At 45.9% G+C, this 1104105-nt stretch overlaps 6 protein-coding genes, 12 long non-coding RNA genes and 1 pseudogene across 34 annotated transcripts; 8 read left to right on the forward strand and 11 right to left on the reverse strand.

Annotated features, from left to right (window-relative positions):
* Nucleotides 1-53134: 53134 nt before the first annotated feature.
* On the reverse strand, nt 53135-271342 carry LOC139054902 (FUN14 domain-containing protein 1-like). 6 transcript variants are annotated; one of them, XM_070532635.1, is made up of 7 exons: nt 270332-270529; nt 258553-258625; nt 237270-237289; nt 232630-232723; nt 135749-135824; nt 98052-98171; nt 53135-53326 (listed from the first exon to the last, which is right to left on the reverse strand). In XM_070532635.1, exons 3-7 carry the CDS (start codon nt 237277-237279, stop codon nt 53246-53248), a joined length of 381 nt encoding a protein of 126 aa, XP_070388736.1. In that variant the 5' UTR covers nt 237280-237289; nt 258553-258625; nt 270332-270529; the 3' UTR covers nt 53135-53245. The 6 variants fall into 6 exon arrangements, with proteins under 6 accessions (XP_070388736.1, XP_070388737.1, XP_070388735.1 ...); XM_070532636.1 differs by lacking the exons at nt 258553-258625; nt 270332-270529 and adding an exon at nt 271214-271236; XM_070532634.1 differs by lacking the exons at nt 258553-258625; nt 270332-270529 and adding an exon at nt 270536-270705.
* Nucleotides 201205-201897, forward strand: LOC139059981 (uncharacterized). Its single transcript, XM_070538644.1, has one exon. The coding sequence runs from the start codon at nt 201205-201207 to the stop codon at nt 201895-201897; it is 693 nt and encodes a 230-aa protein (XP_070394745.1).
* Nucleotides 271343-273281: 1939 nt separating the features above from the next.
* LOC139059982 (uncharacterized) lies at nt 273282-275993 on the reverse strand. 2 transcript variants are annotated; one of them, XR_011514539.1, is made up of 3 exons: nt 274726-275993; nt 273728-273802; nt 273282-273663 (listed from the first exon to the last, which is right to left on the reverse strand). It is a non-coding gene; the product is annotated as an uncharacterized lncRNA (long non-coding RNA). The 2 variants fall into 2 exon arrangements; XR_011514540.1 differs by lacking the exon at nt 274726-275993 and having other exon boundaries at nt 273728-274240.
* Nucleotides 275994-278284: 2291 nt separating this feature from the next.
* On the forward strand, nt 278285-303588 carry LOC139054911 (uncharacterized). Its single transcript, XR_011511616.1, has 3 exons — nt 278285-278440; nt 287215-287247; nt 303342-303588. It is a non-coding gene; the product is annotated as an uncharacterized lncRNA (long non-coding RNA).
* On the reverse strand, nt 279912-282112 carry LOC139059983 (uncharacterized). Its single transcript, XR_011514541.1, has 3 exons — nt 281748-282112; nt 281545-281654; nt 279912-280049 (listed from the first exon to the last, which is right to left on the reverse strand). It is a non-coding gene; the product is annotated as an uncharacterized lncRNA (long non-coding RNA).
* Nucleotides 303589-303615: 27 nt separating the features above from the next.
* LOC139054910 (uncharacterized) lies at nt 303616-305236 on the reverse strand. Of its 2 annotated transcripts, none has more exons than XR_011511615.1 (3): nt 304844-305236; nt 304028-304471; nt 303616-303896 (listed from the first exon to the last, which is right to left on the reverse strand). It is a non-coding gene; the product is annotated as an uncharacterized lncRNA (long non-coding RNA). The 2 variants fall into 2 exon arrangements; XR_011511614.1 differs by having other exon boundaries at nt 304028-304372; nt 304844-305232.
* A 122668-nt stretch (nt 305237-427904) lies between these two features.
* On the reverse strand, nt 427905-730930 carry LOC139054908 (U2 small nuclear ribonucleoprotein auxiliary factor 35 kDa subunit-related protein 2-like). Of its 4 annotated transcripts, XM_070532645.1 has the most exons (11): nt 730756-730928; nt 730600-730688; nt 729724-729784; nt 686512-686638; nt 639929-639964; nt 573148-573275; nt 560225-560479; nt 522928-523037; nt 515697-515790; nt 513944-514030; nt 427905-428377 (listed from the first exon to the last, which is right to left on the reverse strand). In XM_070532645.1, the coding sequence occupies exons 1-10, from the start codon at nt 730824-730826 to the stop codon at nt 513967-513969; spliced, it is 1035 nt and encodes a 344-aa protein (XP_070388746.1). In that variant the 5' UTR covers nt 730827-730928; the 3' UTR covers nt 427905-428377; nt 513944-513966. The 4 variants fall into 4 exon arrangements, with proteins under 4 accessions (XP_070388746.1, XP_070388744.1, XP_070388745.1 ...); XM_070532643.1 differs by lacking the exons at nt 427905-428377; nt 513944-514030 and adding an exon at nt 492588-493130 and having other exon boundaries at nt 730756-730925; XM_070532644.1 differs by lacking the exons at nt 427905-428377; nt 513944-514030; nt 515697-515790 and adding an exon at nt 492588-493130 and having other exon boundaries at nt 730756-730930.
* On the forward strand, nt 446472-448000 carry LOC139059984 (uncharacterized). Its single transcript, XR_011514542.1, has 2 exons — nt 446472-446622; nt 446687-448000. It is a non-coding gene; the product is annotated as an uncharacterized lncRNA (long non-coding RNA).
* LOC139054904 (uncharacterized) lies at nt 451988-460673 on the forward strand. 2 transcript variants are annotated; one of them, XR_011511608.1, is made up of 4 exons: nt 451988-452062; nt 452201-453198; nt 453330-453625; nt 460564-460673. It is a non-coding gene; the product is annotated as an uncharacterized lncRNA (long non-coding RNA). The 2 variants fall into 2 exon arrangements; XR_011511607.1 differs by lacking the exons at nt 451988-452062; nt 460564-460673 and adding an exon at nt 459209-460227 and having other exon boundaries at nt 452286-453198.
* Nucleotides 592242-593152, reverse strand: LOC139058830 (uncharacterized). The gene has a single exon (XM_070536841.1). The coding sequence runs from the start codon at nt 593150-593152 to the stop codon at nt 592247-592249; it is 906 nt and encodes a 301-aa protein (XP_070392942.1). The 3' UTR covers nt 592242-592246.
* Nucleotides 623576-627505, reverse strand: LOC139059154 (uncharacterized; annotated as a pseudogene).
* Nucleotides 730931-731284: 354 nt separating the features above from the next.
* On the forward strand, nt 731285-761535 carry LOC139054906 (uncharacterized). The gene is made up of 2 exons (XR_011511611.1): nt 731285-731680; nt 760725-761535. It is a non-coding gene; the product is annotated as an uncharacterized lncRNA (long non-coding RNA).
* On the forward strand, nt 733394-735173 carry LOC139059985 (uncharacterized). The gene is made up of 2 exons (XR_011514543.1): nt 733394-733799; nt 733864-735173. It is a non-coding gene; the product is annotated as an uncharacterized lncRNA (long non-coding RNA).
* On the forward strand, nt 741545-863442 carry LOC135905537 (uncharacterized). Of its 3 annotated transcripts, none has more exons than XM_070532642.1 (2): nt 741545-742966; nt 863314-863442. In XM_070532642.1, the coding sequence occupies exon 1, from the start codon at nt 741596-741598 to the stop codon at nt 742781-742783; it is 1188 nt and encodes a 395-aa protein (XP_070388743.1). In that variant the 5' UTR covers nt 741545-741595; the 3' UTR covers nt 742784-742966; nt 863314-863442. The 3 variants fall into 3 exon arrangements, with proteins under 3 accessions (XP_070388743.1, XP_070388742.1, XP_070388741.1); XM_070532641.1 differs by lacking the exon at nt 863314-863442 and adding an exon at nt 766094-766720; XM_070532640.1 differs by lacking the exon at nt 863314-863442 and adding an exon at nt 760775-761535.
* LOC139054905 (heparan-sulfate 6-O-sulfotransferase 1-like) lies at nt 751275-931938 on the reverse strand. 4 transcript variants are annotated; one of them, XR_011511610.1, is made up of 7 exons: nt 931244-931933; nt 907676-907828; nt 869351-869528; nt 784664-784977; nt 760541-760638; nt 757100-757177; nt 751275-754336 (listed from the first exon to the last, which is right to left on the reverse strand). XR_011511610.1 is itself a non-coding variant. In XM_070532637.1 (6 exons), the coding sequence occupies exons 1-5, from the start codon at nt 931738-931740 to the stop codon at nt 760548-760550; spliced, it is 1233 nt and encodes a 410-aa protein (XP_070388738.1). In that variant the 5' UTR covers nt 931741-931930; the 3' UTR covers nt 751275-754336; nt 760541-760547. The 4 variants fall into 4 exon arrangements, 3 of the variants coding, with proteins under 3 accessions (XP_070388738.1, XP_070388739.1, XP_070388740.1); XM_070532637.1 differs by lacking the exon at nt 757100-757177 and having other exon boundaries at nt 931244-931930; XM_070532638.1 differs by lacking the exons at nt 757100-757177; nt 760541-760638 and having other exon boundaries at nt 931244-931938.
* On the forward strand, nt 887080-917818 carry LOC139054907 (uncharacterized). The gene is made up of 3 exons (XR_011511612.1): nt 887080-887156; nt 894495-894538; nt 917751-917818. It is a non-coding gene; the product is annotated as an uncharacterized lncRNA (long non-coding RNA).
* A 16691-nt stretch (nt 931939-948629) lies between the features above and the next one.
* On the reverse strand, nt 948630-957410 carry LOC139054909 (uncharacterized). The gene is made up of 4 exons (XR_011511613.1): nt 957316-957410; nt 956186-957177; nt 955759-956054; nt 948630-948739 (listed from the first exon to the last, which is right to left on the reverse strand). It is a non-coding gene; the product is annotated as an uncharacterized lncRNA (long non-coding RNA).
* Nucleotides 957411-1029479: 72069 nt separating this feature from the next.
* Nucleotides 1029480-1030089, reverse strand: LOC135908153 (uncharacterized). Its single transcript, XR_010566230.2, has 3 exons — nt 1029994-1030089; nt 1029862-1029927; nt 1029480-1029529 (listed from the first exon to the last, which is right to left on the reverse strand). It is a non-coding gene; the product is annotated as an uncharacterized lncRNA (long non-coding RNA).
* Nucleotides 1030090-1040370: 10281 nt separating this feature from the next.
* LOC135908152 (uncharacterized) lies at nt 1040371-1041007 on the reverse strand. The gene is made up of 4 exons (XR_010566229.1): nt 1040967-1041007; nt 1040699-1040740; nt 1040486-1040527; nt 1040371-1040384 (listed from the first exon to the last, which is right to left on the reverse strand). It is a non-coding gene; the product is annotated as an uncharacterized lncRNA (long non-coding RNA).
* Nucleotides 1041008-1104105: the final 63098 nt, after the last annotated feature.

The raw sequence follows: 1104105 nt of genomic DNA on the forward strand, positions 1-1104105 counted from the left end.
ACGAAACGGTTATAGAAGGTAGATAAGACAACACACAGCGCTGAACCATAGAATAAAGAATTGCCGAACCACCTGCGAACAGCTGTTTACATGCGCAATGTCGCACTGAACTACAGAAACTGCCGTCACGCACCCCAAGACAAATTTTAACTAACGTTTTTAAATTAGTAAACCTACATATTATTTGCTTCTGATCAAGAGAAGTCAATAATATTATACTGTAAACGTTTTATTCACTACAATAAAAGAATTATGCAGCGTGTGCCACGAAACCTGGCACTAAGCAACCCTGGGCGTCGCACCAGTCGCATTGTTGAAATCGCAATCATGTGAAATGAGCCCTCTAAAAATTGCATTGTGACGCGTGCGACAGCACCGATTTTCGTCGTTGCAGTCGCAGCATGTGAAACAGCCTTTATCTGTGCGCGCGAGAAGCGCAGGAAAGTGAAGGTTAGCGGATGCGCTGCAAGAGTCGGCAAGGCTCCACAGAACGTACGCCTGCAAAAACATCAAACGGTTTTTCCGTGGTCGCATGTAGGCCGGTTCTACGCGCGTACTGTTCTGCACCGTGCACCGGCTTTCGCAAAACTTTGGTTCCGTGATGCTTCACTTACCGTGGTAATTGACCGTGGTAATTGGTAACTGACCTCAGGCCCCAGTCAATGAATCAAGACGCGGTGTCAGAAATGACATTCTGGCTCCTTGCCGGCGCGCTGTCGTACTGATGCGCTGCCACCCGAAGTTTGTTCAATAAAGCACGACGATTCCTCAAGCGAGAATGTGCTTGTGCTCAGACTTCATCTGGATCGCAAATGGGTCGGTGTGTCGTACGTGTTTCCAGTACAGCGAGAATGCGTACATCTTTTTCGTATTGCCAAACGTCTAGCTCGCGATTCCATCTGAGGGCCCCAGGAAGCCCAACAGAGAAAAGCAAGTAGAAGGCAGCGATAGGTGACCTTTTATGCGAAGCATATTACTAGAGCTCAACCCAGCTCCTCAGGCGCGGCGGTGTCGCCTTCAATACCACGTGACACCATGACGTCACGACAGAGGAGAAACGGGGCTCCAACTCGCGCCGTCGCTCGCGGCGTCGCGGCGGTATATAAGCAGCTGCGCTTGCCTCTGCTACACACTCACGAGGTGAGATGCCTCCTGGAGACAGAGCTGCTCGTTGGAATGAGAAGCGAAGGTTGCGGCGTGCTACAGAGGCTGTTTCTAGGTGGCTTTGCTACGACGCAACGACTACGCGCCCCGCATCGGACGGGGTGAGCGTCGAGCAACGCAGCGTTCGGCGCGACAACGAAATGTGCGCCTGAGCAAGCGCCGCACGCCTGAACCGACGCCGACGACACCGGCTTTTCTGCGACACGAGCTCCTTAACGCTGTCGCGTTAAAATAAAGGCTAGTATGCTTCGCATCCTGGCCTTAACCTTAGCTAAGCCACAGCCATTTTTTAAAAAAAAACACGCAAGAACTGGGCAGCGGCCGGTACATGCGGCTGATAAGAGCAGTTCAGTTCGCTGGCCTTATAAGGCATGTTTATTTTCATAAAACCGGTAAAAGCATCCGATTCAAGCTCACGGCCCAATTTGCGAAGTTCATTATGAACTTCTTTTAGCATGACTTCGGCAACGCTAATGCAATGAGACATCGCGATTGTATAGTACAATACATATAACCTGGGAGTGCACTAAGCACCCTAATAGGCCAAATACCAGTAACACAGTGGAGCAGTGGGAGGCACAGCTCGCCTGCTCCGACCTGGCAGGACAAAAGTCCTTAATTAGCCCGGTCAGGCAGGCGGCAGAGACCGGTGGGGCGCTGGACTGAGAGGCTCCAACCACCCCTCTGTGGTATTGACCGAAGGTGGAAGTCAGACTCCAGCCGTCCCGAAGTAAAAAGCCGTTTATTCAGCATATACAACCAATATATATAATGAACAGAAGCGCCCCTGGGGAATAAAGAACTGAAATGAATAACGAAACTGAATATAACATACTCCCTTCCTTAATTTTAGTGGTTAGTTGTTAGTAAGTATTAGTAACGAAAACCCCAAAGCATGCACACTGTACTTATATACACATACTTACAACCTATGTACACAATGTCAGACCACCAACTAATTGGTCTGACAGTCTTGGAGCCAGGCCGGTGGCCGGCGCTCTCGGGTCGTCCGCGTTGGACGTCGCACTGGCGACGGGCTCGTTGACTGCTGATGCGGTATGCCAGGACACAGTGCCTGCGTCCAGGGAGAAGGAGGCTGTAGCACGGCAGGCTGTAGCGCCTCCGGAGACCGCGGCTGCGGCGTGGCAGGCTGCAGCGCATCAGGAAGCTGCGACGTGGTGGGCTGCAACGCATCAGGAGACCGCGGCTGCGGCGTGGCAGGTGGGCCTGGTTCCCATGTGCCCCTCTCTGGAACCCTGGAAAGCTTGGAGGCATTCCACGTACGGCCGTCTCCAAGTCGGAAAGAGGCTGGTCCCCTCCTCTTGATCACCTCAGTTGCTGAAGAAAAGGCGCAGTCTCCCTTGAACCGAACAGACGGTTTTTTGATGCGGACAAAATCGCCTACGGCTATCTTAGTCTTCTTGGCGGCTCTCCTTTTGTCCGTGTAGTGCATGCTGCTTCGCTGCTGACCCTTTGACGAAGTCGCGCCAACTCCTTGGCTGGGTCTTCAGAAAATGCTCGTGCTGAGCAACCCACGACATCCAGCCTGGTTCGGGGCATTCTACCATGCAGCAGGACTGCTGGGGCGACCCCGGTGGTGGCGTGCGGAGTACAGCGGTAAATGGCAAAGTATTCTGTGACAGCTTGCCGGAGTGGTCGTCTTTCGAGGAGTGAGACTTGAATGAAGTTTTGCAATGTGCGATTGAAACGTTCTATTTGCCCATTGGCTTGGGGATAGTATACTGAAGAATGTGAAAGACTGATGCCTCTGTGTTGCAGGAAAGTTATGAACTCACGCGAAGTGAACTGAGGTCCATTGTCACAAACGATCTCTTCCGGGTAGCCTTCACGGGCAAAAGCACTTCTTAAAAAGTGATGATGATGTGTGGTTTTTTGTGGCGCAAAGGCCAGGTTTGGCCAAAGAGCGCCATGACAAGTGGTAATGTTGAATATGCTTTATGGAAGATGAGACTTGGCTCTAAGGTGGCCTAAAAATAGTCGCTGTAAAGTGCGTAAAATATACGTGCTATAAAATTATGGCGATGATTAATGACGAATACCATGAACATTAAAATCCATCGAAGGAGAATGATGCAAAATAGAAAATATATAAGATAGTAAAATTACTTGGAGCACTGCTGCCTCGCCAGAGCCCTTGAAACACAAGGGCCTAGAGGCATGTGCTATACTAAAGAGCTATCGCAGCGGCATCCTCTGAAGAGAGGACCCGCTACGAACATGTGGGGCTAAAAACATGCAAGACATCTCTCAGAAAACTTAGGACTGCGTTGGCGTCAAATAAAGGTTCTGGGCCGAGTAGCATTGCGGGATGTAGGGGGATGTGCTGCCGGTATGCTAGGGAAAAATTTTTCCTTCTTTCAGATTCGGCTGCCCGACACTCCAGGAGAACGTGGAGGACGGTCAGCCTCTCCCCGCATCTACCACAGGTTGGAGGATCATTTCCAGTGAGTAGAAAGTTATGCGTGACAAACGTGTGTCCTATTCTTAGACGACAGAATAGGACATCTGCCCGGCGTGATTTTGTTACAGGAGGCCAGAAACCTAATTGTGGCTTTATTACATGCAGCTCATTATTTGTTTCCAGGTCCCACAAGCGTTGCCAGTAGTTTCGCAGTTTCCTTCTTAAGAAAGGCTTCAGGTCTGCGACAGGGACTGTAGCGGTAGAATTAACCGTGTGTGATGCAATTGATGTGGCCATTTGGTCCGCTAACACGTTACCCTGGATGCCCCTATGTCCAGGCACCCAGCATATTATCACATGCTGGTTAGATACATATGCTTTACTTAGGACGGAATAGAGTTCAATGATTATAGGACTTTTGTGCTTACAGAACGATATCAAAGACTTCACAACACTTAGGGAGTCCGTATATATAATTTATTTTTTGAGTTTTGATTTCCTTATATGCTTCACGGTCGACAGTATTGCGTAGGCCTCAGCCGTGAAGATACTAGTTTCTGGATGCAGTAAATCGGATTCCGAGGATGGACCGACGGCTGCATAGGACACCCCGTCGCGTGACTTCGATGCATCTGTGTAGAACTCAGTGCAGGAGTATTTGTACTGGAGTTCCCGGAAATGCATTTGGATTCCAGTCTCTGGAGCATGCTTTGTGACTTCCACGAAAGATATATCACATTGTATGAGCTGCCACTCCCAAGGAGGTAGCAGCTTGGCTGGATGCATTAGGGGAAGCTCGAGGAGTGGAACGTGCATTTCTTCACTAAGCTCCCTCACACGCAGCGAGAAAGGCTGTCTTACGGAGGGACGATTGCGAAAGAGTGTAGCATATGTCATGTCATTAATGGTATTAAAACAGGGATGTTGTGGATTTGAGTGGACATTCAGAAAATATGTTTGGCTGATGTATGTTCTCTGCAGATGAAGTGACCACTCATTCGATTCTGCATATAAACTTTGTATGGGACTCGTTCCGAAAGCGCCAGTGGCCAGTCGGATTCCTAGATGGTGGACCGGATCTAGCATCTTTAGCGCGCTCGGGGCTGCAGAATGATAGATCACGGCACCATAGTCTTGTCGTGATCGAATGAGGCTCTTATAGATATTCATTAAACACTTTCTGTCACTACCCCATGTAGTCTGGGATAGAAGTTTGATTATGTTCATTGTTTTCAGACATTTTTCTTTAAGATATTTAATGTGGAGGACGAAAGTGAGTCTGTAGTCAAGTATGACACCTAGAAGTTTGTGTTCTTTGTTTACAGGTATCTGTTGTCTACGCAGTTCTATGCAAGGATCTGGGATAAGTCCTCTCTTTCTTGTAAAAAGAACACAAGAGCTTTTGTTAGGATTGATCCTAAATCCATTCCTGTCTGGCCACGTTGACACTTTGTTCAGGCCATGCTGTACCTGTCTCTCGCAGACTGCGAGGTTACTATATTTGAAAGCTATTTGAATGTCGTCTACGTAGACAGAGTAAAAGATGACGGGTGGTAGTGAAGCACGAAGCGTGTTCATCTTCACGATAAAGAGCGCGCCGCTGAGCACGCCTCCTTGGGGTACACCCATTTCTTGCGGAAATAGACGTGAGAGTGCATTGCCGACTTTTACCCGGAAGGTACGATTTGACAGATAGCTTTCTATTATATTAAACATATTACCGTGGATGCCCATTTCCGATAAGTCTCGCAAGATCCCGTATCGCCACGTTGTGTCATGCGCCTTTTCCATATCGAGAAATATCGAGAGGAAGAACTGTTTATGTATAAATGCGTCCCGGATATTCCCTTCAACACGTACGAGATGATCGGTTGTGGAGCGCCCTTCTCGGAAGCCGCACTGATAAGGATCAAGCATTTTGCTCTGTTGAAGGAAATGAATGAGTCGCCGATTTATCATTTTTTCAAACACCTTACAAATGCAACTTGTGAGGGCGGTAACTTGCCACTGAGGAAGGGTGTTTGCCTTGTTTCAAAACAGGGACCACAATGGCTTCCTTCCACGCGGTTGGAAGGTACCCTGCATCCCAGATGGTGCTGAAAAGTGTGAGTAGTGTAAGTTCCGTGTCATTGTGTAAGTTTTTGAGCATTTCATACATGATTCTGTCAGATCCTGGTGCGGAACTCTTGCATGCCCTCAAGGCCGCTTTCAATTCGGCAGCACTAAAAGGGCAATTGTACGGTTAATTCTGTCGGCATTTACTGATGAGTGGCTTGCATTCTTCTATTTGTTTATATTTCAGGAATGATTGCGAATAATGATTTGAGCTTGATACACTCTCAAAGTGGTCCCCAAGTAAGTCGGCCTGATATTTCAGTGTATCGCCCTGTGTATTTACTAGAGGGAGTGAATATGTTTGCTGCCCTCTAATCCTATTAACCCTGTTCCAGGCTTTGGTCTCATCTCTAAACGAGTTAATACTCGATAAAAACTTGTGCCAACTTTCTCTTCTGGCCTGCCGGCGGGTTCTCTTACCTTGGGATTTTATTTTTTTAAAGTTGGCAAGATTCTCAGCGGTGGGAGAAGCTCGCAGCAACCCCCACGCCTTGTTCTGATTCTTACGGGCGGTCCGACATTCGCTATTCGACCACGGTACACGTGGCTTGCATGCCAAACCACTTACTTCGGATATCCATTTTGATGCGGCATCTATTATGAATGCTGTAAGATAATCCACAGCAGCATCAATTTCTAAAGAAGACAGGTCAGCCCATGAGATGCTAGAGAGAGTTTGAAATTTCTGCCAGTCGGCTGTGTCTATCTTCCACCTAGGAGCTTGTGGAGGATATTCGTTTTCTTTAGATGTTCTTATCAGTATGGGGAAGTGGTCGCACCCGTAAGGATTGTTCATAACTTCCCATTCGAGTTCAGGCAGTATACACGGGGAAACTAGGCTGAAGTCAATTGATGAAAATGTTCTGTTGGCGAGAGAATAATATGTGGGTGCCTTCTTATTCAGCAGGCATGCACCAGAGGAGAGGAGGAACTGTTCAACAAGACGACCTCGCGCATCTATACGAGAGTCGCCCCACAGGCTGTTGTGCGCATTGAAATCCCTAAGTACAATGTAAGGTACTGGCAATTCATCTATGAAGGACTGAAATTCATGTTTGCTTAGTTTGTAGTGTGGGGGTATATAAATCGAACAAATGGTGACGAGTTTATTAAAAGAACAGCTCGAACCGCCACTGCTTCAAGGGGCGTTTGTAGCTATAAACGCTGACAGGAAATATTTTTATGAATAAAAATGGCAACACCGCCTGATGATACGACAGCATCATCGCGATCTTTGCGGAACTTGACATACTGTGGCAGAAAGTTTGTGTGTTGTCGTTTTAAATGTGTTTCCTGTAGACACAGCACTATTGGATTGTGTTTTGGATAAGCTCTTGCACGTCATCAAGGTTCCTAAAAAGACCTCTGACGTTCCATTGAATAATTTGTGTCGCCATTTTGAAAGTAAATAAGTGCTGTGTGTACGGAAACGGAGGTGATGCCTTAAGTTACAGAGCTCTTTCAAGGCCCTGTAACGGGGGTTCTGCTCTTTCTGGAGCGTTCGAGCGAGCCTCGCCGCTCCTTAGGCGCTTGGTGGGCCTTGAGGATAGGTGTAGTGTCCATTGCCTCTTGTGAGGCACCGGACACGTGCTCTTGCGAGCGAGAATTTACCAGCGAGGGCCCTGCCTTGGAGGGCAAGACCCCTGCACCCACCAGCCCGGAGGTCGATGGGGCTCCCTGGGGGATTTGGCTGCACCGGCTGTTGCCAGCGCTGGAAAGGGCCGCGGAGGTTGGGGCAGCCTCGGCTGCGCTCACCTTCGGGGTCGGTGGCCCCGTCTGGTGGGTTGACGGAGCAGCGCTAGCTTCAACCACCGCGGGGGCAGATGGCGTGACTGCCGACTCGCTGGTTGTGTGTCGGACAGCCGCCGGAGGCCGTTGTGACGCTGCCCCCTTACGCGCCACATCGGCAAAGCTGCTCTTAGAAAGGTATGACACCCGCCTGCGTGCCTCTTTGAAAGATACGTTTTCTTTTACTTTGATTGTCACAATCTCCTTTTCTTTTTTCCATGACGGGCAGGACCGCGAGTATGCGGCATGCTCGCCATCACAGTTGACACAATGTGGAGTGTTCTGGCATGTTTCGGAGGAATGTTCAGTGTCACTACACTTGGCACATGTCAACCGGCCTCGACAGTTCTGTGAACTGTGGCCGAACCTTTGGCACTTAAAGCATCTGAGAGGATTGGGCACGTATGGCCTAACACGAAGTTTGATATAACCGGCCTCGATGGACTCGGGGAGGACACTTGAGCCGAAAGTGAGTATCAGGTGTTTTGTTTGGATTTCTTTTCCATCTCGCCTCATCTTAATTCTTTTGACATTTATAACATTCTGTTCGCTGAAGCCCTCCAAGAGCTCAGCCTCAGTGAGCTCCAGCAAATCATCGTCCGAGACAACGCCGCGTGAGGTATTCATCGTGCGGTGCGGGGTTACTACTACTTGGGTCGTCCTAAATTATACTAGTTGAGGCAGTTTCTCAAATTGCTTTTGATCGCGGAGCTCCAAGAGGAGGTCGCCGCTAGCCATCCTCGACACCTTATATCCTGGACCAAAAACTTCGGTAAGAGACTTAGATACAAGGAATGGGGAGATTGTTCGCACTTGTTTAGCTGGTTTTTCTGCGTGGATCACATGAAAACGGGGAAAATTGTGGACTTGGCGCCCGAAAAACTGAAAAACTTCTTCGGTGCGCCCTCGTTTCTGAGGGCGATCAGGTAGTTTAGGAAAAGCATGTTCCATAAGTAATGTTGGGTTTTCGGCCGCGATGCCGACCACCCACCATGGAGCCCAACAGGGGGACGTGACAGAAGTTCCTGCTAGAGAAACCCTGCCAACGCCAGCCGTACATCGCTGCTATAACCAAATACAGGATAACCAAGGCTGGCTAGCTACACAAGGTTAACCCTTGCCGCCTTTTTTTTTCTTTTTTCTTTCTTTTTTTCTTTCTTTTTTCCGGATTTCTTTTCCATCTCGCCTCATCTTAATTCTTTTGACATTTATAACATTCTGTTCGCTGAAGCCCTCCAAGAGCTCAGCCTCAGTGAGCTCCAGCAAATCATCGTCCGAGACAACGCCGCGTGAGGTATTCATCGTGCGGTGCGGGGTTACTACTACTTGGGTCGTCCTAAATTATACTAGCTGAGGCAGTTTCTCAAATTGCTTTTGATCGCGGAGCTCCAAGAGGAGGTCGCCGCTAGCCATCCTCGACACCTTATATCCTGGACCAAAAACTTCGGTAAGAGACTTAGATACAAGGAACGGGGAGATTGTTCGCACTTGTTTAGCTGGTTTTTCTGCGTGGATCACATGAAAACGGGGAAAATTGTGGACTTGGCGCCCGAAAAACTGAAAAACTTCTTCGGTGCGCCCTCGTTTCTGAGGGCGATCAGGTAGTTTAGGAAAAGCATGTTCCATAAGTAATGTTGGGTTTTCGGCCGCGATGCCGACCACCCACCATGGAGCCCAACAGGGGGACGTGACAGAAGTTCCTGCTAGAGAAACCCTGCCAACGCCAGCCGTACATCGCTGCTATAACCAAATACAGGATAACCAAGGCTGGCTAGCTACACAAGGTTAACCCTTGCCGCCGGGAAACTAGGAAGTGAGAAGTGATGAGAAGACAGGAAAGATGAAAAAGGCGAGAGAGAAAGACGAAGATTGAAGAGAAGGACAGGAAAAAGCGACTGCCGATTTCCTCCAGGTGGGTCAGCCTGGAGGTGCCGTCTATGTGAAGCCGAGGCCGAAGAGGTGTGTTGCCTCCGCCGGGGGGCCTTAAAGGTTCAAACACCCAGCTTCGGCTCAAACCCCAGGATCCCCTTTTCCCCAGACACGGCTAAGCCGCGCACGGCTACACGCGGGAGGGTCCAACCCTCGTGTGCTCGGGTCCGTGGTGTCGCAACACACCAAACGCCTGCTTGCGCAGACGCCCCTGCGGGGGTTTTGTAACTTGCATGAAGGATATATCGCATTGTATCAGCTGCCACTCCCAAGGAGGCAGCAGCTTGGCTGGATGCATTGGGCGAAGCTCGAGGATTATGACACGCATTTCGTCACTAAGCTCCCTCACACGCAGCGAGAAAGGCTGTCTTACGGAGGGACGATTATGAAAGAGTGTAGCATATGTCGTATCGTTAATGGTATTAAAACACGGATGCTGAGGATTAGCGTGGACTTTCAAAAAATGTTTTTGGCTGATGTATGTTCTCTGCAGATGAAGTGACCACTCATTTGATTCTGCATATAAGCTTTCAATAGGACTTGTTCTGAAAGCTCCAGTGGCCAGTCGGATTCCTAGACGGTGGACCGGATCTAGCATCTTTAGCGCGCTCGGGGCTGCAGAATGATAGATCACGGCACCGTAGTCCAACCGTGATCGGATGAGGCTCTTGTAAAGATTCATTAAACATTTCCTGTCGCTGCCCCATGTTGTGTGGGATAACACTTTAAGTAAGTTCATTGTTTTTAAGCATTTGACCTTCGGGTACTTTATGTGTTGAATAAAAGTTAATTTCGAATCAAGTATGATGCCTGAGAACTTGTGTTCTTTGTTCACAGGAATTCGCTGACCATACATTTCGATACTGGGTTCTGCAATGAGCCCTCTCTTTCTTGTGAAAAGCACACAAGAACTTTTGTTGGGGTTAACTTTAAATCCGTTTTCTTCTGCCCATTCGGACACTTTGTTCAAGACCTGTTGAACTTGCCTCTCGCATACAGTAAGGTTGCAGGATTTGAAACCCATCTGTATGTCGTCTACGTAAACAGAATAAAAAATGGCTGGCGGTAATGAAGCACGAAGGGTGTTCATTTTCACGATGAAGAGCGTGCAGCTAAGTACCTTCTTGAGGTACACCAGTTTCCTGTATAAAAGGTCGCGACAATACATTGCCGACTTTCACGCGGAATGTACGGTTGGACAAATAGCTTTCTATTAGGACGAGCATATTGCCACGGATGCCAATTCCCGACAAGTCTCTCAAGATTTCATAGCGCCACGTAGTGTCGTACGCCTTCTCCATATCGAGGAATACGGATAGGAAATATTGTTTATGTAGAAAGGCGTCGCGAATGTTTCCCTCAATGCGCACAAGGTGATCGGTTGTGGACCGCCCTTCTCTGAACCCACACTGAAAGGGATCGAGGATATTGTTGAGTTCAATAAAATGTACAAGTCTGCGGTTAACCATTTTTTTGCAAAGCTTACAAAGACAATTTGTAAGAGCTATCGGACGGTAACTTGCTGCCAAGGAAGGGTCTTTACCCTGCTTAAGACAAGGGACCACAATCGCTTCTTTCCATGTGGATGGGAGGTATCCCGTAGCCCAAATAGCGTTGAAAAGCGTGAGTAGTGTAAGTTTGGTGTCAGTGTGTAAGTTTCTGATCATTTCGTACATGACTCTATCAGGTCCCAGTGCAGAGCTTTTGCATGTGGTCAAAGCAGCTCTCAACTCTGCAATACTCAACGGCCGGTTATAGGGTACATTCTGTCTGGATTTTCGTATTACTGGCTTACATTCTTCTATTTGTTTGTATTTCAAAAAGGATTGCGAATAATGGCTTGAACTCGACACGCTCTCAAAGTGTTCTCCAAGTGTGTCTGCCTGATCTTTCAGTGTTTCACCTTGTGTGTCGACCAAAGGAAGTGAATATGTTTGTCGCCCTTTTATCCTATTACTCCTGTTTCAGACTTTGGCCTCATCTGTATAGGAGTTGATACCAGATAAAAACTTCTGCCAACTCTCTCTTCTGGCTTGTCGGCGGGTTCGCCTGCCTTGGGATTTTACTTTTTTAAAATTGATAAGATTCTCCGCAGTGGGGGAGGCGCGTAGCAACCCCCACGCTTTGTTTTGTTTCTTACGAGCGATCCTACAATCGTCGTTCCACCACGGGACACGCCGTTTGCATGCTAATCCATTCCTTAACATTTTTTGATCGTCTTTTGTCACATGCAAATGCTATGAATTATATGCTTACGCTCCGTGGGGATTTTAATATAGATGTCTTGAAGAACTCAGTTACAAGTAATGAATTTTTATCAGTGCTTGAGTGCAACTCTTTTGAAAATGTCATTACTATGCCAACACGAGTTACTGAATCAACAATGTCATTGCTGGACATGTTTGTTACCAATTCTATGACAGAAGAAAGGATTTCAGGGGTACTAAGTTGTGACATAAGCTATCACTTGCCTATATTTATTTTCCTGAAAATGCACACCAACCCGGCCTACGTGAAACCAGAAGAATTCATGTACCGCTCAGTGACACCTGCAACATTGGAGCGCTTTAGACACCGTATCAAGCAATTACATTGGAATGATATTTTGGCCGATGGAGATGCGAACAAATCGTATAATAACTTTATAACAACATTTAAAGAACTTTACTTTGAATCGTTTCCTCTCAAGACATATCACAGACCAAACAAATCTCGGAAACCATGGATAACAAACTATCTAAAGCGACAGATAAACCATAAAAATAAACTTTACCAGCAGTTCGTTAAAACACGTAATGCGGACTTATAGACTGAATACAAGACTGTTAGAAATAAGTTGAATAAAGAAAAGGAAAGGGCAAAAAGGGACTACTACTACCACATATTCGATCCACAACGTCCAGAGCGACGTAACGCTATGTGGAACAAACTAAATGAAGTACTGAATAAAGGAGCCACTCCCACAAAAATCGAAAATCTGGAAATAGACGGAAAAACGTTAAACGGAACTGAGCTTGCAGAACAATTCAATGATTTCTTCGTGAAAATAGGAAATGCCAGCCACAGCGCACAAACAACAACCGGCATAAATACGATACCAAACACGCTTTTTCTTAAACCAACTTCCAGTTCAGAAGTAATTACACTATTCAGTAGAATAAAAAATAGTCGCAGCTGTGATTCTGATGGCATAGAAATGCGACCAATAAAGTATGTATTAAATATCATAGCGGAAGTACTAACACATATCTACAACTTGGTGTTATCAACAGGTATTTTTCCAACGCTCATGCAACTAGCAAAAGTTACCGCAATATACAAAGCAGGAGACAAAAACAATTTAAGCAATTATCGCCCAATATCCATACTCCCCATCTTCTCGAAATGCCTTGAAAAAATAATAAACGATAGAATTGATATCTTTTCTAGAAAGTACGACCTTATTACCGAATGTCAGTATGGTTTCAGAAAGAAACGTTCAACTGAGAGCGCTCTACTAGCACAAAAAGAAATCATATTACATAATATCGAAAACAGGCTTTTGACACTTGCATTATATTTGGACTTCAGTAAGGCATTTGATCGCGTAAGTCATGAATTATTATTAAATAAGTTAAAATGCTATGGATTTAGAGGAATCTCGCTCGAACTTATTCAGTCGTATTTGAGTGCGCGGTCTGAGTACGTTGAAATAAATGGTTTTAAATCACGCACACAACCAATTAAAACCGAGGTGCCACAAGGCAGCATTCTAGGGCCTGTGTTGTTCTTATATTACATCAATGACATAATCAACATCGACGAAGTTTGCAAATTTATAATTTATGCTGACGATTGCCCACTGATTTTTACTGGAAGAAAGTTAGGTACTCTCGAGGCACTAGCAGCAAACACCTGTTATAAGCTTCGCGATTGGTGCACTAAAAACAATTTAACGCTAAATGAAACAAGAACAAAATGTGTCCTTTTTCGAGCACTTGGCACATCCCTACAGTTACCTCACCACGTTACCCTAGGCTCATACGAAATTTCAGTAACCAAATCAATAAAGACGCTTGCAGTAATTTTTAATGAACATGTATCCTGGAATGACCAAATAGATCAGATTAGCTTAAAGCTGAGACGCGTGGTTGGTGCTTTAAATCGTTGTCGATATCTTTTGCCTCTTACCATAAAGGGACTTATTTATCAAGCTCTCTTCCATGCTCACTTGAACTACTGTGCTTTAATATGGGGAAACACTACATTAACCAATTTGAATAAGCTAAAAATACTTCAGAAAAGAGCTATTAGGGCAATAGAGAACATACCATACCTTGAACACACCAGCCATCTTTTTGTGAAACAAAATTGTTACGCCGAACAATATATACAAATGCAGGCTGCTGCAATCCTACATTAGTGCAACTCGCGGGAAGCTGGACACATTTCTCACACTTGCAAATCTTGAACCTACTCAAAGTATTTACTTCCATCGGTATAAACCCCCCTGGAAAACTCCATTCTCACGCACTATTTACGGAACGCAAAGGCTTAGCTACACATTACCAAGCACTCTTAATGCATGTGAGCAGCAAGACATCGAAATCAAAACACTAAATCCCACCAATGTAGTTAGCTTGTTTTTGTAACTGCGCATTACTTAAATTGTATTGCATTATATCAATGTTGCATGTATCATTGATGCCAATTTGTCTTCTCTTGCTTTATTATATGCAAAAATGATCCCATATGTACAATTTTTCGTACTGGTGTATAATTATTTGCTTTCGCTTGAGTATTTAACCTGTCACTTTAAATTATTCACTTTTTGCTTGTATAATTGTCTTTTTGCATGTATATTTACCCTGTCATTGCTACCACAGGGTGGACGGTGCTTAGTCAAGCTGCAGTATCCGCAGATTTTTCGCCGTCTCCCCTTTTTCACAAATGTTTTTGTTTGGTGAAAATAAAACACTGACTGGCTGACTGACTTGTGATATACATTTAGTTGCGGCATCTGTTATGAAGGCTGTAAAATATTGCACGGCAGCATCAATTCCAAACGAGGACATGTCATCCCATGATATACTAGTTAAAGGGGTGGAGACATCAAAATTTTCGTTCATGCGTTTGTTGATTCAAACGTTGCGTCATGCTCCAGGGAGCACGATACACACAGCGGGATTCATATATATCCGATAAATAATTTAATAATAGCATTATTATACCAAGCGATTTAGGTTTCGGTTTCTGGGCTCCGGGGGATGCTATGACGTCACAGAGGAGGAAACGCAACATGGCTTGGTCACGTGGGCCACAAAAAATAGTGACGTAAAACTATGCTGCGTCGTCTGCTCGCGCATACGCGTGCTCTGCCAGCAGAGGTCAACTGGCGATTCGAAGTGCATGTCGCGATTATTATAATTATTGCGAAGAGCGACAACAACGGTAAGAAAATATTGCGGCTTGTGAGAGTCGGTGATTCATTCCGAAGCGCCGTAAGCTTTAGCTTCGAAGTGAACCGGAAAAGGCCTAGCCACGATATCGGCGGCGCCGAACGATCAGAGGCGGTGAAGCTGCCGTCGGTGCACAGAGTGACCACTCCTCGGACGCTGATTGGCCGCTTCGCCATACGGCTGCCGCAAAAATGGGTCCCGGGCCCGTGCTCTCTACAGCTAGGAAATCTGGCCGTTCGCGAGCAAAACCGATGTCGCACGGGGGCCCGCGAACGGCAAACGGCGTGCGGCGAGTTTCCGTGCCGGTAACGTGGACGGGCCTTCACATTGAGAAAGGCCAAACGAAGGAGAGACCGCTCCGAGCTGCCGAACTATGCGACTATGCCAGGAGAGAAGCGGACAACACGAACGCCGCATATCCTGGTCCCTTTTGGAGTCGGCCGGCTAGTGTTTTACACGCCGCACTGCAACTGCGTGCGGCAACTCGCCGCACGCAGTTTGCCGTTCGCGGGCTGCCGTGCGGCGTTCGTGTTGTCCCCTTCTCTCCTCTTGTGTCCGTGTCTGCACGCCTTACCCCTTCTTTGCATTAAGAAAGGATTTCTATATGCCTGTAGCTCGGTCATAGTGGAGGCTATGCTCGGTCGCTCGGCTCAGCAGGCTCCGTAATCGGCATTTCATCGCTGCTCATCATACGTCACGTTTTTGTGCTGGTGTGCTATGACGTCAATATTTTCGTTCCTCCTCTGTGACGTAGTAGCTGCCGCGCTAGCGATGGGTCTCGACTACGAGAAGGAGTTTTTAGTGACTTTTTGGAGCTGAATTAAAATTATTTTGAAATGTTTGCAGCGCCCGATACCTCGTTCTGGGTGTCCTTGCATACGGAAGCAGCCTACAACATGCTTTTTATAGCCTCAAAATTTGGTGTCCCAACCCCTTTAAGTTTCGGAATTTCTCCCAGTCTGTTGTCTCAGTCTTCCACCTAGGAGCCTGTGGCGGATATTCGCCTTCTTTAAGTGTTCTAATAGTACAGGGAAGTGGTCGCTTCCGTAAGGATCGTTTGTAACTTCCCATTCTAGTTCAGGCAGTATGGACGGAGAGACTATGCTCAGATCTATTGAAGCAAAGGTTCTGTTTGCTAGGGAGTAATACGTGGGTTCCTTCTTATTCAGCAAGCACGCATCTGAAGAAAAAATGAACTGTTCAACAAGACGACCTCGCGCGTCTGTACGAGTGTCGCCCCACAGGGAGCTGTGCGCATTGAAATCGCCCAGAACAACATAAGGTTCTGGCAGTTGATCTATATAGGATTGAAATTCATGTTTCGTTAATTTGTAATGTGGCGGTATGTAAAGAGAGCTAATGGTGATGAGTTTGTTTAGGAGAACAGCTCGAACCGCCACCGCTTCGAGAGGCGTTTGTAGCTGTAAAAGTTGACACGCAATGCTCTTATGGATAACAATGGCGACACCGCCCGATGATGCTGTCGCATCATCGCGATCTTTGCGATAAGTTATGTACTGTCGGAGAAAGTTTGTGTGTTTGGATTTTAGGTGTGTTTCCTGTAAACACAGCACTTTTGGATTGTGTTTTTGGATGAGTTCCTGCACATCATCAAGGTTTCTAAGAAGACCTCTGATGTTCCATTGAATTATTTTTGTATCCATATTGGAAGTGAATAGGTACTGTGTCTACGGAAACGGATGTTATGATTTAGGTTACAGAGCTCATTCGAGGCCCTGTAATCGGGGTTTTGCCCTTTCTGGAGCGTTCGGGGGAGCCTCGCCGCTCCTTAGGCGCTTGGCGCGCCGTTAAAAAGGTGTAGTGTCCATTGCCTCTTGTGAGGCGCCGGACACATGCTCTTGCGAGCGAGAAGTTTTCTGTGAGGGTCCTGCCTCGGAAGGCAAGATCCCTGCGCCCACCAGCCCGGAGGTCGATAGGGCTCCCTGAGGGATCTGGCTGCGCCGGCTGTTGCCAGCGCTGGATGGGGCCGGGGAGGTTGGGGCAGCCTCGGCTGCGCCCACCTTCGGGGTCGATGGTCCCGTCTGCTGTGTTGGCGTAGCAGCGTTAGCTGCAGCCGCCGAGGGGGCGGATGGCGTCACTGCCGCCTCACTGGGTGTGGGTCGGACAGCCGCCGGAGGCCGTTGTGGCGCTGCCCCCTGACGCGCCACTTCGGCACATGTGTTCTTAGGCAGGTATGCCACCTGCCTACGTGCCTCCTTGAATGATATATTTTCTTTCACTTTATTATGACAATTTCTTTTTTCTTTTTTCCAAGATGGGCACGACCGCGAGTACGCGGCGTGCTCTCCATCACAGTTTACACAATGCAAAGAGTTCGCGCAAGCTTCAGACGTGTGTTCATGGGCGCTGCATTTTGCACATGTTTGGCGGCCTCGGCAGCTCTGCGAGCTGTGGCCAAAACGTTGGCATTTGAAACATCTCAAGGGATTTGGCACATACGGTCTTACACGGAGCTTGATGTACCCGGCCTCGATTGAGTCGGGCAGGACACTTGAATTGAAGGTGAGTATTAGATGTCTGGTCACAATTTCTTTACCATCTCGCCTCATCTTGATTCTTTTGCCATTTATAACATTCTGTTCACTGAAGCCCTCCAAGAGTTCAGCCTCAGAGAGCTGCAGCAAATCATCGTCCGAGACAACGCCGTGGGTGGTATTCATCGTGCGGTGCGGGGTTACTACTATTTGGGTCTCCCCAAATGATACTAGTTTAGGCAGTTTCTCAAATTGTTTCTGATCGCGGAGCTCCAAGAGGAGGTCACCGCTAGCCATCCTCGACGCTTTATAGCCTGGGCCAAAAACTTCGGTAAGGAACTTCGATACAAGGAATGTAGAAATTGTTCGCACTGGTTTAGCTGGTGTTTCAGAATGGATGACGTGGAAACGAGGGAGATTCTTTTTGCCGACCAAAAAATTTGAATACTTCATCGGTGCGCCCTCTTTTCTGAGGGTGATCAGGGAGTGGGGGGAAGGAGTTAGCCATAAACATACGAGAGATTTCGGTAGTAACGCCAGCCACCTACCGTGGAGTCCTACAAGGGGACGCTGCAGGACCTGTGAAACACGGCCTGCAAACGCCAGCTGTACATTACCACTATAACCAAATATGAAATAACCAAGGTTGGCTATCCACACAAGGTTAACCCTTGCTGCCTGGAAAAATTGGAAGTAAAAGGAAACCAGAAGAAGACCGGAAAGGTGGAAAGGGAAAGGCGAAGGTAATAGGGAGAGAGACAGGAAAAGGCAACTACCGATTTCCCCCGGGTGGGTCAGTCCGGGAGTGCCGTCTACGTGAAGCAGAGGCCAGAGGTGTGTTGCCTCTGCCGGGGGGCCTTAAAGGTCCGAACACCCGGCATCGGCTCAACCTCCAGGATCCCCCTTTCCCCGGACACGGCTAAGCCGCGCACAGCTACACGCGGGAGGGTCCAACCCTCGTGTGCTCGGGTACGTGGTGTCGCAACACACCAAACGCCTGCTGACGCAGACGCCACTGCGGGGTTCTTAAAAAAAAAGTCTTTCACGGTGCTCGTGGACACTTCGCTGCAAAAATACACCTCGGGCCATTTAGAATGGTAGTCGACAAGCGTTATAGTAAATCTGCTGTTATAAGCTGCATGCTCCAAAGGACCAACAATGTCTAGGCCAAGCTTTTGCCATGGTCGCTCAGGCCATTCAACAGGTTGCAACGGTGCTGGTGATGTTTTGGCACACTTATCTGCCTCCAGACAGATATGGCAGTTTTTTACTGCCGTTTCCACTTGCTGATCCATTCGTGGCCACCAGAACCGCTCACGCAGTCGCGCCTTCGTGCGCGTGATACCCGGATGTGTCTCGTGCGCGGTGCCGATGATATGAGCCGTGAGGGAGGACGGAACGAGGCGCTCTCCACGCAGTAACAGGTTATCGACAACAGAAAGTTCTTCCCGAATGGCGTAGAATGGTTTCGCCTCTTCTGGTATGAACTTCTTTGGCGGCCAGGAACTCAGCACGAATGACTTGACGGTTTCCAGGCAACTGTCGTCGAGGGCGGCCTGCCTGAACTTGTCCTTAGTCACGCAGGCTGGCTCAATGAACGAGGCAACTTCTTTCTCCTTAGCAATCTCTGCCTCCGAGGTAGGTGCTGGTAGCCGAGAAAGTGCATCTGCTACAGTATTTGTGGACCCCTTGCGGTATTCAACAGTGAAATTGTAGCAAAGCAGTCGTGGACTCTAACGTGCGATTCGGAGTGGGCGTCTTCCATGTCCTTGTGACGACAGCAAGGACACCAGTGCCTGGTGGTCTGTTCGAATTGTGAAATGGCGACCCCACAGGTACGTGTGCCATCGCTCACACGCCCGAATGCACGCAAGAGCTTCTCGTTCACCGACTGAATACTTTCTCTCTGCAGGCGACAGTGCACGAGATGCGAAAGCGACTGTGCGGAGCTCGTGGCCACTTTGTTGCTGCAGGACTGCTCCCAGCCCACAGTCGGACGCGTCGGTCGACACAATAACTGGAAGTGATGGATCGAACATCTGGAGGACTGTACTCGACGAAAGCATTTCCTTGACCATCCGGAAACTGCTGTCTGCTTCGGCAGACCAGATGAATGGCTCATTTTCGCGAAGTAAGACTCTCATAGGCTCAACCACTTGTGCCAAGTGTGGAACAAATTTGGAGTAGTATTCTACGAGGCCCAGGAACGAACGAAGGGTGGCCACATCAGTTGGCACTGGTGTGTTAACTATGGAGTCTACATGGAAGTGGCGAGATACCACGTGCAGTGACCTTGTGCCCTAAAAAGGCAAGTTCTGTAACGCCGAAAAGGCATTTGTTGTTCAGTTTCAGACCTGCGTTCTTGATCTTTTGCAGCACGGTCTTCAAGTTTGAAAGGTGTTCTTCTGCGGTCTTGCCAAAAAGGATGACATCATCAATGTAGAAGAACACGCCAGGGCAGCGGTCAAGGATTTTCGCCATCATCTTCTGAAATGCCACTGTGGCAGAAACGAACCTAAAGCAAACTCTTTTAAAACGGAAAAGGCCATCATGAGTGATGAAAGCTGTCAGATCCCTGCTGTCAGGGTGCAAGAGAACCTGATGGTAAGCAGAAGCCAAGTCAAGTTTGGAGAAGCGTGAAGCAGCTCCTCTGTATGGTGCAATGGGAAACTGTCTGGAACAATAGCTTTGTTCGGCTCGCTAAGGTCTACGCATATCCTGATGCTGCCATCTTTCTTGTTAACAACAACAATGGGGGACACCCATTCAGAAGCATCGATCCGCTCGATGATGTCAAGGCTCAGCAACCTATGAAGCTCATTTGATACTGGTGACCGGAGAGAATACGGCAGATGGCGAAGCTTCGAAGTTACAGGCTGCACGCCTTGCCGTGTCTTGATGCGATGCGTGAACCCCTTAGCAAGACCTAACTCTGGACTGAAAAGTGAACTGAACTCATGCGCTAAGGCTGGCGGAAGAGCTTTGTTATGGGGCTGCGTGCTTGACGGTGTGGAAACAGAACAGGATAGCGGGTCAACAACAGTCGGCTGCGGAGCAATGGACGTGTATAAGCACTTGAGAGCAGAACCCTCAATGCACATATCCAAGGCTTTAATGCCGTCAAGACCGATCAGGCAAGTTCCTTGGTGAACAACATAAAAACGCAGCGACGCTGTGCGGCCTTTAAATAGAACGTCTGCCTGGAAACAACCAGCACTGGAATCGGCCGTTGAGAGTAGTCAGACTAACATGCGGAGCAGGCAGAAGCGGAACACTCTGAAAATATCGACTGAATTCTTGCTCCGACAGGATTGAAACAGACGACCCTGAATCAACAAGGAATGTCAGTGACACTCGCGACCTGCACTTGAATATGAATTCCGCTACGCGCGGAACGTTGCACAGTCAAAACTTCCTCAGCACTGCTGCATGACGAAACATCTTCATGAAATTCAACTTCACGGACTCGGCCTTGTACTTGGATTAGCTTGCGGTTGCATACCCTTTGAAAGTGGCCCTTGCGACCGCAAAACGAACAAGTCTTGCCATGCGCTGGGCACTGCGGCGCTGACGCGACGTGGTCCCGCGAGCCGCATCGGAAAGAATGTAGCGAACAGGAGCGGCTACTCTGTTCTCGGTTCCGCTGCGGCGCCCGTGAGCCACCCGCACTCCTCGTTGAATTCTGCTCTAAGGTAGCTGCCGGTTGTGAATTCCTTTTTTTTTCGAAGAATGCGACGATGGTTTTCGACGCTGCCGCAATGAAATTGCTTCGACCGAAGCAGAAAGCTCCTTTAGCTCTTCAGCCACCTGCTCAAACTGAAGTGCAATTCGAACAGAATTCTCGAATGAAAGTGTGGAACCCTCGAGCAGTAACCGCTCACGTACGCGAGTGGAAGCTATGCCGGCAACGAATTGGTCCCGCAAACTATCATCTTGCGAGGCAAACGAACAATGTGACGCTAGCTCCCGTACAGCGGCAACAAAGTCATGAACGGACTCGCCTGTGTGTTGGCTGCGGCGGTGAAAGCGATGACGCTCGATCATAACGTTGCGCGACGTCGAAAACTGGCGCCGTAATGCGGCGAGTGCAGAGTCGTATTCGTCAGGAGGGGCAACGACAGACTTGTCATCGGCGAGTGCTGCGGCACTTGGCGCGGACGGTGCTGCGGCGCTGGTCCCTGCATGTAGCGCCTGATAAATACGCTGGCCCTCCGCCCCCAAACAATGCAAAAGAATAGCCTTGCGTTGCTCCGGCTTGAATGCGGCGGCTCCGGATGCCAGCAAGTAGACGTTGAACATCTGCTCCCACTGCTCCCATGGCAATAAGGGACGGCCGGGCGTCGGAAGGAAAAACGGTGGCGGAGCAAGCCCGGTGAAGCTCATGGTGGGCGGCTACGGACGGCGCAGCGGGGCTTGGGGGTACGTTCACGACATCCTCGTCGCCAATGTGGTATGGACGACCGCACGCCAAGTTTCATCCTAGTGTTCCTGTATATGCTCCCGCAGGAACACTATTTCATCCTAGACGCCAGCGCTCGTTTCTCAGCGCTCGTATATGCTCCCACAGGAACACTATTTCATCCTAAAGTCCCTCAATCATTTAAAGGTACCGCCAGGCTTTGATCCAGCCGACAACGCCTGCGATAGGCTGATCGGTGACATGTGACCTTGCTACGCCCCTTTGCCGCCACGAAAGTTCCTGCGCGCCGGGCGAAGAGCGCGCGTTTAGCCTGTTGTGCTTTGCACATCGCTGCGATAATTTCGTTCCGGGAGGTCTGAAATGCCTTGTTGCTGTGCGGTTGGGTGCCAAAACCGGACGAAGGATGGCAAGAAGTTATTTTGCATCGCGCGCGGCAACCAGAACCTAACCAGACGAAAAGTATGGTTACACAGAATTACACGGACGGACTTTGAACCATCGGTAACAGCACGACTATGCGAGGCAAGTAACATACAACGGTACAAAGGTGCGATAGAAAGTATACACGTGCGTGTGTCGAGCGGTGATAGTATTTCACTCGCGTGCATGAATGTTGAGGGCCGAAGTTTGTGGAGATTATTATTTTAGTTCGCTGTGAGCCCGCTGAATAGGTCGGTATGACCTAGGATGCGAAGGACCGAAATGCCTTGTGTCTGTGCGGATGGGTGCCGAGATCAGACGGAGGACGACATGAAGTTATTTTGCATCCCGAGCAGCAAACAAAACCTAACCAGAAGGTAATTCTGGTTGCATAGAAATGGACGGAAAGACTGAACCGTTGGTAACTGCACGACTATGCGAGGAAAGTAACGTAGAGCGATGCGAAGGTGCGAGAGAAAGTATACACCTGTGTGTGCAGAGCTGCAGTATTATTTCATTCGCGCGCATGAATGTTGACGGTCGAAGTTTGTGGAGATTACTGATTTTAGTACATTACGAGCCCGTTGACTTAGCAAGTGCAGTATGACCTAGCATGCAAGTAAATAGTGGGGCAGAAACGCATTAACTCGCTGACAAATATCCGCATTGCGTTACGTGCGATAAAAAATAAAATTCAGCAGCGAATTCGTACATATGCCCCCATTGCGACGTTCCAGACACCCTGCAACACATGGTCCAGGATTGCCCACTGCGTGGCACACCCACAGACCCTACCTCACAAGCTCCACAAGACGACTCCAAAGAAAGCCGCCCCATAGAAGCACAAGAAGAGCGCCCCAAATCACCGCAGATCCATACCATAACCGAAACGTGGGAGGCCAAGCTTTCCTCCGATGACCTGGACGACCAACGCAGTCTCGTCGCCCGGGCCAAAGAGGCAGCCCAAGCCAGAGGGTTCTTGGAATAAGGAATCCTCCCACCTAGGGTGAACCGGGTTCTGACTCGGTTTACCGTTTCGGAAAATAAAAGTTTAGTTCTCTCTCTCTCTCAGCAGCGAATTCTACTTTTACACTTTCCTCTGTTTGTGCGCGCGTTGTTGACTGCGCTTTACAACATGTCCAAAATGTAATTTCCAATATCCTAATCGTATTTTGTGCATTGCATATGTGAATAAATATATTGCTAAGTGCCTGCATTACTCTGTTCTTAAAAACGAATACTGCATAGCCACAGCTACTGGCCGTCAAATAATAAAGCGTAATACAGTATATCAAAGTACATTACATACAGCTGCGAGCTCGTTCCTTTCAAGTTTCCCTTACACTCGAAGATGTTCCAGTAATCGCCAATGCCATTTTACTGATGAAAAACACACAACTGCAAATGAACATAAGAAATACGCCACAAGCGATACACGGATTGCCAGCAAAACACAGTGCAGTAATAGCTGGGTCAATCCGCGTGCGTTTCGTATAAGGGCCCTCTCATTCTTACGGGGCTTTAGCGGTGCACGGAGGCGAAAAGGGATAAACACAACAATGCGCGTCATGATTCTAGTTTACGCGGCGACGTCGCACGGTTCACGAGAACAGCCAACCGCATTCATACACGCGCACACACTACGCTCGATGTTGGTGTGCCGCGAGATCAGATCGCGCTGGCAGCCCGAACACGATCGAGGAGACACGCTGACACGATCCATACCGCCTCTTCATCATGTCACGACAGTTGCACTGGCTCGTAGCATTGAACCACAAGATACAGCAGTCGTCGTGTAATCGCTACACGACAGACACACTCAGCGACAAGAAGACTGTTGGCGCACTCGTTTCCACAAACACACAGGATGTTATTTAGTTGCCGTGAGGGTCGCGCGCTTTGAGAATCGCACGTTTGAGCGACGTTATGTCGAAAGTTTTCCGGTCCAAGCGACTGTCAGCCTTCATTTTTACACGACTTCTTCGTTCAATGCAACCGCTACGTGTACGCAGCACACTTACATGCAAAAGATTTCACAGAGCATACGGGATTAGGCGTAAGCAATCACCAAGGCTCGCGCGGTGATTGAGCGCAAACGAACGAAATGTAAACACGCGGAATCGAGGCGATCAAGCCATCATTACGCTCTCTTGAGCTATTTTCTTGGAGCACTCATTTGAAATTAAAGGACTAAATTTAGCAGTTCGGGTCCTTCTTTCGTTTTTCGCCACAGTCAGGCACCAGTAGGTTTTATTTCTGCGCGTATGCAGATATTTTTTCACCTCACGAATGCCGCGGCGCCGCGGTTTAGCGTGGGCGCCGTCTGCTACAGGAACTTCCTAGGTGGCGCGCGCGGCAGAAGTCGCTACCTTGGAAATTATAGAGGGACCTTATTTCATCCTAGATATACTGTATATGCTACCGCAGGTAGCAGAGTTGCGCGTCTGTTTTATCACACCGCTAGCGCCTCTATTGGCAGAGCGTCATCACGTGGTAGTCAAGCAACCATGCATTGCGGAGAAGCAGATGCTCGGGCCAATTTTTGTATTTCCCGACGCCGCCGCTGCAGCGAACTGGATTGACACAAGTTATCGCCAGTCAAATTCAAAGCGAATCCGGCCGACCTTGGCGTTCACTGTTCGCACGCGGGCTAGCTGCGGAGAGCTGGCTATATAGCTATGTCAATGTAAGTATGTCAATCCTGTGAGAGAAAAACCTTCACTACACTCCCACAGAAGGTTACTTTTGGAATCCGTGCAGTGAAAAGGCACATAATGAAGTGGTACTTGCAGGTGTGGCTGATATCCAGTGCCTGCTAGTATGTGGGTACGTTTCTACAGCAAGTCTAATGGGGTACCAGTGTCGAAATACTGATGGTTGGTCATTGATTCACCAGTAATGTTTTAGACTGCCTACACGTTGAGAGCTTTGGCACATAAGCAGGTATCTCTAATGCAAAACCGAGTACACATTATCCAGTGTTCAGTGCAGCGCCGGTTTATGGGCCCAGTGCCGCGCGCTGGATGCTGGGCAGGCGCAGCGTACTCAGAGGCACTGGGTACTGGTACGAAAAATAACTCCAGCGCGTTAAATACGCGGTGCATATTTTATTGGAATACAAAAAGCAACAGAGAGCGATTTGGTGCAATAAAAAAATAAAAAAGAAGCTCCGACCAGGATTCGATCGTCCGACCGACAGATCCCAAGCCCGGTACTTTACCACTGCGCCACGCCAGAGAGAGCACGTAAATGGATAATATGCCATGTCAAGGATCGAGAAGCAGTTTTAGTTTCAGAGATGTCTCGCTCAATCATGGTAGATGCGCTATCGCCCTGCATATAAAACTCACGCCTGTACCAAAAAGAAAATTTTGCTGTCCGTATTCAGTAGCATGCTCGAAAGTGCCACAACATCGATTTTCACTTGCGACTGGCATTTTAACTTTGAAAAAAGTCCTAAATGAACCGCCGACCCGGGACGCTGTATGGGCTGTTACCACTGATCTGGATAGCTGTTTCTTGTTCTTCACGTGAAGGATATGCAACGTTTTCTTAGTTCAGTGATGCCTTTCAGTCGACACGTCTGTCTAGTCACATATCTTCGTCAGAGAAGCGCAGGCTAGTGCCGGGAGCCTTCCGCGACAGCACATATATACCTGTGCTTATGGCGCGTCACATCGCCGCTCATCGCTACTTGTGCTGGCACTGTAAACATGAAAAAATGGTTTATTTAAGAACACCGATGCGAAAGCTGAAATATAGAGTGATTTATCCGTGTTAGACTTCTTGATTCCTGAGCCTAGGCGCAGCGGAGCGTGCAGACGGACTCGGCGGATGCTAGGCCGAAGCTTCGGTGGGCACCGATCTCGGCGCCTTTTTCGATCTTATGCAGTCAGCTGTTTCGATTAGCTTTGTTTGCGATTAGGCGGACAAGCAGTCCAAAAGCGATGCAAAACCATCAACGGTCGATCGACGATACGGTAGGCATGCCGCCTGCAAAAACGGAGTGCGGCTTCGCCGCATAGATTGGTTGCTTCCCAGGCAAGATGGCGGACCTACGGGCAACTCTGCTACCTGTGGTAGCATATACAGCAACTCTATCAACGCCGGCGCAGCCACCGCTACTAGATACTTTTCAGTTGTAAAACTCCGCCTGGGAGCGGCGCGAGAACGTGACCCTCTGCGTCTCCTCTCGCGAGGTGGCGCTGCCGCCACGGTTGGCCCGGAATGCTCGTCCATCAGGGAGCCAAATGGAAAAGAGTAAATTCACAATGTCAAGAGCATCTTTGGTTATCAGGTACAATGAGTGGGAAAGAAACTTGGCTGGGAGTTGCGTATTTGTGGACCGGAAAAAATTGCACAGAGAAGAATAAAGAGTTAGTGGAATGCATAAGCGCTGATATTAAGGGTTTCGGGAATGATGCTGAGATTGTCCTATTAGGTGACATGAATGCCCACATACAGGATTTAGATGGCTATACCGACAATAACGGGAAGTCAATGCTAGACCTTTGCGAGCAACATAACCTCGTGATCGTGAATACAGGGCCTAAGTGTGAAGGACAGATCACGTGGGAAGTGGGAAACCGGCAATCGACCATTGATTACTGTCTGATGACAGAAGGAATTCATGATAAGTTGAGAGAAATGGTCATCGATGAGGAAGGGTTTAGCACCTTAGGGAGTGACCATAAACGCATCATTTTGAAAATGGGATATGTAGCTGGGAAAGAGAGCAAGGATAGCACAATGGCCAGTCCAAATTTGAACGCGGAACAAATAGCAAATATAGTCACTAGAGTTGAAGAAGAACTTGGCAAGTGGCCAAGTAAGGAGTGGGAATATGGTGAGCTTCTAAGAGTAATAACGACAGAAATACGGAAAGAGAAACATGTTCGATGGAAAGGAAAAAAGAAACCGAAAAGCTGGTGGAACAAGGAGATACGAGAAGCGATCGTCGAACGACAGAAAGCATCTCGAGAGCACAGGCAGGCAAAGAAGGCGCAGTTGCCACAGGATGAAATAACCAGTAAATGGGAAATATACCGGGAGAAAAAGTCTATGGTTCAAATACTGGTGCAAGCAAAATTAAAAGGGGAAAGTGAACGTTGGTTGTCAGAAATACGTGAGAAAAAGAAGGCCGCACCCAGAATATTTTGGAATCACATAAAATTATTAGGCAGGAAGTCAGCAACAATAAAACAACATATCCTAGACGAAGATGAAAACAGACTGGAAGGAGAAGCGGCAATAAATTACATCCGAAACGCAACAGCCGAATCCTTCCAAGGCAATGACGAGGTTGTTGAGTTGAGTTGAGTTGAGGATGAAAAAAAGAGCACGAAACAGACCCAAGTGGAAAAGGAGCTGGTGCTGCCAAATTTAAACTGGAAGAAAGCGGAAGAGAAAATTCCTAAGCGCACAGCCACAGGGCTAGACGAGGTTCCCGTTAGACTGATAAATGAACTGGGACCAAAAAGTAAGGCAGCTCTGGTGAAAGCAGTGGAAAAAACTTTAAGAGATAGACGAATACCAGACAGTTGGCGACAAAGTAGAATGAATTTAATTTATAAAGGTAAGGGGGAGAAGGACAGAATTCACTCGTATAGACCGTTGACCATTACATCGGTAATATACAGGCTAGCAATGCAGGCTATCAAATTAAAGCTTCAAGCATGGGCAGAGAATAATGACATTTTGGGAGAGCTTCAGAATGGCTTTAGAATAGGTAGGCGTTTGGATGATAACTTGTTTGTTCTTACTCAGTGTATCGAAATATCAAAAGCAGAAAGCAGACCGTTGTATGTGGCCTTTTTGGACATTACAGGAGCATACGACTACGTAGACCGCAACATTTTGTGGGATATTCTGGAAGGGGAAGGCTTAGGTAACAATTTTCTACAGCTTTTGAGAGAGATTTACCTAGAAAATACCGTTTGCGTTGAATGGCAAGGGATGAGAAGCGCGGAGAAAGTTCAAATCAACAAGGGACTGAGGCAGGGGTGCCCTTTATCCCCGCTGCTGTTTATGATGTACATGGTGAGGATGAAGAGGGCGCTACAAGGAAGTAATATCGGGTTTAATCTCTCATACAAACAGGCAGGTACAGTAATAGAGCAGCAACTCCCAGGTTTATTTTATGCGGACGACATTGTATTGCTCGCTAACAAGCAAAGTGATTTGCAACGTCTGGCTAATATCTGTGGACAGGAAGGCAACAATTTAGGTTTGAAATTTAGTGTTAGAAAATCAGGTGTTATGGTATTCAATGAAAACAGTGAACAGACAGTGGAGATACAGGGCCAAGAAATACCTCGGGTAATAGAATATAAATACCTTGGTATATGGATAAACGAAGGCAATGGATATATGGAAACACAGGAAAAAACCATAACAGTCAAGGGGAAGAGAAATGCAGCCATAATGAAGCACAGAGCGCTATGGGGATACAATAGGTACGAGGTCCTCCGAGGTATGTGGAAAGGGGTAATGGTTCCAGGACTTACTTTTGGAAATGCGGTTGTTTGCTTTAAATCAGGGGTACAATCAGGGCTCGACGGAAACCAAAGGTCAGTGGGTCGCCTCGCATTGGGCGCTCACGGGAAGACCACAAATGAAGCTGTGTAGGGGGATATGGGCTGGACTAGTTTTGAAGTGAGGGAAGCTCGCAGCAAAATTGAGTATGAAGAACGGCTGAGAAATATGGAAGAAAGTAAATGGGCTGGGAGAGTGTTCAGGTACCTGTACAGGCAAAACATTGATTCACAGTGGAGGAAAAGAACTAGGAAGCTTACCAGCAAGTATGCGGCCTGTGGGGTGGGCAACACAGCAACAAAGAAGGTCAAGCGGAAAGTCAGAGAGGCTGAATTAATCTCATGGGTGGCGGCAATGGAAAAGAAACCTGCCATGAGTAACTACTTAAGAGGAAAAAACGAAATCAGGAAAGAAACCATTTATGATAACTCAAAGGGAAGCTCATTACTTTTCGAAGCGAGATCGGGATGCCTTAGAACACGCACCTATAAAGCGAGATATAAGAAGGAAGAAGAAGCATGTGCTTGCTGCGGTAAAGCTAGGGAAACGACGGAGCATATTTTATTAGAATGTGAAGACGTCTACCCAGCGGTCGATTTAGGCACCACTGGCCTCCTTGAAGCCCTTGGGTTCAGCGGGAGCAGTGGTAAAGCAAACAGGTCCGCAATAGACATTAGTAAGAGGCGATTGGAGGATTGGTGGAAGAAAAGTAGGGAAACGACAAAAGACGGAGACGTACAAAAACACAGTTCGCAATAGGGGATCAGCAAATTTGGACGTGGTAGTTCATAGTGTTTTTTTTTTTCTTTTCCTTTTTCATTGGTTAACCTAGGTAGGATATTAGCCAGCATAGTAGCAAGAGCTTGGTGGCGCAAGCCACCGCCCCGTTCCAAAGGGGACGCTCACAACATCCATCCATCCATCCATCCATCCATCCATCCATCCATCCATCCATCCATCCATCCATCCATCCAGCCCGGTTGGCTGCGGAAGCTTCCCAAGGCAGCAGCGCGCCGCCGACTCAATGCCAGTTTTTTTTTTCTTTTGCTGCTTTTCGTGGCGCTAAATATTCAAAGAAATGCCTTTTTACATTGTGCACTCTGTAAAAAGCAGCTAATAGGTGAATGAAAAGGAGAGTGAAGCCTTTCGTTTGTGGCACGTTGTTTTATGCACGCATGAAAAAAAGAATAGGACCGGTACAACTCCGGATTGATGAATCTAAGCATGCTTCATCGATATTCACAAAAGATGCGCTTTCTTGGTTGCTACAGCTACTGCTTTCTAGTTGACAGTTTGTATCCCTGGAGTAAAAATCGATCCGCATAACAATGAAGAAATTCAGTACTTCGCACGTGAACGCGGACATGTATGCATATGCTCTGCACAACCAAGAGGGAGGCAGCACCCCTCTAGATCATCTAAAACCTTCCAAAATATCTCTCCGTAAAGGCCTGCCTTATCCAGGGAAGCTGACACACTTCTGTTAGCTGTCTTCATAAAGCCCAGCATCTTCGGAATCGAGTGCTTTAAGGAACCTTGCTTGAGACTTATGTACTCAATTAAGTAACTGTAGCAGCCAACTGCTGGGATTTCAGAGCTTATGTCCGCTATGCATAGATCACATGGTGTGCCCTTTCTGGCTTTATGAATGACATTCCACACAGATAATAACCAGCATTGTCCTCTATGTTTCCTCGAGCATAAGTGTGCTCATTGCGAGTACGTTCTGGTGAGCTGCTTGGCTCCACGCAACTTATCAACGTCGTCTCAATGGCATTGCGAAGACTATGTTGTGAGTTGCAGGCTTCTCTGGTCTGTTTGAATGCGCCGTTGACGCCGACGAGCACAGAGCCTGGCACACCTTCCACACTCCCACGTAGCGCCAAGTGTATACAAGCTTTTAATAGGTGTATACAGGCTTAGAAGGCGGAATATTTGCATGAAGTTGTTTATAGTTGGATGGGACTCACCTCCACCGAAGGAATGCACTAGTCCAAAGTGTCGCTGAAAAAACATGAGTGGGTGAATTTCCTAGCGAACAGTGTAATGTGAATGCAGTCACAACAAATGTGAACAGCTAGTGTACCTCCAATGGATCTTGATTTAACTTGGCTGTCAAAACAGAGAGCGCACCTTGACGCAGCAGATTATCGACAATGTTTAAACTCGACATCAGAGTTACTCGCAGCGGCTCTGTCGTTTCTTATGATGCAAAAAGTTTCAGGTTCTTTTGAACTGCGTTCTGTTTTGTCAAGTTTAGCAGTTCCAAAAAATCTTTGATGACCTGAAATGATTAGTTTAACAAGCTTATAGCCCTCAGGATATGCACACGAAGTTGAAAGGTGGTGGTCTGGTACACTATTTCGTCGCAGAATGCTTGCAAGGTTTTATTAACACAAACAAAAAAGCAGGAGTAAAAACAAAGTGATAGTTAAGAAGGGCGCTGCACCCTCCCTAGCTATCACTTTATTTCTCGTGGTTTTCCTGGTTTCACTGCCGTTTCATTGTTTCATTGCAGGCATGTTTGCTCACAAGACAAGCAGCATTTTCCTGGCACATAAGTAAGAAACACGAGCTAAACGTGCCACGCTGCTGCACGCATCGGCGTCTCTGTCCGCCCGCACAAACGTTGCTCGCACCGCCCGCCTTCGGGCCGACAGTGTCGCGCGCGCCGCCCCGCGGGCGCGACAGAAAGGGGCCAGGTGCCGCGGCGGAGTTTGACAACTGAAAACAATCCAGTAACGTTGGGCGCAACAGCGCCGCTCTCGGTGCCATTCTTGTCCATTGACCGAAGGTGGAAGCCAGACTCCAGCCGTCCCGAAGTAAAAAAGCATATACAACCAATATATATATATATAATGAAGAACAGAAGCGCCCCCTGGAGAATAAAGAACTGAAATGAATAACGAAACTGAATATAACACCCTCCATCAAATCTTTTCCATTTCAATAAAGTTTCTATCTATCTAGTATTGCTGCGGAGCGCGCGCGTCTGAGCTGTCATCTCGCGCTGCTCCCTACGATTAAATAGCGCTAAGCCGATGCCAAAGGTTTGGAGAGGCTGCGAGCTAAAAGGGACGCGCATGCGAGGGCAGACGTCTCGACACCAGGCGCCTTTTTCACTAGTCGGCACTGGTCCGCGTTTTTTAACCGAAGCCATGCTTCATTTTATTGTGTCCGCTACTGCAAATCTCGAAAAAAAAAAAAAGTCGCGTTCTGGTTCCTTCACAGCACGGTGGTTTGATGGCCTGCAACCTTCCGCTACTGCGCGACAGCTCAAACTGCTGAGTTACTGGCGATTCATGCGCCCCTTCGTCCCGACCGTCAGCAGCAGAGCAGCCAAATGATGCACTAGAAATTTATCAAGCATGGCAAGCACCAGCGCGAAGGTGCGGAGGAGAAGTTTGACGTCACTCGGGGCGTAGGGTTTCCTACAAAATTACTAGAGGGAACTCTGGCGCTGCAGTCGTTGTCCTACCATGGGAATGATGGGAAGTACATGGATTTGTCTGATCTTCGTGCTTGTGGATTCAGACGTTCCTGTGGCTTTGTATATTACGCTATATAAATCGTATTGTCGTATATTTCAGTGCAATCTATATTCTTCGAAGTGCAGAAGACGCGAGGAACGCGTACAATTGCTATTAATTGCAACGATTGAGCTTGTCTATGTGCCCAAATCGAAACGCGCCAAGCGTCTCTAGCGTCTCAAAGCACTGGCACGTCCGCGATAAGTTCATAAGTGCGTTTCATTCGCTTGTCGATACATGCATCCGTGGCTTAATGGTTTCAATATCAGGCTTCTGTACTAGAGTCCCTGTGTTCGAATCCTGCCGTCGGACAATTTTAATGATGTTTATTTAATTATTTATTACGCAATAAATTGTTGAAAATGACGAGTTTACAAAGTCACAAAGCTGTTTGAAGCCAAAAGGACGAAGTTTAGGCAAATACATGTACTTCCCATAATTCCCATGCTGGGACAACCGCTCCCATTGTAGCTCACGTAGACGCTAGCGCCAGAGTTCCCTCTAGTAATTTTGTAGGAAACTCTATGACTCGGGGTACTCTCGTCGTGAGCACGCGACAGCAGCGCCAGCCCCGCAGCTGCTCCGGCCGTCTTCACTGTTGTAAATTGTTTTCTGTCCCCGACTGTATGTACAGTCTTGGTCAAAAAAATTTGAACCCGCTGTGAACGGCCGGGGAGCAGCTGCGCTCCGCTATCGCGGCGCTGCCACCGCCGGCGCGCGCTGCTGCTCGCTTGCACCGAGGATAACAGGGCAAGGGACTCTTGCTCTCAAGCCTCGTTTGATAACAATTAACGCTCGTGAAAAACTACAGGTTCTCCCGCTCAGTTTAATCCGAACGCCATTGAAAATAATCCAGGTGCCAGCAAATTTAATCTGAGTGCCAGCATTTTTAATCCCAGTGCCAATAATTTAATCCAGGCGCCATCACCTTTAATCCCGGCGCCATCCGAATTAATCCGCGTGCCAACTCATTTAATCCCTGCGCCATCCATTTTAATCCAAGTGCCACACATTTTAATCCCAGTGCCAGTCAATTTAATCCTGTTGGAAATTGATTGAGAAACGAATAATACTTGCAGAAGAGCTCGTAACAGGCGTCATGAATGCCGTGTATTCGTTGATGTGATCACTATATTGGCATCTGCACTACAGGAGCACAGTTTCCACGCTACCGGTCTTGTCATGGTTGCTTCAGAAACACTTCCGTGTGTTATACCGCTCGCTCATTTCCTCCTTCTTGAGTCGCATACCCGAGTGACAAGACTCGCATAAGCGAATGGAATGGAATGGAATGGAAAACTTTATTGACTCTTTTAAGGTTTTAGCGGGTCGAGGCCGAAGTCTTAATTCTTGAAGCTTGGGTCCTCTTCAGCCATGGATGGGCCCCGAATCCAGGGCTTCACTGAGCCGGGCCGCCTCGCACGCGTGCGCTATTAGAGCTCTTTGAGCCTCTAAGCTCGCGGCTGGTGAGCCAGCTCTCCCATTGCTCCGCACTTGGTGTTTTGTGTTTGTGGAATGCCTGGTTTCTTGTACACTCCCATCAGGGGCGTAGCCAGGGGGGGGGGGGGCTTATGGGGCTTCAGCCCCCCCCCCCCCGAAATTTTTTCGTGTTGTCATGCACCGCCGACCAAAACAACTCCCGGCGCCGGAAATCATGCTCAATTTTGTCTAGAATGTCCTTAATTCACGCTCGAAAAGACATTTAAGCGCGAACATTGCGAAATCGGGCTGGATTTCGCAGCAACGCCCATGCATCGGGAGTCACATATCGTAACGCAAGGAGCCCCACCGAGCACAAAATTTCAAGGGGGTTTTGATGGCGAGCGGGCTCGTCTCGGCATCTCGCGGAGGCCGCGGAATCTACGGAGCGCTTGGATTTCAGTTCAGGACTTTGTCGGTATAAAGTTCTCATAACATTTTGATGCGAAAGGGGCATTAACATATCCGAAGTCGTGCTTTAGATTTTCAATTACGGAACGTTGTGGGTTTACTGCTGTTGTAAACATTTGACGCCAAAGGTGCATCGATTTTTCAAAAGTCGTACATCGGGCCATACAACGAGACAAGCGAAATCAACATACTATCAGACAAGTTGACAAAGCGCGCAGTGAGGTCCGATGAGACAAAGCGTTGTGGTGGTTCATTTGTGCCGTCAGGTCAGAGAAAAGAATATGAACATTTTTTTTTTCACCTGCGCCAAAGCATCCATGTCAAGACACTAAATCCACCATTGTAACTAAGTTCTTATTTATTTTTCTACCTAGACTTTTATTCGCGAGGATACATTGAGCCCCTTTCTCTTCTTTTTTTTTCTTTTGCTCTCGTAACCCACGGGCTGCCAATCCAGTCAGAGCGCATGCGCTTTTCTCGTGCTGCATCGACAACCGCGCTACGCACTTGGATGCGCGTTCCCTTTCTCTGGCCGACTGCATTTTCGCCTGGCAGAGTTTTGGACGCTTCCTGGCTAGCAGACGAGAAAAAGAAACTGCGGGGACTCGACGGATTGCAACGAGTTCGCTTGAGTGCAACCTCTTCGGAAAATTTTGTCTCGCATGTGTAGGATACCGAGCATTATGCGTATGGTTTTCTGTGGACCAGGCATCACACGTTTTCTTCGATATCCCTTCGGTAGCCACACTAGGTGCCGAAAGTAGGCATTCAATTGTAGCCAACATGCGTTCCTTTGCGTTATTCTATTTCGCCGCCCCCCGCCCCACAAAAGAAAAAAAGGAAGACATTGTTGCGGCGCAGCGAATTGTCGCATGGGGAAAGTTCGATTTTGTTACTTCTTTTGCGGAAAGTAATGGGCCACTGGACGCTTCAGTTAATGGACACTCCAAAAGTTGAACAGCTTAATGTCATTAGGTTTTTGACAAATGAAGATGTTTCCCAAAAAGAAATTATTCGCCGTATGGCTGCCGTATACGTTGAACACTTCGTTTCATTGGCCACTGCGAAGCGTTGTAGCTAACTGTGCACAGAAGGACATGAAGGTTACAAGGAAGATCCATGGCCGGGCCAAAGCCACCGTGCAATCACCCCCAACACAAATGAAAATGCCGTGGTTGCTCAGTGGCCATGGTGCTGGGCTGCTGAGCACGAGTTCGCGGGATCGAATCCCGGTCACGGCGGCTGCATGTCGATGGAGGCGAAATGCGAAAACACCGGTGTGCTTAGATTTAGGTGCACGTCAAAGAACCCCAGATGAGGGTGACGACTTTTTGTCTGCAATTGTGACCGGGGATGACTCGTGGTGCCGCTACTACTAGCCTGAAACACTACGGCAAAGCTTACAGTGGAAACATTTGAATTCACCATTCCCAAGGAAAACAAAGGCCGTCATGTTGACTTCTTTTTAGATCGTTAGGGGTGATATTGATCGAATTTTCTAAACCTGGAGAAACTCTAAGTCATTTCAGATATTGTGAAACGTCGTATCGGCTGCGTTTCGCAATCAAGAACAAAGGACGGGGAAAATTGAGCATTGGGAACATCTTGCTTGACGACATTGCCCGTTCCCACGTCGCTGATGTGGTTAATACAAAACTGGCAAAGTTCAAGTGGGAAACGCTGCCACATCCCTCATGCAGCCCAGTCCTGTTGCCTTACGTCTTCCACATTTGGTAAAATTTGAAAAAAACTGCTCAAGGGAACCACATTCGTGTCGGAAGATGACGTGTAGTCATTTACAAATTTTTGAGGCAGCAACTCAAGGAGTTTTATGAGACGGGAATCATGCGACTCGTTAGTAGGACAAGTGTCTAAATACTCATGGTGACTACTTTTAAATAAAGTACCCCGTTTGTCATATATTTGCATTGGCTCACTTTCATTTGACTCGCCCTCGTATATTTTGCAGAACTCCTGCTTTTTATATGTGCGCTCTGTTGCGACTATAATTTCCGAGCAATTACTCGCAATACACAACCGGTGACAGCGGCTCCTGCTCAATACATTCTAACAAAGGACAGCGTCATTGAGATTTTCCCCTGGTCGTTGCATATGTACGGAAATGTAAACAAGGTTGTTGAATGACAGATGTGTGTATATATATATATATATATATATATATATATATATATATATATATATATATATATATATATATATATATATATATATATATATATATATATATATATATTACCCCTTGCTTAAATTTTAAGGGGAGGCCGAGCTGCAAAGTGAGCCCCCCCGAACGAAATTTCTGGCTACGCCACTGACTCCCGTGTAATGTGGTATAATGTTGGTTTAGCTCCACACCACGGACAGGTTGCGCTATACTGCATGGGGAACATCCTACTTAGTATGTGTAAGTTTGGAAAGAAGCCCGTTTGCAGTCTCCGCCAACCTGCGGCCTCCTCCTTTGTTAATGCTTTATGTGGTGGGGGATATTGATATCTTAGCCCCTTATAGAGGTAAGTGCGGCAGAATTGTGACGGATATTAGGCGACTTGGGTCGTGATCATGACATGCGATTTCCTTCCTTATCGCCTTGCATATCGATCGACATTGTTCGCAAGGCTCAAAACTTGCTCACCATTACTCAGGCACTTGGCATAATCACTAAGCGATTCAATATAGCTCACTAATCTTGTATTTTCTATGCACTCTTATGCTTCCGTCATTCATACCAAATGAAATGGTTCTGAGAATGTAACAGCTTATCCTTGAGCGACATGATTAGCTCACTTGTGACTCGCTCGACGCCACCGCCGTCGCACCTCTCCTAACCTGCCTACTAACATATCAAAGGAAATCGCTTTCAAAGCTCAAAAACATGCCCCCTATCACTGACTCAAGTGACGTGATCACTAGTGACTGGCGTGACGTCACCACGCTTCTCACGCATGCACTATCCTAAACTGCCAGCATGCATATCAAACGAAGGGGCTTATAAAGGATAATAACCGGCTCACTATCACCCAGCCAATGACGTGATCACTAGTGACTCCCATGACGTCATCATGGTTCTCACCCGACCATGCACTCTCCTAACCTGCCCACATGCATATCAGACGAAATGGATTTTGAAGAGCAACAACCTGATCATTATCACAAAGTCAAATGAGCTGATCACTAGTGACTAACGTGACGTCATTACGGCTGTCACCCAACCGTGCACTCTCCTAACCTGGCGACATGCATACCAAACGAAATGACTTTTAAAGAGCAACAACCTGCTCATTATCACAAAGTAGAATGAGGTGATCACTAGTGACTCACCTGACGTCACTACGGCTCTCACCCAACCATGCACTCTCCTAACCTGGCGACATGCATACCAAACGAAATGGCTTTTAACGAGCAACAACCTGCTCATTATCACAAAGTAGAATGAGGTGATCACTGGTGACTCACCTGACGTCACTAGGCTCTCACCCAACCATGCACTCTCCTAACCTGCCGACATGCATATCAAACGAAATGACTTTTAACGAGCAACAACCTGATCATTATCACAAAGTAGAATGAGGTGATCACTAGTGACTCACCTGACGTCACTACATTCGCACGCGAGCGTCAACTCCCCTTACCTGCCAGCACGTATATCAAAAGAAATGGTTTTCAAAGGGCAGGTAACTGCTTACTATCGCTCATTAACATGACATGATCACTAGTGACTTACAATGCGCTGTTCCGAGTAACTCGCTCAAGATATCGTGTTAGAGAAGAGACGCATTGACACGCGCAAACCGTGTTATGAAGGTGACTCACATGACGTCCCCATGAAGGCTATTTCGCACGCACTCTTCATTAAGGGATGCAATAATATAAGAAATATTTTTAAAAGGCCAAAATATGCGAATTGAGTCATACCTTTTTCTTACAAATGCATTGGTCATTATGGAACGGTGGTTCTCATTTTGCCAGAAACGTTGTCATGCTACCGACCTCGAAAGGAAATATCCTTGTATAGGCTTACACTTTGATGGTTGCCTCGCGTTAATCAAATATAAGTGGACAATTGACGAATATCTGAATCTCGGATGCGTGGGATTGAGTGCGCCTTCTTTTCTCCTAAAGCTCGAGTATGGACTGCAAGAAGTACAACCGAAAAAATAGCGTCGTGATGTATTTTATGAGACATCTCACTCGACACGATACGTACAAAGATACGGTGAGATCTTTTGAACGAAAATATGTAATTTATTCGATGCGGTATGTAATTTCACAAGATACCAGGGCACTTCCTGAATGGGAGTATAGAAACAAACCGAGAACAACATGTCTTCCTCTCTAAGCGCAGCCTGAACAAAAGAAATGTTGTGCCTATCAAATGCAGCGCAATCCACGTGTTGCACAAGTGCCATTGCGTGTTGTGCAGCTATGGTGCAGCATTTACAAGCAACGAGCGCCTGTGCTCCTTTTGTGTGACTCCTTGTGGAGTCACCCGCACTGCGTCGCGCCGCTCACTGAGGTACTGTTTAACTTGACATTTAAACTTCGAGAAAACTTCCTCTATGGGATTAAAAAAAGGGCTGTATGGCGGCAGGCGCTTGATGGAATGGTTCGAGCTGACCATGCAGATTTGCCTGTTCAGCGTGATTGTGAGCGGGAGCGTTGTCGAAAATGAAAACAGCCTCTGCACCCGGCTCCTCAGAGTCAACATGGGCGGAAACATCGGCGAGAAAGTCATTGAATACGATCCAATGGACTCTTTCGACAATTCGCCAGTGCAGCACACCGTTTGCCGACATGCAGGCGATGATGTTGATGTTCGCGCCTTTCGTCGAAGTCGTCGTCTGGAGCGCTGCCGTGCCCTTTTTTGCGCGGCCGAATTTTCTTGAGCACCATATATATATAGTAATTCGTTTCGTCGACGTAAAAGCGGCAAACCCGGGGCCCATTGGTTTGTAACCATTGCGCATACTCTTTTCGCTTCTTCTTCACGTCGCAGCGGTTGCGGTCCACCGGCCTCGGGGTCGCTAATTTGATGGAGTAGGTGTGAGCGTCGAGGAGGCGGTCAACAGAACTGGTGCTGATTGTGAGGCCAGGTATTTCTTGTTCAACGGTTCGCTTTATGTTTCAGCGTGAACGCTGGGTTCTCGTCGACAGTTCTTGTTACGACGGCGACAACATCGGCACCAAACTTTCTGATGGAGCCCCCCGTTTTCAGAGACACTTCACGGTCTGTCGCTGCAATCGACCTTACAGTTTTTAGATTTATGCCGAGCGTCTCGGCGAGTTGTCTCAAATCTCCGCCGCGCCTTGAGGCATCGACGATTCTTGATCGGTCGACGTCAGACTCCTTGTTGTTTTTTCTTCGTGGCTTGTTTTGATCCCTGAACGGAGGACCCCGCTTTCGCACGACGCTCGCCTGTTCGTCTTCAGGAGTCCCACCTTCCATGGCGGTCAGCTCAGGTAAAAATCAAGCACAGCTGTAGCACCGGGAGCACATAACAAAAGGTCAGACCGGAACTAAGCGCCGTGAACGCCGTCTGCTGAGTCCGCTAGGTTACGACACGATATCGTCCGCTTTTCAAGCGGAAAGTCGAACGCGCATGCAGACGACAGGGAAATCGTGGAAGTACTAAGAAGAGCTTGTGCTCTTTAGAATTACACAACCGGAAGTATTTCTGAATGACATAGAGCAGTAGAACAAAAAAGCTAAAGCAGACAAGTTATCGTCTGCGTCACCGCAGGCGAAACTGCATACGCCGTTCTCCTGCGATGGTGGTGAAACAAAAACAGAGCACTCAGCAGACGGCCTTCACGGCCTTCACGGCGCTTCTGTAATAGTGGCGGTCTGACCTTTTGTTATGTGCTCCCGGTGCTACAGCTGTGCTTGATTTTTACCTGAGCTGACCGCCATGGAAGGTGGCACTCCTGAAGACGAACAGGCGAGCGTCGTGCGAAAGCGGGGTCCTCCATTCAGGGATCAAAATAAGCCACGAAGGAAAAACAAGGTGTCTGACGTCGACCGATCTAGCATCCTCGATGCCTCAAGGCGCGGCGGAGATTTGAGACAACTCGCCGAGACGCTCGGCATAAATCTAAAAACTGTAAGGTCGATTGCAGCGACAGACCGTGAAGTGTCTCTGAAAACGGGGGGCTCCATCAGAAAGTTTGGTGCCGATGTTGTCGCCGTCGTAACAAGAACTGTCGACGAGAACCCAGCGTTCACGCTGAAACATAAAGCGAACCGTTGAACAAGAAATACCTGGCCTCACAATCAGCACCAGTTCTGTTGACCGCCTCCTCGACGCTCACACCTACTCCATCAAATTAGCGACCCCGAGGCCGGTGGACCGCAACCGCTGCGACGTGAAGAAGAAGCGAAAAGAGTATGCGCAATGGTTACAAACCAATGGGCCCCGGGTTTGCCGCTTTTACGTCGACGAAACGAATTACTATATATATATGGTGCTCAAGAAAATTCGGCCGCGCAAAAAAGGGCACGGCAGCGCTCCAGACGACGACTTCGACGAAAGGCGCGAACATCAACATCATCGCCTGCATGTCGGCAAACGGTGTGCTGCACTGGCGAATTGTCGAAAGAGTCCATTGGATCGTATTCAATGACTTTCTCGCCGATGTTTCCGCCCATGTTGACTCTGAGGAGCCGGGTGCAGAGGCTGTTTTCATTTTCGACAACGCTCCCGCTCACAATCACGCTGAACAGGCAAATCTGCATGGTCAGCTCGAACCATTCCATCAAGCGCCTGCCGCCATACAGCCCTTTTTTTAATCCCATAGAGGAAGTTTTCTCGAAGTTTAAATGTCAAGTTAAACAGTACCTCAGTGAGCGGCGCGACGCAGTGCGGGTGACTCCACAAGGAGTCACACAAAAGGAGCACAGGCGCTCGTTGCTTGTAAATGCTGCACAACACGCAATGGCACTTGTGCAACACGTGGATTGCGCTGCATTTGATAGGCACAACTTTTCTTTCGTTCAGGCTGCGCTTAGAGAGGAAGACATGTAGTTGTTCTCGGTTTCTTTCTATACTCCCATTCAGGAAGTGCCCTGGTATCTTGTGAAATTAAATACCGCATCGAATAAATTACATATTTTCGTTCAAAAGATCTCACCGTATCTTTGTACGTATCGTGTCGAGTGAGATGTCTCATAAAATACATCACGACGCTATTTTTTCGGTTGTACTTCTTGCAGTCCATACTCGAGCTTTAGGAGAAAAGAAGGCGCACTCAATCCCACGCATCCGAGATTCAGATATTCGTCAATTGTCCACTTATATTTGATTAACGCGAGGCAACCATCAAAGTGTAAGCCTATACAAGGATATTTCCTTTCGAGGTCGGTAGCATGACAACGTTTCTGGCAAAATGAGAACCACCGTTCCATAATGACCAATTTGTAAGAAAAAGGTGTGACTCAATTCGCATATTTTGGCCTTTTAAAAATATTTCTTATATTATTGCGTCCCTTAATGAAGAGTGCGTGCTAAATAGCCTTCATGGGGACGTCATGTGAGTCACCATCATAACACGGTTTGCGCGTGTGAATGCGTCTCTTCTCTAACACGATATCTTGAGCGAGTTACTCGGAACAGCGCATTGTAAGTCACTAGTGATCACGTCATGTTAATGAGCGATAGTAAGCAGTTACCTGCCTTTTGAAAACCATTTCTTTTGATATACGTGCTGGCAGGTAAGGGGAGTTGACGCTCGCGTGCGAATGTAGTGACGTCAGGTGAGTCACTAGTGATCACCTCATTCTACTTTGTGATAATGATCAGGTTGTTGCTCGTTAAAAGTCATTTCGTTTGATATGCATGTCGCCAGGTTAGGAGAGTGCATGGTTGGGTGAGAGCCGTAGTGACGTCAGGTGAGTCACTAGTGATCACCTCATTCTACTTTGTGATAATGAGCAGGTTGTTGCTCTTTAAAAGTCATTTCGTTTGATATGCATGTCGGCAGGTTAGGAGAGTGCAGGTTGGGTGAGAGCCGTAGTGACGTCAGGTGAGTCACCAGTGATCACCTCATTCTACTTTGTGATAATGAGCAGGTTGTTGCTCGTTAAAAGTCATTTCGTTTGGTATGCATGTCGCCAGGTTAGGAGAGTGCATGGTTGGGTGAGAGCCGTAGTGACGTCAGGTGAGTCACTAGTGATCACCTCATTCTACTTTGTGATAATGAGCAGGTTGTTGCTCTTTAAAAGTCATTTCGTTTGGTATGCATGTCGCCAGGTTAGGAGAGTGCATGGTTGGGTGACAGCCGTAATGACGTCACGTTAGTCACTAGTGATCAGCTCATTTGACTTTGTGATAATGATCAGGTTGTTGCTCTTCAAAATCCATTTCGTCTGATATGCATGTGGGCAGGTTAGGAGAGTGCATGGTCGGGTGAGAACCATGATGACGTCATGGGAGTCACTAGTGATCACGTCATTGGCTGGGTGATAGTGAGCCGGTTATTATCCTTTATAAGCCCCTTCGTTTGATATGCATGCTGGCAGTTTAGGATAGTGCATGCGTGAGAAGCGTGGTGACGTCACGCCAGTCACTAGTGATCACGTCACTTGAGTCAGTGATAGGGGGCATGTTTTTGAGCTTTGAAAGCGATTTCCTTTGATATGTTAGTAGGCAGGTTAGGAGAGGTGCGACGGCGGTGGCGTCGAGCGAGTCACAAGTGAGCTAATCATGTCGCTCAAGGATAAGCTGTTACATTCTCAGAACCATTTCATTTGGTATGCATGACGGAAGCATAAGAGTGCATAGAAAATACAAGATTAGTGAGCTATATTGAATCGCTTAGTGATTATGCCAAGTGCCTGAGTAATGGTGAGCAAGTTTTGATCCTTGCGAACAATGTCGATCGATATGCAAGGCGATAAGGAAGGAAATCGCATGTCATGATCACGACCCAAGTCGCCTAATATCCGTCACAATTCTGCCGCACTTACCTCTATAAGGGGCTAAGATATCAATATCGCCCACCACATAAAGCATTAACAAAGGAGGAGGCCGCAGGTTGGCGGAGACTGCAAATGGGCTTCTTTCCAAACTTACACATACTAAGTAGGATGTTCCCCATGCAGTATAGCGCAACCTGTCCGTGGTGTGGAGCTAAACCAACATTATACCACATTACATGGGAGTGTACAAGAAACCAGGCATTCCACAAACACAAAACACCAAGTGCGGAGCAATGGGAGAGCTGGCTCACCAGCCGCGAGCTTAGAGGCTCAAAGAGCTCTAATAGCGCACGCGTGCGAGGCGGCCCGGCTCAGTGAAGCCCTGGATTCGGGGCCCATCCATGGCTGAAGAGGACCCAAGCTTCAAGAATTAAGACTTCGGCCTCGACCCGCTAAAACCTTAAAAGAGTCAATAAAGTTTTCCATTCCATTCCATTCCATTCGCTTATGCGAGTCTCTTGTCACTCGGGAATGCGACTCAAGAAGGAGGAAATGAGCGAGCGGTATAACACACGGAAGTGTTTCTGAAGCAACCATGACAAGACCGGTAGCGTGGAAACTGTGCTCCTGTAGTGCAGATGCCAATATAGTGATCACATCAATGAATACACGGCATTCATGACGCCTGTTACGAGCTCTTCTGCAAGTATTATTCGTTTCTCAATCAATTTCCAACAGGATTAAATTGACTGGCACTGGGATTAAAATGTGTGGCACTTGGATTAAAATGGATGGCGCAGGGATTAAATGAGTTGGCACGCGGATTAATTCGGATGGTGCTGGGATTAAAGGTGATGGCGCCTGGATTAAATTATTGGCACTGGGATTAAAAATGCTGGCACTCAGATTAAATTTGCTGGCACCTGGATTATTTTCAATGGCGTTCGGATTAAACTGAGCGGGAAAACCTGTAGTGCGGCCAGCGCGGCTTCCACGCGGCGGTGGCGAAGTGGAAGCCACCGACTGGCTAGCATGTCGTTTGCAGCGTATGCTGGATGAGCGGGCGGGGGTCTCTGGCGACCGCTGTCAAACGCGATACGCACAAATTTTGCAATTCCGAGTATCGGAATCATCAGTTAACGTTTCCTGAGGCCAAACTAAAGGAACAACGCTATGAATAGTACTGCGCATGTTCGAACACGGGTACTTTGCGAGGATCGTAGCTAAGATCTAACATATGTGTCACAATGACATGTCGTATTTGTAATCATGAATTTCACAAGTAGCAAATTAATCAGGAAAGCATAAGCTTTAGGGTGGCGGTGGCACCTGCATCTCCCGACGAAATCACAGGGGGGAACACGCCCTGAAGGCATTGAGTGCGGCTTGGTCTGTGGTTGCCCTGAATAATTGCAGCTTGTCCATGTGTTAGACTGTAAAGTAGCCGAGAGTTCTAGTTGAAAGGATGCAACGCGAAACCCATTTTCTTAAAACTGCATGTGAAGCCCTTTCTCTTAGAGACGAACGATACCTCAGTAAACTATATCCAAAATACTCTTTCCAGTGAGCCCGTGACAGCGACAGCACCGCCGGTGTGACGCCTTCACTATACGAGAATCCTATAATCACGTGGCCCGGGTCTACTTTATGCGATTCAAGCGCGTGATGCCCAGTGCAAACAGGATGAACTTACATTGGCCTCACGTGTGCATGAGAGTGAGGCCTAACGACAATGAGGCAGTATGCACGAAGATATAAAAAAAGGAGAGGTAGTGGGCCCTTTCCGAAATGCCGAGGGAAAGGGTCTAATTCAATCGGCTACTCAGGCAGGGCAAACGTCTTGTAGTCCCGCAAATTTTTCATATCTCACTGTGGGTTTAATTAAAGAACTTCAATGCCAAACGCCCTCGTGTGGTCGTTCCTTAGAGGAGAAGTGCGGTCAACGTAGTTGAAGTATTGTAACGGTGATTACAGGCCCTTTACGAAGAGTGTCTTTGTAGTTCAAATTACTGCTTCTGGTCTTTTCTGAACGAACGGTGTTTGAATCGCCCGCATATTACAATAAAACCTGGAACAACGCTAGACAGCACTGAGATGTCAATTTATGTTTTATCTTTTGTTTTCATCGCACTCAGAAACAAATTCAAAATGTTTATCTAATAGCACATGGCTAAGGCCTTTGAATGTGCAGTATAAAATTGTAATAGGTAATTTCGATGATTAGGACAGTTTTTATAGTATAACGCGCTGCATGGAAGCCGGGCAGTTTTTCCTAGGCAAGCGCATTTACTCGCACGAAACGCCGTACCACGGCGGCCGCAAGACGACCTCGCAGATGGCAGAACTACCACTGCACTAGTTTTTCGCGAGCCCTGTTATAGCGCCGCAATAGCGGAGCGCAGCCGCTCCCGGCCGTTCACAGCGGGTTCTAGTTTTTTTACCAAGACTGTACATGTGAAATGCAACGTGGTTGTTTGCGACCGCCGAGCCAGCATGCAGTGAGCCTTAGTAAAATGATTAGTCGCCAAGATACCTGTGATATTTTAAGAAGTATTTGTATCTGCTGCCGTGGAAGAACAGCCATGCTCTGCCTCTGTTAACTTCCATCGAAGCTGCCAGATACCCGTGAATCTTTAGGATGAACTTGTTTACGTATGGCTGCCGAAACAAACGCACACAAATCCCGTTAGCTTTTGGATCGGGCAAACTCTTGTAATGCATTTTTCTGTCTATGGCTGCTGGAGCAAGCATGCTGCAAGCCTTCAGTTAATTGTGTAGTCTCCAAGGTACCTGCGACGGCTTCAGCAATATTTGGCTACAGCCATGGAAAGCTCGCATTCAGCTTCTGTTTACTTGCTTAGAGGCTTTTGAGCATGCAAACACTTACGGTGAATTTGTGTTTGTGACCACTCAAGTACAGCAAGTATCTTGTCACTTCTAGTACCTGTGAAATCAGTTTGGTTTTGTGCAGAAGCAAGTGTCTTGTAACTGCTTTTGTATCTGTGAACTCTCCAGTAATGTTCGTGTTTGCAACTGCTTAAGTGATCCTTTAGTAATTTTATTAATGACCAGTGTATCTATAAAATCTTTAGTACTTTTACTGTGTGCGACCACTGAAGCAGACCCGCAGAAAGCCTGGGGTAGCTTCCTTCACGACTAAAACACCTGTGAACTTTCCCGCAAATATTGCATTTATGTGCTTGGGACTGTTGAAGTGAGCCAGCCCGCAGTAGCCCTCCTACTAACTTCCTTTGTACCCCCCACCCTTGCAGAGGGCTTTTAAAGTTCTTTTACTGCCCGAGGTGCATCTGCAAATTATTAGCTCAACCGAAATGGTCTCGTCACTACACAAAAGTGTCAGTGTTTGTTCTGGTGACCTTTATCAGAACTTGTTATAAATATGTATATAGCACATTTGCTTTATAAATGGAGGATCATACAGCAGTTTTTTGTTTTTATATGACCACTGAACTAGTCTCAAGCAAGTTTGTTAATGCCTAATGTAGTTGTGCCATCTTCAGCATAACTCATGTTAGTGTGTGTAACTACTGAATATGGTCTAGGAAAAGGCTCTGGTAAAAAGTGGCCATGTTCAGTCAACTTTGCATTGATGTGCTTGTGACCATGGAAGTGAGCCTGCATCAAACCTCATGACAACTTCCGTAGTGGCCCCTGCGAATTATAAAATTTTCTTGCTACCCAAAGCGCATTTGTAAACAGTTTAATTAATGCCCACTTTTAATAACCATGGTGCGACATAACTTCTAATGGCTGAGCTTGTATGATGAAATTATTGAGTTTAAATGGTTTGCATTGATGCACTTTACTGAAAATTGCCAAGTGCATTTGAGAGTTGAACTGCTGGTCTTCCTGGAACTGTTTTATTGAAATAAATGCTGTATTTTTGAAGAGATTGTCAAATGATTCAGCAGCCTGCAGAACTTAGTTCTGTGGCTTCGTTCCTGTTAGCACACAAAAGTATAGCTTGCATGTCTGTTTTCAATTAATGCATTCTTATCAAGTTGTATGTAATGTATTAGCTTACCATAGCAAGGAATTGTGTGCACAATGCTTAGTTGCACTGCAGTGGGCTGTATTCCTGGCCTGTCTCCTGGAGCTCCAGCTTTTGCATGACGAAAATCTTTGGTCGCCTTATTGGACCGCTGGGATGGATCTTCAAGAGCCATGCAATTCTTTTTTATCATTGCCCCACAAGCCAACACTATACCAGGCCAAACTTATTTTATTAATGGTATGTAAAATGCAGCAGGCCTGCTGCACTGCTAGGGCACAATATGAGGAACATCCCTATTATGCCAACTTATAATCAATAAGGACATCCTGTGGATATCCTAAATCCACAAACAAATAACATCCTTTGGACGATTGGTAACACAATGTCTCAGAAGCGTCTTAGATCCTGACAAAAATGTCCTTGTAACGTACCTGGGGTTATGCAATAAAAATTATTTTTATTTAAACATCTCTTGGGCGTCCGAATATCCTATTATGACGTTCGTGGGACATTCCTATGCACGCCAATTTGCGTGCAAGAGACAATCCCATGGACATCCAACAATGATCCACAAGCTTCTTAGATATGTCCTAGAGATATTCGAATGCCCTGTTTCGGGTATCTGCTGGACATTTATTTCGGGTATCTGCTGAACGTTTATGGTCCAATGGGAAGTGGCAACATTTTGTGGCATGAGCGGGGACTCGATGCGGCCTCTTTATGCTTGCACTGTGCAAGTGTCACTGGGTGGTCAAGTTTTCATGGCTGAATTTACAATTCTCCACTGATCCTCACATGACGCTATATTAGGTACTGATTTTCTACAGGTGTGCGGTGCCACAGTTGATGGCCGAACAGGGGAGATATTTGTAAGTAGCAACATTTCTTACGAGCTCAGGCAGGATGCTCCAAGCAAGGACGGTGCACTCCATGGCTGTGAGGTTATTTTATTTTACTCTTTATTTTACTTTTTTTTAGGTTACTCTATGCCTGTGAGGACACTTTTGTGCCTGCTTTGTCAGCTGTGTGTGCTTTGGTGAGCTGTGCTAGTACCAATCATCAGGCCTTTGACGCCAAAGTAAAGCCTGCACAGTTAACAGGCATGAAAAGAGCATTTTTCGACCACATTGTCTTGTGTCTGTGGCTCAGCAGTGCTTTGAATTATGGATTATCAACCCTTCAGGCAAAAATGCAGTGGCACAAACCTTGGTTTCTTCAAGGAGCCCGACTTGCCGTGCTGGCACGTCGGGAACGAGTTGGCACATGTTCAAAAGACTCACACTCTTCCCACGATCAGCAAGTCAATCAACATGGAACGAGCGCAGTACAGTATGTAGGGGTTGGAGGACGGACTTCGGGATGAAAACCAAACTTGGGAGTATTTATTTTACATTATATACAGGGAGGTGAGAGACAAGTAACAGTCGTACAGTCATTACGGGCCGGCAGCAACTCAGACGCTGCGGCCCGCGGCAAGAAGTTCGACAGAGGTGAATCAGGGAATCAGGGAATGCTCTGGTCTCTCTGGAACGCTTCTTTTAAACGCTTCGAGGACTGGAAGTCGCGTCATGTTCGACCAATGGGAGAGTCCGCTCAGATGACGCCATTTTCAGCCAATGGTTGGCGCCCGTATCACGTTGTCACACCCGGCGGCCCTCTGCGGTCTTGCCTCGCAGACTTGTAATGTGCTTCTTCAAAGGAGGAGAAGTGGGGGCGCTCATGCTCCATTGTCCGAAGGCCCACCTGCCCCCGGTGCTATGGCCCCGCAGCGGTAGCAAATGTCTTCTTCAAAGGCGAAGGGGGACGATTGGGCTCCATTGTCTCAGGATCCCTTCTAATCCCGGCGGCGTACGAATTTGTTTGCAAGTGTCCTGCCTGAGGAATGTGGCACCCCTGCTTCTCCATTCCTCAATTAGCTGTGCTGCGATTCGAAGTGGTTTGGGGAACTCGAAGTAGCCTCAGGAAACGGCGCCATATCTAACAAGTAGTGAACATTCTACCTAAGCACTTAAGTATATTCAACTTTGCCCAGGAGGATAACATGCCGTCCATTCCTGTATCTCGAACCAAGCAGAGAATTAACATGGGGTTGGCGCAGCCTGTTCGACAAACACGCTATTGAGTATCATCATCAGAGCTCAAGATTATCAATGAACACGTTAACGAAATGCTACAGAAAGGACTAATCCAGGAATTATCCAGTCCGCTGGCCAAAGTTATTTTATTAATGGTATGTAAAATGCTCCAGTTATACTAGTGAAAAAAAAAAGATGGTACTTTGAGATTTTGTGTGGACTACTGCCATCTCAATTCCATTACCTAGAAAGACTACCCTTTTCCAAGGATAGATGATGCATTGTACTGCCTTCTTTCAGTGTCCTACTTCGTTCAGTTTGCGATCAGGGTACTAGGAAATCTGAATGCACCTGGCGGACAAATAAAAAACGGCACCTATTACCCCGGACAGCCTTTTTGAGTTCAATGTCATGCCGTTTGGTCGCTGCAATGCACCTGTGACTTTCGAAAGATTTATGGACACCATTCTTGAAAGCCTAAAATGGAATTTTCGCATGCGCTACCTGGACGACGTTATCATCTTTGAAATCACTTTTAAAGAGCACAACTGGCGCCTGGAAGTTGTCTTAGACTGCATCGAACACGCCGGCCTAGTGTTCAGTTCTAAGAAATGTCACTTTGGCGAGCGGCAGACATTGGTGCTTGACCATCTTGTAGACAAGTACATTATCCGGCCTCACCCACAAAAGACGTCAGCTGTTGGAGCGTGACTCCTTGGTCTGTTAGAGCTTCGTTGCTTCCTAGGGCTCTACTCTTTCTTCCGCCGATTTATACCCACTTTTGCTGATGTCATCTATCCCCTGACTTGTCTTCTGCGTAAGGACACGCTTTTGATTGGACTCATGAGTGGGATGGTTCTTTTCATCAACTGAAGTTTCTACTCATGACGGGTCACATACTTCGGTATTTCGAAACAGCCGCACCGACAGAGATCCACACCGATGAGTGATGTGGGTATCGAGGGAGTCCTCGGTCAACGATGCAACTGGAAAGAGCACATTATTGATTATGCAAGTCGCATGTTAAGTAAGCCAGAATGCAATTACGGCATTGCAGAGCAAAAATGCCTAGTGGTCACTTTTGCTGTGCAACGTTTCTGCTTGTATGTGTATGGGCGTCCATTCACAATCATCACGGATCATCATTCATTGCGCTGGCTTGTCAGCTTTTGGGATCCCTCTGGTCATCTCGTGCGCTGGGCTCCACGTCTCCAGGAGTCCAACTTTACAGTTTCATACAAGAGTGGTTGCTGACACGTTGATGCCGACTGCCTTTCCAAATAAACACGACACTTTGTGATGCGGATAACTTTGACCACCTGATTGCTTCTTTGGCACCAGCATTTCCTGATAAAGAGACCTTTGAGAAGGAGCAGACAGAAGACCTCAGCTTACAACCACAACGATCCTATCTCCAGACATCTAGGGGCAACGCATACATTTCATCTGGCCCAAGGAACGGTGCTACTGGCCCCGAATGCGTTGGTCGACTGAAATGTATGTGGCTGGTTGCGTTTAGTGTCAGGCCCATAAGCATCTACCATGCCAGCCAGACTTCTACAACTACTGATGCCTCCTAGCTCTTCTTTAAAGCAAGTTGGAATTGATCTCATGGATCCCTTTCCCCACTCATCGAAAGGAAACCGTTGCATCATTGTAGCTGCCGACCATCTGACCCGGTACTGCGAGACGGCTGTCTTCCCATCCATGCGCCACTGCCAGCCAAGTTTCCCTTCTTCTACTGCACTCGATCATTCACCATCACAGCCCTCCTGGAATCATCATCAGCAGCCACGGCTGCCAGTTTACTGCAGATGTCGTAGAAGAGCTTCTTTGACTGTGCGCTTCCAGCTTTTGCCACTTGACACCGTATCCCCTGCAAACAAATAGGCTGACCGAGCGTACCAACCGCACACTGGTGAACATGTTGTCTATGTACGTTGCATCGGACCATAAAGACTCGGATGACATTTTGCCCTTTATTACACATGCCTTTAACCCTGCAAAGCACGAAACTACTGGCTACAGTCCAGTTTTCTTCCTCTACGCTCATCCGCCGTGTCACGCACTGGACATTCTTTCTCCACCTACGATGATTTTTCCATCACCGAGACTGTGTCTTGCTGAAGGAGCTCGACGCTTGGCCTGCATGCGTACTCTGGCTTCGCAAGACTGGTCAAAAGCACGGTACAACAGGCACCGTCGGGATGTCACCTATTCTCCAGGGGATCTAGTCTTGCTATGCTGTCCTGTGCGTAGACATGGCGTGTGTCAGAAACTTCTCGCCAACTATACCGGCCTGTACATTGTTGAAAAGCTCAGTGGAGTAAACTATCAACTGGCACGTCTCACCACAACTCGACAATGCTCTGCCAAGACTGAGACTGTACACATTGCTCGTCTGAAGCCCTTCACTCTGAGAACTTAACTGACTCGCCCGGCGGGCTTCGTCTAGGAGGGGAGAAATATTACAGCAAATGTAGCCGCATAAGTGGAAGAAGTATGAGCGGAAGGCACGACTGAGAGAAGGACGATTTGCCCAGTCTAAGGTTTGCCTGGAATCTTTTTAAATAAACTCCGTTTCTTTCATAACATATCAATATGCCGAAGCACTCTAGAAACATGAAACCAGATTTTTGTTGTGTGCAATCGTATGGAGTAAGCCACTATTTTTTGTATTCTGCATAACTGCACAATTAGGCAAGATTAATTATTGAACTACACAAATATTAAGTTTAGGACAAAACTTCCAATGAGAAAGTTGTAGAGTGCAGTAGGGAACATCTGATTCAGCAGGTTTCAACTTTCTATTTGGTATGTAGTAATAATTTATTTGTAATAATAGAAAGCCTGCAGAACATATTGAAGCACGTAACGTATTCGCTTGTGCACCGAGATTTCAGTGCATTTAGCCTTCTGTGCTTAAATGCCACTTCCACATATTTGGTCACAGGATGGATTTGGTCACATCCTACTAGAATGCCTTGGAATATTTTTAAACTTTGGCTAAAGTTTGCAGAAACATCCTGTAGAAGACTGACCAGGCCACATTGTCTTCTTTATGTTACACAGCTCATTTTGTAGCAACGGCATCTAAACTGTACAGTGCATGCCTCATTATGCAACTTGACGTGCTTCATGCCCACTTTATTCACCTTGATGTGGCAAAAAAAGATGCTTCAGTCTGCTTAATATCAAGTGAGGGTGAATGCTACATGTACAGAATTGTCCACTTAAGAGTCTATGCTTTGACTTTATTTAAACATCACTTGATCTTTGTCTCTGAAACACAGGATACCTCACAAATTTTAACAAAGAGGCAGACTCAAGAGCAATATAACAGATTAAGCACCTACACAGCACTCCGCACTTCGCACATACACATAGTAGTTATAGTAGCCAATATGCTCAAAGCAGGCTTTTTTATTTGTCGGTGGCAGTTCTCAGTTTCATACCATAAAAGGCATGCAGACACATGGTTGGGTGACTTGGGCACATTTTCACCTTAAACCTCTTGTCTAAGTAGAGAATGCACATATAGGGCAAGTGTGCGCTGGCTCTACAGCATGTCAACATTACAGCCTATGGCATCATCTATATTGACAGAGCACATACTTTAACTAATGATGATCACAGCCTCTGCACAACATCGAGGCCTTGTTTAACCACTTCCAGGATATGCTTGTCGAAATTTTTACGCCATGTAAGCCTACACAACAGGCCACCAACAAAGGCAACAGTAGGTGACTTTGCGCTGAAATCCTCCAATTATCCAACAAGATATTATTTTGAGCAGCAAGTGGCAGAGAGCACTTTTTTCACATGCTGTGCCAATACTAGAACCCTGCTTATCTGTGATCCCTGTGTACAAGAACAGCCCCTGAGCAGGATTTCATAGAGAGCCTTGCTCGTGATGGCCACAAAAGACCACATTTTTTTAAGCAGACAGACAAAATGCAAAGCCAAGCAATAGAGTAGCTGTTTGTGTGTACCCTTCTAATGCACGGCAAAGGAAGAAACAGAACTACATGTGTGGCAGCTGTTCCACAGCCGTGTAGCTGCCTGCACAGCAAGCTTGCTTTCAGGAGGATGCCACACCCAGAAGGAAGCCACCAGCAAAGCCCGTAGCCAGGAAGACATTGTCCTTGACAAACTTCTGGGCCTGCAAGAATAGTCGTGAAAGTTAGTGTACAACAGCAACGGCTGGGTTTGCGAACTCTCCAACATGGCACAGAGAAGGTTCCAGAATCAATAAATGTGGGTATGTTGTTATACACCTTTTATTAGAAAAGATTCCGAGACTCAATTTCTCTTATTTTTCTAGAATATGGATGCTGTTGAGTTGCTTTGTATGTGCTCAGAGTAGACAGAGCCTTGGAAAGATTTCCATGTAAACTCACTGGGCGACAAAGCCAAGTTTAGCAACCCACTAGTATTCAGCTTGCTGATGCATTTACAGTAAGCCCCCTTTAACTCAAACTCTGATATCTCGAAATATCTAAGTCAAATTTTTTACCAGCACAGTGTCAGCTTTGTGTGTTTTTCACCCCTTGTCTCAAAATGTTCTTGCGCTAGACTTGAGACATCTAGAAATATGAGCTGCAAGAATACCGGGAAAATATTTCTACCAAAGGCTTCCATGCTTTATGCACAGCTGCGATATCGCCAAAAAGTGAAAACAGTATTCTCTGATCACAACGTCCAATGATAACGAATACTGGCATGTGCACAGTGTCTTGCAAGAGCATTCGTGACGCCACAAAAACGTTTCCTAGGCTGCACCCTTATTGGGATTCCTCCTCTCCACCTGCCCTTTGTCACTCGCAGCCAAGTGCACCTTGGCACTTTGCATCACGCCAACTAATGTCATGTCAGAGAGATGTGGGATTCTGGCAGCGACCAGCATAGGTTTGGGCTTAGCGAGCCTTAGGGCCATGTCAGTCGTCGCCTTGTGTAACCTAGGACACCACTGTGCACATGCTCGTCCTGCAAAAGGGGCGCTAAGCGCTGTGCAAGCAATAAAACACTCTATTGCCCTAAGTTAACGAAAATAGGTGTATTTGTCTCTAGCGACACTCAACGCAGCAGAACATCTGGTCTCGGAGTGGTGTGCAGGAAGAGGATCCCATGCCAAGAACGAAAATACAGAAAAGAACGCTACTAGCATGTTGCCGTGTGAAAATGGCTGCGCAAGCACCATGGCTGCAAACTGGTCCACGGAAAAAGCCATCCCCGACAACCATCGCAGGTGAAAGGGGAGAGGCGTATGTATGACAGAATAGGTGAACGCCTGCATTAAGGTGCCGAGGCGCAGCTCGATCCCCACAAACAGCAATCAGTGCCATTAGCAACCATTGCTATTTTGCCCAATTAGCAAAGGGACGAGATGACAAGTGACTTCTGCCAACCTTCAGAGTGCATCTGGTATCATTAGGGCCTCTTTTCATGTCAATATCCTGCTTCTCAACTGGCTGCAATGAGAGATCATGCGAGCACCAAGCCAAATGGCACACTTTTGCCCTTTTTTCTGCCTATGAATGCTTGTGCACACTTGCTAAACTGCTTGTTGTCACTTAGTTGTGGCCTTGTTAGAGTAGTGAGCCAAACCTTTTATTTTCTCCCTCTCATTAAGGGTGCTGTTGGTGACGCATCAATGTGGCTACAGCATATTAATCGTGACCTTGAACATGACAATTGGCACTTTTGAGCAGCCACTTTCAGTCTATGCACTGCACCCGAATGAGGTCCACAGCGTTTATTTTCAGCCAGAATAAGGCTTGATAAGAACACTCACTTCATGCTTGCACGACAGTGAGGCGTAACTATTCAGGTCACTTGTGGCCGTCTGGTATAGGTGTGACAGTTGTGATCTTCCATAGTTCAGTTTCAGTTTCCAAAGTGATTTTGTCCATAATTCATTGCACTGTGAAATTTGTAACATCCACTTTTTTGCATATCTTACACTAATTATGAACTGCTCCGATGACAGGTTTCAGGCCTTGCTTTAGGATCAATCATCTCAACCACTTCCAGAAATGCTGTTACCTGTAGACATTGATGTATCTGGTGGTGATTCACCAGCAAATGTCAATCGAGAATGTTACTAGCACTATTTTGGGAAGGCTTTATGTGGTTTATACATGGCCAGTGGTCTTCTAGTTTCGCGATTTCACTTATCTTAAAAGTTATTTAGATTATTACAAGTTTGAAATAAAAGGGTTTTACTGTAGTTGGACGTTGCATGAGTGGCATGATGGACATAAATTCTGACAAAAGAGTGTACATTGTGGGGTTGCAGGCTCTCGTGGTGGTTGGGGAGCTGCTGCACTGCATTTCCGGGGGCTCCATGTCCCTCTCTTCCCTGCCTGGACAGGGTGGCAATGGGTCGTAAAACATTGTCACTCGGCTGTCGTCCCACCCATGGGGAAAGTCAATGGGCTTCCCCTTTTGCCGACATTTTGGCGGGATCCTCCAGGTACGCGCGCCCAAGACAGGGCCCGAGAAGACACACCAGGGCGTTGGAAGGGGCGTACATGTTCCTCTCTGCCGGCGGCGGCCCCCTTTGTCCGCCACCGACCGATGGTCACTTCGGCGAGGCGAGGCCCTGGCCTCAGCGGGTGTATGCACTCTTCCGTCGTCTCGATGTCGTGAGGCTGCGTCTTCCGATCGTGCCCCTGTCTGTTCCTCTGTTGTTTCTTTCGGTTTCCATTTTCTCTGGTGTGGGGGGCGCGATTGCAGGCGCTAACCGAAGGATAGGCAGCCTCTTACTGCTGGGTTCTTTCTTCTTTCTCCGTTTTCTCTGGCGTGGTGTGGCCATCAGCAACCATTTGGCCATGTATTGTGTTGCAATGAGATTTAGGTTCGGACGTGTTCTTCAAACTTGCATTTGTATCAAATCCCAGCCTAATAAGTGTTATTTCTTCTTTCTGAAGTGCTTCACTTAGGGTCTCCATTGCTACGCGGTTGGTCTTGCCTTCCCTTAGCTGGGGCCAGCAGCGTGCGTACGCACGCAGTGGCACGTCGGCGCACGGAGTGGGCTCGACCAGGTGTAAACGCAGGACCCCGTTTGCATGGCGGCTCAGAGTGCTCGAACCCACGGTGGTCGTCCAGCGGGCGTCATATCAGAGCGTGAGCATGGTGGAAGACCACAACATTAAGTTCTGCATTAGGCTAGGGGAACCCCTAGTGAGACATAACAGTCGGCATTATCATCAGCCTATTTTATGTCCACTGCTGGATGAAGGCCTCTCGCTGCAATCTCCAATTACCCCTGTCCTGCGCCAACCAATTCCAACTAGCGCCCCCAAATTTCCTAATTTTATCACCCCACCTAGTCTTCTGCCATCCTCGGCTGCACTTCCCTTCTCTTGGTACCCATTCTGTAACTCTAATAGCCCACTGGTACACATTACATGGCCTGCCCAGCTCCATTTTTTCTCTTATGTCATTTAGAATATTGGCTATACCCATTCGCTCTTTGATCCAAACCGCTCTCTTTCTGTCTCTTAATGTTAATCCTAGCATTCTTCATTCCATTGCTCTTTGCAGGGTCCTTAACTTGTTCTCAAGCTTCATTGTCAGTCTCCAAGTCTCTGCCCCATATGTCAGCACCGGTAAAATGCACTGATTGTACACCTTCCTTTTCAATGATAATGGTAAGCTTCCAGTCAGGAGCTGACAATGCTGTATGCGACCCAACCCATTTTTATTCTATGAATTTTCTTCATATGATCAGGGTTCCCTGTGATTAATTTACCTAGGTAAAGATACTCGTCACAGACTCTAGAAGCTGACTGGCAATCTTGAACTCTTGTTCCCTTGCCCTGCTATTCATCATTATCTTTGTCTTCTGCATATTAATCTTCAACGCCACTCTTACACTCTCTCTGTTAAGGTCCTCGAATCATTTGTTGTAACTGGTCTGCATTGTTGCTGAATAGAACAATGTCATCAGCAAACCGAAGGTTGCTGAGATATTCGTTGTTGATCCTTACTCCTAAGCCTTCCCAGTTTAACAGCTTGAATACTTCTTCCAAGCATGCACTGAATAGCATTGGAGAGATTGTGTCTCCCTGTCTGACCCCTTTCTTTATAGGTATCTTCCTGCTTTTCTTGAGTAGAATTAAGGTAGCTGTGGAACCTCTGTAGATATATTCCAAGGTACTTACTCCAATTACATTCCGATAAATTATCTGTCCCAGATGTGAATGTCCTTTATTCTAAACTAAACAAAACCTTAAGTGAAGCAATAATGCTGTCTACAGCAGTTCATGATAAGAGATATTACCGAACCCCAATTCGCCCATGGATGAACAAGCACATATTAGAACAAATTATAAGACTTTTGGCATTCAAAAGTAAAGAAGCAGAAAAACAATGACAATTACCAACAGCAATTCAGATCGGCTTGTAATAAAGTAACAGGGCTCATTCGAGTAAGAAAAAGAATACTACACAAACTTAATTAATAAAAATTCAGGTAACTCACGTATAACAGGGCGTATTATAAACTCTGTTCTTAAACCTCCTACAAACTCTTACACCATACCAGACATCGAGGCTCTCAGAGTATCATTAAACACCCTCGTTTTGATGTGTAATACCTACCTATTTTTGCAGAGTAGGTTCTCGGATAATGGCTACGGCTGTCAACAAACAATACACTAGATACCCTCCTCACAATCCTCACATATAAAATTTATCGATATAACAGCTAGTGAAATTGCAACTCTACTTAGCGCTATGCCAGCCAACTTTTCAATTAGTTGTGATAACATACCTTTTTTGGCACTCAAGGAATGCATTGATATCCTTTATGTACCTTTAGAAGAAATATTTACCTTTTCATTTTACACATCTACCTATCCGCCCCTTCTTAAATTGTCAAAGATAATCCTGATTCACAAGGCTGGTGATAAAAATATCCCAGAAAACTACCGTCCTATCTCTATCCTAAGTACTATATATATTGTATTAGAAAAACTAATAGTCAAACGAATTATGTCTTTCCTAGAACACCACAATATTCATACACCTTGTCAGCATGGATTTAGAAAGGGTAGGTCAGCTGACACAGCCGTCTTGTCCTTATCTGAACTTAACTACCACTTAAATGACAATAGAACCGTTGTGGGTATATTCCTTGACATAAACAAAGCCCTTGATACTGTCAACCACAGGATATTATTAAACAAACTAGAACGTTATGGTTTTCGTGAAATGTGCCTAGAATTCTTTAAAAATTATCTACGAAACCGTAAGCAGACAGTGCAGATAGCTGATACCCAGTCCGAGTTTCCTGAAACAACTACAAGTGTACCCCAAGGCTGAGTTCTTGGACCAATATTTTTCTCAATATACATTAACGACCTTCCTTGTGTTATAAACTTTTTTTCAATATTTATGTACGCAGACGATACTGCTTTCATATGTGCCCAAGACTCTCTGGACCATACCTTTATTTGTGCAAATTCAGAGCTTGATGTTATCCACAAGTGGTTTTCTTCAAACAAACTAATCTTAAATACATAGAAAACAAAGTGCATTGTTTTTAATTCCCCGCGCAAAATTCTGGATGAAAACTCGTACGCTCACAATGAATAATTCAGCATTAGATTAAGTGAATTTTATAAAACACCTAGGCATTATACTTGATAACTTTTAACTGGAAACCTCACATCAACGAAGTCTGCAAGAAACTTAGTAAAGCTTGCTTCCTATTGTACAAATGACGAGACATATTTGACATAGCGACATTCTAAAGTAATCACGTGGACCGTCACGTATGTTGACGTGCGGTGAGAAACGACCAATAAAGTGCAAAGTCTGGGTGTGGCAGAATACGCCCCCCCCCCCCCCCCCCAGTGGTTGCTCACGTGTGGTAGAACTTTTGTTGACACACAGAATGTGTCAGAGGCAGCTTGAGTAGGCGGTGACGGGGGTGCGGCGACATCCACTTGGTTGGTGGCTCAAGATTCTGACGCCGGAACTACGGGAGCACCAGACTCCCGAGCGCACAGGAACTGCAAGATCTCAGGACAGGGGCAGGACCTCGGTTCGGCGATTCGCGACCCGTCCGAGACAGCCAAGCGCTACGCCTGGGCAGCCCTCTCGGGACTGCTTCCACGAAGCTTGCTTGGTCCTCGTTCGATCGGCCTGCCGCAGCTGCCCGTTCGCTTGTGTTTTCCTCTTTTTTTTTTTTCTTCTGCCACCAAACCTCGTGCTCTCTTATTTCCCACGTTGTGCCGCATGTGTAGTTGCCATCGTCTTTCAGCACACTACCCCTCACACAAGAAAGTTGTTACGCGTTAAACAACTTTGCCATGCAGAAGGGGGTTTGAAGCAGGAGGTCTTGTTGCACAGACACATAGCACATAGATAGTTCGAAGGTCGTACACAGTTGCCACAGTACTAAAAAAGAAAAACACGCACTTGTAAATGAACAGTAACAGAAGCTATGTACACACATATAAACTTGGATAACTAAGACACTCTGCTTAGGTAGTTGGCTCCAATATTGTCACTGCCTTTGATGCATTCGACAGTGAAGTCATATCCCATAATCAGTAAACTCCAGCGCAATACTCTGTTTTTCACATGCTTGGCGGAGTTAATGTAAGAAAGTGGTTCATGGTCATTTTGTAGCAGTAAGTGCTTTCCATAAAAATAAACCTGAAACTTTTGGATGGCCCAGACAAGAGTGAGGCCTTCCCATTCTATGGTGGAGCAGTGTGTTTCTCTGGGGAGCATTTCCTACTTGCGTATGCAACCGGGTGCAGAACACCACCGTGACGCTGCAGGAGGACAGCTCCAAGGCTTGTCGATGATTCGTCTGTACATAAGACAAACGGCTGTTCTAAATCTGGAGATCGCAGAATGGGCTGCTCAGAAAGTAATCGTCATAGTTCATCGAAGGCTTCCTGGTGACACCACTCCTAGACCAGTTTATTGGGCACACACTTGCGAATCAGTACTGTGAGGGGCGCCGATACTTGGGAATAATTTGGCACAAAGTCTCAATATTATCCGGTAAGGCCAGAAAATGACTAGACTTCCTTTTTAGTAGTTGGCTTCTTAGCGGTTTCAATTTTCTCAAGGGTCTCAATCAGTGAGCGTAGGTCACCGTGGCCTACAATATGCCCTAAAAATTTCATGGAGGTGAAACCAACTTCACTTTTGGAGGGCTTGATAGTTAGACCATCGTTTTTTAATTGCTGGAAGAAACGCCGAAGGGTGTGCACATGCTGTTCCCATGTTTTGATGGCAATTAAGACGTCGTTGAAGTAGTGATAGACATTGGGGATACCGTTTACTACTTTTCTCATAAGCCTTGTGAAAACAGCTGAAGCTGTCTTAATACCAAAAGCCATAAAGCAGAACTGATAGAGACCTGACGAAGATTGGAAGGCTGTCATGTGCTTGCACTCGGGATGCATGGGCACTTGCTAATACACTTTCGTAAAGTCGGAACATGGAAAAGTACTGACTCTCCTGCCCAGCTTGGCAAACATCATGTTTAGTCGTGGCATAGGTTTGTTATCCACGAAGACCACACAATTTAGTTGTCTAAAATCAATGCACAAGTGCACACTGCTGTCTTTTTTCTTCGCTACCACAACTGCGGACTGGTATGCCGAGTTCGGCGGTTTCATAATTCATTGCTTTAGCATTTCCTGGACTTCATCATCTACAGCTTTTTCAATTGCAAAAGGTACTGGATATTGCCGGATGTGCACCAACATGTCCGTAGTCGCTTTTAGCTGGCATTCTATGAGGTGGGTTTTTCCAGGTACATCCGAGAATATGTCTTGGAACGTAGACAATGTTTCCTTTGCTTCTCCGGCTTTCTCATCAAGTAATTCAGTGGAAATTTTTGTACCTTGGTACGTTTCTTTCTTGTTCAGTGCAATAAATGGCGGGTCATTCCCTGCATCTTCTAAGGTGTTGACCGCTACAGCAGCTTGGTGTTCAGCCGATGGTTAGGAACATCTTTCCTCATACTTTTTGAGTAAGTTTATATGAATAGTACTTCTTCGCATGCCCAAGTCAATGTCGTAATCAAGATCGCTTCTCTTCTCAATGACGGTGAATGGACCCTTCCATGTTACGATCAATTTATTGTTCTCGGATGGTAGCAACAATAATACTTTGTTTCCCATAGCAATGTGTCATGCTTTTGCCTTGCGATAATAATATTGTTTTTGTGTAATTTTTGCTTTTTGAAGCTCCTCGTGGGCTAGTTGACATGTCTGCTGCAGCCGTGCTTGCAGCTGTACTATGTAGCCGTACGTCCTTTTGGCCCCTTCATCCAATTGTTTCCTTGGCCAAAGCTCCTTCAGGATGGTCATTGGTCCTCGTCCGTAACGGCCATAGAGGAGATCAAAAGGTGAGAAGCCCAAGCTGGTCTGTGGGACTGCTCTGTACATGAAAAGCAGTGTGCTAAGTATCGACCCCAGTTTTTGGGGCTTTCTTGACCCATTCGTCAAATCATTTGTTTTAACGTTACGTTAAAACGTTCCACTAAGCCATGTGCCAAAGAATGGTATGGCATAGTGGGTAATTGTTTAAAGGAAAGCAGCCGGCTTAGCTGTTTTTCATGAGTTGTGAGGTGAATTGTGTACCTCGGTCGGTAACATTTCCCATGGGATTCCAACGTGGGTAAATATCACCAGAAATGCGTCGGCAATCCTTTTTGTGTCAATGCTTGGTAAAGCAACTGCGTCTGGGTAACATGTCGCGAAGTCCACCATGGTAAGAACAAATCTGTTACTATTAGCGGTAGTAGGGGAAAGTGGTCCGATAATATCAATAGCGACTTGCTGGAATGGAGTATTGATTATCGACATGTTTCCAAGAGGTATGCGTCCTACCAGGTGTTTTGGGACGGTCCCCTTACAAATGTTGCATGATTTCATGAACTGGGTGACATCAGCTTGAACGCCAGGCCAGTAAACTTCTTCCGAGACCCTGTAGGCAATTCGCTTTGTCCCAGGATACTTTCATGCGCTATCTTCAGGACGGAACACCAAAGATCTCTCGGAACAACAAGCTGCTCGATTTCCCTTTTTGTCGCATACTTATAACGGCAGAAGAGACTATCATTAGTATCATTCAGTAGTACAAATGTGACATTGCCAGATCGCATGGTTTTGGTATTGCCCAAGTCCGCGAAGCAACCACTGAGACTTTGATCATCCTTCTGCAACTTTGCCAATGCATTGGGAGTAACATCTAGAGGGTTTACAAAGGCTACTGTCAGCCTTGTTGCAAGGGAATGTGATGCAGCAACTATAGTAATATACAGAACTGGGTAGGTTTTCTCCTTGTCATAGGCCCAGCCTCAGTACTTTCTTGGCGATATAGTGCGGTAGGCTCCATCTTCACATCTGTGCCTCCAGGTAACTCGAGATAGGGGCAAGCACAGTTAACATTGCCCAGAACAACATCATACAATGGACACTCCATGCATATGGCACGGACAATGCCTTAAAAGAACAGACAGTCAACTTGAACTTCAGCTTTGGGACGGTATTGTGCGAACTATCTAGTAAATAGACAGTGCACGTTTTCCCAGGAAACTTGTTGGCTGGCACAAAAGAGTGCTTTACTACGACAGTGTTGCAAATAGTATAGCTAAAAATAGTTATGGGTTGTCCTTCTAGACGCCCTTTTGCTGTCAGCATTCCTTCTGTTCGTAGTTTTGGCCCAACGGTGCTTTGCACACCTCAACCAATCTTTTCAGGATTGTGGTGTTCAGTGTTTACAGCATGTGTGCACTGTTCTTGCCGCCTATCTTCTTCAATTGGTTACCCGCCGTGGTTGCTCAGTGGCTATGGTGTTGGGCTGCTGAGCACGAGGTCGCGGGATCGAATCCTGGCCACGGCGGCCGCATTTCGAAGGGGGCGAAATGCGAAAAACACCCGTGTGCTTAGATTTAGGTGCACGTTAAAGAACCCCAGGTGGTCAAAATTTCCGGAGTCCTTCACTACGGCGTGCCTCATAATCAGAAAGTGGTTTTGGCACGTAAAACCCCAAATATTATTATTATTATTCAATTGGTTGGCCAGACTCAAAAAGAAAACATGAAGCCTCATTGCGGTTTTTCGGGTTTTTGGTAAGGCCTTCCGATCCATGCCCATGCTTCTTCCCTTTTCAACATCATAACACGGAACCACTTAAGGCAGAGCTTAGCCCTGTTCATGCGGTGAACAAGTTGAGGAGAAAAAGCATGGCAAAGGAAGAGGGTAACTTGTGATCGTCTACAGGTCCTTTAATATATGACGCTTCACTTCAATTGCGGCACTAATATTTTACTGTAGCTGTGACCTATGCGTCTACAAAATTTGACCAACTGTTTCAAGGGCCTTTCAAGATTGGTCTAAACAAAATTAAAATAGTGTGAAAAACCAAAGTCCTTGGTGTAATATTCAATGAGCACTTACTGTAGAATTCTTAAAATAAGCATATTCTTCGTAATTTTACTAGAACAGCTGGAATTTACTTATTCATTTATTTTCATACTCTTAGGATCCGAGGGTTATTACAGAGAGGAGTGTTCTAACAATAAATTTTTAATTGCAACTTTAAAGGTGGCAGGGTCTTCGATTGCAGTGACGGAGGCGGGGAGGTGGTTACAGTCACAGTTTGTTTGCGGCAAGAAAGAGACATGACAAGTGTTAGTGCAGCATAAAAGAACTTTAAGCTTAAGTTTATGATTGATTTGTGAGCACATGTAATCTGGAGGCAGGGAAAGATCGTGTTTAAGTGTGGGGTTAGTGTAAAACATTTTGTAATATAGGCTTAAGCGAAAGCACTTGCGCCGTGACCGAAGTGTCAGTAGACCTAAATTAGCTTTCAATGAAGCCTTTAATCCTACAGCTAGGATAGAACCGGCAGAACTTTCCAAGTTAATCAACTTTCGTAGGACAGCTGACATAAGGAAGTATAACATGGATAGACCCCAGTCCCCAGCAGCTGCGAAGCAACCGACCACGGCGGCGGTCAGACCTGCGATGCAGCAGAGGGTGCTAAGAATCCCTGGCTCCGGACAGGCCGCCATTGGAATATGAACCTGGCAACGTTTTAACGCTAGAACGTTATCTAGTGAGACGAGTCTAGCAGTGCTATTGGAGGAATTAAAGGGCAGTAAATGGGATATAATAGGGCTCAGTGAAGTTAGGAGGCCAAAAGAAGCATCTAAAGTGCTAAAGAACGGGCACGTCCTGAGCTACCGGGGCTTAGCGGAGAGATTAGAACTAGGAGTCGGATTCCTGATTAATAAGAATATAGCTGGTAACATACAGGAATTCTATAGCATTAACGAGAGGGTGGCAGGTCTTGTTGTGAAACTTAATAAGAGGTACAAAATGAAGGTTGTACAGGTCTACGCCCCTACATCCAGTCATGATGCGCAGGAGGTCGAAAGCTTCTATGAAGATGTGGAGTCAACGATGGGTAGACTGAAAACAAAATACACTATACTGATGGGCGACTTCAATGCCAAGGTAGGCAAGAAGCAGGCTGGAGACAAGGCAGTAGGGGAATATGGCATAGACATTAGGAATAGCAGGGGCGAGGTATTAGTAGAGTTTGCGGAACAGAATAATATGCGGATAATGAATACCTTCTTCTGCAAGCGGGATAGCCGAAAGTGGACGTGGAGGAGCCCGAATGGCGAAACTAGAAATAAAATAGACTTCATACTCTGCGCTAACCCTGGCATCATACAAGATGTGCACATGCTCAGAAAGGTGCGCTGCAGTGACCATAGCATGGTAAGAACTCGAATTAGCCTAGACCTGAGGAGGGAAAGGAAGAAACTGGTACATAAGAAGCCGATAAATGAGTTAGGGGTAAGAGGGAAAATAGAGGAATTCCAGATCGAGCTACAGAACAGGTATTCGGCTTTAACTCAGAAAGAGGACCTTAGTGTTAAAGCAATGAACAACAATCTTGTGGGCATCATTAAGGAGTGTGCAATAGAAGTCGGTGGTAACTCCGTTAGACAGGATACCAGTAAGCTATCTCTAGAGACGAAAGATCTGATCAAGAAACGCCAATGTATAAAAGCCTCTAACCCTACAGCTACAATAGAACTGGCAGAACTTTCAAAGTTAATCAACAAGCGTAAGACAGCTGACATAAGGAAGTATAGTATGGATAGAATTGAACATGCTCTCAGGAATGGAGGAAGCCTAAAAGCAGCGAAGAAGAAACTAGGAATAGGCAAGAATCAGATGTATGTGTTAAGAAACAAAGCCGGCAATATCATTACTAATATGGATGGGATCGTTCAAGTGGCTGAGGAGTTCTATAGAGATTTCTACAGCACCAGTGGCACCCACGACGGTAATGGAAGAGAGAATAATCTAGAGGAATTTTAAATCCCAAAAGTAACGCCGGAAGAAGTAAAGAAAGCCTTGGGATCTATGCAAAGCGGGAAGGCAGCTGAGGAGGATCAGGTAACAGCAGATTTGTTGAAGGATGGTGGGCAGATGGTTCTAGAGAAACTGGCCACCCTGTATATGCAATGCCTCATGACTTCGAGCATACCGGAATCTTGGAAATACGCTAACATAATCCTAATGCATAAGAAAGGGGACGCCAAAGACTTGTAAAATTATAGACCGATCAGCTTACTGTCCGTTGCCTACAAAGTATTTACTAAGGTAATTGCAAATAGAATCAGTAACACCTTAGACTTCAGTCAACCAAAGGACCAGGCAGGATTCCGTAAAGGCAACTCAACAATAGACCATAGTCACACTATCAATCAGGTGATAGCGAAATGTGCAGAATATAACCAACCCTTATATATAGCTTTCATTGATTACGAGAAAGCATTTGATCCAGTCGAAACCTCAGCAGTCATGGAGGCATTGCGGAATCAGGGTATAGATGAGCCGTATGTAAAAATACTGAACGATATCTATAGCGACTCCACAGCAACCGTAGTCCTCCGTAAAGTAAGCAACAAAATCCCAATAAAGAAAGGTGTCAGGCAGGGAGATACGATCTCTCCAATGCTATTCACAGTGTGTTTACAGGAGGTATTCAGAGACCTGGATTGGGAAGAATTCGGGATAAGAGTTAATGGAGAATACCTTAGTAATTTGCGATTCGCTGATGACATTGCCTTGCTTAGTAACTCAGGGGACCAATTGCAATGCATGCTCATTGACCTGGAAAGGCAAAGCCAAAGGGTGGGTCTAAAAATTAATCTGCAGAAAACTAAAGTAATGTTTAACAGTCTCGGAAGAGAACAGCAGTTTACGATAGGTAGTGAGGCACTGGAAGTGGTAAGGGTATACATCTACTTAGGACAGGTAGTGACTGCGGATGCGGATCATGAGACTGAAATAATCAGAAGAAGAATAATGGGCTGGGGTGTGTTTGGCAGGCATTCTCAGATCACGAACAGCAGGTTGCCATTATCCATCAAGAGAAAAGTGTATAACAGCTGTGTCTTACCAGTACTCACGTACGGAGCAGAAACCTGGAGGCTTATGAAAAGGGTTCTACTTAAATTAAGGATGATGCAATGAGCTATGGAAAGAAGAATGATAGGTGTAACGTTAAGGGATAAGAAAAGAGCAGATTGAGTGAGGGAACAAACGCGAGTTAATGACATCTTAGTTGAAATCAAGAAAAAAAGAATGGGCATGGGCAGGACATGTAATGAGGAGGGAAGATAACCGATGGTCATTAAGGGTTACAAACTGGATTCCAAGGGAAGGGAAGCATAGGAGGGGACGGCAGAAAGTTAGGTGGGCGGATGAGATTAAGAAGTTTGCAGGGACAACATGGCCAGAATTAGTACATGACCGGGGTAGTTGGAGAAGTATGGGAGAGGCTTTTGCCCTGCAGTGGGCGTAACCAGGCTGATGATGATGATGATAAAGAAACGCTGGCGTAGCGAGAGTAATTAGAGAGCACGTATCAGGCAGTGCGGTTCTGAACAGATTCAAGGGCGGTGATTAATGCAGAGCTAGGTGGGTCCCAAATGGAGCAAGCATATTCTAATTTTGACTTAACAAGAGTTGCGTACAATTTAATCTTTAAATCGGAGGGAACAGATGAAAAATTTCTGCATAGAAATCCAACCATGCGATTAGCATTATTAATTACATGTTCAACGTGTATATTCCATGAGATTGTGAGTTATATGCACGCCAAGGTAGCGGTAACTAGTGACGAGGGTTAACGCGAAGTTATTAAAGGTATAAGTAAAATTGTCATTAACTTTATTGTGATGCATTACTCTCATGACCTTAGATTTAAAAGTATTTAGCTTCATAAGCCATTTGTCACACAAGTTAGAAATAGTGTCAATGTGGAATTGCAATGTAGAAACGTCCTGTTGGTTATTAATTACACTATAAAGCACACAATCATCAGCAGGGAGTTTAATGCTAGAGTTAATACCGACAGGTAAGTCATTAATATAAATAAGAAATAGTAATGGGCCGAAACCGATCCTTGTGGTACACCTGAAGAAACAAGAACAGTAGGGGAGTCATTAACATGAACATACTGTAAGCGGTTAGAAAGCATTGAATCCAGTCTAGGATATCAGGATCTTTATTGAGCTTGCTCATTGTTAAGAAGAGGAGTTTGTGTGATACAGTGTTGAAGGCGTCAGTGTAATCTAAAAAGATACAATCGGTTATCAAATTTTTGTCAAACGCTGCAAAAAAATCATTAGTAAAAGAGAGTAACTGCATTTCACAAGAGAAGTGCTTCCTGAAGCCGTGTTGACAAGGAGAAAAAAAAAATATTTGATTTAAGGAAAGATACCAAGTTTAAATAAGTGATAAGGGCAACTGCCAGTATGTATTACCTGAGAGACTGAAGCTTTCGGTGTACAACTCATTTTTTTTTTTTCAACTCAAGTAAATTACTGCTCGTTAGTGTGGGGTACAATGTTGCACATAGATAGGATTTGCAGATGAGGAAAGAATGCTTTCTGGGCTTGAGGGCTTGAGTCGCACAACGTGGACTATTTCAGGTCGTGAGCGGCGCCGCTGTGATAGCGAAATGCTGTCTGGCACGACCTCATAGTCGAGTGCGCCAATACGTCGGATGGTCTTGTACGGTCCGAAATAGCGACGCAAAAGCTTCTCGCTCAGTCCTCGTCAGCGTATAGGGGTCCATACCCAAACACGGTCACCAGGCTAGTACTCGACGAAGCGTCGTCAGAGGTTGTAGTGTCGGCTGTCGGTCCTCTGCTGGTTTTTGATCCGCAGGCGGGCGAGCTGTCGAACTTCTTCGGAGCGCTGGAGATAGGCAGCGACGTCAAGATTCTCCTCGTCAGAGACATGCGGCAGCATGGCGTCAAGCGTCGTCGTCGGGTTCCTGCCGTACACTAGCTTGAATGGCGTGATCTGTGTTGTTTCTTGCACTGCCGTGTTGTAAGCGAATGTTACGTACGGCAGGACCGCATCTCAGGTCTTGTGCTCGACGTCGACGTACATAGCTAGCATGTCAGCGAGGGTTTTATTCAGGCGCTCCGTGAGACCATTCGTCTGCGGATGGTAGGCAGTTGTCCTCCTGTGACTTGTCTGGCTGTATTGCAGAATGGCTTGCATGAGCTCTGCTGTAAAAGCCGTTCCTCTGTCGGTGATGAGGACTTCTGGAGCACCATGTCGCAGCAGGATGTTCTCGACGAAAAATTTCGCCACTTCGGCTGCGCAACCTTTCGGCAGTGCTTTAGTTTCAGCGAAGCGGGTGAGGTAGTCCGTCGCTACGACGATCCACTTATTTCCGGTTGTTGATGTCGGAAAGGGTCCCAGCAAGTCCATCCCGATCTGCTGGAATGGTCGGCAAGGAGGCTCGATTGGATGTAGTAATCTGACTGGCCTTGTCGGCGGTGTCTTGCGTCGCTGACAGTCTCGGCATGTTCTGACATAATGGGCGACGTCGGCGGTCAGGCGTGGTCAATAATACTTTTCTTGTATCCTCGATAGTGTCCGGGAAAATCCAAGGTGTCCAGCAGTCGGATCGTCATGTAGGGCACGCAGTACTTCTGGACGCAGCGCCGACGGAACGACAAGAAGGTAGTTGGCGCGGCCTGGTGAGAAGTACTTCTTCACGAGTAGATTGTTTTCAAGCGTGAAGGAAGATAATCCGCGCTTAAATGCCCTGGGGACAACGTCGGTGTGCCCTCCCAAATATTCGACGAGGCCTTTTAGCTCCAAGTCTGCCCGTTGCTGTTCAGCGAAGTCTTCCGCGCTTATCATTCCAAGGAATGCATCGTCATTCTCGTCATCGTGCGGCTGCGGGTCAATGGGGGCGCGTGATAGGCAATCGGCATCGGAGCGTTTTCGTCCGGACTTGTAGATTACAGTGATTTGTATTCTTGTAGTCTGAGGCTCCACCGCGCCAGTCGTCCTGAAGGATCCTTTATAATCGCTAGCCAACACAACGCGTGATGGTCGCTGACGACTTTGAATGGCCTGCCATATAGATAAGGGCGAAATTTAGCTGTAGCCCAAACGATGGCGAGGCATTCCTTTTCGGTCGTAGAATAGTTGCCTTCCGCTTTTGACAGCGAGCGGCTAGCACAAGCTATCACCTGTTCGACTCCGTTTTTCCTCTGGACGAGAACGGCACCGAGGCCTAGGCTACTGGCGTCAGTATGGATTTCTGTATCGGCGTACTCGTCGAAGTGCGCAAGTACCGGCGGCGACGGCATGCGTCGTTTGAGTTCTTCAAATGCGTCGGACTGCGGCGTTTCCCACTTGAACTCAACATCACATTTAGTTAGTCGTGTCAAGGGCTCAGCGATGCGTGAGAAGTCCTTGACAAAGCGCCTGTAGTAGGCACACATGCCAAGGAATCTACGCACTGCCTTCTTGTCGATGGGTTGCAGGAACTGTGCGATGGCAGCTGTCTTTTGCGGGTCTGGGCGGACACCAGATTTGCTGATAACGTGCTCTAGGAACAGAAGCTCATCATAAGCAAAGCGGCACTTTTCCGGCTTCAGAGTGAGCCCCGATGACTTGATGGCCTCTAGTACTGTCGCAAGCCACCTCGGGTGATCGTCGAAATTTCCGGCAAAGACGACGACGTCATCCAAGTAAATGAGACAGGTCTGCCACTTCAATCCTGCTAAAACCGTGTCCATCACGCGCTGGAACGTTGCAGGCGCTGAGCACAGTCCGAATGGCATAACCTTGAACTCGTAGAGCCTGTCTGGGGTGATGAAGGCCATCTTTTCGCGATCTCTTTCGTTGAATTCTATTTGCCAATAGCCAGACTTGAGGTCCATTGACGAGAAGTATTTAGCGTTGCAGAGCCGATCCAATGCGTCGTCTATCCGTGGGAGGGGGTATACATCCTTCTTCGTGATCTTGTTCAGACGACGATAATCGACGCAGAAACGTAGGGTTCCGTCCTTTTTCTTCACCAGGACAACAGGGGATGCCCACGGGCTTTTCAACGGCTGGATGATGTCGTCGCGCAGCATTTCGTCAACCTGTTTTCTTATAGCTTCGCGTTCTCGCGACGAAACTCGGTAAGGGCTCTGGCGGAGTGGTCGAGCGTACTCCTCGGTGATTATGCGATGCTTGGCGACTGGTGTTTGTGGAATCCTCGATGACGTCGAAAAGCAGCCTTTGTATCTTTGAAGCAGACTTCTGAGCTGCCGTTGCTTAATCACGGGGAGACTTGGATTAATGTCGTTGTCTGGTTCGGGAACCATGGTCGTCCGGGTAGATGCGGCGGAATCCGAGAGGACAAACGCATTGCTGTTTTCCAGAATTTCCTCGATGTATGCGATCGTTGTGCCCTTGTTGATGTGCTTGAACTCCTGGCTGAAGTTTGTTAGCAACACTTTCGTGTTTCCTCCGTGCAGTCGAGCGATCCCTCTTGCAATGCAAATTTCACGGTCTAGCAGTAGACGTTGGTCGCCTTCGATGACGCCTTCTACGTCAGCGGGTGTTTCGGTGCCGACCGAAATAACAATGCTGGAGCGAGACGGGATGCTCACTTGATCTTCGAGCACAGTCAAGGCGTGGTGACTACGAGGGCTCTCCGACGGTATCGCATGGTCTTCCGACAGCGTTATTGACTTCGACTTCAGGTCGATGACTGCGCCGTGTTGGTTCAGGAAGTCCATGCCGAGAATGACGTCTCGTGAACACTGTTGGAGGATAACAAAGGTGACCGGGTAAGTCCGGTCATGAATGGTAATTCTTGCCGTGCACATTCCAGTCGGCGTTATGAGGTGCCCTCCAGCGGTCCGAATTTGAGGGCCTTCCCACGTAGTCTTAACTTTCTTCAACTGAGCGGCGATGGGTCCACTCATGACGGAGTAATCGGCTCCTGTGTCCACTAAAGCGGTGACTGCGTGGCCATCGAGAAGAAATCGAGGTCGGTGGTTCTTTGTCTGGCATTGCAATTAGGTCTTGGCGTCGGATCACGGCTGCGTTGTGTTGAACTGAAGCTAGAACGTTGCGTCGTCAAGTTTCCTTTCGTCGTCATACTCTTTGCTTCCACATTTCGTTGGAACGGCAGCATGTCATTGTCGAAGTAGTCTATTCGGCGTCTTCGGCGGCGGCGGAGGATCTTCGTCAGTTCGACGAACAGCAACCGCACCTCCATCGGTTGCTGCTTTTAGTTTTCCGGATATGGGCTGACGGACCGGCACCGGGCTGGGCCAGTGCATGGTCGGCACTGCGGCGACAGGTAGCGGCCTGGCGACGGCGAACGGGAAGGTCGTCGAGGGCTCCATTGAGTGGCGGCGAAGTAGTCGGCGATATCGCGAGGTCGTTCGCCAATCTGTGTCCACGGCGCGTTAACGGCGAAACCTCGCAGTCCCATCTCTCGGTATGGGCATCGGCGGTACACATGGCCGGCTTCTCCGCAGTGGTAGCAGAGCGGTCAGTGGTCGGGGGCGCGCCAAACGTCAGTCTTCCTTGGAATGCCGCGTGGCTTGACGGGTTGGCATGCTGGCGGCGGGGGTGGTGGTGGACGACGGAACTGTGTCGTCACTGGGCTCAGCCATGGGCGCGGAGGGGGAACGTGACGGCGGGTTACAGCGGTGTATGTCATCGCTTGCGGCTGAGGTTGCGGGATTCAGGGGCTACTCCAAGTTGTTGTTGGAGCTCCTCACGCACGGCATCGGCAATCAAAGTCACTTGAGGCTGTGATGACGGGAACAGCTTCTGTAGCTCCTCCCGCACGACCGCTCGGATAGTCTCGCGCAGGTCGTCGGTGGCCAGTGACTGAATTCCTGCGTAGTTTGTAGAGCTCGTGCGGCGGTTGAATTGCCGGTTCCGCATTTCGAGTGTCTTCTCGATGCTGGTGGCCTCGCGAAGGAATTCTTCTACGGTCGTCGGTGGGTTTCGTATCATTGCGCCGAAAAGTTCTTCCTTCACACCACACATAAGTAGCCGGACTTTCTTCTCCTCGGGCATATTCGGTTCGGCATGGCGGAAGAGACGGCTCATTTCTTCCGTAAAGATGGCAACGTTCTCGTTAGGTAGCTGTACTCGGGCGTCCAGCATAGCTTCGGTCCTTTCCTTGCGCACGACGCTTGTAAAGGTGCGCATGAAGCCGCTACGGAACAGGTCCCACGTTGTCAATGTCGACTCCCTGTTCTCGAACCACGTTCTGGCGCCGTCTTCTAGGGCGAAGTATACATGCCGCAACTTGTCGTCGGAGTCCCAGTTGTTGAAAGTTGCGATTCGCTCGTACGTCTCCAGCCAGGATTCCGGGTCTTCAGTTGCTGCTCTATGGAAGGTTGGTGGGTCCCGAGGTTGCTGTAGAATAATGGGGGACACTGGGGCAGCCATTTGGGTTGTCTTGACCACTATCTTCTTTGTCGTTTCAGGCAGAAGTCCGTGCTCTGGGGGCAGTCTTTGCAGTCTGCGGTTAGCACGCTGGCCTTGGGCGATGTTGGTTTTGTCCTCGGACTTCGGGCTTGGATCGCGGCTTCGTGGGGGCGTTCGGTACATGAACGCACAAGCACCTCCACCAGATGTCACGTGGTCGTGACGTCAAAGAACACAGTAGCAGTACTGTGAAAAGCAAAACTAGCTTTTATTGGGCGAACCTAAGCCCACAAAACAGCCTACACTTATAGCACAATGATAGCGGCGAACACGCTCAGCGATTGTCGAAAATCTGATCAGCGGGTCAAGCGCGTCGGCTTTTATAGAGCAGTCATCGAATGTTCCAGACTAATCGTTCGGACCCGCGTGCCTTCCACAAAGTTCTACACCATTCGCGTCAGGTGATGAAATCAGATAACATAACATTCGGCGACAACAGACAGCGGATAGAAGCATCGATAACGTTCCAGAAACTTCGGATACATACAGGCACGTCCCACGCCGTTTGATTACATTTGTTAGGCTGCGAAACGTGGTTGCCCAATAAAGAGAAGTATACGTGTCAATATATAGATTCGACATGACTACTCGAAAGAAACCCTCAGGAAATGAAAAATTTCATGGGACAGTGCTAAAACGAGAAGAGACAGCAAAATGAAGGTGAAGATAGTGAATGATAAGTTAGTGCTCATTGCTGGCCAAATGTTTTCATGGGATGATACCACTTGCACAAGGGTGAAACTGCAATCACAGCGCACACAAAAGGATGACTCAAGTAATGAGCAGGTTATGAAGGAATTCAGACTAATAAACATAAATGCGAGGAGCATGATCAATAAAAACGAGCAGCTAGAGGCTATTCTTCTTGGCTAGAATCCACATGTCGTCGTCATAATCAAGACATGGCTTTGGGGTGAAATAGATAATAAAGACGTCTTTCCTCAGTATTATCAAGTCTATCAACGCGACAGATTATCAAGAGGTGGTGGAGTGACGGTTCTGGTTAAAAACAATATCTAAGCTACTTTAATTCCTCAGATCGATAACCATGAAGGCATCTCTTAAGCTATTTTTTAGGGGCTGTTCCATCCTTCTATTCGCAGTTTATCGAGCTCCAGATTCTCCTCTCCAGTTTTTGCGCAATTTGTCTGAACACATGTCATCCTTCAAACATGATAACACATTTCTTGTCGGCTTCTTGTCGCCCTACCAACATGGCTTTCACCGTGGTTTATCAACAGTAACCTAACTAACAGAACTAGTCTACAATCTTGCATTTACAGTCGCCGACTAATTCTTCGGACTCTAAAAATTCGGACATGCTCGATTATTCGGTCTGCTTTGCGGGACCGCCATTCACCCCATAGACCATGATGTATAACAACTGCTGAAAGTTCGGACACCTTGCAACCTCTCGTCGGATTTTTTGGACGCTCCTTGAGCCAACTCAATCGAGAACACCATGCACCAACTCTGACCCAACGTTCTTAGACATACTTCAGTTTCGCAGCGCCGCTTGGGAGATGGCCGAAGTGGTGGTCACGCGAACTAGCGGCGCTGCGATCACGTCTTTCGTCACTTTTTGTTTTGTTTGTGATAGAAGTTGCTCCATTTCTGGCAGATTTCCGGTTTCAATTTTGAGAAGTAGTTATTTCACAGTCCTTAATTTTGAACCTCTTTGTGAAAATTTGTAATATCTGAGCTAGGTATTGTAAATGCGTTTCTGGTAATGAACTTGAAACATGACTTCTGCTTTCACTTCTGGTTTCATGTTGGTTGCGCTGCATCGTCTGCCGTTATCATTCTCCGTTTTGTAGGTGTTGTGTGATGCGTCGTGATTTGCTCTCTTGAAGAAGCGTTTCCGCATCTCATGACAGCAAGAAGTTCCCTATGCCGTGCTGTTTTGCCCCCGGCTGCACCAGCCGCCTAAGACACGATGCCGCTGGTCACCATGTTTTCGCACCGCTGCAAGACGCTGAAGAGTTTAAAAGTTGAGAACACATGCTACACCGAAAAGACAAACGCCTCACAAACAAGTCAAAAGTGTGTGAACTCCACCTTGAGGACGACGGCATTTTGAAACACTACGAGCATGTTATGGGTAACAAAGAAATATTAATTCCTCGCGGGAAATGGATGCTTGTTCCCGGCCCACTTCTTCGGCTCTTTCCTGGGCTGCCTGAGCACATCTCAAGGCCAAAAAATGTGAAGCGAAAGCGACGTCCACCAAAAGAACGAGCGCAAGTGCCGGCAAGTACATCGGGCGAAGCTTGTAGTGATAGCGCTTCAACTTAATCCAAACCTGCTGTTGGGCTTGGAAGACGGAACTTGAGAAATATGCGCTACACACTTGGTGCTCAACGACCTCACGAACATGACACTGCCTTCTGTGCTCTGGAAGTTCGAAATTGTTGAGGACGACGCAACACAGAAGCAATGCGGAATATTATTATGAGGCAACCGGTAGCCAGGCATCTGCGAGTAATGAAAACTGTTGTACTTGAAGAAGATGGTACTTGCTGCATAAACGGCTACAGCAAAATTCACAAGAGGCTATTTCGAGCTGCGACTAGCATTGCAAGTGTGGAAAGAATCCTGAGAGAAGCAGAGAGCTTGAACATGTGTGCGTGAAAGCAGGCCAGCGTGACACGGTGACATCAGATAATATGCACCACAAGCAGTGCAATGTACTTACAAAGCAACTAGTCTGCGCGCGTTGTCTCCGTCTACAGAGGGAACTTCGACTGAGCATTAAGGCTCCGAGCGCAACGCTCAAGCGATATCAGAAACTACGCAATGTGAAGAAGAGGCTGCTTAGGGCGGCTGCTGCGCATCAAAAGCAAAACAATGAAATTTTGCCTCTGAAGAAGGCTTTCTGAAATGCCCAATAACAGAATCGAGGAAGCATTGGCCGAACTTCCTTGCATTTATGACATCGTTTAAACAGTTGAAAGCAAAGTCTCCGTGTGGCGCGCGGACTGGCTTCTGAGCCCTCGAGCATTTAAGCTTCTGACATGAATATGCTGCCCTTGCTCTCCCTGAGCCGTCTCACACAAATTCTGAAAGGAATACGATGCAATTATGGTTTCAATCCTCTCTGCATGGAAGCTATTGGAAAACAGCTGGGCAACAGAGCAGATGGGAAGAAATTCGGTACACTGATTTTGGATGAAATTAAGTTACGCCAGGCATACAATTTCAACAAGTCAACCTTCAAACTTGATGGCTTTGTGGACTACGGTGGTATTTCAAATGAAGGAACTGACCAACTTGCAGATCATGCACTCGTGCTGATGTTCGTACCCCTTCTGGAGAGCTGGGTGCAACCGATTGCTACCTAGCTTTGCAACGAAAGGTGCTGCGCCTGGCAGAATTTTAGCAGAGCTGGTGTTGCAAGATGTAATGCAATTGCATAAACATGGTGCTATCGTGATCGCCGCCAGTGACGGAGCTGGGAACAATCGCTCGATGTGGCAGCAGATGGGAATCAGCGGCAGCGTAACCTCACCTTCTCACAAGATTCCACATACATGCCTGCCTGAGCGCACGTACCTTTATTTCCTGTGTGATGTGCCACATGCCCTGAAGTGTGTACGCAACCATTTGCTCAAGCACAAATGTGGACAGGTGAGCTAGCGTAGTTTATTTCATATATAACCTGTGCTGATTGGCATCGATAACTCGCTGACAGAGCAGGTGCAAGCAGCCAGAAAGAGGGCTAAATTGCTTCGAGCAAAAGTAGCTCAATATTACTTTTTTGTGCACAAAGTAAATAAAAAGTGCCACTGTGTTTATTGTTTGTTTTGTTCGTCGAAAAGAAAATAAATTAAGCTTTGACATAAATATGTTCATAGTATTTACCTTCGTCCTTGTCACTGCTCACAGATCACTTCCAACTCATTTGTACGTCCCATAATATCCGCGGACAACTATAAAAAAATGCATATGTCAATTAAATTTATTAGGCGAAGAAGCGTTGACGGGGGTGGATCAATTCACCACGGCGTCGTCTCAAGCGACTGCTGGGCGTGATGCGTTAATGTCCCTACGTCTGCACAGGCGCTCGCCGTCTTTAATGAATACACATCTTAAGAATAAGCAGCAAAAAACAAAGCCCCCGCTGAAAGGAGCACCGTGGCGCTTTTGTAGGGAAAACGTTGCTTGAAAAGCGGTATCGCAGTGCACGACCTCTCATTTGCGGTGTAGTTGCAGCTTCTAAAGACTAGCTGGACATTTCATTCAAAGGTCCTTGGCATAAAATATTGTTCGGGCAGCCAAAACACAGTCAAAGAGCGAACGGCACAGGTCAGTTGGGGAAAACGACCCACCGCAGAGATGACATCGCAGCAGTAGACGATGCGCGCTGCGTGAGCGATATGTCACTGCAGCGCCGATAGTGCACAGACACCGTGAAGTCCCCGTTACTTACGCCCGGCAGGTTTGTCACAAAACTCAGACTGCGTATCTAAACTACATTTACCGACGGATAGGCACCTACAGGCCTGTTGGTGCAAACGACGCGTCGCAGCAGGAGCAGACGACGCGCGGCGCATGACGAAAGACGCGACTGCAGCGCCGGTAGTTTCAGTGACACCTGTTTCGGCCACGTCGGCCAATGGGCTCCCATAGGGAGCTGCAAAACTTAAGTATGTCTAAGAACGTTGCTCTGACCAATGCATGGCTCGACCAATACCTCCTTTACTAGATGCCAGCCGCGTTGTCCGTAAATGCAGTTCCTGGCCCTCTCCCTTTTCTCTTCTCCGCGAAAAGGCAACGAGCGCCACTTGTGGCGGACGTCTGCAACCTAGATCACGTGCTGCGGCCTCTGAGATTATCACGGCGTCTGTTGCCATCTCCGAGGCCCGCGATAACGCTCGCTAACAGACGCCCGCGCATATAAAGCGCCAGTGGAGCATTCAGCCGCCCCGCCCACATCCGCCGGAAGTTGAAAAGGCAACGAGCGCCGCCTCATGGAATTTATGCTGAACTAACTTCAACTAAGGGAACCGCCGCCGCAATGGGAAAGCAAGCAACGCGGCTGGCATCTAGTAAAGGAGGCATTGGTTCGACTTGCTGAATGCCTTTTTTGTTTTGAACGGAGCCTCCATACTGCCCCACGAAGTGGCGCTACTGCAAATCCCCGCTCATCATCATCGTTTCTGCCTGGTTCGATACAGTGGCTACAGCAGTTCCGGTCTCAGCTTAGTAAGCCATGTCAAGACAATCCAGCAACTGATTTGTTTCTTTTTCGCACACGATGCCGCGAGCAGGCCACATTTTTATGCGAAGCATATTACGAGAGCTCAACCCAGCTCCTCAGGCGCGGCGGTGTCGCCTTCAATGACCTTTGACCCCATGCCATACCACGTGACGTCACGACAGAGGAGAAATGGGGTTCCAACTCACGCCGTCGCTCGCAGCGTCGCGGCGGCATATAAGCAGCTGCGCTTGTTTCTAGGTGGCTTTGGCTCAACTCTTGCAAGATGGGCTGGGTGGGAATCGAACCGGGGTCTCCGGAGTGTGAGACGGAGGCGCTACCACTGAGCCACGAGTACGATGCTTCAAAGCGGTTCAAAAGCGCCTCTAGTGAATGAGGTGTTGCCCTAGAAACGAGCTGCGTCGCTTGCTCAGGCGCACATTTCGTTGCCGCGCCGAACGCTGCGTTGCTCGACGCTCACCGCGTCAAATGCGGGGCGCGTAGTCGCTGCGCCGTAGCCCATTGTCTTACACCCTTTGGTGGGTCGACGGGAACGCTGTCGCATTCCACTCTTGAAGGCGAAGCAGAGTAACGCATGAGTTGTTTCTTCGTCTAGCCGAACCAAATATTACCAAGCAACAGCAGTTCACCAGGCTAAACAGTGGTTCAACAACTAAAAATAAAGGCTAGTATGCTTCGCATCCTGGGCTTAACCTTAGCTAAGCCACAGCCATTTTTTTGGTTTCTGCGACTGCTGTCAGCGCGACTGCCTGGCGGTGTTTGGTTTGTATGCTGTGTCAAGGTTGCGGTGATCCAATGCGGCATACGGAAACATCACGTCAAGTGTCTAATGACGCTGACAGTGCCCGCGCAGACTGCGCTAGGGAATGCCGGCAAGCGGATGCCGGGAGGCCTAAGATTTGTTGCCTTCCGATCTGCTCCCTACTGATGCCGAAAATGTTCTGCCGAGACCTGCGCAGTGGTTGCATGGCAATTCCGGGCACCGTCTCATTTGACACTTTCACAGGTGCTGACACTGCTGTACTGACATGCGCAGAACTCGACGACGGCAAGATCATTCGTCAGGTTTCTGTTGCACCGCCGGACGATGACTCCGAGTCGGAAGATGATGCACCATGTGCTACGCTGCTGCCGCACGCGGAGCATGTACAAGCAGTGACTGTGCTTTCAGCTGCCGAAAGTGACCGTACGACCCTCTCCGAGATTCAGGCTTACCCGATTGCGCATTAACGGAACAGCATGCAAGGGCGCATTCACAATTTCTTCAAGCTTACTGCTGAGCCCGAATAAGTGCGTGGAAATAATGGATTTCTTTCTTTTTCTTAATCTGCTTTTTGGGACACCTGTTTATTCGAACATTACTGCAGTGCCCGTGAGGTCCGAATAAACGGTCGGTGACTGTACTGTCAATCGCCGAGGCCAGACTGACATGAATTTACTTGATCTATCTAAAGCATTTGATTGTGCATGCCATAACAAATTAATCGCTAAAGTTGAAAGTGTTGTTGGGAAAGGGCACCTTTTAGCCTGAATAAAAGAATTTCTAGCCAATCGTGCACAATTTGTAATCAATGAAAAAATGCTAGCTAACACTATCGCCATTACTTCTGGAGTTGCCCCAAGGCTCAGCTCTTGGGCTATTACTCTTCATAATCTATATTAATGACATCACAGCTAACATTGGTTGTAATATAAAACTGTTCGCCGACAACTGCATTATTTATAGCGAAATCACTAATTATAGCGACCACATAGCACTTAATACATCCCTCAACATTCTAGCTATTTGGTGCTTTAATTGGCAGATGTTAATTAACGTAAAAAAAGTCTATGGCCATGATCGTAACAAGAAAAACAAGACCATCTAACTTTACATATGAGATTAATGGCATACCACTAACTAAAGTTGAACAACATAAATACCTGGGAGTTACATTAACCTCACACTTCAGGTGGGATAAACATATTTCGAATATCACCGCAGGAGCATTACACAAACTATTCTTCCTCAAAAGAAGCCTTGCACACTCTATGACATCAACGAAGCTACTGGCCTACACAACGTTCATTGGGCCGGTTCTCGAATATGCAGACACAGTCTGGTTTCTTCATACAAGAACTAACATAAAATTAGAGCCAGTACAAAGAAAGGCTATAAGGTTCATTCACAACAAATATAAATGCGCTGACTCACCGACTAATCTTCTAACGCAGTCTGGATTGCAAATGCTATCTAGCAGAGCAAAACACGCTCGCCTGAAGTTCTTGTTTCAACTTCTAAAAAATAACTATAAGATAGATGTGTCCAGGTACATTTCATTTTCTGAGGCACGAAAAACACTTAACAAACATGCGTGCACGTTAACAGAATACACATGCAACAACGACATGTTTAAGTATTCATTCTTCCCCCTTACAGTAGCTGAACAGAATAGACTTGATCCTGCTATAACCGCCATCGAATCATTGTCTGAATTCACCTCACAAGTAGAAGCTGCAGTGCGTAAATAAAATTATTTATCATCGCACGTATCATTGTCACAAATTTTGCATTGTGTTGCTTTTAACGTCCCATTTTTTCTTTTCCTTTTCTTTTTTGTTGGTTGTCGTTATGTAGACCATATGGTACGCTCCGTTCCCAAAATAAATTTTCATTACTGTATTACTTCTAGCCCTAAGATGGTTGTTGTAACTGCCATTTTCCTGCTAACTGCTAGCCTAGATTTTTTTTTTTTTCCAATTCGTTATGTGTTAAGTGTTATCTTTAGGTTCGCTCCTATTTCATGTATAACTGGTTACTTACATGTTCTTCCCTGCTAGCATCATCTTAATTAACTGTCATGTGAAAACATGCACTTTTGTTCCTAAACTCAGCTTCTCTCTTATATTGCCATCCTTGGGCAACTGTTTCATTTCCTCCCCCTTTTTTTTCAACTAACTGTTCTGCCTAGATGCATAATGACATACATGTATACTGTATTGCCCAACTGCCACGCTCTCAAATGAGAGTAGCAGTATTGTAAATAAATAAATAAAATAAAAAATGTATCCCCAATGAACAATTTAGTTCTGTGAAAGATGGTTGTTGTACCACGAGCAAAACGTGAACAAGGTGAATGCTGGAGCCAACGTTTCGACAAGTGGACTTGTCTTCTTCAAGGCGACGTTTGCTTTCCTCGCCACAGTATATATAGGTGGGGTTCTTCTAAAGGGGAAGGGTGTGAGGCGGGAGGATGCGGAAACGAGAAAAAATGTGTTAGCGTGTCGAGTTGAGATTAAAGGTACGCTGTGTACAAGGTCAAAGCCAAGGCCGCCCCACCCACCTCGGTCTGTCAAGTGTGTCAACGCACGCACTAGCCAGTGTGTCAAGGGCGTCTGACACGCCGGCTGACAAAAAAAGAAAAAAAGAAAGGGAAAGGAAAGAAAAAAAAAAGCGGGTGGGGCGATACGCCAAGAAATCAAACTAAGTGTTGTTGCCTATAGCTTGAAGTTTAGCATAGCAAATAGATTCTAAAGCTCCCTTTGAAACGTTTATGCCTATTGGTTGCAATGTCTTGAACTTATGGATAAGGTATGATTCTCTGTATTTTCTCCTCTGCTTTCCTTTTCACATGTAGCACTAATTGGAGACAGTCACTACAAGTACGACGATAATGGAAGAGAAAATAGTCTAGAGGAACTCGAAATCCCACAGGTAACGCCGGAAGAAGTAAAGAAAGCCTTGGGAGATATGCAAAGGGGGAAGGCAGCTGGGGAGGATCAGGTAACAGCAGATTTGTTGAAGGATGGTGGACAGATTGTTCTAGAGAAACTGGCCACCCTGTATACGCAATGCCTCATGACCTCGAGTGTACCGGAATCTTGGAAGAACGCTAACATAATCCTAATCCATAAGAAGGGGGACACCAAAAACTTGAAAAATTATAGACTGATCAGCTTACTGTCAGTTGCCTACAAACTATTTACTAAGGTAATCGCAAATAGAATCGGGAACACCTTAGACTTCTGTAAGGAAAGGATCATGCAGGATTCCGTAAAGGCTGCTCAACAATAGACCATATTCACACTATCAATCAGGTGATAGAGAAATGTGCGGAATATAACCAACCATTATATATAGCTTTCATTGATTACGAGAAAGCATTTGACTCTGTCGAAACCTCAGCAGTCATGGAGGCATTACGGAATCAGGGTGTAGACGAGCCATATGTAAAAATACTGAAAAATATCTATAGCGGCTCCACAGCCACCATAGTCCTCCATAAAGAAAGCAACAAAATCCCAATAAAGAAAGGCGTCAGGCAGGGAGATACGATCTCTCCAATGCTATTCACAGCGTGTTTACAGGAGGTATTCAGAGACCTGTATTGGGAAGAAATGGGGATAAAAGTTGATGGAGAATACCTTAGCAACTTGCGATTCACTGATAATATTGCCCTGCTCAGTAACTCAGGAGACCAATTGCAATGCATGCTCACTGACCTGGATAGGCAAAGCAGAAGAGTGGGTCTAAAAATTAATCTGCAGAAAACTAAAGTAATGTTTAACAGTCTCGGAAGAGAACAGCAGTTTACAATAGGCAGCGAGGCACTGGAAGTCGTAAGGGAATACATCTACTTAGGGCAGGTAGTGACGGCGGATCCGGATCATGAGACAGAAATAATCAGAAGAATAAGAATGGGCTGGGGTGCGTTTGGCAGGCATTCTCAGATCATGAACAGCAGGTTGCCATTATCCCTCAAGAGAAAAGTGTATAATAGCTGTGTCTTACCAGTACTCACCTACGGGGCAGAAACCTGGAGGCTTACGAAAAGGGTTCTACTCAAATTGAGGACGACGCAACGAGCTATGGAAAGAAGAATGATAGGTGTAACGTTAAGGGATAAGAAAAGAGCAGATTGGGTCAGGGAACAAACGCGAGTTAATGACATCTTAGTTGAAATCAAGGAAAAGAAATGGGCATGGGCAGGACATGTAATGAGGAGGGAAGATAACCGATGGTCATTAAGGGTTACGGACTGGATTCCAAGGGAAGGGAAGCGTAGCAGGGGACGACAGAAAGTTAGGTGGGCGGATGACATTAAGAAGTTTGCAGGGACGGCATGGCCACAATTAGTACATGACCGGGGTTGTTGGAGAAATATGGGAGAGGCCTTTGCCCTGCAGTGGGCGTAACCAGGCTGATGATGATGACTACAAGTACATGCACGAACACTTCCCACCAGGCCAACACTCACCACACATTAGCTTTAAGAGCGGCGCCACAATACACACCATCCGAGACCTCATTGCTGCAGCACCACAGCACATCACACATTTCTTCATTCACTGCGGGACTAATGACCTTAACCACAACACCAATGACAACACAGTTGAGGCCATGAAAATGCTCATAAACGATTTGCACACCAACAGACCAAACGCAGAAATCACCTTGACAACAGTACTTCCCAGGATCGCAAACAAACACAGGCCACTTATTCAACAATCAGCGACACTCCTAGCTCATGCACTAGGGACACGTAAGCTCAATGATTTTCTTCTTTACATTGGAAACCAACACGAAAACGTCGATGTCATCCACCACGCTGAAATACACCAACACCCCAACATTCTGCTCGCCCAGGACGGACATCACCCCAATTTTTTTTTGGCGTCAAGGTAATGGCTAACAACATAAAGTGCAGGCTCAGGAACTCTTTTAAATCGACGCAACCTACAACACCAATAAATCCTGCATCCCAGTTAGCTTCAACACAGGAACACACGCCTGAAATTTTCAACACCAGCTCGCACGCATGCTCCACCGAAGCTGGAACCCAAGAAGCATCTACAACAGACGGTGGACGCGGAACCAACACCACTTTTACAACATCCGCACATACGGAAACCCACAACCACCTGCAAAGCCTTCACGCAAACAGCTACATACACTAACAAGCAAACCGATACGCAGACAGACATCGGTGCAGGCCTCAACAAGAAAATTAAGCGTACGAGGACACCACCTGAAGATTTTGCGCCCCGGAGGTCTGCCCGAACCAAACAGAAATGACTACCGCGCACTAGGAATAGCACACACAACAACTAATCTCGCCCTTTCCTCCAATCCCGCAAACTCGTCGCCAAACAAACAAATTACAGATTTCACCTAAAAACTCACACTAGCTGCATTAAAGAGAGAAAAATCCCAAAAGGTATCAGAATTAAGGTTAGATGCACCCTCGGTTCTTTACCCTCCAGGGTAAAGTGAAATGCTGTCCTAGAAAATGCATCGCTCTCCCTTATTGACATTCTCGAAGAACACTGCAAATAACAACGTATGATAATCTCTGCTAAGTATGGACAGCTGGGCTAGTTGGTTATGATTAGCATTATGAAACATAGTTCTAGTGCACATTTGGACAGGGACGAGGAGAGAAAGACAACACACAATTTTTTAGAGCTGATTTCCTTTTATCTCTCATCCACCATTATCACTTTTAATGACAGCTGTTTTATCCAAAAAGAAGGAGTGTGCATCGGCTCTTGCCTAGCACCACTTTTAAGCGATATTTTCTTAGCAAGTATTGACAAGCGCATTCAAGCGTCCCTTTACAACGCGGGCGAGCAGAAAGTTTTTAGATATGTCGACGATTACCTCGTGGTAATGAATACGGCTGATGCTCAGGATAAAGGCAATAGTATAAGCAACATTCTCGATATTTTTGCTAGGAACGCCTTTGGAATGAAGTTCACGCAAGAACTGCCGCAAGATGGTCGCATCCAGTACCTCGACTTGTGTCTTATTTTTCATGGAGTGCGCGTGTGCTGACAGTACAAGCCACGGTCGAAAAAACAAATTCTGAATTATTAATCAGCCCACTCCAAGCTCGTAAAAAGAGCTATAGCAAAAAACTGCATCCGCTCTGCTCTAGACAAGTCATGTGAACATCAAGTTCGTGACAGCGTCGACGCCGAGCTAAGGCGTCTGGAGAAGGCTGGGTTCCACGGAGAAATCGTGGCCTCGGTGGTAGAGAGCCAGATTCGCGAGGCAAAGGCTGGTGGGAGGCGCAAGCTGAAAAAAGACGCACGCCCGCAAAAGCGCCCTGTTGTAGTGCCCTATTGGCACCAGGTTTCTCACTGCCTGAAGAAGGTTGGCGACAGGGGCGGGGTGCTTGTTGTGTTCTCAGCACCGGAAAAGCTGGGACGAACGTGTCGCCTAGTAAACGAATCCCAGAATAAGCCAGCTTGCAAAATAAAGCATACCAAAGCCCTCGTTGAATGTGACGTTGGCGTTGCGTACAGTATTCCCCTCGCCTGTGGGAAATGCTATATTGGCCAAACTGGGCGCTGTCTGAATGAACGCTTGCTAGAGCATCGCAGGAATGCTACATCACTAAGTGGCACTGGTCATTTAGCCGACCACATTCCCCGTTGCTCGCACAAGCCAGCATGCAAGGCGTTTTTCGAATGAAAACGCGTGTTGCGCAAATATAGCAATCAGAAACACCGGGAAATATTTGAAGCGTTTTGTATCTACAATAAAAACGATTACTGTGTCAGTGCTCCTTCTGTTGCACTCGGGACAAAAGAAATTGATTATCTCAGGGCAAACGGGTGTGTCGAATCAGCAAGGTAGGGCGGGAGATGAACAACATTGTACTGAGTGATGTAACAAAGAGAGGGAAAAGTTTTTCTTTTTTATTTTTGTTTTGACACCTCTGATGACCTTTGCCTAGACTAAGGAAATATTTTTGAGTTGTCCTGCGCACTTGCAGTCCCCCACTCCCTCCCCCTGTGTACATAAAGCCCTATTTTCCATGAATAAAAGTCAGTTGAAGTCCGGCGTTCGTGTTGTCTTTCTCTCCTCGTCCGTGTCCAAATGTGCGCTGGAACTATGCTTCATAATGATAATCTCTGATCAACTCGCCAGCATAACGTTAACTGAACCGGAAAGAGGAGAACTTAAACAATTCGTCCAAACTAAGGAGGAAAAATTGCTAGATAAATACCAGCGCAAACATATTAGAGCTGCAGATCCATCCAAAGAAACTAATGTAACCCCTGCAGCAGGTAGCTCCACCGACGGTCCTACAGGCGAGCACCCAGAGCACTGCAGCAATGTAGTAGACATATCCCAGAGTCTAAGCCCCAAAGAAGTTGAACTCCTGAAACGTGGCCTAATGTTTTGTCCGACGAACAGCGCAGTAAACGAATATGAACTCCACAAAGATATAACAGAGTTTTCACGACGCATGCGCATCAAGAAGTTCTTTTTTGGTAGACCAGATGTAGGAAAAAAAGATAGAGACTCTCTTAGACCACCTAGCACGCGGACAACGGAAACTGAACAGTGCCCAGACCTCAATTTATACTTAAAACTAATATCAAAGGAAATTCTAGAGTCAACGCGGCATTGCCAGAAACGTAAAATTTGACCCCTGCTCAACACCAAATCTTTAAAGAACTTGCAAAAAGGAATGATATTGTAATAAAACCAGCAGACAAAGGCGGCAGCATCGTAATCTGGCCTATAGAAAAGTACAAGAATGAGGCCTCTAAACAACTGAGCAACCACACCCATTAGAAAACTTGATTCTAACCCAACTTCAGATTACAGTGAAAGCTCGTTAATTCGAACTTCAATAATTCGAATTTATGGATAATTCGAACTGTACGATTTGGTCCGGCCAAGCTCCACAGAAGTCTATGTATAAAGAAGTACGTTAATTCGAATGCGAGCAGGTTCCCTCACGGATAATTCGAACTACGCTCGCCTGGCACACGGCCAGAGAAACGCGCTTACTGCCTACACACAAGGCTGTATTGCCTCCGAAACGGAGAGAATGGCGAGAGAAGGCAAAATTGGAAAAAATCTAACCGATGCGGGGTCAGCCAGAAGGCAGCGGCGGCTGCCGCCTCTCCGTTCTACGTAACCTCCGAGACTTCTTGCCCGTTTCGAATCTCGGAGGCTTTGCAAATCTCGTACAGGTGCTAATGTTGTGCGGAGATGGCACGGCAAGCACCAAAACACAGCTGATCAAGTACGTCGCAGCTGCGCTTGCAATCAAGAACCAACGAATCAGGGCCTTTGCCACCTTCACATGTTCAGCGTCTTTGCCTCGGCAGTCTTCATCGGTTGTGCACCTCTGTTTTCAGCTTAGGAGGTATCGGCCGTCGTGATTCATTGTGATGGTGTTAGGCCGCGGCTAACGTTCGTTTCGGTGGACATCGGTGGTGTGGCACAGACGAACAGTTTCGACTTCAAGGTGGCGTGTGCCCGCGGCACACGCCATCACTTTCTGACACGCCAAGTTTCTGACATGCCCTACTGCTTCCAAATCGCAGTGTACTGTTGCTCTGCTTCACTTTCGTTAGTTCGAACTTTCGTTAATTCGAACTGAAGTGGCTTCCCCTTGCGGTTCGAATTAACGAGCTTTTACTGTACAGCAATATTGTGTTAAGCACAATAGCGGAGCTCCTCTCCAGGGAACTAATCACGCAATCTGAATATCACTTCATGATGCCCAAGAACAAAACAGCAGGCCGCTTTTATCTTCTTCTTAAAATACATAAAGTTCCGGTCAAGAAATATTTTCAGCAGAAATTCCAGGTCAGCCTATTGTGTCTAATAACAGCACACCTACTGAGTCACTACCTAAATTCTTAAATCACCACCTGTTAAACATATCCACCACCCTCCCATCTTTCGTTCAAGACACGCCGCGCTTCCTTCGAATTATCGACGCATCAACGCCAACCAAATCCTTTCCGACCGCGCTATTCTAGTCACTTTGGATGTTTCTGCCCTTTACACCAACATTCCCATGAGTGAAGGAATTGAAGCCGTTTCTAGATCCCTCGCAATCATTCCCCAGGCGCACGCTCCTGAAGTTTACTTATCGCTCCTTAGGTTAGTTCTCACGCTCAACTATGTCGAATTTGATTCTATACACTACCTGCAAATTTTTGGCACTAGCATGGGTACACCATTCCCTCCCACGTACATTTTCATGGGACCGAATATGGGACCGAACCGCGAACATTTTCATGGGACAGCTTGAAGCAGACCTGCTGAAATCCTACCCTTTCAAACCCCACACCTATCTTTGTTACATTGACGACGTATTTATAACACGGGAAGATGGCACAAGCGCCTTAACCGACTTAATTAGCGATTTCAATCGCTTTCACCCAAGTGTTAAATTTACTACTCACCACTCTCCTAGTCAGATCAACTTCCTGGACACGACGGTCTACATAGAAAACAGAAAACTGAGAACGACACTTTACCGAAAGCCTACAGATAGCCAGCAATATTTAGACTACAACAGTCATCACCCGCGACATTGCAAGCAAGGAACTTTTGTCGGACAAGCGAAGCGTATAAGAAGAATCTGCAGCGAAGACCACGATTATATCCACCACCTAAATGACCTTAAATCAACGCTAGCAGAAAGGAACTATCCCCAAGTTGCTCTCGATAGAGCTTATGATGCCGAGTCAAGATTGGAGAGACAGTCGGAATTGGCGAAGAGACAGCCCACAGTAGAATCTGACAGACCGCCGGCCTTTATAACAAAATATTCTAATGCACTCCCAAACATAAACAACATCCTAAGAAAATACCACCGAATATTATCAAGTAACGAGCGTCTGCGAAAAGCGTTCCTGGATGTACCCAGGGTTACCTATCACCGAAACAAGAACTTTAAAGACATGTTAGTGCACGCAAAAGTCAGCCAACAACATTCCCCCGTAATAAAAGCATGTTGTCGCTCTAGGTGCAAAACCTGCAGTCACCTTCAAAGTGACGTTAGAATTAAAAGCACCGCAAATAGTTATACACATTGTGGAGTCTGATGTGGGATTCTCACACTGTACTCTTGGGACAAAGGAACGACAACACAGTAGTGCAAACAATCACAAGGGCATTTATTGCACCTTTCATACATCAACGCCTGCTAGCCGAGTTGCTATCCACAAAACATGCCGATGGGCGCGCGACAAATCTAGAAGTCCGACTCACCGCGTCCTCGCGAGCAAATATGTTCGCTCCATGCTGGATCCCAACGCCTGGTCGTTCGCGTGTATAGTCACGCGAATCGTGGCGCGTTCGAAGGCAGCCACGCGAGGCGGTCTCGCAGAAGCCTGGGTCGCCGCGCGCTCGCGGGAGACGTCCCCGCGGCGCGCCGACCCGCCGGGAAAGAGGGGCGCTGCACGTCCGTGATGCTCGCTGTCTCCAACCCAAGAGCGCGCGCCTTGTCTCTCCCGCCGAGGGTAACCCCGCAGCCGCGCAACACCAGCCCCATCTCTCGGACTGCGCCTGTACCACTCGGACCGCCGCGTGTGCGACGAAGCCGCACTACAGGAGCCGCGCTATGCGGGAAAAACATCAGGGGAGGCGCGAGGGTCGCGCATCCCCACAACATGAAGTCCAATCTAGCTTCACTTGTACAAGTTCTGATGTGATTTATATGCTTGAATGTTCCTTCTGTAAGAAACAATATATCAGTGAAACAGGAAAATCAATGAATGTCAGATTAAACGGACATCGCGGGGACACTACTAAAAAGCTTCCCAAAGCCGTTGCCGAGCATTTCAATCAACCAGGTCATAACTTTAATGAACTTAAACTCTACATCTTACAGTCAAATTTCCACTGAACGAGAAAGAAAGTACAGAGAATCATACCTTATCCATAAGTTCAAGACATTGCAACCAATAGGCATAAACGTTTCAAAGGGAGCTTTAGAATCTATTCGCTATGCTAAACTTCAAGCTATAGGCAACAACATTTAGTTTGATTTCTTGGCGTGTCCCCCCCTCCCCCACTTTTTTTTTCCTTTTTTTTTTTTGTCAGACGCCCTTGACACGCCGGCTAACGCGCATGCGTTGACAGACAGGGGTGGGTGGGGGGGCCTTGGCTTTGACCTTGTACACAGTGTTCCTTTACTCTCAATTCGACACGCTAACACATTTTTTCTCGTTTCTGCATCCTCCCGCCTCACACCCTCTCCCCTTCAGAAGAACCCCACCTATATCTACTGTGGCGAGGAAAGCATAGGTCGCCTTGAAGAAGACAAGTCCACTTGTCGAAACGTTGGCTCCAGCATTCACCTTGTTCACGTTTTGCTCATCGTCTTGAATTTCCATCTCCTGCATTCCCCGTCTTTTCTCTAGTTCTTTATATGTGACTCGTTCTTGAATAGGTGCTAAAATTAACACCGAAGCTGTTGGCAGCAGTTTGGTTCAGGACTACTGTGGACCACTGTGGTCTTGGTCATGTCTTGTTGTCCAGCGCTGTTACTCGTTTTCTCCAGACATGTACCAAACAGCCCAAATTAGCATGTTATTGGAAAAATCAGATTTTCGATATCTTCAGTTTTCTTTCCTGCATCTCTTCACACCTAGTTACAAATATTTGTTAAAAAAATAAAAGCAACAATTATCGGTTGGAAGTGAAAACTACTGTGGCATGCAGCCATTTTGCAAAGGTTTTGCTGCTGGCACAAGGCTGAGTGCACCGAGAACCGTAAAGTTGTAGTTCTTGCCACTTCAGCCACAAAAGTGTGCGGTTTGAAAGGTTTGGCACAAGGTGTTATGAACAACGTCATAAAGTGTCGATGAACCGTGACCTCCTAACAACAGCATAATAACCACTCTTCAAATAAAAAAAGAAAGTATGGGGTTTTACGTGCCAAAACTATTATCTGATTATGAGGCACGCTGATTTTTACATTTGATATCACGATTTCATGCTTAGCAGCCCAACACCATAGCTGCTATGCCATTATGGCAGGCCACGCTCTTCGCACTGTACTGCCGCTGGAGAAGTGAGTGACCTTCCTCGGGTCTTCCGAAATCAGTGGGTGACGCTTGCTCACTAATCTCAGGGATTGTACAGTTAAACCTCGATATTACGAACCTCAATACTGTCATGTGGTAGTGACGGTGAAGAAGGCAGCAAAACTTTGATTATCAAAACTAGCGTTTTATTGGGCGAACTTGTGCCCTCAAAAGCAGGCTACACTCAAAGAATGATAGCGTCAAATACACTCGGCGATCGTCGAAAATCTGATCAGCGGGTCAAGCGCGTCGGCTTTTATAGATCAGTCGTCAAATGTTCTAGAATAATCACTGGGACCCGCATGCCTTCCACAAAGTTCTACGCCATTTGCGTTGCGCATACATGCAATCAGATATACAAGGTTCGGCGACAACAGACACCGGATAGAAGCATCGATAACAATCTAGAAACTTCCGATACATGTAGACGCATCCTGTGCTGAGCGATAATATTTCGTGGACAGCAAAAGCGCTCACCCGTAAAAGATAAACGAGTTCACGTGTCAATGTAACCAGAATTCTCGACATAACGAAGTATCTAACTTTCTGTAACTCCTTGTCCGCAAAACACCAGGTACTTTAGACCTCAATATAACAGAGTGTGTTTATGCACAATGTAATGAAGTAGATGCGCCTCGTGTTTCGGGTAGCAGCTCAGAGACGACGACAACGACCCGTGCTGTGATTTGCGATAGAGCTTGGGCTGTTCGCTGCTGCTAGGCTGCTGTCTATCTGCTGTTTCTCACCTTCAATTAAACATCATTACATTTGGTGGAGATTGTTGGAATCCCTCAAGTCACCCTGGAGCTCCGCACTCTTACGTTGCCCACCGACACCATGACTGATGTGACCTACGCACCGACTGTACCCATGGCTGCCCCTATCACTTGCGCCAACATTCTCTGTCAGCGTGGCCCGGCCATCTTTTGCAGGATCGGAGGGCATGATGTCGAAGACTGGCTGTCCTATAAACATGTAAGCACTCGCAATAAGTGGGACGACCAGTCTAAACTGATCGTCATATTTTACCTTGCTGATGTCACAAATCTCCAGTTTAAGAACCACGAATCTGACATTTTGAGTTGGTCTGCACTCAAGACACATTTCGCCAAAGTGTTCGGCCGCCCCGCTGTCCGCAAGCTACACGCTGAACAGCAGCTATGCCACCGAGCACAGCAGCCGGGCGAGAGCTTTCCCAGCTAAATTGAGGATGTCTTGGGTCTCTGCAGCCGTGTTAATTCAACGATGACAGAGGATGAGAAGATCAACCATATTCTGAAGGGTACTGAGGACGACGCATTTCAAATGCTGCTGACCAAGAGTCCAACCAGCGTCGCCGTACTCTTCAACCTGTGTCAGAGTTTCAACTAATTGTGCCGCCAACGTAACATCGCTCGCCAAAATGTCTCACAGGCTGACTCGGTCTCGGCCATTGCAGCTGCCACGAGCCACACCAATCCTTCTGCTCTCGTCCTTCAGCTCAAGGATTCATACACGCGGAAGTGGCCCACCAGCTGTCGCTACTCCCTCACAGTCAGGAGCCTGCCCTAACACTGACTCCAGCCGTGCAACAAGCCATATGTGCCCAAATATTTGATGCACTTACCCCTGTTCACCCGTCAGCTCCTGTGACGGCGCCGCTCTCCTATGTTGGCTACCCACCGTTATTTGCGTCTCCGGTAGCACCGCACTTTTATGCCAACTACCCGTCACAGGTCACTCCTCCGCCGCTCAACTATGCTGCCGCTGTTGCACGGCCACCCACACCATGATATTCCTTCCCACCTCCAACGCACCGGGTTCCCCCTGCTCCCATTCCATGACAGCCACCCTAGCCTCTTCGTCGAGCCAACATGTGGCGCACACCAGACAACAGGCCTATTTGCTTCGCCTGTGGCATCACTGGTCACGTTGCATGCTTTTGTCGTAACATGTCCTCGCACTGTGACGCCTTTGACCAGTTTCCCTCCACGCCACAACATCCCGCCGACATACGCTGCCAAGACGCCGCTGAGACCCTTTGATCGCAACCGTCGTTCAGACAGTCGCCGTTCTCCTTCTCCACATCGATGGTCGCTGTCACCTATGCGTCGTCGGCCACCTACTGCCGAGGGAAACTGACTAGTGCACTTCCGAAGGCAAGAACTGCAAGCTCATAGAACTTTCTAAGGCCTCAATTTTCACCACAGAATGTCATTTACGTCCATGTCAAGGGAGCATCCGCCCAAGCACTTATCGATACCGGGGCCACCGTTTCCATCATCCACGAAAATCTTCATCGCAAGCTGAAAAATTCACAACCTCTCCATCTGGCATGGCACTCTGCACTGCTAGCGTGCAACGCATTCATCCTACAGCTGTATGCACAGCCTGTGTGTAGCACTTACTTTGACTTGACTGATTTCCAGGTGCTTTGCTGCATGCACAGACAGTGTTCCCTCTATCCCACTTTCCTCTTTTTGTTCCCCCTTTCCCTTCCCCCAGTGTAGGGTGGCAAACCGGACGCTCATCTGGTTGACCTCCCTGCCTTTCATCTCTTTGCTATCTCTGTCTCTCTCTGTGTAGTCATCCAAGACATTTTGTACATCATCAAGTTTTTTGTGTTGCCCTACTGTTCTCATGATCTCATCCTTGGGTGGGACTTCCTGTCACGTCATAGTGCCATAATCCATTGTTCTCACGCGGAAGTGGCCCTCTCTCCGCTATGTGACTCCCCATTGGTCTACGCTGACCTCAGTGTTCACAAGGTCTTCGTTCATGATGATACTGATATACTTCTGGAGACGTCAGTGCTTGTGACCTTGTCGCGTACTGCCGTGCCAGACGCAACTGTGGCGTTTACGCCATTTGACATGCTTGCTTACCGCAAGGACTTATTTCTCCCATTCGCCGTCCTCACGGTTAGGTTTGAATCAGCTTTGATACCCATCTGTAATCCACACCGTTATCCAGTGACCATACTGCGTGACGAGCCCTTAGGATTTGCGCAAGCTCTCATGCATGTTGCAGACCTTGACGTTCACGATGGTGCCACCCGTTTACAACTGGATGCCATAACTTGCGCCTCCTCAACACCGCCCTTAGCAGTTTTCGACAACGCCATCACCGCAAACCTTTCGCCGCCTCATCGCACTAAACTTCTTGCTCTACTGAACGACTTCGTTCGACTGCAACAAACCATGCTTGGGTCGCACGACAAGTGTCTCTCATACTATCAACACCGGTTCCCATGCCCCCTTGCGACAGCATGCATATTGCGTTTCCGCAGAAGAGCACCTAGTTATCACGGAACAAGTGGACGACATGATGCAGTGCGACGTCATTTAGCCTTCTCAAAGCCCTTGGTCGTCACCTGTCGTTCTAGCGCAGAAAAAAGATGGCACCATTCGGTTTTGTATCAATTATCGCCGCCTAAACAGGATCACAAGAAAAGGTATCTACCCACTGCCTCGGATCGACAATGCTCTTGACTGTCTGCAAGGTGCCAAATACTTCTCATCTTTAGATCTCTGCTCTGGCTATTGGCAGGTTCCCATGGCTGAGGCTGACTGCCCAAAGACAGCTTTCATCACTCCTGATGGCCTGTACGAGTTTAACATTATGCCTTTCAGGCTCTGCAATGCTCCCGCTACCTTCGAGCACATGATTGATACCATCCTTCACGGACACAAGTGGAAGACTTGTTTGTGTTATCTGAATGACATAGTTGTTTTCTCACAGGATTTTCCGACACATCTCGCCCGTCTGCATGACATCCTGACCTGTCTCCCTTCAGCTGGCCTACAGCTCGACCTCAAGAAGTGCCGTTTCGCAGCCTGAAAATTAACTGTTTGGGTCACATTGTTTCGAAAGACGGTATCCTTCCCGATTCCGACAAGCTTCGTGCAGTCGCAGAGTTTCCGAAGCCCACATCTATCAAGGCCCTGCAAAGTTTCATAGGCCTGTGCCCTTATTTTCGACGCTTCATGCGAAACTTTGCCTTTATAATTACAGCCTTGACGAAGGTGCTTACCGCAAGCAAACGCATTTCTGCGTGGTTATCAGCATGCAATGAAGCCTTTGACAAGTTACGTGAATTGCTGACTTCCCAGCCAATTTTTCGCCATTACGACCTAACCGTGCTGGCAGAGGTTCACACCAACGCCAGTGGTGTCGGCCTTGGTGCAGTCTTGGCCTAACGGAAGGCCATGAATGAAGAATATGTCATGGCTTATGCCAGCTGTACCCTTAAAAAGCCGCGATGAATTACTCCGTTACAGAGAAGGAATGCTTAGCCATCATTTGGGCATTGGCCATATTTTGTCCTTATGTTTACGGACGTTGGGCACTTCGCCTACAGGAATAATACATTTGTGTAGTATACCACTCTGGTCGAAAGCATTCCGACGCTGACGCGCTCTCCTACTCGCCAATGACACCTGATGTGGCTTCTCTTTCCATTCCTTCTCTGACCTCAGACCTGTCACTACTGACCGCTATTGACATGCCCTCCGAGCAACGCAAGGACCCATCGCTCGCCCTGCTTCTCGACTACCCTGCCGCTCCATAGGTCGTTCTTTCAATGCGGCGGATGTTATGCCGTCAAGCAGCCCACTTTGCCGTGTGAGACAACACCCTCTACCACCGCAACTATATGCCTGACGGTTGGAAATGGCTTCTGGCTGTCCCTCGTCACATGCCCTCTGATTTGTGCGTGTACTTCCATACTGACCCTCAAAGCGCCCACGCCGGCGTCCTAAAAACCTTCACAAGGCTGCTTCAACGACATTACTGGCGCGGAATGTGTCGGTTTGTGCAGCAGTACATTCGATCATGCACCGCCTGCCAAAACAAAGCAAAACTCCCCCACTGCGCTCTACTGGCCCACTACAGCTGCAACCATGCCCTGCTCGACCGTTCGAGCACATAGGCATCGACCTCTATGGCCTACTCTCATCCAGCAGATGTGGCAACCGCTGAATTATTGTTGGCGTCGATCACCTGATGCGCTACACCAAGACCGCAGCTCTTCCCACCGCGACTGCAGACGAAGTTGCAATGTTCATTCCTCGTAACTTCATCCTTCGCCATGATGCTCCTCGAGAACTACTCAGTGATAGGGGTTGTGTCTTCTTGTCAGAAGCGATACAAACCCTCCTTCGTGAATGCCGGATCATTCACTGGAAGTCGACCGTGTATCACCCCCAAACAAACGATCTCATGAAGCACTTCAACCGAACACTGGGTGACATGTTGAGGATGTACGTTTCGTCCAACCACACTAATGGGGGCACCGTACTCCTGTTCGTTACTTTCGCTTATAATACCACGACACAAGCAACCACTGGTTTTTCACCTTATTTTTTTTTCTCTTGTATGGGCGTGAGCCTTCGTGTCCTCTGGATACTATCCTGCCCTACCGACCTGATGCTTCGAGTGCACAACTATTTCAGAAGTCGCCCGATACACTGAAGATTGCCGCCGGATGGCTAGTTGCTTGACCAGCGAGGATCAGGGGGGTCAGAAGACATGACGCGACAGTCATCGGGCCACACCCACGTTCCCTGCTGGTTCCCTTGTTTGGCTATGGATACCGCCTCACACGCCTGGCCTTTCTTCTAAGCTACTTGCACGGTACCACGATCCGTACCGGATCGTCTATGCCTCCTCTCCTGTGAACTATAGCGTTGAGCCCATCACACCATCGCCGAACCTTCGTTGTCGAGGTCGCAAGACAGTGCATGTTAGCCGGCAGAAGCCTTATTTCGATCCCCTCATCTTCTCTGCTCCCCGAGTCGCCAGGATTGCTCCGTTTCACACCCGGGGCCAATGTAATCAAGCAGACGCAACTCGTGTTTCAGGTAGCAGCCCAGAGACGACGAAGACGACGACGACCCGTGCTGTGATTTGCACGAGAGCTCGGGCTGGTCGCTGCTGCTAGGCTGCTGTCTACCTGCTGTTCCTTGCCTTCAATTAAACATCATTACAACGATTTTAATATAATGAAATTTCACTGCAGCTACACAGGAGTACTGAGACAATAAATGGAAACTTCCGCATGAATTACAATTAGGTTGGTAAGTTCATCCCATTTTTTAGTACGGTCGTGGCTGCGCATAGCTATCAGCACGGCTGAGCACATGCGCCACCTGTGTGCCCTGTTTTAGAGGCACTCTGCCGTGCGTGCAAAGACGACCAGTTGAGATGGCATGGCATCGTGAGCCATCGTGCATTGATTATTGAAGAATGCATATTCTCAAGTTTCGGAGACTCGTTGAAGAGAGAGGCAGATGAAGCATTCACTCCCTGCTGCCAGGGCTTTTCATGATAGGGTCATCCCATTGCAAGTGACACTATCAGCCATTGGGGTGGAGTAAATGCGAAAGCGTGGCTGGCTCCGCTTTGTATTGCCAATTTGAAGATATCATCGACATGGTATGAAACCGTATCTTTCAACACAGACTCTCAAGTTCAACAAAATGTTTTTTTTTCTCATTGAAATTTGCTTTCACAGATTGCCCAGTAACTCGGAAAATTTTGCACCCTCTTCTGTGTAAGGACAATCCATTAGCAACTGTACTCATTTGCATAAAAAATCAAATTTCTGTATAACAAAATTTCGATACAACGAAGCAAATTGCCAATTTTACTGACTCCATTACATTGAGATACAACTATCTTTTTTGTAGCTGAACTGTAGCAGGGAGCTTGCTGTAATGCGCACAGTTTGGCCGTGCTTTCATGTGTTGGAACTTGGCATTTGTTCTTTTACATGAACACTTTAAAACCATGACCTAAATGCAGCTTCAATAGGCCGAGTTGGAAAATTGTAAATGCCACTGTCAAAACTGACAGATTGTTATAGCTGGTTTGACTATACAAATCTCTGCCACTGGAAAGTCCACCCAGTTAGTTCATGGCAGCAGTTTCCTCCATTTACTACACTTTTCTTCTTGCTCGTGTGTATGCACTGTCTTCAGCATCCAACCCATGTCCCCTGCACTTTGAAAACCGAAGTCGCTCACCTCCTCGAGCAGTCTGGGCAGCTTCCCGTCTGTGCGCCGTGCCAGCTCATTTTGTGCCTGCTGCAGGTCCTTGTTCAGCCTGGACCAGTTCACCTTCACATAGCCCTGGTGTTGTGCAATCTGGAAATCACCAATGGGCGCCTTAACCTGCCTGCCTACAAAGCGGAGAGTATCATTACTGGTCTGAGCTTGTTCTGAGGGATGCATACAATAATCTGTTGTTCAGCCTGGTGCCCACTTATATAGTTTTTTTACCACTGCCTCGGCTTGACTGGCATGGCAAAACTTCCCGACATTGTTCACTGCTATGCGCCTTATTTTTAACACTGCAATAAAACAAAATAGTATTGTAATTTTCTAAAAACAAATGGAAATAAAAAATCACTCATTTCCATCACATTTTATGCTTACGGCAGACAACTAGTCAGCCAGTCAAAGGGGAACAAGCAACATAACATGACACGGGCAAGAACACAGTACACAGCGTACACGGACTACCAATTGGAGTTTATTGACAGCAAACATTAACTTTAAAGCACAGCCTACCACCACACTATGAAAAGATTAAATAAGAAAAAAAATAAAATGTATAAAATAAAAAGAACAGTTTAGCTGATCATTGTCACGTGGCACTATGAATGATGCAAGGAAAGTGAATCAAGGCAAGTCATCTAAAAGCAATTCCTTTTCAAGAAAAGACAACGAAGGCATACTGATGAACTTTTTGCTTGGACTAGTGTGATACGCTTCAATGTCCTCATGCTCTATCTTGTCATTAGATTTTCTACTGAACTGGGTTTGGCGAAACAAAGGAGAGCACCCACAACCTTTGTAATGTGAGGCCAGGTGGCTACCTAAACCATTGTTAATGTTTAGCCTATGTTGGCAGTGCCTTGTCTGGCTAGTACAGTCTTTGTTGCAACTGAATAGAATTAAACAAACTATTCCTGACACACTTTCAGAGAACCTTGTCACTGGTTTGTTGCACATACTTCTTTAGGTTGATAGCTCAACTTGGAGCATATCTTTGATAGCTTGCAAAGTGCCGACATGGCTATGTTGATACCATGATGGCTGCATCTTCTTGACATTGTAGGACAGGGTATGGATAAAGCAACCAGCAATACCATGCGCTTGTCACTGCTTACCTTTTTGCTCAATGTAGCAGCACATTTTGAAAGCTGCAGAATAGTTTGGCAAATGCTTTCTGTGAATAAACTTCATTTGGCAGTTGGCATACGTCCTGTTACTCTGTGTACCTCGTCATTTTGCACTGCTTGTTCTCCTTTGACATGAATGACCAACTAGCTCAGAATGAGATTCTGCTTGGTCATACAGACTCATGCATTTTGACCACTCACACGGATTGCTTTCCAACATCTGCCTTTCCCTTAAACTGAAGGCCCTCACCAAAAATCACACATGCTTATAGGGCCCTGGAACACTTCTTGAACATAAAAAAAAAATGTCAATCTGTACACAAGGCTCTTGTGAACGTGTGAGCCACATGCTATTCCAATGCGTGCAGCAGGTAATTTACAATCTCGTATCAAAAATTGCTTGCTCTATCTTTCACAATGCCGTCAGCAGCTAAGCCGCAAGCTACCAACCAACAGGTATTGGCAGATTGCATGTTGCAAAAACATTCTAAGCAATACTATTATTGCTCATCTTGAGTGAGATAAAGTGAAAAAGTGTATGTCTGCGATCTCAAAAGGACCAAAAAGGTATTTCATTTTTGCACTTAGATTCTCACTTAGATTGCACAACAGTTGCGAGAGTGCTACAATCACGCTACACTGACGTTCCATACTTTGCAGAATTCCCCTACCTAAGCATGAAAATTTTCTATTTCTGGCTCTTTTTCCTGCATGATTCTATAAAAATCCCCATAAACTTCCCCGCACATACTATATAGACATGCAGAAGCAGAAGCTTATTGAATGTGCAATACAGAACATGGGAAGCGAGAGAAAAAGCTGCTTTTCGGCAGCTTGACGAAGGCAGTATTACACATACATACACACACACACGCACACACACAGTAACATCTCATTAATTCAGATTTCACAGGACCAAAAAAGAAATGTCCGAATTATCGAGGGTATCAAAAAACAATAAACAAAAGCTTACTCAATCAGCACAAACTTACTTACTGAATGAATCAACAAATCTTGCTTCCAATTAGCACACAGCAATGTAGAAGCTACAATTTTTGTCATCTTGTGACATATTAGCGCTCGCAGCAGCGAAGGCCTCATGCTTCCTTCACAGTGGGCCTGCAATGCAAGACCCACGTCTTCATCCAAGAGATGCTTTTCAATACCGCACGTAAATCCCAATATATTCGCCAGTGATCTGGTTGATAACAGAGCATCCACCCATGGTGATGTAGCCAGCAGTTTCGATAACAGCATAAGGGCCATATATTAGTGCTCATCTTCAACAGCTTTGGCTATGTCTGCGACATCGTGCACACTGAGTCAAAATGATACTGTTTGCTGCAACCACTGAAGACAAAACCGTGGTCGCCATCGATGAGATTATGAATGGCAACCACGAATTTTTTAAAGGCATGTGTTTATGAAGTCAAAATGAAATTATTGTTTGCCATAACCACTGCAGACAAAACCGTGGCTGATATAGATGCGATCAGGATAGATCTAAAGGAACACGAACAACATAGTATTATGCGCAGTGGTAAATGCAACAATAAAGGCTATAAAGGCACAAATAGGCAGAAAGCCATTCCGGTGTTCCTGTCGTTCTCATATGGCTTCCACTAATGAAGATGGCCCTGTGGACTCTGCCACTTTGTTTCTATTGAACACTAGTGCTGCTTTTGTTCATTTGTGTCATCCATTTACTGCGTCCCGCATTCCATGAGTTGTCTGAATTTACTGGTGTGAGGCCAAAACGTACAAATTAGCAAGAGTTTGATGCAATTAAATAACGCATATGCTTGCCGAGACCAGAGGACGAGCCTGAATTATTCGACTTATTGAATTAATAAGGGTCAAATTAACGAGGTTGTGAGAAATTAACGACACCTTATGAAAATACTGTTGATTGTGTTGACAGTTGAGCCAAAGCCCTGCCAGAGCCTGGGCTTCGGCCGGGCTCCAGTCAGAATATCAGCATAAGAAACGGTTGTTTTTAAAAGGTACATAATCTTTTCAATCATAACATTGGGGCGAGCGAAGATATTTCTTCTACAACACGCACACGCTTCTGTGTGTATGTGTATGCACGCACACTAGATTCACATAGACCAGCGGGCACTCGAGGATCACGCTGATTACTGCTGATGGTCACTACGGAAGGCAAAGGCCATGCATGGATGTGCCAAAAATTGTCTTGAGGGAACATGGCAAGTGGTGTTATGCCGTGACCCAAGTGGAGCTCCAGAAAGAAACTGCAGCAAGAGGACTTGGTGGAACAAGAAGCAACCTCCACCACTTTTGAGGAACTGCTTTATTCTAGCCAAGCTTAAGCTATGCTAACAGCGAATATGCAATGGGTGCTGATCATGATCTGTACAGATGAGAAAGATGTATATGTGGTGATGATATGCACAGATGAGCAAGAAAGAAATCAGTCACATATTGCACTAACACTATATACTACCTAGGAAACTATAATTATTAGGTGACAAATGTTTTGTCAAAAAACATCCCATGGTTTATTCGACATTTCGGTCGAACAGTAGCATAACAAGAACTCTATTTCTAGTGTGGCTTCCTGTTCAGTTCTTCAGCGTAGTTGGAGCTTTAGCATCTTACCACTGGCACCGAGCAGCTTTTGGGCAATTCTGAGTAGATGATAAAATTCTATGAAATATTGACAAAAGAATGAAAAATTGGGCGAGTTGGTGTTGAGTCATGGTAACGGGCAGTGCAGATGATGAGGACAAAGACCTACACAGGACGAGTGCTGAGACAAATACAGTAGAACCTCGTTGATACATTCCTGTTACATACATTCTTCCAGCGCGAACGTTCACAATCGAGAACAAAAAAATGGCCCAATAGAGTTACAATAATTTTTTACCTGTTCATACGTTCCCAGAAAACACAATTTTACGGCACCAAAGTTCAGTGCTTCGCCATACTGCGATCGTATGATAAATTTTCCGGCGCTAGCTAGATGCCATCTAAACAAGAAATGCGCAAAGCATGCGCGATTGAGAACAGTATATAGCTGCCCGCCGTGGCAGCCTCACTGCAATACTTGCCCGCCCTCTCATGAAAACGCCGGTGCGCATTCAGTTTCTCATTTCGGTACCAGCAAATCTTCACCTGGGTCGTCGCACGCGGCATTCACAGCTATCACCGCCATCCTGCTAGTAACAGCGCAAAAGACAAGACAAGAGACAGGACATGTAGACAAGAGACGAGAAAAGAAGACACCACAAGCGCTGAGTGAAACATTGAAAAAGGCCCGAGGTACTAGAAATGTATTTCGCTAGAAAACCAACAAGCCAAGCTGCTATTCTAGCGAAATACATTTCTAGTACCTCAGGCCCTTTTCAATGTTTCACTCTCGCAGCGCTTGTGGTGTCTTCTTGTCTCGTCTCTTGTCTACATTTTACGCTGTTACTAGCAGGATGGAAAACCAACAAGCCCAAGCTGCTATTCTAGCGAAATCACCGCCAATCACCTTACGATAAGCATCTTGGCCTACCTGCTTCATAGTGTGTGGTGCCATCACAAGCAGAGTGCACACCTTTGTTTATTTTTATTTTATTTAGAAAATACTGCAGGCCTTGTAGTGGCCCTTCCAGGAGGGGCAGAAGTACAGAAAAAAGCAACAACAAGGAAATGCAAGAGTATGTGAGTAGCAAAACAAAAATAACAAAAACTAATTACACTGGAATTATTGCAAGAAAATAAAACATAATTTCAAAAACACTGCACGAAAACAAGATAAAAAAGAAGCAAACATTTTTCAACTGTCCCATGTTCAGCTCTCGATGCAGTAAATGCTTCCAGTGTTAATAAGAAGCGCTATGGGCAAGTTATTCCATTCCGTTATTGTGCGAGGAAACAAGGAATATTTAAAGGTGTTGGTCCTGGCAAAATATGGAGTTGATGATTTGGCATGCCGGTGCCTTGTTAATCGCCCTGTCAGCAGTTGCATGTATTGCTGCGGATTAGGAGATAGCTGATTATTCTGAAGCAGATAGAGGAACTTGATCCTTTAAATTTTCCTTCACAATTTTAGTGTTTGTTTGTATATTATTCATTTTCATTAAGTTTGAGGGAGAGTCAGCTGGATGGTATTTAGAAAATGTAAAGCGTACAGCTTTTCACTGAATTTTTTCTAATGCATCGATGTTGCGTATCGTGTATGGGTCCTAAACAATTGCCGCATATTCTAGTGTAGGCCATATAATACAGTTGTAAGCCAACAGCTTGGTTTCCGGAGGTGCTATATTTAATTTATGCCTGAGCAGACCAAGTTTTCTTAAAGCTGAAGCACATGTTAGCTTGTTCCAGGAAATATGATGCATTATGATGACTCCCAGGTACCTATATTCCTCGACTTTGGATGCAAGATCATAAGTAAACGGTAAAGGGTGCTTTTTTTTTTAGTAATTCTCATAGAAACTGTTTTATTAGTGTTGAGCTCTATCTTCTACTGCTGGCACCAGGAATGAATGCTCTGAAGGGTAGAATTTAAGAGGACTTAATCTCCATGACATTTAATTTCGTTAAATAAAACACAATCATCAGCAAACAATCTTATTTGAACGGGGTGAGCGATTACTTCTACAATATCATTAATACATATTAAAAATAACATGGGGCCAAGCATGCTGCCTTGAGGAACACCAGAAGTAACTGGCACTTCATCTGAAAGGCAATCGCTTATGCTGACGAATTGTGTGCGCTCAGTTAAGTATGCAGGGATCCAGCTAATTAAGTATGACGGCACTTTTATGTTTTCGAGCTTCTCAATCAGTTTATGGTAACAAACAAGATCAAATGCTTTTCTGTAATCCGGGAATATAGCATCGCTTTCACCAGGTTTATCAAGAATGCTAGCAAAGCTGTGGATGACTGAAGCCAACTGAGTGACGGTGGAAAACCCCTTCCTAAAGCCATGATGTACCAGTGTGAGGATGCTGTTGTCAGTTAAGAATTATTTTATCTGGTTAGCTATAATATGTTCCAATAGTTTGCAGCAAGATGAAGTAAGGGAAATTGGTTGATAGTTCGTTATTAATGTCGCTTTGCCTTTCTTAAGCACCGGTACAACACGAGCCGATCGCCAATCTTTGTGAAGGGCGGCAAAAGATAAGGATACACTAAAATGCGCACTAGAAAACGTGCACTCATTTTTGCATAGCGGCACAAAAAGCATTTGGGATGTCGTCCAGTTCTGGTGATGATTTCGTTTTTAAATTTAGCAGCATAGAAACCACACCAGTCGTCAATATAACAGCAGGGTCAATATAACAAGAGGTACGGCTGAAGAGTACTACATGGTTCGAGACACTTGAAAATATGCTGTGAAAAAATTGATTGAAATGTTCCGCTATACATCGCTTCTCAGTAACAGTTATGCCGTTGTGCACAATGCAATCAATTGGTCTCTTTGTGCTAGCTAGATGGGTTCAGAATTTTTCTTGTGCACCGCGCATAAAGCTAGGCAGGGTACATTGAAAATACCATTGCTTAGTCTTGAATACAGCCTGATTCAAGGCCTCTTGAATGTTCTGGATTTCAGTGCAAAGGGCATACCGTCGTTTTAGCGTTTTTAGTTTTCACTTAAGCTGCAGTACTTTTTGTGTAATCCACGGATTACGTTTGTACTTCTTTTTAACTTTGTTTAGAATGAAATTATCGAGACAGAAATTGCACATTTCCTTGACCTTATTCCAGAGCACCACAACGTCACTCCCATAAAATTTGCCCAGCCTGTGATCTAAGTAGTCCAAAACACTTTTATCTCTGGCACGGGAAAAGTCCTTCACAATCACTGTTTTATCCAAGGCAGTATCACAACGTTTCATGGGACATGAAAAGTAGACAATTTCATGATCCAAAATACCTTTTTCTACAGAGGTGACAAAATTTTCAATAGAGTGACTAATAAAAATAAGATCAAGCATAGTTTCACTATCTCCTTGTAAGCATGTCGGCTGTGTCACAATTTGTTGTAAGTTATTAGTTAGCATAATAACAATCAAGTAATCGACATTCTGATCGTAACTGTAAGCAGCATAATCTCAGTTAACACCAGGCAGATTCAAGTCACCAAAGAGAAGTATTTTATCCTGAGAAAAAGCCAGCATATACTCATAAAGGTAATTTAGGAACTGTGTAGGTGATCCAGGTTCACGATAAACAGCGAATAATAAAAAGGATTGCCCCCAACAGTGAAGGTTTATAGGCCGATACTTTCGTGAGTTTCAATCTACCGAAGTAGAAAAACAGATATGTTAAGTTTGACTAGTACAGCTACACCACCTCCTCTGGAAGGCCTGTCACATCGAAATAATTGATAAGAAGGTGGAAAAACGCTTGTGCTATCAATGTCATCGCGCAGCCAAGTCTCAGTAATCACAACAACATGTGGATCATAACTTAAAAGGGTAGCCTCAAGCTGAGCACTTTTGTTGACTACACTGTGCACGTTTATGTTTAACCCTTGGACGGTCAATGACGTAAATATACGGCACCGCGAACAAGTTTGAAAATGGTCGATGCCGTATATTTACGGCACCGTCTGTGCATTTAAAAAGCGCGCCAATTTTCTAACTTTTTCTTTTCTGTCATGTGCTGCCACTATGTGGGGACACAGTGAATTTTTTTCGCGCTCCTCCCTCTCGGTTTTCGCTGCATGGTTTCTTTTAGCGCTAGTTTGCTCCTGCGTGTCTATATACTACCGTTCGCACACTGGAATGCGCGCGGGCGTGCGGCCATTTGGATTTTGTTTCGCGGGCGGTTTTGGTTTTTTGCGCTTGTGAAACTGATGGCTATCTCGTTCCTAATCGCTCAAAGGGCGACCGCTTGTTTCTCGCTCGTTTAGTGCTCACAGGGGTGCGCATAGGAAGGACACGAAAGCTAAATGCCCTAGCTGGTTGGCAATAAGATGAAGATTAGCGGAAGTATGTCACACGTGTTGCTTTTTTTCATAGAGACACAACAAAACAGTTTTCTTGAGTGCGCGCACCTACGCAGTTCGATTATGCTATGGACATACGTATTAGTGTAAGAGCAGGAACATTTGAGGATTGCAAGATATTCTTGTGTGCGGATTTTCAAAGCCTTGAACTATGTGCATAAAAATGCATCAAATTTTCAATTGTGATAATTTTATTTCTTTTTAATTTTTTTTTATTCATGAATGAAGAAAGAGTGCAAATATACCAACGCAAAATATTTTTTTCTCACTTTATGGTCCCCCTAGAAAAATAACGGTAATGTCTTTTCGAAATAAGTCCCTAAGAAGAATCGTAATCTGCAATAAAAAAATCGACCCTGGGCGGTCGTATAAGGCGAAAAAAATTGACCCTCAAAGGTTTAAAAGCCATCGATTCTTAGTAGTCGAACTAATTCATTGAGGTGTGGATAAGTTTTGACGATTATTTAACTCTATTCTGGAGTTAGTGTTTTCATCCCATATAAACAACTGTCCATCCGCTCGTAGCTTATCATTGATAAGGTTTACTTTCTTGCCCAGTTCTTTTTCGCTTTTCACACTCACCCACAAAAGTTTCCTCTTTCTGCGTGTGTCCGCAGAAAAATCGCTTTGAACTGACATTTTCGATCTTGTGGGCATTTTTCAATAGTTGCTGTTTCTCGTTATAATCTTGAAAGTATATTATAACTGGCTTATATTTGCCAGGTTTGTCCAACTGATGAATTCTCCCTACCGAGTTGCAGGTAACATTAAGTATCTGTAAAGAGATGTCCCTGAAGACTTTTTGCTTCAAATCATTAACAGTTTTGGCACTGCCTTCTTGTACCCCGAAAGCAATCAAATTCGACCGCCTGCTCCGGTCCTCTAGGTCAATTATATTTTTTATGCAGAAGATTCACCACTTGTTCAAGGAACGCAACGCAAGTACCTTATTAATTGATTTCGTCGAAATGTAACGCTATTGGCGGCGAGGAGTTACGGAGTCGCCATCTATCGGACGCGCTTCGCTGGCGTAGTATGAGGGATCACGCGGCGTGGTCCTCGTAGGTTTTGCTGTCAGTGCTCACTGAAAACACCACGTGCGAGCTCTCCCGGCTATTTCTGTAAGTACTTTCGAAACGAGAGAAGTTTTTTACTGTCTAAATAATAATCTTGGGCAAACTCAAAGCACAGAATCGTTTACAAATGCTCTCTTTACCGAATACATACAGTAAACGCCACTACGCGCGGTCGCCGCGATGGAGTCTCCCGAACCGGCTTCTTGCATGAAAAATAGGTCAACGCTGGTAGCAAACTATGTGAAATATATTCTTATAGTGTTTGTATAACTAAATGGAGTGTAATAGAATGAAGCCTCAATGCAGCGATCGCACAGATTCGCAGCGATCGACTGCGCGTCTGCATGCTTGTCTACGTACTGTTTTGCTTTCGCCACGTGCACGTTCTCGCACCGTGCCATGAGCCGCAGAATGAGCATTTGACAGTATACAAGCAACCATTGTTGCGTGGACGCCATCAGAGCTGTTCAAAAATAATTTCACTGTAGAGACTTCAATGCCTACGGGGACTGTGGTGTGCCATCGCAACGATTCAATCTTTTTTTTTCCCTTCTAAATTCTTGGACGTTTCAATATTATTTCTCGAGTTGCGTCGAAGGGTATCTTTATCGGTGTTCTCAGCGTGCGATTTCCTGCGGCTTCTTTTTTGTTATCCAGTGCAATTAATTCATAACACAAACATGACCATATGCCCTACTTTCTCTTTAATGTGCTTCTTACCGCCCCCTTTCCACTCCACTGAACTTGCCAGTATCTATAGCATCGACAAGTTCATAGACCAAACCGTCATGACATTAGTTGCGCAGCGGACTCGGGCGAGCGTCTCAGTGCGCGTTTTCCGAACATCGCAGACCCGGCGCCGCAGCCGAAATCTTCCTCGCGTCTGTGCTTGCTGCATACCCGAGTAGTAGCCGATGACTGTTTGCCTGTTTTATGTTTCGCGAGCCAAGCTTCACGCAGCTTCTTATCCTGGGGCTGTGTGTGAATAAGGCTGACACCGGGCTCCGTTGCGTACGTCCGGCACTGCGGCACCAAGCAGTAGCCTGCCATGTTGAGCGCCTTCAAAAACAGCCACTACCTATTGTAGTGCTTTCAAGCGTTGTAAAGGAGACAGTCGAAGCGGGAAAATCTCGCCACTAAATGAGGTCCACAGCGTGTGAGGCAATTTAAACTCTCGTTTTCAGCCCGCTTCCGCGCTCCCGAAGCAGCCGACGCGGCCGCTATGTCCACGTGATCCCTAAAAGCCCGTCACGCCGATGGTGACGCCAGCTTTTCCAGTGGTGGAGCTCGAGGCCAATATCTGACATTAACTTTTCCATTGCGCTTTGCTGAGTCCTAAGTGCCGCCACTTCAGCAGTAAGCTTGTGTTGCCCTTTTGTTTCAGAAGTTCTGCTGTCTGTGGCCAGGGTTCAATTCTAAGTCCCTGCAAAGAAGAAACTGGCACACACAATACACTGCGGCAATCACTTCTAAGCGTAGTAAAGTATGAACTAACCTGCGCGATACAAAAGGAAGGCTTAGACATCATGCCGAAGCTCGGTCTGCCATGCCCACTGAACTCGCAGAGCGGCAGCTGTTCTTTTGTAGTCAGGCACGATGACGTCTCTTGGTCCCAAGGTGGCACTGAGGGTGCATCACAGATGATGTCCTCAAAAACGAGGCACTGCATCACTGTTCCCGCTGTCCACGAACAAGATTAATCCGGTGGTATCTTGAAATGGCGAGAAAATTTATGAAGCGGTGTTGACGCTCCGACTAAGCTCAGCAAAAAAGCCTGGGAGATACAGAAGAAAGGCTTAGACATCATGCCGAAGCTCGGTCTGCCATGCTCACTGAACTCGCAGAGCGCCAGCTCTTCTTTTACAGTCAGGCACGATGACATCTCTTGGTCCCAAGGTGGCACTGAGGGTGCGTCGCAGATGTCCTCAAAAACGAGGCACTGCATCACTGTTCCCGCTGTCCACGAGCAAGATTCATCCGGTGGTATCTTGAAATGGCCAGAAAATTTATGAAGCAGCGTTGACGCTGCGGCTAAGCTCAGCGAAAAAGCCTGCAAGATACAGAAGAAAGGCTTAGACATCATGCCGAAGCTCGGTCAGCCATGCCCACTGAACTCGCAGAGCGCCAGCTGTTCTTTTACAGTCAGGCACGATGACGTCTCTTGGTCCCAAGGTGGCACTGAGGGTGCGTCGCAGATGTCCTCGAAAACGAGGCACTGCATCACTGTTCCCGCTGTTCAGGAGCAAGATTCATCCGGTGGTATCTTGAAATGGCCAGAAAATTTATGAAGCAGCGTTGAAGCTGCAGCTAAGCTCAGCAAAAAAGCCTGGGAGATACAGAAGAAAGGCTTAGACATCATGCCGAAACTCGGTCTGCCATGCCCACTGAACTCGCAGAACGCCAGCTGTTCTTTTGCAGTCAGGCATGATACGTCACTTGATCCCAAGGTGACCCTGAGGGTGCGTCACAGATGATGTCCTCGAAAACGAGGCATCCTCGAAAAGAGCACGCACTACGTGCTGTAAAACCATTGGTGGCATACTGCACACTTTTAACAGGCGATAACCTGAATGCGCCGTTGTTCCCTTCTGCAGGCAGCGCAATGTGGGCATCACATTTTGCTTCCGCAAGATCCAGCGCCGCCCGCCACTTCAATTTCGTTTCGGTTTCCCATCGGCCTCTTAAAACACCACGCAATAGGAAAACAACAAAATATGTCTCGGGCCACTGGAGCACCACCAGCTCGACAAGCGTCAACATGTCGTGTCGCAATGACCCGCGCGACGCTTCGTATTGTCTGTCAAATTTTTTTAGTTACTTCGGATTTTACGTTTTCTTGGTTAGTGCGTTATTTCTCACAATTTTGGGTTTCACTGTATTGACACACATACTCATTTATCTTTATTTGATGAGCACATTTCACTGGCCAACAAATGCTGAAAATTATCGCTCAGCACAAAACGCACCTTTCTGTGTCGGAATGTTATTGCTGGCTTTATCTGTTCGTCTATGTTTTCTCTGAGCCTTGTGTTGCCAGACTGCAGGTGTGTATACATTCTAGAACTTATGCTAGCACCAGCGCCTATACTGGAAGTTTCGATGACTTGTCTATAAATAGCCCATGTGTCCGATCCACAGATCAGTCAGATTTTACTGATCGCTGACTGTGCTCACCACTATTGTTGTGTCTGGGTATCACTTGTATTTGAGGACACAGGTTCACCCAACAAAAAGTTAGTTTCGTGATTCACAGTTTTTACTACTGTATTCTTTACCATCCCCATGTGACAATATTTACGCGACAATCTGAAATTTACATTTTGTGTACAACACCGTACTGGCTATTCAGCAACAAACACTATTATACAGAATAATTCGAAACTGACCGACTCCAAGTTAGGCCCGTGCACAGAAATTTATTCGCTGTGGGTCATTGATGTTGTTAGGGAAGGATAAAAAAAGAGAGAGGAAGAAGATTGGAGATGCTGGCTGCTGTGTGTGGTTGGTGGTCAGCCATTTTATCTAACATATTATAAATCCAATCTTCTATACTCCCAACATCCCCGTAACATATTGGCAAGAGGTCCAGGGCACCACGGCTGGCAACGGAGCTCCGCAGTGGATGTCACATCACCGTCCACACCATAAATGACAGTGAGCACTCGGGATCAACATCGTTGCCGCCTCCTAAGTCACTGTCGCATGGTACGTTGCTGTCACCTTCGGTTGTCGTTGTGCAACCTAAGGATCCTGGAACTTTCTGCGGGACCGATGGTGCTGACATTCAAGAGTGGGTGGCCATGCACGAACCCATGAGTGGAATCAACAGATGGGACCCTACACATATGCTAGCTAATTTGTTCTACCTCAGAGGCACTGCAATGATGCAGTACGAAAACCACGAAGAGGAGCTAACCAGCTGGGACAAATGCAAAGAGAAATTGACAGAGTTGTTTGGCAAACCAGCCGGCCGTAACATTCCCACAAAGCAGGAACTCAGGAACTGGCCTCCCATGCCCAATCCCCTATGGAGTTCTATGTCTCGTACATCCAGGACGTGCTGGCACTTTGTCGTAAAGCCGATCACAACATGACAGAAGCTGAGAAGGTCGGGCATGTACTTAAGGGCATTGCTGACGATGCGTTTAATCTGCACATGCGTACAAGCTGCTCTACAGTTGATGAAATCATTAAAGAGTGCTGACAATTCAAACAGGTCAAAAGCCAACATGTCTTGCAACCAGTTGCCTGACTTCCCAATATCGCCGCTACATCGACATGTGAAGATCAACTGGCACATCAGCATGCGTTGCCATCAGAGGACGTGGTGCGAATCGTTGGACATGAACTGGATGCTATGGCGCCCGCAGCTTTCTGTTTGCGTGGCCCTGATGCTACCACATTTTCAGTTCCTCTCGTACAAGCCATCATTCGCCAGGAACTTGAAAACATTGGTTTATGTTCGGTCTGTAATGTTGCCAATCCCAGAGCTAACGAACACCCTTCTACTATTTTTGCTCCACCCTGACGCTTCTCTCCACGTTATCGCAACCTGACTGAGTGGATAACTGCGGATTACCAGCCGATATGTTTCACCTGTAGCTGCATTGGTCATGTCGCCCGATACTGCCGCAACTCGTGGCCATCAACACATCACACTGACAGCTTGAGCCGTAATGGGGGAAATGCCCGCAATGTTTCACCCACCCCCGGGTCTAACAGCGCCAACAACTCTGCTAGGAACACGTGGTACAGCCGCTCACCATCACCGCGGGGACATCAGTTTCGTTCACCGCAAACACGTCGCCCATCTTCCCGTTCGCCGCAGCCACGTCCCTTTTCGTCCCCTGTAGCTTTTGAACACACCCTTTTGGAAAACTAGGAAATGCAGCCCTCGGAGGTGGTGCTGTATATTGCTGACTACTGCAGCAAATCCTTTGTCTGTACCTACAAGGAGAAGTGTAATTGACGTTAAAATAGACGGCACACCTGTCCAAGCACTCGACACTGGAGCCCATATATATGTGACGAGTGCTAGCCTACTTACACATTTAAAAAACGTCCTCACCACAGCAGCTGCCCGAGTGCTTTGTGTGGCCAACGGCAGCGTACTGGTTGTTCTTGGAATGTGTATTGCATGGTTAAGTATAGCCAGCCGCCCTACTTCCGTTCTCTTTGCTGTGATCGATAATTGCCCTCACAATGTTATCCTTGGATTGGACTTTTTATCTATTTATTCTGCTCTCATCGAATGTGCGACCAGCGTTCTTCAGTTAGAACTGCCTCAATTCGCCGATGCTCTGAGCACCGCCCCACCGCACTTGTGTTCGCTTCACGATGTAGGTCTGTCACCCGAGGCAGTTACTCACGTCACTTTGATCGCCCAGCCACAGGTTCCTGATGGTGAATACATGCTTTGCCCCATCGACGACGTGCTTTTCGAACCTGAACGTTGCTGTTCTGCATACATTGGTCACGGTTACTAATAATGACTTCTTTCTACAACTTCTGAATTTAAGCCTGTGCAATCAAGTGATTCCGGCCGGCGTGTTCTTGGCCAGCGTTTCTAGTGGGTCCGAATTTCACATTGAGAGTCTGAATGCCGAGAATGGCTTATCAGCGCCAATTGCAGCTCACAGTTCTGGTTCCTTAATGGATGACTTCGTGCAAATGATTGCACGTGACCTCACCTCTGCACAGGCCACGGACATACGTCTCCTGCTTGTATCGTACAGTGACATCTTTGATTTCGGTGACAGGCCTTTAGGCCAAACATCTGTTGTTCACCACCCTATAAACACTGGAGACACGAATCCTATTCGTGGCCATCCCTATAGGGTATCACATGCTGAACATCGAGCCATCCAATCAGAAGTGGACAAAATGCTCCACAAACGAGTCATCGAGCCATCAGCCAGCCCTTGGGCTTCGCCTGTCGTCCTCGTGAAAAAGAACGATGGTACTTGGCATTTTTGTGTTGATTATCGCCACTTAAACAAGATCACGCAAAAAGACGTCTACCCACTACCACACATAGATGACGCCTTGGATGCTTGCACAGAGCTAAATACTTCTCGTCCATCGATCTCCGATCCAGCTACTGGCAGATTTCAGTTGATGAAATGGACCGTGAGAAAATAGCCTTCATTACACCGGATCGCTATATCAGTTCAAAGTCATGCCCTTTGGCCTATACAATGCTCCTGCAACATTTGAAAGTATGATGGACACTCTTCTGCAAGGCTACAAATGGACCACCTGTCTTTGTTACCTTGACGACGTTATTGTTTTCTCTCCCACGTTCGGCAGTCACCTTACCCGACCCGCTGCAATTCTTGCGGTCTTCTGAAAAGCTGGCCTTCAACTGAACTTCACGAAGTGTCAATTCAGGCGTTGTCAGATTACTGTGTTGGGACACCTCGTTGACACTACGTTCTGCTTCTGAAGTGCGCTGCTTTGTCGGCCTGTGTTCTTGCCGACGTTGCTCGGCCTTTGAGAGATCTTCTAAAGAAGAACACGCCATTCTCATGGGGCCCGGAGCAGGCTCACGCATTCGCCGCTCTCATCGGATTTCTGACCACCCCTCACATACTTGCCCACTTTGATCCATCTGCACCGACCGAAGTCCACATTGACGCAAGCGGCCATGGCATCGACACTGTTCTTGCCCAACAACAGAATGGTACTGAGTGCATGATAGCTTACGCCAGCCGCCTGCTGTCACCTGCCGAGAGAAATTACTCTATCACCGAATGGGAGTGCTTGGCTTTAGTTTGGGCTGTGGCCAAGTTCCGGCCATATTTGTACAGTCGCATGTTTTCGGTCGTCACAGACCATCACGCACTCTGCTGGCTGTCTTCCCTGCGGGACCCGACTGGAGGGCTTGGCCGCTGGGCTTTGCAGCTCCAGGAATTTTCATTTAGTGTCAATTACAAGACTGGACACCTCTACAAGGACGCTGACTGCCTCTCACGTCACCCCGTGGATCCTCCTGATACTGTTGCACATGATCTGGTGACGTGTGTGATGGCTTTGATTTAAATGACCAACATGTGTGCTGAACAACAATGCGACGCATCCTTACAGTCCATCATCACTGGAGTGCAATCTGGCTACACCGACGCCATGTGCCGCATGTTCATGCTGCATGATGGCATTCTCTACCGCCGCAATATCAACCCTGGCAGCCCTGAGTTGCTTCTTGTCCTTCGTCGTCATCTGCGATCCGTCGTTCTCGAACAACTTCACGATGCACAGATGACGGGACATCTTGGAGTTTTGCGTACATATGACTGCCAGTTCTTCTGGCCAGGTCTCTACCGCTCTGTGCATTGTTATGTCGCAACTTGCGAATTGTATCAGTGCCGGAAGAAACCTACCCTGGCACCTGTCGGACAACTCCATCTTATTGAAGTTCCCTCTGAACCATTCTTTCGTGTAGGCCTTTACCTGCTTGGCCCTTTTCTGATGACAACTAGAGGAAATACATGGATCACCGTCACTACGGATTATGCGACACGCTACGCGATAACAAAGGTGTTGCCAACTAGCTGCGCAACAGATGTCACTGATTTTCTCCACCACGACATCATTTTTCAGCACAGTGTACCTCGACAGTTACTTACAAACCACCGGCTGCTCGTTCTTATCTCGAGTTGTTGACGCCCTCCTCCACTCTTGTGCCACTGAGCACAAGCTGTCTACCGCCTACCACCCACAAACGAGTGGTCTTACGGAACATCTCAACCAAACAATCACAGAGATGCTGTCGATGTATGTCTCCAATGATCACCGCAACTGGGATGCCACACTAGCTTATGTGACGTTCGCGTATTACTCGTCATGACATGACACCGCAGGATTTCACTCTTTTGCCTCTTCTATGGTCGCGACTCCACATTGCCGTTTGACACCATCCTCCCTTCTGTGCCGCCCGTCGCAACTGAGTACGCTCGTGAAGTCATCGATCACGCTCACGTGGCACGTCAAGTCGCCCGATCTCGTTTATTACCCTCGCAGCATATACAAAACGAGCATTACGACCGTTGCCATCGCAATGTTAAATTCGCACCAGGTGCTTGGGTGCTCCTTTGGCCACCATGTCATTAGGTTGGCCTCTCCCAGAAGCTTCTCTCTCGCTACACAGGGCCTTATTTTTATTCTTTTTTTTATTCTAGGTTTTTCGGCTCCGCACAGCAGTAACTATCCTTCGAGAAGCCGGGCTTAAGCTGCTCCTACCTGACAAAGAAGGTCGATTTGTCATGATGTCTAGTGGTCTGTACATGAGTAAAGCAGATTCGGCCATTCTAGGCAACTTCAAGTGCAAGGAGTAGTTCCAGCAAAGGTGAAAACAAGGGCTGCTCAGGTTTGCGAAAAGGCCGGACTCTCAAAACTGGCCTCCTCCATAAAGGCCTGTAAGGGAACCAGTCTTTCAGTGTTTCTCAATGCCAAGACTCACAAGAAACTGTGCCCTTTTTGGGCCCCTGTTTTTGAGCATGGAACCTGGCAACGACAAGTGCAAAAGTTTTTGTGCCTCCTCACATAGATGACCCCATCCTTATAAAGAAGCCAGGTACTGTCTCCACCTTCCTCTGTGAAGATTGTTGAAAAGCTGTCTGAGATTTTTCCACGAACATCAAAGACATATTACTCGTTGCCTCAACATATATGGATCGAAGTTGGCCATTGCAGTGACAAATATGGTGTTCTTATAAGTTTCACAATACATGTAGCATCAATGTCAATAGGTTTTCAGAGCTCTTAAAGCTTTATATGCTTTCTACTTACATCAGCACGGAGGATAATCTTTTTATACAAAAGAAAGGTGCGTGCATCGGCTCGTGTATTGCTCCTGTTTTAAGTGACATTTATTAGCCAGCTATGACTGCAATCTTAAAGCTAAGCTCAGCCAGACGAGCACTGTAAAAGTGACGCAACTCGTTGATATCACAAGAAGCCAACAAACACTGACACCATAGGGGAAATTACTTGTGCTTAATAAATGAAATAGAGAAACGCAGATACAAATCCCACAACCTTCGCGAAATGCAAAGGTTGTGGGATCGTTCCCCTCCTGCGGCAAGTCGTTTCTTCATCCACTTTCATTTCCACTAATTCATCGTTTCTGTATTTCATTTATTAAAGGGCCCCTGAAACGGTTCGGACAAATTTTGTAGGCGCATAGGGTACAGCTTAAGTAGAACATTCGCACCACAATTTAAGTGAAGCGTTACGTATTAATGGAGTTACAAGCGATTAGAAGTTACCCTCCTCCCTAGCCGTGCCTTTCCTCCTCAACTCGCTCGCTGAGCAAGCGGCGCTAAGCTCCGCCTTCACTGGTCCTGCGTCACGATGCGACGTCACATCGTCCACTTCCGGTTGTTTTGGAGCACGCCTCCTCCCGCGCGAGACCTCTCCGCTAGCCGCTTGGCCGTCGACCGAGAGCTATCGAAGCAGCGTGCGTTGCGAGCATTCTGTCGTAGCGCGGAAGGTGTTTGGTATTCCGGTAACCACAGGCAAGCTGGCCATTTCGGCAAATGACTAGAGGCATAAACTCAAGCTGATGAAGGAACTTCAGCGTAGACGTACGTGAGCCGCCTGATCGGTCTGCACGGTCCAGACACTTGTTGGCGCAGCGCTTAACCAGTCAAACAAAGCGCTAATATTGCTCTAACCAAGTGTAAGACATTTTAAACATTTATAAGAACAACGTGTTGATGATTACACTCCTGCGAAAAATACACACCAGCAGCAAAGAAGAATGCACTTCGTTGCTGCTACTGTGTATGGTTGAGCTCTGTGCTACCAGGTGGCTGCACCGTGCAGACCATTCACATTTGCCTTTCTGCTCATCTCATGGCTCAACCCACACAGTCAAGTGGCCAGACCCTGTCCCCTTGCGCTTGTGTTTGCCCTAATACCGGACTCGCGAAACGCAATTGCGTTAGTAATCTTCTGCTGTAAAGTGACGGCCACAAATGCGCAAATCCTGGTGCCGATCGGATAGCGGCAGTCCGATGCACAGCAGCCACTCATATGCTGCCTTTCAAAGGGACATGACGTCACAGCCTGACATATTGCCAGTCGCTACGTTTGCACTCCACAAGGCAACAAAGTCGAATCATAATGCTCGCAAAAAGACTGAGAGCGACTCTGACTGCGGAGCTCTCGTCAAAATGGAGTACGTTGTAACACAAGCAGATGACACTTGCAGTGTGCCAGAAGTGCTTAAGTGTACTGAAAAATTGTTCTTGTGCATTCTCTTAATGTTACTTTCTTTTTATAAAAACAAATGAACTAACATTCCAACTATTACGAAGATCATTTGTTTACCATAAAGTTGGAAAAATTATCGATCACGCGCCCTGGTCAGCCAATCGGATAGCTCACCCCACTGACGTGATATGGGTGATTTCCGTCATATGGGTAGGGGCAGCTTAAAATTCTGCCGAGCAATGTGCTGCGATCGGCAGCGATGTGCATTTTTAAAACCTTATAATAAATTACATGCTTTACGCGGATCACTTAGATGTGTCAATTAATGATCAGAAGGACCTACTCTAACGACTCCGTACGTTTGTAGAAAATCGTCAAAATCGTTTCAGGGTCCCTTTAAGCACAAGTAATTTCCCCTATTGACACAATGTTAAAAGTTGCTTAAATGCAGCGCCCCCTGGCAGCCCTGCTTTTTGTGTTGCTGCTGTGCCAAGCCTAGCAGACAATATATAAGGGGCCACAGTAGTCGCGTTTTGGCAATAAAGATGTGAGTTCGTCACTACTAGGCGTGCTGGCCTGTTTTTTCGGTGGCTGCGCTTCGCGGGCCATACTCAATTGTATCAACTGGCGACGAGGTGAAAAGGACTTCTACTGCTGCGCGCACTACGTCCGAGCCTTACTGCTGCTACGATACTGCTACCTCGGATTCTACTTCTGTGATGGATGCCAGAGACTTCGCCGCTGCTGAGACGCATCCTTGTTTGACTGCTACTGCTGCTACTGCGTCGAGTCCAAGTTGCTGCCCATGCTACTTTTGAAGAACCCCTTCTTGTATACTACAGCAACGACTTACACTACGGACTTCAGGCACTACTACGGAAAGCGTTGCTACATCCTGCGACCTATTCCTCGGAATTAGAACGGCTGAGATGCTACCCGGACGCTAACCCTACTTCGAACACTTCTGCTGCGACGCGTCCACGAAACACCAGATATGCCGCGCCTGCTGCGTTTCAAGTGAGTCTACGTTCCCGCACGGTTCTACCACCCGTTCAACATGCCAAATTTTGGCAGTCTCGAATCATTCAAGGGCGGATGAAATGACTGGCCCTACTATGTGGACCGACTTGAAGCATTTTTTGCGGTGAATGATATTGTCGAAGACAAACAAACATCCGTATTTATCAGTTGTTGCGGACAGAAGACGTATGCATTGCTTCGCAATTTGGTGAAACCCGACAAGCTGAGTGACAAAACGCTCCAACAGATTCTTTTGGTTCTTGAAAACTACTATTGCCCGAAGCCGTCCGCAGTCGTGCAGCGTTTCCGTTTCAACTCCCGAGTTGGCGCGGAAGGCAAATCTATCAGCGAGTTCATTGCAGCACTGAAAAGCCTCTCTGAGCATTGCAACTTCGGTGCCGAACTAGAAGACATGATACGCGACCGCCGTATTGTATGTGGTGTGAACAACGCAGACATTCAAACAAGATTGCTGGAAAAGGGGGACCTCACTTTCCAGGATGCCGTGCAGACAGCCCTAGCAATGGAAGCAGCGAGAAGGGACGCCAGGGAGATTACGCAAGCTAACCCTAACGGCACCTTTTTGACCCACTGCGTCTCGTCAGGCTACGAGGCCGTCACCTGCTATCGCTGCGGGGGTGGACATCTTGCATCCGAAATCAAGCATGTGAAGACCATCTGCAATTACTGCCACAAACGGGGTCATCTGGCGAAAGCCTGCAATACGAAACGAAAGGACGGTCAAGCCCGAAGCAGCAGTCCTCACGAGCAACGTTCGCCCACTGCACGAAGTTCGCAGGCGTCAAGCAAGCGCATTAGCATGCACACTGTAAAACATGAAGATGCCACTGCAGTTTCGCCTTCAGAAGTCCGCGACATGTGGCATATTAACTACGCCGAACCACCTCCGCCTTTCATCGTCACCGTTGACGTTTGCGGCAAGCCGCTCTGCATGGAAGTGGACACGGGGGCAAGCGTCTCCGTCACTGCCAAGTCGCGGCTCCTACAGCTTCTGCCTCCGGTTAATGTGCAGCCGTCGCAAAAGTGTTTCTGCGAAGCTATTTCGGGGAAATGAAAAACGTCGAAGGCAAGGCAGACATCCTTGTGAAGTTTCATGGCAAGGAGGTGGATCTACCTATTTTTCCGACCGGGGACAATTCACCTACTCTGCAAGGACGCAACTGGATGCACGAGCTGGGCATCGGCCTCTCCAATGTTGAAGTAAACATACATGCACTTTCTGACACCAAACACCTAGTCCAAGACTTCGCCGAGGTGTTCAAAGAAGGTCTTGGTACGTACAAAGGTGCTGAAGCATCATTACATGTTCCTTCAGATGCCCCACCTTGGTTCTTCAAGCCACGCATTCTGCCATATGCCTTAACAGATGGAGTCACACAAGAAATACAACGATTAAGAAGAGATGGCATCCTTGTTCCAGTGAAAACATCCAGGTGGGCTGCACCTATTGTTCCTGTGGTAAAAAAGGATGGCCGCATTAGAATCTGTGGAGACTGTAGTGTCGCCATCAACCCAGTAGCGACAAATACCGTGGACAAATATCCATTTCCAAGGATTGAGGACATGTGGACTGTCCTTGCAGGGGTTGAGAAATTCACCAAGTTCTTTACATCAAGGTCAACCACCGCAACGTCTTCGTTACATAAAGGTCGCAAACACTTGAGCTCCAATGGAAGTGGCAATGGGGAATTGAAAAAGTTCATTAAATCCAGGAATTCGTTACATAGAGGTTCGTTACATCCAGGTTCAACTGTATGACGTGTTCCACACAGTATTAGGCACCTTTGAATTGACCATGGAACATCTGTCAGACAATAAGCTGTGCTTCTAAGATTTAGAGCTCTCAATTGAAGTCATAGTGCTGGATTGACATGGACAAGAAAGGCGACAGGATATGCAACAGGACGTAGCACACATCCTGTCATCTTTTTTGTCCATGTCAATCCAATGCTATGACTGAGTGCAATTGATGCCACAAACCAACTCGCCCAACAATCTGCACTCTTGGAGCTCTCGTTTTTAAACAATCATGCATGTTGGAAAAATGCTCCTCGGTCTCATAAGAGCCCTCTCCCCTTTTCGTCCATGCGCTCAAAGATAGTTAAGCGCAGTATTGCAAGATCTTGCATGACAGCGGCCCACATCAGGTCTTGTGACCACCAAGTAGATTAAAACTTCAAATTGGAAGTAGCTAGGCTGAAGCTTGCAGGTTTCCCATTACCGTTTTTGACTAGCATTGCATAAAGCCTCGCAGCAGGCCTTAAAAGCAAACAATCTACAGCCGCTCAATCTGAGCATCACTCACAACAAATGGTTGTGGTTATCCCATACTTGCACCAGGTTGCGCATAATCTCAAAAAGGTTGTCAGCAGGGCAGGCGTTAGGGTGTTGTTCACTGCCCAAAATAAGCTAGGTAGCCTGTGCCAACAAGTCAATTGAGTAACTGAGAACAAAAAAAAGTTGTGAGAAGCAGCACAGGCAGAGGTTTGTTGTTGACTGTTGTGACTGTGTAGTTTATAAGATTCCTCTTTCATGCAAGTGTTTCTATATCGGTCAAAAGGGGTGGTGTATCAATGACCACATGCGCGAACACTAAAACGAGGTTCAAAAACAAGCTAGAGATAGTCAATTGCCACGGCATTGCATTGAATGCTGCTGCAAGCCATATTTAAAGATGTAACCTGCTTGTCAAACTACCACAATGACTGCGCCCATCTTATTTCTGAAGCCTTTCACATCCATAATAGCAGTGATGCATGTGTAAGCCTTCCCTCCATTTCACTCCTTCCGAAAGAGATAACCTTCCTGTCTCATTGATTACAATTTCTTGCCCCTGCGCATGCTGAATTTTTGTTGCGTCTTTTGTCCATTGCGATAATGGTAGAGTATAATATATGCTGACTGAAGTCGAGAGTATGACGGAAACCCGTCTGGTCAGGATGCTGCATACTTCAAAGGAAGAGGTCTGGACACCGACGAAAATGGTTTAAAATACCGTTTCAGCTCCCCCACGGGAGCCTTGCTCAAAATGAAACCAACGGCAGAGCCTTTTTATGTGCAACTCAAAGTACGACTAAGGCACTTGGGATACATGGACAGCAGATTGCCTGCAATGCGATTAAGTGTGTGCACTGTGGTTTGGATGATTAGGGACTCAAGATAAAGACGCAAAGAATGATTTCGTTCCTTGGCAATCGCACAATATTTTCCCCAGTTAATCGTTGTTGGAACGCGCTGCTAGGCTGAGCTAAGCGAGTATAAGTAACCACACGTTCCAAACAACAACTGAACTTTTATTCACTCCGAAGCTCATGAAGTCACGTGGTTCCTCGCACATGCACTCTTAGCATTGCGCACGGAAGCGCCATTTTGCAGTGCTACAATACTACCCCCTTAGTGAATGGGTCAACAATGAGTTGCAGTTCATAAGTTCATTCACAACGGAGGTCTTGTGCACCGTCCACTCCGTGTGAACCTTTCGACGACTGGTTGGGCCAGTTCAGTCTGGTCTGCTGGTAGTCCCCGTGGCTGTGGAACTCAAGATGATGCATGCACTTCACTGTTGCTGTCCACGTGCACTGGTTTTACGTGGTCAAGCAAAACCACGTCGTGACGGCCATCTCAGTCGATTGTGATGTGCTTTTCTCCTCATTTCACCACCTTGAACGGCCCATCATACGGGGGCTGGAGTGGACGCTGTATGGCGTCGTGCCTTACAAACACGTGAGAGCAGGAGGAGAGATCACTGTGGGTGTAGACAAGCCATGGTGCCGGCAGACGTGGAGGGACAGCGTGCAGCTTGCTCATAAATGTCCCGCAGTCACAGGGTGTAATCGCTGTTGGCCTGGGCATTTGCACTTTTACTGTCAGCGACAAACTCCCCTGGAAGGCGAAGTGTTGTGCCGTATACAAGTTCAGCTGAGCAGCAGCCAATGTCCAATTTCAGAACCGTCCTAATTCCCAATAAAACCAGGGGTAGCGCCTCTACCCAACTGTGACTTGATGTTGTCATCAGGCTAGTCTTCAGCTGGCGATGGAACCTTTCCACCATACCATTTCTGATGGGATCGTAGGCCGTTGTTCTGATGCACATGATTCCTAGGAGTTGTGTGATGTTCCCGAATAGGGCAGACTCGAATTGTGTTCCACGATCCGTTATCACTGCTGATGGAACTCCGAATTGCACTACCCAATAGTAGATGAAAGCGCGGGCCACAGTATCGGCAGTCATATCTGGGATGGGGACAGCCTTCGGCCACCGCATGAAGCAGTCGACGCAAGTTAGTAAGTAGTCTTGCCCTTGGCAATAAGGCAATGGTTCCACAAGGTCTAAATGCACATGGGAAAATCGAGTGTCTGGCTCAGGGAAGGATCCTAGGGGTCACAGTATGGCACTGCTCTTTGGAGTGCTGACATGATAGGCACTCCCGTGTCCAACGTCGGATGTCCCGATTTATTCCGGGCCACACGAACCTAGCTGTGCAAAGCCATTGAGTGGCTCGAATCCCCGGGTGTGAGAGGCTGTGCATCAATTCATAAATGTTGCAGCAAAGATCGGGGGGCACGAACGGCCTGGCCCTACCTGTGGACATGTCACACCATACAGATCCTGTCGGTCCATCCACCCATTGCAGATGCAAGGCGCTGGTTGTGGACTTCAGTAGGTGTTTCAACTCCCTGTTGCTGCGTTGAGCCGTCGTTAGTGCGGTGAAGTCGATGCCGCTTGGTAGGCTAATGGCGTTCACTGGGCTGCGCAAAAGAGCATCTGCCGCTGCATTGTCCTTTCCGCTGACATGGCGTATATCCGTTGTGAATTCTGCTATGTACGACATTTGGCAGAGCTCTCATGCCACGTGTGCAGCCGTATTTGAGTTGATAGCGCGCAATGCGTAGGTTAGCAGCCTGTGATCTACGAGTACAAAATTCTCACAATTCTACATAGTGGCGGAAATGTCGTATAGCAGCGTATATGGCCAGGAGCTCCCTATCAAAGGTGCTGTACTGTCATTCGGACGGACTCAATTTTCTGGAGAAGAAGGAAATCGGTCGCCACCTTCCGCGTGACTACTGCTGCAATACGGCTCCAATAGCTGCGTCGGAGGCGTCTACCTTTACCCATTGCGGAACACCGGGCTGCGGGTATGCGAGCAGAGCAGCATTTGCGAGAGCCTCTTTAATATGCAGGAATGCTTCTACGGCTTGGTCGTTCCACTGAATGGCGCTTGCTTTAGTTCCTTATGCTGCTAGTAGGCTGTGTAGCGGGTGAAGGATGTAGGCGCACTTTGGAACGAACCTACAGTAAAAGTTTACGAGACCCAGGAACTCTCTGAGCTGGCGGATTGTTTTTGGCTGTGGAAACCATCGTACTGCTTCTACTTTGTCCTCATGTGGTTGCACTCCCGTGCTTGAAACGCGTTGCTACCATTCTGGCCCAAGAATGGTAGCGACGGTACCCCGAACACGCACTTGGCCGTACTGATAATGGTGCCATGCTCTGCCAGTTGCTGTAGCATGCAGCGTAGATGACTCTCGTGCTCTTCGGGCGTGCAACTAGCAATCAGCAGGTCATCCAGGTAAACCTTGCAGAAGTCGAGGCCCCGAACAACGCCATCCAAGAACTGTTGAAAAGTTTGGCCCGCACTCCTTAAGCCGAAAGGCATCCGTAGAAATTCAAACATTCCAAATGGTGTTGTTATTGTAGTCTTGGGAACATCCTCTGGTGCTACAGGTATCTGATGATATGCTCTCACCAGAACTATTTTTGATATGCTAGCACCATGCAGGCAAGAGGTGAGGTTGTGGACGTGCGGCACTGAGTAATGGTCCGGTACAGTCACATGATTTAGTGCCCTATAATCCCCACAAGGACGCCAATCGCTGCCTGTTGATTTGGGGACATTTCCGAACCGCTGATAATACCAGCATATATTCTCCCGTTGTGGTTGTGATAGCGACGGGTTTGGCTCACTTAAATTTTGTGCTTTCCTGCTTGTGCGCAAAGCTGATAACGTCTCGGTGAGTCGAGAAATATCTTCATGCATTTGCTGAAGTTCATACTGAGCCTGTGGTGCTCGCAAGGCAGCCAGTGATGTGGGCGTGGTGATCACAATGAGCCGATCGGCAAGCTCGGCGACCGCAGGTAGGTCTTTCTGCTCTGACGCAGCGACAACCAAGCGGACACTTGACAGCAGCTTTTGCAAAAGGTGTTGTCAGAATAATGCTCCATCCACAGTGTTTGTTGTTTCACCATGCAATAGTTGCATGTGCCGCAACAGCTGACTTCGTTGTTGGGCAAGTTGGTTCATTGTATTTGGAAATATTAGATGCGCATTGTAGACGATCACAAGGAAGAAGACAGAAGAGGCGCAAACTAACAACTGAAGTTTATTTGAGGGAAACACTTAAATATCAAATCATGCCAGCGCAGCGGCATCAGGGTATCAACAGCAAAAAAAGAAGAGAAAAAAAATCAGAAAAAAACCAATGGCGTGGCTCAGCTAATCATATTGTTACGGTCATTAGCGATCGCGGTAGTACGAGAAATTCTGTTTTAAGATCTTCTCCTCCAAACAAAACACTTGCAACACAAATACCAAGGGGAACTAGGCACTCTCCGCTGACACCACGAAACGTCACACCATCATTCCACGGGAACATAACTTTCCTACCCAGCCTCTCTTTGAAAGTCACACTCATGACGGAAAGGGTAGCACCAGTGTCCACTAATGCTGTTGCAGGTATACTATCAATTAACACACGCACTTTGTTCTTCACCATCATAATAGGCAGAGGAGTATTTCGCAGATACACAGACTGTCCGGCGACCTTGCCTCCATCGGCCGCGCCGGCTAGTTTCCCGACGGCGGTGGAGACGTAGCACGTCGCCGTGGTGACGGTGAACGGCATTGGCGACTGGTTGGGGCATCAGGCTGCGGTCAGAAGCTGGCAAGCCACTCCTTCTACTATACTGACGGAAGGTATTCCGAGGTGGCGCGCCTGTGGTGTTTGCAGGGTCTATCGGCCAATGGTCGTCATAACTATCACATCCAAAATTAGGTCAAGTTGGTGGTGGGCCATATGTTGTTGTCTGTCGGCGCCGGCGACAAAAATGAGCAATGTGTCCTGAGGCACCACAGCTGTAACATACAAGAGATGCGCGACTGACGTTGTATGCCTCAGAGTCAACCCTGGGACGCTGCGAATAATAAACGCGATCTTCCGAATTGCGATTCGTGGTGGTAGCTCGACGAGTTCGTTGATCGTGCGTCATGTCCTCGGGAAAGGTACGTCGGTGCTGTCGCAGCTGATCAACTCGACAGTCTGCAACGCCTGGCATGGCAGACAATGCTGACACAGCAGATGCATGTTCTTGAGGTTGGTTGGAAGCGCAACCAAGCTGTTCGACATCCGCCCCTTTGGTGTGTCGTTCAAGTTCTTCACAGACAATTTCCCTTATAGTTGCCGCAAGGTCAAATTGAAAGCTGTAGTTGTCGTTTTCGTCAACGCTTGCCACCGTTGTGACATTCGCTAGCCTGCCAAACTTTGGCGTGATACGGCGCAGCTTCAAGGCCTCAAATGTCTCAAATGTGCGGCAATGCTTGATGAGGTCGGCGACCGAGGCGAGACTCTCCTTTCCGATTAAATAATTGTAAACATCCTTGGCTATGCCTTTGAGAAGGTGTCCAACCTTGTCCTCTTTGGACATTTGAGGATTGACAGTCTTGCAAAGCTTCAGGATCGCCTCTATGTACGTAGTACAGGTCTCACCTGGGACTTGAGCGCGCTGAAGCAATGTCTGCTCCGCCCGCTTCCGTTTCGTGGTGGAATCGCCAAAGCACTCTGTGAGGTGAGTAACGAAGCTGTCCCACGTTGTGAACGTATCTTCATGGTTCTCGAACCACACTAGCGCCGTGTCTGTGAGGAACAGAACCACATTGTCGAGGTGATTCGTGGAGTTCCAGCCGTTGTACTTGCTCGCATGCTTGTAGTGGGTGAGCCATTCCTCCACGTCCTCGCCGAATTTTCCAGAGAAAGGGCGGGGCTCCATCTGATGCATCCAGGCGCCGGTTGTGCGCACTGGAGCAGCCAGAGAAGGCTGTTCGTCGCTGCTGTGGGACATCGGGATCTCAAGTGGTGTTGAGGGCAGTCGAGCGAGGCGTCGGCTCCGGCGTGGCACTTGCTGCAGCAGCTCCGTCGTCTTGGTCGAAGTACCCCGCACCTCCACCACAAAACTGTTACGGTTAATGTTAAACCGGCTTTATTCAAGGGACAAGATGGATGGTAAAGTCAAGATGGCGTCCTGAGGCTGCACCAGCTCACTTCTTCTTCCTCTTCTCCTCGCCCGGCTCATGCCGTAGCAATATTATCTAGGAAACGTGCCTCCTTATTGTAAAGCATGACCTATGTGTCACTGATGCATGCTTGTCCCTTCTTTATTATCTAATATGCCTCTAGAAGTTCTCGTGCTTTTTCATTACTGCATTTGCGCAGGATCTTAACCTGGTTGAGCAGAGGCCTGCAGCCCTGTCTGCATCTCCTCCTCTTTCTGGTCCTGTCGTCTAGCACTGTTTGAATTTTATTGTTCCCATGGAACACCAACTCGCCCAATCCGCTGCCCTTCTGCATTTATGATCTAGGCAATGCATGGGTAAATGATGTTGCTCCCGGTTTTTAATTGACCTTTCGTGTTCTCAAATTTGCACGTTCAAACAACGGCTTGTCTGGTCTATGTAGGTTTTGCCGCAGGTCAGGGGAATCTGATAAATAATGCCAACTTGGCAATCTACTTGGGGGTTCTTGTGTTTCACACCGCAGCCACCCTGCTTTTTTCTGGCAGTGGTTGAAATGCTCGAAAAGAGGCTAAAAGCGCCTCAAAAAGTAAACTCTGATGTTGCCAACAAGGCTTCAAAGCCAGTCGTAATTCCATGTGTTCATAGAACTGCACACACTCTGAAGAAGATAGCAACCAAGCACGGTGTGCCACTCATTTTCTTGGCTCCCTGCAAGCTGAGTCACCTTTGCGCTCGCATTGGGAGACTTCACGCCAGAAAGAAGCAAGGTGGCTGCGGCCTGAAACACAAGAACCCCCATGTAGATTGCCAAGTTGGTGTTATTATCAGATTCCCCTGACATGCGGCAAAACCTACATAAGCCAGACGGGCCGTTCTTTGAACGTGCGAATCCGAGAACACGAAAGCTCAATTAAAAACCGGGAGCAGCGTTATTTACCCATGCATTGCCTAGATCATAAATGCAGGCCTCTGCTCAACCAGGTTAAGATCCTGCGCAAGTGCAGTACCGAAAAAGCACGAGAACTTCTAGAGGCATATTATATAAGAAAGAAGGGACAAGCATGCATCAGTGACACATCGGTCATGCTTTACAATAGCGAGGCACATTTCCTAGATAATATGATTAGCTGAGCCATGCCATTAGCTTTTCTGATTTTGTGTTTTTTCTTTTCTTTTTTGCTACTGATACCCTGATGCGCCTGTGCTGGCATGATTTGACATTTAAGTGTTTCCCTCGACTAAACCTCATGTTAGTTTGCACTTGTCCTGTCTTCTTCCTTGTGATCGTCTACAAAGCGCATCCAATCTTTCCAAAAACAGCTGACTGGGAGTACAGTTGCCGAAGTCCGTATCGCGAAGCAATTGCTGTAGTCGCTGTGACTCGGGGGTGTGACACAGCAGATGAGGGTTTCTTTTAGCATTGCACATGCTTTTTCAGCAGGCGGGTCGAGTAACAAATTCTGTATTTCACTGGCTATGGGCGGCGGGAGACTGCTTACGACGTAGTGGTATTTGGTAAGGTCTGCTGTGATGTGTCGTGCTGCGAACTGCGCTTCTACTTAAATAAACCAGAGTGTGGGGTCTGCGGTCCAAAAGGGGGGCAGCTTACTGTCGACTGAACAGACTGTCGATGTAGCCTCTGTCGTGGATGTCGAAGTCATAGTCGTGGAGTCCGTCATTGCCGTTGAAGTCATAGCAACGTTGAAGCTTAACCCCGGTGGCTGCTGATCACGTCCAAGTTACCAATGTTGGAATGCGCTGCTAGGATGAGCTAAGCGAGTATAAGCAACCACGTCCCAAACAACAATTGAACTTTTATTCACTCTGAAGCTCACAAAGAAAAGTCACATGGTTCCTCACGCATGCGCTTTTGGCATTGCGCATGGAAGGGCCGTTTTGCGGCGCTACATCGTATGTGACGTAGACATACCGAGATTCCACAGATGGAATGACATATACCACACCTATGAACTTGTCCTTTACCAAAGGGTCTTTCACATGCATGAGTTCGTGTCTAAGTTTCTGGGAGGGCATGTGCGCAGCCTGCACTTCACATGACCATAGAATGCATGCAAGGCTCTCACTTATGGCGGGGACGTATGGTATCAAAGCCCGTTTTTTGGGCGGTCCAGGGTTGGTGGGTACTGCACGAGGCAGTTGGAGCCCTACTGAGTCAATGAAGTATTCAGGGTACCCATATGCCGTCAATACCCACTGCACAAGTGCATTGTCTGCCATGCAGTCTTCCACTGTTCTGCACACGTTCTTTGCCCAACGAAGAAGAAAGCCGACAACAGACCTCTTTTGTGAAGCAGGGTGCACTGATGTGTATTTCAGGTACCGACCAGTGTGAGTTTGCTTCCTAAACACCTTGAATAACAGTTTTGGCCCTTCGCATTGCACAAGGGTGTCCAAGAATGGCAATTGGCCTTCAGATTCCACTTCTGCGGTGATCTTTATTGTTGCTTGCATGCTATTTAGCTGAGCTGTGAAGAGGTCAAGATTATGTAATTGCAAAACACTGAAGCAGTCGTTGACATATCTGAAGAAGACTATGTATCGGTGTAAAGGAGGATGATGCTTGAGCTTCGATAGCCTCCATTGTTAATTTAGCTGCTGTGACTGAAATTGACACACCCATTGCCGCTCCCTGGACTTGCTGATAAAATTTTTTCAGGAACGTGAAATACGTATTTGATAGGAAAAAATTTATTACCCTACCTGGATCATGCACCTTGACGGGTGATCTGTCAGGCAATGTCGGGCCCTTGTCAAGGGCAGCAACGCAAATGTCCACCACAATGTCTATTAGTATGCACGTAAAAGGTGATATCACGTCAAATAAACTAAGAATTCGTCGGGTCCGACGCTTGTCCCTTTAACCTTTTCAATGAAGTCGTACGTGTTGCGTATATGCATGGCACTTTTGCCAACCAGTGGCAATATGATTCTATGAAGAAAATTTGACAGCCTGCGGAGCAGCAAACATGTGAAGGCCACTATTGGGCGTAGGGGAACATCGGGCTTCTGTACTTTTGGTAGGCCATATATAGTCAAATCTGGCTGCTAGGAACCCCACATTAACGAATTTCTCAAATTTAGGAATATTTTTAAAATCCCCACCAGATTGCCTATATTTTCAACTTAAAAATATTTCAGAACTACGAACTTCAATACAGCGCATATTTCAGAATAAGACAAGTAGTGTATTTTCCCCTTTATAATCGAGGAACATCAGTACTACGAATTCGGCTAAAAATAACAGCACCGGAACTCTTGCGTGAAACAGGAACTGCGAGTGCAGTAGCTATCGTCATCCCCATGTCGCAGTAGCTACCATCGTCACCATGTTGAGTGCCAACTGAATCACCACAATCTTCACCAAGAACTTCACAACAAAGGTTTGGCGATGATCACGTGAGATCCAATGATGAATGCAGCTAGCAACAACACCAAGAATAAGCGAAAGCAGTTTTCACTGCAGGACAAACTGAACATATTGCAGGAAATCGACGCAGAAAAAAAAAAATTGACATGTGCAGACAGTGTGGCATTGCCTGATCGACTGTCGCGACCATTTCGAAAGACCGAGACAAAATTGTCAAGCCTCACCAGGAATCGCAACTCACTCCTATGAGGAAACGGCTGGGACTGGATAAAATGTTTTCACATGGTTCAAAGATGCCAGACTGCAAAACGTTCCTGTGTCTGGCCCAATGCTCCAAGACAAAGCCCACAAATATGCTGATGCACTTGAAATAACTGGGTTCGACGCCAGTGCGGGTTGGCTTTTTCGTTTCCGCTAAAGGAACGGAATAACTTGGCAGGTAGTCTCAGGCGAAGAAAAGGCTGCGGACAGAAAAGGTTTGGATTCCTGGTGCAATGATCATTTTCTAAAGGTGACTGAATCGTACTCTGAAGACAATATTTTCAATGCGGATGAGACTGCATGTTTTTATCAGCTCCTGTCAGACCGGACGATGCACCTCAAAGAGCAGCAGTGCAAAGGAGGGAAGAAGTCGCATCGTCGTATGACAGTCCTGCTCTGCTGAAATGCAGCAGGCACAAAGAAAATTAAACCGCTCTTCATCGGCAAGTACGTGAGGCCTCGCTGCATGAAAAACGTCAGGTCATTACCGTACAACTACCATGCCAACAAACGAGCCTGGATGACCAGAGAACTCTTTTCTGAGTTGCTCATCAAACTCGATGACCAAATGCGGAGGAATGACCAAAGAATTGTACTGGTTGTCGACAACTGCTACGCTCACATTGTGAATGTTTGCTTGACACCCGTTCGCCTGGAGTTTCTGCCGCCAAACAACACGTCCTTGCTGCAACCCCTAGACCAGGGCATTATAAAGAGTGTGAAAGCAGAATTTCACAAGTGCCTTGTGCAGCGGTTGATTATCAACCTCCAGCTAAAGCAGCCGACTGCAATCAATATACGTCAGGCAGAGGAAAAGCTCACAGAAGCTTGGTGGAACTTGAAGGCGTCCACAATTAGCAACTGCTGGTGAAAAGCAGGGTTTGCCAAAGCGCCTGTGCAGCTTGAAGATGACCTGGAAGTGACTACGTGGAGAACGACAGCACAGCACTAACAGCGGCAGACCTGACAACCGAAGAGATTGTTAACTGCGTTCGCGATGTCTCCAGTGACAATGACGACCCGAAAGAAGACAACTGGGTCACCGAACACAGATTAGATCGTGTCAAACATTGATCTTTTATTGCACATGAACAAAGTCCGCACTTTCATCGCTTGGTGCAATGATGTACCGGACTAGGTACCGTAAAATCTTGTTAAACCGCACCTGCCTAAACAGCAGTTTCATTTCAAACATAGTAAAGTCAGATCCCCTACTCAGCGGCAATTGAACATAAGGCGTTTTGTATCCGCATAACCTGTACCAGCTTATGGCACACGTATTGGTTAACACATGGTGTTTCCACTTTTTGTCGCGCAAACACGGCGGTGCGTCGTCTCCATCGAGCGGGCCAACAGAACAACAAGCCTCAGAGATCAGAACAATGGCCTCCAAGTGCCCTATGCATTGGCACGTGAAGCCACATCAACATCATTTTGGCATCATGCAAACATGGACTCGCATCATGCCAAAGCTTGGATAAAAAAGACATTGGGTGCTCAGCATAGAATAAAAATTAGATATTGTTCGTGCTATCAAACGTGACACGAAGAAGTCAGTGCTGGCATGCGACAGGAATCTACTGTTGACTACAGTGCGTGGCATTTGGAATGCCAAGAAGGTGCTCGGCAGTGCTGCATGGGCGTTTCAGGCCCGACAGTGGCAGAAGCTGCATGTTACGCCAGCCTCTTGAATGCAATCGTCGCGACGAGAGCAGCACCCTGCAATGAAAAAGGCACGTCGCGACATCTGCAGCGCTACCGCCTGCGTGCATGGAGAACATGCAACACCAACGAGGAATCTGCCATGCGAGTGTTTGCCAAGAAGAGTGGGCTGGCTGAAAAGCTGGCTCGCAGCTTCAGCAAGGTTGAGGCCACTGTCGTCGCTGCTATGCCACCGCGACATCAAACGAAAATAACGCTTTTGTCATGCGAAGTGAATAAATACTGCATGTTTTTCTCCCTTTCATCACACTCTCTCTGAGTTCCATTTTTGAGAGGTAAGTGGGCAATCTCATGCCATTTCGGTTAAGCAGTACTACCGTTTAATACATGCTTTTTCCAAGCTCCGACCAACTACGGTTAACGATGTTTCGCTGCACAAAGTGAAAGATGCAGACACATTTCTAATCGGTCATGCGTGCTCACGCACCAGAAGGAAATCACTGATTTCTTTAAATAAAGCAGCTTTGAAGTGAGTGAAACATCTTTATTTCAGTAGGCTTGTCTGCACATGCGTCTACTGCCAAGATACATAATTTTCATTCCTAGGTTTGTCCACTGGTTTATAACCGCAAGTTTTTATTTACAATATTTCAAAATAACAAACGATCTTCGGCGGTCCTGCATGATTCGTTATGTCAAGATTTGACTGTATAGCTGGAGCATATTCATTGTGGCAAAGCAATCTGTAGTACAATTGCATGTGTTGAGGTGGCACCATGCCGAAGACATCGGCCAGCAGTTTCTCCAGGCTCCTCTGAAGCTTGGGTGTCAGGTCTCTTGCGATGTGGCCGTGCATGTGAACATCACTCAATAGCAAGCGCATTTTTTAACATACTTGCTCCTGTCTAGAAGGACGGTTGCGTTCCCCTTGTCGGCAGGAGGTACGACAATAGCCTGGTTTCCCTGCAGCCTCTTGGTGGCATTATGTTCCTGCTTGGACAAGGTGTTCAAGATGGGTTGGGTGCGCAACTTTGACAACACGTTTACAACACATGTGCGAACCTCGTCACAGAGGGATTGCTCGACCAAGTTCACAGCACGCTCAGCGGCACATATTGTTCTCTTCGTGTCTGTTGCAGGTCCCAGTCTCAACTTCAACAAGGGACCTGCAACAGACACGAAGAGAATAATATGCACTGCTGTGCATGCTGTGAACTTGGTCAACCAATCCTTCCATGACGAGGCTCGCACACATGCTTTAAACGTGTTGTCCAAGTTGCGCGCCCAACCCACAGGAACATGCAGGTCAACATCCAAGCAGGAACATGATGCCATCAAGAGGCTGCAGGAGAACCAGGATATTGTCGTACCTCCTGCCGAGAAGGGGAATGCAACTGTCCTTCTAGACAGGAGCAAGCATATCGAAAAAATCTGCTTGGTATTGAGTGATGTTTACACGTACACCGACGTCGAAGAGACCTGACAACCAAACTTCAGAGGGATCTGCAGAAACTGCTGGCCAACGTCTTCCGCATGGTGCTGCCTCAACACAAGCAGTTGTACTACAGATTGCTTTGCCACAGTGGATGTGTTCCCGCTATATATGGCCTACCGAAAGTACACAAGCCCGATGTTCCCCTGTGCCAAATAGTGGACTTCACACGTTCACTGCTCCACAAGCTATCAAATTTTCTTCCTGATATCACCACTGGTTGGTCATATGAGGAAGAAAATTTGACAGCACCACTGGTTGGCAAATCATATCACCATTAGTTGGCAAAAGTGCTATGCATATACGCAACACCTACGACTTCATTAAAAAGGTTAAAAAGACAAGTGTCAACCCCAACGAAGTCTTCGTTTCTTTCGACGTGGTATCATGTTTACGAGCGTGCCAACAGAACTGGCCGTAGATGTTTGCATCGCCGCCCTCGACAAGGACCTGACATTGCCTGACAGATACCCCATTGAGGTGCATGATCTAGGTAGGCTACTAAAGTTTTGCCTATGAAATATGTATTTCACGTTCCAGAAGAAATTTTGTCAGCAAGTCCACGGAGCGGCAATGAGTGCATCGATTTTGGTCACAGTAGCTAATTTAATGGAGGCTATCGAAGCTCAAGCATTGTCCTCATTTACACTAACACCTAAAGTCTTCTTCAGATATGGTGACGACTGTTTCAGTGTTTTGCAACGACAAAACTTTGGCCTCATCATGGCCCACCTAAATAGTATGCAAGCAGCAATCAAGTTCACCGTAGAAGTGGAATCTGAAAGCCAACTGCTGTTCTTGGACACCCTTGTGCAACGTGAAGGGCCAAAACTGTTATCCAAGGCATTTAGGAAGCAAAATCACACTGGTCACTACCTTAACTACACATCAGTGCACCCTGCTTCACAAAAGAGGTCTGTTGTCTCCTCTCTTCTTCTTTAGGCGAAAAACATGTGCACAACAGCGGAAGACCGCATGACGGACAATCCACTTGTGCGGCGGGAATTGATGGATTGTGGGTACCCTGAATACTTCATTGACTCAGTAGGGCACCAATTGGCTTGCGCAGTTCCCACCCATCCTGGACGCCCCAAAACACGGGCTTCGATACCGTACGTCCCCGGCATAAGCAAGACCTTGCATGCATTTTGCGGTCATGACGTGCTTGCTGTGCACGTGCCCTCCCGGAAACTTCATTCATTCATTCATTTATTTATAGTGTCAACCCTCATTGAGGGTCACAAGCTCAAGACACAAGACACAAGCTCTTTCATGTGAAAGACCCTTGGGAAAAGGAGAAGTTCCCAGGCGTGGCATACGTCATTCCGTGTGCGGACTGTGGGTATATCTACATTGATAAAAACGGCAAATTCAAAACAAGACAAACAGCAAAAAAATGACGTCCAGAACGACACGTTGCATCGAATGCCCTGGCCAAAAACTGTGCAACAACATCACATACAATAAACTGGGGAAAATCTCACGTGATTGCCAAGGAACGAAATCATTTTTCGCGTCTTTATCTCAAATCCCTAATCATTCGAACCACGGCGCACACGCTTAATTGCAACGAAGGCACTCTGCCATCCATGTATGCCTAGTGCCTCAGTCATGTTTTGAGTCGCACATAAAAATGCACCAGCTTTACAGCTTGTTTCATTCTGAACAGGGATCCCGGGGGGAGCGGAAAGGTAAATATATTTCAAACCATTTTGGTCTGTGTCCCTCTCTTCGTCCTGTCATTTAGTGCTGTTTTCTGCTCGTAATCATGAACCAACCAGCCCAAATGTATAGGTATGACAACTACCTCTAACTACGCTTATACTTGAAAAAAAATGCTTGTTGCATGAGATTCATGGGGCAGCATCCCTTAAAAGTGAGGCCATTTTATGGTTACGTTTTTCAGGGCACCTTTAAGGTTTGAAACCTAGGCCATTGGCATTCAACACCATGTTTAGTTAAAATTATTTCTATTGCCAGCTTTGATGCTGCCTCATGAAAGCTGTCTTCTGTGACATGTATGTCATAATTGGAATGCTACTTAAGATGCCAGCTGTCCAGTAAAAATGGCAAAGTAGCTGTCTTCAAACACACCCTGTGATGAGAACTGCCAATGTGACTGCATGCAGAAGGCACACCTGAAAAAGCAGCAGGCTGCCTCCAATGGCAGTAGCAGCAATCTTGCCAGCCTTAGTGAAGACGAACCCGACGCACCTGGGAAGACACACAGTTTGAACAGAAAATTTTATTGCAGAAAGGCGTGCATTCAAATGAACAATGAAACAGCAGGCATCTGCAGTGCAACTGAAAATAGAATGGACTCTGAGAATGTTACTATGTGCAGTGCCCAAGCACCCAATTTCAAGAGGCTATGAGGTTTACATAATGGTAGACCACAGAAGCACATGATGACATTGCCAAGTCATATTTAAGACAGGACTGGCTGGTGTGCACACTGTCACAGTTTCATGCTCCTTTTGAGTGGTGAGTAGCACAATATTCTTGTTTGTGTCAATGACGTGGGTTATAACTGATAGTCATATTTTCACATTGTAGTGACCGTGAAGAAAGATGCAATGCTTAAACAGAGTTATCAATTTAATTCTTTATTGAGTGAGCCTGTGCCCAAACAAGTAACACTCAGCACAATGATAGCAGCAAGTACACTCATCGACCATTGAAAGTGTGATCAGCAGGTCAAGCTTGTCGGCTTTTATACGTGACTCATCGAAGGTTCCAGTGTAATTGCTCGTGCCCATGTGCTCACCCAAGAGTAGTATGAAATTTGCATCGTGCATACAATCAAATTACACGAGGTTCAATGACAACAGACAGAACCATTGATAACATTCGAGAAACTTCCAATACATGCAGGCACGTCCTGTACCGAGTGATAACGTTTAACATTTGTTACCCAGCGAAAAGCGGTCAGCGGAGAAAGATAAACAAGTACACATGTCAATATATTGTGACAGTCCTACGTGCATTCTAGGTTTACACCTCAATAAGATGTGGGGCATCCAAGATAGGTGAAGAGAAGAAAGACGATGTGTGGGAAGCTAGCTGAATCTCGACAGGCACTCAGATGATCAAGGACGTTGCAACTAACTTTGCCTTTGTTCTCAATTAACACCTTTAGTGGGTGTAACAAAGTGGTGAAGGTATCTCGGTCGACATTGGAGATTGTGCAGCAACCTCATCTTCAACGGCCGTGCTGACTAGTTTTCCGAATGTGGCGACGGCTAGCAACACCGTAGAGGTAACTGGCTTACGCAAGGAGTGGGTGCTGGTGCCCAGCTGAAATTGGATGCTGGAGAACAGTTCTGCAGCGTCTCTGTGTGAGGAACGCTTCCTGGATATGTGTGTGAGGGCAAGTACAACAAGTGTGGTTCGGTACTACCTAGACATTGTCAATCGCTCGAAGCTTGGTGGTTGGCGGCGATTGCAGTACCTGGCAATGTGACCCAAATCGCTGCAGCTATAGCAAACAAGTGAACGATGATCGATGAACTGCTTCCCCAATGTGCTCATCTGTGGGGGCTCATGTAGCAGTGTAAAGTAGCTCAGTCTGCTGCATAGGAGGAATGGTCAGCCTGCACATGAACTTGCTAAAGCGACGGTGCTCTCCATGTCGTTGACCAGGCGTAAATGCACCCTGACATGGCCATGGAGTACCTCTGTGGTTGGTGTCCATGACACAAACCGATTTCAAAATTCAAATATTTAATGCTGAGTTCACTATTCTACCTCACTCTATGTATGACGTAATCCTGGGCTTTGATTTTCTTAAACTGTGTGGTGCCACTGTTGACTGCAGAACGGCATAAATTAGTGTAGGTACGAGCTTTTCAGCTGTGTTTATGGAAAGCCTGTCATATCACGAAAGTGTGCTTTGTGTATTCAAGAATACAGTTGCACCTCCATTATCTACAACTTATATTTTGGTTGCCTGTTTCCCTAGCACCGACAGAATGTTTGATGCTACCATCGTGGCCATCCATCTCAGCTGCATCAAGAGGAATGTACCGATACCATATTACACACTCTCAGTTGTTCATGGACATAGTAGCTTATGGACCATAAACTGTTCCAGTGAACCTGCAATACTGCCACAGGGTCTGAAACTTGCCACCTACCATGAAGATCAAGTGCTATCACTCGCCATTCTTACATAGGCCCCCAATTCTCTGGATAAACGCCATTGCATTAATGCATGCCCTGCTGTGGACTCCTCCATTCTAACTATGGTGAACAAGTCGCTCAGCCCTAAGCACTGTCATGAAGTGGCAAATATTCTGCTAAAACATGCCGGACTGTTTGACTTTTCACAGCAAGAGGGGCAGCCATCATTTTCTCCTTCTTGCATCTGCCATCACATAGATAAGGGATCTGCACAACCTTTGCGACAGAAGCCGTACAGAGTCTCACCATTAGAACATAAGGTGATCAAGGATCAAGTTCGTGAAATACTAAATAAGAATGCAATCCAAGGATCATGTAGTATGTGGGCAGCGCCAGTGATTCTGGTTAAAAGGAAAGATGGTACATGGCAATTCTGTGTTGACTACTGGCGTCTGAAACACCATCACTAAAAAGGATGTGTATCCTCTTCCACATATTGATGATGCTGTTGACCGTCTTCCATCAGCATCTTACTTTTCGTCTGTCGTCTTGAGGTCGGGGTACTGGCAGATTCCTATGCACAAGGCAGACAAGGAGAGGACGACATTTGTAACACCAGACGGACTTTTTGAATTTACTGTGGCACCATTCAGGCTGTGGAACCCACCTGAAACTTTCAAGAGCTTCATGGACAGTATCCTGCATGGTTTCAGGTGGGAAGTGTGCATGTGCTATCTAGACAATGGAGTGATTTTCAGGCACATGTTTAGTGAGCACAATGCCCATCTCAATCTTGTGCTAAAGTGCTCGAGAAAAGCAGGCTTGGTACGTACTCAACTCGAAGAAATGTCATTTTGGAGAGCGCCAAACACTAGCTCTTGGCCATCTAGTGGATAAGGATGGCATACAACCTGATCTGGCAAAGAATGCTGCAGTCAAAGCCTTCAAGCAGCCTAACTCAGTAAATGAGCTACGTAGTTTCCTGGGCCTTTGCTCATACATCTGCCGGTTTATTCGTGGATTTGCCAACATTGCGTATCTGCTGACATGCTTTCTCCATAAGGGCGTTCCCTTTGAATGAACCCCTGAATGCGAGAGGTCAGTTTTTGTGAGCTTTTCTTTTAACATCCCATACCATTCTCCAACACTTAGACCCTGTGGCTCCCACAGAAATTCGTACGGATGCTAGCAGTATTAGAGTTGGCGCTGTCCTTCTTCGACGCATCGACATCAAAGAACACGTTGCCTATGCCAGTAGCTTCCTGAGCAAGTCCGAACACAAGTACACCGTCACAGAACAAGAATGTCTTGCAGTGATTTTCACAGTACAGCGCTTCTGGTCAAACTTGTATGGGTGCCTCTTCAATGTGGTGACAGGCCATCATTCTCTCTGCTGGCTGGTTAATCTCTGTGATCCAATCTCTGTGTCCAGTTAGGGCATTGGACACTTGGTTCACAGGAGTATGATTTTACTATTTCTTATAAGGAGTGGCCGAAAACATGCCTACACTGACCGCCTCTCGTGCATGCCACTTCCGATGACGGACTGTGACGCGGACAACTTCGATCACTATATCGCATCATTGACGCCAGGATTTCCTGATATTAATACCTTCAAGATTGAACAACAAAAAGACAGAACTTTAGAGACACTGCTTACTACTACAAGGAAATCATCATCATCCACTCGTTTCAGCATTTGTGATGGGGCACTGTAAAAAATGAACTATTCTACTACAGGCCCACAATATTTCCTGGTGGCACCAGGGAGTCTCCATGTTCCCATCTTGCGCACTATGCATGACGATCCAATATCTGGTCATCTCGAATCTGCCCAAGCACTCAACTGCATTCAAAAAAGATCCTACTGGCCTAAAATGCGTCATACGATTGACCAGCATATGTGTCCAGCTGCAACGAGTGTCAATGTCGCAAGTATCCAACAAGCCTCAAGCCACAAGCATCCTGGTCGACTACATCCAGTGCCCTTCCCAGGCACTCCTTTCAAGCAAGTCGGCATCAACCTTCTCGGTCCTTTGCCGCGGTCATTGGATTGTCGTGAGTGCCAATCACTTGACACGCTACTGTGAGACAGCTGCTATACCATTTGCTACTGCAATCAAAGTGTGTATTTATGTGCTGTGTTTCATCATTCGCCGACATGGACATGTCATAGTCATCATCAGTGACCATGGGCAGCAGTTCACTGCAGATGTGGTCAAAGCGATGCTTCATCTATGTGCTTCAAGTTTTCGACATTCCATCCCACATCATCCACAAACAAATGGGATTACAGAATGCACCAACAGAACTCTTAATAACAAGTTGTCCATTTATGTTGCGTCAGATCATAAGAACTGAGACAGCATGCTGCCTTTCATTACGCATGCATTTAATACCTCACAGCACGAAACTACAGGCTACAGTCCTCTTTTTTTTTTCTTGATGCTCTTCCGCTTCGTTATGCACTGGACACTATCTTCCTGTTTTCAAGCCACAATAACCTTTATATACCCGAGACTGTCTCTCTTGCTGAAGAGGCCTGACAAGGAGCTTCTTTGCGCACAAGACCACTCAAAGGCGCGCTCCCACCACCGACATCAACATGTGATATACGACCCTGGTAAAAGACATGTTTTTTTAGCAAGCACCAACTAGGCCAACAAGCAGTTCTGTTGCAATGACCCTGGTGGAGCAGAACTGATAGTTGGGCGAGCTGGTACGAATTCACAGTGATATATTTAGCGCGTACAATTCACAAAGACACACTGAAGGAGTAAATCATCATCATCCACTCGTTTCAGCATTTGTGATGGGGCACTGTAAAAAATGAACTATTCTACTACAGCCCCACAATATTTCCTGGTGGCACCAGGGAGCAGGACACAGTAAAAGGGGACACTGTGTGTCCCCTTTTACTGTGTCCTTGTTAATTGTGCGCACTAAATATTTCACTATAGACGCTAGTGACTTAGTGCGGCTGTGGAAACCAGCAACAAAACGTGGGTTCTGAAGAAATCTGCTAGCCCACTATGTTAGAGCCTATGTTATTACGGATCACATAAGCGAATTGACCTACCGCATGGAACTCCTCACATCAAAGGGCCCACGGTCAGCAAAGACTTAACTTACATGTCACCAGTTGCAACCTCTTCATCTCTCAACAGCCTGCTTGACTTGCTCGACGGGCTTTGTCTGTGCGGAGAGTCATGTGACAGCCTGACGTGCATTCTAGTTTTATGCCTCAACAAGATGTGGGGCATCCAGGATGGGTGAAAGAAGAAAGACAACGTGCGGAAGGCTAGCTGAATCTTGACATGCACTCAGCTGATCAAGGCCGTCACAACTTTGCCTTCGTTATCAATAAGTGCCTTTCATGGATGTAACAAAGTTGTGAAGGTCAGATCATATTTCATTTCATTTATTATCACCTTGAAGGCCCGAAGGCATTACACAAGGGGGGCAATACAAACACGTGTAAGAGTGGTTACGTACAAAAAAAAGAAACATTGCTGATTTTGTATGACTATTAACAATCAAAGAAAAATTACGACTTCATGTAGCAACACGGCAATACATTTGCAGAAAAAGAAATTGGTGGAAGGGTTGACAAGGGTAGACTATTCCGAGTCGTTTATGATGGGTTTGTGGCTACGAGCAACCACGTAGACCGGTAAAGTCTCGGGCTCTCGCAGGAGAGGAAGAACCGACACTCCATCTCTTAGCGTAGCATTCTTTTTAATAATCTCCTTCAGAACGCTAGCCCGTGCCGGAGCGTGCCAGCCGCTCATGCCTCGTGTGGACTCGAGTGTTTACGTCAGCCCTCGTGCGACGCCGATGCTGCTGCCGCTATAGAGGGCTCCCCCCTAGAGAGGAGGAACGTTCGACGAATGATTGAAAGTTCACGTGACACGGCGTGTCTTGGCGTTGGTCTTGGGTGTCACGTGCGCAGGCGGCGGCGAAGGATGCAGCAGGGTCGCGTCGCATATTGGTGGAGCTGATCGCGCGGGTGCTTCGACGTAGGCGGGTTTGAGACGTTCCAGGGCAATTGAGTCTGATCGGCCGATGACCTAAACAACAAACGTTGTCGGACGACGCTCTAGAACACAATATGGCCCGGAGTAGTGTGGTTGCAAAGGCTTCCGCACGGCACAGTTACGCACGAAAACGTGGGTAGCAGAGGTGAGTGCGGGAGAAATGTACGGGGACCTTGCTTCTTGTGAATGTGTAGGCGCGGGGCGTATCTGGCTGAAGAAGGCTTGCAGTTTGGCAACGTATTTGGGAGGTGATGGCATAGGCGTTTTGGGGATGGCAACAAATAAATCGCACGGAAGGCGTAGGTGAGTGCCGTAAACTAGCTCAGCACAGGAGCAACCTAGGTCGCTCTTGAGTGCGGCTCTGATGCAAAGTAAAACGAGGGGCAAATGTAGGACCCACTTCTCCAGCGATTCATGTGCCATAAGGAGGCCTTGAGATGCCGGTGAAAACGTTCAACTAGTCCATTGGACTGCGGGTGGTAAGCAGTTGTGTGAAAACGTGTCGTTCCAAGTAGTTTCAGTGGCTCGTTGAAGAGTGCTGAGTCAAACTGTCGACCGTGATCTGTGATTATTGTGGATGGGCAGCCGAACATTGCAATCCACGTAGACGCGAAAGCTGCTGCAGCAGTGGGCACTGAGATGTCAGATATAGGTGTAGCTTCTGGCCACCGTGTATAATGGTCGATGCATGTCAGTATGTAGTAATAACCTTTTGAAGGTGGGAGAGGGCCGACGAGGTCCAGGTTTACGGTGTTAAAACGAGCATCCGGTGGAAGAAAAGACTTGGCAGGCAGAATGGGGTGACGCTGGATCTTTGAATGTTGACACGACAAACAGCAGCGAACCCAATCACGAACTTGCGCGTTTAGCTGAGGCAAAACGAAACGACTGGAAAGGAGCTTCCGTGTCACACGTATGCCAGGGTGCGACAGGTTGTGCACGGTTTCGAATAGACGTCTGCAAAGGGATGCCGGAATGTATGGTCTAGGTGTGTCGGTAGAAGTGTCGCAGACGACGGACGTACCATCTGGGGTCACAACGACGTCTTCCAATTTCAGGGACGTTGACGAATTCCGGAGTGTACGAAGTTCAGTGTCGTCACGCTGTTGACTGGCGAGTAAGCCGACCTCGATGATGAAAGGTTCCAATGTCAACGTGGAAACGACATCGACACAACTCAGAACGTTAGCTGGAACGTTGTCGGTGCCCTTGATGTGGCGGAACGTTGTTGTAAACTCGGAGACATAGGAAAGGTGTCGAATCTCGTGTGGCGAGTAACAGGACGCCGTATGAATCGTTGCATGCACAAGGGGCTTCTGGTCAGTCAAGACAGTGAATGCACAACCTTCTAGGAAATGGCGAAAATGCTTGATAGCCAGGTAAACAGCGAGTAATTCATGGCCGAACACGCTGTAGCGGGACTGCGCAGGCTTCAGCTTTTGGAGAAAACGAACGATGTGCACTGGGAACCGAAAGTTGTTATAAGCGATTTGTTAGGTATTCACGAAATTTTTTGCGGTCAGTTCAGGTAATGAAGTTGTCAGGGAGCGCATTACAATAAACGATTGCATCAGGAAAAAGGAAGTAGTCATGGCACATGAGCAGCCGGTTAAACGTGCTATGGCAGAGCTGTGAATTATGCAAGAGGAAGTTCGCAATGATGGTTTAAGAAGGTGGTGCCTTGAGCGTGTTTTGTAAAAAAAGGAGTGCAGCAAACAAACACGTGATATGATGCAGCGAGACTTCAGTGTTGCCAGACCTATTGTTTGCTTTAAGGAAGTGACACTAGTGTACCGTTAATAATGTTAAGTGATGAAGCAGGTGGCTCGGTTTCGAACGGATTCCAATGATGCAGCTAGATGGAAGATGAGATGAGATGGATGCCAGACAGCAGAAGCAAATTGGAGTTGTGGACTGACAAATGACCCGTACGCCAACTTCTTTACATAGGGGTGCCTTTTTAAAATTTCTTTGTAGTTACCCGAGTGACTGCACAGCTTTGTGACGTATTGTTCCGATATGTTTTATCCAAGAGAGTCATGATGTCAAAATAAGACCCAGGTACTTGTAAGATGATGTCGTGCTGATGTTGACAGAGCTAATGCAATAAGTGGACTGAAAGGGATAGTGCTTTCGGGTAATAGACATCGATTTACATTTCGATAAGTTGAGAGGCATCCGCCACTTTTTACACCACGATGAGATAATATCGATGTCACATCGCAGGCAAAGAACATCATCAGAGGAGTTAACAGTGTTGTAAACTACGCAATCGTCTGCGAAAAGTCATAGTTTACAATGTATGCTAGTAGGCAAGTCGTTCACATAGATTAGAAAAAATAAGAAGGCCAGACAGGCGCCCTGAGGGACGCCTGAAGTCACATCGGTAAGAGGTGAGCGGTGATTGTTTGTTTGTGGAAGTGCATTGTGTGTGTCCGAATAGTGTGCAGCGGTGGCATAGAGTTAGAACACCTACCTCACGTGCAAGACGTCCGTGGTTTGAATCCCGGTGCCTCGTAGTTTTCCACCGGATAAAAAAAAGAATCCGTGTGTTGATAAAATTGCATAAACAGGCCTGGAGTGTGGCCTGATTCCGGTGACCAGAACTGGTAATGCACTCCCTCACCAGAGCAGGATTGGCCACCCTGGTGCAGTACTTGGCCATAACCTCCTATATGAACACAATAATCAAGCCCTGGCCCTCAGTCCCCAGCAGCTGCGAAGCAACTGACCACGGCGGCAGTCAGACCTGTGACGCAGCAGAGGGTGCTAAGAATCCCTGGCTCCAGACAGGCCGCCATTGGAATATGAACCTGGCAACGTTTAACGCTAGAACGTTATCTAGTGAGGCGAGTCTAGCAGTGCTATTGGAGGAATTAAGAGGGCAGTAAATAGGATATAATAGGGCTCAGTGAAGTTAGGAGGCCAAAAGAAGCATATACAGTGCTAAAAAGTGGGCACAAAATCAACAACAAAGCAACAAAAGCAACAAAATCCCAATAAAGAAAGGCGTCGGGCTGGGAGATACGATGTCTCCAATGCTATTCACAGCGTGTTTACAGGAAGTATTCAGAGACTTGGATTGGGAAGAATTGGGAATAAGAGTTAATGGAGAATGCCTTAGTAACTTGTGATTCGCTGATGATATTGCCTTGCTTAGTAACTCAGGGGACCAATTGCAATGCATGCTCACTGACCTGGAGAGGCAAAGCAGAAGAGTGGGTCTAAAAATTAATCTGCAGAAAACTAAAGTAATGTTTAACAGTCTCGGAAGAGAACAGCAGTTTACGATAAGTAGTGAGGCACTAGAAGTGGTAAGGGAATACATCTACTTAGGACGGGTAGTGACCGCGGATCCGGATCATGAGACGGAAATGATCAGATGAATAAGAATGGGCTGGGGTGCGTTTGGCAGGCATTCTCAGATCATGAACAGTAGGTTGCCATTATTCTTCGAGAAAAGTACATAACAGCTGTGTCTTACCAGTACTCCATACGGGGCAGAAACCTGAAAGCTTACGAAAAGGCTTCTAGTACTGAAATTGATGACGACGCAATGATCTATGGAAAGAAGAATGATGGGTGGTACGATAAGGGATAAGAGCAGATTGGGTGAGGGAACAAATGCGAGTTAATGACATCTTAGTTGAAATCAAGAAAAAGAAATTGGCATGGGCAGGACATGTAATGAGGAGAGACGATAACCGATGGTCACTAAAGGTTACGGGCTGGATCGCAAGGGAAGGGCAGAAAGTTAGGTGTGCGGATGAGATTAAGAAGTTTGCAGAGACAACATGGCCACTATTAGTACATGACCGGGGTAGTTGGAGAAGTATGGGAGAGGTCTTTGCCCTGCAGTGGGCGTAACCAGGCTGATGATGATGATGATGAAGCGTACTCCTTCACAGACCTCTAGAAACTGAGTGGCAATCTAACTTTTGCTCTCTTGCCAGGCTATTGCCAGCACTTATGTGTTCACCTTCCCTACATCTTTGTCTGTTGTGCGTGCTGAAAATGTCACCACGAGTACTTAACAGCTCGTCAAACTATCAATTCTGCTGCAGAGGCTATTGAGCATTATCTTTGTCTTCTGCATATTAATCTTCAACCCCACTCTTACACTTTCTCTGTTAAGGTTCTCAATAATTTGTTACAATTTGTCCCCAGTGTTATTGAACAAGACAATGTCATCTGCAAAGCAAAGGTTGCTAAAAGATTCGCTGTCGATCGTCACTCCTAAGCCTTCCCAGTTTAATAGCTTGATACTTCTTCCAAGAATGCAGTGAATAGCATTGGATTGTGTCTCCCTACCTGACCCTTTTCTTTATAGGCATCTTCTTGCTTTTTTTGTGGAGAATAAAGGTAGCTGTCACCAGTGAGAGCCAAAGCCACAACCTAGGTTAAGTCTTTCCCTATTATGGCGGAAATGGCAGTCTTTTGTATGTTACACCAGATTTTTCTTTTCTGAAGAAACTATTGCACTCAAAATTTAGTGCAATACAGGAAAGCAAAGCAGAATGAACATGCTTACAACTCTGATTAATGAGATTAGTGTCTAAATATAAATTGCCAAATATATATATATACAAATATTATTACCACAATATTGCCGCCAGCAATGCGAGAAGACAAAGACGACCGACATATCCCAACTGTGTAGCCGCCACACCGCGAGCGTCAAGCAAAGCACCGCAAGGCAACGCTCGACCGGTGCTGACAGGCCGGCTGCTCGTGCGCGAGAATCGGACGATTGGCACGCGACAGGAGGCGACAAAGAAGAGAACGATGTTCGAAGGAGCGAAGCTCGAGGGACGTTTTTGTTGTTGTTGTTGAGTGCTCAGTCGGTTTTTGTTGACGGGCACAGGTTCGCCCAGCATAAATCAGCTTTCGTAAAAACGGCTGTTGTAACTGTTGGTTACAATATTACAGCTGTAATGAAGCATACACGCCCCAGTGTATGTTCCGACTGAAGAGGAAGACGAAGGACGTACCGTATCCAACGCTGCAGTAAGCGATCCGGACTCGAGATATCTGAAGCGCTTCCTGCAGCTCCTACAAACCCCCACCCAGTCCTATGAGTGTGCCACTGTCCCATACCGACTTTGCCACTCACCCTAAGTCACTGCTGCTCAGTTATGCAGCCATGGTTGCACGGCCACCAGCACCGACAGCTTCCTTTTCATCGCCCATGCATCCGGCTTCATTTCCAGATGCCCAAATCTCACCACAGTTTTTTCGTCCCACCGGCCAAGACAACCGGCCTATCTGCTTGCCTGCAGCATAGCTGGCCATGTGGCATGCCCCAACTATGCGTACCACCTTTGACGCACCCAGATACGCACCACAATACGCCTCCATGCCTCCATTTTGACCGCGACGTCTTGAGACTGATCGCTGGTCGGAAACTCAGCGTTCCCCTTCCCCTCATCGGCGTACGATTTTGCCTCTCGTCAAGCTCCCACTGAAAAGGGAAACTGACTGGTGCAGTTCCTGAGGCAAGAACTACAAATACATAGATGTTCTCAACACCTCAATCTTCGCCGCAAAATGTTATTACCATTTTTGCAGAGGGAGTACCTGCAGTGGCACTAGTCAATACCGGAGCAGCCGTTTTCATCATTCAGGAGAACCTTTGTCACAAACTACAAAAAGTGACTACAGCTCTCTCTGACCTGGTGCTCGCCACTGCCAAGGCGCAGCAAATTCACCCTTCAGCTGTATGCACAGCCCGTGTCACCATCAACGATGTTCTGTACATAATCGAGTGTTTCGTGCTACCATCGTGCTCTCATGACCCCATCTTTGGTTGGGATTTCCTGTCACGTCATCATGCTGTCACTGACTGTTCGCGTGCAGAAGTGTTGCTTTTACCACTATGTGAACCACTGTCGACCAGCTCTCCTCACTTTGCCGACAAACTCACTGTCAATGCCGACACAACCATACCCCCCCCCCCGAGTCGTCGATGGCTGTTGTCCTGTCGTATGATGCTGCATATGACGCCACTGCGGTGTTTACGTCATCTGATGTGTTTGCTCAGCGCAAGGGCATTGTTCATCGGTTTGCCGTGCTCACTATAACATCTGGGTCAACTGTGATGCTGGTTCACCAAATACTACCAGTACCCGATCAGCCTACTGCGTGGAAAGACCATAGGATACTTCCAGGTGGTCGACTAGGTTGACAACCTCGATGTTCCTACCGACTCCCTCCGTTACGTTGACGCCATGGCTTTGGTCTTAGGCTCACCACCTTCAGTGGATTTTGACGCCATCGACCACGCTTTTTCCCCATCTCATTGCCACCAACTTCTCGCTCTCCTTCACAAGTTTCTCTCTTCTTTCGGCTGTCATCAGACGTCACTGGGCCGTGTCACTGGTGTTTCTCACACCATCGACACTGGTTTCCACTGTCCCTAGTGACAGCGCCCATATCGTGTCTGCGCCGAAGAGCGCCGAATCATCACGGAGCAAGTGGACAACATGCTCAAACATAGAGTCATCCGTCCCTCTCAAAGTCCTTGGTCTTCACCTGTCATATTGGTAAGCAAGAAAGGTGGCTCTATTCGGTTTTGTGTTGACTACAGACGCCTAAACAAGATAACAAGAAAAGACGTTCATCCACTGCCTCAGATCGATGACGCTCTCGACTGTTTACAAGGTGCAAAATATTTCAGTTCCTTGGATCTGCGCTTCGGGTACTGGCAAGTTCCAATGGCCGAACTTGACCATCCAAAAACCGCGTTCGTTACACCGATGGCCTCTACAAGTTTAACATAATGCCCTTCGGTTTGTGCAACTCGCCTACTACTTTTGAGTGTACGATCTACACCATCTTTCAGGGGACACTAATGGAAAACCTGTTTATGTTACCTTGATGACATCGTCGTCTTCTCAACCGATTTTCCAACACACCTTGCTCACCTGCATGACATTCTGACCTTTCTCGCATCTGCTGTCCTACAGCTTAACCTCAAAAAGTGCCGTTTCGCAGCAAGCAAGCTAACCATTTTGGGTCACGTTATCTCAAAAGACGGTGTCCTTCTGGACCCAGACAAGCTCCATGGCGGTGCAGACTTCTCAACGCCCATGTCTATCGAAACCCTCAGAAGTTTTATTGGCCGATGTTCCTATTTTCGTCACTTAGTACACATTTTCACATCCATCATAGCGGCCTTGACAAGTTTACTTTCCGCCAGTAATGGCATAGCAGTATGGTCACCTGAATGTTATGCAGCATTTCAGCAGTTGCACCACTTGTTGACCTCACCACCGATTCTTTGCCACTGCGACCCTGATGCTCTCACGGAAGTTCATACTGAGGCCACCGGAGTTAGCCTTGGTGCAGTCTTAGCGCAACGTAAAGCTGGCTATGATGAATAGGTCGTTGCTGATGTGAACCATACTCAAAAGAACGCAGAATTAAATTACTCCGTCACAGAAAAGGAGGGCCTAGCGATCATCTGGGCACTAAGCAAGTTTCGCCCATAACTTTACGGCTGTTCTTTCGCCGCAGTTACTGACCACCATGCCCTTTGTTGGCTTTCTTCCTTGAAAGACCCGTCGGGATGCTTGGGACATTGGGCGCTTCGCCTGCAAGAGCACGACATACGCGTCGTGTACCACTCCGTTTGTAAGCACTCCGACGCTGATGCGCTTTCCCGCTCCCCACTGACGCCTGATTTGGCGTCTGTCAGCTTCCTCATCCACCCTCTCACCGTTGACCATCACTGACATGCTCACAGAGCAGCGCAAGAACCCAACACTTGTAATGTTACTTGACTACCATGCCGCTCCATCTGATGTCCCTTCAACACGAGCACTGCGTCACCAAGCAACCCACTTTTCCGTGTGGGACAACATTCTATATCGCCGCACCTACATGCCTGATGGTCAGAAATGACTTCTTGCTATACGTCGTCATATGCACTCTGACATCTGCACAGCTGTTCACGCCGATCCCCTAAGCGCTCATGTCGGTGTCCTGAAAACTTACGCAAGGTTGCGTCAGCGCAATTATAGGCAAGGCATGTATAATTTTGTGCAAAAATACATTCAGTCTTGTGCTACATGCCGACAAGACAAGACACCTACCCAGCGTTCCACAGGACCATTGCATCCCACTTCCATGCAGCGGGCGTGGAAATCAGTGGATTATTGTCGGCGTAGATCATCTTACTCGCTATGCTGAGACTGTAACTCTGCCAGCAGCGACCACCCGTGACATTGGTTTTATCATCCTTCACAATTTTGTTCTTCGCCACGGTGCTTCCTGAGAACTACTGAGTGATAGGGGCCGTGTCTTCCGGTCGGAGGGCATCCGAGCCCTCCTTGCTGAGTGCAGGATAATTCACCAGAAATCGACTGCGTACCCTCCTCAAACCAACGGTCTGACCAAGCGGTTCAATCGCACACATGGTGACCTGTTGCGGATGTACATTTCATCTGACCACTCCAACTGGGACACCATATTCCCCTTTGTTACGTTCGCAAGTAAGCGATGCAAGCGACCACCGGCTTTTCCCCTTTTTCCTTGTGTATGGCGTGAGCCTTCATGCTCTTTGGACACCATACTGCTGTACCAACCTGATGCTACATAGTATACTCCGCTTTTCGAAGTCGCCAAATATGCTGAAGATTGCCATCAGCTGGCAAGCTGACGTTCAAGAATTCAAGAACGTCAAAAGACAAGACATGACCGTACTCATCAACCATTGCAAAACTTTGCTCCTGGTTCGCTTGTGTGGCTTTGCATACCAGCCCATGTTCCTGGCCTTTCTTCTAAACTCCTGGCGCGTTATCACGGTCCGTACTGTATCATCGAGACCACTTCACCGGTCAACTACATCGTCGAGCCGCTCATAGTGTCACCAGACCTGCATCGTCGTGGGTGAGGGACAGTACATGTCAACTGCCTGAAACTATATTACGACTCTCGCTCATCTTTTCAGCGTCCTGAGTCGCCAGGATAGCTACGCTTCGCTCCTGGGGCATCGTAATGAAGCAGACGCACCCTTATGCATGTGCCAACTGAAGAAGAAGACGAAGGACCATACCGTGATCGCGAGCAAGCCCCGTGTTACAGACAGCCCTTGCAGTGCCTTTATATACCTAGCGTTCCACAACGTTGTGAATGACAAGAAACCTTGTTGTATAGTACAGTATTTATAATGTACATATAATACATATATAGTATTGTAGCAACAACATGAGTTTATAAAAATAAATTATGTATAAGGAAAAAATAATACAAATACATTAAAAAATTTGAATAGCCAAAACAAGATTGTAGAAAAAAATTTAACAAAATTTGAAATGATTCGCTTGTACCTAAACAGAAAATATAGCTAAATATGTTTGAAGTATAAAAAAAGGTACCACTATCTAAAAGCCGCAATCTGCAAAGAAATCAAAATTTTTACTCATTATCCATGTGAGCTACAAAAATTTAACTGAAAGCCCTACAGTTCGGGCGGGCCATGCAGCAAAGCAGTTCCTGTAGGTGAAACATAAGGGAACCCCCCCCCCCCCCCCCCTCATTGCAAGTATTACAGTAAACACTTTTTTTCTACTGTGTTTTGCTGTCGTAACATTTCTTGCTGTTTCTGTACATCTACATATTAGCTGGCTAGTGTTGACTGGCTTCAGTTGGTAGAGGAGCACGAACTAGTGGTGCATACTCACGTTACAGTTTGATTTCCATCATTGTCATTCTCACAATCAAAGTCGCATGAAAAGGCAGCATGCTATGACTGGCTACTGCTCGAGCCGTCAATAAAATCAGTGAGTGACACAGTGCAGTCGTGAGAGCTGCTATGTTATGGCGCATGCTCATTTTGCTTTCAACTCCGACAAGTGCACACATGTTCAGAGCCAGTTGAAAAGTCGCTACCAGGCAGGGAAAAATGAACTCCATAAGAAAAAAAAGTTAAATTTTCCTACAATATATCATATGGAGCAATGTGTTTGTAAGTGAGCAGCGTGGAAGGTATCGAAAGCATCATTAGCATGCCAACACTGCCCAGAGGGTGCTTGCGGTAGTGAAAGGTTTAACTCCTACTGGCACCAACTGTCATGCTTGCTATGTTCTACCCTTGCTTCCTATTAGTAAGCTCTTGATGAGGGCTAGTTGGTTCATACTTAGAACTGAGGTTAAACAGCGCAAAAAAGACGAGGACACAAGGAAACAAACAGCGCTTGTCTGTGGTATTTGTTTCCTTGTGTCCTCGTCTTTTTTGCGCTGTTTAACCTCAGTTCTAAGTTTGCTTCCTATTGTTCTTCCCGAATGTGCTAATGGCATTTCTTTCCTAAGAAATTCAAAATTTTTATGCGACACTACTTGTCAACTAGGTGGATGACACCCTTTGCCAGCATATTCCTCCATCCAGTAGTTTCTGTTGGCTGGCCACAGTAAACTACTAGATTATGAGTCATTTGTGGAATTGCCAAGACACGACAACATTGTGCTTCAGCAGTTGCTCACCCACTGCAGCACAGTGTGCATTGTAGTAGAGATAGACTGCTGCTGGATTGGTACCAAGTGATTTAACATCCCTGTATCCATTTGAATTTGAATTCCTACGTTTGCGAATGTCATAATTTGGCAGATCTCAGTAATGCAATCTGTGCGCCTGGGTGCAGTTGAGTGGCCTAGGGTTTATATATGCATAGACGACGAAGAAATAAAGAAGTTGTTAGTCAGCGTCAGTATGTGTCGTATCTTCCTTTTGTGGTCTGTCTTAGGTGTTTGAGCTGTAAGTTTAAGTTCAGGATTTAACATAGCCTGAGTCTACACCATTCTATAGAATGGACAGGGCAACTCTAGTGAGTGCCATTGCATGCCACTGTCAGCATGCCCTCTGGTGTGATGCGAAGTGACATTATGGACTCATTCGTAGCACTGATGCTAAAAGTGACTTTCACGTGCAAAGTGGTCTTACAAGGTATGATCCTGTGTTTGCATTGCATTCAGCTAAACATTGCCTAACAGTCAATGACCAATTTTCCAGACGCCCGATTTTTTGGGCGTGCCCGGTAATTCATACACCTTCACAGCACTGCCACGTACCCCACTGTGTCAATGTATAAGAACATCTCAAATTTCGGATGCAAAAACCCTTCATCATCTGATTCTCCGAACATTTTGTCATGACCGCATGTGCGAAACGGCGTTATCGAAGCCACCGATCTTTATTTCACCGCGTCAAACAGGCACTCTCGCATGCAAATCTGCTGGCAGCCGTAGCCACCACTGCAGAAACGCTAAGCCGCTTCGACGTTCGCTACCAAGCTTCTTGCTGTTCGGTGCTGTGCTTTTTATGGAAACGGTTTGCCGCTGTCAGCAATAGCGCTGACTCCGCCTTTGTAATACTCGGAGACGGCTTCAAAGCTCGGAAAGCACGACGCGTTGCATAACGCCAGTTCACGAAAGTCAGCTTTTCCTCATCAAAACAGAAGTTTTACACGGTGAAGCATATCAAGAGTAAGAAGGGGCAATTTTCCTAGGACGAAATATGTACTCCTAAATTATACACGCATGCAGCCGCCATCTCCTGTCACAGTACGAGCCCCAATACACCTAATACATGTGCTGGCAGGCCTTCTCAGCTATTTTCGACGTGCCCGTGGCATTTGCGCCCTTGGGGACCATAAAGTCATGCATTAATTTTTTCAGACATTTTCGCGGCCCCTAGTGAGTGCGAAAAATCGGACGTTAATTGTACTATTTGTTCAAGCTTCAATTGACAAATTATTTGCCCCAGTGCAATGTGTTAAACTTTGCAGCCTCAAGAGCTACTCCAATATCTGCTTTAAGTTAAGTGATATTGAGATTGGAGCTTGCTTCATTCGAGCTTGAAGCAGCACTGGTCTCGTACAAGACACTTTTGTTAGTTGTTACTGAGCATGTTCGTGCATGCTGTGTGTGTGCGCGCTATGTACGAATGGATGACTTCATATATCACCCTTGTAACTTGTAGTGGTAAATTATGCATGCAGCCAGGTAAACACCTCCAGTATCTATTAACCCTTTGAAGGTTTTTGACGTATATGTACGGCAGCGGTTTTCTGTCCCGCAAGGTCTTTGCCGTATGGGTACAGTTTCGATCCTCCGTTTGAAATTTCGTGCCATAATGATGACGTGTGCTCACTGGAAGGTGCTGCCACCTCTTAGGGCTTACAAGAAGCGTTTGAAATTTGCACTACCTACTTGCGGAGATAAACAGAACTGATTTCTAAATTCAGCACGTCGCGCAGACTGCGACAACACCCCTTTTGCGGTTTCGGTTTCGCCGCGTGATCGCAACGGAGGCCCACAAAAAGTGATTTTTCTCTTTGTCGGCACTCTCTTGCAGGGGTTGTGGAAGTTGATTTCTATCTTGATTGGCGCTGCTCTTAGCTTGTTTATCATCGCCGCACGCGAGGTATTCTCGCTCTCTGCGACGTGATTACGCGAGAGGGTGCCTCAGACCTCTGCCCAAGGCAGAGAAGATGTCATGTGTGTGCCAACACAACTCGTCGCTCCAAGAGGAGAACAGACACGCATTTTAGGTGTGCAGACTGCGATAAGGCGCTGTGCGTAGACCCGTGTTTCAAGGAGTGCCACAGTCCGAAACAGCATTGAACATTTTGCAGTTCTGAGTGATGCCGACACCAAAATACTGTTCCTAATTTTTTTTCACTATTTATTCCCGACTTTGTACATTTTATACATTCAAGATCCGCAATAAAGTAATTTGACCACCTGGGAAAGATTTTTTTCAAAATAATTCGACCCTCAAAGGGTTAAGGTGGGATAAAACCTTGCTTGGTCTATTGTTCGTCCGTTCCCGCACTGAAAGAAAGGTTAGATGATGTTAAAGCTGTCACAAACGAAAACGCAGATAAGTTTTCTAAACTTTCATAAAGATAGGATGTGTACAAAGATAATGCTCGCAGATCAAACATTCGATTTTATGGCATAACCAACAACTCGGAAAAAACTTGGAACGAAGCCAAGAGATTGGTGATTGAACTGTGCAAAACCAAGCTTAGTGTTAATTTGCAGCCAGTTGACATAGAACGCACACACAGTGTTGGCTCTTCTGATGTAAACAGAACAAGACCTATAACTGTCAAGTTCACGCACTTCAAAGTTAAAAAGAGTGCATTCTGGAAAACTCGGGTAAACTTAAAGTTACAGATCTCAGTGCATCACGAGTCTATTCACCAAATACTCCGCTCACCCGCAATAAACTTGTTGCATTTGCAAAACCGCAAGGCAAACGTAAGCTTCCTCATAACAGTTTAGCATGGATAGCACCACCTATGTATATGATCACTCTACGGACAAAGTAATCCAACGACCATCATAGCTAAAAGCTGCTCCTGGAGAGCAACAAACAAAATGTCCTCTTTATATTTTATATACCAACATTAGAAGCACTTTGCCAAAGCTCGATTCAGTTTCTAACTTTATTTCCACCGCAGATAGCAACATTCTCATTTTAATGGAAGCTTGGTGAAACACAACCCTTGACAACACCGAAATTCAGATTGCCTTAACCGACTTTGATATCTTCTGTTGCGATCGTGATGTGAGGCGAGGAAGAGGGGTGTTAATAGCCACTAACCACAACCTTCAGTGTTTCAAAATTGATATCTTCCCTCCACTGGAAATACTGTTTGTGTGCACTAGAAATTCTCACCCACCCTCAATATTAGGATCTTCTTACGTTCCTCCTGATGCCAATTCAAGCTTTGTTGCATGCTTACATGAGGCACTTTACACTCTGGCACATTCCTTTCCTAACACGCCAATCATTATGTTCAGTGATTTCTACTTTCCAACAATAGTATCGTCTGACATAGCACTAAAATCGAAGCTTAATGAAGCAAGTGAATTTCTTTACATGTATCTTGCGCTTGGCTTATCTCAGCTCATCTCCAACCCAACAAGACATGTCAATCAATTGTCCAGCTCAATCGACCTCTTGTTTACCACGCATTTTGACAACTTTTGTGAGCTAACATTTTTGGCTGGGCTTAGTGATCATGCTGTAATTCATGCTATTTATCAATTTCAGATAGCATATCTCCCCAAAATAAGAAAGACTATAATGCTTTATGACAGAGGTAATTATGTCATATTCAATGAAAAGTTAACTCAGTTCAGTTACTCCTTTCTTGAAACGTTTTCTTGTTGGTCTGTTGAAGAAAACTGGCTAATTTTTAAATCCAAAATGCAGGAACTAACAAAAGCCCATATTCCTACCATCACTGTAACTGAGCAGCCCTCATCCCCTTGGTTTAGTAAGACATTGAAACGCCTCAGCAATAAAAAATTTGCAGTTCCGCCTGAAAGGTGAAACACCGATAGCAATAGCAAATTAGTACATAGCTGTACGAAGTAAGGATAGTAGTTTTATCAGCCGTATAAACTTGTAAACATTCGCTTACTAACTAAATTAACAATGATAGAACGTATAAGCGTGACTCAAGTAATCAAGTAATCAAGGAATCTCAAGTGATCTCTCCTATTTTCCTAACCCTCAATACCTTCCCATTCCAGACATCATGTTTGAACCTGACAGCATTTGTAGTCGAATCTTTGAAGCTTACTTGATCAGCTGGCATTGACGAAATCAAAGCGAAACTGCTTTAAAATACAAAAGATGTTGCTAGTGTCATTTTATCATACATTTTTCAACAGTCACTCTCATCTGGAGTGATTATGCAGGACTGGAAGACAGATAAGATCATTCCAGTCCCCAAAATAGCTTTTTTCAACGTCATGTCTTGACTACTAGCCATTTTCCATTACCAGTGTTTGTTCTAAACTGATGGAGCATGTCATCTTTTCGCACATCATGAGATTTCTAACTTCCAATAACTTTTTTTGTCGTAGTCAGCATGGATTTCTGAAGAGTTTATCTTGCGATACTGAACTTGCACTCTGTATAAATGGCATCAGTTCCCAATTTGATCTTAATATACCTGTAGACTCACTGTTCTTTAGACTTTGAGAATGCTTTTGATAAAGTTCTCCACAATAGACTTTTATTGAAACTTTACATCCTGAATTTCAATCCCCTAATCTATAATTGGTTGTGCAATTTTCTGACCGGTCGGCAACAGTTCGTTTTTTGCAAATAACTTTTCATCTCCTCTGTCTCCTGTGCTTTCTCAAGGTTCTGTTCTTGGCCCCCTCCTCTTCTTGATCTACATTAATGATCTTCCTAATGATACATCCTCTAACATATGCCTATTTGCGGACAACTGTGTTATTTACCAACCTATTAACAATAGCTCAGATATCCTTGTTCTACAGCGTGTGTAAAACATGGTTAATGTATTTAAATGTATATAAAACCTAATTAATCTCTTTCCATCGTCAGCATTCTTATGTAGCACCTCTCTTAGGCAACTCAGTAATATCATCTGTGACATCTTAAAGATACCTAGGGCTAATTTTAACGCACAATCTCTCAGAGTCCTCTCACATCGCTAACTAATTAGACTAACTGTACCTTAGGCTTTCTCCGACAAAATCTGAAATTTTCCCCTCCTTTCATAAAAAAACCCTTGTCTACAAATCTTGGCAAGGCCCAGACTTGAATATGCATGCTCATTTTGGGACCTTTACCATAATTTTTCTAACATGCTTGAATCTGTCCAAAACCGTGCAGCCCGATTTATCTTCCATGACTATTCTTCATATACTAGTGTCACAGTGCTAAAATCTAATGAGAATCTTTCCAATCTAGAAACAAAACGTCAAGTTTTCAGGCTCATTCCTTATCACTAGTTTTATCATGCCCCGATTGGTAACAGCATCATATCACCCGTTGACCACCATTCATCCTGGACTAATCATTCAAAGTCAGTATTATTGCAGCATGCGTGCACATCATCCCATCTGCCTTCGTTTTTCCCGTGTACAGCGAGAGACTGGAATGATCTGCCTGAAGAAGCAGTGCACCACTCCAGTGTGACCGAGTTCAAGACTGTCATAGAACACCTTCTTCTTTGATAATTGCGCTTCTGAAGTTCACGCTTGTCCTTGTTGCCCTTTTGTGCACCGTGTCTACTCTTGCGCTAGTCACTTCAGCATGGTATACCAACTAGCCCAGTCTCACACCCTGCTTCTTCTTTGAAGCTGCCTACCCCTCATGTAGAACCCCTCTCCAGGGGCATCTGAGGAATAAATAAATAAATACAGCCAGGTGAACACCTCCAGTGTCAATCAAGGTGGGGTAAAACTTTGCTAGGTCCGTGCCTATTTTCTGATATCGCATTCTCTTGGTAGCGCATGTCCACACCTCTCAAAAAATAAATAGCACTCGGGTATGCATGACTTCAAAATGCTTAGTTAAATCATGTTACTTGCCATTTTGACTCGAAAGTGGGCATGCCCCATCAAGTCCCAACTTCGTATGAAGCTTTCATTACACAAACCAACTTTTGTTCAACACAAGTCTTGGTTTTGATTTTGCGACTTTCATTTTCTATGTAGAGCATCCTATATTCATTAGCAAGCTTTGTGAGGCTCTCGTGCGCACCTCTTTTCTTTGTTTATGGCGGCATGCGCTCTTTGGAGAACACTTCGCAACTGTCATGGACATATTTCGTGCCTTTTTAAGTATTGCTGATAGAGAGAATGCACAGACTGACCGAAAAACGCAAGCTGTATGGCAGCCGCTATGGCGCAAGCACTCCATGTGCACGCTATCATTGAAACTGCGGCCGGTAAAAAAAAAAAGTGATTTCAAATTGAAAGCTGAAGCAAAACAGCAATGAAAAGACTGCAGAAACAGAGAAAAGTTACAGAATGTTGACCATGAAAAAGACTGATTCTGGCATGTTTTGGTAAATCTAGCAGCTTGACACTACTTTTTCTCAGCACACGATTTTAATGCACTGTTGTACCTTAAAAAAAACTGCAAGGTGTATGTTAACATGTGTTATAGTGCCTCATACAACGTTAAAACTAGAATATCTGCAACTGATGGGAGTTCAGCAAGCAGATAAAAAGGTTGTCATAGTGGCAACCGGGGAGGCCGAGGGCTTGTTTATAGACACCGCGTAGGAAGATGTTGAACTTGGTTTGTTCAGCCTTGTACCAGTTTAGATACGCAGCAACGTAGGTGATGCGGTAAATTGCGAATGACTGGATTAATCGGAGCAGATTCTCCTCTTTCATACCTCCACGGCGGTTGGCGACCCGCTTCAAAAGTCTCATGGTGTTGACTGTATTCATCTTGATTTTGGCGAGGGCCATGCCATTCGCTCAGTTCGCCTCTATGAGCAAGCCGAGCACATGGATATTGGTGACGAGGGGGTATGAGGCTGCCATCCGTGAGATGAAGCGCAATGTCTTCGTAATGGCGTTTAGCGGTGGAGTATTTTTGACAGCAGCCACGGAGAGTAGGCCTGTAGAGAAGGAGTTCAGACTTCGCAGGGGAGCAGCGAAGCCCTGTGCCTTGGATATAGGTCTCGACTGTTTCAATGGCAGATTGTAGTGCCGTTTCTATTTCGCTGTCACTGCCTTTGTAGGTCCAGATGGTTATATCGTCAGCGTATATGGTGTGGGTGACACCGTCCACTTGCTGCAACTCCTTGGCATGATCGATCATGACAAGATTAAAAAGCATTGGGGAGATAACGGAGCCCTGGGGGGTTCCCGCGCTGCCCAAAGTCTGGGCGTCAGAGCGGAGATCCCCCACCGAAAGGAAGGCCGTGCGATTAGAGAGAAAGTCTCTGACGTAATTATAAGCGCGCGCACCAATATTAAGGCGTGAGATGTGGTCAAGAATGGTGGAATGGGCTATGCTGTCAAATGCTTTTTCGAGGTCGAGGCCGAGTATAGCTTTATTAGTATGTGTTCTATCTTCTAGTATACGGTGCTTAAGTTGTAGCATGACGTCTTGGGTCAACAGGTGGGCCCGGAAGCCAATGACAGAGTGAGGATACGCTGCAGTGTCTTCCAGATGGGTGTTAATTCACGTGAGGAAGGCATGCTCCATAACCTTTCCCACACATGAGGTTAGTGAGATGGGGCGAAGATGATCGAGGCTAGAAGGTTTGCCAGGTTTGGGAATAAGGATGACCTTTACTGTTTTCCAGGCCGGCGGAATGGCACCATTACGCCAGCAATCATTGATATAATCTGTCAGGTGGTTGACGGAGGCATCATCCAGATTACGGAGGGCTTTGTTAGTGACCCCATAGGCCCCAGGGGCAGAACGGCTGTTTAATTTATGCAGGGCGGCTTGGATCTCAGCGACACTAAAGTCTTCGTCCAGTGGGGGGTTGGGAGCCCCGGTGTAGGAGCCGTGAGATTGCAATGGGCCCACGGGGAGATACTTGTTGGTGAAGTAGTCTAAGACTTGGGCGCGGCCCTGTTTCTTCCTTTCTGTATAGAGAAGTTTAGTGAGGCGATCTTGTTGGGAAGAGCGGGTGGCTTGACTATCGAGGAGGTGTTTGAGAAGCTTCCAAGAAGAGGGGCAATGGATCTGTCTGTCAGCAGTATTGCACAGTTCAGTCCACTGCTGACGGCTCAGGATGAGGCAATGGGTTTCGATTTCCTTATTGAGGGGGGCTATTTTAGTGTGGAGGCGCCTGTTGAGACGTTGCCCCTTCCAGCGGGATAGGATGGATGTTTTAGCTGCGAGGAGATGGGCCAGTCTACTGTCCATGGGCTCAACGGGGCCATCGGTGGTAACGGTGTGCGTGGCTGCATTGGTATTGGAGTGGAGATTTCGGGTCCATGCATCAATGTCAGCTATGCGTTCCGTGTGCTGATCAGCGGATCGATGCCTGCGAAATGCATCCCAGTCAACCCAAGTGAACTCATGGGGTTTGGCAGTAACTGCAGCTATCCGAGGGATAAGTATGGCAATGATGGAATGGTCACTACCGAGAGCATGTTGTGTGTTGCTCCATTGGGCGTTGGTGACGTTCTTGGTAAATGTCAGGTCGGGGGTCGTGTCCTGGGAAGTGGGGCTACCGAGGCGTGTGGGGAACGTGGGGTCTGTAATGAAAGTGACGCCGAGGTCTTGGGAGTCTTTCCAGAGGTTTTGAGCCGCCGTTGCCGAGTAGCCATATCCCCATACCGTGTGGGGGAGGATTGAAGTCTCCACGGATAACGAGGGGGTTGGTGCCAACTACGTTAAGGGCCTTCTTGAAGAGGGTGAGAAAACGGCTTCGAACTTTGGCAGAGGGATGGCTGTACATGTTAAGGAGAAAAATACTTTCCTTATGTCTCCTGGTGGGGATAAGTTCAACGAGAAGGTGTTCGATGTTTTGGTCGTGGAGATTGTGTTCGATGGCGGTGACTCTCTTGTGGACGAAAGTGCAGAGGCGGTAAGAAGCATGTGGCGGGATGAAAGGTTGGTAACCTGGGAGGGTGACCGAATTGATTTGGGTTTCCTGAATCATGATGACATCCGGTTGCCATGTGAGGGTACGAAGATGTTGACGGATGACTGGCTGTTTGCGGAGATAGCCTTGGCAGTTCCACTGCCAGATAAGTGTACCTCTGTTAGTGTGGGTCATGATGGGGATTGGGGGTGCCATCAGGGGCAGTGCTGGGGTTTGGAGGGTAGGAGGAGCGGGCATGGGGAGAGTTTGTAGGTGGGTTTCAATGTTTGTGACGCGCTGTGCCAGTGCAAGAACGGCGTGTTGCATGGATTCGACTGCGTTCTGGAGCGTGGTCATCGTGCTTTGAAGTGAGACTAGCATGTCCTTAACCTCTGAGCGCACTTGGCCCGTGGCTCCCTCTTGGAGGGTCCGCTTTTTGGGGGCTGGTGTCAGTGGAGTGTCGTGGCTAGAGGAGTGGGACGCTTCGGCGGGTGGTGTAGGAGCGGGTGTCTTGGATTGTTTAAGATCGCGAACCTCTTGCGAGAGCTTGTGAATTAGGTCGCGCATAATGGCATTTTCTTTTTTGAGGTGAGCTATTTCTGCGTTATCATTGGTGTTCGTGGACTGTGGAGAAGGTGTGTTGCGACCCTCTCACGAGGCGCCCTTAAGGGTTTCTGAGAAGCTCACCTTGTTGGTAAGAGACTTGGCGGGTGGGGTAGAGGTAGATCTGGATCGGGAACGGCGCTGTCTCGAACGTGAAGGGGTCCGGGAACAATGTTGCCTCGAGCGTGATGGAGTCTGGGATCTGGAGCGGGGCTTGGAGTTCAAGGGCGGGAAGTCGCTTTCTTGAAGGGTGGCTTGCATTGCAGCTCGGCGTTCCCCAATGCGCTTGCAAATAATGTATGGTGTCTTGTAGCGAGCCGTACACAATTTGCCCACTATAAGATGAGGGCCGCCGCACAGTGAGCATTTGGGGTTACACGTGTGATCGGGAGGTGGGTTGCGGAATCCGCAACCTCTGCAGATCTTGTTATTGGGAAAAGGGCAGACATCCATGCGGTGTCCGAGGCGGCCGCATTGGTAGCAAATTTCTATTTGCTTGCGGAATAATGAGCATGGGATTAAGGTAGCTCTGTAACGGACCAGATATGGCACGTCGGGGCCACTGAAGGCGATAACAATGGTGGTTGTCGTTCCAATGCGTTTTGCGGCTAGTGCGAGGGGGTTGTGGGTATTGACGATATTGGCGTTGACTTGCTGTGGGGTATCGGAGAGGGGGATTCCGCGGATGACTCCCTTCGTGGTGTTTTCGGCGGCCGTCTCATACGCGTTAACATCGTGCGTGACCCCATTGACTTGAATGGATTTTATGCAGACATACCGGTCGGCGTTCTGCAGACTTGGCGTACTGACAAATGACAATGTTTTGTTGGGTGTTGGGGCACACCGTGTCTTGTTGAATATCTGCTGGGCTGAGCTGTGCGGCTTGGAGAATGGCTGTAGTCACGGTAGGACTACCAATTTTGGCGATGCGAATGATAATCTTGATTTGGTTGGAAAGTAGCGGAGGCATGTGTCCAGCCTTGAGAACTTGTGCTTTGACTGGTGGCCTGGCCTTGGAACGAGAACGAGTGCTTGAGATTTGGGTGGAGTCAGTTTGGGGTGAAGAGTTGTCCCTCAGCTTCCCCGGTTGGTGAAGGCGAGCTGTTCGCCAGCCCGTCTCGGCGGCCACTTCGAGGTCCATGCTCGTTGCTGGGGCAGAGAAACTTGATCGGCGATATGGAGCTCGCTCGAGTGCGCACCGCGCATCCAGTGCACCCGGCGAGCACGCGCGGTGGCGGCATGGGCGATTCACAAAAGCGTTCGCAGCACAGGAAAATGTCCGTAGCACAGGGAAATGGAGTGTCCCACCTGAAAATGAGGTGTCTACAGAGTCCTGGTATCTTCACGGATCGACTGGTGTAAAAATTAGGCCACAATTTGCAAGAAAATGCTGCAAAATCATTTTACGAACACGGAGCCGACGCGAGCATGTCTCCTCGGCATGTCTCCTCGGCGATCGCAGCACCTCCCCCCGGCAACTACACTATGTAAAAAAAAAGAAAAAAAGACAATTGTCTTCATTTTTTGGGAGGGGGGGGGGGGGTATGCAGTCGAAACTCGATAGTATAGCGAAGTTGTACTTCGAGCAAAAAACTTTGTTAAATCGTGTTTTGTTAATTCGATGTTTTAAGGTTTCAACAGTAAAATAAATTGTAAAAATTCCCAGAACAATCCTGGTGGATAGTATCTTGTCAGTAACCAATTATAAACAAATCGCAAGAAGGTCGGGCCATAACAGTGTGGTTATGAGCACCTGTGCACAGGGTGCAGATCGCGTCGAGAACAATGCATCAGCCAGGTGTTAACAGCACAAAACATAGACGAGACACGAGATGAGAAGACGACACCACAAGCGCTGTGGTGTCGTCTTCTCATCTCGTGTCTCGTCTACGTCTTGCACTGTTAACATCAGGTAGGAAAGCCAATAAGCCCAAGCTGCTATTCTAGCATAATGTATCAGCGTGGTTCATGGCACCCGAGATTAGCATTTTGTGTCGCGCAGCACTGTAAATCACTGTAAGCCATGGCTGACCGCGCCTAGTGCCTGCAGCCTTTATCAAAGGGCGCCCTCAAAATAAAAAATGTTTTAAGTTACTTGAACATGAAGAATGTTGACAAAAAATGGTGGGAAGGAACCAGAAAATTGCCACGCAAATATTTGCACAACAGCATGGAAGCAAGCAGAGAAACATCGGTTAAGGAAAAAGGTTAAAGAAACAGAGAGGGGTCTGTGAAAAACTGGGATGCAGATGAAATCAGCAATGGGAAGATACAGAACTCCGATGATTGTAGGGGAAGCTCTTCGTTGTATGAAGCCAGGACAGGAGTATTGCGGACTAAGGCGTACCGAGTCAAGTACCAAGGGATAGACACGGTATGCGGTGCATGTGGAGAGGAAGAGGTAATGGCTGAACACCCGATACTTTTCTGTACACGGCTTCAACCTGCAGTTCAAAGCAACGGGACAAACTTTTTCAAAGCATTGGCGTTTAGGGTCAGTGAAGGAAAAATAGATTTTAAGTGGGTATAAATAATCAAATAGAGGTTATCTGACTGGTGGCTAAAATCAAGGCAAGAGGATGAATGGATGGATAAGGCTGAACCCTTTGAATCAGGTGGCGGCACACGCCACCTAGCCATGAGTAGTAATATATTTTATATTTAGTGGAGGGTGCAATTTCACTTATCTTTATTTTGTATATTATTTTTTCATGCTTTTGAGTTTCTTGGTCTTTTGGTTAGATATAGTTAGATAAGGAATAATTCATTTTCTTTTTTTTTGTAGTTGTGCATGGTGTAAGCAGTACAGCGTGGCAGTTTTAAAATGGTGGTAGGTGGAGCAAGGCTAGCGGAGGTGGCCGGATAGCAAGACTGCCATAGGACTTACTGCGGGGCTTACTGTGGGACTTTGATTGGGTATTTTGGTGGGCTTTTTCGTTAGGTGATCAGGTGGGCGATGGAGCGGCAGGTTAGAAAAAATTATGCAGATCCCACGCGCTGTGGGAACAGATGTAAGCAAAGCTTTCTGTGCTGGATACTTTGATTAACGATAATTAGCAGTGATGTTGATGGCGAAAGCTTAATTTCTTCAACGTTTAGTCTAACATGAGAGTGGTGAGTTGATGTTAAATGTTACCTTGAATGCACTACTGCTGTTTATCTGCGTTGTACTTGTACGCAGAACACACAGAGAGAGGTGTTTGCTTGAGGCGTTGTTGTGCACCACATTTTATAACCTCCGAGAGGGTTGAACGTTGTCATTTCCTCATATGCCACATTGCATTATGGCAGAAGTATTAAACTTGAATTGTATTATGGGGCTGTACGTGGCAAAATCACACTCGGATTATGAGGCAAGCCGTAGTGACAGGCTTCGGATCAATTTTGACACTGTGATGTTCTTTAATGTGTCCCAAAATGTAAGTGCACATGCGTTTTCTATTTTGCCCCCGTCGCAATGCGGCTGCCACAATTGGGATCAAATCCACGGCCTCTAGCAATGCCATAGCCGCAAAGCTAATGCGGCGGGCACAGAAGTGTTCATTTGACGGTCAACCGCCTCCATAGTGTCTCTTGGATCCTGCGATACATCTTAATTAATGCGGGTGGGGCGGTGTGAGAGGTGGTGGCAGTGGCGTATGGCAGGTGGAGGGCCAGCTAGCACGAACCAGAGGACAGCAACCACAGGCTGGAGGCCGGGGCTAGGCGGCTTATGGGGCTTCAGCACCGACCCCCCCCCCTCCCACCCCACCCCCGAAATTTCTGGCTACGCCACTGGCTGGAGGTGAATGGTTCGAACAAAGACAGGTCCAGGTGGTGGGTACTCAGACATAGCTAGGGTTAAGGAGCGCGTCTTTACAAGAGGAAGGCAGAGGAGGAAGACAGGCAAGTGAAGGTCGAGGTGCAGTAAGGGAAGTGCATGGTTGACGCAATGGCCAAAGCTCAGGAGGTGGTATGGAACAACATGGAGGAGGAAAACGCCATTATTCATGCTGGGTGCAATGATGAGCTTAAGGGAAGGAGCCAGAACCTCAAGACACAGTTAGATGTTGGGTTGTGTAAACTCAGATAGGCCTCTGCGAAGGTGCATGTGACCATATGCACAATCCCAGAGGTCCAGAGACACTCTAGCGGGATGGAAGGGAGTGTGGTTGAGGTTAACTATGTCATTAGGGGTCTGAGCTGACAACTTAGGGAAGGCGTAATGGAGGTAAACTGGGTCATGTACTAGCCTGGCTCCCACCCTTTTGCACAGGATGGCATTCACTACAGTGGTGCCATGGACAGGAGGGCAGGTAGTAGGATATGCTGCCAAGCAGCGCATTTTTTGGGGGAGACCCAGGGCCCTGAAGCCACCAGTGTACACAAAGATGGACCTGGAGAGGCCCCAAGATTTAAAAAACGCAGAGTCTGTAGGCGAATAAATAGACGTAAGGTAATAGATGTGCCATGGTAATTCAGACATAGGGTAACTAACATGCAAGGTAGCAGGAATAGGCTTACGCATATATAGCATAGAACAGGATACAGAGGAATCATCATCATCATTTATTGTCCCTTAAAGGACCCTTTCAGGGTATTACATAGGGGGGGCAGAAGCATCAATAAACACTGTGGTGTTTATTGTATATGTTGTAAATATAGTATAGACTATAGAATAGCAGCTAAAGCAGGAAGAGCTGATAGTACATGGGTTTGTGGAGACACATCTTAGGGACATGGAGCTGCCACCCTGTAATCCTGATTATGCATGCGAATATTGCAGTAGAAAGGGAGGTGGAATTGGGGGCATTGGTTTATAAAAAAATGAATTGGCAAAGGGTCAAACAGGAATGCAAGGAACATTTATGGCTAAAAGAGAAAGTGGCAGGGGAGCAGACACTCCTTGTATTTGTATACCTGTTGAGAGGAGAAAATGCCAAAGAAGAAATTAAAAAATATGGTAGAATGCATAGCAAGCAACATTAATAAGCTAGGAGGAGGTTTTGGGACACTATTGCTGTCCCAGAACACAGTAACAACACCCATTCTGCAGGAAAATGTTCGCTTGGACTTCTTTGCCATCAGCAAATCAGAACGCATCCACTGTTTGGATTGCTCATTTGTTTCTTCAGTTTTGAAACAGACCCATGTCATGTCCCTTATGACCATGTTATCTAGAAAATCTCCTTTATCGTGGTAGCGCTGGAGAAAAGTTAAGGCTGCACTCATTTGCTGTGTTTTGCGATGGTCAGACAGCATCTTGGGAACTCACCTTGCACAGAGTTTGTGGTACAGTTGAACTTGGATTTAATGAAGTTGACTAAAGTTCACAATTTTTCGTTAGATACAGGTTTCACGTTAAGGCTCACATGAATGAAACAGAAACAACCAAAATGCCACAAGTCAGCGAAGATGAACTCACCTTTCAAGTATTTATTTCACAGTGAAAAACAGCATGATTTGCGCCGGCTGCTTCCACACGAGCTTAAGGCGCTACACGGTGCTCCAAAGAGGCAAGTTCATTTAGGGCTCCATTGTGCGAGCCGATGAAACGGCACATTGCGTTCATCACCTCCTTCGCGCTGGGCGCCTGCCCCGCAGGGACCGTCATCGCCATCATCGTGATCGTGCACACTCTCAGCATCTGACATTTCTTCCGTTGCTACGGTGGCGTTGTCAGCAAACAAGAAGTCACTCAAGTCGACATCGTCAGGTGCACCGCCGCTGGTGCGTAGCGCATTCCACACTACGGCCACACCGGATGGACTCATCTTCCTCGTCGTTGGCACCAGCCTCTGTGTTCTTGGTTACTCCAACCTTTATAAAAAAATTCGCAATAACCTGTGCCCTGACCTCTCGCCAGGAGGCAGCAAGCACCTCAACTGCTTGATAGATGTCTATCTTCGTCTACCGTTCAAGACGGATGCTGAGAAGAATGTTCTTAATTAGTCGCCGCCGGCAACAGCACTTGAAACTGTTAGTGACTCCTTTGTCAGGGGGCTGTATCAGGGCCGCGCAATTCACCAGAAAGTGGTGTAGCTCAATGTTCACCAGCACTGTTTGGCACATATTTCACAGGCATTCGCTTTGTCCCCTTAAAACACCTGGGATGGGCACTTTTCCCGACGACTAACGGGACTCGCTTATCGGTGTCGTCAACATTGGTGCACAGCAGAATTGTTACGCAGAGCTTGCTTTGTTTTCCACCGCAGCAGTTGTCTCCTTTCAAAGCTAATGTGCGGCCTGGCAGCATTTGGTAAAACAGAGCAGTCTCGCGGCATTGTAGCTGTCAGCTGCCTTGAAGCGACTGAAAGTTCCAGGCAGCTTGTCAGTCACCCTCGAAGCAGTAGCGTCGCTGTCTGCCAAGGCAGATTCGCCGCTGATCACTTTTCCGATGACACTGTACCGGTTTTTAAAACCTTGCAGCCATCCGTTACTAGCCTTGAAATCGTCCATGCCCAAGATGCATGAAAAATCCTTCCCTTTTTGCTGCAGAATAGCACCACTTATCAGCAGATTTCTGGCTCAGGTGTCCAAAAACCACATGAACACTTTGTCTACATCAGCGTTTGCGGACAGCTTCATCCTTTTCTTTTTTCAAGCTTCCCGATTCCACTGCATCTCTGATGCTTTTCTCCGCACTCAAAATTATTGAGAGCATGCTAGCTGGAATGCTGTACTGGGCGGCGACGTTCTTGTTTTTCTCGCCAGCAGAGATGGCATTTAAAATTGCGAGCTTGTCTTGAAAAGACATAACTATTCATGTTCTGGCAGCAGAATTCATCACGGACGAGCCGACACTGCAGACAGAAGCGGAGACACGTGACTACAGGCTGACAGGCAAGTCGAGCACGCCAAACCAAGTCTCGAATCAACACCGCACTGACACGTGGAAACGCACGGCTCTTTGCGAACAGACAGGTTGCTAAATGGAGAATGCACCACGGCACACGCAGCACAAATGAATTCCCGCACCCCAAACCCCCTCCCACCACATCAGGACAAAAAACATTTTAAGTGAATTATGGAATAATGTGTCTACGCAGTTGAGAGAAATGAAAATAAGAAAAATTAGAGTGCATATGCACAAATGGACGCTCAAAATCACAATACAAAAAAAAATATGTTGTGTAGTCTCAGTAGTGCTACCTGGTATCACAGTACACAATCAATTCGAAGTGGCTGCTACATTATGGTGAGACCACACATACACTAGTGGACATGCGCAAGCTCACGTCTGTGCACCTAGCACCTGCCACGCCTCCACAGGAATGGCGGTTTGCATCCACAAAGACGCGCGACAGCACATTCTCACTGGGCTAACTCGGACGCCCTGGCAGACGCTGCTTCGTACTTTGTTATTGACAATCTTTCAAAATGCTTCGATAACTGTAATTGTTATATTTTTATAGCTGTTAGATAAGCACAAAAAGGAAAGAAGAAGCACTTTCTTGCATCATATAAATCTGCTTCACTGAGAGTTGAATTACAGCGCCGCAGCTGCGTAGCCAGGTGTGCCAACGCGAGGCAGCCCAAGCAGGCGATAACAGAGAGGAGCTGTCCCCAGAGATCATACCGCGTTTCAACGTGTATGACCGCGGTACCATGCAAGTTCGAAGAACACCGAAATAATGTGCCAGTAAGACAGTACAGCAGTACTACACTGTAAGCCTGTCAGAGAAATATGCAGGATTGGCCAACCGGATAACTCGGTGGGCCCCTGCTTTTTTCTACGATGATGATGATGATAGTGGGCTGTTGGCTTTGATTTCAATTTCGCTAGATATGAAGCATGGATGGAAGGAGGGTTTCACTTGTACGCTTGCTTTTCCACAGGCTGGGCGCAATTTTCTGGTAAAATGCCGATTTCACGCAGGATGGCACAATTGGTGCAGCTGTTACACTACCGAAGTAATTTCTGAGGATACTAAAACAGAATGGACACAGGAAAATTTAACAGGGCTACTTGCGCTAGAGCTTCCTAAGGTACAAGACAGGCCCAAATCGAAAAGATGCAAACCGAAGAGCTGGTTGGATGAGGAGGTTAAGAAGGCCATACAAAAACATATGGACACCTCCAGGGAACACAGATATTCTAAGCAGAGGGGTGAACCAGAAGCTGACGTAGACAGAAAATGGGATGACTTCTTGTACTGCAGAATAGAAGCATCCCATCTGATTAATAAGAAGTCTGGAAGAGGACCTAATGGTTGTCAGAAGTAAACAAAAACGATAGAAAAGCAGCTAAGAAATTTTGTAGACATCTCAACTCCTTGAGTAATAAGACTAGCCTAGAGCAGATGTTTACAGTTACATCTCTAGATGTTTGGCTAGGAGATGAGGCAACAGAACATATAAGAACAATGATAACAGAAAAATTTAAAGAACAATGAAACATTGCACGTGTTTTCACAGACGAAGATAGACCGGTGTTACAATGCGGTTTGAGGAGCAGGCTTAATTATGTAAGTCACAGATGCCTCCGAGGGCAGCAAGGAAGGAATGACAACAATCACGACACACAAACATATACTCAAATATACAAAGTACAAGTACAAGACACAAGCCATGGGGGCAAACAAGACCAAGCGTCCCTACACAGCGTTCAGAGTGACTACCACAGCGCACTCACAGTTTGGCATCACTCGACAAACTGTATGAGCGGAGATGGCAGGCGAGCCCTCGTAGACTTTGGTTGGCCGGCCATTTGACAGGAGTGGAAGCTGCATTCTTAAGACACCACCCTCATGTGGTGGTGCTCGACTGATTCTCTCCCCGCAGCTGGACTTGTGTGTTGCTCGATGAACCGTACGAGTGGAGATGGCAGGCGAGCTCTTGCAAACTCTGATTGATTGGCTGGTTGATAGGAGTGGAAGACATGTCGGTTAGAGGTCCCCTGATGCCTTGGCGCTCGACCGGGTTCCTCCGACAGGTGTTGGCCTCCCAAATGTTGACTTATGACCCAAGCCAACGCATCTTCATTGCTCCCGTTCTCAGCTCAGTCTGTCTGCCGACATAGTCTCTTTGTCTTTCTTAAGCTACTTGAGCCATACGTTATCTGCCGATTTGCTGCATGGCCTTTTGTGATGCTTGCCCATTCGTAGTTCTTTTCTTGATTTATTACTTTTTCTACATCACGAGCACACATGCAGCAAGGTGTTCTCCTTGTTATGGACGACGCAGACGTCACTTTCTCGTCCAGGCATCTGTTAGCACTTCACCACTACAGGTTTTCCCGCTCAATTTAATCCAAGCGCCAGTCAACTTAATCCGAGCACCAGTCAATATAATCTAAGTGCCAGTCAATTTAATCCAAGTGCCAGTGATTTTAATCCGAGCGCCACTCAATTTAATCCAAATGCCACTCAATTTAATTCGAACGCCAGCCGAAATAATCCAAACGCCAGTGAATTTAATCCAGACACAACGGAATTCAGGAACCTTTGGATTTCAAGACTTCTGAAAATTTGTGGACATATTATGAGTTAACGCCTTGAAAATGAAAGAGCGAGGTGGTAGACCAGTAGCTATCCTGCCGCGGGACTAACGACAACTTATGGAGGTTTTGAAGCGAAAAGCTTCACTACGCTAGTCAACACCATGCTTCACGCGAGCCGGCGTATGTCTGAATTGGCTCCGTACGCGTGTTCGGAGTCGAATTGGCTCCGTAAGCGTGTTCGGAGGCGGCGCAGGTGGCCCCTGCCGCGCGCTTTGCGTCATCGTTTGACGTTCGCCGCAAGCACGTGTTTATCGCAGAAGCCGACTTATAACCACTAGCCGGAGAATAGATGTGCGCATTCAATATGTAAGGAAAAGAGAGTGATACTACCGATACAGAAAGCTGTGTTTATGGCTGCACAGAAATCGCAAGACAATGTTGCCAACAATGATGAATAAAGAAGTTTAATAATCCTGCATAACTTATGGTATATATCATTGATAAGCAATTTGCATAACTACACAAGGCACATGTATAGCATAAACATAACCTAACCAAAGCATATCCATAAGTGAAACCGTGAGCATAACCATAGGCTAAATCATAAAGCATAACCATAAGCTAAACCATAAGCATATCCATAACTTAAGCCATAAGCATATTCATAAGTTAAACCGTAAGCATATCCATAGGCTAAATCATAAAGCACAGCCATAAGCTAAACCATAAGCATCAGCGAACCTTTTCCCTTCGAGATATCTAGGCTTAACCTTAGCTAAGCCCCAGCCAATTTTTTTATTTTCTACTTCGTTATGAGAGCGACACAGCAGATGACAATTTTCGAAATTAATTGAGAGGAAACGTCAGCATGAGTACGTCGAGTTAATGGTACACATGCGATTTGGTCATGACTATCAAACGAAATAATAAAGGTTGATTCGATGGTAATCACTAGGCCCTCGCCAGGAGGCTTCGGTCGCTAGCGAATACGATTCACTATTCTACTGCGGTGTCCGCAGCCTCCAATCAAAGACCTCGTAATTAGTACTGCTGAAACAGTCATGAATACCATTTAATTGCATAACTGATATGGTCGAGTCACTAGTGATCCCAAGTGAAATACAATGCGCAGTTTGAGGTTCTTGGTGTTTTGCGCAACATAGCATCACTAGTCACTAGTGATCACTAGTGGCACAACATTGTGTCACTAGTGATCACAAGTCACTCTTCACTATCAGGTAGCAATGGTAGCAGACCAAATGCTCACTGATCGTAAATGATCATAATTGGATTATTGTTTAAAAGTTTCATTTGACATGCATGACGCTATGCATCATAAAAGTGCAAGAACACCGAACAGAGCTTATCGCTAGTGATCATTAATGGCTCTGCAATGTCAGTTAGCAATGTTGACTGATTAAAACTATAATTTATTGACACTTTAATTTATACTATTGACGGTGTGCATGAATGATGGCTGTGACCAACAAACTACACAAAGTGATTATTTATCACTAGAGTGAATCAATCTTAGTATCTCCTACAGTTATTGAAATATAGTTAGTGAATAGCCATCTGAATGACATTTCATTTGATATCTATGACGCTATTCGGCATTAAAATTCGAGAACATCGCAATGAGCGCATCACTAGTGATGATAAAAACTCGGCGGTATCAGTTGGCAGTGGTAACGGAAAAATGCTCATCCTTCTGCAGCTTCATTGATACTACTGATGGCACTCACGAGGGAAAGCTGTCTCAGGGATAGTAAAATAGGCGAATAATATTCACCAGCGACTTAAGAATACGAGTTTATAGTAGGCATAGTGAGTAACTCGTTTCATGGTATTTCATTGCATGTATATGACGCGCATATATGACGCGTCATATACATTATGTATATGACGCGTATGTTGTGCGAAACACCAAGAACCCTGAACTGCACATTGTATTTCACTTGGGATCACTAGTGAGTCGACCATATCAGTTATGCAATTAAATGGTATTCGTGACTGTTTTAACAGTACTGATGACTAGGTCTTTGATTGGAGGCTGCGGATATGGCAGTAGAATAGTGAATCGTGTTCGCTAGCGACCGAAGCCTCCTGGCGAGGGCCTAGTGATTACCATCGAATCAACCTTTATTGTTTCGTTTGATAGCCTTGACCAAATCGCACGTGTACCATTAACTCGACGTACTCATGCTGATGTTTCCTCTCAATTAATTTCGACAATTGTCATCTGCTGTGTCGCTCTCATAACCAAGTAGAAAATACACAAAAAATATGGCTGGGGCTTAGCTAAGGTTAAGCCTGGATATCTCAAAGGGAAAAGGTTCGGTGATGCTAATGATTTAGCTTACGGTTATGCTTTATGCTTTAGTCTTTATGCTAAAGGTTTAGCTTATTGTTGTGCTTTATGATTTAGCCTATGGATATGCTTACGGTTTAACTTATGAATATGCTTATGGTTTAAGTTATGGATATGCTTACAGTTTAGCTTATGGTTATGCTCACGGTTTCACTTATGGATATGCTTTGGTTAGCTTATGTTTATGCTATACATGTGCCTTGTGCAGTTATGCAAATTGCTTATCAATGATATAAACCATAAGTTATACAGGATTATTAAACTTTTTTATTCATCATTGTTGGGTACATTGTCTTGCGATTTCTGTACGGCCATAAACACAGCTTTCTGTATCAGTAGTATCACTCTCTTTTCCTTCCATGTTGAATGTGCACGTCTATTCTCCGGCAAGCGTTTGTATAATCGGCCTCTGCGATAAACACGCGCTTGTGGCGAATGTCAAACGATGACGCCAAGCGCGCGGCAGTGGCCACCTGCGCCGCCTCCGAACACGATTACGGAGGCAATTCGACTCCGAACATGCTTACGGAGCCAATTCAGACATACACTGGCTGAAGCTTTTTGCTTCAAAACCTCCAAAAGTTGCCGTTAGTCCCATGGCAGGATAGCTACTGGTCTACCACCTCGCTCTTTCATTTTCAAGGTGTTAACTCATAATATGTTCACAAATTTTCAGAAGTCTTCAAATCCAAATGTTCTTGAATTCCGTTGTGTCTGGATTAAATTCACTGGCGTTTGGATTATTTCAGCTGGCATTTGGATTAAATTGAGTGGCGTTTCGATTAAATTGAGTGGCGCTCGGATTAAAATCACTGGCACTTGGATTAAATTGACTGGTGCTTAGATTAAATTGACTGGTGCTCAGATTAAAGGGACACTAAAGGTTACTATTAGGTCAACGTGGACTGTTGAAATACCATCACAAAAACCTCGAAACGCTTGTTTCGTGCCAAGGAGAGACTTATTTTAAGAGAAAATGCGTTCTGAAGCGTCCGCGTACCGCTAGCGCAGTTCAAATCGCCCGCCCTCCGATCGAGGAGTACTGACATCATGGTCTCATAGTGACGTTGCGCCATCGGTGAGTAGAACGGCGTCCGCAGACGGCGCTACGGCTTTTCTGCGCAAAACGCAAACGCGCGGCCAGAAACAGAGCCAAGACAGAGCCGACAGCAGAGCGAAAGCGGGAGTATGGTGGCTAGCGGAAGGAGAAACAAATTACGTCCCACATTACGTCCCATGGCACACGGAGAGTCCGTTTTCGTTAAACTATAGGCTGCGGTGAGCTCGCAGTGTGGTCGACGTGGTCTGTGAGCCTTTTCGCACTCGCAACAGGGCATAAAAAAGTGCGAATCGACGCAAAACTCGGCCTAGAAACGTGCTTCGCCACAGCCAGGGCTCAATACCACCCAAGCTGGCATGACCCAGATGTCGTTTGCCGCACCGCCACCAGGCGCCGCTACTGTACCTCAAACTCCAGCGCAAGACGCCCATAAGCTGGTACTTCATTCTATGACGCAAACTTCGACGGTCGTCGCAATGGACCCTGACACCGACAGATTGGCTCGCGATGGTGGGCTCAGCTTCAGAGATTTGAGCACCGACGAGCGCGACCTGCTGCTGAGGGCTCGCACTGCCGGCGTCGTTGCGTACTACGACGGCGGCCTCGACACCGGCTCTCCGTAGCGGGAAAGCAATGAGGGCTTCCCACGACATCACATGGACGTGGCATTCTTGCTGCTTGTTCCAAATGAAAGTTTCGCGAGCCAGCAGAACCCTCACAGCACGATGCGATAACGAAAGTACTGAAACTCCAAAGCATGCGCGGCGCAGAGTCGAGCACGCAGAGTCGAGCGAAAACGAAACCTTTCGAACACCCATATTACTGAAGGGTAACGTCAAAATGTTATTTTTTCTTAGAATCGAATAGACGTAGACAAGTAGCATTTTTTTCCGTCTTATAATCGAATGAAATGATATTTTTAATACGAGTAGTTGAGTATTAGTAACACAAATTATGAGGAGTCCTTTCGTCATCGTGTTAGTACCGGAATGTCGCTGGGGGGTCTCAAATCGTGTCATGCATTTACCTCAATTTCTCGGTTACTAAAGCTCTGTTCGCGATTAAATTGACACCTTAGATGTTCTAGAACATTGCTCTACCGCTTTAACTTGAGTTTCTGGTAAACTTTAGTGTCCCTTTAAATTGACTGGCGCTCAGATTAAATTGACTGGCGCTTGAATTAAATTGAGCGGGAAAACCTGTAGTTAGTGCAGTGGCTCCACTTGAACAAGGTGAGTGGGAAAGGGCAGAGAAGAGGGTTCCTAGTAGCACATTAACAGGTCCTGATGGCATCCCAATTCTGTTAGTAAAGACATTGGGCCCAAAACCTAAGCCAGCATTAAGAGAGGTAGTGAGAAAACAATAATTAATGGTAAAGAGCCGATGGGCGGAGACTAAGCAGGATGAGCCTGATATTGTTACGTGCAGAGACACATAAAAAAGAAACTAATTACAATGTATTTACAAGAGCAGCACAGCCAGAGACCAATATGAAAACTAGCTTGTGCCAAGCCCAGGTACCAGTCTTTGTCTTCCTTTGTGGCAGGTCTCTTAAGTGCACATTGTACCGCAACATAACCCCACCAGTGGCAAAAGGGCCGTCCTGGTGCTGTCAGATATCGGTGGCAAGCAGAGAGTTGTAGGGCTTGAGCTTGGCGACATGGACAATATCACTGGTGTTCGGAATGGCGGACATTGCGAGACTGGCTGGAACAATTTTGTACGTGATATCAGTGACTTCACAAACCACACGATATGGGTCTTTGTAAGAAGAGAGGAGGTTCTTGCAAATGCCTACTCGATGGGAAGGTGACAAAAGCAGCACTAAGGCGGTCGGCAAACAGTGCACTTCATGGTGACACAGGTCGTGCAAGCTGAGTGTGGTTGGCACGAGTGATGGCATCACAGGCATATTCATTTGTCCAGAGGGCGGAGGGTATTCTGTAAGAGTCCCACCTAGTGGACTGTCCATTTCGGCCACTGCTGATTGGCTAGAGCCGTTCAACTCCTGCTCGCTTGTACAGCTGCATCCAATCGGCAGCAGTGGAAATGGACAGTCCACTAGGTGGACTCTTACAGAATACCCCCCCGGTCATAATCGATAACAAGGTGTCTACCGGTAGCATGGGTTCATGGCCATATAAGAGGCAGATTGGGGAACAGCCGGCAATGCCAAGGTGAGAATTATAGACAAAGGTAGAGCGAAGTCCCAATTGCGCTAATCAGGTGAAACATATTTTGCCAGCATACGTGTAAGGGTTCGGTTCAATTGCTTGGTCAGACCGTTGGTATATGGATGGTAGGAGGTGGTAAGCTGATGCTGGATAGAGCAGATGCAGATGATGCCATCAACGACTTTGGACAAGAAGGTAGAGCCTTGGTCAGCACTTGATGTGGAGCTCCATGCACCAAGATGACGTTGTGTAGCAGGAAATCTGCCACATCAGCTGCGCAGCTGGTTGAAAGAGACTATGTGATGGTATATCTCTTTATTTATTTATTCAATACTGCCAGCCACCTTTTGGTAGGCAAGGCAGGAGTGGGTACATGACATTTTACATATTAATGGTCCATCAAGAAAACAAAAACAGTAACAACTACAACAGAGAACCACATAGGCACACAGTAAGGCTACTGTGAAGCACATCAGGAACAAACAAAACAAGACGCAAACTTGTTACAATCAAATCCAGAAAAAAAAGCATAAAAAAAAACCGAGCACACAAAGCTTATTGGCTAGAACTGAATGCTGAAACAAATGCATCGGGTGATAACGTGGCCACATCGTAGGGTAACTTGTTCCAGTCTGCTATCGTTCTTGGAAAGAAGGACAGCTTTTACGTGTTGGTTCTGCACTGAGGCATTATAATTATTTTGTCAAGTTTGTGCCGAGTCTGTCTGGTTCTGTTGTACTGCATGTAAGTGTGGAATTATATTTTGGTATGATTATTAATGATTGCAAATAACATATCCAGACGGTGCATTTTTCGACGAGATTCCAAGGTGGGAAGACTCGAGCAGCTAAGATCAGATATTGATACCTGTCTTCCGTAGGCGTGGTGCATAAATCGCAGTGCCTTTCTCTGAACCCGCGCAATACATTTTACATTCGTTTTAGTGTGCGGATCCCAGATCACGTCAGCATATTCCAGTAGGGGACGCACAAGCGAAGTATAAGCTACAAGTTTTGTTTTAGTGGTTGCATGTTTTAGCCGGTGTCTTATTAGCCATAGTCTTTTGGATGCTACTGAAACTATGTTTTCAATGTGGGGTCTCCAACTGAGGTTCGAGTTGATCGTTACGCCAAGATACTTAAATTGCTCTACTGGTTCGAGAGAAGCGCTATTAATTTTGTAAGAATAATTCAGCGGATCTTTCTTTCGGGTTAAGGTCATTTGTTTGCATTTCGTGACATTTAATGTCATTGACCAGTTTTGGCACCAATTACTAACAGCACACAAGTAGTTATTTAGAATAAACTGGTCATCTTTGGTAAGAATTGTATGATAAATTACGCAGTCATCTGCAAAAACACGGGCCCACACAGGAGAGTCAAGATTTAGGTCATTTAAATACATAAGCAAAAAGAAGTGGCCCAAGGACTGAGCTCTGTGGCACTCCTGAATATACTGGAGCGATGGGTGGACTTGAACTGGATATGTGGATGCAGTGTTGCCAGTGAGATAAGTATGAATCAAGCCACTGTAAAATTTGTTGATTCTGTAAGATGTGTCTAAGTTTTAGCAAAAGTTTACTATGCAATACGCGGTCGAAGGCTTTTTCAATGTCCAGAAAAATGGCATGTATTTGTCCTGCTTTGTCAAGGGTTTTGCAGAAATCATTGGTAGTGTGAATTAACTGTGTCACAGTAGGTAACCCGCGACAAAATCCATGCTGAGCTTCAGAAAAAAAATGATTGTCTTCCAAGAATGAGGGGATGTTTAAAAACAAAGTGTTCCATCACTTTACCTGCAGTGCACAACAAGCTAATTAGCCTGTAATTAGCAACATGGAACTTGGTACCAGATTTTCGCACAGGAATAACCTTAGCCAGTTTCCAATCACTGGGGACGTCACCCTCTTGTAGACTAGTATGGAAAATAATAAAGAGGAATTTTGCACACCATTCCATGTATCTGGAAAGAAGCGTGTTCGGAATATCATCTGGTCCAGATGATTTCTTTGTATTCAGGTGTAAAAGGGCAGAAAAAATGCCTTCTTTACTTATGCTAAGATCAGGTACCTGGAAGCTGGTTGATCTGAAGTCAGTGGACGGACCACCACCACGCAGGAACACGGAAGAAAAATAGTCGTTGAACGTTGCCGCTATTTGTTGTCTGTCACTAACGTCCACAACGTTTATTGTCAATTGATGTACAGGGTCCTTTTTATTGATTAGATGAGTCCAGAATTTTCGCAGGTCATTAATGAGGAAGTTGTGCAGTTTTACATTAATGAACTGGAATTTTGATTGCTTTACTTTATTTCTTAGCTCTCTACGAAGTGACGCCACAGTACGGCATGCAACCCTAGAAATGTTACGGGAAAGTCTGCTTATGCGGGGTTTTAGGTGAATTATTTCTCGTGTAATCCATGGACTGTGGCTATGAATTTTCTTTTTTTTTTAGTGGGACATACCGATAAATGCATTTATGTACCGTACTTTTAAAATCCAACCACAATTAATTCTGACTTGTGTGGGCTTCACTGTACCTTGCAAAAAAATTGTCGTATTCTTGTTCAAGAAGATCTAAAATACTCTCATCTTCAGCGTTATTGAAGCCGTAAAATTGTTTTGTTGCTTGGCGTGGGATTGGTTGTGCCATATTGGTTTTGAAAAGCACTAAATCGTGGTCAGATATACCAAGCATAATATCCACTGTGAAACCCAGCCTTTCAATAGCATCAGACGCAAATACAAGGTTTAGAAGTGAGCTGGCGGTAGCAGTAACCCACTGTGGTCCAACCACAACCTGCTTCAAACTAAAAGAAAAAGCAATATCGAGTAGCAAATCAGAATGTCGGCATGAAGATGAGATGCTCAAGGATTCCCAGTTGATTTTTGGTAAGTTAAAATCGTTTTTTGTGCTCATTCAAAAAATCATATGAATGGATGGAAACAACTTTATTTTGAATCTGGCAAATTTGACGACCCGGGCTCAGGTCTCCCATGAGGGGACTTCGAGGCCTTGCCTCGTCGCCACCTCTTGGGCTTGCTGGACAGCCCACTCTTGTGTCTTGAGGTTGGAGCAGCGCAGAGCGGCGGCCCACTTCGACGCAAGAGCCTCCGGAGCTACTGCCATTGCAGCTGATGTAACACGACACTCCCACAATGTGTGACAGCGACGCTCTAGTTTCCTGACATACTTTGCAAAGAGCAGTCGGGTATTGCGCGGGGAAAGTGTGCTGCAGTCGCACTGGACTGGGGAATGTTTGTGTTTGCAACTGTCGCCAGATGACTGCCTGGCAACGTTTCAGCATGGGGTGAGGTGGGGGCAGCAACCGCCTGCCTAGCTGGTAGTGCTTGGTGATGCCATTGTACCTGACAAGGCATTCTCGCGTGTTTTGAACCAGGAGTTCCGAACTCGAAGAGGCGGTCTTTGATTCTGCGCGGCGGGTCAGTTCTCGCGCAGAGCGGTGTGCTACCTCGTTCAAGTTAGGGGGGCCGTCGTCGGTGGGGGTGGCGACATGCGCTGGAAGCCACATGATCGCGGTGTTATCGAAGTGCTGGGGACGTATTCTGAAACGTTCGCCGCGGCAAAGTTTCGCACTGGCCACGCCTCCGCCGTTGCGGCGCGCTCTGAGTGGCTGCTTTGACAAAACCGGAAATTCAGGTGGCGCAAGTGAATTTCCGGTTTTGTCAAAGCAGCCATTCAGCGCGCGCCGCAACGGCGGAGGCATGGCCAGTGCGAAACTTCGCCGCGGCGAACGTTTCAGAATACGTCCCCTGTCGACCAGCTTTCCTTAGAATCTGGAGAGTTTTGGAGGAAATGCGACCCCGCGCGTAGTTGCGAACTGCGGATTGTGAGTCACTAAAAACTACCTCAGCGAGAGGGTCGGTAAGCGCAAGCGCAATCGCTACCTCTTCCGCTGTTTCGGGGTATTCCGTTGCGACATTACACGCGTGCGTAAGCCGGGAGCTAACGTCTACGACTACCGCTGTGAACCGGTGTTCTCGTGTGTATTCTGCAGCGTCTATAAAGCGCGTAGTCCTTTTCCCACCCAAGGAGTGCAGCAGTGCCTTGGCACGGACCTGGCGTTGGCCCCGATTAAATTCGGGGTGCATGTTTCGAGGGATAGGGGCGACAATCAGCGTGTCGCTGAGGTCAGGTGGAATGACCCGTTTCTGACCGTGTTGGACGTGGTAGTTGAAGCCGAGTTTCTGCAGGATGTACCGGCCCGTGGCAGTCAGAGACATGCGTTTGAGTTGAGAGGCTCTTTGCGCCTCAACGATTTCCTCAGGCGTGTTGTATAGCCCCAGCTGTAGCAGACGAGCAGTGCTTGTGGACTCCGGTAGGCCAAGGGCGATCTTGCATGTCTTGCGTATAAGGGTGTTGATTTTCTCCCTTTCAGTGACATTCCAGTTGTGGAAGGCAGCCACATAAGTGATGTGAATGATTGCGAAAGAGTGCATGAGGCGCATGGACACTGTCCTCCTTCATGCTCGTGTGCTTGTTTGTAATGCGTTTGATCAGGTGGGTAGCCGCTGTAACCTTGCCTTCAATTTTGCAAATAGCTTCTATGTTTGACCCGTTGGCTGTTATATGCATGCCTAGGATGCGTATCTTCGGGACTCGGGGGAATGGAGGAGCCATCTTGCGTATAGAGGATTATGTCGTCACATTGGTGCGATTCGGCTGTAGGCTTGGGCCGGCGGCGCGGGCGGTAGACGAGCAGCTCCGATTTGAGTGGAGATAATCGGAGACCTGTGTCTTGGAGGTAGGTTTCGACTGCAGAGACCGCTGCTTGTAAGGTGCATTCTATCTGACCGTCACTGCCCTTGTTGACCCACAGGGTGATGTCATCTGCATACAGTCGAACCTCGATATAGCGAACAGCGCGATGATCGCAAAATAGTTCGATATAGCCAGAATTCGATATATAAGATCATGTAGAAAACGCATCAAAAACTAGCACAAATCAATCAGTGAACCAATTGTGGCGCAATAGATACTCACATGAAGCTTCAAACAAAGTATTTATTTTGTTCGCTGAAAGTACTGAAGCAGCGTAGCCTGCTTCATATTGGCAACCGCGTGCTTGACCACGGCGTCCTCAACATAATCCAAACGGTCCAGAAAAGATGGTCCACTGCCTTCTATTGCGCTGCAGTAGCGGCGTACAACGGCCAAAGCAGCTACAGCCTCAGTTGCAGTCGGGAGCGGGGCAACATCTGAGCTTGCTGGATCAGCCTCGGCAGCATCTTCGTTTGGCCGCTCAGCAGTCACTTCTGCCGCGATCTCACGTCTGTTAGGGCCGATTTACACTTGAGCCGCCCATCACCGCAAGCCGCACCGCACGCTTGTGGTCGCGCGAAAAATTGCACGTATCCAGCACTTGTGCACAAATTACGATTTACACTGTGTGCACAGTGTATACCTTACACATTGTAAACCGAAATTTGTGCACAAGTGTTTGATATGTGCAATATTTCGTGCGACCGCAAGCATGCGGTGCAGCTTGCGGCGATGGGCGGCTCGAGCAAACTCCGCCACTGTTCCGGTGCTGTCGTCACCGGCAACGAAGTCCTCAATGTACATGCTGTGTGGCTCAGCACCGACAAAGCGCTCCAACTGGCTCCAAGCCGCCGCGTGTGTACGCCGCTACGTTCACATGGCACCCTCGGCGCAACCGATGTGGGCAGCTGTCGTACGCAGCAGTCCGGAACGCCCATCGCGCCGCCGCTATCTTCGAGAGTGTTGCGGGAAAGCTCGCCTCCTGTCAACAGAGCGCACTTGGTCTGGGGCGGCAGAGTTCGATATATCCATTTTAAATCCGGCCCCGTTCGAAATAAAAAATTAAAAATGCATGCGATTTTCCACATTGATATAGAAAGTGTTCGATATACGCAATCCTTCGATATATCCGTGTTCGATATATCGAGGTTTGACTGTACAAGGCGTGATGGAGGCCATCGATTTCGTCGAGGTTGGCCGGGAGACCCAGCATCACGAGGTTGCAAAGGAGCGGGGATATGACCGACCCTTGAGGAGTGCCGGTGCTTCCTAGTGCATGTTCGTCGGATGCCATGCTGCCGACCGCGAGGGTGACTGTGCGGCGCGACAGGAAGTCTCTGACGTAGTTGTAGCTTCGCTCACCCAAGTTGAGCTTGTTTATGCGGCTCAGGATTGCTGCATGTGCTACATTGTCAAATGCCTTTTCCAGATCTAGGCCGAGGATGGCCCGGTTGCCACTAGTTGGGTCATTGACAATCTGGTGGTAGAGCTGGAGCATGACGTCTGGAGTGGAGAGGTGTGACCGGAAGCCCACTGTAGTATTGGCGGCGAGGAGTTACGGAGTCGCCCTCTATCGGAAGCGCCTCACTGGCGTAGTATGAGGGATCACGTGGCGCGCTCCTCATAGGTTTTGCTGTCCGCGCTGACTGAAAACACCACGCGCGAGCTCTCCCGGACATTTCTGCAAGTACTTCCGAAACGAGAGAAGTTTCTTACTGTCTAAATAATAATCTTTGGCAAACTCAAAGCACACAATCGTTTACAGCCGTGATCTCTTTACCGAATACGTACAGTGAACGCTACTGCGCGCGGTCGCCGCGATGGAGTCTCCCGAACCGGCTTCTTGCGTGAAAGTTAGGTAAACGCTGAGAGAAAACTATGTGAAATATGTTCTTATAGTGTTTGTATAACTAAATGGAGCGTAATAGAATGAAGCCTCAATGCAGCGATCGCGCAGATTCGCCGCGACCGACTGCGCGTCTGCATGCTTGTCCGCGCACTGTTTCGCTTTCTCCGCGCGCGCGTTTTCGCACCGTGCCATGAGCTTAAGGCCGCAGAATATGAACATTTGACAGTAGACAAGCAACCATTGTTGCATGGGCGCTATCAAAGCCGTTCAAAAATAATTTCATTGTAGAGACTTGACGCCTACGGGACTGTGATGTGCCGTCGCGACGATTCAATCTTTTTTTTTCTTCTAAATTCTTTGATCTTTCAATGCTATTTCTCGAGTTGCGACGCACTGTATGTTTATCGGCGTTCTCAGCGCGCAATTTCCCGCTGCTCCTTTTTTGTAATCCAGTGCATTAATTCATAACACAAACATGACCATATGCCATGCTTTCTTTAAATGTGCTTCTTACCGCTGCCTTTCCACTCCACTGAACTTGCCAGTATCTATAATATCACAAGTTCATAGACTAAACCGTCATGACATTGGTCGGGCAGCGGACTCGCGCGAGCGTCTCAGTGCACGTTTTCAGAATATCGCAGACCGGGCGCCGTAGCAGAAATCTTCCTCGCGTCTGTGCTTGCTGCATACCCGAGTTGTAGCCGATGACTGTTTGCCGGTTTTATGTTTCACGAGCCAAGCTTCACGCAGCTCCTTGTCCTGCGGCTACGTGTGAATAAGGCTGACACCGGTCTCCGTTGCGTAAGTCCGGCACTGCGGCACCGAGCATACCATGTTGCGCGCCTTCAAAGGCAGCCACTACCTATTGTAGTGCTTTCAAGCGTTGTAAAGGAGACACTCGAAGCGGGAAAATTTCGCCACTAAATGAAAACCGCAGCGTACGAGGGAATTTAAGCTCGTTTTCAGCTCGCTTCGGCGCGCCCGAAGCAGCCGACGCGGCCGCTATGTCCACGTGATCCCTCCTAGCACGTCATGCCGACGGTGGCGCCAGCTTTTCCAGTGGTGGAGCTCGAGGCCAATAGTGTCGCCCCATGTCAGATCTATGTGTCATCGCACATGTATGTTTTGTAGTTGTTTAGCTAGATGGCGCACCCCACTTCTGTCATGCGACGAGCATTGTACCTATCGGGAGGTGTCATCTGGCGTGTGAAGCCTTTATCAGCAATAAACGGCCGAGGGTGGCCGAGTCTTCGTTCCGGTTTTCATCGGGAGCAGTTCGCTCAGAGTCTCCTTCACTACACCGGCGCTAGCCGCGCGTTCGCTGGTCGGGGCCCCCCGCTTGCCTGCCGCTGCCGACACAACATCTTTTGGCGACGAGGATGGGATCCCTGCTGCGGTTCCGACCGAAGCCCCGGGAAGCGAACGAGCTTCGTAAGTGAAGCGTCCCTTCTGTGTCTGCACGGCCAGCAAACGCCGCCGACGCACTTGGCGTCCCGAGGCTTCCGAGCCTAGGCCTACTCGCCCCCTTGTTCTTCCATGCCCCATTCCTGCGGCGAGCTCCGGCTTGCCTCCTGCACTGCCTCCTGCACGATACCCGGCATGGCTTTTACGGCGAACCTTCCCGTTTTTCTTGAAGTGCCCGGCTCACCGTTAATTCCCTGGTATCGCTGGAAAAAAATTTTTCAGGCCCACCTTGAAGCGGCCGGCGGCGGCGACTGGACGGACGCACGACAAGCGTCCGCGCTCGTCAGCGCTCTCGGGCGTGAGGGACAACGGAAGCACTTTGCAGCCGAGGAGCAGGAAGCAGCAAGGCAGTTAACCAGCGCAGCGTCAGCTTCAAGCGAAGCAGAAAGGCAGTCGACCCGCGTAGCGTCAACGTCAAGTGATGCGGTCCCGCCAGCGTCAGAGTTTCCGAGACTCTTGCAGCGGCTTGAGCGGCTGTTCGCCGCGTCAACAAATGTCCTGGCGGAACGGCACGAATTCACCAGCCGAAAGCAGTTCGAGGGAGAAGGATTCCTGGAATTCGTGACCGCATTGAAGGAGAAGGCGGTACAGTGCAACTTCGGCACAAGCTATGACGAGCCAAATCATACATGGGGTAGCGAACGTCAGCGTTCGCGAAAAGTTGCTGGCTCATGGCGAAACCCTGTCCCTGGACAAGGCAGAAGAAATTGGACGCTCGTTAGAAGCCCTGCATCGAGCGAACCGCGCGTTCGACTCGGAGAAAATACAGAGAATCAAGGCAGCTCAACTTGGCGCTCCGTCGACGAGTCAAGACGTCCGACTTCTTCCGAGAGGCCGCCAAGACGTCCGACGTCTTCCGAGAGGCCGCCAAGACGTCCGACTTCTTCCGAGAGGCCGCCAAAACGACAGACTTCTTCCGAGAGGCCGCCAAGAGGGCCGACATTTCGCACGTGGCTCCTCCGGGAACCGTGGTGCATGCGACCGGTGTGGCAGCACGAAACATATTGCAATGGACAGGAATTGTCAAGCAAGGAACCGGCGGTGCAACGCCTGCCACACGTTGGGCCATTTTGCATCCGTATGCCAAAAAACCCGTATTGTTCAACACGTCTTTTCCGCAGAGACGCTGTCTTCAACATCCGCAGGGCAGCCGTCCGCGTCTGTCTTGACGGTAAGCGCTTTTGAAACTAAAAAAGATTTGGAAGTTCCGGTCGTAGTTAACGGCGTCTCCATGCGACTGCCGGTGGATATGGGAGCGTCTATCTCATTGATGACGGCCGAAGATATTGGAAAGCACTTTGGTCGACAGCCCAGACTGTCACAAACAACAGTGGACTTGAAGAATTTGTCCAAGCAACGCATCGACATTCAAGGCCTGTTTCAAGCCGCTGTCCAGTTTTTTCAAAGGTCATGCTCCGTCACGTTCCACGTCGACTACAGGAACATCACTGCTGGGTTTAGACGCCATCCAACGCTTGGGCATACAGATCGACGGTACGTCGCTGACATATCGTCTACCATCACTTCTTTCAGTACAGAGCCCCACAGGTGTGCCTCCGGGTTTTGATCACCTTTCCAGTGACGAGTTGGGTCTCGTCAACAACTTTGTGCACCGAATTCATCAGCAGCAAGATGCGAAACCAGTATCTTCGACTACTGACTACCCGTCCGACTACCGAAACCGACTACCCCTGGCTCTCCGTGACCAGGTCACAAATTAATTGCGACGTCTCGAGGACTGCGACGTGATCGAGCGCGTCAACGCTTCCGAGTGTCTCCACTCGTGGTGGTGCACAAGAAGGATGGAACCATGCGGCTCTGTGTAGATTCACGGGAACAGGACAGTCTCGTGTCACACGTTAAAGAAAGGGTCTTTCAGAAACAGTGGCAAACTAAGCAGTGTATAGAAGAACGTAGAGGTGCTCAGGCAACTCGTATCAAGGTGGGCGACACCGTCAGAATAAGATTTAAGAGGAAAGGATTTTTTAAGTACAGTAAACCTCGTAAAGTCAAGGCCCAGATAGGACCATCTACTTTTCTACTCAGTGATGGGAAGACGTGGCATGTGTCCAAGTTAACCCTAGTGATGAAGGATTCAGCAGATAGTACATTGTGTACAAGTGATAAAGACTTTTTGTACTCATATTCCAACTTAGATAGTCATTCCGATGACTCGTCTGTCGTGACAGCGTCTTCTCATAGTTATAAGCATCAGCTAAGTAGTTCGTCTGACTCTATCACTTCCGGGTCTGCACAGTCAGCAGTCGTCTCTGATTCCGCAGGAAAATCGGTAGCCTCCCAGGACTTGTTGGGACGTAGAGAGGTATTCCAACCAGGGGGAGGGAAATAGTGGGACGACTGGGTCTTTAAAGTCGACCGATACGCGTCGCAACCCCGAAAGGTCTTCTGAGGTACGCACGCGTCCTCATCGTGACAGAAAACGGCCTCCGTGGCTCGATGATTTTGTTTCTATAGTGTAGAGCGTATTGCCGTCTCAGGCAATTTACATGTTTCATTAACACAGGCATAAAATGTGTTCCTTGTTGCGGTGCAGTGAGTTTTGTGCCGTGTTCCTTGTTGAACTTTGTTTGAGTGACTGCCTGTGTTTTGGTGCCCAAGACTGGTGCGCGTGTATGTGAACTTGGGCGGGGACGAATTGAATTAGTTGTGGACTTAAGTGCGTGCTTTGTGTGCAACTGGTGCGCATGTGTGAACGTGGGGGGGAATGAACTGAAATCGCCTTTGGACTTAAGTGCGCGTTTCACTATGTTTACTTTGTTTCCAGGGGGGGATGATGTAGTATAGTGTCGCCCCCTGTCAGATCTATGTGTCATCGCACATGTATGTTTTGTAGTTGTTTAGCTAGATGGCGCACCCCCCTTCTGTCATGCGACGAGCATTGTACCTACCGGGAGGTGGCATCTGGCGTGTGAAGCCTTTATCAGCAATAAACGACCGAGGGTGGCCGAGTCTTCGTTCCGGTTTTCATCGGGAGCAGTTCGCTCCGAGTCTCCTTCACTGCGCCGGCGCTAGCCGCGCGTTCGCTGGTCGGGGCCCCCCGCTTGCCTGCCGCTGCCGACACAACACCCACCATAGTGGGTGGGTAGGCTCCAATGTCCTCCAGGTGGTGGTTGATGCGGGAGAGGAACGTGTACTCCATCACCTGGCCAACACAGGATGTGAGGGAAATGGGCCGCAAGTGATCGAGGCATACAGCATCTCAAGCATACCTAGATCTGAATTTGGTGGCCTGTAAACGGCGCCAATAAAGATGCTGTGTTTGCAAGTATGAAGTCGGATCCAGACCATTTCTATGCTAGTATGGTGTGGTACAAGCGTATAATCTGTTCCTTTCTTTATCACAATGGCTACCCCACCCTCTAGAACAGCGGTCATGGCGGATAATTTCGTGCGAATTAGGTATCACATCCTTAGCGGATATGTTATCATGGAGCCACATTTCGGTGAGCACTGCAACATTGGGCTCATACGTTAAAAGAAAGCCTTTGAAGTCTTCAGTTTTATTCAGGATGCTGCGGGCATTAATGTTCAGAACAGAGAACTCGCTTTGAACTGTGCCTCTATGGCATAAATTGCGGCTCTTAAGTGGACTCTTTTTTCTTAAGTTACAGTTAGGCCGTCACTGTGAAGCTAGCGGGACTATGAGTGTCGTCCCATTGGAACAGTTTACCATTAATTTTGATTTTGTCGAATGACAGCATGACCTTAGCACCTTTCTTCCTGTGTTCAGCAACAGCAGCCCAGAGCTTCTTTCAGATTGATTGTACCCGCGGGGAGAAATATTCCGATATGCTATAGGCTGTGCCTCTCAGTTTGTTACAATTCTTCAAAATACTGGCCTTACCTCTGCCAACCATAACTTTGAATATGACGGGTCGGCTTCTGCCCTCGGCTGCGCGGCCAATTCTATGAATACGCTAGATAACCATGTTTGGAACCTTTAGAGTGTCAGCCAGAATACTTTCAGACACGATCTACTTGAGGGATTGCCGATTTTCTTCTGACGATTCTTTTATGTCATATACAATCAAGTTCTCTCTTCTACTCCTATTCTCCAAGTCGTCTACTTTCAAAGCCAGTTTTTCAACTTCTGACTGAAGCTCATCAACTTTGCTCGCGTAATTAGTCACCGTAGCATAAATATTGTCAAGCTTCTTGTCAACTGAAAACAGCTTAATACTTGTTTCGTTAATCTTGCTGTTAGTAGCTTGCACAGTGTCTTTAAGTTCACGAACTTCATCAACTAGGGTCTGAAGCATCTCTGCAGTAGACGGTCCTGGGTTAGTCTCTACGTCACCACAGGTAGACAGTAGCTTCACAAAGCAATGGTAAGTCGTAGTAAGCATATCACTCAATGACCGTAGGCACGGCAGAAGCAAGAGGCAAACATTGTCGCTGCGGTAGGTACACGCCAGGCGATAGTCTCTCACCTGAACGAAAAACAGGAAAGGATTTGTGGGCCCCATTGTCGCAGTGCCCCTGCCGTGCCCACTGGCCGGAATCCACAAGTGGCCGGACTTTTATGCTGCCAATACTGTGACGTAACCGATGACGGCGAGGAAAATCCGGCAAGTAACGGTGCCCATTAACGCATGTCCGGGAGCATGTCACTGATGTCGCATCTTTGTGGACTGGTAGGCCTGAAGATACAGTATTCCGTCGTCCCAGCTGCAGAAAGGCCGCAGCATGTCTCGGCGGCTGGGGGTGTCAGGCAGACGAAGAGCACGGCCTGAACGAAAAACAGGAAAGGATTTGTGAGCCGCATTGTCGCAGTGCCCCTGCCGTGCCCAATGGCTGGAATCTGCAAAGTGGCCGGGCTTTTATGCTGTCAAAACTGTGACGTAACCGATGACGGCAAGGAAAATCCGGCAAGTAACGGTGCCCATGTACGCATGTCCGGGAGCATGTCAAGGATGTCGCATGTCTGTGGACTGGTAGGCCTGACGATACAGTATTCCGTCGTCCAAGCCGCAGAAAGGCTGCAGCATGTCTCGGCAGCTGGCGGTGTCGGGCAGACGAAAAGCACGGCCTGAACGAAAAACAGGAAAGAATTCATGAGCGGCATTGTCGCTGTTCCCCTGCAGTGCCTACTGGGCGAAATCCACAAAGTTGCCGGACTTTTATGCTGCCAAAACTGTGACGTAACCGATGATGGCAAGGAAAATCCAGCAAGTAACGGTGCCCATGTACGCATGTCCGGGAGCATGTCAAGGATGTCGCATGTCTGTGGACTGGTAGGCCTGACGATACAGTATTCCGTCGTCCAAGCCGCAGAAAGGCTGCAGCATGTCTCGGTGGCTGGCGGTGTCGGGCAGACGAAAAGCACGGCCTGAACGAAAAACAGGAAAGGATTCGTGAGCGGCATTGTCGCTGTGCCCCTGCCGCGCCCACTGGTTGCATAGGCAAAAAATCTCTTTTTTGCCTACGCAACCAATCGCCCTAGGCCACACCGACAGCATGGCTGATGACGCATGGCCAGTCGCATGAGGCAAAACTGAACGCATATTTCCAACAACGACCTCTGATCGTGCCCAGGTAACCAGTGCGGAGCAGGGATCGCTTCTTGTGACCTTGACATGGCTCAAAAGCTGCAACATAATATAGATGAGCACTTTGAGAGGCATTACAATGTTGCTCGTCGTTAATACGGAGGAGCTGTGACATGCAGAAAACAGAAGGAGCATTCTCGATGTCAGGGGTATCAGGGCTGTTGACGGGGCAACATGATGAACTATCTGTGTCATGGTGCAGGCATCCGGAGTTGTGAATCACAGAGTATGAAAACTCTTGGAGCCTCAAAGCCCAACGACCAAGCTGGCCTGTGGGATCCTGTAGAGAAGAAAGCCAGCAGGGAGCATGATGGTCAGTTACTACAGAAAAGGGGTGGCAGTAAAAGTAATGACAGAACTTGCCAACCGCCTATACAACAGCAAGGCCTTTCCATTCTGTAATAGAATATTTGCGCTCCAATGGCAAGAGGATGTGGCTGGTATAAATGATAACGTGATCGTTGCCACGCAGACACTGGGCTAGTGCAGTGCCTACACCATGACCTCTTTCATTCATATGCAATTCTGTTGGGGCATTAAGGTCAAAGTGGGCGAGGATCGGTGTTGAGATCAAATGCGTGATGAGACGAGAGAATGCCGCAGATGTGGAGGACCCCAGGAGAAGGGTACACTTTTCTTCAAAAGGTCAGCGAGAAGACGATCAATAGCGGCAAGATCTTGGACAAAGTGGCTGAAGTAAGAACACGTATCAACAAAACTGTGAATGTCTGTGGTTGACTTCAGAACTGGAAAGTCTCGGGCAGCACAAATTTTTTTATGGGTCAGGTTGTACTAAAAAAGTGTTCACAAGATGGGCCCAAAACAGTAATTTGGCAGTGGCCGAAACAACTTTTCGATAAGTTGAGTTGCAGCCCATGGTGCAAAATACTGACACATAGATTTCTTAATTTTTTTCGGGTGAGCGCTTTTGACCATCTAGCAAATGTTATCGCTCAGTGCGGGATGCGCCTGCATGTATTGGAAGTTTCTGGAATGTTATCAATGGTTCTATCCGCTGTCTGTTGTCACCGAACCTTGTGTAATCTGACTGCATGTGCGCGATGCAAATGGTGTTGAACTTTCTGGAAGACACACAGGCACCTGCGATTACTCTGGAATGTTCAATGGCTCGTGTATAAAAGCCGACAAGCTTGATCGGCAGATCAGATTTTTGATGATCGCCGACTGTGTTGGCCACTATCATTGTGCTTTGAGTGCAACGTGCTTTTGAGGGCACAGGTTCGCCCAATAAAACGCTAGTTTCGGCATTCACAGTTTTGCTGCTTTCTTCACCTCCACTACCACATGACATCTGGTGGAGGTGTCATTTTGTTCACGCACCGGACGCCCCCGACATAGCTATGATCCAAGCCCAACAGCAAAGACAACACCAACGTAGTTTCTGATCATAGAGCAAGCCACCGACTGCAACAGCTGCCCCAGAGCACGGACTTTTGCCTGAGACAACCAAGAAGATCGTGGCCAAGACAACCCCAATGGCTGCTCCAGCATCCCCCATTCTACTACAACAACCTCGGGACCCCCCAATCTCCCATGGATTATCGACTGAAGACACAGAATCTTGGCTAGACTTACAAAAAAATTGCGACGTTCAACACCTGGAACTGCGACGACAAGCTCCAGCATATATACTTCGCCTTAAAAGGTGCCACGAAAACATGGTTTGAGAACCGAGAGTTGACCATCACAACCTGGGACCTGTCCCGCAATGGCTTCTTGCAGACCATTACGAGTGTCGTGTGCAAGAAAAAGGCAAAAGCTCTAATAGAAGCCAACGCACAACTTCCTAATGAGGGCATCGGGATTTTCAAGGAGGAGATGACTCGCCTGTTCAGACATGCCAACCCCATCATGCCAGAAGATAAAAAAGTTCGCTTCTTATTGAGGGGTGTCAAGCAAGAGCTCTTCGCAGTATTGATACACAACCCGCCTAAAACCGTTTCAGAATTTGCTTCCGAGGCCACAACCATCAAGAAAAGACTTGAAATTAGGAATAGGCAGTTAAACCAACACATGCTCCCAACGAACTACGCCAAGTTCAACCACTGGGCACCGACGACCTATACGAGACCATCAGAGCAGTCGTGCGAGAGGAGCTTCACAGGATGTTCGCAAGATCGCAGCTTCTATGCCTCGATCGCTGATGTCGTGCGAGAAGAAATCCAGTACTCATTGGGACTTCTCGAAGGGCAGCAGGAATCACCAAAAGCCCAGCCTGAAGTGATGACCTATGCCATCATCCCCCACTATCAAGGTAACCCTCCATGCCCGCGCCATGGCGCCGTGACGCAGTTCCGTCATTAGCCACTGCCGCCACCTGCAGCTCGCCCACCCATCGTACAGCGCAACTACCCAAAGAAGACAGACGTCTGCCACGCTCCTGGCCATCGCCCGCTCTGGTATCACTGTGGAGAAGCGGGCCAGTCTACTTCCAGTGCCCATACCATGAAATAGGACTATGAGGATTCGCCGTCAACATGCCGCACCCACAACTTTGTGAGTGGCCATGTGACATTGCCTACTACATCGCCGCCACTCAGTGGAGCCCTTGACAACCGTCCCGTTCGCCATCACCAGGCAAACCATCACCTGTCGCCCCAGTGCCGACCACACACTGGCCCAGCCTGGAGCCGATCCGTCAGCCCATATTCAGAAAACTAAAAGCAGCAACCGATAGAGGTGGGGTTGCTGTTCGTCGAACTGACGAAGATCCTCCGCCGTCACCGAAGACACCGAAAAGACTATCTCAATGGCATATCAACAAGACGCCGCTATCCCGACGAAGCCTAGAAGCAAAGAATACGCCAACAAAGAAGACGCAATGACATGACATGACATTGCAGCCACAGGTCAACACGATGCAGCCGTAATCTGACACCATGACCAAACTGGAATGCACGAGTAAGAACCGCTGACCTCAACGTGCTTCTTGACGGCCAAGCAGTCACCACTTTAGTGGACACAGGAGCCGACTACTTCGTCATGAGTGGACTCATCGCTGCCCAGTTGAAGAAAGTTAGGACTGCATGGAAAGGCCCTCAAATTCAGACAGCTGGAATCCTGGACAGCTGGATGCCAACTGGAAACTGCACCGCAATAATTACCATTCATGACCTGACTTCACCTGCCACCTTCGTTAGCCTCTAACAATGTTCACAAGATGTCATTCTCGGCATGGACTTCCTGAACCAACACGGTGCAATCATCGACCTGAAGTGTCGAAATCAATAGTGCTGTCGCAAGATCAAACGATAACGCCGGAGAGCTCTCGTAGTCGTGACCATGCTTTGAGTGTGCTCGAAGATAAAGTGAGCATCCCACCACGCTCCAGCATTATTATTTCCGTCACCACCAAAACACCCGCTGACGTAGAAGGCATCATCGAGGGTGACTAACATCAATACTTGACCGTGAAATTTGTGTCGCAAGAGGGATTGCTCGACTGCACGGAGGAAAAACGAAAGTGTTTCTGACAAACTTGAGCCAGGAGTTGAAGCACATCAACAAGGCCACGAAGATTTCCTACATCGAGGAAATTCTGGAAACCAGCGATGCTTTTGTCCTCTCGATTCTGCCGCATCTACCCCGATGACCGTAGTTCCCGAACCAGACTTCCACATAAATTCAAGTCTCCCCATTATTAAGCAGCAACAGCTCAGAAGTCTGTTTTGACGATACAAAAACTATTTTTCGACGTCATCGAGGATTAAAAAAATAGCAGTCACAAAGCATCGCATAATAACTGAAGAATGCGCTCGACCACTCCGTCAGAGCCTTTACCGAGTTTCGATGCAAGAACATGAAGCTATTAGGCAATAAGTGGACGAAATACTGTGCGACAACATCATCCAGCCATTGAAAAGCACTTGGGCATCTCCTGTGGTCTTGATGAAGAAAAAGGACAGAACCCTACATTTCTGTGTCGATTATCGTCAAGTTAACATGATCACAAAGAAGGACGTATACCCCCCTCCCATGGATAGACGACGCATTGGATCAGCTCTGCAACGGTAAATATTTCTCGTCGATGGATCTCAAGTCTGGCTACTGGAAAATAGAAGTTGACGAGAGAGATCGCGAAAGGGCCGCCTTCATCACGGCAGATGGCCTCTAGAGTTCAAGATCATGCCATTCAGACTGTGCTCGGCGCCTGCAACATTCCAGTGCATCATGGACATGGTGTTAGCAGAATTGAAGTGGCAGACTTGGCCTGTTTACTTGGATGACATCGTCGTCATTGCCAAAAATTTCAACGATCACCTTAGCCGGCTTGCGACAGTACTAGAGTTCATCAAGTCCTCATGGCTCACTCTGAAGCCAGACACCTTCCGCTTTGCTTATGATGAGCTTCTCTTCCTAGGCCACGTCATCAGCAAGTCTAAGGTCCAGTCTGACTTGCAGAAGACAGCTGCCATCACAAAGGTCCCACAGCCCATCGATAAGAAGGTAGTGCGTGGATTCCTTGGCATGTGTGCCAACTAGAGGTGCTTTGTCAAGGATATTTCACACATCGCTGAGTCATTGACACATCTAACAAAATCCGATGTCGAGTTCAAGTGGGAAACGCTGCAGGCCAACGCATTTCAAGAACTCAAATACACATGCAGTCGCCACCAATACTTGCGGACTTCAACGAGGACGCCGATACAAAAATCCACACTGACGCCAGTAGCCTAGACATCGGTGTCGATGTAGTCCAGCGGAAAGACAGACTTGAATGGCTGATAGCTTATGCTAGCCGGTTGCTGTCAAAAGCGGAAGGCAATCATTGTATGACCGAAAAGGAATGCCTCACCATCATTTGGGCTACAGAGAAATTCGGCCCTTACCTATATGACAGGCTATTCAAAGTCATCTGTGACCATCACGCATTGTGTTGGCTAGCGAATTTAAAGGACCCTTCAGGACACGTGGCGTGGTGGAACCTCAGAGTGCAAGAATATGCATCACTGTAACCTACAAGTCCGGACGAAAACACACTGATGCCGACTGCCTATCGTGCGCTCCAATTGACTCTCCGCCGCAAGATGACGAGGATGACGACGCCTTCCTTTGAATATTAAGTGCGGAAGAGTTCTGTGAACAGCAACGAGCAGACCCAGAGCTGAAAAGCCTCGTCGAGTATTTGGAAGGGCATACCGACATTGTCACTAGGGCATTTAGGCAAGGATTGCCTTCATTCTCGCTTCAAAATAAACTACTCGTAAAGAACTTCTCACCACAATGCGTTGGCGGGCTAGTTGGTGCGAATCCATGAATACTTTGTTTAGCGCAAAAAGACAGACACAAGAAAGACGACAGGGCAAGGCGCTACTCTCAATTGACATCATTTTATTGCGTCACTCCTTTATAGACCGCTCAAACCAGAGGAAAATGCGCAGTGAACACCATGCGGTGGAGCCACCAACATCCGATCCCAAGAGCGCACTCATGCGACAGAATCCAAAAAACCAAATTCAGCGCTGTACAAGGTTAAGGAAGGCACACTAATGCACTGTGACCCCAATGACTGAATGAAAAATGCTTCCGATAACTCTCGGGCAGTGGTGTCACGGCTCTTCTTCAAAATTGTGGTATCACGAAACTTCTCACCAGTCCGTGCCAACTACCTTGTTCCCTCACGGCTGTGTCTAAAAGTGCTGCACGTCCTACATGACACTTTGACAACCGCTGGGCACCTGAGATACTTCCGGACGCTATTGAAGATACAGGAAAGGTATTATTGGCCATGCCTGACCGCCAACGTTGCCCGTTACGTCAAGACATGCTGAGACTGTCAGCAACGCAACACACCACCGACAAGACCAGTGGGAATACTAAAGCCGGTCGAGCCTCTTTGCTGACTATTTCAGCAGGTCGGGATGGATTTGTTGGGACCCTTTACGACATCAACATCCAGAAATAAGTGGATCGTCGTGGCGATGAACTACCTCACCCGCTTCGCTGCAACGAAAGCTCTGCCGAAAGCTAGTGCAGTCGAAGTGGAGAAATTCTTTGTCATGAACATCCTGCTGTGACATGGCGCCCCAGAAGTCCTCATCACCGACAGAGGAACGGCCTTTACAGTGGAACTCACCCAAGCCATTCTGCAATACAGTCAGACAAGCCACAGGAGCACAACTGCCTACCACCTGCAGACGAATGGTCTTACAGAGCGCCTGAATAAGACCCTCGCCGATATGTTAGCAATGTATGTCGATATCGAACACAAGACCTGGGATGCCATTCTGCCGTACGTAATGTTCCCTTACGCCACAGCGATGCAAGAAACATTGCAGATCACGCCGTTAAAGCTGGTCTACAACAGGAACCCAAGAACGACTCTCAACGCTATGCTGCCGCATGTCTCCGACGTAGAAAATTTTGATGTCGCCACCTATCTCCAGTGTGCCAAAGAAGCCCGACAGCCCGCCCACCTGCGGATCAAGATCCAGCAGAGGACCAACAGCAGACACTACAACCTTCGACGACGCTATGTCGAGCACCAGCCCGGCGACCGTGTTTGGGATTTGCCAATAAGCTGACAAGGACTTAGCAAGAAGCTTTTACACCGCTATTTCGGACCCTACAAAATCATCTGACGCACTGGCATACTCAACTATGAGGTCGTACCAGATGGCATTTTAATATCACAGCGGCACCACTCAGGACCTGAAATAGTCCACGTCGTGCGACTTAAGTTGTTCTACCAGCACTAATGAACTTTGGGACGTTGCGTAGCTGACCTCGGGACTTTATTTTTTTGGACTCTTACTTTGGACTCTGTTTCTTTGAAAAGTGTCCTTTTGTGTTTCACTCTCCTGTTATACTTGTAGCACTGGGATGATGCTTTCTGAAAGGGGGGCATTGACACGTGGACTTGTTTATCTTTTTTCGGGTGAGCGCTTTTCACTGTCTATCAAATGTCATCGCTCAGCACGGGATGCGCCTGCATGTGTCAGAAGTTTCTGCAATGTTATCAATGGATCTATCCGCTGTCTGTTGTCACCGAACATTGTATTCTCTGATTGCATGTATGCGCAATGCGAATGGTGTATAACTTTCTAGAAGACACGCGGGCACCAGCGATTACTCTGGAACTTTCGATGGCTTGGGTATAAAAGCCTATGCGCTTGACTGGCAGATCAGATTTCGATGATCGCCGACTGTGTTCGCTGCTATCATACTTTAAGTGCAGCCTATTTTTGTGGGCACAGGTTCGCCCAATAAAAGTTAGTTTAATCATTCACAGTATTGCTACTGTGTTCTTTACCATCACTACTGCATGACATTATGTCCTTTGTAAGTATAGAGACCACTTATTAGATTCCATGCACGGGCTTTGCACAGGACTAGTCCTGCAGGTGCCTGCAGCAATGTGGATGCCTAAGTGGTGGATAGGATTTAGCATTTTAAGAGCACTAGGCCTAGCAGAGGTATAGACTATTGCTCCGCAGTCAAAATGTGATGATGTGAAGTGTGATGATAATAATAATAATAATAATAATAATAATAATAATAATAATAATAATAATAATAATAATATACCTTTATTCATGAAAACAAGTGTTACGAAGTGCCAAGGCAGGAAAAAAGTTGCTAAAAAAACAACTTGACTAGTCCTAATAACCAGAAGGTCCAAAAGGCAGCAGACTGAGAATTTTGGGCAAGTTATAAGCACAAGAATTTTGTGCAAGTTATAAGGCACTTCCTGTCGCTTCCCCAGGCAGTGCGTGACAAGAGCTTCAGTATGTTCATAGCATTATCTTAAAGCATTATGCTTTAAGATACATTAGGTGTGGAATAAATCACATTCTGAATTAATTAGGTAAGTAAGTTGCCTCAGACTCCCATTCCAAACAGATCACGGAGGATTCCAAAGCACCAAGTTGTGTCATATGCCTTTTCCATATCTAAATATACAGACAAAAAAACATGTTTGTGGACAAAACCTTCACGAATTTCTGTCTCAATACGTATCAAATGGTCAGTGGTAGATCGACCTTTGTGAAATCCGCACTGGTATGGGTCAAGCAGTTTGCTCGATTTTAGGAAATGCAGTAGGCGGTGGTTTATCATTTTTTCCAAGACTTTGCAGAGGCAGCTTGTTAGCGCTGTAGGCTGGTAACTAGAAGTAGATGACAGATCTTTGCCCTCTTTCAGAATAGGAATTATGATGGCCTCTTTCCAGGCAGAAGGGATCTCTCTGGAATATTATACAGCATTCTAGAGGGAAAGGAAGGTTTTTTGTGTTTCAGAGGGTAGGTGTTTCAACATTTCTTATATTACATGGTCAGCTCCTGGGGCAGATCTATTGCAGCTGTTTAGTGATGCCTGTAACTCAGTTAAACAGAATGGCTCATTATATGCCTTATATTTTTTGCATTTTCTTTCTAGCTTCTCTCCTTCTATTATAGTGTTGTATCGTTTAGATGTTTCAGGATAGTGCGATGAGCTGGACACATGTTCAAAATGTGCGCCCAGGCAGTTCACTTGGTCTTTCAAGCTATTGCTCTGTGTGTTTACCAAAGGGAGTCAATATGTTTGTTGCCCTCTTACCTTATTACCCTGTTCCAGACTTTGGCCTCATCTGTATGCAAGTTCATACCTGATAAAAACTTCTGCCAACTCTCTCTTCTGGCTTGTCAGTGTGTTCTCCTGCCTCACGACTTTACCTTCTAAAAATTAATAAGATTCGCCGCAGTGGGAGAAGCACATAGCAACCTCCACGCTTTGTTCTATTTCCTACAAGTGTTCCCACATTCATCGTTCCACCACGGGACACGCCATTTGCATGCCACACCACTTACTTCAGATATGCATTTGAAAGCAGAATTTACTATGAAGGTTGTAAAATACTCCACAGCAGCATCAATTCCTAACGGAGACATGTCAGCCCATGATATACTATTAAGAGTTCAGAATTTCTCCCAATCGGCTTCCACCGTGGAGCCTGTGGTGGAGATTCGTTTTCTTTGGATGTTCTCAGCAGTATGGGGAAGTGATCACTCCTGAAAGAATTTTTGGTAACTTCCCATTACTATCAATGATAGCTGCTAGTTACAATATACTAGTTGCAAGATAGTTGATAGCACTATCAAAAGAGAGTTCAGGCTATATAGACAGGGAAACTATGCTAAGATCAATTGAAGAAAAGGTTCTGTTTGAAAGGCGGTAATATGTAGGTTACTTATTATTCAGCAGACACACCAGAGGAGAAGAGAAACTGTTCAACAAAACGACCTCGTGCATCTATACGAGAGTCACCCTACAATTCATCTATAAAGGACTGAAATGCATGTTTGTTTAATTGGTAATGTGGAATACGTAAAGCGAGCAAATGGTGATGAACTGGTTTAAGAGAACTCGAACTGCCACTACTTCAAGGGGTGTTATAGCTGTGAATGTTGACACACTCTGATTTTATGAATTACAATGGCAACACCACCTGATGAGGAGAGAGCATCATCGCAATCTTTACGAAATGTAACATACTGTCGGAGAAAGTTTGTATGTTTCAATTCTAAGTGCAGTTCCTGTACATACAGCACTTTTGGGTTGTGTTCATGGATAACTTCTTGCACATCGTCGAGGTATCTAAGAAAAGTATTGCAGTAAAACAGGTTGTGGGGCTAGTTGGTGCATAGCTTTCAAAAAATTAAGCACCTTGTCCTGTCTTTTGTTTCTTCTTTGGGTGCCGTTACCGTTGGCGTTTCCTTTTTTGAAAGAATTCTAAGAAAACCTCTGATGTTCCATTATACTGAGAGTAAATCACTGCTGTGTGTACAAAAACGGAAGTGTTGCCTTAGATTACAGAGCTCTTTCGAGGCCCCACAACGTGGGGTTTGTCCTTTCTGGAGCGGTCAAAAGAGCCTTGCCGTTCCTTAGGTGCTTGGTGCACCGTCAGGATAGGTGTAGAGCCCATTGCCTCTTGTGAAGCGCTGGATACGTGCTGCGAGCGAAAAGTTCCGCGAGAGAGTCTCGCCTCAGAGGACGAGATCCCCGAGCCCACCGGCCCAAAGGTCTATGGGGCTGCCTTTGAGTCTGAGCTGCGCCGGCTGTTGCCAGAGCCAGCAGGAGCCAGGGAGGGTGAGGCGGCCTTGACTGCACTCACCTTGGGGGGCTGTTGCCGGTCCTGTGGGATCGCTATGCATAGCGCAGGTTGATGCCGAGAACTTTTGTGGTGCTGGCAACCCTAGCCTGGCCTGTTTGCCGGTTCGGTGGAGTAGGCTCAACTACTTCCACCCCAAAGGCAGGAGCCACAAGTGACAGCTCGCCGCACGTGTGCTGGGCACTCGTCAGTGGCCGCTGCGACGCTGCCCCCCAACGCACCGCATCAGCACAAAGTGTGCTGTGGAAAGGTGAGTACCTCTTACGGGCTTCCTTAAAAGAAATATTTTCTTTTACTTTTAGGGTGATTGTGTCTTTTTCTTTCTTCCAGTTCGGACAGCAACATGAGTAGGCTGGGTGGTCACCACTGCAGTTCACACAGTGCGGTGTGCCACTGCAGTTGCCAACAACAGTTGTCCCGTTGTCGGAGGGGTGGCCTTCGACTCTACACTTTGCACAGGTTATTTCACCACGACAGTGTTATATTCAGTTTCGTTATTCATTTCAGTTCTTTATTCCCCAGGGGGCGCTTCTGTTCTTCATTATATATATTGGTTGTATATGCTGAATAAACGGCTTTTTACTTCGGGACGGCTGGAGTCTAGCTTCCACCTTCGCTCAACACCACATTGGCGACAAGGATTTCGTGAACGTACCTCCAGCCCCGCTGCGCCGTCCGTATCCGCCCGCCATGAGCTTCACCGGGCTTGCTCTGCCACCGTATTTCCTTCCGACGCCCGGCCGTCCCTCATTGCCATGGGAGCAGTGGGAGCAGATGTTCAACGTGTACTTGCTGGCATCCGGAGCCGCCGCATTCAAGCCGGAGCAACGCAAGGCTATTCTTTTGCATTGTTTGGGGGCGGAAGGCCAGCGTATTTATCAGACGCTACATGCAGGGACTAGAGCCGCAGCATCGGCCGCGCCAAGTGCCGCAGCACTCGCCGATGACAAGTCTGTCGTGGCCCCTCCTGACGAATACAACTCTGCACTCGCCGCATTACGGCACCAGTTTTCGAGGTCGCGCAACGTTATCATCGAGCGTCATCGCTTTCACCGTCGCAGCCAACACACAGGCGAGTCCGTTCATGACTTTGTTGCCGCTCTACGGGAGCTAGCGTCACATTGTTCGTTTGCCTCGCAAAATGATGCTCGGCGAGACCAATTCGTTGCCGGCGTAGCTTCCACTCGCGTACGTGAGCAGTTACTGCTTGAGGGTTCCACACTTTCGTTCGAGAATTCTGTTCGAATTGCACTTCAGTTTGAGCAGGCAGCTGAAGAGCTAAAGGAGCTCTCTACTTCGGTCGAAGCAATTTCACTGCGGCAACGTCGAAAACCATCGTCGCATTCTTCGAAACAAAGGAATTCACAACCAGCAGCCACCTAAGAGAAGAATTTAACGAGGAGCGCGGGCGGCTCACGTGCGCCGCAGCGGAACCGCCCCCCTCAGCGGAACCGAGAACAGAGTAGCCGCTCCGGCTCGCCACTTTGTTTCCGATGCGGCTCGCGGGACCACATCGCGTCAGCGCCGCAGTGCCCAGCGCAAGGCAAGACTTGTTCGTTTTGCGGTCGCAAGGGCCACTTTCAAAGGGTATGCAACCGCAAGCTAACCGAAATGCAAGGCCGAGTCCGTGAAGTTTAATTTCATGAAGATATTTCGTCCTCCAGCAGTGCTGAGGAAGTTTTGACTGTGCAACGTTCCGCGCGTAGTGGTATTCATATTCCAGTGCAAGTCGCGAATGTCACTTTGACATTCCTTGTTGATTCAGGGTCGTCTGTTTCAATCCTGTCGGAGCAAGAATTCCGTCAATATTTTCAGAGTGTTCCGCTTCTGCCTGCTCCACATGTTAGTTTGTTTGACTACTCTCAGCGGCCTATTCCAGTGCTAGGTTGTTTCCAAGCAGACGTTCGATTTAAAGGCCACACAGCGTCGCTACGTTTTTATGTTGTTCACCGAGGAACTTGCCTGATCGGTCGTGATGGCATTAAAGCCTTGGATCTTCGCATTGAGGGTTCTGCTCTCAAGTGCTTATACAAGTCCATTGCTCCGAAGCTGACTGTTGTTGACCCGCTATCCTGTTCTACTTCCACACCGTCAGGCACGCAGCCCCGTAACAAAGGTCTTCCACCAGCCTTAGCACATGAGTTCAGCTCACTTTTCAGTCCAGAGTTGGGTCTTGCTAAGGGGTTCACGCATCGCATCAAGACACGGCAAGGCGTGCAGCCTGTAACTTCGAAGCTTCGCCGTCTGCCGTATTCTCTCCGTTCACCAGTATCAAATGAGCTTCAGAGGTTGCTGAGCCTTGATATCATTGAGCAGATCAATGCTTCTGAATGGGTGTCCCCCATTGTTGTTGTTAACAAGAAAGATGGTAGCATCAGGATCTGTGTAGACCTTCGAGAGCCGAACAAAGCTATTGTTCCAGACAGTTTCCCATTGCCCCATACAGAGGAGCTGCTTCACGCTTTGGTAGGCGCTACACACTTCTCCAAACTTGACTTGGCTTCTGCTTACCACCAGGTTTTCTTGCACCCTGACAGCAGGGATCTGACAGCTTTCATCACCCATGATGGCCTTTTCCGTTTTAAAAGAGTTTGCTTTGGGTTGGTTTCTGCCCCAGCGGCATTTCAGAAGATGATGGCGAAAATCCTTGACCGCTGCCCTGGCGTGTTGTTCTACATTGATGATGTAATCATTTTTGGCAAGACCGCAGAAGAACACCTTTCAAACTTGAAGACCGTGCTGCAAAAGATCAAGAACGCAGGTCTGAAACTGAACAAAAAATGCCTTTTCGACGTTCCAGAACTTGCCTTTCTAGGGCACAAGGTCACTGCACGTGGTATCTCGCCACTTCCAGAGAATGTAGACTCCATAGTCAACACACCAGTGCCAACTGATGTGGCCACTCTTCGTTCGTTCCTTGGTCTCGTAGAATACTACTCCAAGTTTGTTCCACACTTGGCACAGGTGGTTGAGCCTATGAGAGTCTTACTTCGCAAAAATGAGCCCTTCATCTGGTCTGCCGAAGCAGACAGCAGTTTCTGGAGGGTCAAGGAAATGCTTTCGTCAAGTACAGTCCTCCAGATGTTCGATCCGTCATTGCCAGTAATCGTGACGACCGACGCGTCCGACTGTGGCCTGGGAGCAGTCCTACAGCAACAAAGTGGCCACGAGCTCCGCACAGTCGCTTTCGCATCTCGTACACTCTCGCCTGCAGAGAGAAAATATTCAGTCAGTGAACAAGAAGCTCTTGCGTGCATTTGGGCGTGTGAGCGATGGCACACGTACCTGTGGGGTTGCCATTTCACAATTCGAACAGACCACCAGGCACTGGTGTCCTTGCTGTCGTCACAAGGACATGGAAGACGCCCACTCCGAATAGCACGATGGAATGCACGACTGCTTTGCTACAATTTCACTGTTGAATACCGCAAGGGGTCCACAAACACTGTAGCAGATGCACTTTCTCGGCTACCAGCACCTACCTCGGAGGCAGAGATTGCTAAGGAGGAAGAAATTGTCTCGTTCATTGAGCCAGCCTGCATGACAAAAGAGGAGTTCAGGCAGGCCGCCTTCGACGACAGTTGCTTGGAAACCATAAGTCATTCGTGCTGAAGTCCTGGCCGCCAAAGAAGTCCATACCAGAACAGGCGAAACCATTCTACGCCATTCGGGAAGAACTTTCTGTTGTCGATGACCTGCTTCTGCGTGGAGAGCGCCTCGTTGTTCCGTCCTCCCTCACGGCTCAGATCATCGGCACCGCGCACGAGACACATCCGGGTATCATGCGCACGAAGGCGCGACTGCGTGAGCGGTTCTGGTGGCCACGAATGGATCAGCAAGTGGAAACGGCAGTAAAAAACTGCCATATCTGTCTGGAGGCAGATAAGTGTGCCAAAACATCACCAGCACCGTTGCAACCTGTTGAATGGCCTGAGCGACCATGGCAAAAGCTTGGCCTAGACATTGTTGGTCCTTTGGAGCATGCAGCTTACAACAGCAGATTTGCTGTAACGCTTGTTGACTACCATTCTAAATGGCCAGAGGTGTATTTTTGGAGCGAAGTGTCCTCGAGCACCGTGAAAGACTTTTTAAGAAGTGTTTTTGCCCGTGAAGGCTACCCGGAAGAGATCGTTTGTGACAATGGACCTCAGTTCACTTCGCGTGAGTTCATAACTTTCCTGCAACACAGAGGCATCAGTCTTTCACATTCTTCAGTATACTATCCCCAAGCCAATGGGCAAATAGAACGTTTCAATCGCACATTGAAAAACTTCATTCAAGTCTCGCTTCTCGAAAGACGACCACTCCGGCAAGCTGTCACTGAATACCTTGCCATTTACCGCTGTACTCCGCACGCCACCACCGGGGTCGCCCCAGCAGTTATGCTGCATGGTAGAATGCCCCGAACCAGGCTGGATATCGTGGGTTTCTTGGCACCAGCATTTGCGGAAGATCCAGCCAAGGAGTTGGCGCGACTTCGTCAAAGGGTTCAGCGTCAGCAGCAAGGCAGCAAGCACTACACGGACAAAAGGAGAGCCGCCAAAAAGCTGAAGATAGCCGTAGGCGATTTTGTCCGCGTCAGAAAACCGTCCGTTCGGTTCAAGGAAGACTGCGCCTTTTCTTCACCAACTGAGGTGATCAAGAGGAGGGGACCAGCCTCTTTCCGACTTGGAGACGGCCATACATGGAATGCCTCCAAGCTTTCTAGGGTTCCAGAGAGGGGCACCTGGGGACCAGGCCCACCTGTCACGCCGCAGCCGCAGTCTCCCGATGCGCTGTAGCCCACCACGTCGCAGCTTCCTGATGCACTGCAGCCGCGGTCTCCTGAGGTGCTACAGCCTGCCACGCCGCAGCCGCTGTCTCCCGATGTGCTGCAGCCTGCCGTACTACAGCCTCCTTCTCCTAGTACGCAGGCGCTGTCTCCTGGCATACCACAGCAGCAGTCAACGAGCCCGTCACCAGTGCGACGTCCAACGCGGCCGACCCGAGAGCGCCGGCCACCGGCCTGGCTCCAAGACTATCAGACCAATTAGTTCGTGGTCTGACATTGTGTTGTAAATATGTGTTCTGTCATTGTGTACATAAGTTGTAAATATGTGTAAATAAGTACAGTGTGCATGCTTTGGGGTTTTTCGTTACTAATACTTACTAACAACTAACCACTAAAAATAAGGGAGGGAGTATGTTATATTCAGTTTCGTTATTCATTTCAGTTCTTTATTCCCCAGGGGGCGCTTCTGTTCTTCATTATATATATTGGTTGTATATGCTGAATAAACGGCTTTTTACTTCGGGACGGCTGGAGTCTAGCTTCCACCTTCGCTCAACACCACAGGCAGCTCTGCAAGCCATGGCTGAATCTTTGTCATCGGAAGCACCATCTAGGCTTTGGGATATATGCTCAGACAGTTAACCTATTGGCATGCGCGAGGAAAGCAGAGACGAGGTGTGGGGCTTGGAGTCTCGGTGCCAATTGATCTTTATTCTTTGTGCGCCGGCCCTCTCTCGGCGGCCGGCTGGCTACGGTCAACTGCGGTCAGCTCTGTTCCGTGCTGGCAGCACCGCGGCTTATCCGCGGCATTTTTGTGTTCACTACAGCGCTCCCCCCCTAGTGAGAACACGAATGGAACCAACACGACAAAACACTCGTGTGATTAGAGGTTGAGGCGATTTGGCGCATTTAGACGTCTGCCACTGCGCGTGTGGTAGATGCGAGTATCAGGCCTGGCTGCATTTTCCGCCCTGGTGGAAAGCGCTGCCCTGGGACGAGGCACTTTTGTATGGGTTCCAGGCGATGGGGTGGAGGTGGGTGTCATGGACTGCGTTTCCATGTACGCAGGTTTAAGTCTGTCCAATGAGACAACTTCCCGCCGCCCCCGCATTTCGATAGTGAACGTCTTCCGCCCACGATGGAGAACCTTGAATGGCCCATCGTACGGTGCTTGTAGTGGTCGTCGTACAGCGTCGTTCCGCAGAAAGACGTGACTACATGACTCAAGCTCGTTGCTCACGTGTGTCCTCCTCTCTGTGGGCTGTCGCGGAGGTGTAGCTCGGAGCTTGTTCATGATGTCACGGAGGCGAGATGCATAGTCGCTGGCGGAAATGCGGGCTTGCTGTTGGCCAGATGCGAAGAAACCACCGGGCAGACGTAGCGTCGTGCCGTAGACAAGTTCAGCAGCGCTGCAGCCGATATCTGCCTTGCACGCTGTGCGTATGCTCAAGAGCACGATAGGAAATGCTTCCACCCAAGAGTCATGTTCACTTGCCATAAGTGCTGCTTTCAGCTGCCGGTGAAACCTCGACCATTCCATTGCTCATCGGGTGGTAGGCCGTAGTCCTGATGAGGGAGGCGCCGATAAGTTTCATCAGACTGACGAACAACGCAGACTCAAATTGGCTTCCTCTGTCCGTTGTAATGGAGGAAGGTGCACCAAAACGACATAGCCAGTGGTTGACAAAAGTGCGAGCAACAGTTTCGGCTGTCATGTCGGGAATCGGGATAGCTTCTGCCCACCGTCCGAAACGGTCGACCAAAGTGAGCAAGTACGTTTGGCCCTGGCAAGGTGTCAATGGTCCGACTATGTCCATATGGATGTGGTTGAATCGAGCATCTGGCCCTGGAAAAGTGTCCAACGGTGTCACCGTATGACGCTGAACCTTGGACCGTTGACACCTAAGACACTCGCGAGTCCACTGTCGGGAATCGCGGTTGATGCCAGGCCATACGAAACGTGCCGTGAGCAGCTTCTGGGTCGCCCGGATTCCTGGGTGTGAAAGCTCGTGTAACGAAGCGTATACCTCCCGACGGAGGCAAGCAGGCACGAATGGTCGAGGGCTACTTGTAGATGTATCGCAACAAATGTCTCCTGCTCCAGGCAAAGGAAACCACTGCAGGATGAGTGAAGTCGATGTTTTCAGCAAACGGCGCAGTTCGTCATCGTCGCGTTGAGCGGCCGCCACATTTGCGAGGTCTATTCCCGTGTGAGTGATGGCATTTACTGGGCTGCGCGACAGAGCATCGGCGACAGCATTGTCTACTCCTTTTATGTGGCGAATGTCCGTGGTGAATTCCGATATGTAGGACATCTGCTGCAGCTTGCGGGCTGTGTGCGTGCCGCCCTCAGATTTGAGGGAGCGTAAGGCATAGGTGAGAGGCTTGTGATCAGTCATTACAAAGAATTCCGCCCTTTCTAAGTAATGACGAAAGTGCCGGATTGCTACGTAGATGGCCAACAACTCGCGTCCAAAAGTGCTGTAACGCTGCTCGGTGGGTGTCAATTTCCGAGAAAAGAAAGCGATCGGTTGCCATACTCCTTTGTTGAGTTGTTGAAGGACAGCACCCACAGCTGCGTCCGAGGCGTCGACCATGACGCACTGTGGGACTCCCGGTTGCGGGTAGGGGAGAAGTGTGGCGTCGACGAGGTGTCTCTTGATCTCTTGAAAAGCCGCTTCGGCGTCGTCCGTCCAGAGCAGCTCCCTAGCAGCACCTTCATGTGTCGATAGCAGGAGGTGGAGAGGGTGTAGAATGGCCGCGCACCGAGGTACGAAACGTCGGTAGTAGTTTACAAGGCCAAGGAACTCGCGGAGCTGGCGCTTAGTGGTGGGTCGTGTAAACTTCTCGACAGCTTTAACCTTGTCTGGATGAGGTTGAATGCCAGAGCTTGAAACAACATGGCCAAGAAAAGTCAGCTTCTCGGCACCCAGCTCGCACTTGTCCGTGTTCACCAGGATGCCATGCTCTGCCAGGCGCTGAAACACGGATCGCAGATGCGCCTCATGCTCGTCCGGTGAAGTGCTTGCAATGAGTAGGTCGTCGAGGTATGCATGGCAGAAGTCGAGGCCATGCAAAACGCCGTTGATAAAACACTGGAATGTCTGTCCGGAGTTTCGCAGGCCAAACGGCATGCAAAGGAACTCGAACAGGCCGAAGGGCGTGGTTATCGCCGTCTTCGATACATCCTCTGGAGCCACGGGGATCTGATGGTACGCCCGCACGAGGTCGACCTTGGAGAAAATCGCCGCACTACGTAGGCTGGACGTGACATCATGAATGTGAGGTACCGGAGAGCGGTCGGGCACGGTTGCTTGATTGAGGACTCGATAGTCGCCGCAGGGTCGCCAGTCTCCTGGTGCAGACTTAGGCACCATGTGCAGTGGAGACGCCCACGGACTAGCGGACGGGCGGATAATGCCGAGCTCGAGCATGTGGTCGAATTCCTGTCGAGCTGCTTGCAGCTTTTGCGGGGACAGGTGACGTGGGCGTGCGTAAACTAGTGGGCGTGCGTAAACTGGTGGGCCTGTGGTGACAATGTGGTGGCATACATTGTGTTTGACGGCCGCACTAGCCTGTGGTGGATGCCTGGACAGCTTCCTGTGCACTTCTGCTTGTGACATGGGGTCCTGTAAACGCCGGTTGCAGACATCGACAAGCAGTCCGAAGTTGCGCAAAAAGTCCGCCCCCAGGATGGCAAATTTTACGTCAGCCACGACGAAAATCCACCGAAACGTCCTCTTGAGGCCCAGGTCCAGCGAGAGGGAGCGTTGCCCGTACGTCGGTATCGTCGCATTGTTGACAGCTTGCAACGGTGCTGCGCACGGTCGTTTGCAGTCGGCTGGCGACACTGGCACGACACTAACTTCCGTCCCTGCGTCGACTAGGAAATGAGCACCTCTTTCCCGATCTGTCAGGAAGAAAACCGATGGGCGACTGTCCAGCGGGGCGGGGGCACTGGTCACCCTTAGTGCTGGCCCGGGGCGTTTCCCGAATTTTCACAGGGCGACACACAGTTCCGTGCAGCATTGCCGAACTTGCGGTGGTACCAACACACCCTAAGTTGTTGTGGTTGTGATGCGGTACGCTGTCGTGGTCGCTGGTTTCCGCTTGAGTGCAGCACTGCGACGGTATCTGCGAAGCGAGAAATTTCCTCTCGCATCTCTTGCAAGGAATTGGCGGATGGTGCGTCAGCGTGCACCGACGCAACTGTGGGCACGGCGACAGCCATGAGTTTGTCGGCGAGCTCGGCCATCTTGGCAAGGTCTGTCTCGCCCGACGCCGTGAGGCCTATCTGAACACTTGTGGGAAGCCTTTGCAGGAACAGTTCCCGCACTAAACGACCGTCGCTTGCTGTCACGTCGCGGCCAGTTTTTGCAAGTGGCGTAGCAACTGGCTGGGTCGGCAGTTGCCAAGTTCGACCTCCCGCAGTAGCTGTTGGAGACGCTTGGACTCTGTCGGTGTGACACGGCGAATCAATGTCTCTTTTAGCGTCTGGTAGGCGTTCTCTGCGGGTGGTGTTAGCAGTAGGTCCCACACCTCGCTGGCCGTCGCAGGCGGGAGGTTGCCCACCACGTGGTGGTATTTGGTGTGGTCAGCAGTGATGTGGCGTGCAGCGGACTGCGACTCAACTTGCACGTACCAAAGTTCCGGGTCGCCAGTCCAAAACGGGGTAGCTTGACATCAAGTATGGCTACCGTGGGGCTGTCAGCGTCGCTTGGCTGGTTCATGGCGATCATGTCCGGGTCACCAATTATTGGCACGCGCGAGGAAAGCAGAGACGAGGCGTGGGGCTTGGAGTCTCGGTGCCAACTGATCTTTATTCTTTGTGCGCTGGCCCTCTTTCGGCGGCCGGCTGGCTACGGTCGACTGCGGTCGGCTCTGTTCCGCGCTGGCAACACCGCGGCTTATTCGCGCCATTTTTGTGTTCACTACAAACCTAAGGTATCCTGTTTCCATGGTTTTCGGCAGAATGCTAGATGCAAATGTTAGGATAAGATGTTCAGTGCGGATTTCTTTGTTGTCCCACCTAATGATGATATGTTTTACATTGGTAACATTTTGATCTTTCCACCCTTCCAGGAGTTCTCCTGGCAATTCTAGGAGGCCTGCTTCTGATACCACTCCGCATGGGCTATTCATTGATCAGTGTGGTGTGACAGAAATTGGCATGTTGCCGAACGTCACAAGACTACCGAGCTTCTCGTACTGATATTTCTCAGGGATCTCAAAAAGAAGGTCTCCGCTAGCCATTTTCATCACTTTATAACCTGACCCTAAGGCTTCAGTCAAAGATTTTGCAACTGTGAATGGAGAAATGAATCTGGCTTGTTTTTCAGAGTTCTCACCGTGTACAACATGGAATTTCGGATAGGTATTTTTTGGTCAGTTGAAACATGTGTTTAGCTCATCACCCCTCTTTTGAGGGCAACGATCAAGTATGCAGGGAAATGTTGGTGTTCCCAAAGTAGTTCGTTTCTTTTTCGGCAGGAATGGCGGCCACGTCATGGAGCCCAACTAGGGGACGCTTAAGGCTGCAGGTGCCAACCATACATTGTCACTATAACCTAATATATTATACCCAATGGAGGGCACATACACAAGGTTAACCCGAGCCGCCTAGGAAAAATAGGAAGTGATGGAAGAGAGGAGACGATAGGAGAGTAAAAGAAAGAAGATATTTCAGCACAATCCGTTCGCAGGCTACTTGGTGCAAATCCATAATTACTTTGTTTAGCGCAAAACAACGGAGACAAGAAAGACGACAGGACAAGGCGCTACTCTCAACTGACATCATCTCAACTGACAGTGTTGTATATAAGATTCCGTTGTCATGTGGCAAAGTGTATGTAGGGCACTCAGGCCGCTGTGTTAATGAACGCCTTAGAGAACATGAGCGATCCATACCGACAGGCACAGGTTCCCATTTGGCTCAACATAGTAAAATATGCAAGTGGAAAGCTATGTTTCGTGATACTACGATTTTGAAAAAGAGCCGTGATACCACCGCCCGAGAGTTATCGGAAGCTTTCTTCATACAGTCATTGGGGACACAGTGCATTAGTTTGCCTTCTGTAACCTTGTACAGTGCTAAACATGGTTCTTTGGATTCTGTCGCGTGAGCGCGCTCCGGTGATCAGATGTTGGTGGTTCCTGCACATGGTGCTCAAAGCACATGTTGTTCTAGATTCTGCTCTCTGTAAAGGAGTGACGCAATAAAATGTCAGGTGAGTGTAGCACCTTGTCCTGACGTCTTTCTTGCGTCTGTCGTTTTGAGCTAAACAAAGTAATTATGAAAGAAGTTACAAGAGAAAAAGGTTTAAGAGGGGGACAGAAAAAGGCAACTGCCAATTTCCTCCCGGTGGGTCAGTCTGGAGGTGCCATCTACGTGAAGCAGAGGCCAAAAAGGTGTGTTACCTCGGCTGGGGGGGGGGATGCCTTAATGGTCCGAGCACCCGGCATCGGCTCAACCCCCAGGATTCCCTTTTCCCTGGACATGGCTAAGCCACGCACAGCTACACGTAGGAGGGTACAGTCCTCATGTGCTCAGGTATGTGGTGTAACAAAACACTAAACACCTGCTGACGCAGACACCCCTGCGGGGTAGAAAGAGCAAATGAACAAGCATCTAGGCAGAGTAGAAGTACAACCTCCAGCCAAAATTCTTTGCCTCAAAAGCTCGAAATCTGGCCACAAGATACTATGCCAGCTAGCATATGAGCTGCAAAGACGACCCATCCTTTCAGAAACACAGCCTCAGGAGCACCTGAACTCGAAACACAACAGGCCCATATCGTGCAATATGGGGTTGAACAATTAGGCCAGGAAACTATATGCAATGGCCAAATACACAGAGGATGTTGCTAATCATGAAGACACAAACATCAAGCTCATATAGTATATTGATGTGGCAATAACAATGCAATGGTAGTATGACACTACATAAAATTAAATACCATACAAGTGGGGATCATTCCAGGGCATTCTACACCCAAAGAAGCTGAACTGAAAGCGCATTTGCAGTGCAAATTTGCAGACTACAACATCCTGCATGCCTGCATGGATTCAGGAGAAACTGCCAGGACCTGCACATCACATAAGATTGGCAGAGAAATCAGGAGACTGACATGAATTGGAAGCACATGACCAAGAAATTAAATTACAACATGCACAGCCATGCAGATATTCTAAAACATGTGGGGAGGCGCGACCCTCGCACCTCCCCTGATGTTTTTCCCGCATAGCGCGTCTCCTGTAGTGCGGCTTCGCCGCACACGCGGCGGTCCGAGTGGTACAGGCGCAATGCGAGAGATGGCGCTAGTGTTGCGCGCCGCGAGGTTACTTGGGCGCCGAAAGGAAGGCGCTTGCTCTCTTGGGTTCGAGACAGGAAGCGGGACGGTCGGGCTGCACGTGCGGCAGCAACGCTTCCCCGGCGGGTCGCCGAACAGCGCGGACATTCCGTGCGCGCGGCGACCGATGCCTCTGCGAGACCGCCTCGCGTGGCCGCCTTCGAACGCGCCACGATTCGCATGACTATACACGCGAACGACCAGGCGTTGGGATCCAGCATGGAGCGAACATATTCGCTCGCTTCCGGACGCGGTGAGTCGGACTTCTAGATTTCTCGCGCGCCCATCGGCATGTTTTGTGGATAGCAACTCGGCTAGCAGGCATTGATGTATGAAAGGTGCAATAAATGCCCTTGTGACTGTTTGCACTACTGTGTTGTCGTTCCTTTGTCCCAAGAGTACGATGTGAGATATCCCACATCAGACCCCACAAACACAAGCAGGCTCATGAGCCTGAGAGAGATAGAGTCATAAGGGAAAGACAGGGCCTGAAATAACTAACTGGACGAGTTGGTGTGTATTCATTATTAACTACAGCGCAACAGATAGACAACAGATAAGAATGAAGTGCTCTGTGTGCTCTTTTCATTGTTGTCTATTGTCTTTCTGTTGCACTGTCGTAAATGAATTAAATTAAATTAAATAAATGAAAGACAAAACCACATCACAAGCGCTGATTAGGAACTGGTTTTATTTGCACCAAAACCACCCTATTTATGTGCAAAGGCTTGCCATGTGACACTACAGCTAACTCAGACATGGCCACACACAATCCACCAAAACAAGATACTGCGTACGAATAAGAACATATTGTGCAAAATCCACAGAAACCGTATGAGCAGGATATGTTCAGCCAATTTGGTTTACTATTGCCACGTGTCTCAATGCGTAAAGGGACACTAAAGGTTAATGTTAAGTCAACGTGGACTGTTGAAATACCATCCCAGAAACCTCAAAATGCTTGTTTCATGAGAAGAAGAGACTTATTTTAAGAGAAAATGCGTTCTGAAGCGTCTGCGTACCTCTAGCGCAGTTCAAATCCCCCGCCCTCCGATCGAGGAGTGGTGGCGTCATGGTATCATAGTGACGTTGCGTCATCGGCGAGTAAAACGGTGCCCGCAGACGGCACTACGGCTTTTCTGCGCAAAACGCAAACGGGCAGCCAGAAACAGAGCCGACAGCAGTGCGAAAGCGGAACTATAGTGGCTAGCGGAAGGGAAAGCATGCAACGATAAGCTGGTTCTTTATTTTATGACGCCAACTTTGACGCTCATTGCAATGGCCGACCCTGACAATGACACATTGGCTCGCAATGCTGAACCCGACTTCAGCGATTTAGGCACTGATGAACGTGACCTGTTGCTGAGGGCTCGCACTGCCGGCGTTGTTGTGTACTACTACAACAGCAACTGTATGTCATGGCTGTACATATTCGCACATTTGTAGCTTTTCCTTCTGCAGTTGTTCTTGCACTTCGAAGAATGCAAGCAAGACCGACGGAACAGCGCTATGGGAATGCATTGCTTTGAGAGGCACTCCACATGACTTCAGAAAGTCGGTGTTGAACTCGTAATCCTCTGGACGAAAGTGCAGCAAGAACACTACAGTCGAACCCGACTATATCGAACCCGTTTACATCGAATTATTCCATATATCGAACAATTTCTGGACACGGTATAGTTACAATGAGTATATATAGCAAAAATTACGCATACATCGAACAAAACTAGTAGCGACTCCCTATATATCGAACGTCAAACGGCGAAAAGTGCCCCCGGAAGTTGGCTTTCCCTCGCGGTGAAGGGAAAACCCGGCGGCGCGGCTCCATCCAACCGCTCTCCCTACGTGACTGCGCTACCTCGGAGCCGCCGACACCACCCTACAAAAAAATGATCCTGGCCCGTCCGCCCGCAGCGCTTGCTCCGACAGCCAATCAGAGGCTCTTGTGCCCTCGTCGTGCAAGGTGGCGAAAGTGCTAGTTGTCTCGCTGCTTATCTGATTCATTGTGTGCGCGTTCTCCCGCAGTGTTGGCGTGATGAGGCGGCAGAATTCGCCTTTCATCGTGAAGCTCGAAATAATAAACCGGGTCGAACGCGGTGACAAGTCGGATGTCCCCGCAGCGTGCAAGATTTCGAGGAGCACTCTCAGCACGATCTTGAAGAATAAGGGGGAGATTAGGGCTAAAGCGGCTGAACTCACGACCCGGTGCCTGTGGCGCCCAACGCGTACGCGCGGCCGTGTACGAGTGGTTCATCCGAAATTGCTTAAGCCGTACCGACTTCCGCGTGCTCGGTGATGACTGTAAATTCTGATTAATGCGATGAAGCCGTTGTCGTTGCCCAAGTTTGGAGCGAGGTGTCAGAATTTCCGGAAGCTGTTGACAAATCAACGGTGGACGAGTTTGTGAGCGCAAATGATGGTGTTGCGACCACAGGAGAGCCCGGAAACAAAGACTACATTGCCGGCATCGTGCCGAGCACAAGTGAAAATGGGCACAACGAGGAAAGCAACGACCGTCTTTGGCCCACATCCTCCGAAGCGATTGGTGCGCTCGCACTAGTCCGGTGCTTCTGCGCGAAGGCGGAATGTTGCGGCCTCAGCTGCTCCGACTCCTTAGACAACGTGGGGAAGTGCGTGCCTCGCACGCAGCGAAATTGCCCAAGCAGAAGAAAATGCAGGTCTATTTCGTGCGAAACGAAGCTAGTTTCATCAATAAAGTGATTTCATAAATGGTATGTGCTTTTATGGCATCCAATTATTTAGCAGGCTTATATCGAATTATGCTCTATATCGAACTGATAGGCGTTTTTTTGCGAGTTCGATATAGCCGGGTTCGACTGTATACGATTTTTCGGCTCTTTGCTAACGCGCTGTGGCAGAGGTACGGCACTTAACCACTTCGAACAGAGAGGTTCACTCGATGGCACACTGATAACTAACGTTGGATTCGCCGCTTCAACTGCCCTTGGCCAAGTTCCGCAGACCGTTCGCACATCCCACGACATCACATAGACGTGGCATTCTCGCTGCTTGTTCCAAATGCAAGTTTCGCGAGCCACCAGAACCAGCACAGCATGATGCGATAACGAAACAATTAAACTCCAAAGCGCGAGCGGCCCAGAGTCGAGCAAAAACGAAATCTTTTGGCCACCCACTACTGAAGGGTAACGTCAAAATGTTATTCTTAGAATCGAACAGAAGAAGACAAGTAGCATTTTCTTCTATCTTATAACCTAATGAAATTATCTTTTTAATACAAGTAGTTGAGTACTAGTGAAATAAATTATGATGAGGAGTACCTCCGTCATCGGGGTAGTACCGGTATGTCGGTGGGGTTCTCAAATCGTGTCATGCATTTACCTCCATTTCTCGGTTACTAAAGCTCTGTTCGTGATTATATTGACACCTTAGACGTTCTAGAGCATTGCTTTATCACTTTAACTTGACTTCATAGTAACCTTTAGTGTCCGTTTAAGGCTAGGGCGAAGTCATTATACTGAAAAAATTATAATGAAAACAAGGGACATGTCCACAAACATGGAATCCACACACTTGGCTTCAGCAGGCGCGTCCATGACAAAAATGTCAAAAACCACTTTAAAAGGGGGAAACATTTAGACCTAATCAAAACCTTCAAGAAATTTGATCTCAGCGTTGTTCAATAAAATGGATAGCTTGCTCAGGCAGCTGTCTGACGATCTTTTAATAAAAAAATAAACCTTCTACGATTTCTCGCTCGGTCCTATTTCTTGCTTTCCTCAAAGACGTAGTGTCGTAAAATCTTGGTTTGCAGTCGCACAGCTTGCAATGTTAAGCCAGAAAGCCACCTGTCTTATTATGCACATTAAGATTATGCTCCCTGGCCCACTCATTGAAACATCTCCCAATTTGGCCTATGTACTGGCGACTGCAACCCAATGAAATTTCGTAAACAACATTCGCCATATACCGTACTTACTCAAATTTAACGTGCACCTTTTTTCCAATAAGACGGGTCCAAAAATTGCATGCGCATTAGAATCGAGTACGACCCTAAATCCGCATTGCCATATCGCCATCAGCATTCGAAAAATGCCTGCCTCTCATGCGCTTCTAGCCTAGCTGCCGTAGCTTCTTCCAAGTGCATACCTCCATGTCGTATGTGTAACCAGGTGCTGGTACCATGGCTAGTCTACCACCTGTCAAACCTGTGGCATGTTTCGCGTCCAAGCCTTGGGGTGGCGCCACCATCGAAACGACGACAGCGTACCGCCGGCAGCAGTAATCAACCACTAGCTAAGCCTTTATTATGTAAGCTTTATTTGCAATGCATCAAACCAGCACGCACAGAAAAACATTTGTCTGGAATTATAAACTTTTTGAAGCAAATTCAGCTTAAACGCTGAAAATTTTTATAACGTGACTTCTCGAATGGTTAACTGCAAGAGAGAGAGAGAGCAGGAATTCTGAACCAGAAGACGAACAGTCGCGACAGAATTCGCCATTGTGAAAGCTACGTTTCTGCTCAAACAGGAGGCACTCGCCCAAATCCAGTTGCAGTTTATGAATATCGTGAATGAAGTAGGGTTACATCTTCACCTACAAAATTGGAGGAACTTTAACAACCTACCAGCGTGCGACGATTTTGTGTGGTCAGGTGTACTTCTTCATTTACCGGCGGACAGCTTGTGTTCACCAGAAGTGTGTGGCGAGACTGCACGTAGTATCTTTTTGCACATAAACAACTAGGCATGTTACGCACCAGTATATCTTCTGAACACTATTCACATGCTTTTTATTTCATGTAAACATCGATGATGTTATATTAAAGCTGTTTATTGGCAGCAAGTTAGTGTGATTAGCGTCGTCATTTTACTTTGCCTATGCAGCAGTGCCGACCTTCAAAGGTAAATATACAAGGTCATTCTGAGTCCTAAATAAGAATATATTTATATATTGGGATATACCTGGCCAAAGCAAGCGGGCAGCGCAACAGCAATAGCAGAAGCAGACGGCACCGGCGTCGGTCGTCTGCTGTGCGGTACTCCTCACAAGCGTCATTGCGCTTTCAATTCAATTCAATTCAGTTTATTTTTCATTGATAATAATTTGTACAAAGGAACTGTTGGGCCTGTAGCCAAAGGCTAGTGTAGGCCCATAGTCATATATGTAGTAGCAGCTACAATGTCATGCGCATATCTAGTTTTTAATGATACAACCTAAGACAGTTAGCTGGATACATACAATTAAAACTATTAAAAAGAAAAACAGTGCATATCAATCAATGGTAATAAAACAGAACTGTCAGGAGAATACATGCACATACACACACAAAAAAAACACAAAAGAACCGAAATAGCATATTATACGTAGAAGTAACATATTTGCAAGGGTCTGTGCTGAAGTGTTTAGGCTTTCTGAATAGATCCATGAGGAATAATCTTGCACAATATGAAACAAGTGGAGAAGCAGACTGAGGGAAAATCACGTACTTTTTGATAGGTATAGCTTTTTACCAGCAGACACGAAATTGTTGGCCATTTTCACCTCAAGAGGTACTGTGTTCCAAATTTTAGCACCATGAAACTCAAGTAATCGTTGGCCATACGTGTTACACGTGATTGGTAGGTTGAAATTTATATTTGTTGCACCCCTTGAATTGCGATTAGGTGTAATAAACAGGCTTGGTGATAATGAGTGATTCCCACGTAAAATATTGTTAATCAAAATGGCAACTTTCATTTCGCATGCCAGAGATAATGGTAATATACCGAGAGGACAGAACAGCATGTCAGTATTATCATGTGGGCTTGTGTATGTCATAATGCGCAAGGCCCTTTTCTGTAACCAAAAGACGGGATCTATGTATGTTTTATATGTGCTAGACTATGATTTAGAACAGTATGTGATGTGACAGTGAAATATGGAAAAGTAAACAACTTTAAGTACGCTAAGGTCAAGATATTCCCTGCATTTTATTAATAAATAGCAAGCCGAAGCTAATTTCGCGCATATACTAAATATATGTTGTCTCCAGTTCAAGTTGCAGTCCAATAATACGCCTAAATATTTTATGTGGTTGAGCTGCTATTGTTCCTCCTAGAAGGTGAATTTGCATGCCAATTGTGTCACCCCTGGAATAACGGGAGTTGAACACTATGTATTTTGTCTTATCTCTGTTTAGTGTTAACTTATTACATGCAAACCAAGTTGATATGTTGGATAACTCGCTGTTTATAGTGTTTAACAGCGCTTGATTGTGTTCAATAGTGTTTAAACATTTAATTTTATAAGCTACTAGAAATTATTCAGACGTCGCTTGTCATTTTTAAATTTAGATTGTAAGTGAATAATATTCAAAACATTATCTATTATTAGTAAGTGAACATTTTTCTGGTATCAGTGCAACTACCGTTAGAACCCAGGCGGCGCTAGCGTCGGCTGTGAAAATCGGCCTCATTGGTCCTATGGGAATGTCACGGGCTTGTGCCTGTCTTCCCATTTTCTGCGTTTATTCAATCAGCATGGAAGCGCCGACTGGGAGTCCACCATGATGCCACATTTAAAAGGAATGTTATCATGTGCACGGAGACGGACGGAAATTGGGCGGCATCACGTGCGTTCGGAGTTGCCGAAACTTGCGTGCGGCACTGGCGCAAACAGAAGGAGAATATTTTCGCCAGCAAAGCAACAAGGAAGGGTTTCAGTGGACCGAAGCAGGGCCACTTCGCCGAAATAGAAGAGCTGCACAAAGAATACATGCAAGAGCAGCGAGCAGCACAGCGGCCTGTGACGACCTATCTGCTCAATGTACGGGCGATGCAGTTAGCAAAATATTTAGCGCGCACAATTGTCAAGGACACAGTGAAGAGGGACGCACTTGGTACGAATTCATAGTAAAATATTTAGCACGCACAATTGACAAGGACACAGTGAAGAGGGATGCACGTGTGTCCCTCTTCACTGTGTCCTTGTCAATTGTGCGTGCTAAATATTTTACTATGAATTCGTACCAACTCGCCCAACTAGCAGTTCTGATGCAGTTAGCCCTACCAGTGCCTCTTCAATGGAGGCACTGGCCCTACAGAAAGGACTGATGCGGAGTTGCTTCAAAGCGAGCAGGTGCTGGGGATAAACTCTTATGAAAAGAAAAGGCTTTTCTCGTCGAGGGCAGACAGGGATATGCCAAAAATTGCCCGAAGAATATGAAAAGAAATTGCACAGTTTTCACCAGTACGTTTTTAAGTTGCACCATAGAAATGGCTACCACTTCGGACAGATCGGAAATGCCAAGCAGACGCCACTCTTTGACATGCCGGTTACCACAACTGTTGAAAAGAAGGGGGAGAAGCAAGTGCACGTTTTGTCTTCCGGCCACGAAAAAGCTAGAGTCACCGCAATGTTTTGTTGCACTGTGGATGGGCACAAGCTGCCCTCGTATCTTCAAATGGAAGATGTTCCCGAAAGGAATTGTTTCTGAGTGGCGTGATTGTGCGTGCAAATGAAAAAGGTTGGATGACCATGAACTTGGTCGCTGACTGGATTGATAACGTTTGATGGAAGAGACTTGGCAAAAGTTTGGGCCTGCGTGGGATGCTTGTGCTAGACATGTTCAGGTGCAACCTTGACCAGCGCATCAAGGACAAGCTTGCTGCATGCAACACCGACCTCGTCATGATACCTGGCGGCATGACGTAGCAGCTCCAGCCGTGAAAGATAAAATTTGGGTGCTCTGCAAGGAATGGCTTGTCAGTGGCTGCCACGAATTCATACCCGCCAATAAAATGAAGTGTGCCTCGCTGCACGACTTAGCTGGATGGGTGAAAGATGCATGGTGCACGATCCAGTCTGCCATGGACAACAAGGCCTTTAAAAAGTGCGGGATTTCGAACGCTATGGACGGCACCGAGCATGAAATGCTTTGGTCTTTTGATAGCGATGAGTTGTCTGACAGCGACAACAAGTGATACCTATTGCCCCATGCGACTCGTACCGGCGCAGTGAAAACCTTGGTGGCAAGGTACACCGCTTCCATTTGTGTTTTTATTCATCACAACATTAGTGTATTGGGAATAAATCTGTTTTTTCCACATGAGAGAAAATAGTATTTCCATATAGTCATGTGGGAGTGACAGTGGAGAAAGCAGCAATACGGTGGAATACAAAACTAGCTCTTATTGGGCGAACCTGTGCCCACGAAACAGGTTACACTTATAGCACAACGATAGCGGCGAATACGATCGGCGATCGTCGGAAATCTGATCAGCGGGTCAAGCGCGTCGGCTTCTATAGAGCAGTCGTCGAATGTTCCAGACTAATCGTTCGGACCCGCGTGCCTTCCACAAAGTTCTACACCATTCGCGTCAGGTGATGAAATCAGATAACATAACGTTCGGCGACAACAGACAGCGGATAGAAGCATTGATAACGTTCCAGAAACTTTGGATACATACAGGCGCATCCTACGCTGTGCGAATACATTTGTTAGGCTGCGAAACGTGGTTGCCCGATAAAGATAAGTATACGTGTCAATACTCCCCTCTTAAAAAGCATCGTCCCGATGCTACAAATATAAGAGAGCGAAACACAAAAGGACACTTATTAAACATAAGTAAGAAAACAACGAAAAGAAACAAAGTCCAAAGGTCAGTTACGCGAAGCCCCAAAGTTCATTAATGCTGGTAGTAGGGCTTGAGTCGCACAACGTGGACTATTTCAGGTCGTGAGCGGCGCCGCTGTGATAGCGAAATGCTGTCTAGCACGACCTCATAGTCGAGTGCGCCAATACGTCGGATGATCTTGTATGGTGCGAAATAGCAACGCAAAAGCTTCTTGCTCAGTCCTCGGTGGCGTATAGGGGTCCATACCCAAACATGGTCGCCGGGCTGGTACTCGACGAAGCATCGTCGGAGGTTGTAGTGTCGGCTGTCGGTCGTCTGCTGGTTTTTGATCCGCAGGCGGGCGAGCTGTCGGACTTCTTCGGCGCGCTGGAGATAGGCAGCGACGTCAAGATTCTTCTCGTCAGAGACATGCGGCAGCATGGCGTCGAGCGTCGTCGTCGGGTTCCTGCCGTACACTAGCTTGAATGGCGTGATCTGTGTTGTTTCTTGCACCGCTGTGTTGTAAGCGAATGTTACGTACGGCAGGACCGCATCCCAGGTCTTGTGCTCGACGTCGACGTACATAGCTAGCATGTCGGCGAGGGTTTTATTCAGGCGCTCCGTGAGACCATTCGTCTGCGGATGGTAGGCAGTTGTCCTCCTGTGACTTGTCTGGCTGTATTGCAGAATGGCTTGCATGAGCTCTGCTGTAAAAGCCGTTCCTCTGTCGGTGATGAGGACTTCTGGAGCACCATGTCGCAGCAGGATGTTCTCGACGAAAAATTTCGCCACTTCAGCTGCGCTACCTTTCGGCAGTGCTTTAGTTTCAGCGAAGCGGGTGAGGTAGTCCGTCGCTACGACGATCCACTAATTTCCGGTTGTTGATGTCGGAAAGGGTCCCAGCAAGTCCATCCCGATCTGCTGGAATGGTCGGCAAGGAGGCTCGATTGGATGTAGTAATCTGACTGGCCTTGTCGGCGGTGTCTTGCGTCGCTGACAGTCTCGGCATGTTCTGACATAACGGGCGACGTCGGCGGTGAGACGTGGCCAGTAATACCTTTCTTGTATCCTCGATAGCGTCCGGGAGAAACTGAGGTGCCCAGCGGTCGGATCGTCATGTAGGCCGTGCAGTACTTCTGGACGCACCGCCGACGGAACAACAAGAAGGTAGTTGGCGCGGACTGGTGAGAAGTTCTTCACAACTAGGTTGTTTTGAAGCGTGAACAAAGATAATCCACGCTTAAATGCCCTAGGGACAACGTCGGTGTGCCCTTCCAAATACTCGATTAGGGCTTATAGCTCCGGGTCCCTACGTTGTTATTCGGCAAAGTCTTCCGCGTTTATTATGCCAAGGAAGGCATCGTCATCCTCATCATCTTGCGGCAGCAGGTCAATGCCCCGGGGCGCATGATAGGCAATCGGCATCTGAGTGGTTTCGTCCGGACTTGTATGTTACAGCGATGTCGTATTCTTGTAGTCTGAGGCTCCACCGTGCCAGCCGTCCTGAAGGGTCCTTTAAGTTAGCTAGCCAACACAACGCGTGATGGTCGCTGACCACTTTGAATGGCCTGCCATAGAGGTAAGGGCGAATTTCGCTGTAGCCCAAACGATGGCGAGGCATTCCTTTTCGGCTGCAGAATAGTTGCCTTCCGCTTTTGGCAGCGACCGGCTAGCATAAGCTATCACCTGTTCGACTCCGTTTTTCCTCTGGACGAGAACGGCACCGAGGCCTAGGCTACTGGCGTCAGTATGGATTTCTGTATCGGCGTACTCGTCGAAGTGCGCAAGTACCGGCGGCGACTGCATGCGTCGTTTGAGTTCTGCAAATGCGTCCGACTGCGGCGTTTCCCACTTGAATTCAACATCACATTTAGTTAGTCGTGTCAACGGCTCAGCGATGCGTGAAAAGTCCTTGACAAAGCGCCTGTAGTAGGCACACATGCCAAGAAATCTACGCACTGCCTTCTTGTCGATGGGCTGCAGGAACTTTGCAATGGCTGCTACCTTCTGCGAGTCGGGGCGGCCTCCAGACTTGCTGATGATGTGGCCTAGGAACAAAAGCTCATCGTAAGCGAAGCGGCACTTTTATGGCTTCAGAGTAAGCCCTGATGACTTGATGGCCTCTAGTACTGTTGCAAGCCGCCTAAGGTGATCGTCGAAATTTCCGGCGAAGACAACGACGTCATCCAAGTAAATGAGACAGATCTGCCACTTCAATCCTGCTAAAACTGTGTCCATCACGCGCTGGAACGTTGCAGTCCAATGGCATAACCTTGAACTCGTAGAGCCCGTCTGGGGTGATGAAGGCCATCTTTTCGCGATCTCTTTCGTTGAATTCTATTTGCCAATAGCCAGACTTGAGGTCCATTGACGAGAAGTATTTAGCGTTGCAGAGCTGATCCAATGCGTCGTCTATCCGTGGGAGGGGGTATACGTCCTTCTTCGTGATCTTGTTCAGACGACGATAATCGACGCAGAAACGTAGGGTTCCGTCCTTTTTCTTCACCAGGACAACAGGGGATGCCCACGGGCTTTTCGACGGCTGGATGATGTCGTCGTGCAGCATTTCGTCAACCTGTTTTCTTATAGCTTCGCGTTCTCGCGGCGAAACTCGGTAAGGGCTCTGGCGGAGTGGTCGAGCGTACTTCTCGGTGATTATGCGATGCTTGGTGACTGGTGTTTGTCGAATCCTTGATGACGTCGAAAAGCAGCCTTTGTATCTTCGGAGCAGACTTCTGAGCTGCTGTTGCTTAATCACGGGGAGACTTGGATTAATGTCGTAGTCTGGTTCGGGAACCATGGTCGTCGGGGTAGATGCGGCGGAATCCGAGAGGACAAACGCATTGCTGGTTTCCAGAATTTCCTCAATTTACGCGATCATCGTGCCCTTGTTGATGTGCTTGAACTCCCGGCTGAAGTTTGTCAGCAACACTTCGGTTTTCCCTTCGTGCAGTCGAGCGATCCCTCTTGCGACGCAAATTTCACGGTCTAGCAGTAGACGTTGGTCACCTTCGATGAGGCTTTCTACGTCAGCGGGTGTTTCGGTGCCGAAGGAAATAACAATGCTGGAGCGAGGCGGGATGCTCACTTGATCTTCGAGCACACTCAAAGCGTGGTGACTACAAGGGCTCTCCGGCGGCATCACTTTATCTTCCGACAGCGTTACTGACTTCCACTTTAGGTCGATGATTGCGCCGTGTTGGTCCAGGAAGTCCATGCCGGTAATGACGTCTCGTGAACACTGTTGGAGGATAACGAAGGTGGCAGGGTAAGTTCGGTCATTAATGATTATTCTTGCCGTGCAGATTCCAGTCGGCGTGATGATGTGTCCTCCAGCGGTTCGAATTTGAGGGCCTTCTCATGCAGTTTTAACTTTCTTCAACAGCGCGGCGATGGGTCCACTCATGACGGAATAATTGGCTTCTGTGTCCACTAAAGCGGTGACTGCGTGGCCGTTGAGAAGCACGTCGAGATCGGTGATTCTTTGTCTGGCATTGCAATTAGGTCTTGGCGTCGGATCACGGCAGCGTCGTGTTGAACTGAAGCTGGAACGTCGCATCGTCAAGTCAGTGTATGTGAAGTCAAGTCAGGGCCAGTGTATGGTCGGCGCTGCGGCGACAGGTAGCGGCCTAGTGACGGCGAACGGGACGGTCGTCGAGGGCTCCACTAAGTAGCGGCAAGGTAGTCGGCGATGTCACGAGGGCGTTCAGCTTCCCGAGGGCGCGGTGCATCGACGGCGAACCCTCGCAATCCCAGGTCGCGGTATGGGCATCGGCGGTACACACGGGCGGCTTCGCCGCAGTGGTAGCAGAGCGAGGAGTGGTCGGGGGCGCGCCAAATGTCCGTCTTCCTCGCGTAGCTGCGCTGGGCGATGGGTGGGCGTGCTGGCGGCGGCGGTGGTGGACGATGGAATTGCGGCGTTACAGGGCCCTGGCGTTGTCCGGAGGGGGACCTTGACGGCGGCGTAGGTCATCGCTTCCGGCTGAGGTCGTGGTGATCGCGGTTCCACCTCAGGGATTCCAAGCGATCGCTGAACCTCTTCTTTGACGATTTCAGCGATTGGATGCACTTGGGACTGCGTCCTTGGGTAGAACTTCTGCAGCTCCTCCTGTACGACTGCTCTGATAGTCTCGCGTAGATCGTCGGTAGCCAGTGATTGAACCCCAGCATAGTTTGTAGAGTTCGTGCGGCAATTGAATTGCCGGTTTCGGATCTCAAGTGTCTTCTCAATGTTCGCCGCCTCACGAAGAAACTCTTCGATGGTCTTTGGTTTTCAATGGAATGGTAAGACGACGGTCTTACCATTCCGGCGAAAAGTTCCTCATTTACACCAAGCATCAGTAGGCGGACTTTCTTCTCCTTGGCCATATCCAGGTGGCGTGGTGGAGCAAACGGCTCATTTTTTCCGTAAAGATGGCAACGTTCTCGTTTGGTAGCTGCACTCGGGCATCCAGCATAGCTTCAGCCCTTTCCTTGCGCATGACGCTTGTAAAGGTGCGCAGAAAGCCACTACGGAACAGGTCCCACGTTGTCAAGGTCAACTCCCTTTTCTCAAACCAAGTTCTGGCGGCGTCTTCTAAGGTGAAGTAGACATGCCACAGCTTGTCGTCACAGTCCCAGTTGTTGAATGTCGCGATTCGCTCGTAGGTCTCCAGCCATGATTCCGGGTCTTCAGTCACTGCTCTATGGAAGGTTGGTGGGTCTCGAGGTTGTTGTAGGATAACGGGGGACGCTGGAGCAGCCATTGGGGTTGTCTTGACCACGATCTTCTTTGTCGTCTCAGGTAGAAGTCCGTGCTCTGGGGGCAGTCCTTGTAGTCTGTGGCTAGCACGCTGGTCTTGGGCGATGTTGGTTCTGTCCTCGGGCTTCAAGGCTTGGATCGTGGCTTTGCGGGGGCATTCGGTACATGAACGCACAAGCACCTCCACCAGATGTCACATGGTAATGACGGTGAAGAAAGCAGCAATACGGTGGAATACAAAACTAGCTTTTATTGGGCGAACCTGTGCCCACAAAACAGCCTACACTCAAAGCACAATGACAGCGGCGAACACGGTCGGCAATCGTCGGAAATCTGATCAGCGGGTCAAGCGCGTCGACTTTTATAGAGCAGTCGTCGAATGTTCCAGACTAATCGTTCGGACCCGCCTGCGTTCCACAAAGTTCCACGCCATTCGCGTCAGGTGATGAAATCAGATAACATAAGGTTCGGCAACAACAGACAGAGGATAGAAGCATCGATAACTTTCCAGAAACTTCAGATACATGCAGGCGCGTCCCACGCTGTGCGATTACATTTGTTGGGCGGCGAAACGTGGTTGCCCGATAAAGATAAGTACACGTGTCAATATGAAAGCACGAGGTAGGTGGTATTGTACTTTATATAATCTTTTTGTAATGGAAAACACGTGCGCGTTACAATTGAGGTTCTCTTTTTTTTTTCTTATGCAAAACAGGTGTGCATTACAATGCAGGGCGCGTTAGAATCAAGTAAACACGGTAATCTGTGAATTTATTGCTGGGCTAGTAGTGCACTGCGACAACTTCTCTTTGCTTGTCATTGCACAAATTTTTTGACAACTTGCCGGGGCTGAAAGCGTGATCGGAACCTCGTGCTTTGAAGCTATCTGGATGCTGTGCGGCAGTTTATGAATATACGGAACCACCTACAGTGGCCTTATTTGCTTACCAAGCTTACTTTTTGGATCAGGGTTGTTAATCTTTCGAAGAAATGCTTCATTCGAAGCAATTCCTTTTTTAACAAGTTTGAAATGGGCACTGTTAAAAGGCAGCAGCCCCTTCTTAGACCTTGGGCTATATTTCCAGTATATGTCATCATCATCATCATCAGCCTGGTTACGCCCACAGCAGGACAAAGGCCTCTCCCATAGTTCTCCAACTATCCCGGTCATGTACTAATTGTGGCCATGACGTCCCTGCAAACTTCTTAATTTCATCCGCCCACCTAACTTTCTGCCGCCCTCTGCTATGCTTCCCTTCCCTTGAGATCCATTCCGTAACTCTTAATGACCATCGGTTATCTTCTCTTTTCATTACGTGTCCTGCGCATGCCCATATCTTTTTCCTGATTTCAACTAAGATATCATTAATTCGCGTTTGTTCCCTCACCCAATCTGCTCTTTTCTTTTCCCTTAACGTTACACCTATCATTCTTCTTTCCATAGCTCGTTGCATCGTCTTCAATTTAAGTAGAACCCTTTTCGTAAGCCTCCAGGTTTCTGCCCCGTACGTGAGTACTGGTAAGACACAGCTGTTATAAACTTTTCTCTTTAGGGATAATGGCAACCTGCTGTTCATGATCTGCAAATGCCTGCCAAATGCACCCCAGCCGATTCTTATTCTTCTGATTAATTCAGTATCATGATCCGGATCCGCAGTCACTACCTGTCCTAAGTAGGTGTATTCCCTTACCACTTCCAGTGCCTCGCTACTTATCGTAAACTGCTGTTCTCTTCCGAGACTGTTAAGCATTACTTTAGTTTTCTGCAGATTAATTTTTAGACCCACTCTTCTGCTTTGCCTCTCCAGGTCATTGAGCATGCATTGCAATTGGTCCGCTGAGTTACCAAGCAAGGCAATATCATCAGCGAATCGCAAGTTACTAAGGTATTCTCCATTAACTCTTATCCCCAATTCTTCCCAATCCAGGTCTCTGAATACCTCCTGTAAACACACTGTGAATAGCATTGGAGAGATCGTATTTCCCTGCCTGACGCCTTTCTTTATTGGGATTTTGTTGCTTTCTTTATGGAGAACTACAGTGGCTGTGGAGCCGCTATAGATATCTCTCAGTATTTTTACATACGGCTCATCTACACCCTGATTCCGTAATGCCTCCATGACTGCTGAGGTTTCGACTAAATCAAACGCTTTCTCGTAATCAATGAAAGCTACATATGAGGGTTGGTTATATGCCGCAAATTTTTTTATCACCTGATTGATCGTGTGAATATGGTCTATTGTTGAGTAGCCTTTACGGAATCCTGCCTGGTCCTTGGTTCGCAGAAGTCTAAGGTTGGCAGAAGTCCAAGGTGTTCCTGATTCTATTTGCCAGTATACATGGTCGTCCTTAAATAGCAGCATTAGGTCCAGGAACTGTAGTTGGCAATTCTTTGAAGTTACCCAAGTGAAGCTAAGCTAAGTTAAGGTTTCAGTGCAAATAAAACCAGTTGTCAGTCAGCGCTTGTGATGTGGTTTTGCGTTTCTTTGTCTCCATCTCAGTGGTTCTGTGCCTTTTGAATAGCATTGTTGAAATCGCAATCATGTGAAATGGCCCCAATAAAAATTGCATTGCGACACATGCGACTGGAACGATTTTCGTCGCTCCAGTCACAACATGTGAAACAGGCTTTATTTATTCAAACTTGACATAGCTGTGATTACATGCGCTATGGGTTGAGGAGTACCACGGAACACCCATGTGTGGTTACATCCGGTGCTCGCCTTCAGCCCTAGCCACACGCAGAGTGTACCCTCAATGTATGGGGTCTCACACGTGCAGACAACAAAGTGCAAACAATCACAAAGACATTTATTGCATCTTTTATACACTAATGCCTGCTAGCCGAGTTGCTATCAACAACACATGCCGATGGGCACGCGACAAATCAAGGAAGACCAACTTCTGCGATCGGATGGCAAACGAATACGTTCGCACCATGTTGGACACAAATGCCTGGTCGCTTGTGTGTATGGTCATGCGAACGGTGGCACGTTCTAACGATCATGTTCGTCTATTGCAGTGTCCTGCTCCTAGGCCTCGCGAGACAGTCTCGCAGTAGCATGGATCGGCACAAGTGCAGAACGTCCGTGCCACTTGCCGACCCCAAGCCAAAGTTGCCCCACCGTTAGGCGGCGTTAGCAGCACAACCCTCAGTTCAACTCTTGTACTACTCTGCAACCACACGGACCACCGCCGTAAAGCCACGCGCCAAAGCCGGATTGCAAAAGACAGAAACCATGCAGGAAAAACAACATCAGGGGACGCGTGAGAGTCGCGCCTCCCCGCATCCCCCCAACCTTAAATCACTGCATATTACGACGAAACGTGTCACAGTGTCACAGGGTCTACCATCAATGCTTGCTTCATGAAGAGGAAGTACATCCAGAAGTGGCCACGCCGGCCAAATGTCCATGTGCTGTCTATAACATGCAAGCCGACATTGTCTCTGAGGTACACCACTGGCGTTTGCTGGTTACAGCAGCAGCTCTGCAGACTCGACAGCCCAACTTCAGATCAGCAGTCTGGAAAAAGCGACGCACTAGTCGGCACGACCGCGCACTGCTCGTGCCGATATGCCTTGCTGGCGAGAGTCACAGTAGCCATTCATGACTGCCGGCTGTTTTTACAGCCACTGAGGGTTGCGAGCCGGACACAGGCGGCCGCCAAAGTCGCTGCGCTGAGCTGGCTACATGCATCTCCATTGCTCAGAGTGGCTCGTTCGTAGTCCGGGCCAGCAGCGCAGACAATGTGCAGGTGACAGTAAACCAGGGGTGACTTCGCTCACACTGTGTACACTCAGCGCACTCAGCAAACACTAAAGTAGTACAAGGAAGAGGAAGTGCATTGCCCACGTGGTAGGATGTTCAATTTGGCTAGCTAAATTTAGGGCGGCTATTCAGATGTGAAGTTCACGTGAACAAAGCGTGTTTTCTTGAGTCAAATGAATAATTTCAATTCATGCGAGGGTAACTAGAATGAGGGGAAGCAAAGTGTGACACCTCAAACCACAGTCCACCAGGTTGTGTCTCTCCATATGTGACAGGCAGCTTTGTAAAGCCTTAGGCGTAATGAGTCGCTACCCTGACAGCAACCAGCATCCAAAAACACCCAAAAATGGGCACAACACAGGCAGCCGCGTGGAGACGTAAGCTCTGTGAGATGGTCCTACCCTGCTCGTAGCACACAGCATCCGAGTTGATAGTGCCCACCGTCCCAGACAGTGTCAGAGCATCCGGTGCCGGACCACAATACCAGAAAGCCTGTAGTGGCACCCACGGCCACCAATGCTCCCAGAGTCATGCCTTCTAGAGTCAAAGAGAGAGAAGAAGCTATTTACAAAGGAAACTCAAACCAACCAAGAGGTTTCCGTACTCACTTGCTTCAGGCTTGCCAATGATTCACGGGCGCTAAGCCTCGCTCTCCCAGGATGCAGACCAAGTGGCTCTCGTACCACTGAATGTTATTGAAAACACTTGCAAAAAGGCTTAGCATGTTGAAAAATTCAAACACACTACAGCAACCATTGTCTTGCTTAAGAAAGCACGGCGCCGACGCTTGCGATTAAAATACAAGCTATGCCTATGATGCAGTTCAAACAAAGGTCATCTCGAACCAAGCAAACTGTCAAAGCTTTTGTCAATGTCCCAAGAGGTCCACATTGGACAGCCAGATGTGGGGTCTGCTAGCAGAGTTGCTATCCACAAAACATGCCGATGGGTGCGCAATAAATCTAGGAAATCCGACTCACCACGACTGGATATAGAGCGAATATGTTCGCCCCATGCTGGACACTAACGCCTGGTCGTTCGCATGTATGGTCACGCGAATGGTGACGCGTTCGAACAATCATGTTCATCTATTCAGGTGTTCTGCTCCTATGCCTTGCGAGACGGTTTTGCAGAAGCATGGATTGGCACACACACGGGACGTCCACGCCACTTGCCGACTCCGAGCCAAAGAGCAACAGCCATCTCCCTTTTGCACCCAAGTGACCCTGCCATTAGGTGGCATTAGCAGCGCAACACTAGCGCCATCTCTCGTACTATTCTGCAACCACACCAACCTACCCTCTAAAGCCACGCCGCAAAGCCGGACTACAGAAGATGGGAGCCATGCGAAGAAAATAACATCAGGGGACGCATGATGAGAGTCGCGCATCCCCACAATATCTGTGCCAGTGACATGTTGTCAACATATTCAAACTATTGGCCTCGAGCTCCACCACTGGAAAAGCTGGCGCCACCGTCGGCGTGACGTGCAAGGAGGGATCACGTGGACATAGCGGCCGCGTCGGCTGCTTCGGGCGCGCCAAAGCGAGCTGAAAACGAGTTTAAATTCCCTCGTGCGCTGCGGTCCTCAATTAGTGGCGAAATTTTCCCGCTTCGAGTGTCTCCTTTACAACGCTTGAAAGCACTAAAATAGGTATTGGCGGCCTTTGAAGGCGCGCAACATGGTAGGCTACTGCTCGGTGCCACAGGGCCGGACGCACGTAACGGAGGCCGGTGTCAGCCTTATTCACACATAGCCGCAGGACAAGAAGCTGCGTGAAGCTTGGCTCGCGAAACTTAAAACCGGCAAACAGTCATCGGCTACAACAGACGCGAGGACGATTTCTGCTACGGCGCCCGGTCTGCGATGTTCCGAAAACTCGCACATGGACGCTCGCCCGAGTCCGCTGCCCGACTAATGTCATGACGATTTGGTCTATGAACTTGTCGATGCTATAGATACTGGCAAGTTCAGTGGACTGGAAAGGCAGCGGTAAGAAGCACATTTAAAAAAAAAAGCATGGCATATGGTCATGTTTGTGTTATGAATTAATGCACTGGATTACAAAAAAGGAGCAGCGGCAAATGGCACGCTGAGAACAACGATAAACATACAGTGCGACGCAACTCGAGAAATAGTATTGAAAGGTCAAAGAATTTAGAAGAAAAAAAAGATTGAATCGTCGCGACGGTAGGCGTCGAAGTCTCTACAATGAAATTATTTTTGAACAGCTCTGATAGCGCCCACGCAACAATGGTTGCTTGTATACTGTCAAATGCTCATATTCTGTAACCTAAAGCTCATGGCACGGTGCGAAAACGCGCGCGCGGAGAAAGCGACACAGTGCGCGGACAAGCATGCAGACGCGCAGTCGGTCGCTGCGAATCTGCGCGATCGCTGCATTGAGGCTTCGTTCTATTACACTCCATTTAGTTATACAAACACTATAAGAACATATTTCACATAGTTTGCTCCCAGCGTTTACCTACCTTTCACGCAAGAAGCCGGTTCGGGAGACTCCATCGCGGCGACCGCGCGCAGTGGCGTTCACTGTACGTGTTCGGTAAAGAGATAGCGTCTGTAAACGATTGTGTGCTTTCAGTTTGCCCAAGATTATTATTTAGGCAGTAAGAAACTTCTCTCGTTTCGAAAGTACTTACAGAAATGTCTGGGAGAGCTCGCGCATGGTGTTTTCAGTGAGCGCTGACAGCAAAACCTATGAGGAGCGCGCCATGTGATCCCTCATACTACGCCAGCGAGGCGCTTCCGATAGATGGCGACTCCGTAACTCCTCGCCGCCAATATACTCTAGCATGCATCTTTTGCCTTTCTGTCATTCCTCGGCATGTTATGCTTCTGCTTTGGGTATGCCAAAGTGCATGCAAATAATGACCTCACACTCACCATCCTGATATGCCACCTATTGTGAGCTGCTTGGCAGGTGAGGCCTTGGTGGCATCCTTGAGGAAGCTCACAGGCCAAGACTCGCCTTTGGAACCTGCAAGTTCCATTCCCTCACTTGGCAAACGTCCATCAAACCCTTCACCCGCCCATGGAGTATAAGTGAAAGCAATTTAAATGCCAACTGGTAGATCACAAACTGCAACACAGCACCAACCTTAAGATTCTAATGAAACCATTTCACTATGCATGCTCTGATTATCAATCAATGTGTGTGCTCACGGCCAAAATTTTGAACTGTGTAAAAGGCTTAGTTTTAGAATATGTATTAGATATACCGTGTGTTATTTTATGCAAACATTTTTTTCTAAAAGAAGCTGTCATATGTAGGCCCCTGCCATTTTTGCAGATAGGCTAGATAGCTAGATGGACAATAGCAGCAAGAAGAATTTCATCTTCACTAATTAACTAAAACATTGTTATGGCGCAACCAAGAGTGGAGCCAGTCAGAAGAAGACGATTTGATGTGTGGAGGTGAAATCGGTCTCAAAAGCCATCTTGTCTATGCATTGTTGCATCTCTTAAATATTGTAAATACAGTCAAGCCCACATATAATGGCCCCACTTCAGACAAACTTTCACTTAAAACAAACAAGAACCGTGCGACCGCCAAAATATACATTACTTCAACGAACGTCTTTGAGCCCTGCCAATCGGTTACAGCGAACAGACAGCGTAAACCCGATGCCGCAATGTGAGATGACGACAACCTCCGACCCCTTTGCATGCACTGTCTGTGTTCCCTAGTCTTCTTACAGGCAAACTATCCGTTTTGTGCCCCACTACCCTCTTCCCGCTGTCATGCTCTGCCTACGAGCGTTGGCGTGTGGCTTCCAAGGTTGCCCTCCCGCCCATCCTTGCAACTCTGCTCCCCTCTCCTCACTCTCTCTTGTGACTCCCTCGCTGTCTCATTAGGCACATTGCGGCACCGGCTTAAGTTTATAAGTTTCGTTTTCTGGCCGTTACCACAAAGCAGGCCTTTCCACATTAGTCTCCATACTTCACTTTCGTGCATTGTTCTAGTCGGGCCCGATTTGTATTCAGGATGGCGGATGGGAATGTCACGCCTGCAGTGGTCACGAAACGAAAAGCACTGGACATGGCCAAGAAGCGAGCAATTATGATGGAACTGTCTCAAAGTGCTAAAAACTGCGAGCTGGTGAAGAAGTACAATGTGTCGAAATCAACCATCTTAACAATCCTAAAGAGCAAGGAAAAGTTCAGCAGCTCTTATGTTGACTCGACAAACAAAAAGCGCCTGCGGAAGGCCACCTGTGCAGACGTAGAGGACGCGCTGCTCAAGTGGTTCGTCGATGTATGGGCTCGCAACACGCCAATAAATGAAGCAATGATGCTGAGCAAAGCCAAATACTTTGCGTTTCTGCTAGATTTTCTAGACTTCTGCCCAGGCAATGGATTCGATTCATCGATTCAAAGTGCGGCATGGGATTGTTTTTAAACCGATTGTCAGCAAGGCAGCTTCAGTATGTGATTAACACGTTGCCATTTGGCTTGTAAGAAACCAAGTCATTTTCGCAAGCTATGTGGAGCAGGACGTGTATACACAGACAAAATTGCGTTATTTTCTCAAATGCTGCTGGACAAGATGCACAGCATGAAAGGCGACTCATGTGCTGGCAGCAAGCACAGTAAAGTACATGTTACAGTACTTCTGAGCGCTAATATAGATGGCCGCGACCAGCGCGTGCCCTTTGTAATCTGAAAATCTAAGAAGCCATATTGCTTTTGCAGCTACGTACTCGTAAGCTACAGACATGGTATGGTATGGATGACGAGCAATTTATTCACACAGTGGCTAGACTAGTTTGACCACAACATGCAGAGGCCAGGCAGGCGTGAGCTGCTCGTATTTGACAACTGCTCAGTGCACCACATGTGAACCTATCCGACGGCAGACGGCAGTCACTCTACTCTTCCTGCCACCCAACACGACTTCGAAAGTGCAGCCACCTTGATTTGGGCATAATACGCACATTTAGGGCATCGTATATGCGCCGCATTGTGAAGCGCTTGCTGATTGCTGTTGACGACCTGGTCGCCAACTTGCTACTTCGAGTTTCACTGTATTCAGCCGTTGAAATAGTGAAAGCAGCCTGTGCGGAGATGACGTCTATTTGTGTGTGGAACTGTTTCCGTAAGGCCAACTTCGTCGACGCAGTGCCTGATGCCGAGCCTGATGCTTCCGAAATTGATAAGTCTGGCAGCGATTTGCTGCAGCGCGTCGTCTACTCCGACATGGGGGGCCATGACATTGGTTGGAATGATTTACTTCTGCTGATGAAGACCCCAATATTACAGAACCGTGCACGGACGAGGCCATCGTTTGTGAAGTGTGGGTGGAGAGCAACACGGAGGAATTGGATGACGATGAAACTTAGGAGCCAGCACCCATAAGTACACCTGTAGCAATGGGCTACATAGAGGGCCTGAGGCAACTTGTCTATGCTAAGGGCCTCGGCGAAGCGTACACCTTCGCTTTAAATAAACTGGAGACTGCCCTCATTGGATCTGCATTGCAGAAACAGACGAGCATCACAAACTTCTTTGCAAAGAAATAAATCTTGTGTTTTGACTATGGTCCACTTACTAGGAACTTCGGGATATGGCGAACAGACGTCGCATGATGCTAAGGTTCGTTATAAGCGGGCTTGACTGTTACATCTTCATATGCGACTTCCACAATGTAATAAACGGAGCTCCACAGTGGTTGTCACCTGTGACTGGACAAGATGGTGGACGAAACAGGACCTGAAATGGCGCGGCCTACATCAACACCTAAAACCCCGACGGTTGTGCTGGCTCAGCTGTGGGATCCAGGAAGGTTCTACAGCACTGACCACCTTGGCATGGAAGACTGGATTGCCACATATGAGCATGTAAGAGCCCACAACAAATGGGATCCAATGATTATGTTGGCTAACTTAGTTTTCTACTTACAAGGCATGATAAAGGTATGGTATGGCAACCACAACGAAGAGCTTAACGACTGTGATATGTGCAAACACAAGCTGAGGGACTTGTTCAGCCGTTCTGCCGGGTGGAAGAGTGCCACTAAGAAAGAACTAGTGACCTGCATCTAAACCTCCACAGAATCGTACATCTCTCACATCCAGGACTTGCTAGCTTTGTGGCGTAAGGCCGACAGTGATATGGCTGAGTCAGACAAGGTTGGGCATGTACTGAAAGAGATCGCTGGTGATGCCTTCAACCTGCTCATGTGCAAAAATTGTGAAACTGCACAGGACATCATAAAAGAGTGTCCATGCTTCGAACAGGCCAAGAGCCGCCGTATTGCAATGCCATTCAGACGTCTGCCGAACACGACTACATCATCCTCTTGTGACGAATGCCTTGGCATTTAAGTTAAGATCATCCTGAACTGTTAAAGGCTTGCTGTTAGGAAGCTGAACTGGAATGAGTATGTATTTCGTATCACATTTTAAGGTCGCACATCTCGAAAAAAGTGGTGCTAGTTATAGGATCGCTGCTAAGCCGACACGAATTCACTGCTCCTCAGCTTCAATTTTCAATTACGACATGTGCTTTGAAATTAATTTTTAAATAGTTAATCAGAATAGTTTAGCTAATTAGTGTTGAAAATTTTCTCACCACTAATGTCCGCCTATATAAGCACTAGCCTATGAGCAATAATAGCAGGGGCCTCGATACAAGCTTACTTAAAAAACTCAGTGACCTTTCACTCCCTGAAGAAGGATGACCAGCGAAGCTGTGTATGTGGGCCCCTTAATGCCAAACTGCACATCCACTGCGAGTCGGCCCGGTATTGCGCTATCTTCGGGATCGGGCCACATATGGGGCGTACTTAACGCCTGTGCCACCTCCGCCGCGGATAGGTCCAGCATTGCACTATTGGCCCACCTATGGGGAGTTTTGTGTCTACACACGGACACGATCCTGGGGGAACTGGCCCTTAAGAGCTTCGCTGTAAAAAAAATGCCGACCCTCAAAAAAAGAAAACATTTGGTGCAGTTGCTTCCCTGCAAAAACTTACATTTGAAATATAAGTGGATGCATCACAAAAAATTTCGAAGAATCGATGCAAACAAATGCCATTATTGTCATTTTCCAGAAATTGCACATAACCCGAAGTACTGAGGAATGCTGCAGCGCTTGGGCATGGGCTCCGAGAGTGCCCATGGCACACTGAACATTCAAAAGGTCATGTTCTGGGAATTGCATCATATCTGCTAACCAGCAGGTGTCTGCATCATCTGCTTAGGTGCCATATAAATGCTGTCAATAAGAAAACTTACAGCTTTAAAAAGATTACTTTGATAGTTCATACTACTCACTGATAACTGATTTAGTGTAAGTGAGATTTTGTTTCTGTTGGCCTTGCTGATACACTGCGCTGCTAAGACTAGGGATGCTGTGGTATTCAGCAAGGAGCAGGAACTGTTGCTGGTCTAGTTATGGTCCACATAATATGTATTGCTGTGTTTTCATGAATGCAATGCATCTACTAGTTAAGCCATGTTCGCAAAATTACTAGAAATGTCTATACTGTGGGAATTTCTTGTGTACACAGGTTTTCTGCTTACCTGGCTTCATTCTTCGGTATCTGCAAAGAAAGGAAGAGCACTATAAATGAAGTGCATGGTTACCACAATCACTTTCACATGCTGAAAGCAAGCAACGACACACAAATATGCTGACTGCAGTCAAGCAAGCATACTATGCTTTAGAGTGACAGTCAAATCATTTGTGTTATATACAAGTAATAAATTTCTCCTTGCCCGAGCACCACGCAATCTTTAATGCACCAGTAGCAGAGAAAAGCACCAAGTTCTACCATGTGGCTGTAGGGCATTGGCGGCCCCACAGAAAGATGTCCTCGCAGAACATGTGGCCCTGAGCATTGCCAGTTACTTCCTGGCAGGGCAGTATTGCTGTGTTGCCAGGAAAGCTTTCTCTTGCCGCAACATGCAGGTAGTTGCTTCCGACACCAGCACTGCACTCCAGTTCTAGAACATTGCCACCCATTTGCCAAATGTACAAAACTCCTCCCACAGAAAGCTGTTTACGCACCATGCCTTTCTTTCCAGTTCATGAAAATGGTGTAAGCATGGAATTTGGTGGATGTTAGAAAAGCTAGCTAGTACAGGTTTGCAAGCAAGTGGGGTGAACACTAGATTGTTAAAAAAATATATGGGCAATGCAGCACTGACCTCCGTCTAAGGCATGTTGTGGTATGTGCACTAATCCTAATTTGACCCACTTTATTTTAGCCGTATTTAAATGTTTCATGAGGCACCTATGGATATTAAACAATTGTTTTAATTGGAACATCACATATTCCAAACAAACACTACCCATCCCATCTAGGTAACATTCACGGAAGTTGACTGAAATAAAGCCCAAGAAAACGGAATGCTTAAAAACTAGGTACAAATGCAAATATGGTACAAGAGCATACTACATGAGCATGGCCCAAGTGCCCTCTCGAGCTTGTCTGTTTTTTGTGCAGCATCTTTTTCCCAAGCATTATGAACCAACTCATCCAACCAGTTTTACTGGACATGGTACAAATAGTCATGCCACAAGACTGAAAAACAAGAAGCAGTGCACATCAGCATCTCACACATATAAACTGATAATTCGATCTTTTTACTGTACAGGCTCAAAGCAAAGGCACACAAGGTGCCTCTTGTCTTTTTTGTGTACATGGCATGCTTCAAAAATTGTGTGCCTGCTGGTCTCTTTTACCTTTTAAAATCTTCACACCATAACTAGAATCGGGAACCAGCCACTTTTCTTACACTGCAGTACTGGACTGCTGCCCACTCCCTATTTTCAGGTTGAATGCCCCCCTTACAGTTTCTCTCAATGAGTCATCAAAAGTTTGTTTTCTTATAAATGGGCATTATTTTGCTAAGGATCTACAGCATCACATTGACATCACATGGTCAACCTTGGTGCAGTTCTTGGATTAAAAGATAACAGGACAAAAACAAACTTGGCTGCTGTGGATATTAGTAAAAAACCTCCAGATATTCGATGGCACAGAAGCATGGAGACAACATAAAAGTAGCAGACAAGCTAATGATAATGTGGGGTCTAAACTTAATTTAGGGAAGGGGCAGTAGTTGTGCCTAATAATCAAAGAAGCTACTCTCCTATTTTAGAGGGACTGCTCTTAGCGTGAAATGGGGAAGAGAAGAAGACCAGTGGCATTCAGACCTACACTGGTGCTGCAATAAAGTTCAGCAGTGGCCCTACAGAAGTGCCAGACCCCTTTTGACAGCATTTATGCCCACCTGACACACCTACATACCGGAATCTACACAAGAACCGGTAGTTTTTATGAATCTACAACACCTTTGTAAATAATAGAGGTGAAACACATTTACCCTAGTTAAGAGTCAAACAAATAAGGTTAATAACTTTATTGTGAATCCACAACACTGTAACCACAATAACCACACTGTGAAAGAAGGCAGTAAGTTTACATAACCTGTTAAATGTGAATGTAATTGAAAAGCAGTTCTTGCACGGAAAATTCCAAATGAAATTACAAGGCATCAAATGAATAAAAAGCCAAATGTCCACAACATAATTTCAAATGGCCGAACTATCTCCGAAGTAGACTTGGATAACACTTTCAATTATACACCATGCTACCTGCAGCTCTTGGGTGTTCTGACAAAAGATTGATATTTCCAACTCCAACTGACATTTCTAACTCCAACTAGTTTAGCTGAAATGACTGATGCCTCAGAATCGCTAGAAAATAGAAACTGCTGTGATGCTGATTGTTCGCAAAGTCTTGGACATTATATTAGAGCATGTTTTTAATCTTGTTTTCTGGGGGGAAAGTTCCCCAAGAAAAAGTAACTTTTCACATAAGGGTAACGGTGCAGATGAACATTCAAACTACATACCGATATCCATACTGCTAGTGTTTTCAAAAACTTTGCAAAAACTAGTACAAAAAACACTGCACACTTGTGTGACCCTACAGAATCACAACCCGATTTCCAGCAAAGCTGTTTCTTTCGAGCAGTTGCAGTAAAAATATCAGTTGCTTGTAATTAAATCACACATTTTAAAACATTGCCCTTCTTATGACTGGTCCATTTGAATCAGCATATAATTCATTCGGGCTCATGGTAAAAAAATTTTACGAGTGCAGTAATTCATCCACATGCATTTTACTTTGCGATAATATTGGTCATAATAGTCCCCTGATTTTCACTATATGTGACTTCGTTGCAGTTTACAGGTCCTCCAAAGCAGCATGTTAAATTCTGCATTCCTAATCAAAGTTATAACCCTCCAGATACCCTGCATACGTAATTTACTGCTGAAGCCTGTCATTTGTCCATACACTTTAAAATTTGTTTATGCATTATCTATAACTTGCCTCTACTTATGAACAAATATAAACAGTGTAGCTGAGGACACTGTAGAAGCTTACTTCGAACCTCTTTTAATGGAAAAATAAGTGAAAATGAAAAAGGAGAGTTAAATAATTATTTGCAAAACTTCTAATCTGGCCAGGAAAGTTTGTTTCACCACACATTGCACTAAACATGACCACCTTGGCAGTAAACATAATACTGTATGAAATACTAGAGTTATCTCAGGTTATGGGAAGCATGGCTGATAACAGCAATATGACACTTTCGAATGCTTGCTAAAATTTTCAGTAAAGGCAGTATTTATCTCACATGTATTTAACTTCACAAAGGTTTGCCATAGCCTTTCTCCATTTTAACTAAATTTCATTTTGGTAGCGTTTGAGGGTTTAAGGGAAATGGGCTAAATTCTGTGCGCTCTTAAAGCACTTATAACACCTTGGAGCACTGGCATACTTAATTTATTGCAAAAGACATAATAAATCTAACCAATTTGAACTCTTCCTACAGATTACCCATTACCTGGCCCTTACTTTCACAAATCTGAAACAAAGTATCGCCTATAGTTCCCCAAGAACAGTGGGCAAACACCAATTAACACATGAAAATACAGCAAACATTAGAGTTCATTATTTTTGTAATGTTCCTAATTAAGCCAGTGATGTTAGAATTTCAGAACACATCCAGAATCAGAATCAATTTTATTCAAGACAAAAATGGGGATATTTACATGATAAGTATATACAGAAGGAGGTCCTGTAGTTAGAAACCGAAATGGGACCTCCCGTCCATGATGACTAGAATTAATAAAACAACAATGGCAACATGTGAAATTTCTGATAATAAAGGTTTTAGGAGCGAAGACATAAATGAGCAGAAAAGCAACAGATGAATGTATTAAGCAATAACAAGGCTTTGGATTAGACAACAAAAGGTGAAACTACAAAAAATAGCTTAAGAAGAAAAAATAAGACGTAAAAAAAAATGCGAGAGACATATACAGAAACAAAGTGGAAGGTAAAAATACAACACATAGTACACTCAAATTGGAAAGTCGGAGGAAGCTAAAAGAAAATACTTAAGTTCTTACGAAACCTGTGAGCTTTGAACAATTTTAAAAGGAATGGTAATGTGTTCCACAAAGATAAAGCTGAAAAGTGTAGTGACTGCTTACTATAGTTGGTGCGAACGATGGGTAAAATGAAGTTCATATTATTACGATATGCTCAAGCGATGCTCATAAAACGAGCCGCCGCGAGAATGACGACGAAGTTGGTCGGTGCGCTTGGCGCGAGCGAGTGTCAGCCTGGCTGCCTGGCTCCAGTGTAAATAGCCTGTAAATAGCCTCTTCTGTCTGTGTCTTTCCACACGCAACATTCTGGTGGAGGTCAGTGATCCCCGTCCTGACCATGGAACTCCAAAGTAGTCGGCACACCGAGCTTGTCGCCATGCCTCCCGGTGACGAGCCCGCCTCTGCAACTGCTTCGGCTTGTCCGACTGCTCCAATCGTCACGGTTGCCCCACATCGTGACCCAGGTGTGTTCTCTGCCCTGGAGGGACAGGATGTCGACGACTGCATCAAACTCTATGAACACGCCAGTGCTAATAACAGGTGGGACCCAACGATCATGCTCGCCAATGTCATCTTTGATCTCGGCGGCACCCCACGCGTGTGGCACCAAACGCATGACGACGAGATAACCAGTTGGGACAATTTCAAAGAGAAGCTACGGGAACTATTCGGTGACCCCATTGGGCGCAAGGCTGCCGCAAGAAAGGCTCTTGCGTCTCGTGTACAGTCATCTACGGAGCCGTACGTTTCCTACATCCTCGACGTCTTAGCTCTATGCCGCAAAGCTGACGACGGTATGTCCGCAGCCGATAAAGTGTCACATATTCTAAAAGGCATCACCAACGACGCTTTCAATTTGCTTGTTTTCGGCAACGTCTCGACTATCGACGCCATCATCAAAGAATGCCGTCGCCTTGAGCAAGCTAAGAGCCGCCGTATTACACACCACATCACATGGCTACCCATCACTGCTGCTACGTCGACATGTGAGGGTCGATCACGTCAGACCACCACCTGTGACGACGTCACCAGTATTGTTCGCCGCGAACTCGACGCCACCTGTTCGCCAGCTTTCTCCACAACGCCTCCCGATCCGCCAGCAACCACCATTGCGATGATCCAGGCCGTCGTACGACAGGAATTTCAGAACATGGGTCTGAACTCTGTGTGTTCCACGTCTCAACCCAGCGTTTCCCAGTTCTCTAGCGGCCCTCCTCGTCCTCGGCAGTCCTTTTCCGCCACATCTCGCCGCAACCCGTCCGACTGGCGTACCCCTGATGACCAGACGATCTGCTTCCACTGGTGTCGCATTGGCCACGTCGCTCGTCACTGCCGCAACCGATGGCCACCAACTCCTCGAACATACACCACCGCTTATTCCCACACCTTTGGACCTTCCGTTCCCTATACCAGCCGCCATGAATCCACTGCCACTGATGCTCCTGCTCTGAACCTTCGGTACAGCCGCTCGCCCTCACCTCGATGCCATCAGTCTCGTTCGCGCCAACCCCATCGCTTCTCTTCGCCGCCTATTGCCTCCCGGATCCAGCCGGAAAACTAGGCTTTGCAGCTTCTGGAGGTGAAGCTGCATTATCGACCCTGTCCTCAAATCCTCTGCTCACGTTACCCACGAACCGAAACCTTCTTGACGTTCACGTTGACTACTATCCTGTCACGGCACTCATCTATACAGGAGCACATCTTTCAATTATGAGTGCTGCCTTCCGACGACGGCTCAAAAAGCTCCTCACCCCAGTGTCGGCCCACGTCGTACGCGTTGCGGATGGCGGTACTGCGCCTATCATCGGCATGTGTACGGCACGCGTCAGCATCGCCGGCCGCCACACTCCTGTCCTCTTCACCGTCATTGCTCATTGCCCCCACGACCTCATTCTCGGCCTCGATTTTCTCTCCGCACATTCTGCTCTTATTGACTGCTCTTCCGGTACCCTTCGCCTTGAGTTGCCGATGCTCGCAGAACCTTCTGACGCATCCCACTGCCGCTTACGTCCCACCGGTTTTCTTCGCCTGCAGCCAAAACCAATAGCCTACACTGAACTGTTGTCTTTCCCACCAGTTCCTGATGGCGAGTACCTCGTCACTCCTCTGCCTGACATTCCAATAAGGTATGACGTTACAGTGCCTCACAGTATACTTATTATTACTGGGAGCCGCACTCGAATGCCTGTCTGTAACTTTGGATTGACAAAGCAAATTCTACCGCAAGGTATTTGCCTTGCCACCGTTGATTGTCTCGGCGACCAATACGTGGCAGCGTTATCGACTGATGATTCTCGCGAGCTTAGCAGGCGCCTCGCGCGAGCCTCGGGTGCCGATCCCAGTACAAAGAAAATGGTTGCGACGGACCTGTCCTCGGCGCAGGCTGAAGAGCTTTGCCAAGTATTATCGTCGTACCGAGATATTTTCGACATCGACGATCGCCCTTTAGGCCAGACGCTCGCGGTCAAGCATCGTATTCTTACTGGCGATGCTACACCTATTCACCGACGACCCTATCGAGTTTCAGCGTCAGAACGCCGAGTAATTCAAAATGAAGTCAACAAAATGCTCGATAAAAATATCATTGAGCCTTCATCGAGTCCCTCGGCGTCACCTGTGGTGTTGATTAAGAAGAAGGACGGCACGTGGCGCTTCTGTGTAGACTACCATCATCTGAACAACATTACTAAGACGGACGTCTACCCGCTCCCACGTATAAACGACGCCCTTGACTGCCCGCACGGTTCCAGCTATTTCTCGTCTATTGATCTTCGTTCAGGATAATGGCAGATTGCTGTTGACAATATGGACCGAGAAAAAAACCACGTTCATCACACCTGACGGCCTATACCAATTTAAGGTAATGCCGTTTGGATTATGCAACGCCCCTGCCACCTTCGAGCGTATGATGGACTCCTTGCTCCAAGGTTTCAAATGGTCCATATGCCTCTGCTACCTCGACGACGTCATCGTCTTCTCGCCAACGTTCGACACTCACCTTGAACGTCTCATAACTATACTTGATGTATTTCGAAAGGCGAAGCTGCAACTTAACTCGTCGAAATGTCGTTCCGGCCGCCGCCAAATTGCTGTTCTGGGCCACCACGTTGACGCTTTCGGAGTACAGCCTGATCCTGACAAAACTCGCGCTGTCCGAGAGTTTCCGGTTCCGAAGACAGCCGCAGACGTTCGAAGTTTTGTAGGGCTATGCTCGTACTTTCGTCGTTTTATTCAAGATTTTGCGGCAATTGCTAGACCCCTCACTAATCTTTTGAAGAAAGGCAAGGCGTACAATTCTCGTGGGGTACTGCAGAAGCCGCCGCCTTCTCTCGTCTCGTTACTCTTCTCTCCTCACCACCCATTCTCTCCCACTTCGACCCTGATGCCCCTACAGAATTGTGTACAGATGCCAGTGGCTATGGCGTAGGTGCCGTCTTAGCCCAGCATCAGCGTGGCCAGGATCGCGTAATTGCTTATGCGAGCCGCCTCCTCACACCATCGAAGTGCAACTATTCCATTACGGAATGAGAATGCCTTTCTGTCGTCCGGGTGGTTGCGAAGTTCCATCCTTACCTTTACGGTCGCCCTTTTTTCGTAGTCACTGACCATCATGCTCTCTGCTGGCTCTCTTCGCCAAAAGATCCTACAGGTCGGCTGGGTCGATGGGCTTTGAGGCTACAAGAATTTTCATATTCCGTGGTGTACAAGAGTGGCCGCCTGCACCAAGACGCTGACAGCTTGTCGCGTTACGCTGTTGACGACTCTGACTCCTCTACTATTGCCAGTGCTTCTTGCGTATTCTCTGCATCACAGCTGCTTCATTTCGCCGACGAGCAATGCCGTGATGCCTACATCAGAGCACTCATCGACCATTTTGAGCACTCTCCGGCCAATGCTACTCTACGCTTCTTCGTCCTCCGCGACGGTACTCTGTACCGTCGTAACCTTCATCCGGACGGCTCTGAGATCCTACTTGTAATACCTAAACACCTCCACTCTACCGTTATAGAAGAGCTCCACGACGCACCAACGGCAGGACATCTCGACGTATCTCGAACCTATGACCGTGTATGTCACCGTTTTTTCTGGCCTGGTCTTGCCCGTTCCGTACGATGTTACGTCGCCGCTTGTGAAGTTTGCCAACGACGCAAGAAGCCTTCCCAGCTCCCCGCTGGTTACCTGCAGCCGCTCGACATTCCTGCAGAGCCCTTTCATCGTGTCGGCTTAGACCTTCTCGGCCCATTTCCGGAATCTACACCAGGAAACAAGTGGGTTGCAGTCGCGGTGGACTACGCGACCCGCTATGTCATAACCCGTGCTCTTCCGACCAGTTGCGCAACTGATGTTGCGGACTTCCTCCTACATATTATTTTGATGCATGGTGCTCCGCGTCAATTGCTAACAGACCGTGGCCGTACATTTTTGGCCAAAGTCATCGACGACATCATGCGTGCCTGCTCAATACGGCACAAATTTAACACCTCCTACCACCCCCAAACGAACGGCCTCACTGAGCGCTTGAACCGCACCCTTACAGACATGCTATCCAAATACGTTTTTGACGACCACCGTGACTGGGACCTGGCTCTACCTTACATTACCTTTGCACGCGCCTTAGATATTTAACAGCACCGTGACGGTGCTTTTGCCGCCGGGGGGTAGTATTACGATATGCTCAAGCGATGCTCAAGAAACGAGCCGCCACGAGAACGACGACGAAGTTGGTCGGTGCGCTTGGCGCGAGCGAGTGTCAGCCTGGCTGCCTGGCTCCAGTGTAAATAGCCTGTAAATAGACTCTTCTGTCGGTGTCTTTCCACACGCAACAATATTATTACAATATCATCGAGCGATGCTCAAGGGATGAGCCTCCGCGAGAACGACGACGAAGTGGGTCTGTGCCCTTGGCACGAGTGAATGTTGGTCTGGCGCTCTGGCTCCAGTCTAGTGTAAATAGCCTGTAAATAGCCCCTTTCATCTGTGTCTTTCTACACGTAACATTCTGGTGGAGGTGTGGGGTATAAGTGGCAGCGTATGTGCGAGGAGGCGGTGGCCATCGGTTGCGGCAGTGACGAGCGACGTGGCCGATGCAACAGCAGTGGAAGCAGATTGGTCTGTCATCAGGGGTACGCCAGTCGGACGGGTTGCGGCGAGATGTGGCGGAAAAGGACTGCCGAGGACGAGGAGGGCCGCTAGAGAACTGGGAAACGCTGGGTTGAGACGTGGAACACACAGAGTTCAGACCCATGTTCTGAAATTCCTCTCTGACAACGGCCTGAATCATGGCAATCGTGGTTGCTGGCGGATCGGGAGGCATCGCGGAGAAAGGTGGCGAACAGGCGGCCTCAAGTTCGTGGCGAACAATATGGGTGATGTCGTCACAAATGATGGCCTGACGTGGTCGACCCTCACATGTCGACGTAGCAGCGGTGTTGGTAGCCGCATGATGTGGTATGTGACACGGCGGCTCTTAGCTTGTTCAAGGCGACGGCATTTTTTAATGATGTTGTCGACTGTCGAGACGTTGCCGAAAACAAGCAAACTGAAAGCGTCGTCGGCGATGCCTTTTAGAACATGTGACACTTTATCTGATTCAGACATAGCATTGTCAGCTTTGCGGCTTAGAGCCAAGAATTCAAAGATGTATGAAACGTATGGCTCTGTAGACGTCTGAACATGAGATGCGGGAGCCTTTCTCGCGGCAACCTTGCACCAATGGGGTCGCCGAACTGTTCCTGTAGCTTTTCTTTGAAAGTGTCCCAACTGCTTATCTTGTCATCATGCGTCTTGTACCATACGCGTGGGGTGCCGCCAAAATAAAAGATGACATTGGCGAGCATAGTGGTTGGGTCCCACCAGTTATTAGCGCTGGCATGTTCATACAGCTTGGTCCATTCGTCAATGTCCTGTCCCTCCACGCCAGAGAACACACCAGGGTCGCGATGTTGGGCAACCGTGACAATTGGAGCAGTCGGACCAGCCGAAGCCGTTGCACAGGCGGGCTCGTCACCGGGAGGCATGCTGACAAGCTCGATGTACCGACCACTAAGGAGTTCCGTGGCGAGGACGGGGATTGCTGACCTCCACCAGAATGTTACGTGTAGAAAGAAACAGACGAAAGAGGTTATTTACAGGCTATTTGGTCACCATCGCATAAAATTGGCCTTTGTGAAAAACTGCTTTCCTGCTACATGGGCCCATATCGCGTGCTTCGCCAAGTGACTGATGTCCCCTATGAAATCGTTCCAGCCACGCCTACTACGTCCTCTGCTGTGACAACCAGTGACAATGTCCACGTCGCTGGACTCAAACCCTACAACTGTCCACGCCCCTTGGATATTTAACAGCACCGTGACGGCGCTTGCCGCCGGGGTATAGTATTACGATATCATTGAGCGATGCTCAAGGGACGAGCCTCCGCAAGAACGACGACGAAGTGGGTCTGTGCCCTTGGCACAAGTGAATGTCGGCCTGACGCTCCAGGTCCAGTCCAGTGTAAATAGCCTCTTTCGTCTGTGTCTTTCTACACGTAACAATATTTCCTGCAAATCTAGTATTATTTACATTAGTAAGGGATGTCTTTGGTATGATGGTTACTGGAATATTATTGTTTAATGCCTTAAAAATAAATATGGCCAGGTTATATTTAACAAGATCAGTCACATTCAAAATATTATGTGCATGTAACAGCTGATTTGCGCTAATGCTATGAGGTGAAAATGTTATTAGTCGAATAGCTCGATTCTGAATGACTTGCAACGAAGTTAGGTGACAGTTATAAGTGTTTCCTCATGATTCAATGTTATAGTTGCAGATGGCAGATGCAGTGCTGGCAGATCTTATGCAGCAGGAGATAAATACGGCAAAAAATTATTGGATTGGAAAGATGAAACCATGTAAACGGTGGAACAAGAAAATAAAGCAAGCTATACAGAAGAGCATAAGCAAGCATCAAGGTATCATCAAGAAGCCAAAAAGTTGTTATTACACAAAGAAGAGTTGCTCCTTAGATGGAAGAAATACACAGAACGAAAATGGCGACGAATGAGCTCGTGCAAGAGAAAATTAAATGCACAAGTGAACATTGGGAGCACAACATTCACAAAAGAAATAACATTTATAAAAGAAAAAGGCACACCAAAAAGATTTTGGAACCATCTAAGAGCAGTTGGAGCACCAACTCAAAATTCACAAATGGCTACGAGGGATTAAGATGGTAACATCTTCGAAGGAGATGATGCGCTATGGTACATCACAGACACTGTTAGGGCTGCAGTGCAGCACCTTCCACCAAATGTACGGGGATTTATTATAAGACACTAGACACACTCGAGGTAGCACCATAAGTATGCGAACGCCGATTGTTCGAAACAATCAGCGTGCTGAGGAAGATACATAGAATCAACCGAGTACAAATTGCATGGGGAGGCTGAAAATGTAAAGAAGTGGTGGAAATTCACCAAGGACTGAAACAAGGATGTCCTCTGTTTCCATTGTTGCTCACGCCTTATGTTAAGGGCATACATAGAAAGATGACTGGAGAACAGTGAATTAGGGTTTGATTTATGCTACACGTGTAATGGAGAAACTGGTGCAGCAGAAGGTACCCAAACTGATGTATGTGGACGACATAGTGCTACTAGTGGATAATTCAAGATATTTACAGACACTTTCTAATATCTGTGATAACCCAGCAACAAATCTAGGTCCTAAATTTAGCACAGACAAATCGGTAATTAGGATCTCTAATGAATAGATGAGTAATTATGTGTTGTCAATTCAAGAGCAAGTCATACCCATAATGAAGTAATATAAATACCTTGGCATATACATAAATGAAGAAAAGACTTACTCAAGCGCCTCCCAAGATAATCTAAAAGTAAAGGGGAAGTGAAATGCAGCAATAATGAAACATAGAGCACTTTGGGGCCACAATAACTATTGTTACAGGGAAGTTGGGAGTATAGAAAGACTCTATTTACAATATATATACAAGATGAGTTAGAGTAGTTAAGATGGCTGACCAACAACAACACGGAGCAGCCAGCGTCTCGCGATCTTCTTCCTTTCTCTTCTTTCATCTTCCGTAACGGGACCCCCAGGTGGTGAAGCGCCATCTCGGTGCATGGTAGGCGAAGAATTGCGAGCAAAGTAAGGCTTCAGCTGCGAAACGTGCACGACATTCACAGCCGTCGGACTTAGGATTCATCAAACTGTAGCCACCGTCGTCGGTCACATGCCACCGTCAACCACACAGAGCACTCGGGCAGCTGCTGTGGTGAGGACCTTCTTTTAAACGTCTATGTAGGCTGGCACTCATCACAGATACGTGGGCTCCAGTGTCGACAAGTGCTTGGACAGGTACGCCATCTATTTTAATGTCAATTACACTTCTCTTTGTGGGCAGAGAGAGAGGATTTGCCACAGTAGTAGGCAATGCAGCACCACCTCCGAGGGCTGCATTTCTTAGATTTCCGAAAGGGTGCGGCGAAAAGCCACAGGGGATGAAAGGTGATGTGGCTGCAGCAAACGGAAAGATGGGCGACATGTTTGCGGTGAATGAGACTGGTGTTTGCACAGAGATGGTGAGCGACTGCACATGTTCCTAGCAGAGTTGTCAGTGCTGTTAGACTTGGCAGTGGGCGAAACATTGCGGGCATTTCCATCAAAATGGCTCAGGTTGGTCGGCGTGTGAGGTGCTGAGGGCCACGAGTTGCGACAGTATTGGGCGACATGACCAATGCGGCGAAAGGTGAAACATATTGACGCGTGTACTTATCTTTATCGGGCAACCACGTTTCGCCGCCTAACAATTGTAATCACACGGCGCGGGACACGCCTGCATGTATCCGAAGTTTCTGGAAAGTTATCGGTACTTCTATCCAGCTGTCTGTTGTCGTCGAACGTTGTGTTATCTGATTTCATCGCGTGACACAAATGATGTGGAACTTTGTGGGGGGCGCGCGGGTCCGGGCGATTAGTCTGGAACATTCGACGACTGCTGTATGGAGGCCAACCCGCTTGGCCCGCTGATGAGATTTTCGACGATCGCCGACCGTGTTCGCTGCTATCGTTGTGCTATAAGTGCAGCCTGTTTTTGTGGGCACAGGTTCGCCCAATGAAAGTTAGTTTTGTCCTTCACAGTATTTGCTACTGTGTTATTCAACGTCACCACCACGTGACAATATCAGCTGGTAATCCGCAGTTCTCCACTCAGTCGGGTTGCGATAACGTGGAGAGAAGCGTCGGGGTGGAGCAAAAATAGTAGTAGGGCGTTTGTTAATGCTGGGATTGGCAACAGCACACACAGAATGTAAACCAATGTTTTCAAGTTCCTGGCAAATGATGGCTTGTACGAGGGGAACTGAAAATGTGGTAGCATCAGGGCTACGCAAACAGAAAGCTGCAGGCACCATAGCATCCAGTTCATGTCTAACGATTCACACCACATGCTCTGATGGCAACGCATGCTGCTGTGCGGGTTGATCTTCACACGTCGACATTGTGGCAGTATTGGGAAGTCGGGCGAATGGTTGCAAGAAGCGTTGGCTTTTGGCCTACTCGAATTGTTGGCACTCTTTAATGGTAGCATCAACTGTAGAGCAGCTTTTTCACATGAGCAGATTAAAGGCGTCGTCAGCAATGCCTGACCTCAGCTTCTGTCATCGACAAAGTGCCAGCACATCCTGGATGTACGAGACAGAACTCTGCAAGAGATTGGGCACGGGAGGCCAATTCCTGTTTTGCGGCAATTTTACGGCCAGTTGGTTTGCCAAACAACTCTGTCAATTTCTCTTTGCATTGGTCCCAGCTGGTTAGCTACTCTTTATGGTTTTCGTACCACACTTTTGCCGTGCCTCTCAGGTAGAACAACAGGTTACCTAGCATAAGCGTAGGGTCCCATCTGTTGACTCCACTCACGCGCTCATACATCGACGCCATCAGTCCCACAGAAAGTTCCAGGATCCTTGGGTTGCACAACCACAACCGAAAGTGACAGCGACATAGCTGGCGACGGTGACGTCAGAGGCGGCAATGACGTTGATCCCGCATATTCACCATCCTTCATGGTGTGGATGGTGATGCAACGTCCACTGCAGAGCTCCATTTCCAGCCGTGGTACCCCGCACCTCCCATCAATGTGTAACAGGGATGTTGAGTATAAAACGATTGTATTTACAATATATATATACAAGATAAGTAAGAGTAGTTAAGATGGCTGACCACCAACAACATGCAGCAGCAAGCATCTCGCGTTGTTCTTTTTCTTCTCTCTTCTTTCATCCTTCTGTAACAATATGAAGCGGCGCGTGGAATCTGGACATGAGTGATGGTGCCAGCATTTACATTTGCAAATGCTGTTCTGTGCTGAAAATTAGATATCTTGTCGGGGTTGGAAATTAACCAAAGATCGGTAGGCCAATTGGCTTTGGGAACTCTCAGTAAACCAACAAATGAGGCAGTGCAGGGTGACATGGGTTGGGAGTCTTTTGAAGTCAGAGAAGCACTGAGCAAAATTTGTTTTAACGACAGTCTAAGGGAATTGGAGTAAAATTAATGGGCAACTAAAGTGCACAAGTATCTGTACCTGAAAAACATGGACACAGAACGGGGGAAGAGGTCAAGAAAGTTGGCAACCAAGTACAGGGTAATTGAAAAGTGCAAATAGACAACCAGAAGTCATAGGACCCCTCAGTGGACTTGGCAGCACTGACAAGAGGCCCATGCTCATCCCTACATTTTTCATAGTGCAGGCTTCGCTGTGGTTTCACAGCCATGGCGTCGCTGCCAGCACGGCTGCGAATGCTCCTCTAGACGAGACCACGCCGATGACAGCAGCGACACGGATGCCAAGTGAACAACCAGGCTGGTCAATGATTACCAACAGCGCATGCCAACAGTGCAGCGACTACGTCACTGGCGTGATCACGCCACATGAAGATACTGGACTCCGCTATATAAACCCAGCTCAAGCGATAGAACGCTTTAGTGGACTTGGCAGCACCGACAAGAGGCCCATGCTCATCCCTACATTTTTTCTGATGCAGGTTGGTGCTAGTCTATTTACTCCGTACGAGACGATGACGTAGCTCTATTAATGCAGCCAAGTCCACATTTCTTGATTATTATGTTTTGCGAATGCTACAATGTAGCGAAGCTTCTCTTACTAACATCCGGCGTTGAACTAAATCCAGGACCCCACTCAGACTCCAACACTAGCTCTAGCAGTGAAATTTTGAAAAAGATTCTTAAAGAGCAGGCCAAAATAAACAAAACGTTAAAAGAACTGGTTTGCAACATGAAGGTAGAAGCGACTGTTGATAGTTTGGAAACTAGACTAACATCAATTGAAGATGAAATGGCACGGTTTAAATATGAGGAAACAATAGCCCAATGGTAAAAAACTAGCAGCAATGCACAAAAACAAATTGAGGAACTAACCACTAAGCTTGATGACTTAGAGAACAGGAGTCAATGCAAAAACTTAGTTCGTTACGGCGTGGTTGAGGAATCAGACGAGGATGTGAAATCACTTGAACGTATAGAGAAGCATAATATTTTTAATGACATACTGGGCCATGCATTAAAATCCCTAGAAAGGATTTGTAATGTAGGCACCTGAAGCAGTGACCGAACGCTCTCAGTCATTGCCTGACTGATTTTACTGAAAAAACTAAATTTTTTCCAACTGTTCTAAACTGTTCTAAAGGCACATCATTTTCTATTTCCGAGGACTTCTAGAAAATAGTAAGAGAACTAAGAGCTTGATTATGGCAGCCTTCCGCAAATGACAGAGCCAAAGGTGCAAAATCAATTTAGGCGGGAAGAAGTTTGGGTGTGCTGGTGGTTCAATCGTAAACTGGGATACATAGTGCAAGAACATAGTGCAATTGTTGAAAGTTAACCCTCATTCCGTGTTCCTGCTACGTCCTTATGTCGTTCTTGCGCTATGCATCCCAATTTATGAGTGCAAAAGCAAAGCTAGCATTTGACAAACTAAAAGTTGACAGGAAAACATTTACTTGGGACATGACAAAAATTCAATAAATAAAGCAAGCCGTCAGTTCTTCCTGGACTGACCATAACACTCCATCCACGGGTAGAAGGCGTAATAAAAATAATGCAAACGGACATCATACGAAAAAAAAAATCAGAATTCTTTCCTTGAATCCACGAAGTGTAGCAAATAAAGTCAACTAGAACCTCTGATCCTGTCGGAGCAGCCTCATGTATTAGTAATAACTGAAATATGGCTGCACCCGGGAGTCTTCGATTCCGAAATAGTCCCCTCGTCATATAGGCTATCTTGCAGAGCTAGGGGACCAAGAGGAGGAGGGGTAGGAGCAGCAATTAAAACCAACTTGAAATGTTCAATGTTAGATGGTATTCCGGACCATGAAGGCATGTGGTGCAGGATCACATATTGCGATAAGCGCATAACCTTGGGGGGTGTGTACAGACCGCCGAATGCTGCACCTGAGTACCTTGAAATGATGCACGACTATCTTTCAAAGCACACCAATGCAAAGGAAAAAATTATCGTAGCTGGGGACTTCCACTTCATCATCATCATCAGCCTGGTTACACCCACTGCAGGGCAAAGGCCTCTCCCATAGTTCTCCAACTATCCTGGTCATCTACGAATTGTGGCCATGTTGTCCCTGCAAACTCCTTAATCTCATCCGCCCACCTAACTTTCTGCTGCCCTCTGCTACGCTTCCCTTCCCTTGGAATCCAGTCCGTAACCCTTAATGACCATCGGTTATCTTCCCTCCTCATTACATGTCCTGCCTATGCCCCTTTCTTTTTCTTGATTTCAACTAAGATGTCATTAACTAGCGTTTGTTCCCTTACCCAGTCTGCTCTTTTCTTATCCCTTAACGTTACACCCATTATTCGTCTTTCCATAGCTCGTTGCGTCGTCCTCAATTTAAGCCCTTTTCGTAAGCCTCCAGCTTTCTTACTTCCACTTACCTGGAATAAATTGGAACACTCTTACACACGATGGTAGGGAAGTACGAAGTTCGGAATCACTACTGGACACCTCTTTCAGTTTTTCTTTCGATCAACTGGTTACTGAAGATATACCCAGATAAATTCTTCCTCATTGTCGCTCCTAGACTTAATATTTGTGAGCAGTATGCTGCAGGTATCTACTGTGTCCATTGAAAACGGTATTTCTGATAACAAGGCTCTGATCTTATCCTGCCCCGCATCAACGACTTGGCAACACAAAAAACCACTGCCCACATATGCAAAATCTTTTACATATGCATACATATGTAAAAGATTATGCAAGCGCTGATGATCCTGCCGTGTCCAGCTTCCTGGAGCCAAACTTGCCGGATTTCAATAGAATGACAGACATGAACGAACTGCAGTCATGTTTTAAAGACATTGTTTCTTCTTGCGAAGCTAATTTTATTCCACAAAGGGAAAAGTGCATCAATAGACCAACCCAAGAAATAATACAGATGAAAAGAAAGATAAAACACCGATGAAAAAAAAAAAGAAAGAATGGTGACACCCATAACCTTATGATGACTTCACAACATAAAATCGCAGAAGCCGAATCACGCTTCCACAATATTACCTTTGTTCATGGTGCAGAACCCTCAGAAATTCTGCCGATACTTGGCTGATAAACACGAAGCCATTTCACAAATAAAATTTTCAGTTACCATTATCTCTGAACAGGAAGGTATTACAGAAGAATATAATACTTTTCTTCCAATCTGTTTTCCCGAAACATGCCTCTAACACCCAACTAGAACCGTATCCGCTGATAGTGCCCATGCCAAAGTTAACGATAAGTGAAGCAGGCATCATTTCTCTTTTAGGAAAATTAAATTTGAAGAAATCTCCTGGCCCTGACAACATCGCGAATTCATTTCTAAACCATTATGCCAAATGGGTATCCAAATACCTGCACAAATATTTATCACCTCCCTTGAAACAGAGACGTTGCCAGAAGACTGGCACAATGCTAAGATCATTCCAATTCCCAAATGGGGTTCAAAATTAGATTTAAATAACTACTACCCTATGTCGTTAACAAGTGCTTGTTGCAAACTATCGGAGCACATAATCTTCAAGGACATAATATCCCATTTAGAAAGCAACAAACTGCTTTACAGCCGACAACACGGATTTAGATCAGGTCTGTCAACCGTAACCCAACTCACTGAGTTAACGGAGAAAATATCTAACGCAATAAACAATGGAGACCAAATAGACGCAGTAATCTTAGATTTTTCCAAGGCATTTGACATTGTGCCGCATCAAGATTTAATTACAAAACTCTCAGCCTTTGGTATTGACAGCAAAATAATTTCATGGATTTTCAGCTTTCTATTAAATAGAAAACAAAGCATGGCTATAGATAAGCATGTCTCGCAGCAAACTAAAATTTACTCAGGCATTCCGTAAGGGTCCATTCCTGCTTCGATGTGTATCTTATTTCTTATGTATGTGAATGATATCCAGTTCAATGTTCATGGAATGGTCTAGATGCGGCTTTTCACCGATGACTGTGTAGTATTCACAGTTGCACGTAATATGGGACACCAAATCGAACTAAACAATTCACTTCAATCCATCTGTTCATGGTTGGACACATGGGGCATGAGACAATGCGTTGAAGACAATATGCATCAGATTCACTAACAAGAAAAATCCACTTCATTTCATGTATGATCTTGGAAACACCGCACTCATCAAATGCAATCAAATAAAATACTTGGGCCTTAGTATCACGTCGAACCCTAACTGGCAACCTCACATCTCCTCTATATATCAGACCGCCGAAGGTAAACTGTTCTTCTTAAGAAGGAAGCTGCGTAATACTTCACCACACATCAAATTAAATGCCTAAAAACACTTCTCAGACCATCATTAGAATATGCTGGTTTAATCTGGAGCCCTTATCAAAGACACCTAATTGACAAAATAGAGTGCATTCAACAACTGGCAATCAGATTCATATATTCTGATTATTCAAGGCAATTCAGTGTCTCTTAACTATTATAGAAAGCACATTTAGAACTACTGGCACAACAAAGAATAGTTTCAGAACTTAAATTCATTTACCTTTTATACCATTACTTACTTGACATTACTTACTTGATCCGTTTTTACACTCATCAAGAACTAACCACGGTAAGGTAGTTCGCCAAACCCCAAGCCGCATTAATATACATAAATATTTGTTTCCCTCTGCTATTTCTTACTAGAACAACTTACCTAACAGTGCTGTGTGTTGTAATACTGTGGAATCTTTTGTAACCAAAGTAAAAACCATTCATTTCTGTTCATGATTGTTGTTTTACCTTTGTAACCACTCTTGTAAGGGCCGTCAAAGCCTGTAGTATGTTCAAATAAAATAAATAAATAAATCAGAAAGAAAGTGAAAGAAGTGGAGACAGGCAACTCAATATAAAGAATGAAAACAAAAAGGACCATGGAGATTTACAAGAATGAGAAGAAAGAAATTTGAAGGGAAAATCTGTATGACAACACAAAGGGCAGTGCCTTGCTATTTGAAGCTCAGCTAGTTGCCTAAGGACAAAAACATGCCGGAGCAAATATTCACAAGAAGATGAGGCATGTATATGCTGCAGGAAAAATGCAGAGACCACTCAGCACATCATGGTGGAATGCCAAGGATCTTATTGAACCCATTGAGACCTGAACTTAACGTATACCTTTTAGAAGCGTTGGGATTTAAAGTGGACAGGAGCATCAACCAGTCAGCAGTCGAGATAACCAGGGGATGTTTAGAGTATTGGTAGAAAAAAATCAGGGGAGAGCTTGATACAACTGGATCTTTTACAGGCATAGGTACAATATAAGGTAGATAGAGAAGGTTTGAAGAAAAAAAGATTATGGAGATGTGTACAAAAATGGGACAATGAAAAAATTATGCAGATCCCACACACACACCTTGGGAATCGATGTAAGTGAAGCTTTCTGTGCTGGTTGCTTTGATTGACAATAATTAGTGGTGATGTTGACGGTGAATGTTTAATTTCCTTAACGTTTAGTCTAACACAAGTGATGAGTTGACGTTAAATGTTGCCTTGCATGTACCACTGCTGTTTGCCTGCGTGGCACACAGAACACATAGGGAGAAGTGTTTGCTTGAGGCATTGTGCACCATATTTCATAACCTCTCAGGGGGTTTAGCATTTCTCATTGCCTCACATGGCATATCACATTGTGGCAGAAGTATTAAACTTGCATTGGATTATGGGGCTGTACATGTCAAAACAACAATCGCATTATGAGGCACGCTGTAGTGGCGAACTCCGGTTTAATTTTGACACCGCAATGTTCTTTAACGTGTTCCAAAATCAAAGTGCACATGCGTTTTCTATTTCGCCCCCATCGAAATGCGGCTGCCGCGATCGGGATCAAATCCGTGACCTCTAGAAATGCCATAACTGCAAAGCTACCGCGGTGGACACAGAAGTGTTGATTTGACAGTCGACCTCTTCCGCAGTGTTTCCTGTACCCTGCGGTGCACATTAATTAATGCAGCTCTGATTCTGCATGCCCCGCATAATTTGTCCGCTGGAAATATTTGCATGGTATTTCTTTTTCAGAAATAGCAGGAACGTACTATCATCATCATCATCAGCCTGGTTACGCCCACTGCAGGGCAAAGGCCTCTCCCATATTTCTCCAACAACCCCGGTCATGTACTAATCGTGGCCATGCCGTCCCTGCAAACTTCTTAATCTCATCCGCCCACCTAACTTTCTGCTGCCCCCTGCTACGCTTCCCTTCCCTTGAAATCCAGTCCGTGACCCTTAATGACCATCGGTTATCTTCCCTCCTCATTACATGTCCTGCCCATGCCCTACATGGGCATACCACTATACTACTATACTATACTATACTATACTATACTGTACTACTATACCATACCTTTAACTTAAGCTTATCCAGTTTCTCCGCAACCGCTGTCGTATCGTAGTAGGGTTCCCTTGCCTTCTTACGTCACTTTTCCCTCACCCACCTTTGTATGGGAACTGCCTCTTCTCCCTCCTTTCTACAGTTCTATTACATCCCCTCTGGGCTCGAAAATTTGTAGAAAGGGAGTCGCTGCAGTTTCTGCAAAGCTTTTGAGGGGTGTCACGGATAATTACAGCTGTCAAGAGGCTAATGTGGCGACAACCAGGGAGCTCTAAAGGGCATTGTGCACATTCAACGTGGTGGGTCCAAACGAGTTTCTCACATCCCAGTTCCTCTCTTGACTCGCTCCTGCCATGTATGCACACATTTTGAACCACCTCCCCGACACAGTGTGCCAGACAGCAGCAGCAACAGCAGCAGCAGTGGAAAAGTCGAAGGAAGAGGCAAAGAAAGCTTTACTTTAAAACATGTACCACATACCTGATTAGATAAGCAGGCTAGATGATTGTCACCATCCCATGTCAAAGGACATACCAAAAATCATCATCTTGCCCTATGTGTCCAAAGAACATGGAGATAAAAAAACATTGTCACGTCCGCAAAGAAAAATGCTGCTTTAAATAAAAAGTCAAGAAGCGAAGCGGCGCCTACCCTTTCAACACTCTCTCTCAGTGAGCGCGGAAGAAGCCCTGAAGGAGTGGACAGCCGAGTTAGGAGAAGATGGTGCCGACAAAGCTCACAGTTGTGTCGCTCGAGACGAAGCTACAAATCTTGCAAGACTCAAAGACACACAAGCTCACGCAGTCGACAATATCGACAATTCTGGAAACTGGGAGCACCTAGATCATGAATGCTGGCACCAGTGGCGCTGCCGATCAACGGAAAAGGTGGGTTTGTGTGCAAGGGTGAAACCAACAGTGGTAGCCGCTGAGATTACCTGAGCTCTGGGAGTACATTGCTACTGACAATCAAACAGCTGGTGCTTTGATGGAGCAGTTTCTGAGTGCAGATAGTGCTGCCTTGTTCTGCAGAGATATCCGACGGGGCGATGGTTGTCACAACAGACGGTGGCATAGTGCGATGGAGGTGACGACAGCAACGGCACCGTCTTAGACACCGACCCTGATAGAGCCGCTCATTGATTTCATGCATGCTAAATTATTTCTGCCAGTGTTCACGCAGCAGCTGGACACGATGCACACCACAGTTGTGAACCTGAAACTCCCATGAAATCAAGTGCAGATTTCTGACTATTAAGTGCACCTAACGCTTGATATGCTATTTTGAGGTACAAATAAACATTTTAGTTTTTATTGACTACTTTTTACAATGTCTGTTTTTAGCACAAGTGGCAAGTTTGGTTTTAGAGCTGCAAAGGTATGCCCGGCAGTTGTTTTTCTTTTATGGCAGTGCAGATATAGCAATGATTGTTTATAACGATTGGATTTTTCGTTCTTGATATTGTTATAAGCAGACTGCATGGCAGTCATTTAACAAAATGCCTCGGTTTTATGCAGCTCACATATAAATTTGCTGTTTCAATTGAAGACAAGCAATGTATTATTTTGTCACCGTCAAGTTTATAACTTTTCAAGAGTGCTGTAGCAGGACCCTAGTGTTCCTGACTGTGCAGCTTCTCGGTTCCTGTGGGGCTGCCAGCTGGAGTGACGGCATCTGTTCGGCGCACTGCAGTGGCAGTGTTCACAGCCTAGGCATTACCCGCAACCGCCGTCGTTGGGTTTCCCATGGCGCACACCCAGTTTTGCTCCAGATGGATGATGACGACAATGCTGCACCCACCTTCCAGCAGTTTGCCCTTCAGCACATTATCGCAGTGACATCGTCCACTCACCTGGCGGACCGTTTAAAACCGCGCCCAGTGGGCCTTATTGTCAATGGACATGGAAGCAAAACTAGAATGTGGCACTACTACTTCTTGTCCTTGACTGCACAGGTTAGTCACTGTTTATTATCGCCCCTTAAGTGTTTCTGGTTGGACGACTGATGCATTATTGTGCTTTTATGCCCAGTGCCTTGTTTGATCCTTTTTGTGACTTGTTTTTGGCTTTGTGCGGCGATGTCAAGCAAAATCCGGGACCCACTGAGGAAATACTTAAAATGGTAAAGGAAACAAATGCATGTTGCATTTGTATTGAGGCAAACCAATGCAACATACCGAAAGCGATAGATGAACTTAAACTTGCACACGCTTCAGTAGACACCGCCGTATCGAAGATTAATGACCGCCTACAGGAAGTGGAAAAACTGCGACTTTTGAAGGATTTCAGCAAGATGTTGACTGCATGTGTGAAAGTGCAACCATTATGCAGAAAGAAATAAGCTCATTGCGCACAAGGCTTGATGACGCTGAGGATCATTGATGACGCAACAACCTGCTGTTCTTTGGTATTGCAGACATTGCATCAGAAAACTGGGAACACAGTAATTATTGTCAAATTTAGCACTCGCAAAACTAAAGAGCTGGTCTTCTCGAAGCGTTCCCTAATCGCAGAAAGTGAGCTCAACATAACGCAAGATTTTTCATTCGGCACGCACATGGCATGCAAAAAGTCCAGCGAGTTCAGTAAATACTGAACATGGCCGCTAGATTAAACCACAACAAACTTTTCACAGGTGGGATATGCTATGTTTACTATGCAGGCAATGATAGTGTACACAAACTTCACAGTGGCAATCCCTCTAAACTTACAGACAGTGCACGTGAGGTTGCATCATCTTCTCACACTTCAGATAATGTCCCTCTGATAATGCCCACCTCGGTCGACGCGTTCTCGTCACTTGTACACCTCGAAAAAAAAAAGTAGGATAACGCGAGGGGTGGCGGCCGCTTCCTCTCTACAACTGTACTCTACACTAACATCCGTAGTCTTTACATGAAAAGACAGCCTCAACGCTCTAACAAATGATTCAAAAGCGGATATTGTAATACTAACAGAAACGTGGCTGTCGAGTAAAATAAAAAATACTGAATTGTTTTAGTGTAACAAACGGTTTGTTGTGTACCGATGTGACCGCGGCAATAGAATGGGCGGTGGCATTGTGATCGCAGTGAATAAGAATTTCACATGCTTTTTGAATCCAACAGTTAGTAGTTTGGAAATAATTTGGCGTTGTCTAACCATTAATTTCAAAAAAATTATTCTTGGCACTTGCTATCGTTCATGAAGGTTTTTCTGAGCTGCTACATTATTCTTTGAGTGCAGTTACTGTGCGGTTTCCCGATGTGCCTATTTTTCTTGTTGGCGATTTAAATTTTGCACATATACAATGGTCAGAACCTTACCCCTTTCCCTACCCATCGTCTGCAGAAGCTATCAGTTTCCTAAACGTTTGTTTAGATTTCCATCTGTCTGAACTCGTCTCTCAGTCGACATGTATGACACCCACCACAGTATCACTACTCGATTTGGTACTAACACCAGCTCCAGATATCACCTCATCTGTAACACACACAACCGGATTGAGCAATCATGATGTACTTCATTTCACAATTTCCTTTCCCACACCTAGTACACATAAGATTGTGAAAAGGATAAGGGACTACTACAAAGCCTATTTTGAAGCTATCAACATCACTCTTTGCTCCTTCCTCGATGAATTCCTTTTAAATTATTCGGATAAACCCATTAAAGCACTCTGAAAATTGTTCAAAGCAAAAGTTACTGAACTAATTAAGAACCGTATACAGTGATTCTAATGCACCATGGTATTCTAGACACCTAAAGAGATTATCTAACAAAAAAGCAAGGCTATTTCGCGCTGTGAAAAAAACGCAAAGCGCTGGTCTGCCTATAAAACAGCTGCTACAGCGTATGCTAAAGCTCTCAACACTGCTAAATTCAATTTCTTTCACATTACACTTCTAGCTTTGTTAACAAATAATCCAAAGCAGTTTTAAGCACAGTAAGCCAAAAAGCGAAACAGTCATAAGACTCGTTGATGAATTTGGTAATCCGGTTCCAAAACATATCTGTGCATCATTACTTAATGAAACTTTCACTCACTCTTTCTCCGACTCTAACATTATTCATTATCCGTGCACACAAGATTTTAACTATTTTCCTATGGATCCTATGATGTTTGCAATTGCCGGTATAGGGGCTATCAATAATAAATTGAAATGGTCGTCCTCGTGGAGTATTGACACATTTAACTCGAAATTCTTCCAACATGCCAAAGAATACAGTTCTATCATATTAGGCTGCACTTTTACTGAATCGATTCAGGATAGCTATTTGCCGAAAGACTGGAAAACAGCAAAGGTAATTCCTCTTTATAAGTCTGGCCTAACCCCCCTAACTATCACCCTATTTCTCTTACATACATTCCTTGTAAACTAATGGAGCATATTATTTACACCCATCTTGTTACTTTCTTGGATTCAAATAACTTCTTCCACAGCTCCCGACATGGCTTTCGTAGGTTCTTTTCATGCGAAATGCAACTGCTCATATTTACTAATGATTTGCATGTTGCCCCTAACACAAGTGTGGAAAATGACCACATCTTCCTAGACTTTGTGAGAGCATTCGATAAGGTTAATCATTAGCTGGTTCTAATAACATTACACTTCTTACATATTGACCCGCTATTGTTCCAGTGGATAGAATAATTTTTTTCTAACCGCACAGTTTGTTTCCACCAATAATACTGATTCTCCTGAGGTATCAGTGCATTCAGGCATTTACCAGGAATCCGTTCAAGGTCCACTACGATTCACCTAACAATATAAATTCATCCATTCGTCTTTTTGCTGACGATCGTGTTATATGCCGAAAAGTCACCAATGATGCTGACATCGAATCCCTTCAAATAGACATTAATATTACTATGCATTGGTGTGAGCTCTGAAAAATGGAACACTTTTAAATGTAAAACAATGAGAGTTTCCCGTAACCACACACCTTTCCTAACTACTTGTATTCTTCGAATGCAATCCCGCTTGAATTTGTTCGAACTCACAAGTATTTTGGTGTACACATCACTAACTATTCATCATGGGCTGATCACGTTGATTATGTAACATCCAAATCCAATCATATGTTCAGTTACATAGAACATAATTTTTCCTTTGCACCATGATCATTAAACAGCCACATATCACTTACGTTTGTCCTGTGCTGGAATACGCTTCATCCGTATGGCACCCCAGCCAGGTAACACTTATCAACAAGCTCAAAGCAGTTGAAAATCGCTCAGCATGTTTCAACTATCACCGAGCGTCCAGAGTAACTACCATGAAAAATAGCCTTAATCTCCCTAACCTTGTAATGCAGAGAAAATTATCTGACCTCTGCCTTTTTCAAAAGATCTGTTATCACAATCACGTACTTAAATTGCGCTGGTTCCAGCCTGCTCTTTTCATACCTTCACGCCTTAATCACCACTGCAAAGTTCATATTCGTCGAGGAAAGACGGAAACATATTCCCATTCATTTCTACCCAAAAGTAGGCACGACTGAAACCACCTGCCAGCCTCAACCGTCAGTATTAGTAACCCAGAAAGATTCCACGAGGAACTTAAGAGGTGTTTTAAACGCTGTTTTCTTTTGTTTTTACATCTTCCTTTTTTCTTTGCCATATGTATGCGTTGCATAGCACTGTAACCTGTGTCACCATGTCATTTCATGTACCTTATGTCAACGTGCCATTATCTTTTATTCCTTTCCTTTTTGCTGCTTTTCTGATTTTGTTTTATGTAGGGTGCTCCTTATCACATTTGTAAGTGTTCTTTCTGTGCCCCTCCTCTCTACAATGCTGTAAAGCCTTGAGGGTACAATAAATAAATAAATAAATAAGTCCATCCAGAGTGGCATGGTGTCCCCTTGTTTCATTAAGCCTCGACTACGCTAGAGGAAGAATGCACGCAGCGCTTTGTGGAGCTGCCCCGCGGCAGTTTTCTTGTGACGGGATAATTGGTCCTGGAGTGATTTTTCGAGGTTTGCCATGGACGGAGGCAAACAATGAGAGTGGCCCCTTCAGTGACATGCATGTGGAAAACTGGTGTCACGTGGGCCCGCCTGACTGATTGATTCGCACTCGCGTCTGGTGTCAGCCAAACAACTCGTTTCGCACTATTGTCTACTTGTGTCAGCTCTCGTTCACGCTTGTTTTGGTTGTCATGGCTTTCAACTGGTTCTACAATGATGAGCCTTCGCCAAGATGTCCCAACAGAAAGGCTTTTAGGACCGTGCGCCACATCCGATTCTGTATTACAAGGTGGACCCTGAATACAGGGACATGGAGGCAACACCCAGCACCTCATTCTCCAAGTCTTTGGAATGCAGCATCATCTTGCGTGACTCACAACAAAAACAAACGCTAAAGAATGCAACAAGAACACAGCAGCAATTTGTCAGCAGACAAAGGAAAAAGCACACAACATCTCGCACCTACATGCAGAGTAAAGAGAGGAAGCCAGACTTTTATGCTCTCACGCGACTGCTTCAGCAGTGTGGCCACACTGTTGCAGCAGCATTTTACTGGCAGCGGCGCGCAGCATGCATTTTTCCTCCAGTGTGGCTTTAGTGTTATTGCCCTGGTGCACCAGATCAGAGACAGCAGTTGTTTCTCATCTACAAGCTCTTCCTTCAGTTAAGTGACTGTCTATTTGTGAATGGCATTACAAGCATTTATTAATTAATGTAAACAGGCCTCCCTTTATCAAATTAAAAGAAAACACTCAATATTCGATTCAATATGTAAAGGTGTTTTTCCTCAATTATTCGTATTTCATTTGGAGAGGGAGATAAGGGTAAACGAAAGGCAACCAGGGCTGAGCTCGGTTGGCTAGCCTGCACAGGGGGAACGAGAAAGGGGACAATGTTGCCGACGTAGTGTGAATTCTCAGCGCTGTATCACAGGTGGTCGCTCAGTCCGGTTGTCATTTGATTTGGAAATTTCACTGTTCGAGTACCCGTAACAGTAATTCTTGCGGGTGCACATTTCTTCTCATACTTGCGAACAACTTTCTGTGGCAGTGAAGGTAAATCTACAGAGCCAGAGTGCACACAATAAGAGCACTTCAATAAAGTCTCACATGCTGATCGACATTAGTTTAATCTGGGGAGAACTCTAGCATCTTCCGTCAGAACCCTCGTGAGCACAAAGAAATGGAGGTTCCGACTGCTTCCATGGTGACCATTTCCCATCTGGTGGCCCAAATGCACCTACTGAGGTGCCTTCGGGTTGGGGACAAATACTCCTTTCCATGCGTTGAGGTGCCATAATGGCCGAGCACCAAGCCAGGAGCGTGCTTGTACCTATTTTGCCCTGTAGGTACCCGGCGCCAGCACTTGCCTCCCACAGCCGCAGCGGATGCTCTTTCGCAAGACCATCTGTGGTTGGACAAGAGGCGCACAGAGAAAACTCGTGAAATCTCTACTGGATTCCCTTTCCAGATGTGAACCCTTCCCTGAGAGCTGGGCACCAGGCCAGGAACACCTCTACCCATTAGAAAAAACCGGTGGGTTTCCAGTGGCACTGGGATTTGAGCTCGGTTCCTCCCGCAAACAAGGAGAATGTTCTACCACTAGGCCACTGCTACAGTAAAAGTGCATGAAAGTGGTGCTTGAACTATGCATGCTGCCTTGTACTATGCATGTCTGGACCATGCCGGAGGCTTGTGGCGAGCCTCTGTAACCTATTGCCTGGGGCTGGGCCAGGGTGTTGATTAGCACGTACACAAATGATGCCGGATGAATTCGGATACCTTCGGCTCACAGCCAAGGAACGTTACCACCAGACCATACTGAACTGGCTGGGTGACTTTCGTAAGCACCTGTAATCCAGCTACTTGGAAGCCTCAATATGGAATCACACTCTTTGTGAGAGAGTTCAGTAGCCACACTCTTAGGGCTGGGTGCTGGCTGCACACCCCTGTAATCCAGTTCGGAGGCCACAGCGCAGAAATCTGGTCTTGTGAATCAGTCCTGGGAAGAGTCAGGTGACAATTCATGGCCCAGAGGTGCCTGTACGATGTGAGTGAAATATAGGAACCAAACCGGCGGGTAGTGGCACACGAAAGAATGAACACTTATTGCTTGGTGTTACTGGCTTTATAATGAAACAGCAAACGTCACATGACTGGTCATGATAAGCAAGAGTGTGGCACATGTAAACTGTCCTGCTTATGCTATACATCAGCACACATGCTTGATAACACTACAGTGGATGTTTGCATACCCACGTAATCAGGCTAGGGTGGAGCCGCAGCCTCTGTATAGGAGCTCTCCCCACCTCCACGGGGTGCATCACGGGCAACATGTAGGTGGCTTCAGATGTCTTCAGGGCTAAGGGGAGCTCGTGCTACGTGTCAGGAGTCAGAGGACTGCAGCTACAGTAAGGGGGGAACATACGGCACCCGGCAAAATAAGCGCGCGCTGTCCACCCCCTCCTGCTTGGCCTATGTGTGGAATGTGCCATGGTGAGCAGAACTGGCTCTAAGCCTGCAAGAGCAGCAGAGCGGCAACTGCCTTCTTCGCAGGCGGATTGTGGTTACTGTGAAGCAGCATGTGGTAATTCCATGGTGGTTTTTGCTGGGCTGCTAGTTCGGTCATGGGGCACTTTCAGAGTTTGGTAAATGGTGAACTACACATTGGTGATGACGATGGCTTCATGGAATAGTGATCAGTGAACACTACGACTCACCTGAGGTGTTGCATAAACTTGACTGGGCTTTCTTGTTGCTGCCAGGACACTGTTCTGGCACAACTATTCTGCGTGCAATCCCAAAGAAAATGGTCCCCAGAAGCCAGGCTAGGCCACCATGGTGGTCACCTAGCAGAAGAACATCTGCCTCATATGTGGGAGGTACCTAGCTCAAATCCCAGAAACCCACCGTTTTTTTTCTAATGGGTACAGATGTTTCCTGGCCTGGTGTTCGTATCTCGTGAGGGTTTTTATCTCGAAAGGAAGCCCAATAGAGATTTCACAAGTTGTTTCTAGGTGCCTCTTCTCCAACCATAGACGGCCTCGATGAAGAGCATCTGCTGCAGCTGTAGGAGGCAAGTGCTGCCACTGGGTACTTACTGGTAAAATAGGTACAAGCACTCTTCCAGTCTGGTGCTCAACTGTTATGGGACCTCAATGCATGGAAAGTAGTGTTGGTCCCCAACCCGAAGGCATTCCAACCTTAATAGGTGCATTTGGGGCGCGACATGAGAAATGGTTCACCTCAGCGCAGACCTGGTCCAGTGGCAATGAATGTTGTCTTTTACATCGACTGAAAAGCAGCTCACTTGTAGTGGACACTTCCTGTGGCTTCCTGTTAAGGTTCACATCCAAGACGATATGTCATGGATGTGAACAATCCGTCTTGGGAGCGCTGTAGCTATATTTCCACAAGTTGCCAAGAGCCTTGTTCCGAAACTATGATGCAGAAGGGAACCTCTGCTTTGCAAGTCTTCGCAGAGAAAAAGACTCAGAAACGAGCAAATGCTCCGTAAAGCCCGTAAATTTGCTCAGTGATGGCCCAACATGACCTCTTGTGTGGAGATCATGGAGCAAGAATAAAGATTTGCTGACACGTTTGATTCCCAGTAGCTATGCCAGTACTTTTTATTCAGTGTGCACTTGTTCAGCAGCCCTGCCTGCAGAGGAGGAACACTAAAACCCATTGCACACTTTGACCTGCGATCACGTGTTGGGCCACCAGGTTTGGCTTCAATCGTGTTGCACAATGCTCCCTCCTAACACTTGCCTTCCTCCATGGTAATTATGCATTGAGATGCACTTAAACATCATTAAAGCAATAATTATGAAATAAAATTGACAGAACAATAGTGGTTTTTGTTAAACGTTAAAGAAAGCATGCACTGTTTGCGAAGCTGTTCGGTAGGCTCCTGGTGTCGAGGGTACACATTAAGTTCAAAAACGAATTCGAATGACTTTGGCGCACTCCTTTGCTTGAAAATGTCATTTTCAACAAATGAGCAAAATGAGAACCAGGTAAACGCGTGAGCCAACGTTTCGACAAGTGGACTGATCTTTTTCCAGGCAACATATGCTCTCCTCGGGAGAGTATACTGGGGGCGAGGAGTTACGGAGTCGCCATCTGTCGGAAGCACCTTCCTTGCGTAGTATGAGGGATCATGTGGTGCACACCTCATAGGTTTCGCTTACAGCGCTCAACAAAAACACCACATGGCAGCACTCCTGGACATTTAAATAGGTACTCTCAAAACGAGGGAAGTTTTTGACTGTCACTTCTTGCTTGAAAGGTAGGCAAACGCTGAGAGTAAACTATGTGAAATTTGTTCTTATAGTGGGCTGTCTGTATAACCAAATGGGGCATAAAAAAATGAAGCCTCAATGCAACGATCGCACAGGTTCGCAGCAACCGACTTCGCGTCTGCATGCATGTCCGCGCACAATGTTTTGCTTTCGCTGTGAGCGCGTTTTTGCACCGTACCGCAAGCTTTAGGCCGCAGCATATGAGCATTTGACAGTACACTAGCAACCATTGTTGCGCAGACGCTATCTGATTAACTGTTCAAAAATAATTTCATTATAGACTTCGATGCCTACGGCGACTGATGTCCCATCGCGATGATTCAATCTTTTTTTGTCTTCTAAATTCTTGGACATTTCAATATTATTTCTCAAGTTGCATCGCATTGTATGTTTATCGATCTTCTCAGTGTGCAATTTCCCTTTGCTTCTTTTTCGTAACCCAGTGGATTAATTCATAACACCAACATGACCATATGCCATGCCCTTTTTTTTTATGTGCGTCTTATGTCCTGTCCCTGTCCGTTCCAGTGAACTTGCCAGTATCTAGCATCAACAAGTTCATAGACCAAACCATCATGACATTAGACGGGCAGTGGGTGTGGGCGAGCATCTGTCTAGGTGCGTGTTTTCTGCTACTCATTGAACACTGCGCAGTCCCGGCGCCATAGCAGAAATGTTCTTCACGTCTGTGCTTGCTGCATACCGGAGTTGAAGCCGATGGCTGTCTGCCGGTTCTAAGTTTCGCCAGCCAAGCTTCACGCAGCTCCTTGCCCTGCGGCTACGTGTGAATAAGGCTGACACCGGGCTCCGTTGCATACGTCTCGCACTGCTGCACCGAGCCTCAGCACCTACCAATGCCTACCATGCTGTACGCCTCCAAAGGCAGCCACTACCTATTATAGTACTTTCAAATATTGTCACGCAGACAGCCAAGGCGGTAAAGCCTCACCACTTAATCAGAACCACGGCGCAGGTGAGACTTTATTTAAACTTCCTTTTCAGCTTGCTTCGGCGCTTCCGAAGCAGCTGACACGCCCGCTGTGTTCAGATGATCCCTCATGGCACGTCACGCTGACGGTGGCGCCAACTTTTCTAGCGGTGGAGCTCGCCCCCAATATAAGTAGGCTTCTACTAAAGGTGAGAGGGAGTAAGGCGGGCGAGCGCGGCAAGCGAGGTTGTTGGCGGCGAGGTGCAGAATCCCCTCACCGACGTTCAAGAGAACTCCTTTCTTCTCAATTCTACACCTTCGCCGCTAACACGCCCTCGGTTGTTGCCTCGCCCACCGGCCTTACCCCTCTCCCCTTTAGAAGCCTACCTATATATATTGTCCTGAGGAAAGTACACGTCGCCTTGAAAAAGGTCCACCTGTCGAAACGTTGGCTCTTGCTTTAACTTGTTCTCATTTTGCTCATTGTCTTGAATTTCCATCTCCCAGCTTCCCCGATTTTCCCGTGTGAAAGCAAACAAATGACATTATTCGCGAATGTCATTCGTTGGAAATTAATCGCGCCCCGCGACTTGTGCAACACGAGTCAGAACCCTGAGGCCACCGATCGAGCGCGAGTTATCAAATGTATTTTTTAGAAACTTGTGAATATGTATGATCGTTCACGCACATTCGCGCACAGTGTCCTGGGATCGTGTACTAGCTCCAGCCTTGTCCAATTCCGTCGTTTTTACGCTCAAATTTTAGTACTCCAACAACCTACTGTCTAACTTTTCCAAGTACCATACGTCTTTTTACGCAAAGCAGCAGCTAAGCGCTGCTATCGATGGCGCATAATATTGCGATCACAACTATATTCCGAAGCATCTCTATATAGTAGCCTGGTGGTCATCTGATGCTTGAGCACAGCCAAATGAACAACCAGGAGTTCCAATGTGAACCTGTGGGCGATTGCACACCAAGCGGCGAAACCTGGTGCGCTTGTCGGAACCGCGCACGGCCTGCGCTCGCTCCCACGACACAGGCGACGAAACAAACACGAGCGCGTCGCACGCTTACCTTCGCAACACGCACGGGCTTGGACCTACGCTTTGTAGCTGTTACGCTTCGCAAGTGCTTGGCAGGTGAGTAACCACAAGACGCGAGTAGCTTGTGCTATGACCACGGCACTACGACACTACCACCACAGCACAGACACTCGCCGTGCCTCCACCACAGAACACCTATTGCATTGCTGCACCGATGGCTGCACCTTTCACATACCTTTCGCAACGCCACAAAAATTAGGCGGTGTCCAATAAGGCAACCATGGCGTACTTCTGTCTGCAGTCGCTTCCGGCACTTGCAGCGCACGCGATTACAGCATTTCAGATCCAAAATTCTGGAACTCCGAGATGACCGTCGATGACATATACGCAAGTTCCGACGCTTATAGGTGGCGCGCAAGGGACTCATTACGTAGAGTTACTGTACTGTGGTAGCATATACAGTAACTCTATCAATACGCAGGCAACGGATATATGGAAACACAGGAAAAAACCATAACAGTCAAGGGGAAGAGAAATGTAGCCATAATGAAGCACAGAGCGCTATGGGGATACAATAGGTACGAGGTCCTCCGAGGTATGTGGAAAGGGGTAATGGTTCCAGGACTTTTGGAAATGCGGTTGTTTGCTTTAAATCAGGGGTACAATCAGGACTCGACGGGAACCAAAGGTCAGTGGGTCGCCTCGCATTGGGCGCTCACGGGAAGACTACAAATGAAGCTGTGCAAGGGGATATGGGCTGGACTAGTTTTGAAGTGAGGGAAGCTCGCAGTAAAATTGAGTATGAAGAACGGCTGAGGAATATGGAGGAAAGTAAATGGGCTGGGAGAGTGTTCAGGTATCTGTACAGGCAAAACATTGATTCACAGTGGAGGAAAAGAACTAGGAAGCTTACCAGCAAGTATGCGGCCTGTGGGGTGGGCAACACAGCAACAAAGAAGGTCAAGCGGAAAGTCAGAGAGGCTGAATTAATCTCATGGGTGGCGGCAATGGAAAAGAAACCTGCCATGAGTAACTACTTAAGGGGAAAAAACGAAATTAGGAAAGAAACCATTTATGATAACTCAAAGGGAAGCTCATTACTTTTTGAAGCGAGATCGGGATGCCTTAGAACACGCACCTATAAAGCGAGATATAAGAAGGAAGAAGAGGCATGTGCTTGCTGCGGTAAAGCTAGGGAAACGACGGAGCATATTTTATTAGAATGTGAAGACGTCTATCCAGCGGTCGATTTAGGCACCACTGGCCTCCTTGAAGCCCTTGGGTTCAGCGGGAGCAGTGGTAAAGCAAACAGGTCCGCAATAGACATCAGTAAGAGGCGATTGGAGGATTGGTGGAAGAAAAGTAGGGAAACGACAAAGGACGGAGACGTACAAAAGCACAGTTCGCAAGAGCGTATCAGAAAATTTGGACGTGGTAGTTAATAGTTTTTTTTTTTCATTGGTTAACCTAGGTAGGATATTAGGCAGCATAGTAGCAAGAGCATAGAGTTACTATACTGACTCTAGAGGACAAGCTACCCATAGGGCCCATGCATTAAAATCGGGAACCTCAAGAGCGCCGCCATGTTGCTACGCGCCGAGGTTGCCAGCTCCTGAGACGCTTGCTAGACTTGGTGACAGTAGTCAGTTTTAATCCGGCAACAGTAGCAGCGTAGCAGCATGGTGTCTCGCTTGTGATGTTGTGATGTGTGCGTGCAGCCGTGTGTTTGGGCTTTATAAGTCGGTTCTTTATTCTATGTTGCGGGATGGTGTGGGTGTGGTCCATGTTGGCCGTACAGCTGGCAGTTATGCAACCGAGAGATGATCCTGTTCAAGTTTCTGGCGGTATGCGGTTTTCAGCGGTCACGCCTGTTGCAGGAGTGTCACTCGACGACGTTACGAGCTCGAAGCTGTGGTCAGATTCCTCGTTGGCGTTCCGTAATTATCTTCGCACGGGCGCGGTATGTTGCAAAAGCCGCTTTCGCGATCTATCGTCGTGACGATAGATCGGGTTTTTTATTATTATAAGTAATGATCCGGCTGTAGGGCACATGTAACCGACAAACGGAAGTCTCAGGAGAGCACCTGAGATGGTAGTAGAGCAGGCGGCGCAGGAACTCCAGGGCACCCGAGGGACAGTGGGGGGATCAAAGCTCGAAGCAGAACGGTACGTAGGTTGGGGCCGCCGAGGCAGGTGTGTGCCAGGGAGTGTTCGCACGGACAGCTCCCCTGGCACGCGCAGCCGTGCCTCGCAAGGTCGAGATACTTTAAAGGCACCTGCGCCCATGGTCTTTCTTTTGCCTCGGCGCAGTGAGCACGATTAACGAGAATAATTTGGAGGGCATCCGGTGCAGTCGCGAATGCATCATGACAAATGTAGCTCGCGTCGCCTGGCGTCTGTAGTAATATCAGAGTTGGTTGTATGAACTTTATGCATAATACGTTTTGTTACGGTACCTCAACGGAATGGGTCTAGAGGACGGTGTTGGTACATTTTTTCGTACCGCCCTAATCCTATACCCCCACTACAAACACACGCATACCCCCTTTTTTTATGTATACATACAATTCCTTGCCATGACGGATCATAGCCTCCTTTATTTTTGAAAAATAGAGGAAGCTATGGACCGATTGACCAGTTCAAGTTGTCAACTTGTCAGTAACTGTCGTAGGAATCACTGTAATAAACATAATTCCACGATCGGATTGTTTACTTTCATTTTTTGTTGTAACACTGAGGACTACATAGAACTTTATTTTGTATATGTGAGAGAAGTATGTGGATATCACGAGCTTAAGCCAATGTGCGATACACAGACAAAGCAGCTGCTACAACATGAACTGCATTGAGGGCCACACAACACATACGTAATTAAAGGTGCAAAATATAGGGGGAAGCTTCAAAATACGCTCTGTAGCACTGCAAAGTATAACATATATTGTATGTGTACAATAAATGTTCAAAAATACAATGCATCAATGTACCATTTGCCTTCAAGTTTATTATGAAGTTCAAGTTTACTGAAGTTTATTATGAGCATATGTACAACAGGGATCAACTAACACACCCGCAGTCGAGGTGGCTGTTCGAGGTGTGCTGGCTGCCTCAGTGTAAGAAAAAGAAATTGGGTAAATGTCGACACCAGTGCCACTGCTTCTTGCCTCTGACCTGCACGTGCCTCTGCGGCATCTTTGTGCACAAAAGTGCTGGCGTGGTGAGGCGTAGGAGTCATCCGAGAGAAAGAGTATTGTTTACATGGGGGAGTGGCTGTTCACATTGCCTGTCACTTTCCCTCAAATGTTTCCTTGGCGACTAGGGTGACACACCCGCAGTCAAGGTGGCTGTTCGAGGTGTGCTGGCTGCCTAAACGAAATAAAAAGAAATTAGATGAATGTCGATACCAGTGCTATTGCTTATTGCCTCTTACCTGCATTTGCCTCCACGGCCTCTTGGTTTGCGGAGTCTGTATGAGGGAGCTGCTGTGGCTAGGCGTAGGCATTGTCTAAGGAAAAAGAAAAGGCCATTTAAATGGAAAATTATGGAAATAAATGCAGTTATGTCTGCTTCTTGCACTCTTCTTGCCTAAAAGAGCACTTTGACTGCTTCTGCTTTTTACCTGCAGGTGTTGTTGCGAGATCCTTAGTATGGCTGCGTGCAGCATTGTAACACTTGGTGGAGGCATTTGAAGTGGTAGCCAAAAATATAAAGAATCATCCTTGTCTGCACGAATGCTTTCAATTTCTAAATGCAGTGGTAACTATCACTATTGGTGCAAGCCCCCCCCCCACATCTATGCGGCAAGTGCCATAGCTCGAAACTGAATTGTTCCTTTATGTTTCACAAGGCATCTGATATGTCCACATTAGATGTGATGTGTTTGTTTTTATTTATCCCAGTGTGGAGAGAGCATCATTAAATGGCTGAAGTACTATAGCGCCAAACAGACGACACAAGAAGAGACACGGACGAGCGCTTATGTCCGTGTCTCTTCTTCTTGTGTCGTCTGTTTGGCGCTATAGTACTTCAGTAATATGCACCAACTAGCCCAACAAAAAGTTCTGCTGAAATATCATTAAATGTTTTGTTTATTTTTGTGTGTCTTGTTTTTTGGTTTATTTCTGAATTTATCATGATGCTAAAGTGACTTATGTAATGGCAATCAGCTTTTGTTTTGCAGAAAAACAATGCATTTCCTGACCCATTGTTTGACATCCCCTCACTCGCATAATTTTGCAGAGTATTCTACCTATATTGACTTGCTTGACCTCCACTAAAGGGTCTTGCATTTTTAAATACGACTCTTTCCTTAAAATCATTCGACACTGCTCATAATTTCTGTACCTTGGGCTTCTGATACTCTGCATTCACTATTTTTGCTTGTTTCTGACTGGAAATGTCTTCTTTAATTTAGAGCTTAAATTTTACCTTTGGAACACACGGAAGGGCTTGCCATTGCATATCTGCATAAAAGGGAAACATGTTTCATTAAACATTTGCAAAATCCCATTGAAGATTGATGAATGCAGCTTGCAGTGTGATATGACTGAATGAGCCATAAAAGTAACTCATCTCACTTGGTAAATGAAGGCACATATTAGTGTGATGCACAAGATACGTTACACTAACGTGGTGGGTTCTCTTGCTTATAAAGTAAAATAATCGGTGCGCGAGAAAAAAATTATTTTTGCATAACCCTTGTACACACTGACTTAAGGAAAATGAGCTGGAGCTGTCCACATGATGTACTTATTTTACCTGCGAGTATGGTCAACAAAAATGTGTCCCAGCTGCTTAGTGGTATTCCGGATTATGTCAGTATTGCATATGTGCCTGTTGTCGAAAATAATTGAATTTTGAAAGTGCCCGCAGGGATCTGATGTGCATATCTGCAGTTTATGGGTACATGTAAAAGACTCAGCATCAAGTGCAAGTGAACGGTCCCACAGGCCCGGAGTCGATCATGCAAATAGATTCGCTGCACAAATTTGTGACCAGAAAAGATATGCCACATGAAATGGCATGCAAGGAAGTGTTGAAAATATTGCACAGTTAATAAAACGCCTAAGCTATTAATATGTGGCTTGATGCACTCGTTATGCAAAACGGAGGTGAGGCGTGCAGACAGGAAACAAGAGTAGAGTATTTACAAACAAACAACACGCGCGCCGCCCACTTCTCTACTCTTGTGTCCTGTCTGCACGCCTCACCTCTGTTTTGCATAATGAATCCTTACGAACTAGCTCAGCTTTCTGTCGTTTTAAGTCTCGATGCACTCTATTTCGTCCGCATTAGGCACTCGCCTCTTGATTACTTCGTGGCACAGAAATACTCGGTCATCAGGCTGTTTTTCTGCTGTGGCCTTTGTAGAAGCATGATTGTTCAAAGTGCAACAATTAAACAGATTCTTTGAGTTGCTTGTGGCTTCGCCAGTACAATTCCGGTGCGCTGGTCCGCCTGTCCAGCAATTTCCTACTGAAGGGAAACCTGCAAATAAAAACACCGCTCCGCATGCAGAAAAATGCTCTACTGTGACGCTTCTCGAACGATTGTGATGTACCACAAGAGCTGCCTACTCGCGTGATATTCTCAACAAGGAGATAAATTCGTTTACTTACATGTGAAGGTATATGCCAGACCACTTCGGGGCTTCGGTGGCACATAAGGCACGAGTGTGTCATAGCGTCCGATGTCGACGCGCGATCGCATGTCACGAATCGCATGTCAAACGAAACTACTACGCATCCAAAAAACAGATTCGAAACCGAAATTCGCGTCATCCTTTATTGCATGAATGCGTACATCGTGATTTACATAAGTCACGGACTTAGCGATCGCTTTCTGTAAACTTAATATTAACGTACCACCTTCAAAAAGCCATCAGGTATGCGTTTTTAGGTGACAAAGCATAAGGTGACCTGTACTTGTTCTCAGCTCTTTCAATAGTAATTGCGCTGGCCACATTGACCAGTAGCAACAGGGCGGCGCCCTAGAGGTTCCCACTTTTCCGGCCCAGCTTTTTCTCTAGAGTTGTTCTACTAACTCTATGAGCAAGAGCTTGCTGGCGCAAGCCACGGCCCCGTTCCAAAGGGGACGCTCATAACATCCATCCAGCTATCCATCCATTTGGAGCATAGAGTTTCTCACTGCATTACCTAGAGGGAAATCTGGCGCTGCTGCGCTGTGGTATGCATGGGAATGCTGGTACAATGCCTCCTTTACTAGATGCCTGCCGCGTGACCCGAGAAGCTGGTTCCTGCCCCTCTCCTCTTTACTCTTCCCCACCCGGGTTAACCCGGGTCGGCTGCGAGCGCTAGCTGCGGTGGCCGCTGGAAACCTAAATCATTTAGCCCAGCCTCCGAGATTTTAGCGGCGTCTGTTGCGATCCCGGAGGCAGGACCCACAATCTCTCGTCAAGCGATTGGTCGAGCGGCGCTCCACCTACCGCAGTCAACATCGACCGACAAACTCCTGGCCCTGGGGCTACACAACAGTCTCGAGGAGCTCCAAGAAGCGCAGATAATCGCGCAAATGCAAAGACTAAGGCTATCGGCAACGGGCAGAAGACTCCTGAGTAGATACGGCGGTGAAGCTACCATAAAGGAGACACAAAGCACGGAGACGATACCGGACGAATACAGAAACACCATCAAAGTGGCACCGATACCCAGCAATATGGACCCGAACCTACACATGGCACGAAGACAAGCAAGGGCAGAGTATGTACAAAGAACACTGGCAACTAGACATGACACAGTGTACGTAGACGCCGCTACCTACACTCAGGACAAAAACCACAAGAAAAGCAAAGTCGCAACGGTGATCAACTCGGACTTAAAAGAAATCACCAGCGCATCAATTCGGAACTGTACGGTAGTTGAGGCCGAAGAGGCAGCCGTGGCTCTAGCGGCAGCGGAGGGCTACCGATCCAACAGGTCCTTAACCATACTCACAGATTCACAAGCAGCATGCCGCAACTACCTAAACGGCAGAATCAGCCACAGCGCGCTCCGCATCCTCCGCTCAAGTGGCAAAACCGTCAACAACCAGGCCAAACACACGATAGTTTGGGTGCCGGGACATACCGACATTACGGGAAATCAGGAGGCCGATAGGATAGCTCGAGGGCACGCAACAAACCGAGCATCCAACATTCCCGACCCCACTGAGGAACCCGAGCCGGTAGCCCAAAGCTATTCAGAGATACTCAATTACTACAGAGGCATCAGACGAAAATACCCATCCCCTCACAAACAACTAAACCGAGAAGACGCCGTAGCATGGCGACAGCTACAAACGGGAACATTCCCGTGCCTAAACATGCTAAGCAAGATCTACCCCACGCAGTACGAGAGCAAGTGCCCATGGTGTGGAGACAAACCAACCCTATATCATACCACATGGGCTTGCCAGAAAACAGAAGGGCTAGCCATAATAAAAAACCCGAGTGCGGAACAGTGGGAGAGGATGCTATCCAGCGAGAAAGTCCAACAAGGACTAGTAAGGCGTGCACGCAGGGCAGCTACCCTCAGCGGAGCCCTGGACTAGGGGAACCGACCCTGGAGAGAAGATGGAAGACTCCATCTGATGCCGCAAAAATCACTGCAAAATAGAGCATATAAACGTTTTTCATCATCATCATAGAGCGCGCGCCAGCCTAGTAATCGTCATTTCCTCCGCAACAGGAAGTGGGTCGGCTGCGAGCGCCGTCTCTCTGCGACTACCCTGAACTACGGGAACCTCCGCTCCAATGGGAAGACTAGCGACGCGGCAGGCATCTAGTAAAGGAGGCGTTGGCTGGTATATTGTGGATTCGGATTGGCATCGTTCTCGTAAAGACAGGGCTCCTTGAAGGGCCGGCGTTGAGCGTACCCGGTGGTTCGAACGGGTGAGTTGAGCGTACCCGGTGGTTCTAACGGGTACGTTGCGTTCACCTAAATAGCCAACTTATTACTGATTTGGCTTGGCTCCCGTTGGAATTTTAAAAGGCGGCGGTAGTGCGCTTTGGACATTTCTTGAATTTCTTGTGAGCGTCTGTGCAACAAGGTGTAACCTTTCTCTATGGTGAAACCTTTACGAGGTGTTTCTGCGTTGTATGTTCGATTTAAGTGGTCTTCGCTGCCGTGGTTAGTTTGTTTGGCTGGTTAGTACATGTGCAAACGGTCTTTTGTGATTTTCTGGAGTTGTGGAAGGTCGTCGCCCCTATTGCAAGTACTTGCGTTGTCGCGACATCATTCGAACACTATACGATCAGAGCAGAAACAAGTGCTGTAACCTACCCCGGTTATTGTGTAGGCGTCAGCTCTCGAAGTATTGGTCAATGCACGGTGGGAGCCCGTTTTATCTGCGGATGCGTGCTTGCACCAACTCTGAGGAAACTCTGATCATTCGGGACCTATGAAAGCAGTGCTGTGTTGTTCTTGTTCCCTGCTTAGTTCGCCTGTTTACATACTCGCCTGAATGTGTGCTATTGTGATTTGTAAGTTTTCCCCCGTGGGTCTGTACCAGATACCTCGCATTCAGCTGCTTGTCACCTGTGGTCGTTTATATACTTTGCTGCAGAATTTTGTCCTTAAGTCGAATAAACTTTGGAAGGAAATCGTGAAGCTTTACTCCCGGAAAGCGCTTGTGCGTCCATAGAATTTACAGTTCAAATGCAACACATATCCTCATTTAAATTTTAGAAGAATATATAGTTTCCGTAAATTGAAATTGCAGATAAACAGAATTCAATAAATTGAAGATTTCTATATGCACACCAAATAAGTTCTGCAAAGTAAAACGGTTTGTTACATTAAAGTTCAATATATGGAGGTCTAATTGTACAAAATTGATTGATATAGGGGTTGATTGGATACAGGGTGTGCATATTCACACGCCTGGTTCCGTAGTCAGTCGTTACGTGCCGCTCTACTTGGGCAATAAACCAAGCAACAATGTTAATGTTTTCGAACTGTTCATATATCGGGAGCACACCAAGAAGGTGATCTAGAACCTCCAGGCATATGGTGACTTTCTGTTCCAAAAGAAAAAAAAGTAATAGTAATAATGTGTACAGTGGCATAGCAGAGTAAACAAACAAAAAAGCTGTCTTTTTAAGACAATGCTACATTTTTTTTTCAGCAGCTGTGCAAGGTGTTCTAGACCAGTTAGGATATTTGAAAATTCAGTGTGATGGGCCAGTCTGTTTCCCTTAGTGTTATAATGGCCTCATATTCTTGCGAAGTTAATCATATGACTCCTCCCTAGCAAAAATGACCAATAGAAAAACCAATAGGCTATGGGATTATTGAACATATTGGTCTATAGGTATTGTATAAGCCTATTGGTGGCTTACTGGTATATATTGGTGCTCTACTGGCCTATTAGTAATATACTTGCCTATTGGCACTCTATTGGCCTATTGGTAGTGTATTTGTCTATTGGCACTCTATTGGCCTATTAGTAGTGTATTTGTCTATTGGCACTCTATTGGCCTATTAGTAGTGTATTTGTCTATTGGTAGTGTTGCCTACTGGTCTAAGCACATTGTTCATGTATCAAAACAATGGTGCTATACAGCAGTGAGGACTGCAATGTGGCAACCAGTCTATAAAAAGAACAAATTTGATTTGAAAGTAGGCATGTATTTATTTACAAATAATATTTACAAAATTACTTCATCAGATCCGCAATCTTTCCGAGCATGTTGTGCCTCCTTGTTATGTCATCTTCACTGCTGCACCGCTTCTCAAGGTAGTGCCTGAAAAAAACTAAAATGGGAAAGGTCAGCAAGTGAAAACAAAGATTTCGAAGTACTACTGAAAGGACAAGTATGTATGGCATATTAACATGAAAAAAATGTGCTGATCCCACTCACTGTGGAAACAATAAGCAAAATTTGATGAGCCAGCAATAACAAAGAGCTAAACATGGTAAGAAATCCAGAGTGGTCTTATATAACACCTATGCAGAGATGTGACATATGTCACATCTCTGCATGCAGTGAATTCACTGACGAATGTATCTTGCAGTCACCCTTAGTCACAACAGCATACCTTGCAGACATTTGTGGAGAAACACAACAGTGTTATCCCCAAATGGATAACAGCATCTATACCTTCATACATCAGAAAGAAAGCTTCACCAAACAGCCTTCCTACTGCAGCCAGTCTTGTCACACACACACACTTTAATGGGATTCAGCAAAAATGGTTGCGAATTATGGCATGGCTTCATGGGTTTTTTTGGGGGCACTTGCTCCACTACCACCTACCACAATGCAATGTTTAAATTTCAAAAGCAAATTGTATGCAATATGGCATATATGCCATGTGTTTCAAAGTGCTAAATTGCAAGAGGGAAATGAGGGGTAAGGTTGCTATACTGCAGTTCTTTGTGCGTCTATGGCCTAATGAACAGTGCATCTGATGCTGCACTGGAGTACCGAGGTTCAAATCCCACCACAAGACCTATAATTTTTTAACTGACTGACAGCTTGTGCCGAGTCATTGAGGCAATAAATTGGCCAATTTATACAACCATGCCAAGCTTTGGGAGGTAGGCAAAGAAAGCTTTGAATTGAAAACAGTATTGTTAAAAAGTGGCGTACGTCAATCTCGAACACACAAGCCCTGAGCAGCTACAATTGGAATAATACATTGAGAAAATTGCAAAGGAACATGTCGCTGACTTTTGAAAGAACAGACTTATGGCTGAGGGGTGTACAAAAAAAAAATGCTTTCTTCGGGGCCAATCAAGGAACATGACTGGATTAAAGCATACATTTTAGCGCATCATACTTGAATGCGTCCAGAGCAGGCATACTTGTAAAGCCAACAAAAGTTTCCAATGAAATTTGTTGAATATGCAAAACAGTAGCACTGAGGTTTACAGGCTAGGAATATATGAATCAGCTCCACGTGCGTTATGAGCGATTCCTTTCAACAATGAAATTCATCTACGCCACCATTATACATACGTGAACAATTAACCCATGCAAATTGCTAAGCTTGCTTCCTTTTCCCTACAGTTTCTTACAAGTTAGGGCGATGTCATTGAGGGAGAGAGAGCGTTAACATAAATGAAGACATTTTGTTTTCCACACAACAATGTAATAACAGTATTTTCCTTCTCTGCTGTCAAACAGGCTGCATGTTGCATGTTGAGCTCTATAATGTTTGATATCTGTAGAAGCTGGGCACGTGCAGCGCCACAAAAGGCAAAGCAAGACTTATGCGGCCAGACGTAAGAGTGAAATTTTATTACCTCGTCCAATGAATCCGCGCTGGACATTGACATTTCGCTGTCCTCACTGTCCGACGGGCGTGGAGGAAGTGGGACCCGCCTTGTCGGTTGATGTGCAGCCGCTTTTGTCTCTGCGCAAAATCAGAGCACAGCAAAATCAAACGCAGCCTAAATATAAGCAAATATTATAGAAGAACAAATGTATATATTAGAATTTAACTTACCAAACAACCGCAGAATCTGCGCTCGAAGAAAAGCCACTTTGATGGTCGTCCTTCCAGTGCACTTTGTACCACCTGTTGCTTTGGTAGTCTGAAATGCTTTGAGAGCTGAAATTTTTTATATCTCCGATGCTAACGACATCTCGCGCGTCGTCGTCGCGAAATCTGACCGACGCGTACATTGCAGTACAAGCACAAGCGACGAACACTCGCAATTACTAGAGCTACGGATGCAAGCCAACGCCGCCATAGCATACGCCGCCGACGCTACCGTCCAAGACCACGTGACCACGTTGTGTCATGGCAGCACGAACGTGGGCTAGCAATGGCTCTCGTCGGCTCGCATTTTCTTTCCCCCGTGGCTTTAAAAATGAGAAAACGAGCAGTATACTTTTTTTTACTTTGCTATTTTTATTTCTTGCTTTGTTTGCTATGCTTAGAAACGTTTTTGCATTAGGTGCATGAAGACAGTAATGTGAGAAAGCAAAATAATGTAAAACATACAGCGTCACCACGCGACGACTCATCGTCAAATTTTTTGTGCCCCTACACGTTTTTAAATTCTGTCTTTGTATGGTGCTCTGTGATTGCCTACCGTAATTGCCATAATTCTGTGCCTGTTATATTGGGTTCCCGTAGTAGTGGTCACGTTTTACGAGAGTCCTTGCTTGGTGACGATCTCCGCGGCATTCCTCGCCTTCCGAACGTCCGTTTTTCTGCGAGCGATGGAAAATCGGGGCGTCGCCGGTAGCAGTGCACGTGAACCCGAAGAGGAAGCGCAAGTGCTATTTGAAGCCTGAAGCGAATTTCACGGTTCCAGGAAGCACTCTTTTTTATCAGCGTGTGCAGGGAAGCTCTAATCCCGGTACCAATTTGAGCTGCGAGCGGTCTCCGACTGTGGAGCCAGCGAACTCGCCACCTCACTTGGACGACAGCGTGCAACCAGACTACAATTGTTTGCCGGCTGAAGTGGACGACGTCGCCGACAACACAAGAAATGACGATCGCAGCCGGAGATCACCGCAACATATCGTCAATGACCGTGCAAGCGAAGAACCGACAGGGTCTGCACATGCGGATGCGGGCAGTGAAAGCAACTGCGTGGACACAGCGGACGGCGAGGACGACTTCATGAAATTGTTCTCAGGGGAACGTCTGCCAAACCTGAGTGTTGCTGATGCAATGGTTACATTGATGGCGTGCTCAACGTGAGCAGGGCTCAACTGGAGCGACATGGAAAAGCTAGTACATGTGGGAGCCGAGTACCTGAGTACACGAGTACCTGAGTACATGAGTACCTTTTGCTGGGAGCCGAGGTGCTGCCTTCATCTCAATATTTGTTGAGGAAGGCGTGGAAGAATTGGCAGAGGCAATTAGTGAAGCGCTACTACTTTTGTACGACCTGCAGTACGCCTGCTGCCAATGCTGAAGCACACAGTTTTGTTTGTTCAAACTGCAATTCCCGGAATTCGGCGCACAATTTTTATGCAGTTATGAATTTGCAGGAACAAATTGACGTTTTACTTTCGAGTAAGGTGGTGGCTGCGGCACTTCTCGACTCACTTGAGAAGAAGAATCTGCGTGAGGTTTCAAACAAAAATACAGTGCTCACTGACATCACAGATGGAGCACTGTATCGCAAGCGTATGAAGGGAAGTGAGTGGAGCGACATCACTCTCACATTCAATACTGGTGGTGCCAGAGTGTTTAACTGTAACGAAACTTCCTTGTGGCCCATTCAGTGTGTGATCAATGAGTTGCCGGTAGCAATTGCGCTGCTGGCACTAGGAACTAGATTTTGGTCGTTCTCATGTCTGCTCATGTAAACTTAAAATATTTTTCTCTTTTATAAAGGTTCAAGAACTGTTAATTACAAGTTCCCACAACACTCTTGCTCATGTATCTTCTTTTTTCAATGTGTATGAATGCTTCACATTTAAAATAAATGTTTGTTCGAAACCAGCACTTTGTTCTTGTCTGCACTTTCACTATACCTGTATTGTGCTGGTCTGCACGAATGCCTAAACGTTGAAGTGACACGGAAAGACGGAGCTAATTATAAAATCTGTGCACGGAAACTATTAACTGCACACATTGAATTTGGGGTTTAAAAAGAAATATTTCCACACTGAGAAAGGAGACAAGAGCTACATCTAAAAGAATGCAATGAAGGTTGATTCTAGTGGTAACAGGAAACAGTCTGCTTAAGGCACAGTGCCAAAGCACTGTCCAAGTTCTTGGGAAGATTTATAAGGATGAAAAAGGAAACTACAAAAGCCACAGCCATTAAAAAAGCCTGGTAATGTGTAAATGCACGTATTTGTAGCATGTTTATAGCATGTCCTTAATGCCACAAGCCTTAGCAGTGATTTAACAAGGAATGTAATTTTGAGTGATTTTGACAAGATGACGTACTGTCGGGCAGCAACTGCTTTCTGAGCAGCATTTAGGCACGAGTAAATTGCCCCGTACCCTCAATGGGTGAGAAAGATTAAGCTGGTGCATAAAGTAAGCTTGGGTAATCAAAGTCTAAAAAAGAAAGTGGCAGGTGTTAAGCGTTATAGGGGGAACAGTTGGTAGTGCTGCTGTTGGCTCTTTTTGAGGTGGCAATAACTCAAAACGAGTAGGCTATGTGCACATGAAAGCTGCCAAGAAAAGCACTTCCTGCCCTGATGAACACAATTCCATTGTTTATATGCTCCAGCGCCATTCTTTGATCAACCACTAGATCACATGAAGCCTTTCACTTCCTGTGAATCTTAATCTTATTCAACTTTATACAAGTTTATAGCATAAGCATAATTTTGGGCAGAATATCTGCACAAGTTAAATTAATAGAGAATTGTTACTGAGCGACTAAGGCATCAGGTATTAGTAAAATTGCTGCCACATTTTGAAAAATCCTCATTCATATTCGATGCAGTTTCTATTGAATGATTCAAAACTGCCATTTTATTAAGGTTGATCCAAATAAAGCTCTCGGTTCTACAGGAAATAATGTTCTACTGACTAAATTTGAACTAAGTAACTCAAAACTCCTAGCAGTATCCTGCTGGTACCAATGGCAACCACATTAGTCTTTAGGTCGCTGATAACACCTGCCACTTATTGATGCCCATTGGTACCAATACAAGCTCTACTGGCTCTATAGGAGAAGTAGGAGTTGTCATCTATTTCATCCTATTGGTGCCAATACAAGCTCTACTGGCCCCTATTGGTACCAATACAACTTCTGCTGGTCCTATAAGTGACAAATAGCTGGCATCTATTTGACCCTATTGGTGCCAATACAAATCTATTGGTTCTATAAGTGACAAATAGCTGGCATCTATTTGACCCTATTGGTACCAATACAAATCTATTGGTTCTATAAGTGACAAATAGCTGTCCCCTATTGGTACCAATGCAAAGTCTATCGGACCTATAGGCAAGAAATAGATGTCGCCTATTGGAACCTATGGGTACCAATAGAATTCCAATAAAACCGATAGAGTTCCAATCAGTTACCTATAGAACCCACAGCACAGCTCTATTGGACCAATAGAAAATTCTATTGGCATTTTTGCTAGGGCTGTATCCTTACTACATTGAACTCCTGAAATGTTTTATTCCGGCCACTGCTCCTCATCCACCATGCTGCTTCTGCTTAATAGTTCTCAAGGCAATTATATTGCCCTCCTCTCCCTATTATTCAGGCAGAGAAACAGATCCACATGGCCATCACAAACTAATTAACACTTGCACATGCCCTGACGTTCAAAACATTGCAGGTGAGCTGGAAGCTAGAATCAAGCTAGAAGCTAAAGGGAAGCTAGAATTAGCACTAGTGAAATGTGAAGGTTGTTAGCAAAAGTGCCCACAGTGTGTGAGGCCACAGTTTATGCGAAGATAAAAGTTTTGAGAAAAATTGTATAAATTTTGCAGTTGATATTGTTGTTTTATTAATGCTGCTCTTGCTTTAGTTATCCTTTTTTTTAGTCACCATATGTGTTAAATGTCACAGCATTTGATATTATAGCATTGACATATATCAGTGGTGTGGGGGGTCCTCATCTGGATAGTTCATTTCTAATGAACTATCCAGATGAGGTTCACTTTGCATGGCTTGTTCGCGTTGCCAACACCTACTGTATTACTTTGCTATTAAAACCTTCACAATTGTTTTTCACACATAAATAAAACAAGCAGTCTAAAAATGCTCCTTTGTCTCATGCAATATAGCGCTCCTCTCAACTAAAGCTGTATGTTCTTGAGACACAAGTTGACAGCTACATGTTAGCTGCAAAACCTCTTAAATTTGCAACAATATTGAATATATTGAGACAAAAAAGCTATCTTGGTGAACATAATGCTGCAGATGCTGACCAGCACATGAGTAGTGCTTCTTTTATTACAAACATTTAATCACATTGCAGAGAGTGTGTACCACTTAAATCACAATCATTTTATTGAGATATTTTTGTGTCATTTGCATGTGGCAGAAGCAGGAAATAGTAAGCTGACTCTGCCTTAAAGCAAACATATGCATGAGAGAGCGCTTAAAGCATTACTTGTTCAAACCGAGGCTTTGGTGTCTAGATTTCACGACGAAGAGAGTAAAATGTGAGGTCACTTACCCTGTATTCTGAAACCATCTATGACTGGAAGCTTCATTCCACTGAGATGAGCGCAGTGCCACCCCTTGACTGAAGACGACGCTGTGTTTCACAGTAATTGACATGAAGTTTAATTAAAGCTAAGCAACCGCCTGTGTCAAGGAGTGGGGTTGCTGTGCATTTGAATCCAGGTGGAGGGTTGAGTGGAGAATACAGAAGTTAGTCATCTTTACCGATCCTTGAGCCTCTTAAGAGATTTCCTACAACATTTAAGCTCAGCCTTTCTGTTTTCTTACAGCATGGTTTTTACAGGTGGTACAAAACATTCCATTGTACAGTTTCTATAATTCTTTGGGAAAACATACATCACCTCACTAAACAGGAATAGGCTCAATAGGTTCACTGGTATCATCTATAGTGTTTCCATCCAAGACCTATTGCTATTACAAGGCATTGCAGACATTCAGTGACGTAGCCAGAAATTCATTTCAGGGAAGGATTCTCCACTGGCCACTACCACTCCCCCATCACCTCTCTCTCTAGCACTATATAAATGTGTGGAGGGTTTTACATCACACCAAGACAAACTCCTAGCACTCCCCGGACAGGAACGCTTTAGCAATGAGGATGCACATTTTTACGTTGCCAAAACTTTGCTTAACTTCTGACAAAAGTTTTTCATTGCTAAGACTACGCCTAAAATTATGCTATCATCCTTGTGCTGTTTTTAAAAATGACTATATTAAAAATAACATTTTGTTTACAAATTGATGTATTTAAATAATGTATATTATGACCTTGTTGGTACATTACTTAGGAAAGTGAACTGTGCTAAAAACATGACAGCGCTCTGTCTTGTGTCTTCTTGTTTGCAGCCCAGACTTGTTGCAGCCCAAGTAACAGTGAAGGTCAGCGTTATTTTCTTACCAGATTTGCTAGTGAGTGGTTCAGCCATGGCTGTGTATGGAAGAGAGCGGGCACTATTTTGCAAGTCGCCTATTACTTAATTGCAGGCATTATGGACATGCTTCCCTGACACCTGCATATTCTAAAGACTGCAAAGCAGCAAGCACAGCACATGCTATGACAGGGTAGGTGAATCTCAGCTAAGGCAACTGGCCACAGCTATCTGGTGTTGAGCGATCGAGCAGTGATGAGACAATCCCCCTATGTTCCATAATTTTTCACTTCATTCTTGATGCCCTTAATGCGTGTCACCACCCTAGCCCCCTTGCTGTATCATCCTCCCCACTCCCTGGAGCTCTCTGAAACTCTTTTCAGCTAATCGCTGTCCCACTTTTCAACATTCACGGGGTTGTTGAATGACACAGCATTCTATAACATTCCTATATTTATGTTTCTGTGTGGACATCGAAGCCATTCACCTAGCTCCCATGGTTTGTTGTGGCGGCTTCTTAGCTTCCTTGGTCCAGCACCCCGTCCTTGATATAGATTGCCGCGCGCAAATCAGCATTCTGTAGGCCTTTCTTTCTTGTCCCGTTTTCTCTCCATTTTTTGCATTCTTAGCAGTGCGTACAAACTAGCCTGAGAGCAAGCTCTTCTGAAGTTTATTAGCATAATGAAAGTCAGAGTCAATGGAAAGTAAAAGAAGAAAGAAGAAGGTGGGGGGAGTATTTTTTATGAGTTTTCTAAACAAGCAAGTTGATATAAGTAAGTTGTATAATAGCAAGCACCAAGTATGAAAGAATAAAAAACACTTTTGCACTTCTCGTCTGACGAAATTTACTGTGCTTTTACAGAAATGAAAATCATTGAAAAGGAAGTAAGTGTTTACGTTGAGATACGAGCACGTAATCTGTAAGCCTCGTAAGCTTATGTCAAGTAAAACAACATGAAATCCTGAGAGATTGAGCTTCTTAAGTACACGTGTTATAATAGGAACACCAACCTTCTTCAGTATGATAAAAGCACTGTAGATCAAGGTTCTCCACGTAGTGGAAACATTGTTAAATCTGTTAAGATGTGAATGTGGGCAAGTTGGTAACAAAGTTCTATCTTGCTAAAGCACATTACTGTCCTCATCGAACTAATGACTATAGTTTCTTGTACATGTGTCTTGATCACATTCAGCACAACATTATGCATTTTTAGCTTTCTTTAATACATTCTGTAGCCCCTCAATGGATTCAAGATGCTAGAAACCTATGTTGAACTACAAAGTGCTTGCCATTAAAAAAGACAAGAAGTCAGTTCCTGTGTTAGAAATATTTATTAGTTAGAGAAAGGCTAAAATTTAGTATGAACATTAGCCATGTCTTGAAGTTTTCATCCTACTCATTTTACAGTTGAAGCTAGCTTGCTTCTCAGGTTACTTGTGCTTAGAATTAAAGCACAACAAACAGACGAATGGCTTGCCGGGGCGTTATTCACAGAGAGTGGTCACTTTTCTGACTCTCACCATAGTGTTTGGGCTACTGCTGGTACTGTTGGCCGCATAGCAGCCAGTGCAGAGCAACTGAGTGTCGTGTGCCGATGTGCCAGTTTTTCTTAGCATGTGTACACTTCTCCCACGAGTTTCTTCGATGTTGTCTTGACGAGGGCCGAACAGTGAATGAGCCAGTTCATCTTGAAATTTTATAATTGGCGTAGAGTTTCCTTCAAGCATGCCACGAATGTTCCACGCATTTATGATGACACATCCAACAAGCAACTCAACAGCTACCTTTCTGTACCACTTGAGTCCTTTTCTAAGGCAGTTGTGGTATAACGTCATTTGGTCACTATAGTCGACGCCCTTTTTTGCTGCATTGTAATCGAGATCGGCCTGATGTTTCATGATTGGTGTGCCGTCGCTTGTTTTTTTCCCACTGTCCACCAAAGTTGCTTCATATTTGGCGACAGATGTGAGTATCCATCCACTTCAGTGCCTTCACTCCATTTTTGGACTGAAATTCGGTAACACTGCCATTTACAACATTTACTTCAGTGAGATCTTTTGGCAGCCCTTTCCTCACTGAGCGAACTGTGCCACGAATGAAAGTGTCTTCCTTTAGAAGGCGAAAAGTGAGCGGCAAGCTCATGTAGAAGTTGTCTACGGACAGCGGGCACACAACGTCCTTGTAATTTTGCAGGAGTTTCAAGCATACATCTTCGGCAGGTCCGATGCCAATTGTTCAGTCACACTTTCCGGCATATACATCAACCTTTAGCCTGTAACCGTCTTTGGTACATGCCTTGAACAGCCTGACTCTGTAAGAACGAAAGTCTGCCACACCATGGCACTATTGTTTCATCTATCACAACCTCCTTTCCTGGCTCAAGCACAGTGGCAAAAATTTTGGTTCAATTTCTCTACCAGAGGATGGATCTTAAAGACATGATCCTGCAACTCTGCAACCAGTAATTGTCCGCAAAATGCCGGAACCTCAAAAGTAGGGAGAAGGCGGTCACGGCTTTTGATGAATGAGTTCAACACCATACAGGTTACTTTTTGCCCAGTAGTGACTCGGATAGGAAGATGGACGAGATTAATACAAATTGCTATTCCAACAAATGCTTTCGTTTGTTGGAGATTGGTTTCCATCCAATTTTTCAACTTTGATTTAGATTTGGGAGTAGGAAGACGGAGGAGACCAATACAAATCAGTATTCGAATAAATGCTTTAATTTCTTTGGCATTGGTTTCCGTCCAATTTTTCAAGCGTGATTTAGATTTAGGAGTAGTTGACTTCAACACTTGTGTGAACCTGTTTGTTTCATTGACCATCATTTGCCAAATGTCATCCGTAATAAACAGTGAACATAAAGATGGGGCATAACGGCTAGATGGCAACTGAATGATAGTGGGCGGCCTAGAGTACGTGTGGTGTCACACTAGGCGAAGTGGTTGTGCCGGTGTCCATTTCTCTAGAGATGGGCTGAGAGAAATGAGAGCATTGTATCTTGAATCATTCACCTCAGAATCATCAGTCAGGTCTGACTCTCCATTCGACATGCTGGCTGAGGTCTGTGATGGTTCGTAAACACTATCTTTGTCACTGATTTCACTGTCCACTGCTGAACATCTGACACTGAAGCACTTGACTCATCTGCTGGTGATCGCGAAGTTGCTGGCGCATTCTTCTGGCCCAAAACTAAGTTTATTTGTTTCCTCTGCATTGTGCTTTTTTTTTCATCCGTAAGGGGCATGAGGATCTATCTATTAGACACGCTGAAAAGTTTGGGAGTAGCAAGAAAAATGCAGGTACTTATTCCAATGGCACGTATTTCAAAAACTGCTGCGAAAGTTTGCAAGAAACCCAACTGAGAAATGCGCCGCCACTCCACTCTCCGAAACAAACATGCCACCCCATGTCCAATGCAATAAAAATATATATTAGTTGCAATTTCAAACCTCAGATGGCAACACAAGAGCGAGAATTCTTGCGTGTGGGTCACTGGTGAGTCACGCCACACACAGCATAAAGACGTTTTCGTTGAGTGCATCGTGGATTGCCAGTGGGTCATAGCATTTAACATCAGACAAGTAGTCTACTGGCTATCTATAATCTCACACAACAAAAATCGTACCTCTGAGTTAAAGTGTCATAATGTTATTGCAGCAGCAAGCAGATGAATGCCCGTAACTTTGCTGCTGCATAGGAGCACAGGCTGTGCTGTGATGGCCCTCAGAGTGACACGTGACTTAGATTCAAGGCAGCATCAGTTTTTTGTTGAATCTGTTGCTGCAGTGAACTAATTAAAGTTTAGAGAAATAATGAAAAATACAACCCGAATGTCTGGGTGCTTTTGTTTTACTTCGCACTGTAGCAAGAGAGATGAATTTCCGTTTCGTCTCCTTTTCCCGACGTTTGCACGCGCGCAGAGAACGAAACTATACGTCATTGTCTACATGTGTTCCAGCATTGCGATCATGAATGCTCTTTTATCCTCTCGCGTTTGCCTCAGTGCTGGGGCACTGACTTATACCGCTAATCACGTGTTCTCGTGTAGAGCGCGCATTATCGTCCGCTACAGGAAACGAGACAAGCGCAACAGCTCGCGCGACACCGTCACCGGAAGTGTGCCGGTGACGGTGAAAAAAAGAAGACGGCAGGGTATACCCGCCGCGACCCCTCGGCTCCGGTATGGGAGAACGCAGTGAAGGAAATTTGCTTACACAGGCGAAACGGGGAATGTCGAGAGAGTGTTTATATAGGCGGCGACGCTCGCCTCCTGAAATCATGCGTTCGCGGCACTTCAATCATTCTCTATCTGCTGTTAATGAACCAATTTGAAAAATGCTTGCGGTAGAACACTTCTTAGAGGGCACGTAACAACTTTCAGTGTATAACCAAAATTTGTTATGTAGCCTGTGAGGGGCCCTTTAAAACAAACTCGGTAAAAATCGGGTGTACTGTGGGATGTTGTTACAGCTGCGTCGAGCTTCACAGCCCTCTACACAAGCATTGCTGTGAAGCCTGTGGCAGAAATAGAGTTTTATTCAATCAAAGGACTGCATAGAGCGCGCTCTCGTGTTGTGCTACGTGAATTAAATCATTCGTTTCCTGCCTGCACAAACGTTTGCATCTCGAGTGGATTTCAAGCACACCGTATAATAACGTGCAGTTCCGTCGTGCTTCGCAGCACTATACACAAGCACTGCCGTAAAGCTAGTGGCAAAAGTACGATGTCATGAAACCAGATCAATGCATATACCTCGCTATTTTGGTGCGCTGCGTGAATGGAAACATTGCTTGCCTGCCTGCACAAACGTTTGCATCTCGAGTTAATATCAAACAAATCATATAATATGTGCAGTTTCGTCGAGCGCTTCACCGCACTGCATGCAAGCATTGCCGTAAAGCCTGTAGTATAAATAGGGTTTCATGAAGTCAAATTAATGCGCAAACCTCGCACTTGTGGTGTACAAGGTAAACAAAGAATTCGTTGCCATGTCTCCGCAGTAGTTGGTCACGTTGATTTGTGTGAGCATATTGGTTCATGTGCCCCATCTACCTCTGTGATGAGAAAATAAGCAAGAATATCAGCTGCTATGTGTCGATGCAGATGCTTTTTATTACAAGGTGTAGGAGCAGTACATCTTACTGCATGAGTAAACCACTCATGGAAACAGTACGTTCCTTGAACACTGTAGCTATTTAATAGCCTAGGAAGCGCGCTATATTGGAAGTTGCAATTTTTTTCTGTTCGCAAAATTCAATAACTCGATGCTTTTTCTAAAAGCAAAAAATTATAAATTTCGCAATGATACGTATGCTGCGTCAGTAAGTTAAGTAGGCAGCACATAATTAGGCTAAACCAGAGGAATATCCGCAGGTAGGGATTTATACAAATGTACAAAGTATTTTTAAAAAATGTTTTCTCAAATGGTTTCTGTGTGGAGTAAGGAGTTGCATGTGCGTCCAGCGCTGATTTCCAGCGCTTAATTTTTGTTGAACCTTGATGTAACAAAGACGTAACACTCAGCACTCTATTTTGTTACATCAATTTTTTTTACAATGGAACACTGCATTCTACTATAGGTGCCGCTCATGCGCCCCAAAATTTTGGCCCCTCAAGGAAGTCACTGTTCTCTAAGTTTGGCCCGAAACTTAGATATCGCTACTTCCAATTGACACTCGTGAAACCAGCAGCCACGTCGGCTTGCCGCCTTTACACCGGCCGCAAATTACTTTTAAAAAATGTGGCACGCGCGGGCCGTGCATATGCACTCTGCTGCGCGCAGACAGCCATATGCACGGGCACGGCCAGGCAAGAGACGTCGCGCGCTCTCTGACCCTAGCGCGCACTTGATCACGGGACGTGGACAGCGCGCATAAAGCTGCCATCCTTCTCGGCTAACCCTCGCACCCTTTCATTCGCAATTAACCCCAGCATGTGGGATGCAACGGAGCACATATGGTCCGTGTACTTTCGAAATTCAGCTACGACACTTGCGCATAGGTTGGAAATTAAGCTTCTCGCCAAGTGACAACTGCATAAATGATCATAGAGCTAGCGAAGAACGATACGCCTTAATGATGCAGCGTGCCGCGCGGGATCCATGTGTGCAGCGTGCCAGTAGATGGGTGCGTGTTTGGGAAATTAGGGGGTTTCGACCCATCCACAGATAATTTACATACTACCTTTCTCCATATAGTGTATTATTGCGATAGCAATTTTTGGACACCCTAAGCGAATTTTCGCCATCGCCCTGATGTTTGGTTTAATAATACACTATGGAGAAAGGTATTATGTAAATTATCTGTGGATGGGTCGCAACCCCCTAATTTCCCAAACACGCACCCATCCACTGGCACGCTGCTCACATGGATCCCGCGCGGCACGCTGCATCATTAAGGCGTATTGTTCTTCGCTAGCTCTATGATCATTTATGCAGTAGTCACTTGGCGAGAAGCTTAATTTCCAACCTATGCGCAAGTGTCGTAGCTGAATTTCGAAAGTACACGGACCATATATATGTTGGCAAAATAATCGGAACTCACTATTTAGACTCGCCAAAGTTATAATTAGCTGCTCACTTGAACTCATAAGAATATACTACTCAGCAGAGCTCACTCGGGCTCAAACTCGCCAAAATACTGCTCAGCTGGGCTAACTCAGACTCATGGGATTATCTCAGGGAGTTGACTCATCAGTGAGTTTGCCAGCGTATGATGTGTGCTGAACCACAAACCTGGCTTTCTTGAATAAAAACAGTTGGTTGCTGCAGCATATGGATGCACATAAGTGTAATTCAGAGAGCGCGGCATTGTAAAGGCTGCCACAGTTACCATGCCATGCTGCAGCTCACTTCAATCATGTCAAATGCAATACCCCTGCCAGCTTTTAGTCAGTCGATCAAATGTGATTGCTATTTATCTCATCACGACACCTCATTTTCCTGCCTAAGGCTTTGGGTGAATTTTCCTTGGCATCCATTTTGTTACTCTAACAGGTTACCAGTTATCTGTTGCCTATACGAAATTTGAAGTTGTGCACATGTCATGTGGACTCCATGCCAAACTCGTAGTACTGCATGCGTTTTTGCAGTTAGGTCTAGAGTTACAGAATCACATGTGGGAGTTACTTTAGTTAGCAGCTGTAGCTTTGGAACAAACACGTGCATGAGAGTGTGCTTAAGTGTTACCCAGCTGTCAAGACTGGGAGCACCAAGGCAACTTGTGCAGTAAAGGCATGGGCAGTACGAGCCCACAGATTTTACTAAGTGTGGCTGAGGTGATGCGTCTAGATTTCACTATGAAGAGAGCCAAATAAAAGGTTGCCTATCCATCATACCTATTCTGGAGCCTTTTCTTGAGCTTTTCTAAAACATTAAGCTCAGCGTGTACACTTTATCACAGCATAATTATTACATGTGATATACAACATTGTATTGTGCAGTTTCTCCAACTCTTCGTGAAGGCATCTATCCATACATTAAACAGCAATAGGCTCAATGTTGACATATCCCCACAGTAGGATCTCCAGGTCCTCGTACTGTCACAATGCATCACAGACATTATTTAAGTGAACTCCAGAAGTGAAGCTCTTCGTTAACATTGGCTAAAATTGTATTTTTATATAGCAAAGTGATCATGCATAAATCTGTATGTCATGACAGAACACTTTGTTTCTCACGGACTTTAGTTTACAATTGTTTTCAAGATCAGGAAAATTGTGCAGTGTGCTAGTTGGTTCAACATACTTAACACTGTTGTGCGGAGTGACGAAGGGACAGGACTTGAACGAGAAAACAATAGACACCTGAGCACAAACTATCAACTGGTGATTATCACAAGGCAATGATTCTGCTGAAAAGTAGGAACCAAAGGAAAAGACAAGTCGTGGAAGCATACAACTTCAAGGTGGACCCACAGGGCTCATGTGTCAGCCCGCCGTCTATTTCACTCAGCAATAAAGAGATTAGCATAATCACTGACAATAGAGGGTGTAGGTAGGCCGGGAAGAGGACTCCTGTGCATGCGTGTAGGTTTTATGTACGCTTCACTTGCAGAAAAATAAACCAGTTCATAGTTTGCGCTCAGGTGTCATGTGTTGTTTTCTCGCTCAAATCCTGACCCTTCATCGCTCTCCGCAACAGTGTTAAGTTTTCAGATTGTTCACTATGTGATGTAGGAAGGGTAAAATTGATGGGAAATCCCAATATTCTCGGGCATATCGCCAAAAATATGGCCCAAGTCAAGTGTCATTTTAGGCTTCACTGTCCCCTTATATAGGGCAAATATAGTAATAGTTTGAATTCTATGGACGCTGGTTGCTTTTTCTGACTTAACCTAGGCAGTGCTCAGCTCTCAGTTGAAAGGAACAGATAAACAGGAGGACTTGCCACATAAGCAGAAGGTAGCACTCCAGACTTTAGCTTAATATACTGCGTGCTTCCACAGCCCTAGGGGGCTAGTCTGTAAGTGTTGACTAAGTGGACTGTCCATTAGTACACGCTGAATGAATAGAACACGAGAGCCCATGGTGATGATTGCCACTTGCTCTACCAGCTTATAGCTCTACCTAATCAGTGTGGATAATCAGTGTGGATACTTAGTGGATCCTTACAGAATCCTTCCCTAGACTGATGTTTATGTTGGTAGGTTGCAAGTATTGCACTTTCTTTCCTTTGATGTGGGCAGTTCCCACATATGGATGCAATTTAACATATTGTATTCATATTGCCTTTGGTCTATACATATCTAATTCATGCTTATAACCAGGCCTACAAGCTCTTGTCCTGCATATTTATATAGCCTTCTCATTGGAGAATGGAGTCATTTTCCATTATACCCTCAAGCACTTGAAGTAGACACTGCAATAACCCCAAGGGAGGGGGGACAGTAACGCAAAAACCTTACTGGGCTTGTGGTGCTGCTGAAGGATGCACACATACCATTTATGCTAAAATCCTCAGCAGACATTCCAAAGTTTGTACGAGTTCGACTTTAGCTGGCTAAACTGAATGATTCATATTGAAGGCAATTCTTGCAACATTTGGTCAAACTGAATGAAACTGGACAGCACAATTAGCTGTGTTCATCTACCATTTATACGACTGCTGCCCCGCGCATTTTGCCTGTTACTTTGCCTTTCGTTTCTGTACTATCAAGTTCAAGTACACATGTACTTTATCACTGTACAAGTAGAATGGCTTCAAGGCTTTTCCTGGGAATTCAACAGTCACTATTTATTCCTATAAACCTTCCTGCATGTGAAGGCAAAAGAAACTTATTAATTCATGCTGGAAGTATAAAAAGACAGGTATTTGCACAGAAAATGTTTATTTTGAGCACCGAGGTTCTTGCTGATGTAGATATGGTGCTGGCTCCCTCCTTGCCCGAAGCATGTGCTTGCTGTACACAGCACCAGATGATGGCTTCCTAGGTCAAAAGTACAAGTGAAATAAGAGGCATTTTGTTTTAGCCCCGGAAAGAAAAAGCAGGATTGAGACATTAACATGTATAAAAAATACTTGCCTAAAGAAAAATTAATACACAAGCAAATTCACTAAAGAGGTTCACTTTCAAGAGCGAAAGTATGGTTACGATGAAAATTACAAGGAAGCTTCACTGCTCATTGAGGTTTCGGTTCAGTAGTTGTTGAGCCACGAGGGTTAGCATGCTACATCTTGCATATTATGTTTTGTAGAACAATATTGCACTTTGAACAATGTAGTGCCTATTTAAATGAACTGACAAGGAACGCTAAAACTCCAGGCTAGTTTGGTCTGCACAAGATATGATACAGACACTGTACTGCATTCATTTAGTGTTTTTGTCACTGATCTCGTGCACAAAGGTCATTCACACCTATCCTACATGAAATGCAGTTACTTCTTTGAAGCTTCATCTAGTCCTTGAATTTGCTGCATGCTTATGTCTAAGGGAGTTCGTTTGGTTCCTGTTAATGTAGTACATCTAAGCAACTGTTATCAAATGCCCATAGTGTTCCCTTGCATGTACAAAACATTTTTGGCCCTTTCAATGCACAATACTCATTACATTTGACACTTGGGACTCGTGCAAGGCGCCATTTAGTATTATATGCTTGTCCACATCTGATAATACTTTCATAGCTGGGTCATTCCCATGCCAAATGCCTTGGTTATTACTGTGACCATCTCACACTTTTCCTTTAGAATCTTCTTGTCCACTTTTAAGGAAGCACCCCACGACACAATGTCTCCATCCTAGTGGTGCTATGGAGTTAACTTATGTGCTAGTTGTAGCAGATGACGTCAACTGAAGGCCACTGAAGATAAGACTCTCTGCGACAATTCCTTTTACACAAAAAATGCAAACAATACAGAATAGTCAAAATGTAGTTATCTGGCAAGACTGGCTGCATCCATCATCTTTGTTTGGCGCAATTCTGAGGTGGCTCCATGTTACAAGACGCTTGGCGATTATTGCCATGTGACTGTTTGAGACTCGTATAAAACACAAGAATTGCCTTACTCCGGCCTTTCTCTTTGTGCAGCAGCCAAGGTTATTATTCGTCCAATCGCACCGTGTCCTGTTCGTGTGTCCATAGACTAAATTCTTCACCACATTGTTTTTGCGGTATTTCGTGAGTGACCCATGAACTCATCTTGGGGTGGGACTTCTTATCTTTGGCGTTTGCTTCTATCTCTTGTCGTCAGCGCCTCACACAACTGGATGATGCCACTGGCAATTCTCTTCCTAACCACGAAGAATGCATTCGTCTCGTCACCTCTTCCGATTACGTTCTTTGGCCACCTAGAGAAAAGATAATAGGTGTCAACTCCTGTAACATTGTGGATGGCGGCGTATTCATTCTACCCTATGACCATACCCTATCTCGAGCAATTCTGATTACCCCTGGCCTTATTCGCTTCTCTGAGGGGTCTGCATTGCTTACTGCAATAAACCAAATCGAACCCCAACTGTTGCCTCGTGGATCAACTGTCACTTGAGCTGTTGACACTCATGTCGTTGCAATTGTCATGAAGACAGCTCAGTGTGTTCTTGCGTCTGTTACCGCGCGCTGAACAAAATCGTGCGCAAAGATGTTCACCCCGTGTCACGGATGGATGATGCACTAGATTCACTCCACGGTGCTGAGTATTTTTCTAGCCTTGACTTTAGACCAGGCTACTGGCAAATACCGATGTCCAAATCCGACAAAGCAAAAACGACATTTGCTACCCCTGATGGCCTCTACGAGTTCAGTGCGATGCCTTTTGGACTCTGCAATGTGCCTGCCACATTCGAACGCATGATCGATAAGTCTTGTGTGGCTTGAAATGGAAAACCTGTCTGTGCTATCTCGACGACATTGTGTTTTCAACCATGTTCTCACAACATTTGCAACATCTTGATGAAGTCCTTGCCTGTCTTGCAAATGCTGGTTTGCAGCTCAACACACGCACACGCACGTGCGCGCGCGCGCACACACACACACACACACACAAACACACACACACACACACACACACACAAATGCAGTTTGGCCAGCAAGGCCATCAAAGTTCTGGGGCACATAGTCTGCAAAGAAGGTATTCGTCCGGACCCCGAGAAGCTTACTGCCATCCTCCAATTTCGTGTCCACTGCGTCAAAAAGACATGCACAGTTTTCTTGGACTTGCTTCTTCCGGCACTTCATATGCAACTTCGCTACACTTACGTCCCCGCTCCATCAACTCCTCCCCAGTAATGCACCCTTTGTTTCGTCCGACGAATGTGAACATGCTTTCCTGCTTTTGCAACATGCCCTGACGTCAGACCCAGTACTGCGCCACTTTGATCCAACCGCGCCCACCATCTTTCACACCGACGCTAGCAGTCAGTCTCGGTGCCATTCTACTACAATGCGACAACACATTCCGCGAACGAGTAATTGCTTAGGCTAGTCGTGCACTAACCAGTGCAGAAAATTACTACACCATAACCAAGCAGGAGTGCTTTGCTGTTGGGCCGTGCAAAAATTTCACCCATGTCTTCATGGCCGCCATTTCACAGTCGTTACCGTCCATAACACACTGTGCTGGCTTCAATCGCTAAAAAATTTATCAGGTCACCTGGGTTGCTGTGTGCTTCACCTACAGGAGTACGATTTCAATGTCACCTACAGGGCTGCAAAGAAGCATCAAGACACCAATGCTCTCTCTTGCTACCCTCTGCCGAATCATGACGATTCACCATAACCTCTCCGTGATTGTGTACGTCCTGAGTCCTCTTCATCGGCTTTACCCATTGTAGCCCTCGAATGGCTAAGACACAACAGCCCATCTGTCCTTGTGTCCCACTAACGCAACTTCGTCACCTCTAAACGCCTGACTTCGTCGACAACTTAATCAATTCAAGCTGCACAATGGGGTTTTACATCGCAACATTTATCACATCGATGGCAACAAATGGGTCCCGGTCATACCATGTTCTCTGCAATGTGAGGTGCTTGAAGCCTTTCACGATCATGCGACGACTGGTCCTCTAGGCTACCACAAGACTTACAACAGAATATGAAGTTGCTGCTCCTGGCCTGGCCCATCTTCAGCCGTTGCGAAGTATGTTGCACCCTGCGTTCATTGTCAAAGCAAACCCAACAGCTCCTTCTGGCTCTTTACAACCTCTGCCTTGTCCCGCTTCGCCTTTTGAAGTAGTTGGAATAGACTTGTACGGTCCTCTTCTTATGACCTCACATGGAAATCGTTGGATTGCAAAGGCCATAGACCATCCAACAAGCTATGCGGAGACAGCATCTCTACCATCCTGGACTGCTGCTGAAGTCGCCGATTTCTTTCTACACAACATTATCTTACACCGCAGCGCTCCGCGCATTCTCCTCAGTGACCGCAGCAGTCTTCCTCTCTTCTATCCTTACCGAAGTTCTGTGCGCCTCTAACACAATTCGCAAGACGACGTCCAGTTACCATCCGCAGACCAACAGCTTGATTGCGATGTACAGTCACGTGCAAAATGAACTGCAACACCAGTGCCCGTGGTCGAAGGGGTTCCAAGGCTGTACGGCTGTGCAGACACATAATAAGTTCCAGACCGAAACACAGCTTCAATTAGTGGTGTCTATTAAACTGCTATTTCGAATGTCAGAGCTGCTGCGCAGCCGTGGAGCCCCTTCAACAACGAACAAGAGTGTTGCAAGTCATATTGCATGCGACTGTACATCTACCCTGGCCACACGAACGGGGATGCAATCCTGTCGTTCATGACATTCGCCTATAACATGGCTACGCAACGTACTACTGGATTTTAACATTTTTTCTTCATCTATGGCTGTTCACCAAGTTTCATTCTTGATGTATCGTTCCTTTCGACTCCTGTACCCCCATCAGTTCCTTTCTTGGAACAGTTTGTGTCTCGCCTCGCCCCGCTTAACACCGACGTCTCCCAGGACGCTCGCAAGTTTCGTTACGACTCGACCCACTGTGCTGTAACTTTTTCTCCTGGTGACAAAGTTCTTTGGACTCCTGTGTGCGTTCCTGGCTTATGCAAAAAATTTTGCAACACTTCTTGCTTATGCAACACTTCTTGAATGCCCACACCATCATATCGTCGGGCAGCGAGCACAACCTGCGACACCCATGTGACCACAGTGACGAGAGGCGGCCTGCGCAGCTGGCCGGTTGGGGTCATCAGGTTGTCGCCGGCCATCCACTGATTATATTGTTCACGGACACGGTCTTTAACATGCTTGTTGAGCACGACGTCCAGTGGCTGAAGTGTTGACGTCATGCCTCCCGGAATGACGGCGAGTTCCGTCCTCCCGTCGCGGAGTGCCAGCTTCAATCCTGCGGTCAAGTGCCCGCGAAAGGCATCCAAGACGAGCATGCTCGGACACCGCAAGAGTGCCCCTGGTTGCCGATTCCAGACAGTCTTAATCCAGTTGAGCATGAGGGCCTCGTCCATATAGCCCTTTTCATTCACGCGAACGACATCCCGTGGGAAAGCCTCTTTCGGCAGCGTCTTCCTCTTGAATATTATGTATAGGGGCAGCTTTCTGCCATCTGCAGTACACGCGAGCATCACCGTGAATACTCGTTCCTCGTAGAAAGAAGCTCGACTTCTTTTGTGCCGCGTTCGCACACTGTGGTGAGCGACGGCATGTCGAACCACACCGGCATTTCATCAGCGTTGCCGGTCTGTACCAACATGTAGCCATGCTGCTGCCGGAGACGGATAACATAGCGTTGGAATTCGACCAACTTGTCCTCGTATGCCTCTGGCTGCTTCTGCCAGATTGATTTGCGCTGTCGAAGTGCGAATCCCTTGCGTTGCATGAAGCGACGAACCCAATAAATGGAGCCCTTGAATTGTTCCTTGGGCAGTCCGGATTCTCGGGCGATCTCAATAGCTTTGATGCAGATGAGTTCTGCTGTGACTGGCAAAGATCTGGCACGATGCTCGCGGACAAAATCCGCCACCCTGTCTTTGAGCTCCGGGTGCACTGTGCCATAGAACAAAGAACTTCGTCAGAATAAAGAACCGCGCAGTGCCCGCGAGTTGGGCCGCGTCGGTCACCAAGGGGGCGATAACAATGTGGATGCCGAAAGGTCTGCGCTCCTACATGCTGCCAGACGACTATTCATGTTGTGCCAAGGGCCGGTATGTAAGTCAAGGGGTGAACTTTTAGTAATATTTTTGGGAAAAAACCTCAACCTATATTCCGCACTATACGGTACTCGGACTGCTGGAGACATATGCCGTGGCCGAGAACCTACGGCTTCCCGACTACTCGGGTGCCACCACCTGTGCCACACGCAGTTGCACTGCGGCACCCTGCCTAGATGGAGTCCATAAGCCAGGAAAGCCACGCACGGAAATCTATGTCCGCAGCACCCTGGCGCGTGCTGTTCTACCTGTTGCTGACATCGCCGGTGGCCCCTTGGAGTCATGCGCCGTTGTGGTACGCCTTGGCAGCCAGGACACGGCTGTGGCGAGCATCTGCATCCGTCCAGGAAAGCCGTGGGATCCCTCCAGCCTCATCCAGCTGGCTGTTCGCCTTGGTGGGCATGCAGTCCTGTGCAGTGACTTCAACGCACACCACACGGATTGGGGAAGCCGCAGCTGCACCCGCTGAGGCAAAGGCCTCACAGATGCCATCAGATGAGCTGGCCTGCTGACCTTGGAACACCAGGGAGCCCACCTACGTCTACCGCAGAGCTCGCACGGCCATTGACCTCTCCCTCAACACTGAGCAGTGCTCCTACTCCTGGGCCACAACTTCGGACAAATGGGGGTCTGACCACTTCCCTATTGGGATCAGCCCCAGGTCTGGGAGAAGGCCTAGGTCAAGAACTTACGTCACAGACTGGTCCCTGTTCCGGAAGCAGCAAGTTGGACGATGGCCGTGACTTCCTGAGCGCCATCGTGGATTGTGCTCAGGCTGCCACCGTTCAGTGCTCTACCCAACCAGATACCCCCGCTCCGGACCTCCACCTGCTCAACATTCGTGCCTCCAGGCGCCGTATGGAGCGTGGAGCAATCCGGACGGGCAAGGCTGAGCATTGGACCGAGTACAGACGTGCAGATGCCCGCTGCAGACGCCAAGCCCGGCGCAGGAGGAGCCTCTGCTCTGCCATCGAGGGCAGGTCCAGGGGACCTCTGGCTTGGAGACTGCTCAAATCCCTCACCAGCAGGAGAGGAAGCCTACAACCTGTCCTCGCCGTGGCCATCACGCTGAGCATCAGCGAAGAGGCCCTTGCGGAGCTCCTCGCCAACCAGTTTGCGCTGGCTGTACCACGCACTGCAGCCATCCTGAAGGTAGGGCAGCCTTCCGTCAGCCTGCCTAGCTGCCTGCACAACCACCACACAGGGCCTTCGCTTCTGTAAATGGCCTGTCATCCAGTCTTGGGAGCCTGGCCTCACAGTTCATTGGCCCAGAAAGCAGTCCGAGCGCTTTTTCGCTACCTGAGGGCAACAGACTTGAGTGCCCGACTATAGACATCCTACACTTAAGTTCTCTCTCTTCCTCTTTCACTCCCCATTCCCCTCCCCACGTGTAGGGTAGCAAACTGGACTCAGCCTGGTTAACCTCCCTGCCTTTCCGTCTTCCCTTCTCTCTCACCACCCAGGGTGGCCATCGAGCCAGGTTATGGCTATCTACCAGGACCCGCTGACGCTGCACGAGCTCCAAGCATCGCAGTGCACCAGGAGCCCAGTGCACCAGGAACCCAAATGCTTCGCAACCTGGCCGCCGGCGAGCAGCTGCACCTGCTTGACTGCTTAAACATTTGGCAGTCAGGGCAGGTGCCGGAGTCATGGCGCACAGCCTACGTGGCCCCCATCCTGAAGGCCGGCTGAAAAACGTGAGCTCCTATCGGCCAGTCTCACTCTGCTCTGTTGCAAGCTGATGGAGGCCATTGCTTTCTGGCCGATGAGCAGATAGGCTTCCGGCGGAGCTGATGCAGTGCGGACTCCATCGTGGACGTGGTCTCCACGCTGGAAGAGGCCAAGGCCTGCGGTGACGCCGTGCTCCTGGTGCTTATCGGCATGAAGGGGGCCTTTGACGGCCTGCCCTATCCAGTCGTTCAGCAGGCCCTGGACCTATTTGGTAGAGGGCGTCCCACAAGGATCAGTGGTGAGCCCTTTCCTGTTCAACCTGGCCCGACTGCCTGCTGTCCTGCAGACTGACCCCCACAACCACGTGAATACCTCCATCAACGCAGACCACATCGCCCTATGTGTGCGAAATCCACCACACAGCCACAGCAGTGCGCGCTCGGCTCTGCAAAGAGCCCTCGACACCGCCGCTGCTTACCTGAGCTGCATTGGCCTTGCCATCTCGGCAAGGAAGACGGAGGCCATGCTGCTCCACCCAAAAGCAACCGCCCGCTGCACAGCTGCAACTGGAAGGCGACCTTGAAGCCCGGCAGTGACGTACCCGGGGCTACACGTTCATCACCGGCTGACCTGGCTGCCTGCTGTCAAGACCCTGCATGTCCAGGTCCTCCGGGTCCACAAGGCAGTCTCCCAGCTTGTTGCCCGAGAACAGAGCTGCACCACTAGGTGGGCTCTGCGGCTGTACCATGCAGTAGCCACCTCACGCCTGCGGTACGTCCTCCCACTCGTGGCACTACCACATGCCCGTCTCAAGAAGCTGGAGCTGCAGCATAGGGCCGAGATTAGGTTCTGCCTGGGCGATCCCTGCAGCTCTGAAATCGCTGCAACCTTGGCCGAGGCAGGAGCATGGTCCCCATCACTCCTGTCACAGCCCACATTCTACAATCAGCCACAGCTATGCACATCGCTGAATGACACTGCGTTCAGGAATATCGGTCACATACCGACCGCACACACAACCCCCATCACACCTGCACTGAGCATTACGCTGCGGAGAAAGCTTATCAGTGAATGGCTACTGACAGCGCAGCGAAATTTTGGTTCTAAAGCAATTTTTCCCGACCGTGCAATGAGGCCGCAATGCGAGACCGCAACGAGGCCGCAATTCGGTGACTTTATTCACTACCGCCCTTAGCCGGCAGATCTGAACCGTGCATCAGGAATGTGCATTTCCATTGGGGAACAATAGAAACTCTTATTTAGGCTAAACAAGCGCGCGTACGTACGTACTTACATGCCGCACTCGGGACATCTGCCATTCAAATATTCTGCCATGTAGCAGCACCGTAACCAAGTAATGTTACTGTTACGTGCTTCTGACAAAGACTCTAAATAACTGTGATGGAGCGCAGTTCCGTGTAATATACGTTCTCTGCATTAGGACACTGTAGCACTGGCTGGCCGGTGTGGCGGTCCCTGCAATGCATCACAAAAGCTCGTGAGGAACCTGGCTTTAATGTATCATCACAGAACACCTATATATGGCATCATGCAGTCGAAAGATTAGCTACGCGTAGTAGATGCACATCAAACGCAAAGACGAAGTATACTTACGAGAACCAAACGCCCGAAAAATAAGCGATCCACCGCTTCGTGCACTCCGAGCCTGCCATATGCCATATTATGCCGCCAAAAAGGCCGGATGTGACATCACGGACGTGAAAAAACAAAGGCCGGATGTGGCGTCCCGGACGTGACGTTTGGGTGAACCTAACGCTTGCGCTGCGTTCACCGGGTGAACGCAGACACTTTCCACCTTGAAGGAAAGTGTCTGCGTTCACCCGGTCGACGGAACGCAGGCGTTCGGTTCACCCAAACGTCACGTCCGGGATGTCGCATTCATTCTTTGTTTTTCGCGTCCGTGATGACACATCCGTCTTTGGTTTTGGCGGCAGAATGGCAAGCTCAAAGGTGAGCTACGCTCAAACAACTGGACAAAGATGTGGATCGTTTATTTTTTGGGGCTTGTGCTAGCGTAAGCTATCGTAAGTACTTCACTTTTCCATTCGATGTGCCTCTACTATGCAAACCTACGCTTTCGGCTGCCTGATACTTCATTTCCAGGTTCCATTACCAGCTTATTTTCGTTGTGACGCATCCCGCGGACCGCCGCACCGATCAGCCAGTGCTACAGTGTACTGGTAAGAGCCTTTTTCACAATCACTTGAACGTAACATTACCTGGTTACTGTGCTACTACACGGCAGAATGTGTAAATGGCAGATGACCCAAGTGCGGCATGTGCGCGCACTTGTTTGGGGAAAATAAAGAGTATTCATCATTTATCTCGCAATGTAAACGCACATTCCTGACACATGGTTCAGGTCTGCCGTCCGCCGACTAAGGGCGGTAGTGAATGAAGTCGCTAAATGAGTGCTTTGCGGCGTCATTGCACGCGCGGGAAACAGCGTTCGTTTACATAGTAATATGAGCCTTTACATAGCAATATCGCTGCGCTATCAACAGCCATTCTCTGGTAACTTTTCTCCGCAGTGTAACGCTCGAGTGCTCTGTGCATATGTGACAAAGGTTGTGTGTGCGGTCGGTATTTGTGATTTTCTAGAAAGAAGCTTCATTACAAAGTGCATGATCAGGCTGCGTGGTCGTCCATTCTACTAGAGCGGGATAATCAATAAACGATACAAGCATGGACATACACATGCTGTTGCCAAATAACCCTTACGGTGGGTCCATTTAATACTGGTGATTTATTCGTGGATGAAGACTGGGATGTTCTCTTTATGTGCTCGCTTCAAAGTAGGATAAATCGAAACTTGGCCAACAAATTTTACTAGTGTCACAAGGTTTTGTGAGAAAGGGTGTTGTGTATTGCTTTGTAACGAGTGACGTGTATATCCGGCTGGAAGTTATGTTCATGTGCTCAACAGTGCTTCAGGAACCCTCTGAGCGCTTACACGTTGATATTACAGCCACTTGCGAATTCTGGTCCTAATGTAAGCATTAAGGGGTTTTAGCACTCATCTTAGTGATAACCTTAGAGGTTAATTCTATAGTGTATATTGTTAACTGACAAGCTGGGTCTGGTGAGTTTTACATCTTGACACTTAAGAACCTGTGGCATGATGAGTTTGTGCAAAAGAACAGTGCAGGTGCCATCATATATACATTCATTGTCATTCACGCACACTATTGGAGGGACTCCAATCTACGTTAAGTACAGCGCAATCGGCGCCAGTACCAGTGGTTGCTTAATGTGTGGCTTGGAATTTACGCCAGTGCAATAATCGGTACCATCTTCAATCACGCACTGACTGGACAGCGTTATGTGAACGATATCCTTGAAGGAGTGGTTGATGAGTTTCTCAGCAAAGTCCCGCTGTCACATCTTCCACTTCTGCTGTATCAGCAAGATGGGCCACCTGCATGCAGCAGCAGCCGAGCACGAAACTGGTTGGGTGCTACTTTTCAAATAGATTGGAAGGCACGAGCCTGTAAATAGGCCGGCTAGGTCACCTGACCTCTCTCCGTTAAGTTTCTTTCTTTTGGGTTACGTGAAAGATTGTGCCGGACATCAGATTAGACGGACGTCAGATTAGTTCAAGGTAAGGATAATGGATGTCTGCCATAGAATTCCGGCATCGGTCATTAAGAAAGCCACTAAAGGTGTGATAAAATGGACAGTACTGCGTAGCTGCAAAAGGAGACCTATTTGAACACATCCTCTAGGCTGATGTTCAACGGGGCTTACGAATTAATAGATAGTTAGAGCACACAGTTTTTTTTGTCTGTGTGTGCGTGTGTGCCGACATTCTGACTGCCAGTTCGGCTCATAGAAGTGTTATATTTAATTTCGTGAATGCATTGGTTTTGCCTTTTCTCTACAAGTTGGTCGCTTTCCAGTGTGTTTATTTCGCTTTTATTTGTTAACACGAACCTGTTTTTGCAGCACGTATACACTTTCATCAAAAATAAAACGCGCACTTTATATTGACTTTGGTCCAAAGCAAGTTTCTGGTGTGAAATATAACTTCGCCCGCACTCATTCGATGCGGTGCGAGCAAAGTCTGGATTTTGAAACATTCTGTGCCTATTACATTGCTCTTCACATTTCGTGTGTGGTAAGAGCTGCACTTATCAAGGGGCTTTTGTTATCATTTATCAGTCGACCTTGAGAGAGGGATATTAAGTGTGACGCAGAGAGAAAGGAGTAGCTGCGAAGCTGCAAAACCCGCTGTAGGGGCTCCTTCTGTACCATTATCAAGGTGGTGCGCTGTCTATTCGGGTTTGCGATAGGCAATGCAGTTACTTTCAATCAGCTTATTTGGGGGCACTGCTTTATGAGGCGGATGAGAGTTCACTCACATGGTATTTTTCATAGTTCGTGAGGTTATTTTCCAGTCGGTAAAATTGTACGCAATTAGTATGTTGCTGAAAACACTGCAGTTAGATGTCATTTTGGGATGCCAACAAATGCCTCATTGACACTTTGAAAATTATAAGAGTGCTTCTCGAGTTAGATCATTGTAATTACCAAATTAAATCTCAGTAATGAAAGAATTCCTGGCTACTACTCCACTTTACTGGAAACAATATGCACTAGGTTTTCTTCGAGTAACGGAACGGTATTTTTTTTTTAAATCTTAGTGCATGATAGCTGTGGAACACTCTCTCTCTTCATCCCTATACCCCTTTCCCCAGTGCAGGGTAGCAAAACGCACATGCGTCTGGTTAACCTCTCTGCCTTTCCTCTCTTCTATTTCTCTCTCCCTATAATTCACTCAGTAACCATAATGAGGCCAAGCCAGATTCACTCGAAATCAGAATCAACAGCAGTCATGTGCGGCAGCAATTATGCTCGGACTAGCAGAAAAAAAAAGAGAGAGGCTGCAGTTTTGCAGAAAGGCGAAGCAGTGTTAGTGATAGCCAAGTATGCGACAATTACATGAAGGAAGATTACACCAGCAAGGGGACTCAGGCTGTGAAATTGAACTGTCTCCTACTATGAGGTCTTGTATATACTTAGCGCCGTCACTTCAGTGCTCAAGTCTTCGAGGTCAAGCGAAGTTTCTTGAAGTGCAATATATATATATATATATATATATATATATATATATATATATATATATATATATATATATATATATATATATATATATATATATGTATGTATAGTATCGTAAGGAGCCGCTTTATTCCAGCCAAGCTCGGACTACTACCTCGAGGATTAAACTGTGCTGCTGGTGATGATATATGCAGATGGAAAAGATGTGCAGATGATGAAGTTGAAAGTCAGGCATGTGTTGTGCCCATGCTAATTCTCTCTCGCTGTCGAAGCGGCCGCCTGGCAGCGCGTAAGTACTATAAAATGCATCAAGTATTTGGTTTTAAGCGGGAGACATGCACTATCGCTGTGCCACAGTAACGGGAATCGGGTGGCGTTCTAACAAGCGAGACATGGTAATTGACAGGTGTCTGCTCAATGACCGTGGAAAGTCGAATAAAACACAAGAAATTTTTTTTATAAGCCAGGAATGCACACAGGAGTCCAAAGAACTTCGTCACCAGGAGAAAAAGTCACAGCACGGTGGGTCTAGTCGTAACGAAACTTGCGAGCGTCCTGGGAGACGCCGGTGTTAAGCGGGCCGAGGCGTCTGCACTCTGCGAGGCGAGACAAACTGTTCCAAGAAAGGAACTGATGGGGGTACAGGAGTCGAAGGAATGATACATCCAGAATGAAACTTGGTGAACAGCCATAGATGAAGAAAAAATGTTAAAATCCAGTAGTACGTTGCGTAGCCATGTTATAGGCGAATGTCATGAACGACAGGATTGCATCCCCGTTCGTGTGGCCAGGGTAGATGTACATCGCAATCATCCAGCTGTTGGTCTGCGGATGGTAACTGGATGTCGTCTTGCGAATTGTGTTAGAGGTACACAGAACTTCGGTAAGGATAGAAGAGAGGAAGACTGCTGCGGATCATTGAGGAGAACGCGCAGAGCGCTGCGGTGTAAGATAATGTTGAGTAGAAAGAAATCGGCGACTTCAGCAGCAGTCCCGGATGGTAGAGATGCTGCCACCGCATAGCGTGTTGGATGGTCTATAGCCGTTGCAATCCAACGATTTCCATATAAGGTCATGGGAAGAGGACCGTACAAGTCTATTCCAACTACTTCGAAAGGCGAAGCGGGACAAGGCAGAGGTTGTAAAGAGCCAGAAGGAGCTGTTGGGTTTGCTTTGACAATGAACGCAGGGTCCAACATACTTCGCAACGGCTGAAGATGGGCCAGGCCAGGAGCAGCAACTTCATATTCTGTTGTAAGTCTTGTGGTAGCCTAGATGACCAGTCGTCGCATGATCGTGAAAGGCTTCAAGCACCTCACATTGCAGAGAACATGGTATGACCGGGACCCATTTGTTGCCATCGATGTGATAAATGTTGCGATGTAAAGCCCCATTGTGCAGCTTGAATTGATTAGGTGGTCGACGAAGTCAGGCGTTTGGAGGTGACGAAGAATCTTCCATGCATTGGAGAATAGTTCAGCAGTATGGGTCGATGCGTTAGTGAGACACAAGGGCAGATGGGCTGTCGTGTCTTAGCCATTCGAGGGTTACAATGGGTAAAGCCGATGAAGAGGACTCAGGACGCACACAATCACGGAGAGGTTATGGTGAATCGTCATGATTCGGCAGAGGGTAGCAAGAGAGAGCATTGGTGTCTTGATGCTTCTTTGCAGCCCTCTAGGTGACATTGAAATCGTACTCCTGTAGGTGAAGCACACAGCAACCCAGGTGACCTGATAAATTCTTTAGCGCAGAAAGCCAGCACAGTGTGTTATGGTCGGTAACGACTGTGAAATGGCGGCCAGGAAGACATGGGTGAAATTTTTGCACTGCCCAACAGCAAAGCACTCCTGCTTGGTTATGGTGTAGTAATTTTCTGCACTGGTTTGTGCACGACTAGCATAAGCAATTACTCGTTCGCGGAATGTGTTGTCCCATTGTAGTAGAATGGCACCGAGACTGACTGCTAGCGTCGGTGTGAAAGATGGTGGGCGCGGTTGGATCAAAGTGGCACAGTACTGGGTCTGACGTCAGGGCATGTTGCAAAAGCAGGAAAGCATGTTCACATTCGTTGGACGAAACAAAGGGTGCATTACTGGGGAGGAGTTGATGGAGCGGGGACGTAAGTGTAGCGAAGTTGCATATGAAGTGCCGGAAGAAGCAAGTCCAAGAAAACTGTGCATGTCTTTTTGACACAGTGGACACGAAATTGGAGGATGGCAGTAAGCTTCTCGGGGTCCGGTCGAATACCTTCTTTGCAGAATATGTGCCCCAGAACTTTGATGGCCTTGCTGGCCAAACTGCATTTGTGTGTGTGTGTGTGGGCGCGCGCGTGTGCGTGTGTTGAGCTGCAAACCAGCATTTGCAAGACAGGCAAGGACTTCATCTAGATGTTGCAAATGTTGTGAGAACATGGTTGAAAACACAATGTCGTCGAGATAGCACAGACAGGTTTTCCATTTCAAGCCACACAAGACTTATCGATCATGCGTTCGAATGTGGCAGGCACATTGCAGAGTCCAAAAGGCATCGCACTGAACTCGTAGAGCCCATCAGGGGTAGCAAATGTCGTTTTTGCTTTGTCAGATTTGGACATCGGTATTTGCCAGTAGCCTCGTCTAAAGTCAAGGCTAGAAAAATACTCAGCACCGTGGAGTGAATCTAGTGCATCATCCATCCGTGACACGGGCCGTGAACATCTTTGCGCATGATTTTGTTCAGCGCACGGTAATGGACGCAAGAACACACTGAGCTGTCTTCGTGACAATTGCAACGACATGAGTGTCAACAGCTCAAGTGACAGTTGATCCACGAGGCAACAGTTGGGGTTCGATTTGGTTTATTCCAGTAAGCAATGCAGACCCCTCAGAGAAGCGAATAAGGCCAGGGGTAATCAGAATTGCTCGAGATAGGGTATGGTCATAGGGTAGAATGAATACGCCGCCATCCACAATGTTACAGGAGTTGACACCTATAATCTCTTCTCTAGGTGGCCAAAGAATGTAATCGGAAGAGGTGACGAGACGAATGCATTCTTCGTGGTTAGGAAGAGAATTGCCAGTGGCATCCAGTTGTGTGAGGTGCTGACGACGAGATAGAAGCGAACGCCAAAGATAAGTCCCACCCCAAGATGAGTTCATGGGTCACTCACGAAATACCGCAAAAACAATGTGGTGAAGAATTCAGTCTATGAACACACGAACAGTACACGGTGCGATTGGACGAATAATAACGTTGGCCGCTGCACAAAGAGAAAGGCCGGAGTAAGGCAATTCTTGTGTTTTATAGAGTCCCGAACAGTCACATGGAAATAATCACCAAGCGTCTTGTAACATGGAGCCACCTCAGAATTGCACCAAACAAAACTTGATGGATGCAGCCAGTCTTGCCAGATAACTACATTTTGACTATTCTGTATTGTTTGCATTTTTTGTGCAAAAGGAATTGTCGCAGAGAGTTTCATCTTCTGTGGCCTTCAGTTGACGTCATCTGCTACAACTAGCACATAAGTTAACTCCATAGCACCACTAGGATGGAGACATTGTGTCGTGGGATGCTTCCTTAAAAGTGGACAAGAAGATTCTAAGATAAAAGTGTGAGATGGTCACAGTAATAACCAAGGCATTTGGCATGGGAATGACCCAGCTATGAAAGTATTATCAGATGTGGACAAGCATATAATACTAAATGGCGCCTTGCACGAGTCCCAAGTGTCAAATGTAATGAGTTTTGTGCCCTGAAAGGGCCAAAAATGTTTTGTACATGCAAGGGAACACTATGGGCATTTGATAACAGTTGCTTAGATGTACTACATTAACAGGAACCAAACGAACTCCCTTAGACATAAGCATGCAGCAAATTCAAGGACTAGATGAAGCTTCAAAGAAGTAACTGCATTTCACGTAGGATAGGTGTGAATGACCTTTGTGCATGAGATCAGTGACAAAAACACTAAATGAATGCAGTACAGTGTCTGTATCATATCTTGTGCAGACCAAACTAGCCTGGAGTTTCAGCGTTCCTTGTCAGTTCATTTAAATAGGCACTACATTGTTCAAAGTGCAATATTGTTCTACAAAACATAATATGCAAGATGTAGCATGCTAACCCTCGTGGCTCAACAACTACTGATCTGAAACCTCAATGAGCAGTGAAGCTTCCTTGTAATTTTCATCATAACCATACTTTTGCTCTTGAAAGTGAACCTCTTTAGTGAATTTGCTTGTGTATCAATTTTTCTTTAGGCAAGTATTTCTTATACATGTTAATGTCTCAATCCTGCTTTTTCTTTCCGGGGCTAAAACAAAATGCCTCTTATTTCACTTTGATCTTTTGACCTAGGAAGCCATCATCTGGTGCTGTGTACAGCGAGCACATGCTTCGCGCAAGGAGGGAGCTAGCACCATATCTACATCAGCAAGAACCTCGGTGCTCAAAATAAACATTTTCTGTGCAAATACCTGTCTTTTTATACTTCCAGCATGAATTAAGTTTCTTTTGCCTTCACATGCAGGAAGGTTTATAGGAATAAATAGTGACTGTTGAAAGCCCAGGAAAAGCCTTGAAGCCATTCTACTTGTACAGTGATAAAGTACATGTGTACTTGAACTTGATAGTACAGAAAAGAAAGGCAAAGCAACAGGCAAAATGCTCGGGGCAGCAGTCGTATCAATGGTAGATGAACACACCTAATTGTGCTGACTAGTTTCAGTCACTTTGGCCAAATGTTGCAAGAATTGCCTTCAATATGAATAATTCAGTTTAGCCAGCTAAAGTCGAACTCGTACAAACTTTGGAATGTCTACTGAGAATTTTAGCATAAATGGTATGTGTGCATCTTTCAGCAGCAATACAAGCCCAATAAGGTTTTTGCGTTCCTGTCCCCCCTCCCTTGGGGTTATTGCAGTGTCTACTTCAAGTGCTTGAGGGTATAATGGAGAATGACTCCATTCTCCAATGAGAAGGCTATATAAATATGCAGGACAAGAGCTGGTAGGCCTGGTTATAAGAATGAATTAGATATGTATACACCAAAGGCAATATGAATACAATATGTTAAATTGCATCCATATGTGGGAACTGCCCACATGAAAGGAAAGAAAGTGCAATACTTGCAACCTACCAACACAAACATCAGTCTAGGGAAGGATTCTGTAAGGATCCAATAAGTGGACTGTTTCAGCACACACTGATTAGGTAGAGCTCTAAGCTGGTAGAGCAAGCGGCAATCGTCACCGTGGGCTCTCGTGCTCTATTCATTCAGCGCGTACTGGAATGGACAGTCCACTTAGTTAACACTTGCAGACTAGCCCCCTAGGGCTGTGGAAGCACGCAGTATATTAAGCTTAAGTCTGGAGTGCTACCTCCTGCTTATGTGGCAAGTCCTCCTGTTTACCTCTTCCTTTCAACTGAGAGCTGAGCACTGCCTAGGTTATTTCAGAAAAAGCAACCAGGGTCCATAGTATTCAAACTATTACTATTTGCCCTATATAAGAAGACAGTGAAGCCTAAAATGACACTTGACTTGGGCCATATTTTTCGCGATATGCTCGAGAATATTGGGATTTCCCATCAATTTTACCCTTCCTACATCACATAGTGAACAACCTGAAAACTTAACACTGTTGCGCAGAGCGATGAAGGGTCAGGATTTGAGCGAGAAAACAACACATGGCACCAGAGCGCAAACTATGAACTGGTTTATTTTTCTGCAAGTGAAGCGTACATAAAGCCTACACGCATGCACAGGAGTCCTCTTCCCGGTCAACCTACACCCTCTATTGTAAGCGATTATGCTAATCTCTTGATTGCTGAGTGAAATAGACGGCGGGCTGACACATGAGCCCTGTGGGTCCACCCTGAGGTTGTATGCTTCCACAACTTGTCTTTTCCTTTGGTTCCTACTTTTCAGCAGAATTAGTCTTGTGATAATCACCAGTTGATAGTTTGTGCTCAGGTGCCTGTTGTTTTCTCGCTCAAGTTCTGTCCCTTCGTCACTCCGCACAACAGTGTTAAGTACGTTGAACCAACTAGCACACTGCACAATTTTCCTGATCTTGAAAACAATTGTAAACTAAAGTCCGTGAGAAACGAAGTGTTCTGTCATGACATATAGATTTATGCATGATCACTTTGCTATATAAAAATACAATTTTAGCCAATGTTAACGAAGAGCTTCACTTTTGGAGTTCTGGAATGTCTGTGATGCATTGTGACAGTATGAGGTCCTGGAGATGCTACTGTGGAGATATGTCAGCATTGAGCCTATTCCTGTTTAATCTATGGATAGATGCCTTCACGAAGAGTTGGAGAAACTGCACAATACAATGTTTTATATCACATGTAATAATTATGCTGTGATAAAGTGTACACGCTGAGCTTAATGTTTTAGAAAAGCTCAAGAAAAAACTCCAGAATAGGTATGATGAATAGGCAACCTTTTATTTGGCTCTCTTCACAGTGAAGTCTAGACGCATCACCTCAGCCGGCCACACTTAGCAAAATCTGTGGGCTCATACTGCCCATGCCTTTACTGCACAAGTTGCCTTAGTGCTCCCAGTCTTGACAGGTAAGACTTAAGCACCCTCTCATGCACGTGTTTGTTCCAAAGCTACAGTTGCTAACTAAAGTAACTCCCACATGCGATTCTGTAACTCTAGACCCAACTGCAAAAACGCATGCAGCACTACGAGTTTGGCATGGAGTCCACATGACATGTGCACAACTTCAAATTTCGTATAGGCAACAGATAACTGGTAACCTGTTAGAGTAACAAAATGGATGCCAAGGAAAATTCACCCAAAGCCTTAGGCAGGAAAATGAGGTGTTGTGATGAGATAAATAGCAATCACATTTGATCGACTGACTAAAAGCTGGCAGGGGTATTGCATTTGACATGATTGAAATGAGCTGCAGCATGGCATGGTAACTGTGGCAGCCTTTACAATGCCGCGCTCTCTGAATTACACTTATGTGCATCCATATGCTGCAGCGACCAACTGTTTTTATTCAAGAAAGCCAGGTTTGTGGTTCAGCACACATCATACGCTGGCAAACTCAGATGAGTCAACTCCCTCAGATCATCCCATGAGTCTGAGTGAGCCCAGCTGAGCAGTATTTTGGCGAGTTTGAGCTCGAGTGAGCTCGGCTGAGTAGTATATTCTTACGAGTTCAAGTGAGCAGCTAAGTATAATTTTGGCGAGTCTAAATAGTGAGTTCCGATTATTTTGCCAACATATATATGGTCTGTGTACTTTCGGAATTCAGGTACGACACTTGCGCATAGGTTGGAAATTAAGCTTCTCGCCAAGTGACTACTGCAGAAATGATCATAGAGCTAAAGAACGATACGCCTTAATGATGCAGCGTGCCGCGCGGGATCCATGTGTGCAGCGTGCCAGTGGATGGGTGCATGTTTGGGAAATTAGGGGGTTTCGACCCATCCACAGATAATTTACATAATACCTTTCTCCATAGTGTATTATTGCGATAGCAATTTTTGGACACCCTAAGCGAATTTTCGCCATCGCCCTGATGTTTGGTTTAAAGTCCAAGTGTGACAAAAATTATAGTGCCCCGTTGCATCCCACATGCTGGGGTTAATTGCGAATGAAAGGGTGCGAGGGCGAGCCGAGAAGGATGGCAGCTTTATGCGCGCTGTCCACGTCCCGTGATCATGTGCGCGCTAGGGTCAGAGAGCGCGCGACGTCTCTTGCCCGGCCGTGCCCGTGCATATGGCTGTCCGCGCGAAGCAGAGTGCATATACACGGCCCGCGCGTGCCACATTTTTAAAAATTAATTTGCGGCCGGTGTAAAGGCGGCATGCCGACGTGGCTGCTGGTTTCACGAGTGTTGGAAGTAGCGATATCTAAGTTTCGGACGAAACTTAGAGAATAGTGACTTAAAACGGTGACTAGAGGGACCAAAATTTTGGGGCGCACGAGCGGCACGTATAGTAGAATGCAGTGTTCCATTGTTAAAAAAAATTGATGTAACAAAATAGAGTGCTGAGTGTTACGTCTTTGTTACATCAAGGTTCAACAAAAATTAAGCGCTGGACACATATGCAACTCCTTGCTCCACACTGAAAACATTTGAGAAAACATTTTTTTTAAATACTCTGTACATTTGTATAAATCCCTACCTGCAGATATTCCTCTGGTTTAGCCTAATTATGTGCTGCCTACTTAACTTACTGACGCAGCACACATATCATTGGGAAATTTATATTTTTTTTTGCTTTTAGCAAAAACATTGAGTTATTGAATTTTGCGAACAGAAAAAAATTGCAACTTCCAATATAGCGCGCTTCCGAGGCTACTAAATAGCTACAATGTTCAAGGAACGTACTGTTTCCATGAGTGGTTTACTTATGCAGTAAGATGTACTGCTCCTACACCTTGTAATAAAAAGCATATGCATCGACACATAGCAGCTGATATTCTTGCTTATTTTCTCATCACAGAGGTAGATGGGGCACATGAACCAATATGCTCACACAAATCAACGTGACCAACTACTGCGGAGACATGGTAACGAATTCTTTGTATACCTTGTACACCACAAGTGCGAGGTTTGCGCATTAATTTGACTTCATGAAACCCTATTTATACCACAGGCTTTACGGCAATGCTTGGATGCAGTGCGGTGAAGCGCTCGGCAAAACTGCACATATTATATGGTTTGTTTGATATTAACTCGAGATGCAAACGTTTATGCAGGCAGGCAAGCAATGTTTCCATTCACGCAGCGCACCAAAAGAGCGTGGTATATGCATTGATCTGGTTTCATGACATCGTACTTTTGCTACTAGCTTTACGGCAGTGCTTGTGTATAGTGCTACGAAGCACGACGGAACTGCACGTTATTATACGGTGTGCTTGACATCCACTCGAGATGCAAACGTTTGTGCAGGCAGGAAACGAATGATTTAATTCACGTAGCACAACACGAGAGCGCGCTCTATGCAGTCCTTTGATTTATTAAAACTCGATTTCTGCCACAGGCTTCACAGCAATGCTTGTGTAGAGGGTTGTGAAGCTCGACGCAGCTGTAACAACATCCCACGCTACAACCGATTTTTACCGAGTTTGTTTTAAAGGGCCCCTCACAGGCTACATAACAAATTTTGGTTATACGCTGAAAGTTGTTACGTGCCCTCTAAGAAGTGTTCTACCGCAAGCATTTTTTTCATATTGGGTCATTAACAGCAGATAGAGAATAATTGAAGTGCCGCGAACACATGATTTCAGGAGGCGAGCGTCGCCGCCTATATAAACACTCTCTCCACATTCCCCGTTTCGGCTGTGTAAGCAAATTTCCTTCACTGCGTTCTCCCATAGCGGAGCCGAGGGGTCGCGCGGCGGGTATAGGCTACCCAAGCACCGCGAGCGGCGCCACTGCTCCTGACGGGTAGCGCCATCTGTGGCAGAAAAAGTCTAAACTGGGAATATCCACTGCGCATTTCTGCTGCGCTGCGCTGCAGCCGCTCGCTTTTTGTGCACGTGCAGGGCCCTCTCCTCGCTTTGCACGTGCGGCGCGTCACAATGTATCGCCTTCAGTGCGGCTTCAAAAAGATCGGCCAGCTATTTTAGGAAAGCCAACTTGTTAAAAGGAGAAAAGCTCGTCAGTCACGTAAACTCTGTGGAGCAGACATTCAACGGCAACGAGGCACAGCTCAATGCAAAATGTATTTCCCAATTGAGTGACAACATCGTGTACGACGTGTACCTCGAGGTGAAGGTCATTCTGTCATATGTTAAAAATACTGATTGTCTATACACACTGCGAAATGAAGCCGCGCACTCTCGATGTTTTTCGTTGTCGAATATAAAGCGTATGCTTTAGTTGTTATGACATGGCAGCCTTACAGTTGTTGTCGTCTACTGTCGGGGTCGAACGTTTGCGGCGTGCGAAAAAAAAATAATTGTACGGCCATGGCATCCCACTGAAAAGCCTGGGAAGATACAACACTTGTGCTTCGCCCGTTGGAGGATCACCCACTGACTTGGTGGCGAGGCAGCTGAAATTTATGCACTGCGAAGCTAGTTGATCTGCTCACCTCGTTGATTTCGGCGGTCGCGTCATGACTGCACTCGAGTTTTGTGAAAGTATCGGCTTTAGAGGCGCATAAAACCTGCTGCGCGAACGCGGTTCCGTGTGAGTGACGCAGAATTAAAGGCGCGATATGGTATCGTGCGCGTGATGCGCTCGTGTAATTAGCGCGCTAGTGAACGCACACTCGAAACACTGTACTGAATGTTTATATTAGTGAACGTAAGCATATTATGTTGCCCTTATTTTCGCTTTATAGGGCAGCCTGGAGTATTGTGGCAGAGGTGCAAACTTGGAGTTAGCTTTGGAAATGCGCACCATGCCATGTTTCTGATTATTTGTAGAGGCAAGTTTGGAAGGCAGCTGCATTTGAAAAGTAGTGACAAATGTCTCACCCCCATTTTCATTCTTTCATAGCTGCAGTGGTCGTGCCATGAAAAGAGGAATTCTTGCTTTCGAGAAGGATATGCACCTGCAAAGCTGCCATTACGGCTCAGTGCAAGCACGCAGCAGCGGTGTGCATTTACGTCAACAATAAAGAAGTAAATTCATGCATCAGCCAGCCGCAGAAATGGGGCAAGCCAAGCGGAAAGCCAAAGAGACGCCTAGAACAAGATGTCTCGGACCTTTTCCCAAATGAATTAGAAAAACATTCATGCTGTAGAATGCACTGCTTCAGTGAAGTAACTGTGCCAGTACTCAAGGTACGAGAATTAGGGGCTCGTCACGACACACCAGCCCACGACACAGCAGTACTTCGGACGCGCTTTCGCTTTGGCGGGGCCGCTTTTGCCATTGTGGAAACTCAACTTCGCGCAAGAAGCCTTTTGACAACGTTCCCAGCTGGCGGCGCGACGCGACAGTGCCCTGGCTCGACTGAATAGCGCAGGCGCGCACGTGCAGTGGCCGCCTGCAAACTGGTTGCGCCTGGCGGCGCGGGCGCCATCTATCCTCAGTTTTGCACTGCTCGCTCGCTGGGGCAGCAGTGCGCGCTGTCGTCGCGCGCCCAAACTTGAGCTTGGGTTCCCTATACCCGGCCGTCTTCTTTTCCGGCACACTTCCGGTGACGGTGTCGCGCGAGCTGTCGCGCTTGTCCCGTTTCCTGTAGCGGACGATAATGCGCGCTCTACACGAGAACACGTGATTAGCGGTATAAGTCAGTGCCCCAGCACTGATGCAAACGCGAGAGGATAAAAGAGCATGCATGATCGCAATGCTGGAACACAGTAGACAATGACGTATAGTTTCGTTCTCTGCGCACGTGCAAACGTCGGAAAAAGGAGACGAAACGGAAATTCATCTCTCTTGCTACAGTGCGAAGTAAAACAAACACACCCAGACATTCGGGTTGTATTTTTCATTATTTCTCTAAACTTTAATTAGTTCACTGCAGCAACAGATTCAACAAATAACTGATGCTGCCTTGAATCTAAGTCACGTGTCACTCTGAGTGCCATCACAGCACAGCCTGTGCTCCTATGCAGCAGCAAAGTTACGGGCATTCATCTGCTTGCTGCTGCGATAACATTATGACACTTTAACTCAGAGGTACGATTTTTGTTGTGTGAGATTATAGATAGCCAGTAGACTACTTGTCTGATGTTAAATGCTATGACCCACTGGCAATCCACGATGCACTCAACGAAAACGTTTTTATGCTGTGTGTGGCGTGACTCACCAGTGACCCACACGCAAGAATTCTTGCTCTTGTGTTGCCATCTGAGGTTTGAAATTGCAACTAATATATATTTTTATTGCATTGGACATGGGGTGGCATGTTTGTTTCGGAGAGTGGAGTGGCGGCGCATTTCTCAGTTGGGTTTCTTGCAAACTTTCGCAGCAGTTTTTGAAATACGTGCCATTAAAATAAGTACCTGCATTTTTCTTGCTACTCCCAAACTTTTCAGCGTGTCTAATAGATAGATCCTCATGCCCCTTACGGATGCAAAAAAAAACGCACAATGCAGAGGAAACAAATAAACTTAGTTTTGGGCCAGAAGAATGCACCAGCAACTTCGCGATCACCAGCGGATGAGTCAAGTGCTTCAGTGTCAGATGTTCAGCAGTGGACAGTGAAATCAGTGACAAAGATAGTGTTTACGAACCATCACAGACCTCAGCCAGCATGTCGAATGGAGAGTCAGACCTGACTGATGATTCTGAGGTGAATGATTCAGGATACAATGCTCTCATTTCTCTCAGCCCATCTCTAGAGAAATGGACACCGGCAACAACCACTTCGCCTAGTGTGACACCACACTCTAGGCCGCCCACTATCAATCAGTTGCCATCTAGCCGTTATGCCCCATCTTTATGTTCACTGTTTATTACGGATGACATTTGGCAAATGATGGCCAATGAAACAAACAGGTTGACACAACAAGTGTTGAAGTCAACTACTCCTAAATCTAAATCACGCTTGAAAAATTGGACGGAAACCAATGCCAAAGAAATTAAAGCATTTATTCGAATACTGATTTGTACTGGTCTCCTCTGTCTTCCTACTCCCAAATCTAAATCAAAGTTGAAAAATTGGATGGAAACCAATCTCCAACAAACGAAAGCGTTTGTTGGAATACCAATTTGTATTAATCTCGTCCATCTTCCTATCTGAGTCACTACTGGGCAAAAAGTAACCTGTATGGTGTTGAACTCATTCGTCAAAATATGAGCCGTGACCGCCTTTTCCCTACTTTTGAGGTTCCGGCATTTTGCGGACAATTAACTGGTTGCAGTGTTGCAGGATCATGTCTTTAAGATCCATCCTCTGGTAGAGAAATTGAACCAAAATGTTTGCCCCTGTGCTTGAACCAGGAAACGAGGTTGTGATAGATGAAACAATAGTGCCATGGCGTGGCAGACTTTCGTTTTTACAGAGTCAGGCTGTTCAAGGCATGTACCAAAGACGGTTACAGGCTAAAGGTTGATGTATATGCCGGAAAGTGTGACTGAACAGTTCGCATCGGACATGCCGAAGATGTATGCTTGAAACTCCTGCAAAATTACAAGGAAGTTGTGTGCCCGCTGTCCGTAGACAACTTCAACATGAGCTTGCCGCTAACTTTTGGCCTTCTAAAGGAAGACACTTTCATTCGTGGCACAGTTCGCTCAGTGAGGAAAGGGCTGCCAAAAGATCTCACTGAAGTAAATGTTGTAAATGGCAGTGTTACCGAATTTCAGTCCAAAAATGGAGTGAAGGCACTGAAGTGGATGGATACTCACATCTGTCGCCAAATATGAAGCAACTTTGGTGGACAGTGGGAAGAAAACAAGCGACGGCACACCAATCATGAAACATCAGGCCGATCTCGATTACAATGCAGCAAAAAAGGGCGTCGACTATAGTGACCAAATGACGTTATACCACAACTGCCTTAGGAAAGGACTCAAGTGGTACAGAAAGGTAGCTGTTGAGTTGCTTGTTGGATGTGCCATCATAAATGCGCGGAACATTCATGGCATGCTTGAAGGAAACTCTACGCCAATTATAAAATTTCAAGATGAACTGGCTCATTCACTGTTCGGCCCTCGTCAAGACAGCATCGAAGAAACTCGTGGGAGAAGTGTCCACATGCTAAGAAAAACTGGCACATCGGCACACGACACTCAGTGGCACTGCACTGGCTGCTATGCGGCCAACAGTACCAGCAGTAGCCCAAACACTACGGTGAGAGTGAGAAACGTGACCACTTTCTGTGAATGACGCCCCGGCAAGCCATTCATCTGTTTGTTGTGCTTTAATTCTAAGCACAGGTAACCTGAGAAGCAAGCTAGCTTCAACTGTAAAATGAGTAGGATGAAAACTTCAAGACATGGCTAATGTTCATACTAAATTTTAGCCTTTCTCTAACTAATAAATATTTCTAACACAGGAACTGACTTCTTGTCTTTTTTAATGGCAAGCACTTTGTAGTTCAACATAGGTTTCTAGCATCTTGAATCCATTGAGGGGCTACAGAATGTATTAAAGAAAGCTAAAAATGCATAATGTTGTGCTGAATGTGATCAAGACACATGTACAAGAAACTATAGTCATTAGTTCGATGAGGACAGTAATGTGCTTTAGCAAGTTAAAACTTTGTTACCAACTTGCCCACATTCACATCTTAACAGATTTAACAATGTTTCCACTACGTGGAGAACCTTGATCTACAGTGCTTTTATCATACTGAAGAAGGTTGGTGTTCCTATTATAACACGTGTACTTAAGAAGCTCAATCTCTCAGGATTTCATGTTGTTTTACTTGACATAAGCTTACGAGGCTTACAGATTACGTGCTCGTATCTCAACGTAAACACTTACTTCCTTTTCAATGATTTTCATTTCTGTAAAAGCACAGTAAATTTCGTCAGACGAGAAGTGCAAAAGTGTTTTTTATTCTTTCATACTTGGTGCTTGCTATTATACAACTTACTTATATCAACTTGCTTGTTTAGAAAACTCATAAAAAACACTCCCCCCACCTTCTTCTTTCTTCTTTTACTTTCCATTGACTCTGACTTTCATTATGCTAGTAAACTTCAGAAGAGCTTGCTCTCAGGCTAGTTTGTACGCACTGCTAAGAATGAAAAAAATGGAGAGAAAACGGGACAAGAAAGAAAGGCCTACAGAATGCTGATGTGCGCGCGGCAATCTATATCAAGGACGGGGTGCTGGACCAGGGAAGCTAAGAAGCCGCCACAACAAACCATGGGAGCTAGGTGAATGGCTTCGATGTCCACACAGAAACATAAATATAGGAATGTTATAGAATGCTGTGTCATTCAACAACCCCGTGAATGTTGAAAAGTGGGACAGTGATTAGCTGAAAAGAGTTTCAGAGAGCTCCAGGGAGTGGGGAGGTGGATATGGTAAGGGGGCTAGGGTGGTGACGCGCATTAAGGGCATCAAGAATGAAGTGAAAAATTATGGAACATAGGGGGATTGTCTCATCACTGCTCGATCGCTCAACACCGGATAGCCATGACCAGTTGCCTTAGCCGAGATTCACCTACCCTGTCATAGCATTTGCTGTGCTTGCTGCTCTGCAGTCTTTACAATAGGCAGGTGTCAGGGAAGCATGCCCATAATGCCTGCAATTAGGTAATAGGCGACTTGCAAAATAGTGCCCGCTCTCTTCCATTCACAACCATGGCTGAACCACTCACTAGCAAATCTAGTAAGAAAATAACGCTGACCTCCACTGTTACTTGGGCTGCAACAAGTCTGGGCTGCAAACAAGAAGACACAAGACAGAGCGCTGTCATGTTTTTAGCACAGTTTGCTTTCCTAATAATGTACCAACAAGGTCATAATATACATTATATAAATACATCAATTTGTAAACAAAATGTTATTTTTAATATAGTCATTCTTAAAAACAGCACAAGGATGATAGCATAATTTTAGGCGTAATGGCTGCATGCCTTAGCAGTGAAAAACTTTGTCTGAAGTTAAGCAAAGTTGTTTTGGCACCGTAAAAATGTGCATCCTCATTGCTAAAGCATTCCTGTCCGGGGAGTGCTAGGAGTTTGTCTTGGTGTGATGTAAAACCCTCCACACGTTTATATAGTGCGAGATAGAGAGAGGTGATGGGGGAATGGTAGTGGCCAGTGGAGAATCCTTCCCTGAAATAAATTTCAGGCTACGTCACTGAATGTCTGCAATGCCTTGTAATAGCAATAGGTCTTGGATGGAAACACCATAGATGATACCAGTGAAGCTATTGAGCCTATTCCTGTTTAGTGAGGTCATGGATGTTTTCCCAATAGAAACTGTACAATGGAATGTTTTGTACCACCTGTAATAACCATGCTGTAAGAAAACAGAAAGGCTGAGCTTAAATGTTGTAGAAAATCTCTTACGAGGCTCGAGGATAGGTAAAGATGACTAACTCCCGTATTCTCCACTCAACACTTCACCTGGATTCAAATGCACAGCAGCCCCGCTCCTTGACAGAGGCGGTTGCTTAGCTTTAATTAAACTTCATGTCAATTACTGTGAAACACAGCGTCGTCTTCAGTCGAGGGGTGGCACTGCGCTCAGCTCAGTGCACTGAAACTTCCAGTCACTGATGGTTTCAGAATACAGGGTAAGTGACCTCACATTTTACTCTCTTCGTCGTGAAGTCTAGACACCAAAGGCTCGGTTTGAACAAGTAATGCTTTAAGCGCTCTCTCATGCATATGTTTGCTTTAGGGCTGAGTCAGCTTACTATTTCCTGCTTCTGCCACATGCAAATGACACAAAAATATCTCAATAAAATGATTATAAACTTTTTTAAACAGGGTTGAAGTACCTCAGACAGGCTGGCCAACGTTTCGATAGGTGGACCTATCTTCGTCAAAGGCGGCCTCGTCATCCTCGGCGTGTTAGTTTTAAAGGGTTAGTGCAGTGACGTCACGTGCGGGTGTTGTCGCTGGCGGCTGGTTTTAAAAAGAGAGATTACAAGAGGGAACAGGCGCTGTCGTCCTACGTCTGTGAGCCTCATTCTCAAGACGAAGGGACAAGAGCGTGAGAGTGGGCACGCGGGGAGGAAAGAAAAGAAATAGAAGCAGAAAAAAGGGGAAAAGAAGGAAAAAAAAACAAAAAAAGCAGGGGGGTGCCAGGGCCGTACCAAGACACAACAAAGGGGGGGGGGTGAAAGATAAAGAAAGAGAAAAATGAAATCTTTAAGAAATACGGGGGCTTGGGAGCGTGTTGGGGATGCGAAGGGTTAGGGGGTAATCCGGGGGAGTCGTTGGCGGCATGTTTTTGAGGCATTAGAACGGCCGGTCAAGCAATAGGTCGAGTAATTTTGAAATAGTTAAGGTGGCGACGGGGAGTCTGCGGTGCAATGTGTGGGCTGACTGAAAGGCAGCGGCATGGTCTTTGAAGGGGCACTGCCCCACGCGCTTAACGTAGGTGTCGTTACGGCGGCATCCAGAAGGCGATGGTTGAGGCGCCGAAAAACCATCGCCTTCTGGATGCCGCCGTAACGACACCTACGTTAAGCGCGTGGGGCAGTGCCCCTTGAAAGACCATGCCGCTGCCTTTCAGTCAGCCCACACATTGCACCGCTGACTCCCCGTCGCCACCTTAACTATTTCAAAATTACTCGACCTATTGCTTGACCGGCCGTTCTAATGCCTCAAAAACATGCCGCCAACGACTCCCCCGGATTACCCCCTAACCCTTCGCATCCCCAACACGCTCCCAAGCCCCCGTATTTCTTAAAGATTTCATTTTTCTCTTTCTTTATCTTTCACCCCCCCCTTTTGTTGTGTCTTGGTACGGCCCTGGCACCCCCCTGCTTTTTTTGTTTTTTTTCCTTCTTTTCCCCTTTTTTCTGCTTCTATTTCTTTTCTTTCCTCCCCGCGTGCCCACTCTCACGCTCTTGTCCCTTCGTCTTGAGAATGAGGCTGACAGACGTAGGACGACAGCGCCTGTTCGCTCTTGTAATCTCTCTTTTTAAAACCAGCCGCCAGCGACAACACCCGCACGTGACGTCACTGCACTAACCCTTTAAAACTAACACGCCGAGGATGACGAGGCCGCCTTTGACGAAGATAGGTCCACCTATCGAAACGTTGGCCAGCCTGTCTGAGGTACTTCAACCCTGTTTAAAAAAGTTTATACCACAGAATAAAATGATTGTGATTTAAGTGGTACACACTCTCTGCAATGTGATTAAATGTTTGTAATAAAAGATGCACTACCCATGTGCTGGTCAGCATCTGCAGCAATATGTTCACCAAGATATTTTTTTTGTCTCAATATATTCGATATTGTTGCAAATTTAAGAGGTTTTGCAGCTAACATGTAGCTGTTTATTTGTGTCTCGAGAACATACAGCTTTACGTGAGAGGAGCGCTATATTGCATGATACAAAGGAACATTTTTAGACTGCATGTTTTATTTTCGTGCGAAAAACAATTGTGAAGGTTTTAATTGCACAGTAATACAATAGGTGTTGGCAACGGGAACAAGCCATGCATAGTGTATGCATTAGAAATGAACTATCCAGATGAGGACCCCCCACCCCACTGATATATGTCATTGCTATAATATCAAATGCTGTGACATTTACCACATATGGTGACTAAAAAAAAAGGATAACTAAAGCAAGAGCAGCATTAATAAAACAACAATATCAACTGCAAAATTTATATAATTTTTCTCAAAACTTTTATCTTCGCATAAACTGTGGCCTCACACACTGTGGGCACCTTTGACCAACAACCTTCACATTTCGCTAGTGCCAATTCTAGCTTCCCTCTAGCTTCTAGCTTGATTCTAGCTTCTAGCTCAACTGCAATGTTTTGAACGTCAGGGCATGTGCAAGTGAAAATTAGTTTGTGATGGCCATGTGGATCTGTTTCTCTGCCTGAATAATAGGGAGAGGAGGGCAATATAATTGCCTTGAGAACTATTAAGCAGAAGCTGCATGGTGGATGAGGAGCAGTGGCTGGGATAAAACATTTCAGGAGTTCAATGTAGTAAGGATACAGGAGTAATATGATTAACTTCGCAAGAATATGAGGCCATTATAACACTAAGGCAAGCAGACTGGCCCATCACAATGACTTTTCTAATATTGTAACTGATCTAGAACACCTTGCACGGCTGCTGTAATAAGGAAAAAAAAAGTTGCAATGTCTTAAAAATACAGCTTTTTTGTTTGTTTACTCTGCTATGTCACTGTACACATTATTACTATTACTGTTTTTTTCTTTTGGAACAGAAAGTCACCATATGCCTGGAGGTTTTAGATCACCTTGGTGTGCTCCCGATATATGAACAGTTCGAAAACATTAACATTGTTGCTTGGTTTATTGCCCAAGTAGACCGGCACATAACGACTGACTAAGGAAGCAGGCGTGTGAATATGCACACCCTGTATCCAATGAACCCTTATATCAATCAATTTTGCAGAATTAGACCTCCATATATTGAACTTTAATGTAACAAACCATTTTACTGTGCAGAACTTATTTGGTGTGCATATAGAAATCTTCAATTTATTGAATTCTGTTTATCTGCAATTTCAATTTACTGAAATTATAAATTCTTCTAAAATTGAAATGAGGATATGTGTTGCATTTGAACTGTAAATTCTATGGACTTACAAGCGCTTTTCGTGAGTAAAGCTTCACGATTTCCTTCCCAAGTTTATTCGACTTAAGGACAAAATTCTGCAGCAAAGTTATGAAACGACCACAGGTGACGAGCAGCTGAATGCGAGGTATCTGGTACAGACCGACGGGGGAATACTTACAAATCACAATAGCACACATTCAGGCGAGTATGTAAACAGCGAACTAAGCAGGGAACAAAAACAACACAGCACTGCTTTCATAGGTCCCGAATGATCAGAGTTTCGTCAGAGTTGGTGCAAGCACGCATCCGCAGATAAAACGGGCTCCCACCGTGCATTGCCCAATACTTTGAGAGCTGACGCCTACACGACCACTGGGGTTGGTTGTATCACTTGTTTCTGCTCTGATCGTATAGTGTTCGAATGATGTCGCGACAACGCAAGTACTTGCAATAGGGGCGACGACCTTCCACAACTCCAGAACATCACAAAAGACCGTTTGCACATGTACTAACCACCCAAACAAACTAACCACGGCAGCGAAGACCACTTAAATCGAAAATACAACGCAGAAACACCTCGAAAAGGTTTCACCATAGGGAAAGGTTACACCCTGTTTCAGAGACGCAGTGATTTGATTGGCTGAAGCCGTTTTGGAGCAGCTTTTTGGAGCAGCCAAAAGTGCATTTTGGAGCAGAGAAACAGGCTTTTCGAGCAGCTCAAGGCTCATTGCCAAGTGGAAAACTTGACTTTGCAAGAAGTAAAATAGTAAAATGAGGAAGCCTTTGGGAACAAAACCTTCTGTTCCATAAAAGGGACGTTGGGTGCATTTCAATGCGAACAAAATGCGAAAACACCCCTGTATACCTAGATTTAGGTGCACATTAAGGAACCCCAGGTGGTCCCAATTATTCCGGAGTCCCCCACTACGGCGTGCCTCATAATCAGATCGTGGTTTTGGCACGTAAGACCCCATAATTTAATTAAATTAAGAGGCAACTGTGCAACGTCATATGTCGGCCCAAATAACTAGTTTTAGAACTTCAGCTTCATTTAATTTGTTATGTGACCAAATATAGATCAGCGCTGTGTTATAGCCGCCAAGCCCCTATAGGACAGCAGTTATGAATGGACAACAAGCAAGTCACTGGAACTTTTATTTAAAGATAGCTAGAATGCACATGACAAGCTTACAGAAAAACGATGAAAAAACAAAAATGACTAAAATGCAGATCACAAGCTCACAGAAAAACAATGAAGAAACACCATCAACGGTTCTAAACACATGTGAACTGAATAATAATTATGTACATGTAACGACAGCACATTTTCTCGGCTTCTTGGCCTATCAAAGAGCAGTGGACGTGTTCTGTGCCTTTTTCTGTAAGCAACATCATTCACTCTTTAACTGCAAAATACTGCCTAGTTGGCTGCCTTAGGCGACATTTTGTCAAGAGCAGCTGAAAGCCTTGTTTTCCCTTCAGCAAGCAAGGCCTGTCCACTTTCAATATCGCCAAAATTTTTCGTCTTTATGCCGTTGTTGATGAGGAGCTCTGCATTCACCAACATTTTCTTTGCTGTTTCTACTTCCAGCTGGAGGTTTTTGTCAGCATCACTCGGCGTCATCTTGGTTCACAAGATGACGCCGAGACGCTCACAAGAAATTCAAGAAATGTCCAAAGCGCACTACCGCCGCCTTTTAAAAATCCAACGGGAGCCACGCCAAATCAGTAACAAGTTGGCTATTTGGGTGAACGCAACGCACCCGTTCGAACCACCGGGTACGCGCAACGCCGGCCCTTCAAGATGTCCTGTCTGTACGAGAACGATGCCAATCCGAATCCACAACATACCGGCATTCCCATGCATACCACACCGCAGCAGCGCCAGATTTCCCTCTAGGTAATGTAGTGAGAAACTCTATGGCGTACGCTATGGTGGCTTGGGGAACCAGCGCTGGAGTTTTCACGACACCTGCAGCGCCGCGCTGGTGGTCAGAACCTGCACAATGCAGCCGCTCCCGCGGACGAAAATTGCTACTGGTAGTGGCATTGCGTGCGCTGAAAGTCGAAGGAAAACAAAAGGATGCTGATGATACTGTTGCGTATACAAGAGCCACAACTACGTCGGGATGAGGTAGCATGTATCCTTCTGCGTCTTTCCATCTAAACCCTACGAAGAAGAACGGAGGAGGCGTTGGGTCCAAGCTCTCGGGTGAGCGGAGTAGGTTCCCGTCTTGTCGCCCTGTCAAGCGGTGTGGGCTGGTTTCTAAACCGAATTTCGCTTGCGTGCTTGGTTTATTCGATAGTGAAGACGGTCAGTCGTGGCAGCTACACTCTAAGAACAGTTTACACCCTTTGGCGTGCCCCTTCTGCCACACAACAATAATCGTCATCTGCCTTGATGCGTTTCCTTTCTTTAACGCTGCGAGCCCAGAACTTTCCAGTAACGAACGGCACGCGCGTTATCAGCACAAAACAGTTTACACCCTTTGTAGTGCACCTTCTGATAACGCGCGTGCCGTTCGTTACTGGAAAGTTCGGGGCTCGTAGCGTTAAAGAAAGGAAACGCATCAAGACAGGTGACGATTATCGTTCACTCTTAGGCAAAGTTACACCCTTTGGCTTGCCCCTTCTGCCACACAACAATAATCATCTTCTGCCTTGCTGCGTTTCCTTTCTTTAACGCTGCGAGCCCGGTACTTTCCAGTAACGAACGGCACGCGCGTCATCAGCATAGAACAGTTTACACCCTTTGAAGTGCCCCTTCTGATAACGCGCGTGCCGTTCGTTACTGGAAAGTTCCGGGGTCGCAGCATTAAAGAAAGGAAACGCATCAAGGCAGATAACGATTATTGTGTGGCAGAACACTCTTAAAACTGTTGCACCCTTTGGGGTGTAAATTTGTCCCACAACAATAATCGTCATCTGCCTTACTCGCATTTCCTGTCCTGAAAACTCGGCGCTCGCTACTTTCCTGTCGAGAATGCTGCGTCACACTGATAACGCGCATGCCGTTCGTGGCTGGAAAGTACCGGGTTCGCAGCGTTAAAGAAAGGAAACGCGGGCAGCACGGATAACGTGCTGTTGTGGGACAAGATACGTCCCAAAGGGTTTAAATTTTTCTAAGAGTGAGGGGGCGCGCCAAAGGATGTAACTTTGCCTAAGAGTGTTGTGTGGCAGAAGGGGCACGCCAAAGGGTGTAAACTGTTCTTAGAGTGTACACTCTTAAAATGGTTGCACCCTTTGGGGTGTATATTTGTCCCACAACAATGATCGTCATCTGGCTTGCTTGCGTTTCCTTTCCTGAAAACTCGGCGCTCGCTACTTTCCTGTCGAGAATGATGCGTCACGCTGATAACGCGCATGCCGTTCGTGACTGGCATAGAGTTTCATATTAGTATACCTAGAGGCAAATCTGGCGCTGCGATCGTTCAACCATCATGGGAATGACGGGAAGTACAGGCTTCGGATTGGCATTATATTGACTGGCGAACTAGTCTACAAGTATTTTTTTACAGTTTTGGTTTCGCTCCAAGCGCGATTGCTATAACCTGCAGTGGGACAGTGCAACGCAAAGCTCTCTGCCTTTGTTATGTTGCTCGGAGTGGCGATAGCGCGCTGGGCCAGCGACTGGGACGATGCTTGTGTCGCTGTGTGGCGTCGAAGCCGTGACGAGAAAGCCGTGGTTTGTTAAGTGTGTTAGGTTGGCACTGTAGCGTTACGTGCTTTATGAAACTTCAGAATAAGACAAAGAAGGCACTACTGATACAAGACATATACAGTTGTACTTATAGTGGCTTGAGAATCAAATTTTATTGAGGGCTTCATTATGTGCTCGTTTATGTGCTCATTGAAATGCGTGTTTTAGGACTTTGAGAACACAAACTTACTTGTGGTAGGAAAGATAGCTGCTTCTGTAGTCTAGTGTCGCACAATGGGTACCAGCAAAGCCACGCTGTAACGCTTCGGAAGTGGTACGCCAATATAAAATATGATGAAGCATACTCGTAGGAGGCCACTAGCGTCCTAGCTAGCACTGCAGCAGATGTGCTTAAAAGTACTTGAAGGCGTTCAGCAATCGTGACAGCCGACGCAACCTTTCGAAAGAGCGAGGGAGTTCGCAAGTGCCTGTCGTCTGCGAGAAACGTCTCGCGTTTGCAGCGAGCAGGCGTCGTAGCAGACGACACTTGTAGCATTCCGCTCAAGGGCGCAACGCTTTGTCACAATACAACATTTTTATTTCCAGAAATACTTGATCAGTATATTTATATAAGCACATGCACGGTTGTTTTGCTGTTGTAAAAATGAATAAATAATTATTCTTTGGCGTTAAATTTGGAACAAAATCGCACAAGTATGCATACCCTGGTGTGGCCTGGTGACAAACCATAGTAAACCATGCTTCCATCTCAAAGTCATACAAAGTTTATGTAGCGTGTTGTACATTATATAACATACTACAGAAATAGAATTAGATTTTACGCGATAATATTTGAGTATATGTTTTTTTACTGCGCCAGAAGCAAACGCCACTAGTCTAAAGATCGAAGTCAATCCGAAGCCTGTACTTCCCATCATTCCCATGTAGGTTGAGGCAACGCTCATGAGAACCCCCGTAGACACTAGCGCCACATTTCCCTCTAGGGTACTTATTTAGAAACTCTATGGTGACTGGGAAGTACCGGGCTCGCAGCGTTAAAGGAAGGAAACGCGGGCAAGACAGATGACGATTATTGTTGTGGGACAAGATAAATCCCAACGGGTGTAAATTTTTCTAAGAGTGTATAGTACCAAACAGCAGAATCTGCAGTCGGCACTTCGTCGGAAACAAAATGAGCAATAGCATGCACCATCCGGCATATGTACCAACCATTTTTCCTTCGCAATACCACCGCGAAGCCCCTTCCAATGCCACCGCACTAAGCGAGCGATACGAAAGGTAAATATTCTTCATTAATTGTCCAGAATTATGTGGGAGAGAAGCTGCCTTGTAATACGAGTTGTGTGCGTATACTGCCGGCGCACGCGCGACTAAGCCGCCTAAGTGTTTTTAAAAATGCGCATGCGGATGAGGACTCGGCGCTGAGATGCATCCGGTAAATTTATGTAATAAGTGCTAAATGTAGCCAGGGTTGTTACGGATCAAGCAGCGGAGCACTCAAACCTTTGCATGCGTGAGTCAGCTGATGCGATAAAGCTTTCTTCTCCATTGACTGCTGTAGTGAAGTAACATCAGAATATTTTTATGTGTAGCCAGCGAAGTGTAGAATGTCTTCAGGCCAACTAAAATGTATACAGTGGACTCTCGTTAAACGGAACCTCAAGGGACCGGGAAATTATGTTCCGTTTATCAGGAGTTTCGTTTAGAGAGAGAAGGTTCAGGATTTCGCAATCCGTTCCAGACTGCTTGGTCCCGACGAGGCAGGCGTGCGCGCAATTGGCAGTCTCCGCTGAAGCGGATCTCAGATGCAAAATCTAGGTATTAAAGAGGACGGTACGGTCAGAACGGTCAACCTGTCCTTACTCAGCTTCCCCCCGGTGCATTTCTCTCATTTGAATGACAAGGATTTTGAGGGGAGTAAATTGAAGAACAGTGCTGTCTCATCTACACTGTAGATGTTCTTTGCGTCGTACGCCTCCAGAATTTTGGGGAGCCGTGTTGCTCGCCAGTCGGCGCGTGCCGTCGTGTCTGAAACGGCACGACACACTATGCCATTCCGATCTTTAATCTCGTCAGCCATCCTTCGCTGCACGAAAAACCTTCGATGCCGAGCTGCAAAACAAATTCTTCTGGAATGTTTCACGGCGGGCTCTGCGCAGCCAAACCACCAGGCACTTCTCCAGATCTTCGTGGTTGGCCACCCGCAGCCGTTTTCTTTGAGGGCCAAAGCGTGACGTCTCGAAAGCCTGCCGCAGCTTATCCTTGTCCTGAAATATCCTCGTGAGGCTGCTCTTGGGGACGGCGTGCTTCATCGCAAGCGCTGTTTTTGTGAAGCGACCACTCTCGAAGTCGTTGATTATCTCCATCTTCCTTTCCAACGTAAGGGCATTGTGAGGTCGCTTCTGCGCTGCCATCAGGTGCTGACTTCGCGACGAAATGTCGCAGACGACACTAAACAGGGGATGTAAGGCTTAAGCCTAACGACCGCAAGCGCGCCGTGACAGAAAGCAAGCGATGCGGTTACAGTGTGCGAGAAAGAAGTGGGGGAGACAGTGATGCGTACCGCGATGGGGCTCTGCGTGAACGTCTAGTTGCGGTTTCGAGTCTATTTTCGGTTCCGTTTATACGGTGGTCTGAAAATTCGAGTTCCGATTAACGGGATTTTTTTTACATTGACTAAATACAATACCAACCAACTGCGAGGCGTTTGTTCCGTTTAAGCGTTGATTCCGTTTAACCGATTTCCGTTTATTGAGATTCTACTGTACTTCCGAAACCATAGCGCAGCACGACCGGCGCCATAGCTGCTGGATTTGCGAGGCAGGCTGCCACACAAGCATGGCAACGGCACACGGCGCAACTGTTAAAGAAGCACACGTGCTCGCCGCGACACACTGTGAAAAATATATAAAGCTTAAAAAGCTTCTTTCGTCATTTCTTCACTTGATGGCGCTAGCTTGTTTGCGAAAACTGTCCACTTGAAGCGGCGCGAAAACGTAAACCTACGAACTATACAACGGCCGTGGACGTGTCGTCTGGTCGAGCGGCTGGAATATGCCACGTTTCGTCGCCAGGGCGGCGTGCAACGCACTCTTTTCGACGCGCCGCCTATCCAGCGCTGGTTCCCCATAGCGTACGCTGGGTACGCGCCGTGCTCGCCTTGCTGGCTTTGTGGCCAGGGTTGCCAGATTTGGCTACTTTGCGCCAAATTGGCTACTTTTTGAGGCTGTTCGCGGAGAAAAAAATGCCTTGGCTACTTGGCTACCTTTGAAATAGCTTGACTATTGTAATAGTTGGATAGAAACTTGTGTAGCTCATATTATGCAGCAACATTAGCAAATATTTAGGCCAACCCGCAACAACGACACTTCAAATCTTTTCAAGCTGGTCCATCATCATTGTCAATCAGACTCTGGCGCTTTCATTTCATGCAAAGGATTTCGCACTGGTGACGTCACAGCGTGTTCCATCTTCGCATTGACGTTCCGCGTCAGGCCTTCTACCTTCCACACATAGGGCTTCTTCGATTTTCGGAGTTCTGGCAGCCCGCTGGCAGCCAGACGGCAGCCAGCTAGTGCCGGTCCTGATGGGAAGGCAACGTGAGGTGGGATCCTAAGACAACCCGAAGCTGCCCGAAGTTTGCAAAATCAAACACTTGGACAGCTGGTCACGGGGTAAACGTAAACATGCTACCAGCATGTCAGCGGCCGGTCTGGCCGGCGCGCTCTCGGCGTAGTCGGTCCATTTATGTGTTCCCAGCTTGAAAACATACAGCTGTTTTCTGGAATACGATCACTTTTGCGAGATTGCGCGCGACTGGGCATCTCACTTTGCAGAGCGTAGCAAACGGCCTGCGACGCGTCCGATGCCAAGACGCAATATCGCACGTAAATAATCGCGAAAGTGATCGCTCGAGGATGCCTCGAGCTTTGACCTTCTTCGAGAAATGTGCGCCAAGATTAAACTCAAACATTTACACTGTGATTCTGATTTGTGATAATATTCTAGTCATATTACATGCTGATCAAAGCACTCTTAGCTGTAGTCATTTATACACGTTTTATAATATTTTTGTATGTTCCTGCATTTACTAAAAGCAACTTTAAGTGTTGGCTGTGATAATGTCTTCAGAGTTGCATAATAAATGAAAATGCAACGTTTTTCCATAGCGTGGCTACTTTTTTGGCTACATTTCTGTATGTGGTCAAAGTTGGCTACTTTTCTGGCTACTTTCCGAGATTTTTTGGCCACTTTTCACATTTTCTACCTGGCAACCCTGTTTGCGGCATGCCTCAGCTGCCGCGTTTTAATGGCCAGGAGACTAAGCCTCTACTGACGCCCATACAAACAAGCCACAAGTGAGTGCACAGGACGTGCGACTTTATTGGCAGAAGAAAAGCAGTGCACCTTCTCATACAAGATCAGAAATAAAATTTGCACGTCGAGATGCGCTGAAACCATTAACGCGAGCTCGTAAATAGATCACTTTCGTCACCGCACATGGCGATCTGGTAACGAGCGACAATCAGTAGCGCAAGCATATTGGGCAGTGCACCACCTGTTTGCATCGACAGTCGCCGTAACTTGCACTGCGAAGCAATCGGGTGACGCAAGGCATCTGCTGCCGCAACCAACACAGCGACATGGACTAAACGGCATTTTAGCGTTCCCGCCTTTCCAACCTGCACGTTTCTTTTTGTTCTTTCGTGGGCCGCTAATGTGTAACCCATAGTTTATTTATTTATTTATTAATACCTCAAGGGTCCAAAATAGGACATTACATGAGGGGTGGGCATGTAAAAGGCGGGATTGATGATGTGGAAATTAGAAGGATGATTCGGAACACTCAATGGCAGATCGAAAGCGTGCTGTATCGCGGATGAGTGCAGTTTGTCTGGGAAGGCCATTCCAGTCTCGGGCAGTTCGGACGAAGAATGACTGCAGGAACGTAGTGGTGCGGGCTTGTGGTGGGATTACGGAGTTCGGATGGCCTGTTCGACGAACACGATGAGCCAGCTGAACCAGCTGGCTATCAGGAGGTATGGAATAAAAAAACTTGTGATAGAGGCATAGGCGAGAGATGAGACGACGAGAGGCAAGAGGCGATAGGTCTAGTTTAGATTTTAGGGATGAAACGCTAGTGTGATATGAGTAATCTGAAAGAATAAATCTAGCAGCACGGTTTTGAACGCTTTCAAGGGCTTTAGTGAGATTAGTTTGGTAAGGGTCAAAGATAGCACATGCATATTCAAGTTTAGGTCGCACAAGCGTTTTATAGGCAACTGATTTCACGGGTGGTTGTGCCATGAAGAGATTACGGCGAAGATAACCAAGAATTTTGTTAGCTGAATTAATTATGTGGCTTACGTGATTTGTCCAAGACAAATCTTTGGATAGGTGAATTCCTAAGTACTTGAAGGAGTCGGTAGTAGATATAGTGCAGTTGTTAATCTTGTAGGCAGGGGGAATGTAGTTAGGTCGTCGATGGAATGAAACATGTACAGTCTTACTAATGTTTAGGGACATGAGCCATGTAGCACACCAGTCTTGAATACGAAAGAGGTCCTCCTGAAGAGTAGAGACGTCTGCGATGGTTTTGATAGGGCGGTACAGGACACAATCATCAGCGAAAAGACGTATTGCAGAGGTTACAGCGAATGGCAGGTCATTAATGTAGATTAAAAATAGGAGTGGCCCAAGAACAGTGCCCTGAGGTACACCAGATAGAACGGAGGAAACGGAAGATGTAAGGTTGTTAGCACATACAAACTGTGTTCGGTTAGTTAAAAAACACTGGATCCAGTTAAGAACAAGTGGGTGGATGTTTAGGCGTGATAATTTTAGTAGAAGGCGAGAATGTGGAACCTTATCGAAAGCCTTTTCAAAATCTAAAAACAGGGCGTCAGTCGGAATGTTAGAGTCGAGGTTTAAATGAATATCATGAATAAATAAAGCTAACTGCGTTTCACATGAGTGATCTTTCCTGAAGCCATGTTGATTAGGGTGAAAGAACTTCACTGAAGTTAGGAAGTTAGCAACATGAGAGTAAATGACATGTTCCATGATCATGATCATGGTCATGGAACATGTTCCATGACATGTTCCATGGTGCCCCACATTCTCAATGTGGGCATCACCATTTTGCAGCCACTTTTGCAGGCCTTTCCACCCATCTGGCTATCGACTTCGGACCATGTAATAACGTGTGCTGTCTCCGCTCACGCCACATCACGGCCGATGAAGGCCCACAAGCATAATTTTACGGCAGCTGCAGCAAGAAATGTCGAATGGGGAGAGCACCAATTACGATGCATGTAAATTGGGAATCTGTTGCTGTGTGGACTGCAGGAGCAGATGGTTACCTCAGGAGACTGTTGACCATGCAGCTAACCAGGTCGCCACATCGAAAAAACATAACACGGCAACCATTATCAAATTAGACTCTGCATTCAATCACCGCATAAGGTTCAGACAATACACTGTACATTGGCTAAGATCCGCATGACAACAGTGGGCATTCACGCACTACAAGTTGCATACAGCACATTCAGCTATCCGACTTCAGGCACAGTGCTTGCCTACGTCGCACATGGTGGTCTAGTAACGAGTGACAACCAGCAGCACAAGCAGATTGGACAGTGCCCCACCTGTTTGCACTGACAGTCGCCGTAACTTGCACTGCAAATCAATCGGGTGACGCAGGCACCTGCTGTCATAGCCAACAGCGACATGAACTACCCGGCATCCTAGCATTACCTCCTTTCCTACATGCACGTTTCTTTTTGTTCTTTCGGTGGCCACTAATGTGTCGCTCACACTTGGTGCCCCACCTGCTCTCAATATGGATGTGGTCTGTTTTGTGGGAGTCGCCATTTCGCAGCCACTTTTACAGGCCTTTCCACCCATGTGGATATCAACTTCATACACTTCAAACCATGTAATCATGTATGACAGTCTCTGTTCACGCCAAATCATGGCCAATAGAGGCCACAAGCACACTTTACCCACGGCTGCAGCAGGAAAGCACAAACAGGGAGCACCAATCACAGTACATGTAAACAGGGAGTTTGTGTCACTGTGTGGACTGCAGGTGCTGACCTCGAGAGGCCGTTGGCCAATACAACTGAACAGGCTGCCACATCCCAGAAATGTAACACGGCAACCATGACCAAGTGGGACAACATTGAAACAAGATTATGCAATCAAATCACTTCAGCATACTCTAACATAACGCTCAACTATACATTGGCACTATGCATTGGCTACGGTCTACATGACAACAGTGAGCATACACGCACACACGGGTTGCTTGCGGCACATTCAACCGTCCGACTGTAGGCATAGTGCTTGCCTTCGTCGCACATGGTAGTCTGGTAACAAGCAATAACCAGCAGCGCAAGCAGATTGGACAGTGTGTCCCACGTGTTTGTACCGACAGTCGGCGTTGAATATGAGCAACTTGCATAGCGAAGAAATCGGGTGACGCAAGCATCTGCTGCCACAGCCAAGAGCGACATGGAGTGCCCGGAATTTTAGCGTTACCACCTTTCCAACCTGCATGTTTCTTTTTGTTATTTTGCATGCCAATAATGTGGAACTCACACTTGGTCCCCCACATTCTCCATATATGGGCATGGTCGGTTTTGCGGACATCACTATTTTGCAGTCACTTTTGCAGGCCTTTCCACACATGTGGATATCAACTTCATACACTTAGAACCATGTAATTATGTATGAGAGTCTCCGTTGACGCCAAATATGGCCGAGGAAGGCCACAAGCAAAATTTGCACACGGCAGCAGCAGGAAAGGACGGAACGGGGAGCACCAACCACGGTACATGTAAATTCGCAGTCTATGTCACTGTGCGGACTGTAAGAGCAGGTGCTTGCCTCAAGAGACTGCTTCCCAATGCAACTGACCAGGCTACCACATATGAGAAACGTAACACGGTGACAAGTACCAAGTCGGACAGCGCCGAAACCAGATTCTGCAATCAATCACTTCAATGTAGCTTGCACAAAAACACAGGCTGTCGAGCAAGAATAGCAATCTTGAATGAGACTAGGAACTCAATATGGGAATGAGAAAGCTTGCATTCAAGAAAGAAGCCACTCTACCTTGCAAGCATTGAAAGCCAAAACATTAACAAAAGTTAAATGCTACATAGCACTCAGTGTAAAGGTTAATGCAAGACACACGCCAATACCGCATCAGCTATTTCAGGAGAGGAATTGCACATGGCAACATACACTAGAAAGAACTGCTACACATGTGTTATGCTACTAGACAGTGACTGGCATTAAGTATGAGCAAAGAATCGGTTGACCGTTAATGTTTGTATGAGGAATAGGAATGATCTCTAAGAAAAGTGTGGAATGAGAAACCTTGCATTCATTGAAACAAAATTATACTTGGCAAGGAAGCTCACTAAGGAAGGGCAAGATGACAGAACAGTCTCAGCCAGCATCGTCTGTGCTTGTTCAGAGGTTGCAGGTCCATCTGAAGACAAATAATTTTTGTTGTTGAGGTACCTGGATGACTCGGCCAATATCCGTGCTGGTGGAATGATGGCGTAGGCTCTTTTCACTCTTGAAACAGTCGTCCGTAGACTTGATATCTCATCGAAATAATTCTGGAATGGCTTCTTTGTTCGTGGTCTTGCGAATTCAGCTCTAGCCCCTTCCTGTTGGTGTAGATGGGGGCTCCCGTGATGACCAAGATGCACTTGGCACAGACTCTGTTGGGGCAGAGCAATGGCACATGAGATACAGCAGAGATTATCCAAACTCACGTAGTGTTTTTTTTATGTTCGAACTAATTATGCTAAACTGTAAACATGCACAAATGTTCATATCATCTACTACAAACAAATGACATGTATCTCAAGACTAGCAAGCCAATGCAGCATCTATCAAGCATATTTATTTCTGAACCAGGTGTTGTTTACCTTGTAGTAGCAGCCAAGTCCACACCATGACCTTGTTGTAGCAGGCAGCAGCTTCAGTTTAGGGCATGGAGTGTTGCTTTATACTGGTGCCATCCTCATTACTGCATGTCTGGAACACAAATTTTGACTGCATCAGAAATTGAATAAGCACAATTTTGCAATATAATAAGCGAAAAGGTGCGACATATACATTGCAATGGTTTGTGACTACAGAACACATGCAAATGTACACTGTTTGTTCTAGGGTGCTTAAACAGCACGGTAAATAAATATGGTTACTCTCCGTGAAATTTATGTGTGCGTAACTACAATGCATGTCAACAGCTTAAGTATTATTAAGATCACAAATAAGAACATTTGTGCGCTCGTTTATTCACTAGAAGAGATCGCACTGCTGATTTCACAAGCAAATAGATGAAAGACATGAAGCTATTAGAAATGATGCATTCTTTTTGTGCATGAACGTGATGCACCGCTTCACTACTGCAAAAATAGATGTCCTGAGGTAAGCCAAACGGAACAGCAAGAACATTTGGAACCAACAGGTACGAAATATGGGTGAATTATCATGTGTGCAACTGTTTAATACTATAAGTTCAGTACTTTAGCTTCAGTTTATCAAAAGGTTATTCGGTTATGTGAACGAAAGAAGTTGCCGGCGGACTCGAAAAAAAATATATTGATAAGGCAACTCAGTCACTTATGGCTACCGCTACAACGAGATGAAAAATGTGACGCGCGTTCCGATATCGTTCCTCTTTCGTGAATGTGTGTATAATGATGGCCTCGCAACTGAAAGTTTATTTCGGAAACAGCAGCGAAGGGTCCTGACTGCCCTCATGTAATGCAGCATCTAGTTCGTTAACTTACCTCCGCCTGTAAGTTAACGAGACGAATAAATTACATAGCGACTGAAGCAGTGATGTTAAACGACTCACCGGTATTGCTGTCCCCAGTCGCAGCAGGACCCGGCTCCCATTTCGATGCAGAAGTGTTCCACATGGCTCATGACTCAAACCTAGCTTTCAGGCTTACACCCCAAGTTAAGTAACGCGAGATATCGAAGCGCAATAAACTGGTGTTAGCAGAAAACAACCAACCAATGTACGAACCAAGGAATCCGTACCTGCCGTGCACGCGAACATACCGGTAAAAATTTTAAATCCAGGCCAGAGGTCACGTGGGAGGTCGATGATGCTGAACGCTATTTTGCGTGTAAAATGACAAAAAACAACAAAGCTGGTAATGAAAAGTACCATGTAAAAGTAGGAACTATAATTTTGTAGTTTTTATCATGCAATAAAAACGCTTCGTTTACTGTTTAAGAAAGTTTGTAGGTTAAAATTGCGCTTACAACGGTGCCTCTAGCGGGAGATAATGTGCTCAAGGGGGAACCTTTTTAATTGGTGTACTATGCCTGTTCCTTTAGCAGCGCCGCGCGGTCGATTTTTTTGCGCTCTGTGGCCATTTGTTGAACTTGAGAGTGTGCTACCCCGACCTGAACACTGTACCCGACTTGCTCACTACGCCGGCTCCTATGGCAGCGCGTGTCCGCGTAGATATCACAGTTCGCAATAGGGGATCAGAAAATTTGGACGTGGTAGTTTATAGTGTTTTGTTTTCTTTTCTTTTTTCATTGGTTAACCTAAGTAGGATATTAGGCAGCACAGTAGCAAGAGCTTGGTGGCGCAACCCACCACCCCGTTCCAAAGGGGACGCTCATAACATCCATCCATCCATCCATTTCGGCAGCACCCGCCGTACGCTTCTGTTAGCTTCAGTACGCTTGCGTTACCATGTTGCCGGTAGGCCGACTTAAACCGCATTGTTTTTTAAGCACGCACCGCAAAGACGCGTTAATATTCATCAGATGCAATAATCGTGGACAGCTTTCTGTACACAGTGGTAGTTAAGAGCGCGAGCTGTCAGCTAACACGCCTAAGTCTCTGGCTCATGAGCGCGCGAGAACAGCGCAGAAGCAGGCGTCTCGTGCTCGTAGCAATTCCCCTGCATAGCCACAAAAAGCTGTACCCGACTAAATGCTGATAGCGGTAATATTTTTCTTTCTCAGCGCAGCAGTTTTGCGGTTAAAACAAGCTCAAAGAGCAGTTGTAGTGGTGGGCGCGGCTTTGATGCTACTCGAGCGGAGTTTTTTTTTTTTTTTTGCGCGCACAGCTGCACAATCTCAACACGATTGCTTCTGCTCTGTACCTAGCAGCATCCCAGGGCGAAGCCGCGCTACTTTCCGCCAATTTACAACAAAAAGCGCGCTATGCAAACTTACTCGTTTTCAGGAGCATTCACCCGATTGTTAATCGTTTCAAGACGCACTCTACATGAAAAATGAATAAAACCAGACTAGAAAAGCTTGTTTGCCAGACACAATAGCTGGTTGTGTCAAGAACTTTATTTCAGGTCAGCCAGATTCTTACACTTTTAGGACCTTTCGTGATTTCGGTTTGACATTAATTAATTTTCGTTTGGCGTGCTCTTCTCTGGGATCAGAGGCAAAATTGGACAAAAATGGCCTCATAAACTTGTGGACAATCAGCTTTAGCTGGGCCCTTCTGTGAGGCTCTGTGGTGTCCTTCAAGCACACAAACAACGGATTCTTTATAAGTGACGGCTGCACTAGGTCTGCAAACTTCTTAAGCGTCGTTGGCCCCCTAACAAGCACAGGAGCCACACTTGATGCAGCACCTACCAGGCGGCTGACGAACCCTACGAAAGCCAAGGTAGGGTACGATATCCCTCCCCGGTCCATGCCTGCTATGATGGTAGTAGCAGTAGACTGAGAGGCTGGTGCCCTCAAATTAATGAGACAGCCCTGACATGTAATGCAGTCTTGCACGGCTCTGACCAAGAAGCCAGCAACCATTGCCAGTGTGCTGGCTCGAAGGCTTCGTTGAGGGGCACCTGAAAGAATGAAGGCAAATCGGAACTGAATGACACCTATTCTGAAAAATGCTATTGGTAGCATTTCAGTCCTAAATCAATCTTTCGCAAGCACAGCGCCCACTTATTGGTAATATCTCCGTAATTCATGCAAACAGATAATTTGTCAATGGCTATAAGACAGCTCTTTAGGCGACAACACTTTTGGGAGGTAACCGTTCAGGCACAGCTAAGTGCAGAATGAACGCTGTCCCTTCCTTTTGGTCGAAGCCTCAGTCGTTGATCCCTTCGTTCAGACCATAAAGGTTATTTTGGGACAGCGCCTGAACTCACTGTTTTATATCAATATCTCTAGTTTTCTGAGAAGCAGAATCCTCCCACCACACTCCCAGCATTGGCACTGGATGACGCGTGGATGATTCCAGTCTGCGTCTGCAGTCTACAGTCTGCAAAACTGCATACTGTAGAGTATGCAGTTTTGCAGTTGAGAATATCAACGCAAAAATGACAGGAGAGTAAACAAAGCTAGTCGTGCAGTGAACATTTATGGCACAAAAGAGGCCCGCTCACTAGGACGCATTCCATGTGAAGCGTCAACGTTTCAGGTGTATTTTTTTGCCATCACAGCCACGTAAAGATATATATGGTTCCCACTGCTTACCTTCTGCTTGGCGAGAAATTCTCTTGAGCCACTGGGTCCGCAGTTGTGTTACAGGAAACTCGTGGAATGTGGTACCCTTCGCTGTGCGCCCGCTCGATTTGCAGAGCGGAACGCAGCAATACACCATCGCGGGCGATGATTTTTACGGCCTACGAAATGTAAAGGCTCTCAGCAGTAATTGCGTTCTTGGCACGTATGCGGGCAGCAATCACAGCAGCCGGAAACACGGTGTTCAGACCACGCTCGCCAGCGCCGATGATTTGCTTGTGCTTGTGTGGCTTTTTTTTAGTTTTCCAAACCGCCGCCGCGAACAGTGGCGCTAGTGCTCACCCCCACCTAAAGTCCCTTGATAATTTGAAAGTAGCGACACTCTTTGAACTCTGCCGCCGCTTCCCGACCTCCTCGCCTCCTCCTCGCCATTTGCGCGTTCCCCCCCGGCAACCAGTTTTGCCCCTGTTTTTCTACACAACGATTGGTCGCCCCGCTGTTGCCCTTGGAAACGCGGGCATCTTGAGTTTTGCTTGTGTTTTAATTTTTCGTTCGCGCCATTTTCCTCCTGAGCACGGATGCCTCAGCGCTTTACCTCGGCGTAGCGAACGTTGTACGCTGTGTTTTCTGCTCTATGCGCTAGCGCTATGCCGGGCTGTTGCGCATATAACTGCAGCAAGAAGCCTGAAGATTGTTATGCCGTTTTCATGATACCACAAGGGAAGCGTGATGGCTTGCGCAGGAAGCAGCGGCTGCATAACATTGGCCGAAATAACTTTGTTCCGACAAAGAACAGCGCTGTTTGCGAGCTGAGGCGTCTTTCTAGCAAAGCATTTCTTAATGCGGCATTTTTTTCATTCTTCCTGCCTGCTCACCAGCGTTTTTGTTGCGGTTGTCCTCAGTATGCTTAATATTCTGGGGCGGATCCATCACCTCGCACGTCACTAACTGTTGTTAGTCAGTCGGAAGTGCAGCATTATAGATTCTATTTTGCGCCCTCAAAAAATTAGTGGCAAGTATACCCGTGGTATTGCAGCTGATGAGCTTTAGCTAGTCAACATTGAGTTTTTAAGTTTTAAGGCGAAAGTCTTTAGATCTCTATGTTTCAAGGTTGTGAACTGGACGTATCACGCGACGCAAGGAAGGCCAGAGGTGACCCAAAGTATGTCCACCCCTCTATAAGGGAGTGATTACCCAAGTTAATTAATGAATCATTAGTGATTGAGATACGGCGGATAAGGGAGGATTAGGGTTTATTAGAGTGTACTAAGGAAGATTAAGGTGGATAAGGGAAGATTAAGGTCGATTTATGTGTATTAAGGCGAATTAGGGTTGATAAAGGAGGATTAGGGCCGATTAGGATGTATTATGGTAGATTTAGATGGATAAGGGATCATGGAGCTGGATTAGGTTTGATAGAGGTGGATTAGTGTGTATTAAGGTAGATTGGGACTATTAAGCTGGATTGGATTAAGTTGGATTAAGGTGCATGAATAAGGATTAAAGTGGATAAAGGGGGATTAAGGCGGCTTATGACAGATTAGGATTGATAAAGGAGGATTAAGGCGGCTTATGACAGATTAGGATTGATAAAGGAGGATTAAGACCGTAAAGGTAAGCTAAGGTGCACTGGGGGCGATGTAGGTTGATTATGTTTTATTAAGGTAGATTGTGAGTATTAAGGTGAATGAAGGAGCTATAAGGTGGATTGGGGTGGACTAAGGTGAATTAGGGCTCATTGAGTATTAAGACCGATTAGTCTACCATAATCCTGCTACTGCACATTATATTCACCGAATTCACATTCATCGACCTTAATCCTCCGTCACTCAGTTTAATCCAACATAATCCCCGAAAGTCCTCCTTAATGCACCCTAATCCACATTCATCGATCCTAATCTACTCTAACCCTACCTAATGCACTTTATTCCACTTTAATCAACCGTAATGCTCCCTCATTCACTTCCACCCTAATCCAGTATAACATTTCTTAATTCACCTTAATCCACCCGTATCCGCATTCATCTACCTTAGTCCACCCTAATCCTCCTTAATCTACCATAATCCTACTTCATTCACTTTGATTCACGCTGGCCACCATAATCCTCGTTAATGCACCTGAATCCTTCCTAACACACCCTAATCCACTAGAATCGTCCTTAATGGACCTTCATCCACCCTAATCCACCTTCATCGACCTTAATCCAACCTAGTCCTCCTCTATGCACCTTAATTCACCTTCATTCACCCTAATGTACCTTCATCGACTTTAATCCACCGTAATCCTCCTTAATACACCCTAATTAATTTTAATCCAATCACTAATCAATCATTACATTACTAATCATAATCATCTTTCATACGCGACTGCACATGCTTTGGTTCGTTTCCCCCTTACTTTGGTAACGTAATAATTTCTGTAGCTCACAACGGGACCTTGAAACAGAGGTCTAAGGCTTTCGCTTAACAAGCCACACACAAAGGGATGTGTCACAAGCAATACTAGATCAAACGCACGAAGTAAAGCATCTGATCATGCGGCAGGAAAATTGTCTGGAGTATAGAACTCGCCTCAAAGCTCTCTTTACATCGGTATACCCCGTTCATACGGCTTTAACAAAAAAGCAACCTCCTCATAAACGTTGCCTCCAGCATTATCGATGTTGTTATTAGCATTTCTCAAAATTTTCAACCCAAAATAACACGCCTCCATAGAATCCTGCGGCCCGGCCGCGGGAGCCCAGGAGGAAAAACGCGCCGTGCGCAGCCGGCGGGCGAGGAAATCGAGGAGGAAAGCGCCGTGAGGAGGAGAGTGTCGCTACTTTCAAATTATCAAGGGGCTTTACCCCCACCTAACCCAACCCCGTGGCCGGCCGCACGCACGAGCAGCAAGCATTTTCAGCGAGAGCACGAAGGACGCGAACACACGCACGCGAAACAATCGGTTAGCTGAGTGCTTGGTGATCTGTTGGTGTCGCTAGATCTTGATTACCAGATTCTATTTCAGTGACACTATGATTCTCAGCCCCGTGCGGCTTCTTCATGCACGATGGTTTACTTCTGCATACCATTGTGAAAGTCAAGCGGCCGAGCATCAAAAGGAATTTCATTTACTGAGTTCCCCGTGGCCGATATTAGAAACGAATGGTTGAAACCTGAACAAAAAAAAGAATGGCCGCCGTTTCTGCGACCCGGTCGTAGGAGTGGAAAGGGGGGGTAAGCGTTATCGTGCGCTGGTCGTACGAACGGTTAGGGCCCGAAAGCGTTAGGTTGACCCAAATAGACGCTAAATAATGATTTGGCTTGGCTCCGTATATTATTTTTAAATAGGTGCCGCTCGGTGCTTCTGTTCTGCCCGTGCGGTCTTCACCTGTGTCAGTGGCTGTGGAGAAGTGATTGTAGCTGTTTGATGTCGTTAAATGTGAGAGCTTGTGGCGAAGTGATTGAGTATGGCCGTAGTAGTTCTGCCCATGTAGGGTTTTGCGGGCTTCACCTGTGCCTGTGACTGATCGTGTTGCCCAATAGCTTTGTGGAAAGCGACGTGGTTTGTGTGGATGTCATCGCAGCATTTGCCAGCTCCTGAGTGGCCCGTGTGCCAGTTATTGATGGCGTTGCCCAGTAGCTTTGCGGAAGTTGATGTACCTTGTGTGGATTTCGTTGCTGCTTATGACTGCCTTAATTATAGGTGGTCACGCTGCCTTTTGAAGCGCGTCCGAGCGCGAGAAACTTCACCAATGTTTTTGTAAACAACGTGGACGTCTCGAAATGTTAGCTAGAAATCAACCAGCAGCAAGCCAAGTCTTTATTTTGTGGTTTTTCGAGCTTATGCACATGCGAGCAGCAGAACAAAAGGTCCGTTACATAATGTCAGTTGCATAAAATTAGCTTTGCCGCAATACAGACGTGTTATGCGGTGAAGCATACGTAATGTATTGCGGTAAAGTGTATGAAAAAGTAGGCAGGGACCACTGCGTTACTGCGGCGATTTTCTTGTATTATGGTCATGGCCGTGCGCGAACAAGGAAAAATCACGGTCGAAGCGCATGGCACAAACCTTGCCAATGCTTCAATTGGAAAAAGAAAGAAAACGAATTGGAGTGGGTGATGCCAAAAACAAAGCCTTGACTTTTGTATTATCAAAGCAGTTCCGAGAATAGCCAATCATATTCAAGCTCCTGCATTATTTATGATTGTTTAAAGTATATGCATATATTGTGCACCAGCCTTAGCACCAATTCTAATGTAATTTAATGATGTAAGTTTAATAACACGTGGCAAATATATAATTTGTGCTGTATGGTGTTGTGCTGTTTATAAGCTGCTGCTTTCATGTGGTAATGTGTACATTGGGTGGAAGAGTTGATGCATCCTCCTTATAGAACTCATTGAAAAGTGAACCACCTGTCAAGCCATCATTGTTCTTGCAGTTGTACACCAGATTTCACAAACATGGGGATAGTTATGACATAGAAAGAGTAGCTGAGGCTTAACATATCCACATGCATGCACAGGAGTGCAGGAGTCGACCATCTATCTCTCTAACTCAGGTTGAATGTGCATACTTGAGTAACATGTAACACTTGTTGGGTGTCAGGTTTCTTTTATTGTTAGCCTAGTTTGTGTTTTTTCTCCCATTCGGAGGTTTTAGTGTGTGTTGCTGTGTATGTATATAATTGCTTCTAGAGTGGCTTTCTTGTTGCTAATAAATATAGAGAAGGCAGCGTTCTTCATTTTGTGCATCAGACAGCAAGTGAGCATGTTTCAAAGGATGTTGGATTTTGTTGCCATAAGCAACAAAAAGGCTTAAGCATATAGACTGATTGCTGGAGGTACTCTTTATAGCATTAAGGATATTATCATGCTGATAACTCTGTGCACAATAATTAGAAAGATCACATCAGGTCCAACATGTCCTCTTGCCACCATGAAATCTTGTCAGATGCATAACACGGGACATACACCACAGATCTTGGCCAGCCATTCTCATTTGTGGTCTCGACCTCCTACCACTGAGCAGACTGGTCCAAGAGACAAAACATGCAACTTTTATCTGATTAAATGTAGTGCATGTTGCACAAAATTAGATGTCAGGTGTTATTGTTGACACAGATACATATCTGTGAGCCTCATAAACTAATGTCACAAGAAAGAGAGTAATACCCATGAAATGCACTCTTGGTAGGATGGCAGGACCATTCTCTTGCAGAGTTAAAAACAACCATGCAGCAGTATCATGATATCAAGCTGAACAATATTTCACTCCAAGAATAGGTTTCTTCATGCAACATTGCACTGATAGTCTTGAAATACAATACCCATTGCTAACAGAAGGCCTTCCAAATTATGCATGACAGGAGGGCATATTTTAGGAAGCAACAATGAAAACGGAGCCGGCTAACTATGAAAGTTGTGAATGCAACTCTGCAGAAGTTAGAAAAATGAACCAAACGGTATAGTTTAAAAATAAGTGGTTTAGGGACAAAAGGTCGTTTTATTCCATGCCAGAAAAGCAAGCAGAGGTTGAAATGCTTTCCACATACATACCTTCAATGTGCATGTACAGGGTCTGTCCTGAGAGTAATGTCAGTACGGCGATTAAAAATCATTTATTGAATTTGTTGTTACAAAAAATTTAAAAATCTTCAAAATACTCTCCTTTTGCGTCAATACATCGGCTCCAGCGAGACTTCCAGCTCTCGAATGCGTTGCGGTAGTCCTCCTCCGGAATGGCCTTTAATGCTGTGGTGCTAGCTGCTTTTAACACGTCTGCTGTCCCAAAATGATTGCCTTTCAGGGGTGTTTTGAGGCATGGAAACAGAAAAAAGTCGGGGGAGCCAAGCCCGGGCTGTAAGTGGGCTGGGGGATCGTTGGCCCCCATTGCATTAACCAGGTAGTCGGTGACGATGAAGGCACTGTGGGCCAGCACATTATCGTGGTGCAACTTCCAGTTGTGTGCAATGTCCGGCCGGATATGTTGAACCCTGCGTTTCAGTCTTTCAAGGACATCCACATAAAATTTGGAGTTCACAGTGGTTCCAGGTTCTTCCAACTCATGATGAACCAGTCCGTCGATGTAAAAAAAAAACAATGAGCATGATCTTGATCTTTGATTTGCTCACCCTGGCTTTCTTCTGGGGAGGGGACAAGTGTGTGTGCCACTCAGATGATTGCCTTTTGGTCTCCAGGTCATATTCAAATACCCAAGTCTCGTCTTCTGTAATGACGTTGTTCAAAAATTTTCGCTCACGTTTGCACATGTTGAGATTTTCTTGGCATGTTTCAACGCGGCGTGACTTTTCGTTGTCAGTGAGCACTTTTTGAACCATTTTTTGTGCACGCCTTCCGCATGCCGATATTGTTTGTAACAATTTCATGAACTTGAGTTTTCGAAACGTTTAACATGTCGGCCATTAAACGAACACTTAATCGTTGGTCTGAGTTCAATAGTTCTCTCGCTCGTGTCACATTGTCAGTCGTAGCGGTCGTGGATGGCCATCCAGCGCAGCCCTTGTCGTCGCCCTCTTTCCGGCCTTCCAAAAGGCCTTGTGCCACCGAAACACTTGCTGATCTGACCAGGCATGTTCTTTATAAGCAGTCTTGAGCATAGTAACAGTTTCCGCAGCAGTATTGCCAAGTTTCACACAAAACTTGATCGCAAATCTTTGTTCTAATGAGCGCTGCATTTTCACTTGCACAAGAATAAAAAACATCTCACGGACGGGCCCATCCGACACTCTCCGATGTTCGGAGCACACTGACTGACGGACCGCTGCTTAGCTGGATTCCGTCACTACTAGTTTCAACCAGTTAGACCGCTCTGACATACAGTCACATAACAATAAATTTACTGACATTACTTTCAGGACAGACCCTGTATGTGGTGATAGACAAGCTTTTTAGATATAAATGTTGGGAACCTGGATGGAGGTGAGGGACATGTACAGTAAAAACAAGATGTATAAGGTCAAAAATTAATTCTTTTAGTCAGAAATTGGTCAGTGGTGTCTGGCTTCTCTTGTTCCCTGGCCCTGGATGGTGCATACAAAGTTATATATATATATATATATATATATATATATATATATATATATATATATATATATATATATATATATATATATATATTGTACAATCAAGCATAGAATCATTGCCTTCTACCTGAGCTAACGTATGGGGCAGAAACTTGGAGGTTTCTTGGAGACAAAAAAGGGCATTGTGTTGTCATGTTGGAAAGCACTTTTCCGGAGGAGGGTGTGTCAGCCACTGACATCAATTTTAATGAATTTATACCAATATAGCTGACATAAAATGTTGAGCTGTCACGAAGTTGAGCCAGTTTGGTTTGACAGCAGTCTCCAATGATGTTAAGGTGGAAAAAGGTTTTCTTTTATGCGCCTTCTTCAGTGCAAAACACACAAGTTTAGGGAATCCATTTCAGAACCATTGTGTCGGAATATAAATCATAGCTTCATGTTTCAGAATTTCTGCAGACACACCTTGACAGGCTGGGAATCAACGACCAATTCCTTGCTGCCAGCTCTCAGACTGTTGTACACTTCCTGCAGGAGCATAATCTGGGAAAATGGGCAGGCTTTAGTATAGATGCAGAAGATTTATACAATTCTTTGCCGCTGGTGCGTCTCTTGCAGTTTGTTAAGGACTGCATACACAAGCAAACAGGTTAGCTGGAATTTGCTGAAAGGTGTAAAATTCTTGTTGCAAACTTTCTGGAGCTTCTTGATTTCTATTTAAGGTCAATTTTGGTCTGGTGGGAAAGTAAAATATGTGTCCGGAATGCTGGCATCTGCATAGGTTCCGGTGTTGCACCAGTGCTCAGTAATATCTTAAGTTATGTTGACCAGAAGATAATCAAAACCTGAGTGGGCTTGCTCTTAAAATTTTCAGATACGTGGATGATTATTTGTTTTTCATGAGCAAATGATAACTTTCACAGAGCTGTCATCGAAGTACTGAAGATATATAGAGAACAATAGCAAGGTTTCAACTTCACTTTGGAAGTTCCAGAAAAAGAAGTGCTGCAACTTCTTATGTCAGGCTTACTTTTATGTGGGATCACGTATGCTGGGGATATCAGTTGAGAACTTCTAAACTCCTTCTTGATTATAGGTCTAGCCATTCAAAACTTATTAAGTACAGTATTGCCACTCACGCAATTAGAGATGCCCCAACCAAGAGCTATCCTCACCTTATCCTTGAAAGTGTAAGGAATCTGGTGACAAGGCTTAATGAGGCAGGTTATTCAGTTTCAGTGGTTTTTTTATCTTGAAGCACGTTAATTAAGGAACTTAAGGTGCCACCAGGGTGGAAGAAGCTTAAGGAGCAAGAGCGGAACAAAGTTGCCATTATCCCCTCTATTAATTGTCGCACACATAGAGAAAGGTGGCTTCTAAGTTACAGGAGAGGATTGGCTTTTCATTTAAAGATAAGCTGAAGGGAATATGTGAAGCAATAAACAAGCACATTCTTCACAACGGGTGTCTGAGCAGGGAGGACTGCAAAGTGAAATATAGCATACAGTTTGTCTCTTGCACACGAAATAATGTTTATTCGATTCCTTTTTCTTGAAGCCTACAAAATATATATCAGCCAGACTGGAAGGTGCTTAAACATTCGACTAAGGAAGTACCATAGTTTTTTGAAGGGTTTTTGCGCATCCACACCTTTCTGTGCATTGTTGCAGCATTGGGCGTCATCCAGTTTTTGAAAGTACTATTCTGCTGTTCACACACTGTGAAAAGCTCTCACGTGAATTAATGGAGGCTTATCACATTAGAAAGAAAGGCTCACTATGTGTTAGCCAGCCATCCATCTCGCTGTAAGATAGCGAGGTTGCCGTGTTAGATCTTAAAGCCACTGAGTTGCATTGTGCCTTAGTAATTGTTTTTTTACATTGATTAATCAGCCGTGACATGTGTGTTGCCGTCAAAACATGTGCATTCGGTGATGTGAAGGTTGTTTTGGTATGTATCTGCATATGCTAGGGGGCCAGGTGTTGGTCACGTGATGTGTGTCATATATTGGTTGTTTTCTTTCAATAAACTTCATTTGATAGTGCTGTATCCTGTCCCATTTTATTACTTTTGTCGGCATCTGTCATGCAGTAGCTGCCATGAAGCTTCAACAACTTGCCCAATTTTCTATCGTATTTTCTATCGTATGGAGCATTAGAGTTACGGAATGGGTGCCATGGTATATATATATATATATATATATATATATATATATATATATATATATATATATATATATATATATATGTGTGTGTGTGTGTGTGTGTGTGTGTGTGTGTGTGAAGGTGAAATGGTGGTAAGGTGGGGTGGTAAAAGTAAAATGAAGAGATTTTCACATCATGACTGGTCCTTTTACCACATTTACCTACAAAATTAAACACTCTGTTCTTATTAAGCATCTTGTACATAGGTAATCATATTATTAATAATCTTTCAATGCAAATGCATATCAACTTTCTAAGTAATGCTAATAACTGAACACATGGCTTTTTGTGCTGCAAGTTTTCTTGGGACTCCTGCTTCCCTTAAACTTATACTGTATAATATGCTTGTAAGATCAAAACTGGAGCATGCTTCATCAATCCGGGATATACCTACAAAAAACACAACTCTCATATTTAGTTAAAGCCATACAAAACCAACCTGTACATTTTATTGTAGCTGCTTATTCCCATGCCGCAAGCATATCAACAATTAAAAGTTGCCTTGATTGGCTAGGCAACAAGAAAACTTGCCTGTTTATTTCACAAATTCTCAATTGAAACATGTTTTTATTACCTCCTTGTAGCTCAATGATATATATGTGTGTGCGTGTGTGTGCGTGTGTGTGTTCTGAGGCTGCCTTTTACAGGAATAGTAAAGATTGGTTTGGCAAGTTGGCCTCTGTACCTTGAGGTTGTAGTTCATTCTCAATGAGATACAAGGAGGTAATAACATATGTTTCAATTGAGAATTTGTGAAATAAATGGGTAGGTTTTTTTGTTGACAAGCCTGGCCAATCAAGGCAAGTTGTAATTGTTCATATGCTTGCGGTATGGGAATAAGCAGCTACAATAAAATGTTCAGGTTGGTTTTGTATGGCTTTAACTAAATATGAGAGTTGTGTTTTTTGTAGGTATATCCCGGATTGATGAAGCATACTCCAGTTTTGATCTTGCAAGCATATTATACAGTATAAGTTTAAAGGAAGCAGGAGTCCAAGAAAACTTGCAGCAAAAAAAAACATGTTTTCAGTTATTAGCATTAGTCAAAAAGTTGATATGCATTTACACTGAAAGATCAGTAGCGAAAAATCTGATAGGGCAACCTAATAAAAATTACATCAGTTTGTTTCTATTGCATCATGAAACGATACAACTGATACACTGATAAAATTACTTTTAGTTCTATTCTGGACGTATCTGTGCTATTCTGCTTGTACAAGTCTACTAGTGTATTTTTTTTATTAGTGTAATAGTGTATTCATATTAGTTTGCCAGATCTATAGTCTATCAGTATCTATGTGTGTTGTATAGGTGTAATGTTCCTCAAGGAGAAGCAAGCTTCCTCATTTGCCCAAAAAATGAGTCAGAAATAATGCATTTATATTATCAGAAAAGACAATTCATATAAATCAAATATGAAGCCCAGTATTCAGAAAGGAAAGATTGTTGGAACAAATATACACCATACAACAGCTTAAAAAGAATAAAAATGTGATCACATTTAAAAGAGAAAAGATGTTTAGATTGGTTCACAACAAAGTTTAGCCTCTTTAAACAGGAGGTTATTGGCAATCAAGCCACCGAATTGTTCACACGTACATCACAAAGATTATTAGACTTCACAATCTGGAAAGCTAGTGAATAAAAGTGGTGGGTTCTTCATTATTCATTACCATGCCTTCATGGCTTTTTGCCAGATAAGTAAGTCGGACATTCCAGTTTGCTTGTGGAGGGTGTCTATATACTTCTACTAGACACCGTCACTTCACATGACCATAATGAGATCATCTGATCTTCTCTCGGAGTTTGTTGTGAGAGCACAGTCTTTGTTTGATTTGGGTGCAATGACATACAATGTACACCAAATCCTGCATCTTCCTAAAAGTGCGGCTAAACTAGGACCTCATTGGTCGCATTCTTCATTTGTATTTGAAGGCGGAAATGAACTTCTTGTGAAATTGGTCAGCAGAGCTAATGATGTTCCTTTACAAATATTGGAATGTTATGTACTTGCTCGAAAGTTACAGGCAGCTAAAGCTAGTTTAAATCTTTCACCAGAAGCAGTGAGTTTTTTGGTGTACAGGAGAGGAGAGCTGGTCAGCATACAGCTTTGTTAGGCACTGGAAAGCTGTGCATGAACTTGGATGAAAGTGAAAAACAGGCTGTAATCCACAACCGTGGCTGTGACTCAACATTTAAGTGTCACTGAATATTAGTGAATGATCATCAACCAACAAACATTCCACTCTCTCCAGTACACTTGAACTATAAAGACTAAATACAGTGCATTAGTCAGCTTCTCAGGTACGTTTTCTCTCATTTGTAGAATTCTTACTGGAGCGAATTCTTGTATAATTCTGAAATGCAAGAAACTATTTCCTGTTGAAATTCTCCATGCAAAGCACCTTTCAGTCTGCGTCAGAAGAGAGGAGCCACTTGTTTACGTAACACCCAGCGAAGTTATGAGCCTTTATGTGTTTATAGAAATAGACAACAATATTTTTTAATGGACAATACGAAACCTTTATGAAAGAGACTAATTCCCATGCTCAAGACATGGCAATGATGAACAGTATGTCTTCAGCCATGGTACATGAATGTCTGGTAATAACAGGTTATAGCTTTAAAAAAACAGTTGGTAACAGTGCACCACACTTTATGGAATTCTGTTATAATCAGCTTTTTGATGTTTGAATATATTAACCTAGCCAGAGCCATCAAAATTCTAGAGTGTTTATTTTTTCTTGCGTTAGCTTCTTGTTTTCCTAATGAACCAGCTAGCCCAATTTGCCACTCTTCATTATTGTACTCTTGTTGATTAAGTGCTTGGGGAATTGCATGGCCTGCATGTTGGCAGTGGTGATGCAGCTGCTAATGAACAGCTGCAGTAGCCAAAAAATGACAATATTTTACAGGACTTATGCACAGTTTCGGGTCGGTGTCCTTACATGTAGCGAAGGGCCCTACTTAACCACGTGACTGCCTTGAGTGGATGATCACAGTGAACAAACAGTGCTTCACTAGCAGACGGTGAAGAGGTAAAGCTTCTCAGTCTGTATGCAGAGGCATGGAAAGCAGCTGAATGTTAAGTGAGCAGTTATGCTACTTGATACAACAGCATCATTTTCACACCATGCATCTGTCTGCCTCACTTTATTTACTCCTTTGACTCAATGTAGCTGGCGCAAGTTTACCTGTTAACTGTGGCAGCATAAATAAGACACTATCTTTTTTCTGAATGAAACAAGCAAACTCTGAAATTTCATTTGAACAGTGTATTACGGTTTGAATCAAAGACTCCAAACACTATATATGAAGCCTGTTCTGACAGTCTTCTTTGCTTTCGCATGCTGAAGGCTACACAGGTTAAACCACTTTTACACATTTCGACGTGCGGTGGTTGAACTAGCACCCAGTGAAGAATTGTGTCTTCTGATTTTGCAAATGTGCACTGATGTTTAGCTGTATTCGTTCATGATTATGTGGTTTTAAAAATGGTAAATCCAAGTTCTTGCTTGACGAAGTTCTCAGATCTGTACTCACTTTTGCTTAAATAATATTGCTGTATTGTCATGTTCTGATATATTGCTGTAGATCTTGTACCAATAGCGATGCTCGTCCTGTTTCCTTGCTTCCTGTCAGTGTGCCATGCCAGTTTGTTCTCTTTGCACAAGCTCACTTGTGTTCTTTCTCATATCACGACACTTTTGGGATGAATGCAAAAATGCATAGTCTAGAGAAAATAGTTTCATATGAAGTTGTAATATTATAAAAGCATATGCCAATTAGACCTGGTGTTCTATACAGCATCTGTGAGCACAAATGAGCATAGTGAAGTTGGTACTTCAGTCTGTGTTTTTGCTCTTATGTGTTTGTTTAAATGTGGCTGAAGTTGCTTGCTTATTCTTTAGATAGTGGAGTGTAAAATAAACCCTAGTCATGTTTGTAGTCATGTTGCTTGTGTCTTGTCCTTGTTCCTTTGTGGATGGATGCATTATTGCTGTTACAATTTTCAAATCAAGTATGCACAAACTAACCCAGAAAGTAGCTTTAATGAAATCACGTTGGTAGTGTCTAATTTATGGCATTCACAAACTCAGCCGGACATGTTAGAGCTACAGTTAGTATCCACAGTCTTGAAAGTGCTTTGTTTTGCTTTTGTAATTAAACTTTATTACAACAGTAGGAAGATACCTATGAAGAAAGGAGTCAGACAACTAGACACAATCTCTACAGTGCTATTCACTGCGTGCTTGGAAGAAGTATTCAAGCTATTAAACTGGGAAGGTTTGGGAGTAGGGATTGACGGCGAACACTTCAGCAACATTCGGTTTTGCCGATGACATTGTTCTATTCAGGAACACTGCGGACGAGTTACAACAAATGACTGAGGACCTTAACAGGGAGAGTGTAAGAGTGGGGCTGAAGAATAATATGCTGAAGACAAAGATAATGATAAATAACCGGGCAAAGGAACAAGAGTTCAGGATCGCTAGTCAGCCTCTAGAGTCTGTGAAGGTGTATGTCTACCCAGGTCAACTAATCACAGGAAACCCTGACCATGAGAAGGAAATTCACAGAAGAATAAAAATGGGCTGGATCGCATACGGCAGACATTGTGAGCTCCTGACTGGGAGCTTACCATTATCATTGAAAAGGAAAGTATACAATCAGTGCATTTTATGGGTGCTGACATATGGCGCAGAGATTTGGAGACTGACAAAGAAGCTTGAGAACAAGTTAAGGGCTGTGCAAAGAGGGATGGAACGAAGAATGCTAAGTATAACTTTAAGAGACAGAAAGAGAGCAGTTTGGACAAGAGAGCAAACGGGTATAGATGACATTCTAATAGACATTAAGAGAAAAAAATGGCGCTGGGCAGGTCATGTAATGCGCAGATTAGATAACCGTTGGACCATTAGGGTGACAGAATGGGTACCAAGAGAAGGGAAGTGCAGTAGAGGATGGCAGAAGACTAGGTGGTGCGCCAAAATTAGGAAATTTGTGGGTGCTAGTTGGAATCGGTTGGCGCAGGACAGGGGTAATTAGAGCTTGCAGGGAGAGGCTTTCGTCCTGCAGTGGACATAAATATAATAATGATGCTGCTGCTGATGATGATGACAGTAATCCTGTTTTGGATATGCATTAAATGTTGCACATCCGTCTCGCAAAATTTGTAAATGTAATTTTGTATTAAAAGAACTGGAGCACGCCTGCTACAAAGATGGACTGATACTTTTCTCATGCAACTTCCCCAATGTAGTTTCATAGGCTAAGTAACGCTGCTGTGCTTTGAAAATGTGTGCGTTAATTTATGTTGAAACATGTTTAGGATAATATATCTGCATACAAGCTGTAAAAAGTTTTGATAATTGCACAGTTTACACACTTCATTGTTATTTGATACTCCAATATCCCAACTGTGTTTGTTAATCTGTTCACGTGCCAGGCAATGCATTCAGGGTTGTATATTCAGTTCATTTTAAAAACGTCTCTTCAGGCGTGTGGGCACCGGGATGTGTGCTATTTCTAACGTGCTTTATCAGTGCCTCAATCAGATTTCTGTATGTCATATGATGATCTCTATCTGGGTTTAAAGACTGATATGTACATCATGCTATTTGGGCTTGTAGGCAGCACAGTGAGATCTATCTGCAGCCTGCCAGTCTGGTAAAGAGTTCTATGGGTCAGGTAGGAATATATATCACTCTTAGAAGGACCCGTACAACCTATATACATATTCCTAAGAGACTATAGAAATTTCTATCAGTTTTTTTTTGCTAGGGTACTGATGTTAGGTTTTTAACTAGTGATGGCACTCCGGAGAGACATTACTGGAGACATTGCCCCACTGGACACGTGCAGCAGCTAAGCCCAGTGGGAGTGAGATATGGACTTTGCGCCCGCTTGCGAGAGCAAGGATGACGTGGCATTGCGGCGGCGCCTTCTCCCCTCACGCAACACCTGGCGCGCTAGAGCGACGGCAGATGTACCCTTTCACCCACTCTGGTCCATAGAGGCACGCTCGCAATGTGGTCACAACCAATGGGATTTGAGGTTCCATTTCGCTGAGACGACAGACGCTGCCTTTTTTACTCAGTGGGCCATTTGTTTAGTCTGTTTGAACAGAAACGGACCTGCCAGAGTTTGGTTGTTTCACGACAAGACACACAGTCGACATAAAGTTCAGTTTTCTACGTTAAGTTCTTTGCGAGATCTAAAATGAGAAAAATCAAGGGCCTAAACACTCAGCATTGTGGCATGCCAGAAGTGACAAAAGACAGATTTGTGAATTGGAGTTGTTAACATAAAAATTGTGTTTAGTCATGAAGAAAGCATTCAGTGAATTTTAGTAATTGCATGTGGATCAATATTAAGTTAGCTTATTCAGGAGAAGGAGGCAGTGGCACAAAGTAGCAGAATTTAAAACGCTAAAAGCATCCATTCAACGCAAGAACTAAGTTCAATGGAGGAGATTAAGTTAGTAAACATGACAATACAGTTGTGTTTTTCATGAGAGACAAGGTCTTATGGAAACCATGTTGACATTTGTTGTAGAAGTTTTGGGACACAACTTAGGATTATTATGCAGATTGAAATAAATGATGTTACAGGGAGGCTTGGCAATTGAGGCCAGCAATTGTTCCGCCCAAGTGTCTCTCATAATATTACTGCGGTAGATCACCACGTGCATTGTGTTCTAGAAGCTGAAAAGGTAATGCTAATCTGTGTAATGTATCTGTCGAATGCCGACAACAGTATGATGCTGATGCGGTGACAACGATGGCATGATCGACGATGGGATGACAATTCTAGAGTCATCACGATTGAGGCATAACGACTCTGGGATAATGAGTGCATGCATGACAATGACTGCATATCTACTACACAGCGTGAAGGCGGCAGCATCTGACGGCGTGATATTACAAGTTTGAAATGACAATGCAATGATGACGACAGATTGAAGACTATGAATGGTGAACAATGATGCGTCCACTTGACAACTAAAGAAAAACATACGAGAACAGCTAAGCATGTTTTGTCTGAGTTGTGATTGCGAAAGCATTAATGCCCAATTGAACGCTGCTGAGCAGTCGGAGTTTTACGCTGCAAGTGATGCACCCTAGAGCTACATTGGGCCCGAGCTAGCAAGCAGCAGCAGCCTGCGGTGCCAACACCACATGCCACCGACGTGCTGCATGACCAGAGACCAGGAAACAGCAGTGGCCACCAAAGCCGGCAGACACGCGCAGCAGTTAAGCCCAGTGGAGGGGGGAGATATGGACCGGGCGGCGGCTTGCGAGAGCAATGATGACGTGGCGTCGCGGCGACGCCCTCTCCCCTCACGCAACACCTGGTGCACTATAGCGAGAGCAGGTGTACCCTTTCACCCGCTCTGTTTCGTCGAGGTGGGCTCGTGACGTGGTCGCAGCCAATGGGATTTGAGGTGCTGTTTCGCTGAGACGACAGGCGCCGGCTTTTTTGCTCAATGGGCCATTTGACGCTTTCGCATAAATAATCGCTACAGAATAATGACGATGTGGTTATGTTGAGCTCGCGTTCACGCTTCATCTACACGGACCACCCTACCTGTGTACTTTTGGTACTGGGGCCAATTCTGTACCATGCAATACACTCAGCCATGGAGCACCCGCAACGATCACGCGATAGGCAAAAAACGCTGTGCTTTAAACATGCACCCATAGAGTGCCCCAATATTGCAACCAGCCGATCCGTGCATAATGAAGCGTTCGCAAGGCCGCGTTTGCCACGTGGCCGTGCTATGCGAGTGTGTGGCTGATATATCAATTGAGTAATCGAAAGACTGGATCCGAATGCATTTACTAACCAATTTGAGTCCGCGGCACTTTTATGTGCTGCTTTGAATAACTGCGTGTGGTACCGCGGTTCCCGCAGTCGCCCAATGCATGTGGCGCATACTTTAGCAGCAGCGCTCGGCATGTTTCGACTAAAGCAATTTCATTTCAATTCTGTTCGCCACTCATGGCAGCTGTAGCTGCTTATAGTCATACAGTACTTTGGTTATAAAGTAAAGTAAGTCTAGTTAATAAATTTTATTGGGATGTGAGGTTTTATTTTGTTATATCGAGAACTTTGTCAAATTGAAACTACTTGATTAGATCACGCAACATGCCATAAAATTGATGCAAGAGACAAAATTGTCGTTTTTGCCTACGTTCACACTTGCTGTAGCAGTTGAGCTTGTACTCTGCCTTAACAGAAGAAACGATTAAACATTCTTAAAAGCTATATGTCAGTGATACTAAAGTCACTAGAACTCAATTAGGCCTACTATACCCACATTTTTCTTTTTTAATTATGGCAAATCAGGCAAGATATTATAGTTGATTCTAGGTTTTCAGTGCACATGAGTGTGACAGTGAAAGTATTGAACGTCATGTATTGTGACGCAATGAAAACAAAGACACAAGAAAAAGCAAAACACAGACATAATTAGGCGCTTGTGTCTGTTTTTCATTTCTTCTTGTGTTCTTGTTTTTGCTGCGCTACACTACATGCTGTTCCATGATGATCAACGAACAAGCCCACATTGCCGCCCCCGTGTAGAGAACAGGAAATTTCGTTATACACTTAAACTTTGATATAACAAAGTAGGTAAAATCGGCAATTCGCTTCGTTATATAGAAATTTCCTTGTATTGAAATTCAATCTGTTATGCAAATGAGTACAGTCGCGGATCGATTTTTGTTGCACGGAAAGGGGCCATGCAATTTTCCGAATTATTGGGCAATAAAAAAAAGCAAGTTTGAATGAGAAAACATTTTATTTTGACGAATATAGGTGTCAGCGATGAATGATACGGCGGTTTCATGCCACGTTGATATCTTCACATCAGTGGCACGATCGAATTAAGTGACGCCATATGCTTTCGCGTGCACTCCGCCCCCAAAGCGTCGCCCGGTCGCACTGCGACGACGCTATCATGAAAAGCGCCGGCAGCTAGGAGCGAATGCTTCGTCTGCTTCTCGTTCCAACGGGTCATCAAAACTCTGGATTGCGCAACCTTCAATACTAAACGTGCGGGAAAACAGCTTACATGATGCCACGCCGTCTTGGCATGCCCGCTCTTTCCACACGCAGCAGATTACGTCTAGAGCAGGGTGCGCGGCTGCACATGCGCTCAGCCGCGTTTACAGCTACGCGCAGTCATGGCCGAGACGTGCGCCAACTTACCCCCCTACTCCGCCCCGTCGCACGCGCTTGATCGCGTTACCGCGAGCTCGCTTTCCTTCCCCACTGTGCCATTGCTCGCGTGGGAAGGCCGCACTTATGAAGCCATCATCTTTCTTATCTCACCCTCGCACCTAAAGCACAAGTGCGCGGGGCGCGATAGGATCTGATCGCACTTAGACTAAATTTATACGGAACATGATGCGGCTCCAAGCTGTTGTTCTTGTCGCGCTGCACGCAGTTTGAAAGGTGCGTTTGCAAGCAGCAGCTTGTAATTCAATCGTTTGACTATCTGCGTCCACGGAAGTTACCATTGATTGTCTTGGCACTCCTCTGCGGCAGAAGCGAAATTTCGTTATATTGAAATTGCACACAAACACACTTCTTTACATTGAGGCTCTAAACGCACGGTGTTCAATGGAGAAGAGGCTATGAAAAGTTAAATACTTCGCTATATCAAGAATTTCGTTATACTGAGGCTTAACTGTATGAAGATTTGAATTTATATACCTTGTTGTGCAGCTCCTTGGGTCATGGTTTCTATGACTATGACTCATATGACTCTGTATCTGTTGCGTAGAAAATCTCTCTCGCCCCGTTTCCCCACCGTTCTCGTTTTGGAGGAGCCCCCTCTTGATGCTATCCTTGTTCCCCTCTTGGCCCACATCATTTCATAATCGAGGCATGTAAGGCCACAGTTCCTTATGCGATGCAGCTCTAGCATCATGCGTACCATACAGAATTGTACAGGAGCCTGAGCCCATGCATAACCATTCTTCTGATCAAATGTTAATTTTTAGACTGACATCCTTTCCTCTTGCATGACAGTTATCTCTGCTGTATTGTTGCTGCTCTCTCATGTATGTATACCAGTCAATTATCTTAGTCAATTTCTTGAACATTGAGTCCAGTCTTTGCCAACTTAAGTGTGTGTTGAATGTTAATTTTTTAAAACCTGCCTTCAAAATCTGCCTTCACTTCAACCATTTTAGCATCCTCAATTCAGTCACTTCTCCATCCTGACTTCTAGGTGACTTTATTAAAATTGTTTAGGTTCCATACAGTATTGCTGGTCATGTATTCTCTTATAAGTTTATTAGACAGTGAAAATCTTCAACTTGACTGGAACCTGTATAACATAGATATCATAATGCATCTTTTCAGTTTTTCCAAACTATGTCAATTCTGCTGATTCTGTGGGCTGTCCAAATTTTCCATGTTGGTGTTTTCAGTTATCATTGAACCAAGGTATCCGTCTTCTCTATGGTTTACCCTCAAGGCTTCCCTTTCATCTACTCTGAGAAATTGGCATGCGGCTACCAGATGTGGGCAGCTTGCCTCACAACACATGCACATGCTCAGCTACTTTTGCCAACCTTTGTGTTAGATGTCAATCAGCATGAGCGAAGCAGCGAAAATGGGGAATTATGAAATTAAGGCAGAGGTTCGAGCATTAAGGGAAGTCATACTTATGAGGTGAGTACATGTGAAGAAAAGTATTCAGAAATGTTAGGAATTTGCAGTTTCCTGTTTATTGGTCTATTAAGCACATAATAGACCAATAAACAGCGCTCGTCCTGTCTGCTCCTTTCTGTGTCCGTGTTTCACTTCGCGCTAGAAGCCAATATCATGTTACCGTACCAACTCGCCCAGCTGTCTATCCTTTTCTATTAAACACTCCCTAGCTATTTCAGTTATTTCATCATGTGTTGCAATTTTTAGTTGCAATATGTTCCTCTTAAGTGCTGCCACACTTAGTGCTAGAAGTTTGAGAACATATATTTCTTATTCACTTGGTTCATTCATACCTACAAGCAGCAGTCTTTTCACTTTACATCAGCTATTGAATGTAATGCCCAGATATGTTCTCAGTCTACTTCAGTGGGAGTCACTAACTCAGTGAATGATCATGAAGCATGTGTGTTCTTAAAAAGGGCCTTCATGTGATGCAGCTGTAAGTTAAGGTAGGGGATGCTTTGGAAAGAATTTTATGTGGCTAACATGAGAATTATTTTATGCCAGAAAGCACACAAATATTTGTGTTTATTTCTGGTGTTCTTCTTCCTTAATTGCTTTCTTGGCTCAGCACATATATATGAAGCAAGAGATCTTGGCTTGCTCTTTCTTTACATTAGCAAATTACATTAATCATATAATAGCACACTTTACATAATTGAGCACATTAAAAGTCACCTGGCGAGCAAAACATGTACTTGTATTTTTGAATATCCCAGCTTAATGTTTTAGTGTGTGCAGTTTGGACGTGATTCTTGAGAAGCACTACATCTGCTTCAAGTATATGAGGTATAATTGCTTTTGCTTAAAAATAATCCTAATCTTCCTTGATAGCTGTCCTTTTTTTACTAGACAATATAAGCATCGTGCTTAATTCCATGATAAATATGCCTGCTGTTACTGTATGCATCAGTGTTTGACTATTCGTTACCTATTATTCCTGTTAGAAAAATGTATTTGCCAACTCCAATTATTTGCATTGAAGTAGTGAAGAGTTTGACGGCAGCCTGTCTGGTTTGGTCAAAAGAGGCACAGTAAGTTGTTTAAAATTAGATGCTAACCATAAAAATGAAAAATAAGAACTGGTTCAACTGGAGCTTTGTTCCCAATCTTTGCGAACAAGGCTTTCAAGTGGGAGCCGAAGCATCTATCTTGTATGCCCGATCTTCATTTGCTTATTATTATTATTATTTGAATTCATCTAGCCCTAAATAGGTGGCAATTTATTTCGAATACTACTCTTTGCATTTTGTTTCCATTGCTGAGTTCTTTTTTTTAAATAACTTCATGCACCACACAAGTACAACTCAAACATTTTCATTCTTTCAAGGACGTCACACCTAGTGGAAGGTATTCTGCACTAACATAATTATTTTGAGATTTCCAGTAAATACGTAGTCCTCATAAAAAGTATCTAAATAATTTTGGCCTAAGCGGTTATACATTAACCATGTAGGCTTCATCAGCTTCTGACATCACTTGGTCTTGGCAAACTTGTGAGCTGACAAGTTTGAGCATGCAGTCACTTCCCTCCATATTTGTTTCGATGAAGGCTTGCCCTTTGGTGCTACTCTGGATCCACACTCGTTTCCTGTGATTACCACTAGCGGCTTCAAGGCACACACCCTCAGGAAGACTGTTCATGCACAAACCTGGTTCTTTCACTTTTACTAAGACAGACATTGAAAGCAAGGATGGCATAGCAGGCATGTTGGTTACAGAAGTACTTTATTAAATAGCTTTGTAAGTATTCATCTTGTTGACATTTCAATATCCTCTTCTGCTGAATTAGCTGGGGGAGCATGTCTCCTTCTCATGCATACCCCAGCCCAGCAAATCAGAACTTCAGCAGCGGATGAAATGGACATTTCCACTAGGTGGACACGGAATACATCCCCTGTGCTCTGTCCTATCTTTCCACCCTTCTCCATGTATTTTACTCAGTAAACTACTGGCTCAGCATGTTGGCCACCTTAATCAACCTTCCATTATCAGCACTTCAAAGGTATACAATACAAATAAGGCACTGTAAATCCAAGCAGTTAGGCTGGCGATTGCTGCTGTTATGCACCATACAGGTAGACGCAATGGCTTCACTGTAGCTTTCTAAGTTAACTTTACTGAACTTTGAATTTAGAGAAGGCAGAATATAAACACAGACTAGCATCTTTCTTATGTGCTTCACGCCTCTGCTTTTTTGTGTTACTAAAATAAGTATGTTGAACCTAAATGAAGTAAAAGGAAAAGGAAATTGTCACACTAATTTCATTTCACTGTCTTTTTAAAGGTATAGCAAGATTTTTTAATTGCATTACGAGTTGTTACTTCTTTCGATCTTAATGTTCATTTCTGATACTCCAATTGGACTACAACTGTTCCCTCACCCACAGCTATCAAGGCCTTATGGCAACTTTGGAAGCTCTCTGAACTGAGTAAATGCTGTGCATTGCATTATTTCTTAATACATTTTCATGGCTGCCTTTAACCTCTATAGTTCCTCATTAAAGCCAGCATCTCTCTTGTGACCACATTTAAAGAGCTTGTGGTAATGTATGCCTAACAAGAAAGATTGGTACTTTGTAGTGCTAGTATGCTCTATGTACATTGTTTTCTGCAAAAATTGCTGACATAATTATCTGACAAATACTGCATCATGTTTGCTATTTTGCCTTCTGTTTCAATTTCACTGCATATATACATTTTACCAGTGCATGAGTAGAGTTCAAGGCTGTTCTTTAAAATGCTCATGAACACTTATCATGATCAGTTCCCCATATAAGTGGTTTTGCTGATGAGAATACAGGAATACGAGCAAAATTGACATGGAACCAACATATAGATAACGTCTGCATGACTGCCTATCAAAAGTTATATTTTCTGAGAAAAAAAAAACTGGAACATGCATCACGTAATGTAAAACTTATTGCATACACCGCCTTTCATTAGGATGATACTAGAATATTCAGCCGTTGTTTGGAGTCCCCATCAAGTGACGCTTAAGAGGAAGTTGGAAAGGATACAGAGTCTGGCGGCACATTTTATTTGTTCGACATACCGAAGGAAGGAATCGGTCACGCTTATGTTACAGCGTTGCAACTTCTATCTTCTTGAGGTACGTAGGAAAAAATATAGGCTGAAGGTGCTTTATCAAATAATGCAGGATCAACTTTAGATTGATAAGCTCAAATATCTACATGCTCCAGGCAAAAGATACCCGCGAACTAACCACGACTACGTCATAAAGCCAGACTATACCAACAATGATACATATCGATACTCATTTTTCCTGGATGCGATAGAACTGTGGAACCAATTGCCAAACGCTACTGTTAGCCTAAAAGGTGTCACCGACTTTGAACATGCTGCTGAGGCATATTTATGGGAGTTTTCGATTTAGTTTTGAAGTGCCAAGTGATATGTGCTACTTGATATTCATTGTACGTATTTTGATAAATGTCAGAAGTGTGCTGAACAGCATTCAAGTGAACATCTTATTCACTGTGAATTGACAAGTGTTAAGCAACTTTACGTACATTGACATTGTCCATATTTGATTTATGTAATTGTATTGTCCTCTCTGTTATGACCCTCTATGAGGGTTGACAGTGTTAATAAATAAATAGATAGACAACGAGGAATGTGGGTAAGTACACTTTATTTTCAGCACACATGTTTTTTTTAATGAACGGCTGTTATACTGCTAAAATCTGCACATTTAATAAAGTACACTGCTCTGCTTCATCACTCCATGCTAAGTGCAAGTATCATGTACCAGGAAGTCAAACCAAGACGTGGGATGTTCAGTCTGTGAAAATAAAAACGAGTTTGAAACATTAATGTGCAAAAACTAAAGCACACTCAAGAAAATAAACACAGCACAGGAACATATCCAATGAATCAGAATTACCTTTGAGAGCAAACATATAGTTTCTATGGCACAGTGAAGAAACCTTATTCCTTCGGCTTTTTTTGAGCGCGAGAAAATATGAAAGTGCATGCGTTCTCCCCATATTGTGTATCTGTCACCTTTTCACACACAACAAAGATGGAAGAAATCAACAGTTCAGAAAAAAATGGCCGTGTAAACATTAACTGGCTTACGAGGTCAATCAATCAATCAATCAATTAATCAATCAATCAATCAATCTTTATTTCCCACGACAGTTGGGGGTCCCTTAGGCGAAAAGCGGTAGTAACACCACTTGAAAATACCTTACAAACCAACGGTTCAAAGCATCACAGCCACGTCCGAAATAGCGCCGAAGGCCGGCCAGTACACTTAGGCGCCTCGGCGCGCGTAATGTAATAGGAGACGGTAGGTTCACGCGTACACCATTAAGCAACACATATTATATATGTCGGTGAAAGCGGTCACTCTTCAGTTCTGACATGCTTCACCTCGTAACAATAGTCTACTGCGGCGAAGCTGACTTCAGGACGCCGATTTCTTCAACTCATCTAGCGAGGCAGGTCCGTTTACCACGCTTGGCAGCGTTTGACATTTTCTGCATTAATTTCGTTTGTTCTTTTTAATTTTATTATCACAGTGACCCTGTATCACGCAGTAGCAGAGCTAGTGCAGCGTCGTAGCTGCGTTAGGAAAGGTAAGCGTGTATGCAGCAGGCACGGGGGCATTGGCTCTTGTTTGGAAACTGCATAACAACTGCAAGAGACGCTCTTCCGCGCAGCGATACCATTTGTATTATTGAAGGAATGCAGGTGATGATTAAATGAGCCGCAGCAAAGCTGTAAAAAAGCAGTAGTAATGCTGTTCTAAGATCCTCTCGCTCGAGCGAGATGGTCTTAGAAAAAAAGCGCGATGTAACGCGATCTGACGGAACAGCTCGTCATGCCAGTGTTTTCTTACGTCCTCGTTCTTACGCGCACCCTCCCCTGCATCAGACTACTGAATGGTTCTGTGCACGCACTGACGATCCTGATGGAGGCAATACCACTCACATGAGCAGCTCCATATAAGATGCCATGGCCCATTCCACATGCCGGTGGCAATTTGACGCGGCTATGAGGCAAAACATGCGCACAAGGTACCTAATGGTAACGCATCAAACAGCTCACAGCCCCCATCCTTTATTACACGCATATAGCGTGGAAAGATGAATTACTCACGCTCTAAGTGGGCACGGAATACGAACCGCTTCGCAGCGCAGCCGGCTCCGTAAGACAGACGCCATGGAAATAAGCGGATGTGACATCATGGGTTATAGCGGACGTGACGTCATGGGTGAACGTAGACATTTCGGGCACCTTTCGTCTGCTGTGTCCCGGGCACAGCAGACACGGCCTTGAGGCGTTGGTTTGACATGCGATCGCGCGTCGACATTGGACGCTATGGCACACTCGTGCCTTATGTGCCACCGAAGCCCCGAAGTGCTCTGGCATATACCTTCACATGTAAGTACACGAATGTACCTCCTTGTTGAGAATATCACGCGAGTAGGCAGCTCTTGTGGTGCATAACAATCGTTTGAGAAGCGTCACAGTAGAGCATTTTTCTGCATGCGGAGCGGTGTTTTTATTTGCCAATTTCCCTTCAGTAGGAAATTGCTGGACAGGCGGACCAGCGCACCGGAATAGTACTGGTGAAGCCACAAGCAACTTAAAGAATCTGTTTAATTGTTGCACTTTGAACGATCATGCTTCTACAAAGGCCACAGCAGAAAAACGGGCTGATGCCGAGTATTTCTGTGCCACGAAGTAATCAAGAGGCGAGTGCCTAAGGCGTACGAAATTGAGTGCATCGAGACTTAGAACGACAGAAAGCTGAGCTATTTGGTAAGGATTCATTATGCAAAACAGAGGTGAGGCGTGCAGACAGGACACAAGAGTAGAGAAGTAGGCGGCGCTCGTGTTGTTTGCTTGTAAATACTCTACTCTTGTGTTCTGTCTGCACGCCTCACCTCCGTTTTGCATAACGAGTGCATCAACCCAGATATTAATAGCGTAGGCGTTTATTAACTGTGCAATATTTTCAACGCTTCCTTGCATGCCATCTCATGTGGAATATCTTTCTTGGTCACAAATTTGTGCAGCGAATCTATTTGCATGATCGACTCCGGGCCTGTGGGACCGTTCACTTGCCCTTGATTCTGAGTCTTTTACATGTATCCATAAACTGCAGATATGCGCATCAGATCCCTGCGAGCATTTTCAAAATTCAATTATTTTAGACAACAGGCACATATGCAATACCGACATAATCTTAAATACCACTAAGCAGCTGGGACACATTTTTGTTGACCATACTCGCAGGTAAAATAAGTAGATCATGTGGACAGCTCCAACTCATTTTCCTTAAATCAGTGTGTACAAGGAGTATGCAAAAATAATTTTTTTCTCGCGCACCGATTATTTTGCTGTATAAGCAAGAAAACCCACCACGTTAGTGTAACATATCTTGTACATCACACTAATATGTGCTTTAATTTACCAAGTGAGATGAGTTACTTTTATGGCTCATTCAGTCATATCACACTGCAAGCTGCTTTCATCAATCTTCAATTTGATTTTGCAAATGTTTAATGAAACATGTTTCCCTCTTATGCAGATATGCAATGGCAAGCCATTCCATGTGTTCCAAAGGTAAAATTTAAGCTCCAAATTAATGAAGACATTTCTAGTCAGAAACAAGTAAAAATGGTGAATGCAGAGTATCAGAAGCCCAAGGTACAGAAATTATGAAAAGTGCTGAATGATTTTAAGGAAAGAGTCGTATTAGAAAATGCAAGACTCTTTAGTGGAGGTCAAGCAAGTCAATATAGGTAGAATACTCTGCAAAATTATGCGAGTGAGGGGATGTCAAACAATGGGTCAGGAAATGCGTTGTTTTTCTGCAAAACAAAAGCTGATTGTCATTACATAAGTCACTTTAGCATCATGAGACTGCTATTTGATAAATCGAGAAATAAACCAAAGAACAAGACACGCAAAAATAAAAAAGACAATTTAATGATCCTCTCTCCACACGGGGATAAATCAAAACAAACACATCACATCTAATCTGGACATATCAGACGCCTTGTGAAACACTAAAGGAAAAATTCAGTTTCGAGCTATGGCACTTGCCGCATAGATGTGGGAGCCTTGCACTAATAGTGATAGTTACCACTGCATTTAGAAATTGAAAGCATTCATGCAGACAAGGATGATTCTTTAAATTTTTGGCTACCACTTCAAATGCCTCCACCAAGTGTTAAAATGCTGCACGCAGCCATACTAAGGATCTCGCAGCAACACCTGCAGGTAAAAAGCAGAAGCAGTCAAAAGTGCTGGTGTGTACTGGACACTATGTTTGAAAACTTTTAGGCAAGAAGAGTGCAAGAAGCAGACATAACAACTGCATTTATTTCCATAATTCCCCATTTGAATGGCCTTTTCTTTTTGCTTAGACAATGCCTACGCCTAGCCACAGCTGCTCCCTCATACAGACCCCGCAAGCCAAGAGGCCGTGAAGGCAAATGCTGATAAGAGGCAAGAAGCAATAGCGCTGGTATCGACATTAATCTAATTTCTTTTTTTCTTTCGTTTAGGCAGCCAGCACACCTCGAACAGCCATCTTGACTTCGGGTGTGTCACCCTAGTCACCAAGGAAACATTTGAGGGAAAGCGACAGGCAATGTGAACAGCCACTTCTCAATGTAAACGATACTCTTTCTCTCTGATGGCTCCTACGCCTTGCCACCCCAGCATCATCATCATCATCATCAGCCTGGTTACGCCCACTGCAGGGCAAAGGCCTCTCCCATATTTCTCCAACAACCCCGGTCATGTACTAATTGTGGCCATGCCGTCCCTGCAAACTTCTTAATCTCATCCGCCCACCTAACTTTCTGCCGTCCCCTGCTACGCTTCCCTTCCCTTGGAATCCAGTCCGTAACCCTTAATGACCATCGGTTATCTTCCCTCCTCATTACATGTCCTGCCCATGCCCATTTCTTTTTCTTGATTTCAACTAAGATGTCATTAACTAGCGTTTGTTCCCTCACCCAATCTGCTCTTTTCTTATCCCTTAACGTTACACCTATCATTCTTCTTTCCATAGCTCGTTGCGTCGTCCTCAATTTGAGTAGAACCCTTTTCGTAAGCCTCCAGGTTTCTGCCCCGTAGGTGAGTACTGGTAAGACACAGCTATTATACACTTTTCTCTTGAGGGATAATGGCAACCTGCTGTTCATGATCTGAGAATGCCTGCCAAATGCACCCCAGCCCATTCTTATTCTTCTGATTATTTCTGTCTCATGATCCGGATCCGCAGTCACTACCTGCCCTAAGTAGATGTATTCCCTTACGACTTCCAGTGCTTCGCTGCCTATTGTAAACTGCTGTTCTCTTCCGAGACTGTTAAACATTACTTTAGTTTTCTGCAGATTAATTTTTAGACCCACTCTTCTACTTTGCCTCTCCAGGTCAGTGAGCATGCATTGCAGTTGGTCCCCTGAGTTACTAAGCAAGGCAATATCATCAGCGAATCGCAAGTTACTAAGGTATTCTCCATTAACTTTTATACCCATTTCTTCCCAATCCAGGTCTCTGAATACCTCCTGTAAGCACGCTGTGAATAGCATTGGAGAGATCGTATCTCCCTGCCTGACGCCTTTCTTTATTGGGATTTTGTTGCTTTCTTTATGGAGGACTATGGTGGCTGTGGAGCCGCTATAGATATTTTTCAGTATTTTTACATATGGCTCGTCTACACCCTGATTCCGTAATGCCTCCATGACTGCTGAGGTTTTGACAGAATCAAATGCTTTCTCGTAATCAATGAAAGCTATATATAAGGGTTGGTTATATTCCGCACATTTCTCTATCACCTGATTGATAGTGTGAATATGATCTATTCTTGAGTAGCCTTTACGGAATCCTGCCTGGTCCTTTGCTTGACAGAAGTCTAAGGTGTTCGTGATTCTATTTGCGATTACCTTAGTAAATAGTTTGTAGGCAACGGACAGTAAGCTGATTGCTCTATAATTTTTTCAAGTCTTTGGCGTCCCCTTTCTTATGGATTAGGATTATGTTAGCGTTTTTCCAAGATTCCGGTACGCTCGACGTTATGAGGCATTGCGTATACAGGGTGGCCAGTTTCTCTAGAACAATCTGCCCACCATCCTTCAACAAATCTGGTTACCTGATCCTCCCCAGCTGCCTTCCCCCTTTGCATATCTCCCAAGGCTTTCTTTACTTCTTCCGGCGTTACCTGTGGGATTTCGAATTCCTCTAGACTACTTTCTCTTCCATTATCGTCGTGGGTGGCACTGGTACTGTACAAATCTCTATAGAACTCCTCAGCCACTTGTACTATCTCATCCATATTAGTAATGATATTGCCGGCTTTGTCTCTTAACGCATACATCTGATTCTTGCCAATTCCTAGTTTCTTCTTCACTGTTTTTAGGCTTCCTCCGTTCCTGAGAGCATGTTCAATTCTATCCATATTATACTTCCTTATGTCAGCTGTCTTACGCTTGTTGATTAACTTCGAAAGTTCTGCCAGTTCTATTCTAGCTGTAGGGTTAGACGCTTTCATACATTGGCGTTTCTTGATCAGATCTTTCGTCTCCTGCGATAGTTTACTGGTATCCTGCCTAACGGAGTTACCACCGACTTCCATTGCACACTCCTTAATGATGTCCACAAGATTGTCGTTCATTGCTTCAACACTAAGGTCCTCTTCCTGAGTTAAAGCCGAATACCTGTTCTGCAGCTTGATCTGGAATTGCTCTATTTTCCCTCTTACCGCTAACTCATTGATCGGCTTCTTATGTACCAGTTTCTTCCGTTCCCTTCTCAGGTCTAGGCTAATTCGAGTTCTTACCATCCTGTGGTCACTGCAGCGCACCTTTCCGAGCACGTCCACATCTTTTATGATGCCAGGGTTAGCGCACAGTATGAAGCCTATTTCATTTCTAGTCTCACCGTTCGGGCCCCTCCACGTCCACTTTCGGCTATCCCGTTTGCGGAAGGTATTCATTATCCTCATATTATTCTGTTCCGCAAACTCTACCAATAACTCCCCCCCGATATTCCTAGTGCCTATGCCATATTCCCCCACTGCCTTGTCTCCAGCCCGATTTTTGCCTACCTTGGCATTAAAGTCACCCATTAGTATAGTGTATTTAGTTTTCACTCTACCCATCGCCGATTCCACGTCTTCATAGAAGCTTTCGACTTCCTGGTCATCATGACTGGATGTAGGGGCGTAGACCTGTACAATCTTCATTTTGTACCTCTTATTAAGTTTCACAACAAGACCTGCCACCCTCTCGTTAGTGCTATAGAATTCCTGTATGTTACCAGCTATATTCTTATTAATCGGGAATCCGACGCCTAGTTCCCTTCTCTCTGCTAAGCCCCGGTAGCACAGGACGTGCCCGCTTTTTAGCACTGTATATGCTTCTTTTGGCCTCCTAACTTCGCTGAGTCCTATTATATCCCATTTACTGCCCTCTAATTCCTCCAATAGCACTGCCAGACTCGCCTCACTAGATAACGTTCTAGCGTTAAACGTTGCCAGGTTCATATTCCAATGGCGGCCTGTCCGGAGCCAGTGATTCTTAGCACCCTCTGCAGCGTCGCAGGTCTGACCGCCGCCGTGGTCAGTTGCTTCGCAGCTGCTGGGGACTGAGGGCCGGGGTTTGATTGTGTTGTTCATATAGGAGGTTGTGGCCAAGTACTGCACCAGGGTGGCCAATCCTGCTCTGGTGAGGGAGTGCGTTACCGGTTCTGGTCACCGGGATCAGGCCACACTCCAGGCCTGTTTATGCAATTTTATCAACACGCGGATTTTTTTTTTAATCCGGTGGAAAATTGCCGGCACCGGGATTCGAACCACGGACCTCTTGCACGCGAGGCGGGTGTTCTACCTCTACGCCACCGCTGCAACCCCAGCACACTTGTGCAACCCCAGCACAGTATTTGTGCACGCCAGCACACTTGTGCACAAATATGCCGCGGAGGCACGTGCAGGTCAGAGGCAAGAAGCAGTGGCACTGGTGTCCACATTCACCCAATTTCTTTTTCTTACACTGAGGCAGCCAGCACACCTCGAACAGCCACCTTGACTGCGGGTGTGTCAGTAGATTCCTGTTGTACATATGCTCATAATAAACTTCAGTAAACTTGAACTTGGTAATAAACTTGAAGGCAAATGGGACATTGATGCATTCTTTTTTTGAACATTTATTGCACGCATACAATATATGTTATACTTTGCAGTGCTACAGAGCGTATTTTGAAGCTTCCCCCTATACTTTGCACCTTTAATTACGTATGTGTTGTATGGCCCTCAATGCAGTTCATGTTGTAGCAGCTGCTTTGTCTGTGTATCGCACAGTGGCTTAAGCTCGTGATATCGACATACTTCTCTCACATATACAAAATAAAGTTCTATGTAGTCCTTGGTGTTTGTGATGTGTGGTGCGCGACATGGTGCGGGGAGCGCGACGGTCAGGAGCAGACGACGCTGAGTGCACGCGCGCCGAGGTGGAAGAAGGAAGACAACGACGCCGAAAAGCGTCCGGCACGAGAACGCGCGGCGCATGACAGCCAACAAAAAGAAGAAAAGCCTCACCAATCAAGAAAGACCACGGAGCGTCGGGCAGCCAATCCGAAAATGCCAAATCGGCCAGACCAAAAGAAAAAGCGTGGTGCGCTGGCAGAACGGGGGCGACACGCAAGAGCACACGCAAGAGGACACGCAGGGAGACGCCGGGGAGACGCCAGGAGAGTCCCAGGAAGCGACGGCAGGAGGAGGTCAACCACCGGAGCGGGCGTTGAAGACGGGCCGTCGGGTTCCGGACCCGAGCCCACCAGGACTTCACCCGCCCGGGGCCTCCTGCCAACCTGTTCCTGTGCGTCGCCCGTCTACCTGAGCGTGCCGTCAGCTCCTCGAGGCCGGCGGTGAGCTTCTGCGCCAGTGGGCAGGACGAGAACAGTCGGGCTACGGGCCCGAGTTCTACGCCAGCTGCCCGGCCAGGACGCCACCCCCGTCTGCCGTGCCGCCTGCTGCCCGAGGCCGGCGTTCGAGCTTCCGCGCCGTGGGCAAGAGGGGAGCAGTCGGGCTACGGGCCCGAGCTCTCTGCCCGGCCAGAACGCCGCCCCCGTCCACTCCTGCCACCCAGCCGCCAGCGTTACCTCGCCTAGCCAGAGCGGGCGCGCTCCCGGCGCCCGGTCGGTCAGCTAACAACGCAACCTTTGGTGAGACCGGCGCCACTCCTTTCGCCAGCTTGTCGCCGCGTCGCCGCGTCGAGACTCTGACGCGTCCCCGCCCTCGTGGCAAGCCCGGACTCGCGCCCTCGTTAACCACGTGCAAGCCCTATAAGTGTGTTCCTTACCGCAATGTCCGCTTGAGTGTTTATTTTATGCATGCTTTCCATTTTCTTCTGTTTATCTTAAGCCTTTTTTAGTGTGATTAAAAGTCTTTGTGTGTGCGTCCAAACCAACGGCTTTGTCCTCAATTGGGTTCTCGGAGGCTCCGCCTAAGAGAACCAACCGAACCATTGAGAACACGAACCCTTGCCCCCTAAGTGGGGTCATCACAGTGTTACAACAAAAAATGAAAGTAAACAATCCGATCGTGGAATTGTGTTTATTACAGTGATTCCTATGACAATTACCGACACGTTGACAACTTAAACTGGTCAATTCGTCCACAGCCTCCTCTATTTTTCAAAAATGAAGGAGGCTATGATCCGTCATGGCAAGGAATTGTATGTATAAATAAAGAAAAGGGGGGGGGAGGTATAGGATTAGGGCGGCACGAAAAAAGTGTACCAACATCGTCCTCTAGACCCATTCCGTTAAGGTACCGTAACAAAGCGTATTATGCATAAAGTTCATACAACCAACTCTGATATCACTACACACGCCAGGCGACGCGAGCTACATTTGCCATGACGCATTCGCGACTGCACCGGATGCCCTCCATATTATTCTCGTTAATCGTGCTCACTGCACCGAGGCAAAAGAAAGATCATGGGCGCAGGTGCCTTTAAAGTATCTCGACCTTGCGAGGCACTGCTGCGCGTGTCAGGGGAGCTGTCCGTGCGAACACTCCCTGGCACACACATGCCTTGGCGGCCCCAGCCTGCATACCGTTCTGCTTCTAGCTTTGATCCCCCCATTGTCCCTTGGGTGCCCTGGAGTTCCTGTGCCGCCTGCTTTATTATAATCTCAGGTGCTCTCCTGAGACTTCCGTTTGTCGGTTACATGTGCCCTGCAGCTGGATCAGTACTTATAATAACAAAAAAAAAACCCGATCTATCATCGCGACGACAGATCGCGAAAGCGGGTTTTGCAACATACCACGCCCGTGCGAAGAGAATTACGGAACGCCAACGAGGAATCTGACCAAAGCTTCGCGCTCGTAACCTCGTCGAGTGACACTCCTGCAACAGGCGTGACCGCTGAAAACCGCATACCGCCGGGAACTTCAACAGGATCATCCCTCGGTTGCATAACCGGTTGCCACCTGTACGGCCAACATGGACCACACCCACACCGTCCAGCAACATAGAATACTAGTTCTTCTGAAGTTCTTCTGATAGAATAAAGAACCAACTTATAAAGCTCAAACACACGGCGGCAAGCTCACATCACAGCACTACAGTGACAGCACCACAAGCGAGACGCCATGCTGCTACGCTGCTACGGTTGCCGCATTAAAACTTACTACTGTCACCAAGTCTAGCAACCGTCTCAGAAGCTGGCAACCTCGGCGCGTAGCAACATGGCAGCGCTCTTGCGGTTCCCGATTTCAATGCATGGGCCCTATGGGTGTTATGGGTAGCTTGTCCTCTAGAGTCAGTATGGTAACTCTATGCTCATGGGAATGATGGGAAGTACAGGCTTCGGATTGGCATTCTGTTGGCCAGCGAAGAAAGTGTCTGCGTTCACTTGGTCGACGGAACGCAGGCGTTAGGCATCGCCAAAGTATCTAGTAGCAATGAGGCATCGCTACTAGATACTTTTCAGTTGTAAAACTCCGCCTGGGAGCGGCGCGAGAAGGTGACCCTCTGCCGTCTCCTCTCGCAAGGTGGCGCTGCCACCATGGTTGGCTAGGTGGCGCTGCCACCAAGGCTAGGTGGCGCGCGCAGCCGCCACCCGATTCAAAGGGTTGAGCCACAATCATCCATCCATCCATCCATCCATCGTAAAGCCCCCTAAAACCATAGAGTTTCCTACAAAGGAAACTCTATGCCTTAAACTTCGTAAAGTAGTGCCACTCTCCTCCTCCGCCTTCACTCCTCCTCGTTTTTCCTCTCTTTCGCGCTTCCTCCTCGACCGTGGCGCCACCTACATTGCTCGAGCGTAGCAACAGCTCCAACATGTGCTCCTCGCCACTCCGTAGACGCGTCTCGAGCAAAAATGGCGCTGAAGCAAGGCGCGTGGCCCACGTGATGCTATTAGGCCAATAGCGACGCGACGGCGGCCTCGGCCGGAGCGCTCGAGGAGGAGGCGGCATTCTTCAAAGCGTGGCACTACTTTAAGAAGTTTAAGGGGCTTTAGGTTGGCGCTCGGACGTGATTTTGTGGCGGATGGACGTGCTTTTCGGGGCTCCGTGGCGACGACGAAATCATAAGTTTTTGTGCATGCTTTGAGCTTGCTTCTGTTTTTATTTGCTGTTTTTTTTTGCATTTAAATAGTAATTGGGCGTGTGGACGCTCCTGTGTCGAGGCTTCAGCGACTTCGTTCGAAGCTAAGTACTCTTTTTTCTTCTTATTAGCTGACGTTTTTGAAGTGTTTTATTTTGCATGGAGCATGAGCGCAAATTTTCAATTCGTGGTAAGCGTGGTAAAGTACCGGCTTTGTCTAGGTCTGGCGGTTTCCCTCGTTAGGCCTAGGTGCTAGGCGGGACCTATTTGATAGGCCTATTTAACTATCTCAGCTAGCTCTTCGAAGCGATTTGGCGGACGTGCTCGTTGAGCCTAAGGACGTAGGCCTAGCGATGAAACCAAAAAAAGGGAAGGCCGCGGGGGATGCGGAGCAAGTGCAGTGCGACGAGTGCCTACGCTGGTGCTCCCTCGACGAGACCAGTTTCCAGAGCTTAGCAGACGCAGAGGAGTCTAGCTTTACGTGCAGGCTGTGCGAAGGGGTCAGGGAAGCAGTCCAAAAACTGGAAGGAAATTCGACAGCCAAGTTCGAGGAGCTGAAAGCAGACCTGAGGGAGGAGCGGGAGAGGCGGTTAGCTTTGCAGGCGAAAGTCGCCGAGTTGGTCAAGGTGGAAGCGGTGCAGGCAGCGCAATTAGTAGGAACCGTGGCCGAGCTTGGAGAAGAGAAGGAAAGGAGAGCAGAACTGCATAGGCGTCTCGATGCGCTTGAGGCGCGCGCAGCGGGGAATGATGGGCCGGGACACCACGCCGGAGGCAAAAGCTCAGAAAGTAGGGTAGACCCTACATGCGAAGTCGGGGGCAGGGTGGCAGAGCAAGCGGTAGTCAGCTCGCCGCCGGTGAATCGGCGTAGTTATTGCGAAGCAGCGCAACACGCCCCGCGGGAGGCGACGCTGCAGCCATAGGGGCGCCAGCGAGCGCGAGGAGAGGAGGGGAACAAGCTGACCCCAAGGAATGAGCTCATAGTCAATGATAAGCACAACCTGGAAGTTAGGAGGGAGGGAAAGAGGGAGGGAAAGGAATTCAAATATGAGGAGGTGCAAAAGAGCTATAATGGAGCGTACAAAGGGTGATAAGCGGGTAGCAGTCGGGACGTTCCCAGGCAGGACAATGGACGCAGTACTGAGAGAAACAAAAAGCGAGCTTTCTGAGAATGTTGCAGAGCGCAATTTGGTAGTGGTAGCGGTGGGGCTAAATGATGTGTTGAATGGTGAAGCTGCAAAAGTAGTGGAAAGATTAGCGGAGGGAGTTGACGATTTAAGGGCGATAGCACAGCAGGTCCAGATCGTGGTATGCACAGTGCCGGAGGTGCAAGGAAGGAACGGAGCAATTGCCAAGGACGTTGTGGCTGTAAATTGTGAAATAAGAAAGCTAAGCCAGGAGAAAGGATTTCAAGCGGCAGACATAAACAGAGAAGTGCATAGAGCAGGCTTTGGCGGAGGCTTTACACGAGATGGCATCCACTTTAATGGAAGGCTAGGAGCCGAGATCAGCTGGCGCCTGGCAGGTCGTGCAGTAGCTTTTTTAGGGGGTCCACTGCGCCTCAGGGCGTAGGGGTAGGTAGAAACAGTGTAGAAAGTGCAACAATAGAGGCTGACGCCAATAAAATGGCCACTAGGAGGTCCAGGAAGAAAACTACAAATAAATTTAACACCAGGATCAGGTACATAAACAAGCAACGCGGTAGAAAGAGAGCGAGGTGGTTAGAAATAGAACAGCAGTTAAAGGACGAAAATGTAGGTGTATACGCGCTATGCGAAACACACCTCAGGGATCTAGAAGACCCACCGCTTATTGAAGGCTACGTCTGGGAAGGGAGCAATAGAACAACAACGGAGAGGAAGGGAGGAGGAGTAGGTATGCTCATACACCAAGGAACAAATTGGCAAAGAATAAAGTTCACTTGCAAAGAACATGTCTGGGTATCAGGTACAATTGCCGGTAAAAAGGCATGGCTAGGAGTAGTTTATTTAGGGACAGGGGACAAATACAGGCAAGAGAACAAAGGTCTAGTGAAGTGTCTCGATGACGATATACAGCATGATTTCTGAAGTGAAGGCGCTAAAATGACGGTGGACAAAGAAGAAACACACACACACAGGGCGCCACTTCCAACAATGTTTAATCAGGAAAAAACGCCACCGATTTATACTACGAGCGCAATCACAGTTTCTCAGGGCGCATTCGCGTTCAAGTAGAGCAGTTCTTTGCGTGACAAGGATATGGATGCAACACTTACGCAGTTATCAGCTGCTTCAATGATTCTTTTGGCCTCAATTATTAATCTAACCCATTTGTCACGGCTTCTGGCAACCACAGCGCAGGCCAAAATTGAGGCCAAAAGAATCATTGAAGCAGCTGATAACTGCGTAAGTGTTGCATCCATATCCTTGTCACGCAAAGAACTGCTCTACTTGAACGCGAATGCGCCCTGAGAAACTGTGATTGCGCTCGTAGTATAAATCGGTGGCGTTTTTTCCTGATTAAACATTGTTGGAAGTGGCGCCCTGTGTGTGTGTGTGTTTCTTCTTTGTCCACCGTCATTTTAGCGCCTTCACTTCAGAAATCATGCTTAACCAACACGCCCAACTATCCATCCTAACGATATACAGCAGTTTGGAGAAGGTGCCGATATTTGTCTGCTAGGTGACACGAATGGCCACATCGAGGATCTGGATGGATACACAGATTGTAATGGGAAGTTGATGCTAGACTTCTGTGAAAGACACAACCTAGTTATAGTAAATAGAGAAACTAAGTGTGAGGGACAAATCACGTGGGAGTCCCGTAACAGACAAACGACCATTGACTACTGCTTAATGTCGCAGGGATTGTATAGCAAGCTAGCAATAATAGAAATAGACGAAGAGGGGAAGTACAGCCTCGGAAGTGATCATAAGCGTATTAGTCTACAGTTGGAAGCCCCACACAAAAGAGAAATGCAGGGAAGCCAAAAAGAGTACGCAAAATTAAATGACGCGCAAATAGCGCAAATAGCGGCTGGCCTAGAGGAAGCAATAAAGAAACATCCCATGGAAAGGTGGGATTATAATCAGTTAGAACTACTCATTAGTACAAAAATAAAAGAGGTAAAAGGAGTAATACCGCTGGAGAGGAAAGGGGAAGCCACGAAGTTGGTGGAATAAGGAAATTAGCGAGGCCATCGAACAACGACGGTGGGCATCTCGGGAACACAGAGAAGCAAAGAGGGCGCAGTTATCTGAAGAGGAAATAGGCCAAAAATGGGAATATTATTGACAAAAGAAACAACAAGTGCAGGTCCTCTTCCAGGCTAAAATAAAGCAGTCCTCTGATCGCTGGCTGTCTGAAGTTCGCGATGCAACCAAAGGGGGGTCAAGAAAATTCTGGAACCATATAAGCTGGCTGGGTAAAGCTAATCACAGAAAAAAGGAACAGATTCACGATGCCGAAGGAAATTGTTTAGAGGGAGATGACGCTGTGAACTACATTGGTTCAGTTATAGCAGAGTCATTTAGGAAAGACGATAGGGTAATCGCCCCAAGTGAGGGAGCAACACAGAATAGCATAATAGAAAACAGCTTAGAATTGACCAATTTTAACTGGAAAAAGGCGGAAGCAAATTTTCCAACATGCACGTCCGCGGGGATAGACGAAATTCCAATCAAGTTAATTAATGAACTTGGCCCAAGAAGCAAGGAAACGCTGATAAAAGCATTGGAGGCAGTCATAACAAATAAGCAAATTCCGCACAGCTGGAAACAGAGTAAAATGAAATTGATTTATAAAGGGAAAGGTGATAAGAACATAAAATCTTTCCGACCAATTATGATAACATCAATTATATATAGGCTGGCGATGCAGGCGGTGAAATTAAAAATGCAGAGTCATGGGTAAAAAGTAATAGAATACTTGGAGAACTTCAGAACGCGTGTTCAGAAGTGGTAGGCGCTTAGATGATAGCCTGTTCGTGCTTACCCAGTGCATAGAAATAGCTAAGGCGGAAAATAGACCTCTGTATTTAGCCTTCCTGGACATAAGTGGTGCATACGACAATGTGAACAGGGAACTCCTGTGGAACATATAAAAAGCTGAAGGTATCGGTAATGAGGTAATTGATTTTCTACAGGAACTATATCGAGAAAATAATGTTGAAATAACATGGGAAGGAATCAAGAGTACGACAACTGTCAAGGCTCACAAAGGATTAAGGCAAGGTTGTCCTCTATCACCGCTGCTGTTCATGCTTTATATGATAAGCATGGAAAGAAGGTTACAACGAAGCAATCTAGGGTATAACCTGTCGTACAGATTAGGCGAAAAGGTTGTTGAGCAACGACTACCGGGTTTAATGTATGCGGACGATATTGTACTGTTAGCAGATAGCCAGGAAGATTTGCAAACTCTAATTACTGTGGGGACGAAGGAGACAGTTTAGGTTTCAGTTTTAGTGCAGCTAAGTCCGGTGGGATGTTTTTCAACGATACAACTGATCAGGAGCTTACAATACAAGGCCACGAAATACCCCGAGTGGCCGAATACAAGTATCTCGGGGTATGGATAAACAAAGGGCAGATGTACACGGAAAAGCACGAACAGTCTCTAATAGCAAACGGGCGAAGAGATGCGGGGATGATGAAACATAAGGCATTGTGGGGTTACAACAGGTATCAGGTACTGAGAGGCATTTGGAAGGGAGTAATGGTGCCGAGGCTTACTTTCGGGAATGCGGTCCTGTGTTTAAGGGCAGAGGTTCAGTCGAGACTAGAAGTAAATCAGAGAGCTGTGGGAAGGTTAGCACTAGGTGCCCACGGGAAAACCACAAACGAAGCAGTGCAGGGAGATATGGGCTGGGCATCATTCGAAGCACGGGAAGCTCAGAGTAAAATCCTATACGAAAAACGTCTGAGGAAATTGGATAACAGGTGGGCAGCTAAGGTGTTTAAATACCTATACAGAAAGAGCGTTGACTCACAATGGCGGAAAAGAACTAGGACGCTAACCAGTAAGTATGCCAGACACGAGGACGAAAAAGGACAGAGCATTAAACGACAGGTTAAAAATGCGGAAGGTAAAAATTGCATAAATTCAATGGAAAAGGAGCATAGTGTAGAACTATATCGATACTGGAAACAGCAGATCAGGAAGGAAGCGTTTTATGATAACTCAAGAGGCAGTGCCCTACTCTTTGAAGCTAGATCAGGATGTCTTAGAACGCGGAGCTATAAAAAGAAATTTAACGAAGAAGAAGACACATGTACTGTGTGTGGTAAATATGTAGAAACAATGGAACGCCTCATACTAAAATGTGATGGTGTCAATCCCGATGTCGATGCGGCCACAGTGACCCTTCCTGAGGCCCTGGGGTTCAGAGATAATGATAGTCATGTAAATAAATGTGCGGTGGAAATTAGCAAAAGGCGATTGGAGGATTGGTGGCTCAAAAGCAGAGAGGTGACATAAGGTTAAAAGGGTAGGAAGACGTATTTAAAGAAAATCGAGAAATTCAATAACACAAAACACAGATAAAAAAAGGCAAAATAAAAATCTGAGCATGGTGGCAACTGCCATCGCCCCGTTTCAAAGGGGACGCTCCTACCTTCCATCCATCCATCCCGGTTGGCTGCGGAAGCTTCCCAAAGCAGCAGCGCGCCGCCGACTCAATGCCACAATTTTTTTGTTTCCTGCACTTCGTGGCGCTAAATATTCAAAGATTAGCCTTTTTACATTGTGCACTCTGTAAAAAGCAGCTAATAGGCGAATGAAGAAGACAGTGAGGCTTTTCGTTAGTGGCATGTTTTATGCACACATGAAAAAAAGAATAGGACCAGTACCAACGTTACTAGACTAGCTTCAGTTTTAAAACTCGGCGCCGTTGCGCGGAACCGCCACCCGCCCGCGCCTTCGTGGCGCTGCAGTCGCGCCCGGCTTCACTTCCTCACTGGCCGGCTACGCGGGCGGGCCGCACTAAGCACGCGGTGCAGCGTTGGTATAGTGTGTGGTTCGTTGTTGACGGCGAATTTCAGCAAGCATGTCATCCTTGAAACTGTTGCCTTCGCCGAGTTTCTTAAGAATATCAGCTGACGATGCCGACGTGCTGCGTACCTGGCTCACCACTCTTTCTGTGCTCCCAGCAATGCGATGCTTCGCTCGGCGTGAAAAAGAGAGATTCCTCGTGCCGACCGGTAACAGTTGTTGTAGCCTGTGATGCGTGTGGTTCCTACCCACGATGGGGCATTGGCCAAGAAATGGGTGGATTATTCGAAATTACCATGGAGCAGAAATTTCCTAATAGCTATTAAAATAGCATTGAATAGCGCAGAATTATCTGTTAAATAAGATCAGGAAGGTCATATTAAATGAGTAATAATTAATTTATTGGTAAAAACAAAAAGAAAAGAATTCAGCAGGGCATTCGTTTAGATTCCGTAAGGAATGTTCCGACCGCGAAGCATGCATCCCTGCGGCTGAATCCCAAAGTGGACGCTCCGAACGAAAGAACGAAAGAAGACCGGGATAGATAGATAGAATAAACTTTTATGTCCAACGGAGAAGGTGATCTACCCACACCCCGACACGCAGGTCAGGGGGCGAGTGCCGCCGCCTCAGATGCAGGCTGGGAGGAAGACCGGGAAGACTGCGAAATCAACGGCATGCGCTCGTGCCACTGCTCCCGCGTTCGTCGTCGTCTTCCACAGCTGGCTGCATGGCCGTTCATCTTTCCAGCGTAGAATTTCGCTTCACTTCTGTCGTCGTAATGAGGAGGCCGCGTTTACGGGGGTATGAGCCATTGCTTAAGGGAGTATGAGCCACTCATGGTCTTACATAACGGAAAGATTTATATTTTGAAGAAATTTAATTTCAAAGAATCACAAGCGGCAAATCGCAGGCGATGACTGCTAACCACGCCGCCGAGCAAACTCGAGACATCGAATGCAAGCGACAACTGCGGACTGCGGGCATACCATCAGTGACGTGGTTCTCTCTCGCAGCCGATTGTGTGTGTAACCTCATAACTGAGAAATACTTTAATGAACCCTCGGGATTAACCCAGTGCTAAACACAAGGGCCGCACGTTTCAGCTTCGCTGATTAAGCATCTTGACGGAACGAAAAATCCGGCTTCTTTTTAGTGTGTGTGTGTGTGTGGCTTGTGTGTACAAAGACCGACCTCATCTTTCTTTTTGTAGCGCTTCTTTGGCGTGGTGACAAGCTTCGGTGGGGATGAAGATCATCCTAAAATCACGCACTTTGGTCAGATATTCAGGCTCCTGAGCCTAAACTGCGCGAAACGTTAGGACGACAGGAAGAAACACACGACATTTAGAGACGCAGCTTCTGCGCATCGCTGTATGCGTTTCTTCCTTTCGTGCAGTTTACCCTTCTTTCAGTATTAACGAACTGGTGCGATAAATCTTATTGCTGTAGGTGGATATCGCTTTCTCGTGGTCTCACTAATTCGGACAAGGGGAACGCCAGCGAGCGTGAAACACGCACCAACGGCGGCCCGTCCGCACGAGCTCAAGGCTGTGACGAGGCGTCTGCAGTGGAGCCCGATGGAACAGCGTTGCCCTCTGGCGGCTGACACAAAAGTGGCGACAGCGGCTGTAAGCGCGGGGGCGGGGAGTTTTACAACTGAAGCTAGTCTAGTAACGTTGACCAGTACAACGCCGGATTGATGAATCTAAGCATTATGCATCGATATTCACAAAAGAAGCGCTTTCCTGGTAGCTACAGCTACATTGTGACTGCTTTCTAGTTGACAGTTTGTATCCCTGGAGTAAAACTGCATCCGCAAAACAATGAAGAAATTCAGTACTTCGCACGTGAACGCGAACATATGCGCTGCACAACCAAGAAGAGGGAGGCAGCACCCCTCTAGATAATCTAAAACCTTCCAAAATATCTCTCCGCAAAGGCCTGCCTCAACCAGGGAAGCCGACACACTTTTGTTAGCAGTCTTCATAAAGCCCAGCATCTTTGGCGTCGGGTGCTTTAAGGAACCTTGCTTGAGACTTCTGCACTCAAGTAACTGTCGCAGCCAACTGCTGGGGTTTCAAAGCTTATGTCCGTTATGCATAGATCACATGGGGCGCCCTTTGTGACTTTACGAATAACATATCCAGACAGATAATAAACAACATTGTCCCCTATGTTCATTGCGAAATTAAGCACATTCTTGTGAGCTGCTTCGCTCCAGGCAACTTATCAACGTCGCCTCAATGGCATTGCGAAGACTACTTTTTTTACTTGCAGGCTTCTCTCCTCTGCTTGAATGTGTCGTTCATGCCGACGAGCACTGGTCCTGGCACACCGTCCACACTACCACGTAGCGCTGTATTAACAGGTGTATACAGGCTTAGAAGGCGGAATATCTGCGTGAAGTTGGTTAAGTAGGATTGGACTCATCTCAACCGAAGGAACGCACTAGTCTAATGTATTGCTGAAAAAAACATGAGGGAATTTCCTAGCAAACAGTGCAATGTGAATGTAGTCACAACAAATGTGAACAGTGTGCCTTACCTCCAGTGGATCTTGATGTAACTTGGCTGTCGAAACATAGAGCGCACCTGGACGCGGCAGATCATCGACAATGTTTAAAGTCGACATCAGAGTTACTCGCAACGGCTTTGTCGTTTGTTGTGATGCAAAAAGCTTCAGGTTCTTTTGAATTGCATTCTGTTCTGTCAAGTTCAGCAGTTCCAAAAAATCTGTGGGGATGTCGCGGCTAGCGAAGGACGAATCCCAACATAAAAACGTAACGCTTCTTTATTCGGTGAACGATGCCAGTGGACGGGCATACCAACGCTACGTTCGTCACCGTAGCTGGTGGTAGAAGGCGGCCACAAATCTTTGATGACCTGACATGATCAGTGTAACAATTTTATATCCCTTAGGAAATGCGCACGAAGTTCAAAGGCGCTGGTCTGGTACACTATTTTGACGTAGAATGCTCGCAAATATTTAATAACACACAAAAAAACAGGAGTGAGAACAGACAAAGTGATAGGAAGAGCGCTGCACCCTCCCTAGCTATTACTTTGTCTCTTTCTCGTGTTTTTTCTTGTTTCATTGCCGTTTCATTGTTCCATTGCAGGTATGTTTGCTCACAAGGCGAGCAGCATTTTCCTGGCACACAAATAAGAAACACGAGCAAAACGTGGCACGCTTCTGCACGCATCGGCGTCTTTGTCCAGCCGCGCAAACGTTGTTCGCACCAGCCGCCTTCGGGGCGACAGTGTCGCGCGCGCCACCCCGCGGGCGCGACAGAAAGGGGCCAGGTGCCGCGGCGGAGTTTGACAACTGAAAGTAATCTAGTAACGTTGGGCGTTAGGTTCACTCAAACGTCACGTCCGGGATGTTGCATTCATTCTTTGTTTTTCGCGTCCGTGATGTCACATCCGTCTTCGGTGTTGGCGGCAGAATGGCAAGCTCAAAGAGGAGCTACGCTCAAACAACTGGACAAAGATGTGGATCGTTTATTTTTGGGGGCTTGTGCTAGCGTAAGCTATCGTAAGTGCTTCACTTTTCCATTCGATGTGCCTCTACTATGCAAACCTACGCTTTCGTCTGCCTGATACTTCATTTCCAGGTTCCTTACCAGCTTATTTTCCTTGTGACGCATCCCGCGGACCGCCGCACTGATCAGCCAGTGCTACAGTGTACTGGTAAGAGCCTTTTTCACAATCACTTAAGCGTAACATTACCTGGTTACGGTGCTGCTACACGGCAGAATGTGTAAATGGCAGATGACCCAAGTGCGGCATGTGCGCGCACTTGTTTAGAGAAAATAAAGAGTATTCATCATTTATCTCGCAATGTAAACGCACATTCCTGACACACGGTTCAGGTCTGCCGGCCGCCGACTAAGGGCAGTATGAATGATGTCGCTAAATGAGTGCTTTGCGGCGTCATTGCACGCGCGGGAAACAGCGTTCGTTTACATAGTAATATGAGCCTTTACATAGCAATATCGCTGCGCTGTCAACAGCCATTCTCTGGTAACCTTTCTCCGCAGCGTAACGCTCGAGTGCTTTGTGCAGATGTGACAGAGGTTGTGTGTGCGGTCGGTATTTGTGATTTTCTAGAAAGAAGCTTCATTACAAAGTGCATGATAAGGCTGCGTGGTCGTTCATTCTACTAGATGGGGCAATCAATAAACGATACAAGCATGGACATACACATGCTGTTGCCAAATAACCCTTAAGGTGGGTCCATTTAATACTGGTGATTTAATCGTGGATGAAGACTGGGATGTTCTCTTTATGTGCTTGCTTCAAAGTAGGATAAATCGAAACTTGGCCAACAAATTTTACTAGGTTTCGTGAGAATTGTGTTTTGTATTGCTTCGTAACGAGTGACTTTTAAGAGTGTGACATTGTTTCCCATCGCACGTGTATATCCCGGCTGGAAGTTACGTTCATGTGCTCAACAGTGCTTCAGGAACCCTCTGAGCACTTACAGGTTGATACTACAGCCACTTGTGAATTCTGGTTCTAATGTAAGCATTAAGGGGTTTTAGCACTCATCTTAGTGATAACCTTAGACGTTAATTCTATCGTGTATATTCTTAACTGAAGAGCTGGGTCTGGTAAGTTTTACATCTTGGCACTAAGAACCTGTGGCATGATGAGTTTGCGCAAATAAACAGTGCAGGTGCCATCATATATACGTTCATTGTCATTCACGCACACTATTGGAGGGACTCCAATCTGCATAAAGTACAGCGCAATCGGCGCCAGTACCAGTGGTCGTTCAATGTGTGGTTTGGAATTTACACCAATGCAATAATCAGTACCATCTTCAAACACGCACTGACTGGACAGCGTTATGTGAACGAAATCCTTGAAAAAGTGGTGGATGAGTTTCTCAGCAAAGTCCCGCTGTCACATCTTCCACTTCTGCTGTATCAGCAAGATGGGCCACCTGCATGCAGCAGCAGCCGAGCACGAAACTAGTTGGGTGCTACTTTTCATGCACAATAGATTGGAAGGCACGAGCCTGTAAATAGGCTGGCTAGGTCACCAGACCTCTCTCCATTCAGTTTCTTTCTTTGGGGTTATGTGAAAGATTGTGCCGGACGTCAGATTAGTTCAAGGTAAGGATAATGGATGTCTGCCATAGAATTCCGGCATCGGTCATCAAGAAAGCCACTAAAGGTGTGATAAAAAAGACAGTACTGCGTAGCTGCATAACGAGATCTATTTGAACACGTCCTCTAGGCTGATGTTCAACGGAGCTTACGAATTAATAGATAGTAAGAGCACACAGCTTTTTTTTGTCTATGTGTGTGTGTGTGCCGACATTCTGATTGCCAGTTCGGCTCATAGAAGTGGTATATGTAATTTCGTTAATGCATTGGTTTTGTCTTTTTTCTACAAGTTGGTCGTTTCCAGTGTGTTTATTTCGCTTTTATTTGTTGACACGAACCTGTTTTTGCAGCACGTATACACTTTCATGAGAAATAAAACGCTCACTTTATATTGGCTTTGGTCCGAAGCAAGTTTCTGGTGCGAAATATAACTTCGCCCGCACTCTTTCGATGCGGTGCGAGCAAAGTCTGGATTTTGAAACATTCTGTGCCTATTACATTGCTCTTCACATTTCGTGTGTGGTCAGAGCTGCAATTTGGCTGCGTTATCAAGGGGCTTTTGTTATTTATCAGTCGGCCTTGAGAGAGGGATAAGTGTGCGAGGGACAAACAGAGAAGATGTGGAACAAGTTAAATGAACTAATGGGACGTAAACAGAACACTGAACCTATAAAGAAAGTTTCTGTAAACGGATGCATTTTAACCGGAGATAATTTAGTTAACGCATTTAATGATTACTTTACAGACACTGATTCCCATTTATCACTAAGCCCACCATGTACATTTCAATTCCCTGCAACCATGGACACTATTTTTTTCCAACCGACAACCCCTACCGAGGTTTGTTCAGTTTTTCTCAAACTGAAAAATTCATGCAGCTACGATGCTGATGGCCTCCAAATAAGACCTATTAAACACGTCATTTGTGACATTGCACCTGTGTTAGCTTATATTTATAACTTATGCATAACATCAGGTACTTTTCCCGAAAAAATGAAAATTGCAAAAGTAATTGTGTTATATAAGAAAGGTGACAAGGTTGATTTAAAAAACTACCGTCCGATATCTATTCTCCCGCAGTTTTCTAAAGGTCTTGAAAAAATCATTCTAAACCAATTAACATCTTTCAGCAACAAACATAAACTAATCACAGACGCTCAATACGGTTTTCAACAAGGCAAATCAACAGAATTAGCACTAGTAGCACAAAAAGAATATATACTGCAGAACCTCGAAAATAAGTCACTTGTAATTGGTCTATTCATAGATTTCACAAAAGCATTCGACTGCATAAACCATGACCTCCTAATACTTAAGCTTGAAAGATATGGCATCAGAGGCCTTCCTCTTCAGTTACTGTCATCCTACCTTAGAAATCGACAGCAATATGTGGCTATAAACACTAACATATCATCTACACGAAAAATACAGACAGGTGTCCCTCAGGGAAGTATCCTTAGCCCATTTTTGTTTAACATCTACATAAACGACATAGTTCTTATCCACCGAGAAGCAAAATTCATAAACTACGCAGACGATACGAGTGTTTTTTTATCAAACAACTCTTTTACAGGCCTCATTAGTGCAGCGAACAACCTACTAACCCATCTCTCAAAATGGAGCCAGGACAACTTTTTAAAAGTAAACTCGAATAAAACACAAGCAGTCATCTTTAAAACCAGAGGTACATGTACTCCATTGACCCACAACATATTTTATAACTCTGAGAAAATAGAGGTTGTTGACACGGTAAAAGTACTTGGCGTATATTTCACCGACACATTGCAATGGGACGCTCACGTGGATTTTGTACTGCAGAAACTCAGCCGCGTAACAGGTTTACTACATCGAAATCGCTACCTTTTACCAATGTCAGTTAAATTGATCATTTTTAATGCACTATTTGCCTCGCATGTAAATTATGGGGCAGTATGGGGCACGACATCAGCTTCCAATCACTCTAAAATACTATTGATGCAAAAAAAGATAATACGCGCTATCGCAAATGTGCCATACAACTCACACACTGAGAATCTTTTTAGCAAGTACAACATAACAAAAAGTCATCATCTCTACAAACAAACCCTCCTACGCACCTATTACTTTCAGGTAAAAAATAGAAGCAACCTAATTACAAATATAGCAAACTTAAAAGAGAATGCACCTACATATGAGACGCGCAGCCATGAAAAATGGCTCATACCCTTCTCGAGGACAAATTACGGCCATCAAATGGTCGCAAATACCTTGCCACGGCTATTAAATTATTACCTAGAAGCCGGCATTGACATCCATGCCTTGACACCATCGGAGCTCATCTGTCTGGTGAAAACTACCATTTAAATCGCCATGACTCCGTAAAACCATATGCATTCAATGAAAGAAATGTTTTTGTTTTGATGTAACCCACTGTTCTTTATTTTTCTCATTTCTGAAAGTGTTCTTTGCCACCGTTCTGCCAATATGTAAAGGGGGCCAGGGACCACTCAAGCTGCCAATAAGCAGCTTTTACCTTGGCCCCCTCCATTTGCTTGTAAATGGGCACAAATAAAATGAAATGAAATGAAATGAAATGACGTAGAGAGAAAGGAGTAGCTGCGAAACCTGCTGTTGGGGCTCCTTCCGTACCATTATCAAGGTGGTCCGCTGTCTCTTCGGGTTTGCGATAGGCAATGCAGTTACTTGCAATCAGCTTATTTCAGGGCACTGCTTTATGATGCGGGTGAGAGTTCACTCACATGGTATTTTTCATAGTTCGTGAGGTTATTTTCCAATCGGTAAAATTGTACGCAATTAGTATGTCGCTGAAAACACTGAAGTTAGATGTCATTTTGGGATGCCAACAAATGCCTCATTGACACTTTCAAAATTACAAGAGTACTTCTCGAGTTAGATAATTGTAATTACCAAATTAAATCTCAGTAACGAAAGAATTCCTGGCTACTACTCCACCTTACTGGAAACAATATGCACTAGGTTTTCTTCGAGTACCGGAACTGTTCTTTTTTTAAACCTTACTGCATGATAGCTGTGGAACACTCTCTCCTTTCATCCCTATACCCCTTTCCCCAGTGCAGGGTAGCAAATCGGACATGCGTCTGGTTAACCTATCTGCCTTTCCTCTCTTCTATTTCTCTCTCTCTAAAATTCACTCAGTAACCATAATGAGGCGAAGCCAGATTCACTCGAAATCAGAATCAACAGCAGTCATGTGCGGCAGCAATTATGCTCGGACTAGCAGAAAAAAAAAGAGAGAGGCTGCAGTTTTGCAGAAAGGCGAAGCAGAGTTAGTCATAGCCAAGTATGCGACAATTACACCAGGGAAGATTACACCAGCAAGGGGACTCGGGCTGTGAAATCGAACTGTCTCCTACTATGAGGTCTTGTATATACTTAGCATCGGCACTGCAGTGCTCAAGTCTTCGAGGTCAAATGAAGTTTCTTGTAGTGCAAGAAATATATATATATATATATATATATATATATATATATATATATATATATATATATATATATATATATATATCACAAGGAACCGCTTTATTCTAGCCAAGCTCGGGCTACTACCTCGAGGATTAAACTGTGCTGCTGGTGATGATATATGAAGATGGAAAAGATGTGCAGATGATGAAGTTGAAAGTCAGGCATGTGTTGTGCCCATGCTAATTCTCTCTCACTGTGGAAGGGGCCACCTGGCTGCGCGTAAGTACTATAAAATGCGTCAAGTATTTGGTTTTAAGCGGGAGACATGCACTTTCTCTGTGCCACAGCAACGGGAATCGGGTGGCGTTCTAACAAGCGAGACATGGTAATTGACATGATGTCTGCTCAATGACCGTGGAAAGTCGAAAAAAACACGAGAAATTTTTTGCATAAGCCAGGAACGCACACAGGAGTCCAAAGAAGAACTTCGTCACCAGGAGAAAAAGTCACAGCACAGTGGGTCGAGTCGTAAGAAAATTTGCGAGCGTCCTGGGAGAAGCCGGTGTTAAGCGGGGCGAGGCGACTGTATTCCACGAGGCGAGAAACAAACTGTTCCAAGAAAGGAACTGATGGGGGTACAGGAGTCGAAAGGAATGATACATCAAGAATGAAACTTGTTGAACAGCCAGAGATTAAGAAAAAATGTTAAAAGCCAGTAGTACGTTGCGTAGCCATGTTATAGGCGAATATCATGAACGGCAAGATTGCATCCTAGTTCGTGTGGCCAGGACGGATGTACATCGCAATCATGTCAGAGAGAGTACGGTGAAAACACTCCGTCAAGGTGTTGGTTTGCGGATGGTAACTGGAAGTCGTCTTGCGAATTGTGTTACAGGCGCACAGAACTTCGGTAAGGATAAAAGAGAGGAAGACTGCTGCGGTCACTGAGGAGAACGCACGGAGCGCTGCGGTGTAATATAATGTTGTGTCGCAAGAAATCGGCAAATTCAGCAGCAGTCCCGGATCGTAGAGATGCTGTCGCCGCATAGCGTGTTGGATGGTCAAGCCGTTACAATCCAACGATTGCCATATAAGGTCGTGGGAAGAGGACCGTACAAGTCTATTCCAACTACTTCAAAAGGCGAAGCGGGACAAGGCAGAGGTTGTAAAGAGCCAGAAGGAGCTGTTGGTCGTTTGCGGCTTTGACAATGAACGCAGGGTGCAACATACTTCGCAACGGCTGAAGATGGGCCAGGCCAGGAGCAGCGACTTCATATTCTGTTGTAAGTCTTGTGGTAGCCTAGATGACCAGTCGTCGCATGATCGTGAAAGGCTTCAAGCACCTCACATTGCAGAGAACATGGTATCACCGGGACCCATTTGTTGCCATCGATGTGATAAATGTTGCGATGTAAAACCCCATTGCGCGGCTTGAATTGATTAAGTTGTCGACGAAGTCAGGCGTTTGGAGGTGACGAAGAATATTCCATGCGTTGGAGAACAGTTCAGCAGTATGGGTCGATGCCTTGGTGGGACACAAGGACAGATGGGCTGTCGTGTCTTAGCCAGTCGAGGGTTACAATGGGTAAAGCCGATGAAGAGGACTCGGGACGTACACTTTCACGGAGAGGTTATGGTGAATTGTCGTGATTCGGCAGAGGGTAGCAAGAGAGAGCATCGGTGTCTTGATGCTTCTTTGCAGCCCAGTAGGTGACATTGAAATGGTACTCCTGTAGGTGAAGCACACAGCAACCCAGGTGACCTGATAAATTCTTTAGCGATGAAAGCCAGCACACTGTGTTATGGTCGGTAACGACTGTGAAATGGCGGCCATGAAGATATGGGCGAAATTTTTTGCACTGCCCAACAGCAAGGCACTCCTGCTTGGTTATGGTGTAGTAATTCTTCTCTGCACTGGTTAGTGCACAACTAGCATAAGCAATTACTCGTTCGCGGAATGTGTTGTCACATTGCAGTAGAATGGCACCGAGACTGACTGCTAGCGTCGGTGTGAAAGATGGTGGGCGCGGTCGGATCAAAGTGATACAGTACTAGGTCTGACGTCAGGGCGTGTTGCAAAAGCAGGAAAGCGTGTTCACATTCGTTGGACGAAACAAAGGGCGCATTACTGGCGAGGAGTTGATGGAGCAGGGATGTAAGCGTAGCGAAGTTGCATATGAAGTGCCGGAAGAAGCAAGTCCAAGAAAACTGTGCATATCTTTTTGACGCAGTGGACACAAAATTCGAAGATGGCAGCAAGCTTCTCGGGGTCCGGTCGGATACCTTCTTTGCTGACTATGTGTCCCAGAACTTTGATGGCCTTGCTGGCGAAACTGCATTTGTGAGTGAGTGAGTGAGTGAGTGAGTGAGTGAGTGAGTGAGTGAGTGTGTGTGTGTGTGTGTGTGTGTGTGTGTGTGTGTGCGCGTGTGTGTGTGTGTGCGTGTGTGTGTGTGCGTGTGTGTGTGTGCGTGCGTGCGTGTGTGTGCGTGTGTGTGTGTGTGTGTGCGTGTGTGTGTGTGTGTGCGCGCGCGCGCGCGTGCGTGCGCGTGTATTGAGCTGCAAATCAGCATTTGCAAGACAGGCAAGGACTTCATCAAGACGTTGCAAATGTTGTCAGAACATAGCAGAAAACACAACGTCGTCGAGATAGCACAGACAGGTTTTCCATTTCAAGCCACACAAGACTTATCGATCATGCGTTCGAATGTGGCAGGCACATTGCAGAGTCCAACAAGCATCGCACTGAACTCGTAGAGCCACTCAGGGGTAGCAAATGTCGTTTTTTCTTTGTCAGATTTGGACATCGGTATTTGCCAGTAGCCTGGTCTAAAGTCAAGGCTAGAAAACTATTCAGCACCGTGGAGTGAATCTAGTGCATCATCCATCCGTGACACGGGGTAAACATCTTCGCGCGCGATTTTGTTCAGCGCACGGTAATAAACGCAAGAACACACTGAGCTGTCTTCGTGACAATTGCAACGACATGAGTGTCAACAGCTCAAGTGACAGTTGATCCACGAGGCAACAGTTGGGGTTCGAGAGTTTGGTTTATTGCAGTAAGCAATGCAGACCCCTCAGAGAAGCGAATAAGGCCAGGGGTAATCAGAATTGCTTGAGATAGGGTATGGTCATAGAGTAGAATGAGTACTACCGCCATCCACAATGTTACAGGAGTTGACACCAATAATCTCTTCTCTAGGTGGCCAAAAACCGTAATCGGAAAAAGTGACGAGACGAATGCGTTCTTCGTGGTTAGGAAGAGAGTTGCCAGTGGCATCCAGTTGTGTGAGGCGCTGACGACAAGAGATAGAAGCGGACGCCAAAGATAAGAAGTCCCACCCCAAGATGAGTTCATGGGTCACTCACGAAATACCGCAAAAACAATGTGGTGACGAATTTAGTCTATGGACACACGAACAGTACACGGTGCGATTGGACGAACAATAACGTTGGCCGCTGCACAAAGAGAAAGGCCGGAGTAAGGCAATTCTTGCGTTTTATAGAGTCGCGAACAGTCAGATGGCAAGAATCGCCAAGCGTCTTGTAACATGGAGCCACCTCAATATTGCACCAAACAAAGATGATGGATGTAGCCAGTCTTGCCAGATAACTACATATTGACTATTCTGTATTGTTTGCATTTTTTGTGCAAAAGGAATTCTCGCAGAGACTTTTATCTTCAGTTGCCTTCAGTTGACGTCATCGGCTACACCTAACACACAAGTTAACTCCATAGCACCACTAGGATGGAGACATTGTGTCGTGGGATGCTTCCTTAAAAGTGGACAAGAAGATTCTGAAGGAAAAGTGTGAGATGGTCACAGTAATAACCAAGGCATTTGGCATGGGAATGACCCAGCTATGAAGGTATTATCAGATGTGGACAAGCATATAATACTAAATGGCGCCTTGCACGAGTCTCAAGTGTCAAATGTAATGAGTATTGTGCATTGAAAGGGCCAAGGATGTTTTGTACATGCAAGGGAACACTATGGGCATTTGATAGCAGTTGCTTAGATGTACTACATTAACAGGAACCAAACGAACTCCCTTAGACATAAGCATGCAGCAAATTCAAGGACTAGATGAAGCTTAAAAGAAGTAACTGCATTTCATGTATGATAGGTGTGAATGACCTTTGTGCATGAGATCAGTGACAAAAATACTAAATGAATGCAGTACAGTGTCTGTATCATATCTTGTGGAGACCAAACTAGCCTGGAGTTTCAGCGTTCCTTGTCAGTTCATTTAAATAGGCACTACATTGTTCAAAGTGCAATATTGTTCTACAAAACATAATATGCAAGATGTAGCATGCTAACCCTCGTGGCTCAACAACTACTGAACCGAAACCTCAATGAGCAGTGAAGCTTCCTTGTAATTTTCATCGTAACCATACTTTTGCTCTTGGAAGTGAGCCTTTAGTGAATTTGCTTGTATCTTAATTTTTCTTTAGGCAAGTATTTTTTATACATGTTAATGTCTCAATCCTGCTTTCTCTTTCCGGAGCTAAAACAAAATGCCTCTTATTTTAATTTGATCTTTTGACCTAGGAAGCCAGCATCTGGTGCTGCAAGCACATGCTTCGGGCAAGGAGGGAGCCAGCACCATATCTACATCCGCAAAAACCTCGCTGCTCAAAATAAACATTTTCTGTGTAAATACCTGTCTTTTTATACTTCCAGCATGAATTAATAAATTTCTTTTGCCTTCACATGCAGGAAGGTTTATAGGAATAAATAGTGACTGTTGAATGCCCAGGAAAAGCGTTGAAGCCATTCTACTTGTACAGTGATAAACTACATGTGTACTTGAACTTGATAGTACAGAAACGAAAGGCAAATTAACAAACAATGCTCGGGGCAGCAGCCATATAAATGGTAGAAGAACACAACTAATTGTGCTGTCCAGTTTCATTCAGTTTGATCAAGTGTTGCAAGAATTGCCTTCAAAATGAATCATTCAGTTTAGCCAGCTAAAGTCGAACTCGTACAAACTTTGGAATGTCTGCTGAGAATTTTAGCATAAATGGTATGTGTGCATCCTTCAGCAGCACTACAAGCCCAATAAGGTTCTTGCGTGACGTTCCCCCTCTCTTGGGGTTATTGCAGTGTCTACTTCAAGTGCTTGAGGGTATAATGGAGAATGACTCCAGTTTACTATAAATATGGGCAGTGTTGATGCAGAAATGAGAAGGCTATATAAATATGCAGGACAAGAGCTGGTAGGCCTGGTTATAAGCATGAATTAGAAATTTATAGACCAAAGGCAATATGAATACAATTTGTTAAATGACATCCATGTGTGGGAACTGCCCACATGAAAGGAAAGAAAGTGCAATACTTGCAACCTATCAACACAAACATCAGCCTATGGAAGGATTCTGTAAGGATTCACCAAGTGGACCATTTCAGCACACACTGATTAGGTACAGCTCTAAGCTGGTAGAGCAAGCGGCAATTGTCACCGTGGGCTCTTGTGCTCTATTCATTCAGCGTGTACTAGAATGGACAGTCCACTTAGCCAACACTTAGACTAGCCCCCTAGGGCTGTGGAAGCATGCAGTATAATAAGCTTAAGTCTGTGTGGAGTGCTACCTCCTGCTTATGTGGCAAGTCCTCCTGTTTACCTGTTCCTTTCAACTGAGAGCTGAGCACCGCCTAGGTTAAGTCAGAAAAAGCAACCAGCGTCCATAGAATTCAAACTATTACTATTCGCCCTATAAAAGGGGACAGTGAAGCCTAAAATGACACTTGACTTGGGCCATATTTTTCGCAATATGCCCGAGAATATTGGGATTTCCCATCAAATTTGCCCTTCCTACATCACATAGTGAAGAACCTGAAAACTTAACACTGTTGCGCAAAGCGATGAAGGGACATCATTTGAGCGAGAAAACAACACACGACACCTGAGCGCAAACTATGAACTGGTTTATTTTTCTGCAAGTGAAGCGTACATAAAACCTACACGCATGCACAGGAGCCCTCTTCCCGGTCTACCTACACCCTCTATTGTCAGCGATTATGCTAATCTCTTTATTGCTGAGTGAAATAGACGGCGGGCTGAAACATGAGCCCTGTGGGTCCATCTTGAGGTTGTATGCTTCCACGACTTCTTTTTTTCCTTCGGTTCCTACTTTTCAGCAGAATCATTGTCTTGTGATAATCACCAGTCGATAGTTTGTGCTCTGGTGTCGTGTGTTCTTTTCTCGCTCAAGTCCTGTCCCTTCATCACTCCGCACAACAGTATTAAGTATGTCGAACCAACTAGCCCACTGCACAATTTTCCTGAACTTGAAAACAATTGCAGACTAAAGTCCGTTAGAAACGAAGTGGTCTGTCGTGACATACAGATTTATGCATGATCACTTTGCTATATAAAGATTCAATTTTAGCCAATGTTAACGAAGAGCTTCACTTTTGGAGTTCACTTAAATAATGTCTGCGATGCATTGTGACAGTAGGAGGTCCTGGAGATGCTAGCTACTGTGGAGATATGTCAACATTGAGCCTATTCCTGTTTAATCTATGGATAGATGCCTTCACGAAGAGTTGGAGAAACTGCACAATAGAATGTTTTATATCACATGTAATAATTATGCTGCGATGAAGTGTACACACTGAGCTTAATGTTCTAGAAAAGCTCAAGAAAAGGCTCCAGAATAGGTATGATGGATAGGCAACATTTTATTTGGCTCTCTTCATAGTGAAGTCTAGACGCATCACCTCAGCCACACTTAGTAAAATCTGTGGGCTCGTACTGCCCATGCCTTTACTGCACAAGTTGCCTTGGTGCTCCCAGTCTTGACAGGTAACACTTAAGCACCCTCTCATGCACATGTTTGTTCCAAAGCTACAGTTGCTAACTAAAGTAACTCCCACATGCGATTCTGTTACTCTAGACCTAACTGCAAAAACGCATGCAGTACTACGAGTTTGCCATGGAGTCCACATGACATGTGCATAACTTCAAATTTCGTATAGGCAACAGATAACTGGTAACCTGTTAGAGTAACAAAATGGATGCCAAGGGAAATTCACCCAAAGCCTTAGGCAGGAAAATGAGGTGTTGTGATGAGATAAATAGCAATCACATTTGATCCACTGACTAAAAGCTGGCAGCGGTATTGCATTTGACATGATTGAAATGAGCTGCAGCATGGCATGGTAACTGTGGCAGCCTTTAGAATGCCGCGCTCTCTGAATTACACTTATGTGCATCCATATGCTGCAGCGACCAACTGTTTTTATTCAAGAAAGCCAGGTTTGTGGTTCAGCACACATCATACGCTGGCAAACTCACTGATGAGTCAACTCCCTCAGATCATCCCATGAGTCTGAGTGAGCCCAGCTGAGCAGTATTTTGGCGAGTTTGAGCCCGAGTGAGCTCGGCTGAGTAGTATATTCTTATGAGTTCAAGTGAGCAGCTAAGTATAATGTTGGCGAGTCTAAATAGTGAGTTCCGATTATTTTGCCAACATATATATGGTCCGTGTACTTTCGAAATTCAGGTACGACACTTGCGCATAGGTTGGAAATTAAGCTTCTCGCCAAGTGACTACTGCAGAAATGATCATGGAACTAGAGAAGAACGATACGCCTTAATGATGCAGCGTGCCGCGCGGGATCCATGTACGTGGGCAGCGTGCCAGTGGATGGGTGCGTGTTTGGGAAATTAGGGGGTTTCGACCCATCCACAGATAATTTCCATAATACCTTTCTCCATAGTGTATTATAGCAATAGCAATTTTTGGACACCGTAAGCGAATTTTGGCCATCGCCCTGGTGTTTGGTTTAAAGTCCAAGTGTGACAAAAATTATAGTGCCCCGTTGCATCGCACATGCTGGGGTTAATTGCGAATGAAAGGGTGCGAGGGTTAGCCGAGAAGGATAGCGGCTTTATGCGCGCTGTCCACGTCCCGTGATCATGTGCGCGCTAGGGTCAGAGAGCGCGCGACGTCTCTTGCCCGGCCGTGCCCGTGCATATGGCTGTCCGCGCGAAGCAGAGTGCATATACACGGCCCGCGCGTGCCACATTTTTAAAAAGTAATTTGCGGCCGGTGTAAAGGCAGCAAGCCGACGTGGCTGCTGGTTTCACGAGTGTTGGAGCTATAGCGACTTCCTTAGGGGGGCCAAAATTTTGGGGCGCATGAGCGGCACGTATATTAGAATGCAGTGTTCCATTGTAAAAAAAATTTTTGTTGTAACAAAGTAGAGTGCTGAGTGTTACGTCTTTGTTACATCAAGGTTCAACAAAAATTAAGCGCTGAAATCGGCGCTGGACGCATATGCAACTCCTTACTCCACACTGAAAACATTTGAGAAAACATTTTTTTTAAATACTCTGTACATTTGTATAAATCCCTACCTGCAGATATTCCTCTGGTTTAGCCTAATTATGTGCTGCCTACTTAACTTACTGACGCAGCACACGTATCATTGCGAAATTTGCTTGTAGAAAAAGCATTGAGTTATTGAATTTTGCGAACAGCAAAAAAAAATTGCAACTTCCAATATAGCGCGCTTCCTAGGCTATTAAATAGCTACAATGTTCAAGGAACGTACTGTTTCTATGAGTGGTTTACTCATGCAGTAAGATGTACTGCTCCTACAACTTGTAATAAAAAGCATATGTTTCGACACATAGCAGCTGATATTCTTGCTTATTTTCTCATCACAGAGGTAGATGGGGCACATGAACCTATACGCTCACACAAATCAACGTGACCAACTACTGCGGGGACATGGTAACGAATTCCTTGTTTACCTTGTACACCACAAGTGCGAGGTTTACGCATTTATTTTATTTATACTGCAGGCTTTACGGCAATGCTTGCCTGCAGTGCGGTGAAGCGCTCGACAAACTGCACATATTATATGGTTTGTTTGATATTAACTCGAGATGCAGATGTTTGTGCAGGCAGGCAACCAATGTCTCCATTCACGCAGCGCACCAATAGAGCGTGGTACATGCATTGATCTGGTTTCATGACATCGTACTTTTGCCACTAGCTTTACGGCAGTGCTTGTGTATAGTGCTGCGAAGCACGATGGAACTGCACATTATTATACGGTGTGCTCGAAATCCACTCCAGATGCAAACGTTTGTGCAGGCAGGAAACGAATGATTTAATTCACGTAGCACAACACGAGAGCGCGCTCTATTGGCACGTTGCAAGTGCTAGGCGGCGCCCTGTCTTTCCGACCCCTAGCGCCATCTGACGAATAGTTGCGCGAATGTGGTAGGATTACTCGCGGCGTGAGCAGCCCGCGCTGCGTCTTTGGTGCACGCGAAACAGCGTGCCGATATTAATTTTAACCGGGTTTTGGGAATTAAAAGATCTCCACAGCTTTTTTCGTGAAAAGAATTTAGAGAAAGGAAGTCGTCTATTTGAAGTGGGAAACTTCTACGACGTGAGAGAAGTGTTAAACTCGCACCGATCGGAAGTGACTGCTAGGTGTATTCCGCAAACGAAAAATTGGAGGACGCTTAAGCTTCGCCTTCAAGAGTGCAACGCGATAGCGTTCCCGTCGACCCGCCAATGGGTGAAAGACAATGGGCTACAGGGCAGCCATCACTTACGAGGCGCCCCGCATCAGACGCGGTGAGCGTCGAGCCATATGGTCGAGCAACGCGGCGTTCGGCGCAGCAACGAAACGTGCGCCTGAGCAAGCGGAGCGAACCAAAGAACTCGGTTTCCCGGAGGGGGAAATGATGCACGCCAGCCAAACGCCGTGATCGGCACGGGCAGAGAGATAGATAGTAATCTAAACCGGGAGCACGGCGAAGCGTCGTCAGGGGAGAGGGAGTCCCGCGACGCGCCTGGCAGCGGTCCCAATGCGCGCGCGGCGCGCCTCCTGTCGGGGCAGCGCCGTACATTGAGAGGAGGGGGTCTTCTGTGTTTGCCGCAAGATGGCTCTGCGTGTGCGGAAAGCGCAGAAGAAATTCAGCGGAAACGCACTTCGCAACTCGTGTAATTGTGACTTCTGTACGTTACATGTTCATAATTACCGATATACACCGCAGTATAACTTTCCGCGGCTCGTTTCGAAGGCAACACCGCATTCACTAGAGGCGCGTTTGCACCGCTAGGAAGCATCGAACTCGTGGCTGAGTGGTAGCGTCTCCGTCTCACACTCCGGAGACCCTGGTTCGATTCCCACCGGGCCAATCTTGGAAGTTGCTTTTTATTTATGAAGCGCCTGCCGTGATTTATCGCTCACGGTCAACGCCGCAAACGCCGACACCGACGCCGACGACACCGGCTTTTCTGCGACACGAGCTCCTTAACGCTATCGCGTTAAAAATAACGCACCAGCTAGATGCGCGGAGCTCAGCGTAAGTTACTTCGTTGTCTACGGTGTGGACGCATGAAATTATAGGCGACATTGATTCTTGAAGATCGGCGACAGCAGACAAATCCTAGCGGGGAGCTGCGATTGCCGTGCTGGCATCGCAGGGAAGTGCAAGGACGCCGCGGTAGTTTCCCTGTACATAGAGGACGGCAAATACGAATCCAAAACATCTCTTCCAAGAACGTGGGGCGTACGAACGACTCGTAAGACCTACCAGAGGTATTCTAACGTTGCTCTCCCCAAACACAAAAAAAGGGGAGGACCTTACCAGTTGTGCTAGAGTTGGGAAAATATTTTCGCCCAAGTTAGTAGAAGTGCGATATTTTATGTTGCGATTTTCCAGTGCGTGCAAAGGAGGTTCCAATAAACCACGCCCTAAAAAATTTTGGTGATCTGAACTGCCCCTTAGTTGATATGCTGGGCGCAGAAGGGTGTATGCCAGCTCAAATAGCTGCAACCCCTCCACAAACCTCTCAGCAAGCCCTAGCGCTCTTTGAATGGGAGATGATTGGAAAAGAGTTCCACTGCTTTACTGCGGTTCAGTGTGGGAACAAACTACTTTGTTTGGTGTATATCCTGGTACGCACTGCAGGTGTCCCGTTGCTGCCATCATTGCTGTAAAAGCAAAAAATTCAGCGTTAACGCGCTTGGCATAACGCCGGAACATAGAAGGCTTATGCCGTCGGACGAGCGCTATCCAGTGTTGACGCCATTCTGCTTCATGCGGTCTGCTTGGAAACCTGTAAAACATTGTTCCTCGTGATTTGGTGTACGTGCTGTTGCAGCCCACTACGCAACAGCTCGTGTTGCACTTCGCCATTGCTCAGAAAAGGTAACAGCTACGCGCGAAACAGTGCGCAGACAGGCTTTCCGAACGCAAGCGGGCCGGTCTTATCCTGCCGGTTCCGCGCTCGCCGCCGCGAGGGGCGCCTTTGTAGGCGCGGGAACTACGTTCGCAACCTGCCTGTGCAGTCCTTTGATTTAATAAAACTCTATTTCTGCCGCAGGCTTCACAGCAATGCCTGTGTAGAGGGCTGTGAAGCTCGACGCAGCTGTAACAACATCCCACGGTACACCCGATTTTTACCGAGTTTGTTTTAAAGGACCCCTCACAGGCTACATAACAAATTTTGGTTATACGCTGAAAGTTGTTACGTGCCCTCTAAAAAGTGTTCTACCGCAAGAATTTTTCAAATTTGTTCATTAACAGCCGAGAGAGAATGATTGAAGTGCCGCGAACACATGATTTCAGGAGGCGAGCGTCGCCGCCTATATAAACACTCTCTCGCCTTTCCCCGTTTCGCCTGTGTTAAAGCGAATTTCCTTCAGTGCGTTCTCCCATACCGGAGCCGAGGGGTCGCGCGTCGGGTATACACCAGAACACCGTGAATTCAAAGGGCGCCGCCATATTGATGAGCGCCGGTCGCACCATCTATCCCAAGCGCCGCGAAGTAGCAGCCCTGGGCTGCCACGCCGGGAGATGCGACTCGGCGCGAAAGCGAAACTTGGGCTTTTAAGCTGGGCGGAAGGCGTGTTTCGCGTTTTTTCTAACCTGTAATTTTCGCTCCCTGGATTCAATCAAACTTCAGGACCTCATGCAAGTCCGCAATGGCCACACTGCGTGCTGTGCAGACTGCAGAAGCGAATACATCGGGTAGGTACGCTATTACGTTTGTACAAACCGCGCGCTATATGCTAGAATACGTGTGAGCTTTTGTGTGTGTGTGTGTGAACCTGTGAAGGAATTTACAGCACTGTGTTGGTGCCATATATTATGAAAGCACGCAGAACACTGTCATCTGCACTTTCAGTTTGGTCTTGTTTGTCATGGTCTCTACTGGGTTGGCCGCGTTTGACAACCAACTGGCGAGGTCGTTTGACTGCCTGGTTAGCAGACGCCTGCCCTTCACCACCTGCACATTGAAAACAAAATAGCTGTTATAGTAAGAAGGGCTGTAGTTCTTTCCCATGCCATGACTGTTGCGAAGATATAAAGTCCTCTCAAAATGAAATAGAAAATACACCAGGCCAATTGTATCCTGCAACCACTTAAGAGTACAACATTCAGAACAAAAGCCTACAGCACTCGAACAAGCAGCATATGATGCTAAACCTGCACTCATTGGAAAATGAGGTAGTACAGTAGTTATAATGTTCTACTACATGTGCATTCAGAGCCCGTATAACAGGGCGAGCATGACAGATGCAGGTGTTGTACAGTTGCACAAACCATGACAGGGCACGTAAAATTACCATCCCTACTTAAAGCTGCATCATCAGGACCCCTTTGGTACAAGACAACAACCGCACCTGCATTCCAAGAAATTAGCCCCACCAACTGCAGCTACCTGGTACCAGACCTGTTTCGCTTGTGCGAGGCCATCGGATTGTTGGCGCTCCCTTAGAAAAGAAAACAGTAAAAAAAAACTAGTGAGAACGATCAAAATTTTGTTACAAAATACAAGAATAATTAAGCACCTTATTTTCCTCGCCATATGAACGGAAATATTTTGCGCTTTGCCCCGCATAACAGCCCGCACGCAGTTTAGAGCTCAGGAGGCTCAAATGAATTCGTTACGAATGACACCTGCAACACCAGCTCGTAAAGGTAGGTGCGCTGCAAGAACACCTTCGGCGACGAGTAGTCGTCGTTTACATTTTTGTGGACGCATGCTACGTGACGAGCAGACTTCGGTTTATTTTCATTAGCAATAACGCTCACCAGCAAGGCCTACAACTTGTCGTTCACGCTTAATGGTCATTCCGTGCACCAGCTGCAAGTATCGCTAACCGCAAACTCAACTGTTCCGCTTAACCGTCGGGAGCTCTGCCTGAATGAAAACACGAAAAGGCTTGCCTTTTTGTTATAGCGAAGGCGGAGCACCGGCGCGGGATTCTGCTCTGTAGGCTTGTTGCCCAGAAAGTGCTCGGAGCAAACCTGCGTATTACGTTTGATAGGGCGCAAAGTTGAACGTGGCACCAAAATATACACAGATCGAATACTCACTCGTGCATTTTCACTGGGTTGGTAGTTCTTCCTATTCACTGCAGCTATCCACCGGTGGCGCAGCTTGGCATTCTTCGTTGCGGATGGAAATCGGCGCAGGCTGAAAACACCGCACCGGCACGATTCCCTACGTGTGTTGTGCTCTTCGCAAACAGCGCTAAGCAACCTGCTCCTTTTCCGCTGGTTGTTTTGGCATCCAAACACGACGCAATGATGCCCAGATGATTTCTTCTACTTTGGATTCGTGTGAACGGGCACATTTCCGCACTTTGGAGCCCTAGAGCTGGCGCTTGCCATGTCTACTGGTCGCCGGCGAACACACTTTGGCAGCCCGGTACAAAATTGCGCCGGTCGACCGGGCAACCCGGGTGCGAGAGTATGCGTTCGGTTAGTCTGGGTGCGAGACTAGCGTGTTCTGGTCTATTGGCGGCGAGGAGTTACGGAGTCGCCATCTATCGGAAGCGCCTCGCTGGCGTAGTATGAGGGATCACGTGGCGCGCTCCTCATAGGTTTTGCTGTCAGCGCTCACTGAAAACACCACGCGCGAACTCTCCCGGACATTTCTGTAAGTACTTTCGAAACGAGAGAAGTTTCTTACTGTCTAAATAATAATCTTGGGCAAACTGAGAGCACACAATCGTTTACAGACGCTATCTCTTTACCGAATACGTACAGTGAACGCCACTGCGCGCGGTCGCCGCGATGGAGTCTCCCGAACCGGCTTCTTGAGTCAAAGGTAGGTAAACGCTGAGAGCCAACTATGTGAAATATGTTCTGATAGCGTTTGTATAACTAAATGGAGCGTAATAGAACGAAGCCTCAATGCAGCGATCGCGCAGATTCGCAGCGACCGACTGTGCGTCTACATGCTTGTCCGCGCACTGTTTTGCTTTCTCCGCGCGCGCGTTTTCGCACCGTGCCATGAGCTTTAGGCCGCAGAATATGAGCATTTGACAGTATACAAGCAACCATTGTTGCGTAGGCGCTATCAGAGCTGTTTAAAAATAATTTCATTGTAGAGACTTCGACGCCTACGGGGACTGTGATGTGCCGTCGCGACGATTCAATCTTTTTTTTCTTCTAAATTCTTTGACCTTTCAGTACTATTTCTCGAGTTGCGTCGCACTGTATGTTTATTGGTGTTCTCATCGTGCAATTTCCCGCGGCTCCTTTTTTTGTAATCCAGTGCATTAATTCATAACACAAACATGACCATATGCCATGCTTTTTTTAAATGTGCTTCTTACCGCTGCCTTTCCACTCCACTGAACTTGCCAGTATCTATAGCATCGACAAGTTCATAGACCGAACCGTCATGACATTAGTCGGGCAGCGGACTCAGGCGAGCGTCTCAGTGCGCGTTTTCAGAACATCGCAGACCGGGCGCCGTAGCAGAAATCTTCCTCGCGTCTGTGCTCGCTGCACACCCGAGTTGTAGCCGATGACTGCTTGCCGGTTTTATGTTTCGCGAGCCAAGTTTTACGCAGCTTCTTGTCCTGCGGCTACGTGTGGATAAGGCTGACACCGGCCTCCGTTACGTGCGTCCGGCACTGCCGCACCGAGCAGTAGCCTACCATGTTGCGCGCCTTTAAAGGCAGCCACTGCCTATTGTAGTGCTTTCAAGCGTTGTAAAGGAGATACTCGAAGCGGGAAAATTTCGCCACTAAATGAGGAGCGCAGCGTACGAGAGAATTTAAACTCGTTTTCAGCTCGCTTCGGCGCGCCCGAAGCAGCCGACGCGGCCGCTATGTCCACGTGATCCCTCCTAGCACGTCACGCCGATGGCGGCGCCAGCTTTTCCAGTGGTGGAGCTCGAGGCCAATACCCTGCCGTCTTCTTTTTTTCACCGTCACCGGCACACTTCCGGTGACGGTGTCGCGCGAGTTGTTGCGTTTGTCTCGTTTCCTGTAGCGGACGATAATGCGCGCTCTACACGAGAACACGTGATTAGCGGTATAAGTCAGTGCCCCAGCACTGAAACAAACGCAAGAGGATGAAAGAGCATGGTCGCAATTTAATGCTGGAACACAGTAGACAATGACATATAGTTTCGTTCTCTGCGCGCGTGCAAACGTCGGAAAAAGGAGACGAAACGGAAATTCATCTCTCTTGCTACAGTGCGAAGTAAAACAAAAGCACCCAGACATTCGGGTTGTATTTTTCATTATTTCTCTAAACATTAATTAGTCCACTGAAGCAACAGATTCAACAAATAACTGATGTTGCCTTGAATTTAAGTCACGTGTCACTCTGAATGACATCACAGCACAGCCTGTGCTCCTCCATAACATTATGACACTTGAACTCAGAGGTACGATTTTTGTTGTGTGAGGTTATAGATAGCCAGTAGACTACTTGTCTGATGTTAAATGCTATGACCCACTGGCAATCCACGATGCACTCAATGAAAACGTCTTTATGCTGTGTGCGGCGTGACTCACCAGTGACCCACACGCAAGAATTCTCCCTCTTATGTTGCCATCTGAGGTTTGAAATTGCAACTAATATATCTTTTTATTGCATAGGACATGGGGTGGCATGTTTGTTTCGGAGAGTGGAGTGGCGACGCATTTCTCAGTTGGGTTTCTTGCAAACTTTTCGCCGCAGTTTTTGAAATACGTGCCGTTGGAATAAGTACCTGCATTTTTCTTGCTACTCCCGAACTTTTCAGCGTGTCTAACAGATAGATCCTCATGCCCCTTACGGATGCAAAAAAAGCACAATGCAGAGGAAACAAATAAACATCGTTTTGGGCCAGAAGAATGCACCAGCAACTTTGCGATCACCAGCAGATGAGTCAAGTGCTTCAGTGTCAGATGTTCAGCAGTGGACAGACAGTGAAATCAGTGAAAAAGATAGTGTTTACGAACCATCACAGACCTCAGCCAGCATGTCGAATGGAGAGTCAGACCTGTCTGATGATTCTGAGGTGAATGATTCACGATACGATGCTCTCATTTCTCTCAGCCCATCTCTAGAGAAATGGACACCGGCAACAACCACTTCGCCTAGTGTGACACCGCACTCTAGGTCGCCCACTATCATTCAGTTGCCATCTAGCCGTTATGCCCCATCTTTATGTTCACTGTTTCTTACGGATGACATTTGGCAAATGATGGTCAATGAAACAAATAGGTTCACACAACAAGTGTTGAGGTCAACTACTCCTAAATCTAAATCACGGTTGAAAAATTGGACGGAAACCAATGCCAAAGAAATTAAAGCATTTATTCGAATACTGATTTTTATTGGTCTCCTCTGTCTTCCTACTCCCAAATCTAAATCAAAGTTGAAAAATTGGATGGAAACCAATCTCCAACAAACGAAAGCATTTGTTGGAATACCAATTTGTATTAATCTCGTCCATCTTGCTATCTGAGTCACTACTGGGCCAAAACTAACCTGTGTGGTGTTGAACTCATTCGTCAAAATATGAGCCGTGACCGCCTTTTCCCTACTTTTGAGGTTCCGGCATTTTGCGGACAATTAACTGGTTGCAGAGTTGTAGGATCATGTCTTTAAGATCCATCCTCTGGTAGAGAGATTGAACCAAAATTTTTGCCACTGTGCTTGAGCCGGGAAAGGAGGTTGTGATAGATGAAACAGTAGTGCCATGGCGTGGCAGACTTTCATTCTTACAGAGTCAGGCTGTTCAAGGCATGTACCAAAGACGGTTACAGGCTAAAGGTTGATGTATATGCTGGAAAGTGTGACTGAACAGTTGGGATCGGACACGCCGAAGATGTATGCTTGAAACTCCTGCAAAATTGCAAGGAAGTTGTGTGCCCGCTGTACGTAGACAACTTCTACATGAACTTGCCGCTCACTCTTCGCGTTCTAAAGAACTGCACTTTGATTTGTGGCACAGTTCGCTCAGTGAGGAAAGGGCTGCCAAAAGATCTCACAAGAAGTAAAGGTTGCAAACGGCAGTGTTACCGGACTTCAGTCCAAAAATGGAGTGAAGGCACTGAAGTGGATAGACAAGACGCCTGTTCTGATACTCACATCTGTCGCCAAATATGAAGCAACTTTAGTGGACAGTGGGAAGAAAACAAGGGACGGCGCACCAATCATGAAACATCAGGCCGGTCTCGATTACAATGCAGCAAAAAAGGGCGTCGACTATAGTGACCAAATCACGTTATACCACGACTGCCTTAGAAAAGGACTGAAGTGGTAAAGAAAGGTAGCTGTTGAGTTGCTTGTTACAAGTGCCATCATAAATGCGTGAAACATTCGTGGCATGCTTGAAGGAAACTCTATACCAATTATAAAATTTCAAGATGAACTGGCTCATTCACTGTTCGGCCCTCGTCAAGACAACATCGAAGAAACTCGTGGGAGGAGTGTCCACATGCTAAGAAAAACTGGCACATCGGCAGACGACACTCAGTGGCACTGCATTGGCTGCTATGCAGCCAATAGTGCCAGCAGTAGCCGAAACACTACGGTGAGAGGGAGAAAAGTGACCACTTTCTGTGGATAACGCCCCGGCAAGCCATTCATCTGTTTGTTGTGCTTTAATTCTAAGCACAAGTAACCTGAGAAGCAAGCTAGCTTCAACTGTAAAATGAGTAGGATGAAAACTTCAAAACATGGCTAATGTTCATACTAAATTTTAGCCTTTCTCTAACTAATAAATATTTCTAACACAGGAACTGACTTCTTGTCTTTTCTAATGGCAAGCACTTTGTAGTTCAACATAGCTTTCTAGCATCTTGAATCCATTGAGGAGCTACAGAATGTATTAAAGAAAGATAAAAATGCATAATGTTGTGCTGAATGTGATCAAGACACATGTACAAGAAACTATAGTTATTACTTCGATGAGGACAGTAATGTGCTTTAGCAAGTTAGAAATTTGTTAACAACTTGCCCACAGTCACATCTTAACAGATTTAACAATGTTTCCACTACGTGGAGAACCTTGATCTACAGTGCTTTTACCATCCTGAAAAAGGTTGTTGCTCTTATTATAACACGTATACTTAAGAAGCTCAATCTCTCAGGATTTCATGTTGTTTTACTTGACATAAGCGTACGAGGCTTACAGATTACGTGCTCCTATCTCAACGTAAACACTTACTTCCTTTTCAATGATTTTCATTTCTGTAAAAGCACACTAAATTGCGTCAGACGAGAAGTGCAAATGCGTTTTTTATTCTTTCATACTTGGTTCCTGCTATTATACAACTTACTTATATTACAACTTGCTTGTTTAGAAAACTCATAAAAAACGCTCCCCCACCTTTCATTTTTTCTTCTTTTACTTTCCATTGACTCTGACTTTCATTGTGTTAATAAACTTCACAAGAGCTTGCTCTCAGGCTAGTTTGTACACACTGCTAAGAATGAAAAAATGGAGAGAAAACGGGACAAGAAAGAAAGGCCTACAGAATGATGATTTGCGCGCGGCAATTTATATCAAGGACGGGGTGCTGGACCAGGGAAGCTAAGAAGCCGCTACAACAAACTAGGGGAGCTAGGTGAATGGCTTCGATGTCCACACAGAAACATAAATATAGGAATGTTAGAGAATGCTGTGTCATTCAACAACACCGTGAATGTTGAAAAGTGACAGTGATTAGCTGAAAAGAGTTTGAGAGAGCTCCAGGGAGTGGGGAGGTGGATACGGTAAGGAGGCTAGGGTGGTGACGCGCATTAAGGGCATCAAGAATGAAGTGAAAAACTATGGAACATAGGGGGATTGTCTCATCACTGCTCGATCGCTCAACACCAGATGGCCGTGGCCAGTTGCCTTAGCTGAGATTCACCTACCCTGTCACAGCATGTGCTGTGCTTGCTGCTCTGCAGTCTTTAGAATAGCCAGGTGTCAGGGAAGCATGCCCATAATGCCTGCGATTAATAGGCGACTTGCAAAATAGTGCCCGCTCTCTTCCATACACAGCCACGGCTGAACCACTCACTAGCAAATCTGGTAAGAAAATAACGCTGACCTCCATTGTTACTTGGGCTGCAAACAAGAAGACACAAGACAGAGCGCTGTCATGTTTTTAGCACAGTTTGCTTTCCTAAGTAATGTGCCAACTAGGACATAATATACATTATATAAATACATCCATTTGTAAACAAAATGTTATTTTTAATATAATCATTTTTAAAAACAGCACAAGGATGATAGCATAACTTTAAGCGTAGTGGCTGTATACCTTAGCAATGAAAAACGTTTGCCAGAAGTTAAGCAAAGTTGTTTTGGCACCGTAAAAATGTGCATCCTCATTGCTAAAGCATTCCTGTCTGGGGAGTGCTAGGAGTTTGTCTTGGTGTGATGTAAACCCTCCACACATTTATATAGTGCGAGAGAGAGAGGTGATGGGGGAGTGGTAGGAGCCAGTGGAGAATCCTTACCTGAAATAAATTTCTGGCTACGTCACTGAATGTCTCCAATGCCTTGTAATAGCAATAGGTCTTGGATGGAAACACTACAGATGATACCGGTGAACCTACTGAGCCTATTCCTGTTTAGTGAGGTGATGGGTGTTTTCCCAAAGAATTATGGAAAGTGTACACTGGAATGTTTTGTACCACCTGTAATAACCATGCTGTAAGAAAACAGAAAGGCTGAGCTTAAAACGACAGAAAGCTGAGCTAGTTGGTAAGGATTCATTATGCAAACTAGAAGTGAGGCGTGCAGACAGGACACAAGAGTAGAGAAGTGGACAACACGAACGCCGACTATCAACTGAAGGGAGCACTGAGGCGAAAAATGAAAGAAGACACAAAACTCATCTGCGCATGCTCAGGAATGGTAACACCACGTGTCAATCGGGTACACGTGCTGGTCTACGTGAGAGATAACTGTTAAGACACTTAATCTCTTCCTTATGTAAAGTAATCGAAGGCTGACTCACGCACGCACTTCCACCATTATAGATATGCCATGCCTCTACCATAAGACGCGTATCTTCATTCTTATGCCTGTACAGTATCGCGCATTCATCTAACTTTGGCTTGCAGTTACAATCTCGGCAATGTAGCGAAAGATTAGAAGGCGATCCACCGGTTAACGACCTTTTATGCTCCATTAGCCTCTGATTGATACACCGTCCCGTTTGCCCTACGTAGAACTGGCCACAGCTAAGGGGAATTTGATATACCACACCCATACGACATTCTGTAAAACTGTTGTTCTTATTGTGCTTCACTGGACAAATATCTGTTCGTTTTTTACCTTTAACCCGCTCCTTTTTATTCTGTACGGCAGCGCATATCTTACCTAGCTTATTGGGAGCAGTGAAAGCAACATTAACATCATATCTACTAGCAACTTTTTTAAGCCTGTGCGACACTGAATGAATATACGGAATAGCCACTACTCTTTTTTTGCGATTACTGCTTTCTGTGATTACGTCCGTCCCCCTGGAAACCGACTTCTTTAGGCGCTCAGCTACAGTGGCCACCGCTACATTAGGATAACCTGCTTCTAATAGGCGCCGGACCTGCGCATTAAAACTGGCGCTCATTTTGTGCATGCAGGAGACGGTCACCTTTGGAACCGCCCTTACAACCATTGGAATAAGTTAGCCATGCAACATGCGGACTTCCTATGGAGGATGAAACTTCCGGAGCTTCAACAAAGTAAGAGGAGACACCTTTCTAATATTTCACCGTCAAATAATGTACTGGTTCTTGGAGACGCCATAGTAAGTGATAACCATAGAAGAACCCTTGCTTTAGGCCCTAAGCACTGTTTTAAGCCAAACATAAAACCCGTTGAAGTTTTAAGCTTACCGCGCTGCATAACTAGGTTCGTTCCGGAAGAAGAACGCTCACGCTGTATTTCGGATTGCATTGCTAGCCTTAAACAATCTAATTCCCATTTTAAGACGCCTGACCCTGTCCGACCGTTAGTTGATTACCTTGTGGAGCATAAACTTAGACCTGCAATATCTGACAAGGAAGGTTATTTCGTAATTATGCCAGATGACGTGTTTTCAGAAAAAGCGATTTCAGCCATAGAAAAGAATTTGCAACCAGTCAAACTCAAGCCTTCGGTAGTTAAGCAACGTGCGGTTGACCTCTTGTCAAGACATAATCTTGATAGGCTTGTTTGTAATGTCAAGAAAGCTAAATCCCTCACATTAGAACTGTTTTTCTCGGCCAAGACCCATAAACAAGAAATTCCTTTTCGTGCTATAGTGTCAGAGAAAGGGACGTGGCAGGTCTGTGTCGCTAGTTACCTACAGAACTGCCTAGCTTCACTAATTTTTTCAGATCCCTTTTGCCTACGTAATTCTCAGGCGCTAGTTCACTATTTAAGAGAGGAGAATCCGGGTGATTGTACAGCTTTTAGTATGGATATCGAAGACCTGTATTATTCCTTGCCGCATGACGGGTTGCTAAATTCCGTAAATGAGTGCATTAAAGAACAAGTGCAAGAGTCGGCTTTTATTGACAGATGCGGTGTTTCCACGGGAGCTTTCCTAGAAATTCTTTCAATGTACTTGAAGTCGACGCTGATTGGGTGGAGAGATGGCGTTTTTCTGCAGAAATCAGGCATTTGCATCGGCTCAAAGGTTGCCCCTATTCTTAGCAACATTTACCTGAGTAAGGTTGACAACTGCTTAGAGAAAGCCTTACGTGATAGCGTTATCAAGATATTTCGTTACGTTGATGATTACCTGATTTTCTGCAATAGGAAAGAATTAGACTCGGCTGCTACCTCAGTAAGTGAGCAATTTAAACTTTATGGGGGAGGATTAAAGTTTACCAAGGAATTACCTCAGCGACGCGTAATTCAGTTTCTTGACATTTCCTTGATCTTCGAACAAAATCATGTTTGTTGGCAGTATTCCCCAAGATCTTCGAAGCCGTTGCTAAACTTTCAATCCAAGCATTCTAAATTAGTAAAAAACGGAATCGCCATGTCGTGCCTTAAGTCTTCCCTCACAAGATCCTGCATGCACAAAATGAGCGCCAGTTTTAATGCGCAGGTCCGGCGCCTATTAGAAGCAGGTTATCCTAATGTAGCGGTGGCCACTGTAGCTGAGCGCCTAAAGAAGTCGGTTTCCAGGGGGACGGACGTAATCACAGAAAGCAGTAATCGCAAAAAAAGAGTAGTGGCTATTCCGTATATTCATTCAGTGTCGCACAGGCTTAAAAAAGTTGCTAGTAGATATGATGTTAATGTTGCTTTCACTGCTCCCAATAAGCTAGGTAAGATATGCGCTGCCGTACAGAATAAAAAGGAGCGGGTTAAAGGTAAAAAACGAACAGATATTTGTCCAGTGAAGCACAATAAGAACAACAGTTTTACAGAATGTCGTATGGGTGTGGTATATCAAATTCCCCTTAGCTGTGGCCAGTTCTACGTAGGGCAAACGGGACGGTGTATCAATCAGAGGCTAATGGAGCATAAAAGGTCGTTAACCGGTGGATCGCCTTCTAATCTTTCGCTACATTGCCGAGATTGTAACTGCAAGCCAAAGTTAGATGAATGCGCGATACTGTACAGGCATAAGAATGAAGATACGCGTCTTATGGTAGAGGCATGGCATATCTATAATGGTGGAAGTGCGTGCGTGAGTCAGCCTTCGATTACTTTACATAAGGAAGAGATTAAGTGTCTTAACAGTTATCTCTCACGTAGACCAGCACGTGTACCCGATTGACACGTGGTGTTACCATTCCTGAGCATGCGCAGATGAGTTTTGTGTCTTCTTTCATTTTTCGCCTCAGTGCTCCCTTCAGTTGATAGTCGGCGTTCGTGTTGTCCACTTCTCTACTCTTGTGTCCTGTCTGCACGCCTCACTTCTAGTTTGCATAATGAGCTTAAATGTTGTAGGAAATCTCTTAAGAGGCTCGAGGATAGGTAAAGATGACTAACTCCCGTATGCGATATGACGAACAGCCTTTTTTTGGAGTAGTAACAATTTATTGATATGTTAATAATTCTTGATATTTCAAATAAGACCTATTAAGTTTGTGCTTGATCTCTTGCTCCCAGTACTTACTCATATTTTTTAACCTATCGCTGTCAACTGGAATTTTTCCTAGAAAAATGCAACACGCGAAAGTTACAGTCCTATTTAAATCCGGTGACAAAAATAAGCTGTCAAATTACAGGCCAGTATCAGTACTGCCTGTCCTATCCAAGGGACTAGAAATAGTTATTTGTAAAAGACTAAAGTTATTTTGTGATAAACATTCTATCATATCAAATAAACAATTTGGGTTCCGTGTGGGAATGTCAACTGAATTGGCTCTGCTAACCCAAAAAGAGTTCATTTTAAATGGTTTTGAACATAAAGAAGTAACGCTAGGAATTTTCGTAGACTACTCTAAAGCATTTGATAGGCTAAATCATCAGACTTTGGTTACTAAACTAGAAAATTATGGGTTTCGGGGCATTTCTCTCAAACTCTTACAATCGTATCTTAATCACAGAAAACAACTAGTTTCGATTTCATCAAAAGATTCACGTCTCCGGGAAATTACACAGGGCGTTCCCCAAGGGAGTATACTAGGGCCAGTATTGTTTAATATATATGTTCACGACATTGTCAACATTTCTAATGACGCTAACTTCATCATTTATGCAGACGACACCAGCCTATTCTTTCAGTCTCGCAATATCAGCGATCTCTCGTTGTTGGCAAATACCACACTAGAACAATTGGCCAAATGGAGCAAGGTTAACGTTTTCAAATTAGATACAACAAAAACAAAAGCTGTTATTTTTGCACCTCCACAAAAACATCTGAGTGAAGACATACTGTTGCAGGTTGGCTCTGAAATAATCGAAGTTCCTAACATTAAAACTTTGGGTGTTATATTTAATCAAAAACTAACGTGGAATGAACATGTGGAACTTATTGCATCCCGTTTAGCCAAAGCTTGCGGCGTGCTTTGTAGACTCCGTGAGACGATACCATCTAAAGTTAAGCTGATCCTTTATAACGCACTATTCTCATCTCATTTAATGTATTGCCACTTTGTGTGGGATACCACGTCAAAAGAAAATATCAATAAATTATTACTACTCCAAAAAAGGCTGTTCGTCATATCGCAAACGCGCCATTCGACGCACATACATCTGAATTATTTTCAAAGTATAATATCATTTGTCTAGTAAGTTTATATAACGTTAACCTTGCCCTAAAATACCAGAGCTACTTTTAGTATAATAACGAAGCGTTCTTGCGGTTGTGCAACCTAATAGAACCAATAGATATATCGTATAACATTAGGGAAAGAAAGAGATGGCAGCTACCACTCTCCCGTACTAATTATGGATCAAATGGGCTATCCAGTCGCGTCCCATCCTTATTAAATAAACTTCAAGAAAACGGTATAGAGATAACTGACACTACTAGGAAAACATTACGAGACTTCCTAATTCAAACTGAGTAATTATTTTTAACGTTACTTTGGCTAGGGGAGGTCACTACTTGCCTCCTTTAAATTAAGTAGTTTTTCATTTTGATGGCATTTCCGCATATAGGATGTAACCTGCAAGAAATTTACGCACATCTTCATTTGCTATCTATGTATCTGCATGTCAAGAAAACGTTCTATGATGAATTTTACAGCAGTTGAAAATAATTATGTATTTCTGTTATATATACTGTATATTCATATATGTCATTTGTACTGTATCATCTTGTATCACTGATTGTACATTTCGCCTCACACGTTTTTCACTTATACATTTGTGCATTGCACACTAAAGTGTACAAACATTATTCTGTCCCCGTTGTCATGGATAGGGGCAAGAACCTTGTCAAGGTGCAAAAAAGCAGCTTTTAGTTCTTGTCCTAGTGTTCATTTTTTGTAAATGAATGAATGCTAAATAAAGATTGATTGATTCTCCACTCAACACTCCACCTGGATTCAAATGCACAGCAGCCCCGCTCCTTGACAGAGGCGGTTGCTTAGCTTTAATTAAACTTCATGTCAATTACTGTGAAACACAGCGTCGTCTTCAGTCGAGGGGTGGCACTGTGCTAAGCTCAGTGGAATGAAGCTTCCAGTCATAGATGGTTTCAGAATACAGGGTAAGTGACCTCACATTTCTCGCTCACAGTCTCGCTCCATCCCTCACTTCGCAATGTTGGAAACACACCTCGCTGTCGTTTTTTATTGCCTAAGGTAAATACTAATTACGGTCGCTCTACACTACAGTTTACAGGTACCTCAGTTTGGAATAAGCTTGATAGTGAGCTAACCACTCTAAGAACATTGCACACATTTCTTAAACGATTAAAACTCTAACTTATTAACAATGCGTAACACTGCGGATGCTTGCACATGCCCTCACTTTTATTTTTTTTATTTTCCTGTGCCGATGTTTTCGATGACGTAACAAAGAAAATTGTTAGAAAAATGTATCTCATTTGTGAAATGTTCCCTACTACTGTATTTTCTTGTTTTACTTATTCGGCTATTTACGTTTTGTGTGATTTTGCAGTATAAAAAATGACAGCTGCCATAGAAGTGTTTTTTCCCTGATAACAATCGGTAGGGACCCTTTAACAAATTTGTTGGGCCCCAAAAGTGTGTACTTTGCAATTGTATACATTCATTATGTTAAATAAACTTTCAAACTTTCAAACTTTAAAAAAACCAGAATGCGAAAAAAACACTAAACAAAAAAAACGCTAAATTCTCTTCGTAGTGAAGTCTAGACACCAAAGCCTCGGTTTGAACAAGTAATGCTTTAAGCGCTCTTTCATGCATATGTTTGCTTTAAGGCTGAGTCAGCTTACTATTTCCTGCTTCTGCCACATGCAAATGACACAAAAATATCTCAATAAAATGATTGTGATTTAAGTGGTACACACTCTCTGCAAGGTGATTAAATGTTTGTAATTAAAGAAGCACTACTCATGTGCTGGTCAGCATCTGCAGCAATATGTTCACCAAGATATTTTTTTTGTCTCAATATATTCGATATTGTTGCAAATTTAAGAGGTTTTGCAGCTAACATGTAGCTGTTTACTTGTGTCTCGAGAACATACAGCTTTAGGTGAGAGGAGCGCTATATTGCAGGATACAAAGGAACATTTTTAGACTGCTTGTTTTATTTTTGTGTGAAAAACAATTGTGAAGGTTTTAATTGCACAGTAATACGGTAGGTGTTGGCAACGCGAAAAGCCATGCAAAGTGTATGCATTAGAAATGAACTATCCAGATGAGGACCCCCCACCCCACTGATATATGTCAATGCTACAATATCAAATGCTGTATCATTTAACACATATGGTGACTAAAAAAAGGATAACTAAAGCAAGAGCAGCATTAATAAAACAACAATATCAACTGCAAAATTTATATAATTTTTCTCAAAACTTTTATCTTCGCATAAACTGTGGCCTCACACACTGTGGGCACCTTTGACCAACAACCTTCACATTTCACTAGTGCTAATTCTAGCTTCCCTCTAGCTTCTAGCTTGATTCTAGCTTCTAGCTCAACTGAAATGTTTTGAACGTCAGGGCGTGTGCAAGTGAAAATTAGTTTGTGATGGCCATGTGGATCTGTTTCTCTGCCTGAATAATAGGGAGAGGAGGGCCATATAATCGCCTTGAGAACTATTAAGCAGAAGAAGCATGGTGGATGAGGAGCAGTGGCCGGGATAAAACATTTCAGGAGTTCAATGTAGTAAGGTTCAGGAGTCATATGATTAACTTCGCAAGAATATGAGGCCATTATAACACTAAAGGAAACAGACTGGCCCATCACAATGAATTTTCTAGTATTGTAACTGATCTGGAACACCTTGCACGGCTGCTGTAATTAGGAAAAAAATGTAGCATTGTCTTAAAAAGACAGCTTTTTTGTTTGTTTACTCTGCTATATGCCATTGTACACATTATTACTATTACTTTTTTTTCTTTTGAAACAGAAAGTCACCATATGCCTGGAGGTTTTAGATCACCTTCTTGGTGTGCTCCCGATATATGAACAGTTCGAAAACATTAACATTGTTGCTTGGTTTATTGCCCAAGTAGACCGGCACGTCATCATCATCATCATCAGCCTGGTTACGCCCACTGCAGGGCAAAGGCCTCTCCCATATTTCTCCAACAACCCTGGTCATGTACTAATTGTGGCCATGCCGTCCCTGCAAACTTCTTAATCTCATCGGCCCACCTAACTTTCTGCCGCCCCCTGCTGCGCTTCCCTTCCCTTGGAATCCAGTCCGTAACCCTTAATGACCATCGGTTATCTTCCCTCCTCATTACATGTCCTGCCCATGCCCATTTCTTCTTCTTGATTTCAACTAAGATGTCATTAACTCGCGTTTGTTCCCTCACCCAATCTGCTCTTTTCTTATCCCTTAACGTTACACCTATCATTCTTCTTTCCATAGCTCGTTGCATCGTCCTCAATTTGAGTAGAACCCTTTTCGTAAGCCTCCAGGTTTCTGCCCCGTAGGTGAGCACTGGTAAGACTCAGCTATTATACACTTTTCTTTTGAGGGATAATGGGGGCACGTAACAACTGACTAAGGAAGCAGGCGCGTCAATATGCACATCCTGTATCCAATCAACCCCTACATCAATCAATTTTGTACAATTACACCTCCATATATTGAACTTTAATGTAACAACCCGTTTTACTTTGCAGAACTTATTTGATGTGCATATAGAAATCTTCAATTTATTGAATTCTGTTTATCTGCAATTTCAATTTACTGAAATCATAAATTCTTCTAAAATTTAAATGAGGATATGTGTTGCATTTGAACTGTAAATTTTATGGACGTACAAGCGCTTTTCGGGAGTAAAGCTTCACGATTTTTTTCCCAAGTTTATTCGACTTAAGGACAAAATTCTGCAGCAAAGTTATAAAACGACCCCAGGTGACAAGCAGCTGAATGCGAGGTATCTGGTACAGACCGACGGGGGAAAACTTACAAATCACAATAGCACACATTCAGGCGAGTATGTAAACAGGCGAATTAAGCAGGGAACAAAAACAATACAGCACTGCTTTCGTAGGTCCCGAATGATCAAAGTTTCGTCAGAGTTGGTGCAAGCATGCATCCGCAGATAAAACGGGCTCCCACCGTGCATTGCCCAATACTTCGAGAGCTGACGCCTACACGACCACTAGCACTTGTTTCTGCTCTGATCGTATAGTGTTCGAATGATGTCGCAATACTCGCAATAGGAGCGACGACCTTCCACAGCTCCAGAACATCACAAGAGACCGTTTGCACATGTACTAACCAGCCAAACAAACTAACTACGGCAGCGAAGACCATTTAAATCGAAAATACAACGCAGAAACACCTCGAAAAGGTTTCAGCTTAGAGAAAGGTTACACCCTGTTTCACAGTCGCTCACAAGAAATCCAAGAAATGTCCAAAACGCACTACCATCGCCTTTTAACAATCCAACGGGAGCCAAGCCAAATCAGTATTAGTTGGCTATTTGGGTGAACGCAACGCACCCGTTCGAACCACCGGGTACGCGCAACGCCGGCCTTTTAAAAATCTAACCGGAGCCAAGCCAAATCAGCATTAGTTGGCTGTTTAGGTGAACGCAACGCACCCGTTCGAACCACCGGGTACGCGCAACGCCGGCCCCAAGCGGCCGTCTACAAGAATTTTTTTGGCAGTTTTGGTTTCGCTGCAAGCGCAATTGCTATAACCTGCAGTGGGACAGTGCAACGCAAAGTTCTCTGCCTTTGTTATGTTGCTCGAAGTGGCGATAGCGCGCTGGGCCAGCGACTGGGACGATGTTTGATGAAAACATGATGTTGAAAGAACATGTTTTGATCGTTTGGACCTTTGTTAAGTGTGTTAGGTTGGCACTGTACCGTTACGTGCTTTATGAAGCTTCAGAATAGGAAAAAGAAGGCACTACTGACACAAGACATATACAGTTGTACTTCTAGTGGCTTGACAATGAAATTTTATTGAGGACTTCATTATGCATTGCTCGTTTATGGGCTCATTGAAATGCGTGTTTTAGGTCTTTAAGAACACAAACTTACTTGTGGTAAGAAAGGTTGCTGCTTCCTGGCTGTTGTCTAGTGTCGCAAAATGGGCAAGTGCAAAGCCACGCCATAACGCTTCGCAAGCGGTTCGTCAATATAAGATATGATGAAGCATACTCATAGGAGGCCACTAGCGTCCTAGCTAGCACTGCAGCAGATGTGCTTAAAAGTATGTGAAGGCATTCAGCAATCGTGACAGCCGACGCAGCCTTTCAAAAGAGCGAGATAGAGTTAGCAAGTGCCTGTCGTCTGCGAGAAAAGACTCGCGTTTGCAGCGAGCAGGCGTCGTAGCAGACGACACTTGTAGCATTTCATTCAAGGGCGCAACACTTTCTCACAATACATTTTTATTTCCATAAATACTTGATGAGCATTTTTATATAAGTACATGCACGGTTGTTATTGCTGTTGCAAAAATAAATAAATTGTTATTTTGGGGGGTTAAATCTGGAACAGAATCGCACAAGTATGCATACCCTGGTGTGTCCTGGTGACAAACCATCTCAAAGTCATACAAAGTTTATGTAGCGTCTTGTACATTATATAATATTGCTACGGGGTCGTATTCCCACTGACGAAGAGCCGCGCAGGAAGAAGACGAAGACGACGATTGGAAGCTAGCGCGGGCTGTTGCCTCTTGGTCAACTGCGGCGTATTGCCTTGTAAATATACTTGTAAATAGCTTTTCGTCGGTGTCTTCCTACGTAACATATTTGGTGGAGGTGGACGTTGCCTGTACCTCGTCACGGAGCTTCGCAGTGGACGGTCCGTCGAGCCTACCTTCACGGTGTCTTCCTACGTAACAATATATATACTACAGATATAAAATTAGATGCCTTAGTAAAAAGAATATTTATTGTTAATAAAGTAATGCACACGATTGTATATGCATATTTAGCGCTCAAACAAACAATATGACACGAGATGGAGCGCCATTCCAATATATAATGGAGGTATATACCCAGAAACGGTGAACAAGATGCAGTGCAAACAATAATAATTTGTCGAGTGGGAAGTTCTGTTTAGATGTACAAATCTTTCTGGGTATACAATGTGATGTGAACAATTCCTGTTCTCTATACATATACATACGCTTTGTGTTGGTCTTGCTCATATAGTTTCTCACTACATTACCTAGAGGGAAATCTGGCGCTGCTGCGCTGTGGTATGCATGGGAATGCCGGTATATTGTGGATTCGGATTGGCATCGTTTTCGGAGAGACAGGGGCCGGCGTTGGGCGTACCCGGTGGTTCGAACGAGTGCGTTGGGCGTACCCGGTGGTTCTAACGGGTACGTTGCGTTCACCCAAATAGCCAACTTATTACTGATTTGGCTTGGCTCCCGTTGGATTTTTAAAAGGCGGCGGTAGTGCGCTTTGGACATTTCTTGAATTTCTTGTGAGCGTCTGTGCAACAAGGTGTAACCTTTCTCTATGGTGAAAACTTTACGAGGTGCTTCTGCGTTGTATGTTCGATTTAAGTGGTCTTCGCTGCCGTGGTTAGTTTGTTTGGCTGGTTAGTACATGTGCAAACGGTCTTTTGTGATGTTCTGGAGTTGTGGAAGGTCGTCGCCCCTATTGCAAGTACTTGCGTTGTCGCAAACAAGTGCTGTAACCTACCCCGGTTATTGTGTAGGCGTCAGCTCTCGAAGTATTGGTCAATGCACGGTGGGAGCCCGTTTTATCTGCGGATGCGTGCTTGCACCAACTCTGACGAAACTCTGATCATTCGGGACCTATGAAAGCAGTGCTGTGTTGTTTTTGTTCCCTGCTTAGTTCGCCTGTTTACATACTCGCCTGAATGTGTGCTATTGTGGTTTTTAAGTTTTCCCCCGTGGGTCTGTACCAGATACCTCGCATTCAGCTGCTTGTCACCTGTGGTCGTTTATAACTTTGCTGCAGAATTTTGTCCTTAAGTCGAATAAACTTTGGAAGGAAATCGTGAAGCTTTACTCCCGGAAAGCGCTTGTACGTCCATAGAATTTACAGTTCAAATGCAACACATATCCTCATTTAAATTTTAGAAGAATTTATAGTTTCCGTAAATTGAAATTTTATTTATTTATTTATTTACAGCATACTGCAGGCCGTGTGGCCCAAGCAGGAGGGGCATGGTAACAAATAAAAGTACATGTATAAAAGGCAGAATTGCAAAAATATGAAACTCAAGAAATGAAACAATATAACACGAAACAGCAATGTTAGTTAGGAAATATTAATAATATGAGTTTGGATTGATTCAGGTGAGTTGAGATGATGGAAAGGGATGAGGTTCCATTCTTCTATGGTTCGAGGAAAGAATGAAAATTTAAAGAGGTTTGTCCTGGCAACGTAAGGGGAGAGAGCGAGGGGGTGAGAATGACGGGTTTGCCTGGATGCGGAAAGTGTTATGTATAGACTAGGATCTAAAGAAAATTTACGGTTTATCAAGGAGTGGAGGAACTGCAGGCGTATTATTTTTCTCCTCGATTGAAGGGTGTGAAAGCCATTTGTCCGCAGTAATTCAGAAACAGACTCTTCTCGGCCGTATTTGGAAAAAATAAAACGTATGGCTCTTCTCTGTATCCTTTCAAGGGCGTAAATGTTGGTTTTGGTAAACGGGTCCCAAATAACGCACGAGTATTCCAATTTGGGTCGAATAAATGTGGTATAGGCTAAGGATTTTACTTCATGGGATGCATGTTTAAGCTTATGGCGAAGTAGACATAGCTTTCTGAAAGCAGCGGAGGCGGTAGCAGCAATATGGCTATTCCAATTTAGGTTGTTAGTAATTGTAATTCCAAGGTACTTGTACTCGCTCACTTCGGCCAAGGGATCTTGGCCAATAGAATAAGAAAATTTTAGGGGAAGTTTTTTGTTATACGTAGAAGCACAGATTTATCTGAGTTAAGTTTCATTCCCCACTTGTTGCTCCACTCAAGAATGTTGTTTAAGGCTAAATGAAGAGATAGTTGATCATGAACTGTATTAATATCGTTAAAAATGATACAGTCGTCTGCGAACAGACGAATATTGACAGGTGCCTCTATCACATCAACTATGTCGTTACAATAAATAAGAAATAGTAGCGGGCCAAGGACGCTGCCTTGAGGTACGCCAGAGGTTACCGAAAGAGAATCGGACTGCTGCCCATCAATCACTACGTACTGTTTGCGACGCGTCAAGTAAGCCGAGACCCAGGACAGGATAAAGGCAGGAAGACCAAGGAATTCCAATTTAAAAATTAATTTGTCGTGAGGAACTACATCAAATGCTTTTTGAAAATCCAAAAATATCACATCCACTTGGCCAGCCTTGTCAAGGACAGAAGCAAACGAGTGAATGACTGTGCTTAATTGGGTGACTGTCGAGAGCCCCTTCCTGAAGCCATGTTGGAAAGAAGATAAAATGTTACGCTTGTTTAAGAAATCATTAATGTAGTCAGCAACAATGTGTTCAATTAATTTACAAGAGGATAATATGGAAATCGGACGGTAATTTAGGACTGAGCTTGGGTCACCTTTTTTTAATATAGGGACAACACGTGCTACTTTCCAATCGAGTGCAAGTACCGCGGAATGTAGAGAGGCCTGAAAGATTACTACAAGGAATTTACTTAAATGTTCCGCATAACGCTGAAGGAAGGTGTTGGGAATGCCGTCTGGACCAACAGATGATTTTACTTTTAACCGGAGGAGCATGTTAAGTACACCTTCATGAGAAATGTTAACGTTAGAAGAGCAGGATGGTGAAGTTTGGAAAGAGGGTTCAGTTGGTGGTGAGAAGACACTGTGGAAGTGGTCATTTAAAAGGTTAGCAACAGCCTTGGGATCAGTTATTGGCATGTTATCATGGATAATGTTCGTTTTGGATTTATTCCGTTCCTTAATAAAGTTCCAGAACTTCTGGGGATCGTCCTTAATAAAATTAGGTAAAGTGTTGCTGAAATAAAAATTTTTTGCTTCTGCAATGGCCTTTGAAAGAGCGACACGAACACTGGTTAAATTGTCAGTAGCTGGGCCTTTCTTTCTTAGGCGTTTGGCTTTACGTTTTAATTGAATGGTGCATCTATTTATCCATGGTGTATGTTTAGCAGGCTTTTTAGGTTTGTTAGGTATAAATTGATCAATGCAGAATAAACACATTGCTTTAAACTTTTCCCAAAGCTGCAGAACATCATCCTGGCAAAATTCAGAAAGACAAGAGTCCAGATAATCTGTTATCCGCACATCATCAGCCTGCGCAAAATTTTTCACAATTGTAAGCGCATGCGTGCCATGCGTGCGGGTAACGTTCAAGCGAAATGATACAACAGTAAGAGCATGGTCAGATAGCCCAGGTTCGATAGATACAGAATAATCGGAAAAGGAGCGTTCAAGAAAGACAAGGTCAAGGAGCGAACCAGGGCCATTACCAAATCTGGTAGGTTCACGAACTACTTGTACAAGGTTGTGGTCGAGCATCATATCAAAAAGCACATTTGCGTCGGTAACAGAACCGGCACTAGACATGATACGATCCCAGTCAATGCCCGGCAAGTTAAAATCCCCAACCACTAAAAGCTTATTTCTATTAAACTGTGCCATCTGTTCACTTATCGTAAATAAATAATCGGGGGAAGAGTCAGGTGGTCTGTACACCGCACATAAAATAAAAACATGACCATAAATATTCAGTTTTACGAACAGACTTTCGGTGTTGCTTGACTCTGATAACAGAATGGCCTCCACGGACGACTTTACAATAACAGCTACCCCACCACCCCTAGTAGTCCTGTCTCTACGAATTATTTTGTAGGCAGGCGGGATTACGTCCTTGTCACTGATTTCGCTATGAAGCCAGGTTTCCGTTATAACTGCAACGTGTGGCGAGTGCGACAAAAGAATTGATTCTAGTTGAATTGTCTTATTCACGATGCTTCGTGCGTTAATGTTCAGTAATCTGATAAGTTTCTCTTTGACTGGTCAATCAGAATGTTGACCAGTACGTGAATTAGAGGCTATCTCGCGTTGGTTTGTTTTGTCATTCCAGATGAACATATCATTGTTAATGCGTAGCTTATCATGCTGAAGTGAAACCTTCTTTCCGAGCGATTTGTCATGTTTGGCACTTTCCCATAATAGCTTGCGCTTCTTCAAAGTGACCTGCGAATAGTCGTTTTGAACGAAAATGTTGGTTCCCTTCAGTTTAGACACATTTTTAAATATTGTTACTTTCTCATTATAATCCTGAAGAAACATTATGACCGGTCTTTTAGGGCCAGCCTTACCAAGTCTGTGAATACGGCCAACGGAAAGACACTTAACACCTAGCTTATGCTCGAGCGTTTCTGTAATTACTTTGCGCTTTAGATCAGATTCAGTCTCATTTGGCTCTTCAGGGATACCATGAATAACTATGTTCGAACGCCTACTTCTATCTTCAATATCAATGAGCTTGCTAGCGTGAGTATTCACAGACTCTTGAAACGTTTTTACCGTGTTTTCAAGGCAGTCCAAGCTTGCCGTATCAGATTTAAGTTCCGATATTTGAACTTGAAGCCGCTGAAACAGTTCTCTTGTTTCAACTATCATGTTTTCTGTCTTTGTTTTCAAGTCGGCTAATTCCTCTCGCAGCAAATTTTGACCGTCAAGAACTTTATGCAATAAATCGGCGTTAGTGGGTCCAGGATTAGTTTCAACATCCCCACACAACAAAAGCTTTAGAACATGAAAACACTCGCGACAGATTTTAGAACACTGTCGTGGGCACGGCAGTATAAGCAAGAAAGGACAGTCACTACCAAACGTACAATAGCAAGGACTAACCTGCACAAAGCAGAAGAACGGCTTGGTGAGTGACATGCCTCGGCCAGGCCCACCGTGCCCACTGAAGATAAATTGGTGCGCGGATTGTTTTATACGGGCAACGCTGGATGACGTCATGAAACCAGGGGGCGTTGGAGCATGCTGGAGAGGGGCAGTATTTTCCAATATCTTGACTTCGTGCCATGTTGGTGCCTCGATATGTTCGTCAGGTTGATGAAGCGGTGCCGGTATTTCACCATAGGGTAGGCGATGAACCGACGTTCCGGCGACCCAGAGAAGCAAGCCCTGCACAAAGCAGAAGAACGGCTTGGTGAGTGACATGCCTCGGCCAGGCCCACCGTGCCCACTCCATGGGAGAATTGCAGATAAACAGAATTCAATAAATTGAAGATTCTGCAAAGTAAAACGGTTTGTTACATTAAAGTTCAATATATGGAGGTCTAATTGTACAAAATTGATTGATATAGGGGTTGATTGGATACAGGGTATGCATATTCACACGCCTGGTTCCGTAGTCAGTCGTTACGTGCCGCTCTACTTGGGCAATAAACCAAGCAACAATGTTAATGTTTTCGAACTGTTCATATATCGGGAGCACACCAAAAAGGTGATCTAAAACCTCCAGGCATATGGTGACTTTCTGTTCCAAAAGAAAAAAAAGTAATAGTAATAATGTGTACAGTAACATAGCAGAGTAAACAAACAAAAAAGCTGTCTTTTTACGACAATGCTACATTTTTTTTCCTAATTACAGCAGCTGTGCAAGGTGTTCTAGACCAGTTAGGATATTTGAAAATTCAGTGTGATGGGCCAGTCTGTTTCCCTCAGTGTTATAATGGCCTCATATTCTTGCGAAGTTAATCATATGACTCCTTTATCCTTACTACATTGAACTCCTGAAATGTTTTATTCTGGCCACTGCTCCTCATCCACCATGCCGCTTCTGCTTAATAGTTCTCAAGGCAATTATATTGCCCTCCTCTCCCTATTATTCAGGCAGAGAAACAGATCCACATGGCCATCACAAACTAATTTTCACTTGCACATGCCCTGACGTTCAAAACATTGCAGTTGAGCTGGAAGCTAGAATCAAGCTAGAAGCTAAAGGGAAGCTAGAATTAGCACTAGTGAAATGTGAAGGTTGTTAGCAAAAGTGCCCACAGTGTGTGAGGCCACAGTTTATGCGAAGATAAAAGTTTTGAGAAAAATTGTATAAATTTTGCAGTTGATATTGTTGTTTTATTAATGCTGCTCTTGCTTTAGTTATCCTTTTTTTTAGTCACCATATGTGTTAAATGTCACAGCATTTGATATTATAGCATTGACATATATCAGTGGGGTGGGGGGTCCTCATCTGGATAGTTCATTTCTAATGCATACACTTTGCATGGCTTGTTCGCGTTGCCAACACCTACTGTATTACTTTGCTATTAAAACCTTCACAATTGTTTTTCACACATAAATAAAACAAGCAGTCTAAAAATGCTCCTTTGTCTCATGCAATATAGCGCTCCTCTCAACTAAAGCTGTATGTTCTCGAGACACAAGTTGACAGCTACATGTTAGCTGCAAAAACTCTTAAATTTGCAACAATATTGAATATATTGAGACAAAAAAGCTATCTTGGTGAACATAATGCTGCAGATGCTGACCAGCACATGAGTAGTGCTTCTTTTATTACAAACATTTAATCACATTGCAGAGAGTGTGTACCACTTAAATCACAATCATTTTATTGAGATATTTTTGTGTCATTTGCATGTGGCAGAAGCAGGAAATAGTAAGCTGACTCTGCCTTAAAGCAAACATATGCATGAGAGAGCGCTTAAAGCATTACTTGTTCAAACCGAGGCTTTGGTGTCTAGATTTCACAACGAAGAGAGTAAAATGTGAGGTCACTTACCCTGTATTCTGAAACCATCTATGACTGGAAGCTTCATTCCACTGAGATGAGCGCAGTGCCACCCCTTGACTGAAGACGACGCTGTGTTTCACAGTAATTGACATGAAGTTTAATTAAAGCTAAGCAACCGCCTGTGTCAAGGAGTGGGGCTGCTGTGCATTTGAATCCAGGTGGAGGGTTGAGTGGAGAATACAGAAGTTAGTCATCTTTACCGATCCTTGAGCCTCTTAAGAGATTTCCTACAACATCTAAGCTCAGCCTTTCTGTTTTCTTACAGCATGGTTATTACAGGTGGTACAAAACATTCCATTGTACAGTTTCTATAATTCTTTGGGAAAACATACATCACCTCACTAAACAGGAATAGGCTCAATAGGTTCACTGGTATCATCTATAGTGTTTCCATCCAAGACCTATTGCTATTACAAGGCATTGCAGACATTCAGTGACGTAGCCTGAAATTCATTTCAGGGAAGGATTCTCCACTGGTCACTACCACTCCCCCATCACCTCTCTCTCTAGCACTATATAAATGTGTGGAGGGTTTTACATCACACCAAGACAAACTCCTAGCACTCCCCGGACAGGAATGCTTTAGCAATGAGGATGCACATTTTTACGTTGCCAAAACTTTGCTTAACTTCTGACAAAAGTTTTTCATTGCTAAGACTACGCCTAAAATTATGCTATCATCCTTGTGCTGTTTTTAAAAATGACTATATTAAAAATAACATTTTGTTTACAAATTGATGTATTTATATAATGTATATTATGACCTTGTTGGTACATTACTTAGGAAAGTGAACTGTGCTAAAAACATGACAGCGCTCTGTCTTGTGTCTTCTTGTTTGCAGCCCAGACTTGTTGCAGCCCAAGTAACAGTGATGGTCAGCGTTATTTTCTTACCAGATTTGCTAGTGAGTGGTTCAGCCATGGCTGTGTATGGAAGAGAGCGGGCACTATTTTGCAAGTCGCCTATTACTTAATTGCAGGCATTATGGGCATGCTTCCCTGACAACTGCCTATTCTAAAGACTGCAAAGCAGCAAGCACAGCACATGCTATGACAGGGTAGGTGAATCTCAGCTAAGGCAACTGGCCACAGCTATCTGGTGTTGAGCGATCGAGCAGTGATGAGACAATCCCCCTATGTTCCATAATTTTTCACTTAATTCTTGATGCCCTTAATGCGTGTCACCACCCTAGCCCCCTTACTGTATCATCCTCCCCACTCCCTGGAGCTCTCTGAAACTCTTTTCAGCTAATCACTGTCCCACTTTTCAACATTCACGGGGTTGTTGAATGACACAGCATTCTATAACATTCCTATATTTGTGTTTCTGTGTGGACATCGAAGCCATTCACCTAGCTCCCATAGTTTGTTGTGGTGGCTTCTTAGCTTCCCTGGTCCAGCACCCCGTCCTTGATATAGATTGCCGCGCGCAAATCAGCATTCCGTAGGCCTTTCTTTCTTGTCCCGTTTTCTCTCCATTTTTTCATTCTTAGCAGTGTGTACAAACTAGCCTGAGAGCAAGCTCTTCTGAAGTTTATTAGCATAATGAAAGTCAGTCAATGGAAAGTAAAAGAAGAAAGAAGAAGGTGGGAGGAGTGTTTTTTATGAGTTTTCTAAACAAGCAAGTTGATATAAGTAAGTTGTATAATAGCAAGCACCAAGTATGAAAGAATAAAAAACACATTTGCACTTCTCGTCTGACGAAATTTACTGTGCTTTTCCAGAAATGAAAATCATTGAAAAGGAAGTAAGTGTTTACGTTGAGATACGAGCACGTAATCTGTAAGCCTCGTAAGCTTATGTCAAGTAAAACAACATGAAATCCTGAGAGATTGAGCTTCTTAAGTACACGTGTTATAATAGGAACACCAACCTTCTTCAGTATGATAAAAGCACTGTAGATCAAGGTTCTCCACGTAGTGGAAACATTGTTAAATCTGTTAAGATGTGAATGTGGGCAAGTTGGTAACAAAGTTCTAACTTGCTAAAGCACATTACTGTCCTCATCGAACTAATGACTATAGTTTCTTGTACATGTGTCTTGATCACATTCAGCACAACATTATGCATTTTAGCTTTCTTTAATACATTCTGTAGCCCCTCAATGGATTCAAGATGCTAGAAACCTATGTTGAACTACAAAGTGCTTGCCATTAAAAAAGACAAGAAGTCAGTTCCTGTGTTAGAAATATTTATTAGTTAGAGAAAGGCTAAAATTTAGTATGAACATTAGCCATGTCTTGAAGTTTTCATCCTACTCATTTTACAGTTGAAGCTAGCTTGCTTCTCGGGTTACTTGTGCTTAGAATTAAAGCACAACAAACAGATGAATGGCTTGCCGGGGCGTTATTCACAGAAAGTGGTCACTTTTCTCACTCTCTCCATAGAGTTTGGGCTACTGCTGGTACTGTTGGCCGCATAGCAGCCAGTGCAGTGCCACTGAGTGTCGTGTGCCGATGTGCCAGTTTTTCTTAGCATGTGGACACTTCTCCCACGAGTTTCTTCGATGTTGTCTTGACGAGGGCCAAACAGTGAATGAGCCAGGTCATCTTGAAATTTTATAATTGGCGTAGAGTTTCCTTCAAGCATGCCACCAATGTTCCACGCATTTATGATGACACATCCAACAAGCAACTCAACAGCTACCTTTCTGTACCACTTGAGTCCTTTTCTAAGGCAGTTGTGGTATAACGTCATTTGGTCACTATAGTCGACGCCCTTTTTTGCTGCATTGTAATCGAGACCGGCCTGATGTTTCATGATTGGTGCACCGTCCCTTGTTTTCTTCCCACTGTCCACCAAAGTTGCTTCATATTTGGCGACAGATGTGAGTATCAGAACAGGCCTCTTGTCCATCCACTTCAGTGCCTTCACTCCATTTTTGGACTGAAGTTCGGTAACACTGCCATTTGCAACCTTTACTTCAGTGAGATCTTTTGGCAGCCCTTTCCTCACTGAGCGAACTGTGCCACGAATGAAAGTGTCTTCCTTTAGAAGGCGAAAAGTGAGCGGCAAGCTCATGTACAAGTTGTCTACGGACAGCGGGCACACAACTTCCTTGTAATTTTGCAGGAATTTCAAGCATACATCTCCGGCATGTCCGATGCCAATTCTTCAGTCACACTTTCCGGCATATACATCAACCTTTAGCCTGTAACCGTCTTTGGTACATGCCTTGAACAGCCTGACTCTGTAAGAACGAAAGTCTGCCACACCATGGCACTATTCTTTCATCTATCACAACCTCCTTTCCTGGCTGAAGCACAGTGGCAAAAATTTTGGTTCAATTTCTCTACCAGAGGATGGATCTTAAAGACATGATCCTGCAACTCTGCAACCAGTTAATTGTCCGCAAAATGCCGGAACCTCAAAAGTAGGGAGAAGGCGGTCACGGCTCATATTTTGATTAATGAGTTCAACACCATACAGGTTACTTTTTGCCCAGTAGTGACTCGGATAGGAAGATGGACGAGATTAATACAAATTGGTATTCCAACAAATGCTTTCGTTTGTTGGAGATTGGTTTCCATCTAATTTTTCAACTTTGATTTAGATTTGGGAGTAGGAAGACGGAGGAGACCAATACAAATCAGTATTCGAATAAATGCTTTAATTTCTTTGGCATTGGTTTCCGTCCAATTTTTCAAGAGTGATTTAGATTTAGGAGTAGTTGACTTCAACACTTGTGTGAACCTGTTTGTTTCATTGACCATCATTTGCCAAATGTCATCCGTAATAAACAGTGAACAAAAAGATGGGGCATAACGGCTAGATGGCAACTGAATGATAGTGGGCGGCCTAGAGTACGTGTGGTGTCACACTAGGCGAAGTGGTTGTTGCCGGTGTCCATTTCTCTAGAGATGGGCTGAGAGAAATGAGAGCATTGTATCCTGAATCATTCACCTCAGAATCATCAGTCAGGTCTGACTCTCCATTCGACATGCTGGCTGAGGTCTGTGATGGTTCGTAAACACTATCTTTGTCACTGATTTCACTGTCCACCTCAGATGGCAACACAAGAGCAAGAATTCTTGTGTGTGGGTCACTGGTGAGTCACGCCACACACAGCATAAAAACGTTTTCGTTGAGTGCATTGTGGATTGCCAGTGGGTCATAGCATTTAACATCAGACAAGTAGTCTACTGGCTATCTATAATCTCACACAACAAAAATCGTACCTCTGAGTTAAAGTGTCATAATGTTATCGCAGCAGCAAGCAGATGAATGCCCGTAACTTTGCTGCTGCATAGGAGCACAGGCTGTGCAGTGATGGCACTCAGAGTGACACGTGACTTGATTAAAGGCAGCATCAGTTATTTGTTGAATCTGTTGCTGCAGTGAATTAAAGTTTAGAGAAATAATGAAAAATACAACCCAAATGTCTGGGTGCTTTTGTTTTACTTCGCACTGTAGCAAGAGAGATGAATTTCGGTTTCGTCTCCTTTTCCCGACGTTTGCACGCGCGCAGAGAACGAAACTATACGTCATTGTCTACATGTGTTCCAGCATTGCGATCATGAATGCTCTTTTATCCTCTCGCGTTTGCCTCAGTGCTGGGGCACTGACTTATACCGCTAATCACGTGTTCTCGTGTAGAGCGCGCACTATCGTCCGCTACAGGAAACGAGACAAGCGCAACAGCTCGCGCGACACCGTCACCGGAAGTGTGCCGGTGACGGTGAAAAAAAGAAGACGGCAGGGTATACCCGCCGCGACCCCTCGGCTCCGGTATGGGAGAACGCAGTGAAGGAAATTTGCTTACACAGGCGAAACGGGGAATGTCGAGAGAGTGTTTATATAGGCGGCGACGCTCGCCTCCTGAAATCATGCGTTCGCGGCACTTCAATCATTCTGTATCTGCTGTTAATGAACCAATTTGAAAAATGCTTGCGGTAGAACACTTCTTAGAGGGCACGTAACAACTTTCAGTGTATAACCAAAATTTGTTATGTAGCCTGTGAGGGGCCCTTTAAAACAAACTCGGTAAAAATCGGGTGTACTGTGGGATGTTGTTACAGCTGCGTCGAGCTTCACAGCCCTCTACACAAGCATTGCTGTGAAGCCTGTGGCAGAAATAGAGTCAAAGGACTGCATAGAGCGCGCTCTCGTGTTGTGCTACGTGAATTAAATCATTCGTTTCCTGCCTGCACAAACGTTTGCATCTCGAGTGGATTTCAAGCACACCGTATAATAACGTTGAGTTCCGTCGTGCTTCGCAGCACTATACACAAGCACTGCCGTAAAGCTAGTGGAAAAACTACGATGTCATGAAACCAGATCAATGCTCGCTATTTTGGTGCGATGCGTGAATGGAAACATTGCTTGCCTGCCTGCACAAACGTTTGCATCTCGAGTTAATATCAAACAAATCATATAATATGTGCAGTTTCGTCGAGCGCTTCACCGCACTGCATGCAAGCATTGCCGTAAAGCCTGTAGTATAAATAGGGTTTCATGAAGTCAAATTAATGCGCAAACCTCGCACTTGTGGTGTACAAGGTAAACAAAGAATTCGTTGCCATGTCTCCGCAGTAGTTGGTCACGTTGATTTGTGTGAGCATATTGGTTCATGTGCCCCATCTACCACTGTGATGAGAAAATAAGCAAGAATATCAGCTGCTATGTGTCGATGCATATGCTTTTTATTACAAGGTGTAGGAGCAGTACATCTTACTGCATGAGTAAACCACTCATGGAAACAGTACGTTCCTTGAACATTGTAGCTATTTAATAGCCTAGGAAGCGCGCTATATTGGAAGTTGCAATTTTTTTTCTGTTCGCAAAATTCAATAACTTGATGCTTTTTCTAAAAGCGAAAAATTATAAATTTCGCAATGATACGTATGCTGCGTCAGTAAGTTAAGTAGGCAGCACATAATTAGGCTAAACCAGAGGAATATCCGCAGGTATTTATACAAATGTACAAAGTATTTAAAAAAAATGTTTTCTCAAATGTTTTCAGTGTGGAGTAAAAAGGAGTTGCATGTGCGTCCAGCGCTGATTTCCAGCGCTTAATTTTTGTTGAACCTTGATGTATCAAAGACGTAACACTCAGCACTCTACTTTGTTACATCAATTTTTTTTTTTACAATGGAACACTGCATTCTACTATACGTGCCGCTCATGCGCCCCAAAATTTTGGCCCCTCTAAGGAAGTCACTTAGATATCGCTACTTCCAATTGACACTCGTGAAACCAGCAGCCACGTCGGCTTGCCGCCTTTACACCGGCCGCAAATTACTTTTAAAAAATGTGGCACGCGCGGGCCGTGTATATATGCACTCTGCTGCGCGCGGACAGCCATATGCACGGGCACGGCCAGGCAAGAGAGGTCGCGCGCTCTCTGACCCTAGCGCGCACTTGATCACGGGACGTGGTCAGCGCGCATAAAGCTGCCATCCTTCTCGGCTCACAATCGCACCCTTTCATTCGCAATTAACCCCAGCATGTGGGATGCAACGGAGCACTATAATTTTTGTCACACTTGGACTTTAAACCAAACATCAGAGCGATGGCGAAAATTCGCTTAGGGTGTCCAAAAATTGCTATCGCAATAATACACTATGGAGAAAGGTATTGTGTAAATTATCTGTGGATGGGTCGAAACCCCCTAATTTCCCAAACACGCACCCATCCACTGGCACGCTGCACACATGGATCCCGCGCGGCACGCTGCATCATTAAGGCGTATCGTTCTTCGCTAGCTCTATGATCATTTATGCAGTAGTCACTTGGCGAGAAGCTTATTTTCCAACCTATGCGCAAGTGTCGTAGCTGAATTTCGAAAGTACACGGACCATATATATGTTGGCAAAATAATCGGAACTCACTATTTAGACTCGCCAAAATTATAATTAGCTGCTCACTTGAACTCATAAGAATATACTACTCAGCCGAGCTCACTCGGGCTCAAACTCGCCAAAATACTGCTCAGCTGGGCTCACTCAGACTCATGGGATGATCTCAGGGAGTTGACTCATCAGTGAGTTTGCCAGCGTATGATGTGTGCTGAACCACAAACCTGGCTTTCTTGAATAAAAACAGTTGGTCGCTGCAGCATATGGATGCACATAAGTGTAATTCAGAGAGCGCGGCATTGTAAAGGCTGCCACAGTTACCATGCCATGCTGCAGCTCATTTCAATCATGTCAAATGCAATACCCCTGCCAGCTTTTAGTCAGTCGATCAAATGTGATTGCTATTTATCTCATCACAACACCTCATTTTCCTGCCTAAGGCTTTGGGTGAATTTTCCTTGGCATCCATTTTGTTACTCTAACAGGTTACCAGTTATCTGTTGCCTATACGAAATTTGAAGTTGTGCACATGTCATGTGGACTCCATGCCAAACTCGTAGTACTGCATGCGTTTTTGCAGTTCGGTCTAGAGTTACAGAATCGCATGTGGGAGTTACTTTAGTTAGCAGCTGTAGCTTTGGAACAAACACGTGCATGAGAGTGTGCTTAAGTGTTACCTGTCAAGACTGGGAGCACCAAAGCAACTTGTGCAGTAAAGGCATGGGCAGTACGAGCCCACAGATTTTACTAAGTGTGGCTGAGGTGATGCGTCTAGATTTCACTATGAAGAGAGCCAAATAAAAGGTTGCCTATCCATCATACCTATTCTGGAGCCTTTTCTTGAGCTTTTCTAAAACATTAAGCTCAGCATGTACACTTTATCACAGCATAATTATTACATGTGATATAAAACATTGTATTGTGCAGTTTCTCCAACTCTTCGTGAAGGCATCTATCCATACATTAAACAGGAATAGGCTCAATGTTGACATATCTCCACAGTAGGATCTCCAGGACCTCGTACTGTCACAATGCATCGCAGACATTATTTAAGTGAACTCCAGAAGTGAAGCTCTTCGTTAACATTGGCTAAAATTGTATTTTTATATAGCAAAGTGATCATGCATAAATCTGTATGTCATGACAGAACACTTTGTTTCTCACGGACTTTAGTTTACAATTGTTTTCACGATCAGGAAAATTGTGCAGTGTGCTAGTTGGTTCAACATACTTAACACTGTTGTGCGGAGTGACGAAGGGACAGGACTTGAGCGAGAAAACAATAGACACCTGAGCACAAACTATCAACTGGTGATTATCACAAGGCAATGATTCTGCTGAAAAGCAGGAACCAAAGGAAAAGACAAGTCGTGGAAGCATACAACCTCAAGGTGGACCCACAGGGCTCATGTGTCAGCCCGCCGTCTAATTCACTCAGCAATAAAGAGATTAGCATAATCACTGACAATAGAGGGTGTAGGTAGACCGGGAAGAGGACTCCTGTGCATGCGTGTAGGCTTTATGTACGCTTCACTTGCAGAAAAATAAACCAGTTCATAGTTTGCGCTCAGGTGTCATGTGTTGTTTTCTCGCTCAAATCCTGACCCTTTATCGCTCTGCGCAACAGTGTTAAGTTTTCAGGTTGTTCACTATGTGATGTAGGAAGGGTAAAATTGATGGGAAATCCCAATATTCTCTGGCATATCGCGAAAAATATGGCCCAAGTCATGTGTCATTTTAGGCTTCACTGTCCCCTTATATAGGGCAAATAGTAATAGTTTGAATTCTATGGACGCTGGTTGCTTTTTCTGACTTAACCTAGGCAGTGCTCAGCTCTCAGTTGAAAGGAACAGGTAAACAGGAGGACTTGCCACATAAGCAGAAGGTAGCACTCCAGACTTAAGCTTAATATACTGCGTGCTTCCACAGCCCTAGGGGGCTAGTCTGTAAGTGTTGACTAAGTGGACTGTCCATTCCAGTACACGCTGAATGAATAGAGCACGAGAGCCCATGGTGATCATTGCCACTTGCTCTACCAGCTTATAGCTCTACCTAATCAGTGTGTGCTGAAACAGTCCACTTAGTGGATTCTTACAGAATCCTTCCCTAGACTGATGTTTATGTTGGTAGGTTGCAAGTATTGCACTTTCTTTCCTTTGATGTGGGCAGTTCCCACATATGGATGCAATTTAACATATTGTATTCATATTGCCTTTGGTGTATACATATCTAATTCATGCTTATAACCAGGCCTACAAGCTCTTGTCCTGCATATTTATATAGCCTTCTCATTGGAGAATGGAGTCATTTTCCATTATACCCTCAAGCACTTGAAGTAGACACTGCAATAACCCCAAGGGAGGGGGGACAGTAACGCAAAAACCTTACTCGGCTTGTGGTGCTTCTGAAGGATGCACACATACCATTTATGCTAAAATTCCCAGCAGACATTCCAAAGTTTGTACGAGTTCGACTTTAGCTGGCTAAACTGAATGATTCATATTGAAGGCAATTCTTGCAACATTTGGTCAAACTGAATGAAACTGGACAGCACAATTAGCTGTGTTCATCTACCATTTATACGACTGCTGCCCCGAGTATTTTGCCTGTTACTTTGCCTTTCGTTTCTGTACTATCAAGTTCAAGTACACATGTACTTTATCACTGTACAAGTAGAATGGCTTCAAGGCTTTTCCTGGGCATTCAATAGTCACTATTTATTCCTATAAACCTTCCTGCATGTGAAGGCAAAAGAAACTTATTAATTCATGCAGGAAGTATAAAAAGACAGGTATTTGCACAGAAAATATTTATTTTGAGCACCGAGGTTCTTGCTGATGTAGATATGGTGCTGGCTCCCTCCTTGCCCGAAGCATGTGCTTGCTGTACACAGCACCAGATGATGGCTTCCTAGGTCAAAAGATCAAAGTGAAATAAGAGGCATTTTGTTTTAGCCCCGGAAAGAAAAAGCAGGATTGAGACATTAACATGTATAAAAAATACTTGCCTAAAGAAAAATTAATACACAAGCAAATTCACTAAAGAGGTTCACTTTCAAGAGCGAAAGTATGGTTACGATGAAAATTACAAGGAAGCTTCACTGCTCATTGAGGTTTCGGTTCAGTAGTTGTTGAGCCACGAGGGTTAGCATGCTACATCTTGCGTATTATGTTTTGTAGAACAATATTGCACTTTGAACAATGTAGTGCCTATTTAAATGAACTGACAAGGAACGCTGAAACTCCAGGCTAGTTTGGTCTGCACAAGATATGATACAGACACTGTACTGCATTCATTTAGTGTTTTTGTCACTGATCTCGTGCACAAAGGTCATTCACACCTATCCTACATGAAATGCAGTTACTTCTTTGAAGCTTCATCTAGTCCTCGAATTTGCTGCATGCTTATGTCTAAGGGAGTTCGTTTGGTTCCTGTTAATGTAGTACATCTAAGCAACTGTTATCAAATGCCCATTACAAAACATTTTTGGCCCTTTCAATGCACAATACTCATTACATTTGACACTTGGGACTCGTGCAAGGCGCCATTTAGTATTATATGCTTGTCCACATCTGATAATACTTTCATAGCTGGGTCATTCCCATGCCAAATGCCTTGGTTATTACTGTGACCATCTCACACTTTTCCTTTAGAATCTTCTTGTCCACTTTTAAGGAAGCACCCCACGACACAATGTCTCCATCCTAGTGGTGCTATGGAGTTAACTTATGTGCTAGTTGTAGCAGATGACGTCAAATGAAGGCCACTGAAGATAAAACTCTCTGCGACAATTCCTTTTACACAAAAAATGCAAACAATACAGAATAGTCAAAATGTAGTTATCTGGCAAGACTGGCTGCATCCATCATCTTTGTTTGGCGCAATTCTGAGGTGGCTCCATGTTACAAGACGCTTGGCCATTATTGCCATGTGACTGTTTGGGACTCTATAAAACACAAGAATTGCCTTACTCCGGCCTTTCTCTTTGTGCAGCGGCCAAGGTTATTATTCGTCCAATCGCACCGTGTCCTGTTCGTGTGTCCATAGACTAAATTCTTCACCACATTGTTTTTGCGGTATTTCGTGAGTGACCCATATGAACTCATCTTGGGGTGGGACTTCTTATCTTTGGCGTTTGCTTCTATCTCTTGTCGTCAGCACCTCACACAACTGGATGATGCCACTGGCAATTCTCTTCCTAACCACGAAGAATGCATTCGTCTCGTCAACTCTTCCGATTACGTTCTTTGGCCACCTAGAGAAAAGATTATAGGTGTCAACTCCTGTAACATTGTGGATGGCGGCGTATTCATTCTACCCTATGACCATACCCTATCTCGAGCAATTCTGATTACCCCTGGCCTTATTCGCTTTTCTGAGGGGTCTGCATTGCTTACTGCAATAAACCAAATCGAACCCCAACTGTTGCCTCGTGGATCAACTGTCACTTGAGCTGTTGACACTCATGTCGTTGCAATTGTCACGAAGACAGCTCAGTGTGTTCTTGCGTCTGTTACCGTGCGCTGAACAAAATCGTGCGCAAAGATGTTCACCCCGTGTCACGGATGGATGATGCACTAGATTCACTCCATGGTGCTGAGTATTTTTCTAGCCTTGACTTTAGACCAGGCTACTGGCAAATACCGATGTCCAAATCCGACAAAGCAAAAACGACATTTGCTACCCCTGATGGGCTCTACGAGTTCAGTGCGATGCCTTTTGGACTCTGCAATGTGCCTGCCACATTCGAACGCATGATCGATAAGTCTTGTGCGGCTTGAAATGGAAAACCTGTCTGTGCTATCTCGACGACATTGTGTTTTCAACCATGTTCTCACAACATTTGCAACATCTTGATGAAGTCCTTGCCTGTCTTGCAAATGCTGGTTTGCAGCTCAACACACGCGCGTGTGCGCGCACGCGCGCACCACGCACGCACGCGCGCGCGCGCGCGCGCACACACACACACACACACACACACACACACACACACACACACACACACACACACACACACACACACACACACACACACACACACACACAAATGCAGTTTGGCCAGCAAGGCCATCAAAGTTCTGGGGCACATAGTCTGCAAAGAAGGTATTCGTCCAGACCCCGAGAAGCTTACTGCCATCCTCGAATTTTGTGTCCACTGCGTCAAAAAGACATGCACAGTTTTCTTGGACTTGCTTCTTCCGGCACTTCATATGCAACTTCGCTACACTTACGTCCCCGCTCCATCAACTCCTCCCCAGTAATGCACCCTTTGTTTCGTCCGACGAATGTGAACATGCTTTCCTGCTTTTGCAACATGCCCTGACGTCAGACCCAGTACTGCGCCACTTTGATCCAACCGCGCCCATCATCTTTCACACCGACGCTAGCAGTCAGTCTCGGTGCCATTCTACTACAATGCGACAACACATTCCACAAACGAGTAATTGCTTAGGCTAGTCGTGCACTAACCAGTGCAGAAAATTACTACACCATAACCAAGCAGGAGTGCTTTGCTGTTGGGCCGTGCAAAAATTTCACCCATGTCTTCATGGCCGCCATTTCACAGTTGTTACCGACCATAACACACTGTGCTGGCTTTCATCGCTAAAGAATTTATCAGGTCACCTGGGTTGCTGTGTGCTTCACCTACAGGAGTACGATTTCAATGTCACCTACAGGGCTGCAAAGAAGCATCAAGACACCAATGCTCTCTCTTGCTACCCTCTGCCGAATCATGACGATTCACCATAACCTCTCCGCGATTGTGTACGTCCTGAGTCCTCTTCATCGGCTTTACCCATTGTAGCCCTCGAATGGCTAAGACACAACAGCCCATCTGTCCTTGTGTCCCACTAACGCATCGACCCATACTGCTGAACTATTCTCCAACGCATGGAAGATTCTTCGTCACCTCCAAACGCCTGACTTCGTCGACAACTTAATCAATTCAAGCTGCACAATGGAGTTTTACATCGCAACATTTATCACATCGATGGCAACAAATGGGTCCCGGTCATACCATGTTCTCTGCAATGTGAGGTGCTTGAAGCCTTTCACGATCATGCGACGACTGGTCCTCTAGGCTACCACAAGACTTACAACAGAATATGAAGTTGCTGCTCCTGGCCTGGCCCATCTTCAGCCGTTGCGAAGTATGTTGCACCCTGCGTTCATTGTCAAAGCAAACCCAACAGCTCCTTCTGGCTCTTTACAACCTCTGCCTTGTCCCGCTTCGCCTTTTGAAGTAGTTGGAATAGACTTGTACGGTCCTCTTCCCATGACCTCACATGGAAATCGTTGGATTGCAACGGCCATAGACCATCCAACACGCTATGCGGAGACAGCATCTCTACCATCCTGCACTGCTGCTGAAGTCGCCGATTTCTTTCTACACAACATTATCTTACACCGCAGCGCTCCGCGCGTTCTCCTCAGTGACCGCAGCAATCTTCCTCTCTTCTATCCTTACCGAAGTTCTGTGCGCCTCTAACACAATTCGCAAGACGACTTCCAGTTACCATCCGCAGACCAACAGCTTGATGATTGCGATGTACAGTCACGTGCAATATGAATTGCAACACCGGTGCCCGTGGTCGAAGGGGTTCCAAGGCTGTACGGCTGTGCAGACACATGGTAAGTTCCAGACCGAAACACAGCTTCAATTAGTGGTGTCTATTAAACCACTATTTCGAATGTCAGAGCTGCTGCGCAGCCGTGGAGCCCCTTCAACAACGAACAAGAGTGTTGCAAGTCATATTGCATGCGACTGTACATCTACTCTGGCCACACGAACGGGGATGCAATCCTGTCGTGCATGACATTCGCCTATAACATGGCTACGCAACGTACCACTGGATTTTAACATTTTTCTTCATCTATGGCTGTTCACCAAGTTTCATTCTTGATGTATCATTCCTTTCGACTCCTGTACCCCCATCAGTTCCTTTCTTGGAACAGTTTGTGTCTCGCCTCGCAGAGTGCAGACGCCTCGCCCCGCTTAACACCGACGTCTCCCAGGACGCTCGCAAGTTTCGTTACGACTCGACCCACTGTGCTGTAACTTTTTCTCCTGGTGACAAAGTTCTTTGGACTCCTGTGTGCGTTCCTGGCTTACGCAAAAAATTTTGCAACACTTCTTGCTTATGCAACACTTCTTGAATGCCCACACCACCGTATCGTCGGGCAGCGAGCACAACCTGCGACACCCATGTGGCCACAGTGACGAGAGGCGGCCTGCGCAGCTGGCCGGTTGGGGTCATCAGGTTGTCGCCGGGCATCCACTGATTATATTGTTCACGGACACGTTCTTTAACAGGCTTGTTGAGCACGACGTCCAGTGGCTGAAGTGTTGACGTCATGCCTCCCGGAATGACGGCGAGTTCCGTCCTCCCGTCGCGGAGTGCCAGCTTCAATCCTGCGGTCAAGTGCCCGCGAAAGGCATCCAGGACGAGCATGCTCGGACACCGCAAGAGTGCCCCTGGTTGCCGATTCCAGACGGTCTTAATCCAATTGAGCATGAGGGCCTCGTCCATATAGCCCTTTTCATTCACGCGAACGACATCCCGTGGGAAAGCCTCTTTCGGCAGCGTCTTCCTCTTGAATATTATGTATGGGGGCAGCTTTCTGCCATCTGCAGTACACGCGAGCATCACCGTGAATGCTCGTTCCCCGTAGAAAGAAGCTCGACTTCTTTTGTGCCGCGTTCGCACACTGTGGTGAGCGACGGCATGTCGAACCACACCGGCATTTCATCAGCGTTGCCGATCTGTACCAACATGTAGCCATGCTGCTGCCGGAGACGGATAACATAGCGCTGGAATTCGACCAACTTGTCCTCGTATGCCTCTGGCTGCTTCTGCCAGATTGATTTGCGCTGTCGAAGTGCGAATCCCTTGCGTTGCATGAAGCGACGAACGCAATAAATGGAGCCCTTGAATTGTTCCTTGGGCAGTCCGGATTCTCGGGCGATCTCAATAGCTTTGATGCAGATGAGTTCTGCTGTGACTGGCAAAGATCTGGCACGATGCTCGCGGACAAAATCCGCCACCCTGTCTTTGAGCTCCGGGTGCACTGCGCCATAGAATAAAGAACTTCGTCAGAATAAAGAACCGCGCAGCGCCCGCGAGTTGGGCCGCGTCCGTCACCAAGGGGGCGATAACAATGTGGATGCCGAAAGGTCTGCGCTCCAGACATGCTGCCAGACGACTATTCATGCTGTGCCAAGGGCCGGTATGTAAGTCAAGGGGTGAACTTTTAGTAATATTTTTGGGAAAAAACCTCAACCTATATTCTGCACTATACGGTACTCGCACTGCTGGAGACATATGCCGTGGCCGAGAACCTACGGCTTCCCGACTACTCGGGTGCCACCACCTGTGCCACACGCAGTTGCACTGCGGCACCCTGCCTAGATGGAGTCCATAAGCCAGGAAAACCACGCACGGCAATCTATGTCCGCAGCACCCTGGTGCGTGCTGTTCTACCTGTTGCTGACATCGCCGGTGGCCCCTTGGAGTCATGCGCCGTTGTGGTACGCCTTGGCAGCCAGGACACGGCTGTGGCGAGCATCTGCATCCGTCCAGGAAAGCCGTGGGATCCCTCCAGCCTCATCCAGCTGGCTGTTCGCCTTCCCAAGTAACCACGGATATCCGTGGGACGTCCACCATAAGTCCCAACGTCCATCTATCCGGATATCCAACACGGACGTCCGTGGGACGTACAGGAGAAGTCCATATCCTGTTTGGATGTCCGAAGAACATCCCACCGGGATGTCCATGGGACATCCCATTTTGAACGTCCGCTGGCTGTCCATAAATAGGCATGCCCAGGATATACACTAGTGAGTTATATATAAACTAGCATAAATATATTGCCGGAAATTTTAGTTTGTTCATATTATATTTGTTTATTTTTGTTCTCTATCGGACACAGTTCATTCTTTTTTCAAAGCAAAATAAATATATTTCCAACTTGATATCAATTCTGCCCACTTTAACATCGCAGTATTAAAATACAATTTTTTTTCTATCGGTGGGTCGTACAAACAATTTGTAGTTTGCTTTAAAAAATGCTTGTGGATGACTAGCAGAATATATAAGCGCCCATTTGAAGCCACTTATTCGACCTAGAGCCAAGCACTCAAGTTATCCCTCATTATGAAAAGTTCCTGATCATAGAGTTTTGGTCCTGACCTCCGAACATGTAGGTTCAGGTTTATCATTGAAACAGGAAGTAAAACACGTTGTTGGGCTAGTTGTAGCATTGTATTAAGAAAAAAAACAGCAAAAAAAAAAGACGGACACAGGAAACATACACAAGACAGGCCTCTTCCAGCCTCTTTCCTGTCTTCTCGTATGTTTCCTGTGTGCGCCTGTTTTTGGCTGGTTTCTTAAAACAGGAAGTTGTCTGCGGTGTTCAATTGTGCATACAATAATATCATTATAGGTAACAAAAACAAATCTCAAAGGCTACGCTTTTGGTGGCTGCGTGCGTTGAACAGTAATCTCAAAGGCTATGTTTTTCTGGCGCCGACAGCTTTAGCAGAAACTAAAAACTCAAAAATCAGATACCGAATATTCCCAGAATAAGTAAATATTTCACTGTGTAATAATAGAATATTTTAAAAACCTATTTATGTTTGCGTAGACGCACGTGGAAGTGTTACAACCTTGGCAAAGCAGAACGCTGCAGTCATCCAATCCAATCCAAGCTCTAGCCATCGTCGCCACGCCATTTTTCATTCTGCGATCGTTTTAAGGGCAGCGGAGCAGCGTTTGTCACCTTCCGTGCCTGCCGAAGTCTCCTACTCAGCTACCAAGGTATGACAGCTACATCGATTTCTTTTTTAATTCGTTTGGGTATTGAAATGTGTTTTCTTCACAGGTGCCAGGATGCCTAGACTGCGGGAGAAGCCGCACGCGCGAAAAAGAGCGTCGCTGGAAACAAAGACGATATTCGAGGACTTCGGATCTCGCACCGGCAGCCAGCAGTCAACAGCTCGAGAATTCGCAAGTCTAGAACTGTGCAGTGGCGCGCATACCCCGCACGCATGCATTAACATGTGCGTTCGGGCTGTCCCTGCAAACATTTGTACGCCTTGTGATGCTGGTTGCTGCACCGAGGCGACATCGGAAGTTCAGGACGGTGGTTGTGACACTACGCGCACTAAGGACAATGTGCCTTGCTTCCCTGATGGATATACTCTACGTGACGCTTCGGATGGTTCACTTCGCTGTGAGAACGGAACAGGATCCCTTAGGAGAGGTGTACGCACAAGTCAATGCGGGTTTTCTGGTAAGCAGGACCCCGGAGTCTACATTTGCTTTAGCTACCGCGGACTCTTCATCGGCGCCCTTTGATTCTCCTCAGAATCTCCTGGCAAACAGCTTCTCCTGGCTAATGCGCTCATGATCAGAGCTGTAGCCGTCAGTAGCGGCAAGATCGCCTGCTGATCTCTACGAAAATAAAAAGCTCCTTTTAAAAAAGTGAATAATATATTAGTTGTTTTTATCTACAAGTTTGTTTAATATCGTAAGAATATGGTCACTACGGCCACGGCGGGGACATTGTAAACGAGAGTACGCATTCGATGGCCAAGTGAGTTTTAATAATTGTAAGAACGCACTACGCCACGAGAAAGAGCTATTGTTTAAAGAAAGTGAAGAATATATTGATTGTTCTTCACTAATAATTCGTTTAGCCACGTCAGAATGTGGAGACATTGGGAACGAGAGTACGCATTTGACGGCAAGTTGACTTACGAGAACGCACTACGTCGCGAATAAGCTGCAATACCATTAAGCATGTCCGTGTGGCACCCCGCGAATGACATTAAAGTTTAAGGCATTAGCCAGTTAATGTCAGTTTTTGTGCCCGTGTCGCAGAGTGCTAGTGAAGTGATGTAGTCAAGATTAATTCCTTCATGTCGTTTCTGTTTCTTTCGCTGCTTAATAATGCTAATTGATGTGTTTTTGCTCTTTCTTTTTATTCCATGCTGCAAACTCAAATGTCAAAGCAGGGTGGGCAATAAGTATTTTTGTTCTGCTGTTCTCTACCTTGTTGTTGTGCTATTGAAATTGCAAGTTTTCTTCTTTATCCGTGTATTTATTTGTTCTTTGAACAGTACGCATATATCTGCTTATTGGTCTTTTTATGTATATGTATAAGGTGACAATAAACGTTTAATTGTATTTGGAAGTTGGTGTAAATTCATTTCTCGTTTATTTAAAACAAGAATGCATTCAAGCATTAGACCAATGTAATATATATAATGGTCCGGTGCTTGAATGTGTCCCGGCCACTATTGTCGCTTCAAGGCATGTGTATATCTGGAATATCCCCGGGAACGCGCACACACACACACACACACACACACACACACACACACACACACACACACACACATATATATATATATATATATATATATATCCTGAACGTCCCCTGAATGTCCATGCTGGATGTCCGCGTCGGACGTAATACGGATGCCAAAGCGATTACTTTTGGATTTCCCAGGGACGTCCCTCGGACGTACGTCGGACATTCATGGATATCCCACGGACATCCCGAATATCCAGACAGGACGTCCGTCGGACGTCGCCCGGATATCCGTGGTTACTTGGGTTGGTGGGCATGCAGTCCTGTGCAGTGACTTCAACGCACACCACACGGATTGGGGAAGCGGCAGCTGCACCCGCTGAGGCAAAGCCCTCACAGATGCCATCAGTTGAGCTGGCCTGCTGACCTTGGAACACCAGGGAGCCCACCTACGTCTACCGCAGAGCTCGCACGGCCATTGACCTCTCCCTCAACACTGAGCAGTGCTCCTACTCCTGGGCCACAACTTCGGACAAATGGGGGTCTGACCACTTCCCTATTGTGATCAGCCCCAGGTCTGGGAGAAGGCCTAGGTCAAGAACTTACGTCACAGACTGGTCCCTGTTCCGGAAGCACTGCAGCAAGTTGGACGATGGCCGTGACTTCCTGAGCGCCATCGTGGATTGTGCTCAGGCTGCCACCGTTCAGTGCTCTACCCAACCAGATACCCCCGCTCCGGACCTCCACCTGCTCAACATTCCTGCCTCCAGGCGCCGTATGGAGCGTGGAGCAATCCGGACGGGCAAGGCAGAGCATTGGACCGAGTACAGACGTGCAGATGCCCGCTGCAGACGCCAAGCCCAGCGCAGGAGGAGCCTCTGCTCTGCCATCGAGGGCAGGTCCAGGGGACCCCTGGCTTGGAGACTGCTCAAATCCCTCACCAGCAGGAGAGGAAGCCTACAACCTGTCCTCGCCGTGGCCATCACGCTGAGCATCAGCGAAGAGGCCCTTGCGGAGCTCCTCGCCAACCAGTTTGCGCTGGCTGTACCACGCATTGCAGCCATCCTGAAGGTAGGGCAGCCTTCCGTCAGCCTGCCTAGCTGCCTGCACAACCACCACACAGGGTCTTCGCTTCTGTAAATGGCCTGTCATCCAGTCTTGGGAGCCTGGCCTCACAGTTCATTGGCCCAGAAAGCAGTCCGAGCGCTTTTTCGCTGCCTGAGGGCAACAGACTTGAGTGCCCGACTATAGACATCCTACACTTAAGTTCTCTCTCTTCCTCTTTCACTCCCCATTCCCCTCCCCACGTGTAGGGTAGCAAACTGGACTCAGCCTGGTTAACCTCCCTGCCTTTCCGTCTTCCCTTCTCTCTCACCACCCAGGGTGGCCATCGAGCCAGGTTATGGCTATCTACCAGGACCCGCTGACGCTGCACGAGCTCCAAGCATCGCAGTGCACCAGGAGCCCAGTGCACCAGGAACCCAAATGCTTCGCAACCTGGCCGCCAGCGAGCAGCTGCACCTGCTTGACTGCTTAAACATCTGGCAGTCAGGGCAGGTGCCAGAGTCATGGCGCACAGCCTACGTGGCCCCCATCCTGAAGGCCGGCTGAAAATGAGCTCCTATTGGCCAGTCTCACTCACCTCTGCTGCTTGCAAGCTGATGGAGGCCATTGCTTTCTGGCCGATGAGCAGATAGGCTTCCGGCGGAGCTGATGCAGTGCGGACTCCATCGTGGATGTGGTCTCCACGCTGGAAGAGGCCAAGGCCTGCGGTGACGCCGTGCTCCTGGTGCTTATCGGCATGAAGGGGGCCTTTGACGCCCTGCCCTATCCAGTCGTTCAGCAGGCCCTGGACCTATTTGGTAGAGGGCGTCCCACAAGGATCAGTGGTGAGCCCTTTCCTGTTCAACCTGGCCCGACTGCCTGCTGTCCTGCAGAGTGACCCCCACAACCACGTGAATACCTCCATCAACGCGGACCACATCGCCCTATGTGTGCGAAATCCACCACACAGCCACAGCAGTGCGCGCTCGGCTCTGCAAAGAGCACTCGACACCGCCGCTGCTTATTTGAGCTGCATTGGCCTTGCCATCTCGGCAAGGAAGACGGAGGCCATGCTGCTCCACCCAAGAGCAACCGCCCGCTGCACAGCTGCAACTGGAAGGCGACCTTGAAGCCCGGCAGTGACGTACCCGGGGCTACACGTTCATCACCGGCTGACCTGGCTGCCTGCTGTCAAGACCCTGCATGTCCAGGTCCTCCGGGTCCACAAGGCAGTCTCCCAGCTTGTTGCCCGAGGACAGAGCTGCACCACTAGGTGGGCTCTGCGGCTGTACCATGCAGTAGCCACCTCACGCCTGCGGTACGTCCTCCCACTCGTGGCACTACCACGTGCCCGTCTCAAGAAGCTGGAGCTGCAGCATAGGGCCGAGATTAGGTTCTGCCTGGGCGCTCCCTGCAGCTCTGAAATCGCTGCAACCTTGGCCGAGGCAGGAGCATGGTCCCCATCACTCCTGTCACAGCCCACATTCTACAATCAGCCACAGCTGTGCACATCGCTGAATGACACTGCGTTCAGGTATATCGGTCACATTCCGACCGCACACACAACCCCCATCACATCTGCACTGAGCATTACGCTGCGGAGAAAGCTTATCAGTGAATGGCTACTGACAGCGCAGCGAAATTTTGGTTCTAAAGCAATTTTTCCCGACCGTGCAATGAGGCCGCAATGCGAGACCGCAACGAGGCCGCAATTTGGTGACTTTATTCACTACCGCCCTTAGCCGGCAGATCTGAACCATGCATCAGGAATGTGCATTTCCATTGGGGAACAATAGAAACTCTTATTTAGGCTAAACAAGCGCGCGTACGTACGTACTTACATGCCGCACTCGGGACATCTGCCATTCAAATATTCTGCCATGTAGCAGCACCGTAACCAAGTAATGTTACTGTTACGTGCTTGTGACAAAGACTCTAAATAACTCTGAAGGAGCGCAGTTCCGTGTAATATACGTTCTCTGCATTAGGGCACTGTAGCACTGGCTGGCCGGTGTGGCGGTCCCTGCAATGCATCACAAAAGCTCGTGAGGAACCTGGCTATAAAGTATCATCACAGAACACCTATATATGGCATCATGCAGTCGAAAGATTAGCTACGCGTAGTAGATGCACATCAAACGCAAAGACTAAGTATACTTACGAGAAGCAAACGCCCGAAAAATAAGCGATCCACCGCTTCGTGCACTCCGAGCCTGCCATATGCCATATTATGCCGCCAAAAAGGCCGAATGTGACATCACGGACGTAAAAAAACAAAGACCGGATGTGGCGTCCCGGACGTGACGTTTGGGTGAACCTAACGCTTGCGCTGCGTTCACCGGGTGAACGCAGACACTTTCAGAGACAGGACACCTTGAAGGCGCGCTTGGCAAGCACCGTTCCGTCTGTCACAATGATTCATTTTCTACTAAAATAGCACGTGAAACGGTGTTTTAGCTTTATTATTACGCGAAAACATGTTTTGTTTAACTATGAGAACTTGTTATTGTGTGTACGACTACATGTTACGTAAAAATCAGCGGGCCGCTAAAGTTGGAGGACAGACGACAAGTTTCGCGCTCGCTTTGAAACAGTTGGTCGTCTGTTCTTGCTTTTCTTCGCTTTGTCATGCATTGTGGGTGAGTAAAGATGTAATATGCATGAATGGAAACATTTCATGAAGATTTTACTTTGAGAACGAAAGTGTCTGCGTTCACCCGGTGAACGCAGCGCAAGCGTTAGGTTCACCCAAACGTCACGTCCGGGACGCCACATCCGGTCTTTGTTTTTTTACGTCCGTGATGTCACATCCGGCCTTTTTGGCGGCATAATATGGCATATGGCAGGCTCGGAGTGCACGAAGCGGTGGATCGCTTATTTTTCGGGCTTTTGCTTCTCGTAAGTATACTTCGTCTTTGCGTTTGATGTGCATCTACTACGCGTAGCTAATCTTTCGACTGCATGATGCCATATATAGGTGTTCTGTGATGATACTTTATAGCCAGGTTCCTCACGAGCTTTTGTGATGCATTGCAGGGACCGCCACACCGGCCAGCCAGTGCTACAGTGCCCTAATGCAGAGAACGTATATTACACGGAACTGCGCTCCTTCAGAGTTATTTAGAGTCTTTGTCACAAGCACGTAACAGTAACATTACTTGGTTACGGTGCTGCTACATGGCAGAATATTTGAATGGCAGATGTCCCGAGTGCGGCATGTAAGTACGTACGTACGCGCGCTTGTTTAGCCTAAATAAGAGTTTCTATTGTTCCCCAATGGAAATGCACATTCCTGATGCATGGTTCAGATCTGCCGGCTAAGGGCGGTAGTGAATAAAGTCACCAAATTGCGGCCTCGTTGCGGTCTCGCATTGCGGCCTCATTGCACGGTCGGGAAAAATTGCTTTAGAACCAAAATTTCGCTGCGCTGTCAGTAGCCATTCACTGATAAGCTTTCTCCGCAGCGTAATGCTCAGTGCAGATGTGATGGGGGTTGTGTGTGTGGTCGGAATGTGACCGATATACCTGAACGCAGTGTCATTCAGCGATGTGCACAGCTGTGGCTGATTGTAGAATGTGGGCTGTGACAGGAGTGATGGGGACCATGCTCCTGCCTCGGCCAAGGTTGCAGCGATTTCAGAGCTGCAGGGAGCGCCCAGGCAGAACCTAATCTCGGCCCTATGCTGCAGCTCCAGCTTCTTGAGACGGGCACGTGGTAGTGCCACGAGTGGGAGGACGTACCGCAGGCGTGAGGTGGCTACTGCATGGTACAGCCGCAGAGCCCACCTAGTGGTGCAGCTCTGTCCTCGGGCAACAAGCTGGGAGACTGCCTTGTGGACCCGGAGGACCTGGACATGCAGGGTCTTGACAGCAGGCAGCCAGGTCAGCCGGTGATGAACGTGTAGCCCCGGGTACGTCACTGCCGGGCTTCAAGGTCGCCTTCCAGTTGCAGCTGTGCAGCGGGCGGTTGCTCTTGGGTGGAGCAGCATGGCCTCCGTCTTCCTTGCCGAGATGGCAAGGCCAATGCAGCTCAGGTAAGCAGCGGCGGTGTCGAGTGCTCTTTGCAGAGCCGAGCGCGCACTGCTGTGGCTGTGTGGTGGATTTCGCACACATAGGGCGATGTGGTCCGCGTTGATGGAGGTATTCACGTGGTTGTGGGGGTCAGTCTGCAGGACAGCAGGCAGTCGGGCCAGGTTGAACAGGAAAGGGCTCACCACTGATCCTTGTGGGACGCCCTCTACCAAATAGGTCCAGGGCCTGCTGAACGACTGGATAGGGCAGGCCGTCAAAGGCCCCCTTCATGCCGATAAGCACCAGGAGCACGGCGTCACCGCAGGCCTTGGCCTCTTCCAGCGTGGAGACCACGTCCACGATGGAGTCCGCACTGCATCAGCTCCGCCGGAAGCCTATCTGCTCATCGGCCAGAAAGCAATGGCCTCCATCAGCTTGCAAGCAGCAGAGGTGAGTGAGACTGGCCGATAGGAGCTCGCGTTTTTCAGCCGGCCTTCAGGATGGGGGCCACGTAGGCTGTGCGCCATGACTCCGGCACCTGCCCTGACTGCCAGATGTTTAAGCAGTCAAGCAGGTGCAGCTGCTCGCTGGCGGCCAGGTTGCGAAGCATTTGGGTTCCTGGTGCACTGGGCTCCTGGTGCACTGCGATGCTTGGAGCTCGTGCAGCGTCAGCGGGTCCTGGTAGATAGCCATAACCTGGCTCGATGGCCACCCTGGGTGGTGAGAGAGAAGGGAAGACGGAAAGGCAGGGAGGTTAACCAGGCTGAGTCCAGTTTGCTACCCTACACGTGGGGAGGGGAATGGGGAGTGAAAGAGGAAGAGAGAGAACTTAAGTGTAGGATGTCTATAGTCGGGCACTCAAGTCTGTTGCCCTCAGGCAGCGAAAAAGCGCTCGGACTGCTTTCTGGGCCAATGAACTGTGAGGCCAGGCTCCCAAGACTGGATGACAGGCCATTTACAGAAGCGAAGACCCTGTGTGGTGGTTGTGCAGGCAGCTAGGCAGGCTGACGGAAGGCTGCCCTACCTTCAGGATGGCTGCAATGCGTGGTACAGCCAGCGCAAACTGGTTGGCGAGGAGCTCCGCAAGGGCCTCTTCGCTGATGCTCAGCGTGATGGCCACGGCGAGGACAGGTTGTAGGCTTCCTCTCCTGCTGGTGAGGGGTTTGAGCAGTCTCCAAGCCAGGGGTCCCCTGGACCTGCCCTCGATGGCAGAGCAGAGGCTCCTCCTGCGCCGGGCTTGGCGTCTGCAGCGGGCATCTGCACGTCTGTACTCGGTCCAATGCTCTGCCTTGCCCGTCCGGATTGCTCCACGCTCCATACGGCGCCTGGAGGCACGAATGTTGAGCAGGTGGAGGTCCGGAGCGGGGGTATCTGGTTGGGTAGAGCACTGAACGGTGGCAGCCTGAGCACAATCCACGATGGCGCTCAGGAAGTCACGGCCATCGTCCAACTTGCTGCAGTGCTTCCGGAACAGGGACTAGTCTGTGACGTAAGTTCTTGACCTAGGCCTTCTCCCAGACTTGGGGCTGATCACAATAGCGAAGTGGTCAGACCCCCATTTGTCCGAAGTTGTGGCCCAGGAGTAGGAGCACTGCTCAGTGTTGAGGGAGAGGTCAATGGCCGTGCGAGCTCTGCGGTAGACGTAGGTGGGCTCCCTGGTGTTCCAAGGTCAGCAGGCCAGCTCAGCTGATGGCATCTGTGAGGCCTTTGCCTCAGCGGGTGCAGCTGCGGCTTCCCCAATCTGTGTGGTGTGCGTTGAAGTCACTGCACAGGACTGCATGCCCACCAAGGCGAACAGCCAGCTGGATGAGGCTGGAGGGATCCCACAGCTTTCCTGGACGGATGCAGATGCTCGCCACAGCCGTGTCCTGGCTGCCAAGGCGTACCACAACGGCGCATGACTCCAAGGGGCCACCGGCGATGTCAGCAACAGGTAGAACAGCACGCGCCAGGGTGCTGCGGACATAGATTGCCGTGCGTGGCTTTCCTGGCTTATGGACTCCATCTAGGCAGGGTGCCGCAGTGCAACTGCGTGTGGCACAGGTGGTGGCACCCGAGTAGTCGGGAAGCCGTAGGTTCTCGGCCACGGCATATGTCTCCAGCAGTGCGAGTACCGTATAGTGCGGAATATAGGTTGAGGTTTTTTCCCAAAAATATTACTAAAAGTTCACCCTTTGACTTACATACCGGCCCTTGGCACAGCATGAATAGTCGTCTGGCAGCATGTAGGAGCGCAGACCTTTCGGCATCCACATTGTTATCGCCCCCTTGGTGACCGACGCGGCCCAACTCGCGGGCGCTGCGCGGTTCTTTATTCTGACGAAGTTCTTTATTCTATGGCGCAGTGCACCCGGAGCTCAAAGACTGGGTGGCGGATTTTGTCCGCGAGCATCGTGCCTGATCTTTGCCAGTCACAGCAGAACTCATCTGCATCAAAGCTATTGAGATCGCCCGAGAATCCGGACTGCCCAAGGAACAATTCAAGGGCTCCATTTATTGGGTTCGTCGCTTCATGTAACGCAAGGGATTCGCACTTCGACAGCGCAAATCAATCTGGCAGAAGCAGCCAGAGGCATACGAGGACAAGTTGGTCAAATTCCAGCGCTATGTTATCCGTCTCCGGCAGCAGCATGGCTACATGTTGGTACAGATCGGCAACGCTGATGAGATGCCGGTGTGGTTCGACATGCCGTCGCTCACCACAGTGTGCGAACGTGGCACAAAAGAAGTTGAGCTTCTTTCTACGGGGAACGAGCATTCACGGTGATGCTCGCGTGTACTGCAGATGGCAGAAAGCTGCCCCCATACATAATATTCAAGAGGAAGACGCTGCCGAAAGAGGCTTTCCCACGGGATGTCGTTCGCGTGAATGAAAAGGGCTATATGGACGAGGCCCTCATGCTCAATTGGATTAAGACCGTCTGGAATCGGCAACCAGGGGCACTCTTGCGGTGTCCGAGCATGCTCGTCTTGGATGCCTTTCGCGGGCACTTGACCGCAGGATTGAAGCTGGCACTTCGCGACGGGAGGACGGAACTCGCCGTCATTCCGGGAGGCATGACGTCAACACTTCAGCCACTGGACGTCGTGCTCAACAAGCCTGTTAAAGACCGTGTCCGTGAACAATATAATCAGTGGATGGCCGGCGACAACCTGATGACCCCAACCGGCCAGCTGCGCAGGCCGCCTCTCGTCACTGTGGCCACATGGGTGTCGCAGGTTGTGCTCGCTGCCCGACGATATGGTGGTGTGGGCATTCAAGAAGTGTTGCATAAGCAAGAAGTGTTGCAAAATTTTTTGCATAAGCCAGGAACGCACACACGAGTCCAAAGAACTTTGTCACCAGGAGAAAAAGTTACAGCACAGTGGGTCGAGTCGTAACGAAACTTGCGAGCGTCCTGGGAGACGTCGGTGTTAAGCGGGGCGAGGCGTCTGCACTCTGCGAGGCGAGACACAAACTGTTCCAAGAAAGGAACTGATGGGGGTACAGGAGTCGAAAGGAATGATACATCAAGAATGAAACTTGGTGAACAGCCATAGATGAAGAAAAAATGTTAAAATCCAGTGGTACGTTGCGTAGCCATGTTATAGGCGAATGTCATGAACGACAGGATTGCATCCCCGTTCGTGTGGCCAGGGTAGATGTACAGTCGCATGCAATATGACTTGCAACACTCTTGTTCGTTGTTGAAGGGGCTCCACGGCTGCGCAGCAGCTCTGACATTCGAAATAGCAGTTTAATAGACACCACTAATTGAAGCTGTGTTTCGGTCTGGAACTTACCATGTGTCTGCACAGCCGTACAGCCTTGGAACCCCTTCGACCACGGGCACCGGTGTTGCAATTCATATTGCATGTGACTGTACATCGCAATCATCAAGCTGTTGGTCTGCGGATGGTAACTGGAAGTCGTCTTGCGAATTGTGTTAGAGGCGCACAGAACTTCGGTAAGGATAGAAGAGAGGAAGACTGCTGCGGTCACTGAGGAGAACGCGTGAAGCACTGCGGTGTAAGATAATGTTGTGTAGAAAGAAATCGGCGACTTCAGCAGCAGTCCAGGATGGTAGAGATGCTGTCTCCGCATAGCGTGTTGGATGGTCTATGGCCGTTGCAATCCAACGATTTCCATGTGAGGTCATGGGAAGAGGACCGTACAAGTCTATTCCAACTACTTCAAAAGGCGAAGCGGGACAAGGCAGAGGTTGTAAAGAGCCAGAAGGAGCTGTTGGGTTTGCTTTGACAATGAACGCAGGGTGCAACATACTTCGCAACGGCTGAAGATGGGCCAGGCCAGGAGCAGCAACTTCATATTCTGTTGTAAGTCTTGTGGTAGCCTAGAGGACCAGTCGTCGCATGATCGTGAAAGGCTTCAAGCACCTCACATTGCAGAGAACATGGTATGACCGGGACCCATTTGTTGCCATCGATGTGATAAATGTTGCGATGTAAAACCCCATTGTGCAGCTTGAATTGATTAAGTTGTCGACAAAGTCAGGTGTTTGGAGGTGACGAAGAATCTTCCATGCGTTGGAGAATAGTTCAGCAGTATGGGTCGATGCGTTAGTGGGACACAAGGACAGATGGGCTATTGTGTCTTAGCCATTCGAGGGCTACAATGGGTAAAGCCGATGAAGAGGACTCGGGACGTACACAATCGCGGAGAGGTTATGGTGAATCGTCATGATTCGGCAGAGGGTAGCAAGAGAGAGCATTGGTGTCTTGATGCTTCTTTGCAGCCCTGTAGGTGACATTGAAATCGTACTCCTGTAGGTGAAGCACACAGCAACCCAGGTGACCTGATGCACAGTGTGTTATGGTCGGTAACGACTGTGAAATGGCGGCCATGAAGACATGGGTGAAATTTTTGCACGGCCCAACTGCAAAGCACTCCTGCTTGGTTATGGTGTAGTAATTTTCTGCACTGGTTAGTGCACGACTAGCCTAAGCTATTACTCGTTCGCGGAATGTGTTGTCGCATTGTAGTAGAATGGCACCGAGACTGACTGCTAGCGTCGGTGTGAAAGATGGTGGGCGCGGTTGGATCAAAGTGGCGCAGTACTGGGTCTGACGTCAGGGCATGTTGCAAAAGCAGGAAAGCATGTTCACATTCGTCGGACGAAACAAAGGGTGCGTTACTGGGGAGGAGTTGATGGAGCGGGGACGTAAGTGTAGCGAAGTTGCATATGAAGTGCCGGAAGAAGCAAGTCCAAGAAAACTGTGCATGTCTTTTTGACGCAGTGGACACAAAATTCGAGGATGGCAGTAAGCTTCTCGGGGTCTGGACGAATACCTTCTTTGCAGACTATGTGCCCCAGAACATTGATGGCCTTGCTGGCCAAACTGCATTTGTGTGTGTGTGTGTGTGCGCGCGTGCGTGGTGCGCGCGCGCGCGCACACGCGCGTGTGTTGAGCTGCAAACCAGCATTTGCAAGACAGGCAAGGACTTCATCAAGATGTTGCAAATGTTGTGAGAACATGGTTGAAAACACAATGTCGTCGAGATAGCACAGACAGGTTTTCCATTTCAAGCCACACAAGACTTATCGATCATGCGTTCGAATGTGGCAGGCACATTGCAGAGTCCAAAAGGCATCGCACTGAACTCGTAGAGCCCATCAGGGGTAGCAAATGTCGTTTTTGCTTTGTCGGATTTGGACATCGGTATTTGCCAGTAGCCTGGTCTAAAGTCAAGGCTAGAAAAATACTCAGCACCGTGGAGTGAATCTAGTGCATCATCCATCCGTGACACGTGGTGAACATCTTTGCGCACGGTAACAGACGCAAGAACACACTGAGCTGTCTTCGTGCCAATTGCAACGACATGAGTGTCAACAGCTCAAGTGACAGTTGATCCACGAGGTAACAGTTGGGGTTCGATTTGGTTTATTGCAGTAAGCAATGCAGACCCCTCAGAGAAGCGAATAAGGCCAGGGGTAATCAGAATTGCTCGGGATAGGGTATGGTCATAGGGTAGAATGAATACGCCGCCATCCACAATGTTACAGGAGTTGACACCTATAATCTTTTCTTTAGGTGGCCAAAGAACGTAATCGGAAGAGGTGACGAGACGAATGCATTCTTCGTGGTTAGGAAGAGAATTGCCAGTGGCATCATCCAGTTGTGTGAGGCGCTGACGACAAGAGATAGAAGCAAACGCCAAAGATAAGAAGTCCCACCCCAAGATGAGTTCATGGGTCACTCACGAAATACCGCAAAAACAATGTGGTGAAGAATTTAGTCTATGGACACACGAACAGGACACGGTGCGATTGGACGAATAATAACCTTGGCCGCTGCACAAAGAGAAAGGCCGGAGTAAGGCAATTCTTGTGTTTTATAGAGTCCCAAACAGTCACATGGCAATGATCGACAAGCGTCTTGTAACATGGAGCCACCTCAGAATTGCGCCAAACAAAGATGATGGATGCAGCCAGTCTTGCCAGATAACTACATTTTGACTATTCTGTATTGTTTGCATTTTTTGTGTAAAAGGAATTGTCGCAGAGAGTTTTATCTTCAGTGGCCTTCAGTTGACGTCATCTGCTACAACTAGCACATAAGTTAACTCCATAGCACCACTAGGATGGAGACATTGTGTCGTGGGGTGCTTCCTTAAAAGTGGACAAGAAGATTCTAAAGGAAAAGTGTGAGATGGTCACAGTAATAACCAAGGCATTTGGCATGGAAATGACCCAGCTATGAAAGTATTATCAGATGTGGACAAGCATATAATACTAAATGGCGCCTTGCACGAGTCCCAAGTGTCAAATGTAATGAGTATTGTGCATTGAAAGGGCCAAAAATGTTTTGTACATGCAAGGGAACACTATGGGCATTTGATAACAGTTGCTTAGATGTACTACATTAACAGGAACCAAACGAACTCCCTTAGACATAAGCATGCAGCAAATTCAAGGACTAGATGAAGCTTCAAAGAAGTAACTGCATTTCATGTAGGATAGGTGTGAATGACCTTTGTGCACGAGATCAGTGACAAAAACGCTAAATGAATGCAGTACAGTGTCTGTATCATATCTTGTGCAGACCAAACTAGCCTGGAGTTTCAGCGTTCCTTGTCAGTTCATTTAAATAGGCACTACATTGTTCAAAGTGCAATATTCTACAAAACATAATATGCAAGATGTAGCATGCTAACCCTCGTGGCTCAACAACTACTGAACCGAAACCTCAATGAGCAGTGAAGCTTCCTTGTAATTTTCATCGTAACCATACTTTCGCTCTTGAAAGTGAACCTCTTTAGTGAATTTGCTTGTGTATTAATTTTTCTTTAGGCAAGTATTTTTTATACATGTTAATGTCTCAATCCTGCTTTTTCTTTCCGGGGCTAAAACAAAAGCCTCTTATTTCACTTTGATCTTTTGACCTAGGAAGCCATCATCTGGTGCTGTGTACAGCAAGCACATGCTTCGGGCAAGGAGGGAGCCAGCACCATATCTACATCAGCAATAACCTCGGTGCTCAAAATAAACATTTTCTGTGCAAATACCTGTCTTTTTATACTTCCAGCATGAATTAATAAGTTTCTTTTGCCTTCACATGCAGGAAGGTTTATAGGAATAAATAGTGACTGTTGAATGCCCAGGAAAAGCCTTGAAGCCATTCTACTTGTACAGTGATAAAGTACATGTGTACTTGAACTTGATAGTACAGAAACGAAAGGCAAAGTAACAGGCAAAATGCTCGGGGCAGCAGTCGTATAAATGGTAGATGAACACAGCTAATTGTGCTGTCCAGTTTCATTCAGTTTGACCAAATGTTGCAAGAATTGCCTTCAATATGAATCATTCAGTTTAGCCAGCTAAAGTCGAACTCGTACAAACTTTGGAATGTCTGCTGGGAATTTTAGCATAAATGGTATGTGTGCATCCTTCAGCAGCACCACAAGCCCAGAAAGGTTTTTGCGTTACTGTCCCCCCTCCCTTGGGGTTATTGCAGTGTCTACTTCAAGTGCTTGAGGGTATAATGGAAAATTGACTGCATTCTCCAATGAGAAGGCTACATAAATATGCAGGACAAGAGCTTGTAGGCCTGGTTATAAGCATGAATTAGATATGTATAGACCAAAGGCAATATGAATACAATATGTTAAATTGCATCCATATGTGGGAACTGCCCACATCAAAGGAAAGAAAGTGCAATACTTGCAACCTACCAACATAAACATCAGTCTAGGGAAGGATTCTGTAAGGATCCACTAAGTGGACTGTTTCAGCACACACTGATTAGGTAGAGCTATAAGCTGGTAGAGCAAGTGGCAATCATCACCATGGGCTCTCGTGCTCTATTCATTCAGCGTGTACTGGAATGGACAGTCCACTTAGTCAACACTTGCAGACTAGCCCCCTAGGGCTCTGGAAGCACGCAGTATATTAAGCTTAAGTCTGGAGTGCTACCTTCTGCTTATGTGGCAAGTCCTCCTGTTTACCTGTTCCTTTCAACTGAGAGCTGAGCACTGCCTAGGTTAAGTCATAAAAAGCAACCAGCGTCCATAGAATTCAAACTATTACTATTTGCCCTATATAAGGGGACAGTGAAGCCTAAAATGACACTTGACTTGGGCCATATTTTTCGCGATATGCCCGAGAATATTGGGATTTCCCATCAATTTTACCCTTCCTACATCACATAGTGAACAACCTGAAAACTTAACACTGTTGCGCAGAGCGATGAAGGGTCAGGATTTGAGCGAGAAAACAACACATGACACCTGAGCGCAAACTATGAACTGGTTTATTTTTCTGCAAGTGAAGCGTACATAAAGCCTACACGCATGCACAGGAGTCCTCTTCCCGGTCTACCTACACCCTCTATTGTCAGTGATTATGCTAATCTCTTTATTGCTGAGTGAAATAGACGGCGGGCTGACACATGAGCCCTGTGCGTCCACCTTGAGGTTGTATGCTTCCACGACTTGTCTTTTCCTTTGGTTCCTACTTTTCAGCAGAATCATTGCCTTGTGCTCAGGTGTCTATTGTTTTCTCGCTCAAGTCCTGTCCCTTCGTCACTCCGCACAACAGTGTTAAGTATGTTGAACCAACTAGCACACTGCACAATTTTCCTGATCTTGAAAACAATTGTAAACTAAAGTCCGTGAGAAACAAAGTGTTCTGTCATGACATACAGATTTATGCATGATCACTTTGCTATATAAAAATACAATTTTAGCCAATGTTAACGAAGAGCTTCACTTCTGGAGTTCACTGAAATAATGTCTGTGATGCATTGTGACAGTACGAGGTCCTGGAGATCCTACTGTGGAGATATGTCAACATTGAGCCTATTCCTGTTTAATGTATGGATAGATGCCTTCACGAAGAGTTGGGGAAACTGCACAATACAATGTTTTATATCACATGTAATAATTATGCTGTGATAAAGTGTACACGCTGCGCTTAATGTTTTAGAAAAGCTCAAGAAAAGGCTCCAGAATAGGTATGATGGATAGGCAACCTTTTATTTGGCTCTCTTCATAGTGAAATCTAGACGCATCACCTCAGCCACACTTAGTAAAATCTGTGGGCTCGTACTGCCCATGCCTTTACTGCACAAGTTGCTTTGGTGCTCCCAGTCTTGACAGGTAACACTTAAGCACACTCTCATGCACGTGTTTGTTCCAAAGCTACAGCTGCTAACTAAAGTAACTCCCACATGCGATTCTGTAACTCTAGACCTAACTGCAAAAACGCATGCAGTACTACGAGTTTGGCATGGAGTCCACATGACATGTGCACAACTTCAAATTTCGTATAGGCAACAGATAACTGGTAACCTGTAACAAAAGAGTAACAAAATGGATGCCAAGGAAAATTCACCCAAAGCCTTAGGCAGGAAAATGAGGTGTTGTGATGAGATAAATAGCAATCACATTTGATCGACTGACTAAAAGCTGGCAGGGGTATTGCATTTGACATGATTGAAATGAGCTGCAGCATGGCATGGTAACTGTGGCAGCCTTTACAATGCCGCGCTCTCTGAATTACACTTATGTGCATCCATATGCTGCAGCGACCAACTGTTTTTATTCAAGAAAGCCAGGTTTGTGGTTCAGCACACATCATACGCTGGCAAACTGACTGATGAGTCAACTCCCTGAGATCATCCCATGAGTCTGAGTGAGCCCAGCTGAGCAGTATTTTGGCGAGTTTGAGCCCGAGTGAGCTCGGCTGAGTAGTAAATTCTTATGTGTTCAAGTGAGCAGCTAATTATAATTTTGGCGAGTCTAAATAGTGAGTTCCGATTATTTTACCAACATATATATGGTCCGTGTACTTTCGAAATTCAGCTACGACACTTGCGCATAGGTTGGAAATTAAGCTTCTCGCCAAGTGACTACTGCATAAATGATCATAGAGCTAGCGAAGAACGATACGCCTTAATGATGCAGCGTGCCGCGCGGGATCCATGTGTGCAGCGTGCCAGTGGATGGGTGCGTGTTTGGGAAATTAGGGGGTTTCGACCCATCCACAGATAATTTACATAATACCTTTCTCCATAGTGTATTATTGCGATCGCAATTTTTGGACACCCTAAGCGAATTTTCGCCATCGCCCTGATGTTTGGTTTAAAGTCCAAGTGTGACAAAAATTATAGTGCTCCGTTGCATCCCACATGCTGGGGTTAATTGCGAATGAAAGGGTGCGAGGGTTAGCCGAGAAGGATGGCAGCTTTATGCGCGCTGTCCACGTCCCGTGATCAAGTGCGCGCTAGGGTCAGAGAGCGCGCGACGTCTCTTGCCTGGCCGTGCCCGTGCATATGGCTGTCCGCGCGCAGCAGAGTGCATATACACGGCCCGCGCGTGCCACATTTTTTAAAAGTAATTTGCGGCCGGTGTAAAGGCGGCAAGCCGACGTGGCTGCTGGTTTCATGAGTGTCAATTGGAAGTAGCGATATCTAAGTTTCGGGCGAAACTTAGAGAACAGTGACTTCCTTAGAGGGGCCAAAATTTTGGGGCGCATGAGCGGCACGTATAGTAGAATGCAGTGTTCTATTGTAAAAAAAAAAAAAATTGATGTAACAAAATAGAGTGCTGAGTCTTACGTCTTTGTTACATCAAGGTTCAACAAAAATTAAGCGCTGGAAATCAGCGCTGGACGCACATGCAACTCCTTACTCCACACTGAAAACATTTGAGAAAACATTTTTTTAAAATACTTTGTACATTTGTATAAATACCTGCGGATATTCCTCTGGTTTAGCCTAATTATGTGCTGCCTACTTAACTTACTGACGCAGCATACGTATCATTACGAAATTTATAATTTTTTGCTTTTAGAAAAAGCATCGAGTTATTGAATTTTGCGAACAGAAAAAAAATTGCAACTTCCAATATAGCGCGCTTCCTAGGCTATTAAATAGCTACAATGTTCAAGGAACGTACTGTTTCCATGAGTGGTTTACTCATGCAGTAAGATGTACTGCTCCTACACCTTGTAATAAAAAGCATATGCATCGACACATAGCAGCTGATATTCTTGCTTATTTTCTCATCACAGAGGTAGATGGGGCACATGAACCAATATGCTCACACAAATCAACGTGACCAACTACTGCGGAGACATGGCAACGAATTCTTTGTTTACCTTCTACGCCACAAGTGCGAGGTTTGCGCATTAATTTGACTTCATGAAACCCTATTTATACTACAGGCTTTACGGCAATGCTTCCATGCAGTGCGGTGAAGCGCTCGACGAAACTGCACATATTATATGATTTGTTTGATATTAACTCGAGATGCAAACGTTTGTGCAGGCAGGCAAGCAATGTTTCCATTCACGCATCGCACCAAAATAGCGAGCATTGATCTGGTTTCATGACATCGTAGTTTTTCCACTAGCTTTACGGCAGTGCTTGTGTATAGTGCTGCGAAGCACGACGGAACTCAACGTTATTATACGGTGTGCTTGAAATCCACTCGAGATGCAAACGTTTGTGCAGGCAGGAAACGAATGATTTCATTCACGTAGCACAACACGAGAGCGCGCTCTATGCAGTCCTTTGATTGAATAAAACTCTATTTCTGCCACAGGCTTCACAGCAATGCTTGTGTAGAGGGCTGTGAAGCTCGACGCAGCTGTAACAACATCCCACAGTACACCCGATTTTTACCGAGTTTGTTTTAAAGGGCCCCTCACAGGCTACATAACAAATTTTGGTTATACACTGAAAGTTGTTACGTGCCTCTAAGAAGTGTTCTACCACAAGCATTTTTCAAATTGGTTCATTAACAGCATATAGAGAATGATTGAAGTGCCGCGAACGCATGATTTCAGGAGGCGAGCGTCGCCGCCTATATAATTACTCTCTCGACATTCCCCATTTCGCCTGTGTAAGCAAATTTCCTTCACTGCGTTCTCCCATACCGGAGCCGAGGGGTCGCGGCGGGTATACCCTGCCGTCTTCTTTTTTTCACCGTCACTGGCACACTTCCGGTGACGGTGTCGCGCGAGCTGTTGCGCTTGTCTCGTTTCCTGTAGCGGACGATAGTGCGCGCTCTACACGAGAACACGTGATTAGCGGTATAAGTCAGTGCCCCAGCACTGAGGCAAACGCGAGAGGATAAAAGAGCATTCATGATCGCAATGCTGGAACACATGTAGACAATGACGTATAGTTTCGTTCTCTGCGCGTGTGCAAACGTCGGGAAAAGGAGACGAAACGGAAATTCATCTCTCTTGCTACAGTGCGAAGTAAAACAAAAGCACCCAGACATTCGGGTTGTATTTTTCATTATTTCTCTAAACTTTAATTAGTTCACTGCAGCAACAGATTCAACAAATAACTGATGCTGCCTTGAATCTAAGTCACGTGTCACTCTGAGTGCCACACAGCACAGCCTGTGCTCCTATGCAGCAGCAAAGTTACGGGCATTCATCTGCTTGCTGCTGCGATAACATTATGACACTTTAACTCAGAGGTACGATTTTTGTTGTGTGAGATTATAGATAGCCAGTAGACTACTTGTCTGATGTTAAATGCTATGACCCACTGGCAATCCACGATGCACTCAACGAAAACGTTTTTATGCTGTGTGTGGCGTGACTCACCAGTGACCCACACGCAAGAATTCTTGCTCTTGTGTTGCCATCTGAGGTTTGAAATTGCAACTAATATATATTTTTATTGCATTGGACATGGGGTGGCATGTTTGTTTCGGAGAGTGGAGTGGCGGCGCATTTCTCAGTTGGGTTTCTTGCAAACGTTCGCAGCAGTCTTTGAAATACGTGCCATTGGAATAAGTACCTGCATTTTTCTTGCTACTCCCGAACTTTTCAGCGTGTCTAACAGATAGATCCTCATGCCCCTTACGGATGAAAAAAAAAAGCACAATGCAGAGGAAACAAATAAACTTAGTTTTGGGCCAGAAGAATGCACCAGCAACTTCGCGATCACCAGCGGATGAGTCAAGTGCTTCAGTGTCAGATGTTCAGCAGTGGACAGTGAAATCAGTGACAAAGATAGTGTTTACGAACCATCACAGACCTCAGCCAGCATTTCGAATGGAGAGTCAGACCTGACTGATGATTCTGAGGTGAATGATTCAGGATACAATGCTCTCATTTCTCTCAGCCCATCTCTAGAGAAATGGACACCGGCAACAACCACTTCGCCTAGTGTGACACCACACGTATTCTAGGCCGCCCACTATCATTCAGTTGCCATCTAGCCGTTATGCCCCATCTTTATGTTCACTGTTTATTACGGATGACATTTGGCAAATGATGGTCAATGAAACAAACAGGTTCACACAAGTGTTGAAGTCAACTACTCCTAAATCTAAATCACGCTTGAAAAATTGGACGGAAACCAATGCCAAAGAAATTAAAGCATTTATTCGAATACTGATTTGTATTGGTCTCCTCCGTCTTCCTACTCCCAAATCTAAATCAAAGTTGAAAAATTAGATGGAAACCAATCTCCAACAAACGAAAGCATTTGTTGGAATACCAATTTGTATTAATCTCGTCCATCTTCCTATCCGAGTCACTACTGGGCAAAAAGTAACCTGTATGGTGTTGAACTCATTCATCAAAATATGAGCCGTGACTGCCTTCTCCCTACTTTTGAGGTTCCGGCATTTTGCGGACAATTAACTGGCTGCAGAGTTGCAGGATCATGTCTTTAAGATCCATCCTCTGGTAGAGAAATTGAACCAAAATTTTTGCCACTGTGCTTGAGCCAGGAAAGGAGGTTGTGATAGATGAAACAATAGTGCCATGGTGTGGCAGACTTTCGTTCTTACAGAGTCCGGCTGTTCAAAGCATGTACCAAAGACGGTTACAGGCTAAAGGTTGATGTATATGCCGGAAAGTGTGACTGAACAATTGGCATCGGACATGCCGAAGATGTATGCTTGAAACTCCTGCAAAATTACAAGGAAGTTGTGTGCCCGCTGTCCGTAGACAACTTCTACATGAGCTTGCCGCTCACTTTTCGCCTTCTAAAGGAAGACACTTTCATTCGTGGCACAGTTCGCTCAGTGAGGAAAGGGCTGCCAAAAGATCTCACTGAAGTAAAGGTTGCAAATGGCAGTGTTACCGAACTTCAGTCCAAAAATGGAGTGAAGGCACTGAAGTGGATGGACAAGAGGCCTGTTCTGATACTCACATCTGTCGCCAAATATGAAGCAACTTTGGTGGACGGTGGGAAGAAAACAAGGGACGGTGCACCAATCATGAAACATCAGGCCGGTCTCGATTACAATGCAGCAAAAAAGGGCGTCGACTATAGTGACCAAATGACGTTATAACACAACTGCCTTAGAAAAGGACTCAAGTGGTACAGAAAGGTAGCTGTTGAGTTGCTTGTTGGATGTGTCATCATAAATGCGTGGAACATTCGTGGCATGCTTGAAGGAAACTCTACGCCAATTATAAAATTTCAAGATGAACTGGCTCATTCACTGTTCGGCCCTCGTCAAGACAACATCGAAGAAACTCGTGGGAGAAGTGTACACATGCTAAGAAAAACTGGCACGTCGGCACACGACACTCAGTGGCTCCGCACTGGCTGCTATGCGGCCAACAGTACCAGCAGTAGCCCAAACTCTATGGAGAGAGTGAGAAAAGTGACCACTTTCTGTGAATAACGCCCCGGCAAGCCATTCATCTGTTTGTTGTGCTTTAATTCTAAGCACAAGTAACCTGAGAAGCAAGCTAGCTTCAACTGTAAAATGAGTAGGATGAAAACTTCAAGACATGGCTAATGTTCATACTAAATTTTAGCCTTTCTCTAACTAATAAATATTTCTAACACAGGAACTGACTTCTTGTCTTTTTTAATGGGAAGCACTTCGTAGTTCAACATAGGTTTCTAGCATCTTGAATCCATTGAGGGGCTACAGAATGTATTAAAGAAAGCTAAAAATGCATAATGTTGTGCTGAATGTGATCAAGACACATGTACAAGAAACTATAGTCATTAGTTCGATGAGGACAGTAATGTGCTTTAGCAAGTTAGAACTTTGTTACCAACTTGCCCACATTCACATCTTAACAGATTTAACAATGTTTCCACTACGTGGAGAACCTTGATCTACAGTGCTTTTATCATACTGAAGAAGGTTGGTGTTCCTATTATAACACGTGTACTTAAGAAGCTCAATCTCTCAGGATTTCATGTTGTTTTACTTGACATAAGCTTACGAGGCTTACAGATTACGTGCTCGTATCTCAACGTAAACACTTACTTCCTTTTCAATGATTTTCATTTCTGTAAAAGCACAGTAAATTTCGTCAGACGAGAAGTGCAAATGTGTTTTTTATTCTTTCATACTTGGTGCTTGCTATTATACAACTTACTTATATCAACTTGCTTGTTTAGAAAACTCATAAAAAACACTCCCCCCACCTTCTTCTTTCTTCTTTTACTTTCCATTGACTCTGACTTTCATTATGCTAATAAACTTCAGAAGAGCTTGCTCTCAGGCTAGTTTGTACACACTGCTAAGAATGAAAAAATGTAGAGAAAACGGGACAAGAAAGAAAGGCCTACAGAATGCTGATTTGCGCGCGGCAATCTATATCAAGGACGGGGTGCTGGACCAGGGAAGCTAAGAAGCCGCCACAACAAACTATGGGAGCTAGGTGAATGGCTTCGATGTCCACACAGAAACATAAATATAGGAATGTTATAGAATGCTGTGTCATTCAACAACCTCGTGAATGTTGAAAAGTGGGACAGTGATTAGCTGAAAAGAGTTTCAGAGAGCTCCAGGGAGTCGGGAGGATGATACAGTAAGGGGGCTAGGGTGGTGACACGCATTAAGGGCATCAAGAATGAAGTGAAAAATTATGGAACATAGGGGGATTGTCTCATCACTGCTCGATCGCTCAACACCAGATAGCTGTGGCCAGTTGCCTTAGCTGAGATTCACCTACCCTGTCATAGCATGTGCTGTGCTTGCTGCTTTGCAGTCTTTAGAACAGGCAGGTGTCAGGGAAGCATGCCCATAATGCCTGCAATTAAGTAATAGGCGACTTGCAAAATAGTGCCCGCTCTCTTCCATACACAGCCATGGCTGAACCACTCACTAGCAAATCTGGTAAGAAAATAACGCTGACCTTCACTGTTACTTGGGCTGCAACAAGTCTAGGCTGCAAACAAGAAGACACAAGACAGAGTGCTGTCATGTTTTTAGCACAGTTCACTTTCCTAAGTAATGTACCAACAAGGTCATAATATACATTATATAAATACATCAATTTGTAAACAAAATGTTATTTTTAATATAGTCATTTTTAAAAACAGCACAAGGATGATAGCATAATTTTAGGCGTAGTCAGAGTCCTTCCATGTTTTTCTGGTCACGAAACTCCGCCGTCACGCTATGGGAGAGGTTCATATGCTGCCCAAAGGTGCCGCGACGCGGCGCCACTGTGCCACAGAGGGCATCGTTCGCGTACCGAAATGCGTGCGCAGTGCGAGGCGAGCTGACTGATCGGGTGCGTTCAGTGCATGTGCTGTGCTATTTTTCGAGTGTTGGGCTGTTTGGTTGAAGCGGTGGGGTGGGACAACGATGCCGAACACGAGTTGCGTGCCTGGGTGCCGTTCCGGCTACAAGGGCACGACCGAAATGGTGTCGTTGTTTTGTTTACCTAATAACAAGGAGCAGTGCGAGAAATGAAAGCGGGCCATACCGCGGCAGGAAAGTGGCGGTTTTAATTTCGAATCGAAGTATACACGTGTGTGCGCAAAAACGTATACACGTGTGTGGCTATGTCGCAAAAAAGTTTTCTTCATTGAGCTGCTCGAGCTGTGTAAGAACAATGAGAAGTTTTGAACGAGCGGCAACTGGCCTGATTCTTGCCAAATCCAAAGGTGGTCTACAAGTGCCTTCCAGCCAGCTAGTCGCTCTCCTCCAAATTGTGGAAGATCATCTGGAAGTGTGCACAGTTTACAAAATTGCCTGTTCTGATGTGTACGTTAATATTGTGGAGAATGTTTTGATGGACAGTCGTACTGCTACAGCCGCTGTCGGCTGCAAATCACACTTTGTAAGCACCACTGCAGAAGTAGTTCAGTTTTTTCTTAAGACCCGCTTGCATTTTTTCACGAGAGAAAAAAACAAGCAAATGCAAGCAAAGGTGCGAGCTTCATGTCCAGCAGGGGGTGGTAGGAAACCAACAAGGGGTACCAGTTAAAGGGACGCAGCAGGTATCACGATTATCGTGTAAAGGTGACCACTTACAAAAAATTGCAATGCTGATGATGAAGGAGAATAAGGGTGTTGTGAGATCTGATCAGGGCATTGATGACAAAACACATTTGCTTTATGCTTTGTTGCAACCTCAATTTGTGTTATACCAGAATAGAGTAGTTCACAACAATAGCGCCCTTACCCCGACCATCTATGAAAGGTATAGCATTAGAATTCCTTTAATTGCAAGTGTTAAAACAGAATAATATGCATTGTTTTATTTTCTATTGTCCTTTAGTCTTGGCTATTGATGGGCTACAATTCTTCAATTGCACGTACTTTTAAGTCTATAAGCTGCTATGAGTAAGAAGGTTATTAGCATACTGTTAGTTACATTTGTATTGTGATTTGCTAAGCAAGTTTTGTGTGCATGTTGAAGTAACAGCTGAAGAAGTAGAAAGGTGATATCTCTAACAAGCCATTTAAAAAAAAATTGCTGTATTTGTGATGTGGCTACTTGTATTCATTTGAGAGTTCTTTAGCCGTGTGTTATGAAATGCTTATGCTTTACACTTTCTTGTTTATAGAAACAATCGACTATGCATTCTGTACTTCTTGCCATTGGTTTGCTGGCGTTTGTTTCCTGCCTCCCAATGCATACCTCTCACGTTTGATCTTATTTCTTTATGCGTATTATATCAGTGTCATGCTTTTAACAAACTTCTTGCATTGTGAATGGTGGACCATTTATGACCGGACGCCTCTGTGCTATCTGTATTTCGCTCCGCTTATTTTACATGATAAATAAATAATCGTGCTTGTATTTTCTTGTTGCACCAACACGTTTTATTTCTTTTCTTAATCGAATTATAAAGTGTTTTTTTTTTCATTTTTCGACCATGATAAGAATATCAGGACCGGTGATTGCAATATTTTAACATATTGTAAATAGTTGCGAATTAAGAACTAAAATACCTAGCCTCGTCGTTTCTGCGTCGAAACCACGAGCAGCGTGAATAAATGCTGGGCTTACTGACTCTTCTAAACGACTGCTTGCTAAGGCAATTGCCTAATTACAGCTAGTTTCAACTGCGCAGGTCCTAACACTTCAGGTTCGCCTTAATCCGTTGTTAAAAGCCGCACCGAAGACATTCAGTAGCGAAGTTCGTCTTGCATTAATTCTACCTAAATCTTATTCAGAAATGGCATCGCTTTGCAAGAAATCTTAAGCTCATGGAGCAGCTCAGTTCCCATTTCTTTGTCATTAAGTATTCTACAGTAGCAGCCCTTTGCAAGAGCAATTTCATTTTTTTGATCTCGTTATAAGATACTGCCCACAGAGTCCTTCTCTGCCACAGTTTAACAGAAACTGAACAGCTGTGCTCGGCGAACAATCTGGCGCTATGCACAACGGAGAATTGGCGCTTACTCATCTGGTGATAAGTGGGACCACTAGCGTTTTGTTGCGAATGCGCGGTGTTTAATTTAAGGCAAATATTGAAAAGCGTTGAGGCGAACGGCGATGACGAAGAAATACGGACCGAGACCGCCCGGCCGTGTACAGCGGACGCACTTCGACGGGGGCGAAATGCAAAACATCCGTTTATTTAAATTTAGGCGCATTTTAAAGGATCCCAGGTGGTCAAAACTAATCCCGAGTCTCCCACTACGGCGTGCCTCATAATCGTATCACGGTTCTGGCTCTTAAAATTCCAGATCTTTCTTTTGTTTCGGTCTGAGACCGCCGCAAGCTCCATGTTATGAGCGGCTTTTTTTTTTCGTCCCGTGCGCTCATATCATCGCAGAAGACACGCTCAGGCAGTGATTTAATTATATTCAATGTTAAAAATAGTGACGTGAAACTAAAGCGATCGTTGAGGAAGTTGAGAAAGCTAGAATACCGAGGCTGCCCCACACACAACCACAGCGGTAGCGGCGTTCGCATGCCCTCTCATGCACGGTTGCGCCTCTAGCGGCGGGCGCTGGCGCTATATGAAACTGAGGCGGCAGTTTCGTGACCAGAAAAAACATGGAAGGACTCTGGCGTAGTCTTAGCAATGAAAAACTTTTGTCAGAAGTTAAGCAAAGTTTTGGCAACGTAAAAATGTGCATCCTCATTGCTAAAGCATTCCTGTACGGGGAGTGTTAGGAGTTTGTCTTGGTGTGATGTAAAACCCTCCACACATTTATATAGTGCTAGAGAGAGAGGTGATGGGGGAGTGGTAGTGACCAGTGGAGAATCCTTCCCTGAAATGAATTTCTGGCTACGTCACTGAATGTCTGCAATGCCTTGTAATAGCAATAGGTCTTGGATGGAAACACTATAGATGATACCAGTGAACCTATTGAGCCTATTCCTGTTTAGTGAGGTGATGTATGTTTTCCCAAAGAATTATAGAAACTGTACAATGGAATGTTTTGTACCACCTGTAATAACCATGCTGTAAGAAAACAGAAAGGCTGAGCTTAGATGTTGTAGGAAATCTCTTAAGAGGCTCAAGGATCGGTAAAGATGACTAACTTCTGTATTCTCCACTCAACCCTCCACCTGGATTCAAATGCACAGCAGCCCCACTCCTTGACACAGGCGGTTGCTTAGCTTTAATTAAACTTCATGTCAATTACTGTGAAACACAGCGTCGTCTTCAGTCAAGGGGTGGCACTGCGCTCATCTCAGTGGAATGAAGCTTCCAGTCATAGATGGTTTCAGAATACAGGGTAAGTGACCTCACATTTTACTCTCTTCGTCGTGAAATCTAGACACCAAAGCCTCGGTTTGAACAAGTAATGCTTTAAGCGCTCTCTCATGCATATGTTTGCTTTAAGGCAGAGTCAGCTTACTATTTCCTGCTTCTGCCACATGCAAATGACACAAAAATATCTCAATAAAATGACTGTGATTTAAGTGGTACACACTCTCTGCAATGTGATTAAATGTTTGTAATAAAAGAAGCACTACTCATGTGCTGGTCAGCATCTGCAGCATTATGTTCACCAAGATAGCTTTTTTGTCTCAATATATTCAATACTGTTGCAAATTTAAGAGGTTTTGCAGCTAACATGTAGCTGTCAACTTGTGTCTCGAGAACATACAGCTTTAGTTGAGAGGAGCGCTATATTGCATGAGACAAAGGAGCATTTTTAGACTGCTTGTTTTATTTATGTGTGAAAAACAATTGTGAAGGTTTTAATAGCAAAGTAATACAGTAGGTGTTGGCAACGCGAACAAGCCATGCAAAGTGTATGCATTAGAAATGAACTATCCAGATGAGGACCCCCCACCCCACTGATATATGTCAATGCTATAATATCAAATGCTGTGACATTTAACACATATGGTGACTAAAAAAAAGGATAACTAAAGCAAGAGCAGCATTAATAAAACAACAATATCAACTGCAAAATTTATACAATTTTTCTCAAAACTTTTATCTTCGCATAAACTGTGGCCTCACACACTGTGGGCACTTTTGCTAACAACCTTCACATTTCACTAGTGCTAATTCTAGCTTCCCTTTAGCTTCTAGCTTGATTCTAGCTTCCAGCTCAACTGCAATGTTTTGAACGTCAGGGCATGTGCAAGTGAAAATTAGTTTGTGATGGCCATGTGGATCTGTTTCTCTGCCTGAATAATAGGGAGAGGAGGGCAGTATAATTGCCTTGAGAACTATTAAGCAGAAGCAGCATGGTGGATGAGGAGCAGTGGCCGGTATAAAACATTTCAGGAGTTCAATGTAGTAAGGATACAGGAGTCATATGATTAACTTCGCAAGAATATGAGGCCATTATAACAGTAAGGGAAACAGACTGGCCCATCACACTGAATTTTCAAATATCCTAACTGGTCTAGAACACCTTGCACAGCTGCTGTAAATAGGAAAAAAAAAATGTCGCATGGTCTTAAAAAGACAGCTTTTTTTGTTTGTTTACTCTGCTATGCCACTGTACACATTATTACTATTACTTTTTTTTCTTTTGGAACAGAAAGTCACCATATGCTTGGAGGTTTTAGATCACCTTCTTGGTGTGCTCCCGATATATGAACAGTTCGAAAACATTAACATTGTTGCTTGGTTTATTGCCCAAGTAGAGCGGCACGTAACGACTGACTACGGAACCAGGCGTGTGAATATGCACACCCTGTATCCAATCAACCCCTATATCAATCAATTTTGTACAATTAGACCTCCATATATTGAACTTTAATGTAACAAACCGTTTTACTTTGCAGAACTTATTTGGTGTGCATATAGAAATCTTCAATTTATTGAATTCTGTTTATCTGCAATTTCAATTTACGGAAACTATAAATTCTTCTAAAATTTAAATGAGGATATGTGTTGCATTTGAACTGTAAATTCTATGGACGCACAAGCGCTTTCCGGGAGTAAAGCTTCACGATTTCCTTCCAAAGTTTATTCGACTTAAGGACAAAATTCTGCAGCAAAGTTATAAACGATCACAGGTGACAAGCAGCTGAATGCGAGGTATCTGGTACAGACCCACGGGGGAAAACTTAAAAACCACAATAGCACACATTCAGGCGAGTATGTAAACAGGCGAACTAAGCAGGGAACAAAAACAACACAGCACTGCTTTCATAGGTCCCGAATGATCAGAGTTTCGTCAGAGTTGGTGCAAGCACGCATCCGCAGATAAAACGGGCTCCCACCGTGCATTGACCATTACTTCGAGAGCTGACGCCTACACAATAACCGGGGTAGGTTACAGCACTTGTTTCTGCTCTGATCGTATAGTGTTCGAATGATGTCGCGACAACGCAAGTACTTGCAATAGGGGCGACGACCTTCCACAACTCCAGAACATCACAAAAGACCGTTTGCACATGTACTAACCAGCCAAACAAACTAACCACGGCAGCGAAGACCACTTAAATCGAACATACAACGCAGAAACACCTCGTAAAGTTTTCACCATAGAGAAAGGTTACACCTTGTTGCACAGACGCTCACAAGAAATTCAAGAAATGTCCAAAGCGCACTACCGCCGCCTTTTAAAAATCCAACGGGAGCCAAGCCAAATCAATAATAAGTTGGCTATTTGGGTGAACGCAACGTACCCGTTAGAACCACCGGGTACGCCCAACGCCGGCCTTTGAGAACGCGCTATTTGCGTAGCCATATCTACGTTTTAGACGAAGCCTCTTACAACACCAGCCAACACGAGCCTCGCAGACACATATACCGTCATTCCCATGACGGCACGGTGCCCCTTAAGAAACTCCCATAGACGGTGGCGCCAGATTACCCTCTAGGTGTTATAGTGAGAAACTCTATGGTCTTGCTGATATAAACGTTGCAGTTATGGAGTTATGTTGTGCGCCTCAGCTTGAGGTACTTCATTTATCTCGCTTCCCTTGCTTCGATGCGTTCTCTCTTACGACAAGGAAGTGCAACTTCGTGATGACAAAGAACCGTACCACATGTTTGGTGATTTCTAGGCTATGTTGCGCACAGCTAACAATATCCAGCGTATTTATTTGCAGGCAAGTAATAAGGTCTATGACGCTGTCAGCCTTCAACTTGTTAAAGCTGAAACAATGCGTGAAGGCATCTTCCATCGCAGCAACCAAGTCCTTTAGTGCCTGAGATGGGTAATGTAGGCCACCTCTATCCATGTGGTTGGTGAGGCACGACTCTTCCGTAAGCAAGCGCAAGTCTATTTCTTGGAGCGACAGCTGAGAACACTCTTCGGACTTTGTTCTGATTAGCATTTTCCTGGCCACATACCCACTAACGTAGTAGGTTACACGAGAGTCACTATTTGATCCCACCATTTCACTATGATCTGGCATCGCATCGCATGCCATTACCATGTTGTGAACTTCATTTGAAATGAAATGAAAGTTTATTTTCCATCTTGTAAGGTACAGATCTTGTAAGATACAGATGGAGGGGTGGAGGAAAAAAAGCTGTCCATTGAACAGCTTGACAAGTCCCCCATCCCTCATTTGGGCAGAGGCAGCGTCACATTCTTTCATTCAAATATACGCATTTATACCGTACATACATAATTTTGCACATCATATACATTACTCAAGAAGTCACGAAGATCATCAAAGAAAAATATACATATAATGGTCATAGAAGTATTACAAATCAATCGCGTACATCAGCCGGAGCTCATAGAGAGAGGAAGAGAACAGATTGAAACCAACCGAATTGTAATAGTTTAGGAGTGTGGGTAATGTATACCTCAGACACTGTTTCCCATAGTTTGACCGTGGTGTCGGTACTGCCCAGTCTTCGAAGTGTCTTGTGCTATATGGTGGTGGTCTAGTTTGCAATTGGGCGAGTTTATGTAGATTAAAAATATTCTTATAGACTTCTGCCTTATAGACACGACTTAATCGATATTTGTACAAATTATACGCTGGAATTACTCCGGTGTTCATGAAGAAAGTTATTGTCGATGCAGTGTAGGAGCATTATATGTATGTCGGAGATATTTTTTCTGTACTAAGTAAATATGCTCTAGATTGCTGGTTGTCGTGTTTCCCCACACTAACTGACAATAGTTCAAGTGTGAATAAAAAAGGGAATTATATAGCAAGATATTGATATATCATCAAGATATATCAAGATATATCATCCAGCTTACTCTGCATATCGACTAAACTTTTGCAGTAGCGTGGGTCCAGAAGGCTACTCAGAACTTCTTGTGACAAGCAAACAAAAGAGGGGCAGGCGAAGCTACTACACGCATCCTGTCGATTCTGTGCTGTAAGCTCGGCTAGAGACAAACGGAGCAAACGGTTTTCTTCCCCGTAGTACCTAAACGACGAGAAACATGGAGAAACCTTGAGCACCTAAAGTCCCCACATTTCTCTCTCGCAACCAGTGCTCCTCGCGCGTGCGCAAAAGAGCGGTGGAATCCAATTTCGATGTGCTCGTGTCGTGGCCAACGTCGTGGCCAACGTTTTGTCGTGGCTGGCACGCAGACACGGCTACATGGCAGCTACGTGAAACTGGCAACTGTGTGCTGGCGCGGTCGCGAGCCGAGGGTGACGCGATTTTCCGTCCCATCCATAGAAGCGCCCTCTCCGCCCTGCCGATTGATAGGAAGCGGGATCCACGCCGGTGCGACAGTTTACGCTGCGAGGATCGCTGGGCGAAACCCATGCCGACAAGATCGGAACCTGTGAGATGGTGTCGTATTCCACCATATACTAATGATACGCAGCGCGATGCCCTCAAGAGGAAACAAAACGCCCTTGCGATTACTGTGCTGCAGCTCACGTCCTGTTAATACAATTCGGCATACATCGACACGGCGTGAAAGCACTGAATAGTGTTTAAACGTATGTGCGCTGGCACAAAACGTTATAAACAGTCCCGAAAGAGCCTATATTGTGTTGGATGTTAAAGTTCACTCTAGATATTAATAAATGTTGCAGGTATGCCAATTTTTTCACCTAATTGCAGAGAACTCTCGGGCCGTTATTGTACTTTTATGGCTTCCTCCATGTCCCAATATGCTGAATTTCAAGTACATTGAAGTTGTTGCAGATGCGAAATGCCACTTTTATGATGTATTTGGTTCGCCTGTTATAGTTTAAAAAGTTATGTTCGAAAAGAAATTCCCATCTTTTTAAAACCGGGAAAAAAATTTTAGAGGTGGAAACCTGTTATAACGGCATTGTGCAAGCTAATACTTTAATTTAAGAGCACTGCTTTAAAGGGACACTAAAGGTTACCAGAAACTCAAGTTAAAGTGGTAGAGCAATGTTCTAGAACGTCTAAGGTGTCAATTTAATTGCGAACAGAGCTTTAGTAACCGAGAAATTGAGGTAAATGCATGACACGATTTGAGACCCCCCAGCGACATTCCGGTACTAGCACGATGACGAAAGGACTCCTCATAATTTCTTACTAATACTCAGCTACTCGTATTAAAAATATCATTTCATTCGATTATAAGACGGAAAAAAATGCTACTTGTCTACGTCTATTCGATTCTAAGAAAAAAAATAACATTTTGACGTTACCCTTCAGTAATATGGGTGTTCGAAAGGTTTCGTTTTCGCTCGACTCTGCGCGATCGACTCTGCGCCGCGCACGCTTTGGAGTTTCAGTACTTTCGTTATCGCGTCGTGCTGCGAGGGTTCTGCTGGCTCGCGAAACTTTCATTTAGAACAAGCAGCGAGAATGCCACGTCCATGTGATGTAGTGGGAAGCCCTCGTTGCTTTCCCGCTCCGGAGAGCCGGTGTCGAGGCCGCCGTCGTAGTACGCAACGACGCCGGCAGTGCCAGCCCTCAGCAGCAAGTCGCGCTCGTCGGTGCTCAAATCGCTGAAGTTGAGCCCACCATCGCGAGCCAATCTGTCGGTGTCAGGGTCCATTGCGACGAGCGTCGAAGTTTGCGTCATAGAATGAAGTACCAGCTTATGGGCGTCTTGCGCTGGAGTTTGAGGTATAGTAGCGGCGCCTGGTGGCGGTGCGGGAAACGACATCTAGGTCATGCCAGCTTGGGTCTGGCCAACGTTACTAGACTAGCTAGTCTAGTAACGTTGGGTCTGGCAGTGGCGAAGCACGTTTCTAGGCCGAGTTTTGCGTCGATTCGCACTTTTTTATGCCCTTTTGCGAGTGCGAAAAGGCTCACAGACCACGCCGACCACGCTGCGAGCTCGCCGCAGCCTATAGTTTAACGAAAACGGACTCTCCGTGTGCCGTAATGTGGGACGTAATTCGTTTCTCCTTCCGCTAGCCACCATACTCCCGCTTTCGCTCTGCTGTCGGCTCCGTCTTGGCTGTTTCTGGCCGCACGTTTGCGTTTTGCGCAGAAAAGCCGTAGCGCCGTCTGCGGACGCCGTTCTACTCACCGATGGCGCAACGTCACTATGAGACCATGATGTCAGTACTCCTCGATCGGAGGGCGGGCGATTTGAACTGCGCTAGAGGTACGCGGACGCTTCAGAACGCATTTTCTCTTAAAATAAGTCTCTCCTTGGCACGAAACAAGCGTTTCGAGGCTTCTGTGATGGTATTTCAACAGTCCACGTTGACTTAATAGTAACCTTTAGTGTCCCTTTAAGTGAATTTCTAAAGCACAGCAATTTTGCTTGCCTTTTTCTGTTTTATAAACTAAAATGTACATCTTTGAAAGGCAGCCTAACCCTCTTTAAATTCGAAATATTGTACACAGACTGGGAACACTGCTTTCCAATACACTAGCTGAAACTACCTTATCAGAACACCCTAGTACACAATACAGATCCATTAAGAAGTGACAAGACAGTTTCACAATTTTATTCATTGAGACTTAGCGAAACCTTTTTTGGGTTGTGACACATGTGACTTTTGTTCAATAAAAGGAAGTCTGTCACTTATCCTGTGCACGGGTTGTCTTTTTGAATTACAATTTGTTGCCTGTATTATTCTTTTGTTGCAACTCAGATTAGGAATGGCTATCATAGTTCCCAACCGTTATTGGATGTATTAAGGATTTCCTCTCATCCAGAGTACAATATACGTCTGTTAACAACAGTAATTCCTCTTATACCAAAGTAACCTCCGGTGTTCCGCAGGGCAGTGTTCTTGGCCCTTTACTTTTCTTAATCTATATTAATGACCTGCCTAACTGTGTGTCTTCCCACATCAGACTTTTTGCCGATGACTGCGTAATATATCGATTAATTTCATGCGACAATGACACAGATATTCTTCAAACCGATCTTAACGCTATTAACACATGGTGTTCAACATGGTTGATGACTTAATACAGTGGGCTCGGTAGCATCGCCCGGAGCACTATGACTTACTTCGTACTGTTCTTTATACAGATCCAGCTGGGATTACGTGGATGCAGCGCTGGTTCCTCCCCTGCCTCGGCAAAGGCGATGGCGTCAACGGCGCCGATCACACGACAACCCATTTCCACGGCACTGGGCGTATCGCCAGCATTGATACCGACATGCTCACGTCACATGGACTTAGGACCGGCTGAGTCACACCTGGATCGCTTATTTGGCTCACCAGCGACCCCTGGAACATCGGTGGACCAGCTTAAAAGGAAGCCCAGCAGCCGCGCGCAACTCAGTGGGCTCGGTAGCATCGCCCGGAGCACTATGACTTACTTCGTACTGTTCTTCGTACAGGTTGGTAACAAATGGCGCTTTTGTGCTTGCGTTAAGAACAATGATGTCTGTCTGGTAGTGCTGCCGAGCCCACAGTGCGCACTGCTTTGTTGTTTGGAATCATTTCGCGTCATTCTCATGGTATTGCAACGGAGTGGTGACGTAGAGCAAAATCCGGGCCCCGATAAACTAGATGAAATATTGCGGGCTGTAACTGAAATCCGAACTTCGCGCTCGACCTTAGAAACTGGTCTAGCAAATGTGCAGCAGAGGCTTTCACAAATTGAAGCGACCCTCTCGTCACTCAGGCAATATCACGAGAAAGTTGATAAGTGTGAGGCAACTGTGCACGCTATGCGCAGTGAAGTAGCCCAAATGACTAGAAAAATGGATGAGCTGGAAAATAGGAGCCTCCGCAATAACCTAGTCATATATGGCGTGAAAGAGCACGATAAGGAAAATCCTGCAGCCTTGGAATCGTTTGTAACAAAAGATATACTGCATAATATTCTAGACGTTCAGGTCAGAACTGTGGAACGCGTACACCGAATTGGCTTAAAAAAGCCTGGTCGAGATCGACCAATCATACTACGCTTTTATGACTTTACCGTAAAATGACAGTACTTTGCAACTGTTTCAAATTGAAAGGAAAGAAAATTCAATTTCTGAAGACTTTTCCGCTGACATTCGTGCAGTACGCAAAAAGCTATGGCAAGCCGCGGCAGGTTGTCGGGATAACGGCGATAAAGTCAGCCTACATTTTGACAAATTAAGGATTAATGAAGACCTGTGCGTCTGGAATAATGATCAGAAAAAAATGGAGCCATTGCACCGCTCGAAGCCCCACGTGACAGCGAACGCTAGCACTTCCAATGAATGACAAACAGAAAGTGCTGCACGGCTGACGTTACTGTGCTTTAATGCGAGAAGCATGGTCAATAAACTTGAAAAGCTTGAGGAACTGCTGCTGTTGTATGGCCCAGATGTAATCGTAATTACAGAGACGTGGTTGAACTCGGATATACATGATTCTGAGGTGGTTCCTCCCTCCTATGCATTTCTGCGCACAGATCGGGACGGTCGTGGTGGAGGCGTTGCTATTGCTGTTAAGCGGCATTTGTTTGTCCACCGAGAAACTGGCATTACTGATCATGAGAGCGTCTGGTGTACAATAAAGGTCAATGATGTCAATTCACTAATAGGTGGTGTTTACAGGCGACCAGGCGCGCTGGACAGTTACCTTGTAGAACTGTATGACTTCTTATATAACCACACCAACCAAAGAACGAAATTAATTCTAGCTGGAGACTTTAACTTAGGGGGCATTGATTGGGATACCTTGTTAATCGGCAACAAAGAAGTCAAAAGTTGTGATCTTCTTTTTGATATCATGCAGATTTTCTCGCTAGCTAAACTTGTGCATGAACCAACTCGCGTCCAAGGGCAAGTGTGCTCAGTGCTAGACTTTGTCTTTGTTTCCACATCTTTAACCCCTGAAGTTAGCATAGAACCGGGTATATCCGACCATAAAATGATTTTACTGACGGTTGACGATCTTGGCACGGGTGCAAGGCCCTCTAGTACTGACACCAGAATTTTGGTTAAGAATTACGCAAGGGCTAATGATGAAAGCATCATTGATTTTTTAGGAATTATGGAAGATGATTTTGACGATGGTACGTTGGACGCCAACGACCTATGGTTGATATTAAAAAATGGGATTTCGCACTGTGAAAGTAATTTCATTCCTACCAAGCTAAAAAAGATAAAGCGGAGGTCGCCGTGGATTACAAGAACTATCATACACCTCAAAAGAAGGGTTCAAAGGATGCGCAAGAAAAAACATAATCCTGCTATGGTTAGTCAGCTTTCACGAGAACTGAAAGAAAGGTTAAGAAGCGCGAGAGACAACTTTTTTTCCAATACTTTACTTGAATTCATGACAAATCAGCCTCGGAAATTCTGGCGGTATCTGTCAAAACCGGAAAGTCCTCCAATCAAATTGGAAATTGCCGGTATAGTGGTTGAGGATGCGCGCACCATCGTTAACTCGTTCAATACATATTTTCAGTAGGTATTCTCCCATGCCCACGCCCCTAATATGCCCTTATCAGAGTATGACTCTGCAATGCCTGAAATCCTGATAACAGAGTCCGGCATTTTGAATTTGCTGCTACAGATAGACGTTAAAAAATCGCCTAGCCCTGATAATTTATCAAGCACTTTTCTCAAGCGATACGCGGGTCAGTTGTCCCCCTCCCTGCATAAAATTTTCAGTGCATCACTTGAAACGGCAGTGCTTCCCAAGGACTGGCTGTGCGCAAAGGTCGTGCCAATTCATTAAGGTGGGAACAAGCAGCTTCTTGACACATACAGGCCAATATCCCTAACCAGCACATGTTGCAAACTAATGGAACATATAATAAATAAAGCTATCGTAACTTATCTGGAAGAAAATAACCTATTATACTTCAGACAACACGGCTTCAGGCAAGGGCTTTCAACTGTAACTCAACTTTTAGAAATTATACACGACTTTGCTGTAACAATCGATTCAAGACTGCAAGCTGATGCAATTTTTGTAGATTTTTCGAAGGCATTCGACCGCGTTCCACACAGTTTACTAATCTTCAAACTTAAATCAATTGGTATTAATCCCAAGACTGTTTCATGGATCGAAGCCTACCTCTCGAATCGGTCCCAGTTTGTTTGCGTAAACAATACTGAATCGGACTATCTTGATGTTCTTTCTGGTGTGCCACAGGGATCGGTTCTGGGGCCAACTCTTTTTCTTTTATATATTAACGACTTGTATACATGTATGGAACCAGGGGTCACAATAAGGCTTTTTGCGGACGACTGCATCATATGCACAACTGTTAGAACAGCCGATGAACAGACAAAACTTAATAAGTCTCTACAAAACATTGTTGTCTGGTGCGAAAAAATGGGGCATGTAAATTAACACACAGAAAACCAGGTGTATGACTGTAACACGTAAGAGCCCTTAAATTTCACATATAAACTAAGTAATACTTCCTTGGAACGAGTAGACTCATTCAAATATCTAGGTGTCACAATAACAAGATCGCTGAAATGGGACGTACATATCAATAATGTTTGCGCACGCGCGTTCAAACAACTTGGATTTTTACGAAGAAAGCTAGCAACAGCCCCCACCTCGGTGAAATTAACTGCTTATAAAACTCTGGTTAGGCCGATATTAGAATACGGCAGCATAGTATGGAACCCGCATCAAAAGTATTTAAACTTGGCATTACAAAAGATCCAAAGCAAGGCGCTCCGATTCATTTACACAAAGTATTCAAGGTACGACAGCGTAACCGCGCTTCGCACACAAGCAGGCACGACACTTGCTGGTCGGAGGAGGTTGGCCTGTTTGAAGTTCCTTTACCTTCTTTACCATGATCTGATAAACATAACAAAATCCGACTACAGTAAAATCTCGTTAATTCGAACCGCAAGGGGAAGCCGCTTCAGTTCGAATTAACGAAAGTTCGAACTAACGAAAGTGAAGGAGAGCAACAGTACACTGCGATTTGGAAGCAGTAGGGCATGTCAGAAATTTAGCGTGTCAAAAAGTGATGGCGTGTGCCGCGGGCACACGCCATCTTGAAGTCGAAGCTCTGGGTCCGACTGTGCCACACTACCGATGTCCACCGAAACGAACGTTAGCCGAGGCTTAACACCATCACAATGAATCGCGATGGCCGATACCTCCTAAGCTGAAAACAGACGTGCACAACCGATGAAGACTGCCGAGACAAAGACGCTGAACATATGAAGGTGGCGAAGGCCCTGATTCGTTGGTTCTTGATTGCAAGCGCAGCTGCGACGTGCTTGATTCGCTGTGTTACGATGGCGCTTGCCGTGCCATCTCCGCACAACATTAGCAGCTGTACAAGATTTGCAAAGCCTCCGAGATTCGCAACGGGCATGAAGTCTTGGAGGTTACATAGAACGGAGAGGCGGCAGCCGCCGCTGCCTTCTGGCTGACCCCGCGTCGGTTCGATTTTTTTCCGATTTTGCCTTCTCTCGCCGTTCTCTCCGTTTCGGAGGCAATACAGCCTTGTGTGTAGGCAGTAGGCGCGTTTCTCTGGCCGTGTGCCAGGCGAGCGTAGTTCGAATTATCCGTGAGGGAACCTTCTCGCGTTCGAATTAACAGACTTTTTTATACATACACTTCTGTGGAGCTTGGCCGGACCAAATCGTACAGTTCGAATTATCCATAAATTCGAATTATTGAAGTTCGAATTAACGAGCTTTCACTGTACTTGGTGCCCCCCGGACGTCACTCCAGTCGAACTAACCATGAAAAATGTATCGGAGCATTCTTTTCGCGTTGCGACACACTAAAATACTCATTTTTCCCTTCAACAATATATCTGTGGAATTCCCTTCCAAGTGACATCGTTTGCTCACAATCTGTGCATTCATTCGTGTCGACACTCGAATCGCACTTCGAGTCATTATCGGAATGATGACCGCATTGTGGTCGTCTTGGCTGAGAGTCCTCAAAAGTTATCAATGACGTATTGCCATGCCCCAACTTTTTTCACACGCCGGTGTCCATATGCTCTTTTGTACTCCACTGCGCTTGGTTCTTGGGCACGTCTGATAATATGCCTTACACTTGACACTGTTTGTACATTGCACGGCCCACCCAAATGCATTTTTTCCTGTATTAACTGCTTCTTACACTTTACACGGCGTACGCACTGTATAGGTTGTTTTTGTTTCCTTGTATTTACTTATTGCTGACGTGGCGCGTCGATTGTAACCATTGCTTTTTTGTTTGAGTTTGCTGCAAACCCCCTGTATAACAAAGCGCCTGTACTGTTTGTATGTCCACTCCTGTATGAACCTCTCAAGGCTGTATTGATAAATAAATAAATAAATAAAACGAAGTTATTATCATTTACTAGGCGCAACCACCGTATTCCAATATCGTATGTAATATCTAACAACATAATTGAACTGACAACTTCATATAAGTACCTTGGTGTTCACTTACAGTCTGATCTAACGTGGCATCATCACATCCGCCTGGCGTTGGCATCAGCTAACCGCTCTTTAGGCCTCCTCAAACGCAACCTTAAGCATGCTCCAGCTAAACTACGCAGACTAGCATACATCACATTAATACGCCCCAAAATCGAGTATGCATCAGCCATCTGAGATCCTTTTCAAACATATATCACCCAAGAAATCGAATCACTGCAAAACCGCGCGGTCTGTTTCATTTTTTCTGATTATTCACCCTATACTAGCATTTCAGCACTAAGAGCTCGCGCTCAACTTGACGACTTATCGCATCGCTGCATAATTGCCCGCCTCTCACTGCTGCACAAACTTTATCATCATCCGCACCTTCACCGTATCTTCGAACCAGCGACAGCCTTCATTCCACGCACAGACCGTATCTTCAAGATAAAACGCATCAGTTGTCACTCAGCTAACTATGCTAACTCCTTTGTTCCCCGAACAATTGTTGCATGGAATAACCTACCATCACACATTGCTACTCAAACCGATTTCGCAACCTTTCAGGAACTTTTACGCAATAGTTACGTGTAAATATCCATCATGTACCGTTTCTTCATACGTTGTTCAGTGTATATATTGTTTTGATCATTTGTCTTGCCATTCTGCGTGCACATTGTACGAGTCAATTCATGTCTCATTAATTTGTTAACGTGACAACTGACGCAGTTTCCAGCAACACCTTGTTTTACTTCTTTTACATTGTACCTATTTAATTCCCTTAATTTATTTTCTCAGACAGTTCTGTATTTTCTGAGTTTCACTTGCCTAATGTATTTCGTATTTTGTTTTACTGGTGTATTTTGCTAAATATCGTACTTTTGTATAACTTTTGTGTTTTCTTTTGTAAAAATTTTGTATAACTTTTGTGTACTTCAGTTGTTTTTTCCGTAACGCGCAAAGCTCACATTTTTTTCATGTATCTGTACCCCCTATGTAATACCCCTTTGGGGGCCTTTAGGGGTATTATGAAATAAATAAATAAATAGTTGACATCATTTAACCATATTAAACACAATGTGGATATGTACTTGCAATATACGGCCACTATAAATATAAATAGAAGTTAATTCAAGAATAGTGCCTTACATGGTGGGACAGCCATGAATTGTAGCTACAAGGTACCAGCGCTGCAATAGCACTGTTTGTGCAGAATATAGTTCAACTCTACTACTTTCAAACATCATTGTTTTTGTCTGCATTTGTATAGCTCCACTTCCTGTGAACAACATACATCTGGTGGAAGAGTGGCTTGCACCTGCAGTTGGGCCCAATGAATCGCCAAATTTCTGCCCGTTTTCAAGTTATTAGCATATTAGTAGAGGCAGTTGTTCTTATAGTAGCCTGTTTGCCCAGTGCAGAAGCCACTGCGGGTGTCAGGATGTTGTACACATCTTCGGCTTTGCAGGGGACACAGCATCTGGCACATGGTTTGTCACAGGCCATGTCGTTGGGGCAAGTTGGGTTTACTCACTTGCAAAGGGAGAACCAAGCTTGTTGGATAAGAATTAAACCGCCTGTACACTCAGTGGCCTTCTTCATTTTGTGTGACATATATGGTTATAGCTACCCTTGCTTTATGCACTTCTTGTCCGGCAGCAGTCCTGCTTTTGAAACACTCGGGATAGTGTTCAGCAAGCTGGACAGGAATATCCCTGAAAAACCAGATGTTCATTGTCGCACTTGTCATGCGAAGCTTCATACAGTATGATGAGGGCGGAAATTAATGAGGGTGTTCCTCAAGGCCTTGCAGCACATGTCATGAGTTTGGAGCAACTTGATGTATAGCACTTTTCTGATCGCATACTATAGGTTCAGCAGGTGTGGCCATGGTTTAAGTGCAGTGCAAGGTCAAGAAAACAGATATCTATGAGCAGCACCCTGGTAAAGGAGACGCTGGGAAACTAATGGGAAGCCTGTTGAACACCTAATTGACCAAGCTGCTGGCTTCATCAGGCAAAGTGTGATAAAAAGAAGGAAGTCATCAACACATCAGATTGTTTTTGCATATAGACACTGCTAAGGTTCTCAGGCACGCCAACAAGTCTTGGTGCACAGGCTATGCATGACCAACTACATATGCTTTCTGTTTGGACAAAGAACTGCTAATTGTAACTGGATGAAGATGGAGTGGACAGAAATAAATGGCAGCTCTATTAATCTGGTTTCACTGGCATCAACACTGATTTGTAAGTCCGCATTGCCATACTCCGCAATGCCTTCTTGGGTGACATCAACAAGGACCAGCTTGAGGCAAAGGGTAATACTAGTAGACATCTTTACAAGCTAAAAATGCATGCATGCATGGAGAGCACTTTGTGTCCAAAAAGTAGGCACTTCCACAGGGGCACTGGAAAAGGAACATATTATTTACAGTGGGCAAAGACAAGCTTCGCTGCTACTATGCACCCAGCATTGTTGCCATGTAACGACATCTTAAACAATCCCTCTCAAAAAGGAAATCATCTTTGTGTATCCATAAAGAGGGCAGCAGGCAAAGCCCCTTCAGCAATGATGCCAGCTTCAAAAGGCCCACTTGCACATCCTGAATGCTTTCTTCTTAGACTTTGCTGGGTGCAAGCATTCTACTGTCCAAACGTTGTCATTGAGAGCGCTGTTCGTTTGGTTCAAGCTCACGTTCGGCACTCTAATGGTTACTGTGGAGGATCCATAATAAAAAGCACAAAACAGAAAACTCAACGGAAAGGATAAGGCGCCATTTAGCACTTTGTATTGCTGCAGCCCACCCCCTTTTATTTTTTCTGGCCATGCTACATTTTTTTCTATAGATAGGCATGAACTTATCCTGTGCGCAGCTTACTGTAGAGACAATAGGCGATGTTCCCAATCGGTGTCCGATTTTTATTTACACTATGTACTGGCTCAAAGAGGCTCGAAACACTGCAATGGAAGCTTCTAGTAGAAAAGGTACCTGGAAGAAAAAAAAACTGTGCTACAACCACCTTGGCAATATCTTGTCCCCTTAATGAAAATTGTGCTTCCGTATCAACTTCAGCCCTTCAGTTTAGAGTAAGTACCAGTGCATTTATTTAGCCTCGCACGAACTGAAATTACTCGTTCGACTCAAGGAAGTGAGCTTCGTTCAGATGAACTTATCATCTGAGTAGCTGCGTGATATTTTGCTAGCCGAGTTGAACATCGTACCACATGGGCGATGTGCATGCAAAATTCTTCTCCCTTGCATTACGTTAGTGTTTGCCGAGTGTGTTGAGTGTACGCAGCGTGATTGGAGTTGCCCCTGGCTTGCTGTCACCTGCACATCGTCTGCGCTGCTGCCCTGGACTACGATCGAGCCACCCCGGGCGATGGTGATGCTGTGGCCAGTTCGGCGCAGCAACTTCAGCGGCCTCCTGTATCCAGCTCACAACCCTCGGCGGCAGACAAAAGAGCCGGCGGTCACCGACAGCTACGGCGGCTCTTGCCAGCAGGGCGCGTCGGCGCGAGTGACGCTTGCTCGTACCGACTACTGCGTCGTCGTCTCCGGAGTCCTGGCCTGGAATCGTGCCGTCGAGTCTAAAAAGCTGCTGCTGGGACCCGCGGACGCCAGCGGTGCACCTGGGGACAATGTCGGCTCGCATGCTATGGACAGTGTGGACATTTCCTCGGCGCGGCCACTGTTGCATGCACTGCCTTGTTCGCGAAGCATGTGTTGATGTTAGACCGTGTGACATGTTTCGCCGGAATATGTAGTGATTTAAGGTAGGGGGGATGTGGGGATGCGTGACTCTCACGCCGCCCATGAGATCTAGTTTTCCCGCATAGCCCCCGTCTCCGTGCGGCGGCACCGCGGCGATCGGAGTGGTACAAGTGCAGTGCGAGAGATGGCGTGAGTGTCGCGCCGCTGCTAAAGCCCCTCAATTTTAGCCGCTGCGGGGTTACTTGGGTGAGGGAAGACAAGGCGCTCTCTCTTGGGGTTCGGGAAGCAAGCGGGAGGGACGTGCCGTGCCGCGCGTGTGCCGACTCATGCTTCTGCGAGACTGTCTCGCGTGGCCGCCTTGGAATGCGCCACCGTTCGCGTGACAGTACGCGCGAATGACCACGCGTTGGGATCCAGCATGGGGCGAACATATTCGCTCGCTTCCGGTCGCGGTGAGTTGGACTTCTAGATTTGTCGCACGCCCATCGGCATGTTTTGTGGATAGCAACTCGGCTAGCAGGCATTGATCTATGAAAGGTGCAATAAATGCCCTTGTGATTGTTTGCACTACTGTGTTGTCCTTCCTTTGTCCCAAGAGTACGGAGGAGAACCGCACAACATGCTACCTATGTATGTTTCATCTGACCACAAGAAGTGGGATGACGTACTGCCTTTTATCACATGCGCGTTCAACACTGCCAAGCACGGGACTACCGGCTATAGCCCTTTCTTCCTGCTGTACGCACAGCCACCCCGGTACAATATCGACACCGTTTTCTCTTTCTGTAGTCATGAAAATCCACTGTCATCGAGACTCTCTGCCTTGCCGAAGAAGCTCGTCGTATTGCTCATTTGTGTACTTTGGCATCGCAGGACAGATCAAAAGCACGCTACGACATTCGCCACTATCCGGTAACCTATCGCCCTGGTGATTTAGTCTGCCTGCAGACTCCAGTACAAAAACGTGGGTCATGCCAAAAGCTTTTGGCCACCTATGATGGACCGTTTGTTATTATAAACAGACTTACAGAAGTCACCTATAATATAGCTCACCTCACGGCGAGTGGTAGCAGAGCTGCCAAGACCTAAGTAGTCTATGTCGCCTGCATGAATGCTCAGTTCATCAACGCTGAGTTCATCAACCAGCTGGTTGATGAACTCAGCATCATTCTCTTCTTCCTTCCCCCACTCGGGACCATAAGCATGTTCACCAGTCTTCGTTTTGCTCATGCGTAACAATATATTATATATTTTTGTCTATGCGGTAGGCATTAACAGAGGAGACATAACATTAAATGAAATAGCTAGATGGTCACTTACACTAGGTATACATGAAACATCCATAATGAGGTCAGGATAAAAGCATAATATTAAGTCTAAGATTTGTCAAATTCTTGTTGGTTCAGATACTAGTTCAGTTGGACATTGTTCTTAGGAATGCACTGTGGGCTAACACATGGCACTGCCAAGGTTGGGCCATTCTTGTTGGTTGTTGTGTCGGAGATATATGAGCAGTCTACAACATCAAGCAAGCATATGCAATGGGAGACCTGTCAACAATGTTGCATAACAAGTAAGCAGGGCATCCCATAGCACCAGGTCAGCTGCACCGAGGCAGATTTCCTTCAAACAGGAGTACCATCTCGCTTTTATTAGGGCATTGAGCTTTGTGCAACATAAATTAGACTGGTAAAAGAATAGTCTCCACTTGCATTAGTATTCCTGCCCTGAAGTTCAAATGCCTGTTATTTGACGATTTCGAATAGTTCATTACTGAACAATATAGCCAAGACTAGTCAATTCATATTACAAATTTCCCATATTCACGAACCATTTCTTTAAATATTGTAGTTTAAGGTTGCAGAAGTGCACAGTGGGTTATGACTCACGAGTAGAAGTCAGTGTTTAAAATTGAAGTGAAAAACATAATGAAAAAATTCTGCCGGATTTTTTTCCGGAATTCAATTCTAAATGAACAGCTTCACTGAAAGCAAATTTGACAGACAGCTAAGATAGTGATCAGCATGCGGCTATGAGCCTACATGTACTTCAGTGTAAGGAGCCTGGCATCGTCTATCAGCCGTAGCCAGCCCTTACCACTCAAGCAATCTTTATTTACCTCTTGAGACGACAGCTTGGGCAAAAAGCCATTTTTAAAATAAAATTTGATCTCCCTCTCTCTATTTGTGCCAATTTTGCCTCTCACTGCAACGAAAACAAGCACTCTGAGCTGAAGCACAGTGCCCTGAATGAGCCAGGCGATTGTGTTCCAAGCTCTTGATTTTGACCAGCTGAATGCAAACTGCACCACAAGAGTGCTCTGGAGCACTCAGCAGTGACCAGTCGAATGTGCCATAAGAAGGGAGGGGATGGCATGCAGAGAGATCGCAGGAGATGCAACCAGCCACTGCCAGCCACGCCCACTCCACCCGTCATCTGCTTTGGGGCGCCTTACTAGAGGCATCCGATGGTCTTCAGCGGCGCCGACGACAATAATGCAGAGGACTGGCTATCGTCTTACAGTATGGTAAGCATCCACAACTGATGGGATGACACCACTAAATCCAACAATGTCATCCTCTATCTTTCTAATGAGGCTAACCTCTGGTTTAAAAACCGCGTGGCAGATTTTCCAACCTGGTTTGCATTCAAGGCTGCCCTCATAAAAGTGTTTGGGCACCCCACCATACGACAGTTGCGCGCCGAGCAGTGTTTGCACGAATGGGCACAGCAGCCAGGCAAGTCGTTCACAAGCTATATTGAGGATGTTCTCAACCTTTTGAAGTGCATCAATGCCTCCATGCCCAAATCTGACAAAATCAAGCACATTATGAATGGCATTGACTTGACGTCTTTCAAATGCTGCTGCTGTTGGTAATGTTTGTCATCATCACATCAGTAAATATAGAAAAAAACTAAGCATAAATCAGCACACCATATGGTATGGGGTATTTTTTTTTTCTTGTATCAATGTGATCACTCTGACAAGAAGAGGTACTCGGTTTCAGTAATATCTTAATGGTATGCACAATCACCGTCAAACTTTACTCTAGCAATGATGACACATCTATAGCAACTTAATTTTAACAAACACAGGTTTGTAACACAAACACTGAATGCTCTCAAAGGCAAACACATTAAGCGAATACACTGAAGCCACTGAAACCTTATACATCCAGCACTCTTCATAGGAGAAACGAAAAGGCGCTTGAGGTGTGCTCAGTCTATGTGTGACGGTGACTGTACCTTATGCACTTCTGGCTGACTAACGATGCTTTGACCTGGAAGATCGTGTGACTGATTTCCTTGACCTGCTTCTTGACCTGGAACGCAATTCGTGACGCCGCCGTTTCTTTTGGTCCTTGGATTTTGACCTAGATCTCGAGGCACGTGACCTCTTATGTGATCTGTGTGGCGACCTGGATTGTCTTCTCCTCTTGGCCACAGGGCTGTGGGAATGCTGGCGCTGTGGTGGTGGAGACCTGTAACATGTAAATATCTAGAGCTTCCTGTTGAGTTGGTATTCTAGGCAGACAACCGTGCTTTTAGCACTAAAAAAGACATTAACTGACCGAATCAGACTAAGAAATTGCACTAGTTAGTGGTTATTCAACTTGTAATGCATGTAATTGTAGCTCTGAGTAAAACTACTAACTGCAATAGGACACAACAAACAAGGACGACAGACAAAGTTCTGCGGAAATGTTTTGCCCAGAAAGGTGTTGGTCCTGGATTGGAATTCCACACCAGGATGAATTTTTCTTCAAATGCAAGGCTTTCTATTCAGAAACCCGTATGGGTTACCTTTGTAGCTTCATACTAAAATTCAGGTGGATGACAATTTTTCTCTTCCAATGATGATAGAGGGCCATAACTGCAATGACCTTTCTGTCACCCTTGCCTGGTGTGTCCTATCAAGGTTAGCAGTTTTACTCAGTGCTTACAAGGTGGAGCACTTCTACGTATATACAGTAGAATCTCACTGATACATTTTGAGAAAACTACGTACTAACCGGGAAAACGTACAATTGGAAGTCACTAAAAACATTGGCAGACTTAATCCAGTTGACATCTATATAATGCAAAGCATTGAGAGAATCACTGCAGCAGAAGATGCCGATGTGCATGGAGCTGGTGGAATCCAAGCGACCATTCTCATTCAGTGGGCAAGGTGACAGCGGCGGCGACACGATGTGAAAATGCTGTTTCTTCCTTGTGCAGATCCTCGGATGCATCACCGAGCCTGCTTTACCAGAGTGTACGCCATGTGACATCATCTTCACATGTTTGCCGGTTGATTCATCGTTCTACAGGCTACACAAGAAGAACTTCATCACTGCATCGCCCGACTGCCCTATCACCTCTGTGTGTGATAGTTCTGGCATGCTCGGGAAATCAACGACCTGCCTGCATGTTTCATGGAACTCTGGTACTTGTGCGCACACCATCAATATTTAGAGCGATAATCCCGACATCACCATTCAAGGGTTTAAAAGCGGCGCTAAAGGCTTCGCTCGTCAGTGGGCAAGGTGATGGCGGTGGCAACACCATGCTAAAACGCTGTTTCTTCATTGCAAAGGTATGTTATTTAGAAAATTGTCGATGCTTGAAATCCGACAATCAATCATTGCTGCTGTTTCTTTGCCCACAAGACGCGGCTGATTTATGCTTGAATGCCTTGTACTGTATCAGTTGCCTTTTGTTGAGCGGAGGCATGGAGCTGGATCCTGGTCCCCCCAAAGTCGATCTCCCAAAAAAGCTAGGCAATTCATCGAAAAGTAATGATTCTAGCAACAGTTCTGAATGCTCTGCATGCTCCGCAATGGCCACTCAACATTTCTGAGGCATGTTCGATTGAAAATGCTGACATTGTCGCTATGCTTACTGAGCTTCTTGAACATCAAAAACTGATGGCTGAGGACCTCGCCAAAATTAAGTCATTCCAAGCTTCTGTAAACTTGCATTTTGATGCGCTAGAAAACTGTGTAGCAGTACTTAAATTGCCTACAACAGGCCAGAAGGTTGATGTCAATGTTTCCGATCTTCTCCGCTCCGAGGTTAAAACACTAACTGGAACTGTGGCTCAGTTGGTTGCCAAGAATGACGACCTTGATAACCGATCCCGTCGCAACAATATTATACACTTCTTGGACGAAAAACCGGATGAAAATGAGAATACTTTGCTAGATGGGGTTGCACAGATATTTTCTGGTATACTACAAATTACGCCCCCACACATTGAGAATTGCCACAGGATTGGCGGAAAGCGCAGAGAGCGTCCACGCCCAGCTATTTTTAAGCTGCTGGATTTTCTGGAAAAGTCTGCGGTGATGAGAAACGTCTCGAAGCTTAAAGGATTGCAATATTACATCACTGAAGATTTTTCAGCCAGTGTTCGTGCAGTCCGGAAAAAATATTTGGGACACGTCAGCATTTTTTCGAAGAGAGAGCTCTGCTGTCAAGCTATGCTATGATTACATTTTTATCAACAAAGTGCGCTACAGCTGGGATGACAGTCCAATGCTCTTATCAGAGACCCTAAATCCTTCATTATTAGAAAATCTCGGTCAACACCGCCCAATTCGTCGGCTGCAGCTAAACCTTCTGAGTCGCTACGTTCCACTTCTTTTGACTGACTGCCTTGTAATTCCAATTGTAACCATTAAATTTTAAACATAAATGCCAGGAGCATAACTAACAAGTTCGAAGACTTTTTGTTTTTAACTCACCTCACCGCACACTCACCTCATGTGGTTGGTATCACAGAGACTTGGCTGCATGATGATATATTAGACTCAGAGTTCACTCCTCCTGGCTACGTTGCGGTTCGCACAGATCAGCATCACTTTAAAGGTGGCGGCATTGCGTTGCTTTTTCGGTTGGATCTCAAGTTTTCATGATTGTCACCACCAGGTGACATTGAATCAGTCTGGTGTAAACTTTATCTAGACCAAGCACATGTCACGATAGGCGTCGTTTACCGTCCACCAAGTTCCTCTGTAGACCACGTTCTAACTCTTAGTCGCTATTGTCACGTGGTGGTGACGTTGAAGAACACAGTAGTAATACTGTGAAAGACAAAACTAACTTTTATTGGGCGAACCTGTGCCCACAAAAACAGGCTCCACTTATAGCACAACGATAGCGGCGAACACGGTCGGCGATCGTCGAAAATCTGATCAGCGGGTCAAGCGCGTCCGCTTTTATACAGCAGTCGTTGAATGTTCCAGACTAATCGTTCGGACCCGCGTGCCTTCCACAAAGTTCTACACCATTCGCGTCAGGTGATGAAATCAGATAACATAAGGTTCGGCGACAACAGACAGCGGATAGAAGCACCAATAACTTTCCAGAAACTTTGGATACATGCAGGCGCGTCCCACGCTGTGCGATTACATTTGTTAGGCGGCGAAACGTGGTTGCCCAATAAAGATAAGTACACGTATCAATACCCCCCTCTTAAAAAGCATCGTCCCGATGCTACAAATATAGGAGAGCGAAACACAAAAGGACACTTAATAAACATAAGTAACAAAACAACGAAAATAAACGAAGTCCAAAGGTCAGTTACGCGAAGCCCCAAAGTTTATTAACGCTGGTAGTACGGCTTGAGTCGCACAACGTGGACTATTTCAGGTCGTGAGCGGTGCCGCTGTGATAGCGAAATGTCGTCTAGCACGACCTCATAGTCCAACGCGCCAATACGTCGGATGATCTTGTACGGTCCGAAATAGTGACGAAAGCTTCTCTCTCGGTCCTCATCGGCATATAGGGGTCCATACCCAAACACGGTCGCCGGGCTGGTACTAGACGAAGCGTCGTCGGAGGTTGTAGTGTCGGCTGTCGGTCCCTGCTGGTTCTTGATCCGCAGGCAGGCGAGCTGTCGGGCTTCTTCAGCGCGCTGGAGATAGGTAGCGACGTCAAGATTCTCCTCGTCAGAGACGTGCGGCAGCATGGCGTTGAGCGTCGTCGTTGGGTTCCTGCCGTACACTAGCTTGAATGGCGTGATCTGTGTTGTTTCTTGCATCGCCGTGTTGTAAGCGAATGTTACGTACGGCAGGACCACATCCCAGGTCTTGTGTTCGATGTCGACGTACATTGCTAGCATGTCGGCGAGGGTTTTATTCAGCCGCTCGCTCCGTAAGACCATTCGTCTGCGGATGGTAGGCAGTTGTACTCCTGTGACTTGTCTGGCTGTATTGCAGAATGGCTTGCATGAGCTTTGCTGTAAAAGACGTTCCTCTGTCGGTGATGAGGACTTCTGGAGCGCCATGTCGCAGCAGGATGTTCTCGACGAAAAATTTCGCCACTTCGGCTGCGTTACCTTTCGGGCAGTGCTTTAGTTTCAGCGAAGCAGGTGAGGTAGTCCGTCGCTATGACGATCCACTTATTTCCGGTTGTTGACGTCGGAAAGTGTCCCAGCAAGTCCATCCCGATCTGCTGGAATGGTCGGCAAGGAGGCTCGATTGGCTGTAGTAATCCGACTGGCCTTGTCGGCGGTGTCTTGCGTCGCTGACAGTCTCGGCATGTTCTGACATAACGGGCGACGTCGACGGTCAGGCGAGGCCAATAATACTTTTCTTGTAGCCTCGATAGTGTCCGGGAAAATCCGAGGTGTCCAGCGGTCGGATCGTCAGGTAGGGCGTGCAGTACATCTGGACGCAGCGCCGATAGAACAAGAAGGTAGTTGGCGCGGACTGGTGAGAAGTTCTTCTTCACGAGTCGGTTGTTTTGAAGCGTGAACGAAGACAATACACGCTTAAATGCCCTTGGGACAACGTCGGTGTGCCCTTCCAAACACTCGATTACGGCTTTTAGCTCCGAGTCTCCTCGTTGCTGTTCGGCAAAGTCTTCCCCGCTTGTTATTCCAAGGAAGGTGTCGTCATCCTCGTCATCTTGCGGCGGCAGGTCAATGGGGGCGCGTGATAGGCTATCGGCATCTGAGTGTTTTCGTGCGGACTTGTATATTACAGTGATGTCGTATTCTTGTAGTCTGAGGCTCCACCGTACCAGCTGTGGTGAAGGGTCCATTAAGTTAGCTAGCCAACACAACGCGTGATGGTCGCTGACCACTTTGAATGGCCTGCCATATAGGTAAGAGCGAAATTTTGCTGTAGCCCAAACGATGGCAAGGCATTCCTTTTCGGTCGGTGAATAGCTGCCTTCCGCTTTTGAAAATGACCGACTAGCGTAAGCTATCACGTGTTCATGTCCATCTTTTCTCTGGACTAGGACGGCACCGAGGCCAAGGCTACTGGCATCAGTGTGTATTTCGGTATCGACGTGCTCGTCGAAGTGCGCAAGTACGGGCGGCGACTGCATAGGTCGTTTGAGTTCTTGAAATGCGTCGGCCTGCGGCGTTTCCCACTTGAACTCGACGTCACATTTAGTTAGCTGGGTCAGTGGCTCAGCGATGCATGAAAAGTCCTTGACAAATCCCCTGTAGTAGGCACATGTGCCAAGAAATCTACGCACTGCCTTCTTGTCGATGGGCTGCGAGAAATTTGCGATGGCAGCTGTTTTCTGCGGGTCAGGGTGGACTCTGTTGATGAAGTGGCCAAGGAACAGAAGCTCATTGTAAGCAAAGCGGCACTTTTCTGGCTTCAGAATGAGCCCTGGTGACTTGATGGCTTCTAGTACTGTTGCATGCCGTTTAGGGTGATCGTTGAAATTTCCGGCGAAGACAACGACGTCATCCAAGTAAACGAGACAGGTCTACCACTTCAATCCTGCTAAAACCGTGTCCATCACGCGCTGGAATGTTGCAGGCGCCGAGCACAGTCCAAATGGCATAACCTTGAACTCGTAGAGGCCGTCTGGGGTGATGAAGGCGTTTTTTTTGTGATCTCTTTCATCGACTTTTATTTGCCAATAGCCAGACTTGAGGTCCATCGACGAAAAATACTTGGCGCTGCAGAGCCGATCCAATGCCTCGTCTATCCGTGGAAGGGGGTATACGTCCTTCTTCGTGATCTTGTTCAGACGACAATAATCGACGCAGAAACGTAGGGTTCCGTCGTTTTTCTTCACCAGGACAACAGGGGATGCCCATGGGCTTTTCGACGGCTGGATGATGTCGTCGCGCAGCATTTTGTCGACTTGTTCTCTTATAGCTTCACATTCTCGCGGCAAAACTCGGTAAGGGCTCTGGCGGAGTGGTCGAGCGCTCTCTTCAGTTATTATGCGATGCTTGGCGACTGGTGTTTGTCGAATCCTCGATGACGTCGAAAAGCAGCCTTTGTATCATCGAAGCAGACTTCTGAGCTGCTGTTGCTTAATCATGGGGAGACTTGGATTAATGTCGTAGTCTGGTTCGGGAACCATGGTCGTCAGGGTAGATGTGGCGGAGTCTGAGAGGATAATAAACGCATTACTGGTTTCCAGAATTTCCTCGATGTACACGATCGTCGTGCGTTTGTTGATGTGCTTGAACTCCTGGCTGAATTTTGTCAGCAACACTTCAGTTTTCCCTCCATGCTGTATATGCTGTATATGCTGTACTGGCTTGCTAGTCTTTAGATACATGTAATTTGTTTGTAGCAGATGATATGAATGTTTGTTCGTATTTACTGTTCAGTATAATTGGTTCGAACATAAGAGAAAACACTACATGACTTTGGATAATCTCTGCTGTATCTCATGTGTCACAGTTCTGCCCCAACAGAGTCTGTGCCAAGTACATCTTGGTCATCACGGGAGCCCCCATCTACACCAACAGGAAGGGGCTGAAACCGAATTCACAAGGCTTTACACCACGAACAAAGAAGTCCTTCTAGAAGTATTTGGATGAGATATCAAGTCTACAAATGACTGTGTCAAGAGTGAAAAGAGCTTCCGCCATCATTCCATTAGCCCAGATATTGGCCGAGTCATCCAGGTACCTCAACAACAAAAATTATGTGTCTTCAGATGTACCTGCAACCTCTGAACAAGCACCGACGACGCTGGCCAAAAGATTTCCATCAGCTTGCCCTTCCTTAATAAGCTTCCTGGCCTTGTCAAATACCATTTGTGCCAAGTATAATTTTTTTTCCAATGAATTCAAGCTTTTTCATTGCACAGTCTTGTTAAAGATCATTCCTCTTCCTCATCCAAACATTAAAGGTCAACAGATTCTTTGCTCATACTTAATACCAGTCACTGTCTAATAGCATATGTGTAGCAGTATTTCCTAGCGTATGTTACCATGTGCAATTCCTCTCCTGAAATAGCTGATGCGGCATTGGCATGTGTCTTGCATTAACATTTGCACTGTGTGCTATGTAGCATTAAACTTTTCTTAATGTTCTTGGCTTTCAGAGCTTGCAAGGTAGAGTGGCCTTTTTCTTGAATGCAAGCTTTCTCAGTCCCATATTGAATTCCTAGTCTCATTCAGGATTGCTATTCTTGCTCGACAGCCTGTGTTTTTGTGCAAGCTACATTGAAGAGATGGATTGCAGAATCTGGTTTCGGTGCTGTGCGACTTGGTACTTGTCACCGTGTTACGTTTCTCATATGTAGGAGCCTGGTCAGATGCATTGGGAAACAGTCTCTCGAGGCATGCACATGCTCCTACAGTCTGCACAGTGACATAGACTAGACTGCGAATTTACACGCACCGTGGTTAGTGCTCCTCGTTCCGTCCTTTCCTGCTGCTGCCGTGTGCAAATTTTGCTTGTGGCCTTCCTCGGCCATGATTTGGCGTCAACGGGGGCTAACATACATGATTACATGATCCGGAGTGTATGAGGTTGATATCCACATGGGTGAAAAGGCCTGCAAAATGGCGATTCCCACAAAACAAACCATGTCCATATTGAGAGCAGGTGGTGCACCAAGTGTGAGCAACCCATTAAAGGCCCCCGAAAGAACAAAAAGAAATGTGCAGGTTTGAAAGGAGGTAACGTTAAAATGCCAGGTAGCTCATGTCGCTGTGTTGGCTATGGCAGCAGATGCTTGCATCGCCCAATTGATTTGCAATGCAACTTACAGCGACTGTCGATGCAAACAGGTGGGACACTGTCCAATCTGCTTGCGCTGCTGGTAGTCACTTGTTACTAGACTGCCATGTGCGACGAAGGCAAGCACTGTGCCTGAAGTCGGATAGCTGAATGTTCTGTAAGCGACCTATAATGCGTGAATGCTCACTGTTGTCATGTGGATCTTAGCCAATGTACGGTGTATTGTCTGAACCTTATGCGATGATTGAATGCGAGTCTCATTTGATCATGGCTGCCGTGTTATGTTTCTTGGATGTGCCAATCTGGTTAGCTGCATTGGGCAACAGTCTCATGAGGTAACCATCTGCTCCTGCAGTCCACACAGCGACAATGACTCCCAATTTACACACACCATAATAGGTGCTCCCCGTTCGACCTTTCGTGCTGCATCAGTGGGCAAATTATGCTTGTGGGCCTTCATCAGACGTGATGTGGCATGAACGGACACCAGCATACGTGATTAAATGATCCCAGGTGTACGTAGTTGATAGCCACATGGGTGGAAAGGCCCCTGCAAAAGTGGCAGCAAAATGGTGATGCCCACAAAACCGAACGTGCCCATTGAGAATGTGAGGCACCAAGTGCGAGTTACACATCAGCGGCACGCGAAAGAACAAAAAGAAACATGCAGGTTGGAAAGGCGATAACGCTAAAATGCCGGGTAGTCCATGTTGCTTTGCTGGCTGCTTCACAATGCGAGTTACGGCGACTGTCGATGCAAACAGGTGGGGCACTGTCCAGTTTGCTTGCGTTGCTGATTGTCGCTCGTTACCAGACCACCATGTGTGACGACTTTTTTATTTATTTTTTATTTACAGATACTGCAGGCCCTTCTCGGGCTTATGCAGGAGTGGATACTAAGAATACAAACAAGAGAAATAAATTTAAACTAATTACATCATCATCATCATTTATTATTCCCTTAAGGGTCCCTTCGGGGACATTACATAAGGGGGGGAAAACATCGATGTGAAAGTGCCATACATCAGCTCAAAAGAAAAAAAAAAATGCAAACAAAGGCAACAGAAAAATAAATAATAAACTGTAGAAAACATCACGTGTAAACAGAACAATGAAAATATCTCAAACTGAGTAGCAATAAATTTTAAAAAAAGTGTACACGTAAATGTGAAACATGCTAAACATAAGTGGCAAGAAATAAGAAAAGGAAAAATAGGCGATGACACAAGCAAGACGGATTGCTGGGAGAGGAAACGTGAGGAAAAGTGGCTATTTTGGGTTGAAATGGTCTGATAGTAACTGTCTAAATTTGGAGGGATTTGACTCTAAAACCACGGCTTCGGGAAGATTGTTCCATTCTTTTATGGCGATGGGGAGGAAGGATTTGTTGAAGGCGTTGGAAGAACCATGCAAACGCTGTATACTAAGGGAGTTAAAAAAACGGTGAGATGAGCGTATCGAAGCATGTAATAAGTTCTCGCGCAGTGCAGGAAAGTTAAAGTATAATTTATGAAAAAGACAGAGCATTGCCAGTTTTCGGTGGAGTGCTAGGGGTTCGAGTCCGAGAGTCAATTTTATGTCGGTAGCCCTGTGCCAAGGTGAGTACTGGGAAGTTATGAAGCGGGCTGCCCGGTTCTGAATGGCTTCGCGCGACTGAATCAAGTAAACCTGGTGAGGGTTCCATATGGCTGAGGCATACTCCATTTTAGAGCGGACGTATGTTTCGTATGCTAATTGCCTGATGGATGGAGGGGACATAGCCAGAAATCTTCAGATGAAACCAAGTGTTCTGGAAGTGTTAGCGCAGAGTTTCGTGATATGGTCCACCCAAGTTAGCTTGTTAGTTATTTCGACTCCTAGGTACCTGTATGAGTTTGTTACTGATAGCGCCGTGGAGTTCAGCGAGTACGGGAAAAGGGTAGTGGAAAGTTTACATGAAATGTGCATGCATTTACATTTTGAAATATTAAGCTGCATTAGCCAATCAGAACACAATTTCTGGATTTTGTTTAGGTCATCTTGTAATGATTCCTGGTCGGTATTATCGGAGATGCGGCGATAAATGACGCAATCGTCTGCAAAAAGACGGACAGATGACGAAATCCCAGATGGCAGGTCGTTGATGAAAATTAGGAAGAGAAGCGGAGCAAGGACGGAACCCTGGGGAACTCCAGAGATAACGTCAGTAGTTTTAGACGCATGTGAAACATGCGTCTAAAACTACTGACGTTATCTACTGACACTCACTCCTGCCTGGACTGCCAAGAGGCAGTTGGCAGTATGTAATAAATAAATAAATAAATAAATAAATAAATAAATAAACGTAATGGAAGCTGCTTTGGAAGTGTTTATTCTTAATCCCCACCTTGCGCACCCATGCATCAATGGAGCGTAAAGAATTGTTCAATTTAATTTGGTCATTTGGTCTGCAAATAGTTTAATCTGGATTGGTGGTTCGACGCAAAGATGAATATCGTTAGTGTATACCAATAAAAGAAGAGGCCCGAGAGGACCGAGCCCTGCGGAACACCAGAGTACACATCCAAATCTTCAAAGACACTCCCATTTATGGCAACACACTGCTTTTTATCTCTTAAGTAAGATTCAATCCATGCCACTACTTTCTGTTCAATGCCAATTGCCTTAAGTTTCGTTAATAAATCTTTATGCGGAACAATATCAAACGCCTTTGAAAAATCCAAGAAAATAGCATCCGTTTGGCCTTTTATATTGAGTGTACCAATTAATTTATCAGTTATTTCAGCAAGTTGGGTTACAGTAGATAAACCAGATCTAAAGCCATGCTGTTGCAGATAAAGCAAATTATTATTTTCTAAGTAATTAAAAATGGCCTTAAAGATAATGTGTTCGAACATTTTACAACAGGTGCTAGTTAAAGAGACGGGCCTGTAGTTGTTAATTTCAAGAGTAGAGCCAGATTTATGCACCGGAATTATTTTTGCCAAGCGCCAATCATCAGGATTTACTGCAGTGCTTAAAGATATAACGAAAATAGGATGTAAATATTTGGCCACCCATACAGCATATATACTCAAAAACGTATGGGAGAGTTGGTAAAGACCAGGTGATTTCTTCCTATCTAGCCTATGCAAGAGGCCCAGAACACCGTCCTCTGTTATCTCTACCTCGGGCATAGGACAATCATAGCCATATGATGGTAACAGTGCATGCGAAACTGTATGCGTGAACACGGATTGGAAAAATGCATTAAATTTGTTAGAAATGACAGTCCAGTCAACAATACTTTCACCTGAAACTTTTATCTCTGATATACCCCGTTTATTCTTTGATAGATAGCGCCAGAACTTCTGGGGTTCTTTGTTCATAAATGATTGCAAAGTGACTGAAAAAAAAAAAAACGTTTTTTTGCCAACCTTGTTTGCTCCCGCAGATTAAAAATAAGGCTTGAAAGGTCATTTGTATTACCCCGTTTACGTCGTTGCTTAATTTTACGTTTTAAATGAATAATTTCTCGCGTGAACCATGGGTATTCCCTATTCGTGCGTTTCTTTTTTAACGGGACATATTCTTGCTCGCAAAAAAGAAGAGTTTCTCTAAAGTATGACCACATTTTATTAACATCACTGATTTTCTTGAAGTTAGCAAAGCGTGATTCCAAATAGTTTAAAACAGCGATATCGTCGGCGTGTGTGTAATCTCTGACGAAAGTATCCGAAGGCTTAGTAAAAGAACGCCCTCCCACAACCGGACATGACAGAGCAAGCAACTTATGGTCAGATATGCCGTCTTCAACACTAACCGTACAGCCTTGAAGTGAGCTGCTAACAAGTGCTAAATCAAGGAGTGAAGATGATGAATTATTGACCCTCGTATTGCCGGAAACTAGTTGGTGTAAACAAAAGTTGAATGTAGTCGTGAGCAATGCATGACCACTTTTAGAATCTTTGCCGTCGTGAGAAAAATTAGACCAGCCTATTCCCGGCAGATTAAAGTCTCCCGTTATTATAATGTTCGACCGGGAATTCGTATTATCTGCAAGGTTTCCACATATTCCGGTGAAGCATTTGGGGGTCGATACACACCCCCTAGAAGTATACTTTTGCCCCCGAATTTAAGTTTGCACCATATGCTTTCATGGTTATCGATCCCATCCATTAGTGTGAATGCAATATTATTTTTAATCGCGATAGCTACTCCACCACCTCGTGACCCTGTCTTTACGGATAAGCCTATAAGTAGAAGGTACGACTTCCAAATCCTGTACATGAGCATGTAACCATGTTTCAGTAATTACTAAGACATGCGGATGATAACAGGAGATTACATCTTCGAGGGAACCGGATTTATTTACGACGCTGCACGCATTGAGCGGTACAACTTGGAGAACTTTGCTTGAAGATTGTCATTTTTTATCGCGACTTTGTGTGGTCACACGGGCAGAAGCAGGGTGATCGGAATCACGCTGCGTCTGCGCATCAGATCGTGTGATTTCCACTCAGCGGTTTTGAAGCTGATCCCAGATATAAACTTTATCATCTATTTCCAATTTATCAAAAATAAGTGAAACCTTTGCTCCATTGGCCTTTTCCACAGTTGCAGAACGCCACAGCCTACCGCGCAAGTCACGAATTCTTTTTAAGTGAGCTTCTCAGCGTATCTCGAGATGCACATTTTATTTCTGCTCTTGTACGAGAAGGTGCACTGCTTTTCTTATGCCAATAAAGTTGAAGTCCTGTTCACTCACTTGTGGGTTGTTTGTATGGGCGTCAGTAGAGGCTCTTTGGTCTCCTGGCAATTAGAACGCACCAGCTACGTGGCAGCCTAGGCAATGAGGCCTGCCGCATAAGCAGTAGGGCAAGTACGGCGCGTACCAGCGCACGCGACCGGCGGAAAGTGGCCATATTGAATTTTGCTCCAAAAACACACACACACACAAAAAAACATTTCCGCTGGTTGAGCATCGCCATCTGGCATCTGCCTCACTAAGTTCCATGCGCTGCCGCTGCTTATTTTCGAACCACTGCCGAAGGTACAGTCGCCCAAATCATTACCTGGTGTGTGGGAGCGACGACTTTTCCGTGCGTCAGTGCCGTTTGACGGGGCGAGGCTGGAAACAGTCTGAGGCTAAGCGCATGCGGACAAAGCGCGCTCAGCTGGGCCCATCGTCTACTAGGCTGTTTCCAGCCTCGCCGCGTCATACGGCGCTGACGCCCGGAAAAGTCGCCGCTCCCGCACACCAGTTAAAGATTTGGGCGACTGTACAGTTTCCCTTCTCTAAAGTTGGTCTTTATTCTATGGCCATGCTGCGCTTCTGCTGATGGCGATGGCAAAGGCGGCTATTTACTTTATTTGCCCATTGTTGCCAGACTTCTGTAGTTTTTCCGCCAATTTCTGGTATATATGACGAGGGTCAACTTTTCGCAATGGTTTTTTGAAAAAAATTTCGGCTTATATTCCGGTTTTTACGGTATTTAGGCAGGCAAGCCATGGTGCCGAAGGATCTCAGAAGTGGCCGACACTAGGACTGCTCGGGTCAAGCATGCTAGTGTGTTCCACTCTCATGCTGGCTGCACCTGAGCCATCTTCTTCACTGGCTTTGGAGGCGACAGTCACATCATCCACAATCTGAGCAGGCTTAACAACCACAGTGTGCCAATTTCCAATACATAGTTCTACGTCATGCAAGATTGCAATGTGGTAGCCCCAGATGCAAAAAAACATGAGTGGAGGGAAACTTGTCATTTTGCTCATATTCTTATGTTTCTGTACGCTATAAGATGGATTTGTGTTAATTATCATAATTTTAGGCACGAGCAAAGAGTATATGTCAGGTTAGAATGGAGTTTGAAGCAAACAGTAATTAAAGCATAACAGCGAGTTGGCCTAGATGGAACAGATTCATATTTACAAAAACTTTTTGTGCGCAAAACAAACAGGAACGAAGAAAAGGAGCAACACAAGGACGAGCAGTTTCTAACAACTGGCTTTATTTTCGAAAAACCACCTGCTTAAGTACCCACAGATCTGCGTGATCCAGTCAACAGAACACGCCAATAACTCGTTTAAGAACACTTGTGATAAAATGCCTCGGATCAGCGCTACCCGGTCAACATAAAAACAGCAAAGCGCATAAAACAAGCACTTCAGATGAAAATGCGTTAAAGTTATGATGGCAGGAGTGAATTACCTTTATCTAACAATGAAACAGAAAGATGACTGATGCATTTTTCCTTTAGTTTTGGAATTCAGTGAGCTTCCACAATTTTTCTTGTGGTTTGATTCCTATGCCTAAACAATATGTCAGTGCTTCTAAGACAAGGTGAGCAAGCATGTTCTTGACAATGCATTGCCAAATAGGTATTTTATCACAAGTGCGGTTATATGCACTATTGGCGTGCTCTGTTGACTGGATCGCGCAGATCTGTGGGTATTTAAGCAGGTGGGTCTTCGAAAATAAAACCAGTTGTAAGAAAACGCTCGTCCTTGTGTTGCTTCTTTTCTTTGTCCCTGTTTGTTTTGCGCACCAGAAGTTTTTCTAAAAATGAATCTGTTCCAACTAGGCCGACTCGCAGTTATGCTTCAGTTCATTTCTAGTTCGACTGGCCCTCTTTCTACTTGTCCCAACTGTGGCTTAAACAACCCAGCAGTTTTGGTGCCTATTATAGCGGTCTGCGAGTGCAGAGCACAGGTGTTAAGCTGGTTCCTGGAACTTGGAAAATGCCCTAATGAGGTGTTGTTGGTGACTGAATGGTTGCCCCCATCTGCAGGACATGGGAGAAGAATAATCAAGATCTTGAGATCAGAGAGCCATAGACAGGTTAGACCTTTCAAAGAATGTCTAAAGGTGGCCCGTTCGTCTGCTTCCGATGGTGTTTTCAATGTGAAGGCTTTTCATGACTGGTGCAGACAGGCAAATATTGTGACTGAGGCTATGTGGAACGATGTGCGTCAGAGATTGCCGAAGAAGAAGGAAAGGGGAGTGCCAGAGGGACGCCTTCTAATACTAGGGGGCGCAATGGTGGAAGAACGGCATTAAGAGGTACTCAAGTTGGGGCCAAAGTTCTGCAAGAAGCCAAGGATCATCGACAGGTTAGCACTTACAAGGGACATTGCTAGGAGTGTACCAGAGAAAGAAAAAGAACAATGTGTGGTGGAATGAGTGGACGTGGTGGCTAAGGCTTCGGCAAGCGATAGATCCAGACCTAATGTTGATAGGACTGCTAAGTATTTGGTAGAGAACAATCTGCGTGTGGTTCAAGCAGACAAGGAAGGGTTTCTGGTTGTTGTACCAAATGATTGTTATTTGGAAAAGGCTGTCCTAGCGGTGAACAAGTGCTTTAGGAAATGTGATGTGAATGTAGAAAACGTAAAAAAGAAGGTGGTGGGGATATTGAAAAAACGTAACCAAGACAAGCTCGCATTACACGTAAAGAACTCAAAAGCAATGATATTGGATAGATGTTTTACTGCAAGAACACACAAGCAAGGAATTCCGTTTAGGCCAATTGTGTCCGAACGAGGGTGTTGGCAGGGTCTGGTAGCAGGGTTCCTGCCTGAAATGTTGAATTCCTTAGATGTACAGGATCCATACTTATTGAAAAACTTTGAAGGCCTTGTGAATTGTTTGGCACTAGATAGTACAAGTAGCAGCCAGGGATTCAGCATAGATGTTCAAGATCTCTACTATTCCTTACCGCATGGGCCCCCAATGCGCAGTGTTAAAGATTGCATAACAAACGAGAATGACGAGGTGTCATTATTTAACACGTGCGGGATGGCTATTGAATCCTTTCTTGAACTTCTACATTTTTATTTAACGAATACGCATGTAGGATTCTGTGGTGGAATGTATGTACAGGCAAGGGGTGTGTGCATCGGGTCAAAGGTAGCTCCCATCCTTAGCAGCATTTTTTAGGAAGCATAGACAGAGAACTGGCAAAAGATTTAGAAGGTGTAGTATGTAAGGTATACAGATATGTCGATGACAACTTGATATTAGGCTGTCATGTAGACAAGGGTGCTTTCAGGAATAGAGTAGTAGAAGCCTTTGATTCTCTGGGCAAGGGCTTGACATTTACTTCGGAAGTACCGGTAGATAATAAGCTGCAGTTTCTTAATGTCAAGTTAGAATTTCTACCGGAACATGTGTGTTGGTCATTCTCACCCCGAGCTGGAAAACCGCTAATGAACTATGCCTCAAACCATTCCAGGCTTGTGAAGAATGGTATAGTCATTTCATGTTTCCGGTCAGCGTTGTTGAAGTCATGTTACCATACTGTAAACTTTGCATTTCTTGAGCAAGTTGATCGGTTGAGAAAGGGTGGGTACCCACTCGCTGTGATCATGCGATAGACTAATGAAATAACTTAAACAGGATGAAGAGCTATGCACAAAGAATCAAAGGCAGAAGGATATAGCTTCCAAGGTTTCAGTGATTCCATATGTGCATAGCTTTTCACACAGGCTTAAAAAAGGTGGCTGGTAGTTACGAAGCAAAAGTGATATTTTCGGCTAGAAACAAAATAGGTAGTGTGTGTTCTAGGGTAAAAAGTAAGTTCGAGAGTAAGGATGATGCAAAGAAAGAATATAGTAATAAACATCCGCATAAGCAAAAGGATAGACACTTGGGCGAGTTGGTACGGTAACATTATCTTGGCTTTTAAGCGCGAAGTGAACACGGACACAGAAAGGAGCAGACAGGACGTGTCCGTGTTCACTTCGCACTACAAGCCAAGATCATATCATCCGCATAAGAACCAATTTGTCGATTGCACGAAGAACGTTGTGTATCAGATTCCTATGACTTGTGGTCAAGTGTACATAGGGCAGACTGCGAGATGCATTAACACCAGACTAAGGGAACACTTGCCTAGTCTGAAAGGTCACCCTAGTATGCATTTGGCAATGCATTGTAAGAACATGCTTGCTCACCCTGTCTTATGTTGAATTCCAATGGCGGAGTCGGAGCAGCCGACGGACTCCGCCAGCGAGCACTTGACTCTGACGTAGAGCAACGCCTCCAAATCTGCCGAGTGGAACACAACCTGCGCCGCCGGAGCAAGGCGGAAGCCGAACTTCTATCACCGAGTTACCCAGGATGCCTTGCGTGTTGTTATTTCCTTCCGCTGTTTGCTCCCAGCACCGCCGCATTGGTCACTTGTCCCTTCAGCGCCGTTCACCTGTTGTTTTTTTTAAAGTGCAGAATAGATATCTCGCCAAGCGTGCAGCAGCTTTTGCTTCCTCGCGAGTCGTGACCGGTGGCACCTCCCAGCAGACAAACGTGGTAGGTAAAGGAAATACGTCACGCAGAGTTTCGGTCCACTCCGCCAATTTTGGCAGAGCATCTTTTTCTGCTCCATGGAGTGACTCCCGCTCTGAATCAGGGTGTCTACCAAGTTGATATTTCCAAATTCCATGAGTTTTCCAGGTTTTCCCTGAGTGCCTTTGCAAATTTCCCTGAGTGATGCAGAACTATGTTTTATGTCAAGACGGACTGAAACCATATCGCCTGATGCTGTCACTCATTAGTAAGCGCATGAAAAAAAATAAAAAAGCGACTTAATCCAATTTGAATACTAAGGAGTACTGTTTATGTTATTCAAAAAGAGAATAGAAGGCAGCGGTTAGTTAAGTGCACACCAAATAAAGTGTCTTCGAAAAAAATTGCAAATGGAGTCGGACATTCTCAAATACGAATAAAAATGAGATGAACAGACAATGAACTTTATTTGTTCCTGAGGAGCTTCAGCGGAGACCCTATCGGGGACCCGCAGAAGCCGCTGGCCGCGTCCAAGTCGGGGCAGGAGATGCACATAGAAGCAAATATTTTCGAATATGGGCTATTTCTACCAACTGATAGCAAGCTCAGTGGTATGAGGCCCGAACTCTGTCACAATTGAGATTCTCTCTCAACAGCTCGTAAGTCAACCTCAACTGTCCTAACATACTCTCAGCCCGCACATGACGCCAGAGTGTTGTGTTTCACTGCTTTAAAGAGTTTATTTTGGTTTGGATGAGGGACATCTGCATTTCAACATCAGCCAAAACTTTGTTTTTGGAGCTCAAGCTCCTTCAAAACGGCGGCAGCAAGCTTACTTTCCCCTTTATTCCTCAATGTGTAGACCATTTCTGTTCTTGTCCTCCTTCCGCCACTCGTTCGCCCCAAGGACCATTTGAAGCCTCTTGGTCAGTTGCACAGTCCACGACCGATTTTTCGAACTCCCTAGGGGCCGCGAAAACGTCCGAAACGTCGGCCAGTTGGAAAAAGATAAATGCATGTCATTTACTGCCCTTAAGGCCTCAAATCGCCACAGGCACGTTCGAAAACGCTCTGAAGGCTTGTCGGTACACATATTAGGCATTTCAGTGCTCGTACTGCGACAGGAAATACCGGGTGCACGTGTGTATAATTAAGGAATACATACTGTGTTCCGTGGCAATAGCCCCTTCCCACGCTTGTTATGCTTTACTGCAATACCTTTGCGTATGCTTCACCAAGTAACATTTCTGTACAGAGGCGAAGCTGACTTTTGGGAACCAGCATTATGTAACGCCCCGTGTTTTCCAAGTTTCTAAGCAAATCGCGAGGACCACAAAGGCGGAGTTTGTGCCATTGCTGAAAGCAGCTAATTCTTTCAATAAAAAACTTGGCACCCAGCGACAAGAAGCTTCATAGCGAACGTCGAAGCAGCTAGGCCTAGCGTTGCCGCAGTGGTGGCAACGGCTGCCAGCGGATCTGCGTGCGAGAGTGCCGGTTCCAGGTGGCGAAGTAATCAAAACGCCAGCGGTGGTGCCTTTGATTATTGCCATTTCGGACCTGTGGTTACGAAAAACGTCCGGAAAATCGGACGGCGAAGAGTTCTTGCGTCCGAAATTTTACACGTTCTGATACGTTGACTCTATGGGGTACGTAGCGGTACCACGAAGCCGTCCAAATTATCGGGAATGCGGAAAGTCGGTCGTTGACTGTACACTGGCAACTCCTCCAGCCGACGACAGGGCGTCAAAGACGATTCATTAGGATTCCTGTCTGTTGCTCGAGCCAGCATTACCGCGACTTTCGACCCTTTCAATAAAATTGCCGCTAATTTTCCCTGATAGAGGCCCAAATTCCCTGAGTTTTCCCTGACTTTTTCCAGACTACTCAAAATCCCTGAGAATTCCCGGTTTTCCCGGTTTTCCCGGTTGGTAGACACCCTGTGAATCCCCTCCGACTCTCTCATTGGAACATCTTACTCCCGCCCTCACTCTGTCATTGGAACAAACTTGCTCCGAAAAGAGCAGAAAAACTTGCTCCAACTCCGCCATTGGAATTCAACATTAGAAGCACCGACATATTGTTTAGGCGTAGAAATCAAACCGCGAGAGAAATTGTGGAAGCTCACTGGATTGCAAAACTAAAGGAAAAATGCATCAGTCATCCTTCCATTTCATTATTAGATAAAGAGAATTGGCTCCTGTCATCATATCTACAACACATTTTCACCTTAAGTACTTGTTTTATGTGCTTTACTGTTTTTATGTTGACCGGGTAGTGCTGATCCGAGGCATTTTATTCCAAGTGTTGTTATATGTGCTATCGTGTTATATGTGTGTTGACTGGAGTGCACAGATCTCTGGGTATTTAAGCAGGTGGTTTTTCGAAAATAAGACCAGTTGCTAGAAAGCACTCGTGCTTGTGTTGCTCCTTTTCTTCGTCCCTGTTTGTTCTGTGCACAGAAAAGTTTTCTAAAAATGAAACCGTAATTTGTCTAAATAATTTCAAATCAAATAGTGCAATAGTAGCACTCTTGTATACTACATACTGTGATGAAGAAAAATGCCACAGCATTCATCCCACTTAAGTTGGTGTAAAAAACAATTATCTGGTTTGAAGCGAATAGTTGTGGTCTCTGCATTATAACCTTGAGAAATAGAAAGTAAAAAGTTGACAAAATGGAAAAAAAGAAGGTGAGAAGCATTATTACTTGCATAGATGGGAACAGTTTCACCTCGGGAAATACCTTACTTCCAGTGCTGTTATTCGTATATCTTCATGGAAAAACGCAACTCCCAATTTTTTACAATGCCAGCAGTGTGCCCAGCAGTAGGAATTACTTATTGACATATGCTATGTGTTGTGGTTCAGTATACTTGAATTTTAATATGGTCCAGGCCACGGGGGTATTTTTCATGTCTGTCACGTGGGCCAATATGTGTCACATGTCATCTACACTGAGCGATGTGCCAATTTCGCATGCGACCTTGACTACGTAATGCTGGCAGTTTAGGCAGTGTTGCAAAAATTCTGGTTTGTGCATTCTACCTACAAGCAGGCTTAACCCATTCCGTCCAGAAATCGTACGGACAAACTTAATGGGCATGTTCACTGTAGTTTTTCGGTGGTTGCCCATGGACATGAACGCTGCTTCTATGATGCTGAGTCTACCCCAGGCGCATGTAATCTCAGGCCCGTTCACTGATAAGCCAGTCAATGAGAGGCAAACTTCTCGTGACAGTTTCCACTCGCCACTACACAGCCAAGCAGTGAATTTTCATCATGGTGACGCTGCTTCGTCGAGTGCTGGCAAGTGAAGTGGCAAAAAGCCACCTTGCCAATGAAAGTGAGAATGGGGAGCATGAGGAAGACAACCTGAATAGCGCCATTTTACATCGTGCACGTAAATGACATCAAAAAAAATTGAACGAGAAAAAAGGGGGTTAACCGAGGGGCTCCATTTTTATTAGTCATATCATAAGAAGCCAACAAACACAGACACCAAGGACAACATAGGGGAAATTACTTGTGCTTAATAAATGAAATAAAGAAACGATAAATTAATGAAAATGAAAGTGGGTGAAAAAACAACTTGCCGCAGGTGAGGAACGATCCCGCAAACTTCACATTGGTTGTGGGATCGTTCCCACAACCAGTTGTTATTACAACCAGTCGGCAAGTTGTTTTTTCATCCACTTTCATTTCCATCAATTTATCGTTTCTTTATTTCATTTATTAAGCACAAGTAATTTCCCCTACGTTGTCCTTGGTGTCAGTGTTTCTTGGCTTCTTTGTGTATTCAGAAAATCGGGTGAGACACCGTAATGCACCTGTATAATCTGAAAAATTGGTCAACTTCGTCTTTGGTTTGTCTTGACTATGTCAATGGCAGTTTGACTTGCTCATGGAAACTGAAACGCTCAATTGTGCTTGTTTTCGGGTTTACATTTGTCCATTCTGTATAATTAGAAAATTCCAAATGAAATTCAATCCAAAGCAAATACAGTCGAACCCACGTATAACAATACCGATTTTAACAATATGTTGGTTATAACAATGAAAAGCTGCTGCACCATCATGTTTTGTAAGTTTTTTTATAGGGAAATAATCCACTTACTACAATGTCCCCATGCCGCGTTATCAGTTATAACGATGAAGTCTGGCTGCTGGGTGTCCGTGCCAAAAGGTAATGGAATGCGAAATCCTTGAAAAGAAAAAAAGAAAAAGTGAAATGTGAGCCGCTGCACGATCGCCTGCTACCCCAACTGCAGCTGCGCGCTTCTCTCCATGAGAGATGCATGCCAGCCTCACGCGCCTCTTGCCCCTCCAAACACAAATGGGCTGTGCCCATAGCTCCACACTGCGCAACCTCCCGAAACGCGAATGGACTGTGCCAACTGCGAACACTGCTGATGCGGACTGCCTGCGGGGCCAAGGCTGGGCCCTCACGTTGGGCTCCTCCTTCCACGGTCCTCATTCTGCGCAATTCTGCTGAAGGACTGAGTCACTTGTGCTTGTCTTTGTTCGTTGCCTCGAAGTCGTTCCTGGGCACGTTCCACAGCCTCGTTTGACTTGCTTCCAAAACGGAAGATGGCTGACCCACCCACTGATCATCGGCAATGCACGACGTTGCCGGTGAAAAGAAAGCGTACTGATATATATTTGGAAACAAAGTGCTCCTAATCGATGAGGTAAACATCACCAATGTGCTTGCATCAGATAGTGACAGTGCCATCCACGAAGGCGGCGCTGATGCGGTAGGGCAGGCTGCCTCAAAACTGTCCCCGCGGGAGGTCCTGTAGATGATTCAGTCCCTCATGGGCTTGTTTTCGTGAGGGACCTTCCGCTTCACTACGTGGTACACCTGGATGCCTTGGAGAAGGATGTCGGCAAGCTTCGTGTAAAACAAGCAAGGCTGACGGACATGCAGTTTTGTCGTGCAAGCCAGTGGGAGGTACGCAGCGAGATGCTTGTGGCAATCTTGCTCAGCATTTCTTCTGAATTTCTTAAGCTGAGATGCTGCCACGGCAACCTTCCCACATTTTTTAGAAGACACCTTTTGTGGCCACCAAAGCAATGCATTGGCGGAGCTTGTATGTCATTTGCCACCCCTGACCCCTCTCTGAAGTTATTATAGCAGTGCCATTGTTGAACACTGACAGCCACGGCTTGTTACACACAATCAGAGTGCACAGGAAGCAGAGTTAAACAGTTAAACGAGTCAACACAATCAGAAGCCGGATGGAACAAGCTGGTGGGGAGGAGAATTGGCCTTACCGCCATTATAGTTTTTTCGGAACTACACTATCTCCTATTTTGATTTTTTTTTCGTGCAACCACGTTATAACAATTAGAGGTTATAACAATGAAATTTTCATGGCACTTGAATATTGCTGAGTGGGTTTGACTGTACTGCATAACATAATATTCAATGGAATCATGCAAAACATAGAGTATATGCAGAAAGGATAAAACTGCAGAAAAAAATAACTAGCACAAGCGGAAGGAACACACAACACACTGCAAGCACGTGGTGTGTTCCTTCTGCTTGTTCTTTTTTTTTTCATGCAGTTTTAGCCTTCCTTTAATTATGGACCAACTAGCCCTCAAGAACGTCTTACTGAAGAAAATTTGTCTAAGCCTAATTTTGTCTTCCCTTAAACACACTATTATGTTGATGCGTGTATGGTCAGGTCGTTCCAACTTGTTTCAACTTGTTTGTTCAGCCTTTTGCTTGGTCTCCAGCAATATTGTTGCAAAAATAATTTAATTTACCAAAAGGACTGCGGGCACACAGGTGGCGCTCGTACGAGCGCTCGTCAACTTGGCCAACCTCTCTGACATGGATTTTTGCATGTACTACAGCTCACCTGCTCTCGTGCCAGCATTCGTCTGTTGGGTTGCGGAAAACGTGTAGGAAGTTGCAGCCACGACCCTTGGGACAAGCACGCCGAAAGAACAAGCCTGTAAGCATTCAAGAGGGTCAAAACACTGGCAGCGATTGTGGTACTGGTTGCACATGACGCGTGCACCTTTTGGCATGTGGTGCATCAGCATTTCAGGCAGTACAAAAAGGGCCACTGCGTTTGCATAAAGCGGAGGACTTTGGTGGAACAAATAAACTCCAATGCTGACGAGCTCCAATAATGTTTCCCATCAGTAGTTTAGTTCTCTTCGATCAGACTACTTTTCCATGGCTACGTGATCAAAGCTGTAACAGAACCAACCTGAGAGCACTACAGCACGATTGCCATTCTAGCAAATTATCAGTGCACTACACTTAACCAAAATACAAAAAGCAATAAGAGGTGTTGTATGTGTTCAGAGTTTCACTTAAGTGCAAGATAAAAAAATCTTCATACATTTTAAATGTATAAAGTTATTACTATTAGCGTCGAACATTAGAACCTTATAGCGAAGGTGCCCATCACTGTAGCAAAGACAATGCTCAATTCCTGTGCAAGCTACACTGTCTTGTTCCGTGCTGCACCTATTTGCGCAATAAATAGTTTCTCACCCACATTTTCCTTAGACAACACCATGGACACGCTGCCGGTCTCCATGGTGGAGCTCCACCAATGAATGGCCACTCTGTCCCATATTCAAACATGGCTTCCCGGCAAAGCAACTTCACCTATAGTGGACCCCCCCTCCCCTGCTACAAGTGCTTCTCTGTCCCATCCCCATGACCCTAGAGTCGTTATACAGCTTGAATGGTGTGATGTCGACAACTGCCTCAGCATGTATGAGAGCGCGAATGCTAACAAGCGGTAGACTTTCGTGCTCATCATCATCATCCTTTATCTGTTGCAGAATGCCTCAAATCTGACATGAAACAGATTTGCAGGGCTAGATCTAGTAAACATAAATACCTAAGATAGTGGCTGGATTGATAACTATTACCGTAGCACAAGTGGTAGTGCAGCACACGTGTAATGCAGAGGTTGTGGGTTTGGCTCCCACCAGTGGCAAGTTATCTTTCTGCCCCCCCCCCCCCCATTGCCCCTTCCCTACATTTCAATTTCAACTACAGCTAATTTGCCCTATGCTTCCCTTGGCCTCATGCTCTGTTGGCTTTGTATGGTCACAATTAACAAAATCAAGCCCTTCAGTGTCCCTTCTTCTCTTGTTCATTCATATACATGCAAGTTATGATTTACCTAGTTGAGTGAAAAGCAGAGCAGAACTGAGCAAGTTAGGCTTTAACCTGTCAAGTGACTAGGTAAACTTTACGTGTATAAATGTATGTATGTATATGCTCATGATATCAACCTTGTCGAAGACAGTTGAAACAATAAAGTGTTGGCAGGTATTCAGGAAGGGGAAACAAACGTTTTCAAGAGAGTGTAACTTTCTTTAGCCACTAGTGGGCAAAGGAAGCACTGCATGCAAGAACCACAGCAATTTTAATGCCACCTAATCTGTGAGCCATCAGTCCTCGGTCATTTTTACCCACTGAGATGATGCTAGAAAAAGTACCCTCACACAGGTTTGCACTACATGACAGTAATACGAAAGCACTTATGACCTTCATTTTGTTTAGAAGTGTTAGTTCATGCTCACAACAGCCCAGACCACTCCCAGCATGCAACAGCAACCCCCTCAGCCTGTGGTTGTGCCCTGAACAATCTGTACCGTCGACCCTGCCTGTTCCCTACTGCAAAAGCAAAACAAAAAAAAAACAAAAAAAACAGTACCAGATGACATCTACAGCAGCATCATGGCCACAGCACCACATATCATCAGAGCATCTGAAGAGACATCTGAAGATGCCATAGGCACCTTTCAGATGCACGGCATGCTGCCTTTAGGCCTCAGCTCTTGGTCTGTGCATCAACTGCTGCTGATCAGCCAGCCCCATCTCCCCAATTTCTAGGCTCCAGACTACTACAATTTCAATCACCCTGCACATTACAGACATGTGCACATAGTTTTAGTGCCCTCCTGCACTATGTATAGTCATAGACCAATAACTCGGACTCAGCGAGGACCACCTAAAAGTCCAAATAACAGAGTTCAAAATATCAGATACACCAGAAAATAAGTGACATTATTCTGCAAGCAGCCAAAAAAGCTTGTATGCTTGCCTTCAACCACTGCCCTGCTATCGTTACAAATAGACGAATGCACTGCCAATGCATGCACTAAATCCCCTGGTAACTTAAACAGAGATCACCTAAGTTCCAATTGCCGGCCAAATTTTCACTGCTCTTGTAGACGGCCACATTGAGAGTGGAGTTGGTACCATTTGGAGATTCTTAGTGACAGAAATCAAAGACTGCGCACAGGACTGTGTCACTATTTAACTCTGAGTGCGATGTACGTTGTTACGATCGGCCAGCGGGGGAAGCGACATTCAGGCCTCTCCTGCGCTTCATGAAGCTCACAATACGCCACCTCAGACAGACCAGCGGCGACACCAAGGTGAAGCACGTCTGACAGCTACGAGACTGATGGACGGCACTTGGTCGCCGACTACGACGCCGAGACCCAAGGAACTCCTGTGAAAGTGCGTTATACGCTGCTTTGTTACGGTCTCTACTGGGCCATACCAGGAGCAAATGGAGTTGAGCACGACAGCCCTGCCTTTGAGCATTCCCTTCTTTCTCTGGGACAGTGAGCCGTGAGCACCTGGGGGTATTTCTCTGGTGGCGTTCAGTGAACAAAGCAGTGCCAGTGGGCTCCGATGTGTGTTCCCCAGAAAGATGCAGCCTTCTGACCTGTAGTTCTTGCTGCGAGAATGATGTACTGTGCTCCGTGCTCCTGCCAGTACGAATACCCCTTGTTCTATGAGAATAAGTTTGCCTTTCTAATGTAAATAAACCTGTTCCGTTTCTCCAACCTCTAGGCCTCTTCACAAAAGAAGCAGCCCTCCTCAAGAAAGCTCGGACGACGGTGTGGGCCTGCATAGCCTCTGTGTGATGCCCCAGTAGCATAGGCCAGCTACCCATTACGAGGCGCACCGCCAGCAGAGGCTAGGCAGTGACCCTCCGTGTGACACCAGACTCCGAGGCCACGACTCCCGGCTCCTACAATGTGCATGGCGAAGGAAACAAGTCTGAAGTGGTCATGGGCTAACAGTCGTAACAGTGATCGAATTCGCGAAGGCAAAAAAAAAATATTTCAAGCTCAGCGTCGACAGAATGTGCATAGATGACACAACCTACGTGTACGACGGCGTCACTAGCACAGTAGTACAGCTGAGCAGATAGCTAAAGCATAGCACTCGAACCCATCACTGCCATCAGGCATCAGAACCTCGGATCATACCGTCACTATCAATATCATTTACTAATATTCGAAGCCTGGTGCGCAAGCTCGGTCAAGTCTCTTCTTTCATAGACGATACAGGTTCTGACATTATCATCTTCACGGAAACATGGCTGCATCCTGACATTTCAGACAATGAAATAAGTCCCATACATACCACGTATAATATTTACCGATGCGATCGCACTAATAAACGAGGTGGAGGCGTACTTATAGGCGTTAGAAAGACGGTAACATCTTAATTAATTGATTCCGACACTAACCTAGAAATTGTCTGGGTTGCGTGCATGACTCGTTTTGAAAAGTTATTGTTAGGTTGCTGTTATCGTCCTCCTGACTCAAGTGTGTTGTTTGTTAGCGACCTGCGAAACAGCATAACTCACGCCATTAGGGCTTGTCCGGCTGAAAGTATTTTTCTTTTTGGCGACTTTAATCTTCCCTACATAAACTGGAAGCAGTTGTCATCGACCTGCCGCCTTTCCTCAGACTTCATTGCCTTAACATTAGATTTCAACCTGTCACAGATCGTAAGTCAACCCACTCGTGATTCCAATATACTAGATCTAGTATTGACAACGGTCCCTAATACTGTTGAAAAAATAACATATTTAGATGGTTTCAGTGACCATAAATTAATGCAATTAAACCTTAAAGTACCGTACCGTTTTTCTGGTACCACAACTAAGATAATTCGTGACTATAACAGAGGAAACTACAGTGTTATTAACGCTGAACTTGAAACATTTCTTGTTAGTGTATTACTTCCTCGTTTCAGTAACCGAACAGTTCAAGATAACTGGGATTTGTTCAAAAACAAGCTAATAACACTGGTTAGTCAACATGTTCAGTTAATTAAAATAACAAATTATAAACGCAATCCGTGGTTCACTAAGTAACTTAACCAACTGAGAAATAAAAAGAAAGGATTGTACGTGTCCGCAAAACGCGCGTCCACTCCAATATCTTGGAAAAAATACACCGACTTCTTGAAAAGCTACTGCTCCAGAGTACGCGCTGCCTGAGATAAGTACTTTACGCACGTTTTGCCATCCCTGCTCACAACTAACAAAAAAAAATTTTGGGAATCAGTGTGTCCAGAGCGACAAGACGGCAACATCATTTTGCATGATAACGACCACATTCCCATTCCAGATTATGACTGTCCAAACGCGTTCAATTCATTTTTTTCCTCAGTATACACCATAGAAGACAACTCAAACGTGCCTGAGGTAGCTGATCTTGACTACCCTTTCTTACAGCCCATCGACATTACTGTCGACGGCATCGCATCCATTATAAATAATCTGAAAGTATCCACATCAGCAGGCATTGACGACATAAACTCAAAAATACTAAAAAACACGATATCAGTCCCGAGTAAAATATTATCTCATATATTCCGACAATCGCTATCGACAGGAACGCTTCCCCAAGACTGGAAAATCGCGAAGGTCATTCCCATCTTTAAATCTGGCAATAGAAATTCACCACTAAACTACAGACCCATTTCACTTACTTCCATCTGCTGTAAGATGCTAGAGCATATAATCACCTCCCATATTTACAATCATTTAGAGAATAATAACTTTTTCTTCACAAACCAGCATGGATTTAGAAAGGGTTTATCGTGCGACACGCAACTATTTGAGTTCAAGACTGAATTACACTTTATTCTGGACAAAAACCTGCAAACTGACTGCATGTTTTTAGATTTTTCAAAAGCCTTTGATCGCGTAGCTCACTGCCGACTAATTACTAAACTGTCTTCGTTGTCCTTAGATTCACTAACGCTATCTTGGATTCGGAACTTTCTTGCCAATCGGCAGCAGTTCACCGTGGTTAATAATTTTTTCTCCCCGCCCTCTTACGTGTCTTCTGGTGTGCCACAGGGTAGTGTCCTCGGTCCACTTCTTTTCCTTATATATATTAACGACTTACCGAATAACATTTCTTCTCATGTGCGGATCTTTGCTGACGATTGTATACTTGATGAAATGAGCGCTACGAAGACGCGGACGAAAGAACACATGTACGACAGACAAGCGCCTTGTCTGTTGTACATGTGTTCTTTCGTCCGCGTCTTCGTAGCGCTCATTTCATCAAGTATGCATAACCAACTCACCCACATCAAGCTTCTGCTACTGACGATTGTATAGTTTACCAAGAAATTGCTAGTACTGATGACCACGTAAAAATTCAAAATGATCTTGACCTTATTAGCAGTTGGTGTAGGACCTGGCTAATGTCGCTTAATCCAGATAAATGTAAAGTAATGTCTTTCACTCGCAAACATTTCCTTTCCAGCTTTCCATACTATATTAATAACAATCCTGTGTCTGTAGTTACTTCTTACAAATACCTAGGCGTAACCCTGACAACAAACCTTTCCTGGACTACACATATAAACAATATCTGCGGAAATGCCTCCCGATCCTTGGGATATTTACGCCGGAACCTCCGTAAGACGCCGACAAATATCCGCAAATTAGCCTACCTTACATTTGTTCGCCCTAAACATGAATTTGCTTCTTCAGTACGGTCCCCTCATTACATTTATTTAACCACTATGCTAGAATCAGTTCAGAATAGAGCCGCTAGATTTATTTCACAAAATTACAACTGGAACGAAAGTATAACGCAAATTAAAAACAATCTATCAATTCCTTCTTTGACCACTCGTCGTGATGTAGCACTTATATTGCTGTTTCACAAGTACGTTCACGGACCGAGGCCATCACCAATAGCTCTGCAAATTTCTCCATTCACCTCACGAAGTTTGCATAATCATCTTTCTTTCACGCGCATCTACGGCAAAACAGACGCTTTTAACTCATCTGCGCTTCCACGGGTCATCCACTTGTGGAACGACCTTCCCGATATCCTGGTAGCTGAAGCTAACAAAGAAAAATTCCGTCACGACATAAACATTCATTTCTTACTTAAAAAAAAAAAAACTTGTCTGTGTTGTTTCTTGTATGCTTTTTTTCCTTTTTATCTTAGAATTATTTACTTGGTGTAAACTTGACTCTTCGTTGTGTTTTTATTAACAAAGCATTGTATAATTGTTTGCTCCTTATACTGTGTCAATTTTCCCCCCCTTGCCCAATGCCCTTTCTTCGGGCCTGTAAGGTATTTTGAATAAATAAATAAATAAATATGAAAGAGAACGGTGAATTTCTTTTTCATACGATAACTTGTGATGCGTGTGTTCAAATCTAGAAACTTCATAGATAACGATAAGTTTTCCCGTTGAACGTTTACTCTCATTCGACACTCTTATGGAGGGCAGGTGTGTCTAGCCCCTACGGGCGTTAAAAAAAATGTAGGTGTTTCATACAGGTGCCCCCGCTTGGAGTCACGTGAATCCACAGTATTAATAAATAAATAAATAAATACCACAACTGTACATGTATGGCAGCTGCCGAACATATGAGTAAAGATGTGCGTTTTGAAACAAAGCACTGCCGAACGTAGCTCTGGAGATATAGCAACCACCTGCGACTTCTAGAAAAGACTTCCTAATGTGGTGCGGTCCCTCGGCTTCTAGCAGAACTGACTGGTGCAGTGTAGGGTGTCCGAAATTTTGAACTGTCCGAGTATTGGTTGGCAACTACAGAAAATGCCACATATACTGAAACTATTGCTCAGCCACTTTTCCCTGGGGTGCAGGGCATGCACAAAGCTGGAAATGCAAGCCAGCCAGTGGCCGGGATGGGAAGTATGCCGCTTCTGTAACGAATGTGGCCACGGTGACCTGCAATGTCAACCCTGCTCCGAACCTAAATTTTCTAGCAGTTCTCGAAAAGGCAACCTACCGATATAGATACTCACCACAGACAGCCGTTTTCCAACGATCGACGGGGCTGAACTCACAGCTGACCGGGCGTCCCGCGTACCATCGACCGTTGAGCATGGTCAGTGCCCGCCGAGCCTCCTCCTCACTGCAGGACAGCACACACCATTCACATTCATCACGACAACATGTTTTTACATCCACTCAAGAGAAATAACTCGATGCTTTTAACGCTATTGTTAGCATTCTCTGGGAGAACTTTTTGGCAAGTGCGTCTGTATCTCTTTCACACCAGCTTGGGCCATTGCGAATGTCCAGCTGGGCATGCACAAAAATAGACAACATCGGCCACCGAACATGTGCGAATGGGCCTTTGACATTCTTGGTCAATCCTCCAGAACAGGTACCGGGGCAGGACAGCTTTCGAAGCATTTTCTTTTCCTTATTTTTTTTATTCATTTTTTTTGCTAGAAAAGATTGAATTTGCAACCGGTTAAGATTATTTGGGATTTTACGTGCCAAAACCACTTTCTGATTATGAGGCACGCCGTAGTGGAGGACTCCGGAAATTTTGACCACCTGGGGTTCTTTAACGTGCACCTAAACCAAAGCACACGGGTGTTTTTGCATTTTGCCCCCATCGAAATGCGGCCGCCGTGGCCGGGATTCGATCCCGCGACCTCGTGCTCAGCAGCCCAACACCATAGCCACTGAGCAACCACGGCGGGTAATTTGCAACCGGTGAACAGGAAAAGAAAGGAAGTTTATGGACCACCAATTTTAAATTTAGTTTGAACAGAACACTCTAAATATGTAGACACTTAATGAAATAAGTGATCGCTACTTTTCTCTAGCGCTCCCTGTTTGCACTAACTCCTGGAGTAAAAGATCCCACTTCAGAGTGCACAAAAAGTTGGCATGTTCTACTGGCACGTCCTACATTACAGGCGTAATGAAGTGCCTATATTGCTATGTCCCATAGTTCGAATCATGGTATTAAACTGTAACCAAACCGAAAACCACTATTTTTCGCATTTCGCCCCCATCGAAATGCGGCCGCCGTGGCCGGGATTCGATCCCGCGACCTCGTGCTCAGCAGCCCAACACCATAGCCACTGAGCAACCACGGCGGGTAATTTGCAACCGGTGAACAGGAAAAGAAAGGAAGTTTATGGACCACCAATTTTAAATTTAGTTTGAACAGAACACTCTAAATATGTAGACACTCAATGAAATAAGTGATCGCTACTTTTCTCTAGCGCTCCCTGTTTGCACTAACTCCTGGAGTAAAAGATCCCACTTCAGAGTGCACAAAAAGTTGGCATGTTCTACTTTCTAGTGTTTACCAGGCGTAATGAAGTGCCTATATTGCTATGTCCCATAGTTCGAATCATGGTATTAAACTGTAACCAAACCGAAAACCACTATTTTTGCTTGATCTGGAGTCGGAACGTTGAGATTTCTTTTTTTCACTCCGGAGCAATACTGAAAGAAAAAAAATGACAGTTTTCGGTTCAGGTTGGCCAGCTTCTTTGGCGTTTTTCACCGATGCATTGCCTGCAGTTGTGGCTCAAGTATGGTACCTCATTTACAGACCTCATTTAAACACACACCACCTGCTTGTGATTTTAAAGGTAACAGCACCATTAGTACGGCTTTCAGCACATTGTGTCAAGCGGCTGACTGGGTGTTGTGTTAATGTTAATAGAGTGGACGACTGATTTTTTGGACGCCTAACTTATCAGACATGCTCGATTTTTCTGACTTTTTCCCGGCCGCAGGACATACCTCATAAAGTCGATGTATTACGTGGCTCAAAATTTCGGACACTCTAGGGAGGGCTGTTCAATTTTTCGGACTTTCCAAGCGTCAGCCGGGCCAACTGCTGCGCATCTCCAGCTGTGTCACCGACGTCTTGTTTGTTTACATTTTCGTCCTGTAGCCTCGAAACCAGTGCCGGTCTTTCATGGCGGTTCCTCGGCTACTTGGACGCTGGATTGAGGCTATATGCTAGCAGCTTCCGCTTTCGCAACAGCGTCACTGCCGTAACGCAATGCTTTTTTTTTTTCTTTTCTTCCTTCAACTGCCTGTTTGTGTTTGCCGTGCGTTGACTTGCTTAGCGAGTAGGCCTAGTCGTGGTCATGCTGTGGAGACGCGAAAACCACGTTCTCTCACTACTGTGGCTTGCATTTGATTGAATCGGCTTCAGTGCTTCAAGACGCTGTTTCTGGAGCATTTATTTTTGCGTGCAACGTGGCAGTGAGGAGGCACTCAACGAAGTCGGTGTGACAACTTCCCGACGACTGCGCTGTGTGTGCTGCTTAGCCAAGCGTACCGATTCACAATGGAGAAGAAATCTATGTTGTCGTCGGCCTCGAGAGTTCCGATGAACCGAGGCAAGTATGCCACAATGTCGATGGCGAAGAAAGCGGCAATCATCAAGCTCGTCGAAGGTGGCCAATCACAGGCAGACGTCGCAAAAGAGTTTAAAATTTCCAAACAGACTCTTTCGGACTACATGAAAAACAAGCAAAAGGTTAATCACGTTTTCCAGCCTCTAACTCAATAGTAAGAGATATATTGAGTTTTTTGGGGGCTCATTTGTTTTTTCGGACTGCCTGATCTTTCTGACATTTTCGCGGGTCCGAAAAATTGGTCGTCGACTGTATTTTAACCACATCTAATGCGTGGACTCGCCAGACTGTGATGTGTGCAAGATACCCGAGACAGTGGAGCATGTATACTTTTTATTGTGCCCAAAATGACTGTGAATGGCAGACATTAACCTCTTCGTTAAAGCCAATTAACAATAGGATGCGTTCAGGTAAGCCTTTTGGTGTTCCCTCAATGAAGCTTGGCTTCACATAGCATTCCAGCATTGGTGTTGGATCTGCACAATTTGTTTTTGTAACTATACGTGCAGCCTGAAGAAAAATCGACAGGCGCAATCTTTCAGTGCAGCTTAGCAGTAGCGTTGAGTTTTTGTACAAAATAAGTTTGTGCTGTTTTCCTGTAATTTTCTTTGGTTGTGCAAATTAACTTGAACGGATCTGAACCATTATTTTTTGCCCTGGAGTTGAATTGGAGATAGATCGTTTTCAGTGAACCGAGACAAAAACCGGAACAAAAAAATGTTTCAGTTTGACATACTGGAACAAAGTACCAGATAACTCAAACAGCCTTTTGGTTTTCGTCCCAATGGCAGACATTTAAAGTTAGAAACTCTCATTATTAGAACTTGTAGAGGACAAGAAGGCTATTTTCAGCAAGATTTACATTTCCAGCTGCTGCTTATTACGGAAGTATGATGCACAAACACAAGCAAACATTCCGGTCCTTTTTCATTTTCTTCTGCACAATAATCAGGCTTTCTGGCACAGCTCCAGCATGTGTTGAGAAATTTCTGCATATCAGTGGGCATACGACAGCATACCTGCAGCCATCTTTCGGGTAATTCAAATCATGATTTCTCCAAAGATGCACAGCAAACTAGCACTTGTTCAACCATTAGTAATGATTTTATGAATTTACAAGCATGCTGTTCCTCCATAGATGTGGCCGACGTGGAGAGCTGGGCGTGTTTACCACTCTATACTGAATCCGCTTATTGGCATTGCCAACACATACATTAATTACCATGGCCAACACTAACAGTGCATTATTAACACAGTCAGGTTTCCAGCGTGAGTACTTTCGCATATTACCAGTTTTAACCAGCACACACTTATTCATGCACTTTGCTCTTTTCTCCTTGCATATTGTCACGTGGTAGCGACGTTAAACAACACAGTAGCAATACTGTGAAAGACAAAACTAGCTTTTATTGGGCGAACCTGTGCCCACAAAGACAGGCTACACTTAAAGCACAACGATAGCGATGAACAGAGTCGGCGATCAGCGAAAATCTGATCAGCGGGTCAAGCGCATCGGCTTTTATAGATCAGTCGTCGAATGTTCCAGAGTAACCGCTGGGACCCGCGTGTCTTCCACAAAGTTCGACACTATTCGCGTCGCGCATACATGCAATCAGATTACACAAGTTGCGGGGAAAGACAGCGGATGGAACAATCGATAACATTCCAGGAACTTCTTTTACATGCAGGCGCATCCTATGCTGTGCGATAACATTTGTTAGACGGTGAGAAGTGGTAACCCGATAAAGATAAAGAAGTACACGTGTCAATATCCATGTTAAACATGTTATCTTTATGGCTTAGCGACGTAAACGTCACTGCCATTATGTGACCAAAACATGTGATGTGAGATGTCTCCTAGCATGCTTTAAGCCCATTTAACACAATTACAATGCAGTAACTTCCAGATTGATGTGTATTATATATATGCAGTGCATGCAGATTGAGCATATTAGTATATGAGAAAAGCAGTAAAATTCTTACAACTGTGCATGGGCACTTCATATTACTTCTAGCAAATGCCCTTAGGCTCAAGTATGACTCGTGCTCTGCCACGGTGTTGCTCACAGGCAACATATCTTGCAGGACAAGTCTGAAGATACACAACTCATAAGTGCCCCACCAAACACGTACATGGATTCACAGATGTGCCAATATGGTTGCACATCCTCACACCCAAATGCAGCAGAACGCAGGCTGGAACGGCATGATAGGTGACATTTGTGCTATTTACTTAGTTACTACCTATACCCTCTGAAAGTTGTCCAAATCCGAACCCTTCTTCATCATCATCATCATCACCATCAGCTTGGTTACGCCCACTGCAGGGCAAAGGCCTCTCCCATACTTCTCCAACAACCCCGGTCATGTACTAATTGTGGCCATGCCGTGCCTGCAAACTTCTTAATCTCATCTGCCCACCTAACTTTCTGCCGCCCCCTGCTACGCTTTCCTTCCCTTGGGATCCAGTCCGTAACCTTTAATGACCATCGGTTATCTTCCCTCCTCATTACATGTCCTGCCCATGCCCATTTCTTTTTCTTGATTTCAACTAAGATGTCATTAACTCACGTTTGTTCCCTCACCCAATCTGCTCTTTTCTTATCCTTTAACGTTACGCCTATCATTCTTCTTTCCATAGCTCGTTGCGTCGTCCTCAATTTGAGTACAACCCTTTTCGTAAGCCTCCAGGTTTCTGCCCCGTAGGTGAGTACTGGTAAGACACAGCTATTATATACTTTTCTCTTGAGGGATAATGGCAACCTGCTGTTCATGATCTGAGAATGCCTGCCAAATGCACCCCAGCCCATTCTTATTCTTCTGATTATTTCCGTCTCATGATCTGGATCCGCCGTCACTACCTGCCCTAAGTAGATATACTATTCCCTTACGACTTCCAGTGCCTCGCTACCTATTTTAAATTGCTGTTCTCTTCCGAGACTGTTAAGCATTACTTTAGTTTTCTGCAGATTAATTTTTAGACCCACTCTTCTGCTTTGCCTCTCCAGGTCATTGAGCATGCATTGCAATTGGTCCCCTTAGTTACTAAGCAAGGCAATATCATCAGCGAATCGCAAGTTACTAAGGTATTCTCCATTAACTTTTATCCCCAATTCTTCCCAATCCAGGTCTCTGAATACCTCCTGTAAACACGCTGTGAATAGCATTGGAGATATCGTATCTCCCTGCCTGACGCCTTTCTTTATTGGGATTTTGTTGCTTGCTTTATGGAGGACTACGGTGGCTGTGGAGCCGCTATAGATATCTTTCAGTATTTTTACATAACCCTTTTTGGTCAGATTTAATGTTTCGCAACCGCTAGGGTGCAATAAAGGTATGTTTATTGTTATTTTTTAGTGCAGCTTGGTGCAGCAAGTAAAAAATGTAGCACAGTGGTGCAGCTGTACCACCCCTGCAGGGAAGTGCCGCTGGGTAGGTGGACAGACAGACAGAACGAGTGGCAAGAAGTTGGCAATGGAAAATTGAAGAAGTCTGCTACAGAGAAGTGAAAAATCGGCATCAAAAGCAGCCAAGCATGAAGCATAAAGTGAAGTGAACAGAATGGGACCAGAGCATTGCACTGAGCGCCGAGATAGACAGAAGTGAGAAATTAGGCAACATTGCTACATTGCGTCTATGCTAATCGCATTACATTTGACATTCACAGTAAGACTGGTTCTACCAGACCTCTTCACACATCCTCCACAGTGGGGCCACATTTTTGGTCAATTGCTTTCGAGAATAGCACTTTCAGAGTCCACAGGCCAACTCCAATGAGGCACCACACTGCATCATGCAAAAAGGAAAGTGTATTTTCTTAAAGGGGCAAAAGTGAATGAGCTCGGTATTCTTGAAGCTTCATCTATTTGCCAGGAGTTGGCTCATTACTAGCAGAGTATCGCCTTTATAGTTTGAAGTTTAAACCACAGCATTGGCACAACAGTGTGACATCATGGATGTCAAAGTGCATGCTGGTGCCATTTTTGTGTAGTGAAAGTTCTTGGAAATCAGTAGGATATATCTTTACATTACAATGCAATCCTTCCTTATCAATAAACCATTATCTAATCCCAACCAGATGCTCCTCATAGGAGGCTAGTGAAGGAACTTACAAGGTGGCATTGACCTCTGTTTTGCATCTATTTCGCCTTACGGAGTATCAGCACACAGGAATACTTGCACATTTTTGTCGTCCTAGAAGTTTAATCTACAAATGAGCATTTAGGGACATTTAAAGAGTGATGGTATAGCAGGTGAGAACAATGCGGCCACAAGCAACAGTCGCAAGCAAACAAAGTGAAATTTATTTTGAGCTGAAAAATATTTATACATGGAATGGGCACACGCGCATCAAACACACACAAAGGAGGGGTTCAAGCAACTCAAGATTTTGAGACGATGATGGAAAACCGGAACGAAATGGAGCTGGTGGGCGACGCCAGTATACGATGCTCATGATGCTGCCAGAGCAAAACATGACAGCCACTTGACACTGCCTACTAACATCGCTGCACCCCATTAAAAGCCTCATTTGGAGACTCATTGGAACTAATGTTATAGTGCTTCCATTAACAGCCACGTGTGAAGCAGTCACACAGCATCAATACTGTGAATGCGTAGGGGGAATGAATGCGCAACTCGCGCATTTGTGTGCAATATATGGAGCCTGATGACTACTCAAACTTGCCCCCACTAGAACAAAACTTTGGCCTCAGGCCAGCCAAAGTGTTTACCTTAAGACGTCGATCTTAAAACTAATTTTGTTAGTTTTAGAATGAATTGAATATTAAATGGTATTGTTCAGTTTTTTCTGCTGATTGTAAATATCTTATTTGACTTTGTATATCTGCATTAGAACAAAAGATAGAAAGCTTTTAATAAAAACATTCTGTCGATTTCTTACGAGACTTTTCAGACTTCCCTTTGTCAAAACAAAAACAAAGTACAGTGCAGTCCACTTATAATGATATCGAGAAAGACAAAAAATATGATCGTTGATCATATATGAAAATATGAACCGATGATCGCTATATCTGGACTGCAGCTATTAAATTTTTTTTTTTTTAAATGCGGAAGATACCTTGGCAGCTCCGAACTCGAATTCGCTACTTGCTCTAAAGAATAGATGATGTAGACAGTAGGCCGTGAAAAACAAACTTTATTTCTAGCGCCAATGACCGTGTCAAGGGTTAGGCGCGCCAACAGAGTTCGAAATCTGCACTTGCTGTTGCGGCACCTTCAGCTTCACAACCGCGGTGTGCATGGATTCCAGCTGCTGCGCGAACACTGGTGGCAATTCTTTAGCATGCATAAAATCAATTAAGGAGTCGATCGACGACAGTGCACTTTGCGTGGACATCGTGGTCGGGGTCAAGGAGCCACTGTCAATCTCGTTGTCACTGTCGCTGCTGCCGTCGCCACCGTCGCACAACTTTGCCGTCTGTCGAGACAGCACATTTTCGGCGATCCCCTCGTCGTAGACCTCATCGCAGAATGAGGCAGCGCTGTCTGCAGTCAAAAACTCCTCCTTCGACGCACCACCTGTGTCACCAGTAGGAACGAGCTCCCAGAGCTCGGTTATGTCAGCGACTTCCACCATGTTGGTCTCAGTGGGTTGGGGAAGTTCGTTCTTACGCACAAAGCCCGCCTTTTCGAAGCAATTGGTGATGAACCACTGGTAAAGCACCTCTTCAACATCGGCGTAAAAAGGGTCTCTAACCCTTTTCCGCTAATCGGCATGGTCGCTGATAGCTCCTGCCTTCACAATCGCGGTGCTCCCGGTTTTCAAGATGGTTGATATCGTTAACTGGACGAGCTCATACTTCTTCACGAGGGCGCTCACCTTGAAGCCGCATCGAGAGTCCTGCAAAATATCCATCTTCGTGTCAAGCGACACAGCTTTGCGCTTTGTCGGCGCCATCTTCGAACTGGGTTGAACCGTTGGTTGCACGCTGCTTCGGTGGCGTCAGCCTGCTATCGCGAGAGAGACGCGGGACGGGCATAGAGAAAGGGATTCCCGAATGGATGGATGGAAGGTAGGAACGTCCCCTTTGAAACGGGGCGATGGCAGTTGCCACCATGCTCAGATTTTTATTTTCCCTTTTATTTTTATCTGTGTTGTGTGTTATTGAATTTCTCGATTTTCTTTAAATACGTCTTCCTACCCTTTTAACCTTGTGTCACCTCTCTGCTTTTGAGCCACCAATCCTCCAATCGCCTTTTGCTAATTTCCACCGCATATTTATTTACATGACTATCATTATCTCTGAACCCTAGGGCCTCAGGAAGGGTGACTGTGGCCGCACCGACATCGGGATTGATACCATCACATTTTAGTATGAGGTGTTCCATTGTTTCTACATATTTACCACACACAGTACATGTGTCTTCTTCTTCGTTAAATTTCTTTTTATAGCTCCGCGTTCTAAGACATCCTGATCTAGCTTCAAAGAGTAGGGCACTGCCTCTTGAGTTATCATAAAACGCTTCCTTCCTGATCAGCTGTTTCCAGTATCGATACAGTTCCACACTATGCTTCTTTTCCATTGAATTTATCCAATTTTTACCTTCCGCATGTTTAACCTGTCGTTTAATGCTCTGTCTTTCTTTGTCTACGTGTCTGGCATACTTACTGGTTAGCTTCCTAGTTCTTTTCCACCATTGTGAGTCAACGCTCTTTCTGTATAGGTATTTAAACACCTTAGCTGCCCACCTGTTATCATCCAATTTCCTCAGACGTTTTTCGTATAGGATTTTACTCTGAGCTTCCTGTGCTTCGAACGATGCCCAGCCCATATCTCCCTGTACTGCTTCGTTTGTGGTTTTCCCGTGGGCACCTAGTGCTAACCTTCCCACAGCTCTCTGATTTACTTCTAGTCTCGACTGAACCTCTGCCCTTAAACACAAAACCGCATTCCCGAAAGTAAGCCTCGGCACCATTACTCCCTTCCAAATGCCTCTCAGTACCTCATACCTGTTGTACCCCCACAATGCCTTATGTTTCATTATCTCGGCATCTCTTCGCCCTTTCGCTATTAGAGACTGTTCGTGCTTTTCCGTGTACATCTGCCGCTTGTTTATCCATACCCCGAGGTATTTGTATTCGGCCACTCGGGGTATTTCATGGCCTTGTATTGTAAGCTCCTGACCAGTTGTATCGTTGAAAAACATCCCACCGGACTTAGCTGCACTAAAACTGAAACCTAAACTGTCTCCTTCGTCCCCACAGTAATTAATAAGAGTTTGCAAATCTTCCTGGCTATCTGCTAACAGTACAATATCGTCCGCATACATTAAACCCGGTAGTCGTTGCTCAACAACCTTTTCGCCTAATCTGCACGACAGATTATATCCTAGATTGCTTCGCTGTAACCTTCTTTCCATGCTTATCATATAAAGCATGAACAGCAGCGGTGATAGAAGACAACCCTGCCTTAATCCTTTGTGAACCTCGACAGTTGTCATACTCTTAATTCCTTCCCATGTTATTACAACATTATTTTCTCGATATAGTTCCTGTTGAAAATCAATTACCTCATTACCGATACCTTCAGCTTTTAATATGTTCCACAGGAGTTCCCTGTTCACATTGTTGTATGCACCACTTATGTCCAGGAAGGCTAAATACAGAGGTCTATTTTCTGCCTTACCTATTTCTATGCACTGGGTAAGCACGAACAGGCTATCATCTAAGTGCCTACCACTTCTGAACCCGTTCTGAAGTTTTCCGAGTATTCTATTACTTTCTACCCATGATTGCATTTTTAATTTCACCGCCTGCATCACCAGCCTATAACTGATGTTATCGTAATTGGTCGGAAGGATTTTATGTTCTTCTTATCACCTTTCCCTTTATAAATCAAATTCATTTTACTCTGTTTCCAGCTGTGCGGAATTTGCTTATTTGTTATGACTGCCTCCAATGCTTTTATCAGCGTTTCCTTGCTTCTTGGGCCAAGTTCATTAATTAACTTGATTGGAATTTCGTCTATCCCCGCGGACGTGCATGTTGGAAAATTTGCTTCTGCCTTTTTCCAGTTAAGATTGGTCAGTTCTAAGCTGTTTTCTATTATGCTATTCTGTGTTGCTCCCTCACTTGGGGCGATTACCCTATCGTCTTTCCTAAATGACTCTGCTATAACTGGACCAATGTAGTTCACAGCGTCATCTCCCTCTAAACAATTTCCTTCGGCATCGTGAATCTGTTCCTCTTTTCCGTGATTAGCTTTACCCAGCCAGCTTATATGGTTCCAGAATTTTCTTGACCCCCCTTTAGTTGCATCGCGAACTCCAGCCAGCCAGCGATCAAAGGACTGCTTTATTTTAGCCTGGACGAGGACCTGCACTTGTTGTTTCTTTTGTCGATAATATTCCCATTTTTGGCCTATTACCTCTTCAGATAACTGCGCCCTCTTCGCTTCTCTGTGTTCCCGAGATGCCCATCGTCGTTGTTCGATGGCCTCTCTAATTTCCTTATTCCACCAACTTCGTGGCTTCCCCTTTTCTCTCCAACGGTTTACTCCTTTTACTTCTTTTATTTTTGTACTAATGAGTAGTTCTAACTGATTATAATCCCACCTTTCCATGGGATGTTTCTTTATTGCTTCCTCTATGCCAGCCGCTTATTTGCGCTATTTGCGCGTCATTTAATTTTGCGTACTCTTTTTGGCTTCCCTGCATTCCTCTTTTGAGTAGGGCTCCCAACTGTAGACTAATACGCTTGTGATCACTTCCGAGGCTGTACTTCCCATTTTCGTCTATTTCCATTATTGCGAGGTTGCTATACAACCCCTGCGACATTAAGCAGTAGTCAATGGTTGTTTGTCTGTTACGGGACTCCCTTGTGATTTGTCCATCACACTTAGTTTCTCTATTTACTATAACTAGGTTGTGTCGCTCACAGAAGTCTAGCATCAACTTCCCATTACAATCTGTGTATCCATCCAGATCCTCGATGTGGCCATTCATGTCACCTATTATTATTTATTTATTTTATTTATACAATACTGCAGGCCCAAATGAGGGCCCAAGCAGGAGGGGCAGAACACATAAATATTTGCGTATGCACATACTTATATATACATACAGACATGAAAAGAAAATACAAAAGCAATGCAACATATCTAAATATTATAGAAAACAAAAAATGAAAGCGACGACTAATAAGATTAAGAGAAGGTACACTGAAGGAAGGCAACTTGACAAACATTAGAACAGTATCACACGCATATATGAGCACTGCAACCACTATCGAGAGAGGGAAAAAAAGTACCAGAAGTTGAACGAGCGCTCATTGCAAAATACTGTACAGAATAAGGATGATGTGGAAAGTATTATACAATATTCACGTGTGAAAAAAGAAGAAAACAGTAACAAGGTTTGCCCATATGGCAATACCCCCAGTATCAAAGGCACAAGCGGTCAATAGAATCGGTGTTTATCAATTGTGATAATGGCAGGCTGTTCCAATCTGTTACAGTGCGAGGGAAGAACGAAAACTTGAAAAGGTTAGTTCTGGTGTTATAAGGCGTCAAAGAATCAGCGTGACGATGCCGTGTTCGGCGCGCTGTAAGTGGTTTAACATAAGCCTCCGGCTGGAGGGACAAACGGTTGTTTTTAAGCAAGAAAAGAAATTTCAGTCGTTGTATTTTCCTGCGTAGTTGTAGCGTTTGGATATTATGTTGAATCATTAGGCTAGTAGGAGAGTCACTCAGTCTATATTTAGAAAAGATGAACCTGACAGCTTTACGTTGGACCATCTCTAAAGTGTTAATGTTAATTTTCTTATAGGGATCCCACACAATGCATGCATATTCCAGTTTCGGTCGGATGAGTGAAGTGTAAGCCAATAATCTAGTACTAGAGGGAGCGTGCTTTAGTTTGTGCCTGAGAAGACAAAGTTTCCTGAAAGACGAGTTACATACGTTAGAAATGTGCCTATTCCAGCTGAGGTCACTGGTTATTGTGATTCCAAGATAGTTATATTGGCTGACCTTGGTCAGTGGTTCCGTGCCGAGGTTATAGACAAACAACATTTTATTTATTTTTTTTTGTTATGGACATATAAACAGTTTTTTCTCTGTTCAATTCCATACCCCACCGACTGCACCAGGAAAGAATGTTTTGAAGGTCAGAGTTAAGCATTAATTGATCATCGTGGCAAGTAACCTCGTTAAACCACACACAATCGTCAGCAAATAGTCTAACTTGAACGGGATGAGAAATTTCGTTAGTGATGTCGTTTATGTAAATTAGAAATAGTAAAAGTCCTAGCACGCTACCTTGAGGTACTCCAGAGGTTACTGAAAGTTCGTTAGAAGAGTAATTATCAATTGAAACGAACTGCTTGCGATTAGACAGATAAGCCACCACCCAGTTAATAATATAGGCTGGAAGATCTATTGACTGTAATTTTTCTATAAGTTTATTGTGAGGTACAAGGTCAAACGCTTTCTTAAAGTCTAAAAATATTACGTCAATTTGGCTTGACTTGTCAAGAGCACTTGCAAAGTTGTGAATAATTGTGGTTAATTGTGTCACAGTAGAAAAACCCTTCCGGAAACCATGCTGATGAGGAGACAGTACGTTGTTGTCACTTAGGAATTTGGTTATTTCATTAGCTATAATATGCTCGATTAACTTGCAACATGATGAAGTTAATGAGATAGGACGATAACTAGTTACTAGGGTTCTGTCACCTTTTTTTGGTACGGGAACGACACGTGCAGTAAGCCAGTCTGTAGGAAGATTAGCCGTAGATAACGAGGAACGGAAGATAACAACAAGAAAAGGGGCTAACGCTTCAGCATATCTGCGCAGAAAAGCGTTCGGTATGTTGTCTGGTCCTGGAGATGATTTAGCTTTGAGGTTCAGCAGCATCGACACTACACCCGGTTGCGATACAATATCAGAGGTCGAGTTGCATGACATGCGGTTAACGTTTATACCACCATCAAAATGGGAAAAAACACTCTGAAAATAATTATTGAAGTGCTCCGCGATGCGTTGTTTTTCGACAATGACATGGCCCTCGTGAACAATTTGATTAATTGGCTTGGTTTTTGAGCTTAGAAAAGCCCAAAATTTTTGGGGTGCCGTTTGAATGAAATTTGGCAATGTATGGTGAAAATACCAGCGCTTAGCTAGGCGCACTTCTTGGTTTGGCTTATTTTGGATTTCATGAATTGAAGCATGCGAGGCACATCGTCGTCATAAGCGCTTAACTTTTCTTTTAAGGTGCAAGATCTTTCTTGTTATCCAGGGAGTAGTCTTGGAAGTTTTTTTAATTCTATTAGGAATAAAGTTGTTAAGGCAGTGAGCGATAATTTCTTTAAATTTATCCCAAAGCACAGTAGTATTGTTACTGTGAAAGTTATCAAAGCATTGCTCAAGATAATCCAAGACACTTTCGTCTCTGGCACGAGAAAAATCTTTAACAGAGGTTGTTTTACATTTTTTAGTGTTAAGCACTCCCAAAGAACAAGAAAAATATACGATTATGGTCAGAAATTCCAGGCTCAACCGAAACAAAAAAGTTTTCTAATGAACGACTTACAAAAACGAGGTCAAGTATGGTTGCTGACGTACCATAGGTGCGCGTTGGCTGTCTCACAACCTGGTGAAGATTGTGAGACAGAATGATGTCATGTAAGTAATCTAAGTGTGAATTAATCCCGGTGCAGAGAAACCCATTCTCCCAATCAATATCTGGTAGGTTAAAGTCGCCTATAAGTAGCACTTTATCGCTTGTGAATGAAACCATGTGTTCAAAAAGATTACGAAAAAATTCTGGGCGCGAGTCAGGTGCTCGATAAACTGCAAATAGCAAAAATGATTTATCCCAGCAAGTAAGCTTCATTGTAACAGATTCCAGGTTATCGGCCTGACATAACAGAGTACCGGATATAGTTTCTTTTATCAAAACTGCTACCCCGCCCCCTGTAGTACACCTGTCACGGCGATATGCTTGATAAGATGAAGGAAACACAACAGCATCCTCAATATTGTCATGCAACCATGTTTCTGTTATCACAACTACATGTGGATTGTAACCCATGATAGTTGCCTCAAGGCTTTCCGATTTATTAACGACACTGCGGGCGACACCTATGAGGCAAATTTCAGCACCTTCTCCAAACTCCTCTATATCGTCATCGAGACACTTCACTAGATCTTTGTTCTCTTGCCTGCATTTGTCCCCTGTACCTAAATAAACTACTCCTAGCCATGCCTTTTTACCAGCAATTGTACCTGATACCCAGACATGTTCTTTGCAAGTTAACTTTATTCTTTGCCAATTTGTTCCTTGGTGTATGAGGATACCTACTCCTCCTCCCTTCCTCTCCGTTGTTCTATTGCTCCCTTCCCAGACGTAGCCTTCAATAAACGGTGGGTCTTCTAGATCCCCGAGATGTGTTTCGCATAGCGCGTATACACCGACTTCTTCGTCCTTTAACTGCTGTTCTATTTCTAACCACCTCGCTCTCTTTCTACCGCCTTGCATGTTTATGTACCCGATTCTGGTGTTAAATTTCTTTGTAGTTTTCTTCCTGGACCTCCTAGTGGCCATTTTATTGGCGTCAGCCTCTATTGTTGCACTTTCTACACTGTTTCTACCTACCCCTACACCCTAAGGCGCAGTAGACCCCCTAAAAGAAGCTACTGCCCGACCTGCCAGGCGCCAGCCGATCTCGGCTCCTAGCCTTCCATTAAAGTGGATGCCATCTCGTGTAAAGCCTCCGCCAAAGCCTGCTCTATGCACTTCTCTGTTTATGTCTGCCGCTTCAAATCCTTTCTCCTGGCTTAGCTTTCTTATTTCACAATTAATAGCCACATCGTCCTTGGCAATTTCTCTGTTCCTTCCTTGCACCTCCGGCACTGTGCATACCACGATCTGGACTTGCTGTGCTATCGCCCTTAAATCGTCAACTTCCTCCGCTAATCTTTCCACTACTTTTGCAGCTTCACCATTCAACACATCATTTAGCCCTGCCGCTACCACTATCAAATTGCGCTCTGCAACATTCTCAGAAAGCTCGCTTTTTGTTTCTCTCAGTACTGCGTCCATTGTCCTGCCTGGGAACGTCCCAACTGCTACCCGCTTATCACCCTTTGCACGCTCCATTATAGCTCTTTTGCACCTCCTCATATTTGAATCACCACCGATAAGTGCTAGGGCATTCTTTCCCTCCCTCCTAACTTCCAGGTTATGCTTATTATTGGCTACGAGCTCATTCCTTGGGGTTAGCTTGTTCCCCTCCTCTCCTCGCGCTCGCTGGCGCCCCTGTGGCTGCAGTGTCGCCTCCCTCGGGGCGTGTTGTGCTGCTTCGCTATAACTACGCCGATTCACCGGCGGCGAGCCGACTACCGCTTGCTCTGCCACCCTGCCCCCCACTTCGCATGTAGGGTCTACCCTACTTTCTGAGCTTTTGCCTCCGGCTTGGTGTCCCGACCCATCATTCTCCGCTGCGCGTGTCTCAAGCGCATTGAGCCGCCTATGCAGTTCTGCTCTCCTTTCCCTCTCTTCTCCAAGCTCGGCCACGGTTTTACTAATTGCGCGGCCTGCACCGCTTCCACCTTAACCAACTCGGCGACTTTCGCCTGCAAAGCTAACCGCTTCTCGCACTTCTCTCTCAGGTCTGCTTTCAGCTCTTCGAACTTGGCTGTCCAATTTCCTTCCTGTTTTTGGACTGCTTCCCTGACCCCTTCGCACAGCCTGCACGTAAAGCTAGACTCCTCTGTGTCTGCTAAGCTCTGGAATCTGGTCTCGTCGAGGGAGCACCAGCGCAGGCACTCGTCGCACTGCACTTGCTCCGCGTCCCCCACGGCCTTCCCTTTCTTTGGTTTCATCGCTAGGCCTATGTCCTTAGGCTCAACAAGCAAGTCCGCCAAATCACTTCGAAGAGCTGGCTGAGATAGTTAAATAGGCCTATCAAATAGGCCCCGCCTAGCACCTAGGCCTAACGAGGGAAACCGCCAGACCTGGACAAAGCCGGTACGTTTACCACGCCTACCACGAATTCAAAATTTGCGCTCCTGCTCCATGCAAAATAAAACACTTCAAAAACATCAGCTAATAAGAAGGAAAAAGAATACTTAGCTACGAACGAAGTCGCTGAAGCTTCGACACCTTTCTCTATGGGACGGGCGCCACCGCAGCGCTTTGCTTGTCGCTTTTTTTTTCTCTCTCTCTCTCTTTCGGAGTGGCTGTGGCCGATGCGCATGAAGCAGCTAGCGCCATCTTGTGGCACGCTGTGCCTACTCAGCTATTCTCCGGTGCGCGGGCGGGGCGAGATGCGCTGCGCAGTAATGGCGGCAGATACGAACTTACGGAGGTAAACATCGCCTTGTCTCCACATCGTTTGTTTCAGGGAACTAAGCAACGCAAATGTTACGATTATTTGGCACAGAAAACGCTGTCCAGACGGCAAAATTTTGATCATTATATCCGATATGCAGTGAATAACCTATCGTTATAAATGTTTTTTTCCCCATAGACCTAATGCATAAAATGACACTCTCATGTCGAACCATCGTTATAACCGATATATCGTTATGTGTGGTATCGTTATAAGTGGACTGCACTGTACAGTCGACGACCGATTTTTCGGACCCTCAAGGGACCGCGAAAATGTCCGAAAAATCAGGCAGTGCGTAAAAACAAATGTGCCCCCAAAAAACTCAATTTATCGCTTACTATTGAGTTAGAGGCTGGAAAACGTGATTAACATGAAAACGTGCCGGCCACGCCACCGCAGTTGCGATGTTGTTCTCACCGTTTGCATTTGTACAAGTGCTGTTGACTGGGCTTGGTCTGCTGACGCCTATTGCTTCGACTCGGCTCTTCAAGATAAAGGACGGATGGTGTGCTGACGCATCAACTAGGACCGCCGCCCTTGGAATGGAACAGTGCGTCCTATCCTCTTGTCGGCCGCTTCCTACACCGCCACTTCTGGACACGGGAGCACCCTTCGTTTGGCAACATGGAACATTGTCTGCTGATCCGCAGTGTGAAAAGGGCGCCAACATCTTCGACACGTCGGGCCACGCCACCGCAGTTGCGATGTTGTTCTCACCGTTTGCATTTGTACAGGTTAGCTACCACGATTCCTACGCCTTTCGTGATAACAATGTGTGTCTTGTTGCGGTGTCGTGGCCACCCGATTGCTGCAAGCGTTTTCATTCTGCGGCTTTGTACCTGTGGCATCGTTTGCTCTTAGGTGGTGATATTGAGTCGAACCCTGGTCCGATGACAAAGGCGCAGGAGAAGAAGCTTGACTTAGTGTGCGATGCAATTAGGCGTCTCGACTCAAATAACGCGAGCCTTCTAGAATCTGTAAATAAAGGTCTAGAAATGCATAGCATCCTTAAGAATGACTTAGACGCGCTAACTAAACGCGTCAATGACCTTGAATCTAAATGTGTACCTATGCCTCCAACGCAACTTCCAGAAACCTGTGACAGCAACGTTCGAAAACTCCAAGAGAAAATTCATGACCTCGAAAACCGTTCACGATGATCGAATGCACTGTTTTTTGGCATTGCAGACACCGACCATTCAGAAACGTGGGACAGTACCGAGGCTATAGTTCGAGAATTTTGTAAAAATAAACTGGGGGTTTCAGTACAGTCTATTGCCAGGGCCCACCGCCTGGGTCGGTTCTCAGCCGAGAAAAATTGGCCAATAATAGCTAAATTCTACAATGAAAAAGAAATCGAGACTCTGCTCAGCAATGGCAGCAAGCTGAAAGAAACAGATTTCAGGATAGCACGGGACTACTCTGTTGCCGTGCGCGATAAGCGCCAAAGGTTTGGCAGTTCTCGAAGTCAATAAAAAAGGAGGGTGATCGTCCCCGCCTTGCTTTCACCAAGCTCATTCCAAACGATGACGCTTATGTCTGGGACACGGATGCCAACTGCGCAGTCCGTTTACAAACATCTGGAAATGACGCGCCAGAGGTAGAGCACGGCGCCCACTGAAGTGCTGATGAATGACCTAATCATTCTCCTGCCTCAGCTCAAGTAATCAACCCTTCTTTGCAGTCAGTTCATAAGCCTTGCCATAATACCGCATTAACTTTCCTCTATACAAATACCAGATGTATCCTCTCTAAAGCTGTTCCCATTTCCTCGCTTATCGATTCATGCTCTGCATCCTTAATCGCGATCAGGGAAACGTGGCTTACGGACAATGTTCCCAACGACAGCATTTTTGTTACCGAGGCGACGTTTACCATATTTCACTGCGACAGGTCAAATCGGAGAGGCGGTGGTGTTCTGTTGGCAATATAAAAAGAATTATCATGTGTACCCATCATAATTTCTACGTTTCTTGAATGTGTATGGGTGTTGTTAAACGGTAGCAGTATTGACATACTTATTGATGTTTTTTATCGCCCCCCTGATATGGGCAGTGCTTTTGTTGAAGAGTTCTATCGCATTTTGAGTGAAGTGTGTAACCGATTTCCAAATTTTGTGTTATTAATATTTGGGGATTTTAATTATCCACGCATCGATTGGGCAACTCTATCTGTCACGGAGAGTGAAAGAGAATCGAATGCATTTCTTCAGTCATGTCTAGATTTTTCATTATCCCAACTTATCATGCAACCCACACAACGCACTGCCACATGCTCCAGTATTCTTGACCTAATCCTTACTAATACCCCTGACATTTGCGCCAACATTAGTCACCTAGATGGGCTCTCCGATCATGACGTTGTTACTGGGAACATTGTTTGTCGGCATAACAGTAGGAAGATCATTGAAAAAAAAAATTAAATGCTATAGCAGAGCTAACTTTGATGGAATGAATGCACAATTATCTCTTTTTGCAGACCAGTTTCTTAATGACTTCTTGTCCCGTACAGTTGAAGAAAATTGGGTCGCATTCAAAAATATGTTTACTGACGTCGTTAACAAATATATACCGTCCATAACAATTAGGAGTAGAAGCTCTACGCCATGGTTCAACAAGCAACTTCGGCGTCTAAACAAAACAAAAAAAAGCGATTGTACAGGCAAGCCCAGAAATCCAGTCTTGCACCATCGTGGCTTAAATACAAACAGTGCGACAAAGAATACCAAAAGTTACTTAAATCCAGTCGTCGTCACTTTTTCAACAACGACCTGTCATCTATGCTGACTAACAATCCTCGTAAATTTTGGCAAGTAATAAAGCCAAGCAATCACCCCGATGTTGTGCTTACCGATCCCACAGGCGCCACTGTTCCCGAGTCAAAGTCTGCACAAATATTAAACAATGCATTCTCGTCTGTGTTCACCCGCGAGGACATCGCTTCATGCCCAAACATAGGTACACCTTCCGATATCATGCCGCAGATAAATATTACCGAGTCTGGTATCATATCACTAATTAATAATCGTAAGGTATCATCTGCATCTGACCACGTTGGGTTCAACAACAAGTTGCTTAAAAGTACATCGCAAAGCATTTTGGGAATCTTGTGCGCTCTTTTTTCACAGTCATTGTCATCGGGCCAAATTCCTAATGACTGGCGTACAGCCAACGTCATACCAATTTTTAAATCTGGCAGTCGCTCATTACCACTTAACTACCAGCCTATTTCGTTAACTAGCACCGTTTGCAAACTACTCGAAAATATCATACATTCTCAAATCATAAAATACCTAGAAGAACATAACGTAATCTTCAAATACCAGCATGGCTTTCACAAGGGATATTCATGCGATGGGAAACTTGCAGGGTTTACTAATGACTTGCTTTCATGTATTGACGCTGGCAACCAAGTCGACGCGATATTCATAGATTTTTCCAAAGCTTTTGACCGCGTTCCTCACCACAGGCTACTACTGAAACTTAAACATTTGAACATTGACGCACAAGTCATTGCATGGATAAAAGACTTCTTGTCATTTCGAACTCAATTCACAAATATTAATCATTGAAACTCCCCTTTTATTCCTGTCACGTCCAGCGTTCCACAGGGGAGCGTGCTTGGCCCTTTGCTTTTTCTAATTTATATTAATGACTTGCCTAACTGCATGTCATCCAGAGTAAGACTGTTCGCCGATGATTGCGTAATTTACCGTACCATTTCTACTGACACTGACCATCAAGCATTGCAGTCAGACCTCAACGCATTAAACAGATGGTGTTCAGACTGGCAAATGACCCTAAATCATACTAAAACTAAGTGCATGTCATTTACGCACTCCTGTTCCCGTATTCCAACTTCATACTTTATAGGTAACAATGTTGTCGAACTTACTACCACATACAAATACTTAGGAATCAACTTGCAATCGGATCTAACACGGCATCATCACATCAACGTTACTGTTACATCTGCTAACCGTACTTTCGGAATCATGAAACACAGACTAAAGCAAACGCCTTCACACCTAAAGAAACTCATGTACACCACGTTAATCAGGCCTAAGATTGAATATGCATGTGCCATCTGGGACCCGAGCCAAGACTACATTATACGTAACATTGGATCCCTGCAAAGCCGTGCTGCTCGCTTCATTTTTTCAGATTTTTCTCCGTACTCCAGTGTTACATCTTTAAAAATTCGTGCCGAACTGCCTCCGCTATCACTACGACGGAAACACGCCCGCCTATCTCTCTTTCACAAACTTTATCATCATGATCGTTTGCGTGACGACTTCTTTCAGTCAGTCCTGTCATTTTTCCTCGCCGTGATCACCCCTGCAAAGTCAAACGCCTAGCTTGCCACTTGGCACATTACGCACAATCATTCATCCCCAAAACCATAGCTGACTGGAATAACCTACCATCTGATATTGCCACTGAAGTTAACACCGATCAATTTCATCAAATGCTATGGACTCATATCAGAATTTGACGTCTCTGTGTGTCTTTGGTGTTAGCTATTGTTTTTTTTTCAGGGCTAATTTAATATTTTTGCATCTTGTTTGACATCGTATTCCAGTTTTTTCTCTTTTTGTGTTATCCTTGAACCCCCGGTGTTTCAATTTTCACACTTCATTCTTATCTTTATTCGAACTTTAATCCACTTCCAATATTGGTGTATGCGTATTTTGTGGTGTTTTACTATGTTTGCTGAATTGTTTATTCTTACTATTTTTTTTTTTTCACATATTCTTATTAGTGTGTTTCGTGTGCCCCCCTATGTAATACCCTCTCCAAGAGGGCCTTTAGGGTATTTGAATTAATAAATAAATAAATCTTTTGCTTGTTTTTCATGTAGTCCGAAAGAGCCTGTTTGGAAATTTTAAACTCTTTTGCGACGTCTGCCTGTGATTGGCTACATTCGACGAGCTTGATGATTGCCGCTTTCTTCGCCATCGACATTGTGGCATACTTGCCTCGGTTCATCGGAACTCTCGAGGCCGACAACATAGATTTCTTCTTCATTGCGAATCGGTACGCTTGGCTAAGCAGCACACACAGGGCAGTCAGGAAGTTGTCACACCGACTTCGTTGAGTGCCTCCTCGCTGCCACATTGCACACAAAAATAAAAGTTCCGGAAACAGCGTCTTGAAGCACTGAAGCCGATTCAATCAAATGCAAGCCACAGTAGTGAGAGAACGTGGTTTTCGCGTCTCCACAGCACGACCACGACTAGGCCTACTCGCTAAGCAAGTCAACGCACGGCAAACACAAACAGGCAGTTGAAGGAAGAAAAGAAAAAAAAAAGCATTGCGTTACGGCAGTGACGCTGTTGCGAAAGCGGAAGCTGCTAGCATATAGCCTCAATCCAGCGTCCAAGTAGCCGAGGAACCGCCATGAAAGACCGGCACTGGTTTCGAGGCTACAGGACGAAAATGTAAACAAACAAGACGTCGGCGACACAGCTGGAGATGCGCAGCAGTTGGCCCGGCTGACGCTTGGAAAGTCCGAAAAATTGAACAGCCCTCCCTAGAGTGTCCGAAATTTTGAGCCACGTAATACATCGACTTTATGAGGTATGTCCTGCGGCCGGGAAAAAGTCAGAAAAATTAAGCATGTCCGAAAAGTTAGGCGTCCAAAAAATCAGTCGACTGTATATGGCCAGAATGCCAGAGAGTTGCTCTGCTGGTGATGCTAATTTTATTCTTCTCAGTGCACTTATAATTTATTTATTTATTTATTTACAAATACTGCTATCTCATTTTAGAGACATAGCAGAGGTGGGTTACATAACTTATGAACATAACATGTCAACCAATGTGGTTAGGCAGTTCTTTCTGAAATTGATTAGTCGGCAATGAACGCAGAGAACCATCTAAGTTATTCCATAATTCAACAGTGTGTGGAAAAAAAGAAAACTTGTAGCAATCTATTTTTGGAACGAAGGGATCTATGTGCAATGGGTGAGTACATCGGGTTACTCGCACAGTAGGTGTGGTTAGCGAGATAGGCGCTTCAATGTTAGATGATCTGTGAACGATATTGTGCAGTAGGAGTAGGCGGTCACACGTGTGACGAAACGACAATGGGTCCAGTGATAAAGCGTGTGCATGGGATGACGGCGAAAACATACGGTCGTAACAGCCATAAATAAATCTAACAGCTTTTTTCTGAATGGTTTCTAATTTGGAAATATCCTGTATGCGATAAGGCGACCACACTACAGAAGCATACTCTAAAACAGGTCTAATGAGTGATTTATAGGCCGTAAGCTTGCACTCCTTTAGTGCCGTGTTTTAAAGTTCGTTTTAGGCACCCTAGTTTTCGCATCGCCTTAGAGCAGACTATATTGATGTGATTATGCCAACTAAGGTTAGTTGTGATAGTTAGTCCAAGGTATTTGAACTCGTTAACTTCGTTAACACTGTATCCTTGTGTGCTATATGTAAATTTTAGGGGCTGTTTCTTATTAGTAAAAGACATTGCCACAGTCTTGCTGAAGTTAATACTCATCTGCCATGTCTTACTCCAGTCTGAAAAGGATGAAAAAATGCTATTAAGCACTTCTTGATCACGAAGAGTACGAATGTTAGAATAGATTACACAATCATCTGCATAAAGACGTATTTTCACTTGTGTGTTTCTGGCTACTTCAATAATGTCGTTAACATATATGATGAATAGGAGTGGCCCGAGAACTGAGCCATGCGGCACCCCTGACGTAACCTGGGCTATAGAAGAGGTTTTGTAATTAAAAGTGACAGATTGGAATCGAAGGTGCAGGTAATCGGATATTCAGGCAATTAGTTTTCACACCGACTGTCGAATGTCGAAAAACAGATGTAGACTTGATAACAATAATCTTGCTAATATTCATTTATAATTAGTAGGAATTAGAATTTGCAGGAAGTTTTAGAAATAAATAAATAGGATCACTGGCTAGATTCACTCAATACGAATATATATCGATATCAAACATTTTCCTAGTACTTAGAAAGAACATCCGAAAATGCTGCGTATGGCAGTGTGTGATGTCCAAAAAAGGAAACAGAAAAAAGAATCTGAACTTTGAGTTCACTGTAACATTTATTGCCTAGCAATACGGTAATATTAATCGCGTCACTGTGTAGCCCTGTCCTTGAGCAACAAGTTCATGACATATATGTGGCCACTGTGCAAAAATAACACTTGAGATACTTGTTGCAACATCATGCATAATCGTTGAACGAAGTGCGATAAGCAAGCACCACCCGCGTCACATCTCTCTATTTAGCTTCTTATTAAACAGGAAGCCCACAAATGGCATCCCTGAGATAATAAAGTTGTGCAAGTGTTCATGGACACAACAAAAAATATGGATCAAATCCCAACAGTGGCGGCCACACTTTGGTAGAGGCAAAATGCAAAAAAGTTAATGTGCTAGCATTGTAGTGCACCCTAAGTGGTCAAAATTATTCCAGAATCATTCGTGATTTTGGCACTGTGATAGCGCAGCACGTCATACCGCATGTGTACTGGGTGGGCTAACTGCCATGATCCATGTAACATCACATAGTGATATATGTATGTACACCGGCACTAAATAAACTGATTCCATTCCCAGTTTGGCTGCGTGATGATGTTATAATAACTGGCGACGAGGGTCTTACATACCCATGTAAGCGACGGCCTTGGGCCTGCATGGGTGGACAGGCACGAACGGAAGAAAGCAAGTGGAGCTTTCGTCCAGCTTCAAGGCGCTGTACGTGCTCCCGGAGTATGGCACCGCCCACCTAACACCCCTGTTTAGGAAGTACTCGGCCACAAGGAACAACAACGGGGCTTGGAGCTGGCAGCATGTCCAAGCAAGAAAACGCCAAACCGATGAGCAACGGATATATGTACTTCTGTCGAAATGCCGCCACTGGGAAAGATGTCCGAGTTCGACCCGAAAACGCAAAACTTCGAGCTGTACTTAGAGTGTTTTGACCACTTCTTAACGGCTCATGATACCGTCGATGCAAAGCGCCTTCCCGTCTTTTTGACAGTCATAGGACCAGAGGTTTACGAAGTATTAAGAAGTATTGTTGTGCTAGCAGCCTCGGGAGAAAAGTCGTACGCAGAAGTTTAATGCCTCCTGAAGGAGCACTACAGCCACAGGAGTTCCGTAATAGCAGAACGATGCAAATTCAATTGGCGCGTACAACAAGAGGGTGAAAGCGTGGAAGGATTCATTGTGGAACTTAAACATTTAGTCAGAAAGTGTGACTACGGTGACTTTTTGCAAGACGCTCTCCGAGAGAGGCTGGTTGCTGGCATATGGAACGAAGAGACCCAGCGTGCTCACTTTGCTGAACGAGAGCTGACATTTGATGGCGCTAGCAAAATCAGCCTGGACAGAGAACTAGCGGCGCGAGACACTGAACTGCAGTCAAGAGAACGAGAGGCATCCATGCTGGTCGTGAAAAGCCGACCACACCAGTATCAGAGACCAGCTAATCCTAAGCATGTTGAAGCCCGCAAGTGCGAAAAATGCGCAAGATGCGGCAAGGGAACACTCGTCGGAAGAATGTTGGTACAAAAACTTTATTTGTCGCAAGTGTTCGGCTGTAGGAAATTTGAAAGGCATGTGCCCAGTTGCTAGAGCGAAGCCAAAAAACATGCATGCGCTCGTGTATTCTGATGAGGAATAGAAGCAGGAACTGTACCATGTCGTTAACACCAACCGATCATCTTATGAAGTGAGTGTGGAAATTGAAGGGCATACAGTGAATATGCCAATTGACACGAGAGCGGCTGTCACAATTGTACCGGAGCAAGTGTAGCTGTATGAATTTCCACACGTAAAATGTGGACCATGCAAAATGTCGCTTCGCACGTATACTGGGGAGCAAATACAGCTAAAAGGGCAGTGTGACATAGTGGTTAAGTCCAACAATCAGTCCATGACTCTACCAGTGCTTGTTGTAAAAGACAACGGGAGGACGTCGCCTGTACTAATGGGGCGAAACTGGTTAGAATGTTTGAAGCTTGACTGGCTAGAAATTCGCCAGACTGCAGATGAAGACAGAGTTGTGGTGCTAAAACAGAAGTACCCTTTCGTGTTTTCTAAAAAGCTGGGGACAATACAAAACTTTGAAGCAACGATTGTAATGAAACCGGGTACAGTTCCTGTATTTTGCCGCGCTAGACCAGAGGACTTCTCTGGTCTAGCCTCAAAACAGATCATTACCCCTATCCAGACCAGAGGACTTGTACACTGTCTTAGCAGGAGGAAAGGTGTTCAGTGTATTAGACTTTTCTTCGGCATACCAGCAGCTGCCACTCACTCCGGAGTCATGACCATTTTTGACAGTAAACACTAGTCATGGGTTGTTCGAATTTCAGCGCCTTCCTTACGGGGTGGCAAGTGTACCCGCTATCTTTCAGGCAATGATGGACATGTACTTCATGGCATCCCACATGTAGGCTGTTATACTGACGATGTTATCGTCACAGGGACAGATATCAGCGACTGCCAGGAGACACTAGAACGTGTCTTGCAATGCCTCAGTGAATACAACATCACGCTTAACCTGGATAAATGCCGTTTTTTCAAAAAATCGGTTACATACTTGGGTCACACAGTGACTGAGGAAGGCATTTACCCTACCGACACAAAGAAGAGCGCAATCTTACAAGCCCCCAAGCCCACTACAGTTACAGAGCTTAAGGAGTACTTGGAAATGTGGAATTTTCACTCAAAGTTTCTCAAGAACACTTCAACAGTAGCAGAGTCGCTTTATCGGCTACTTATAAAAGAAGGAAAATGGTCGTGGACAAAGAAGTGCAGCCCCGCGTTTAAATATACGAAGCACTTGCTAACAAGCAGCAAGGTGCTCACATTTTATGACATCAAAAAACAACTTGCAATGCTTTGCAATGCATCGTCATATGGCTTAGGAGCCGTTATCTTTCACGAGACAGCTGAGGGTGAAGAAAAGCCAATTGCTTTTGCTTCGGGTACAGTGTCGGAAGCAGAAAAAAAATATGCGCAGTGCGAACGTGAGGCCCTGGTGTTAATCTTTGGCCTAAAAAATTTACCCGGTACCTGTACGGCCAAGAATTCACTATATATACAGACCACCAGCCACTACTCGGGATACTAGGGCACGATAAGCATATCCCGACTATCGCTGCCGCGCTTATGCAACGCTGGGCTTTAACCCTCGCAGCTTACAGGTACTGGCCAAAATTTAGGAAAGGAAAAAATTCGGAAGTGGCAGACGGCTTGTCCAGGCTGCCCCAACAGGGACCGGTGAACGACGAGCCATCAAATTGCATGTCAATCTTTCAGTGTCTCCTGCTGACAGCAGAGGAGATTGCAAGGGTCCCGAAGCGAAGCTTAAGTCTATGCCACGTGGTACAATATGTGTACGCTAAACGGGTGGCCTAGACAGCACACAGATGAATTGAAATCTTACTATGTTCGCTGCGATGAGCTGTCACTAGAGCAGGGCTGTGTGACATGGGGCGTAAGAGTCGTAATTCCGGAGCTGCTGAGGGACCGCGTGCTAAACATGCTGCACAAGGAGCACCCTGGCACCAGCCGCATGAAAATGCTAGCGAGGAGTTTTGTATGGTGGCCATGAATTGATTTGGCCATTGAACAGTATGTTCAGAGGTGGAAAATTTGCCAAGCAGTTCAGCCAGCTTCTCGGCCGGTTCCTCTTCACCCTTGGCAATACCCCGTGCAGTGTTGGTCACGCGTCCATGTAGATTTTGCACAGAAGAGTACGAATGTGTTTCTAATATTGGTCGACTCATTCTCGAAATGGATCGAAGTATGGCCGATGTGGTCAACCTCTGCACAAAAAACATTGGAAATACATCGGGGGTGCTTTTGCCGCTTATGGCTTGCCCGAAGTTTTGGCGAGTGACAACGGGCCACAGTTCACCTCAGAGGAGTTTGCAGAATTTATGAGTACCAACGGTGTAAAACATGTTCGTATTCCTCCTTATCACGCAGCGTCCAATGGTGCTGCAGAACGAACAGTACAAACCGTGAAAAAGGCCTTACTGAAACAGGTGCTCAAGCGTGAGGCCTCGGGTAAGCAGCCGACAGTACAGGAAGGTATTGATAGTTTTCTGATGGCCTACCGGAACACACCGAGCAGTGTGACAAGCAAATCACCAGCTGAACTATTTTTGAGGCGCCAGCCACGCAAAAGCTTTCACTGCTCAAACCTGATTTTGCAAAATCCATGCAAGACAAACAGAAAAAACTGAAAGAGCAGCGTGATTTGTTTCGAGGGCAGGAGCGCAGCTACGTGGTGGGGGACCGGGCGTTGGTGAAAACTGTGCGTCGTGAAAGCGTTTCATGGGAAGAAGGTGTTGTGATCCAAGTTGTCAGTGCTGTGACATATATGGTCAAATCAAATCAACTCCGGTTCACACACGCCGATCGCCTGCGTCCTGGACATGCTAACCCCGGCGAGACGCCCTCGCATGCGGAGGTGGGTGTGAAACAAATGCCACCAGAAGAGCTACTGGCAGACGACCGCACTCCGACACTAAGACAACTGCAGGCAGACGAGGATGGTCCCAGTTCCCCTGGGACGCCGGCAGACCCCAATCGCAGAACACTAGGGCATGACGAATCAGTACCGCCACCCACACAGCAGCCGGTACCACAAGACTTGGCGGAGTCGCCTGTGCCAGCGGCGCCAGCTGCACCCAACTCGGAGGAACAGCAACCATTACGTCGGGGTGCCCGTGTGCGTCGGCAACCAGACTGGTTTAGATCTGAGGACTTTAAGTAATTTCATCTTAACTAGTCACGTGGTAGTGTTAAATTGTTAATTACACAGCACAGTCGAACCCGGCTATATCGAACTCGCCAAAAAACGCTTATCAGTTCGATATAGAGCATAATTCGATATGAGCCCACTAAATAATTGGATGTCGTAAAAGCACATACCATTTATAAAATCACTTTATTGATGAAACTAGCTTAGTTTCGCACAAAACAGTCCTGCATTTTCTTCTGCTTGGGCAATTTCGCTGCGTGCAACGCACGCACTTTTCCACTTTGTTTAAGGAGTCTGAGCAGCTGAGGCCGCAACATTCCACATTCGCGCAGAAGCACCCGACTAGTGCGAGCGCACCAATCACTTCGGAGGATGGGGGCCAAAGACGGTCATTGCTTTCTTAATTGTGGCCACTTTCACTTGTGCTCAACATGATGTCGGCAATGTAGTCTTCATTTCCGGGCTCTCCCGTGGTCGCGACACCATCATTTGCGCTCACAACCTCGTCCACCGTTGATTCGTCAACAGCTTCAGGAAATTCTGGCAGCTCGCTCCAAACTTGAGAAACACTGGCAAAGGCATCGTCGCATTAATCAGAATTTACAGTCATCACCGAGCACGTGGAAGTCGGTACGGCTGAAGCTATTTCGGATGAACCACTCGTACACGGCCGTGCGTACGCGTCGGACGCCTCGGGCACTACGGGCACGGGGTAGCGAGTTAGGCCACTTTAGCCCTAATTTCCCTCTTCAAGATCGTGCCGAGAGTGCACCTCGGAATCTTGTACGTTGCGGGGACATCCGACTTCTCACCGCGTTCTACCCGATTTATGATTTCGAGCTTCACGACGAAAGGCGAATTCTGCCGCTTCATCACGGCAACACTGTGGGAGAAGGCGCACAAGGCGCACACAATGAACCAGAAAAGCAGCGAGACAACTTGCACTTTCGCCATCTTGCACGACGAGGGCACAAGAGCCTCTGATTGGCTGTCTGAGCAAGCACTGTGGGCAGGTCAGGATCATTTTTTGCAGGGCGGTGTCGGCGGCGCCGAGGTAGCGTGGTCACGTAGAGAGAGCGGTTGGATGGAATCGCGCCACCGGCTTTTCTAGTCACCATGAGGGAAAGCCAACTTCCGGGGGCACTTTCCACCGCTTGACGTTTAATATAAAGGGAGTCGCTACTAGTTTTGTTCGATATAAGCGTAATTTTTGCTATATATACTCATTGTAACTATATGGTGTCCAGAAATTGTTCGATATATGGAATAATTCGATGAAAAAGGATTCGATATAGTCGGGTTCGACTGTACCTAATCTTACTAGGTGTTACTCTAGTTAGCTAATCCATGTATTTAAATGAGCGGAAGGAGTTGTGATAGCATAGCACATCATGCCGCATGTGTACTGGGCGGGCTAACTGCCATGATCTATGTGACATCACATAGCAATATATATATGTACGCCGGCACCGAATAAACTGATCCCATTCCCGGTTTGGCTGCGTGATGATGTTATAACAGGCACGTAAAATTTCAAAATTAAAATTAAAAAAATATATATATATATATCTGTTACACACTCACACAATTGTGCATTCAGCACACCACCTAGACCTATAGTAGTCTGTTGCTGGCTTGTGCTTGTTTGCAAGCTTGCATGTCACAGCATTTAAGAAAAAAACAGTAAAAAAGTAAAAAGGCACACACAGGAAACATACAAGAAGACAGGAAAGAGGCTTCTTGTAATGTTTCCTGTGTGTCCCTTTTTTGGGCTGTTTTTTTCTTAAATACAATGCACCAACTAGTCCAACAACGTGCTTTATTAGAGTGCCACAGCATTTCTGTTCGTGTGATCCTTGTTGGACATGTGAAGCTTCCGACAATCCTTTTCAAGGCTTCAACGCCGGCACTGTAGCCCAGCTACCGCAGTGTCACTTCTCGTCACACCCTGTTTGAATCAGCTGACAGCCACTGCCCTCTGGACACCGTGCAGTGACGCATGCTTAGTCTTTGGGGCTTGATCCCCGATCATGGAATGCAGGTTCTCACTGGAATCGTGAGTCATGCTATCGCTGCACTGCTCCAAGGGGGCTTCCTCACTCAGCTGCTTGAAGACTGGCTCCAAAGCTTCGCACATCACGAAGTTGGGCAGGCTGTGCTGGGTGTTCCTTGCCCTTTCCCACAGAGCCCATACTCCTTGCTGGGGCCCTCCGAAAGCATCACCACTTTCTTGCCCTACCCAGGATACAGCACGATTCCCAGAAGAAAGGGGGTTAACCCAGGGCCCCGATATTCATCCCACAACCTGCCAATGCCACAATGTTGCCAAATCCGCCAACATTGATGCCTTCAAGTAGCATGTGTGGGTTTATTGGCCGGTTGCCGTCACCCAAAAAGATCACGTTCTCGTGATGCCTGCGGCAGAAAGGATGTTCCATGTTCACCGCCAAGGTCTGTGAGTGGTGGCGCTGGCTAACACTCCCAGGGTTCTACAAGGAAGCATAAATACCCAAGAGTTTGACGTAGTAATTCTGTGGAAGCCCGCAAGGTGGAGATAAGCAATTCAGGGTGTCTACCAAGTTGACATTTCCAAATTCCCTGAGTTTTCCAGGTTTTCCCTGAGCACCTTTGCGAAATTCCCTGAATGAGTCAGATCTTTGTTTTATGTCAAGACAGACTGACACCACGTTGTCCGATGCTGTCACTTTCTAGTAAGCATGCTGAAACAAAAAAATGACTTAATCCAGTTTGAATAGTAAGGAGTAATATATATTTTATTTAAAAAGAAAACAGAAGGAAGGTGTTAGTAAAATGCACAGCGAAAGAAATGGTAAAGCCCATTCCAAATTGAGTCGAACATTTTCAAATACGAATGAAAACGAGATGCATACATAAGTAAATATTTTTTTAATATCAGCTATTTCTATCAACTGATAGCAAGCTCATCTGTATGAGGTCCTGAACTTTGTCACAACTAAGGTTCTCTCTCAGCAGCTGGGAAGTCAACCTCAACTGTCCTGACATACTCTCAACCCGTACACAACATCTCAGTGTTGGGTTTCACTGCGTAAACAATTTATTTTGGTTTGGATGAGGGACACCTGTGTCTCAGCATCAGCCATCACTTAGTTTTTTTAGCTCAAGCTCCTTCAAAAAGGTGGCGGCACCCTTCCTTTCCCGTTAATTCCTCAGTGCGTCGGTCCTTTCTGTTCTCATCCTCCTTCTACCACGCTTTCACCACATGGATCATCTAAAGCATCCTCTTGGTCAGTTGTACAGTCAACATTTGATTTCTTGGACTTCCGAGGGGCCGCAAAAAAAAAAGTTGAAAAAAAACGGGCAGTCTGAAAAAAATTAATGCATGTCTTTAACTGCTTTTAAGGGCTAAAATTACCACAGGCACGTCTCAAAAAGCTCTGAAGGCCTGCCAGTACGCTTTTTAGGCATATCAGGGCTTGTACTGTGACAGAAGACGACGTGCACGCATGTGTAATTAAGTAATGTATACTGTGTCCCGCGACAATTGCCCCCTTCCCACGCTTGTTATGCTTCACCGCCTAACATTAATGTACCAAGGCGAAGCTAACTTTCGCAGACTGGCATTACGCAACGCGCTGTGCTCTGCGAGCTTCAAAGCCAATCGCTAGGATTACAAAGGCGGAGTCGGTGCCATTGGTGATAGCGGCGAATTCTTTCAATGAAAAACACGGCACCGCACGGCGAGAAGCTTAATAGCGAACATAGAAGCAGCTAGGCCTGACGTTGCCGCGGTAGTGGTTACGGATTTGCGGATTTGCCTGCGAGAGTGCCGGTTCGAGACGGCGAGATAATCAAAATAGCGGCGGTGGCAGCTTTGATTAATGCCATTTCAGACCTGCAGTCGGGGCAATATACATTGACTATATGGAGTACGTGGTGGTGCCGCAAAACCGTGCAAATTATCGGGCACGTCCGAAAAATCGGGCGTCTAGAAAATCGGTCGTTAACTACTCTGGCAATACATCGTGCCGATGACACGGCGTCAATAATGATTCGTTGCGATTCCTCTGTTACTGGAGCCAGCATTAACACGACTTTCGTTCTCTTTCAATAAAGTTACAGCTAATTTTCCCTGATGGAAGCACAAATTCCCTGAGTTTTCCCTGAGTTTTTCCAGACTGTTCAAATTCCCTGAGAATTCCCGGTTTTCCCGGTTGGTAGACACCCTGCAATTAATAAAGAGAAAATCGCATATCCACCCGTTCGTAGCAATTGCTACAAAGGAAACCCCATACGAGTTCCTCAAAAGAAAAGCCTCAGAGTTGAAGAAAAATTTGTCCTGGTCCGGGACTCAAACCCGGGACTACCGCCTTTCCGCGGCAGCTGCTCTACCATCTGAGCTAACCGGAGGCTAGCAGATGGCAGGGCGAAGTCGAATTTGTCGACAACACGGAGAAAAGGCAAGTGTTTGATGTAGTAGTTCTTTGGAAGCCCGCAAGGTGGAGAGAAGTAATTAACACAGGGAAAATCAGACATCCACCCGTTCGTAGCAACTGCTACAAAGGAAACCCATACGGGTTCCTCGAAAGAAAAGGATTGGGTTTCCTTTGTAGCAATTGCTATGAACGGGTGGATGTCCAATTTTCCCTTTATTAATTACTTCTCTCCACTTAGCGGGCTTCAGCAAAACTACTACATCAAGCACTTCGCCCTGCCATCTGCTAGCCTCTGGTTAGCTCAGATGGTAGAGCGGCTGCCCCGGAAAGGCGGTGGTCCCGGGTTCGAGTCCCGGACCAGGATGAATTTTTCTTCAACTCTGAGGCTTTTCTTTGGAGGAACCCATATGGGTTTCCTTTGTAGCAATTGCTACGAATGGGTGGATGTCCGATTTTCTCTTTATTAATTATTAAATGCCCAAGAAAGTGGATGGGGAAACGGTGCCGTGGTGGGTCAATTGGTAGAGCATCGCAGGCGAAATGCGAAGGTTGTGGGATCGTTCCCCACCTGCGGCAAGTTGTTTTTTCATCCACTTTCCTTTTCATTAATTTATCATTTCTTTATTTCATTTATTAAGCACAAGTAATTTCCCCTATGTTGTCCTTGGTGTCAGTGTTTGTTGGCTTCTTATGATAGCACAATTCCAAGAAACTCTTGTACAACAGATAAATCCATGATTGCAAATTCAGTTCCGTTGTCCTTGATGTTCTCTTTCGTGTTGACACCCAGCAGCTCGAACTTTTGCTCCGTTGCAGACTGCGACACCAGGCCTGTTTTCTTGTTACCAGCAATCACTGCGTGCATGCTACTTTCTTCAGTCATGGAGGAAACAGTGTTTACAGAGTCCGTGTCAACACACAAGGTGTGGGCAGATGAAGTGCTGACACTAGATGTGCCGGATTGCAGCTTGGAGCTCGAATCGGCAGAACCTCCAGGCAGACCAGCCGGGAGCATAACAGGCCTGACCGCCTCGTGTGGCACATTCCATGGCCACTTTCGTGTCTTGCCGAATACTTGACACATAGTAACCTTGAGACAACAATCTCCTCCAGCCATTCAGGCAGCGAAAAATACACTTTATCAAATGCTGTGGAGAAGCAAGTGGCCGAACAAACGTAAATAGCGGTGCGATGAATCCACAGAGAGAAACAAACGCAGTGAAACGCAAGGGCGACCAGGTCGAGTGCACGAGAATCAACTCACCAAACGCACCAGACTGATACGAGTGAGGTGTGGGGGTTGTGCATGCTTTGGTCAATCAGCGGCATGAGCACGTCCCTAAGAAATGAAGCGATGGTGTCGGTTCCCTCTCACCAGCGCATTCTCTAACTAGATGCCAGCGAAATCGCTTCCTTTCCCACTGAAGGTGCTCTGCCACGTTTGCGAGTCAGAACTGCGGGGTGGCACTGGCAACCGTACTGCTGGGGTCACATGACTTCTGTTGTTGCAGCTTGCTGCCAGCAGCCTGGGTCGGTAGCTTCCGTGCTCACGGTCGGTGCAGGAGGCTGTGGTCTAGGAATGTCTGTGTTGATCAAAAGATGTCAAAACACTGGGCATGACAACTGGCTTCAGCAGCCACTACGTAAGTCTTTCCTGAAGTCCAGAGTGTGGAAGTCCTGACTGCACACTACAGAGCCCAACAGGGTAACTTGATGGCACTTAATCTTTACTCGAAACTGCCATAGCCGCTGATCATGCAAACTGCTGTCAGAAGGTATCTTGTGGAAAGACACACCCAGGTCTCTTTCTCTCTGACTAGACGAGCATTATGGCATAGCAATGGCACATTACTGGGCAAAACGTATGGTACTAAGCTGTGGGAACGAAGAAATAGCATGAATTTTGTGTACTTACACACAGAACACAATGTGCGGTCATTGTCTGCTGGAGTTTTACCGGTGGTGCCAGTGGCTCAGCCTCTGGTGTGTTGCAAGAGTCCTCCGCAAGCCGGTGCGAAGTGGACAGGTGTAAAAGGGAGAGGAAATGGCAGGTGGTTCTTGGCTCACATCGCAGACATCTAGTTAGAGGAGGTGCTGTCCTCACTGGCACCTTTTTGGAATGGTGCAAAATACAAAAAAAGTACTGTTTCCAAGGAAGCCTAAAATGGTGGCCCCCGGCCACCGAGCTTACAAATGGCAACGGCTTGACGTTTTGGCCCTATGTTCACTAATTTAGCGTCCACCCTGGCCTGTATAAGCACAGATTTTCATTATTTTCCAATTAAATTTACCTTCTACATTTTGCAGAGGGATTCTAGAATGTATAAACGTAGCGAAAAACGCACTTTTCTGAAAATAGACTATTTTGTGATTTTTTTGTTATTCCCACGTCTCCCCTTAAGTTAGCCTTATGCACGATCATGCATATGCCTGCACAGCTTTACAGGTCTGTCAGGGTGGTGTGATCCACTATCAAGGAACCATCTGACACTTGCCAAACTCTGGCAAAATGTTGGTGGCCAATGCAGCAGGAATTTGGTAACCAGTGGGAACCTTCTCCAAATGCTGGTGCAAGTTGTTGCTACTGAAAGTAGATGTCATCAGCTACACCAGTAGAAAGAACACTGAAGCTGGTGACATAGCGGAACAGACAAAACAGCGATGCACAAACGCTGATGGAAACAGATGAGCACACAATCAGCCACATAAACACCAGAATAGGGACTGCGCGCAGGAGGAGTTTGGACCAGTGACACCTTGCAGCGGCACCACAAATGTAACGACATGTGATGGCTGGGCCAGGTGCAGCAGGCGCAGCTGCCAACTAGGCTTGTTGATTATGTTTTGTATTTTCTTATGTTTTGCATTGTTGAAGTACCATGTGGCACTGAATCCAGAGAAAAATGTTGCTTTCTTTGGTGCACAAACAGTTCCTCAAAGCTGGTGAGACCATCCAGCTCCTTTCATCGCACACATGGAAAGCATGGGAATGAGTGGTTCGTAGGCAACAATATGCACATTTACAACATTGCTTTGCCTTTGTCTAGTCATTCTAACACAAATAAAATAGCCGCTCATTTGCAAGAGCTCTGTATTTCATATAAGTTTGCCTGCACCTTCACAAGTGCGATGGCTCCAGAGCTTGGGAACCGAAGGCAAACATAGGGATTTGCCGTCTTCTCAGTAGCTGTCTTTTATTTAAGGGTCTATTTTTTCTTCCTTGCGATTCTCAGCCCTGGCAGCATCTGGTACACAAGTCTGTGCGCTCTGCATCAACAGTGAACACCAACGCAGTGGTTTCTTCGCTTCAATGCCGGCCTTACACATGCACTAGCCACCGCCAGACTTCGTCATGCCAAACTGTAAAACAGACTAAGATTTTTTTTTTTAATTATGGGGTTTTACATGTCAAAACCACTTTCCGGAGTCCTCCACTTTCGTGGAGTGGAGTCCTCCACTTCCTCCACGAAAGTGGAGGACTCCAGAAATTTCGACCATCTGGGGTTCTTTAATCTGCACCTAAATCTAAGTACATGGGTGTTTTCGCATTTCGCCCCCATCTAAATGCGGCTGCCGTGGCCGGGATTCGATCCCGCGACCTCCATGCTCAGCAACCCAACACCATAGCCACTGAGCAACCACGGCGGGTAGAATAAGATTGAAGATTGCCTGGATTGTAAGACATTAGAATTTCCAAAGCATTGCAATAAAAAATAAAAAATGGACAGAGTATGGGAACATACTGAACACATGCGCAGTCGGCAAAACAGCACGAAAAAGAAAGAAAACAGAGACACATTCAGGATTAAATGCACAGCAATCTTAGCATGCAGGGCAGAATGTCTGCAATGTAACTATTAGATTTCCATGTCTTAACTTGTCACAGAGAGCTTCGTTTGCGGGGTGCACGTGCTTTGCGATTTGCACTAATTTCCTGTTTTATATACTACCTGATGTCATGAATGTGACTTACCTCATACAAGCGGCAACACCTGTCAAGGGCAGACACACAAAAAATGTGTTTTCCGGTTCGTCAGGCTTTAAAATCTGCAGTGTGAAACCACTGGAAGTGCCACTTGCGCCTTCGCCTCATCGTCTGCATCACATGCCAGTGATATCACTGCTGCCATTTGTGGTGCCGTTCACCCGTGCCCTGATAGTGTTTGACAACAGCCACCCAGTAGCTGTGCCAGCATTCATGCTAGATGATTCAATCAAATTTTTATCCCTTGGGAGGCACCACACCACAAAGCATTCCTCAGGGAAGATTGCTTCAGGGCTCAACTGAACCCCATGAGAGGTCTTTTTTTACACTTTACTTATGAGATAAGAAAAACATTTTCATTTAAACCAAAGTTTAACCCGAACACCGACAAACCTGGAATACTGGACGTAGACATTTCCGCGTAGATGTGGCTCAAGGTTTCGGCACACGCGCAGTTGGCAGACTGTGCCAGCACGACGTAGTTCCTCAAGCACATCCCAGAAGAAGGCCTCGAAGTGTGCCTGCAGCTCACGCTCGTCTGTCTCGAGGCTGTCATCGCCATGGTGCTGCTCTAGGGACAGGTGGCTGTACAGGCCACGCAGCAGCAACGTGCGGCTCACGACGGGACGTGGGTGTGCGCGGGAGCACCTGCGGTTGGCAGCCTGCCTGCTCAACTCAGTGAAGCCGTGCACATGGGGCGAGTGTCGATCACACTGTAGGATACACTTCCTTCACACAGAAAGCATATCTTCAAGCACCCCACAGAGATCAAGTTACACAACAAAGAAGGCATTGGTTCCCCAAATGGGCACCAGTGAAGCCCTCTCCAGGCACCCTTTCAGAGTGTGATAAATGGCTAAAATGGTACACAGTGGAACCCCGACTATATGACTTTCACGGGAGCATGCGAAAACATTCTGTAAACCGAGCGTTGTCTAATCCGACCAACAAAAATTGTGCCCACAATATGCGGTCTCACACGAACAAGTTGCAAGGAGCTTCAGTTTAAGCTGTGCAGGACTCGAAAACTAAAACCACCAATAAAGTATACTGAATTGCAGAAACCAATCATGCTTTCTTGAAGAGATTTAGAGTACCGTGTACAACGATTGGTGCATGCCAGCAAGCTAAAATGTTCTTTCCTCATTTACAGTATTTAAAAAAAAAAATCTGTCAATGTATAGATTTTCCTTGAGCCAAGCAGCAAGACCTGTCTTTCAAGTGAAGCAATGTTTGCAAGGAGGTCATCTTTGACAACATTGCCTGTATAGACAAATCTCCAAATGTGGTGCCATGCAACACATCCACAAACGTAGGCACAAGTACAGCAGCATCTGTAGCATCGTCCTCAACCGAGTGTCAGCATGATATGACAACCTGCGCAAAACTGGAAACCCAACAACAGGCACATGAGAAAACTTGCGTACTCGCACGTAAGCAAAGCTCCAAACTATGTGCGTGTCTGATGACTAATCGGTTCAATCTTCCACATGCTTTCACGCTTTCCATACGTGCTAGGGCAGCAATCTCGGTTGATAACTTTTTGACATATTTTTAATTTTGCAATATTCGGCAACGGACGTCAGTATGTAAAACCAGCACAGCACTACGCAATCAAGAAAGTACTGAAATGCGAAAGCTTGGCCGGCGCAGAGTCGAGCACAAATGAAACCGTTCGACCGCCCGCGTCGTTGTCAACGAGTTCTTTTTTTCTAAAAATGAAATAGAACCGGAGAAGTAGCATTTCATTTCATCTTATAATACAACACAAGGACGTTTTTTGCAGCGAGTAGTTGAGGGCTAGTGGCAAAATTTAACTGAGCAGTACTCTCGTCATTGGGCCAGTGCTTGAATGTCCTGGGGGAGTCTCTAATCACGTCCTGCATTTACCTTAATTTCTCGATTATTATGACTCTGTTCGCAATAATATTGATGCCTTAGATGTACCCGAGCACAAATATATCACTTTAGCTTGACATAGTATTTGCCTTTAGTGTCCCTTTAATAGCTTATTGCCTTTCCAGTGGCTTTCAATTCTGCCCCCAAGGCTCCAAGAACCAGCACTCTTCCCTTGCTGCTACCAGCCATTGCTCATCCATTCCCTTGTACGGAATAAATTTGATCTAGAAGCTCGTGCACCTTGAACCTTTTTCCAAGTGCAGATTTGCTGCTACGAAGTAGCTGTTTAGTATGTGGTATGAGTGAATCGTAAAAATGAGCTTTGTATAAAATGTGCGCATATGAACATTTGAAATGCATTCAGATCTAAGTGTCTGCACCGGACATATCGAAAACATGCAGCTGCTGTGAACGACAGTAAGTGACAAATGACGTCCTGTTAACGACCAGTGACGTAACTGCAGGCATGATAGTTCTCTTGGTGACGAGCATTAAATGGCTGGTTTCGAAAGCCAAAATGCACTCACATAAGTCTCCACCATACGTGTGTGAAGTTTTCTTTAAACACCCTTTAAAACATCTCTTGCCTTCCAGCGTCTGCAAGAAAACTTAATATGCATGCTGAAAAACATTGCACCACTTTTTGTTGCAAGGTAATGCGCATTTGGACGTAAACTTTCGAGCTGTTGAAGCCACGGGCGTAGTCAAGATTTTATTTTAGGGGATCAAGGGCGGTCATACTCGCTTGTATGTACATACGTGCGTGCATATATGCACATACAAACTAAAAATTTGGGGCGGTTGGCACCCTACCTCCCCTTCCGGCTACACCGATGGTTCGAACATAGTCTGCATTAAATAGTGTCATCTTGCTCAGCACTTGTGAACAACTGCCGCATGCAGCTCGCGACGAGCAAACAAAAAGCAAATTGAACACCGCACGGCTTTGCCTCCTGCGCATGCTAGGAGTGTCTTCACTGCAGAGTTAGAACATAAAGTGAACCTATGCGCAACTCTGCTCGCTGCGGGAGCACATACAGGGGCACTAGAAGGCAGCGGGGATGCGTACCCTCTCCTGTCGCACGCGAGGCATGGGGGTGAGGCGGAGGGGAGGGTTATTCTCCATATCTTGAAAGCGATCTGTAAGGTAGATGACCAAAGTGCACGTCAGCGTGGGCCTCATCTTCAAAGCAATCTGCGATGTTTGCAGAGTGCATGTAGTGCTGGTAGCTTCATATACGTGCTTTCTACGTTTCGTATGCGTTGAAGCGACAGATGCACGGAGGTCAATTGGCTCGCGGCTGCTGCCGCGATTCCTACCTCCAGCATTTTCACAGACAGTTTCCGCTGTCATCAAGCGATGTGTGTTCATGTTTACCTGTACACGCATGACACAGTACTAGTTAATTTAGTTAGTAAGTGAATGTTTACAAGTTTATACAGTTGATAAAACTACTATCCTTACTTCGTACAGCTATCTACGAATTTGCTATCGCAATCGATGCTTCGCTTTTCGGGCAAAACTGCGACATTCTTTCTTTCTCCGTGCCAGTCGGCACGACAAACGCGTGGATGGAGCAAGAGCCACCTCAACGTCAGGCACGTTAGACTGTATTAGACGTGTTTGGTTACGTTGGCTGCACCAGTGATTTGAAGTATAGACATTGTAGTTCACGCCAACGTAACGTAACGTGTGTGCGCATGCTCACGCCATGCTGGGCTATATACAGGTGGCCTTAACTGAGCTCTTTTTTTCTCCGACTTTCATTAGTTTGAATTTTGTATAATTCGAATTTTCATGGCATCCCCGCGGAATTCGAATTGACAAGCTTTTACTGTAGAGCAAATTATTTGTTATGCCCTTTATATAGACCGTTTCATCGGGCGAGGAGGATAGGGCACGCTGAGAGCCTTTCCTCCTCTCTGGCTTGGGCGATCTGGCGCGGCGCTGCTTGAAAGTATTGCTTTCGCGTGCTGCGGAACGATTTCGAGATGTTTTAGATCTTACTTTGTGAAATTTACTCAATGTCCGTTCATATAAGGTCGTCAGGGAAGCCTTTCGGTGCATCGGTAACTACTGTAGGCGGAAATATGTCTTGAGGGTGCAAAAATGTGACGCACATAATCAGCCGCGGTGTAGGCGCATTATCAGTCGCGGTGCGTGTATGTGTTGTTTACTATTTTGCTTATATCGATTTTAATTCAAGAGTCAAAACCGGCATCTCTGTGTTACCAGCCTTAAATAGTAAATCAGCTCAGTGTCTGGTCTACTGGCGTAGGGAGTAAAACATAAAACATAAGAGCGCATGCTCGTGCACGGCCAACCTAAGGGAACCACGAAACATCTAAGCGGCAGGCACTATCAAATATTTGTGATGTACCGGCATCGTTCTCGCGCATTTAAAGTCTAGTAGGCTTGAAATTACTATATGTCTACGCTAGCCTTCCTAGATGGGGCCCATGGCGCTGCTCAACACAGCGATCACTGCGGTTGGTGAGCCAGCGCGATACATATATAAGCTGTGTGCCAGGGCATTGCTTTTTTGGCCTGTATACAGCCATATATGAGAGGGTTCTCATAAAAAGAATGCGATGGCTATTTTTGAGCGCAAAATTTCCGTAATACGTGTGAGTGCGTTGTAGAGAACCGAACGAACACAACCACAAAAAAATTCGATTATCATCCTCTTTCTCTAAAAAGCAAAAGAAAATGGGTTAACGCCGCACAACGTTAAGAAGTATATAACCGTTGATGCTGTATGCTTGAACCATGCGCTATATAGAACAAAGATATCTGTAATCCAGCACTTACCACTGCTTAGGACACTCGCGCAGTTCGTAAACGGTTGCTTTGCTGGACAAGCTTAATTAAAACTGTAAGGTATGCTGCTATTACTAGCCAAAACTATTTTATTCATGGGTGGAAACCTCATCCATCCAACCAAGTAGTCACGCAATCTAACCTGCAGCGAACAGTTTGAACGCTTGTCAAACAGCACAGCCCCTATCGTAGCAGAACGCTACCCACGCTGTTACGATCGTCGCGTATGTTTCACGGCTCCTAAACAGCAGCTTAGAAATAGAGAATAATACTGCAATAATGTCACATTAGTGATTGGAACATTCAGAAATACACAATTGGATCTCCGAGCCTGATTGTATATAGGCTCAAATGTGCGCTCACACATCGCACTGCGTGTTCCATCCACCTCAACGCCAGCAGAAATTCTGGCCATGATGCCTTAAACCACTTCAGCACGTCTCACAGAACCGTTTACCACGTAGAAGACGCACTTCATACTAAACAGACCGCATGACCGCGAAAACAAACGCCAGAACCTACCGCCGAGCGTATACCTGCCGTGCAAAAGACCGCTTTCACCCAAGCCAGTATGGCTGCTCATAGGCGGCGCCACTGCGTTCACAATATGGCGGCGCCTACGAAAAAACGGTCTATAAATGAGGAATAACAGAGGAGCTGGGGGACAGCAGATGAAACTGGTATCTTGGTAGAGTCTGCGGAACTAAAGCTGTTGAACTGTGAGCAGTTAGAAAGGAAGCTGCCTATCCATTCAATTATGTTTTCGTTATACAAAATTGCCTTGAGTTAGAACAAAAGGTGCTTTCAAAAAATCTTATAAATGTTGAATCACTCTGATTGCCTAAATCCAGTTGTAAAGAAATACCATGGTTGAGTTCTGACAGCTGAGTTACAGTACTGTATCCAAGCCGGAAACCATGCTGAACACTATATAATAAATTATTAATCTCTAGAAATCGAATTACATATGTTTGTAGACAATACAGTGGAATCTTGATGATATGATCATGGCTAATACGAATGTCCGGAAGAAGAAGAAGAACAAAACTTTATTCGTAGAAAGAACTTCGTTGCCCCTAAAACGGGGTAACGCCGTGTGGTCGGGCCCCTATTCCAAGGCACTGCTGGCCCTCGCCATCCTTTCTGCCCTGCGGACAAGCCTGAGCTGATCCCCGAGGGCGGAGCTGGATAGCAATGCCTCCCACCTCGCTCTCGTGTTGTTATCTTCTTGTTCTTCTGTGTGAGCTGTGCACTCCCATGTGATGTGGTAGAGCGTTGGTGTGCTCCCACACCACGGGCATATGTCCTTGTATGCCGTTGGGTAGTATATGTGCAATTTATGTAGGTTTATGTATGTGTCTGTTTGGAGCCTGCGTAGAGCCTTCTGATTTCCCTGTAGTGTTGCAAGATCGCTTTATACCTTGGATCGATGGGTGTCGGGTCCTCCACCATGTTGCCATGGGCAGCTCGGCAATTAGTAAAACCTCGAGCCGCCTCATCTGCATGGAGGTTCCCAGTAACACCCTCGTGTCCCGGGGCCCATGTTATCGTTTGGGTATAATTGACGTCAAGGTCTCTTTTGATTTCGGTAAGTATCCAGCGTGCCCTCGCACCGATCTGTCCCCTCTGATTGGTCCTACATGCAGCCTGAGAATCTGTGACTATTGTTAGTGGAGCATTGCGCTCTATACCTTCTCGTATAGCTAAGGCGATGGCTATCTCTTCGGCTTCTAAAATGGTTGCTCGGGAAACCGAAGCACAGCTCGTGATTTCCCCTTTACGGTTTACGACAACTGCCACCATGTTCTTTGTGTTGGCCCGATATGGTGAAGCATCCGTGAATCGGTTACAAACTATTTTGTGGCCCCGCCCGAGCCCCATTACTTTGCAACATTCTAGAGAACGGTTGTTACGAATCAATTTGCGACCCGTGTTGGTTGATACGAAAATTACTATAGACACCTTGGAAATTCTAAAGTGTGCTTGGCGAAAGCCAGACGCTGTTGCCGTCTGCACTCCAATTCATTCACTTTGGTTTTCGGCGATATCGGGTGTCACTACTGCTGCTTTCGTTTTGCTTTCCTGCCTTTGGTACCCGGCGATCTAATCAGTCGCTGTTGGTGTTTCCGTTCTGCCTCCCTTGCCTTCGCATATGGTGGCATGTTCAGTCATCGCATGCGCTCCTTGTACTTCTGGCGTTTGGTGTTGGGGGAATCCGGCGTCCGCTGCCGCTTCCCCAAACCGCTTCGCGCGGAATCACTGGGCCACTTCAGAGCCACGCGTCTCACTCACTCGACTGCAACGAGACGTCTGGTGAAGGAGCGGCGGTGCAGCTGCCACCGCCGACGCGCGCTTGTTCTACCGCTACTGCGTGATGTCACAGTTGCTATGCACAGCTGCGCCCCCCACCGGCAAGCCGGTTGCTAAGGAGGTGAGGAGGTTGCGCCGCTGCGTGGAGGAGAAGCCACAGTTGGCACAATTCCAGCTCACGGACGGACGTGACCGCGAGCACAAGCCATCTTTCGCCTTAATAAACACCACCCCACCGACGGCCGCGAAAGAGAACAGCGCACAGTCATGCGATTTCTCCTTTTCTCTTTTGGTGCGGAGGCGCAGACGCGGCGCTGGACAGCGCGGAGGCCATGACACGACTGGGCGTGAAGAGTTTGAAGCGGTGGCGCTTTTGTTGCTTTTCCTCCTTTTCTGCGTGCCATCGGACGGAGTAGCTGCTGTGCTTCAGGCCGCATTCATTGTGTTAGAAAGTTGGTTCTTAGTGTTAAACGCGGGCGACATCGAAGGACCACCATCGACAGCTGAAATGCTGCACGCACTCGAAGTTCTGAGGCGTGCTATGGCCGTGGAAGAAATCAGCGACGACACGTGCACGCGTTTTTATGGATTTGAACAAAATCTGCTAAGTGACGTAACAAAAAAAAAAAAAGAAGCAGAAGGACATTAGACTTTTTCTTCAAGAAATAAATGCTTTTTACGTACGTGTGCATGCTTTTTACGTACGTGTGCCTGAGTGAGTTCACCTCTAACTCTTTAATTTAGCAAGTTTTAATTGTTTAGATGATACGAATTTCAGCTAATATGAATATTTTTCGTGACCCCGTGAGATTCGTATCATCGAAATTCCACTTTTTGCAGAAGCTTAATCGTCTAGAGAAGGTCAGTTTTCCAAAATCTATTGTCGTATCATTATGTGAAGGGCTAGTGAAAAAAATAAAAATGGGGGAAGTACCCGAGAAACAGATCGAAACGGTTAAGAAATTTGCAGTCATCCCTTATGTACATCAGATGGGGCATGGGTTAAAAAAGACAGCCAAGAAATATGGTGTTCAAGTCCTTTTTTTTAGCAAAAAACTTGTTAAACAAGATTTGCAATCCTCGTCAATAGACGTAAACAGGCATCCAAGGCCATGTGCCCCATCAGACACACAGGGCAGCTCGTGGCATGCTCGGTGGGAGTGATCTACGTTATCCCACTTTCGTGCGGCAAAAGGTACTTTCGGCAGACATCCGCCTTAAGGAGCACCAAGGTGCGATCAGGAATGCAACAGGTTCGAATCTGGCCACACATTGTCGAAATTGCCCATGCAAACCCTCTCTAGAAAAAAACAAACTAGTGTATAAAAACGGAAATCAAATCAATCACGAGATTGTGAAGGCCTATTTCATGGATGTCAACTTAAGCACATGCGTCAACCAGACTGCTATCTCTCTGCATGACAAAGAAACAGAGTTTTTGAATGGCAAGATTGGCTGACACCCTTTCATAGTCATTTCATCACATGATCACATTTTCTGTATTTTTATTCACCTGTTTGAAAAAAATAAACCAGTTGTTAGACTGGGCTCGTATTGTGTATACTGCCTTTTTGTAGGACATTCTTGAGGGCTAGTTGGTTCATACTTGAAGGTAGGTTAAAACTGCATAAAAACCGAGGACAGCGAAAGAAACACACAACACACCACGACTCTCATGGTGTGTTTTGTGTTTCTTTTGCTGTCCTCGTTTTTCGCACAGTTTCAACCTACCTTTCTTCATCCGGGTTGCGCTGCCCACTGCTAGGAAAATGTCTTCAAGCATTTTACAAGAGTGGGACGTTGCCAAAATTGGTCTGTAGCTGCTAAGTGCAGTAGAACCTCATTGATACGTTTCCATTGTGCACATTTTCCTGACGCCAATGTTTGGAATTCGATGACACAAAAAATTACGCAATACAGTTACGCTCATTTTTTACCGGTTCCTATGCTCCCGGAACACATGATTTTTCAGCACCAACATGCAATAGGTCACCAAACTGCGACCGTATGATACGTTTTCCAGCCACTAGATCCCATGTAAACAAGAAAATGCGCAAGGGGCAGCAATCAAGAACAGTATATAAATGCCCACCACTGCAGCTTCACATCAATACTCGCCCGCCCGTCTCATGTAAAAACGCCAACGTGCACTTAGTTTATCATTTCGGTATCAGCAAATCTTCGCCGGGGTTGTCGCATGTGGCATTCACAGCTACCACTGCCTATCCTATTGAGATAAGCATATTTGTCTCTGTTTCACAATGTACGAGGCCGTGAGAACTGTAGCGCATGCTTTTAATAGGTGATAACCAAACACACCGCCGTACCCTGCGGCATACTGCGATCATATATGTTTTCTGCCCACTAGATCCCATGTGAAGAAGAAAAGGCGTGACGCGTGCGTGATTGAGAGCAGTATACAGCTGCTTGTTTCCCACTAAAATGACGGTGCGCACAGTTTCTTGTTCCGGTAAAAGCAAAACTCTGGCCTGGACTTTACGCGCTGCATTCACAGCTATCGCCGTCAAACCTATTGCGATAAGCATCATCACCTAAGTGTTTTACAGCGCCTGGTGTGTAGTGCCATTGGTAGTGTGCTGCATGCTTTTAGTATGCGATAATCCAAACGCGTTGACGTTCCTTTCTGCAGGCGGCATGATGTGGGCATCACGTTTCGCTTCGGCGGCATCTGGCATCACCCACCAGCTCAATTTCGTTTCGGTTTCCTGTTGCCCTCTTAAAGCACCATGCAACAGGAAAACAACAAGACGCATCTTGGGGGCCGCCGAACCACCACTAGCTCGACGCCCGTCGGCGTCTTGTGCCGCAAGAATCTGCGTGACTATTTGCATTACGTAGATGCGAACAATAGTTGGGCCTGTCTAATTTTTCAGTTACTTCAGATCGTACATTTTCCCAGATAGTACATCTTTTCTTGTGTTTTTCTTAGTTCTTTATTTCAAAATGTATGAATGGGGTTCTACTGTATCTCTTTGTCCCCAGATTTATAGAGGCAGAACTTTCACTTGTTACAAAGAAGAGGGTACAACACCCCTCAACACAGATTTGCTGTCTTACAGATACAAAGAAATACACAGTGCAACGTACTCTTTACAAACATTGTTACGTTCATACAATGCACGCAACATATTCAATGGATAATATGGAGAATATGCACAAAATCTTAGTGCGGGAAAATTGCAAGCACGTACAAATGAACACGTAGCCAAATAACACATTGACTGGACCATAAAGCATGCATTGTAACAAGGTAAATGGTGGCATATAAAAATCACTGATTACATGATGTACCTGCATTGCTCTAATTTAAGTTTTTGAAAGGAACGGGGTCTGCGAAGACATCATCATCATCATCAGCCTGGTTATGCTCACTGCAGGACAAAGGCCTCTACCATACTTCAACTAGCCCGGTCATGTACTAATTGTGGCCATGTTGTCCCTGCATACTTCTTAATCTCATTCGCCCACCTAACTTTCTGCCGCCCCCTGCTATGCTTCCCTTCCCTTGGAATCCAGTCCGTAACCCTTAATGACCATCGGTTATCTTCCCTCCTCATTACATGTCCTGCCCATGCCCATTTCTATTTCTTGATTTCAACTAAATGTCATTAAATTGCGTTTGTTCCCTCACCCAATTTGCTCTTTTTTTATCCCTTAAGTTACACCTATCATTCTTCTTTCCATAGCTCGTTGCGTCGTCCTCAATTTAAGTACCGCCCCCTGCTATGCTTGCCTTCTCTTGGAATCCAGTCCGTAACCCTTAATGACCATCGGTTATCTTCCCTTCTCATTACATGTCCTGCCCATGCCCATTTCTTTTTTTTTTGATTTCAACTAAATGTCATTAACTCGCGTTTGTTCCCTCACCCAATCTGCTCTTTTCTTATCCCTAAAGTTACACTTATCATTCTTCTTTCTATAGCTCGTTGCGTCGTCTTCAATTTAAGTAGAACCCTTTTCGTAAGCCTCCAGGTTTGTGCCCCGTACATGGGCACTGGTAAGACGCAGTTGTTATACACTTTTCTCTTGAGGGATAGTGGCAACATGCTGTTCATGATCTGAGAATGCCTGCAACGCACCCCAGCCCATTCTTATCCTTCTGATTATTTCAGTCTCATGATCCTGATCCGCAGTCACTACCTGTCCTAAGTAGACGTATTCCCTCACCACTTCCAGTGCCTCACAACCTATTGTAAACTGCTGTTTATTTATTTATTTATTTATTTCAAGTACCTGCAGTGCCCGAAGGCATTATTGCAGGGGGGGGGGGAATATACAGTGTACATAAGCTCGACAAAATACAGAACTGGTCAAACAAAAATAACACAACAATAGAAAAAATTCACGCCACTATATGCTCAGCAGAAATGCTCTGAATGATGCTTCAGTGTGACAATCAGCAATTTCCTGCGGTAGCTGATTCCACTGTGATATTGTGTGTGGAAAAAATGAATGCTTGAAGACGTTTGTTCTACAAATAAGTTCTTTTATTTTTAAATAGTGGTCACTTCTGTGAGACAAGAAATGAGGAGGTAAAAGGTAAGTTTCTCTATCTATTTTAACCAGGCCGAAATAAATTTTAAAAAGCATTTCCAACCTCATGTTTTGTCTGCGTGTGCTTAATAATTCCCACCCCAAGTTATCCTTAAGTGCTGAAATACTAGAAGTAAAGTCATAGTTATTACAGACAAAACGGGCTGCGCGGTTTTGTACATGCTCGAGCATATTAGACAGAGTTTTGGTTTGCGGGTCCCAGGCCATACAGGCATACTCTAATATGGGTCTTACGTTCGAAAAATAAAGTAGTTCTTTAATTTTGGGAGGAGCTACCCGGAAGTTGCGTTAAACAAAATTTAGCATTTTACAGGCTTTCGCTGTAACATATTCAGCGTGCTTAGTCCAAGTTAAATTCGATGAAAAATAAACACCAAGATACTTATACTGAGTTACTCGCAATAGCTGTACATTGTCTAATGTATAATGAAGTAGATGTGGATTTTGTTTACGTGTAAAGGACACGTACTGACACTTACAGGGGTTCAAAGACATTTGCCACCTAACGCACCAGCGTGTTATACAGTCCAAATTGCGTTGCAGATACTCGTGGTCAGTGGCAGACCTAATGCAGTGATAAATCACACAATCATCCGCATACAGACGCACTTTGCCTGACACAACCTGAGCAATGTCATTGATGTAGACCAAAAACAGCAATGGCCCTAAAACAGATCCCTGGGGAACTCCCGATGTAACATCAACATAATCAGATTGTGAGCCATTAACTACAACACGTTGCATGCGTTCTTGTAGATAACATTTAATCCAATCAAGCAATGAATGAGAGATACCGAGGGATGATAGCTTATACAACAGTAAAACATAGGGAACAGAACAGAGACTGTTAAACACAGTGTTAAACAGTTCAACAGAGACTGTTAAACGTTACTTTATTTTTCTGCACATTAATTAATTTTTAAACCCACCCTTCTGCTTTGCCTCTCCAGGTCAGTGAGCATGCATTGCAATTGGCCTCCTGAGTTACTAAGCAAGGCAATATTATCAGTAAATTGCAAGTTACTAAGGTATTCTCCATTAACTTTTATTTTCAATTCTTCCCAATCCAGGTCTCTGAATACCTCCTGTAAACACGCTAAGAATAGCATTGGGGAGATCGTATCTCCCTCCCTGACACTTTTCTTTATTGGGATTTTGTTGCTTTCTTTATAAAGGACTACGGTGGCTGTGGAGCCGCTATAGATATCTTTCAGTATTTTTATATACGGCACGTCTACACCCTGATTTCATAATGCCTCCATGACTGCTGAGGTTTCAACTGAATCAAACACTTTCTCGTAATTACTGAAAGCTATGAAAGCTATATATAAAGGTTTAATCAATGAAAGCTAAGTAAGTAAGTAAGTAACTAAGTAAGTAAGTAAGTAAAAAAAAGTAAGTAAAGTAAGTAAAATTCGTAAGTAAACAGCTGCAACCTTGCAGCAGCCCTACAGTGGAGCCATAATGAGGAATCAATTCACGTATCAAAGTAACAAGATACAAATGACAAGTATCACATCAGATACAATTAGTTTGCTACTATCGTGCATCTGTATCTCAAATACTTAACGGCTTGCTGTCTTGTATGATGATACATTTGCAAAGTATCTTGGCCCAGACCTGCTGCCATCCAAACTGTCCTCGACTGCATTCCCCTTCCCCAGCTGCCTGCAGTGCACGCAGGCCCCAGGGAATCAAAACGGACACTTGCCAGTCACCGAAGCGGCAGGCACCCGTCTTGAGGTAGAAGGGGCATGGCTCAGCCGGTGCATACGTGCTGGGAGCCGGTGGGTTGTGCCAGCTTTCCTCCCTAGATGTCGGTGGCAGAGAAGGGGATGCCTGTCGGGCATAGAGTAAGCAGTCCACCGTAAGCATTTGTGGCAATAAGTGCCTTCAAACAACTTCAGGAGTTTTGTGCCACGTTACCTCTTGAGCACTACTAAGGCACAGGGAAGATGAGGACACAAGAAGCCTGAAACAGATGCCACTAACAATTGAGTTTTTATTGCTGACATACCGACATATTCGAGGAAAAACCCAAAAATAGCTGAAATCATACTCCTGCACATCATGTACTTGTAGTATGAGGTGTAGGGTTCTCCTCCCTCGTAAAAAGGAACGACAACACATTAGTGCAAACAATCACAAGGGCATTTATTGCACCTTGCATAGATCAATGCCTGCTAGCCGAGCTGCTATGCAGAAAACATGCCGATGGGCGCGCAACAAATCTAGGAAGTCCGACTCACCGTGACCGGATAGCGAGTGAATATGTTCGCCCCATGCTGGATCCCAACGCCTGGTCATTCGCGCATACGGTCACGCGAACGGTGGCACGTTCGAAGAAGGCTTCGTGAGACGGTCTCACAGAAGCATGGATCAGCGCACGCGCGGATGTCCACGCCACACGCCGACCCGCAGCCAAAGAGGAAGCGCCTTGTCTTTCTGCGCCAAGAGAGAGAGAGAGAGAAAAACTTTATTTGGTTCCTTCAAGGATTTAGCGTCTTGAGGTCTCGGTCATCGTCTTGGACGCCGGCGACTTGGAGCCTCTTCCGGCAAGGGTGGGCCCCTATTCCAGGGCTCCACTGAGCCTAGCTACCTCACTAGCGTGCTGCACTAAGGCCCTTTGGGCCGTGAGCTCGCAGCTGGTAAGCCAACTCTCCCATTGCTCCGCACTCGGGTTATTGTGTTGGTGGAATGATTGATTTTGTTTACATTTTCATGTGACATGATATAGTGTGGGTGTGGCCCCGCACCATGGGCAGGTGTCTCTGTATGGTGTTGGGTACATTTTGTTCAGGATGTATAAATTTGGGAAGGAGTTTGTCTTCAATCTGCGCCAACTCGTTGCTTCCTCCTGCGTTAGAGCTCTGTGCGGTGGGGGATATTTGGCTCTCGTCCCTCTGTATAAGTTTAAGATTTCTGTGTATCCTCCTTCACAAGCGTGTGGGTGATACTCCGGGGCGTGCGACTGCTCTGCTCGGAACGGGGTCTCTCAAGCTAGGCTGTCTGCCCTTTCGTTACCCTCTATGCCTGCGTGGGCCGGAATCCAGATTAACTTGTGCGTAACGTTCCTCTCGGCGAAGTTGGGTCCGCCAAGAATTCTGAGGGCAGCTTTGCTGAAGTAACCCCGCCGGTAGGCGGCATTAGCAGCGCAACACTCGCGCCATCTCTCGTGCTGCGCCTCAACCAGACCGACTGCCGTGAGCCACGCAGGCGACACGCAGGCCACGCGGCGAAGCCGGATTGTAGGAGACGAGAGCTATGCGGGAAAACAACATATCAGGGGACGCATGAGGGTCGCGCATCCCCACAGAGGTTGCACCGCTAGGCCGCTGTGGGAAGACCTCTCCCGAGTCAGTATGCCAAATGGCATCAACTGACAACCACTCATGTGGTTTCTCTAGCATTTCTGTGCGCCTGTCTGTAGTGTACTCATTACACGAAGAAATGCCAGATTCTCACGATAACATGCAGCTTTGAAGCTGAATTTTTTACTCGGCAAAAATGCAACAGGAGCTGCTGTGATGATGCAAACAGCTTACAAAGAACAACCTTTCAGTAAAACGCAAATGTACAAATGGCTTGCTTGGTTTAAAATGGGGGAAATGACCATTGAAGTGCCATCTTCCTTGAAGTGCGCTAACTGAGGACAACATCCCCAAAATTCGTGATCTCATCAGGAAAGATCAATGCAGAACAACCGACCAATTCTAACACTTACATTGGTTATCATGGAGCTCCATTCAGTGCATTTGCACGATGATTTGGGAATGCGACAAGTGACTGCCAAGTTGGTACCCAGACTTCTCACCGAAGAACCAAGGGATCGTTGCGTAGAAGCCTGTCATGCAATGAAGGACGCAGTCACAGATGATCCAGAGTTTTCGACAAAATCATCACAGATGACAAGTCATGGTGCTATGGCTACGATGCCAAAAGTAAACAACAGAGATGTCAATGGAAGTCACCTGGATCCTCTCGTCCAAAAAAAAGCTAATCAGGTTAAATTGAATTTGAAGACGATGCTGATCTGCTTTTTTTGGCATCAACTGGATCATACACTCACAATTCGGCCCTGAAAACTAGACCATGAACCAACAATTCAATTTTGAGTTGTTGAAACGGCTGCGCAGAAGTGTGGTGCAAAAACTTCTGGCCTTGTGGAGTTCCGGCAAGTGATTCATGCATCATGGCAATGCTCCCGCAGACACAGCTCTCAGTGTTCACTGATCTTTGGCCTCAATTCAGACGATTACCTTGACCCAGGCAGACCTATTCACCAGATTTCACTCCTGTGGACTTCTTCCTGTTCCGTCAGATGAAAAGGGACTTGAAAGGCAAGCATTTTGCCAATGTCAACGAAGTCAAACGCAATGTCACGACGGTGCTAGCAGGTATAAAAGAAGCCAAATTTGCAATGTGCTTCCAACACTGAAATTAACGTTTAGACAAGTGCATCAGTTTTAATGGAGAGTACTTTGAGTGTGATTAAAGTTGTATTTGAAAAAAATAATCTCCATGCTTTTTATAAAAAAATTCCAATTATTTCTGGGTCCACTCTTGTATAGATACAGAACACAGTAGACTTCCTTTAATTCGACTACGGCTAATTCAATTTTTCAGTTAATTCAATCCTGACCGAAGGTCCTGCTTTCCTGTGTCATTTTTGCGCTATGTATCCCAGTCCTGGCCAATGCTGATGCATTTAAGAGCGCAGCTCTTAGGCACCAATCCCTGTGGCGAGCGGCGTCGGTGGCGTAACCGGCCGAACGAGCACAGGGAAAGATGAAAGCAAATGTGCAGCACTGCGAGGGATAAAAGACACGAGGAGGAAAGCGGAGAGGAGGGTGCAGTGAAACCATGAAAGCAGAGGAGGGTATGGCGAAAGCATGAACAGAAAAGCATAGTGCAGCGTCAATGGCTACAAGATGGCACCAGAGTAGCGGGAGGTCTGTCTGAGGCGGCTGCTGTGAATCGCACCTACGCCTCACCCACGCGTTGGCTCTCACAATCCCCACATTAGCGGGGCAGTCACACCGCACTTCACTCCATTTGCCACGTGCCGCATGAGAGAAATTGTCTGCACTAGCCAATATATCGCAAAATTAAAACATGTATAGAGCTGCGCTCAAATTTCACATTAGGCAGTATCGTAATTAACGGTTAACTTTTATGGGCCCAAATTTTCGTTATTTTGATTCTAAGATTGGCCTTTGCCGGATAATTCAAACTTGACCAGTCAGCATGCACGCGCCTGCCCCCTATGCAGACCCCAATACGGGTCTCTTTAGTGGCAGCGTCCATTTCGGCAGAACTTAGAGAACAGTAAATACATTCAGCACACGTCAAGTCATCCATCGGAAATGCCTGTCTTTGGCTTGACCTAGGAACATTCCCAAGCAATAATGGTAGCGCACAATGTCTCATTACTGTATTTACCCCATTCTAAAGCACACCTTTATTTTTTCTATTTCAGGAAAATTTAACTGAACCGAAAACCGCATTCGCGGTGTTCGCATGCTTTGCTGCAAAACACGACGATATTGAGGCAAAGCTAAGAAAAATGTGTAGCAAGGTAGATTCCAGGAAAACGGCTGCCACTGTAAAACATATATTAGACCCTTGCCCATTTTTCTTGTTAGAAAATAGGGTGCCCGTTAGATTTCTACTTCGGTTACAAGCTTTATTGTCATTTCTATGTTCGTTTTGTACTTTGAATGCATAGAAAGTAGGCGCACATTTTATTCGGGGAATTGTTTGAGTCAGGAAATGCTACCAGAATCAGCGGTGTGTTTTAACGTCTTTTTTCCTTTACCACTTGTTTCACTTAACCTGCCGCATAATTCCATCATTTTTATTGCTCCCGTAAGGGTCAAATTAACAGAAGTCAACTGTATCAGTATGGTGAAGAAAGAACGGACAGCATCAAAAACACCAATAATTATTTATTTGTAGTTGACTTAAACAGGGTGTATACCAAGTTGACATTTCCAAATTCCCTGAGTTTTCCAGGTTTTCCCTGAGTGTTTTTGCAAAATTTCCTGAGTGATGCAGAACTATGTTTTATGTCAAGTCGCACTGAAACCATATCGCCCTATGCTGTCACTCTCTAGTAAGCATATGAAAAATTTTTTAAAGGAAACCGACTTAATCCAATTTGAATACTAAGGAGTAGAGTTTATGTTGTTCAAAAAAAGAATATAAGGGAGGGGTTATTAAAATGCACAGCAAATAAAATGTCTTCGAAAAAATTTTCAAATCGAGTTGTACATTCTCTAGAACAAATAAAAAGGAGATGCATACAGAAGCAAATATTATCGAATATGAGCTATTTCTATCAACTGATAGCATGCTCAGTGTCATGCAACTGTCCTGACATACTCTCAGCTCGCGCAAGACGCCTCAGTGTTGTGTTTCACTGCTTTAAAGAGTTTATTTTGGTTTGTATGAGAGACACCTGCATCTCAGCATCAGCCAACAATTTGTTTTTTGAGCGCAGGCTCCTTCAAAGAAGCGGTCGCATACTTAATTCCCCGTTCATTCCTCAGTACGTCGATCCTTTCTGTTCTCGTCCTCCTTTCGCCGCGCGTTCGCCCCACGGACCATTTGAAGAATTCTCTTGGTCAATTTACAGTCAACGTCCAATTTTTCGGACTCCCTAGGGGCCGCGAAAACTTCCGAAAAATCAGACAGTCCGAAAAAATAAATTCATGTCTTTTACTGCCCTTAAGGGCTAAAATCGATACATGTACGTCTGAAAAAGCTCTGAATGCCTGTCAGTGCACTTATTAGGCATATCGGTGCTCCTACTGTGACAGGTGAGGGCGGGTGCACACGTGTAAAATTAGGGAATACATACAGTGTCCCGCGACAATTGCCCCTTCCTACGCTTGTTACGCTTCACCGCGTTACATGACCGTAATGAGGCGAAGCAGACTTTCAGAAAAGAGCATCATGCAATGCGTCGTGCTTTTCGACCTTCGAAGACAAAATTATTGCTGTCAGCGGAGAAATGAAGAAACACGGCACCGAACGACAAGAAGCTTAACAGCGAACGTCGAAGCAGCTAGGCCTAGCGTTGCCGCAGTGGTGGCTACGGCTGCCAGCGGATCTGCGTGCGAGAGCACTGGTTCAAGGCAGCGAGGTAATCAAAATAGCAGCGGTGGTGGTTTTCATTAATGCCGTCTCGGACCTGCGATCACGCAAAACGTTTAGAAAATCGGACGGCGAAGAGTTCTTGCGTCTGAAATTTCAGACGTTATGATACATTGACTCTTTGGCGTACGTGGTGGTGCCGCGAAGCCGTCCGAGTTATCGGGAATCCGGAAAGTCAGTCGTTGACTGTACACTGGCAACTCCTCCAGCCGACGACGATTCGTTACGAGTCCTGTCTGTTTCTCGAGCCAGCATTACCGCGACTTTTGACCCTCTAAAAAAATTACAGCTAATTTTCCCTGATAAAAGCACAAATTCCCTGAGTTTTCCCTGAGTTTTTCCAGACTACTCAAAATCCCTGAGAATTCCCGGTTTTCCCGGTTTTCCCGGTTGGTAGACACCCTGTTAAAATAATAATAATAATAATAATAATAATAATAATAATAATAATAATAATAATAATAATAATAATAATAACCTTTATTTATTTCCATCAACGTGATGGGGGAGGTAAGGGAAAAAAAGCTGTAACAAACAGCTTGACTAGTTCCCGCCCCCCCAAAGAAAGAAAAAAAAAACATTCCATAAAGGCAGACAGTTCAGCTATCGACAGCAAAAAACATTTTTTGATTGTACAAAAATAATACGTAGAACTACAAGCATCTTTGTGGCGTATAAATATGTACATTCCCAAACATGTGAACATGTAACTGTAGTAATGACATTATGTTTACAGGACACTGTTGGAAGACATATGTAAACAGCGTACACACAACAACGGCTTATTAACATCTGCAAAATGGTATATCATGAACATTCGTCACTACATTTCACAATGAAAAAAGAAAGTTCAGGAAGCACGTCAGAAGACAAAAAGAAATTTGATATGCATACCAATTATACATACGAGAACAATGTTCAGGGAAATACAACTGAGGCAGAAAAGAACAATTTTAATTGCTGTTTTGATGTATGTTCTATTTGTATAGCGTGTCTGTGACAAAAATTTAATAATTCTGGCAGCTTTCTTTTCATCATTTGCTGTCCATAGGTAGTTCGACACGTTTCTACGTTCCAAAGTTCCCTACTACGTGTATCGTATAAAGGAGCTTTCTTAGACAGAGAAGCTAAAGCTGAGAGAAAGTTTATGTTTTCTTTCACATCCTTTTTATATGTTAAACACAGACGGTATGGATACATTTGAGTAATTCTCATAATTTCCAGCTTTTCAAACAAAGGCTGAGACGGATGATCTCGAGGAACACCGAGAACATGTCGCAACATTCTTTTTTGCATTGTAAGAATTTTACGTAAATTTGTAACAGCCGTAGTTCCCCAAACTAAATGTGCATAATTAATATGAGAGTGAAATAATGTATTGTAAAGAATAACCTTGACCTGCACAGGCAGTATCTCTTTATTAATGTACGTAGCTCCTACGACACTTGAAATCTTAGAAACAACATGTTCCACGTGGTCTTCCCACGCTAAGTTCTCGTTGAACACAACGCCAAGAGTTTTGAATGCGCGGAGTATTTCTATTTTTGAATCGCCCAACAAAAGATCTGTATTTATAAAAACGCTCTTATTCCTTGAACGGAAAAGTATGGCTTTCGTCTTGGCCGTGTTTATTTTTAATGCATTAGCACTTGACCACTCAGTCAAACGCGATAGAGAGCTATTTGCTTCAAAAATTAAGTCATTGGGACATGCAGCTGAGAAAAGCATAGTCGTGTCATCGGCATAAATGATATGTTTAACGTTCGGATTAATACATATAATGTCATTCAAATAGATATTAAATAAAAGTGGTCCAAGGATACTTCCCTGAGGTACTCCTGATGTTATTGTTTTTTTATCGGAAGAGAAACCATTGAGGTAGACATACTGTTGTCGAAAATCAATGAAGTGGCAGTGGCACCCAAGACGATAATGGAAGAGAGAATAGTCTAGAGGAATTTGAAATCCCACAAGTAACGCCGGAAGAAGTAAAGAAAGCCTTGGGAGCTATGCAAAGGGGGAAGGCAGCTGGGGAGGATCAGGTAACAGCAGATTTGTTAAAGGATGGTGGGCAGATTATTCTAGAGAAACTGGCCACCCTGTATACGCAATGCCTCATGACATCGAGCGTACCGGAATCTTGGAAGAACACTAATATAATCCTGATCCATAAGAAAGGGGACGTCAAAGACTTGAAAAAATATAGGCCGATCAGCTTACTCTCCGTTACCTACAAAGTATTTACTAAGGCAATTGCAAATAGAATCAGGAACACCCACGACTTCCGTCAACAAAAGGACCAGGCAGAATTCCGTAAAAGCTACTCAACAATAGACCATATTCACACTATCAATCAGGTGATAGAGAAATGTACGGAATATAGCCAACCTTTATATATAGCTTTCATTGATTACGAGAAAGCGTTTGATTCTGTCGAAACCTTAGCAGTCATGGAGGCATTACGGAATCAGGGTGTAGACGAGCCGTATCTAAAAATACAGAAAGATATCTATAGCGGCTCCACAGCCACCGTAGTCCTATATAAAGAAAGCAACCAGATACCAATAAAGAAAGGCATCAGGCAGCGAGATACAATCTCTCCAATGCTATTCACAGTGTGTTTACAAGAGGTATTCAGAGACCTGGATTGGGAAGAATTGGGGATAAGAGTTAATGGAGAATACCTTAGTAACTTGCGATTTGCTGATGATATTGCCTTGCTTAGTAACTCAGGAGACCAATTGCAATGCATGCTCATTGACCTGGAGAGGCAAAGCAGAAGGGTGGGTCTAAAAATTAATCTGCAGAAAACTATAGTAAAGTTTAACAGTCTCGGAAGAGAACAGCAGTTTTCGATAGGTAGTGAGGCACTGGAAATGGCAAGGGAATACATCTACTTAGGACAGGTGGCGACCACAGATCCGGATCATTAGACTGAAATAATCAGAAGAATAAGAATGGCCTGGGATGCGCTTGGCAGGCATTCTCAGATCATGAACAGCACGTTGCTATTATCCCTCAAGAGAAAAATGTATAACAGCTGTGCCTTACCGGTACTCACGTACGAGGCAGAAACCTGGAGGCTTACGAAAAGGGTTCTACTTAAATTGAGAATGACGCAACACGCTATGGAAAGAAGAATGATATGTGTAACGTTAAGGGATAAGAAAAGAGCAGATTGGGTGAGGGAACAAACGCGAGTTAATGACATCTTAGTTGAAATCAAGAAAAAGAAATGGACATGGGCAGGACATGTAATGAGGAGGGAACCGATGGTCACTGAGGGTTACAGACTGGATTCTAAGGGAAGGGAAGCATAGCAGGGGGGTGGGGGGGGGCAGAAAGTTAGGTGGGCGGATGAGATTAAAAAGTCTGCAGGGACAACATGGCCACAATTAGTACACGACCGGGGTAGTTGGAGAGGTATGGGAGAGGCCTTTGCCCTGCAGTGGCCATAACTAGGCTGATGATGCTGACGATGAACTTAAAATACAGTATAATATATATATATATATATATATATATATATATATATATATATTTGGCCTAACAAGACGAGAAGATGCCTGAACAGTTAAAGAGATTGCATGTTTGACCTGTTTTTGATTATGTGGACGATTATTTAGTGCTTCTTAAACTGCGACAACTGGGACTGACCTCATGTATGTAATGCACCGAGCATGTTTTCTCGAAGCCTCAAGCTTCTAGTTGTCACACACGAACTGTCCCAGAATGGCTTCATAAGGTTCTTAGATTTGACGTTGTACTTCTCAATGTGTGTGCTGGGCCAATCAACCCTGAGGCATAAAACCATTACTCCCCTATAGTTAAGCACACTGTAAGCTTGTAAAAAGAACGGTTACACGATCAAGTTTTGTTAACTGCCCAAGTCATGCTACCACATGGGTGAAACTAGCTTTCATACACAGACTTCTCGCTTATTGATGAGGGAAACCATAAGTGCCTCCTTTCATCTGTTGCAGACAACCTCGTGAAACATGAAAAATACTGGCAGCGATGAAACTAAAGTTTTGAGAAGAGAAAAAAGAAAAGTATCAATTATTTCGTATATAGTACATTGTTTCTTTCATAATTTGGAGACTGGCAAAAGGGCAGGCATAGACGTCATCTTTTCTGCACCAAGTTGCCTTGCTAGTCTAACCAAGCAGGTTAACAATGCAGCTACCAATATTCTGTATCTATATATGGTGCTTGGTCAGCAATAAAAACTAAGTTGTTAGTTCAGAACTCATGGCGTCCATTTTAGTTCAGTTCAGTTCAGTTTATTACCTTAAAGGTCCCCCGTAGGGGCATTACATAAGGGGTGGGTTTTTATAAGATAGCAAAACATCGTCATAAATAATTATTTAACAAAATGGTCGGTTACAAGTTGTGTGAACGAAGATGGACAAGTCGTATTAGCGATGTTGGCGGGAAGGCCATTCCAGTCTGTGGCGGTACAGAAGAAAAAGGAGGCTGCGAAGGTGGTTGTCCGTGCACGTGGGCGTGCCACTTGAAGTGGATGGCTGGTGCGATGAGATATGCGTGCTGCTGCTGTTATGTAAGGCTCTTGATTAAGGTTTTTCTAGTGAACTTGCCTTCCCTCTGCCTTAGTATTTCGAATCAACTAGCCCATCAACTTGAGCGCTTGAACACTACCAGCTAAAGACACGGCAGAACAGCAGGGCAGGCCTGCATCTTTGTCCTATGAAACTATGGACCACAAAAACACCTAGATTCAGATCACATAGACACAGAACAGCCTCCATAGGCGCCGACTACGGGGGAGGGCTGGAAGGTTTGAGCCTCCCACCCCCCTCCCCGAAGATTAGCAATGGGGTAAGGGGCATGTCTTCTGTTGTACAGTTTCGGCAAATCAACTGAAGAACTACAGTTTCCTAAAAGTTAAAAAGAACAGCACAGCCTTAAATTGCCATGGCTAAATAGATTTGTCCCGCACCAACAAAGGACATGGATGATGCAACAGAACTGCTGGTTGGCCTAGCTGGTGTTGGCCAGAAGAGATGTTTTTTGCTGCGAGTTAAAACACACACAAAAGGAAGACACATAAAGACAACACGGGCGGCAAGGATGATAACACCAAGAGTTTTAGATCCAGTTCGAGATCAAGGATCCCGACTGGCAACAGCAGCTTTCTGAACTCCTACTGTTCCAAGTCTCTGTGCAGAATTAAATAAACGGCCACTTGACAAGTGCAGGTGTTTCTTTCATACACATTCTCTTTTAAGACTTCCAACCCTGCCTAAACACCCAAATCAATTCTTTACTAGAAACATCAACTATGACATTACCTTTAAAGGTAAGCTCAGCAGAGACTATACATCATCCTTACGAATATACATAAAATGCTTATAGCAAAATGAAAGGGACTCTGAACTCTATAATAAACTCCACAGCATTAAACCCATCTTGAGAGAATGGTGTAGTGCCAGACACTGGGAACGGTCATACGAGGTGGTCTTATGCGATCCGGGAATTGGTCATACACACTTAACCCACAGCCACCGCTTAAGAAAGGGTGGCACTCTTCACACTCTTCACAGACCAGTGGGTCCCACCGGTCTGTGAAGAGTGTTGGACAGCTTATCATTGATACCGTATTTACTCGCATAATGATCGCACTTCTTTGTGAAAAAATTGATGCAAATACAGGGGCGCGATCATTAGGCACGGTAAATTTTCAACGAAAAGAAAAAATTTTTCCTCCCGCATTTGCTGTGGGATATCAACAGGTCGACAAACAGCCGGCTGCCACTGCAACAGTGTGGGACACCAAAACAAAAATGGCGGCCCACGGAGCAAGCCAAATGCGCCGAATGCTATATTCTTCTTCTCGTGAGTACATTACGTACACGGAAACAGTTTCTTCCGTATCAGTTATGAATAATATCGTTAATATCGGCACGTTTACGGCAATAACATAGCCATGTCTACTTTGAGGGGACAGAAACAGAGATGGGTGCACTTAGCTGCCTGTGACATAGAAACATGGCGGGCATGCTGCGAAAACTGCAGCATTTGTCGTCACTACAATTTTAATACGGCACATTTCCGCTGAGGGTGGGCAAATATCTTAGCTGTGTGACGAACGTCAGCGTATGAATAGGGTACAGTTCTAACATAGCAATGTGAACTTGCGATTTGTTGTGCGCCGACGAGGTGCAGGAAAGAGGAATCGAAAGGCGCCTCTTTTTGTGGTTGTTGACCACAACCATTATAAAGCCTACAAATAATCAAGCCAAAGCAAGTTTTTTTTTTTCATTGAAGTGCGGAAATAAACCCGTCAGGGGGCCATGGAGAACAGGCATGTCTCGTGTGTGCTCCCGCTTCTCGTGCCTCTCACTGTGAAACAAGGCCAGTGACAAACCCAAGTTTTGCACTGGTGCAACCGGCAAGATGAGAGAAATCAGCGGACGCTAGCCACTTTTGTATGAGTGCACGTTATCCCAAGATAACAAACATCATTCCTGACAACCACATGCCTGTCCAGTTAAGCCTAACGCCAAAACCAGCTCTCGCAATCTCATCGGAAGAAACACCTGTGCGCTGCATGAGCACGAGCACACAAGCATTTGTCCACGCTATGGCAAAAGCCCCTATGATGAGCTGAGAGGCAGCAGCGGCAAGCAAAATGTCAAAGAAACAGAAAGAAGATGAAGTAAATGCAATGCAGATGGAACGGACCGAAGGAAAGACCGGGGAAGGTACCTGGAATTCTGATGCAGAAAGCAGCCAAACAATCGAAGCAGAAAGTGCTGTATCACAAGAAACAAAAAGGGGCAAGAAGGACAGCTTGAATTCAGACGCCGGCACACACAAAAAAAAAAACCAATGAGCGAACGTCCAATCCAGCACCATCGCAGCAACAACGCAGACCCAGGTTAGTGAACCAACACCTACGTGACCTACCACAGCAGGCCACCAAGGCTCTCCTCCGTTACTACAACGAGTGCTGGAAGAAAGGAGAACTGCCTGCTGTATGGAAGCACTCGGAAATCACCATGATCCCGAAGCCCAACAAACCTCTCAGCTTGGAGAACCTACACTTGATCTACTTCACCTCGTGCGCACGAAAGCTTTTCGAACATATGGTGCATGACCGCATACCATGTTCGGCTTCAGGCAGTACCTCTCAACGCAGGACGTACTCTTACAAATAGAAGAAGGCCCCCTAGATCAACTAAACAATCAAAGTCAAAACTCAATAGTGGCAGTAGACGTTAAGGGAGTGAGCCTTTGATGTTAACCACAACGCAATCCTCAACAACCTCGAAAGCACCACTGCGGAAACTTTCTGATGGACTGCATGGCAACCATCAGGATCTGCAACATCCGCAGTGAAAGCTACCTACTTCTGAACAGAGGCACCAGCCCGCAAGGGTTGGTCATTTCACCTCAACTCTTCAATGTATAACTATGATCAAGCTACCCAAACTCCTCAAGACTATAACAGGTCTGTGTCAAGGGATGCATGCTGATGACATCACACTCTGGACCAGAGCAATGAACACTGGCAGGCAAGAAAGCAGCTTACAAGCCACAGACACCACCGAAAGCTATCTCCAAAACTGCGGCCTCCGCTGTGCCCCCTACCTCGTCCTGAAAGCAAGAACGAGATGCCAGCCACCCAGCTACGAAGAGCCTGACCACAGCGTCACCCTCAACGAGACAATCCCAAAAGTCGACGCTGTTGGAGATTATCAGATGACCTGGTGCCAAGAAGTGCACACACCTTTATCATCATCATGATACTTTTTGTCTTCGTCTCTCTTCGTCTCGCTTTTTTGGGTGTCTCGCGGCTCTGTTTTTCCTGGTGACGTGATCTTAAGTGGCCGGGGTTCTGCAACATATGGTGCCAAAACCCAGCAGCTAAAGCAGATGTTTGGGAACAACGAGTGGATCCCAACAATGTGGACAACTAGCGACAGTGCTGACGAGTTTCTTCTAAAAATTGCAGCCAGAGCAACTTGATCCTCAATGGAACTGCACTGAGAGAAGCAACGCGCAGAACCAGCTACCTTATGAGCGAGTAAGCTGCAATCTTCACGAAACATGGACCGCCTGAAAGCGAAACGATCTGCTAGACGAATCCAATCAACGAAAATCATGAATGAGGCGACAACACTGTTGGAGAGTAGATGCAACGACCGCATGGCGTTCAGCAAGGTTATAGACAAGCTCGTCGCCATCCGTGACGAGCTTCGGAAGATCAATGCCGAGCTTGAGGACGTGATTCCTGTCGAGGATCTTACGACGACCAGACCAGCATTATGACGACCAGACGCATGAGACCCTGACCTGCCTCCGGGGCCAGTTCACAGATCTCAGCGTCGGAAGCACGGTGCAGACTATTCCCTTGACGACGCTCAATACGCCACCTGCCCCAATGACAGTTGCATCATAGAGCTTCAGACCTCATTTACCAACGCTGACCATCAAGCCTTTCCATGGAGACGTGTGTCAATGAATGTCGTTTTGGGAGCAATTCAATGGCGTGGTCCACGCGAATACACCTCTGCACACGACTGACAAATTCCATTACCTCCACAACTACCTGGTAGGGGAGGCAGCTGCTGCCATTGCCGGACTACCAACGACTGAAGCGTGTTATGAGAGTGCCATCCATCTGCTAAAGCAGAGGTTCGAGGACAGGAACCAGATTGTACAGCATCATTTCAGAGCGCTCTGCGAACTGCAGCCTGTGACGTCTCCATCGAATACGAGGGAGTTGCGCAGGCTGTACGACGGAGTCCAGCTGAATGTGTGTGGCCTCAACGTCCTAGAAGTTCCAACTAGCAGTTTTGCGGCAATGCTCTACAACGTTCTGCTTCAATCCCTGGCACAAGAAATCGTCATGGCGTTCCACAACCATAACCGTCTCCAGGATGACGCACAAGGCATGGCATCCTCTGCTTCAGGGGAGGCAACCACAATGTCTTGCAAGAAACCCGAGCAGCTCTTGCGATATACACAGATAGAGCTCAAAACAAGAGAGCAGTGTGCTCCATCGGCATCCTTCTTCAAAGGCGGCGGGTCCCACAGAAAGAATGTGTCATCGTCATCAGTCCTGTATGCATCGGAAGAATCGAAACAAATGCACAAGGAATGTTTCTTTTGCAAATCTACAAGACATGCAACCGAGGCATGCAGCGCTACCTTGACCATATCAGAGAATAAGAACCGGCTGGCTCAAGCTATGCAGTGTTACCGATGTACTATAAAGGGCCACCACGCAAACGAATGCTGGCGGAAGTTGGTGTGCGCGGCACGCAAAGGCAGGCATGCTTCAACGATGTGCGACCCAGTTTATCGAGCGACAAGGGGCGAGAAGTCACATAACGTCGTATCTGATGCTACCAAGTCAATGAAGGCAGAGAGTCCACGGTCGACTGCCATTACAAGCTATCAACTTGACGAGGGCATTAATTTACAGACTTTTCGTTCCTGGATCGTCGGTTTCAACGAGACGTCTTACATCAGAGGCATCTTCGATGGAGGCAGTCAACGCACGTTCATTAAGGAGGACCTGGTGGCGCGGTTGGGACTAAAATCATTAGAGACACATGCCTAGCAGTGAACACGTTTGCATCAGACACTCCTTCTCATGTGAGAAATTGCAATGTCATCAAAGTTCATCTACGTAGTCAATTTGATTACAGCGAGCACATCATTGAAGCGATAGCCATGCCAGTAATTTGCCACGACATTCCTGCCACGGCTATGGAATGTTTCTTCGCAGCCAAACTATGTGAGCAAAGTTACCGGCTGTCAGACGATAAAACTGTGGCTCGAGGATGTGGCGAGAAAGGCATTAGCCTGCTCATAGGACCTGATCAACTGTGGAACATCTTGAGTGGCGACATCATATGCAGCACGGAAGTACAAGGATTGGTCGCGGCCAAGACCACTCTCAGCTGGACGCTACAAGGTCCTGTCATGAAAACGAGCTTCATAGATGGAACATCTGAAATGATGATCTGCATCCTGCGAGTGCAAGCTGGAGAAACTAAAGGATTAAACCAAAGCACACTGGAGTCCTTTTGGACCTGTGATGCTATGGGAATTGCGCCAAAGGAAGCAACGCATTGGCACGCAGACACGTTGGCTGTTTTCCAACGCTAAATTGCAAATATTGGAAAGCGGTTCCAAGTAGCTGTGCCATGTAACGAACCCGATATTGAGCTGCTACAAGGCAACTACAGCGTCGCACTCAATCATTTACGAAATCTGGTTAAGTGCATCTCAAAGCTCGAAGGATTGCTTGTGAGATACGATACGGCGATTCGTCAGTATATTGTAAAAACAGTTAAGGGAGTGTGGTATCCTGTGTTAACTTCTGGTTTCGGTTTTGGGTCTTTAGATCAGGGCGCCACTCAGCACCAAACGCTGCAAGTTGCCTTCCTGCTTCCCCTCGGAGAAATAAAAGTTCATTCTTCGTCTGGTACCCGACTGGAGAAGTCTGGCTCTTCCTTGCGGCGCTGCGCGCCCCAGCCGTTAGGCCTCATGCCGTAAACCTTTCGTCCGGCCACCCCGTCAAAGCTACAACAAACTGGCGACGAGGTAAACCGCTCACTTTACTTTTTACGTCCCCTTGCTTTTCTACTTCTGCTGCTCCCCTGCTCCCAGCATGCAAGACGCTACGTCCACTTCGACGTCGTCCACCGCAACTCCCCCGCCTTTGTTCAGTTCAGTTCAGTTCAGTTTATTACCTTAAAGGTCCCCCGTAGGGGCATTACATAAGGGGTGGGTTTTTATAAGATAGCAAAACATCGTCATAAATAATTATTTAACGAAATGGTCGGTTACAAGTTGTGTGAACGAAGATGGACAAGTCGTATTAGCGATGTTGGCGGGAAGGCCATTCCAGTCTGTGGCGGTACGGAAGAAAAAGGAGGCTGCGAAGGTGGTTGTCCGTGCACGTGGCCGTGCCACTTGAAGTGGATGGCTGGTGCGGTGAGATATGCGTGCTGCTGCTGTTATGTAAGGCTCTTGATTAAGGGAAGAAAAGAAGAACTTGTGGTACAGGGAAAGACTGGAAATGCGACGTCAACGTGAAAGCATTGACAAGCCCGATTCTGATTTCAGTGATGAAACGCTGACGTCGTATGAATATGAGGTATGAATGAATCTAACAGCACGATTTTGAACTGATTCTAATGCGTCAGTGAGATATGCTTGATGCGGATTCCAGATAGCTGACGCGTATTCCAGTTTCGGCCTGACAAGTGACTTATATGCTAGTAATTTTAAATCTGATGGGACCTGCCGTAGGTTCCGTTTTAGAAAACCTAAGGTTTTGTTAGCTGCAGAGATAATGCTAGTGACATGTGCGCGCCAAGACAAATCGTGAGACAGGGTTACACCTAGATATTTATAGGATTGTACTGATTCTAATGGTGTGGTATTTATTTCATATGGGAAGAAGGAAGGGTTGCGACGGCGGGAGAAGGACACGAATTTACATTTCTTGGCGTTAAGGGCCATCAGTGAATTGCTGCACCATTCTAAAACACTGTTAAGATCATTTTGGAGTGTAGTATGGTCAGATGAGTTATTGATAGAGCGGTAGATGATGCAGTCGTCTGCAAACATGCGTATATTACAGGAGACACACTGAGGTAAATCATTAATATATATTAAAATAACAGGGGACCAAGAACAGATCCTTGGGGCACGCCAGAGGTTACTGGAAGGGGACTTGATATGTTACCGTTTATAAAAACCATTTGTGTGCGATTAGACAAAAATTCAGTTATCCAAATTAGAACGTTAGGGTCCAAGTTCAACAGCTGAAGTTTTAGTAGCAAAAGTTGGTGGGATACTTTATCAAATGCCTTTGCAAAATCTAAAAAGATTGCGTCAGTTTGTACATTGATGTCAAGGTTAGTATGCAAGTCATGAACGAAAATAGCTAATTGAGTTTCACAAGAGAAACCTTTGCGAAAACCATGTTGTGAAGGGTGAAAAAAGTTATTACTGTCCAAGAAGGCAATGATTTTAGAGTAGATGACATGTTCCATGATTTTGCACGGCACGCTTGTTAGTGAGATGGGTCGATAATTTAATGGGGAATTCCTGTTACCGGTTTTGTAGACTGGAATGACCCTTCCCACTTTCCAATCACCCGGCATGTTTCCTGAAGAAAGTGACTGTGAGAACAGTAAGGATAAGTATGATGCAGCCATGTGTCTTGTGTTTCTTAGAAGTTTAGAGTTAATTTCATCAATGCCAAATGACGATGATAGCTTAGTCTTCTGGATTATGGACGAAATTCCGTCAGCAGAAAATGTGATGCATGGCATGTGACCTTCAATGTTGTACAAAGGTAAAGAAATGTTTGTTTCGATTTCTTTCGTAAATACTGTTGCAAATGCGGAATTAAAAGTGTCAGCGCATTCAGTATCGGTAATTGTCTCGTGTGTGTCATTTGTGAGCGTAATAGTGTGAACAGGATGAGGATTTATTACTTGCCAAAATTGTCTTGGGTTAGTGCGCAGTAAATTTGGGAGTGTAGTGCCATAAAATGAACGCTTTGCGCTGCGGATCGCAATCAGATATTCGCTTTCAGCTTTGTAGTACATTTCCCATCGATGCGAGTTCCCGTTATTTGTAGCCACTCGGTAAAGACGTTTCTTTTTATTTTCTAGTTTTTTTAAGGCGTTAGTAAACCAAGGTTTTTGATTATTGGGGCGAATGTGAACTTTAGGAATATATTTGTTAGCCAAATCTGTTAGCTTATCCTTAAACATCGACCAGTTATGGAATATTGACCGATTGCGATACGCGGCTTCAAACGTGGGGAAGAAAGTCTCAAGTTCGCGGTTAATTGCGTCATAGTCACCCTTTTCGTAAAGCCTTATAGTTTTCTTATGTGTCTTATTTGGTGTTACTGGAAAAGAGAAAGTAGCATGAATGACTTTATGGTCACTAATTCCTCGAAGGTGTGTAATTGATGAGAGGGTATTGGGATCATTAGTCAGGATGAGGTCCAGAATGGTTGCGGATTCTGGTGTGACACGCGTTGGCTCCGAAACTAATTGTGTGAGATTAAAGTTCAAACAAATGTCAATGAAATTCCTTGTCTCTGGGGGACCTACTATTGAAGAATATGTTAAGTTGCTCCAGTCAATGTTTGGGAAATTAAAGTCCCCGAAAAGTAAGATGGAGGCATTAGGGTAGATGGTCGTTAGTTGTATTAAATTGTTATTGAGCTCCCCACAGAATTCAGGAGTGGCATGTGGAGGCCTGTAGCAAACCCCCAGCAGCACTGTAAGTGGTGATGTGCGATATAGTAGCCATAGTATTTCGAGTTTTGACGCCATGTTAATAAATGAACACAAAAGTTGCCGGTGAACTGCTACAAGAACGCCACCGCCCCTTGTGCCTACGCGGTCAGTTCGATAAACCTGGAAGTCGGGTAGCTCGGCCAGAACTTCGGTATCAGTGACGTCATTGTGTAGCCAGGTTTCTGTTAGAATGAGCAAGTTGCTGCCTGTTAATGATACGATGTTAGATATAAGCTCGCGCTTCGGGAGATAACTACGTGTGTTAGTAAAGACTGCGGAAAACGAAAGATGTTTTCTAGGTGCAAGTTCCGGTTGATTCTTTTTTTGTAGAGGACGGGATGATTGCTACAGAATTTCTTTTACAGAGTTAGATGATTCATCAAAAACATATCGTTTAGGACCAATGTATAAAGTTTTATAGCGTAGAGAGTATGCAAGTGATTTAGATTTGGCGAAATGCAAAAGGGCCTTCCGTGCTTTCTGAGTCAGGCGAGAGAAATCTTCACCTACACTATAATTAGTTCCTTTCAGCATTCGGCCTTTTGACAGAAGGGCGTCTTTCGTTTTCCAATGTGCGAATTTTACTATTATAGGACGATTTCGATCTTTGGTGTGTTTTCCTAAGCGATGTGCCCGTTCTATATCTGTGGGGTTGATGTCGGTTTGTAAATGGTCACGGCAGATCTGGATTATTAATTCTTCAGATTTAGTAAATGTTTCATTTGTAGTGGGGTCAGTAATTCCGTGGAAGATCAGGTTATTGCGGCGAGATCGGTTTTCGGCGTCGTCGAAACGGGCCTCTAACGCTGTGACTAGGCGAGTTGTTTCAGTTGATGTTGTCTGCAGTATTTTTATGTCTTGGCGTAGAGGCATGAGAGCCTGATAATGGGCCTCTAAGTCGGTCATGCGCTTATTCAGGTCACTGATTGTTTTGTCTGTGGTGGTCAGCTGCAGTTTCAGGCTCTTTAGCTCCTGCACAAGTGTTGTTTGGCCTGCGGTTAGTTTCTGCAATTCGGCCAGTACAGTATCAAGGCTGGCAGGACCAGGGTTAGTCTCGATGTCACCAGATATGATTAGTAGCAGACGGATTACATGAATGCACTCAGTGGCAATCGCGATGCAGCACTGTGGGCTCGGGAGCTGTACCAGAAGATAATTGCTTGATTTTTTAGAAAAAGTGCATATGTTTTTGCTATATGTTCTCCGTGCCCAGCATGGCATTCGCACCCCCCATGCGGCCTTTCCTTGCATTACCCGGTACTCCTTCGGTACCGTGGCTCACATGGAAACGTTCTTTTTGCATGTTTCTTCAGGCGACCGGATGCGAAGCATTACAAGACGAGAGGAAGAAAGCCATTTTACTGAGTAATTTAGGCTTTGAGGGGCAGCGTCTCTACTATGACCTCGCGTCGCAAACGGACCAGACGGCCGCTACGTTCGAAGACATTCTTCGCATCTTTGACCAGCACTACGAAGAAAGCTCCAATCCGCTGGTGCATCGCATTATCTTCCGGGACAGGAAGCAAATACCTGGGGAAACCTTCCAGGACTTCGTCACCGCGCTACAAAGGCTAGCACCTGCTTGTGCGTTCGGCACTTGGCACGACAAGTCTCTTCGCGACCAAATCCTCTAAGGTGTCGCATCAAAAAGAGTACGGGAACGGCTGCTATATGAAGGGTCGTCCCTCACGCTCAAGAAAGCCGAGGAAATTGGACGAAGCATGGAGCAAGTTGACAAGGAACTTCAAGTCTTCAGGAGCTCGTCTGTTCAGCACGTCTCGACGCAACGCCAAGATGGCGTCACCAGCCATCTCCTTCCTTGCCCGGGCGCACAAGATGGCGGTCCCCGCCCCACTTCTCCTTCGACCCGGCGCCTTCAAGATGGCGATCAACGGCATGGCGGACAGTCGCATCCTCGAGTGGCCAGCCAACGTGACGCCTGGCCCGAACTCTGCGAAGCCAGTCGAGAATTCGCACCCCATTGCTACCGATGTGGTTTACCTCACCGCATCACATCCGATCCAGCCTGTCCGGAAAAGCACTTTACCTGCCATGCGTGCGGATAAGTGGGACATTGTGCTTCGGTTTGCCGTTCGAGGAACCGAACGCAGCGACAGCCTCCTGCTTGAACGCAGCTTGTTTCCGTTACCGCTGATACAGAATCAGCCTCTACAGTCCCGTTTGTGCTTACAATTCAAGCACCGAATTTCCGTCCAGCAACAATTCGCGCCGAAGTCCTCATTGCGAATACTACACTTAAGTTGCTCGTGGACACAAGAGCTACAGTGTCGCTGATGAACAGCTCCCTATGGGAAACCAGCGCTGGATAGGCGGCGCGTCGAAAAGAGTGCGTTGCACGCCGCCCTGGCGACGAGACGCGGCATATTCCAGCCTCCCGACCAGACGACACACACGTGCGCGGCCGTATTATAGTTCGTATATTTCCATTTTCGCGCCGCTTCAAGTGGACAGTTTTTGTAAAGAAGCTAGCACCATCAAATTAAGAAATGACGAAAGAAGCTTTTTAAGCTTTATATATTTTTCACAGTGTGTCGCGGCGAGCACATGCGTTTCTTTAACGGTTGCGCCTAGCTGCCTCGCAAATCTAGCAGTTGCGGCTCCGGTCGTGCTGCGCTATGGTTTTGGAAGTATTAGTTGGCCTGAAGACATTCTATATTTCTCTGGCTAGCCATAAAAAATTCTTATGTTACTCCACCACAGCAGTCAATGGAGAAGAGGGAGAGAGTAAAACATCTTTATTAATAATATTTGAATGGCGAGAGCAGTGTGGGAGGAACCCTCAGTCCAGGGTCCCTAAGATGATTCCAGCGATGTTTCGAGCCTGTTGTATCATGCTCGAAGGACCTCGGGAGGTCCGTCACGGAGGGCATCGTCCCACAGCTCTTTGTTGCGTAGGGGGTAAAGGAGAGTTGGCAAGGGAGGAAAGAGGTTTGCAGTGCACTCAATCATGACGTGGAAGATTGTGGGCGAGCTGCCACAGCCAGGGCAACGATCTGCATAACAGTGTGGGTAGAATTTATTGAGAGAGACAAGATTAGGAAAAGTTGCGGTTTGTAGCTGGCGTAATGCCACTGCTTCCTCCCGTGAGAAGGATGGCAGTGGTACGGCGTGGGTGCGACGAATGCGTGTATAATGATGGAGTATGTCTTTATAACGGAGCAAGGGATCCCCCCACTCTGAACTAGTTGCCTCACCACGCCGCGTCGCTCGGAGGGAAATTTCTCGGGCAACCGCATGTGCGCATTCGTTACCTGGCAGCGAGGTATGACCAGGGGTCCAGAGTAAGTGGATGCGGGGAGCTGTGGTTGGTGTATTTTGCGGGATCTGTTTGGGAATTTGGTGCGCCGCTCTTGGGATGCCATGTCCTGATAGGAACGCCCGGCATGCCTGTTGCGAGTCCGTCAATACGTACACTTCCTCAGGAACATGGATGGCGTATCGAATTGCAAGAGTGAACTAGGGTGGTTGCTTGGGCTAGTTGGTAATTCATGATCAAAAATAACGTACAGCGCAAACGACAAGGACAGCGAAAGACGACATACACAGCGCTGAAAGACGACATACACAGCGACACAGCGAAAGACGACATACACAGCGCTGTGTATGTCGTCTTTCGCTGTCCTTGTCGTTTGCGCTGTACGTTATTTTTGATCATGAATTGCAAGAGCAACACCGAGAATTTCTCCGTAAGCGGCATTTGTTCCGCGCATTGCAGCAGAGTCTCTCAGGGATTCGGTGCCATAAAAAACTACCGAGGTATAGCCCTCTTGAGTGCGTGATGTGTCCGTGTATAAAGTGTGTGTTTCCGGGATGTTTGCAAGCATGTGGCCAATGTATCGTACACGGGCTTTGCGCCGCACTTTGTCATGCTCTGGGTGCATATTACGTGGCAATGGAGAAGAAAGCTTTATCGCATCAGCTGACTCGCGCAAGCAAAGGTTTGAATGCTCCGCTACTGGATCCATAACAACGCTGGCTACATTTAGCATTAATTACATAAATTTACCGGATGCATCTCAGCTCTGAGTCCTCATCCGCATGCGCATTTTTAAAAACACATAGGCAGCTTAGTCGCGCGTGCGCCGGCAGTACGCGCACACAACTCGTATTACAAGGCAGCTTCCCTCCCACATAATTCTTGGCAATGAATGGATAATATTTACCTTTCGTATCTTTCGCTTGGTCCGGTGGCGTTGGAAGGGGCTTGGCGGTGGTATTACGAAGGAAAAATGGTTGGTACATATGCCGGATGGTGCATGCTATTGCTCATTTTGTTTCCAACGAAATGCCAACTGCAGATTCTGCTGTTTGGTACTGTCTGCCACGGCTTACCGTCTTAACTATCGAATAAACCAAGCAAACACACGAAATTCGATTTAGAAACCAGCCCGACACCGCTTGACCGGGCGACAAGACGGGAACTTACTCCGCTCGCCTGACTGCTTGGATCCAACGCCCCCTCTATTCTTGTTCGTAGGGTTTAGATGGAGAGACGCAGTAGGATACATCCTCCGTCATCCCGACGTAGTTGTGGCACTTGTATACGCAACAGTATCGTAGGCGTCCTTTTGTTTTCCTTCGACTTTTAGGGCATGCAACGCCACTACCAGTAGCAATTTTCGTCCGCAGGGAAGGCTGCATTGTGCACGTTCTGACCGCCAGGGCGGCGCTGCAGGCGTCGTGAAAACTCCAGCGCTGGTTCCCCATATGAACAACATTTCAAGGTTTTTCCATTATCTCCTTCGAGTCTTCGACTCAAGAATTATTCGCAGCAAGAAATTCTGCATTCAGGCATTTCTCCGTGCTCGTCAAGTATCGCAACAACGCTGCAGTAGTGACATTTCACATCACGAACCAAGGTACTTCTCTTCTGGGCTTAGATGCCATTCAAGCTTTGGGAATTGACATTCAAGGGTCTTCGCTCACATGTCAAGTATCAGGACTTCCAGCTGACCCAAGCATTCAGCCTCCGTCTCTTCCGCACAACGCTCCAACAGAGTTCGCCCATCTGTTCTCAGGGAGATTGGGACTTGTAAAGGGCTTCGTCCACAACGTTCGTCTCAGACCTTCAGTGCAACCAGTCTCAGCGAAACTGCGTCCTCTAGCTCTGGTTCTCCGGGAGCAAGTCTCTGCCGAGCTGCAACGCCTGGAATCAGCTGATGTCATCGAACGAGTCACTGCGTCCGAGTGGATTTCTCCGCTAGTCGTCGTAAGAAAGGAGGACAATTCCATTCGACTTTGTGTCGATCTTCGAGGCCCCAACAAGGCTATCACTGACGCCTTTCCACTACCGAGAGCTGACGAACTGTTGCATCGACTCGCTGGTGCTACTGTCTTTAGTAAGTTGGACTTGCAGTCCGCTTATCATCAGGTTTTATTATCCGAGAAAAGCCGTGAGCTTACTGCTTTTATAACTCATGACGGTCTTTTCCACTTCAAGCGTGTGTGTTTCGGTTTGGCATCTGCACCATCCGCTTTCCAGCAGATCATGTCATCTGTTCTGAAAGACTGTCCAGGCACCTTGTGCTACCTTGACAATGTGCTTGTATGGGGTCACACTCAGCGTGACCATGACAGAAATTTGCAAACAGTCCTGCCTAGGATAAGTAATGCAGGCATGCAGCTCAATTACAAGTGCATATTCAGTGTCCCAGAAATAACTTTCCTAGGACATAAAATTTCCGCAAATGGCATTTCGCCGATGGATAGTAAAATTCAGGCAATCGTGGAGGCACCACAGCCTAAGGACAAAAAGGCTCTACATTCATTTCTGGACCTCACGGAATATTATGCTAAATTTATCCTGCAGTATGCCGACGTAGTGGAACTGCTAAGGAAACTCCTAAGGCAAGGACAAGCCTTTGTCTGGGATCGGGATACTGAATGCAGCTTTCAAGCTATTAAAGACGTACTTGCATCACGTCCGGTGGTACGCATGTTTCAACCGCATCTGCCTATTGTTGTAACGGTTGATGCTTCTGACGTTGGCATAGGAGCTGTCCTACAGCAAAAATGCGGGAATGAGCTCTTTACAGTAGCTTTTGCTTCTCATATGTTATCTTCCGCAGAACGACAGTACTCCGTAGGCGAACGGGAAGCATTCGCATGTTTGTTTGCGTGTGAACATTGGCACGTTTACTTGTGGGGTCAACAGTTCCCTCTACGAACTGATCACCAAGCTCTAGTCGCATTGCTATCTTCAAAGGGTCCTGGACAGCGACCGTTAAGAATTTCAAGGTGGAATGCAAGATTGCTGTATTACAATTTCTCCATTCAGTACTGTAAAGGTGACCAAAATGTCATTGCGGACACATTGTCACGCACGCCTACCTGTCGCTCCCAAATGTGAACCAGCACTAGATGAAGAAATAGTGTCTTTAGTTTCATCTTGTATTACAAAGGAGGAATTCCAAGCAGCCACACAGGCAGATCCAGTGTGCCAAGCATTAAAAGACAAAACAGTAAAAGGATGGAGAACTGCGGCGGACCTTCCGCCAGAGTTACAGGCGTATGCTGCTGTACAGTCCGAATTGTCCTACATGGATAATCTACTTCTCCGAGGTGAACGTATCGTTCCTCCTGCTTCCTTGCATCAGACACTCTTGACTATGGCTCATGACGGTCACTTAGGCATCACGAAAACCAAGCTCAGATTGAGAGGCATCTACTGGTGGCCTCACATGGATAGGCAAGTTGAGGAACTTGTGGGAAACTGCTTTATGTGTCAACAAGCAGATAAATCTGCCAAACCATCTTTTGCACCATTACAACCTGTCGAATGGCCATTAAGACCATGGGAAAAGTTAGCCATAGACATAATAGGCCCTCTTGATCGTGCTCCACAGTATGCTCGTTTTGCTTTGGTCATGGTTGACTATCATTCCAAGTGGCCCGAAGTTGCTTTTATGCCTTCCGTCACATCGGAAGCCATCATGCTTAGTCTCATGTCCATATTCAGTAGAGAAGGATTTCCCGATGCTATAGTGTCCGAAAATGGACCACAGTTTGTTTCTGCACAGTTCGAAAACTCCCTGAAGGAAAGAGGCATTAAGCATTTCTTGTCCTCTCCTTATTACCCACAGGCCAATGGCCAGGTAGAAAGATTTAACCATGTCCTTAAAGAATTCATAGATTGCTATTTTGGAACAGCGAGACCTCAGACTAGCGGTCTTAGAATACTTGGCAATTTACAGGTTTACTCCACATATGACTACCAGTGTGTCTCCAGCTATGCTGCTCCATAGTCGACAACCACGAACTCGGCTGGACGTTGCAAACATGCCTCCAATTCATCTTGAATTTGCTTCTCCAAAGTTGCACCAGGAAGTGCAGAGTAGAGTACGTGAAAAACAGGAAAATACTAAAAAGTATGCGGATTGTCGTCACGCAACTAAATGTCCTCAGTTTCAGCCAGGCGATCTGGTTAAGGTACGTACTTCACGGAAATCTGGACCTAAATACTCCAGCCCGTTCAAGATTTACCGCAAAGTAGGTCAAAGTACTTTCCAGCTTGAAAATGGCAAGCGCTGGAACGCGTCTAAACTGGTGAAGTACTCGGTACGTCAGGGGGAAGCAAATGAAAGGAGTCATTTCAATGACGGAGCATCCTTTAACGATGGTTTTCCACCTTTTCTTCCAGTTCCTACTGGTACTCATTTTCCTGCTGCAACCCCTTCTTTGCAACCATCTGTCTCACAACCACCACCTCCGGGTTCACCCCGTGCAGAACAGTCTCCTCAACGTCCGTGTGACACTCCTCCCCAAGACACTGCCCCTGAAGGCACTCAGGTCTCTGACACGCCTTCCAGTCCCAGTACGAGTAATACTTCTGCTGTTCCTCCTCTACAACCTGAACCAGTCCTCCATAGGTCTACACGCCATAGACAACCTCCGGAACGGTTTAAGGATTATGTTTCCAAGTAGCTTGTTGCCTTGGGTTACTGTCCACAGAGGTTTCAACCCTCCCATGAGAATTCGGCTATTAACGCCAAAAGTATTTCCTTTCATGTTCGTTAGGTGAATAGGATATATGTAGTATCCTTCAAATGGGGGGATTTCTGGCAGCATAAACGGTACTATACGCACGCTGTACTTACTGCTATACTGCAGATTTATCAGTGGATCCTAGCTGTAGGACCACTTTTCTTCATTTCTTAGCGTACCCACAGAAAGGATACCATACATTTCTTGCAGCATAAACATGTATGCACATTTTACTATGGTGCTGACCACCATACTAATTTGTCTTTCATGCCAAAAAGTTTTTAACATTGAAAGTAGTTAACATTCTTAAGGGCGGACTATGGAGTGTAAAGTGCTTTTATGCACAATGCCAAATCCACGACAGCCACAGAGACTGTCTCAAGTCAGGCTCAGGGCGAATGAGCCACCCATCAGTGCTGTCCCAGGGGGCACACAGATGTTTGTTACTGTCTACTTTTGTACTTTGTGAATTCCTTTTGTGTTATCGGTGTGTGCAAGGCTGCATCTCGTTGTCCGCCCAAGACGGGTACTGAAACTGCAGAACTGGAGTGCAATAATTCATTCAGTTTTCATGTTGTGTGTATTTTCAAAGGGGGAAGCCAAAGATATCATTTTCTATTGTGTAAAGATGACATCACTATCATGTATGTTACAGTGCTAACATGTGTTCTTTGACTCGTGACTTACTTTTGTTGCAAGGAGAGCGAGTATAGCATTTTTCCTTTCAAGGGAGAGGTGATGTGGTATCTTGTGTTAACTTCTGGTTTCGGTTTTGGGTCTTTACATCAGGGTGCCACTCAGCACCAAACGCTGTAAGTTGCCTTCCTGCTTCCCCTCGGAGAAATAAAAGTACATTCTACGTCTGGTCCCTGACTGGAGAAGTCTGGCTCTTTCTTGCGGCGCTGCGCGCCCCAGCCGTTAGGCCTCATGCCGTAAACCTTTCGTCCGGCCGCCCCGTCGAAGCTACAACAGGGAGTCCAGACAAAACTACTTATTGTGGGCTAACTTGTGCCCTAGGGGTAAATAAAAAGTACTGCCACGTTCTAAACAGGAGATCAGGAATGCCTTCGTCTTCTCTCTTGAGCGTCGCTTCACCTCTTCTTCTTCTCGTAGACGCCGACAACGGCCACCTACGATGCAAGTGCGTGCGGCGAAAACACGCGCCATTATTTCGTCTTTTCCTCCAATACGCTTGTTCTCTTGAGGGGGCGAACCTGCACGCATTGTTTAAATATGTTCCTGCCTTGTATCAATATTGTTTCCAGCGATGCTGAAGTTGTACTTGACCAGGAATCGATAGATGGCTTAGTATGCTACATGCCACACAGGGAGGTTATTCGAGAAGACTCACTCACAACCAAGCTCCGCGTGGTTTTTGATGCGTCATCTCACGCCAAAGGAGAGATCTCTGAACAGTTGCCTCGAAACTGGCCCGAAGTTAAACCTGGGCTTACTGCAGGTTCTCTTTCGCTTCAGATGGTATCTAGTGCCCATGACAGCAGACATCGAGAAGGCGTTCCTGCAAGTGGAAATACGAAAAGAGGACCGCGACCTGTTCAGATTCCTGTGGTTTGACAAAAGTCCTGCTGTTTCTTTCAAGGAAGAGTGGTAGAGGTTTGGCGTGTGACCAGATTACCGTTTGGATCTACAGCAAGTTCCTTCATGCTTACGGCTACTATACAGCATCACTTGAAGACGCAAGTTCATCCCGAGAAAAGGGTCATAGCACAGCTACTTCAGAAATCCTTCTGACGTGCTATTCGGAGCGAATGACTTAGAAGCAGCAGCGACTCTTTACTTTACACGAAAGAGCTTACGGATGATGCTGGCATGCCTTTAAGGAAATGGAGCTCAAGCTGTAGGCAACTAGAATGACCGTTCGACTCCAATGATGCTCATAGCCCTCTAGCCTATGAGAACGCTACATATCAAGAGAGAGTGCTAGGGACGGGTTGGTCGAAAGCAACAGATGCCTTCATCTACAACTCTGAAAACATCTTTACTTTCTTGGAGGAGGCAAAGGACACTAAGTATTTTGTCCTCCAGACAGTGTCGAGGATCTATGACCCATTAGGATTTCTCGCACCATACATAGTACAAGGAAAAATGCTGTTTCAGTAGTTATGGGTTTCAAAGGTCGACTGGGACAAAGATGGCACGACTAAACAAACGAGTTGATCCATTTGTCGAAAGTAAACGTTCCCCGTCACCTCATGAGCAGAGTTGCAGAACCGCATGACCTTCAGCTACACGTTTTCGTCAACGCAAGCACAAAAGCGTACGGAGCTTGTGCATACCTTTGTGTAGAAGATGTGATTGGGAGCGTGGCTAGCACTCTGCTTGTAGCCAAGTCAAGGATAGCCCCACTGAAAGCTCTATCCTTGCCAAGACTAGAGCTAATGGGTGCATTAACAGGAAGCAGGCTGTTAAAATATATAGTGGAAACCTGCGGAGATCTAATGCCAAGAGCGCAATGTTTTCTTTGGACTGATGCAAGCATATTGCTTGGCTAGTTACAGCGAGCACCTTTGGCTTTAGACGTCTTTGTGAAGAACCAAGTCCCAGAAATTCTGTCTATTGCTTCGCAGTGTAGCTGGCGGTGTTGTCCAGGAGAATACAATCCTGCTGATATGCTGACCCGAGGTGTTCCTTTAGACGCACTGGCTACCGAAGTAGACTAATGGCAAGGACCAGCTTGGCTGAGTAAGGACTCAGAAAAATGGCCAGCTGTGAAGCATTCACTACCCCTAATCAATGACATCCTAGGAATAACAGCAACAAAACCAACGACGCTTCACTCTACAGGAAATGCAGTGCAGTTAAACCCACTGCTAGACGCCACGAAGTTCAGTTCACTGCACAAGCTTCTCCGTGTCACCGCATGGGTGCAACGCTTTGTCTCCAACAATAAAACTTGGTGCTGGGCTAGTTGGTGATGCATTCTTTAAAACTGATACTAGTAGCGCTAAATAGGACGGACACACGGTGAAAAGACGACACGACGACTGTGTCATCTTTTCACAGTGTGTCCGTCCTATTTAGCGCTAACGTCAGTTTGTCTCCAACGTTAAGTGCAAGATTAAAAAAGCGGGAGTTATCTCTGCTGAAGAAATATTAGCAGCTGAGAGATATTGGATTCGGCAAGTTCAAACTGAATCGTTTCCTGAGGAGAGAAGTTGGCTGCTGGAAAGGCAAGGTCCACCCAGTATGGGTGGATCTTGCCACCCATACTGGGTAGCACAACTACACCCATTTCTTGACGAGAGCAGGCTTTTATGTGTCGGAGGAAGACTACAGAACCTCACAGACAGCTGGGACATGAAGCATCCATTGCTACTTCCAAGTCGACATCGTTTCACCGAGCTGGTATTTGCGGATGCCCATCCTCGAGTCATGCATGGAGGAGTAACGGCAATGATACACAACGTACTCGAACGATTCTGGGTCCCAAGAGCACAACAAGCGGCAAAGAAAGCAATCAATCAATGCCTGCTATGCATCCGTTTTCATATAAAATCCACTGTGACACCGTACCCGCCACTTCCAGTCTGCCGGGTCGAAAGGACAAAACCTTTCAACACTACAGGACTTGATTTTGCCAGACCATTGTATGCGAAGTCATCCGAGAGCTCCGACAGGAAAATGTACGTCATACTTTTCACATGTGCAGTACAAGAACATTGCATTTGGAACTGGTCCTGGATATGTCTTCACCTGCGTTTCTGTTGGCATTCCGGTGTTTCATTGCAAGAAGGAGACTCCCAAGTACCATTTACTCCGACAATGTCTTAACCTTTAAGAAAACGTCGCGGGAACTACAAAAAATATGGAAAATACTACGACAAGACGACTTCCAGGCTTACATTAGGAACCAAAGAATTCAGTGGAAGTTCATCATCGAAGCGGCCCCATGATGGGGAGGCTGGTGGGAACGGTTGGTCGGAACCATACAAATGGCACTCCACAATGTTTTAGGTCGAGGTTGTCTGTGCGCAGAACTTTCAACTATTATTAGTGAGGTTGAAGCGGTGCACAATTCACAGCCTCTAACATATTCTGATAATCAGGCAGGCGAGCCTATAGCCCTCATGCCAGTGCATTTCCTAGTGGGCTAGCAACTTACGATGCTACCAGAAGGAAAGACATTGTCAGACCTAGTAACAAGCCATGATCGCAATGACTATCAGCGACGCTTTCAACATCTACAAAAAAACGAATTCTGGAAGCAATGGAAACATGAATATTCGCTGCAACTACCATCGGCTCATCGCTCACCCACGCATCACCCAAGAAATTTAAGGGTCGGCGACATCGCAATAGTTGACATTCCTAACACGTCCAAGTTATTCTGGCCACTAGCCCGGATTCAAGAGGTGCACACGGGCGCCGACGGATTTGTGCGCACCTGTTTAATCCGATTACAGGGAGGCAAAGTCTTCAAGAGGCCAGTGCAGAAGCAACATCGTCTAGAACTAGATGTCACCACATTTGAGGCCCCGGAGAATGTCGGAGATTAACAAATGACGAAGAAAAAGAATGGATCATGTATCGTGATCTGATACTAAGCTTACCAGCGCAACCCACGTCATTATTTCTACTCGGCATGAGACGTGGCCTTTCTTTTTACTTTTTCGTCTTTGCTCTTGGCATGTTTTCATAAGCAAGTGCAATAAAGGACGCAAGCAGTGCTTCCCCCTTCACCATGTCGGCCGGGTCAATGCTTCGCACACACCCCTAACGCACGAAACTTTACATGGTGTCAGAAGTTGTAGCCCAGTGCAACACTTTCCAGTGGGAGCAGGACTTCGGGAACACACAGGAACAGACATAGACGTGCTGAAGCCACTGGAACCACTACTCATGACAGGTGATATGGACAAGAATTGGCAACGATTTAAGCAGATGCTGGAGCTCTACTTTACGGTAACAAAGTCGCATGACAAACCCCTGAGCAAGGCAGCGAAGACAGCAGTACTACTGAGCTTAGCAGGGGAGGACACATTAGAAGTTTTCAACAACTTCTCCTTCAGCGAAGGTGAAAGCAAAGAAGACTACGAGACCGTCATTGTTTAGTTTGACGCATACTGGGCGGCTCAAACAACCAAAGTGTACGAGCAGTATCTGTTCCGGAAGCGGATGCAGACAGCGGGGGAGAGTTTTGAACAGTTCACACGAGACGTGAGGGTGCAAGCCCGATCGTGAAATTTCGGAGAGCTAACAGACTCTATGATTCGTGACCTAATTGTGATTGGTATTAGCAATGAGAGCCTCCGGGCCAAACTCCTGCAAGACAACGAGCTCACGCTGGCTAAAGCCGAAAAAATATGCAAGGCATTAGAGGCAGCTGCTTTGCAATGCAGCTGCTTTGCAATGCAATGCTTTGCATGGGCAGATAAAGTAAACCAAGTAGATCCAGTCGCTGTCGCTCAACCAAGCATCCAAAAACATTCAGATGCTCACGTTGTGGCAGAGAACACAGGCCACGCGACTGCCCAGCTTATGGCAAAACTTGCAGAATCTGTAATGCAAGAAATCACTTTGCTGTTTGCTGCAGAAGAGCGGGGCGCGTAGGTGAGCTCCAGGATGACGGTGATGGCAACGACTTTGAAATTTTAGATGTGTGTACCGGTAACATGCGGAATGAACGTGATTGGATGGTGATAGCGAGTCTTCGCAGCGATGAACTCAAATTCAAAGTCGACACGGGATCTCAAGCTAACTTCATAACGTATTCAGCCTACAGGAAGCTGCGACCAATGCCACCTGTCAAACGTAGCAACACCACTTTGCGATCATACGATGAGGCCATCATCAAACACCTAGGTGTCATCAGCCAAGAAGTAGTCATCGGTGACAGACGCCAGCATTTGGACTTCTTCGTCTCCAAGAAAGGAAGGCAGGCACTGCTCGGGCTCAAGGCAAGTGAATTGCTCGGGCTAGTTACCAGGACAGTTGATGCAGTGGCAGCAAGCAACTCCGAACAAGCAATGCAGGAATTCGGCAAGCTATTCGAAGGTACCGGCTACGTACAATGACACTACAAAATGGTCCTGTCTGCGGATGCTGTCCCAGTGGTTCAAGCTGCCCGACGAGTTCCTTTGGCCCTAAAGGAACCACTTCGCAACGAGCTGAAGCGGATGGAGCAAGCGGGCATCGTGACAAAGGTCAACGAACCGATTGAATGGGTAAGCCCATTGGTAATTGTCAAGAAAAAAGATGGAAAGTTGAGGGTTTGCATGGGTCCCAGGATAATCAATGCTAGCATGAAACGGGAGCACTACGAAATTCCAAGGCGGGAGAACATAGAGGCGAAACTGGCCGGTGCAAAAGTGTTCAGTCGACTTGACGCGAAAGCTGGTTTTTATCAAATTCCTCTCGATGAAGAAACGTCAAGAATCTGCACCTTCGCAACTCCTTTCAGAAGGTATAGGTTCTTGCGGATGCCCTTTGGAATTGCGTCAGCGTCAGAAGTATTACAAAAGACTCTGAGCGAAATATTCGATTCCTTACCGGGCGTTCATGTGTATGTAGATGACATTTTGATCTGGGGAATCTCGCAGGAACAACATGACCATCGGTTGAGATCAGTACTCGAAGCTGCTAGGCAAGCTGGTCTTAAGCTAAACGCAGAGAAGTGCAAGGTTGGTGTTCACGAAATCGAATTTCCGGGTGATATTATCTCGAAAGATGGCATAAAACCCAACCTACGGCTGATCGAGTGCATGAAACAGATAACCATTCCGGCTGATAACCACGAAGTGCAGCGTCTTCTGGGTGTAGCCAATTATTTTTCCAAGTACATGCCCTCCTTGTCGCAGAGGATGTCTTCTTTGCGCAGCCTAATCAAGCATGATGCAGTATTTGCATGGACACCAACCCACACGCATGAATGGCACAGTATCTGTGAGAGCCTTGGCCAGCAGCCACTGCTAGCTATCTTTGACCCTCAGAAAGAAATGAAAGTGACGTCAGATGCATCAATGAATGGTTTGGGTTCAGCTCTCATGCAGCGTCACGGAAGTGAATGGCGTCCTGTGGCGTATGCATCAAGGGCGCTGACTGACGCGGAACAGCGTTATTCAGAGATAGAAAAGGAAGGTTTAGCAGTGACTTTCGGCTGACAGAAGTTTCATTACTTCATCTATGGTCGACAGATTGTCTTGGAAACTGATCATTGGCTGTTGATAGCTATAGCTCAAAAAGCAATCACTGATATGCCGCCTAGACTACAAAGGTTTTTTATGCCTCTGCTCAAATATTACTATGTCCTTCGATACGTTCCAGGAAAAGAACTCATCCTGGCAGACATGCTCTCGCGAGCCACAGCTGTGATGCCAGACCAGGGCGATGCGGACACTGATGTCGATGTGGAAATGTATGCTGTGAGTGCGGTTACAGCCCTTATCAGCGACGTCACAATGAAGCGGCTAAACGAAGAGACCGATAAGGATCCCTATTTACGAACTGTAATTCAGGCCGTTCGCAATGGTGAAAAAGTTGAAGGAGAGCTGAAACCTTTCACAGGCGAGCTGTCAATTGTGAAAGGTATTCTACTGAAAGGTACAAAAGTGATTGCGCCTGTGTCAAAGATGCGAGATGGTGGCACGAGTGCATGAAGGCCACATGGGCCTTAATAAATGTAAAGCGAGGGCAAGAAGATTCATTTTCTGGCCAAACATTAACGCAGATATCACAGAAATAGTCCAGAGGTGTGCTGTGTGCAAACGCTATGCAAATGATTAACCCATCAAACCACTCGTCATTAGACCTACACTATATAACCCATAGTATGGGGTCGGTGTCGACCTATTCGAATATGGTAAAAGGTCGTATCTTTCAGTGTATGACACTGGGCTTCTTCGATTTTCCACTTCTGGCTACCCGCGGGTTGCCAGAGCCAGCCAGAGCGTCTTCGTTTTTCTCGGGTTGCTCCGCCCACCGCACTACGCACTTCCGCCGGGCGTTCGTTTTGCTCGCGCTGGACGGTTCTGGCTACCCGCGGGCTGCCAGAACCTGCCAGGACGATTTTGGTCTGGCTGCTCTCTGGAAGTTCTCTGGCTAGCAGACGATTAAAAGAGGCGATGGGCGCTCGCCGCCATCTTTACGGGGACTTCACGGATTGCTACACGGGCGCTTGAGGACTTAAACTTACCTCGCTCAGCCAACTGTCTACGGTCATCTTCGGATTTCCTTACTTCTAGCGTTATCGTTTTAGGTGCTAACGCTCCGTTCCGCATCGCGAAGCGGTGTGATACGAGCCGTGGTGAACCGTTTGAAGCTTGTGTGTGTGTGTGTGTCCCCTGATTGCTTCTTCGCGGCGGTGATCAGCACGCCGCGCTCTCATGCGTGCATGTTATCTGCATCGTGTTCCACGCAAGCTGTAGGCGCTCATTCACACATTGCGGTACATTTTGGGTTCGCCTTTCACTGATGGCGTTCCTTTTCACATATCTCGCGTATGCATGCGGATGTATCTCCTTTTTCTGCAGTTAGCTAAGGCTTTGCAGCTAGCCCGTGTGCGCTCCGTCTCTCCGTCGTATGTTTGGGTGGCAGCTCGAAACCGACATGTGTTCGAACTGCAGGCCGTTGATCTAAGAATACACGGATTGCACTCGGTACATTTAGACGCACGTACATTGGCTTATTGCTCTCATGATTGCGACCAATGTTGTTTTTCGTGTGAAACGTTTTGCTGGTCACAGGCGACGTGCATTTTCACGCGCCAGCCGCGTCCCCAGCTCCTTAAATGAGAAGCACCATCAGCCACAACAAACTTTCTGAAATCGAAGCCCAAACAGGTCGGCGCGAAATTTTATGCGTATGAGACGTACCCGTTAACCTGCTTTTTCATCTCTTGTGATGACACAACGCCAACTCATCATTGTCGCCTGTGGTCGACGTGATCGCTGCGAGCAGGGATCCTCCAGCTATCGCTTTCGAGTATACAATCACGATTTCGCGTCTTGTCATGCGCCTCGTCGGAGGCCATCGGTTGCGCTGCGCAAGGCGAGGTTGGCCGAGTCGCGCGAAATCGCGCGAAAGTGATCGTGTTCCTGAATACAACTATATATTTTCAAGCTGGCAACGCACAAATGGGCCGACTACGCCGAGCGCGCGTCGGCCTCGACGGGCGCTGCCATGCTGGTAGCATGTTTACATTTGGCCAGCTGTACCGGCGTTCGATTTTGCAAACTTCGGGCAGGTTCGGGTTGTCTTGGGGATCCCAGCCCACGTGACTTCCTGTCAGAACCGGAACTAGCTGGCTGCCGTCTGGCTCGCAGCGGGCTGCCAGAACTCCGAAAATCGAAGAAGCCCACTCTTTCTAACTTTCCAGAAATGGAGAAGTTGCGTGACACATCGGCGACAACCGTCATCGACAAGCTGGGGGCCATATTTACGAGATATGGTGACCCGTATGAGGTGTGTACAGACAATGGACCTCAGTTCAGAAGTCGAGACTTCTGCCGGTTTGTAAGCAAGTATGACTTCAGACATGTCACCTCAAGCCCGGAGTTCCCGAGGTCTAACGCACTTGCAGAGAAAGGCGTGCAGGTAGCTAAGAGAATTTTGAAGAAGACGAAAGAAGCAAGAGAAGACTTCTGGCTGGGGCTACTCAGCTACAGGTCAACCCCCTTAGAAGATGGACGATCACCCGAAGAACTACTCCAAGGAAGGCGATTAAGATCGACTCTTTCTGATTGCAGCAACCAGCAGAGAACGCAAATGTGGAAACATGCTCAAAAGGAATATTCAAGACGAGTTCTACCACCACTGGAAAAGGGACAGACTGTTAGGCTGAAGAAAAAGTTTTGGTCATAGAAAGCAAAAGTTGTTAAGCAGGTGTATCCAAGATCGTACGAAGTGTTGACAGAGGACAACAAAATACTCCATCGCGAAAGACAACATCTGCTCCCCACAGGTGAAGTTTTCATCCAGGATGCACTGGAAGATGACCACGGTACTGACGAATGCAGCAAAGTACACACGCCGCTCCCGACCTGCCCGACCAGATTAATGCACCGCTTGTAATGGCGACAGACCCCACTACATCATTACGAAGATTTCGCCACCTGTTCAGATCACCTCAACGTCTGCAGTACAACTCGAATTTCCAACAGTTGTCTTGAACTCTTGAATTTTTAATACTGTGAGGACGTGCATTACATAGCTGCTGTTATAATATGTGTACTTTCGAAAGGAGAGGGATGTATCATGATCTGATAGTACGCTTACCAACGCAACCCACGTCATTATTTCTACTTGGCATGAGCCGTGCCCTATCTCTTTACTTTTTCCTCTTTGCTCTTGGCGTGTCTTTATAAGCAAGTGCAATAAAGGACAGTTTCTCGCCTTTCACCATGTTGGCCTGGTCAATGCTTCGTACACGCCCATAACGGATGGAACGTAACAGATCGTGGGCTGCTGCCTCCACGCCAGGTGTGCATTTTTATCGTCATCATGATACTTTTTGTGTTCGTCTCTCGCCATTAAAAGGCTTTGTTGGGTGTCTCGCGGCTCCATTTTTTTTTCTGGCGACGCAACTTGTGCGCGGCCGGCGTTCCGCAACAGACACTATACGAATACTTGGACTTCACACCCACAAGGATGGATCGGGAGCTGCCAGCCTATCGAGACTACAACGCACCCTTTCACCATACACACTTCGTCAAGAGGATCTCAAGCCAAAGAAGCGGGCTCAAGGAGCAAGCCACGCTAAGAATAATACAAGCGCTGCTCACCAGCCGCATCACATACGGCACACCGTACCTGGTTTGAAGACCACTGATATAGAAAAGCTCACCATCATGATAAGGAAGACAGTCAAAATTACCCTGGTCAAGACCACCTATTCCACAGACCACAGTCAAGACCACCTATTCGAAACGTGGGAGGCCAAGCTCAGCCTTGGGGACCTGAAAGACCAACGACAACTCGTCGCCTGGGCCAAGAGGGCAGTCAAAGCCAGAGGGTTCCTGGACTAAGGAGCCTTCCCACCTTAGGGTGATACCGGGCCTTTCGAATAATAAATGTTTTTCTCTCTCTCTCTGGATTGCAGAAAAAGATGAAAGGAATGAGGCGGGGAATCTGTTTGGTGCGTGCAGACCACTTGGTATGTCTTGAAGAGTCATTCGCGTAGCATTCAACAGATGGTAGGCGCGATCATCATTAGCTAGACTTGGCACACGGCATATTGCTACGGCAAGTTCCGGGTGAGATTTTATCATGCGGGAAACGAAAAAAAAAAAAAAAAAAGAATTTTGATGACAAGATTCAGGGGTGTGATCATTATGTGAGTGCAATAATTATGCAAGTAAATACAGTACATTCCGGTGAGTTTTTCCCACAGTCTCTATGAGAAGTCGTCATTTCTCGTGAGAACTTCCAGCAGACGAACAAGCGGCGTTGAAGGGGAAGATGTATCGTATCAGTTCAATGAGCACAAGCTATCTTTGCATGTTGGAACTAGATGTGCCTTTCCTTGCCCTTTCAGGGTGTCTACCAAGTTGACATTTCCAAATTCCCTGAGTTTTCCAGGTTTTCCCTGAGTGCCATTGCTAATTTCCCCGAGTGATGCAGAACTATGTTTTATATCAACACGGGCTGAAACCATATCGCCTGATGCTGTCGCTCTCTAGTAAGCACATGAAAAAAAAGCAACTTAATCCCATTTGAATATTAAGGAGCAGGGTTGATGTTATTCAAAAAGAGAATAGAAGGCAGGGGTTAGTAAAATGCACAGCAAATAAAGTGTCTTCGAAAACAATTGCAAATAGGGTCGGACATTATCAAATACGAATAAAAAGGAGATGCATACAAAGGCAAATATTTTCTAATATGAGCTATTTCTATCAACTGATAGCAACCTCAGTGGGTTGAGGCCTGAACTCTGTCACAATTGAGATTCTCTCTCAAGAGCTCGTAAGTCAACCTCAACAGTCCTGACATACTCTCAGCCCGCGCTCGATGCCCGAGTGTTGTGTTGCACTGCTTCAAAGAGTGTATTTTGGTTTGGATGAGGGACACCTGCATCTCGGCATCAGCCAAAACTTTATTTTTTGAGCTCAAGCTCTTTCAAAACGGCGGCAACAAGCTTCCTTTCTCGTTTATTCCTCAATGCGTAGGTCACTTCTGTTCTTGTCCGCCTTCCGCCACTCGTTCGCCCCAAGGACCATTTGAAGCATCTTGATCAGTTGCACAGTCCACGACCGATTTTTCGAGCTCCCTAGGGGCCGCAAAAACGTCCGAAAAATCGGCCAGTTGGAAAAAATAAATGCGTGTCATTTACTGCCCTTAGGGGCTCAAACCGCCACAGGCACGTTCGAAAACGCTCTGAAGGCCTGTCGGTACACGTATTAGGCATACCAGTGCTCGTACTGTGACAGGAAATGCCGGGTGCCCGCGTGCATAATTAAGATATACATACTGTATTCCGTGGCAATAGCCCCTTCCCACGCTTGTTATGCTTCACTGCAATACTTTTCCGTAAGCTTTACCGAGTAACATTTCTGTACAGAGGCGAAGCTGACTTTCACGAACCGGCATTATGCAACGCACCGTGTTTTCCAGGTTTCTAAGCCAATCGCGAGGACCACAAAGGTGGAGTCCGTGCCATTGCTGACAGCAGCGAATTCTTTCAATAAAAAGTTCGGCACCCACTGGCAAGAAGCTTCATAGCGAACGTCGAAGCAGCTAGGCCTAGCGTTGCCGCAGTGGTGGCAACGGGTGCCAGCGGATCTGCGTGCGAGAGTGCCGGTTCGAGGCGGCGAAGTAATCAAGACGGCAGCGGTGGTGCCTTTGATTAATGCCGTTTCGGACCTGCGGTCGCGGCAAAAGGTCCGGAAAATCGGACGGCAAAGAGTTCTTGCGTCGGAAATTTCACACGTTCTGATACGTTGACACTATGGGGTACGAGGTGGCGACGCGAAGCCGTCCAAATTATTGGGAACCCGGAAAGTCGCTCGTTGACTGTACACTGGCAACTCCTCCTGCCAACGACAGGGCGTCAAAGACGATTCATTACGATTCCTGTCTGCTACTCGAGCCAGCATTACCGCGACTTTCGACCCTTTCAATAAAATTGCCGCTAATTTTCCCTGATAGAGGCCCAAATTTCCTGAGTTTTCCCTGACTTTTTCCAGACTACGCGAAATCCCTGAGAATCCCCAGTTTTCCCGGTTTTCCCGGTTGGTAGACACCCTGCCTTTATTTCCATTACCCCCTTTTCATTGCTCTGGTATAAAATGCCCAGTGCAATAAACATAATAGTTCACTGTTGTCTTGACATGCGTGCTGTTGGTTTTTTCGACTGGGACCAGGTCAATACACCCTTAAGCTACAGGAGTATGCGTGTTCCCTACTGTTCTGGCCACAAACACATGGGCGCTGACACCCTTTCTCGCTCACCGGTCTCCGCTGACAGCGCTTGCCTATCTGCCCTTGAGCCCATCATTTACATCTCAAGCACTGCACAACATGCCGTCGGAGCAGGGCAAGGATCCCTGAATCAGTGCTCTCATCAGCCTCCTTTCTGACCTATCCATCTCTTCACTATCTCGCGCTCTTCGCTGATAGGCTACCAACTCCTGCATTCACGACGACCTTCTTCATTGTCGCAACTACCTTTCTGACAGTTGCAAGTGGCTTCTTGTGATACCCCGCCATCTCCATGACTTTATCTGTAATGCTTTCCATGCAGACCCACAGTGTGCACATGCCGGCTTCTTCAAGACCTATGCTCGACTACGCCTCCAATTTTATTGGCGCGGTATGTTTAACTACATCCGAAAGTTCATCTGCTCTTGTGCTCAGTGCCAACGCCGAAAATTACCTCCCAGACAAGTCTACCCCTCACAACTCCTTCCCTGCCCTAGTCAACCCTTTGATTGTGTTGGTATTGACATATACGGACCGCTACCATCCACTCCAGCAGGGAACCGCTGGATTATTGTTGCAGTGGATCACTTGACCCGCTATGCTGAAACAGCCACTCTGCCAACTGCCACCACTCGTTTGCATCGTTTGCACATTGCATCGTTTCTGTTAGACATTTCATTCTGCGCCATGGCGCCCCTCGCGAACTTCTGAGTGATAGAGGCCGTGCCTTTCTTTGCGATGCTTTGAAGGCACTACTAGATGAATGCCGAATCATCCACCGCACCAGTACAGTGTACCATCTGCAAACGAACAGCATAACCGAGCACTTCAACCGTACTCTTGGCAACATGCTCTCGATGTATGTCACCTCTGATTATTCAAATTGGGACCAATTTCGCCCTTTCGTGACACAGGCGTACAATACTGCGGTCCAAGCAACTACTAGATTTTCCCCTTACATTCTCCTATACAGACACAAACCATCTAATATGTTCAATATCATTCTTTCATATAAACCTGACGTGTCCGAAAGTATTTCGCTATCTGAAGCTGCTCGACATGCCAAGAAATGCCGCCAGCTTGCCCACTCTTTTTCCACCGAGGGCCAGTGGCAGCAGCAATCCCGTCAAACTGCCGACCTTTCTGCACCAATTTTTCTCCTGGCTCTCTCGTATGGCTTCGGGTACCTGCTACCACACCCGGCCTGTCTGCAAAACTTGTCGCGAAATACCCTGGAACCTACCGCGCTCTGGAGCAAACATCCTCTGTCAGTTACATCGTCAAGCCCCTCATGCAATTGACAGACCCACGCAATTGCAGCCATGAACTTGTCCACGTCTCTCGCATTAAGCTGTACTACGACCCAATAATAGTCTCTGCGCTTTAAGCCACCAGAATGATGCCTATTTATGCAAGGGGGAGGGGGGGGGGATGATTGTAACGGAGAGTATCCTGCGCCTCAGCAGCATTGCCACCAGCATGAGCTCGTGGTTGCTGTCCTTGGCAGAACGCTTGTGACTGCTGCCCGTTCGCCTGCGTCCGTTGCTAATAAATATCTTGGCACAAGTTTCATTAAGCTAATTAACTAAGATGTATGCTCAATCACAAATTGCAAACAAACGTGTTTTGTTTTGCATACTCCTTTGGACTGCGCCCCAGTCAATAGTGCTTTATTTTGTGCACTCGTTTGGCTTAGCTGTCCAACCACGTTCACACCATGGATTCGAGGCCAATTTTGGAGCACAACGACAGCTCCGCTGGCATTCCACTTTCACAGAGTGGATTGGCCCCCAATTTTTGCGTTTAAACCCGGAACATGCTTTTGGAACTCTATTCCTTGGTGGTCTTACCTTCCTGGTATTGTATTTCAGGTAATCATGAGAAACAACGGACAGATATCTCATCAAGAACAGACCTCCCAAAGAGGATGACAAAAGGACATGCAATCCACCTGGCATGGGACCTTTGATGTCTGCTTCTGAACAAACCGAGGTTTGCCTTAGCTGCACAGGCTCGACATCTACCACTAACCACTGCCTCCACACGCATACACACTGTTGGTGCGGATCCAGTCTCTTAATGTTAAAGCACAACAGAGACGACATTACCAATCAGCTTGGAAACATGCGTACAAATGGCTTCTGTAGGACGTGACAGTGGTCAATGTATTTTGCGATACCTGTCACACTGCTTGTGAGGTGAACATTTTTCTTCCAAACACTTCCAGGGATAAGGGCTCTAGCTTGATGTTTGTGCCAAATGGGTTTTCTAACTGGAACAAAGCACTCATAAGATTTAAAAGTGATGAGGCCCAGGCACGTAGCCAGGATTTCTTTTCTGGAGGGGGGGGGGGAGGGGCAACCCAAGGTAACTTTTCTATGCAAGTAAGGGGGGAGGGGTACCTTTACTAGTACAAATATAAATAACGCCCACCATTCACCATAAATATGCTTAAACCCACCACAGAGAAATGAAGTACAGTGAAGCTCAGAGGTAGGCCTTTGAGATACACCTCTCCTTGACTTGGCAAACAAGGAACCACATAAAATGGACTCGCCTAGGAAGAACACTGCCAAAAACAAGTGAATATGCGAAAGTGTAAAATAAGGATTTTTATAGTAGAATACAAGTAAAAAAAAACAGCACTTGGCAACTAAGGGACACAAACAGCGCGGGGTTGTGTTACTCCACAACAATCACAGAAGCAAACAAAATCATCGTCACGCAGCCTTTTCAAAATGGTGCCGTACTTGATAGCTCCAGAGGATCCACTGTTCTTGAATAGTCTTTTCATCAGCGGAAGCAATGAGGTGTGCAACAGACACGGACAAAGTGTATGGAGTCTGAGCATTTCCCTCTTCAAAAGTCTGCGGTACTGGCTGAGCCCATCTTACTCATGAAACTTCACTGCAAACTGAAGTGAAACTTGACAATAAATAGTTGCAGCGAAGCAAGCATTTAATTTCAATTCAATAAAGAATTAGGCTTTTGCTATTCAACTATAATAGGTGAGGGAAAACTTATAAAATTACATGCTAATAATTTTATTTTGTGGTTAACACCTTTTTGGGTAACAGGCAAACTTTGAAGTACGAATGATTAGCAGCCTCTCGGAGGAAAAGTGACGGGCGGTTATGAGGATGTGGGCGGGGTTTCACTACAGACTTAAGTTGTAGCCAACATTAGTAGCGTTTTCTTTTTTAATTCGTTATGGAAGAATTATAGAGAAATATATATTTGCGGAACAATCACAGTTCTTTTGGATCCCTCGTTTACTGCTCTACCAAGTACCAAAACCGACTCATATCGGTATTTGGGAAGTTGCACTCTCCTTTCCGTCTTTACCTCCCCTTTCCCTTCCCCTAGTGCAGAGAAGCAAACCGGAGGCTTTACCTTTGGTTAACCTCCCTGCCTTTCTCTCATTCGCATCTCTCCCTCCCTCTCTCTCTCTGCGTAACGATGCATGGCCGCCAGTCCTGTACAACTGTGTAGAGCACAGGACGCTGCGGTTCAAGATGTACTGTGCCCACTGCGAAGGGTTAGAAAAACCCCCACATAAGCACAGCAGAGAAGTGGCTATGTCAGGCAGTTTGACTGATAACTGTAGAAGCATCATTCAAAACACACAAAATTGTTCTCCACTTTCGGCGGTGTTTTCTCAACATCCTTTCTAAATAAAAAGATGTTGATCCATAAATATTTTCATAAACAACGGTTAAATTTGTTAATTCGCTCTTCCTTCCCGTTTGGCTGTTGCCTTGGCTCTCTTCCTTAGTAGATTGCTTAATTTCTCAACTCCTTGCGACTCTTGTTTCTAGTTGCCAATTGGCACGAAAAGTGCTGTACAATTTGGGAAAAACAAGACGAGGTAACGGGTAACAGTCATACTGTTTATGGGTGAGGGTTACTGCTGGGTTTTATGATGGATGTTGCTACGCATTATTTTTTTGCTGGTGCTAGTTGGAATAGGCTGGCACAGGACTGGCGTAATTGGAGATCGCGGGGAGAGGCCTTCGTCCTGCAGTGGACATAAAAGAGGCTGATGATGATGATTTTATTTTCCCCCTTATCAAAACCATATCGCGGGTATATGGTTGCAAGCATCCACCAGCATCGCAACGAGCCGTCACTCGAGGAAATAATGAAGCAAATGGAAAACGTAAACGCTATTGGCGTTTTCTCTGGCCGCAAGTCGTTCCACGAGCATACAGACCAATTCCCTTTCCTGGTCCCTGGATCAGTCTAAACAAAAAAAGTTGAACTGACGAAGCAACAGTGATACGTGACCTTTGAATGGATGGTGACAACTGAACGCATCTCGAGTTAATTGCGTGGGCGTCAAATTTATGAGAAAACTGGTCTTTACACTCCAGGAGATGCCGATAGCTACCGGGAAAAGGCAACAAAATGTCGACTGCTGAGTAGCTGTGAAGTCAACTCTGATCTAATGGCACTTTAGGAATGTGTGAGGAGTGGTGGCATGGGCGGTAAGGAGGGGGTATGCCGCTTAATATAGAGGGGGGGCCTGGGCCTCCTTTTGGGTACGTGCCTGATGAGGCCTCAAGTTTGCAAAGTGCGGCCATCAATGGAACCACAGCTGTGAAAAGGGAGGTGAATGTAGCAACTGCTTGTGTAAGCAAAAAGAAATGGAAGATGCAAGGAAAGCGCTGATAACAATAGTATCTTTATTGCAGTACTTAGCATGCCGGAGATTACATGGTCATTCTTATGCACAAAGCAATCTAAGTAAGCTTCTGGAACTTCGCACCAATGACATCCCAGAACTTCAACCATGGCTTTCTTGAAACAAGTGCAGGTGGCCCTCCCACAATATTTTAAACGATGTGTTTGAAATTTTGGCTCATGATGTTCTCCGGTCACACACAAATGAGGTTCATGAAGTGGGGCACTATGCCACGATCATGGATGAAACAGCGGACATATCTGCGAAGGACCAAATGTCAATCTGCTTTCGTTTTGTCCAAAAGAACTTCGAAACACATGAGCTGTTCAGTGGATTCTACAACAGTGTGGACAGTGGAGGTCTTATTGCCCTTCTAAAGGATATCCTATGCCATATTAATCTTAGCATTGAAAATTGCCGTGGACAATGCTATGATGTCATCATCATCATCATCGCCATCATCACCATCATCATCATCATCATAAGTCTGGTTACGCCCACTGCAGGGCAAAGGCCTCTCCCATACTTCTCCAACTACCCAGGTCATGTGCTAATTGTGGCCATGTTGTCCCTGCAAACTTCTTAACCCTTTGAGGGTCGAATTATTTTGAAAAAGATTTCCCAGGTGGTCAAATTACTTTATTGCCGATCTTGAATCTACAGAACCTATAAAGTCGGGAATAAATAGTAAAAAAAAATTAGGAACAGTATTTTGGTGTCGGCATCACTCAGAACTGCAAAATGTTCAATAGTATTTCAGAGTGTGGTACTCCTTGAAACAAGGGCCTACGCACAGTGCCTTATCGCAGTCTGCACACCTAAAACGCGTGTCTGTTCTCCTCTTGAAGCGACAAGTTGTGTTGGCACAATCGATATATTCTCTGCGTACGGCTGCCTTGGGCAGAGGTCTGAAGCACCCTCTCGTGTAAGCGCGTTGCCGCAGAGAGCGAGAATACCTTGTGAATGGCGGTGATAAACAAGCTAGGAGCAGCGCCAATCAAGATAGGAATCAACTTCCGCCACCCTTGCAAGAGAGTGCCGACAAAGAGAAAAATCACGTTTTGCATGCCTCTGTTGCAATCACACGGCAGAACTGAAATTGCGTTCCTGCTGACAGCGAGAATACCTCGTGAGCAGCAATGATCAACAAGCTAAGAGCGCCGCCAATTAAGATATAAATCAACTTCCCCAACCCCAGCAAGAAAGTGCCGACAAAGAGAAAAATCACGCTTCGCGGGCCTCCACTGCTATCACGCGGTCAAACAGAAACCGCAGTCTTCCGCCTTATCATTCAGAAACCGAAGTCTTCCGCGCTTATCATTCCGAAGAAGGCGTCGTCATTCTCGTCGTCTTGCGGCGGCGGGTCAATGGGGGCGCGTGATAGGCAATCGGCATCGGAGTGTTTTCGTCCGGACTTGTAGGTGACAGTGATGTCGTATTCTTGTAGTCTGAGGCTCCACCACGCGAGTCGTCCTGAAGGATCCTTTATATTCGCTAGCCAACACAACGCGTGATGGTCACTGACGACTTTGAATGGCCTGCCATAAAGATAAGGGCGAAATTTAGCTGTAGCCCAAACGATGGCGAGGCATTCCTTTTCGGTCGTAGAATAGTTGCCTTCAGCTTTTGACAGCGACCGGCTAGCGGAAGCTATCACCTGTTCGACTCCGTTTCTCCTCTGGACTAGCACGGCACCGAGGCCTAGGCTACTGGCGTCAGTGTGGATTTCGGTATCGGCGTGCTCGTCGAAGTGCGCAAGTACGGGCGGCGACTGCATGCGTCGTTTGAGTTCTTGAAATGCGTCGGCCTGCGGCGTTTCCCACTTGAACTCGACGTCAGATTTAGTTAGCTGTTTGAGCGGCTCACCGATACGTGAAAAGTCCTTGACAAATCGCCTGTAGTAGGCACACATGCCAAGAAATCTACGCACTGCCTTCTTGTCGATGGGCTGCGGGAACTTTGCAATGGCAGCTGTCTTCTGTGGGTCGGGGCGAACTCCAGACTTGCTGATGACGTGGCCTAGGAATAGAAGCTCATCGTAAGCGAAGCGGCACTTTTCTGGCTTCAGAGTGAGCCCTGATGACTTGATGGCCTCTAGTACTGTCGCAAGCCGCCTAAGGTGATCGTCGAAATTTTTGGCGAAGACGACGACGTCTTCCAAGTAAACAAGACAGGTCTGCCACTTCAATCCTGCTAACACCGTGTCCATGACGCGCTGGAATGTTGCAGGCGCCGAGCAGAGTCCGAATGGCATGACCTTGAACTCGTAGAGGCCGTCTGGCGTGATGAAGGCGGTTTTTTCGCAATCTCTCTCATCGACTTCTATTTGCCAGTAGCCAGACTTGAGATCCATCGACGAGAAGTATTTTGCGTTGCAGAGCCGATCTAATGCGTCGTCTATCCGTGGTAGGGGGTATACATTCTTCTTTGTGATTTTGTTCAGTCGACGATAATCGATGCAGAAACGTAAGGTGCCGTCCTTTTTCTTCACCAAGACAACAGGGGATGCCCACGGGCTTTTCAACGGCTGGATGATGTCGTCGCGCAGCATTTCGTCGACTTGTTGTCTTATAGCTTCACGTTCTCGCGGCGAAACTCGGTAAGGGCTCTGGCGGAGTGGTCGAGCGCTTTCCTCGGTTATTATGCGATGCTTGGCGACTGGTGTTTGTCGAATCCTCGAAGACGTCGAAAAGCAGCCTTTGTATCGTCGGAGCAGACTTCTGAGCTGCTGTCGCTTAATCACGGGGAGACTTGCATTAATGTCGTAGTCTGGTTCGGGAACCATGGTCGTCGGGGTAGATGCGGCGGAATCCGAGAGGACAAACGCATTACTGGTTTCCACAATTTCCTCGATGTGCGCGATCGTCGTGCCCTTGTTGATGTGCTTGAACTCCGGGCTGAAGTTTGTCAGCAACACTTCAGTTTTCCCTCCATGCAGTCGAGCGATCCCTCTTGCGATGCAAATTTCACGGTCTAGCAGGAGACGTAGTCGCCTTCGATGACACCTTCTACGTCAGCGGGTATTTCGGTGCCGACCGAAATAACAATGCTGGAGCGGGGCGGGATGCTCACTTGGTCTTCGAGCACACTCAAGGCGTGGTGACTACGAGGGCTCTCCGGCGGTATCACTTTATCTTCCGACAGCGTTATTGACTTCGACTTCAGGTCGATGACTGCGCCGTGTTGGTTCAGGAAGTCCATACCGAGAATGACGTCTCGAGAACACTGTTGGAGGATAACGAAGGTGGCAGGGTAAGTCCGGTCATGAATGGTTATCCTTGCCGTGCAGATTCCGGTCGGCGTAATCAGGTGTCCTCCAGCGGTGCGAATTTGAGGGCCTTCCCATGCAGTCTTAATCTTCTTCAACTGGGCGGCGATGTGTCCACTCATGACGGAGTAATCAGCCCCTGTGTCCACTAAGGCGGTAACCGCGTGGCCGTCGAGAAGCACATCGAGGTCGGTAGTTCTTTGTCTGGCGTTGCAGTTAGGTCGTGGCGTCGGATCACGGCTGCATCGTGTTGAACTGAAGTTGGAACATCGCGTCGTCAAGTCGTCGTTCGTCGGTGTAGTCTTGCCTTCCTGACTTCGTCGGGACGGCGGCGTGTCGTTATGTCGTCGAGATCGTTTCGTCGTCGTCTTCGTCGGCGGCGGAGGATCTTCGTCAGTTCGTCGAACAGCAACCGCACCTCCATCGGTTCCTGCTTTTAGTTTTCCGGATATGGGCTCGCTGACCGGTCCCGGGCTGGGCCAGTGTATGGTCGGCGCTGCGGCGACAGGTAGCGGCCTGGTGATGGCGAACGGGCAGCCGTCGAGGGCTCCACTGAGTAGCGGCGAGGTAATCGGCGATGTCACGTGGGCGCTCGCCAAGCTGTGGACGCGGCGCGTTGACGGCGAAACCTCGCAGTCCCATCTCCCGGTACGGACATCGTCGGTAGACGTGACCCGCTTCTCCGCAGTGGTAGCAGAGCGGGCGGTGGTCAGGAGCACGCCAGATGTCTGTCTTCCTCGCGTAGGTGCGCTGGGCGACGGGTGGTCGTGCTGGCGGCGGCGGCGGCGGACGACGAAACTGTGGCGTGACAGGGCCCTGGCGCGGTCGCGGAGGGGGTCCTTGACGGCGTGCGACGGCGGCGTAGGTCATCGCTTGCAGCTCAAGCTGCGGCGATTCAGGGGCTACTCCAAGTTGTTGTTGGAGTTCCTCACGCACGGCGTTGGCAATCGAAGCCACTTGAGGCTGTGATGATGGGAACAGCTTTTGTAGCTCCTCCCGCACGACAGCTCGGATAGTCTCGAGTAGGTCGGCGGCGGCCAGTGACTGAACTCCGGCGTAGTTTGTCGAGGTCGTGCGGCGGTCGAATTGCCGGTTTCGCATCTCGAGTGTCTTCTCGATGCTGGTGGCCTCGTGAAGAAACTCGTCGACGGTCTTCGGTGGGTTTCGTACCATTCCGGCAAAAAGTTCCTCCACACCACGCATCAGCAGGCGGACTTTCTTCTCCTCGGGCATTTCAGGGTCGGCGTGGCGGAAGAGACGGCTCATTTCTTCCGTGTAGATCACGGTCGTCTCATTAGGTAGCTGCACCCGGGTTTCCAATAGCGCTTGGGCTCGTTTTCTGCGTTCGACGCTTGCGAATGTCTGCAGGAAGCCGCTTCGGAAAAGTTCCCAGGTCGTTAGGGTGGCTTCTTGGTTCTCGAACCACGTCCTGGCCGCGTCTTCCAATGCGAAGAAGACATATCGCAGTTTGTCGTCGCTGTTCCAGTTGTTAAACGTAGCGACTCTCTCGTACGTCTCAAGCCAGCCTTCCGGGTCCTCGAAAGTTGAACCACGGAACGTTGGAGGCTCCCTGGGCTGCTGTAGCACGATGGGCGATGCCGGGGCTGCCATTGGGGTGGACTTGATGGCAATCTTTCTGGTCATCTCAGGCAAAAGTCCGTGCTCCGGGGGCAGTTGTTGAAGACGGCGGCTTGCTCGATGGTCCGGGACTGCGTTGGTGTTGTCTTTGCGTTCCGGGCTTGGATCATGGCTTGTCGGGGGCGTCCGGTACATGGACCAAAAGCACCTCCACCAGATGTCACGTGGTGGTGACGTTAAGAACACAGTAGCAATACTGTGATAGACAAAACTAACTTTTATTGGGCGAACCGCCCACAAAACAGGCTACACTTATAGCACAACGACAGCGGCGAACACGGTCGGCGATCGTCGAAAATCTGATCAGCGGTTCAAGTGCGTCGGCTTTTATACACAATCGTCGAATGTTCCAGACTAATCGTTGGGACCCGCGTGCCTTCCATAAAGTTCTACATCATTCGCGTCAGGCGAATAAATCAGATAACACAAGGTTCGGCAACAACAGACTGCGGATAGAAGCATCGATAACTTTCCAGAAACTTCGGATACATGCAAGCGCGTTCCGCGCTGTGCGATAAGATTTGTTAGGCGGCGAAACCTGGTCGCCCGATAAATACAAATACACGTGTCAATATATACGAAACAGAGAGGGGGAAAGGGGAAAGGGAGAACAAGGGAAGGATATCAAACGATAAACGCACGTGCCGTCAGCGCTTGTAAGGCAGTCTGATTGCGGCTGACGTCACTTTACAACATCTCTTCTCCCTTAATACTGAAGTCGCTGCACTGGTTTTCTTTGATGTGTAGAGCGCCGCAAGGCTTGGGGTGATCTGACGGGTTCAGCGTTGCTCCCTGCGAGTTCCGGCTGAAGTTCATGCTCAGGTTCTGTTATGCCCCCTTCTTCGGCTGGCGTTCTCGGCGACAATGGGTAGTCGCGAGGAGTACCTGTTCTTGATTCTCGATTTGCCGCTTCTTGGTCTTCACCAAGCGGTGGCGTCGCATCCTCCCGGTTCCGCACCTGGTCAACATGTCGTCTTACTGATCCAGCTGGTGTTCAAATGCTCACCATCCGAGAGCCTGTTGTTGACTCTACAATTCCTGGAATCCATTTCTCACCCGTTCCGAAGTTGCAGGCGTACACGGTAGCTTCAGGCAATGGCAGTGGCCACTCGTCTGCTTCGTTGGCTGGCCCTGCGTGCACAGGAGGGAAACATGTATCTAAACGGGATCGAATTTTGTATCCGAAGAGCAGCTCTGACGGTGATTTTCCAGAGCGGTTAGGTGTCCTTCTGTAATTGAAAAGCAGCCTGTTTACGTTATCTTCCAACCGCCCCTCACCAATCTTCTTGAGGCCGTCCTTAATTGTCCTGACAGCCCTTTCTGCTAGTCCGTTCGATTGAGGGAGATATACAGCTGTGCGCAGATGCGTTATGTTGTTCCTCTTGACAAAAGTAGCGAACTCGTCACCGGTAAACTGCGTTCCATTATCGGATACGATGGTTCGTGGCACGCCAAATCTGCAGAAGATACCGCGCAGGCAGTTGATCGTGCATGAAGCATTTGCTTGTCGGAGTGGCACAGCTTCAATCCACTTGCTGTATGCGTCCACGACTACGAGTATCATGTTCCCTGCTATAGGTCCCGCAAAATCGATATGCACCCTTGCCCATTTTTCAAAAGTAGCAGGCCAGTTTTTTGGCGTTGCTGTAGCTGGCATGGGCAGGTTTTGAACCCAACTCTGACATGACGCTGTGACTGCCTCAATTTCGCGATCTAACCCTGGCCACCAGAATGACGATCTAGCCACCAACTTCATAGCGGACGATCCTTGGTGCGTCTCATGCAAAAGGTATAATATGCGACGTCGCGCCTCTATCGGAACGACTACTCGCCGGCCCCAGTATAACAACCCGTGGGCCAAAGAAAGCTCCAATTTCTTGTCAAAAAAAGGTGCGACACTCGTGCTTAAGCCTTTTGCGCAGGGCGGCCAACCGTTCTTAGTGAATCGCATAACTTGACTGAGAGCAGGGTCACCAGCAGTCAACTGCCTTAGCTCCTCAACTGACACAGTTCCCTCATCGAACACAGTCAAGGCCAACAGATAGTCTGGTGGGTCCGCTTCTGGTGGCTTCGGCTCAGACGTCCGTTGTGGCAGTCTACTAAGGGCGTCAGCGTTGAGCAGTTGTTTACCAGGAGAGTATTGAAGCTGATAGCGGAATCCGCCCAAGTACAGCGCCCAGCGCTGTATTCTGGCGGCTGCCAATGCTGGAGTTGGTCGATCCGCCTTCAGCAGGCCCACGAGCGGCTGGTGGTCGGTGACCAATACGAATTCTCGGCCTACGAGATAATCACGGAATTTGGACACTCCAAACACAAGAGCAAGGGCTTCCCTCTCAAGCTGGGAATAATTTTTCTCAGCCCTTGTTAGCGTTCTAGAACGGAACCCGACAGGTTTGTTTATCTTTCCGAATGTATGGAAAAGCATGGCCCCTATTCCGTGCTGTGAAGCGTCACATTCTAGCTTGAGGGGTCTCTCGGGATCATAGTGAGCCAGCACAGCCGCTTCCCGAAGGCATTTTTTTTGCTTCACGAAAAGCTGCTTCTTGTGCATGTCCCCAGAACCAACGCGTGCTGTTTTCCAATAACTTGTACAGCGGTGCAAGTACGGAAGACATGTTGGGCACGAACTTCGAATAAAATGTAATCATGCCCAGAAACGACCTCAACTGCTGAACATTTTCTGAGTTGGGGGCTCGCGCGATTGCTTCAACATGCTTCTCTATTGGATGCAGACCTTTACGATCAATTTTATGACCCAGATACGTCACTGCCTCTTGGCGAAAGCTGCATTTCTCAAGTCTCAGCTTCACTCCATGTTCACGAAAACGCTGCAGTACTTGTCGTAACGTTTCGGTGCTACCAAGTTTTTCTGATACCAAAACGTCGTCAAGGTAAGCCTGAACACCTGTCAGGCCCTGCAGAACTGTTTCTATTTTCCGCTGGAAGATGGCAGGCGTGGAAGCTATGCCGAACGGCAGTCGGTTGTAGCAAAACAACCCACGGTGTGTATTGATTACGCACATCTTCCTTGAGTCCTCATCGAGGGGAACTTGGTTATACGCGTCTTTTAAATCCAGCGTGCTGAAGCAGTCCCCACCGTTCAGGCATGCGAAAATGTCATCAATAGCTGGCAACGGGTACTGCACCAGTTCACAGACGGGATTCAAGGTCACCTTAAAATCAACGCAGATTCTAACCGCGCCGTTCTTCTTCATTACGGGCACAATGGGAGTAGCCCACTCGGCGTGCGTTACAGGTGACAGTACTCCAAGCGTTACGAGCCTATCAATCTCTTCCGAAACTTTGTCGCGTAAAGCAAATGGAAGCGAACGGGCCTTACAAAATTTCGGCATGGCGCCTTCCTTGAGCTTCAGATGGACAGGGTGTCCGTCAATTAGACCCAGCTCGGGGCTGAAGACGTCGTTGAACTCTGACAGGACGGCATTAATGGCGGGGGTACGGCTGCTTCCTGGACCAGAGCTTTGTTGCACTGATACGTTCAACACCGAGGATCCTGCGTCATTGAACTTGGAAATCAACTCTCGTCCACAGAGGCTCGGACCTGAACAGTTCAGGACCATCAAGGAACTCTTGACCTCCTTGTCGTCGTAGGACACTGACATACTCAGTTTCCCTAATACTGGAAGTTCTCCAAGATAACAGGGCAGTTTAATGAATGCGGTTTCTAATTGCGGCCAATGTTCACGGTTTTTCTGAAAAATCTCTTTGGACACAACACAGACCGGTGAACCGGTGTCCACAATCATAGGTACGTCAATGCCACACCATGTGAAAGTACGAAGAAGAGGTGATGGTAGCCGACCATTGGAGGGTGCGGTTAGTGTCCAAATGTGCGCACCGTCTGCATTTTCGTGACATCCGCTGTTACTGCAAACGCCTCTCCTTGCCTGCATTGTGAGCGAGCTTTTGGCCGTCCTTTCCGCACGTCGCTTTGGCACATCTTCACCAGATGGCCGTATACACCACAGCGGTAACACCTCGCTTTCGCCCAGCCACAGGCGTTTCTGTTGTGTTTCTGACTTCCGCAACGCCCACATACTGACACTAGTTCATCAGCTTGTCGTGCACTGACCTTGAGCACGGGTTCAATGTCAGATGACATCTTCTTTGCATCTTTTTCCGCTGCTTGAGCTGATATGGCAATTGTTTCAGCCTCCCTCAACGTCAAATCTGTTTTCGCTAATAGCTGCTTCTGAACAGCGCTTGACCTCACTCCACACACGATCCTGTCGCGAAGCATCCAGTCTAGCATGCCACCGAAATTACAGCCATCCGCAATCCGGCGAACTTCAACGATGAACTGTTGAATGGGCTCACCTTCCAACTGACAGCGATTGAAGAACCGATAGCTCTCCGTTATTTCATGACGCTTGGGGTCGAAGTAGTCATCCAAAACTTTGACTGCTTCCTCGTACGTAAGCGAGTTTGGCTTCCTCGGTGCAACCTGTCCTGAGAGCACTTGCACGGTGCGCGTACTCAATGCTGCTACCAGCAGCGCTCTCTTCTTTCCCGAGTCACTGACGCCAGTTGCCTCAAAATAAGCTTCTGCCTTCGTGATGTAAGCCTTCCAGTTGTCGGACTGGTCATCGTATTCCGGTAGTTGATGATGAGCCATGGTCGGTATTTCCGCGGCCGGTGTTTCCTGCTTAACTGCCTGGCTTAATTCATTTTTCACCTCGAGGGTTCTGTCTGGCCTCGTCGCCACTGTTACATAGTTACGACACACGTGCCATGCCTTACTATATACGACAGCACGCCGTTCGAAGGTTGGAACAGGAATCTTTATTGCTTCCGTCTCGGAGCATATATATACGAAACAGAGAGGGGGAAAGGGGAAAGGGAGAACAAGGGAAGGATATCAAACGATAAACGCACGTGCCGTCAGCGCTTGCAAGGCAGTCTGATTGCGGCTGACGTCACTTTACAACAGTGACAATCGCAACACCACCCGATGATGCGACAGCATCATCGCGATCTTTGCGAAACGTAACATACGTTCGGAGAAAGTTTGTGTGTTTGGATTTTAGGTGTGTTTCCTGTAAACACAACACTTTTGGATTATGTTTGCGGATGAGTTCTTGCAAATCATAAAGGTTTCTAAGGAGACCTCTGATGTTCCATTGAATAATTTGTGTATCCATATTTAAAGTAAATTAGTGCTGTGTGTACGGAAACAGAAGTGATGCCTTTGATTACAGAGCTCTTTCGAGGCCCTGTAATGGAGGTTTTGCCCTTTCTGGAGCGTTCGAGGGAGCCTCGCCGCTCCTTAGGCGCTTGGTGCACCTTCAGGAAAGGTGTAGTGTCCATTGCCTCTAGTGAGGCTCCGGACACGTGCTCTTGCGAGCGAGAGGTTACCAGAGAGAGTCCCGCCTTGGAGGGCAAGACCCCTGCGCCCACCAGCCCGGAGGTCGATGGGGCTTTCTGAGGGATTTGGTTGCGCCGGCTGCTGCCAGCGCTGGTAGGGGCCGGGGAGGTTGGGGAAGCCTCGGCTGCGCCCACCTTCGGGCTCTATGGTTCCTTCTGCTGGGTTGGCGGAGCAGCATCAGCTGCAACCACCTCGGGGGCAGATGGCGTAACTGCCGACTCACTGCCTGTGGGTCGAACAGCCGCCGGAAGCCTTTGTGTAGCTGCCCCCTGACGCGTCACATCGGCAAACGAGTTCTTGGGCAGGTGGGATACCTGCTTACGTGCCTCCTTGAAACTTATATTTTGCTTTACTTTATTTGTCACAATTTCCGTTTCTTTTTTCCACGATGGGCAGGACCACGAGTACGCAGCGTGCTCCCCATCACAGTTCACACAGTGGACAGAGTTTTTACATGTTTCAGATAGATATTCGTAGGCACTGCATTTCACACAGGTCTGGCGGCTTCTGCAGTTCTGTGAGCTGTGGCCGAATCGCTGGCACTTAAAGCATCGTAGGGGATTTGGAATGTACGGTCTCACTCTGATTTTCACATACCCTGTCTCGATAGTGTTGGGTAGGTTGCTTGAGTCAAATGTAAGTATTAGGTGCATGGTATTGATTTTTTTTCCGTCACGTCGTATTTTAATTCTCTTAACATTGATCACGTTCTGATCATTCCAACCCTCTAGAAGTTCAGCTTCAGACAATTCTAGCAGATCAGCATCTGATACAACGCCACGGGTAGTATTCATGGTACGGTGTGGGGTCACTGTGACTAGAACACCCCCAAAAGATACAAGTTTGGACAGTTTTTCATATTGTTTCTGATCGCAGAGCTCTAGGAGAAGATCACCGCTAGCCATTTTCGATGCTTTGTATCCGGGACCGAAAACTACCGTCAGAGATTTCGAGACAACGAAAGGTGAGATCATTCTTACCGTCTTCTCAGGCTTATCAGAGTGGATGACATGAAAGCGGGGAAAGTTCTGTGTACGATTGCCAAAAAACTTAAAGACATCTTCGGTGCACCCTCATTTCTGAGGGCGATCAGAAAGTTTGGGGAAAGCAGTTTCCATGAAAATATATAAAAATTCAGCAACAGCGCCGACCACCTACCACGGAGCCCAACGAGGGGACGCAGCAGAGCTTGCATACAAGTCTGCACGACGGCAGTCATACGCCGCCACTATAACCAAATATGGTGTACCCAAGGTTGGATAGCCACACAGGGTTAACCCTTGCCCCCAAGAAGAAGGAAGTAAATAGAAGAAAGAAGGAGACAGGAAAGGTGGAAAGTAAGAGAAAAACGAAGGTCGTAGGAAGAGAGAGACCAGAAGAGGCAACTACCGATTTCCTCCAGGTGGGTCAGTCTAGAGGTGCCGTCTATGTGAAGCCGAGGCCGAAGAGGTGTGCTGCCTCCACCGGGGGGCCTCAAAAGTCCAAACACCCAGCATCGGCTCAACCCCCAGGATCCCCTTTTCCCCAGACACGGCTAAGCCGCGCACAGCTACATGCGGGAGGGTCTGACCCTCGTGGGCTCGGGTACGTGGTGTCGCAACACACCAAACGCCTGCTGATAGACGCCCCTGCGGGGTACGTGACCAAATATTCGTCGACACTGGAGCTCGCGTATATGTGATGAGTGCTAGCCTAAGTAGACATTTGCAAAAGATGGTTATTGGGATTTATATCGACATAAAAAGGCGTTTGATACCATCTGTCACTCGGCACTACTGAAAAAACTGAAGTGCTATGGTATTATCGATGGCGCTCATGACTTCTTTTCCAGTTATCTCAGATCGCGAAAGCAGAAAGTACTAATTGATGGTTTTTTATCCGAATCTAGGAATGTCACATGTGATGTACTGCAAGGATCCATATTGGGTCCCATTCTATTCAATCTATACGTTAATGATTTCCCGCGAATTCTACAATCATCTAAAACATTAATGTATGCGGACGATACTGTAATTTTATTGACAGGTAGTTCACTTGAAACCTTACAATATACTGTATCCAATTAACTACTAGCTGTTTCGATGTGGTTTCGTGAAAATCAACTATTACTAAATGCCGACATAACAAAATGCGTTATTTTCCATTCACGAATGAAAACTCTGAACTACGTTTCAATTAGCATATCATTAAACAATCGAACCACTGAATGTGTTCCGACTATTAAGTATCTAGGCATTATATTTGACAGTCCCCTTAATTGGAGAGACCAAATCAATACTGTAATGACCGATGTGGACGCAGCAGCAGCTTTTGCAAGATTCCTTTATTGCAGGAAAAACAAGGGTTTATGTAGACACGGTGCATCGCTTATCGGATCACGTGCGATAGGTTTAACATGGAAGACATGCACACAAGATAGCCAACTCAGTCACGTTGCTCTGTTATCACAAATACCGTTTGTAAAAAGTTGTCATTCAACTGTTACACTCTCATACAAGCACGTCAATACTTTGATTTGACATTGCTACGAATATTATATTTTAGCCTATTTCACTGACACCTTAGCAATTGTTGCGAGTCGTAGGGCCAAATGTACATAACATACCTTACTCCGTTATTCCGATTAGAAAAATGAGCTGTTCCTGCAATTACTTTCTCCTCGGTGCATCATCCCTCTAATCCTCTATTTCAGAGGCTGCATATACTGCCATTTACTGACGTACGAGACTACAAGATTTCCTGCTTAGTAAATAAAATAATAAACACAAACATACCTCTGCCGCATGCCATTTTCACGTTTCCGTCGATGCAACAGTAATCTTAATCTCCCTTTATGTTCGAATGTGTACGGCAAAAGATTAATTCAATTCTCTGGTGTTAAGCTGTGGAACAATTTGCCTCTTGAAATGAAACTCGCAAGAAATTTTGACATTACATGCAAATGCCACTTCTTATCTTGTCAAGCACATTGTTGAGTTTTGTTTTTGTTTTGTTCGTTTTAAGCGCAGTTCTGCGATTTGATACTTTTAGTTCAGTTCAGTTCAGTTTCAGTTTATTTGTCATTCAAAAAACAATGAGTAAACAATAGTATGCAGACGAGGGTCCCAAAGTCAATGACTGCAACGGGACCCTCGGTTCTAAAAAGAAAAAAAAGGTGTGTACAAAACCTGGGTTAAAGCAGCAAATATAAAAAAGTACAAGGAAAACAAATGAATGCGCGTATTGCAATACATTGGTAAGAGAAAACAAACAAAAAAAGTACTATATCAAAAAGCATAATTATACAGAGAACATGTTATAGGACATGAAACTATATACAAAAAGAAATAAAGCATCTTAACTCATGTTTGAATACATTCAAAGATGACGTTAGCTTAAGTGAATGGGGTAGGTCATTCCATATTTTTATTGCTGAAAACGCCATTTTCCCATAGTTTGTGTTACATTTAGGTAATAAAAAGTTGTAATTGTGCGCAAACCTAGTGTTGTTGGTATTAGGGAGTAAATTGTAGTCCACAAATTCGTTAGGAAGCTGTTTGTTAAGTAAGTTAAAAAAGAAAACACTTAGATGATACTTAAACAAGCCAGATACAGGTAGTATAAAGTTTGCCTGGAGTAGCGGGAGAGCATTTGAGTAAAAGGAACTGTTGGTGATTATGCGAATAGCCTGGTTTTGTATGTGTTGAATAGACGAGAGGTGGCAGTTATACGTATTTCTCCAGGAAGCAATACCATAGGCGATATGACTGTGAATGAATGCAGAGTATAGAGATAATAATGCGTGTTCTGAAAAGAATGCACGTGATTTTATGACAGCTCTTATGCCGAAAGCTGTTTTCTGTTTAACAAACGCAATTAATTAATGACAGGGTTTTACGTGCCAAAGCCACTTTCTGATTATGAGGCACGTCGTAGTGGAGGACTCCGGAAATTTCGACCACCTGGGGTTCTTTACCGTGAACCTAAATCTAAGTACACGGGTGTTTTCGCATTTCGCCCCCATCGAAATGCGGCTGCCGTGGCCGGGATTCAATCCCGCGACCTTGTGCTCAGCAGCCTAATACCATAGCCACTGAGCAACCACGGTGGGTGTTTAACAAACGCAATATGATTAGTAAATTTCAAGTGAGAATCTAATTTTATGCCAAGGAACAAAACACAGTTCACTGCAGGAATAAGGTGACTGTCGAGAGTTACTCGGGGGGAAAACGGCACGATCTTCTGCTTTGTTTTAAATATCATGAACTGAGTTTTGAGAGCGCTTAAAATTAAATGATTTAACTGACACCATTCAACAACTTTTGCTTGTTCATTGTTCAGTTTAAGGATAAGGTTGCTAAAGAGTTATCAGACATGGAAATAGTGGTATCATCAGCATATAAAATGGCATTAGAAAGGTCAAGAACATCGGGTAAGTCGTTAATGTGAAAAACAACAAGGGTCCCAGTATTGAGCCCGGCGGCACTCCTTGATTAACAACTTTCGAATCGGAATAAGCGCCCCCTACACAGACTGTTTGCTCACAGTCATTTGTTTTGTTTGTATAAGCTATTTTGTTTGTATAAGACCACTAATTATTGTAATAAGCTTTTGTATTGGGCCCATCACTAGCCACTTTAGGCTATGGGACCACATATCTTTGTACGCACTTTTCATATTGTGTAATAAAACTCCCTTTTGATTTGATTTGAAAGACGGTCCTCACCCCAGAAGCTGCCCGAGTGCTTCGTGTGGCCGACGATGGCGTGCTGGTTGTTCTTGGAATGTGTACTGCGCGTTTAAGTATAGCCGGCTGCCCTACTTCTGTTCTCTTTGCTGTGATCGACAACTGCCACCACGACGTTCTCCTTGGATTGGACTTTTTATCCATTCATTCTGCTCTCATCGACTGCCGACCGGCTTTCTTCAGTAAGAAGTGCCTCAACTCACTGATGCTCCGAGCATCGCCCCACCGCACTTGTGCTCGCTTCATAATGTGCGTCTGGCACCCGAGGCAGTTACTTACGTCACTTTGACCGCCCAGCCACAGGTTCCTGACTGTAAATATGTGCTCCGCCCCACCATCGACATGCTTTTCAACCGGAACGTTGCTGTTCCGCATATGCTGCTCACGGTTACTAATAATGACATCATTCTACCACTTTTGAATTTCAGCTTGTGCCCTCAAGTGATTCCAGCCCGCATGTTCTTGGCCAGCGTTTCGATTGGTTCCGAATTTGACATTGAGTCTGAATGCCGAGAATGGTTTATTAGTGCCAATTGCAGCTCACAGCACTGATTCCTTAATGGATGACTTCGCAAAAATGATTGCACCTGACCCCACCTCTGCACAGGCCACGGACATGCGTCTCCTGCTTGAATTGTACAGTGACATCTTTGATTTCAGCGGCAGGTCTTCAGGCCAAACATCTGTTGTTCGGCACCGTATAAACACTGGAGACATAAATACTTTTCGTCCGCGTCCCTATTGTGTATCGCATGTTGAACGTCGAGCCATCCGATCAGAAGTGGACGAAATGCTCCGCAAAGGGGTCATCGAGTGATCAGCCAGTCCTGGGGCTTTGCCTGTCATCCTTGTGAAAAAGAGAGATTGTACTTGGCGTTTTTCATCGATTATCGCCACTTAAACAAGATCAAACGAAAAGACGTCTACCCACTACCACGCATCGATGACACCTTGGATTGCTTGCACGGAGCTAAATACTTCTCGTCCATCGATCTTCAATCTGACTAGTGGCATATGTCATTTGACGAAATGGGCCTCGAGAAGATGGGCTTCATCAAGTCGGATGGCTTATATCAGTTCAAAGTCATGGCCTTTTGTTTATGCAAATGCTCCTGCAGCATTTGAACATACGATGGACTCTCTTCTGCGAGGCTACAAATGGACCACATGTCACTGTTACCTTGACGACATTACTGTTTTTTCTCCCCCGTTTGGCAGCCACCTTACCCCACTCGCTGCCATTCTTGTGGTCTTCCAAAAAGCCGGCCTCCAACTGAACTCCACTAAGTGTCGATTCGGATGCTGTCAGATTACCATGTTTGGAACACCTCGTTGACGCATCCGGTGTCCAACTAGATCCGGAAAAAGTTTGTGCCGTACGCAGTTTCCCTGTGCCACATTCTGCTTCTGACGTGCGCTGCTTCGTCGGCCTGTGTTCTTACTTTCACCGTTTCATCAAAAACTTCGCCGACATTGCTCGGCCTTTGATAAGTCTTCTAAACACGCCATTCTCATGGTGCCCGGAGCAAGCTCACGCATTTGCCGCTCTCATCGGATTTCTGACCACCGCTCCCACACTTGCCCACTTTGATCAATCTGCACCGTCCGAAGTCCACACTAACGCAAGCAGCCATGGCATCGGCGCTGTTCTCGCCCAGCAACAGAATGGTACCGAGTGCGTGATAGCTTATGCCAGCCGCCTGCTGTCACCTGCCGGAAGAAATTACTCCATCACCAAGCAGGAGTGCTTGGCTTTAGTTTGGGTTGTTGCGAAGTTCCGGCCATATTTGTACAGCCGCACATTTTCGGTCGTTACAGACCACCACACACTCTGCTGGCTGTCTTCTCTCCGGGACCTGACGGGACGGCTTGGTCAGTGGGCTTTGCAGCTCCAGGAATTTTTGTTTATTGTCAATTACAAGACTGGATGTTTCCACAAGGATGCTGACTGCCTCTCTCCTCACGCTGTGGGTCCCCCTTATCCTGCTGCGCATCATCCGGTTACCTGCATGATGGCTTTTACTGACATGACCGACATGGGCGCTGACCAACAATGCGACGTATCCTTACAGTCCATGATCGCCGGAGTGCAATCTGGCAGCACTGACGCCATGTGCCGCATGTTCGTGCTGCACGACGGCATCCTCTATCGCCGCAATATCAACCCTGGCGGCCCTGAGTTGCTCCTTAATTGTCCTTCCTCGTCATCTGTGATCCGTCGCTCTCAAACAACTTTACGATGCACTGACGACAGGACACCTTGGAGTTTTGCATACACACGACCGCGTATGACGTCGTTTCTTCTGGCCAGGTGTCTACGGCTCTGTGTGTCGTTATGTCACAACTTGCGAATTGTGTCAGCGCTGTAAGAAACCTTCCCTGCCACCTGTCGAACGACTCCATCCAATTGAACACTGAGCACATGCTGGTGGGCGAGTTGGTTATACATGATTACAACGAAGGCGCCAAATAAAACAACGAACGAAGGAAGGAGACACGAGACAACCACTTAGGCGCACTAGCAACTGAGCGTTTTATTTCTTGACACAGGAATAAATAGCTGCTGTCAAGGATCAAAACAACAAGAAACAGGGCTGTCATCTGCATCGCACAACAAAACCACGATACAGAACAACTTCTAAGTGCCGCTCCCAAGATACGCCAGTTCCTTTGTCAATAGAAAAATTGAGGCTTCACTGATACAATTATCACCACGCTTCTTGATCTCAAGCGCTTCCAATATCTCCCTTGTCAGCTGATCATCAGCTCTGTTCAAAACATAGGTTCTATTAAAATCTGTAATCCACTTGGGAGCCTTACAATGTGCACTAATGTGACCGGACAGCTGGTTTTCCATCTTATATCGATGCTCATGCAATCTGTCATGTGGTTGTCTCCTGTCTCCTTCTTTCGTCGATTGTTTTATTTGGCGCATTTGTTGTAATCATCCAATTGAAGTTCCCTCTGAACCGTTCTTTCGCATAGGCCTTGACCTGCTTGGCCCTTTTCCGACGACGACTAGAGGGAATAAGTGGATCGTCATCACTACTGATTATGCGACACGCTACGCAATAACAAAGGCATTGCTGACTAGTTGCGCAACAAACATCGCTGATTCTCTCTTCCAGCACATCATTCTCCACCACGGCGCACCTCGAGTTACTTAGAAACCGCGGCCACTCATTCTTGTCTCAAGTTGTCGACGACCTCCTCCGCTCTTGTGCCGCTGAGCACAAGCTGTCCTCCGCCTACCACCCACAAACGAACGGTCTTACGGAATGCCTCAACTGAACAATTACAGAGATGCTGTCGATGTATGTCCTTAACGATCACCGCGACTGGGACACCACGTTGGCCTACGTGACGTTCACGTACAACTTGTCCCAACATGACACTGTAGCATATTGTCACGTGGTTGTGACGTCAAAGAACACAGTAGCAATACTGTGAAACACAAAACTAACCTTTATTGGGTGAACCTGTGCCCACAAAAGAGGCTACAGTTATAGCACAACGATAGCGGCGAACACGGTCGGCGATCGTCGAAAATCTGATCAGCGGGTCAAGCGCGTCGGCTTTTATACAGCAGTCATCGAATGTTCTAGATTAATCATTGGGACCCGCGTGCCTTCCATAAAGTTCTACATCATTCGCGTCAGGCGAATAAATCAGATAACACAAGGTTCGGCAACAACAGACTGCGGATAGAAGCATCGATAACTTTCCATAAACTTCGGATACATGCAGGCGCGTCCCGCGCTGTGCGATAACATTTGTTAGGCGGCAAAACGTGTCACCCCATAAAGACAAGTACACGTGTCAATATTCACCCTTTTATCTTTAGTATGGTAACGACCCCACATTGCCATTTGACACCATCCTCCCTTCTGTGCCACGTGTTGCAACTGAGTATGCTCATGAAGTCATCGATCGTGCTCACATGGCACGTCAAGTCGCCCATTCTCGTTTATTAGCATCACCACATATACAAAAAGAGGGTCATGATCAGTGCCATCGCTATGTTAAGTTCGCGCCTGGTGCTTGGGTGCTCCTTTGGTCACCATGTCGTTAGGTTGGCCTCTCCTAGAAGCTTCTTTCTCGCTACACAGGGCCTCATGAAGTCCTACGACAAGTTAACATCGTAAAGTAAAAGATTTTGCTACTACAGTTTGATGCATCAAGTCCGACGCCTGTTGACGTCATGCATGTTTCATGGCTGAAGCCATACTTCACTTGCGATTCTTCGCCCACCATGTGCCGAGACGGCGCTTCACCACCCAGGGGAGTCCAGTTACGGAAGGATGAAAGAGAGGAAGAAGAAGATTGCGGGACGCTGGCTGCTGCGTGTTGTTGGGGGTCAGCTATCTTAACTACTCTGACTCATTCTGTATATATATTATAAATACAATCTTCTATACACCCAACATCCCCGTAACAATATCTTCCAGGCATTTCCGAAAGTTAATAAGGGTGTAAACTTGCGGAAGTTTTGTCCCACAAGATGGACGCTAAGGGCCACTTCTCTGAAGTTGATTGTTGAGAACTACGGCCGCCTGATCTCGTTTTTTCATGGCCTAGCATCAGAACAGAACAACACCAGAGCCAAAGCCAGTGGATTTTTGAAAGTGCTGTCAAAATTAAACACATACTTCATACTTAAGCTCCTGACACTCATGTTTTCATGATTATAATCAGTAATTACAGCGTTGCAGAAAGCAGCACTGAGATTTGATCAACCAGAAAAAATGGTCGAGGCCATCAGGGAGAGTCTTAGTGAACTTAGGAAGGAAGGATTTTGCTGATTTTGGAACGAGACACATGCAGAGGCATGTGAATTGGAACCAAATGTTAAAAGGAAAGAAGCTCCTGCGCCCAGGCAAAGAAAGGCTCCACGACAGTATGACTACAGATCTGTACCTCAAGTATTTCCTTCGGCCGACAGTATGTACCGCCAGTGGTTCTAAAAAGTATCGGACACAGTAGATTCCTCGTTGGATGACACGTATCCACCAGAAATTTGGCAGCACATGACACAGATTGAGCAGTTTTTGACTGAATATAATGACAGCACGTACCTGTTAAAGTTCTACAGGCAAGATCTTGAGCCTGAATGGCTCAAGGTTCACCGTAGTATGCTCATTGGCATAGCAAGACAGCGCAATACACTCTTGCAAACGTTTTAGGGCATTGTGGAGATGTTTTTGGTCGATAAATGTGAGCAGCTGCAAGATCTTTTGCCCGAGGTGGCTAAGCTTGTGAAAATTGCTTTGACTATCCCAGTCACGTCATGCACATTTGAGAGACCATTTTCATAACTCCGTTGCGTCAAAAGGTACCCGAGGTCAAATGGGACAAATGCGATTAAATCCCATAGCAGTTCTTCATGGGCACAAAGAACTCGCCCGCAAAATAAATCGCAGTGACATCGCGGACGAGCATATTCAGTGATCAACTGTGCGTAGAAACACATTCTCGATTATGTGGTAGTCTTTGTATAAAAGGACAATGAACTTCATCACAGTATAATGCACCAGCTTCATTCAAGCTGTTACAGCCCCTGACCTTAATTTATCCCCTCCCATAAAATCTGCATTTTGCCACTTCATTATTATAACCTCTGCACTTTATGTACTGTTCTTGTCTGTGTGTTTTGTATTGAGTTTGGTAGCTTATTCACATTTTTGAAAGGCAAAGAGTTTATCCCCTGTCTATAGATTTTATACTGTTAGCTTATTGTGCAAATGTTTGTACTGCCAAGTGTTTCTTAGACACAATGAGTTTAAAATCTCGTTTTTGTTCTTTAATTGTTAGCTTATTCTGGAAATGTTTATGTTGTCCAGTAGTTCTTACAAACAAAGGGTTTGTAATGAGTTTGCTATATTAGACATTTTAGCTTGTTGAGGAAATCTTCGTGTTGCCCAGTGTTTTCTATCAATGTCTACCAAGAGTTTACGTGTTTTTCAATTTCTTTTTTTCATTCACTTATTTAATATCTTAAGAACCATGCAATCATTCTTTTTGGCATATTCGCTTTACTTTATAAACATATAAAACTGAGGTTTACAAAAAAAAAATTAAATTATGGGGTTTTACGTGCCAAAACCACTTTCTGATTATGAGGCACGCCATAGTGGGGGACTCCGGAAATTTCGACCACCCGGGGTTCTTTAACGTGCACCTAAATCTAAGTACACGGGTGTTTTCGCATTTCGCCCCCATCGAAATGCGGCCGCCGGGGCCGGCATTCGATCCCGCGACCTTGTGCTCAGCAGCCTAACACCATAGCCACTGAGCAAAAAAAAACTGAGGTTTACATGTAGTGCCTCTCCGCCTGTGTTTATCTCTTGCCAAGGAGCATGCGCGGGGAGGTTGTCCTATGACAGCCTCCATGAAAATTTTTTTTGTATATCCAAGTGGCTCACTCACTAAACATCACAAAAGGCTCACAAAAGTAGCGTTTCTGATAAGAAAACTGAAAAAAAAAAAATGCGCCGCCAGAACCAATTGCCGGAAGTGATGCATGACTCAGCATGACCTCCGAGATTGGGCGGCACATGCAGCTGCTGGCACTTACAGTGGCTAACCACAAGGTGTACACGCAATTGAAAGGCTACTAATATAAAAATTAGACATTTACCAGCCCAGCAGCTTTAGTAGTATAGAACACTACTGCCAATTCAGCCGAAGACCCTTTAAAATTTCTTCGGTGCTAGACGAAATAAGAGCCGTACCGCGCATAGACTCAGTGCCGCTAGATGTGCAGCTGGAAGCATGTGCAAGGAGCCCAGCTGAACATGCTTCGCCATTGGCAATTCGATCTGCAACTACATTGCTTCAATTCTAATTGCATCAATGTCAACATTCATCATGAAATGGGCTATGCTGGACAGTTTTAAGCAAAATTGTGTTCCCTCAGAAGAATTTCAGCGACTGCTATGAAAACTCACCACGGGTAGCTGTGCCAGCACTTTCTCCAGGCTCTCCTGAAACCAGAGAACATGTTTAAATTCTTGCGGAAGAAGTGTTCAGCTGTTATGCCAGACACAGGTATCCTTAAAATGCTGACTATCACTCTAGCTCAATGTTTACGTACAACTGCAATTAAACATTCAGACACAATGACTGCCAGATTTCTTTTTTTTATTATTATTAAACTCCAGCCTGAAATAAAGTGGGACCAATAGCGAATCGAACACCTCCTACCCCGGCAGCAATAAACCAAAAGAAAACAGCATTTTTCAATGTGGCCTTTTGTCATTTTTTGCCATAACCCTCTTTCATGCATCCTGATGTCAATTTTTCTCTAATTGCATCTTTTGCATAACGTACGATGCCCACCTTGCAATTTTCACCTAGCTTCCCTGTAAGCTTTTTTTACACTGTTTATTAATATGGCATACTTTGGCCATATACTTTGGCATACTTTGGCATATATATGGCCTGATTATATTATGGCAATAACTTGTATGGCAAGAGTAGCAATAAAATGAAAATGACATGAAACGAAATGATATTTCACACCTGCTTAGCTTGAATCACAGTTTTCATTATATGATAGAGTGCTCATCCATTTTATTCCGTGCAGCCTGTAAAATAAAGCTCGACGATATTGCTAGTCTGTAATCATCTATTTGTCCACGCTTCTCGGTTAGTTGTGCGAGTAAAACGTGGCTATATCATCATTATCAACATCATCATCAGCCTTGTTACGCCCACTGCAGGGCAAAGGCCTCTCCCACACTTCTTCAACAACCATGGTGATGTACTAATTCTGGTCATGTCATCCCTGCAAACTTCTTAATCTCATCTGCCCACCTAACTTTCTGCCACCCCCTGCTACGCTTCCCTTCCCTTGGAATCCAGTCCGTAACACCTTAATGACCATCGGTTATCTTCCCTCCTCATTACATGTCCTGCTTATGCCCATTTCTTTTTGTTGATTTCAACTAAGATGTCATTAACTCGCATTTGTTCCCTCACCCAATCTGCTCTTTTCTTATCCCTCAACGTTACACCCATCATTCTTCTTTCCATAGCTTGTTGCGTCGTCCTCAATTTAAGTAGAACCCTTTTTGTAAGCCTCCAGGTTTCTGCCCCGTAGGTGAGTACTGGTAAGACACAGCTATTATACACTTTTCTCTTGAGGGATAATGGCAACCTGCTGTTCATGATCTGAGAATGCCTGCCAAACGCACCCCAGCCCATTCTTATTCTTCTGATTATTTCCGTCTCATAATCCCGATCTGCCGTCACTACCTGCCCTAAGTAGATGTATTTTCTTACCACTTCCAGTGCCTAGCTACCTATTGTAAGTTGCTATTCTCTTCCGAGACTGTTAAACATTACTTTAGTTTTCTGCAGATTCATTTTTAGACCCACTCTTCTACTTTGCCTCTCCAGGTCAGTGAGCATGCATTGCAATTGGTCCCCTGAGAGTTACTAAGCAAGGCGATATCATCAGCGAATCGCAAGTTACTAAGGTACTCTCCATTAACTTTTATCCCCAATTCTTCTCAATCCAGGTCTCTGAATACCTCCTGTAAACACGCTGTGAATAGCATTGGAGAGATCGTATCTCCCTGCCTGACGCCTTTCTTTATTGGGATTTTGTTGCTTTCTTTATGGAGGACTACGGTGGCTGTGGAGCCGCTATAGATATCTTTCAGTATTTTTACATATGGCTTGTCTACACCCTGATTCTGTAATGCCTCCAGGACAGGGGAGGTTTCGACAAAATCAAACGCTTTCTCGTAATCAATGAAAGCGATATATAAGGGTTGGTTATATTCCGCGCATTTCTCTATCACCTGATTGATAGTGTGAATATGGTCTATTGTTGAGTAGCCTTTACGGAATCCTGCCTGGTCCTTTGCTTCACAGAAGTCTAGGGTGTTCCTGAATCTATTTGCAGTTACCTTAGTAAATACTACTTTGTAGGCAACGGACAGTAAGCCGATCGATCTATAATTTTTCAAGTCTTTGGCGTCCCCTTTCTTATGGATTACGATGATGTTAGCGTTCTTCCAAGATTCTGGTAAGCTCAAGGTCATGAGGCATTGCATATACAGGTTGGCCAGTTTTTCTAGAACAATCTGCCCACCATCCTTCAATAAATCTGCTGTTACTTGATCCTTCCCATCTGCCTTCCCCCTTTGCATATCTCCCAAGGCTTTCTTTACTTGTTCCGGCATTACTTGTGGGATGTCAAATTCCTCTAGACTATACTCTCTTCCATTATCGTTGTCGGTGCCACTGGTACTGTACAAATCTCTATAGAACTCCTCAGCCACTTGAGCTATCTCATCCATATTAGTAATGATATTGCCGGTTTTGTCTCTTAATGCATACATGTGATTCTTGCCTATTCCTAGTTTCTTCATCACTGATTTTAAGCTACCGCCGTTCCTGCGAGCGTGTTGAGTTCGATCCATATTATACTTCCTTATGTCAGCGGTCTTACGCTTGTTCATTAACTTGGAAAGTTCTGCCAGTTCTATTCTAGCTGTAGGGTTAGAGGCTTTCATACGTTGGCATTTCTTGATCAGATCTTTCGTCTCCTGCGACAGCTTACTGGCATCCTGTCTAACGGGGTTACCACCGACTTCTATTGCAGTATCCTTAATGATGCCCATAAGATTGCCGTTCATATCTTCAACATTTAGGTCCTCTTCCTGAATTAAAGCCGAATACCCGTTCTGTAGCTTGATCTGCAATTCCTCTATTTTCCCTCTTACCATCCACGCTTCTTGGTTAGTTGCGTGAGTAAAGCGTGGCTATATGCACGTGACAAAAATCTGTATAGCTTCCATTCATATCACTCAGAGTAATGTCAGCCGAAAGTGGACGTGGAGGAGCCGGAATGGCGAGACTAAAAATGAAATAGACTTTATACTCTGCGCCAACCCTGGCATCATACAAAATGTGGACATGCTCGGCAAGGTGCACTGCAGTTACCATAGGATGGTAAGAATTCGAATTTGCCTAGACTTGAGGAGGAAACGGAAGAAACTGGCACATAAGAAGCCGATCAATGAGTTAGAGGTAAGAGGGAAAATACAGGAATTGCAGATCAAGCTACAGAACAGGTATTCGGCTTTAATTCAGGAAGAGGACCTAAATGTTGAAGATATGAACGACAATCTTATGTGCATCATTAAGGATTCTGCAATAGAAGTCGGTGGTAACTCTGTTAGACAGGATGCCAGTAAGCTGTCGCAGGAGACGAAAGATCTGATCAAGAAACGCCAACGTATGAAAGCCTCTAACCCTACAGCTAGAATAGAACTGGCAGAACTTTCCAAGTTAATGAACAAGCGTAAGACCGCTGACATAAGGAAGTATAATATGGATCGAACTCAACACGCTCGCAGGAACGGAGGAAGCTTAAAATCAGTGAAGAAGGAACTAGGAATAGGCAAGAATCACATGTATGCATTAAGAGACAAAACCGGCAATATCATTACTAATATGGATGAGATAGCTCAAGTGGCTGAGGAGTTCTATAGAGATTTGTACAGTACCAGTGGCACCGACAACGATAATGGAAGAGAGAATAGTCTAGAGGAATTTGATATCCCACAAGTAACGCCGGAACAAGTAAAGAAAGCCTTGGGAGATATGCAAAGGGGGAAGGCAGCTGGGGAGGATCAGGTAACAGCAGAATTGTTGAAGGATGGTGGGCAGATTATTCTAGAGAAACTGGTCACCCTGTATACGCAATGCCTCATGACATCGAGCGTACCGGAATCTTGGAAGAACGCTAATATAATCCTGATCCATAAGAAAGGGGACGTCAAAGACTTTAAAAATTATAGACCGATCAGCTTACTGTCATTTGCCTACAAGCTATTTATTAAGGTAATCGCAAATAGAATCAGGAACACCTTAGACTTCTGTCAAGCAAAGGACCAGGCAGGATTCCGTAAACGCTACTCAACAACAGACCATATTCACACTATCAATCAGGTGATAGAGAAATGCGCGGAATATAACCAACCCTTATATATCGCTTTCATTGATTACGAGAAAGCGTTTGAATCTGTCGAAACCTCCCCTATCCTGGAGGCATTACAGAATCAGGGTGTAGACGAGCCGTATGTAAAAATACTGAAAGATATCTATAGCGGCTCCACAGCCACCGTAGTCCTCCATAAAGAAAGCAACAAAATCCCAGTAAAGAAAGGCGTCAGGCAGGGAGATACGATCTCTCCAATGCTATTCACAGCGTGTTTACAGGAGGTATTCAGAGACCTGGATTGGGAAGAATTGGGGATAAAAGTTAATGGTGAGTACCTTAGTAACTTGCAATTCGCTGATGATATTGCCTTGCTTAGTAACTCAGGGGACCTATTGCAATGCATGCTCACTGACCTGGAGAGGCAAAGTAGAAGAGTGGGTCTAAAAATGAATCTGCAGAAAACTAAAGTAATATTTAATAGTTTCGGAAGAGAACAGCAGTTTGCGATAGGTTGCGAAGTACTGGAAGTGGTAAGGGAAGGTACATCTACTTAAGACAGGTAGCGACCGCAGATCTGGATCATGAAAGTGAAATAACCAGAAGCATAAGAATGGGCTGGGGTGCGTTTGGGGTTTGGCAGGCATTCTCAGATCATGAACAGCAGGTTGCCATTATCTCTCAAGAGAAAAGTGTATAACAGTTGCGTCTTACCAGTACTCACGTACAGGGCAGGAACCTGGAGGCTTAGGAAAAGGGTTCTACTTAAATTAAGGACGACGCAACGAGCTATGGAAAGAAGAATGATAGGTATAACATTAGTTAAGGGATAAGAAAAGAGCAGATTGGATGAGGGAACAAATGCGAGTTAATGACATCTTAGTTGAAATCAAGAAAAAGAAATGGACATAGGCAGGACATGCAATGAGGAGGGAAGATAACCGATGGTCATTAAGGGTTACGAACTGATTCCAAGGGAAGGGAAGCGTAGCAGGGGACGGCAGAAAGTTAGGTGGACAGATGAGATTAAGAAGTTTGTGGGACAACATAGCCACAATTAGGACTTGACCAGGTAGTTGGAGAAGTATGGGAGAGGCCTTTACCCTGCAGTGGGCGTAACCAGGCTGATGATGATGATGATTGTCATCACAGTGAAAGCAATCACAGTGGTGCAGCTGTTTTCATTTCTTTAAACTTCCAACATCACTGGAGATTTGGCTTGGCCCTAAACATTCTTAAAAGTGAATCCGTTTGGATCGAAGTGCATTAATCATACTTTTTTCGAGATAGAACTTGGTTGTGGCTTACATATACAGATCACCCTCATCATCTGTTAATGAGTTCTGTTTGGCTTTGGGCGAAACTTTGCATAAGCTATCATTAGAACAAGAAAACATCATCATATTAGGAGACCTAAATATTAATCTTCCAGACTGGTCCGCCACATCCATCACTGGATATGTTACCTGCATCAACGGATGTGGCTATGAATGTCTATTAATTGTTCCAATGTGTTGCACTTTCGACAGACAAGGTACTCTTATAGACTATATATTATCTAATCTTATTGCCCCTCCTAATGCTGCTGTTATTGATCTACCTATAACTGACCACTACCCTGTGTTCACTCAGTTAAGTATCCCACCTAATATTGAAAAACAGCCTGTGATTCTGGCAGCGGTTGAGACAGCAAGCACGCGCAATAACTAAGTTACTTTGCATCTGCAGGATAGCATCATCGGCCACCCCTCTGGTTTCCTGCACTCCCGGTTTCGTGCAATCAAGTACCACTTGTCTTGACCCTTTCCTGGAGGACGTACCAAGACACGAGTCATCTTACCTGGCCCACCGGAGATACTGCTGCGCCTGCGCCTAGCATACACCAGGAGTATATAAGCAACCACGACAACAGCGGGTGCTCATTCTGGCAGCGGTTGCGACAGCAAGCACACGCAATAACCAAGCTACTTTGCATCTGCAGGTTTGTCATAAGCTCATTATCTTTTAGTGCTATTGCCTGTGTCACCGCAGCTGCTGCCAGAATTCTGCGGAGCGTATTTATCTGCGCAAGAACCCATTCAATTTAGTTTTATTATTTACAGCAACTTTTTTCTTGTGCCTCCTAAACCACGGTCTGTTGTCCCGAACGCAATGCCCACAAACGCAGAACTCGCAAAATGAGTGGAGCAACTTGAATCCAAGCTTGAAAATTTGACTTCCGAGTTTCTTGATGACGTGTATGGAAAATTCTTACTAAAGATGAGCACTTCAGAATTAGATGTGGTTGAAATGAAAAAATAAATAGATAATTTGGCGGCCAGGGTGGAATTGCTCAACAATCTGGTAGAGGAAATGAAGGATGAAAAGGCTACACTGGTAGCTGAAAATAACGCTCTAAAAGCTAGCAACAGTATGCTCACAAAAAAAGTGAGCGATCTAGAACAGCACTCGAGGCTGAACAACGTCGAGGCGAAAGGTGTTCCTTGTACACAAGGAGAAGACTGCCTGGTGGTAATGCAAAGCATTGGTGACAAAATTGGTTGCCCAGTATCACCAGATGATCTCGACGTGGTTCACCATGTGCCTACCAAATCTAACAACAACAAAAATGTCATTGCCCGTTTTATCTCGCGAATGAAAAAGTCTGGCTTCGTGACCAAAGCAAAGAAAGCATTATGCAAAATAGAAGTGAGGCGTGCAGACAGGACACAAGAGTAGAGAAATGGACAACACGAACGCCGACTATCAACTGAAGGGAGCACTGAGGCGAAAAATGAAAGAAGACACAAAACTCATCTGCGCATGCTCAGGAATGGTAACACCACGTGTCAATCGGGTACACGTGCTGGTCTACGTGAGAGATAACTGTTAAGGCACTTAATCTCTTCCTTATGTAAAGTAATCGAAGGCTGACTCACGCACACACTTCCACCATTATAGATATGCCATGCCTCTACCATAAGACGCGTATCTTCATTCTTATGCCTGTACAGTATCGCGCATTCATCTAACTTTGGCTTGCAGTTACAATCTCGGCAATGTAGCGAAAGATTAGAAGGCGATCCACCGGTTAACGACCTTTTATGCTCCATTAGCGTCTGATTGATACACCGTCCCGTTTGCCCTACGTAGAACTGGCCACAGCTAAGGGGAATTTGATATGCCACACCCATACGACATTCTGTAAAACTGTTGTTCTTATTGTGCTTCACTGGACAAATATCTGTTCGTTTTTTGCCTTTAACCCGCTCTTTTTTATTCTGTACGGCAGCGCATATCTTACCTAGCTTATTGGAAGCAGTGAAAGCCACATTAACATCATATCTACTAGCAACTTTTTTAAGCATGTGCGACACTGAATGAATATACGGAATAGCCACTACTCTTTTTTTGCGATTACTGCTTTCTGCAATTACGTCCGTCCCCCTCGAAACCGACTTCTTTAGGCGCTAAGCTACAGTGGCCACCACTACATTAGGATAACCTGCTTCTAATAGGCGCCGGACCTGCGCATTAAAAGTGGCGCTCATTTTGTGCATGCAAGATCTTGTGAGGGAAGACTTAAGGCACGACATGGCAATTCCGTTTTTCCGCAGGTCCGGCGCATATTAGAAGCAGGTTATCCTAATGTAGTGGTGGCCACTGTAGCTGAGCGCCTAAAGAAGTCGGTTTCGAGGGGGACGGACATAATTACAGAAAGCAGTAATCGCAAAAAAAGAGTAGTGGCTATTCCGTATATTCATTCAGTGTCGCACAGGCTTAAAAAAGTTGCTAGTAGATATGATGTTAATGTTGCTTTCACTGCTCCCAATAAGCTAGGTAAGATATGCGCTGCCGTACAGAATAAAAAGGAGCGGGTTAAAGGCAAAAAACGAACAGATATTTGTCCAGTGAAGCACAATAAGAACAACAGTTTTACAGAATGTCGTATGGGTGTGGTATATCAAATTCCCCTTAGCTGTGGCCAGTTCTACGTAGGGCAAACGGGACGGTGTATCAATCAGAGGCTAATAGAGCATAAAAGGTCGTTAACCGGTGGATCGCCTTCTAATCTTTCGCTACATTGCCGAGATTGTAACTGCAAGCCAAAGTTAGATGAATGCGCGATACTGTACAGGCATAAGAATGAAGATACGCGTCTTATGGTAGAGGCATGGCATATCTATAATGGTGGAAGTGCGTGCGTGAGTCAGCCTTCGATTACTTTACATAAGGAAGAGATTAAGTGCCTTAACAGTTATCTCTCACGTAGACCAGCACGTGTACCCGATTGACACGTGGTGTTACCATTCCTGAGCATGCGCAGATGAGTTTTGTGTCTTCTTTCATTTTTCGCCTCAGTGCTCCCTTCAGTTGATAGTCGGCGTTCGTGTTGTCCACTTCTCTACTCTTGTGTCCTGTCTGCACGCCTCACTTCTATTTTGCATAATGAATCCTTACCAACTAGCTCAGCTTTCTGTCGTTCTAAGCAAAGAAAGCGTGGCTAACTCTAGGTAACATTGGCTTATCAGTAAGCAAATACACGCCACTGTACGTAAATGACCACCTAACACCTGAAAATAAGGCCCTCTTCTCTAAGGCCTTAACACTAAAAAATCTAAGAAATGGCAATTCTTATGGACTGACAACTGCCAAATAAAGGCTCGCAAAACAACTGGCAGCCGAGTTTTTCGGATCGTCACGGAGGCGGACCTTTCTGTGATCACTTAGCTACTTTCGCCTTTGAGAAATCGCATCACCACACAAATTCACAATGTCATCATATTTGACAAGTAATGAGCTAAATAATTATATGTCCAATAATCAAAAATCTATCGTTCATTTTAACGCACGAAGCATACACAGACACTATGATGACTTTTCAAATTTGATTGCGACACTTCAATTCTCATGCTCAATAATTGGAATCTCGGAAACTTGGCTAAGTGACCACGACAAGAACCTGTTTTGCTTTCCTAACTATGAAGCAGAATACTCAAATCGTCCATATAGCTGTCATGGCAGTGCCGCACTCTATATATTTAGTACTGTTACATAAAAAAGAAGGCACGACCTTCTTCTCGGCGTACGTGACTGTGAATCAGTGTGGGGCGAACTTAAAAGTGACTTTACTATTGCAGACAACAAAAATCTAATAATAGGTTGTGTATATCGCTCGCCTTCATCATCTATGAATGATTTCTGCGCCATGCTTCATGACATGCTAAATATCCTTGCAGACGAGAATAAAAAATGTGATAATTATAGGCGATATTAACATTAACCTCGCAGACAGCTCACCTGCATACACCTTACAATATTCATATTGTTTCAATAGCTTCGGTTACGAATGCTTAATAGAAGTGCCTACAAGGTGCACTAACTACACAGATGGTACAATAATCGATCATGCGCTTTCCAATTTGCTGTCTCCACCAGACGCAGGGGTCCTGTTACAAAATCTGACTGATCACTACCCTATAGTTCTACGCTTTCAGAATAATGAAGACTGTCAAAGCCACTTACACAAAGCCGACACTTAACAAATAAAATTTCATTTATTCACTAAGCCAAGCTGATTGGTCCTCTATAGCAGATATGAAAGATGTACCAACGGCCTTCTCGTTCTTTGTATCGGTACTTAAATCTTATTTTGACTGCCACACCCGCAAAGTGAAATGCAAAAAGAAGTTTGCGTCCCCACAGAATCCTTGGCTGTCAGATAAGCTTCTAGCCTTGATGCGGAAAAAAGACAATCCGTACAAGAAAACAAAATTACAGCCATTTAACAGCAATTTGACTAAGAGGTACAAAAAATTTTCCAACTTTCTTGCTATCGAGCTAAAAAAAGCTCAAAACTTCATTATGAGAAAAAATTATTAGAATGTGGAAGAGACAGTAGTAAGAAATGGAAGATAGTGAATGAGTTTTTTAATAGGCGAAACGATCGCGATAATTTCAAGGAAATGATTCATAACGACAGCGCTTACACCTCTTCACAAGACATTGCTGATGCTTTTGCAGAATTTTTCTTTAGCAGCGATTTGCATACACCAACGCAATATAACAATTTATCACGACACCTACCTCACTCATTCTATCTTTTTCCAACCACACCACAGGAAATAGAAAACACTATAAGAAATGTAAAAACAAGTGCAGGTCTTGATAATATGCATTCAAACCACATCAAGCTAATTGCCCACCTAATCTCAGATGTTCTCACAAGTATTATTAACCTGCCGCGAAGCACTTTGAGCAGTAAGCGTTCGCGACTAGAACGTTGGAGCAGCGAGAGGTAGTGTAGCCGACCGAGCACCGAAACAAGGTTGTTCTTTCTCGTCGTCGTTGTCTCTCTCCTAGCCACAGCCGTACCACTCCCTCTTTTACAGTACAGTTATCTCCCCCACGGAAAAGGAAGCCATCCCGGCAACCTACGGGTAGGACAGCACAGGCGGATCACAGTAGGGCTTGAGACGCTGGGCATGCACAATTTCGCGTCCACGATGGTGATGATCCAAAGGTAGCTCGAGGGGTTCCACAATATAGTTGACTGGAGACGTTTGGTTGATCACGCGGTATGGGCCTTGGTACTTCGACGCGAGCTTCGGTGACAGTCCAGTGGTAGAGGCTGGAACCCAAAGCCACACTAGTGAGCCAGGAGCATAGGATACAGGAGCATTGGAACTTTCTCGCTGGTGCTTCTGGCGTTGCTGGTCTTCTGATGTAAATATACGGGAAAGCTTGCGACACTCTTCTGCATGTGCAGCAGCTTCGGATAGGGTAGTTGTTTCCGTGGAGTCAGGGCAGTACGGAAGGGTAGTATCCATTGTGGAAAAAGGTTCGCGTCCGTACAGGAGAAAGAAGGGCGAAAATCCCGTGGTAGTCTGCGTGGTGGTGTTGTAAGCGTAGGTCAGAAAAGGTAGAATATGGACCCATTTGGTTTGGTCGGATGCAACGTACATGGCCAGCATGTCACCAAGAGTGCGATTAAAGCGCTCGGTCATGCCATTAGTCTGCCGATGATACGCAGTAGTGGTGCAATGAATGATGCGGCATTCTTTGAGGAGAACCTCGATGACGTCGGAGAGGAAGACACGGCCTCTGTCACTGGGAGCTCCATGGCGAAAAATGATGTGGTGCAGGAGAAACCAGGCGACGTCACGTGCAGAAGCGCTGGACAAAGGGGAAGTTTCCGCATAGCGCGCAAGCTGGTCGATGGCCACGATTACCCAGCGATTGCCATCTGATGTGGTTGGCAGAGGTCTATAAATGTCCATGCCTACTCGATCAAAAGCATGTGCTGGGCAAGGCAAAGGCTGCAATGGGGCGGTTGAACGACGAGGGGGATCTTTACGGCATTGGCAAACCAGACAGGAGCGGACATAATGATGGATGAATCGATACATCCCCCGCCAGTAGTAACGAAGGCGTAGACGCGCGTATGTCTTCAGTACCCCTGCATGCGCACAGTGGGGATCGTCATGGAACGCTGCGCAAATATCCGAACGCAGGTGTCGTGGGATGCCAAGCAACCATTTGCGGCCGTCCGGGAGGTAGTTGCAACGGTACAAGAGCCCATTGCAAATGGAGAAGTGATGTGCTTGGCGACGTAATGCACGATTGGTAGTGGGTGTTGATGGGCTGGACAAAAAACGCAGCATGGACACAATCCATGGGTCTTTCTTCTGCTCCAGAAGAATGTCCGTGGCAGCAAGGGAAGACTCGGACAATGAGGCCTTCGGGAAGCTAGCCTCGTTTGTTAGTGGCGAACGAGACAAGGCATCCGCATCCGAATGTTTTCGGCCGGAACGATACAGCACACGAATGTCATGCTCCTGCAGTCGAAGGGCCCATCGAGCAAGACAACTGGATGGTTCTTTTAAGGACGATAGCCAGCACAGCGAATGGTGATCAGTTATGACGTCAAACGGGCGGCAATAAAGATACGGACAGAATTTGGTTATGGCCTAAATTATAGCCAGGCATTCCTTATCTGTGACAGAATATTTCGATTCAGGTTTAGTGAGTGCACGACTGGCGAAGGCAACGACGTACTCATCGAAGCCAGCCTATCTCTGAGCAAGAACGGCCCCAAGGCCAACGCCACTGGCATCCGTGTGTATTTCAGTTGGAGCACATGGGTCAAAATGGCGCAGGATTGGTGGTGACGTCAAGAGACGACGCAGCTTTGTGAAGGCGGCATCGCAATTCGGTGACCAGGTTGAGAGGTTGTGGCCACCATGAAGAAGCTGCGTTAAAGGTGCTATTATAGTGGCAAAATTGCGGATGAAACGGCGAAAGTATGACGCTAATCCAATGAAGCTGCACAGTTCTTTCAAAGTCGCTGGTCAGGAAAACTGGGCAACAGCTTGTAGTTTCCCCGGATCAGGGAGTACACCTTCTTTCGACACGACATGGCCGCGGATGACCAGCTGCCGGGCAGCGAAGTGACACTTCTTCAAGTTAAGCTGGAGGCCAGCATCGGCGATGCACTTTAGGACGCGTTCAAGTCCAAGTAAGTGGGAAGGAAAGTCCAGTGAAAAGATAACGATGTCGTCCAGATAACACAGGCATATCTGCCATTTGAGGCCGCGCAAGATGTTGTCCATCATTCTTTCAAATGTGGCAGGCGCATTACACAGGCCAAATGGCATCACGGTGAATTTAAATAAACCGTCAGGTGTGATGAAGGCCGTTTTCGGACGGTCTGACTCAGCCACTGGCACTTGCCAGTATCCGGATCGTAAGTCTAAGGATGAGTAGAATTCGGCGCCTTGGAGGCAGTGTAGCGCGTTGTCAATACGGGGTAGCGGATAAACGTCCTTGCGTGTGGATCTTATTAAGTTGCCGGTAGTCCATGCAAAAGCGAATTGTGCCATCTTTCTCTTTCACCAGCACTACAGGAGAAGCCCAGGGACTGTGCGAAGGTTGTATGACACCGCGTTGGAGCATGTCTGCAATTTGCTCAGCAATCACGCTACGCTCCGTGGCGGATACACGATACGGCCTGTGGCGTAAGGGCGCATGGTTGCCGGTGTCGATGTGATGGACAACAGTGGAAGTATGGCCTAAGTGAGATTGTTGTAGGTCGAATGACGTGCGAAAGCGGTCTAGAAGATGGATGATCTGGGCGTACTGCGCTGGAGTGAGGTTGGGATGAATACTCTGGTAAAATGTTGGGTCACACGGCGGTGTGAGAGGAGAAACTTGAAGGGCCAGAGTGTATTACCAGTAGATAATAAGCTGCAGTTTCTTAATGTCAAGTTGGAATTTCTACCGGAACATGTGTGTTGGTCATTCTCGCCCCGAGCTGGAAAACCGCTAATGAACTATGCCTCAAATGATTCCAGGCTTGTGAAGAATGGAATAGTCATTCCATGTTTCCCGTCAGCGTTGATGAAGTCATGTTACCATACTGTAAACTTTGCATTTCTTGAGCAAGTTGATCGGTTGAGAAAGGCTGGGTACCCACTCGCTGTGATCATGCGATAGACTAATGAAATAACTTAAACAGGATGAAGAGCTATGCACAAAGAATCAAAGGCAGAAGGATATAGCTTCCAAGGTTTCAGTGATTCCATATGTGCATAGCTTTTCACACAGGCTTAAAAAAGGTGGCTGGTAGTTACAAAGCAAAAGTGATATTTTCGGCTAGAAACAAAATAGGTAGTGTGTGTTCTAGGGTAAAAAGTAAGTTCGAGAGTAAGGATGATGCAAAGAATGAATGTAGCGTTAGACACCCGCGTAAAAACCAAATTGTTGATTGCATGAAAAACGTTGTTTATCAGATTCCTATGATGTGTGGTCAGGTATACGTAGGGCAGACTTCGAGATGCATCAACATGAGACTAAGGGAACACTTATCCAGTCTAAAAGGTCGCCCTGGTACGCATTTGGCTATGCATTGTCAAGAACACAATTGCTCACCGTGTCTTAGTAGCACCGTAATTTTGTATAAGCATAAGAATCAAACCGCGAGAGAAATTGTGGAAGCGCACTGGATTGAACAACAAAAGAAAAAATGCATCAGCCATCCTTCTGTTTCATTGCTGGATAAAGAAAATTCGCTGTTGTCATCACATCTGTACGTATTTTTATTGTAAGTGCTCGTTACATGTGCCTTGATGTTTTTATGTTGACCAGGTGGCTTTGGACGACGGCATTTCATCTCAAGTTATATGCACTATAGACGTGCTCTGTTTGACTAGATCGCGCATATCTGTGGCTATTTAAGCAGGAAGTTCTTCGAAAATAAAACCAGTTGTTAGAAAGCGCTCGTCCTTATGCTACCCTTTTGTTTGTCCCTGTCTGTTTGCGCACAAAACGTTTTTAAATAATAAAGGTTGGTTGTATTCCGCACATTTTTCTATCACCTGATTGATAGTGTGAGTATGGTCTATTGTTGAGTAGCCTTTACGGAATCCTGCCTGGTCCTTTGGTTGACAGAAGTCTAGGGTGTTGCTAAATCTATTTGCAGTTACCTTAGTAAATACTTTGTAGGCAACGGACAGTAAGCCGATCGATCTATTATTTTTCAAGTCTTTGGCGTCCCCTTTCTTATGGATTACGATGATGTTAGCATTCTTCCAAGATTCTGGTAAGCTCGAAGTCAGGAGGCATTGCGTATACAGGGTGGCCAGTTTTTCTAGAACAATCTGCCCACCATCCTTCAACAAATCTGCTGTTACCTGATCCTCCCCAGCGGCCTTCTGCCTTTGCATAGCTCCCAAGGCTTTCTTTACTTGTTCCGGCGTTACCTGTGGGATATTGAATTCCTCTAGGCTATTCTCTCTTCCATTATCATTGTGGGTGCCACTGGTGCTGTACAGATCTCTATAGAACTCCTCAGCCACTCGAACTATCTCATCCATATTAGTAATTATATTGCCGGCTTTGTCTCTTAACGCATACATCTAATTCTTGCTTATTCCTAGTTTTTTTCTTCACTGCTTTTAGGCTTCCTCTGTTCCTGAGAGCATGCTCAATTCTAATATTATACTTCTTTAATCAGCTATCTTACGCTTGTTGATTAACTTAAAAAATTCTTCCAGTTCTATTCTAGCAATAGAGTTAAAGGCTTTCATACATTCGCATTTTTTAATCAGATCTTTTGTCTCCTGCAATAGCTTACCAGTATCCTGTCTAACGAAGTTACCACCAACTTCTATGGCACACTCCTTAATGATGCCCATAAGATTGTCGTTCATTGCTTTAACATTAAGGTCCTCTCCCTGAGTTAAAGCCGAATACTTGTTCTGTAACTTGATCCAAAATTCCTCTATTTTCCCTCTTACCACTAACACATTTATTGGTGTCTTATGCACCAGTTTCTTCCGTTTCCTCCTCAAATCTAGGCTAATTCGAGTTCTTACCATCCTATGGTCACTGCAGTGCACCTTGCCGAGCATGTCCACACCTTGTATGATGCCAGGGTTAGCGCAGAGCATGAAGTCTATTTCATTTCTAGTCTCGCCATTCGGGCTCCTCCACCTCCACTTTCGGCTATCCCGCTTGCACAAGAAGGTATTCATTATTCGCATATTATTCTGTTCTGCAAACTCTACTAATAACTCTCCCCTGCTATTCCTAGAGCCTATGCCATATTACCCCACTGACTTGTCTCCAGCCTGCTTCTTGCCTACCCTGGCATTGAAGTTGCCCATCAGTATAGTGTATTTTGTTTTGACTTTACCCATCGCCGATTCTACATCTTCATAGAAGCTTTCGACTTCCTGGTCATCATGACTGGGTGTAGGGGTTAGTCGCATATTATTCTGTTCTGCAAACTCTACTAATAACTCTCCCCTGCTATTCCTAGAGCCTATGCCATATTACCCCACTGACTTGTCTCCAGCCTGCTTCTTGCCTACCCTGGCATTGAAGTTGCCCATCAGTATAGTGTATTTTGTTTTGACTTTACCCATCGCCGATTCTACATCTTCATAGAAGCTTTCGACTTCCTGGTCATCATGACTGGGTGTAGGGGCGTAGACCTGCACGACCTTCAATTTGTACCTCTTATTAAGTTTCACAGCAAGACGTGCCACCCTCTCGTTATTACTATAAGATCTGTATGTTACCAGCTATATCCTTATTAATCAGGAATCCGACTCCTAGTTCTCGTCTCTCTGCTAAACCCCAGTAGCACAAGACATGCCCACTTTTCAGCACTGTATATGCTTCTTTCGTCTTCCTAACTTCACTGAGCCCTATTATATCCCATTTGCTGCCCTCTATTTCCTCCAATAGCACTGCTAGATTCGCCTCACCAGATTACGTTCTAGCGTTAAACGTTACCAGGTTCAGATTCCAATGGCGGCCTGTCCAGAAACAGGGATTCTTAGCACCCTCTGCTGCGTCGCAGGTCTGACCGCCGCCGTGGTGAGTTGCTTCGCAGCTGCTGGGGACTGAGGGCCGGGGTTTGGTTGTTGTGTTGATATAGGAGGCTGTGGCCAAGTACTGCAGCAGGGTGGCCAATCCTGCTCTGGTGAGGGAGTGCGTTACCAGTTCTGGTCGCCGGGATCAGGCCACACTCCAGGCCTGTTTATGCAATTTTATCAACACGCAGATTTTTTTTTTTTTAATCCGGTGAAAAATTGTGCGGCACCGGGATTCAAACCACGGTGCTCTTGCACGCGAGGCGGATGTTCTACCTCCACGCCACTGCTGCATCTTGATCTTGCTCTTCCCTTATTCTTACTCATCTAATTGTATACTCTATGCTGACGACATTACCATATTAAGTGCAGGTAAATGTATAGACCTACTCTTATTCAAAATTAACAAAAGCGCCGCCAATGTATTGTACTGGTGCCAGAGTAATTGACTAAGTATTAACACTACGAAGTCAAATTTTGTTATCTTTTCTTCGCAGACTAGGTACATTTCTGGCGCTACAGCTATTCACATTGGTAATTACATAATATTTGCTTCGTGCAATACTGCCTTCCTGGGGGTAAAATTGGATAGACATCTCAAATTTACTACGCAAATGAAGTCACTAATGAAGAAACCAGTATGTGGCAGTAGAATTCTACTAAAGGCTAGGTCATAGTACTTTGATATTAAAAGACTGCTATCACTTAATTACGCATTTATTCACAGTGATTTTAATTACCCTATCCTCTACATGGGGTGACACTCCTCACATTTGTCCCCATTGCAGCACATTCACAATCGGGCTATACGTACATGACATTTAACAATCCCATAGCTAATGCTTCGTTGTTGCTTCGCGATCACAACATACTGCCCAAAGATAACTTAAATACTCCCTCGGCATTTTATTTTACAAATTTGTTAATGGAAAACTCTCAATAGTCCTGATTAACCTAGGTCAGTTCCTCCATGTCCCTTCTACAAGATTCGCTTCACAGTATAACTTTTTGTTGCCTAAATCAAGAACTAATTATGGAAAATTCACCATTAATTTTGTCTCAACTTCACTGTGGAATATGTTACCTACTAAGCTTAAAGAATAATCTGCCATTAGTTTATATAAATCTGAGTTGTGCGCATTCTTGCAAAATGTGTAAAGTTGACTTATACATTATACGTATCTTTCTCCTTTTGTTTTTCTCTTTTCTTTTCTTTCATACTTATGTTTCATTATTTATTACATATTTATACTCCTACTTCAATCGGGGGATTTACGGCCAATTTCTTGCCCTTACATGGTTCTGTTTGTACATTCTAGTTCACGGCATGCCAAGTTTCTTCGTCTATACCGTGCTGGAACAGCTGACGCTGCAGCAACAGTGGGAGCTGTGACTGATCATCAAGCTACACGTGCAGCTACAGCGAGTGACTTGGCACAGTCTACAGCGTGGCCAACGGAGCAAGTGCAATTATCCCGAGTGTAGTGCCATATGTGCCACTATATCAAGCCTTCAGACTGCTACCAAGCGGGATTGGCGGCAAATTTTTTGTCTTTATAAATACATTCTAGATCAGTATGTCAACATTTCTTGTGACACATCTATTTGTTCGGCTGCAGGTCCTACTTGTGTGTAATTGTAGAAAGTATTTATGTCATAACATGGGTGTAGATGTTGTAACCTACCTCGTTCAGATTGATTGCATCGGTGGTCAAGGCAGAGTAGGACAGATGCATTCGTTTGTGTGGGTGCACCCAAGACAGCTAAATGCAAAATTATGTGCAGGATGCAGGCTTAGGTTGGTTTTTTTTTTTTTTTGACACATCTCCTTCTTTGCACTGGAGACACTGAAACCAACCCCAGCCCTGACAAGGTAGACCAACTGCTTACTATAGTCAGGAACCTAACAACACCAAACGAAAAATTCCAGACAGATGTCCTGAGCAAGAAGAAAGAAATTCAGATGAACGTTACAGACATAAAGCGATGCCTTTCTAAGCTAGAAGAACATTCAGATGCTGTCAAGAACTTTTTTGATGATGTGAACAAAGCTGGAACCATGCTAATGAAATCCCAAGACAAGTTAAACCAAATTTAATCCAAACAACACGAGCAGTCAAATTTAGTGGCTGACAATAATTGAATGTGCCGCAATAATATAAATTTTAGAGGCATCTGAGAACAAATGCCCAAAAACTGGAAGGATACGGAAAAAGTGGTAGCAGACTTTGTGTCAAGAAACCTTGGAATACCATCTTAAAACTTATTGTGCGCAACAAACAGGGACGAAGAATAGAAGAAACACAAGGACGAGCGCTTTCCTCGTCCTTGCGCTCGTCCTTGTGTTTCTTCTATTCTTCGTCCCTGTTTGTTGCGCACAATAAGTTTTAAGATGAATTTGTTCCAACTAGGCCGACTGTCAGTCATGAAATACCAGTCGGGGAAATTTAACGCGCTCACAGAATAGGACAGCAAACAGGGGATTGTGTGCACCCAATAAGGAAAAAGCTCAGAGACTTCGCTCGAACAGAGAAGAAACCTCAGAAAAGTTCAAGCTGTTCTTTGATAAACTAATACTTAACAATAAGGTTTACATAGTTAATTTGTTGACAAACCAAATTATGGCACTTCCCAGAGCTGACAAGCCCGAGAAAGTACAGTGACAAGAAATCATGCTCTGAAACTGCCTTATCTATTATTATCTCAAACTTTCGGAGCCTGTTAATCAAGCAAAACAAACTTTGTGGCTTTATTGAATCGTGTTCTGCTAACATAATACTTGGCACAGAAACTTGGTTATCTCCGGATATGGATAATCACAAACTAGCAAACAACTCTTCTATGTTCAGAAAAGATAGGATTGTCTGTCAAGGTGGAGGCGTTTAATCGCTGTCAAGAATCATCTGCAAGCACAAATGATTGAAATAGAGCCATGCCTTGAGATCTTATGGGTGTCAGTGAAATTACTTCCATCTGCAACTTGTGCCATTGGGTCTGCTATCGCCCACCGACTTCATCAAGCAAATTCACTGAGAAGCTAAACAGCTCATTGGAATTTGTGCAAAACAGATTCCCGACAGCATCAATAATCCTTGCCGGAGACTTCAGTTACCCCGACATTGATTGGCAGTTGTGCATACCCAAAAATGGTGCAAGAAAGCAAGAATGCCAACATTTTCTTGATGTGCTCACTTTGTTTAATTTACAAGTTGTCACTGTACCCACCCGTGGCCTTGCAATCCTCACCCTCATACTAACCACATACTCAGAAAATATGAAAATCTATGCACCTGAAAGTATAAGTGACCATAAAGTGCTGCACTGTGAATTTTATGCAACAAATCAAGTTCCCGAAGCAGAAGAGAAAAATCACATTTAATCATTCGCGCGCTTACTCTGAAATGACAAACAAAGAAAAGACATCGTTTGTGGCCGACTTCTTATGTTCAATCTATCTGACTGGAATAGATGAAAACTGGAGAATCGTTCTGAGACAAACTCACCCAGGGTGTCTACCAAGTTGACATTTCCAAATTCCCTGAGTTTTCCAGGTTTTCCCTGAGTGCTTTTGCAAAATTCCCTGAGTGATGCAGAACTATGTTTTATGTCAAGACGCGCTGAAACCATATCGCCCTATGCTGTCACTCTCTAGTAAGCATATGGAAAAAAATTTGAAAAAAAAACCGACTTAATCCAATTTGAATACTAAGGAGTAGTGTTTATGTTATTCAAAAAAATATAAGGGAGGGGTTATTAAAATGCACAGCAAATAAAATGTCTTCGAAAAAATTTTCAAATCGAGTTGGACATTCTCTAGCACAAATAAAAAGGAGATGCATACAGAAGCAAACATTTTCGAATATGAGCTATTTCTATGAACTGAAAGCATGCTCAGTGTCATGCAACTGTCCTGACATACTCTCAGCTCGCTCAAGACGCCTCAGTGTTGTGTTTCACTGCTTTAAAGAGTTTATATTGGTTTGGATGAGGGACACCTGCATCTCAGCATCAGCCAACAATTTGTTTTTTGAGCGCAGGCTCCTTCAAAGAAGCAGTCGTTCATTCCTCAGTGCGTCGATCCTTTCTGTTCTCGTCCTCCTTTCGCCGCGCGTTCGCCCCACGGACCATTTGAAGAATACTCTTGGTCAATTTACAGTCAACGTCCAATTTTTCAGACCCCCTAGGGGCCGCGAAAACTTCCGAAAAATCAGGCAGTCCGAAAAAATAAATTCATTTCGTTTACTGCCCTTAAGGGCTAAAATCGACACATGTACGTCTGAAAAAGCTCTGAATGCCTGTCAGTGCACTTATTAGGTATATCGGTGCTCCTACTGTGACAGGTGAGGGCGAGTGCACACGTGTAAAATTAAGAAATACATACAGTGTCCCGCGACAATTGCCCCTTCCTACGCTTGTACGCTTCACCGCGTGACACGGCTGTAATGAGGCGAAGCAGACTTTCGGGAAAGAGCATTATGCAATGCACCGTGCTTTCCGAGCTTCGAAGACAAAATTATTGCTGTCAGCGGAGAAATGAAGAAACACGGCACCGAACGACAAGAAGCTTAACAGCGAACGTCGAAGCAGCTAGGCCTACCGTTGCCGCAGTGGTGGCCACGGCTGCCAGCGCATCTGCGTGCGAGAGCACCGGTTCAAGGCGGCGAGGTAATCAAAATAGCAGCGGTGGTGGTTTTCATTAATGCCGTCTCGGACCTGCGATCACGCAAAACGTTTAGAAAATCGGACGGCGAAGAGTTCTTGCATCTGAATTTTCAGACGTTATGATACATTGACTCTTTGCGGTACGTGGTGGTGCCGCGAAGCCGTCCGAGTTATCGGGAATCCGGAAAGTCGGTCGTTGACTGTACACTGGCAACTCCTCCAGCCGACGACGATTCGTTACGAGTCCTGTCTATTTCTCGAGCCAGCATTACCGCGACTTTTGACCCTCTAAAAAAATTACAGCTAATTTTCCCTGATAGAAGCACAAATTCCCTGAGTTTTCCCTGAGTTTTTCCAGACTACTCAAAATCCCTGAGAATTCCCGGTTTTCCCAGTTTTCCCGGTTGGTAGACACCCTGTCACCTCATTAAAGCACAAACACATTCCGAAGGTTGTAATCACATCACCTACACAAAACACGTGGTTTACCCGGAATGTAAAATGCTGCATAAACAAAAAGAAGCACTTATACTCAAAAGCGAAACTCATGGGAATTGATCAAACTTGGAAAATGTACTATGAACATGCACAGCTTTGTCAAAATGAAATTCAAACAGCTAAAGATAAGTCCCACAATCACGACATTTCCACTCTTCTCCGAAGCAACCCAAGAAAGCTTTGGAAAGTGATTAACCACAAATACTCTTTACAAACTTCTATATCAATCAATAAGGATGGACAGTTTCTTCCCCCAGCAGAGACAGCTGAGAAATTTAAGGGGACCCTGAAACGATTTTGATGATTTTGTAAAAACGTACCGAGTCGTTAGAGTAGGTCCTTCTGATCATTACTTGACGCATTTAAGTGGTTCGCGTAAAGCACGTAATTGATTATAAGATGTTAAAAACATGCATCGCTGCCGATGGCAGCACATCGCTCGGCTGAATTTTAAGCTGCCCCTGCCCATTTGACATCATTCTTCCCAATGACGTTAGTAGGGCGAGCTATCCTATTGGCTGCCCAGTATGCATCATCAATCATTTTTCCAACTTTATGGTGAACAAATGTTGTTTGTAATAGTTGGAACGTAAGTTAACTTGTTTCTATAAAAAGCAAGTAACAGAAAGAGAATGCACAAGAACAATTTCTCACTAGACTTAAGCATTTCGGGCACACAGCAAGCGTTGTCTGCTTGTGTTACAACGTGCTCCATTTTGACAACAGCTCCGCGGTCAGAGTTGGTCTCAGTACTTTCACGAGCACCCTGATTTGACTTTGTTGCATTGTGCGCTGCAAACGTAGTGACTGGCAATATGTCAAGCTGCGACATCGTGTTGCAGCTTTTGGCTGATCATTGTGCCAACTGTACAGCATGTCAACAGCGACTGAGTGACATAAGAATCCTAGGCAAATGTCACTATAAGACAGCGCGTTAACTATTGGACGCATTTTATATCACAAAAAGGGGAGATAAATGTGTGAGCGATACGTCTGTGAAGCTCTTCAGGGCAGAAATCGAGTTTCTTGAATGTGTGTTGTAGCTTTAATGATTTCGGTTGCCTTGTCACTATGTTTTTCCATTGTTGTCATGCACTGTGCGCATCATCCTTTCCGAATATATTTTCTGGCGTGGCTGCAAATAAAATGGATGTGATTTAGCGCTTGTCCTGTCTTTTTCAGCTGTTCGTGCGTGCCTTCTTGTGCGCTTGCTTTTCTGTCGATCTGCTAAGCACATGAACGTCTCGCATTTTGCCCCAATGGACATGTAGCACAGTGAGGGACTCCCAAGAAATTTCGACCCTCTGGCATTTTTTATTACACACCGAAACCTAAACACAGGACCATTCCGCATTTCGCCACAACTGGCACGCAGCATAGTTGGGAACTCCTGATAAATTTCAACCCCCTGGAGTTCCTTATTGCGTAACGAAACCTAAGCGAACGAGCATTTCGCATTTTGCCCAATCGACATGCAGCGTAGTGGGGGACTACAGATAAATTTCGACCCCCTGGAGCTATTTATGGTTCACCAAAACCTAAGTACATGAGCATTTCGCATTTTGCCCCGATCAACACACAGCGTCCTTGGGAACTCATGATAAATTTCTACCCCATTGAGTTCTTTATTGTGCACCAAAACCTAAGCACACAAGCATTCTGCATTTTGCTCTAGTCGACATGAAGCATAGTGAGGGATTTCCGATAAATTTCGACCCCCTGGAGTTCTTTATGGTGCACCGAAACCTAAACATGTGATCGTTCCACTGTTTGCCCCAATTGGCACGCCGCAAAATTGGGAACTCCTGGTAAATTTCAACCCCCTGGAGTGTACCAAAACCTAAGCAAACAAGCATTTTGCATTTTGCCCAATCGACATGCAGCGTAGTGGGGGACTTCCAATAAATTTCTACCCTCTCGAGTTCTTTATTGTGCACTGAAACCTAAGCACATGAGCACATATAATATGCTCATGTGCTTAGGTTTCATTTCGCATTTTGCCCCAATCTACATGCAGCGTAGTTGGGGACTCCGATAAATTTCGACCACCCGGAGTTCTTTATGGTGCACCGAAACCTAATCACATGAGCATTCCACATTTGGCCCAATCGACACACAGTGTAGTTGGGAACTCCTGATAAATTTCAACCTCCTGGAGTTTTTTATTGTGCACCAAAACCTAAGTACACGAGCGTTTCGCACTTTTCCCCAATCGACATGCAGCGGCTGACGCCAAGATCAAGCCCATGACTTCGACCTTAGCCGTGCAACATAATCAGCAGGGTAACAGTGCCCAAACAAGCATAAATTCACATGCACTGATGGTGCCTGAGCAGTGTTGCCTTGCTGCCCTTGCATTATTGTGCATATAGCTACGCTTCTCTCTCTGCTTTTAATAAAGAGGCATAAAATTCCACCCACTTTGAACAGTCTTTCTACAGCAAGGCTGTTATTGCGACCACAAGCACTCACAAGCATCATATGCCTGTTTTTACAGTTTTTTTAAAGAACAATATTATTCATGTTATGGGCAATGTTCAGGCATAATTTGAAGTGTGTTAATTAGGTGTTAAATGAAAATTCCTAAACTATCGTACTGGGCCCGTTTAGATCCATTATAAGAAACGCCCCTGTACAGTTGAAGTTCCGCGCCTGTCTTGTGTGTTCCTTCTTTGTCCCTTGTTTTTGTGCGGTTACATGATGCATTCCAATAACGACCACCAACTAGCCCGCTTATCCCTGTTAAATATGCTCCAAAGTTACCCTCTATTCCTGAAAACACCATAATTGGCATGAAGTTAATATTCACAGGAAATGGGGGCTGCTCTAAATGCGAGATGTACAGAAAGTTTTAGGTCTGTACCTTAATTATTGAATTGAATTTGAAATTGAATGTGCTTGCAAGAGAATTACTGAATAGTGGTCTTCCTCCAATTTTGATGCCATACATGAAGCATGTGCTAGTCGCTTTTCTTCAGGCTTCTCGGTGAAATGTGCAAGGCAAAGCATTTATAATTCGTTGAAGAAGGAGTCATGTTGCAAATTATGAATGTTAACTGTGTAAACTGTGTAGGTTAATTACAGCCTCTGTAGAAAGTTACACATTGAAGCATTCCACAGTGTCATCCCGCCAGCATATGCAATGTTTCCTAGAGTACTAAAACAATTGTGCAAGGCACCAACTTCAAATTGCATGAAAATAAAAGCTATGCTAAGTTTAATGTGTGGCCATACCAGCCTAATTATACGTTACCAGCCTAATTATAGGCACTGCAATTAATTACTAAACCTTCGTTCATTCTTTCCTATGTTTATGTGTCACAAGGGGTTCGTAATTGTTGTCTTCAATGTCCTTGACGAGTTAAACTAGGCAGCTTGTTTATATTTAGCGAACCTAAGGGGAATGTTATGGGTAACCTACAGAAAAAACATGAAGTGTGCGGGTTTATTGCTGCTTTTGCAATAAATTAGATATGCTTGTGCTCCTGAGTGTTATCAGTGTATTTTAAGAGCAGTGCGAATCTTATCGCGCTGCCATGGCATAACTACAAATGCCACCAAGATCATACTCAGCAAACGCGGAGAAAACGTGATAGCAAATTTATGTGTGAACTTAAATGCATGTGGACCGAATACAGCCTTTTACAGAACTAGTTAAGAAGTGCTCGAAAGCTTTATATGGCCATTTTACGCTGTTTCTCAATGTCCACATCAACCTGACTTCATATTTAGCAATATTAAGGGAAACATTACAGGTTGTGTGTAGACGAAAATCAAAGCTATAAGGGTAATTACATCCTGCACAACAAAATACGTATTTAGGCACTCCTAAGCGTATATAATTCAGTTTTATGTGCACTGCAAAATGTTGCATGCAGCCTTGGCATAACTACAAATGCCACCAAAATCACAATTAGGAAACAAAGAGAGAAATCTATGGCAAATATATGTGTACTCTTAAATGCACATAGATCAAAAAGTGCGTTTGCAAGAAAATTCTTAGTCAAGTGCTTCAAGGTGCCATACTGCCACTACCCACAGTAATTTGCAGAGTCCTTAAACAACTACACATGGAAGCAACTTCAAATTCAATTATTATAGCGGGAATTTCAAGCTTAACGAGTTTTGAAACTTTGCTTACACCCAATGGGAACCAATTTGGCAGCTGGCAACTTAAAATCGCTATGAGTTGTAACTTAAACCAGAAGTTCTCATATCATTAACAAAATGCACAAAACACGTCATGCCACAAGCTAACCTCAATTCTAAAGCTCAACTATTCCTCCTGTTCCAGCTTTTCCCTGGCTCTACCCTGCCACTCAATTTATATTCTTTTCCATGATTTTACGCATATATAAACCATATGAGCCAGTGGTGTAGCTGGACGCATGTTCTTGTGTTGCCAAAACAACACTTTGCTTAACTTCTGACAAAAGCTTTTCATTGCTGAGGCATGCAGCCACTTCACATCAAATTATGCTATCATCCTTATGTTGTTAAAAGTGATAATAAAGAAAATACCATTTGGTATATGAATTGATCCATTTATATAATGTATGTCGATGACTTAGCTGGTACATGACTTTGAAAAATGAACAGCGTTGAAAATGGGGCCAAACAAAAACAAGACAACGCACTATCATATGTCTTCTCGTTTGCAAGCCAGACTTGTTGCAGCCCAGGTAACAGAGGAGATCGCCATTGTTTTTCAGCGAGATCTTCTAGTGAGTGGTAAGGCTACGGCTACGTACAAAAGAGGGCGGGCACTATTTTGCGAGTCGCCTATCACTCAATCGCACTTTCAGCGTCGTGGGTATGCTACATTATTCTAGATTTAAAAGAGAAGAAAAGAGGTTTGCACTAGTATTTCGATAGTATCACATGATGCAAGTTTCACTCACTTTCAGTGACCTGCTGTCCAACTTGTTTAATGATATGTTTGGAAGTAACTTGCGATCATGGTATTGTAGTCATCAGGCGATGCATATTGTTATTTGATCACACTCAGGAATTTATTAGGCTGACAGTCTGAAGCAGGGGCTGCTTCCTGTTTAGAAGCCTGTATGAAAATTACGGCATCCATAGTTCACAGTAAAATAAGGGCCAGTAGCTCCGAGAGTTATAAAAGTGTCATGTCTCCTAGCTGACACCTGTCTATTCTGAAAATTGCCAAGACATATAGTTAAGATGGGCTTTCCATAGCAGGCTGCACATATTACGACCGTGTAGGTGAGCCTCAGCTAGGCGACTGGCCAAGGCCATCTGGTGCTGAGCGATCGGGCAGTGACGAGATGCTCTCCCTGTGTCTATAATTATCTGCCAACTTTGTTCTTGACGCCATGTATGCACGTCCCCTCCCCCCGCCCCCTTCTTCGTATCCATCACCCCCTCTCCTTCTTAAAATTATTTTCCGTTAGTCACTGTCCCACTTTTCTGTCACACCAGGTTGTTGAAAGGCGTGGCGGCTGCTAACATTCCTACATTTCTGTTTCTGCAAGAACTTCGAGGCCATTCACCTACCTGCCCTCCCACCTGTGTTTATTGTGGTGGTTTCTTAGCTTCCCTGGCTCATCACCTATGTCCTTGGTATACTTTGTCATGCGCAAATCAGCGCTCTGTAAGTTTTTCTTTCTTGTCCCGTCTCTTGCCCTGTTTTCATTCTTAACAGCGTGTACAAACTAGCTTAACAGCAAGCTCTTCTGAAGTTTATAAACATAATGAAAGTCCAACACAAGGGAAAGAAAAAGAAGAAAAGAAAGGGGGGGCACTTGTTATGCATATTCTGGACAAGCAAGTCGCATTATTTTCTGAAGGCTTTTCCTCTGCGCAGCGTGGTCAATGATTCGGTCAAGTACTAGAAATGAGAAGCTGCTTTAACAACACGAAGGCCTGGTGGAGAGCAACAATGCCCCCAAGTTTTATACATGTGCTCATTTCATCTTTATCTGTGAGTAAAATTTTTAGCGCTGATCCCTTCCTCAGCATTTATGGTTACTTGATCCGGATTGAGGTAGAAGTGCGCCACGAGTGGGGCCTCTGCATTCATGTTCTGTGCGAGGTAGAGGGGATCACCCCCATAAAAACTCACCTCTTTTCGACCACCACTAACCCTCCCCTTGCTTTCACATTCAAGCTTTCCCTTTCATCCATGTCGCTCTTTCAGAGCCCACCTCCTGAAACGTTTTGTTCTGTGGGAAAGGGGTAGGGGGAGAGGGTTCTTCAGAACATTTGGGGGGGTGAGGTGTGACTCCCCAACCCCCTCCCCCATGGTTACGCCAATGATACGCCAATGATACGAGCTCTTTTAGCATGTACACCTGCACCCTCCCACTTTTTCTGCTGTCACAATTCTATTTGTTTTCCCGCTTCATTTCTTCTTCTTTTTTTTTTTTAATGACCCTCACTGACACATTCCAAAGTCCCAGATGCCAGAATAGCTTCTTTGGTGCCTCCACCACATAGAGTCTCACCACTTCTGTATACCGCTACAGCGCGTAACAGAAATTCGCGCTTCGTAACAGCACGAGTTTTGTCCGGATCAGGTCGCACGCCGCTGGCATCCATGAGGTGCCCAAGGACGGTGATTTGACGACGAGCGAAGTGACATTTTGACGAGTTCAACTGGAGACCGGCGCGGTGGAACACGTCAAGAATTGCTGAAAGACGGTCTAGACACGTGTCGAATGTGGGCGAATAAATGATGACGTAATCCAGATAGCACGGACAGGTGGATCACTTGAACCCATAAAGCAAAGAGTCACCATTCATTCGAAGGTGGTGGGTGCGTTACAGAGACCAAAGGGCATCACCTTGAACTGACAAAGGCCGTCAGAGGTAACAAATGCAGTCTTCTCTCGGTTCATGTCATCGACGGATATCTGCCAGTAGCCGGACCGCAAGTCAACAGAAGAAAAATAGGTGGCACCGTACAGGTAGTCTACAGTACGTGGCAAAGGGTCCAATATGTGGCACGTGGCTTTGCCAATACGTGGCAAAGGGTACACGTCCTTTTTTGTGATTTTGTTCAGGCGGCGATAATCTACACAAAAGCGGCACGTTCCATCCTTCTTTTTGACAAGTACGACGGGAAAAGCCCAGGAACTACAGGAAGGCTCGATAATGTCCTTTTCAAGCATCTTTTTTACTTCCTGCTAGATAACAGTTCATTCCGACGCAGAAACACGATATGGATGTCGGTGAATAGGGTTCGCATCGCCAGTATTTATGCGATCGGTCACAACGGACGTTTGATCTAAGGGCCGATTGTCAAAGTAAAAGATGTCATGATAGCCTTTAAGAACACGGCAAAGAGCTTCAGCTTGAGCGGGTGTAAGGTCAGAGGAAACCATCTTCTCAATGTCGACATCAGTATCATGCAATGACGTCACGGTATGGGTTGAACTGTAACGATCTTCCACTGTGAACGGCTCAACCTCAGCATCCTGCAAAGGACTAATTACAGCCAATGAGATCCCCTGAGCAGGACTTCTGCAGTTAGCGCGAAATTTACAAGGGGAAGGCAGGCGCAGTTGCCAGTAATTGTCGGCATAGCATGCGGCACGGTAACACCATGTGTAAGTACAACGGCCGAAATTGGTGCGACCACGTAATTGTCATCAGGTACGGCTTGTGAGGACAATAAGTCTATGTGTGTGACCGAGCGAGGCGGTAGGTGAATGAAATCTATGCAGCTCAAATTTATTTATTTATTTATTTATTTACACATACTGCAGCCCCTGGTGGGGCTATAGCAGGAGTGGATAATACACTATAATACAAGAACGTAATACAATAGGCAACAAAGAAAAAAAAGTTTAGGCGCAATGTTGAGGGAGCACAGACAAGAATTCATTTAATGGGAGAGAACGGTTGGTTCCTGGTAGTGAATTCTATGTTTCAATTGTTTTAGGGAAAAGGCTATACCTAAAAGTATTAGTGCGTGCGATGGCTTGGAGGCGGGTCCACAGGGTCAGCAAGAAGAGGCAAGTCAAGGCAAAGTGAGCCGGCCGAACAGTCAATGAGGGCAGAATGATTGGCAAGGAAATCCAGACCGAGAATGAGTTCGTGAGGGCAATGCTCGATAACGGTAAAGAGGACGACGGTGTGTCTCTCAGCAATGATGAGTCGGGCAGAGCACATGCCAACAATAGTGACAGTCCCTCCGTCGGTGACTTGTACAACTTGTCAGTGACCAAACGGATTACCAAAAAGGTCGCGGAGCTTCTTTTGGAAGAGATCCCAGCTCTAAATCTCCTCTTCGCGAGTCTGGAACCATGCCAGTGGAACTCTGTCGAGGTAGAAAAGAACGTTGGCAAGCATAATAGTCAGATCCCACCTGTGACTGATGCTGACTAGTTCGTATAACTGGAGCCAGTCGTCAACATCAGGACTGCCGACTCCGGTGAAAACACGAGGATCCCGAGGGGGGAAAGGGCAACGTAGGTCAGAGCTGCAGGCGGAGACGCTTGCGTAGATGAAGTGCCGCCAGCAGGAGCCGAAATTGCACTGTCGCCTTTGCGACCGCTGCGGAGGTCCATGACGGGTACAGGGAACATCCGCCTCCACCAAATTATAGTTATGTGTAGCTGTTGTACAAGTCTATTTACAATATATTTACATGTAGGCCAACGATGGCAAAGATGAAGACGCTATATCAAGCGAGGCAACCCCCCTCCCCCCCCCACGTCGTCTTCTTCCTTCTCAGTGTAGCCACACTGTGGCGGCTGTTCCGTATCAATATAATGCCAATGACAGCACGCCGAACACAGCATTGTCATGCTGACTCTTTAGCTACATATAATGCCGGAACTAATGTCTTGGAACTAACGGATTGGAACAATTTACCTCAGCCACTACTGAGGTGGGCCCGGCAGCTGTGCTTCAACATCATCATCATCATCATTGTTACGACCACTGCAGGGCAAAGGCCTCTCCCATACTTCTCAAACTACACCAGTCATGTACTAATTGTGGCCATGTCGTCCCTGCAAACTTATTAATCTCATCCACCCACCTATCTTTCTGCCACCCCCTGCTATGCTTCCCTTCCTTTGGAATTAAGTCCATAACCCTTAATGACTATCGGTTATCTTCCCTCCTCATTACATGTCCTGCCTAAGTCCATTTCTTTTTCTTGATTTCAACTAAGATATCATTAACTTGCATTTGTTCCCTTACCCAATCTGCTCTTTTCTTATCCCTTAACGTTACACCCATCATTCTTCTTTCCATAGCTCGCGCTTAACAAAGCATAATAATCCGCTGATGTTCTTCATGCAGGTGTCACTTCTCACGATCGTCCATGTCCTGTTCCCTGCCCTGGCTACGGTTTTTCCAAACGTGCCCCAACTGCATCCTGCCTCGCACGTCAACTATGATGGAACTGTCTTCTACCACCCCATGGATGCCAGCATCGCTTCCAGACTGACACCATTCTTGTGTCCGGCAGCATCATCGTTCCGTGCAGCGTCACCGTTCCGGACAGATTCACTCGACTTGCGACCGGAATACCTATCGCCACCGACATCAATTTTCCCATCAGTTATAAAAGAGCAGGCATGCACAGAGGCGTTTTGTGGGCCCAGCTGCTGTGCTTCAACACAGCACGGTAATCCGCTGATGTTCTTCATGCAGGTTAGTAAACCATACAGTCTTTTTACAAAGCGTTCATGTAATTACTTTCTACTGCAGCTGCTGGGCCCACATTGCTGCCTTTCCATTGTTGTTCAGTGTTGCGATGTTATTCACTCTTTATTGTTGCTGGCGGGTGACGTCAAAACTAACCCTGGACCTGATAGTCAAGCCGTACTAAAAGAACTTAAGAGCGTATCCGCAGGTCAATTCCAATTAATCACCGAGATTCAAGGCCTCAAGTCCCAATTACTAACAACAGAGAAAGCAATATCCGATCTGAGCGTGCACATGACTAACCTGGAGACCCACCACCAAAACCTAGCCCCCTTGAGTTCTGATATAGAAAGCGGGAAGAGTGATGCTGCCCGCGCAGCACACACAATACAGAGGCTGGAAGTACGTCTTGATGATGCCAAGAACCATTCTCGGCGCAACAATCTAATTCTTTATGGTACTGATGAGTCTTGAGGGTCAGAGTCATTCGCGCAATCAAAGGATGTAATCATTGACCACTGTCACGAACATATGAGCATCACGCTTGACCCAAAAGAAATCAAGCACGCGTACCGCTTGGGCCATCGTGCAGCTAATCGTAACCGCCCCATAGTAATGAAGTTCACCTTTCATAAAACGAAAGATCTTGTTCTTTCAAATGGCCATTAATTTAAAGGAACGAACTTCAGCGTTGGCAAGGATTTCACATGTCCTGTTCAATTGGCCTGCAGACACCTTGTTTCATTCGCAAAAAGCAAATCAGCACCTTACTCTCTGCGCTTTAAAACTGTTCATGGGTAATAAGCGCTATGTTTTTGATGAACGAACACAGAGTATGAAAGAATTGCAATAGCAGCCAACTCGACGCGGGAAAGCGCCTTGCCCTATGGTATCGACACGAGCTAACCTTTGCTTTTCCGTAATCTTTGCCAACGCACGCAGCTTCCTCCCTAAACATGATATTCTGTTAAACCTCGTGTTGTTGTCTAACAGTAATTTGCTGATAACTAAAGCCTGGCTGACTGACGATATTACCGATACCGAGGTTCTTGCTGACTTGCCGAATTTCTGCCTATACCGAAAAGACCGCGAAATCTCACGAGGTGGTGGTGTGCTAATCGTCACGCAGCATCATTTATCGTGCTCTCTTGTAACCATTGAGACTGACTTGGAAATAACATGGCTAATCTGCTGCGCTTCACCACAGACTGTTCTCTTGGGCGTTTGTTAGAGACCACCACATAACACTCCTGATTTTTCGCATAAACTTAACATCATGAGCGAACTTAGTGAAAAACACCTTAATGCAGAGATCCTGCTTTTTGGTGACTTTAATTTTCCGCAAATCAACTGGACTAACAATAGTGCTTTAATCATAGGGAATTATGCTGCTAAAGAATTTGTTAAGGTAAGTCAATTTCAGTCTAACTCAAATTGTGCTAGAGCCTACGCGGGTTACAAAAGACACATCTAATGTACTTGACCATATACTAAGCAGCCATCCTGACAGTCTATCATAAAGTAATCCACGCCACCTTCACTTTTCAACCCATGCGACAACAAAAATCCAACATAACGATATGCCTATATGATAAAGGGAACTACGAAGCTATTAATTACGAGTTAGGCAACCAACTTTTGAGACATTATTCCACATGCACTCGCCTCAACAAAACTAGACACTATTTAAAAATAAAATTAATGAACTCATAAACAAACATATAGTACCAAGAATAACTATGCACACCAATCAAAATAAGCCATTGTTCACCAGAGCTCTAAAGAAGCTTGCAAACCAAAAAAAATTTCGCTTCCGGCTAGCCACGCGTCTTGGAAGCACTGAGGCATGGTCAAAATACTACATACTAATACTACCTGAGTGCCCTTCGCACTGCTAAAAAATCTTATTATAATGTCGACCTACCCAAGCTACTTACTCAAAATCCTCAGCAGTTCTGGTGCATTTTAAGTCCCCAAGAAGCTTGTACTAGCCACGTGACGAATGCAACAGGCGAGACCACCACGGACGCCGAGTGCAGTGATATATTCTACACAGCATTTTTTTCCGTGTTTACAAAACAAACTACCACTCCAGACTTTCCACTACCTACTAACATAACATTGCATATGCCACCCATTGTATTTTCAATAGATGGTGTACTATCAATCATTGAAAAAAAAAACACAAATTATATACTATACTTCTGCCAGTAACAGCGCAAAATGTAGACAAGAGACGAGACAAGACGACACCACAAGTGCTTGTGGTGTCGTCTCGTCTCATCTCTTGTCTACATTTTGTGCTGTTACTAGCAGGATGGAAAACCAACAAGCCCAAGCTGCTATTCTAGCGAAGTACTACTTCTGGTGTAGAAATTAACTCAAAGATCCTAATGAATACAAAGCATATATCCCCGGCATGTTTCACTCTGTTGTTCTCGCAATCATTGTCTTCAGGTGCTTTACCGTATGACTGGAAAGTGGGAAAGGTCGTTCTAGTATTCAAAGCAGGTAACAAAGACTCCCCCTTAAACTAACGCCCCATTTCATTAACTAGTGTTCTTTGCAAAATCATGGAACATGTCATATACTTGCATATCATGAACTTTTTAGACTCAGTAAACTTCTTTCATACTTCTCAACATGGTTTTCGTAAAGGGCTTTCATGTGAAACACAACTAGCTATCTTCCTTAATGATCTTCACGCTAATCTTGATAACAACGCTCAAACCGATGCCATCTTTCTAGACTATTCTAAAGCTTTTGACACAGTGCCTCATAACCACTTGCTAATAAAATGATCCAGGTTGAACTTGGATCCTCACATAGTACAATGAATAAAAGAATTCCTTACTAATCGTTCCCAGTTCGTCCTTGTCAATAACTTCTCCTCCGAACCCCTCCCTGTCACTTCAGGTGTCCCTCAAGGCTCAGTCTTAGGACCGCTTCTTTTCCTAATATACATTAATGATCTTCCGCTGCATGTATCTTGTCCTATTCGCATGTTCGCTGATGACTGTGTGATTTATCGTACTGCGACTAACATCTCTCACCAAGCATCTCTCCAGAATGACCTTAATAATATGCAGGACTGGTGCAACCATTGGCAAATGGCCTTGAACCCTAACAAGTGTAAATTTATTTCTATTTCCCGCCGTTGTAGCCCTTATCTCTCTATTTACACAATTGCAAACGTCCCAGAAGAATCAGTTCTAACCTACAAGTACTTAGGCGTAACCCTGTCTCATGACCTTTCCTGGAATGCACATGTGTGTGCTGTTTTCTCAAATCTCTTTTGTAATGTTGTCGAAACTGTATGCGGAGGGAGGGCCTCGTCAGGCTAGTAGCCTTTAGCTCTCCCTTCGCTTTTTCCTTGTATTGGAAAGAAACCAATAAACAAACAAACAAACAAACTAACGTAATTTCGTCGGCGAGCAAGACCCTTGGGTTCATGACGCGTCACCTTCGTCATGCTCCACAGCACGTCAAACTACTCGCATACAAATCATTTGTCAGACCACAACTGGAATATGTCGCTGCCATCTGGAACCCTCATCCAACATATATCATCAATGCACTCGAGTCAGTTCAGAATGGTGCGACTAGATTCATTCATTTCATGTTCATATAACATCAGCATTTCACACTTAAAAGCACAATCTAGCTTGACATCTCTTGCTTTTCGTCATCGCATCGCTGCGCTCTCTCTTTATCACAAATTGTTTTACAGCTCACTAATCCGCGAACCCCACGTCACGCCATCATCTTCATGTATGTCACAGTGCACCAGCCATCAACTCCAAGTTTCGCATCCTTGAACACGAACTGTCACTTTTCAATCATCATGTTTCCTCGAGCTGCCAAGGGCTGGAACGACCTACCCTTCAATGTCACTGCCATCACATGTCATTCACAATTTCTAGAAACTGTTCAAACTTGTATTTCAATGTAACACCTGCCTTTTCTTGTGTCCACATGTTAACCACTCCTTATGTAATACCCTGAATGGGGTCCTTAAAGTAATAAAACGAAATGAAATGAACCAGTATTGAGTTCATTGACCATCTGAATTATTGATGCAAAAGGAGAGAAAGTTGGGCGAGTTGGTATGGTAACATGCTCTTGAATTGTAGCGTGAAGTGACACAGACAGGGACTAGAATAATGAGACCAGAATGATTGACGTCATTGCTCTCTTGTGAATTGATTGCCCAAGTGGATTTCTGTGTTAATCTTCATTTATTTCGCTTAAACTATATTGATGGTTCATTTCTACATATATTCTTCGCTCTATTTGTTTTGGGAATTCCTTCATTACATGAGTGAGTGTTCTTTTCCGTGATTTGTTCTCACAGCTGATGAGGCTGGGTGAGTATTCTGTGAACTGCTAATTTATGTCTGCTAATGTTATTGTGCTCTATTATTATTTGGGTGCCCCTCCTGCTTGGGCCACACCAAGACCTGCACTATTGTATAAATAAATAAATCCTTCTTTTTCTTTTTTTCCCCTTCTGTCGCCTTCTCGCTCTTGTCGCCTCATCTTAGAAACCAGGCCTACAGACTTCAAATGACCGCACTCATTTTCTTTTCAGCCTCTTCCTTCACAGCCAGCTGCCAGCGACAATGACCACAAGTGACGTCATTCTACAGACCTGTTAAAACAAACCTGCCGAGGATGACAAGGCCGCCTTTGACAAACATAGGTTCACCTATCAAAATGTTAGACAGCCTTTCTGAGGCACCTTATCCCTGTTTATAACCTTTACACCACAATGATTTAATTTGAAATGTTGCAAATAATTATTCAACTCTTGTTCTTTCCCTATTTACATGCATCAACTCGGGTTTGTGGTTGGTTTCTCCAGTGCCCTCGATAAACTTACCAACACAGCTTGTTGAGCTTAAGGAAAATAAGGGGCATGGTTTGAGCAATGTGTAGGCAAAGTTCCCAAGTGTGTTGGTTAATTGTTACCTTTGCAATGAAATTTGAATGCAAATGCTCCAAAGCATTAGGAGCGTATTTTTCAAGCAGCGTAAAATTGGGCACGCTGCCCTGGCATAACCACAATACGCCACCGAGTTTAAAAACATAAAAAAAATGCTGCTTACCACTACAGCAAATCCGTGTGTGAATTCAAACGCTACTGGATCACGTATAGTGTTTGCGAAAAAATTCCTTAAGCAAGTATTAGAATGTGTCTCGCCACCATTATCACCTACATTTCCCCAATGTCCAGAGAGAACTGTGCCTTACACAAGCTTTATATTCAGTTGAAATAGGGGCCATTTTAAGTGCAATGTGTTCCAAATTTTTCTGGCTCAATTAGGAGCATTACAAATATTTTTCTAACCCTTGCTTTTTCATTTTTTCTATGCGTTATAAGAGCTTCTTCCGGTATCTCCAGTGAAACAAACATGGTACCGTTTTTTTACGTACGGTGACTCAAAGGACCAGGTAATGGGCTGCGCATAGGCAAAACTTGAAGTCCATGGGTTGATTGCATCATTTGCAATTAATGCAAGTGCTCTGGGATTCAGAGTGTTATGGGTGTCTTACAAGCGGCACAGAATTCAGCTTGTTGCCCGGACAGAATGACAACCATCTGCGAGATCAAATCTAGCAAAAATGAGGGAACACTACTGCAAATTTCTATGCGATGTTAAGTGCGTATGGATCAACCACACCTTTTCCAAAACAAATTCTGCACCAAGTGTGTACAGCCATTTTCAACTATGCGTGCCAGTGTTTTGAAATGACTCTACATTACTCCAAAATCATATTTTGTGGAATTGAGAGTCACTAAGTGCATTCCATGTGTAGCAAAACTTTAGCGTTTCCTGGCCTATTTAGAAGTAATGCAAGCAGTTACTGAACCCTTGTTATTATTTTTTTTTTCATGCATTATATAAGGTTCGTAATAGGTTTTCCTGGAGTCCTCGGTGAACAACATTCTTTAAAAATTGGACACAGGTTGCAGGTAATGTGCAAGTGACATTCAAAATGTGCAAACTAATTACGACATTAGCAGTAAATTATGTATGCAAGCGATCCAGAGCATTGCTGCTGTGTTTCACAAAGAATGCAGACTTTACCCTGCTGCCTTCGTAAAGCTCTGAACACAACCGAGATCAAATTTAGCGAGAAAAAAAGGGGGGAAACATGTCCCCTACAGCCAATGTTCTGGTGAAGTAAAATGTGCATGGATGAATTACTGCAGTAGTAAAAGTCCTTAAGAAACGCACAAAAGTGTTATTGCTGCAAGGTTTCTAATGGACCGCAAGTCGCATAAAGGCAACATTTTAATGTTTCTGATTTATTACATGTAACTGAAAACCTTATTGCAGCTGTACAAAAGAAACAGCTTTGCTAAAATTGGGTTACGATTCTGTAAGGCCACCCAAGTCTGCTACAGTTATTTTCAATTATCATCTTGAGAGCCAGTCGTAGGAAAGCCCAAGTGCATCTCTCCTGCCTCATGACAATGTCTGCAAACTAGCTGGTATTCAGTGCCCATGCCAACCAAGTCTCATGAGTTACATTGACACACACACATTGTTTCTCTTTTCTCAGTGATCATTCTTCACCTGCCAAGCACGTTTTTGCTTGGCGCACGGCGCATCTCTATGTAACGAAACTTTCTCAAACATTGTCACTCAATGAAAGAATCTCATCTAATTAGATTGCATGCACAACGCGAATTGTTGTGTACATTCTGGAAAGTACACCAGAGATTATGCTGGAACGTATGATCAGATTTGGACGACCAACAAGTGTGCTCACTACTATCGTTGCGCTTTGCTGGGTTGGCCCAATAAACAGTTGTGGCCCCACTGCCCGGTGCCTCACCATCACTATAATGTGGCAATATGATCATGCAAATTATATATCACAGCTGTAGCAGACAAGTAAAAGCACCAGCCACACACTATCAATTAAGCTTAATGTTTGAAGACTTTTGCAGGCAATATCCATCTGCGATATTTGTTTGCCTGTAAGAGAGGACAGAAAGAACAGGTAAGAAATCAAGCTTGATTTCGTTCCCTGACCTCTGAAATATTCCAAAGGGCTCCATGCCAGTTATCCAGGCAATTAACTATTGTTTTGTTTTTTTTGTCCACACTCCCATTGATGCAACTATATAAAGGTTTTTATTTCTCACACTAGGATACATAACCACATATCGAAATACTTATTTTTGTTTGCACTCAGATTAACATAGGTAATCAGCCTACAATAAATTGCTATGTGAACATCCACCCTTACTCATTCAATGAAGAGATCAAGCTGTAAGCAACTGAATGCAGCCAAGCAGGCTTCTGCTGAAAAGACACTAACACAGTCGTCTACAGTTCTTATTGGCAATTGCAGCAACAAGAATCCCATTACCATGCTTTTCAGGATGTAAATATGCCAATTATTAGCACATTTATTACAAAATTTGGCCAAAAGAGCTTCGTTTACAGCATGCATGCTAATCTCCCTTACCGTTGTTTGTAACAGCAAACTTAACAAGAGTGCCACCACCGTCTGCTTGCAAGCTCCCTACAAAGAGCTTGCAATGTGTGTTTAATAAATACATAAATAATACTGGCCCTGTCTTTCTGTAACGCTTGATGCTTAGTGATGACCAACCAGGTCATAACTTTGATGAACTGAAACTGTACATCTTACAGTCAAATTTCTGTTCTGAACAACATAGAAAATACAGAGAATCATACCTTATCCATAAGTTCAAGACATTGCAACCAATAGGCATAAACGTTTCAAAGGGAGCTTTACAAACTATTTGCTATGATAAATTTCAAGCTACAGGCAACAACACTTAGTTTAGTAATGTGGAACGTTGGGCTAGTTGGTGAGTAATCATCATACCTTGCTGGTGAAGCAGCGCACTGACACGGACACAGTGAAGACACACAAGAAAAGACGACACTCGCTGCACTCGCAACTACTTAATTTCTGAACACATACTTCATCTTTATATACCTGCAACCCTCAGACGTCAAAGAAAATTAGGGCAAGATTAAAGGCATTTTTTAAAAATCATTTGCCCGCGCATACTCAGGCGTCAAAGATATGGCACCTATCTATCATGGTGGTGTTGATAAGTGTGCCCTACCCCTTGTACTCATTGAAGACATTCAGAGAACTAGAGTAACACCTGATGAACCCATAACAACCGACACCAAGGCTTTCTGTACCATATTGATTCGAACATAAGGCCAAAATCCCATAATCCTTTGCCTCGAAGTTACCCCCATTTTCAAATTTTGCCTTTAGGTGTGGCTTCACGGCAGCGCACCCCATGATCTCATGAAACCACACCTAAAGGCTAAATTCGCATATAACCCACACACCGAGTGTAGAAGCTTCCTTCCCCTTTATTTCATGGTCGCCATTTTGCGTTTTCGCTGTTTTAGTAATTCAGTATTCTGGGAAATCCACATCAAGTCTGAATAATCCATTAGCTACTCTGTATCACGTTATGTTAGTGTGCATGCTTAAGTATTTTTTGGGTTGGGGAAGGGGGGTGGTCCACCAACTGCACCCTCGCCTTGTAGTTATGACCGTCTTATTACATAATAGTTCTGCAGAAACCCGCACGGTGAAGTAATTAATAAAGGGAAACTGAGACATCCACCCAAACATAGCAAATTGCTACAAAGAAAACCCATGGGGGTTCCTTGAAAGAAAACGCCCCGCAATTGAAGAAAAATTCGTCCTGGTCTGGACATGACTGATTTTCCCCTTTATTAATGACTGCCTTATAATCGAATAAATACAGTGCATTGCAGCATGAAGGTCGGAGAGAGAAAAGACAGAGAGAGAGACCTGACAAGGTACCATGTAGACAAGTGAATTGACTGAATCGTGCAATCTCTATGGGTGATGGTGTGTGCCCTGTGTGCCTGATGTGCAGTGAGCACTTCATAGCCAAGTCATTCGAAAAAAAATTTCTAGTTGGAGTAGAGCATGTGTCCAGTTCCATGTGTTTTCTGTTTCTCCTTTGCACCGTTATGATAGTCTTCATTAAGTACTCACGAGTCACATTTTATGCTGAAATGTAATGCAAAAAAGAAGCTGACTCCTGCCTGCATAACATAAAAAAGTCTTATAGCCTTTTTTTTTTATTTCCAACGTATTTTCTGGTCTATAAGTCGCAAGTTTGTATAAGTTGCACCCCCCTTAAAACGGCAGTATTTCCGGAAAAAAAACTTATATAAGTAGCATCGGTGGGTGTATAAGACGTACCTGCTCATTAGGTAAGCGAGTAAAAAAATATACAGTGACGTTGAACTTCATGAACGCAGGTCACGCACAAGTGTATCGGTGCCATTCCTACAGAATTGCGATAGCGATGAAATAGACACTCCAGATGAATTTCTATCACCATAGTCACCACGATGTTCCGTACAACGTTCAAGGGTGATAACATCTTCCCCACACGCCGTATGTGCAAGTGAGCCGAACTGCACACAAGGGAGGAAAGCAGTAAGGCAGCGCGAGTGGGGTGGCTTGTACTCTGGCAGCAACCGCGTACCGTATCTTGAAAGCGATCTGCAGATGTGACGACTTCAGAGTCGGTCAACTCGCGCTCGACCTGCCGTCGCTTGCGCTGCTGCTTCGGCCTTCTCACACGGTGCTCGACAACTCGATCACGAGAAGAATCCGGTGCCTCCATAGCGTGCACAACCCGTACCAACTGACAGAGGAGGTCAACCCAGCGCGCTTCATGTAACCATAGCATCCAATACAATTTTGACAGGAGTTTTTTCCGAAAAAAAAAGTATACAAGTTGCACCGCTCTAAAAAACACACCGATGAAAAAAAAAATAAAAACGAGGTATACACCGAAAAATACAGTATATGTGTCACTTAGTGTTGTTTATCTATGAATCCACACTAGCATTATAATTACGGATCCAAGTGCTCATCACATATTCTTGTATTTACCTTACTTCAGCTAATAAAGTTAAATTCCTCCCGCATCTTAAGATGCATGCAGCTTGCATGCTGCAACTCGGCTAATAAAATCCAGTTCGTCCCCCCATCTGAAGCATGCAGCTTGCATGCCGCAGCGGACGTATGCTGTCTGTAGCCCCATCTGCCAGTAAGACATGACACAAAGTGGCTTTTACTAAGTTCGCCTTTGCTCCTGGCACAAGCTTTTGTCCATTTGCATCACAAAAATGTGAATCTCAGAGAAATAATGTGCAGCTAATGCAATGAATATGCTGCCACATCTGCCAATGATGCGTGCATGGCATCCAGATAGTGCACAGTTGGGCACTGGTGTACACTGAATGTCACAAGGCCCACTGGCAGCAATGCTTTATAATTATCTGTTTACTAGCGCACAGCAGCCATGACATATTGGCTAGAACAATATCACTGAAAGCACAACTGGGACCAGTATGATCCCAGATTGGACATCTTTTCTTCATCACATATCATGTTCAGTGATGTCATGCATTACGAACGAACTCACAAACAACCGTGACCTGCTAAATTACTGTTTCCAGTAAAAAATTCCCTTATGTGCTGCCAGTGATTTACCAGAGTGGCAGTTTGGGCATGTTGGTATTCCATAAGCATGAATAAAAAAGCACTAACTGGATATGGACACAAAGAGGCACGTACACACAGGGAAAGGCGCTACTTTCAACAGCTTATTTTTGTGGCCCTGTTGATACTTAATACACTACAGAGGAGTGCGCAATGGAAGTCGGTGGTAACACCATTAGGCAGGATACCAGCAAACTATCGCAGGAGACGAAAGATCTGATCAAGAAACGCCAATGTATGAAAGCATCTAACCCTACAGCTAGAATAGAACTGGCAGAACTTTCGAAGTTAATCAACAAGCGTAAGACAGCTGACATAAGGAAGTATAATATGGATAGAATTGAACATGCTCTCAGGAACGGAGGAAGCCTAAAAACAGTGAAGAAGAAACTAGGAATCGGCAAGAATCAGATGTATGCGTTAAGAGACAAAGCCGGCAATATCATTACTAATATGGATGAGATAGTTCAAGTGGCTGAGGAGTTCTATAGAGATTTATACAGTACCAGTGGCACCCACGACGATAATCGAAGGGAAAATAGTTTCGAAGAATTCGAAATCCCAAAGGTAATGCCGGAAGAAGTAAAGAAAGCCTTGGTAGATATGCAAAGGGGGAAGGCAGCTGGGGAGGATCAGGTAACAACACATTTGTTGAAGGATGGTGGACAGATTGTTCTAGAGAAACTGGCCACCCTGTATACGCAATGCCTCATGACCTCGAGCGTACCGGAATCCTGGAAGAACGCTAACATAATCCTAATTCATAAGAAAGGAGACGCCAAAGACTTGAAAAATTATAGACCGATCAGCTTACTGTCCGTTGCCTACAAAGTATTTACTAAGGTAATCGCAAATAGAATCAGGAACACCTTAGACTTCTGTCAACCAAAGGACCAGGCAGGATTCCGTAAAGGCTACTCAACAATAGACCATATTCACACTATGAATCAAGTGATAGAGAAATGTGCAGAATATAACCAACCCTTATATATAGCTTTCATTGACTACGAAAAAGCGTTTGATTCAGTCGAAACCTCAGCAGTCATGGAGGCATTACTGAATCAGGGTATAGACGAGCCGTATGTAAAAATACTGAAAGATATCTATAGCGGCTCCACAGCCACCATAGTCCTCCATAAAGCAAGCAACAAAATCCCAATAAAGAAAGGCGTCAGGCAGGGAGATACGATCTCTCCAATGCTATTCACAGCATGTTTACAGGAGGTATTCAGAGACCTGGATTGGGAAGAATTGGGGATAAAAGTTAATGGAGAGTACCTTAGTAACTTGCGATTCGCTGATGATATTGCCTTGCTTAGTAACTCAGGGGACCAATTGCAATGCATGCTCACTGACCTGGAGAGGCGAAGCAGAAGAGTGGGTCTAAAAATTAATCTGCAGAAAACTAAAGTAATGTTTAACAGTCTCGGAAGAGAACAGCAATTTACAATAGGCAGCGAGGCACTGGAAGTCGTAAGGGAATACACCTACTTGGGGCAGGAAGTGACGGCGGATCCGGATCATGAGACGGAAATAATCAGGAGGATAAGAATGGGCTGGGGTGCGTTTGGCAGACATTCTCAGATCATGAACAGCAGGTTACCATTATCCCTCAAGAGAAAAGTATATAATAGCTGTGTCTTACCAGTACTCACCTACGGGGCAGAAACCTGGAGGCTTACGAAAAGGGTTCTACTCAAATTGAGGACGACGCAACGAGCTATGGAAAGCAGAATGATAGGTGTAACGTTAAGGGATAAGAAAAGAGCAGATTCGGTCAGGGAACAAACGCGAGTTAATGACATTTTAGTTGAAATCGAGAAAAAGAAATGGGCATGATCAGGACATGTAATGAGAAGGAAGATAACCGATGGTCCTTAAGGGTTACGGACTGGATCCCAAGGGAAGGGAAGCGTAGCAGGGGGCGGCAGAAAGTTAGGTGGGCGGATGAGGTTAAGAAGTTTGCAGGGACAGCGTGGCCACAATTAGTACATGACCGGGGTTGTTGGAGAAATATGGGAGAGGCCTTTGCCCTGCAGTGGGCGTAACCAGGCTAATGATGATGATGATGATGATGATGACACTACAGAGGTCAGTGTAATTCAAGCATACCAGTGTGCAGCACCAGAAAAACATAAATGCTGCACAACCTGTCAAACCTAAGTAATCCATGCCGACACTCCGAGAAAATAAAGCTAGCACAATTCTCAATGCAAGTGAACCTGCTATTTAAGTTAGAGACCTCCCACACACAACTTGACAACGTTGCTTTGAAAGCCTTTTTATGAAGATTATTGAAGAACAAAATAGATTGCCTGCTGATGTCATTAGTGTTGGGTCAAATGACATATTTTTGGCCCCGTGAAGTGATCAAATTTCCATTTTTTTTCTCTGGACACATTGCCTGTGTAGATCTTTACTTACTTTGAAACTGGTATACAGTCGAACCCACTTATAACAATACCGGTTTTAACAATGTATCGGTTATAACAATGAGAACCTACTGCACCATCAATTTTTGTATGTTTTCCGTGGTGAATTAACCCACTCACTACAATGCCCCGATGCTGCATTATCAGTTATAATGAAGAAATCTGGCTGCTGGGTGTCCATGCTGATATGTAGTGAAATGCGAAATCCTTGAAAAAAAGAAAAGCGAAAACGACAAATTCGAGCCACTGCACGATGGACCGCTGCTTCAACAGCCGCTGCGTGCACATTTTCCAGCCATCTCTGCGCACCTCTTTCCCATCGCCCTTCAACCCCTACGAACACGAATGGACCACACCAACTGCACTGCCCGCAGATTGCTCACTGGCTCCTCATTCAGCACAGTTCTGCAAACAGCTTGTTATATTCAGTTTCGTTATTCATTTCAGTTCTTTATTCCCCAGGGGGGGCTTCTGTTCTTCATTATATATTTGGTTGTATATGCTAAATAAACGGCTTTTTACATCGAGATGGCTGGAGTCTGACTTCCACCTGCGGTCAACACCACACAGCTTAATCGTTTGCATTTGTCTTTGTTGGCTGCATCAAAATCGTTCCTGGCCAAGTAGTTTCTCAGCCTCGTTTGACCAACAGTTGGTTTCACTCGCCGCCGAAGCGGAAGATGGCTGGTGCGCCCGCTGATCATCGGCAATGCACGACGTTGCCAGTGAAAAGAAAGCACATGCCTATAGATTTGGAAACTAAGTGCTTCTAACCGATGAGGCGATCGTCACGGACAGCTCGCATCGTATAGTGACGTCGACGACGGCAGTGATGACGTGGTAGGGCAGGCTGCCTCAACGTTGTCCTCACAGGAGGCCCGGCAGAGGATTCCTGGACTTTGTTTTCGTGAGGAACCTTCCACTGCACTATGTGGAGCCCCTGAATGCCTTGGAGAAGGATGTCAGCAAGCTTTGCGTAAAGCATGCAAGGCCGATGGCGATAGGGTTTTCTTGTGCAAGCCAGTGAGAAGTATGTGGTGAGATGCTTGTGGCGATCTCGCTTCAGCATCTTTTCTGGATTGCTCGAGCTGACAGACTGCAATTTCTCGCAATTTTTAAAAGGCCCCTTTCGGTGCCACCCAAGCAATGCCTTGGCGGTGCTCACATATCACTTGCCACCCATGGCCCCTCTTTGCAGTTTTATAGCAGTGCCATTCTTTAACGCCGACAGCCACGGTTTGTTACACACGATCAGAGCGCCCAGGAAGCAGTTAAACGAATAAACACAATCAGCAGCCGGATGGAGGAAGGTTGTGGGGAGGGGCACTGGCCTGCCCGCCATTATAGTTTTCTCACAACAGCTCTGCCATCCCCCGATTTTGATTTTTATGCGAAGCATATTACTAGAGCTCAACCCAGCTTCTCAGTCGCGGCGGTGTCGCCTTCAATGACCTTTGACCCCATGCCATACCACGTGACACCGTGATGTCACGACCGAGGAGAAACGGGGCTCCAACTCGCGCCGTAGCTCGCGGTATCGCCTTCAAGGCTGACCACGTGACACCGTGACGTCACGACAGAGGAGAAACAGGGCTCCAACTCGCGCCGTCGCTCGCGGCGTCGCGGCGGTATATAAGCAGCTGCGCTTGTTTCTAGGTGGCTTTGGCTCAACTCTTGCAAGATGGGCTGGGTGGGAATCGAACCAGGGTCTCCGGAGTGTGAGACGGAGACGCTACCACTGAGCCACGAGTACGATGCTTCAAAGCGGTACAAAAGCGCCTCTAGTGAATGCGGTGTTGCCTTAGAAACGAGCTGTTTCTAAGGCTCAGGCGTGCGTCGCTTGCTCAGGCGCAGATTTCGTTGCCGCGCCTAACACTGCGTTGCTCGACGCTCACCGCGTCCAATGCGGCGCGCGTAGTCGCTGCGCCGTAGCCCATTGTCTTACACCCCTTGGCGGGTCGACGGGAACGCTCTCGCGTTCCACTCTTGAAGGCGAAGCAGAGTAACGCATGAGTTGTTTCTTCGTCTAGCCGAACCAAATATAGCCAAGCAACAGCAGTTCACCAGGCTAAACAGTGGTTCAACAACTAAAATAAAGGCTAGTATGCTTCGCATCCTGGGCTTAGCCTTAGCTAAGCCACAGCCATTTTTTTTTTCATGCAACCCGGTTATAACAATTATCGGTTATACCAATGGGATTTTCGTGGCACTTGAATATTGTTATAAGTGGGTTCGACTAGCTCCTGCTATCATTTTCTTCCTTACAAATTATGTATTGATGTGAAGATATCTTGCACACGTTTTATACTGTTTGCAATGCCCCACTGTAATGCCTTTCTGGTGCTGAGGGTACTAAATAAATAAATAAACTGTCGTAGCATGCCCCTTAGAGCAAGCTTGCACTGAACAGCAGAAACAATGGGGCTACCTACCTCTTGGCTGGCTCCCTTAGCCCGGTTCGCAAGCACTGTTTCGCGCTCCTCCTCCAGGCGGCAGCGCTGCTTGAATTCACGCTGTGCCTCCGCCTCCCGTTCCAGCCACAGCTCATGCTGCCGTTGCCTGCATGAGGAAGACAAATCTACTGCAGCAGCAGGAGCTCGGGAAACACTGAATGCTGCACTGAATGAGAGAGCCACTGATGTTTTTATTTCATCTCTCAAACAGCTCCCATGCCCAGAAAGTGCAGAGTTGTCTTCACAACACTGCAGTTGACATCAATGAGTGTCCTCCACGTGTCATGACACGCAAACTTCTAGAACACTTCAAGGGGCAGCTCCCTTCAAATATGGCAAATAGACTAGCATGCTCTAGGCAGCGCTGTCAATAATCTCGGAGCCAAATATATTTCTGCACATGTACCCGAGAGACCATAGTATCACTAAAAAGTTGCCTGCCATTTTCTTCAACTTTTTAAAAAGCCCATCACTTGCTTTCTTTACTTCTATGTAAAAAGTAAATCTGATGGCTACTGGGTAAACTTCTTTAAATGCAGTAAGAGCAATAAAGTAAGAGCAAATGAAGTAAGAGCAATTCACGAAATCGCTCTAACGCTTGATTCTTCCGGACAAGTTGATCTAATCTTCCTTGATTTCAGTAAAGCGTTTGATCGCGTCCCTCATGGTAAACTTCTTGAAAAACTTACTAAGCTCGGCCTTCCTGCATTTATCATCAATTGGATAAGAGCCTACTTTTCAAACCGTAGCCAGTTCGTAGATGTTAACGGCCATGCTTCTACTGTATTACCAGTTCCGTCCGGAGTACCTCAAGGAAGCGTACTCGGCCCGATCCTTTTCCTAATCTATGTTAATGATATAACTAGCACAATTCATCCACACGTTAACATCAGATTGTTCGCAGATGATTGTCTTGTCTTTAAAGAGATTACTTGCCGTGATGATCAAGTTCACTTAAGCACTAGCTTAGCCAGACTTAATGAATGGTGCACCACCTGGTCTATGACCCTAAATGCTGAAAAAACTGTCTTACTTCATGTCACGAACAAAAAGCAACCTATCACATTTCCATATTGCATCAATAGTGCACAAATAAAGGAAGTCTCTGAATATAAATATCTAGGCGTAACGATTACCAGCACTCTATCGTGGTCGAAACACATTGCGAACGTTTGTGCATCTGCCTCTCGAAAGCTTGGCTTTCTGCGTCATAAGCTGAAAACAGCACCTCACAAATTTAAAAGTTCTAGCATACAGAACTTATATATTGCCAAAACTAGAATACGCCTCAATAGTATGGGACCCGTATTACATGAAGGATAAGCATAAGCTTGAAATGGTACAGAGGCGAGCAGTACGGTTCATTTTCAACAAGTTTAGGTCTACTGATTCGCCGTCAAAACTAGTGACCGAAAACGATATCCCTACCTTAGAAGCACGAAGAACTGTGGCACGACTAAAATTTCTTTTCACGATGTACAAGTCGCTTGAATTTAATGGACGAACATACATTCAACCTTACCTGTCACGCGCGTCTCGACACCGTCACGCTCACAACTTGCTCCCTTTCCGTGCACGCACTAACCTCTTTAAAAATTCATTCTTTCCTTGTACAGTTGTTCAGTGGAATGATCTACCCTCAGAAATTTTCTCTGCTGATAATTTTGAGCAGGCACTACCCATGTATTTTGCACAATGATATGGAATGTTATTTTCCCCCTCTTTTATTCATGTTATCGCCTATGCAAGTGCATTTTGCTCGAACTTGTTATTTTGATGTGATATTGACTATCCCAGTGCATTTTTATGATAGTGTGAATAGCGTCCTTAGCAATACAAAAATGCCAACTTGTTACTTTTTTTCTTCGCTCTCTTCCTTTTCCTGTTCCATATGTCTAGCACAAGAGCATATATTATTCGTCCTAGATGAGTGTTTGCGGAAATCCGCCCACCTGCTTGGTCTGTATAGACTGCAGTATGTACAAATAAAGAAATAAATAAGATCGTTTGGCTGGAATCACACAGACGTTATCCACTTCATCCCATTGCCATCACGGCACTGGTTTCAGTCAGGAGAGAGCATTTCTTCACCGGCGTCTCCTTTAACATGGGATGACGGCAACGTTGGGAGCATCAGGCAATGTTGGTGGCGTCACATTCTTTGGGAGAAAATGGCAAGGAAGTGCCGTCCCCAGACAATGCCGTACTGTTGATGGGATGGGGAGGATGACGGCTGTGTGAACCAGGCCTTAGGCTTTACCTCCAACAGACAAACAAAGGCATATAAATTCAATTACAATGTGGATAATTATTTTTAACAGCATCCCCTTTCAATAGAAATGGTGAAATATAGCCAAGTGGCTTGTGTGATCTAGTTACATGTTACCATACCATAATCAACGAAAAGAAAGGAGGTTAACCGAGGAGCCTGATATTTAATAACCATATCATGAGATGCCAACAAGCAACGACACCAAGGACAACACAGGGGAAATTACTTGTACTTACTAATTCAATTAAAGAAGTGATAAATTAATGGCAATGAAAGTGGATGAAAAAAGAACTTGCTGCAGGTGGGGAACAATCCCACGTCTTCGCATTGTGCGTGTGAAGTTCTAGCCAGTTAGGCTCTTCCAACAAGCTGTGCAGCCAATGTCACCGACTTCCTCCTAGAGAACCTCATCCTTCACCACTATGCCCCTCAACAGCACCTCACCAACCGAGGCCGCTACTTTCTTTCTAGAGTGACATCCTACACTTGTGCGCGACTAAACACAAACTTGCTACTGCTTACCATCCACAAATGAACGGTCTAACCAAGCATCTCAACCAAACCCTTACTGACATGCTGTCCATGTATGGACATGCTCATGTCTCTGCTGACTATTGCAACTGGGACGTTGCATCGTCATTCCTTACTTTCGCCTATAATTCTTTTTGCCATGATACCGCAGGCTTCTCTCCCCTCTTCCTCTCGTTTGGTAGTGACCTTACGCTACCTTTCGACATCGCTCTGCTTGCTAATCTGAATTTGACATCCGAGTATGCCTGTGAAGCCATACCCAAAGCGCAAGAAGCGTGCCATATTGCCCGACGTTAACCTGTGGAGTCGCAGGAAAATCAGCGGCACTTATATGACGCCCACCATTGTGAAGTACATTACACATTGGGTGCATTGGTTCTCCTTTGGTTACCGTCACGACATGCGGGCCTCATAGAGAAGTTACTTTCATGCTGCTCTGGCCCTTAATGTGTCTTGCGTCAAGCAACTAAAGTAACGTACGAAATCACCCCTCTTGACCCAACCATGGCTCAGCATCGCTCCGACGTGGTCTACGTCGCACGTCTTAAGTCATATTCAATTGCCTTCTAACCGACACCGGGTCGATGCTTCAGATGCTGGAGGTCATGAGACAGGCTGGCGAAGGCGTTTTTAAATTAGTCCGAAGAAGGCGATGCTCTTAATCTCGTGCGCTGTCTACCATCTTGTCAGCTACTACAGTTATAAGTATCCTCTAAATATATTTCTTACTTCTTTTAGCCCCGTAACATTTTGTTGGCTGTTTATTAAAGATTCCCAGACTTTGTTCTGTGCAGGCACTCTGAACGAGCCCACTGTGCTCTGTGGTCACAGTAACAACGTTCCTCACCACAGACAAGCAGCTATGAATATCAAGTTTATTAATGAAATATTCATGCAATGGCTGCCGATGATTTGGTTGCCCTTGTACATTGATTAATGTCATAGCCACATGTGTTGCTTCATATAACTGATGGGTCGAAAAAATTTCACCACAAAATATCACTCACTAACTGTCTTTCTTGAAAGTGGTTTTGCCCTAAACTTTATACAAATGAAAAATCGGAAATAATTGTGTCAATGCAGCAATTGTATATGAGTGATAAAAACAGGGCATACTCCAATCAAATTGTAAATGTTGGCAGGTATTGGTCACTGTCTTCATCCCCTGTGAAGGGCTGTACATCTGCCGTTGCTCCCAATGTCCCCGTGTGGTTTCAGGATCTTTTTGGCATGTCGATGTCTCTTTATAAAATATGATGTGCTCAACACTCACGTGCATGCAAAATCTGTTTTTTGCACTCCCCTTAATTACTGCCATCTGTTTCTTTCCGGCACTGGTTCCACATAAACAGCACTTTTACGTAAACTCAACTTTTCGTTCCATCCCACCACTCACGTGGCTTTCCCTTTCCAGTCCAACAATTTTTTAGCCATGTTTGCCGTACCTCCTGCTACATAACATCTACCAGCTTCTTGTAATCCCAGACCTTTGTAGAAAGGGCCCATATTTTCTTCTCTCCGTTTATTACAATCTGTTATTTGCTTTTCATTTATTTTATGAGTATTCTGTTATTATACACTACATTGCATTGGTATCTCATGCAAAGTTCAGTGTTACAGGTTTACAATCGCTAATTCGGTTGTATTTCCCTTGTTCATCTATCGTTTAATTTCAGTTAGAGTTTACTTCACTATGTACACAAGTGGTTGGATGTGATGGGAATAAAGCTGCGTTACTGCAGCACCTCGACTGGCCCCATCACCCAAAGTCATTTGATATAACCATTAAAAAAACTGTTCCCGAGACAAGGGCATGGTCGATATATGATTGACCGTTGGCACACTGCAACACTGTGCATCGCACTTGTGCTTGTCATTGATCAAGCAGCAGTGCCATCTGGTGGTGGATATCAGTACAACTCTAGCAATAAATAAGGCCTTTGAGGTTGGGAACACAATGGAGAGTGGCGTTACATGATCTCAAGACTAGAATGACAGACAGGTGGTGCTAGGTAGGCATGAAGACAAGCAGAGGACAACACAAGATTTTGCCGATACAAAACCTTGATGCTATGGTGGCCATTGTTCCAAGTGGGCATGATGCACAACTGAAGTGGAGCAGGAAAAGTAAAACAAAAGGATGGCCACTGCCACTGAGGCCACTAAAAGCTCCATTGATATAAAGCACATAAAAACCTTTCACTGGAATATATCTGTAAGGAGATGTCCTTTAGTACGAGGCACATCTTTTATAAAGTGTGCTTGAGCGCCTGTGGGTGAAGAAAAACCAGACAGACGCCGGTGCACGCTGTCCACAAATTGTTTCTTTAGCCGAGCCCACCTAATCCGGCAGAAGCCCGATTCTGCTGGTTCCACTGCTTGCGTACCATCAGTGTGCTGGGTGTGTCCTCGTTGTCTTTTGTGTCCGAACCATTGTGGCACGTAGTGCACTGCAGGCCTGTTCACACGAAACTGCCTCCACTGGAGCCATTACTACACTGCAGAGACATGACAGGTCTCTGCTATTTATTCATTTATTTATTTATTTATTTATGTATTTATTTATTTATATATTCACATTTCCTGCAGCGCCGTGAAGGCATAATTGCAGGGGGGATACAGGCATACAACTTTCAAAGATAGACGTACAGCATGTGGCATGGGCTCAACCCCTGGTAAAAAAGAAAAAAAAATGGAGAGGATTGTCCAATGTGAAATCACATCAGTCAATGCAAGAAAATAAGGAAAGCGAAATACGAAGAGCGGGTACCAGTAGCTAAGTCCATTAAGTACATCAGATTTCTGACAATAGTGCTCAAAACTTTACCTTGGACTGGCATTCTATTACAGAGTGAGACAGCTTGTTCCACTCACTGATGGCACGTGGAAAAAAAGAGCATTTGAAGGCATCAGTACGACACTTTGTTTCATAGATCTTCCATTCGTAGTCGCATCTTCTTGATACAAAATATGGTGGGAGCAAATATCAACATCATCATCAGCAGCAGCCTGGTTGCACCCACTGCAGGGCAAAGGCCTCTCCCATACTTCTCCAACTGCCCCGGTCATGTACTAATTGTGGCCATGTTGCCCCTGCGAACTTCTTAATCTCATCCACCCACCTAACTTTCTGCCATCCCCTGCTACGCTTCCCTTCCCTTGGAATCCAGTTCATAACCCTTAATGACCATCAGTTATCCTCCCTCCTCATTACATGCCCTGCGATTCCCATTTCTTTTTCTTGATTTCAACTAAGATGTCATTACCTCCCGTTTGTTCCCTCACCCAATCTGCACTTATCTCTTAATGTTACACCTATCATTCTTCTTTCCATAGGTCGTTGCGTCGTCCTCAATTTAAGTAGAACCCTTTTCATAAGCCTCATGGTTTCTGCCCCGTACGTGAGTACTGGTAAGACACAGCTGTTATACACTTTTCTCTTGAGGGATATTGGCAACCTGCTGTTCACAATATATTTGGCAGGAGCAAATATATTGTAGAGTTAATGGCAGTTTTATTGAAGTAAATCGGGTAGAGAAGTTCTAGCTTAAGTCGCAAATGGCACTTTTCCAGTGAGTCCCAGTTCAACTCCTGCTTGATGCAGCTACTATGGACATAAAAAGAATACTTGTGACAAATTGCACTGCACAATTCTGAATACACTCCAGCATAGCACAATGGGCTCCGACTTGAGGGTCCCAGACGGCGCAGGCGTACTCCATAATAGGTATGATGCTAACAAGACTCCTATCTTACAGACAGTTTTCCCGTAGGAAACCTCCAACTCTTGTCCCCCAGCTAATGTACGTAAAATATTGTCGTCAATAACGGGATGGACACCAGCAACCTTGAGTTTAAAAGTCGTGCAAATTCTACTTAAGCCTCTTAAGTACATGCACACACTTCTAAATCACGCATGCTTTCCCTACGCTTGGCAATGCATTTTCTTCCCATCCAACCTGCTCCACCCTCAACCTTGGAGTAAATAGATGGAGGGGCAAGCAGATTAAGAAGCTGCCACCCCTGCACAAACTGTTTCTTCTCTCACTATCTTGCATCTTCAGATTTAAATGCATTCCCTCTCTGAAACACCTTGAAGAAGCGTGTCGCGTCTAAGAAAGAAGAGAATGAGAATGCGGGCATAGCAAACGAAACCCTGTGCATGTTCACTGTACATTGTATTTGCTTCATATTTGGTGCTTCCAAATATAGCTACCTTATGCACTCGAGTCAAAGCCACAACCCCATTATGGCAGACCAAAATTTGGAGAAAAAAAAAACACCAACTGAAAAAACTCAAATGTGCACACCCTGATTTGGGCTTGTCCAGCCGGTAGTGTTGTTGTGCGTAGCTACCAGAAGGAAGTGTCTTGACAGCTTACAATGCTACACTAAAGCAAGAAGTCGTGATGTACCATAGAATGTGTAGCCAGCTGCAACGTTGACGTTGAAAAAAATGCGCACGTTGGTGGCCCACAGTGTGAGAAGCTCAAAGGAAAAAATTATGCGCATCCCACACACTGTGGGAATCGACGCAAGTGAAGCATTCTATGCTGCTTGCCTTGATTCCCAATAACTAGCAGTGGTCTTGACAGCTGTTGCAACACCGGTTACTAAAACCTCGACAGGCGTTACTAGTGGGTAGCATGACATTGTCAGCAGGCTGCAGGCGTCTGGTAGACCATGGCAACCAGGCAGGGGTGAGATGATTTCCAGTGCGAAACTTGCACCGTTTATTCCAAGGTTGGTGAAGGATATAAAAGAAGAGAAGAGTAATAAATAATACATTGCGGGGCCGCTTAAATAGGCCCGCTAAAATCGCAGGCGGGATTTTGCTCACGTCAACGTCACGCAACATGTACTGAGTCCGGTCGGTGATGGGCTCCCTCTCTTTTAGGTGACGTTGCACATGCTTGCCTCTGCTGGCGACATCCTGTGGGTACTGTTTGGTTTGCGGAAAGGAGTCTCCCCTTGAGTCACACAGTTCGCGAAAGGCGGCCCTCCCACTTGTCATGTACACACACAAAGGGGCCCTTGATCACTGCAGGGTGCCCGTCAGACCGGCAACCACTCGAGACACCCATAGCAAATTAGGGATCCATCCTCCCACTTCAATGCGACATGGTCTTTTGGTCATCCTTTTTGCACGGGGCGTTACAGGTCAATCGTAACACATTGAGTGTTCTTCACTGTTTAGTAGAATACAAGAGTTGCGAGTTGGTGGTAAACGTTACCTTGAGTGCTATACTTTTTGTCTGAGTCGTATACATAACACATGACAAGAGTTGTTTCTTTGAGGTGTTGTTGCACGCCACTGTTCATAACCTCCGAGAGTCAGCATTGTCACTGCCACACACGGCACATTGAACCATGACAGAAGTGTCAAACTTAAATTATTTGGCTGTCTGCACCAGAACCACAACTTGATCATGAGGCACACCATAGCGGTGGACTATAGATTAATTTTGAACCCCTGGGGTTGTTTAATGAGCCCCTAAATCTAAGTACAAGAGCATTCTTGTATTTTGCCTCCATCAACATGTGGCTGCCAGGGTTGGGATAGAGCCCATGACCTTGAACAATGCCATAGGCCCAAGGCTACAACAGCGGGCAGCATAAGTGTTGATTTGACGTTCGACTGCTTCTGCAGGGTCACCTAGACATCAATTGCCCGCTCGACAAATTTGCGTGACAAGTTTGCTTGACATTTGCAAAATTACATGTTTCTTCTATTTTTCAGATGTAGCAGAAACATACCACACCATACGTTAAACGTAAATTTATCTAGTTTGTCTGCAACTGCTGTGTCTAGTAGTAGCGTTTCCTCACCTTCTCATGTCGCGTTTTCCGTCTCCTGCCATCCCCCGTATATAGGAACTGCGAGCGAAAAGTGGCAAGGCTCGTTTGTGGCTTGTTTAGTGGCTTGTTTAGTGGTTGCATCGGTTCTACCAGTTATTGGCCTCCTCTCGCTACCTTTGCTCTAGGATGTTGCACGATAGTAGAAACACAAGTATGGCAGTTTCTGCAGTGCTTTCACGGGGGGTCACGGATAATACAGCTGTCAAGATAGTATTACGCCGACGCCCAGGCAACTCCAGAGGGCATTGTGATGATCATCAATGGGAAGCTCCAAACTAGTTTCTCGCATTGCATTTCAACTCTGCCTCCTTCCTGCCATGTATATGCACGCTCTGAACCATCTCCTGATGCTAGACAGCGGCAGCAGCAGTGGAAAAGTCAAAGAAAGGTTTCCTTTAAAAGCAAATGTATTATGAAAACAATAGCATGAAATTTTCGTAGTTCACAATTTGCATAAAGAGAGAACGCAGGCTTCGCCAGAAAAATTGTACTGAAATGACCCGCTCTTGTGTATTTGCCTCACTTTAGCAAGATTGTGAAAAAACGTTTGAACCTTATACAAGCATATATTGTAATTACCGAGAGGCATGATTACTCAGGCACAGACTTGGTAATATCAAACTTCACAATAATCAGCAAAGATCAGTTGGAAGTTGGTCCCACGCATACCAATAAAAAGAGTTTAATGTTTCCGTCTGTTCAGGTGACTTAGACATTCCTGGTCACAAGCTGACCAAGGTTGATTAAATAACCAAAGCGTGCGATGTTGATTCCTTGGTAGCAGAGTGACAGTTGCTCATACATACACTAGTGTACACTAGGGTCACCATGTCAGACCACGTGAGGTACACTCCGTGTACACAGCTTCGGACCCACTGCACCAGTCAGCATTACAACGAAACGTGACACTGCTGAATCTTCCACAATGTCTAGTAAAGGCAATAACAAGAAACACTTAATCCTTTTAATGCAAATTAAGCTATTGCTTTTCCCCTTGTCAACACCTAAGTGATCTTGTCGGAGATGTTCAGCGTCTGTTGCGGCAATACTAAACATTATTTTAACTTTTCCTAGAAGTATACTGTTGTACCTCGAATACTAGACTAAGTGCCACAAATATTCCTATTTCTTTGCTGTGCATTACATTACGTTAGCACTTTCTTGGACAGTTTTCATAATTCTTATTTATTTATTTATTTATTTATTTATTTAGAAATACCATTAACCCTTTTGGCAGTGCCTTCGTTGCAGCGGAGCGAGTGGGGTAGTCCGTTGCCACGACGAACTACTTATTTCTGGTTGTTGACGTCGGAAAGGGTGCCAACAAGTCCATCCCAATCTGTTCAAAAGGTTGGTGTGGCTTCAGGTTTCGGTTTTGGGCCGTTTACATCAGGGCGCCACTCAGCACCAAACGCTGTAAGTTGCCTGCAGCGTTTCCCCTCACAGAAATAAAATCATTCTTTGTCTGGTCCCCGACTGAAGCAGTCCGGCTCTTTCTTGCGGCGCTGCGCACCCCGGCCGTTTAGGCCTCATGCCGTAGATCCTCTGTCCGGCTGCCCCGTCAGAGTTACAACAAACTGGCGACGAGGCTCCCTCGACCCGGCAGCTTGAAGATGGCGCTCGGCGGCATGGCGGCAAGTCACGACCTGGGGAGGCCAGCCAACATGGCGCGCGGCCTGAAATCAGCAAAGCCAGTCGAGACATCGCGGACCATTGCTACCAATGTGGTTCACCTCACCACACCGCATCCGATCCAGGCTGTCCAGCCAAGCACGTTTCCTGCCGTGCATGTGGAAAAGTGGGACATCTCGCGTCAGTTTGCCGTTCGAGGAACCGAACGCATCGACAGTCCCCTGCTCGTACACAGCTTGTTTTCAGTGCATGCCAACAGGTGTCAGGAGTTCCAGCTGACCCAAGTGTTCAGCTTCCATTTCTTCCGCTTAACGCTCCCTCGGAGTTCACCCAGCTGTACAAAATGGCAAACGATGGAATGCATCCAAACTTGTGAAATGCCCTGCGCTACATGATTTTCTTGGAAAATTCACTGAAAAGAGTCACTACGGTGACTACCCTTCCTTTGATGATTTGTCTCCTACATTTTCTTTCAGTTACCACTGGTATAGGGGATACATTACATTTCTTGTAGCGTAATCGTGCAGTACGCACATCATTACTACGGTACTGACCGCCATACAAATTGGCCTTTCATGCCAAAAAAAGTTTTTCAACATTACTTAGGTCGTTACCATTCTTACGGGGGGCCTATCACAACTTGGAGTGTAAAGTGCTTTTACGCACAATGTTCAATTCACAACAGCCACAGAGCTGCCTCAAATCAGGCTCAGGGCGAATGAGCAACACCTCCTAGACTAGAAGGCCTGAGTGCTCGGCGAGTGACGTCACGGAGAAGAGGCCAGCAGCGCGCTTGGGGACACGGGTTGAATGAAGGGATCACGGCTTGTTCACCTAGCAGCAGTATGCTTCCATTGACCACTCCATATTTTTTCTTCAATCTGAACTGCGGAATGAGCAGCCGACACCTTACAACGCATTTATTTAGAGGCACAGATACAAAGCAGCTATGCAAAGCTTGTGCAGGTATTGATGCCAGGAGCTCTTATAGCGCCGCGCTTTGTCGTCTTTGCAATGTACGTTTTTTTGTAAATTATTACTAATCTTTATTATAACCCTGTACTTCATACCTATTACTTCAAATAAATTGAATCCATAAAAACCTCTCCTTCCGTATTTTTTACTTATGGTTTTTATGGCACGGCAATGACGAATGTAATGCATTCGATTAGCTTCACAATTGCGTATGAACAATTTTATCCACTAATTTACAAATGAGTTTACAAATTGGATATAAAAATTGGAGGACGCTTAAGCTTCGCCTTCAAGAGTGGGACGCGACAGCGTTCCCGTCGACCCGCCAAGGGGTATAAGACAATGCGCTACGGCACAGCAATCACTTACGATGCGCCCCGCATCGGACTTAGCGCCCACCTATCACGCGGTGAGCGTCGAGCAACGCAGCGTTCGGCGCGGCAACAAAACGTGCGCCTGAGCGAACGGAACGAACCAAAGAACTCGGTGTCTCGGAGGGGAAACGATCTACGCCAGCCAAACGTCGTGATCGGCACGGGCAGAGAGATAGATAGTAATCTAAACCGGGAGCACGGCGAAGCGTCGTCAGGGGAGAGGGAGTCCCGCGACGCGCCTGGCAGCGGTCCCAATGCGCGCGCGGCGCGCCTCCTGTCGGGGCAGCGCCGTACATTGAGAGGAGGGGGTCTTCTGTGTTTGCCGCAAGATGGCTCTGCGTGTGCGGAAAGCGCAGAAGAAATGCAGCGGAAACGCACTTCGCAACTCGTGTAATTGTGACTTCTGTACGTTACATGTTCATAATTACCGATATGCACCGCAGTATAACTTTCCACGGCTCGTTTCGAAGGCAACACCGCATTCACTAGAGGGGCGTTTGCACCGCTTGAAAGCATCGAACTCGTGGCTGAGTGGTAGCGTCTCCGTCTCACACTCCGGAGACCCGGGTTCGATTCCCACCGGGCCAATCTTGGAAGTTGCTTTTTATTTATGAACCGCCTGCCGTGATTTATCGTTCACGGTCAACGCCGCCGACGCCGACACCCGACGCCGACGACACCGGCTTTTCTGCGACACGAGCTCCTTAACGCTATCGCGTTAAAACATTTCTGCAGCTATTTACACGGAAACAGCTGCCTTATTGCGCAGAGTTTCAGCTTTTCTCTTCCTTGCCTTAGCATTGGCATCCAATATTTTGTCATTCATCTTGCAGCAGTAGTTCTTCAATGAAATATTCGTGCTACACCATAAAAGGTGCCTTAACAGAAATTCATAATTATGTCTATCCTCGCAGGCGTCGAACTCTGAGGAATCATCACTTTCTGTAAAGGCACTTGCTGTAATTGAGCAATTAACCTTTCCGTATTTTTCAAAAGTAACTATTTAAAGAAGTTCGGAACATCTTACCCTGGAGTGCGGTAATACAATGAAGTCTGCATGTGGTAGCACCCTAATCCAGACACTCTGGGCTTCTTCATATTGCAGAAACTTGAAGACATTATTTTTCTGCCCCGATTTGTACATGTAATTTCTCCGGCAATTGGACACGCAGCACTTATTAGGCATATCTTGGCATGGCAGTCCACATTCCGGGGCAATGAAGACTCGCGGTACACACAATCGCAAGGACAGCACAAGTGTTGAGACTACATACACTGGTCACGTCTAGAAAAAATGAGCGTTCGGAAGCATGCAATAGCATGGCCGAGCATGCCGGGACTTGTTTAACCCCGAAGCTATTGAAGGAGCGGCAGGGCTCCTGGAACTAATTGAATTGTTGTCGCCGCTTTCGTCCCCTCGGTCTTCTCCGAATAGCCGGGGTTAACCATTGTATATCTTCCGTGCTTCATTTTCAAAACTGGTGCGCCGCTCGTAGCTTCGTAGCACGCTGCACGGAACTTCTATGTTGGCCTCTTGTGCGTGACGTAGCTCAAGGGGAGAGGGTCAGCCAGAAGGCCTTAAGTTCTCTAGAGGGTGTTGGAATGAGCCACCCATCAGTGCTGTCCCAGGGAGCACACAGATGTTTGCACAGTCTACTTTTGTACTCTGTGAACTCTTTTTCATGTGTGATTTGTGTGTGCAAGTCTGCATCTCATCGTCTTACCAAGATGGGTACTGAAAGTCTTCAGAACTGTAGTGCAATCGTGTTCATTTTCAGTTTTCATGTTGTGTGTTTTTCTTAAAATTTGGAAGCCAAAGATGTCATATTTTATTGCATAAAGATGTCATCAACAAACACACGTGTTACAGTGCTAACATGTGTTCTTCTGTAACTCGTGACTACTTTTGTTGCATGGAGAGCGAGTAGCGCATTTTTCTCTCAAGGGAGAGGTGATGTGGTATCCTGTGTTGGCTTCTGGTTTCGGTCTTGAGTCGTTTACATCAGGGCGCCACTCGGTGCCAAACGCTGGACCCTCGCAGAAATAAAATCATTCTTTGTCTGGTCCCCGACTGAAGCAGTCTGGCTCTTTCTTGCAGCGCTGCACGCCCCGGCCGTTTAGGCCTCATGCCGTAGATCCTCCGTCCGGCCACCTCATCGAAGCTACAACAGTCGGCAAGGAGGCTCGACCGGCTGTAGTAATACCGCTGGCCTTGTCGGTGGTGTCTTGTGTCGCTGAGAGTCTCGGCATTTTTTTACATTACAGGCGACGTCGGTGGTCAGGTGCAGCCAATAATACCTTTCCTGTATTCCCGATAGTGTCCGGAAGAATCCGCGGTGCCCAGCGGTCGGATCCTCATGTCATGATGCAGCCCTGAGGGAACAAGAAGGTAGTTGGCGCGGACTGGTGAGAAGTTCTTCTTTACGAGTAGGTTGTTTTCAAGCGAGAACGAAGACAATCCTCGCCTAAATGCCCGAGGGACCACGTCGGTGTGCCCTTCCAAATACTCGACAAGGTTTTTCAGCTACGGGGCTGCTCGTGGCTGTTCAGCGAAGTCTTCCGCGCTTAATATGCCATGGAAGGCGTCGTCATCTTCGTCATCTTGCAGCGGCAAGTCAATGGGGGCGCGCTATAGGCATTCGGCATCAGTGTTTTCGTCCGGACTTGTAGGTTACAGTGATATATGCTTGCAATCTCAGGCTCCACCGCGCCAGCCGTCCTGAAAGCTCCTTTAAATTCGCTAGCCAACACAAAGCATGATGGTCACTGATTACTTTGAATGGCCTGCCATATAGGTAACAGCGAAATTTCGCTGTAGCCCAAACGATGGCGAGGCATTCCTTTTCGGTTGTAGAATAACTGCCTTCCGCTTTTGACGACGACCGGCTAGCGTAAGCTATCACCTGTTCAACTCCGTTTTTCCTCTGGACTAGAACAGCACCAAGGCCTAGGCTACTGGCGTCAGTGTGGATTTCCGTATGGGCATCCTCATCGAAGTGTGCATGTACCAGCGGCGACTGCATGCATCGTTTGAGTTCTTGAAATGCATGGGCCTGCGGCATTTCCCACTTGAATGTGACATCACATTTGGTTAGATGTGTTAGCGGCTCCGCGATGCGTGAAAAGTCCTTGTCAAAGCACCTGTAGTAGGCCCACATGCCAAAGAATCGACGCAGTGCCTTCTTGTCGATGGGATGCAGGAACTTTGCGGTGGCAGCTGTCTTCTGCGGGTCGGGGCGGACTCCAGATCTGCTGATCACGTGGCCTAGGAACAGAAGCTCATCGTAAGTGAAGCGGCACTTTTCTGGCTTCAGAGTGAGCCCTGATGACTTGATGGCCTCTAGTACTGTCGCAAGCCACCTGAGGTGATCGTCGAAATTTCCGGCGAAGACAACGTCATCCAAGTAAACAAGACAGGTCTGCCACTTTAATCCTGCTAACACTGTGTCCATGATGCGCTGGAACGTTGCAGGCGCCGAGCACAGTCCGAATGGCATGACCTTGAACTCATAGAGGCCATCTGGCATGATGAAGGCAGTCGTTTCGCGATCTCTCTCGTCAAATCAAATCAAATCAAGTTTATTCATTACAAAAAAAAAAACGGTTACATTTTTGTTTTATAGACGAGCGTCCCAAAGTCGAAGACTGTAACCGGGACCCTCGGTGGGTAATTATAAGAAAAAAAAACTACATAGGTGGCAGGACAGAAATAAAATTTATAGAATGTACACTAAGAGAAACGAAGAGCTCTAGTGCAACAAAAGAAAAGTGATTATGATAACAATGTACAGTAATACTAACAAAGAATAAAAATAATATCGGTGTACAATAGAAACTTTAAATTATGTAAAAAAGGAACAGAATGAAATAGAGAAAAATATAATTGGCAGGCCAAAATGAACATGAAGTAAAAATATAAGTATACTAAAAATATACATATACAAAATTTCAACAGGCATAAAAAGCATGAGAATACATAAAAAGAAGCATTTATGAACAAAACGACTACAGGCAACAGCAAGCATGTGAACAGCAAAACATAGGCGAAATAGTGGTAATAAATAGAACATTTGGAATCATAATTGCGTCACTGCGTCAAAAGGAATTCTTTAAGGGATTTTTTGAAGGCATAGAATCATAGAGTTTCCAAATAAATACCCTAGAGGGAAATGTGGCGCTAGTGTCTACGGGGGTTCTCATGAGCGTTGCCTCAACCTACATGGGAATGATGGGAAGTACAGGCTTCGGATTGACTTCGATCTTTAGACTAGTTGCATTTGCTTCTGGTGCAGTAAACGAAGCTATACTCAAATATTATCGCGTAAAATCTAATTCTACTTCTGCAGTATGTTATATAATGTACAACACGCTACATAAACTTTGTATGACTTTGAGAAGGAAGCATGGTTTACTATGCATACCCTGGTTTGTCACCAGGACAAACCAGGGTATGCATACCTGTGCGATTCTGTTCCCAATTTAACGCCAAAGAATAATTATTTATTCATTTTTGCAACAGAAAAACAACCGCGCATGTACTTATATAAAAATACTCATCAAGTATTTCTGGAAATAAAAATGCTGTATTGTGACAAAGTGTTGCGCCCTTGAGCGGAATGCTACAAGTGTCGTCTGCTACGACGCCTGCTCGCTGCAAATGCGAGACTTTTCTCGCAGACGACAGGCACTTGCGAACTCTCGCTCTTTCGAAAGGTTGCGTCGGCTGTCACGATTGCTGAACGTCTTCAAGTACTTTCATGCACATCTGCTGCACTGCTAGCTGGGATGCCTGTGGCCTCCTACGAGTATGCTTCATCATATTTTATATCGACGTACCACTTCCGAAGTGTTACGGCGTGGCTTTGCACGTACCCATTTTGCGACACTAGACTACAGCCAGGAAGCAGCAACCTTTCCTACCAGAAGTGAGTTTGTGTTCTCAAAGTCCTAAAACACGCATTTCAATGAGCACATAAACGAGCAATTAATGAAGCCGTCAATAAAATTTGATTGTCAAGCCACTAGAAGTACAACTGTATATGTCTTGTAGCAGTAGTGCCTTCTTTGTCTTATTCTGAAGTTTCATAAAGCACGTAACGCTACAGTGCCAACCTAACACACTTAACAAACCAAGGTCCAAACGCTTAGAACATGTTCTTTCAATGTTTACGATGCCACCGCTTTCTCGTCACGGCTTCGACGCCACACCGCGACACAAGCATCGTCCCAGCCGCTGCCCCAGCGCGCTATCGCCACTTCGAGCAGCATAAAAAAGGCAGAGAGCTTTTCGTTGCACTATCCCACTGCAGGTTATATCAATTGCGCTTGGACCGAAACCAAAACTATCAAAAAATACTTGTAGACTAGTTTGCCAGTCGTCAGAATGCCAATCCGAAGCCTGTACTTCCTATCATTCCCATGATGATTGAACGATCGCAGCGCCAGATTTTCCTCTAGGTATACCAATATGAAACTCTATGGCATAGAATAATGTGAGTGAATTTCTTTTTGATGGTAAGCGATTCTATAAAGATATACCAGCAAAAGATTATGTTATTTACGATAGTTGGCACGGACACAAGGCAGTAAAAAATTTCTGTTAAAGGCAAACCTAGTTCTATTGTAGTTATGTAAATCATTTAGGTCAATGAATTCGTAAAGCAATTGGTTGTTAAGTAACTTGAAAAATAGGATTGTTAAATTACATTGAAACAAGTTCACAGTCGTTAAAATGTGGTTTTGACAGAGTAAAATGGATGCATTTGACTGGCGAGGACTGCTAGTAATGATACGAATGGCTTGATTGTGTAAATGCTGAACTGATGACAGGTGGCAATTGTATGCGTTGCCCCAGGCAGTGATACCATAGTTAGTATGACTATGAATAAAAGCGAAGTAAAGTGATAAAAGAACCTAGTGAGAAAAGAAGGCGCGTGCTTTTATGTGCGAATGCCAAATGTGCGAGTGTGAATGCCAAATGCCGTTTTTTTCTTAATATCGTTAACGTGGGAGTCAAGTTTGAGGTTAGCGTCCAGTAGAATACCGAGGATTAGAACCAAGTCACCGGCTGGAATATGATGAACACCAAGTGTTAACGCTAGTGGAGAAGTTAGGACCCTGTGACCACTATTGAATATGATATATTTAGTTTCCTTGGGATTAATAATTCATCGACTTCTATTTGCCAATAGCCAGACTTGAGGTCCATCAACGAAAAATATTTTGCGTTGCAGAGCCAATCTAATACATCGTCTATCCGTGGAAAGGGGTATACGTCCTTCTTTGTGATCTTGTTAAGTCGATGACAATCAACGCACAAACGTAGAGTTCCGTCCTTTTTCTTCACAAAGACTACAGATGCCCACGGGCTTTTTGACGGCTGGATGATGTCGTCGCACAGCATTTCGTCGACTTGTTCTCTTAGAGCTTCCCGTTCTCACGTCGAAATTCGGTAAGGGCTCTGGCAGAGTGGTCAAGTGCACTCTTCGGAAATTATGCGATGCTTTGCAACTGGTGTTTGTCAAATCCACGATAACGTCGAAAAGCAGCCTTTGTAGCGTCGAAGCAGACTTCTGAGCTGTTGCCGCTTAATCACGGGAAGACTTGGATTTATGTCGAAGTCTGGATCGGGAACTATGGTCCTCAGGGTAGATGCGGCAGAATCTAAGAGGACAAACGCATTACTGGTTTCCAGAATTTCCTCGATGTACGCGATCGTAGTGCCCTTGTTGATGTGTTTGAACTCCTGGCTGAAGTTTGTCAGCAACACTTTAGTTTTTCCTCCGTGCAGTTGGGCGATTCCTCTTGCGACGCAAATTTCATGGTCTAGCAATAGACATTGGTCAACCTCGATGACGCCTTCTATGTCAGCAGGTGTTTTGGTGCCAATGGAAATGACAATGCTGGAGCGGGGCGGGATGCTCACTTGACTTTCAAGAAAGCTTAAGGCGTGGCGACTACGAGAGCTATCTGGAGGTATCGCACGATCTTCCGAGAGCGATATCGACTTCGACTTTAGGTCGATGATTGCGCCGTGTTGGTTCAGGAAGTCCATGCCGAGAATGACGTCTCGCGAACACTGTTGGAGGAAAGTGAAGGTGGCAGGGCAAGTCCGGTCATGAACGGTAATTCTTGCCATGCAGATTCCAGTCGGCAGGATGTGGTGTCCTCCAGCGGTCCAAATTTGAGGGCCTTCCCATGCAGTCTTAACTTTCTTCAACTGGGCGGCGATAGGTCCACTCAAGACTGAGTAATCGGCTCCTGTGTCTACTAAGGCGGTGACTGCATGGCTGTCGAGAAGCACGTTGAGGTCGGTGGTTCTTTGCCTTGCGTTACAGTTAGGTCTTGGCGTCTGAACACGCCTGCATCTCATTGACCTGTGGCTGGTACGTGGCGTCATCAGGTCATCTTTTGTCGGTGTATTCTTTGCTTCCAGACTTCGTAGGGATGGCGGCGTGTCATTATGTTGTCGAGGTAGTTTCTTCGGCATCTTCATCAGCGGCGGAGTATCTTCGTCAACTCGACGAACAGCAACCGCACCTCCATCGGTTGCTGCTTTTAGTTTTCTGAATATGGGCTCACAGACCGGCCCTGGGCTGGGCCAGTGTATGGTCGGCGCTGCGGCGACAAGTAGCGGCCGGGTGACGGCGACCGGGACGGTCGTCAAGGGCTCCACTGAGTGGTGGCGAGGTAGTCGGCGATATCGCGGGGTCATTTGACAATCTGTGGTCCCGGCGCATTAATGGCAAAACCTTGCAGTCCCATCTCCCAGTATGGGCATCGGCGGTACACATGGCCGGCTTCTCCGCAGTGATAGCAGAGCGGGCGGTGGTCAGGGGCTCGCCAAATGTCTGTGTTTCTCGCGTCAGTGCGCTGGGTGACGGGTCGGCATGCTGGCGGTGGCAGCTGCAGACGACGGAATGGCGCATTGCAGGGCCCTGGCACGGTCGCGGAGAGGGACCTTGACAGCATGCGATGGCAGCGTATATCATCGCTTCTGGCTGGGGCTGCGGTAATTGTGGTTGCATTTCAGGAACTCCATGCGATCGCTGCACCTCTTCTTTCACGATGTCAGCGATCGAGGCCACTTGAGGCTGCGACGAAGGCAAGACCTTGTGCAGTTCTTCGCACACAATGGCCCTGATGCTCTCGCGCAGTTCATCCGTGGCCAGTGATTGAATTCCTGCATAGTTGGTAGAGTTTGTACGGTGCTTGAATTGCCGGTTCCGCATTTCGAGTGTCTTCTCGATGCTGGTGGCCTCGCGAAGGAACTCTTCTACGGTATACGGTGGGCTTCGTATTATTGTGCTAAAAACTTCTTCACACCACTCATGAGTAGGTGTACTTTCTTCTCCTCGGGCATATCATGGTCCGCATGGCGGGACAGACAGCTCATTTCGTTCGTAAAGATGGCAACATTCTCGTTAGGTAGCTGCACTCGGCCGTCCAGCATAGCTTCGGCCCTTTCCTTGTGCACGACGCTCGTAAAGGTGCGCAGGAAGCTGCTACGGAACAGGTCCCATGTTGTCATGGTTGACTCTCAGTTCTCAAACCCCATTCTGGCAGCGTGTTCTAAGGTGAAGTCCCAGTTGTTGAAAGTCGCGATTTGTTCGTAGGCCTTCAGCCAGAATTCTGGGTCTTCAGTAGCTGCTCCATGGAACGTCGGTGGGTCCCGAGGTTGTTGCAGGATAACGGTAGACGCTGGGGCAGCCATTGGGGTTGTCCTGGCCACGATCTTCTTTGTCGTCTCAGGTAGAAGTCCGTGCTCTGGAGGCAGTCCTTGCAGTCTGCGGCTATCACGCTGGTCTTTGGCGATGTTGGTTTTGTCCTCGGGCTTCGGGCTTTGATCATGCCTTTGCGGGGGTGTTCGGTACATGAACGCACAAGCACCTCCACCAGATTTCATGCAGTAGTGACAATGAAGAAAGCAGCCAAACTGAGTAAGACGAAACTAGCATTTTATTGGGTGGAAAGGCAGCAGGGAAAGGCAGCGGCAATAGCGTGAACATGCTTTTAACCAGGCATTTTTGCATACTTCAGTCGCTGCTCTCTGTCATCGGTAACTGCGACAACATGTTCTTGGAGACGAGGACGCACCCCCTTCAATATAGCGGCCATGGGATTCACAGCCTGCCAGATCCTCACTTCAACGTGCAAGAATCCTGGCGCGATTACTCATATCACCTGTCGACGGGAACATCACATGACCTTCAAGAAGACATACAGTATAAAAGGCCCCATCTGTACCGTTTCGACTTCAGTGGGAAAGGCAGCAGCAATAGCGTGAACATGCTTTTAACCAGGCATTTTTGCATACTTCAGGTAAGACTTCCGTTTCCTTGCTATAGAAGTGATGATTGCTTTTAGCTGCTGCTGCCTTTCTCACAAAATGTGCGATTTAGCTACGTCGGCGAAGGCGCTTTTCACCAACCTGTTGTTGCTGTCGGGCGACATTGAACAAAACCCCGGTCCTGGATCTGGTACGACTGCTATCCTTGAATGTTTGCAAGAGAGTCAAACAATTCTTAGAAGACTAAGTGACAAAACAGAGACAAAATAAGCTTGAAAATATAATAGGAGACTTCAGTGTAAGGTTAGATTCCCTAGAGTCAAGGATAGCTATCCTCGAGGGCATTGAACGCGAGACTGCTAGTATGAATAGCAGTAAGGCAATACGGTCTGGAAACGTTGATACGACAGCAAAAAAAAATAAATCACTTGGAAAACAACAGCTGAAGGACGAACCTAATTGTCTTTGGCTTCGAAGACAATAAACCACGTGAAAGCTGGCAAACTTCCGAAAACCTTGTCAGGAATCTTTACCAGGACACGTTAAAAGTAACCGTAGGGATGATTCAGAGGGCCCATAGGATAGGCAAACATACTCTTAAGCGTAAACGACCAATTATCGCAAACTTTGCATCATACAAGGATATCGAACTGATCCTAAGCAACGGCAATAAACTAAAAGGGACTGATTATGTAATCTCACGAGACTACTCTCGGCATGTCACAGAAATATGACAAACTAATCATAAATGGAGAGGCATTCATGTGCGATGAAGACACCCAATCAGTAAAAAAACTAAATAACGAATGACCAGTCTTAAGTAATAGGAATCCCCGAAATTCGGAATGCTCCGTTCTCTTAATAGACTGCCAAAGCATTAAAAACAAAGTTGATGAGTTTTATGCTTTACTCCAGATGATGAATCCAGATATCGTTTTTGCTACTGAATCGTGGATTGGTGACTCAATAAGAGACAGTGAAGTGTTTCCTTCAGCATATAAAGTCTTTAGAAAAGACAGGAACTCTAGGGGCAGCGGAGTATCTCTCTTAGCTAAGGAATTCTTGCAGTGTACCGCAATAGACGTGGAAACCAGCGATCATGAATCAGCTTCGTGCAGGCTCCTCCCTCCTGATAAAGGAACGATAGCATTGGGCGTAGTTTATCGTCCACCCAATGCACGACCACAAGTTATCGCATCACTGGATGGTATACTGGCCTCGCTTCCCGATAATCGAATTGTGCTAGCAGGTGACTTAAATTTTCGAAACTTAAACTGTGATAAGAGCATGCGTACAGACGAAGCCTGTTCAGCATTTTTTTATATGGTTTGCAAATATGGGTTTGATCAATACATGATGAACAGTACACGTGGAAATAACATCCTTGACCTACTATTCTGCAATGATCCGAGCGTTGTTCATGATGTTTGTGTTTCACCTGGTATTAGTGATCACAACATTGTCACTGCAATGCTTACTCTGCCACAAATAATTCCTGCTACCCATAAAACTCGCAAAATGTATGACTACTCTAGGGCAAATTTTAATGAAATCAGTCTTGGTTTGGAAGCAGCGTTTTAGGTTTTTACACAACACTCATCCGAAGGTGTGAACATTCTGTGGAATTCTTTTAAAAGCATGCTATCATCGATTGAAAAACATGTACCTTTCAAATACGTCTGAGACAAAGTAAAAGTAGACAAACCCTGGATGACTTACGAGGTTAAAAGGAAGATAAAGCGAAGGACTCATGCTTATCAAAAATACAAAAAGAACCCATCAAAGGAACATGAGCGCCGTCTACAAGAGTTACATATAGAATATATGAAGGCTATCAATACCGCCAAAGACATGTACTTCTCCGGACTAGCTGATTCTATCAAGACAAATCCAAAAGCATTTTGGAGCTATCTAAGAAAGACGTAGAAGGAGAGTACAGGTATTCCAAGTATTCTTCACAACAGAATCCAGATATGTGAAAGCAACGCTAAAGCAGACTGTTTTAACTACTTTAAATCAGTATTTCTAAAAACAAAACATAAAAATACTCTTCCCAACACCACATACAGTGTGCCAAATGTAATGCCTCCAATTGCTATCAAATTGGAGGGTATCAGGAACTGTCTCCAACTCCATTAATGAATCCAAAGCAATTGGACCAGACGGAATCTCTCCGAGGATACTCAAAGCCTGTTTTTTCATTATATCTCAATACTTAAAAATAATATTCTGCAAAACCCTCGAAAGTGGCATGCTCCCTAAATATTGAAAAAAAGCCCATATAGTTTCAGTGTTTAAAAGCCGTTCCAAGTCCTCCGTATCTAACTATAGGCCAATTTCACTTTGTCCCATATGTTGTAAAGTCTTTGAGCACATTCTTTATAGCAATATCATAAGGCAATTAGAAGGACAATTTTTTCTTTCCAAATCAACACGGTTTTCGCAAAGGCATGAGCTGTACCACTCAGCTGATAGAACTATTTCATGAGCTTGCAGATACTGCTGAAAAAAGAATGCGTACAGATGCAGTCTTTCTCGATTATCGCAAAGCCTTTGACTCCGTATCACATGACCTGTTAATACATAAAATCATCAGCATCATCATCAGCCTGGTTACGCCCACTGCAGGGCAAAGGCCTCTCCCATACATCTCCAACAACCCCGGTCACGTACTAATTGTGGCCATGCCGTCCCTGCAAACTTCTTAATCTCATCCGCCCACCCAACTTTCTGCCACCCTCTGCTACGCTTCTCTTCTCTTGGAATCCATTCCGTAACCCTTAATGACCATCGGTTATCTTCCCTCCTCATTACATGTCTGGCCCATTTCTTTTTATTGATTTAAACTAAGATGTCATTACCTCGCGTTTGTTTCCTCACTCAATCTGCTCTTTTTTTTATCCCTTAACGTTACACCCATCATTCTTCTTTCCATAGCTCGTTGCGTTGTCCTCAATTTGAGTAGAACCCTTTTCGTAAGCCTCCAGGTTTCTGCCCCGTACGTGGGTACTGGAAAGACACAGTTGTTATATACTTTTCTCTTGAGGGATAGTGGCAACCTGCTGTTCATGATTTGAGAATGCCTGCCAAACGCACCCCAGCCCATTTTTATTCCGATTATTTCAGTCTCATGATCTGGATCCGCCGTCACTACCTGCCCTAAGTAGATGTATTCCCTTACCACCTCCAGTGCCTCGCTGCCTATTGTAAATTGCTGTTCTCTTCCGAGACTGTTAAACATTACTTTAGTTTTCTGCAGATTAATTTTTAAACCCACTCTTCTGCTTTGCCTCTCCAGGTCAGTGAGCATGCATTGCAATTGGTCCCCTGAGTTACTAAGCAAGGCAATACCATCAGCGAATCGCAAGTTACTAAGGTATTCTCCATTAACTTTTATCCCCAATTCTTCCCAATCCAGGTCTCTGAATACCTCCTGTAAACACGCGGTGAATAGCATTGGAGAGATCGTATCTCCCTGTCTGACGCCTTTCTTTATTGGGATTTTGTTGCTTTCTTTATGGAGGACTATGGTGGCTGTGGAGCCGCTATAGATATCTTTCAGTATTTTTACATACGGCTCGTCTACACCCTGATTCCGTAATGCCTCCATGACTGCTGAGGTTTCGACAGAATCAAACGCTTTCTCCTAATCAATGAAAGCTATATATAAGGGTTGGTTATATTCCGCACATTTCTCTATCACCTGATTGATAGTGTGAGTGGCCGCAGCAAGCGTGACGCAACAAACGTGCCGGGCCGCACGTGCAGCGACCCTCTTTCCCGGCGGGTCGGCGCACGGCGGGGACGTCTCCCGCGTGCGCGCCGACCCATGCTTCTGCAAGACCGCCTCGCGTGGCCGCCTCCGAACGCGCCACGATTCGCGTGACTAAACACGCGAACGACCAGGCGTTGGGATCCAGCATGGGGCGAACATATTCGCTCGCGAGGACGCGGTGAGTCGGACTTCTAGATTTGTCGCGCGCCCATCGGCATGTTTTGTGGATAGCAACTCGGCTAGCAGGCATTGATCTATGAAAGGTGCAATAAATGCCCTTGTGATTGTTTGCACTAGTGTGTTGTCGTTCCTTTGTCCCAAGAGTACGGTGTGAGAATCCCACATCAGAGCCCACAAACTTCATACCTCTTGAGGAGATATACCTCGGCGGAAAAGTGATGTCGGCACTGTCGGAACCTCACGGCATAAACCGACCCTCATAACTTCCACCTCAGATGTTTGGAATTTTATATTGAAGCGGCAAGCCAGATATTAACCAGATTCCCATTGGACAACATCCAGATGAAGAGACTTGAGGCAATCGACCCGCAAGTAGTCATCAAAAAGCCGATTTCTTCAACAGCCCCACTTGGCACCTCATTCCCTTCTCTGGTGCCAGAAAGAGAAATGAACAAAATTGACGTAGAATGGAGACTACTCCGCAATACAGAAATGGACCTGCCAGCAGATTCGATGATGATGACGTTTGAGGCTTAGTGGCGCAAGGGCGAGGTATGGACAAGGAGTGCCACGCTAGTGGTAATGAATATGCAGTGGTCTGATGGGTTCTGTGAATTTATAGTGACGTAGCTATAGAGGGGCCTAAAAGAGTTGGTGTAAATTGCATAAAAGGTACACGTAATAAAATTATGGCAATGATTAATGACGTGTACTATGATCACTAAAATGCATCAAGCAAGAATGATGCATTATATAAAATATGCGAGATGTTAAATTGCTTAGAGCGCTACTGCCTCGCCAGAGCCCTTGAAACACAAGGGCCTAGAGGCATGTGCTATTCAAAAAAATTATCACAGCGGCATCCTCTGAAGAGAGGAGGCGCTACGAACGTGTGGGGCTAATAACATGCAACACATCTTTCAAAAAACCTAGGACTGCGTTGGTGTCAAAGAGTGGTTCTGGACCAAGTAACATAACAGGATGAAGGGGGATGTGCTGCCAGTATGCTAAGGGAAAATGTTTCTTTCAGATTCGGCTTCCCGACACTCCAGTAGAACGTGGAGGACAGTCAGCCTCTCCCCGCATCTACCACAGGATGGCGGCTCATTTCTCGTGAGTAAAAAGTTATGGGTGCCAAATGTGTGTCCTATTCTTAGACGACAGAATCGGACATCTGTTCGGTGTGATTTTGTTACAGGAGGCCAGAAACCTAATTGTGGCTTTTTACATGCAGCTTATTTGTTTCCAGGTCCCACAAGCGTTGCCAGTAGTTTCACAGCTTCCTTCTTAAGAAAACTTTAGGTCTGTGACAGAGGCCAAAGCAGTAAGATTAACTGCATGCATTGAAATTGATGTTGCCACCTGGTCCGCTAGAACGTTACCCTCGATGCCCCTATGTCCGGCACCCGGCATATAATCACATGTTGGTTAGATATATATGCTTTGCACAGGACAGAGTAGAGTTCATTAATTACCGGGTTTTTGTGGTTACAGAATGACATCAAGGCCTTCACAACACTAAGGGAGTCCGTATATATAACTGATTTCTGCAGTTTTTATTTCTTTATATGCTTTACAACCGACAATAGTGCATAGGCCTCAGTCGTAAAGATAGTGGTTTCCAGATGTAGTACATCGGATTCCAAGAAGGATGGGCCGACGGCTGCATAGGACACCCCGTCGCATGACTTCAATGCATCTGCGTAGAACTCCGTGCAGGAGTATTTGTACTGGAGTTCCCGGAAATGCGTTTGCATTTCAATCTCTGGAGCGTGCTTTGTGACTTGCACGAATGATATATCGCATTGTATCAGTTGCCACTCCCAAGGAGGTAGCAGCTTGGCTGGATGCATTAGGCGGAGCTCGAGGAGTGGGACATGCATTTCATCACTAAGCTGCCTCACACGCAGCGAGAAAAGCTGTCCTACAGAGGGACAATTATGAAAGAGTGTAGCATATGTGCGAGCGTTCAACGCTTTTGGAAACGAGTGAGACACGCCAGGCAAGGAGATGGGAGCCCAATGTTCCCTCTCTTGAGCGACTTCGTCTACAAGCTTCTCTGTTTGCCGCACTCCAGTGCAACACTGGAGAGAGTTTTCTCTCAGATTAACCTGTTGAAAACAAAGACCAGAAACAGCTTGGTGACGCAAATCCTGGCAGCTACGCTTTATGCCAAGCGGGTTCTAGGAGGGGCCAACTGTTACGACTTTGAAGCGAAAGAACGCTTGATTGGCCTCATGAAAGAAGAAATGTATATGCAGGGGTGAAACTCAGTCAGGATGCCACCCGAATGACGTGTCCTATATTTTAGCGTTTGTTTGTTCACGCCCACATCTGGGCACAAAGTGGATTTCCCTCGCTCTTTGACTGCAGCCAGTGAGCGTAAGTGTTCACTGCAAGATTTTCATTCATTTCAGGGCTTTGGCCAGGATTTATTAGGTTTTGATATTAACTAATGTTTTCCTTACCCGTGATCACGTGGTACGCGAGTTTGCATGGGAAATCAATGTGTTAGTGTATTCAAAGTTGCTACCAAAGTGTGGTAAGCAGGTCTCTGCGAAATAAAAGAGTTCACAATTCAACTACGCACCTTTTTTCCATGCCTGAATATTATTTTTTGGATCTAGGGAAATCTAGTGAAGCTTGAGTGAAAATTTGGGGGAGAAGTGGTTTTCGAGGGTGGCAGCACTGCTTTCGACAGACGTCTCGTTGCAGTCGAGTGAGTGAGACGCATGGCTCTGAAGCGGCCCCGTGATTCCGCGCCAAGCAGTTCGGCGGAGCGGCAGCGGACGCCGGATTTCCCCAACACCGAACGCCACAAGAACAAGGAGTGTGTGGCAACGAGCGACCATGTAGACCGGTAAAGTCTCGGGCTCTCGCAGGAGAGGAAGAACCGACACTCCGTCGCTTAGCGTAGCATTCTTTTTAATGATGTCCTTCGGAACGCTAGCCCGTGCCGGAGCGTGCCAGCCACTCGAGCCTCGCGTAGACGCGAGCGTCTACGTCAACTCTCGTGCGACGCCGATGCTGCTGCCGCTACAGAGGGCTCCCCCCTAGAAAGGAGGAAAGTGCGACGAACGATGGAAAGTCCACGTGACGCGGCGTGTCTTGGCGTTGGTCTTGGGTGTCACGTGCGCAGGCAGCGATGAAGGACGCAGCAGGGTCGCGTCGCATACTGGTGGAGCTGATGGCGTGGGTGCTTCGATGTAGGCGGGTTTGAGGCGTTCCAGGGCAATTGTGTCTGATCGGCCGTTGACATTGACAACAAAAGTTGTCGGACGACGATTTAGAACACAATATGGCCCGGAGTAGTGTGGTTGCAAAGGCTTCCGCATGGCACAGTTACGCACGAAAACGTGGGTAGCAGAGCTGAGTGCAGGAGAAACGTACGGGGACCTTGCTTCTTGTGAACGTGTAGGCACGGGGCGTATCTGGCTGAAGAAAGCTTGCAGTTCGGCAACGTAGGCGGCAAGTGATGGCATAGGCGTTTTGGGTGTGGCGACAAAGAAATCGCACGGAAGGCGTAGGTGAGTGCCGTAGACTAGCTGAGCACAGGAGCAACCTAGGTCACTCTTGAGTGCGGCTCTGATGCCAAGTAAGACGAGGGGCAAATGCACGACCCACTTCTCCGGCGATTCATGTGCCATAAGGGAGGCCTTGAGATGCCGGTGAAAACGTTCAACTAGTCCGTTGGACTGCGGGTGGTAAGCAGTTGTGCGAAAACGTGTCGTTCCGAGTAGTTTGAGTAGCTCGTTGAAGAGCGCTGAGTCAAACTGTCGACTGCGATCTGTGATTATTGTGGATGGGCAGCCGAACCTTGCTATTCACGTAGGCAGGAAAGCTGCTGCAACTGTGGGCGCTGTTATTGCAGATATAGGTGTAGCTTCTGGCCACCGTGTATAACGGTCGATGCATGTCAGTATGTAGCAGTAACCTTTCGAAGGTGGGAGAGGGCCGACGAGGTCCAGGTGTACGGTGTCGAAACGAGCATCCGGTGGAAGAAAAGACTTGGCAGGCGGAATGGGGTGACGCCGGATCTTCGAACGTTGACACGACAAACAGCAGCGAACCCAATCGCGAACTTGCGCATTTAGCCGAGCCCAAACGAAACGACTGGAAAGAAGCTTCTGTGTCGCGCGTATGCCAGGGTGCGACAGGTTGTGCACGGTTTCGAATAGACGTCTGCGAAGGGATGCCGGAATGTATGGTCTGGGTGTGTCGTTAGAAGTGTCGCAGACGATGGACGTACCATCTGGGGTCACAACGACGTCTTCCAATTTCAGGGACGTTGACGAATTCGGAGTGTACGAAGTTCAGAGTCGTCACGCTGTTGACTGGCGAGTAAGTCGGCCTCGATGATAAAAGGTTCCGATGTCAACGTGGAAACGACATTGACACGACTGAGGACGTCGGCTGGAACGTTGTCAGTGCCCTTGATGTGGCGAAACGTTGTTGTAAACTCGGAGATGTAGGAAAGATGTCGAATCTCGCGGGGCGAGTAACAGGACGCCGAACGATTCGTTGCATGCACAAGGGGCTTGTGGTCAGTCAAGACAGTGAATGCACGGCCTTCGAGGAAATGGCGAAAATGCTTGATAGCAAGGTAAACAGCGAGTAATTCACGGCCGAACACGCTGTAGCGGGACTGCGCAGGCTTCAGTTTCTTGGAGAAAAAAGCGAGTGGATGCCACGCATTGTCGATGAATTGCTGCAGAACGGCACCAACAGCGGTGTTTGAAGCGTCAGTCATGATGGCAGTGGGTGCATCTGGCTTTGGGTGTCTAAGCAGCGTGGCGTCGCCGAGGGCAGACTTGACTCTTGTGAAAGCATCGGTGGCCTCTTCAGTCCACTGAAGCTCTTGTTTGCGTTTGTTTACCAGGAGGGCGTCTAGCGGAGCCATAAGTCGTGCGCACTCGGGAATGAATCGGCGGTAGAAGTTGACGAATCCGAGAAATTGGCGAAGCTTGGTGAGTGTGGTCGGTCGGGGAAGATTTTCGATGACGCGAATCTTGGACGGCAGTGGTCGAATGCCGTTGGCGTCGGCGATGTGACCGAGGAACTCGAGTTCGGGTTGACCGAATTCCCTCTTGGCGGCGTTGATCACAATTCCTTTACTGGCAAGGCGTGAAAACAACAACCGCAAGTGGTGAAGATGTTCTTCTGCCGTAGAGCTTGTGACGAGAAGGTCGTCAATGTATGCAAATACGAAAGGCAAACCTCGGGTGACGGAATCGATGAAACGCTGAAAGGATTGGCCCGCGTTCCATAAACCAAAAGGCATGCGGAGAAATTCGAAAAGACCGAAGGGTGTGGTGATGGCGGTCTTGGGAATGTCTTCTTCAGCGACCGGTAGTTGATGGTAGGCGCGAACGAGATCGATCTTAGAAAAGATCGTCGCACCGTGCAACGCTACCGTGAAGTCCTGAATGTTCGGTAGAGGATAGCGATCAGGAACTGTGACGTTGTTTAGTGCCCGGTAATCGCCGCATGGGCACCAGTCTCCTGTCTTCTTAGGCACCATGTGAAGTGGTGATGCCCAGTTACTGGAGGAAGGGCGGATGATGCCAAGTTGCAGCATGTGTTCGAGCTCCGCGCGAGCGATCTTCAGTTTCTCCGGGGACAAACACCGGGGTCGGAAATAGACTGGTGGGCCGGAGGTGACGATGTGATGGCACACGTCATGTTGCACCGGTTGCGTCCAGTCCGACAGGCGCGTCAAAGTGGGAAACTCGCGTAGGAGCGCGGCGAAAGGTTCGTCCAACATGGCAGAAATAGGTGCTATGGGCGATGTGCCTGATGATGGGTCGCCGGGAACGGATAGCTGGGTTATGGAGTCGATGAGACGGCGTCATTGGATGTCCACAAGGAGTCCGTAGTTATGCAAGAAATCTGCTCCAATGACTGCATGACGGACGTCTGCGACCAGGAAAATCCAGCGGAAGGCTCGTCGAAGGCCAAGGTTTAGCATGACGGAGCGTGACGAGAAAACTGGAATCCTGGTGCCGTTGACGGCTTTCAAAAACGACACAGGAGTCGCTTTTCGGTCGGAGTGTTGGGCGGGGAGAATGCTGACATCAGCACCTGTGTCGACTAAGAATCGTTGTCCCGCAACTCTGTCCTACACGTAGAAAAGGCGACTTGTGTGTTGGACCGGGCCACTCGTCGCCGTTAGAGGTCGGCCGGCCTGTTTCCCTGCCAAGCGCAGGGACGCCGACGGTGACGAGCGTCGTTTCCAAAACGGTGGTGGTAGTAGCAAACGCCAGGTGTTGTAGTTGAGGCTCCATTTTGGGTGCCCGTGCGTCTTGATCTGCTGGAACTACGGCTGCATGGGCGACGAGACGCGCGGCGATGTTCCGCTCCACAGATGATGCGTTCCAGGCGCTCACACAAGGAGTCGAGCGGAGCTTGCATGGCGGAAGAGCAGGGAAAAGTTTGCAGAGCCGTTGTATTGTCACCCGGAGACGGTGACGTGGCTGCGATGGTTGGGGTGGCTACTACCATGACCTTGTCGGCCAAAGCGGCAAGTCCGGTAAGATCCATGGTAGAGGCTGTCGCCAGGACCATCTGCACGTTAGCCGGGAGTCGTTGCGAAAACAGCTCGCGCAACAGCGTGTCGTCGATGGATCTCGCGTTGTTTCCGAGCAGCTGGCTCATTCGGCGAAGAAGTTGACTAGGGCGTCGGTCGCCGAGTTCTTCAGCGGACAGAAGCTGCTGGATGCGAGAACGCTGTGAAGCTGCTGTGCGCTGTAGCAGTGCTGCCTTGAGATCGTCATAGGCGGCGGCAGACAACGGGGAGTTCAACAAATCTGCTACCTCGTCAATGGCGGCGGGCGAGAGCGCTGCGACGGCGTAATGGAACTTCGAGGCTTGAGAGCGGATACCAGCGACTTGAAATTGCGCTTCGGCTTGAAGAAACCACGCTGAAGGATGCTGGTCCCAGTACTGTGGGAGGTGGACAGCGATGGCGGAACAGGAGGGCTCACCGCGTTCCTCGGGTGGGTTCTGGCCTTGAGCTCTCGTAGCGTCGGTCTGGTCCATGGTCATCTCTACCACAGGAGCGTATGACATTATCACGTCTGGAGTCACCAAACTGTGGCGACGAGCGACCACGTAGACCGGTAAAGTCTCGGGCTCTCGCAGGAGAGGAAGAACCGACACTCCGTCGCTTAGCATAGCATTCTTTTTAATGATGTCCTTCGGAACGCTAGCCCGTGCCGGAGCCTGCCAGCCACTCGAGCCTCGTGTAGACGCGAGCGTCTACGTCAACTCTCGTGCGACGACGATGCTGCTGCCGCTACAAGTCAATGCGCATGCGATGACTGAACATGTCACCAGATGCGAAAGCAAGGGAGGCAGAATGGAAACGCCAACAGCGACTGATTAGATCACCGGGTACCATAGGCAGGGAAGCAGAACGCAAGCGGCAGCAGCGACAGGCGATATCGCCGAACACCAAAGCGAATGAATTGGAGCGCAGACGGCAGCAGCAACTGGCTATGTCACCGAACAGCAAAGCCAGGGAAGCGGAGTGCAGACAGCAGCAGCGTCTGGCTTTCGCCAAGCACACTTTCGAATTTCCAGTGTCTGCAGTAATTTTCGCATCAACCGACGCGGGTCGAAAATTGATTCGTAACCGTTCTCTAGCACGTTGCAAAGTAATGGGGCTAGGCCGGAACCACAGAAAAATTCGTATCATCTGGAAATTCGTATTAGCCGTGGTCGTATCATCGAGATTCGACTGTATTAGTATATGGACAGCAGCCATTAGTGTTGCTTTTAATGGCCATACCGTATTTACAAGATTGTAAGTCGACCTATTTTGTTTTTATTTTTAAATCTGAAGTGGGGGGGGGGTTGACTTACAATCGAAACCAAAACATGGTGCCGCCAAAAACGCGAGACCAACCATATATCAGGGGAGCTACAACGTAGTTACTTTTTATTTTATTTTTATTTTATTTCAGAATACTGCCGGCTTCCATTTGGAAGCCCAGGCAGGAGTGGTACAACATCACGTGATTTCAAACTTTTTCCTCAAGGGGATAAAAATAAAAAAGAGGAAAAAAAAGTCTAATAGGCAATGTAAACATATGCAAATACACAAAAGAAATACAATGATGCCGTCACATTGCTGCCAATAGCAAAGGCGTAATAAATGAGTCATCAGAATTTGTAACAAGCAAAGGTACAGTGAATGCATGACATTACAAGCACGTCTGTACTGCAGATAAGAAGGAATCTGGAGTGGCTGAGTTGACCACGCTTTGCGGAAGAGCGTTCCATTCGCGAATTGTCTTGGGCAGGAAGGAATAAAGATATGCGTTTGTTCTAGCGCGCGGCAATTATATTGTTTGATTGTGCTTACCTCTGGTCAGTCGTGATTTGTTAAATTGCATGTAGTTGTCAAATCTCATTTTAGTGTTGTTGTTAACTATGTTATACATTGCTTGTAGACGGTGCATTTTGCGACGAGTTTCTAGTGTCTGGAGCCCAGATCGCAACCTTAAAGAGGTGACTGAAATGCGCCAATTGTAAGCATTGTAGATAAATCTAAGAGCTTTTTTTTTGTACTCTTTCAATAATGTCTATACCAGCCTTTGTGTGAGGGTCCCAGACTATATCGGAATACTCGAGTGTTGGCCTAATAATTGCCTTATATGCAGTTAATTTGGTAGCACTAGTGCAGTTTTTTAAACGGTGCTTTAATAACCATAACTTTTTCATTGCTGCCGCAGAAACATACCTAACAATTTTGTTTGCTCTATGGCCCTACCCATACTTTCCACCATTCCGCACATTTGTTCCCTTTTCGGAAGAGTTTTTCAACATTTTTTTAAAGTTTACAGCGCACACAATACTCATGGGAGGGTGTCGATAGTTGATGGAAGTGCTGCTGTTCCATTCACAGTGGCACCCCCAGAACGGCGGCGCTTGCAGGGAGTATTGATAGTTCATGGAAGAGCAGGCACCACTCATGTGCAACGTTGGCTCTAGTTCGCTCACGCGTTTCTCTTTCCCTGTAGCTTTTACTCTTAAGCAAAATTACACTCTTTTGCAACACAACAATAATCGTCATCTGTCTTGTCCGCATTTTCTTTCCTTAACACGGCGAGCCCGGTACTTTCAAGTCACGAACGACATGCCCATTATCAGCATGACAGAGCATTCTCGACAGGCAATTAGCGAGTGCAGCATTTTCAAGGGAGGAAACGTATGCAAGGCAGATGACAATTATTGTTGTGTGGCAAATATACACCCCAAAGGGTGTACATTTGTTTAAGAGTGTACCCTCTAAAAAACTTTATACCCTTAGGAGTGTATATTTGCCACACAACAATAATCGCCATCTGTCTTGCCCGCATTTCCTTTCTTGAAAACGCTGCGCTCGTAACTATCCTGTTGGGAATGCTCTGTCGTGCTAATAGCGTGCATGCCGTTCGTGACTTCGAAGTACCAGGCTTGCAGCGTTAAAAGAAGAAGAATTTGTTGTTTTATGGCGCAAGGTCCAATTATGGCCAAAGAGCGCCAGGTCCGCGTTGATGAGTTTGCAGTGGGTAGTTGAGTTCCATGAGTTATTGTGACGTAGCGGTTAAGGGGCCTAAAAGCAATCTCTGTAAAGTGCATAAAAGCTATATGTAATAAAATTATGGCAATGACTAATGAGTACTACTAAGAACACAAAAGATACATTGTGATAGATTGATCATATTTTAAAATACATGTAGGCAAACGTTTGCAAGACGCACTACTGCCTTAGAGAGCCCTTGAAACGGAAGGGCCTGAAGGCATGTGCTATAGAAAAATTAATTATCGCAGCGGCATCCTTTGGAGAGAGGATCTGCTACAAATTCGTCGGGCTAACAACATGTAAGACAACATCGTTTAAGAAGCTTAGGACTGCTCTGGTGTCAAACAACGGTTCTGTACCAAGAAACATTACAGGATGAAAGGGGATGTGCTGCCGGTATGCTAGCAGAAAGTGTTTTTTTCTCTCTGTTTCCAGGAGAGCAGGAGCAATCCAGGAGAGCGTGGAGGACGGTGAGCCTTTCATCGCATCTACCGCAGGATGGTGGCTCATTTCCAGTTAGCAGGAAACTTTGTGCGGCGTATGTGTGTCCTATTCTGAGACGACAGAATAGGACTTCTGTTCGTCGTGTTTTTGTTGCGGGGGGCCAATCACCCAGTTTTGGCTTAATCAAATGAAGCTTATTATTTGTTTCAGCATCCCATAAGCGCTGCCAGTAGCTTCTGAGTTTCTTTTGGATGAAAGGCTTTAGGTCTAAGGCAGGTAGTGCAGTGGTAGAATGTATATCTTGTGAAGCTATTGATGTGGCAATTTGGTCAGCCAGCATATTACCCTCAATGCCCCTGTGTCCAGGTACCCAGCATATCATGACTTGCTGCTGAGACATGTACGATGTGCAAATAACGGAATAAAGCTCAGTAAGTACAGGGTTTCGATGATTACGGAGGAACATTAGGGCTTTTACGACGCTTAGAGAGTCGGTGTATATGATGGCTTTGTACAACTTTCTTTTCTTGATTTGTTTAACAGCAGATAGAATTGCATAAGCTTCCGCGGTGAATATGCTTGTTTCCGGATGCAGTCCATCGGACTCGGAGAAGGATGGTCCGATTGCAGCATAAAACACTCCAGCATGTGACTTAGAAGTGTCAGTGTAAAACTCTATGCACGAGTACTTCGATAGAAGTTCCAAGAAGTGCATTCGAATATGTGCCTGTGGGGCGTGTTTCGTCACCTCTACGAATTATGTATCGCATTCTATGGGTTTCCACTGCCATGGCGGCAATTGCTTAGCTGGCACCATCAGGTTTTGCTGAAGAATCGGAACTTGCATTTCCTCAGCAAGCTTTCTAATGCGTAGAGAGAATGGTTCTCTTGCTGCAGGTCGATTATTAAAGAGCAGTGCACATGCCACGTCGTTTATGCTTACATAAGAGGGATGGTCGCGGTTTGCGTTCACTTTTAGAAAGTACATGAAACTGGAGTATGACCTCTGAAGATGAAACAACCACTCATTAGCTTCAATGTAGAGACTCTCTACAGGACTTGTCCTGAAGGCACCGGTTGCCAAGCGGATACCTAAATGGTGAACAGGGTCAAGCATCTTCAAGGTGCTTGGACTGGCAGATTGATATACTATGGCCCCATAGTCTAAGCGTGTGCGTATAAGACTTTTGTAAACGTTCATCAGACACTTCCTGTCGCTGCCCCATGTTTTATGTGATAAAAGTTTAAGAAGGTTCATTGTTTTTAGACATTTCTCTTTTAGGTGCTTTAACTGTGGAATGAAGGTCAGTTTTGAATCTAATATGATTCCTAAAAATTTGTGTTGTGTGACAACTGTTATGTGCTGTCCATGTAGTTCTAGGCTGGGCTCTGCAAATAAGCCTCTTTTTCGCATGAAAAGGACACATGAGCTTTTAACAGGATTCAGTTTAAAGCCATTTTCCTCTGCCCATTTACACACTTTGTTCAAGCAAAGCTGGACATGTCACTCACATATAGAAAGGTTACATGACTTGAAACCCAATTGTACGTCATCTACGTACACCGAATAAAACATGCTCTGCGGTATATATAAGCGCAAGAAATTCATTTTTATTATAAAAAGGGTACAGCTTAATACCCCTCCTTGCGGCACCCCAGTATCTTGTGTAAATGGCCTGGATAGAGCATTGCCCACCCTAACTCGATACGTGCGGTTTCATAGGTAACTTTCAATTACATTAAGCATATTCCCTCGAATACCCATTTCCGAGAGGTCCCGCAATATCCCATATCTCCAAGTCGTGTCATATGCCTTTTCCCTGTCTAGGAAAACAGAAAGAAAGAACTGCTTATGGATAAAGGCGTCGCGAATGCCTGCCTCAATGCGCACGAGCTGGTCAGCAGTTGACCTACCCTCTCTGAAGCCGCACTGATAAGGGTTGAGCATTTTATTTGATTTAAGGAAATGTAAAAGACGACGTTTTATCATTTTCTCGAACAGTTTGCATAAGCAACTTGTCAGTGCTATTGAACGGTAACTTGAAACGTCGGATGGGCCCTTGCCTTGTTTCAAGACCGGCACTACTAAAGCTTCTTTCCAAGAGGATGGGAGGCATCCAACAGCCCAAAGAGAGTTAAAAAGTGCCAGAAGTGTCATCTGTGTATCAGTGTGTAGGTTTTTAATCATGTCATACATGATTTTGTAAACTCCAGGTGCAGAGCTCATGCACGAGCTCAACGCAGCTCTAAGCTCGGCAATATTAAAAAGACAGTTGTACGGTAGATTTGGTCTGCATTTACGGTTTATTGACTGAAGTTCTGCTATTTGCTTATATTGAACGAATGTTTCTGAGTAGCTTACGGAACTTGATGCATGTGCAAAATGTAATCCAAGGGCATCGGCCTGCTTTTCCAAGGTATTCCCTCGCTCATCAATTAAAGGTAATGGGTTGGTTTGCTGCCCTTTTGCCTTCTCAGCCCATCCCATACTTTAGCCTCCTGGGTATAGGAACTGATGCCTGAGAGAAACCTCTCCCAGCTTGCTCTTCTAGCCTGCCGTATTGTGTGCCGTCCTTGCGACTTGATGTGTTTAAATGCGGTATAATTTTCCGCCGTAGGATATTGGCGCAATCTGCCCCACGCCTTATTTTGTCTTTTTCGTGCATCCCTGCAGTCTTCATTCCACCAAGGAACACATTTCTTAGATGAGTGACCATTTGTTTGTGGAATGAACTTTTCAGCTGAATCAGTAATAAAAGCAGTAAAATATGCTACAGCGTTATCCATGCTAAAATCGCGTATAAAGTCTTGTGATAAGTAAGTAGATTCCTTAAAGCGCTTTCAATCAGCGGAGTCAAATTTCCAGCGACGTACCTGCGGACGAGTGTCGTGTCGTGTTAGTAAGTTTAAAGTTATCGAAAAGTGGTCACTCCCAAATGGATTATCTATAACATTCCATTCAAAGAAAAAAAGTATGAAAGATCCAAGTGCTAAATCTATGGAGGAGTACGAATTATGCGCAACATTATAGTAGGTGGGGTTTTTTCCTATTAAAGAGGCACACACCGGACGTAACAAGAAAGGATTCGATCAGTCGACCCCTCGAATCAGTCCTGGAATCTCCTCAGAGACTGTTGTGAGCATTAAAGTCCCCGACAATAAGAAACGGCTCTGGAAGTTCATTAATAAGTTCATGGAATTCAATTTTACGCATGTGATAGTTTGGAGGTATGTAGATAGAGCAGACGGCTACTAACTTATTAAAAAGAATTGCGCGAACCGCAACTGCCTCGAGGGACATCCGAAGCGGCAAGGCAAGCAACAGTTTTATGGACAATTATCGCGACACCGCCGGATGAGGTAGTGACCTCGTCACGATCTTTACGAAAAATAATGTGTGACCGGAGAAAATTTGTCTGTGTAGCTTTTAAGTGCGTTTCCTGAACACACAGTACTTTCGGATTAGGTTTGTGCAGGAGTTCGGTTACGTCGTCAAGATTGTGGATGAGACCTCTCACATTCCATTGCGTAATTTGTGTATCCATATTGATAGAGTTGGATACTGTGTGTTCTGGAAAGGAAAAGAAAGGTTAGTTCACCGGTGCTTTGCAGGCGCTGTGACGGGAGTTTTATCTCTTTTGGAGCGATCGAGAGATCCTCGCCACTCCTTAGGCGCTGGTGGCGCCGTCTTGCTGGTGGTTGTGTCCATCGCCTCTTGCGAGGCGCTGGACACGTGCTCTTCCGAGCGCTTTGTTTGACGTGAAGGCCTCGGCACGTTGGACGAGACCTTCAAGGTCACCTGCCCGAAGGTAGAGGGCCCCTTCTGCTGGGTAGGCGTAGCAGCGCTAGCTGCATCTGCCAGGGGGGTGGATGGCGTTACTGTCACCTCACTGGGTGTGAGTCGGACAGCCGCTGCAGACCGTTGTGGCGCTGCCCCCTGACGTGCCACTTCGGCAAATGTGTTCTTAGGCAGGTATGCCAACCGCCTACGTGCCTCCTTGAACGATATATTTTCTTTCACTTTGATCGTGACAATTTCTTTTTTTTTCCAAGACGGGCATGGCCGCGAGTACGTGGCGTGCTCGCCATCACAGTTGATACAATGTGGAGTGTTCTGGCATGTTTCAGAGGAATGTTCATTGTCACTGCACTTGGCACATGTCAGCCGGCCTCGACAGTTCTGTGAACTGTGGCGAAACCTTTGGCACTTAAAGCATCTAAGAGGATTGGGCATGTACGGCCTGACATGGAGCTTGATGTAGCCGGCCTCGATTGACTCGGGCAGGACACTCGAACCGAAGGTGATTACCAAGTGTTTGGTTTGGATTTTTTTGCCATCTCGCCTCATCTTAATTCTTTTGACATTCATAACATTCTGTTCACTGAAGCCCTCCAAGAGTTCAGCCTCAGTGAGCTCCAGCAAATCATCGTTCGAGACAACGCCACGGGTGGTATTTATCGTGCGGTGCGGAGTTACTACTACTTGGGTCTCCCCAAATGATACTAGTTTAGGCAGTTTCTCAAATTGCTTCTGGTCGCAGAGCTGCAAGAGGAGATCACCGCTAGCCATCCTCAACGCCTTATATCCTGGACCAAGAACTTCGGTAAGAGACTTAGATACAAGGAACGGTGAGATTGTTCGCACTGGTTTGGCTGGTTTTTCTGAATGGATCACGTGGAAATGAGGAAAATTGTGAACCTGGCATCCGAAAAACTGAAAGACCTCTTCGGTGCGCCCTCGTTTCTGAGGGCGATCAGGGAGTTTAGGAAACGCATTTTCCATATGTACAGTTGGGTTTTCGGCCGCGATGCCAACCACCCACCATGGAGCCCAACAGGGACGTGACAGAGGCTCCTCCTAGAGATACCCTGCCAACGCCAGCCGTACATCGCTGCTATAACCAAATACAGCATAACCAAGGCTGGCTAGCCACACAAGGTTAACTCTTGCTGCCGGGAAACTAGGAAGTGAGAAGTGATGAGAAGACAGGAAAGATGAAAAAGGCGAGAGAGAAAGACGAAGATTGGAGATGAGGACAGGAAAAAGCGACTGCCGATTTCCCCCGGGTGGGTCAGTCCGGGGGTGCCGTCTACGTGAAGCAGAGGCCAAAGAGGTGTGTTGCCTCCGCCGGGGGGCCTTAAAGGTCCGAACACCCGGCATCGGCTCAACCCCCAGGATCCCCCTTTCCCCGGACACGGCTAAGCCGCACACGGTTAAACGCGGGAGGGTCCAACCCCCATGTGCTCGGGTATGTGGTGTCGCAACACACCAAACGCCTGCTGACGCAGACGCCCCTGCGGGGCAGTGTTAAAGAAAGGAAATGCGGGAAAGACAGATGACGATTATTGTTGTGTGGCAAATATACAGCCCAAAGGGTACAACTGTTTTTGTAGTGTAGTTTGGTCACAAGTTTGACGCGTTTGACTCGACTGCTGGTTTTATTCTATGTGCCGGCTACTTGCTACTTCCATGCTTCCTCAGTCGTCATGAGTGCTCCAGGCCCACCAAACATTTGGTGCTCGTTCGCAGCAGTGTTCAAGAGGGCTGCCATCCTTTACGCCGAAGAAACAAATCACTGCACGGTTCGATGTTTCTGAACAGGCGGTGCGAGAGGCGACTGCAGTGAAGTGACATTTTCACCTGTGAGGGCAAGCAAAGAATTTCCGAGGGGCCAAAGTCGGGACGCTTTCTGGAGCTGTAGGCCAAGCTTGCGGCATACATCACTAAAATGCGTGATCGGTCCCTGCCAGTCAAGTGCGACATGGTCGTGAAACAAGCCCGGATCTTCACCTTTAAGGACCTGCTCCATCGTGAGTATGAGTGGCTGGCGGCAGAAAACCGCGAACTTACGCCAAGAGGTCCTGTGAGCCTCCCTGACGGCTGCGTGTGGCTGGGTGCATGTGGCGTGGGCTGCTGTTCCACAAGATGTTGTGGTGCAGTCATTTGCCGAATGTGGAATTTCACTGGACGACGATGCGCTGTAGCAGCAATGACGATGGCAGCACTAGTGAGGACGATGACACAAGTTAACACAAGTAGTCCAGTGACCATGCCAGCTATTAACAAATTTTCATTCTCGGGTATGCTCTTTTCTTTTTTCCTGTCACACGTGATATGGCGGGTCAACTTACATTCGAGTTGACTTACAATCATGTAAATACGGTAGCTACTTAGGTAATCGCAGAATTGATCTTCCCTGAAGATTTGTTTGTCACCAAAATTTTGCTTGACATAAAAGAAATCCAACAAGCTCAAGTCCGAGGAATACCCAAAGGGTCTATAAAACAACAAGAATGTGTGTGCACATCTTGCACAGTTCTGGAGAGGTATCCTCTGTGCTCACGGCTGTGCTATGAGTGGCCAAAAGAGTGAAGGCACCATCAACTAAGGGTCAATAGAAACTGCCCACTGAATCGTCCAAGCCAGAGTGATCATTTGATGGACCACCCATTCATTATCTCATCCCACCATGGGTAGAAAAAGACAAGTAGTGGAAGAATAGGCAAACAGTGATGGAGCAGCCATTGCACCTTTTGGTGCTGACGCAGGCAAAAAGTTGATTTGGCACAGCAATAAGTAGTTTTGCCACAGTTTTGAATGTACATGTAAGATCAGATGGTCTCAGTATTAATTAAACAGTAATTATATATAGTAGAGCTGGCTTTATGCACTATAATATGGCATATGTGATAAAATTACCAAACTAGCTCCATTATATCTTTATAGAATACCTTTCCATATGCATCTATTGCAGCACGAAGCCGCTTCAGCCATTTCCACTTGCAACAGGCATTTTCATATTCACCACACTTCAAACAATCAAGAAAAAAAAACAATTGCAGAAACAAAGGAGTGTAATGATCACAATTGAACACGGACACTGAAACCGCAGTTACAGTTAACAAGTCCAGAGGTTTCCTTACTTGTGAAGTGTAGTTGCTCTTTTGCATAACTGTGCATTGGATCATAAGAAACCTGTTTAAAAGTACAACCACGAGATTCACTTTTCTGATCATGCACAGTTTCAAGGAAGGTTATCACTAATTGCAATTTATGTGCAGTTTGTGTAGAGTACATGAATTACACAGTAATACTAAAGTGATACCGTGAACAACTATGCTAAACAAAACAGGCAGTGCACTGGAATCGCCACTAAAGAGAAAAGCAACAGATTAGCAAAAACAGCAAATGGACGATTGATGGCATCAGTCATCTCCCGTGGCTATGACCGCACCATTGAGCTCCAGGAACTAGCTTGGCAGCGTGAACCGAGCGAGGCTTTTGTTCTTATGCTTATTTGCAGGCTCAATGTGATTTTTTAGCTAAAATGACGTTTTGCAGCAGGGTGGTGCAAAGGTCTGCTCTTGGTGCAACTGGAACAGCTACTGCACCACTGAGTGAACAAAGACTACAGACCATGCAACTAATGAACCACTTTGCCCTTGCTTTTAAATGCTGAGGACTCCAGCCTAGCATTGCGACACTGCGTGTGACGTTAAAAAGAGGGACTACAATCTAGCACTGCAAGTATTCAAAATCACCGTGCACAACAGTGAAAAGGAAGATGTGATAAAACATGCCACTTTGCGAAGGAGAGTCGAGCACTGCAATGCCATGCATGACAGTGACAAGGCAGATTTATTTGTGGGTGCAGCTAGCTTCCACCTGTGATGAAGGCAAACCCTTCTCAGAGAGAATGACAGTGAGTTAACAGTCTCTGCAGATTGTAATAGAATGCCAAGACCTATCTTGCTCATGTCATGAGAGACTTTGTCTCTCTCTTACTTCTTTTTTTTTTTGAGAATACATATCATAATAATGATCATAAAAATTGCTCAGAAAGCAGCGCCATCATGCACCTGAGAATTTGTGTAATTCACTTCACTACATACAGTGCAAACACACAATAGCCCTTTTGTTTACAAATATAACTGCGTTGTCCAAGCTGCACACTTCAAGGGAGCTAGTTGACGAAGTAAAGGATGCTCACCAAACTGACTCGCTGCTGTGTACACTCGGCAGTAAGTGAGAGCAGATGTTCTAATGTGATGGGCTCTAAACAACAGCCATTCTGTGACATTACATGTGCGCAAGCGACATTGCATATCCTCCCTCTTCACTTCACACCTGTCTAGGAGTGATTGCCCGCATCACTTGCACTTCTGTCTAAGAACCAATCTGAAATGTGCCTCTACATGACTACAAATAAAAGACAACAACTCTCAAGCACACACCACAGACAGGCTCTATACATCATACCAACAGGGGCACAGCTTCAGCACACAACTCACTTCTCCTGTTCTTCCTGTTCCTGCTCTTCTTGACATGGCGATAGGGGCACCTTTTCTTCCACTGTATGCAATGAACTAGAATTAGCACTTGGTATAAAAATACACAGCTCTTTAGCATGTTGCAAAACCTACAGAACTCACGTAATCAAAAAAGTGGAAAAAAAGAAACGCTTCACAAATCTGTGCACACGGTTATGCCCAATTTTTATAAGCATGTTTCTTGCATTTGTTGGGACTGATTTTTCCAAGCTTCAACGCGTAGTGCTGGATAGAACAAGGCGTAGGAGGGCTTGTACTGTGCCATATTTTCATCGCAACTATACCGACAATAAATGCCCCCGTTCTTTCTTCTGCCTGTCCATACATTCTCCAAGACAACTGTTGTTGCAGTTTAATTGAAACATCGGTGCGAATAAACAGAACGAAAAGCTTTCTTTCCCAGTGCACTAAATTTTTCTTGCGATTGATTTTCTTGTATTACATTTCTGTTACTGTCTGGGACGGAGCTACTGGTTGCGAAGTGACCGTTTCTATTACTACCAAAACTAAACAACGCAGCGGAAACTGACTGAAAAGGAACAGGTCACGTCGTGAAGTCATTTCCCTCCGTTTACAGTCAATTAAGGAATCATATATTTCAGCGCATCATCTTTACGCTTACAGTTGTCACATTCAATATTAATCAAAAATCGCAAGCATTTTATTTATCATTGACCTGCTAAACAGAAAAGCTTCCTGCGCTAAAATGCACTGAATAAACGCTAACGATACACTTTGCATACCGCCGCTCAGCTGAGGCAAGACAAGCGCAAGCACCGATCGGCGCTGTACTGAATACTCCGGGGGAATTCTTGAGCAAAAACAGACGCTCCTCACCCTGAAGGAGACGGTCCCTCTCCTGAGCAGCCTTCTGACGAATCTTTTTTCTCCTGAGCTTCTTAAGCAAGGCCCGAAATCGCCGGTGGCTGCGGCAGCAAAGAAAAACGCTCTTTAGCATAACCGAAATGCCAATATCGTAGTATAAAAACTTACTTTAGCTTTGCAGACGGTGTATTCAAGTCATACTCTTCGGCACAAGACCTGCTGAGCATCATGCATGTCATTCTTTTGCAAATGCGATTGGGGCAGAGCGGCCTGTTTGCCGCTCGATTTGCGTTTGAGGCATTAGGATTTGGATTCAGCTCGACTCGGATGTAAACGCCAGAGCCTGGATCCTGGTAATGGCTAGCCCACGACCTACTGGAACTCCAGACCTGCTCAGATATTCGGCTTCTATGGGAGCCATAGAGTTTCCTACAAGAATTACTAGAGGGAACTCTGGCGCTAGTGTCTACGGGAGCTGCAATGGCAGCGGCAAGTAGAACAACTCTAGAGGAAAAGCTGGGCCGAAAACATAGAGTACTATACTGACTCTAGAGGCACGGCCCCTCAATGGAAACGCACTTGGTGCGGCCCGTCGCGTCGCGCCGGTTTTGCTGGGCGAGGGCGTGATGCGAGAGTTTACAGTTTCCGCCGTCGGGGCGCCACTATTCCGGGGGACGTTTTGCAGGAGGAAGAGCGCCCGAGCGCCGCAGAGCCAGTGGGGCTCATGCGTCGCCGCGAGTTTCTTTATGATATACGACTGCCCTACTGGATCTGCGCACGTGTGTGATCGTGTATGGTGTGAACAGACGTTAGCACAGACAGTGCCATGCCGCTGTGCAGCACCAACGCAAGGAAAGATCCGCCGATCCGATATCATGAATTTCCGTGCGATCCTCAACGGCGGGCGCAGCATGGTTGAAGAACATGGTTTCGCCATATTTGGCGAAAACAGCCGTTAAACTTCCCATTCAGCATGGTGAAACTTGTCTTGCCAGCTGCCATCTCATCTGCAGCCAGTGAGCTTGAATTCATCACTATGTGGAGTGAGCTAGCTGACATAGAGTTTACCTGGTCGGCTACGTCGCACGTGCATGTGAGTAAAAAGTACAGTTGTATTACAAGTTTAAAAAATTGGATTAGGCGTGCATTCTTTTGTCCTTTGTTTAAGCGGCAAATTCACACACACACACGTATATATATATATATATATATATATATATATATATATATATATATATATATATATATATATATATATATATATATTGTGTCTATATATTGTCTATATATTGTGCATATTGAAATGTGTGTGGTTGATTTCACCACGAATATAATAGATTATGTTCTTTTAGTACCGTTTTTCAAGCTAAATTGTTATGCTCGTCTTCAGGTGGCTTGTAATCCTGCAAACTCCTTTTTCAAGCAGCGAGGCCAGCTGAAGCAATCTATAGATTGATCCGCAACGTTGATGATGGATGGCTAAGGTACCGAATAATAGAAGCAGTTGGCCTGTTTACGCTTGTATGCACCTGAATTCGTCATCAAGGTCATGAAGTGCTCAGGCGTGAGACGAACCAGCAGGCTATGCAACACCTTGATGTCAGCACTACTTCCTCAATTCACACAATGTCCGGCGCTGACTTGTGAAAAAGAGGATCGCAACCACGCTGAGGACCTGTGCAAAGTATGTTTAAGCAAGCTCATAAGACCATTGTTGACAAACTGGGCTAGCAGCTTGAATTCGACAGTGAAAAAAAAAATTTCTTACACATAAACCTCTCTCGAGGAAAGTTCTGCGCTTGTAACGCTTTCAGATTCTGTATACATGAACTTTGAAATGAAAAGAAAAATTGGACTCAACCTACTGACTTCTGGCTTTATTGTTTTCTTTCCGACCATTGACGTAGGCTAGTAGTGCCCATTTGCAAAATATTTCCCGCATATACCCGTGAACCGGCTGAACTATACTGCAGCCCAAGTAACCACGGATATCCGTGGGACGTCCACCATAAGTCCCAACGTCCATCCATCCGGATATCCAACACGGACGTCCGTGGGACGTACAGGAGAAGTCCATATCCTGTTTGGATGTCCGAAGGACATCCCACCGGGATGTCCATGGGACATCCCATTTTGAACGTCCGCTGGCTGTCCATAAATAGGCATGCCCGGGATATACACTAGTGAGTTATATATAAACTAGCATAAATATATTGCCGGAAATTTTAGTTTGTTCATATTATATTTGTTTTTTTTTGTTCTCTATCGGACACAGTTCATTCTTTTTTCAAAGCAAAATAAATATATTTCCAACTTGATATCAATTCTGCCCACTTTAACATCGCAGTATTAAAATACGATTTTTTTTTCTATCGGTGGGTCATACAAACAATTTGTAGTTTGCTTTAAAAAAAATGCTTGTGGATGACTAGCAGAATATATAAGCGCCCATTTGAAGCCACTTATTCGACCTAGAGCCAAGCACTCAAATTATCCTTCATTATGAAAAGTTCCTGGTCATAGAGTTTTGGTCCTGACCTCCGAACATGTAGGTTCAGGTTTATCATTGAAACAGGAAGTAAAACACGTTGTTGGGCTAGTTGGTGCATTGTATTAAGAAAAAAACAGCAAAAAAAAGACGGACACAGGAAACATACACAAGACAGGCCTCTTCCAGCCTCTTTCCTGTCTTCTCGTATGCTTCCTGTGTGCGCCTGTTTTTGGCTGGTTTCTTAAAACAGGAAGTTGTCTGCAGTGTTCAATTGTGCATACAATAATATCATTATAGGTAACAAAAACAAATCTCAAAGGCTACGCTTTTGGTGGCTGCGTGCGTTGAAAGCGATTACGAAAGCTATAATGCGTCAGAGCCGCCATGCATTGACAGTAATCTCAAAGGCTATGTTTTTCTGGCGCCGACAGCTTTAGCAGAAACTAAAAACTCGAAAATCAGATACCGAATATTCCCAGAATAAGTAAATATTTCACTGTGTAATAATAGAATATTTTAAAAACCTATTTATGTTTGCGTAGATGCACGTGGAAGGGTTACAACCTTGGCAAAGCAGAACGCTGCAGTCATCCAATCCAATCCAAGCTCTAGCCATTGCCGCCACGCCATTTTTCATTCTGCGATCGTTTTTAGGGTAAGGGCAGCGGAGCAGCGTTTGTCACCTTCCGTGCCTGCCGAAGTCTCCTACTCAGCTACCAAGGTATGACAGCTACATCGATTTCTTTTTTAATTCGTTTGGGTATTGAAATGTGTTTTCTTCACAGGTGCCAGGATGCCTAGACGGCGGGAGAAGCCGCACGCGCGAAAAAAGAGCGTCGCTGGAAACAAAGACGATATTCGAGGACTTCGGATCTCGCACCGGCAGCCAGCAGTCAACAGCTCGAGAATTCGCAAGTCTAGAACTGTGCAGTGGCGCGTATACCCCGCACGCATGCATTAACATGTGCGGTCGGGCTGTCCCTGCAAACATTTGTACGCCTTGTGATGCTGGTCGCTGCACCGAGGCGACATCGGAAGTTCAGGACGGTGGTTGTGACACTACGCGCACTAAGGACAATGTGCCTTGCTTCCCTGATGGATATACTCTACGTGACGCTTCGGATGGTTCACTTCGCTGTGAGAACGGAACAGGATCCCTAGGAGAGGTGTACGCACAAGTCAATGCGGGTTTTCTGGTAAGCAGGACCCCGGAGTCTACATTTGCTTTAGCTACCGCGGACTCTTCATCGGCGCCCTTTGATTCTCCTGGCAAACAGCTTCTCCTGGCTAATGCGCTCATGATCAGAGCTGTAGCCGTCAGTAGCGGCAAGATCGCCTGCTAATCTCTACGAAAATAAAAAGCTCCTTTTAAAAAAGTGAAGAATATATTAGTTGTTTTTATCTACAAGTTTGTTTAATATCGTGAGAATATGGTAACTACGGCCACGGCGGGGACATTGTAAACGAGACTACGCATTCGATGGCCAAGTGAGTTTTAATAATTGTAAGAACGCACTACGCCACGAGAAAGAGCTATTGTTTAAAGAAAGTGAAGAATATATTGATTGTTCTTCACTAATAGTTCGTTTAGCCACGTCAGAATGTGGAGACATTGGGAACGAGAGTACGCATTTGACGGCAAGTTGACTTACGAGAACGCACTACGTCGCGAATAACATTTAAGCTGCAATGCCATTAAGCATGTCCGTGTGGCACCCCGCGAATGACATTAAAGTTTAAGGCATTAGCCAGTTAATGTCATTTTTTGTGCCCGTGTCGCAGAGTGCTAGTGAAATGATGTAGTCAAGATTAATTCCTTCATGTCATTTCCGTTGCTTTCGCTGCTTAATAATGCTAATTGATGTGTTTTTGCTCTTTCTTTTTATTCCATGCTGCAAACTCAAATGTCAAAGCAGGGTGGGCAATAAGTATTTTTGTTCTGCTGTTCTCTACCTTGTTGTTGTGCTATTGAAATTGCAAGTTTTCTTCTTTATCCGTGTATTTATTTGTTCTTTGAACAGTACGCATATATCTGCTTATTGGTCTTTTTATGTATATGTATAAGGTGACAATAAACGTTTAATTGTATTTGGAAGTTGGTGTAAGTTCATTTCTCGTTTATTTAAAACAAGAATGCATTCAAGCATTAGACCAATGTAATATATATAATGGTCCGGTGCTTGAATGTGTCCCGACCACTATTGTCGCTTCAAGGCATGTGTATATCTGGAATATCCCCGGGAAGACACACACACACACACACATACACATATATATATACATATATATATGTGAATAAATATATATATATATATGAATATATATATTTATATATACATATATATATATATATCCTGAACGTCCCCTGAATGTCCATGCTGGATGTCCGCGTCGGACGTACTACGGATGCCAAAGCGATTACCTTTGGATTTCCCAGGGACGTCCCTCGGACGTACGTCGGACATTCATGGATATCCCACGGACATCCCGAATATCCAGAAAGGACGTCCGTCGGACGTCGCCCGGATATCCGTGGTTACTTGGGAGTACATTTCTGCATGTCCAGAAACGTAAAACAGCGTTAATCTTCGGCTGTAATTGTGGACCAGACTGATCAGAGTTCGGCCTTCTTAAAACGAGCATTTTTATGCTAACCAACTAATTATATGCAACAAGTTAATATAGCGGATAAACGGCTTCGTGTGTGTCGAACGCTCGAAGAAGCGCACCTAACATAGGTGACTTCCCACACAAACTCGCTGACAACTGCAGCGATGCTGACGTACTGCTATCAGTAGCAAATCGCCAGTTGACATTACCCTTCATATTTTGTGAAACACGCTACACAGCTCTTCATCGGAACAAATCAAGCGCTGACCGCGCGGCCTTGGCGGGCGGAGAGCACAGCTCTCCCCGCGCAACTGTCCCGGAGCAGTGGCGCTGCGGCGGTGGCGATGGAAACTAGGCGCGTCACGCCTCTCTGGGCCGACGCGACGGGCCGCACCAAGTGCGCTCCATTGAGCGGCCGTGCTAGAGGACAAGTATACTATAAGGACAAGCTACCCATAGGGCCCATGCATTGAAATCGGTAGAGGGTACTAGAAAGGTTTCGAGTGGGCCGAATGGCGGCGTAACATTAATTTAATATTTCATGACTACATAATTATGATGGGTATCTATACGATGCACAGAGTGATTGTAATCCCACCTTGAATTGCTTGCTATGGAGTCTACAGCACCTTGGCATAAAATTACGTAAATTTCACACATTTATAGACAGCGCTTTTTTATTTATTAGTTACCTGCATCGCTCCATAGAGCATTACAGCAGGGAGGGTACAGACTTGAATAAATACATGAACAAATTACTTCAATGCGTGGAAAAAAGCTTCATTTTCTGTGGTGTATACAATGCTCGATGGCAAACTGTTCCAATCTCGAACAGTTCTAACAAAAAAAGGAACAACGGAAGGCGTCACCCCTACAAGAAAATTCCCTGACCTTCAAACAGTGGTCAAGTCGCTTAGATATGTAGTGTGGTGCCTGGATATATTGTTCACGGTTTATACCTGTTTTAGAATAATAAATATCGTGGAAAATTTTTAATCTGATATGCCTTCTACGATCCTTCAGCTCTTGCCATTTAAGTTTGCTTTCTGTCATGCTAAGCTGCCGGCTATAGTTACCAAGAACAAATCTAACTGCCCTATTCTGGATTTGTTTTAATTTGTTTATAAGCTCAGATGTGTGTGGATCCCAACAAACACATCCATATTCAAGTATTGAACGTACATGACTGAAATACAACTGCGTACTTGAGTTACTCGGTAAATGACTAAAATTGCGCCGCAAGAATCCCAAAACTGATGCTGCATTATTTCCAATATAGTTAACATGCTTGTTCCATCGTAAATCAGAAGTAAAAAAACACACCTAGACATTTAAATTCCTTGCTTATGTTTAGAGTTAAATCATCTATACGGATGATTAGATCGTTTTCGTGTGAAGGTGACGTGAACAGTCTCATTTATATTTAATTACATATCCCAACGCATACACCAGTCTGCTATGGCATTTAAGTCAACTTGCAGGATTTCTCAATCGGAAATGGCATCTACGACTCTATAAACAACACAATCAACGGCATACATCATCATCATCATCATCTGTCTGGCTACGCCCACTGCAGGGCGAAGGCCTCTTCCATACTTCTCCAATTACCCCGGTCATGTGCTAATTGTGGCCATGTTGTCCCTGCAAACTTCTTAATCTCATCCGCCCACCTTTCTGCCGCTCCCTGCTATACGCTTCCCTTCCCTTGGAATCCAGTCCGTAACCCTTAATGACCATCAGTTATCATCCCTCCTCATCACATGTTCTGCCCATGCCCATTTCTTTTTCTTGATTTCAACTAAGATGTCATTAACTCGCGTTTGTTCCCTCCCCCAATCTGCTCTCTTCTTATCCCCTTAACGTTACACCCATCATTCTTCTCTCCATAGCTCGTTGCGTCGTCCTCAATTTAAGTAGAACCCTTTCCGTAAGCCTCCAGGTTTCTGCCCCGTAGGTTTCTGCCCCGTAGGTGAGTACTGGTAAGACACAGCTGTTATGCACTTTTCTTTTGAGAGATCATGGCAACCTGCTGTTTATGATCTGGGAATGCCTGCCAAACGCACCCCAGCCCATTCTTATTCTTCTGATTATTTCAGTCTCATGATCCGGATCCGCGGTCACTACCTGCCCTAAGTAGATGTATTCCCTTACCACTTCCAGTGTCTCGCTACCTATCGTAAACTGCTGTTCTCTTCCTAGACTGTTAAACATTACTTAAGTTTCCTAAAGATTAACTTTCAGACCCACCCTTCTGCTTTGCCTCTCCAGGTCAGTGAGCGTGCATTGCAATTGGTCTCCTGAGTTACTAAGCAAGGCAATATCATCAGCGAATCGCAAGTTACTAAGGTATTCTCCATTAACTCATTCTTATCCCCAATTCGTTCCAATCCAGGTCTCTGGATACCTCCTGTAAACACGATGTGAATAGCATTGGAGAGATCGTATCTCCCTGCCTGACGCCCTTCTTTATTGGGATTTTGTTGCTTTCCTTATGGATGACTACGGTGGCTGTGGAGCCGGTATAGATATTTCAGTATTTTTACATACGGCTCGTCTGCACCCTGATTCCGTAATGCCTGCATGACTGCTGAGGTTCCAACAGAACCAAAAGCGTTCCGCAATCAATGATATATATATATATATATATATATATATATATATATATATATATATATATATATATATATATATATGTGTGTGTGTGTGTGTGTGTGTGTGTGTGTGTGTGTGTGTGTGTGTGTGTGTGTGTGTGTGTGTGTGTGTGTGTGTGTGTTGGCTATATTCCGCACATTTCATCTATCACCTGATTGATAGTATTGTTGAGTAGCCTTTACGAAATCTTGCCTGGTCCTTTGGTTGACAGAATTCCTGATTCTATTTGCGATTACTTTAGTAACGTTGTAGGCGACTGACAGTAAGCTGATCGGTCTATAGTTTTTCAAGTCTTTGGCGTCCCCTTTCTTATGGATTAAGATTGTGTTGGCTTTCTTCCAAGATTCCCGTACGCTCGACGTCATGAGGCATTAATTGCGTATATACAGAGTGGCCAGTTTTTATAGGAACAATCTGCCCACCATCCTTCAGCAAATCTGCTGTTACCTGATCCTCCCCAGCTGCCTTTCCCTTTTGAATAGCTCCCGAGGTTTTCTTTAGTTCTTCCGGCGTTACTTGTGGGATGTCAAATTCCTCTAGACTATTCCCTCTTCCATCAGCCTCGTAGGTGCCACTGGTACTGTATAAATCTCTATAGAACTCCTCAGCCACTTGAACTATCTCATCATTATTAGATCATAATTCGTGACTGAAGGGGATATATTGTCACAATGTTATTGTACGGCGTGTATAAATTCCACACACCTTCATCTTACATCTGGGTTGCGGTACGCCGACATCACACTTCGCTATATCATTCACGAACGTGCGTGTATGACTAATAAATGTTCGTGTGCAGCAACTATCATATTAAGGAACTGATGGCGCTATCTGAGTTAATTAGCATAGGAAGAGTCTGCGGACGCAGTCTGCCTTGTTCCCTTCAAGGCCAGAGTTCCCGCAAGGCTTCCGGTCTTATGAAGTAAGTAGGCATAGTTGGCATTCTGGGAAATTCGTACCTTTAATGCTGTCCACTCGGGAACATACGGTACACATCTCTGCGCTGAAGGGGAACGCGCCGATTCCAGTAAAAATACCAAACCACGATAATCACCTAGGTGGTTGCGCGCACGCGAGGGAGAGTGAGTGACCTTGGAGAGAAAGAGGCAGCAAAGGAAATAAGCTTCATTGAGAACGAGTAGACACGAGCGACGAAAGCTTCTACGTCTCCTTTGTTTAATTCTCGTCACGCCAGTGGGGTGACCGGCAGCCGCCGCCTACTGTAAATGGTGAAGCGAGTCAACATGCAGGAACAACTAGCACCCGCCCAGCCCTCCACACCTATTGAAGGTCGTCACGCCGACCAGAGCCGTCCGTGGAAACGTGGGAAAGTTGGGGAGTGTTTGGGGCAAGCTCAGGTGACAAAGTAAAACGAGGCATACTCGACAGTGTGGATATTTCTGGAATGTAGAGGCTGGGTTTCATGGTCCAGCTGATAAAGGTTAGGGCAGGCTTAGCTTGTAGTCTCCACCATGCAACTGCTATTGTCCGATACTAGTCATATATTGAGCCGTGCCCCCACTTGGGAGGCAGAAACCAGAGTCCTCTTCGATCAAGAATCACTCTATATAGTCCGATACAAGTCGAACATTTTTTTTTTTTTTGATATAGTGTGGTAAGCTGCAGCGCAAAGTGCGCCTGTCCCAGGCATTTTTTCTTGTTCGAGCACATATATGCACCGTTCCTTCGCACTTCGACAGTGAAGGTGAATGACTCTGCTTTCTTTTTCTGTGGCTGTTGCACCATGTCACACACACACACACACACACACACACACACACACACACACACACACACACACACACACACACACACACACACACACACACACACACGCGCACACACACACACACACACACTATTCTAGTTTTATACAACGCGGTCATAAAGTCCGATAGGTCATTGAGCAGTGCCCCCACTTGGGAGGCAGAAACCAGAGTCCTGGCTCCAGCTTTTCCAGTGGTGGAGCTCGAGGCCAATAGGGCATCATTCAATATAAGCCTGCTAAAGAACTGAGCGTCATAACAGCACACATTATTGATAAAACTAGCTTAGTTTCACATGAAATAGTCCTGTATCTTCTTCTGCTTCGGCAACTTCACTGCCTGCAACAGATGCACTTTTCCACATTGTCTAAAGAGTTGGAGCCATAGAGTTTTTATGGCCTCGAGCTCCACCACTGGAAAAGCTGGCGCCACCATGGGCGTGACGTGCTAGGAGGGATCACGTGGACATAGCGGCCGCGTCGGCTGCTTCGGGCGCGCCGAAGCGAGCTGAAAACGAGTTTAAATTCTTTCGTACGCTGCGGTCCTCATTTAGTGGCGAAATTTTCCTGCTTCGAGTGTCTCCTTTACAACGCTTGAAAGCACTGCAATAGGTAGTGGCTGCCTTTGAAGGCGCGCAACATGGTAGGCTACTGTTCGGTGCCGCAGGGCCGGACGCACGTAACGGAGGCCGGTGTCAGCCTTATTCACACGTAGCCGCAGGACAAGCTGCGTGAAGCTTGGCTCGCGAAACATAAAACCGGCAAACAGTCATCGGCTACAACTCGGGTGTGCAGCGAGCACAGACGCGAGGAAGATTTCTGCTACGGCGCCCGGTCTGCGATGTTCTGAAAACGCGAACTGAGACGCTCGCCCGAGTCCGCTGCCCGACTAATGTCGGGGCGGTTTGGTCTATGAACTTGTCGATGCTATAGATACTGGCAAGTTCACTGGAGTGGAAAGGGAGTGGTAAGAAGCAGAATTATAAAGAAGCATGACATATGGTCATGTTTGTGTTATGAATTAATGCACTGGATTACAAAAAAATGGCTGTGGCTTAGGTAAGGTTAAGCCCAGGATGCGAAGCATACTAGCCTTTATTTTAGTTGTTGAACCACTGTTTAGCCTGGTGAACTGCTGTTGCTTGGCTATATTTGGTTCGGCTAGACGAAGAAACAACTCATGCATTACTGCTTCGCCTTCAAGAGTGGAACGCGACAGCGTTCCCGTCGACCCGCCAAGGGGTGTAAGACAATGGGCTACAGGGCAGCGACTACGCGCCCCGCATTGGACGCGGTGAGCGTCGAGCAAAGCAGCGTTCGGCGCGGCAACGAAATGTGCGCCTGAGCAAGAGACGCACGCCTTAGAAACAGCTCGTTTCAAAGGCAACACCGCATTCACTAGAGGCGCTTTTGTACCGCTTTGAAGCATCGTACTCGTGGCTCAGTGGTGTCGCGTCTTGGCTACCGAGGTGGAAGGACGTGCTACCATGTGCTCCGAAGGAGCGGTCTCAGCGGCCCATTTTGGCCGCGGAAACAGGAATGTTGTTGAAGACAGCCAGGATTACCAAGTGATGCTGCCCCAATTGCCGAAAGGTCGGATTGTTTTTAATACTGTTTTTTTGCATGGCGATATCCGTGCTCGGCCGTACAGAGTTGAGGACTACCGTGACGCCTTGGACAGCTTGAAAGTGCTCCCCGAGGTTGTCGCCTTGGGAGCTTTCCAAATGAACCACGTGTGGGCCGTAACAATGAAAAGCTCGGAAGCCGTCAACAAACTGCTAACAGCTGCAACAATTACTGTCAAGGGCCGGCGATGCCTGGTGGTTGATCCCAACAACCAAGACCTACGTGTTAAGATGCACTGGGTCCTCCATAACGTCAGCGATGAAGATGTACGCGAGGCCTTAGCGCCGTACGGCGAAGTTACGGAAGTTTCACGAGAGCGCTGGCGCGCACAGGGCGTGACAGACAAGGGCTCCACTACGCGTCTGGTGAATCTCAAGTTGAAGCCTGGTGTTAAAAGTGATGATATCCCGCACCAGCTGCGTGTCGCCGGAGAGCCTGCTTTATTAGTGGTGCCTGGAAGGCCACCGCTTTGTTTGCGCTGCCACGGAAAAGGTCACGTTCGCAGAGAGTGCCGGGTGCCACGATGCTCGCGCTGCAAACGTTTCGGTCATGACGAAAGTCAGTGTGCGCCTACATACGCGAACGTCACAGGGCCCATAAGGAGTATTGACTCTTCTGAGCTCGTCATGGACGAGGCAGAAGCTGAGGAAACGGCGACAGTACAACACGCGAAGTTGGAACCACAACCAACGCCCCCGGCAACGGCCCCCGCCCCCTTGCAGCGAGCCGTTACTTCGGTGCCTAGCGAACAGCAGCCACTGCAAGAAAGGCAGCCTGACCTGTCAAAGGACGCGCTGCACCGGTCGAAAAAAGCCAAGGAAGGCTCCGCAACATCGACGGATCCCGACGCGCCGAGCGCAATGGAGACCGACGTGACTTCATCATCGAATAAGCGGGCGCACATCGAGACGGTGAAAAGCGACGACCCGGGTGGTGGCCTGAATGCCGAGGAGCCGCCTGCGAAAGCGGCACCGGTACGACGCTCACCATTCAGGCCGAAGCCCAGCGTTCCCCCAGATAAACGCGAGGCGGACGCGGCGCCGAAGTAGGCGCTGGGGTCTGCATTTCACGGATGCCTGTACAACATGTCGCGCAAGTTTTTCAAGTGCACGGATGGCAATGGATTGTCACGCCGGCAACCGTCCGTCGAAGAAGGTTCAGCTGTGCCAGACATGACACTGCAAGGAATGGCCGTCTGCAATGATGCGAATGCTGTGCGGTCATGTACAGAGGTGAGCGCTGTGCGACCCGTTTGCTCCTCACATAATATGCACGGTGAAACTGAAAAGCCAATGCGAGTAGCCACACTGAATGTCAGGGGCTTAGCGGCCCGGAGAAGACAGTACCAAGTTAGCCGCCTGTTTTTGGAAAATGACTTAGATCTAGTCGCAGTGCAAGAAACTAAAATCGAGAGTGAGGATCGATCAGACGGCCCGCATGGTGGAAACCTTTCGAACGCGCTACAATGTTTGCATTTGTCATGCTGTGGGCACATCTAGTGGTTGCGCGATATTCATTCGTAACAACATAGGCATCTCTGATGTGAGCATTGTTATCTCGGAAGCAGGACGCTTGCTTATTATAGACTTTTTATTTTCTGGTCACCCCTGGCGAGTGATCTGTGTTTATGCACCGAATAGCGCGACTGAGCGCGTAGCCTTTTTCGAAAGGATCGAGTCTTATCTGCAGTGTTCGAAACGTATTGTTATGCTTGGTGATTTCAATTGTGTGCTGATGGCAGAGGACAGAGCTAAAGTTGTACTTTGCCGCGACAAAAGTGCAAAGGTACTAGATGCACTAATCCAAGAGAATGATTTGGAGGACGTGGGCTGGTTGCTTTCAAATGGAAATCGACCCGTGTTCACACACTTCCAGCGTGGCAGCAGTGCGCGGCTCGATAGAGTGTACGCCACGGTTGACTTTGTGAGCACGTGCACTAAGTATGAGGTAAAGCATGTCTCTTTTAGTGATCACAGTCTTGTAATGGTGACAGTTGGGGGCAAGAGAAAGAAAACGCAATTCAATTGGCAGTTATGGAAGTTTAATGTTAAATTACTGGGGGACGAGATATTTAACGAAAAAGTAAAGAAAAAAATAGAAAGCATGGCCGGCATTGCAGCAAAGTCGCGTGCGGCTGAATGGGACCAATTCAAGAACGACGTAAAATTGATAGCTATCGAAAGGGGAACACTGCTCCGTCATAAAGAAAGGGAAAAAATCGAGGAATTGCAATGCCAGCTTGATTTTATGATCAGCTTGGAAGCCTCAAATCCCGGGATATACGGTAAAGACATCTGTGAAGTTAAGGGTGAGCTCGAGGCTATGGACGTCGAAAAGTATCGATCCGCAGTAATAAGGGCGCGAGCTGAGAAGATATGGTTGGGGGAAACTCCTAATAAGCGCGCATTGTGTGACGAAAGGAGATACGCAACACAAAATGAAATCAGTGAAATTACGTATCAGAACACTATTACCAGCGACACTGAAGAAATTGAACGTGCATTTGTCGAGCACTATGAGAACTTAATAGGTGTACAATGAAGTGGGAGCATTCCGCTGACACAGGATACCCTTGATTTAATGCCACGGTTAGATGGTGATACTCGAGCCCTTTTGGAGAAACCCATTAGCGTAGACGAAATAAAACAGGCGATAACAGAACTACCGCTGGGGAAGACACCTGGGCCAGACGGCCTCGGTGCCGCATTCTACAAAGCTTATGCCGATGAACTAGCGCCCATTTTACACGCAGTCATCACGGAGGCGTACGAAACGAGAGAAATGCCGCTCTCTTTCCGTGCTGCTCACGTGGTGCTGATTCCTAAAACCGACGACCATGCTACGCTGCTATCTGTGGGCGCGTACCGTCCGATAACGCTCACGAACACCGACTACAAAGTTTATACGAAAGTGCTAGCAAAACGACTGCAGAGTGTCATCACATTTCTAGTCGGACCACACCAGACATGTGGCATAAAAGGTCGCTCTATCTCTACAAATGTGCATGTAGCCCGTAGTATTCTTGAGTGCTGTGACATTTTTGGCGGACGGGTCGCTATGTTGCAGCTGGACTTAGCAAAGGCATTTGACCGTGTGTCGCATGAAGCTCTTTTTTGTATCCTTGAACATGTTAACATAGGCACAGTTATACTCGATGGTCTAAAAATGATATACAATGACTGCATAGTAAACATCGTGCAGAATAAGACACTAACTGAGAACATTAAACTCAGATCATCAGTGAGGCAAGGTTGTCCATTGTCACCGCTGCTCTTTGCAATTTATTTAGAGCCTTTCTGTTTATCTCTAATAAGTAACAAAAAAAATCAATGGTTATAAGCTTGACTCGTCCCATGTTAAAGTGCTTGCATATGCTGACGACGTCGCAATCTTTTGTACAGATCGCCAAAGTGTACTAGAGGCGATAAGCGGTGCTAAAAGATATTGCAGGCAAACCGGATGCGAGATCAATTGGAACAAGAGCATCGGATTTTGGCATGGAAGTTGGGACAACACACCGTCTGTCTTTGCGGAGTTACAATGGACCGTGTCTCCTCCGAAATATTTGGGGGTGCCGCTTGAGCACTACGAGAGTGCCGCGCAGTACTGGGAGGATGAGACGTCGCGCGTAAAAGAGAAAACCGGAGGATGGCAGGGTCGTGATTTGTCAATGTTTGCAAGGGCAACTGTTTGTAATTTGTTTTTAATTGCCAAAGTGTGGTATGTCCTCCAATTTTTGTCGATGACCCGTGTGAATGTACAGAAAATACACAGAGTCCTTGCTGTTTTTATCTGGGGTTCCACTTGGGAAAGGGTCAGCCGTACCAACTTGTTTCGTCCTGTTCGACATGGTGGTCTTGGATTGTCGCATTTGTTCTTACGACAGATTGTTTCTCGTTTTGTCTTCTTACGAGATCAAAGTGATTCATTCTTGCGTACGATGATCCAGATCCGTTTGAAAAGCGTTTTGCCTGAATTTATTGTGTCTAGTGCACAGCCTGTACACTACCGGCTTAAAGGCTACTTGCGAGAGGTAGTCGACACCCTTCGAATATTAAAAGCTCGGTTTTCCCTTCAGTACCTGAGCACAGTAACAAGAAAGAAACTTTACAAGGATTTAGTTGACGTTATGATGCCAGTGCCATTGTACCGAATGAAATACTATGGAGGCCCAGGACAAGATGTTTTAAAAAGAGTTAAAAAGATGCCAGTGAGAGCAAGCGTAAAGTCGTTCTTCTTTAAATTGCATACATCTACCCTTCCGGTCAAAACATGGATAGCCGACAAAGGAATATCTGTACCATGGACGACCAACTGTGCGCTATGTAACAAGCCGGAGACCATTGAGCACGCTTTCATTGAGTGCTGGGATGCAATTTTTTATTGGGATGTCTTGCAAAGAACTCTTAAAAAGGAACTGCCGATAACAGCACAGGGTATACGTTTCCTGCCGGTAGACAGCCATCAGGGCTTTCCGTATGACATGATAATGCTCCTGGGCCTCCATAGTCTTTGGAAGACACGGATGGCGGTAACGCACGCCGATGTGAATGCGCGCCCAGCGCGAGAAAATTTTGTTGAAAGCATTATTTTCACACGTGAGATATATCGTGTACAGGCAGATCCGCCTGACTGGTTGGGTAATCTTGATGAATTAGTGAATTTCAAGAAATTTTAGCTTGTCAGGTTGGTCCAAGTAGTCCAACGTGTTTTTATGTATGTCATTTTGTGAATAAAAAAAAAAAACTCGTGGCTCAGTGGTAGCGTCTCCGTCCCACACTCCGGAGACCCTGGTTCGATTCCCACCCAGCCCGTCTTGCAAGAGTTGAGCCAAAGCCACTTCTCCTCTGTCGTGACGTCACGGTGTCACGTGGTTTCATGGCGACACCGCCGCGCCTGAGGAGCTGGGTTGAGCTCTCGTAATATGCTTCGCATAAAAGAAGCAGCGGGCAATCGCACGCTGAGAATACCGATAAACATACAGTGCGATGCAACTCGAGAAATAATATTGAAACGTTTGAGGATTTAGAAGAAAAAAAAAAGATTGAATCGTCGCGACGGCACATCAGTCCCCGTAGGCGTCGAAGTCTCTGCAACGAAATTATTTTTGAACAGCTGTGATAGCGCCCACGCAACAATGGTTGCTTGTATACTGTCAAATGCTCATATTCTGCGGCCTAAAGCTCATGGCACGGGGCGAAAACGCGCGCGCGGTGAAAGCGAAACAGTGCGCGGACAAGCATGCAGACGCGCAGTCGGTCGCGGCGAATCTGCGCGATCGCTGCATTGAGGCTTCGTTCTATTACACTCCATTTAGTAATACAAACACTACAAGAACATATTTCACATAGTTTGCTCTCAGCGTTTACCTACTTTTCACGCAAGAAGCTGGTTCGGGAGACTCCATCGCGGCTACCGCGCGCAGTGGCGTTCACTGTACGTATTCGGTAAAGAGATAGCGTCTGGAAACGATTGTGTGCTTTCAGTTTGCCCAAGATTATTATTTAGACAGTAAGATACTTCTCTCGTTTCGAAAGTACTTACAGAAATGTCCGGGAGAGCTCGCGCGTGGTGTTTTCAGTGAGCGCTGACAGCAAAACCTATGAGGAGCGCGCCACGTGATCCCTCATAAAACGCCAGCGAGGCGCTTCCGATAGATGGCGACTCCGTAACTCCTCGCCGCCAATATCTAACTGATGGGCTTTTTTTTTTGTGAGTTCGATATAACCGGGTTTGACTGCGTTAGCAGGTTTCTACTGTAGCATAATAGTGACACGTGTACTTATCTTTATCGGGCGACCACGTTTCGCCGCTTAACAAATGTAATCGCACAGCGAGGGACGCGCCTGCATGTATCCGACGTTTCTGGAAAGTTATCGATGCTTCTACCCGGCTGTCTGTTGTCCCCGAACCTTGTGTTATCTGATTTCATCGCGTAACGCGAATGGTGTAGAACTTTGTGGAAGGCACGCGGGTCCGAACGGTTAGTCTGGAACATTCGACGACTGCTCTATAAAAGCCGACGCGCTTGACCCGCTGATCAGATTTCCGACGATCGCCGACCGTTTCACGTGTTCGCCGCTATCGTTGTGCTTTAAGTGTAGCCTGTTTTGTGGGCACAGGTTCACCCAATAAAAGCTAGTTTTGTATTCCACCGTACTGCTTTCTTCACCGTCACTACCACGTGACAATAGTGAGAAGTACATCCGTAGATACCAAGGCTATTGACAACTGGCAAGACTTACTATGCCAAGAGAGAAGACAGCTGAGCATGTGCCAGCAATTTGAAATATTTTCACACTCCTTCAAGCTGCTTTGTGTTCAAGACAATTTAGCTTCTAGCGTAATTTGCTGCAATTTGAGCTAAATTAGACTAATCATTTCCATATAACAAATCTTCACAGGTTTACAGAACAAGCTCCACAGCTACCTCTGTAATTACAGTCATTTTGGAATTTGCTGCCATCAAATAAATCATGTCCTTCACTACACTGTTTCCAGCAGCTTCTAAAACACGTTTTACTATCAACATACCTCGTATGATTAATATAGATATATATGTGTATATGTATATAAATGTGTGCATATGTGAATGTGCGTATGTATGTGCATGTGTGTATATATTTATATAGACCGCTCGGTCACTTGTACCGCTCAGTCCTGTGGCTGGTAGATTTTACTTGCTCCCAAGCATTCACAAACAAGGAAACCCGGGCCGCCTGATTATTTCCGGCATAAACACTGCAACTGAGAACCTATCGCGCTACGTCGACTCCCTTATCTACAAGATTCCCGAAACATTTCCATCATTTATAAAAGATACCAATCACTTTCTTCAAGATGTATTAAATCTTGCCATTCCGCTTAACGCAATCCTTGTAACACTCGACGTCACCTCTCTTTATACCGCATGCCGATGGAATCGCAGCAGTCCTTAAGACTTATGAAGATTCCTATTTCAAGAAACCTATTGATAAAGAAACCCTGGGATCGTTGTTAAAGCTAATTTTTGAGCTCAATAACTTTGAATTTATAACTCATTATGTTCAGATTAGTGGTATGTCAATGGGAACTCAAATAGGCCTAAATTATGCTAATATCTTCATCGGTGTTCTGCAAAATGAGTTTTTATCCAGTACTAACCTGCAACCTTTCTTTTATAAGCGCTTTATTGATGATATCTTCTTAATTTGGGCTCACAGAGAGGCTAGCCTGTTAAAGTTCCTAGAAGGGTTCAATCACTTTGACCCTTCAATCAAAATTTCACACAATTACTCGTCAACTTCGATCAACTTTCTGTATGTCACAGTTACGCTATCGCAAGGTAAATTATTGACAAAACTTTTTCGCAAACCTACTGATAGAAACCAGCTTCTACATTTCCGGAGCAGCCATGTGCAACATTGCAAAACCGGCATCCCCTACAGTCAGGCTCACCGCTTAAAGCGATTGTGTTCAGATCGCAGATTTCATTTCTAATTGCGAACAACTCAATAGTGCTCTCGTTAAACGGCAATATCCGTCAAAGTTAATTGACGACGCCATATGCCAAGCAGAGCCGATATTCTTAGCGAAAACCGGTTACCCAAATACGTAACAGCGCCAATCTCTTGCCAACATTCTCGGCATCAACGGCATCAAATGTCTTTTCTATATTGAAACGCCACCACAATATCCTTTCCCAAAGTGAACATCTCGATATTTTTCCTGAACTGCCTCGTGCCGTGTACCGACAATGTAAAACCTCCACAATATGTTAACATCCTCAAAATTAAATGAGCACAACAAGATGTCTGGCTGCGCCCCATGGAACAAAGCGTGTTGCAAGGTGTGTGTGCACATGCAAACCGCAGAGAGAGTGATTAGTACGTCCTCAGACTTCACCCTAAAACTTTGTGGATCTTTCAATTGCGATACCTCGAATGTTGTATACATGCTTGAGTGCACAGACTACAGAAAACAGTATATTGGCTGAACAGAAACCTCGTTTCAAATACCCTTTAATAAGCACAGATTGCATGCTAATACACTTCCTAACCTACCATTATCAAGACATATCAAGACCAGGCCATTCCTTAAAAAAACTCAGGGCCACTATACCTGAATCAGGCTTTCATTCCCATCACGATCGCGAAGTCTGTGAGTCTTACCTAATCTATGAGTTTAACACCATGTCATCTGGCATTAACGAAAGCACAGGCACACTAACCAGCGTGCCTACTAAGCATCCTTGACATTAGCCGTGACGCCTTATGTATGCCATGAGACGCAGCTTTCTTTAAAGAATCCTCTATTATTATTATTGTCTTTTTTTCGCTGTAGAATCAATTCTGTGTCACATAATGTCCGTAGTCTGCACACGACACTATTCCCCCATATGCATGCCAATCAAAGCCCTGGTCATTCATCCTGCTTGCTATGACGGCTACTGCTCATGAGCAGTGCGCTTCACCCGCACTCTGAATGTACTATTGCGCGGTGCCTTATTATCTCGCATGTTTCTTTTTATTGTATTATTTTTTATTTATTGTTGATTTCAAGTGGTTTACATTGTAATATAGAGTAAACGAACGATTCATTTCTGCACTGTGCGCCACGCGTGTGGTATCGCTATATTTGTTTTTTCTTGTTGTTATTATTGCGCACAACTTTATCTGATGTATTGCGGGTTTTTATAATATTTGGGGTTTTACGTGCCAAAACCACTTTCTGATTATGAGGCACGCCGTAGTGGAGGACTCCGGAAATTTTGACCACCTGGGGTTCTTTAACGTGCACCTAAATCTAAGCGCACGGGTGTTTTCGCATTTCGCCCCCATCGAAATGCGGCCGCCGTGGCCGGGATTCGATCCCGCGACCTCGTGCTCAGCAGCCCAACACCATAGCCACTGAGCAACCACGGCGGGTTTGCGGGTTTTTATAAGGAAGCTCAAATGCATGTACATGTTACTTTGATGAAGGCTGGTCCACCAGTCAAAACGTCAGTCAAGTATACTGTGCTTATTGAACATACGTCGTACTGTTCATTTTACTACCGGGGCCAGTGTGAATTCCACAGCCATAACTATATATATATATATATATATATATATATATATATATATATATATATATATATATATATATATATAGCACAAAAGAATAAACACAACATACCTGAAAACATGTTCTTTTTTTTACTGTCAAATGTTTCGGCTGGTGGGCCAGCCTTCACCAGTGACCGACCATATTAAGGCTGGCCTACCAGCTGAAAGCAGTAAAAAAGAATGTGTTTTCACATACGTCATGTTTACTCTTTTGTGCTATAATAATGCAGCCAGTGTGCTTTTTTCCCCGCCACAAATATGTATATTGTAATGGGTGCACTGAACAGTTCCGAGGGTAACGTCTCTTCGTAACGGAGGAGGCAGGTGACGCAGAGCAGGAACAGCTGGTTGCCCGAACGGCTCACACTCGTGCCAAGCACTGGCGATCTGGCTGGCCCACTGGTTGCACAGCAGGCATGGCAGAGACGATCTTGCTGGCCTTGTTCTAGTGCTCTTCTTCTTCATTACAATATATATAAAAATAATGTGTGTGTGTTCATGTATGCGCATGCATGCATCTGTGTATACATTTATTACTGTGCAGCCATGCTTTATTGTTTTTCTTGGTTTATGTTCATAGATTATTAGCTGTTTATAAATTAATTTTGTTGCATTTTGGATTCCGCACTGGTAATGTTATATAATCATTATATTCCTATTCAATTACTGTAACGTTCATACTTTCATGTGTATTTTGATGTCGAATTATTCTTTCTCATTTCTGTGTGATGTTCAAGTACCAGATATTTGATTAATTACTTCTAATATGTTGATTTGTATTTTCCCACTATTCTTACATTCGTTGCTAATTGTATATTCCACATTTTTATGCATGTTATTACAGGAGGTCCCCCTGATAGCTTTTACTTTGGGACCTTCTTCTATATTACATTTACTTTGTAATTGTAATAATGTCTAATAATAATAAAATTCATTGGTTGAAACTAAATATTCTTTTCATACAGAATGGACAAAAGGCTCCAGAAACTCAACTAGAAGAGAAACTTGGGCTAGTTGGTGGTGATTCATGTTTCGGAAATTAATGGCACAAAACAGACAAGGACGAAGGCAAAGAAGAACATGGCACTGGCGCTGACTCACAACGGAAGTTTATTTTGAGGAAAGTCACCTGCATGTACGCAGGCCAACCTGTCAACAACTAAGCAACTGTGCACGCACATTAGGAGCCATCCTGGTGACTTGTCGAAACATGCGTGGAAACATCAGTGCATCATTATAGGGATAAAACCAGTGTGTCAAAACATAAAAAAACCATAAACCCAATAGAAAACTTCCCTATCAAACTTAACAACCTACTGTGAAACACTTTCTTCCGAATATCTCAATTCTGTTTAACCGAATATGACAGACTGCCTGCTGATGCACCTTTCCCCTTCCCTATAAATATGAAAATCTTCCATGATCTCCCTCGTGGTTCGATCTTTTGCCAGAACAAACAAACAGTTTTTTCCGCTAACGGTCAGCACCCACACTCTTTACAATGCAAAGGCAAGCGCAAAGCCCCTGTACCTTTTACTGACGACAAGTGCTCCTTTAATCTAATGTTCAAGCAGCGGCTGGTCTGGCCCACATAAACCTTACTGCATGACAGGAGCAACCTATACACAATGGAAGATCTACATATAACGTAACGTAACTAACTTTTTAACTTCTCGGAACAGAAACTGCATTCCTTGCCATGGTCCAATAATTTTTTTTTGCAAACGAGAACAAATCGTACCAAGTTTGTTGGGCGCAGACATGACCATACGCACCTACTACTAGCCACATTCAAGCAATATGAAAACTTGAGCAAATATGGCACCACCACCAGCCTTTCCTTTTTCATTGCGCGTGGAATCCCTTAATTCTCCCTTTACCTTATTAGTATTCTTTACCCACTTAAGATTATGGCAGGCCCTCAAGATTTCACTTTCCGGGTAACCAGCATTCTGTAATCTCTGAATCTGGGCAAGCAAACCCTCCTTCAACGAATGCTCACATGTCTTCTGAAACACCATGTGCAGTGTGGCATAAACAATACCGGTATTTAATATGTTTGAGTGTCCTGAGGAAAAATTTAAAAGCGCCTTTGATGAACGAGGTCCTCCCGAAACCTCATTTTAATATCCAGGAATTGAATCTCATCTTCAGCAGGCAAATCAAAAATAAATTTTAAATCTTTATCGCATTCCTGAAAAATCTTTAAAACACCAGCCACTTTACTATTTAGGTTCTCTCTTTCTGTGATGATCAAGAAATCAACATACCTAAAGACATTAAGGGCCAAACTTCTGAAATTACTGCCAACACAATAGTCAACTCGACATAGGAAAATATGGCTTAAGGCTGGGGCCACCCTCGACCCTACATATATTTGTGAGTCAGCGCCAGTGTAGTGTTCTTCTTTTCCTTCATCCTTGTCTGTTTTGCGCTGTTAATATCCGAAAAAACGAACCATAAACTTAAGTTGTTTGTTTACAACTGTTCTGGCGTTAATATTCAGTTTCATGACTGATGAGCAAACATGATTGTGCATATGAGCAACAAGCTAAGTTGCTCAATTCTGCAAGTTTGTGTTCAACATCTTACAATGGACAGATCTTTCAACACTTGCAGCCCAAAGAATTGAGGCAAATAAGGCTGCTGGTTTTGAACACACTTTCTTAGAATTGGTTGCTGAAATTTTTTAGTGCCCTCCAATCTTACTACCTTTTCAATCATGAAAAGTAAATGGCCATAAAACAAAATGGCTTTATGGTGCTTGAAGTTCAATAAATGCTGGCTTACATGCAGGGCTCATTGTTGATGCATAATCTGGTGAAATTGCTTAAGTAACAAACAATTATATATGTGACTGCGTTTTATATTTGAGTAGCAGACTAGTATGGCATGTCACATGCCTGCATTTAAATGTTGCATAGCATATCCGTCAATCATGCACTGACGTCTAAGGGGTAAGCTAAGTAAAAGATATGCATATACTATATATGTTGGTGAGGTGGGGGACAAGCATTTCACTTCACAACATTGTGGCACAGAAGCTGCCGAACCCTGGACGATCACTCTCTACAGTGGTCCTACAAGGAAGCCACATTGGGAAGCTGCAGTCATCTCGCCTCCATGCAGGTGCAACGAATAGGCATAGAGACAGCCACAGGATGTAGCTGTAGCAATGCCTCTTCCCTTACGGACACGATCTAGACTGGTTGGCAGCACCCCCAATGTTTCCAAGAGCGTTGGCAGATATGACATGCCCACTGTTTACATTCCACACACACTGCAACAGTCATCACATGCTTCCTTCCTTCCTCAAGTTCCCCACTCCCTGATGTGGAGTAGCCATCCCTCTTTGTACTGCTGCAACCACACTGTGCTGTGCTGGCACTTGAGCTGCTACCTTGCACTTGTCACTGCCATGGTAGGGGACATGCCACGCCGAGTCAGCTCAGAGAGCCAGACCCAGCAACTTCTCTTGAGGGCCAGGCCATTGGCAACGCCTCAGCCGCTGTGTCCCTGAGTATACCAACAGCATGAAGAGCACGGCAATAAGCTTCCCTGGAGCACAGAGGCAGCTCACCAAAAACCACTCATTTCAGTGTACATTGCACATTCAGACAAATCACACATGTGCTCTTAATGGCAATGGATCTGAATCCAGTTTGAGCTGAGTACACAGGCACTTTCAATAACTGCTTAGCTCAATCTGTACCCCCTCAACAATGATCAAAGGATGATATCTTCACCACAAATTTCACTGAATATTGGGCAAATTAGTCAAATGGTTTGGCCGCACTTGGTGTGCTACACTTCAGCCAATTCGATTCAGGTTGTTGGACCATGTGGCAGCGACCATTGTCAATCAAACTTTCGACCACAAATAGGCTCATTTGTAATTGAAAGTGCCCGTCCGACACAGGTAAAAATCAATGCATGCCCTCCGACACACTGCCCCACATGCACAGAGACATACAAAGCTCAAATGTACTCCAATGTCGCACAGATGACTCACTTGCGTGCTTGCATATCTCACCACACAACACCAAATAAAGCCCAAGTTACTCACTCAATTAAAGGGAAAACATTGGGAAGGCTTCTGCTTTTACCTTGTAATCACTCTAGGAGAACCAACACAAAATTTTGAATTTGAGATGTTTCTGTTGAAATTCTCAGTATAGATAGGTATAGCTGACCGATTACATGTGATAAAAATTACTGTAAACATGTTTTATTATGGTTTAAAAAAGAAACCACAGCATGTCAAGACATTGACGCCAACATGATGCATTCTGTGGCTCGTAAGCTCTCCGATGTTCCAAGAGGGCTGCTCACATCACCAGTCAGGATGCTCGCACGGGGCACAATGAGAGAAGAAGCTGGTTGTTTTCCTGCCAGCTTGTTTTCAGCTCCTCAGTCTTCCATGTGCACTATCAGAAACCATCAGCATCGGTTTTCATCTAGAAACAGACTGCCGTTACGGGGCATCAGTGCTTGGCACAACGCTCAAAGCAGAGGGATGGCACCATATCAATTGATTCGCTTGCCCATGTAGTGCCCGAAGTTGAGTGAAATGAAGGGACGCCACCATACTCGCTCACTTCATATTGTGGCCCATGCTGCCAGGTGCCCACTTGTTCATATGGACACAAGCCTACCCTGGCCTGGCGCTCTGCTTCAGGAATGATACACTTGAGAAAGAAACCTTCACCCAGAAAATTCTGTTGAAAACCCTTGTGAGCACAGAAGAAAAGGATACCGCAGTCAGTGAGTAGGGCACCTGGCTTGGCTGTGGGAGGTGTGTGGTTTGATCCCTATAACCAGACACCTACCAGTTTATAAGGGGACACAAGCATCTTCCAGCCAGACGTCTGGCTTTCCTGGGATGCGTTGCTTGAGCGAGGTTTGGACAGATCATTATGCTTGCTGTTTAAGACAAACAAAACATCAAACAAATCTGAAAAAGGAGTCTGGCGGTCCCATCTGGCCAACTTCCCAGTAGGTGGGTGTCCGTCCAAGCATCTGAAACTCCTGTAGTTGCTGAGCACTGTGACGGGAGCACACTTTTGCCTATTTTACCTGTAGGTAGTCGGCGACAGCATTCGTCTGCCTCCCACAGCAGCAGTGGATACTCTACTATTTCACCAAAGCTGTGGCGCGAGAAGGGGCTTCAGACACCTTTAAATCTCTATAGGGCCCCCTTTTGAGACAATAACCCATATGAACAACCGAACGCCAGGTCGTGGTACATCTCTACCCATTAGGAAAAACTGGCGTGTGCCCAGCAGCACCAGGATTTGAACCTAGTATCTCCCACATACGAGGCAGATGAGGCAGAGGCCGAAACATCAACTTTGACAACACCATTTTGGTCGACATTCTGTTTAGTCTGTCTAATATGTATCTACTTTCCGACCAGACATGTAATTGAATTATTGATTTAAAAATTATGAATAGTCAAAAATAATGTGACAACATACCTCAAGGACTCCCGACAGGAAGGTTTTGTCTTGTTTTTACTGATTTATTGGAAAGCCGTTTGACATGACCAAGTGGCTACAATCAATGAACATCTTTACTCGCAAGGCGCATCATTTTATAGCCTGGTGTGATGTCACACAGTCGGCAATACCTGCACAGTAGCATGCGCTTCACGTTACTCCACTGCTGGCACAGTAATTCCACTATGGAGCTTCAATTCCCCAAGAGTGCAACAAATAATTAATTCTGTTGCCTCTTACAAGACCATTTGAAAACATGCACCGAGGGCAGCGCAACTTTGCATGTGAAAAAGAAAACATCATGTCAACGAAACTCGTGGCGGTCTCGTGATACCAAACACCACTGGCACGCATGCACATACTATGGCCATGCTGCGAAAAGAAGAGTTCATTCAGCACTATACGGGACAAGAGGGGAGAGCGTGCACCCTTGCATTTTAAAAAGAAGCTCCCTATAGACCGTTTTATCAATGAGGAGGAACGTAACCTCAAACCAGCGCACCATACCGTTTTTCTCTGGTATGTGCTGATTGTTTTCTCCCAGCGGCAGCTTGAAATGGCAGCAGTTTTATTGTGAATTAGTGCGATTCTAACGTGTTCTGTCTGGGGGATTTCTGCGATGTCAGATGACTCAATGTTGCCAGGCTACCACACTATTTGGCTGCGAAAATAACTTTTGGAAGCAAGCATGAAGTGAATCTTCAGCCGTGGCAACTTCATGAAAACTGCCGCTGTGATAGCAGAGAAGCATCCGTGAGCATAAACAGAAAGGACTTGATACCATTTCGTGTCTGCTTGGAAGGTTCTGTTTGCAGTGAGCCCTCGGCGACAAACTCGGAACTCGGCACCCGTGATCAAACTGTGATATGAAAGAAAGGCACGTATTCGAGTGGATCAACTATTGCGAATGGATGAAGTTAATTATTTTTTCGTGCACACACATTAAAATTATTCTGTTAAAATGTGTTTTAAGATTATCACACTTGGAAACCAACGTTCTGGTGGAATTTGACCAAGGATGTATCATGAAAATAGTACGTGCCGACTAAGAAATGAAGGTGTGTTCTTTTCCATTTTGTCCCCAAAGCCATGCCTATGGTGCACCGGTTAGCCCTAGTTCACACGGACTCTCCCGTGCTTCCGAATCTTGCTGGCAAACTGTTGTGGGGATGCGCGACTCTCGCGCGTCCCCTGATATGTTTTTCCCGCATAGCGCGTCTCCTGTAATCCGGCTTCGCCGCGTGGTCTGGCGCCCGCGGCGGTTGGACTGGTTGAGGCGCAGTACGAGAGATGGCGCGAGTGTTGCGCTGCTAGCGCCGCCGACAGGCGGGGTTACTTGGGTGCCGCAAGACAAGGCGCTTGCTCTCTTTGGTTCGCGACAGCAAGCAGTGCGGGCGTGCCGTGCCACGTGTGCGCCGATCCGTGCTTCTGCGAGACCGTTTTGCGTGGCCGCCTTGGAACGCGCCAGCGTTCGCGTGACCGTACACGCGAACGACCAGGCGTTGGGATCCAGCATGGGGCGAACATATTCGCTCGCTATCCGGTCGCGGTGAGTCGGACTTCTAGATTTGTCGCGCGCCCATCGGCATGTTTTGTGGATAGCAACAGGGCTAGTTGGCATTGATCTATGAAAGGTGCAATAAATGCCCTTGTGATTGTTTGCACTACTGTGTTGTCGTTCCTCTGTCCCAAGAGCACGGGAGGAGGACCCAACACTGTCGACGCCACTCATTGCGCGGTTTTACTGCAGAAAATAAAGTTGCTGTTGCAAAGAGTAGTTTGTTTTTATGCTCTCTCAAGTAGGTGAGATGCCCTGCACGCACAGGCACCATTCGAGACCTAAGAATGCATAATCTTTCAACGCATCGCGCATGTCTGGTTGACCGTGGCATATTCACTGCCACTATCATAAGCTAATTTTATCTACGTTAACAGCCCTTTCGATCGAGTTATTTTACATTTCTTTATTTTGTAAAGCTTCATGCCCGGGTGCCAGATAAACAATGTTTAGAAAATCGTACATCGAAGAATTTTATGAGCATGGAAGTTAGCAAAACGTGTCTCCTCGGAGCTTCGCAGTTACCTGGATTGGGATGTACGCTAGTGCAGCACAGTGCATGACACATGAAGACACCTCTGATTGTTGGCGCACGAGTGATACCTTAATAGAGTAGGCTAGACATACAATAATAACATGTTACTACATCTATACGTTAGGTATCAATATAATGTTCAGACTTGACCTGCCTCCTATTTCCATCATGGGCAGAGCTGCGGGAGCGCCCCTTGGCCCATCGCTGTTCGATATTGCAGCTATGTTGAAGCTAAAAGATTTGTGACGACACGCTATGAAGTTTCCCAATCCAAGCAACCTGTTGACGCCTCTCTGGAAAGTGTGAAAGCTTGCCACTCGTAGTCAACAGCACGTTTGCCATGCACCCTCCAGCGCGATCCCACATATTGGCATGGCATTGGACGACAGACAGAGCTGTGATCGCAAAATGGCAGCGGCCTCAATAACACGGTTTATAGGGAAGACCAATTTGACAGCTTTTGGCAACATGGTCATTGCATGGCCTTCAAACACCACACCCGCTGATTGGCAGAATGTTAAGTTATTCGCGACACCACGTGACTGCCACCCCTGCTTTTGGTGACATATTCAGTCTCCTTTTTCACATCCAAAACTGCCCTATGCTTGACATGCCTTTTGAATGGTATGTTTAAAAGGCATTGTAATTAAAGAGGCCCTGAGCCACTTTTTTATTAAAGTCGAGAAATGCATTTGAAGTTAAATTAGACTATTTGGGAAATACTTTATTATAAAGAGTTCTTCAATGCGTTGGAGCAAGGGTGGAGATATTGGCCATCAAAAATACTGTTCACGGTGCCTCCACTCCTTCTTCAATGACTTGCACTGCAAAGGCTACAGCGGAATGGCGCATGCCCACAATGCTCCACTAACTGAATGTCACCGGGGCGTACAGTTCAAATTTGATTTTGGATGTTCAAGTAGATGCCGCTATTTCCGATTTTGGGGCCTATGATGTGCCAAATGCAGTGGACCTCAAAAGGCCACAGTGCGCTTGGCCAGTGGACTTGTCACGGCAACCCGTTGTGGCCACGATATTTATGCTACGCAGCAGACCACAGCTACATGCAACTGCAGTCTTAAGTTTCGTGTGGTTTGAGGCTGGTTGAGCGCTCAAAACTAGTTTAAATTAGCGAGATCCGGAGGTTACAATACCGATAAGCAGAATGACCAAGTTTTAAAGCCTAAGCACGCGGCCGTGGCCAAGTGTCAGCAGACGATAGTCGGCTTCTTCTGGAAGCACGTAATTATTATCGAAATTGAAAATAAGATTTTTGCTTACTTCAGCCTGTTTATTAAACTGCATCAATTTAGACAGTGACAGTACGTGAAGAAACACAATGGTTTCTGTTGAGAAGAGATCATTTGAGAAAAAGGTGACTTCATGCTCTGCTTGCGAGGATTCATGTGCTGCACATGACGGCAAAATTTGGCTGATATGTTTACAGCAGCATATGCTATTAGCAGACTGTTTTCTCACGAAGCCCAAGGAGCGGTTCAGGGCCCCTTTAAATATTTGCAACACTCTCAAGAATGTGAGATTTCTTACCATAATTATGAAGTGAACCGCTACATAAAAATGCAGAAAATTTGGACGACAAAACTTTTGCGTCAGTACTCTTTTAAGCTTTTTCAAGTAATGCACACATAGCAAAGCTGTGTGATGGCAGCAATGTGGTCGCCACCACTGCAACTCTTTATTTAGAAAACACTCCTTCAGACAAGTTTAGAAAATTTTGCTGTTGCAGTCCTCTACAATGTTCTGAAAACATTCCAAGCATCATATCTATAAGGCCACTAATAAACTAGCACTGCAACTTCTTGTCAGAGCTTGCACAATGCCTGAACTTTGAAGTGTAGTGAATGCAGGGGTGAATGGGTGAACTCATGCTTAACTGCTTCCTGCAGTGTCAAAGTGAGGTCAAAAGAAATGAAGCTTAGAACGACAGAAAGCTGACCTAGTTGGTAAGGATTCATTATGCAAAAAAGAAGTGAGGCGTGCAGACAGGACACAAGAGTAGAGAAGTGGACAACACGAATGCGGCTGAGGTCAAATGGTGTGCACTCCTTCAACTTGAGTAGAAAGCGTACCGAAATATAGCAAGCAACCTTGTCGTCGTGATCACCCACCTGGCTGCTAGCTGGGTCCACGTTCCTCAAGGCGCCGCAGCCGCTCGAACATCAGCTTGCGGGCATAGTCGTACAATTGCACATCTAAGTGGTTCAGCCTGCAACCCAAAATGCCCATGTTATAGCCTGAGTGTGCCACACTTTACAGTGCGAGCCTTTTTTTTTTTTTTCTTTGCTCTCATAGAACCTATACAGTGCTGCCGCATGAGCCCTGCCATCTCTGTGACCATGCAGAAAGACCACCGAAGGTACTTCTGGCCTCCCTACAACAGACAGTGCAGTTGTCATAAGCCAAGACAGAAACAGGGAAAAGAAGAATAAGGAAACGGCAAGAAAGCGTGAGGTGGCAGTGACAAAGAAAAAAGAGTAAAAGAATACAAATGTGTCCGATTGAAAAGATATGAAAGAAGTGGGAAAATGCACATGGGGCCAATGCTGCAAAAGGACACGTAGCAGAAGAGAACAGCCCTGCTACACTCTGGGACGACGGGCAGCAGAAGGAGCTGGAGGCCGGATGGATCGCAGAGACGGTGGCAATCCAGTGGCAGTTGTGCCGCGGCTGTGACCCATGAGCTGAGCAGGTGCCCCACCGGATACCCCAGCTACAGGCCGATTTCTGGGACTCGCTGCAGCTATGATCTGCAGGCTCAGCTAGGTGATCCAGGCGCCTCAGTCACTTCAACCCCCTGACCAGGTCAACTGTAGACCGAACGGCATAGACAGCGACGTCAAATCCACGATGCATTGGCGAGCCCAACAACTTTTCGTTGGAAGCAGCTACGACTAGGTGACGCAGCAGCACCAGACTTTAGAGGATAAGTACTTTCAACTAACTCACTCTGTGTATACACAGAGTGGGTTAGCTTGTTGTTGTTTGTTAGAGTGCAGTTTGTTGTTTGTTATAGTTTGCTGCTTGGTTTGTAGTGCATGCTTATAGATGACAGATGTATTTTCCTTTTATGTTTACGCTCCATTAAAGGGTTTTCATAACTCAATTGTTCCTTGCATCGTGTTTAACACCTTGAGACCTTGAAAGCAGAAAAGCGCTGTTTTCACTTTCTCAATGCATTATTATTCACCAGTGACATAGCACTTTTGATCAAAGCGCAAACAAAATGTTAGTGCTGGTGATAATTCACATAGGGCCTTTATTTGCATTAACGGCAGTAAGTGAATACTCAAACTAGGAGTGTGTGCAACTTCCAATGTAGCGACACCCGACTGCACACACTTTCAAAGCAAAGCTTTGTGAACAGATACAATCCGTTTTCGTGCATCTCAAAAACATTTGGCAGCATCATTAGTTTGCGAGCGCCTGCCTCTAACCATAGCAATTGCAGGCTTACAGGAAAACCATGTGGCTGCGCATTTCATGGTTTGAGAGAAGAAAAAAAAGAGATATCAGCTTTCGTGACGCTCGTAACTCCCAAAAGAAACATGCGACAGGGCCAAATCTAAAGTTTACAAACACAGGTATCAGCATGCGGCAGTAAACTAGGTGAAGCAACAATCTAAACTATCCCGGTGGTTTAGTGCTAACATAGTGCTAAGCAAAAAATTTGCTCTAGCAAAAGCTGAGGAGTGGCAGGACAATAACAATATTTTTTTTTAACTCGAAAGGGATTACAGCATCTCGTTTCCATTTCATGGTGCTGCAGCGTACACAGAGATCACACAGTGTCAGAGGACACTTTTTTAGCTGTACAATCATCATCATCATTATCATCAGCCTAGTTACGCCCACTGCAGGGCAAAGGCCTCTCCCATACTTCTCCAACTACCCAGGTCATGTACTAATTCTGGCCATGCCATCCCTGCAAACTTCTTAATCTCATCCGCCCACCGAACTCTCTGCCGCCCCCTGCTACGCTTCCCTTCCCTTGGAATCCAGTCCGTAACCCTTAAGGACCATCGGTTATCTTCCCTCCTCATTACATGTCCTGCCCATGCCCATGGCTTCTGGAATATTTGGCTTTTAATCTGAGAAATTCAGATCTTTTTTAGTGTGTATCGCATGCCTGCATCTTTGGAAAAATATTCTACCTTGTCGATCGCTCTCTGCAGGATATCTTACTTTTTGCCAATGGAACTTTTGGAGGCCCATAATGTTATGTTGTTCACATATGTTGCTTGACCCAGCTTGGGTTCCTCCTCTAGCGATAGAGCAAGAGCTCCCGCATCCCTATGTTAAATACTAGTGGAGATAGGATTGAACCTTGTGGGACTCTCCAGTTGCGTATTGACATAGATCGGATTGAGCTGGTGCTGACTCTCACCGTTCAGTTTGTTAGAAAAGAGGTTATGTAATTATACGTTTCTTTCTCCACATCCAATGTTGCATAGTTCCTCGAGTATTGTTTCGTGGGATATGGTGCCATAAGCTCTTTTGATGTCCAAGGCTAGGATTAGCCTGTGTGTGCTCCCATTTGGGGAGTTTAGTGCTTCCTCCTTTAGCAGCAGAAAGGCAACCTGGGCTGCTACGTGTGGTCTAAAATCCCAACAATGAATTGGGGAAAGGTCAGTCTGCTTCAACATACGAGCCCAATTGTGTTCGTATAACTGACCTGTGCTGCTATGTGCAGTCTAAAGCCCAACATTGAATTGCAGAAGGGGTGGTGCGTCTCATTGTAGGAGCCTAATCGTGTTTGAATAACTGTTTGTAAAAGTTTACCCATGCATGAAGTCAGAGACATGGGTCTGAAGTTTTGTAGGTACTTGGTCTTTCCAGGTTTTGGCGTTGATATGATTTCCGTTTCTTTTTTTTCATTCATGCGGTACTTTTCCAATGGCTCAATATTTTAATTGAGGAAGTCCGTGTGTTGGAATAGAGTTTCATAGTTCAGATTGTGAACCATTGCATTCGCAATTTGGCCCCTGCCAGAGACCGCATTCTTTTTGAAAGATTGCACAGCTGCATGCACTTCGGCTACACTTATGGGGCTGCCGAGTTCTGGTTTCTCTGGGGCGTCGTATTTGAGATATGTCCTTTCCTTGACTGGTCCCTCTTTGGGGCGAAGATAAATGTTTGAGTTGAGCAATTTGTGTTTCGTAGGCTCCCACAAATTCGCTCTCTATCTGTTGGAGAATTTTCTTTGTGGCTGTTGAGATGTTAGTCGGATCTAACACACAGCATAATATTGCCCACGTTTTCTTCGTGCGCAAAGTTCCCCGGAGGGAAGCACAGAATTGAAGCCAATTTGTCATCTAGTGCTTGAGCATATTCATTAGCTCCTTGGACGAGCTCTGCAATTCGTATCTTTAGTTTTCTGTTATGTCGTGTTTTCCATCATTTGGTGTCCAGTGAGCACCTCTTTTCGGTGTCTGAAGGAACTGTGACATGCAGTGACATGTCATTGCTCCCTGAACATGTCGAGCAGATGTCCTTCCTTTATGACAACATTCATCATCATCATCATCATAATGGTTACACCCACTGCAGGGCAAAGGCCTCTCCCATGCTTCTCCAACCCCCCCGGTCATGTACTAATTGTGGCCATGTTGTCCCTGCAAACTTCTTAATCTCATCTGCCCACCTAACTTTCTGCTGCCCCCTGCTACGCTTCCCTTCCCTTGGAATCCAGTCCATAACCCTTAATGACCATGGGTTATATTCCTTTCTCATTACATGTCCTGCCCATGCCCATTTCTTTTTGTTCATTTCAACTAAGATGTCATTAACTCGCGTTTGTTCCCTCACCCAATTTGCTTTTTTCTTATCCCTTAACGTTACACCCATCATTCTTCTTTCCATAGCTTGTTGCGTCGTCCTCAATTTAAGTAGAACCCTTTTCGTAAGCCTCCAGGTTTCTGCCCCGTACGTGAGTACTGGTAAGACACAGCTGTTATAGACTTTTCTCTTGAGGAATAATGGCAACCTGCTGTTCATGATCTGAGAATGTCTGCCAAACGCACCCCAGCCCATTCTTATTCTTCTGATTATTTCATCTCATGATCCGGATCCGCGGACACTACCTGTCCTAAGTAGATGTATTCCTTCACCACTTCTAGTGCCTCGCTACCTATCTTAAACTGCTGTTCTCTTTCGAGAATATTAAACATTACTTTAGTTTCCTGCAGATTAATTTTTAGACCCACCCTTCTGCTTTGCCTCTCCAGGTCAGTGAGCAGGCATTGCAATTTTGTAGGCAACGAACAGTAAGCTGATTGGTCTATAATTTCTCAAGTCTTTGGCACCCCCTTTCTTATAGATTAGGACTTTGTTAGCGTTCTTCCAAGATTCCGGTACGCTCGAAGTCATGAGGCATTGCGTATACAGGGTAGCGAGTTTTTTTAGAACAATCTGCCCACCATCCATCAACAAATCTGCTGTTACCTGATCCTCCCCAGCTGCCTTGCCCCTTTGCATAGCTCCCAAGGCTTTCTTGACTTCTTCTGGCGTTACTTGTGGGATTTCAAATTCCTCTAGACTATTCTCTCTTCCATTATCGTCGTGGGTGCCACTGGTACTGTATAAATATCTATAGAACTCCTCAGCCACTTGAACTATCTCATCCATATTAATAATGATATTGCCGGCTTTGTCTCTTAACGCATACATCTGATTCTTGCCTATTCCTAGTTTCTTCTTCACTCCTTTTAGGCTTCCTCCGTTCCTGGGAGCATGTTCAATTCTATCCATATTATACTTCCTTATGTTGGCTGTCTTACGCTTGTTGATTAACTTGAAAAATTTTCACAGTTCTATTTAGCTGTAGGGTTAGAGGCTTTCATACATTGGCGTTTCTTAATCAGATCTTTCGTCTCCTGCAATGGCTTACCGGTATTCTGTTTAACGAAGTTACCACCGACTTCTATTGCGCACTCCTTAATGATATCCATAAGATTGTTGTTGATTGCTTCAACACTAAGGTCCTCTTCCTGAGTTAAAGCCAAATACCTGTTCTGTAGCTAGATCCGGAATTCCTCTATTTTCCCTCTAGTGCCCTCCCAAAACTGGTTTTCTTTCATGCCGTCCATTACTGTTTAAGATTCCTGTTACCTTGAAGGTCTTGACAACGAATAAAACCGCATGCCAGGCATTTAAAATCTATGCAATCACTTTGTCAAACGATGCCAACTGAATGATGCTGCCAAACCTGCTAAAATATGCACCTCAGTCTAGCCAACACCGTTGAAAAATGCTGGACCTATGCCATCTACGTTCCGAGATCGCGATCCTGCGGGATACCATGACAATGATGATGCCGTTGACAGCAGGACCGTAGATCTGGTGTCCACTAGTAGTGGCTCGCAGCAATCAACCAGCACGCAAATAGCCACCGAGATTGCAGTGGAACCATTCCAATCTTGAAGGCCATGCATGTGGGTACATATACATGTGAGTCTCCAATGTGGGGGTGCAGGCCTTATACAAGGGCGGGCCTTACACGAGTGATTAGGTATTTATTTTCCCCGCCACCTGTCTAGTTGTTACACAAGCTACCAAGTGATGTCGTAAATAAACAACAACAAACACCATAGATTTGTTTGTTGAGTGGGCGTCGGGACAGCAGTGCATGCACAATGTTCAACCGTTGCCTATTTTTTATGCAGTGTCTGGCTTTCATCACTGTACTTGTCCCTGAGTTCCATGTGCCCTGCCCCTTTGATGCACCACTGGCCACCATTATGTCACCTGTCTCGCATATGGTCGAATGGGGCCCGACCGACTTGTGCGTGGACTGCTGTCTCCCATGTGGATGATAGTTCTGGCTTATCTGCTATCGCACTTCTGGCCCCTACGCAGCATAGTGCCTTCATCATTTCATTGGATCCACCAATCATATTAGATTTTTCGCCTGTGATGTCAACGGTTGAAGCTAGAAAAGCAGCACCAGTGCCTCGGATCTTCAGTGGGCATCAGGACAGCAGCACATGCACAATGTTCAACTGTTGCCTATTTTTCATGCAGGTATGCTATCTTGAAAATGCACATTCTTTTCATTCCGATGATCGCATTTTGCTGCTGTTTCCACACCCACACTATCACAGCTTTGTTTTCGTCTTTGTATGCTCAACTTATGTATTGTGCGAATAGTCTGTTTTTAAGCGGAGATGTTGAACTGAACTCTGGCCCCAAGAATAATTCACTAGGAACCGGACCAGCTACCCAATTAGCCGGTTAAGTGTTCCTTTGATGAAACTTCTGAAAATAACTATGTTGAACCCTTGGTTGCCAAAATGTTTAATAAACTGCTTTCAGGAGAGGAAAAGATGGCTCTTGACATCTCTGCTCTTCGTCAGACTGTCAATTCTCTGTTTCAAAACTTAGAGTCTCACATTGCTGCTTTCGAATCCTTGTCACCTAACACAGATGCCGCGGTAGATTTTCGATCTAATGTCATCGTTTACTCAGACAGTTGATTCTCTGTTGGCAAAAGTGACCACTTTGGAAAGAACTTTTTCGAGTAATGAAATCAAGGTGCCTGCCCTGGTTACAAAGATGACTTCTCTTGAATCTTCTCAGTCTTCTAAACCTAGTGGTATTATTACTCCCCCTGCTGAGTCTTCCCGTGCATCCTTGTAACATGGTAAACAAACATGTTGATAAGAATGATGGTCTTGCAAACCATTTGTGCAGAAATAATCTTACCCCATTTCGACTTCCTGAACAACCTGAAGAAAGCAATAGTTTACTGCTAAACAGCATTGCTGCATTTTCACGGAAAACTACAGATCAGTTGTCCCAAGATTGAAAGATGCCACAGAATTGGAATACTCCAGCAGAGTCATACATATCCGATCATTGTTAAGTTGCTTGACTTTCGCGATAAGACTCAAGTATTAAGGAATGGTCACAAACTTAAGAACTTGGACACATGCATTGGTGAAGATTTTTCCGCTTGTGTACAATCCCTTCGCAGGAAACTGTGGGATGCCACTACCTGCCACAGGAAAATGGTTACACTGTGCACATAAGGTTTGATCATGTGTTTATCGACAATATCCACTATGACTGGGATCACAAAACTAATGCCCCTATTATGGCTTCAACTCATTCTTCTTATACTTCCCCCAAGTCTGCTTCGGACGGTACACAGTGGCGACAGAAAATGCGCCATGATGATCTTAAAATTATGAACAGGAATGCCCGAAGACTAATTCATAAACTTCCTGAGTTTGACTCTTTGAGTGCTTCTAATGCTCCTCATATTATCGGTGTTACCAAGACATGGTTACACCATGACATTTTCAATGCTTAAGTTACTCTACCTGGCTTTACCGTTGTTAGCTGCGATAGAACACACAAAAGAGGTGGTGGTGTAGCTCTATTCTTGCCGTCTGATCTTACCTTTTCGACTGTTTGTAGTCCTAATAAAGTTGAATCTGTGGTCTAAAGTGTCAGTTCCCAGATAGTCACAAACATCCAATAGATGTACTGGATTGATACAAATATCCAGCAAAATATGGGATGTCTCATGCAGATAAACCTAAGGGACGCACAATGGCATAAAAGTCTTGGATGTCCACTGAACATCCACTTAGTTCATTCATCAGACATAGGGCAGACAAAATTTTGGATGTCCATAGAATGTCTCTAAAAACAGTACTTCAGACATACATTGCACAAAGTTTTAGATGTCCATGGAACATCCGTAATGATTGTACTTTAAACATGCACTGTAGGGCCTCCAAAACTTTCGCATTGTATACGCGCTTCTATGATTTTGACTTGGATGATCCTACGCAGTTGGTGCCTGTAGTTGGTGCAACTATATTGCACTGTATCATCAGTTCAGATGTAATGGATGTCCATAAGATGTCTAATTCCTTTGCTGGACATCGATCAATCGTTGCTACTTTATAAAATGGATGTTTGCACATGAAATGTACATTCTTTAAGTACAATAAAAGGCACAAGCAGTGGGCAAAGTGAAAGAAGAATGTATGTGTGCCCAAAGCTTTCGTGTTGCAGATCCTGAGTTGTGTAGACTTCTTTGTTTCCAACTTTGGAAAAGTGATCAAAAAGCAAGGTACAGTATATTTAGCAATTAACTGATATATAGCAGAAAAAAAGCGCATGAAAATCAAATGAAGGGCTCTGCTTTTCGTTAAGCACCACCACACGTTTTAAAACAGTGACACACCTCACGTGTGCAAGTTATTGCGTCGCCTCTGACACTCGGAGCCCACGTGCGTCGAACGCAAGGAGCCAGAAGCATGCCATAAATGTTGCATTAAATGAAAAATGATGTTTAAGAACATTAGAAAAGTTAGATGATTTAAACAGGTTTTATGTAGCATCACTGTTCAATTATCAATTAGTCTCACAGTTGCATTGCCTGTCATACATCACCATAAGCATAGCCATTGCAAGCGTATGCGGCCTTGTGTGAGCTTGTGTTTCGGTGCTGGCACTGAGCCATGCTTCTCTATGCCGTGCTCCCTCAAGGGCTGCAGAACACAACAAGATAGTGCCAACCTTTCCTTTCTCACAACGAACCACTTTAAGTTGCGGTACTGATGCTGCGACACTTCATTTCGTATTCTCGCCATGTCTGCAGTGGTGTCCAGTTGTTAGCAGGCATATGCTTTCAAGGTAAGTCGGCGGTTTGTTTTTGTACTTTCTTCTCTTTTATGCCGGCAAGGAGTGCTTAGCATGGGACGGAAGAGCTGATGCACAATGCAAACACACAATGGTTTTGGCAGTACCCCTCAAGGCATGCCGGCGGTGTTTCTTGCCGAAATAGTATTAAACTGAGCCAATTGGTGCATGGCTAAAATGAGTTTGAACAGCTGAACTGCAACCTGAATCAAATGGCGAGAGAAGCGATGTTCTTGTCTGTCTCCCTTTGTCCTGTGTTTCAGTTCTGCTTCTCATACTCGTTTTGGCCTTTCTTGTACAGTGCTTCTCGTGGTCCGCAGGTTTTGTGAACAACGTCACAATGGTTTCAGTGGTTCTGGCACACATTTCTGATAGTGGCGCTTGATGTTGTGAGGTAGGCACAATCTATGCATTGCTTTTGTTGTGTCTGCCGGTGGAGGTCTTTTGTAATAAGTGCTCTCTGTAGAGCTATGTGATCTTTTGTGTGCTTTGTTGCTCCTCTGTATTGTTACGTGTGGAAAAACACAGATGAAAGTGGCTATATACACGGTATTTACACTGGAACCAGACCACCAGGCCGACACTCATCCGCGCCAAGGGCACAGACCCACTTCGTCGTCATTCTCGCGGCGGCTCGTCCCTTGAGCATCGCTCGATGATATCATAATACTACCCTCCGGCGGCAAAAGCGCCGTCACGGCGCTGTTAAATATCCAAGGCGTGTGGAGAGTTGTAGGGTTTGAGTCGGGTGATGTGGACAATGTCACTGGTTGTCACAGCGGAGGACGTAGTGGGCATGGCTAGAGCGATTTCGTAGGTGACATCGGTTACTTGGCCAAGTACGCGATATGGGCCTGTGTAGCAGGAAAGCAGTTTTTCACAAGGGCCAACTTTACGCGATGGTGACCAAAGCAACAAAATGGACATCACAGTGACGGAGGTCGTAGCGTTGCTTTTGTTTGCCTTGAGAGACTGGCAGACGAGTGTGCGCAAGTTGGCGAGCATGGTCAGCATGGGCGATAGCATTACGGGCGTAAGCGCTAGTTGAAGCTGTGGTGGACGGAAGCACAGTGTCCAGTGGTAGCATCGGTTCAGGGCCATACAAGAGGTAAAAAGGCGAAAAGCCAGCAGTTTCGAGACGAGAAGAGCTATATGCAAATGTAATGTAAAGTAGAGCCTGGTCCCAGTCACGGTGGTCGTCTGAAACGTATTTAGATAGCATGTCTGTAAGGGTGCGGTTCAAACGCTCAATGAGGCCTTTCGTTTGAGGGGGGTAGGAGGTGGTAAATTTATGCTGTATTGAGCAGGCACGCATGATGTCGTCAATTACTTTGGCTAAGAACATATGGCCACGGTCTGTTACCAATTGACGCGGAGCACCATGAATCAAAACGATATTATGCAGGAGGAAGTCCGCAACATCAGTTGCGCAACTGGTCGGAAGAGCACGAGTTACGGCGTAGCGGGTCACGTAGTCCGCTGCGACTGCAACCCACTTGTTTCCTGATGTAGATTCCGGAAATGGGCCGAGAAGGTTTAAGCTGACACGACAAAAGAGTTCGGCAGGGATGTTGAGCAGCTGCAGGTAACCAGTGGGGGGCTGGGAAGGCTTCTTGCGTCGTTGGCGAAGTTCACAAGCAGCGATGTAACGTTGTACGGAACGGGCAAGGCCCGGCCAGAAAAAACGGTGACGTACACGGTCATAGGTTCGAGATACGCCGAGGTGTCCTGCTGTTGGTGCGTCGCGGAGCTCTTCTAGAACGGTTGAGTGGAGGTGTTTAGGTATGACAAGTAGGAACTCAGAGTCGTCCGGATGAAGGTTACGACGGTACGGAGTACCGTCGCGGAGGACGAAGAGGCGTAGAGTGGCGTTGGCTGGAGAGTGTTCAAAACGGTCTGTGAGTGCTCTGATGTAGGCATCACGACGTTGCTCGTCGGCAAAATGAAGACCTGCGACACAGAGAATACACAAGCAGCACTGGTAATATTGGAGGAGTCAGAGTCGTCAACAGGGTAATGTGACAAGCTGTCGGCGTCTTGGTGAAGGCGGCCAGAGTTGTAGACCACGGAATACGAAAAGTCTTGTAGTCTCAAAGCCCATCGACCAAGCCGGCCTGTAGAATTTTTTAGGGATGAGAGCCAGCAGAGAGCATGATGGTCAGTGACTACGAAAAAAGGGCGACCGTAGAGGTAAGGAAGAAACTTCGCAACTGCCCAGACTACAGCAAGGCATTCTCGTTCCGTAATGGAATAGTTGCGCTCCGATAGTGTGAGAAGGCGGCTTGCATAAGCAATAACGCGATCCTGGCCACGCTGATGCTGGGCTAAGACAGCACCTACGCAATGACCGCTGGCATCTGTACGCAATTCTGTAGGGGCATCAGGGTCAAAGTGGGCGAGAATGGGTGGTGAGGAGAGAAGAGTGACTAGACGAGAGAAGGCAGCGACTTCTGCAGTACTCAACGAGAATTGTACACCTTTCTTCAAAAGATTAGTGAGGGGTCTAGCAATTGCTGCAAAATCTTGAACAAAACGACGAGCATAGCCCAACAAAACTTCGAACGTCTGCGGCCGGCTTCGGAATCAGAAAGTCTCGGACAGCGCGAGTTTTGTCGGGATCAGGCTGTACTCCGGAAACGTCAACGTGGTGGCCCAGAAGAGCAATTTGGCGGCGGCCGAAACGACATTTCGACGAGTTAAGTTGCAGCTTCGCCTTTCGAAATACAGCAAGTATAGCTGTTAGACGCTCAAGGTGAGTGTCGAACGTGGGCGAGAAGACGATGACGTCGTCGAGGTAGCAGAGACATGTGGACCATTTGAAACCACGAAGCAAAGAGTCCATCATACGCTCAAAGATGGCAGGGGTGTTGCATAATCTAAACGGCATTACTTAAATTGGTATAGGCCATCAGGTGTGATGAACGCGGTTTTTTCTCTGTCCATATCGTCAACAGCAATCTGCCAGTATCCAGAACGAAGATCAATAGATGAGAAATAGCTGGAACCGTGGAGGCAGTCAAGGGTGTCGTCTATACGTGGGAGTGGGTAGACGTCCTCCTTAGTAATGTTGTTCAGATGGCAGTAGTCTACACAGAAGCGCCACGTGCCATCCTTCTTCTTAACCAACACTACAGGTTACGCCCAGGGACTCGAAGAAGGCTCAATGATGTTTGTGTCTAGCATTTTGCCGACTTTACTTTGAATTACTTGTCGTTCCAACGCAGAAACTCGATACGGTCGTCGGTGAATAGGAGTAGCATCGCCATTAAGAATTCGATGCTTGACCACGAGCGTCTGGCCTAAAGGGCAAGCGTCGAAGTCGAAAATATCTCTGTAGGACAATAATACTTGGTAAAGGTCTTCAGCCTGCGCAGAAGACAGGTCCGTCACAACCATTTTCTGTATCTTGGGATCGGCAACCGAGGCTGGCACGATGGGCCTGCTAAGTCGCAAGAAGCATCGGTCGATAAAGTTGCCACGTGATGGTCGCCGAGACAATCAACGTTGGCAAGGCAAATACCTTGCGGTAGAATTCGCTTTGCCAATCCAAGGTTAAAAATGGGCATGAAAGTGCGGTTCGCAGTAATAGTAAGTATACTGTGAGGCACGGTAACGTCATACTGTAGTGGAATGTCGGGCAGAAGAGTGACGAGGTACTCGCCATCAGGGGCTGGTGGGGAAGACAAGAGCTCAATATAAGCTATTGATTTTGGCGGCAGGCGAATAAAGCCGGTGGGGCGTAGGTGGCACTGGGGTGTGTCATAAGGTTCTGCGAGAATCGGCAACTCAAGGCGAAGGGTACTGAAAGAGCAGTCAATAAGAGCAGAATGCGCGGAGAGAAAATCGAGGCCGAGAAAGAGGTCACGGGGGCATGAGCAATCATGGTGATGAGGACAGAAGTGTGGCGGCCGGCGATGCTGACACGTGCCATACACATGCCGATGATAGGCACAGTATCACCATCCGCAACGCGGACGACGCGTGCCGACACTGGGGTGAGGAGCTTGTTCAGTCTTCGTCGGAAGGCAGCACTCATAATAGAAAGATGCGCACCTGTATCGATGAGTGCCGTGACCGGATAGCCATCAACGTAAACGTCAAGAAGGTTTTGGTTCGTGTGTAACGTGAGCAGAGGATTTGAGGGCAGGGTGGACAATGCAGCTTCACCTCCAGAAGCTGCAGTGCCTAGTTTTCCGGCTGTATTCGGGAGGCGATAGGCGACGGAGAGAAGCGACGGGGTTGGGACGAACGAGACTGATGGCTTCGAGGTGAGGGAGAGCGGCTGTAGCGAAGGTTTGGGGCAGGAGCATCAGCGGCAATGGGTTCATGGCGGGTGGCATAGGGAACAGAAGGTCCAAAGGGGCGGGAATTAGCGGCGGTGTATATCCGAGGAGGTTGTGGCCATCGGTTGCGGCAGTGACGAGCGACGTGGCTGATGCGACAACAGTGGAAGCAGACCGGCCTGTCATCAGGGGTACGCCATTCGGACGGTTTGCGGCGAGATGTGGCAGAAAAGGACTGCCGGTGAGGAGGAGGGCTGCTAGAGAACTGGAGAACCGTGGGTGGAGACGATAAACACAGGGAGATGAGACCCATGTTCTCAAATTCCTGCCTGACGACGGCCTGAATCAACGCAATCGTGGTTGCTGGTGGATCGGGAGGCGTCGCGGAGAAAGCTGGCAAACAGGTGGCTTTGAGCTCGCGGCGAACGATACGGGTTACATCGTCGCAGGGGGTGGTCTGACGTGGTCGACCCTCACATGTTGACGTAGCAGCAGTGTTGGGTAGCCGCATGATGTGATGTGTGATACGGCGGCTCTTAGCTTGTTCAAAGCGACGGCATTCATTGATGATGGCGTCGGTAGTCGAGACGTGACCGACAACAAGCAATTTGAAAGCATTGTCGGCGATGCCTTTTAGCACATGCGACACTTTATCTGCTTCAGACATTGTATCATCAGCTTTGCGGCAGAGAGCCAAGACGTCGAGGAAAACGTACGGCTCTGTAGATGTCTGAACACGAGACGCAAGAGCCTTTCTCGCAGCAGCCTTGTGCCCAATGGGGTCACCGAACAGTTCCCTGAGCTTTTCTTTGAATCTGTCCCAACTGTTTATCTCTTCGCCATGCGTTTGGTGCCACACACGTGGGGTGCCGCGGAGATAAAAGATGACATTGGTGAGCATGATCGTTGGATCCCACCTGTTATTAGCACTGGCGTGTTCATAGAGCTTGATCCATTCGTCAACATCCTCTCCCTCCAGGCCAGAGAACACACCAGGGTTGCGATGTCGGCAACTGTGATGATTGGAGCAGTAAGACAAGCCGAAGCCAGTACAGAGGCGGTCTCGTCACCAGGAGGCATGGTGACAAGCTCGATGTACCGACCACTAAGGAGTTCCGTGATGAGGACGGGGATCACTGACCTCCACCAGAATGTTACGTGTGGAAAGACACAGATGAAAAAGATACAGGCTATTTACACTGGAGCCATATCGCCAGGCCGACAGTCGCTCGGGCCAAGGGCACACACCCCATTCGTCGTCGTTCTCGCGGCGGCTCGTCCCTTGACCATCGCTCAATGATATCGTAATAGTATGTTTAGATATCTCCTGTGTTTGGCGTGCAGTTTTACGTGTTTGTATCATTTGTGGGCACAAGCCACATACTTTCACATGTTCTTGAGCAGCCAATCCTTCTGCAAATTATATAAAGCTTCGCTGTGCTCTACTGCTTGTAAGGACAAATTTCATTGTAAGTGGTACTATTTAAGCAGATGCCTTAGCAGGTGCTATGATAAAGGAGATGCTATAACTGCGGATTTATACTCTGGGATTTTAACCTAATCACTGAATTTAGAGAAGCGGAAAACCAGTTACTTTAGGTGTCGCTACTTTGTATGTCTTACCCCCGCATTCAGAGAAGTGCCTTAACTTCAAGCCCATGCTTGATTTGGTCGAGATAAAGCCCAACGCGAACGCACCCAAGAAAAGGCAACAAGTGCTTTGGGCACATTCACGCCTGTCGTTCTAGTGACAAAGCCAAGCATGGGCTTCAAGTCAGGGCACATATCTGAATGCAGAGTAAGTAACATAATAAGCTATGTGTTTGCTTAGTTGTAAAAATTCTGTCCTCTTTTTCACGTTTAGAATACTCAAGCCAGCCAGCCAGCGAGAGAGTGATCTTCCAAGTATGATTCACCCTCCAGCTCCACATGGCATCGTACGATGTGCCTTCAGGAGTGCCAACAAATTTTCTCCCTATTTCGAAACGGGTAGCAATCTAACTTATAATCATGGCAATGATTTAAGTCAAGTTTATTGCAACAGTCATGTTAAAGTTACATGGTAATAGTATTACAGCAGGAGGTCCCACAGTTCTGAAAATACTGCCAGGGAGACCTCCTATGACTACATAAATAGGGTTAGTATACAAAAACAGCAAAGAAATACGGTCATGTGAACAATAAGAATAATTAGGCAAGTTGATTATCAATAACAGAAAATTGGATACATATGTTATTTGTCATGCTAATTATAGAAAAATAAACATGAGAAATAGTCGAAAGCGTGTGAAGCAGCAGAATAACAAATATTAACAGAAATAATTCAGCCATCATGAGAGACCAAACTGGTTTCACTATCAATAATATCAATTACTTATACAAAAACAAAAGGTATACAGCAAAATGACATACATATTGATAGTTAATAAAGACATTAAGATGAGCCGGTTAATTCCTGAATGAAATATTGCTTGGTGCGTGCGGAGAATGTATGAACCCTGTGTGATGATTTTATTTCGAAAGGTAATTAATTAATTCCATATTGCTACGCCAGAGAAGAGGGCTGTGAACTCGCCGTAATTCGTCCTTGCGGCAGGTAAAAGAACATCATTGCACAGCCAAAACCAGGCACTGTTGTTGCTAGTAATGTGTTCAGGATCGATACATTCAATATAGATGTCATGTGTGATGAGCCTAGATGCAATTATGGATAGTTTCTGATGGAATAGTTGTCATAACGGGAGAATGTTACGTTTATGAAACAATGACCTACAGGACAAATCAAGTGGGCTGAAAGTCTTTAGTCTCATAGCTTGTTTTTGAAGTCGCTGCAGACATTCAATATGCGTAGAATACGTATTGGCCCATGACGATACACAGTACGAAAGGTGGCTATGAATATAAGCAAAATACAAAGATCGTACAATGTGAGGTGGAAAATAAGTTTTTGTCTTGACGATAATGTGGATGCCAAATGCAATCTTTTCCACAAGTGATCGGGCGTGTCCATGAAATTTTAGTTCAGTATGTAAGATGACACCAAGGAACCGCGCTTCGTTCGAAACCTGTGTGTCGTAATCACCAATGTGGACTGAAAGTGGGACGTCGATTGAATTTCGTTGGGAATGGAACACCACAAATGTAGTTTTAGTGAGATTAATGTGCAGACAATTATTTTGGCACCATGAAGTAATATTGTTTAGGTCAGTGTTAAGGTTAGACTGGAGTGTGGCAATTGATTTACTGAATGTAAAGATGGTCATGTCATCAGCGTAAAGTATGCACTTGGTCTTAGCAAGAATAGTGGGTAGATTATTAATAAACATCAAAAATAAAAGTGGGCCTAAAATTGATCCCCGTGTGACTCCTACGTTAATTAGCTTGGATGATGAGAGATGGCCGTTAACCTGCACCATTTGAGACCAGTTACTCAAGTAGTCTCTAATAAAGTTTAGTGGAGGACCAGATATACCATATGTTTTTAGTTTAACAAGTAGTATGTGATGGTCTATCGTGTCGAATGCCTTTGGCAGATCAATGAATACAGAACCCACAATTAGACCTCTGTCAATAGCTTGCTTGATTTCTTCAGTTAAAGTAATATGTGCCAGTTCGGTTGAAAAGCCCTGGCGAAATCCGAATTGCTGAGAAGACAAAAGGTTAAATTTCTTTAGGTAGTGCATTAACTGAGTGTGGAAAAGCTTTTCAATCAGCTTACCAAAAAAAAAAGGAAGATACAAACTGGCCTGCAATTCCCTACTGATCACCTTTCTTGAAAACTATTCTACCAGCTTTAGGACAGCTCGGAAAAACCCCTGCAGAGAACAGTTTGTTAATGATTAGAGCCAAAACTGACGATATTTCATGCGAAATTAGTTTTACTTTACAAGTATCAATGTGATCTAAGCCAGCGCTTGTTAGTAATCCATGGAATACTGTTAGTAATCCATGGAATAGTGTTTCGTTCACCCAGACATCCATGGATGTCTGGGTGAACGAAACCACTTCGCCACAGTAGTGTAAGTGGTGCAGTTTTCTATGCACATAGCTATTGTTTCTGAGAACGACACAAAAGCTTTTTCTGCGTGATCCTCCGTAATCACCGTCGTCCAGTCTATTGCACGAATTAACTGCACAAATTTGACGGAGTCAAATTGCCACTTCATCAATGTATTACTACGTTGTACATTTTTAAAGCCTAACGTGAAAAAATAGGATTATGGTCTGTAATGCAATGATCTACCACTCCTGCAATGTAATCAGATGAAATGTTGGAGATAATATGATCTATTAGTGTACTGGAGCCCAGTATATCATTCCTAGTTAGAGCTGAAATATGCGAAGAAATGCCAAAGCTGCATAAATAGTGCACGTACTATAAACATGATGCACTATCAGGATTGATGATGTTAATGTTAATATCACCAGCTATGACAATGTTCTTATTTTCTATTACCAAGTTATTAAGAATGTTGCCTAACTGACGCAAAATTCTGGATACAAAGATGAAGGTGACCCATAAATGGAAGCTACGATGGCGTTACGGCTGTTAATTGGCATAACACTATGGTTAAATTCAAGCCAAACAGATTCACAGGGAATATTTTTAAATCCAATATCAAGACGACACATGCATGTTAAGGATGAGTTTACAAGTATGGCACTTCCACCACCACAATACAATTTGCAATTACAATATTCAGAATGATAACCTGGTAATCCACACAAGTTGCCTTCATTGCCAGATAACCATGTTTCAGACAAACATGATATAGGATGATTGATCAAGTAAAGAAAGAAATGCAACAAGATCATCATGCTGTTTTCTAAAACTGCGGATGTTTAGGTGTACTAGAAGCGATAATGCTCAGGACTTTTTGTGCAACAAATCTGTGGTTTCTTGGCACGTGTAGACAGCCATGGTGACATAAAGTCGGTTTAAAATTAGAAACAACAGCTTATCTAGCGGAAGATACCAAGGTCTTCTGCACATGCAATTCAAAACACACGGCTGTCATCGGTCATCCAGGCTTTGATGGTGCAATTAACGGTCTAGAGGTACTTCCACTGGTGCGCTTTTAAGCGCAAGTGCCTGCGCAAAAAGGCGTTTTCGCTCCAGCGTGAGATGATCATTCGCATACACAGGTTTGGGGCCTGTGCTCTGGGTAAACCCTCTGTCCACGGTAGACAGCAGTGCCTTTCTTGCCTTTTTAGTGAATTCAGCCTTCTTGTTTCGCAAACAGAATCGTGGAATAATGTGGCTTCCATTTTTGGAGGGCACACCGTGCGCAGTGTCTGTATCTGTATTGGCAGTTGGGCAACCGATCTTCTTACGAATAGTTTGGACGACTGCCAGGTAGTCTTCGCCTTTTGACTCGGGGATTACTCTCAGCTCAACATTATTGAGTCGCGAGTATTGTTTGAGATCACACATTTGTTTACTAAGTGTCTTATTTTCCTCTCTCGAGACCTTGTTTTCTTTGGCCAGTGCCTCATTTTCATTTTTCCCAGATGTCATTAAACATCACTAGGCTAGTTTTCAGTTCGGCAACCTTCTCACAAAGAGCCTGCAATTTCTTTGCTAGTTCAGCACAAGTCGGCATGCTCGAGTTTTGCAATGAAAAAATGAAACACAGAATAGGGGCAGCAATGGAAGCGGGCTAAATTTCACCGTCTTCAGCACGCAAAAAAAAAAAAACATCTTGCAGTGGCAACCTTAAGATGAGCACTCACTGCAACATAAAAGGTATGTTTTTTGCCGCAAATGAACACACACAAAAGGAAGACACAAAGACAACACGGGCGCACTTCCAACTGATTTAAATTGCGCTGTAACCCATGAATATATACAGTAAAAGCTGGTTAATTCGAATTTCACGGGGACACTTAACGAGTTCAAATTAACCGAAATTCTAACTAACGAAAGTGATTTAAGAAAAGACCACATCTGATGACCAAAAAAAAGTACAGCAACTCTGGGTACTTTGGAAAAAAAGTCCGTAATGGTTTTTTGCTTTTTTCCTCTGAAAGCGATCGCTGTCGCTTTATCTTCCAGCTCGAATGAGCGGAAAAGCATCGTCTTCACCTTCTTTGAAACTGAAGAAAAGCCGGGCGTGATTCAGTCCGTGCATCACCTGTGCCAACGAAGGTCGTACCGGTGTTTCACCAACATCATCTTCATCATCATTCGCGTCGTCATCGTCCACGGCCGGTTCTTCGTCTTCGCCGATGAGTTGGGCGATGATTTCATCACCGGTCACGGCACCGCAGACCGCGGCGCAGCTGTCAACATTCACGTAGTCGCTGAAGTCCGTATCGCAGAGCCCCTCCCGTACATGAAGCGAAGCGCGGACGTCCTCTTCAACTTCATTACCGTCTGTGTTAAGGGTTCCGAAACCACAGTGGCGGAAACAATTTGCAATGGTTTCTGTGGTTACCTGATTCCAGGCACGCACAAGCATGTGCAGGGCTGTGAGCAGAGTCACGGTATAGCTTTTCTCATTATCAGAGCACAGGAGCAACTTCTCAAGAATGTGACATCTATAAAAACTTTTCAAATTTTTTATAACGCTGTGATCCATAGGCTGAAGAGCCACGGTGGTGTTAGCCGGAAGAAAAACCAGCTCAATGGCTCTCAATCCTATTTCCACCTTGTGCGCCGAGCAGTTGTCGACGAGGAGGAGAATCTGCCTCTTGGCAAGCTCAAATTTTCGGTCGAGTTTCCTCAGCCACTGCTTGAAAAGCTCGCCCATTGTCCAGGCCTTCATATTTGCTGCATAGTCGGCCGGCAGCGTGCGGATGTTCTTAAAACATCGACGTTGTAGCTTCGACGGGGCGGCCGGATGAAAGGATTACGGCATGAAGCCTAAACAGCCGGGGCGCGCAGCGCCGCAAGCAAAGAACCTGACTGCTCCAATCAGGGACCAGACAAAGAAATAACTTTTATTTCTCCGAGGGGAAGCAGGAAGGCAGCTCACAGCGTTTGGCGCTGAGTGGCGCCCTGATGTAAAGACCCAAAACCGAAACCAGAAGTTAACACAGGATACCACAATCGAGGTTTCTGTGACTTCCCTATCACAAACAGGGGGAGCTTCTCTGTGCGCTCTTTGCTGCGCTTGCCACCTGTGCACAAGTCCCCCTTGCACGTGATCGCTTTGTCCGGTAAGAGTTTAAAGAACAAGGCGGTCTCGTCGGCATTGAAAATATCGGATGGTGCGTACCTGTTCAGGTGGTCTAGTAGCGCACCATTCCGCCACACGGTGCAGGTTTCTGCGTCTACGGCTTTGGCTTCGCCGCACACACTGTGGAAAACGAGGTCATGTCTGTCTCTGAAGCGGTGAAAACATCAGTCCGAAGCGGCAAAGTCGGAGACGTTCAGGTGTTGCGCGAAATCAGCTGCCTTCGCTGCGATGATGGGGCCACTCAATGGGATATCCTGGCTCCGTTTTTCCTTGATCCATGTGAGCAACGCTGCCTCCAGGTCCGGGTGCTCAGCTGTCTGAAGCCTTTTCCGATCCTTGCCGAAAGTTTCAGCCTCGTAGGTTTCCTCAATCATCCTCTTATTCCGGATGTATGTCGACAATGTGCTTCTCGGTATATTCTGCTTCTTTGCAATTTCGTTCTTGGTCAGTTTCCCTGCATCAACTTCCCGTAGAATTTCTAATTTATCCTTCAACGTTTTGGCACGATACTTTCCACATGACGACATCGCGGCACGCGAGCAGTGTCAGTCTGTGACGGACGCGTACAGAACAAAAGCGAGCAACGGCGCACTTTTAGGCTTCGACCTTCTGATCGCATAGGCGACCTCGCGGTCTCGCGGTTGCCACCGAATGCTGGATGGATGGATGGCGGCTATACCCTTTGTACCGGGTGGTGGCTGGCGCCACCTAGCCTTTTGCTCCCCCTCCTATTTTATTTTTCTTTTCCTTTCTTTATATCCTCTTTTCCTTAAACTAGTTATCACTCCCCTCCTCCCCCCAAAATAACTATAAAAAAAAGTAGAGGAAACATTATTAGTTCAAAGCCTCGTGGGGCGGATCCACAGGAGAGGAAAAGTATGAAGTTATGCCCAATGTCCACAGGGTCTCGCACGGCCTGAAGAGGGTCACGGGTAAATTTGGCATACAGGTTCTCTTTTCGGCACCTTGTAAGCTGTCCAGTCTGTGCAATTTAGTTAGACCTGATAGGAAAAAGAAAATCGAGTGCAGCACTAATCACAGGAACAAGTTTGTGCCCTGTAGAGCCAATGTCATCTATGAAATTCCGCTGAGTTGTGGCAACGTGTACGTTGGACAAACAGGCCGCTGCATTAATATGAGATTATTAGAACATGCCAATTCCCTAGATGATTCTAGAGGACAGCATCTTCCTAAGCATTGCAAGACCTGCAGGCATGACGGCAAAGTTTGTACCCCACTTTTCGGCAGGACTAAGATTGTCGGATGCGCATGGGATAAGAAAGAGCGTGAAGTAATCGAAGCTTTAGAAATCACGAGATTGGGGCCAGATAAATGTGTTAGTGAGGCTTCCACACATTTTTACCGCAACGAGTTGGCATTTCTAGGCTTGACCACATGATAGCGGCATTGGTTTTTGTGGTTGGTGCGCATGCGCTCGGTTGTTGGTAGGAAAGAGGCGTTGGAGCATTAAACCAGTTGTTAGTCTGCGCCTGTGTCGTGTGGTTCTTTCTGTGTCTTGTTCTTTTTTGCGCAGTTTTTCTTTGTTCTCATAATGTCATACCAACTAGCCCCTCACCGTACGCTACTAAACATTATCTCTCCGATTTAAGGTATTATCTCTCCCTTGACTTCTTCCACCAATCCTCTAGACTCCCCTTCATTACTGCCACTCTTTTCTCGTCTATTTGCCCTCGTTCCCCGGAAAATCCTAATGCCCCTTCCATATCTGCCACTGTTCCCTCTGCCAGAGTCAGGCGAAGGTCTGAGCATCTCAGCACTATATGCTCAGTGGTCTCTATTTCGGCTCCGCAAGCTGTGCACCAAAGGTCCACGTCTTCAAATTTAGCCCTGTATGTTTTCGTTCTCAAAACCCCCGTCCTAACTTCGAATAATAGTGAGCTGCCCCGCGAGTTATCAAATAAGAGCTCTCTCTTAATCTCCTGTTTTTATGACCTATACATAGATAGCGCTGGCTTTCTGAGCATTCTTTATTCCCACATTTTTCTTTCTGCCTCCATCACCTCCTTTCCCACACTAGAGCCACGTTGGGCACCCTCCCTCGGCTGTAAGTATCTATTCCTCAGCTTCCTCGTTCCGAGTGTCCACTTCGTGTTCAAATTTTTCATGTATAGATATTTGTACACTTTTCCTGCCCACCTTTTTTCCTCCAGTGCTGGGAGTCTTTGTTCGTATTTTAGCTTACTTATTGCCTCTCTACCTTCGTATGACGTCCATGCCATGCACCCCTGCACTCCGTCATTAGGGGTGTTCCCGTGCGCTCCTGAGGCCAACCTGCCTACACTTCTCTGTCTCGTTTCCATGCATGCCTGAACTTCCGATTTCATGCACAGCAGTGCGTATCCCGCTGTCCATGACGATGCGGCAGAGCATTTGTGAATAAACGCAAGTGCTGCCCCCTAAAAACACGCGATGATGATAGTGTATGTCGCGTCATCTGTCGCTTAACAGCAGAGACTGCAAGCTGGCTACGGAGGCGCGCAGTTCGAATTATCCGTGGCGGACCGGATTAGCATTCAAATTAATGAGCTTTTCAATACATAGGGCTCTATGGAGCATGGCAGGACCGTGCCAATTAGTTCGAATTATTCAAAAATTCGAATTAACGAGGTGCGAATTAACGAGCTTTTACTGTATACACATACACGCATGCGCTGGCTGTTCACAGACCTACGTTACCCAGCGGTCAAACAATCCAGTTTCCGATTTATAGAGCACGATAGATGTATTGCTAGTGCAATTTATACCTTTCTTTTTTATATAGTGAGCTTCCGTCAGCTCACGTGCTGTTTGAAATCTACTTCTGCCAAGAATCCTAATCTCAGAACACCAGGGTTTGCACATGCAGGCCTTGCAGTACACAGGCAAATGTGCCATGCCATCTTTCATTAGATTTATTTCGTGTTCCCTGGCTCGTTCATTTATGCAGCATCCAGTTTGTCCTATATAGGACACGCCGCACTCAAGGGGAATTTCATACACCACGCCTGTAGCGCATTTCCCGTAGGACGTGCTATGTTTCTTGCCACAGCCTTGCGAACCGGTCTCCTCGCGTGTGGTTGTTGAACAGAGTCGACCCAGTTTGACGGGGGCAGAAAAGGCAATGGGTACACCATAACGGCCTGCCACCTTCTTGAGGTTATGGAAGACCTTATGAACATAAGGAATCACTGCAGGTCTTATGGTTCTGGCACTTTCTTCCTCCCTTGTGGCGCTGGTACCTTTAACCTTCCGTAAAAGGCTTTTGGTGACTGAGGTTACCAACGAGTCAGTGAACCGTGCTGCTTTAAGTATGGCGGCAATGGTGGCAAAAAACATGTCTTTTAGCAAGCACGAACTACACCGACAAGCAGTTCTGTTGTCACACGTTTCCTTGGTAGCCCTGCTGCGGGGCCAATGCAATTAACCACTAGTGCAATGATGAGCCAGTGCAGTAACACCAGCCAACTAGATAATGCTACGGAGATATATAGATGTAGCAGCTTTTCTCAAGCATCACCTAATTCAGCGCTTTGGCCTTTCGTGGCGCCTGACTGCATTATAAGGAGTGTTGTATATATTTTTAAAAATGTGCCAAATGTAGCTTGATTTCATCTCGGTTTCCCGTCACCATCTTAAAACACCACGCAATATAGGAAAACAAGTCTGGAGCCGCCAGAGCACCATCAGCCTAACGCACATCCACGTCTCGTGCCGCAACAATCCGCACAATGCTTCACATTACATAAGATGTCAACAATAGTTGAGTCTGTCAATTTTTTTAGTTACTTCAGATTGCACGTTTTTCCAGTTAGTATGTTTTCTCTTGCGGTTTTTTCCAAAACATATGAACGACGTTCTACTGTGTACAGTTTTAAAGGTGTCCAAGATTAATGCTATATAAACTAAGGGAAAATGAGACGAGAATTGAGACATCCACCCAATCGTAGCAATTGCTATGAAAAAACCCATACAGGTTGCTCGACAGAAAAGCCTCGCAGTAGAAGAAAAAATGAATGGCATATGTTTCAATCTGTCAAGCTGAGCAGCCGCATGTTTGTTGGTAGAAATGAGCTGATGTTGAGATTTAGTAGATGGGAGTGTAGAAGAGACGCACCTGCGCACAGCCTCAAGGTCTTCAGATGGCACACGCCCCTGGGCAGCAGTACTGCGTGTTTCGTTGAGCTGCTCAAAGGGGCGCACGAAGCGTAGGCCAAACGTGGCCTCGAATAGCTGCTGTGAGCGGCGCTGCTCCTCAGTTAAGCCAAAGAACGCTGTGCGGCGCAAGTTCTCTCGTGCGCTGGCCAGCAGCAGCAGGTCATGCTTGCGCTCGCTCATGCCCGACTTGTTGTAGCAGCCCACGAGGGTCAGGTCGGCCAGCATGCGTGTCTGACGGTTCACAGCCAGGTTCCAGGGGCACGCCATGAACTCCTGCAGGGTGCGTCAAGCCACACCCGGTGTCAGATGCAAGGCACCAATGGTGGTCAAGTACATAACTTAATATGAAAACACAACCAGTGGCTGCAATTTTAGCCATTTGTTGCCAAGAGCTTTCACAGCAAGCTGGTAAAAGCTGATAGAATGTGGAGCTTCCCACAGTAGCAGCCTGTAGTTCAGACAATAATGTCAAGCTTCAGAACAACAGTGTGCTAGTCTTAGCACATATTTATTTATTTATTTGAAGATACCTTACAGGCCCCATGAGGAGCATTGAGTAATGGGGACATCACTGCAAGAAATTTGTACACGAGAATAGCACAAAGATGAGTAGAAATAATCTCTGCAAAACAGGGTTACACATGCAGAGCTGCAGTAGCAAACAAACATCAAATAAATTTTATCCCGCACAATGCTCGCACACATAATCAAACAATGTGTAAAAAAAGTGCAGTTTCAAGCATGAAAAGCACGAACAAAACAATACTAACAATACTCCGATAAACAGAAATTACATTTTAGAGTAGTGTACAAAACAACTGATAGATCTTATTGTGCGCATTGCTTGCGTACATGACAAAGAAGTGCAGTTTAAGGCATAAAAGAGGGCAAAAAAATCTGCGTGACATTACACAGTTATACAGAGTGGCATAAAGTATGACACATATTTAGGACAGAAACTGCATGTTCAGGAGTTGCCCACATTTATCTCTATCTATTTGCATGGAAGTGCTCTCAGGAAGAAATTCCACGAACAGATGGCTCGGGGCAAATATGACAGATTAAATGCATGTGTGTTTATGTAGATGTGATTGAAACTTAACTCATTATTCAGTCATTGTGACATACAACTTGCACGTTTCAGCAGCAAGGACGATGCCCTTATTTCATGAACATATTCAGGGAGCAAGGACAGCAATGCCACATCACGACGGCTCACTATGCAAAAAAGAGGTGAGGCGTGCAGACAGGACACAAGAGTAGAGAAGTGGACACCTGTCCTGTCTGCATGCCTCACCTCTTTTTTCCATAATGAATCCTTACCAACTAGCTCAGCTTTCTGTCGTTCTAAGCATCACGACGGCTATGGCTACTTAGTGCAGGAAGTGAAAGATCATTAGATTCGAGTTATGCTTGACTGCCTATCATAATTGCGGGAAACTAATCGACTAGCTCAGTTTTGGAGGGCTTCCAACATGCAGATTAGATATTCATGATGAGGAGACCATAATCAGGGAGATGAACTTGAGCTGCGGATGGACAAAAGTTGGGAAGGTTAATTTGCAGATGTTAGACGGGGATTTACGTAGGTTACAACGAATGTATCCTTGTGTTTTTGAAGCATTAGTACATATGGTTGTTATATGAGAGGCCCAGGAAGGAGCCCAGAGGAGCTCAGATCTAGTGTGAGATTAACGCCTAGATATTTGTACAGTGAAGCTTCCATTACTGTATCCATATTTATATAATAAGAAAGACTTGATATAAAGTGTTTGTATGTGAAAGTCATTACTTTGCATTTAGATGAGCAAAGTGTCATTTTCCAGGTGTTGCACCAGCCGCTTATGTGTTGAAGGTCACCTTGAAAAATAAGGTGGTTCGCAAAGCTGGTAATTGCTCAGTATATTATACACTCAATGGCGAAAATTCACGTGTACGAAGAGATATTTGAAACAGAACAGCGCGGTTTTGACGGGGACAAGCAGGGAGAAATGACACGGACGAGCGCTGTCCGTGCTATTCACGTCCATGTTATCATGCTATCACAACGCGCTTAACAAATCATGCATGCACTCCATGCAAGATAGCTTCAATCATCAAATAGATCGTCTGGTAAAGGCTGGTTATCCCAAGCAGCTGCTAGTGTCAGTGTCAGAAACTATCTTCAGTAGTTTGAGCAAAAATAGAAAAGAACAACGGGTAGGTTCGATGACAGGAAAGGAAAAAGAAAAAACCACTGTAGTGCCTTATATTCATCATGTCTCCCATAGAATAAAAAAGATGTAACAGAGCATGTGTCAAAGTAGTTTTCTCGGCTCCGGATAAGCTTGGGACGATGTGCAAAATGGTTAATACAGATTTCGTTACAAGAGAGTGCAACATCAAACATGAAAATCAATTTGTCTCTTGTAAAGAGGAAGTTGTCTACGCCATTCCGTTGTCATGTGGCAGGCTTTATGTCGGTCAAATGGGGAGATGCCTTAATGAACGCCTGAAGGAGCACAACAACAATGTGCATAATACTATAAAAGGGCATCTTGGCATCCACTGTAGAGACTGCGACACTAGGGCCTGCCACCCTGACTTCGCTAGAACACAAATTTTAAGTAAACATAGTAATCAACTAACCCATGAAATCATCGAAGCAGCGCACATCGCCTGGTCAAAAGACGCATGCATCAGTAGCCCCTCCTTAACGATTATGTCCAAAGAACTGGCATTTTTAGCGGGGGGGGGGGGGGGATATGATGATTACAGTTATCTCCCTTGTTCAGTGCAGCATGTATGATTGACTGTGAATATATGTATGTTTTTTGGTGTCTCCTGTTGGCTGGAGCTGTTATATATTCTTCGTTCCAAGCAATAAACTTCAGTTGCAAGTCAGCACTTGTCCCTGTCATTTCTCCCTGCTTGTCCCCGTCAAAACCGCGCTGTTCTGTTTCAAATATGGCTTACCAACTCACCCAAATGTCCATTTTAACAAGAAGAGATGCTGTTGGGCAGATCATTGATGTAGAAGTTACGTAGGTGAGGAGTGATGTAAAATAGTTCACGACGGTAAATTGCTGATGATTAGTAAGAAAGTTACACACCCAAGATAGCGTTGAACAGTTTAATTGGAGAGCAGTTTATTTGGAAATTAAACAGCAGTGAGCCACACGGTCGAAAGCCTTAGAAAAGTTTAGAAAGATACAATCTGTTTGAAGGTTATGGTCCATGTGAGAATGTACATCATTAGTGAACTCTAATAACTGTGTCTTGCATGATAAACCTTTCCTGAAGCCATGCTGGTTAGTAAAGAAAAAGAATTATTCAATTCAAAATGTGCATATTTATGAGATGCTATTATGCTTGGGAAATTTGCAGCGTATGCACATTAATGAAATAAGATGGTAGTTTTCAGGGGAATTTTTGCTGCCGCTTATGTCGACAGGTACCAATCAGAGGGGAGCCGGCTGGATGATAAAGACTGGCAGAAATTATGGTACAAAAATTTGCTAGACACTGAAGTTGTATATTTTTCTTAACTTTAAAGTTAATATTATCAACAACTAGATATTTTAAGGCTATTAATGAGACATGCGATACCATCATCAGTGATATTGTCATGTGGTAGTGACGTATAAAGGACACAGTAGCAATACTGTGGAAGAGGAAACTAACTTTTATTGGGGGAACCAGTGCCCACAAAAACAGGCTACACTTAAAGAACGGCGACAGCGGAAAACACAGTAGGCGATCGTCAAAATCTGATCAGTGGGTCAAGCGCGTCGGCTTTTTACATCAGTGGTCGAATGTTCTAGAGTAATCGCTGGGACCCGCGTGTCTTCCACAACGTTCGACACCATTTGCGTCGCGCATACATGCAATCAGATTACACAAGGTTCGGTGACGGACAGCGGATGGAACCATCAATAACATTCCAGAAACTTCCTATACATGCAGGCGCGTTCTGCGCTGTGCGATAACAGTTGTTAGGTGGTGAAACGTTGTCACCCAATAAAGATAAACATGTACATGTGTCAATATTGATGGGGTCTATGTACTGGCAGTCAAAATCAGTGACATCAGGAATGAGTCAAATGTCTTCAGTTGTGAATATGGATGAAAAGAAATGTGTTAAAGACCACGGGACATTCACTATCAGGAAGCAGAACTTAATTTTCACCATCTAATGAAATATGGTGTGAACCGTGATCAGGTAACATTGCCTGCCAAAACTTTTAAGGGTTGCACTTAAGAAAGGAGGGTAGATTGTGAGCACAGTATTTATCTTTAGCCTCACTTACAGCTGACCAGTAAGATTTCAAACATAAATTATATCTGTCTCAAGCCGTAGGCAATCCAGTGTGCTTTACATTCATGTATAACCATTCCTTCTTATTCTTTAGCCTTCAAAGGTATTGGGTGAACCATGTCTTAGTTTTATCACATGATATTTTGATTAGCGGGATATACTTCTCTACTAATGTGCAGTGTTTTTCTTTGAAGAGAAGCCAGTTTTTGTTAACTGAGCAGAAAGCAAAGTTAATAAAATGAGAGAACGAACTGTCTCAAGAAGAGTATGCATTTGGGCTGGTTGGTTCATGATTACGAGCAGTAAAACAGTGCTAAACAACAGGACGAGAAGAGGGACACAGACACCAGCGCTGACTAACAACCAAGTGTCTTTATTCTTTCAGTCAGCATATATATACTCCACCGCTATCTCAAAGCACTGTCTCAAGTCTCAAGTCAAATGTCTCAAGTTCCTCATTTATTTTGTGGAGTCACCTTTGTTATAGTCCTGGATAGTTTTCTTAGAGACGCTTGTAGACTGCAAGGGGACATTAAGAGTAAGTTGAAGCAACTTATGGTCATTAAAGCCAGAATGTTGGAAAGCTAAAGGGAACCGGCGTGTCTATCCAAAACGACTATTTTGCTGAAACAGTCAAAAAGCTCAAAAATAACGTACAGCGTAAAGGACAAGGACAGCGATAGACGACATACACAGCGCTGTGTATGTCGTCTATCGCTGTCCTTGTCCTTTGCGCTGTACGTTATTTTTGATCATGAATTACCAACTAGCCCAAGCAACCACCCTAGTCAAAAAGCGTAAATTACTTTGGCACAGTGAAAAAAATGAGAGCAATAGTGGCAAGAAGGTTTCACTTATTCACGATAAACTGCGAATTAATAACGCCGATTACGTGGGGATGATGCATCGAGTACACGGGCGTCAGCACCTATCAGCAGAGGTGATAGTTCTGAAAGATAGCACCAAGCACAAGAACTACGGCTATTGTCTCTAAATGCCAGAAGTATTAAGAATAAAACTAACGCCCTTGAACTACTACTCCTTTCCTATGACCCGCACATTCTTGTTCTTTCAAAAACATGGTTACATGATCAAATGAGTAATGATTAAATTATTCCCCCTGTCTATCATATTTTTAGAAGGGATCGTGGTTCAAGGGGCAGGGGTGTCGCCGTTATTGTGAAGTCATTTTTCCAGGTCACTGTTCTTGACCAAATTCCGGATCACGAAAGCCTGTTTTTAAATGTGTCATGTTGGGGCTTGACCTTCTTATTATGCGCAGTATACCGTGCTCCTGATTTTCAACTAACATTTCTTGAAAGCTTATATGACCACTTGTTAACTAAGTGTAAAAACAATGTGATTATGACGGGGGATTTCAATCTAGCAGGCTTGGACTGGACGAGTTTAGCTTACGAGAGCTGTGCCTCTGGTGACGTAATTATGGACACCATGTTCGCTTTAAACCTTAACCAAATTGTGCGCGACTTCACCCGTAAAAATGCTGTCTTAGATTTGTTCTTTTTCAGTGAATTGTTCTCTAATGGTGAACTCAGGGTTGAGCTTGGTACTGTTATTTTCTTTTTCTTGTTGTATCAATTGCATTGATAGTACCAGAAATTTGTCTGTTGCATACGTCCATGATTTTGACAACGCTGACGACGCTTCTATTATTGATTATTTGGATCATGTACTGCTGCGTACTAATGAGGGTGATGTACACAGCTTATGGGAATGCCTCAAGGAAGGCATATTATTTTCTATCAAAAATTTTGTACCTCAATGGAAAGTGAGAAATAAGCGTCGAAACCATTGGGTGAGTCGTAACATTATTCATTTGAAGTGGAAACTTCAACGTCTTCGGCGACATCATTCTACATCTTCTCAGTATTTGCAGAATTTGAAAGAAGAACTAGCAGAGAAAGTGTCAACTTCGAAATCCCATTATCTTAAGGTTACGCTTCCTTCATTCATAAAAACAGATCCCTGCAAGTTTTGGAATTACCTTGGTCATCAAAAAGAGGTCATAAGAGAAATTAAAAGTGATGATGGGAACCACGTTACCAATGAGAAGGCAATAGCTCAGCTCTTTAATGAATACTTTCAAATTGTTTTGGGGGGCTTTTCAGATATGGTTTTTGATGCACCGAAACGATCCATCGATCCTGGTGAGGTTCCTGTCGTTACCAGAGAAAGGGTTTTGTCTTTGCTTCGTAAAATAAATATTCAGAAAGATCAAAGTCTTGATGGCATTATAAGTGCTTTTTTCAAGCGTTATGCATACCAGATCTCGGAGCATCTTGCTAAAATTTTCGCTTTATCCCTACAAACCAGTGAGTTGCCTAAGGACTGGAGGAAGGCTCGTGTTGTACCGATCCATAAAAAAAAGGGGATAAGTTACTCGTGACTAATTACCGACCGGTATCAATTATTTCTACAATTTATTTATTTACATACCTACTTCACCCATTGGGCATTACAGTAGGAAGGACAGATAATCTATATGTAATACAAGATTGCACACTCTTAAAAAGGTTAAACACTTCAGACCATGGGTAAAATACTAATCACACGTGTTACATTCTGAGGGAAAGCATGAGATAGCACTAAGAACAAGTTTCGCCCAGGTAACAAGATACACTCATTAACACAGCACGCTGGCTAACATTGCAAGACATAAACATCAAAGAAAGTTTTCAAATGGCGAGTGCATTTTTATCTACAAACCTATGCTTGGAGAGCAGTGGGGAATGTGACATCCTGCAAACTCCTAGAGCACATTGTGGCCCGCTTTATAAATGACTTTTTAAAGGAAAAGGACATCCTATCACCTTTTCAGCATGGATTCAGGAAGGGCATGTCAAACACTACTCAACTAATTACGACGGTTCATGACTTTCTCAGCGTACTGGATAACTCGGGACAGATCGATGTTCTTTTTCTGGATATGGCAAAAGCTTTTGACAAGGTACCGCATTCAAAACTTCATTATAAATTGCAGTTGATAGGTTTTCCGCTGTATCTTGTAGAATGGGTCAGAGCATACTTAAGTGGTAGAACACAGTCTGTTGATATGAATGGCGCCCTTTCTGAATTGCTTGCTGTTACTTCCGGTGTTCCTCAGGGTAGTGTTTTAGGACCTTTGCTGTTTTTAACATATATAAATGATTTAGTAAATGTAATTCCACGTTCAGTGTCAATAAGATTGTTCACAGATAACTGCATCGTATATAAAGAAATAACATCAATAGAATACCATCAATTGCTCCAAGAATCTTTGCTTAAAATATGTCACCGGTGTGAGGAATGGAATATGGATTTAAACATAGCTAAGAGCATGCTTCTCCGAGTAATGCGAAAAAGAAATGTTAGCTATTACCAATATTGCCTCCACAACAGTCACATTAGCGAGGTCTCACAATATAAATATCTGGGAATAACTCTTAACAACCGATTAACCTGGGGCACGAATATCTCTGAGATCTGTTCAACTACATTCTCGAAGCTCAGTTTCTTGAGATGAAAATTAAAACATACTCCTAGCCATATTAAGCTCTTAGCTTATAAAACTTTCATCAGGTCGAAAGTTGAATACACCTCCATTATTTTGGATCCCCACACTAAGAAAGACATCTATCAATTAGAGCTTGTTCAGAGAAAGGCAGTACGTTTCATTTTTCATAAATACAGAAGATCAGACTCCCCAACACAGCTTACGAAAGACAACAATATCCTGTTGCTTAGTACACGTAGAAAACTGAACCGCATTTCATTTCTTCATAAAATTTTGGCAGGAAAGCTTAGCATTGCTGCCCCCTCATTCCTCAGACACTCCACTACTCGTAGGACCCGCCATTATAGTGAACACTCATTACAGCCTATATTTGCTAAAACAAACTCATTTAAGCACAGTTTCTTCCCTCAAACAATAGCTGATTGGAACGCGCTTCCTGAATCAGTTTTTCGATCTCCTGACGTGGAACAGGCCCTTCAAATTTTGTTTTTTCAGTAAAAAGGAAACAATTTCCTTATGGGAAATTTTAATGTTCATTGCTTTTGTTTCTGCTCTGTCATCTTTTAATTTTTTATACTGTTGTATGTCACATGCAATGTAATTTTTTATTCTTTTTTTTGCATGTACGTGCTGTTATGATTTGTGTTTTCATGCCCCTCCTGCTTGGGCAAATTCCGGCCTGCAGTATTGTGAAATAAAAAGAGAATGAAGCTTTCTAAGTCACTTCACCAATGTTTCAGGGGCGCTAGTCAGAACTAAGTCTAAGATGTTATTGCCGCGGGTGCGTTTGACGTCATGAACTTCATTTTACATCAAGACAGGCTGACACCATGTCGCCCGATGCTGTCGCCGTCTAGTAAGCACGCTAAAAAATAACAAAAAAAAACAAACAAATTATTCTAGTTTGAATACTAAGGACTAGCATTTATTTTATTCAAAAAGAAATCAGAAGGGGGGGGTAGTAAAATGCACATAAAATAAGATATCTTTGAAAAACATGGTAAAACTCATTGCAAATCGAGTAAAAAAAATTCTCAAATACGAATAAAAAGGAGATGCATACAGAAACAAATGTCTTTGAATATCCCCTTCATTCATCAGTCATGAATTATCGACTGTCGATAAATGTGTGAAACATACCTAGGTGGTGCTTGAGACTCCACTGAAAGAAAATCAAGGTGGTACAATTTGGGCATTTCGTGATGAGCCACTATAATTGAGATTACCTAAATATTTGAATATTGTAAAGTCAGTCTAGCTACATTTCGTCATAAAAAAGATTAAATCCCCCGCTCGAATTACATGCACAAGTTATTCATTGGCCTGAAGCATTTCAAAAAAGGATATATATATATATATATATATATATATATATATATATATATATATATTGTTACGTAGGAAGACACCGATGAAAAGCTATTTACAAATATATTTACAAGGCAATACGCCGCGGTTGGCCAAGAGGCAACAGCCCGCGCTAGCTTCCAATTGTCGTCGTCTTCTTACTGCTCGACTCTTTGTCATTGGAAATACTATCCCGTAGCACTACCCCCGGCGGCAAAAGCGCCGTCCCAGAGCGACTAAAGGCCGGACTCTGAAGCAGTGTAGTAGGCCTTGAGCCTACTGATGTGCACGACATCACTAGATGCCAGAGTAGATGACTAGGTTGAGCTCACAGGAGCAATTTTGTACGTCACAGGCGTCACCTGGCGCAGCACGCGGTAGGGCCCTGTGTATCGCGAAAGGAGCTTTTCTGAAAGTCCAATGTGACGAGAGGGCGACCACAGGAGCACGAGTGCACCAGGCGAAAACTGTACGTCACGATGGCGGGCATTGTACTGACGCTGCTGCGTGGTTTGTGAAGCCGTCAGTCGAGCACGGGCAAGCTGGCGTGCATGGTCGGCGAGGGCGATGGCGTCGCGCACATACTCGGTTGTTGAGGTCGTAGCAGGAGGAAGTACCGTGTTAAGGGGCAAGGTCGGTTCGCGACTGTAGAGTAGATAAGATGGAGAAAATCCGGCGGTGTCGTGCCGGGAAGAATTATAAGCAAATGTGACGTAAGGAAGGGCGACGTCCCAGTCGTGGTGGTCCTTCGAAACGTACTTGGGCAGCATGTCAGTAAGGGTACGGTTTAACTGCTCTGTCAGGCCATTGGTTTGAGGATGGTATCAGGTAGTCAGCTTGTGTTGAGTGGAGCAGGAACGCACAATGTCAGCGATAACTTTCGACAGGAAGTTACGACCACGGCCAGTAAGCAGCTGTCGTGGGGCGCCATGAAGTAAAATAATGTCACGCAAGAGAAAGTCCGTGACGTCAGTGGCGCAACTGGTAGGGAGAGCCCGCGTGATAGCGTATCGGGTGGCGTAATCAGTTGCGACGGCTACCCATTTGTTCCCAGAGGATGACGTGGGAAAGGGACCGAGGAGGTCTAATCCAACACGAAAGAACGGTTCCACAGGGACGGTGATCGGCTGGAGATGACCGGAAGGTAGCACCTGAGGTGTTTTCCGACGCTGGCAGGGATCACAGGCAGCAACATAGCGTCGGACGGAGCGAGCGAGACCAGGTCAATAGAAGCGGCAGAAGACGCGGTTGTACATGCGGGTTATTCCAAGATGTCCTGCAGTGGTTTCGTCATGCATCTCAAAGAGCACAGTATGTCGTAGATGTTTTGGCACGACAAGAAGATCAGGGCCATCAGGGAGGAAGTTCCTTCGGTACAGAATGCCACCATGGAGGACATATCGGCGAACAGATGCGTCGGTAGGTGTAGAGCTCAGACGCTCGATGAGTACTCGCAGCGATAGGTCTCGGTACTGCTCATCGGCGATGTTAGCGAAGGCAGACACAGAGAAAATGGCGTCGGCAGTACTACTGTCGGCGTCGTCAGGCTCGTCTACCGGGTAGCGAGACAGGCAGTCAGCGTCCTTGTGTAGTCGGCAAGATTTGTGGGTGACAGAGAACGAATATTCTTGGAGGCGTAAGGCCCAGCGACCAAGTCTTCCTGTAGGGTCTTTCAATGAGCATAACCAGCAAAGCGGGTGATTGTCTGTGATAATGGAAAAGGGTCGGCCATATAAGTATGGGCGGAACTTCTCAACTGCCCAAACTAGGGCCAGACACTCACGCTCAGTGATGGAATAGTTGCGCTCCGCGGGCGAGAGGAGCCTGCTGGCGTAAGCGATAACACGGTCGTGGCCATGCTGGCATTGTGCCAGTACTGCGCCAATTCCGTGATCGCTGGCATCAGTACGGACTTCGGTAGGCCCGAGTAGGATCGAATTGGGCCAGAACGGGAGGCGTTGTGAGAAGGTCAATTAGAAGCGAGAATGCAGAGGCCTCGTTATCGCCCCACTGGAAAGGGGCGTCTTTTTTCAAAAGCTCGGTTAGTGGTTGTGCTATGGCCGCGAAATTTTTCACGAAACGGCCGAAGCACGAGCAAAGGCCGATGAAGCTGTGCACATCCTTGACACACTTTGGAACAGGGAAGTGCGTAACAGCATGGATCTTGTCTGGGTCCGGTTGCACTCCGTCTCGCCTAACAACGAGGCTCGCCTAACAACGTCAAGGACTGCTGAGAGGCGCTCGAGGTGCGTAGCGAATGTTGGGGAGAATACTATAACGTCGTCCAAGTAGCACAGGCACGTGGACCATTTAAAACCGTGAAGAAGGGAGTCCATCATGCGTTCAAAAGTGGCAGGGACATTACATAGACTGAATGGCATCACTTTGAATTGATAAAGACCGTCGGGCATTACAAAAGAAGTCTTCTCACGGTCGAGATCGTCCACGGCAATCTGCCAGTAGCCGGAGCAAAGGTCAATAGAGGAGAAATAGCGAGCACCGTGGAGGCAGTCAAGGGCGTCACCAACCGAGGTAGGGGATACACGTCCTCTTTGGTAACCCCGTTAAGGTGCCGATAATCCATGCAAAAGCACCATGGGCCATCCTTCTTTTTAGAGCGCAGCTCTTTGGCGTCCGTTCCTGGGTTTCGCGTCGTCGTCGGCGTTGTCGTCGGCCTCGTAACCAGCTCCGCCCCCCTTTCATCCCCCCAGCGCTAGCAGCGACCGACTGATACCACTGGATGCCGCTGACGCCGCTAGAGAGTCAAGATAACGTGACTGCATAGAACACCGTCGCCGCCATGCAGAAAGAGGTGGAAAGGGTCCCCCCCCCCCTGTTCTTGTGTGGCGGATAGGGTGCTCTTCAGTTGCCGACGCGCCGGTTATTTCACGTAGGCCCCGGCACGTCGACGAATACGTGACCACCTTCCCACGGCTAGACCTGGTTCTTAGCGCTGCGGAAGTGAGGGTATCATATTGTTTGTGTCGGCATCGGCGGCGTTGTCCCTGAAACCAACTCCGCAGCTGGGGTTGACTCACTATCGGCGTCAGCGGCATCAGTCAGCCGCTGCTATCTCTTCCCTCCTCCCTTTATCGTGTTGTCCGCTTGCTGCGCGCGCTTCTGCCCCCATCGTTTGCCGCTGGGTGTACACGCCGCCCCCCTCCCCCCTCTTCCTGCGAGTCTCCGGTTGTCAAAGCGCCGGCTCGAACTTAATTCCTTTCTTCGCTCCTCCTCCAATGCAACCCCTGTGCGGTGGCAATCAGAGAGCCAGATCGGTGGCGGCGGATCTGTATATGTGCACCGCCCGAGCCGAAATTGCCGCTGCCGTTCGCCCTGTGCGGTGGCAATCGGAGAGCCACATCGGTGGCGGCGGATCTGTATATGTGCACCGCCTGAGCCGAAATTGCCGCTGCCGTTCGCCACTATTTCTCCGACCACAAAGCTTCCTTCATGACTGTCAAGAACTGTTAGTGGAGTCTTTGTTAAAGGAATACGTGTGCAAAATAAAAAAAAAATTCTGTGATAGCGCATACATGTGTTGCTCGATTTCTTTGCCTCAATCTATCGAAAAGGTGAAACAGCTTATTTGCTGCGCTCAAATTTCGCATTAGGAAGTAACGTAATCGTCGGTAATTTTTACCAGCACAACAGGTGATGCCCATGGACTACATGACGGTTCAATAATGTTCTTGGCAAGCATTTTGCGAACTTCGGTGTGAATAACATGACACTCAGCCGGTGATACTCGATACGGGTGAAGAAGATTGCCGGTATTCATGCGATGTTTAACAGCTGTTGTTTGGGCCAAAGGACGATCGTTAAAGTCAAAGATATCTTGGTAGTAAATCAGAACGCGGCAGAGCGCACGAGCGTGCTCGGACAGCATGTCGGGTGCAATCATTTTCTGTAAGTTGGCGATGGTACAAGTTGCCGACTGCGATGGTAGAGGAGGATCGGCTGAATTGTCGTCTACTGAAATCGATGCTATAGAGTGATCCTCGAATGAGCAAAGTTGGGCCACAGGCATCCCGCGTGGCAGCACTTGTGTCGTCAAGCCAAAATTGACCACTGGCAGGCAGGCGCAATTCACCGTAATAGATAAAACTGTATGAGGTACTGTGATCCCGTGTGTAAGGAGGACGTCTTGCATAGGAGCCACGACGTAGTGACCGTCGGGCACTGGTGGGGATGACATGAAGTCAACGTAAGTCAGTGCCGAAGGTGGCAAGCGAACGAAGTCGACGGAACTGAGGCAAGTAGGGTGTTGTTCAGCGGGATCCAGAACAGGCAGGTCGAGGCAGAGAGTAATAGCGGAGCAATCGATGAGAGCAGAATGTGCGGAGAGGAAGTCTAGGCTGAGGATGATGTCGTGGGGACAGTGAGCGATGACTGTGAATAGCACGGAAGTGGAGCGATTTGAGAAGGAGATGCGGGCGTCACACATACCAATTACAGGGGCTGTTCCGCTATCGGCGACATGGACAACAGGCGTCGTGGCGGGGGTGATTATTTTCCTCAGCCAGTTACGAAGGTCAGCGGTCATTACCGACAAATGCGCCCAGTGTCTATGAGAGCAGATACAGGAACACTGTCGACTTGCACGTCAAGAAGGTTCAGATGAGTGGGCAATGTCAGGAGAGGATTTGGTGGCGTAGGGAGCAATGCAGCGTCACCTCGAGGCGCTGCATCGTCTAGTTTTCTGGCTGGGAGCGGCGTCCGAAGGGAGTCGGCGAATAGGAGCGACGGGGCTGGGGGGAGCGAGACTGTCGTCGTTGGGGTGAAGGCGAACGAGAATAGGGGCGGTTCGGCGCAGGAGAATCAGTGGCGGCATTATCTGAGCAAGCAGCGTAGGGACGAGAAAGGCCACCTGGGGCACGAGAGTAGGCAGTATATGAAGACTGGTTCAGGGAACTCCAGCGACTGCGACAGTGCCGAGAAATGTGCCCAATTTGATGGTAGTGAAAACAAATTGGCTTGTGCAGTGCGTCATTCAGAGGGGTTGCGGAAACGTGGTGGGTAAGAAGGTGCGGGACGGGGTGGAATCGAAGAAGCTGGGTGGGTATCAGGGCGATGGGCCGAGCAGATGGTGTGAATACCCATGTTGGCGAACTCCTGGCGGACAACTGCCTGGATCAGGGAAACAGTGACTGCAGGTGCATTGGAGGGGCTGGAGTCGAAGGCAGCCGGATAGGCGGCCTCGATCCCACGCCGGATAATCCTGGTAACATCGCCACTGTTGTTGGGACGAGGAGCGTTGGCACAGGAAGATGTCGCTGGGGTGTTGGGCAGACGGGCAAACTGTGGGTTGATACGTCGGCTTTTAGCGAGTTCCAGGCGGCGGCGCTCCTTTATTACTGCATCCACCGTCGCCACGTTGTTAAATACCAGCAAGTTGAAGGCGTCACGGCAATGCCTTTGAGGATATGGGAGACTTTGTCGGACTCAGTCATGTGTGCGTCAACTTTGCGGCACAGAGCCAAGATGTCCTGAATGTACGTGACGTAGGGCTCCGTTGACGTCTGCACACGACCGGAAAGCGCCTTCTGCGTGGCAAGTTGGTGACCGTAGGGGTTGCCGAACAAGTCTCAGAGTTTTTGCTTAAGTGAATCCCAACTGGTGAGCTCATCTTCATGCGTCCGATACCGAACTCGAGGTGTGTCACCGAGGTAAAAGACTATATTGGTGAGCATGATAGTAGGGTCCCACCGGTTATTGCGGCTGACGTGTTCGTACAGGCTGATCCAGTCATCGACGTCTTCCCCATCTTTGCCCGACAATACGCCAGGATCACGGGGAGCAGGGAGAGTGATGTAGGTTGTCGAAGTGGCAGCAGGTGTCGGAGCCGGCGGAGTCGAGTTGTCGTCGCGAGGAGCCATGAGGAAGGCTCGACGTACCGTCCACTGCAAAGCTCCGTGACGAGGTACAGGGAATGTCCACTTCCACCAGATATGTTACGTAGGAAGACACCGACGAAAAGCTATTTACAAATATATTTACAAGGCAATACACCGCAGTTGGCCAAGAGGCAACAGCCCGTGCTAGCTTCCAATCGTCGTCTTCTTACTGCTCGGCTCTTCGTCATTGGAAATACTATCCCGTTAGCAATATATATAGATATCTATATTATATACATATATATATATATATATATATATATATTTCAAGGTTGCTAATGACCTGCTCCACGTCAAGCATCACATAAAACACAGTACAGTGCCTCCACCAAAACGGTACCCTGTAACGATACATATCACTTGGAAGAAATGGAAGTAATTAAGGTTGTCAGAATGTTGAATTTGCCCTAAGCTTAATGTTTGTGGTCTATTCCTTGCTACCAGTGCACAGAAATGGCAAAAGTAGATCACGTATGTAGAAAGTAGATCACGAAATGTAGAAGCTGTGACTGCAGGGGACATTGACACGTGGACTTACTTATCTTTATTCGGGGGAGTGCTTTTTTCCATTGAACAAATGTTATCGCTCAGCGCAGGACGCGCCCACATGTATCGGAAGTTTCTCGAATTTTATCAATGGTTTAGTTGTCACCGAAGCTTCTGTAATCTGACTGCGTGTGCAATGCAAACTGTGTAGAACTTTCTGGAAGACGCGCGGACACCACCGATTACTCTAAAACCTTCAATGACTCGTGTATAATAGGTGACGCGCTTGACCAGTAGTTCATATTTTCGACGATCGCAGATTGTGTTCGCTGCTATCGCTGTTTTTAGAGTGTAGCCTTCTTTTGAGAGCACAGGTTCGTCCAATAAAAACTCTAGTCTCTTCAATCCCAGTTTTGCTGCCTTCTTCACCGTGACTACTTTGTGACATCTGGCGGAGGCGCTTTGGGTTCATCTACCAGAAGCCCCCTACAAAGCTGTAACTGAAGCCTGAATACAGAACACAACACCAATGTCGCCAAGGACCTGCAAGGTAGCCACAGTCTGCAAGGACTACCCCTTGAGCACGGACTTTTGCTTGAGAAGACTGGAATCTGGACGGCAAGAATCATCGTTCATGACCGGACCTACCCTGCCCCTTTCATTATACTCCAAACTCGTTCACGAGGTGTCATTCTCATGGACTTTCTGAACCAACACGGCACAATCAACCTGAAGTCGAATCGATAACACTGTCATGAGTAATACCGCCGGAGAGCTTTCGTAGTCACCATGCCTTGAGTGTGCTAGAAGATAAAGTGAGCATCCCACCTCACTACAGTATCGTTATTTCTGTCTGCACCGAAACACCCGCAGATGTAGAAGGCGCCATCGAGGGTGACAAAAATCTACTGCTCGGTCGTGAAATTTGTGTCAGGAGTGGGACCGCTCGACTGCATCGAGGAAAAGCGAAAGTGATGCTGACAAATTTTAGCCACAAGTTCAAGAACATTAACAAGGGCACGACGATCGCACACATAGAGAAACTTGTAGAAACCAGCACTGCGTTTGTCCTCTCAGATTCTGCCTCATCTGCGCTGACAACCATAGTTCCTGAACCAGACTTCGACATAAATCCAAGTCTCCCTGTGAGTAAGCAGCAACAGCTCAGAAATATTATCCGATGATACAAAGACTGTTTCGATGCCATCGAGGATTCAACGAACACCAGTTGAAAACCATGGCATAATAACCGAAGAGTGCGTTCAACCACTCCGCCAGAGCCCTTACTGACTTTTCGATGCGAGAATATGAAGCTATAAGGCGACAAGTCGACAAAATGCTGCGCGGCGACATCATCCAGGTGTCAAGAGGCCCGTGGGCCTGTAGTCTTGGTGAAGAAAAAAGACGGAACCCTGAATTTCTGCGTCAATTCATCATCATCATCATCATCATCATCATCATCATCATCATCATCATCATCATCATCATCAGCCTGGTTACGCCCACTGCAGGGCAAAGGCCTCTCCCATACTTCTTCAACTACCTTGGTCATGTACTAATTGTGGCCATGTTGGCCCTGCAAACTTCTTAATCTCATCCGCCCACCTAACTTTCTGCCACCCCCTGCTACGCTTCCCTTCCCTGGGAATCCAGTCCGTAACCCTTAATCACCATCGGTTATATTATTGTTTATTTATTTATTTATCAATACTGTAAGCCTTGAGAGGCTCATACAAGAGTGGACATACAAACAGTACAGGCGCTTTGTTATACAGGGGGTTTGCAGCAAACTCAAACAAAAAAGCAATGGTTACAATCGATGCGCCAGGTCAGCAATAAGTAAATACAAGGAAACAAAAACAACCTATACAGCGCGTACGCCGTGGAAAGTGTCAGAAGCAGTTAATACAGGAAAAAATGCATTTGGGTGTGCCGTGCAATGTACAAACAGTGTCAAGTGTAAGGTATATTATCAGACGTGCGCAAGAACCAAGCGCAGTGAAGTATGAAAGAGCATATGGACACCGGCGTGTGAAAAAAGTTGGGGCATGGCAATACGTCATTGATAACTTTTGAGGACTCTCAGCCAAGACGACCACAATGCGGTCATCATTCCGATAATGACTCGAAGTGCGATTCGAGTGTCGACACGAATGAATGCACAGATTGTGAGCAAACGATGTCACTTGGCAGGGAATTCCACAGATGTATTGTTGAAGGGAAAAATGAGTATTTTAGTATGTCGCAACGCGAAAAGAATGGTCTGATACATTTTTCATGGTTAGTTCGACTGGAGTGACGTCCGGGGGGCACCAAGTAGTCGGATTTTGTTATGTTTATCAGGTCATGGTAAAGAAGGTAAAGGAACTTCAAACCGGCCAACCTCCTCCGACCAGCAAGTGTCGGTATGCCTGCTTGTGTGCGAAGCGCGGTTACGCTGTCGTACCTTGAATACTTTGTGTAAATGAATCGGAGCGCCTTGCTTTGGATCTTTTGTAATGCCAAGTTTAAATACTTTTGATGCGGGTTCCATACTATGCTGCCGTATTCTAATATTGGCCTAACCAGAGTTTTATAAGCAGTTAATTTCACCGAGGTGGGGGCTGTTGCTAGCTTTCTTCGTAAAAATCCAAGTTGTTTGAATGCGCGTGCGCAAACATTATTGATATGTACGTCCCATTTCAGCGATCTTGTTATTGTGACACCTAGATATTTGAATGAGTCTACTCGTTCCAAGGAAGTATTACTTAGTTTATATGTGAAATTTAAGGGCTCTTTCTTACGTGTTACAGTCATACACCTGGTTTTCTGTGTGTTAATTTACATGCCCCATTTTTTCGCACCAGACAACAATGTTTTGTAGAGACTTATTAAGTTTTGTCTGTTCATCGGCTGTTCTAACAGTTGTGTATATGATGCAGTCGTCCGCAAAAAGCCTTATTGTGACCCCTGGTTCCATACATGTATACAAGTCGTTAATATATAAAAGAAAAAGAGTTGGCCCCAGAACCGATCCCTGTGGCACACCAGAAAGAACATCAAGATAGTCCGATTCAGTATTGTTTACGCAAACAAACTGGGACCGATTCGAGAGGTAGGCTTCGATCCATGAAACAGTCTTGGGATTAATACCAATTGATTTAAGTTTGAAGATTAGTAAACTGTGTGGAACGCGGTCGAATGCCTTCGAAAAATCTACAAAAATTGTGTCAGCTTGCAGTCTTGAATCGATTGTTACAGCAAAGTCGTGTATAATTTCTAAAAGTTGAGTTACAGTTGAAAGCCCTTGCCTGAAGCCGTCTTGTCTGAAGTATAATAGGTTATTTTCTTCCAGATAAGTTACGATAGCTTTATTTATTATATGTTCCATTAGTTTGCAACATGTGCTGGTTAGGGATATTGGCCTGTATGTGTCAAGAAGCTGCTTGTTCCCACCTTTATGAATTGGCACGACCTTTGCGCACAGCCAGTCCGCGGGAAGCACTGCCGTTTCAAGTGATGCACTGAAAATTTTATGCAGGAAGGGGGACAACTGACCCGCGTATCGCTTGAGAAAAGTGCTTGATAAATTATCAGGGCCAGGCGATTTTTTAACGTCTATCTGTAGCAGCAAATTCAAAATGCCGGACTCTGTTATCAGGATTTCAGGCATTGCAGAGTCATACTCTGATAAGGGCATATTAGGGGCGTGGGCACGGGAGAATACCGGCTGAAAATATGTATTGAACGAGTTAACGATGGTGCGCGCATCCTCAACCACTATACCGGCAATTTCCAATTTGATTGGAGGACTTTCCGGTTTTGACAGATACCGCCAGAATTTCCGAGGCTGATTTGTCATGAATTCAAGTAAAGTATTGGAAAAAAAGTTGTCTCTCGCGCTTAACCTTTCTTTCAGTTCTCGTGAAAGCTGACTAACCATAGCGGGATTATGTTTTTTCTTGCGCATCCTTTGAACCCTTCTTTTGAGGTGTATGATAGTTCTTGTAATCCACGGCGACCTCCGCTTTATCTTTTTTTGCTTGGTAGGAATGAAATTACTTCCACAGTGCGAAATCCCATTTTTTAATTTCAACCATAGGTCGTTGGCGTCCAACGTACCATCGTCAAAATCATCTTCCATAATTCCTAAAAAATCAATGATGCTTTCATCATTAGCCCTTGTGTAATTCTTAACCAAAATTCTGGTGTCAGTACTAGAGGGCCTTGCACCCGTGCCAAGATCGTCAACCGTCAGTAAAATCATTTTATGGTCGGATATACCCGGTTCTATGCTAACTTCAGGGGTTAAAGATGTGGACACAAAGACAAGGTCTAGCACTGAGCACACTTGCCCTTGGACGCGAGTTGGTTCATGCACAAGTTGAGCTAGCGAGAAAGTCTGCATGATATCAAAAAGAAGATCACAACTTTTGACTTCTTTGTTGCCGATTAACAAGGTATCCCAATCAATGCCCCCTAAGTTAAAGTCTCCAGCTAGAATTAATTTCGTTCTTTGGTTGGTGTGGTTATATAAGAAGTCATACAGTTCTACAAGGTAACTGTCCGGCGCGCCTGGTCGCCTGTAAACACCACCTATTAGTAAATTGACATCATTGACCTTTATTGTACACCAGATGCTCTCATGATCAGTAATGCCAGTTTCTCGGTGGACAAACAAATGCCGCTTAACAGCAATAGCAATGCCTCCACCACGACCGTCCCGATCTGTGCGCAGAAATGCATAGGAGGGAGGAACCACCTCAGAATCATGTATATCCGAGTTCAACCACGTCTCTGTAATTACGATTACATCTGGGCCATACAACAGCAGCAGTTCCTCAAGCTTTTCAAGTTTATTGACAATGCTTCTCGCATTAAAGCACAGTAACGTCAGCCGTGCAGTACTTTCTGTTTGTCATTCATTGGAAGTGCTAGCGTTCGCTGTCACGTGGGGCTTCGAGCGGTGCAATGGCTCCATTTTTTTCTGATCATTATTCCAGACGTACAGGTCTTCATTAATCCTTAATTTGTCAAAATGTAGGCTGACTTTATCGCCGTTATCCCGACAACCTGCCGCGGCTTGCCATACCTTTTTGCATACTGCACGAATGTCAGCGGAAAAGTCTTCAGAAATTGAAATTTTCTTTCTTTTCAATTTGAAACAGTTGCAAAGTACTGTCATTTTTTCGGTAAAGTCATAAAAGCGTAGTATGATGGGTCGATCTCGACCAGGCTTTTTTAAGCCAATTCGGTGTACGTGTTCCACAGTTCTGACCTGAACGTCTAGAATATTATGCAGTATATCTTTTGTTACAAACGATTCCAAGGCTGCAGGATTTTCCTTATCGTGCTCTTTCACGCCATATATGACTAGGTTATTGCGGCGGCTCCTATTTTCCAGCTCATCAATTTTTCTAGTCATTTGGGCAACTTCACTGCGCATAGCGTGCACAGTTGCCTCACACTTATCAACTTTCTCGTGATATTGCCTGAGTGACGAGAGGGTCGCTTCAATTTGTGAAAGCCTCTGCTGCACATTTGCTAGACCAGTTTCTAAGGTCGAGTGCGAAGTTCGGATTTCAATTACAGCCCGCAATATTTCATCTAGTTTATCGGGGCCCGGATTTTGCTCTACGTCACCACTCCGTTGCAATACCATGAGAATGACGCGAAATGATTCCAAACAACAAAGCAGTGCGCACTGTGGGCTCGGCAGCACTACCAGACAGACATCATTGCTCTTAACGCAAGCACAAAAACGCCATTTGTTACCAACCTGTATGAAGAACAGTACGAAGTAAGTCATAGTGCTCCGGGCGATGCTACCGAGCCCACTGAGTTGCGCGCGGCTGCTGGGCTTCCTTTTAAGCTGGTCCACCGATGTTCCAGGGGTCGCTGGTGAGCCAAATGAGCGATCCAGGTGTGACTCAGCCTGTCCTAAATCCATGTGATGTGAGCATGTCGGTATCAATGCTGGCGATACGCCCAGTGCCGTGGAATCTTCCCTATTCGTTCCCTATTTGTTCGTTGCAGTGGAATCTTCCCTATTCGTTACATGTCCTGCCCATGCCCATTTTTTTTTCTTGATTTCAACTAAGATGTCATTTAATCGCGTTGGTTCCCTCACCCATTCCGCTCTTTTCTTATCCCTTAACGTTACACCTATCGTTCCTCTTTCCATAGCTCGTTGCGTCGTCCTCAATTTAAGTAGAACCCTTTTCGTAAGCCTCCAGGTTTTCTGCCCCATACGTGAGTACTGGTAAGACACAGCTGTCATACACTTTTCTCTTGAGCGATAATGGCAACCTGCTGTTCATGATCTGAGAATGCCTGCCAAATGCACCCCAGCCCATCCTTATTCTTCTGATTATTTCAGTGTCATGATCCGGATCTGCAGTCATTACCTATCCTAAGTAGATGTATTCCCTTACCAGTTCCAGTGCCTCGCTACCTCTCGTAAACTGCTGTTCTCTTCCGAGACTGTTTAACATTACTTTAGTTTTGCTTTACTTTGCTTTACTTTGATTTTTTTAAAACTAAAGTAATTCGTCAATTATCATACACTAAACAAGATCACGAAAAAGGACGTATACCCCCTCCCACGGATAGACGACACATTGGGTAGGCCCTGCAATATTAAATACTTCTTGTCTATAAATCTCAAGAATGGCTACTGGCAAATAGAAGTCAATGAGAGGGATTCTGAAAAGACTGCCTTCACCATGCCAGACAGCCTCTATCAGCTAAAGGTCATGCCATTCGGACTGTGTTCGGTGCCTGAAACATTCCAGTGCGTCATGGACATAGTGTTAGCAGTATTGAAGTGGCAGACCTGTCTTGTCTACTTGTATGACGTCATCGTCTTCGCCGGAAATTTTGACGATCACCTTAGGCGGCTTGCAACTGTAGTAGAGGCCATCAAGTCATCAGGGCTCACTCCGAAGCCGTAAATGTGCCGCTTCACTTACGATGAGCTTCTGTTCCTCGGAAACGTCATCAGCATATCTGGAGTCTGCCTTGACCCACAGAAGACGGCTGCCATCACAAAGTTCCAGCAGCCCACAGGACAAGAAGGCGGCGTGAATATTTATTGGCATGTGTGCCTACTATAGGTGCTTTGTCAAGGACTTTTCACGCATTGCTGAGCCTCTGACACATATAACTAAATGTGCTGTCAACTTCAAGTGGGAAATGCTACACGCTGATGCATTTCAGGAATTCAAACAATGCATGCAGTTTCCACCAGTACTTGTGCACTTCGACAAGGATGCATATACAGAAACCCACACTAACGCCAGTAGCGTGGCGTCGTACTAGTCTAGGGGAAAGACGGACTTTACCAGGTGATAGCTTACACTAGTTGGTCACAGTCAACAGTGGAAGGCAATTATTCTACGACCAAAAAGGAATGCCTCGCCATCATTTGGACTACAGCTAAATTCTGCCCTTATATATAGCAGACTGTTCAAAGTCGTCAGTGACCATCATGCATTGCGTTGGCTAGCGAAATTAAAGGACCCTTCAGGACGGTTGGTGCGGTGGAGCCTCAGACTGCAAGAGTATAACATCACTGTAATCTACAAGTCCAGACGAAAACACTCTGATGGCAATCGCCTATCATGTGCCCCCACTGATTCGCTGCCGCAAAACGACGTGCATGACGACGCCTTAATTGGAATAATAAGCGCGGAAGACTTCACTGAACAACAACGAGCAGACCTGGAGCTAACAAGCCTCGTCGAGTATTTGGAAAGGAACACCAACAGGCATTTAAGCAAGTATTGTCTTTGTTATCGCTTCAAAACAACCTACTCATAAAGAAGAACTTCTCGCCAGTCTGCGCCAACTACCTTCTTATTGTTCCCTCAGTTCTCCGTTCAGAAGTACTATACGCCCTACATGACAATCCAACTGCTGGGCACCTCGGATTCTCCCAGACACTATCGAGGATACAGGAACGGTATTACCGGCCGCGCCTGACTGCCAACGTCACTCATTACGTCAAGAAATGCCGAGACTGTTAGCAACGTAAGTCACCACTGACAAGGCCAGCAGGATTACTACAGCCGATTGAGGATCCTTGCCAACCATTTCAGCAAATAGGGATGGATTCGTTTGGACCCTTTCTGACATCAACATTAGGAAATAGGTGGATTGTCGTGGTGACTGACTACCTCACCCGCTTCGCTGAAACGAGAGCTCGGCCGAAAGGTAGCGCAGCCAAAGTGGTGAACTGATTTGTCAAGAACATCCTGCTGCGACATGGCACCAGAAGTCCTCATCACCGACAGAGGAACGACCTTTACAGCATAGCTCACCCAAGCTATTTTGCAATACAGCCAGACAAGCCACAGGAGGATAACTGCATACCACCTACAGGTGGAGCGCCCGAATAAGAACCTAACCTACATGCTAGCAATGTGCATAGATGAACACAAAACTTTGGATGCCATCCTGCTGCACATAACCTTCGCTTACAACATGGCGGTGCAAGAAACAACACAGATCACGTCGTTCAAGCTGGTTTACGGCAGGAACCTGACAACTCTTGACACCATGCTGCCGCACGTCACCAACGAAGAGAATCTTGACGTCGCCACCCATCTCCAGCGCGCCGAAGAAGCCCGACAGCTTGCCCGCCTACGGATCAAGAACCAGCAGCGCACCGACAGCCAACACTACAACCTCTGACGACGCTACAGTGAGCACCAGCCCGGCGACCGTGTTTGGGTTTGGAGCTCGATTCGCCGATAAGGACAGTCAGAAACTATTGCGACGCTGTTTCGGACCCTACAAGATCATCTGATGTATTGGCGAACTTGACTATGAGGTCGTGCGAGACGGCATTTCGCCATCACAACGGCCCCGCTCACGACCTGAAATAGTTCATGTTGTGCGATTAAGCCATTTTGCCAGCGCTAACAAACTTTCAGACTTTGCATAGCTGAACTTTGCACTTTTCTTTTGGACTTTGTTTCTTTTTGTTTTGTTACTTTTCTTTAATTATACCCCTGTCAAGCGGGCAAGTTAAGTGCACTTACGAGGAGTGCACTTTGGGACCTTGAGTGACACTTTAGGTAACGCGGTGCTAAACGGTAAAACAGAATGCACTCGCACTAAAAAAAAATGGCGACAGATTAAAATAATGTTTTTTGAAGATATAGATCCAAATAAAAAAACTTCTAAAAAGCGATTGCGTTAGTTGTATTATAAACAAAAAAACAATCTTAAACTACATTTGCTCAATAAAAAACGAAAATATCTTTATCATAAGAGTGTTACAAGTCAAAGCCGACCAAGACGAATGCCTGCCCAATCCAGAGCAAGATGGTAGCGTGCGACGAGGTGGCATTTGATCCTTCCAGAACAGAATATCAGTGAATTGTGTTCCGATTATTTTGTTAAAAGCTGTTCGACGGCTGGTATGAACTTCAGTGTCTTTTTTCTGTGCATTACATTTTGTATTGTTGAAACTGCTGGCGGTGAGGTTACGCATTCGACCAGCAAAGTGCATTCCGTGAAGGCACTCCCACTGGAATGCACTCTTCTGCAAGTACACTCCGCTTGCGATGTTTAGATTTGGGAAAGTGCACTTAAAACCGAGTGCACTCTCTGTAAGTGCAGTTAACTTGCCCACTTGACACTCGCTCTCCTGTTATGTTTGTGGCATTGGGACGATGCTTTCTGAAAGGGGGGGGCATTGAAACGTGGACTTGTTTACCTTTTTTTGGGTAAGCGCTTTTTACCTTCTAACAAATGTTATCGCTCAGCGTGGGATGTGCCCACATGTATGGGAAGTTTCTCGAATGTTACCGATGGTTCTGTTGTCACCGAAGCTTCTGTAATCAGATTGCACGTGCAACACAAATTGTGTAGAACTTTCTGGAAGACAGGCAGGCACTACCTATTACTCTGGAACTTTCAATGACCCGTGTATAATAGGTGACCGGTAGATCATATTTTTGACAATCGCGACAATCACTGCTGCTATCATTGTTTTTGAGTGTAGCCTGCGTTTGAGGGCACAGGTGCACCCTATAAAACGCTAGTTTCGTCAATCACAGTTTTGCTGCCTTCTCCACCATCACTACTACATGACAATATGAGCTATTTTTATCAATTGATAGCAAGGTCATTGGTATGAGGTCCGAACGTTATCACAAGTGGGATTCTCTCTCAACAGCTGGTGCATCAACCTCAACTGTCCCGACATACTCTCAGCCTGTGCACAACGCCTCAGTGTTGCACTTCACTGCTTTTGAGAGTTTAATTTGATTTGGATGAGGGGCATCTGCATTTCAGTGTCACCCAACACTTTCGTTTTTTGAGCTCAAGCTCCTTGAAAGAAGCGCCGGCACGCTTCCTTTCCCGTTCATTCCTTAATGCGTAGGTCCCTTCTGTTCTCGTCGTCCTTCTACCGTGTGTTCACTTCATCGACCATTTGAAGCATCCTAATCATCAGTTGTACAGTGAACGTTCGATTTTTTTGACTCTCTAGGGGTCACGAAAACATCCATAAAATGAGGCAGTTCGAAAAAAATGAATCCATGTCTTTTACTGCCACTAAGGGCTCAAATCGCCACAGGCACATCTGAAAAGGCTTATCAGTACTCTTATTAGGCATATTGGTGTTCATACTGTGACAGAAGATGGCAGGTGGACGCGTGTATAGTTAACGAATAGATACAATTACTCACAGGGGACCTTGATCATGAGAAGGAAATTCCGAGAAGAATAAAATTGGGTTGGAGCGCCTACGGAAGACATATTCCGATCTTTATTGGAAACTTACCATTATCACTCAAAAGAAAGTTGTACAATCAGTGCATTCTACCAGTGCTAACATATGAGGCAGAAACTTGGAGGCTGACAAAGAAGCTCAAAAACAAGTCAAGGACCGTACAAAGAGCGATGGAAGAAAGAATGATAGGCATAACTTTAAGAGATGGGAAGAAAGCGGTTTGGATCAGAGAGCAAACGGGCATGCCCAATATCCTAATTGACATTAAGAGAAAGAAATGCAGTTTGGCAGGTCGTATAATGCCGAGGTTCAATAACTGGTGTACCATTAGGGTTACAGTATGAGTGCCAAGAGAAGAGAAACGCTGGCGAGGACAGCAAAAGACTAGGTGGGGTCATGAAATTAAGAAATTCGCAGGTGCAAATTGAAATCGGTTGGTGCAGCACAGGGGTAATTGGAGATCAAAGGGTGAGGCTTTCGTCCTGCAGGGGAGTTAAGATAGGTAGGCGATGATGATGACTGTGCTCAGTGACAATTGCCGCTTCATACGCTTGTTATGCTTTGCCGCAATACTTTTCGTATGCTTCACTGCGTAACATACCTGTATTGAGGCTAAATTGAGCTTTGGGAGCCAGCATTATGCAACACGCCGTGCTTTCCGACCTTCGAAGCCAATCACGAGGACCAGAAAGACAGAGTAAGTGCCACTGCTTACAGCGGCGAATTCTTTCCATGAAAAACGCGGCACTGAACGGCAAGAAGCTTAATAGCGAACGTTGAAGCAGCTAGGCCTAGCATTTACCGCATTAGCGGGGTAATCCAAACGGCAGCAGTGGTAGCTTTGATTAAGGCCGTTCGGACCTGCCGTCCCAGCAGAAAGTCCGGAAAATCAGACGGCGAAGGGTTCTGGCATCCGAAATTTCAGACATTCTTATACACTGACACTATGGGTGGTGCCGCGAAGCCGTCCGAATTATCGGGCATCTGGAAAGTCGGCTGTTGACTGTACACTGCCAACTCCTCCAGCCGACAACATGGCGTCAAAAGACCTATTCGTTACGACCCCTCTCTGTTACGTGAGCCAGCATTACCGTCACTTTCATTCCGTTTCAATAATGCACACAAAGAATAATGACAAAGAATAATGCAGGTCCTTCACATCTGCTAAGAAGGCCTTTAGTCCTGCGTTACAGTTGGCCTCTACAAAGGCGAAAACTTCCTCGGAATTTTTCGTGCTGAACGGATCTTTAATCTCTAGTACGCTAAGTTTGTCTAATAAATAGACTGCAATGGATTTTTGCCACGTACCTTTCTCCGATACTATTACCCTGAACGGGACACCTTTGGGGGTTTTTCGGCTAAAGAATACATAGAGACTGTCATTCTTGCTTTTTCCTATTGCTTTCAATACTTTATCTAGGTTCGTGTCCCAGCACAATGCAACAGCTCTGCTCTTAACTTTCGCCAGTGAAATTTCTTTGTGTTCATTGAACATGGCTGTTATTGCTTCATTAGCTTTTTTGTTGTATCCACAACGTGAAAATACTGCAAAGCCTCCTTATTTGTCAGCAGATAGGACAGACAGTGCATTTTCAACTAAGTATGAAACGTGTTTCACTGGTAACTTCAAACTTTAAAGCTTACATTTGTTCAGGACATCCACACTTTCAGAGTTCATCCTCACGCCTTCATCTTCCGGTGCACGCCTGGAGATATGCCGCACGAGGTAACACTGATGGAAGTTAGCGCTGTGTGTGTCCCTGTGTGTCTTCTTTCGTCCCGTCTTTTAATCGCGCTACCGTACGCCCCTTGAAGATGCATTACCAACAAGCCCACATTGCAACCCTCTTGAAATGGTGGCCGAATCTAATGCTTGTGCTTCGTTAACAACAATCTCGATTCCGGAACCCAGCGAGGTGGACTTGACCAGTCGCATCAACGTCAACCCACAGCTAGACCAACCCGAAAAGGACAGGCTCCTCACTCTGCTATCATCATTTAGCGACTGTTTTGCCACCATGTCGAAGGTCAAACAGACTCCTTTGACCAAACACAGAATCATCACCGAACCGACTGTCCAACCTGTTCGCCAACACGCTTATCGCTTGTTGCAGTGAGAACAGGATGCTATTCGTCATCAAGTTAAACAAATGCTAGACGACGATGTCATTCAACCATCGACAAGTCCTTGGGCTTCGCCTGTTGTATTAGTTAAGAAAGACAGTTCACTACAATTCTGTGTCGATTATCACAAACAAGATCACAAAAAAAGACGTTTACCCAATTTCTCGGATTGACGACTCTTTGGATCGCCTGCGACATGCCCGTTACTTTTCTTCAATGGATCTGCGTAGTGGGTACTGGCAGATTGAAGTTGACAAACGGGACCAGGAAAAAACAGCGTTTATGAGACCCGACGGTCTCTATCAATTTAAGGTCCTCCCTTTTGGATTGTGCTCAGCTCCGGATACATTTCAACGCATGATGGACACAGTTTCATCTGACCTCAAGTGGCACTTGTGTTTAGTCTACTTAGACGATGTAGTTGTTTTTTCCACCATGTTTCAACAACACATCCAGCGGCTTGAGGTGGTTATTCAAGCCATCTGTACTGCCAGACTGCCTCTGAAGCCCGCAAAATATCATTCTGGCTACGAGGAACTTAAATTTTAGGTCATGTTGTCAGCAGTATCAGTGTGCGCCTTGACCTGATACCGAAGACAAAGCACGACGTCCGCTGATATTTAGGGCTTTGTGCGCATTACCACCATTTTGTGCCCAATTTTTATGAGATTGCTGAACCTTTGCAACGACTCATCAAGAACGATGTCACATTTGTTTGGGGCCCAGCACAATCTGACGCCTTCCATGACCTTCAGCGACATCTAGACACCACCGATCCTTGGTCACTTTGACACCAAAGCCGATACAGAAGTGCACACTGATGCTAGTAACGTTGGTCTCGGGGTAACACTCGTACAGTTTGAAGCTGGTGTTGAACGCGTTATTGCGTATGCCAGTCAAACGTTGTCTGCTGCTGAAAAAAACTACTCAGCAACTGAAAAGGAATGTCTGGCAGTTGTATGGGCTATCCAGAAGTTCCGGCCATACTTGTACAAATGCCCCTTCTGCGTCGTCAGCCACCACCACTCCCTCTGCTGGCTGGCGAATCTCAAGGATCCTTCAGGCCGTCTCGCAAGATGGAGCCTTCAGTTGCAGGAATTTGATGTGACAATCGTCTATAAGTCTGGCCAGAAACACACGGACGCCGACTGTCTCTCCCGTTCCCCTGTCGAACCCACACCACTAGATACTGACGACTCTGGTTTTCTTTGTACTCTTCCGTCTTTAAACGTAGCTCAATAGCAACGCCAAGATTCCAAGCTCCAGACCTTGATTGAATACCTTGAAGGAAGCCGCCCAAAACCCCCTGGCAGTTCGCGCGTCACTTGTCCTCTTTCTGCCTATGCGGCGACATCCTATACAAGCAGAACTTTCACCCCACGGCAACCGTTTTCCTGCTCGTTGTTCCTGCTCCTCTCCGCGATGACGGTCTACGTGCATGCCACGACGAACCAATGTCTGCACATTTTGGTTTCACGCATACTATGGCAAGGATCAAGCAGAAGTACTACTGACGAAAACTCACAAAAACCGTGAAGCAGTACGTCAGAAGTTGTTGAGGTTGCCAGCATCGCAAAGTTCCACCACTGAAGCCAGCCAGTCTGCTTCAGCCTGTACGACCTCCTTACTCATTTTTTGAACAAGTTGGGATGGATTTATTTGGTCCGTTTCCCAAGTCATCGGCTGATAACCGCTGGATCGTTGTCGCCACCCACCGATTACCTCACTTGATACTGTGAAACTCAAGCCGTTCAGCAAGCTACTGCTTCAGATGTAGCCAACCTCTTTGTAAAAAATATCGTCCTTCGACATGGTGCACCCGCTGTCGTCATCACAGACCGTGGTACGACCTTCACCGCCCAGTTGGTCCGAGATATTCTGCAGATGAGTGGAACAACGCACCATATGGCAACTGCATATCACTCGCAGACTAACGGGTTAACTGAGCCTCTCATCAAAACCATTGAGGATATGCTTTCTACGTATGTCGCCATGGATCATAAAAATTGGGACGAACTGCTCTCGTATGTGACATTCGCGTATAACACTGCGCATCGAAAAACCACTCGGTTTCCTCCTTTTCGTCTGGTCTACGGACGGGACATCACCACTATGCTCGACGTGATGCTCCTACCAACTTCACTTCAGCCTACCACACCAGATACAGATGCCTTTGTTCAGCATGCCGAAGCAGCGCAGCACCCTGCATGGGCATCGAATTCTATCCCGACAAAGCCAAGATGCTTGTCGATACAACATATGCCATCAAGACGTCACATACAACCCGGGAGATCTCGTATGGGTTTGGACCCCTATACATCAACGAGGCCACTCAGAAAAATTATTGTGCTGACACTTTGGACCCTACATAGTTTTGCATCGTCTAAGTCCTGCCAGCTACGAAGTTATTCCAGCTGAAACTTCGCACCGCTCCCATAAACCACATTTCTCTAATATTGTTCATGTTGCCAGGATGAAGTCCTACCACTCACGCTGACTCTCATCGCCTAACTTTGTGGTGAGGCCCCTGTCATCATGTCCGTTGTCTTTCCAAGTTTTTTTTATTTTCTTCTTGTGGCATTTGACATATCACCAACTTTTTTTCTTTTGGAAAGAGAGGTAGTGGCACGCACTAGTTACGCTAGAAACTGAGGAGGAAGAAGTGTACGTGGTAGCTGCTGTAGAAACGAACAGTAAATGACCGTTTGGTCGGAACTGACTGCTTGCCTTTTCCTATCGTGACAATATACTAAAAAAAGTAAAGGAAAGACCCTCAGCCAGTAATGAGCCCTGTGAAGAGCAATGGTCCATCCAAATCCGTACTGCGACATAGACAATGTGCAAAAGCTGAGAGCAATTGCTGCAGTATGAACTGTGATACACAAGACGATTAAAGAAACAGAAGGGAGCACATCTGTAATGCCAAATAATCAGCCTGTCTCAACGCACTTGCCACAAACGTTTTCTGCACTGCCGCCATTTCCCATGCTGAAGATGTGCAGGGCTTACAAAGTCTTTTGCAATAAAGATGATTGGGCACATTGCAGCACTGTTCCTGGCACTGTCCACAGTTTAGTTGAGCAGTGAGTGGGCCCTAGGAAATGTTCCTGACCAATACCCTTGCTCAACATACAAGACTGTGCTGCTATGTAGAGCAATGCTAAGTCACTGTACGCGGTGCCCCCCTCATTTCAAAATGATCTTGTCCGGGCTTACCACCAAATCCCGGTGGCTGAAGAAGACATCCACAAAGCGGTCATCACTGATCCCTTTGGCCTCCACCAATTTCATTGAATCAGTGGCATGCGGTAGGCCATACATGTTCGTGTATATCAACGACATTTGTGAGTCTCAACAAACATTCTCAGCACCTCCATATCCTGCTCTAATGGCTGCTGGCACATGTTATTGTAATCAATGCTGCAAGGAGTGGCTTCATCATTGTCAGCCTGGTTACGCCCACTGCAGGGCAAAGAAAGGCCTCTCCCATACTACTCCAACTACCCCAGCTTGGACCTCCCCAAACTTTAAGTCCTGGTTGGATGCCACCTTAAATCCAGTGGCATCCGTCCTCTTCAGCTCAAAGTTCAGTCCACTGCAAATTTTCCCAAGCCCTCCATCATCACAAAATTACACCAATGTCTGCACATAGTGAATTTCTACCGGAGCTCAATCAGAGGCTGTTCAACTCTTTCCATTCACCTGGACTGCTTGCCCAGCTTGAAGCACAATACGACCACTCTGGCTCAGGATTCACCCACTGATAAAGCCTTGGCCAACGTTACACTGCCCTTCTAGCCCCAATCACTCATTATTGTTCCCCCTACACTCGTAGCGAAATATAATTACATGTAAGTGAGAGAAAAGGCTGTTCCTACTTTACTGCGGTAATGAGCATAAGAAAATTGAATAAATAAATAGGTTCTTTTACAGGGTCTCTACAAAGTTGACATTTCCAAATTCCCAGAGTTTTACAGGTTTCCCCTGAATGCATTTGCAAAATTCCCTGAGTGATGCAGAACTATGTTTTATTTCAAGACGAGCTGAAACCATATCGCCCCATGCTGTCACTCTCTAGTAAGCATATTAAAAAAAATTAAAACAATACGACTAAATCCAATTTGAATACTAAGGAGTAGTGCTTATGTTATTCAAAAAGAGAATAGAAGGGAGGGGTTAGTAAAATGCACAGCAAATAAAATGTATTCGGAAAAAATTGCAAATTGAGTCGGACATTCTCAAATACGAATAAAAAGAGATGCATACAGAAGCAAATATTTTCTAATATGAGCTACTTCTATCAACTGATAGCAAGCTCAGTGGTATGAGGCCTGAACTTTGTCACAATCGGGATTCTCTCTCAACAGCTCCTAAGTCAACCTCAACTGTCCAGACATACTCTCACCTTGCGCATGACGCCTCAGGGTTGTTTCACTGCTTAAAAGAGCTTATTTTGATTTGGATGAGGGACACCTTCATCTCGGCATCAGACAACACTGTTTTTTGAGCTCAAGCTCCTTCAAAACAGTGGCAGCACGCTTCCTTTTCCGTTCCTTCCTCAATGCATAGATCCTTTCTGTTCTTGTCCTCCTTCTGCAACTTGTTCGCCCCATAGACCATTCGAAGGAACTTCTTGGTCAGTTGCACAGTCTGCGTCCAATTTTTCAAACTCCCTAGGCGCCATGAAAACGTCCAAAAGATCAACCAGTTGGAAAAGAATAAATGCATGTCATTTACTGCCCTCAAGGGCTCAAACCGCCACAGGCACATTTGAAAACACTCTGAAGGCCTGTCGGTACCCGTATTAGACGTATCGGTGTTCGTACTGTGAAAGAAAATACTGGCTGAACGCGTGCATAATTAAGGAATACATACTGTGTCCCGTGGCAATAGCCCCTTCCCACGCTTGTTATGCTTCAATGTAAAACTTTTGTGTGTGCTTCACCAAGTAATATTTCTGTAGAGAAGCGAAGCTGACTTTTGGGAACCGGCATTAGGCGACGCACCGTGCTGTCTAAATTTCTAAGCCAATCGCGAGGACCACAAAGGCAGAGTCCATGCCATTGCTTACAGCAGCGAAATGTTTCAATAAAAAACACGGCACCCAATGGCAAGAAGCTTCATAGCGAATGTCGAAGCAGCTAGGCCTAGCATTGCCGCAGTGGTGGCTACGGCTGCCAGCGGATCTGTGTGCGAGAGCACCGATTCGAGGCGGCTAGGTAATCAAAATGATTCAGCAGTGGTAGCTTTGATTAATGCCGTTTCGGACCTGCGGTCACGGCAAAACATCCGGAAAATCGGACAGCAAAAAGTTCTTGCGTCCGAAATTTCAGACGCTCTAATACACAGACTATAGGGTACGTGGTGGTGCCACGAAGCCGTCCAAATTATCGGGAATCCGGAAAGTCGGTCGTTGACTGTACACTGGCAACTCCTCCCATTGACGACAGGGCGTCAAAGATGATTCATTATGATTCCTGTCTGTTACTCAAGCTAGCATTACCGCGACTTTCAGCCCTTCCAATAAAATTACAGCTAATTTTCCCTGATGGAGGCACAAATTCCCCGAGTTTTCTCTGAGTTTTTTCAGACTACACAAAATCCCTGATAATTTCCAGTTTTCGCAGTTTTCCCGGTTGGTAGACACCCTGTTTTAGTAATATCCATTGAGAAAATTTTACGTAAAAATGCCAATTGAAAAAATAAATGCGGGCACTGTACATTTGGTGTCCTAATGATTGGTCAGTGAGCACAGAAAGTGCTCGAATAGGGCGTTTATTGTGATGATGCTAGGATTAACAATTTGATGAAATGACAGTCCTGGAATGCCCTAGAGTGACACAATGACTACCGATGTCATAAATGAGGCAACGACACAGTCGCTGCTCCCTTGGCACTGATAATGAATGTTGCCATCACAGCTTCAGTAGCAATCCTAGGAACCCCTTGCAGCTGCTTACTGTCTTCTCAAAATGCTTTATGCCACCAACCTAGACTTGCTACAGCATATTCAGCACAGAGCTGCTCACTCTATATGGATGTTCGAAACTTTTGCCACATTGTTGAAGGTTGTCCCCTCCCAATCTTCGATGACAAGCACTCGGTCTTAGCATTTGGAAAACTCTCGCAGTTTCACCCGAAAGGCGAAGCATCGATTGCAAAAGAAAGTTAGTAGCCAGCTATAAAAAATAAGGATAGTAGTGTTAATGGCCACATAAAGTCATAAACGTTCACTTATAATTAAATTAATAAGCACAGTGTCACGCACACACAGGTAAACATGAACACATTGTGCTCGATGACCGCATGAGCTCACTGTCAAAATGTTGGAGTGAGGAAATGCGGCAGATGCAGTGAGCGAATTGAACTTTGTTTTTTCTCGCTTAAATGCAAACTAAACGTCAAAAGCACAGCGCATATGAAGCTGCCGGCACTCAGCGCATGCACTTTGTCCACATCACAGATCATTTTGAAGATGAAGCCCGTGCGGTTGCCTACTTTGTCAACAGTGCAGATCGCTTTCAAGATACGGCGCGGAGCGGCTGCATTATAACCAGCAGCCACCATAGCAGAAAACTCCTCTCCCTTGCCCTCGCCTACCCCCCATGCCTCACGTGCAAATGTGCAAAAGAAGATGGCACACATTTCCCCGCCTTCCTCCTTTGTGCATGCAAGATTAAGCTGCAATCGTCGGCTGACCCTTGCAAGCTTTCACTCGCACATACAGTGTACGGCAGGCGGTGACGACGTGATCATGTTTAGACTTTATATTGAACATTACGGCGATGGCAGGAATGTCCTTGAAGTGTCCATATAATTGCTATCACAATAAAAGAGCAACACGCTCACTGTAGGTGCAAGGTATTGTAGACAAGCGCAAATCTGAGCAATACCCAAAGGGGCCAGCAAATGAGAACGAGAAAAAGTTGGAAGGCCATTCAACCTCCAGTTGAAATCAATAAATGACAGCAAAATGAGCAAGTTGCATTTGAGAATTGGGTGTACGAAATATATAAAATATTCTGAGAGATGCACTGGAGTGACAGGGCTTGATAAATGTCAACGAGAGGTTGAATTGCGTCTGTTTTTTTTTTTATGCATGCATGTGTGTTTGCAATCAAATAGATGTACATGATATACATTATGTTGCAGAGCATGACTTAAAAGTTCTTCGGCCACTCTCCGGGAAATTCAGGCACAAGCACGTCGCAATGGCACTGCTGCACAGGTCTCACATTGTCTTCAATCCACAGTCTGCTACATACCGAGCACATAGTTTTAAAGGAATTGTGCATGAAGGGCTTTTCTTAAAAAGCACCGGTCCGGGGCAGCGTACAGGGAGAGGGCAGCCCTCTCAGTTTCTCAGTTTCTCTCCAGAATTGTGTCACCGCTCCCTTTTTTCCAGGAGCACTGTCCTCTTTCGCAGCTTCATGTGGTCACTAACTGCTTCTTTTACGCTTCTACGATGCTCTATGCACCACTCTCATTCTCCGTACACTCAATCCTCAAGATCTGGATTGATAGTTCCTCTGGTGTTTCAAGAGCTTTCTTCGTGCATAGCAACAGCTGGCAGACATCTGCACATTTCTTTCTTTGCCTTTCTTCCGATATTCCCACTGTTGTCGCTGCTGCTGTCTGGCACACTGCATCAAGGGATGGTTCAGAGCGTGCATATACATGTTAGGAACACAGCACAGAGTAAAGGCGAAGTGAGAAATTTGCCTGGACCTTTTCACCATGTCGTAAGTGCACAATGCCCTCTGCAGCTTCCTGGGCATTGCCGCTTTAGCCTCTTGACAGCTGTAATCATCCGTGACCCGCGCAAGAACATTGCAAAAATTGCAGCGCTTACCTTTCTGCTAACGAGCAAGTCCAGAATGAAGCTAGATAAAATGGCAGAGAGGAAGGGAATGAGGAGGCACAGAATGGGTAGAACCGACACAGTCGCAAAACGAGTGAGTAACAACCTTGCCACTCTTCACTTGCAGTTCCATACGACTGGGGGGGACAGGGATTGGGAAACGGTGACGTGAGAAGGCAAGGCAACTCTACAACTATAAATACGACTGTAGTTGTGGGTTGTCTGCTATTTCTGAAAAATAAACACCCTGCAAATTCACCAAGCAGACAACTAATGCAGGGCATGCCGAAGCAGAGCCACATTATAGCGCACCGTAGGGTCTAGGCGATACTACGGAAGCAGTCACAAGTCAAATCAAGCAAATCAACATTTCTGTGCCCACTGCGGTAGCTTTGCAGCTATGCATTGCTTGAGGTTGCGGGTTTGATCTTGACTGCAGAAGCCGCATTTCGACGGGGGCAAAATAAAAAAAAAACACTCGTGCATTTAAATTTAGGGACATGTTAGAGAACGCCACGGTGTCAAAATCTGGAGTCCACCCCTACGGTGTGCCTCATAATTCGATTGTGGTTTTGGCACATACTGTCTTGTAATTCAGTTAAGTTTATTAACTCTGCCCTGATATGATGTGCCATGGCAATGACAATGCTCAACCCTATCAGAGCTTACGAAGTGTGGTGCACAACGCCTCAAACAAACACCTCCTCCTGTGTGTTCTGTGAACTATGCAGACAAACAACAGTGGTGCACGTAAGGTAACGTTTGACATCAACTCACCACTCTCATGTTGGACTTAAAGTTGGAAGAAATTAAACATGTGCCATCAACATCACCGCTAATTATCGTCAGTCAATGCCAACAGCACAGAAAGTTTCAATTACATCCATTCCCGCAGTGCATGGGATCTGCATATTTTTTCAGCTCCTCAAAGTCCACATCTATTAGCAGTTTCTTCGGGCACAGCACGGCAATGTGAAGGCAAGTAGCGAGTGAGAAAGACGCTGGTCCAATTTTGTGCCATTCCCTCAATGTATTGAAACATCCGCGAGGTGCCCTCAAGATGTAGCGTTCCTCTATGTGCTAAAGGCAGAGTCACTGCGCACGCCACTAGGCATGAAGGGCATAGGAGGAGCGTCGGACTGCTTTAATTTTTTTTGCTGCACTATTTTCTGGACCTGCCCACAATTTGACGTATAATAACCTATTGTCGCGATGCATAACAGGATGTGCAAGCAAGAGACGATGACAAAGAAGTGTTGTTGTTGCTGGAGTGCGTTGACTGCTATGTTCTAGTGTCAGCTGGTGGCTTCAGCGTTCGCCTTGCATAGACAACATTTGTGCTTGTCTCCGCCTCGCAACATGTTGGTGGACGTGCGGGGTACCAACACGGAGCTCTGCATTGGTCGCCGCATGAGCCCCGATACGATGATCGAGATCCAAAGCACCACAATGACTGACCACCCATTTCTGGTGCTGTAGACTCTGACCTCCATCGTGTTGTCCCAGCTGTGAGACTCGGGGACCTTCAATGGCATCTATGGTATGGACATTGAAGAATGGATTTCCTGGTATGAGCGTGTAAGTGAAGATAATCAGTGGGACCCAACACTAATGCTAGCAAATGTGATATTCTACTTCTGAGACACAGAGCTAGCATGGTACGACACCCATGAACATGACATAACGAGTTAGGATGTCTGCAAGCAGAAGCTTCTAGACCTCCTTGGAAAGCCCTTTGGCCATCAGCTAGCAGCGAAGATGGAGCTATCGACCCGTGCTCGAATTTCAACAGAATCTTATGTGACATATATTCAAGATGTCGTCACGCTCTGTCGTAAAGCTGACAAAGACATGAATGAGACCGACAAGATTGGCCAGATACTGAAGGGCATCAACCTGATGGCGCATTCAATCTGCTTATCTGCAAGAACTATGACTTGGTGGATGCGATCATCAAAGAGTGCCGCAATTTCAAATTTATAAAGAGTCGCCGCATTATGCAGCAGTTCAATAGGCTACCAAAGCAAGACTGCGAGTCGGCCTAGTTGGAACAAATTCATCTTGAAACTTATTGTGCGCAACAAACAGGGACGAAGAATAGAAGAAACACAAGGACGAGCGCTTTCTAACAACTGGTTTTATTTTTGGAGAACCACCTGCTTATATACCCACAGGTCTGCGCGACCTAGTCAAACAGAGCACGCCTATAGCGCATATAATACACACAGATCTGCGCGATCAAGTCCAGAGAGCACATCTACAGTACATATACCACTTGTGATAAAAACCAAAGACGTGGACCAAAGCCACCCGGTCAACATAAGAACAGCAAGGTGCATGAAACATCCACTTACGATAAAATGCATTAAAGATGTGATGATAGAAGTGAATCTCATTTCGACCATGTGAAGTCAATTTCATGTCATATCCTGGTTTGGTTTCTATACTTTCAAACTTAAACACGAAAAAATTTTGCGGTCCTGACGATCTTCCCAGTGTGTTTCTTCGACGATATGCCGAATGCGTTGCCAAATTCCTTTTTATTATTTTTCATAGTTCCTTGTCAACAGCAACCTTGTCGCGTGACTGGAAGACGGCCAGAGTAATCCCTATCTCCAAGAAAGGCGACAGATGATTACTACCTAATTAGAGACCGATAGCTTTAACTTCCTCATATTGTAACCTTATACAGTAAATCTCATTAATTCGGATCTCACAGGACCGGGAAAAATGTCCGAATTATCCGAATGCTGAATTAACGAGTGAACAGGAAAAACAACATTAAAATAAAGTTGGAGAAGCATACCTTTATTTACTGAAGTATTTTGCAATAGTCGTCTGCTTTTTCGCACAGATTCCGGCTGACATCAAAATTTTTCTTAACTCTTCCAAGTGGCCAACAGCCTGCAAACTGTCGGACGTGTTCTGGCAAACGTCCTCCAATATTAAAAGCGCCTTCATGACTTCTCGTAAGGTGCGGTGAGGTCGTGGCTGCACCTCCTCGCAGGACTGGTCGTGCATGACTGGTCCACGCATGACTGGTCGTGGCTGCAGCTCCTCGCAATCATGGTCTTCTCAGGCACCCGTGCCATCAATAATAATTTCTTTATTGGTCAGGACACCAGTCGTGGCGAAACAATCATCAATCGCGATGTAGTCCTGAAGGGTCACATCTGTGGGAAGGACAGCATCAAAGGTCAGGGAGTCATGATCGATGGATTTGACTGAAACCTCGTCGGCTACTGCCGCATGCTTGGGCCTCACAAAACCACTGTGCCGAAAACAGTTGGTCATGACTTGCGGAGGTGTATATTTCCACACATGGGTGATGATGTGCACTGTGCCGAGTAAGCCCACTTCATGCAGCTTTCCAACTTCTGAGCATAAGATAATTCGCTGTAGCAGGTGCTTTCGGTACTTCGACTTCACGTAGTGAATGATACCCTGGTCCATTGGCTGAAGGTCACATGTAGTGTTGGGCGGCAAAAAAACTACCTTGACGCTCTTCAGTTTGACTGTACAGTGCACTGCAGCTCTCAACAAGCATAATTATCTTGCGGTCCTTAGACGTGAAGTGCCGGTCTAACTGCTGCAGCCAGCCTCGAAAAATGTCCGAGGTCATTCAAGCCTTCCTAAGAAATTTGCTCTCTACTCTACAGGAAGGCTTTTGATGTTTTTAAAACAATGCGGCTTATGCGCCATCCCGTTGACAACAAGTGGCAAGTGCTCCATGCCAGTCATATTGGCGGCAAGAAGCGCAGTTATCTTTTGCTTGCACTTTTTGCCACCAATGCGAGTGGTGGCAAAAAGGTCCCCTTTTAAAGTCACCGTCTTGTCGGGCAGAGCTCTGAAAAATAGAGCAGTTTCGTCTGCATTGAACAAGTCACTTGGTTCATATGCAGCGATGTGCTCAACCAGCTTCACATTTTTCCACTGGGTGGTCACACTTTCATCAACGCTGGCCATTTCACCGCACACTCTTCTGAAGCTCTGAATGAGTCAATTTTCATCATTGCAGTGTACTTCTCACCTTGTGCCATGATGAGAAGTGCGCTCAAAGGCAGATGCGCGTTGCGACAGTTAGTAACCCACTGGAGCAAAGCTTCTTCGAGCTGAGGATGAGCTGCGATTCGCAACCGCTTTCTTGATGCATGAAACTCTTTGCTTTCGAAGGCTTGAAGAATCTGTTCATTTTTACGTACGTTCCAAACATGCTCTGCTTCACGTTGTACTTGGTCATAACATGCTGTCGCAATTCGCTGTTCTTCAAAGCCTGCAAAATTTCCACCTTAGTTGCCAAGTTCTTGGCTTAGTACTTCTGCCGCTTTGCCGGCGTTTCCATCACTGTAGCGCACGATGGTAGTGGCATGCAAGACACGGCCACAATGAAAAAACAAAACTCCGCAAGAAGAGATGATACCGACTCAACAACACAAGAAAAAATGGCATCGAAGGCGCAGTGGAGCGAAGAAAGAAGACACCGGCGTTCGGTGATGCTGCGATCGGATGGATGGACGGATGGATGGATGACGGCTATACCCTTTGTAACGGGCGCCGGCTGGCGCGACCTAGCCTTTTGCTCCCCCTCCTATTTTTTTTTTCCTTCTTAAACTAGTTTTCACTCCCCTCCTCCCCCCAAAATAACTACAGTGAAAGCTCGTTAATTCGAACTTCAATAATTCGAATTTATGGATAATTCGAACTGTACAATTTGGTCCGGCCAAGCTCCACAGAAGTCTATGTATAAAGAAGTCCGTTAATTCGAACACGAGAAGGTTCCCTCACGGATAATTCGAACTACGCTCGCTTGGCACACGGCCAGAGAAACGCGCCTACTGCCTACACACAAGGCACTGCCTACACACAAGGCTGTATTGCCTCCGAAACGGAGAGAACGGCGAGAGAAGGCAAAATGGGAAAAAAATCTAACCGACGCGGGGTCAGCCAGAAGGCAGCGGCGGCTGCCGCCTCTCCGTTCTACGTAACCTCCGAGACTTCTTGCCCGCTGCGAATCTCGGAGGCTTCGCAAATCTTGTAGAGCTGCTAATGCTGTGCGGAGATGGCACGGCAAGCGCCAAAACACAGCGAATCAAGTACGCCGCAGCTGCGCTTGCAATCAAGAACCAACGAATCAAGGCCTTCGCCACCTTCACATGTTCAGCGTCTTTGTCTCGGCAGTCTTCATCGGTTGTGCACCTCTGTTTTCAGCTTAGGAGGCATCGGCCGTCGCTATTCATTGTGATGGTGTTAAGCCTCGGCTAACGTTCGTTTCTTCGGACATCGGTGGTGTGGCACAGTCGGACCCAGAGCTTCGACTCGAAGATGGCGTGTGCCCGCGGCACACGCCATCACTGTTTGACTCGCCAAATTTCTGACATGCCCTACTGCTTCCAAATCGCAGTGTACTGTTGCTCTCCTTCACTTTCGTTAGTTCGAACTTTCGTTAATTCGAACTGAAGCGGCTTCCCCTTGCAGTTCGAATTAACGGGCTTTTACTGTATCTAAAAAAAGTATAGGAAACATTATCTCCCCGATTTATGGTATTACCTCTCCCTTGACTTCCTCCACCAATCCTCTAGCCTCCCCTTCGTTACTGCCACTCTTTTCTCGTCTATTTGCTTTCGCTCCCCGGGAAAACCCAATGCCCCTTCCATATCTGCCACTGTTCCCTCTGCCAGAGTCAGGCGAAGGTCTGTGCATCTCAGCACTATATGCTCTGTGGTCTCCATTTCGGCTCCGCAAGCTGTGCACCAAAGGTACACGTCTTCAAATTTAGCCCTGTATGTTTTCGTTCTCAAAACCCCCGTCCTAGCTTCGAATAATAGTGAGCTGCCTCGCGAGTTATCAAACAAGAGCTCTCTCTTAATCTTGTTTTTGTGACCTATACATAGATAGCGCTGGCTTTCCGAGCATTCTTTCTTCCCACATTTTTCTTTCTGCCTCCTTCAACTCCTTTCCCACACTAGAGCCACGTTGGGCACCCTCCCTCGGCTGTAAGTATCTATTCCTCAGCTTCCTCGTTCCGAGTGTCCACTTTGTGTTCAAACTTTTCATGTATAGATATTTGTACACTTTTCCTGCGCACCTTTTTTCCTCCAGTGCTGGGAGTCTCTCTTTATATTTTACCTTACTTATTGCCTCTCTACCTTCGAATGACGTCCATCCCATGTCCCCCTGCACTTCCTCATTAGAGGTGTTCCCGTGCGCTCCTAAGGCCAACCTGCCTACACTTCTCTGTCTCGTTTCCATGCATGCCTGAACTTCCAATTTCATGCACAGTACTGAATTTCTGAATGTGAAGCCAGGTACCATAACCCCTTTCCATACGCCCCTAACCACCTCGTACCTATTATAGTTCCATAGTGCCTTGTGTTTCATTACAGCTGAGTTCCCTTTCACTTTTTCAATCATAATTTTTTCCTGTTCTTCCAAGTACTTTTTGCCCTTGTTTAGCCATATGCCCAAATACTTGTATTTTTCAACATGATCAATCTTAGTGCTTTGTATTTCCAATGGTCCCCCCCTTTCTTCATTGTATACTATTATCCCAGACTTCTCTCTACTGAATTGCAGTCCCAATTTTTCTCCCTCCTCTCCACATATGCTCATTAGTTCCTGTAGCCCTACTCGGGTGTCAGCAAGCAGTACTATCGGGGTCAAATGAAAGTTGAACAGTGGAGCGCGTGGCCCAAGCATAAGCGAAGATATAGTGCGCGCCGTCCAGTCATCACCATTGACAGGCGCGCACATCCGATTTGGCCGCACTGCGCGATCCCCCTCTAGAGAGATAATTTCGCTTCTGTCATGGTTCTTACATTTGAAAGGGAGGACATAAAAAATAAAAACGAAGCTAAAATATTGCAGTTTACGGCGAGTCTTGTCGCACAGATCGCCGAAGCCACAAGTGCTGTCAGCGCGAATAGCGGTGCGCGTGGCGCAGTTTGCACCGTCATCGCCCGCACCGTGCACCGTCATCGCAAGGTAGATTCGCCTGCGCGGTGCGGGCCATGACGGTATAAACTGCGCCATGCGCACCGCTATTCGCGCTGACGGCACTTGTGGCTTCGGCGATCTGTGCGACAAGACTCGCCGTGAACTGCAATATTTTAGCTTCGTTTTTATTTTTTATGTCCTCCCTTTCAAATGTAAGAACCATGACAGAAGCGAAATTATCTCACTAGAGGGGGATCGCGCAGTGCGGCCAAATCGGATGTGCGTGCCTGTCAATGGTGATGACTGGACGACGCGCACTATATCTTCGCTTATGCTTGGGCCACTCACTCCGCTGCTCAACTTTCATTTGACACCGATAGTACAATATCATCTGCATACATCAGTCCGGCTAGTACTTGAGCTACCTTCTGCCCTTCCAGCATATTGACACGTGTACTTATCTTTATCGGGCGACCACGTTTCGCCGCTTGACAACTGTAATCGCACAGCGAGGGACGCGCCTGAATGTATCCGATGTTTCTGGAAAGTTATCGATGCTTCTACCCGGCTGTCTGTTGTCGCCGAACCTTGTGTTATCTGATTTCATCGCGTAACGCGAATGGTGTAGAACTTTGTGGAAGGCACAAGGGTCCGAACGATTAATCTGGAACATTCGACGACTGCTCTATAAAAGCCGACGCGCTTGAACCGCTGATCAGATTTTCGACGATCGCCGACTGTGTTCGCCGCTATCGTTGTGCTTTAAGTGTAGCCTGTTTTGTGGGCACAGGTTCGCCCAATAAAAGCTAGTTTTGCCTTTCACAGTACTGCTACTGTGTTCTCTCTTCACCGTCACTACCACGTGACATCTGGTGGAGGTGCTAGTGCGTTCATGTACCGAACGCCCCCGCAAAGCCGCGATCCAAGCCCGAAGCCCGAGGACCAAACTAACATCGCCGAAGACCAGCGTGCTAGCCGCAGACTGCAAGGACTGCCCCCAGAGCACGGACTTCTACCTGAGTCGACAAAGAAGATCGTGGTCAAAACAACTCCAATGGCTGCCCCAGCGTCCCCCGTTATCCTACAGCAACCTCGGGACCCACCAACTTTCCATGGAGCAGCAACTGAGGACCCGGAATACTGGCTGGAGACGTACGAGCGAATCGCGACTTTCAACAACTGGGACTCCAATGACAAGTTGCGGCACGTATACTTCGCCCTAGAAGACGCCGCCAGAACGTGGTTCGAGAACAGGGAGTCGACATTGACAACATGGGACCTGTTCCGTACCGGCTTCATGCGCACTTTTGCAAGCGTCGTGCGCAAGGAAAGGGCCGAAGCCATGCTGGACGCCCGAGTGCAACTACCGAACGAGAACGTTGCCATCTTCACGGAGGAAATGAAGCGTCTCTTCCGCCACGCCGACCCGGATATGCCCGAGGAGAAGAAAGTCCGCCTTCTCATGCGTGGTGTGAAGGAAGAACTTTTCGGCGCAATGGTACGAATCCCACCGAAGACCGTAGAAGAGTTCCTTCGCGAGGCAACCAGCATCGAGAAGACACTCGAGATGCGAAACCGGCAATTCGACCGCCGCACGAACGCGAGAAACTACGCCGGACTTCAGTCACTGGCCACCGACGACCTGCGCGAGACTATCCGAGCTGTCGTGCGGGAGGAGCTACAAAAGCTGTTCCCATCATCACAGCCTCAGGTGGCTTCGATTGCCGATGTCGTGCGTGAGGAACTCCAACAACAACTTGGAGTAGCCCCTGAATCGCCGCAGCCCGAGCCGCAAGCAATGACCTACGCCGCCGTCGCACGCCGTCAAGGCCCCCCTCCGCGACCGCGCCAGGGCCCTGTCACGCCACAGTTTCGTCGTCCGCCGCCGCCGCCGCCAGCACGACCACCCGTCGCCCAGCGCACCTACGCGAGGAAGACGGACATCTGGCGTGCTCCTGACCACCGCCCGCTCTGCTACCACTGCGGAGAAGCGGGTCACGTCTACCGACGATGTCCGTACCGGGAGATAGGACTGCGAGGTTTCGCCGTCAACGCGCCGCGTCCACAGCTTGGCGAGCGCCCACGTGACATCGCCGATTACCTCGCCGCTACTCAGTGGAGCCCTCGACGGCCGTCCCGTTCGCCATCACCAGGCCGCTACCTGTCGCCGCAGCGCCGACCATACACTGGCCCAGCCCGGGGCCGGTCAGCGAGCCCATATCCGGAAAACTAAAAGCAGCAACCGATGGAGGTGCGGTTGCTGTTCGTCGAACTGACGAAGATCCTCCGCCGCCGACGAAGACGACGACGAAACGATCTCGACGACATAACAACGACATGCCGCCGTCCCGACGAAGTCAGGAAGGCAAGACTACACCGACGAACGACGACTCGACGACGCGACGTTCCAACTTCAGTTCAACACGACGCAGCCGTGATCCGACGCTACGACCTAACTGCAACGCCAGACAAAGAACCACCGACCTCGACGTGCTTCTCGACGGCCACGCAGTCACTGCCTTAGTCGACACAGGGGCTGATTACTCCGTCATGAGTGGACACATCGCCGCCCAGTTGAAGTTAAGACTACGTGGGAAGGCCCTCAAATTCGAACCGCTGGAGGACACCTCATCACGCCGTCTGGAGTCTGCACGGCAAGAATTACCATTCATGACCGGACTTACCCTGCCACCTTCGTTATCCTCCAACAGTGTTCTCGAGACGTCATTCTCGGTATGGACTTCCTGAACCAACACGGCGCAGTCATCGACCTGAAGTCGAAGTCAATAACGCTGTCGGAAGATAAAGCGATACCGCCAGAGAGCCCTCGTAGTCACCACGCCATGAGTGTGCTCGAAGACCAAGTGAGCATCCCGCCCCGCTCCAGCATTGTTATTTCGGTCGGCACCGAAATACCCGCTGACGTAGAAGGTGTCATCGAAGGCGACCAACGTCTCCTGCTAGACCGTGAAATTTGCATCGCAAGAGGGATCGCTCGACTGCATGGAGGGAAAACTGATGTGTTGCTGACAAACTTCAGCCCGGAGTTCAAGCACATCAACAAGGGCACGACGATCGCGTACATCGAGGAAATTCTGGAAACCGGTAATGCGTTTGTCCTCTCGGATTCCGCCGCATCTACCCCGACGACCATGGTTCCCGAACGAGACTACGACATTAATCCAAGTCTCCCAGTGATTAAGCAACAGCAGCTCAGAAGTCTGCTTCGACGATACAAAGACTGCTTTTCGACGTCATCGAGGATTCGACAAACCCCAGTCGCAAAGCATCGCATAATAACCGAAGAGTGCGCTCGACCACTCCGCCAGAGCCCTTACCGAGTTTCGACGCGAGAACGCGAAGCTATAAGACACCAAGTCGACGAAATGCTGCGCGACGACATCATCCAGCCGTCGAAAAGCCCGTGGGCGTCTCCAGTTGTTTTAGTGAAGAAAAAGGACGGAACCCTACGTTTCTGCGTCGATTATCGTCGATTGAACAAAATCACGAAGAAAGACGTATACCCCCTCCCACGGATAGACGACGCATTGGATCGGCTCTGCAATGCTAAATACTTCTCATCGATGGACCTCAAGTCTGGCTACTGGCAAATAGAAGTCGACGAAAGGGATCGCGAAAAGACCGCCTTCATCACGCCAGACGGCCTCTACGAGTTCAAGGTTATGCCATTCGGGCTGTGTTCGGCGCCTGCAACGTTCCAGCGCGTCATGGACACAGTATTAGCAGGATTGAAGTGGCAGACCTGTCTCGTTTACTTGGATGACGTCGTCGTCTTCGCCGGAAATTTCGACGATCACCTTAGGCGGCTTGCCACAGTACTAGAGGCCATCGAGTCATCAGGGCTCACTCTGAAGCCAGAAAAATGCCGCTTCGCTTACGACGAGCTTCTGTTCCTAGGCCACGTCATCAGTAAATCCGGAGTACGCCCCGACCCGCAGAAAACAGCTGCCATCGCAAAGTTCCCGCAGCCCACCGACAAGAAGGCAGTGCGTAGATTCCTTGGCATGTGTGCCTACTACAGGCGCTTTGTCAAGGACTTTTCACGCATCGCCGAGCCGTTGACACGTCTAACTAAATGTGATGTTGAGTTCAAGTGGGAAACGCCGCAGGCCGACGCATTTGAAGAACTCAAACGACGCATGCAGTCGCCGCCGGTACTTGCGCACTTCGACGAGTACGCCGATACAGAAATCCATACTGACGCCAGTAGCCTAGGCCTCGGTGCCGTTCTAGTCCAGAGGAAAAACGGAGTCGAACAGGTGATATCTTACGCTAGCCGGTCGCTGTCAAAAGCGGAAGGCAACTATTCTACGACCGAAAAGGAATGCCTCGCCATCGTTTGGGCTACAGCTAAATTTCGCCCTTATCTTTATGGCAGGCCATTCAAAGTCGTCAGTGACCATCACGCTTTGTGTTGGCTAGCGAGTATAAAGGATCCTTCAGGACGACTGGCGCGGTGGAGCCTCAGACTACAAGAATACGATATCACTGTAACCTACAAGTCCGGACGAAAACACTCCGATGCCGATTGCCTGTCGCGCGCCCCCATTGACCCGCCGCCGCAAGATGACGAAGATGACGATGCCTTCCTTGGCATGATAGGCGCGGAAGACTTCGCTGAACAGCAACGGGCAGACCCGGAGCTAAAAGGCCTGGTGGAATATTTGGAAGGGCACACGGACGTTGTCCCCAGGGCATTTAAGCGCGGACTATCTTCCTTCACGCTTCAAAACAGTCTCCTCGTGAAGAAGAACTTTTCACCAGTCCGCGCCAACTACCTTCTTGTTGTCCCGTCAGGACTTCGTCCAGAAGTATTGCACGCCCTACATGACGATCCAACCGCTGGACACCTCGGTTTTTCCCGGACACTCTCGAGGATACAACAAAAGTATTATTGGCCGCGCCTGACCGCCGACGTCGCCCATTATGTCAGAACATGCCGAGACTGTCAGCGACGTAAGACACCGCCGACAAGGCCAGCCGGATTACTACAGCCAATCGAGCCTCCTTGCCGACCATTCCAGCAGATCGGGATGGACTTGCTGGGACCCTTTCCGACGTCAACAACCGGAAATAAGTGGATCGTCGTGGCGACAGACTACCTCACCCGCTTCGCTGAAACTAAAGCACTGCCGAAAGGTAGCGCAGCCGAAGTGGCGAAATTTTTTGTCGAAAACATCCTGCTTCGACATGGCGCCCCAGAAGTCCTCATCACCGACAGAGGAACGGCCTTTACAGCGGAGCTCTCCCAAGCCATTCTGAAATACAGTCAGACAAGGCACAGGAGGACCACGGCCTACCACCCGCAGACGAATGGTCTTACGGAGCGGCTGAATAAGACCCTCGCCGACATGCTAGCGATGTACGTCGACGTCGAACACAAGACCTGGGATGCCGTCCTGCCGTACGTGACATTTGCTTACAACACGGCGGTGCAAGAAACAACACAGATCACGCCGTTTAAGCTGGTTTACGGCAGGAACCCGACGACGACGCTCGACGCCATGCTGCCCCACGTCACTGACGAAGAGAATGTTGACGTCGCTAGCTACCTCCAGCGCGCCGAAGAAGCCCGACAGCTCGCCCGCCTACGGATCAAGAACCAACAGAGGACCGACAGCCGACACTACAACCTCCGACGACGCTTTGTTGAGTACCAGCCCGGCGACCGTGTTTGGGTTTGGACACCGATACGCCGACGAGGACTCAGTGAGAAACTACTCCGACGCTATTTCGGACCCTACAAGGTCATCCGACGTATTGGCGCTCTGGACTATGAGGTCGTGCCAGACGGCATTTCGCATTCACAGCGGCGCCGCGCACGATCTGAAGTGGTCCACGTGGTGCGCCTTAAACCCTTTTACGGACGCTGACGAAATTCTTTATTTTTTTTTGTTGTTTTCTTTGCTACGGGTGTTTTTATTTCGCTTGTATGTAGCATCGGGTCGATGCTTTTTAAGAGGGGGGTATTGACACGTGTACTTATCTTTATCGGGCGACCACGTTTCGCCGCTTGACAACTGTAATCGCACAGCGAGGGACACGCCTGAATGTATCCGATGTTTCTGGAAAGTTATCGATGCTTCTACCCGGCTGTCTGTTGTCGCCGAACCTTGTGTTATCTGATTTCATCGCGTAACGCGAATGGTGTAGAACTTTGTGGAAGGCACAAGGGTCCGAACGATTAATCTGGAACATTCGACGACTGCTCTATAAAAGCCGACGCGCTTGAACCGCTGATCAGATTTTCGACGATCGCCGACTGTGTTCGCCGCTATCGTTGTGCTTTAAGTGTAGCCTGTTTTGTGGGCACAGGTTCGCCCAATAAAAGCTAGTTTTGCCTTTCACAGTACTGCTACTGTGTTCTCTCTTCACCGTCACTACCACGTGACAATATAGCTTATGTCGGTTCCTATTGTGCTCTGTTCTAGTCTCTTTTCCATTTGGCTCACGTAAATCATAAAACGCAGAGGCGACAATGGACAGCCCTGCCTGAGACTTCTTATTTTAGCTGGCTTTGTAGTTTCCCCCTCCCATGTTATCTCTACCTCATTATCTGTATAAACTTGTTGTAGGAACCCAATCATCTTTCTATCTAGACTATATTCCCTCAACTGGCTCCATAACTTTTCTCGGTTTACATTATTATAGGCTCCTCTAATGTCTAAAAAAGCTATCCATAGCGGTTTCTGCCTGGCTGCCGCTATCTCTATGCACTGTGTTATAACAAATAAATTATCATCTAGCCTTCTGTTCCTTCTAAATCCATTCTGCAGTTCTCCCAAGATCTCTTCACGTTCTGCCCATTCCTCCATTCTCTTTTTCACCATCTGCATTGCTACTCTGTATATGACTGATGTGACAGTTATTGGCCTGTAGAATTTAATGTTGTCCTTGCTTCCCTTACTTTTGTAAACTAATATCATTCTGCTTGATTTCCAGTCCTGTGGAACATCTCCCCTACTAAAATTTGTTCAATAAGCTGTCGTAATTTTAATTTACTTTTCTGGCCTAATATGCTTATCAATTTCATAGGTATGCCATCAGGTCCTGTCGCTGTTCCCACGGGGACCTTATGTTCAATTCTGTCCCATTCCTTACTTGTCATCCCTCTGTACTCCTCCTCTAATTCTGTCCTGCTGTTGTCATTGTTCTCCATTTCGCTACCCACTGGCTCTGCAAATGCTGCCTCTATCGTTAACCTAATATATTCTTGAGCTTCCTCTCCCTCTACCTTTGTGCCTTCTGGTGTGTTCAGTGAGTGCTGAACCACCTGTCTTCTTACTATCGCCCCCCCTAATTGATGACGATGGCGCTGCGTCTCAGGTTTCGGTTTCACTTCTGTGGTGCCAGCGCTGCTTTACCACACTTTCGTATAGTGGCAGCCATCAGCATTTGTCTGAATTAAGCAGTGCGGGGCCGAATTCTGACGAATTAACAAAGATTTGGTTCCATAGAGGGGAAGAAGAAGAAGAAGAAACGAGAGCATGCGTCAATAACTGCTTCTCCTGCTTCTCTACATGATTAAGGTCGAGAACTTGCTTCAATCGTGAAGATGTCGGCACCAATCGACGGCTAAAGTTGCAAGGATTCCACCGATACCAAGTTTTCAACGGTGGGGGGACATTTTCCCAATCGCTCGAGGACCTTTCTGTGCGACCTCTGCCCGGCAGAGGCTCGGTGGGCGAGCTCAGCGCAGTTCCGCACGCTCAAGCCACGATGTCTACAGCTATGCAAATCACCGTTGACGGTGAGGATATCTCTCCCGACGAAGTCAATGAAAGCGCTGGGTGGACCACGGCATTACACAAGCGAAAACCCATCATCCAGGACCCGCTCGGACAGGGCGGCCGAGTCACCAACATGCGACGTGGCGGGAATAAAAGCCAGGCTACGGCGAGTGTCAAGACACGGCTAACGACTGCTTCGAGATTGCCTTGCCTACCGAAAGAGCATGTTCGAATCATAATCCGTCCCCATGGAGGACTGGACATCAAGAAGATGGGCCACTTCAGAGTTGCCCAAGCCCTCACTACCGCTGCTAGACTTACGGAGGCGAATACGGCGGAGGGTATTATCTGTCCGAACCTGGTGCAAAACATATTGGTGGCAAGCACGCCATCAAAACGCAACGCCATGGCCTACGGCGATGTGAAAGCTTTACTCATTGGACAAGCAAGCTACGAAGTTAGTACATATATCGCAGCCCTCGCAAACTCATGCAAGGGAGTTATTCGTGAGATTGATCCCACCATCGATCGAGAGGAGCTCAAACGCCTTATCATTCAACCCAAGAACCCAAGCGCCCTCGAGGTGAGACGAATCAAGAACACAAGCACTGTAGTCATCCTGTTTGATGGACTCAAAGTCCCGGACTACGTAAAATGCAGTCCCAGTTTAATCAAATGCTCACTCTATCGCAGACAAACTGACGTTTGCTATGCATGTGGAAAGCTTGGCCATAGAGCTGACGTTTGCCCAGTCCCTGAAAATGCCATCTGCCGCGGCTGTGGTGTGAGCAACCCGGACGATAAGCACGAATGTACACCGAAGTGCACCCTTTGCGGAGGCCCTCATCTCACGGCTGACAGAACCTGCAAGCAAAGGTTCCAAATACCGTTTGTAGTTAGACAACGGAGAAGAGAACGGCGCAACCGCGACCAATCCAAACAACCAACTGGGTCGCCAATGCTTCTCAAGCCGGCCCTCAGCAGCTCGCACAGATCCAGGAGCCGATCCCGAGACCCTGGCGGAGAGGATAGCGGCTACCAGGACCGTGTCCCTTCTAGGGGTCGCTCGACGGAACGCTCGTCTTCCAGAGGCCGCAAGGCCCCCGGGACCCGCTCCCGCTCCAGAGGCCACTCTCGTTTCAGGGGGCCTGCAGTTCAGATTCAGGAGCCTGCTCATCGTGGTACCACATGGGCTGACCAGGTCAAGGAATCACCGAAAAAGGTAACGGGGGGTCAATCGCCAGAGCACGACAGGATTGCACAATTAGAAAGAGAAAACGCTTCGTTAAAATACGCAATGGAGCAGCTCAAAGCAGAAATTGCAGAACTAAAGAAAGCCAGCAAGCGAGAGTCAGTTCAACCCAGTCAGGCCCCTGCAGTAGAAACGCCCATGGAGATCCCCGTAGCGGAACCGACTGCCAGCAAGCAAGCCAGCAAGCGAGAGTCAGTTCAACCCAGTCAGGCCTCTGCAGTAGAAACGCCCATGGAGATCCCCGTAGCGGAACCGACTGCCAATGGTTTACCCAAAAAGAGGGCGCTGGCAGTTCATGCCTCAGACAAGAGCGCCAGCGTTCGAAAATTGGAAAAAACGATAGATAAAATTGATGAATCCCTCGAAAAAGTCCAAATTGTTATTGACAAACTTGCGGAGGCGGTCAAAGCACTAGGAATCAGATGCGATAATCTGGAACACCACGTTTCTACAATGGCTTCAGTTACACCGTTGGAAAAAGTGAATGACACCGACACTGAAAGGTCGGCAGCGGCTGCGCTCCGCAGCATTTTATAATACAAGCTGTCTACTACGTCCCACCATGGCGGCACATCACAAAGTAATTAACATCTGGCAGTGGAACTGTAGGGGATTCCATCGTAAAAGGAATGTCCTCCAACAGTTCATTCGGACCCACTCGGAAAAGCCACATGTAATCTTATTACAAGAAACGCTCACGGATAAGGTCACCCTTCCAGGCTATAAATCACATACCCAATATGCTGATGGGAAAAGGGGAATCAGCACATTAGTCTCAAACAAATGTGCGCTCATAGCCCACGATCTGAATCTGCAATCCAATAAGGTTGAACACTCGCTTGTTGAAATAATCCCCAGCGGACCATTCAAGACAAGTATCTTTTACTTAACATATACAGTACACCCAAAGACCTCAGGCAAAGATTCGCGGCAATTATTAACAGGGCTACAAGCAAGGCCAAGACATTTCCACTCCTGGTGGCCGGAGACTTCAACGCTCCGCATCAAGCTTGGGGGTACCAACAAGCTAACCGCAAGGGTGTTGACCTATGGCAAACTACAGTCAATAATCACCTCACGCTTATAACAGATCCGGCTTTTCCGACCAGGATCGGCAACTCCTGCTTTAGGGATACCACACCCGATCTCTTTTTCATACGGAATGTGGAATCGGCATCTTGGTCCAACCTCCAAGTTGACCTTGGCAGTGATCACAACATCCTGGCCACCTGCGTCAACGTGAAAAGCGGGGACCTCAAAGAGTTCATTATTACAGATTGGGATTACTTTCGCAAGATTCGGGAAGAGCGAGCACAAACGCATGACTCAGCACTTAGCCTCGAGCAGTGCGCTGAACAGTTAAAGGAGGACATCAGCGCGGCGACAAAGAAAATCCAGACTGAACTGGAGGTGGACAGGATGGACAGCCGCCTCGCTCATCTTCTAGAAGCTAAGACGTCACTTTTGAAACGATGGAAAGGGCAGAAACTCAACCGAAGGCTCCAAAAAAGATCGTGGAGCTCAACAGAACTATAGAAGATCACTGCCAAACCTTGAGCAGACAACAGTGGGATGAGGTCTGCAATTCTGTGGATGGCCAGATGAGAGTTGGAGCTAAATGGAACCTACTCAAGCATCTGCTGGATGATACCAATACCAAGTCAAACCAAAGACAAGTGATAGCGAAGGTTCTACACCAGGCATCACAATCGGAGACATTGCAGATCGTACTCGACAGATTAGCTTGCAAGTATCTGCCACTGGGCAACTCGAGTGACGAAGACTATCCCCCCTACAAAGGCTCATCTTGCCCCGAGCTAGATAACCCCTTCAAGACATGCGAGGTAAGGGAAGCTCTCCAGCATCTAAATGGCAGGTCTGCCCCTGGTCCTGATGGCATCCCCAACCGCGCCCTCCGAAACCTGGACGACTGCTCTATAGAATGGTTGACAGAGGAGATTAATAGAATATGGGAACGAGGGGTTGTCCCGGAGTCCTGGAAAATGGCCTCGGTCATCCTCATTCCAAAGCCTGGAAGACCCCCGAGTCTCTCAAACCTCAGACCCATTTCCCTCACGTCCTGCGTGGGGAAAGTAGCGGAACATGTCATACACAATCGAATTTCTAAGCACATCGAGAAACAAGGATTGTTTCCGTACAACATGATCGGCTTTCGTCCGGCCCTGTCAACGCAAGACGTCATGAAACTCATCAAATGTCAAATCATTGACAACACCGCAAGAGATATAAGAGGCATCCTAGGCTTAGACCTAGAGAAAGCCTTTGATAATGTATCCCATGCTCACATTCTGAACTCCATCTCAGAGCTCAATTTGGGAGACGCCTTCCACAGATACATAAGCTCGTTCCTACGGGATCGCAAGGCCACGCTCAAAATCGGTGACCTCAAGTCCGACAATTTCAGTTTGGGCCCCAGAGGCACGCCACAAGGAGCGGTAGTCTCACCACTGCTTTTTAACATCGCCATGACGAAATTATCGCAAAGACTCTCTAACATAGAAGGGATCAATCATACGCTCTACGCTGATGACATCACAATCTGGTGCACCGGAGGAAGCGTGGGAGCTGTTGAATTAGGCTTACAGGAGGCTGTAGATCAAACAGAGATGTACTTGGAAAATACGGGGCTTAGATGCTCCCCGAGCAAGTCTGAGCTCCTCCTCAACAGGCCAGTCAGGAGAGGCCCCAAACCTAGAGGATGGAAACCGTTGTCTGAAATAAACATCAAACTCCACACTAAAAGCGGCTGTACCATCCCCAGAGTAGACACCATTCGGGTCCTTGGCATGTTCATCGAATCGAATGGCAGTAATAATACCACGCTCAACAAGCTGACAGCCAAGACTGAGAACATGATGAGACTCATCAACAGAGTCTCGAATAGGCGTGGAGGCTTAAAGGAAGACAACCTCCTCCGGTTGTTCCACGCCTTCCTCATGAGTCATATAGTTTATGTGGCAGCCATGCACAACTGGTATAACTCCGAGAAGAAACGATTAAATACTCTCATCAGAAAAAGTATAAAAAAAGTACTAGGCATTCCGTTACGGGCGAGCACGGACCTCCTTATGCAACTAGGAGTGCACAACACATTGGACGAGATAATCGAGGCCCAGGAGTCAGCCCAACTGGCCCGTCTATCCTGTACCCCGGCTGGAAAGAAGATCCTGGCAGTTCTTGGGATCAACCCTATCCTCATGGAAGAGCGGAAATATGAAATATCAGAAAATCAAAGGAACAACATAGGAGTTGCACCGTTTCCCCGTAATGTTCATCCTCGACACAACGTAGGCAGACGCAGGGCAAGAGCCCTCGCCCTCCTCAAGCGTACCAAAGACGATCCTTACTCGGCATGTTTTGTCGACGCAGCCCAATATGGACAGTCGTCTAACTTCGCCATTGCCCTTGTTGATCACAACGGACAGATAGTGAATGCGGCTTCCCTGAAGTGCTCAACACCAACCAGAGCGGAGCAGGTCGCAGTTGCTATAGCACTCCTAGACAACAGCAGATCACAAATCTTCACTGATTCGAGATCGGCGGTCAGGGCTTTCGCTTCAGGATCCATCGCTGAGGAGGCTCACAAGATTCTCAAGAACAAGATAATCTCTCCGCACACCATCACGTGGTTTCCGGCTCACCTCGACCCCCAGCTTGACTCGTTTCCCAATCTTAATGACATTGCCCACTCCCAAGCGCGCGCACTAACCCACCGCGCGCACTAACCCACCGCGCGGGAGCAATATTGAGCTCAGACTCTGGGGTTCTCGAGTTTCGGGACACTCTCACTACTTTCAGCGAAATTACTACGCACTATCACCTGGGTAGGAGGATTTATCCACCCCCTCACTGCAAACTGGCTAGACCTCTGGCGTCCACTTTACGCATGCTTCAGACGCAGTGCTATCCGAACCTGGCCCTTTTCCACATGATCACTCCAGAGGCTTTCAGCTCTACTTGCCCCGACTGTGGGGCTGTTAGCAATCTCGCACACATGCTCTGGCGATGCCCCTCGTTACAGGGACCCAATCGCATCACAGAACAAGAATGGAGCTCTGCCATCCGGAGCTCAGAATATGCACATCAAACTTGGGCTGTCCAGAGAGCCCACAATGCGGCGGTTAGGCTCGGCCTACCAGTCCCCACGTGGGAGCGGCCCGCAGCTCTGCCCTAGGGCAAAGCGTCTCAGGACCTTGCTATTAAAGTTCTTTGTCTGTCTGCCTGGTCCCATAGACCAACGTGCACTTTGGCCGAGACTAACAGAGCCGTCCGAATTATCCAAATTTCACGGGAGTCACATATATGAGCTTTTACTGTATAACATATTATAGCCACTCAGATTACAGAATTCCTTGACAAACACTCCATATTAACAAGTTTATTAACAAGAAGTATTTGACCATGATGCGACTCGTCACTGTTATGCACGAGTTTGCCAAAAGTCTTGATAATAATATTCAGATAGACACAATTTTTTTAGATTTCTGTAAGGCCTTTGATAAAGTTCCTCATGACAAACTAATCTATAAACTAAACAAAATTGGTCTTCAGAAGGTGTTGGTCACTTGGGCTGCTGAATATCTAAGAAATTGGCTTCAGTTTGTCACAGTCGAGGATCGAAATTCGCGCCTTTAACCCGTCACAACGGGTGTGCCCCAAGGCAGTGTACTAGGGCCGTTGCCATTTTTGTGCTATATAAATGATATCGTAGATGTAATTGATCCAACTGTTCAGATTCGATTGTTCACAGATTACTGTATTTTATTCCGTTACGTTTGCAGCATACACAATCAACAAGAACTAAACAAAAATCTAGATTACACATACCAATGGTGCAATAAGTGGGGCATGGTCGTAAATGCACAAAAAACAGTTTCTATTGCTATAACTAAAAAAAAAATTCCCCTATTCAGTATGCTTACTCCCTAGGTTCATCTACAGTTAATCTTGTCGATAGCTACAAATATTTAGGTGTAACGTTCACTGCTAACCTCTCCTGGAATTCACATGTTGACAACATTTGTTCTTCTGCTTTCAGAAAGTTGTGTTTAAGACACAAGCTTCGTAATTTGCCACCAAATGTAAATCTTCTATATTATCAATCATACATCAGACCAAAGCTAGAATATGCAAGCATAATATGGGACCTTTACACAAAACGTAACATTGATAAACTCGAAACAATTCAAAGAAAGGCCGTTCGAGTTATCTTTTCTAAATTTCATCATGTGGACTCTCCGCTGAAACTAATGGCAGCCAATAACATACCACCACTTCAGTAAAGAAAGAAATTTTACATCGGCTTCCTGAATTCTCTCATTAACCAGAAATTCGCTATTGACCCTTCATTGTATTTAACCCACTATCAACAAGAAATACACGTCATCAACTACCAAGCCATATTTCGCAAATACAAATGCTTATAAATATTCCTTTTTCCCGCACACAGTATCTCAATGGAATTCTATCCAGAGTGTGACCGTCTTGCCATCATATAGCATTGTGTACATTTACCCATCGTGTTCATTCTTGCTATTTATTTGTCTCTGGATGCAAAACACAATGTATGTGCACCCATGTACTCAATGTGATTTGTTAAAAAAAATGCTCGTCCTGCTTGGACCACGTTATGTGGTCTGCAGTATGTATAAGTAAATAAATAAGAGATAGCAAATTTAGGCCTCTCATTTCTCTGCCTCATTTGCGATGCCGCTGTAAGCCAGGACCAGTCCCACCCAACCACTGCTTCCCTGTTTTCAGTGGTTTCAACTCGCCGTCATAACCCAGCAGAGTGGAGAACACTACGATAGGTCAATTTGTTTCAATTGCTTGCATGTTGGACATATCACTCGTCATTGCCGCATTCGTTGGTCATCGCTTCCTATGTATGTTGGAGCTTCGCGCCTGACCGTCCAGATCAAGGTGCTCCCCGTTTCTCTGTGCGTCCTTCATCTACAAATACCGACAATGTACCTGCCACCTTCCGAACCAGCTGGTTGCCATCGCCCCTAAGTCGTCGGTCTCATTCGCCGCAGGTTCGCCGCTATTTTTCCCCTGCATTATCACCACAAGAAAACTAGTCAGTGCCGCTCTCAGAGGTGACGCTGCATCAATGACCCCGCCTGCAAATTCTCTGATCACACTGCCTACCCTTGGAAGTATATTACACGTTGAGGTGGATGGAGTCCCACTCAAGTCCCTTGTCGACACCAGTACGCAGATGTCTGTAATCAGCGCCACTCTTCACAAAAGACTCATAAAGGGCCTCACACCTGCTGTACCGTGCACAGTACGCATTGCTGACGGAAGCACGCCCCCATTTGTTGGCATGTGTACAGCACGCGTAACAATTATCAGCCATCAAACCACTTTCTTATTTATCATGTTAGAGCGCTGTCCACATGACCCGATTTTGGGGCTGGACTTTCTTTCGACCCATTCAGCCCTAATAGACTGTGCTACAGGTGCCGTGCAGCTGGACCTTCCTTCTGATAGCTACTTTGTTTCTGATGCACATCATCCGTCCCTGTGTTCTACTGAATTCAGGCAGTTGCCGCCTCAAGCCGCTACTACTGTGCCCTTTACCGCTCGACCACATGTTCTTGATGGCGACTACATGTCTCTCTGCTTGTCAACATTATTTTACTGCATGGCGTCGCGCTCCAAAGTACTGTTGTCACCAGTGTCGATAATTGTACATGGCTTCCCATTCTCAGCTTTGGGTTACACATCTTCTTCCCGGCAACATGACAGCAGCCCGCCTGACATCTGTACATGAATGCCAGACATCTCTGCTTGCGCCCACTATGTCTGCCTCTGTCAGTGCTATCATCACTTGTTCCTCGTGTTCGGCTTCGTCCCGCTACCACAACACCGATAAAATTATTGCTACTGACCTTTCTCCAGCTCAAACTGAAGACCTTAAGTGCATTCTGTTTAGTTACTGCTATATTTTTTATTTCGATGACCGCTCGCTCATCCAGACTGCCACCGGATTCACACCGGTGATGCAAGCACCATCCACCGCTGCTGCTACCGCATGTCTGCTTCAGAGCGCAGTATTATTAAAAGCGAAGTTGCAAAGATGTGGAAGAACATCATTGAGCCTTCCGCTAACCCGTGCACCTAGCCAGGTGTCCTGGCCAAGAAAAAACGACAACACTTGGAAATTTTGTGTTGATTATCGCCATCTGAACAAGATCACCAAGAAGGACCCGTATCCACTGCCTCGTATCAATGATGCACTTGACTGTCTACGTGAAACAAAATATTTTTAATCGACTGACCTCCGCTCATATTCCTCCGGACAGGCCGCCATTGGAATATGAACCTGGCAACATTTAACGCTAGAACGTTATCTAGTGAGGAGAGTCTAGCACTGCTATTGGAGGAATTAGAGGGCAGTAAATGGGATATAATAGGGCTCAGTGAAAGTTAGGAGACCAAAAGAAGCATATACAGTGCTAAAAAGCGGGCACGTTCTGTGCTACCGGGGCTTAGCGGAGAGACGAGAACTAGGAGTTGGATTCCTGATTAATGAGATCATAGCTGGTAACATACAGGAATTCTATAGCATTAACGAGAGGGTGGCAGGTCTTGTTGTGAAACTTAATAAGAGGTACAAAATGAAGGTTGTGCAGGTCTACGCCCCTACACCCAGTCATGATGACCAGGAAGTCGAAAGCTTCTATGAAGATGTGGAATCGGCGATGGGTAAAGTCAAAACAAAATACACTATACTGATGGGCGACTTCAATGCCAAGGTAGGCAAGAAGCAGGCTGGAGACAAGGCAGTGGGGAATATGGCATACGCACAAGGAATAGCAGGGGAGAGTTATTAGTAGAGTTTGCGGAACAGAATAATATGCGGATAATGAATACCTTCTTCAGCAAGCGGGATAGCCGAAAGTGGACGTGGAGGAGCCCGAATGGCAAGACTATAAATGAAATAGACTTCATACTCTGCGCTTACCTTGGCATCTATAAGATGTGGACTTGTTCAGCAAGGTGCGCTGCAGTGACCATAGGATGTTATGAGAAGAAAGAAAAACTGCGCAAAAAAGAACAAGACAGAGAAAGAACCACACGACAAAGGCGCGGACTAACAACTGGTTTAATGCTCCAATGCCTCTTTCCTACCAACAACAGAGTGCATGCGCACCAACCACAAAAACCAATGCCGCTATCATGTAGTCAAGCCTAGAAACGCCAACTCCTTGCGGTACAAATGTGTGGAAGCCTCACTAACACATTTATCTGGCCCTAATCTCGCGATTTCTAAAGCTTCGATTACTTCACGCTCTTTCTTATCCCATGCGCGTCTGACAATCTTAGTCCTGTCAAAAAGTGGGGTACAAACTTTGTCGTCATGCCTGCAGGTCTTGCAATGCTTAGGAAGATGCTGTCCTCTAGAATCATCTAGGGAATTGGCATATTCTAATAATCTAATATTAATGCAGCGGCCTGTTTGTCCAACATACACGTTGCCACAACTCAGCGGAATCTCATAGATGACATTCGCTCTACAGGGCACAAACTTGTTCCTGTGATTAGTGCTGCGCTCGATTTTCTTTTTCCTATCAGGTCTAACTAAATTGCACAGACTGGACAGCTTACAAGGTGCCGAAAAGAAAACCTGCATGCCGAACTTACCCGCGACCCTTTTCAGGCCGTGCGAGACCCTGTGGACAGAGGGCATAACTTCATACTTCTTCCTCTCCTGTGGATCCGCCCCACGAGGCTTTGAACTTTGTCGGAAGGGCTTCAACAAGGACTCGGCAACAACCCGAAGAAGGGCCAACGGAAAACCGGCCAACTGAAGGTGATCAGCTTGGGCATTAAAACTAGACTGAACCTTATGTGGACAGGACTTCACTAACGAAGCCCTGAGGCACGTTGATGCAATCCCCCTCTTGACCAGCTTCGAATGGCTCGAGTTGAAGGGTAGAAGTGCTTTTTTCGACCTAGGCATGTACGCCCAGCAGAGGTGGTCAGGATCGTTAAAAAATAATTTTAAGTCTAAGAATTGCAAGCAAGACTTTCAGGAAGTTCAACAGTGAAATTAAAACTGGCAAAAGCAGACTTAAAGGTTGCTAAAACCTCCGATGCCACCTGTGTCAAGTTATCGTTGTGGTCTAAATTTAAAGGAATTAAAAAATCATCAATGTATCGGAACACACGAACGATGCGGTCGTCAGAAAGTACTCGCGATAGCGAGCGGTCAAGTTCGGCTAAAAGGATCTCAGACAAAACAGGGGCTACACACGACCCGAAACAAATGCCGCGTTATTGCACATAATATTTATCCTGAAAACTCGCAACGGTTGAAGAAAGATATGCCTTAAGCAACTCTAGAAAACCTTCCATAGAAAAACCACACGCATTCTGGAAAGACACAGCACCAGATCATTCAATACAGTTCCGGAGTGCGCAGAACAGGTCTTCGTGGGGAAGGGAATAGAACAGCTCTTCAATGTCAACCGAGTAGCCCGAGTTAACAGCAGAAAGGTTATCCCCTAGTGTGAGGCTTATAGCGCGTTAAAAAGACAAGGACGAAAGTGAGACGTGACACATACAGGTGCTAACTTGCAACAATCTTTATTTCGAGCAAGGGACCCATACATATATACAACTTTTTCGCATACATCATACATGCACTGTTTACAAAAAAACCTTTACACACTATTGCACAGATACAATAACCCTTTGCGGGAAAGGGCAATTGATGGTTTAGACACACAGTTATCGCCAAGCCTATCAATCATTTCTGCTTCTATAATTTCGCGAGTTATCCTACCTCGGGCTTTTTCCACAATGGAGCAGTCTCTGTATGCTGGAGCACACGTCGAGTGGTCACCATCATCCACCCCGGCAACAGTGTAGCTGCAATGCTTGCAGTAGGCATCAAGGAACCTGCCCCGCTTTTCTGCTACATTATACCGGTGTTCCTTTAAATGCTCGTTGAGGCACCTTCCGCTTTGCCCGACGTAGTTCTTCCCACACTTTAAAGGAAGGTTGTAAACAACTTCTTCCACACATTCAACAAACGGTTCCTGGTGTTTCTTTTTGCACGTGTGCTTATCAGAGAGGCCTGGTCTGGTTAGTCTGCACAGGCATTGCAATTTTGTAGCAGCTGAAAACACAACCCTAACATTCGCAGATTGGCCTATTTTCTTTAAACGGTGCAATAAGCCGTGGCTGATCGACCAAACGACGGAATCCTTGTGGCAGATTCAACTCAAGGAATTGCGTCGGCTTCTCTTCGACAAGTTACCTGCACCAAAAGGGAAAGTTCATTTCCTACAACGGGAAAGTGTTCCTCAGGACGTGCAACGCGTGCTCGCCCTAGGACCAAAGTTCGCCTTCGAAAAACGGAGGACCCCTCCAGAGCTCCTGTCTCTCGTCAGACAGGTTTCCCAGCGCACCGCCGGAGAGGACGCTGCGCAGTGTGTGTCGGACGGTGTCGATGCCTTGATCCATAGCAAGCCAATGGTTCTAAAGGTATCTGTAAAACGCGTAGCCTCTGTCTTAAAGGACAACAAGTTGTGTGTACTACCTGCAGATAAGGAGGGTGGTTTCGCAGTGTTGTCTCATGAGGCCTTCAACAAAAAAGCCTTAGATGCAGTAAAGAAAGTGTTTATCCCATGTAGGGATCTGTGCGCATCAAAAGCGATATCGAAAGCCAAGAAGCTTTGTAAACTCCTGCGTTTAGTTGGTGTTATAAAAGCGATAGGTGCGAGCAAGCTTGATTGTCTTGATGTGTTCTTCAGTGTAAAGACACACAAGATGGACGCACCTTTTCGAGCCATTGCGTCTGAAAACGGCACCTGGCAAACACTTATAGCATTGTATCTTCGAAAAATGCTGAACATATTGCCAATTCAGGACCCGTTTCTTGTAAAAAACTCTGATGTGGTACTCGATTATTTCAGGTCGTCAACCCATAAGAATATTAAGGCCTTCTCTGTAGATATAACAGACCTGTTTTATTCTTTACCTCATTCAGGTCTGCTCTCCAGCGTTCAGAGTTCTATTGACGCCTTTGGAAACGTTGCTTTCGCGAACACCACCGGGTTGTCGAATGACGATTTCTTAGGGCTTCTTAGCTTTTATCTTCAGTCTACTTTCATTCAGTGGGAAGGGCAGCCTTTTATACAGAAGGAGGGAATTTGCATCGGATCGTGTATAGCTCCCATTCTTAGCGATATATTTTTAGCTGAACTAGACAAGAACATAAGCGGTCGGCTTCCAGATTTTAAGATTCTCAAAGTTTTTAGATACGTCGATGACTATTTAGTTCTACTTGACTGCAGCTATAACTGTTTCGATTTTTTAACCACTAAAGCACTTTCGTTTATACGCGAGGGTTTATCTCCTATAAAAATAACGCATGAACTGCCGATTGACGGAAGTATCCGATTTCTCGACATTAAGTTTTTATTTTTCACTGACCATGTACGCTGGAAGTACGAGCCTCGCGCGAACAAGCCACTGCTCCCATATCAGTCGGCGCACTCTAAGTTGGTTAAGAGGGGAATCACAAAGACATGCTTGTCAAACGCATTATGTAAGTCATGCCCGGAGCTGATGACCGAAAGCATCAAGGATCAGATCCTTCGTCTTCGATCGGCAGGTTACCCTACACATGTACTTATTAGCGTTGCTGAGGATCTGCTCAAGTCGAAGCTATCAAATAATTTCACCAGCGTGCCTTGTGTAGATAAGAGGAGCGTTGCTGTCATCCAATATCATCATCATCATCATCATCATCATCATCAGCCCGGTTACGCCCACTGCAGGGCAAAGGCCTCTCCCATATTTCTCCAACAACCCCGGTCATGTACTAATTGTGGCCATGCCGTCCCTGCAAACTTCTTAACCTCATCCGCCCACCTAACTTTCTGCCGCCCCCTGCTACGCTTCTCTTCCCTTGGAATCCAGTCCGTAACCCTTAATGACCATCCATTATCTTCCCTCCTCATTACATGTCCTGCCCATGCCCATTTCTTTTTCTTGATTTCAACTAAGATGTCATTAACTCCCGTTTGTTCCCTCACCCAATCTGCTCTTTTCTTATCCCTTAATGTTACACCTATCATTCTTCTTTCCATAGCTTGTTGCGTCGTACCCTTTCCGTAAGCCTCCAGGTTTCTGCCCCGTAGGTGAGTACAGGTAAGACACAGCTATTATAGACTTTTCACTTGAGGGATAATGGCAACCTGCTGTTCATGATCTGAGAATGCCTGCCAAACGCACCCCAGCCCATTCTTATTCTTCTGATTATTTCCGTCTCATGATCCGGATCCGCCGTCACTACCTGCCCTAAGTAGATGTATTCCCTTACCACTTCCAGTGCCTCACTACCTATTGTAAATTGCTGTTCTCTTCTGAGACTGTTAAACATTACTTTAGTTTTCTGCAGATTAATTTTTAGACCCACTCTTCTGCTTTGCCTCTCCAAGTCATTGAGCATGCATTGCAATTGGTCCCCTGTGTTACTAAGCAAGGCAATATCATCAGCGAATCGCAAGTTACTAAGGTATTCTCCATTACCTTTTATCCCCAATTCTTCCCAATCCAGGTCTCTGAATACCTCCTGTAAACATGCTGTGAATAGCATTGGAGAGATCGTATCTCCCTGTCTGACGCCTTTCTTTATTGGGATTTTGTTGCTTTCTTTGTGGAGGACTACGGTGGCTGTGGAGCCGCTATAGATATCTTACGGCTCATCTACACCCTGGTTCCGTAATGCCTCCATGACTGCTGAGGTTTCGACAGAATCACGGCCATAAATCCACGGCTTATCGCACCGTTTAAAGAAAATAGGCCAACGTGCGAAAGTTAGGGTTGTGTTTTCAGCTGCTACAAAATTGCAATGCCTGTGCAGACTAACCAGACCAGGCCTCTCTGATAAGCGCACGTGCAAAAAGAAACACCAGGAACCGTTTGTTGAATGTGTGGAAGAAGTTGTTTATAACCTTCCTTTAAAGTGTGAGAAGAACTACGTCGGGCAAAGCGGAAGGTGCCTCAACGAGCGTTTAAAGGAACACCGGTATAATGTAGCAGAAAAGCGGGGCAGGTTCCTTGATGCCTACTGCAAGCATTGCAGCTACACTGTTGCCGGGGTGGATGATGGTGACCACTCGACGTGTGCTCCAGCATACAGAGACTGCTCCATTGTGGAAAAAGCCCGAGGTAGGATAACTCGCGAAATTATAGAAGCAGAATAGATTGATAGGCTTGGCGATAACTGTGTGTCTAAACCATCAATTGCCCTTTCCCGCAAAGAGTTATTGTATCTGCGCAATAGTGTGTAAATGTTTTTTTGTAAACAGCGCATGTATGATGTACGCGAAAAAGTTGTATATATGTATGGGTCCCTTGCTCGAAATAAAGATTGTTGCAAGTTAGCGCCTGTATGTGTCACGTCTCACTTTCGTCCTTGTCTTTTTAACGCGCTATAAGCCTCACGATGTCTTACCAACAAGCCCAAATCACTGCTTTATCCCCAAGTACTTGCGCCACAATGTCTGAGCTGCTGACCTTGTACGGTTCGTCAAGTGCCAGACTTCCCAGATGGTGCAGAAGGTACTGACTGACCGCAGCTTGCCAGGAACCAGTTTCCGTATCGATGGCTCTGAAAGGGCACTCCATCTTGTGGCTCTTGGCACTGAAGAACACTGAGAGCACAGTGACCTTGTTTTTCACCACTTCACTTTTTAGCCGATCGAGTTTCAGATCCCTTAAAAGTGCAAACGCCTTTGCCTTCACTTTAGACGGATTCAGATCTACATTCCTAAACTTATTTGAGACAGCGGACATGGCCTTATCACTAAAAGGGTTCTGGGGTAAGACCACAAAGCCTCCTTCCTTATCGGCCGTCATCAAAGCGAGATCAGAGTTCCTAAAAAAGCTTGCCACCGATCTCACCATGGAATTTCCTTTCTTCGTGCCTTTGAAAGTATTGCGGATCACATCAACGCATTCTAAATGGCAACGTTCTTTCTCTTCGCCTTGAACTTTGTCAGCAACCTTATGCGCCGTCGCCAAAGCCTCGTGCTTGCACAGAGGGACTTCCAGGCTGAACGTCGGTCCCCTGCTGAGGACACTCTCAACTTCTTGTGAAACGACCGCCCCTCCCAGGTATAACACCGGCACAGCACCAACCGGCTTTCTGGGGGCCTTGGGTAAACTCCGTCGCCGCGTGTTCCAAAGGAACTCGGCACATGACTGGGCCAGGGCCTGGTAACCCTTGAGAGCCCGGAAGCCTGCAGGGCCCATTCCCTTCAAGCTGAAGCACAGACACCGTAGCCAGTGTCAGCACAGTGTGTCAGCGTAGCCAGCACAGTGTAGCCCCTGTTTTGTCTGAGATCCTTTTAGCCGAACTTGACCGCTCGCTATCGCGGGTACTTTCTGACGACTGCATCATTCGTGTGTTCTGATACGTCGATGATTTTTTAATTCCTTTAAATTTAGACCACAACGATAACTTGACACAGGTGGCATCGGAGGTTTTAGCAACCTTTAAGTCTGCTTTTGCCAGTTTTAATTTTACTATTGAACTTCCTGAAAGTCTTGCTTGCAATTCTTAGACTTAAAATTATTTTTTCACGATCCTGACCACCTCTGCTGGGCATACATGCCTAGGTCGAAAAAAGCACTTCTGCCCTTCAACTCGAGCCATTCGAAGGTGGTCAAGAGGGGGATTGCGTCAACATGCCTCAGGGCTTCGTTAGTGAAGTCCTGTCCACATAAGGTTCAGTCTAGTTTTAATGCCCAAGCTGATCACCTTCAGTCGGCCGGTTTTCCGTTGGCCCTTCTTCGGGCTGTTGCCGAGTCCCTGTTGAAGCCCTTCCGACAAAGTTCAAAGCCTCGTGGGGCGGATCCACAGGAGAGGAAGAAGTATGAAGTTATGCCCTCTGTCCACAGGGTCTCGCACGGCCTGAAGAGGGTCGCGGGTAAGTTCGGCATCCAGGTTCTCTTTTCGGCACCTTGTAAGCTGTCCAGTCTGTGCAATTTAGTTAGACCTGATAGGAAAAAGAAAATCGAGTGCAGCACTAATCACAGGAACAAGTTTGTGCCCTGTAGAGCGAATGTCATCTATGAGATTCCGCTGAGTTGTGGCAACATGTATGTTGGACAAACAGGCCGCTGCATTAATATTAGATTATTAGAATATGCCAATTCCCTAGATGATTCTAGAGGACAGCATCTTCCTAAGCATTGCAAGACCTGCAGGCATGACGGCAAAGTTTGTACCCCACTTTTTGGCAGGACTAAGATTGTCGGACGTGCATGGGATAAGAAAGATCGTGAAGTAATCGAAGCTTTAGAAATCGCAAGATTAGGGCCAGATAAATGTGTTAGTGAGGCTTCCACACATTTGCACCGCAAGGAGTTGGCGTTTCTAGGCTTGACTACATGATAGCGGCATTGGTTTTTGTGGTTGGTGCGCATGCGCTCTGTTGTTGGTAGGAAAGAGGCATTGGAGCATTAAACCAGTTGTTAGTCTGCGCCTTTGTCGTGTGGTTCTTTCTCTGTCTTGGGGGGGCGCTGCAAGCGTTCGTCAAGAGCGGACGTTCGATGCTTGGGCTCCGTTGACAATCTTCGATTGTGGCGGATTACAATATTGGATCACCGTATATTTACCATCCCCGGGTTCCCTTCAACGCCTGGCATCGCCTGGTACCACCTGTGAACCTGTGAGTGCCATATTCTCGGCCGTAAAGACTGTGTGACTTCTCAGCACCACGCGAAGAGCGCTAACCCTAACGGCCGAGTGGTTTGTGTGCCTCACCGCAGCAGAGACGCAGGTGCGCCCGCGGATGCGCGGCATGGCGTTCGTGCAACGCTGAGTCTAACAACGTTCGCCGGTGAGTGCTCCCGTTTCACTCATGACTACCGCGACTACTATGAATTCCCTAAGAGGCTACGACCCGACGGAGATGGACTTCAGCCATGTACCAACATCCCAGCAGCAGCTGATGCCCCCGCAGGATCTCCCGAAGGAAGACAACAGCCATGGCTGGAACATATGGTCCCGGCGCAACAACAAAAGAGCGGCGCAAGCTAAATCGACAGCTCCCAAGCAAGAGCCGGAGCAGAAAGAACGCCGAGAGCCTTCCGCATCGAGACCTCCGCGTCTACCGAGTTTAAAGAATTTTCCACACAACGTCATCATCCGACCTAAAACCACGGTGGATCTGCAATCTATGGCTCCACGCTCCTTCGATCTCGAATTAGGGATCCAAGTGGCCCTTGACACACCACTACAAGAAAAGCCAACTCTGCGCGTTGTTAGCCAGCAGAACATTATAATGATATGTACTCACTGTGAGGAAGATGCGTTCCGCCTCGCCAAGCTTAATAGTCTGCACCTCGACGGCAAGAGTATAACAGTCACCGCCTACGTTGCCTTGCCAGAGGATGTTTGCAGAAGTGTAATACATAATATTAAGCCTGAAGTGGGTGATGACTCTATCTTCCAAGACGTCTCCTCACCCAGCCATACAATCCTGGGAGCGCGCCATCTGGGCAAGACTACGTCGGCAGTCATGGTCTTCGCCGGCCAGAAAGTTCCATTCACGGTCAACTACGGGTGGTCAGAGCGCCGCTGCTACATCTACCGGAAAACGAGGGCGGCTTGCATCAACTGTGGAATGCCAGGTCACCGAGCAGACGTCTGCCCGAAACCCAAGGGGGCTGCTTGCCAGAACTGTGGAATGCCGAGTCCAGATGAGACGCACGAGTGCGCACCCGTTTGCACGCTGTGCAAAGGTCCGCACAAGACTTATTCAAGGGACTGCAAGGAGAAATTCCACAGACCGCTGAACAAGAACGCTAGCGCCACGTCATCAAACGCGGCATCAACAACGGAACTTGAAGAAGGTGGGAGCAGGCCGAGGCAGAAGAAGCAGCCTGAACAGTGATGGCGAGGAGCGTCGTCATCAGTCTCCCACTCTCGTTCCACCTCTCACGGCCGTTCGAGCTTGAGACGCCGGGCAACCGGCTCCAACCAGAACGCCAGTCACGTGGAGGCGGGTAAAGAACAAGGGAAGGAGAACCACACAAAGACCACCAGGGCGCTGAAGAAGACGTCCTCGGGTCAGCTCTCAGATTCGAAGGTGAGCTTTGCAGAGTGGCCTCCCCTCCCCTCGTCCTCCCCGCATAATAACACGCAGTTGGCAGCACTCAAAAAAGAGATAGAAAGTCTTGAAAAAACAAGTCAGCGCTTTAACAATCCAAAACCAAGAGCTTAAGCGAGCCACTACTAATGCAATAACGCCGGTAACTCAGCCGACACCTCAAAGCCAAACTCAGCAGGCACCTAGCTCCCAGCCTGCTTTAGGCGAGGTCTACCAACAAATTATCTAAGAACTCCGATCCTTCAAGGAGGAGTTTCGAGCCTTTCCAATTTATGTGAACAACCAATTCCAAGAAATTCAAGAGCAGATTGCAAACAACAGATGATACAGGGAGACGGCAATTTCTGCACTTCGGAAGGAACATGCGGATAAAAGACATAAGTCCGAATTCGCTCGTACAATGCAAGTGGACGAGCCCTCCGATACGGACTCACCATGCCAGCCAAACCTAGAATAAAGATCTGGCAGTGGAACTGCTGGGGCTACAGGAGAAAGCAGGCGGCTCTTAATCTCCTACTATCTCAGGAATCTGACCCACCGGCAGCTATCCTAATTCAAGAACCCCACCTAATACCTATCAAACTCCAAGACTATGTGACTTATCAGCAAGACCAGTTAACTGCCACGTTAGTGCACAAACTATACACTGCCATACTCCACGACCCTTTCGAGCCGGATATTGCGCACTGCTACATTGCTATTCTTCCTCTCCAAAGAGGAGCGACAAGCACGCATGTATTGAACGTTTACAGCCCTCCCAAAGACAGGCACGCAAGATTGGGTTCCCTCATAAAGAAATTTCTGAGCTTAGCGGGCCATGCCCCCTGCGTGATTGGGGGCGACTTCAACGCACCGCACCCTTCATGGGGCTACCCGGCGGCGACACCAAAAGGCAGAAAACTGGAAGTAGTGGTGACGCAAGAAGGGCTATCGATCCTCACCGATCCCACTTACCCTACGAGGCTGGGAAACAGTGTTAGTAGAGACACGTGTCCGGACCTGACGTTCACCAAGAACATAAACAGCGCGATTTGGAAGAATACCGAACAGCACCTGGGAAGCGATCACTTCATCCTCTCTCTGGAGATAAGCACAAACGCGTGCAAACGCAAAATAGGTATCGCAAGAATTACGAACTGGGACAGGTGGAGACAGGCCCGGGCATCTACTGCAAACTCTATTACAAACCTAGAGGAATGGGTTAAGGGTGAGGTGCAAGCTTTGAATGCCTTTACGAAAGAGGTCTGCACGACAGAAGATTGCCCAGCGGTCGATCCGCACCTTCTACATTTATGGGAAGCAAGACACTCATTGACAAAGAGATGGCGAAGACAACGGCTTAACCGCAAACTCAGGAAAAAAATAGACGAGATAAACAAAAAGACAGAATCCTACGCCATATCCTTGGCTAGACAGAACTGGAATACACTCTGCGATGGTATTCAGGGGAAGCTAGGTGTGTCAAAGACTTGGAAGCTCCTGCGTGTCCTAATCGACCCCAGCAGCAGCAAGTCGGCCACCAAAGTCAGGGTCACGAAGATTGTACACACCATCCCGGGTACGGACACAGAGTTGATCGAAAAGCTCAAGACCAGGTATTTGTGCACGGACCCAGTAGTGGAACAACCGGAGTATTCTGGGCTACCGAATGCGAAGCTGGACATCCTACTCACGAAAGAAGAGATCGAAGCAGAAATAGCGGCCATGAGAAAAATGCAGCTCCAGGTCCAGATCAAATAACAGCTAAGCTCTTATTTAACCTCAGCGATGACACCATCACCTCGCTGGTGGAATGCTTCAACGAGCAGCATTGGGCTACAGGAACGCTACCAATATCCTGGAAGACGGCCGAGGTTCGGTTCATTCCAAAGCCGAACAAACCCCTTAAACTGGATAATCTAAGACCGATATCGCTGACCTCGTGTTTGGGAAAGCTCATAGAGAGGGTCATCAACACGAGACTCAGTAGATACTTAGAAGAGAACAACCTCCTACCTAACACTCAATTCGGCTTTCGCCCTCACCTATCGACCCAGGACGCCCTCTTGTACCTGTACAAGGATCTCCTTGAGACTCCCCCCAAGTCACAGACAAGGGCCATCCTGGCACTTGATTTGAAAGGAGCGTTTGACAACGTTCTGCATAAAAATATTCTTCACAGCCTCGCCGACACCAACTGTGGCACCAGAACCTACAACTATGTCAAAAACTTCTTATCAGCAAGGCAAGCCACTATAAACTTCGGTGGAATAAAATCAGGCCCTAGGCCCTAGGCCCGAGAGGAACTCCGCAAGGGGTGGTACTGTCACCCCTTTTGTTCAATTTGGCTATGAAAGATCTCCCAGGCCTTCTCTCCGAAATCCCGGGTATCAAACACACATTGTATGCGGATGATATCACTGTCTGGTGCAACTCGGGGAGTGACGCCGAGATCGAGGAGCGTCTTCAAGCAGCAGCGGACACGGTGGACCAGTACGCAAGGGAAAGAGGCCTCCAGTGTGCGCCGGAAAAGTCCGAGTTGCTCATCCTGAAGAACCCGAGGACACCCCTGGCGCAGAACATCACGGTGTATATAGACAACCACTCAGTACCGAAACCCACGGAGATCAAGATCCTAGGGCTGTATATCCCGCAGGGGCGACAGAACACCACCACTGTGAAGAAGCTTACAACATCCACCGAGAAAATCCTCCGGATGATGCATCGTATCAGAAATAAGCACCAAGGCATGAAGGAAAGGGACGCCATCCGCTTAGTGCAGGCTTTCGTGATTTCTCGGATAATGTGCGGGACGGCATTCCTTAACCTCTCCAAGTCGGAAATTGAAAAGTTGGAGACACTGATCCGGAAGGCCTACAAGACCGCACTGGGGCTACCAAACTCCACGCCAACGGCAAAGCTCATGGCTCTAGGAGTACATAATACCCTCAAAGAGATGTGGGAAGCACAATGCCTCTCACAACTCAATAGGCTTGCACTCACAAAACCAGGTAGAGATCTGCTCGAAAAGATCCATATTAATCTGCCCTATACAATAGACCAAAGGGAAGAGGTACCACGTGATGTGAGGAGACGCATCAACGTGTACCCCATATTCCGCGGAACATGCATCCCGTATATAACATCGAAAGGAGAAAAGCAAAAGGGGAAGCCCTGCAGAAGAAATGGGACGAGCAACCTAACACCCTCTATGTGGACGCCGCAGGGCCAAAGAATGGAGTGATGACTATTGTGGTTTCAACGCCTTCAGGATCGATGGTGAATTGCGCCTCGATGAAAACTTCCAACCCCACTCACGCAGAGGAAGCAGCTATAGCATTAGCTATAGCATCTAACCCCAACGCCGATGTGCTCACTGACTCCCAGAACGCCTGTCGCAACTTCAATAATGGATTAATTCACAGGTCAGGGTTGTCATTGCTGACTAAGCATCCACCCAGCCAAGCCTCAGTCATCTGGTTTCCCGGTCACCTGGAACTACCAGGAGGAAACGAAGCCACACACAGGCATGCCCGAGCTCTTCTATACCGAGATCCCCCTGATGACCGTGAAGAATGCTGGGACCTAACTGCTTTAGCAGTGTATGCTGACATTCTCACACCATACAGAACAGCCAGGAAGGAGTACCCAACACCAGATAACTCCCTCAATAAGTTGCAAGAGAACACTCTTAGGAGGCTACAAACTAATACATACCCAACGCCAGCTAAGTTACACCAGTGGTACCCTACACTATACTCCCCGCAATGCCCACACTGTGGAGCGGTAGCTAACCTCTACCACATGGTGTGGGCTTGCCAGATTAATCTCATAGTTGACCCCATCCCAAATCCCTCAAAAGAGCAGTGGGAGGCTATTCTGCTCAGCGATGATCCTGACCGTCAGCACTGGCTGGCGGGGAGGGCCAGCGCAGCAGCAGTAACCAGTGGGCTACCAGAATAGGCGGCCCACCCACGAGTTCTACGAATATCCTGCAAATAAAGATGTTTTCAATCAGTCAATCAATTTCTCTGTCTTGTTCTTTTTTGCGCAGTTTTTCTTTGTTCTCATAATGTCATACCAATTAGCCCCTCACCGTATGCTACTAGACACCATAGGATGGTAAGAACTCGAATTACCCTAGACCTGAGGAGGGAACGGAAGAAACTGGTACATAAGAAGCCGATCAATGAGTTAGCGGTAAGAGGGAAAATAGAGGAATTCCAGATTAACCTACAGGACAGGTATTCTGCTTTAACTCAGGAAGAGGACCTTAGTGTTGAAGCAATGAACGACGATCTTGTGGGCATCATTAAGGAGTGTGCAATAGAAGTCAGTGGTAACTCCGTTAGACAGAATACCAGTTAGCTATCACAGGAGACAAAAGATCTGATCAAGAAACGCCTATGTATGAAAGCCTCTAACCCTACAGCTAGAAAGAACTGGCAGAACTTTCGAAGTTAATCAACAAGCGTAAGACAGCTGACATAAGGAAGTATAACATGGATAGAATTGAACATGCTGTCAGGAAAGGAGGAAGCCTAAAAGCAGTGAAGAAGAAACTAGGAATTGGCAAGAATCAGATGTATGCGTTAAGAGACAAAGCCGGCAATATCATTACTAATATGGATGAGATAGTTCAAGTGGCTGAGGAGTTCTATAGAGATTTATACAGTACTAGTGGCACCCACGACGATAATGGGAAAGAAAATAGTCTAGAGGAATTTGAAATCTCAAAGGTAACGCCGGAAGAAGTAAAGAAAGCCTTGGGAGCGACGCAAAGGGGGAAGGCAGCTGGGGAGGATCAGGTAACAGCAGATTTGTTGAAGGATGGTGGGCAGATTGTTCTAGAGAAACTGGCCACCCTGTATACGCAATGCCTCATGACTTCAAGCGTACCGGAATCTTGGAAAAATGCTAACATAATCCTAATCCTTAAGAAAGGGGACGCCAAAGACTTGAAAAATTATAGACCGATCAGCTTACTGTCCATCGCCTACAAAGTATTTACTAAGGTACTTTCAAATAGAATCAGGAACACCTTAGACTTCCGTCAACCAAAGGACCAGGCAGGATTCCGTAAAGGCTACTCAACAATAGACCATATTCCCACTATCAATGAGATGATAGAAAAATGTGTGGAATATAACCAACCTTTATATGTAGCTTTAATTGATTACGAGAAAGCGTTTGATTCAGTCGAAACCTCAGCAGTCATGGAGGCATTGCGGAGTCAGGGTGTAGAAGAGCCGTATACTGAATACTGAAAGATATCTATAGCGGCTCCACAGCCACCGTAGTCCTCCATAAGGAAAGCAACAAAATCCCAATAAACAAAGGCGTCAGGGAGGGAGATACAATCTCTCCAATGCTATTCACAGCGTGTTTACAGGAGGTATTCAGAGACCTGGATTGGGAAGAATTCGGGATAAGAGTTAATGGAGAATACCTTAGTAACTTGCGATTCGCTGATCATATTGCCTTGCTTAGTAACTCAGGGGACCAACTGCAATGCATGCTCACTGACCTGGAGAGGCAAAGCCGATGGGTGGGTCTAAAAATTAATCTGCAGAGAACTAAAGTAATGTTTAACAGTCTCAAAAGAGAACAGCAGTTTACGATAGGTAAAGAGGCACTGGCAGTGGTAAGGGAATACATCTACTTAGCACAGGTAGTGACTGCGGATCCGGATCATGAGACTGAAATAATCAGAAGAATAAGAATGGGCTGGGGTGCGTTTGGCAGGCATTTTCAGATCATGAACAGCAGGTTGCTATTGTACTTCAAGAGAAAAGTTTATAACAGCTGTGTCTTACCAGTACTCACGTACGGGGCAGAAACCTGGAGGCTTACGAAAAGGGTTCTACTTAAATTGAGGACGACGCAACGAGCTATGGAAAGAAGAATTATAGGTGTAACGTTAAGGGATAAGAAAAGAGCAGATTGGGTGAGGGAACAAACGTGAGTTAATGATATCTTAGTTGAAATCAAGAAAAAGAAATGGGCATGGGCAGGACACGTAATGAGGAGGGAAGATAACCGATGGTCATTAAGAGTTACGGAATGGATTCCAAGGAAGGGAAGCATAGCAGAGGGCGGCAGAAAGTGGGCGGATGAGATTAAGAAGTTTGCAGGGACAACATGGCCACAATTAGTACATGACCGGGGCAGTTGGAGAAGTGTGGGAGAGGCCTTTGCCCTGCAGTGGGCGTAACCAGGCTGATGATGATGGTGATGATGACCTCCGCTCGGGCTACTGGCAGATCGCTGTTGATGACAAGGATCGCGAGAAGACGGCCTTTATTACGCCTGATGAACGTTTTCAATTCAGAGTCATGCCCTTCAGGCTTTCCAATGCCCCAGTGACATTCGAGAGAACGATGGACACCCTTCTCTGAGGCTTGAAGTGGACCATTTGTCCGTGTTATCTCGACGACGTAATCGTTTTTGCTCCAACCTTTGAAACCCACATTTAGCATCTCGCGACTGTCCTTGCTGTGTTTCGCGCAGCGAAACTTCAGCTCAACTCGACGAAGTGTCACTTCGGCCGTCGTGAATAAGCATTCTCGGGCACCTTATAAACGCCAATGGAATTCAACCTGACCTGGCCAAAGTTTGAGCCGTGCAAGACTTTCCTGGGCCATGCTCGGTTAGAATCTATTCGCTATGCTAAATTTCAAGCTATTGACAAGAACACTTAGTTTTGTTTCTTAGCTTTTTGTTCAGTTTTTTCTTTGCTTTTTTTTTTTTCGCGCCGGAGTGTCAGACGCCATTGACGCGCCGGCTAACACACGAGTGCTGACACGTGCTTGACAGAGGGCCGGGTCACTGGCCTTGTGCACAGCGCTCCTTTATTCTCAATTCAACACAATGACACGCCTTCACTCATTGCTGCGCCCACCTGCCTTACATCCTCTCCCCTTTTGAAGAACCACACCTATGTATATTGTGGCGAGGAAAGCCTATGTCGCCTCGAAGAAGACAAGTGCACTTGTCGAAACGTTGGCTTCTGCTTTCACCTAGTTCTTGTTTTGCTCATGCTCAGTTAAGGATGTTCGCAGCTTTATAGGCTTATGCTTGTACTTTCGTCACTTTGCTCAAAGTTTTGCTGATACTGCGCGCCCTCCCACCGAGCATTTAAAGAACAACGTCACTTTCACTTGGGGACAGCGGCAGGCCGAAGCCTTCACAGCACTCATCAGACTATGGACTAGCTCCCCAATTTTAGCCCATTTTGACCCTTCAGCACCCACTGAAACCTGTACAGATGCTAGTGGTCACGACATTGGCAGTGTTCTTGCCCATATTCAGCATGGTCAAGAGTGCATTATTGCTTACGCAAGCCGTCCTCTGTCCACGGCCGAATGAAACTATTCTATCATGGAGCGAAAGTGCCTAGCGCTGGTTTGGGCGATAGCGAAGTTTCGCCGATACCTATTTGGTCGCCATTTCCACGTAATTACCGTCCACCATGCACTCTGCTGGCCCTACTCATTCAAGGATCCCACAGGGCATCTTGGGCATTGCCCACTGCGCTTGCAAGGGTACACTTTCTCTGTAGTGTACAAATCTAGTCATTTACATCAGGGCGCCAACTGCTTGCCCTGCCACCCTGTTGATCCACTGGACGCCACAAACCTCGAATCCGACGCCAGCGTTATGTCCATCTCAGGCTTCCTCAACAGTGGCGATGAACAGCGCCGTGATCCCTTTCTGCGAACCATCATGGATCGGTTAAGTTTGTCAACTATTGATCCTTCCCTGCATCTCTTCTGTATTTCCGATGGAGTCCTGTACAAACACAACTTGCGCCCTGATGGTGCTGACTTACTGTTAGCCGTACCGGGGCACTTTCAACACACCTTGCTTTAACAACTCCATGACGCACCTACCACTGGGCATCTCAGTGTTACTCGCACCTTTGATCGAGTCCGGCATCGTTTCTTCTGGCCCGACCTCTAGCGCTCTGTGCGACGGTATGTGACTGCTTGCAACTTGTGCCAGTGCCGGAAACCTGCTCCCATGGCTCCAGGTGGGCTTTTACAACCCATTGTATTCCCATAGAGCCTCTCCTTCGCGTGGGACTCGACCTACTTGGCCTTTTCCTTGTTGTTGTTGCAACAGATTACGCCATCCGCGCCAGTGTTACGGGAGCTCTGCCTACAAGTTGTGCTAATGACGTTGCGGATTTCCTCTTATATAACATCATCCTGCACCACGGTGCTCCACGTCAGCTCCTCAGAGATCGTGAATGTTACTTGTTGTCAAAAGCCATTGATGATATCCTCCGCCTATGCTCTACTATGCATCACATAACCACTGCTTACCATCCACACACAAACAGCCTCACAGAACTGAACAGAATGCTTACTGGCATGCTAGCTAGGTTAGCTATGTACGTTTCTCCAGACCACCAGGACTGGGATATGTCGCTCTGCCATATGTCACCTTCGTGTACAATTCATCCCGCCATGAAACTGCAGGTTACTCACTGTTTTATCTACTGTTTGGCTGTGATCCCATTTTGCCCCTGGACACTGTATTATTACAAGTCCCACAGTCACACACCACTTATGCCCGCGATGCAATTTCTATGGCAGCACAGGCCCGTCAGATCACCCATGCTGGCCTCACTGATTCCCAGGCTTCCCAGAAGTCCCGTTACAACAGGCACCATAGGGACGTGCTGTATTTACCTGGCTGCTCACACTCTTGGGGTCACTATCTCATTGTGTGGGCCTATTGGCAAAACTTTTGTCGTGATATTCAGGTCCCTACCAAATTCTGCAACAGCTTTTAGATGTGACGTACAAGATTGCTCCCGAAGAGCCAGGCCTGTTGTCTGTACAGTCAAAAACCGATGTTGTTCATGTCTTCCATTTAAAGCTCTACATGTGTGCCTTTGCCGGACCATAATCACTTGCACCGGGTCGGCGCTCCAACCCCGGCAGCGTAGTGTCACGATACATAACAGGACGTGCAAGCAAGAGACAATGATGAGGAAGTGTTGTTGCTGGGGCGCTTCGGCCACCATGTGGCTATATTCCTGTTTGTCTCCACCTCACAACAGTGTTACTGTTGAGTAATTTCTCAGGTATTAGATGCCAAAACTACAATCTGATTTTAAGGCAGGCAAAAGCAACTGTGGTGCAATGCTTACGGTATCGGGCTTCTGTTCTAGAGGTCCTGCATTTGAATCCAGCCATCAGACAATTCAAATTTGTTTGGCAGCAGCGGCAGCATCGAAGAAGGATCGTCAAAGCAACAACCTGCCTTTTCGCAGATAACGCCAGCTGTCCTGAGACGTCGCTACCATGCTTGCTGCAACCTTGGTGGGCGTAGCCCTGCAAGCGTCTTTGCTGCAAGCGCCACCATCGACAGAGCAAGCTATAAAGTGGTGGAAATCGAGGCCTGCTTTCACATTGGCAGCAGCGGCAGCATCGAAGAAGCATCGTCAAAATAACAACCTGCCTTTTCGCAGGTTAGTATTTCGATACTTAGTACTTTTTTTTCCCTATTGCTGATGCTGCTGCTGCCAAATTGTTCCAAACCAAGTTCTGCAATATGATATGCGCCACTTGTGAACTAACGCTTACTGTTTCAGACTCTATAATTGAATGTAGAGAGTGTACTTCTAAATTTCACACCGGGAAATGCTCGGGAATCTCGGACACGACAATTAGGTCGAAGGGAGATGTGCACCGCCTGGCTTGGCGCTGCACGTCCTGTAGACGGCAGAAATTACGTGTGCAACCTAACAAATCTAGTGATGATTCTGACGCGCAAGACGTGCAACAGTTGTTAATGACCATTAACGGAAAGCTTGACCAGCTGTTGCCACTCCGAGAGGTAGTTGAAGGCATTGAAGACACTTTACAATTTCTGAGCGAACAGTACGATGAACTGCAACAACGAACAGAGCGAAATGAAAATGAGATCAAGGATCTAAAACGCAGAACCGAAAGACTTGAGGGAAACGAGAGCGATGTCAATCAGCTTCACACTGAAATTGACCAACTTGAATGGAGTAACCGCCGCTTAAACCTGGAATTTCATGGGATTCAACACTCTGAAAAAAAACCTGCTCGAAAAGCTAAACGACGTAGCCGTGCAGCTCGAACTTCCACAGCTCTCAGAAAATGACGTTGTTTCAGTTCACCGGCTGCCGTCAAAGAAAGAAAAGATACCGGGTATAATCTGTCGCTTCGCGAAACAAGCAGATAGGGACCGCTGGTGGAAAAGCAGACAGAAGTTGCGTGAATCGAAAGACGATGTATTCCTGCTGAAAATGTCACGAAAAGGACCCGCGATTTGCTCTTTCAGACAAAGATATGGGCGAAGCGAGCAAACTACAGATATGTGTGGCACAGCAACGGCCGCGTTCTTGTCCGAAAAACCGACGGTGAACAGGCAGTAGCTGTTTCTACCGAGAGGGATCTTGATAAACTCGCTTAAAAACAGTTCTTGATAACGATGGCTTGTGCAAGTGGGGAGACTTACATATTGCCACAAGTATTCAGTCAGCATTTAGGCAAAAAATTTCAGCAATCCTTTAAATGCTTTTCATCTAAACATCCGCTCAGTTTCTAATAAGAAAAACGACCTCTCCTTGTTTTTTGAACAGCTAGGACAATCATTTGACACGATACTGTTAACAGAAACGTGGTCAATGAACGATGCGGATATTTTCCAAATCCCAAATTATAGTACCTTCTACTTAAATCGGTCATACTCTCGCTGAGGCGGAGTTTGCATCCTGGTAAAGGAAGTATTCGAGTGTGACTTACTGCCCGAACTTTCCGCAACAACAACTGACTATGAAATTCTAGCAATAAGAATGCATAACACCGTTACTATAGTGTGTTATCGCCCTCCCAATGACAGCGTTAGCAAGTTTTTTGATAAATTAGAAGAAATCTTTGAGTTTGTTAATAAAAATCTGCTTGATTTTTTTTTCGGCGGGGACATCAATATTAATATGATGAAAAACGATTCCCAAACTTTACAATTAGATATTTTACTGAAGGTGAATGGTTTAGTGAATGTAATAGACTTGCCCACTAGAGTTACCGAATATTCATCATCTCTAATAGATATTTTTTTCACAAATATCATCCCTGAAAAAGTTAAGGCGGGTGTATTTGCCTATGACATCAGTGACCACTTGCCTATATTTATTTGCGCCAAAGGGCACATTCGAGAGAAGGTAACGCAGCCAATGCACCAGATGCAAAAAATAACCCCGCGCAATTTGTCTATATTTCGGGAACAAATAGAAAATGCTTGTTGGGATGATGTATATAGATCCAACGAAGCAAATGGGGCCTATGAAAAATTTCTTCACATTGTCAAATCAAGATATGAATCTAGCTTTCCCTCAGTGCGCGTTAAGCGAGAAGCGTTAAGCTTCTCGGACGAATCGCGCATAAAAACGTTCTCTATGGCAAGTTTATTTCAACTAAAGATATCAAATTATTCCGCCAATTTAAAGTGTGCCGTAATCGCCATGATAAAGATATAAAAAAGGCTAGGCGAGAATATTTTGCAAATTTCTTTGCAGCAGCTGCTGGATGCTCTGAGATTATGTGGAAAAGGCTCAGCTCTGTATTAAGGCATCATCCGCCTATCAGTAAACTTCTTAAATTAGATATTAATGGTATAGAATTATCTGGGAAGTGGCTTGCAGATACATTTAATACATATTTCGCAAGTGCAGGTAATACACCTATGCAACCAAATGATCTTAGTAATATTCCGGTTAATAGCAACACTATTTTTCTTAAACCTGTAGATGAAAACGAAGTAATCCACATAATTAAAAATCTAAACAGCAGCAGTGCGAAAGATATTGACGGGTTACAGATAAAACCTTTAAAATACGTTGTCGATATCCTGGCTCCATGCATTGCATATATTTTCAACCTTTGTCTCAGTCAAGCTATTTTTCTCAGTAAAATGCAAGAAGCACGCATTAGTGTCCTATATAAAAAAGGCGACAAAAATTACATGAGCAACTATCGTCCAATATCAATTCTCCCTATGTTCTCGAAGGTACTTGAAAAAATCATTTTAAATCGGCTTATGGATTTTGAGCAAAAACATAAACTTCTAAATGAATGCCAATTTGGCTTTCGCAAAGGCCTCAGCACGGAGTGTGCCTTACTTGCACAGAAAGAGTTAATTTCAAGGGCAATTGATGAGGGAAAACTGGTTCTGGCGTTGTTCATAGGTTTCACAAAAGCATTTGATTGTGTTAATCATTCACTTCTTATTAGGAAACTCATACGTTATGGTTACCACGGGAAGGCTGTATCCCTCATCACATGTTATCTAGAACACCATCATAAATTTATATATTAATGATATCATTAGTATCAGTATCAAGGCAAACTATATAATTTACGCCGATGATACCAGCATATTCCTGATAAGAAAGTCGGCGGATGAATTAGATGAGGAAGCAAGCTTAATTCTTCAAAAATTGCATGAATGGACATGTAAAAATTGTCTTAAAATAAACACAAACAAAGCAAAATGAATAATTTTTTGAAGGAAAAATAAAAGCATAATAATTAATACGCCTATATTGCTAAATTCAACTCCTATCGATATAGTTCCGTACTTTAAAACTTTAGGTGTTATCTTTCAAGAAAACTTATTCTGGGATATGCACGTAAATTCCTTGGCGACAAAATTATCTCAAATAATCGGGCTTGTTTACTGTAACCGTCATATACTGCCAACAAAAATAATGATGCTGATTTTCAACACACTGTTTCTTTCTAGTCTAAACTACTGTCACTTAGTTTGGGCTACTACCACACAGGGAAATTTGGAAAAACTTTATGTACTGCAAAAAAAAATTCCTACGAGTCGTAGAAAATGTTCCAAAATATGTTCATACACGTGAACTTTTTATAAAATACAATGTAATGCCAATTACCAGTATGTACGATTATCAACTCTGTAGAGCGTACAAACAAGAAATAAAAAATGGAGCCAGGTTTCTAAGAACACTAGCGGATTTAAAAATCAACATTGCAGTATATGCGACAAGGTCCAGAGAGTTTTGGAAAGTAGAAAGCGTCAGAACAACATACGGACAACAAACTATTCGTAACAACCTGCCAAGGTTACTGAATAAATTACACAACGAAACCACTGGATTGGAAAATACCTCTCTTAAAGCTCTGTATAGTTATTTCTGCCTGCACTAGATTGTTTCCCTGGCGTTCGCAAATTTTTCCTTATCGAAAACAACTAGTCCCATTGTATAGCTTATATTCTTGGTTTTTTCATTTGTTTAGTTTGTATGAGAAATGTTATTGTTACACCTTGTGTTATGATTATATCTTTCTCACTCTTGTGTTTCTTTTTTTTTTTTTGAACAGTTGCGATACCGTTGTGCCTATCATTGTTTTTTATCCTTATTGGTTAGAGATGATTTTTACTATGACCTGTTAGAGCACATCTTTCTTTGTATGAGAAATGTTATTGTTACACCTTGTGTTATGATTATATCTTTCTCACCCTTGTGTTTCTTTTTTTTTGAACAGTTTTGATACCGTTGTGCCTATCATTGTTTTTTATCCTTATTGGTTAGAGATGATTTTTACTATGACCTGTTAAAGCACATCTTTCTTTTTCTTCATTTGCTTCGCATGGTTCACGATGCTCACTACTGTGTAAAGGACACATCTAAACAATGATGTACTACCTTTGTGCTAACGCCGCGCAAACGCCAATGCGGGGGCCTGCGGCTTCGTCAAGCTGTCCATGTGGCAGCTTTTTCTGCATGCTCCTCGCGTCATGTACTGATGCAAATAAACATCATTGTCATTGTCATTGTCATTCAAACAAAATTTCAACGGCAAACGTTATGGCATCTGTTTTTACTGACATTTCAGCCAGAGGACTGATCTTCATCGGAGTGAATGACTGGCTGAAACGTCAGTAAGAAGATGTGCCATAACATTAACCTTTTTTTTCTTTTTGATTATTATTGCGGGCGAGCTCCAGCACTTCAAAAGCTGGCGCCACCGTCGGTGTGACGTGGCATGAGGGATCATGTGGACACAGTGGCCGTGTCGGCTGCTTCAGAAGTGCCGAAGCAAGCTGAAAATTAAAGTTTAAAGTCTCACCTGTGCTGCAGTTCTGATTAAGTAGTGAGGCTTTCCTGCCTTGGGTGTTTGCTTGACAACATTCGAAAACACTATATTAGCTAGTGGCTGCCTTTGGAGGCATGCAGCCCGGTAGGCTACTGCTCGGTGCCGCAGTGTCGGACGTATGCAACGGAGCCCGGTGTCAGCCTTATTCACATGTAGCAGCAGGACAAGAAGCTGCGTAAAGCTTGGCTCGCGAAACTTAGAAATGGCAGACAGCCATTGGCTACAACTCGGGTATGCAGTAAGCACCAGCACATAGGAAGATTTCTGCTACGGCGCCGGGACTGCTATGTTCGGTGAGTAGCAGGAAACGCACACTGAGACGCTCGCTTGCGCCCGCTGCCCGGCTAATGACATGGTGGTTTGATCTACGAATTTGTTGTTGCTAGATGCTAGCTAGTTCACTGGAATAGAAAGGGAGCAGTAAGAAGCACATTACTAACGATACGTTCACGCTACGAGAGGCAACGACGCCGAGAAGAGAGGGAGAAAGCGATTGTGGAGAAGAAAAGGTGCTGTTTCAGCGTGGCGGCACTATTCTTTCATCTGCTGTTCTGTCTCACGCTTCGTGAGGGTCGTTGTATAACGTGGCTCAGATGTAACATTTCGTCGGATAACCGGGGTTTTTAATGCATTGCTTCTATGGGGACTTCGCCGGGACTGCGCTAATCTGTTGTAAAACCCAAGATCGGGTGACGCCCACCTGCCCAGCAGCACATATAGGGCCAAATTTTTAGACTGCGCTATATTCAGAGATTGGCCATTAAAAAGGCTAGAAACATACCTAATATATAAAAGTGGTGGTAGCTCGCTAAGAAAGATTGTCTTGTAAATTGTGCATGCTCTTTGTGCTCTCCCACAGAGGTCTTTTCTGCAATAACTCTCCCAAGCATGCTGGATGCCCGCGTGTAACTGGAAGTGCGAGAGTGCAATTCTCGACAAAAAAGGGTTAGTGGAAACTGCCCACTGGACCTTCCAGAGCTAAGGCAGAGCTATGGATGCATGACAGCCCAACTCTCGCTCTGTTCTGCCACAAGTAGACAGAGAGAGAAGCAAGGATGGAAGAATAGGCAATACGTGCACAAAGGCCAATGGGGCAATACACACAGGTTTTACCCAAAGTGCAGCCAGTTAACAAAGACCTGAGTGATTTACCTGGAATGTGACATCTCGCCAGTCTGAACCATTGAAGCAGAGAGGCAGCTCGTTGGCAGTGGGGGCACGGCCTCCACACAAGTGGCGGGAGCCTCGCCAGGTGGCGCCACGTTGCACATGTCGAAACTCACTCAGGAACCGGGCCACAGGTTCCCGCAGGAGTGTCACGTAAAAGTACCTGCAAGTCCATCACTCACTGCACCGCTTCCCACCACAGGGTCTATTCTATTACTTTAGAAGAGTTAACTGCTGGGCTAGTTGGTGATCCTTGCATACTAAAAAGATTTTGCACCAAAAACAACACGCACAAGAAAGACGACGACACCACGGGCGCTTCTCATTTATATTACCTAGACAAAACTTGTCTTACTAAAGTCTGCTTCACAACCTTTTAAATTTTTTGAGTGATGCATTGTTCGTGCTGATAAAAAAAGTTTATACTGTGCGTAATGACTTAGCCTAAAACAGCTTCAACAGTAACACCACAGAACCCCTTCCATGTCCACAGCAAAGACTGTTCTTTGAGGAAGGACATGGCATAGTTCGTCAGCACAGTGGAAGTGGCAGGCTTCAATGGCCACCAGCACAAATGAATAAGCCCTTCCCACAGCAGTCATTGTGGATGACAGAAGCAAAGCTGGAATTAATGTTGTGCTTACTGCCCCGTAAAAACTGAAAAGACTCTGCCGATGCGTCAATGCAGAAGAGCTGATAAAGCAGCAAGGGTGCACGATAAATCACCAGAGCCATTTTGTGGATTGCACAGAAGCCGTGGTGTGTTCTATACTTTTGAAATGCGGGAAAAAGTATTTAGGGCGAACTGGAAGATGTACGAATGAAAGACTAAAGGAACAAAAACTTAGCATCGAGCAGGCGAACAGGAATCTAGGTATCCATGTCAGGTATTGTCTCTCTAAAGCTTGTGCGACCGAATTCAGATGCTGTGAAGTGTTGAAAAAACAATGACCAGCTGGTTTGGGAGATAATTGAGGCAGCTGAGATTGCTAGACCTCATAACCAATGTGTTAGCACACCGTCCTTGCTACTAACAAAAAAAGAACTGGAGCTTTCGCAAATACAAAAATGATCTTGAGTACAAAAAAGTGTGTGTTTCACATGATGTACAATTACATGTCTGTGACACGTGTGGGCAAAGGTGTAAGAAGCCGTGTTTCTTTCAAATGAACATTGTTGAAAGCCAGCACTTATGATGTCGTCTTCAGATCTCGTGTCCTGTATACGCTTTGCGCTGTTAACACCAGGACAGAATACCAGTCACCCTTTCATGTACCGTTGTGTGTTCTAGAATACATGTGAAAAGATTAGAGGAAGGCAAGCTGAAAACGGTTCAGGATCACTGAAAAGCAGCCAATAAAAAGTTTGTGCAGTCAGTCACGAGTGAAAGTGCATGAAGTGTACAAAACAAGTACATATAGTGAACATCCCAGAATCAGAAAAGTAATCTGTCAAGCATGCGGAAAACATTGCATACCTAATGCCCCTTACATGCAGCAAACAGCAAGTGAAGCTATCTTAATCATACATTGAGAGAACAAGACTATGTCAAGCTAATGTGCTGTCAGCCCACTGCAGCATGTGTGGGTTGTTAAAGGAATGCACTGTCCTGAGCAGACACAGAGATTGCCTAAAAAAAAAAAATAATCACCAAGGCCAAGAAAGAACCCATTCAGGAAATGTGTGTATTATAAGCATTTTTAAGGTACGTTGGTGAGGTAGTTGGTTCCAACTCATAATGAATGATTAACAGCAGGAAAAGTGACGGTGTATGAAGAAGACAATATGGGAAAGTGACACACGCGTGTGCATATGTGTGTGCTCTTCTCATCTCATTGTCGTCAGCTCTCAAACAAGCATTCAAGATTTCTTGGGCATGAGGATAGACGCTATATTCCTTTCTTGAGTTCAGTACAAGTTTTCACAGCACATGACGATTCACTAGTGGTGATAATGGTCTTTCGTGTAAGCCTTCCATGATGAAGAAACTACAGTGTACTAGAAGGCTTTGTAGTGGGCTCTTTGGCCCATCCTTCCAATGCTCTCTATTGACGTGGCTGCTGTCGCCTGCCAGTATGCCTGCTAGAGGCACTGCAGCAGCTTCCTCCTGAACTCACCAGTCTGCCCGCCAGTTTCCGTCTCACATGCGTGGGATTCTTTGTGCTATGCTGCAGTGGTGGTCAGATGTCTGCGACTTCTTTGCCTGCTGCCGGCTTCTTTTCCGTGTAGTGCCTATCTCTGCATGTCGCCCACATTACCGACTTGTGTCCCAGATAGGTGAAAATTTCTAACCGTCACCGCAACTATTGTTTCGCACACAGCTGCCATACAGGGTAGAGCTGCGTGAAAGGTGCACCGAAGCCGTCCTCTTCAATGTTCCACGAGACGAAGAATGACGAAAACAGTGGGAACGGAATTTGCACCGTGCAGATAAGGTATTGGATGAGACGTGTGCTCTGTGAGCTACCATTTCGAGCTGCGATACATAATCAGTCATATCATCAGAAGCCAACAAACAAAGATGCCAAGGATAACATTGGGGAAATTACTTGTATGTATTATTTGAATTAAAGAAATGATAAATTAATGTACAATGAAAGTGGATGAAGAAACAACTTGCCGGTGGTGGGCAACGATTCCACGTCTTCACATTACGCATGCAATGCTCTAACCAATTGAGCTACCGCGCCACGGTTTCCTCATCCACTTTCTTGTGTATTTATGTTTTACTACTAACCTTGGGAGTCTTAGCCAGCGCCACCACTCACAAACCATGACAGTGGATGTGAAACATCCTTTCTGCCACAGGCGTCACAAGCATGGGATCTTTTTGGGTGAAGGCAACTGGTCAATAAACCCACACATGCTAACTGAAGGCATCAATGATGCCAGATTCAAGACCTTCGTTATGTAATGAACGAGAAAAAGGAAGGTTAACCGAGGGTCTCAATTTTTATTAATATCATCAGAAGCCAACAAACAAAGACGCCAAGGACAATATTGGGGAAATTACTTGTACTTACTAATTTAATTAAAGAAATGATAAAGTAATGGCAATGAAAGTGGATGAAAAAACAACTTGCCGGTGGTGGGGAATGATCCCATGTCTTCGCATTACGCATGCAATGCTCTAACCAATTGAGCTACCGCGCCATGGTTTTCCCATCCACTTTCTTACGTATTTATGTTTTACTACAACAACTACCCTTGGGAGTGTTAGCCAGCGCCACCACTCACAAACCTTGGCCAGTGGATGTGAAACATCCTTTCTGCCACAGGCGTCACAAGCATGGGATCAGTACGTGATGCCTTCAGGTAGCATGTGTGGGTTTATTGACCAGTTGCCTTCACCCAAAAAGATCACGTACTCGTGACGCCTGTGGCAGAAAGGATGTTCTACATTAGCGCCAAAGGTCTGCGAGTGGTGTTACTACAACTAACACTCCCAAGGTTAGTTGCAGTATTAAAACATAAAGACCCAAGAAAGTGGATGAGGAATCGTCGCCACTGTAGCTCAGTTGGTTAGAGCATTGCACGTGTAATGCGAAGACGTGGGATCATTCCCCACCTACGGCAAGTTGTTTTTTTCATCCACTTTCATTGCCATTAATTTATAATTCTTTTAATTCAATTAGTAAGTACAAGTAATTTCCCCAATGTCGTCCTTGCCATCTTTGTTAGCTTCTGATGATATGATTAATAAAAATAGGTTAACCCTTTTCTTCTATTTTGATACATAATTAGAGAACATGTACATAATCAGACACTGTGTGCATGTAATTGATGGCAAGGAAACGTGTATTCCTCATTGAAGGCCCCTGCTATCGGAAGATGCCATCCCCACGATTCTCCCGAACCTGCCTGACATTTTCCCATGACCACAACCAGCACATAGAGAAGAGCGACTTGCGGTTAACATATTACGCCGCTGGTTATGTTGCATGAAAATGTGTGTTAAAGCCCAAGTGTGAAGTTTGCAAGCAATCTTTGACAATGCCAGCCAGTGAGGAGTGCTCACAGGTCACATCTTCACGCGGCTCAGGGATAAGGGAGGGCTATTGTACGATGTGGGGCACTGTTTTGCTTTGTTGAAACACTTGAGAACTTACTCACAGAATGCTTTAGCAAAGGCAAGCTGCACTCTGAAAGCATCCTGCATCTACTGAGTTTGGCAAAGGCCAAGTGCACGAACACGACTGGTTGCAGCTAACACGCGGCTGAACTAAATTCAACGAAGGTGGTAAGTTTCTACCTGACTACTCGGCTGCACTTCGTGAAAGAAGAATGCAGAGAAGAGAGGCAACAAGGAGGCAATGAAGCTCCGAAAGATGAGTAGGTGCATGCCTAAGCTAAAAATGCAACATAGGGGGGAATGGTCGTTTGGGATGCTGCTTGGCTTCTACAAGTTGTTCTATGTTTTTGCAAGATGCGCCTGACCAATGTGTTGTATTTATTACTGCAAATAAAGTGTTTATACATGCTCTGAAAAATGCTTCTTTGTATTGGCGAATTTACTCATGCTTTTTATTGTAAGGAAATGGTCTTGTAAAGATGAGCATGCACGAGTGCCGTAGACAAACCATTTGAGATTGCATATCCATAATTACGGAACAAATGGGTCTCCGAGCCTATGCGAGCACATGGTATTAGAGTTGTCGGACGATCCCACCGCTGTCAACCAGATGTAGGAGTCGTCGGACTATCTCGCCGCTGCCATTCAGTTGTAGGAGTTGAAGGTCGTAGAGAGGAACTCGGTGAACAGGATTTATTTACATATTAACATTTTAAGCAAGATACATGGGCAGTCTAGCGCGACTCCCATATGGAGCCCGCAAGACTAGCATAGAGCAAACAGCTTACGAGCACACAGCTCACTAGTGCATTTCTAGCATGACAACGAGCACTCAGCTCCCGACGACGAGCACTCACTAGCAGCCAGCAACCGCTGCTTATAAGCTCTTGATTCCAAGCGAACGGAAACGTTCGTCCAGTCATCGTTCAACGTCACCGTTCGACGTCACTGAAGATGACCCGTCCTTTTGGAGGAGGCGGGCTCACATACTCGTGTCGCACACACACACAGGTGCAAATGTCCGGAGCCGACGTCAGAGGGCTTCGTAGAACTCTGGTTTGTCTCGGGTGGCGCGGCCGAGTATCACATTCCTGAGCTGACCGTGCGCCACGTGGCTGCCGGTCATCCGCAGTTCTCTGAAGTGCGCCTCGTCTGGTTGGATTGGAACACGTGCAGCGGGCTGAAAGCTCGCACGTTGCCACCCCATACGGCCATTCCTAACAGCTCCTCCATGGCCCGGAAAATCTGGCCTGGCCAGTGCTGGCAACCGCTGGGCAGGATGAGAATGGCTGGCGAGCAAGATGATGGCTTTGCTCCCTGCAACCCCTGCGCACTTGGAATGCCTTCAACCATCTTACAACAACTGGCACAGAAGAGTCGACCCGGCAACACAATACCGCTCAGCGTTCAAACACCCGGAATTAGCTGTTAACCCACCAGGCCTCCTGTCAAAATTTCAATGCAAGTCACTCAACTGGGAAACCCCAAATTTTGCCCCAAAATTTTGTGCCGCCAAAGCGAGCGTTCATGATCCTCTTGAGTTCGACCAAACCCGACCATCGCGCTGCACAAGAGTAAAGGTTTACGCAGAATTAAACTGAAGGCTCTCAAACACCAATACCCAAACATAACTTAAGCAGCCTAACTTCGTGAACAGCCTGTTTTTATCCTATCACAGTGGTGTACTTATCTCATGTACTGCTGCCACTGAACCGTCTGGCACACTCCACAGGTACGTAAATACAATCGCGCTAGCTTTGTGGTCTCTATTCCAAACGCGTACTTGCGACGCTTACTCACATTTGTTCCTTTAATCCACACAGGACACATTCCTTGACCAAGCAACCAAACTTGCGTAACTTACGCAACACAGAGGAACCTTTGAACAAATGTGTCTTTTACTAACTAGCTCTACGCACGTGTACTAGAGAAGTCAGAATACGGCTGCCCTCAACACACACGAGCACAACCAAGTCATTAACAATCTGCTGCACTCCGTCCACACAGGACACGCGCTATAGGAACTAAGAGCTCTTCTCAGTGCAAATCACGCACTTACTGAAAACCTACGCGGTTAACCTTAGAAAAGAAAAAAACGCTTATAAAAAAAAGAAGGTTAACTAATACACACGCGCATTACCATAGGCCTCTCAACGATAACCTTGACACTCAGGTTACTTACACACAAAAAAAGAAAGCCTATTTACTTATTAATGAACACCTCGCGATACAACATGTTTACTTAAAACGTGTCTTTCAAATCTCGAGCTTCTCAAACGAAACATAAACAGAGCTCATACCTTACATATTGAAAGAAACTTAAATCGCGGAAATTATCCGATGCTCAATAAAAATAAAACAAAACAGAACGTTGCACTTCTACGGAAGCTCTGTTTGCCTCCCGTTGCCAATGTTTACAACTGACTCATACTATTTGAGCCGTACTCGAGGTGGTCGCGGTTTGAAAGCTATTCTGGCTACCGAGGAACAACAAAAGGGTTGACTCACTATCAGCTCCCCCAAGACCTTACAGTCTCCTGCCAATTTGCATCCTGGCGCCCCTCTTTCCTCACGAACTCGATTGACCGCGTCGCTTCTCCCCACCTGGTCTTGTCTTGCCACCTTGCGCTTCTTTGTACTGCACGCTGAGCTTCGAAAAGAACTACAGAACGACGAGAAATTTAACTGCCCCGTGCCCTTTGTCCGCGTCCGTGCAGAACATGCTTCTCGGTCCCCCTTGGACCGGTGGCTCGAACGTGTTTGATGCGTCAACATCGTCCATGACGACCGCACCTTTTTTTTCTCCGCGCCCTACCTTTTCGCGCCTGTCGCCGTCTTTGGTTTCGCTACATTAGCCACCGCATTCCGATCTTTTCGGTGCTTCTTTCTGCGGCGCTTTCTCCTCGAACTCTCTTTCATGCCGTCATCTCGCGCCTCGTGCTGGCCGTTACACATCTCGTCGGCCCGAATCGGTCTCTTACCCGCACAGTCTGAGTGATTATTAACTAAATCATTTCTCTCGTGGCGACCTACACTGGTGGAGAGCCGCACCGATCCCTGAACCATGCAGTGGTCTTCCCTTGAGCTACGGGGCTCGCCATCCTGAGAACTACTCTCAACTGCATCGTCCAGCTGGCACTTCACTTCTGCACGCAGATCTGACTCGACATGGGTGCTCGCGTCTGTCAAGTCCGTAGTATTCTGTACCTCGCTAATGACCTCGCTACCATGATATGCGACGCACACGCACGGTAACTGTGCCAATTTGTTCACAGCTGGCCTAGCTGTCTCTACAGTCATCTGTTGGCACAGCACCTTGTCGCTCTCACTCTGGCCTTTAACGGCCTCTGTTGCCACTAAGGCATCATTAGCTGCTAGCACTTCGAGTTCACCTGTGAACATGCTGCTAGTCTCACAGGTACTGCTACTTCTCTCGGCTTTCGACTGAAATCTGCTGTCTACTTCCTGCCACTTTCGCTGCGTCCAGCCTACAGATTTCTCCAGCCGCTGTTGACTTAGTGCGATTGCCTTCTCTAAACCTTGAATCTCTTCGTTCAATGCATCAATGTACTGCCTCGTTACTTCGGTTAGGTCTTCCCGAGAACTTATTTTCAGTTCCTGCCTAGCTTTTACCTGTTCTTGCTTAAATTCTTCCTGTTCATGCCTAATTGCTTCCTGTTCCCATTTTTTGCTTAGAATTCGGTTACCCATTTGTTTGATGAATTTCAAATCATTGTTACTTTCTAGAATGGTTTTACGAATCTCTGATTCTGTCAACTACTCATCTACGTTTACCTCGATCTCTTCACACAACTACAACAGGTCAGCTCCCATCAAACACATTAGGACCATGGTCGCTACTTTAAGCTTTGGCTCTGCTGTTACATAATACTTGTTGCGACACCCACGCAAATCAAAATACAAGTAAAAGATCCCAGCGAATCAAATCCAAAAGAGAAATTGAAGCCTGGTAAATCTTACAGCCAAAGCCAAACGCTTACCCACTGAAGCAGCACCATATCACCAGTCCTTCTCCACCGTATCCAGTCAGTTGCAAGAGGTGGTCAATCCCAAGTCGCCTCCAACTTGATTAGGATACCGGTCGGTCACCACGTGCCAACGTCCGTCAGCTGCCGTTGCTGTCTCCGAGTCGTAGGCCGATTTAGGAGCCGTGAGTCGATTTAAGAGCCGTAGGCCGATCTCACCACTGCCATTCAGTTGTAAGAGTTGAAGGTCGTAGAGAGGTACTCGGTAAAGAGGATTTATTTACACATTAACATTTTAAGCAAGATACATTGGCAGTCTAGCGCGACTCCCATATGGAGACCGCAAGACTAGCATAGAGCAAACAGCTTACGAGCACACAGGTCACTAGTGCATTTTAGCATGACAACGAGCACTCAGCTCCCGACGACGAGCACTCACTAGCAGCCGGCAACCGCTGCTTATAAGCTCTTGATTCCAAGCAAACGGAAACGTTCATCTAGTCATCGTTCGACGTCACCGTTCGACGTCACCGAAGATGACCCGCCCTTTTGGAGGAAGCGGGCTCACATACTTGTGTCGCACACACACACAGGTGCAAAGGTCCGGAGCTGACGTCAGAGGGCTTCGTAGAACTCTAGTTTGTCCCGGGTGGCGCGGCCGAGTACCACATTCCTGAGCTGACCGTGCGCCACGTGGCTGCTGGTCATCCGCAGTTCTCTGAAGTGCACCTCGTCTGGTTGGATTGGAACACGTGCAGCGGGCTGAAAGCTGACACGTTGCCACCCCGTACGGCCATTCCTAACAATGGCAAATTTACTTCCCCGCAGCTGCGTAATGTGCCACAGCAGTTTAACAATCAAACTACATGCAGTTAGAGCAAACGGCATGGCGAAGGTAATGGGTCAACCCTTTGCGTATGATGACGCTGTGGCAGTGATATAGGCAATTTAAACTTCCTGCAGAAGTGCAATGATTGTAAGAACAAACTGAGCAGACATTCAACATCCTCACAGGAACGACACGTGATCTTCCCTGAACCATCTGCAGTGGTCCGGAGAATCACACTTTTTTATTTCTGCAAAAGTGTAGGGATACCCTACAAATAATTGCCCGGTCGGAAGTGCAGAAACCGGCAGTCTACTTTGAAGTGAAATAACACCACCCGCTAGGCAGTCACCTCGTCCCGGAGCTACCAGGGCGAAGCTTCAGGAGGAACTTCTTGCCGCGCCCCCTTTCGGAGGCAACATGCAACACATCCGGCCACGCCCTCCTCTGAGCCCACTACAAAGCCTTCTAGGACACTGTAATGAAACCAACCGTATGTTGCCAGCAACTTCCTAGAGAAGCCTCCTGTATTTTTCGTCCTTAGTAATAAACAAATTTGCATTAATTAGATTTTAAATGATTAATTATGGCCACAATGTCACTACATAGTTTGTGCAGCACATTTGAAGCATCACTTTCAGTTGTTTGTTACATGCCACCTTATGGGTAGCTCTTTTGCCCGCACTCCAATGAAAGAAGCAGTGGCACAAAAGTGCACGGCGACGGCAGCTTTTAAAGGCTCTCGTTAAATCACGGGAAAGAACCGCTATGGAAACAGTAACACATTGCAAACAACTGAAAACAGTGTTGGCAAATGAGCACAACAAAGTCCGTATAGACATTGGGGCCATTAAATGATTATTTAAAAGGCTTATTTAATCAGTATCATACAAAGCCAACAAACACTGACACCAAGGACAACATAGGGAAAATTATTTGTGCATAATAAATGAAATAAGAAATGATAAATTAATTGAGGTGAAAGTGGATGAAAAAACAACTTGTCGCAGGTGAGGACCGAATCCACAACCTTCGCATTTAAGGGGCGATGCTCTACCAATTGAGCTACCGCGATGCCGTTTCCCCATCCACTTTCTTGGGTATTTATGTTTCCTAGTAGAACCCTGGGAGTGCAAGGCAGCGCCACCACTCGCAGACCTTGGCGGCAGACGTGGAACGTCCTTTCTGCCGCAGGCATCACGAGAATGTGATCTTTTTGGGTGAAGGTGACTGGTCAATAAACCCACACATGCTACCTGAAGGCATCAATGTAGCCAGATTCGAGACCCTCATTTTTTAATAAATGAGAAGGAAGGGAATTAACTGAGGGGCCCGATTTTTTTTAATAGGCATATAAGAAGCCAGCAAACACTGACACCAAGGACAACATAGGGAAAATTATTTGTGCATAATAAATGAAATAAGAAACGATAAATTAATTGAGATGAAAGTGGATGAAAAAACAACTTTTCCATTTGGATCCATTTGTCTTGACGTGAACAATTTCAAGCCGGCGACATGGAACACTTGGGTCTTGGCAGCTCTTCAACCACTCGCCGTGAGGCGAGCTATGTTATAGGTGACTTCCGTGAGTCTGTTAATAATACCAAACGGTCCATCGTAGGTGGCCAAAAGCTTTTGCATAACCCGCGTTTCCGCACTGGAGACCACAGCCAGACTAAATCACCAAGGCGATAGGTTACTGGATGGTAGCAAATGTCGTAGCGTGCTTTTGATCTGTCCTGCGATGCCAAAGTGCGCAAACGAGCAACATGACGAGTTTCTTCGGCAAGGCAGAGAGCCTTGGCGACAGTGGGATTTTCGTGACTACAAAAAGAAAAAACAGTGTCGATATTGTACCGGGGTGGCCGTGCGTACAGCAGGAAGAAAGGGCTATAGCCGGTAGTCTTGTGCTTGGCAGTGTTGAATGCGTAAGTGATAAAAGGCAGTACGTCATGCCAGTTCTTGAGGTCGGATGAAACATACATAGATAGCATGCTTACAGTTGTTCGGTTGGTGCGCTCCGTAAGCCCATTCGTTCGTGGATGGTATGGAGTCGAGTAATGCAAGTGGGATTCACACAAACGAAGCAGCTCCTCTACGACATCCGCTGTAAATTGTCGTCCACAGTCGCTGATGATCACGCGAGGCGGACCATGTCGCAGGATGACATATTGCAGCAGGAATGTTGAAACGTCAGTGGCAGTTGTGGAGGGCACGGCCACCGTCTCACAGTAGCGTGTGAGGTAGTCAACACAAACAACTATCCGATGATTTCCCTTGGCTGATTTTGAAAAAGGGCCCACAAAGTCAATGCCCACTTGTTGGAAAGGCGTGCTTGGAGGCGGGATCGGCTGTAGGAGACCAGCTGGAGCAGTAGATGGCCGTTTGTGGCGCTGGGACTGCATGCAGTTGGCCACATACGTCTCAACAGACTGTCGCATTCCAGGCCAATAAAAGCGTTCCTGAATCCGGTAGAGCATCCTCGCCGAACCTAAATGGCCAGATGTAGGGTCGTTGTGCATAGCACTCAGAATCACTGTGCGAAGGCTCTCCCGTATTACTAGGAGAAAATGTGCACCAGTGCTGGAAAAGTCATTCAGGAGTCCATCACGTACACAGAAATGGTTTGCTGTTGTCGAGGCGGTCGTAGTGGTGAAGAGCAGTGTTAATTTATCGTCTTTTCACTGTTCAGCTTTGAAACAGTCGAAGTCTGGAAAACGCTGCGACACAGAAGCCACGAGTTGATCAAAGTCATCGGCCTCACAGTCCGTAGCGCTAAGTGGCATATGCGAGAGGCAATCCACATCAGCGTGTCATCGACCGCTCTCATAAGAGACCGTGAAGCTGTATTCTTGCATTCAGAGCGCCCAGCGCGCAAGGCGGCCACAAGGGTCACGAAGATTCACAAGCCAACACAATGAGTGGTGGTTGGCGACCCCTGTAAAGGGGCGTCTATACAGGTAAGAACGAAACCGCTGAACCGCAAATATTACCGCGAGGCATTCTTGTTCCGTGACAGTGTAATTCTGCTCGGGCCTCCTTGATGAGCGACTTGCATTTGCGATCACATGTTCATGGTCACCGTAGCGTTGAACTAGGACAGCACCAATACATGCGCCATTGGCATCCATATGGAGTTCCGTCGAAGCTGAAGGACTGAAGTGTTGAAGAACTGGTCGTGACGTCAGCAGAAACTTCAACTGACGAAAAGAAGAGTTGCACTCTGAAGTCCACTCAGAGGGGGTGTCCTTTCGTAGCAGGCATGTCGGCGGATACGCGACGTCGGCGAATTTAGAAATAAAGCGGCAGAAATAGGAAGAAAGCCCCAGAAAACTATGGAGCTCCTTTACAGAGCACGGTGAACTGAACACTTCAACGGCTGCTGTTTTCTGGGGATCAGGGCGGATGCCATCCTTATTGACGAGGTGCCCAAGCACAAGGGTTTGGCGGGTCTCCAAAGTGGCATTTCTTGGAGTTTAAAACTAGGCCAGCATTTCTGATACAGTTCAGGACAATATCCAGACGCGAGTTGTGTTCGCTGAAGGTGCGGCCAAAGATGACGACGTCATCGAGGTAGCACATGCAGATGTTCCACTTCAAGCCGCGCAGAACAGTGTCCATAAATCTCTATAAAGTTGCCTGAGCGTTGCACAGTCCAAATGGCATCACATTAAATTCGAAGAGCCCATCAGGGGTTACAAAGGCAGCCTTCTCCTTGTCGTCAGGATGCATCGGAATTTGCCAATAGCCGGATCATAAATCTACTCAGGAAAAGTAAGAGGCGGAATGAAGGTATTGTGTCATCAATAAGTGGGAGTGGGTACACGTCCTTTTTTGTTATGCATTCAAATGGCGATAGTCAACGCAAAATCTCCAAGATCCATCTTTCTTTTTTTTAACAACAATCACTGGAGCTGCCCATGGACTCGCTGACTCTTGTACAACTCCCTTTTTCATCATTTCATGCGCTTGTTCGTTGATAATCTGGCACTCTGATGGTGAAACACGGTATGGCTTTTGTCTAATCGGATTTGCCAAATACGTGTTGATGGTATGGCGTGTTCAAGTTGCGGGGATTGCAGGTGTTTTGTCCTTCTGCGCTAAATCGAATAACGAAATATGCTTCGAAAGCACACCCACTAACATTCGGCGCTCACTCGTGCTAAGCGATTTATTTACCGTTGACAAAAGGGCCGTTTCTGAACTGTGGCTATCAGGTTCTTCTGGCACATCTGTAAGTTCAGCCACTGATAAGGATGCATGTTCCCTGGCGAACGCTAATTTAATGCCGTCTGGTAGTATAATGGGCTCCTTAGAACAGTTTACAGTCCATAAGCCAGTGCGTCCGCCTTTGATCGACACCACACAATGTGGCACCAACACATTCTTCTTCACACAGTTAATGTGCATCAGCTCTAGATAGCATCGAAGCTGTCGGAATCGGCGCCGCAGCAGACAATGGGAACACAGACGGTAGATGATTCAGGTATGACCGTATCGCCACAGACACACAGTGTAGTTTCGCAATCTACAGGGTGCTCCAGGAGTCCTGACGGAATCCTACCACTTATGAATACCGTCCCTGTGCGGCAGTCGACAGTAGCACCACACTCCCACAAGTCCATGCCAAGAAAAACATCATGGGTCGACTGAGGAATAATTACAAACCCTGTCGTAATAACATGGCCTCCCAAAAACACGTCAGCACTACACACCCCAATAGGTCGCAACGGCTCGCCACTCATTCCACAGAACTTTGAATCTTCGTCCCATTTAAACAAAACCTATCACCCTAATACGTGTTTAAAAGAGACACTCATGACCAAAATTGTTACGCCTGTGTCCACCAGAGCCATGACAGGGACATTATCTACAAGAAGGCGCACTTTGTTTTTCAGCATCAACACAGGAGGTATTTCTGTCAGTAGCACGTCTCCACCAACCTCACCTCCATCGGCTGTGCTAGCTAGTTTTCCGTTGACGAAGGGGACTTGGTGCAACACAGTGGTGAGGGAGAACTGGGAGCATGACGTTGCGGTGGGGGTATCAAGCTCCTGTGAGATGCCGGGGAGCGATTCTGGGAGCTGGTCATCCAATACTCATCGCCAGATGATACGTGTGCTGGCCACGGGGCACCGTGTGGCCGTTCGGAGGGCCGAGAAAACTCTGACGGCTGGCCATAACACGTGGCCATACACTGGTTGCAAAACTGCTATATCGCATTTACGAGGACAAAGTGACGTGTAATTATGCACTGTACCATCGCATCATAAACTATTGCCTACTGTACTAATTTGAGTGATGTCTGTGTTTTACCTGTTATCTACATGTTAAGCTTTTTTTTTTTCCATACATCATTTAAGCATTTGTTCATGTTGTTAGCTGCCGTGATGCTGGGTCCTGTCAACCTTACTTGTGATCTAAGTACTTTTGCTTATTCCTTCCAGCACCTCCCGTACTCCAATGCCCATATGGGCGATCTGTACGTACAAAAATAAATAAAATAAATTATTATGACCCGGGACACCGCAGGAATAACACACCTTGAGAGGTCGAAACCTTGGTTGTTCATCAATGAAGTGGATATCATCATTTTCCCTCACGTAGTGGGTTGGTTCGTGGCGTGCATTGAGCGCATTGGTCATAGCGCGGAGTCGAAGGGCATGTTGTCATCCTCGACTGTGGGGCTGCACTGTACTCTACGGCCGCTCCGCTAACCATTGGTTGCCAAGGGGCCGAATGTGGCGCCGTCATAGCCTCACGTACCCCATGGTGGTCAGCAGTTGAATGCAACATCTTTTTGCGGCGGGAAAGTTCCTCGCGGACAATCTGTCAGATGGTCAAAGGAAGGTCGAGGCAAGGGCTCGTGTCCACACTGGTAACCATCGTAATGTTTGCCAACTGGCCAAACTTTGGCGCAATCCGACACATCTTAAGCGTTTCAAAAGTTCTGCAGTGCCGAATGATGTCAGACACAGAATTGAGGCTTTCCTTTCCAATTAGAAAATTTTACACATCCTCAGCCACTCCTTTCAGCAGATGTCCAACTTCATCTTCTTCCGACATGCGAGCAGTGACCACCTTGCACAGCTTTAACACTTCGATATATGTTGTGCATGTCTCACCTGGTCCCATTGCGACAGTGTTTGCTCCGCACGCTTCTTTTTGCTGACTGAGTCCCCAAAACACACCTTTAACTGGTCAATAAATTTTCCCATGTCTTACACGTGTCCTCGTGGTTCTCATACAGCACGAGGGCGGTATCGGTCAGGGAGAAAACCACATTAGTGAGCTGAGCGGTTGCATCCCACCCGTTGGACTTGCTCACTCATTTGTAGTGGACGAGCCACTCAGCATCTTCCCCCGCTTTGCCTCCGAAGGTGGGTGGAACTCGGTAGTATGGCAGTGGACTGCTAGGCGCTGCCCTCGGAACGGTTACTTCTTCCGGCAGGTCGAAGATGGTCAAGGCTGATGGTGGGAGGGCGGCAAGTTGACGGCTTTGACGAAGCTGCAGCACTGACGATTCCGTTGTGAGTGCTACCCCGCACCTCCAACACTTTGTTATGCGCGAAGGAGACCGTTTATCACCCTTACAGATGAATGGGGCTGTTTAGGTTGCGAAGGTGAGCGCAAGAGCGGCCAGCTGGTTGATCAACTCAACGTCTTTCTCTTCTTCCTTCCCCCACTCAGGACTGCAAGCACGTTCACCGGTCTTCATTTTCTTCATGCGTAACAATATCGACACATCATGCCATCGTACACATTCCACGACAAAAGCATGGCCGAAGAATAATGTTCTGTCTATGCAGAAATAAAAAGCTTCACATGAATAGTCAAATAAACTCGTGAGATCTGAGACAGGCAACCACCACATCTACTGGAGCAACATTTGTGCCAGCAGTTATTGACATTACAGATGTAAAGCAGTGCAGACTAATTATTATTATTATTATTATTATTATTATTATTATTATTATTATTATTATTAATGAACTTCACGCACACATTGCAAACATTTTTCAATGCATGAGGCCGACATCCCAGTCAACGAACGCATTCCATTCAGTAATACATCTAGAAATAAAGCTACTATTCGAAACACACATTTAGAATTTTAGGTGGCTTAATGTACTGGCTGTGGCAATGTTTAGATGTTTCATTTGTTATAATTTTGAAGTATTTGTATTTGTCAACAAGCAAGTGCAATACTTCAAGTGCAACAGACTTCCCATGCTTATACCTATTTCACAAATCTAGCAAAATTAAGTCAGCAAGCATTCCGTTCCTCGTAGTTTTTTAAATTAACTAATACTACTAATACAACTACTACTAATAAAATATAGTTAAATTTTATTAGTATGTGCATTCGTCAATGTATTGCAAGAAGTTTGAACACTTTCTTTTAAGCAACTAAATACTTGTTCATGTGTCTGTTCATGTGTCTACACTTCTATACTACACATTATTTATTATATTTGTTTATTACCTCCTTACTGTATCTACTTACTCTGCAATTTATTGTTACGTTTACATACATATATTATGCTGCCTATTCCTTAGTTGCTAACTCTTGCTTATTATTTCTTTATCATACATTGTTTAACAGGAGACCCCCTGACAGTCTTACTATGGGACCGCCTTCTGCACTTATGACATCTGTTCACATATAACATGAATAACAATATGCTTTAACAAACTTTCAAAATTTAGTGAAGGATTGACAGTGACAATACGTGTTAGATATATACCTCTGGATTGTACCAACATTTTGTTGCTCTTATTTGTAATATAGATCCAAAACAGTCCTGGCCTAATCCTTAACACAGCTTATAAAAAAGAAATTTTACCTCAGGGAATATACCCACTTATATTTCACCTGAGGCCCCAAAGCATTTTGTTAGCCTTATGGAATACAAAATCAATATGTTGATTTTTTCAAGGTCGAAAACGAATGTTGTTTTCAGGTAGTTGTGTTTATCGACTCTACTAGTGCTTACATTAATTATATTGCAAGGATATTAAATAATCTGGACATAAAAAGAGCTTTAGATGCATTCATTTCCATCTATAAGTGGTCACCCCATTTAAAGATCTTATGCACATTAGACTGTGATCCTGCCTAACTTATACTTCAAATTCTATTGCCCATCACGAAATCGTCAGCAAGAAGTTTGTTAAGAACACTGATAACATTAGGCAAGTCAGAAATAAAAATAACTTGGGACTTCAAACACTTCTTTATGGAGCACCAGACACAACACAGGAAGTCTGTATTGTGTCTGTGATGTGATGTTTAACCCTGCAAAAACCGCATTGATCTCGACAAGAAAAATAAAGCAAGAACCAGTGAGTGATTGTGATGCCTTGACAGTCAGAGTTAATTTTTGTGATTAACTTAAGATGAGAGATTTTGTTGAATGATTTGACAAAGTCAAGGAAGATTATGTCCATTTGGCCAAAGAAGTTTATTGTGCTAGATAGGTCATGGACAATTTCAATGACCTGGGTGGTTGTGGAAAGCTTTTCTTGGAATGCCCAGCTGGGCTCAGTGGCTGTGCTCCCGCACAAGTCACTAATCCTCTTGTATTCATCATGCAGGTGTTTGCCGTCGCTGCCAACGCGCTCTTCGCTGCTCATCTCGCCCTTTCCCCCGCCACTGTGTCGACTACAGCACCCAGCTGCTGTGATAACGGCATCTTATTCCTGCTTCCGCCCGACATCAACGCTTCATCCTGCCCAACAATGCCACTACCCAGTTTTCTATTCCTGGATGCCCAATGGAAAGCCGCATCACCACAGTCATCACCCGCCGATATAACAGTGCTACAACCACCTTCGCCGCTCTGTGGGTTTGGTGGCTGTGCTCCCGGACAAGTCACTAATCCTCTTGTATTCATCATGCAGGTTGGTAACAAGTATTTCCTGTTTGCAAAAAAAAACTAGCAACTATTTCCTAGTGCAGCTGCTGAGCCCGCAGTGCTGCGTTTTTCTTGTAGCTGATTGCGGCAATGTTTTGCGTGCCTTGCTGCTCTTGGCAGGTGATATCGAATCTAACCCCGGCCCTAACACTATCGACCATGTGCTCGCTGAACTAAAAAATGTATCCGCCGGTCAAACCAAGCTCATTTTTGAAATACAAAACCTCAAAACACAGACCAATTCCACTGAAGTTGCCATAGCCGGCTTGACTAAGCGAATGACCAATCTGGAGGCCCATTTCCAAGCTTTTTCAGATCTTCAAACCGATTTCGAAGCAATGAAATCGGAGAGTGCTGGGATTGCTCAACATTTAGACATTCTAGATGCGCGAATTGAGGATGCACAAAATTGCTCGCGCCGCAATAATCTTATATTCTATGGCATTCCCAATACTAACCCATCCGAAAATTTTGCAGGCTATGAAGAAACAGTCATTAACCATTGCTGTCAAAACTTGAGTATAACAATTAACCCTGAGAACATTGAACTGGCCCATCGCCTTGGGCATTACAAATCTAACCACACTCATCCAATCATCGTCAAGTTTACTTCATCTAAGATTAAAGATGCCATATTATCAAATGGTCATAAGTTTAAGGAAACTAACTTCAGCATCAGCGAGGACTTTTCCCTCAAAATACGAAATGCGCGAAAGCCCCTAGTCGCATTCGCTAAAGAAAACTCAACAAAGTTTGCTCTGAATTTTAAGACATTACATATTGGTCCGAAGCGCTACATGTTCGACGAAACCACGCAAACAGTCAAGGAAATAGCAACTCGGCCCTCACAATCAGATTAGCAATCACCTCGTCTTGAACAGTCTGGGAACCGTGCCAAGAACACTTCTTTATCTAGCCTCTCGCTCTCCATTATATACACTAACATTCGTAGTTTTATTCCTAAGCATGAAATTATTTCTAGCCTTGTTTCGTCATCAAGCAGCAACATGCTTATACTAACTGAGACTCGGCTGAACGGTGACATGACAGACAACGAAATACTGACTGATCTACCAAACTTTCAAGTTTTTCGAAAAGACCGTAAAGATTCATGAGGAGGGGGCGTACTCATTGCTGTCAGCCAAGATTTATCATGTTCCCTAATACAAGATTCATCTGACCTCGAAATGTTGTGACTAATCTTTCACGCAGCACCTAACACAGTTTTACTAGGCGTTTGTTATAGGCCGCCACATAGTAGCCAGGATTTTTCCCGTCAGCTTAATAACATACTAAGTCAACTGTCCGCAAAGCATTCGAATTCACACATCTTCCTCTTCGGCGATTTTAATTTTCCGAATATTGACTGGCATACCCAGCCCGCACCTATAGCTAACAATGGAGAAACACGGGAATTCCTAGATTTTTGCAATAACTCAACCTTACTCAGGTAATACTTGAACCTACCCACGTAACACAGAACTGTGCAAATATTTTAGATCTCTTATTAACCAATCACCCAGACAGCGTTCAGCCTATTACATACCTACCTGAAATAAGCGACCACAAAGTAATTCACGCCAACCCTTCTCCTTACACCAAACCGGCGGCGCAAATACCATAAAACCATCCGTCTTTATAACAAAGGAAATTATAACACCATAAGTAATGAACTTAACGCGTTTTTTCAAGTCTTCTCGCCACGTTTTCATTCCCGCAGTGTTCAAGAAAATTGGTTACTGTTCAATGACAAACTAGAAAATATAACTAATAGATTCAACCGCCAAATTAGTTTTCACTCTAATTCACAAAAGTCATAGTTTACTAAAAAACTGAAACGTTTGAAGAACAAAAAGAAGCGTCTTTACCATACAGCCAAGTCTCGGGGGACGCTTAGCGCATGGGTGAAATATCACGAAGCTGAAAGATCATATCTCGCCGCTATTTCTAATGCCAAGCATACCTTTTTTCACTCAGACTTGCCGAATATGCTAACTAGTAACCCCAGAAAGTTCTGGCAAGTTAACAATCCACATCACGCACCAGAAATAACCCTCACAGATGAGTCAGGCACAGTCTTCACTGATGCCGAGTGCGCTACTCTGTTTAACTCTGCCTTCTCATCCGTATTTATGAAAGAAACTGTAATACCGCCATCATTTTCAGCACCACTCTCAGTGATAAATTATGCTATGCCACCAGTTGTCTTCATGCCATCTGGCATTTCGTCCCTAATTGAAAACACGAAAATTTCATCTTCATCCGGTATTGACAATATTAACTCAAAGGTTTTGAAAAATAACAAGGTTATTTGTGCGCAGTTTTTATGCTTACCTTTTTCACAGTCACTTATCAGGTCAACTACCACGCGATTGGAAAAGCGGTAAGGTCATTCCAGTCTTCAAATCGGGTAAAAAAAATTCACCGCTTATCTACCGTCCACTTTCCCTACCCGGGTCAGCTCCGAGTTCCACGAAGCCCCTCTGACGTCGGCTCCGAACTGTGTGTGTGTGTGTGTGTGTGTGTGTGTGTGTGTGTGTGTGTGTGTGTGTGTGTGTGTGTGTGTGTGCGCGCGCGCGTGTGTGTGTGCGTGTGTGTGTAAGCCATCCCGGGGAGAGGCGGTGTGCTTACAATGACTGGACGAACGTTTCCATCCCCTTGGAATCAAGGGGGGGCGGGGGCGAGCGAGTGCTTATAAGCCGCTGTTGTGCGGATGCTCGACACACTTTTATTACGCAGTCATGTTAGACTGAGACTCTCTCTCAAGCAGTGATGTTAGACTGATGTATTTCTCAAGCAGTCATGTTAGACTGATATAAATACTGCAAAAAAACCCACATTCCTCCTTCTCAATGAGAAGCAGTCCTTCCCTTCATCAACGTCCTCAGCGTGGATAAGTTGCACAACGGCATGGGCCAGCTATCTTCTAATTCATGCCCGACTCCAATCTTGACAACGGATCACGAGCGATGGGATTGAACCCCCAATCATAACACCACTAACAAAGCTTTTGAAAAAAGACGTCCCTGTCCAGTGGGGCGATAACAAGGCCTCTGCATTCTCACATCTAATCGACCTTCTCACAACACCTCCCGTTCTGGCCCATTTCGATCCTTCTGCACCTACCGAAGTCCGTACTGATGCCAGCGGTCACGAAATTGGCGCAGTACTGGCACGCCAGCGCGGCCACGACTGTGTTACCGCTTACGCCAGCAGGCTCCTCTCACCCACGGAGCGCAACTATTCCATCACTGAGCGTGAGTGTCTGGCCCTAGTTTGGGCGGTTGCCAAATTCCACCCATACTTATATGGCCGACCATTTTCCGTTGTCAGAGACCATCACGCACTTTGCTGGTTATCCTCACTGAAAGATCCTACAGGAAGACTTGGTCGCTGGGCCTTACGCCTCCAAGAATATTCGTATACAGTCACCTATAAATCTGGCTGACTACACAAGGACGCTGACTGCCTGTCTCGCTACCCGGTAGACGAGCCTGACGACGCCGACAGTAGTAGCGCCAACGGTATATTCTCTGTGTCTGCCCTCGCTAACATCCCCGATGAGCAGTACCGAGACCTATCACTGCGAGCACTCATCGAGCGTCTGCACTCTACACCTACCGAAGCATCCGTTCGCCGATGTGTCCTCTAGGGCAGCATTTTGTATCGAAGAAACTTCCTCCCCGACGGCACTGATCTTCTTCTTGGCGTGCCAAAACATCTACGACAGACTGTGCTCTCTGAGATGCATGACGCACCCACTGCAGGACATCTTGGGGTAACCCGCACGAACGACCGCGTCCGCCGCCGCTTCTATTGGCTTGGTCTCGCTCGCTCCGTCCGACGCTATGTTGCTGCCTGTGATCCCTGCCAGCGTCGGAAAACACCTCAGGTGCTACCTGCCGGTCATCTCCAGCCGATCACCGTCCCTGTGGAACCGTTCCTTCGTGTTGGATTAAACCTCCTCGGTCCCTTTCCCACGTCATCCTCTGGGTACAATGGGTAGCCGTCGCAACTGATTACACCACCCGATACGCTATCACGCGGGCTCTCCCTACCAGTTGCGCCACTGACGTCGCGGACTTTCTCTTGCGTGACATTATTTTACTTCATGGCGCCCCACAACAGCTGCTTACTGGCCGTGGTCGTAACTTCCTCTCGAAAGTTATCGCTGACATTGTGCGTTCCTGCTCCACTCAACACAAGCTGACTACCTCATATCATGCTCAAGCCAATGGCCTGACAGAGCAGTTAAACCGTACTCTTACCGATATGGTCTCCAAGTACGTTTCCAAGGGCAACCACGACTGGGACATTGCCCTTCATTACGTCACATTTGCGTATAATTCTTCCCGGCAGGACACCGCCGGATTTTCTCCATTTTATCTACTGTACGGTCGTGAACCTACCTTGCCCCTAGACACGGCACTTCCTCCTGCTGCGATCTCAACAAGCGAGTAGGCGCGCGACGCCATCGCCCTCGCCGACCATGCACGCCAGCTCGCCCGTCCTCGACTGACGGCCTCACAAACCACTCAGCAGTCTCAGTACAACGCCCGCCATCGTGACGTAGTTTTCGCCTGGTGCTGTTGTGCTCCTGTGGTCGCCCTCTTGTCACGCTGGACTTTCAGAAAAGCTCCTTTCGCGATACACAGCATACCTCATGCTGCGCCAGCTGACACCTGTGACGTACGAAATTGCTCCTGTGGGTTTACCCTTGTCCTCTCTCTGGCATCTAGTGTTGTTGTGCATGTCAGTAGGCTCAAGGCCTACTACACTGCTTCCGAGTCCGGCCTTTAGTCGCTCCGGGACGGCACTTTTGCCACCGGGGGTAGTACTACGGAACAGTATTTGTCACGAAGAGGCGAGCAGTGTGAAGATGACGATGACAATTAGAGGCTAGCGCAGGCTGTTGCCTCTTGGCCAAGTGCGGCGTATTTACTTGTAAATATACTTGTATATAGCTTTTCATCTGCGTCTTTCTACGTAACAATATTAACGATTTACCAATGCATGTCTCTAGTAATATTCGCATGTTCGCCGATGATTGTGTAATTTATCGCAAGGTTAATAACGCTTCTGACCAAACATCGCTTCAAGACGACCTTAACCTTATTCAGAAATGGTGTGCCAATCGGTTAATGGAACTTAACCCTCAAAAATGTAAAATCTTGTGCTTCACGCGTCGCCGTAACTCACTTCATTTCCCATACGTCATAGCTAACGTCCATGTACAACCAGTTCTATCATGCAAGTACTTAGGCATTACCTTGTGTGGCGACTTGTCCTGGAGCACGCACGTTACGAACATCATTTCATCTGCTAATAAAACACTTGGATTTTTAAGACGTCATCTCCGCCGAGCCCCTAAACATGTGAAGTTATTAGTGTACAAATCCTTTATCAGACCAAAATTAGAATATGCCTCACCCATTTGGAACCCGCACCAAGCTTACCTTATAAATGCACTCGAATCAGTCCAAAAAAGAGCAACCAGATTCATCCATTCATCATATTCTTACGACATCAGTGCGTCAGCTTTGAAAGCTGAATCCGACTTATTGCCCTTATCACTTCGCCACCGTATTGCCAGCCTTTGCTCGTTTCATAAATTTTTCTATAGTTCACTAGGCCACGCACCCTACATCTTCCCTCCAGCCCGCATATCTCATCACGCTCGTCATCCGAATCAAGTTTCCCGACCTCGTGCCCGAACTACCACTTTTGCCGTATCATTTTTTCCCCGTACTGCAGTAGACTGGAACGACCTACCCAACGGCATCGCAGCCATCACGTGCTCATCCAACTTTGCCAATAATGTCACCAGTCATGTTTCGTTGTGTTAACACTTGCTCACCAAAATATATGTACCCACCCCTTATGTAATACCCCTTGTGGGTCTTTAAGGTAATAAAATGAAATGAATGAAATGAAAAAGTGCACATTATATTTATCCAGGTAAAAACAACAGTTTGCGAATGATGCGCTGAAGGAACTTGGAACACGACCACAATTTGCAAGGTCTGCAGTGCAGCCACTTCCTTTGTTGCCACAAAGGAAGCCTGGCTTTCCATGCCAGGTTTCTTTTCTTGGATATCATAAAATGAACACAGCGGTTCATTATGTTATTCAGAAGAGAAAAAATGACACAGATAATGGCAAATGCACTCTTATTGGGTCCTCACATTCCTACCTTTGTTTTCTATCTCCTACCTAGTTTAATTTTGATACACACGCTTCCAGCATGTTAGGGTAAAAAGAAAGAAAATGCTATACATGTACAACAGATAGCAGAAATACGCAAGAGTGGCCCTTATGCAGTGGCACACATATTTGTGCAAAGCCACCCCTCCCATAGGCGGATGCATGCCTCGCAAGGTGCGACCAGGCCCACATAGGGGCGCATTCCGCAGCATGCTAGCAAAAAGCTAGACTTAGCAAAGAGAGATGAGAAAATATGCTTCTAGAAATATGCAATAGATGATACAACTACCTTGGAGATCACCTACTTTGTAACAGAATAGACAACTGGGCTAGTTAGATTACTTGCATCTTAAAACTGTAAAGCACACGAAGACAAGAACGAAGAGAGGAGACAGGACCAGGCACTTACTCACAACTGAAAAATTTTATTGAAAAGAAACAAACATATGCATGCTAAAAACGGAATGGGAGGGTTGCGCATGCATGTCAAGGATCACAGATTAAAGCTTTCGAAAGCAACGTAATAAATTAAAGAAAGTATAACTATTACAAAGTTAAATTGTTTATCATGTAGCAAGACCTAGGGGTGGCTGATGCAATTACCTCTTCTTTTCTTTATGCGGTAGGCCTCTGCCATTTCACCGGTTAGCTGATTGTTACTCTTGAAGATAATCTAAGTATGTTTGAATACAGGATAATAATAATAATAATAATAATAATAATAATAATAATAATAATAATAGCTTTATTCATAAAAACAAGTGGTACAAAGTGCCAAGACATTAGGAAAAAAGTTGCTACAAAAGCATCATACCTTGCTGGTGAAGCAGCGCACAGACACGGACACAGTGAAGACAAACAGGAAAAGACGACACTCGCTGCACTCGCAACTATTTTATTTCAGAACACATACTTCATGTTTATATACCTGCGCACCCTCAGGCGTCAAAGCAAATCAAGGCAAGATTAAAGGCTTCTTTTTTTTTAAAAAATCATTTGCCCACGCATACTCGGGCGTCAAAGACATGGCACTTATCTATCATCGTGTGCAATCCTAACGTAATTTGTTGCAACCCTAACAACCATTTTTATTACACATTTTCTTTTCTCTTCTTTTTAGTGCACTTCCAGAAAGGCAACCTCAACCGCTGCTTCACCAGCAAGGTATGATGATCAAATCAAATCAAATCAAATCTTTATTCAATCACTCACCAACTAGCCCAACTTTCCACTTTACTGTGCTACAAAAGCAACTTGACTGGTCCTAATAACCAGAAGGTCCAAAAGGCAGCAGGCAGCAAGGAACGAGGAAAAAAAAAGGAAGAAAAAGAAAGGAAAAAGGAACAACGAAAATGGAGAATGGAAAGAGAGTAATGGCATGTAGTACATACATCTCACTTAAACAATTTGCTTCACACATGAAAAAGCTCGGGAAAAACAAATAATATGGATATATAGATACACAAAACTCTTAAAAAGAAAAACATTAGGTAGATGGTTAAACCCAATTCTTGGGGCAATAGAAATTATACAGTTCTCTACCAGAACGATTAGGTACATCGATGGATGCAAATCTGAGATTATTCAGCAGAGTGGGGAGAGTGTAACAACTCATTTGGTTACCATAGGTTGAACGCACATGCGGCGCATGCCAATATTCTGGGGACCTGGTATTATAACATGGGATGTTGTGTTTTAATCTAGCCAGAGATGAAACAAGGCTTAAATTCTGTTTGCTCTCTTTTAGGTATCCAAGAGCAAGGCGGTAGTTAAACATATCACTGACTTTAATTACCCAAAGTTTTTTTTCATAGGGGCTCAGATGGGGAGTCAAAGGGCATATCACTAATTGCGCGAACAATTTTCTTTTGTGTTACAAGCAAACGGTTAATATTTGTGACAGATGTGGTGCCCCAAATAAGGCAGCAATAATGAAGGTGGCTCGCAAACAAAGTATTATAATTTAACATTTTAATCTTCCGAGGCATGTAGCGAATAGAGAAAATGCATCCAGTAATTTGGGATAGTTTGACTGCAAGAAAATCAATATGATCACTCCAGCTCATATTTTCATCAAATAAGACCCCGAGTATTTTCACAGAAGGGACGAGTTCAATTTTAGAAGACCCTAACACCACGTCCCTACAAAGACAGGTATTCTTATTCTTCAGTTGAAATAAAACTGCCTTTGTATTTTCAGCGTTAATCTTGAGACCATTTTCTAGAGACCATAAATATATTTTTTCCAAACAAGAGTTAGCCACTGACACTAGCGCCGAAGCATCATTGGACGAAAACAGGACAGTAGTGTCGTCGGCATAGATTATGAATTTGGCATCGGGATCAATATTAATGAGATCATTGACGAAAAGATTAAACAGAAGAGGCCCAAGGATACTGCCCTGGGGAACACCTGTCGTAACACAAGAAATTTTGGATGATTTGTTGTTAATGAGCACATATTGGTATCTATGCTGCAGGTATGACCGAAATAATTTTAAGGCGACACTGCAGATACCATAGTAGGTAAGTTTATTCAATAATAGTTCATGACTGATGGAGTCAAATGCCTTACTAATGTCAATAAATACCCCTAAAGTAAGCTGGTGGTCCTCAAAATTTTGTAAAATGTATTCTTTCTGCCGAAGAAGTGCAAGCTGAGTCGATCTGTGTTTGCGAAAGGCATATTGCGAGTCAGCGAGGAGGTTTTTAGTTTTAAGGAAGTTAAATACACGGATAAAAATTATTTTTTCTAAAGCTTTCGAAAAGATCGGGAGTATAGATATTGGCCTGTAGTTGGACATAGCTGTTTTATCACCTTTCTTGAATAAAGCTAACACTTTTGCAGCTTTCATTTTACTTGGGAAGACATCACTAGGGAGTGATAGGTTACAAATCTGTGTTAGCACTGGGGCAATTACATCGGGTAACAACCACATACCCCACAGTGAGCAGCTAGATACATTGCTCAGGATGAATTGCATGCCATCAGGTGTCCTCTTAGACAAGACATTGATGGAGCACCCAGACTGGCCTTTGTGTTACTGTGCAAACCAACTGTAGAGAGTGGAGAATGTACCAGTATATCAGTGGCACTGAAAGGGTTAACAGAGGAGTAACAAATTTTAGCCAAGTACTTAAAATTCCATTCTGTATATCAATGTGATAATTTATTAGAAATGCCATCAGGATCAGGGCTTTTTTTAACATCATTGTTAAAAAGGATATTTAGAACACCTTGTTCACTGATCTCAATGTCTGCAAAAGGTGGTCTAATAAGCATGATGGCACCACGAGGTCTATAAGCACCACCTTGGAAGTGAAAACCAATGCAGAAAAAGAGCTGAAAGGATCAGATCGCAGTGCAGCAGCACCATTAGATTTCGAGAACAGCTGTTTTGCAGACGCGTCGACATAGTGCTGGAACTCCTAAAGGATTAAACTAAAGATAAACACTAGATCCGTTTAAGCTGGCAGAGTATTCTTTAATGAAAATTCTATTTTCATTGATTTCATGATAGTAATAGGTTGATTATTATAAAAGACAATGAAGATCAAAGTTCCATTTTCTAAATTTCACGGTGAAATCTCAGCGATGATACGCGAATCCCAGTGAGCTATGACATCACAGATTTGGAAATATGTTTTCATATTTTCGCCACGTAGGCTCAGTGAAAGCTCCCAGAATTTCCCAAGATCAACCTTTGGTTCCATTTTTACATTTTAAGTCTTACTGGTAAACTAGGCTCAATTTACAGATAAGCTAGCATCACAATCCATGATGTCCCAGCGGTGAGCTGGTATAGGAACTTGAAGAGGGCGACACCACCTGTCTCTTGCTTTTTGCACCTGTCTTTTGGTGACACGCCAAGAATGGCTTTGTTTGGTATTGCAGAAGGGTAATTGACTAATACAAAGAAAATCATTTTCCTATACAGATAAACTAGCATCTCCTCTTTTTTTTGCCCCCTTCTCTCCATGGCTGCATGATCAGCCACCTTTGACTTCAGTAAACAGTTGCAAGTAGCGCCTTATCATGCCTTTGTTCTTTCTTAGTGTGCTGTCACTATTGGCGCTTCATCTTTTGAAAGGAGGGTTACTTAGGTGCGGAAAGGAGAACGCTCTTCCTCTTTGGTTCGGGTCCGGCAAGCTGCGCGGTCATTCCACGAGTGCGCCGATCCATGCTTCTGCGAGACTGTCTCGCGAGGGCTCATTCGAACGCGGCACCATTCGCATGACCATACATGCGATTGACCAGGCATTGGGATTCAGCATGGGGCAAACATATTCGCTCGTTATCCGGTCGCGGTGAGTCGAACTTCCTAGATTTGTCGCGCGCCCATCAGCATGTTTTGTGGATAGCAACTTGGCTAGCAGGCATTAGTCTATGAAAGGTGCAATAAATGCCCTTGTGATTGTTTGCACTACTGTGTTGTTGTTCCTTTGTCCCAAGAGCACGGGTGAGAACACCACAATGTGTGCCCTATTCTAAGTTGGCATAACAACACATCAGTTTATCATGATTTGATTATTAATGGGAAAGTGCGTAACTGTGACTTGATTAGAGGGAGTTCATTCAAGGTTTGGGCATCCCATAAGCATTGGCAATAGTCTCTTAATTTTTTTCTAATTGAAGGTTTCAAATCCATGGCTGAAACAGCTATGAAAGAGTTGAAATGCTTTGTTGTTGTGGATGTGGCTATTTCGTCAGCGAGCACATTACCCTCAATGCCTCTGTACCCAGGCACCCAGCATATGACATGTTGATTACATGCATAAATAGTGCACAGAAGTGTATAAAGGTCCATAATTACAGAATTTTGATGCTTTTGTAGTGATACTAAAGCCTTGACAATGCTTAAAGTCGGTAAATATAATTGCCTTTTCCAGTTTTAATTGTTTGATGTGTTTCACAGCCGATAGTGCATAGGCTTCAGCCATAAATATACTTGTTTGTGCATGTGGAATGCCAGATTCTGGAAATGACGGACCGACTGCTGCATAAGACATGCTGGCTTGTGACTGATGCATCAGTGTAAAACTTCGGGCAGCAGTACTTCGATAAAAGTTCAAGGAAGTGCATTCGAATGCGCATCTCAGGAGCATGCTTAGTGACTTCAACAAACTACATGTCACATTCCACGAGCTGTCACTGCCACGACAGTGACAGCTTCACTGGAAGCACTCGATGGTGTTCTAGAAGTGGGACACACATTTCTTCACTTAGATTCCTCACATGCAGTGAAAAGCGCTCCCCGACTGTGGGCCGATTATAAAACAATATGACACAGAACACATAGTTTACAGCTGTGTAACAAAGATGTTCAGGACTCGAGTTTACTTTTCAGATAATATGTGAAGACAGATTATGACCTCTGTAGATGGAGCGACCCCTCGTTTGATTCCACATAGAAGCTTTCTATAGGCACAAGTCGCGACTCGGATACGTAAGCGGTTCACAGGGTTTAGGATTTTTAACCCTTTGAGGGTCAATGACATAAATACACGGCCCCGCAATAAAGTCCAAAATTGTCGATGCCGCATATTTACGGCGCTCTCTGTACGTTTAAAACACACGCCAATTTCCTAACTTTTCATTTTCCGGCATGTGCTGCCACTATGTGGGAATACAGGGAATTTTTTCCTCACGCCTCCCTTTCTCGGTTTTCATCGCACAGTTTGTTTTACAGCTAGTTTGCTACGGCGCATGTATATGTATACTACTGCGCGCGCAGCAGACAGCCATTTGGGTTTTGTTTTGGGGGCGGTTTCGGCTTCCTGTGCTCACAAAACTGATGGCTATCTTGTTACTAATTGCTCAAAGGGCGACCTTGTGTTTCTCGCTTGTTTAGTGCTCACAATGGTGCGCATAGAGAGGATGCCGCCATGCATGAGTTTCCTTTTGTTTTCTTTTTTTTTTTGGAGACTTGCAAAAACTATTTGCCTCTGGTTGGCTTAAGATGAAGATTAGCAAAAGTTTCTCACATGTTTTGCTTTCTGATGGGCGTACAACCGTGCAGTTCTCCAGAGTGCGCTCACCTATGCAGTTCGATTACGCTATGGGCATAAATATTAGTGTAAGTGCAGGAACATTCGACACTCGCGAAATATCCTCGTGCGTGCATTTCCTAAGCCTTATGTGTATAACAATGCATCAAATTTTCAAATCTTTCAAATTCATTCCTTTTTTTTATTGTTGTTATTTAGGAATAAACAGTAAATATATACTAATGCAAAACTTTTTTTCTCACTTTACGGTCACCCTAGAAAAATTACGATGATTTTTTTTCGAAATGAGTCCTTCAGAAGAATTAGAATCTGCAACAAAAAAATAAACCCTCAAAGGGTAAACGCGCTTGGCATTGCAGAATGATAGATTATAGCACCGTAGTCGAGGTGGAGAGCGGACAAGGCTCCTGTACAAGTTCAAGAGGGATTTTCGATCACGGTTGTGTGCGACAGAAATTTGAAAAGGTTCATCATTTTCAGACATTTTGCCTTCAGATGGGGAATGAAGGTATGCTTAAAGTCTAGAATTATTGCCAAGAATTTGTGTTCACTGCTCAGATAGTTCCTCTCTATTGATTGTGAGGTTTGGCACTGGTGTCATTCCTGTTTTGTTTGAGAAGAGTGTGCACACACTTTTCTGGGTGTTTATTTTAAATCTATTGGCATCTGCCCATTTAGACAATTTCTTTAATGTAAGCTGGACCTGTCGTTTGCAGATACCAATGTTATGTTATTTGAAACCTATCTGCACATCGACATACACAGAATAAAACATGGTGCATGGAATGACTGTATACAGGGAATTCATTTTTACAACAAAGAGTGTGCAGCTAAGCACACCCTCTTGCGGCCGACCAGCCTTCTGGGTGAATGTTTTAGATGAAGCATCGCCCACTCTTACATGAAACGTGCGGTTAGACAAGTAGCTTTCGACTGTGTTTAACATATTTCCATGGACCCCCATCGCAGAAAGATCTCACAGAATCCCAAAGCATCATGTTGTGTCGTACACTTTTTCTAGATCTATAAATATAGAAAGTAAAAACTGCTTGTGTATAAACGCACCTCTAACGTTTGCCTCGATGCGAATAAGGTGGTCTATCATCGACCTACCTTCTCGGAACCTCACTGGAAGGGCTCCAGTATTTTGTTATTTTCTAGGAAACAGATTAATCGCCGGTTTACCATTTTTTCATACCGTTTGCACAGGCTCTTTGTTAGCACTATTGGTCTGTAGCTGCTGGCTAAGGACAGGTGCTTGCCTTGTTTAAGTATCGGGATGAATAGGGCTTCTTTTCACAAGGGCAGGATATTCCCAGCCCCCTACACAGCATTAAAAGGGGACAGGAGTGTTTTCAGTGCTTCAGGATGCAAGTATCTAATCATTTCATACCTAATACATACATTTAAAACATATATACATACGTACAAAATACATTTCATACAGTTTCATTGCAACATGCTTCAATGTCCAGCGATTAGAAGGTGGGGAAGGTGATTCCTGTGCAGAAACCAGGTGACTTATCTAGTTCTTCTAATTACAGACCCATCATTTTGACTAGTATCCCATGTAAGCTTCTCAAGCACTTTATCTATTCTAATTGCATTTCTCGAACAAAATAACTTCTTCCATGACAGTCAGCATGGTTTTAGGAAACATTACTCGAGCGAAACTCAACTACTTCACTTTACTCACGATCTACTTTCGGCATCTGACAATGGTTCTATTATCGACTGTATGTTCCTCGATTTCCAAAAAGTTTACGACACCGTTTCTCCCCGTTTGCTTTTGCGAAAACTAAGTATACTAAATACTATTGCGTTGAATTTATTGCAGTGGATTAAATGCTTCTTATCTAACAGAACCCAGCATGTAACTGCTGTCATAACTCGCGCACTTGTTCTGTCCCATCCGGTGCACTGCAAGGCTCCGTCCTCTGTTTCTAATTTACATTAACAACCTTCCCACCTACATTAAATCAACAATCAGACTATTTGCCGACAATTGTATTCTCTACAGCATAATAGCTAACCCTTATAGCTTTTCTCAGCTTCAATCTGATCCTGGCAGCCTTACTTCTTGGTGTTCACTCTGGTTCATGAAATTGAATGTTAACAAATGCAGAATAATGAGGATTTCCCAAAGAATTGCTGACTGTACTATCCCTGTTTATTCCGTTACTAATTTTCATTTGCTATCTGTCAAGGCTTATAAATATCTAGGTGTTTATATAGATAACAATTTATCATGGAATACTCATTAACTACGCCATTAACAATGCAAACCACACTCTTGGTTTCTTGCGACGTAACTTTGCTTTGGCTCCTGTTTCCTTAAAACTTCTTTATAAAACTTTAGTCAGGTCAAAACTTGAGTACGCTTCTTCAATATGGGATCCTCACTCATCTAGATTTCACTCATCTAGACTTCGAAATCGTTCAGCTCGGTTCATTGTCGCTAATTATTCTCGCACTGCCAGTATTGCTTCAATAAAGATTTCTCTAGACCTTCCTAACTTTTCTATCAGAAGAAAGCAGGCTCGCCTGTCTCTTTCATAAAATCTTCTTTACAAATCCTCAACTGAAATGCACATTGTTCTCGCCACCTTTGTTACCTTTCATACCACGTCAACCATAACTTCAAAGCTCAAATACCGTTCTGGCAGACTAACATGTACTTTCATTCCTACGTCCCAAAGACATCATCCAAATGGAATCACCTCCCTGCCTCCATCGCCAGCAATCCTGAGCATGCATCATTCAAGACTGCCATTTTGAACACATCAATGATAAAACCTGTTAAATAAGCTATAAGCTACAGCGTTGTCGATATTGACCGAATCAATGTGATCTGGGTCTAAATGCGTGAATTTTCGAAACAGCTCCCATTTGGCTGTGTCGACTTTCCATTGGGAAATATGTGAGAAACATCCACCTTGTTCTCTTAAAGGGACACTAAAGGCAAATCCTAAGTCAAGCTAAAGTGATAGATTAGTGCTCGAGAATCTCTAAGGAGTCAATGTTATCACGAACAGAGCCTTAATAATCGAGAAATCTAGGTGAATGCAGGTCATGATTAGAGACTCCCCCGGGGCATTCAAGCACTTGCCCAATGACAAAAAGCACTCCTCAGTTAAACAGGGTGTCTACCAAGTTGACATTTCCAAATTCCCTGAGTTTTCCAGGTTTTCCCTGAGCACCTTTGCGAAATTCCCTGAATGAGTCAGATCTTTGTTTTATGTCAAGACAGGCTGACACCACGTTGCCCGATGCTGTCACTCTCTAGTAAGCATGCTGAAACAAAAAAATGACTTAATGCAGTTTGAATAGTAAGGAGTAATATATATTTTATTTAAAAAGAAAACAGAAGGAAGGTGTTAGTAAAATGCACAGCGAAAGAAATGGTAAAGTCCATTCCAAATTGAGTCGAACATTTTCAAATACGAATGAAAAGGAGATGCATACATAAGTAAATATTTTTTAATATCAGCTATTTCTATCAACTGATAGCAAGCTCATCTGTATGAGGTCCTGAACTTTGTCACAACTAAGGTTCTCTCTCAGCAGCTGGGAAGTCAACCTCAACCGTCCTGACATACTCTCAGCCCGTACACAACATCTCAGTGTCGGGTTTCACTGCGTAAACAATTTATTTTGGTTTGGATGAGGGAAACCTGTGTCTCAGCATCAGCCATCACTTAGTTTTTTTAGCTCAAGCTCATTCAAAAAGGTGGCGGCACCCTTCCTTTCCCGTTAATTCCTCAGTGCGTCGGTCCTTTCTGTTCTCATCCTCCTTCTACCACGCTTTCACCACATGGATCATCTGATCCTCTTGGTCAGTTGTACAGTCAACATTTGATTTCTTGGACTTCCGAGGGGCCGCAACAAAAAAAAAAATTGAAAAAAACGGGCAGTCTGAAAAAAATTAATGCATGTCTTTAACTGCCTTTAAGGGCTAAAATTACCACAGGCACGTCTCAAAAAGCTCTGAAGGCCTGCCAGTACGCTTTTTAGGCATATCAGGGCTTGTACTGTGACAGAAGACGACGTGCACGCATGTGTAATTAAGTAATGTATACTGTGTCCCGCGACAATTGCCCCCTTCCCACGCTTGCTATGCTTCACCGCCTAACAATAGTGTACCGAGGCGAAGCTAACTTTCGCAGACTGGCATTACGCAACGCGTTGTGCTCTGCGAGCTTCAAAGCCAATCGCTAGGATTACAAAGGCGCAGTCGGTGCCATTGGTGATAGCGGCGAATTCTTTCAATGAAAAACACGGCACCGCACGGCAAGAAGCTTAATAGCGAACATAGAAGCAGCTAGGCCTGACGTTGCCGCGGTGGTGGTTACAGATTTGCGGATTTGCCTGCGAGAGTGCCGGTTCGAGGCGGCGAGACAATCAAAATAGCGGCGGTGGCGGCTTTGATTAATGCCATTTCAGACCTGCAGTCGGGGCAATATACATTGACTATATGGAGTACGTGGAGGTGCCGCAAAACCGTGCAAATTATCGGGCATGTCCGAAAAATCGGGCGTCTAGAAAATCGGTCGTTAACTACTCTGGCAATACATCGCGCCGATGACACGGCGTCAATGACGATTCGTTGCGATTCCTCTGTTACTGGAGCCAGCATTAACACGACTTTCGTTCCCTTTCAATAAAGTTACAGCTAATTTTCCCTGATAGAAGCACAAATTCCCTGAGTTTTCCCTGAGTTTTTCCAGACTGTTCAAATTCCCTGAGAATTCCGGTTTTCCCGGTTTTCCCGGTTGGTAGACACCCTGGTTAAATTCTGTCACTAGTTCTCAACTACTTGTTGCAAAAGACAACTTCGTATTGTATTATAACATCAAATAAAATGTTACTTGTCCAGTTCCATTTGATGTGTAGAAAAAAAGAACTTATTGAAATTACTGCTGACAACGATGCGGGCGGTCGAAAGGCTCCGTTTTCACTTGAGTCCTGCGCCGCCCATGCATTTGTGTTTCAGTACTTTTCTGGTCGTGTAATGCTGCAGTGGTTTTGCAGGTTTGCTAAACTTGCACAAACTGCAAGTAGCAGAGAATTCAACTTCCATGTCATGTTGCAGGATGCCTGAACGGTCTACGCCACTTGACCAAAAAGCAGCTGCAGTGTCGAATCCGCCGCTCTGTCTTGGCCGAGTGCCGCCGTCTATCGGACGCCACCTTACCCACAGCATCAAAGGGCGGTGATGACATTTGCAACATCACCACTCGCTGGGTTGGGTGGTGGGAGATTTGAATTTCTGAAAAGCTATTCGTACCCTTCAGACAAAATTTTCTTGTAAACTAAGTCTTTTCATGGCATGAAACAAGAGTTGTGAGGTTTCAGGAAAGGTATTTAAACAGTCCACGTCAACTTAGTATTTGCCTTCAGTGTCCCTTTAAACTCAAAATTATTGGTAAGCGATCACTTCCATAGGGATACTTTAACACTCTCAATTCAAGGTGTGGCATGAGTGTACTTGATGCTATAGTTATATCTATGGATGAGTAGGTGATGTGTGCCATTTTGGCTCTTTGTTATTAAGCAAACACACACTAGATGGCAAGAGGAAGTCTTCAAATAAGTGTCCTCTTGCATCGCAGCGAGAATGTCCCCACAGTGTTGTGTGCTTTGACACTTCCAACATATGAGATTATGGAAATTCATCAATGAAGCTTTCAAAATCGGCTTTACAAAGCTCATTCCTTGGAGAAATGTATATATAGCTGATGGTAATGAGTTCAGCGAAGAGCATCGCCCTTACAGCAACTGCTTCAAGGGTTGTTCGGAGTTGTAATTGCTGGCAAGCAACACCCTTATCAACTATTAGAGCCACACCACCCAACAAGGCGGTAGCGTCGTCGCGGACTTTGCGAAACGTGGCCTGTTGCCTTAGAAGGTTTGTGTGTGTTGATTTGAGATGCGTCTCCTGGACATATAGCATCCTTGGACTATATATACGGAAGGGTTCTTTAACATTATCAAGGCTAAAAGGCTATAAAGAAGTCCCCTGTAGTTCCACTGTGATATATGTGTGTCCATAATGACAGGAGGTTTCTGCCGAGTGTTACAGAAATTAAATTTCGGTTACAGTACCCTGTGATACGCTGTTTTTCCTTTTTGGAGCAACCGAGAGAATCTCTCCACTCCTTAGGCGCTTGATGCGCCGTCTGGCTGTGAGTTGTGCCCATCGCCTCATAAGGGATGCTGGACACCTGCTCTAGCGAGCGGTTTGTTCGCAAAGGTTTTGCCCCCAGAGAAGAATACCAGTAGGCCACCAGCCCAGATGTTGATGGGCCATCCTTCACGGATGGCAGTGTAGGGCTGGCTGCATCCGTCGAGAGGCCAGTTGGAGTTGCCGCCGGACCGCTGCAAGCGGGCCGGACAGCCGCTGGAAGCCGCCGGAACGGCTTCCGGCGAGGGGCTTCCAGCGAGGGGCTTCCCGGACAGCCGGGAAGCCCCTCGCTGCCCCTTGACGCGTCACTTTGGCAAAACTATTCTTCGGCAGGTACGATACCTGCCTGCATGCCTTTTTAAGTGATATGTTCTCCTTGACTTTTATTGTCACAATTTCTGTCTCCTTCTTCCATGATTGGAAGGACCACGAGTATGCGGTGTGCTCCTCATCACAATTCACACAGTGTGCAGTGTTTTTGCAAGTTTCAGAGATGTGTTCTCGGGCACTACACTTAGCACAAGTCAATAGGCCTCAACAGTTCTGGGAACAGTGACCAAATCTTTGGCACTTCAAACATCTGACGGGGTTAGGCACGTATGGCCTGACATGGATCTTGACGTACCCGGCCTCAATGGTCTTGGGTAGCACACTTGATCCAAAGATAAGAATGATATGTTTGGTCTGAATTTCTTTTCCGTCGCACCTCATCTCAATTCGTGTTATGCTAAAGATATTGCTCATTAACCATTTTGTTATGTTAACCGTTTGTGTTTTTATGTTAACGTTTTGTTTTTTCAGTCCTTCCAAAAGTTCTTCCTCGGTGAGCTCCATCATGTCATCATCTGAGATTACACCTCAGATGGTGTTCATGGTATGGTGAGGAGTGACCATAACTGGGATTTGTCCAAAATAAACTAAATTGGGTAGCTTTTTGTACTGCTTTTTATTGCAAAGCTTTAAGAGGAGGTCACCACTGGCCAACTTCGTAGCCTAATATCTAGAAATGGCGAGATCATCCTCGCAGTCTTATCTGGTCTATCACTGTGCACTACATGGTAGCGTGGGAAATTCTCTCTTCGGTGGCCAAGAAACTTGAAAACTTCGGTGCACCCCCATTTTTGGGGCGATCTGGGAGTTGGGGAAATGAACTTGCCATGCATAGATTCTTGCTTCAGCCATAACACCAGCCACCCACCATGAAGCCGAACAAGGGGACACCGTAGAACGTGTAAAACAAGCCCTCCAGATGCCAGCTGTGTTACTGCTATAACCTAATATGATATAATCTGGTTATGTCACACTCCGTTAATCCTTGCTGACTAGAAAATTGGAAGTTAAAGAAAGTAAAGATAAGACGGGCAAGATTTAAAGTGAGAGAGAAAGACAGGTAAAAGCAACTACCAATTTCCCCCGGATGGGTCAAGCCGGGGGTGCCGTCTACATAAAGTGGAAGCCAAAGAGGTGTGTTGCCTCCACTGAGAGCCATAAAGGTCCAAACAATTGGCATCGGCTAAACCCTCCCCCAATACCCTTTTCCTCGCACACAGCTACACGCGCGAGTGTCCAAACCTCGTATGCTCGGTACGTGGCGTCGCAACACACCAGACGCCTGCTGACGCAGATGCCCCTGCAGAGTGTATCACACGTTTAATATTTAAGTCTGAGAAGATTTAACATAAAAGGCACGCGATGTCGGGTTTCATTTCATGACATTTGTTTGTGGGCGGTAATTCTCAAAATTTCGAGGAATAACTTTGGAAATAATGAGAAGAAAGGGAACTGAGGGCCCTAGTTTCTATTAATCATATCATAAGGTGTCAACAAACTAATGCACAAAGGACAACATAGGGAAAATTACTTGCACTTACTAATTAGTAATACCCCGGTCAAGTGGGCAAGTTAAGTGCACTTACGGAGAGTGCACTTGGTTTTAAGTGCACTTTCCCAAATCTAAACATCGGAAGCGGAGTGTGCTTGCAGAAGAGTGCATTCCAGTGGGAGTACATTCACGGAATGCACTTTGCTGGTCGAGTGCGTAACCTCACCGCCAGCAGTTTCAACAATACAAAATGTAATGCACAGAAAAAAGACACTGAAGTTCATACCAGCCGCTGAACAGCTTTATATCAGCTTCCAAATAATCAGAACAAAATTGGCTGATATTCTGTTCTGGAAGGATCAAATGCCACCTCGTCGAACGCCACCATCTTGTTCTGGATTGGCCAGGCATTAGTCTTGGCCGGTCTTGACTTGTAACACTGTTATGATAAAAATATTTTCGTTTTTTGTTGAGTATATATAGATTAAGATTGTTTTTTATTTATAATACAACTAAAGCAATCGCTTTTTAGAAGAACGTTTTATTTTAATCTACATTTTCGAAAAACATTTTAGTGCGAGTGCGCTATGTTTTCTCGTTTAGCACCGTGTAGCATGAAAATGTTTTATGAGGGGCACATACACAAACAACAGGTCCGAAGTTTAATGACATTTGTACAATATTATAGTCCAAAAGGCCATCATCACTTTCGCATATTTGTAAATATGGTCCTGAGAGGCTTGACCGAAAATAAATCAAGTGTTGATGTAGGCTCACACGTTCATAGTCTGTTGCTACTTTAGTCAGATCCAAACAATAAGTACCATGTTTTCCAAACTATAAGCCACGTTTCGTTTTTCTAAAATTTTAGTTGGGATGCCTTACACAACGGTGTGAGTTATACATGCATAAAACTATGGACACTGGCATAACCAATACGAGGATTTCTTTTTTCCTGAATATTCAACGCCACAGAAGCAATGCCAGGGATGTGCCCTCATTTCGTAAAAGTTATGTACAGGCCAATGACAGTGACCTAGTGATGCTGCTGGCCCAAGTCGCTTAATTTTTTTTACTGCGTTAAAAGACGAATCCTTGAATGGGTTCAAGTGAACTGCAATAAATATTGACTTTTGTGCCTGAGGAGTATTGGTTGAAGTTTTCACTCTGCTAGAATTTGTGGCTGATAAAAATTTTGTTTACGGAAATTTAGTGCCCTGCAAGGGTATGTACACCATTTTGCAATTGGTGCACAAACATGCATAATCACATTTCATCATACCAACTGAGATAAAAAAGGTACATCTTATACATTGGTGTGACTTACACCCAATTAGCAATTCTTAAAAAACTGTGCGCAACTCATGTGAAGGTGCGACTACTTATAGTCTGGAAAATATGGTAAGCACAAAAATCTGATCACAGCTTAAAACTTCAGCCTATCCTGGCAAAAATGTTGGCCAATCAATCCTAGAAAAGTTACAGCTGCATCAACGTATAACTATATACTATATATATATATATATATATATATATATAAACACAGTGAAGTAGACGCGCATATGAAGCTGTTTATTGACGGTTCGGCCGGGGTCCGGCCTTCATCAGAATACATTGCATGGGGTCAGTACAGTTAATATACATGTGCTTATCAACCAAATGAAGATACGTTAGCATGAAAAGTTAATAAAATGGGTGAACAAAATGCATCCGAATCGTTCAAAGGATAGCTGACACGTGTATAGACCGATGGCGATTGCAAACATATAATCTAAGATACAAAGCATAAAAACGTACCGAAATGAATTGTAAGAACCAATCGCCACGTGACAACAAAACGTCGATATGCACTCAATATGTGCTATGTTATCAAGCAAACACAGACACAGGAAAAGGGGAATAGCGACGTACTAGTAGAAGAAGGGACAAGTGACGGGCTACAAAGACAGGCGACTCAATTTTCCTACATATTCATTCATACCACACGCGACAGTATCAAACTTGTAGATAAGGAAGGATTCGCGGGCTTCTCTATCATAATTTGAGCGAAATCCAGATTCAAGCAACGTGACTCGCAGTTTGTCAAATGAGTGGTCAGGAAGATGTACGTGTTTTGAGATGGGCAGGTTGGGCAACGTGTTAGCGTGGGATTTATGATTGTTAAAGCGGAATCTGAAAGGCCCTTCTGTTTGTCCGATGTACCGTTTTTTGCAGAGCGTACACTCAAGCATATATATTACGTTTTTTGTGTCACAGTCGAAATCACCTTTGATTTTTAAACAAAAGTTTGAAGACGTACTAGTAACCTGTTGCGATGTGGCCATGTAGGGACATACTTTACATTGCGGTTTTCGACAAGGGTGGCATCCAATGGCATCAGGGCAGTCAGTCTTAGATGATGATGCTAGTATATCTCGAATATTTCTAGCTTTACGATATACTGCTTTAGGCGGATCAGAGAATATGTTTTTGAGGCGTTCACTTTGCATTAGAATATTGTGGCGTTTCTTTAATACATGCGAAACATTTGAGACTGACGCAGTGTGGGTTAGGACAAGATTTGCCTGGGGTGAGGGAGTCGGTTTGTTCTTAATGCAAAGAAGCGTCCTTCGGTCATGCACGTCTGCGCGTTTTATTGCATCGTCAATTAATTGAGGTGGGTAATTTTGCTTGGCTAAAGCGTTTTTTAGGGTACCACAATTCTTTTGAAACTCTGATTGCTCAGAACAAATTCTTTTAAAACGTAAGGCTTGGCTATAAGGAATGCTGGTCTTGCAATGTTTAACGTGACTGCTGTCGAAGTGTAAATATTGACATCTATCTGTCGGCTTTTTGTATAGGGCAGTAGATAGTTTATCATTTAGCACTGAAACGCTGACGTCAAGGAAGTTAATAGTAGATGCAGAATACGTGTGAGAAAATTATATAGATGGATGGGCATTGTTAAAGTCAGATATGAAAGAAAGCAGTTCCCGTTCCCCATGAGGCCAAATCAGAAAAACATCGTCAATGTAACGTTTGTAGTAAAAAGGTTTTAAGGTCCTGGTTAGCAAAAATTTATCTTCTAGCTGACCCATAAATATATTGGCGTAGTTCGGGCCAATTCGCGTACCCATAGACGTCCCACTAATTTGCACATAGTGTTGTCCTTCAAATTCGAAGTTATTTAGTTCCAAAATAAGGGCTAGCAAACTTGCCAATGTGTCGCTGTCGATGAGTTTCTCGGGTGATACACATTCGTAGCAATTGACGACTGCCATGATGCCATCAGAATGTGGAATGTTAGTATACAAAGATGCTACATCAAGTGTGACCAAAAGAGAACCTTGAGGAATAATGAGATCGATTATATCCGACAGGAAGTGGGTAGTGTCTCTTACGTAAGAGGCAAACGTAGCTGGGATATTACTAATCAGGGAATCTACGTAGCTGGACAAATTTTCTGTGACTGTACCTATACCAGAAATGATGGGACAACCTGGGTTGTTTATCTTATGTATCTTAGGTAAAAGGTAGAAACGACCAGCAACAGGACTTAGTGGAATTAGAGAATGAACCGCATTGTCAGGCACCTTTTTCTTCTTGACGAGATCTAGCACTGTGCTTTTGATCAGAGATTTATATTGCTCAGTGGGGTCATGATCAAGGCGTTTATAGAACGTCGCGTCTGCTAGCTGTCTGTGGGCCTCTGCGGCGTAATCGGACTTGTTCATTATGACAATGGCACCACCTTTGTCAGCAGGCTTAATGACGATGTCTTTGCGAGAGGAAAGGGTATCTAGTGCTTTCATTTCACTGGCGGACAAATTATGGCGGAAGGGTGCTTGTTTTTGATACAATTGCAGAACGTCTCGTTGTACTGCTTTGATATACATGTCCAAAAATCTATCACGCTGTGTGGGAGGGACCCAGTGCTTGCCAGAGGGTAACGCGTGTTTCGAATCGCTTGAATTGGAGCGGTCATGGAAGTATTCGCGCAAGCGTAAGTTACGGGCAAAATTATCCAAATCTTTCAGTAGTTGAAATTCATTATGTCCACCTGTTGCTGGACAAAAATTGAGACCACGACGTAGAACACTGCACTCCTCAGTTGTTAGCTGAATGTCAGAAATATTAACAATATTATTCAGCTCCTGATGGGCAAACCTACTAACAGAGGATGACGAAGAAGTGCCGGAGTGTACTTCTAGAGGTTTGGTTTGAAAAGGGGCAGAGTTGAATACTTTGTTCTAGCTTCCAGAAGGGCACACAACACCGTCACGGGACAGTTTCTTGGCTTTCAATGCGTAGATTTCATTCCGTTTTTTGGTTGCGAATGCCTCTAACGCGGCGGATTGGCTAGAGGACAAGTTCAAGCTCGCAGCAATTTGACTTTCTTGGTTCATGAATTTCTTACTAGAAGAACGTTAGTGATCTAACACGACACGGGTGAGTTGTAGTGAAGCATTTGTTTGTATGTTATCCCATCTAGCTATATTGCGCTCAGACATGTCCGACAGAGCTGCTTTTACAACAATACGGAGACCCTTTGGTGCAACAGCCGCAGTTAGGTAGGTATTTAGGGTATCTACATGTAGAGCATTGCGAATTCTTTTTTCTGTAACCTTCCTTAGCCTTAGAAATTCATGCGAACAAAGGTAAGAAATATTGTTACCTGGAGACACAGCCTTTAGTCAGTTTGCCGGTGCATCATCCACGGTTTTCGTGTGGGCTCTGCGAAACTCGTAGCGGGGACCTTTCGGGGAGGAACCTGTAGCGTCCTGTGCTGAAGGCGACTGTTCAGCTGACGGAGCTATCGCTGCGGCGTTCTTTGGGCGATTCTTTGAAGCAGCCATCGGTCTATACACGTGTCAGCTATCCTTTGAACGATTCGGATACATTTTGTTCACCCATTTTATTCGTTTTTCATGTTAACGTATCTTCATTTGGTTGATAAGCACATGTATATTAACTGTACTGACACCATGCAATGTATTCTGATGAAGGCCGGACCCCGGCCGAAACGTCAATAAACCGCTTCATACGCGCGTCTACTTCACTGTGAATATTTACCCGGACCCAGAACTGCTTTTTTTCTGGTATATATATATATATATATATATATATATATATATATAATACTATACTGTATACGTATAGTATACTATATAGTACAAAGTATAGCCTGTGTTGATAACTCAGCAACGCAAGCCACTAGGACTATAACAAGTACGGCAAATACTCTAGATTTAATCCTAACCACAAATCCAGAGCTAGCTACAGGTTTAACATATCTGCCAGGTATCAGTGATCATCTTCTGCTCAATTTCGCTATTAATACGCCACATCCTAAAATGAATAAAACAAAAAAACCATCCTAGATTATAAACGGCTAACTTTGCCGCTATTAATAATGAACTGTCTGCATTTATTGGTCATTTTCTTTTTAATTTCGACACATGCTCTGTTGAAGAAAATTGGCTACTGTTCAAAACGAAGGTACACCAACTATCAGACAAATATATTCCCAAGCACGTCGTCACCTCTACCCTCAAGCACCCTGGTACAATTCATCTATCAGGCGACTATCTAACAAAAAGAAATGCTTGTTCCGTTTTGCCAAACTTTCACCTTCTATTGAGCGATGGTCAACATACAAGACTGCTTCCGATACATACGTGAAAACCCTGAAACTTGCAAAGAACAACTTTTTGTCTTCTGCTTTACCATCTATTTTGAAAACAAATGTTAAAAAGTTCTGGCGCATTATACACCCTGCACACAACCCTATAATTACGTTGCAAGGTACCTCCGGCAACATAATCCCAAATAATATTTGTGCTACCGCACTGAATATAACATTCATTGGAAGCTTGTCTTCGAGCATGACAGCTGATCTTCCAGATATGCCGCACCACGGATTTTCCATTATGTGACCAATAACTATTGATGCTCCTGGCGTTGCTAAATTAATTGAATCTTTAAAAAACGATTGATCTCCAGGGTGTGATGAAATTAGTTCTAAATTCCTAAAAAGTACTTGCGCTTCCAGTTCAATTATACTAACAAAACTGTTTCAGCAGTCGCTCAATTCATCAAGCCTCCCAACGACTGGAAAATCGGGAAGGTGGTCCCACTTCACAAGTCCGGTAATAAGCACTTGCCTCAAAATTATCGTCCTATTTCACTCACTAGCACATGCTGCAAATTACTAAAACATATAATTTTGAAAAACATCGCCACCTTTTTTTATGATAACTTTTTTTTCTTCTGCACAATATGGTTTCCATCCAACATATTCCTGCGAAACGCAGTTACTGTCATTCACTGATAAATTACATTGCATTCTTGACCAGTCATCTTGCGCCGATTACATCTTTTTAGACTTTTCGTAAGCTATTGATAAAGTGTGCCATCAATTGGTGCTTTATAAATCAAGTCATCTTAATCTTGATCCACATGTCTTTAGATGGATTCAATCTTTTCTTCTCAACCGTCGGCAGTTTGTTTTCACTAATGGCACAACATCACCGCTTACTAACGTGCTATCTGGTGTACTTCAAGGATCCGTCCTCGGACCACTTTTATTTTTTATTTATATTAATGACCTTCTGTCCACCCTATCTTCTGCCATCCACCTTTTTGCTGACAACTGTGTAATTTTCCAAGAAATACGTAACCTCAATGACATTAATACTCAGTAAAGTGGAAAGTTGGGCTAGTTGGTGAGTGATCATCATACCTTGCTGGTGAAGCAGCACACAGACACGGACACAGCGAAGACGAACAGGAAAAGACGACACTTGCTGCACTCGCAACTATTTTATTTCAGAACACATACTTCATGTTTATATACCTGCGCACCCTCAGGCGTCAAAGCAAATCAAGGCAAGATTAAAGGCTTTTTTTTTTTATCATTTGCCCGCGCATACTCGGGCGTCAAAGACATGGCACTTATCTATCATGGTCACATGTTAGGGTATTTACGTCGCAACTTCTCTGCTGCTCCAGCGTCCTTAAACTTCTGCTTTACAAATCACTAATACGACCTATACTTCAACACGAGTCATCTATATGGGTCCCTGGGCATGAAAATCTTGCATCTTCTCTCGAACTTATACAAAACAACTCTGTTCACTTCATCTATTCAAATAACAACCGTACCACAGGTATCACAGCTATGAAAACTAACCTTTCTCTCCCACCTTTAAAAACTCGCCGGAAAATCAGTCACCTCCCTCTATTCCACAAGGTATATCATCACATCACGCTACACGGCAATTTTATTTCACCACCGGAATACATCTCCCATTGCATTGATCATCGGCACAAGGTTGGCATAAAAAAAATGCAATACGAAAGCTTTTTCCCAGTCCTACCTTCCCTAGACATCTGTCGAATGGAACCCCCTCCCTACCGATATTGCAGCCATTCAAGACAATCAACAATTTCGCGATGCACTAACAACCTTTGTTTATTTTGGAGAACGTTGAAATTATGTTCTAACAAAATTCACTGTATTGTATTGATTGTCTTTGTAATCTATAGTACCCACTCCCCTCTGTAATGCCTTTGGCCCTGAGGTTATAACAAATAAATAAATTGAAAGGAAAGATTGTCATCAACTAAAAATGTAGCATCAGACTACAAAGGGGATACATGTTTTTCAGGAAGAAAGCTTCGCAGTGGAGGAAAAATTCGTCTTGGTCCGGAATTCAAACTTGGTATCAACGCCTTTCCGGAAAAACTGTCTTTTTTTTCTTCCTTTTATGAGCTTTCTTCTGCCTTGCAGGATTTCACAGAACTGATTTGCCACGTTCTGTCTCTGTGCTTTGAGTTGTCGATGAATACGCCCCCTCGCACTGAGACCTGCTAGCCTCCTGGTTAGCTCAGATGACAGAGCGACCAGCCCAGATAGGCATTGTCCCGAGTTCGGATCCCGGAACAGGCTGAATTTTTATGCATCAGCGTATATTCCCCACTTTGAAGATTAGTGATGCGAGTGTATTAAGCGCAGCGGCAAGGATGAGGTCAGTGGCGCAGCTGCCATGGCGGCTGACCTAGATTAAGCTAGGCGAGCAGTACTGTGGATGACATCATTGGCACCATCTGCTCCACGGAGCAGATGGCTTCAGTGCCCAACATAACTCGGCACTCAGAGAGGCATACAATCAGTTCTGTACCAGTGCTTGGAAAGAATAGTAGGTGCTTCATCACTGTGAAGTAGTATGGACGGAGCGAGTACTTCTCAAGATCTTGCAGCTGAACAGCAAGCTAGAAGGACCAATCGCGGTGGAAGCGCCATCTAGAACCATGTGAGTCTACCGATCCCAAAGTCATCACTCTAGTCAGAAGGTGAAGAAGGAACAGCAGTAGATGTACTGAATGAGATGTGAAATAAAATAGTAATTTAATAATTAACGTAATTGTGCTGTTGAAGTGGGCTCAAATATGATAAATAATTAGACAAACAATAAGATAAACAATAAGAGAATAATGAGATAAATAATGACGTCAGAAATGAAAGAAAGTATGCTCACACGAAATACGAGTTCACTTCGTGAAACAAGCATAGTTTTTCCTCAAATACAAAGCTCCCCGGCAGTTCTGCAGATTTTCCCGGAAAACTGAATAACATCCTAAGCCAACTAGTTAAAAAATACCCTACCGCGCAGATTCCGCTATTCGGGGACTTCGATTATTCGAACATTGATTGGTCTAACTTCAAATAACTACCGGTAGCACTGAATCCAAAGAGTTCATTAATGTCTGTCTGAATTATAACCTTTCACAATTGATAACTGAGCCAACACGTGTCACACATAATGCCAACATTCTAAACCTAGTTACTGTCTTCAAATCCTGAAACACTATCGTCTCTTACTGTAACGAAATAAGTGACCACAAAGTAATTCATGCTACATTCACCTTATTTCCGACCCCGCACCATACTCATAAAAAAACAATCCGCCTTTACGATAAAAGCAATTACCGGGCAATAAATAATCAATTAGAAAAATTCTACGAGGGATTCAAAACAGCCTTTCAACATCTATCTGTTCAAAAAAACTGGTCTCTTTTTCAGGAAAAAGTGGCACATTTAACTGAAAAATACATACCAACATTATCGATTCAAGCTAACCGCCATAAATCATGGTTCACAAAAAATCTGAAAACACTCGAGATAAGAAAAAGCGCCTATTTTGACAAGCTAAGCAAAACCTGAACAATCACTCGTGGAACAAGCACTACGAAGCAGAACGCTTTTATACACTAAATACACTTTAGAACGCATTATACACAAATACACAAAACAAATACACTTTCTTTCATTTCGATCTGGCTAACATGATTAGTGAAAATCCAAAGAAATTCTGGCAAATCATTAACCCGCAGCCATCACGCACTATCTCCTTGCCGAATGAGCAGGGTGAAATCTTATCAAAGTCGGACATTGCTAACACATTTAATACAGCCTTTTCTTAAGTGTTCGCTAAAGAACCAGACACTCCCTTACCTACGTTTTTTACGTCGTTTCTACCTACACAATGTCGGCTATCACTTTCTTGATACATGGAATTTCAAATATAATAGACAATATTAAACTTTCGTCATCCGCAGGTCTCGACAAAAATCACATCGAAGTTTTTAAAAAACACCAAGTTATTCTCTGCAGCATGCTTAAAATTGTTGTTTTCACAGTCATTGTCTTCTGGAAACCTCCAGAAAGAGTGGAACATGAGCAAGGTTGTTTCAGTCTACAAATCGGACAATAAAAGTTTGCCTTTGAACTACTGCCCCATTTCTATCACGTCGGCGCCCTGTAAGATCATGGAACATGTTATATACACCCATATAATTAACTTCCTTGATACTAACAATTTCTTTGACCAATCCCAGCATGGATTCTGCAAGGGACTAATGATGATGTGTGGTGTTTTATGGCGCAAGGGCCAGGTTTGGCCAAAGAGCGCCATGACAAATGGTAATGTTGACGATGTATTACGGATGGCGTGCACAATGAATTCCTCATGGTATATGTGACATCGCTGTAAAAGGGCCTAAAATCTGTAGCTGTAAATGGCGTAGAATATAAAGTTGCTAAAATAATGACGGTGACTAGGCAGTGATGTGGGCTATGGCAATGGGCTTTCGTTAAAACATTACGCAATAAAACATAACACTGACACCAGAGTTTCAAGCAAGCCCTTGAATGCAGGGCTGTTAGTCACGTGCTAAAAATTGCCTGGCCAAGTCTAAAAAACCTAAGACTGTTTGAAGTTTGAAAAACGGTTCGTCACTAAGAAAAAATGCAGGATGGAGAGGTATATTTTCGCGATATGCAGAAGGGAAATACTTTTTCCTCTCTGTTTCTATTGCAGGGCACTGGATAAGAACATGGAGGACAGTCAGGCTATCGCCGCACCTACTACAGGTAGGAGGATCCCCGCCAGTTAAGAGGTAGGAGTGAGTACTGCAAGTGTGTCCTATTCTTAACCGGCATAGAAGTACTTCCTTGTACCATGCTGTTTTGTCACTTTTTCAGTTCCGCAATTTTGGTTTTATAATGTGTAACTTATTCAATGTTTGTGTATCCCACTCTTCTTGCCAATGATTCCTCAATTTACGGCGCAGAAAGGGCTTTAGGTCTGTGGCAGGAATGGGGATATTTCCATCTGTGGTGCTAAAACTCACTGACGTAGCTTTTTCGTCAGCAGCTACGTTGCCTTTTATGCCTTTATGGCCAGGTATCAAGCCTAGTATAATCACTTGGCTGCACATATATGCGGAGCATAACAAGCTATACACTTGCGAAACAGAATTGGCTATTTTTCTTCATAATCTACACTCAAATCTCGATATTAATGTACAAACTTATGCAATTTTCTTTGACTTCCCAAAAGCATTTGATAAAGTAGCTCACCAACGACTGTTCCTAAAGCTTTCATGGTTAAACCTACATCCTGCAGTTTTAGCATGGATAGAACAATTCCTCACTAATCGCATGCAGTTGGTGAACGTCAATAACACTACTTCTGAGCCCCTACCCGTAACGTCACGCGTCCCTCAGGGCTCAATACTAGGCCCCCTCCTATTTTTATTATACATTAATGATCTACCATTACACGTGTCGTGCAAAATCTGCATGTACGCTGATGACTGTCATTTACTGCTCAGTTACTAATGATAATGATCAAATCGCCCTTCAGGAAGACTTAAACAATATTCAAAATTAGTGTCAACATTGGTTAATGGTCCTAAGCCCTACTAAATGTAAAGCAATGTCGTTCTCCCGCCGTTCTAACCCCTTGGTATTTCAATACGAAATCGCTAATGAACAAATTCAGTGTGTAAACAATTATAAGTACCTGAGTGTTACCGTCTCAAATGATATGGACTGTTGTGTGCATGTCATCATCATCATCAGCCTGGTTATGCACACTGCAGGGCAAAGGCCTCTCTCATACTTCAGCTATCCCGGTCATGTACTAATTGTGGCCATGTCGTCCCTGAAAACTTCTTAATCTCATCCGCCCACCTAACCTTCTGCCGCCCCCTGCTATGCTTCTTGTCCTTTGGAATCCAGTCTGTAACCCTTAATGACCATCGGTTATCTTCCCTCCTCATTACATGTCCTGCCCATTTCTTTCTCTTGATTTCAACTAAGATATCATTAACTCGAGTTTTTTCTCTCACCCAAGCTGCTCTTTTCTTATCCCTTAACGTTACACCTATCATTCTTTCCATAGCTCGTTGCGTCAGCCTCAACTTAAGTAGAACCCTTTTCGTAAGCCTCCAGGTTTCTGTCCCGTACGTGAGTACTCGCTTGTGCATGTGACTAACGTTATCTCTTCAGCTAACAGATCACTTGGGTTCCTACGACGTCACTTAAAAAACGCACCGCAGCATGTGAAACTATTAGCTTATAAGACACTAATACGACCCAAACTAGAATACGCACCAGCCATTTGGAGCCCTCGCCAGACTTTCCTCATTACCGCCCTTGAGGCATTTCAGAATCGGGCCATCCAGTTCATTCACTCCGCTTTTTCATACGATGTCAGCGTAACTTCATTAAAAGCGAAATCTGGCATATAAACCCTTTCCCACCGCCGTTTAATTTCACAAATTATACCACGGCATACTCAATCGTGCACCATATATCTTGCCACCATTACGCATATCCCATCGCATAGGACATTCCTTAAACGTAACTCTCCACACGTGCACACTATCACTTTTGCATCTTCTTTTTTGCCTCGAACAGCCAAAGACTGGAATGGCCTTGCGCACAAAATCGTTTCTATACCCAGCTCATCTGCCTTCATAGAAGAAATTGCCTCACATTATGCCTTGAAACATCTTGATAGTCTCTCATATTCTTTGTAACCCACTGCTTATGTAATACCCTGAACAGGGTTCTCTAAGGAAATAAAGTGAAAGTGAAATTTGGCGCTGCCGACAGTTTTCAAAGACCAGCTATGTGGGTGACGTTTTTCGTCGACCAGGCGTCATCGGAGTCTGTTGTGTTCACCCGATACTAAGTGCACAGTGAGCCAGCGACGGACCTTCCTCTCGAAGTTAGTTCTAGCGCACTGATCAACGTGGTGCTGCAACAAGCTGCAATCAGCCGCCAAGCCCTTGTAAACAGGATCGGTGACAGTGAATCTACAACTGCAGACACAGAGCGAACTTGTTCTGGAACCCATACGACGCGGCACCTTCAAAGAGGCAACGCCTGCTGGGAAGGTGAGCCTAGACTTGACTGTTATGGAACTGCAAAGGCACATTAGGCAACAGATTGAAATAATGAGAATTTTCGTCTAAGCGCTTATTCGAGAGCAATCAGCACGAGGCATTGTTGAACCGAATGTCTTTGATGGAAACTCGCAAAGTGCACACTACTGGCTGTGGTTTCTAGAGTATGCCTGTGACAAGAATATGTGGCACTCCGACGACACAAAGATTTTCAATATGCGCCACTATTTGGGCGGTATAGCCAGAAAATGGTATGATGTACAAGAAGAAGAAGAACAAAACTTTATTCGTAGAAAGAATTTCGTTACCCCTAAAACGGGGTAACGCCGTGTGGTCGGGCCCCTATTCCAAGGCACCGCTGGCCCACGCCATCCTTCCTGCCCTGCGGACGAGCCTGAGCTGATCCCCAAGGGTGGAGCTGGATAGCAATGCCTCCCACCTCGCTCTCATGTTATCTTCTTGTTCTTCTGTGTGAGCTGTGCACTCCCATGTGATGTGGTAGAGCGTTGGTGTGCTCCCACACCACGGGCATATGTCCTTGTATGCTGTTGGGTAGTATATGTGCAATTTATGTAGGTTTATGTATGTGTCTGTTTGGAGCCTGCGTAACGTCGCTGAGTCCATGGCTGAAAGGTTCCTATGCGGGGCTGGGTAGAGCCTTCTGACTTCCCTGTGGTGTTGCAAGATCGCTTTATAACTTGGATCGATGGGTGTCGGGTCCTCCACCATGTTGCCATGGGCAGCTCGGCAATTAGTAAAACCTCGAGCCACCTCATCTGCATGGAGGCTCCCAGTAACACCCTCGTGTCCCGGGGCCCATGTTATCGTTTGGGTATACCTGACGTCAAGGTCTCTGTTGATTTCGGTAAGTATCCGGCGTGCCCTCGCGCTGATCTGTCCCCTCTGATAGTTTCTACATGCGGCCTGAGAATCTGTGACTATTGTTAGTGGAGCATTGCGCTCTATGCCTTCTCGTATAGCTAAGGCGACGGCTATCTCTTCGGCTTCTAAAATGGTTGCTTGGGAAACCGAAGCACAGGCCGTGATTTTCCCTTTACGGTTTACGACAACTGCCACCATGTTCTTTGCGTTGGCCCGATATGGTGAAGCATCCGTGAATCGTGCAGTGTCCAAGTATTTTGTTGTTTTGTCTATGTATTCTGCTCGAGCTTTTCTCCTTCCTGCGTGTAATGTCGGATCCATGTTTTGTGGTATTGGTGATACCCCATACAAAGCTCTAATCTGGCAGGGTAGACCTTTGGCGTTTTGGTATATTTGTATGCATTCTCCAAGGCTGACTCTTAGAAGAAGAGCTCTGCCGACTGTCGTTTGCGCCAATCGACTCCTCTGCGCTATGAGTTGGGCCTCAGCCAGCTCATGAAATGTATAATGGAGGCCGAGGGCTAGAAGCTTCTCATTTGAAGTGTTGCGTGGCAGCCTCAGGGCTGTCTTATATGCCATCCTTATTATTGTATCAGCCTTTTCTTCTTCCTCCCAGTTCATGGTATGGTAAGGTAGGGAGTACATTAGTCTGCTGATGACCAGGCTTTTCACCAATCTGAGGGTGTCTTGTTCCCCCATTCCTGTCCGATTATGAGCCACACGGACTATCATCCGGTTAATTTGTTGCGTTGTTTTTCTGATCGTGTTTAAAGTGTGTAAACATCAACTCATAGATCATGTAACAACATGTTGGGAACTGTGGAAAAGCAACTTTTTAGTGGCTTTCGAAGGCAATGCAGTAGGGAGATGGGATGTGGCACTATGGTTCAGGTATACAGGTGGCTCTCTGCTTGAGCACTGTCTTGAGAAGCATCGCGTATTGTATTCTGCAGAACCGAAGCTGTCGTCTTCTGCTGTTGTAGCTTTGATAACACAAGGGTTGTGTATCGAGATTTGTAGTTATGTCCAGCTCAAAGGTCCAAGAACATTTGATGACCTGCTGAACTTTCTACAGACCCAAGTGCCAAGAATTACATTGAGAAGACAGCCAGGTGGTAAAACAGAACAACTTGATTCTCGTAAGCTGAGTGAGCATCTAGAACCGTTGCCGTCATCTGAATGTGAAGATAGCTTCATAAACAAATCCCTGGAAAGTGTCAATCATGACTGTGAGGATGGTGAAGAACGATTTACCGTAGTTCACGGCAACCTACTTCCACATAATCTGTCTACCGTGGATCACAAGCCCCTGAAAAAGAGCTTCAGTGAGACGGTGTATTTGGTGTCGTCAAGCTTACCGTACGCCCCCATTAAGGTAGATGGCATAGAAGTGAAGGCTCTTGTTGACAGTGGAGCTTCGGTATCAATTATCAACAAGACTCGAGTGGATGCCGGTCGTCTGCACGCTGGTAGAACATTGCGTGTCCAAGCCTACGATGGGTCAGTGACCATGCAAAGTGAATGGGTAACCCTGGCTATTGAATTTCAAGGACATGATGTATTGGCAATTGGCAATTATTGGCTATTACAATATTGACGATTGACATGACAATGATGTATAGGCAATTCCCAATGTCACCTATGATTTTCTTTTTTCCTGTCCAGACATGAAAAAGCTTAAGATAAACCTCTACTGGGATGACAAAGTAACGGCCGAAGACCCGATAAGAACAGAAGATCCTGGTGAAGAACCTAGTGTGTAAAGCTAATTTTTCACCAGGAAAACATCCAGACTAAGTACACAGAGCTTACGTGCACGGGTAGCTACCCTCCAGCAATTAAATCACATGTCGTTCCTTTCGAGCTGGACAATAAAACAGTGGTTCGTAGACCCCTATAAGATGTCCAGAGATAAAAAGGTATGGCTGAAAAAGGAGTAGCAAGAAATGTTGGACGCAGGTATCATCCAGCCTTCTGTATTTCCATTTGCTTCTCCTATAACTATTGCACCAAAAGAAGATGGGACATTGCACCTCTGCACAGACTACTGGGATCTCAATCGTCAAACTGAATTGATATCTTATCCAATGCCGAGAATCGATGACATCATTGATGAAACTGGAGGTCGCCATTGTTTTTCATGAATAGACAGACCTCTGCAAGAGCTTTTGGCAGATTCCACCAAGTGAAGAAATACACCGCGTTCATAACCCCATTTGACTCGTTTGAGTACAACCGCCTACCATTTGGTTGGAAAAACTGCCCTGCGTGGCTTCAGAAGATTATGACGGACATTCTGAAACCTTACCTGGGCATATTTTGCAATGTGTACATCCAAGACATCATCATCAACTCAAAGACAAAGGAAGAACACCGTAGTCATCTTTCAAAAATTCTTCACGCTCTCAGTCTTGCCCAACTCAAAGTCAACTTCAAGAAAAGTGCGTTTAGAAGAACTTGTTGTTGGGCGAGTTGGTAGATATTAGCGAATATTGTTTAACTGCACGAACAAACGAACCACAAAGACAGCAAGGGACATGGACGGGCGCAGACTTGCAACTAAAGTTTATTCCACAGCGTCCTCATATAAGTACACCCCCAAAATACACCACTGCGCGTGAGTGAAAAAAAGCAAGATAAAAGTAAAACCTTGTATAAGCAAAGCGTGACCTTCACGAACGTAGGTAGGTCGCGTTTTGCTTATACAAGGTTTTATTTTTCTTTTATCTTGCCTTTTTTCGCGCACGCACAGTGGTGTATGTCAGGGGTGTACTTATATGTGGACGTTGTGGAATAAACTTTAGTTGCAAGTCTGCGCCCGTCCATGTCCCTTGCTGTCTTTGTGGTTCGTTTGTTCGCGCAGTTAATGTTTGCGAAAAGTGCGTTCTTTTCAAGATATTGTAGTATTTCTTGGCAGGGTGTTTGATGGACACACTAAAAGCACTAAGCAAGAATCGGTAGAGAGAATCTCTAAGCTGGTAAAGCCTTATGACGTGTACTCCCTGCGCATTTTTCTTGGCCTAGCAGGACACTTCCTGGCATTTATCGAAGACTATGCACTGAGAACAAGGTGCCTCACATGTTTAACTCAGAAAGGCGTGCCTTTTCAATTGGACGAGAAGTACAAAGCTGTCTATTGTGAGCTTGTAAAACTAATATCGTCGGACCCCATCTTGCTTATACCGGATTTTTCTCTGCCTTTCGTGCAGAACACGGACGCATCACATTATGCTACCGGTGCAGTTCTATACCAGAAACCCTCCAAATAAGCTGATCAAACCAAACACTACGTTGTGGAGTACTACAGCTATACCCTGAAGCCCACCGAAATGAATAACTCTACCACAGAAAAGGAAGCTCTGGCCATCTTAAAAACTGTGCAATACTTTCATACTTACCTGGAAGGTGCCAAATTCATTCATATTTAAAACAGCGCCAAAAAACACGGACAAGGGAGGACACAGGACGAGCGCTATCCTGTGTCCGTGCAATAAGCAATAACCGCATTAACCGTGCAATAAGCAATAACCATACAATAAGCAACATGTCGCCAAGCCTGTACATTGCAGTACCAATGTAGTGTATTCCATTCCCACCTCTTGCGGCTGCACTTACATGGGGCAAACAGGACGCTGCATCAATTAAATTTGCGTGAGCATGCTCACTGTGTCAAGATTAAGACTGGCAGTAAACTGGCTGTTCATTGTGCCAAGTGTGGCTATACTCCACTCCTTGACCACACACGTGTGTTGAAAAGGTACAGCAGTCAGATGGCCAGAGAAATCTTTGAGGCATTTTCAATGTGTCAGTTAGGAGCCACCTGTGTTAGTTCCCCTTCTATTGCACTTTGCGATAAAGAACTTAAGTTCCTTAGAAAGCAGTTTGGCCTGTGTCCACCATGTTATGGTTTCTTTTATACTGTTTAATGTCATTGACGCATGCGCAGCAGTAGTTGACCGACAATGACTCGCCTTCCCCTCCCCTTCTTTCACTCTCTTTATGCCTGTTGCAAATTGTATATATTTGCGCAGGCTCCAATAAAGGTGTTGTTGGCATAGCACTCGTCCTGTGTCCTCCTTTGTCCATGTTTTTTGGCGCTGTTTTAAATATGAATGATCCGTACCAACTAGCTCGCACCCAAAACCTTCTGAGCCAAATTCATACTTTTCATTGACCATCAAGCACTGACTCAACTGAGCATGGCCCCGCCAAGAGGCAGCATTGCTAGATGGGTGAACTATCTGTAACAATTTGATTTCGTAATTTCGCACCGTCCTGGTCCACTCCTCACTGGCACTGATGCACTATCAAGATTACTTGTACATGAATCAAGCAAAAATACAGAGGCAATCAATCATATTAGGCTGTGGGAAGGTACAGAAGAGCTCCAGTTTATCAATGGAAGGTATCACGCACCTTCAACTATGATTCCAACGATTCTTCATTTATACCACAACACTCCTGGATTGGGTGGACATGATGGCTTCTGGTGCACTTGTAAGAAATTGCTCATGAGATTCACATGGCCGGGCATGAAAAACGACATCAGCCATTACATTCACACAGGCCACCTCTTCCAGGTGAACAAAGTTGAATTCAAGCAATTGACAGACGTTATGAAAAACCCTGAATATTCAAGTGTCCCGTTCAAAGTAATTCATTTGGACTTCGCGGAGCTCAAGAAGAAGGGGGAAGGAGTCAAGCGAACGCAAGCTTTCTTGCTCTCCATATATGAGTGCACAAGGATGAATGCGGCTAAAGCTGGCAAAGAAGACGCAAACAGTGTAATACATCTTCTCAAAGCTGAATGTTTTAAACACACAAAGACACTTGTCTGTGACAACGGGCCGGCTTTCCGGAGTGTCAAATTATCAAAGTGGGCATCAAGTATTCTCCATACCACCCGGCAGCAAACGGCCTAGCGGAACGTGCCATATGAGACATCAAACAGTATCTGAAGATGTATCCCGACTTTGCCGGTGGCTGGAAGTGCTGTCTCGAGGCCGCTGTGAAACATCACAACAGATCGTACACCACTGGTTTAGGCTGCAGCCCTCATTTTGCAACTTCGGGTACAGCGCCCATACTTCCTGCAGATCGTGAGCTAAGCCTCCTAGAGAACCTCGAACTTGCGGAAGGAAAAGTGTCAAAGAACAGGAGGTCTACAAGCACCGCATGAAGCAAAACTTTGATAAAAGGCACCGCAGCGAGATACCGGACATACAACCTGGAGACTATGTCCTTGTAAGGAAAGGAGCTGTGCCTTCGAATTCTAAATTTTGCAGACCATTTCAAAAGATTAAGACTGCATGCCAGCATGCAATATTGAAGAATGTCTGATACACTGGAGCCTTGGGTCAAACGGAGTGCACCTCTATTGGAGACATATTCAAGTGTTACCCCAGGAGGCGTAACTAAAAGAAGTCTGGAAGAATGAAGCGGTCTGCGCTGGACGCATGAAAGAAGACAAATGGGCTGGGGGAGAAGTGGCAACGAAGAAGGTGGAATAAAATGGCGGACGACACCCGTCTCACTGAGATTATGTCATTTCTGCGGCCATTCTAGTTAGGAACGCTACATAAGTCATTACATCTGTTTCGTGCTCCAACACAATTCCCTCGCAAATTTGCATACTTGTAGAAATAACAATAATAATTTTAAACCTGCAGTGCAGGTCATGCATCAAGTGATTGCCCTTTGATTTTTCAAAACATTGTGACTTTTAATTTATCAAACATCAATGCTCCATTTTTCCTTTCTTCAGAACAAGACTTCCACCTCTTTTTTCGTATTTCAAGTACCCTTTCGGAATAATCCTCATTAATACCCATCTGGGTGCATTTGAGCTTAAAACCACTGCTTATGATTATCTTATCTTAAAAATCTACAAGCATTATTATAATTACAGTTAAAACCTAGAATCCTTTTATCCAAACCTGTGTATCTTCACAGTGTAGACTACCTTTTTTATGAGTATTTCAACAAAGATGCCGTCATTTACTTTTTCGTTACAACTTCCTAGCTTTTGTGCTCATCTTCTATGGTTCTGCAAACATATGTTGTTTTGTCGAGAACTATTTCCAATTAGTGTGAACTTCCTTGGAGAGCAAACATGAGATTTAAGTGGCAGATTTACAACATAGGTTAAAAATTATATTGTGGGGCTTGACGTGCCAAAAACCACTTTCTGATTATGAGGCAAGCCGTAGTGGAGGACTCCGAAAATTTTGACCTGTGATTCTTTAACGTGCACTTAAATCTAAGTACACCGGCGTTCTCGCATTTCGCCTCCATCGAAATGCGACCGCCATGGCCGAGATTCGATCTTGTGACCTCGTGTCAGCAGCCCAACACAACATAGGTTCAATGAGTAAACATCTGAAATTGAGTAATTGGGCTCCTGATTTAGGTAGAAAAAGAAACATATTAGTGACCAAAGAGCACAGTATTTATTACCTTGGTTTTTTGAAGATATTTGCATTTCACTGACACTGTTGCCCATTCATTTTTTTTCCAAGCTAACTTGTGGAAATTGCAACAAGAGAGTTTCACGTAATACCAATGCCCCAACACACAAAGATAGACAGTTGGGTGAGTTGGTACAATAACATGATCTTGGCTTGTAGCGCAAAGCAAACACGGACACAGAAAGGAGCAGACCGGATGAGTGCTAACTCTCAATGAAATTTTTATTAAAACGAAGAACATATATATAGGTGATTGCAAAAACCGCAGCATAAGAACATGACAAGGTAAAAAACATCAGTTAAACATATCAGGAGGTATGGAAGTCAAAGAAGGAAAAAAAAAAGATTACTTCAGATTAGTACACGTATTGAGGATCGAGGTACTGAAATTCGCAATCTAACAGAGACAACGATGCATGGCTAATGCAAGTGTCTCCTAATCTTTTGATGTGGAATGCCTCGATAATTTCTCGTGTGGTTTGGCATTTATGTCTGGAAAGAATTTTTGTGCCTTCAAAGAAAGGTTTACAACCACAATTGAAACAATGTGACGCTAAATGTGATGCATTAGGGTTGTTTAATGAATGTTTGTGTTCTTTAAGTCTAATGTTAATGCACCTGCCGCTCTGTCCAATGTAAGCTTTCACGCACTCGAGTGGAATCTGATAAACTATACCGGTGTTGCAAGGCACTAAAGAGGACACATGTTTAACGTCGCAGTCATCTTTTCTTTTTTTGCCACCCTATTCAAGTTTCCCATTTATCATAGGGCACATGTTAGACAACTTGCGAGGGGCCGAGAAAATTGTATTGACCTCATACCTATTGGCCATGTTCCTTAAACCATGGGATAATCTATGTATATAGGGTACCACAGCAAACTTTGTTTCTTTTTTCTGTTCTTCTTGTTTCTTACTGGGGCTTTTTACCCATTTTAAAAGATTTTCGCAGGTTAGTGATAATAAAATGCACGGGATAGCTAGCCTTTCCAAGCCTTTCTATCTGTTGTGAAAAACTTTGTTGCATATTGTGCGGACATGACTTGGTAATGGCAGACCTAAGAGTTGAATAAGCTATCCCCTGTTAAACAAGTTTAGAATGACAAGAAGAAAATTCAAGCAGTGGTTTCTTAGCCCTAGCTGAATAACGCCAATAGAAATGCTCATCCTGGAACGTTAGGCACAGATCTAAAAACTGTAATTTGTTGCCCTGGATAAACTCAAGTGTGAAACCTAGGCCCGCACCACATTCCCTAAAAACCTTTAAAATATCCGTAGCTTTCTTGGTGTAGCTATCGTGAGAACAAAACACCAGGTTGGCATTATTTAGCGTCACATTGTTTCAATTGTGGTTGTAGACCTTTCTTTGAAGACACAAAAATTCTTTCCAGGCATAAATGGAACGGAGGAAGCCTAAAAACAGTGAAGAAGAAACTAGGAATTGGCAAGAATCAGACGTATGCGTTAAAAGACAACGCCGGCAATATCATTACTAATATGGATGAGATAGTTCAAGTGGCTGAGGAGTTCTATAGAGATTTATACAGTACCAGTGGCACCCACGACGATAATGGAAGAGAAAATAGTCTAGACGAATTCGAAATCCCACAGGTAACGCCGGAAGAAGTAAAGAAAGCATTGGGAGATATGCAAAGGGGGAAGGCAGCTGGGGAGGATCAGGTAACAGCAGATTTGTTGAAGGATGGTGGGCAGATTGTTCTAGAGAAACTGACCACCCTGTATACGCAATGCCTCATGACGTCGAGCGTACTGGAATCTTGGAAAAAAGCTAACATAATCCTAATCCATAAGAAAGGGGACGCCAAGGACTTGAAACATTATAGACCGATCGGCTTACTGTCCGTTGCCTACAAAGTATTTACTAAGGTAATCGCAAAAAGAATCAGGAACACCTTAGACTTCTGTCAAGCAAAGGACCAGGCAGGATTCCGTAAAGGCTACTCAACAATAGATCATGTTCACGCTATCAATCAGGTGATAGAGAAATGTGCGGAATATAACCAACCCTTATATATAGCTTTCATTGATTACGAGAAAGCGTTTGATTCTGTCGAAACCTCAGCAGTCATGGAGGCATTGCGGAGTCAGGGTGTAGAAGAGCTGTATACTGAATACTGAAAGATATCTATAATGGCTCCACAGCCACCGTAGTCCTCCATAAAGAAAGCTACAAAATCCCAATAAAGAAAGGCGTCAGGCAGGGAGGTACCATCTCTCCAATGCTATTCACAGCGCGTTTACAGGAGGTATTCAGAGACCTGGATTGGGAAGAATTGGGGATAAAAGTTAATGGAGAATACCTTAGTAACTTGCGATTCGCTGATGATATTGCCTTGCTTAGTAACTCAGGGGACCAATTGCAATGCATGCTCAATGACCTGGAGAGGCAAAGTAGAAGAGTGGGTCTAAAAATTAATCTGCAGAAAACTAAAGTAATGTTTAACAGTCTCGGAAGAAAACAGCAATTTACAATAGGTAGCGAGGCACTGGAAGTGGTAAGGGAATACATCTACTTAGGGCAGGTGGTGACGGCGGATCCGGATCATGAGACAGAAATAATCAGAAGAATAAGAATGGGCTGGGGTGCGTTTGGTAGGCATTCTCAGATCATGAACAGCAGGTTGCCATTATCCCTCAAGAGAAAAGTCTATAATAGCTGTGTCTTACCAGTACTCACCTACGGGGCAGAAACCTGGAGGCTTACGAAAAGGGTTCTACTCAAATTGAGGACGACGCAACGAGCTATGGAAAAAAAGAATGATAGGTGTAACGTTAAGGGATAAGAAAAGAGCAGATTGGGTGAGGGAACAAACGCGAGTTAATGACATATTAGTTGAAATCAAGAAAAAGAAATGGGCATGGGCAGGACATGTAATGAGGAGGGAAGATAACCGATAGTCATTAAGGGTTACGGACTGGATTCCAAGGGCGTAGCAGGGGGCGGCAGAAAGTTAGGTGGGCGGATGAGATTAAGAAGTTTGCAGGAACGGCATGGCCACGATTAGTACATGACTGGGGTTGTTGGAGAAATATGGGAGAGGCCTTTGCCCTGCAGTGGGCGTAACCAGGCTGCTGCTGATGATGACCACTACATCTGGTTGTTCTTTTACTTTCATTGGTGAAAAAGCCTAATCATGAAAGTAAGAAAATTCTAACAGTACTCGTCTCACGCTGAATGTTAACGTTAATGAGACTTGGAGCTCCTGTCCTATCGTAAGTATAAACCCTATGGAAGCGATCTTGCACGTGACTGTGACAAGCAACGCAATTGATATGATTGTTGCATCCACTCTTCGCCTACAAGTAAAACTCTACGAGAGCAACGACATTGAGCAACGTCTCCCAGGTGTTGCTGGTATTAGGGCAGCAAATATGCGCCAAAACTGGCGTGACGAAAGGTATCATAATTTGATTTGTTTTGCTATACAGAGCAGCATAAGCTATTTTTGAAAATCTTGCAGTTTTTTTTTTTTATCCCTGCATGCACCAAAGTTCGGCCGCTTGCTCATCTGAGCGACAACTGGTAATATGTCACTGGCGTACATCCTGCTCCGGCATCGCGATATTAGTTAGTCGCTCACATTAGTCGCCCCATTCAGCGCATTAACTTTCGGACATCATTTTGTAAAACATTTTCACCACCGCTAAGCTGATTGACTGAATGGAATGCGTTCTCGGTCCATTTCATTCAAGGTTGGTAAGTCCCACCTGCTTGGTCGAGATTTGACAAGACGCGCGATGCCTCACCGGCGCTTGGCAGGCGCCTTCTCGGCGCGATCCATGGCTCGGTCGACGCAGGCTGTCAGCTCCGTCCAGTCGGCGTGCAGTCCGCACTTCCAGCCCGTCGAGTAGCGGCTGAAGAGCCACGAGCGCTGGCCGCCCGTCGCCGCCGACGGGGGCCGGGCGCATCGACAACGCTTGCGGCCGCGCAGGCACTGGCAGGGCCGCTCCAGCGCGAGGTCGTGCACAAGATGCCGGCCGAACACGGTGCCGCCCGTCTTCTGGATGTGTAGGAACACCATGACGTCCGAACCGCGCATGTCGAACTCGAAATCGTCGCGCAGCATGTCTTCGAACGAGAGCTTGCTGGGCCGGCCCTCGCGCGTCACGTACCGCGGAGGTCCCAGACCCGCGCGGCTAATTCCGACATTCGCGTGGTGGCCGGGCAGCCTCGGAAACAGGTACGCCGCCACAACAAGCACGAACCCGACAAGCGCGCAAAGCAGAGCCACGCCACGGGCCATGCCTGCGCGCTCATCGCCGCCGCGCTACGCACGCACGCGAAAACAACGAAGCGCGCAGCCCGAGTACGTGTTCTTAGCTGGGGCGATGTAAGGGCCCCATAGAGGTCCCTCTAGGGCTATGGGCTCCGGGCTCCCTAGCTACGCTGGAACGCGTACGTCAATTTGTCCAATGTATATTATCCATAGAGTTTCTCACTATAACACCTAGAGGGTAATCTGGCGCCACCGTCTGTGGGAGTTTCTTAAGGGGGCACCGTACCGTCATGGGAATGACGGTATATGTATAGTGAACTAGATTCTAGTTCACTGTAGTATATGTAGTATATGTGTCTGCGAGGCTCGTGTTGGCTGGTGTTGTAAGAGGCTTCGTCTAAAACGTGGATATGGCTACGCAAATAACGCGTTCTCAAAGTAAAATCTTCATAAAATGTTTCCATTCACGCATATTACATCTTTATTCACCCACAACGCATGACCAAGCGAAGAAAACCAAGAACAGACGACCAACTGTTTCAAAGCGAGCGCGAACCTTTTCGTCTGTTTTCCAACTTTAGCGGCCCGCTGATACTTTTTACGTAACATGTCGTCGTACACACAATAACAAGTTCTCATAGGTAAACAAAACATGTTTTCGCGTAATAATAAAGCTAAAACAGCTTTTCACGTGCTGCTGTAGTAGAAAATGAATCATTGTGACAGACGCAACGGTACTTGCCAAGCGCGTCTTCAAGGCGTCCTGTCTCTACGAGAACGATGCCAATCCGAATCCACAACATACCGGCATTCCCATGCATACCACAGCGCAGCAGCGCCAAATTTCCCTCTAGGTAATGTAGTGAGAAACTCTATGATATTATCATAGAGTTTCTCACTACATTACCTAGAGGGAAATCTGGCGCTGATGCGCTGTGATATGCATGGGAATGCCGGTATGTTGTGGACACGACCTACTGGAACTCCAGACCTGCACAGATATCCGGCTTGCGCCCACTTTCGTTCGACCGACGGCCATAGGTGGCGCTTTCATAACCTGTTCGTCTGCTACGCGGTGGGCGGCTGTGCGGCGTTGTAATTAGTACAGCAGCTGTTGTGTTGTGACTAACTGCTTGTCTAGTTGATGATTTTTGCTAACACAGTGACAGTGATGTCACACGGCTTCGATCGGTCACTGGGCTTCAAAAGTTGACTGCCCGAACCTACAAAATGTCGGAGCGTGTAGTCCGCTGCTCTCTAAAATAGCGATAGCCGCTCCTAGACCAACTAAGGGCTGTCCAAAGGGCCCGCGAACGGGCGGAGAACCATGGTCTTCCGGCCCCAACGTGGGAGCGGCCCGCAACTACGACTTAGTAGTTCCTTAGGACCTCAATAAAGTTTGTTGACTGACTGACTGAGCCGCTCCTATTGCCTTTTTCAAGCATATTATTATAAATCACATTGCTTATAGAGTTCGCAAAGTACACAACAGTTTTATTGTATACGTTGTAAAATTCGTTTCTACGCTCTTTAGAAACTTAAAGCTACCGAAATGTTCGACGACAGAACGATTACCACTCATTTAACTCTTAAAAGTTGTCCGTGAATGCATTGTGAGTTCAAAAAGTGAATTACGCACACAGCTTCACTGCGTACGTATCTTAAGCACCACCGTTATGCTGCCGCCTTACCACGCAGGAAACCTAGCTTTACAGTTTGAAAAGAGTTCCGTGACACGATTTAAGACCTGCAGTGCAGCACGCTTTAAAGCACTGGGATCATTTTTGCAAGCTTTCTACTGAGCTAGACATCCAACGACATTAAAAACAAGATATGCTCATGTACCTTTCCTTGAAACAGAATTGATCAACCTATTGCACATATCGGGCGGAGGAAGCTTACTCATGAATACTTTTACTATACTTTTACCAGATCATCTTCCTTTCACTACGGCACACAGCAGCAAATCCTAATGTCATCTACGACATTAGGCTGTCTGATGGTTGTCTGTAATCAACTAAAAGAAGCTAGATTATCCTATGAATCTTTTTAAACAATTTTTCCAGTCTCTTAAGGAGGCTAGGAAAGGGAAATTTATGCCGTCGATCTAGCATTGCAGCTGGCGGCCACCTATGCTCGTTGTTTACATTTCTTGCACCGCTCATCCTCTTCGATCTAGTTTCACAATTCAAACGCAAAGCATTCGCAAATATGTCTTCTTTTGTATATTTGTGAATTTAGTCATTTACCGCCAATACAAGCGCTTTGTGCCTGCCGAAATGGCAAGACAAGCGCTGAACAGATCGCAGAAGCAGACGACAGCGAACAGGTTATAACTAGCGCCACTCTGCTCGTACGTTCTTTCCCTAGCGGCAAAATGGACGAACTAGACCAGGCGTGCTGGAGGAGGGAGATCTGTGCAGGTCTGGAGTTCAGTAGGTCGTGGTTGTGGATTCGGATTGGCATCGTTCTCGTAGAGACAGGGAAAGTGGCGGCCGGCGTTGCGCGTACCCGGTGGTTCTAACGGGTACGTTGCGTTCACCCAAATAGCCAACTTATTACTGATTTGGCTTGGCTCCCGTTGGATTTTTAAAAGGCGGCGGTAGTGCGCCTTGGACATTTCTTGAATTTCTTGTGAGCGTCTGTGCAACAAGGTGTAACCTTTCTCTATGGTGAAAACTTTACGAGGTGTTTCTACGTTGTATGTTCGATTTAAGTGGTCTTCGCTGCCTTGGTTAGTTTGTTTGGCTGGTTAGTACATGCGCAAACGGTCTTTTGTGATGTTCTGGAGTTGTGGAAGGTCGTCGCCCCTATTGCAAGTACTTGAATTGTCGCGACATCATTCGAACACTATACGATCAGAGCAGAAACAAGTGCTGTAACCTACCCCGGTTATTGTGTAGGCGTCAGCTCTCGAAGTATTGGTCAATGCACGGTGGGAGCCCGTTTTATCTGCGGATGCGTGCTTGCACCAACTCTGACGAAACTCTGATCATTCGGGACCTATGAAAGCAGTGCTGTGTTGTTTTTGTTCCCTGCTTAGTTCGCCTGTTTACATACTCGCCTGAATGTGTGCTATTGTGGTTTTTAAGTTTTCCCCCGTGGGTCTGTACCAGATACCTCGCATTCAGCTGCTTGTCACCTGTGGTCGTTTATAACTTTGCTGCAGAATTTTGTCCTTAAGTCGAATAAACTTTGGAAGGGAATCGTGAAGCTTTACTCCCGGAAAGCGCTTGTACGTCCATAGAATTTACAGTTGAAATGCAACACATATCCTCATTTAAATTTTAGAAGAATTTATAGTTTCCGTAAATTGAAATTGCAGATAAACAGAATTCAATAAATTGAAGATTTCTATATGCACACCAAATAAGTTCTGCAAAGTAAAACGGTTTGTTACATTAAAGTTCAATATATGGAGGTCTAATTGTACAAAATTGATTGATATAGGGGTTGATTGGATACAGGGTGTGCATATTCACACGCCTGGTTCCGTAGTCAATCGTTACGTGCCGCTCTACCTGAGCAATAAACCAAGCAACAATGTTAATGTTTTCGAACTGTTCATATATCGGGAGCACACCAAGAAGGTGATCTAAAACCTCCAGGCATATGGTGACTTTCTGTTCCAAAAGAAAAAAAAGTAATAGTAATAATGTGTACAGTGGCATAGCAGAGTAAACAAACAAAAAAGCTGTCTTTTTAAGACAATGCTGCATGTTTTTTTCCTAATTACAGCAGCTGTGCAAGGTGTTCTAGACCAGTTAGGATATTTGAAAATTCAGTGTGATGGGCCAGTCTGTTTCCCTTAGTGTTATAATGGCCTCATATTCTTGCGAAGTTAATCATATGACTCCTGTATCCTTACTACGTTGAACTCCTGAAATGTTTTATTCCGGCCACTGCTCCTCATCCACCATGCTGCTTCTGCTTAATAGTTCTCAAGGCAATTATATTGCCCTCCTCTCCCTATTATTCAGGCAGAGAAACAGATCCACATGGCCATCACAAACTAATTTTCACTTGCATATGCCCTGACGTTCAAAACATTGCAGTTGAGCTGGAAGCTAGAATCAAGCTAGAAGCTAAAGGGAAGCTAGAATTAGCACTAGTGAAATGTGAAGGTTGTTACCAAAAGTGCCCACAGTGTGTGAGGCCACAGTTTATGCGAAGATAAAAGTTTTGAGAAAAATTGTATAAATTTTGCAGTTGATATTGTTGTTTTATTAATGCTGCTCTTGCTTTAGTTATCCTTTTTTTTTAGTCACCATATGTGTTAAATGTCACAGCATTTGATATTATAGCATTGACATATATCAGTGGGGTGGGGGGTCCTCATCTGGATAGTTCATTTCTAATGCATACACTTTGCATGGCTTGTTCGCGTTGCCAACACCTACTGTATTACTTTGCTATTAAAACCTTCACAATTGTTTTTCACACATAAATAAAACAAGCAGTCTAAAAATGCTCCTTTGTCTCATGCAATATAGCGCTCCTCTCAACTAAAGCTGTATGTTCTCGAGACACAAGTTGACAGCTACATGTTAGCTGCAAAACCTCTTAAATTTGCAACAATATTGAATATATTGAGACAAAAAAGCTATCTTGGTGAACATAATGCTGCAGATGCTGACCAGCACATGAGTAGTGCTTCTTTTATTACAAACATTTAATCACATTGCAGAGAGTGTGTACCACTTAAATCACAATCATTTTATTGAGATATTTTTGTGTCATTTGCATGTGGCAGAAGCAGGAAATAGTAAGCTGACTCTGCCTTAAAGCAAACATATGCATGAGAGAGCGCTTAAAGCATTTACTTGTTCAAACCGAGGCTTTGGTGTCTAGACTTCACGACGAACAGAGTAAAATGTGAGGTCACTTACTCTGTATTCTGAAACCATCTATGACTGGAAGCTTCATTCCACTGAGATGAGCGCAGTGCCACCCCTTGACTGAAGACGACGCTGTGTTTCACAGTAATTGACATGAAGTTTAATTAAAGCTAAGCAACCGCCTGTGTCAAGGAGTGGGGCTGCTGTGCATTTGAATCCAGGTGGAGGGTTGAGTGGAGAATACAGAAGTTAGTCATCTTTACCGATCCTTGAGCCTCTTAAGAGATTTCCTACAACATCTAAGCTCAGCCTTTCTGTTTTCTTACAGCATGGTTATTACAGGTGGTACAAAACATTCCATTGTACAGTTTCTATAATTCTTTGGGAAAACATACATCACCTCACTAAACAGGAATAGGCTCAATAGGTTCACTGGTATCATCTATAGTGTTTCCATCCAAGACCTATTGCTATTACCAGGCATTGCAGACATTCAGTGACGTAGCCAGCAATTCATTTCAGGGAAGGATTCTCCACTGGTCACTACCACTCCCCCATCACCTCTCTCTCTAGCACTATATAAATGTGTGGAGGGTTTTACATCACACCAAGACAAACTCCTAGCACTCCCCGGACAGGAATGCTTTAGCAATGAGGATGCACATTTTTACGTTGCCAAAACTTTGCTTAACTTCTGACAAAAGTTTTTCATTGCTAAGACTACGCCTAAAATTATGCTATCATCCTTGTGCTGTTTTTAAAAATGACTATATTAAAAATAATATTTTGTTTACAAATTGATGTATTTATATAATGTATATTATGACCTTGTTGGTACATTACTTAGGAAAGTGAACCGTGCTAAAAACATGACAGCGCTCTGTCTTGTGTCTTCTTGTTTGCAGCCCAGACTTGTTGCAGCGCAAGTAACAGTGAAGGTCAGCGTTATTTTCTTACCAGATTTGCTAGTGAGTGGTTCAGCCATGGCTGTGTATGGAAGAGAGCGGGCACTATTTTGCAAGTCGCCTATTACTTAATTGCAGGCATTATGGGCATGCTTCCCTGACACCTGCCTATTGTAAAGACTGCAGAGCAGCAAGCACAGCAAATGCTATGACAGGGTAGGTGAATCTCAGCTAAGGCAACTGGCCACAGCTATCTGGTGTTGAGCAATCGAGCAGTGGTGAGACAATACCCCTATGTTCCATAATTTTTCACTTCATTCTTGATGCCCTTAATGCGTGTCACCACCCTAGCCCCCTTACTGTATCATCCTCCCCACTCCCTGGAGCTCTCTGAAACTCTTTTCAGCTAATCACTGTCCCACTTTTCAACATTCACGGGGTTGTTGAATGACACAGCATTCTATAACATTCCTATATTTATGTTTCTGTGTGGACATCGAAGCCATTCACCTAGCTCCCATAGTTTGTTGTGGCGGCTTCTTAGCTTCCCTGGTACAGCACCCCGTCCTTGATATAGATTGCCGCGCGCAAATCAGCATTCTGTAGGCCTTTCTTTCTTGTCCCGTTTTCTCTCCATTTTTTCATTCTTAGCAGTGTGTACAAACTAGCCTGAGAGCAAGCTCTTCTGAAGTTTATTAGCATAATGAAAGTCAGAGTCAATGGAAAGTAAAAGAAGAAAGAAGAAGGTGGGGGGAGTGTTTTTTATGAGTTTTCTAAACAAGCAAGTTGATATAAGTAAGTTGTATAATAGCAAGCACCAAGTATGAAAGAATAAAAAACACATTTGCACTTCTCGTCTGACGAAATTTACTGTGCTTTTACAGAAATGAAAATCATTGAAAAGGAAGTAAGTGTTTACGTTAAGATACGAGCACGTAATCTGTAAGCCTCGTAAGCTTATGTCAAGTAAAACAACATGAAATGCTGAGAGATTGAGCTTCTTAAGTACACGTGTTATAATAGGAACACCAACCTTCTTCAGTATGATAAAAGCACTGTAGATCAAGGTTCTCCACGTAGTGGAAACATTGTTAAATCTGTTAAGATGTGAATGTGGGCAAGTTGGTAACAAAGTTCTAACTTGCTAAAGCACATTACTGTCCTCATCGAACTAATGACTATAGTTTCTTGTACATGTGTCTTGATCACATTCAGCACAACATTATGCATTTTTAGCTTTCTTTAATACATTCTGTAGCCCCTCAATGGATTCAAGATGCTAGAAACCTATGTTGAACTACAAAGTGCTTGCCATTAAAAAAGACAAGAAGTCAGTTCCTGTGTTAGAAATATTTATTAGTTAGAGAAAGGCTAAAATTTAGTATGAACATTAGCCATGTCTTGAAGTTTTCATCCTACTCATTTTACAGTTGAAGCTAGCTTGCTTCTCAGGTTACTTCCCAGTCGAAAAAAACAATTGAAACCATTTGGAAATATCAATGGGTCCAACTGGAAACGGCAATTTCCAATTGGACCAAGTGTTTTCTCCAACAGGACCATTTGGACCAGTTAGAACGGCCAATTGGTTCATGTGGAAACCCTCCCTTCCAATTGGGCCAGATGGAGTCTCCAGCAGGACCATTTGGGTAAATCCGAATTGCCACATGGTCCAATTGGAGTTATCGAAACCATTTGGATAAAATTTAAGTGAGAAAATGTTAATGTCTCTTGTGTACAAAATTTGCAGATTTCTCTTTTCCTTTTGAGATTTCTCTTTTGAGATTTGGACGCGAGATATCGAGATTGGATTCGTGAGATTGGAAGACACTATTTGGCATTTGGAGGGCAAGTAAATGGGGAACAACCATAAAAAAAAAGTGGTCGCGATTTATTGATCATGTTAAACAGTAAAAAAAAAACTTGCACTTTTTTAAGTGTTTCTTAAACACACGACTCAAACAACTTTTAGGCATAATGCAATTTGTAATTTAGCAATATTGTTTAAATTTTATATTTCACATCTATGAAATAATTCTTCCTTGAAATTAAATTTTGTCTCAGCGTCATTTTTCCTTGGCGACCGAACGGGACAGCATAATCGACATCAACATTAGCAACATGTGCTCGTGCTGCACTGCATTCTGCGCTTTGTCCTGATCGCCTTGCGTGCTTCGTGCGGCCCGAAATCGACAAACATTTGGCAATTGTGCCAGTGACAGACATAAAGAACTTCAAGCCTGACGACGACTTTTCGGCGGGTTTTTATATGGTGAAGTGGACAAACGCGGCCGGCACGTGTGCCCACTACCTTGCCAGAATTTTGCAGATCGGAGGTAAGTTTCCGCGTTTCCAAAGCTCTTGTAATTAATTTGCATTACTGCACAACACGAGTGCACGGGTCACGCACACTCGTTTGAGTTAAATGATTGCACAGATATATGTATACGCTTTTGTGTAATGTAGCAAATATGCATGATGCACTGAACTAATTTCGACAAAAATGCTTCAATTGTATTGCATGAGCGTTTCTTTAAAAGCAAGGTTTCCCCGAGAGCGTCGTGACAGCACTGGTGAAACGCATGAATCACTACGTGGGGGAGAACATTGCTGACATTGACAGAACAGCGAAAAATATATACTGATTAGAACAATTTTCTTGCATTTGCTGCTGGAACCTTAGCTACGTAAACCGCAAATTGTGACTCTCTTCAACCTGGTTGGATTGCTTAATATTAAAATTGAGGTGCCTTTTTATCTAATATCAGCTTGCCTATCGTGCCAGCTTTTGAGGGCAACAGGTTTTTCAGGATTCCATACAGAATGCTGTCTTTCTTTTTATCCATTTCTGCAGGTTGTGGCGCGACTACACCGGAAAAGGACCATGAACAGTATCCCGCATTGCATTTTTCTTAGTAATAAAGCTTTAAATCCTACTTTTCACTTGTTGCCTCATTGTCACATGTAGTTATCATCTTAAGGAAGTAGTGGCTCCTTGTGTGATATGATGTGAAGCAAGAAAAGCATGGGGAAGAGTATTAATGAAGAGATTCTCTTTCTGTGCTGTTCGTATTGTATTGCATCATATTAGATCACAATATATATGAACCAACTAGCCGAGCAACACGTAATAATGTGGTTCCTTATTGCTGTGCTAGTTTGCCAGATTCACACAGCGCAGGCAGGCGGTGCACAGTCGAAACCATTTGACCCGTCAAGCGGCTCCATTTGCACCATTTGGTTCCATGCCAATCGGCCCAATTGGTTCTCTGCCAACTGCACCATGTGACCCAATTGGCAACAACCAATTGGTTTTATGCCAACTGCACCATTTGAGCCAAATGGTATACAACCAATTGGTTTTATGCCAACTGCACCATTTGAGCCAGATGGTATACAACCAATTGGCCCAATTGTTCCAAGTGGCCCAATTGGGTACTAATACACAAATGGGACCAATTGGAAACAAGTGGAAATTTTCCAATTGGGTCCAGTTGTTTTTTTCAACTGGGTTGTGCTTAGAATTAAAGCACAACAAACAGATGAATGGCTTGCCGGGGCGTTATTCACAAAAAGTGGTCACTTTTCTCACTCTCTCCATAGAGTTTGGGCTACTGCTGGTACTGTTGGCCGCATAGCAGCCGGTGCAGAGCCACTGAGTGTCGTGTGCCGATGTGCCAGTTTTTCTTAGCATGTGGACACTTCTCCCACGAGTTTCTTCGATGTTGTCTTGACGAGGGCCGAACAGTGAATGAGCCAGTTCATCTTGAAATTTTATAATTGGCGTAGAGTTTCCTTCAAGCATGCCACGAATGTTCCACGCATTTATGATGACACATCCAACAAGCAACTCAACAGCTACCTTTCTGTACCACTTGAGTCCTTTTCTAAGGCAGTTGTGGTATAACGTCATTTGGTCACTATAGTCGACGCCCTTTTTTGCTGCATTGTAATCGAGACCGGCCTGATGTTTCATGATTGGTGCACCGTCCCTTGTTTTCTTCCCACTGTCCACCAAAGTTGCTTCATATTTGGCGACAGATGTGAGTATCAGAACAGGCCTCTTGTCCATCCACTTCAGTGCCTTCACTCCATTTTTGGACTGAAGTTCGGTGACACTGCCATTTGCAACCTTTACTTCAGTGAGATCTTTTGGCAGCCCTTTCCTCACTGAGCGAACTGTGCCACGAATGAAAGTGTCTTCCTTTAGAAGGCGAAAAGTGAGCGGCAAGCTCATGTAGAAGTTGTCTACGGACAGCGGGCACACAACTTCCTTGTAATTTTGCAGGAGTTTCAAGCATACATCTTCGGCATGTCCGATGCCAATTGTTCAGTCACACTTTCCGGCATATACATCAACCTTTAGCCTGTAACCGTCTTTGGTACATGCCTTGAACAGCCTGACTCTGTAAGAACGAAAGTCTGCCACACCATGGCACTATTGCTTCATCTATCACAACCTCCTTTCCTGGCTCAAGCACAGTGGCAAAAATTTTGGTTGAATTTCTCTACCAGAGGATGGATCTTAAAGACATGATCCTGCAACTCTGCAACCAGTTAATTGTCCGCAAAATGCCGCAACCTCAAAAGTAGGGAGAAGGCGGTCACGGCTCATGTTTTGATGAATGAGTTCAACACCATGCATACAGGTTACTTTTTGCCCAGTAGTTACTCAGATAGGAAGATGGACGAGATTAATACAAATTGGTATTCCAACAAATGCTTTCGTTTGTTGGAGATTGGTTTCCATCCAATTTTTCAACTTTGATTTAGATTTGGGAGTAGGAAGACGGAGGAGACCAATACAAATCAGTATTCGAATAAATGCTTTAATTTCTTTGGCATTGGTTTCCGTCCAATTTTTCAAGCGTGATTTAGATTTAGGAGTAGTTGACTTCAACACTTGTGTGAACCTGTTTGTTTCATTGACCATCATTTGCCAAATGTCATCCGTAATAAACAGTGAACATAAAGATGGGGCATAACGGCTAGATGGCAACTGAATGATAGTGGGCGGCCTAGAGTACGTGTGGTGTCACACTAGGCGAAGTGGTTGTTGCCGGTGTCCATTTCTCTAGAGATGGGCTAAGAGAAATGAGAGCATTGTATCCTGAATCATTCACCTCAGAATCATCAGTCAGGTCTGACTCTCCATTCGATATGCTGGCTGAGGTCTGTGATGGTTCGTAAACACTATCTTTGTCACTGATTTCACTGTCCACTGCTGAACATCTGACACTGAAGCACTTGACTCATCCGCTGGTGATCGCGAATTTGCTGGTGCATTCTTCTGGCCCAAAACTAAGTTTATTTGTTTCCTCTGCATTGTGCTTTTTTTTTCATCCGTAAGGGGCATGATGATCTATCTATTAGACACGCTGAAAAGTTTGGGAGTAGCAAGAAAAATGCAGGTACTTATTCCAATGGCACGTATTTCAAAGACTGCTGCGAAAGTTTGCAAGAAACCCAACTGAGAAATGCGCCGCCACTCCACTCTCCGAAACAAACATGCCACCCCATGTCCAATGCAATAAAAATATATATTAGTTGCAATTTCAAACCTCAGATGGCAACACAAGAGCAAGAATTCTTGCGTGTGGGTCACTGGTGAGTCACGCCACACACAGCATAAAAACGTTTTCGTTGAGTGCATCGTGGATTGCCAGTGGGTCATAGCATTTAACATCAGACAAGTAGTCTACTGGCTATCTATAATCTCACACAACAAAAATCGTACCTCTGAGTTAAAGTGTCATAATGTTATCGCAGCAGCAAGCAGATGAATGCCCGTAACTTTGCTGCTGCATAGGAGCACAGGCTGTGCTGTGATGGCACTCAGAGTGACACGTGACTTAGATTCAAGGCAGCATCAGTTATTTGTTGAATCTGTTGCTGCAGTGAACTAATTAAAGTTTAGAGAAATAATGAAAAATACAACCCGAATGTCTGGGTGCTTTTGTTTTACTTCGCACTGTAGCAAGAGAGATGAATTTCCGTTTCGTCTCATTTTCCCGACGTTTGCACGCGCGCAGAGAACGGAACTATACGTCATTGTCTACATGTGTTCCAGCATTGCGATCATGAATGCTCTTTTATCCTCTCGCGTTTGCCTCAGTGCTGGGGCACTGACTTATACCGCTAATCACGTGTTCTCGTGTAGAGCGCGCACTATCGTCCGCTACAGGAAACGAGACAAGCGCAACAGCTCGCGCGACACCGTCACCGGAAATGTGCCAGTGACGGTGAAAAAAAGAAGACGGCAGGGTATACCCGCCGCGACCCCTCGGCTCCGGTATGGGAGAACGCAGTGAAGGAAATTTGCTTACACAGGCGAAATGGGGAATGTCGAGAGAGTATTTATATAGGCGGCGACGCTCGCCTCCTGAAATCATGCGTTCGCGGCACTTCAATCATTCTCTATATGCTGTTAATGAACCAATTTGAAAAATGCTTGCGGTAGAACACTTCTTAGAGGGCACGTAACAACTTTCAGTGTATAACCAAAATTTGTTCTGTAGCCTGTGAGGGGCCCTTTAAAACAAACTCGGTAAAAATCGGGTGTACTGTGGGATGTTGTTACAGCTGCGTCGAGCTTCACAGCCCTCTACACAAGCATTGCTGTGAAGCCTGTGGCAGAAATAGAGTTTTATTCAATCAAAGGACTGCATAGAGAGCGCTCTCGTGTTGTGCTACGTGAATTAAATCATTCGTTTCCTGCCTGCACAAACGTTTGCATCTCGAGTGGATTTCAAGCACACCGTATAGTAACGTGCAGTTCCGTCGTGCTTCGCAGCACTATACACAAGCACTGCCGTAAAGCTAGTGGCAAAAGTACGATGTCATGCAACCAGATCAATGCATATACCTCGCTATTTTGGTGCGCTGCGTGAATGGAAACATTGCTTGCCTGCCTGCACAAACGTTTGCATCTCGAGTTAATATCAAACAAATCATATAATATGTGCAGTTTCGTCGAGCGCTTCACCGCACTGCATGCAAGCATTGCCGTAAAGCCTGTAGTATAAATAGGGTTTCATGAAGTCAAATTAATGCGCAAACCTCGCACTTGTGGTGTACAAGGTAAACAAAGAATTCGTTGCCATGTCTCCGCAGTAGTTGATCACGTTGATTTGTGTGAGCATATTGGTTCATGTGCCCCATCTACCTCTGTGATGAGAAAATAAGCAAGAATATCGGCTGCTATGTGTCGATGCATATGCTTTTTATTACAAGGTGTAGGAGCAGTACATCTTACTGCATGAGTAAACCACTCATGGAAACAGTACGTTCCTTGAACATTGTAGCTATTTAATAGCCTAGGAAGCGAGCTATATTGGAAGTTGCAATTTTTTTTCTGTTCGCAAAATTCAATAACTCGATGCTTTTTCTAAAAGCAAAAAATTATAAATTTCGCAATGATACGTATGCTGCGTCAGTAAGTTAAGTAGGCAGCACATAATTAGGCTAAACCAGAGGAATATCCGCAGGTATTTATACAAATGTACAAAGTATTTAAAAAAAATGTTTTCTCAAATGTTTTCAGTGTGGAGTAAGGAGTTGCATGTGCGTCCAGCGCTGATTTCCAGCGCTTAATTTTTCTTGAACCTTGATGTAACAAAGACGTAACACTCAGCACTCTATTTTGTTACATCAATTTTTTTCTTTACAATGGAACACTGCATTCTACTATACGTGCCGCTCATGCGCCCCAAAATTTTGGCCCCTCTAAGGAAGTCACTGTTCTCTAAGTTTCGCCCGAAACTTAGATATCGCTACTTCCAATTGACACTCGTGAAACCAGCAGCCATGTCGGCTTGCCGCCTTTACATCGGCCGCAAATTACTTTAAAAAAATGTGGCACGCGCGGGCCGTGTATATGCACTCTGCTGCGCGTGGACAGCCATATGCACGGGCACGGCCAGGCAAGAGACGTCGCGCGCTCTCTGACCCTAGCGCGCACTTGATCACGGGACGTGGACAGCGCGCATAAAGCTGCCATCCTTCTCGGCTCACAATCGCACCCTTTCATTCGCAATTAACCCCAGCATGTGGGATGCAACGGAGCACTATAATTTTTGTCACACTTGGACTTTAAACCAAACATCAGGGCGATGGCGAAAATTCGCTTAGGGTGTCCAAAAATTGCTATCGCAATAATACACTATGGAGAAAGGTATTATGTAAATTATCTGTGGATGGGTCGAAACCCCCTAATTTCCCAAACACGCACCCATCCACTGGCACGCTGCACACATGGATCCCGCGCGGCACGCTGCATCATTAAGGCGTATCGTTCTTCGCTAGCTCTATGATCATTTATGCAGTAGTCACTTGGCGAGAAGCTTAATTTCCAACCTATGCGCAAGTGTCGTAGCTGAATTTCGAAAGTACACGGACCATATATATGTTGGCAAAATAATCGGAACTCACTATTTAGACTCGCCAAAATTATAGTTAGCTGCTCACTTGAACTCATAAGAATATACTACTCAGCCGAGCTCACTCGGGCTCAAACTCGCCAAAATACTGCACAGCTGGGCTCACTCAGACTCATGGGATGATCTCAGGGAGTTGACTCATCAGTGAGTTTGCCAGCGTATGATGTGTACTGAACCACAAACCTGGCTTTCTTGAATAAAAACAGTTGGTCGCTGCAGCATATGGATGCACATAAGTGTAATTCAGAAAGCGCGGCATTGTAAAGGCTGCCAGTTACCATGCCATGCTGCAGCTCATTTCAATCATGTCAAATGCAATACCCCTGCCAGCTTTTAGTCAGTCGATCAAATGTGATTGCTATTTATCTCATCACAACACCTCATTTTCCTGCCTAAGGCTCTGGGTGAATTTTCCTTGGCATCCATTTCGTTACTCTAACAGGTTACCAGTTATCTGTTGCCTATACAAAATTTGAAGTTGTGCACATGTCATGTGGACTCCATGCCAAACTCGTAGTACTGCATGCGTTTTTGCAGTTAGGTCTAGAGTTACAGAATCGCATGTGGGAGTTACTTTAGTTAGCAGCTGTAGCTTTGGAACAAACACGTGCATGAGAGTGTGCTTAAGTGTTACCTGTCAAGACTGGGAGCACCAAGCCAACTTGTGCAGTAAAGGCATGGGCAGTACGAGCCCACAAATTTTACTAAGTGTGGCTGAGGTGATGCGTCTAGATTTCACTATGAAGAGAGCCAAATAAAAGGTTGCCTATCCATCATACCTATTCTGGAGCCTTTTCTTGAGCTTTTCTAAAACATTAAGCTCAGCGTGTACACTTTATCACAGCATAATTATTACATGTGATATAAAACATTGTATTGTGCAGTTTCTCCAACTCTTCGTGAAGGCATCTATCCATACATTAAACAGGAATAGGCTCAATGTTGACATATCTCCACAGTAGGATCTCCAGGACCTCGTACTGTCACAATGCATCACAGACATTATTTAAGTGAACTCCAGAAGTGAAGCTCTTCGTTAACATTGGCTAAAATTGTATTTTTATATAGCAAAGTGATCATGCATAAATCTGTATGTCATGACAGAACACTTTGTTTCTCACGGACTTTAGTTTACAATTGTTTTCAAGATCAGGAAAATTGTGCAGTGTGCTAGTTGGTTCAACATACTTAACACTGTTGTGCGGAGTGACGAAGGGACAGGACTTGAGCGAGAAAACAATAGACACATGAGCACAAACTATCAACTGGTGATTGTCACAAGGCAATGATTCTGCTGAAAAGTAGGAACCAAAGGAAAAGACAAGTCGTGGAAGCATACAACCTCAAGGTGGACCCACAGGGCTCATGTGTCAGCCCGCCGTCTATTTCACTCAGCAATAAAGAGATTAGCATAATCACTGACAATAGAGGGTGTAGGTAGACCGGGAAGAGGACTCCTGTGCATGCGTGTAGGCTTTATGTACGCTTCACTTGCAGAAAAATAAACCAGTTCATAGTTTGCGCTCAGGTGTCATGTGTTGTTTTCTCGCTCAAATCCTGACCCTTCATCGCTCTGCGCAACAGTGTTAAGTTTTCAGGTTGTTCACTATGTGATGTAGGAAGGGTAAAATTGATGGGAAATCCCAATATTCTCGGGCATATCGCGAAAAATATGGCCCAAGTCAAGTGTCATTTTAGGCTTCACTGTCCCCTTATATAGGGCAAATAGTAATAGTTTGAATTTTATGGACGCTGGTTGCTTTTTCTGACTTAACCTAGGCAGTGCTCAGCTCTCAGTTGAAAGGAACAGGTAAACAGGAGGACTTGCCACATAAGCAGAAGGTAGCACTCCAGACTTCTTCCACAGCCCTAGGGGGCTAGTCTGTAAGTGTTGACTAAGTGGACTGTCCATTCCAGTACACGCTGAATGAATAGAGCACGAGAGCCCATGGTGATGATTGCCACTTGCTCTACCAGCTTATAGCTCTACCTAATCAGTGTGTGCTGAAACAGTCCACTTAGTGGATCCTTACAGAATCCTTCCCTAGACTGATGTTTATGTTGGTAGGTTGCAAGTATTGCACTTTCTTTCCTTTGATGTGGGCAGTTCCCACATATGAATGCAATTTAACATATTGTATTCATATTGCCTTTGGTCAATACATATCTAATTCATGCTTATAACGAGGCCTACAAGCTCTTGTCCTGCATATTTATATAGCCTTCTCATTGGAGAATGGAGTCATTTTCCATTATACCCTCAAGCACTTGAAGTAGACACTGCAATAACCCCAAGGGAGGGGGGACAGTAACGCAAAAACCTTACTGGGCTTGTGGTGCTGCTGAAGGATGCACACATACCATTTATGCTAAAATTCCCAGCAGACATTCCAAAGTTTGTACGAGTTCGACTTTAGCTGGCTAAACTGAATGATTCATATTGAAGGCAATTCTTGCAACATTTGGTCAAACTGAATGAAACTGGACAGCACAATTAGCTGTGTTCATCTACCATTTATACGACTGCTGCCCCGAGCATTTTGCCTGCTACTTTGCCTTTCGTTTCTGTACTATCAAGTTCAAGTACACATGTACTTTATCACTGTACAAGTAGAATGGCTTCAAGGCTTTTCCTGGGCATTCAACAGTCACTATTTATTCCTATAAACCTTCCTGCATGTGAAGGCAAAAGAAACTTATTAATTCATGCTGGAAGTATAAAAAGACAGGTATTTGCACAGAAAATGTTTATTTTGAGCACCGAGGTTCTTGCTGATGTAGATATGGTGCTGGCTCCCTCCTTGCCCGAAGCATGTGCTTGCTGTACACAGCACCAGATGATGGCTTCCTAGGTCAAAAGCTCAAAGTGAAATAAGAGGCTTTTGTTTTAGCCCCGGAAAGAAAAAGCAGGATTGAGACATTAACATGTATAAAAAATACTTGCCTAAAGAAAAATTAATACACAAGCAAATTCACTAAAGAGGTTCACTTTCAAGAGCGAAAGTATGGTTACGATGAAAATTACAAGGAAGCTTCACTGCTCATTGTGGTTTCGGTTCAGTAGTTGTTGAGCCACGAGGGTTAGCATGCTACATCTTGCATATTATGTTTTGTAGAACAATATTGCACTTTGAACAATGTAGTGCCTATTTAAATGAACTGACAAGGAACGCTGAAACTCCAGGCTAGTTTGGTCTGCACAAGATATGATACAGACACTGTACTGCATTCATTTAGTGTTTTTGTCACTGATCTCGTGCACAAAGGTCATTCACACCTATCCTACATGAAATGCAGTTACTTCTTTGAAGCTTCATCTAGTCCTTGAATTTGCTGCATGCTTATGTCTAAGGGAGTTCGTTTGGTTCCTGTTAATGTAGTACATCTAAGCAACTGTTATCAAATGCCCATAATCTTCCCTTGCATGTACAAAACATTTTTGGCCCTTCCAATGCACAATACTCATTACATTTGACACTTGGGACTCGTGCAAGGCGCCATTTAGTATTATATGCTTGTCCAAATCTGATAATACTTTCATAGCTGGGTCATTCCCATGCCAAATGCCTTCGTTATTACTGTGACCATCTCACACTTTTCCTTTAGAATCTTCTTGTCCACTTTTAAGGAAGCACCCCACGACACAATGTCTCCATCCTAGTGGTGCTATGGAGTTAACTTATGTGCTAGTTGTAGCAGATGACGTCAACTGAAGGCCACTGAAGATAAAACTCTCTGCGACAATTCCTTTTACACAAAACATGCAAACAATACAGAATAGTCAAAATGTAGTTATCTGGCAAGACTGGCTGCATCCATCATCTTTGGCGCAATTCTGAGGTGGCTCCATGTTACAAGACGCTTGGCGATTATTGCCATGTGACTGTTTGGGACTCTATAAAACACAAGAATTGCCTTACTCCGGCCTTTCTCTTTGTGCAGCGGCCAAGGTTATTATTCGTCCAATCGCACCGTGTCCTGTTCGTGTGTCCATAGACTAAATTCTTCACCACATTGTTTTTGCGGTATTTCGTGAGTGACCCATGAACTCATCTTGGGGTGGGACTTCTTATCTTTGGCGTTTGCTTCTATCTCTTGTCGTCAGCGCCTCACACAACTGGATGATGCCACTGGCAATTTTCTTCCTAACCACGAAGAATGCATTCGTCTCGTCACCTCTTCCGATTACGTTCTTTGGCCACCTAGAGAAAAGATTATAGGTGTCAACTCCTGTAACATTGTGGATGGCGGCGTATTCATTCTACCCTATGACCATACCCTATCTCGAGCAATTCTGATTACCACTGGCCTTATTCGCTTCTCTGAGGGGTCTGCATTGCTTACTGCAATAAACCAAATCGAACCCCAACTGTTGCCTCGTGGATCAACTGTCACTTGAGCTGTTGACACTCATGTCATTGCAATTGTCACGAAGACAGCTCAGTGTGTTCTTGCGTCTGTTACCGTGCGCTGAACAAAATCGTGCGCAAAGATGTTCACCCCGTGTAACGGATGGATGATGCACTAGATTCACTCCACGGTGCTGAGTATTTTTCTAGCCTTGACTTTAGACCAGGTTACTGGCAAATACCGATGTCCAAATCCGACAAAGCAACAACGACATTTGCTACCCCTGATGGGCTCTACGACTTCAGTGCGATGCCTTTTGGACTCTGCAATGTGCCTGCCACATTCGAACGCATGATCGATAAGTCTTGTGTGGCTTGAAATGGAAAACCTGTCTGTGCTATCTCGACAACATTGTGTTTTCAACCATGTTCTCACAACATTTGCAACATCTTGATGAAGTCCTTGCCTGTCTTGCAAATGCTGGTTTGCAGCTCAACACACGCACACGCGCGCGCGCAAACACACACACACACACACACACACACACACACACACACACACACACACACACACACACACACACACACACACACACACACATGCAGTTTGGCCAGCAAGGCCATCAAAGTTCTGGGGCACATAGTCTGCAAAGAAGGTATTCGTCCGGACCCCGAGAAGCTTACTGCCATCCTCGAATTTTGTGTCCACTGCGTCAAAAAGACATGCACAGTTTTCTTGGACTTGCTTCTTCCGGCACTTCATATGCAACTTCGCTACACTTACGTCCCCGCTCCATCAACTCCTCCCCAGTAATGCACCCTTTGTTTCGTCCGACGAATGTGAACATGCTTTCCTGCTTTTGCAACATGCCCTGACGTCAGACCCAGTACTGCGCCACTTTGATCCAACCGCGCCCACCATCTTTCACACCGACGCTAGCAGTCAGTCTCGGTGCCATTCTACTACAATGTGACAACACATTCCGCGAACGAGTAATTGCTTAGGCTAGTCGTGCACTAACCAGTGCAGAAAATTACTACACCATAACCAAGCAGGAGTGCTTTGCTGTTGGGTTGTGCAAAAATTTCACCCATGCCTTCATGGCCGCCATTTCACAGTTGTTACCGACCATAACACACTCTGCTGGCTTTCATCGCTAAAGAATTTATCAGGTCACCTGGGTTGCTGTGTGCTTCACCTACAGGAGTACGATTTCAATGTCACCTACAGGGCTGCAAAGAAGCATCAAGACACCAATGCTCTCTCTTGCTACCCTCTGCCGAATCATGACGATTCACCATAACCTCTCCGCGATTGTGTACGTCCTGTGTCCTCTTCATCGGCTTTACCCATTGTAGCCCTCGAATGGCTAAGACACAACAGCCCATCTGTCCTTGTGTCCCACTAACGCATCGACCCATACTGCTGAACTATTCTCCAACGCATGGAAGATTCTTCGTCACCTCCAAACGCCTGACTTCGTCGACAACTTAATCAATTCAAGCTGCACAATGGGGTTTTACATCGCAACATTTATCACATCGATGGCAACAAATGGGTCCCGGTCATACCATGTTCTCTGCAATGTGAGGTGCTTGAAGCCTTTCACGATCATGCGACGACTGGTCCTCTAGGCTACCACAAGACTTACAACAGAATATGAAGTTGGTGCTCCTGGCCTGGCCCATCTTCAGCCGTTGCGCAGTATGTTGCACCCTGCGTTCATTGTCAAAGCAAACCCAACAGCTCCTTCTGGCTCTTTACAACCTCTGCCTTGTCCCGCTTCGCCTTTTGAAGTAGTTGGAATAGACTTGTACGGTCCTCTTCCCATGACCTCACATGGAAATCGTTGGATTGCAACGGCCATAGACCATCCAACACGCTATGCGGAGACAGCATCTCTACCATCCTAGACTGCTGCTGAAGTCGCCGATTTCTTTCTACACAACATTATCTTACACCGCAGCGCTCCGCGCGTTCTCCTCAGTGACCGCAGCAGTCTTCCTCTCTTCTATCCTTACCGAAGTTCTGTGCGCCTCTAACACAATTCGCAAGACGACTTCCAGTTACCATCCGCAGACCAACAGCTTGATGATTGCGATGTACAGTCACGTGCAATATGAATTGCAACACCGGTGCCCGTGGTCGAAGGGGTTCCAAGGCTGTACGGCTGTGCGGACACATGGTAAGTTCCAGACCGAAACACAGCTTCAATTAGTGGTGTCTATTAAACTGCTATTTCAAATGTCAGGGCTGCTGCGCAGCCGTGGAGCCCCTTCAACAACGAACAAGAGTGTTGCAAGTCATATTGCATGCGACTGTACATCTACCCTGGCCACACGAACGGGGATGCAATCCTGTCGTTCATGACATTCGCCTATAACATGGCTACGCAACGTACCACTGGATTTTAACATTTTTTTCTTCATCTATGGCTGTTCACCAAGTTTTATTCTTGATGTATCATTCCTTTCGACTCCTGTACCCCCATCAGTTCCTTTCTTGGAACAGTTTGTGTCTCGCCTCGCAGAGTGCAGACGCCTCGCCCCGCTTAACACCGACGTCTCCCAGGACGCTCGCAAGTTTCGTTACGACTCGACCCACTGTGCTGTAACTTTTTCTCCTGGTGACAAAGTTCTTTGGACTCCTGTGTGCGTTCCTGGCTTATGCAAAAAATTTTGCAACACTTCTTGCTTATGCAACACTTCTTGAATGCCCACACCACCATATCGTCGGGCAGCGAGCACAACCTGCGACACCCATGTGGCCACAGTGACGAGAGGCGGCCTGCGCAGCTGCCCGGTTGGGGTCATCAGGTTGTCGCCGGCCATCCACTGATTATATTGTTCACGGACACGGTCTTTAACAGGCTTGTTGAGCACGACGTCCAGTGGCTGAAGTGTTGACGTCATGCCTCCCGGAGTGACGGCGAGTTCCGTCCTCCCGTTGCGGAGTGCCAGCTTCAATCCTGCGGTCAAGTGCCCGCGAAAGGCATCCAAGACGAGCATGCTCGGACACCGCAAGAGTGCCCCTGGTTGCCGATTCCAGACGGTCTTAATCCAATTGAGCATGAGGGCCTCGTCCATATAGCCCTTTTCATTTACGCGAACGACATCCCGTGGGAAAGCCTCTTTCGGCAGCGTCTTCCTCTTGAATATTATGTATGGGGCAGCTTTCTGCCATCTGCAGTACACGCGAGCATCACCGTGAATGCTCGTTCCCCGTAGAAAGAAGCTCGACTTCTTTTGTGCCGCGTTCGCACACTGTGGTGAGCGACGGCTTGTCGAACCACACCGGCATTTCATCAGCGTTGCCGATCTGTACCAACATGTAGCCATGCTGCTGCCGGAGACGGATAACATAGCGCTGGAATTCGACCAACTTGTCCTCGTATGCCTCTGGCTGCTTCTGCCAGATTGATTTGCGCTGTCGAAGTGCGAATCCCTTGCGTTGCATGAAGCGACAAACCCAATAAATGGAGCCCTTGAATTGTTCCTTGGGCAGTCCGAATTCTCGGGCAATCTCAATAGCTTTGATGCAGATGAGTTCTGCTGTGACTGGCAAAGATCTGGCACGATGCTCGCGGACAAAATCCGCCACCCTGTCTTTGAGCTCCGGGTGCACTGCGCCATAGAATAAAGAACTTCGTCAGAATAAAGAACCCCGCAGCGCTTGCGAGTTGGGCCGCGTCGGTCACCAAGGGGCGATAACAATGTGGACGCCAAAAGGTCTGCGCTCCTACATGCTGCCAGACGACTATTCATGCTGTGCCAAGGGCCGGTATGTAAGTCAAGGGGTGAACTTTTAGTAATATTTTTGGGAAAAAACCTCAACCTATATTCCGCACTATACGGTACTCGCACTGCTGGAGACATATGCCGTGGCCGAGAACCTACGGCTTCCCTACTACTCGGGTGCCACCACCTGTGCCACACGCAGTTGCACTGCGGCACCCTGCCTAGATGGAGTCCATAAGCCAGGAAAGCCACGCACGGCAATCTATGTCCGCAGCACCCTGGCGCGTGCTGTTCTACCTGTTGCTGACATCGCCGGTGGCCCCTTGGAGTCATGCGCCATTGTGGTACGCCTTGGCAGCCAGGACACGGCTGTGGCGAGCATCTGCATCCGTCCAGGAAAGCCGTGGGATCCCTCCAGCCTCATCCAGCTGGCTGTTCGCCTTGGTGGGCATGCAGTCCTGTGCAGTGACTTCAACGCACACCACACGGATTGGGGAAGCCGCAGCTGCACCCGCTGAGGCAAAGGCCTCACAGATGCCATCAGCTGAGCTGGCCTGCTGACCTTGGAACACCAGGGAGCCCACCTACGTCTACTGCAGAGCTCGCACGGCCATTGACCTCTCCCTCAACACTGAGCAGTGCTCCTACTCGTGGGCCACAACTTCGGACAAATGGGGGTCTGACCACTTCCCTATTGTGATCAGCCCCAGGTCTGGGAGAAGGCCTAGGTCAAGAACTTACGTCACAGACTGGTCCCTGTTCCGGAAGCACTGCAGCAAGTTGGACAATGGCCGTGACTTCCTGAGCGCCATCGTGGATTGTGCTCAGGCTGCCACCGTTCAGTGCTCTACCCAACCAGATACCCCCGCTCCGGACCTCCACCTGCTCAACATTCGTGCCTCCAGGCGCCGTATGGAGCGTGGAGCAATCCGGACGGGCAAGGCAGAGCATTGGACCGAGTACAGACGTGCAGATGCCCGCTGCAGACGCCAAGCCCGGCGCAGGAGGAGCCTCTGCTCTGCCATCGAGGGCAGGTCCAGGGGACCCCTGGCTTGGAGACTGCTCAAACCCCTCACCAGCAGGAGAGGAAGCCTACAACCTGTCCTCGCCGTGGCCATCACGCTGAGCATCAGCGAAGAGGCCCTTGCGGAGCTCCTCGCCAACCAGTTTGCGCTGGCTGTACCACGCACTGCAGCCATCCTGAAGGTAGGGCAGCCTTCCGTCAGCCTGCCTAGCTGCCTGCACAACCACCACACAGGGTCTTCGCTTCTGTAAATGGCCTGTCATCCAGTCTTGGGAGCCTGGCCTCACAGTTCATTGGCCCAGAAAGCAGTCCGAGCGCTTTTTCGCTGCCTGAGGGCAACAGACTTGAGTGCCCGACTATAAACATCCTACACTTAAGTTCTCTCTCTTCCTCTTTCACTCCCCATTCCCCTCCCCACGTGTAGGGTAGCAAACTGGACTCAGCTTGGTTAACCTCCCTGCCTTTCCGTCTTCCCTTCTCTCTCACCACCCAGGGTGGCCATCGAGCCAGGTTATGGCTATCTACCAGGACCCGCTGACGCTGCACGAGCTCCAAGCATCGCAGTGCACCAGGAGCTCAGTGCACCAGGAACCCAAATGCTTCGCAACCTGGCCGCCAGCGAGCAGCTGCACCTGCTTGACTGCTTAAACATCTGGCAGTCAGGGCAGGTGCCGGAGTCATGGCGCACAGCCTACGTGGCCCCCATCCTGAAGGCCGGCTGAAAAACGCGAGCTCCTATCGGCCAGTCTCACTCACCTCTGCTGCTTGCAAGCTGATGGAGGCCATTGCTTTCTGGCCGATGAGCAGATAGGCTTCCGGCGGAGCTGATGCAGTGCGGACTCCATCGTGGACGTGGTCTCCACGCTGGAAGAGGCCAAGGCCTGCGGTGACGCCGTGCTCCTGGTGCTTATCGGCATGAAGGGGGCCTTTGACGGCCTGCCCTATCCAGTCGTTCAGCAGGCCCTGGACCTATTTGGTAGAGGGCGTCCCACAAGGATCAGTGGTGAGCTCTTTCCTGTTCAACCTGGCCCGACTGCCTGCTGTCCTGCAGACTGACCCCCACAACCACGTGAATACCTCCATCAACGCGGACCACATCGCCCTATGTGTGCGAAATCCACCACACAGCCACAGCAGTGCGCGCTCTGCTCTGCAAAGAGCCCTCGACACCGCCGCTGCTTACCTGAGCTGCATTGGCCTTGCCATCTCGGCAAGGAAGACGGAGGCCATGCTGCTCCACCCAAGAGCAACCGCCCGCTGCACAGCTGCAACTGGAAGGCGACCTTGAAGCCCGGCAGTGACGTACCCGGGGCTACACGTTCATCACCGGCTGACCTGGCTGCCTGCTGTCAAGACCCTGCATGTCCAGGTCCTCCGGGTCCACAAGGCAGTCTCCCAGCTTGTTGCCCGAGGACAGAGCTGCACCACTAGGTGGGCTCTGCGGCTGTACCATGCAGTAGCCACCTCACGGTACGTCCGCCCACTCGTGGCACTACCACGTGCCCGTCTCAAGAAGCTGGAGCTGCAGCATAGGGCCGAGATTAGGTTCTGCCTGGGCGCTCCCTGCAGCTCTGAAATCGCTGCAACCTTGGCCGAGGCAGGAGCATGGTCCCCATCACTCCTGTCACAGCCCACATTCTACAATCAGCCACAGCTGTGCACATCGCTGAATGACATTGCGTTCAGGAATATCGGTCACATACCGACCGCACACACAACCCCCATCACACCTGCACTGAGCATTACGCTGCGGAGAAAGCTTATCAGTGAATGGCTACTGACAGCGCAGCGAAATTTTGGTTCTAAAGCAATTTTTCCCGACCGTGCAATGAGGCCGCAATGCGAGACCGCAACGAGGCCGCAATTTGGTGACTTTATTCACTACCGCCCTTAGCCGGCAGATCTGAACCATGCATCAGGAATGTGCATTTCCATTGGGGAACAATAGAAACTCTTATTTAGGCTAAACAAGCGCGCGTACGTACGTACTTACATGCCGCACTCGGGACATCTGCCATTCAAATATTCTGCCATGTAGCAGCACCGTAACCAAGTAATGTTACTGTTACGTGCTTCTGACAAAGACTCTAAATAACTCTGAAGGAGCGCAGTTCCGTGTAATATACGTTCTCTGCATTAGGACACTGTAGCACTGGCTGGCCGGTGTGGCGGTCCCTGCAATGCATCACAAAAGCTCGTGAGGAACCTGGCTATAAAGTATCATCACAGAACACCTATATATGGCATCATGCAGTCGAAAGATTAGCTATGCGTAGTAGATGCACATCAAACGCAAAGACGAAGTATACTTACGAGAAGCAAAAGCCCGAAAAATAAGCAATCCACCGCTTCGTGCACTCCGAGCCTGCCATATGCCATATTATGCCGCCAAAAAGGCCAGATGTGACATCACGGACGTGAAAAAACAAAGACCGGATGTGGCGTCCCGGACGTGACGTTTGAGTGAACCTAACGCTTGCGCTGCGTTCACCGGGTGAACGCAGACACTTTCGAAAGTGGCTGCATTCACCCGGTCGACGGAACGTAGGCGTTAGGTTCACTGAAACGTCACGTCCGTGATGTCGCATTCATTCTTTGTTTTTCGCGTGCGTGATGTCACATCCATCTTTGATTTTGGCGGCAGAATGGCATGCTCAAAGAGGAGCTACGCTCAAACAACTGGACAAAGATGTGGGTCGTTTATTTTTTGGGGCTTGTGCTAGCGTAAGCTATCGTAAGTACTTCACTTTTCCATTCGATGTGCCTCTACTATGCAAACTTATGCTTTCGGCTGCCTGATACTTCATTTCCAGGTTCCTTACCAGCTTATTTTCCCGCGGACCGCCGCACCGATCAGCCAGTGCTACAGTGTACTAGCGCCGAGAACGCATATTAGACGACACTGTTTATCTTAGGTTCCTTCAAACTTGTAACAGCCTTTTTCACAACCACTTGAACGTAACGGCCGTGTCTCCTGTGCCCGGGGAACAGCAGACGAATGTGCCCGGAATGTCTACGTTCACCTATGACGTCACGTCCGCTATAACATATGATGTCACATCCGCTTATTTCCTTGGCGTCTGTCTTACGGAGTAGGCTGCGCTGCGAAGCGGTTCGTATTCCGTGCCCACTTAGAGCGTGAGTAATTCATCTTTCCACGCTATATGCGTGTAATAAAGGATTGGGGCTGTGAGCTGTTTGATGCGTTACCATTAGGTACCTTGTGCGCATATTTTGCCTCATAGCCGCGTCAAATTGCCACCGGCATGTGGAATGGGCCGTGGCATCTTATATGGAGCTGCTCATGTGAGTGGTATTGCCTCCATCAGGATCGTCAGTGCGTGCACAGAACCATTCAGTAGTCTGATGCAGGGGAGGGTGCGCGTAAGGACGAGGACGTAAGAAAACACTGGCATGACGAGCTGTTCCGTCAGATCGCGTTACATCGCGCTTTTCTTCTAACACCATTTCGCTCGAGCGAGAGGATCTTAGAACAGCATTACTACTGCTTTTTTACAGCTTTGCTGCGGCTCATTTAATCATCACCTGCATTCTTTTAATAATACAAATGGTAGCGCTGCGCGGAAGAGCGTCTCTTGAAGTTTCCAAACAAGAGCCAATGCCCCCGTGCCTGCTGCATACACGCTTACCTTTCCTAACGCAGCTGCGACGCTGCACTAGCTCTGCTACTGCGTGATACAGGGTCACTGTGATAATAAAATTAAAAAGAACAAACGAAATTAATGCAGAAAATGTCAAACGCTGCCAAGCGTGATAAACGGACCTGCCTCGCTAGATGAATTGAAGAAATCGGCGTCCTGAAGTCAGCTTCGCCGCAGTAGACTAGTGTTACGCGGTGAAGCATGTCAGAACTGAAGAGTGACCGCTTTCACCGACATATATAATATGTGTTGCTTAATGGTGTACGCGTGCACTGCCGTTTCCTATTACATTACGCGCGCCGAGGCGCCTAAGTGTACTGGCCGGCCTTCGGCGCTATTTCGGACGTGGCTGTGATGCTTTGAACCGTTGGTTTGTCGACCTCGTAAGCCAGTTAATGTTTACACGGCCATTTTTTTCTGAACTGTTGATTTCTTCCATCTTTGTTGTGTGTGAAAAGGTGACAGATACACAATATGGGGAGCACGCATGCACTTTCATATTTTCTCGCGCACAAAAAAAGCCGGAGGAATAAGGTTTCTTCACTATGCCATAGAAACTATATGTTTGCTCTCAAAGGTAATTCTGATTCATTGGATATGTTCCTGTGCTGTGTTTATTTTCTTGAGTGTGCTTTAGTTTTTGCACGTTAATGTTTCAAACTCGTTTTTATTTTCTCAGACTGAACATCCCACGTCTTGGTTTGACTTCCTGGTACAGGATACTTGCACTTAGCATGGAGTGATGAAGCAGAGCAGTGTACTTTTATTAAATGTGCAGATTTTAGCAGTATAACAGCCGTTCATTAAAAAAATATGTGTGGTGAAAATAAAGTGTACTTACCCACATTCCTCGTTGTCTATTTATTTATTTATTAACACTGTCAACCCTCATAGAGGGTCATAATAGAGAGTACAATACAATTACGTAAATCAAATATGGACAATGTCAATGTACGTAAAGTTGCTTAACGCTTGTCAATTCACAGTGAATAAGATGTTCACTTGAATGCTGTTCAGCACACTTCCGACATTTATCAAAATACGTACAATGAATATCAATTAGCACATATCACTTGGCACTTCAAAACTAAATCGAAAACTCCCATAAATATGCCTCAGCAGCATTTTCAAAGTCGGTGACATCTTTTAGGCTAACAGTAGCGTTTGGCAATTGGTTCCACATTTCTATCGCATCCAGGAAAAATGAGTATCGATATGTATCACTGTTGGTATGGTCCGGCTTTATGACGTAGTCGTGGTTAGTTCGCGGGTATCTTTTGCCTGGAGCATGTAGATATTTGAGCTTATCAATCTAAAGTTGATCCTGCATTATTTGATAAAGCACCTTCAGCCTATATTTTTTCCTACGTACCTCAAGAAGATAGAAGTTGCAACGCTGTAACATAAGCGTGACCGATTCCTTCCTTCGGTATGTCGAACAAATAAAATGTGCCGCCAGACTCTGTATCCTTTCCAACTTCCTCTTAAGCGTCACTTGATGGGGACTCCAAACAACGGCTGAATATTCTAGTATCATCCTAATGAAAGGCGGTGTATGCAATAAGTTTTACATTACGTGATGCATGTTCCAGTTTTTTTTCTCAGAAAATATAACTTTTGATAGGCAGTCATGCAGACGTTATCTATATGTTGGTTCCATGTCAATTTTCCTCGTATTCCTGTATTCTCATCAGCAAAACCACTTATATGGGGAACTGATCATGATAAGTGCTCATGAGCATTTTAAAGAACAGCCTTGAACCCTACTCATGCACTGGTAAAACGTATAGATGCAGTGAAATTGAAACAGAAGGCGAAATAGCAAACATGATGCAGTATTTGTCAGACAATTATGTCAGCAATTTTTGCATAAAACAATTTACTTAGAGCATACTAGCACTACAAAGTACCCATCTTTCTTGTTAGGCATACATTACCACAAGCTCTTTAAATGTGGTCACAAGAGAGATGCTGGCTTTAATGAGGAACTATAGAGGTTAAAGGCAGCCATGAAAATGTATTAAGAAATAATGCAATGCATAGCATTTACTCAGTTCAGAGAGCTTCCAAAGTTGCCATAAGGCCTTGATAGCTGTGGGTGAGGGAACTGTTGTAGTCGAATTGGAGTATGAGAAATTAACATTAAGATCGAAAGAAGTAACAACTCGTAATGCAATTAAAAAATCTTCCTATACCTTTAAAAAGATAGTGAAATGAAATTAGTGTGACAATTTCCTTTTCCTTTTACTTCATTTAGGTTCAACATACTTATTTTAGTAACACAAAAAAGCAGAGGCGTGAAGCACATAAGAAAGATGCTAGTCTGTGTTTATATTCTGCCTTCTCTAAATTCAAAGTTCAGTAAAGTTAACTTGGAAAGCTACAGTGAAGCCATTGCATCTGCCTGTATGGTGCATAACAGCAGCAATCGGCAGCCTAACTGCTTGGATTTACAGTGCCTTATTTGTATTGTATACCTTTTAAGTGCTGATATTGGAAGGTTGATTAAGGTGGCCAACATGCTGAGCCCGTAGTTTACTGAGCAAAATACATGGAGAAGGGTGGAAAGACAGGACAGAGCACAGGGGATGTATTCCGTGCCCACCTAGTGGAAATGTCCATTTCATCCGCTGCTGAAGTTCTGATTTGCTGGGCTGGGGTATGCATGAGAAGGAGACATGCTCCCCCAGCTAATTCAGCAGAAGAGGATATGGAAATGTCAACAAGATGAATACTTACAAAGCTATTCAATAAAGTACTTCTGTAACCAACATGCCTGCTCTGCCATCCTTGCTTTCACTGTCTGTCTTAGTAAAAGTGTGAAAGAACCAGGTTTGTGCATGAACAGTCTTCCTGAGGGTGTGTGCCTTGAAGCCCTTAGTGGTAATCACAGGAAACGAGGGTGGATCCAGAGTAGCACCAAAGGGCAAGCCTTCATCGAAACAATATGGAGGGAAGTGACTGCATGCTCAAACTTGTCAGCTCACAAGTTTGCCAAGACCAAGTTATATGTCAGAAGCTGATGAAGCCTACATGGTTAATGTATAACCGCTTAGGCCAAAATTATTTAGATACATTTTATGAGGACTACGTATTTACTGGAAATCTCAAAATAATTATGTTAGGGCAGAATACCTTCCACTAGGTGTGACGTCCTTGAAAGAATGAAAATGTTTGAGTTGTACTTGTGTGGTGCATGAAGTTACTTAAAAAAAAAGAACTCAGCAATGGAAACAAAATGCAAAGAGTAGTATTCGAAATAAATTGCCACCTCTTTAGGGCTAGATGAATTCAAATAATAATAATAATAAGCAAATGAAGATCGAGCATACAAGATAGATGCTTCAGCTCCCACTTGAAAGCCTTGTTCGCAAAGATTGTGAACAAAGCTCCAGTTGAACCAGTTCTTATTTTTCATTTTTATGGTTAGCATCTAATTTTAAGCTACTTACTGTGCCTCTTTTGACCAAACCAGACAGGCTGCCGTCAAACTCTTCACTACTTCAATGCAAATAATTGGAGGTTGGCAAATACATTTTTCTTATAGGAATAGTAGGTAACGAATAGTCAAACACTGATGTATACAGTAACAGCAGGCATATTTATCATGGAATTAAGCACCATGCTTATATTGTCTAGTAAAAAAAGGACAGCTATCAAAGAAGATTAGGAATATTTTTAAGCAAAAGCAATTATACCTCATATACTTGAAGCAGATGTAGTGCTTCTCAAGAATCACGTCCAAACTGCACGCACTAAAACATTAAGCTGGGATATTCAAAAATACAAGTACATGTTTTGCTCGCCAAGTGACTTTTAATGCGCTCAATTATGTAAAGTGTGCTATTATATGATTAATGTAATTTGCTAATGTAAAGAAAGAACAAGCCAAGATCTCTTGCTTCATATATATGTGCTGAATCAAGAAAGTAATTAAGGAAGAAGAACACCAGAAATAAACACAAATATTTGTGTGCTTTCTGGCATAAATTAATTCTCATGTTAGCCACATAAAATGCTTTCCAAAGCATCCCCTACCTTAACTTACAGCTGCATCACATGAAGGCACTTTTTAAGAACACACATGCTTCATGATCATTCACTGTGTTAGTGACTCCCACTGAAGTAGACTGAGAACATATCTGGGCATTACATTCAATAGCTGATGTAAAGTGAAAAGACTGCTGCTTGTAGGTATGAATGAACCAAGTGAATAAGAAATATAAGTTCTCAAACTTCTAGTACTAAGTGTGGCAGCACTTAAGAAGAACATATTGCAACTAAAAATTGCAACACATGATGAAATAACTGAAATAGCTAGGGAGTATTTAATAGACCAATAAACAGGAAACTGCAAATTCCTAACATTTCTGAATACTTTTCTTCACATGTACTCACCTCATAAGTATGACTTCCCTTAATGCTCGAACCTCTGCCTTAATTTCATAATTCCCCATTCTCGCTGCTTCGCTCATGCTGATTGACATCTAACACAAAGGTTGGCAAAAGTAGCTGAGCATGTGCATGTGTTGTGAGGCAAGCTGCCCACATCTGGTAGCCGCATGCCAATTTCTCAGAGTAGATGAAAGGGAAGCCTTGAGGGTAAACCACAGAGAAGACGGATACCTTGGTTCAATGATAACTGAAAACACCAACATGGAAAATTTGGACAGCCCACAGAATCAGCAGAATTGACATAGTTTGGAAAAACTGAAAAGATGCATTATGATATCTATGTTACACAGGTTCCAGTCAAGTTGAAGATTTTCACTGTCTAATAAACTTATAAGAGAATACATGACCAGCAATACTGTATAGAACCTAAACAACTTTAATAAAGTCACCTAGAAGTCAGGATGGAGAAGTGACTGAATTGAGGATGCTAAAATGGTTGAGGTGGAGGCAGATTGTGAAGGCAGGTTTTAAAAAATTAACATTCAACACACACTTAAGTTGGCAAAGATTGGACTCAATGTTCAAGAAATTGACTAAGATAATTGATTGGTATACATACATGAGGGAGCAGCAACAATACAGCAGAGATAACTGTCATGCAAGAGGAAAGGATGTCAGTCTAAAAATTAACATTTGATCGGAAGAATGGTTATGCATGGGGTCAGGCTCATGTACAATTCTGTATGGTACGCATGATGTCAGAGCTACATCGCATAAGGAACTGTGGCCTTACATGCCTTGATTATGAAATGATGTGGGCCAAGAGGGGAACAAGGATAGCATCAAGAGGGGGCTGCACAACAAGGTATATAAATTCAAATCTTCATACAGTTAAGCCTCAGTATAACGAAATTCTCGATATAGCGAAGTATTTAACTTTTCATAAACCTCTTCTCCATTGAACACCATGCATTTAGAGCCTCAATGTGAAAAAGTGTGTTTGTGTGCAATTTCAATATAACGAAATTTCGCTTCTGCCGCAGAGGAGTGCCAAGACAATCAATGGTAACTTCCGCGGACGCAGATAGTCAAACGATTGAATTACAAGTTGCTGCTTGCAAACGCACCTCTCAAACTGCGTGCAGCGCGACAAGAACAACAGCTTGGAGCCGCATCATGTTCCGTATAAATTTAGTCCAAGTGCGATCAGATCCTATCGCGCCCCGCGCACTTGTGCTTTAGGTGCGAGGGTGAGATAAGAAAGATGATGGCTTCATAAGTGCGGCCTTCCCACGCGAGCAATGGCAAAGTGGGGAAGGAAAGCGAGCTCGCGGTAACGCGATCAAGCGCGTGCGACGGGGCGGAGTAGGGGGGTAAGTTGGCGCACGTCTCGGCCATGACTGCGCGTAGCTGTAAACGCGGCTGAGCGCATGTGCAGCCGCGCACCCTGCTCTAGAGGTAATCTGCTGCGTGTGGAAAGAGCGGGCATGCCAAGACGGCGTGGCATCATGTAAGCTAGCTGTTTTCCCGCACGTTTAGTATTGAAGGTTGTGCAATCCCGAGTTTTGATGACCCGTTGGAACGAGAAGCAGACGAAGCATTCGCTCCTAGCTGCCGGCGCTTTTCATGATAGCGTCGTCGCAGTGCGACCGGGCGACGCTTTGGGGGCGGAGTGCACGCGAAAGCATATGGCGTCACTTAATTCGTGCCACTGATGTGAAGATATCAACGTGGCATGAAACCGCCGTATCATTCATCGATGACACCTATATTCGTCAAAATAAAATGTTTTCTCATTCAAACTTGCTTTTTTTTATTGCCCAATAATTCGGAAAATTGCATGGCCCCTTTCCGTGCAACAAAAATCGATCGGCGACTGTACTCATTTACATAACAGATCGAATTTCAATACAAGAAAATTTCTATATAACGAAGCGAATTGCCAATTTTACCCACTTTGTTATATCAAAGTTTAAGTGTATAACGAAATTTCCTGTTCTCTACGCGGGGGCGGCAATGTGGGCTTGTTCGTTGATCATCATGGAACAGCATGTAGTGTAGCGCAGCAAAAACAAGAACACAAGAAGAAATGAAACACAGACACAAGCGCCTAATTATGTCTGTGTTTTGCTTTTTCTTGTGTCTTTGTTTTCGTTGCATTACACTACATGACGTTCAATACTTTCACTGTCACATTCATGAGCACTGAAAACCTAGAATCAACTATAATATCTTGCCTGATTTGCCCTAATTAAAAAGAAAAATGTGGGTATAGTAGGCCTAATTAAGTTCTGGTGATTTTAGTATCACTGACATATAGCTTTTAAGAATGTTCAATCGTTTCTTCTGTTAAGGCAGAGTACATGCTCAACTGCTACAGCAAGTGTGAACGTAGGCAAAAACGACAATTTTGTCTCTTGCATCAATTTTATGGCATGTTGCGTGATCTAATCAGGTGGTTTCAATTTGACAAAGTTCTCGATTTAACAAAATAAAACCTCACATCCCAATAAAATTTATTAACTAGACTTACTGTACTTTATAACCAAAGTACTGTATAACTATGAGCAGCTACAGCTGCCATGAGTGGTGAGCAGAATTGAAATGAAATTGCTTTAGTCGAAACATGCCGAGCGCTGCTGCTAAAGTATGCGCCACATGCATTGGGCGACTGCGGGAACCGCGGTACCACACGCAGTTATTCAAAGCAGCACATAAAAGTGCCGCGGACTCAAATTGGTTAGTAAATGCATTCGGAACCAGTCTTTCGATTACTCAATTGATATATCAGCCACACACTCGCATAGCACGGCCACGCGGCAAACGCGGCCATGCGAACGCTTCACTATGCACGGATCGGCTGGTTGCAATATTGGGGCACTCTATGGGTGCATGTTTAAAGCACAGCGTTTTTTGCCTATCGCGTGATCGTTGCGGGTGCTCCATGGCTGAGTGTATTGCATGGTACAGAATTGGCCCCAGTACCAAAAGTACACAGGTAGGGTGGTCCGTGTAGATTAAGCGTGAACGCGAGCTCAACATAACCACATTGTCATTATTCTGTAGCGATTATTTATGCGAAAGCGTCAAATGGCCCATTGAGCAAAAAAGCCGGCGTCTGTCGTCTCAGCGAAACAGCACCTCAAATCTCATTGGCTGCGACCACGTCACGAGCGCACCTCGACGAAACAGAGCGGGTGAAAGGGTACACCTGCTGTCGCTATAGTGCACCAGGTGTTGCGTGAGGGGAGAGGGCGCCGCCGCAATGCCACGTCATCCTTGCTCTCGCAAGCGGGCGCGAAGTCCATATCTCACCCCCACTGGGCTTAGCTGCTGCACGTTCCCAGTGGGGCAATGTCTCCAGTAATGTCTCTCCGGAGTGCCATCACTAGTTAAAAACCTAACATCAGTACCCTAGCAAAAAAAAAACTGATAGAAATTTCTATAGTCTCTTAGGAATATGTATAGGTTGTACGGGTCCTTCTAAGAGTGATATATATTCCTACCTGACCCATAGAACTCTTTACCAGACTGGCAGGCAGCAGATAGATCTCACTGTGCTGCCTACAAGCCCAAATAGCATGATGTACATATCAGTCTTTTAAACCCAGATAGAGATCATCATATGACATACAGAAATCTGATTGAGGCACTGATAAAGCATGTTAGAAATAGCACACATGCCGGTGCCCACACGCCTGAAGAGACGTTTCTAAAATGAACTGAATATACAACCCTGAATGCATTGCCTGGCACGTGAACAGATTAACAAACACAGTTGGGATATTGGAGTATCAAATAAAAATGAAGTGCGTAAACTGTGCAATTATCAACACTTTTTACAGCTTGTATGCAGATATATTATCCTAAACATGTTTCAACATAAATTAACGCACACATTTTCAAAGCACAGCAGCGTTACTTAGCCTATGAAACTACATTGGGGAAGTTGCATGAGAAAAGTATCAGTCCATCTTTGTAGCAGGTGTGCTCCAGTTCTTTTATACAAAATTACATTTACAAATTTTGCGAGATGGAGGTGCAACATTTAATGCATATCCAAAATAGGATTACTGTCATCATCATCATCAGCAGCAGCATCATTATTATTATATTTATGTCCACTTCAGGACGAAAGCCTCTCCCTGCAATCTCTAATTACCCCTGTCCTGCGCCAACCGATTCCAACTAGCACCCACAAATTTCCTAATTTTGGCGCGCCACCTAGTCTTCTGCCATCCTCTACTGCACTTCCCTTCTCTTGGTACCCATTGTGTCACCCTAATGGTCCAACGGTTATCTAATCTGCGCATTACATGACCTGCCCAGTGCCATTTTTTTCTCTTAATTTTTATTAGGATATCATCTATACCCGTTTGCTCTCTTGTCCAAACTGCTCTCTTTCTGTTTCTTAAAGTTATACTTGGCATTCTTCGTTCCATCCCTCTTTGCACAGCCCTTAACTTGTTCTCAAGCTTCTTTGTCAGTCTCCAAATCTCTGCGCCATATGTCAGCACCCATAAAATGCACTGATTGTATACTTTCCTTTTCAATGATAATGGTAAGCTCCCAGTCAGGAGCTCACAATGTCTGCCGTATGCGATCCAGCCCATTTTTTTTCTTCTGTGAATTTCCTTCTCATGGTCAGGGTTTCCTGTGATTAGTTGACCTGGGTAGACGTACACCTTCACAGACTCTAGAGGCTGACTAGCGACCTTGAACTCTTGTTCCTTTGCCCGGGTATTTATCATTATCTTTGTCTTTAGCATATTAATCTTCAGCCACACTCTTACACTCTCCCTGTTAAGGTCCTCACTCATTTGTTGTAACTCGTCCGCAGTGTTCCTGAATAGAACAATGTCATCGGCAAAACCGAATGTTGCTGAGGTGTTCGCCGTCGATCCCTACTCCTAAACCTTCCCAGTTTAATAGCTTGAATACTTCTTCCAAGCACGCAGTGAATAGCACTGCAGAGATTGTGTCTACTTGTCTGACTCCTTTCTTCATAGCTATCTTCCTACTGTTGTAATAAAGTTTATTTACAAAAGCAAAACAAAGCACTTTCAAGACTGTGGATACTAACTGTAGCTCTAACATGTCCGGCTGAGTTTGTGAATGCCATAAATTAGACACTACCAACGTGATTTCATTAAAGCTACTCTCTGGGTTAGTTTGTGCATACTTGATTTGAAAATTATAACAACAATAATGCATCCATCAACAAAGGAATAAGGACAAGACACAAGCAACATGACTACAAACATGACTAGGGTTTATTTTACACTCCACTATCTAAAGAATAAGCAAGCAACTTTAGCCATATTTAAACAAACACATAAGAGCAAAAACACACACTGAAGTACCAACTTCACTATGCCCATTTGTGCTCACAGATGCTGTATAGAACACCAGGTCTAATTGGCATATGCTTTTATATTATTACAACTTCATATGAAACTATTTTCTCTAGACTATGCATTTTTGCATTCATCCCAAAAGTGTCGTGATAGGTGACAGAACACAAGTGAGCTTGTGCAAAAAGAACAAACTGGCATGGCACACTGACAGGAAGCAAGGGAACAGGACGAGCATCGCTATTGGTACAAGATCTACAGCAAGATATCAGAACATGACAATACAGTAATATTATTTAAGCAAAAGTGAGTACAGATCTGAGAACTTATTCAAGCAAGCACATGGATTTACGATTTTTAAAACCACATAATCATGAACGAAAACAGCTAAACATCAGTGCACATATTGCAAAATCAGAAGACACAATTCTTCACTGGGTGCTAGTTCAACCACCGCACGTCGAAATGTGTAAAAGTGGTTTAACCTGTGTAGCCTTCAGCATGCGAAAGTAAAGAAGACTATCAGAACAGGCTTCATATACAGTGTTTGGAGTCTTTGATTCAAACCGTAATACACTGTTCAAATGAAATTTCAGAGTTTGCTTGTTTCATTCAGAAAAAAGATAGTGTCTTAGTCATGCTGCCACAGTTAATGGATAAACTTGCACCAGCTACATTGAGTCAAAGGAGTAAATAAAGTGAGGCAGACAGATGCATGTTGTGAAAATGAAGCTGTTGTATCAAGTAGCATAACTGCTCACCAGGGGCGTAGCCAGGGGGGGGGGGGCTTATGGGGCTTCAGCCCCCCCGAAATTTTTTCGTGCTGTCCATGCACCGCCGACCAAAGCAACCCCCGATGCCGGAAATCACTCTGGATTTTGTCTAGAATGTCTTTTTTGACGCTAGAAAATATATTTAACCGCGAAGATTGCAAACTCGGGCTGGATTTCGTGGCAACGCCCATACACCGAGAGTCACATAACGCCAAGCAGTCCCATCCGATCACAAAGTTTCAAGGGCGCTTTGATGGTGAGCGGGCTCGCCGCGGCATCTCACTGAGGCCAAGGAATCTATGGAGCGCAAGGATATCAATTGCGAAACTTTATGGATATAAATCTCATAAGCTCTTGATGTGAAAGGTGCATTGACATTTCCAAAGTTGTGCTTTAGATTTTCGATTGCGGAACTTTGTGGGTTTAATGTTGTTATAAACATTTGACGCCAAAAGTCTATTGACTTTTCTAAAGTCTTACATCGGAACATACAACGAGACAAGCCAAATCGACACACTAGCAGGCGAGTTAACAAAGCAGGCAGCGAGGGCCAATGAGACGAAGCGTTGGGGTGGTTCATTTGTGCCGTCATGTCACATAAAAAATATCAACATTTCTTTTAACCTACGCCAGAACATCCATGTCAAGACACTTAAGCCAGCCAAAGTAACTACGTTCTTATTTATTTTTTCTGCTTTGACTTTTATTCGCGAGGACACATTGAGCCTCTTCAATTTTTTTTTGTTCTCGCTACCCTACCCGCGGGCTGCCAGAACCAGCCAGAGCGCATACGTTTTTCTCGTATGGCCCCGACCACCGTGCGGTGCACTTCGGTGCGCGTTCTGTTTGCTCTGGCGGAGTGGATTTTCACCGGACACAGTTTTGGACGCTTTCTGGCTAGCAGACAAGAAAAAAAACAATGGTCGCTCGCCGCCATCACTGTGGGGACTCGAAAAATCGCACCGCATTCCTTGAGCGGAACCTTTCCGGAAAGTCTTGTTTCGCCGCTGTAGGATACTGAGCTGCAGTATGCGTATGGTTCTCAGTGGACCAAGCGTCTCATGTTTTCTTCGGTATTCCTTCCGTAGCTCCATTAGGTGCCCGAAGTAGGCATTAGATTCTGGCCAACATACTTTCCTATGCGTTTTTTTTTCATTCCGGTGCCTCCGTCTCACAGAAAAAAAATACATTGTTGCGGCGCAGCGAATAGTCGCATGGTGAAAGTTCGATTTTGATGCTTCTTTTGCGGAAAGTAATGGGCGACGGGACGCTTCAGTTGCCGGATAAGTTTATTATATTATTGCGAAACCAATTATATGGACACTCCAGGCGCATTTCTGCCATCGCCCTCATGTTTCGTATAAAGTCCAAGGGTGATAACATCGTGACCACGCGCTGCATGCTGTATGTGCGAGTGAAAGTGTAGGAGGGGAGGTGGAATGGGTGAGCCGACGATGGTGGCTCAGTCTTGTGTGCGCAAAGGAGAAAAGCGGGGAGCAAGCGCGCCGCCTTCCGTCGTGCGCAATACATCGGGGGGAGTGGACGGAATGGGGGCGGAATCTAGGATTCTGTGAATCTATGATTGTGCAACATGTTTATTTGCCTTGTTTGACGCATTATACACAGTTACTTCTTCTTACATACATAGACTCATTGGAGACTTATACGCATACTTAAATATCTTGTTGCGAGGTTTTGTGTATACATGCAGTGAACTTTGTTTCCAGTGACACTTTTCTGTCCTTTATCAAGCCGTATTTTCGCATTTCCATATCCCATTGTATCTTTGCATTTCTAATGTACGAGGGCGAGTCAAATGAAAGTGAGCCTACTCTAACCGCGCAATAATGGTTCGGTTCATTATCTGCGAGGCATGCGCGCTGGAGAACGGCATGTCTCATTTACAAAAGTGACACTCAGGTGTGAAGATGAATGTTCTTTAATGCTCTCATACACTGGGTTGAATATGGTTGCGTCACATAATGGACACTTAAAAAGTTGAACAGCTTGGTGTCGCGAAGTTTTTGACAGCTGAAGGTGTTTCCAAAACAAAATTAATCACCATATGACTGCCGTGTACGTTGAACACTGCATTTCATTGACCACTGTGAAGCGTTGGAGCAAACGGTTCAAAGGACGTTGCAAAGACATTCCAAGACCGGGCCAAAACCATCGTGCAATCACCCCCCACACAATTTCAAAGGTTCATGAGCTGCTGAAACAAGAACGGAGGATAAGCATCGATGAACTGGCAGACCGTCTGAACATCAGTCATGGTTCGGTTCACGCCATAATTCATGAGCTTCTCGGTTATCGGCTCTTTGGTGCGCAATGGATCCCCAAGATTTTTATCCATCGCGAGAAGACGGAGAAGTTTCGCGCTGCCTTGACTCATCTGATCGGGTATCACAATGAGCATGACGACTTCTTGCTTGCAACTGTGATCGGGGACGAACCTTGGTGCCACTACTACGAGCCTGAAACACGACGGCAAAGCTTACAGTGGAAACATTCGAATTTACCACGCCCAAAGAACGTAAAGGCCATCATTTCCGCTGGAAACGTGTTGTTGACTTTTTTTTTCGATCGACAGGGTCCATCACTGATAGAATTTGCTAAATGTTGAGAGGCTATCAATTGTTTCCGATATTGTGAAACGCCAGAACGGCAGGGTGTCGCAATCAAGAACGAACAACGGGGAAAATTGACGAATGGGGTCATCTTGTTCCACGACAATGCCTGTCTCCACGTCGCTTATGTGGTTAATACAAAACTGGCAAAGTTCAAGTGGGAAATGCTGCAACATCCGCCATACAGCTCAGACCTGTCACCTTGCGACTTCTACATTTTGGGGCAACCGAAAAAACAGCTCAAGGGAACCAGATACAGACTTGTTGAAGCAGCAACCCAAGGAGTTTTATAAGACGGGAATCACGCGACTCGTTAGTCAATAGGACAAATGTCTAAATTCTCATGAAGACTACTTTTAAATAAAGTACCCCGTTGTTGGCTCATTCATTTGACTTGCCCTCATATATCTTGCAGAACTCCTGCTTTTTATACGTGCTCTCTGTCGCGACTATAACTTCGGTGCAATTACCCACGATACACGACAAGGGACAGCTACTCCTGCGTAATACATTGGAACAAACGACAGCGTCATTGAGATTTTTCACTGGCCATTGCATATATACAAGAATGTAAGCATGGTTCTTGAATGACAAAGTTTCATTAACATATTTGTCCTCAACTTGTTCAGTTCATTGCCTTTTGATTTTTCATATAAGCGGCATGCACTGCTTTCCTGGTTTCGAACTGATATAGTTCTAAAGTTCGTGTGATATTTTCTTGACTTAGTAAATAGACAAAAAACACGGAAGCATTGACATCAGTTATGTTGGGCACACTTTTTGGCACATACGAGTATAATATTTTATGAAAAAATACATATTTTACTTGTATTTACAGTGCGTAGCTTTCAAGAATTCGTTTGCAGCATCTTTGGCAATGACAATGCAGTTATTATTCATGTATTTAATCCCTTGATAAATTGTTTAAGAGGACGCTTTAGCTCGGGCCCAATCCGACACGGCCTATTCAAATACTTGTAAAACGCAGAAACGCTTTTCTGAGATAATCCTGCGAATCGCTTTTATTGAAATTGGTTGCATTTGAGAGAGAAAGTTAAATCCTAGTGTCTGTTGGAAACAGAACTTCGATTTAGGGCCTGAATTTTGTATAAAATATTTTGGAAAATTCAAAAGTTTGAAAAAATAGAAGCACGACGTTTACAAACTAATAACTATGCATGAAGAACAGATATTGTGCTTCTGTAAACGGCATTTATTATAACATTCAAAGCGGACAAGTTCGCTGTGTCAATTTGTATCTTACGTGAATTGGTTGCGTTGTGTACAAGGGTTCTGCAAAAGCCGTATTTCCACAGTACTAAATTGCTTTGAGATTCATGTCAAACATATTGTCACGTGGTAGTGACGGTGAAGAAAGAAGCAATACGGTGGAAAACAAAACTAGTTTTTATTGGGCGAACCTGTGCCCACAAAAACAGGCTACACTTATAGCACACACAACGATAGCGGCGAACACGGTCGGCGATCGTCGGAAAACTGATCAGCGGGTCAAGCGCGTCGGCTTTTATAGAGCAGTCATCGAATGTTCCAGACTAATCGTTCGGACCCGAATGCCTTCCACAAAGTTCTACACCATTCGCGTAAAGTGATGCAATCAGATAACATAACGTTCAGCGACAACAGACAGCAGATAGAAGCATCGATAACGTTCCAGAAACTTCGATACATACAGGCGCGCCCCACGCTCTGCGATTACTTTTGTTAGGCTGCGAAACGTGGTTGCCCGATAAAGATAAGTATACGTGTCAATATATATTTTGTCCGCTGTAGATGTACTATTAGATGCAATGCACAGAATTGTGATATCATTTTTCATTGTTGAGTCACGGAGTTTTAAACTTGATAGTTTCGTTTCCAGAAAATTTTCAATTTTGGCCAATTTTTAATAAATAGTTGACTACCTAAATGAAAAATTCGAAGCCAGTAGCCACTAGAATTAAACTTTTTCTTTTAAATGCAACAAACCTCCTCAAATTTGGTGAAGTGGTTGCAGGGAAAAATGAATTCCCCTTCTACATGTACTTAAATAGGAGCACCCGAGCTAAAGCTTCCTCTTAAGGAGGAGGCTGAGCTGCAACGTGCTGCTACACACACACACACGCACACCCACACACACGCACACCCACACACACACACACACATATATATATATATTGACACGTGTATTTATATTTATCGGGCGACCAGGTTTCACCGCCTAACAAATCTTATCGCGCAGCGCGGGACGCGCTTGCATGTATCCGAAGTTTCTGGAAAGTTGCCGATGCTTCTATCCGCGTGTCTGTTGTCGCCGAACCTTGTGTTATCAGATTTCATCGCGTGACACGAATGGTGTAGAACTTTGTGGAAGACACACGGGTCCCATCAGGTAATCTGGAACATTCGACGACTGATCTATAAAAGCCGACGCGCTTGACCCGCTGATCAGTTTTTCCGACGATCGCCGACCGTGTTCGCCGCTATCGTTGTGCTATAAGTGTAGCCTGTTTTTGTGGGCACAGGTTCGCCCAATAAAAGTTAGTTTTCTCGTTCACAGTATTGCTACTGTGTTATTGCTTCTTTCTTCACCGTCACTACCACGTGACATCTGGTGGAGGTGCTTTTCGTCCATGTACAGGACGCCCCCGACAAGCCGTGATCCCAGCCCAGACCGCGAACAGAACACCAACGTAATCCCGGACCACCGAGCAAGCCGCCGTCTTCAACAGCTGCCCCCGGAGCACGGACTTCTACCTGAGAAGACCAAGAAGATTGTGGCCAAGGCAACCGCAATGGCAGCCCCAGCGTCCCCCATCGTCCTGCAGCAGCCCAGGGAACCACCGACGTTCCACGGTTCCACATTTGAGGACCCGGAAACCTGGCTGGAAACGTATGAGAGGGTCGCTACGTTTAACAACTGGGCAAGCGAGGACAAGCTACGACATGTCTATTTCGCATTGGAGGACGCCGCCAAGACGTGGTTCGAGAATCGAGAAGCCACCTTGACGACGTGGGACCTCTTCCGAAGCGGCTTCCTGAAAACATTTCAAAGCGTCGTGCGAAAAGAGCGAGCCCAAGCTCTACTGGAGACAAGAGCGCAGCTGCCGAATGAGACGATCGCGATTTTCACTGAGGAAATGAGCCGTCTGTTCCGCCACGCCGACCCAGAAATGTCTGAGGAGAAGAAAGTACGTCTACTGATGCGTGGCGTAAAGGAGGAACTTTTCGCCGGTATGGTAAGAAGTCCACCGAAGACCGTCGACGAGTTTCTTCGCGAGGCGACGAGCATCGAGAAGACACTGGAATTGCGGAACCGGCAATTTGACCGACGCACCAAGCCAACAAGCTACTCCGGAATTCAATCACTGGCCACGGACGATTTATGCGAGACCATCAGGGCCATCGTGCGCGAAGAACTGCGCAAGGTCTTGCCATCGTCGCAGCCTCAAGTGGCCTCGATCGCAGATGTCGTGAAAGAAGAGGTGCACCGATCGCTAGGAGTTCCTGAGGTGCAACCACAATTACCGCAGCCCCAGCCAGAAGCGATGACTTACGCCGCCATCGCACGCCGTCAAGCTCCCCCTCCGCGACAACGCCAGGTCCCTGTAACGCCGCAATTCCGTCGTCCACCGCCGCCGCCGCCAGCACGCCCACCCGTCGCCCAGCGCACCTACGCGAGGAAGACGGACATTTGGCGCGCCCCCGACCACCGCCCGCTCTGCTACCACTGCGGCGAAGCCGGGCACGTGTACCGCCGATGCCCATACCGCGACCTGGGATTGCGAGGCTTCGCCGTGAACGCACAGCGCCCGAGGGAAGGTGAACGCCCTCGTGACATCGCCGATTACCTCGCCGCTACTCAGTGGAGCCCTCGACGACCGTCCCGTTCGCCGTCACCAGGCCGCTACCTGTCGCCGCAGCACCGACCATACACCGGCCCAGCCCGGGGCCGCTCTGCGAGCCCATATCCGGAAAACTAAAAGCAGCAACCGATGGAGGTGCGGTTGCTGTTCGTCGAATTGACGAAGATCCTCCGCCGCCGACGAAGACGACGAAGAAACCGTCTCGACGACCTAATGACGACACGCCGCCGTCCCGACGAAGTCAGGAAGCCAAGATTACACCGACGAAAGACGACCTGACGAAGCGACGTTCCAGCTTCAGTTCAACACGACGCAGCCGTGATCCGACGCCACGACCTAACTGCAACGCCAGACAAAGAACCACCGACCTTGACGTGCTTCTCGACGGCCACGCAGTCACTGCCTTAGTCGACACAGGGGCCGATTACTCCGTAATGAGTGGACGCATCGCCGCCCAGTTGAAGAAGGTTAAGACTGCATGGGAGCGCCCCCAAATTCGGACCGCTGGAGGGCACCTCATTACGCCGACTGGAATCTGCACGGCAAGAATTACCATTCATGACCGGACTTACCCTGCCACCTTCGTTATCCTGCAACAGTGTTCACGAGACGTCATTCTCGGCATGGACTTCCTGAACCAACACGGCGCCATCATCGACCTGAAGTCGCAGTCAATAACGCTGTCGGAAGATCAAGCGATACCATCGGAGCGCCCTTGTAGCCACCACGCCTTGAGTGTGCTCGAAGATCAAGTGAGCATCCCGCCTCGCTCCAGCATCGTTATTTCGGTCGGCACCGAAACACCCGCTGACGTAGAAGGCGTCATCGAAGGCGACCAACGTCTACTACTCGACCGTGAAATTTGCGTCGCAAGAGGGATCGCTCAACTGCACGGAGGAAACACGAGAGTGTTGCTGACAAACTTCAGCCAGGAGTTCAAGCACATCAACAAGGGCACGACGATCGCATTCATCGAGGAAATACAGGAAACCAGCGATGCCTTCGTCCTCTCGGATTCTGTTGCATCTACCCCGACGACCGTAGTTCCCGAGCCAGACTTCAACATAAATCCAAGTCTCCCCGTGATTAAGCAGCAACAGCTCAGAAGTCTGCTTCGACGATACAAAGACTGCTTTTCGACGTCATCAAGGATTCGACAAACACCAGTCGCAAAGCATCGCATAATCACCGAAGAGAGCGCTCGACCACTACGCCAGAGCCCTTACCGAGTTTCGACGCGAGAACGCGAAGCTATAAGACAACAAGTCGACGAAATGCTGCGCGACGACATCATCCAGCCGTCGAAAAGCCCGTGGGCGTCTCCAGTTGTTTTAGTGAAGAAAAAGGACGGAACCCTACGTTTCTGCGTCGATTATCGTCGACTGAACAAAATCACGAAGAAAGACGTATACCCCCTCCCACGGATAGACGACGCATTAGATCGGCTCTGCAATGCTAAATACTTCTCATCGATGGACCTCAAGTCTGGCTACTGGCAAATAGAAGTCGAGGAAAGGGATCGCGAAAAGACCGCCTTCATCACGCCAGACGGCCTCTATGAATTCAAGGTTATGCCGTTTGGACTGTGCTCGGCGCCTGCAACGTTCCAGCGCGTGATGGACACGGTTTTAGCAGGATTGAAGTGGCAGACCTGTCTTGTTTACTTGGATGACGTCGTCGTCTTCGCCGGAAATTTCGACGATCACCTTAAGCGGCTTGCGACAGTATTAGAGGCCATCAAGTCATCAGGGCTCACCCTGAAGCCGGAAAAGTGTCACTTCGCTTACGATGAGCTTCTATTCCTAGGCCATGTCATCAGCAAATCTGGAGTACGCCCCGACCCGCAGAAGACAGCTGCCATCGCAAAGTTCCCGCAGCCAATCGACAAGAAGGCAGTGCGCAGATTCCTTGGCATGTGTGCCTACTATAGGCGCTTTGTCAAGGACTTTTCACGCATCGCTGAGCCGCTGACGCAGCTAACTAAATGCGACGTCGAGTTCAAGTGGGAAACGCCGCAGGCCGAGGCATTTCAAGAACTCAAACGACGCATGCAGTCGCCGCCCGTACTTGCGCACTTCGACGATCACGCCGATACCGAAATCCACACTGACGCCAGTAGCCTAGGCCTCGGCGCCGTCCTGGTCCAGAGAAAAGATGGACATGAACACGTGATAGCTTACGCTAGCCGGTCGTTGTCAAAAGCGGAAGGCAATTATTCTACAACCGAAAAGGAATGCCTCGCCATCGTTTGGGCTACAGCGAAATTTCGCCCTTACGTATATGGCAGGCCATTCAAAGTCGTCAGCGACCATCACGCCTTGTGTTGGCTAGCGAATTTAAAGGATCCCTCAGGACGGCTGGCACGGTGGAGCCTCAGACTACAAGAATACGACATCACCGTAACATACAAGTCCGGACGAAAACACTCAGACGCCGATTGCCTATCCCGCGCCCCCATTGACCCGCCGCCGCAAGATGACGAGGATGACGACGCCTTCCTTGGAATAATAAGCGCGGAAGACTTCGCCGAACAACAACGAGCGGACCCGGAACTTAAAGGCCTCGTCGATTATTTGGAAGGGCACACCGACGTTGTCCCCAGGGCATTTAAGCGCGGATTATCTTCCTTCACGCTTCAAGACAGTCTACTCGTGAAGAAGAACTTCTCTCCAGTCCGCGCCAATTACCTTCTTGTTGTCCCGTCAGGACTTCGTCCAGAAGTATTGCATGCCCTACATGACGATCCGACCGCTGGACACCTCGGATTTTCCCGGACACTATCAAGGATACAAGAAAAGTATTATTGGCCGCGCCTGACCACCGACGTCGCCCGTTATGTCAGAACATGCCGAGACTGTCAGCGACGCAAGAGACCGCCGACAAGGCCAGCCGGATTACTACAGCCAATCGAGCCCCCTTGCCGACCATTCCAGCAGATCGGGATGGACTTGCTGGGACCCTTTCCGACGTCAATAACCGGAAATAAGTGGATCGTCGTGGCGACGGACTACCTCACCCGCTTCGCTGAAACAAAAGCACTGCCGAAAGGTAGCGCAGCCGAAGTGGCGAAATTCTTTATCGAAAACATCCTGCTGCGACATGGCGCCCCAGAAGTCCTCATCACCGACCGAGGAACGGCCTTTACAGCGGAGCTCACCCAAGCCATTCTGAAATACAGTCAGACAAGGCACAGGAGGACAACGGCTTACCACCCGCAGACGAATGGTCTTACGGAGCGGCTGAATAAGACCCTCGCCGACATGCTAGCGATGTACGTCGACGTCGAACACAAGACCTGGGATGCCGTCCTGCCGTACGTAACATTCGCTTATAACACGGCGGTGCAAGAAACAACACAGATCACGCCGTTCAAGTTGGTTTACGGCAGGAACCCGACGACGACGCTCGACGCCATGCTGCCGCACGTAACGGACGAAGAGAATCTTGACGTCGCTACCTATCTCCAGCGCGCCGAAGAAGCCCGACAGCTCGCCCGCCTGCGAATCAAAAACCAGCAGAGGACCGACAGCCGACACTACAATCTCCGACGACGCTCCGTCGAGTACCAGCCCGGCGACCGTGTTTGGGTATGGACCCCTATACGCCGACGAGGACTGAGCGAGAAGCTTTTGCGTCGCTATTTTGGACCGTACAAGATCATCCGACGTATTGGTGCACTGGACTACGAGGTCGTGCCAGACGGCATTTCGCTGTCACAGCGGCGCCGCTCACGACCTGAAATTGTCCACGTTGTGCGGCTCAAGCCGTACCACCAGCGTTGACGGACTTTCGTACTTCGCGTAACTGACCTTTGGACTTTATTTCTTTTCGTTGTTTTGTTACTTATGTTTAATAAGTGTCCCTTTGTGTTTCGCTCTCTTTGTAGCATCGGGACGATGCTTTTTAAGAGGGGGGTATTGACACGTGTATTTATATTTATCGGGCGACCAGGTTTCACCGCCTAACAAATCTTATCGCGCAGCGCGGGACGCGCTTGCATGTATCCGAAGTTTCTGGAAAGTTGCCGATGCTTCTATCCGCGTGTCTGTTGTCGCCGAACCTTGTGTTATCAGATTTCATCGCGTGACACGAATGGTGTAGAACTTTGTGGAAGACACACGGGTCCCATCAGGTAATCTGGAACATTCGACGACTGATCTATAAAAGCCGACGCGCTTGACCCGCTGATCAGTTTTTCCGACGATCGCCGACCGTGTTCGCCGCTATCGTTGTGCTATAAGTGTAGCCTGTTTTTGTGGGCACAGGTTCGCCCAATAAAAGTTAGTTTTCTCGTTCACAGTATTGCTACTGTGTTATTGCTTCTTTCTTCACCGTCACTACCACGTGACAATATATATATATATATATATATATATATATATATATATATATATATATATATATATATATATATATATATATATATTGCCACCTGGTGTTTTGAGCCAGCGAACATTCAGCATTGCGTGCCCAGCAAAACGGCGAAGAAGACGACGACGTCGAAGATCCCGCGCCAGCTGGAGAACCGTCGCTCAGTGCTTGGCATTTTTCATCTCTGGCTGATCCTACTGTCACTTATTCTTGTGTTAGAGCGTGACAAACTGGTGGAGGTGCGGGGTAATTTAATCTATGCACCACACCCCTCCGAGCAGTAGGAGCTCCAGCCCCGTACCGGTGGTTACGCCTGTACACCGCGCCAGCAGAAGGGTCCGTGGACAAGCCCCTGAGTTTGGCCTCCTCCCAGAGAAAATCGCAGCTCCGACCACGCCAACAGGTATGGAAGGCCCAACGCCGATTCATTGTACGCTGCTGAACCCGCGAACGCCAAATCCCTTCCACGGCGCCATACATGAGGATGTTGAAGACTGGCTGGTCCACTATGAACGTGTTGCCGCGTTCAACAAGTGGGATGACGCAGAGAAACTGAAAAACGTATATTTCAGCTTTAACGATGGTGCACGTGTTTGGTACGAGAACCGTGCAGATGCCCTAAATTCATGGGCAGAATTCAAACGCCGGATTCTTGAGACGTATGCGAGCCCTGATCGCCGGGAGCGAGCTGAGCGTGATCTTCAGTCCCGTATACAAATGCCGAACGAAGGTGTCGCAATGTACGTCGAGGACATGACGCGTCTCTTTCGACGAGCCGACCCCAGCATGCCGGAAGAAAAGAAGGTGCGGTACCTGATGCGCGGAGTGAAAGAGCAGCTGTTCGGCGGTCTCGTGCGCAGTCCTCCCAAGACTGTGTCAGAATTTCTTTCCGAGGCCGTCACCATTGAACAGACGCTTCGGCAGCGGGCACCATCATACGAACGCCAAGTGAATGCTGCCTCACCTACGGACTTCTTCGAAGCTCTCGGGGGCCACGTCGATTTCTTTCGAGAGCTCATTCGTTCGGTGATCCGCGAAGAACTCCAGAAGCTGTCGGTACCCTCACAGCCGACGCTCAACTCCTTGTCCAGCGTTCTCCGTGACGAAGTCCAGCAAGCGCTAAGAGAACCACCCTTCAACACCGAAGCTCGACCACTAAGAACTGACAGCTCCCGCATGTCGTATGCGCAAGCTTTGAGGCAACCTGCCCCACCTCCATCCCCGCTTCTCACCGCGTGCCCGGCCATGCTACAGCCCGTCCAAGCGGCCTCGTATTACCAGGACCACCGACAGGCCCCAAGGAAATCAGACGTGTGGCGGGCACCTGATCGCCGTCCCCTTTGCTTTCACTGTGGCGAAGCTGGGCACGTCTACCGACAGTGCTCCTATCGAGAGCTCGGACTACGCGGATTTTCAGCAAACTCGCCGCGACCTAGGTTCGGCCAGCGTCCTCCTGAAATCGAACAATACGGTGCCCAACAGTGCGGATCCCCATCAACTCGACACCAGTCACGCTCCCCTTCGCCGCGGCGGTTTTCTCCGACTCGCCGTACGTATTCGAGTGTGGTGCGGGGTCGGTCGCCCAGCCCGCGCCGGGAAAACTAACCACAGCGGCCTTCGGGGGCGAGGCCGCTCAGTCTGGACGTGCTCAAGGACCCCTACTGACGCGTACGCGGACCGACGATACATCGACGACGATGGTACCTGCTGATTACAGAAAAAGAATTTCCTTGGACATTCCTGTACTCCTCGACGGCCGTGAATTGTCTGCTTTAGTGGACACTGGAGCGGATTATTCTATAATCAGCGAAAAACTGGCCACCCTTCTGAAGAAAGTGACAACGCCTTGGAATCAAGCGCCAGTTCGTACAGCTGGCGGGCACATCGTCACTCCACTCGGCATGTGCACGGCAAGAATACAGATTCGCGGCTCTACGTTTGTTGCCAGCTTGAGCATTCTCCCTCAGTGTTCTCGAGACCTAATCATCGGTATGGACTTTCTCAGGGAGCACGGAGCTATCATCGACATTCGCCAACGCCTCGTCACTTTCTCGACAAAGAGCGCGGCAGCGACGACCAACACCATCCACCCTCGAGCACTTCTTCGTGTCGTCGACGACGCTGTCACGTTACCACCACGTGCAAGTGTCGTGGTTCAGGTGGCATGTGACAGACTTTTACATGGTGAAGCGGTCGCAGAAAGCAATCGCTCTCTCCTGCTTTCTCAAGGTGTTTGCGTAGCAAGAAGCCTTATTGATCTCCATGATGGCCACTGTGAGGTTCTAGTAGGATCAGCCAGAGATGAAAAATGCCAAGCACTGAGCGACGGTTCTCCAGCTGGCGCGGGATCTTCGACTTCGTCGTCTTCTTCGCCGTTTTGCTGGGCACGCAATGCTGAATGTTCGCTGGCTCAAAACACCAGGTGGCATTATTCCCCCTCCCTATGAAGCATCGACTCGATGCTCAAACACCAGACGTACACGAAAGGTACGCGCATTAGGTAGGACATAAAAAAATGGGGGAAACGCGCTAGCACACATACGGGCATGCACACGAGGCAAAAAAAATGGGATCTGTCGGCGGGAGCAAAAAAAAGAAAAAAATCACTTCGCAGTTCTTTGGAGGACGACGCGACGACAGCAAAAAAACAAGAGTTTGTTTCACCAGTAGACTTAACATCACCGTGCAAAATACGGCTTGAGGCGGACGACATGTACAGTCTCTGCGCGTGGTAAACGGCGCTTGCGCGATGGTAGGTCTCCATCTGGAATCACTTCATAGTTCACGTCGCTTACACGCCTTAGTACTGTGTATGGTCCGAAGTACTTGCTCAGGAGTTTCTCGCTGAGGCCTCGCCGTCTAACGGGGGTCCAAACCCAAACTTGGTTTCCAGGCTCATAGGTAACTTGTCGATGGTGAAGATTGTACCTTATGGCATCTGTACACTGCTGCTGCCTTATGTTGACACGGGCCAGTTGACGTGCTTCCTCGGCACGTTGAACGTACTCCTCGACGCCAGGAGCTAACTGGTCGAGCTGATCAATGTCTTCATATGGAATCATGGCGTCTAGCATAGTTTGAACTTCTCGACCATAAACGAGGTGAAACGGCGTAAATCGTGTAGTTTCCTGTGTGGCAGTGTTGTACGCAAACGTTACGTACGGCAGGATTTCGTCCCACGTTTTGTGCTGTACATCGACGTACATAGAGAGCATGTCTGCCAGTGTTTTGTTTAGTCTTTCTGTCAAGCCGTTAGTCTGAGGGTGGTATGCAGTGGTCTTTCGATGAGTCGTGTAACTCAACTTCAAGATGTCGTCCAGAAGCTTCGCCGTAAATGCCGTCCCTCGGTCAGTGATAATGAATGATGGTGCGCCATGCCGAAGCACAATGTGGTGCATAAAGAACTGGGCAACTTCCGATGCTGTCCCGCGTGGTAGTGCCTTCGTCTCAGCGTAACGCGTCAAGTAATCTGTTGCGACAATGATCCACTTATTGCCGGAGGAAGACAAGGGAAATGGTCCAAGAAGGTCCATTCCAACTTGATCAAACGGCGTACACGAAGGGTCGATGGGTCGTAGAAGGCCTGCAGGCTTGAAGGGTGGTGACTTTCGGCGCTGGCATTCACGGCATCCTTTCACGTAGCGTTTGACGCAAGCAGTTAGTCCAGGCCAGTAGTACATTTGCCGTACCCTGTCCAGAGTCCTTGAGTAACCCAAGTGACCAGATGTCGGCTCGTCGTGGCAGGCTAATAGGATGTCGTCGCGAAGGGCTTGAGGCACTACTAGAAGATGTGGCTTGTCGCCGGCACCTGTGTTTTTTTGTATAAGATGCCCTCTCGAAGGCAAAATGACGACAACCGTCGCGAAAGTGGGCGAGGAATGGGCGCGATGCCGCCTTCTAAGTGATCAATGATGGGCCTTAACTCAGCGCCCGATCGTTGTTTAGCGAGCAGGTCCGGTCTGCTGAGGGCTCCCAGGAAGGCGCTGTCGTCTTCCTCGTCAGGATTCTGAGATGCCACAGGTGCTCTTGATAGCGTGTCAGCATCTTCATGTTTCCTACAGGACTTGTATACGATGGTGATGTCAAATTCCTGGAGTCGCAGACTCCAACGTGCCAATCGTCCAGAAGGGTCTCGGAGGTTGGTCAACCAGCACAAAGCGTGATGATCGGTCACCACTTTAAATGGCCGCCCGTAGAGATACGGCCTAAACTTTGTAGTAGCCCAAATAACCGCAAGGCACTCCTTCTCTGTGGTGGAATAATTGGACTCTGCCCGTGACAGAGTGCGGCTCGCGTAGGCGATAACTCGTTCAGTTCCATCTTGCCGTTGCACCAGGATAGCTCCGAGACCGATATTGCTGGCGTCAGTGCGTACTTCTGTGTCAGCATCCTCATCAAAGTGACCGAGCACGGGAGGAGAAGACAATCGACGTTGTAGCTCCGCAAAGGCAGTCTGTTGTTCATCAGTCCAGAGGAATGGTACGTCGTCACGTGTAAGACGAAATAGCGGCTCTGAAATCTTCGAAAAATTTTCGATGAAGCGCCGATAGTAGGCACACAAGCCCAAAAACCGTCGGACACTTTTCTTGTCGGTTGGAGTGGGAAAAGCAGCTACGGCATCAGTCTTCTCGGGATCGGGCCGAACACCTGCCGCGCTCACGACGTGACCAAGGAACTTCAGTTCCTCGTAACCGAAATGGCATTTCTCTGGCTTGAGTGTAAGGTCAGCCGATCGAATGGCTTCAAGTACATTCCGAAGGCGTCGAAGGTGCTCGTCAAAAGTCTCCGAAAAGATAACGACATCATCGAGATAGACGAGGCAGCTTTTCCATTTGAGGTCAGCGAGAACTGTATCCATCATTCGCTGGAATGTGGCTGGCGCGGAACAGAGGCCGAAAGGGAGTACTCTAAATTCGTAAAGGCCGTCCGGAGTCACAAACGCAGTTTTCTCACGGTCCCGCTCATCTACTTCAATTTGCCAGTAGCCACTTTTCAGATCGATAGAGGAGAAATACTTCGCGCGCCTCAGTCTATCCAGAGAATCGTCGACACGAGGCAATGGGTACACGTCTTTCTTTGTGACGTTGTTTAGCTTCCGGTAGTCAACACAAAACCGAAGCGTGCCATCTTTCTTTTTAACGAGAACGACTGGCGATGACCAGGGACTGCATGAAGGCTGTATTACGCCGTCTTGAAGCATTTCCTTCACCTGCGTTTGAATTGCATGGCGTTCGGGCGGGGAAACACGATAAGGCTGTTGCCGTATGGGGGACACGTCGTCATAGGTGATGATACGGTGTTTCGTAAGCGACGTTTGACGTACCTTCGACGACCGTGCAAAGCAAGAGTGGAACTGGAGCAACAGCTCACGGAGGTGTTGTTTGTTCTCTTCAGGAAGCGTAGGACTAATGTCGACGTTGCGTATAGATGGTTCAGCATTGTCGACTGCCTCGGACACAAAACACTCCGTGACGTCGGCGATCGGGTCGGCGTAGGCGATGACAGTACCGGGGAAAAGGTGCCGGTGTTCATAGCTGAAGTTCGTGACAATATATATATATATATATATATATATATATAGGGCCAGTGGCGTAGCCCCCCCCGAACAAAATTTCTGGCTACGCCACTGCTGCTCACTTAACATTCAGCTGCTTTCCATGCCTCTGCATACAGACTGAGAAGCTTTACCTCTTCACCGTCTGCTAGTGAAGCACTGTTTGTTCACTGTGATCATCCACTCCATCCACTCAAGGCAGTCACGTGGTTATGTAGGGCCCTTCGCTACATGTAAGGACACCGACCCGAAACTGTGCATAAGTCCTGTAAAATATTGTCATTTTTTGTTATTGTTATTTTATTGGTGATGCAGCTGCTGTTCATCAGCAGCTGCATCACCACTGCCAACATGCAGACCATGCAATTCCCCAAGCACTTAATCAACAAGAGTACAATAATTAAGAGTGGCAAATTGGGCTAGCTGGTTCATTAGGAAAACAAGAAGCTAACGCAAGAAAAAATAAACACTCTAGAATTTTGATGGCTCTGGCTAGGTTAATATATTCAAACATCAAAAAGCTGATTATTACAGAATTCCATAAAGTGTGGTGCACTGTTACCAACTGTTTTTTTTAAAGCTATAACCTGTTATTACCAGACATTCATGTACCATGGCTGAAGACATGCTGTGCATCATTGCCATGTCTTGAGCATGGGAATTAGTCTCTTTCATAAAGGTTTCATATTGTCCATTCAAAAATATTGTTGTCTAGTTCTATAAACACATAAAGGCGCATAACTTCGCTGGGTGTTAGGTAAACTAGTGGCTCCTCTCTTCTGACGCAGACTGAAAGGTGCTTTGCATGGAGAATTTCAACAGGAAATAGTTTCTTGCATTTCAGAATTATACAAGAATTCGCTCCAGTAAGAATTCTACAAATGATAGAAAACACACCTGAGAAGCTGACAAATCCACTGTATTTAGTCTTTATAGTTCAAGTGTACTGGAGAGAGTGGAATGTTTGTTGGTTGATGATCATTCACTAATATTCAGTGACACTTGTTGAGTCACAGCCACGGTTGGGGACTACAGCCTGTTTTTCACTTTCATCCAAGTTCAGGCACAGCTTTCCAGTGCCTAACAAAGCTGTCTGCTGACCAGCTCTCCTCTCCTGTACACCAAAAAAAACTCACTGCTTCTGGTGAAAGATTTAAACTAGCTTTAGCTGCCTGTAACTTTCGAGCAAGTACATAACATTCCAATATTTGTAAAGGAACATCATTAGCTCTGCTGACCAATTTCACAAGAAGTTCATTTCCGCCTTCAAATACAAATGAAGAATGCGACCAATGAGGTCCTAGTTTAGCCGCACTTTTAGGAAGATGCAGGATTTGGTGTACATTGTATGTCATTGCACCCAATCCAAACAAAGACTGTGCTCTCACAACAAACTCCGAGAGAAGATCAGATGATCTGATCTTCTCTCGGAGAAAATGGCAGCAGTGGCGTGAGCAGCACTGGATCATCCGCATGGACTGACAGCAATATCTTTTTGCTGCAGGTTCGGTAATCAGTTCGTTCTGATCATCCGTCTTCTATCTACATCCTGGGCCTACCTGCCACGTGCGGTCAAGTTTCGCCCTTCGGCCGCTACCCCGAGCAAAGCGCTGACCACAAGACGACACGTGCGGACTGTTCCTAGCTGCTGGTTTGCTGAAGCATTTTGACGTCATCAGCGAAAAGGCTACAAATACCGGGACCTTGTTGGACACCGACCAAATGGCAGCAGTGGCGTGAGCAGCACTGGATCATCCGCATGGACTGACAGCAATATCTTTTTGCTGCAGGTTTCGGTAATCAGTTCGTTCTGATCATCCGTCTTCTATCTACATCCTGGGCCTACCTGCCACGTGCGGTCAAGTTTCGCCCTTCGGCCGCTACCCCGAGCAAAGCGCTGACCACAAGACGACACGTGCGGACTGTTCCTAGCTGCTGGTTTGCTGAAGCATTTTGACGTCATCAGCGAAAAGGCTACAAATACCGGGACCTTGTTGGACACCGACCAAATGGCAGCAGTGGCGTGAGCAGCACTGGATCATCCGCATGGACTGACAGCAATATCTTTTTGCTGCAGGTTGGTGACATCTGTTTACTCCTTTGTAACTTCGTCACTACACTTGAAATTGTGCCACGCCACTGCTGCCATACGATAGCATACCAGTGTTTGTTGTAACTTACTGTTTGTTATCATGGCAAAAATAAGCAAAGAATTGGTATCTGCCCTTGAGGACCTGAAGAAAGAAATTAGGATCGACCTCAAGAATTTGAAAGATTCTCTGGAACGAGACTTTCGAAATGAACTCAGAGAAATAAAAGCTAATCTAAAGGTTACTGATGACAAATTTGATGAGATGGTAACTAATCTGAAAGCAGTTCTAGAAGAAAATAAACGCTTGCGCACTGAAAATGACAACCTAAAGTCACGTTGTGATCAAATAGGAAGTCAAGCGAAATCTAACGAGTCTCGAATCGTGGACTGCGAACAGTACTCGCGAAACGCCAATATAGAAATAAAAGGAATACCAGTGAATGCTAATGAAAAACTGACGGAAATCATGATGAAGCTTGGTGACTGTATTGGGGAACCCATATCACCGTCTGATATTGATGTGTGCCACCGGGTTTCAACACCAGGAAGCCAAACTGGAAAGAGTATTATTGTCCAGTTTGCACTCCGACGTAAACGAAATGCTGTGCTGGAGAAAGGAAGACGAAAGCGCCTAACGGCTAATGAACTTGGGTTTTCTGAATCTGTTCCCATTTACGTCAATGAGCACCTGTGTCCTGAAAGGAAGCGCCTCCTTGCGCAGGCAATCGCCAAAAAGCGTGAAACGAACTGGAAGTTTGTTTGGGTGCGTGATGGGCATATTTATGCCCGCAAATCTGAAAATAGTGCCAGACTAAGGATCACTAGCTCGAATGATCTGAATAAAATAAGCTAAAAAAAATCATGGATGCCCCCATAAGATGCATCGAACTTCGTTCTATCGCAGATCTAAATAGCGTTTACTGTGAAAATAGCGTTGGTGTTTTTCATATGAACTGTCGTTCTGTGTGCAACAAGACTGATGAAATACATAGCCTCTTTACTTCCCTTAATTTTTCATTCCATGCAATAATGTTTACTGAAACCTGGTACCACGATGATTCAACATACTTTGTGTTAGACAATTATACTCACTTCGCTAATAACAGGGAAACTCGAAGAGGTGGTGGTGTATCGCTGCAAATTGTGAATTCGCTTCCTGCAACAATACTTGAGAAATTCACGTTCTGCACTCCGGACTGTGAAGTGTTAACCGTTCAGAGCGACAAAAATATATTTTGTGTTGTCTACCGCCCTCCAGACGGAAAACTTGAAAATTTTTTTTCATCGTTAGAAGCACTCTTTGATTATGTGTCTATAAAGGAGCACGTGTTATACCTTTCCGGTGATATGAATATTGATATGCGAACCGCGTCACCAGAGCAGACAGAATTTGCTTCTTTATTTGATTCTTACGCTCTTGTGAATGTAATTACTGTTCCAACGCGCGTAACTTGTTTCACTTCAACTACTTTAGATTTAATTATCACTAACAAAGATAAAAGCACTATAACTTCCGGAACTTTGATAACTGACATCAGTGATCATTTTCCAGTATTTTCCTTTATTGCTAATACCAACCCTAAACATGCTTCTAAATCACCGGTGTCTTATTATCGCTGCATTGATTCGAAATCCCTCGACACCTTTCGTAATGAAATATGTACAGCCAACTTTTCCCATATATTGTCGCTACCTGACGCAGATGTTGCGTACGATGCACTAATGATTGTGTTAAACCAAATATATCAAAACTGCTTTCCTTTAAAATGCTGTCGCAAACGAAAATCAAAGAAACCATGGATTACGAATGCCTTATTGAAAAAAATAGAAAGAAGAACGAAACTATATGCGCAGTTCATTAAATCCAAGGATCCCGTGAAATTTTCTCAATATAAGAAATATCGCAATATCTTGAACAAAGAACTACGTCAAGCCAAGTACGAATACTTCAGCTATTCGTTATCAGATAATTCTAGCACGAACCCTCAGCATCGATGGCATGAACTAGGTAAACTGCTTGGACGTCGCTACAACAGTGGTCCAAACTGCATTATGCGCGATGGTGCTGTGCTGACAGGGAAGGATCTCTCAAATGCTTTTAATGATTTCTTTGTGAATATCACAAATACAGCAAGCTCTCGTATTCATTCAACAAACACGTCAATTCACCAAGCACCAGGAGTCTCGATGTCGATGTTTATGCCCCCTACAACCGAAAATGAAATAATTTCTGTATTCAGAAATCTTAAAAACAGTAGGGCTTTAGATATTAACGGTTTTCAAATAAAACCTCTAAAGTATGTAATTGATTTGCTAGCCCCAATATTAACACACATATTCAACCTTTGTCTCGGTAGTGGAGTATTTCCTAAGCAGATGCAGATTGCAAAAGTTATCGTGATACACAAAGGAGGCGATACCTCTGAACTGTCAAATTATAGGCCAATTTCTATTCTACCGGTAATTTCTAAAGGCATAGAAAAAATTATTCACACGAGAATAACAAATTTCTTAGATAAGCATTCCGTTTTGTCGAATGATCAGTTCGGGTTCAGACCAAAAAGATCCACTGAGTTGGCACTGCTCAAGCAAAAGGAACTCATCATAAATGCATTTGAAGACAAGCTCCTTGTCCTCGGAATTTATATTGACTTTTCGAAAGCCTTTGACTTAATGAATCATGACTTGTTAGTAAATAAACTAAACCACTACGGTATAAGAGGGATTCCCAATTCTTTGATACGGTCATACCTTCAACATCGTAAACAAATTGTAGCACACAATGAAGCTCTGTCTGATGGCCAATACATAAGATCGGGCGTGCCGCAAGGCAGCATCTTAGGCCCTTTGTTGTTTTTAGTTTACTTAAATGATATATTTTACACTAAGCTACCGGTGAACCTTACTGCCTACGCTGATGACCTTACGGTGCTCATTACGGGTAGTAGAGAAAATGACTTATCCTCTAGAGGTAATGAGTTCTTGCAATACATGTGTCAGTGGTCGCAGGAAAATTACCTAAAGGTGAACACAAGCAAAACTAAAGCCATAGTATTTCGAGCGAAAAACAAAGTTGTAAAGGATATTATGCTTAAGTTTGAGAACAACTATATTGAAATCGTGCGTACTATCAAGTGTCTGGGAGTAACCTTCTCGGAATCGCTTAATTGGGATGCCCAAATTAATAACGTAAGATCAAAAATGAATAAAGTGAATGGGGTGCTATGTCGTCAACGGTATGTGCTATCAACAAAAATTAAACTATTAATCTACAATGCTTTCTCAGTTCCAATACTTAACTATTGCCACACTGTCTGGGGCACAAGTACGAAGCATAATTTATCCAAGATTACTCTTACCCAGAAACGTGCGATAAGATTAATTGCTAACATACCATGGTATGCCCACACAGAAAGCTATTATTCCGAGTTTAGCATCATTCAAGTGCCTAATCTTTATGCCTTCAAATTAATTCTTATGTACAAGAATGCTATTAGAACAAACAACGCAGATATGTTGACACTGTTCAACCTTCAAAGCAATGTGCCCATATACAATGTACGCCGTTGCACCACTTGGTCTACACCGTTTTGTCGGACTGTGTACCGATTTCAATCAAGCGCCTATAAACTTCCCTGTTACCTTAACACACTTGAACGTAATAACATCTCCCTGGAAGAAATATCGAAAAATAAGTTAATTAGTGTTTTGCCGCTCCTGCACTAATGTATAGTGTTTCATTATGTTTTTGTATGTCGCGCTATTGTTTCTTACGTCACACAATGTTAACAAACGCGCTAAGGCTGTTGTCGATTTTGTACGTATATTTTCTTACTGATCCCTACTGTATTTTTTGCCCTTGTAAGTTCACAAATTTCGCAATGTATTCCAATGTGTCTAGTATTTCTCTGCGTTTGTCATGAATAAGCTGTTTCTCGTCATACTGTCATGTGGGGCGTAATGGGGTTCTTTCAAGCCGCTGCATGCGGCTTTTACCCTTACGTCCGCTCTCATTCTGTATTCTGTGGAAAGAGAGAAATAAAGATTATTATTATTATATTATTATATTATTATATCTCATTATGGTCATCTGAAGTGACGGTGCCTAGTAGAAGTATATAGACACCCTCCACAAGCAAACTGGAATGTCAGACTTCCTTATCTGGCAAAAAGCCATGAAGGCATGGTAATGAATAATGAAGAACCCACCACTTCCATTCACTAGCTTTCCAGATTGTGAAGTCTAATAATCTTTGTGGTGTACGTGTGAACCAATTCGGTGGCTTGATTGCCAATAACCTCCTGTTTAAAGAGGCTAAACTTTGTTGTGAACAAATCTAAACATCTTTTCTCTTTTAAATGTGATCACATTTTTATTCTTTTTAAGCTGTTGTATGGTGTATATTTGTTCCAACAATCTTTCCTTTCTGAATCCTTGGCTTCATATTTGATTTATATGTATTGTCTTTTCTGATAATATAAATGCATTATTTCTGACTCATTTTTTGGGCAAATTAGGAAGCTTGCTTCTCCTTGAGGCACATTACACCTATACAACACACATAGATACTGATAGACTATAGATCTGGCAAACTAATATGAATACACTATTACACTAATAAAAAGACTACACTAGTAGACTTGTACAAGCAGAATAGCACAGATACGTCCAGAATAGAACTAAAAGTAATTTTATCAGTGTATCAGTTGTATCGTTTCATGATGCAATAGAAACAAACTGATATAATTACAAGGAGGTAATAAAAACATGTTTCAATTGAGAATTTGTGAAATAAACAGGCAAGTTTTCTTGGTGCCTAGCCAATCAGAGCAACTTTTAATTGTTGATATGCTTGCGGCATGGGAATAAGCAGCTATAATAAAATGTGCAGGTTAGTATTATATGGCTTCAACTAAATATGAGAGTTGTGTTTTTGTAGGTATATTCCGGATTGATGAAGCATACTCCAGTTTTTATCTTACAAGCATATTATACAGTATAAGTTTAAGGGAAGCAGGAGTCCCAAGAAAACTTGCAGCACAAAAAGCCATGTGTGCAGTTATTAGCATTACTTAGAAAGTTGATATGCATTTGCATTGAAAGATTATTAGTAATATGATTACCTATGTACAAGGTGCTTAATAAGAACAGAGTGTTTAATTTTGTAGGTAAATGTGGTAAAAGGACCAGTCATGATGTGAATTAAAATCTCTTCATTTTACTTTTACCACCCCACCTTACCACCATTTTACATTTACACACACACAAACACACACACACACACACACACACACATATATATATATGTATATATATATATATATACCATGGCACCCATTCCGTAACTCTAATGCTCCATACAATAGAAAATACGCTAGAGAATTGGGCAAGTTGTTGAAGCTTCATGGCAGCTACTGCATGACAGATGCCGACAAAAGTAATAAAATGGGACAGGATACAGCACTATCAAATGAAGTTTATTGAAAGAAAACAACCAATATATAACACACATCACGTGACCAACACCCGGCCCCCTAGCATATGCAGATATATACCAAAATAACCTTCACATCACCGAATGCACATGTTTTGAGAGCAACAGACATGTCACGGCTGATTAATCAATGTAAAAAAACAATTACTAAGGCACAATGCAACTCAGTAGCTTTACTTAATATCCAACACGGCAACCTCGCTATCTTACAGCGAGATGGATGGCTGGCTAACACATAGTGAGCCAAAAGGACTTCTTCTTGGGCAAGTTGGTGCTTAGATTTCCTAGGTATACTTTGTGGCGCAAAATACATTTCTGGAAAAGGGACAGAAGAAAGGGAGACAGTGAAGCGCCATGGTTGGCGCTTCACTGTCTCCCTTTCTTCTGTCCCTTTTCCAGAAATGTATGTTGCGCCACAAAGTATACTTAGGAAACATAGTGAGCCTTTCTTTCTAATGTGATAAGCCTCCATTAATTCACGTGAGAGCTTTTTACAGTGTGTGAACAGCAGAATAGTACTTTCAAAAACTGGATGACGCCCAATGCTGCAACAATGCACAGAAAGGTGTGGATGCGCAAAAACCCTTCAAAAAACTATGGTACTTCCTTAGTCGAATGTTTCAGCACCTTCCAGTCTGACTGATATATATTTTGTAGGCTTCAAGAAAAAGGAATCGAATAAACATTATTTCGTGTGCAAGAGACAAACTGTATGCTATATTTCACTTTGCAGTCCTCCCTGCTCAGACACCCGTTGTGAAGAATGTGCTTGTTTATTGCTTCACATATTCCCTTCAGCTTATCTTTAAATGAAAACCCAATCATCTCCTGGAACTTAGAAGCCACCTTTTTCTGCCTGTGCGACAATTAATAGAGGGGATAATGGCAACTTTGTTCCGCTCTTGCTCCTTAAGCTTCTTCCACCCTGGTCGCACCTTAAGTTCCTTAATTAACGTGCTTCAAGATAAAAAAAACCACTGAAACTGAATAACCTGTCTCATTAGGCCTTGTCACCAGATTCCGTACACTTTCAAGGATAAGGTGAGGATAGCTCTTGGTTGGGGCATCTCTAATTGCGTGAGTGGCAATACTGTACTTAATAAGTTTTGAATGGATAGACCTATAATCAAGAAGGAGCTTAGAAGTTCTCAACTGATATCCCCAGCATACGTGATCCCACATAAAAGTAAGCCTGACATAAGAAGTTGCAGCATATTTTTTTTCTGGAACTTCTAAAGTGAAGTTGAAACCTTGCTATTGTTCTCTATATAGCTTCAGTACTTCGATGACAGCTCTGTGAAAGTTATCATTTGCTCATGAAAAACAAATAATCATCCACGTATCTGAAAATTTTAAGAGCAAGCCCACTCAGGTTTTGATTATCTTCTGGTCAACATAACTTAACATATTACTGAGCACTGGTGCAACACCGGAACCTATGCAGATGCCAGCATTCTGGACACATATTTTACTTTCCCACCAGACCAAAATTGACCTTAAATAGAAATCAAGAAGCTCCAGAAAGTTTGCAACAAGAATTTTACACCTTTCAGCAAATTCCAGCTAACCTGTTTGCCATGTGTATGCAGTCCTTAACAAACTGCAAGAGACGCACCTGCGGCAAAGAATTGTATAAATCTTCTGCATCTATACTAAAGCCTGCACATTTTCCCAGATGATGCTCCTGCAGGAAGTGTACAACAGTCTGAGAGCTGGCAGCAAAGAATTGGTCGTTGATTCCCAGCCTGTCAAGGTGTGTCTGCAGAAATTCTGAAACATGAAGCTATGATTTATATTCCGACACAATGGTTCTGAAATGAATTCCCTAAGCTTATGTGTTTTGCACTGAAGAAGGCGCATAAAAGAAAACCTTTTTCCACCTTAACATCATTTGAGACTGTTGTCAAACCAAACTGATTTAACTTCGTGACAGCTCAACATCTTATGTCAGCTATATTGGTACAAATTTCATTAAAACTGATGTCAGTGGCTGACACACCCTCCTCCGGAAAAGTGCTTTCCAACATGACAACACAATGCTCTTTTTTGTCTCCAAGAAACCTCCAAGTTTCTGCCCCATACGTTAGCTCAGGTAGAAGGCAATGATTCTATGCTTGATTGTACAAAATCATATATATATATATATATATATATATATATATATGTATAGCTTTGTATTCACCATCCAGGGCCAGGGAACAAGAGAAGCCAGACACCACTGACCCATTTTTGACTAAAAGAATTAATTTTTGACCTTATACATCTTGTTTTTAGTGTACATGTCCCTCACCTCCATCCAGGTTCCCAACATTTATATCTAAAAAGCTTGTCTATCACCACATACAGGGTCTGTCCTGAAAGTAATGTCAGTAAATTTATTGTGATGTGACTGTTTGTCAGAGCCGTCTAACTGGTTGAAACTAGTAGTGACGGAATACAGCTAAGCAGCGGTCCGTCAGTCAGTGCGGTCCGAACATCGGAGAGTGTCGGATGGGCCCGTCCGTGAGCTGTTTTTTATTCTTGTGCAAGTGAAAATGCAGCGCTCATTAGAACAAAGATTTGCAATCAAGTTTTGTGTGAAACTTGGCAATACTGCTGCGGAAACTTACTATGTTCAAGACTGCTTATAAAGAACATGCCTGGTCAGATCGGCAAGTGTTTCGGTGGCACAAGGCCTTTTGGAAGGCCGGAAAGAGGGCGACGACAATGACTGCGCTGGATGGCCATCCACGACCACTACGACTGACAATGTGACAGGTGCGAGAGAACTGTTGAACTCAGACCAACGCTTAAGTGTTCGTTTAATGGCCGACATGTTAAACGTTTCGAAAACTCAAGTTCATGAAATTGTTACAAACAATATCGGCATGCGGAAGGTGTGCACAAAAATGGTTCAAAAAGTGCTCACTGACAACGAAAAGTCACGCCGCGTTGAAACATGCCAAGAAAATCTCAACATGTGCAAACGTGAGCGAAAATTTTTGAACAACGTCATTACAGAAGACGAGACTTGGGTATTTGAATATGACCTGGAGACCAAAAGGCAATCATCTGAGTGGCACACACACTTGCCCCTCCCGAGAAGAAAGCCAGGGTGAGCAAATCAAAGATCAAGATCATGCTCATTGTTTTTTTTTTGACGTCGACGGACTGGTTCATCATGAGTTTGAAGAACCTGGAACCACTGTAAACTCCAAATTTTATGTGGATGTCCTTGAAAGACTAAAACGCAGGGTTCAACATATCCGGCCGGACATTGCACACAACTGTAAGTTGCACCACGATAATGTGCTGGCCCACAGTGCCTTCATCGTCACCGACTACCTGGTTAATGCAGTGGGGCCAACGATCCCCCAGCCCCCGCACAGCCCGGGCTTGGCTCCCCCCTGACTTTTTTCTGTTTCCATGCCTGAAAACATCCCTGAAAGGCAATCATTTTGGGACAGCAGACGTGATTAAAGCAGCTAGCACCACAGCATTAAAGGCCATTCCGGAGGAGGACTACCGCAACGCATTCGAGAGCTGGAAGTCTCGCTGGAGCCGATGTATTGACACAAAAGGAGAGTATTTTGAAGATTTTTAAATTTTTTGTAACAACAAATTCAATAAATGATTTTTAATCGCCTTACTGACATTACTCTCAGGACAGACCCTGTACATGCACTTTGAAGGTATGTATGTGGAAAGCATTTCAACCTCTGCTTGTTTTTCTGGCATGGAATAAAACGACCTTTTGTCCCTAAACCACTTACTTTTAAACTATTCCGTTTGGTTAATTTTTCTAACTTCTGCAGAGTTGCATTCACAACTTTCATAGTTAACCCGCTCCGTTTTCATTCTTGCTTCCTAAAATATGCCCTCCTGTCATGCATAATTTGGAAGGCCTTCTGTTAGCAATGGGTATTGTATTTCAAGACTATCAGTGCAATGTTGCATGAAGAAACCTATTCTTGGAGTCAATTATTACTGCCATGTATTATGGCAGGTGAACCACCTGCCATAATACATGGCAGGTGGTTCAGCTTGATATCACGATACTGCTGCATGGTTGTTATTTAACTCAGCAAGAGAATGGCCCTGCCATCCTACCAAGAGTGCATTTCATGGGTATTACTCTCTTTCTTGTGACATTAGTTTATGAGGCTCACAGATATGTATCTGTGTCAACAATAACACCTGACATCTAATTTTGTGCAACATGCACTACATTTAATCAGATAAAAGTTGAATGTTTTGTCTCTGGAACCAGTCTGCTCAGTGGTAGGAGGTCGAGACCACAAATGAGAATGGCTGGCCAAGATCTGTGGTGTATGTCCCGTGTTATGTATCTGACAAGATTTCATGGTGGCAAGAGGACATGTTGGACCTGATGTGATCTTTCTAATTATTGTGCACAGAGTTATCAGCATGATAATATCCTTAATGCTATAAAGAGTACCTCCAGCAAGCAGTCTGTATGCTTATGCCTTTTTGGTGCTTATGGCAACAAAATCCAACATCTTTTGAAACATGCTCACTTGCTGTCTGATGCACAAAATGAAGAACGCTGCCTTCTCTAAATTTATTAGCAACAAGAAAGCCACTCTGGAAGCAATTATATACATACACAGCAACACACACTAAAACCTACAAATGGGAGAAAAACACAAACTAGGCTAACAACAAAAGAAACCTGACACCTAACAAGTGTTACATGTTACTCAAGTATGCACATTCAAACTGAGAGAGATAGATGGTCGATTCTCGCACTACTGTGCATGCATGTGGATATGTTAAGCCTCAGCTACTCTTTCTATATCATAACTGTCCCCATGTTTGTGAAATCTGGTGTACAACTGCAAGAACAATGATGGCTTGACAGGTGGTTTACCTTTCAATTAGTTCTATAAGGAGGATGCATCAACTCTTCCAGCCAATGTACACATTATCACATGAAAGCAGCAGCTAATAAACAGTACAACACCATACAGCACAAATTATATATATGCCACGTGTTATTAAACTTACATCATTAAAGTACATTAGAATTGGTGCTAAGGCTGGTGCACAATATATGCATATACTTTAAACAATCATAAATAATGCAGGAGCTTGAATATGATTGGCTATTCTCGGAACTGCTTTGATAATACAAAAGTCAAGGCTTTGTTTTTGGCATCACCCACTCCAATTCGTTTTCTTTCTTTTTCCAATTGAAGCATTGGCAAGGTTTGTGCCATGCGCTTCGACCGTGATTTTTCCTTGTTCGCGCACGGCCATGACCATAATACAAGAAAATCGCCCCAGTAACGCAGTGGTCCCTGCCTACTTTTTCATATACTTTACCGCAATACATTATGTATGCTTCACCGCATAAAATGACTGTATTGCGGCAAAGCTGATTTTATGCAACTGACTTTATGTAACGGACTTTTTGTTCTGCTGCTCGAATGCGCATAAGCTCGAAAAACCACAAAATAAAGACTTGGCTTGCTGCTGGTTGATTTCTAGCTAACATTTCGAGACGTCCACGTTGTTTACAAAAACATCGGTGAAGTTTCTCGCGCTCGGACGCGCTTCAAAAGGCAGCGTGACCACCTATAATTAAGGCAGTCATAAGCAGCAACGAAATCCACACAAGGTACATCAACTTCCGCAAAGCTACTGGGCAACGCCATCAATAGCTGGCGCACGGGCCACCCAGGAGCTGGCAAACGCTGCGACGACATCCACACAAACCACGTCGCTTTCCACAAAGCTATTGGGCAACACGATCAGTCACAGGCACAGGTGAAGTCCGCAAAACACTACATGGGCAGAACTACTACGGCCATACTCAATCACTTCGCCACAAGCTCTCACATTTAACGACATCAAACAGCTACAATCACTTCTCCACAGCCACTGACACAGGTGAAGACCGCATGGGCAGATGGATGGATGGATGGATGTTATGAGCGTCCCCTTTGGAACGGGGCGGTGGATTGCGCCACCAAGCTCTTGCTACTATGCTGCCTAATATCCTACCTAGGTTAACCAATGAAAAAGGAAAAGAAAAAAAAACACTATGAACTACCACGTCCAAATTTGCTGATCCCCTATATTGCGAACTGTGTTTTTGTACGTCTCCGTTTTTTGTCGTTTCCCTACTTTTCTTCCACCAATCCTCCAATCGCCTCTTACTAATGTCTATTGCGGACCTGTTTGCTTTACCACTGCTCCCGCTGAACCCAAGGGCTTCAAGGAGGCCAGTGGTGCCTAAATCGACCGCTGGGTAGATGTCTTCACATTCTAATAAAATATGCTCCGTCGTTTCCCTAGCTTTACCGCAGCAAGCACATGCTTCTTCTTCCTTCTTATATCTCGCTTTATAGGTGCGTGTTCTAAGGCATCCCGATCTCGCTTCGAAAAGTAATGAGCTTCCCTTTGAGTTATCATAAATGGTTTCTTTCCTAATTTCGTTTTTCCCCTTAAGTAGTTACTCATGGCAGGTTTCTTTTCCATTGCCGCCACCCATGAGATTAATTCAGCCTCTCTGACTTTCCGCTTGACCTTCTTTGTTGCTGTGTTGCCCACCCTTCAGGTCGCATACTTGGCGGTAAGCTTCCTAGTTCTTTTCCTCCACTGTGAATTAATGTTTTACAGATACCTCAACACTCTCCCAGCCCATTTACTTTCTTCCATATTTCTCAGCCGTTCTTCATACTCAATTTTGCTGCGAGCTTCCCTCACTTCAAAACTAGTCCAGCCCATATCCCCCTGCACAGCTTCATTTGTGGTCTTCCCGTGAGCGCCCAATGCGAGGCGACCAACTGACCTTTGGTTTCCGTCGAGCCCTGATTGTACCCCTGATTTAAAGCAAACAACCGCATTTCCAAAAGTAAGTCCTGGAACCATTACCCCTTTCCACATACCTCGGAGGACCTCGTACCTATTGTATCCCCATAGCGCTCTGTGCTTCATTATGGTTGCATTTCTCTTCCCCTTGACTGTTATGGTTTTTTCCTGTGTTTCCATATATCCATTGCCTTTGTTTATCCATATACCAAGGTATTTATATTCTGTTACCCGAGGTATTTCTTGGCCCTGTATCTCCACTGTCTGTTCACTGTTTTCATTGAATACCATAACACCTGATTTTCTAACACAAAATTTCAAACCTAAATTGTTGCCTTCCTGTCCACAGATATTAGCCAGACGTTGCAAATCACTTTGCTTGTTAGCGAGCAATACAATGTCGTCCACATAAAATAAACCTGGGAGTTGCTGCTCTATTACTGTACCTGCCTGTTTGTATGAGAGATTAAACCCGATATTACTTCCTTCTAGCGCCCTCTCCATCCTCACCATGTACATCATAAATAGCAGCGGGGATAAAGGGCACCCCTGCCTCAGTCCCTTGTTGATTTGAACTTTCTCCGCGCTTCTCATCCCTTCCCATTCAACGCAAACGGTATTTTCTAGGTAAATCTCTCTCAAAAGCTGTAGAAAATTGTTACCAAAGCCCTCCCCTTCCAGAATATCCCACAAAATGTTGCGGTCTACGTTGTCGTATGCTCCTGTAATGTCCAAAATGCCACATACAACGGTCTGCTTTCTGCTTTTGATATTTCGATACACTGAGTAAGAACAAACAAGTTATCATCCAAACGCCTACCTATTCTAAAGCCATTCTGAAGCTCTCCCAAAATGTCATTATTCTCTGCCCATGCTTGAAGCTTTAATTTGATAGCCTGCATTGCTAGCCTGTATATTACCGATGTAATGGTCAACGGTCTATACGAGTGAATTCTGTCTTTCTCCCCCTTACCTTTATAAATTAAATTCATTCTACTTTGTCGGCAACTGTCTGGTATTCTTCTATCTCTTAAAGTTTTTTCCACTGCTTTCACCAGAGCTGCCTTACTTTTTGGTCCCAGTTCATTTATCAGTCTAACGGGAACCTCGTCTAGCCCTGTGGCTGTGCGCTTAGGAATTTTCTCTTCCGCTTTCTTCCAGTTTAAATTTGTCAGCACCAGCTCCTTTTCCACTTGGGTCTGTTTCATGCTCTTTTTTTCATCAAGTACAACCTCGTCATTGCCTTGGAAGGATTCGGCTGTTGCGTTTCGGATGTAATTTATTGCCGCTTCTCCTTCCGGTCTGTTTTCATCTTCGTCTAGGATATGTTGTTGTATTGTTGCTGACTTCCTTCCTAATAATTTTATGTGATTCCAAAATATTCTGGGTGCGGCCTTCTTTTTCTCACGTATTTCTGACAACCAACGTTCACTTTCCCCTTTTAATTTTGCTTGCACCAGTATTTGAACCATAGACTTTTTCTCCCGGTATTTTTCCCATTTACTGGTTATTTCATCCTGTGGCAACTGCGCCTTCTTTGCCTGCCTGTGCTCTCGAGATGCTTTCTGTCGTTCGACGATCGCTTCTCGTATCTCCTTGTTTCACAAGCTTTTCGGTTTCTTTTTTCCTTTCCATCGAACATGTTTCTCTTTCCGTATTTCTGTCGTTATTACTCTTAGAAGCTCACCATATTCCCACTCCTTACTTAGCCACTTGCCAAGTTCTTCTTCAACTCTAGTGACTATATTTGCTATTTGTTCCGCGTTCAAATATGGACTGGCCATTGTGCTTTCCTTGCTCTCTTTCCCAACTACATATCCCATTTTCAAAATGATGCGTTTATGGTCACTCCCTATGCTGCTAAACCCTTCCTCATCGATGACCATTTCTCTCAACTTATCATGAATTCCTTCTGTCATCAGACAGTAATCAATGGTCGATTGCCGGTTTCCCACTTCCCACGTGATCCGTCCTTCACACTTAGGCCCTGTATTCACGATTACGAGGTTATGTTGCTCGCAAAGGTCTAGCATTGACTTCCCGTTATTGTCGGTATAACCATCTAAATCCTGTATGTGGGCATTCATGTCACCTAATAGGACTATCTCAGCACCATTCCCGAAACCCCTAATATCAGCGCTTATGCATTCCACTAACTCTTTATTCTTCTCTGTGCAATTTATTCCGGTCCACAAATACGTAACTCCAAGCCAAGTTTCTTTCCCACTCATTGTACCTGATAACCAAAGATGCTCTTGACATTTTGAATTTACTGTTTTCCATTTGGCTCCCTGATGGATGAGCATTCCGACTCCCCCTCCCTTTCTTTCCGACTTAGTTCTGTTGCACCCTTCCCATACATAATTCTCAATAACTGGCGGCTCTTCTGAGTCTCTAAGGTGCGTTTCTGTAACCGCATACACCCCTATTTGTTCTCTGTGTAACTGCTCTCAATCTCTGCCCACTTTTCCTTTCTTCTGCCGCCCTGCATGTTTATGTAGCCTATTGCATGGCGAGCTCTTGTTCTTGCTTTCCTCCTTTTTCTGTTATCGACGGCAATGCTCTTCTGATGTTCCCCTAGGGGACCTTCTTCATTACTACCTACTCTGACCTCCTGAGCGCCCGCGGGCCCCCTAAAAAAGCAACAGCGCGACCCCCAAGTCGCCAGCCCACATCTCGTGCTAGCCTGTAATTGAAGTGGATCCCATCTCGTTTAAAACCACCACAATTTCTCACTTCCGTGTTTACTTCGACAACCTCAAAGCCCTTCTCTCGGCTCATTTTCCATGTTTCCTCATTGGCAGCCATTACGGCTCTTTGTACGTGACTGTCACGCACAGGCACCTCCGGCACCGTGCACACCACGATCTGCACTTGAGGGGATAGCTCGCGCAAGTCGTCCACCCCCTTCGCCAAGCGCTGGGCTAGTCCTGTCCCTTTCCTGTTTAGGACGTCATTTAGCCCACCTGCTACTACGACAAGGTTGCGTACGTGGGCATTTTCCGTGAGCTTTTCTTTTGCTCGCTCCATGACAGCACTCAGTGTCCGCCCTGGAAATGTGCCCACCGCCACTCTTTTGTCACCTTTCACCCTCTCCACAATTGCTTTTGAGCACCCAGCCATGTTTGAGTCGCCAGCGATAATCACCCTTCCACTCTCTCCTACCTCTCCCCGCATCCCTGTGTCCTTTTCCGCGTGATTCTGACTCGACAAAGGGCATTGTCCCCTGGGCTCCTGCTTTTTCCGCGTGGCCTCAAGGTAGGTGCCACTCTTTCCAGCTTCCTGTGGCTGCAGCGTCGCCTCACTCGGGGCGTGTTGCGCTGCTTCACTATAGCTACGCCGATTCACCGGCGGCGAGCTGGCGACCGCTTGCTGGGGCTCCCTGCCTCCTACTTCGCCTGTAGGGTCTACCCTACTTTCTGAGTCTTTGCCACCGCTTTGGTGTCCTGACCCGACATTCTCCGCTGCCCGCGCCTCAAGTGCGTCGAGCCGCTTTTTCAGTTCGGCGCTCCTTCCTTTCTCTTCGTCAAGCTCGGCCACAGTCCTTACTAACTGCGCGGCCTGGGCCGCCTCCATCATGACGAAATTTTCAACTTTAGCCTGCAGTGCTACCCGCTTCTCCTGCTCCTCCCTCAGGTTTGCCTTAAGCTCTTCGAACTTAGCCGCCCAATTCCCTTCCAGTTTTTGGACGGCTTCCCTGACGCCCTCGCACGACCTGCACGTGAAACTAGACCCCTCCACGTCTGCTAAATTCTGGAATTCAGTCTCGTCGAGGAAGCACCATCGCAGGCACTCGTCGCACTGCACTTGCTCGGCCTTCACGTTCTTCGATTTCATCGCTAGGCCTACGTCCCTAGGCCCAACGAGCAAGTTCGCCAAATCCCTCACGCAAAGCCGACCTCGACCACTATCCCAAACAAAAAGAATTATCACTCCCTACTCCATGTAAGCATCCGAAGAGCTAGCTGAAAGAATTAAACAAGCCTATCAACTAGGTCCCTCCTGCCACCTAGGCCTAACGGGGGAGCCGCCAGACCTAGACAAAACCGGTACGTTTACTCACGCGTTTACTACTGCTACCAAGATTTCAAAATTTGCGCCCCTACTCCACGCAAAAGAAAACACCTCAAAACACTAGTTAATAAAGATAAAAGATTACTTAGCTACGAACGAAGTCGCTGAAGCCTCGTGCACAGGAGCGTCCGCGAGCCACTTCCGCCACGTCCGGCTGCTTGAACTCACTTAGCTCACTTCATGACAGAAGGGGGGTGCGCCATCTAGCTAAACAACTACAAAACATACATGTGCGATGACACATAGATCTGACAGGGGGCGACCCTATAGTACACAAGTCGACGGCAGTGTCTGTCCACGTTTCTAATACGGAAGCACCGAGCGCCACCTATTTAAAAATAATATACGGAGCCAAGCCAAATCATTATTTAGCGTCTATTTGGGTGAACCTAACGCTTTCGGGCCCTAACCGTTCGTACGACCAGGGCACGATAACGCTTACCCCCCCTTTCCACTCCTACGACCGGGTCACAGGAACGGCGGCCAAACGTAACATTACCTGGTTACGGTGCTGCTACACGGCAGAATGTGTAAATGGCAGATAACCCAAGTGCGGCATGTGCGCGCATTTGTTTAAAAAAATAAAGAGTATCCATCATTTATCTCGCAATGTAAACGCACATTCCTGACACATGGTTCAGGTCTGCCGTCCGCCGACTAAGGGCGGTAGTGAATGAAGTCGGTAAATGAGTGCTTTGCGGCATCATTGCACGCGCGGGAAACAGCGTTCGTTTACGTAGTAATACGAGCCTTCACATAGCAATATCGCTGCGCTGTCAACAGCCATTCTCTGGTAACCTTTCTCCGCAGCGTAACGCCCGAGTGCTCTGTGCAGGTGTGACAGAGGTGTGTGCGGTCGGTATTTGTGATTTTATAGAAAGAAGCTTCATTAAAAAGTGCATGATCAGGCTGCGTGGTCGTCCATTCTACTAGAGCGGGACAATCAATAAACGATACAAGCATGGACATACACATGCTGTTGCCAAATAACCCTTAAGGTGGGTCTGTTTAATACTGGTGATTTAATCGTGGATGAAGACTGGGATGATCTCTTTATGTGCTTGCTTCAAAGTAGGATAAATCGAAACTTGGCCAACAAATTTTACTAGTGTTATAAGGTTTTGTGAAAAGGGTGTTGTGTATTGCTAGTGACTTCTAAGAGTGTGACATTGTCTCCCGTCGCAGGTGTATATCGCGGCTGGAAGTTATGTTCATGTGCTCAACAGTGCTTCAGGAACCCTCTGAGTGCTTACACGTTGATATTAGAGCCACTTGTGAATTCTGGTCCTAATGTAAGCATTAAGGGGTTTTAGCACTCATCTTAGTGATAACCTTAGACGTTAATTCTATAGTGTACATTGTTAACTGACAAGCTGGGTCTGGTAAGTTATACATCTTGACACTAAGAACCTGTGGCATGATGAGTTTGTGCAAAAGAACAGTGCAGGTGCCATCATATATACGTTCATTGTCATTCACGCACACTATTGGATGGACTCCAATCTACATTGAGTACAGCGCAATCGGCGCCAGTACCAGTGGTCGCTCAATGTGTGGTTTGGAATTTACGCCAGTGCAATAATCAGTACCATCTTCAATCACGCACTGACTGGACAGCGTTATGTGAACGAAATCCTTGAAGGAGTGGTGGATGAGTTTCTCAGCAAAGTCCCGCTGTCACATCTTCCACTTCTGCTGTATCAGCAAGATGGGCCACCTGCATGCAGGAGCAGCCGAGCACGAAACTGGTTGGGTGCTACTTTTCATGCGCAATAGATTGGAAGGCACGAGCCTGTAAATAGGCCGGCTAGGTCACCTGACCTCTCTCCGTTCAGTTTCTTTCTTTGGGGTTATGTGAAAGATTGTGCCGGATGTCAGATTAGTTCAAGGTAAGGATAACGGGTGTCGGCCATAGAATTCCGGCGTCGGTCATCAAGAAAGCCACTAAAGGTGTGATAAAACAGACAGTACTGCGTAGCTGCAAAAGGAGACCTATTTGAACACGTCCTCTAGGCTGATGTTCAACGGAGCTTACGAATTAATAGATAGTAAGAGCACACAGTTTTTTTTGTCTGTGTGTGTGTGTGTGCCGACATTCTGATTGCCAGTTCGGCTCATAGAAGTGGTATATTCAATTTCGTGAACGCATTGGTTTTGCCTTTTCTCTACAAGTTGGTCGCTTTCCAGTGTGCTTATTTCGCTTTTATTTGTTGACACGAACCTGTTATTGCAGCACGTATCCACTTTCATGAAAAATAAAACGCTCACACATTATATTGGCTTTGGTCCGAAGCAAGTTTCTGGTGCGAAATATAACTTCGCCCGCACTCTTTGGATGCAGTGCAAGCAAAGTCTGGATTTTGAAACATTCTGTGCCTATTACATTGCTCTTCACATTTCGTGTGTGCTCAGAGCTGCACTTTGGCTGCGTTATCAAGGGGCTTTTGTAATCATTTATCGGTCGGCCTTGAGAGAGGGATAATAAGTGTGACGTAGAGAGAAAGGAGTAGCTGCGAAGCTGCGAGACCTGCTGTTGGGGCTCCTTCCGTACCATTATCAAGGTGGTGCGCTGTCTCTTCGGGTTTGCGATAGGCAACGCAGTTACTTTCAATCAGCTTATTTGAGGGCTCTGCTTTATGATGTGGGTGAGAGTTCACCCACATGGTATTATGGTATTTTTCATAGTTCGTGAGGTTATTTTCCAGTCGGTAAAATTGTACGCAATTAGTATGTCGCTGAAAACACTGCAGTTAGATGTCATTTTGGTATGCCAACAAATGCCTCATTGACACTTCGAAAATTATGAGAGTACTTCTGGAGTTAGATAATTGTAATTACCAAATTAAATCTCAGTAACGAAAGAACTACTGGCTACTACTCCACTTTACTGGAAACAATATGCACTAGGTTTTCTTCGAGGAACGGAACTGTTCTTTTTTAAAATCTTAGTGCATGATAGCTGTGGAACACTCTCTCTCTTCATCCCTATACCTCTTTCCCCAGTGCAGGGTAGCAAATCGGACATGTGTCTGGTTAACCTCTCTGCCTTTCCTCTCTTCTATTTCTCTCTCTCTATAATTCACTCAGTAACCGTAATGAGGCCAAGCCAGATTCACTCGAAATCAGAATCAACAGCAGTCATGTGCGGCAGCACTTATGCTCGGACTAGCAGAAAAAAAAGAGAGAGGCTGCAGTTTTGCAGAAAGGCGAAGCAGTGTTAGTGATAGCCAAGTATGCAACAATTACACGAAGGAAGATCACACCAGCAAGGGGTCTCGGGCTGTGAAATTGAACTGTCTCCTACTATGAGGTCTTGTATATACTTAGCGCCGTCACTTCAGTGCTGAAGTCTTCGAGGTCAAACGAAGTTTCTTGAAGTGCAAGAAATATATATATATATATATATATATATATATATATATATATATATATATGTGTGTGTGTGTGTGTGTGTGTGTGTGTGTGTGTGTGTGTGTGTGTATCGTAAGGAACCGCTTTATTCCAGCCAAGCGTGGGCTACTACCTCGAGGATTAAGCTGTGCTGCTGGTGATGATATACGCAGATGGAAAAGATGTGCAGATGATGAAGTTGAAAGTCAGGCATGTGTTGTGCCCACGCTAATTCTTTCTCGCTGTGGAAGCGGCCGCCCAGCTGCGCGTAAGTGCTATAAAATGCGTCAAGTATTTGGTTTTAAGCGGGAGACATGCACTATCTCTGTGCCACAGCAACGGGAATCGGGTGGCGTTCTAACGAGCGAGGCATGGTAATTGGGTAATTAACAGGTGATGTCTGCTGAATGACCGTGGAAAGTCGAATAAAACACGAGAAAATTTTTGCATAAGCCAGGAACGCACACAGGAATCCAAAGAAGAACTTGGTCACCAGGAGAAAAAGTCACAGCACAGTGGGTCGAGTCATAACGAAACTTACAAGCGTCTCAATTGGGAGACGCCGGTGTTAAGCGGGGCGAGGCAACTGCACTCCGCGAGGTGAGACACAACCTGTTCCAAGAAAGGAACTGATGGGGGTACAGGAGTCGAAAGGAATGATACATCAAGAATGAAACTTGGTGAACAGCCACAGATGAAGAAAAAATGTTAAAAGCCAGTAGTACGTTGCGTAGCCATGTTATAGGCGAATGTCATGAACGGCAGGATTGCATCCCCGTTCGTGTGGCCAGGGCGGATGTACATCGCAATCATGTTAGAGAGGGTACGGTGAAAACACTCCGTCAAGCTGTTGGTCTGCAGATGGTAACTGGAAGTCGTCTTGCGAATTGTGTTAGAGGCGCACAGAACTTCGGTAAGGATAGAAGAGAGGAAGGCTGCTGCGGTCAATGAGGAGAATGCGCGGAGCGCAGTGGTGTAAGATAATGTTGTGTAGAAAAAAATCGGCGAATTCAGCAGCAGTCCCGGATGGTAGAGATGCTGTCTCCGCGTAGCGTGTTGGATGGTCTATGGCCGTTACAATCCAACGATTGCCATGTAAGGTCGTGGGAAGAAGACCGTACAAGTCTATTCCAACTACTTCAAAAGGCGAAGCGGGACAAGGCAGAGGTTGTAAAGAGCCAGAAGGAGCTGTTGGTCATTTGCGGCTTTGATAATGAACGCAGGGTGCAACATACTTCGCAACGGCTGAAGATGGGCCAGGCCAGGAGCAGCGACTTCATATTCTGTTGTAAGTCTTGTGGTAGCCTAGATGACCAGTCGTCGCATGATCGTGAAAGGCTTCAAGCACCTCACATTGCAGAGAACATGCTATGACCGGGACCCATTTGTTGCCATCGATGTGATAAATGTTGCCATGTAAAGCCCCATTGTGCAGCTTGAATTGATTAAGTTGTCGATTAAGTCAGGCATTTGGAGGTGACAAAGAATGTTCCATGCGTTCGAGAATAGTTCAGCAGTATGGGTCGATGCGTTGGTGGGACACAAGGACAGATGGGCTGTTGTGTCTTAGCCAATCGAGGTTTACAATGGGTAAAGCCAATGAAGAGGACTCAGGATGAACACAATTACGAAGAGGTGATGGTGAATCGTCATAATTCGGCAGAGGGTAGCGAGAGAGAGCATCAGTGTCTTGATGCTTCTTTGCAGCCCTGTAGGTGACATTTAAATCGTACTCCTGTAGGTGAAGCACGCAGCAACCCAGGTGACCTGATAAATTCATTAGCGATGAAAGCCAGCACTGTGTGTTATGGTCGGTAACGACTGTGAAATGGCGGCCATGAAGATATGGGCAAAATTTTTGCACTGCCCAACAGCAAGGCACTCCTGCTTGGTTATGGTGTAGCAATTCTTCTCTGCACTGGTTAGTGCACGACTAGCATAAGCAATTACTCGTTCGCGGAATGTGTTGTCACATTGCAATAGAATGGCACCGAGACTGACTGCTAGCATCGGTGTGAAAGATGGTGGGCGCGGTCGGATCAAAGTGGCACAGTACTGGGTCTGACGTCAGGGCATGTTGCAAAGCAGGAAAGCGTGTTCACATTCGTCGGACGAAACAAAGGTCAGATTACTGGCGAGGAGTTGATGGAGCGGGGACGTAAGCGTAGCGAAGTTGCATATGAGGTGCCAGAAGAAGCAAGTCCAAGAAAACTGTGCACTTCTTTTTGACGCAGTGTACACAAAATTCGAGGATGGCAGCAAGCTTCTCAGGGTTTGGTCGAATACCTTCTTTGCTGACTATGTGCCCCAGAACTTTGATGGCCTTGCTGGCGAAACTGCATTTGTGTGTGTGCGTGCGTGTGTGTGCGTGCGTGTGTTGAGCTGCAAACCAACATTTGCAAGACAGGCAAGGACTTCATCAAGAAGTTGCAAATGTTGTGAGAACATGGTTGAAAACACAATGTCATCGAGATAGCACAGAAAGGATTTCCATTTCAAGCCACACAAGACTTGTCGATCATGCGTGCGAATGTGGCAGGCACATTGCAGAGTCCAAAAGGCATCGCAATGAACTCGTAGAGCCTATCAGGGGTAGCAAATATCGTTTTTTCTTTGTCGGATTTGGACACCGGCATTTGCCAGTAGCCTGGTCTAAGGTCAAGGCTAGACAAATATTCAGCACCGTGGAGTGAATCTAGTGCATCATCCATCCGTGACACGGGGTAAACATCTTTGCACACGATTTTGTTCAGTGCATGGTAATAGACGCAAGAACACACTGAGCTGTTTTCGTGACAATTGCAACATGAGTGTCAACAGCTCAAGTGACAGTTGATCCACGAGGCAACAGTTGGGGTTCGAGAGTTTGGTTTATTGCAGTAAGCAATGCAGACCCCTCAGAAAAGCGAATAAGGCCAGGGGTAATCAGAATTGCTCGAGATAGGGTATGGTCATAGGGTAGAATGAGTATGCCGCCATCCACAATGTTACAGGAGTTGACACCTATAATCTCTTCTCTAGGTGGCCAAAGAAGGTAATCGGAAGAGGTGACGAGACGAATGCGTTCTTCGTGGTTAGGAAGAGAATTGCCAGTGGCATCCAGTTGTGTGAGGCGCTGACGACAAGAGGTAGAAGCGGACACCAAAGATAAGAAGTCCCACCCCAAGATGAGTTCATGGGTCACTCACGAAATACCGCAAAAACAATATGGTGACGAATTTAGCCTATGGACACACGAACAGTACACGGTGCGATTGGACGAATAATAACGTTGGCCGCTGCACAAAGAGAAAGGCCGGAGTAAGGCAATTGTGTTTTATAGAGTACCGAACAGTCGCATAACAATAATCGCCAAGCGTCTGGTAACATGGAGCCACCTCAGAATTGCACCAAACAAAGATGATGGATGCAGCCAGTCTTTCCAGATAACTACATTTTGACTATTCTGTATTGTTTGCATTTTTTGTGCAAAAGGAATTCTCGCAGAGAGTTTTATCTTCAGTTGACGTCGTCTGCTACAACTAGCACATAAGTTAACTCCATAACACCACTAGGATGGAGACATTGTGTCGTGGAATGCTCCCTTAAAAGTGGACAAGATTCTAAAAGAAAAGTGTGAGATGGTCACAGTAATAACCATGGCATTTGGCATGGGAATGACCCAGCTATGAAGGTATTATCAGATGCGGACAAGCATATTGTTACGTAGGAAGACACCGACGAAAAGCTATTTACAAGTATATTTACAAGGCAATACGCCGCAGTTGACCAAGAGGCAACAGCCCGCGCTAGCTTCCAATCGTCGTCTTCGTCTTCTTCCTGCGCGGCTCTTCGTCAGTGGGAATACGACCCCGTAGCATTACCCCCGGCGGCAAAAGCGCCGTCCCGGAGCGACTAAAGGCTGGACTCTGAAGCAGTGTAGTAGCTCTTGAGCCTACTGACGTGCACGACATCACTGGACGCCAGAGTAGATGACGAGGTTGAGCTCACAGGAGCAATTTCATAAGTCACAGGCGTCACCTGGCGAAGCACGCGGTAGGGCCCTGTGTATCGCGAAAGGAGCTTTTCGGAAAGTCCAACGTGACGACAGGGCGACCACAGGAGCACGAGTGCACCAGGCGAAAACTGTACGTCACGGTGGCGGGCGTTGTACTGACGTTGCTGCGTGGTTTGCGAGGCCGTCAGTCGAGCACGGGCAAGCTGGCGTGCATGATCGGCGAGGGCGATGGCGTCGCGCGCATACTCGGTTGTTGAGGTCGCAGCAGGAGGAAGTACCGTGTCAAGGGGCAAGGTCGGTTCGCGACCGTAGAGTAGATAAAATGGAGAAAATCCGGCGGTGTCGTGCCGGGAAGAATTGTAAGCAAAGGTGACGTAAGGAAGGGCAACGTCCCAGTCGTGGTGGTCCTTCGAAACGTACTTGGACAGCATGTCGGTAAGGGTACGGTTTAAGCGCTCTGTCAGGCCATTGACTTGAGGATGGTATGAGGTAGTCAGCTTGTGTTGAATAGAGCAGGAACGCACAATGTCGGCGATAACTTTCGAGAGGAAGTTACGACCGCGGTCAGTAAGCAGCTGTCGCGGGGCGCCATGCACTAAGATAATGTCACGCAAGAGAAAGTCCGCGACGTCAGTGGCGCAACTGGTAGGTAGAGCCCGCGTGATAGCGTATCGGGTGGCGTAATCAGTTGCGACGGCTACCCATTTGTTCTCAGAGGATGACGTGGGAAAGGGACCGAGGAGGTCTAATCCAACACGAAAAAACGGTTCCACAGGGACGGCGATCGGCTGGAGATGACCGGAAGGTAGCACCTGAGGCGTTTTCCGACGCTGGCACGGATCACAGGCAGCAACATAGCGTCGGACGGAGCGAGCAAGACCAGGCCAATAGAAGCGGCGGCGGACGCGGTCGTACGTGCGGGTTACGCCAAGATGTCCTGCAGTGGGTGCGTCATGCATCTGAAAGAGCACAGTCTGTCGTAGGTGTTGTGGCACGACAAGAAGAAGATCAGGGCCGTCAGGGAGGAAGCTCCTTCGGTACAGAATGCCGCCCTGGAGGACATATCGGCGAACGGATGCGTCGGTAGTTGCAGAGCGCAGACGCTCGATGAGTACTCGCAGCGATAGGTCTCGGTACTGCTCATCAGCGATGTTAGCGAAGGCAGACACAGAGAAAATGCCGTCGGCGGTACTACTGTCGGCGTCGTCAGGCTTGTCGACCGGGTAGCGAGACAGGCAGTCAGCGTCCTTGTGTAGTCGGCCAGATTTGTAGGTGACAGAGAACGAATATTCTTGGAGGCGTAAGGCCCAGCGACCAAGTCTTCCTGAAGGGTCTTTCAATGAGCATAACCAGCAAAGCGCGTGATGGTCTGTGATAACGGAAAAGGGTCGGCCATATAAGTATGGGCGGAACTTCGCAACCGCCCAAACTAGGGCCAGACACTCACGCTCAGTGATGGAATAGTTGCGCTCCGCGGGCGAGAGGAGCCTGCTGGCGTAAGCGATAACACGGTCGTGGCCACGCTGGCGTTGTGCCAGTACTGCTCCAATTCCGTGACCGCTGGCATCAGTACGGACTTCGGTAGGCGCAGAAGGATCGATGTGGGCCAGAACGGGGGGCGTTGTGAGAAGATCGATGAGAAGCGAGAATGCAGAGGCCTCGTTATCGCCCCACTGGAAAGGGGCGTCTTTTTTCAAAAGCTCGGTTAGTGGTCGTGCTATGGCCGCGAAATTTTGGACGAAACGACGGAAGTACGAGCAAAGGCCGATGAAGCTGCGCACATCCTTGACACACTTCGGAACAGGGAAGTGCGTAACAGCATGGATCTTGCCTGGGTCCGGTTGCACTCCGTTCGCGTCAACGAGATGTCCAAGGACGGTAATCTGGCGACGGCCGAATTGGCACTTCGATGCGTTGAGTTGCAGACCGGCTCGCCGAAAAACGTCCAGGACTGCTGAGAGGCGCTCGAGGTGCGTAGCGAATGTTGGGGAGAATACGATAACGTCGTCTAAGTAGCACAGGAACGTGGACCATTTGAAACCGTGAAGAAGGGAGTCCATCATGCGTTCAAAAGTGGCAGGAGCGTTACATAGGCCGAACGGCATCACCTTGAATTGATAAAGACCGTCGGGTGTTACAAAGGCAGTCTTCTTGCGGTCGAGATCGTCCACGGCAATCTGCCAATAGCCGGAGCGAAGGTCAATAGAGGAGAAATAGCGAGCACCGTGGAGGCAGTCAAGGGCGTCATCAATCCGAGGTAGGGGATACACGTCCTTTTTGGTAACCCTGTTAAGGTGCCGATAATCCACGCAAAAGCGCCATGAGCCATCCTTCTTTTTTACCAGCACAACCGGTGACGCCCATGGACTACATGACGGTTCAATAATGTTCTTGGCAAGCATTTTGCGAACTTCGGTGTGAATCACTTGACGCTCAGCCGGTGATACTCGGTACGGGCGGCGATGAATAGGAGGGGCATCTCCAGTATTAATGCGATGTTTAACAGCTGTTGTTTGGGCCAAAGGACGATCGTTAAAGTCAAAAATATCTTGGTAGGAAATGAGAACGCGGTAGAGCGCACGAGCGTGCTCAGACGGCATGTCGGGTGCAATCATTTTCTGTAAGTTGGCGATGGTGCAAGTCGCCGACTGCGATGGTAGAGGAGGATCGGTTGAATTGTCGTCTATGGAAATCGTTGCTACAGAGTGATCCTCGAATGAGAAAAGTTGGGCCAGAGACATCCCGCGTGGCAGCACTTGTGTCGTCAAGGCAAAATTGACCACTGGTAGGCAGACGCAATTCGCCGTAATAGATAAAATAGTATGAGGTAGTGTTTTCCCGTGTGTAAGGAGGACGTCTTGCATAGGAGCCGCGATGTAGTGACCGTCGGGCACTGGCGGGGATGACACGAAGTCAACGTAAGTCAGTGCCGAAGGTGGCAAGCGAACGAAGTCGACGGAACTGAGGCGAGGAAGGTGTTCTTCAGCGGGATCCAGAACATGCAGGTCGAGGCGGAGAGTACTGGCGGAGCAATCGATGAGAGCAGAATGTGCGGAGAGGAAGTCGAGGCCGAGGATGATGTCGTGGGGACAGTGAGCGATGACTGTGAATAGCACGGTAGTGGAGCGATCGGCGAAGGAGACGCGGGCGGCACACATACCAATTACGGGGGCTGTTCCACCATCGGCGACACGGACAACAGGCGTCGTGGCGGGCGTGATTATTTTCCTCAGCCGGTTACGAAGATCCGCGCTCATTACCGACAAATGCGCCCCAGCGTCTATGAGAGCTGATACAGGAACACCGTCGACTTGCACGTCAAGAAGGTTCAGATGGGTGGGCAACGTCAGGAGAGGATTTGGCGGCGTAGGGAGCAATGCAGCGTCACCTCGAGGCGCTGCATCGTCTAGTTTTCCGGCTGGGAGCGGCGTCCGAAGGGAGTCGGCGAATAGGAGCGACGGGGCTGGGGAGAGCGAGATTGTCGTCGTTGGGGCGAAGGCGAACGAGAATAGGGGCGGTTCGGCGCAGGAGAATCGGTGGCGGCATTATCTGAGCGGGCAGCATAGGGACGAGAAAGGCCACCTGGGGGGCGAGAGTAGGCAGTATATGTAGACTGGTTCAGGGAACTCCAGCGACTGCGGCAGTGCCGAGAAATGTGCCCAATTCGATGGCAGTGAAAACAAATTGGCTTGTCGTCTGCAGTGCGCCATTCAGAGGGGTTGCGGAAACGTGGAGGGTAAGAAGGCGCGGGACGGGGTGGAATCGAAGATGCCGGGTGGGGATCAGGGCGATGGGCCGAGCAGATGTTGTGAATACCCATGTTGGCGAACTCCTGGCGGACAACTGCCTGGATCAGGGAAACAGTGACTGCAGGTGCATCGGAGGGGCTGGAGTCGAACGCAGCCGGATAGGCGGCCTCGATCTCACGCCGGACAATCCTGGTAACATCGCCAGTTTTGTTGGGACGAGGAGCGCGGCACAGGAAGATGTCGCTGGGGTGTTGGGCAGACGGGCAAACTGTTGGTCGATACGTCGGCTTTTAGCGAGTTCCAGGCGGCGGCACTCTTTTATAACTGCATCCACCGTCGCGACGTTGTTAAACACGAGCAAGTTGTAGGCGTCATCGGCAATGCCTTTGAGGATGTGGGAGACCTTGTCGGACTCAGTCATGTGTGCGTCAACTTTGCGGCATAGAGCCAAGACGTCCTGAATGTATGTGACGTAGGGCTCCGTTGACGTCTGCACACGACCGGAAAGCGCCTTCTGCGCGGCAAGTTGGAGACCGTAGGGGTTGCCGAACAAGTCTCGAAGCTTTTGCTTAAGCGAATCCCAACTGGTCAGCTCATCTTCGTGCGTCCGATACCAAACTCGAGGTGTGCCACCGAGGTAAAAGACGACGTTGGCGAGCATGATAGTTGGGTCCCACCGGTTATTGCGGCTGACGTGTTCGTAAAGGCTGATCCAGTCCTCGACGTCTTCCCCATCTTTTGCCGAGAATACGCCAGGATCACGGGGAGCGGAGAGGGTGATGTAGGTCGTCGAAGTGGCAGCAGGTGTCGGAGCCGGTGGAGTCGGGTTGGCGTCGCCGGGAGCCATGAAGGTAGGCTCGACGGACCGTCCACTGCGAAGCTCCGTGACGAGGTACAGGGAACGTCCACCTCCACCAAATATGTTACGTAGGAAGACACCGACGAAAAGCTATTTACAAGTATATTTACAAGGCAATACGCCGCAGTTGACCAAGAGGCAACAGCCCGCGCTAGCTTCCAATCGTCGTCTTCGTCTTCTTCCTGCGCGGCTCTTCGTCAGTGGGAATACGACCCCGTAGCAATATAATACTAAATGGCGCCTTGCACGAGTCCCAAGTGTCAAATGTAATGAGTATTGTGCATTGAAAGGGCCAAGGATTTTTGGTACATGCAAGGGAACACTATGGGCATTTGATAGCAGCTGCTTAGATGTACTACGTTAAGAGGAACCAAACGAACTCCCTTAGACATAAGCATGCAGCAAATTCAAGGACTAGATGAAGCTTCAAAGAAGTAACTGCATTTCATGTAGGATAGGTGTGAATGACCTTTGTGCATGAGATCAGTGACAAAAACACTAAATGAATGCAGTACAGTGTCTGTATCATATCTTGTGCAGACCAAACTAGCCTGGAGTGTCAGCGTTCCTTGTCAGTTCATTTAAATAGGCACTACATTGTTCAAAGTGCAATATTGTTCTATAAAACATAATATGCAAGATGTAGCATGCCAATCCTCGTGGCTCAACAACTACTGAACCGAAACCTCAATGAGCAGGGAAGCGTCCTTGTAATTTTCATCGTAACCATACTTTTACTCTTAAAAGTGAACCTCTTTAGTGAATTTTTTGTGTATTAATTTTTCTTTAGGCAAGTATTTTTTATACATGTTAATGTCTCAATCCTGCTTTCTCTTTCCGGAGCTAAAACAAAATGCCTCTTATTTCAATTTGATCTTTTGACCTAGGAAGCCATCATCTGGTGCTGTGTACTGCAAGCACATGCTTCGGGCAAGGAGAGAGCCAGCACTATATCTACATAGGCAAGAATCTCGGTGCTCAAAATAAACATCTTCTGTGAAAATACCTGTCTTTTTATACTTCCAGCATGAATTAATAAGTTTCTTTTGCCTTCACATGCAGGAAGGTTTATAGGAATAAATAGTGACTGTTGAATGCCCAGGAAAAGCCTTGAAGCCTGTCTACTTGTACAGTGATAAAGTACATGTGTACTTGAACTTGATAGTGCAGAAACGAAAGGCAAAATAACAGGCACAATGCTCGGGGCAGCAGTCGTAGAAATGGTAGATGAACACTACTATAATTGTGCTTTCCAGTTTCATTCAGTTTGACCAAGTGTTGCAAGAATCGCCTTCAAAATGCATCATTCAGTTTAGCCTGCTAAAGTCGAACACGTACAAACTTTGGAATGTCTACTGAGAATTTGAGCATAAATGGTATGTGTGCATCCTTCAGCAGCACTACAAGCCCAATAAGGTTTTTGTGTTACTGTCCCCCCTCCCTTGGGGTTATTGCAGTGTCTACTTCAAGTGCTTGAGGGTATAATGGAGAATGACTCCAATTTGCTATAAATATGTGCAGTGTTGATGTAGAAATGAGAAGGCTATATAAATATACAGGACAAGAGCTGGTAGGCCTGGTTATAAGCATGAGTTAGAAATTTATAGAGCAAAGGCAATATGAATACAATTTGTTAAATGACATCCATGCGTGGGAACTGCCCACATGAAAGGAAAGAAAGTGCAATACTTGCAACCTACCAACACAAAAATCAGTCTAGGGAAGGATTCTGTAAGGATCCACTAAGGGGACTGTTTCAGCACACACTGATTAGGTAGAGCTCTAAGCTGGTAAGCTGGTAGAGCAAGCGGCAATCGTCACCGTGGGCTCTCGTGCTCTATTCATTCAGCGTGTACTGGAATGGACACTCCAATTAGTCAACACTTACAAACTAGCACCCTGGCGCTGTGGAAGCATGCAGTATATTAAGCTTAAGTCTGTGTGGAGTGCTACCTCCTGCTTATGTGGCAAGTCCTCCTGTTCACCTGTTCCTTTCAACTGAGAGCTGAGCACTGCCTAGGTTAAGTCAGAAAAAGCAACCAGCGTCCATAGAATTCAAACTATTACTATTTGCACTATAAAAGGGGACAGTGAAGCCTAAAATGGCACTTGACTTGGGCCATATTTTTCGCGATATGCCCGAGAATATTGGGATTTCCCATCAATTTTACCCTTCCTACATCACATAGTGAACAACCTGAAAACTTGACACTGTTGCGCAGAGCGATGAAGGGTCAGGATTCGAGCGAGAAAACAACACACGACACCTGAGCGCAAACTATGAAGTGGTTTATTTTTCTGCAAGTGAAGCGTACATAAAGCCTGCACGCATGCACAGGAGTCCTCTTCCCGGTTTACCTACACCCTCTATTGTCAGCGATTATGCTAATCTCTTTATTGCTGAGTGAAATAGACGGCGGACTGACACATGAGCCCTATGGGTCCACCTTGAGGTTATATGCTTCCACGACTTCTCTTTTCCTTTGGTTCCTACTTTTCAGCAGAATTATTGTCTTGTGATAATCACCAGTTGATAGTTTGTGCTCAGGTGTCGTCTGTTGTTTTCTCGCCCAAGTCCTGTCCCTACGTCACTCCGCACAACAGTTTTAAGTATGTCGAACCAACTAGCCCACTGCACAATTTTCCTGAACTTGAAAACAATTGTAAACTAAAGTCTGTGAGAAACGAAGTGTGTGAACTGTCATGACATACACATTTATGCATGATCACTTTGCTATATAAAAATACAATTTTAGCCAATGTTAACGAAGAGCTTCACTTTTGGAGTTCACTTAAATAATGTCTGTGATGCATTGTGACAGTAGGAGGTCCTGGAGATGTTACTGTGGAGATATGTCAACATTGACCTATTCCTGTTTAATCTATGGATAGATGCCTTCATAAAGAGTTGGAGAAACTGCACAATAGGATGTTTTATATCACATTAATTATTATGCTGTGATAAAGTTTACACGCTGAGTTTAATGTTTTAGAAAAGCTCAAGAAAAGGCTCCAGAATAGGTATGATGGGTAGGCAACCTTTTATTTGGTTCTCTTCATCGTGAAGTCTAGACGCATCACCTCAGTCACACTTAGTAAAATCTGTGGGCTCGTACTGCCCATGCCTTTACTGCACAAGTTGCCGTAGTGCTCCCAGTCTTGACAGGTAACACTTAAGCACCCTCTAATGCACATGTTTTTTCCAAAGCTACAGTTGCTAACTAAAGTAACTCCCACATACGATTCTGTAACTCTAGACCCAACTGCAAAAACGCATGCAGTACTACGAGTTTGGCATGGAGTCCACATGACATGTGCACAACTTCAAATTTCGTATAGGCAACAGATAACTGGTAACCTGTTAGAGTAACAAAATGGATGCCAAGGAAAATTCACCCAAAGCCTTAGGCAGGAAATGAGGTGTTGTGATGAGATAAATAGCAATGACATTTGATCGACTGACTAAAAGCTGGCAGGGGTATTGCATCTGACATGATTGAAATGAGCTGCAGCATGGCATGGTAAATGTGGTAGCTTTTACAATGCCGCGCTCCCTGAATTACACTTATGTGCATCCATAAGCTGCAGCGACCAACTGTTTTTTATTCAAGAAAGCTAGGTTTGTGGTTCAGCACACATCATACGCTGGCAAACTCACCGATGAGTCAACTCCCTCAGATCATCCCATGAGTCTAAGTGAGCCCAGCTCAGCAGTTTTTTCGCGAATTTGAGCTATTGAGATAGCTATTGAATCTGAGCTAATTTGAGATATTCTTATGAGTTCAAGTGAGCAGCTAAGTATAATTTTGGCGAGTCTAAATAGTGAGTTCCGATAATTTTGCCAACATATATATGGTCCGTGTACTTTTGAAATTCAGGTACGACACTTGTGCATAGGTTGGAAATTAAGCTTCTCGCCAAGTGACTACTGCAGAAATGATCATGGAGCTAGAGAAGAACGATACGCCTTAATGATGCAGCGTGCCGCGCGGGATCCATGTGTGCAGCATGCCAGTGGATGGGTGCGTGTTTGGGAAATTAGGGGGTTTCGACCCATCCACAGATAATTTCCATAATACCTTTCTCCTTAGTGAATTATTGCGATAGGAATTTTTGGACACCCTAAGCGAATTTTCGCCATCGCCTTGATGTTTGGTTTAAAGTCAAAGTGTGACAAAAATTATAGTACCCCGTTGCACCCCACATGCTGGGGTTAATTGCGAATGAAAGGGCGCGAGGGTGAGCCGAGAAGGATGGCAGCTTTATGCGCGCTGTCCACGTCCCGTGATCAAGTGCGCGCTAGGGTCAGAGAGCGCGCGACGTCTCTTGCCCGGCCGTGCCCGTGCATATGGCTGTCCGCGCGCAGCAGAGTGCATATACACGGCCCGCGCGTGCCACATTTTTAAAAATTAATTTGCGGCCGGTGTAAAGGCAGCAAGCCGACGTGGCTGCTGGTTTCACGAGTGTTGGAAGTATAGCGACTTCCTTAGGGGGGCCAAAATTTTGGGGCGCATGAGCGGCACGTATAATAGAATGCAGTGTTCCATTGTAAAAAAATTTTTGTAGTAACAAAGTAGAGTGCTGAGTGTTACGTCTTTGTTACATCAAGGTTCAACAAAAATTAAGCGCTGAAATCGGCGCTGGACGCATATGCAACTCCTTACTCCACACTGAAAACACTTGAGAAAACATTTTTTAAAAAATAGTCTGTACATTTGTATAAATCCCTACTTGCAGATATTCCTCAGGTTTAGCCTAATTATGTGCTGCCTACTTACCTTCCTGACGCAGCACACATATCATTGCGAAATTTGCTTTTAGAAAAAGCATTGAGTTATTGAATTTTGCGAACAGAAAAAAAATGCAACTTCCAATATAGCGCGCTTCCTAGGCTATTAAATAGCTACAATGTTCAAGGAACGTACTGTTTCCATGAGTGGTTTACTCATGCTGTAAGATGTACTGCTCCTACACCTTGTAATAAAAAGCATATGCATTGACACATAGCAGCTGCATGATATTCTTGCTTATTTTCTCATCACAGAGGTAGATAGAGCACATGAACCTATATGCTTACACAAATCAACGTTACCAACTACTGCGGAGACATGGCAACGAATTCTTTGTTTACCTTGTACACCACATGTGCGAGGTTTACGCATTCATTTGACTTCATGAAACGCTATTTATACTACAGGCATTACGGCAATGCTTGCGTGCAGTGCGGTGAAGCGCTCGACAAAACTGTACATATTATATGGTCTGTTTGATATTAACTCGAGATGCAAACGTTTGTGCAGGCAGGCAAGCAATGTTTCCATTCACGCAGCTCACCAAAAGAGCGTGGTATATGCATTGATCTGGTTTCATGACATCGTACTTTTGCCACTAGCTTTACGGCAGTGCTTGTGTATAGTGCTGCGAAGCACGACGGAACTGCACATTATTATACGGTGTGCTCGAAATCCACTCGAGATGCAAACGTTTGTGCAGGCAGGAAACGAATTATTTAATTCGCGTAGCACAACACGAGAGCGCGCTCTATGCAGTCCTTTGATTTATTAAAACTCTATTTCTGCCACAGGCTTCACAGCAATGCTTGTGTAGAGGGTTGTGAAGCTCGACGCAGCTGTAACAACATCCCACGGTACACCCGATTTTTACCGAGTTTGTTTTAAAGGGCCCCTCACAGGCTACATAACAAATTTTGGTTATACACTGAAAGTTGTTACGTGCCCTCTAAGAAGTGTTCTACCGCAAGCATTTTTCAAATTGGTTCATTAACAGCAGAGAGAGAGAATGATTGAAGTGCCGCGAACACATGATTTCAGGAGGCGAGCGTCGCCGCCTATATAAACATTCTCTCGACTTTCCCCGTTTCGCCTGTGTAAGCGAATTTCCTTCACTGCGTTCTCCTACACCGGAGCCGAGGGGTCGCGCGGCGGGTACACCCTGTCGTCTTCTTTTTTTCACCGTCACTGGCACATTTCCGGTGACGGTGTCGCGCGTGCTGTTGCGCTTGTCTCGTTTCCTGTAGCGGACGATAATGCGCGCTTTACACGAGAACACGTGATTAGCGGTATAAGTCAGTGCCCCAGCACTGAGGCAAACGCGAGAGGATGAAAGAGCATGATCGCAATGCTGGAACACAGTAGACAACGACGTTCTCTGCGCGCGTGCAAACGTCGAAAAAAGGAGACCAAATGGAAATTAATCTCTCTTGCTACAGTGCGAAGTAAAACAAAAGCACCCAGACATTCGGGTTGTATTTTTCATTATTTCTCTAAACTTGAATTAGTTCCCTGAAGCAACAGATTCAACAAATAACTGATGCTGCCTTGAATCTAAGTCATGTGTCACTCTGAATGACATCACAGCACAGCCTGTGCTCCTCCTATGCAGCAGCAAAGTTAGGGGCATTCATCTGCTTACTGCTGCGATAACATTATGACACTTGAACTCAGAGGTACGATTTTTGTTGTGTGAGGTTATAGATAGCCAGTAGACTACTTGTCTGATGTTAAATGCTATGACCCACTGGCAATCCACGATGCACTCAATGAAAACGTTATTATGCTGTGTGCGGCGTGACTCACCAGTGACCCACACACAAGAATTCTCGCTTTGTGTTGCCATCTGAGGTTTGAAATTGCAACTAATATATCTTTTTATTGCATTGGACATGGGGTGGCATGTTTGTTTCGGAGAGTGGAGTGGCGGCGCATTTCTCAGTTGGGCTTCTTGCAAACTTTTCGCCGCTGTTTTTGAAATACGTGCCGTTGGAATAAGTATACCTACATTTTTCTTGCTACTCCCTAACTTTTCACCATGTCTAATAGATAGATCCTCATGCCCCTTACGGATGCAAAAAAAAGCACAATGCAGAGGAAACAGATAAACTTAGTTTTGGGCCAGAAGAATGCACCAGCAACTACGCGATCACCAGCGGATGAGTCAAGTGCTTCAGTACGTGTCAGATGTTCAGCAGTGGACAGACAGTGAAATCAGTGACAAAGATAGTGTTTACGAACATCACAGATCTCAGCCAGCACGTCGAATGGAGAGTCAGACCTTACTGATGATTCTGAGGTGAATGATTCAGGATACGATGCTCTCATTTCTCTCAGCCCATCTCTAGAGAAATGGACACCGGCAACAACCACTTCGCCTAGTGTGACACCGCACTCTAGGCCGCCCACTATCATTCAGTTGCCATCTAGCCGTTATGCCCCATCTTTACGTTCACTGTTTATTACGGATGACATTTGGCAAATGATGGTCAATGAAACAAACAGGTTCACACAACAAGTGTTGAAGTCAACTACTCCTAAATCTCAATCACGGTTGAAAAATTGGACGGAAACCAATGCCAAAGAAATTAAAGCTTTTATTCGAATACTGATTTCTATTGGTCTCCTCTGTCTTCCCACTCCCAAATCTAAAGCAAAGTTGAAAAATTGGATGGAAATCAATCTCCAACAAACGAAAGCATTTGTTGGAATACCAATTTGTATTAATCTCGTCCATCTTCCTATCTGAGTCACTACTGGGCCAAAACTAACCTGTGTGGTGTTGAACTCATTCGTCAAAATATGAGCCGTGACCGCCTTTTCCCTACTTTTGAGGTTCCGGCATTTTGCGGACAATGAAATGGTTGCAGAGTTGCAGGATCATGTCTTTAAGATCCATCCTCTGGTAGAGAAATTGAACCAAAATTTTTGCCTATGCTTGAGCCGGGAAAGGAGGTTGTGACAGATGAAACAATAGTGCCATGGCATGGCAGACTTTCGTTCTTACAGAGTCAGGCTGTTCAAGGCATGTACCAAAGACGGTTACAGGCTAAAGGTTGATGTATATGCCAGAAAGTATGACTGAACAGTTGGCATCGGACACGCCGAAGTTGTATGCTTGAAACTCCTGCAAAATTACAAGGAAGTCGTGTGCCCGCTGTACGTAGACAACTTCTACATGAGCTTGCCGCTCACTCTTCGCCTTCTAAAGGAAGACACTTTCATTTGTGGCACAGTTCGCTCAGCGAGGAAAGGGTTGCTAAAAGATCTCACTGAAGTAAAGGTTGCAAATGGCAGTGTTACCGGACTTCAGTCCAAAAATGAAGTGAAGGCACTGAAGTGGATGGACAAGAGGCCTGTTCTGATACTCACATCTGTCGCCAAATGTGAAGCAACTTTGGTGGACAGTGGGAAGAAAACAAGGGATGGCGCACCAATCATGAAACATCAGGCCGGTCTCGATTACAATGCAGCAAAAAAGGGCGTCGACTATAGTGACCAAATGACGTTATACCACAACTGCCTTAGCAAAGGACTCAAGTGGTACAGAAAGGTAGCTGTTGAGTTGCTTGTTAGAAGTGCCATCATAAATGCAAGGAACATTCGTGGCATGCTTGAAGGAAACTCTACGCCAATTATAAAATTTCAAGATGAACTGGCTCATTTACTGTTCGGCCCTCGTCAAGACAACATCGAAGAAACTCGTGGGAGGAGTGTCCACATGCTAAGAAAAACTGGCACATCGGTGCACGACACTCAGTGGCACTGGCTGCACTGGCTGCTATGCGGCCAACAGTACCAGCAGTAGCCCAAACACTACCGTGAGAGTGATAAAAGTGACCACTTTCTGTGGATAACGCCCCGGCAAGCCATTCATCTGTTTGTTGTGCTTTAATTCTAAGCACAAGTAACATGAGAAGCAAGCTATCTTCAACTGTAAATAAGTAGGATGAAAACTTGAAAACATGGCTAATGTTCATACTAAATTTTAGCCTTTCTCTAACTAATAAATATTTCTAACACAGGAACTGACTTCTTGTCTTTTCTAATGGCAAGCACTTTGTAGTTCAACATAGGTTTCTAGCATCTTGAATCCATTGAGGGGCTACAGAATGTATTAAAGAAAGATAAAAATGCATAATGTTGTGCTGAATGTGATCAAGACACATGTACAAGAAACTATAATTATTAGTATTAGTATTAGTATTAGTAATGTGCTTTAGCAAGTTAGAAATTTGTTACCAACTTGCCCACATTCACATCTTAACAGATTTAACAATGTTTCCACTACATGGAGAACCTTGATCTACAGTGCTTTTATCATCCTGAAGAAGGTTGGTGTTCCTATTATAACACGTGTACTCTAAATCTCTCCGGATTTCATGTTGGTTTACTTGACATAAGCTTACGAGGCTTACAGATTACGTGCTCATATCTCAATGTAAACACTTACTTCCTTTTCAATGATTTTCATTTCTGTAAAAGCACAGTAAATTTCGTCAGACGAGAAGTGCAAATGCGTTTTTTATTCTTCCATACTTGGTGCTTGCTATTATACAACTTACTTATATTACAACTTGCTTATTTAGAAAACTCATAAAAAACACTCCCCCCCACCTTTTTTTTCTTCTTTTACTTTCCATTGATTCTGACTTTCATTATGTTAATGAACTTCAGAAGAGCTTGCTCTCAGGCTAGTTTGTACACACAGCTAAGAATGAAAGAATGTAGAGAAAATTGGACAAGAAAGAAAGACCTACAGAATGTTGAATTGCGCGCGCCAATTTATATCAAGGACGGGGTGCTGGACCAGGGGAGCTAAGAAGCCGCCACAACAAACTAGTGGAGCTAGGTGAATGGCTTCGATGTCCACGCAGAAACATAAATATAGGAATGTTAGAGAATGCTGTGTCATTCAACAACCCCGTGAATGTTGAAAAGTGCGACAGTGATTAGCTGAAAAGAGTTTCAGAGAGCTGCAGGGAGTGGGGAGATGGATACGGTAAGGGGGCTAGGCTGATGATGCGCATTAAGGGCACCATGAATGAAGTTAAGTGAAAAATTATGGAACATGAGGGGATTGTCTCATCACTGCTCGATCGCTCAACACCACATGGCCGTGGCCAGTTGCCTTAGCTGAGATTGACCTACCCTGTCATAGCATGTGCTGTGCTTGCTGCTCGGCAGTATTCAAAATAGCCAGGTGTCAGGGAACCATGCCCATAATGCCTGCAATTAAGTAATAGGCGACTTGCAAAATAGTGCCCGCTCTCTTCCATACACAGCCATGGCTGAACCACTCACTAGCAAATCTGGGAAGAAAATAATGCTGACCTCCACTGTTACTTGGGATGCAACAAGTCTGGGCTGCAAACAAGAAGACACAAGACAGCGCTGTCATGTTTTTAGCACAGTTCGTTTTCCTAAGTAATGTACCAACTAGGTCATAATATACATTATATAAATAGATCAATTTGTAAACAAAATGTTATTTTTAATATAATCATTTTAAAAAATAGCACAAGGATGATAGCACAATTTTAAGCGTAGTGGCTGCATGCCTTAGCAATGAAAAACTTTTGTCAGAAGTTAAGCAAAGTTGTTTTGGCAACGTAAAAATGTGCATCCTCATTGCTAAAGCATTCCTGTCTGGGGAGTGCTAGGAGTTTGTCTTGGTGTGATGTAAAACCCTCCACACATTTATACCCACGAAACACGGAAGCAGCTATTTGATGTCTAAAAGATGTCTTGAACGGCTAATTCAAAAGTCTAATAGCTGTCCTGGTCAAGACTTTTTCTAGCCGTGGACGTCTACAGGTACATCAGTAAGCCCTGCTAACGTTACGCTAAAAGTTGGCTAATAAAACATCTCGACTAGAACAACTTTAAGAACTGTATTAGACGTTCCCGTATTGTGAAGTAGTGGCTTCGGAAGCATTATATATGCAGGCTTTTATAAACATCTTGACAAGAACAAAATTAGAATTTAATTAGACGTTCCCAGAATTTTGTTATAATTCAGAAACAATACGCAGGCTTTTATAGGTGTACTTGCAGGAGCATTTGTAAATGGTTATCCTACATTGGCATGGTAAAAAGCAAAATTATTATGGCATGGCATGTTAATATATAGAGCTGAAAAATAAATTGAAGCATTACTTTGTAATAAGCTGCATAAAATTTTGTAACATGTGTAATAAATGGGATTTTTGTGCAATCACTCATCCAAAGCAAATGTGCACAACATGCAGCAAAAAATGACCACCTGGTCTTATGACAAAGAGGCTTTATTGACTAATAAAATAAAAGACATGCAGACCTTACATAATTGAAAAATACTATAGAAAAGAACACCACATAAAGCGATGATGTAGCTGCAGAATCCACAGCAATGGACCCTTCCCTCTTGGATACCACTGCGTGCCCACATGTTTGCCCTGCTGCAGGCCTCACATGAAGGTTTGCTCTGCAATACAGCAGTGAAAAAGAAAGAAGCCACAAATTATTTACAATAGAAATGTGCAATTCAGTATTTCAAATAGAAATATATGTGCCGTTGTTTTGCTTTGGTCACATTTACTTCATAATTTTAAGCAACTGCTTCTCTCAAAATCCTATGCTACATGATGATGTTCTGCACTATTTTTCTGATATATTATGAAAAAGCAATGGTAGAGTGCAATTACACTGGCAAATGGTTTAATCCACACACAGACTTGCAGTACGTCATTAGCAGTGGTGATGGTTTGCAAACATATCTGTTAGAACAGTTACTTTCATTTCAGTGGTGATGGTGGCTTGTATAAGTTAAAGCAACAGGCATACTCAAGCCTGGTAATCAAGGGGAGTAATTGCTCCTTTCAAGTGTCTCTTACAATTATTATTGCGGTCATCATCATCATCATCATCATCAGCCTGGTTACGCCCACTGCAGGGCAAAGGCCTCTCCCATATTTCTCCAACGATATTTCTATTGCGGTATTGTACCACATGTCATAAAACCACTCTTTCCAAAGAGGCCCGGAAACACTTTTCTAACTAAACATAGAATGGCCTTACTATGAGAAAACGTCATCACATGCCATAAACATTTTTCGAATACTGCAACTATAAGCAGAGTAATCACACCAATACCCGACTTACTATTTTCGTGTCTGCTAGTGCACTGGAAGCTACATAGTGGAGAAGCCAAGAGAGCACAGCAAAGGTCAACAGTTGAGTGTCGTGGCACCCTGTTCTGGCCTGTGATGGACTACACTATGCAGCACGTTCCTGCCATGTCAGAGGTCACACGCAGACGATGCAGCTATGCCCAGTGCAAAGATGAAATTACTATTCTCTTTTTGAGGTTGCAGACATTTTTCACTTATTTAACTCAAATTGGGAATTATACATTACCGAGAATACTCTTGTGATTACGAAATCAGCCAATAGCATTGGTGGGCCAGCTGCTTTCAATGTGGCAACATTGCAAAAGCGAGAGGAAGCAATTTTTCACTGTGTTTGACATGTGATTGTAAATTCCCTGCTTCAAGCAGTGCAGTAATATTCGGTTCATATGGCCACAGCAACCTCTACGACAAAGCAGCATTGTTTTCTCACTATGTTCAAGAAGTGTTTCAGGGCTGCTTTTAAGAATGCAACAAGATGTGAAGCTTGGAACCATGCGAGTTACCTTGACTAGACAAAAACAACTGCAGCCAGCACGCCTCGTGGTTCCGTGAGAGTAAACAGAAGAGCTGCGTAGAAATTAAAAGTAGTCAGTCCACAAAACAGTCAAGCTCTGGCTTGGAACCATGCAGCATACCTCGACTAGACAAAAAGAACTGCAGCCAGCACGCCTCGTGGTTCCGTGAGAGTAAACGGAAGAGCTGCGTAGAAATTAAAAGTAGTCAGTCCACAAAACAGTCAAGCTCTGGCTTGGAACCATGCAGCTTACCTCGACTAGACAAAAACAACTGCAGCCAGCACGCCTCGTGGTTCCGTGAGAGTAAACGGAAGAGCTGCGTAGAAATTAAAAGTAGTCAGTCCACAATACAGTCAAGCTCTGGCTTGGAACCATGTGGCTTACCTCGACTAGACAAGAACAACTGCAGCCCGCACGCCTCGCGGTTCCGCGAGAGTAAACATAAGAGCTGCATAGAAATTAGATGTAGTCAGTCCACAATACAGTCACGCTCTGGCTTAGAACCATGTGGCTTACCTCGACTAGACAAAAACAACTGCAGCCCGCACGCCTCGTGGTTCCGTGACAGTAAACATAAGAGCTGCGTAGAAATTTAAAGTAGTCAGTCCACAAAACAGTCAAGCTCTGGCTTGGAACCATGCTGCTTACCTCGACTAGACAAAAACAACTGCAGTCCGCACGCCTCGTGGTTCCGTGACATTAAACATAAGAGCTGCGTAGAAATTAAAAGTAGTCAGTCCACAAAACAGTCAAGCTCTGGCTTGGAACCATGCGGCTTACCTCGACTAGACAAAAACAACTGCAGCCACCACGCCTCGTGGTTCCGTGAGAGTAAACGGAAGAGCTGCGTAGAAATTAAATGTAGTCAGTCCACAATACAGTCAAGCTCTGCTTTGGAACCATGCGGCTTACCTCGACTAGAGAAAAACAACTGCAGCCAGCACGCCTCGTGGTTCCGTGAGAGTAAACATAAGAGCTGCATAGAAATTAAATGTAGTCAGTCCACAATACAGTCACGCTCTGGCTTGGAACCATGCGGCTTACCTAGACTAGACAAAAACAACTGCAGCCAGCACGCCTCGCGGTTCCGTGATAGTAAACATAAGAGCTGCATAGAAATTAGATGGAGTCAGTCCACAATACAGTCAAGCTCTGGTTTGGAACCATGCGGCTTACCTCGACTAGACAAAAACAACTGCAGCCAGCACGCCTCATGGTTCCGTGAGAGTAAACGGAAGAGCTGCGTAGAAATTAAAAGTAGTCAGTCCACAATACAGTCAAGCTCTGGTTTGGAACCATGCGGCTTACCTCGACTAGACATAAACAATGGCAACCAGCAGGCCTTGTGGTGTCGTGAATGAGTAAACGTAACAGCTGCATCAAAATTAAAAGAAGACAGTAAAAAAAACAGTCAATTCTAGCATGCTTCTATATGTTTACCTTAGGTTTGATTGGTGAGCACACAACTGCTTGAAAAATGTGGCTGCTTTGCCACCATTTAACTGTTTATTCATTGGTCCGTTTCAACATGTGCCCTACAGCAAGGTAAAAAAACCAATTTATAGGAAGATACAGACCTTGATAAGGATATATGGGTTACAAGAATGAGAAAATTACAATTCATGACCTGTTTCACACTTAAGAAATGCTCAGCAGTCTGTAAAGTTGCAACCTATGTTTATTTTCTGTGTAGTTAGGCAGAATAATTTTTAACTGCACAAATCTTCAAATGCTATTGAACATATATCGGCTCTGTATACACGAAAGATGCGTCATGAAACAAATTGTAATTATTGCATAAACTTCAGAACTGAAATGAATATGAAGGCATATTTAGAAACTGCACTGTAGATTATTTCGTTTATTTTTCATGTCTGTATATCAGCCTATATTTAAAGAATGTCGAGGTGAAAATCAGCATGAGTGCCCTTGGGCCAGCACATATAGAAATAATCTGACATGGACAAGCCTAAATTGAGGAGTTAAGACATGTGAAAAATTTTAAATAATGGATCAGATTACCGCTTCACGGCTGCATCAAGACGGGCTTGCGCATTCTTTAGCCATGCCATGATACCTGTACGGATCTCTGCGTCTGAAGCAGATGCTGTTGCTGCATTTTTTCGTACAGACTCTGTAAAAGGCACTAAGTTATACAATGGGCATTTAACAAAACCACACAGGTCTCCAAATAACCATGTTTTGTATATTAAGTGACTGAGCTAACGTTCTGAAAACTTAGCTAGTTATCTAATTGCCAATTTTTTTTACATACCACAGCTCATGCCACATAATGAAATACTGTGGTGGAGGGCTGCAGACATATGGTTGGTATTCAAGCATTTGACAATGCGTTCAGTTGAATACCATAGCCAGTAGGCCACTGCCAGAAGTGACCTCCTCAATGCGTTTAAACTGAGCTTGCATATGGCAAAACAATTTTTTAATGTTTTGTTACAGTTTACAGATCGCAAATTACACATTATGACTCGATGTGCACTTAAAGCAAGCCAATGCTGTAAATCTAGCATGCGACTTACTACAGTAGCTTGCAGACACTTGCACACCACTTATCCAGAATTATACGGCACAACTCCCTCTCAGCCAAGGCTCTTTTACCTTTTTGCCCATGGAGACTGTACATGACAGCGACGGAATCGTGAAGTAAATATTGTCACGTGGTGGTGACGTTGAATAACACAGTAGCAATACTGTGAACGACAAAACAAACTTTTATTGGGCGAACCTGTGCCCACAAAACAGGCTACACTTATAGCACAATGATAGCAGCGAACACGCTCGGCGATCGTCGAAAATCTGATCAGCGGGTCAAGCGCGTCGGCTTTTATACAGCAGTCATCGAATGTTCCAGACTAAACGTTGGGACCCGCATGCCTTCTACAAAGTTCTACACCATTCGTGTCCAGCGATGAAATCAGATAATACAAGGTTCGGCGACAACAGACAGCGGATAGAAGCATCGATAACTTTCCAGAAACTTCGGATACATGCAGGCGCGTCCCGCGCTGTGCGATAACATTTGTTAGGTGGCGAAACCTGGTCGCCCGATAAAGATAAGTACGCGTGTCAATACCCCCCTCTTAAGAAGCATCGACCCGATGCTGCAAACAAACGAAAGTAATAAATAAGCACTCATAGCGAAGAAAAGAAAAAAAATAAGGAAAGTTCGTTTGCGTCCGTAAAACGGCTTAAGACGCACCACGTGGACCACTTCAGGTCGTGCGCGACGTCGCTGTGAATGCGAAATGCCGTCTGGCACGACCTCATAGTCCAGTGCGCCAATACGTCGGATGACCTTGTAGGGTCCGAAATAGCGTCGCAATAGTTTCTCACTCAGTCCTCGTCGACGTATCGGGGTCCATACCCAAACACGGTCGCCGGGCTGGTACTCGACGAAGCGTCGTCGGAGGTTGTAGTGTCGGCTGTCGGTCCTCTGCTGGTTCTTGATTCGCAGGCGGGCGAGCTGTCGAGCTTCTTCGGCGCGCTGGAGATAGGTAGCGACGTCAAGATTTTCCTCGTCAGTGACGTGCGGCAGCATGGCGTCGAGCGTCGTCGTCGGGTTCCTGCCGTAAACCAACTTGAACGGCGTGATCTGTGTTGTTTCTTGCACCGCCGTGTTGTAAGCGAATGTTACGTACGGCAGGACGGCATCCCAGGTCTTGTGTTCGACGTCGACGTACATTGCTAGCATGTCGGCGAGGGTCTTATTCAGCCGCTCCGTAAGACCATTCGTCTGTAGGTGGTAGGCAGTTATCCTCCTGTGCCTTGTCTGACTGTATTGCAGAATGGCCTGGGTGAGCTCCGCTGTAAAGGCCATTCCTCTGTCGGTGATGAGGACTTCTGGGGCACCATGTCGCAGCAGGATGTTCTCGGCAGAGAATTTCGCTACTTCGGTGGCGCTACCTTTCGGCAGTGCTTTAGTTTCAGCGAAGCGGGTGAGGTAGTCTGTCGCCACGACGATCCACTTGTTTCCGGTTGTTGCCGTCGGAAAGGGCCCCAACAAGTCCATCCCGATCTGCTGGAATGGTCGGCAAGGAGGCACGATTGGCTGTAGTAATCCGGCTGGCCTTGTCGGCGGTGTCTTGCGTCGCTGACAGTCTCGGCATGTTCTGACATAACGGGCGACGTCGGCGGTCAGGCGCGGCCAATAATACCTTTCCTGTATCCTCGACAGCGTCCGGGAGAATCCGAGGTGCCCAGCGGTTGGATCGTCGTGTAGGGCGTGCAGTATTTCTGGACGCAGCGCTGACGGTACAACAAGAAGGTAGCTGGCGCGGACTGGTGAGAAGTTCTTCTTCACGAGCAGGTTGTTTTGTAGCGTGAACGACGACAACCCGCGCCTAAATGCCCTAGGGACAACGTCGGTGTTCCCTTCCAAATACACGACGAGACCTTTTAGCTCCGGGTCGGCTCGTTGCTGTTTAGTGAAGTCTTCCGTGCTTATTATCCCAAGGAAGGCGTCGTCGTCCTCGTCGTCTTGCGGCGGGGGATCGATGTGGGCGCGCGATAAGCAGTCGGCGTCGGAGTGTTTTCTTCCGGACTTGTATATTACCGTGACGTCATATTCTTGTAGTCTGAGGCTCCACCGCGCCAGCCGTCCTGAAGGGTCCTTTAAGTTAGCTAGCCAACACAATGCATGATGGTCACTGACGACTTTGAATGGCCTGCCATAGAGGTAAGGGCGGAATTTAGCTATAGCCCAAATGATGGCGAGGCATTCCTTTTCAGTCGTAGAATAGTTGCTTTCCGCTTTTGACAGCGACCGGCTAGCATACGATATCACCCTTTCAAGTCCTTCTTTCCTCTGGACTAGGACGGCACCGAGGCCTAGGCTACTGGCGTCAGTGTGGATTTCGGTATCGGCGTCCTCGTCGAAGTGTGCAAGTACCGGCGGTGACTGCATGCGTCGTTTGAGTTCTTGAAATGCCTTGACCTGCGGCGTTTCCCACTTGAACGCGACATCACATTTGGTTAGATGTGTTAGCGGCTCCGCGATGCGTGAGAAGTCCTTGACAAAGCGCCTATAGTAGGCACACATGCCAAGGAATCTGCGCACTGCCTTCTTGTCGGTTGGCTGTGGGAACTTTGCGATGGCAGCTGTCTTCTGTGGGTCGGGGCGTACTCCTGATTTGCTGATCACCTGGCCTAGGAACAAAAGCTCATCGTACGCGAAGCGGCATTTTTCCGGCTTCAGAGTGAAACCTGATGACCTGATGGCTACTACCACTGTCGCAAGCCGCCTAAGGTGATCATCGAAATTTCCGGCGAAGACAACGACGTCATCCAGGTAAACAAGGCACGTCTGCCACTTCAGTCCAGCTTACACCGTGTCCATGACGCGCTGAAACGCTGCAGGCGCCGAGCACAGTCCGAATGGCATGACCTTGAACTCGTAGAGGCCGTCTGGCGTGATGAAGGCAGTCTTTTCGCGATCTCTCTCATCGACTTCTATTTGCCAGTAGCCAGACTTGAGGTCCATCGACGAGGAGTATTTAGCGTTGCAGAGCCGATCCAATGCGTCGTCTATCCGTGGAAGGGGGTACACATCCTTCTTCGTGATCTTGTTCAGTCGACGATAGTCGACGCAGAAGCGTAGGGTTCCGTCCTTTTTCTTTACCGGGACTACAGGAGAGGCCCACGGGCTTTTCGACGGCTGGATGATGTCGTCGCGCAGCATTTCGTCGACTTGTTGCCTAATAGCTTCACGTTCTCGCGTCGAAACTCGGTAAGGGCTCTGGCGGAGTGGTCGAGCGCTCTCTTTGGTTATTATGCGATGCTTTGCAACTGGTGTTTGTCGGATCCTCGATGACGTCGAAAAGCAGTCTTTGTATCGTCGGAGAAGACTTCTGATCTGTTGCTGCTCACTCATAGGAAGACTTGGATTCACGTCGAAGTCTGGTTCGGGGACAATGCTCATCGGGGTACATGCGGCTGAATCCGAGAGGACAAAGGCATTGCTGGTTTCCACAATTTCCTCGATGTATGCGATTGTCGTGCCCTTGTTGATGTGCTTGAACTCTTGGCTGAAGTTGGTTAGCATAACTTCCACTTGCCCTCCGTGGAGTCGAGCGATCTCTCTTGCGACGCAAATTTCACGGTCGAGCAGTAGATGTTGGTCACCCTCGATGACGCCTTCTACGTCAGCGGGTGTTTCAGTGCCAACGGAAATAATAATGCTGGCGCACGGCGGGATGCTCACTTGATCTTCGAGCACACTCAAGGCGTGGTGACTACGACAGCTCTCCGGCGGTATCGCTTGATCTTGTGACAGCGTTATCGATTTCGACTTCAGGTCGATGACTGCGCCATGTTGATTCAGGAAGTCCATGCCGAGAATGTCGTCTCGTGAACACTGTTGGAGGACAACGAAGGTGGCAGGGTAAGTCCGGTCATGAACGGTAATTCTTCCCGTGCAGATCCCAGTCGGCGTAATCAGGTGTCCTCCAGCGGTGCGAATTTGAGGGCCTTCCCATGCAGTCTTAACTTTCCTCAACTGGGCGGCGATGGGTCCACTCATGACGGAGTAATCGGCTCCTGTGTCTACTAAGGCGGTGACTGCGTGGCCGTCGAGAAGCACGTCGAGGTCGGTGGCTCTTTGTCTTGCATTACAGTTCGGTCTTGGCGTCGGATCACGACTGCGTCGCGTTGACCTGTGGCTGGTATGTGACGTCGTCAGGTCGTCTTTCGTCGTCGCATTCTTTCCTTCCAGACTTCGTCGGGACGGCGGCGTGTCGTTATGTTGTCGAGGTAGTTTCTTCGGCGTCTTCGTCGGCGGCGGAGGACCTTCGACAGTTCGACGGACAGGAACCGCACCTCCATCGGTTGCTGCTTTTAGTTTTCCGGATATGGGCTCGCTGACCGGCCCCGAGCTGGGCCAGTGTATGGTCGGCGCTGCGGCGACAGGTAGCGGCCTGGTGATGGTGAACGCGACGGTCATCGAGAGCTCCACTGAGTAGCCGCGAGGTAGTCAGCGATATCGCGAGGGCGTTCACCTTGCTTCGGGCGCGGAGCGTTGACGGCAAAACCTCGCAGTCCCATTTCCCGGTATGGACATCGTCGGTAGACGTGACCCGCTTCCCCGCAATGGTAGCAGAGCGGGCGGTGGTCAGGAGCGCGCCAAACGTCGGTCTTCCTCGGGTAGCTCCGCTGGGCGACGGGTGGGCGCGCTGTCGGCGGCGGCGGCGGACGACGGAATTGCGTCGTTGCAGGGCCCTGGCGTGGTCGCGGAGGGGGACCCTGACGGCGGGCGACGGCGGCGTATGTCATCGCTTCTGGCTGTGGCTGCGGTAATTGTGGTTGCAGCTCGGGAACTCCAAGTGATCGGTGCACCTCTTCTTTCACGATGTCGGCGATCGAAGCCACTTGGGCTGCGACGAAGGCAGGACCTTGCGCAGTTCTTCGCGCACAATGGCCCTGATGGTCTCCTGAAGGTTGTCGGAATCCAGTCCTTGGATGGCGTACTGCGGCGTGAGCCCCTGGCGCTTTTATTGCCGGGTGCGCATCTCCAGAGTTTTCTCGATCGTCGATGCCTCTGCAGAAAACTCAGCTACGGTCTGCGGCGGGTAACGGATAAGTCCTGCGAAAAGTTCTTGCTTGACATCCCGCATCAGGAAGCGGACTTTTTTCTCCTCTGGCATTTCGGGGTCGGCATGCCGGAAAAGACGGGCCATCTCCTCCGTGAAGATCGCGATCGTCTCGTTTGGCAGCTGCACTCTGGTTTCTAGTAGTGCTTGGGCTCGCTCTTTTCGTACGACGCTTGTAAACGTTTGCAAGAAGCCGCTTCGGAACAGCTCCCACGTCGTTAAGGTGGCTTCCCGATTCTCGAACCAGGTCCTGGCGGCGTCTTCCAGTGCGAAATAGACATGCCGCAGCTTGTCGTCGCTGTCCCAACTGTTAAACGTAGCGACCCTCTCATACGTCTCAAGCCAGGTTTCCGGGTCCTCGATTGTTGATCCGCGGAACGTCGGAGGTTCCCTGGGCTGCTGCAGCACGATGGGGGACGCTGGGGCTGCCATTGGGGTTTCCTTGGCCACAATCTTCTTGGTCTTCTCAGGTAGAAGTCCGTGCTCCGGGGGCAGCTGTTGAAGACGGCGGCTTGCTCGATGTTCCGGGACTGCGTTGGTGTTCTCTTTGCGGTCCGGGCTTGGATCACGGCTTGTCGGGGGCGTCCGGTACATGAACGAAAAGCACCTCCACCAGATGACACGTGGTGGTGACGTTGAATAACACAGTAGCAATACTGTGAACGACAAAACAAACTTTTATTGGGCGAACCTGTGCCCACAAAACAGGATACACTTATAGCACAACGATAGCGGCGAACACGCTCGGCGATCGTCGAAAATCTGATCAGCGGGTCAAGCGCGTCGGCATTTATACAGCAGTCATCGAATGTTCCAGACTAAACGTTGGGACCCGCATGCCTTCTACAAAGTTCTACACCATTCGTGTCCAGCGATGAAATCAGATAATACAAGGTTCGGCGACAACAGACAGCGGATAGAAGCATCGATAACTTTCCAGAAACTTTGAATACATGCAGGCGCGTCCCGCGCTGTGCGATAACATTTGTTAGGTGGCGAAACCTGGTCGCCCGATAAAGATAAGTACGCGTGTCAATATTTCAAGATGTTTGCAGTTGTTGAGCGCACTGTGTTGCCGCCAATGTGACCGAGGACTTTGCACTGTTGAAGAACAGCAAAATAATTATACTTATAAAACCAAGTTGTTGAATATTATTTACCAGTTGCCTGCGGGTGCTGCTGGAGCTTTTCAAGTTACGTTCCAGATGGTCAATTTCATCAACCGTCCTTAGTGGGTATGTCTGTACAGGCTGCTCATCCATCTCGCACTCGCGGTTACTACCTAAGAGGTTCAAAATGGCCTCATTTTGCGTTTTTAAGACAGCCATGTCTTTCAAGATGCTCCGAGTAGCGGCTGAAATGTGAAAATGAAATGTGCAGACAAAAATACTACCTAATGGTTTGCAAATGCATTAATGTAAGCACATTTCTCAGTCCAATATAAGAAACTGTATTCCACTACCACAAACGCTTTTTTAAACAGATTCTGGCAACATCCTAATAAATGAAGATAAATTACCTAATTGGAAAACGGAAAACTCAAACAGTGTATTGAACACATGCACAGAAAAGGCTGTGTGTGGCGTGCAGATATATGCATTCACGTGAGCAGTGATGCATTTATTAGCATGTAAAAAGGTGGGAAATATTAAATTTCTCATTTTCCAAATCAATTGTTATAACTAAATTCCTTAAGTGCAATACCTGTGTAATACCTTTATTGATGAGCAAACTATATGCAAAATAAAATTTACCAAAATGTGCTTACATGAGATCTCCTTCCTGATTGAAGCCAGCAGACTTTGGTCAGTTTGTTCTGCACATTGGAAACAAATGTACAAGGATTTAAGATGTCTTTTGTAAAACCTATACAGCAGACAACTTTGCACTATCTTACAAACTTTTGTGGCTATGTTCTAACTGTTCTGCAATCCAGTCTGAGATTAAACATTAATTAAAATCGTACAAAGGCAGGTAGGTGCAATAATCAAGTTCATTGTGCACACCTTCTTGAACGGAGAAACCACTCTGAGAAAGGCTGGGTGCTTCACCTGTAAAACAATACATTTTACACACTTTCTTGAACCGCAACATCACTCGATGAATGTTGGAAACTGCACTTGTACAAAAAAGGTCTAGAGACTAGTAGCCATGAAGAATCAATTGCATTTACAGCAAAGCTCCGAGTATAACTAACATCCTCTGAAACCTCTTGAGCACCAGCTAATCTCCATGCAACACTCCCCAATTCAATGTAGGATTTGTTGTGGTTACATCAAACAAGAACAAGAGGCAAAAGAACAGGGACACATGACGCACTATTGATCCCAGTCTCTACCTTTTTCATCATTTCATTATTTACTGTGCACTTCTTACACCAAACAGTGCATTACCCACTCTTTGCCCAAACAGCTGCACTTGTGAAATGATTGATGATTGATTGTGAAATGATTGAAACAAATTTCCTACAATGCTACAAATTACCCCTGCATTTCCAACTCTCCTGATGAATTACACCCCACACTAACACTTCTGTTTCTCCAAAAACAGTGTGGGCACATTGGCGCATACATGGACACTTTGCAGCTTCAAGCTAGCACTTACGTTGTTCCATGATTCTAGATGCACTAACCTTGTAGAACAAAGAAAGGTTACATTTCTGTTGAGTGGTTCTCTTACGACAAGAATAAAAGCTGCTACCAGTAGGAAGGAATACAACACTAGCAAAGAAGAGTAGCTCCTCCAAAAAGAAAGCGTGGTTGTCTACAGCAGCACATAAGTGAAGGAGACACATACCTGGACATGAAATTCAAAGTTGGCATCTACAGACCATATAGTTTCTGCAGTAATAATGCATAATTCTAGCAACACTCATTCTACAATACTGAGCTAACTGAATTTTTTCAAGTACACTAGCACAATGCTGCAACAACCATCAATCCTCAGCATTGTATAAACACCTTGTGAGTAAAATGTCATGCAAATTTTAATTTCGTACATTCGCAAATTTACAAAATGAGGCTGCGCACTCTGTGCAGCTGTTGAGGTTAGTTTTGACAAATGAAGCCTTACCTTGGTGATGCAACTGTGACACTAACGCTGGACAGTGGCTGCCTAGAAAAACAAGCAAACCAGATGACCACTCAGCAGTACAGCTGTATTTTTATTGTTGGCATTATAACCAATCGTGTTCATGTACCAAGATCTGACAAATAATACAACTTGCCTTGAGAACTAGAAGCAGGCCACCATGGCAGTTCTGCAAAAAAATGTAGAGGAAACATTTTCCATATTCATAGTAGCATTCTAAATACTAATAGACAGGTCATGTTAAATATTACCTAGGTGACTAGACTGCGTGGCGAATTCTGCATGTCCAGTTCCTGAACAAGCAAGCACAATTCCAAAAATACAATGGCATCAGTTAGTGCACATATATAAAGTAGCAAGGAATCCATGAATATTGCAAGATTCAGAAAAATAACGAATGAAATGTTATGAATGAAATGCTACAAGCTGAAAATCCCAGGAAACTTACCAGGATATGTCTGTGCGGCTGGTACTTGTACTCCTAGACAACTTTCTGCAAGAAAGCAAAGCAAAATTGTTTTTTTATAATAACTGGCCGTAATGACATTTTGTATGCATATATGAGCTCAAAAAGTGTACGCCCCACAATTCACCTTGTGAATGTTGTGCGATCCATCGTGGAGAGTCAGCAGAAAAAGCAGAGTAATGTGAAATTGTGCATCATTCAACTGCTACTCACATAGGTTTCAATTTTCAAATTAAATTTACCTAAATGCAACTCTGGGAATGGTATTCCTGGAGGGATTCCTGTGAAAAACCCACAGAATCCTCAAAACATTATCTGTTTAATTACTAGCTCTATGCAGCGGTAATCATGCATGTGTGGAATTGAGTTTTGTTCTCCATAACAAACCTTGGGAGCTTGGTGCCATACAAAGTGGTGAGTCTGCAGAAAGTTAAAATTTACAAGTATGGTAGTGTAAAAAAAAGCAGTCACAAGCAAAAAGCAGTAAAACAGCAGTGACAGATGAATTTCACCTGAACGAGACTGTGCATATAATGCTCTCCGCCAGCCTCCTATAAAAAGAAGCGCGATATCGAAGAACGCGTCTCTCCTTGATCACACTTGTTGAGTTATGGAACACAGTCAATAGCAAAACGCACCTTGGGCACTGGAGATGCACCACTGTAATGGGCCTTGAGCAAATACAGTGGAAAAAATTAGGAAAATGATATGGATATATGCCAAAACATTACTTAGCAAGCCGACTGCCGAGGGTGCCAGCAAGGAAACTTACTTTCACGACGTGGCTGCAGAAATGGTGCCCTAGGCTGGTGTGCTAAAAGGAAACGAGCAATTTCACACAAGAATATGCAGCTCTACTAGGCACTTGCTCTATAACTATGCATGCATGTAGTAATTGGGAGCTGGCAACTCCCAGTGCAAAAAAGCAGACAATATATTAAAATATGACATCACCTGGTTTTCTACTGTTATGAATGAAACTTACCTGACTGAAATGACTGCACAGCACATTGAGCTTGCTGGCTGCCTGTCACAAAAAAGAAAGCACAATGACTCAGTACTACAACTCTAAACAAGCTCTACTCGTCAAATGGTCCTAGTATATTCATGCATGACCAAATCAGTATCTCATGACATGCACTATATATTTACTAAACCAAGTGCAATGAGTAAGCAACAAAGGTAATATGAAATCAAATTATGTTACTGCACTGTTGGCTGCGTGTAAGAAGACGACTAGCAACAATATTTACCTGGGGCTTGTGATTCGCTTAAGCTGTCATTTTCACTCTCTGTAAAGGACAAGTACATTTTCACTAAATGTTTGGATACAGCAGCCTTGCTTAGCCACATTAGTTTCAGCACTGTTCATACATACATAAAACGCAACAACGCATGTCCACTACAAACCTCTTTGTTCTTCCGAGGCTAGAAAAGGGAAAAAAATTAAATGAGCACATGCAGCAATGGCACATAGCTGCTTACTAGAAGAGAAAATCTTACCTAGATGAGCTGTCTGCACAGATAAGTCTACCTGCTGGGTTTCTGCAAAACAGAAATTTAATAAGTACCCAGGAGCAAAATTCAGCGGTGCTATAGTGCTTACGTAAAGACAAAAGTCTTACTTTTAGAAGCTGTTTCAGTAAGCCTTTGTCTGGAAGCTGCAATCCAATGCAAAATTTAATGCAGTGATACATATTCAAGGAATAGCAGGAATTCAGCTTGCTGCTTATGGTGTAGTGCCTCAGTAAGTATGAATACCAGATTAAAGCTTACATTTGTTTATCCCTCCCCAAGGTTTAGCTCACATTTTATCACTTGCAATGCAAGCTGGTTCTATATACTGCTGACAAAAAGTAGCCATCACTTACTTGTTCTGCCATCATTACTGACGCTTGAAGTGCTGCAACATGTGCACGGATTAGCATATTTTGAAAGAGTGCCTGAAAACAGCTACTACCTGTGAGAGAAGGGTGGTTCCGGAAGGTTGAAATTGTCTTCCTCATCCGAATCATCCGACGAGCTCAAAATGCGTGTGTATTTGCGCCGCTTACCACGTCCTTTTTCTGTAAAAGTGAATTGTATAAGGATACTGAAAATGGAATTAGGAGAAGCCCTTACCTTGATCTGTTGTGTCGACATTGTCCGAATTTTCTGCTTGTTGCAACTTTTGCCGAGCTTCATCGTATGTTGCTGAAAAAGAAATCGCATAGTATATTTACTTATCTGTGTTATTCATGCTGAACAGCTTCTTTTCTGTATGCTTCCCCCAGCTCCCTTACAGGCTGCCAATGGCTTTAAGAGTAACAGCAATCTCAAAATGATAAAACCAATTTGCAAAAAACTGTTTCATACCTGTAGTATTGATCACCTTCACCTTGAAGTTAGGCGTTGTAGAAGGATTGAGATGGGCACGTCGTTTCACAGCTTTTGTCAATTCATGGGTGCCTAGCACAGTCGGCCACAAACACATCTTTTTATTCTTCAACAACCAGTTGGTTGGGACAACAGCAACACTGTTGTCATCAACAAATCTCAAGACAGCATACATAACCTATTATTGTGAACATGGAGAACAAAAAGAGAGGAGAAAACTTCTGACAGGTGTACAGGTCAACCCAATAGGCACAGCTTTGGTCCAGGACACCACAGATGTAAAAAACAAAGGCATAAAAAAGCAATCCCCAAAAAGGTAAAAATATTGAGATGTGCTGCGTTTAAGCATTAAACTTTACACAAGATTTATTTGAGGAAGAATTATGTAGTAGAGGCATAATCTAGTGTTCAGTGATAGTCAGTATTATTGCATGGTGTGCATTATTTACAGGTTTACATGCAAGCATTCAAGTTTACCACATCACATAAGGCACCCGCCATGGTTGCTCAGTGGCTATGGTGTTGGGCTGCTGAGCACGAGGTCGCGGGATCGAATCCCGGCCATGGCGGCCGCATTTCGATGGGGGCGAAATGCGAAAACACCCGTGTGCCTAGGTTTAGGTGCACGTTAAAGAACCCCAGGTGGTCAAAATTTCCGGAGTCCTCCACTACAGCGTGCGTCATAATCAGAAAGTGGTTTTGGCATGTAAAACCCCAAATAAAAAAAACATCACATAAGGCCCAAATACACAGTATTTTATACACACTATCCTTGTACGAGTAGTTTATCATTCTTCTTTTCAATATATGTATTGGGAACAAATGTTTGCAGACCAATGGCTTGTCACTTTGCAGAGTCAGCCAGTGGCCAAGTCATCTGGCATGCTGCATGGCCACTTGGGACATTCACTTAGGCTGTCAGACATGGTGATTTTACGAGTGGTAATGTGCAGGCCATTAATTTGTCAGGTGCAGTGTAACAAGTGTTGTTGTAGCTATGCTTAAGTTTCTGTATGCTGATAAGTACTGCCATTGCCACTATGAGGAGATGTCATGTGCAATTTAGCTACTGAGAGTGGCAGTTGGACAGTTGGCTGCAGCTGTAAACAGAGCCAAATCTGCCAGTTCGAAATTAATGTCCCAAGTGCGACCTAGAAGCCAGATGGCTTAGTTGTAAGGTGGCTCAGCAAAGCTATTCAGCTTCACGAGGTCTATAGTGAAATAAAGATATCTGCAATTAACAAGCATGAACTATTCCACAGCTTCAGATTCTATATGTGCAGGGGGGGCAATACAGTTGAGTGGATTAGGGGCAACAGTGCATATTCGGAGGGGGAACCTGCAAGAGGCAGCAGTACACACTTGGACGTAACATCACAAAGCATCCTTGATGAAAGAGGGCTGTCAACCTTTTTCACGATGACTATTCCAAGATGAGATGATGGACAAGGTGTAGTGTAAAGGTCACCAGAACATTAAAGGGCTTTCCCAATTAGCACTTTATTTCCCTGACTATCATGTGCAAAGTTTGATATCATGACAACAGTGGAATCTGCCATGGTACAGACATTGTTGCCTTCAGAAGTCCTTAAGATAAATTGTGGAAAGCTTGCTATCTGGTACTGAGGCCCAATGCAACGCTCTGCAAGTGGACCACTGCTGTGAATCTGCGAACATTCTACTCCTTGCAAAGAAGGTTGTTTGATGACAAACTAAGTACCTGAGGACTGTCGTTCTGCTATTCGGTTAACCAGCTGCTCTAGTGGTTTCTTTGAGTGCCTTACCAACTTCTTGAGGTGATGCATGAAATTTTCTGCTGGAAATGCACTGAAGCTGTCAAGAGGCCCGTATCTCAAGACATCATCAGCCAGATGAACCAATGAATGAACATTATAGGAAAGACTGTGCTTTCCATAAATGGTTTGGAATGATGAAACAAAACAAATAAGGAGCTCCTTTGCATAGCTGCAGTACTCGCGACAGTGAGAAGGGCTCGAAAGTATGGTGATTGCTGTGTGAAGAATGAGAAAGTGACTGTACAGATTTTTCGACAAAATGCCTCTCAGAACACACGGACCTAAATACAAAAGGAAGCAGCGAAGCTCAGTTGCTTTCCAACGATCAATCTCTCTGAGAGATCGTGGCTTCCTGGCAAACTCCTCACAATGTGTCCGTGCTAGCGCCAACAGCCATTTTGACATCCTTTCAATAGATGTTCAAGGCAAACGATGTGGCAATGGGCCTCTCAACCAAAGAAGTATCAACTTTTTAGTGACCCCGATACATACTAGGTGCATGTAGTCTAAGGGAAACTGTGAAACAAGGCCAATTGGTAGTGCTGAAAGTGGCGTTTCAGAAACATGGTGTTCTTCCTGCACTCTTTGATCAAAGTCGGCATCTGTTCGCAATGGCGCCTGCATTTCTAGAAAAACAACTCTTCCTTCGGCATATTCACCCTTTTGTTTGCACTTTCCACAGCCATAGAAGCCAGAATGTAACTTTGTGCCTAAAATAAATGCACGTGCAGATGCATCACAAATGAAACCTTTCACACTAATGGTAACTGGCTTGCCGTGAACCTGCAGTCCATTATCAAGAAAATGAAGCAAATCTTTGACTAGAGGGCCAAGTAAGTCAGTCAGAGAAGACGGTTTCTGATTTCCATGATAGCATCCAACCAAAAACACACCACTTCCTGGAATGTCAGATGTGCTGGCTAGAATTGGCCAAAACTGGCTTAGTGAGCTTTTACTGAGTGGAAGCCCATCAATATAAAAAAAACAGTGCAATGCTTTGCGACACTAGTGATAAATTCGTACTGTTCGCTAACATTGAATTAATGCTGTCTGCAATGCCAAAATGACAGTACGAGCCATTAGCACAGTCCTCAATCAAAGCCACTCGTGGAGTTCGAATTCAGCAGCGTCCGTGCGTCAGATGGCAAGTCCGAAAGACAGGGGTGTGTTTTCAATACTCTGAGTAGTGCGGACACCGCCGTACGCGTAACATTCTGCTCACACGCCGAATTTCTCAAGTGGCGAGCCATCTCTGTCGAACCACTCTGTTCGGACGGACGAAACGCTGCCGCGCACTCAATTCACTCACTCGTATCACTTGGCAGCGATGTAGTAGAGCTTGAACTGTCCTGTTCGTCACGAAAAAACACAGCACTCGCTTCTTTGTCTCGCGCACCAATAGGTCCTGACCCAGTCCTCTCATGCCAGTCTCGCGACACTTCACTTGTAGAGCCGGAACTGTGCTCCGAGAAACCATCGTTTGACGCGACACTAACAGATGGAAAAGAAGCTGAATCCACTGTATGCACTTTGTCCGTATCGTCAGTTGAACGTGACTCTCGTTCGACACTTCCTGGCACGTGAAGATCGCAAACCAAGGGCTCGACTACAGCACTAAGTCGACGATATTTTTGTTGTCGAGATAAAGCCTCAAATGGCTTTTTCTTTCTTTCCATTGCCGTAGCTAGAATTTCTGGAATAATTCAACGAAATTATGTGAAATTTCAGCTTTGCCTCCTAAATCACAAGAAAACGTTCTACTACATAGGTGCATGCAAATGCATAAACGAGTCCTTCACACCAGCACGTACGGGTGCGCCAAAACAAAAGTTGCGTGCAAGTTGAAGAAAGTAAACGTATACGTACCGTAAGAACTGCACCGCTTCTGCTGGCGCTGGTCAAGGCTTGAACGTGAGCAAAAGAACTATGAGCGGTGCACAAGCTAAAATATAAACCTGATAGAACTTGGCAGGGGAACCATGAGCACCGGTGAGCGAAAGCTAAAGAATGAGCACGCGCCGAAATCAAAACTTTACTGAGAAACGTAGTCCTGAGCAAGGGAAAGATTGGCACTATCCACTGCTATCCACATGAAGTCATAGAGGGAGCGCGGCTCAATGACAATTATCTAAAGCCCAAAAGTGCTTAAATTTCCTCTAAAAGTAGCGAAAGGCTTTAATCTCGCTGCCGTACCGGCCACGCTACGTGATTGGTGATGTTGATGTTATGCGGCTATCTACCTTTGAATCGGGCGGCTAGTGTTCCTGTATATGCTCCCTGCGGGAGCATATACAGGAACACTACGGGCGGCAACTTCAGCGCGCCCCCTGGTGCTATACAAGAGCAGATCGCATTTCGCCGTTCTCAAACGGAGTGCACGTTTGCGAACGCGCGCGGCAGATCTGCCGTTGACGATAGCCGATATCGCAATTGTGGATTCTTCACCGCTTGTTCACGCTAGGAGAAAGGAAGGCCTATGCTCTATCTGATAGGGACGCTAAACAGGCGCACACATTAGCGCCCGGCCGTTTTTTTTTCTCTACACTGATTGTCGTTCGATCGCAGCTTATCTTCGATCGTGCTACGCGCCTGGTGGAGTGAACGATGGTGGTCACTCGGAAAACACCTAGGTGTGGCGATCGAGGGATAAGATCGAAATGACATCAAAGAACCCTGCAGGCTTTTTGTGGTTGTTCACCCAAAGGGGGAAATTTAAGCATCGAAAGGCTATGACGCGACGTTAACTAACTGATTGGCTTGTTAAGTGTCACGGAATGAAACGCTGCGCGTCGGGCACGTGCATTTTAAATCTTTTTCACGCGCACACCTAAGCGTATCGCGCCTTGCCTGAACAAACATCTAAAAAGTTCTTGAGTTAGACGCTCTGAAGATGTTCACCAAAATATACTTCGTTGACGTCAGGCGTGGGCTGATACCACAGCTGAGATACAATAGTCTGTTTGATTCACTCTACTTGCCGCTACATAATGTTTCGAAGAACGTCTGTTTAACGTCTTCGTATAGACCAAGATGTCTATAGCTGTTTGTAGCCGTTCCGAGAAATTGTCAAGACGTTTTGTGTTTCGTGGGTAGTGCGAGAGAGAGAGGTGATGGGGGAGTGGTAGTGGCCAGTGGAGAATCCTTTCCTGAAATAAATTTCTGGCTACGTCAGTGAATGTCTGCAATGCCTTGTAATAGCAATAGGTCTTGGATGGAAACACTATAGATGATACCAGTGAACCTATTGAGCCTATTCCTGTTTAGTGAGGTGACGGATGTTTTCCCAAAGAATTATAGAAACTGTACAATGGAATATTTTTTACCACCTGTAATAACCATGCTGTAAGAAAATAGAAAGGCTGAGCTTAAATGTTGTAGGCAATCTCTTAAGAGGCTCGAGGATAGGAAAAGATGACTAACTCCCGTAAACTCCAATCAACACTCCACCTGGATTCAAATGCACAGCAGCCCCGCTCCTTGACAGAGGCGGTTGCTTAGCTTTAATTAAACGTCATGTCAATTACTGTGAAACACAGCGTCGTCTTCAGTCGAGGGTGGCACTGCACTCAGCTCAGTGGAATGAAGCTTCCAGTCCTTGATGGTTTCAGAATACTGGGTAAGTGACCTCACATTTTACTCTCTTCGTCGTGAAGTCTAGGAAGCCTCGGTTTGAACAAGTAATGCTTTAAGCGCTCTCTCATGCATATGTTTGCTTTAAGGCAGAGTCAGCTTACTGCTTCTGCCACATGCAAATGACACAAAAATATCTCAGTAAAATGATTGTGATTTAAGTGGTACACACTCTCTGCAAGGTGATTAAATGTTTGTAATGAAAGAAGCCCTACTCATGTGCTGGTCAGCATCTGCAGCAATATGTTCACCAAGATATTTTTTTTGTCTCAATATATTCAATATTGTTGCAAATTTAAGAGGTTTTGCAGCTAACATGTAGCTGTTTACTTGTGTCTCGAGAACATACAGCTTTAGGTGCGAGGGGCGCTATATTGCATGATACAAAGGAACATTTTTAGACTGCTTGTTTTATTTATGTGTGAAAAACAATTGTGAAGGTTTTAATAGCAAAGTAATACAGTAGGTGTTGGCAACGCGAACAAGCCATGCAAAGTGTATGCATTAGAAATGAACTATCCAGATGAGGACCCCCCACCCCACTGATATATGTCAATGCTATAATATCAAATGCTGTGACACTTAACACATATGGTGACTAAAAGAAACGATAACTAAAGCAAGAGCAGCATTAATAAAACAACAATATCATCTGGAAAATTTATATAATTTTTCTCAAAACTTTTATCTTCGCATAAACTCTGGCCTCACACACTGTGGGCACCTGTGCCAACAACCTTCACATTTCACTAGTGCTAATTTTAGCTTCCCTCTAGCTTCTAGCTCAACTGCAATGTTTTGAACGTCAGGGCATGTGCAAGTAAAAATTAGTTTCTGATGGCCATGTGGATCTGTTTCTCTGCCTGAATAATAGGGAGAGGAGGGCCATATATTCGCCTTGAGAACTATTAAGCAGAAGAAGCATGGTGGATGAGGAGCAGTGGTCGGGATAAAACATTTCAGGAGTTCAATGTAGTAAGGATACAGGAGTAATATGATTAACTTCGCAAGAATACGAGGCCATTATAACAGGGAAACAGACTGGCCCACCACAATGAATTTTCAAATATTGTAACTGATCTAGAACACCTTGCACGGCTGCTGTAATGAGAAAGAAAGAAATATGTAGCATTGTCTTAAAAAGACAGCTTTTTTGTTTGTTTACTCTGCTATGCCACTGTACACATTATTACTATTACATTTTTTTTTCTTTTGGAACAGAAGTCACCATATGCCTGGAGGTTTTCGATCACCTTCTTGGTGTGCTCCCGATATATGAACAGTTCGAAAACATTAACATTGTTGCTTGGTTTATTGCCCAAGTAGACCGACCCGTAACGATTGACCAAGGAAGGAGGCGTGTGAATATGCACACCCTGTATCCAATCAACCCCTATATCAATCAGTTTTGTACAATTAGACCTCCATATATTGAACTTTAATGTAACAAACCGTTTTACTTTGCAGAACTTATTTGGTGTGCATATAGAAATCTTCAATTTATTGAATTCTGTTTATCTGAAATTTCAATTTACTGAAATCATAAGTTCTTCTAAAATTTAAATGAGGATATGTGTTGCACTTGAACTGTAAATTCTATGGACGTACAAGCACTTTTCGGAAGTAAAGCTTCACGATTTCCTTCCCAAGTTTATTCGACTTAAGTACAAAATTCTGCAGAAAAGTTATAAAACGACCACAGGTGACAAGCAGCTGAATGCGAGGCATCTGGTACAGACTGACGGGGACAAATCACAATAGCACACATTCAGGCGAGTATGTAAACAGGCGAACTAAGCAGGGAACAAAAACAAGACAGCACTGCTTTCATAGGTCCCGAATGATCAGTTTAGTCAGAGTTGGTGCTAGCACGCATCCGCAGATAAAACGGGCTCCCACCGTGCATTGCCGAATACTTCGAGAGCTGACGCCTACAGGACCACCGGGGGAGGTTATACCCAGGTAGCACACAAAGTCTTGAAAACGTCGTATAAAGGGATTCAACGTCTGAAACGGATTTTTGACCAAAATCGACGCATCAAAGACGTTCCAAACAAGATAGCCCAAAAACGAGGGGTGAATACGTTTTGATAACATTGGAAGCCAGGCAGCTCAAAAACGAGGGGTGAATACGTTTTGAAAACGACTCAAGGCGCCACGCCACGGCGCGTCAGCCTCTTTAGCGGCTTCTACAATATTCAACAACCCATCAACGCGATCCAACCTTGTGCAAGGTGGCGATACCGTCGTCAAATCATGTGACCAAGGTGGCCACGTGATTCGTGATGCCGGGCAGCCAGGCGAGCCGGGCATAGTCGCGTCATCATGGCGTCGTCGCGTCACCGCACTCGCATTGCGCTGTGGTTTGTTTGCGGCTGTTCTGAATGTGCTGCCGCTGCCCTTTGCTATGTAAGTGTTGCAGTGTTTTGCTGTCAAGAAAACGATATTCTGTGATCAGTTTGGGTTGTGCGATATGTTTGTGTGGTTTTAATTTGGAAATCAGTAGTGTTTTCAATTGTTATGTGACCAAGGCGGCCATGTTATTCGTGAAGCCGGGCATAGTTGCGTTATCGCACTCGCATTGCGCTGTGGTATGATAGCGGCTGTTCTGAATGTGCTGCCGCTGCCCTTTGTCATGTAAGTGTTGCAGGGTTTTGCCGTCAAGAAAACGACGATCTGTGATTAGTTTGGGTTGTGCGATCTGTTTGTGTAGTTTAATTTGGAAATCAGTAGTGTTTTCAATTGCAGGGCGCGGTGTGGAGGCACTAATCAGCTCTTCAAATTCATTGTCACGTTATGTGAGGCGCCTTTTCTCTGACGCTGTAATTAAGGCGTTAAGGGCAGTATAAGGACGAAAGTTAGAGGGACGAAATCGTGCCTGTGTGTCTCTAGCGTCGGGATCGGCCGCTATGCGTTATCCTAACAAGAAAGCATTTTGCAGAATGCGAAGAACGGCGGCAAAATTTCTGTCTGTGCGCATGCACCTTGCCGATCTCCGCAATAGAGCCGTCATCGTAATATTTTAGTCTTCCGTTTAGCAAGAGTATTACCCGCCGTGGTTGCTCAGTGGCTATGGTGTTAGGCTGCTGTGCACGAGGTCGCGGGATCGAATCCCGGCCACGGCGGCCGCATTTCGATGGGGGCGAAATGCGAAAACACCCGTGTACTTAGATTTAGGTGCACGTTAAAGAACCCCAGGTGGTCGAAATTTCCGGAGTCCCCCACTGCGGCGTGCCTCATAATCAGAAAGTGGTTTTGGCACGTAAAACCCCATAATTTAATTTTTTTAGCAAGAGTATTGCAGACAAGGGAACTGGTTCAAACAGGCTTTTTTTTAATGATTCAGTACTAGCGCGGTATCCCAAAAGGTGAGGTCAAGTGCTCGCCCTATTTTCTTCCCTCGCGCTACAGCGCACTGACAGAATTTTGCGTGCACCATACCGTGCTTTTATCGTTTGCGCTTCAGGTTCTCGATTGTGTTTTCGCCCCCTTTACCCACGTGATGGGTATTTCATGGTATGACCGGGTACCACATGTGTCCATATATTGTGTCCAATATATGAAACGGCCAAATTCGATTTTATTTGACGCCTCAAATGGTAGTAATGTATTGAGTCCCTTGTAGCTTTGTGCTTGTTATCAATTTTACTATTTGGCGAATCGATACAGCATGTACGCTGCATAACTCGCTTGTGGATACTGCATACGTGAGTCGAGTATGCCCTTGGTATAAAATAACTTGTATGCTTTAGGTAGTACGATTGTTTGCAGTTTGGGACATGTGTCAAAATGTACGCTGTGCGTCCTTCGCGCTTTACGGCGGCCTGCCGAGTTCGTGCGGGTGCCATGTGTGCGCATAGAGTTCGCGAAGCGCTCTCGCAGTTTTTTTTTATATATATACATGTGTTCTGTTCGCGCGCTTCGCACAACAGGGCATGTCGCAGTTCTTTGTCCTTGTGCAACACATTTTCCTAGCGTACGTCTGTGCATTATTTGATACCAGTTTCACACGGGGCACTTTTAGCCGCTATCCAGTCCGTTACAAATCAAACTTCTCGGTCGTGATTGGCTCATCTGCGCAAGCTACCAGAGTGAGCCAGTCGCATCGATAATTTCGATCTGGATCGGGCGTGATCGCGATCTAGAGTGGTCGTGTGACACCGGTTTTACACATGGCTCCCACATAGGGAACACTTTAAATTCAATGCTACTGAGTGAAGAGCAAGTGCATTTATATGCCAGTGGTGATATGTGGGCAAGTCTTTCTGGTGAAGCCAATACTTGTGCATTCAAAACATTTCAATTGCCAGCGTAGTGCATCAATGTGTCTACTTCAACAAAATGGAGCACCAGTGCAGATATCTGAGCATACCTGTCCAGGGCAGCAAGTGTGTCTACATTGAAACCACTACCAGCATGTGCGGCAGTTCTATTTCCAGCAGCGGGACTGCATAATAATCAGTAGGGTGCTCTCAAGCTGTTTATCTATGAAGCTCTGCCTGGACTGTGTGCCAAATATTTTTGGACGTGAAAGTGGGGGTGAATTGGTAAACATCAGTGGAACTGTGCCTGGACTTTGTGGCAAATGTTTTTGGATGTGAAAGTGCGGGTGAACTGGCAAAGAATTTGCTCTGGGCTACACGTGTTAAACGTTTTTCTCATTCCAAGTGCGTTCTTTTACTTTAGGAGACAGGAGATGTGCGCAGTTTGACATGTCAGTGTGCTAATTAATGTATTTGCTGGTTTGCAAATTATTCGTTGCAACTTTGTTTTTGCCAGAGAGGTACAACTTTGCCTCTTGTAAAGGGCTATTTAGATAAAACACTTACTATTTATTATGACCATTGCTCCCTTTGTTACACAAATGCAGTTTCCAGTGAATTCCAGTTTATTTCCATGCTTACGTAAGTTTCTAATATGAGGCTTGCATATTCATTTCTCACGTTCTGGAGTGGCAAGATGCAGCATTACTGCCTCATCGTTCGATGTACTACAGTAGTGTTCACTTGTTACACTGAATCCCCCGCTTAAGTATTCTGTACTAATTTCACTTTTTGCTTTTTTGTTGTATGGTTATTTTTTCTCGCCATTACCTTCTTTGATATATCCTAAAGGCAATATTTCCAATTTCGCATTGTTCCCATTTTTTTTTATTTCTGTCACAGGATTGTTTTATGATGGTATGCGGTGGTATTTCTTTTTGTGCTCATTTCAAGCTTCTAGCTGATTGGTAACATTGCTTGGAGGCAGTTATACCATCCGACTCATACTCTTGCATTTTTCAGTCTACTTCCGTTCGCTCCGATGTCACTTCTGCATAACTCTAGTCCATCTAATAGCACGTGCACTTTACTATGATAAATTAGACACTTTAGTACACTCCAGGTTTTTCTGTTCATTTTTGTATGTGTACATGGAATGTTGTTTATGTGCTAGTGAATGTTCACTTTCGAGTTAATTACGAATCCTTTCTGCGACTTTTGTCATTGTTGATGTACCTTTACTTCTATTTGCATTTCTCACACAGTTTGTTCGAATCTTGCATAAGTAATACATTTTAATAAAATGTTTTTGCTTTGTCACAATGTTCTCATTTCATGCACTCTTGGCATGAAGGGCTTGGTCTGGCCACCTGCCAAGACGTGGCCATTTGTTCTTTGCAGGATGTCATTCCCATTGTGGTTGTAAGCATCGTAGCTTACTAAAGGCGGTATTAAGGATTTATTATTCCTAACAGGCTCATTTTCGTGCGACTTGGTAGAGGATGCGCCGGCCATGCGGGAACAGTGCTTGGCACTGCGCCATGGCTCTTACAGTCAACACCGATGCTTCTACTCATCTGGGGCGCGATTGGAGATCGTTGTTCGAAACGCCCGATCAGTTTCACTTCACGCGATTGGCCTAGGTCGTGCCAACGGGTGCGGCTGACGACGTCTGCGCGGCATAGGCCAGTCGCGTGAGGCGAAAGTAAACGCGTGTTTTGAACAACGATGTCTGATCGCGCCCGTCACCCGCGAAAATTAGCTTCAGCTGATCGTAAACCTTTCAAGACCACTTCTAGACCAGCTTTTTAATAACGTCCTAAAAACGTTTAGAAATTGGTTACGAATAGTTTTGCCAAAGCGATTACTTGTGTCTTTCCCAATCCTATTTCTAGACCAGCTTTTCGAATACGTCTTGCAGACCTGTTCTAGATCGTCTCAAGAAAGTAATTAAGCCGGACATTAGCAGAGATATACGACGTTTTCCCGCCGAAGTTCTCTCATTCGTGTCTTCTTCAACCCGTTTTTATCGTCTTGGATAAACGCTACGAAAACGTTACGTATCTCTTTTGTGCTACCTGGGTAGCACTTGTTTCTGCTCTGATCGTATAGTCATAGAATAAAGAAGGTATAGTGTTCGAATGACGTCGCGACAATGCAAGTACTTGCAAGAGGAGCGACGACCTTCCACAACTCCAGAACATCACAAAAGACCGTTTGCACATGTACTAACCAGCCAAACAAACTAACCACGGTAGCGAAGACCACTTAAATCGAAAATACAACGCATCAACACCTCGAAAAGGTTTCACCATAGAGAAAGGTTACACAGCTGTTTCATAGTCGCTCACAAGAAATCCAAGAAATGTTCAAAACGCACTACCGCCGCATTTTAAAAATTCAACGGGAGCCAAGCCAAATCAGTATTAGTTGGCTATTTGGGTGAACACAACGCACCCGTTCGAACCACCGGGTACGCCCAACGCTGGCCAGAGACAGGACACCTTGAAGACGCGCTTGGCAAGTACCGTTCCGTCTATCACACTGATTCATTTTCTACTAAAATAGCACGTAAAAAGCTGTTTTAGCTTTATTATTACGCGAAAACATGTTTTGTTTAACTATGAGAACTTGTTATTGTGTGTACGACTACATGTTACGTAAAAAGTATCAGCGGGCCGCTAAAGTTGGAAAACAGACGAAAAGGTTCGCGCTCGCTTTGAAACAGTTGGTCGTCTGTTCTTGGTTTTCTTCGCTTGGTCATGCGTTGTGGGTGAATAAAGATGTAATATGCGTGAATGGAAACATTTTATGAAGATTTTACTTTGAAAACGCGTTATTTGCGTAGCCATATCCACGTTTTAGACGAAGCCCCTTACAACACCAGCCAACACGAGCCTTGCAGCCACATATACCATCATTCCCATGACGGCACGGTGCCCCCTTAAGAAACTCCCATAGATGGTGGCGCCAGATTACCCTCTAGGTGTTATAGTGAGAAACTCTAGGTATATTATAGGAGGCGTTGACCAGATGCCTCCCGCGTCGCTAGCAGTCGCACGTGCGTCTATTTGTCGTACAAAAATCCCTCACGTGACCTGATCCTAGGTGCCTAGGGACAGCATCGTTTAGGGATTTTTGAGAAAGCGCGATGCTGGCGCCGAGCGACGCCGTGCCGTGTTCGTTCTCTATACCGCGCGTTGTTCAACATTGCTCATGTGGTTGTGCGTGCGTTGCTTGTGTGTTGGTTGTAGGTTCTGTGTTACTTGGCGGAAAGCCGTGAGTAGTGGCGGTGCGGCAGTGCAGCTTTGGCCTCGGTGAGCTCTGGCAGTACAGAATCTGCGTTGTGTGACCCGTGCTTTCTTGAGAACCCGGCGGTGGTGACAATTGACATATCGAAGTGGCCTAGCGCCTCGGCAGTGAAGTTCTGCGAACCGCAATGTGGCGTCGCCGTGTCCGACTTTGCTTAACGGACATCGAGGGATGTGCTGTTCGCTGCAAGTCATGTAAATGCAACTGCGTCGACCGCCCACTGTTCAGCGCTGAATGTGTGTTTGGTGTGCTGTTCTTGAAACGAGTGGTGCAGCCGTGCAGCGGGGGTGGCGGAGAAGCAGAGTGGCTTAGGGGCTCCGTTTGCGCATTCACAGACATGTGCTCCCATCTTGGTCTCATTAGCGGCTGTCGCGGGATTGTGGTGTGCTAGCTCCTTGCCTAGTATGAAGTTTACGACGCTAACACACAGCATGTTCACGTTTTTCCGCGCTATATGTCATTTGCATGGCAGCCGAGTTGAAAACGAGACATATCTCTGTGTTCTTTGAGTTGGTGTTGTAAATTACTTTCTATTGTGGAAGTTCTGGGAGTCTTATTACGCAAGGAATGCGAACGTAAACATAAACACATATGTGTGTATGAAATTTTGAATTACCCATAATACCCTTTACGACTGATAATAGGGCTACACGGCCTGTGTGAATCAGCTACCGTATGTTGCGACGCGCTTTCGTGTGGTAGAATGATGCATGGTGCGCTATTATTTCTGTACTGTTGTAAAAACCATTTGTTTATTCACTCAGTACAAATGTACGACTTCTTCGCCACAGTACATTTTAGTTACGCGGTGAAGCGTACTAAAAGTGGGAGGGGACCGCTATCACCCAGCATAGTATGTCCACTTAGGCGACCTGAGAGGCGGCGGGTGCGCGAGTATATAATTAAAGAACTCTTATTACGTCCAGTTACAGTGGAGATAATTAACTGTAGCACCCAAGTAGTGGACCACTACCAGAACAAAGGAATTTAGTATGCCCATCTCAATTCTTGTGCTTATGCCAGTCTTCTTTTTTTTACAGCAATAGCTGCTATGGGCTAACTCCCCTGGTTGTTCTGATGTCTACTGGTGTTGTCACTGGAATTCCCAAATTTCTCGCTAGAATATTGCAAATAAAGTTCTCATTGTGCTGCGAGGATTCAAGCATACGAACAAAAGAGTGGCAGTCCACAATTCTACATTTCAGCCACTCTGCTGAAGGTACAGTCGTGGTGAATACTGATCCCGGAGAGCGTGATGTAGCCAACAGGTGCCATGATTGGCTAACACCTGCTTAATGTCTGCGTACTGTATATAGAGCTGGCATCCACACCTTCAAGTTCTTACACATCACCTTCCCACTTGTAAAGGCAGTCCTATGTTAAATTTTCTTTTTTATATGTGGTGACAATGATCGGGTGCATCTGCTTCATTAATCTTCTTCTAGTGCTTGGCTTCTCAGATTTACTGGATGGAGCTGTTGGTGTCTTGTTTTCCCCAAGCAAAGCGTGAGACCTAGCAATGGGTAGCCCAAATATAGATTTGAGAAAACCAAAACGAATTCAGCAGTAAGAAGCTAAAGGGTTGTTTTGGTGTAGATCAGTGGCCAAGTTCGGATATGAAAGAGGAGGAAGAAAGGCCAAGTCTTTCCACTTCAACACTGGGAGGCACAACTCCCACGAATAAATATGACTCTTACTTGTTTTACTTTTTTAAGGAGATTACCAACTTGCATTGGCAAGTGTTCACTTCAACAAACACTACATGAAGTAAGCTTCCTGCGCATATTTCACCAGCTACTGCATCATTGTTTCACATTATGAGTGAAACTGCAATTTTCTTTATGCCACAACTTGCCCAATTTTGTGTTTTGCAGTAGGATGTTAGCAGTGCTATTAAGGCACTTAATTACTCATGAACAGTAGTAGAGAAAAAAAAGAAAGCAGTGGCTTTTTGTGCGTAGACTATGCATACACCTGGTGCTCTTCTGGTCATGTTTCCCTATCCGCTAAACCATTCTAAACAAGAAAAGTTTACACACAGACCACAACTAAACCACAGGTATCATTGGTAAGCAAAGTATATTTATTCGGTGACATTTCCTGCAGCCCTGCTATTGGGCTTTCCTTCCTTTTCAGCTGTGCAGGTTCATTAAGAAGTGATGAGACAGTTTGGCAATTTTAATCGCTGAAAGACTTAGCGAAACCTTTTTCGGGTTGTTTTTTCTTTGTTTCAAACTCTGCACATTGCATTTTAGGGCGTGTTTTCTGTGTTTGTTGCTTTTTCTTTATGGGTATAGGGCATGTCAACATATTTTACACAATTTCAAGTATGTGGTGCCATAGACTGTTCTTAGATGGAGTCTTGTCCTTTCATGCTGTACAATATGATGTCGTTTTTTTGTGTCCAAGGCCGTTTTACAACGTGATTGTAGCATTTTGCTAAGTTTTGCCTCTGTCACCCAAGCTTGAAAGATTGCTACCCACTGCTGGTGGCATGACACATGTCACATTTCTTTTTCAATAAAAGGAAGTCTGTCACTTATCCTGTGCACTGGTTGTCTTTTGTCTCTTTGAATTGCAATTTGTTGCCTATATTTGCTCTTGTTGCATTTCAGATAAGGAACGGCTATCATAATCGACATTTAACGATATTGCACACAATGTGGATATGTAATTGCAACATATGGCCACCATAAATATAATAGAAGTTAATAATTCAATAGTGCCTTTGCATGGTGGTGCAGCCATGAATTGTGGCTATAAGGTACCAATGCTGCAGGTAGCACTGATTGTGCAGAATATAGTTCAACTCTACTACTTTGAAACATCATTGCCTTTATCTGCATTTGTATAGCTCCAGTTTCTGTGAACACACGTCTGGTGGAAGAGTGGCTTGCACCTGCAGTTGGGTCCAATGAATAGCCAAATTTTTGCCTGTTTTCATGTTATTAGCATATTAGTAAAGGCAGTCGTTTTTATAGTAGCCTGTCTGCCCAGTGTAGAAGCCGCTGCAGGGTGTCAAGATCTCGTACATATCTTCAGCTTTGCAGGGGACACAACATCTGGCACATAGTTTGTCACAGGCCATGTATTCGGGGCAAGTTCAGTTCACTCACTAGCAAAGGGAGAACCAAGCTTGTTGGATATGAAGTAAACCGCCTGTATACTCAGTGGTCTTCTTCAATTCGTGTGACATAAGTGGTTATAGCGACCCTTATTTTAGGCACTTCTTGTCCAGCAGTGGTCATTTGCTTTTGAAACACTCAGGATAGCTTTCAGCAAGCTGGACAGGAATAACACTGAAAAACCAGCAGATGTTAATTCTCGCACTTATCATGCGAAGCTTCGTACAGTATGATGAGGGCGTAAATAAATGAGGGTGTTCCTCAAGGCCTTGTCGCACATGTCACGAGTTTGGAGCAACATGATGTACATCACTTTTTTGGTCGCATGCGATAGGTTTAGCAGGTGTGGCCATGGTTGAAGTGCAGTGCAAGGTCAAGAAAACAGATATCTATGAGCAGCACCCTGGTAAAGGAGGCTCTAGGAAAACTAGTGGGAAGCCTGTTGAACATCTGGTTGACCCACTTGCTCGCTCCATCAGGCAAAGCATGATAAAGAGAAGGAAGTCATCAACACATCAGAAGGCTTTTACATATAAACACTGTGCTAAGGTCATAACATGCCAACAAGTCTTAGTGCACAGGCTATGCACGACCAACTACATATGCCTTCTGTTCGGACATTGCTCATTGTAACTAACAAGGATGGAGTGGACAAAAAAAGAACAGCAGCTCCATTAATTTGGTTTCACTGGTATCAACAGTGTTTTGTAAGTGTATACATTGCCATACTCCCGAATGCCTTCTTGGGTGACATCAGCAAGAACCAGCTTGAAGCAAGAGGTAATAGACATCTTTACAAGCTAAAAATGCATGCATGCATGAAGAGCACATTGTGTCCAAAAAGTAGGCACTTCACAGGGGCACTGGAGAAGAAACAGGTTATTAACAGTGGGCAAAGACAAGCTACTAAACACCCAACACTGTTGCCACGCAACGACCTGAAACAATCCCTCTTAAAGAGGAAATCATCTTTGTGTATCCATAAAGAGTGCCGATGGGCAAAGCCCCTTCAGTAATGCTGCCAGCTTCAAAAGCCCATTTTGCACATCCTGAATGCTTTCTTCTTAAATCTTTGCTGGGTGCAAGCATTCTACTGTCCAAAAGCTGTCATTGAGAGCACTGTCGGTTTGGTGGCAATAAAGTTTAGAATCAATTGCAACAAACCTACCTTCCCAGTTGGCCTGGATGCTCACGGTGCTTCTAAAGCAGCACCATGGGGCAAGCAAGGTGAACAGATGCCTCCAAGCCCTTGTTCGTTTATCACACCATTCTGTTAGTAACAACCATGAGACGAAACCAACAAGCTCAAGTTCGGCACTCGCATGGTTACTGCGGAGGATCCATAAAAAGCACAAAAACAGAAAACTCAAGGGAAAGGATAAAGCACCATTTAACACTTAGTATTGCTACATACAGCCCACCCCCTTCATAAATTTTGTCTGGTCGTGCTACATCTTTTTACTATAGATAGGCATGAACTTAGGTCATGTTTCCAATCAGTGTCCAATCTTTATATACACTATGTGCTGGTTCAAAGAGGCTCGAAACACTGCAATGGAAGCTTCAAGTAGAAAAGGTGCCTGGAAGAAAAAAAAAAGGCTGTGCTGCAACCATCTCGGCAACATCTTGTCCCCTTAATAAAAAGTGTGCTTCCATATTAACTTGAGCCCTCCAGTTTAGAGTAAAGTACCAGTGCACTTATGAATAATGAATCAATTCTCACAGAGTATGTGCAGTCCAGCCAAAAGCAGGGGCAAGAATCCGCATTGTGCTCCTGCATTGAAGGTGAATTACACGTACCATAATGGTAAATGTGCTTTAGTAAGCTTCCCTGCAATATGAATTTGTAATGTACAAAGAATTGTCAATGAAGCTTACCACGAGCACAGATGCACTTGCAAATTATGCCACAATTGAAAATAATGAGCACAGTGTAAACCTAAGTGCCCTTTCCACTCTTAGTACGCTTTACTGCACGATGCTTATTTACACCCCTGTATTGCGGTGTAGCAAGCTACAAAAGAAACGTTGCATAATCAGGCTTTTTACGATCATCTCTCTAGCAAAACACTAATATTTTGCGGTGAAGCACACTAAAAGTGAAAATTAAATTAAATTATGGAGTTTAACGTGCCAAAACCACTTTCTGATTATGAGGCACGCCGTAGTAGAGGACTCCGGAAATTTCGACCACCTGGGGATCTTTAACATGCACCTAAACCTATGTACACGGGTGTTTTCGCATTTCGCCCCCATCGAAATGCGGCCGCCGTGGCCGGGATTCGATCCCGCGACCTCGTGCTCAGCAGCGAAAAAAAAAAGTGAAAAGGGGCCACTGTCACTGGACATAATAAGAGTTCTTTAATTATACACTCGCGCACCCGCCGCCTCTCAGGTCGCCTAAGTGGACATACTATGCTGGCTGATAGCGCCACCCTCCCTTTCAGTACGCTTCACCGCGTAACTATAATGCAATGTGGCGAAGAAGCCGTACATTTGCATTGAGTGAATAAACAAATGGTTTTTACAACAGTACAGAAATATAAGCGCGCACCATGCATCGCTCGGTAACACTGAACTTCGTGTCACACATTACTTGCCCCTTTTTTTGGCTTCTGGATTGGATTGGCGCGGCTCGCTACGTGCTTGCGCGCGCTTTTCCGAGCGCAGATTGATGTGCGCCTGGTTTCTGCACTAGGTATGTACACCATCACTTTTCCGAGCGCAGATTGATGTGCGCCTGGTTTCTGCACTAGGTATGTACACCATCACTTTTCCGAGCGCAGATTGGTGTGCGTCTGGTTTTTGCACTAGGCTTTTATACGATCGCTTGTCGCTGCTTTCCTTTTCTCTGGTTTGATTCGGCGCGGCTAGTTCCCAATGGGCATTGAAACTCCCTCGGACGTCCGGATAATATCCCGACGTCCAAGTCCTACAGCAGTCGTCCTGGGGACATCCAGTGGATATCATTATCGGACTAATTTTAACATCCACTTCTTATCCTCCTGCGGACATCCTTAGGTCATTCGTGCTGGACATTTCGCCAATCTCCTGAGCATGACTTTGTTCGGATTTGAGTGACGAACTGCTCCCTTGCTGAGCATTTCTGCGCTTGCAAATACCACCGTAGAACTGACCTCGAGTTCATTCAAGCTATAGCCACAGCTAACTTTGTTCAATAGAGGCATCAACGTTTGTCGGCGAAATATCAACGAGTCTTCAAAGATGCAGCATAAAATAAACCACATTCGATCTAATTCTACCCGCCCATGGGATTTTCTTCTTCTGGTGGAGAGCGTACAGGTACCCACGGAGGCAGCTTAGTGGACTGGTTCTAATTATAAAGCACAGCGTGATCGTAAAAGGTACGTGCATGCACATGTGACCGCCTCATTATTATTACTTGCAGAGCCACACAATGATTTCTGTGCTTACAGTGCTCACGCGTTATCACGCATATCCTTTGTGAGCCATCACGCTCGCCAGACATCGATGTGACCAGAGATCAACTGCGCCATTGTATAGTTGACGTCCATTCACGACGCTTTTCAAATAATAATTAACAGCAGCCACACATTTGGAAACTTCATAAATATTTCGATCATCTCTAAAGATGCAGAAAACGCGCCGCAAGCATACCCATTATGCTACCAGCGCAATCTTTTCTGAAGCTTAGCATACCCTGCAATTTTTTTTTTTTTTTTGCGGGAGGCTATTTTTTTTTATCGTGCGGGTTCTTTCCGGTAATATTTTTGGAAGTGTGCATTGGCAGAATTTCACTGGTGGCATTAACCCTTTCGTGTTTACATTGATGTTGTGACAGTTAACAACACAATAATTTCCAGTCATCCGAAGAGGCGCCGTCGGAAACAAGAGACGTTTCGCGCGCAGCGCGAGCCAAGCGCGGGCGCGACCTTGACGGGGAGCGGCGAAAACGTACACCTGTGGGAGGTGAAATCATTCCGCCGGGAGAGAAGCGAGCACCATGCGAGCGCTGGCCTCTAGGATGAAACTTGGCCTGCGAAAAAGGCGCGAAGGCGAGCGTTTCGCGCGCTTATTGTGAGTGCAGAGGCGCCATTTTCAGTTGTCACTACGGCTGTGCAAGGTGGTCAAGACTGTTGTTTTTTTTTCCTGAGCTCCTGGCCGGGTTGGCCCCGCAGTAAAGGTAAGATGAAGCGTGCCTGGACTTTATACTATACCATGTGTTGTCGGTATGGTCTGCAGGCCACATATGCACAGTAGTTCGCGTGAGCGCCTTTCTTTTAGTCGCATATGTGCAAGGAGGTGCTGCTGTACGCGATTGCTTGCGGTCGCATATGTCGCTGGGAGCTGCTACTCACTGTTAATACGGTGTAGTGCGCGTAAAGTATGCAGAAAGCTCGCAAGAGATTTGCTGAAGAGAAAGCGGCACGGGAGATGAAAAAATCCCTTCAACTTCTCCATTCTGCATGCACCGGGCAGGAGTGTTCTTCGACCAGTCCATCTGTTGTTTCGCAGTCCTTGTGCAAACGGTTGGAAACCGTACCTCGTGTTAACGTGAACGAAATTGTTCAGGAACCCGAGTCGTCAGAATATGACACACTTTCTGTGACCGCGATTACTCCAGGCGATTGAGATTTGGTGAGGATGGCATTCCACTTCGTCAGTCCAGTCCTATAGCTTCATCGGGTTCTGATGTGGTAACTCCACAAATACGTTTTCGAGATTCCCTGCGTCTATGGGCAATTGAAAACAACATTAAAAGGAAGGCCATTACTGACCTACTGAAGCTTCTGAAGTCCCAAGACCTTTCTAAATTGGACATTCCCGGTGACGCGGGTACCCTCTTGAGAACACCGTGTACGCAAGGTAAATACCCGGTAACTGCTCTGAAGCCAGGTGAATATTGTCATTATGGTCTTGCTGCAGGATTGCGGTACTCTCTGAGAGCCGTGAAACAGCTCCCACGCATTCTTAAACTCACATTGAATGTGGATGGATTACCGCTTGCAAAGAGTTCCAAAATGCAACTGTGGCCAATTCAGTGCCAGGTCAGCAACTGCGGCGCTGTTACCTCACCATTTGTAATTGGTTCTTATGCAGGGCCTTCAAAGCCACTGTCTTCAAATGACTTCCTCAGACCTTTCGTTGACGAAATGCAGCATCTGTTGACACATGGGCTTGTTGTCGATAACCAAAAGATTGAACTGAGACTGAAGACACTAGTGTGTGATGCCCCTGCACGGTCCTACATAATGATGTCGAAAGGTCATAGTGGCTACAACGGGTGCCCAAAGTGCACTGTTGAAGGCTCTTATGTGGCAGGCAAGGTTGTGTTTCTTGATTCAGATAGCCCTCTGCGCACTGATGAAAGCTTCAGGGAACAGCATGATCCCGAACATCACAGAGGAACCTCTATTCTCCTCGAGTTGCCCTTTGATACAGTACGTGATGTTCCTCTTGACTATATGCATGTTGTCCTTCTCGGTGTTGTGAGAAAACTCCTTTCCATATGGGTATCAGGACCTTTGAATGTTCGGCTCGGTCCACTTTCTCGTCTCAAGTTCAATGAACTAAGCAGTACTTTGCGTCGACATATCCCACGTGAATTTTCCAGGAAGCCACGGGGACTTGATGAGCTAGATCGTTGGAAGGCGGTTGAATTCCGGCTTCTTTTGTTCTACACAGGGCCAGTATTGCTCAAACTCGTTCTTCCAGATTACCTCTATGAAAATTGTTTGGTTCTTCATGCCGCACTTTCAATTCTAGCCAGCAAGCAGTTATGTGCTCGTTATGCTGACTATGCAAAAGATCTTCTCAAGCATTTTGTAAATACATTTGCTAATTTCTATGGAAAAGACCATGTGTCTTTCAATGTCCACTGCCTGTTACACCTGCCTGACGATGTAAAGTGTCACGGGGCACTGGATTGCTTCAGTGCATTCCCTTTTCAAAACAACATGCGACACCTGAAAAAGCTGCTTTGCAAGCATAGAAAACCCTTGCAGCAACTTGGAAAGCGGCTATCTGATGCACGGTCAAGCAGTGTCGGAGAGCTTCGTGAGGAAGCCAGTGTTGTAACACCCGGTTACCGTCATGAAAATGGTCCACTTCCTTCCACGTGCTGTGTGCCGTGCTTTCAAAGTGTGAAATGCTCAAGTTTCACCCTGAGCTTGGACAGGCAAGACAACTGCTGTATTCTGGATGAGCACATTATTATTATACGAAATATTGCCTGCTTAAAGTCAACTAAGGAGCTCTGTATCATTGGTCAAGAGTTTCGTCGAAAGGAAGACCTTTACACAGTGCCTTTTCAGTCTTCGAGACTGGGCATATACATTGTTTCAGATCTTTCAGAACTGAAAGTGTGGCCTCTGCATAATGCTCGAAAAAGGGTCAGGCTCCCATGGAAGAAGCAGTTTGTGGTTGTTCTAGAGCTGCATTCAATCTAACTTGTGCTGTTTGGAAAAATATCTTTTTCGGAATTGAGGCATTATTTGTGTTGCTGTATAATAGAAACTTTGTTCCATTGTTCCCCCACGAGCCTTGGGCTATACCGAACTTAAGCATATGCCAACAAATTGTATAACACTTTTAGCAGTTGCCTTTACGCATGCTAACAATGCCAAGCTGTACTTTGGTAAGTATGATTGTTTTCCTTATGCAATGAAGTCCTTGCAATTTGTTTATCGCAATTATTTTTTGGGAGATACCTATTAGTTGCCTTGGAGCTTTTTAAAACTTGAAGGGGCCCTGTAGTAGCGTTGCCCTGAACCACTTTTTATCGAAGGGGAGAAATGTATTTGAAGTGAAAATGGCTATTCCAGAAATACTTTGCCGCAAAAAGTACTTCAATGGGTTCAGCAGAAGCGGAGTTATTGGAAATCAAACGCGACCTCCGCTGTGCACCCGTTTCTTCTTCAATCCCTTGCACTGCGAAGGCTACGATGCAGTGAGGCGTGCCCACAACGTTCGACCTTCTAAATGTCACCGTGGCGCGCAGTTTAAATTTCATTTTGGATGTTTTGAATGTCATTTTAGTTGTTTTTTCATCCACTTTCGATTCCATTAATTTATAATTTTTTTTTATTTCAGTTAGTCAGTACAAGTAATTTCACCCATGTTGTCTTTGGTGTCATTGTTAGTTTCTTAAATGATATTATTAATAAAAATAGCTTTTTTCTTGTCATACCCAACCACAAATGCACATTTCTTATGTACCATATGTGGTTAAATAAAATCAAACTCATAGTGACTCACGCTACGAGGGACAATGTAACGGAGAGGTCCGAATGAATTACAGCCACTTGGGGTTCTTTAACATGCACTGACATTACAATACATGAGCCTTTTGCCTCCATTGAAATGCGACTGGCACAGCAGGAATCGAACCCGCATTTTCTGGGTCAGCAGCCGAGCGCCAATACCACTGAACCACTGCTGCGGGCTAGAATACTTGTGACTTTAAAATTACTTTTCTGGTGTATTGGCTGGAGTAGTGCCTTCATAGACTGCAGTTGATCATTTGATATTGTAACATTATTTGTGCACAATTTTGTGCTTAAATTAATTGTTTTCACAGTTTTCTTCGCCTTTGAATGACTGATTGCTGATATTTATGTCACTTTTCAGATTCTGAGTGACAAAAGGGTGTGAAATAGAAGGCATCAAGGCATCAGTGGGCATTTTGTCTTCACTGAGTACTTCATTGAGTGAAGGGCAGCCAGTCCACTGCAGTCTTTCTTTCTCGCAAGTCATGGCTGCATGCTTCTGAACGGCCTTTTTTGTGTGTATCGATCTTAATAGATTTGCTGCTGACATGTCTCCTTTCTTGTAGTTCTCTCACTATATTTCTATTATTTTGTAATCGATTCCATTGCAGTATTTTTGTCAGTCTTATGCGGCTACTTCCGTTGCAGTTTGTGTTACCACTAAAGAAAGCTGAACTAGCTGGTAAATGTTCACACTTTTGCATACAGCACAACATGCATAAATGCACAGTACCACTTGTGTGTACTTCCTGTTGTCCATTGTCATGTTACGTGGTATTGTAGGAACCATGCTACAGTGTAAGCTTACTACTATCTTTCACAATTCAAGTGATGGCTAAGTTCTAGTGTGTTGCAAGGTGAGGCTACGAAACAGTTTGCTTACATTTTATTATACCTCTTTTGTGTTACGATGTGGCCGTGAGTCGGAAAGGCTGCACTATATTGAGCAGTACTGCATGAGGACTCCAGTTTCAGTATGTATCAACCGTTTCGTTCATTGCTATTTACTTCTTTTCCTCAGGAAGAGGTGGCAGGGCTACTAGCATGTAGCAAGTCAATGCTACACATATTTCACATTTAACCATTCTATGTCACTTCCAGTTTTATGTTTATTTGTTACAAACAATAATTTCCTTGATAGTTATTTTACTGTGAAGTATTTATCATTTATGCTGGTCTTTGCTGGCAGCAAAAAGTCTGCTCTCTTCTAGTCGGTTTACTTTTATGCGTAGCGTTGTATTTGTTTTCTTGCTGTCAGCCCAGAGTTTTTATCTAGTACATAGCGAGAATCACTGTTTCAGTTCTTACTTGCATTTTGTTTTACTGTGAGTTACTTTTTCGAGAAGAAACAGTATTTTATTTGTAGTGCATTGCAAGTTTGTCACATTTCAGCTACTGTTTGCATAGTTTTGTTCATATGCATGTGTAAACCAAGGAGGGATCATTTGCCGTTTCCAAAGTATTGCTAGAATATGAAAAAAAAGGCACAGTCCAGATAATTTATGTCTCAGCTGTGTGATATTTTAGGTGTGAGGATTGCTAGTACCTTTATGTTCCTTGTATACTCATTACTGAATGTAGTGAAACGCGATAGCGTACTGATCGCCAGCTTTTTTTTCGGGGATAGGAGCCTCACCTCAAGACTGATTCACGCCAATGAAACAGTGAATACCTGCGCTCTGTTCATGTCTCGTATACCATGTGGCATTCTGAGATTTTTTCTCGTGCTCCCTGACGTTAAGGTGAAGAATAATCGTACTATAGTGAAAGAAGTGTACCATGCTTTTGAAGTACCCTGAGTGCTACACCTGGCCCTGCCCACCTTGATGTTTCTAAAGATATACTACCGATAGTGGTGCTTAGTAAACACTCTTATAGCACTTGGGGGCTGGAAATTTTAATGTACCGCTGTAAAAGCTGTCACCTGCAGACTTTGTCTTAGTTTGTGCTAATAAGTTGTTGGCTTTTATTATAATGCAGAACTGTCACATATTCTTTCTCTGAATGTTACAGGTTTGCAGTATATCAATGGTCTCGTGACCAGTTCTGTGTTTCAGTACTTGTAACACTTGCATCACTATACCGGCTCTCCATGTATTAAATCGAGTTTTTGTAATGGAAATAAATAAAAATTTCTGTGAAAGTGATTGTCCATTTTATGTAAACTTAGCTTGCTTTGGAATCTTTGTTCCATGGGTGCAAGTTGTATTTTCAGTGGTGCATGTCAGTACACTGCATCATCTTTGCAGCACAGATTCTACACAAAGCCAATGTTTACGCTAACTGTGCTATTCAGCCCATTTAAATAAATATGAACATCCTGCAGACATCCCTTAATGGTCCACAGTTCGTCGTACGGATGTCTGACGGACGTTTAGCAATGAAAACCTAAACAAATTCTTGCGTCCGAGGAACATCCGTATATCCGTTCTAGACATCCACGGGACACCCCTCGGACTGCCAATTAGTATGCGCCTGCTAGTCCTGTGGATGTCCGCCGTACGCCCTTCGGCGATCTGCGGACGTCCTATGGATGACCAAGATATCCAGAAGTGGTAGTCCAGTAGACGTCCAGAGGAGTTCGAATGCCCATTGGGTTGCAGGCGCGCATTTTTGGTCTGCGCCTGCTTTCTTGCGCTGGTCTTTGAACACATCGCTCGCTGCTCGCGCTTATTGGCGGCGAGGAGTTACGGAGTCGCCATCTAGCGGAGGCGCCTCGCTGGCGTAGTATGAGGGATCACGCGGCGCGCTCCTCATAGGTTTTGCTGTCAGCGCTCACTGAAAACAGCACGCACGAGCTCTCCTGGACATTTCTGTAAGTAGTTTCGAAACGAGAGAAGTTTTTTACTGTCTAAATAATAATCTTGAGCAAACTGAAAACACACAATCGTTTACAGACGCTATCTCTTTACCGAATACGTAGCGTGAACGCCACTGCGCGCGGTCGCCGCGATGGAGTCTCCCGAATCAGCTTCTTGCGTGAAAGGAAGGTAAACGATGAGAGCAAGCTATGTGAAATAAGTTCTTATAGTGTTTGTATAACTAAATGGAAAAGTAGAACGAAGCCTCAATGCAGCGATCGCGCAGATTCCCAGCGACCGGCGCGTCTGGATGCTTGTCCGCGCACTGTTTCGCTTTCTCCGCGCGCACGTTTTCGCACCGCGCCATGAGCTTTAGGCCGCAGAATATGAGCATTTGACAGTATACAAGCAACCATTGTTGCGTGGGTGCTATTGTAGTGTCCATGTATGGCACTCTTTGTAATGAAGGAAGGCAACCCTGGGGTTCAAGGGGGTTTCCAAGATGGCTGCAGTTTCGTTGAAATAAATGTGTGTGTGTTCCCAACAGAATCGGCCGTAATCAGTCTCAATACTCGAACTACTATACGTTACAATGGCGACGAGGATGCGTCTGAACTTCGCGAAGGCTGCCAAGCAACGATTTTCAGCAGAACGAAGATACCAACACACATTGTCGAAGCTTCTACTTTGCGGTATGGCGCACAACATGCTTCCATCGTTCCCTTTCTTCGACGCGCGTGCCACTGACGCCAACAACGTCGGCACCGAGTGGTTGAAGTGGGTGAAACGCTTCGAAAACTTCATCGTAGCCTGCGGTATCACAGCCGATGCCCGGAAGACGGCCATACTACTACACTACGTGGGGGAAGAAGTGTATGACATATACTGTGCACTACCCGATCCTGCCGCAGCTGCGTCTACCATTTCAAGCACCGGTGGCTCCAGTAACGCAACCCCTCTCTACACCGCAGCACGTAGGAAGCTCGATGACTATTTCGCACCCCGAGTAAACACTACCTTCGAGGTTTACCGCTTCCGTCAAGCCAAGCAAATGGAAAACGAGTCGCTCGACGCATTTTACGCCAGGCTACGACAGCTTGTTAGGCACTGTGCTTTCGCCGATGACGACACCGAAATCAAGAATCAAATATTGCTGTCTACAACGTCGACACGTCTACGCCGGTATGCCATGCAGCATGACCTCGACTTGCAAGGAATTCTCAAACAAGGCAGGTTATTTGAAGAGGTCGAGCACGACATCTCCGTGATCGAGCAAGAAAGCCGGCAGTGTAAGGAAAACTCGGCGTCGGCGTCTACAGTTGCAGTAAACTCCGAGCGCACCTCGCGACCTCATCAGCCGAAACACCATGGGAAAGAGCCGTCACGGACTCGTGAGCCTCCGCGCCATCAACGGGCAAACGCGACATGCTACAACTGCGGAAAACCATGGCCTCAGAGTAAGGGACGCTCTAGTTGCCCCGCTCTCGGCAAACGGTGCACTGCGTGTCACAAAACTGGACACTTTGCTAGTGTGTGTCGTTCAGCACACAAAGCCGTACACGCAGTCGTGCGCGACAGCAGCCCTGACAGTGATGAACACGTTTTCATGACCTCCTCTCACTGTCACGCAGTCACGGGATCTCCACAGGTGGACGTCAAACTTGATGGCGAGGACGTCCGTTTTACAATTGATACTGGCGCTACCGTGTCTGTCGTCGGTTCGAACAGCTTAAAAAATCGTCTAAGCAAGGAAACGCTGTCCAAGACATCTAAGAAAGTATTTGCTTATGGGGCAAGTTCTCCTTTACCGCTACTTGGAAAGCTTGATATGGTCATGACCTACAAGGAGAGCAGCAGCCATGAAACTCTCTACGTTGTGTCTGGAGATTGTGCACCACTGCTCAGTTTCTCTGCAGCTTCCCGTCTAGGACTAGTCCAGATCACGTATAGTGTGGGAGACGTTACCAACAGACTGGATCCGAGGATGGCCTACCCAGACCTCTTCAAGGGAGTGGGCTGTCTAAAGGACTTCCAGGTGCACCTCCATGTTGAACCCAGTGTCCAACCAGTAGCCCAACCTCACAGACGCATTCCCTTCTCTATGCGAAAGCCACTGGAAAAAGAGCTCGAAAGGCTACAGTCCCTTGGCATAATCGAAAAGACTGAAGGACCAACCCCCTGGGTATCACCAATTGTCGCAGTACCGAAGCCACATGACCCTGAGCACATTCGAATGTGTGTTGACATGCGCTGTGCCAACCAAGCTATCCAGCGTGAGAGACACGTCACACCCACAGTGGACGACATCTTTGTTGCTGTTACGTTTCGCCTATGACGCGCGCTGTAGCCGGCGCGGATTCAACGGACGCCGGGGCTTCGTTCCAAGCGGCGGACATTTTGGCCCGTTCGGAGCGGCCGCGACGCATCCCCGCCGAGCGCGTCCCGGCATGTTTCAGTGCCACGTGTCTTCGTGTGTGCGTGTGTGTGTGTGCCCACGCTTGTCAAAGCGCGGCAGCCGGGGAGAGGAGCTCCCCAAGTGTGAAGCGAGGAGGTCTGACCGGCGCCGGCCCGGCTGATGCGTCACCTCCTTGTCTCTACATGTCTTTCAGTCCGTCCGTGCCTCGCTGTCAAGTGGTGTCATCTCGTGACCTTCCTTCTTGCCCGCGACGCCAAGAGTATAAGAGCAGCTGCCCCCGGACGCCAGGAGAGGGGCTCCGATTTCTTCTGTTGAGTAACGTGCTCTCCCGTCTCTCTACTTCGGTCGACCTGACCGCCCGCTCTTTGCGATGCTAGAATAAACAAGTTGTTCTGTTAGCAGTCGCCTCATCCTTTGCTGGGACCTTCGGATGCTTCCAGTGTGCCCCAGGCCGCCAGGCCAACGCTACCCTTGGGGCTTGCGACCCATTTGCAACAACGGGCGCCAACGGTCCGATTGCAACAACGGGTGTCAGCACTGAGGTTCCAACAGCTGGTGGCAGCGCTGAGATTCCAACAGCCGGTGCCATCGGTGCGGTTCAAATATTGCTTTGAACGGCTCCATCTTATTCTCCAAACTCGATCTGAAAGATGGGTACCACCAACTAGAACTTGACGCATCATCCCGTGTGATCACCACTTTCTCCACACATGCTGGGCTCTTCCGATACAAGAGACTCAACTTCGGAATCAACTCGGCAGCCGAAGTGTTTCAGGACACCATCCGTCAGGTTCTAACTAACATCCTCAACGTGCTCAACGTAAGCGATGACATATTGGTGTATGGAAAGACTGAGAAAGAACATGATAAGGCTTTGAAGGCCACATTGGAATGCCTACTTGCAAGTGGTCTTACACTGAACGTCAAGAAATGCAAGTTCTACCAACGGGAACTTACATTTTTCGGGCATGTGTTCTCCAGCAACGGTGTGCAACCGGACCCCACTAAGGTGTCTGCGATCTTAGGTGCATCACCACCTTCCAGCGCCACTGAAGTGAAGAGTCTCCTCGGGCTCGTTAACTACTGTGGTCGGTTCATACCCAACTTGGCCCACCTCACCCAACCATCAGGAAACTCACGGCCAAAGGAGAGGACTGGTGTTGCACAGACATACAGCAAGGCGCCCTGGACGAACTGAAGAGAAAGCTTTCCGAGGCCACAACTCTCGCCTACTTCGATCCAGGAAAGAACATCACACTCATTGTAGATTCTGCTCCTCATGGCCTTGGTGCCATTCTCACGCAGACATCCGGAAGCGAAACCAGAGTGGTAGCATATGGGAGTCGTGCTCTTTCTCCTGTGGAGGCACGCTACTCTCAAATTGAACGGGAAATGCTGGCCGTGGTGTGGGGAATTGAGCATTTTCACATCTACTTGTATGGGACAGCATTCCGCCTACTGACAGACCACACGCCATTGGTCAGCATTCTCAGCAACCCTCGCTCCCTGCCTTCAGCACGGCTGGAGCGTTTGGCACTTCGAATTCAACAATACACCTATGAAGTGCAACACACTAGTGGTCCAAGTAACCCATCTGACTACTTGTCCCGACACCCAGTAAACTCCACGTCACCATATCGGTGCATGGAGTCTGTCGCCGAACAGTATGTGAACTTCATTGTGTCTCATAGCCTGCCTCGTGCCATGACCAGAGAGGAGGTAACCGAAGCAACGCTCGCTGACCCGGTGATGAACTCACTCAAGAAAGCCCTAAAGCAACCCCAGCAAAGCAAAGATTGGAAGACCACAACTCTGATGCCCTTCTCTCGCGTTGCGACAGAACTGTCAGTTTCCAAAGAAGGCCTTGTGTTAAGAGGCACGCGGATAGTACTGCCAGCACAACTTCACACTAAGGCAGTGCATCTTGCACATCGAGGACACCAAGGCATTGTCAAGACAAAACAGCTGTTGCGTGAGAAAGTGTGGTTTCCAGGAATAGACTCTTTGGTGGACCAGACAGTTAAGAGTTGCCTGGCATGCCAAGCAAACACACCAGTACACCATCGAGATCCCTTGCCAATCCAGGAGCTGCCTCGAGGCCCGTGGACTGAACTGTCGTTAGATTTTGCTGGCCCTTTCCCTGATGGCAAGTATGCCATGGCAGTGGTGGATGATTTCTCCAAGTACCCAGTTGTTAGCATCCTACACACTCTTGCAGCACCTACAGTCATCAAGCAACTGCGCACTGTTTCCGCTCAGTTCGGCTGTCCAGAAGTTGTAAAGTCAGACAATGGCTCACCATTTCAGAGTGAGAGTTTTGCAGAGTTCGCCAGTGAGCTCGGGTTCAAGCATCACCGCATCACTCCACGGTGGCCAGAGGCTAATGGGGAAGCAGAAAGATTCATGCGCACCCTCAAGAAGTCTATACTCGCAAGTCGTGTCAGCCACTTGGATTGGACTAATGAGCTTCAGTCGTTCCTCCTGGCTTATAGGTCCACACCCCATAGTTCCACAGGAAAATCTCCGTTTGAACTTCTGTTTGGGAGACCCATGAAGAATCTTCTACCGACACTTGTCGCTGGTACTCACAACTCGGCTCAGTATGAGGCCAGACAGAATGACACTAAAAGAAAAGCATACAACAAGTGGTACGTCGACACTCGGAGGCATACAAGTAACAACCAGCTGTGTGTGGGACAACAAGTCCTCTGTAAACAGGACAGGTCAAACAAGTTTTCGCCTTACTATGACCCACACCCATACACAATCACCAAAGTCAATTGGCTCCAGAATCACAGCATCCAGAGATGGAGTGTCGATTTGTCGCAACTCAAGTTTCTTCAAAGATGCAAGCACAGTTCAAGTGGAACGACATCAGGACCCGACCGACATGTCATATCTGGATGATGAAGCTGTGCCGAGTAACAGTGACCTTCCAACCCCCAGCATAGCTACTCCTAGCCAAGCCATATCAGCAGCTCCCAAGACTATCTCACAGCGGTACCCCCAACGATCCAGGCAACGACCTAGGCACCTGAAAGACTTCGTGTTTAAGCAAAACTGATTTTTCCTTCCCTGAGGGGATGATGTGGTGTCCATGTATGGCACTCTTTGTAATGAAGGAAGGCAACCCTGGGGTTCAAGGGGGCTTCCAAGATGGCTGCAGTTTCGTTGAAATAAATGTGTGTGTGTTCCCAACAGAATCGGCCGTAATCAGTCTCAATACTCGAACTACTATACGTTACAGCTATCAGAGCTGTTCAAAGATAGCTTCATTGTAGAGACTTCGACGCCTACCGTCGCGACGATTCAATCTTTTTTTTCTTCTAAATTCTTTGACCTTTCAATATTATTTCTCGAGTTGCGTCGCACTGTATGTTTATCGGTGTTCTCAGCGTGAAATTTCCCGCTGCTCCTTTTTTGTAATCCAGTCCATGCATTAATTCATAACTCAAACATGACCATATGCCAGGCTTTTTTTAAATGTCCTTCTTACCGCTGCCTTTCCGCTCCACTCAACTTGCCAGCATCTATAGCATCGACAAGTTCATAGACCAAACCGTCATGACATTAGTCGGGCAGCGGACTCAGGCGAGCGTCTCAGTGCGCGTTTTCAGAACATCGCAGACCGGGCGCCGTAGCAGAAATCTTCCTCGCGTCTGTGCTTGCTGCATACCCTAGTTGTAGCCGATGACTGTTTGCCGGTTTTATGTTTCGCGAGCCAAGCTTCACGCAGCTTCTTGTCCTGCGGCTACGTGTGAATAAGGCTGACACCGGCCTCCGTTACGTGCGTCCCGCCCTGCGGCACTGAGCAGTCGCCTACTATGCTGCGCGCCCTCAAAGGCAGCCACTACCTATTGTAGTGCTTTCAAGCGTTGTAAAGGAGACACTCGCAGCGGGAAAATTTCGCCACTTAATGAGGACCGCAGCGTACCAGGGAATTTAAACTCGTTTTCAGCTCGCTTCGGCGCTCCCGAAACAGCCGACGCGGCCGCTATGTCCACGTGATCCCTCCTAGCACCTCACGCCGACGGTGGCGCAGGCTTTTCCAGTGGTGCACGGAGCTCGAGGCCAATATATAAGAAAACGCTGCGCCGCTGGCGTACCGTGTACGTAAGCGCGCAGCAATGCCGGGAAATATTCATACAAAAGCAAAGGGTCAGAACACTGCGCTTTGTTTTTCATTACTTTGTCATGTACCTTCACACTGGGTAGCGCCGAGCGATCGCTTCTAAAAAACGTAGAAATGAATCTTTGCAGCGCGTGTGGCCATTAATTGACTACCCAACACAGCCATGTGAGGTGCGACTCCAGGCGGAGAGGAGGTGGCGCTTCACTTCTTGCATGCCAATAACTTTCCATTTTTTGCGTGTGAACGCCCGTGATCGGGTCCACAAATTTCATGCTGTCTGGTTTAGTTTCCCATTGCAGATTGAGGCTCACTCCGTTAGCATCCACTAAGTTCGGGATGCAGTTGTATGCGGCCCATTCATCACTGTGGATGGTGGTGCCCGGTTCAACGTTGGCTGCAATAATGGGGCCTAGCGTCGCCGCGTTTCTTCTGTCGACCTTGAATAGTCGGAACTGCCCGCTGGTCACGCAGGTCATGCCGAATACGCATAGTCCAAGGTCTGCAATGCCGTCGTGATTTCGCCGGTTCGGCGCAACCTTGTCGCCCATCATCAGGCGGCCTCGATTGTGAGGAGGCATTCATCAATTTGCACAATCCTTCGGGGCCATCGAGTGGGTGTCGCGCCAGCAGCTCATCCCGCACGACCTCACGAGCTATCACGGGCGTTCACACGCAAAAACTAGCAAGTCAATAAACTGAAGCGCCACCTCCTCTCCGCCGGCTGCAGGGTAACTGCACCGCTGCTGGAGTCGCACCTCACATGGCTGTGGCGGGAGTCAATTAATGGCCACACGCGCTGCAAAGACTCGTTTCTGCGTTTGTTAGAAGCGATAGCTAGGTGCTACCCAGTGGTAAGGTACATGACAAAGTAATGGAAAACAAGGCGCAGTTTTCTGGCGCGCTTACATACACGGTACGCCCACAGAACACCTATAAAAACTGTACCTTCCACCATAGAGTTTTTAGTGAGAAACTCTATGCCTTCCACAGTGCTACGGAAATAAGCGTAGCGGTGGCATCGTGAACTAAAGTATGCGACCACGGGTGGCGCTGTACAACAGGAAACGGAAACGGGGTTTTGCACAGTTTACCAGGTGTTCTGTGGCTTTACTGGGTTTCTGGCTGCTGCGCCTTGATCGTGCTCCCGCGAGTTAAAGGGCCCCTGAAACGGTTCGGACAAATTTTGTAGGCGCATAGGGTACAGCTTAAGTAGAACATTCGCACCACAATTTAAGTGAAGCGTTACGTATTAATGGAGTTACAAGCGATTAGAAGTTACCCTCCTCCCTAGCCATGCCTTTCCTCCTCAACTCGCTCGCCGAGCGAGCGGCGCTAAGCTCCGCCTTCACTGGTCCTGCGTCACGATGTGACGTCACATCGTCCACTTCCGGTTGTTGGAGCACGCCTCCTCCCGCGCGAGACCTCTCCGCTAGCCGCTAGGCCGTCGACCGAGAGCCATCGAAGCAGCGTGCGTTGCGAGCATTCTGTCGTAGCGCCGAAGGTGGCCGGTATTCCGGTAACCACAGGCAAGCTGGTCATTTCGGCAAATGACTGGAGGCATAAACTCAAGCTGATGAAGGAACTTCAGAGTAGACGTACGTGAGCAGCCTGATCGGTCTGCACTGTCCAGACACTTGTTGGCGCAGCGCTTAACCAGTCAAACGAAGCGCTAATATTGCGCTAACCAAGTGTAAAACATTTTAAACATTTATAAGAACAACGTGTTGATGATTACACTCCTGCGAAAAATACACACCAGCAGCAAAGAAGAATGCACTTCGTTGCTGCTACTGTGTATTGACAGATGATGCGGTTTCCAGGTGGCATGATGGCCTCGACTGGAATAAACGCACACGACACCAAAGATTGAGTAAGCCTAAAAATATTTTATTTGCATTTTACTAGTACAACAAAAAGCACACGTCTACTCATCCACACAAACGCGGTTACATAGTCAAGAACATAGTCAAGAAATGGCTCATTAATAAGGGTAGCACAAACGCACAAGAAAGAAGACCTAAGCTACAAAACGTATGGTCGGCTGCTAAGTATAATAATTTCCCTGTCACCGCGTGCCACTTTTATACAGCACCTTTACAGCACTACCAGGCCGGGTAGTTTGGCGGAAAGAACGCAACAGCTTAGGGCAGTCAGCTGCCTCTTCCTTACGGGTGTCATAATTATCCTAATCTCCGCATCAACGTCGTGCAAGTCCGCATACAGGCATCTGTATCTGAACCATATGTGCCAGCTTAATACATGTGTAGTGAAATTATGAATACCACTGCGTCTTATCAAACGTATTGGTTTCGCAAATGCGCATTACAGCTGACGGAACGACATACTGTAAGTGAAGCACAAGAGAACAAGGACAAAAGGAGGATACAACACTTGACGAAGAAATGAAAAATTAGTAGGCGTACAGCAAACAAGCGATGAAGGAGAACACACAATGATGCATCGAGTGTTCTGTGACATCGGTTTGCGTACTTACGGTGTTATGGAGATCAACGGCATTAAAACGTACCTTCAAGCGTACTCCCTCAACCTCCGCCGCATTCATTATGATAATCAACGCCTAAACAAAATGAGGCACTATTTTTTGCCAAGAGTAGACCTCTTTACAGCAAGTCTATGTAGTGACTCGCAGACGAAACCAGCATGCTTTCGAAAATGTTTTACCGCCGTAGTATTCGAACGCCAACGGCCAGGAAACACATCGATACCAATAGGCTGTCGGTGGCTAATCAAGTACAAAAACCTTGATGCTATGACTAAAAAGCAGCTTCAACAATCAAATTTAAAAAAAATCAACTGCCTATTTGCCTGAGGTAAAAAAGCATCCTTAGACACCTCGATTGTTTATGTCAATGGTTTGTGTAAAGTAAAAAATTCAACATGTTTAGCGCCCCTAGCAGAGAAAGCACAAACTAAAGTATTTGGCCAAATCACAGTAGCTCCACTTGCGCGCTTACGCTGAAACGTGCCTCGATTGATTTTTCGCCCTCTGTGGCCATTTGTTCAACTTGAGAGTGTGCGGGGCCTGGTACGCCGCGGCGCAGCACTTCCTTATATATGGGGCTTTTGCATTGCCCAGGGAGGCTGCGAAAAAAGGCGCTAAAAAGCGCCCTCTGTCCTAAAATGGGTCGTACCAAGCTCGGTGGTCTGCTTCGGAAAGCACGTTTACAATATCGACCCGCCACTTTCGGTTGTGTTGTATCACGGCCTGCAGCGAATATCGGGCGCCGAAGATTTTTTTCAGGGATGGCACGCTCAGTAAAGGCAAGAAATTATGCAGTGCCGAGTGCGTGTACGCCGTTCAAGAATTAGGCGGCGAAGTTTTAGCACGGTGTCAATCGCAAGTGAAGCGAGTCGCGTACGAAGTGGAACTTCAGGTAAGGTTTGCACGCTAGCTGCCAGATTCAGGCGCTCAAACGCGAGCAAATGCTTGCCATAAATGAATCCACAGCAGCGATAAGCAGACATCATGTGTGCGGAACTGCTCGAGCACACGACGGTATACGCGCCGCGACTGCTCGAGCGTACGATCGTACGCGCCGCGACGGCAGCGGTCATGCATATGAGCTCGCACGTACGTGCGAATCGCGCCGCAGTGCGAGCTCGTGCGCTGCTCGCTTGATGTAGGTTTTAATGACAGCGCTCGAACATCGATGTGCTGCAATCAATACTGCCTTGCTTCGCTGCCTCAACGTGCTGGCTTGAGATCAAATATGAACGCATTTAACTCTCTTAATCTGTGCTCCTCGTAGTGGAGTAGTGAATTGCCATCAAATGAGCCCGACCATTTGTGCTCATTTGCACACACCTGGTCACTTCACGTACGACCACTTCGCATCGGTCGAATTGTTAATTGTCGCTGGGGCCGGGTCTCGAATCGTGAATTACCAGCCGTGCCTCCTGCTATGTCGGTCTGCTGTCGGGACTGTAGGTGCAAAAGACCAAAATTTAGAACGCAGATAATCAAGCAAGCTTCAAGACAGGCGAAGCAGTCAGCATGGCGCGAAGTTTCGCTTACTCGGCGCGACGAACTGCAGCTATGCAGCGCGCCAGACGCTCCACCTCGTGAGGCCTTGAAGGAAAACGGCAGAATCTGATGTTGGGATTCAGGCCTTCTTTTTCATGGCAGCCCACGACGCAGAAGTAATGACGGTGACGCCTTTTCGAGGCTGGGCTAGGTCTCTCCGGATCGGCGTCACGGATTCCTTCTGCTCCTAGCATTACGTCCCACGGCACACGGAGAGTCCGTTTTCGTTAAACTATAGGCTGCGGCGAGCTCGCAGCGTGGTCGGCGTGGTCTGTGAGAAGTGACGAGCCTTTTCGCACTCGCAACAGGGCAGAAAAAAGTGCGAATCGACGCAAACCTCGGCCTAGAAACGTGCTTCGCCACAGCCAGGGCTCAATACGACCCAAGCTGGTACGACACAGATGTCGTTTCCCGCGCCGCTACTACACTCTTAGAAACATTTACACCCTTTGGGGCGTATCTTGTCCCACAACGATAATCGTCATCCGTGTTGCCCGCGTTTCCTTTCTTTAACGCTGCGAGCCCGGTGCTTCCCAGTCACGAACGGCATGCGCGTTATCAGTGTGACGCAGCATTCACGACAGGAAAGTAGCGAGCGCCGAGTTTTCAGGAAAGGAAACGCAAGCAAGGCAGATGACGATTATTGTTTGGGACAAATATACACCCCAAAGGGTGCAACCGTTTTAAGAGTGTATACCTCAAACTCCAGCGCAAGACGCCCATAAGCGCGAGCAGCGAGCGCGCGATGTGTTCGAAGACCAGCGGAAAAAAAAAGCAGGCGCACACCAAGTATATATGTGCAAGGTCGATTCAAATAGGTCGCGAAGCTTCGGGCGAAAAGTGGTTCAGTACAGATTGTCACCGACATCAGCATGGGGGGTTATGGGAGCAGCGATTGAAGCGCGACTATGTTTGGAGGGAACAAACATTGGGAAAGAAAAACGCGTTTTTTAATTCAAGCGAGACACAGTCAGATACATTCAACGAAAATAATATTCCTAGTCAATTTTATATATTCGTGAAGAGTTAAGAAAATACAAATTTAATTTTAATATTATTAATAAATGGATTTCTTTACAGCGCCCATCACTACGGGGGGCGTTGACGCCACAATCACCCGCAATGCAATGCACCTCTTGAAATGTGCAGAAAGGCGCACTCGTAAAGTTCACCTGTTGAAATACGCCCCCCTCACAGTTTGTGCTTTCTTGCTTGTCGAAGTTTGTCTGAATTTGGTGACGCGGGTAGCTTCATCGCTTCTTAATCTGTTCAGTCAAAAGTAGTGAGTTACGACCGCCAGCTAATTGTGTAGTTGTTTTCGTGCAACTGCGCTGGCCGACGGCCTTGGCATCCGACAATAGGATCAGCACTCTACCCAAGTAACCACGGATATCCGTGGGACGTCCACCATAAGTCCCAACGTCCATTCATCCGGATATCCAACACGGATGTACGTGGGAAGTACAGGAGAAGTCCATATCCTGTTTGGATGTCCGAAGGACATCCCATTTTGAACGTCCACTGGCTGTCCATAAATAGGCATGCCCAGGATATACACTAGTGAGTTATATATAAACTAGCTTAAATATATTGCCGAAAATTTTAGTTTGTTCATATTATATTTGTTTATTTTTGTTCTCTGTCCGACACAGTTCATTCTTTTTTCAAAGCAAAATAAATATATTTCCAACTTAATATAAATTCTGCCCACTTTAACATCGTAGTATTAAAATAGGATTTTGTTTTCTATCGGTGGGTCATACAAACAATTTGTAGTTTGCTTTAAAAAAATGCTTGTGGATGACTAGCAGAATATATAAGCGCCCATTTGAAGCCACTTATTCGACCTAGAGCCAAGCACGCAAGTTACCCCTCATTATGAAAAGTTCCTGATCATAGAGTTTTGGTCCTGATCTCCGAACATGTAACTGGGACTTAAGCTATGTAGGTTCAGGTTTATCATTGAAACAGGAAGTAAAACACGTTGTTGGGCTTGTTGGTGCATTGTATTAAGAAAAAACCAGAAAAAAAAGACGGACACAAGAAACATACACAGGACAGGCCTCTTCCAGCCTCTTTCCTGTCTTCTCGTATGTTTCCTGTGTGCGCCTGTTTTTGGCTGGTTTCTTAAAACAGGAAGTTGTCTACAGTGTTCAATTGTGCATACAATAATGGTAGTGACTACAGTGACGGGGCCCGGCACTTTAACATCTGCACTACAGTGACGGGGCCCGGTACTTTAACATCCACACTACGGTGACGGGGCCCGTCGCTTTAATAACACTACACCGACGTGGCCGTCACTATAACGATGTCGGTATTGGGAGCGAGGACCACAGAGTTTCCTACAAAAATTCGTGTAGGAAACTCTATGGCGAAGACGACTTACGGAGTCGCCATCTGTCGGAAGCGCCTCACATGCGTCGGCGCTAAATAAACATACTACGCGGCAGCCCTCCTGAACAATTTTGCAAGTACTCTCGAAATGGCAGTATTTTACCTTTAAAATAATCATGTTGGACAAACAGAAAGCATAGAATGGTTTACAAACGCTTTCTCTTCGCCTACTACGTACAGTAAGCTGGGACACTGCGAGCGGTCGCCGCGATCGATTCCACCGAACCGGTTTGTGTGAAACGTAAGCAATCGCTGAGAAAACTATGTGAAATATGTTATTATAGTGGGATGGCTGTATGTGTAACTAAATGTAGCATAACAGAATGAAGCTGCAATGCAGCGATCGCACGGGTTCGCGGTGACCGACTTCGCGTCTGCATGCATGTCCTCGCGCAATGTTTCGCTTTCGCTCCGAGCACGTTTTCGCACCGTGCCGTGAGCTTTATGCCGCAGCATGTGAGAATTTGACAGTACGCAAGCAACCATTGCTGCATGGACACTATCGGAGCTGTTCAAAAATAATTTCGTTATAGCTAGGGTCTTCGACGCCTACAGCGACTTGTGATGTTCCGTCGCGATGATTCAGTCTTCATTTCTTTTTCTTTTCTTCTAGAGTCTTGGAAGCTCCAATATAATTATTTCTCAAATTTCATCGAACTGCATGTTTATCGGTCTTCTAAGCGAGCATTTACCCGCTGCTTCTTTTTTTTTAATTCAGTAGAATATTCATTGTCTGGTGCTACACAAGCAGGGACATGTGCCGTGCCTTTTTTAATGTGTTTTTACCGTTCCCCTACCATTAGAGTGAACTTTCTTTCTTTATTATAGTCATCATAGGTGTTACAGTGCATACGCAAAAGATTGTACATTCGTGGACAAGTACCCATTGCGGTCGTTCGATCCGTATGTGTGCAATCAATGTTACTGCACGGAAGTTGCTGACATCGTGAAATTCACGTGGTGTTGTGGACAGTACTGGAATAAAATACCGCGGTCCGTGAAGTGCTCGGCATCCCCATAGGCGCCAGCACCGAGAAGCTCATGCAGCTGGGGGTCCACAACACGTTCGTTGACGTTGGGTCACAGAAGGTTGTCAGGCTAGCTTCCTCGCCTGCGGGGAGGCGGATCCTGGAGGCACTCGACTTTAACCCGTCAGGGAAAGGCGGTGCGTGCTCGACGCGTGGTCGCGGGAGGCCGTCACGTTCTCGCCGTTACCGCACAACGTGCACCCGCAACGCAATGTGGGCACACGCCGGGCCCGAGCGGCCGCACTTCTCGGATCCGTCACCGACGATCCATGATCGGTCGCGCTCGTCGACGTCGCCCAATACGGTTCGTCCGACCGGTTCGCGGCGGCCGTGGTGGATCACAGGGGGCAACCTAACGTCGCGTCCGTGCGGGGCAGGTGTCCGGATTGCGGAGATCCATTCTGAACTTTAGAACTCATGCTCTGGCGGTGTCCCTCGTTACGGGACCACGGTCATCTCACCACGGAAGAAGAGTGGGAGGAGGCGGTCAGGCACGGCCTGCCCGTCCCAACGTCGGAACGGCTCGCGGCGGCCCCCTCAGGGGGTTTCGGAGTCGCTCCTCAGGACCTTAATAAAGTTCACTGCCTGCCGTGAAGTGCTCGAAGTTGTTTGCATAGAATGTTTGAAAGAAGTGCGACCATTGACGTCGCTACAGTGTTGACTGCAGGGCTGAGGTTAATGTGCCGGGCCCCGTCACTGTAGTGTATATGTTAAAGTACCGGGCCCCGTCACTGTAGTGTATATGTTAAAGTGCCGGGCCCCGTCACTGTAGTGCATATGTTAAATTACCGGGCCCCGTCACTGTAGTACAAATGTTAAAGTGCCGGGCCCCGTCACTGTAGTCACTACCTACAATAATATCATTATAGGTAACAAAAACAAATCTCAAAGGCTACGCTTTTGGTGGCTGCGTGCGTTGAAAGCGATTACGAAAGCTATAATGCGTCAGAGCCGCCATGCATTGACAGTAATCTCAAAGGCTATGTTTTTCTGGCGCCGACAGCGTTAGCAGAAACTGAAAACTCGAAAATCAGATACCGAATATTCCCAGAATAAGTAAATATTTCACTGTGTAATAATACAATATTTTAAAAACCTATTTATGTTTGCGTAGATGCACGTGGAAGTGTTAGAACCTTGGCAAAGCAGAACGCTGCAGTCATCCAATCCAATCCAAGCTCTAGCCATCGTCGCCACGCCATTTTTCATTCTGCGATCGTTTTAAGGGCAGCGGAGCTATGGTGGCATAGCGGAGCAGCGTTTGTCACCTTCCGTGCCTGCCGAAGTCTCCTACTCAGCTACCAAGGTATGACAGCTACCTCGATTTCTTTTTTAATTCGTTTGGGTATTGAAATGTGTTTTCTTCACAGCTGCCAGGATGCCTAGACTGCGGGAGAAGCCGCACGCGCGAAAAAGAGCGTCGCTGGAAACAAAGACGATATTCGAGGACTTCGGATCTCGCACCGGCAGCCAGCAGTCAACAGCTCGAGAATTCGCAAGTCTAGAACTGTGCAGTGGCGCGTATACCCCGCACGCATGCATTAACATGTGCGGTCGGGCTGTCCCTGCAGACATTTGTACGCCTTGTGATGCTGGTCGCTGCACCGAGGCGACATCGGAAGTTCAGGACGGTGGTTGTGACACTACGCGCACTAAGGACAATGTGCCTTGCTTCCCTGATGGATATACTCTACGTGACGCTTCGGATGGTTCACTTCGCTGTGAGAACGGAACATGATCCCTTAGAGGTGTACCCAAGTAACCACGGATATCCGTGGGACGTCCACCATAAGTCCCAACGTCCATCCATCCGGATATCCAGCACGGACGTCCGTGGGACGTACAGGAGAAGTCCATATCCTGTTTGGATGTCCGAAGGACATCCCACCGGGATGTCCATGGGACATCCCATTTTGAACGTCCGCTGGCTGTCCATAAATAGGCATGCCCAGGATATACACTAGTGAGTTATATATAAACTAGCATAAATATATTGCCGGAAATTTTAGTTTGTTCATATTATATTTGTTTATTTTTGTTCTCTATCGGACACAGTTCTTTCTTTTTTCAAAGCAAAATAAATATATTTCCAACTTGATATCAATTCTGCCCACTTTAACATCGCAGTATTAAAATACGATTTTTTTTTTCTATCGGTGGGTCATACAAACAATTTGTAGTTTGCTTTAAAAAAAATGCTTGTGGATGACTAGCAGAATATATAAGCGCCCATTTGAAGCCACTTATTCGACCTAGAGCCAAGCACTCAAGTTATCCCTCATTATGAAAAGTTCCTGATCATAGAGTTTTGGTCCTGACCTCCGAACATGTAGGTTCAGGTTTATCATTGAAACAGGAAGTAAAACACGTTGTTGGGCTAGTTGGTGCATTGTATTAAGAAAAAACCAGCAAAAAAAAAAGACGGACACAGGAAACATACACAAGACAGGCCTCTTCCAGCCTCTTTCCTGTCTTCTCGTATGTTTCCTGTGTGCGCCTGTTTTGGCTGGTTTCTTAAAACAGGAAGTTGTCTGCAGTGTTCAATTGTGCATACAATAATATCATTATAGGTAACAAAAATAAATCTCAAAGGCTACGCTTTTGGTGGCTGTGTGCGTTGAAAGCGATTACGAAAGCTATAATGCGTCAGAGCCGCCATGCATTGACAGTAATCTCAAAGGCAATGTTTTTCTGGCGCCGACAGCTTTAGCAGAAACTAAAAACTCGAAAATCAGATACCGATTATTCCCAGAATAAGTAAATATTTCACTGTGTAATAATAGAATATTTTAAAAACCTATTTATGTTTGCGTAGATGCACGTGGAAGTGTTACAGCCTTGGCAAAGCAGAACGCTGCAGTCATCCAATCCAATCCAAGCTCTAGCCATCGTCGCCACGCCATTTTTCATTCTGCGATCGTTTTAAGGGCAGCGGAGCAGCGTTTGTCACCTTCCGTGCCTGCTGAAGTCTCCTACTCAGCTACCAAGGTATGACAGCTACATCGATTTCTTTTTTAATTCGTTTGGGTATTGAAATGTGTTTTCTTCACAGGTGCCAGGATGCCTAGACTGCGGGAGAAGCCGCACGCGCGAAAAAGAGCGTCGCTGGAAACAAAGACGATATTCGAGGACTTCGGATCTCGCACCGGCAGCCAGCAGTCAACAGCTCGAGAATTCGCAATCTAGAACTGTGCAGTGGCGCGCATACCCCGCACGCATGCATTAACATGTGCATTCGGGCTGTCCCTGCAAACATTTGTACGCCTTGTGATGCTGGTCGCTGCACCGAGGCGACATCGGAAGTTCAGGACGGTGGTTGTGACACTACGCGCACTAAGGACAATGTGCCTTGCTTCCCTGATGGATATACTCCACGTGACGCTTCGGATGGTTCACTTCGCTGTGAGAACGGAACAGGATCCCTTAGGAGAGGTGTACGCACAAGTCAATGCGGGTTTTCTGGTAAGCAGGACCCCGGAGTCTACATTTGCTTTAGCTACCGCGGACTCTTAATCAGCGCCCTTTGATTCTCCTGGCAAACAGCTTCTCCTGGCTAATGCGCTCATGATCAGAGCTTTAGCCGTCAGTAGCGGCAAGATCGCCTGCTGATCTCTACGAAAATAAAAAGCTCCTTTTAAAAAAGTGAAGAATATATTAGTTGTTTTTATCTACAAGTTTGTTTAATATCGTGAGAATATGGTCACTACGGCCACGGCGGGGACATCGTAAACGAGAGTACGCATTCGATGGCCAAGTGAGTTTTAATAATTGTAAGAACGCACTACGCCACGAGAAAGAGCTATTGTTTAAAGAAAGTGAAGAATGTATTGATTGTTCTTCACTAATAGTTCGTTTAGCCATGTCAGAACGTGGAGACATTGGGAACGAGAGTACGCATTTGACGGCAAGTTGACTTACGAGAACGCACTACGTCGCGAATAACATTTAAGCTGCAATACCATTAAGCATGTCCGTGTGGCACCCCGCGAATGACATTAAAGTTTAAGGCATTAGCCAGTTAATGTCATTTTTTGTGCCCGTGTCGCAGAGTGCTAGTGAAGTGATGTAGTCAAGATTAATTCCTTCATGTCATTTCTGTTGCTTTCGCTGCTTAATAATGCTAATTGATGTATTTTTGCTCTTTCTTTTTATTCCATGCTGCAAACTCAAATGTCAAAGCAGGGTGGGCAATAAGTATTTTTGTTCTGCTGTTCTCTACCTTGTTGTGCTATTGAAATTGCAAGTTTTCTTCTTTATCCGTGTATTTATTTGTTCTTTGAACAGTACGCATATATCTGCTTAATCGTCTTTTTATGTATATGTATAAGGTGACAATAAACATTTAATTGTATTTGGAAGTTGGTGTAAGTTCATTTCTCGTTTATTTAAAACAAGAATGCATTCAAGCATTAGACCAATGTAATATATATAATGGGCCGGTGCTTGAATGTGTCCGGCCACTATTGTCGCTTCAAGGCATGTGTATATCTGGAATATCCCCGGGAAGACACACACACACACACACACACACACACACACACACACACACACACACACACACACACACACACACATATATATCCTGAACGTCCCCTGAATGTCCATGCTGGATATCCGCGTCGGACGTACTACGGATGCCAAAGCGATTACCTTTGGATTTCCCAGGGACGTCCCTCGGACGTACGTCGGACATTCATGGATATCCCACGGACATCCCGAATATCCAGAAAGGACGTCCGTCGGACGTCGCCCGGATATCCGTGGTTACTTGGGTACGCACAAGTCAATGCGGGTTCTCTGGTAAGCAGGACCCCGGAGTCTACATTTGCTTTAGCTACCGCGGACTCTTCATCGGCGCCCTTTGATTCTCCTGGCTAATGCGCTCATGATTAGAGCTGTAGCCGTGAGTAGCGACAAGATCGCCTGCTGATCTCTACGAAAATAAAAAGCTCCTTTTAAAAAAGTGAAAAATATATTAGTTGTTTTTATCTACAAGTTTGTTTAATATCGTGAGAATATGGTCACTACGGCCACGGCAGGGACATTGTAAACGAGAGTACGCATTCGATGGCCAAGTTAGTTTTAATAATTGTAAGAACGCACTACGCCACGAGAAAGAGATTGTTTGAAGAAAGTGCAGAATATATTACTTGTTCTTCACTAATAGTTCGCTTAGCCACGTCAGAATATGGGAATATGGCGATATTGGGAACGAGAGTACGCATTTGACGGCAAGTTGACTTACGAGAACGCACTACGTCGCGAATAACATTTAAGCTGCAATACCATTAAGCATGTCCGTGTGGCACCCCGCGAATGACATTAAAGTTTAAAGGGACCCTGAAACGATTTTGGCGATTTTCTACAAACGTACTGAGTCGTTAGAGTAGGTTCTTCTGATCATTAATTGATGCATCTAAGTGCTCTGCGTAAAGCGTGTAATTTATTATAAGGTTTTAAAAATACACATCGCTGTCGATCGCAGCGCACTGCTCGGCGGAATTTTAAGCCGCCCCTACCCATATGATGCAAATAACCCATATTACGTCACATGGGCGAGCTATCTGATTGGCTGACCAGGGCGCGCGGTCAATAATTTTTCCAACATTATGGTGAACAAATGATGCTCGTAATAGTTGTAATGTTAGTTACTTTGTTTTTGTAAAAAGAAAATAACTTAACGAGAATACACAAGAATATGTTTTTTAGTACACTTCAGCACTTCCGGCACACAGCAAGTGTCGTCTGCTTGTGTTACAACGTACTCCATTTTGACGAGAGCTCCGCGGTCAGAGTCGGTCTCAGTCTTTTCGCGAGCACTATGATTCGACTTTGTTGCCTTGTGGACTGCAAACCTAGCGACCTGCAAACCGCGAGTCCAGTATTAGGGCAAACGCAAGCGCAAGGGGACAGGGTCTGGCCGCTTGACTGTGCCGGGATGAGCCACGAGATGAGCAGAAGGGCAAATGTGAACGGTCTGCACAGTGCAGCCACCTGGTGGCACAGAGCTCAACCATACACAGTAGCAGCAACGAAGTGTATTCTTTGCTGCTGGTGTGTATTTTTCGCAGGAGTGTAATCATCAACACGTTGATTTATGAATGTTTAAAATGCTTTACACTTGGTTACAGCAATATTAGCGCTTTGTTTGACTGGTTAAGCGCTGCGCCAGCAAGTGTCTGGACCGTGCAGACCGATCAGGCTGCTCACGTACGTCTACGCTAAAGTTCCTTCATCAGCTTGAGTTTATGCCTCCAGTCATTTGCCGAAATGACCAGCTTGGCTGTTTTTAGCGGAGTACCGGACACGTTCGGCGCTACGACAGAATGCTCGCAACGCACGCTGCTTCGATAGCTCTCGGTCGACGGCCAAGCGGCTAGCGGAGAGGTCTCGCGCGGGAGGGGGCGTGCTCCTAAACAACCGGAAGTGAGCGATGTGACGTCGCATCGTGACGCTGAACCAGTGAAGGCGGAGCTTAGCGCCGCTCGCTCGGCGAGCGAGTTGAGGAGGAAAAGCATAGCTAGGGAGGAGGGTAACTTCTAATCGCTTGCAGCTCCATTAATACGTAACGCTTCACTTAAATTGTGGTGCGAATGTTCTACTGAAGCTGTACCCTACGCGCCTACAAAATTTGTCCAAACCGTTTCAGGGGCCCTTTAAGTTTGGTGTTACCTATCATTCTACCACACGAAAGAGCGTCGCAACATACGGTAGCTGATTCACACAGGCCATGTGGCCCACTTATCAGTCGTAAAGGGTATTACGGGTAATTCAATATTTCAGACACACATATGTGTTTATGTTTACGTTCGCACTCCTTGCGTAATAAGACTCCCAGAACTTCCACAATAGAAAGTAATTTACAACACACACACGCCAAGAACACAGAGATATCCCAGATGGAAAAAATTTCCAGTTCCAGCTGTATTATTGAACCGGAAATCCTTCCCAGCTGGAAAATGTTCCAGTTGGAAATGACTCTTTCCAGCCGGGATTGGAACTTGTGATCCAGCTGGAACTTGCTCTTCTTCCAGCTGGAAATTGCTCCTCTTCCAGCTGGGAATTGCTCCTCTTCCAGCAGGAAATTGCTCCTCTTTCCAGCTGGAAAGTGCTCCTATTCCAGCTGGAAAGTGTTCCTGTTCCAGCTAGAGAATGCTCTCAATCTAGCTTGAAAGGGTTCCTGTAATAACTGGAATCGAAGCCGTTTCCAGCTGGAAATGAAGCAATTTCCACCTGGAGGCTCAGCTACCGAGCTGGAAATGTCCTTCTGGTAGACAGAATTAAATCAAGCCGAGTTCTGCACTGAAAGAAAGTTTAACAGGATCGATTACGTTCCACACTTCCATACAGTGCTTTTCTTCCAAGGAGAAGGGCATATAGCTGGTTGTTTTGAGCAACCACTCAGCCAAATGCCTAGAGGACAAAAACTCCAGCAGTCAAAAACACAATGTACGTATATTTAAAAATATTTGCAGTGGTACTCTAGTACTTGACAGCACTTTCTCAGTGTGGAAGGCGAAGTTTTCTTTTTACATCTTGAATTTTTTCACTGAGGGTCCTTGGCAGAGCACGCTCCGCAGCGCCGGTGTCCTGGTTGTGTATCTGACCCCAGTGCCGCAGACAATCTATAATCAAAATAATGTATCTCAAAAGATGATCACAGTGATCAGCTGGAAAAAATGCATACTCTTTAACAAACCATAAGCAATAAGTACCTACCATAAACAACCTCCACCTTTGCAAGCGTCAGCTGCTTGGGTGGCTGCTCGCTGCTGCCACTTTTTGTTGGTGCAAGTCTGCCGCTGACACTTCTTTTTGCCAATAGTTCATTGCCCCAGATCACCTGGGCCGTGTCTCTCTCAAGGATGCTTGGCTTTTTATTTCTGAACAGTTTTTCCGCTTGCTCAGGCGTGACGAAAATTCTACCAGACAAGTGGAACTAGAAGAAAGCGAAAAAAGGTGTTTGTTGCTATATACAGCGTCAACTAGTATTACAGCACTAGAGGCAACTGCTGCTTATAACACATCCATGTGAAGAGCTTGAAGAACAAGTTTTATTTGAATTTGGGCGCTAACGATAAATTTGTGGTATAGGTGAGCAACAACCATACTCACACGTCCATCAGATGTGGCCACAAAGTTGCCATCCTGGCATCCTTTCGTATCGTCTAAGGCGTCTGGCACAGGCAAATCTGGTGCTAAAGCAGCAATTGTGAGACAGACAACAATACGTATAATTAAAATAGGTTCACATCAAAATTTCATTCAATTAACAATGTTGCAAGTACATTCACCGTCTTCGATAAAAGCAGCCACTCGTTGAGGCTGCCCTGTAGCAGGTGCCACTAGTGGTGCTTCCAGATTTTGTTGTCTCTCACCTGTACAATAAAAAGTTTGAGATACATATGCATTTGGTCACCATAAATGTGCAATGAGTGATATTGCTGGTACACTTAGTACTCTTACGGCCAGTGGCCATTTGAGACTAGCTGTTGGACCAGCGGCAATACAACTGCTGTTGCAGTCTGTGCTGGCTCACACCTGTGTAATGAAAACTTTGAGTTGAGCGTGCAACAATACACTTCAGTTACTTTGACCTGAGCTGATGTGCCTGTTCGAAAAAAAACTATGTATTCATGGTCTTTAGCTTAACTGCTGTTATCCCATACAAATGTACATGCTATAATTCCCCATGCAAAGCTTTCTCTTCTCTCTTATCAGAATACTTAACAAAAATAGTTGGCTACACAAACACAATGTATACAGTAGAGACTGCTTGTTAAATACACCATCAAACTTGCCACAAGAGTGCAAATAAGTTGTTTTATTAAATGTTGCAGGAATATAGCTTCAGAAGTGACACTTTGATGAGCACTTGATAATACAGGATATTAGGTACCTTACAGCTGACAGTGCTGCATTTATGATTGCTTACCTTCACATCTCTCGCTTCTCTGCATGTCAAGTATTTGGGCAACTAGGAAAACATGAAAAGTGGTCATTGCTAGACAGCATATAATACACTCAACTACAATAAAAATGAAGTAATGCTTACAGTTGTTGAGCTGTGTTCTAATGTTATTTTCCAAAAACTCTATGCGTTTTTTCAATGATACATTGTGCTCCCGCTCAATGCGGCACTGCATTTTCCAGTATTTTGCATCTTTTCGTGCAGTTATTAGCTCTTTTGAAGAAACCAGCGATTCATCGTCTGTTGAATCGCTGGTTTCATCATACACCTTCCTTTTGACCTGTGCAAAAAAAAAATAATTATGAAGTGCATACACTTTTTCCATTGAACACTCCCACAACAAAATTGGGGTATGCACCAAGACTGTGGTAGTAGCAGCATTGCTGGGGCTCCCTATATTGTATCTCGGTTAGCGCTAAACTTTCTCAAACTGCAGTAACTTTACACCCATAATGTTTGATCAAAGTGACTAATAAGAAAGATATTTGGCAGAGACGTGGGTGCTAAGCTGGGTAGCAGGGGGACCTTCCACGTAGTTTATTGTGATGCCTTTATCATCCACAAAAAGCATTAGTAACACGATTGTTTTTTTTTTCTGTAGGTCATGGTTTTGTGTCTTCACTCTCAAGCTGATCCTTTCACACATCACGTTCAGTATGCCAAGACGTTTTTGCTTTTTGTTGGTGTATTGTTCAACAAAATTGCACTTAAGTGTGCACGCTTTAGTGCTGAAATATCCTATTTTAGAAGAACAACTCAAACAGCATGTGCTATGTAAAAAAAGAAAGTGTGACTGTCGTGGCACTCCAGAACTCAAAGATGATGTGGTGCAGTGTACAGCATCAGACTACTGCTTATCATAAATTCTTTTGATCTCTTGTACTGACATATAGCTGGTACTGATATATAGCTTTAAGAATCCCATGGATTGCCAAATGATTTATCGGTGACACGGGAGATAAATTTCAAATCTTCTATCAAAGCAATTGAGAGTACTGAAACAAGTCTTATTATTTGGTCATGCCATGTGGGTTTGTCTCAAGGGGCACAAATTAACGCTAGCCAAAGCGGAAGGTAAGAGAGAACAAGGTTGCCCATACATGAGATCGTTAGATGACATTCTTCAGGCCACAGGGAAACAGTGGTAAGCTTAAAGAAGCCAATAAAAATAGTTCTTAATGGTGAACGTTTGTGCAATGTGCAAATCATTTTCTAGAATAAAAAAAGCAGAAAAAGTGTCTTTTTTCTCATCTGTACTTCTTTGTTTCCGTAAAACCATTTTCATGCTGCATAAAATATTACTACGTGCTGCTACCAAGTTGCCCAACGATTTACCCTTTTTTCATTTACAAATTCATGATATCGCAAGTTGACAGCGACTCAATGGTACCTTACAATTGTGGGCACATACCAGGTACCCATTACAAATGTGAAGACACAAGACTGTGGGCGCTTATAATTAAGTGGGCAAGAACCTCCAGATACTAGTCATTCCATTTGTTTCCCAAATTTTGCTACAGCAGAGAGAAATAGGCTGCCAAAAGGGTATGCAACATTGTGCCACATACTGACTACCGTACTGGTTTATATGCTAGCTTTTATGCAAAAGTAATTGCCCCTCAAAGTGTACCTAAAGTCACCCACCTGTATTTTATACCTTTTTGCATAAGTCAACACTTAACGAAGTCACTTTCTGCTGATGCCTTAACCTGCATTTGCAGCATGTATGCAAAAGCATAAATTTGTGCATCTCAGTGAATGGGGTTTTAACAATGCAGTGCAAACACAACATAAGCAAAATAAGGTGTGAATCAATTCCCTGGCTCATTGCTATCAGTTTAAAAAAAGACTGCATCCATGACCACTTCTTCCAGCATATCGTGACGAGGTGTTTGCAAGTTAGCATGCCATCAATGCAGTAATACCTCGCAGCACAAGAAAGGCACGTCAGAAGTTAACATTGCACAGCTGTGTTGGACTTTCAGACACTACAAGATACTTGTTTCTCTTCTACATACTTGTGACCCTCGTGACTGTTTGGTGGAGGTGCGAGGTGTGGACAATGGTGCAGCAGCCTACTTAGCAACGTCAACATTCTTTAGAGCATGTGCCATGTGCTGTCGGAGAACAGCCTCGTACTGCTGCTTTCTTGATGCAGCCTGATTTGCCTGCTTGGCCTTGTCCTGCTATAATGGATGACAATACTGGAAATTAGTGACAAAACTTAGTAGTCTGGTGTTTACTGTGTATAGACAAAGCAAAATATGCATGTACCTGTCTTATGTTCTTCTTTTTAGCATTCACATCCCCTTCAGAGAGGGGCAAGTCCTCCACATCTGACAGCCTGATCGGTGGAATGGGCACTCTCTTGTTTTTTGTTTCTCTTGCCATCTCTTCCCTTGTGGCTGCAAAGAGTATAAAATAACAGACATGTTTCATTGACTGCATCATATTTGGAAAACTATATATCAAGAAACGCTAGTAACCCTTAATATATTTAGCATAGATACATTTCCGCGGACACGTGACTTTATTGTCAAAAGTGTAATTATCCGAGTCCCGATCAAGCGAGGGCATATTGAGTGGGCAACAGCCATTTCACCGCCGTCAGACTGTGCCGGTATCGTGCAAAGAAGGATCATATTCAAGCGGTAGTAAGTAGCAAGTATAAGCGCACCGTTATTTAACATGCTAGGCAGTTGGTCCGTGCCACTGCAAGGTCAGTGGCACAGGCTTGCCGTTCCGCGATGTGCCTTTGGCATGCTAGCTTTTTTTCCCAGGCTTTAGCGGCGCGCGCTCGCCCAACCACCGCTGTCACCAACTTGTATTTTCTGACGGCTTCTTCGAAGCCATAATGTTAATGCTGAAATAATGTCAATTAATGAGGTCAAAGCGCCGCAAAACGTCCCCTTGCACTGCCTGCCAGATGCCAGCTGAATTCGAAACATTGCATTTCAAAGTGTAAGGTGTAGGGGAGTGGACATGTCCACTCCCCTACACTTTACACTTTGAAATGCAATGTTTCGAACAGCATATTAATTTGCCGAGCCCTTAAATACGTTTCTTTAAAACAATATACAAGTATTTTAAGTGCGTGCTCAAATTGTTACAAGTTTACGCGCAGCCAGTATCCTTATTCTAATACACTCAACCGACAGGCGGTAATTTCCAGAAAAGTCGGTGCAGCTAACTTTTAGCTCCGGTGCTCCTATCTAAATACATGTAAAAGGAGAATTCGTTTTTCTCGACAACCATCGCATCAAATTTGACGAGGTTTGTTGCACTTAATAGCAAAACTTAATATCTAGTGAATGTTGGTTTCTAATTTTTTACTGCGGTTGTCAACTATTTAAAATTGTCGAAAATTGAAAAGTTTGAGAAAACGAAACTATGAAGTTTACAACTCTAACTCGGCAAAGGAAAACGATATCACAATTCTGTGAACTGCACTTTTTTTTTTAATCAGCAGGGCACTCTAACAAAGTATTTACCTGCGAGCTTGAGAAAATGTACGACGTAAACGCCACTGTTCTCCTCGTTGTCTTCGTCCCGCCAGTATGCGTCGTAAGGCATCGTATGTCAAAATCCAATTCATTTTCAGGATGGAAGTTCTTGACATCGGTTACCGGTATAACATATCGTTTGTCTGTCTTGTCTTCAACAAATCGCACAAGAGCAAACATCGCGCTTACTGTCGCGCGTGCGAAACGATCCACAACACAAACGCGGCACCACGAAGCCAAACCACCCTCGCACCACGCGCTCAGATGCGCGGACTGCGGAGGAACACTAATTGGCCTTTTCACGCTCTGGAGCTCTGCGGAGGGTTTGGAACGCCAACATGTAGATCGCGCATGTGCGTAAATTAAATGGTAGTACATTTTTAAGAAAGGGTATTTGTTCATACTTCTTAACATGTATTATTGTATATTATTCATTTATAAACAATATATGACTCTTTACCAAAAGAGTTTGTAAATTGCACGATTGCGGAGCGTTTGCGGTGCGCGGTATAGTGCTGCAGCACAAAAGCTTGTTGTAGATTTTAGTCCATGCGCATGTGGTCCGCGCTCTCGACGCTCTGTTTGTCCGTGGGTCAAGAGCTTTATCTCGTTCGCGATTACATAGCTGTACTTGTCTTGGATACCAAATGGCACCGCGAAAAAGGCGTAAAGTCTATCTCGACCCTGGATCAAGCAGCAGCATGCCGAAGTCAACAAAGTGGCTCCTTCACCATCCACTTGGCACCGCTCCGCGAACACCAAAAGGTCACAAGTCGCCTATGACATCAACGAGATCGCCAACATCGCCAGCAAACTCTCTCGAGGACCAAATCAGTGATGAGTCTACATACACAGATTTAACCCGAGAGAAGGACAGTGATGAAGACTGCAGTGACTTTAGTGATGGTGAACACCCAACTTCCGATGCATCTTTCTCCCAACCGGTGTCCGCGGACGAAGACTGTTTGCCGGGCGAAAATAGTGCGTGTCCGAGCGGTGATCCGAAAGATGTAGATGCTGATGAACTCTGTGAACCATTCATTGAAGGTGGAACAGTCACCCGAGGAGATGCCTATATGCTGCTGTTGGACTTGGCAATTAAATTTGGCCTATCCTGGGCTGCAATTGAAGAGATTCAGAAGCTTTTCAACAACCTCTTGGAGAAGAAATGTTTTCCGGAAAGCAAATACCTCTTCAAGAATTTTTGTGGAATTGACATGAAGGATGTGATTTTCAATTTTTACTGCGCAGATTGCAAGCATCTGCTTGCTAAAACAACGGGATGCCTGGAGCAGCGTATTAGAAGTCAAATGTACCTTCACGGAACCTTACAACTCACTTAGGTTTTTGTTCTGCTAAACCTTCAATTTACAAACTCCTGACATTATAAAGCTGAATTTTAGTCAATGTGTCATTAAACGTACCTAATTTTGCAAGCACTTTCAGGTTGCCTTCAGCACATTACATGACCACGAGGTACTTGCGAAAACTAAGCAGCTAATCTGCTTCTAGTCCTTTTGTAGCAGGCAGTGGACATATTTGTTTGAAGCTGTATTTACCTGTTTCTTTATATATATATATATATAAACGAATAACGATTGTCTGCACTGTGTCTGCTCAATTGAGAAGGTTGCATGTTTAAATGTTAGTGACTTTTCAGAACCTATGTAAACCATAGTAATGGTCACTGCTATGATACTTGCACTGCCATCAATACTATGCAGCAAAAGGACAGCAGTTTTTCTTATAGTTTATGGCTTCGTAGATTGCGGCACAAAGAAAACTTTGCAAGGGCATGACATTGTGTTGTTGTCTTGACTTGTGCCCCTACGTGTATACACATTCTCGAGCTACTGTGCATGTTCTAACCTACAAGTAATCAGCGAGTCATTCATGCAGCTGGAAGTAAAGTGACCGCCTAATGTAAATGTTGAAACTGAAAAATGTTGAATATGGTGCAACCAGTGAAACTAGGACAAAGCGAATGCACTAGCTATCATTTTTATTATTGGATCATGCACACCTTGGAAATGAACATTGTACAATATACCGAATGGCTGAAAATAAGCATGTTGGCATATCTTTAAACTTATAAGATGGAGCGCTGATAGACGAGTTCAGAAAAAGAACAACAGATGGTTCCATCCGTATGTTGTCCTTTTTTGTCCTACCATTTACTGATCCCCCTAATAAGTTGCAAAATATGTGTCGCAGCCATTCTGTATGCTTTGAACAGGCATACTTCAAGCTGTTTGCTAGAGATATTTATAAGGTGTCATTTCCCACACATATTTTTGCCTGTCGATTGCAATAAAAATTGTTCATACGACCAATTTTATTATTTTCTTTCAAGAGATTATATTTTAGGTAGTGTTGTACACTAAAAGCATATATGCACATATGTGCTGAAGGGACATATATTTCTGAAGCACATCATATAGAATGAAGTCAGTCCTGTATCAAATACTATTGTCTTGAAAATGAATTACAATCTAATTTTGTACCTTAATCATTTCTGTTGCCTATAAGGACAGTAAATTATGAGCCTGGAACCAAAAACTTGGTCTAAAATGTTTCACTCTCACAACTCTCGAATTTCCTGTGCAAGGCACAACAAGCCCATCAGAACAGAATAATTGTGTATTAGAAACAAAAAGAAAACTTTCAGGATTTCAGAAAAAGTGCTAAGCCTTGCCTAGCTTTCAAGTTAGTTAATGTATACTAGGGGATGCAAACATACTCACTTTTTCACAATTCACTGCAAACTAAAACCAGACAGTTGTTTTACTCTTTAATGAAACCAACAATCTCGAGCTTTTGATGCTGCATGCCTTCTGCTGAATATTGTGCAGCTCTTTGCCATAGTCATTTTAAAAGTAAGAATTATATTCAGTACATGACTTTCAAGAGCTTCATTTACCCGTTTGCTCTGTAGTACAGTCATACTCCTGAAAATTATTTTCCATCCACATTCTGTGATTGAGCATTTCCAGCTGGCAGCTGAACTATCGTCCAGCTGGAAACATTCCTAGCTGTTTCCAGCTTCATCTGGCAGCCCATCCAGTCTAGCGATCATTTTCCAGCTGGACCATGTCCGGCTGGAAACTGGCCCAGCTGGATAATGTGATTACCAGCCGCATTTCCAGCTGAAAAACTTTCATTCCAGCTGGTATTGAAAAAGCCAGCTGGAAATGAAGCTGGAAAACCCTTTTCCAGCTGGAAATTGACCTCCCATTTTCGTCTGGGATATGTCTCGTTTTCAACTCGGCCGTCATGCAAATGACATATAGCGCGGAAAAACGTGAACATGCTGAGTGTTAGCGTCGTAAACTTCATACTAGGCAAGGAGCTAGCACGGGAGCACATGTCTGTGAACGCGCAAACGGAGCCCGTAAGCCACTCTGCTCATCCGCCACCCCCGCTGCACGGCTGCACCACTCGTTTCAAGAACAGCACACCAAACACACATTCAGCACTGAACAGTGGGTGGTCGACGCAGTTGCATTTACATGACTTGCAGTGAGCAGCACATCCCTCGATGTCCGTTAAGCAAAGTCGGACACGGCGACGCCACATTGCGGTTCGCAGAACTTCGCTGCCGAGGCGCTAGGCCACTTCGATATGTCAATTGTCACCACCGCAGGAAATAGAAATAGTTAAATAGAGCGCAGGCATTGACCCTCAGATTACTGCAAACAGGCTCATATCCCAGCCCGGCTTTATTCCACAAAATTTATCCCGACACCTATGCCACATACTAGTTCTTGCAGGCATTGCAATGACATCGCTAGCCTAGATCATATGCTCTGGCGTTGCCCCTCGTTACGAGGCACAGAAGAAATCAATGAAGACAAATGGCTCTCCGCTATCAAGAGCCCTGATGCCGGGGTGCAACTATGGGCTGTCCAGAGGGCCCACGATGCGGCAGTCGGGCAAGGCCTGACTGTCCCAACGTGGGAGCGGCCCGCAGCGCGCTGAGTCGCGTACCTCAGGACCTTATTAAAGTTTCGCATCCATCCCTCCATCCAACCACCACCGGGTTCTCAAGAAAGCACGGGTCACACAACGCAGATTCTGTACTGCCAGAGCTCACCGAGGCCAAAGCTGCACTGCCGCACCGCCACTACTCACGGCTTTCCGCCAAGTAACACAGAACCTACAACCAACACACAAGCAACGCACGCACAACCACATGAGCAATGTTGAACAACGCGCGGTCCAGAGAACGATCACGCCGACTATGAACACGGCACGGCGTCGCTCGGCGCCAGCGTCGCGCCTTCTCAAAAATCTAAACGATGCTGTCCCTAGGCACCTAGGATCAGTTCACGTGAGGGATTTTTGTACGACAAATCAACGCCTCATTGTCCATACGTTCAAAACATGGCGGTCCATCGGTGGTTCCCCATAATTCCCATGCTGGGACGACCGCTCGCATTGCAGCTCCCGTAGACACTTAGGGTGCCTCGATGCCTGCCCGCCGCGCCGCCGTTCAGGGTGGTGACAGCCCCGCGGCGCCGCCATATTGGTTTGAAGAAGCGCCTCGCGCGCCCGCCGAGCTATCGTTGCAGAGGGCAGGATTCTCACCAATCGCATCGGAAGCTGAAAATTTCTGGCATGTGTGGAATTATGCTTTCGGGCTGAAATACAGAGCTCATATTCTGTTGTAAAAAAGCACAGTAGTCATGTTGGCAGAGCGCTGCGGTGTTACAAGGAGAGGCGATTGGCGAGTCGGAATGTTAATTGAGTTTTCACTGTCGCAATATTATTTCGTTTGGACGGTGGAAAATTTTTTGACAAAACCGTTTGAGAAATTACACAACGCTTATCTGTTCACGTGTTGGTAGGCTCCCTCGAAACTTTGAAGCACATGTTTCGTTTGCTGCGTTTAACAGCAGTTCACGGCCTTATATCACAGAGTCCCAGCCGTAACACAGACGCAACACTAATTTTAAAGATGTTCTTGTGCACGCCAAACTACAGAAAAAGAAGAAGTTGGGAACCAATCCCTGTGGTCGCCCCAGGTGCTCTACATGCAAACACATTCAATCCACTACTACAGTAAAAAGTACAGCGTCGAATTACACACACAAGGTAACTTCGGCTTTCACCTGCACATCAAGCAATGTAGTCTACTGTCTAGAATGCGCCGCTTGTAGCAAACAATACATAGGTGAGACCGGACAACAAATCAATACAAGACTCAATGGTCACCGCGCGGACACAAAACACAATTTACCCAAAGCAGTAGCCAGCCACTTTAATGAACATGGACATATGTTTGACAAAGCAAGGCTCTATATACTACAAACAAATTTCCGTTCCCCTCGCGAAAGGAAGTACACGGAATCATACCTCATACACAAGTTTAATTGCCTACACCCGACAGGAATTAATTTGGCACGCGGCAACTTAGAATCTTTAAAAGCTGTAACTTAAATCTGAAACTCTCATATCATCAACCAATACACAAAACACATTAGGCCACCAGCCAACTTTAATTCTTAACCTCACCTACTCTTTCATTTCGGAGGAAAAAAGGGGAGGGAGGAGGGAAAAGAAAAAAAAAGAAAAAAAATTTCCTGCCTACTACTCAATTTAATGTACTCTTTCAGGATTTTACGTCTATACCAAGTGTACGATCCCCTCCTTCCATGTACACGTGCCCGTGCCCGCCTCTGCACGCGTCACCCTCCTGTTTGCTATACCGATTTAGCCCCCCCCCTTCCCCCTGCCCCCCTTTTTTAGTCCTTTTTTTTTGAAACCCCCTCGACAACACATTCCGAAGTCAATATGCCTTTTTCGGCGCCTCAACCCAGAGTATCGCCTTCTGGATGCCGCCGTAACGACACCTACGTTAAGCGCGTGGGGCAGTGCCCCTTGAAAGACCATGCCGCTGCCTTTCAGTCTCCCCACACATTGCACCGCAGACTCCTCGTCGCCACCTTAACTATTTCAAAATTACTCGACCTATTGCTTGACCGGCCGTTCTAATGCCTCAAAAACATGCCGCCAACGACTCCCCCTGAATTACTCCTAACCTTTCGCATCCCCAACACGCTCCCAAGCCCCCGTATTGCTTAAAGATTTCATTTTTCTCTTTCTTTTTCTTTCACCCCCCCCCCTTTGTTGTGTCTTGGTACGGCCCTGGCTCCCCGCTCCTTTTTTTCCTTTTTCCCCTTTTTTCTGCTTCTATTTCTTTTCTTTCCTCTCCGCGTGCCCACTCTCACGCTCTTGTCCCTTCGTCTTGAGAATGAGGCTCACAGACGTCGGACGACAGCGCCTGTTCCCTCTTGTAATCTCTCTCTTTAAAACCAGCCGCCAGCGACAACACCCGCACGTGACGTCACTGCACTAACCCTTTAAAACTAACACGCCGAGGATGACGAGGCCGCCTTTGACGAAGATAGGTCCACCTATCGAAACGTTGGCCAGCCTGTCTGAGGTACTTCAACCCTGTTTAAAAAATTTTATACCACAGTGTGCCATTCCATCTGCCAGCCCCTTTCTTGTTTTTGGACGATAAGAATACTGTTACACTGCAAGAGCGTGTGCGAAAATGTTTTCAATGTCGGTTGCTCACGAGAGCACGAAAATGCCGCCTCACCAACTCGTCGACCGCACGGGAGACACGAGCAGCGGGCAGCAACGTCGAACCAATATGGCGGCGCGTCTGCCGAACGGCGGCGCGGAGCGGTACAAAGGCTGTCACCACCCTGAACGGCGGCGCGGCGGGCAGGCATCGAGGCACCCTATAGACACTAGCGTCAGAGTTCCCTCTAGTAATTCTTGTAGGAAACTCTATGGTTCATGGGGCTTAGCGCCATCTGTATGTGGTGGGAACACTTCCGGCGGAAGAAAAATTAATGTGATGCCATGTCCGGTAAAAGCATCAGTGACGTCATGTTATTTTAGAAGGCGCGAAATTTGTTTTGTTGTCCTGCCTTTGGAACTACATATTCAAATGCCCCGCCATTCGACTTGATGGGCGTTTCGAGCTTTCAGCGTGGAAAGCGATGCAGGAAAAGGCCAGCCGTACGGTTGTCGAAATCGCATCCCTGCCCAGAACATACTTTCTTTGGAGGCCGACGAAAGCTTTAGGCGTACCCAAGTAACCACGGATATCCGGGCGACGTCCGACGGACGTCCTTTCTGGATATTCGGGATGTCCGTGGGATATCCATGAATGTCCGATGTACGTCCGAGGGACGTCCCTGGGAAATCCAAAGGTAATCGCTTTGGCATCCGTAGTACGTCCGACGCGGACATCCAGCATGGACATTCAGGGGACGTTCAGGATATATATATATATGTGTGTGTGAGTGTGTGTGTGTGTGTGTGTGTCTTCCCGGGGATATTTCAGATATACACATGCCTTGAAGCGACAATAGTGGCCGGGACGCGCCGGCCGTGGCGTACATTCAAGCACCGGACCATTATATATATTACATTGGTCTAATGCTTGAATGCATTCTTGTTTTAAATAAACAAGAAATGAACTTACACCAACTTCCAAATAAAATTAAACTTTTATTGTCACCTTATACATATACATAAAAAGACCAATAAGCAGATATATGCATACTGTTCAAAGAACAAATAAATACACGGATAAAGAAGAAAACTTGCAATTTCAATAGCACAACACAAGGTAGAGAACAGCAGAACAAAAATTCTTATTGCCCACCCTGCTTTGACATTTGAGTTTGCAGCATGGAATAAAAAGAAAGAGCAAAAAGACAGCAATTAGCATTATTAAGCAGCGAAAGCAACAGAAATGACATGAAGGAATTAATCTTGACTACATCACTTCACTAGCACTCTGCCACACGGGCACAAAAAATGACATTAACTGGTTAATGTCACACATTACTTCCCCTCCTTCTCTGGCTTCTGGATTGGCTTGGCGCGGCTCGCTACGTGCTTACGCGCGCTTTTCTGAGCGCAGCTTGATGTGAGCCTGGTTTCTGCACTAGGCTTTTGTAAAGTCGCTTTTTCGAGCGCAGATTGGTGTGCGTCTGGTTTGTGCACTGCGCTTTTATACGATCGCTTGTCGCTGCTTTCCTTTTCTCTGGCTTGATTCGGTGCGGCTTGGTGCAGACGCACATACCAAGGTAAATATACCTGGTAGCGAAGCTTCCATACGAGCCCATAGTATAATATACTATGCCTGGAACGTGAGCCGCAAACGCGCTGCCCTGCCCTCGCCTGTACTCTCCTCCTTTTGGTACGGTGGCGAGCGCCTCTCGCGGCCAGCCCCTGTAAACACGCCGGTGGCGCGGCTACTGGGAGCGACGTCGGCAGCCAAGCGGCTGGCGCGTCGTGAGCAGACGACATCGTGCGTTTTCACCGTTGCTGCATGCAGACGACGACACACATGTGACGTTTTAGAGCGCAGCTCTTTGGCGTCCGTTCCTGGGTTTCGCGTCGTCGTCGGCGTCGGCCTCGTAACCAGCTCGCCTCCGCCGCCGCGCTCCGCCGCCGCGCATGCGCGCTGTCGGCTCTCCGGGCGAGGGAGGATGATGGAAGGGAGGAGGAGAGACTGTGGAGGAGGGCTGGCTACACAAATGGCTCTTTGGCGTCCGTTCCTGGGTTTCGCGTTGTCGTCGGCCTCATAACCAGCTCCGCCCCCCTTTCATCCCCCCAGCGCTAGCAGCGACCGAGTGATACCGCTTTCGTGAGTCCGCTACCGCACTCACGAAAGACGTCGTGCACTTCCTGCAACTCGCATTAACCGTCCATCGATCCACACCGATGTTAGTAGTGGGGGACTTTAATGTTGACATAAAGACAAACAGCAATTTCCTAACACTTATGCGGGAGAACATCCCGTTCCTCTCGCTCGTAACGCGTCCCACGGCTGTGACAACCTCGCGAGGCACTTGTATAGATCTCGTCTTTGAGAATCAAGCATTGGTGTACCAAGTCGAACATATATCAGTCTATTTCTCCGACCACAAAGCTTCCTTCATGACTGTCAAGAACTGTTAATGGAGTCTTTGTTAAAGGAATACGTGTGAAAAATAAAAAAAAATTCTGTGATAGCGCATACATGTGTTGCTCGATTTCTTTGCCTCAATCTATCGAAAAGGTGAAACAGCTTATTTGCTGCGCTCAAATTTCGCATTAGGAAGTAACGTAATCGTCGGTAATTTTTTTATCGCTGCGACGAGATGAAAAATTGCTGAATAAAGTAAACTTCACTTTCTTGAAACTCTTTTTTTTTATTGGAAACTGAGCCACAGGCGAACGGTGGTAAGTTCGTCTGCTAAACCCGTCAGCTTTGCCTTCGTTCGCGTGATGCTTGCTCGCCGTCTGTTACTGCAGAGACAGTATTTTTATTTCAGT

This window comes from Dermacentor albipictus, chromosome 1 (genome assembly GCF_038994185.2).
Source record: "Dermacentor albipictus isolate Rhodes 1998 colony chromosome 1, USDA_Dalb.pri_finalv2, whole genome shotgun sequence".
Taxonomy (NCBI): domain Eukaryota; kingdom Metazoa; phylum Arthropoda; class Arachnida; order Ixodida; family Ixodidae; genus Dermacentor; species Dermacentor albipictus.

Coding starts and splice junctions, on each gene's coding strand:
- LOC139059981 (XM_070538644.1), top strand. CDS start 201,205: ATGAGCTTCACCGGGCTTGCTCTGCCACCGTATTTCCTTCCGACGCCC.
- LOC139054902 (XM_070532631.1), bottom strand. CDS start 270,727: ATGAGTCCCTTGCGCGCCACCTATAAGCGTCGGAACTTGCGTATATGT. Junction 237,290..270,535: donor TTTTTGTGGCGTTGCGAAAG/GTATGTGAAAGG, acceptor CTTTCTTTGCAG/ATACCGAAGAATGAAGCCAG. Junction 98,172..232,629: donor ATAGGTGGCATATCAGGATG/GTGAGTGTGAGG, acceptor GGTGATTTCCAG/ATTGCACAACACCAGGGCTA.
- LOC139058830 (XM_070536841.1), bottom strand. CDS start 593,152: ATGCAAGGAAAGGCCGCATGGGGGGTGCGAATGCCATGCTGGGCACGG.
- LOC139054908 (XM_070532643.1), bottom strand. CDS start 730,826: ATGACATGCATGATGCTCAGCAGGTCTTGTGCCGAAGAGTATGACTTG. Junction 730,689..730,755: donor ACACCGTCTGCAAAGCTAAA/GTAAGTTTTTAT, acceptor TTGCTGCCGCAG/CCACCGGCGATTTCGGGCCT. Junction 573,276..639,928: donor TGCTGGCACAGCTACCCGTG/GTGAGTTTTCAT, acceptor TATGCCCGACAG/GCATCCCCTTCTCTGCCACC.
- LOC135905537 (XM_070532642.1), top strand. CDS start 741,596: ATGTGCTCCGAAGGAGCGGTCTCAGCGGCCCATTTTGGCCGCGGAAAC.
- LOC139054905 (XM_070532637.1), bottom strand. CDS start 931,740: ATGGCCCGTGGCGTGGCTCTGCTTTGCGCGCTTGTCGGGTTCGTGCTT. Junction 907,829..931,243: donor AAGGCGCCTGCCAAGCGCCG/GTGAGGCATCGC, acceptor TTATCATAACAG/TGTTACAAGTCAAGACCGGC. Junction 869,529..907,675: donor ATAAAGCTGTTCAGCGGCTG/GTATGAACTTCA, acceptor ATGGACTTGCAG/GTACTTTTACGTGACACTCC.